The sequence below is a fragment of the Desmodus rotundus genome, chromosome 2 (genome assembly GCF_022682495.2).
Source record: "Desmodus rotundus isolate HL8 chromosome 2, HLdesRot8A.1, whole genome shotgun sequence".
NCBI classification, from domain to species: Eukaryota; Metazoa; Chordata; class Mammalia; order Chiroptera; family Phyllostomidae; genus Desmodus; species Desmodus rotundus.
This window is the reverse complement of record NC_071388.1, coordinates 187,567,180-188,720,612: the sequence shown is the minus strand read 5'-3', so window position 1 is coordinate 188,720,612 and position 1,153,433 is coordinate 187,567,180. Positions and strand designations below refer to the sequence as shown.

The window sequence follows — 1,153,433 nt, the reverse complement described above, 5'->3', positions numbered from 1 at the left end:
ATATTCCCCTTTTGGAGATGCTATTCTCCTTAAGTGTTTCATTGTTATCACATTGTCACATTTTATCTGTGATCTACCTGCTTTTTCCTATAAATAGGTGGGGTGAAGGCTGTACCAGGTCACACTGCTCCCTATGTCATCTGCCATCATCTTGCCCATCTTATTATAATTTGCTATGACTCCCTAAGCCTCGCCATCCCCTGCAGTCAGAGTTGCCTTCGCTGTGCCAGGAACATGCCATCTCTGGGTGTCCCTTCTGTGTGGGACTCTCCTTCCCATATCCTGGCACGGCTACCCTCTTTCTTTCAGGAATTTGCTGACATGTTCCCTTCTCATGAAGTGCTCCTCGACAACCCTATTTAGCTCTGAAGTCTGCCCCTTTCCCCGGGCACTCTCAATTCTCCTTTTCCTGAATGCTTGTACTTAAAAAAAAATACTCATCACATTCAAATGTATATAATATCATTATTTATCATGTTTACAATCTATTGTGTGATTTTTTTCTTCACTAGAATATTAGAATGTATTCTTTACACACATAAGAAATAGTATGTTATTGAAGTATAAATATACCAAGTTCCTAAAAGAGTGACTGGTACTCATTATATATCCATTGAATAAATGAATAAATAAATGAATGGAAAAGATAGATTCAACTGTTAGCCCAAGTTGGGTCACTGAATACCTGATTACATATAACTCCAAAATGTCTTGTCTACGGGTCATGCCATGAGGATTCTGAGATTCAAGTGCAATGACTTGCAGGCATAAGAAATAGGCAGACACACACACATATAGAACCAAGCAAAGCAGGTGTCCTGGGAACAAAATGTAATGGCAGACATTGCTGATACAGGTTTTATAAAGACTTGCAATACCAATTATCCTAAAATTTATGCTAGCCTTGGTATACCATCTTATATTTACTAGTGTTTCCTTGTACTATTAATTTTAGATATTATCATTGTTAATTGGCAAGTCAAGGAGGGAAATTATTTTAAAACTTGAAGTTATTGATTTAAAGGAAGAAAGAACTGTAAACATGTCACATAGGAAGGATGTTAAATTGAGTTAATCTACTCGCCCACCACTTACCCTTCTGCATGCATTCTAAAACCACACTATTTTTTAAACTATACTACTTACTGAAAATTTTTATAAACCAAGAACTAAACTAGATGCTTTATATTTATTATCTCTAGTTCTCTAGTAATTATTATAAAATAGATATTGTTATTGTATTTGACAAAAAAATAATAATGAGATTCAAAAAGGTTAGTTAAGTTCTCCAAACTCCCTCAGCTAAAATGTGGAAAAGCCTGGACTCGAGCCAAGATGTCCGGGTTGCTTAAGAACCCTGTTTGTTCCATTATCATAGGCTGCCTCCCTTGCTTATGATTGTTTTTGCCACTGAGAGCAAGGGCACCGCACCAGATCACCAGTTCCATAGTAATTTGGCTCCACGGCAGCCACCAAGAGAATGAACCTGGGGACGTGGGGAAAAACCCAAGACCCTCAAAGCCATTTGCCCCAGTCACATCATGAGTTTGGGCAAGAGTCCAGATCATAAAATCAGTGCCTGTCTGACTATTTCCTCTGCATGTTGATCTTTTTCAGACAAATGGGTCAGAAGAGCAAGCAAAAAAAAATGCCATAACCCTCCACGAGACATGATCTGAGAGGCTCTGGTGGGTCAAGCCTCTGGGCAACAGTACAGCTGCTGGAGCTTGTCCGTACCAGGAAAGCACTTCATGTGTTTGCTTTATTCTGTTACAAACTAACAGTAAGGTCTCATTGGATATAAATTACATTTCAAGACCATGTAAAAGCTGCTGAAACATTATATATGATCTCTGCACACAAGTGTTAATATGATCTTCTTGTTCCTTTTCTTTAATGCTCTCACCCTCTACTCTTCACACTTCACTCTGGCCTTTCCTGTACCTAAAACCTCTATCGGACACTGGCTGGCGGAACTAGAGACCCAGGTATTGAAGGTGCCCTCATCAATCATAAACATAATCATCGACTCATTCATGAGCCACTCATTTCCTTCCTGGGAATGCCTGAGTCACAATAAAACATAAAAACCAACAAATACTTGAAATTTAAGTAGAACCCATTAATTTAATCAAATAGAATGTACTGGAAAACAGTCACATCGGCTAGTGAACGAAGACAATATGTGGTACCCCGCCTTCAAAGAGTTTATAGTCTATGGACTACGGGCCCTGCATGTAGTTGGGTGATGGGCAGAGAAGTCACTTCATCTATCTTCATCTATAAGCATAATAATAGTAGTAATTATAACATAACAAGAGATTAAAATATACCTGTCCATGTTGTAGAGTTTCGCAATAGGCAAGCTCATACACAGAAAATGTACAGCAGAGACAGGTATGTCCTACACATGACAGGCCCCCCACATTGCGCGGCTCCCCCTGCAGTCAGGCGGGTCCGTGTGACTCTTGCCAGCGGTTTATCAGAAATGTCACAAGTCATGTCCAGAACAAAACAGTTCAAAAGTGGAGTCTGACCGCACTAGTGTTTTCCCTTTGGTGACAGTGGAGGCTTGCTTTGGGGATGGCAGAGCAGTGAGATGGGAGCACCTACATCACTGAGTAGCCATGGAGGACCTATAACAAAGTGTTCGTGTGTGAGAAATGCACTGTCCTTTGTTAAGCTACTGAGAATTTCAGTTTCTGTGTCAGTAATGTGCGTATAGCCTTTCTTAAAGAACAACAGTGGTGTGATACAGAAAAAACATTGTGGACACAATAAATCTGTGCCTCCAAAAAATGTCATGAACACTCCATTCCAGTTTGAGATTGGGTGCAGGAGAGCCTAGTAAAAATCACAATTGTGAATTTAGCAGACAGGGGACAGAAGAGGTGTGATTAATGTTGGATGGGATGTCATGAGGTGAAGGAGGCAGGAGAGCGCTATTACGCAGGTGAGGAAAATTCCATGAGTATGGGTAAGGCAAGACGGGGTGGGATGAGCATGGTCATTTGTTGGTAGGGAGGTCTGTGTGCTTGGAGCAGATAATGCAAGTTGCAGAATGTTATCAAATTATGAGATAATTAACATATTTAAAGGCTGGGCAAAATTTAGATATCATTCAAAAGCAAACAGAAAAGACAGTAAAGATTGGGTTAGTTATAAAAGGAGTGATTAATGAAAATGTCTGGCTTGAGTATTTATAAAATGTTAGGAAAATGTTTCTCAGCTGTGGCTTCACATTAGAATCACACAGGGAACATTTAAACGTTGCGAAGGCCTCTCTGCTAATTCTTGATTTCATTGATGAGTCAGGGTATCAGTGGGTTTTCAAAGCTGAGCAGGCGATTCTAACTATTCCAAATTGCAAAAATCACTAAAAGGGTTTTATACTCTAGAAATCCCATCATGAGAATGATACATGACACTCTTTTGGGTGAGATAATACCAAGAAAATTCTGTTTATTTTACTCAGGGTTGGAGGTAGAAGTGATTAAAGGGCAAGAGATACTCTGTGTCTTGCTTTGACAATTTTAATTCCTCCCCCATCATCAAAGCAAGAACAATCTACATGGGGGTACTTCCTTTCTTTTCTTCATATTATGCGAATCCAGGGTTCTACGGCATTAGGTCAGAAGTAGCATCATACAAATTTCTCTCTGTATTCCACCTCATGCACCAACCCCACACTTCAAGCCCTAGATATAACCATTACATTAAATACTGAAAATTTCAGTAATTTGTTTCAGTTATTTGTACAAACCTCTAAGTGGTTTGACCAAGCCTCTGGTCTCTTATACTTTAATTAATTTTCCAACTCTGTAACATACAAAAGTTATCTGAGTAGGTCCAATCACAAATCATATATACAATAGTACCCCCTTTTCCTGAAGGAGAACATTCCATGACCTTTGCTGAATGCCTGAAATAGTATGTATATATGTATATGTGTATATATACTATATATGCTCTATATACTATATATGCTGTATATAGTATATATGTGTGTATATACTATATGTGCTGTATATAGTATATGTGTGTATACTATATATGCTATATATACTATATATGCTGTATATAGTATATATGTGTATATATACTATATATGCTCTATATACTATATATGCTGTATATAGTATATATGTATGTATATACTATATATGCTGTATATAGTATATGTGTGTGTATACTATATATGCTATATATACTATATATGCTGTATATACTATATATGCTGTATATACTATATATGTGTGTATATATGCATATAGTGTATGTATATGTATAGTATACATGTGTGTATATACATATATACACATATATGAGGTCTGTCCAGAACAAGTCCACCATTACTAATATAATGAGAATGGTTTCAGCAACATCGATGTAGCTGGGCAGCCGAGGAGAGTGGACTGGAATGCACATGTGTGAACAAGGACAACGCCACTGTACTGGTCAGTGGGGGCAGTAGATATGTTGAATGAGCATGTGTGCTGTGTGGCCATCACATTCAAAATGACTGACCAAGTAGAGCAACAAATCTGCAAGAAATTGTGCGTTAAGCTTGAACATTCCTCCACAGAAACTATTTGAATTATTCAGAAGGCCACAGCTATGGGCAACTGGTGATTGGCACCTTCAGCACAGCAATGTGCCCACTAATACATCATGTCTTTTACAGAGTTTTTTGGTGAAACATCAAATCACCCAGGTGACTCAGATCCCTACAGCCCAGATTTGGCATCCTGTGACTTCTGGCTTTTCCCAAAACTAAAACCACCTTGGAAAGGAAAGAGATTTTTAGACCATCAACGAGATTCAGGAAAATAGAATGGGGCAGCTGATGGTAATTGGCAGAACTGTGTGAGGTCCCAAGGTGCCTACATTGAAGGGGACTGAGGTGTCACTGTCCTGTGTACAATGTTCTTGTATCTTGTATCTTCTCCAATAAATGTCTCAATTTTCCATAATTCATGGCTTGATACCTTCTGGACAGACCGTATATGTATGTATAGAAAAAAAACATGTAGATATATATGTTTGTCTGTACAGGCATACCTTTTCACTCAAAGGAAGCACTTTTATGGCTTCTCTTTGGCATGTCCAACTTGCCCAAATCAATACTCTTGTGCTTTGGTGCCAGTATTAAGTAAGTAAGAGTTATTTGGACACAAGCCCTGGGATACCATGACAATGGATAGACCTGAGACGGCTACTAAGTGACTAACAGGCAAGTAGAGTGCACAGCGTGGAGATGCTGAAAAAAGAGATGATTCGCAGCTCAGGCAGGATGTGTTGGGAGGGCGCAGGATTTCATCACACTGCTCAGAAGAGGTGCAATTTAAAACTTACCAACTGTTTACTTCTAGAGTGTTCCATTTGATATTTTTGGACCATGGTTAATCATGGCTAACTGAAACTGTGGAAAGCAAAACTGAAGGAAAAGGGTGGCGGACTACTACTGTACAAATTATCGTGTAACAATATAGTAGTGTTTTTAACAATTTATAACACTCATTTTCTCCTAACTCCCTTTCTAATACTCCTAGCAGATACCCAAACACATATCCCAGATATGCACAAAACATTTGAGTCAGAGTGAGCTTTAAAAAAAGAACACCAATCAGCTTTTCCAAAATACACAGACTTCAGCAGAATGGCATATTTCCTCACCAGAGACTTTTATGATGGTTGAGATCAATTTTTTTAAAGGTTAACAGAACTCCCTTTAGCTTTTTAAGATAATTATCCCAATCATCAGGTGGTATGCAGGCCAGAGACCCCTGCATGTTCAGCATCACAATTTTGCAGCCAATCCCTAGGTTTTTAAAAGAACTGAGTATCTGTTCCATGATGACACATATTTATTTGGCCCGTGTACTGAGGTGTTCATGAGTTTACTGAGGAAAGCTTTTTGTTTTACTCTTTCTGGTTTGCTGGCTTTCAAACACTCTCTGCCCCCATAGGAAGCCATTTCGATCTAAAGAAGCCACTCTCCAAAGAGCATGGAGCTGCTGCAATATTTATGAAATCTAAAACCTCTACTCTTGATCTTTTTTATAATGATCCCAGAGGAAGGTCTTGAGGCTAATAAAGAGGGAAGGGAGAAGGAAACAGCTTATAAGAGAGCCTAACAGTGTGCTCTCAGCAGACTGCTAACATGTAAACAGTGAGGTGATCAATGACAGGCTCTGGTTCTAATTTAATTCTCAAAATGCATATTAATGAACGCTTTCTGAAAAAGTATATTATATGGAGAACGGCACTTAGGCAAATGGAAGCTACCTTAATTTTAGATTCAGCTTCCCACTCAGCTGGGCTTCCTGACTAGGAAATACTTGCCTAGTTAATGGTTAGAGCTGTATGGTTCATTTTTAAAGTAATCTGGAAAGAGGATTTGAAAAAAAAAATAAAACAACTCCCCAAACATAAACAGGTCAAATGTGGCTCTCAACTCATCCCCAAAGGGTCTCTTAGAAAGACTCACAGCTGTTCAATTTTATAGGGCCACCTGTCATACTGATGAAAAGGATGGGATCGCTCTGAATAGCAAGGGAAAAAAGCCAACCTCCTGGAAATGAGCATGAAAAACCAAAAAGATTAGTATTCAGGATCTCAATTCCATGAAACAACTGTGCAACATAAAGCAAATTCATGAGTCCAAGAAGAAACGAAATTTGAACTGGCCTAATTCAAACTGAATATTCTTCCGAGGGCAGTTTCACAGTAAAATCCCATCTTTCCTTTATTGAGTAAGTGGCTACATGGATGTCACGGGGCATAAATTAAAAGGCAAAATAGTAATAAGAGATGAGACTGGGGAGCTGGTCAGAAGCTAGGTTATGCAGAGGGTTGTCAGTCTTGAGTATCATGCAGACTGGTGGCTTTCAGGATTCATAAAGGTGGTCAGTTCTCTTCCTTCCACCTCCTCCACCATTTTACCCCAAACAAAATGCCATGCATAACTACAATATGTAAAAAGATCAAAGTAGAGCTCTTCTAGTTAAGAAGGGAACACAGAGTAAGAACGCCGTGAGAAGGCAGAAACTGTTTTATCTCTGCCCACTTAAATATCCCCGCTCAGCCCCACCATCACTGCATGGACCCTGAGTCATTTCCAATGAACATCAAAGCTTTCAGAGAATGATTTTTGAAAATAACTAGCATATAGAAGGTATTTGAAAGTTTTAAGCAAAAGTCCAGATTATGATTTCTGTGCTGAGCATCATTCTGAAACAGGTAAAGAGGATGGATTTGAGCTTGTGAGCTTGATGTAGGGATGAACTGGGGGACTGTTGTTTTGGATGGATAAAGAAGGCAGCCCTACTAGGACAAAGATCATGAGAATGAAGGGAAGACATATTTGGAAAGTGATATGAGAAGCCTTAATGATTGATTAGACATGGGAAATTCAGGGTAAAGAGAGTTCAAGAATATATTCTAGATTTTTTCCAAGCACTATGACTGGGTACATGTATAGAGAATGTAAGTAGAATAAAAATATGTTTGGAGGGAAAATAAATTAATTTTAATTACTTTTAGGTTGTGGTGCTTGAGATCTTTTTTTTTTTTTTTTTTTTTTTTTAAATTTATTTATTGTTATTTAATTACAGTTGTATGCCTTTTCCCCCATCCCTACACCCCACCCCAGGTGAACCCACTTCCCTCCCCCCTCTCCACCCTCCCCCTTGGATTTGTTCATGTGTCCTTTATAGTAGTTCCTGTAATCCCCTCTACCTACTGTCCCCGCCCCCACCCCCCACCCCCGCCCTTGCTATTGTTACATTGTTCTTAACTTCAATGTCTCTGGTTATATTTTGTTTGCTTTTTCCTTCTATTGCTTATGTTCCAGTTAAAGGTGAGATCATATGGTATTTGTCCCTCACTTCCTGGCTTATTTCACTTAGCATAATGCTCTCCAGTTTCATCCATGCTGTTGCAAAGGGTATAAGCTCCTTCTTTCTCTCTGCTGCGTAGAATTCCATTGTGTAAATATACCATAGTTTTTGGATCCACTCGTTTGCTGATGGGCACTTCGGTTGCTTCCAGTATTTGGCTATTGTAAATTGTGCTGCTATGAACATTGGGGTGCACAGATTCTTTTGGATTGGTGTTTCAGTGTTCTTAGGGTATAATCCCAGCAGCGGAATTGCTGGGTCAAAGGGCAGTTCCATTTTTAGTTTTCTGAGGAAATTCCATATTGTTTTCCACAGTGGCCTCACCAGTCTGCATTCCCACCAACAGTGCACTAGGGTTCCCTTTTCTCCGCATCCTCTCCAACATTTGTTTGTGGATTTGTTTATGTTGGCCATTCTGACTGGTGTGAGATGATACCTCATTGTGGTTTTAATTTGCATCTCTCTGATGGCTAGTGATGCTGAGCATCTTTTCATATGTCTCTGGGCCTTCTGTATGTCTTCCTTGGAGAAGTGTCTGTTCAAGTCCTTTGCCCATTTTTTAATTGGGTTGTTTGTCTTCCTGGAGTGGAGTCGTGTGAGTTCTTTATATATTTTGGAGATCAGGCCCTTGTCTGAGGTATCATTGGCAAATATGCTTTCCCATATTGTTGGTTCTCTTTGTAATTTGGTGCTGTTTTCTTTAGCCATGCAGAAGCTTTTTATTTTGATGAGGTCCCATTTGTTTATTCTTTCCTTTATGTCCCTTGCTTTAGGGGATGTGTCTGTGAGGATGTTGCTGCGTGGAATGTCTGAGATTTTCCTGCCAATGTTTTCTTCAAGGACTTTTATGGTGTTACGGCTTATATTTAAGTCTTTTATCCATCTTGAGTTTATTTTCGTGTATGGCGTAAGTTGGTGATCGAGTTTCATTTTTTTGCACGTAGCTGTCCAGATCTCCCAACACCATCTGTTGAAGAGACTGTTTTTGCTCCATTTTATGCTCCTGCCTCCTTTGTCAAATATTAATTGATCGTATAGATTTGAGTTTATTTCTGGGCTCTCTATTCTGTTCCATTGGTCTATGAGCCTGTTTTTATGCCAGTACCAGGCTGTTTTGATTACCGTTGCCTTGTAATACAGTTTGATATCAGGTATTGTGATACCTCCTGCTTTGTCCTTCTTTCTCAAAATTGCTGCTGCTATTCGAGGTCGTTTATGGTTCCATATGAATTTCTGTAATGTTTGTTCTATATCTGTGAAATATGTCATGGGTACTCTAATAGGGATTGCATTGAATCTATAAATTGCTTTGGGTAGTATGGCCATTTTGATGATGTTAATTCTTCCAATCCATGAACATGGTACATGCTTCCATTTGTTTGTATCTTCCTTAATTTCTTTCTTCAGTGTTGTGTAGTTTTCTGAGTACAGGTCTTTTACCTCCTTGGTTAGGTTTATTCCTAGGTACTTTATTTTTCTTGTTGCTATATCGAATGGGATTTTTTTCCTGATTTGTGTTTCTGCAGTTTCGTTGTTGGTGTACAGGAATGCCTTTGATTTCTGGGTATTGACTCTGTATCCAGCTATTTTGCCAAATTCATTTATTAGGTCGAGTAGTTTTTGAGTGGAGTCTATAGGGTTTTCCATGTACACTATCATGTCGTCTGCAAACAGTGACAGTTTCATTTCCTCCTTTCCAATTTGGATGCCTTTTATTGCTTTTTCTTGTCTGATTGCTGTGGCTAGGACTTCCAATACTATGTTGAATAGGAGTGGTGAGAGAGGGCATCCTTGTCTTGTTCCTGATCTTAGTGGGAAAGCTCTAAGTTTTTGTCCATTGAATGTGATGCTGGCTGTAGGTCTCTCATATATGGCCTTAATTATGTTGAGGACTGCTCCCTTTATTCCCACTTGGCTGAGTGTTTTTATCAGAAATGGGTGCTGTATCTTATCGAATGCTTTTTCCGCATCTATTGATATGATCATGTGATTTTTGTCTTTGCTGTTGTTGATGTGATGTATTATGTTTATTGATTTGCGAATATTGTACCATCCTTGCATCCCTGGGATGAATCCCACTTGGTCATGGTGGATGATCTTTTTAATATATTGCTGGATGCGGTTTGCTAATATTTTGTTGAGAATTTTAGCGTCTATGTTCATCAGCGATATTGGCCTGAAGTTTTCTTTCTTCGTTGTGTCTTTATCTGGTTTTGGGATTAGGATGATGTTGGCTTCATAAAAAGAGTTTGGGAGTCTTCCATCAGTTTGGATTTTTTCGAATAGTCTGTGAAGGATAGGGGTTAGTTCTTCCTTAAATGCTTTGTAGAAATCTCCTGTGAAACCATCTGGTCCAGGGCTTTTGTGTGATGGGAGTTTCTTGATGACTGCTTCAATTTCCTTTGCTGATATTGGTCTGTTCAGGTTTTCTGCTTCTTCTTCAGTCAGTTTTGGAAGATTATATTTTTCTAGAAATGTGTCCATTTCATCTAGGTTTTCAAATTTCTTAGCATATAGGTCTTCATAGTAATTTCTTACGATCCTTTGTATTTCTGTGGTATCAGTTGTAATCTCTCCACTTTCATTTCTAATTCTGTTTATTTGGATCCTCTCTCTTTTCTTCTTGATAAGCCTACTTAAAGGCTTGTCGATTTTGTTTATCTTTTCAAAGAACCAGCTTCTGGATTCATTGATCCTTACAATTGTGCTTTTAGTCTCTATGTCATTTAGTTCTGCTCTGATCTTGGTTATTTCCTTCCTTCTGCTTGCTCTGGGCTGTCTTTGTTGTTGTTCCTCCAGTTCTTGTAGGCGTAGGGTTAGGTTGTTTGTGTGAACTGTTTCTAACTTCTTAAGGTAGGCCTGTATTGCTATGAACTTCCCTCTCAGGACTGCCTTAGCTGTGTCCCATAGGTTTTGGGTTGTTGTGAGTTCGTTTTCATTTGTTTCCAGGAAGTTTTTGATTTCTTCCCTAATCTCGTTCTTGACCCATTCATTGTTTAATAGCATGCTATTCAGTCTCCATGATTTTGAGTGTTTTGGGTTTTTACCCTTGGGGTTGGTTTCTAGTTTCAGACCCTTGTGGTCAGAGAAGATGCTTGATATGATTTCAATTTTCTTGAATTTGTTGAGGGTTGCTTTGTGTCCTATCATGTGGTCTATCTTTGAAAAAGATCCATGGACACTTGAAAAGAATGTGTATTTTGCTTCTTTGGGATGAAAAGCTCTGTATATATCAGTTAAGTCCATTTCCTCTAGGGTATTGTTAAGTGACACAATATCTTTGTTAATCTTTTGTTTGGAAGACCTGTCCATTTTTGATAGTGGGGTGTTAAAATCCCCTACTATAATTGTGTTGCTGTCAATATCTTTCTTGAAATCCTCCAAGATTTTCTTTATGTATTTGGGTGCTCCTATGTTGCGTGCATATATATTTATAATGTTTATGTCTTCTTGGTGGATTCTTCCTTTGAGTATTATGAAGTGACCTTCTGGGTCTCTCTTTATGGCCCTTCTTTGGAAGTCTATTTTGTCTGATATGAGTATTGCTACCCCTGCTTTTTTTTCCTGTCCGTTTGCTTGGAAAATTTGTTTCCAGCCCTTCACTTTCAGTCTGTGTGAGTCTTTTGTCCTGAGATGGGTTTCTTGTAGGCAGCATATGTGTGGGTCATGTTTTCTTATCCATTCAGCTGTTCTATGTCTTTTGATTGGAGCATTTAATCCATTTACATTTAAGGTTATTATCGATAGGTAGTTATTCATTGCCATTATTTCCTACCTGTGTTCCTCTGTCTTTCTCTTTTCCTTCCTTTCCTTAAAGCAGTCCCTTTAGCATCTCTTGCAGAGCTGGTTTGGTGGAGCTGTATTCTTTTAGACTTCTTTTGTCTGGGAAGCTCTTTATTTGGTCTTCTATCTTGATTGAGAGCCTTGCTGGGTAAAGTAGTCTTGGTTGGAGGCCTCTGGTTCTCATTACTTGGAATATTTTTTGCCATTCTCTTCTGGCTTGGAGCGTTTCCATTGAGAAGTCAGTTGCTAACCTTATTGGGGCTCCCTTGTATGTTACTTCCTTTTTCTCCCTTGCTGCCTTTAAGATCCTCTCTTTGTCTTGGAAATTTGCCATTTTAATTATGATGTGTCTTGCAGTGGGTCTCTTTGGGTTCCTCTTGTTTGGGACTCTCTGTGATTCCTGGATTTGGGTGACTTTTTCTCTCCTCAGATTAGGGAAATTTTCCATCATTACTTTTTCAAACAGGTTTTCTATCCCTTGCTCTTCTTCTTCTCCTTCTGGTATTCCTATTATACGGATGTTGTTACGTTTCATGTTGTCCTGCATTTCCCTTATTGCCTCTTCATTCTTTCTGAGCCTCTTTTCCTTTTCTTGTTCCTTCTGGGTGTTTTTTTCTACTTTATCCTCCAGCTCGCTGATCCGATCCTCTGCTTCATCAAGTCTGCTTTTAATTCCTTCTACTGTGTTCTTCAATTCAGAAATTGTATTCTTCATTTCCTCTTGGCTCTTGTTGATATTTTCTATTTCCTTTTTCATGTTGATATAGTTTGCAGTGAGTTCATTGTAGTTTCCTTGTAGTTTCTGGTAGTTCTCTTTGAGCTCAGAGAGCTCAGTGAGCTTCCTGATGACCATTGCTTTGAACTCAGTATCTGATAGTTGACTTGCCTCTTTTTCGGTTAGTATTCTTTCTGAAACTTCCTCCTTTCCTTTCATTTGGGAATTGTTTCTTTGTCTTCCCATTGTTTGTGAGGCTCTTCTTGTTGGCCTCTGCTTCTTAAATTGCTTTGTTCTGAATCCCTGGGTTTATGATATGAACTTCTATGGTAGAATGCCAATGGGATTCGGTGGTGCTGTCTCCTTACTCTCCTGTGCTCACTGGTCTTGAGCTGACGTTTATGTGTTTAACACGGTCTAACTCTAGTCTTTTCAGCACTCCAGGTTTTGTTGTCGCACCTGTGGGAAAAATAGAAAGGGGGGGAGAAAGAAAAGGAAAAAACAAACAAACAAACAAACAAACAAAAAAAACCAAAGATGGGAAGGAGGGAAAAAGGAAATAGGAAAGGAGGAAAGGGAGGAAGGAGGGAAGAAGGATTAAAGAAAGATCGGAGGCAAGATAAGAAGGAATTTTAACAAAAATTAAAACATAGAAATAGATAAAAGAAGGGAGGAAGAAGACATAAAAATGGTAAAGGATGGGAGGAAGAAGGAATGAAAGAAAAAAAAGAGAGAGAGAGGAAGAAGGAGTTCAGGGGGAAAGGAAAAGGGAAAAAAAAAAAAAAAAAAAAAAAAAGGGGGAAAAAAAAAAAAAATCTTCTGTTGGCTTTAAACCGTTCAGGTTATTTCTGCTGTTGTCCTGTCTGTGCAACGGGAGGCGGTGGTTGGAAGGATTGGTTTCACTTTTCTTCCTTCCTGGGTCACACTCTTCACTGTTTTGTAGGTGTGGTCCCTGGCAGGCAATCAGGCCGTTGATCAGCCAATCCAGCAGCTTTGTTCTTGGGACTCTCGAGTGGCCGCTCCAGCCGCTTTGGCTCCGGACGCGTGCACGCGCAGCAGGGGAATCCAGCCGCTTCGGGTTTGTGACGTTATTTGGGCTCTGAGCGCGCAGCCGGCCGACCGATCGAGCCGCCCAGGCTAGGGAGGCTGGCGCGCCGCAAACTGCTGGTTCAGCCGCCTTGGTGTTACGTCTCTCGCCAGCCCCTTTGTGCTTGGGAAGTGCGCATCCAGCCGGCCCTACGCTTGGTGAGCGCGCAGCCCGCCGCCGAGCCAGAGGCTCTACGCTTGGGGGCCCGATCCAGCTGTCCGGGGCTTGAGACTCTCGGGTGGGCGGGGCCGCCCTGGGACCGAATCACGCGGTCCTCGGTTCCGAGGTTTTGGGTCTGTGGGTGGAGCAGCTAGTCTCTGCTCCAAAAGATCTCGGAGGTTTCAGGTGTGGGCGCCCCTCCGGGGTTTCATGTACGGGCCCGTTCGCTAATCTGCGCGCGCGCTACCGCGCGCAACCGGACCTCAGGTGAGCCCCGGTGCTGCTTATCCCGCGTTCCCCGTTCGCAGTCCAGGGGCGGAGGGGGGAGGGGCGCCAGGGGCCTCGGCCACCACCGAGAGTTCTCTAACTAGCCCCTGAGTGTCTCTATTTTCTTTTTCTTTTTGAGAAATTCCTCCTTTTCAAGCCCCCCTGGTCCAATCAAGCACCTGGCTGCTCACAGCGCAGCCTGGCCCTCTCTCAGGACTCCTGCAGCAGCCCCTGCGCCAGGGCTGGCGCCTCTGCAGCCCTTGTACCGCGCGGTCCCGGGTCCCGGGGACCTTATTGTCCTTGAGCACTCTTCTTACCGTCAGATCTTTCAGTGTCCTCTATCTTTGGTCTCTAATCTTCGTATATGCTGGAGTACTGTTGGCTGTTCGCTCTGCTCCTCAGATCAGCTAGGTATTTCCCTGGCACTGAGGGGAAGTGAATTCTGCTCCCACCTATGTTGCCGCCATCTTCCAATCCCCCGGTGCTTGAGATCTTCAGTCAACGATAATATATATGAGCCTAAGTCTTAAAAGATAATTTTAGTTTGGACATTTATATTTAGCATCACTAGCATATAAATAGTAACTAAAATCATAGCAAAGAAATTGACAGAAAAGAAGAATATATTTATTCTTTTGGAAATATATGGACCAACAACATTTAAGGAATATATAATGCAAAGAAGGTGAATGACAGAGTCAGAAAAGATAAAGTATGATAAAATAAGAAAAAAATAAGACTGTCCTATCAAAAAAGAAGTTTTAAGAAGGAAGAAGAGAAATGCAACAGAGAGGTCAACAAAGGTAAAGAAGAAAAATGCATCTTTGGGTTTAACATTTAGGAAGTCATTTAGAAACCATAACCAAAAAGTCAAAAGTCAAATTCAGATGATATATGAGTAAATGGAAGGTTAAAAGGAGCTGGTGACTACTACTAGAAATGAAGAAAGAAGAAAAAACAATTGGACCATAGAAGAGAGTGGTCTAGCACGTGAAACAATGCCTGGCAGACAGTGGTATGCAATCAATATTGAAGGACCAAATGGCTGAATGACTACTAGAATGAGTAATGAAATTAATACAGAGAATAGTGTAACAGGTAAGGTGGGAAGGTAAGAAACATAACATGCTTATAATGATTATACATTACCTTTATGTTCATCAACCTACTTCTAATCCTTTTGGGAGACGAAGGAGAAATTATTTAATCAATCAGCAATCCTTATATTATTCAAGTTTGCCATGAATCTTACCACATTTCCTTATCCTGGGACATGTAAGGAAAGGGATGGGGAAGGAAGGGAAAGGAGCTAACATTTATTCATTGAGAGTACTTTGCTTGTGTTATTGCATTTGATCTTTGAACAAGCCTGTGAGGCAAGTATTATTATTTCATCATCTTACAAATGAGGAAACTGAAGTTCAAAGGGGTTAAGTGATTTGCCTGAGGTCTTACATCATTATTTATATGGTATTATTTTCAGCTGTCAAACCCAGCTTCTATAAGTACCACATAAAAGAAGAAAATAGGTCTGTGAGTGCAATTTAAAAACTATTCTGACTGAAGAAATTGAGTGGCAATAGAATATGTCCAGAAAAACAGCACAGGAGGCAGGAAATTCTTGAAACACTGAAGTATATACAGGATGAGACTGTAGGTTTGGAATGAGATTGTGTGGGTTCTATGACATTAAGCAAGTTATTTATCTTCTTCATGCCCCAAAGCCCCCATCTGATAAATGAGAATTAGAATCTTCCTCCTTGATGCATAATAGAACTTAGGCAAAATACCTGGCAAAGTGCCTGCCACATAGTAAATACTTAATTTGTGACAGATATTTTTATGATTGGTATCATTATTATGATCTTACTAGAATGACATGAAAGAATAAAATTATAACAGATATTCTTTTTTGAAAGTGTTTGGAGATCATATGATTATAAAATACAAAAAGCGATGCAACAAAACTTTGTCTCAGAGTATGTTATGTTTACACCTGAACAATGCCAGAGATCTTGTGGGTGAAAGATATATGCTGGCTGCCAAAGGGTATGAGTGTTGAGCCAGATTTCTCTAAGATCTATGCCTGAAACTCATGAAAGAACAAAAAATAATTTCCATATTTACACTGTAGAGATCATGCAATGAAACATCCTTGAGCTCTGGAGCTGAACAATAAGGGGCCTTGATCTGAAATAGTGGACATTCATAATACACAACGTGTATGCATGCTGTTAATATATGACGGGGCAACGCTGCATCTAACAGGTCTAGTCTACTGTAATGAGTCATCCCACTCATCTTAGAAAACACTTTTCCAACCTGAAAACTCCAAGGAAGAGAAAACAATTCTATTCCTCTGGATGTTTCAAAGGATAACTACCCCTGGAAAGTTAACCACTGAAGACTCTATCCTGAACACGATGCATAGCCTCCTTGATGCAGCCGATCTCTGGATGAATCCAGCCCTGGAAGGTGGGTATCAACAGTGAAGATGACACTTTTCACTCAATATTAATGGTGCTGTCTAAATAGAGTGGAAGGGGGGATTTAATTCTGAAAACAAATCCACATGAAAACAAAAATGAGATTCTGGGGGAAATCAGGAAGACAATGTGCAGTTATTTATCAAGCATGGAAGCTTGACCTTTGAGTGGCAAATTTTGTCCTATAATAGAAACAAATTCCTTAAAGGGTGCCTATGGGAGTCCAACAGCACATAAAAGTAAAACACAGCTGAGGGCTAGAAATGATGAAAAGATGAGCTGCAGTCCCTGGGCATAGCTTTAGTCTAAGGAAACATTTTGTTACCTTGGGATAAAAAGAACGGCAAATGATTTTCTCTCCCTTATTTCTGTTTTCACTGCCTCTAAGTGTAAATATCACCTATGCCAGTGAACAGAAATCCAACATAGAGGCACAAGTTATTGGAAGAATAATTATGTGCAAAAAAATAATATTAATATTCTAGCTCCCATGATGTGTTAACAGGGTACCTTTTGGCAAGTCCTTTAGCAAGATTACACTGGTACTTACGTCATGGTCCCATGATAAAGAAAAATGTTTTTCCTCTTTCTTAACTGGGAATTCTAGGGCTCTGAGTATGTTCTATGTATTCATCTTTACATGCCCAAGTTTTAAGAGAGTGTCTGGGGCATAGTAGGCATTAAAATATTTGTTGAATAAATATGGAATCAATTATTCCTTTAATGCAACCTCTGAATTACAGAAGAATTTTTGTTTAATACACTCAAATTCATATTTTACATAACGTCCAACAGAATCAAGGATCATTTATATGATCCTTACCTTACATCTTTGGGAAATTATTTAACAAGAAGCATAAACACTGTAATCAAACCTTGGTAAGCCATAATAGACAGGGATAGGGAAGAAGGGTTTATTAAAAACAGTTTAACATGGAAAAGTCTAATAGACATTCAAGAATCACATTGCTCTTTAGTATTATTAGCTATATAAAATTAGGCTGTCAGATGCTGCTTTATGAATAGTCAGTAAGGAAGAGAAAGAATCACAGGGGACAAATCACTGTCATTCACAGACGACTACCTGGCAGTCTAAGAATTAAGTTCACTCTTCAGGGCATGCTATCCTCAGCTGTTATAAATATGCTGAATGCCTCTGTCAGCAGGCTCAATAAAGAAGCTGCCTCCACCAATACAGTGTTTATAAGGTGAAGTCTGTTGCTCAGAGGGAAAGGGAACAAAGACATTTTGTTTCCAATTCTTGTCACTTTGCCTTTTAGCTCAGCCCAGCAATTTCTTGACCAGTAAGACAGAAAGGATTCTGAACAGTAGAGTAACTAAACAACATCCCTCTAATTAAATGACAGTTGGTAAGGGCAGAGGACACCCAGAGTCTAGTTTAGAGCAAGTTGTCCCTACAAGGAGTCAGTAGCTTAGCATTTGGAGGATCTGAAAACACTTTCACATATACAGACGACTCCACTGTCTCTCCTGAGTCACTGTTAGGCTTTAGCTGCCTATGAACTTTCTCAGGGGCTCGCAGATTTATTAATGCTCACCTTATAGCAGAATATAAAAAGAGGTCCTTGGTATGACCATGGTCTTTTGTAAGTGGTGTACAACAGCAGTTCCTTAATCTGTGTTTCTGCCTGACATCCTAATCAAATGCATGATTTACCTGCATACCTGGCATCATTTGAAATTCTCAAGTTTACTCATTCAACCTACAAGTTACTAGAGGTCAGAAGGTGGTTTATGCATACAGACAGTATTCAGAAATATCTCAGAATTTTCTTTGTCAAATCATGGCAGTGGAAATTATAGTAGAGGCCATCTGTGGCTATCCTTTAATCCCTGGTTCTGAAATCAGAGAATTTTCTGGAACACTGAGATCTAAGAAGCCAGGGGCCAGGGCAGAATGGCAATCAAGCCATCCCCATGGAACAAATGAAAAGAATATTTTTGTACAACTCAGAATACAAAAGAGCAAACATGATATTTTTGTAGTCATTTGCAGACTACATGGCTGTTGTTCGAGAATCTTCCAGTGGGAATTGTGGAGCCCTTTCCTATCCTAGGAGCTGTGAAACCCTGGGATCCCCTGGGGAGTCACCAAGGGTCTTTATATTCAAATGCAAAAGAAGCATTGTTGGTAAAATGAATAAATATTTTTTGCATATAAATGTATTTTCCAAATGTATACTGATACTAACAAATATACAAATTTACTTAAAATAATACCTAAAAACATAATATCTATTGATCATTACATACTTTTTTTATAAAAGTTGAACTGACAGCAAGAGAAACTATAAAAAATGTTGATAATCAAGTGAGTTCCTCTTGTTCAAAAGAGTTTAAAAGCACCTCCAAAGAGAAAACAATAACTTCATAAGCACTGATATAGATAGGGGGGAAAGAAAAACAGTTTCAGCAACCAAATTTACAACCCAGAGAAGAGAGCTGGAGTTACTGAGGCTTATTCGAGGTGCACTAAAAGCCATCTACCTCCGTGTAGTACCAGCATTGTGCTGGAAGATACATATTAAGGTGGATTTCTAATTAGCATTTTGATATTTTTGTCCTTATTCTTCCCTTATATGACAACTAGATCTACACACTGAATTTGCTGATCTTCTGTAACAGTATAAGTTTATGACACTGTCATAAAGCCATTACATTTGCTTATTCATTCTTTGATTTGCTCTATTACCTATCTTGAGAGGTCTTAGTCATCGATGGGTGACTTATGCTGACATGCTGGGATGTTTTTTAAAACATGTATCTTGTGGTAGGTGAAATGCTCTACACATTTTAATATCTGAAAATATCCTCTAAGTCTACCTCAATGCTGCAAGCAGCATAGAAGGTGCAATCTAAATGTTCAGGTAGGAAAGCATCATTTACATAAAGAAATAGTTCTTGATAGTAGCAACTAAAATGATGTATATTTTACTCACTAAAAGAATGCTTTCCTCTGCTAATGACCTTCACATTGTGTCAGGGGTCACATAGAACCCAACGATGCAATTACTGACTATAAGATTTCTAAAGGCAGACATTCAGTCTTTTGTTTCATATTATGTTGTATCATTACCATCTAGCATAATAACCAGTATATTGCAGATGTTTGTTTGTTTATAAATGAATGAATGAGTAAATCAGTTATGAGAAATTTAGTGACTCAGTGAACCCACTTTGGCCTGAAATAATTAGCTCAGTAGTGGGATGGGGGCCAACAAGGCTTTAGAACCCATACCTCTATCACCTCTTCCCCAAAGTCATTTCAAACACATATAAAATCTAAGTTAAAACAGTCTGCTTTCTTTCTCTGCAAACTTTAGCTAAGGAACAGTCAACTAACACACCCTTCCAAGAAGACTACCCCAACCCAAGTTTGTTTTACAATAAAATTATAGAATGCAATTAAGTCAGCAACAAAGGAAATCCATAATTTTACCTATTCTCACTTTCTTCCTAAATATTTTGTATGGAATTTCCAAAATTCTGTACAAGTCTACCATAGCATTGCCTTTCTCAATTACTCTAAATCATCAGACTATATAAGCTCCACGAGGACAGGGATCTTCGGCCGTTTTGTTCAATGGTTCATTCCAAGCACCAAGAACAGTGTCCAGCACGTAACAGACACTAACCAAATATTTGTTGCATTTTTCATGTTCCATTTACCTCAGTTAAACAATCCATAGACTTTGACGCTTCGTGCCACCATGTAATACTCTGCGTAGGCTTATTCCTTGTTACTTGACTTGATACCTCATTTTTACAAATTATGTTTTCCATACTCAAAATCTATTAGAGAAAGAGAACACTATAATCAACATAGTGGGGACATTTTGTCATTAACTGGACTCCTACTGAGATTATTCCTCTGGGTACTCAATAGCGACACAGTGTGAAACTCTTGCACTGATAGAACAGAAAGGTGCCGAAGCAAGAGGGTGAGATAATACATACCCACTCTGGCAGTTACACTTTGGAAAGCACTTGTATATACACCACCTAATGTAATCTTCAGGAAAATCTCATTTCCTCAATATTCAGAGAGAGAAACTGAGGCTCAGAGAAGATAACTTGCCTGAGGAAAACACAGTTAACAAAAGCGTGGCCCTGTCCCAACCCATTCCCCTTGGAAATTTCCATCTAGCACCTTAGGTCCAAATGCATTTCACAGAGTTATATACTTAGCAAGTTAAACACAAACCAACAAATACTAAATAGAGGCAAGGATGTGTCTCATATTTGCAATCCCAAATTGCTTTGCAAAAGTTTTGATAACAAAACTGAGGAGTAAAATGAAAGACTAAAGAACAAGCTATAATCTCTTAGAAACGAGCCCTCGACTATGAACAAATCCATGCACAGTAAAAATTGGAAAACTGTGCAGAAGGCAGAGAAGTCTGGAAAAGCACAGGTAGACAACCTTTCAAAGTGAAGGAGATAATTGTAATTCTGCAGGGATGCACACCCTCCAGACCATGCGGCAGCTGCTTTCTAGACCTCTGTCACACTCCGCTCTGCATGCCCCTGAAGTCAGTAGGGGAAGGAGGGCTTCTTTCCTTTCTCACTAATCATCCTTGACATCCAGTTGGCACACCTATAGGAGACAGTCTATTTGTGGCTTTCTAGGTCAGCCTGGCACTGTGCACGGAGTGTGTCAGTATTTATGGGTAGTCTAAGATTGTAATTAGAGCTACTTTGCATTGTTTGGGGGAGCCCTGGGATACCTGGGCTAGCCCTAGGATTCAATTTACAGGTGTGTTCTTGTGTCCTTTAAGGGAGGCAGATTCGACTTGAAGTTAAAAAGCTTAAACTGTAGGGCTCCTCACTATCATGGGCCCATTCCAAGATACTGGGAAAGGCTCTAGTAATGTTTGCACATAGTCATATATTTTTGTAAAATTCATACAACTGCTATACATTTCTATCCTGACAACCCTTCCATTATATTTTCCCTGGTATCTGGTGACATTGAAGTAGTTACTGGAACTTTTTGGAACTGGCTAAAGGTAGATTGAACTTGAGATACATTAATTGGGGTTTATAGGATATATTCTTGTAGTTTACGGTCACTTCCCTGCAGAGTTATGTTCATGCTAAAAAGATTGCCCAGCTACTAAGTATACGAGGTAGAACTTTGATTGACCTTGTCTGACTCCAATGCTAATGAACTTGACACTACACTCTATGGTCTTTTATAAGTTCAGTGATCCTTCAAAAGGTATCTGATTTCTTAACCTAAAGGCAGGAGAAGAGAGCTCCCATCACTTACCAATATTTGACACTAGTTCACATTTCTTTACCTGGCCTGCTAGCCTTATTGCTGATTGCTTCTTCTTTGTACACACCATAAATATGCTACAATTCCCTATATGCTTTCCATGCAGGTCTTCTTGTACATGCTCTTTTCTTGGCCTGAAATGGCCTGATCTAATATTTTTACAAATTTGCATTTACATTCTTATTGATTTAACATGAAGTATTGACTTGAACATGAAGTATTGACATTGACAAATATAAATTTATAATATGCTAATACTCTGAGAGGACACCCATGACAATTGCTTAAGAGGAGTTGTCCAAGCAGTATTTAAGAATACTCATAGTATAGAGAAATTTGTTATGCTCTGAAATCTTACAGCTCAGAAAAGAATTATTTTCCTGAATTGAACAATTCGAACAATTTACATGACAATACTAATAGTTGTAGAAATAAAATACTTTTATGAGTTGCTAATAAACAAATATAATTTGTTAATCAACTCTGGTAAAAGGAAGACAAGCTTTTTCTTTTCTCTGTAGAAAGTGATATTGCAAGTGAATTTTTGTCAAAGATCATGCAGCCAAAATGTAGGTTAAATATATTAATTAGTGTGTCAAACATTTAATTACTAAAAAATTGTGTGCTATTTTTCCAAGTTTTGTGATTCCTTTTTTTAGTATTTGTCATCTTTTCAGCATTTGTACTTTACTGTGGTTTCTTTTTTTTCTTTCTACATAAATATTATTTTGGTATTTTTATACGTTTTCTTAAAGAAGATCAAATTAATCAACTTCAGGCTCCACGAGGCCTGATTTGGCTTCGTTAGAAGGGGCCCTATAGTTTTATGGACAAGTGTCGCCCAATAATTTCAATTTAAAATAAAAAGAAAGAAACCACTAGGCATCTTAAGACCCCGGCAATTTAAAGAGGATGAAACTCACTTGGAGCTCGAGGAATATACAGGGTGGGGCAAAAGTAAGTCTACAGGTGTTTGTCCATGAAAAATAGTTCATTCTTGTGTTATTTTCCATACAAACAACTGTAAACATACTTTTGCCACACCCTATATGTTCCTGGGGAGTCAGGAATATGATACTGTGATGTTCTCTGAATTTGTTTCCTTAGACAATTCCAAACGACACAGAGAGAATTCTTAGGAAAGCTGCTCTCAACAGACTTGCATTTCAGTGGTGCTGATTTGCTAGGAAGGATGAGGCCAGTGCCCACAGCACACCTCAGGGAGTTACCAGGAAGCACTGCTGAAACTGGGATATTGAAGCCCTCTTTGGCAAGTCAATGGTGACAGAGGGGCCAAGAAGTTTTCTATTGGAGTCATCGATCCGTAGGATGCTAAGGGCAGAATGAGAACTAATGCACAGAGCAGCAATTCTCAGTGGGAGCCACGTCACACACAGGGGATGTTTTGGAAATCTGTAAAGATACTTTGGGTTGTTGTAAAGAGTGTGGAGCACTGTCAGCTCCACTGAGCAGGGGCAGGATCCTAGATGGTCTTCAATGTGCAGAGCAAGGCAGCCTGACGAAGGACTGTTCTTCGCTCTGCACTAGTTTCAAATGTTCTGCTGAATATTGATGCAGAATGGGTGATCACTCTATTTATAATTATTTGAGGTTTTTAATATAAACACAAAGTACTTTTGTGTGGTTTAAATGTAAACTGAATTTTATATCATGAAAATGATAGGAATATGTTTATAACTTCCCCAAGATTTGCTCATCTCTTCCAAATACCATGGCCCTCCAGGCAAGACAGTGCATCCCATTTCCATCACCAATATACTGTCTGTACCTAAGTCCTTCTGTGTTGGCAGTTGCTGTATTTGCAGGAACCATACACATACACAGAAATACACTCACCTTTCACTGACTTCAAATTGTCATTGTAGGAAAAAGTTGTTTATAAGTCTTAAAACTATAAGTCTATAAATGTGTGCAATTGCCTCACTACTCCATTATTTATTCTATTGTGGTGGTTCCTGAACATGTTCATACTGTCAAAGAATAATTGGGAGATGTTTCACATAGTTTTTTTATCCGCTGAAAATTGGTTCCTCCAATATGGGAGAGTAAGCAAGTAAGAAAGGCAAAACAGAATTTGTAAGAAAAAGAGGGAGGCTGTCCTCTGAAAAGAGTCAGTCTTGTGTGAACAAATTTTTGGCTAAGCTTATTGGCAGGAAACTACTACAGAAGCATTTTGACTTTGACTCATATACATGTTTGCATGTGTGTGTGCACACATGTATGGGCAAATGTTTAAATACACATACATATTTACCCACAGATCTTGTTCTCCCTCCTAAAGTAATAGATTAATACCTATAATAAGTTGGTGCTAGAACCACAATGCCGTTATCCTTACAAACTTTCTCAAAAGACTATTTTGTTGCAGTGTTTAGGATTTCACCTTGTTAAGATATAGAGTAACCAAGCATTTCCAACTAGTAGCAAATGTCATGCAAATTGAGAATTTTGTTTATTAAAATAGATCATACTGAATGTGATATAATAAATCATAAACAAGAAGAGATATTTGCAAAGCATATAACAAAGAATTTGTACCCCAAATTTAACTAAATTCAAAATACCAATAAGAAAATGACAAAATAGAGAAAAAGAACCAAAGCCAGTCCCTGAACAGGAGTGTCATAGATGAGCAAATACAAAAAAACGCTTAGCAGGGAAAGTCAGACTCTTACGTAATCACAGAAATGCAAAGGAAAGTCAAAGTGAGATATCTTTTTAAAGCCACTAGATTGGCAAAGACTTAAAATTCTGAGAACACCAAGAATAGACAACACATGGAACCACGTGAGAGCCAGTAAGCATTAAGGAAAGCACTGAGGTTGCATTAGGGCTTGGTACAAACACCGTGTCAAATGATTTAGCATTAGTTGCTAAATCACCTGAGCTGAAAATTGTAGTGCACACTTACTACAATCCAGAAATTTCGTGTGTTATCCATAGAGTCTTCCTCTCCATAGAAAGAAGGAAGAAAAGAAAGAGAAGAGGTTAAAAGAGGAACAATCTAAGTGTCTCTATCAACACACACAATGTTTTGATATTTAAACAATGAAATACTATAGTATTTCACAGTAGTGACAATGAAAGAATTGCATTATTCTCATTTGCTTGAATAAAAGTTAAGCACTCTACTGGAAGAAAAAAGTAAGTCACAAAAGAATACATAAAACATTTGTATAATATATTCAAAAACAAGGCTAAAATATATTATTTGCAGTATATATCTCCTTACATCATTTTACCATGTATCTATGACAACATATGTATCACCTATATGCATATAGGTGATAAAAATATAATGAAGAACAAGGGAATAATAACCACAAAATTCAACAATGGCTATCTCTTCAGAGAGGCGAAAAGACACGTTCTAGGAAGGCAATTGACAGAGTTTAAGAGGGATTGGCAAGTCTCATTTTTTACAGCTGAATGGTAACTTTAATTTCATTTTTTATACAAATAAATGATTTTAGTACTTCCAATACTTATAATTCTGTTACTTATGTTAGGCAGAAATTGATTAAAAAACAGGCCCCAATTTTATTAAAAATAAATAAAATATTAGTTAAATGTAATATGCAGAAAACTATCCCCAGTCAGTAGTAATTGTGTAGCCTCAGTCTTCCAAGCCTAGGATGTCTGCCCAGGAGCAGAGCATTGCAGGACTGTGCCCAACCCCTCCACTCAGAGAAGAACTATGCATAGAAAATAACTCCCTAAGTACATATTTTAGTTTTCCTCTGGCTGCTACCAGTTGGTGGAAGGATATCAGAACCAAGTGATTTTAAAAGTAAAAAGTTTCATGGGTGAGAGTAGTTGAATCAAAAAACATTTCATCAAAGGAAGGACACTGGAGACATTGGGGCTATGTGGAATTTGGACGTGGAAAACAGACTCAGAAACTTATGAACCAACATTTGCTGCCAGGAGGCTCCTTGCCTCCAGGCTCGTCCAGCAGTCTGATGAGCAGGACATGAATGGTAGTCACACACCTGGAAGGAACAGGCTGCTGTCATGTGGCTCTATCTCACACATTTGTTGAGAAAAAATGGGTTTGAATGGCTCTCGCTTAGTTCTAGCTTTCCCTAAAAGCAGACTCCAGGAGAGAGGCTGGATTAGCTAACAGATGTTCTCTAGGAGTGATCAGAACATGAGGAGCTTCTGTTATCATCAAACTTGACCAATGTCTAGTACTGTTTTCATCAGTATTCCATCCCCCACTCTGCCACCTCCACCTCCTTAGCATCGGGGGAAGAGCACTGCCTCCTACAGCCCCATCTATGTTACTTCCAGAAGCAGAACTCAAGCAGCAAAAAGAAAGGCCACCACAGAAAGACTGTGGATCCAGAGATTCATACCCTACTTCAGGGAAGGCACAGCCATACCCACTAACAACCAGAAAAGGTCTCACCAGAGGATTTGGTGATGAGCCTAAGTTCCTAGTGTAGGCAGGGGTGACTTGGCCCAGGGTGGGGAATAGCAGACAGCCGCACGTGGTTCCTGGAAGCCAAGGAGCAGGCAGTCTTTGAGGCTACACTGAGGGAGATGGACAGCATCGAGGAGGTCTAGGAGCAGATGTCTGAGTCACTAGTGCACACTGATGCTCTGGTGTGAAACTCCAGGGCTTAGACAACAAGAACAGAGGAGGATGCTGGTGTCAGAGGAACTGGCAATGAGAAATCAAAGTAAAGGTAAAAGTACAGGGAGGTGAACCTGGCATCTATTCTCAGAAATTGAGGTACAAAATAACTAGACTGGTTAGAAGAACCAGGAAAAGCAAGCACAGGTTAAAATACAGCGTCCGGCAGAAGTAAGGCTTGCTTGAGTGTGGTTGGTAGGGTAATAACATGGGTGTAATAATTTATTGTTTTAATTTAGACATTGCATCGAAAATGTCATATGGTGCACTTGAGTGTGATATTGTTATGTTACAGAATTACATGCTTATGATTTTGTAATCAAAGATGTTGTAATAAAACAGGGGCGTTATTGGTGCCGGACCCTGTAGAAAGCAGGTCAGAGTCTGTCAACAACACAACTGATTTGATGCACATATGCCTTCCCTGTGACTGCGCTGGGGCTTTTCAGAACTCCCTCCAGGTGAGGAAGCCCGAACCTAAAGCAGGCCTGGATTTGCAGATGGAAGAAAAGTGTCCCAGCTCTGGGGATTGAAGTGAGGAAAAAGCTAGGAGTATGAAAGGCTCTTGTTTCATCCCAGCAGATGACAACTTCCTATGGCCCTGAGGAGCAGTACAGAAATTCTTTGACCAGAGTAGGGCTTTAAAGATGGTTAAGGAGGGCAGAGAACCAGAACTTGTGGTCCCAGCTATTTCTGCCCACTCCTAGGGCATTGTCTTTGGATCCAGCAGCACCTACTCGGCAGTACCTAAGTCTTCATTAAATACTGTTGAGTGAGGGGACAAACCTCTCTGTGTGGGCAGGATTGCTTTTCCCCGTGAAGACCTGGTTTGCCAACAGCCACACAAAGATTGCAAAGGAATCTCCTGGTGGGAAGGAGATTTATCTCCTCCAAAAATATAACCAAGAGAGTAAACCATCTTGAGGCTTGGAGAGTCCCAATTCTCAAGGGGGAAAAAACCCATAATTTTCAGATCCCCCCCCCAAATTAGTCCTACTATCTCACAACTCCTTCATTCCAACTAGCTCCTGTAGCTCATTCCCACATAACAGCTTGCTAGAAATACAGATACATAATTCACACAGATCAAGATCAAGCTTCTTCACTATAGTTTGAACTTCCTCCCTAAGTTACAAAATGACAATATTCATACATGCAGCACATGTTTTATAATTAGGTAACAGAATAAGCATAAGATTGTGATCCATCTGTATACACACTCATCAATTGAAATGACACTCTAATGGTTAAAATGCTTATTAGTCCAACTCTCCTCCAAAATTCTCATTTCCCAAATCACCCACTCATACCAACACCTGCTAATACCCTCTCGTAATGGCATGGTCATCTTAAATGTCCTGCTATCATTATAACTGGACCTATATTCTAGATAACAGCTTATCTTAGTTTTCTCCTGTATCTAAGTTGTGCCTCTGTTAGGACCAACCTCAAAACAAATTTTCTGTCTCAGATTCACCTTCTCTTGCCAGCTCTTGGCTTCCTTCTTCCTGGGGCTCTGTTTCTCTCTGGAAATTACTAGAAGTTCCAATGAGAAGGATGGGTGGATAGAGAAAACTAGGAATCATTGTATTTCTCAAAAGTTTCTCAGCATTAGCAAATTCAGATATATTATAGAATGGCATAATAATTACTTCACTCACTCATTCACTTATTGATTGTTGAATAGCGGTTACCTTGTACACTGGGTATTTGGAGTGGTTTGAAGTCCAATACTGTATCAGCTAGTCTCACAATGGACACAATCCCATCATGAGGCCAACTATCTTGTGTCACTTGTCAGCCTGCTGCCAAGGTGGCAAAACCATCGTGTCTCTAACAAGGCTCTTTTGCTGCACAATGAACTCATGACAGTCATTAATAATCAAGGGCACTAAAAATTTTCCTCAGCCTTTTGGAAGTTAATGAAAACAACCTGTGACCTAAAAATCAGTTAATTTTTTATTTTTATTTTTTTCACATTTTCACTGTGAATCTGCTCATAAAATCATAAATTATCCTCAATTTTAATGCCAGCTATTACAAGCACAAAAATAATATTGTAGTATAAGTTAAAATAGCCATATTATTTAAAATGTATGCATTCATCCCTGACAATACACAGAGCACAGCCTGTATAACACACTATATTTTGTATTTTGGTAAATATATATGTGTATATATGCAAATTACATATATTTGCATTTCATTACTAATAATTATTTAGTTAGATATTCATAGGGTTTTTCTATTTATTGTTCAATTACAGTTAAATTTTTTTTAATTTTTCCTAGGTCTCTTTATTAAGACCTTAATAAGCAGAATTCATGACTAAAATTCCCAAGCCTGCCCTGGCTGGGATGGCTCAGTTGGTTGAGCACCATCCTGCAAAGCCAAAGGTCGCCAGTTTGATTCCCAGTCAGGGTACACGTCTGGGTTGCAGACCTGGTCCCTGGTTGGGGTGCATGTGGGAGCCCACTAGTCCATGTTTCTGTCACATGTCAGTGTTCTCTCCCTCTCTTTCTCCCTACCTTCCCCTCTCTCAAAAATAAATGAATATATGGTATTTGTCCCTCACCGTCTGGCTTATACCATATGATCTCACCTTTAACTGGAACATAATCAACAGAAGAAAAAAGCAAACAAAATATAACCAGAGACATTGAAGTTAAGAACAATCTAACAATAGCCATGGGGGAGTGGGGAGGGGACAGTGGGGAGAGGGGATTACAGGAACTACTATAAAGGACACATGGACAAAATCAAGGGGGAGGGTGGAGGTGGGGGAGGGAGGTGGGTTCAGCTGGGGTGGGGTGGAGGGATGGGGAGAAAAGGCATACAACTGTTACAACTGTAATTGAATAACAATAAAATTTTTTTAAATAAATGAATAAAATCTTTTAAAAACTAAAAAATTTATAAAAATTAAAAAAGGGATGTTCCACTCCTTTCTGGAATGCAAACTGGTGGTTATAGCTCAGATCTACAACTATGAGACAACATCCCAGGCACAATGTGTCTGAAAGTGGGGCATCAGCAAAATACTCAACTTGGTAAAAAGTAACACAGGATCTCTATGCAGCTTTTTATTTATATGTTCTTAAGATATTTTTCTTTAGCCTAAAACAGTAACCCTGCTTAACAATAACAGGCAGGACCTAACTTGCTACCAAAGAATTGAAAAGTAAATGAATCAACTGAATTGGATTCTTTGCCTTAAAAGAGCTTCTACTGCTCATCTTCCCTCTCCAGCAGCAGCTGGAGAAAAGCAAGGAAAAAGCCAAGTTTCTGTTGAGCTTCACTTTGCAGACTGACTGACTCCAGATGCTAGAATTACTCTTGAAATGTAATTAGTTTTAATTAACTAACATCTGGCCAAATATCAACATTAAATTTGGAATTCAGGTAAAGGAAAGCACATTCCGACAGAACAAGCCTGTTTACTGAACAGTCTGAAGAAGGTTAAGAAATCCTACTTAGGCCATTGAGAAAGAACTAATTTATTAGAAGTGACTTTTCAAACATATTCTTAGAGATTTTCTCCAACCCTAGGTTTCTGGATTAACCTTCGTACAATTAAATGAGCCAAAATCTGTTTACCTAATACCAGGTCAAATCCCATCCCAGAAAATACCAAGTCAGCAAAAATCTATGCATGTCTCAACTACAGCCAAGAATTCATCTGTTTCAAGAAAAAAAATTAAATCTATTTACCATATGAGAAAAGAAGCATCCCCTGAATTGACTGTAATAGGATTTGAGTGGCTCTTCCATAAGATAATATGTACAAAGGAAGAATTTGTTTTCGTGCTAGTTATGAGCAATTCTTTACAAGGGAGCTGTACAAAACAATATAGACTCTAAATCTCTAATTTGATGTGGTTTATGTAGAGATCAAACAAAAAGCTGCCAGGCTTAGTGGGAATAAAGGCCACGCTTCATTAGAGAGAGCTCTTTCCGCACAATGGACTTCTCCTCAGGTTTAGAGAATACGGACCCGGCAACACAATGGCCTTTGTCAACACAGACAGCAAGCTTCATTCTGTAACTTTTAAATGGTAAATAACTCATGTCCCGTGAGACCTAAGTGGCAGAACACTTGGTTTCTTGCTTATTTCCATGTGTTTAACATCCAGGTAAAATTACCTTGAATAATCATTCATAGTAAGGAATCAAATTCAGAAAGCGTATTCAACGTTTAGGGGTTATAAATCTCACGGTAATGGAGCATCAAGCCCTCTACTAAATACAGGTGAGTAAAGCACTTTGGCTTTCTACCCTCAGTTCCACGGAAAGTTAGACCAATTGCAGATGTCACATTTCGCTTCCTGAAAGTAATTTTTTTATCATACCTATTCTATGTGTGAAGGAGATTGTCATTAGTGACAAATTGCTATCTTGTCAGTCTATTAGCATCAATGTTATATTCCTCACATGCTGGTTGAGGTCCACAGGTCATAGACTCAGAATAAGCAACACACAGGACTGAGGAACACATGTGATTAAGTCACTGAGAAACGACTTCTAATTTATTTATAACCTTTGCATCTTTGCACACCAGATTTTCCCATTTAGGAACAAAACCAACACACATACACACACACACACACATACACCCCACAAACACATTTCCTTAACACTATTAACTTCTTTATAACTTAAGGCCAAAATTCCAGATGGAATAATTTACACTGACTTGCTCTATGTTCTCTTTACATTTTTATCCCTAAACCATGCTCTACCTATTTCACTTTTAAAGAAAGTATTTTTCAATGTTTTCCTTATGTTGTCTCTATGTGGAGTTGAACTCAACCTTCCCTTTACTTGGAAATACTGTATTATGTTGGCTTTCACCCTACCAGACTCTCGCTTCTGTTCCCAGCTTCCCACTCATTGCTTTCCCGTCTGCTGCCTCCCCTTCCTCCATATTCTCTTTAAATGTTGGTGTTGCCTTGGGTGTCCTTATGCTATGCAATCTCCATGGCCAATCTCATTTATTACTTTCACCACCTCTATGCTAACAACAAGTAAATCTTTAGCCCCTGTCTTCTTTCCAAGCTTTGCACCTGTATTTCTAACTGCCTACTACTTACTCAGCCCTATATGGTTGTTCTAGATATGCCATACTCACTGCATCCAAAATCAACCTCCAGGACGCTCCTCTTTATGAACTAGCTCCTGCTACCGAATTCCCAATGTATCCCATCATCATTTATAGTCTCGCAAACCAGAAACATGAGTATCTATCATTCCAATTTCCTCTACCTTCCTATTGCTGCTTTACATCGGGCCGTCCCAACAATGAGTACAACAGTCTCGTGTCAGCCTCTTTGTTTTGACACATGACCTCCTCACTTTCCACCCCAAGCCTTAACAATTCACCTTTCATAGTCTAAATGTAAGTCTGATCATGTCACTTTCTTGATTAAAGCTATAAATGGCAATGAAATAGTTTCAGGACAAAAATCAAATCCTTTTACTTAGAAAGTATGGCTTTGGGGGATCAGGTCCATGTCAACATTTCAGGAGTTGGATACCGCCGGCCCTGGTGTGCTTGACACTGGGAGTGTTTTCCTACAGTCCCCTTTCACGCAGGTTAGAATTGAGTGAATGTGAGATTATGAGAGATTTGAGAGGCAGAAGTGAAGCAACCCGCATCGCACCGTGAAGACCATGAGAGACAGGTGCATACGTGCTAGGAAGTCCCAATTTGGCCTCTTTCCATTCCGCTGCCAGCCTTCCTTCCTTCCTGCCAACTGTGCTAAATGACAGCAGCCTCAGCCTGACAAGTGGACACTTTACTGCAAACCACAAAGGTGGCAGCCGCAAAGATTAACAAATGTCCATAGACTTTTATACCAGTTTTTCTTTGCAGCTCTACTCCAAAAGCTGTTTCCTTTCTCACAGATTTTTTTTTTTGCCAGCTCCATATGAGGACTGGTTAGTGACATTTCTCTTGTCCTTTAACTCCCTTTTGTGGACCTTTACCTCCCCAACTCCTATAATTGTGTAAGGTCTAAATCTTAGGATAAATTCCATATTCCAAATACTCTCTGACTGATCACTGACCCAAACATCTGGGGATAACCTTCACATACTATAATGATGAACCTGAGGTCCTTCAAATGTGCCCTGCTCTGAAGTGTTTGTGCCCTTGCTGCTTCCTTGGTCTGTAATTTATTTACTAGTCTTTTCCTCGTGTCTCCCTAAGTAACTTCTGTCAGTGTCAGGTTCCACTCCATTGTTAACTCCTGTTGGAAGGACTTCCCCACTATATACATGACAGCTGACCTTTTTATATCAATTACAGTCAGCTCTCCATATCCATGGAGTCAACCCAGTGTGGATCAAAAGTATTTGGGGAAAAAGTATTAGCAACATTGTTGCTAATATGTGCTGTGTAGTTAGGCCTGTGAGGGTTGTGTCTGTACTGAACATGTAGTCTTTTTTGTCATTTTTCCCTATACTATAAAGTATAACAAATATTTATATAATATTTACATCGTATTTGGTATTAAAAGTAATCTAGATATTATTTAAAGTATTCAAGAGGATGCATGTAGATTATATGCAAATGAGGGACTTAAGCATCCATGGATTTGGGTCTGTGAGGGGGTTCCTGAAACCAGTCTTCCTGCAGATGCTGAAAAATGACTGTACTATTATATGTAATAATTACTAATTTACCTAATTTTGCAAATTACTAAATTATGTAATTTACCTCTTGTCACCTTCTCTAGACTATGAGAGCCCTGAAAGTAGGTACAATGTTTAGGTAGTACCTTTAAAACCTGGCACAGAACTTACCAATGAGATCTAAAATAGTAGTCAGATAAACAACTGCAGCCAACCAAGCCATCTGGTATCGACATGTGGAACAACTCTCTTCTTTACTTACAAAGATTTTGACCTCAAAAGGCCCTGTAATAACTGAGATGGTACTTTGATGGCAAGTAGAGATATTTTGCAGAGTTCAAAACTCAAGTTCAGTGCCCGAAGGACTGCTATTGCCACTTCCATTTCATTCCACAACCTGCCTAAAACTCCCCAGGCATTCCTCATCCTCTGCACCAGCGGTTTTCAAGCTAGGTTCTTGAAATCCCTCAGCTTCCTTGGAATGGCTTCAATGGTCCCTGCAGGGGAGAACGAGAAATTGGTAAATCCAAGATGGCAGAATATGAGGTATCTTACTCTCTACTCTTATTACCTGAGGTTCCTTTGCAGGCTTCTGTTTGCGGGGGGGGGGGGGGGGGGGGGGGAGGGAAAGATGGCCTTTGTTTAACATAAATTAAAAATCACTGGCCTACAGTACAGTGTCAAAACTCCTTAGCAGAGCCAGTCAAAATCCCCATGAACTATTTCCTATGTATCCCTTCTTCTTCCATAACCTCTCTAACTTTACATTCTAGTAGTTTGCACCTGAGAGCATGGTTTATGCTGATTTTGTGTTGATTCACACTATTCCCTCTGCTTGTACTATCCCTCTCACTTCTTCTTGCCTAACTAACTCTACTTATGGGTCTAAAATAAGCTCAGGCATCATCATGCCCAGGAAGCCTTTTCCAAGACCATAGGATAGAGTGAGGGGTTCATCTCTCCACTCTTGTAGTACCCAAGCACAGTTCTATTATAACACAGCACTACATTGACTTTATCTTCTCAACTGACTACACTACATTCAATTGGGAGTGTTGCTATATGTCTCTTAGTTATCTTTGTCCCTCCAGTGTTTATCATGGCCAAGGCCACTGACATAGTTAGGGTTCTATAAATCATTTTTGAAAAAGAACTGTCCCACATATAAATACCATAATTTATCAAAAAGAAAAATCAGATTACAGGAAGAGAAGAAGAAAACAGAAGGTGACAGTGTTTATTAGTTCCCAGAATGTGCTAGCTAATTTCTGTACATACTCTATTTGAGCCTCACAAGAACTCCTTGACATTGATACCATTATTCCCAGTTTACAGTTAGGAAATTTTGGCTCACAGAAGTTAGGCAAGTCATATGGAATCAGATATCTGGGAAGAGAGTAAAAACAATTAGATTTCAGGATTGGCTGGCTCCAAAGTTTAAGTCTCTATGCCATCATACATATGTGATGGTTAATTTTATGTATCAACTTGACTAGGCTGAAGGGTGCCTTGATAGCCGGTAAAATATTATTTCTGGGTGAGTCTATGAGGGTGTCTCCAGAAAATATGAGCATTTAAATCAGTAGACTGAGTAAAGAAGATGGTCCTCACCAATGTGGGTGGGCATCAGTTAATCCCTTGAGGGCCTGAATCGAACAAAAGATGAAGAAAGCACAAATCTCCTCTCTTGCTTATGCTGAGCCATTTTCGTCTTCTCTTGCCCTTGAACTCCTGATTATCCATCTTTAGACTCAGACTGGAACTTCTGCTATTGGCTCCCTTCGGATTTCAACTTGAACTGCACAACAAGCTTTCCTGGGCCTCCACCTTGCAGATGGCAGGTTGTGGGACTTCTTCACCTACATAATTACATAACAAATCTCTTTCTATATATCTCTCTATGTATATTCTATTGATTCTGTCTCTCTGAAGAACTCTAACTAATATACCATATAACTAGCATCTATTAATGTATATTAAAATTTGACGCCACAGAAAACTGGCCAAGAAAGTGCATTTGCTCTACTAAGTCCCCCATAATATTTCAGCCTGTTTGTTGTTTTCAAACTTTTCTGGCAACCAGGACTTTTAAATGAGACATTTCTTTCAGAGAACAGCACTCTATTTCCAAGTATACACCACCTACTCAGTCAATTTAATAAGTATTTATTTCGCATCAACTCAATGCAAGTCACTGCATATAGCCTTAGCGGACATCTAAAATGAAAAAGGCATGGTCCTTGCCCTTCAGGAGCTCATAATCTAAAAATATACATTAACAATTCTGAATGGAGGCAGATAGTGATAAGTGCTGTAATAGAGGCACTTAGAACGTGCTAAGGAAACATAAAGCAGGGACAGATTAATTCCAACCATGGAGTAATAAAACACCTTGGTAACTATATCTTTCACTGCTCACCAAGAAAGTCTTTTATGACCCAAGCCAAAGGATGCATTTCTTTGTAAAATGCCAGAGCTTATTCAAAAAAAAAAAAAAAAAAAAACCTAATAGACATGGCTTTTGTTAGCAAGAATAGAATTTAACAACAATAGAAGCAGCCCTACCTCTATGTGTTTTCCACAGCAACCAGAGGAAACCTATGGGTCTCTTTATTTAAAGGGCTCTCAGTCTGTTTGGAATAGGTTGTACGTGGGTCTGCCTATAAATCCATGTATATTCATAGCATTTCTTTTCAGTCCACTGTGTGCTTAAAGTGAGACTCTGAATAGTCAGTCTTGAAGAAGGAAATGTTGATTTCAAAGGATATAGCTCAGGCCTAACCAATGAAGACTAAAGGCAAAACAGATTTTTCTTTTTGCCTTTTTAAAAACATTTTTAACAGGAAGGAACTAGAGCAACTTAGCTAGTTGAAACCTTAATTCAAAGTACTTAACTGGCTGTGAATGAAGTCAACAATGCTAAATGACTTCCTCTAGGCACCAAGCAGGTCTATTAGGTGCCAGGACCACCGTACCCGACTACAGTGGTTAATCTAGAAGTCACAGTGAAAGCAGAGACAACTCAACCAAAGGACCAACTTATATAATTTGTCCTGTTGCTTACAAATTGGTAGTATGCTCTATAAACAAAGGAAAGCAGATCATTTGCACTAAAAATATTTTAAAACAAGAAAATCCTCACTTAACATAAAAGTACACATGTGGTGGGCTTTTTTTTTTTTTTTAGATTTTATTTATTTTTAGAGAAAGGGAGGGAGAAAGAGAGGGAGAGAAAGGTCAACGTGTGGTTGCCTCTCATGTGCCCCCAACTGGGGACCAGGCCTGCAACCCAGGCGTGTGCCCTGACTAGTAATCAAACTGGCGATCCTTTGGTTCACAGGCCCAACTGAGCCATACCAGCCAGGGCCACACAGTGTATACCTTTACATAAGTTTCTTTTAAAGATGTGCAACTTTCTGAAGTAAGATAGACTCATGAGAAAAAAATATGTAAAGTGATACAAGGTCAATATGTTGTTGTTTTTAAAATCTATTCCCCAGGGAGGATATTCATATCATATAGCAGAGACCGGGCAGGGTTTGCCAAAAGCCAGTAGTCCAGTGAAAAGTTTTGCTTGTGTGAAATGTTGAATATGCTTTAGACAGAATGAAAAATTGAGAGGGTAGTATCTATGACCTCCTTGCATCCTTATTTCTTTAAACCCTTTCTCCTTCAAATATTCCATCTCTCCAGCATCCTCAATCTTTCATTCTCCAATATGAACCTCCCCTATCATAGATATTTATTTTATTATGCTTCATAAGTGACATCCACGTAGCATATTTCAATTTCAAGTTACAAATGTTACTAAATAAAAGGAGCTTTATATATATAGGCTTTTTCTAGAATTAAAGGACAGATGGCATTCATTACAAGTCTAAGGTTGAAGATATACATGCACATATATACAAACATATCATTATGTTTCTCATAGGACCCTACTGAGCTAAACAAACGACTAGAATTAAGTCAGTCAAAAGCTCTTGGTATTTGGTTTTTAAAAGTCTAAATCTTCACCACCCAAGAAGTTTTAAAATGGACTTGCAAAAAAATAATGTAACGTATATGGCTTTAATGTTACTCGCATTATAGCAACTCCTTTGAATATGGGTTTATAGTAGGAAATTGACTCAAAATTCATTGATTCCCAATCCATTACCTGCAAGCTGAAAATGATGAAGAGAATGAAGATAACTACAATTTCATGAGGCAGGGCTGGAGCACTGTCTTCAGACTGGTCTAAGATTACATCTCAGATATAATTTCTCTTCCCTCAGAAACTGGAACTCTAAAGAAATGCCTATAGTACTCTGAAAGCAGCCTCTAGACAATATTCTTCTTATGTCCCATAACAGCACCTTCCAACTTCATGTCTACATCACCTGGCAGGTGAAGAACCACAGTGTCATGGGGAAATGCCTCAGAGACGTTACATGTAGCGTTTTAGGTCTTAAAGCAGCAGCTTAATTACTCACATCATTGTCATTGCTTCCCTGCAAGACTTTTTTTTTATTACTTAAGTTATGAAGGCTTTCAACAAGTGGCACAATTATTATATTAAAGCTAGTTCAAAAACTTAAGGATATTTGTTGGAGTTTAAATGAACATTCAGAGAATTGTGTAAAATAGATGATTAGCTAACTACCAAACTTCCTTTAGCTCAGTAAATACTTGGTGAATTTAGCTTTCTAATAATTATGTGTAATTGGTAACAGACATGAAACAAATAGTAGACATGTTTCTTATGTTTGTTAAATTGATATTTCTCAATTTTTTAACCAAGCAGTGATTTTAGTTCACTTTTAGGCAATACCCAGTGTTATGTGGTTGGAATGATCTTAGCCATTGCAAAGGGCAGCCCAGGTTTCCATCCAGATCCCATGTCTCTCAGGACCTTAGACTAGAGCTTAGTCCTGAAGGGGCTGTGCTCAGAAACTGTGGCTCGTTTCCCTTAACACTAGTTAAGCTTTCATATACACAGTTAATAATGAAAAATGAGCCCTGGCTGGTGTGGCTCAGTGGATTGAGTGCCAGCCTGTGAACCAAGGGGTCACTGGTTCAATTCCCAGTCAGGGCACATGCCTGGGCTGTGGGCCAGATCCCCAGTAGGGAGCACACGAGAGACACCCACACACTGATGTCCCTCCCCTGCTCTTTCTCCCTCCTTTCTCCTCTACCTAAAAATAAATAAAATCTTTTTAAAAATAATGAAAAATGAATAAACAAATTGGCCTTGCCAGAACTTGCATCCCCTTCAGAAAAGCAAGGAAGGAGAACAGAGAGACAAAGCGGCTGTGGCCTTGTCTCATCCCAGGACGACACTAAAGCACAGATCTAAGAAAAATCCCTTTGCCTCCATTCACCCCCATGGAGACTGATGTTATGGTTCTAGTCGTGAGGGGAGACACACTCATGCAAGGTGGCCGGCACTGAAGCATTTCCCCGTCAACAGCCCTCAGCTCGCTCTCCTGTCCTCTCGCGCAGGGCTGCACGGAGGGTGCTGACAGTGTCACGTGCTACATTCACTTTGTGTTTGGTGGGCAGGATGTGTTCTCCTGACAGGGACAGAAATTCAGGAGGGACACTAATGAGACTGTCGAACTCATTCCACTTACATGCTAAAACAGATTGAAATGCCAAAGGTCATGGGGTGGGAGATGGACAAAGAGCTAGATGCTGAACCACTCAGCCTTCTTTCTCAGCCAAATCATGGGGACTCGGCTGAGGCAGGCATCCTTCCCAGCTCTTCCTAGGGAGAAATCCTCAACAAACACCACTAAATTCAAAGAAAAAGAAAGAAAACCCATTATAATTCTTTTAAGTTTAGCTTTAAAATGCTTCAGGGAACATCAGCCTGTTATTTTAAAATGTACCATCCCACACCATAGATGAATATATATATATTTTGCTTCCTCCCTGTCTACCTAACACCTCTTCCTAAAATACCCCCCACCGTTCACCCCCTCAGCATCCCCGTATCATCCCCCTGCAAAGGACAATTAAACCCCATTACCCTTCAGCAAGGCCACTCAGGCACAATGGTCACTGACAGCCTGTGAACTTGTCATCAGATAATTAGCATCAAGGTAGCTCTGAGTTTCTGTGGAGAGCAGCCACAGGAATTCAGCCCGGAGCCCTGAAAGCGGCTCTAGCACCCTCAGGAATCCTATGCGCTCTCAGGGAATCCTGACTCTGGACTTTCCTTAATGATCAGTTGTTACTGGAACAAAGTCTTCTGGGATTTCTCCTAGAGGAAGGCAGCCGCCTGCCTCCTCCTTTCTCTGCAATATTTAACTGCCACGAGAATGGGAGTTCTTAATTCAGACAGTCCTAGGAACCTGGAGGGAATTAGAGTGTTACTCTCATTTACATATCATTAAAGAAAACCCCATGGCAAAGGCAAGATGCTCTCCAGTCACTGGCAACGTGACAGTCATTAACATCCTGTGACAAATCCCAGCCTTGTCAGTCTTTCTTGTCTCTGGGTACCACCTGGTCTGAGAGCTCCGTTTGGAGACCCCCCCATGGTACAGTATGTTCTGTTCAGCGCTTCACCACCACAGGCTTTGTGAGGTGTAAGGGCAGTTTTCATAAGTCACGTTAGTCTATTAACCTTAGAATGTCGGTATTTTCCAGTCGTGCGGGTAAATGAATCTTGTAAGAACTGGAGGTAGACAATCGCCAGTGCGCAGCGCAGAGAGCAGCACTTGAAGGCTTCTGGCGGGGGCTAGGAAAGGGCAGCCTCCTCCAGCTTCCCTCAGCATGCCTCTCCACAGGCAACCCACAGCAAAAGCTCCTCAGTTTTGCCTTTTATCCGCATCTCAAAGAAGCACAGGAAGCAGATCGATGAGGTGTAATTAACAGATATTCATTGGATGTTGCTGTAGGTAAGTTTCCCGCAAAAGAGAGAAAAGGGAGTTATGAAGTCATTCTCTGTACAAAATTAAAAAGGAGGAAAACAATAAAGGAAGCAAAAGCGTACTTGCTGGCATATTTATATTTAATGAAGTCAATGGTTTTATATCAGCAATAAATTAATTTTATGAACTCATGGTTTATAAACATTCAGAGGGAAAAAATATAAGTAAACACCCAGCACATAGATTAAAACCTGAAGTGGACCCTAGAGATGCTCTTGATTAACCCTTTCCATTTCCTGATAAGGGAAACAACAACTCTGGGAAGGAAGTTGCTGAGAGAGAACACACTGTAGGGAAAGCGCTCAGTAACCATTTCTTCAAGGAACAAATAAGCTCATTGACTTAAAATTAACCAGAGAGTCAGGAGCAGACAAAGAATTACAACGGGTCTAGATTCCCAAGCCTGTATTCAGCCCATTTATGCAGGAAAAATGTCAGGGAACCACTATGGTGGTAAAAATATTTATTCACAGACAATAAAAGGACAATTAAAGAGAAAAAGGGAAGCAATAAACAGGCACTATAAATTTTGAGTAATTCAAAGTACTGGGAAGATAGGCAGGGAGAACTCTTTTGGGTGGAAATTGTTATTATACACTTTGAAGTAAATGTAGAAATACAACTAATAGAACATTATCCTATAGAGCTACTTCCAGATTAACCTTTATGAAAACAGCATTCTTTGCTTTATATGTGCATGTGCCTTCTAGAGAGGTATGTGATGGGGATGATAGTTTTAAAAGCCTTCAGCTATATTTTATCTCTTTTTAATACAAATTTCCTTTTCTCTTTAAGCCTGTGCCATTAGGTGTGGGCCAACAGGACTTATTGCCTAAAAGAGGAAAGAAGAAAGATGTCGTATAGGAAAACATCCACTTCAAAGGAATAAAAACTAGGAAAATAAAACCTTGCTTTGGAGAGAATGGCTGCATGTGTTTTGGCAGAAAGGCTGGTGGATCCTGGTGAGAAAGATAATGGACAGATTAAGGGGTGAGATATAACTGGTTTCACCTTCTTCTTTAAACTCAAAGCCTGGAGTGAAGGGCTGGTAGAGGAGGAAAACTAGAGAGGTAGATACAGCTTAGGAGGTTCAGGGATATCCAAGAACACAGAACCAAAGCCGCACTGCTCTGCACACAGACTAGGGGAAAGTGGATGTTGTAGGGGAGCCTTGGTTGGGGCACGGGGCTGAATTGAACACGGTGACACCCTCTCCAGGAAGCAGCTGTGGCTGAGCAGGGCCCAAGTGCAGCTCCCTGAGCCACACACACACCGCAGGCCCATACGCCGAGAAGCAGTGAAGGATCCATGTGTGTGCGCGTGTGAGAGAGAGACAAGCATGCTCTAAGCTCATACTTACCAAGAGAATTAATAGATTGGTGTCAGCCTGGGGTAAAAACGAGGCCTCTGAAAGCCATGGTTCTGCATAAGCAGACCCCTTACGTTCACACACTGCTCTCTCCAAATCTCCCTTTAGCTGATTGCTCTAAGTGAAACTTGGCTCTGCCTTCACGACAAGGCCTCTGTCTAAGTAGCAGGGCTTTTCCCTTCCACACTGGGCACATCACTCTTTGGAGGTGCAGGTGCTCTTTTTGTTGCTCCAATTTTCTTAAAAGCTCACTCCACCTGACTGTACCACCTGCTTTCACCTCCCCATCACAGTCATCCAGACTCATATAGGTGGGGGGATGACCACAGTTCCCCTTTCCTTCCTGAAACCGTCAGACTCTGGCCCACGAACACCCGTACAGACACAACTTGTGTCATAACTGGCATTTCCATTTCCACACAGTGACATAAAGCAGCTTCCAATGCACTTGCCTTTAAAGTCCCTGTTTCTCTATCTGCTCTTCCCTGATGGCGTCTTCCGGTTTCTCCTGCCATAAAACTAAAAGCTGTCTTTGACTCCTTTTTTTTTTTTTCCCTCACTACCACGATTATGTCAACCTGTTAGGCACCTACCTCACTCTCCAAGTAGCCCATGTGCTTCCCGAGGATGCTTCCTAGTGCAGAGGCAGAGGAAGTCTGGATTTATTGAAGCAAACTGCACACCCCTGGCCATGCTGATCATGTCAGAGATAATGTGATCCACATGGCTCAATGCATAGCAGATGTTTGTGAAGGCAACGTCTTTCTTGATCACCTCAGAGAACTGCCTGAAGAAGTTCTTACTCTTTTTCTGGACAGTGTGGTGTAGAGACTTAGCATGTGGAATTTCTGCAGCCATAGTTCTGCTATGATGCTGTATATTCTAGACCAAACCATACCCGAAGGAACAAGTAAATTCCATTCAATTCCATTCTCTTTTGTCTGATGTACTAAGTCCAAAAAAAAAAAAAAAAAGGTCTGGGCAAAGCAGAGGCAAGAATTACTAAGATAAATAAGGAATCTCAACTCTGATTGGTTGAGACACACCAGTACATTCTTGGAAGAAGCCTGTTTTGTTTCTTGAATCAGTGTTGGTAAATTCAGTAAAAAATAAGTCAATGACAAGTTTTTTAGCATCACTCACTTGGAAAAGCTTATGATCCCTGGAAACTTTACCCGCATTAATTACCTTGGTTGGGAGATGGGTATTTGTTATAGCAGCTGGCACTATCCTAACTAATATAGACTTATAAACCCTAATAAGAAGTTTGGATTCTATTCTTCATCCAACAGGGGAAGCCATAGCAAGGTAAAATAAACAAATAAGCATTAAATGCATTTTTCTAACTTTATAGGTACTCTAAAAGAAATTCAAGTGTCAAGAGCAGATTCCGACTAAAAACTGGGCCCTAAAATGTAGACAAATACATTGAAAAGGCAGTATTTACATAAAACGATCATAGCTGTGACTGTATGTGAGACATCCTTATGTACTATAGGTTTCCCCTGTATTTATTTCTTTTAGCTTTTCTCTGATAATCAGGCAATTATTGATTCAGAAACACAACTAAGACAACTTTCGGGTAAGCTTTACTTTATAACTTCACTCAGATGATTGCAGATCACTCTGGCTTTTTATTTAAAGTAGGTCCTATGCTTCCTACTGCGCCTACCTTGGGCCGGCAGTAGGGACAAGCAACCTGTGCAACGGCATAGGCCACGGGCTTGGCAGGGCATGGCTTCAGTTTATTGCTCTTTTGTTGCTATCTTCCAATTCTTAATTTTTGAGTAAGAAATCCTATTTTCCTCTGCCCTGGGCTTCATCGCCACTGTGCACACACACGCGCACACTAACAAAGACTCTCCTTAACCACTCCCATCTTTGCCTGCTCATAAGCCCAGTCTTAGCAAATAATTCTGCTCAATGGGTTTAAAGACAATCCTCCGTCCTTGATATCTGATCAAGTTCTTCCTCTCCCACCTCTGATGTCTAAGTCCTTGGCCTGCTTTTAGCAAGAATCCCCCAACCCTTGATGTCTCCTCATATTAATGCTTTATACACTGAACCCTTCACTCTGCTGGTTGGCTTATTTAATTTTTATAATAACCCTGTGGAGGAAAGATTTTTATTATTCCTACTTATAGGTGAGGCAGGGAGAGACTCAGTAATTTCTTGCAAGAGGCTGGACAAGGATTTGAATGAACAAACTCCAACTTTTAACTGCTTTGTTATACTATAGAAATTTTCCAAGTAGACTTCAGAGTCTGTGTTTAAAAAGTGGGAGAAGGAGGAATATGCTTTACCTGGTTCTCCTTTCTGGTACAAATAAGCAGTATTGTTTCAGATAAGAACAAAGCACGTAGTCCAACCGAGCATTAAAAGCCATAGAGAACAATGACCTTTCTTGAGTGAAATACATGGATATGTGGCTTCAGTAAGAGAAACAAATTTATTTCAAATTATACTTTGCTAATATTCTACCAGGCAGCCATGGAAACTCAAATATATTCACAATATTCCCCTTAATCTCCTTAAATATCAAATTTTGACTCATCCAGTTGTTTAACATTCATAACATAATGTTACAGGAGTTGGGGATGAATTATTAATCAGAATCTGAAAAAATTCATAATTACATATTTATAAAAGTAATCCCTATATTTGGTTCTACACTTATTGAAAAGAAAAGGCAGCTGAATCTTATCTAGAAGGATCCAGCTGCCAGCTCTTTTCACTGCAGCAAGAAACAATAGCAGATGTGATATCTTTTAAATATGCTTAAGAGGCACATTTAAAAAATACTTTGGTATTTCTAAAAAGTAAACTGAGAAGCATTAATAAACTATGGCATTACTAGTATCGATTCATTATTAAGAATCAAAGAATACATATCCATTTTTTTAAAGGTTAATTTCTGCTGTCTCAGGTTGATTGCACTGAAATAGGATGTACTTTTCCTCCCCAAAAGCTTGGCCAATCACAGGCATACCGTCCTTTCCCCCTGTTTTGTCCCCTACTTCTTTAGGATGTTCTTTTCAAATCACTGCTCTACCCTCTTTTTTTTTTTTACTTTCAGGAAACGAACCATCCTGACTCTGGTGATGACTCATTTCACATTTCAGCATACTGACATAAAGGCACCAATAAGTTTCATTTTCTACACTATAGGAGAGCAATGAAAAAATGTCATTGCATTTATCTTCAAGCTACACGTGTTTGCTTTTCTAATCATCAGATTTGTCCTCTTTGGGGATTATTTCTTTTAAATTATGATTTTATTTTTCCCATTCAAAATAAATCATATCAAAAATATTTTGTTTCTGTCACAGTACTATTTCTCTCATGCTCCTGTGCCCTACATTGGTCTTCCCTTGTTTGAATCACGTGAGAAATGAACCCCATCCTTCCAGTGTAATTGCAGAGGTACTTTCTCAAGAAGGCTTCCCTGTGACCATACTTTCCTGACAAACACAGTGGGGATCAAAGGCCTCTCATAAGTTTCCTTTTATTGGAGCTCTGATCACACCCTCTTATGTAATATTTGCATCTTTCATGATTGGGTCTTTGACCTCAGCTCTGTAGCAGAGGAAGAATAATTTCCCTCTACTCTTCTCTGTTCTTGGCTGAGACTTCTGTAATAAAACATAGATTAACAAGAGAAAAGTAGAAGTTTATTAGTATGTGTATCTCATATAAAACATGAACGAGACTCAGAGGAAAAAAATAAGTAACCCAATGAGGGGGCTTTAGAACTCAGGCTTAAATACCATCTTACTAGGGAAGGAGGAAGAGGCTTAATAGAAGAATGCAGGCCTCAAGGAAGAAAATAAATGATTTGTAGGAAAGGTGAATGGGCCCTTAGAAGACTAAATGGGAGAAATGACAGTTTCTGAGAACATGTGGGTGTGGTATCAACTTCTAGTCTTTTCTTCCATGACAAGGGTCAATCTTTCCTGGTTGATGAACTCCTGGGGGTTGATGACAATTATGTTCCTTTTGAAGCAGATAAGGGAAGTTCAGAGAAATTTTCTCCCTGCATTTACTGTTTTTCAAGTGCCTATAAGTCAAAATAATCAATATGCCAAAGCAGCATATTTTAGGGTGGCATGTCCTGAACTCCTAGTCATATTTTGGGATGGCATATTCTGCTGCCCTTCAGTTTCTATCACAAACTAATTCAAAGTAATAAATATTTGTTTTAAGAATGTTGAAGGAAATAGACATTTTAGGAAATCGTTCCGGGTCATATGTGGGTTATTGCATGAGGGACCCTGTATCCTCTGCACCATGGGTGAAATTGCTGGGGAATTAGCACACACTGTGTTGAGCAAAGGAACTAAAGATTCTTTGAGGAATCTACAGAGATTTAGCAGGAAGACTCCAGTCTTTGGTTGGTTGCACACACTACCGGTGTCAGCCAGCTGGGCTGAAACCATTGTGACTCCTGGTCAATGTTTGTACTTAGCATTGAAGAAAACATTCCTAATAGCTTATCCTCTTTTTGTCCTCACTTAATTTCATGAAGGATAGATGCTGGGGGAAAAAAAGGGCCAACTAGTCTAGTACCCAAAAGAGTTGGGTTTGCTACATAGTATTTGAATACTGTAGTTTGACTCAAACCGGTATTTCCTTGGAATGATTTAAGGTAAACTTATGAACTATTTACTTATAGTACTAACAACCTAGCAAAAAGATTACCTGATGATTCCTTTAGGAAAGAGAATCATTCCTGCAGGGGGCGCTTATCCTTTCTCCCTGCAAAATGGTCCTTGTTATCACTGCCCATAAACCCATCTCCAGGACTAAGCATGACCAACCACTCCTCTTCAGGATATCCCTCATGTGATGGCACATGGGTTATCTTCATGTTCTAAACCTCATCTTGGCCATGGGAAAATATCGATTATTTATGAATTCACCGACAAAAATATTTAAGAAAAAAATTTGGTAGTAAGTAATTTCATAAAACTATAACATTCAGTGCTGTGAGTATATATGTCCAATAATATAAGGTTCAGCTATTTAGTAAATTCTGAGTAAAGCAATAATACTTAATAAGAATAGCAACTATTAAATCTTCAGTAATTGCTTATACGAAACACATTTTCACAATCACAAAATGACATCTAAGTTTTACGCATTATGCATCTCCTATAAAGAAACTGGTCCACATTCTTTAGGAGTCTTTGTTCATGGTAGTGTTTATTTTCCTATATTTTATAAAAGGCTAAATTCCTGTTGGGCTATTATAATATTTTGCAAAAAAAACTGTCAAACATATTTGCACAGGTTTAGAGTAAATGGTGTAGCTGAAAAATACAGTCTACAAAGCATTCTCAATTTTTTTTTTTCTGTGAGACCTGGAAGAGAGAATCCTCAAAAGTACAATCTAGCATTTTACACAAAAGATGAAGCCAGAATTATTGGAGAAACTCATGCAGACTTCCAGTCAGACAATTACAACATATACATTGTGATTCCAGAAAAAGAAGTGGCTCCAAATAAAAGCTTCCAAACCAAATCTTCCAGGATAAATGTTTAAAATTGCAGGTACTAATTTTCTATCTAACTGCTTCTCATGTGGGCAACTGTATATTCCAAAATGACTATCAGTGCAGGTTGACTTATTTAACAATAGGTAACAATTATCCACAATGCCAAGAGGAGAGCTAATGTGGTATAAGTTTGGAGGAATATCTAAACATACAAGCTAAGTATTCAAAGGAAACATACTACTTCTTTGGAAAAATAGATTCAAACAGGCTGAATATTCCAGCCCCCACCAAAAGAGAGAGAGAAAGAGAGAAGAAAGAAAGAGAGAAAGAAAAGAAAAGAAAAGAAGAAAAGAAAAGAAAAGAAAAGAAAAGAAAAAAGAAAGGAAAAGAAAGGGAAAGAGAGAAGGAAGGAAGGAAGGAAGGAAGGAAGGAAGGAAAGAAGGAAGGAAGGAAGGAAGGGAGGGAGGGAGGGAGGAAAGACCACCCTGGCATTAGTGAAATGATTGTTTTTCTTTGATATTCATTTAAAATTTGGAACACCATGTATTTATTCTTAGGTATCTGAGTCATGAGGTGTGTTGACGAATCAGTGCAGTCCCTTTATTTAAATGACCTAATAATCTGTCACTTGTATTTTACAATTCAAAAAGAGAATTTAATTTAATGTCTCACCAGTTTAACCACTGATCTAGATTCTTTTATACGCCAGCAAATTTGATAACATTTGCTCATAGAAAGCAAATACAAAGCTTGTCCTTGCAGGATCTATAAACTCATTTATGTGAATAATCACCAACAGATTATATAGCTTCACAAATCCCTGGAGTGTAAAACTGAACAGAGAAATTAAATAAATCACAAAGTCAAACTAAGCAAATCACTATTCTCATTTGATTTTACATGAAATCCCACAAGGTCATTTAACTCACCCTGAAGTTGTCAGGGTTACCTAAGTAGTTATTCCTAAATTCCCTGCCTTTTTAAGGAAAATCAGTTGCTGAAATTGCCACTATAGAAACATCTATTTGACTATGAGTTAACAAAGTCCCTTAACAAAATTTCAGAATGACCCAATCTGACAGACTCACTCGTAGAGGAAAGACAGCCATTGACAAGCAGCTGCCGGAGAAATGGCTTATGCTTCATATGTCTAACAGGATACAGCTGTACTGCCAATATTCGTGCCAGAGCTCATATTCTAAGTTTCGGGTTATAAAAATAGAAGCATTAAAACCCAAAGAATACCAATGAATACGATCCAATTCTAGGCGCCTGGTAATTTGGGCCCTTCGAAAGAGATGTAGGTGTTTCATATACAACAAACTATGGTTCAAAGTTAGAACTCTGATCCCTCGGAGTTTCTCCCATCACTCACTGCATGCCGTAATTAGAAAAGGATTCGCCAAGAGTAGTTTTGTAGCAAAAAGTTCTGTTTCCTAAAGCTTGTTCATCTTTTGCCTCTTAAACTGTTCCAACACAAAGCAATTCCTAACAATAAAGCAGAGCCTCTCTTCTCTCTGATTTAAGAACTCACCATCCAGAAATCAGAACATATTGCGGCCCTTCTGTACTCAAAGTCTCTTGAGATTTTGCTAAACATGAAATAAAATTGCATTTACTTGTACTTTCTAGTTCATCCACTTTCAGTTTGAGCTTTTAATGATTACTAATCAGATCAGAAAAGGAGGAGGACTGACTCAAGGCCTATTTTCTTTGCCAAGGCCATTCTCACACTCCACATTTTTGTCTTAAGATTCCTAATCACTTCTTCAAATGCATTGTTTTTCTCCTGAATTTATACTGTTGTAAACAGTGGGGTCATACTGAATGGTCTTATTGTTTATATGTAAACAATTGTTTGTAGCAACTATTGTTACCAAATCATAAAGTTCCCACTTTAGCCCAAGGCGGTTCAGCTACAATTAAATAAAGGCCTTTGCAGTTGACAGGCAAAGACCAGATCAAGCCCCCAAGAAATAAAATATATTGTTTAAAAATTTAATAATCTGCCCTGGCCAAGTGGCTCAGTTGGCTGGAGCATCATTTCATACACCAAAAGTTTGCAGGTTGGACCCCAGGCAGGACACATACGTAGGTCCCTGGTAGCCCTGCTGGGGTGTGAACAAGAGTCAATAGATCTATGTTTTTCTCACATATGTTTCTCTCTCTCCCTCATGTAGATGTTTTTCTTTTTCCCTCTTTCCTTCTCTCTTTCCTTTTCTCTTTGCTTCTCTCTCTCTCTTTCTCTCTCTCTCTCTTTCTCCTCCCCCCTCTTCCTCTCTCTCTGAAATTAATAAACATATTCTCACCCTGGCTAGTGTGGCTCAGTTGATTGAGTGGCAGTCTATGAACCAAAAGGTTGCCAGTTGGATTCCTGTCCAGGGCGTGTGCCTGGGCTTTGGGCCAAGTCCCAGTTGGCGGAATGTGGGGGATGTTTCTCTCCCACATTCATGTTTCTTTCCCTGTTTCTCCCTCTCTTCCCCTCTCTAAAAACAAAATCTTTTTTTAAAAAAGGAAAAAGTTTTTTAAAATATTAATAAAATAATAACTAAATATATGCTCAGGTGAGGATTAAAAAATATTTAAAACTAAAAATTACAATTAATTTAATCAGAAAATCCCATAGGCCCATTCATTCATTTGATAACTCATTCATTCATCAGATGTTTACTGAGCAACTACTTAGGATCATCTTATAGAAGCTGGGGACAGGGTTAAAAAAACAGTTACAACCTGTGCCTTCTTGGAATGTATACCTTAGCAGTAGAAGACAGGATAAACTTACTAAATAAGTAAAATATGTAATATGTCAAGTGGTAATCAGTGACACGGCAAAAAAATAAAGTAAGAAAGTGGGGTAGGAAATCCAGGGTCACGGTGAGGAAGGGCAAGAAGGGCTAAGGAGGGTAACAGGGAGAGCCCACTGAAAGCTGGCATGTGAGCAAATATTGAACAGAGATGAAAAAACAAGCCAGGCAAATATCCATGAAACATTTCACACAGACAACAGACATGTGTCTGGAACCAAGTGAGCCAGGGAAGAAGGACTAGGAGACAGAGCAACAAAGAGTGGTGCAGGTGGAGGATGCAGGGGTATCACCATGCACAGCACGAGGGCTGCGCTGGCCCACAATGTTACCTAACTAAAGGAGGTTCATTTGCCTGCGTGCATCAAAGCCCATTACAATGAAAACAGGAGTTTGCAGTGAAGAAAGTAAAGGTTTATTTAAGGAAATTGCTCCGAGCCTGGAGTAAATGCTGTACTATTACTCTGAAACCTTACTCCCTGATGATCCACTTGGAGGCAGATAATATAGGGGAAAAATTATTAACCATGGTGACTAATGGAGTTAGGGTCACAGGTTCTACTGATTGGTAGGGGCCAGGGTAGGGAGTAGCTGACCACGGCATCAGGTCCTGATGTCAGCCATGCTGTGTTCTGTCTAGTTTCATGAGGCTGTGGTCAGAGGGTTGTTCTGCTTCCATGCACCTGGGGCTGAAACACAACTGAGGTCAAGATGCTATTTTTAGTTTGAGGAAACTCTGTTCCCTTCATCAACCACCTGAGGCTTTGCTCTTAAGACAGTTTGATGCTGCCCGAAACCTGATGTCCTGAGGGCATGAGTTCACACTATGCCGTTGTAGTTGTAGAAATTGGACTGGACTAAGCTAGTTTGAAATAAGGCAAAAGTCATATTAAGGAAATGAAGTTCCTGTGTGCTGACAGTGGTAGGCACTAAGGGTTTCCGCGCAGTGAGGCAGGAAGGCACTGAAGGGTTTTGAGCAAAGGAATGACATGATCTGGCTTCAGTCACTCTGAGAAAAGAGTTTTGAAAGTACAGCAGAGCAGAGAATCCTCTTGCTCTCCAGGACTGTCAGGCAGACCATTTCATCAGTCTTCCTTTTTTAATGAAAATCCTCAGCATCTGTTTCCTCCTGTGGCAAAAACAAAAGTGTGCCTATCACGTCTTCCAAAGGGAAAGCCCTCTGCAGACACCGAGGCAACCTCCTCTATGTTAAGAGTCATTCTGTCAACGCAGCCAAGGCTCCCTCTGGGCATAAGTGCTTTGAGAGAGCTTCTTAATTGCATCTAATTAAAGAGGATGTAAACAACCCTAATTTAAGATGTCTATGTGAAGATGGATTTTAATTATTTAATATTAAATTTAAAAACTCATCCATCAGTGGATTTCTGTTCTCATATGAAAAGTTTATGTAACAACAGTCTCTGGACTAGACATATGGTGAGGTGGTCTCATAACCAAGTAATTACAAGCAATTTAAATTGGACACATGCTTAGAATTCTATAATATTGGTGTTAAAGAATTTATATGCCTTAAAATTCAGAAGTATAGGTGAAAAATCTTAAAAACATCTTTATGTTTCAGGAGGGTTTCTTTCATCTATAAAACAAATCACTATAGGATTCCATCAAAAAGAAAGCTCCCTTAGTAAAGTATTAATATATTGATGTCAACATATTTACAGAAGTGTAGTTACACTTTGAAATTCCAGATTTCTAACTTGGGCTACTAGGGTTTAGTAGGTTTCCTAGAATCTGTAAAACCCCTGAAATTATATGCAGAGGGGTGTGTGTGTGTGTAATATGAATTGTTCTGAAAACAGATGGCATGGATTTCATTAGAGTTTAAAGAGAATCTTTACCTAAAATAATTTAAGAACTATGATAGAGTCAGAACGACGAAATGATTATAGTCACAAGAAAAGTAAGAATTTAAGCAAATATTTTAGTGTTTATTCTGACATCCTTTTTAGGTTCATCCTTTACCTGCAGAGTTCTGTAGCTCTCACAAAGGCAAGCTCTAACCCTCCAAAAGCTTATGTTCTACACCAAAGAATTCAGGGTAAAGGCAAGGAAGTGATCTGAGCAAAGGTCTGAAATCCAATCACACTGAATTAAGGAAAAGAGGACTTTTTTCTGAGAAATCTGGAGAATTGCACCAACCCCCAAGTGCCAGAAGCAATACAGGTGGCATAGGAGTTTGTGATGTCAGATGTCCTTTTTTGCTCTCCCTCTCTCTCTCTTCATCTCTGCGATAAACCTGATCTACTCTTCAGTCTGCCAACTGTCTCCAACAGGCTTCTAATTTGTTGCTCCCCTGAACATTTGGTAATGATTGGCTTTGCATTGCCACGATGCTGATGTTGAATCCTCAATCCACCAAGCATCTCAGTCTCCAAGCTCATTCAGCCTGTTTCTCCTAATAGTCAATTCTTTAGAGAAAGGAAACCTGATATCCTGAGCATGCATTCTGAATCCGTCTGATATAAGACTGGCTACCAGGGCCCTTCCTACAGTAAGGGCAAGTAAGCATATCCAAGATGGTCACTTGGTGTAGGCTGGTAGCCAGACCCATCTGTCTATCGCAGCTGTCCATGACTTTGTGCTCAAAACAATCAGTGGTAGGTTTTATCTTTACCTTGTAAACCACCCAGGACATAATTGGGACTCATTAAATAGTAGTGCTTTCACCACACACCCGCGCCATCAGTCTTGCATACGCACTCACCAAGAACAACTACTTGTACAGGACCACCAAAGCGACAAAGATAAATGTAAGCCTTCCTCCCGTCCTCAGCGCCGTAAAAGCTATTACAATATAAAATATGTGATGATGCCCCGCTGGTGATCCATACAGAAGTGCTATATTTAGAATAACTGACATCGGAGGCAGATGATTTTTAATATACCCCTCCTCTACATGACAAATTAAATCTAGTAATAAGATTCACATTAGCATTTATAGTAACAAATCTCTGAATGAATGCCATATTTAAATGGAAGTTAATTTGGAGGACTCCTGGTATATTTGTGATGGGTCAGAAATATTTAAGTTTGCATTGAGAACTGTTCTTGTCTTCCGCCCACATGATAGAACATATTCCTCCATTTAAGCAGTAGGTTTGAAATAAATTATGAAAGTACAGTGATTATGAAATGGGAAAAAAAGAATTTGAGTGACTGCAAATTTGTTATTCTGGAGATTTGTGTTTCACATTAAAAAAAGTAAAGGATAGTAATGAGGGTGAACATTTAAAAATCAGGCCCAGCTGACTCTGCATATATTGAAAACCTCTTTAGTTTATTACTGAAATAAACATGTGTATCTGAAATAGTGGCATGTCTTAAGTCAATTGTAGTTACATACTTATTATTAAAACTCAAAAGTAACTAGAACAATTATTTGAAACTTAGAGCAACAAAATATTTTTTAGGAAGGATTATTTTATCATCGACATTGTTTAGAATTGCCAACCCACAGTGATAATGGAAAGTGGCCTGAACTTGAGTCTATGTTGCTATTGCTTTATATTCTGTATAGACAACACGCTCAGGACACATTGCTCCTCCTGCATCCAATGCCCTGTCTTGGTTTGTGATGTCAGAGAGCAGGTGCTTGAGCCATGGAGGGAAAGGAGACTTTAATGCCAGTATTATTTAGGACACAAATACCACAAGCCAAGTTATAAAAAAAAAAAGTTATTGATTTAACAGTTTAAAATGTTATTGAAGTTCCTGAGAACGGTGCTGTCACGAAAGGCTAGGAAATGTTGTCAGGACCTTCTCATGTTCTACCTCTCAGTTAAGTCTCTCCCTGTGTGGTGCCCATTCTCAGGCACGTTGGTCTCTCCAGCTGCCAAGGTGTCAACTAATACCCCCCAGCCCTTGTCTTACCCTTTAAGCAAGCCCAGCAGAAACAATGTTTTTCTCTCCCTGTCACTCTAACTCTGACTGACTCATGCCCATCCTAAACCAGTCACTGAGGCCAGGGATATGCAGAAAGTATGTAAGTCTGCTGACTACATCCAACCTTGGAGGCAAGAGTCAGTTAACAATTGTCAAACAATAAAAGTGACAGTGAGAGCACCTTCATTACTGGAGGAACAAACGGAGAATTTTGTGGCAAAAATACATCAACTGCACTCCCTACCTCAGGCAAGTTGAGCAGTTTTGCATAATTGTGGTAACTACCTTGTGCCGGTTTCTGTGCTGATCAGTAAAATGGCAATAGCAATACATACTTCACAGTGTGTGATAAGTATTAAGTGAGGAAATGCATGTAAAAACCTAACACAACACTGAACGTGTATTAAATGAACAGTGATTATTAACAGTAACTTTGGATGAGTGCTTACTATGGGCTAAACTAAGCCTTTAGATATATCATATTATGTTCGCATTATTGTCACAATAACGCTGAAATGGTACCATTTGTGTCAATTTGGCTAGGCTATCATGCCAAGTTATTTGGTTAAACATCAATGTAGATGTTGCTGTGAATGTGTGTGTGTGTAAGATGTGACTAACATTTAAATCAATAGACCTCGAGTAAAGCATAAAGTGGGTGAGCCTCACCCAATCAATTACAGGCTATGAAAGACTGAGGCACATTGAAGACAATTGTGCCCCAAGGTTACTTTAGGACTCAATCTCAAAACTCTTGTCAAAATTTCCAATCTGCTTGCCTGACCTGTAAGTGTCTGATGTACTGGCCCTCACCATTGTGTGAGCCAATTCCTTAAAATCATTAAATAGATAGATGATATTTCAACTACTACAGATTTTGGTACTGAGATTGAGTTTAGGGAAACGATCTTAAGGATGAGTTTTCTGAATTGAGTCTGGGTTTTCTAGAATTGGTTTTCCACTCTGATTACATTTAAAGGCACTAGTGGCTTTAATTCTAGTTGCAAAGACAGCACTGATAGTTCATGGTGTGATGTGGCAATAGAGATATAGAAAATATCACCACCGAATATTCCCAATCAAATACTTATAAGAGACAAGATTCCGGGTGGCCATGTATTTGATACATTAGAACAGCAATTTGAAACATGTGCCACAAGAATTTTCAAAACATGCAATACCAACTATTTAGTCAGGAACACTGACTACTTTTCCTTATTGTTGAATCTAAAAAAATGACAATAGCCACCACCACAATAGCCATTCGGTATGAAAGAATCAAAATTGTACTTCAATATTTTGTCATATTGGCACAAAATTTATTTTGAGGTGTACTACAGAATTTTAGTAATTAGTTTATATGTGCTAGGGTATGAAACGGTTGAAAATCACTGCCTTAGGACATTTTTGGCAAACTAATGAGTATAATGAGATTGGCCAATTGCTCTTAATTATGCTGGACAAGTGGATGAGAGAAAAGACGCAGCTCAGGTCCTCACATTCTCAGCTCAAGCACGGCATGAATGCTCTGCAGGTCTCTACCCACCCTGAACGAGAGGCTTAGCTCCTTTAGCTGCAGAGCAAGATGCTGGAGACTAAACCCAAATCATATTCTGTGACTAGAAGAATTACAACAGGAATTGAAGTCCCAGTCTCACAGAGGACCTGCTGTTTAAATGAGGGCACAGCCTGGGAAGAAATGAGACCCTGAAAATTAGAATGGGGACATACAGGAGGATCCTGATGAAGCTGAGGACCCCGAAGGCCTAAATTCTGTCAAGACTTCTTTGCTAATGGAAGCAGCCACTCAAACTCATCTGAGGTGATTAGCCCACTTCATCTAAGGAACTGAGAGAACCTCCCCTGAGAAACTGCCTGGCAAGATACTCCAAGTTCACCTCAGGACCTCCCCCATCATCCCTCTTTCCTTCTAAACCTAAACTAGACTCAAGTCCCAGCAGGCCCAAAAAGGTTATGTGCAAATTGTGGCCCATGAGGAGGTGAGCTACACTCTAAAAGAACTGCATAATTCTTTCTACTTTATATAGAGAGAAATCTGGGAGGAGGGCTGCTGAAAATGGATATTAACAGTGTGAAATTTATTGACAGGGTCCTACTATGCAGAGATGCAGAATTTAATGTTACAGGTTGGTGACTGAGAAAGGGCTCTAACAGTTTGTTTGATTGATTGGCTGAAACTTGGACCAAAATGTAGCCTATAATAAATAAGATAAAATGTCAACACTGCCTTGGTATATACTAGAGGAAGGGATCTAGCAGCTTAGGGGGATTTGAATGTTAGAGTGCATTTATCACCTACCCTGGAAAGGTCCAGAGAGCAAATTTTTCACCGTGATTGTGAGAAATAAATTTATGAATGGAGCTCCGACATCCTTGAAGAGCTCTATGGTTGCTCTTTCTTGCAGGTCAGAAATTGCAGTGGGAATTGCTGCCACTGAATCAGAAGCCCTAAGTGCAATAGGAACCATTGGACCCTGTGGTGGCAGGGGTCAAGGGTGGCACATACTTGCCAAAGGCAAGGTGGACATGGTTACCATAATGGACAGCAGAGTGAAAGCAGTAAGCAGAATAGTCTGACTCACAGAGCCCTGTGACCACAGTAATCCTGGAAGTGAAGTACATGGGCAGTCAACTAAGTTCTTCCTTCATGTGTATAAGTGGAAGAAGTTTCAGATCAAGTCAACAGAGATATAACTTGACTCATAAAAAGAGCGAATTTTCAATCAATTCTCTAGAGAATCCTGACTAATAGAAAGTTTTCCTGCTGTAAGATAGTTTCTATTCTCCTTATTGTACAAAGTCAACATGGTCAAACAATTTAAGTAAGTTATCCAAGTTCATATATAAAGGAATTCTGTAGCCCCGGGATTTTAACCATGATCCAGAAAAAAATCTAGATTGAAAATCACTTAACTCTAGCTCGAAGCAGAATGCCTGACTTAGTAAGTATTCAATAAATATTTTTTTTGAAAAACATCCAAGAACTCAAAAATAGTATATAAAAATATTATATTTTTATTGACACAGCAATTATAAAAATAATATTACTGATAATAGTCTAATAAACAGAAACTAATAAACACATAGTCTTAAACCTATTGATATACTTGATTCAATAGATGGTTAGAGGCACCAGAAGTGAGAGGGAAGTTGCATAACAACCACAGGAGAATTTTAAGATTAGTGTTCTACGTGGAAGGTCAGCACTTGGTCTACCTTGCCCTTTGCTCTTGTTAAGTATAATAGAGGAAACAAAAGAAAATTATAGTTATTTTGAAAAGATCAGCTTCTTGTAGTACAGTTTCCCTCCCAACCTGCTCCTCTCACCTTTGATCTACACATTAGTTTTGAAGAAGAATAGAAAAGGAAATGTCCTCACTTGAACTTTCAAGATCATAAATCTCCTTCCCTTGCTACACTTATAAATTTGTTGGGAAAAACCCATCATGGACCCTTGACTCTGTCTTAAATCTCTGAGAAACTAAGTTGTAGGCAGTAACTTTTCCTGACCAGAATTCCACCCAAGATATTATATAATAAAATTCAAACCTACAGTGAAAAACGACTGAGTCATGTTAAGTTATTGCTAAGACCTTTATTTCTGCCAAGCAAAGATTAAATAGGTATGTAATCCATATTTTACTGACAACAAAAGTAATTATATATTGACAAACACATAATTTCCAGTTTATAAGATAAAGATGTAAACCACAATGAATCAGAATATGTAGATAATGGATATCTAAATTCAAAATAAACATAAAGAAATTAATTACTGTTTTCCACCTATTCTGAAATTCTATTATTTCTCTAGTGTTTACTGTATATATGTGTGTGTCTATGTGTATATATATGAGGTCTGTTTGGAGAAAGTCCCATCATTGTTAATATAATGAGAATGGTTTGCGTGACATTGATGTAACCTGGCAGCCAAGGAGAGTGGACTGGAATGCGTATGCATGAACAATGATGACTTCACTGTACTAGTCAGTGGGGGTGGTAGACACCATTGAGTGAGCATGTGCTCCGTTGTTTTGGAGTATCACATCCAAAATAACTGAGAGATTGTGAGATCCAAGATGGTGGAGGAGTAAGTGGAAGCTACACTAACCTCCTCCCTGGAATCTGGAATTACAACTAAATTGTAGAGAAATCATCCAGAATAACCAACTGAACACTAGCTGGACAGAAGCCTTATAAACCAGGACAGGCAGAAGACACCACTTTACCACAATGAGACTGGTAGGGAGTGCAGAGGAGGCATGAGAGGGCTGGCTGGGCTCCCACAGGCAGCAGATGAAGTTCCAGAGGGACATTTCAGTGAACAGATGGGTTCCTCCTGAGAAGTGTGGGGCTAAACTCCAAGATGGTCTCCCCAGCCTATAGCACCAGAGCCAGAAAAGAGCCCAGATAACATCCAGCTCTGAAAAGCATCAGTGTTTCTGCCTGCCAGGGTGAGATGTCTGGAGACTCAGATTGACATTTAAAGGCCCAATGCACAAAATTTTGTTTGTAGCCACTTACCCTGGGCTCTGGCAGAGGGAGGGCAGAGTGGATGACAGACACTTGAGGAGAGTCTGGGGTTGGTGGCTCAGGGAGAGAACTGAAGGAACAGCAGTCAAGATCCCTGTGCTATCAGTCCCCATACTGAAAAGCCATCTTTCTCAGGCAGAGCACTCCTCTTCAAAAGGCATCAGCCTTAGGGGAAGTAGTAGCCCTACCTACAGGAATTACTCAGCCCCATCCTGTGGAGCTTAAGTCAGGCTGCTGATTATAGCCTGAGGCTGTATCAGTGGTTAGTTTAACAACTAAGGTGGATATCTGGGAGCTGTATGAGATTTCAACTGACCCTCCCCCAGGCCAGGTACTGATAAAAGCAGCCTTGGTGCACAGACTGATTCTTTCTTCACACAAACAGACCCAGCAGAGGGAGCCACATGCTATTGATCACTGAGAGCTCCAACGTTTGACCAGGACCTGTCACAAGCAGTGTCTGACCAAGACCTACACTAGAATCTTTGCAGATCTACCTAATACACAGAAACAAATACAAAGAAGCAGCCAAAATGGGAAGACAAAAATAAAAAAGATTCAAAATGAAAGAACAAGAGAATTCTCCAGAAGAGCTAGATGGAATGGAGGCAAGCAACTTATCAGATACAGAGTTTAGAGTAATGATTATAAAGATACTCAACAGCATGAAAAAAGACATAGAAATCATAAAAGGGAACAGTCAGAAATAAAGAACACAATATCTGAAATAAATAATACACTGGAAGGAATAAACAGTAGGTTAGATGAAGCAGAAGATCGAATCAGTAACTGGGAAAACAAGGTAGAAAGAAAACACCCAGGCAGAGCAGCCAAAAAATAATAATAATAATTTTTTGTATAAATGAGGAGAGCTTAAGAAACATTTTGGACAACATAAAGTGTAAGGGTAACAACATCCACATCCTGGGAATACCAGAGGGAGGACAGAGCAAGGAAGGGATCGAGAACCTATTTGAAGAAATGATGACCAAAACTTCCCTAATGTGGTGAAGGAAATAGACACACAAGTCCTGGAAGCTCAGAGAGTCCCAAATAAGTTGGACCCAAAGAAGGCTACACCAAGACATATCATAATTAAAATGACAAACCTTAAAGACAAGGAGAGAATCCTAAAAGCTGCAAGAACAAAGCAAGTCATTACCTACAAGGGAGTAACAATTAGACTGGCATCTTATTGCTCAGCAGAAATATTTCAGGTCAGTTGGGAGCGGTGTGAAATATTCAAGGTGATGAAAAGAAAGGACCTACAACCAAAGCTACTTTACTCAGCAAGGTTATCATTTAAAATCAAAGGAGAAATAGGATCTTCCCAGACAAGAGAAAGCTAAAGGAATTTTTTAACACCAAGCCAGTACTGCAACAAATGTTAAAAGACTTGCTTCAAAAAGAGGAAAGAAAGAAAGAAAGAGAGAGAGAGAGAGAGAGAGGGAAAGAAAGAAGGAAGGAAGGAAGGAAGGAAGGAAGGAAGGAAGGAAGGAAGGAAGGAAAGAAAGAAAGAAAGAAAGAAAGAAAGAAAGAAAGAAAGAAAGAAAGAAAGAAAGAAAGAAAGAAAGAGGGAGGGAGGAGGAAAATAGTCTAACAATAAAATGGCACTAAATACTCATCTATTAATAATCAGCTTAAATGTAAATGGCTTAAATGATCCAATCAAAAGACATATGGTAGCTGAATGGATAAGAAAACAAGACCCATATATATGCAGCCTCCAAGAGACACATCTCAGATCGAAAGATACACACAGACTAAAAGTAAAGGATGGAAAAAGATATTTCATGCAAGTGGAAAAGAAAAAAATCTGAGGAAGCAGTACTCATATCTAACAAAATATATTTTAAAACCAAAGCTATCATAAGAGACCAAGAAAGACACTACATAATGATAAAGGGGACAATCCAACAAGAGGATATAACCCTAGTAAATATTTACGCACACAACAGAGGAGCACCTAAATATGTGAAGAAAATTGTAATGGACATAAAGGGAGAGATTGATAGAAATGCAGTCATAGTCAGGGACTTTAAAGCCCCATGAATAGATCTTCCAGGCAGAAAATCAACAAGGAGACAGCAGCCTTAAATGACACACTAGATCAAACGGATTTAGTTGATATCTTCAGAGCACTTCACCCCAAAGCAGCAGATTATACATATTTTTCAAGGGCACATGGAACATTTTCTAGGATAGACCACATGTTAGGACACAAAACAAGTCTAAATAAATTTAAGAAGTTTGAAATCATATCAAGCATCTTCTCTGACCACAGGGCTATGAAACTAGAAATCAATCACAAGAAGAACACTGAAAAACTTGCAAAGATACAGACATTAAATAACATGTTATTAAACTAAGAAGATCAAGGAAGAAATGAAAAGATTCTTTGAAACAAATGAAATTGAGCACATAACAAACCAAAATTTGGGGGACACCGGGAAAGCAATCTAAGAGGGAAATTCATAGCATTACAGGCTTATCTCAAAAAAAAAAAAAAGAAAAAGTTAAAATAAACAATCTAGCTTTACACTTAAAGGAACCTGAAAAAGAACAACAAACAAAGCCCAAAGTGAGTAAAAGAAAGGAAATAATAAAGATCAGGGCAGAAATAAACTAAAAGATCAATGAATCTAACAACTGGTTCTTGGAAAAGGTAAACAAGATTGACAAACCTTTAACCAGACTCATGAAGAAAAGAGAGAGAGAAGACCCAAATAAATAAAATCAGAAATTAAAGAGGAGAAATAACAACTAACTCCAAAGAAATACAAAGGATTGTAAGAAAATATTATGAACAACTCTATGCCAACAAAGTGGACAACCTGGATGAAATAGATACATTCTTAGAAACATACATTCCTCCAAAACTAAACTAGAAAGAATCAGAGATTTTGAATAGACATATTGCACCTAGTGAAATTAAAGCAGTAGTCAAAAAACTCCCAACAAATAAAAGCCCTGAACCGGATGGTTTCACAGGTGAATTTCAGCAACATTCAAAGAAGAACTAACAGTTCTCCTTCTCAAACTATTTCCTAAAATTCAAGAGGAGCGAAGGCTCCCAAACTCATTTTACATGGCCAGCATTATCCTAATTCCAAAACCAGATAAAGATACTACAAAGAAAGAAAACTATAGGATAATATCCCTGATGAACATAGACACTAAAATCCTTAAAAAAATATTAGCAAACCAAATACAACTATGCATCAAAAACATGATACCATATCAAGTGGGATTCATTCCAGGAATGCAAGGTTGATACAACATTCACAAATCAATAAATGTGACTCACCACATAAACAGAATGAAAGATAAAAGGCACATGATCATATCAATAGATGTAGAAAAAGCATTTGATAAAATCCAGTACCCATTTTGATAAAAACTCTCAGCAAAGTGGGATTAGCGGGAACATACCCAAACATAATAAAGGCCATATATAATAAACTCACTGCCAGCATCATACTCAATGGGCAAAAACTATAACCATTCCCTTAAAGATTGGAATAAGAAGGGATGTTTGCTTTCCTCTCTCTTATTGAACTGGAAGTCCTAGCAACAGCGGTCAGACAATGAGAAGAAATAAAAGGCATCCAAATTGGAAAGGAAGAAGTAAAATTGTTATTGTTTGCAGATGACATGATATTGTACATAGAGAGCCCCAAAGATTCCACCAATCTAGAAGTTCCAGTACTTCTAGAACTGATAAATGAATTCAGCAAAGTAGCAGGATACCAAATTAATATCCAGAAATCAGTTGCACTTTTATGTGCCACTTATGAACTAACAGAAAGGGAAATTAAGAAAACAATTCCACTCATAATTGCTGCAAAAAAAAAAAAAAACCTAGGAATAAACCTAATCAAGGATGTAAAAGACTTGTACCTGAAAAATTATAAGACACTGAGAAAAGAAACTGAAGATACGGACAAGTAGAGGCACACACTGTGTTAGTGGATAGGAGAATTAACATCATTAAAGTGTCCACACTACCCAAAGCAATCTATAGAGTAAATGCAATTCCTATCAAGATTCCAATGATGTATTTCACAGAACTAGAACAAATATTTCAAAAATTTATATGGAACTACAAAAGGCCCCGCACAGCCACAGTGATCCTGAGAAAGAAGAACAAAGTTGGAGGAATCTTACTGCCTAGTATCAAAATATAAGGCCATGGTAATCAAAACAACATGGTTGTGGCATAAAAACAGACACATAGATCAATGGAACAGAATAGAGAGCCCAGAAATAAACCCACACCTTTATGGTCGATTAATATTTGACAGAGGAAGCAAGCACATACAATAGTTCATTTAATGAATGATGTTGGGAATGTGACAGATACATGCAGAAAAATGAAACTAGATCACCTTTTTACACCACCCAAAAGAATACATTCAAATGTATCAAAGATTTAAATGTTTGACCCAAAACTATAAAAATCCTAGAAGAAAATATAGGCAGCAAAGTCTTGGACATTGCTCTTATAAATATTTTATTGGATGTATCTCTCCAGGCAAGGGAAACAAAAGAAAAAATACATAAATGGGACTACATCAAAATAAAAAGATTTTGCACAGCAAAGGAAATGATCAACAAAATAAAGACAACCCACAAAATAGGAGAACATATTCACCAATATATCTGATAAAATATTATACCCAAAATTTATAAACAACTTTGAAAAATCCACACCAAAAAAACAAACAACCCAATTAAAAAATGGTCAAAGGACCTGAATAGACACTTATCCAAAGAGGACGTACAGATGGCCAATAAACAAATGAAAAAAATGCTCAACATCCATAATTATCAGAGAAATGCAAATTAAAACCACAATGAGAGAGGCATCTCACACCTGTCAAAATGACTATCATCAATAAATCAACAAACAGCAACTGCTGGGAAGGATGTAGAGAAAGGGGGACACTTTTGCACTATTTCTGGGAATGAAAATTGCTGCAGCCTCTGTGGAAAGCAGTATGGAGATACCTCAAAAAATTAAAAATGGATTGGCCTTTTGACTCAGCAATCCCACTTCTGGAAACATATCCTAAGGAACTCAAAATGCTAATTTGAAAGAACAAAAACACCCCTGTGTTCATTGCAGCATTATTTACAATCACCAAGATATGGAACCAGCCTGAGTGTCCATCAGTAGATGAGTGGATAAAACAACTATGGGACATTTTCTCAGTGGAATACTACTTGGCCTTTAAAAAGGAAGAAAAGTTTACTCTTTGTGACAGTATGGATGGACTTGGAGAACATTATGCTAAGTGAAACAAGCCAGTCAGAGAAAGACGTATACCATATGATTTCACTCATATGTGGAATCTAATGAACAAATTGAACTACCAAGGAAAATGAGGACAGACTCATAGATGGAGAGCAGGATGACAGCTAGTGAAGAGGGGAGGTTAGGGAGTGGAGGGATGGAGCAAAAAGGAAAAAGGACCCATGGACACAGACAACAGGGTAGTGATTTCTGGAAGTGATTAATGGAACTAAAGTGTAATGTAAAAAAACACAGTAAAGATTAAATTAAAAAAAAAAAAAGACTAGCACCAACCTTAGATGTACTCCATAATGCAATCAGAACGATTCAAAGAGAACTGAAAGGGGAATGACTTTCTCATGGGGATTTGTGGATTGAGGGATTAATCAAAAAGGAAAAAGGACTCATGGGCATGGACAACAGGGTAGTGTTGCTGGGGAGATAGGGATATAAGGGGACTGAATGATAATGGAAAAAAAATACAATAAAGATTAAATTAACAAACAACAAAATGACTGAGCGAGTAGAGCAATGAATCTGCATCAAATTTTGCATTAAGCTTGAACATTCCTAAGCAGAAACTGTTTGGATGATTCAGAAACCTGCAGCTATGGGCCATAGGTGATTGGCAGCTTCATCACAACAGCGCAGTCACTCATGCATCCCATCTAATGCAAAGTGTTTTGTGAAATATCAAATCACCCAGGTGACTCAGCCCATTTGCAGGCCAGATTTGGTGCCCTACAACTTCTGGCTTTTCCCAAAATTAAAATCATCTTTGAAAGGGAAGAGATTTCAGACCTTCAATGAGATTCAGGAAATACAATGGGTGAGCTGATGGTGACTGGGAGAACGGTCCCAAGGTGCCTACTTCAAAGGGAACTGAGACGCCATTGTCCTGGGTACAATGTCTCTTGTATTCTGAATCTTCCTCAATAAATGTCTCTATTTTTCATAGTGTGTGGCTGGATACTTTCTGGACAGACATCTATCTCTCACATTAGATGTGTTGCCCCACCCTGTATACATATACTACTAAATATTTATGAAACAAAATGAAGAATCTTTCTCATACTTTAAAGAGTAATTTTCATAACAGTGAATAGAGTTAGATGCATGCTTTGGGGGGTCACATTTCCTCATTGCTTTTTAGTATTTTCCAGATATGAACACAGATGGTCACTCCTAGATTTCTCAAAATTGTACCTGACCTCAATGGAATATATTTTATGTTATCACTATTACTGTATATGTGTTCTATAAAAATAAAGACAGGAGTATTTTTAAAATACTTTATTTATTTTTAGAGAGAGGGGAAGGGAGGGGGAAAGAGAGGGAGAGGAACATCGTGTGGTTGCCTCTCGTGTGCTCCCTGCTGGGGACCTGGCCCAAAACCCAAGCACGTGCCCTGACTTGAATGGAATGGGAGACCCTTTGGTTCACAGGCCAGTGCTCAATGCACTGAGCCACACTAGCCAGGGCAAAAAGACAGAGTTTTACGTTTGGCAATTCTTGTATTTGAAATATGGGCCAGGTAACACTTTCATTTAAGCCCAAATGCCTATGATCAGGCATTGAAGTGGGCAAGTATTAAAAGAACACAGAAGATAGAGACTATTAAAATAGAGAATGTGGCCCATGCATTCTAGTTGAGATTTGCCATGTGGTAACTTGACCAAGCATTGCCAGACACCTTGAATTTTCAAGAAAGCCAGAAATCCTACTTCTCTACTATTTTAAAATGTGAATAGCAATTTTTACCATTCAGAGCTGTGTGCCATGGGGAGATGGGTAGGTAACGGGAACCTGGATGTGCCCCGTCTTCAGACCTCTCGCCACTAGCTTGCAATCTCTTGGTCAAACAAGACTGAAAATGAATTGCCTGTCGTAGAGCCTTCTGTAACTAATGGGAACAGAGTGCTGCACATCTCAGATGCTTAGACACAAAACTGTGATCTGTGATTCAGTTTACAAAAACTAATACGGAACATAAATACACACCCTGCTGTAAAACTATGCAAACTAATTGAGCAATCTTACCTTACACAGGCAATAGGGTTGGGGTGGGCTTATTTGAATTAGGCAAACACAGTGCTCTGACAGGCAGAACGTATTCTAAGAAGAAAAATATCAGGAAACTTCTTATACAAGCAATTTTGTTACGATCACAAACTGTTTCAAATCAGCATCATCAATCTGTTTTAAATAAGCAATAAACAACTAATTAAATCCAGAATCATAACAGATTCAATAGTTAAAATTCTTGCCGGCAATCCAACTACTTTTAATCTGGAAATAAATCTTGAGTTGACATGCACATAACTTACAGCTTCTAGGCTTCTATGTACCCACCTTTCCTTTACAAAGGCAAGAAAAACATCATGTAATTACTTCACAAGTACAATTACAGAATTCAGTGTAGTCAAAAATCCTGTCAAGTTCCTCGCTCGGAAATACTGAGGGGTTTGGCTAGTGAGATCAGCTTGGCTGACCTTCCCTGTAACCTGCCTGGAGCTGTCCCTGATGTTTATTTTTTTCCACTCTGGAAATGAAACGTGTACCCTCACAGGGAGGCTGGCATGACTGTTACCTGTATTTAAATTAAAGTTTCAATATGCAAATGAATTAATATTTCCCCAAGTACAAATTTCCCAAGGTTTCCGAAAAATTCCCCTGCTTCTAAAACTCCACGTGGCCCCAACACCTAACCTTCTTACTGCTCATCTCTCTTTTTTTTATTGTTAAGAAAATTTTTATCCTCACCTGAGGATATGTTCAATGATTTTAGAGAAAGAGGAAAGGAGGGGAGAGAGAGAGACAGAGAGAGAACCATCCGCATGAGAAAGAAGCATCCGTCAGAGGCCTTCTGTACTGGCTCCAAACATACAACCTAGGTATATGGCCTGACCGGGGATTGAATCACAGCCTTCTGGTGTATGGGATGATGCTCCAAAAAACTGAGTCACAACTGAGCTAGGACTTATATCTTTTTGCCCATGCCTCAGATATGGCATTATTATAGTACTTAACACAAATCTTGCCTTGTTTTTAAATATCACGTGTGTGTGTTTTTCTCCATTGATTTGTACCTGGCAAGTAGTGGTTTGGTCTTATTTACCTCTATTTATCCATAGAAGATCAAATCATTATAGGTATAAGAGAACTACCCATTTTCCGGTACTTTTGGGGGGGGTTGGTACCAAAAACTGGCTACAGCTGGCACCCAACGATTTTATAAGATAGATGTCATCTTGCAGTTGAATTACACAGAAGAGCTTTTGAATTTCCCATTTGCCAACAGAAGATATCTCTTAAGAATGTGGTGATGAGACATATACAAATATTCGCCCTTTAAATAGAGTGTGGAAAGTGACAAGACAAGAGCAATTATCACATTATATGAAAATGACTGTTTATGTCTTCACTAGAATACAAATACCTTAGAATACTAATCCCATTACAATCTCTTCACACTTCCAACACTAAGCAGAATACAGAATCTGACATTTAAGATACACTCAATAAATATTGACTGTTACTATAATGGTAATCATTTATAAATCAATTTGAATAAAAATACCACCACCCTCATCATCATACCCAATAAAATACACAGTAAAATGACTTCCAGGTAGCCAAGCTCATGGTAGCTGTCTAAACCCAAATCTCTCCATGCATCCTCCAAAACTGTACAGACTAATAAAGTGAACAGATAAAACTACACAAACGCCACATTTTCAGTAAAACCAGACAATAGAGAACTTAACTTCAGATTACCCAAATTAAAAACAACAATTTGTAATGCTAAAAGTCACAATTCACAATAAAGTTGAAACAGTTATGACTATATATCAAATAATATAGTCACCACTGTTAATAATTAGAACTATGGAAGCTACAGTGAGATAGACACTAATGATAAAAGATTTTAACATACTACTTTCAATACAAGAAAAAATTAAGTGCACAAAAATAAACTAGAAATGTTACAAACAATGCTCTGTTCAAAACAAAATACAACTAAAAATTTTTAAAAATTGTAAAGGTCTTCCTATACAGAAATTTAAGCAAGCATATTGAACAACTCTTGTACAAAAAGCAAAGTACAAACCAAAATTTCTCCTATCGTTACTTTTGAGAAATTCCATGTATCATAACCTCTGGGCTCCTCTGAAATCAGTAATCACATGAAAATTCATAAACTAAATCTCATAATAATCAAAATAGAAAAATTAATTTGATTAATTAAATTCATCAATTAAAAGCTAAGAAACAACAACAAAGAAAACTGCAAGGAAGGAAATATTAAAATGCAAGAAATTAGTGAGTAAAAGTAGTACTGTTCAGTAGAACATTCAGGTATCTATACATACAAAATGTAATAGAAAGTAATAAAAAACAGCAAAAAATGTGGATGAATATCAAAAACATTAGGCTGCTTGAAAGATGCCAGACATAAAATAAGAGGAAACTCTAATCTCTAGCTATAGATAGGAGATCCACTTTGCCTGGGTTTCAGGTGAGGCAAGAGGACCTGTTACAGAGGGCACAAGGAAGTTTTTTGGAGTGACTGAGGGCACAGTTCCATAATTTAATGACAGTGTGGTTGCATGGGTACTTATATTTGTCAAGACTCATTAAACTGTGCCCTTACAAAGGATGTATGTATATATATATACATTGTGCCTCCATTTGATTTAATACAAGTATCTATAAATCTATGCTGGTATAAATACACTAACATAGTGAGGCGAAGCAAATTGTTTCCAACTAACAAATGTACAAACAACGCTGAAGTTACAAAATTAACACTGGCACCCCTTAGAATGAGTCAAATATATATAAGAATCATTATTGGAAAATAAAACAGATGGTTGAAAGTTTGATAAAAAGCAAACTACACAGTGCTAAAGTGTCTTCTCACGAATTACTCAGTAATTAAAAAGAGGAAAGGAACACAGTCCTAGTGGACAAACCAGGCAAACAGCACCTTAACCGCGTGACCAAAGTTAACATCTCTGGCAATGGGACAGGCCAACATCACATGCCTCTGGTACGATGCACTGAGAGCGCACTCTCGCACTGCGATGTTCCTGCCGCAGATCTACTTCAATCAGATAAAAATATCAGACATTAAAAAGATAACAAGTATCTGTTTGTAGAAACATGAAACACCTACCCAATCAGTTGACATAAAAGCTGACATAAAGTACTAAAGCATATTAAAGTACCAACTTAATAAACAGGGGATTAATAATATATCGTCTTACTTGCCAGGTACAATCTCTTAAATAAATGCATATTCTTCGTGGCCCTAAGCACCTTTAAATTTTTTATATCCTGAATCTAATTATGTGGAAACATCAGACAAGCCCAAATTGAGCTCAATTTTACAAAATAACTAGTTTATACTCTTAAGAAATAACAAGTTTATACTCTTAAGAAATAACAATGCCAAGAACAACAAAGAAATACTGAGAATTGTTCTAGATTAAAGAAATTTGATAACTAAACTCAACATGTGATTTTGGATTAGATCTTATTAGACCAGATGAAAGCATGTGCATGCATACATAAGTATATATTTAGCCATCAATAAAATTTAGGACAATTGCTAAAATTTTAATGACATCTATAGATTAGGTTAGGTAATCCAGATTAGGTAATATTACATCAATGTAACATTCTTGAGTTTGGTCAGTGTTCTTGTTGCTAGGTAATGTTGAAGTATTTAAGGGCAATGGGGCACCACATCTGTAACATACTCACAAAAGGTGCAGAAAAAGGAACTTTGGGCATGTGTGTGTGTACCTATGCATGTGTGTTTGCAGAGAAAGATAAAGCAAATGTAAATGCGAGCAATTGAAGAGACTGGGTAAGCAGGAAATGGGAGTTGTTTGAATTCTTGCATTTTTTTTGTAACTTTGAAATTTTATTTTAAGATAAAAAGTTGTAAGAATAAAAAGTACATTAAGTATGTAGTGATCAATGGCATAATGTTAGACTGTAGACTGTGGATATGCAGGAGATTGTAAGAATAGGATATGTACTAGTAATACTGATAAACCTGTTTCCTTGCTTGGAAGTAGAGAAAAAAAGGGAACTAGAATAATCCTTTTCTACTGTCTTCTATTCTCCATGATATAGGGAACCGTTCCACGTGGCATAGGAAATATGGCCCAGCCCCTGATTTGGAAAACCAACAGAGAGTGAGTTGGCACACAGGTACCAGGCCCATGAATTGGTTTTCCCGTGGGGAGTCAGGCCTGCACTGTTCCTAGCCTGCTTGAGGCTTACTTTTTGCTAAAACTCCCTCACCCTGAATTGAGGCAGCAAATGTTTACTGCATATCTTTGAAGTAACTTCCTAAAATCTGTGCTAAACCTCCCAAGTATGGAGCATAACCAATTCAACTGCCTTTCCCTTTGCATTTGCGAATATCCTTTTTCTTTGAAGTAATTAGCAACATTCTTTCTTTTGTTATCTGTAAAAGGTAACCACCTAAAGCGAACCTGTGCATTGTAAATGAGGACCATCCTGATGTAATGTACCCAGAAAAGCAATAAAAGCCTGTCCAGACAGGGGTTGAGGCACTCTCTCACTTAGAGAGTGGCCATGCCAGACCTTTTTCTCCACAGGACTTCTGTAGTCCGTGTGAATTTGTTCATTGCAGCCACAACACACAGACCCCAGGACCTCGCAGGCCAGAGCCCACATCACTGTGATTCCCTGAAATGCAACTCTGAGCATTTCAAGACAATATCTTACCTCTTCTCTCTTCCTTATTCATCTCTTCTGAAACCATATTTCAGTATTGTTTCCTAAGACTCTCTTGAAGTTTGAGTTACTGAGTCACTTCCTTCTACCTCAGTGTAAGGAAAGCTTCCACCAATTCATGGCAAAATACAGAACCAAGTACTCTAAGCAGAGAACACTTTATTTCAGACAGTTGATTCCCAGATGTGCATTTCAATATGAAGTAGTACATGTGAACAATTTATATTATTATTCCTTTATGTAAGTGGGATTTATGATATAAGCCTATTTAAATCATATGTAAGTTGGGCTTAAGTTAGTTTTTTTAATCATATTTTTAAAAATCAACAATTAAAAAGTATAACAGATACATTATTCAGAAACTGCTAACTTCTAAACAAAGCAAAAATATTGCTTTGTTAGAAGGGGTACAGATTCCCTGCTACACCTTATCTCCATTGATTTATCAGAACCAGTCAACTTCATTAGCCATAGTAGCTTTAATGTCCACACTGATGGCTTTCATTGGCTGTTTTAAATATCACTGTGGAGTGTTTCAGAACCAGTAGCACAACAACTACCTGCTCTGACCTACTGGTAATTATCAACGGCAAGATAAGAAAGTTGATTTCCAAAATGACCATGCATTGAGGAAATACTGCACTAGGTAGCCAGTCCACCAATATTAGTATGTATTGGTTGTCTTGTTACATCTAGTCTTTATGAGCAGCAGGATGGTAACCGGGCTTTCAAATAAAATGAGGAACCTTACAGGTGACTCATTTCCAACATACCCTGCATCTTCAAAAGGCTGCCATTTTGTCACTAATTTTCCAATAATAAAGTACCTGGGGTTTGCATCAAAATAATATAGAAAAGAAAGTAGCTGAGGGTATAAATGAGAGACTTGCTGTGAGGTATTAATTGTTAAAGTGTTATGTAATGAGTTCATGAAAGTTCTTCATATTTTTTTATTTTATATTTACCTACTTCTATTTTGTATTTAAAATGAAAGCATATTTTAAATGACACAAGCTTTCATGAGATTGATATGAAATTATGTGCAAAATATATTAAGGTTAAAAAAGATACATAAGATAAGGGGTAGTACACTAACACTTGGGCTAGAAGCGTGTCTGGGGTATGGAGGAATATATGTATTTGTTTATATATGTGAAAAATGATGTAACTCAGTAGGAATCACACATATAGTAAATGTTCAACAGAAGAACTTTTTTTAAGTATATTTTATTCTTAGAAACTTTATCTGCCAAACAAGTAATGGATCATAATATGAAATTAATATACTTAAAAAATTAGTACTGAAGAAATGATTATAAAATTTTTTGCCTAATGATTTACAATAGTGGTAGCATGGGTCCACAGTCCTTAACTATAACTATTGGGCCACCCTGGCCAGTGAGGCTCAAGTGGTTGGAGCATCATCCCATAAGCCAAAAGGTTGTGGGTTCAATTCTCAGTCTGGGAGTGTACAGGAGTGTGAGAGAGATTTCTCTCTCACATTGATGTGTCTCTCCCTCACTGTCTCCCTCCTTTCCTTCCCCTCACTCTAAAATCAGTAAGTCCTCTGCTGAGGAATTAATAATAATAATAATGCTCTTGGGCCACATTTTAGAATTCAGAATTATTCAAATTTTAGAAAGATAATACACAGCAACCTCTGGTAGAGAGTTCTTCTATCTCTGTTTCATACCTCTACTGAAGTCTGAGGCAGTACCCCATGATTAAACATATATTCTTTTTTTTAATTTTTTATTATTTTTATTGTTATTCAATTACAGTTGTCTGTATTTTCTCCCCATCCCTCCACCCCACCCCATCACACATATATTCTGTAATGAAGTATAGGAATATTCAAATTGAATATAGCTTTTAAAAGATTATAAGTCATCTTAATACATTTGAGGTCAGATTGTATAAACAAATTACCTAAAAGAAAGACTTTAGTTTCCTGAGATATGGGATTTCAGAATTGTAGGTAAAAAAGCATGAATCTTTATTTGAAAAGCTACTAACAGAAAATTCTTTATGTATTGTTAACTGAGGGATTGCTTGATCTAAACAAAATTTCATCAAAATATTCTTGTCTTTTTCTAAAAGTCAAATGTTTACGTCACTGACATTAAGCTCAGTTAAGTCAGCTTTGAACTCTTGATTTTCCTAGACAAAAAAGACCTGATCGGACTACAGCTGGGGCTACTCACTCAGCACATTGCCCCATTAAGAGATCTGTAATAGTTTCTATGTCTGGATTAGATTCTTGTTAGGTCCTTCAGTTGTTTTGTTTCAGTTCTTCTGAGATTCTCAAAATACAAAGGAAGATAGGCATAGAAAAGGATTTTATTAAAAATAAGGAGGAAGGGGAGAAGGAAGAAGAAAAATGCTGTTATCCACTCAAGTTCATTGAAACTTTTGTAATTTGAAGTTGACTTTTGTAATCAGCATTTCATAACAGTTTTGTTTCATTTTTGTATGTACTTCTTTTTAATCCTATTAATATAACCAAGCACTGTGTAAACTTTATCTTTTCCAAGAAACACACGTCCAGATAATTTTCTGGATATTATTGGTTTAAAGAGTCTTCGGAAAATAATTTTTTAAACAAAGGTCAATAAATAACCACTCTGGGTTCTCTGGATTTACACTAATTACTTAACTCTCAGTTTATTCAATTGATTAGAGAAATTAGTAGAATGCTTTGATTGTCTGGGTGAAAGGTTTTATAATTATGCTGACAATTATTAATAATTATAACAGTAATTCAGTATAACTTCATTTTGCATTTACTAAAATCAATAAGGAAAAACATACACTGATCCTATAAAAACATTATTTATAATCAATTGTAATTTCTTTCTCAGCAGTTTTTAGCATACATACATTAAAAGCTATGGATATTTGAAGCCCAGAAGCCCAGAAATAAAATTAAATAATCCAATAGGCATTTTAAAAGTGAGAAGCATTTCTATTCATAAGTGGAAATCTCATCACTATCTAAATCCCATATTTTACTTGGCTAAAGTAACATTTAGAAAGACAATCAGTAAAGAGAGATAATTATTGGGAAAACCGTTATTTTCCAAATATTAAAGAATTTTCCAGTTCCAAATGTCACATAGTACTCCAATCGCTCCGTATGGGGTTTGCACTTTCCGGACACAGAAATATTAGCGTTTACATCAGGACCAAGAAAGAATACTGAATTAAAAATTGACCATTCTTTCACTGATGTCTTAAAAGTCCATGCAATGGATTCAACTGTTTTTTTTTTTAAAGCAGCAGTTGTTTGCAAAGCCTCACACTTGACCTACTGTGGGATAAGTGATTACTAAAAACTCTGTTCCATTCCTTTCAATAGGTCTCTCCAGAGCAACGTTTCAAACTCAAAGACAGAACATACCTACTACCACCACTCTAAGTGACCAGGCTGGGAAGTGTTTCTTTATCAGGCTCAGGCCGAGAAACAAAGCTTATCTTTTGTTTTCCCAAACCAAAATAAATCACTCAATGTCCAGTTTGACACTAACTACAAAAGATTTCACAAAATAAAATCAAGGACCTCTCTGGGTTTGCTGAAGGAAAGGAAGCAACATCCAGGTCTCGTGAGTGCCAATTGCAAACGATTAATGAATCGACAGAAACTAATGGAAAGAGGAGTAAATCAACACAGGGTCAAGTGGTCCCAATGTCCAAAAGCAGAGCAAATAGGCAATTTGTTGTGATATTTATGGAGGATTTTCAGAGGGAAGATCAGAAAGTACTGTGACTACAAATACAGGAGGTATTGCGACTGCTTTCACTGGCTTCCTGGGAAGGGTCTGTCTGCCTTCCTACTGCGCGCACATGAAAGCAGCTGCCCTTCTGTGCTCGCTGATCTTGTTAGAAGAGGTGAGGCAGCAACTGCAGTGTCTTTTCTCTAGTTTATTGGAGCAGATGAACAGATCGCAGACTGCACGAAATGAATATTCAAGAAAGATGAAGGGAAAGGGAGTGGGAGAAGGTCTAGAAACTGAAAAGGAATGAACAGAATATAAACCATTATAAAGGGAAAGGCAGCACATGAGAACAAAATCTGCATCTCTGATGATCAAATATTCAAAGCTGTTAATAAGAAAGTCATAAAATCAGAGCCTCTACTGAACATAAAGAGGGATTCCTTAGGCCCCAGCAGGCAAACACCTCTATTATATATATATGTAAAACATTTCTGAGGAAATGAAAGAAATCTATATTCACACCAGTCATTATTAACCAGCTAATCATGATTAGCAATAAAGACTATTGTTCTGCCAAGAAAGAGCAAAGAGTGTGCAAAAACTGCACAATTGGTGGGTGTGTTCTTCTACCTCAGGAGAGTGAAAAATACCTCCAGAATAAACTTGAGTTGGCACTTTCATGCAAAAATATTTAGTCTGGGGTCTACAAACATGATTCAGGAAGTCAAAAAATCCAGTCACCACCCCCTGCCACAAGCATGGTACACAAGTTCATTTGTGTTTTGTTCTGACAGTCTTGTACTTTCCATAAAATTCTGAAATGGTTCTGAAAGTGTTAATGACCACCAGTTTAATATCCTACCCATAAGGCCAGTAGAGGCTAGAACAGTACTAACGTTGTTTCTGAACAACAAGTGGGATCCCACTGCCTGCTGCCACACTCTAGGCAAAGTCCTGGAGGCAGATGTTTGGTGAAAAAGGAAAGGAGCCTTTATTCAAAAGCCACACAATTGTGTAATAACAGCTTTCCACATACCTATCAACTAAGGCTGCAATCTTTAACTCCTGCGTTCCCCTATCATTCCCCTTGCTAGTTTTTAATTACCTGTAAGATTAGTTTACAAACTAAAACAACAGAAGATACAAAAGCTACACAATTTTGGAAGAATGGCAGTCTTCTGCCCCAGAGCTGATCTCCTACAGAACATCCAAAGAAGAATAATCTGCCACTCTCTTCCAGGCCAGCCTGATCCTAGGCTGCATCTGGAGTTCCTTCTCCCATTTAAAATACCATCCTTTGGGAAATGTAGGTGGCTACAACACGATCATCCAGGCATTCTCAAGAAACAGGAGGAGAAAGTGAGTATCTGCCTTCCTTCTGTTTAAATCTTCTGGCCCATAATTCCATGTGCACTGGAGGCATTCAACTTCTCAGCCAATCCCATCCTAGACTGTTTACCATTGACTCAGGCAACCCTCTCCTATTTCCTATTCCTCCCCAGGGGTCTGAGAGAGAGAGAGAGAGAGAGAAGGGAGTGGTAGTGTTTGTTTGTTAGAGAAAAGAAAAATTGAGGCAGAGTCAAACATCTTGGTATTATATTATTGGTACTAATAATCACAATTCTTATCCATTTTATATCGGAGTGAAGAATTTTGGCAAGTGATAAGAATGTCAACAACTGAGAGAACAGGTTAGAACATGACTAATTAAAGTATCTTTAAATTGAAATTTGAATGAGAGAAAAGTTTTTATTTGTTGTCTTGCTCTTTTGACTTTTTTTATGTTCTATGCAAAGGCCATCACTTCCTATCAATGCAATGGGTGCTGTTAAAATGATCAGAGAGAGTTAGACAACAAAAAAAGATTATTATATATGGTTTTGCATAATATGTAGAGAGATCTAGGCTATTACAAACTTGTGAAGGTTTAACTCTGAGTTATGCTTTAAAATGTTATACACACTCTCTTCATGACAATATGCATCCTAAAGTTAATACATTCTTCTAAGATTTCCAAGGAAAGCATGTCTACTCTCAATGACATGGAGAGAGCATAAAATATGTAGACTTTCAATCTATCAGTGTTAGTCAAAGGCTAAAACTAAACAAAAACAAACAACAACAAAAAATAGGAAGTTAGAAGGGGCTGGCGATGAAAAGACAAAAGCCAAGCCAAAGTTTCTGGCTTCACCTGAATAAAGTACTTTTTATTTCGGGTGGGGTGAGAGTGTGGTCAGTGCCTGGGAACATTTAGTCCTTATTCTTTTTAACGAGACTGCAAGCTTCCATGAGGATGAAGCCCACAGTTGTACATGTCTTGAAACAACCCCTCCTGACTTCCCTGCACTGCTGACTTCCACATTTCTCGTGCAAAACTTACTGGTTGAGAAATATATTTTAGTTCAGAAAAATCTAACATCAACCATTTATTCTGTCATAATGGCCACCCGATGACTTAGTTTACCATTTTTCTATTTTTCAATAATTCGTGGGCTGTAATATAAATGCATTCAATAGAAAGTTGGGGTTTGTAATGGTAAAATCTACTTGAATGAGACAAATTAAAAACAAAAACACTAACTAAATACATTTAATTAATTTAGGCAGAATAGACTGATCATCACACTTCATTTACTGAATCATCTGAACCAGAGGAACTGCTAACTCAGTAAACATTTCTCAGCACACTTCTATATGTTAAAGATACTATTCTCTCCCTATCATGATTAAAACAGAAAGAAAAAGAACTGAGAACTGAGAGTGAAACCTCAAAACCAAATTTTATGGAGATTAAGAAACCAGTGTCTTTAAAGACAAAACGAAGCCACGCTTTTTGTCTTTAGCGTCTAGGCAATTTTGTAGTCAGCAGTAGGAAATGGTCCTAGTAGAAGAGAATAAAATATGGCTCCGCTCCCTCAAGGCTAGATTTATAAATTCAGCACAAAGGTTCTCCAGAGTTTGGTAGTGAGGTCAAACAGAGCTACATAGTCCAACGGTTTCCATCACTGTATATATATCACTGGGTACAAGCAGAAAAAAAAGATAACCCTGGCTGCCTTGAGAATAATGTGGGAACAATTGAACGTATATCAGAAGGCTCCAAAAATCAAATAAAAACCTAGAAAAAAAAAGTCAGGCTTAAAATTGGCAGGAACCAGAGATGGTCATCAGTCCAGGGAGCAGGCAACTCTCCAGAGTCTCTTCGCAAGAGATGGGGCTCCAGATATTTTCTGTATTCATGTTACTCAACTTCCAAATTCCTGGGAGAAAAGTTGTATGAACGTGGCTTAGCCCCATGGTTAAAAAGGGCCAGGATACCATGAGTAACAAGTGTGCCAAATTGTATACAATGAGAGGCCAAGTAATTCCTCCCCAAATACTAAAAGTAAGGACGTCGGCCACTTCTAAATGACACATCTACTGCAACAACTAGAAGTCTGAAGCAGGTTCTAGACGGGAGCAATGTTAATTTTACCAGTCACCTTGTTTAAGGAATAGCATTTTGTTTTCTATCTTTTTAAACATAAAGCACCTGCTAATTATTCATTAAAACAAAGAAAGATACTTGTACCTTTATATGTAGATAAGCTAATAATTGTATTAGAATCTAACATTAATATTAGGATCTAAAATAGTTGGATCTCCTTTGGAAAGATAGATACCAGTTCAAGAAGTGAGAGGATCTTATACCACCATTTTAACTTAAAATTTCTTTTCATTAATGGACACAAGTTTCATTTCCAAACTTTTGCTATGTAGACCAATGTGGGTTAGGTGGTAAGTGCATAGGTGTTTAATAGAAAGATGATAAGATTCACTATGAGATTATAAAATTAAAGGTTATTAATGCAATGTAAGTCATTGAGGAAACTTCCCCAGCTTTCTTCAGGCCTTAACTGGAATGTCCATTTTTAGTAGATATCTATTTTCTTTTCAGGGGATGGTAGAACTAGCAATCATAGTATGCTATGTTAGCAGAGACTCTTAATTGTCCCCCAAGTTGTATTTTTTTTACTTCCATAAAAATAATAGCCAACTAGAGTACAGAACATTGCCAACTAGAGTAAAGACCATTTCCTAGTCTTCCTTGCAAAGGTCATGTGTGTAAGTTTTGGTAGGTGACATAAAATTTCATGAAGCACCTTCTGGAATCCTCTTTTGACTTTTTATTATCTTATCTTTTTTTTTTCGTATGACACATCTTTCCTTTTAGATGAAATATGAACTTGAAGATTGGAGCTGGAACAGCAACCTTGGACTATGAAGCTCTTGATAGTGGAGGATTCTCATATTATAAGAGAAAACAAACTTGAGTCTCTCGAAGTTCCATGGAACAGAAATGGTCCTAAACTTCTGTCTTGCTAAAGCAGGGAACTCAGGGCAATATTTCTGGAGTCCAAGGAGGAAACAATGTTACCGGGACAAGGGAAAATAGAGTGAGAAACATTTTGAAGACAGAGCTAACACGGTTGGTTAATGGATTAGAGATATAAAGGAGAGAGAACTAGACTGACACCTACATTTTGGCCTGAGCAACTGTGGACATGGAAATGTAATTTATTAGGATTAAAAAGATGAGGAAAGAAACAGTTTTGGAGGGAAAAATACATTGTTTATAAACATAGTAAAATACAGATAAATATTAAACATTTAAATATAGATATCTATAGACAGTTGGATATAAAAGTCTGGATTAAGAAGATAGGTCCAGATTGAAAATATAAATTTGGAATGCACTAGTATATAAACATTATTTCAAGATATGAGACTGTAAGACTACTCATAAGATAAATGTAAAAAATGAAGAGGTCTCAAGATGCAAAGTCATTTCAACATCTAGAGGTCGGAGAGGAAGATCTAACAAAAGAAATGGAAAAAAAAGAAGTGCCAGTGAGATCCAAGGAGTATCAGAAAAGAATACGTGAGGACATTTTTCTAGGCGGAAGGAAGAATCAAGTGCTCCTGAGCACTTTATTTTTAAATTTAGGGTTGAAAATGTTTTCGGGAGTTTCATTCTATCATTGCTCTGTGTCCCGCTGCCCCTAATGCTTACTTACTCCTCTCCGGTGTGATCCTGCCACCTGACAATGGCTGGTTCTTTCCTAGCAATGAGAAAAGTAGCCCTTTTAAGTTTTAGCATCTCTTCCCAAAGATACGGTAACTAAATCACATTTAATATGTATCAGGGGGCAACAGTTTAATAGTGCAAGAGATAGCAGAGGCAAAGAAAAACAGACTCAAAAAGCAATTACCTTGGACATAAAATTAGAAGCTGTTTAAATCAGGTGAAAAATTTTGCAATCCTTTATGCTTTTCTAATTTTCTTGTCTCCACAACTCACTGCAGCAGCATTACTTACAGCTCAGGGACTATCCCAGGTTGGAAGCTTCAGCTCTTCCCCCTTTGAAAGTAATTCTGATTGATAGTATTAATATTATAATATTGCATCAGAAAAGCTATCAAATATTTATTTTTAAGTATTTATAAAATCCATTTTCATTACATGGAATGACAATAAAGATTGCCTAGGACAGTACAGGCAATTTTACAAACAAATTCTAAGACTGATCTAAAGTTTTGTTGGTTTAACTTTGGATGCAGAGGCCAGGTCATCGACGTCAGTTAAAGAAGTGGTTCTTCATGTACAGTCCCAGCAGCATCCCCCTGGGAAATTGCTAGAAATGCAAATTCTCAGGCCTCAACCCCTACCTACTGAAGCAGACACTCTGGGTAAAGGTAAATAACTGGTATTTTAACAAACTGTCCACATGATTACAACGTACAGAAAGTTTGAAAAATATGGAGTTGAAGGGTGGGAAGGGAGCAAGACAAAGAATGCAGAGGAGGAGGAGGAAGACAGGAATTAGAAGGAGAGGGACAGCAGAGAAGGGAGAGAAAATAAGGAGAGAAGGAAGAGCTGGGGAAACAAGGAGGGGTCAAGAGACAAAGTGAAAGAGAGACCAGAGAAGAAGAGAGGGCGGAAAAAAAAATGAGAATCATAGGTATCCTTTGGGAGGAATAAGCAATCGCCTACCAATAAGAAGTGGATGCTAACCACTGCACGTCCTGTCCTAAAAATTGAGAAGATTAAACTAAAACACTAAGTGCTCTGGCACCCAATGTTGGTAATATCTATATCAAATTCTTGGCCACAAAGTAGCCCACTATGAAATTAACTCAACACCGCTACTTTCATAATTCTTTTATTGCTCCATTATTAACAATCATTTTCACTTATTTTTTCCAAAGCAAATACCTCCTAGGAGTCCTATTCTCCATCTAACTCACCTTTTGGCTTACTTAACTCTTTCATTCTGGATCATTCACTGCTTCCTTGAAACCCCCTTTACTATCATGTTCAGACTCATGTAGCTGACCTTCCAACTAATAGAAAACACTGAAGATGTTACCAGGGGAGGAGTAGTGAGACTTAGACAAAAAATAATAAATGAGATTAATATTTGCTCAAACCGAGACAGGAACACCTTCTCTTTGAAAGAAAGAACCGAAGTGAAGAGCCAGCTTATGTACTATCATTTGACTTCCTTACAGAGACTTAAAGATTTCCCAGAGGTTTGTTGCCAACAGAAAGCACCTGAGAGGCTAACCGTTCCAAAGATTCAGCTCTTGTTCATTGTTTAACAAAACCCATAAAATCCACCTGGCTAGGAAATATGAAGATTAAAAAAACAACTAATTAAACTTAATTGGGTCAGTCTGGGCAGGCTGATTACCCTGCTTGATTGGCCTCGGGAGAATCTGAACATGGATTCATCAAGGGCAACCTGGCAAAGGAAAGCCTGAAGTCAGGACAGGTGCTATAGTTCTCTCTGACGGGAGGTAGAATTTTTAGTGAGAAATACAAAAAAGGGGTAAAAAAGAAGGAAACGACATATTGGGGTACAGTCCACTCAACCACAAACAAGTCCTCCCAGTCCCCTCCTATTTTCTCAGAGTGGAGCAGAGCAGAAGGAATTATTGTAATGAGACAATGGGTGTATGTTATAGGTGGCCCTGGATTTCCTTTACCTGAATTACCCAAACATACTTGATCCGGTTTTCTTTGCAAGTTCCTTCTTGCTTGCAGCTCAGAAGAAACTAAGAGAGAGCTACGTGGAGCCAGCCGAGCACATGGGTGAGGGTCAGGTTTGTTGGAGGGACCCGAATCACAGTCTGCCATAGGCGGTGTTGATTCCCAGAATACGAAGACCACCTTACCCCACCAGCACACTCACTTATTTAACATCATTTATTCTGGAAACCCCTTTTTGAAGGTAGTGATATTTAATCTGGTTAACATTGGTTTAGATTATATAAAGATAAAAATGATTTTGCACATAGAAATGATTTTTGCACATAGAAGACCACTTTAGAGTTATAACCCTACATTTCACCTTATAAAACTCAAAGGATTAATTGAATGTTCTTTAAAGATATATAGATCTATGCTTCTCAAAATGACCTGTGGAACACCTGTATTTAACCCATGACAACCATTGGTTAAATTACAGATTTCTAAGCCCAAACTCAGGCTACTAAATCAGAGTCTCAGGTAGTAGTTTCAAGGAAAATGTATTTTTAAAACGTGCTTCCCATATGGCTCTTAATTACTCTGAATTCTTAGTGGCATAGCAGTGAAGAGTTTGAATGTGAGCTCCACCATGCCATATGATGGTAAGACTTATCTTAAACAAGTCATTTTCCCTCCTTTTGTGCCTTGTTCCTAAAATGAGGATATTAAGAGTCCCTATCCCAAAATGTTGTTGCAAAGATTAATACTTAAAAAAATGTTCAGTACAGTACCTGGCTAAATAAATCTTATCTCTTGCTGTTAACAGTAACATTATCTAGATAGAAATTGTAAGTCAACAAAAAAAAAGTGAATTCTCAATGAAATTCACATAGCAACCCTTTTCAACTACTGCATTTTTGCAGTACCTGCAACACGCTGAACATTCCTCATTAAAAGCTAGTTTTTTTACCATTTCTTGAATCTTCTGTTTTTTTTTTAATTATACTTCTAACACTGTCAATCTTCTAAAATAATAAATAAACAGACAAGGAACATTTCCATGATGCAAGGACGTAAGCATAACGCAAGAGAGTGAAATTTTATGAATTCCCTACCACGTGGCGGGAATGTCCACACAGGACTGCAGAAGGAAGCAGTATGGATCTTATGACCCTCAATCACCCAACAGAACGGCTGAAGCCCAGGGAGGAAAAACAAAACTTGCAGACACGAGCCACAACTGTCAAAAATGAATTAAATCCATTATGTAAATTGTGAAGCATGTTATGTTTCCCATTACTCTGGTATATGTAAATTTTTCATCAAGAACAGAAATAAAAACAAAGGGAGGTAATGAGTGAGCCACATTCCGATTATCTGTTTCATCTGTCATAGTTTTTATACTGTCCCTGCAGTTGGAAACCAGGATCTCATTTAATTCTCAGAAAACTGTGCAAGGAAGATATCATTCCTTTTCACATGCAAGGAAAATAGGTTAGTGAGATTAAGTAACTTGCTCACGGTGATACTCCACCTTTAACTGGTGGCAGGCTGTTTTTGATTCCAAAACCTGCTCTTAATCACTCTACCTGAGTAATAGGTGCAAAGGAGCCGGCTGGATGCCCCAGACTGAACTAGTGCCTAAAGACAAAACAGTGACAGGGCCTCGTGGAGCAGTGACAGTGCAGCAGAGGAGGTAGAAAGTGATTACATCCTAATCAGTATTATAAGTGTAATGGACCACAGGAGGTGCAAAGAGTGGTAAGCATATAGCAGGGAGATTGACTTTACTATGGAGATAAGGGGAAAAGCATTCTCAAGTAAGGAACATTTAATCTGAGAGATAAATGAGTGGGATCAATAAGGGAAAGAGAGAGGGATAACAGTGGTAATGGAAGGAGCAGCACCTATGAAAAACTTACAGCCAGAATGAGTCAGATACTTTGAAAGAAAAAAATAATATCCAGAAAGGCTGGGGCACCTCTAGCAAAGGCTAGAAAGGGGCTAAGGAAGAAATAGTGGGAAACCTTGTAGGTCATGTAAAGTTTTGGGAATTTATCTTAAAAAAACAAAATCTACCAAAACATTAAGCAGACGAAAGGTCTGAGCAGACATTCTGCCAGTCGCGTCAGTGGCTGACTGCTAGAGTTACGTGTTTCACCCTCTACTCAACACGCGTAGAGGATGTGTGGCTCTCTTAATACTATACTCTTGCCCGTTCCACTCATGAACCACAAATATAATAAGTACTATAACCACTCTGCAATTTCTACTAGACTATAGCTCCAAGCACCACCTCCTATCTCGATCTCAAGATGTACATCAGCTGTTCCTCTCTTGGCTTATTGTCTGCATCTGTGTACTAACAACACCCCGAGCACCCATTAGAGTCAGTTTTATTGGTAACTTCTGCTTACTTAGGAAGACCATCATTAATCAGCTTCTGGAAATCAAAGCCAGCTACAGCCTCTGCGCTGACATAGACTTGCAGTCCACCAAGTATGAGAACCATGTGGAAAGACAGTACAATTTAAAAAAGAAATCTGTACAGAGAAATAGCCTTTTTGTGTTGCATTGAGAAGTCACCGCTGCCCGGGTTTTAGCTGCATCCACTGCTGACTGTAGAATGAAACTCATTGTGTTCATCTGTGTTAATCTTATGTAATTCCTTAGCCCTGCATGTCCTCACTTACCTTCTAAATTTTTTAAAACATATCGTCAACAAATTAGCTGGAGATTTTTAAGAAGCTGGGTGAGTTGATTTGCTCCTGAGCCATACACAAGATTTCAAAGTTTGCCTTTTGTTCGCTTGCTATTTCCACTTTTCCTTATCTCATGTATGCATCTGCCTCATCGCATCTTCTCTTGGCTAACCCAGTCCTGCTTCTTCACACCTTCCCTCTCCCGGAGATCCCCCTCTACTTTTTAAGATTGAGTTTAGAGCTACAAGTTTGCAAGGATGGGCCCTGTCTGCTTCATGGAAGCTTAAGCCACAGCATATAAAGTAGAAATGGAAAATAAATAATGTATATTGTAATTTGATGGTGTGATTCCCATCAGAGCCTTCAGAGCAACTAGATCAAGGTCGGGGTGCTGCCCTGAGAGGAGAGATTCCGCATCAAGGAGATCGGGAAGGACGTTGTTTAGCCGGCTCTTCTATGTGAACTGATCGTTCAAACTAGTAAACCTCCACTGGCTATTCTGAAATTAAAAACCTTGTGTACTGGCATTTATTAAATATGCTTTTAAAATGTTTCTAGCATAGAAAGATTTGGTGGAAACACCTTAAGGTGACCCCAAGGAGTCATGTGCTTGTGTAATCACCTCCCCTTGACTGTGGGTGCAGCTTGCAAGTGCTTCTAAAGATAGATAATGGCCGAGAGGACCGCGCCTTTGATTAGGTTACCTTGTACAACAAAGGTGACACAATGTCACTCCCATGATCATGTTACATTATATAAGACTCTGACTTAGGATACGGGGGAAGGAACATCTCCTGACCTTGAAGTCAGCTGGCATGTTGTGAGCCTATGAGGCAGCTCACACAGCAAGGATCGGTGGGTGGCAGCCTCTAGCAGCGGAGATCAGCTCCCAGCCAGCGGTGAGCAACAAAGTGGGGACCCTCAGTTCTACAGCTGCAAGGAAGTGAATTCTGTCAACAACCAGAGGGAGCTCAGAAGCAGAACTTCTGTCAGTGAAGGCTCTGATGAAAATGCAGTTTTGGCTAGCACCTTGACTGCAGGCTGTCGGAGACGGAGCAGCAACCCCAGCCAAGGTGTTCCTGCCCCCAGAAACTGTGAGACAGTAGCTAGCTGGTTTATTTTATTCTTCTCCTTCAATACTTTAGTAAGATTACATTATCGTCTCACAAGCAGGTTTTTGTTGCAAAAAGTGTGACAAAAAATTGATTTTTTGTTCTTTCTAGGTGATCTGCTCTTATTCTTTTGTAGTTGTCGAAATTTTATTTTTGACTTAACTAAATTGACGTTTTTACAGATTGCACATTTTTCTCAAGAAAGCATGGCTAGAGATGCTTTCAGACTAGCAACATGAGCAGTTCTGTTGACCCTATTACCAGTAAAACAACCACAACTGGTGAAAATTTATAAAAATATATGTTTAAGTCTCTGGATTGCCATCAGGGCATACAGCAAATATATGCAATCTTGGTAAGAACAGGGAGAGCTGTGATGTTTTGAGCCTCTTTACCTGGCCTTTGCCCTGCTCAAGTAACCGTAGCTCTACTCCAGGCAGCTGCATGCAAGGACACAGGGGTCTCTTGTCCCAGCTCCCAGGCAAGGGTTAACTGTCCACTGGCAGGGCAGGCCTCCCGGACTTCTCATCTTCCAACTCTGTGTTGCAGAAGCTCTATTCCAGGCAAGAGTGGCCAAAGGGCCTGGAGGGCTCCCTTCCTCCACCCAGCCCTCACTCAAATAGTGGAGCCCTCCTCCAGGTGAGAAAACTGATTCCCAATTGCCTGGTCTCTGCTCCCCTGTAGCTTGGTCAGTTGCTATGTCTGAACAGGTGAGCCAAGAAGACCATCTCAGAAAGCTAATGCCCTATACAACACCCCACTTATAAAGAAGGGAGGTCCCTTCTGGAGAAGTGGGTCGCTGTCCTTGCCCACAAGTCTGGAGTAGGGATGCAGAAATTTGGGTGGTAAGCAATTAACAAGAGGCTGGCAGCTCATGAATGCAACAAGCTAAACCACAGACCAGCTAAAGATTTAACAGAAAGAACCAGGAAAAGACTTCCCCTGCAGAGATTGGATTTAATTGGAATAGACTGTGGGGTAATAACTGGTGCCCAGGACATAACAATACAACAATCAGCCAGCAATTAAAGGGGGCTGGCCACTGGGTGTGATACAGTCAGGGGCAAACAGCTTAACAGAGATTAGGAAAAGGCAAAGCCCTGCTAAACCACTGTCATCCCAGTCACCCTGTGATGCTGAAGGCTGCATCCTTCGGGGCAGCACACTGGGGGAGGGGAAACAGGTTTCACTGCTAAGCAACTAAAAATATAAAAAACATCAACAAACAAGTGAGCTCTGGAGCTGCATCGGTATCAGCATCAGTTGGAACCCACGTAGAAAGCCTGTGGAAATGAAAGATGGTATAGCCGCTTCGGAAAGCAGTCTGGGATTCCTCAAAAGGTTCAACATACAGCAATCACGTGACCTAACAACACTCCTCCTAAGTATACACACCTCCCCCCACAAAGAAACATATTTCCACACAAAATGTATACACAAATGTTCATAGCATTACTCATAATACCAGAAAAAGTGGAAACAACCCAAATGTTCATAAACCAGAAAATAAATGAGATGTGGTATATTCACATAATGAAATAGTATTTGGCAACAACAGAGGAATGAAATATTGATACAGGCTATCATATAAATGAACCTTGAAAACATTACACTAACGAATAAGCTAGTCACAAAAGACCACATTTTCCCATAGACGTAGAAAGGAAGTGAATGCCTAAACCTGGGGCTGTTGACTGCTAATAGTTATAGGGTTTCTTTATGGAGTTATTAGAATGTTCTAAAACTCTTGTGGTGATGGTTGCCAAAAGCTGTGAGTTCCTAAGAGCAATTAATATTTTAAGTGGGTGAATTGTATGGTAGGTAAATTACATTTCAATAAAACCATTCAACGAAAACTGACAATGCAACTAGTTACCTTGCTTACTGAATTAGTATATTTATGCTATTAGAACTTTACCTAAAATTTTGTTTTCCCAAAAATTTTAGAGCATTTCTTTTAGTTGTGTGGTGGAGACAGAGGAGAACTTTTAATTACTTGGCCCCTTTGCAAATATGTATTTTTTCAATAATAAAGTATATGTTGCTATAAATGAACACAGTCAGGAATTGAGAGGTTCAATATTGCTCAATAAGAAGGGATTTTCTCAGAAGATTCTGAGGCTTAGTAAAGAGAATCCATACTATCCCTTCTGTTCTTAAATCAGAGGGTTGCTTAATTCATCATTAGTGATTCTATTCAGGCATGCAACGTGTTTTTCTATACTGCGTTTTGAGTTTAGGTGAGCCAATCTGTGAAATTAGGCTTACTCACCACTGGAAAACACTGGACTTGCAAATGGAGCTCACTGCACCACATCTGTGCTTTTAAGAAGGCAGAATTTAGTAACTTATGTTTAAGAAAAAAGATTGAAATAATAGCTTGTGGTACCGACGTATAATTACTTATTAAAGCAAGAAAATACAAGGAATATTAGCAATGAAGAATAATTCTTCCAAAGAATAATTTCTTTCAGACATATAGACTTAGAATGTATTTTTTTATCCTCATCATGACTTTCTTCATTGATTTTAGAGAGAGAGAGAGAGGGAGAAAGAGAGAGAAAAACATTGCTTGTGTGCCTTCTCATACGTGCCCGACCGGGGATCAAACCCCCGACCTGGGTATGTGCCCTGACTGAGCACCAACCCACAGCCTGCTGGTCTACAGATGATGGTCTAAACTGTGCCACGCCAACCCCAGCTAGAATGGACTTCTTAATAATCACTTTTAAATAAAAGACCTTAGACATCTGTCTTAACACATGTTACACATCTCAGCTTGTGTTTAAAAACCTCTCTTTTAGTTTATTCTCATCTGTCCTCAGCATTAGAGGGTAAAAGTATATTAACTTCTCTCACATCCACAGACAATCAGTGTACACGTTAATTAGGAAAAAAAATTGTTTACCTTTGTAACCAATTTGCATTTAGAAATTCTATATCCTTCCCTGTATGCAGTAGAAGAGAGAAACTTCTACACAATCCTTCCATCTCCCACTTGGCCATGGGCACTCAGAGCCCCCTTTCACAGGTACCAGGGCTATTCTGTTCTGTGCTTCACTTTCTCACTCCTCCCTTTACTCTAACTCCTCCCTCTGAGCAATGACTTGACTCCAAAACTGGAGCCAGCTGAAACTTAAATAACTTAAGTACACCTGTTTACATTTTGAGGGAAAAAAAGGTAGCCCCCAACAACAACAACAAAAGCACTCATATAAACTATACTAAAGCACTGATATTTTCTAAATGATCATAACATGTGAAAACAACTTAAAGACTTTCAAACAGAAATAATGCTTGTAGAGTATGGCAATAGGCTGAACCATATTGGGCCTTAATAAATAGCCTGCATTTAGCCAACTACATCCAATTCAGAAATCAGACCCTCTCCTAGCTCAAGACAGCAACAAGAAATTGATGGCAAGGATGGATCATTAAATTCTGGTAATTAGTGGGATATTATTCCTTATATCAAATTTGAAGCATAATTGACTAATCTCTTAACTTTGAGTTGTCGCATCAATTTCTTTTGCTTGTCTCAATAGTAATCTTTCCATGTTCTTAACACAGTTATTTTAAAAATTATAGATCTAGCAATCAATACATATTTACAAGTGCCAGAAACGTGTGAGTTATTATGCTGGACTTTATGGAGCATACAAGGATAGATAACATCTCTTTTGTCACAGATAATTGAAAACTAAATAAATGAAAGATTTTTTTAAAGCAGAGAAAGAGTAGGAATAAGTATGCCAAATGAGTGGTTTTAATCTCCTTGAAGCAACGACCATCGTATTGGTTTTGAGATTACCGGTATCACTCACTGGGTTTACTGCTCATAGTGCTCACGTTGGCTGCCCAAATCCGTCATTACGTGTAGTTCTAGAAATAAGAATATTTTCATTTCCTTCAAAAATAAAAACTACAAAGCAGCCCAATTTCTAGTGACAAATGCGTTTTTGTGTTGACTTAGTATTATAAAATATCTCCTTTTAAATTATTCATGAAACTATTTCTTAAAGCATTTTGGTAACCAATTATTATTTTCTGCATTAGGCTATTGTTTGATTAGTAAGTAGTCTAATGACTATGACACTAGACACAATTTTGAAAAGTTCAACCTGTTAAAGTAACTAATCTGGAAATTGTAGAGTTGCCTATATTTCATATACCAGAGAAGCAAAACAGTGACAATTTGGAAGAATGTTTTTAAAAAATCAGGCAAAGCATTGATGGTATGTTTAGGGTTCTGTTATTTTCATTTTTATTGGCCCTTTTTAAAAAGAAGACTTTCCACACCAGATTTTTTAATTAACGACAGATGTGTGATTCCGTGTACACTTTAGTACACTGTGAACACGGGCCACAAATATGACTCCTATCAAGGGAGCTGCTCAGACACAGGAAAGGGAAGCAGTGACCTACAGCTCCTTGTCAGTCTCATCTCTAGTAGACGTCCTATCAAAATTTCTTCTTTCATCTTCTTCTAAATTTGATTTTAAAAGGAGCGAACATGTTACTGCTCTGCAAGGGTGGCACATTCATTAATCAAGTACAACTTACAATTATGAGCTACATTTGTTTATTACAGTAAAATAATAGCTGCCATATGAGTAACTAAGCTGATATTAATATTCTATTAACATAATTCAACAGTGCATTGTAACTATCAACTACAAAGAGGTTTCAGAGTGATTGGAGAGTTAGTTCTTTTGCTCCAAAATTGAAAGCGTCATGCCCACTGTTGTCATGAGTCGGTCGATAAAAGATACACGAGGCACCAATTTCACCCTGACCATAGCTGTAGGTAAGCACAGAAAGGAAGTCTTCTCCTTATGCCATCTTATTTCAGTTACAAAAACTGGTATTTTAAAAATATATGAAGACTTAGGGTTTTTAAAGCAATGTGTTTTTGATACTTGCACAAAGATAAAAGTAGCTACACATGTCTGACTTCTAACTCATGCTGATAACTAAGAATTTTCTGTCTCCCGAAGTCATGTTTCTTACAGAAAACAAGCCACAATGAGGAAAAGGGCCCTGGAGAGGAAAAGAGTAGGAGCTATTACTGGGAGTTTACAAAGTGCTGTACTCTATTAACATTTCTCACTCCTTGGGCGCCTGTCTCTGACAGCTCCCAAAGCTCAACACTAACAACAAAGCTTAAGCAGGTGGATGATGGAAGGTTATACAGGCATCGTGGCATTCTGGAAATAACACGAGTTTGAAATCAGATGTGGGTTCAAATCATGACTTTGCCATCAAATGGCTACATGGCTTTGGGTAGATGACAACTTTCTGAGTTTCAAGTTTTCATATGCAAAATAGAGTATTATCTATCATCAACATAGAATGATATAATGCATATAAATATCTGGTAAATCACAGTCTTTTAATTAATTATACGTAGTATTTATTGAAAATATTTAAGGCCTGCCCTGTGGCAGGCACCGTGCCGGGAGATAGTGGTGAATAAGCCAGACCGAGTGACTTAGGGGGACCAAGAGTTGTAGTTTGTCCACGACTTCCCCAGTTTCAGCAGAGGAAGTCCCGCATCCCAGAAACTTGTAAACCACAGGCAAACCAGGACTGGTGGACATCCCACCAGAGCATCAACCTAACAGCTTAGCTACATCTAGATGCCAGCAAGGACATGACTGATGTGGAACTGCAATTTCAAAGAGCAGTCAAAAGGGAGAGCAAAATGATCATCCTGCGTACTGAATCAAAGTGAGTGCAAGAATTACAGAATTCCGAAAGGGTTGGCAAGAGAATCAAGAGGCCAATTACAAACAGGGAGCGCTAAGGCAATCATCTGAGTAAGCAGCTGACAGAGCCATACAAGATTCCTTAAAGCGCTAAACCAGCCTTGCGGAGACTGTCTATAGAGTGTTTATGACATGCTGTACACATCCAATGGAGAAAGGAGGCACACAGGAAGCCGAACAAGTGCGTGGGTAATTTTATCACTTGGGGAAGAGCCAAAGCAGAGAACATTTTCTGTGGACAAAGCTTGACTAGACCACACACTGAAGCATCATATGGTCTCGGATAATACCTCCATAGTACTTCCATCTAAAGCTCCAGACATTTCCCTCAGCCTCATGGCCCTGAGCTACCATTCCAAATGTAAGATCATCGGTTTCTTCCTCTCTGCTTGGACTTTTATCCCAATACTCCTCCAGTCTTTCTTACTCTGGTGTTCCCTCCCATGCCTGCCTTCCCAATCAAACCATCCTACAGCCTCTGGATCCCACTTTTTTATTTGGGAACTCCCATCAGATTCCAAGTACTTCATCAATATTGCTCTTGTTTATCCTTTCCATTGCTGCTTGCATTGCTGTTTCTAAGCCCTGTGGAGGCCGGTAACTAGTCTCTCTGCCTCCACTTCACCCTTTTCTAAAGTAGCCTCCCAAGCTGGCAAAGCTGGCAGCACCCAAAACTGCCAGACAGGGTTCTAAAATGAACATCTGATCATGTCTTTTTTTTGCTTTAAAGTCCTTCAACTCAAGGTATTTCCTAATTTCCCTTGTGATTTCTTCTTTGACCCAATGGTCCTTTAGGAGTGTGTTGTTTATATTCTACATATTTGTGATTTTTTTAGTCTTGCTTCTGCTAAAATTGATCATAGTATCAGAAAAGATACTTGGTATGATTTGAATCTTTGTAAATTTGTTAAGACTTGTGCTGTAACCTAGCATGTGATTTATCTTGAACAAAGGTCCATACGTGCTTGAGAAGAATGTGTGTTCAGCTACAGCAGGGCGGAATATCCTGTATGTGCCTGGTAGATAGATTTGGCCATAGTGTTGTTCAAGTCCTCTGTGTCCTTATTGATCTTCTATATAGGGCCTTTTTTGAATTAATGTTCTGTATAATGATGGATGATCTTTCAATTAATTTAAGTGGGGTATTAAAGTCTCCTGTATTACTATAGAGCTGTCTATTTCCCCCTTCAGTCTGTCATTATTTGCTTTACATACTTAGGTGGTCTGATGTTGGGTTCATATATGTTTATAATTGTTATAGATCCCTTTTGAACTGACTCTTTCTATTACTATATAATCTTGTTCTTTGTCTCCTGTGACAGTTTTTGACTTGTCTATTTTGTCTTAAGCATAGCTACCCCTGCTCTTTTTTTCTTATCATTTGCCTGGAATATTATTTCCATCTTTTTACCTTCAGCTTATGTGTGTTCTTAAATTTGCAAGTAATTTAACTATTTCTTGTAGAGAGCACATATCTGGACCTTGGGGTTTTTTTTAATTTACTCTGTCTTTTCATTAAGTAATTATTTATAAAGAAGGATTTACTATTCACACTTTTCTAACTTTTTATATCTGTTTTGTACCTCATTTTTTGGTTCATTTGTTTATTTGTGTGTTTGTTTTTGCTCTTTTCTTCCTCTGTGGCTCTCTTTCCTTGAGATTTTTTTTTTATTGTTGTTCAGTCACAGTTGTCTGCATTTTCCCCCACCGCTCCTCCCCACCCCAGCCAAACCCACCTCCCTCCCCCGCCTCCACCCTCCCCCTTGGTTTTGTCCATGCATCCTTTATAGCAGTTCCTGAAAACCCCTCTCCCCACTACCCCCTCCCCACTCCCTCTGGCTTGAGATTTGATAATATTTTTGTATATAAACACTATTACCAAATGTGATTTATCCCTGAGATACAAGAATCACTCAATATACACAAATCAGTTAATTTGATGTACCACAGAAACATGATAAAAAGTAAAATTTACATGATCATCTCAAACATTTTCTATGATTAAAAACTCTCAACAAATTAAAACTTACCAAAACAATAAAAGTCACATAAAAAGGGTCCACAGCTTAGATCATACTCAATGGTAAAAACCGAAAGCTTTCCTTTAAGATCTGGAACAAAGCAAGGATTCCCAGATTTGCCACTGCTGTTCAGTGCACTATTAGAAGTCCTAGCCAGAGCAACTTAGGCAAGAAATAAAAGACACTGAAATAAAAAAAGAAGTAAAAATATCTGTGTTTGCAGATGATATGTTCTTATATGTAGAAAACCTTAAAGGCTGAACCAAAAATCTATTAGAATTAGTAAATTTAACAAAGTTACTGGATACAAAAATCAATATATAAAAATCAGTTGCATTTTTATACATGACAATGTATTATCCAAAAACCAAATTAGGAAAATAATTCTAATTACAAATAGCACCCAAAAATAAAATATTAATTATAAAGTTAATCAATAATGGGAAAGATTTGTACACTGATAATCATAAAACACTAATGAAAGAAATTAAGGTAGAAATAAATGGAAAGACATGCCAAGTTCATAAATTAGAAAAATTAGTATTGTTAAAAATGTCCCTATTACCCAAAACAATCTACAGATTCAATACAATCTCTATCAAAATCCAAATGGCACTTTTTTACAAAAAATAGGAAAAAAATCTAAAATTCATATGAAATCACAAAAGACCCTAAATAGCTAAAGAGGTTTGAAGCAAGAAGGACATAGCTAAAGGAATGACACTACTATTACAAAGGTACAGTAATCAAAGCAGTATAGTAGACAGATTTATGGCAAAGATTGTGATGATAATTTCAAAGGTGTATACTTATCTCCAAAATCATCAAGTCATACATGGTAGTTATACACAGCTTTCTACATGTCAAAAGTAGAAAAACTTCTAAATTAAAAAAAGTTTAAGAAGTTTGTTACTATTAGAATCACACTAAAGGAAATTTTACAAGAGATATTTTAGATAGAAATATGATTCTACATAAGACTATTATGCATAAATAATTAGAGATACCAGTAAATATGCTGAATTAATGTTAAAAAATAACTCAACTGTCCCACAGTGTGTTCTGGATAAAGCCTGAAGTTCTTGGTTTGGCTTACAAGCCAAACTATCATGGCCTCTTCTTCCATGCTGGTTCTGTGTTTCCCAAAGTGTACACCATGGGGTACCATTTTTATGTAGTCAAAGTATATTAAAACAAGAAGTTCTTTAATATGATAAGTCTGGTTGCTCTAACCTTAACACCTACACCCCCCTACCTGCAGTAGTCTTTACCCACTGCATATGGAACTCCTAAAACCCTTCACAGTCTCGACACCCTCCCGTCTTTGCAGGTGATTTTTCCTCCTCCTGAAATGTTCTGCTCTTATTCTTTCCCCTAGTTTATTAATAGCACATCTTCAAGACCAAGTTCAAATGCACCTTCTTACCCTCCCTCCATCTGGTTTAGATGCCCTTCCCCAGACTTCCAGAACACTCCCTTCATTTTCCGTAGCACTCTATTTTCCTGAAGAGAGAGCACTTCTTATTTGCCTTGGTTCCTTCAGTGATTAGTACAGTTTCTGACAACATATACTAAGTATGAGCTAATTATTGAATAAAGGATGTGGAAGGTGGTAAAGAAGAAATCAATGAACCAAAATTTAGTGGGGGAACTTGGACCAGCAATACAGTAACTACTGTCTGAAAAGTTAATAAGCAGAAACAAAGCTGTCTTTCTGGAGTGCTCTGAGTACATGAAAACGAACTACGGGACCTCTGAGGTCTTCTCCTTCCCTTTGGAGTCTGAAATTCTGGGAGAATAATACATATCTCTATGAATTTGATCTAGTTTCTTCAAATGGATTTATTATTCTTTATCTAAATAATGTATGATGTACTCTTCCAGCTGAATATCAATAGGAAAAAACAAATCCGATCTTAGATTTCTTAACATCTCCAAGGTGGAATCACTTTCAAATTCAATGAGATTACAGATCTTGGATAAGAATTTTTAGGAACCTCTCACTCTTTCTCACTGTCATTTGTATAGTCTGCCTGTTTTCATGTCTATTTTGACTTTCTAAATCCTCTTACAGAGATTTTAAATCATCTTTTCTTGACTTGTTCGGTGAAACATTACAATCTACAGAGAAAATTTGTTGCATTTATAACCATCTTCTTTTCCCTGTCAATTTTTTTCTTGTTCTCCTACAACTTCTTATTTCACTAATCCACTCTGCCAGAAATTCTGACAGCTGAAGTATGTGATTAGTACCGTATTATATCTCAACATATAGACTTAAATTTAGCCACAATGGTTCTAGTTGAAGTTTTTGTCAAAATATTTTAGTCTTAAATGAAAGCTACCCACACATGCCTTTTACAAAAATAGTGTTTGCACTAAAAGATTTTCAGTATCCCTCTGTCTTAGTAATTTTAAATAAGATCCCCTAAAAGCAGCTGAAAACAACAGGTTTCATTTCCTTCTCTATATTTTGGGTTTGGATATACACAGTAAAGTTTTTCATGCCTACCAGTACTTAAGCTGCAATAAGGCAGTCAACTTTCTTACCTCCTGGAAAACATTGCCTGCTAACTTTACTGCCTCCACTTCCTTACTCAAGTGTGGCTCACACTCCACCACCTCATGTGAGTATTATCTTAAATGGTTTTTTAAAATGTACATTTTAAATCATTTATGAATTTTAGAGAGAGGAAGGAAGGAAGGGGGAAACATCAATATGTTGTTCCACTATTTATTCATTCATTGTTGATTCTTGGAGTATTAGGATAATGCTCTAAGGAACTGACCTACTAGGCAGGGCTATCTTAAAAGCTTTTTAACCCTTGTGGCATTCCTCAGCATTGTTTGAGAGATGGAGAAAAATAAAGTATTTCAAATTCTGATACAGATAACAAAAAAAAGAGAATTTTGGAAAATTGGAAATTTGTCTCTAATTTTTTTTTAATTATCCCTATATTAACCCCTTTACCTATGTTCTACATAGGTAGTTTGTTGCTTTTTAAGGAAAAATGTTACCAGGATAATAGCACAACCAGAACTTTCTAAGTTTAATTTGCTATTGAAACAGTGTATTATAGAAGTTATTGGCCTATAAATGGCTTGTTTTTAGTCCAAGCACAAATTTATAAATGTCAATTTAATATTTGAAGTTAGTGCATTTTGAAAGTTTTTATATGAATATTAAGAAAATAGTACCTTAAAACTATGCTGTGAACATCATGAATTCCTTGAAGCAAGATCTAGGTTCTGTGTTTCTTTATCTCGTGTGCCTCCTACAGAGCTAAGCACTTGTTAGAGGGAGAGCAGGATGACAGAGAGTAGAGCAGGGGGAGGCTAGAGGGTGGAAGGACTGAGCAAAAAGGAAAAAGGACTCATGAACCTGGACAACAGTGTGGTGATTTCTGGGGGAAAATGTTATAATAAGACAAAAGGGTAATGAAAAAAATGCAATAAAGATTAAATAAAATACTAAATAAATAAATAAATAAATAACATTTCCATTGAATTTGAAGTGGAAAACAGGCAAATGACTGCATAATCAATGAAAGGCAGATTTTAATTTTTTACTTCCAAACCCACCTATTGGCATTTTCATTCACTGTTCCAGGGGAGATTTTATTTAAGAGACTAAAATTACATTAGATGATATATCTACCACAAAAAAATTTCCTCAATTAAGCAACAGAGGAAGTTTGTTCTACAGTAATCCCACTAGGTTCCCTGTGGTCCAGTAGAAGCACAGTGGTGAGAGACAATGCTTAAACTTTCTGTGCCAGGCTGAGGTACCTGCATCTTTTCATCTCTCCACAATGATTACTTCAAGCCTTCTGCACTCTCCTTAAATCCTGACCCTTCTCTATCTCTGGAATTTCAGGGGATAATCTTCTTTCTACTTTTGCTAATAATTAGAATCATCATAAGAGAGAAACTCTTATCACTAAATACATGGAGCTCCTCACACTGACACCTAGATTCACCTCTTTTTCTGCTTTGACAATGGAGGATTGTCCCTCCTCCTAAAAATGGCTTTACCTGCTATCATCTCATAACTCCATAAAGTTATCTTCCCTGACTTCTGTGTGGAACATGTCCCTCTACTAAATCCTATCCTTTAGTACTTAAACATGCTTCCATCATTCCCTTAAAAATAAAATAAACAGATAAACAGTCCTTGGGCTCCACATTCTGCTAAGTTATTCTTCTCTCTTTCTATCTACCACCATATGGAGAAACCCAGTTTTATTGAAATGAGAACATATTTCTTTGTGACTCAAAGACATTTTTGATTCTTCATTTTATAGAACTTCTTAACAATATTTGACATAATTGGACTCTTTATCCTTTTAAAAAGAATATGTTTTCCTTGGGTTCTGTGACATCAGATTGTAGAAGCACAGTGGTGAGAGACAATGCTTAAACTTTCTGTGCCAGGCTGAGGTACCTGCATCTTTTCATCTCTCCACAATGATTACTTCAAGCCTTCTGCACTCTCCTTAAATCCTGACCCTTCTCTATCTCTGGAATTTCAGGGGATAATCATTGGTTTTCCTCTACTTTCCTATGACCAGCCCATCTCAATTTTCTTTGAGAATTCATTCTTCTCAACCCACTCTTCAAATGCAGGTTCTCCAGAGCACTTCTCACTTTACAGTCCACTCCTCGCCCTCATATCATTCCTATAGCTTCAATTGTCTTTTATTTAATAACATCCTAAATTATGTCTTCAAGTCAGACATCCCTCCTAAGCCTCACATTGTCTATCCCACTGCTTAACTGAAGTCTCCACTGGATATCTCACAGGTACCTGCACATCATTATGCCCAAACTCAACTTATGATTTTCACTCCCAAACCTGCTCCTCATCAAATACATTTTATGTAACTGAGCACTATATCCTTTATCTTATCAGGAAACAATAGGACAGTTAGAGATAGGAAGCATTCTTAGTGAAAAAATTATTTTCCCAACAGACAAAATGTATATATCTGATGATGATAAAAGACAGCACAGTTATGAAGTATGGAGTACCTTCTTTGAAACACTGTCAAATACAGATAGAGTGAGAGAACCCAAAACACACACACACAAATAAACAAAGAACTTCTAAATTTCAAATAAGTGTCTAACTTCAGGCTCAAGTAAGGGTTGAGAAATGATATAACTAGCCTATCTTTCCCAAGCACTGTGGAGGACATCATATACATACCCTTAGGGGTGACCAACAAGGCTACATTCCTGCATCTGCATAAAGAAGTATTTACTCCCCTCTCTGAGGTATCGGCATTTTTTAAGCCTTACTCACTTCTGAAGTCCCAGCACCTTTTAATGCCACATCCTGTAGCATGGCTGAGTCACTCCTTGTTTCACACATTTCTGTTGCTATACGAAGTAAGGAAGGATGTTATACCACAAAGTAGAAGGTCATAGGGGAAAATTTCATCAACTCGTTTATACTCTGGAAGGAAAATACACAGATTTTCATACATGTCCTGTTGTTAAGGTTATGATTGTATTGACCTACCTCTTTATTGAGAAAAAAAGTTTCGATTTTATGTTATATAATTACTCTATTTTTCTTAATTTGAGAAGCATGAAACACAAGAAAGAAGGGTGGTGGAGGCAAATTCGTTGTTGTAGAAACATTTTCTTAGCGAATAGAGTCACCATTCACATACTTGCTCCTGCCAGAAATGTGGGAAATGTCACATCTCTTTCTACTTGACTCATTCCATCTAATCAATCAAGCCCTGCTTAACAGCTACTTATTTGTGCAATTCCTGTATTTTTCACCATTTCTACAATTACTCTCCAAATACAAGCCATTATTGTCTAGCACCTGAAAAACTGCACAGGTCTCCCAAAAGGCATTTTCATGTCCAGTCTTGTAGTCTTGCATTCTTGCAAACCATTGATATACTGCAGCCAGAATGACAAACTAATCATCTCTTTCTCTTCATCCTCTTGGAAATGATCCAATACCAATCAGTGGAATGCTAGCAAACATGATGCATGCACTTAAACATTGGAACTTCTGCTTTTAGGTGCTTTTGGAACCCAGTCACCATGTGAATAAACATAGCTAGCCTGCCAGGTGATAGAGACCCAAGGCTCCATCACTTCCATTGATGCTCTAACCTCCATATGTGTGAGTGAGGCCATCTAGGACCAAATAGTCACTAACTAACTACCACCATGTGGAGAAACCCAGGCAAAACCAACAGAACTTCCCAGTTCAGCCTATCTCAATGGTCAACCTACAGAATCTTGAATCAATAAACAACCATTGTTTTACCCATGGATTTAAAGGATGGCTTGTTACACAGCAAAGGCTAACTCATACAAATGAAAACTGTTACAAAGAGAAATTTGTCTATATCTATAAAAAATAAAAATTCATATTCACTTTGATCCAGCAATACTATTCATTGGAAATTACTCCATAGATACACCCAATACAAGTGGGCTATACCCACACAGGTACAAGGATATTATTACCACAATGTTTGTAATAGCCAAATATTGAAAATGACCTGTAAGTTCATTAATAAGGAATAATTAAAGATAATATAGCTTGTTTATACAGTGGTATTTTATGAAATCATTAAAAAGAATGGGGTAACTAAATATATGGATATAGAACAATATCTAAAATATATTCTTAAATGAAAGACAGCAAGGAATAGAATAGTATATTTTTAAGTAGTGCTTAAAAAGTGTGTTGTGGTATGTTTGTGTACTTCTAAATATTTTCCTAAGAATTGCTGATCTGGAGAATTGAAATGGCTACTGTGGGGGACAGTTTTTGGAGAACAGCGTACTTTTTCATCATATGCTCCATTTACATTTTGAATTATGCGCCATGTGTATAAATTACTGACCCTAAAATTAGTTAATCCATTTTTTTAAATCAGGATATCTTCCCATTGCTCTTAGGACATAATCTAAAATGTTATCATTGCCTGGCTTGGCGAGCCTGTCAAGAGCTCAAGTCTCTTTATTTGCTGAAAACCTCTCACTAGCCTGGAATAACTATCTAACTCTTACTCCCAAGGCAGCCTTTTCTATCAAGAAGGCTCAACAACCCAGATTACAGGAAGCAGTTTTTGTTTATTGGCTGACTTGACTGGCGAGAAAAATTCGTTTTCTCTCTTACCTGAGGACAAGACCAAAAATGGCATGGGGAGGAGGGTGTGTAGGGAAGAATGTCTTTAGATGCTGATCATGTATCTTATTGTCATCAACTGAGAGTGGCCTCAGTGGATAACTGATCCTGTCACCTAATTACTGTCAGAAAGTATGGCTTAATAACACCTACTCAAAAGCTTTAACAATCATTTGGCAGACTTCCAAAGCTTAATTGGCTTATCGTTAACAACTTCATATCATAGGTCAATTCATTTAGTTACCTAGGGGTATATTTTTGTAACCAGTTTATCTTGTAGGTGCACCAGGAAAAGTCTGATTAATAAGCATTCTGTTGTTGCCTGATTAATATGGTTATGACGACCATGAACAATTGGGACCGCCTGCTTTGACTTTTTTCCAGACTCAAATTATTATGACCATGTTATGTAGTTTGAGAACTTGAGTGCCCTTTTATTCATTTGATGGAATGGGCTTGACACTAAATTGCTTTGGAATCATATGGCTTGTCAAATATTCTACCTAAATTCAGAGAGCCATTAGAAGTGAGGAACAGCCCTGACCTTAATTGAATTCTGCCTTACAAAATTTGCCAGAGAAGATATTTTCAAATCAGCTGATGTTCCATTCTTTACAATTGTTGGAATGAGAAATAAAACTCAAAGAGGATTTCAATTATCTTTTTTCTAGATATTTCAAATCATATATCCTGCTTCCCATTGCCCTTAGAATAAAATCCACCTGTCTTACCATAAATTAGTACGCCTTTCTCTCTTTCACTAACAGTCCACCAGCACCAGCTTTCTTGCTATCTCTCCAATTCCCCAAGATTGTTTTTCCCCCACTCTGGGACCTAGCAGCTACTGTTCTCTAAGCCTGTGATAGCTTTCCTCCTAACCCTGTCAAGACGGGGCCTTCTCATCATTTAAATGTGCCTTAATTATCATCTTTCCAAGAGGCCTTCCTCAGTCCCTTAGTTAACCCTCACTGAACCCTATCATTTTCATCCTATCATTTTTATAACATTTATCACTATTAAAATGTGTTTAGAGATTTGTTTATCACCTGTTTTCCAAGCAGTATGTCATCTGTGAGACTCATTTACCAGTCTATCTCTAGTGTCTAGAACAGTGCCCAGCATATAGAGAGCACTCAATAAATATTTTCAATATTTCTTAAATAAAACTAGGTCATCAGAGTAGTGACCTACATTGAGGGACAAGCAGCCATAAAAACTAGCTTTTACATTATAATAAAATTTTGAGGATTTAATCTACTAGATCCCTCAGTATTCCTCTAAAAGAATTATAGGGGATATTTATCCTGCATATTTATATACAAGAGTAGCTAGGAATTTTTGTGCTTTGACCTGGGATCATATATCTCTTATATTCCATCTTTTTTTCCATTCTTGGCTGACCAAAAAAAAAGAAGAAGAAAAGAAAGAAACAAAAAACAAAATAAAAACACAGGACCAAATCTGAGACCCATCTCCAAGAGCCAGGCAGAAATTTATGGAGCACATTTGGAGTTCAGAACTAACCCCCAGAGTTATTGCCTCGAATCATTTTCATCCATCTCTTTATTTTATTTTATCCTAACATATTGCACTGTGTGCATTTCTGTAAGTTGTCTCAAATCCTATTTGGAATGAGACAAATTGAATGAAAAAAGGATAAATATATAAACTATACATGGCCTTCAAGATATGTAGATGGATTAGCTCAGGATCCCCTTCCCTGTTCACCCTCACAAATCTTTAGCTCTTAAAGTCCATTGGTTGCAATTCAGCATTCGATCAAATGCTCTCTTACAGTATGCTCTGGTTTTTTCATACTATAGAGCCCACAAGATTTTTAAGTGCCTCTGTATGTATGTATGTTCTTCACAGCACCTAGAACGGTACCTGACACATAATAGGTATTTGATAGACCTTTAGTAAATCAATGAATGAGCAAACTGCTCAGTGAAGGGGTAGTTTTGCTTTTAAAACCTCTAAGAAACAAATCTGTTCGGTCTTCCTAATATTCTGGAATCATACCTATAAAGGCAACAGGAAATTAAGGAATTTATTTTTGTCTAATAGGTTTACTACAAGAACGAAGAAATATCGGTGATGTTCAACTATATAAATATTAAGAGCCAGTTCATGCCATGCTTTCAGGAGACAGAATTTTACTAGACACAGATCCATCAACGATGCGATGCCTTTGTATTGATTCTAAAGTGCTTTTTGGATGAACTTGGAAAGCCATTTGCTGAGTGTGAGATTTTATAGGCTTGGGGTTGTCAATAAATGTGCTTTGCTGTAATTAATAACTATATGTTCTTGCACCTGTGGGGAAGATGAAGCATCTTTCTAATTTCATGTTCAGCAATAAACATGAGCAACTGTCTGCATGATTCCTTTTTTGATTCCAGCTGCCAACAGCTTGGAATGCTTTGAGTCCAGCTAACTCTGCGTTCCCTCATTAACTGGTGTCCCCATTTATTTTTCTGCCTAAATGGGCATAGAAGTCATTTTGTTTAGCTCATTCGGATCTGTTGAGAAAGATACCAGCATATCAACACCTGTCACTTTTCAGTAAATCCTAAGAGGAACTGGAGCTTTATAGCAAATTTGCCTTGGCAGGAAACAAAATGCTTGAGGATTGCAATAAATGACTGAATTCTATGAAACTGCCATCTCCTCCCTTAAAGGGGGGAATAAGCATCCGTCTATTATGGATGTAATTAATCCAAATCAGTTATAAGACAATAAAATTTAATTATGGGTTCTTAGAAATTAAGAACCCACCAATTATAGTTAATAGGATTTTTCTGGATTGTAGCTAGTGAGTGAAATTTGTTGAGGCTATTTTTCCAACAGGTAATTTTTTTTAAATGTCATTTTATTTTTAGTTAAGTAGCTTTGGTATAGCATTGCTTTGTAGTGGTATATCAAATGCACCCATTGACTTCAGTTTAGTTCCATATTTTGGAGAGAATTAGTTAACAACCAAATTCTAGGATGTATCTTGATATAATTGGCATTCTCTGTGCCTTAGAGACCTTCTATCTTTATTATCTGTTAAAAGAAGTATTTCTCTCTATCTCTGAACAGGTGGATATTTGTCTCTATATTGGGTTTTGAGGGGGGGTTGTTTGTTTTTGGTACCTCTGTGCATGGCATGAAAATAAGACAAAAGATTTCAAAATTTATTCTGATTTTGTCAGATTCTATACTGGACCAACTGTTGTTCGTGAGTGATAATGTCATCCCCTGAAAGTGTATTAACAAGGATATCATGGATTTGCTGACCTTTCTATCCACAAAGGATTAAGCTGTGCCCCCAAATCAGCAGTTTATTATTAAAAATTATCAGAACTAACGTTTATTAAATTTTTGCTATGTGCCAAGTACTTCTCTATCCAAGCCTACACGGGTTATCTTACTTACTTGTACTGCAATTCATAAACTAGGTACTATTACTGCCCCTCTTTACCAGTGAGGAAACTAAAGCACAAGGAGTCTAGTTCCAGCTAAGCAACGGCCTCTTTTCTAATGCTCATCCGCACAGACCTTCCCAGCAAAGATCGTTTAATCTCTCTCTTTTTTTTTTTTTTTTTTTTTTCCTTTTTTATTTTTTCTTTACTTTAAAGTACCACCTAACCTTCAACAGCAAACACTACTTTTGTGCTATAGGAAACCCAGGTATGTCTTCAAATAAGAAAGCATTGTTCAAACACTGCTGAGGAGATTGGCCCTGGGGGTGATGTTCGCAGTTGTAATGGCTACAGTGCACAGAAATCTTCAGACTTTCGGATTAATTTGAATGATTCCCAAGTTATCTCATTAAAGTCAGGGGGCATAATGAATTAAACAGGGCCACAAAATCTTTGCTACTCCTCTGATTTAGAGGTGGAGTTTAATTCTTCTTTCATTGAATCTGAGGTGGTCTTAGTGATTTTTTTTTTTTTACCAATTTCAATGCAGAGGAAGTAACATTCTGGGAATCCCAATAGATCATAAGTAGACTTGCAGCTTCCACTTAGGCCTTTCAAAACGCCTACTGTGGAGAAAGCCAACTCCCATTTAAGATCTTTAACTGCCTGACACCACCGTGCTGGACGGGCCAAATGTAGACACTCTGCTCAAGAATCTCATCTGGGTTCATTCCTCACTCATCCCTCCCAAGGTACTGCCCAGAGGGATGAACTCATCTGAGGCCTTCTAACCCAGCCCCGCTACCAGCTGAGCACCCAAAATGACCTCAGCCAATGCCACAAAACCAGAAGAACAAGACAGCCAAGTCTGGTCCAAATTTTTAACCTATGAATTATGAGATATAATAAAATAGTTGTTTTAAGCCACTAAATTGTGGGGTAATTTTTTATGCAGCAATGGATAATCACACAGACTATATCTGGCTTTGTCAGAAGGGAATCAAAATGTGGCATTCTGATTTTGTTATCACACAACCCTAAAGTCCCCAGCCCCCCCAAAACGTCATTTCACAGTTAAAGGCATATTTTACTTACATGTTGGGATCCAGCTAAATAAGCACTGACTCTCCCCTATAACTGGCCCCTCAGAGTGTGTTTCCGGTGTATTCAGGAATGAGTCCATACAAGCTGGCTGCCGTCCTGGCAGACTTCTTTATTGTCTGGGTCCACAGAAAAACCACCAGCTCGCAGAGCTTATGATTATGTCACATATGATATGTTATATCACAAGAATCCAAAATCAGTTCATGTGTTCACGTGACCAAATAGGTATTCAGACAGCATCCAACTCCTCCTTTATCAGTTTGTCCATTCCTTCTGCCCCCCCTGGAAACCCCTGGGATATTCCCCTCACTCTGGCTGACTGTCTTCTCTGCAGCTCATCTCCTTCCGAGGCCTTCTGCTTCTCTTATACCTCCTCCCTTTACCTCTGTATGATCCTGGGCAGTCACTTTTCCTCTCTCCACATCTGCAAATGAGGACTGTTGTGAGCATTAAAATTAAATCACATAATTTAAATGCCAGCATAGCACAGGACACAGAGTAAGTGCTCAAAATAGGTTTATCGTAATTAATAACACTACTGTTATCTGTCAGCCTAAAATGATAGTGGCCCTGCTAGTCAACTTATGGTAATAAATACCTGTCTGACTACCAAATACAACATGCCATCACTCCTTCCCATAAAACCATGAAAGTCTAAGGTACATTGGGCTCTACCCTAATCACAACCTTCATCTCAGAGTAGCCACACTGCCCAGCACATCACAGCACATCACGTTGTCCAGCCCCGCCACACAGAGAGACTGTCTGCCAAACCGTCACAGAGTCCATTCCAGGAATTCAAATGTGTGCAACTAAATTGCTCTTTCTATTTTTTCAGTTTTTTCAGTATAATTACATTATTTCTGATGGACATATCAGAGTTTAAATTGGGGTTAATCTGATCTTGCAGAGTATTAAAGTTGCTGTCTTTGTCCAAGTGGTAGATTACGGTGCTGAAATATATTTTTTATACATTGACCAAGAGAAAGAAGAGTTTTCAATTTTGTCTTCCTAGAATATATTTTATTCATGGATCTTTAAACATTTTAATATTGTACAATTTTACTTTTACATTGCTCAGAGGTCAGTGACAACTATTAGAATGTCCCTTTTTTAGGATTCATTTTTTCCCCAGAATATAATAGATACTCAGTAAGATATGTACTTAATGATAACTGATATATTTCCAACCTTTAAAAATGAAAACACAACTGCCTTTTAGACATTTCTGTTTGCACATTTCATAACAATGAACAACAATAACGGCTCCTGCTCAGCACTCACCCTGTACCCAGCACTATTCCAGGAGTGTAATTTACATTTTCTCAGTCTTACCTTCACAACAACCCAGAAGTAGGTATTATGATTCCCATTTTGCAGAGAAAACACAGATATGGAAAATTTAAATAACCTACTCAAAATCCCATAGCTACTGTGTGTCAGAGCCTGGATTCAAACCCAAGAAGACTGGCTCCACTAACTATAAATGATTTCCATGCTGCCTCTCACGGACACCTGAAACTAATTTCCTGAAACAAAGTTTACCATTTTCAGTCATAAACCTGCTCTAATTCCTAGGTTATCTGGCACCAAGAAGCATCGTGTGATGTCTCACCTATTTGCCCAGGCTTCTAGAACATGGAGCTCTGAATCTGAGTATCCCTCTCACTCATCCAAACACATCACAAGGTTCTCCCCCCGACCCCTGTCTCTTGGATCATTGTCATATTATAATATCTCCTACCAAGTTTTCCTGCCTCCATTTCTGGTTTATTCAACCCATCCATTTCGAAGTCAAAGCAAGTTTTCCCAAAATGCAAATGTAATTATATCACCTTCTACCTTAAAACATTTCAACAGCTTCCTTGTAGCCTTAAAAAAGTGTCCACACTCCTCAGCACGGCTTACAGGACTCTTCGGATTCAGTGTATTTCCCTAGCCTCACCCTGCACGCACCCGATGCTGCAGTCACACTCGGCTTCCTTCATTTCCTCAAACACAGTTTGTTCTCCTTGCCTCGGGGTCTTCGTGCGTATTGTTTCTACTTCGGACACACCGCAGAACACACCACAACTCCTTCACCTGGAAAAATTTTACTTATCCTTCCGGTTTCAGCTTAGATGTTACTTCCTCATGCAAACCTGCCTTCATCTTCCCCAGGCAAGTGTTCATATGGCTCCTCATTCTTCACTACATTAATCAAGTTTCTTGAGTACAAAACTTCTCGATTTTATTTAAAGTAGCTACTCAATACATATTTGTAAAATTAGTGAATAAATTTAAGGCAAAAAGGCATTAAAGAAAACTGATGCCAAGATACTATATACAAAAACCCACATACCCTTAAATTGTCTACAAGGGGAGAGACCCAAAAAACCCAGAATTCATTTATAAAAACACGTATTTATTCTTACATGTTCAAACTTCAGTCACCTTCAAAGTACTCTCCATTTGATGCAATATACCTATCAAGACTATTTTCCACTACTCAAAACAGTTTTTGAATTAGTCAATTTTGATGCCTTTTTGTTCTCTGCCATCTTTTGTTTCAACTTGTCCATGTGGGCAAAACATTTCCCTTCAAGCACTTTTTTCTTCTGGAGAAACAAACAAACAAACAAAACTCACTTTGGGCAAGATTGGGTAAATAGGGAAGGTGGGGCACAGGGTCATGATGTTTTTGTATAAAACAACTGCTGAACACTCAGCACCCTGTGGGCAGGTGCACTAGTAAATCATCCACCATCTGAAATGGGCAAATGTGTTGAGTCTTCGAAAAAATACACTGAAGCCAAACACAGCCTCTCATAACAACACCAGCTGGCACACTGATACAGATGGGCTCCTAGAACACACATAGAGGGGGAAGCCAGTACTACAAGGGGACTGCCCACTAGAAGATAATCCCGGTTTGTTTTGGGTCCCCCACCTTGTATTTTCTGTCCAAAATATATTTGCATGAATAGTGTGTGAAATAGTCTATAACAAGAAATTAAAAAGTAAAAGGACTGTTAAGTGGCCATGAAAAAATTATAATGAAGAAAGAATAAATTGACAATAGATAAAATATAATTTTCAGAGGTTGATAAATACTTGCTTATTTAACATCCATGGGCATGGAGATATACTCAAGCATTCATAAGATTACTGAAACAATAACTGAAATATAATTCTAAAATATAAGTCTAGTGACCTGCGATAGTATATTTAAGATTTGAGAAAATTACTGTTTATCAGTGTGTGTGTATTTTTTACTTTTTCTTTTTTTTTTTTTTTTTTACAAATTGCTCCAGATTCCCAGCTACATGAAGAGCAAAGTTAAAACTAGAGGCCCAGCATAAACTGGATGAAGGTCCCTGTAATCAAGGGAGGAGATAGGAATCTGTAACTAAAAAAGAGGACAGGAACATAATTATTCTGATCTAGCACTTCTCACCACCACAATCATTTTTTAAAACCAAAATTTTATGCATTCAACAGTTTTGAACATCCACTATAATCACGTTCCTGGTAACGGTGGAGGAGCCTGTACCCTTGGCCTGCCCCTTCTCCAACGCTGGGCAGACTGTGCTAAGCTGCAGGGAGGAGGGGGTGCCCCTGTGCGGGTGAGGCTCTGAGCCCAATGGCTTGGGTGATCGCAGCATCTCCGCGATGCCTCTGCCTGGCCCAGAGGCTGTGGGAATCCTGGACGACACCGAGAATGGCAGGGCGCTGCCTTCCCCAGCAGGAGCGGTGGTTGGGCCCAGCTACAGCAGAGCATTTGCTCGAAGATGATGAATCCCAGCAGCCTCAAGAAATGGCAGACTCAGGGGAGTCTTTCCCACCAGCCAGGATGGCGGCAGGAGGAGGTTCTTAAACTGACTGGCTAAGGGCTAGAAAGATGAGTGCATAGGACCTCCAAGCAATCCAAAGCTAGAAATATAATTGGATAAGTGGAAAGGCCCTTGATCCCCACACTTCCTACCAGATTGGGGGTGGGACCAAGGGAAAGCAGGCACATGTGCCATAGAAGTCAGATGGTGGCAGGGGAAGATGCTGACCAGAGTCCTGTCAGTCTAGCCTGGGGGAAGAAGGGCTTGATTGGGAGGAGGACCCAGCAAACACATGGGAAAGTTTAGGAAGTTAATTGGTCATTCTGAGAAAGCACGTGGCCCTCTCACGGCCAAAATGAGGGAAACAAAGAAGCGTGCTCTGGCTCATGGCTTGCTGCTTGGGTCCTGCACTCAGAAGGTGCACTGGCCTGTCCTCTCCATGGGCCACATGGCCCATGGCCCCCAGGAGGGAGTCTCAGTCTCTCTCTCTCTCTCTCTCACCATTTGAGAGATATAAAAATCAATAAAAAGCATGTCTGTACATTCCATATACCTGTGTAAGTACCAGGGACTCATGATTGGTTCTCAGTTCTAGGTTTCACATTGAGAAAAAGGGATGCTGAATAATCTGAATCATTTATGGTGGGTAACCTCAATGGGTCGACAAAAACCATAATTGGTTAAAACCAACTCCATCATAGGAACATTAGTATGAGTGCGGTAACCCAAGAACCTGTTGTTTCATGTACTTCTTGGAACATCAGTTTGATACCAGTCTTCCAGACAGATTATGGCAGCAAAACTCAAGTAAGGTAAGCCAGGGACCATTCCCTGGTGAGTCAGCCCGCAGAGTCCCACCTGTTTGTATCTAGAAGTCCCTGGGGCCTCACACATCTAGAGTTCAACCAGGCACTGGAGTTAGTGAATTAGTCCTCAGGCAAATAGGGCTTCGCAAAGTGCCGTAACGCAGGCAATGAGAGATTTAACAAACGGTGGTTTTTGCTCTGGCGGCCCCCAATGCTGGGAAAGTCAAGTCAGTTATGCTTTATCTTATTTTGATAAAATAAATAAAGTATGAGTCTAATTTACATTAAATACCTTTGCCTCGTGGTTTTAAAAATATTTAAAAACTACTACTCACATTTTAACTGCAACCACCCCATTTCCCCCTGCAGCTCCCTATGTATTTTAATCATGATGGGGAAAGGAAGTGTACCAAACCTGGCAAATGCCATGACATTATGTCTTCCATTTAATTAGAAAACATTTTTAAAGGATTTATATGTAAATCCTCTAGAATGGAGAGATTAAAATAAATGTTACAGTAAAATTAAATTATTCCACATAAATTTTATTTGCAGTGTTCTAGGTGGAAATTGGTAAAGAGTTATGGAAAACAGTTAGCAGAATATTTCTGTTACACTAAAGACCTCAAATCCTGCCATACTTCACCCTTCAGGATCTCCCATCAGCAGGTGGAAGAGGTTCCATAGAAGAGGTCCTTCACTGCCCTTAAATTTTAGAAAGAAGAAATATAGTAATTTAGACACTGCATATTCAAATGTATTTTTATGAATAAAATGCATATTTTTTCAAGTTATTTCTCTCCTTTAATAATGCATTTTGAGTTTTTCAAATTTCCTCCCCTTTCTACATGTTGCTCTTTTGCCCGTCTTCATTATGGCCACACACAGCACTCAGCTTTCGAGTGCTGAGACTGGCATTCGAGGACACAAGCAGCTTTGTTGCGTGAGACCGTTAGTGTTGTTCCTTTGATAAACAAAAGCACTCTTCGGTGGGTTGTGTGTTCCTTTTAGGGAACACCGTAAAGAAATAATTAGCTAGGCTGGAAGTTTCAGGGGAGGAAAAGTGGACTTTTGCTACCAGAAAAGCCTACTTTTATTTTGGTCAACAATCAATAGTTTCTTTGTGGATACAAGTCCTCTATAAAATGAAAGTTGTAAAGACTCAAAAATGATCTTTAAGCAACAAGAAGCACGCACAAATGGTGCTGACTTTGACTTGCTGAGGTTTTTTCTTCCATTACTGCATTGATCTCAACAGCTGTAGGTACTTAAACTCTCTTTCTGGAACACTTACACCCTACCTTATGCACAAGAGAAGTAGGGACAATTATTACCAATTTTTCACAGAGCCCGGGAAGCCACTTAGGAGAAGGATAACATTCTTGCTCCTGCCACATTACCTTCACACTCACCAATTGCAACAGCTTCTTAGAAAATCGCATAGTAATCTTCATTAAGAAAAATAGAATTTTTTATACATGAGAACAAAGTCAAAAGGAACAGTGAGGGAAAGAGGGGTAGAAATAAATCTGAGCTAGTCTTTGCAAGCTAAGGGTGCTTCAGAAGATAGGTAATGAAAGGTCTTCATGGATTCGACTGGCTGTGTGTGAGCATTTACGGCACCTGTGCCGCCAGGGTGCCGCGCCAGCAGCCAAATGGTAATACTGGGGTGTAATTACAGAGCACTTAACTGAATTCAGCATGCTTTGTTTCTCTGATAATTTTCCCTTTCATTGTTCAAGAGGCTGTGGACACTGTAGAAGCTGAGGTTCAAATACCTGCAGCTGTTGAGATAAATGAATGTCGTAGCCGGTTTTAAGAGTTTCCAGTGGGAATGCTGTTTAAGAGGAAAGTTTGACAAAAGTGCAGTTAAAAATATTCTACTCACCTTTCCAAAGCCATAAAATCCTAAATCTATATATGGATCATTCTTTATTCCTCTTCACTTCACAACCTGGCTGAGCCCCTTTTCACCCAATCCGGTGGAGCTGGTCCTCGTTGCCTGCTATTAAATTCTCGGTATGGAAAAAGCTACTTCGATTTTCTACTCGACTCTACATAGACCTTATGTTGTCTGCACTCATGATATATAACGTATTCAGTCATTTAGAAAGTGTGTTAACCTGTTTATATGAAAGAGTAAAAATGTACCAAAGGACAGAGCTGTGCCAAATCTGAGCAAAAATCTGCTTCCATTTTCTTGCATTTCTCTCATCCAACCAAAGTTCTTTAGGGCATTACTTACTTGTTCTCTAAGTCTTTTTAAAGTTTTGAACATTAGAAAACAGGAAGACTACAAAACCGCAAAGTAATGTAATTCCATTTTCAGCACCACCGAGAGAGTCTATCTTGTTTCTGGTTTTCCAAAGACCCTTTATTTTAACAACAATAATATAGGGTTTATTTAGAAACAGTAAACTTGATTAACTATTATTACTCTTTTCATTTCATGCATTATGCACATAGTCTGTTCAAATTAATATAAAAATTGAGAACCTTTGTTAAATGTCCACAATACAAGAAGTTAAGTATTGTTTTGAACTTCTGGTACTTTTCGCAAGTAATTCTGCTTCAAAGTAGGAATTGCATTTCTAAATCGGCCACCTGTAGCCTGCTTACTTTTTGCCGAAGTGTGCTTTTCCTCCTGTTCCGTGTGTGTGTGTGTGTGTGTGTGTGTGTGTTCAGAGAGATAGATGATAGTTAGATGATAGTGGACAGGTAGAGCCAACAATAATAAATCAAATAGGACTAAATATCACCAATAGGCAAATATGGGTAAAGGCTGTACTATTTTTATTGTTGCATTTTTTAAGTCCCCAAATTATTTCCAAATGAAGTCTTAACACTTCCACATGGCTTAAACACACACACTTAAGAATCCAGGCTCCACTTCCGCCCTGGCCCTCTCTCTGCACACACGCCCTGAGAGCCGGTCATGCCTCGAAGGACTGCCCTGACGCCCTGGCCTGCCGGAGGAACTCGAACATGCTGTTCAAGACAGTACCAGAGTCCATTTCACCAGAACAGCTTTTCCTTGATCCCTTCACGCAATTTAAGTACTTTCTTTACTATGAAAAATGATTTTTACATGTCTGTCTTCATTAAAATATAAGATAAAAACAAAAAGACTGCATTTTGTGTGACTTGGTCGTGCGTGTGTCAGTTATTTATAACACGGACTATGACAACACCTACTCGGAGGGATATGTTGTGTGTTAAATGGGTTAATTCAGGTTAACTTAGACTGGCCAGAGGAATAGCAGTGCTCCTCATGCCACAATGGGGCTGCGGTGTGATGGTGAGAAGCTGTACAGGGTCAGAAAAGTACTAGAATAATAGGAATAGAAGGGAACGCGGTACCTCCCCCACTGAACGCTGCAGACATTTATTAAATATTTCAGGGAAATAAACGGATGATCAGGAAATATATTATAATAATATTGCAGGGAAGAAATAATGATCTCACAGTGATAACAAGTGGGAAGGAAGGGGGAATTGAATTTAAAAAACCTTCATACAGGTTTATCTATTTCAAGTGGTAAAACCTTGATTGTGGACTGAGAGGGAAGGGATATAAGCTATGATGTCATCATTAGCTTAGTTCCTCCACAAAGTCACATTTTAGGTGGTATTCCTAGGACATGATATCACTGCGGCAATCAGGACTGTCTCCCCCAGACAGAATGAATCATCCCCTGATTGGGTCTAAGTACTTTTCTCCATATCATGCCAGATATTTGGTTAAGTGTTCATTTTATATGTGTGGCAATCTTTAGTTAGTGTGTGGTTGTGACTGTATATTTGAAAGCATCTGGAGCAAAGGTGGTATATAACCATATAGCCACATAATAAAAATTTTAATGAGACTTATAAACAAGAGGGAAACAAGAAAAAAAGATACAATGGGCTAGGCTTAATTACTTTTAATATTAATTTGCTCATACCCTATGTCTTTGTATAGAAAATAAAAGTGATATCATTCTGGCTCCAAACCTTCTTTCCTCAGAGACGTGAACTAATTTTATATATCAATGTAAAACAAATAAATGAATGCAAAAATACAACTACAGTGACTCTTAACAGTATTTTATTTAAGAGTTCACAATTAGAGCACTTGTAATAACACAAAAAGTTTAAAGATACAAAGGCTGCCTTGAAGGAAGGACTTTTCATGGATGCAGAGGGAATGGGGACCTTGTGCTTAAAATGTGTGGAAGTCACAGTGCACTGTGGGCCTCAGTAGATCATCAGAATCCATAACTGGGACAGGATGAATGTAACTCCCGAGTGTATCCAAAATTGGCAAGAGGTGGGGGAAGGCGGGGAGATGGCATAAATCTGAAGATTTCGGTTGGCTCAGGTTAAAAATCCAAACAACAGGAATAAAACCACCTCAGCAGTATCTGCCATCTGCTGACATACTTCAAAACACAAAACTGCAAACTATTGTCCTGCAAAGAAATCCATTTTTTAAAGACCTCTGTCACACTTCTCAAATTCAGTACTGTGGGAAGAAATGATATTCCTGGGTGAGCCAGATAGAATGATTATTAAAAAGGAGCAATAAACAAACACCCTGATGAAGGGCTTCATAAATTAAATCCAAACTTCACTTTAACAAATCGTGAGAGTATTCTGCCTGGTTAAAGTGTCCTGAGTATGGCAGATGCTATTTGAAAACAATGACAATGGCGTCTGTGAAGTATCTATAGAAAGAGTTCAGAAGACAGAGCAGTGACTTTTTCTACCTTGATTACCAGGAATCAGCACCATACAATGGTAGCTGCAGGTAAGCATGTAGGGAAGCTTAGCCCACCAAAAAACAAGGCACTAGTGAAGAGACGCATTCCCATGACGAACAAGTTACTTAGGAAGGACGCTGAATAAGGTTTTTGAAAAGTGACCGACAATTTAATGGTGAAAGAGAAGAACATTAAGGCATAACTGAGTAAACTGGAATAAAGTTTGGTATCAATATTCATCTTTGGGAAAGGAAGTTGGGAATCAGTTCCTCGGGGTAATACGTGGCTTGGGGTGGTGTAGGAATGGCGCTGGGTCCAGGACTTTACGCTGCTTTCCCAGCACTGGACTGCCTGTAGTGGAAAAGACTCTTGGAGTCCACAGTACGCGATTTCCGCACAGCTTCAGCAAAAAGTTTGGTCACCTGAAAATGTAAGAGTAGGAATCTTAGCGACCCAGGTGATATGAGAGTGAGTGTTTAATGCAACAGGAGTGAAGAGTCACAGTTTCTGTTCCCAATATTCAAAGGAGCATGGGATAAAAGGGACAAAACCTCTGATTTCATGGGGCCTTTCTGCTGTGTCTCAGCCCTCACCGTGAATAAGTTTATCCCACACCCCCTACTCCCCACCCTCTGAATAGGGATTAAAACTGACTTGGGGAAAATATACAATAGGCAGAAAGTTAATGAGTCTTGAAGAACAATTCTTCCTCCCCACCTCGTGATAAAGAACTTGGTGAGTCATGTCCAAGTGGAGCTGAACATGCCTCATGCGATCACTTCCTGTGAACTGAGCAAGTGCTTGCACTGCCTCTGAATCTTCCATTATCACTAACCTGTTGCTTTCAGGTGGTGATTTTCAGTTAGAAACAGTGGAATAAAAGTTTGTATCTTTATCCCATGCCACACCACACTTTTTATTTAAAGGATAATTGTATGAGTAATGAGAGAGCCATGGCGAGCGTGCCTTTTGATTATCTCAATTGCTTGATCACCAACTGTCTCAGTTAGGCCCTGACCTACCACAATAGCATCATTATTTTAGATTCTCCTTAGACATCCTTCTCCATTCTGCTTGCTACAAAACCAGAAGGGGAGAGATGGGCATAGGTCGGTGAACACTCTTAAGGGCGGCACACAAGTGAAAATCCTCATGCGGCCTGTATTTGAGAAAAAGAACATACCTGGAAATTAGTGAGGAGAGCGATTCCGCTGTCGACAGCTGTCCTCCGAATCACGTAATTGTCATGGACATACTTCGTGTTGTTGTTCGGAAGGTTAATCACCAGGTCAATGCTGCCGTCTCTAATCAGTCTGGAGGAGTAAACAAAACAAACAGAAGCTTGCAGGTAACCATGCCTATTGTATAATTAGTTTCTAAAATACTGACGTAAATTACTCTTAGCCATTTGAGTCCACGGCTTACCTAACTGTCATTTGTTCTTCTCTAAGTAAATGTTCCAATTACACTATTAGGGGGTGAAAATTTTTGATTATGTTCTTGTAGGAATTCTGGTGAAAGTCTAACTAATTAAATGGAAAGGTTTGTTTTCTCTTGAAAATGCCATCTATCAATAGTAAAAATTGGTAATTGGACAGATATTTACTTATTTTATAAGGAGGTGATTCCTCTGGCATGAAGTCCTGCCCAGCCCCTATTTCTACTCCCAGATTAACTCTACCTCACTGCCTGCCTGCCGGCCAGAGCGTCGCAGATGACGGAAGGAAAATGCAGGTCACCTGATTCTGAGTTAAACCATTTCACATTCTGTTGCTGGGCTGCTACACACACAGGAGACATTTAAATGTCAAAAGCATGAAGTAATGCTAATTATTGTTTTACAAAGCTTTAAGCAAGGGCTTATAACGTCACAGAAAGTCTACTAAGGCCTGAAAAATTTGCCCTTCTTTTATTAATTTAATCATAATTTATAGGTTACCTTCTTAGGAGCTCTAACAAATAGTATATTGCATAGACCTTGGTATTACTTGGCCGTTCGATGAGCTGTAATATCCTGGAGCAACTGAGAATTATCTACCTATACCATGTACTTCTGTGTTTATATAATGGTGTTCCCGAAGTCCCACAGTGTGCTGAAATACTGTGTCTTACAACTCTAATGCTGACACAGCCCAAGGCATAGTACCCAACCTGAACAAAGAATGGCACATTAGGTAATCCAGTGAACGACGTTATTACACCCCATCACAGCCTCCTGCAGGTAGCAAGTGCTCAATAAATTGACTGATTCATAGATGCATTTCCCCAGTGAAAGAAAGCGGGCCAAACTTGTGCTTGGCATACACATGTATATACTACTTTGATGTCAAATACAAAGTTCTGCATTACAGAACCATGGGTCCTCATGCCCAAGATTCTCATCACCGAGATCACAGTATCTGCCAAGGCAAGCACCCTTACTAGGAACGCTTTTGAAAGATGCTACATATATCCATGCACAGACATGGCACTGTGTGTTCATAGTAATAGCAAAGTTCACGAGAATGAAGCTTCACTATCATCCACAAATTTCTCATTTTAAATTAGTTGACCGAGAGAAGTTTTAGAAGACTGGCAAGAGGGTCAGGCGAAGTATTCAGAAGTACTCATGTCACACTGATTCCAAAGGTAATCTCGTGTTTTGTCATCTCAGACAACTCTGCCCCATTCTTACTTTCTGATGGAAGAGAGGCTGGGATTCTGTCCTTCCTGAGAGGGCCATGCCACGGGGGTGGCGGGGACGTTGTTGGCATTGAGCCAGTCTGACGTGGCTTCCGTGGCAAAGAGCTGCATGTAAAGTGGAAAAGTCAGTCACTGTATCACAGGGAAGGCTTCCAGGAAGCAAAGAAGCCTACTGGGACACACGTGTCATTTAAAAAAGAACATAGAAGAAGCTGGTGAATACGAGAAGCAATACGATGTTGTAAATAGAGATTTGGACTTAGTGTCCGGAGTAATTGGCACTTCAAACATTTTTAAAGTATTTGCAATGATCAAAAATGTAATAACCTCAATTATAACTGCTTCTATAAAGGAGAAAAATAAAAATAAATATGTATGGCTAATTATTCATTCTTATTATGTCAACAAAGCCCACCACCTCGGGCCCCTCCCCCACCTCGCCCCCAAGCCTTGGGAGTTACTAAACCAGGCTTTGTGTGAATGTCTCCATAGCAAAGGGGTCACACCTGTAACTGTAGCAGCTGAAAACTATGACTACACATTGAAACAGAAAAAGGGAAAGGGAAAATATATGGAAATGCATTGGAACTTTGTCACAATTCTGTGTAATAAGCTAATATCTAAGTTTGTGATAACTGTATTAAAACTTAAAACTAGTCTTTCTAACTATTTTATTCCACTGAAAATTTGAAATTATCAAGTTAGGATATATCTTGAACTATTTAATTCCCTATGATTTTTCAGTATGTGGGTGGAGGGAGCCCAATGCTGACTGAAAACAACTTGTAAAAAAAAAAATGTCACATACCTTGAAACCTTCACTGTGTAATTGTTCAGCCACACCAAGGAATTGCGGGCGGAATGATTGCTGAAATTAGAGGAATTTAATAAAATTCACTTTCTAGATACACATGCTTTTCGTTTAGTCATGTGCAATATAGTATTCTCTCACGGCATCATAAAAGGCAGTGCCCTGTGTTGCCAGGTGTTTTATATTTGAAGGTGACAAGTTTTATTCTTTGTCCTCCTGTAATTAGTGTGAGTTCTCACTTATTTTCCAATATAGATAAAATTCCACCCACATTGTCTTAATCCCTGCTCCCTTCCTTTTTACCTCGCCCTCAAAGCCCTTCACTCCGTTTGATCGAGGAAGATCGAGGACGTAGTCTCTGCCCATAGGCGCAAACAGACCCTGTTCTTCAGGGATCCCTTTCCTGGTCAGGTAGTATTTAAAGACTCCTGGGTTAGGAACTCAATGCTAAGCCTGCCTCGCCTGTTGTTTTGCCTGTTCAACCTTGTCTAATTGCTGAATTCAAACTCTGTACCACCCTTCAGGAACTGGGCCCTGTCCTAGGAGCTCCCACCCAGTGCCCCGCAGTAAGTCAATCATTTGGAGCTCACTTTTGCATTTATTCCAGCAGGGGTGTCCAACCTTTTGGAGTCTCGGGGCCACACTGGAAAAAGAAGAGTTGTCTCGGACCACACAGTAAATACATTGGGACACGTAATCACAACAAAAAATCTCATCATGTTTTAAGTAAATTTACAATTTTGTGTTGGGCCGCATTCATAGCCACCCTGGGCTGCAGGTGGCCTGCGGGGCGCAGGTTGGACACCCCTGTGCAAGGCAAAGAGTAAAACAATAGGTTCTGGAGTCACAAGCTGCATTTCAAATCCTAGCTTTACCATTCATAGTTACTTAGAACAGTTCATGTATTTGAGCTTCCATTTCTCCATTTTATAAATGGTAATGAGAATAAGAATGAGCCTATTTCTTGGGGCTCCATGATAAACTGCCACCTGGAACTTATTTAACCTCTGCATGCTCTTTCCCCACCTACTAAACATGAATAATAACAGTATCCACATTTCAGGGTTCTTATAAGTACTCTGAAGGGGACCAAAGTTGGCCCCCCACCAAGCAGTGCCTTTTGGGATACTGATTTTAAGCCAGTTAATAAGAAACAAAAGATTCAGAAAGAACCTTTGACCTTCTCCCCTTCCAGCCTGAGAGATTCAGATGCTAAGGTAAGGCCTGCTTTGGAAAGGGAATCTTAACACATTCTCCCTAACATCAGATAGGAAGGCTCCAGGCAAGGGCCTGCTAGGACTCCACCTCCCACTGGTCTATCCCACCTCCCTCCTGTTGTTACATTGTTTCTGAGTTGCCTAGCAAAAGAACTTGTTTGCCCTGTATGTTAGGGTGTTCTGTAGCTACCTATAAATGGCCTATTTCTCCTTTCTCCATGTTGGCATATAAATCTCAGCTGCCCAATGTGTTTCAGGCCTCATTTTACAAAACCCCCAGCATGTGCATCTGTAATAAACAATGTACATTTTCTCCTGTTACTCTCCCTCTGCAAATTTGACTATTAGCCTAGCTAGAAAAACTCAGAAGGTGAGAGGGGAAAAAGTCATTTTTTTAGCCCCCACAACTCAGTGAATGAATCTAAATGATGAACTATTTGTTAGAAGAATGACTTAGAAAAATTACTTGTCCATTAACAGTTCTCATTATTATTCTTCTTCAAATAATTGGTTTTGATTTTTTCCTCCCAGGGACTAGATTCCTGCCCCTGCACCTTAGTGTTCATGCCTGGGTTCCTCCACGGGCTGTCACACTTCACGCAGACCAGCTTCCTCCTCACACAGATTTTAGAACAAGCTTCCCTCACTCTGCGTCTCTCTGTTCAGACATTTTCTTAGAGTCCATTGCTGTGGCCTTCTAGAGCCCCAGCTGGACCCGTCCCGTTTCCAGGTCCCGCCCTCCCTGGACTCCTGCCCATCGCCCTCAGGGTTCCCCAGTTCTGAACAGACCGCCTTCCTGTGGCCAAAGGCCAGTATTTGCGGGAGAGGAGTGAGTCAAAGACAGAGCTAAGGGGCCTGCCCTAAGGTCAGCCAGTGACCTCAGCTCATTAACATGAGTATATATGAGTAACTGAGCGAAACAGAGTGTGCAAAATCATTCAAAGTTCAAATAAAAATCCATTCTGCTTTAAATGAGAGCATTTTGGCTGTTTTTCCTTGTAAGAAGTTTATACCCAGATGACATAATTTGGCTAATTTAGTAAATGTTTTGTAATCAGTTTAGGAACTACATTAGTTATGGTTGAAAAAAGTCATGGATATGATCTTATTTCACAATTTTAGAAAAACTACAAATTGTGATAACAAATCATATCAAGATCCTTGCCCAATTTTGATAATGGCCAGCCCATAAAACCTCCTAGTATTTACTTTCATAGGCTTTCTGAGGACAGATCTACATCCTAGGAAAAGACCCCAAAGCCTATGTTCAAATATAGAATTCTTTCAGACTCTGGCCCTCTCAGTCCCAGAACAGCAGTTTTATGAGAGGAAACTATTGGCAAATAGAAAAGACAAATGCAACTGGATAAATCTCAGTCAAGGCAGGCTCAGGGCTTACTCATGACAGCCTTCTGGAACACAGATTGTAACCATGCCCAGAAAAGGAGCTTTCCCTTTCTATCTAGGACCAAAACGGAAGAAACGGGCTTAGCTGTAAGAAGCTATGGCTAGACACAAAAAATAAAATAAATAAGTATAAAATTAGAGAGTAGCTTGGCGATGTTAGGGCAATCTAAAGAGATACGTGGCAGTCTCTTAAGTGAAATAATCCAGGAGGTGAAAGACAAATACCATATCATCTCACCCATAAGTGGAACCTGATGAACAAAATAAACAAACAAAATAGCACCAGAGGCATGGAAATAAAGAACAAACTGGCAGTGACCAGAGGAGAGGGTGGGAGGGGGAAACAGGGGAAAGAAGGGGAAGAAACATGTATAGAGGACCCATGGAAAACAGGTTGGGGGTTGACTGTGGGAGTGGGAAGTGGGCGGGGTGGGGAGAGCAATGGGGGAGAAATTGGGACAATTATAACAGAACAACAAAAAAAACCCAGGTTAGAAAAATAGGAGAGTCATTTTTTCAAGTTTGATTCTGCTTGGAAAGCAATAGACTAAATTAGATGGCATTTTAGGTTTTCTGCATATTTTAAGTTCCTTGAAATACGGCAAATAAGAACGAAATACTCTAAATGAAGGTCTAGATTTTGGATCATTGCATTTTGACCTTCTGTTAATCAAAGAACAGACTTCAGTCAGCACTGAAGTACCGTAGAAGGCTCAACATAAAGAGGTCCAACAGGCACTGACTGACTGATTAAGAGACTAACCATGAATTGAACAAACTATTCTCACCCCCTTAAATTGTCCTCTACCAAGAAGTCACTTACAATAGATGGCTGTGTGATGACATAACAGTTGAAACAGTTTTCTAAAATACCATTTCTCAAGTACAGTGATTCTCAAAATGTGATCTCTCGGCAACTGGGCCTCACCTGGAACTTTGTTCCCAACAGGAAAATTTGGGCCCTAGCCCAGACCTATAGAATCAGGACCTCTGAGGTGAATCCCAGTCATCTGCTTTAGCAAACCCTCCTGGCGATTTGGAAACACACTCAAGTCTAGGAAGAGGAGGGAACAGGGAAGAGGAGGACCATCTTTCTCCCCTTTATGATTTGAGGTGCAGATGCACTGACCTTGGCCAAAGACACATGAAAAATGTTGAGGGAGGAGCCCTAGAATGTCATTTTTCTTCTTCAGCATTTTAAAGTAAAATAAGTCAGCAAGTCCTCCCAGACCTGCAGACAGCAGTCAGCCCCTCATTGTGGAGCTGTGTTAGCGCTGCCCCCCAAGTGGAAAAGATAAACATCCTACACGGACAGTATCAGCAGTTCCCCGCCCGGGAACCACTCCGCCTCCCCGTCCAGAGCGGAGGCCTTCCTAGCACATTTTAAACTTCTATCAAACATGTATTGAACACTTGTGACACATAAAACAGCCTCTCTACAGAAAGAAATTACAGCTGTCAGCTTGCATCTGAGCAGCCTCCGATTTAATAGCTGATTGAAAATACCTGGGTAAGAAACCATTTGTAACTAGAGGTGAAAAGTACAAGCCGATTTATTTCCTGGAAAATGTTTATAAGAAAGAAGCCCTTTAAAACTAAAATCTATCTGTCTGTCTATCTATCTATCTATCTATCTATCTATCTATCTATCTATCTATCTCTATATTTCCTCCAATGACCATTTTCGCATTACTCCAGCTTCTGGCTGCAGAACGGAAAAGTCAGGTTAATACAGGGACGTCTGGATTGACAACTCTATGGTTGTTCCTAACGATTCTGTATGGAAGATAAAAGGTTATTCAAGTCCCTGGGAGTTGTCCTTTTCAAATAAACGCTTGCTTTGTGTTTCTGAGCATCGAGGAAGCACAGATGTCAGGACTGCGCTGGCCTCTCCACAAGCGGCCCTGAATAGCCCAATCAGAGGGGAACAAACAGCCAATGCTCTCGATCTACTCTAGAGTAAATCATTTCTTGTTAAACGGTGTTCCAGAAAGCTTCAAATGAGGTAGATTGCCTGCTCATAGCACAAAAAAAAAAAAAAAAAATTAAAGAAAAGAAAAAGAAAGAAAGGAAAAAGCCTGATGGGATGAAAGGGAGCTGGAAACTTGTGGGAGACTCAGAGATGCTTTCCTTCCTCTGCAAGCCTGCACTGTGCTTTGTTTTATATTTGGATCCACACCTATGGAAAGCTTCTGGGTGGAGATACCTTGAGTGTAATAGTTAAGCTGACAAAGATCCTTTGACAAAAATCTAAATCCTAATTTTCCCCCAAAGTCCTAGTTACACCAAGTTGAGGTTACCAACATTTCAAATGTCCTACATAATTTGACTCATAGGACGTATTTAACCTTGGAAGGGCAGACACTGGGGCTCTTTGTGTATAAAGGATTAGAGTGAGGAAGAGAAGTAAAGAGTTAAGATGACGGCAATAAAAGCAATGAGTGCACGCCTGCCACCTCCCAAACACAAAGTATTTATTTACTGAGTGTTTTGAGGTGGCTGATATTCGCTAGTAATAATTACTATGGAAAGTACCCGTTAAACCATCAACAATAAGAAAAATGTTTCCTGGGTCAGAGTCACTTTTATCTCTTCTCTGTAGTTCTCTTTTCCCAATTTTTCTCTTACAACTTACTGTAAAATATTAATAATGAATTGAGGTATCTTCAGTTCAATCCTTCTACTCATAGCAGACAGGTGGGGAGATGAAGAGACAAGAAGCCTTTACCTCGAACAAATGGGACAGATATTGACCATCCTCCCCCATTTATACATGAAGGAATAATAAGCAAATTAACTGCAACCGTGCTGGCTACCAATGCCTCGCTGTAAGTGAAGTCGACACATGCGCTGAAGCAATGATTATCTTAACGTATCAAAATGCATCGTAAAGTTCCCTGGTGGTCTAGTGGTTAGGATTCGGCGCTCTCTCTCAAAATGCATCGTAGACTCTCTTTGTTAGAACTTCATTACATAACTCAACTAAATCCCTTCCTTTGTACTTACTGGCCCTAACCCCCATTTACATATTAGCAGTGCTATCTTAGGTTTAAGTTCTGACTTTATATATTCAAGTGAATCTATATGGATTCTTCTGACCTACTGAAATCACGTTAAATAAAATCATTTTTTAAAAGTACAGTGTATCCTGAGATATGGAACCCTAATAACTTTGTCCACAATTGCCATGAAGTTTGGGTAAAAAGGTGCAATTAGATTTGGGTCCCATTCTAACTAAGAAGATGCTGGTGACTCTGATAGCTAGGAACACTCTAGTTAGTATATTCTGTCATATTGTTCACTTAAATTTATGACTACATATTTTTTAAATCACTATCAGTGCAAGTCCCTCACATGGTCATGGCGAGACAATACATTAACTGTTGGTGCTGGCAGCTTTTCCTGGCCTCCCATGTAAGAAAATGATTCTTGTATATCTCTGAAGACTCTTAGAGTCACGCTGATCAAATGTATCACAGCTGCAAATATTTTATCAAATATAATTTTATTAAACATTTCTTTAAATATTTTCTTTTGTCTTGGTAATTAAAATACCTATATATATTTAAATCCCTACCATTATGCACTCATGCACAGGGGAAAGTTCTTTGCAATAACTCAGGTAGCTGCTATTTCTTTTAAAAAGAGCACACGAAAATGTGGAAGCTCTACAGACAAAACCCCTGGCTTAAGAAGACTCCTTTTTTCTCTACCACCACCCCCCCCCATTTTTTCCTGCAAAGCAAAAATTCTGTTCACAAATACTTCATAGGGATCAAATGAATTTTTGCTTCACATTTCCCTGCAGCACTGAAACCAAACAAGCCCCAATTTTATACATCACTGCCTTTTTAAACTGGTATTTTAAAATGTTAGCACTATATGATTAGTTGTGAAGATGGGGATTAAGGGCATGGTCTCCTCTGAATGCCCCCAGGTCTCACATTAAACTTTAAGCCATAACTGGAAGTTGGGCAAATACCCTCATACTTGCAACTTAATAATACTTAATGCCCATTTATAGTGTAATGAGTCTCTCACATGGTGTGATGTGTCTCTAAACTGCCATTAAGCTTTGCAATTGCAAGTCATCTTGTTAGTCTCTGCTCTAAGGGTTCACCGTCACCCTTTCGGCACCTTTATAAAACACAATCCCAAGTTACTCTTTGCAGAAAGTTCGCCAAAGCACAACCCATCCAGTCTCCAGGGTCTAATTTGCGGATATTAAGACACCCTAATGGGGTGGCATGTATAATAATCACCTACTGGCTTGAGAATACCTGGTACTGTTCTAATTATATTTTAATATTTTTTATGTAACCATGCAGGGTCTGAGCTTATTAAAAGTACGGCAGGGGTGATATATAAGACCATCTATTGTTTTCAAAGATCCAAGAATTACTAATGTCAAAAGAAAGTGAATGACCCTTTGGAAACATCCAGCATTTTTTAGGCAATTTATAAACAGAATAGTTTTTACATTCTTGCAATAATTATTCCAAAAGTACAGTAACTTTCTGGCTACTGTTTTGCACTAAGATTTGTATTTGACTTGGAATAATAAACCAACAATATCCTTTTCATTATATGGAGATATTTACTTACAATTATTGCACCATGCTTACCAAATAATATTTCAAGAACCTCCACAGTGTACTGTGGGATATGCTGACTTTCTTAGGACCATTAAGTCACTGCCTTTTAAGAACTAACCTGAGAAAGTTTTTCAAACAATGCCCATGTCTTCTTGAACTTTTAACCTTTGACATTTAGTAAAAATTGAAATGTGAGTGCATGAATGTAAGAAAGGGAGGAACAAAGGTCAGGATGAGGGTAACAGGACTTTTCAGTTTGGGAGACGTGCTGTGTTTGAGACCTCAGATACAGGTGCCTGGCAGATCGTTGGAAATACAAGCTTGCTGCGGTTTACAATCTAACGGTGATTGTTATAGAAAGCAGAATGGACACTGTAGACATAGATGAGCTGGAAATGGGGAAAGTAAAGAGATAGAGACAGACACGGACCTAGACAGAGAGAAAGAAGAGGTGAGACCCAGCTTTACGGAAAGCCTATGTTCAGGGCTAAGGAGCAAGAACTAAGAGCAAAACATGTGGAAAAGATGTAATCAAAGAATAAAAGAGATTCCTTTATAAGGCGCTCTAAATGTCTCTCAGAACAAACATCCTTCCACCAGAGACTTTTTCTTTCTGTCTTTTTTAGTTATTCACTTATTTGTGCTATCCACTGCAATCGAAAAAGGCAAACATCAGGGAACACATAGAGAAAAAATGGCCATTCTTTGTATAAGGTGCTTTTTTCTTTAGAGGAACTTAAAACAAATCTCCCTCTTCTATACTGTAATTAAGGTCCCTTCCCCCAGCCATTCCCAGAAAGTGACCACAGACATGTACACAACCACATACCACATACCTGGATTCCAATCAGGATGCCTTTCTGGGGTATCTTAAATCCCGTGGAAAGCATTGCCTTCAGGAAGGCTGTATGGATACCTTCACCAAAGCAAGCCACCTGTTTAGAATAGATTTTAAAAATACAAGAAAAGAAAGCAAATAATAGTCAACCACCTTTATTTAAAAAATTAAAAAAACAACTACAAATGGAAAGCACTTTACTCACAGACTCTTGTAGGGTTTATTGAGTTGCCCATGCAGTCTGAATGCGGAGATGAAAAGGCTGGCCAGGGCAGAGGTATCTTATGTTTTTAATTAAGCATAATGAATGAATAAGCAATTCTTTCCCTATCCAACAGCACTCCACGGAACAACATAACTGGATTCTACTGTGAGTTATTTGGATGCAAATCACAGCTTCTGGTTCATAATGTGGTGAGTTACCAAATGTTACTATGACAATGTTTAAATAACAGTGTGTGTTCTGTATGCTACACAACAGTGCATGAGTTCACAGGTCAGTAGCACAAATGCAGAACTGCTGATCAACAGATGCGGAGTCATCTCACGCAGCTGAGGAGAGAGCCTTCTGAGCAATTCAGTAAGTACATGAAAATCTCAAAGGAGTTTGCCTTTTTTTTAAATCATTTTCATGAAATGAACCTAAATACCATGCTACTAGGCCCGAATCCCACAGCCATAAAAAAAAAACAATTTTAAACTAACATATAATGTTATGCTAGTAGAGGCTTCATCTAGGGTAATTGTGCTACAGTATAGCTACAAGTCACATGGCCAGCATAACCGTAGAGCAAGTGGTCCATGAGAGTACGATGGGAGTGGATTCTGCCTCGCACATCATCACCTGGCACAGGTACAGAACTACCATTGTGGTACCTTTCTTCTCTAAGCAAGTGACTCCCTTACTATGAAAGGAAAGTTCTCGTCACTTTGACCTTCAGTTGACCACCTGTATACAGCGTGGGGCAAAAGAAGGTTGACAGTTGCAAGTATACAAAACACAGTTTATTCTTGTATTACTATTTGTTAATTACCGCATTGTTTTCCACATGAGCCACTGTGAACCTACTTTTGCCACACCCTATATACTCCACTGCGAACATTTCCTTTGGTCCAGGTGTGGCCAACTAACTTAATGGGATCCAAGTTCGAATGAAAGAACCCAGGCCATCCCATCATAAGTGCAGACACAACAACGCGTAGGAGGTTTCAGCAGTTTTCTACAGAAAACCATAGAAAGTAGTCAGATGTTCAGGTACAGATTAGGACTAACACGCCCTCCTCACCACTAAGAAGATGAAATGCCCCTCACCTAGATTAGGACCTAAAGGTACATTCAGTCCCACAGTAAGCCATTCAATCACTAAAAAAATCTTTAAAAAAAATTTTATTGTTATTAAAAACATCTTTCAAGCATAACTGACATTTCGCTAAGCTAGAATTACTCTGATTTCAGTTATACAATAGACCTTGTAACAACACACTTAAGTGCCACTTGGAAATAGGACTCTAATACTGGAAGAAGAATGATCTTTTATATTTCTGAGATAGACACAAAAAAGGGGGAGGCAAATTTCTAAGTTTTTCATATTTCCATATTTCAACAACTCCAATAATGTATGTCTGGAGGCAGGATGGACTTAGGAACTGAAAATAGATTTGCCACACTAGAGCAAACAGCATGAAGGAAAACAGATCTCTTCCTGATCTGAACGCTGAACCAGCTGAAAATAGCCCTGTTACTGAGCGACCATGAGATCAAGATTAACCTGAAGAGAGCCTCCTTCAAGCAGCCCAGAAAGGTAGTGGAGGACGCTCACTTTAAAGGCAGGTTTCTCACCTGTTACATTTAAAGAAGCAGCAAAGGAGCTAAGAGAATGCCATGATCAGTGCAAATACAAACAAGATAGCCATTCACTCCTCACGGCCCACCTTCTTGTCTCACCTGGCTTCTCACCACAGACCTTGCTTATACCCAGGCAACCATTTACAACATCCTCTATTTGTTGGAATTAAATGTTTTCCCCTTTCAGGTTTCCCTTAATACCAAAAGGAAACAATGATGCCTCACAGTCTGATGTTGACACCCCTGATGTGCACGGATGAGAATTGAAGGTTGTACCTGGTAAGTCTGTCAAGGGCTAGGTGATTCATAAAATGTCTTGACACTGACGTGTAGGGAACTTTCTAGAATCTGACAGCTCTCTACAAGAAATACATTTCACGTTCTTGAAGAAACCTTCAGCTGCCAGAGTCGCAGCACAAGTGAAGAGGGACATCCAGTGGCCAGTCCCGTTATAGCTTTAGATAATCCCCAAGAGGTTAAAGGTGCTTTGAAAGTGGGTCTGAAATTTTGCACACATTTTCATGTTGCATAAAATTTAGGCCCATGATATTTCTAATGCTGTACATTCATTTTGCATCTCGCTAGTAAAAATCCACTGATCTAATTGGGGGGAGGATTCTATCGCAGAGAGACCCTGAGAGCTTTAAAATAAAAAGAAGGACTCTGAAGATATTTGAAAAATATTCTTAATGGGTAACGTGGACATGAATTAGAAACACAAGTATTATAGTCACATGTTGAACTATAAGTAAGAATTTAGACTCCGGGCCCCAAAAGTAAAAGATTTTTCTTTAGCTCAGAATTAAGCCCTTTCAGACTCATTCTGATAGCAGAAGTTTGTGTCCCCCTTACTACTTGCAAACTTGCTTTACCATAGTCCATAAAACCATAAAACCATATATTTCAAAGTAGATTTAATAAGAGCATTTGTGGATCATTAACTAGTTACCTCTCCAGTGGAAGCCATCTCGCATCGCAGAATGGGGTCAGCATCCCTCAGCCGGGGCCAGGAGAACATTGGAGCCTGTCAAAACAAAACAAAACAAAAAACCGGGTGGAAAAATGTGTGAGAAAGGTATAAAAGGACTAAGAGAGAAAAATACGTTTAGTGAATCTTTCACACGATTCATTTAGGCTATGGTAGACATGTAAAAAATCTCTTTGGTCCAAGCATCTGACTTGAAAAATAGCTTTAAAACTCTGGTCCAAGAATTTCTTGAGCTTTTGGCCAAAAACTTGGGTTAAATAATCACAAATTATTTCTGTAAATAGGGCCCCTGTGACCAGTCGAAGCCAGGGTTTCTAATCTGGCCTACACAGATTCCTACTGGAGTGATTTCAAACGAAGTCTATTGGGCATTGGTCTACCCAAACACAGAGTTCAAACACATTTTTTTTTTCTTGGTTGGCTTTTGAAACATTCCTCTTCTTGTTTTGATCAGTTGAACTTGCAACAGCCACCTTGCCAAAAATTTCTGTCTGTAAGCGTACTTCTGAGATCTTAAACTGTTGTTGACACCTCTTAAAAAGCTTTGAAAAACATTCTGCTTCGAAACACTTTGGCTCAGAACTTTCACAAGAACTGGAACATCAATAGGAGTGCTTCTTTTTCATTTATTTTTATCAGTGCAACTCACTAAGAACCGAATTCTTATTTCTTGCATATATCCATTCATCTAGTCTAGACTATTCCTCCTTTGATTCTGGCACCTAAGTTATCATGGGAATTCTAGCTTGGAGTCATTTCACTGGGTCGCCTTAGTCAAGTTATTAGACATTCCAGCTTCCCCGAACCCTCATCTGCTGAGAGCCACTCACCTCACTAGGGCTACATTAAAACTGACTATACATAGGTAATGTGAAAACAGTAGATTCCTGTACAATAATAACTAGGGAAGAAGTAAACTGGAAGATACAGTGCATTTTGAAAAATGCATATCTATCCAACAATATGGTTTCGTGGGAAATTGTTTTGTGTGTGTGAAAATATGTATTCCTATGTCTATGAATAAAGAACATGAATTTGAAATTTATATACAGAATCTTCAGTGGAAAAATATTTTTCAGGACCTTGTTGGTCTCAAAAAGATTTTCGTATGTATATCCCATTGAAAACTTTAATAATTTATGTTTTGTCACCATCTTCAGGGTTAAAATGCCACCCTCTCCCAACATAAAAAGTGACATTCTATTTCAGTGCACTATAAAATCCAAGGCATCCTAAATTATTAACTTAAGGAAGATTAATCAATATTTTTTATTTATAGCTTCAACTTAAAGCTTCCACTGTAAAAGAAGCCAGAATCTCAGCTGTAACACAATTATGGTTAAGGTCATCAGTACATATAGAAATGGAAAACTTTTAAAGGCATCTAAAATATGTAAGTGTCACATGAATATATCAATCAATATAAATTAATCTCATGTGTGTTTTATCTAAAAAATTCATATATATTTACATAATACCTCACTAATCTCATGCTCGTCCAGTAAAGTAGTTCAGGTCATAAATACTCTGTGCATGGACACACTGGGGCAGCTAGAGAAGTTCAAATGGCTTTATTACAAGTTGTTATTAGAAATATATATGTGTGTGTATATATATATATATATACACACATATACACACCGAGTATTGAAAATTAGTGAACAAACGCTTACATTTTCATGGTCACTCTTCATAAAGATGCCGGCAATTTCGTCACTTTCACAGTATCACTGTGAACAGTAACTGCTGTCTCAACTTTTCAAGTGGAAAAATTGTGCCACTAAAGAAAGTAGGAACTAAGCGACGGTGGCCAAGGCGGTAAGAATTTAACCAGCACCACAGAAAAAAGACTTTTACAAGACTCATACATTCTGGAAGTCTTGGCACATTTCAAAAATGGCTCAATTCAGGCCTTGTGCTAACAATATATGCCCATGATTTCAATTTACCAACCAAACTGGTACCATCGTCTATCAGCTGCATACACGTAGTTATAATTCACTCAGCTAGTCAGTTTTGAAGTTAAACAATTCTAAATGATTTTTTGAAATGCACAGTAGTTCACATAAAGTTGACTGTAGTGCACCTGCATTACATTATTCAAAGAAAACATCATAACTTCCTGGTCCAGCACTTTAGTAAGAAGGTTCATAAAACATCAAGATTCTTTTGGTGAAAAATCATTCTTCTTCCTTGGAACTTACAAAAATGACTAATAGATTTGTTTTCAAATGTTACCTTAATTGCAACATAGTCCGCAGGAATGATGGGATGCTCCAGTGTTGGAAGGGGTTTCTCGTCGAAGTTCTCTCCAATCATCACTTTGGTGGCCACGTCAATGAAGTCTACCCCAAGGGTCTTGGAAACAAAGGGGAAGGACCGAGATGCTCTCAGGTTACACTCAATCACCTGGAGAGAGAACAAAATTCAAAAGAAGAGACAAAAGAAGAGATGGTGAGAGCTAATGACAGCAATATTAATATTTTCCCACCAGCTGGGTTCCAGCTGTTATTGAGTGAGGATCAGCTCTTGTTCTGCCAGCTTCTCCCTTCACTCCCACCGCTTGCGCTTTTGCTAACTAGTTGCCTTTCAGTCACTATCTTTGAAATCTGGCTTTCCCCTTTCCACAATTCCATCGCCTCGTACCACCAAGAGACTGACATTAATGCAGAGCTTAGGAGATCCTGCATCCCTACTGAGAGCCTTCATTGGGTTTTCACTGGCCATCAGATTAAGGTCTAGTCCTCGAAGGCCTTCTAGCCTCCTGTCTCTGTGTCCCTCTGTGTTATCTTGTACCTCCTTCCTGGCCCCAATCTCACTTTTCATTTACCTTGCACTATTTCCCTAGGAAAAGATGATCTTGCTCAACTGAACTAGTCACTATGTCCTAAAATGTGCCACACGTTCTCGTAGATGTTCTCTGTGTAATGTCCTCTCTACCTTCCTTCTAGCCATTCTTTAAGATCCAGCTCAAAATACAGAATCTTCCTTGAAATCTTTTATAAGCTACTTAAAGCCAGACAACCAGACAAACGACACTCAAATACACATAGCTCATGCACATGTGTGTGCGCACATGTGCACATGCAAACTGGCAGATATGCTCTCTCCTATGACGCCAATGCCATCTTATTCATACAGACTTCGAGCAGCTATTACACTCTAACTAATGTTCTGGTTATGTACAAATTCATCTTGTTCTTGGTCCTCTCTAAATGGAAGATCTCTGGGAACTGAGACTGAATTTTGCAAATCTTTGTGACTACCCAATGACTTTGCATAGCAGATGCTGAATCAATATTGGCTAAATGAAAGAGATTAAAATAATTAAGACTAACCTAGTTAACTTAACATTTTTTATTTTTTGGTAAATGGCATAAGTAACAGCTTTCTTTTCTGGGAAAAGAGTGAAGCAAACCTTCAGTGCATTTAATTTACCACTATTATACATGTTCAGATTACTTTATATAGTCACTGTATCCATCTATCCTATAGTATAGATGGCAGACAGTGACTTTTCCAATGGATCAGAGTGCTTTACAAAGCTGTGACTAACATACCAGTGTCACCAAGGGCCTGTGTTACACGCTGGGAAACGTCCCATACCCAGTGACTAAAGCGGCAGGGCCTCAGTTGCTCTATGGTTGTGTTTACAGTTAAGGTCACTAGAGGGACACAAACCAATGACCTAATGCAGCAAGGTGCCCTCTCAAACACCTTGGCATTTCTTACCAGGACATCATTTCCTTTGACAAGAAACTGGACGTTGAATGGGCCAGAGATGGCGAAAGCCTTTGCAATCTTTCGGGTAGCATCCTTCACCTAGATCAAAAGAATAATAATATAGTTCTAACAGTGTTCTTTAGATATAAACCAAAAAAAGTTACAGAATCATAAACTTATACTTCTTTCATTTATCTTCACAGAGAGCTCCATCTCCAAGAACAATAACAAAATAATAGCAGCTACCATTAGGTTCCTATTAACAAAATAATAATATGTGCTAAATATTCACAACAGGATACTAGGCTGAAAATATAATTTTATAGGGTTACTTCTCAGCAAATAAATGCTCCTACCTACAATGATATATTCTGGTTTACTTTGAGGGTTAAATGGAATCCTTTGGGTTTAGTTGCTTCAGGACCAGAAACTGAAGACCAAACTCTGTATCGATCTAATGGGTCACCTGCTGAGAGGTGCAGCCCCGAAATTACGTGGTATTGCGGAGATCAAAGGGATTTTTTCTATCTTTTCCTGTTGCCCAGGTCTCTTCAAGGGTAGATATTATGATCGGAAGGAAACGGTGTCTCCTTGTGGGGAAGATCTGTGTGTCACATACAGGAATTTCTGTGTCCTATAGCCAGAGCCAGAAGCTCTGGGGGCAACTTGGGGACTCTGCTCAGTACTACAGATTCAGAAACTGGGGCTGGAGTCCAGGGATCTGTACTCGAACAAGCTCCCCAGGCGGTTGTGAAGCACACTGAAGTCAGAGAGCCACTGCACTTGTGTACAACCAAACAGGCTCTAAGGGGCAGTGAAGGAAATTGTTATCTTCAAAACACCCAGTTGACCCTCTAGTTTCTCTGCAGAACGGATAAATCTTTCACCTTTTTAAAAATACTCAGCTGACTCAGAGCAAGGAAGTTCTTATAATAATGAAATTCTACCTGGGGCATGTCCAACATTGCTACCTAGCTTTAAAAACTGTTTTTATCTCTGCTTTTTTCCCAGTTGACTTTTATCTATAAATAATGACCTTTTCAATGGCGCCTTGGCTGATGGTCTGTGTGGGCAGCATCAGAGTCGCGTCTCCCGAGTGGACGCCTGCGTCTTCCACGTGTTCAGAGATGGCATGGGAGATAACCTGGCCATAGGAAGATTACAGGAAGTTGTCAGGAACCTGCTTCAGTGAAGCAGCAGCCTCGCCCACCCCTGTGATGATAACAGATGCCTAGAGCATTGACCGGTCTCTTGGCCAAGTCCCCGACGGGAAGAGCAGAAAGAGCAGCACTGTGGAATTGTCAGGCCTTCCCGTGCAGCGACAGTTTGCCTCACGGGGAACCTGAGAGTGGCTGAGGGCTTACCTCCCTCCTCCATTGATCAGAATGGGTATAAATAATAGGAAAAGGGGACAAGTAAAGCAACTCATATTGACATTTAGGAACAGAGAGAAAACAAAAGCATTTGGGAGGCACTGGAGATATCTTTATCTCTTCCTTCCAGGTTAGGTTTAAGACACTGTAAAGGAAAAGAAGATGGGAGAGATGACTACCTAGCTAAGTAAATGTCATAACTTAGGTGAACGAGAGAGACACCTCAGATCTAAAGATCAAGAGATCTTTAAATTGATATTTGAGAGAAGACAGAAGCAAAAGGAAAATACACTTGTTTCTTTTAATAGGTAAGGAAACTAAGGTAACATAAGAATAAATAACTCAAGTATGGATGACTTCTGTGTGGCTGAGAAAGGATTTTGAAATTTTATCTGTCAGATTCTAAAGTTTATGGTCTCAATCACTATGGAGTGTTAACAACACGTGTCTTTAGGAAACGATAAAGCTTAGAGCGGGGAGAATAACTGGGTGACTGTAAAGATGTAAACTACAGAGAAGATCTGCTTATCAGATGTACAGATGACATCACACAGAGTGGCATCTGAATCTCAGCCCTCCTTCTGTCACTGCAGTTCTGTGACCTGGCTGAGATACTGACTCTGCATAGCCACAGTCTCTGATAAGATGGGTTAACAGCAGTCTCTCTCTCAGGGTGTTTGTAACAATGAAAGAGAACACATATCCTATACAGTGTCCAGCACGATATTTAGTGCACAGTAAGCACTTAATTCTTTACAGTGTCTAGAAATGAGGAGGCGGTAGCCCAACTGAGCTCTGGAAATATCATAATATATCTGCAGTACTATTTCTACTTCTGAGTGTGACTCATTCAAAATAATGTGAACAATCTGGAACATTTCCAAAAGACGGAAGCCAGGATGGTGAGCGCTGGACTATGTCTGAGAAAAGCTCAGGGCAAGAGCTTATCTGGCAACTTGGAGCAAAATCAGATCAACTTTACCAGCTCAAAATTTGAAAAAAATATATAAATTTTCTAAGCCAGACTTACATTCCCCATTTCCACACTGGTGTGATTACATCTCTCTCTTTTTTTATAACTCAGTCTCAAATAGTTAAAATATTGCAAAGGTAGAGAAACTAAACTTATGCCCTACAGCTCTGGAGGTCAGAAGGTCAGCAAGGAAAATTCGAGGGAAGGAGACCTTAGTTCAAAGAAGTAATATGTGAGATGTCAAAAAATAAACAACCCAAAACTATATATATATATAAATCTTACAACCTTTTTGTGCTCTGCATCTCCAAAAGAGTAAACAAAAAACAAATGACTGCCTTCCAGAGATACTGTGAAAAAAAATTCTCATCATTTGGAGGGTGTGGGGTTGAAATCATCCATGATTTCTAAGGATACTTCCATTTAAGATTCTGTGGAAGATTCTGTGGTAAGAAGTCATTATTATTACTATGTAGATATATATTTTCAAAAAAACCCATCACTTTGAACTGTTAAACTGGAAGACAAAAGAAAGAAAAAAAGTTTAACATCTTCAGTAGTGTTTTGAAGTATCTGCAAAGTAGAAGTCGAAGGTCAACCTTTTACATTCCCTTAAAGCAAATGCAATGGCACGGACTTCCTAAAACATAACTTCCTGTATTTCCAGATAAAGCATAAATGCCTGATTACATGACGAGCAAACTGAAGGAAAGCCTTTTTGCATTTTCTTTTCTCCCTGAAGTTGGAGGCATTAATTGCATTAGCAATATGAGATGTGATACCGTAAGCCAATTTTATGTTATTATCATTATCCACCCTACTCTGTTTGGTTTTGCCTTTATTAACCCAATAAAAAGGGGGCAGATAGGAAATCAAGAGAGAAGAAAAGCTAGGGATTCAATCAGAAACTTCAGAAAGAAAAGTACTGGATGTTTTCATAATATCCACTGGAACATAAAAGGAAACCCACAAACAAAAGAAAATGAGAGAAAATCAATTCAAAAAGAATGATGAGTACAGGATGATAATTAATTTTGAATATCATCAAAGAGAAATTCTAACAGTACGAAACACAGGAAATAAGATACCCGTGCCACATCAACTGAATTGTCAGTGACTGTGAAATTTTTTTTTGACTGAGCAGCTTGTCCATTATTATTAGAAACCTGTTTTGCAGAAATCATAAACTCTAATCTGTTATGTTTCAAAACTGCCAAGAAAAGAAATATTTGATGGGAAGATAGGGATGGGAGAGATGAAGATAAAGTACTTACTCTTCCTTCTTTGCCAACAGCATCCATTTCCACTTCCCGGGCCCCCTCGACAAATTTTGTCAGCACCACTGGGTGTTCCTGTCACAGAGGAAAACAGGACAGAACCTTTAGCTGAAATCATCTGTGTCATGTCGAGTGAGCCCGTGTACCTTAAGTAAATACCAGGGCAATACTTTAAGAAAAACTTCATGCTAAACACACTGTACAAACTCATTAGCCAACTTGTTTTGTCAAATCCAGGCCATTCTCTGTTTACAGAGAGACAGAAGGTGTTTCTCCAAGTTTAAGTACTCAGTGATCTGAAAAGCAGCTTTGAAACGGCAAACATAGACTTCTGGGTGAGTTAGAGAAAAGAGGGGACTTGAGGAGAGGGCAGAATGGGGTTCTTTGTCTGTTTCCAGAATTATAGATACCTTATGGAGTAAAATAATTATTAATAATTAAATATTATTACTGGTTCAGGTTCTTTTTCTACACTTACCTTTTTCATTTCTAAGTACTACAATTTCCTATATAAGTGCTCTCTATAAGAATAATAAAAGAATTTAGAAACAAAGTAACTGGCATTTTGTATCCATTTTTATCAAGCCAAAAATGAAATCCTTTACCTGGAAATGAATGCCTTAAACCACTCCTAAAGTGTGACATTTGCAACTGCAAAATCAAACATTTTTCTTTACTAGTCTTAAGATGTCCTTCTTTTCTCAGCTATTCAGCCCCCTTGTCATCCCTGAAGTTCTCCCCACACTCAATTCCTTCCTGACAGTGTTGCAACACCCTGCACAGCCTGGCCACTGCCTGCTTTTCCCAGATGGAATGAGGAGGTTGAAGGAAGAGCACCAGGGTTTGGGTGTCCCTTCCCCGCTACGCCCTAGGCACCAGCAGCAACCCACACCACTTGCGGCCTCACAGATAAACTGATTTAAATGGGACAACAGCACCCACAACCCTGGACAACTGAACACATTAATGAAACAGCCCTTATCATATTGAGGAAGCAAATTTCTTAATACATTTCAATCTTATGGCAACGTTATACATTGTTGCTTATACTTTCTTCCTTTGGTCTCCACGAATCACCCCTTCACACTTGTTTCTCAGCCTCCTTCCAGGTTCCTTCTTCTCTTAGCCCTTACATGCTGGTATTCCTCTTTTCTCTGTCTTAACTGCTCCTTTTCCTCTGTATTCTCTCTTTGGTGATTGCTCCCATTCTCAAAGCTTCCATTAAAACGGTATGCTATTTCCTTTCCAAATCTATATTTACATCTCTATCTTTAGCTGTAGTCTTGATCCTCAATTCCAAATCTATAGAACCCTCTGCTTTTAAAGCATGTCCACGTGGACTCCTCACAGACACCTCCCATCTAAAAGGTCAGAAATTACACATATAATTTCCCCTTCTAAAATTTCTCCTTCTCCAGTGGGCTCTGTGTCCATAAATGGTACCACCATCTCTCCCGTTGTCCAAGGCCGAAACTCAAGAGTCATCCCATGATCCTCTTTGCCCCTCCACCTCTGTCCATTCACTCATTGCCTTCAAGGGGCATCCTCAATATTTCTAGAACACATGCGTTTTTCTCCACCCATACTGTCATTGCTGTGATCCAAGGCACTGCCGTCTCTATCCTAAGCGACAGCAACAGCCCCCCCAACCTCTTTCCATGATTCAGTCTCGCCCCAGAAGCCACTCTCCACACCGCAGCAGAGCAATCTTTTTAAAATAGAAAGTATGACTAAAATCCAAACTTATTGTGATGACTGACCAGGTCTTCTTTATCTGCTCCCCATCTGTCAACTTCTCCATCACAATTACTATCAGACTTCCCACCATGTTTCGTGCCTTAGCCACATCGTGAATACTTGGTTAGTTTCTAGAAACCCCATGCTTTTTCTCAAATTGAGGTCTTTAAAACACTGGTCTTTTCACCATCTCACACCCACAATGTAAACCTTTTCACTGTGAATCAACCATTTTGAATCGATTTAAAAGGCCCTTCTTCAGGGAATAGACTCCAATACTTTTACACTGTACCTCGACATCATGTATTTGTTCTATTGTAATGCTCATTATCTGCTGTCTCTAGCAAAGAGAGTCCTTCATGAGAGCAGAGACTTCTCCATCTTTTGATGAGAGTACCCCGGTACTGAGGATAATGCCATTACACAGCAGGTGCTACATATGAATGAGTACAGAAACGGATAAATGACTGATGGGGGCTGGTTTTACCCTAGAGTCCCTGAGTTGAGAATACCAGATTCGGCTATAAGTTGATGGGGAGACTTAAACCAGGAAGTACTTATTCAAGACATCCCTATTATAACGCATTTGTCCTATAAGGGTTCCCCCATATGCTAGCAGAATAAAAAATATTTTTAAAAATATTCTATCAGGTAGGACCCTTATGAGATCCAGTGTTCCAGGCAAAAATAAAAAATAAATGAAGACAGGGTACCTGCCTCATCACTCACACAAGAGCAGCTAGATCTGGCTGTTGGTTTCTCCAAAGGGGAGTATAGCAGGCCTGTTGGCAGAGAATTAAATCCAGGGCAGACAGTGTCTCACTGCAGGGCATATTAATGAAAACTGGCCCATTGGAGAGATTCCCTCTTCGTTATCTTTCACACAAAAGTGAATTCTAAATCCACTTAGTTTTCTTTTTTTACACTCTTTGCCTCTTCTCACTCTTTATCCTTGTCCACTCTCTTCCCTGCCCAAATGCCCTTGGGGAGCAAGTATCTCTCAGAAGGGGGGTCCGGCTGCATGGGTGCAGGAGCGGTACCTGCCCTTTACTCCACTTTGAATTGCCTTGGATTCCACTCCTCAGCTCCCTCCACATTTCACTTGCTTAACATCAAAGCTTTTTCTATAAGTTGTGTTTTTTCTCTCTATGTATATATTTTTAGCCACATCTAGCTTTTGAAAGGAAAACATCACTTTCATCCACTACAGTACAAGGTGTGCAGATCAATAACCCCACTAGGTAAGCCTTAAATGGATCACACTGAGGTAACACCAAAGGAGAGAGTAAAAGCTGAGGCAGTGCAGGGCGGTTGTTGAATCACCACAAAATTATAAACATTTTTATTTACGAAAATGGAATGTAAGAAAATGAAAACCATCCGTAAGTGAGTAAAGGGATTTATCGTTAAAGTGGCAAGGCTGACTAAGACACAGTCTCTCCAGATGAGAATTAAAAATCAGGGTTCATGAGCATGGCTGAACCCTGAGGCAATGGAGTCCGGGATAACTTCACTAGCATCTCACCCATTATCGGACAGGATGTTTATCCAACCCAGCTCCTGGAGTCTAAAGTTATATAAATCTTTGTTGTGATCAAATATACACCGATTCTCCTCTTCTTCAACCAACCCTGGAATCTAAATATAATGAAATGCATTTGAGGTTTTTTACCCCCACCTGTAGGAGACTAGTAGATAGAAAAAAAATTTTTTTAAAGGAAAACCATCCTAACAACATTGTGTGAAAAGAGAAACAACCCATGAAATAAAATAGCAATGAACAGAAGTAAATGTCAACAGAGGGAAAGGAGACACTACCTGAGAGACTCTAGTGGCTTCCTCTAGGAACTTTTTCATCTCATCCTCGGAGAACACCACATTCATGGCAGACCCACTGGGAACGGAGGGGCGGAAAACAAGTCAGTTTCTTTATCACTTTGGAAGTAAAGCATCCTAGACTTGATTACTTCTCTGACCAGTTCCAGGCAACCTCCAGTTTTAGTCTGGGCTAAGTAAGAAGGCATCTTTTTCTAAATTGAGACTTTATTCTATTTAATCAAGAGGACAACTGACCAAAGTAAAAAGTCTCCAGAGCTGGGGATGAGGAAGGGGTGGAGACCTATAATAAGCCCAAAGAAAGCCATGGTAGCTCTAGAAATGGTACCTCCCCACGGTTTGTTCTTTCTCATTTACTCTTTTTACTCTCCACTTGTTTTAGGTAATTCTTGAACCTTAATAGGATTCCTCCCAGGACCTAGTTTCTCTAACTCTCTTCAGTGTTCATTACCAAAAACTGATCTTAACTCATAGGTTCTCAGTCAAAATAGGGCAGTCTACTACCTCTACTAGGCTACACAAGAATTATTTTTTAGTAACATTTGCAAATACAATGTAAAGTATGTGACTGAAATGTTTTCAACTGTGTCCTTCTTTCAAAATAGTTGAGAAAGAGGCTATCTAAAATCAGTTTACTCTGCATTTTGACACTTTCAAAGTGGAAAAAGAGAAAAGAAGAAAGAATAAAACGAAGGTAATAAATAAGGAAAAAACATTACTTTTCACTTCCTTTTAAAAAGTAGTATATTTTACCTTTTCTACTGTGTTATGAGGCCCTGCATAAAAAAGGTTTCAATTTCTTCATCTACTTAAGACAAGAAAGCTGAGGCTATAATGCTGATAATCTGTAGTATAGGAAACTAGAACAAAGATATAGAAAAAGATGAGAAAGGAAATGCAATAGTCGAAGCTGTTTTCTGCTATCCTCCCTTAAATATGCGTGTTTAAATTAACTTACATAATACCTCAAAGGAGTAGCATTATTAGACTGTGGTTTATGCAAAATGTCATTTAAATAAAAGGAAAGTCTTCCACCTCATTTGAAATTTTTCATTATTTTAAAGGACCCCATCTCAAATTCCATTTACACTTTCAAATTGTGCACAGCAAATTGTGTTTCTCTTATTATCCCCGTTCGGTGAGGTAGCTCCTTACATGTGGTAGCATCTGAAGAGAGGAAGTGCTAATTCACAACTTCTCCTTTGATGATAGATCTTAGTCTCAAGGTTTAATATAAAAGATTTTCACTGCCCATGCCCCACACCATTATAATTCATCTATTAAAAAATGTGATTTCAGAAACTCAAAAATTCAAACTAGAGGCACCATCAGAAGGTGCCAAAGATAAGCTAAGCTGTCATTTCCAAGTATTAGGAAACAGATGCTGGGGCAAGATACCTTCTTTGTCTGGTTTTGCTTTTACATTTTGGTTTTCTTTGATTATCCTCTTCTCCCATGTAAAACTATTTTCCCACTGTTTGGCAAGGATATGCCCTAAGGCATCTTCTAAGATGTAGTAGGACTCCCTGAAGGAAAGAATTAAACTGAAGGACTGTGCATAGGTCCTCTGTCTGGCTGTGCTGGTTTGGGGATGTTGAGGGATTTACAAATTACTACATAAAAAAAAAAAAGCCTAGCACTATCAGCATACAGCATTCAGGTCTCTATCTCCCAATTATTAAATTACTGCTTTGGAAAATAATGTATTACCTCAAAACATAGGAAGGTCTCAACAAGCAGGGGTAGCCCACAGACTTTGCAAATTCCAATGCTTCATTCTGATGAATGGAAACAACATCAAAAAGGTATGAATAGTTTAAAATATTCAGTGAATGGTATCAGTGCAGAATGGTATCATTACAAGTAGTAACCCAACTCTTTTTATTCTTTTTCTCAAAAGATACCATTAAAATGTAAATTGGGCACCGAAATACATAAAATTTCTAGCTTCTAATTCTAAATATCAAATCTAGTTCAAAGAGAGTTTGAACTTCTTTTCATTGTCTGAATCTTAATGAGAATACTCCTATCAATTTTATAACCAACATTTAACTGCAATCATGGAAATACAGCAACTTTAAATTCACTAAGCACCATGCATTCTATCTGCCCTGCAGTTAACACCTGCAGTAGTTAACATTCAGGTTATGACTCTTCAAAAGCGAACATTAAAAACAGACGTGTATTTCTTTCCTTACCAAAGTGTTAACAGCTTTCCAGGGTGCCTGGGCCACCTTCAGCTCATCCAAGACCGCTGAGAAGATGGAGCGATCCTCAGCCCTGTCGATCTGCAGAGGGCTCGTGCCCATGATCTTCACCCCATTCTTGTAGAGAGGAACTGCCAGGTTGTTTGGAATCTGGCCTCCAACTGATATGATGCAGCCACTGCATGCCTGGAAAAGACATGTGCAAGGTCAGCCACTGGGGTACCTTCAACACGAATGAAGACCTGTGCTGTTACGGCCTCCATGTCCTCACTGAGAATGATTAACATGACTGTGATAGTTTCATCTCTCTGATCAATTGATAATAATATTAAGTTGTGCCACGAAGAGATCAACAGACTTAGTTCTGACTTTCCAGGCACTTACATGCTAAAATCTATATAAGATCCCATACAACTACACATTACCATGTATGACTTCCATGCAATTAAATATAAATGTGTGACAGTTGCATGTGTAACAATTAGAGAAAGATAATTAAGCCATTGAATAGTTTTATCATGTACTCTACACTATAATTAATTAATTCTTGGACTACTGTTGTAATTTCCTAACTGGATATAGATATGTCCTTCTCACATTTACCTCTCCTGCTCCCCTCCACATGACCCTTCCACATTCTGATTAATCATCCTACAAGTAACTCCTATACTCAGAGCTCTCTAAAGGTGCTCATCACTTCAAGGATAAAGCGTAGACTGATTCCCATGAGAACAATGAAAACTTTTCAGGCTTATCTATCATCATTTCCCCTAGCCTCAGGCAGAGGACTCTACCACTGTCCCCAGCCCTGTGCATCACCACAGGTGAGCTTTCTGTACCACTTCGCCTTCCTCTGCCATTGTTTCCTTTCACTTTTTCTCCTCTCCCTTATCTAAACTCTAACTACCCCAAAACCAAAGTCTAGTCTAAATCCTACCTCCTATACTATAAAGGACACAAGGACAAAATCAAGGGGGAGGGTAGAGGTGGGGGAGGGAGGTGGGACTGGCTGGGGTGGGGTGGAGGGATGGGGAGAAAATGCAGACAATTGTAACTGAATAAAAATAAATAAATAAATTTTAAAAAATAAAATAAAATAAATCCTACCTCCTATTTTAACATCTTCTCTGCTTTCCTGCTACCTCGGCACCTGTCTACAGGACCCAATAACTGTTTCTCTGAAGTCCTATTTTCTTACTATTTGCCTTAGAAAGCAGTCCTGGAATCTTTAACCTTAATCTCCCATTAGCAACCAAAAGTTCAAGATTTAAAAAGAAGAAAAAAACCACAAAGTATCGATTTTTCTCAGAACTGGTGTTCTAGTGGTGAGGGTGGGTCAGTGTGGAATGCTGGGAACTGGACTTGAAGTCAGAAGTCCCTTACCATCTCAGTTACCCTTTTTGCGTCTCCCCCTGAGGTTCAGAATTCTTGTCTGTAAAATTAGGACAGTATAATACCTGCCTACTTCAGGGGTCCCTATGAAGAGTATATAAGAATAAACATTAAAAAGGTTTTATACAAGTGTATAAATTATGTTATTGTTAATATTAGAAAATATAAAGCTGATAGCCCATTGATTTTGACATAATTTGTGTTTGCTTTAATGACCTGCCAATGAAATATTAGAATTTTTGAATAGACATGTGCCAAATATATTCGATCATTATTTGAAATCATTCTGAAATACTCTTACAAGGAATGAAGGTAATTTCTCTCTGATGATAGAAATTATAGTTCTGCCTAAGCAAACACCTGCAATTGCATGCTTAAATGCATTGTAAACAGTATTGAAAATAATAATCCACAGTTCTGCATATTTATAAATGTACTTTAGCTGCTTTTATCATCATTTGTATATTCAATACACATTTTCCAAGAACTTTAGAAAGAATTGTTCTCTTTATAATACTATTTGTATTTGGTTATTTTTAGCTTATTAACAGTGTTAATATTTTAAAGGCTTAAAAACTTAATTTCTCAATTAAATATATACAGAAGTCTCTTATCTTAAAAGCTTCAAAATAATCACTAAAATTAAGGGAACAAAATTTGGAGTTAACTGAACTAAATAGGAGCTTAAAGTTGAATTAAAAGCCTTCCATTAATAAATATACCAATAGTATTCAAAATAGGACCATGAAATTGATTTTTATTTTTCAAGAAATTAACTTCCAAGATAATAATAATAGAAACTTCCACTATTTACTAAGATTGTTACCAAATATCCCTCTGAGGCAGCTATTACTCGCTCATGTTACATCTAAGGAGACTGAGGCTTGATGAAGGTAAAACGACTCGCCCGTATTTCTCACCTAACAAGCACAGAGTCAGTAGTTAAACTAAATTCTACATACTGTAGAGTGGCAGTGCCTAACTAATATACCAAATCTTTGAATCGTAAGCTGTCTTTCCAGCTGGTTTCAGAGGCGATTCATGTTAAAGGATACAAGAAAAGCTATTTCTAAACCATTCATTTGGGAAAGTGGTAGGAAGAAAATCTTTTACTGGCAAAACCCTTTTCTCATGATTTGACCTCCAGAAATACAGACCATCCCTGGGAAGACGGATCATCCTACAGGAGTGGTTACGAGTAACGGTGTGATGGTGCAGGGCAAGTTTTGCTCATAAAGCAAAAGGAATTCAGTAGAAGAGAGCATGTTTGTAGGACAAAGTTAGTATCAGATAGTTTTCTGAAAGAATTCCATCTGGAAATGGCTCCAACTCCAAGTATAGAACTTGTAGGGGACTTAGGGAAGAGAACCTGGTATCTCACAAAGGTGTTATCATCATCATAATCACTTAGCATCTAAATAGTTTCAAGTAACTTATTGAAACAAAATATTCTAAAAATTCAGGTATTGCTTCTCAGGTATCTAAAATCTTTAGCCTAAACTAATTCCACTGACTCCCAAAGTTCCATTGATCTTACCTAAATTTATTTATATCTTTATTACCCAGTTAAGTTTCCTACTTTTTCAAACTATCACTATGCTAATGTCTGCAGCCAAAGGAATATATCATCATAACACTTTCTATTAAAAAAAAATAGCAACAACTGGGAAGGACATTTCAGCATTCATAGCATCCCTTCTCACTCAAACTCCTATCAAGACTTCCCTTCAAAACTACCAGCTTTATTCACAGAGCATGTCACTGTTTTGACTTCTCCTTAATGTGTCTTTGCTTTCTAAAGATTTTATTTATTTATTTATAGAGAGGGGAGGGGAGGTAGAAAGACAGAGAGAAAAACATCAATGTGTGGTTGTCTCTCATGCTCCCCTCACTGGGGACCTGGTCTGCAACCCAGGCATGTGCCCTGAGTGGGAATTGATCTGGCACCCCTTGGGTTCACAGGCCGGCACTCAATCCACTGAGTCACACCAGCCAGGGCTCCTTGATGTTTCCTTAGTGGTGCTCCCTTGATGCCTTGGAAACAACTTTGGTCCTGAACTAGATCTAGAGATCTGGACCAGGAGACCCCTTGTACCCTCTATCATCTCATGTAGCTGTACACCCCTGGGAAAGCCTATTGCCCTTCTAAGTGACTCAAACGTGTGCTTTTGAGTAAGTTTAGATGTGCTTCCAACTTTCTGCAATTTTACTACTGAATGCCTCAGTGCCTTCAGCCTCACTAGGGGCATCCAAGGTCAGATGACAGTTTTCTGAAGGTTGAGAAATACCTTTTATGAGAGACAATGGAGCCTGTGGAGCCTGCTATAAGGATATACACACTTCATGAAAGGAAGCATACACACACGTGTATGTACATGTGTGTATGATCTGTGTAATTTCCTCAGAATACATCAATGATACATTGTTCTTATGTACTCCAAGATAACATTTAAAATTACCTTACAATATATAGTAGCACTTTAATTGCCAATTAGCTTCAAAGAAGGGCCAATTTCTTTCTTTCTAGCATACTGAATGCAGTTATAGTAAAAGAAACCCATTAATATCCCTGTGTAACTATATCCAACGGCAGTCAGAGACATTTCTAATCTTTCCTTACAGAATTCCTGGGGAAATAATTATGTGTAAAATGCCTGCTGCTACTGCCTGCAATGCTTGTTAATATTTTTAAACAATTATATAATTTTTCACATATTTATATCATGAATCCTAGTTTTATTTTAATGCCTTGAAGGTAGAGACCTGGTTTTACAGCTCTTGTTAAAGATCTTGTTAAACCTGGCATTTAGAAGGTGCTCAAGAAACACTTGTAGAATACACTTATTTTGATCCCCACCTATGCATCTGAAACGAATATTAAGGAATCATTAGAAAAACCATGTCAGAGAGAAAGCTAAAAATTGTTAATACCCTACCTAATGGGTCAATTTTGTTGTATTAAAAGATTAGTAAGCCAGGTCTAAATAGACAAGTATGATAATACGTCCATCTTGAATTTGTCCATTTTCTTTTTTTGTCCACTTTTCTTTACACTAATGAAATCATGACATTTTTCTAGCACTACACTTTATACTTTACAATATAATTTCAACCGCAAATCACACGTTACCTTTACAGTGCCTGCATGCAGCACATTTTTACGCTCATATAATTCATTAACAAAAAAAAGATAAAGCACAGAGAATTTAAGCAACTTACACAAGTCAATGAGTTCTCAAGTTAAAACTTAGAATTGAGGTATTATTAGTCCAATACAGTATTATTTTTCCTAAGTGACCATATTTTACACATTGGGATGATTTTCTCTGGGATGGAATTAACTGTAATGACATCCTAAGGGACAACTTCTGGACATCACTTTGAAATTTTCCAGTAGTTATTTTTTAAAACGTAAGACAATTAGACTCATTCTATAGATGCACAGTAACCTATGTACAGTGAAGATGCACTCATATTAGCATGGAAGTGGAGGAGCAGCTGTAGAAAATGCTGTAAGTGTACCAGAATCATTTAGAGTGGACTCATCCATCTTAAATTAAAGACTAATGGCTTCATCTGATAGCACAAAGAATTACTTGGTCCTTTGTGAACAAGTGACCCCTCCCCTCTGGGAACCTGAACAGCTCTTGAACTAGAGAAAGGCTGCTTATTGTATGTCCAGATGACCAATTCAATCCCTCTGCAAAATATTTATCGGGGTTGTCTTATACTAGTTAATATGTGTCTGGCATACATTACCAAGAAGAGTTTTTAGTATAGCTGGAATGTTTAGAAAGAAAAAGTGAGTTTTGTGCATAAAATAATCACTGTAAGCCAGAACCTCAAGAATCCAAGGCTGGGGTAATTCTTTTTCGAGCTTCACTACAAAATGAGACACTAGAAGGCACCGACAGCTCTTTCCCCTGAGGGGAATACAATATAAATCTACATACAGAAATACACATATATAAAATGTGCACTGCCTCTATTTTTCCTTTTTCTTTTTCTTTTTCTTTTTTTTTTTTACCTCCTGATGGTAGATGTCTAGGATTCTTTCCAAAGACAACTCTTCAAAGTACAGTTTGTCACACTCATCAAAGTCTGTGCTCACGGTCTCAGGGTTGCAATTCACCACCACAGTCTTCTTGCCAAGTTGACGCAGTGTGCGGATACTGGAGACAGCACACCAATCAAATTCCACACTGCTGCCTGCAGAGACAATGAGATTGGAAAAAGGGATAAGAGAAGCATGAAGTTACAACACAAAGAAAGGCAGAAATATATTGCTGGTCAGTTTGAGCTAAGGAAGCCAATGCCCTTTCAATGCTTAAATAAAGCTACATTTGCTTTATTTTCCTTTCTTTTCCTCTTTTTCAATTCAATTTTTAAAACTCCAAAATCTAAATTTCACATCCATTATGTACACTATGTTAATAATGGGAAAATCAGGGACTAATTAAACAACAATAACAGGTTGGCCTGTTTCATATGCTAACTTCTGCAATAGATAATATCTGTACTTGAAGCATACAGAACTTCAAAGTTAAAGGGAGATATTTGTAATGATAAAAAAAATAGCCCTCATTTACTGAAAAGAAATTCAAACATACTGACCTCAGTACACAAAAGTAGTTGAGTTGGTGATCAGAATACTTGAGTTCTTATTTCAGCCCTCCCACTTACCCTGCTGTCTGAAGGCTAACCCCAATGATCCCGGAGGTATCTTGTAGCTCTGACATATCTTAATTGATTAGAAAGACCTGTCCTTTCCAAGCATATCCTTTTAAGCTTGGCAAGACCATCCCATGCAGAGTAAGTGACCTTCTAAGAAGTAATTTGAAGTATAATAATGGTCTTAAATGTCTCAAAATATCACATCTACTGGGATCCCTGAGAACTGAAAGTTCTGGGATTTGTACTAATCCTTGACATTAGGACTTTGTCTCCTTAAAACTGTTGTCAGAATAAGTTATGCAAATTTAGTAGCATGTTAATTCTCACTATCAATTAAGTATAGATCTGATTATCATCTTAGCTAGTCTTCCCTGGGCCTGAGGGTGAAGGAGAATTGTTGTGTAAATGAGATAAAATTTGAAGAGGAAAAAAAGTAGGTCTAGGAAAGAAAAGGGTAGGTGTTCAGTGGCGACAGTGGTAAGGCCAGTTAGCCAAAAGAAACTACAGTGGTAAAGGTCTAAAGGCTTTCACTCTCCTTCATGATTTGGCCAAAGATTGGTAAACTAGCATATCCCGAAGCACTTCGTTAATTGTAAAAGCTAAAATGAACTACATTGAAAATAACAAAGACTATACACACGTAAATTATATATTTTATCATTTCTATTTTAGAATAACTTACAGAAACTAAATGTTAGGTACATTTATTGGAAAATACCATTGTCTATTTACTGTAAATACATACTTTGTAAATGTAATAGATCTTGATTCATTATTAAAGATTCACTTTTGAGTGTCTAGGGCGATTTGAGACAATTTCTGGTGAGACTGTTTTAATCAAAGTACATAACACTGTATGCACCAGTGAGAAAAGCTCTTTGCATTTGATGTCAACAGATATCCTATGTTAGGTCAGACTGCAGCTACAAATATAATCCTGGCTGCTGTATAAAGTCCTTGGGCCAATAGAGATCTTTGGGAAACATAAAGCCAGGAGAGAAAAAGTCGAAGTGTAATTCATTCCTCAACCCCAGTGAGAGGCTCAGTTTAGTTCATGAGGACGAAAATGATTAGGAATGAAATGATGAAATGAAAGGAGATGGAATTTGTATTGGAGGCTGCATTGGAGGCCACTTCCACCACTTAATAGCTGCAGACATTTGGGTTTCATCTCTCCGAACCTCAGTTTCCTAACTGGCAAAATATTTATCATGACAGCATCTATTTTACATGGTTTTTAGAACACTGAAATTAACATGTGTGCAAAGTACTATACACTCAAACTGTAAAGCCCTATGTAAATAGAAGTTGTCACCTTACCAATGTGATATGGGCCACAGCCCAGCACCATCATTCCATGGTCATCAAAACTGATGTCATGCTCCTGAGAGAGAAAAAGAAGATGTAAAAATTATGTTATTCTTCCCTCCTGTTAAACTATGAGTCCTGTCTTTGTGTCTTTCTCATTCTTCCTTTTGTTGACATGCATCCTCGGTTAGTCTGGGAACCTCTAAGTATAAAGTTATAAAAGCTCTATTAATTTGTGAAAAAACAAGGTCTATAGTTTTTAATTAAAGAGCCATTACAATATGGTATAGCTGTATGGTTCACGTAATCATTGCCCTTGTCTTTTCATCTGTTTGATTTCATTCTCTTAAGGCAGTTCATCAAAGAGGAGTGTAGAAAGACATCATCACAGTTGATCCTCGTGATGTCATTTTTATTACCAGGATCGCTAGATAAAGATAAAAACTTGTATTCCCCCATGTAGACCATTTACTAAATCTGAAGCTGTCTGATATAGCAATGTGGCAGTTCTTACCTGACCATTGTAGGTAATATAGAGGTAGTTTGTCACTGATGGGTATTCTGCAGCCAGTGTATCAATCTGCAAAAGAAGATAAATAAATAAATAAGAATTTTTCTGCTCCTTTTGTTTTAATCTCTTTTTGAAGAATGACTGTGGATTTTTTTTGGTGCCACATTCATATTTCTTTAATGTCTATTACTGCCAAATATAAAGACAAGAAAATGGTATGTACAACCCAATTTCTAATTCTGAAAGTAAGAAGGGGAAAAACACAATGACACAATTTAGTTATCACTTGAGCAATAATGACAATACACATCCCAGAGTATCACTGACCCATTATGGTAGTACCTCTCATGAACATAACCAAGTGACCATACAATCAATGGGTTATCACCCTGGCTGGTGAGGTTCAGTGGATTGAGTGCTGGCCTGCAAACCAAAGGGTCGCCAGATCAATTCCCAGTCAGGGCACGTCTTGGTTGTTGGCCATGTCCCCAGCTTGGGGTGCATAAGAGGCAACCACACATTGATGCTTTGATGTTTCTCTCTCTCTTTCTCTCTTCCTTCCCCTCTCTCTAAAAATAAATAAGTAAAACCTTAAAAAATGTTTTAAAAAGTCAATGGGTTACCAAGAAGACTTATTCAGCCAAGCCGTCTAAAGCAGCTGAAATAAAGTCTAAAATCAGAGTACAGTGATCTATATACATAAGGACGCCTTTGGTTTGCAAGCGGATGCATAAGATTTAAGTTACTATGGCAATGAGCAATCGGATGACACAAATTTCATAGATGGGGACATGGGAAGGAGACAAGAGTTCATTGAATGGAAAAAGTAAATCGATTCAGCTCTGAAGGGCTAGGAGCTCAGCTTAGAGAGCAAGAATGTAAAGGCTGACAGGGCAAGCTACTGTAAAACAGGTGAGAAGTAAAAAAGATAATAATTGCTGAGTAGAAAATATTCAGCATCAAGCCTGAGACCTAAGGGTGTGCATGTGCCTGCCCCCTGAGCACACGGGAAAGGTCAATAATTTTAAAGGACACAAACCAGCTGGTAGTACTTTAAGCCAAGCCATCTCTTCTACTAAGGGAAAAAGGAAAAAAAAAAATCCACAATGGTACACCTATGAATGTTCTTGTGTGAGTGTCATGAATACTAGATGAGCTCATTATGCCCAACCCTATCACAATGAATACTAAATGAACCATAATGATGGAGCACTTAAAATAAAGTATTGCCTTGTAAAAACTTAGAGCCAAAAGAGATAACCATTCTTTTCAAGAGCCTCAGCCACCACACTAGGGTATTTCAAGTCCTTCTACTACATTAAGGATTTCTCTTTCTACAGATATGTTTGCTCCCGGTCAAAAAGCAGAGGAGACGTCATTTTGTTTTGGGGGTTTTTTTGGGGGGGTTGTTTTTTTGTTTGTTTGTTTTCAAATTAGGCCAAGAAAATCATGTGTTCACTCTCACCTTTACATCTCAGTTACCCTTCATCCTTTCCCTTTTAAGCATAAATAAATCCTGTGCTGAATAAAATTGGTGACATCATGAGCATCTATAGGACGAGAGGAGTCACGTTCAAATTCTACCCCTCTTTGTATTGGCAGTGTCCCTATGAGTTGGTGCCTACATTTCACGTGAGGAATCTGGAGAAGAAAGGGAAATTACTTTACCTGTTTAACCCAAGGGTGGATTTTTTTCTTTAACCTCAGCTCCCTCGTCTGTGCCTCAGTCAGCCTGAGGCATTTGGAAATCTGCTTGTCTGAGAACCCAATCTCCTTGGCCTTTTTCAGGGTTTCTGCTGGGATGGAGTCACTAGGATTTAATGAAAAAGAGATGCTTGAGTTTAAACCAACCACAACATGAAGCAGCGAACTATTCAATTTCAAAAGCACCAAACGTTCTTTATTTTCTATCTTCAGTACACAAATCTGCTGAATCGTTTAGCCTCTGTGAAGTCAACTGTTTGCAATGCTGATCTCAAATATGTGGATTCCCATTTTCATACCCTATGCACCCTCTTCTTGTTTCCTGACAAATGGTTTCTGCATTTACGGCCCTAATGAATTTCCTATTTAAAAATAATTAGGGACCTTACCCCACCCCCATTCTAAATTGAGGAGCTCTTTCTCAATTTTCATCTCCTTAAGCTATCTGTCAGCATATGGCCTGTTTGATGTTCCATTCTTCAAAGGCATCTTCCTCTGGCTTCTGGTTAAGTTGCTTCTCACCCTACTTTATTGCTCCCAACAACCACTTACTGTTTTTATTTCCCAAAGCTCTATCCACAGATACAGGCTTTAGTCTGGCTACTTTCTCTCTCTTCTAATTTAGTCCCCTAATTTAGTCAATCTATTGCATTTTGTTCATTTTTGTTCTTCAATCTTCTTTGTTTAATTAATTCATATTCTGAGTTTAAAGAAGAGAGAATCAAGCTGATATATTTAATACCTATTTCTCTGGATTTTTCATATCAGTATTAGTTTATATTTTTGTAGCTATAGCTCTTTCTATTCTATATGCATTGTCTATGGCACCTAAACTCCTTTCTGTCTCTCAAATCAATTTGTTATTTCTTCCAATAAATTTAACTCTTTTTCTATTCCCATTTAGATTTTTTTAATCTTCCCAAGTATTTGATAAGCATTCTCTGAGAGCAACACCTTTTCCTGCCAAATTCGTGAACACAATCTGATTTGTGTCATTGGCTCAAGTAGTGTAAGTGGTCAATGACACCCATGTCTTTAGACCTTTTCCAGTGTCTGACCTTTTCCAGGGCATCAGGTCTTTATGTATAAGACCTTTGAGAATCATTTTCATCTGAGCATCCCAACATTGCTCCAGAGGAAGTATCCTCTCTATAAACTGCCTTTATTTACTGACATCACAATCTGTCTTCAGTTAAGAAGATGGTTTTGCAGTTTTATGATCATTCTCCACTCAAGCCAGACTTATCCTCACTTCCCCCACACTCATTTCCATGGTATAGATACTTGTGCTGTTTCTCACATCTGCAAAGTCTTTGATATACCTATTACCTACCCAACTTCTCAACTCCCAGCCACCCTCCTTAGATCAACAAAAGCTTAGCTTCCTACACGAAGCCTTCTCAGTCCGTCCTCGCCCACGATGGCCTTCCTGGGCTCCTAACTAATGCTCATGTTTGGAACTGAGCTGGAAATTGGAAGCACACTGTTTAACATGTGATCACCACCTTGTATTTTTAATGGTTCTTACCTTTCTTTTTCCCAACCACACTTATTTTCTTAGCTTCAAGTTCCACAAGGGCAAAGAATACATCTGACTCATTTACCAGATTATTCCCAAAGCCTAGTACACTGGCCCACAGACAACATTCAATAAATATTTATTAAGTAAATGGAAATAACTGAAATACTATGGCTTTTTATTTTACAGAAAAGACAAAGAAGCTATGGAATCAGCTCATAACTAGAATTCAAAGATAATTTGTAGAGTCCCAATGTTCAGAAAAATAAAACACAACTGTAAAAGCACCTTTAACCAAATAGCTGTGGGCCAGCTATTCCAAGCACTAGTCAGGACAGTAAAACTCAATTATGATAGTTGGCTAGTCAATTCAGAAGATCTAATAAATAAAACACTTTCACTGAAATTCTGCTATTAGAATGTAGTTGACTGAAATCTATTGCATTTTGTTCGTTTTTGTTCTTCAATCTTCTTTGTTTAATTAATTCATATTCTGAGTTTAAAGAAGAGAGAATCAAGCTGATATATTTAATACCTATTTCTCTGGATTTTTCATATCAGTATTAGTTTATATTTTTGTAGCTATAGCTCTTTCTATTCCATATGCATTGTCTATGGCACCTAAACTCCTTTCTGTCTCTCAAATCAATTTTTTATTTCTTCCAATAAATTTAACTCTTTTTCTATTCCCATTTAGATTTTTTTAATCTTCCCAAGTATTTGATAAGCATTCTCTGAGAGCAACACCTTTTCCTGCCAAATTCGTGAACACAATCTGATTAGTAAGTATTATGAGCCACACGCTATATACCAGGCCCTGTGCTACACGCTCTGGAACCGCGCTGTCCAATATGGTAAGGAAATAGCTGCACATAACAATTTAAATTTAAATGTCAGTTAATTTAAATTTTTTAAATTAAAAATTTAGATTCATAGTCGCATTAGCCACATCTCAAGTGCTCAATAGCCCCGCGTTGCTGGTGACTACTGTTTGGGACAATGCAGATTACAGAGCATTTTCCCATCACAGAAATTTCTATTAGACAGTGCTGCTCAATAAGATACAAAAGAATATTTGAGAAAAGGGCATGACAGAGAGTGATGCAACACATTTTATGGGGAGATAAGCTGTGCGGTGAAATGTGAGGTCAGAGAAAAGAGATAACAATGTGAGTGGCTGCCGTTGAGAAATACTATGGCAGTAGAGGGACGAGAACAGACCCATAAAGAAAACTCAGTTTCAAATAGATGAAGGAGTTGACAGATGTACTATAGCAAGGGCAACTGCAAGTGCAATAATTCGAGGCAGCAATAGGCATCACAGGTACAGGAAACACACTGAAGATTTGCAGTTGGAAAAAGTTGGAAATTGTGGATGGGGAAGGTGTGGCTACATTCACTGCATTTTTTCGTTAGTGCTTTAATACTTAGTAAAACTGTGCTGTGTATCAGGCTCTGGGCTACCTATTTAAATGATAAATAAAGTGCCAAATCTCTACATTCAAGGAAATCAGAGTATATTAGGAGGCAAACAAACAGTCACAAGAGGAGCTATGAGGGAAATGCACATGAGAAGAGGCCATGGCCCAGAAGTGGGCCCAACTTCTGCTGGGGAAGTCTGGGAAGGCTTCTGAGCTTCTGAGGGCCTTTGAAACACCCAAGTGTATGGTGTTTAGCTTTAGTTTTGCAAGAAAAAAAATTGAGATGACAACAGAGGAGGGGATTTTTTGTTGTTGTTGCTATTTGTTTTAGAAATGTATATTTACACTTTCCCTGCCAAGACTATGTTCCGAAACCACTTGCTCATTTGTTTATGTGCAAATGTGCATTCAGCCTCAAAATGGAAGTGCTTGATAAATACACTATTTTTCTAAATTAGAACTTGGGATGATGTCCTTTTTAAAGAAATATCTTAGAGTTTTGTGGAAGATCTCAAATCATGTTAGTTAATGTTTACCTGCCTGGGGAAAAGCTACATATTTTCTCTGAGATCTGCAATTATATAAAAAACCTAGGCTTGAAGGTTAAGTAGTGAAATACTATACATATAACATTCTTATGCATAGATTTTTCTAACTAGTTGCTAGAATATTTTCCCATCACTGTGGAATAGCAGTAAAAGATTAGACTAGCCAAGAATAAGGAGATATTCAATAAGACACTTCTTTATTATTGCAAAAACTAGTTGGGGCAAAAACCCAAACAATGTTACTATATTGACAACCACACTGACCTAAATGATGAAGCCACACCCCGAACAACATCGGTCCACACACACTTCAGAAACATGTCTTGAAAAGAACAATCACACCTATAGTTTTGACTATGAACAAGCTTAAATACAACTTCTACAAGTTCGAAGATAACTAGAAGTAATATTTTTATCTTTTATGTTTGGGTCTTTTTTTTTTTTGGCCTTGAATGATTAAGTTTTGTTTTTCTTATATGAAATGCCAGTCAATTCTTCAAAGCTTCTTATATTGCTTTAAATGAAAGCTATAAATAATGGCATTACACAAACAAACAAGAAACCACTTAGATTCCCTACATTTCTATTAGGGATGCAATACATTTGCATTTGTCCTGTCCACATTCAGCAATGCCGTCTTTCCTATTGTGGATATACGCATAATTCCTCTTACTCCTTTCCACCAAGAAAAAGTCCAACAGAGTATATAAAGATATTTCCAGCATACATAGAAAATGTTTCCCTATACACCAAGTAAAGTTGGACTCTTACCAACAACAACAAAAAAATTTAAGCAAAATAAAAATGGATAGATAGAATTGGCCTTATGCATAAAGAAATAAAGTGAATTAATTTTGTGCTCAGCTCTGGTGGCAAAAAATAGCTGTCACCAGGACCAACTTAATTGTTACTGTTCCCCATGGCGTATCCACCCCAGAGAGTTTTCATTGTTTAAAGGGGACGCCTGAGAAAGCACAACGTAACACAAAATAATGAATCACGGATGATAGAATGGGGGTGAGACTGTTTCTCCATAGGCGCCTCCTCAAACCATACCAGATGAGAGTTGTGCAACAGACACATCGAGCTAGACCTGCAGAGAGCATCTTTGAAGCTCACAAGCTGAATCACAGAATATTTTCTTGGTGAGCCAAAAACTGCTTTAACTGTTGTCCAAATATTCAAGTAATTAGATCGATAACATGATAGAGTATTTTTTAACATCCTGAAATTCGGGTATATTACATTGGAATGGCATAAGAATACACAAGTGTTCTTCTACCTCAACTTGAATGCAAATATTGGGTAGATATGTTCATATGAAGTTCAAAGTGACATGTCTTCTTTAGTATTTCATTCATGCTCATTCTGTGGTTATTCATTTCTACTCTTCAGACATGTTCCCAAAATAGTGTAAAGCACTTTGCAATTCTCCTCACTGAGAAAAGAGATGGTGATTCTGATCCACCATGGCAATTACAAGAATAGAGACAAGTTAGATCCCTTCCCTCATTCCATGCTATCCTAATTCTGCGGGGAACCCCTCTCTCCAAGACACGGAGCAGGCTGCCTCTCTCTCCCTCGTTCACTCTCTGCTGCTCCTGCATATGACAAGGCTGGCTGGCATGTCCTTACACACAGCCGAAAATTGACTTTATTCCCTACTTGTTCTGATACAAAATTTTATTTTGAGCTCCATTATAATAAAATAAAAGAAGAGACAGTATGAAGACACGATTCATTAGCTTCGGGCCAGTGATTCAGATAAGGTTAAACCTCTTCAGAGTCAAACAAGATGAATAATCTTAAGTGAACATAAAAGCTCATTGAACAATGTGGAGATTCAGATACATGTCCCTCATCTTTATCTGTTCATATTAAGCTGCCTTCTATTTTGTCTGCTAAAAAAGAACTTTTGTCAGAGTGAGATTTCTTTAAATCAAGCTAGGTACAAGCTTATTTTAGGGAAAGAGCTATAACATTTCTATTTTTTCCAAAAGAAAATGAAAAGCTTAATTTGGAACCAACTCAAAGTAAAATAGTTACTAAAAGAAATATAAACAACTGAATTTGTTATTTAAAACTGTTCTTTGAAACCTCAATAGGTTGTAATATAAACCTCCATTTATATTATATTGTAAATCAAGGGAGCATTATGCTAAGCAAGAAATGGGATCAGCTGAATGGAGTATATTGTACTAAAGCACAGTTTTAAAATATGTATAATAAATAAATTATCCTTGTTATTTAATACTAATTTGTATGTACTAAATATGTTTATGGTTATCTTTACTTCTTTGAACGTGAACACATTAAATCATGTCCTCTATCCAAATTCTTCACAGGTTACACTTTTATCATCGTATTATAGAATCTAAACAATTAAACAAAGAAACAGCAAAGAACTGTGATGCTGGCCTTTTCATAATCTTTAGTTTCTCTCTACACAGCAGCACAAAATGACAGGCTGAAACTTTGGAGGGGGAAAAACATCTTAAAAACAGACATTTGGAATTTTCCACACTCTACCATAATCTTTTAATGGTTAGACAGCACGGCTCAGCTTTTCAGGGGGACGTCTCTCCTGTGTTCTTCGGTTTTGTAAACAATACAAGCCTTTCTCCTCCCTCTCTTCGGTTTTGCTGTTGTTTAAAATTCTACCCTGTCATCTCTGAAACTTCCTCCACTCACACTTAGTCTTCACTAATAAATGGTAAAAGGAAATGGAATAAATCCCCGTTAATGAGGAAATTTTCACCTGGCATAGGAGAGCTGGGGAAATCTATTAACCGACTTGAGGAACGCCTGCAGCATGGCGATGGGGAGGGGGGGGCGTGCACTTCACACAGTCCTCTCTTCCACTTGACTGGCTTTTATCTGATCCACCAACTCGCAAGTAATACTAAACAAATTTCCCTCCAGATTGCACAAGCTCTAATGTGAAAATGAGCACTCCACTTGGCCTGCAATTATGCAATGGGCTTGCAATTTTATTATTATCCTCTTTTTAAAAATCCCCCAAAAGGCAGGAGCTGAGTAAAACACGAGGCCTGATGCTTAGTAATGACACCTGGTTTAATAAGAAAAGAGAACTGAGTAAGGTATATGTTCTCTGCCCCAAGCCCCCCCACCAGCCTCCCCTGAGTTCTGCACAGCTTCACTGATTACTTTTTGGAGGTTCGAGACCATGCCACCACCACAAAAATGCAATCAGTGGAGGGTATTTGTCTCTCATCTTTTCTTTCAAAGAGACAGCTTCTTACTTCTTTCCTTAAGGGAGATGCAAAAGACATTTTTTTTTTCAAAAGCAGCAGTAGTATTTAGAAAAGCAAAAGATAAAATCCAGGCAATTGGGAAAATACTACTCTTTTCTCTTAATTTCTAAGAGCACCAGGCCTTGATTCTGCGAAGCAATGAGGCCTTTGGAGGAATTAAAGGAAAACCTCGATCTTTATCTCATGTGCAGCACAAACAATACCTATATCCAGTGTTCCTGGGAAAGCACGCCATCATGAAGGTTATCTGTTAGGATCTGGGTCCACTTAGCACTATCGCAATAATGCTATAATAGCACTGAGTATTGATTTTCAAGGGACAGCACACTTAAAACTATATTTCACTTTAAAGGCTATATACAACAACAAAATCAAAACAAAGAAGAAAACCTTATGAGAAATTGATACTGTAGATATTTTTAAGTAGGCAATTTTTAATTTCTGAATCCTATGTTCATTTTTTCCAATCTTTAGTGATCCCAATAATTCAGAAATATCATGATGTTACTTTCAATCTGGTCAAGGCTCTTATATACTATTTTTATATATATATAAATTTTTTTAATTTTTATTGTTATTCAATTACAGTTGTATGCCTTTTCTCCCCATCCCTCCACCCCACCCCAGGTCTTATATACTATTGATTATAATATCATTATATTCTATGAATACCAATAATAATGGGAAAAATAACCTAATATAGCATAAGTTAATTATAATTTTTGAGTTTTAACAAATCACATTTTGTATCTCAGTGATTCTTAATTGGAAATGCTGCAACTCTTTCTCTCTGCCCCTGATGTGGGAACAATGAAAAACAAATAGAAACCACCTAATCACAGTAAAGTCACGTCTATTAGTGAATAAAAGTGTTCTGTTACATTCAAAACAGCAAGTTTCTACAAATCCAGTAGGTTTCACCTGATCAGATCGAACCAAAGGGCAAAGTCCATACTATGGAACATTGCTTTTGTTATTTCTGATGAATAAAGTTATTTCTAATTTTAAACCTATTTAATGTATTCTTTCCCAAAAAGTTAGAGGACACAGTCAGTAGCAAAATCTTGAGTTTTCTAAGGAATATAGGCTTAATATTTGCCCAGAATTTAAATCCACCAGATATTAAAAAAATACTGTATGAGGTCTCTGTAGAAAACATTGAATAAGCATTCTTCGATGTTTTAAAATGTTATTCCACAAATAAGCTATTTGTTCTATATTTTAAAGCCTCTCCATCCCCTTTGTTTAAAGTAAGTCATGTTTCCAGAGTAGTTTTTCATATATCACACATATTATCCCAAGCAATAAATGTATAACATTCAAGTATATAATCTTCTTTGACTTCTAAAAACTATTACTTAGAATCTTATTAAAATACATTATGTAACTGAAGCCTATCCACTAACTGCTGCATAAATTTTTTTCTTGCTAAATGTAACTTATATAGGAATATTTTTCAACCAATTTTTTTATTTCTTGAGTGAGAAACTGTATACCTTTTCTAAAAGGGGGGAAATGAGAGGCCAGAGAATGTGGAAAAATTCTAGACTTAAATTCCTAGTGACCCATCCCATTAGATCCATGTTAATTTAAGGATTGCTACCTACATGGAAATCAACACTCTTTGTCACTGAGGATTTGTTTATAAGAAGATATATAAATGCACATTAATAACCATGACAGAAAAAATTCTCATCTACTTCACACTAATGACTACATATGTACTCAAGAACAAATTGAGCAGCTCACTCTTCAAGCTCTCTAGAGCAAAGCATGGCCAATGAAATCATTCCATTGGCTAAGAGCACGCAGAAGGGTAGGATATGAGGCAGTATGTACAATGTCCACATGGCCACAATGATACTGATTGTGAGGGCTATTACACTATCATTACATTTACTAACTGCCAGTTCCAACCTTTGACAAGCAAATGCCATGGGCCAAATCTAGAATCCAGCTTCAACTATGCTAAGAAAAAATGCTGAGGAAAAACTTCAATCAGATGAAACAATAAAAATGTAAAAAGTTTTTTTAGCACAATGCCAAGCAGGTAATAAATGCTTCAGAAATCCAAATGTCAGAGGACGAGGAAGGGGAGGAGCAATCACTTAGAGGAGATCAAGGAAGAAGAGAAACAGCAGGAGTTAAGCAGAACAATAGTGGCAAGTCACCTAAATTTCATCCCCATTGCTCTCCTCAGTCTCTTCCCTCTCCTCTGCAGAATTCCTGTCTCCCTACCTGGAGGAGGTAAGGGCCACCTTATTACGACTGCCTGCAAATCACAAGTGATCTTTCTGAAGAGAATGTGCATCGGGCATTTACTCTGCTGTGGGAGGAGTGCCCACTGCCTTATGCTCCTCAGGATATAACGCTACGCACTTCACCTCCAAGGGCAGGTGTATAGGCCCAGTGCTCCCACAATGGCATCTCGCAGGGGTGTCTAACCCACGGCCCACGGGCTGCATGTGGCCGAGGATGGCTGTGAGTGTGGCCCAACACAAAATTGTAAATTGACTTAAAACATTATGAGATTTTTTTTGTTTTCGTTAGTGCTTGTGTATTTAATGTGTGGCCTATGACAATTCTTCTTCTTCCAGTGTGGCCCAGAGATGCCAAAAGTTTGGATACCCCTGTCAGGTGTGCATGAGCAAGTGAGAAACTTCTGGGGGGTCAGTTGGTGATGATCTAGTTTCTGTAATTATAGCTCAGGGCACCTATTGAGCATAAATTTAATTTCTATTGTACACTTCAGAAGTTTTTGACTCACACCTGCATTGACATAGAAGATTAGGTATTTGCATTTTATTTAAAGGAAGAAAAATATGCATATGTGTGTGTGCATGTGCATATACAGTCTTTTATTATAAACAAAGCAAATTGTAAAACAAAAATCCTTATCCTAGTTCCCCGTACCCTTGAAAATTCTGTTTATGTCTTTGAAAGGTGACCGTGGGGGCTTTCTCCGCGCCAGGCCCCCGTGTTTTCCCCACAAGAGTCCTAGAGAAGGACACATCACTTACAACATTTCTGCTGTAAATGGGGTCAACAATTCAGGCAGGAAAACACACAGCTCACAACTTGACAGCCAAGGAGGGACTGATCTCCAGCTGTCTGATTTAGAAGTCATCTCTCTTAAAAGCAGCTTTTGAAAAGGCTTAGGACTAGAACCAAAAGCAGGAGCCCGGGGCTAGATTTCTTGCCTTCCCCTGACTTATGAGACATAAAGGAGGACTCACATTCAGTGTGACTCAGTTTGACCATCCACAAAAATAGAATAGTGATTATTTTCTTCCTGTGTTATAACAGAAATGCACTTATAGGTCACCAGAGAAATAAAGATCTCTGTATTTTAAATACCATAAGCATAGAGTTTCTGCCTTAACCTCTGCTGGTTAATTCAGAGCCTTCACTGCAACTATAAATATTTATGGATATTTCTCAGAAAAAAAATTTCTAAAATTTACAATCTTGAAAACTTGGATAATTTTTTAATGACAATTTCACAAATTTTGGTTGTTCTCGACAGGCGATAGGGATTTTATGTCCATGTAAGCATTATAATGCTTACACTGTATATAATTCCTATTTGACAATATAAAACAGTTAAATAAATCTCCTTTTATTAGAAAAACTTTATTCAGGGCCTTCCTAGCTAATTAATAGATATATAGTCACTTGAAAAATGAAAAATTTTTCAAAAATACTAGAGATGTTAAATTAAGTATCTTTTAACATGGAGTGAGTTTATATTTTTGAATTAATAAATCTGTGGGTCCCTTTAAGCAACCAGAAATTTTAATGCATCTTTTTCCAGGTCCCTTCTCTGGCCTGACAAAAAAATTTTGATTTTCACTTTATACCAGGAATAGTTCTTCATTTATTTAACAGGCATGTTATCATACAAATATCATTAAATGCTTATTCTATGCGAGGCCAATTTCCAAGACAATATATGGTAAATAAAGAATGGGAAGCCAATCCTATCTCTCTTAGAACTGACACTACACTTTAGGAGGGTGAACTCTTCTTTGCATATGCACAAATCAGCGAAAGTTGTTAAGAAAACCTTATAATAATAGCCTATTGGAACTTGTCCTGGTGGAATTTACAATTTAATTGGAGGCTGTTGCTAGCCTACTTGTAATAATTACGGAACATTGAAGTGAAACTGTGCGACTCTAACTATACACATTGTGCAAATAGGTAGATAATATCCTCCTTAATTCTGTTCACTAATTTCACTTCTTTATAGAAAGATTCTCATTTTTATGAAACAGAGCAGAACTATAACAAAGTACAAGCAAACACAATATGTCACCTTCTAAGTAGTATTCTTCCATTTACCTACTTCCTCTTTCTTACTGCCCATTTGGTCCTCATAGTCCAGCTACTACTCCTACCTCCCTATCATCAGATTGGGTGGACTTGCTCAATGTTCTTCCTAAACATGCAATATTGTTGAAAGTGTCATCCTATTTTATTTGTTTTGTTTTAAATTCCCTCTTCCCTTGGCTTCCATGACATTGGGACATACCGAAGGAAAAACAAAAGTCCTTGGATTCCAAAGGTCCTAAAAACTCAAATCCTGGCTTAAACATGTACTATCTTTGAAATCTTGAAAAGCTTACTTAAACATTCTGAGCCATCATTTCATCCATAAAATATGGGGTAGGGATGCATACCTTCTAAGAACTCTTAAATTGAGACATATAAAAAAAAACATACGCAAAGATCTTAGAGCTTTTGTTTTTAACCTCCTGTAAGCTGTAATGGTTTTGCATTTTTGCCTCTTGTTGGTTCATTAAAAGTATGCTGTCATACATATAACTATGTATATACTTAATCTTCAAAAATAGATTACAAACCCACTGAAGGCAGATTAATGACTACCAATCAATGATTCATTAACAAATAACACCGGACCTAGTACCATGTCTAGCACATAGTAGGTATTGAATAAATATTAATGACTGAATAGATGAAGAAATAACATTTGGCCTAATAACAACAACTCCTTAAGAGAGAAATGCCATCAGGTAAATAAAGCTGAGATCAAGCTGAGATCAGAGATACCGACATAGAGATGATCTACTTATTCTTAACTATTAATAGACACATATATGCTAATTATGAGTATATATTATTTTAAATCAACTTAAACTTTTTGGAATTATTGAACATATAAGAATCAATATGAAGAAAACATACAAGATTCATTTTATGAATGATCTCAGAATGACCCTAAAAACGTTTTATGTGAAACATTCATCTTGCCCATACCAGAATCGAGTACTCTCTCACACTTTCAAAATGCATAATTATTTGTCAAAACAATGAAAACACTATTTAAATAATGAATTCAATGAGGGTTTTCTAAACACTAAATATTTGATGTAAAATTTACTATATCTGATTCAATGAATTATTATTTAAAAACTAATGGAGGTCAATCAAATTCATGACCTCACCTACAATATCCTATCTGATTACATGGAATGTAAAAACAAATTTAAAATAAAGTGTATTTTTGGTGTTAGTTCATAGAGGCATGGAAATTCCCACAGTGATACTCTTATAGAGAGAAAATGGCCTTTTCTTATATAATTTTTTCATCTTTTTTTATTGTTCAAATACAGTTATGTCCATTTTCCCACTACCACTTTCCCCCACCCACCCACCCCCACCTAGAAAATGAACTTTTTATGTGAGCCCCAAGTTTTAGTACTCTTTGTGAGATTCTTAGATAAGTGGTTTAGTGTATGACTAACACTATAGAATGGTAATATGTAGTAACTGATAAAATTGTCTTCCTTTAGAGTTAATTATTTCCTATACATCATATATTCATCTAGCTGCATGGCTGACTAGTAAAATAAGACAGGAGTGTTTCTTTGTTTCACTGGGGTGAAACTGACGCTGAGAAATATAGTGTGAGTCGGCAGTGAGGTCAAAGGGCATAACCCATATTCTGCAGCTCAAATCTATAGGTTCCACTGAAGCGTCCAAACATCTCCATTCCCATTCCACATTTAAAATAATACATACCCACAAGTTTAGTATATATTTGAATGTCCACAGACTGGAGTGGGGAAAACAATAACATGTCATAGCAAAGTATCATAAAAATTATAACATGCAATTATATGTTTCCCTAAATTTCTTCTATAATGAATACACTTTAAAGCTAAAGTTGTTCATTGGTAATGTTTTCCTACCAGAAAGTATAAATTATCATTAGAAAGAAGTACCAGCTCTTCTCTGTCTTATACCCAAGTCTCAACATCTTTTAGATGACATTTTCCCCCCGAAACTTCCATCAAATATAAGCACAAAACATTCTTGTCTGGTTTTGTCATGCTTCATGAGCAAGTTAAATAAAAAGTCAATAGAAACTAACATGTATAGGAGAGGACATTCAAAAGGAGTGCTCCAGCTAAGGTGACATCTGCATTATTACAGCTGCCAGAAGTCTGTGGCTGCAGGGAAATGGCCAACTTAACTGAGCTCAATTTAGCACTTGCATGCCCACGTGGAACTCACCAGGCTGGCCCCAGACTGTTTTCCTGAGCCACAGGCACACCTATGATTTCTCAGTACTTGCCAGTGGATGTAGTTTATCCCATTGAACACGGGGGTGGCAGTCACATGAAAATTAGGTCCTCCAAAAGTACACTTCATCGTTTTTACTATTTACATTGAATATACCAGCAAGTAAGAATGAAGGGGGAACAAATATTAATATTACCAGAGTTCAAATAATGAAGAACACACATGCAATCTATAGAATAGTGGAATAAAAGCAAGTTTTGGATAATTTGCACAATTATCGATAGTAAATAAAGTTAATGTCAAAAATTAATAGAGAAATAGGTTCACATCGCAGCCTCCTGTAATTATATGAGATGAGATGAAGTGTCCACAATAGTCATTTCCCTTATTTTTGAACATCTAAAATGGATAAAAACAGGGTTTTTTTAAAAAAAAAAAGTCATCCACGATGTTGCTAACAAAAATAGCAGCATTTAACAAAAGATACAGAAAACAAAACGGACCATTCCAGGAAAATTGCCCAAACTGAAGGAGATGCAAGGGAAGAAGCAACCGTCACAAATGACAGACTCCTTCCATTCGGTGATTTAACATGGTGTCGCACACGCAGAACCTGGCCGCCTTCTTTCAGCAAATCACTTAAAGAATTCAAAACTTAATTCGACTTAGTTTCATCCAGTAAAAAAACAAAATTATACAATTTAAGCAGGTATAATAATGTCCTTGAGTTAGATATGGCCGTCAAAAATAGTTAAATAACTCAAATCGAAAAAAGGAAATAAAAAAATGAAAGAAGTCACAGCAGAAGAGATGCAGATACGCAAAGCCGGCAACTGACACTCTCACGGTTTTTCTCGCCCGTTCATGTGTGTGAGTGTTCGAGTGTTGTGACTGCTTTTCAATCTAAAATTGCTAATTCAACCTCATATAAATAAGTATGTCGGGGGTATAATGTTTGGAAATAGTTCTTGCACACAAACAAGCCTTATTACAGTTGACTTCCTTTCTTACTTAGAGCAAAAGGGGTTCAGCTGTGCTTGTCCATGAGTTACTAACACGGTTGAAACACCATATATGGGTTCTATGGTGACAGGACTATCATCCCTTTATTTACCACGCTTAACTATACTAAAAGTGTCTATGATATGTAATCTTATTTCCTGTAGATGTTATTGTTTGCCTTTCCACACACCTAAACAAATACGTGTGTGTTTATATACATATACACATATATGCATATACATTTACATATACATATATGTATGTGTCTGTGTGCACATGTGCATGTGTGTATATACACACATGCACACACATATATCACATAGGGTTAAACACTGAATATCCTAGGCTCTGCAGTCCTGCTCAGGTTTTATCTCAATTCTGTCATTTATTAGCCTGTGATATCAAAGAAGTTGCTAAATATCTTAGTGCCTTAGTTTAGCATCTATAAAATCAGGATAATTACTACCTTCCTTAGGTAATCGCAAACATTAAGTAAAATAATGTGCTTAAAACAGTGCCTAATATGTAGGCAATAAATGTGGTGATTATTATTTTATACTTGGAAGGCATTCAAAATTGTTTGATTGAATCAAAATTCATGTTTCTGTGTTACCAGGTAGAGTTCTAAATACATTATTTGTTACTTTAGGGAAGCAGCTACATCAGGAGAACCTCCTTGATGAAGACATTTGACATATTTATCTGACTTACGGTACTTGGGATTCTGCCCTCCAGGCCAGATTTATCTGCAATAACCAAGGTTGAATCTGTCAATGTACTAATGAAGGAAAGGACTATAGGTAAGATTTTTGTAGTTTTTAATAGATGAAAATAAGCATATTTCCTTCTAGTGAGTATTGATTAAAAAGGCTATATGAGAGGAGTATTTATGTGTGAAAGAATTGGTGCTGGCAGGGTCACTATGGTGAAAATAGGCATACTAAAGTTGGCTAGCTCAGTAGTGAAGGCCAATGGATAAGGCTTATGCAAATGCAGCACCATTAAAAATTCTGACAGGCTTAACTTCTCGGACACTGCTTGTAAAGTGATCTGGTAACATGAAGTTAATAGATCAAACATCTAAATCCCAGGGCATATGCCAAGGGACAATGGAATTCTACATGATACAACTCACATCACACTGAATAAAGAGAACATTTTCGAAACCTAAAGAAATCCACTGTAAAAAGAGATTATCACTCCACATCCACTAATGCTACTACACCAGTTTATAACTTTGGGGAACTGCCTAGAACAGTCAACTTTCCTAGCATGCCCTTGAGCATCCGTAAACAATTTAAGAGGAAAGGAGACAGTCAGTGAACTTGACTGGGAAGAGAGCTGTTTGCTGAAGCTGTCTGAACACTGGTTATCACTACGTTGGTAAGAATGGATACTACCCTGGAAGTCTCCACGCCGGGATTCTAAGTGGATAACTCTTTTTTTTTTTTTGAAATATAAAAATCTTTTAATATTCAACATTGAAATAGCAACCTGATTTTAAAATGGGACAAAGACTAACAGACACCAAATTAGATATACAGATGGCAAATAATCATATGAAAAGATGTTCTACATCATGTCAACAGGGAAATGCAAATTAAAACAATGGACAACACACTTATTTGAATGGTCAAAATTCACAACACTGAAAATACCAAATGCTAAAGATTTGGAGCAAGAGGAACTCTCATTAATACCTGGTAGGAATGCAAAATGGTACAACCACCTAGCATAATGCCCTCCAGGTCCACCTGTGCTGTCCAAAAGGGTAAGATTTCCTTCTTTTTTATGGTACATTCTTAACACCCGTCTGATTTGTCTCATCATCCTGAAGAAGGCTGGGATTTCATTCATCATCCTTAGCATAATACATGTTTACTTTCACCCTTCAAGGCAAGGGATTTCTTAAAGTGATTTCCACTTTCTCAAATACATGGAAAACTCATCTGTTACTTCTTTAATGCTGACCTTGTTACAGTCAGTTTTGTTTCCTTCATTCCAGTCGGTGGACATTAACATATGTACTAAAGATGTGGGTATATTCTATTTGGTAGTCAAGGTCTAGACTTCCTTTCAGATGACTGTATGTAAATATAGGCATAGACTAGCCATAAGTTTGAGTGATAGTCTCATCCTGTGCTAGTGAATATGTTCATTAAATGTCAGAAGAATTTAGCAGGATTAACAGCTGTAGAGTGGGAATTGTGTTTATTAGCATAATGGAGTGTGACTCATCTTTTGAAAGGGATAGCATTATTATCACTAGCTTCATTGCCTTCTTTTTAAAAAAAGTAATTCTGGTATTAAAATAAGTATCAATGCATCATAAAGAAAATTAAGAAATGTCATATTGCAAAATATATAAGCTAACACATATTGTGATGCTAAAAATGAGTCTTTAAATGTGTACATCTAAAAACATCAAAATAGTCTTTATAAGTCACATTTTCCTTCTTGAGGGAAAAATGGAAAACTTCCTTGGGCACTCATTATGTGTCAGGTTTCCTTTACGCCTACATCATTTAAGCTCCACAAACAATAAAGCGGACATTAGCAGAAAGAATGTGAGGCCAGACAAGTGAGGGAGGTACCGTGCCCGCGACTCCGGAGTGGGTGAGACTGCACACCAGGCCGTCCGACTGGCTCTTCAGCCTGTGCCCCTTCCAGTGTGCAAGGAAGGAGCCAAGCGAAACTCAACCCATGTCTGGCATTCCGTCCTTCATCCTCACTTTAAGTTTCTTGTTTTCTCCCCCTAAAGACCCCCAATGCCTATTCTCCCAGGATCCTATAAGAAAAATACAAAGGGACCTGGCCTATTGGTACCAGAGATATTTTGAAGCAAGAGAATTTGGGGGTTCTTTCAAATCATACCAAATAAATAGCTACCTCCTGGGCCTATACCTAGAGCCAACCTTCTCAACACTGAAGCAGCTGAGATATTGAAACAAAGCGAACCACAAATAAGTGCAAACAAAAAAGAGCAAGTAGAACAAGTGACCTTAACTGTTCTCCAGACTGGCAATCATCAGCCGTATGACGCCAACTGTTAACAGAGAGCAACTGTTACTGTTGGAGCTACTATATATGCCTTAATGACTAAGCCTCTCTGGATATTTAGAGGCTGAGAAAAAAGCAGAAGATGTCATAATCCCTAAAAACAGAAGATGGTGATAATCAAAACAGGAAAAGAAAGCTCAGGTCCCACATATGTGCCATCAGCTGCAATGGCTCTAAACTTCAGGACCTTACGTGCCACAGAAGGATTGAGACAGGTGGTTTCGGTGGCCATCTACTTTTATTTCATTTATCTAACACCTCTCAATAACAACCGCTTTCCAACTGCTGTGTGTGCATCTCTGACACACCAGAAGAAATAAATTGAACAGTGAAGTTTCACTCAGATGAGAACGAATCCAGGGTTTAAGTTTACTAACACCATGAATCATCTGTTGAGATCATTGTTAAGAATAAATTTTTTAGAATATTTTAAATTATTAAAAAGTATTATATAAGTGTTTAATGTAGATAATTGGGAATAGAAAATATCTCTATTTGCAAATATATCTATGCAAGAAAAAGAAGGCTGAAAATGTCAAATTATCAGCAAATAAATACAACAGATATTATAAGTGACCTATAACGGTGACTTGTTCCAATCTTCCCAGGACCTTAGTCACTATCAATATGCACTTATTTTTGCTTCGCTAGAATCTCAACCTGCCCTCTGGTTGTAGCAAAAACTACTCAATTAAAACATCGAATTTGTCTGAATATCAGAAGGTTTATCAAGTGGAAATTTAAGTCACAATTACATCTGCTATTTTTCACCCCAGGTCTTTTCCACCACTACAATTGGCGTACTGTAAGTTTCTAGCACCCTCAAGTGGTTTAATTGCAGCAGTTTCAGAGGCAGAGGAAATCCGGGGTCTGAAACTGAAAACAGTGGAACAGGCTGTAATTCAACGTGGAAGTTCTGCTGGCACCATAAACCAAGAAAGGAAACCTCAAGTCAGCAGGATTCCAAGACGAATGTAGAGGCTCCATTCTGAACTTGTGTGCTATCCACTGTTCATTGTATGTGATCACTGGAAAGAATGACTTATAAGCAAGATCACAACTGCTAGTTCTCAAAACCAAGCATTTGTTGTGGGCAATTGTTGAATAGATGAAAAAGAACCTCATTTTGCTCAAAAAGAATAGCAAGTGTTTTTAGTGCCCAGTTTATATGCATCTCATTTAAGTAAATACAGCAACTCCAGTAAATGTTATAGTTGCTAAATCGATGAGAATTCAAGATTCTGAGCTCTTCCACTGTCCTCAACCACAATTTTAACTGAGTAATTTTTCTATATTTTCCCATATCATTTAAGAACACTTTACTGTACACAGGCAAAAATTTTTCCCTCTCTAAGCATATGCTTAGGCTTGTAGGTGAAGCTTCTTTCCAATAGCAATGTATTTCAGATCTCTCTTAAGGGGGAGAAGCTGAAGAACAATATACTGTGTTCCTTAAATTGGTAAGTAGTACTCCTCTTATCAAAAATACATTTTAAGACATGTGATTTCATAAACCTGAGGTGCCCCTACAAATGGTCTTTCCAGAAAAAATAAAAAGTAGATTTTAAAGTACTGACATAATTGGAATATTCTGAACATGAAATTTTAAAAATAGAGGTAAAGGTGTAAATTGGTAAGAGGTGAAGAGTCTGGTAACAGAAACGTGAATGTGGCTTAGGCTGAACTAGAAGCCCCAATGTTAAAAATATCAATGAAATGCCAGAGGGATACATTGGCTTGTCAACATATAGCTAGGTGTACTTTGATATTAAAAGAGAAAAATAGTCTTTAGAATTCAGAAAATGTATAGGAAACAGGAATATTACTCTTTTGATTATTCAAATTTAAACCTAGGTATCCTTTAGCGGTTAAATAGCACATGTCATAAAGATACATTGATTTTCATAAATCCAAAGGACCTAATGAGAGCATCATTATGTTGATGGCAAGGATGGGGTAGAAGATAGCCCAATATCAGTACATACCTTTCAGTAGGTAAACATCTAAAAAACTGCCATTTCTTCTGGATAAGGCTACTGCTTTCCAACCTTGGCACTCTACTTTGTTAAAGCATAATTTTGGCCAAATGCTTACGGGTGAGAAAAGACTATCGAAAAATGGCACAGGAGATATCTGGAGCGAACCGGAGCCACGCTGCCTTACCTGTTGAGCCCTTTCAGTGTCTTTTCCATGTTGAGAATGTCACGCATTTTATACAAAAACCACTTGTCAATGGATGTGAGCTTCGCAACCTCATCAAGGGACATGTTGTCTTCCAAAGCCTGAGAAAAGGAGAAGAGACATATTTTTCAGCAAACATTTTATAAATGTCTTGTTTGGTTGAAAACATAGAGCAGCCGTCGCGCTCCTTGTTGTTCAGAGAGCCTGAGGCTATAGACTGAGACACGAAACATGAAACTGATATCATGTCATTGACGTTGCTCCCAATAAACCTACAAATACTGCCACCTCTTTCCACAGCGACATACAAAGGAGGTGCTCGGAGTTAATCAGGGTAGTGTGTATTCCGAAAAATCCCCCTAATAGGCTCAGCCTCTACTCTTAATATGACTATGTTACCAACTATATCTTAAAATTGGGACATCCCTTTGACACTAAATGGAATCTCTTGAAACTATAGTTAAGCCAAATTGGTAAGAAAATCTAGAATCATTTCACTTGTATTTAGATAATTATCCTTTAGCAAATTGCATATTTTTATCACTTCATTCCACATGCATGCAGCAAACTAGTCAGTGAGAATTTACAGGTCCAATTTGGCTTGGAGTTTTTCTATACGATATTTCCTCACAGAGGACTTCAAAAAATTATTTTGAATCAGTTACTTTGACTTTTGCACTAAGGCAGGCATCTTACACAATCCTAATATATTCCAAAACAGAGTAGTAATAACTTCAGTTCTGATAGGCAACTCAGCCTTTTTCTGCAGCTTACTTTAACAACTTCTCAAGAGTAAAATTGCCACTATGGGTCATTAGGCCAAGTAGAAAAGCCAAGTGTGTAAAGGCAACTCTCAAAACCAACACTTTCATATTCAAAAGATGTCTACTTATATAAAAATAATCAGATAATATTCCAAAACAACATATTATAAAGTGGCACTCTATATTTCTAGATCCCACTAATATATGTGTGTGTGGGTGTGTGTGTGTGTAACTAGCAAATCTGTTGTTATATTTCAACCCAGGGAGCTTAATTTTCTTAAAATTTTTACTTATTTCTGATATCAGTGAGACCATAAATATATGTGTTGAGAGACAGCAGTTTATAATTCTGTTGACTGGAATAGATGACATCTATTGGGAATACTCAAAGGCATGTTCATTTCATAAGTATAATTCTCCCTGTAATTACAGCCAGATTCCCAAGGACTTCATATCCCGTCGTATTTTCCAAGTGACTAAAGCACAATTAGCTGTTGGCTATCGACACTGGGAGGGGAGAGAACCTGAAGACGGCATGGTTTGGACAGACCAGAGGAAGTGTGCACACGATCACACAACAGCAATCACTGCGATCGATGGAGGACCTAGAATCCTGTAGTCACGTCCCTGTGAGGAAGGCAAATACAGTCACATCTGCGGTTTTGAAGAGAGAGCTAGATCCCGCCCATCTTGGGACTTCACCTTCAAGCACCGCAGCTTTGCCATTCGCACAGCTATAATGAAGTTCATGATGACCCCAAGCAAGTTTGAGGTGACTCTAATGTTCTCCAAATCAAAAACAGTGCCCTGTGTTCTCCCCAAATCAAAAGAGGTGATGATCCAGTCATCCTGAAATAAGACTGCCGCAAAAATCAGACCTCAGAGCAAGTTGGCCTTTTCTAAGAATCATGAAAGCGAACGAAGATTTACACACTCCCTTCATTCTTTTTCCCCTTCAGCTCTCCACAGCGCTTAGACTCTTTGTCAAAATCACCAAGTTCTCGGTTGCTGTGGAAATGAACAGTAATGATGACCTCTAACAAACAGAAATCAGTTCCTTCCCCCGGCACTCTGGCAGACAATAACTTACACCTCAGACCCTGCACTTCTTGCTCAAACACAGGGCTCTCTGTGTAAGAAAGAATCTCCGCGCATTTCCCCTGAATTTTCATCTTTTATAAGTCTCTTAGAAAAGAATCAGAGGTATACTTGAGTTTTACTGCCTGGCTGGGAACTTAGAAATACTTCTTTTTTTCATCTACTTTAAATTGGCAGAAACATGATAACTAGACTTGAGAAAAAATCCACTACTGCTCTCTGTCTGAAAAAAATTATATGTATATGGATATACATGTACACATATGAATGTGGTAGACTGCTTTTTTCAAAAAAAACAACTGAAGTGAAAACAATAAAGAAGGTGAGATGGCTTTGTTTTTCTGGGTTAGCCTCTCATCATTACTATCACCCCCACCACCAGAGAAAAATGTTAATTCTCTATGACCTTGAAATTCAACACTGAGGAGTGTTCATCAAAAGATACTAGTATCTCCCAGATTTCAACAGGAACTAAATATTCTGCATTTAGGAACATAAAGATGAGAAGCACATACAATACATGCAGTAAAGGAAACACTCCCTCCCATTCTTCCCTCTTTGCGGGACTCTCAAAATACGGATGGAAAAGTTGTAGTGAGTTCAGAATCGCTAACAGCATTTTGATGTTGCGACAACAGCAAATTACAAAGGGAGATACCCCTTTCAAAGACAAGATTCCTGTTTTCCTCAACTCATCCTACTCGTACACATGCACACAGAAAATGGTCAGCAGGGCTTTGTAGCTCCCGTGTCGTTCGACACTGTTGGAGGATTAATGCCTAAGCTTCCTTAAATGTCAGAAAACCATGCAGAGATTTCTGACCAGACAGATCCCAGCTGCCCAAGTCACCTTTTATAAGATCAGATAAGCGGAAACTTCAAAACTCTAAGCATAGTAAACATGAAAGGAGATTAATATGGCATTCAATTTGCATAAAAGGGACCGAGGGTGTGGAAGTGAGAAATGTGCGTCTCTTTTTGTTCTAAAAGTAAGACCAATAAAATAATTACATAGAAAAAAAAAGCCTATAATTATGGAAGTTCTTTATAGTCTGTTGTTGTTTAAACACAGAAAAAGAAGCAGATAAAGAGTGCTCTAGAGTCTTAGGTAATCCATAGTAAGCGATACTATTTATACACCTGCCTTTCTAAAATATAATTTTACATATTTTCAAGAGCAAGTAATGAGAGTGATAGGAAATGACAAATCGGTATTATCAAATCTAGTTAAGAGTATTGATACTACACATACTAAAAGGAAGGAACATTTCTTCTCTGTGATCATCCCTTAAAACTGTAATGTATCCTTAAATCTAGACTGAAAGTCCAATAAAAAAGGATAATTTTCATTAATTACTATAGAATAATCTGATGAAATCCATAGATATCCCCAATCTAATGCTACTAAGTAATTTAAAATTTCCCCCAGATCCCTGAATTCAAGATCGCTTTGTGATTCAGTTTTACTTTAATGTTCAGGCTGTCTATATTCTGAAAAAAAACAGTGGCTCTGGGCGCTTTGTCATATATTACCTTGGCAATGGCATAGATGCGGGTGCTGGACGGGTCAGACAGCTCTCTTTTGAGGTCAAGGTTTGATGGCCAGTCTTTGTTCATGGGGAGTTGGGAAGTGAAACCATTTATAGATGGGTGGCACATCCGCAAAGCCTTCTGGAAACTCTCCTCAAAGGTACGACCGATAGCCATGACCTGTAATACATATTTAAGAGATCATACTTAAAGAAAGAGCTTATGTGTTTCTAATTCGTAACAGAACTACAAAGAGAATACTTTTCAGAAAAGACTTAAGAATAAAACATACATCAGAACACTACTCAAATTTAGGTGTTATTTTCCTTCTTCTTTCCTTTTTGCCATGATTTTGATATAAAGGCTTCAACATTGAGTCAGTCTTTTACCACTTACAGAATTTAGCTGTATTTGCTGAGACCAATGAGGAAATCACCTATACCTCCTCCAGACAGTAGTATTTAAAATAGTGTATCTGTGGCTAGGGCAATATAAACCCTCCCCCAATAAGACCCTGCTTTTGTGCAGATGTCTTTTAGAAGAGAAAGCAAATGAAGAGAAACCAGGCATATATTAACATGCGAAAAAGACCTATTTATAAACAGGTATCAGTCAGTACCCAAGACATGTAGGCTTTCTTTATAGCAAAGCATTAATACTAATAGAACCTTGAGAATCATAACAAATACTGATAAATTTAGATTTTGAGAGTAGGTAGAGACTAAATTCTCCATGACAAATTCAACATATCTTCCCACAATCTTTACAGCTCATTGTACACTAATCAATTAGAAAAACCATGTGGTGATTTAGTTTGGACAAGTTACAAGTCAGAACTAAACTTAAATTGACTTTGAAGCCTACCCAGTTATTTTCAGTAGATAAACACTGCCTTTGAATCTTTCCACAGAATAATAGATTGCTATGCATTTTAGGTTGACAATTTAGAATAATAACAGTCATAATGCTACCACCAGTAAACTTCCGTGATTCCTCAAATAGACCCGAATTCTCATGAATGTCATTTTAGTAAATCTTCATGTCGGGTCCGTAACGAGATACACATACCAAGATCACTATAGTCAAGCAGATAGCCGCACTGTTCCAAATTTAATTAGAAATAGGGGAAGATTCTTAAGAGTGGGAATAAATAAAATCTTAGTCCAATTCAGATATGCAAGTTGCAAGACATAGTGGTATTTGAAGAGTCAGACTGTAATGTTCATAGGTTTGCTCACCTCGGCATGGGAGACACTGCCAGATATTAGATGTTTTATGATGCAGCAAATTAAGGAAATATGTTTGAAATATTTAATAAAATTTGTAAATATTACATATTTAAAAGTTGTCCCTATAAAGTAACTAGTTCTATCCTCACCATAATTTTTATTATTATTTAGGTACACTGTACATAATGGTATATGGAATAAATGCAATAAGAGAGAAGCAAACTTTCCTATATAGTAACATAGGAATATATAACTGTGTTTATTCAAAATTTGTGGTTTTTAATACTTTGTATTATTAAAATTCACATTCATTAAGTGAAAATTTCACCATTTTCCAGTGGAATAACATCTTGGCCTTCCCCTACCATATTCTCTTACCTTTTTATAGCACCTGTATATACATATTGTATTTTAACATTTATACAGTTTAATTCATATTATTTCTGGTTCAGTTTATACATTCTGAACTTAGCAACCACAAATATTTCAATGTCACAATTATCATCTTACTCATTGTTTTATCCTCCTACTACCCACATGTAGTAAAAATTCAGGAAATGTTTGCTCACCTGAACTGAACAAATGAACTAAATGTTAAAATTAACTGACAGCAAAAAAATCCCTCAGATAATCAGCTCTGAATGAACCCATTACAAAATTATCTCACACTCTCTTCCCTGTAAATTTTACTATAAACAGTATGAAAAGGGATACTGCACACAAAATGTAACCTAAATAACGTGGGTTTTTTTTTTTTTTTTTAGCAAAAACACTACCAACAAAACTTTTCATGACATTTGAGTTCTAATTCTATGGAGTACCTTGAAGCATAATAGAAAAAATAAGATTTAAAACAACTATGAAGGAAGAAAAACTACTACTTTTTTTTTACAGCTAGGAAGACATTTTCATTTAAAAGGTCAAATTGTTCCTTGTCAGTCATTACTTTAAAACCTTCCATTAATATCTTGGAAACTAAGGAAACCAAAACAGTAATAGTTCTGCTTCTCATATGTGAATATGATTGATCAGTAAAATGTTGGGCTTTTTTTCCTTTTCCTCTGCACTGCTGATGAATTTAAGCTTTCTTTCCTGTGATTAGTGGCATGCATTTCTAAAATGACTCATCTGAGTTTAGGGCTATAATCTGTGTCATGGCAAAAATGAAGGCCAACAAGAACAGCAGGTTGCAAAGAGGTTTTTTGCTCTGTAATCTAACTGGCTTAGGTACCTAGGCGTACACTAAGAGGTCCTACATTTACAGAGAGAGATAAGATCAAGTAAAACAGACAGATAGAGGTATATATTGAGATCTGTACAAACTGCTGGTATTAAAAAATTCTACCCATAAACAATGACAATAATACTGATGCAATACATTTATTAGAAATGTGGTATGAATCTACCTTTAAAGTTATTGCTAAACATTTATATGTATTAGTCCTAAGCCTTATAAGAGCCCCACAGAGTAAGTATCATCATCTCCACTTTTCAGATGGAGAGGCTGAGGCTCCAGTGTTTTGAATAATTGTCTCTAGCTAGTAAGAGATGACACCAAGAGTAAAACCCAAGTTCATCTTGTTGTAAGGCTAATATTCTCTCTAATATGCCAACCCTTCTGGATGCAAAAAGCAATAACCCTTTTGGTGAGAGTGGCAAGAGAGTGGATCTCAGAGGTAGGGATCTGAATTCCTTTGTTTTCTCCTACACATGGAGCACTGCTTATTTGAAGATGGAATAATCAAAAACTAGCTTTAATTTAAAATTTAAAATAGAACATTATGTAAAATTGCAAGGTGCTAAAAGCTTGTAATACTTCAGTATAATAAAAGGGGCCGCAACATTCCACTGTGCTCTTCACAATTTAGAATTTTAGAGCTACAAGGGCCATGAGAGATTTTCCAGTCCAGCTTCTTTCTTTTGTAGACGTGACGTGGAATGTGAAGCCCACAGAGATTATAACCACAATTTACATGGACTAAAGTTGAATTCTTATCCACAGTTCAGTGGTCTTTTTGGTACATCATGTTATATTTTATACAGTATTATTTCCTTGATTAGGTTATAAAATATATTAAAATTCAGTTATGTAAACATAGGCATGTGTTTTAATATATGTGTATATATTATTACCTACATATATGGTTTCTCCTTTTGAATGCTCTTAGAATACTAGAATGCTTGGATGCTCTTAGAATCCATTAAATGGGCATGTAACAAATGTCTTATGTTAACAGTCCAATAGAAACATAAAGAAACACTAGACATGAAATGAGATTCCTATATACCTTCAACTAATAACATAGTAAATACCAAGACAACCTTAAGACTTTCAACAATGTTAAAAACTAGACAAAATAATTGAGAACAGGATGAAATAAAGAAATTAACGAAGGACCCACCTCTCCTACACTCTTCATAGAGCTACCAATCCGGCTAGATGTCCCATGAAACCGATCAAGGTCCCAGCGAGGGATCTTAGTAACCATGTAATCCAGGCTAGGCTCAAAACAGGCTGAAGTCTTGCCAGATACAACGTTCTTGATTTCTGGAAGTGGGATTCCTAGGGCAATCTTTGCAGCAATGAATGCCAATGGGTAGCTATAAAGGAAGAGACAAATTTATTTTTTTCTTTCCACAATAAGTATTAAAAGCAGCCAAAAACATAAATTGGTCTTTCTTAGAAATTCTGATATTATTCCACATCAGGATATAAAATACACATAATTCTCCATTCAGAACAGAAAAATCCACTGGCCACATCTAAAATAATGTGAATCATGATCAAGTGTAGAGGCACAGATCCAAAGAATTCATTCTGTGTGTCTGACCCCCAGTGCTATAGCTCTCAACCTTCACCTCTTCAATCCAAAATCAGTAGCTACTTTGATACATAAAGTACTCAATTGTGTAAAACCTCCAAAATATATGCATGTCTGCCCCTGAAAAGACAGTGAAGTTAGCGGAGACCATGGGGTATGTAATAGTCAGAAAATGTAAGCATTGCAAGTTTGGGTCCTTGCTCTATCTCCAAATTATCTTTGAACTTCGGATTTCCTAGAAACCCATCACTCTGAAAACTGGACTATCCTCCTCTGGAATGTCAGTTTTGGTAATAGTGTCTGAGGAAATAATTCATAGAACTATAGGATTACATATGAGCCCTTTAATATAACTCCCCCATCTAACAGGTAAGGAGACTGACAGAGACACTAGGTGATACATCCAAAGTCTCACAGTGAGTAGAAGAACAAGAAGGGGAATTGGGCTCTCGCCTAGGGCAACGTGCCTTCCACCAGTCCATACAACACTGTGTAGCTACATAAATAAATCTTTAGAGGTAAACATTTTGTTCATTTAAATGCCATATAATTTAAATGCCAGGTGTTAAATATATTAACAGAAAAAAAGGTATTTTTTTCCTTTGGTATTGGTATTGATTAATTTTCCCTCCAACTATGTGTGCCAGCAGTTGTTAAATGGATAGTAAATTTATTTATTTGGTGGCAGCATTTACCTACAGAAAAACCCTATATTGTTTGGTCTTATGGAGTTTGCTAAACTAAAATAACATATAGTGAATGCTTGAGTCAAATGAACTATGTTATTTGTCTATTATTTGCTACACCTGAAAAAGCCAATTGAGAACTAAAATTAAGGATTAATTCATGCTTTTTTACAACATCTGCAAAGTGTAATTAAGAAGCAGATTTTTCTTAGCCTGTGTTGACCACGCAGATTTTGATTAGTTTATGATTAGCCAGCAAACAAAGCCAGCTAGCAATACTATTTGCCTCAATCTGGCAGAAAGCTCATTAATAACCATGTCCTTAGGGTGCTAAATGAGCTGGAGCCAGCATACAGAAATGGGGACTATAGTTTGTAAATGTAGCACAGTCTTCACTAGCTGCCAATTTTCCAGTTCTCTCTGTGAAGAATCCACAAATCCATGGTCAAGCATCCTGGTCTTACCCAGTGGCCTTTGAGGCCAGGGCAGAGCTGCGGGACAGTCGGGCATTCACTTCAATGATGCAGTATTCCATTGAGGTAGGATGAAGGGCAAACTGAATGTTGCATTCACCCACAATGCCCAAGTGGCGAACGACATTGATTGAAGTACGTCTCAACATCTGAAACTCCGCATTGGAGAGGGTCTGGGCAGGGGCCACAACAACTGAATCACCTGTACATCCAAGCAACACTCGTTAATTTATTTGCATGATACAAGACACAGGACAGTCCAAGGGGTCGGTGGGAAAAGGATTATCTTATGGCGATACATATAAGGCACACTGGGCATTATTTCCTCTGATTCTTGTTTTACCTGCCTTATTCCCAGATACCCTTCTAACCTTTCCCAAGCTCCTCTAGCTGTCAAAGCTTCAGTCATCTTACAGATAAACATTAACTTCTTCAATTTCTCTTCTCTTCATCTCAAATCATCTGTCTCTCAAGTTCTTCCTTCCATAAAATAGCATCTCCTCTTCAGCCCATACCAGCTCATCACCTGTTCCTGTATCTCATCCCTTCCCATTTTCTCACTCCTCTTCATTGTCACTTGTATCTTCAATCCGTTAGTCCTTAGTCACCTTCTCCCTACAAACATGCTCAGATCTCTACCAGCTCAAGAAGCCCCTCCCCTAGCACTGCTAGATAACCACAAGAACCATCTCTCATTCTTTACATGACAAACTTCTTGAAAGTTTACCAATTCTGCTTAGCATTAATTGCCACAAAACTCCAATATGGCTCACATAACCAACTTTGTATTGAAACTGTCCTCTGGAACATCCAAAAGCCATATCAAAACCTCATTCTTGACCTTTCATGGCATTTAATGCAGCCAAAACCAGAGCCCTTTTATGAAGTATTTTGTTACATTGGCTTTCTTGGTACTGTTCTCCCCTGCTTTTCTTCCCATCACTCTCTTCTTTTTATTCAGCACTAATTCTTCCTCTTTCTCCCGCTCTGTAAAATCTAAATGTTTCCCAAGGTTACGTCCTTGACCCTTTTCTCTTTCTTTCTATGCCTCTGTCCTTGAATACTTGGCAAATGCTTCCAGCTTCTAGTAGTACCTTTATACCAGTGACTTTCAATATACCAATTACCTTTATACCAATGACTTGCTTATATTAGACTCCTTCCTCAAGTGAAATCAGAATAATAATTCTTGCCCTACTTCGTAGGATTTTTGTGAAGATGAGATTAAATGTGGGAGTATTGTCAATACTGTGAATGCTGTATGTATATAAAAGCTTATCACTAAAGCCTGTTAAAAAATAAATAAAAAATAAAAGCTTTTCCCTAGACTGTAAGATAAGAAGGGTAATAGCGATGGACCAACAGAGACATGGGCGGAAGGCATTACTATAATTCTGGAAGCTGCTTTGCCTACCTGTATGAACGCCCATGGCATCAACGTTTTCCATGTTACAGACAGTGACACAATTGTCATCAGAATCTCGGACCACTTCATATTCTATTTCTTTCCACCCTGTCACTGACCTCTCCACCAGGATCTGGTTGGTCATAGCAAAGGCCTGAAAATCAGTGACAAAAGATATCAAAGAGTTAGAAAAAGCACTGCTTTTAAACATGAATATTTGGCAAAATGCCCCGGCCTAAATCCTGGTCAGCACTGAAGTCTCAAGCCTCGTCTCCGTCCTCTTCTACACTCCAGAAGGCACACTGTGTCAGAAAATCAGTGAGGTGCTAGGAATAGCATCCTGCAGTGAATGTGCTTGATTTACATTATTGAGGCTTGCCATTCAAAGTGCTGACATGACATTAAATCAAACTAATTTAGGAAAAGAGAAAATAATTGAGCAATCAGGCAGAGGGAAATGAAATTATTTCAGCAGCGAGGCTTCTGTGAGACCAGAAAATGCGAGAAGTGTGAATAAATATAGAAAAATAAGTCTAAAGACTCCAGCTTTCTCGAAAATAGCTGAGGGTGCTTCGCACGGTGACATACACAATAAAAGTCAGTTGATGTTGATGAGGAGAAGAAAGGAGATGATGATGGTTGTAAATAGTTGGCCAAGATGGCACATGAAACTTGGGAATTAGAAGAATCGTATGCAACTGTTATTATAGTTAATCACTGTCTAAGTGCTTAAGTACTCTGAGTCATACATCACACATGCCTGATTAAACAGACATGAATTAGTATAATCATCACTTCATATGTACTGAGTACCCACCAGTAGGTAGAACTGAACTCAGAATATGAAAGTGGAAGTCTTTGACCTCAGGACATTTAGTGCCTGAAAATGCAAGACAGAAATGTCCTTTGTCTCTTAATCTAGTTGATTTGTGATGGCAGTAAAAAGAGGAGAAAGCAACTGGGGAAAGTAAATTTTTTCAAGTTACTAGTAGGCAGTAAAATGAAATAACTCAATGTAAGTTTTTCTGTAATGTGTCTCAATGCTATTTTTTTAACCTCAGTCAACACGACAGGCTCTAGTATGTGCAACTGAAAATGGAAACCATGAGTCCCCACGGCTGCCCGTGAAGAGGTTGCCAAAGTGGTTAGGAAACTCCGTAGCCAGTGTTAACAATTTAATAATTATTAATTCTTTGTTAGAATTGCTTGGTAAAAGAAGAAGTCTGGGAAACAAAGGGTGTAAATTTGGGAAAGCTTTTTTCATTCTAATGGAGGAGGCTGAATATTTGGGGACAGGACAACTGACGTCATCTTCACCTGTTGCTTAACTTCTTTTCTTTTTCCTTTCCAATCTCAAATTTCCTACAAAACATTGACTTAGATGAGTTAATGAAGTTTATTATGGTGCTACATGTAACCTCAAGAGAATAGGAGTGGTTTAGGATACAATGATACAAGTAATTATTATCAAGAGAAAAGCTAGGTTTTCAACAAAGAAAACCATTCAATGGCCTATTGATTATTTTAAAGGAATATAAATAATCAAAAATTATCCCATTCCAAAATTATCTTCATTAGTGAATATTTTTAGACAATTCAGTATTCAGGATGTTTCTATACTATAAAAAAGTACATATTTTTATAGAGAATAAATACAGATTGTCACTATTGGTATTATTAAAGTTGATAATATTAAAAACATTGGGAGCCCTGGCTACTGTGGCTCAGTGGATTGAGTGCCAGCCCATGAACCAAGGGCTCGCTGATTAGATTCCTAGTCTAGGACACATGCCTGGGCTGCGGCCAGGTCCCCAGCGGGGGGCCCATGAGAGGCAACTGCACATTGATATTTCTCTCCCTCTTTCTCCCTCCCTTCCCCTATCTAAAAATCAAAATAAAATCTTTAAAAAATTATTAAAAAACATTGGGAATATCTAATAAGCTGGAGGAAAAAAACTTGAACCTCCATAAACATGTTTTTTTCTTTAAATACATGATTCAGAAGTCCAAAATGGAAACAAGAAACATTCCTATTAGATATGTTTCCCTTCTTTTGGTTCATTTTGGCAACTTTAGAAAGTCTAAATCCAAGTTGTTGACATGTAAGTTTGTCATTATAGTTATTTGAGTGTATTTAGTTTTATTTTTTTTTCCTCAAAATCATTCATCAACAATTGAAGGGCCTCATTTTGTTTCACTCCAAAAGTCAGTAATGATAAAGCTATCAGCTGTTCTTGGGCTCTTTACTCAGCACTCCCCAAAATAACCCTCCCAAGGATGCTCTTGCACGACGGCCACGTAGGTTACGAGGCCTCCAGGCAGCACATGCGTGCATTCATTCAACAGGCCCCGGGATTGCCAGGCACTGTTCTATTCTGCGAAAGAGAGTGTGGGCAAAACTCTCTGCTTTCATAAACCATGTTTTCTGTGTTCATCTCTAATTTATTATTTGGACCATACCTGAATTTTCTCCAGATTCCCCCTTTAATACTTGAAAAAAGAAGTATTCAGTAATATGCTAAAGAAATTTTGATAGAAATAAATTACACTCAAATCTCACTTTAGCTTATATGTGTATGTTAGTTGGCAGAGAGCTCACTTACTTATGTTATTAAGAGGTGTTTATACTACATATTTATTAAACACCTGAGTTTGAGCTAAAATTGAATTACTCAATGTGTTTTGTTTCACTTACTTGATGTCATTCATGTCATTTTATTTCAAAAAATAATGAAAAAAATGAAACATTATAGTCTAGATTTTTTTAACCACTAAAATAAATTTTAGCATTATGAATGTTTTGGAACAGATTTGGAAGCAGAGGAAGAGGAAGTTGGATTGATTTCATTGTCCTGAAATCGATAGACAGGACAATAAAGATTGACCTAGAGGTGGAGTCACCACCAGTTTACCTAGAACTATGTGGCTTAACTGTAGTGTTCCAATGTAAATAATTGCACTGTATTTCCATTTCAAAGGGGTCATCAGTTAGATAACACCCTTAGAGAACATGCTGTGATTTAATAGAGAAAAGGTTGTTCTGTCTTCAAGACTTTCTCTAACTGAAAAGGTGTTTCAACTCAGTTTCTTGGTTGTTAAGAATTTGGTCTACAAGCATACATACCTTAGTGCTGAGGTCCACTAAGGTCTCCTTATTGGGACAGATGCCTGAGCCAAGCCCCCCCAGGGCATAGGCAGACCGGATCATCACTGGGTAGCCAATGGTGTCTGCTGCCTTCAGCGCATCCTCAATCTGTCAAGGAGAATGAGGACTCAAAGTTTAAAAGCCGACCACGCTAGCAGAAAAGATCATAACACGAGAATCTGGCAACTGAGGTAGATCAGTTTATTTGAGGAGAATGATCATGGAAATGTTCTATCATTCTCTCATCTCCTTCTGAGAAGCAGGCATTGTTTTACAAATTTTAAGTAAAATTCTGGGATTATTTTAATATACAGTGAAAATTTTTTTTATCCCTTTGTGGTAATCTTTATTTTTGCATACATAAAAATAAAGCAATGGCCAAAAACTAAAATAACCATCAATAACCATCAATAATTTGAGAACGGAAGCCATGTTGAATTATTCATTCAGTTTTAAAGTCTTCATCGCTTAATAAAACAAAGTTTTCTACTGCTGAAACTAACTTAGTATTACTGTAATAAGCCACTGGGGATATTATATAGATTTTTCATTTTTCAAGCTCATTCAGAGAGTAGTCCCAGAAGCTTGGAATTTTTTTTAATTTTTATTTTTTTACCTTACAAAATACAACACATGGTAGCTATATTTTTCTGTCATGGAATATTATTACACTACCAATGGGAATGTAATTACACCTTTCCCATATGCCTGTTTCTCATCCTGAAGAAGCAAGCACATAATTAAATCTGGCAATGAAAGAATAAATGGATGGCAGGAGCTTTCCGAATGTTCCACAGAGCTATCCTGGGATTATTCCTGATTGATAGCTGTGAACACAGTATGTACTTGACAGCATTCTTTTGTGAAACATACATAGTCCATTTTTACTTTGCCTAGCTGTACTTGCCTTATCACTACGGATTTGCCTATTTCTTCAGTGGGGAAATTGCATCAAAAACTGCCTCTGGCACCCCACTCCACTGACTCTATGCCAAAACCAGGAATAAAGTCAGGGGCAAAAGCAGATGTCCAGAAAGCTGACTTTTTCTCAGTGCCTATCAATAGACACAGGATATGATGGAAACAGTTAACAGAAATGCAAAATAATCTGTCCTCTTTCAACCTCTAAGCCACGGATTTCTCAGTCATAAATCTTACTGATTAGATCCAATGGCCTTTTATCTCGATAATCTCATTTTAAAATGTTTAGTCCACTTTAATAAGAAAATTTAAATCCAGTGATTTCCCATTTGCAGGTCACTTGTACGTACAAGGTGTGTGACTGATCATGGGAAGAAGGTACAAAGTACTTTGGCATCGCAAGTTAATATGGCTCTTAGTTTTAATTCAGGAAATTTGAGATTCAGTGGCATTAATAAAATCACTTCTTTTGATTTATGCTTCTCTTTTCATAAAATAAAATATTAATACCTATCCCTAAAATTTGAGCATTCAAAACTATAATTAATACACAGTGGTTCTGTGGTACTAACACATTTCTGGAAGAACATATATGCAAGTACAATAATTGTAACTATTATTTTTGGGGATGCCAAACCATTCTCCCTGCAACACAAAGCAAATAATGTCCTTGTTTCTCCAGAACAAAGGTTCCTTACCGATTCCACTGCAAAGCTGGGAGCGATCTTTTCATTAATCTCATTTAGTTTGTCAGAGAACAGTTGCCTGTCTTCTGTGGCCATAATGGATTCAACGGAGGTCCCCAGCACTTTCACGCCATACTCCTTGAGCACACCTCTCTTGAATAGTTCCACTCCTATAAAGAGCCAAATACAGTTTTTAAAAATCTTAAATTCCTATGTCTTCTACAATACCATTTTTTAAAATATTAAAATTAACTCCAAGAAGCCACCACTGTTCCAAACAGAATTGCACTTACGATAAAAATAGTTGAATAAAAATTTTTGAAGACATTCTAACAAAATATTTTGCTGATGCAACTATTGCTTATATTATCATCTTCTTCAAATAATTTTCATTATCATCACTAACAAGAATCATAGACAGCCTTAAGATTTTAGTATATTTATTTTACTTCAAAGGTCCATTCTTATAATGAGGTTCTTTTATTTAAATAATCCCAGTGAGATAGGTATGTATCTGGATTAAAAATCATCAACACTTTTTTGTGTTTTTTCTAACTATGGCTTTTTTATATTTGCCATACAAATTACATCACCAACTTCTTGCCCCAACTGGCTAATGATATTCTCATTCACAATCTCATTCCAAAGGTTTGCAGCATTTTAAAGAGGACAGAGCATTGCACTCAGTACGTACATGACGGGATGGTAAAGAGACTGATCTGCGTTATCATGAAAACATACATGAAAGTCAAATGCTGAAGGGCCCAGACACCAGAGCACAAGACACTTCATCAACGTTAATCATTGTCTTCCATTCATAATAGTTGTCAGGACTGGTAACAGAGAAAAGTGATGTCCTAGATCGAGGATGGAGACTCAAGAAACCTACTTGGCCGGTCAAGGCATTAAAGCAAAAGATTTATTTTTGTCTCTCAGATGTTCTGGGAAGTAAACCAGTAATATTCATCATATGACATCTTCAGGGGGCTGCTAAGTGCTTCCTCACACATTAGAAGAAAGCTTTGATAAACACACACAGCACAACTGTTAAGTGAAGTCAAATAAAAAAATATCGTACCTAAGTGCATGGACCCAAACTCTGCAATTCAACTTCAAAGAACTCACCACAGTTCAGAGCTGTCTGGCCTCCCATGCCCAGAATTAACCCATCTGGCCGCTCTGCCTTGATGACCTCAGTGACAAACTGAGGGGTGATCGGGAGAAAGTAGACACTGTCTGCTTGTTTCAAGCCCACCTCGTTGGTCTGCACGGATGCAATGTTTGGGTTCATCAGGACAGTTTTGACATTTTCTTCCTGAAACAAAAGGATCCAAAATCTGAATACACGATCTAAAGTAGGGAATGGCCATATTTCAATAAAGGGCATTATTAGCTAATGAATGGATTAGGGAATGAATGAATGAATGAGTAAATGAGTGAATGAATGTTACCAGAAAACAAACATTTGGTGAAATGAAGGAAAAAACTGAGTGAAAATAAAACTATCCAAGAAGGACCATCCTGAATTCCTTGCCACTGAAGATACCCAGCAAAGCTGGAAATGATTTCTATAGAATTTGACTAGATGTCCACAAATACAGCAAGTCCTCAGATAACATCTTTTTGTTCAAGTCATTTTGTTATAACATTAATGCGGAAAAAGTCAATTCCTGGCCAGGGCACTGTCTGTGTGGAGATTGCACGTTTCTGCCATGTCTGTGTGGATTGTCTTACAGGTATTATTGATTCCTCCCACACCCCAAAGATGCCCAGTGAGATGAACTGGTGTGTCTAAATTATCCCAGTGTAACAGTGTGTGTGGGTGTCCTCTGCAATACAAGGGTGTCCTGTCCAGGGTGGATCCCACCCGCACCCTGAGCTTTTGAGAGAGGCCCTGGCCACCCGAGACCCTGAAGGGGAATAAGACGATTAGAAAATAATTATCCTGTTTTTATTCGTCTTTCTGAAATGTCTGTATAGCTCACATTTATTCCAGTGTTTAATATTAGAAGTACTTAGAAACTTTATAAGTTTGGTGTTGATTTTGGTGACCAGAAAAATGCCATAGGAACTTTTATTTATCCATTAGCCTAAGGTAAAATTGGTCTCGTTATACATTGTTTTGGTGAAAGACACAGTCTCCAAAAACCTATCATCAGCATTAAGTGAGTACTACTAAACTTTACAGCTCAATTAACCTTAAAAGAACAAAATATTCCAAAAGTTTTTATAGAGTAAACTATAAAATAGAACTAGAGGCAACACCGAAGCCGCTTCCCTTTCTAATGTTTGCTGGAGAACAACGTGGAGTGCACATTTAAAATGCAGGGTAATGTGTTCCCTTCTTGCTAGAAGCACCGAGAGCCTTCTGCTTGTTTCTATTTTCTTTGGATTTTCATGCCTACTGCAGTGCTCTAACAACGAGCATTATGCAACTGTTTATACATATGATATGAAAAGAAAATGACCATATGGCAAAATAAAATGAAAATTTATGTGTGTGTATGAGGTATTCATAGCCTGTCTCATTCCTGACATCTGGAGAGACCACCAAAATAATTCTTTGTGTAGGTTACTAAGAATAATAGCTTTATAAACCAGGATAAGGGTGAAACTTACCAAAAATAATGATTATAAAATATGACCAGATGGTTCTTATTATTTTACCTATGAGCATGTCAATTTTGAATCCTTCTAAAAAAGTCAACAAAATATTCAGCTGAAAGTATAGAAATCATCTTTGAAAGCCCTACATATTCTTGGGGAAAGATATGAATGAAAAGTTAAATATATCTCATACTATTTTAAATTCAAAGAGTGGCTTAAAACTTGTAATGTACTTTTTTATCAACTTATTGGATTTTTCTACCAAGACTACAAGAGAAATTTCCACCTTGCAGATTAAAAAATTGAGATTCAATAGTAAATAACTTGCCAAAAATCACAGCTGGTAAGAGCCAAAATTAAAACCTTGATTCAAGTTGTTTGACTCAAGTCCTATACCCATCTTTCAAGATTGTAAGGAATTGTTTTAAAATGAGTGTTAGGTGTATTAGGAAAATATTAAATAGATACAGATAAGCAATTGCATTTAAAATATGGATTGGAATTTAACAATTGGGTCAAAATTGAGAACAAATCATAAACAGACGTTGTTGAAGGCCTTGTTACTATAGAAAAGTACCAACACACCTAAATGTATTTGCATTTTCCTGAGAGGGCTGTGCAAATTATATAGAAAAGGCCCCATATACAAATGTGATAGGTGTCCATTCATTTTAAAACTTAGGAATAATTTCAAACAATTTCAATAAATTTCACATCACTTTTTCTAATACAGTTCTGGCTCTAATACATGCACAATCTAATTCTTTTAAAATATTTGGTTCATAACTTCATCTCTATTAACCTTCTAATTAGTAACAATACCATATCTAATAATTCTCATTCTTCAGTTAAAATATATAAATTTACCTAGTGGATATTAAGCACATAAAATACAAGCTATGAAAATATTAATTCAGCCCTGGCTGGTGGTGCTCAGTTGGGTGGAGCATTGTCCCATAAACAAAAAGGACAAGGGTTCAATTCCCAGTCAGGGCACGTGCCTAGGTTGCAGGCTCGGTTGCCAGTGAGGGAGTATATGAGAGCTAGCCAATAGACATTTCTCTTTCACATGGATGTTTCTCTCTCTCTCTCCCTCCTTCCCCTCTCTCTAAAATCAATAAGCATGTTCTCAGGTGAGGAGATTATATAGCCATATATATAGCATGATATATATGCTCTTCACAAAACTACCAAATAGACTTTAAAAATGTATGCTAATAAAATGTGTTCTAAATCCAGAACACACTTAGATTATGTTCTAATCAATCTAAATCATTGGACATCCACTATCCATCTAAAGATAAATTGAATCATAGCACAATAAAGTATGCTTTGAAAATGTACATAAACACATGTGTGCATATATATGAACACCCATGTGTGTATAAAGAAGAATATTAAAAATAAAAACAAATAAGATGATAAGGTAGCAGGGGGCTATGTTCCACATCCTTTCAACAGGTATCTACCAAGGGAAAAATCTTTGTATATAAAATACTACATAACACAAAAAGTAAAAAAACAAATAAAAATAATTGGCCCACTGTTTCTCATGTTTGCTGTTCCAGTCTCCTGCAGCCTTCCCCGCATTGTTCTATCCTGGTAAATGGCTGCAGACTGCAAAGCCTAGGGCAAGGTCACAGAGAGCTCCCAGCGCCTGCAGAGGACCTGATTAGCACCAAAATGGGGACTATCCAGGGAAATAAGGACACCAAAGAAAAGCCAAGTTAGCTCTTTCATAGAAACATTTTACATGTACAGTGGAATTTTTCTAAAGGTTTATTTTACTATGGCCAGAGTTGGGGAGATCTGGAGACTGAAGAAAAAGGGAAGATGTTCTACCCAACTTGGGCATCAAATCCTCTTTTCCACTTGCAAATCCAACCACACCACCCCGGTAGGTTATCCATTCCAGGTCACAGTTAGTGGAGTTGGGTCCCCTTGTGACAGGTAATAATTTCTAGAGCTTGAACAAAGGCATTGTTGCCTTTGCTTCCCCCACCAGTTCTTCCCATTTCAACCACAGAGAAGCCTGAAGCATCTTATCGAACACTGAAGTACTTTAGGGCACCAAGGAGGCCCAAATTCCCTCTTTCACACAAAAGTCAAGTATATTTTAAAACTTCACTCCCTCAAAAGGAATGAGAAACATCTATCAGTGTGTCTTGATATGTTTTCATTAAATAGGCGATAATGTAGATAATTTTGAAGACCAATCTAAACTTAATTTGCACATTTGAGAAAGTTAAAAATCCTGTCTGTGATCAAATTTCCTTTCATATAAGATGTGTAAGGGATAGTGAAGAAAATTAATTATACTGACTTTGAAAAGAGGTAGTGTCATACATTTAAATTATACAATACTAATTAGACTCATTAAAGGGAGTATAATGATTCCAGCAAAGATTATATTCTCTCACCTTCATGGCTTTTACAGCTTGCGATCCAGAGTAATCAAATTCGCCAGCCTGACCGATGGACAGGCCCCCTGACCCCAGGATGAGGACTTTGGAAACCTGTAAGCAATTTTTGAAAAAAACGCATTGCTTTTATTATTAAGAAACAGAAGTAAGGCTTTTTCAAAAGCGGAGATGACTACTATACTATTTGGGTTATGAGGTGGTGATCTTAAGTACAATGTTATATAATATAGGAGTAAAATGACTCACAATTTAAGCAGCTCTAATTTCAAAGCAATTTTCAAATATCATGCAGACTTTTTCACTGAAGACAGAAAGTTTTGGAAGAGGCCTAAATTTTATTTAAGCATATATAATTATCTAAAAATAACCACATAAATACATGTGTAAATATGTACATCTATATATGCATATATTTTATATAAGATTCTTCCAAAATGTAATTGATTAAATGTATTACATTCAATATTTCATGGATTAAAACACAGGAGGCAAGGGGACACGGGGACACCTTCATGTTTACGTTTTGCCTATATTTACAGTTCTGTACCAAAAATATTGACAGAAAATATAAGAAAAAAAAAAGAGCATGTCTTGGCCACATACTCATACAAATTGTATATATGATTTCAAGCAAATATAATACTGCTTATTTTTTAGCCACATACAACCCTGCCAAGCCCTTCAATGGAGAAAGATGTTCTTGGTGACTATAAGAGACAAGGGCTTGGGAAACTTGGTTTGCTTCAACAAATTTTTATTGGGCATCTACTATATGCAAGTCACTGTGGAACACCAAATTATACCCTTCCTTCACCAATTAAAAAAAGAAAAGCATCCGAAGACCATAAGCTGATACTCAGAGAAAAACACTATACAGTACATGGTTTCTTTTGCTACCAAGAACCCACAGTTTGATTCCACATTGAGGAGCTGGGTTACCTCCAATCTTCTCATCTCAGGAAAAGAAGTTGTCATGGAAATCCTTAAACTATCTAACTCAACTTATTTCATGTAAACATGACTCAATGCTTTTTGTTCATAGATATATACGTATATATCCCTCCAAATTCTGTATAACAATGCTGTGGGTATACGTGTGTGTGTGATTTACCTATGAAAGAAATGGGTAGAGATCTTAACATACACACTCAACAAATAAGGATTCAAGTCTTAGGATATATTCATCCTTATCCATTTTCTCTTTAGAGATAAATACTATTATTCAATTCATGATTTTGAATAATAATCCTTCTAGTTAAGACAAAAATTCTGTCATCTATAATGATTCTGTAATCTGAACAGTGTATCTCAAGCATATGGAAAGCTGTGGTTTACTGAGTAATGAAGAATATATAAAATTCTAAATTAAACTCAACCCTATTCTTTACTAAATTATTTTATTACAAACATACTGGAAGAATTAAACTTTAAAAGATATGACTTTAAATCTAAACATGAAAATTCCAATGAACATTATCAAGAACAGACCAAAAATTAGATGCTGAAATGATGGGAGATTATAATAATATCAATCATATTTCCTAAACATTAAAAAGGTTCACATGCTCACTTAGAAATATATCATTACATGATAGAGAAAATCCAAAATACCTAAACCAAAAAGAAGCGCGCACACACTGACCTCAATTCGAGACGCAACCAGAGCTGGCTTTGGCAGAACCGACGCAATGGTGGTGCCTTTCCCCTTCTTTATCAGTGAGAAAAAGGAATCAAACAGGTACTAGAGAGAGAAAATACAACCAACTAGTTAGAAGCTTCAAAACTCAGAAGATCGCCAGATAAAATAGAGTATGCCCGGTTAAATTTGAAATTTAGATAAACAAATAATGTTTTAGGATAAGTATTTCTGTGCAATATTGGTTTTCTGGGTTGTTGGGGTTTTTTGGCCAATTCTGGCAAAACTAAATATGTACTACTATAAGAATTAGAACAAATAAACATAAGCGCTTATATGAAATCCTATCAAAAGAAAGTTTTCAGCAGACAATGAACATTTCAGATAGTGACTTCCTGAGGATGACAAATTACCACCTTCTTACTTATGAACAATTTTCTTCTTCTGAGTAAAATTCTGTTTATACTAAAACAAAAACTGAAGCTTCTTACGTATGCATCCAGCCTACAGTTAGAAGTAACTGGATTTTTAAAATTCCTATCAGCTCTAAATATGTTTTTAAAGCTTATTCTTAAACTTTATCAATGAACTTCTATTTTTGCAACAGAAATAATAAATTTCAACAAAAATAGTTATTTTACAACTATGTGACAGGTCAAAAGGATTAAGTTATACTGGATATTACCTGTCTTAATTTCAGTATTCCTAACCTGAAGTGCAAATATAAGCAAATGATTAATATTTTAAATTTTAAAAAAAGTATTTATCATTCATTAGGCAATTTATGTGTATAACTAACTTTTATTTATAAGCTTCATTGTGGGTAAGAATGAGCTATTGTTTTGGCTATTAAGAACCATTATTTTTTTTAAATAATAAAACAAGAAAAAACACAAATATCCGAAAAAGCAATTCAGACATAGGGCAGTACGGTTTACAGACAGAAAATGTGTATTCTCCATTTTCCCTAGGTGTCTTTTTTCGTAGAGCAACTGCTGACCAGGAAGAATTGTCAGCATTACTACTGGGGGCCTTCGGGTGTGAGAGATGGAGAGACTTCCCAGACCTTTCTGAGTATCACTGCGAGCTCTTGTCTTGCAAAGATGTCTTTGAACATTGAAACAAAAGCTCACACCATAAAAGTAGAAATATTTAAATTACAAACAAAACTTCTCTAAAAAGTCTTTATTGTTCTCATTTGACTCCTAGGTACCTGCCTGAGTGCCCTGTCCCCTCCCCCACACTCCTGCCCTTCTTCCTTCTGCTGCTGTTTATTCTCCCTACGTGGCTACACAAACCAGTTGCCATAGAGATTTTGTGAAGTCACAGATGGGGGATTAAAATTTCATTTCAGTTATGAGAATGAGAGAGCAAGGGGAATTCATTTGCATAGGACAATAATTGTAAATTTCAAAACTAAATATATTAAAATTATAATGACTTAAATAAAAATAGCTTTACATCAGTTTCTAAAGGACTTCCCCACTTTGAATTCAAAAAGATAGACATTCCCTCCAGGATAGTCATGGGGAAATTTAATACAAGGAGTGTATTATCACAGCACCCTTCTTGAGAATGTTCTATACCAGGATCGTCTAGGGTGATTATTTTGGTTTTTTGAGTTTTCACATAAACGCACTTCTAATTTAAAGAGAAAGTGTATAGCAGGCCTCATCTTCCGCACATACCTCAGTGTCCGTTGGCCCTGGGCTGACCTCTGGGTGGAACTGCACCCCAAAAAAGGGTTTGCTCTCATGCATAATCCCCTAAAGGAACAAGAAATTGGAGAAATACCTTCCATGACAATGAATGTCAACCAGGGCTGTGTATCACTTCAAATTGAAAAACCGAGTTAAATGCTTAAGAACTTTTGAAAAATTAACAGTACTAATAAAAATAAGCCAACAAAAACTCCACCCAATGTGGTTCCCTTAATATAAACAACTGATTTTGGTCTATAGCCTTTGGGGCCTCCCAAAGCTGTTCAGAATACACCCAAATCCTCTTCTTGTCTTCATCTCCTAAACTGCTTCTCCAAGGGTCTTCTCAAAAGCTACTTCAGTGCTTAGTCCCAGAGACTCAGAGCAGTTTCAAACAGACCTCTACTAACCCCCCATTAACAATAAGTGTGCAAGACGGTCACTGATTGGCTGCTCAAGGAATGGATCTCAGTGAGTCCACTGATAGGAAATAAGACAGAGAGAAATGACTCTTGGAAAAGCAGAGAGCTATGGGAAATAGCCTACAAATAGAGTTCTTGCACAACACACCCCTCCCCCCAGTAGCCCACATAACAACAGAAAGGCGTCTGTATAACCAGTATTCAAAGCCCTGCATTTCCATCACCAGCTAAACAGGTTTCTTGAGAGCGCTTACCTCATTGGTTTTATCATTGACATTCACAAACAGTGGCTTCCAGCCAGCAGGAAGGGTGTTTTCTAGGGCATAGCCATGATTCTGAGCAGTAATGAAAGCCTGTCTGTTTGTCACGTTCAAAACGGGCTGATTCTGCCCTCTGGAGAAAAAAAAAGAAGAAGAAGGGAAAGGAAAAGTGAAGAGGAGACCATAAGTGCATTTGTTGTAAAACAGCAAGCAAGAAAAGACTTAAAATTTGAAAATTTCAATTGCCCAGTGAAAATTACTCTGAGAAAAGTCACAGATTATTAATCCTAATAATTTTAGCAACAGAAATCAATTCATGAAGCTTCATTGTGTGTTAACTATCAGGTCTATTAAACTTCTATAATCAGTTTTAGAAAAGGGGGAATTGCACTCGTAACAAAGTGTTGCTTACTAGCTTAACAGAGATAGACAAATATAAGTGACTTATTTTAAGGGAGCTACAGTAATTTTAAAGACAGATGAGAGCTCCTGGGGAATAATACAGAGATAACTACTCAGCCCTGAGTCATTCTGAATTATACTTTCTGTGGGGTCGGGCTGTGCAGGAAAGCTTCCTGTCCCATAAATCAACATCGTTTGCGGTAAGGAAGTAAAACCTAGATGATCTGAAGATGTTTCGGTTCTTAAGCCACTCAGCCTTCCAATGTTATCAATGCTCTGAAATCAAGTTTAAAATCCGAACTATTTCCCTTAGGATGTTATTTGATTGACTATTATACCCTCAATTTATGCCAAGGGAAGGAAAACAACTTTAAACTACAGCAAAGTTATTGCTAGAGAAGGCTGCCTTTCCAGAGTGCAGTGGAAGTGCTATCAGGTAGTCAGACAGCTGTGAACCATGTAATAGTATGGTTATCGATTTATGTTGAAGAAACTGGCGTGTAACTTCTCTAAGTCTTTTGGACTTAGTGACTACGAGTATTTCAGAGCTAGTTTGACCGGTAAACAAAGCCTAACTGCCTTACCTGTTGGCCATGGGCATCTTGTAGGATTTGGCACCAGCAGCTAATCCCAATATTAAATTTCCTGTGCTGATTCCAAACAATGGCTCCTTGCGGTCACCCTCCAAAACCTAAATCGGAAGAATTTTTATTAAACTGGAAGTATAGTTCCAAAACTTGCCTCTGCAGGAATAAAAATGACGCATCCTTTTTTCCTTCAATTAACAAGGCAAGGCAAATAGTAATTGAATAAAAAGTTAGACTATAAATAAGAAAATGATTGAAACATTTACAGCATTAGAATTCAATAAAATGTATGTAACATTCAGACTAAATTAAATCTAATTTAATATTTCTTTAGAAACTTGAGGGTCTTATAGATTCCAAGGCCATGGTGAAGAACACAAGTTCTCATTTCACAAGTCTATGGAAAGACAGATTTGGAGATCAGACTCCAACTCTCTGAACTTGAGGACACAATCCCAGTAACTTTGTGTTTTTGTTTTGTTTTGTTTTTTTACATTGGTTCCCCCTAACACATATCTGTACTAACACTACCTCAGAGGTCACAAACAGGAGTAATAAAAAATTCCTGAATAAATAACATATATTACAGCCCTCTCAGCAATATAGAGCAGACTCTCTCCACGTTGCACACACATGCACACCACCCCCAGGCTCACCGCACCTTTTTCACATTCTGAATTAGTGGTTGTGCAAGAGCTGGGTTCCCAGGTCCTCCGGCAATTAGAAGCCCATCATACTCCATCTTGGTGAAATCATGATTCCAGGGGACTAAATGCACTTCGGCTCCTCGCTAAAAGAGGAACACAAGAATGACTACAATAGAATAACATTTTTCTTTGCCAAAGTGTAATTTTGCTACACCTTCTCTTGACTAACCACTCCCCAAAGGAAAGGAGAAAATGGCATGCGATTCGAATAAATAAAGCTGAGCAAAAAAGTAGATTCTATGGTGGCTTACTGTGTTTTGTATGAGGAAAATGGAGCCAATGATGAATAAAAAGTAGAAAAAAATTATTAAAGACCTGATCCTAAAAAGGCAGATAATACCCTTTCAGAAGGTTTTGGAGCCTGCAGGCTTCATGCCTGGGCACACAGGAGTGCAGGTTCTTTTCTCTAGAACTATGGGACAGTTGCAGAAAAAGATAAATCATTTTTCTGCAAGATTCGAGTTGGCCCACCTTTCACCTTTTTCCATTTTGCCTTTTTTGCCTGATCAAATATTACTCATCCTTCTTTCCTAAGGTTTTCTCCTATTATCTATAATATTTATACTCTAACTGAAAAATTAGAATTTTATATATAAATATAGATAGGAGGATGCCTTTGGTGGTTTCCTAGAAGCATTTCCTGAGACAAGGATTTGAGAAAAAGAAGTTTGTTTTGAAGCGTTTCCAGGAAATACCAATAAGAAGTGACACCGTGAGTCACCTCAAAAAAGTATGCATTATCAAGCAGTTACCATTGTGGACAACTGGAGCTTCAGCCCACTGAGGAACTCGGAGGGCCAGTGTAGAACATCCATCCTAAAGACAGCCCAGCTATGGAGTTGGGGTGTTTACATAGTGACCCTCTCTAGTCATTGGTTGGAGCTGCAGCAGCGATCATTAATTCTATGGCATTTCCTGAGTAACAGGAGGCTCCAACCAACACCCAAAGAGAGTCGTCAAGCAAGAAGATGCAGACACTTGCCATTGGAAGCCAGGCAAAATGGCTTAAAGCGGTAAACCCAGAGGGAGATAGGACACACCATCCGCAGCATCTGCTACTGAAGAGTCCAGACACGTTTTTGTTACTACACTTGAACAGAATTTGAAATCGTGATTTGTATATTTGTGATATTCTCTAACAAAGAATTGAAGGATTCCCCTATACTCAAGCTAATCTGATGCTCTGCAAATATCTGTGTGTGTGTGTGTGTGTGTGTGTGTGAAAGAGACAGAGACTTACACAAAGAGATAGAAGCAGAGATGGGAGACGAAGGTGGAGAAGGAGAAATCCCAACAAAAAATTATTTAAGAAAACACTGTAGTGATGGTTGAATTCTCCTTAAAGATGTTTAAGATTTAATATTAACGGGTATCTGGGGTTGATATAAAGCAATGTGAAAGCCTGCACTGCATCAAGCCATGACCTCTGCAAACATGTGGTGCATAATACATGTGGTGCAACGGAGAAGTTCTCCACTGACTCGAGTGTTTTGGTCATCTCTAAATCCTAAGAATGTGAATGTGGCACGTCACAGAATGTCAGTCAATAAGTGATAACAATAGTCATCATTTTCTTCTCTGTTTTTGTAGCCTTTGAGGTTTTCTTTTTTAGCAGAGTCCACAAAGTCTAATTTTAACAGGGATAAATGTTTCATTTTGTAGATCAAAGGCAACAGAAGAGAGTAGATTCCCTGACATTCCGAGAGAATGTACAAGCTTTCACTGAAACAGAGAGGAAATCACTTTAACATTAAACAATCGATGTTACAAATCCTCCCCCTTGAGATGGAACAGTTTACTTACCTTTACTAGTAGGCGGATTACATTGTTTTTTATCCCACAGTCTACAGCTACCACTTTCGTGCGGTTCCCTTTGCCGTACACCTTGACATCCTGCCATTTTAAAAACCAAAGAGTGAGAAGGAGATTCCAGCCAGGAGCAGCACATCGATATCATAAACATAACTGAGGATGCTTTGCACGTAAATTGGCAGCAGATTGGTTGCTAACTTGGGAGTGACTGGCAGTTAATCAATTTGCAAGACGGGCATTGCAAGTGCCACAGTCTGTATCTTTTTTATGAGGAAAAAAGTACTTTGCTGTTTTATATAAAATCTGGACTATGATAATAACAATGATCTCTAAACAACTAGTTGTTTCCATAGTTAACAACCATCTCTCCCATATTTTGCTCCACTAACAAACAGAAACAATGGAATTTGAATTATTATTGCCTAATTCAGCAATAGACAGATGTGGTAATAAGTCCATTATGCTTTACATACCATGTGACCCTCAACTTGCTATAAAGTGTGGATGGGGCAGAGCATTAGGCTTATGCAGTGGGGCTAATGGATAAAATCAGTATGAGAGTCAAAGGGATTGCTGAGCTAGTCTGGACCACTGGTCCCTCTGGGTTACTGTGTGATCATTTGCATTTAAATGGTAGACGTCATAAAAAGATCCCAGGGCATATCATCATCATTACCTAGGTCTTAAGCACTGCTTGGAGTCAGATCCATTTTCACAGGCATTTGCCCAAGAAGTAGTTCCCCAAAGTCATAAAGGGAAACAATAGAAATACAGGGAGAGAATCCTGGAGAGCTGGGTGCCCGCAGTGATTCCTGCTTTGAGAGTTTGTGAGTGCATTCTAAATTTAGGATAATTCAAAGTTTGTAAAAGGTTTTAGATCAAAGTCACAATCTAGATCATTGAAAAAGCATTTTACTTTAAGTGAAATGTCTCTTTCTCCACAAAGTCTATAGAATGTGAACATAATCCTTAGACTGTACTTGAGGGAAAAATTTAAAAGTTTATATTTTTTGTCCTGTTGACCATTCTAAAGGAAAAAAGAAATACCCCAGTCCTTCTGTGATCTGGAAATCATTGCTCAACTGATCCATTAATGCTACAGATAATCTCTCCCATAAGATAATTTGAAAAGGTACAGATTTATTCTTAACCTTAGGCTTCTGCTACAAAACAAAGCATATTACCATCTAGTTGTAGCCATACCAAATTGTGATTACAAGGCAATGAATTAAGTTATCAACCACACCCAAACAAAATTCACCAAATAAATATAATCTGATACAAATATATATTTTATCACAGCTAAAATGAAATTACTTAATTGTGCTGGCATTGAGAAATGGCACCAGATTTCCTCATTGCAATCTCTCTCTTGATTTAATACAGATAAAAACACAGACAGGCTCCTTTTTGCTGATGTCTGCACAAACATATTATATACTCTCCATGCGGAATGATAGAAGCTAGTTAAGCAAGACCTCACAGACATGTGAATGTATGAATTTGCATTAGGATTCTCCAAGACAGGAATGTATTCTGCAATGTTTTTGAACTATATTTAACCATAGAATTTTTTTTAAGATGAATGGCCCAAGGTTCCTCAAACTTGGAAAATGCTAAGCTAGATGCCCAAAGCAATTCTCAATTTTAAAATTCCATCATTCTAGAAGGAAAAATAGCTCACTTTCATGCTGTGTCTCAAACTAAATCAACTGATAAATTTATAGAAACAAACACAGGGAATATTGCTGCATGTCATTTGAATGGACGAATTTGAGAATGAAAAACAAGTGAATATCGCATATGGCATGATAAAATTCCAGATGTGTGAATAATTACAGATCTAATTTAACAACTCAGATGCTTCAACATGATGTGAATGTATGTCCATACTCAACATAAGCGTCAAGAATACATACTCAAGTATTGACTTCCAAGGACCCAAATTCCTCATCCTCCGGTTCCATGTGACAAGAGTAGGAACAGCAGATAATATCGACACAAGTTTTCTCTGAGTCTGACAGGCTACTAACCTGGCTATTTTTACTCAAAAAAATGCCCTGTTGAAGCAACATTCTCATGGCTAGAACTCCTCTTTATAAAATGTTGTCTTCCACAGTCATGCTGATTGGGGCTGGGTCGCAACATGAATCATTTCCCAAATGAACAGGTATCGGTAGGTGTGGGGGAGAAGCTTCCTTTCCAAAGATCCTTAATGAGAAGGTTTGTCACAGTAGCATACCCCATCTAATAAGTCAGGTTTAAAGTGAGTTCACCCACTGTCCAATCATACGTTTTACCGCTTTTGATTAGACATCCATGAATCTTCACGTATGAATGTGAAAAGTAGAGGGCCTAAAAGTATGTGAACTTATGATCAGGACATGACAATATGAGTATGGTCACTAATAATTATTATTTCCAGTATGTTGGAAGGCAGTATAAGATGATGTTTAAGCAGCAGACACTAAAACAAACCTTCTTTAGGTATAGATCTTGGTAATTGTTCATACTGAGATGGGGATTTAATCTACATTTGTTTCTCCTTTGGTAAAATGAAATAATAATACCGATCCCAAAGAATTGCTCTGAAGATTGAATACATTAATTAGTGTAAGGTGTTTAGAAAAATGCCTGTTACATACTAGGTACTCAATACATCTAGTCTGTGATTGTTTTTATTAATAAAGATCATACTGGTGATTAAAAATAATGATAATTTATATATTAATAATGGACATATAAAACCACCAGAAACACTGACTAAAGAACTCGGGATCTGAAGGGGCAAAAGAATTTGTAACATCTTCACCACCAACTCTAATGCTATTTATTGGCCGTGTTCATTCCCTTATTCAATATTTATCGAGCGTGTACTCTTAGGAAGATACTATTGCAAATGCTGGGGATTCAGATAAGTAAACCAAGGCCTTTCCTCTCAAAGAACTAACCATAGAGAAGTGAGAGAGACAAGCCTTGCAAGGAGTTAAATATAATTTGATTTTTGAAATAAAGCTATTTATAAAATGACATGGCATACAAAGGGGGAGGGTAAGTCATGGAAGGCTCACAGAGGAACAATGTGCTGACCCTTTAACTGACTTCTTGAAGGCAAGCAGAGGAGAGAGAGAGGGAGAGAGAGAGATCCCAGAGAGAAGAGCAGAATATGCAAACATATTCTAATCTTGCCAGATGCAAATCAAGAAGAGCCTAATTTTATACAGAACCTTGAGAGAGCTCCTTGAATTCATGTAGTTATATCCTAGGAATGGATCTTTCTGGAAATGTGTCAGTAAAACCACACCAAAATGTCAGGCAGAAATAGCCTGAGGCTAACCATACAGATAATGGAGTCACTGGAGTTCTAGTTGAGGCTAGCTATACAACCTTAGATGAGTTACATCTGATTTTAAATAGGTTTACTCAATAAGCCTTATTTCCTCCGCCATGAAATGGAATTGTTAAGTGAGAATTAACTGAGTATTAAAATGAGTATTTAACTGAGAATTAACCAACCAAAAAAGGTTGGTTGTTATTTTCTTCTAAGACAAAAGCTGACTCTTTAATTGGACCATAACCATGAGCTATCTTAGGCAAGAAAAACTGTATGTTTGATGCATAGAGGAATAAAATGTTGTGGGTGAATAATTCTGTTTAAAATAAAATTTTAAAGGAAGAGACCCTTTGTTGCCCTCGTGTTGATGGAAGAGAAGTTTGTAGCCATCTCTCCTATAGTGAAAATAATTCCCAATGTTGAGCCAGCCAATAGTAATGACCGCAAAATGGTTTCAACATGCCTGAATTCTCCACAATTAAAGTGCAATGGTAACCAAATACATGCTCTAGGAAAAGAAAGTTCTGCTTTGTCTTTTGTTTTATGTAACAAAAACTGAGTGTAGGAATCCACCCTTCAAATTTCAAAGTACATACAGGAACTACTGTAAAGGACACATGGACAAAACCAAGGGGGAGGGGGAAGGGGGGGGAGGGAAGTGGGTTCGGCTGGGGTGGGGTGGAGGGATGGGGAGAAAAGGCAGACAACTGTAATTGAATAACAATAAAAATATTTTTTTTAATTTCAAAGTACATCAAAAACATTTCTTTAAAATTTTTCATAGTGAATCCCATAGACATCTCAACCTGCTAATGAAATCATCACTGTGCTCACTCAAACTAGTTGAAATTGATAAGAAAATAGGGTGGGCTTTTATCTGGTCACAGTTTTGTTGATTTAACCAATAATACGAAACCCTCTAGACCTAGCGCTAGTCCATTTCCACTCATCTTTAGCCACCTTTAAGCGAACCCTTTGGTTCAGCCACACGAAGCAACACATAACTCTCCAAAAGCACCATACTGTTGCATAACCTCTATGCCCCTCAAATACATGCCATTTTTTTGTGCCTGAAACTCAGTTCTCTCAGTTTATCCATTTAACAACCTGCTCTTCCGGTCTTGGAACAGGCCTAACTCATCTGCAGAGCCTTCCCTGGTTCAACTGTCTCATTCAATGCTGCCCCACGCATGCCCTTGCCCTGTGGAAACCTGTGTACATTCTAAGGACAGCATTTACCACAAAATTCTGTCCATGGAGATTACTCATCTGCCTGTCCCACTAGCTTTTATGCTCCCCAGTGGCAGAGACTATAGCCCAAGAGACTTATACCTACACTAATAAATGTGTAATTAAGACCAACAGACACCTTTCTGAAATGTATTCTATACCCTCTCATAACTAGACACTAAACATGTCTCACTCTGAGCCAGCTCAGTGATCATTATGAACACTAATTTTTGAATGGAACTTTATTACAACAAATCTTCAGTGTGTCAAGGAACACTTTTCCCTGCCCCAAAGGACCCCAGACTCTGATTAGTGTGTCTGATTTCTTTAAAGTGCTCTTGACTCTCCGGCTGGCTGTTAACTCTGACCCTTGATTGTCACCATGCCTGACTCTCACCATGCCTGACTCTGGCAAGTCAATGGTCCCCTTTTTGTTGACCTTGTTAAAGCTTTGAATTAGGGAACCAGAAAAAATGTTAAAATAATAGTAAGCAATTTCTGACTTTAAATGCACTGATTTGTAACATATATTTTAGCTACTACGAGACCTTTTTATCCCTCAACTCTGGTGCTTCTAAAATATGACCTTGGCCTAAATGAAGATCTTGACATTACAAGAAAGGAAAGTTAAAAGGGACTAACACAAAACTACAAAATATGAAGGAAATTGCTCACCTTAGTTGAAACATCAGCAATCAAATTCTGCTTATTTGGATCCACAAAATCCACAGACTGACCTTCAAATTCAATCTTCCCGAGCATGGTACCCTATCAAATTAAAAAATTAAACAGTTAAAAGGGAGCAACGATGAAGGTGCTGACAGGATAATTCACAGGGACTTAAACAGCTGCTCTGGGATTTCAATGTCTTTGTAACTGCTCATAACCAAAAGCATCTCAACCTGGAAAGATAAAGTAATTTGCATAGTACATTTTGGGACCCACTCTTGGAAGTACAATTATTTCTTTTAGGGCGGAGACTATCATCTGGGGCAAGCAAAGTCAAAGGCATCAGAATTTGGGTCTCCAGCTTCCAGTATTTAGGGTACCTATTATTTAGTGCATTTGACCTAAAGATATTTCAGGGGAGATATGGACAGAACAAGCTACTGAGAAAAAAAGAAATCTAAATATTTTTAGAAATTTGAAAAGGGTAGGAATTTATTGCATTGTGAGATAGCAAAACTAATTCACAAAAAAGTGTGAAATGCTATATAAGTCATAAACTCTGAAAAGGGGCATCGAAAATACTCACTGCTTTAGACATGCTAATGTCTATGTGTCCCTGACAGCCTGAACTTTAAAAGACGTTTAGCCTTCTGTGAAGCTTCCACAAATTACCTCTGCTAACTTGAACACGGCAAGCGCTTTCTTCTTACTGTTAGTTATACCATGAGATTTACTTTGTTAGTAAGTTTAATTTGACCTATTTAGGAAAACAGTATATTATATTTAATAAGTAAGACTTTATTGATGAGGGGGAAATGCCAAGATAATTCACTGATTTTTCCCTTCTCCAAGAAATTAGTGCACTGAAGAAAGTAGAAGAAAGTCCGTATTTCCCTTGGAAATGTATTCCTTAGGGGAAGACATCCCTTGGGAGCGAATGAGGGTAGAAAGTGCCAACACACCATTCCAACATGATGGTTATTTGTGTGCTTACTAAACTCAGAGTGCTACCTCAAATTCTGGAAAAAATAACTAAAAATCACATTTCACTTCCACATTGGATGATTAATTTTCCTGATGGTCTCTACTTACATTCAGAATTCAAATCATAGAATCCTTTGACTGTATTTATGGATCCTTAATTTTAAAATTTGGTTTTCAGTTCTCATTCCCTTCTTCTTAAAGCATGCTGAATGAAATTAACCTTACTTTCCAACCTAAGATTAATAGACTAAATGCCACAGTATGCATTTTTAATATGGGCCAGCACCACTCCAAATTAAATATACTAGGTGATACTACATTTTGTCTGTGCTGGCCTATTCAGCCAAATTTTGAAAACTTAACTGCCTCTCATAAAAGAAGGGTTCATTTTAATCTAATGTAAAGAACACAATATGGTCTTGTAAAGTGTTTTCCCAAATTAATAGAGCCTCACTATATTTTATTCAACTTGCCAATTTTGCAGCCCAAATTGAATTTCCCAATTTTATTTCCTTTCCATTCTGGTAGCCTCATGATTGCTTGCTACTCCCACAATGTCACTGGGCTAAGAAAATACAAGGATCTACTTGGAATATTTAACCGCACTAACATCTATTGTCAGGAAAGTCATGGCAGAGGGAAGAAAATCAGAAATGGAGTAGAAGGGTCACACGAACTCTCTTTGCCTTTCTTGTGATCATAGGTATGGAGACATGTTCTTATTTTCAAAGTTGTTTCTTTCTTTCTGCTTACAGAGATCCTGTGTCAATATATTCTAACAAGAAATCTACCACAGATTTTCTTGAAGAATCCCTTTCACTTTGAAATTGTATCATTTTTTTTTATGTAATAAAATCCAGTGAGACAACTTTAGTGGAATTTGGGGAATGTAGTTAACCTTAGGTAAAATTTCTTTCTGGTCTGAGAGATGAGGGTTTCATGTAGGGAAAAATAACTGTCCACCTCTTATAACAAGCAGCAAGCTGAGGGTGAGGAAGTACTCTAAGAGGAGGGGTCAGATGTTTCGGCAGTCAGATATGAAAGCAAAACGTAAACGTGCCTGTCCTCACTGCACGGATTAGTGCAGTCTCAAGAAAGACTATGTACTTGAGTTAACACACACAGGGCTCATTTGAAACCCTCGTGAAATACAACTCACTGATTTCACAGACAACTCCTCCAAGAGGACTAACCAAGTAACAGCAACAGTGCGGTGCACCTCCTGCTTTGCGTTTCCAGCAGAGAGGCGTTCGATTTAGGTGAAGAGCGATGCATATAGTAACCTTCTCCACTTGTTTCACTGGTCCTGAGCTGAATTTAAAGGCCTTGACTTGTCGGGATCATGAAGACAGAGGTGGCACTCGATAAACTGCCGCCAAGTGAATTAATCTCAAGTCCATCCAATAACAAACATCCCAAACAAGTATTCAGTCACGAAAATTGCATCAGAAATAGTATAACAGGACGACAGAAACACAAATGGCAGAAATCAGCCAGATTGGTTCTTTTACACACTAGTGAATTCCTCAGGCACTGAGAGTACATATATTCTCATATATATATTCTCGTGTGTGTGTGTGTGTGTGTGTGTGTGAAGAAACACAGATTTGGCAAAAGATGACGATCATACCTTATCCCGAATTATTTTAGTCAGCATTCTTGTATCCACTCCATAAATTGCAGGGACCTATAAAAAAATCGCAGTGACAGGGAAATTGGAAGAAATTAGACCAGTGTATTGTTTTCAAGTTACCAACTTGGTGCCATCTGTCTTCTTGAGCAGTAAATAATCTCCCTACTCCTTCTCGTCTTGACCCGGGGTGACTGTGCTGTCAGAACACTGCGAATTGCAGTCCCACTTGGGCACAGGACTCCTAACACCCAGGCACTTCCTCAGAGTAAAAAATGAGAAATTCTGAACTTCGATCTTCCGCTACAGTTCTGTTCTTTTAACATAGCATGTTAAATAATATCACATACATATACACATATATATTTTGAAATAGTGAAATTTGGGAACCTCATACACAATGCTATGTAAATAAAATGCAAACCCATGCTTTGTGCCAAATGCTCCGCAGACTTCATAGGCACTCAGCACATTTTTCTAAAGGTCCCTGTGAGGTGGCCATGCTATAACAAAATCTGCCCATCTTTTGCATAAGCCAGGCAGCACCACCACTTGTTTTCGTCCCTTTGACTGGGCTGGAGAGAGACAGAGGTGGAATAATGGAAGAGCCGTGAGTCAGGAATCAGGAAAACCAGTGGTACTGCCCGTGTGTCCCACCAGCTCTCTGAGTGATGTTTGAGCACGCGGCTCTGTCTCCCCTGCACCTCAAGGAGGCAAACTGGTTTTTATGTCATACATTCGTTCATTCTATGTGTCCGTGATCATGGAAGAAGAGTCAAAGCACATTTATACAGCAAACTAACAGCCGTGGGTGAGGCTTAGGTTTAAACCCTAGGTTCCGACACGGAGCAGCTATAACATCGGGTGCCCTACACAGCACAAAGGAAGCATTAAAAGGTCGGGTGGGGGTTGGGGGGAGTCTTCTGAATGGCCGTTACAAAAATTAGATCTCTGGAAGTGAATTCAGATGGTTGAGACTAGTAGTAACCTGGGAGATGATATCATCTTCTTTCTTTTAATATTTGGAAAGAATGAGAACAAGGGAGCCAAGATGAAGGTTTTTTTGATTTGTCGGGAAGAGGCAACATTTAGCCAAAATAGGTAGATGTTCGTTGGAGAAACAGAGCTTTAGTAGAATAGTATTCTGTCAATTACAAGCCCAGCAGCAATTCAACCAAAAGCAGCTACAGAAACATTGAAAATGAAGCTAAATATATAGCAGGTCCATTAACTTTAAGTACGTCTGACATTCAAATGAGGAGAATTCTCTTATTTGGTTAGAAAATAATAGTTTTAAAAAGGGAAACATAAGACTTATCAACTTTTTCATTTATAACTTCAAATGAGACTATTTCTAATTCTGTGTCATAGAGTCATAATGTTTAAGTCCAATGAGACTCAATGGCAATCTGTTTACACTCACTAGGAATTAAACATTAAAAAGTATGTTACGATAATATAACCTGCACAAAATCAAACAGCTAGCCAATAGCAGAGCTGGTATAGAACCCATGACAAAAGTTGCACATCCGGGGGTCCTGGATGAAAGCGGAGGGAGAGGTGAAGTTGCTTGAGAAAACAGAAAATTCAAAAATTTTCTCTAACCCCTTTCCAGGATTAGAAAAGCAACCAAGCAGCTCTGACTGCCACCTAGTGGGTAAACTGAAAGTATGTGGTCCTAGATGTTTATGAGAGTGAGTTCAGACAGTTCCACCTGTGTTGTGGGAGAAGGAACCGCTTTCTAAAATTTTTTAAAAATCCAAACTGCATGATCTGCATCATCTGCTTGAGCCTGTTCAATTACATACACCTTTCCAACTTCCCACAGACCCCACTGAGCATCCTTAGGTGACGCTTAATGCTCCACCATATTCCTCACCTTTTCTTCCTGTAGCCATTGCCCTAGAGTCTTGGTAGCCAGCCAGTGGTTGTAGTCATTGCTATAGTTCAGCACCAGCAGACCTGCAACCTAGAAAGACCAGCAGTCATTTGAAAGGGGTGATCACAATATATCCAAGCCTCGCGACATGTCTTAAGAGTCAGTTTGCATTTTTTAAAAAAGCTTTCCTACATCCAAGGGTACAAGGCTTAAATTTTTGGAGATGAAGAAAGAAAAAGGATCAACACTTTGCTCTGAAAATATACAATCACGACCTTAATCACCTGTCATTTGAAGGAGCAGTCTAACCTGGTTTGCTAAAATCCTGCGACTGAGCTAGATCCCCCTTCTCGGCACCATGTGTTTTTCCGCAACAGCATTTATCAATAATCTAATCGATAATTGCTTATTTAATGTACAAGAAGAATGAAATAATATTTAATCTATATTTGGAGGTGAATGAGAAATTTGGGTAAGATTATGAGAAAGAGAGCTAAAGTGAATGATCAGGCCAAGTCATTCAAAACTGGAATGGTGTAAAACAAAGAGTAGTAAATTTGATGTATACGTTTCTGAGTGGCCTGTATGTTCCACATTCCTAAGATATTATCTGAGGAAATTTTAATGTGTTTAATTTTACAATGGCATATAAGCTATCTTTTATTCATCTCCTAAATAAGATCAGATTAAAAGGCAAATGGTTAAAACAGAGTTGATTATCAAAATCCTTTTAAAAGTTTATTCATTACCAATTCTTGTAGCATAGTTATTACTTGGACTTAATAACATTTTTTTTCAAATGAAGCCAACTTTAATCTAAGGCATTAGAGAACAAATCTAAAGTGCCCTGGGAAATAAAACTAAGCTAATGTCATGTTTGAGATTATTCTCAGATATCTAGGATGAGGCAGCGAACATGAATTGAATGGTTTGTACTGTGGTATTGAGGACGAAACTTGACCCCACCTAGATTCTTAAAGTAAATCGACCATACGCCCTCAAGTCCAGACCTTTTAAACAGCCATCACTGCCACTACCTTAACTCCATCGGACTCCAGATACTTGCTAATCCCCATTTCGTCCAGGGCAGTGGTGTCGGGAGCTCCGCCGTTCCCAACGATGGGATTGGCCATGGTGAGGATCTGTCCCTTGTAGGCTGGGTCGGTAATAGCTTCGGGGTACCTGGGTAGGCAAAAAGCACCAACAAAAATGAATACAACCCCAATGCCTTATTTATTGAACCCTTGCAAATGACAGAACATGAGATTAACATCCTACAAACCTATCTCTAGACTTTAGCAAGCCTAGGGAAATTTTATGTTAGAATATAGAAATTTATTTCATAATATGACTGACATGAAAAGAAAAACTGATTCTTAAGTACTAAGGCATATTCTTAGATAATTTTTATTCCCTCACTTTCTTACATTTTTTAAGTCCTTAAAAATTCCTATAGGGTCTTAATTTTTTAAATATCGCTCTACAGTTTGCAGATATCCTGAAAATTCCCTTAGCCCACCAGACATGAGGGAGCCCAAACTGATATTCACTGTTGAGGGTTACCAGTGTCACCAAACATTAACTGTGAAAAATTAAAAGATTTTTAAAATATCTTTTAGAGTACTGAAGAATATCCTGAGTATGTCAGAGGTGGTTGCATGAGTGCATATGTTTATTAAAATTTACTGAACATTTGAAACACAGAGTTAATGTCTATGAAACATATATTTGACATAGTTGATTTTTAAAAGTTTAGTTCAGAAAGAGGTATATGCTTGAGAATTATTATCAACTTAGATGGAAAAAATTAGTCCCACAAAAATTGACCAGAAGCATTCTTGACTTCTGAATTAAAACATCCAAATAACTATTTACTAGCTATTCTAAAGTACTGAATATGGAATTAGAGAGGAATGCAAGAGGGATTAATTTCAAAGTTTGGGGAAGGAAAAAATAAGAAAACTTGTTATACATATAGAGAGAGATCTATCTATATATTTATAGATATATATTTATATATTTATAGATACATATATCTTACTCTTAATAATAAGAAATTTTATTCCCACAAATGTCAGGAGCGCTCCATAGCTATTCCATGCATTGACATGCATTATATTTCATTTTCTGCAGAAAGAGTTAAACCAAATCTTTCTTGTGGATTACTGCTGAAAGAGAACTTAGGTGCTGAGGGTGACAGAACTGACAACCTTGAAACCAGTGAAGTTCAGCTCAGGCAGTAGTCCACATACATTCTTCAACCCCTACCCAGGCCAACTCCTCCCAGAACCACCTCTGTCAACAGAGCGCTCAGTCATTCAGCTCAGTCACCCCTAAGTGGCTAAAGAACTGTGATATTTATCCACACCTCCATCAGCTAATTTCTCAGATGCCTCTCATTTGTCAGGAACTGATCGTTTTTTAGCCAAAGCTTACCCACAATATAAATGCATTTCTTGAAGATGAAAAACAAAATAACCTCCTTAATTATCAACCACCTCACTGAGTGAGTCACACAATGAATTAAAGCAGCATTTCTCAATGACAAATAGGATTTGTGGACTAAGCTCATTAGTGAACGCCTTTTTCTACATCGAAAAACATCTTTAATTAATTTAATTTTACTTCCCTTTCTTCTTTCTCTCTGCGAAATGACTGTCCATTGTCTTTAACCATAGGCTTACAATACTCTCTAGTAAATGAACAAACACAGCTTGTCCTGGAGAGCCACAGTGTTGGGAGCAAATTAGTCTATCAGGTCCTGTTTGACTTTTGTGATGTGACAAGATATATTGCCCATAGTCAATCGCACTACATGAAAACTCTAGTGGCCTCCATCACTCTGATCTGTATTAAACAGTTGTTTGTTGGCAGGTATATTAACAAGACTAGTAATTAGTGCTGTCGAAAAGCTTAAATAATTACCTGGTGAAGCAAAACTTTCAAACAGGTTTTATACATTGTAATTTAATGTTCTCACCGGCGGAACTATTTTAAAAATCACTTAATATTCTTCATTTCAAACAGAGAGCCAGGAATTTAGAGCAAGTGCACATTAATAACCTAATGGACGTCTGGCCAAGCACTGTCTTCACTATCAGTTAACCCAATGTTTTTTGGTCTGTATAAGGCTGACTGAATTTCACTAAAGAATTCATCACATATTTTATAGCTTCATCTATTGAATCTCTAATGGAAACCTCTTGTAACCTTCTAGTCATTTTTTTAAGTCTCATAATTTTTTTTAATCCCCGGTTGTAAACAACTGTCTAATCCAGCTTCTCACTGTTTATTTGTGGAAACCAGGATTCAGAAAGGTTCAGTGATTTCTCTCAATATCACATAACCTCTTATCACTAGAACTGAGACCAGAACTTCAACCTCCTGGTTCTCAGATGAACAAACGTTTGTTGGCTGGAGAAGAACAGCTACAGCCTATCTGTAGCAACTCTCATCCTTGTGGCAGTATGTGTCTTACCAGATCTTAACTATGAAGTTGAGTTTCAGTTGATAAATTTTGAAAATATCAGATCTATGCACCTGGTCTCCCACCGAATACTTCAAAACGATAAACATTATTTTGCCTTTCTTATTAGAGGGCAAAATGTTGTAAAACACCTAAGGACTGTCTTTGCTCCATTGAGTAGGTCATATTAGATGTGCAAAGTTGGTTCTTCATTTCCCTAATAGAAGGGCACCCCAATTTTCACGTTCATCAGATCTGTAGGTACCCCACCTAGCGGAAGCCACTTGGTAATCTGACATAACCTGTGTCCTTGCACCCTATGTTTCTAGAATTAATCTTGTTTTTCCCCCCAGGGGAACACCAGTGCCCATGTGCTCTTCACTGACAGCAGCAGGAAGAACTCTGTGCCTCTTTTCAGGGATGGCAGCAACGGGCTGCACACAGGCACGGCGTGACATCAGGACAACATGTAGTCTTACTGTGATGCAGCAATTTCCATTTCCCACTGTGAGTAAGACCATCCAGTTATTCCTCACATAGAGGAAGAATAAAGCCTCAGAATAGAAGCATTACTCACCCTCCCAGGCCAGTATTGAACACCACTTCACCAGCCACAGAGGATGGATGGCCAAAGGAGTAACCTTGCATCTTAGTTCCATCTTCCAGGACAATGTGCGCTGTCTGTGCCTAAAGAAACAGATTCGTGATTCTTAGCAGAATACAAAATGTAAAGCGCAGCCTGTTGAAAACAAAACCCAAGGGTGCAATACACAAGCTGATTAAATAAATGCACAGTGTATTTGATGAACGTTTAGCACCTAGATCAGAGTCGCTCCACTGTTACTTGTCACTTTTCTTCAAATGTATGGCTCTTGTCACTGGCAGGTGTTTTATTTTGTTTTGCTTTAAAGAGGAACTGAAGCATATTGATACATTGTCTATTCTGAGTCTACTTGTAGAGTTATTGTCCAGAAATACTTCCATTTAGCTGAAATGCTATGTCTATCCTTACTCTCTTAATATCCCCCAGCTTTGCTCAAGTATTGCTTTAAGGGAAGTTCATGAGTTTGCAAAAACACCGTGAGGTGTACCATATAGCTCATTATCACTCAGAGGTTTAGAGCTAGGAGGAATCTTTAAGGTTATCTGTCAAATTGTTCCACAGAACTCCAGTGTTTGAGGGGGTTGTCCCAAGGGCCACCTCCTCCGCTAGCTGTGCAGCCATAAAGAAGCTGAAACTTTATACTCTGTTATACGGATACAAAAGCAAGCATTACAGAACATCTAAAAATATATCGTAGTTTGCTTTTTAGTAGAGTTAATTATATCCATGTCTGGTTCTTTCTTTAAATTATAAAGCATTCTGAATTTGATTACTTCACCAAGCTAATCTCGGAACCAGCTTCTATAAAATTCTTGACTTAGAAGCAAGGCAATTAGAGAAACTTATCTAAAAAGCAGGCATCATCCAATCCTCATAAATACTTTAAACTCTATTGTTGAAACAATTTAAATCTAACTCTCAATGTCCAGAAAGTTCAGAGAAAGATTAATGTGTTAAACCATACCTTGGGGTGCAAAATCTAGACTCTGTTAAGGAACTCTTTAGGTCACAATAATTGGAACGTGGTTAAAAAATAAATTATAGCAAACTGTAATAATTGAGGAAATTTACATGAGTTGATATATTTCAAGATTGAAGATGATATTGTGGGGTTTTTTTAAGAGTTCTTGTTGTTTTAAAGATATATACTGAAGTACTGAAATGCTTAAGGACAAAATAATATGATATCTGAGATTTGCTTTAAAAGGGATTAGGAAACATAAGTAGGTAATTGATAAAACAAGTTTGGCCATGGGCTGAGAGAGTTGAAGTAAGGGAGATCATTCTACTGTTGTTCTCTCTGCAAGAATTAAATGTGGTCATTAAAGATATAAGCACACTGATTTTCTATTTTCCTTCTCTAACAGTTTTAGGGCTGGACCCACAGTGCCTAATCCTTTTGTATCCTGCCAGCCACCTCACTCCCATCTCTCTCTCTCTCTGTCTCTCTCTCCCTCTCTCTCTCTCTCTCTCTCTCTCTCTCACACACACACACACACACACCTTGGTATGTGCAAGGAACTCAGTAAATGATTTCTAGACCTCTGTTTCTGTGATCTAGCTTTGTGACATGCACTCAGCTTTTCAAGTGTGAGAAACACCTCGTTGCTTTCTAAAGTGATATCCTTTGCAGAAACACGATACCTCTTTCTTTGTGCAAAGTACCTAGGTCTCTTGACATTGGAATGATTGTTTTTCAGTGTAAAGTAGTGTGTAATTGTCTTTAAACCAATATATCGTGGGCTTAATATTGTCTATGTCTATGTCTACACACACATTAACTAACATACACATAAAACTATTTCACTATTACTCATTGAAATTGATATGTGTAAGACACTGCTTTCAACAGGTCGGTATATGTATTTTCAATCCGAGGTGCAATCCATGGATTTCAGGTTTATATATCTGAGAAAGGTTGTACAAAGTGCTGTGCTACACACTTTATATGTGTCTCTGTGTGTGAGTGTGTGTATATGTGCACCTGGCCAGAGTTAGTCCAAAGAATTTTGCCCTTTTCTTAGAATATCAAATTATTTTTGAGGTCAAAAATGGTTTGTTTTACCATAATCTAGGAACCAGTGTGTGAGATCTCAAGCTTAACCCTTTATCTGTAAATAGTTACGGTTTAACGTCTCAGCCACTAAGTCAAAAAAGCTTTTGGAATCAGTCAGCACAAAGGAAATCACAATAATCAATGTAATATTAGTGAAGACAAGACTTGACACTTGCAGAGAAATCAACTTAATACACAAGTTCTGAATTCTGCTCCTGTATCCAGGAAATCACCTTTTCACATCACTTCTACTAACATGATCTTCTTATTTTATATTTTATTAGGTCAACTATTATTTGTTTATTTATAATTCAACACAGAGGTTGATGACTTTAGGAAGTAAGAGTGTAATGCTCACTATATTTCCAAAGGCTATTATATGCTCTTCAAATGTCCATAGTGACAGTTCTCAATAGGGTATGTTTACTGGGAAAATTCCCCAGGTAACTCTTGATGTTTCAACAGGCGAAACTTTTTGGTCCAAGTAGAGGAAATTCACTGCCAAAAACCATTTTCTGCTGAAAGTATTATTTTCTGCTCTCAAGGAATTCATGTGTAACCTAAATGCTTTCATGAAATAGAAGCAAAAAAGGAAACATTTTCCTTAAAGAAGATGTAACTTTGATAGAACCTAAAATAACTTACCTACATACAAGTTCAAAACACTTGTGTGTTAACTGAAAATTTCTAGTTGTTTTCTATGTACCAGTTTATCCACCCTATGCTGAGCCATACCTGTCTAGAATATTACCTCTATTTATATTTTTCTTTTACTTTTTCTTCTTCTTACCTAAAAATTTCAAATGGTCTGATCTATGGATTAGCCACTGCTTAATTATTTTAAAGAAAGGTAAAAATTAACATAAACACATTTAACTCCTGTTAGCCTGTTCCTACAATTTGATTTAATATTTTTCTTTCTTGCTCTATGGAACTAGTGTTCAACTTTGCTTTCTACCTTTTAAAGATGTATTTGAGAAGACATTTACTGTTGCCTGAAATAGTCCCTGAGATTGTACTCAATATGTCTTTTTGCTCCTGTAATTATATTTTTTGTTCTTTTGGGCATCTTTTATAGATCTTCCAATCCTCCTTCCCACTACACATTATATTCTTACAAGGCTTCTGTTTATTGCCTCTAGTACCCTTTATATTCTTCTTAACTACATTGGCCTCCAATGAGTTTAAAATGATGACTGCCAATTGACTTATCTATGAATTGATGGAGGAACTCCGAACAAAGAACTATTATTTGGAATCCCCTCTTCTGACTAACAGTTCCCTAAATGCTATTTCATTCCCACCAGTCCAAAAGAAATCACCTTGTTGCTATCATAAGATATTTTAGTAGCCTCAGTCCTAGTAAGAAGAAGTCCGTAGCCCAGGAATTAGACTATAACATTAAGTTGTAATTTAAGTGCCTGCTGGCAGAGCACTGTGGTACTTCAAATGCTGAAAATGCAAATGAAACATTAATAAAGAGAAATATATACACTTGTAGAATGTCAGAAAAAGTGACCAAAAGATTATATAAATGAGTTCTACAGAATAAAGGACCTCAATTATGAGTGTTTAATTAAATGAATATTCCAACAGTGCAGTTTAGACATTCAAGTCCCAACCTGTGCCAGGTTCCCTGCTTAGCTCATGGAGAAATGCCCCCAGTTCCCTCCTGTGGGAAAAGGGCTGTGTATGTGCATGCGTGATAAAAAAAAGAGGAAAACTCAGAAAGAATATCACTGAGGCACCTGGAAGTGCAAAGACACATAACATATCATCATTTCTCTCTCGGGAGATTTCTCTTTAATAAAAAATTTACATTTTTCCACCTATGGTTTAAGTAATGAAAATTTAAAATTTCAGAAAAAAAAAACTGATGTCAAATTTTGAATTCGAAGTCCCAAATTTCAAGATTCCTTCAAGTCTTTGCTCCAAAGCCACCCTCTTTCTGGGGAGACCTATCTTGACCCGCCTGTTTACATTGACAGTATGCCTCCCAGCACTCCATCCTCTCAGCCCAGCCTTTCCTCGCAGCATTCATTGCCTCCTAACACACCGTCCGGTGTTGTATTTAAAATGTCTGTCTTATCCCACCAGAGAGCGCACTTCACAGGAGCGGAGTGTTGGGTCAGCTTCCCTCACTGGGGTGCCTCCTGGGCCTCCACCAGCACGTGGCATGGGGTAGATGATCTTTTCATTTTTGCTGGATAAAAAAATTATTGAGTATGAGTCTGAGAAAATGACATTAAAAATACTGAAAAGCATTATGACACATTCAGATTTTTAGTTCGTTTTAAAAAGGAATTTAAAAATAAGCAAATACGTGTTCTGCATTGCCATTTCATTATGTTTATCTCACAGTGCTTTTCTACAATATCTTAAATGTAGTCTCGTAATGTGAAGATATTACAGCAGGAAAGAGATGTCAGTGTCATCGAAAGATAAAGGAGTAAAGAAGGAAAAGGCCAGCGGGTGGTTATACCAGGCGGCACAGTGAGTGTGCCGTACACACTCAATATGAAATTGTGCAGAGCTGACACAAATAATCACAGTAATTCAAAACCAAGGATTATTTATATCAGCTTACTGGGTATGTCACATGAAAGAGGGTGACAGTATCTGAAATACATAACCAACTGTTTCATTCATTACTTCGTTTTGCAATATAGACAAAGAATGAGAGAGCTCTCTTACCCAGTGTATTTTAAAATATAAAAGAAAGGATGAAAATCCTGTATTATCCTATTTAGTTTTAGACTAATTTATACAAAAGAATCTTGAAGAAAAAAGTTTAATTTCTCATAAATTCTCCCATTTCTCATATTATTCTCATATTTTTGCAGTAACAAACTCAAGTGAAAAGTCTAAACCTAATTCAAAGGGATCAAAAAGTTACTTTGAATGCTAAAAACTATTCACTTTTTAATTACCAAAATGATTTGAATAAACAGGTACTATTATTCACTTCGCTCAAGTTGAAAACTGAGTTTACCTTGCTGCTGTGTACCTCTTAGTCAATCATTACAGAGTAATATAAACAAGCAACAAATTCTGAGGTGAGTTTCCTCTTGGTAGAATTGAGAAGGATTTTACTGTGGCTTGCTCTCACTAGATATGGAGAACAACTTTTCTCCTTCTAAAATAGGAATAGTTATAGAACCATTATCTGCATCTGGCTACTCTAGGATTTTCTTTTTGTTTGTTTGTTTTAATACATCCTTATAGCTCTTCATTTTACTTATTCCCCTCTGGGACTTTTACTAATATTCCAGTAACTTTTCTTAGTGAGACTTTTATGTAAATTAAATACCATGTGTGACAGGACCCACTTAGTGGCTTAATTTTAACTGAGTACTCATTTGTATTGTAGTATAATTCTTCATCACTAATTAAACGTATAAAAATCATAAGAATATTCTTCAACCCTCAAGCTCTCAAGGTCATAGCCAATAAAAGTTTTAACTTAATTTATTATCTAATTTTAGATTTTAGTGCCTCAAGTTCAAAGGACTATTGAGATGTTGTTATTATTACCTTTATTCATATTGACTCAACCAAATTGGCAATAAGGTGCTGAAATATAACAAAAAATTGTTTTGGATTACATGTATTAGTCTTCAGCTTAGCAGTTAAGGGATAGGTAAAAAGCTTTTATTAATCAGTCCTCTTTCTCCCCTTACTACTGTTGATCACCCCATATCCATAGCCCATTAAATGTAAAAAGCGAAGAACCTTACCACAAGGTCAACAGGGCCTGAAGTTTCTAAGTGGAAATCTCATTTCAAAAAGGTAAAGTACATCAGGTTTGGCAAATGCTTAGACCACAGATTTTGAAAGATAAAATAATTACTCACTTGGAAATCTATATATATTTATATATACTCTTTCCTAAGTAACTGCTATCCAAATTTGCTTATATACTCATACTCATGATCTAAATTACCAGCCAGTTTAAAAAGATAGTTCAGGGTAAGAGTAGAGTATAATTTTCTACCCATCCAGGAGAGAAATCATGTTATGTATAGAGAGGGCAGACTTCCGTAGAAAAGCAGTGAGAAGAGCAGATGCTTTAGGGGAAAAAATGTGTAGACTATGGGCCCTCACTTCCTCTACCCTGGCCCCACCCATTCCAACCTGTGCATAGCCTATGCATCAGGGACTGCTTGAAATCCTGCCCTGTGGAGGGGAAGAAGAGGGAGCATAAATGAGGCTGGGCTGGAGAGAACAATTTTGACCATGCTTTCACCTTTTGCCATTTGGTTTTCTCTTTCCCTCCCATACCTTGCTTGGTGAGATGTGGATTCTACTAGTTTTGGGGGAGCGGGAGGTGTTTGTTTTCTGCTTAGTTTTGGTTTTGGTTTTATACTCCTGATCAATTGTTTATTGAAAGTCAATTTTTCAGATGCCTTTGAAGACTTTGTCAGAAAAACAAGTCTTGAAGGGCCACTTGGCATCCTGACTGGTACGCCCAAGTTCTTACCCCCATTCCTGCCCTCTCTTCTTTCCTCCCATCCACATTCTGTCTCTTGTTAGAAACCCAGACTTGATCATCTTTGTACCAAACAAGCCGGGAAGGATCTGTCACTTCCAAAGCTAAGTTTACACAAGTATTGGCACTTAATTCACTCCCCTGCATCCAGGTACAAGACTAATTTATCTGGTAAGACTACAGGCAACCCCGGACAACATCAAGGAGAGACAGCCTGCCTTCTGGGTCCAACACAGTATCACCGGCGCACAGCACAGCATCTCCCACACAGACGGTGGTTGAGGAAAATATTTTACACCTTTCTGAATTCATACGTTGGCCCATGAAGTTAACTTTCAGAGACTCTGGAAAGGTCATTTAGTACCTGGTCACAGGGAAGAAGTGATAAGAGTGATTGGTGACTTTGGGAAATGGAATTAAGCAACACTGGCTCAGCTCTTCCTAACTCTCTTTTCAAAGAAACCTATTCTCAGGTGTACATGGAGGTGGTAGAGCTGGGTTGTGAAATGAACACATTTGGTTACAAACCAAGGCCCTGTTTTCCACACGACTTTAGCAGTCATAAGGCTGATTCTCACATCCCTACCTGATGTTTGAATGCTATCTTGTTTCTCAATTGATTTTAAACTTAAGAGTTCAGGGGAAGGTGTGATTATTACCCCTACAGTCCTACCAGTAATAAATACCTGGCAAATATTAATTGGTCGAATGAATGAATGAATGGCTATCAGCTGGCAAAGATGCTGCATAACTCTACTTTTGTTTCTCTGGGATGTACAGACTGGCTTGCACATCACACTCCTGCTTTGTCCCCAGTCATATTCAGACAATTTCTCTTAGGCTCTGCTCACAAAAATGAGAAGTGATGGGAAATGTATATCTCTATTTTTTTAAGATTTTATTTATTGTTAGAGAGAGGGGGAGGGAAGGAGAAAGAGAATAAGAGAAACATCATGTGGTTGCCTCTCACGTGCCCCCTACTAGGGACCTGGACTGCAACCCAAGCATGTGCCCTGATTGGGAATCCAACCAGCGATGCTTTGGTTCGCAGGCCTGCACTCAATCCACTGAGCTACACCAGCCAGGGTCTGAATCACTCTATTTCATTCCACATGTTCTATTCCTGGAGACTAGGTGAGGGAGTACAGGACACCTGCTTCAGTTGTGTTTTCTCCTCCATATTCCACCAGGTAGAGATGTAAGTGGATACAGCAGTTTATTTTTCTAAAGCCATTATATCATAATTAAGCTTTATTCACACTTTAGTAAAAATTACTTTAGCCAGATAATCTACTAACTTTTCTGCAGACTACTGCTAAATGATTAAATAATGAATTTAGTAAAAGAGAAGTTAGAACAGGAAAAAAGGATAAGCAACACTCCCACAGCCATGTACCCAATTATTTATTCTAATACTGATACTATCCAATATTTGTTTTTTCATTTTATACTTGATATAATATTTACTTTTAATCACATTTTAAATTCTTAATTCATTTTTTTTTATTTTTGGTTGAACTATTTTCTAAAACAAATTTCTTATTCAATATTTTTCCTAGAAGTGGTGAGTCTCTTACAAATCTTTCAAATCCAAAGATATTGAGTATAATATTAAGATATTAGAGTTTCTCTCTCCCTCTCTCTCTGTTTTTTTTTTCTCTCTCTCTCTCATCTTTTCTTAATACCTCTTGGCCATAACAACTTTGAAATCACATCTGCTTCTAGGAATCCATATTCAGTATAAGAATCCAAAGGCTTTTGAGAGTCTCAAGAAATAACATTTTTCTATTAATGGGGGTCCTAATGCAGAGCACTTCAGAACACCTGAGTGCTTTCCTGTCCTCATGTATCCCTAAAACATGAGGATGGACCCAGGCTTCAGGTGAATATGACACAGACCCTAAACATCAGTCAAGGTCCAAGGCCCTCAGGTGCCCTCACGTTGCCCAATGTTCAAGAGCGGACATTCACTTTTTGGTGCCCACCAAGCACAAGGTCAGCATGCAACTGCCTAACATGAAATTCACACACACACAAACACACACAGAGATTTCTTTAGACCTTTTAAAAATCTCTTAATTGACCTTGAACTAATCTTTAAATTGTGTCTGCAATTAATATCTACAGCTCTTCAGAATTACATTTTTCTCCCATCCATGTAATTATGTTGCAAAACAAAAATAACACCCTTCCCCCACACATAAAAACACACACCAAAAAAAAAAAAATAGGTGGAGGATTTTTAATCAATATGCATAACAAGGAAATGCATTAAAACTAGTTTATGCTTATAATTTAAACTCTTTAAGCCTGAAGCATACAGGTATTATGGATCTGGGAGCCAGTCACTTTATAAAATAATTAGTCAAAAATTGTCTTTCTTTGTGACATTAATGATTTTTGAGGACTAAAGATTGAAATTAGCAGTCTGCATGTTCTAATAATACTAAATATTACTTTTATTTGCAAATTCAAAAGAGGAATATCCATGACTGTAGTTTTTCCACACAATATTTAAGTAGGTTAAAATGCAATTATTCCATTTAATCTTTTATTTTACAATTTTATTTTTCTCTAAATTAAACTGTATTACATAAATTTCTAATTGATCCCTATCCATATGTTACTTTAAAAATGAACATTTTGATAAACTGAGCAATGTTTGGATGTTGTACACTCTAATATTTGTAAAACCTAGGGATTCTTTCACAAATTTATAATAATTTCTGATGAAAACACATTTTTGTGAGGGAGGTTGTCATAAATAGAAATTCCAATAAACTCTCAATATTTGTTGATTTGTCTGCTGTGTACTTTGGTACTGTTGTTTCGCTATATCATACAGTACTTTATTGTTAATGATGCTGCCAAAACATATCGCCAGCAGATCTGATATTTTCCCTAATCATTCATAATTTTAGAGCTTTTCACTTTTTTCTTAAAATTAAAATTCATTGTAAACCGACATTTATGGGTCTATTTTCATTTCCCAGTAAGATAATTGATTAGCTTTATGGGACCACAAATAAATGACCAAAATTGTATATATTAATACTCAGTTTCAGATCAAGTTTAAAAGGGTAGGTATTCCAAAGCGTTTTCCAGAATACGAACAATGCTGTGGATGCGAGTCACACAGCCGAATTTCCTTTCAAAAACCTTTGAAAGTGTATCCATGGTGTTTGGTCAGCCAATTCAGAGGGCTGAGTCGTAGGAAACAACAGTCAAAATTCAAGCAAAATTTATCATTTAACCTGTGAAGGTTTTTGAAACAGCCTGGCATTTATTGTCATTGTTAGGCTTTCCTTTGCCTTCAGTATTATGTTATTAAAAACTTGTTGTTCGGTTGTTGTTCCACATCCCTGCATCATTCTGAGCTGGCTTTGAGGACACTCATTTTTTACCTTGAACCAGTTTTCACTGGATCCTTTCACTCAAGGCAGTTTAACACCTTCTACGTTAACTTTTGTGTATGTGGAACTTACAGGGCTCTATAACAAAGAAACAACTTGGAAATTGAAAAACAGCATGTTTTGTTACAAGCGCATGACAATATTTTAGTTAAAGGGGAAGAAATATGTCAACTCTATAAACAACATTGCCCTAAAATACCCTACTTAAGGAATTATTAATAACCATATAAAACAAGAACCCTTACTTATTATTTCATTTAAACAATCTGTTCTCAAAATGCAACCATAAATAGGTAAGGAAAAATGTAATTTATTTTATATGAAGATCAAGTACAGCATACAAATGGGCTCTCAAGTAAGCAATACAATTATAAGAGGAGAAATGATTTTGAATGATCTGAAGCCAGGCTAACCATGGCTTCAGATATATAAGCACAGTAACGAAAACACCAAATTAAAAAGATCCGTTGGTGGTACTGGAGGCCTAATTATAATTCTAACAAGATTTGCTATGTGTATATTTGTACCAAAGGAGGCACACGTCCTTGTATGAACTAGAGTCCTTACGCATCTGTGAAATGGGAAGAAGAGCTTGTTTCTTCCCGGGGGTGGGAGAGTTCAGTGGTAGAATGTTCTTGGTTGGAGGTAAAGCCTCAAACTAACCGAGCGATAAGTTTCATAAATGATTTGAATTTAAACCATTATACCTACAACACATCCATTGAAGCTAGAGTGAAAATCGAAGTGATTTACTCTGGGGATCTGACTGGAGTACTATTAAACCATTTGGCTATGTAAAGTATTTGCAGATCAGAAAAAGTAGAAGCTCCCATGTGTTTATGCCCATTTTCACCAAGGCTTGAGGCCGTATGGGGAGGCTATATCATCGGGCTTACCTGATGATTCTTAGCTATTAGCTTATGTCAGTACTCATTCTCTTAAGAAATAAAATAAATCCGATCTAAGTTTTGGCAAGAAGCTTAAAGCCAGAATTTATTTCAGTTTATTACTGCATAGGTAATATGCTAAAAAATTTAAATCTTGGAATGCTTCTTATTGGTAGGTGAAATCTTTTTTTTCTTGAAGTTATACTATCAAAATATGGATATTTACAATTCAGAATTACAGCACAATTTGCCATGTCTAGAATATTTAATGAGACTTTGCTGCAGTTATAATGTCAACATTTCAGGATTTCAATGTACCGTAACTGCAGTAATCAATTAAGCCTTACAACATCCTAAGTTAATAGCCTTACAACATCCTAAGTTAATATTCAGTCATCTGCTTTTGGTTAAACATAAGCCAGTATTGGGAAAAAAATCACAAGGTTAATTTCCTTGAATACTTCTATGTTCTGGGCATTTATAAACAAATGAGTCAGATTTGTAACTAATTTTTATTCTAGCTATGTTTCTCATTATAAATAAAATACAGCATTTAGAAAAATTCCATTTAAAATACATTCATAAATTATAGGTTTATTAACAAGTACATAGGGCACCCAATCCTGGTCACATCAGCACATTCAATCTGACACAGCAAACTCCTGACGCCCTGAAGTGACCTCTGGTATGACCATTGCTTAAGAGATATTAGAAACACTCTACTACACCCCCAACCTTTAATCAAGTCAGAAACATTAAGAACCCCTAATGAAGGTGTGAGGACAGAGGAATGTTCTCTGCTTGTACAGCAGCGAGATCTAAATTAGCCTCTTTAAGGCAGCAGTAAGTCTGGCTAAGCATGGTTAAGCAGAAACTTGCATCACCAGCAAGAGAGGAAACCTGAGGCCAAGATGAGTGCCAGTTCTTTTGGCATTTCCCCCACCTGAATTCTTAGTTTGTAACCCTGGGCTGGGATTAGGGCGAGGGGAGTGAGGTCCCTAGGGTGCAGAATGGAAGGAAGGCAGCCATGGCCCCGGCAGTGAGAGCCTCCTTCAATGCTGCGCCTTAGGTGTCTCACTCGCCCCGCCCCCGTCTAAGCCCGCTCAGCAATGGTCTTTTCAAGGATTTCATGGCAAGAAACTGAAAATATCAAAGCACTGCTGATGACAAACAAACGGGTCTGTAGTTTAGAAAGAGGGAATATAAGCAGTGCAGGCCATAAACAAGAACGGTCAAAAGAAAGGCTGCCTTCCCTGGGAAAAGTATTGTCCACCCAAAACATGTAATGTTGTCAATCCATTCCAACTTATTCCGCAGCAGCTCGTTTGGGATTGGAACATAATTTATTATCTCAACAACATGGAGTATCATGGGTGAAATCTTGCCCTAAAACCTATCTTTAGTATAAGTTGAATGCAATAGTTATTTTTGAAGGTGTGTGATAACCGTAGCCCTACCCCCAACTCTAATAGGTACAGGGGCTCCGATATAACAATAAAATCTATTTCCTCTGAGTGTCTTTAAAGCTACTACAATATAACTAAATGATTTTAATTGGAGGAGTGTCTGTAGTTGCCAATTCTAATCAAAGCACAATAGCTCCTCAAAACTGAGCTAAACAGATATTTGTTAGGATCAGAATATATCTTACAAAAATGAAAATCTTTCAAAAGGAATAATGATTCCTGGAACTCATTTGTATCTAAAGTGCCAGAGAGAAGGATACTTGGACAGTTAGGTTCCTGACTTAATTGTAACACTAGTCACTATTTTTAACAATGAGTGGATTGATGTTAGAAGCAGTACTTACTGAATGAACCCTTTTCTATTCCGAGGGAGCTGAACCTTTCTAACTTAATACCTTTGATTCCCAAATTCATTTGCAAGTAAAAATAAAACTGTTTAATCTTGGTGACTTTCCAAGACTTGTGAACTCAGAATTTTTTAATTTATAAGTTTCTTGAAATCAGAAACTATCCACTAATAATCCATTTATTTCCACTTATTTCCCTATATACTATCAAGATAAAAGTTACATGTTTACTTGTTGAATAATGAATTAATAAATTAATGTTTTAGGATATTAGATTGTACATCCTGACTTTTGGATTTGAATTCACCATAGTGGAACAAAATTATTTGCTTATAGTCTTTGAGTCTAATTCATTATAAGTAATACCTTCCTAGAGATAGGTTTAATGTAAGGCAAAGCTGAAAAAGTCACTATAATAAGAAATTTTATCATGCATGTTGTTGTGATAATATGCAATCCATGAATAACATGAAGAAATTCTGATCTAACTTCCTACTGTGGCTCCACTAAAATTCACAGACAGAATTTCTTTCTTTAAGTTTCCAGTTTTGCTTGTACAGTTATTTTATAGATTTTTAAGTATTGATCATGTGTGATGGTCACACAATCCTTTGAGTAAAGCAAGAATCATTTCCACACTACAGATGAAAAAATTTAGGTTTGGAGAGAATAAATGACCTGGTCAAGTTCAGAGCATTAACAAATGCAGAAGAGAGATCAGAATCCAGATCTTTTCATTCCCATCGCTGTGCACTACACAGCTGCACCTGGCTGAATACCACAAGGAACACTGAACATTCTCAGTACCAATAGAAGGAGATTATGGCCTCCAAACCCTTCATATTTTATGGTGGTTTATTATGTGCACTTGATATCAAATTCCTTTAAAATGTAGAGCACCTTGAACTTCTTTCCTTTTCCCATAAGCAAAATACAACTGTGTCTATTACTAGCAAGATATGCTACATAAATATTAGCCACAAACAATTTTGCAAGGAAGGACCACATAAAAGTACAAGTGTGTCACTGCTCTTGTCAACCTGCTCTTTCTGTCACTGAGGGGGGAGGAAAAGTGACCTCCAAAGACATTGAAAAGGCAACCAATTTACAGGACAGTGTTCATAGACCCAATCGCAGGATATCTTCCACAACCCATTTACTGCCTCTAACTAGCTGTAATGTGACTGACCATTAGTGACTGTCCTCATTGCCCTTCACTAACCCTTACACAGCTGCATCCCAATGATTTTAACTACCTTTAAAATATGATGCCCATGGAAAAAGAGTAAATTTGGATATTCTTTTCTATGAGAGTTGAGTTTTACAAGTAAGGCAGGAAGAAGAGTAGGCAGAAGACTGTTTCCAAATAAGTAAATATAACAAAAGTCCCCTTGGACTGCTGTAAAGAATTGTAATTCACCATCGTAAAGTTGAAGAACTTTGTATGACCTCTGAAACTCTGGCCAGAAGTGATTGAGTGTGAGTAGTAATGGCTTTCACATTATGAAGTGATAGCTTATTTCTCCTACAAATTTGTCACTCTTTGCTGTGAACTTTATCAGACCCTTGAAAAAGATCTGCCACCATGAGCTAGAAGAATTACTTTCACAGTAGTCCATCCACACAACTAGGCCATTTTGTTGTGGTTGTGGTGGTGGTTGTAGTTGTGGTTGTGTAGAGTGCTTGTTATGACCTTGGAGAATTGGCCTCTCACCCATTCACATCTATTCCAAGTAGTCACTCCATTTCTGTGTCTGATGTTTGATGGAGCTACACCTATTCCTACCTACCTATTTTCGTGAGAAAGAGATATTCTAAGGGACACAGCTTTGAAGTCTTTGAAGACACATCTAACTGTTGGATGTTATTTTCATTACCATTTATTCTATTTGAAGCTATATTTCAGTACCTTTGACATACAGTATCAATAACCCTGAATGAAACCAGATACTCTCATAGTTTATAGCTCCTCACTGTATCTTTGAAGATGCTTTAGGACATACCTCCTTTCTGTTCCCTTGTTACATTGAACTGAATCCAAAAAATGGTTGTTTGTGGATTTATTAGTTTAATATGCTAGTTTTTTATATTTTATCCTGAGATCTTGAGTTACTTTTCTCTGTCTCTGTCTGACTCTCTGTCTCTGTCTGTCTGTCTGTCTCTCTCTCTATCCCATCTCTCACTTCTCACCTCTTCTCTCCATCTGTCCATCTGGCTATCTCTTCCTTTCCCATTACTCCCATCCCTTTCCCAGTCCTTTTAATGGAGGCTGTAGGAATCTACAGTCATAGCTGAGCCCACAAACCACTCAACTGAAAGCATCGAATCCTGCCTGGAGCAAACTAAGCAGTAGAATCTGCAGAAGCATTTGGAGGACTTTGAGTTAACCCAGGGAGCATATAAAATATGAGCAGAGTACTTAACCCTATTACTACCTAATTTTATATCAACAAAGAGAGGTTGTTTGGGTTTATTTTTCTACTTCATTTTTTACAACTCTACTAAAGAACTACTGTGATAATTTAAGTTTTATATTCACAAAAGGTGATCTTCATTAGCAAAGTTCCTATGGAGTAATTTCAGACTTATCTGGTAATAAGTGTCTTCATAAATTTATAGAAAGCAACAGAAGTTCTTACTGGAATTTCAGGGGTTGGAGGCAAAGGAAGAGCACTTCACATTCCCTTCCTGGACCTGCTCCTCAGTTATAGGTGTGCTTGAGGGACAGAATCCTCAGTTGCTGATTGTCTCAGCATCTTAATGTCCAAACTAAAACTCATAAATTTGGCCTTTTAAAGAAAGGCTAAAAGGAGAAAGGAAAACTCATTGTCTATGTTATGATTTGCAGATATCAAAGTTATAGAGATATTGTTCTTTCCAATTTCTTCTGGAAAAAGATGACATTTTAAAAGAGCAAAGTTTGCAGTGAGCCAATACAGAATGTAGCTTCACACACCATCATGTGGTTCATAAACATATAAGTATCTCCGTGTTGGGACCCAAACTGTGCGCAGTAGTGCCTGGGTACAGACAGAGCCCTAAAAGCCTTGAAAAATATTTACTTTCTAAACAGAACACTCAAATTTCACATGTTAACAGGAATTGTGACCCTTCTTTCACATTGGGTGAAAATTGCTGTATTTTCACCCAGAGCAGATAAAAATAAGCATCAGATAAATCAGTAGGTTCTATAGTAAAGTGCATATTAATAAAGTAGCACGTCAGAACTACATTCAAATATGTATTTGCACCACACTAACCTACACCCCATACAATTCTATCGGAAGTAACGAAAGCGGGAATATTACCTTCACGGACAGGAGCCTGATACCAGGTCTTGCAAATTTCCACTGACGTTGTGCAGTCACGGTGGTTGGGCCAAAACCAGTCTTCAGGGTCTTCACCACCTTGCAGGCTGCCAACATCCTTGTCATTCTGGAGATGTGGTTTTGTGACTAAAATTAAATGCAATTACATATATTTTATGAGAATTTTGTTGTAATATTTTTAAATTAATGTGAAAGAAAGCTGGGGAGAGGGGAGTCCAGGCAGCTGTGTGGGGCTGACTGCACAGGGAGCTTTGAACTTCTATTCGTTCTGTCATTAAATGTCTTCAACCACAGCTCCTCCTTCTCTGAACCCCTCCTCCTGAGGTAATGTCCTCCAGAGACGTTCTGTGGACGTGTCATACACATTGCAAAACATCAAACGCTACCTTCTCCTGCTGAAATAACGCTAGTGTTGTAGAAAGCCAGTCACCTATCAAAGGAATTGCTTATGCAGCTGAAAAAAAATGACCTAGATACAATGGACAACCTTAGTCATTTCCCCCTGAAGAGTAGCAACTTTCTAAGAATGCTAAGGATCAAAGGATTTTACTTGTATTAGATGTGATGCCTAATTTGCCTCAAGAGAGATTTTGGATTCCCCAAGAAACCGGAAGGTGTGCCATTTTCTGCTTGGAAAAAAAAAAGTGGAAATCACATACTGTAAAAAAGATATCAGAATAAACTTTTCTCCACAAATTGTTTTTCTTTCATTATTTTTCTTTTGAGTTAATGAAGTTCTGTGTTGCAATATTTTAAGCAATGAGTAGTATTAAGTAAAACACAACTGAAGCAAAGTAGTCTATTTATATCACTCTTAAGTGTTAGCTTTGTAAGTGTATAAAACAATGGCAAACATTGATTTTAATTTAAAATGAGGTTTTTTAAATTATTAAAATGTTACATATAAAACTTTCAAAACTTGAGCATTTGTGTTTAAACCTGAGTTGAAATTGATAACTTAGACTTTCAATCCCATGGTTGATCAGGCAGGCAAAGTCTCATTGGCTGGTAGAAGCTGTTACTTGAGTCATGTGATTATGTAGATTAGGAAATACTGCAGCATTTTCCTTTGATATATTTGCAAAGGAGATCAGGATATAAAGGCTCCTCCTAGGGCCTCCCAACACAGAAAAGATGAAATAGAATGACATATACATGAGGTCTGTCTGGGAAAAGCCCTGCCTTTGTTAATTAACAAGAAACGTTTATACAACATCAATGTAACCTGGCAGCCAAGGAGAGTGGTCTGGAATGTACATGTGTGAACAATGACAATTTCACAATGGGGTCAGTAGACTCCATTGAGTGAGCATGTGTACTATGTGGCCATTGCACTCAAAATGACTGAGCGAATAGGGCAACAAATCTGCCTCAACTTATGCATTAAGCTTGAACATTCCTCCATGGAAACTATTTGGGTGATTCAGAAGGCCACAGCTATGGACAACTGGTGATTGGCAGCTTCATCACAACAATGCATCAACTCATGCATCACATCTTGTACAGAGTTTTTTCGCAAAACATCAAATCACCCAGGTGACTCAGCCCCCCTACAGCCCAGATTTGGCACCCTGCAACTTTGGACTTTTCCCAAAACTAAAATCACCTTTGAAAGGGAAGAGACTTTAGACCATCGATGAGATGCAGGAAAATATGACAGGGCAGCTGACAGCAATTGGGAGAACTGTCCCAAGGTGCCTACTTTGAAGGGGACTGAGGCTTCATTGTCCTATATACAATGTTTCTTATATCTTCTTCATTAAATGTCTCTTTTTTTCATATTACATGGCTGGATACCTTCTGGACAGACCATATATATATACACACACACACACATATATATACACACACATACACACACACACATATATACACATATACATATATATACATATACATGTGGGTGTGTATGCAAAATAAATTCAAATCATTGCCATTACCCAGAGGTACCCATGCAGTAAACATTATCCTCCCTTTGTTGTCTGTACTCGAATTACATGACAGTTGCGATACTAATGAGTCCAGAGATTGAACAAGGAATATATATTAGCAGGTGGTTTTATAATAATTTTCAAGAGTTGACCAAAAAGCATGATGAACTAAATATGGTTTTCCACAGAGATGTCAGCAACTTTACAATGTAATTCCATGATTCTAGAACCTAAAAAAAGAAAATGTAGACCTGAGAGTTGTAACAGGCTTTCATTTTTGTCAGTAAAATGACCTGGATACAGGGTATGGCCTATGTATCTAGTTACCAGAACCAAAGGGGAAAAGACAGAAGATTTGCAAAATTTGGGTAAATATTCTGAATTAGAGACTAAAAACTGTATTCATTGTGATTCTACAGTCATCATGGGGAGTGGAAAGGCCATAAATAAAATGATGACTAGTTTCCAATGTGAGTGTTAAGACAGACTGAAATCTACAACCAAACTGGAAAACAAGTGATTACACTAGTGAGGAAGTTTACATTAGTATAGACCAAAGGGGCGAGGCGGTAGAGTTGACTGGTAGTGAACATTTAAGTCCCACATGAAAAATGTGGTGGAAATACTTCACTGTCATGAAAGAACCTTTTCAAAGCATTTTAAAAAGTGTTTTTCCATTTGGAATTATTTTCCCCCTCTGATTGCTTTTAATGGTCCTCCCCTCACATAAGTTACGTGCAACTAAGCAGGGTGACAAGTACGCACCCACGCAGACACAGGGGCTGGGGGAAATCTGTACTTTTGAAATATGTTATGAATGAGCCAGGACATTAAGGGTTCACTAAGTTTATAAGTCACTCACTCAAAAAAGCAAAATATTATATATTTTTCTGTTGACACATTTATCATAGTTACAGCATTGGGCTACTTTTTTCTTTGTACAATCTCAGGTAGAAAACTAAAGCTAAATTAAAGCTAAATATTTCTCAACTTTGATGGAGTAAGTAACTTTCTGGTACTTTTTAATTTAATGCTAAAATGTATTCTATTTCTTCCATTAATTGGAAAATGCCATGCATATATATAGATGAATATATGTATATATGTGTATACCCATAGAAAGATATATATACACAGAGAGACAGAAGTATCCTTAACTAACAATTATTTATCATTCCTTCAGAGGGATGAAAGCACTCAGCCTTCCAAATCCCTAAGAGCAATTAATTTGATGAATTTGTCATTGGTATATCTAGTATTGAAAATGGTACTATATTAAGTACAAAGAGGTATTTATTTTTATTTGGTATTTTAAAAAATCAGAAAAATGCAAAAAATAGAAAATAACGCCCTCAAACATAACTTCTGTTAATATTTTAGTGTATTTTCTTTTAGCATTTATTTACATGCACAGATCATAATTTTGAAGACTTTGATTAATTTTTATTATGTTTCTGTGAGGTACTATTACATTAAAAGTATGTTCAGTGTTATTACATGTTCTTTTGAAACCTTAATTGAAATGGCTGCAACATATTCCAATTTCATTGCTTCCATTGTTGCTACAATGCATATCAATTTGCCATTTTAAATAAATATTACCAAATATGTACCAATCTATACATCAATCATAATATATGAATATCTCTTTCAATACGTCCTCACTAACTTTAGGTATCACCTTTATTTTGCTCCTCTGAGCACTGAAAATGGTAACTTGTTTTCAATTAAATTTTAAATTATTAGTGAAGTCAACTACTTCTGCATGCTTTTAACTATAGCTATATCTACTTTTTGGCATCTTTTTGTTCCCATTAATCTATTTGTCTTAACAGTCAAGAAAACCTCTTAAAAGGAAACATACAGCAACCTGACAGACAGCCCATATTTGTATTCTCTTCATGTGGACAATCCATTGTCATAAGCAAGGGGAAGCCAGCTGCCAACTGGTAAAAACTGCTCATCCTGGAGAATAAAAGCCTCAAGTTTTTCAATAAAGAGAAAATAATGGTGTTAGTTGTTCCTTTCTGAAAAGTACAGAAACTGCCAACTGCCCCCTGAAGTGCGTCATGCCAGACAATGAATGAGAAACAACTCTTAGAAAGTGAGGCATCTATCAAAAAGTCTTCAATGCAGCAAACATGCCAGAGGCCCTTCCGTAAAGGTTTGAAGGAATGGTTAAATTCCTGTGTACTGAGTTCCTGTTTCATCGATAATGTTTATTTAAGCAGAAACAAGTAAAATTATGTCAGATGAATGTAAAAGGAAATAAAGATGTTTCAGAATAGGAAAAGAGAGCAGCCAATTAAGAATTCTATGAAAGGTTAATTTGAAGAGATAAGTAGAAAGCAAGAAGCAAGGGATGTCTGGAAAGCAAATATATTCAGAGCAAAAGAAGATGAAGCAAGCCTCCAAAAAAGAAAGTTATATTTTGGCTCTGAGCATAGATTCATTAAAATAGAATATAAAAAGTAGGAGTGATTATTATGGTTAATTCTGAGTTTTACTAGCCTAAAATAACAAGGAAAACTGTCACAAGTGAGGACAGGGACAGAGGAGGCTATTCTTTGAAGGAAGGGGGTGCGGATTTGTCACCACATAAAAGGCATATATTTTCCCACAGCACAGAAACTAGCAGGAACTGGTAGAAGGATTCCTCAAATAAAGTGTGACCAAGGAGATGTATCAATAATGACAATAGACAGATATCAGACTGTTAGATGATGAGGTTTTTAAATAACCAAGAGTCTTTGGAAGTCCAATCAAGTAAGACACACTCACTAAGATCCAAATGGCATTTTCAGGAGCAGAGAGTGAAGAACCAGTTTCCGTGAGTGGACTTGTCAGTCTAACATTTGATAACACACGGAGAGGCTGAAACAAAATGAAACAAAGGAAGTTTAAAAATGAAGCTGACAAAGAGACTGTAAAAACAGTCTCACGCGTTAAAATCCAAGGCACCTTCGATTTTTATACTAGGATAGTAAGAAAGCTATACTTCATAAGATCCCATCTGAAAATACCTTAAATAAAACTAGTTAGTTGGTACAAGCAGCATGTATTTATAAAGAATAAATCATGTCATACTAATTTCTTCCTTTAAAAAGAGACATTACTGAACTAAGTGGAAATGTTAGATGCAATCAACCTTAATTCAAGAGCACTGAGTATATATTATAGATCATTATTAGGTGCATACACATTTGCTAGAGAATATATAAAGGTAAGTGGACACAGTGAGTTAGCCAGTGAGTAAACAAAGCTTGTTGTGTAGGATGAGAACAGAGTGGACAATGCCTTAAAGAGTTGGTTCAGAATTCACAGTGACCTTGGCAATCTGAAGACATAGTCAAACACAAACAGAGTAAAGTACAAGCAAAGCGAGGTCACGTGTAAGTTAGTCCAAAAAGAGGACAAAAAACAAGCTTCAAATACAAGTTGTGGAGGACTGATTATATGGAAACAGGCCCAAACCCATAGGTTGCAGTCATAAAGTATAGCAAGCTGTCCAAAGTTATGTATAGTAAGTTGTAACCATTAAAGCCATACATAGAAAGCAGAATTTAGAGTGCAATTTATAAAAAGGAAATCAAAGTTTACTAGAAATTTAAATATTAAATAACTTAAAATACCCCAAACAGAACTTGACCATGAGATGACTATTACATTTAGAATCATGTCATGTAGGACTCCTGATCAAATCTTTCAATTTGGAACAGGTGGAAAAAAAGAGGAAACTCTTGGGTAATAAATAAGAAAAATCCTGCAACAGAAGCTAAAACATTGAAATTTGTTATCATTATATATGTGTGTGTGTGTGTGTGTATGTAGAAAAATAAATACACCAGTTGCTATTACACCAGTTAGTGCAAATAGGTATTTAAATAAACTAATTTTAATGGCTCCAATGATGATAAACATGATCCCTCATGAAAGTTGACATACTTGACATTTGTTGGTCGCCCATAGAGTGCCAGCTACTGACTTGGGCATTTGGCGTGACCTATTCGCTAACCATAAAGGAATCCCTGTTGTGAACGTAGCTCATACTATCTCTCTTTCACAGAAGATGGGGAATGAGGTCCAGACCAAGACCCCATGACTACCAAGCTGCAAAGCTGAGATTAGAACCAAACTCTCAGCCAACATCCATCCTCTTTTCATCATGTCAAAGGCTGGTTAGGACCCAATTTCATAGGAAGAACATATGACCCTAGAGGCAGCATTGCTAAGAAATATTATAATACCTGGAAACGAGTGAAATTTAACCAGTAAAAATTAAATGAGAGAGAAGAACCCATAACTTCTCTGATTTATTATTATGCTTAAAATTAACACAAGAAATGAAGAATAGTATAGAAACCAAACTATAAATTTTTTTTTCTCATCTACCTAGTAAAACTAATTGGCCTAGGAGCTGTACGTCTAGCTGGCTGATTTAGCTGAACTTGCCTAAAATAGCAAAGAATATTTTCTATTCTTCTATCTTACATACTATTGCTGGATGTTACTATTCTAGAATCTAGCTAATTAAATGCCATTGAATTTTCATGGTTGTTCATAAAGAAGGTATACAGTTACTAAAAAAAAAATAATAACAACCAAGTCGGGAAGTATTTACTGAGTATTTTCTATGTATCAGGCCTTGTGTATCAGAAAACAGGATAGTTTTCTGCTGAAAGATACCTCATAGGAAATGGGAAAACCTTTAATGTATTCCTTAAATTCTCATCAGGCAAATGGAGAATGTAAAAAATGTAGATAGTTTTATATAGCTAAGAGGAATCTTTAAAATCATCTTTCCTAATGTCTTTGTTTTGTAGGTATAAGAAACATCTAAATGAGGCAAAGCCATCTGATTATTCTTGAATAATTTAATACTAGATCTAAGACTTCCATAGAAATAACTGTAGAAATGTAAGTTCTGAATAGTGACATTTCAAATAAAAATAATTTTTAAGTGATGGACCAATTAGTGAAAAAAACTAACAATTACATAAGTCAAACTGTACTTAGTATTGATCTAAGCATTTTCTTAAAATTTGGCTTAAACACACCCACAACATAAGCTTCAGAAAATGTAATGACTAAATCATCAGGTCTTTGTCATTCTAAATAGTAAAATATTTCTAAGAATGAGTTTTAATACTATAAAGGACACATGGACAAAACCAAGGGGGAGGGTGGAAGCAAGGGAGGGAGGGGGGTTTGGCTGGGGTAGGGAGGAGTGGTGGGGGAAAATGCAGACAACTGTAATTGAACAACAATAAAATAATTTTTAAAAATGAGTTTTAAGAACGCAATTCATCATCAGCCTTTTTACACAATGATTATCACTGCAACAAAAATATCTTCTAATGTGCTCAACAGAATAGACAGCTCTGATGGGCTTGTTTTTTTTTTTTTAACTTTTGTAGAGATAACGCAAATGATTTTGCAAGGCTCTAAAGAGCAACTCTGGCCATGAGAAGGGGTTACCCAGGTCATGTGCTGGAAGAGTATTGGACCCTCATTAAATTAAACATATTTGAGGATCACAGGGAAGCAACTTGTGCAATGTGTCTTGAAGTTACCGACTTCATGAAGTAAGGGGCAGCAGGTTACACTGGAATGACGTAGAAGATTTTTTCCTTTTAAATTAAAAACAGGTCACTCACGCACATTCCTAGTCCGCCTTTTTTATAGTACATTTGTTATATTCCATCTGACTTCTTCCACGGCCTCTTACTTTCAGGGAACATGGTCCAGGAAGCTGTATTCCGCCCTCCTGGCAATCAGACCACTACCCTCACAAACATTAAAGCTTCATCTTTACTGAAACCTTATTGCAAGTTCCTACAAATGAACCATGCAGCTATTTCTCTGTCCAGATTTGGAGACTTCTGAGTTGAGTCATTGAAAAGAACGGTGCCTTTTTAATTTAATGAGGTTAAAATATTTGGGAACAAGGTAATGCTCTGGGGTGGGGAAAAGATAAACAAAAAGAAGATGGAGATGGGGGAGAAGAAGAAGATGAGGGAAGAAAAGAATTCTGGTCCTTGAATTCTATAAATGTCTAACTAACAGTCAAAAATGTCAACTTGGATTTCAGCTCCTGAAATTCCCTTGGTGTCAAAGAATTAAATGTTCTATTCTGGTATTGTTTATTTGATGTCACTGATTTTTAATCTATACTTAACATCATCAAGATCATCCTTAACTCATAAGAAGAAAAAAACATGTAAATTGTTTGCTAATTGAACTTAGATTAGGGAATTTTTTATTTGGAGAGAATGTTCTTTAAAATTTTGTGACCTGAAGAAGCAAAGAATTGAGTACTAGAAGGCTGAGAACTGTGTCAAGTTTTGAATAATTTATTTTTAAAAGTTAATTGACTGGAATTAGAACTTGAGTTTAAGCAGTAATAACTCCTACAAAAGGAATGACTAGACATTATAAAAAGTAATACAAATGAAAGAAATAAAGTTGTATAATGGAAGAAGTATTAGTACAATGTTAGTTACTCTGAGTGGTACACCAATATGTAACTTGAAAAAAGAAAGGCTTATCAGATTCCAGTAATATTTGTACTAAAAATGGTGACTGAGTTTCTCAAATTATTAGAGACCATGATTCAAAAAGTCACTTGTCCATAAATGTCATTTTCTACCATTAACAGGATTAATTAGTATTTGATTAATTAATTAAATAATATTTTCCTATTACAACAAAGCAAAGATACAGGCTTTTCAGGGACATTGGTCAGTTATAAAATATTGGTACTCCCAACCAAAACCATGAATTTTTCTCAAAAATATATACTTCCTCAAATTTGCAAATAGATAGAATTGTATGTCCCCTAGATAAATGATATGATAAACCTTTAAATAAAGTACAGGTCTTATATTAGAACACTTTTTTTTCTTATTTTTCTATTTATGCAGTTTTGAAGATTTAAAACCTAATAAAAGTTACTGAAACAACCAACTAAAGGCCTTTTAGGACTATAGTTTAATTTCCCCATTCACATGCAAATAAGAGACAACTAAAGATCATTCTGTGAACACTATACTAAAGGACTGTTATCCACTAGACTGTGTAGCTCTCATTTTACATTTATTTTTAATACACAGGATGAGAATAATAAGAAATTTCCTAAAAGAGACCTTATAGGCAAGGAGGGGCTGGAAAGAAGTATTCCAAGTCATGAAAGTCAAGGACCTACATCCAAGATTACTCAGTCCAGCAAAGCTATCATTTAGAATGGAAGGGCAGATAAAGTGCTTCTCAGATAAGGTCGAGTTAAAGGAGTTCATCATCACCAAGCCCTTATTATATGAAATGTTAAAAGGATTTATCTAAGAAAAAGAAAATAAAAATATGAACAGTAAAAATGACAGCAAACACAGTTATTAACAACCACACCTAAAACAAAAACAAAAGCAAACTAAGCAAACAACTAGAACAGGAACAGAACCACAGAAATGGAGATCACATGGAGGGTTATCAACAGGGGAGTGGGAGGGGGAGAGAGGGGGAAAAGGTACAGAGAATAAGTAGCATAAATGGTAAGTAGAAAATAGACAGGGAGAAGGTAAGAATAGTATAGGAAATGTAGAACCCAAAGAACTTATATGTATGACCCATGGACATGAACTATAGGGGAGGAATGTGGGAGGGAGGGGGTGGACAGGATGGAGTGGAGTGAAGGGGGGGAAATGGGACAACTGTAATAGCATAATCAATAAATATATTTTAAAAATAATTTTAAAAAAAGAAATTTCCTTATTGTGAAGGTATCCCAATACTCATCTTGATAATACTTAAAACCAAATTGAAGTATCACAGTGAACTGAGAAAACAGCACTCAATTCTGAGAATAAACATTTTTAATAACCCAAGATTGAAGTCCTGAATTGTATGCATTTTTGCGAATGGTCTTTGCAGCTAACTCTGCTTAGAGGCCAGAATCAATTTCAATGAAAGTTGTCAGCCTTTTAAAGAGCAAGTACTTTTTAAAAAAATGTTTACATTTAAATAAAAATTGTTTATCATACTGACAAAAAATCAGCAAATATGCCCATTGAGCACCATCATTTTTTGACCTGTTATTTCATTTCTTGGGGTATATAAGTAATCTTTAGTTCAAGCATCTAGGACGTGGGGCAGGGAATGTAATAGGCAAACATGGCTGTTAAACCCTGAAGGTAAGACACACAATTATTTCACCATGACCAAAAGAAATCAAGGCAAAGACCTATGCAAATCTAAAAACAACACTGAAGATCAAGCCAGACTCCAATCAGAAACCAGAGCCATTCAGTGGGAGAGTCCAGTTCTAGCGGGATGTTCTTTCACCACACTTCAGCTACCACCTCCATCTAAAACAAAGTACCAGTACTCTCCACTGTGACTACTTTTTTCTCTTCTCTTCCTCATCCTGCCACACAAATTTCACCAGAGAAAATACTGAGGCATGATAGGAGGGGTACTAGGAAAAACAAAATAAGGAGTCAAATGAGTAATGTGCAATTGTAAAACAATATATTTAAATTATGCAAATGAACCTCACATGGCTTGACACATTGCCAAGAAGATCTAAAGCCCCACAACTTCTGCCTACTGAAGATTTCTCTTTATAAAATGGAGTTGGTAAAAAAAATGTATGAGAAATAATAACACAGATTGTGAATCATTTAGCCAACATACAATGCTGCAATATTTTACCTGATGAAGAAATTCGAGGCTGAACATTTGTTAGATTTTCTCAATGTCTACATCCTGTCAATCCTTCAGCCATGGATGTGAAATCATACTTTCTTTATGAACTTTCTGAACATCTTGTTGGCACCATACAGTTAAATTGCTATCACATATTTTTATTTCATACACTGATTAAAAACCATTAAATAGCTCCACACTGCTTATTGACTATAGTACAAAGTTAAAGATACAATATATACACTTTTGTACAGCTTTATGCTATTTTATGCCTCATTCATGTTGTATGATCATGAGTTAGTTTCTTCATTATCTCTGTTTTTGATCAGCAAGTTGGAAATAGTAGCAACTGTTACCTCCAGTAAATTATGTGTTCATCATTTCTTTGATTCCTTCTTTCAGCATTTACTGAAGGGCTTTTCTGTGCCAAGCATGGGGCTAAATCCTAGAATAGAAATAAGACTCAACCACAGACTTGCCCCCCAAGAACTCACTTTTGAAAAACCTTTCAAATTTAGTCTTACAAAGAGACTAAATTTACTACTCTCAAAATTAAACAATAAGGAATAATAAAAAGAACGGAAGGCCTTAGAACAGGGGTGTCCAACCCATGGCCCATTAGGCCACATGCAGCCCAGGATGGTTATGAATGTGGCCCAACACAAAATCATAAATTTACATAAAACATTATAAGATCTTTTTGTGACAACATGTCACAATGCATTTAATGTGTAGCCCAAGACAGCTCTCCCAGTGTGGCCCAGAGATGCCAAAAGGTTGGACCAATGGACCAATGCCCCAAGGGCCATGAGACCCAAGCATAATGGGCCAAATCAACATTCCTCCCCAGCAGCTCTCACAGGATGAAATGTGATCCCCTGTTAATGCCCGTGACAAAGTAAATAGCCCTCATGTCACCTTTCATATCCCAAAGGAGTGGACCCACACCCTAGGAGCCACTTCAGATCCAACAACTTCTCAAAAAAAGCATGCTTTTGTACCAGCCAATTTTGGCTAACGGGTCTAGAGATCGACAATGAACAAATTAGCTAGAGTAGAACTGCAAATATCCACTGCATGTGTTACTATAAAGACCAGGTATAAACCATGAAATCTCACACTCATTTCTTTAAAAAAAAAAAACCAAATGTTTTCTGAAAAAAACACATGAAAGATAGATATTCATGCTAAAATGTATTTTTAAATCAGTTTAAATTAATATTGAATGCTACAAACACATAAGGCGTATTTAAAAAACAGCAAGCTTTACAATAAATAAAACTGCAAACACCCATCAATTTATGAATTTGTTATCTATTATCACACCCAACAGGAATACCAAAATATAATTACTAAGTCACAGAGAGAAAAGTAAAGGCTCATATCAAAGCTATATTAAAGTTGTAAGGGTTTAAATTTCTCAAGAACTTCTCATCAGAATCCAATGAATTACTCAGCTCACCACTGTTCCTTCTTTTCCAAATCTTGAATGCAAGCAGCTAAGAAAAGATGAGCCACATCAAAATCAAACGAAACACACTTTTGATTTTTAAAGCTTATACACAGAATGGCTGGAAGCAGGGTTGCCATGTCCAGACCCCAGGTAGCAAAGTCCTCTTTTAAGGAGATCAATCTTTTTTCCTCGGGCTTGAAAACACTGTGGAAAATAAGCCGTGGAAAATAACTACTCCACTACCTTGATACTGGACTCCGTGTTTCTTCCAGACCTAAGGTGAGGCATTTCTCCTTATCTCCTCCAAAGAAAAGACTTGGCTCCAAAGTCCAGCAGACAGGTAACATTCTAATACCGATAGGATTACAGGCCTTGTTAGGTCACCTGACTTTGTGTGTGTGTGGGGGGGGGGGAAATGCACTAGACATTTCAATTCAATTTAATAATTCTTGAAATCAACATATTTCTTCACTAAATACATGTCTTAAGTAGCTTAACAAATTTCAACATGAAATATAATGGTCTTTGTTTTACACACTTAATACACTTCAAAATGGCACACCACACTTTCCATGAACCTGCAAAAATATACCCCAAATTTTATTTGCAATTATATTTCAAGCCTCGTGCAATTTTTTTCTTCAAGGAATATCTATGCACTCAAACTAGCATGAGGAAAATTCTAATTAAAGCCAGTTGGAAATAATTTACCACTTAAGAATATTTTACATAATATTTACATGCATGAATGATATATTAAGAGTTAAATAAAATGTTATACAAAGTGTTTCCCTAGAACTCAAAACATCCTGGTTCCTAGTGATGTTCCTTTGATATGTTTAAAGCTCAGCAATCAGCAGAATTAGCATTTTTAATATTAAAGGAATAAATTGTTCTTCAATGAGGATGAAAAACATAGCTGTGTGTTTATACAAGTCAACACAAAGCCCCAGAAGGGGGCTTTGACATTAATTCATTCTATCACAATGGTTGCAATATTTAACCTTTGTATCGTTGTCTCATAAGGAAATTGAGAACACTTAATGATCATGAAAAAAGAATACTTGGCCTAAAGGTGTATTTCATCAAATGTGCTATATGCAGAGGTGAAATATTTACAGTAATACATTTCAGAAGGAGTTTCCAGTTTTATAAACCTACTGATGTGGATTTATTCCCAGGATATTTTAACTATTAACAAGTGTTAACAACTTAGTGGTTCAAATATGCTAAAATACTCAAGAAAGGCAATAGTAGAGGCAAATTGTATCCCTGGCTCTGCCATAAACATGTTCTATGCCGAGCTAAGTCAATTGACCTCTACTCTATATCACCATCTCGGCAAACACTGGGCTAGTGAACGCGTCATGGGTGACAGGATGTGTAAGAGCCGAGGGAGAATACCTATCAAGTGCCATGATCTCGGAACAGAGCACCAACGGGCACCAATTTCATTGAACATCAAGTAGTCCTATATTGATATCCTCAGCAGAATTGTTAAGGGATAACTGGGGAAACAAAGATATTTCCTGATCACCTGAATTTCTATGTCTAATTTTCCCTCACTTCATGTATTCATTTATTTATTTATTCAACAAGTTGAGTATCTTCTACTAGACACCAGATATTCCACTGGGCAATGGTGAAATGAACTGACATGTTCCCAAACCTCACGACACCGCATAAAAGACGTTTCACAAATATGAATGAATCAGGGCTTTCAATGTATTAGGACAGCTTATATGATTATACCACACATGATTGCAAATTATATTGCACGTCTTATTACAACTGTGCAGAAGAACAGCAGGGTATGCAGCTAGAAAATAATAGTGGGGAACAAACTTTAGATTGGATGATTAGGGACAGTCTAAGGAAGTGATATTTAGGCTGCAATATGAACAATACATATTAATTAAATAGGTAATGTGGAAGAAAGAGCATTCAAGCCAGAGAAAATACCATTCATGAAGGCTTTGAGCTGGGAATTAACGACACCTCTAGGAACTGATTGGTGGGTGAAAAGGATGGTGAGCAAGGGCAGAGTATGACCAGTAGAGATCTGAGAGGGAGTCAGACTCCAGATCTCATCGGGGTTGGGAGATACAGATTTGTCATTCACGGTACAATAGGAAGCCACTGAAGAATTTTAACTTGATGTCAGTCTGCTCAGGCTGCTAAAATAAATATGGACTGTGGACTAGGTGGCTTAAACAGCACACATTTATTTCTCACAGTACTGCAGACTGAAAATTCTGAGCTCCAGGTGCCAGCATGCTCAGATTCCGGTGACAGCCTCTTCCTAGTTTGCTCCTATTGCAGAGAGAGGAAGCAAGCTCTCTTGTGTCCTGTATCTTCTTACATGGGCACCAGTCCCATCATGAGAGTTTCACCCTAGTGACCTAATTACCTCTACAGGCCCCATCTCCAAATACTATCACGTTAGACATTACAGTTTCAATAGATGCATTTGTGTGTGAGGGGGGCAGGGGGCACAATCATTCAGTCTATAGCACGTAGAAAGTGAATTTTGCTTGTTATAAAAGAGAGAATGCACTGCATGTGAGGTGAGTTCATGCAAGAAGCTAACTGTGGTAGGCCTTTGTGGGTGCCCTGCCCAGATCCCCTTTACTGGGCCAGCATGCCTATCTCCCAGCCACTGTGAGGGTTGGCTGCTAATCAGTCATACCTGACACCGTTTCCAAAAAGTGCCCTGGTTGACCCATGTTGCCTTGCTCCATCATAAGGTCATGAAAGACCAAACTCCTTTCCCTCAAGAATGGACAACTCTGCCATGCGAATTGTGCTCCAGAGCCCTCCCCTGTGAATCAAGCCAAGGTTAGAGCACATATGTAATTTTATTTAAGTGGTGGAGGGAGAAGTCAGATTGAAGTGCCTAAAAAGTGAATGGAAGGTAAAGAGGTGGAGGCAACAAGGTAAGAAAAGCAGTTAAGTAAAATAATAGAAGCTGAAGGAGAATAAGCAAGGAAGGGTTTTATTTGTTGTTTGTTTGCTTTTAAAGCAGATGGTGGCCAAGGCACGTTTGCAGTAGATGAGACAGCTCTATCCAAAAGGGAGGAGTAAATTTGCATGATACAAAAAAATGTAGCCAAAAAGTAAAGACTTTGAGAAAGATGGTCAAGCTGGAATCGAGAGAACATGGGGGAGGATCGGCTTATGATAGGAGGAGGGACATTTCCACCATCGTAACAGAGAGGCAGAGAAGTAGATGCCTGAAATCTGAAGGTGGCTTGAGTTGGTAGTGCGCCCATGAGCGCATGGGCAGTTGATGGTGGTGTCTAGTCTATAACGGTGTAGGATGTAGTTTTCAATTGAGGATAGGAAAGTTTAAAATAATTTCTGGGAAGAGTAAGACGTGCTGTCACTAGAGAACCATAGCAGGTAACCCAGTAGTAGGAGATTCCCATTTGAAACTGATCATGAAGAGTGACACCAGAATGTCCATGTATGTGGTTTTCTCCAGCCATGTTCAACTACATGGTTGCAGGTGTAGAGACGGAGGACTATTTACCAAAGATTGAAGTTTCGCCAGGCCAGTTAGAGAGAAACGGGACTGTGGAAGTTGAGGGTATCTGCAAAGGAGTGGTTCTAATTATAGACACTGGACCCTAAGCTAGATAGAGGAAAGGATTCTCAAAAACTGTTAATAGTGGGAATACTTGAGCATTGAAGGTCAAAGAGTAAGGAAGAGGGTATGTGGGAAGAAGGACATTTGAATTTTGGAGGGTGCAATTTCTGGTAAACAAAGGCCTCAATGTGACCACAGGGGTTGGTAGGTGAAGTCAAAGTCGAGGCGTAAGAGTGGGATGATTCACTAAAATTGATCTGCTTCATACCATTTGGTTTATGCAACTCCAGTACTCTGGGGTCAAACAACATCTGCCAAATGACATGAATTCTCTTTAGAGAATTAATTAGCCATCATTACATTACAAGGCAATCTAGATGAGTAAATTGTACTATGAGAAACCCAAATGTTTTCCTGTTTTTCCCTTTGGGGGAATCTACAACTTCACCTCTCAGAAACACTGGCTTAAATAAAGTTCTAAGAACTTTTTTGTTGTTGTTTTTCAGGGGTTAATAGTACTAATGTGGCCTTGGACTTCTCTAAGTCAGCATAACTGATCAATCAGCATTTCACTGATTGCCTAATTCCTCCTTCTCTACATAAGAGGGGGAAAAAGCCCTTGCAAAATGTGTTTGTTCTATTTGTAATTCTGGACAAAGCCGATAACGAGTTGCAGCTGCTGTACAGAGTGTACTGCTGCTGAGGCCATTGCTTTAACTTATAGATAGAAGTGCAACAGCCAGAGATGCGCCTGGGGCTGAAGCGGCTGCTGTAAATAGGACAGCACTCTCCAGCTCCAGTATATGCATTTCATTATCCAACAATTTGTTCTGCTGCGAAGACAGTTTGATTGGCCAGGCAAGAGACTCAAAAAGAGAGATTTTTAAATATCACGACTCAGCTGAAAGAGTGCTGTTTTCTGACCTGAGGAATTCACTTCTGTCAGTTGTAATAAAGATGCGTGTAATAGTAGGTGATTCAGACTCTGAAGGTGTGTGCCCCTCGGGACAGAGCGCTCTCCTGATGATGAAAGTCTCAGGGCCATGCCTCAGGCCTCACACTTCCCAGTGCTAAGGCCACCTGGAGATCCAGCCCTTCGTCCAGCTGAGTTCTGTTCTCTGCCTGTGCCACTAGTGACTGAGTTAAAAAGATGTAAGGTCAACTAGTTGCCCTTGACCAGTTAGTTAATGGGTGTTTAGGCTCAGTTAACTAATGAAATAGCATCGTTGTTCATCATTTGTGATATTGTTTTGTTTTATCCTAGATTGTCAACTAGGACATGAGGAAAACCATAGTGGTCACTTTTATAGAGAGTAACCCAAAATAGAGACAGATTTCTAGAAAGAAGGAATAAAATAGTAGAAATAAAATAAAATAGTACGCTTCGCTTGAAAGGTTCCCAAATTGCCTCTTACTATCTGTGTGGCCTTGAGCAAGTTGCTTTAACTCTTTGAACCTCCATCTCTTCCAGTATAAAATCAGAATAAGAATCCCTGTTGTGGAGGATTGTTGAGAAAATATAACTGGAATAAGTTATGTAAAATGCCTCACTGGTGTGTACAGGATACTCTCAGTCACTGGTATTGTGAGTGTAAATGGGTCCAGTCACTTGGTAGCACAATTCGTCATTATATAGTAAAATATATAATGTAAAGTGTGCATACCCTATGGAAATTACATTCCTCAGTATGAAACTTAAAGAAATACTAAAACCTGCACAAAATGAAATAGATGTAGACAGATACTCGTTTCAGCAAAAATGAACCAGTGGGAATAATATTTAAATGTTTTAATGTTCTTTTCTCTTTCGAAATTCTTTTTACTGACCTTCGCCTCATGCACACCCCATTTGCTTTGGGGTAGTTTAAGATTATTACAGCAAGAATACAAAGAAAAAGAAACAGTTAGTGTTTATTTTATGGCATTCTGAAAGTATTTTTGCAGTAAGACAATAGTCCTACAAAATAAGATTTGTCCAAGGAGAAAAGATATTTTACAATCTTTAAACTCTTAGCAATTTATCAATACTAGCCTACAAGACTCATTAGCTAACATTCTGTCATATTACAAAGAGGCCAGCCCTTTCTCTTCTAATCAGTGGACATGGAGGTAGAAAGTAGAAGGAGAAACTGCCAGAAAGGAAGCAGACAGTCCAAAGCCCACCACTGCTAGGCTGTGGGGTTGTGAGCAGAAGAATGAAACACAGGGGAACAGAAGGCCATATCACAGTCATATCACGATCCCTTTTTCCCACTTCCATCCGTGGCCCCTCATCCTGGACAATTCTTCAAGCAAGTAAAGGCATCACAGAGTGCAAATGACAGCAGCAGGCCAGCAGATAAACGAAACTGCAACAGAAACATGGGCCTTCCAGGCCTGGAAACGGAAGACCCGGGATCCACCAAGTCCTCACTGTGGCAACACAGAGGTTCTGAGAGTGCCAGGGGAGTTATGAGGCCTGGGGTTGAGAAGAAAAGGCCACTGCAAGCGGATCATTTCAGACAAGGAACAAACAGCTGAACCAGCAGCACCCTAAAAAGCAGGTGGAACATAACACCACACCAAAACCCAGCACAGAGCGCAGACCAGCTCAGCCCCTCTGCAGCTATCGGTGAGGACCCAGAGAAGCCTACATCAGTCCGGCTCCCCTCCCCTCTCTACCACCAATCAGTAAGCCAAAGAATCACATGCCATCTCCATGAGGAGTAGGGTGAAAAGAGGGAACTTGGAAAAATTGAGCATCTCTGTCAGTCAACCAAGCAGGAAGGGAGTTACTAAAGACTATTTGAATTGCAGCATTGGACTCAAGACAAAGTTTACCAGATTGGACTAAAGGTTGCTTTTCAGCAGGTTAAATACATCAGATCAGTTATATATATGTATATAAAATAAGCTATATTTTCTTTGCACAATTGAGCTTTCTGAGGGTAATTCCAAAATTTGTTTCAAGATAATCAATGGCTACAACTAAATAAAACATGGTCTGCTAATTCTGTGGAATATTTTGCAGCAGATTAAAGTAGATATCTAGCCCTGGCTGGTGTGGCTTAGTGGCTTGAGCGCCAGCCTGCGAACGAAAAGGTTGCTGGTTCAATTCCTAGTCAGGGCACACGCCAGGGTTGCAGGCCAGGTCCCCAGTTGAGGGTGCACAAGAGGCAACCACACATTGATGTTTCTCTCCCTCTTTCCCTCCCTTCCCCTCTCTCTAAAAATAAATAAAATCTTTAAAAAATGAAGTAGATATTTACATACATAGAATAAGCAAACAATTGACACAGAGTTTACTCTTGCCTCAGCTCTGTGCTTCACATGTGCTAACTTATTTCTTCTTCCAACAATCTCATGAGGCAGGTTCTGTTGGTATTCTCATTTTACTTATGAGGGAACTGAGGCACAAAGGTTAAGCTGTCATTTCAAGAGTCCCTTACTAATCAGTAGTGAACCCTAGATAAGAAAGACCTCTAAGGCATACTGGTGAGTGAGAAAGGCAATTTACAGAACAATGCATACAGTGTAACATTAATAAAAGACATGTGCAAACCAACACTTTTATTCATAAATGACTAGGGAAAAATCTGAAAGGATATTATCAAATTGGTAATAATATTCTCCTCTAATAGCAGGAAGAGTTTTTCCATAGGGAAGAGTGCTGACAAAGGACATTTTAACCTTGCTCATAATGTTTTAATTGTTCATATTGACAATACAGCAATGTGCTACTCATGTTGCTAGAAGTTGATAATATATATCATACTGAAGATGGTGGCCTCCGAATATGATGAGAAATAATACCTTTTATTGTCTACTTTATCTGCAATATACTTGTGCTATAAGAAACTATATGAAAATGCAAGCATATGTATAGGATAATGTTGAAAGTTAATAAATTCACATTGTTCATCCTACCATCCCCACTGGATGTCATTGGGCTGATTTTCAATCATACAATAGTAATTAAATGTGGATCAATGACATTCTCTCAAGAATACCAACAAACACAAAAATAGTTACTTGAGATGAGAATAAATTAAAATGCATAGCTTTACTTAAATATATGAGGATATCTCATTTTAATATATTGAATAAGTTTAACCAATATAAAATTCTTTTTTTGTGATTTTTTTTCAAAAATTAATTGAAACCTGACTCTGGGTTATATTGTACAATCGGTAATATACAGAAGTGGAACATTTCAAATATGACATTATTATACATATATAAATAAATATGGAAAGAAATAAGGAAATGTAGGTCCCTATAAAGTTTATAAGGGCCTTTAAAACTTGAATAGCATATTAGGACAAGATAGGAAATCTGAAAATGGCACCTTATTAATTTGGAAGATAATTTTATTATATAATTTTATAATCTCTACTCTTATTTCAAATCCTGCCACAAACAATCAAAAATAACTACTGCAGAAAAAAAAAAAGAACTAACGAGGCTGCTCTCCTCCAGGCCAGGAGGATCAAAGCGCTCACATTCTGTGGGAAGAGACTCCATTGCTCACTACCAGAGAAATACAGTTAACTGAGAGTTAAAACACTTCAGTGTTGATCGTGTACTTGTGTGTGTGCAGCAGAGAACCTGTGTGTGCATGTAAATCATTGCTTGTCGCTCTAATGCAGTACTGTTCTTTCAGCCTGAAAAGCTTAGTCGTACTGGGGAGTGCTGTGGAAGAGGAAACGCCACACATTTTGTAGGACAGCAGCAGACTGTCCAGTTTGTGTGCAAGACTAGGATAAGCACAAGCACATCACTCGTCAACAGTACCCAATAAACCTCATTACCACTGGTCCTAAAAGAGCCACTGCTGTCCTGTAATTTTCATATAAAAGGACACACTCTGCGGGGATACGTGGTAGCTTACTACAGACTGATGGTAGAAATGCCCACCTCGGAATCAGGGTATCATATTTGATTGAGACAACTGAACAGCCGCTGAATTTAGCTGTGGGAACACCCTAGACACCACGCAGGTCTGTTAGGACTCAACACTTCGGAGGGCTGCACAGCAGCCGTTGTTGATTCATTCACGTGTGGCAGGCCCGCCGCTGGAGGAGGGGGCAGTCCCATGCTCCCGTGAGCTCACCATCCAGTGCAGAGCAGAAAATCTTTACTTATCCCTTGCCCATTACTCCAACCAGAGTGATTAGGCAATTGTCATTCTTTCCTCAACACACAGCAAATGTTAGAAAAAAAAACAGAAAAAATTATTCACATGGAAAGAATTTTCTGAACTATAGTTGCTTTTTTCCCATTCCCTTATCACTGGTCATTTTCAACACTCATTGCTTTGAAAATTAACCCCTTAGCAACATACCGTAGCTGAACCTGGGGGTGCTTTGAGGAAACAGACATCCAAAACTGGTCATTCATCTTCAGACAATATATGACATACCTCCACAGCTCATCAGCATTTCAAAGTACTAACGTTTAAGAAATTCCTATTAAAATGCATCCGGTATCATTCAGGAAGAGAATGGTGAACTTTATATCTTTCTGGGTTTCTGGGGCATTCATGAATATGACATAAATTCATTGCAGACTTTCAACTGTTGACATGTCTACCACTTGAAACACACAGTGACATTACCTGTTAATAATATATGAGCATTTTGCTCTTCATGTTTATTTTTCTTATACTATTTAACTTTAAGAACTAATCTAAAAAATATTCAAGATTTCTATTCAACTACTCAATCTTATGTTCTTTCTCCCTTAATTTCATGTCCTCTTACTTTGTAAGTTAAATTTATTAGTGTGACATTGGTTAATAAAATTATGGAAGTTGTAAGTGTATACAATTCTATGATATATCAACTGTATACTGCATTGGTGCCCACCCCTCAAAGTCAAACCTTCTTCTATCACCATATATGAGACCCTCCATGACACCCACCCTTCCCTCTGTTAACCACCAAGCTGTTGTCTGTGTCTATGAGTTTTTTTTGTCTAGTTTGTTCATTTGTTACTTTCAATTTTATATCCCACATACGCATGAAAACATATGGTTCTTGGCTTTTTCTGTCTGACTTCTTTCTCTTAGTGTGATATTCTAAAGATCCATCTATGTCATTGCAAATGGCAGTATTTCATCTTTTCATCTTTTCCGGCTGAGTAGATATAAGATCTCTCAGGCAAATTAAATTATTCTCTACAAAGGCATTATGACATTTATAATTCCAGTGTTCTTTGAAGACCTACTGGCTCATTTTGTATTACCAAAGCACTGGACTTATACCTAAAGAGCTACTATTATGTCTAAGCACTATTTAATCAGAATGCATTTATTTTTTTTAAAAACTATTTAGAAAAATATTTGAGTTTATTAGAAACTAGAGAACTGATTTTCTTTCTAATTTAAAAATTATATATAATTATTTTTAACTGTATAAGCATAAAATCCTTTGTAGGAACTTAATCTCCATGGAATGTTTTCAGGATGATTTAGCTACGTGTGTGTTTGTGTGTGTGTGTGTGATAAGTCTGAAATAAACTCACATTGGAAATGGCAGTATAATGTCAGGTGAGTGAACATAGCTATAATCTCCCCAATTCAGTTTTCTCATCTAAAAAGTGAGTATTGTAATAGCTCCTCCCTCATAATCAGCCCCTACTTTAGGTGGCCAATGGATGATTTAGGGGGGCAAGGGTTAAGCTCAGTTACATAGAACCTCACCCAATAATGAGAAAGTTTCAATTACAGGGAGAATTGAAAAAAGTAGGGGAGGAAAAAAGAAGGAGAACCTGAACTGTGTTTTGAAGTACATGCAGTTAAAAGTGTTGTGGCTGGGATACTATATTTGAAATACTAATGGATGTATCTTCTTCCCCAGGAGTTCGTGATTCCTACTCTACCGCTGGATCAAACCACTGCATTTCTTTCTTCCATGAGAGAATAAATACAGCAGAGAACCATAATGTCACCCCTCAACTTTGATATTCAAATCTGGCTTTTTTAAAACTTTATTTCCTTTATTGTTTAGCCTTTTACAGATGCCCCCATTGTTCCCCCTCCGTTCCCTCAGGCCATCACCACACACTGTCATCTGTGTCCATGGGTCACACATATATGACCTCTGGCTGATCCCTTCACCTTCTCTCATCTGGTCTCCCCCTCCCTCCTTCCCTCTGACAGCTGTCAGTCTGTTCCAGGTATCCATGCTTCTGTTTCTACTTTGTTTGGCAGTTTATTTTGTTCATTGCATTCCACATATAAGGGAGACGTATGGTATTTGTCTTTCACTGACTGGCTTATTTCACTTAGAATTGAGACAACATTCTGGAAATCAAGGCTTCCGGGTATTATTGTGAGGAAATGGATTAGTAAGTTTCAATGAGCCAAAACTTAATGGTGCAGCACCATAATTTTGGTATAAAACTCAGAGCAGAGAGAAAAACATGAGGTTTTCTCAACACAAAATGTTTGATAAAGCTTTTAATGGGAGGTGGGAAGAAGGAGATGAGCCAGGGGAGAGTCTTACAGAGGCTGAGCACGTTGTAGCCTGCTGACATGGGTGGATGCCTAACCCGCTCTCTACCTACCCACCCACCCCACTGTGTTTAAAACCTCAGAATGTAAAGGCAATAAAAACACCCAGAGAAGAATGCAAACACTTTGTTTTCAAAGCATAGCCAGGGAATACCACCAGCTCTCAGGACAATCCCTTCTTCAGCATGTCAGCAAAGCAACATGGCACATGAGACACCACAATGCCTGAGGAAGGCTCCAGACAAATGAGCCACAGGGAGCTTCCCAGAGTGTCACAGAGCCACTTTCTACACAGAAAGCAGTCGTGAGTTCTTGACCATGCTCGAAGGAAAACCAGAGAAGTGCTCAGAGGACCTGGGGCTGAGAGCACCAGAGTTAGGGCATGGGGTGTAGAGTCTGGACCACTAGACGAGAAGTTTGGCCAGGCTCTACTACATCAACACCTGAAGCTACACATGAGGCCCAGGGGCTCCTAGAATACACCTGCTATACCTCACTGGAAGCCAGCAAGAACCAGAGAAGACCCAAGAAAGAAGACACTCCTCTCCCAGTGCCAGGGCAAACTCTAAGTCACACAGGAACTTACAGCATCTCTAGAGATAATCAAAGAAAGGGCCAGAAGATTAATCTCAGGATTTGAATGAATAAACTACAATTAACTAAACCAAGTTGAAGTGGCACGAGTAAATCTTCTCAGCCAATTGAGCAAATAAGGATTTGAGCTAAGTTAGGTTCCGTAATAGAAAAATAAATAATCATTTCTGTATACCTGAGTTGTAACTCTAAAGTTTTAAACCCACTCTACTGTCTTATCAATTACATATTTCCATGTAAAGCAGATCCACTGAGACTTCTTAGAAACTTACTGCCTACTTCTTCTAAGACAGTTTCCAGTTAACAAAAGCATGCACTCCATGCTGTGTTCAGAGGTCAGTAATGGCCACAGTGGAACAGCCCTAGAAATGTACAAATCCAACCCAGAGCAAGAGATATTAATGGGTTTTGGTCGTTGTCACGTGTGTGAGCAGTCATTTATCTTTCCAGAGTGCATCTACATTAATCAGAAGAAAGATGAAGTGATGACGCAAGTCCCTCCTCCTTCCAAGGTGCCCTTCATCCCTTCACAGCACAAGTGAAGGGAACGGCATATCCATCAGTCGCTGCAGGACAGGCTGCACACCTAAGCAACACGCGCCTCTGTGGGCAGCTCCTCCACAGAAGCATTTTTGCCATTGAAACTTTGCTCATTTCCCCACAGGGTGTTCTAATGCTTCTTTTAAGAAGCTGTGTGATAGCAGCGGCCAGGTGCTAACTCATCAGAACATGCGGCATGAACAGCCAACATGGCTCTATCAGTCACACGGCACTTGGACTAATCACGGGGCAGCCAACAGAGGACAGCTGAGGACACTGGCTTGATTCAACAGGTCACTTTCTGATTAAACTAGGCAGAGGGAGTTGTAGCAGTTGGTTTCCCTGTTTCCCAATGGCTTTCCTTTGAAGAATAAGAGGAACAAAAGATTGTTTTTGATTACTCTGAAATGAATTTGTTCCCTGGGGCTTATTAATGAGCCTTTGACTGATCTCCCTTGCTAGGCCACTGTCTGGTGCATGATTCCTCAGGGGCCTTCCAGAAATAAATACAAAGACCATCCAAGAAAGCCCCTGACTTGCAAATCTAAGAAATACTCAAAGTGATGCCTTCCTGGAGAATAGGTGAATTTTTACTGTTTTGGAAAGCCAGATATATAGCCTGTTACCACTGTTTCCAGCCCTGAGTCTAGACATGCTCAGCCTCAGTTGGAGGGTGTATGTCTTAGGAGTCTCATCGTCTCCCAGGTTGTAACTGAGAACACAGACTCAGGACCCTGAGTGCCTGGTTCAGGAGCTGGTCCCACTACTGACCAAGGGCGTGCACTGGGGAAAATTGCCTGCGCGCCTCCCCCGTGCCTGAGTTTTCCAGCTGTATAATTGGGGAAATGGCACTGCCTGTCTCACAGGGTCGTAGTGAGAATGAAATGAGTGATTTTTCGATAGACCGTTTACAACTGTATCTGGCATGTAGTACAGCCACAGCAGTGTTAGCCACTCTATCATTGTTGTTATCGTTGTTTTCGTGATCTCAAGGCTCTCTACTCGAAAGTTTTCAGTTTTCTGATCCTTTGACCTAATAAGCCTTCAGAAACCAAACCCCTTTTAGTCCTTAGGGTCTTCTCTAAGTCAATAAGACTCCAGCGATTTGGGACCGTGCAGGTCCGACCATGGCCGACCCTGCCAGGCGCCACTCCCTGTCCCTGGCGGTGGTGCCACCCACCAGGAAAACCCTACACCTGGACAGTTACTTCCTTCCCGTCTCAGCACTGCTCTTCCCTACCTTTCTTAACTTCAGGGGTCACTCACTCTCACTTCAGCTGGATAATAACTGAGATTAGTTCTTGCAGGATTATCTTCTTAAAGACCTGATTCACTAGTTAAACTCAGTCAACCACAGAGTGTGAATTTAAAGGCTGAGTACTGTATCCTAGCCAAAAAAAAGAAATCTTTCCATTTGGCCTGTGAGTCAGGCCTATGGTCAGGTTGGTAGAACTGTTTACTGAGTATAAGGCACCACGCATAGGAACTGTTTTATTAGTACTAAACTCACTGGTAAATACATATTTTTATTTAGAAATAGCTATGTCTTAAACCACAGTTTTAAATAAATAACTTCAAAGTAAACTTAATTGAATAGAAAAGTTCAGAATTCTAAGCATCAGAATATATACCACTACATAAAAATCTAAAGCATCCAGTTATCTTTTCTGACCTAGCAAACTTCAATTTAAAAAGCCAAATGACTATTAGCTATTGCTTCTGCACAAGTTACCCTTTCTGGTAACCACCCTATCCCTAACAGGAAATAGAGTAAAGAATGAAAACTGATGTCTACTTTAATATTATATAAACTGTTTCAAAACAAGAGGGTAATTCAGAAGTTAGGGCTGCTAAGTAGAAAGCCATTCATTTGGTTTTTTATCAGGTTCTCTCTGCATCGTTCAGAATAATTTTTAACCTAACACTTTCCAAGCAACACATTCCCCTTTCAAATGACTCTAAGGTCAAACACTAATTAACCTTTTCTCTTTAAATTCGGTAAGGATGCAGACCTTGTTGCCTTGTTTTAAAGTTTAGAGCAGTCTTACAACTCTCCAAAATTAATTACACATTCTCCAAAATGCCTCACAGTTCTTTATGATCTGGCTGAAACTAATAAAATGCTTAAACACTCACCCAAGAGACCCTAAATGAAAAATGTGATGCAGAAATATAGTTTTAATCAGAGACCTAACTAAATAAGATTACCCCCCCAAATGTGGATTTTCAGCATTAACAAAATCCTGCACCCTTGGAAGAGAGCATCTCATGAACCAATCAGAAAGTCTTGCTCTTCTCACTGATTTTGACACCTCGAGCTGCTAATGAGTGTACATTTTTTCCTTTCATTACATAGTAGAAATTATATGCAGAGTCCCCATCTCACAAGAACAATGCAGCCTAGAAAGCCACGTGCTGCACAGAGGAACAGAAAAATTGGGTTATAAGGACGCATTTGTGCTTAAATTTTTACATTCAGGACACCATATAAGATGGCTGGAGTTTCACCTCATAGCAAGGTCAAATTAGAATCTTGTTCTCAAAACCTTTTTGGTAGTGGATTGCAAACAATTTAAGCAAACCATCTGTTCAAAGAGCATGCTGCTATAAACTCCTCCCCATAAACAGTCTTTTTTTTTTTCCCTGTAGCTCAAAATTACCAGAAATTCTCTAATCTTTTTTGTCTTATCTCCTTCATTAGGCCAAGTAAAATAGCTTGGAGGCATAACCTCCTCAAATTTGAACAAATACTTAAATGCAAAGCTTTGGATTGGATTGCCTTATTAAAATGTTCCCAGTTGATTACTTTTATTGTTCACTTTTTCAGTAGGCATGGAATGATAAGTACCAAAGACACAGAAAACCTAAAATAACTGGTAAATCAGTGGACAATTGAGAGACTATTACACAATACTAAATAGAAGCCACAGGAGTTAATGGCTGGCACAAGAGTTCTGTCCAAAATTACAAACTGAACATAGAATTATTTGTTCTGCAGAGTTCCAACATTTTTTCCCCGCCTTTGTCCACTGTGGCTAAAATTAATTCCCTGGGGCTTTCAGCCCAATGCCATGATCTTCCAACTTGCATGTAAGCTGCTCCTTCTGTCATCCTTTCCCTGTATCAAAAACCAGGAAATTTAAGTCATGTCCTGGGGAGTTTTCAAGCCTCGTAGTTTTATTCAACTGGTGACATGGCAGGAGTTTTCAGGACAGTACCACCAACTTTTTCAAAATCCATATGTAAGACTTAAGTAAGGCTAAAGAGCAAAAACACATTCTCTCTCTCATAAACATTTTCCTGATAACAACTAAGACAGTTGTGCTCCAAGCTTATTGGGTAAGGAATAATTGTTAAAATGCAGGTTCTTGGGCCATGCACCAGATCCCCTGAGGCTGCACTGTTATACTCGGAACTGGGGAGCTACATTTGTAACAAGCCCCTCAGCTGATTCTGAAGTAGCTGATTGTCAGCTACATACACACCAGAACTAGATTATGAATGGAGTCTGGGGTAAAAACAAATGGGCAGTACATTTGTGGTAGCTCGTGAAGATTCCAGAACTTGGCTAACTGCTGGTTTTACCATTACCATTCACAACTACTCCCTTAGGTTAAGTTGTATGACCTTCCTCAGCCTCAGTTTCCTCACCTGAAGAATGAAAATACTAATATAATACCTTCCTCATTGCATTATTATAATAAGGATGGGTATACAGGAACAAAATCACTCAATAAAAGATAGGTACCCTAAATTGGCTGCCTTGTGGTTGAACACCCCTCCCCGCAGGTCGGAACAAAAAAAAATTCTCATTTCAGGAACTGTCCCATTTATGCTTATGTCTTTCATGGATGGACCGAGGAAAAACTTTCTAAATGGGTGGCAGCTGTGGTCAAAAATGCAGATTCTGAAGTTCCACTACCTGAATTTAAATGTTAATCCCACCACTTACTTAAGCGAATGAATTAACATTTATGTGCCTTGGTATACTCCTCTTTAATCACACAGTGAGTACTTAAGTAAAATGGTTAACAGAATTCCCATCAATGCTCAATTGTTTTGCTATTATTGCAACATAGGAAAGATCTGATGAAGACAAGTGAACAATGTTATTTCATAGTTGAGAAGAACGAAGATGACAATTATTTTACTAAGTATCAGTGACATTTAGAAAAGCAAATGGTTGGCATTTGCCACAGACATGATTCTGGATCAGAAGAGACTAATTCATTTAAAGAGTTAATAACTCTGCCTGTCAAAAATTGCATTTTACTTAATAACATAATAGCTCATTTTGCACAGGAACTTAATAATTTTGCCCAACTTTTAGATAAGTGACCTTGTGCTTTTATGCAGGTCACTAAACTGCCTTCAGTATCAACCTTCTTATTATGGAAATAATTGCAAAGTGGCAACCCTTACCAAAATGTAGTAGCATTACACTTTTAATAAAATGCTTGCAGCCTACAAGTTTTAAAAATCAGAAGCTTAAAGTCAGTAAAATTCATTATAGGAAACTTGAAATCCATAAAAAGAGAAGATGTAGCCGGTGACAAGATCTGAAAATGCTTTTGAGTGAAAATGTCTAGTATTATATTGTGTGTGTATCCCAAGCTGAAATAGAATAGAATTGGACTCACATGGAGCAATGAATGGGCAATAAAATGGGAATAGAATAAATGCAGTTAAGATGAAATCAAATAAAATCTATATTTTATCCATCCCTATCTATCTCTACAATACTGTCTGTCACTTATTATCTGGGTGTCTAGCCTAGTTTCTACTTCCAGCTGAAGGAAGACATTCTGTCCCTTGCTGCTGGTGGAAGTATTGATTGAGTTGTAAAGAGTAAGCAAAAATATTCTGAAATGTTATTTTTCTGGATTTTTTTTCTTTGTTGTCAGAATCAAAGGAAAACTCAGATTAAAATTTCTCATTGTTTTCTCAAGAAGCCAATGTTTCAAGCATAAGCGTATATAATGCAGTAAACCCAACAACTAAGAGAGGACAGATGACATGACCCCCCCCCCCCCAGTCATATAAGCCTGGCTGAAAGAAATAAATGATGCAGACGGACTCCCGTTATCACAAGAGGTAGCCTCTGAAATAGGTTTATTCTACTAGAGCCTTATAAAGTGAAACTCAAGTTTTGAACTTTTTCCAGGAGAAAGTAGAAACATCTTAGTACTTTGCTCTTTTCTCTCTACATTTCAATTTAATGTCATAGTGACTTTTTTTGCACTTGGGAGTGTTAAACAAGACTTAGGAAATTGAAAGATAATTAAGCTATGGTTCCGCTAATTCAAGAAATGAAAAGAGTCGGAGATATACAAAATCAACCAGGGAAGAAGTTATTCTGCTCTCATGGCTATGCCAATATCTGCCTTTCTATTTCCATGCTCTATTCACTATACCTCCCTTTACAAAACTCTTAACTTTAGATTCTAACCATCGTGATTAACTCAAATTTGCATAAAGCCAAACAAATAACAATTCATTTCCTCTTACTACCCCCCAAAAGCCAAACAAATAATAATTCATTTCCTCTTACTACCCCCAAATTCTCCATTCCAAAATTTCTCATGGCATCACTATTTTCTAAATCACCTGAGGCTGTAAAAGTTAATATTTTCTTTGACTAAACCTTTTCTCTCCTGTTTCATATTCACTGAGCCACTCTATCCTTTCCATTTGTTTTTGAGGATTTTGCCCCATAACATTTCCCCCTCAATACCTAATACTAACTGCACCTTATTTTAGATTCCCTGCACCTGTCATAGTCAGCAGGAGATAGGATGACAGAGATCTGCCTCCCTCGCACCCATGAACTTGGAACTAAAGAAAGAAGATTGTAGTAGACACGGGGGAAATGGCCTCAGAAGGTTCACCACTGGGGTCCCCACCATCAACCCCATTCCTGAGTCGCTAATGTTTGGCTCATCCTTTCCATCTTTTAGCTACCTTGGCATATTTCCTATAAATTACCTTTTTTTAAACCTACTAATTTCTGTTTCTTGCAAGCAGAAGAAGCTTAGCCAATACAAAGGGACGTATGACTGAGAGTTAAAGCAACAAATAGTAAGTGGAGGTACAATGTCTCCCAGGTCTATAACATTTTACTAAAGCTTAATTGGCGCTTTGACATAAAGTAATCATGAATGCCAATGGAAGCCAGTGTTAAAACATGTTTAAGGAGGGAAAGAAACACTGTGTTCATCAGAGAGATGGCAGTCAGGTCACTAAAAAGGTTTCTGCTTTCCTGCTATGGGGTAAAAATGTTTTCTATGATCACATGGCACCCTAGATAAAACATGCCTCAAAATCATCATCTCATTTTTGCTCCAATTATATGCCCACTAAACAATCAACTGTGTATGACTTCAAATCCCCACATACCTCATCACTGGCACCAGGGTGACTTGTGTTGAGGATGTGAACATTTAAAGGGACAGCCCTCTAAATGAACAGTATCTGTACACATTTGGTTACCATGAGTCTCTTACCAAGAGTCAAATTATTTCTGAGAGGGAACCAGCTTATGGTCCAAAAATATTAAGGAATAAACCTTCGCTGCCATGAATTAACAAGGAAAGTATCAGTCTCTGAGCCCTTGATGCAACCTTGTCACTAACCTGTCATGCTCTACTCCCACTCCACTGCATCAAACTTCAACACCCGTATCCCTGCCCCTCGCCACACCTCCCACCATCCTCTGCTCATTCATTCATTCCCTTTAGTCTTTTTGTATCCGTCAAGCACTATATTAGGTAATACAGAGGTAAGAGCATAGAATATGAATAAAAATAGCTTATTAATTACTAATACTTTCTCAATATATGCCAGGGAATATGAGAGAATAAATAGAAGATTCCATTAGAACATATGAGAGTGTGACTTACCCTAGTCAGGGTTGTCAGGGAACATTTCTCTGAGGAAATGACATTAAAGCTGAGACCTGGAAGGTGGCTCCAAAGACTTCCCTCCAAACCCTTTCTTCCTCCACTAATAGACTAATCTTTAAAAAGGTTTTCAACACTTCTCTCATGTTCAAAATCCCTGCCCATTAGGAAAATAATCATACTGCGGAGCCTTACCTCTGGGAACCACTAGACTAGATCTCGAAAGGCCCCTGTAGATGTAACAAGGCTGTGATTATTTTTCAGTATATACATATTGTTGCTTATTTATTGGAACCCTGCAATGAGCTGGATGTCCCTGATACACTTTTATGTAAGAAAGTAAATTACCCCATTTTGGGACAATAACAAGGTTGTATATAGTTTCATGACCACGAAGAAATGTGTGGAGAGAAACACATTTAGTTACTAACAATGATGTCCTCAGAGGAGGAAAAGAAGGTAGGACGAAATAAAGAACTGAAAATGACTGTCAAATCCCTGAAAATATCATGGCTTAATTTTAAGTAAAAATTCAAAGGTAAATATCCTATCCATACTATTTCTGTAAACATGTTACATTTGAAAATGGTAGTGATTTTGATCTTTACCGAAAAGAAATGTCACAGATAAATGACAGTGTTGCCTGATTAGGTGACAAGATTATACTAATTTGTATCATTGGTTTCTTTTTTTTAATTTTAATACTATGCTTGTAATTAAGTAATGTTTAAGCTTGTGATTTTGACTCAGTAAAGCTTCAAAGGCTCCCTTTAATCCAGCTTCACCCTCTCTCTTCAATCATTCTCACAGGCATCCACCAAGCATTTTTTTATCAGTAACTTTCAGCTTTATGGCTTTTGTGATAAATTTCGGGGTGTGTGAGGAGGGGGGAAGGAGAAATTTCTTGAACTCTGCTGTCTGGCAGGCGCAGGTCCTAGGTACAGTAAGTCCTAACTCAATGTCATCAGTAGGGTCTAAAAAACTGCGACTCCAAGCAAAACCACGGATAACAAAGCCAATTTTAACACAGGCTACTGTGAGAAGCAGGGGTTAAGTCCCCATAGCATATTTCTGGTCACAAAATCATCACCAAACTTCTAAATAAAGACTCAAAGTACTTTTACTACTTTATAATATTAAACATTGAAATAAGTGTGAGCTATGCATACATTTAGAAAGATTAATAAAAACAAGTAAGATTATTATTTTCTAACCTACTTATTCCAATTCAGGGTCATGATCATGAGTGGCCGATGACTCTTCCAGCAGCTCAGGGCACAAGGAGAGAGCTCACCCTGGACAAGACACCCTTTTATCATAGGAAACACTCACACCTACACACACACACTCATAAGGGGATAACTTAAATATGCCAGTCACCTCACAGGCACATCTTTGGGACGAGGGAGGAAACCGAAGTATCCTGAGACAACCCACACAGGCATGCGTAGAATGGGCAAACTCCACCAATGGCGAATGAAATGACGTTATTTGAGGACCTGCTGTACTTCACACTCACAAATCCATCAAATCCTTACAATAACAAGATGAAGGAACTGTTACCTTTCCCTTTTACAGATAAAAACCCTAGGTTTCTTGAGTTGACAGCACCAAAAAGGCAGGACTTGAGTTTTCACATAGAACATCCTCCGCCCACTAAGCTTTGTCCCCTGCCTGCCTCTTCCTGTTCATTTCCCATGCGGCCCCAATGAACTCTTCACCCCAGTCATATCAGGCATATCAAACTACTTTAAATTTCTAGCACAAGTCAATCTTTCACACATTCTTCTCTTCTTCTTTCTCCCCCTGCTCCCCCTTCTCCACTACCTCCTTCTCCTTTGTTCCCTGCTCTCTCTCCCCCTCTCTCTCCTCCTCTCTCTGTCTCTCTGTCTCTTTTTTTCTGTCTCTCCCTCTTTCCCTCTCTCTCTTTCTCCCTCCCTCCTCTCCATGTTACTTCATTTGTTGGGTACTATTCCTGCTCCGTCTGTACATTAAGCAAACTCCTGTTTGCTCCCTATGACTCAGCTCAGTTATCCTTTCCTTCTGCAGCCCATCCATGACATGACATCTCCAAACAGACTCAAGGGCTTCCTCTGTGCTCCCATTATGTCTGTTTTCACACCTTTATCATGGCACTTATCACTGCCATAATTATTTGATTATTTAGCCACCACCTCACTAACCAACCCTCCTCACCGTGACTGTGAGTCATTGTTGGGCAGAAACTGTAATATATTCTTCTCTGTAATTCCACAGCCTCATACAGGACCTGAGACAGGGCAAACACTGGATAAATTCATGTTAAATGAATAAAGCAATGAGTTGTTCCCTAGAGTTCAGAACACAAGTCTCGGTCATTTGGAGAAGACAGGTGAATGAACAAGACAGAATGAGCAGGAGTTTGCCCTATGTTCTTAGAAGACGGCATAGACTCTCAGGTAAACCGACTGTCTGAGGGAGGTTTTACATCAGAGCAATTAGCTGGAGAGTACAAAGCTTCAGAGAAATTATATATATTTGTACACATAAAGTTTTACATGGGGCACCTATAGAAACTGCAACCTACCTCAAGGGTGTCCAGCCATATCATGATTTCCTTGTCCCAGGTGTAGTATAGAGGCTGGGATAATAGCTATTTCAACAATGACCCATGTGGACAAGTGACTGATGATGCAGGAGCTTCCTTTGTGCCTATTCCCACAGAGAAGGAGAACCCCAATAAAATTATATGAAATTTTCTGCCAACCCAGTTGATGGGGCTTAAAGTTGAATTCAAGTTAAAAAGTAGAGATTTTTTTAAAATGTGATGCTTCTTACTTAACCAACTTAATATAGTTAGTATTACTGGATTCCAAGTAACACCAAACTTGGTAACTTAAGAAAATTTGAAGGAAATTTTGCAGAGAAGACACAGTCAAACAATAAGGCCTTTGGAACCAACAAGCATTAGTGAAGCTCTGAGTTTCATGCAGGGAAGCTCGAAGTTTACAGGAATCAATAGCCTTAAGGGGGAGTGCTGTCTCTGTACTGAACTCACTCTGATAATTCTCAGAGCTTTTTTTACTCAGTCTGACAAAAGGATCTGATTGGTCCAGCTTGGTCATGCACCCACAGATTGGCTAAAGAAGATTGGAGGTATTTGAGGGATGCATACATCAAGAATCCAATAAAAAGTATCCCATAGAAATATCAGGGTGCAGTTCCCAGGAAATACAAAATAGATAATGGCTTTGAGGATGGCAAAAACAATATATCCATTACTGATTCATAGTCCTACTTTTCACTATTTAGAGTGTAAGCTCCTTGGAGACAGAAACTTCTGTGTTTTCCCCTAAGTATCCTCATCACTAGAGTATCACCTACCATATAGAATGTAATCAATGGAAATGAGTTAAATTCATTTAATACCTTGTCTATAAATAAATTGCTCTTGGGTTCTACTACCTAGTTATCTAGTGGGTCCAATAAAAAAAAGTACACAGAGTATGTAAATTGTGAGTGAAAGCAAAAGCGTGGAAAAGACTCAGAGCCTCAGGCAGACTGTAACAAGAACTCTGGATAAACAGAGAACCATATGAAGGTTCCAAAGGCATAATTATGAAAGGTAAATGTCATAGCATACGTTAGGGGGCAAAACATAGGGAAGATGGGAGAAGTGATATTCATTGAGTGTCTACTTTCTCAGAGTTGTTGTGGCAGGCACTTATGCATATGCTGTCTCACTAAATACGGTGTGCCAAAACTTCAGAGGATACACAAAAAGTAATGACCACTGTAGAATTCAACTTCATTTACTTCATAATTGTGCGTACGGCTTGCTCCTGGCCTGAAGTACCCTCCGCTGAGCACACATTTGTTTTGCACAATGGGGCTGTTGGCTCTGATACAGAGCAAAGGGTCAACATTACTGATCAAAGGAACAGCAATCTTTGCCCATCTCTGCTCCCCTCTCAAGCACACCCAACGCAAGGAGTAATGCCAAGCTCTTCCTATGTGCCTATAGAGCACTCTTTCCTTAAACATGTGCACACACCATAGTCAGCTCAGGTTTTCAGAAACTTCCTTCTCCTTTAGCCCCTTAACGTGGAGAGAATCCAGCTCACTCTGTCCTAAAATAAAGGCTGATGATTTGAAGAGAAAAGACTGTTTCTGGATGGTTATCTATACTGACAGATTTTAAAAAGGCCTAAGGAGCTCTGCAACGTCTAGTCCGTGCTTAATGTACAGATGGCAAACAAAGGCTCAGATAAGAAAAGTAAGTTGCTCAACATCGCAAAGCTAGTTACTCTTAGGGCGAGGACTTGAACCTGAATCTCCTATCTCCTGATTCAGGTCTCTTCTTATATCGCCAGAGTTTGTTCAGATGCTGAGATTCCACGGTAGCTTTAAATTGTTTATAATAAGAAATTGTGGATTAACTACCTTAATTTTGTGCCTGATCTAATTCTTTGCCTCTATCTCTCAAAACTATTTTTCTCAGTCCAAATGATAGCCAATGAAACAGAGAACTAGTTTCTCATAAGAACCATAGAGACAAAAATCATGGGTTCATCCCAAGAGGTTTTAACTTTGGGGTGCTCTTTTCCTATCTGCATCCCCACAATCACGGTGGCACCCTATTTCCTCCTAATTGTCCAAGACTTTGATGAAATCCGTGCACTCAAAAAGCAACATAAAATGTCCACTATGATCTCTGAAGTGTTTTGGATCAGAACAACCTCAACCATCCAGCTAAGGAAGTCCCTTGGTTACTGAGCCAACAGCACCCTCTGGGCGACGGCAGCAAAGGCAAGCAACGAGAATTAGAACTGCTTGAAATACAGCTTTGTGAGTCCAGAATGACTTGCCTCCACATGGGATTCAAAATGCCTGGAATGGAAATATAATTCTTTTGCTCTCCTTGTTTAACTATTATATCAATCAAATTTCCTACTTATAAACAACAAAATCCACTCTGGCTAGTTTAAATAGAAAAAAGAATTTCTTAAAATGATAACAGCCTTAGCTACACCAAAAAATCATCTATAAAACGTTTAAATGATGAGATGGACTTAATAAAAATTAAAAATATTTGTACTTTAAAGGTACCATTAAGAAAGGGAGAAGATACGACATAAACTGGAAGAAAATATTTGCAAATAATATTATTGATAAAGAAATTGTATCTAGATATATACTGTTGCAGTTTGATAATAATAAGATAAATAACCAAATTTAAAATGCATAAAGTTATTTTTATATATATTTCACCAAAAAATGGCTACTTGGCACATTAAAAGATATTCAACATCAGTGGTCATTAGAGAAATAAATATTAAAACTATAATGTATGTAGTTGATGCCCACTATATAAACTATAATCAAAATGACACATTAAAGCGGGGGGGGGGGCAGGGACAGTGGGAAGAGGGGATTACAGGAACTACTATAGAGGACACATGGACAAAACCAAGGGGGAGGGTGGAGGTGGGGGAGGGAGGTGGGTTCACCTGGGGTGGGGTGGAGGAATGGGGAGAAAAGGCATACATCTGTAATTGAATAACAATAAAAAAAAATGACACATTAACAATTGTTGATGAGGATGCAGAGAAACTGAAGACTTTATGTACTACCAGTGGAAATGTAAAATGGTACACCTACTTTGAAACAGTTTATCAGTTTCTTAAAAAATTAAGCATAAATTGACTATATAATCCAACAATTTCACTTCCAGCTATCTATTAAAAGAAATGAAATGAAAACATATCTCTACACAAAGACTTCTCCACAGATAATCACAGAAGCATTATTAATAATAGCCAGACAGAGGAAACAATCCAAACGTCTGTCGAATGGTAAATGGATAAACAAAGTGTGATATATCCATACAGAAAGATACTTACTATTCAAAACAAAAGAAGAAACGACTGATAAATGTTACCACGTGGATGAACCTCAAGAACCTTATCCTAAGTGAAAGAAGCCATTGTAAATATTGTCTGATTCCTGTTAGATAAAACGTCTGCAAAAGGCAATTTTATGAGACAGAATGCAGTTAGTAGTTGTCTGAGCTGAGGATGGGAACAAAAGAAATTAATTGCAAATAGGTATGAAATCTTTTTGAACTGATGGAAGTGTTCTAGAATAGTGGTGATGGTTGTAGAATTTAGTAAATATCATTGATTTCTATGCTTAAAATGGGTGAATTTTATGGCACATATATGACAATTTAATAATGCTCTTGGAAGACTTTCACTTTTGGTTGAAATGAAGTAAGAGTGACTGGGCACACCCTCCCACATGAAACAATCAAAAAGAGACCAAACAGTGTATATAAAACAACTGCTTTTCAAGACTTCGGAAATAGGCAGTCGATATCAGGGGTCCCAGACGGACTATACACAAGTAAGGTGAGCCCTGCGGTTGCCTCAGCTTACTGTCGTGAAGACTTTTCAGGCTTTGGCACAGAGAAAGGGGACTGAAGAAGACTGCAGTGGACTCCTTAACTTTGAGGACATGAAGCTGAGAGTCTGGGGAACAAAAGAAGCTAAGATTCTCAGCACGGACTATTGAATAAGAGTGAGAGAGAGAGAGAGAGAGCAAGAGCTTTGGAGATCTGCAGAGCCCCCCTCAAGTATTAAGCATTTACATGGGAGGAGACTATCTTAGGCCAAGAAAAAAACAACCTGAAAAGATCAGAAGGAATAGCTAGACTACAAGGCCTCACAGGGCATTAGGCAGAGTAGGAAAGGTCTTGCTTCAATAGTGAGGAATAATTAGCCCTGGATAAACATGGGGCTGGGTCCACCTAAGAAATCATAAGAGCATGATCCAAAAGGTCAAACTGCTAAGCAAGTGACTCAACTGTGTGCTAGAACAAAGATAAGAAATATTATAGAAATACAGAAGCCCTGGCTGGTGTAGCTCAGTGGATTGAGCGTGGGCCTGCAAACCAAAGTGTTGCCAGTTCAATTCCCAGTCAGGGCACATGGCTGGGTTGTGGGCCAGGTCCCCAGTAGAGGGTACATGAGAGGCAACCATGCACTGATGTTTCATTCTCACCTCTTTCTCCCTCTCTCCCCCTTTCTAACAATAAATAAATAAAATCTTCAAAAATAAAAGAAATACAGAAGTCTCCAGCACCCAATAATGTAAAATAACAATATCCGATATCAAGTCAAAAATTACAAGGCAAATGAAGAAACAAGAAAATATGCCCCACAATGTGGAAAAAAAGAAAATCAGTTAAAAATGAGAGAGAACTGATATAGATATTAAAATTAGCAATAAGAAAATTAAAGCAGATTTTATAAATCTGTCTCATATGTTACAACAGTTGAGAAAAGGGAGATACTAACAGAAATTGAACTTAGGGAGATGCAAACTACCATGTCTGATATTAAAAATCCACTGGATGAAATTGTAGCAAACTAAATGTTGCAAAAGAAAAAAGTCAATGAACTCAGAACACAGCAATAGGAGCCCTCTAAAATGAAACATGGACAGAAAAAACTTTTTAACAAACGAACAAAGCATTAGTGAACTGCTGAGCAACTTCTAGGGTCCTAACATATGCGTCATCAGAGCCGCCAAAGGAGAGAAGCAAAGGGAGGAGAAAAATACTTAAGAAGTAATGGCTGAAATTTTCTAAATTTTATGAAAACTATAAACACAGAGATCAAATAAGCTCAATGATATTCAGACACAAGCAATGAACACAAAAAATGAACTATAGATACACACAACATGGATAAATTTCAAAATAATGTGTTTGGTGAAAAAGTTGGATTAAAAATTTCACACTGTAGGATTCCATTGACGTAAAATTCTAGAAATGCAAACAAACTTAAAGTGGCTGAAGCAAATCAGGGATGGACAGGGAGGACAGGCAGAAAGGAAGAATTTCCAAAGGGCATGAGGAACTTTGGGGGTGATAGATATGTTCCTTATCTTGATTGTGGTGACAGTTTCCCAGATGTATACATATGTAAAAATATATCAAATTAAACACTTTATAAGTATGATTCACTAGGTGTCAATTATATCTCCAAAAATATATGTTACAATATTAATATATTAAATATATGGGTTTTTGTATATGTTAAAATTATTTAAATTAATGAAAATCAAAGCTAAAACATGCATCACCATCTTAGAATGAGCTAGAATGGAAGAATAAATCAGGAATCTGATAAAGTACAAGTGAGTAAGTAAATAATAACAGTTCGTCATTCTCAGAGCTGTTTTGAGGGGCATAACAACAAACATGGATGTGTTTCCAGGAAGATGGGAGACTTGAGCTGATGAGGAAACCCCAGCTGCCACTGCTGCCTCTGAGCCCTGCGTGCCGGAACTCAGCTCTGGTGACATCACTACAGCCACCAGAACCAAGGCCATTTTCTCATAAGGACCTTTTTCAAAAATCGCTGTCCTTTCCTGAAGCTAAATACATCTGCCAGCACTTACATCAGAAAAATGCAGACTCCACTGATGCCTCGTGCTGCCCACCTGTGAACTGGAGTCTCATTCGGGTCCGCGTGCCTGTGAGGCCTGGGTCACACGTCTGTATCCAGCTGCCAGCAAGTCTGGAAACTTGAGTCCAAAATCCATGCAGGGCAGGGAATGTTCATAGTGTGTTAGTTTCTCCACATCCAGAACAGTCCTGTAGATCCTAATGGGCAGTTACAAATAGTGATGAATGTTCACTACAATCATTATTCATAATTAGACCCAGGTCAAATGACTGACATTTACTTAAACATCACTTTATACAAAAGGCAACTTTGTAAACCTCAATAATTTAAACTTTAGATATGGCACTTTTCTTAATTTAATGTTTATAAGTGATACTAGAGAGGTGGGTTATATCATTGTACTTCCAGAATTACACCAAAGGAATATGAAAGATACTAGGAATAACTTAGGTACATGGACCCCTTACATTTTTAGGGGTTATCCCATAACTTATCTCTAATTTCAAAAGCAGTGGTCACACCTTAGACAAAATGCAATCAGTTCTCCAGAAATTGAATTAAAGTATCGAATAGCAATTCTGCCTGATGAGGCAGAATTAATAATTAATGATGCAGAAAATTGAGATAGAATATATAAAGCACAAGAAACGACTTGGCATACTTGATAAATACATTTCATTTTCTACAGAAACTGGTCAAGAAACACAATCAAGAATGTATTCTGATTTCGAAGACTACTTCAGGGAGAAAATCTTCCTGACTGTGATGGGTTCTCTCATAGCAGTGAGAGAAGGAAAGAAACTGAAGATGTTTTCAAGGGTTTAGTTTGGAACACAATAGGAGCAAATTTGCAGGGAAAGCCAACGAGTTAAATTTGGCAAATGTTGGCATTGAAGGGCTCGTGGTCATCCACCTGAAAAAAGTTCAGAAATTCAAAACTTTGGTCTGCTGAGGTGGGGTGGAGGGGTGGGGAGAAAATGCAGACAACTGTAATTGAACAACAATAAAAAAAAAAGGAAAAAAAACTTGGGTCTGAAATTTCAAAATCATAGAATAATGACTTTCCATTCTCAAGTTTATTTTTGTTTTGGTCTTGTAATCAGAAGAATTAAGTTCAGAAAAAAAAGTAGCTGAAGTTTAAACAAGACAGAAATATGGCTCTCTCCCATCCATTAAGTCAGAAGTTGGCTTGGCAGGAGTCTCCAGAGGATCAGGGGCCCAGCTCCTTTTCCTATGTGGCTTCCTTACCCAAAGTTATCTCATGGTGCAAGAGCGTTGCTGGAGCTTAAGCCATCATATCTCTACTCCAATCAGCAGAAGAGAGAAAGAAGGAAAAAGAGAGTGCCCTCTGCCTTTAGAGGTTCTTCCTACAAATTGCACTCACCACTTCCTCCTTCACCCCATTGGCTAAAGCTTAGTTAATGGCCACACCCATTTATAAGAGTGGCTGGGAAATAGTGTCTTTATTGTAACCACATGTGTACCTAGCTAAAAATGATGCTTTCTTTTACTAAGGAAAAGGAAGAAAACAGATAGTGGGTAATAGTCAGCTTTTAACATAAAAACCTAGGACAAACATCTGCAGCATTTGTTCCTCTAAAGAAAGTAAGGGGCGCTAACAGCCCCATCACAGGAATCACTGTGAATCCAGGAAAATTTGTAAACAGAAAATCATTCACAATCTTTGGTGCCTTAACAATTACGAGTGACCAATTACTTGAAGGACACAACAGATCACAACATATCAAAGTGTCAGGGCACCGTGAGCACACAAAGCCGCATCAATGGCAGTTAATCTACGGCACAACCACCTGAGGCTACCAATCAATCACTTCTAATGGGGCAAAAGAACAAATCCGGTAACACAGAGAGCATATATAATGTCACAGGTCTGAGATAGACTTACGATATGAAATTGAAAAAGATGGTTGCCAGTTTGTCCATTAGAGTCCCCATAGGAGTGAAATCCTATGGCATGTGTCTTCTCTGACTGGCTTATTTCACTCAGCATAAGGTTCTCCAGCTCCACCCATGCTGTTGCAAAGGGTAAAATTTTCTCCTCTTTTATGGCTGAGTCGTATTCCACACCAGGAAAGGAAAGATAGACTCATAGATAGAGAGCAGGCTGACAGCTCTGAAGGTGGTTAGGAGGGTAGAGGGACGGAGCAAAACAGGAAAAAGAGAAGGACTCGTGGACATGGACAACAGTGTGATAATTGCAGGGGGAGGGGGAAGGGTGGAGGTGGAAGAGAATATATGGAGGATAAATGGTGATAGAAAAACTAAGAAAATTAAAAAAAAATAGAAGATAGAAAAAAAATTTTAAAGATGTTTTCCAGTCATCACAATACAAAACTCTCATTTTGAATAACCTCTTTGTTGACCAGTTCAATATGTAGGATAGCCAGAATGAGCTGCAACAAATAAAATGATTAAGACATTTTTCTAACTAAGAACTATATGCTGTTTTGTATCACATATTTCTCTAGAAAAAAACTCAAAAGCTATATGCTCCCATCAGTCAGGCACAAAAAAAAGAGAAAAGAAAATTGGAAGAAACATTAATGAGAAAGAAAAAGGACTAAACTGTGTAAATGGAATAACTGCTATCATTTTTCTTTGCCATTACCTTGACAATAAAAGGTGTGCATGGAGCTCCTGATTTATGGTCCTTTCAGGCAGACACTGCTGAACAAAGCCACATTGATTTCCCAGGATCCAAGGTGGGGCAATTCAAGGCCACGGACAATTGCAACTCACACTTCTATTAGTTTAATATCTATGAATTGGATCTGACCCAGACCAAATTTATGAATGGGGCTGCTTTTGGCCTACCTGTCCTATCGCTGACAAATAAAAACTTTTACCTTACCATAAGTCATACCCATGAGCACACTCTGGACTTCTGACCCATATCTGTGTTGGCTCTCTGGTTCAGAGACCTTAAAACTCTCTTTGAAGATTATGCACCAATAAAGTAAATTTATCTTTGATGTAGCCGTACCTTTAACTGCTGAGAACAGTGTTATTACAAGAAGCCTAAGTTAAAGAACTTAGAAAATTTCAAAGCATGTGTTCCTGGTTTTTCCTTAGGTTAGTATTACTAACAAGACGGGACTAAAAATTGCCTTATGAAAGATTTCCTCTTTTACAAAGCATTGTATGTAGAGAAATAAAGTAGGGACATAGAAAAGAGTAAGCCCAAAGTTGGTGTCAATGGGCATGTATTAGTCCATGCATGAAGGTAAAGAAGAGAGAAATTAAAAGAACAGAAGAAAGCTAATATTTTTAATTAATTTATTTATTTTTATTCAGTTACAATTGTCTGCATTTTCTCCCCTTCCCTCCACCCCACCCCAGCCAGTCCCACCTCCCTCCCCTACCTCTACCCTCCCCCTTGATTTTGTCCTTGTGTCCTTTATAGTAGGAAAGCTAATATTTTAATAAATAACTGATAAAGAGGGAGAAAAACCTGCCACCAAAATTCTAAAGAAATGGTAAAGAAAGGAATTGGAAAAACATTAGAGAAAAAAGAAAAATTGAAATCTAACTGTACAGCTGAGGTGTTTCATTGAAAGGCTCTCTGGAAGCGGTGGCACGAGCTGAGTTTTGAGGGACAAGGAGAGAGAAGAGCATGGATGAAGACAGAACGATGTGACGTAGCCACCCATCTGAGCAACTTCACACCGTGGGTGAGGTGGAGGTAAAGGGAGAGAGGGGCCCAGGGTCCAGATCCTCATGCACTTTGTGCGCCAAGGTGGAGTTTACTTTATCCTGAAAGCTCTATTAAAGTCACGAAGCGATTTAAGCAAAAAAAAAGAACATGATCAGATATGCACTTTAGAAAAATCATTGAACCAAAGAAAAGGACACACAGGAATGTGGTCAAAGTGGGGACAGAAAGACAATCATAAAGATGAGAAGTGACAAGGTCTTGAACTTAAAGACACTGGGAAAGAAAGAAGAAAGAAGATAGATTCAAGAGGTATTAGGAGACAGAAACTGTGAGCCTTGTAGATTGATTGGGTGAGGAGAGGAAAGAGTAATGTAAAATGATGCCATCCATACTTCAGGTTAGAGCAACCGGGCAGCTGGTTCTGTCATTCTCTGAAATATGGTTTACAGGAGAATGAGAGGTCTAGGGGAAAGATTGTAAGTTCAGTTTTGATAACATTCAGTTTGAGCTGCCTAATAGGATCGTCAGGAGATGTCAGGAGGCAATTGATTGTGAATCTGAAACAGCATGATTCGTGGTGCAATGACTCACAGAGTATAAAACCTAGAGAAGTTCCTTAACCAAGGGATAAACTGATGTAAAAAAAAAAAATGCTTGACAATTATCAAAACTACCATGTGTAAATAAGTATTAGTTTTGAGCTTTCTGTAGTCCTTCCTCACTAAGGAGTTTGTCTTGCCCCTCAACCAATGTGGGTCAGGGTAATAACCTCTAAAAGCCTTTCTATGTTGTTCCACACATGCACCCTTGTCCCACGCGAAGCTGGACCCACACTGTGATGTGAGCGTATTGCTAAGCCTCGAGCTTTGCTTATGGGGTCATTAAAGTCTTTGAATGAGTCTCTCTTTGTCAACTCCCATGGATGTTTGCACGGTGACACTGACTCTTAGATTCTTCCATTGAGGTTATCATTCTTCAATAGCAAGGTCTGCATTCCTTTTCTCTTTTAGTGGCTACAGTTTCTTCATATGTCAATTGAAGATTTCAAAGCCCTAATAATTGTATGAGTTTCTACCTTCTAGATTCCCATTCACAAAACTATTACATGCCCCTGGAAGTAGCTCATTCAGAATACTACCGATTGCCCTCTTCATGCCCCAAATCACATGAATTACACTGATACATTCTTCCAGGCCCGGTGGATGTGACTTTTCTCTAGACTTCTGTTGACCCAAAGAAGATAGTATATGGCTAATGGGGAAGAGCTTCAAATGCCAACTGTTTAAGTTTTTATATATCAGTCCCTACCTTCTGCTCCATTCAGGTGACTCAGAAGTGAGTCAGCAGGAAACAAACAAGGATCGTGCTCTCAGTTGTTCATTTCCTAAATGTACTTAGGTTTGAACAGACACACTGCACAATGCCAATCACCATTAAAAAGGAAGTTTCCCTCCTTTTGGTTGCCTCACCAATAGGAAATAGGTATATCAGAATTCACTGAGTCCCCCAGAATGGGGGAGAAGTGGGTTTGGAGCATCTGCCCAATCATGTATCAAAGGGAATACCACTACATTAACAGGGAAGACTGCTTTCCTAAAGACTATCCATTGGAGAGTCTATCAAACTCATTTTCACCGGGGGCCACATCAGCCCTGTGGTTGCTTTCAAAGGGCCAAAATGATTTTAGGACTGTATAAATGTAACTACTCCTTAACTGTTAAGGAGTTGAAATTACATTTGGCCCTTTTGAAGGCAACCTCGAGGTTGATGTGGCCCCCAGTGAAAATGAGTTTGACTCCCCTGGTTTAAAACGTGGATGTAGGTTTAAAGGGACACAGTCTCCAGTGTCAGATTGCCTGGGCTCAGAGCTTTGCTCACCTATTATTCATCAGCTGTGTGCCATTGAGAAACTTACTCAACCCTGCCTTTACTCAGCTTCCTCATCTATAAAATGTGCACAATAATAGGTGACCTACGTCATGATGTTGGTGTGAGGATTAAATGATATATTTCAAGTGTTTAAAATGTACTTGGCATACAGGAAGCAATTGATAATGTTAGCTATTATATAAAGAATGTTTTCTTGTATTTCTGTTTGTTTTTGCATTGTTTGGGTTTTTACTGATTGTTTTGTTTTGTTTTTTAATGAAGATTGGTGTCTAATGCTGCCAGATGGAAACCCGAGAAGAGTAAACAACAAGGGATCTTCATGGATGGACACACAGCATGCTTTACTCCACTGTCCCAGGCAGTGACCCATCAGTGTATGTCACTCAGGGAGGAAGAAAGCACAGTGGTATATCCAGGCATCAAGAGTCTAGCAGCTCCCTGAATGACAAGCAGCCGGGCTAGAACAAAGCCAGGGAAGACATACAATCTCCTTTTTTAAAAAAATCACAACACATCTTCCATTTTGACAGCCCAGGGGGAAAAAAAAGGCAGCTACATAGAATAAATCACCAAGTGCATTTTGAGATCTTTCAGTGAAAAGCAGCAGAGAAGCACCCCTGATTATTCTGCAAAACCCTTACTTACATGTACACCCAGAGCTTTGGCCATAACTCAGATTGTACTGTAAAAAGGGAGAGGATTTCTGAGTTTTCCCTTGATAGGGCATAACATTCTTTTTCTCTTGCTGGACTTGGTGGCGCTGCCACAGCTGTTGCAGAAGAAGTCCCCAGAGTAAGAATTTACCACTGTAACCCGAATATATTCACCCTTCTAAGAATGCTATGTCTGAGTAATTTTCAAATTTCTAAAATTTTTAATCAACCATAAAGGCAGCAAAAATACAATTTAACCCATTATTAGTTATTATGGTCAGATAACAAATTGTGATTAGAGGCAGAAGCCAACAAAAGGGGACACAGAGAGGAAAACAGAAGCCACTGACAGAAAAAAAATAAAAATATAGAGAAGAGAGAAGGAACACACACCTGCTAGAAATAAGAAAAGGGTGAGCTGATATTTATGCGAGGGTTCACTTTCTCTCTCCCTTCAGACAATAGCACATTTAATGAGTCTCTCTCTATCAACTTGTCAAGCAAAACAGCTGCACCTTCTGTGCCTCGAGCTCAGGGAAAGGAACTTAAGTGTCATGTCCCCACAAAGCTTCCTAAGCTAGATGTCTCAAGGATATTGCTCAGGGAAAGTAAAAATCCCAAATATCCAGTCTCCTTCATCCCAAGAATTGCCTGCGCCATCTAGCGGCAGAGTGCAACATAACTTCCAAGAAGTTAACCAACAGAATTACAAGAGGTTCTGATTTCACTTTCTGTAGAGTCAGAGAGGCCTGAAGTATCCTCCCGCTCCTGGGATGCCGGTGCTGGGAGAGACCTTAGTGAGACAATGGTCTCGACTCTGGCTGTGCAAGAGAATCAAATGGAGAGCTTTTAAAAAATATATTAGTACTTGAATCCCATGCCCAAATACTTATTACCATAAAAATAATATTTAAAAATAAAACATTTTGTTCAAGTATAATGAATAAGAATTTCTAGGAGGAGGGCCCAGGGAATTAGTATTTTTTAAGAGCATTTCAGGCCACTTAAGCTAAATCCAGCCATGAGACCGACTGAGCTGATCCACTCCTCCTTGTTTAAAGTGTAAAAGAGGGGATGAGTTACCTTTCATCGTTCAGTTGCTGGAGGAGCAGAGATGGGAACTGAGACTCTCACTCAAACTGTAAGGTCGTGTTACACACAGGTGAGAGTCCCAAAAGCGAGAAGGGTCAGGGCAAACGAGAGGCGAGAAGCACCATCCAGACCGGAACTGTGCCTTGTTTTCAGAGTGGATTGTTTTGCTCTTTAATTTTTTCAGTCCCCTGTCCTGACATACGCTCCAAATATGTTCAAACTAAATTGAAAAATGCCAACATAAATGGATATTGTATTCATCTGGAAAGATGATTTTTAGAATAAAAAGGGTAAATCTTCCTAAATAAAAAGTAGGGTTTTAAAAACATGTTGGTTAAACTTCCTTTTAATGACTATTTGCACAAAGTTTGCTGGCATTAGGGGGTGTGGAGATGAATTCTTCTTTCTAACTTGCCTCACTTCAAAAAAGATTTGGAACAAAAATAGATGTAAAAAAGTAATTTTTAATTTAATTTTTAAACAAACCAGAGTGAAAGGTAACAAAGACCAAACAGTAAGACAAAATCAGGAAGAGTTAATACATAGTTCCTTGGTTAATATTACAAATTCTCCTGAACTTATTAGATCTAATAAAAATAAGGGAGATATGATCTGTTACAAGATTCCCATTCTCTATTTGATAAAAAGCAGGCCAGTTATTCAGAATAAGGGTAGGGCAGAGGGTTGACAAACAATAAGTTAAATCAATGAAGAAAAATAGAAACATAGAAGGAGGATAGGAACTCAGTATTAAATGGCATGGTCAGAAAAGATACTGCTGAGAAGGTGAGGCACCTAGCCAGCCAGGCAACTATTTGCACAATACGATTATTGCCTACTCACAGGAAGTCGGGTACAGGCCCATGTGATGGCTCTGATCCACACAGCAATTCAGGGCACCAGGCCTTTTCCATCTCGTGACCTCTCTCCCCCGCAGATCTTCAGGGTTCTTCTGTCCGCTGAACTGGGTAATGGGAAAAGGAAAGAGTGTGAAGAGGGGACACACCCCTCCACCTGAGGAGACAAGCATCAACCCCTCTCGTTCCAGGGAGAAGCAGTCAGGCAGCTCCACTGAGATGCCACAAGCTGGGAAATGCAGACCAGCAGTGCGCCTAAGGAGGAAGGGTATGCGCACAGATGAGCCTACGCAGTTCCTGCCCACACCGAGTTAGGAAGCCACTGCAGTTATTCCAGGGGAAGAACCTGCTGATTGGGACCAGGGTGATGGCAGCAGAGCTGGCGAAAACTGAGAAAATTCTGTGAGATCCTGAGTTAGGGTTGCCAGAGTTTACAGGCAAATTGGATACTGAGTGTGAGAGAATGAGAGACATCAAGCTTGAAGCCACGATGAACTGCTAAGGTTCAGATACCCCTGCACAGGGGCATCGTGAGAGCCTGATTTGCCTGAGTTAACTTCTGCGTGGCTCTTATTTGTGGCCAAAGGAAGAGGAGGGTTTTTTTCAAGAACACCCAGGTAACCAAAGCAGCAAATATGGATACCAAGATGGTGGCCTCGGAGTTCTGAGAGAAGGATGGAGGGCTTGTTTCCACAAGGGGCTCTGGAGACAGATACATATACAGTTTTGTTTTTAATTGCTCAAATAGCAAAATATAAAGTGAGAAAGTTGAGCATTTTCTGTGCAAATCACAGCGTCTAAGGGGACAGCAAATGCCATAGATGTTTCTGATGCATTGGCAGCACTGGGTTGAAATTTTTGGTGAGTAACCTATATATGACCCACTCCAAGAAATACTTGGTATAGAAGACAGAGAATTTGGGTGAAAACAAGGATCTGTGTTTTTAAGAATTAAGAAAAATGTTTTGTACTCTTCACCAATTTATCTTTATTAGGGAAGGAAGGAAGGAAGGAAGGAAGGAAGGAAGGAAGGGGAGGGGCAGGGTGGTAGGATTGACTGCATATTCCCCTGTTCACACTAGCTGCATATTCCCCCATGCACACACACTCCCCTCCCCAAGTAGTGAATTCTGTGCTCAGTAACAAAGAAAAGAAGTGTGGCAAACTGCCACACACACACAAGGAAATTGCCTGCTAAATAGTTTTCTTCATATATTTTGCTACTGAAAGCCTAGGCCCATTTTGGAGATGGGAGGAGTAAGAGAAAATACTACTGAGGAGATCAAATATGCTAGTCAAATATGCAAGCATGAAGGTAAACGATTTTTCTTGCATTAAATGAGATTTTTCTCAACTAGAAGGGACAGGCAGGAAGAAGGCACAGTGCTGCTAGAGAGGCTGTGTTTCCCACAAGGAGAGGGGCTGGTGATGGAGGGCACACAAATCCTGTCTTTCATTAAAATTTTGATATATTGTTCATCATAAAATTTTGTATTCATTTAGATGTTTTGAATATTGCATTAGAATGCCATTTATATCATACTGAGCTTTGAGGCGCCCCCTTAATCCTAGTCTTAGTGCCACATCACAGAAAAGTGCCAATGACCCCAGCCACACCACTAGACCCAACGGGCTGTCCAGTGGGATGATGGGCATACGATGGTAACCTCTGTGGGTAGATGACCTGCAAATAAAGAGGCTCCTCTGATTCTCCCCAAATTTATACCATGTAAGAACTTTGAACTTAGGAATTAAGTAAACCAAAAGAAAAAATGAAGCTAATAGCAAAATTAAGGCTGGGAACAAAAAATAATCTACGCTCTAAATCTTACTCATTTGGGTTCACAGACCATTCACATCCATTTTACCAATAATTCTTGACACTAGCTGAATATTGGAATCCCCTAGAGTACTGTTAATACTTTCCAAAGACAAAGTTCCACCTGCAGAAGTTCTGATATAAATGGTATTTTTTAAAACCTCGTTAAGTGATTCTAAGGAGAAGCCAGGCTGCCAGTCATTGCCTTCCACCATCAAGCATGAGTGCCGCTTGCCGTGTACACTGTGGCAGTGGAGCCTAGTAGGGGTCCAGCAAAATGACAGCCTCTCCTCTTGTCTTCCTGTCTTCCCGTCTTATGGGGCTTCACGACAAATCTCAGTGCATACTGCAATGAAGCATAAAATAAAACCAAGCTCGCCAGGAAAAGTGACAAAGCTTGGGAACATAATTAGGACAACAGATTTGATGGCGGGGGGAGTGGTGGGAGGTAAATGCAGACAACTGTAATTGAACAACAATAAAAAAATATTTTTTCTAAAGACAACAATTTGAAAGCATCCCTTCACCTAAAGCTCAGAGAGTGTCAATTCTTGAAAAAGTGTATTTGGATTTACACGATCATTTCTTTTAAGATGGCAATGCCGTTTTATAGTTAGAGACATTGGAAAATAAGAAAACACATTCAGAATAAAATAGCAAAAAACTGATCACAGTTCTTTTTTAATGGAATTAATTTGTCATAGATCAAATGTTTTCTCTATGCTACATGACAGCAACATACACCGCACTATCTCTACCTCTTAAAACCTAAAAGTAAAACTTTCTCTACTCTGCATTGACAAGCACCTGCTTTAGATGAGGTTTAACCCTGGTTTTCAAGGTGCTTATAACCTAATGGTCTATTGGTAATTCAGCATTCAGCATCACGCACCATGCTGGACGTCCCTGGAATAGCTTGTGAACCAGGTTACAACTTCAGACAGCTTTATTAACCCATCTGTTCACTCATATGAATGAAGTCATCCCTCTACAAACTACAAATGACTATCACCTCAAATGACAGCACTGCAAATGAGATGTTCGACTTGAAGGAGTATTTTCCTGCCCCTGGGGAAATGTTACTGCCAGGTTCAGTAGAACCGAAAGCAAACTGAAAAAGAACTACTTCCCCTGTTTGCTGAATATAACCTGTAAATGCCTTGTGAGTAGGCAAGAGAAACAGTCAGCTAAAAGGTGACTGAAAGATATCAGTAACGACCAAGAACACTCCTTTACCCACCTACCCAAGTGTCAAAGAACCCAGAAATCCATTATTGGCTATGTATTCTTTTGGAATAAAGAGTGTTATCTCCCTGTAGACACACTCCCTGAGTGGGTAAATAAACACACTCAAAATATCCATCCAGAGGCTAAAGAAGCAATTGTTGTCACCAACAATTATATCTACTTAAATTGTTCATATCACCCAGAAGCACCGAGCCCCTGACTTGGAGGAAAATTACGCACAGGACAGAAAAAACTTTTTATTACTTTATAATTTGATCTAGAATTCACCCAGCCTGTGTTCTGACTGCAACCTTCTGCTGGCTATACTGTTTTCCAATGAAGCCACCAGTTTGCCCCTATTTGAAAACCTATGTGGAACTCCTATTTCAACACCAACTCAGTGAAGCAAGTGATGAAAGGTGGCTTGGAAACCCAACAGAGAAGGAGTTCTTCATCTTAAACCCACAGAGAAGGGTCTGGGGGTGGAATTCAAAGAATCCATAACTTGAGTTGAAAAACAATTAAATTATATCATTTATTTTCACTATCATCTAACTGAAATTGAGTCTTTCATTCAAATATAAATGAGTCATATCAGCAGTACCTATAACTTTGTCACAGACACAATTGACTAATATTTTTATTTCTCATGGCAGTTTTTGGTAGATATATGGAAATACTATATATGTCATTACTTTGGATTTATGATGATTATTAGGCCAGCCATTAGATTATGTTATTTAATATGTAAATAAGAAGCAAACATACTGACTGTGTCACAATTCTTTTAATTATTTTGATAACCTGTATTCAATGTGACATTTTCTTTGAATTCTTTGTATTTTATATTGTACAGTTAAAAAAGATTATTCTGCTGAAGAGTAACAAGCTTCAACAGACTCCCCAAACCATCAGACACACACAAAAGTTTAAGAACCCCTGAAGTAGAGAAACTTCTTTCATTGCAGTTATGGGTAATTAGACTTTTGTGTAGTCTTACTATAGATTTAAAATTTTACTATATTTACTAAGATCTTACTATAGATCTTAAAATTTATAGCAGCAAGGCAGGCAAGAATCAAAATATCCTCTGCTAGATTCTTTGCTACCAGTGGCCCCCCGGGCTTCATGTCAGGGTAAAGAATGCAGATATTCTCTGTGCTTCATTTCAAATAACACAGTAAAAGTTATTTTCTGCAGATGATCAAACTTGGATAATATGAAATGATTCCATTCACTACCCAGTCACACTAGCTATCCTATTTTTAACTTCTCCAGTGATTCGCTAGAGGAGTATGGCAATTAATTTAACATTTTGGAACTTCCACTTTTCTATACGTACAAAACATAGAACTGTGGGTCATTAAATTATATAACTATGACTAAAGAAGGTTCTCTAGCCATCAAATGCTGCTATTATCTGATCACAAAATGGTATAGCCCAGAAAAAGAATTCTGGAGGGAGAGTGAAGCCTAACTCTTGTGGATGGGCATATTGGGTTGGCCTCAGCCTAAATGCAGAGCAGTCAGCTTTGTTGGCTTCGGACAGATTCTTGGTTACCAGCAACCACCCATAACGTAGTTTTGGTTGCTGCCAGTGACTCTCACTTGCTTTGTTAATGCCACCCTTAAATCTCCATGGAAGCCCCGGGCAAGTTAAGGAGGGAAAACTGAGAGAGTGGAATGTTATGACTGTTCCTCAGGTTGATAAGCTTGAGGGAAGGCCGGGTCTTCCAAATGGCATAGGGCCCCCCAGCAGAAGATCCCTCTTTGGAGAGACGCATCCTGCAACTCCCCAGTGCTGGCAGGTCTGCTCCGGGTGACCTTGCTTCTCTTTTTATGAAGAAATTGGTGGAAACTTGGTGCCTTAATTGGGGTGGTGAGATAATAATCGCCCACGGTCACAGGACACTCAAGGACATCAGAGAGAAGAGAACAAATGCACAGACATCAAATGCACACTTGTACAACCAGTGCAATTCAAATACATCCAACATTTAAATCATTCCTGCAGGAACTCAACACAAGCAATAATTACATCATCCAAAGGCATGAAACACTCTCTTATAACCAATTAAAGTCATTCAAGTCAATTATTCAAACAATTCCTGCCAAAACACAACTCAAACCTTCACATGAATTTTCTCCAGAAATTAGCTCACTGGAAACATTATAAAGTGTCCCAGTCCAGAGCTTCACAGCCCTCAAGGGGGTTTTCCAGCTTTGCCCCCACAACCTTCTTTATTTTATAAATGCAGGATCTAGAGTTTTAAGGGACTTCTCTGATACAAGAGACTTCCTTCCGTCCTTCCTTCCCTCTTTCCTTGTTTTCTTTCTTTCAATCTTACGATAGTATGGGGAAAAGTAAGTATGACTGGTTTATGACTCTGTCTCCCCATTTTATGGTGTTTGGCTTAAACTAGATTTCCATATCTTTTATTGCCTCTTACCTAATATTTAGTTACTTGCTCCTATAATCTCCAAATTGGAAATGTCAAAGTGCTAGCAGATCAATATGCCAGGGAAGGGAAGTTTCTCTCCTACTCACACACAGAAGTGGAGCAGCCCTATTTCTGGGTCACTCCATTGCTGTTAAAGAGCGCAAAGAACATGTTCCTGAGACATATCAGGGAGCAAAAGCGGCGCCAACATACATCCACCTACATTGCACCGCGTCAGAAATTTGGCCTGTCCTCTGAAGAGTTCCATAGTCAGAAATCCAAAACAAAGTCAGCAGCAGTGGAGTGCCTCGCTCCGCAAGGTCAAGTAACCCTGGGTGCCAAGAACGTCGGGGAGAAGGGAGGACCCTTGCCCTTTAAATCCTGGGATCCATATTCTTCAGTCCTGAGAGGTAAATCAGATAAAGATTTCCTTCCACAGAGTTACTTCCACTGATCAAGGCCTTAGGGAGGAGCTTTCTCATCATCCAGAAAAGTACAGTGTTGATGGAATAATTTTTAAATGTTAAAATAATAAGTAATTTTCTTACTAAGCTCCCCACTGAACAACTTGCAATAATTCTTAACCTGTGGTCTCTTTAATCCCCAGATTTGTATGAAAGAGGAATATTCACAGAAGGTATGAATCTGCAATCCTCTAAGACTTCTCTTAGATTTGCTAGAGAAATCTCAGTAAATGTACTTGGGAATTTTTTTTTTACTTTTTTTCTATAGAACATTAAAAATTAACCTATCTACCATTTTTTGGCTATGAAATGCAAATATAAATTTAAAAGGTAAAAGAAATGACAGTGAGAAAGGGGCAATAAGCAGTTTGTAAACACATTTTTAACCCCTATTTCCCAAAGGAAAACATTACTTTCCCAAGAGAGCTCTTTCAGTCATTGTCCAGCAGATGGGTAGTGTTTGGACAGTCCCTGAGAAACCCATCAGTTTATTTCTGCTCACAGCGCACTCTTACTCTCTGAAGGCAACGGGACCTATGTTCACAGAATAATCACTACCAGAGCAGGTGCAGCAGGAGTAGACAGAGCAAACAGGCAGCGTGCTAATAGGGAGACCGTCAGAAAACCAAAATCTGTCAAGCCCTGGAAAAGAAACTGTGGTCATCATGAGCAAATTCAGCCTGCAAACAGAGGCAGTTTTTATGGTACGAGGCTGAATGATAATGATGGACCCAGACCTACGTTTTCATCTTTCTTCACTTTTCAAACAAGGCTATTTTTGCTTCAACTATGGCATCAGAAACATGATAATAATACTTAGTATTGACAACTGACTCGTCTCCTCTCTAAACCAAAGGAAGTGTACTCTTTCCCCTAATACAGAAGGGAAAATTACACCCATGATCTAACAAACAACATGATTCAGTCCTGATTTCTTCTTTTCTTTTTTTCTTCTCTTTCAACCTTGGAAAATAGCCCATTTGTGCAGCTGAAAAAGAATAATGCAAGCAAGCCAAAGAAAAAGGTTGTACAGCAAATCAGATATTTAATGAAGAAAGGAAAAGGCCATTTCAATGCAGATTTCAATTAGTTTCGAGTCCAAGGGTTTCCCACAGGTCCCCAGCACAGATCTGAGCTATACTGAGTAAGGTTCAAATGCCCTTTTTTAAAAAAGGAACTAGGACATATCCCTATGGTCCATGACACAGGCAGGAAAACTGATTTAGTGGCCTAATTCTATTCTCAAAATTTGAAACTCCAGTATTGAATTGTTGCCTTCTGGGCATTTTCTTGACATTTCAGTGATGCTAAGCTGTTCTCCATTTGGCTTTGTACAAATTGATATGTATAGCTGGGAGCACAAACATGTATAAAGGTAAATTTACTATCCAAACACTTGAAGGAGGAAAGGCAAACTGTAGAGGAAAAAACTCAAAAGAGAGATCAGACTTTAACTTTTAAAAATAGGAGGGAGCACCAATGTACTCAACAACACCGAATTAATCTTAAACATAAAGACAGCAAGCCGTTCAAAAACACCAGTGCCAAGGGGTGGCTTGGAGAAACATTACTGTAATGTCCATCAACTTCCTCGTCTCTCATTTTTTTTAATATGCACAATTGATGCTTTTTTCTGTCTTATGTGCACTGTTTTGCAAATGCAGGTTCAGACAACTTTATTCTGGGCTCCACCCAATGAGACAACTGCCTAAGCCACTCCCATGTATAAGTTATGGAGCTGCCACAAATTCAGATGGTTCAAATTGTACCTCTTATATATCAGGTTCCATCTATCATTTGTGCCAGCCAGCTGTAAGATGCCAGAGTGCTAATCCACCTACTGGATATGTAAATGGATAAGGTCAGAGGGCAGGCTAGCAGGGAAGAGGTTGGGGACCCAGGAGCACTACATCCAGAGCCGTGTGAAAGACAAGCAGGTGGCGTGTTGTTCGGTAGCTCCTTCTGGGAAAGTTAACATATAGATTCTTTAAGGAAACGAGGGGATAGAAAATTAAGAATATTCCTGAGTTAGACTTCATTTCCAGAATTGTAACTAGAGAGAGATGTGCTTCAATGTACACTTCCCTATGTGTATAGGGTAGGATTTATTTACAGAGTAAGGATTTACAGCAAGCAAAAACAGACCTGGGTCTTGTTTTCAGCTTGGCTCCCAGAAATGGATTCTGTGGAGTCTTGCATATAAGAGGTCATTGGGGATCACCCTCTGGGAAGAGAGATGTGGAGAAGTCAGGTGGCTGACTGAGCAGAAGGAGAAGCTGACCCACAATGCAGTTGCAACAGAGCTCCTGCCCACCCCACAGGGAGCCCTGGGACCTAAGATGTCCTTTCAGAGTGGTCTCAGGTTGAAGCAAGGATCCTGGGCTCTTGGACTCCCCAAAATGACCAGTCATTAAATACTCTTCCAAGACAATGTTAAAAAAAATAAAAACGCCACAACCTGGGAGAAAACATTTACAAATCTTGGAAAAAAAAAAAAAAAAACTTGTGTTCAGAATATATAAAGAAATCTCAAAACTATTAAGAAAACAAATACCCTAATAAAAAGAAGGGCAAAGGATTCAAACAGGCATATCACCAAAAATATATGTGATTTGCAAATAAGAATATGAAAAAGTGTTCAATAGTGTTAGTAACCAGGGAAATGAAAGGTGAAACCACAATGAGTTACTACTACACAGATTTGCTACGACGGCTAAAATTCAAAGAACTAAACACACCAAATGTCAACACAAATGTGAGAAAGAACTGGAACTTTCATACACTGCTGGGGGGAATGTGAAATGGTGCATTTCGGTAAACAGTTTGTTTCTTTAAGTTAAAAATACGAGCCATTCCTCTCCTAGGTATTTACCCAAGAGAAAGGAAGTGTTATATGCATACAAAGACTTTTCCATGTTACTAGCACCTTTATATGTTAATAGCCAATAACTGGAAATAACCCAAATGTTCATCAAGAGGTAAACACAGAAGCAAATTGTGGTACATCCACAAAATGGAATAAAACTGAACAATAGAAAGAACTATTGATATATGCAAAATGGATAACTCTCAAAATAATTACGCTAAGTGAAAAAAGGCCAAGTACATACTACATAATTCTGTTCATATAAAATCTAGAAAATGCACTAATTCTAGTTCATCTAGATCACCCCCAGCTCACCTTTATTTATCTCACTATTCTGCTTCCTTCCAGACCCAGCTCTGTTATCACCTGCCAGGAAACCTCCCTGATTCCCCTGGTTAATTCTGGTTAGTTGCCTCTGCTGAGTTCCCAGAGTATCCTATGCATCTCACACAGCATAACATTTATGTACATTGTAATCATCTGTTTCCTTGTTTACCTTCTTACTAGCCTGTAAGATAACTTTCATTCGAAAACCCCACCTAACACTGGCTGATGTGGCTCAGTGGATTGAGTGCCGGCCTACAAACCAAAGGGTTACTGGTTCGATTCCCAGTCAGGGCACATGCCTGGGTTTCTGGCCAGGTCCCCAGTGGTGGCTGCACAAGAAACAACCACACATTGATGTTTCTCTCCCTCTCTTTCTCCCTCCCTTCCCCTCTCTAAAGATAAATAAACTCTTTAATGGAAAAAAAACAATAAAAAAATCACACCTAGGTTCAAAAACTTAGCACAAAATAGATGCTTCAAAACACCTATTGAAAAAGAAGTAAATGGGTGAATGACTCAACAAAAGAACCAACAATGAATCAGAGAATATAATTTGGAGGCATTTTAGAGGCCCAATCTTTACATATCCAGGCCAAACTTGCGTACAAACAAAACACATGGAAACAGATAAAACGTGATTTTTGCAGACAAATATAAAAGGTTTGTCTCCCACCCACACATCTGTATCAGTTTATTTGAATTCTACTCTTCAATATTCAGAATGAGAGAAATACAGTTTCCCAAGAGAAAAGAAAGGGTAAATTAGGAATTTATAATGGAGGGTTGGGGCTATGAATAGAGGAACTGAGTGGTCAAGGGACAGCCCTGGGGCCAAGTGTCATCAAGGGGCAAGAGGGGGGCAAACTAAGGAGGGCTGCAGCTTCCTGGGTGGATGTCGGGGGGAGTATAGCTCAGTATATTGGCTCTCCTCCCAGGCCTGGAGTCACCACTTGCTGGATAATGGCCTCAGAAAAGTGGCTGAACTTTGTAAGTCTTAGTTTCTCACCTGTGAAAGCAGGATATTAATAGCAGTGGCTACTCACAGATCACAGGCCATAACTCAGGTAAAGCACCTACCACAAAATAAAGACCCCGTAAACAGTAGCTGTTAGGAGGCAAGGGCTGTTGCCCAATCTCTGGCCTTTTTGTAGTCCTGCCAACACCCACCAAGTCCCCTGAAAGGTTTATGACCCTTTCCACACCGAGTGACAGCCAACCTCCCGGTCCAATCGGCGTTGTTCCACTTGGCCTCTGGCTGGACGGTGCAGGGCTTTATTAAAGAGCTCTGAATCAGGACTCGTGGTGAAAGGGGTAACATAGAATTATTCTGCCTGCAGAGAATCAAGTTTAGGCTTTAAAAATTACAAAAGACTTGTTCTAACTAGTTGTTCTCCTCCTTGCTCAAAACAGGTTTAAAATTCTGGATGAGAGATATTTAGGTTTGATCTAAGAACTCTTGGGAATATGAGTGTTAAAAACCTTAGTTGAGCCCTGGCCAGGTGGCTCAGTTGTGGAGCATCACCCAGTAGACCAAAATGTTATGGGATCCACCCTGATCAGGGCACCTACCTAGGCTGCGAGTTCAGTCCCCAGTGGGGAGCATATAGGAGGCAACCAATCGATGTTTTTCTGTCTCACATCAATGTTTCTCTCTCTGTCTCTGTCTCTCTCTCTCCCCCTTCCACTTACTCTAAGATCAACAAAAGCATGTCCTCAGGCAAGGATTTAAAAAACAAACAACAAAAAAAACCTCTAGTTGACTACCAAAAGAAAGGGAACAGATATCTTTCCTCCCTCCCTCCCTTCCTTCTTTCCTTTCTTTCCCTTTTCTCTTTCTTCTTTTCTTTTTACCAGTAGCCCAGGAAGTACTTTAGGACCTACAGTGTAGCAAACATAAATTTGAGGTATGACATATAATTCACATAGTTTCACAGTCTACTTGTTACCATTTAGCACCACAGTTTTTGTATTGGAGATCCTCTCCCTCTCTCTGTCTCTCCTCTCTCTCTTTCTCTGTTTTTCTCCCTCCCCCGCCTCTCTTTCTCTAGCATTTCTCAAACTTGACTCGGCAAGAGGATCACATGAAGAAGTCGTTTCTAAAAATGGAGATTCGGGCAGTGCCCTTGGCAGGCCCCCAGATCAGTTTCCCTCTCCAACAGCATTTGGACAGACCACACCCAGGGAGGCCCCTCCTTCCAGCTCTGACCACCCCCCAGTGCTTTTCCAGTCACCACCTTTGGAGCCCTCTCAACCGCCCTCAGCCTCCAAGACCAGCCAACACAATTTATTTACCTTAACTCCTTACCTGCGAACAACCACGAGCTCCCAAATTCGTCAGAATTATTCCGCCAGGAGGAAGCTGCTATCAACTACATGGTTAACTGCATCTGCGGGCCTCCTACACCTACCGCTGTCTGGGCTCCTATTGTGACGGGGACATACTGGCTCCGGAGGGTTGGGCCACTTCTTTCCTGAGCTGGCTGAGAAGAAGCAAGAGGGCGCCGAACCTCTCTTAAAGATGCAAAACCAGTGCGGTGGCAGCGTTCTCTCCCAGGACACCCTGAATCCATCCCACGATGAGCGGAGTAAAACTCAGGAAGCCATGGAAGCCCCCATTGCCCTGGAGAAGAACCTGAGCCACGTCCTTTGGGATCTGACGCCCTGGGTTCTGCCCACCTGGGCCTCCATCTCTCTGACTTCCTGGAGGGCCACTTCCTGGATGAGGAGGTGAAACTCATCAAGAAGGTGGGCCACCACCTGATAACCTAAGCAGGCGGGGCTGGGCAAGTGTCTCTTCGAAAGGTTCACCCTCATGCACAAGGAGGAGCCTTTGGAGCCTGAAAGTCTTTGAGGGGCCCCATCTGCAACGCCCTCGTGTCTGGCTTTTGCTGGAGCCTCTCCCTGAACCACTAGGCATCCTTTTAACCACCCTGGAGCCCTCTCCCCTGCACTGGACCAAATGAAAGCAATAATGCTTTTTTGCAGAAAAAAAAATTTTAATTCAAAAATAAAAAAATAAAAATGTAGATTCAACCCAACCCTACTGAATCACAATCTCTAGCAGGAAAATCTGAGAGTCTACATTTTGAATAAGCTCCTGGGATGACACAATATGTGACAGGAAATTAGCCTGAGAATTTGATCTTCTTTCTCAGCCAGCTCTGAAAGCAGCTCTGGACCCAGGCTTTGGGACTCAGCCCAGACGCTGTGACAATGGCCGAGGAGACAGCTCCTCCCTTGCAGGTACAGACCTGGTTCTTGCAGCCCCTTTTCTCTGCACCACAGACACTGGCTGACCGAGTAACATGGCCATCTCCAGGTGGTCTTGCATGGCCGTGGCAGGGTGAACCAGCTGAATTCTTGAAGTTTCCTTCTAGGTCTGTAAGTTGCACTGCTCATTCCACATTGCCCTGAAATAGCAGCTCCTCCCACCACTTTCATAAACTCTGCTCTGCTCACACAGTCACTCCCCTATACATTCGAACTCTCACCTCTTTCGGGAAATAGAAAGGACAAATGAAATACAAATAACATGGCTACCAGGCAAGTCAGAAAGTTTTGAAGTTTCTCTTTCAAATGGTTGAGAAGTACCTGCTGTGAGGCAATTCTGAAGCTTAAAAGAGGAACTACCTGAGTCAGAGCATCTCCATGGATTACTTTCCCCACCAGGGAGCAGGGCTGCCAGATAGGCCAAAAGAACACGGCAAAATGGGACATTGTACAGGGACTTGGTCAAACCTCATCCCCTCCCATAGGTGAGTTTTGTATGGGCGGGGGGAAAGGGGGGCAGGGTGCAGTGGATGCAAATGTAATCCTTCTGCAACGAGGATCCAGTGTTGCCAGAACACTGCTCCAATAAGGGACGCCTTCCATCCCTACCTCCATTACTCATTTGAAGCATACAGAGAAGTGGGACCTGCATAACTTTAACCATGAAACATCGGTGCATGTTTTCAACAATAAAAAGGAAAACCTTTTTTCCATTTTTGCTTGTAAAGACATGGAAGAACACTATTGATCAAGATCCCTTCTCAAATGTCTTCCCTAAAACAGTTTAAAGGATTGAACATTTTAACCAACTTTCTGTCCTCAGTCTTTAATCTCCCAAGAAAACCCCAGCACACCTGTGCCTCCTATAATAGTGGCTCTTACCCAGCAGGTACATTTAGAGAAAGGAATCTGTCAGCACACTAATAACGGTCCGGTCAAGGGTGGGAGGAAACGCTGCAAGCACCATAGGTGATACTGTTACAGAACAGACCAGGGGGAGGGGGGTGTGCGATATACTATCACCAAAAGGACCCCACTTTTTCTCCACAGGTTCCCCCCACCTACTAGGTTCATTTTGCTCACTGCCAGAGGAAAGACGTCTCTCAATGCCAGAGACTGGTGAAAAGGAAAGGAAGTATTTATTTAAAAGTTACACTGACTTAGAGTAATGACTTAATGTCTTCATTAAAATACTAAAGTCCTTTAGAATACCCACAGATGCACACAGTCCTTCCTTCTCCCCTTTGCCCAGTCTGGGGTACCGTTATCTCAGGAAAAGAAGTAGAAGTCCATGGTTCAAGCAGCCCCTCGGTTCCGGCACCATCCGTGTGTCACTGCTGCGATCTCCAGTTAATCCAGATCCACGTGGCACCTTCTCGGGGCCCACCAGCAAGAGTCCTCTCTCCCCTTTTCTTCCAGGCAAAGTCTCTCCTGTTGCCTAAGGCACATGGCAAAAGGGAGCACCCCAAAGCCACGTGGTCCCCTCCCTATTTCGCCAAAGCTGTGTGGTCCTCCCCCCGGTTATGGCTGCCACACCTGGGTTTAAATCCCAGAGCCAGTCTTCCTCTGCAGCCCCATTTCCAACTCCTCCTACAATCAGTTACACCTGCCAGCGTTCCCGTATTTGTCCAGCTTTACTGAGCTGCCATAGTAAGTCTGGGCAGGTGTGGCCCCAGGGCGTGGAGCCAATCTTCTCCAAGCTCTCACGCAGGCCCTGTAACCTGGGGGAGTTGCCTCCCAGTTACATCCCGGGTGGAAGTCACTCCCACCCCCCTGGCTCAAAGCATGGCTACCACTATTTAACATATCCATGAAATCAGTTAAAGGTTATAGATACGTTAAATGACCTTGCCAGAGGTTAGCTGCACAGCTGTTGCTGTACAAAACAGCTCTGAACGGCCCTGCTCCATATGTCCCTTTCCCCAGCTCAGACTTGTGGGGGTGAGGACATCTTATATATATATTTTTCTAATATTTCCTGGACACCTTGAGTTCTGGACCCCATTACAAATCCCTATTTGGGGCCCCCCTCTTGGCTGTACCCTGTTACAATACTATCTCCAGGAAATTAAAAGTGTGCCTTAGTGTGCACGGTATATGTCTGTTTATGTTCTTGTTTCCTCCACTGGCAATAGCTTCTGTCAATCCATGAATTCTGTTCTATGAATGAAACAGAAAATTGCTACAGTATTATCCAGTCCCAGCTGGATGCTAAACCAACAGCACAGTGATCTTAAACTCAAGCTTAGGTAACTCCTGCTTTATACTTCTTTGAGCTGAAAAGGAAGCAGAGAATTCTCCTCAAAAGATGTGATACTTAAGGGAAAAGTAAAAATAGTAAAAATTATTTGCCTGATTTTGAGTGTGTGTGTGTGTGTGTTTTGTTTTGTTTTTCTGTTTAAGGTGGAGGAGACTTTTTTAAAAAGATAAAAGAATATGGGGTCTCTTGATGTATCTTCTACCACAGGTCAATGACCCAGTTGCCAAGAAAATTCAAGGAAATAAGTAGGAGGAAACAGAGAAGGCATGGTCACTAGGAGGTCAGAGGCAAGGGAATACCACAGAAACTTAAGCATGTTGCCACTTTGCTAGAAGACATAGGGTAACAGTTCCTAGAACTTCCATTATGCATCAGAGACCATTAACTGTCCACTAAAGTCCATCCTCCCCTTCTTTCATTGCAGCTGGACACGCAACCGTTCAGCAGAAGACTTCACTCACAGCCTCCTAGCTGTGGCCGTAGGACCACATCTCGTCGGTGGGATTAATGTGGGACGTGATGGATTCCACTCCCTGGTCTGGGGCGGAAGACATCCATTATGCACTCCTCTATTCCCCTGGCCTCCCCACAAGCTGGGACACAGACAGGCCTGCGACCAGCATGGATCTCACAGACCAGGACAACATGACCACATGGAAGGAATCTGGGGTCCTGAGTGCCCACATGGAGCAAAGCTAACCTTCAGGAAGAGAAACATAAATTTCTATTCATTTCAGCCATTATGTTTCTGAGCCTCTTCCCAACTGTAGCTTTGCTTTCACTCTAACTACAACACATTGTAACATTTGAAATTAAGGTTTTAGCATCGAAATAAAGAGCCTTCAAATGATACCTGTTTTCTCTGTTTAATACAAATCTCCCTTGATTTCTAGAGCTTTCTGTTTTAAAGGCAATAATATAATATTGTTTCCTGAGAGTTTACACAAGACAGATTCACAAATTAAAAGAACATTATATTTTTCCCAAAATGTTATTCTAAATATACCAAAAGTGAAACATCCTTTCAAAAGTCATCAACAATCAAACTTATAATAATCACAGATTTGTTCAGCCACCATAGCTGTAGGTGAAAACAGTTACAGGACAAATTGTGCCCCACCCCTCACTCATTTGTTGAATGAAGTCCTAAGTCCCAGTACCTTAGCATGTGGCTATGTTGGGAGACGTAGGGTCTTTAAAAGGTAATTAAGGTGAAATGAGGTTATTAAGGCAGACCCTAATCCAATATGACTAGTATCCTCATAAGAAGAAGATACTAGAACATATGATGGGGGGACCCATAAAAACTCGGAGTTCTCTTCTGGAGGGCGGGCCCCTTGTAGTACAGGCTTCCCCAACTAGGTGAGCGTTCTAGGAACCCATCTGTATCAGTGTGCCAGCTGGTGTTGTGAGAGGCTGCGTTCAGCTTCAGTGAATTTTTTTGAAGATTCTTTCAATGCATTTCCCCATTTCATGATGGGTGATTTACAAGAGCACGGGCCAACACCACGCTGAGTATCCAGCAGTTTGTGACCAAAATGGCGTAAGCCCTCTGCCCCACCCTCCCTATTCACCCAAGTTTGCCCCGAGTGACCTTTTTGTTTGTTTGTTTGTTTGTTTCCCTGGGTGAAAAAAGTCCTCAAAGGGAAACATTTTGCCAATGTAGAAGACATGAAACAAAAAAACAGCAGAAGCACTAAAAAGCATCAAAACTGACAAGTTCAAAAACTGTTTTTAGCAGTGGAAAAAAGTCTTGATAGGTGCATTGCGTCAAAAGGAGAGTACTTTCAAAGTGACTGAAGTTTAAACACATAACAATAAATACACAATATTTTTATAAATAAATTCCGGTTTGGGGGTTCCCCCTCATAGACACACACACACACACACAATACCATGTGAAGACACAAGGAGAAGATAGCTGTGTGCAAATAGGGAGAGAGACTTTAGGAGAAATCCACCTTGGTGACAGTATTGATCTTCTTGCCTTCAGAACTGTGAAACAATAAATTTCTGTTGTTTAAGCTACACAGACTGTGCTACTTTGTTGTGGCAGCCTTAAAAGACTAGTACAGGTACTAAATATAAAGTGTTTTCCTTTGGAGCCAGAACAAAGGATGAATTCTTTGGGATGGTACTCTAACAAAATAAAACAAAACAAACAAAAGAAATTAATTTTATATGATTTTCAGTTATTCAAATATTTGGATTTTTCCATCTAACAAATAGAAAACTTGTTCATACTTTGATTATATCTGAACTTTCTAAACAATGCTAAACCTCTCCCAAAATAAGTTTGGATCCACACTTTATGCTATATTCAAAAGTGAACTCTACATAGATTAAAGACCTAACTGCAACAAGTAAGAAGTTTATAAAATAAAATGTAGCCCATGAGTGTATAAAGACTTTTTGAACACGAAGCTAAATCTTCAGATCACAACGTCAGAACTGCATGGGCTTAACTTCATCAGAATGAAGAAATGTGGTTCAATGCAGTGTCTCCTCGGCGCTCCACTCTACTCTGTGCTGCTCTGCTCCAGGGGGACATCCTGGGTGTTTTGGCTCCAGCCTGGGAAACAACACAGTCCTCACTCATCAGTGAAAAGAAAAGTGCACTGCCTGAGCCAGAGGGGAGCTGGCTTATATAGACAAAATCCCTGCCCCTGGTCCCTGATTGGTCCGTGTCCAGGCAAGTAAGGACTCCGAATCCTTGAAGTTTAATTGGTCCAAAAGGCAGTGTCCTGATTGGTCATAATAGAGCCTCTCTTATTGGACAGATCTGTGCAACTGAATGGATGGGGAAATTCTCAATCCTATTGTCTGATACAGGATTCCAGGAACTCTGTTATAAGGGCTGGCTCAGATGGCAGGAACACAGGGCAGACATTTCAGGGCAGAGGCAGGTAATTAATTCAGTGCAGACTCCTTCCTGAAGTGTAGTTTGCATGAGGACCCCTGTGTAGAAGTGGCTGCTAGGCTCTTGTTTTGTTGGTTTTTTTAATTTGAGCTCAGTTAGCCAGTAGGAGCCCTTCTTGGAGGTGATGCCTTTTTCCTCAGGGTTCACAACGGCTACCCTAGAAAAAGTTAACAGACTAGAAAAGATATCTACAACATCTCAAGACAGAAGAGATTATTATCTAGATTATCATTCTCCCCAAAAAACAAAAACAAAAACAACTTCTGTACATCAACAAGAAAATAATGTAATACCCAACAAAAATAAGCGAGGGGTATGAACAGGTAAATCTCAGGAAAGGGCCAGATGTCTAACAAGCGTATGAAGAAAAGTCCAACACCATTAAGCAACAAAAATACTGACAGTTTAAACATCAGTAAAACTCCACATTGTCCATTAGAATTGCAAAAGCTAGGATATTGGATGATATCAAGTGTTGGAGAGAACATAGGAATAACAAACTATTAGATTGCATTTCAGGGAATGTGAACCAGTCCACCAGTTTCAGAAAGCAATCTGTCACTACTGGAGAAACTGAGTGTGAGAATGTCCCATACCCCAGCAATCAGCTTCTAGGTATACATTTCAGAAATGCTCACATCAGATCCTTTTGAGAACATGTACTGGATATTCCTAACTACCTTATTTGTAACGTGGAAGTTAGAAATAGTGCCCATCCTTGGGGGAAAGGATAAGTAAAATGAGGTGGAGAAATACTATGAAAATGTTATACAATTATCTAAAATAATAAACTGCACACTGACCAACACAGATTAAAACACAGTAAATGAGTATTTGTAGCACTAGTGCACTTATTAAAAATACATACCTACACAATCCATGGCATGTTTTCCAAAGGATATATTGACTTGGCCAAAAGGTTCATTTTGTTTTTTCCATAAGATGGCTCTAGCAGTGCTTACTGTCTTTAACTTTATTCGAAAGAATTTTGTTAGATTGTGTTGTGACAGCTGTCATATCAGTGTGCATTTAAAAAAAAACATCAAAATTGGTGAATTTTTGTGCAGCCATTTTAATATTAAAGATGGAAGAAAGTATGCAACATTTTCAGCCTATTATGCTTTATCATTTCAAGAAAGGTAAAAATGTAACTGAAATGCAAAAAAAAGATTTGTGCAGAGTGTATGGAAAAGGTGCTGTGACTGACCAAACGTGTCAAAAGTAGTTTGTGAAGTTTCTTGGTCCTATTGACATGTTGGCCAAATAATTATTTGCTTTGGAGCTGGGTTATGCATTGGAAGATGTTTAGCAGCATCCCTGGCCTCTACCCACTAGAAGCCGATAGTCGGAGACAGCCAACTTACTTAAAATATCCAAAGCAATAAAGTTACTGGTGACAATGAAAAATATATCTTTTATTTTATGGAAAAAAAATAAACTTTTTGGTCAACCCAATACATTAGACCCTTGAACAGCTCTGGGGTTATCAGTACCAACTCCTTTCCCCCGTGGCCTCCCACACCCACCCACCCTCCCCCTGTAAGTGTGGAAAATTCCCCTGTATCATTTGACTCTTCAGAAACTTAACTACAGAATACCAACAAATACCTCTCTTAGTATTCTCTGAGGGTTGGTTCCAGGAACCCCTACATATACCAAAATTTGCAGAAACTCAAGTCCCTTATGTAAAATGGTATAGATCAATGCATATAGTCGTCTCCCCATATCTGCAGATTCCCAACTGCGGAGCAAAAATACTATTTTCATTCACAGTGGGTTGAATCTGTGGATACTGAACCCACAGATACTGACGGCTAACTGTATATGTATTTTAAAATATTCACAAAGAAGTGGACCCACGCAGTTCAACCCCCTGTCGTTTAAGGATCGACTGTGTAAATTTAACATAACATGGTGATTGCCTTATAGGGGAGAGGAATGGGAGGAAAATAGAAATTAAGAAAAAATAAAATAAAGTCTTAATGAACTTTAATGAACTGATGATACTATACTAATAGCCAAGGAGCATAATTAGCTCAATTCTGCATCTGAGATTTAAACACACACACATACACAACTCCAACTTCCATCCCAAGTTCCTCCTGAATTTCTTTCAGCATGTTATTCTAGCAAGCCACATCAGCAGTGGGAACACTGGAGTAAAACTGTCTAACCTTATTAAATTCTTTTGGTTACACTGTCTCAGCAGTTCACAACCAGGCCTATCTGTGTTTCTCCCCTCCCCCCAGGGACATTTGCTGTTAGCAATTTGTTACTGCTTGGGAGAGGTGTGCTACTGGCATCAATTGGATAGGGGCCAGGCACACAGCTGAACATACTGCAATGAACAGGACAGCCTCCCCCAACAAAGAAACATCCCTTCCAACTGTCAGTAGTGCTGAAGCTGAGAACTCCCACGCTACCTCCAAATTAGGTGTTTGGGAGGCTGCCCACAAATGCTCCTTTCTTCTTTCCCATCTCACCCTTCCATTTACTCTCCTTCCATCTTCCCCTTCCACTCTTTCATTTCTGCTCAAGCACAATCTACTGTCTATGATGTCTCACTCCCTCTAGCAGTCATTAATCTAATTAAATATCACACTGATTCTAATTGCTCATATAAAGACTGTGAAAGGGATAAACGGACAGTAAAACTTTAATAAAGAAAGATAATTGCTAAATGACTTTCACTCCTTTTCCTTTTTTTCTCTTATCAATTGCTCCTGCACACAACCATCTATTGAAATAGGAAGAGTATCCAATTTAAGATTCACTGAGGGCCTCTTCTAAATTTTTGTGAATTTGGTGAAGGAGATAAGTGTCCTAGGAGGACAACAGTTAAAAAGAACACACTGAGCCACAGTCGGGGTCAGAAGTAGATGACAGCCGCAGAGGGACAAGGTTGTGCCAAGGTGGGGGACTGGGAAGGACTGAGCTTCAACAACTGCAGGTTTGGGGCCAGAGTCCTAACAAGAGAGAAGAGAAAGAGTGACTCTTCATGACTTTTAAACTGACCTCCAAAATTCGCTGAGCAACAGAATGAGCCTATACGTTTAGAATGACTATACGTTTAAATGAAAGGAATTTTTTTTGGATAATGGAGACTATTAAACATTGAAATTGAATGTTGTGGATGTTCTGCTCTGTTGGACTTGGTTATTTTTTTAAGGGGTTTGGGTATACAGTGTTATAGTCCAATGCAGGCTAAGGATCAGATCAACGTTCTTAAAAGCTGCGATGCGTGTTTTCCTGTATTTTCCCGGATTCCCGGATGTTTTATCAATTAGCATTTGATACCTTGTCCCTAGGGCACTCACATTGCCTCTTGAGTGCCTGGGAGGTATTGGCCCTTCAATAAACCTTGACTTTTGTCCTGGTGTTGTTAATTGTGGTGGTGGTTTTGTTTGTTCTGTTTCATTTTTGTTTTGTCTTTAAGTGAAAGAAAAGTTTGGAAAATCTCTGAAGAGACATTATTCAGTCCTAGAGTAGGAATATGAACGTTTATTTCTCAATGCAATCTTTTTTTTCTTCTCCAGATTAAAAAAATATATATTGTAATTCTTAAGAGTTATCTGGACTTGTATTGGTTTTCGTGAAAATAAAAAGAATTAAAAGAAAACAAATGTAGAAGATATTGGGCACATTTGCACGATATATTAAGATAAATCCCCGGTCCCGCTACCCAGAAGTTAAATCATCCCGTATTATCCTTCAAAAATCACACTCGTGTCTCTTTAAAGAACGAAAAGCGAGAAGGGGGCGGGTCCGCGGAGTGACGAAGGTTCTCATTGGTCCGACGGGGAGGAAGTGAGCGGAGACCGCGGCGCTGCTGCTGTCTGGAGCTGTGGGGTGAGAGGACGAGGCGGAGTTGGCCGTCTGGACACTGCGTGGGCAGTTGCTTCAAGTCGCGGGCGTGGGAAGGCGCGGTGCAAAACGGGGCCGCTTCATCGCGGTGGGTTCGGGCCCCTGGCAGCCCTTTCGCGGAGATGCCACGCCCTAGCGGCCGGGCGGACGTGGGGCCGGCGCCCCCTCGCGCCGCCGAGACCGTGCGGCGGCCCGGGGGTCGGCAAGGAAGCGTTGCCAGGGCTCCGGCCGCCGCCCGCGCAGCCGGGCCGAGGTCCCCGTCTCACCCCCGGTTCTCTCTTTCCCCTGTTCTGCAGGCTCGCTTCTGGCGCCATGGCTCAAAGGGCCTTCCCGAATCCTTATGCCGATTATAACAAATCCCTGGCCGAAGGCTACTTTGATCCTGCCGGGAGGGTGAGTTTGGGATACACCTGCCTGACTCCCTTCTGCCAACCCCCAGTTGTTTGGGGAGCGCTCAGTTTTGCCCGAAAGGGATGAGCACCCCTTTTAAAAAATACATTTAACTCGATGGTAACTGTATAAAATACATTTGAAATATATAAAATACATGTAGAAATATACAATTTGAGCTTTAACATGTAGACTATAAGGAATCATCGCTAATTGATCACTGAAATAACCGAATTCATTGGTACTTTATCAAAATAGGCGGTTGCAGATTACCACGCAGTTTTGCGTTTTTGATCTTCTTGGTTTCTTTTTAAAGAGAGGTGAAAATCCTGATGGCATTGCACCTGCGCCCTGTTCCTTGCGTCGTGACTGTACACGAGTATGGGCAGGGTGCTGATGAGAGTAAACTGGAGTGTGTGGTGAAGACACCTTCGAACTGCAGGTGTTAAGAGAAATGTGGGACATAGGCCTGGAGTTCTTGGTGCCACTTCCACGCCCTGCGGGACATCCCCAGAGCTGGAAAACCTAGGAAACTGGTTTGCACCACACAGACTCCTGTGCAGAAGGGAAGCTGGGTGTGAGTTACCAGGGGCCCGTGCTTTCTCCTGTCTCTTTGGGGGAACGTAATTGTTAAGAGAGAAAGCAGTTCTTTTTAAGAATACCTGGTTGAGAAATCCTAAGACTGAGTGAGATTGGGTAAGTGACCTCTTTAAGTGCACACGCATTGTTTAAAATTTTATGAGGTTATTTCTGAACTCCGCAGTCATATCAAAAGACCTTCACACGGGATGTAATGGCCTTAGCTTTTTCGTATCTGTCAAGGTAACTTGACAGGTGGCCATTCGAACCTGTGTTCTGCCCAGCTCTGCAGATCCTGAAGCTGAAGTGTGTGTCTTGTCTCGTTGGAGGGAGACATGCTGTTTCATGGTAACTTGGCGGAGAACACTTGAGGGTGTATCCTAACGACAGGAGCCTTCAGGAAAATGTAGCTCGCTATTTATAAATTAAATACTTTCCTGCAAAGTTAACTCTATTCCCAAGGGAGAAAAAAATGATATTCTTAAATTTAAACTCCAGCCCCCAAGTAACTAATTTATTGCTTAACACAAGCTTTTTGAACATATCCCTGAAAGAAACTAGCGTACAAGTTCTAAAATTGTTTAACATTAAACATGAAGGAGGAGACCCTGGAGATCTGTCCTTAATTTGTCAACACACACATTTTAATAAGGGATTGGTCTGTTTTTTGGCGTCTGTCGAAAAAAAGGGGGGGTAGTTTTTAAGAGACTCTTCAAATAGCGCTAGAGTTTGAACAATTTTGTGGTCTGCCACAAGCAATCGATACTCTCAGCCAGATCGCCTTTATTAAGTGCAGTTATGCGCCAAAGAGACAGTAACTTCCCTTCCTGAGGCCGAGGCGAGTCAGTGTTCTTGGTCCCTTAAAGTGAGGCCAAGCAAGAAGATAAATTCTCCTTGATCTGTGAACAGAAGATGGCAGGTTCTCACGTAGATGCACTCTTCTATCTAGTTGCGATTTATAGATCTTTTATGTTAATATTAAAGTATATTTTATCTTACTGAGTGTACTTTCAGGACTTGTTGAAATCTTAACCTTGTGGCAGAAATTGTCAAATAATAGGAGTAAATAATTGTCCTTCAAACGATGTGGTTTCTTCAAACAGTGTGTGACATAAGGGATTACAGAGGTGCTGGAGATGCTGCAGAACAAATAATCCTGATGTGGCTGATTGTCTCATTTGCCTTATCAGAGTTAAGGCTCTTCACAAGTTAAACTTAATGTCTTTTTTTCTTAATCTTCTCCTGAGGGTATGTTTATTGATTTGAGAGAGAGAGAGAAATAGACATGAGAGACATTGATTGATTGCTTCCCATACACGCCCCAGTGGGGGGTCACACCTGCAACTGCTGGTGTGCAGGACAGTGCTGCAACCAACTAAGCCACTTAGCAAAGGCATAAAATTTAGTATCTTTTATTATTATTATTAATAATTCTATGCCATCCTCACATTTTTCAATGTTAAGATACCCTTTTTTAAAAAATGAGATGATGGTAACAGATAGTAGTAGTTAGTTTTTACAATCCTTACGTGGTGACATAAAATGTACCCCTGTTATGTTCCCCAACACTGGTTTGAAATTTTACTGCTGTGTGAGATCCAAGTTTGGGAATCACAGCAGACATCTTCTGATTTATGGCTAATTTAATAAAGTGATTTTTATTATAATAAAATATTGGTCCAGTTTATCATTGGTGGCCTCTTTTCATATTTAAAAAACTTTTATGTAAAACACTGATGTTAGAACAAACGCATAGCAGATCCTTGAACAGTGCAAGGGGCTGGGGGCGCTGACCTCTCCAGCAGTCAAAAATCCGAGCAGAACCACGGTCGGCTTTCCACGTACTCAATTCCCGGCCGTGGAGTTGACCCTGGAGCAACACAGGTTTGAGCTGCACAGTCAAGTGAACAACCCACATAAATGTGGACCTGCACAGTTCCAGCCTGTGTTGCTCAAGGGTCAACTCTGCTTCCTGCCTTGAACAGTAGTACTTCTAAGTGTTGTTACTTTGTTGTTGTTGGTTAAGAATAAAATACAGTAAGTCCTAACTGTGACTTTAAGCAAAACAACATATAACGAAATCAATTTTACCATGGGCTAATTGATATAAACAAGGGTTAAAGTTGAATGGCATAATTCTGGTCACAGAAACATCAAACTTCTAAGTAAAGAACGAAAACACTTCTAATATTAAACCCTGAAATACATGTCAGCTATACACACATTTAAGAAAGATTCATAGAAATAAGTCTGGTCATTCTTCTCCAGCCCACTTAATCAGGTTCAAGGGTAGGGGTGATGAGAGCCTGTCCTGCCAGTGCTGAGCTGGGGCCCACCCTGGACAGGATGCCTGCCCTTCCTTCCCCGGCTGTACTCACTCACAGACGCACACACATCCACACCCAGCTGGGGACAATTTAGATGCCAGTATCCCTCACATGTGCATCCTTGGGATGTGGGAAGAAACTGGAGTTTCCAGAGAAAACCTACAGACGTGGGGAGAACATGCAAACTCCACACTGAGAGAGGACCTGGCAGGAATCAATTTTTTTCTTCATCAATTTATAATGAAACAACATTTAACAATGGTGTTATTGAGGAATTGCTGTAATTGCCCATTTCTCCCAGGCAGAAAAATGTGCCCTTAGGTGGAAATAAATTCTTTTTGACAACCCATATCTAGCAGGCCAAGTGGCCCATACATTTTGATGTTTGTTGTCCTCTTGATATCTGCAGCTGACTCCTGAGTTCTCACAACGTTTGAACAATAAGATTCGAGAGCTTCTGCAGCAAATGGAGAGAGGCCTGAAGTCCGCAGACCCTCGGGATGGCACTGCTTACACTGGCTGGGCAGGTAGGAAGTGCTGACCGGGCAGAACGGAGCCCCGCATTGCCTTTCTAGAGCTGTCTGACTCAGTCCCTTTATACACTTCCTTCATCTGCATATGAGTAATTGCTGTGCTCTCAGCCTAGCCATGGTGTCTCCTGGGTTTTTTTACAGTGCTCCGAATTTAAGGCACGGTAGGCATATTCACGGAATTTTTGACTGACAGAAATTTAGATGGCTGTAATCCGGAGGAGAAAAACTGGTGTTCAGCATTACATAGTTAATGTGGAGATTACATTTCAGTGGGAAGAGCTCCATAATAGAGGTGAAATAGAGGTAAGGAGAATTTATCCACAGGAAGTGAAACTCGTCCAGAAGCGTTTTTTATAAAAATTACCACGTCACAGGGAACCATACAGAACTAGATTCCATGAACTGATCTTTTCATATAGTCATTGCTGGTGGACTTGCATTCATTATTTTGCCCATCATTGACAGGTTGGGGAAAATTTGGGAAGTAATAGAACCTAGGTGTCAAAAAGGTAAGCTACAGAAATCAGAGCAGGAAAATTGAAGAACTGCACTTCATTTTCCAATGTGCAGAAACAGAAAGAAACTTTACATAATCTTGAAGAAAGCACAGATTAGAGACTCAGTGTTTCCCAGTTACTCTGCAAACTAGACAAGTAGAACAGGTTTTCAGTTTAGGAATTTGAATTTGATTTTGAATCAATGGTGCTTGTCCTAAGAATGTAGTTCCTGAGCCTCACAGCAGGGACTCTGGTTCGGGAGGTCTTGAGCAGGCCGTGGTCCCCTTTGCACTGGACTTTGAGAGCAGGAATTGCTAACAGCACTCTCTTAGCAATCCTCTTCTGGTAATGCAAGTGATTCTTAGGAGGCCGGGAATGCAGTTAAAATCAGTCAAAGTTACAATCTCTCAGGGACATTTAAGGTCAGTATTTTATAAAATAAGAGGAATGGATGGGCCCTTTCTCTTGTAGTTTATTTAGCTTTATGATTTTTGCAGATTTTAGCAACTTAACAAATGTTAAGATGAGAATAAAATGAAAGTATTTTACTTCAAAATGAAAGTTATAACAATTGTCACTTAATTGAGTATCTACTGTGTTCCTGGTATGCTGTAATTGGTAGATTAATCTCATTAATAAACATTACTGTTGTTTATTTAAAATGATGAGGATTTGAACAAAACAGGACAAGTACAATGCATAGTTATCTTTATCTTCCCTCTTGATTTTGACTTTGTAATGAGGCACAGACTTATAGATCTTTTCTTAATACATTTGGAGTTTCTATTATTTTGTTATTTCTGCCCCCTCCCCCAAAAAAAGAAAAAAGAGAGAGAGAGAGACTGAAGCAGGCATCTAGGTGTAATCTATACTGGATTACAGAAAGAAGGACCTAAACCTCTAACTGGCCCGTTTGCGTCAGCTTATATTATTACGTATTCATAAATTGTCTTGCTTTAGCAGGAAAAGGAGGGGGGGCTGATTCCAAGTTTGAATTAGTAGTTTGACAGTGTTAAGAAAAGCTGTCAGTCCAGCCCCTCTATTGCCAGGGCTAGTTGACAAACGAAAAGTTAAATTTCTCTTGGAAATGGAAGAGAAATTTTCCTTCAAAATAAAATGAAAGTTTCTTCAAATTTCTTGGCAGTATGAGGTTTCTGGCATCATCTGCTTTGAATTATCAATAACCTTCAGCTTTTTATCCTTAAGTATCTGTGATACTCATCTCTGGCTCCTGGAAGAAGCTTACATGGCAATGGTCCAAGGCGAATTGGCATGCTAAGCAAGGTCAGGATTTCTTCAGTTGCTGGCTGTTTTATGATACAGCACAAAATCTTCTAGATAAATTTGCTAATGGTTTTTGATGCAAGGTTCCCTCCATCTCCTAATTAAGCACTGTTAAAAAGCCATTGTTCACCATGAAATGGACTGTCTCTCCCAGTGTTCTGGGAAGTAAAATGCCTTCCTGTGCTGGTGTTCAGACAACCTGAGTGGCACACAGCTCTGAGACACCTAAGAATCTAAGGCTGACTTGACCACAGAAGGTCACAATGTTAATACCTCCCATTATTTTATATCTTACCAAGTATTCACAACTGCGGTTTTAACACCGGAAAGTACATACACAAATGACACACAGTAAAAATATTTGGTGTGTGGCAGAGCGGGATTTTACAGGACGTGTGTAGATTCGTGTTGCTTTGTGTGAGCCCCATGTTATCTTTCAGAAATCGATACTTTCTATAAAATTTTTATAATACAGGGATTATATTTCATTAACTTTATTCAGCTCTAAATTTAGGGTCATATTTTGATAAATATTAATTTATTTTCTCATTGCTAACTTGTCCAAAATTGGTTTTTTGGGAAATACTAATTTACTCCTCCAAATAAGAAACCTCCAAAACTTTATTTCCTTGTTCAGTGTTGACATTTACTGAGCATTTGTTGTCAGTTTACAGTGAAAGTTTTTCCGGTTATATTATTCATTACATAGTGTGTATGAGAAACCTTCATGAAATTACAATTAGTTAAAACTTTTAGATTACTGTCCTAGCATTAGGTTAAGTTTCATTCCCCTGTACAAACGTCACTACTTAATTCTGATTCATACAGGATTCAGATTTGGAGTAGAACTAGGTTCCGCTGCATATACCCAGGAGAAGCAAAATTGCAGTGCCTTAAATAAAATGGAAGTTTATTTTTCCCTCATGAAAGAAGGCCAGAGACCGGCATTTCAGGGTTAATGATAGTGGCCTCAGATGTCAACAGCAACCCAGTCTCCTTTCTTTCTGCCCCATAATCCTTCAACCACTGGCCAGTCTACCTTCTGGGCAGGTATCTGCTGAAGATCCAACCATTACACAACCTTTTCAGGCTGCAGGAAGACAAAAGAAGCAAAGAAGAAGGTATTTCTTCCCTTAAGAAAGACTTCCTGGAAGTGCCGCTCAACATTTCAGTTCTACTTACTTTGCATTGGCTGAAACATTCAATAGCCACACCTGTTAACCTGGAAGGATGGTAAATGGAGTCTGATAGCTGGGATTCTGTCAGTAAGGGAAAGGCGAGAGTGGATGTTGGGATAAGACCTAGCAATCTGCTGTAAGTCCTGTATGACAAGAAAAATGATCCTTATTTTTATTCCTGTGTTTACACAGGGATTTGGATAGTGACCTTCAATTTTTTCGTCCACAAAAGGATCTTCTGTCCACATTTTTGGAATTTTTATCTCTAAAATATTTTGAAATTTGCTAAACAATATTTTGCCTGCTCTTTCTAGGGAGACTCGTATTTTGATCCAAAACACCGTTATTCATTTTCATTTCTTTTTCATTTCAATAAGTAATAGTCTTTTCATAAAGCCAACCATAAAAAGGAGGCACTGTGGGAATGCCAAAGCATAATTCGTTTTTCTCCAGCCAAGTCTAACAAATCTAGAAAGAGAATGCAGCTGATTCTAAACTTAACTGTGTCAGATGTTAGTGTTTTCTCAACTTGATGAAACAGTTGTCTGCCTTCCCTTTCTACTTCCTCTCAAACTCTCATGTGCTTGTCACAGGGCTATGAAGTCCTTAATTTGTGGGTGCCATGTATCAGTCCATGTAAAGCCCACACTCATGTGTCTGTTCTGCTTCATGATTCTAAAGAAGAATACAAAACAGACTGTCCTACTTTATAACATTCATTCACGCTATGCCTAGATGTGTCTGAGTTGCTCATTGATCCTGAAAATGAAATGTCTTCAATGCTACATATGTACTCACTACTGAAACACTCGGCTCCAGTCATTTTCCCTTCTTTTCAGCAAAATCTGAGGCTAGTAATGACAGGGTACTTACAAGAATTTCTGCTAGAGCACCTCTGTATTTTCCGAGCTTCAGAAAACACTACGTGTATAATGCTTTATTAATAAGGGTGATACATACTGGTTTAAATAGAAATTTAAAAGAAACAAACATTGCTTTAGGAAGTATTTTACATTCACTTCAAAAACTATTTTACAACTGAAATACCTTGCCTGGATTTCCTCGGGAGCCTTCCGAAAAAAAGCCTTAGATGGGCCCAGGCTGGCCATAGTGCACAGCCTCCTCCACATGTGTGGGCTCAGCAGTGCAGGGCCGCCTAGGGGATGGGGTCTGTGGGTCTCCTGTTAGGGGGCAGGGGAGAAGGGGTGGGAAAAATGGGCACACAACTCAGTGTCTGCCCAAGTTTCTGACAGTTCCTGAGTTCATCTGAATTCCCTTAGGTTCCCAAGACAGCACTCATCACGGGCCAAAGCTGAGTATAGCCAGCAAATTTTCTGCAGGGCACAAGCTTGACAAGATGGGTCCTCCAGGAGTGAGAAGGATGAGGTTAGCGCACTCCCCCAGGCTGGTGCTATAGGGATAGGAGTGGTAGGCCCAGGGAGGATGGCCTCTCTGGGCAATGTGGGTTAGAGACTCAGTATAGAGACCTTGGCAGCTGACCCTTCACTTCTCCATGTGACTCCGGCTTGCTCTTAGTCACCTTCCCTCCACCAGAGCCCCAAGTAAGTGGCTGAAAACTAGAGTTTGTGTGCTGGCTCTTTAAGAGGGCACGTGGGTTTCTCCCAGCTGGTTTTCACAGTCAGGTGTTATGCAGGCTGCTCTTCCTGGCTCTGGGGCTCTGGGTTGGAGAGCCCAGCTGGGGCTGAGACCCCTCACTGCTCAGCAGGGACCTCTGTAGTTGAGATATCCCTCCAGATTCCAAACCGCTACATGTGAGTGCAGGGCCAGCCCTTTCTGCATCTCCACCCTTCCTACCAGTCTCTATGTGGCTGCTTCTGTAGATCCTTGGCTATGGGACTCCTGTTCAGCTAGTCCGCAGTTGGTTATTCAGGATGAATTGATCCATAATTTATTTGCAGTTCCCATGTGGTACTGGGAGCAGATGAGTGGAGCTTCTACCTACTCTGCAGCCATCTTACATCCCAACATAGGCTTTTAATAGGATTCAGGTTTCATCTCCACTAAGTCTACATGTTTACACCTGTGGGTTCACATAGTGCAGTTTTAGAATCTGTATTCTACCCTTTTTAATTCACAATAAAGAGGTAAAATGCCTTGACTCTAGGAAAGAGAGGAGGGAAGAATTTTTTTAAAACCTCAAAACCGTCTCATACTCGCAAATGACACCTTATTACCTAAATCCCTCTGGTCTGCCTCATGCTTATCCAGGCATGAAGTGGTGTGAATAATCAATTTTTCAGGCAGTAATTCAGAGTTAACAAATGATTACTATACATTAATGTACAAAACAAGAACTGAGTACTTTAATAATAAAATACAATGAGTAAATTTTGGTTCCCACAGGAATGGGGATCATCAGTATGCAGTTTTGTGACCATTTGACTGTTGAAGAGCAAATATAAAGATTAAAACACAATTCTTGTTAGTCAGATGTTACTAGGATTAACATTCGAATGGCAGGAGCCAGAGGGTGTGTGCATGTATGCCAGGAACCAACGTTACTGCCGGGCACCAGTCTAAGTGCTTTGCATTAATTAACTGATCTAAGTCTCAGAAGAACTCCAGGGCATAGATACTGTTCATGCCCCCATTTCACAGATGAGAAAAGTGAAGCAAAGAGGCTGGATATCTTTACAAAGCTAGTAAGTGACAAAGTTGAGATTCAACCCAACCAGCCTGGCTTAGAGTACCAGGTTGTTAGAGAGACAGAGACAGAGAGAGAGAATGGGAATGGGAATGGATGTGTGTCTGTGTCCACTTCTACATTAGGGTTTGCGCCGTACATTCTGTAAGGGAAGAGCTGCGCGTAAGCTCTCAGGCAGAGTAAGTAATGTGAGCAATCACAACACAATGACACTCACGTGTACAAACTTTGTAGATGCGGCTGAGGACTAGTCATTTTAAAAACATATCAGCCCTGATAAAACATGAAAGGAATTTGGAAAGAAAGAAGGAAATGGCTTGTTAGATAGTCAAGAGTACTTACTATTTAAAAGTCTACTGGAAAAACTTATTTGGGATCAATCCTAGAGTAAGCCCTGGAGAGATGATGGGTATTTGCAGCTAGAAAAATGAAATGTCCAGCATTGTTCCCTAGAAAGTGTTCTCCCTGCTAATCCTGAATTAACATACTAGTGTGGTTTCAGGAGAGAAAATTAACTGGGCCAAAACAGAAGCTTTTCCTCATAATCACTTGTGTTTGAAAAAGCTTATTGAGGATCTTCTTGTGTGAAATATCACCCATGTCTGAAATCAGTCAGTAGCTCTGCAGCTGTTAATAAGTGATATTTGAAATAAACAGCTTCAGTTCTTCTCACTGAAATCCTTTGTAGAATGAGTGCATTGAAGTGTAATGCATCATGCTACTGATACACATGCCAGCAATAAGAAGTGAGTTGTTTGTTTTAGCCTTCATCCATTCCTGGTAGATTTGCAAGAGTTCTTTACAGTATGAGCTCCTCGTTTGGGACGCAAGGTAAGCATTCAGGTTCTCTAGATGGCCCATCAGGGACTGTTCTATGTCTGTGCACACAGCAGCAGACAGTGCAGAAAAATAGCAGGCAAGGAGGGACCTGAAGGTCATACCTGACGGCCAGCCAGTGCCTTAGAAAATGGAAAGCATAAAACACTGGTGAAGAATTGTTATTATAAAGGATTAAATGAGCAGATAAAGTATCCTTGTGTTAGAAATAAGCATTGAGTAGAAGAGATTGCTTCCCCTGCAGATAGCATGGTAGAAAGGTTAAGTACACCCAGGGGATGGCTGGTCTGACTAGTGGCTTTAAGAGAGAATGAGGGAAAGTGTTAGTCCTCGTTTAATTTCATTTTTCCCACTCTTAACTATGATGATTCCTAAGGGAAATGATGATTAACTCACACTTTGACGGGAAGAAAATACACACAGGACTCAAGAGGCTTTAGCTCTAAAAGACATGACCCAGTCTTCTATAACTAACTCTCAACATTAATGAGGCTAAGATCGGCATATAGTTCGTCTTTTCAAGTATTAAATAACATTTTAAATGATAGGGTATGCAGCATAATCCCTGGAGTAATATTAACTGCGCTCTAACTGTAAGTCATTAAAGTGTTTCAGGATGCTGTTCCTCTGATCTGCCAAATATAGAGCCTTTGAGCTCCAGCTTTAGCCTGCATGTCTTCGTTTCTGCTGATTCCAGACGGACTTGAAAGGAATCACTCTGGCCAGGTGTCTTTCCTTTGGAATTTGATCTCATTAAGTAACCCCATCAGAGCCAGCACTTCGGTGTCTAATGTGAGCCCTGAACAAATGTCCTTCACCTTCACGAGAAGCACCTATGCCTCCCAGCAGCAGCTGGAAGGGCAGGCAGTAGGAACCCAGGGCGTGGGTCTACACGGAGTTTATTAGAGCCCTTCACAGTGACCACACGGGATAGATAAATGCACCAAGAGTGTCACCTGCTTTCTTTCTGCCTGTGCTTTATAGGGTGTTGATGTCATTGTACGATAGGTAACCTTAAATTGTTAAGACACAGGGCTGAAACAACTATAAGGTTTAAATGCCACCAGTGTGCTTGAGTAAGGCACAGAGAGCAGGGTAAGTGGTTATGGGTAGAGTAGAATAAATAGCAGGCAGGAAAGAAAGGATATATCTAAGCAATTTGATTTTTACAGACAACACCAAAGAGACAGGGGCTATGTCTTGTCATTTTCATTCCAATAACTTCACCACTTAACGCAGTGCTTGGTCCGTGTTGGTGCTTAATAAATACTTGTTGAATGGATTCGTGGATGGATAGGTGTTGGATAGATGGACAGCGGAGAGTGTTCTACCATTACTATTCTAGCTACCACCTATTCAAACTAAAAACAGTACCTTAAAACTAGGTGGAATGGGGAAAGGGTAGGAATTCAACTCATTTCATATGTTAGTCAATCACATTCCTTACCCTTCAACCTCTGATGTAATTGAGAAATGAACTCAGAAATGAGATAAGGGCATATTATTTAGATCTGGACATTAAGTGGGCTTCCTCCTTGTCCCCTGATTTGAACTTACCTCCCCAGACTCAAACAGAGCATGTGGACAGCCCAAGGTATGAATTACTACATAAGAAATAGGAGAGAGGAGAAGGCAGAGAGCCTAAGGACAAAGAAGACTTCCAGAAAGTTCAAGAGTGAGGCCAGATAGCACACTTTTCCAGCCTCCCCACCAGAGAAGCCAGTGAGAGAAGAGAAAGGCAGGAAATGGGAAGAGGAAGAGTATGGTTGCCTCTATTTTCTGTCCCTTTAGATTAGGCATCAGAGAGGAGACAAAGTGACTCATTTGATACATTGAGACTCACATTGGGCATTTGGGGGTGGGTATCTGTTGAGCAGTTACTGTGCACTGAGGACTGTTACAGTGATTAGCGTGATTCACAGTAACTGTGGAGTAACTACTATTTCCATTTTACAGATGAAGATGCCTGGGCACAGAGAGGTTTAGTAAATGAGTTAAGGTCACACAGCTAGTAAGTGGCAGAGCCAGGCTTCAATCCCAGACAGTGATTCCTGAGCTCATGCTCTTAATGGCTACTATGCTGAAGGACTTACCACTCGCATGGCAGTCCGGATAAAAGACTGGGAGCGTTTCCTAATTTGACAAGTATGAAGCAGTATCCCGCTGGGCACGGAGGGAAGGAGGAGGAAAGCATGATGTCGTCGTCGTCGTCGTCATTTTTTTTTAATCTCTCCTTCTGTTGGACAGTCAACTCTGGAAAAATGTTCAGGAGAAAAGACACATCTTCAGAGTGCCCATTTGCCCTCTTCCCCTCCTTGGTTTGGAGCAATATTACTAAATTAGGCTGTGGAGTCCCAGCTAGTTTGCTCCTAGATTGCCTTTTTTAAAAGGACTGGAGTATTTGGAAAGCCAGCAGCTGACAGTGCCCGGCTTTAGTAAGACGGCTGAGCGGGTGTGCGAGGCAGTGCAGTGTTTACGTGCAGGCTCTGTGGGGAGCTCTGTGCACAATGACTGGAGTGACTGGGCGTGAGAGTCCTGCCTGAACTCTAATTTTGTTGAAGAAATGGAAAGGCACACACTCAAACAGTCACAAAATTGAGACAATTAGAAAATAATGCATTAGAAAGTACTCGCCTGATACAGAAAGACAGATGATTGTATTAGATGGGATTAATCAGAGGAATCTTCACTTACATGTTCACAAATCTGAAAAGCACAGAAAATAAGGAACATATAAAATCTTAGCTAGCGAAGAGTTTATTTGAAACTTAGAACAACCCGTCACCCCTCCTTCAGGGAGATTATGTCTACACATCACTGCAACTATTGGGACCCATTCTTGGGTGTTAGCTGAGCACCTCTAGTGACTCCAGTGTATTACATAGTCTGAGCGTGAATTTTCTGCCAGGTGCCATGAAGAGAGTCCTTAAAAGCCCATGACCTGTAAGGACACACTTACAGAGTTGAGCTACCAGGGCAAAGATTTGTACATGAGGGTGGACTGATTGTAAATAACAGAATAATGTTAAGGAGTACTCTCTGAAATGCAGAGTATGGGGAAGTGTTTTGAGAGGTTCATACATCTGTGGTTATCTCCATATACATTTGAGACACAGCAGGTCTTGATTGGTCAAGATGAATAGGACTAATGATCCCTCAGAAATTCAAAGGCTTAGTATTAATTACTTCTCAACAGCTGGCTATATTTATAGTACTACTGGGGTAAGTAGCTGAGTAAGGAAATTGCATATTTAGAAGTGTCCCCAAGCAGTTCACCCTCCCTTTCCAGAGTAGTAGGTACAGGAGGAAACCGAATAGAAAAATCTAGTTCCATACAGCAAGCCAGAATGGATTTCTGTTACAGCAAAATTTTGTTGGGTCTTCACAGTTTATACACATTTTTTTCGATCAAGTAGCTGTCAACACTTCCAAAAGAAGAGACTTCTAGAGTGCACCGTAAGGCGGGGCCAGACTTCCTGAATGTCTTATGTAGAATATTGCATCTACTCTTGTGTTCAGAGCAGTGCAGTCCCTAGAACTTTCTGTGGTGATGCAGATGTTACTTTGCCGTTCATTACAGCAGCCACTAGCCATGTGTGGCTGTTAAGCATTTAAAATGTGGTTAGCGTGACTGAGAAACAGATTTTTGAATGTTTACTTTTAATTAACTTAAATATTGGACACCACAGTTCTGAGCAACCAAACAGGCTCCAGGAACTGTGAGATCAAGATAATAAATATCTGGGGTTTTTGTGGCCTCTCGACCACAAGAAGGTGATAAACACAGTTTTTTGTTTTGTTTTAATCAAACGCAACTCCCACTTGCATTGGATTAATGACTTCCAGCTGCTTCTGAAATTGACCACTTTGGTTAACACATTTTCCACACGTTTGGAGGATATTTGTGCAATCTTTCCTTCTTGAACTACGGACTCATATATCCACCTGCTACCTTGACCTCCCTACTTGGATATCTAGTGAATATCTCAAACCTGACATGTCCCTCTCTGGTTTGGCCCTTCTCTGCCTTCTCCCTACCAGGCCCTATGTTAGACACTTACAGTGATCACCCATAACTGGTGTCCCTTTCCTTCTGTGCTCATGACAGGGGTGGACCCTCCCCTCCCCCGCCATTGTAGTTAGGTGAAGCTACCTCTTCTGGACCAGGGCTGCAGGTGGAAGTGGTGTATGTCACTTCCAAGCCAAAGCATGTACTTGCTGGCACGATACCCTGCTGCACTCTGCATGTGGTCTGCGTCTGGAATCCATTGCCTGGGTAAATGGATAGACTTCCCTTAGAAAGTTCTGCATGCTCAGTGTCATCTTGGAAGACCTAAACTAACACATATGGCCAAATTTATCTTTTAAAAATGCGTTTGTTGAATATTACTCCTCTGTGTAACTTGTAAACTGACAATAGATTAGCATCAAATCTAAATTTCTGTGTCTGCTTTTTAATAATTTGAATCCCCAAGGAGTCCAGCCTTGTTAACCAGGTCATCCCCTAGGCGTCTCGTCCACACACAGTTGCTCAGGTAATTCCACTTGGGAGAGTGCTCTCTGCACCTGCTCCACTTCAGTCTTTTCACATCGGAAGCCCCCTTTCAGTCTGCACCCCACCCATACCTCCTCCTTGATGGGGAGGGGTACTCTGCCAGCCTCTGTCCACTTCTCTTCACCAAGTCACCTTCCAAGAGTACAAAAAACTAAAGAATTAACATGCCATTTGAAAAATTACTGACTTCATGTATTTGATTCTATAGGGCACTCTATTGATTGGTTGTTACTGATGTTACTTAAATTTATCTAGATTTATATAGAGGTGGGATCCCTGTAACAACTTTTCTATACTCTTTTGGGAAATGAAGTAAGACTATCCAGAATAGGGGTAATCACTTGTTCCTGAAGGAAATTACTCATTACTTAACAGAATTAGGATTTTATTTCAAAAATTGTATTCTTCACCTCTACTGACTTTAGAATTAACAGGACAATAATGGATTAGATTTTCCTTTATTCATTTCTCGGCATCTCTCTCTTCATATGGATTATTTTCTCTTTTAAAATATGTCAGTATACTTAAGATATATATGAGCAAATCTAACGAGACAGTAGAACAGTTTTCATAGCTCAATGACAGTAGATAAGAAGCAAACCAGCTAAGAAATAGAAGAATATTTAACTTAAATTTTATATTAATGAAAATGTCAGAATTCATCTAGATTCAAAAAACGGGAGAGGAGGGGCTTTCATTTTTAAAAAAAAAATTCTAAAATCTATAACAATTGATAGCATATTTTTATAGTTAAATGTAATCAAAATTTAAATCTCATTTCAATCATTTCTGGTCTAGAAGAAAAGGTGAAATGGTAGAAAAAGGAAACAAATCTCCATTATTCTACCTTTTGCTTAGCAAACAGAAGAGAAGGAAATTTTATCTGCTACTCAAATTTAAGCCCAAGAATACTCTGGTAATCCAGTATTACTAGTTAATCTAGTATGCACTGTGATGAAAAGAAAATGAAAACATTAAAAAGATTAAACTCCATGCATCATCCTGTGTTGAGCCTCATGACCAGTTTTGATGGTGGTTATCCTAGAAGCCAGTAAAAGTATTGTTTTTCATTGTATTAAATTCCTTTAGAGAATAGGAGGTATGTTTGGGGCTGAGTTTATGTATGAATACAATAGCAGTCTTCCCTCCTAAGCCTGTTCCCTGCCCAGTGGTGTTTTCCATCTCGGTGTCTGGTACCATTGCCCATCTGGAGTCATCTTGGCACCTCCATCTCAGTCATTCCCCACCAGGTTCCACTGACTTTCCCTTCCAGGCAGGCATCTTGCCAGTACAGCCTCACTTCACCTCTATTGCAGCTACCCTGCCTCTCACTTGTACTCCTGGAGCATCCTTCTACCTGCTCCTACATGCTCTGTTCCACACACTTTTTTCCAAACTTTACAGTGAACTTTTAAAAACACTGATCTAATTCTGCTCTGCTAGTGCTTAAAGTGGTACTTCTCAAATAAAACCCAAAATCCTGAACTGGCTTACAGGGCCCTATTGATCTACCTTCTGCCTAACTCTCCAGCTTCAAAAAGAGCCATCTGCTTTAGGAGTAGGCTTATCAGCAGTGGGGATACATCTAAAATAACATTGGCTTTGACACAACAGAATTTCTTTCTTTTGTAAATAGGCAGTCCAGGACAGCTTCACAGTCCTTCAGGATTTAAGCTTCTTTGATATTGAGACTTTACTGTCCTCATCACAGAGCTGCTACCTCATGGTCTAAGATAGCTGCTTCAGCTATACCATCACATCTGCATTCCAACCAGAGGGAAAGAAATGGCAAGTCCCCTCCATTCAAGAACATTTTCTGAAGTTACCCTCATTACTCCCACTATGTTTCATTGGTCCCACTATGTCTCATATGTCTCATACCAAGCTGCAAAGAAGACTTATGGACAGCCCTGTACCTAGCTAAAATCCAGGGCATTATTGTTGAATGAAAAGGGAGATATATTTGGGGGGACCACTTAGTCTCTATTATAAGAAGTAAATCCTTATGTCCCAGATTGTGAGTCAAATGTCTGATAAAGAAAAATGAAGAGTTGGGACATAGCATATTATTCATTAGAAATACGGAGGCAGATACTAGAGGAAATGGCTAAAATTATTGAAAGTGGTTGCCTCTGGGAGGCAGGAATGGAGTGGGGCAGGAGACCACATATGTATATTAAGCCTTGCAGTATTATTTAACTTCTTCCAGAAAGAATATGTTCATTTTGATTAAAATTACATTAGAGAATAGTTTTTTAAAGCCTAGGCTGTGTCCAGGGCTGTGAGTATATATGAGGACTGGATGAGTTTTCCCTGCAGAGCCCTGGAGGTTGTGTCTTTATTTCCTACCAGGTATCTGCCACCTGTCTCTCCGCCTTTGGTATTTATGCAAAGGTGATGTTACATGCATGAGTAGTCAGATTTTAGAAGATCGTTAAGAATCAGGTACAAGACATTTGGCCACAGGCAGGTCCTCTATTTTTTCCTATTAAATTAGGGCACCTGGTGTATAAAATACTGATGAGGCATTAAATATCTTTGACTTAGGCATTTTCCTGACCCAGACTGACTGATAATCAACTTGTTCAGGAGCATTTTTCTAATTGGCATCAGCACCCCTCACTTGAAACCCTTTTCATCCTTGGGTGTTTTGTGTCAGGAAGGTAGACGCCATAGTTGTGACCTCCAGGAGGTCACTTAATCAAAAGAAGCAGACACTGAGGCCCGAGTGAGAAGATCTGGAAGGAAATAGAGCCTGAGGTTGTGAAATCCCAGAGGCTGGTGAGAGGATTCTCTATTGATCAAAAAGAAGAAAACAAAATATCTGAATGGAATATCTTGAGACCCGAGAAATGATCACCTATTTTTCATGAGAAATACATCAAATCTTACAATTGCAAACTTTGATGGGTTCTGTTCGTTAAATATTTAGGCCAAGAGGAATTGTTGATAATGAAAGACAAAGGTCAGCAAAGGAAAGCAATCATTGGGCTTGTATTTAATCACTTTTTATTTTCTTAGATCTCAGTCATGTCATTGCCTGGCGTTGGTGCTTACATAACTTAATTAGGAAGTTCGGGCAGCAATGGGAATAGGAGGGCAAAGTGAAAGGGTAATAATAATTTAAACAGATTGCCTGCAGATGTCTGGTATGGATGAGATGAAGCCTGGTAAGGAACTAATCCTAAAAGAAGCTCTTGACATTGATCATTTGTGAAAAGGAGATTTTTTTTTCTTACCCACATACATGGCTTTGTACACCTATGTCTACAAACCTTAAGCGTTGACTGGTACATCTGATCATCAGCTTGTAGAATTACTAACACCAAGCCACTTTGAAAGAGCAGACAATGTTGTTAACTTCAGCAGGAAATGAAAATTTAGTCCTAATATACATGTGAAATTGAATTGTCTGTACCACAAAGCTTTGGAGATTACCCATGCAAAATGAGAAAACTATCTAAATTTAAAATTGTCCGCAGTACAATGAAAAGCAATTTTGCAGACTGCATTTTTACTGCATTGAAATTTGTGAAGAGATTGGCTCTATTAATTTAGACTTAAGCAGAGGCTCTGTATCTTTTAAAAATGGTAAATGAGATGGAAAATGTACTTTAAGGAGAAAAATGAGTTTCTGGAAATGCTGCAGGCAGTCTCCCTGCACCACATCCAAGTCAGCCCTGAGACCAGGCAGCTTCCGGGGGGAGGGCTGTGTGCTGTGACAGGTATTTGGAATAAGGACGTGCAGACAACAGCTCAATTACATACACCATGCTTCATGAGTAGGGTAAGAAGCAGATTGAGTAAGGCCCAAAGCAAAAGTCATTGGCAGCTTTTACAGTGTAGTTCCTAAAGAACCTGGGTTCTCAAAGAGAGAGAAAAAAAAATTTAAGGGGGAATTGAATTTATTTCCCTGCCTAGAATAATGCTGGAGCAGGGGATTTGATTACTCTACCTGCCTTCTCATGAAGACAGATAAAAAAATGAAAATCTATATAAGGAGTTAATTAAATTTTTCATTCCCTAGCCTTTACATTTCTTTAGCTCACAAGAACAAACATATCTTGTTTATTATTAAGTAAATTATCATTTGTTAAATAAGTGACTGTTTATTTGGAACCATTGTTTATGACCTATCATTTAACTATCAAAAAGATTACATTAACACAATAGCCAGGGTGCAACAAAGATTAAAATAAACTTGGATTTAGAGTTCTTAGAGGGTCTTAGACTTTGTATTATTTAGAGTTAATAATGATGAAGAAACAGAACCAGTAAAGTGTTTGCCTGTACCTGGTTCTTAGAGCGGCTCGGTAATCCAGCTGAGTCTAGAGCTAAGGTCATCGGAACTACCAGGTAGTTTACACGTTTGTTACAGTGTATCAAAAAGCAACACTGCTGGGTAGGCACACACCAAAATAATGCAGTCAGCTTCCCTTTTCTCATTTTTACATTATTTTCCTCTTCCTTTTCAGGTATTGCTGTGCTTTACTTACATCTCTATGATGTGTTCGGGGACCCTGCCTACCTGCAGATGGCGCAAGGCTATGTAAAGCAAAGTCTGAACTGCTTGTCCAAGCGCTCCATCACCTTCCTCTGCGGAGATGCGGGCCCGCTGGCAGTGGCCGCCGTGGTGCATCACAAGATGAACAATGAGAAGCAGGCAGAGGATTGCATTACCCGGTAATCACACTTCTCTTTGAGGATTTTTATCTACCTGTTATTATGCATTGATTCCGTGTGTGTTAGCAAAAGAACATTTTAGTGAATTTACTTTCCTCTCAGCAATAAATCTTGGTGCTGTCATTTAATCAATTCTCACATTATTCCTTTGTTGTAGTTAAGGCACAACCATTATAATCTCTATTTTATTACAAGATATAAATGACACTGACACATTCCAGATCAAACATCAGTTTCAGTAACAAACATGAGATCAAAAGCCTAATTATATGATTACTAATCCAAGGTGCTAATCAAGATCAATACTCTGAAAAAATGCAGCTCACTTCCTGTGGGGGGTTGAGAGAGGCCTCCTAAGGGTATACAAACTGATGCAAAACTTCTTTGTTTAAAAACAAATGATATGCAAAGCTAGCTTTGTTTTTAATATAAACCAGGGCAGCCCACTGGAAGCTTGTGAATTGTGAAAAATTACCAAACTTTTGTACTAATAAATTACAATTACTGCTTTACTAGGATTTAGTGAACACCCTTTCCGAATTCTGCTAAGAAATCTGGCTGCCATGCAGTTCTGCATGCATGTGAGGTTCCCACTGAGCATGCTAACACACAGGGAGTTACATTGCCAGCAAAGGTTTGTTTTGTTTAGTTGTTTAGTAGACTTTACTTTTTAGAGTAGTTTTCAATTCACAGTGTAACTGAGAAGGAAGCTATATAGATTCCCCTTATACCCTCTGTTCCCACACATGCACAGCCTCACCACTGTCAATATCCCTGACCAGAGTGGCACAGTGGTTACAATTGATGAACCTACACTGAGACGCCACAGTCACCTGAAGTCCATAGTTCACATTACTAGTTCACTCTTGGTGTTGTACATTCAGTGGGTTGGACACATGTATAACAGCATGTTTTCATCATGGCAGTATCATTCAGAGCAGTTTCACTGCCCTAAAAGTCCTTTGTGCTCTGCCTAGTCATCCCTCTTCCCTCCTGCCTAACCCCTGGCACCCACCGATTTTTCTGCTGTCTCCATAATTTTGCCTTTTCCAGGATATCATGTCTTCGGAATCATGTAGTATCTGTAGCCCTTTCAGATTGGCTTCTTTCACTTAGTAGTATACATTAAGGTTCCTCCATGTCTTTTCATGGCTTGACAGCTCATTTCTTTTTAGTGCTGAATAATATTCCATTGTGTACCAGTTTATTTATTTATTCACCTACTGAAGGACATCTTGGTTGCTTTCAAGTTTTGGCAAATAGAAGCTGCTATAAACATCCATGTGGAAGTTTTTATGTGGATGTAAGTTTCCAACTCCTTTGGAAATGTAACTTTCCAACTCCTTTGGAAATACCAAGGAATATGATTGCTGGATTATATGCCAAGAATATGTTTAGTTTTATAAGAAATTGCCAACCTGTCTTCCAAAGAGGCTCTACCATTTTGCACACCCACTGGCAATGAATGAATGAGAGTTCCTGTTGCTTTTTTAGTTCTAGGATTTTAGTTCTAGGATTGCAATTTTTAGTTCTAGGATTTACATTTGGTTCCTTTTTTCCAATTATTGTGATAAAATACATATAATATCAAGTTTACCATATTAACCATTTTTAAATCTACAGTTCAGTGGAATTAAATACATGCATGATGTTATGCGACCATCACCACCATCTGTCTTCATAGCTCTTTTCATCCTGTAAACCTGAATCCATACCCACCTGCCCCACCCCAGCCCCTGGCAACCTCTGCTCTACTTTCTGTCTCAGAGATTTTTAACTACTCTGAGTATCTCAGTATCTCATATAAGGGGACTCATTCAGTATTTGTCTTTTTGGGACTGGCTTATTTCACTTAGCATGATCATCCATGTCATAGAATACACTCTAACTAGACCTTTTAAGATACGGTTTGTGTTGTGCGTAAAGAAGGAATCAGCCATACTCTTGTTGTTTGAGCACATGTATGCGAATTCTCCCTCCTCCCCCAATTTTTTCGCATACAGTGATATTTTCTTATTGCAACTAACTTTTTCCACTGGAAAATGTAACAAAAGAGGGGATGGAGGAGGATCCAAGGAGCCTTGTGCTCTACCTATAATGATGTGTGACTTGTATTAAATCATTCCTTGAATTGATGTATACTTCTGAATACCTTCTTTTATATGTGCCTGTGATACATCTCTCTGAGATAAGAAATTATCTAGTGCAACTTGAAAACAAAAAGTGTAGTACTAGTGTATTTCAGAGGAAAAAACTATGAACATTCCATTCCAGGACTGGGAAGTATTTAATATAAAATCTGTCAGAAAGCTTGATCAAAATCACAAGTGAAACAAAACTGATTCCTCCAAAAGTTTAATTAACATATGTATCCCTTTTATAGTAATGAACTTAAATGAAACCAGCCAATACAAAAAATGTTTCATACCAATGTAAATTTGAAATACAGAAGCAACCTTTTTATTTGTTTTGCATAGCCAGTTTAAAATCATGAGCCACCTGTCTGCTCTACAGGTTCACAAGAAAGTCTCACTGAGTGAATCACTCTTTAAGTATCATAAAACAAATTGTAGTGGCCCTAATATTTTATTTATAATGCCAGCCTTCTCATATATGTGCAACCAAAGAGCAACCAAAATCATATAGCAAAAAATTGCTATATGAAAAATGTCAGTAGATGTTAATATTTGTAAAATATAAGTAGTGTGTATTTAAACAGATTGGGGAAATTAATTAAACAAAGGTAAATATGTAACTTTACTGTCCGCCCAGAATCTTGAGAGTCTGAAGAGAAACTCTGCTGCCTACCATAGGGAGCAGAATTTGCCAAATTTATCATTTAGAGAGCACTTTGCCCTCACGACATCTTGGGGCCTATTGTTTTAAGAAATAGTGTTTGGGGAATATTACCATATAGTAATATTGCTTTACTTTAAAACATCCTTAAGAGTAAACTACAAGTTTTTTGTACCTTGGTAATAAAGATATTTTCTTTATTTATGTCTTTTTAAAAATTGTATGACATTTTAACAATTTTTTTTTACAGCCAATAGAGTTGTTATTGTTAAAAATACAGAATGTGAGCCCTGGCTGGTGTGACTCAGTGGATTGAGTGTGGGCCTGTGAACCAAAGGGACGCTGGTTCAGTTCCCAGTCAGGGCACGTGCCTGGGTTGTAGGCCAGGTCCCCAGTGGGGGGCATATGAGAGGCAACCACACATTGATGTTTCTCTTCCTCTCTTTCTCCCTGCCTTCCCCTCTCTCTAAAATAAATAAATAAAATATTTAAAATAAAAAATACAAATATAGAATGTGAACTTATGATAGGCAAATACATTGTTTGTGGCCACAGCTTCGATTTTTTATATTTCTGGATTTCATGGCAGAAGATAAAAAAACATATGTTATTTGTAGTTTCACATCATCTCCCTTTGAAGGAAAAATCTATGTCTTTTCAATTCAGTTTCAGTAAGTCCAAAATTAATTGATGTCATTAAGGAAGACTGTAACTGAGGTCTTGTCTCATGGATAACATCTTTCCTATATTTTCTTAACATAGTGGTCTTTCAGACTCATAATTTTCCCTAAGATAAAGGTTCTTAACTTTGGGGGAGGGCTTCCAGAGGTATAGAACACCCCCAGATTGCATTCACACTTTTCTAGGAGGGGTCTGTGACTCCAAACGGAGAGGAAGGGGGAGGGAGAGAGAGAATGAGAATGAATGGGAGAGAGAGCGCGAGAGAAAATGTGCCTGTGTGTTCAGACTGTCCTGCAGTTGGCCTGGGGGGTAGGGAGGGGTAGGGCGGTCAGCAGGGCTAGTTCTTCCTGGAGCCCGATTTGTGTGTAGGTGTCCGTTTTCACCCTTCCTTCTACAGAGACACAGTTGGTGCCTCCACCCAGACAGAGAGCTCTGCCTGTTTGGTACCCAAATAAGTGACTAACCCTGACATACACAGTGCTTTGGGGCCAGTACTCAAAGTGATGAAGAACTTTGGCTTTCTGGTCAGAGAATTTTACCCTCCCTGTTCTGTAGTGTGATGAGTAAGAAAAGAACTTGTTTTTTAAAAAAAGAAGTCAAACTTTTTTTGATGATACAAAGCAAAAAACTCCCCAGTGATACCCTGGGGAAGTACGGCTAAGAGTGGAAAAGAACTACCCTATTTTATATGTCTTTATTCTCCCTTCAGATTGGTTGCTATTAAAATCACCATATTAAAATAAATAAAAGGAGCTGCATGGTGGGCTTCTGGCTTTGTTTTTGGGAACACATAAAATAACCATTATGACTTATAAATGCTGTCATTTCCTCTTTTTATCTTAAGAATATGGCATGTAAAACATGAATTTAAAACTCCTACCTTTAACAGTCATATGACCCAACTAATGGGTTTTAATGATTTGAATTCAAATCCAGAAAAAGGTAGCATATGTACTTACCTTTTTACCCTAAACTGTAAAGCATTGTTTTGAGGAGATGCTATGAACCATACTTTATTTTCAAAGACTTGAAAGGTATTTGCTACCTACTTTGAACTTTCCAAATGTAAAAAAGTTTGGCTGCAAAATAATTGAAATGCTAATTATTGATATATATTGCCACCTAGTGGTAATGCAGGTCATAGTGGTGGCAAATAAAGGAAAGGTGTTTTCTGATACAGTGGTTCAAACATTTTTATTTAGATAAGAACATCATTGGAGTTAATACAGTAATTGTTCTGAGTAACTTCCATAGAGCAGTGTTTGGTTAGTAAATTCATGGTAGTTTATCTCTGAGTATTTCTTTTAATCTCCTTTGCAAAAGTATATCAGAAGTGCTTTTTTATGTCTAAATTTTATATAGTTTGATACATTTACATTAAAACTTGATTTAAAAATTCTCATCAAGATTCCGAAACATTCATTCTATTCACTACAACACAAGAGTTTGTATCTAGTAAACCGATTTTATTTTCTTAAGATCTCAATGTTACTGACCTGCCAGTTGGACATTTAAAAAAATAATTTTTCATAAATGTCTTTGAGTTCTTTAAAAACATTAGGAGTGTGTGTGTGTGACGCTCAAATGGAAAACAAAATGCCCGTAATCCCACCATGCAGATGACCCTGTTGACTTTGCGGGGAACGTCAGGGTATTACAAGAAAATTAAAAACAGTCTCTCACCACTGTGTTCCTATTCCTAAGACAGCACTACTCGTTCCACTGTGAGTTTAATGCCTGCATTTGTAGGGAAAAAAAAGTGCACGAGCCATCATTTTCATACTTAACCATTTTGAAGTACAAGCAAAATAGAGACAGACTCTGAGACAGACAGCAGGCTGACAGCTGGGCGGGGGGAGAAGGACTGAGCAGAAAGGAAAAAGGACTCATGGCCATGGACAATAGTGTGGTGATGGGGGGGCGGTATGAGGGGACTTAATGGTAATGGAAAAAATATAATAAAAACATTAAAATAATATATAATGAAATACCTGTGTGTTTTTCAAACGTACCATTCTTTTAGTATATACTACTACTTAATTCCTTTCAAATTACCATAAGCATGTATTTTTCTTCTCAGGCTCATCCACCTAAATAAGATTGATCCTCATGTTCCAAATGAAATACTCTATGGACGAGTGGGATACATCTACGCTCTTCTCTTTGTGAATAAGAACTTCGGAGTGGAAAAGATTCCTCAAAGCCATATTCAGCAGGTATCATGTCTTTGTGCTTTTGCAGCCTTTTCAGGGTTCCACTTACCGTCTGCCTGAACTGTTGGTTTTATTTCTCCAGTTAGCTATCCTACGTAGCTGGAAGTTGTATATTGACCTCTGAAGGTCAGGCTTGATCAGAGGACCAATAGCTTCATGCTGAGTGCTGTTGGAAACACTGCAGAGAGTGACTCAATAAGAAGTTCCGCCATTGGCGAGTTTAGAGGCCCTTTCTGAGAAGACAGGCCAGTTGCACCTTGCAGGTGCAGGTGTCTCCTTTGGTGCCTGAAGCAGTTAGGCTTTCCGTTGGCAAGTGAATTCTTGCAAGCTCTAGTGAGAAGAGTTTGAGATCTTCCATATCCTCCCCTTTTTAGACAGAATATAGTCACACACACTTCTCTTAAGTGCTGAATAAGCTGTGCCCTTCCATGGCCTAAGGTGGTATCTAATTCACCATGTTCCCCAGTATCCGTGCAAAAAGGTCCTTACCTCCACCAACAGGGTTTTTACTCTAATTTTCTCATTTTTTGGTTGATTTTCTCCCTGTAGATTTGTGAAACAGTCTTAACATCTGGAGAGAACCTAGCTAGAAAAAGAAACTTCACAGCAAAGACTCCACTGATGTATGAATGGTACCAAGAATATTATGTGGGGGCTGCTCATGGCCTGGCAGGAATTTATTACTTCCTGATGCAGGTAAGAGGTGATGATGGTGAGACTGCAGCCGGTGCTCCTGCCTTTACTATGTAGGGCGGAAGACAGGGGCCCCAGCTCCATGTTTTCATTCTGTCAACTACCGAATTCCTCTCCTTGTAATTGCTGGCCTAGACAAGCAAGAGGAATACTTGCCAAGGTGCATTTGAAGTGTATCAATACAAAAGGCACTGTGCTTTGAAATGACGTTTGGTTTGGGGATGACCACACTTGCCTACCTAGGTCCACTTGTCCTGACTGAAGTGTTCTGACCCGTACTTCTGTATGAAGTGCCTTCTGCTCTGCTCTTCTCTTTCAGCAGATGCCTTAAATTAAGAATATTATTTCACATTGTAAGGCACAGCCCAATGAAATAAATTCCAGAGGTAAGAACAAAATCAATTAAAAAAAAACGAGCATATGTTGCCTGAGGCTCACATAGAGAGCAAGCTAAGGAGCCTTTCGGATGGATTTTGTGTAACTTACCCAAGAAATAGCTGAATAGGCTTTGTTCAACAGTTCTTCAGATCTAATGCTATTGGGGAACATCCGCCAAAGTCAGATCGACTAAGGACAAGTAGAATGTACTGCAGCCAGCGTAATCTGAGAGGGGAGGTCAGAAGAGCACTTCTCTTGGGAGCATCGTTTCCGGGGGCTTATTTAGCTCTCTTTAAGGAGAAATTGGCACTTGTGAATAAGAATTTATGATGAAAGGAAATTGATTTTTAATGGTACAAAGGTGTCCCCCTCACCTTCCCAAAGTACAATGTGGCATAAAGAAAAGCGTTTCATTAATATGTTCAACATGAGTGCTTAGACGTACATACTACTCGCTGGTTGAGTAGCTGGCTGTAATAATGCAAAGTCAATGTCAGACCTGCCCTCTTCCCATAACTAAACAATGACAGTGATGCTGGGAAACTCAAGGTTATTATTGCTTTTAAATGCGGAGTCACACTTTGAGGGTTAGTGGTTATGGGAGACCACTGTTGTATTTCTTCTACACTTCCCAGTTAAAAATTTTATAATTAGGGATTTAAGTAGTTTAGGTTTAAGTTTCCTTATTTCTGACATATACCCTCACTGGCTCTCTCTATTTCCAGAAATAAATACATATTTTCAAAAGTTTTCAGGAAAAGAAAGTTCCGTCTCTTGAAGTTTTAAGATGAGTTAGAGTCACACATGTCAGTGACTGAACAACAACATGACCGTTCTATTTTTTAACTTTTATTTTATTTTTGTTATTTATTTATTTGTTCATTTGTTTATTTATAGAGGAAGGGAGGGAGAAAGAGAGAGAGAAACATCGATTGGTTGCCTCTTGCATGCGCTTCATCCACAGGCCAAACTTGCAGCCTAGGCATGTGCCCTGACTGGAAATCAAACCAGGGACCTTTTACTTTGTGGGATGATGCCCCTTGAGCCACACCAGTCGGGCAACCACATGACCTTTCATTGAAGTAGATCAACAGGAGCATCTTACCCTCTGCCTCGTTTTGTCCTCTGTAGCAGGAAATCTGGAAACCCAAGTTCTGAGTTTTCCATTGTCAGATCATTATGTTTTAAATTATTTTATTTTTAATCCTAAAAATTCATTCCAGGAGGTGCCTATGTATTAGCATAAAGCAAAATATTTTTGGCCATGTTGGAAAATTCCTGCAAGTTTGAGGAGAATCCACTCATTCTACATTAGCATTTTATACTGAGCTGGAACAATAATCTTTGGATAAAGGGAAATCTACACATGCCTTAAAGCACTTAGTGCACGTTCAGTATCTGAGAAAACCTTATTGTAAGTATGGCCTAGTTCCTGCCACCACAGCCTTCTGCCTGTGCTACACACCACTGCCCCCCCCCCAAATTCACCCCCAGCGGGGCAAAGACAACACTTATGTCTTATGTCAATGTCTCTTATAAATCTGTACATTGTTGTATCAAAATCATCCTGCATAAGTACCAGTTCCAAATCCCCCGCAGAAAGGCTTGATCTGGAATCACACAGCAGTTTGGAATCTAGATTCCCAGTCTTCTAACTTGTTAGTATCCACTTCCACTGGAAACATCTAAATGCAAAAATGAAAGTTGTGGTTGGTTTGTCTCTGGATCTCTTTCTGGGCTTCAATGTATGCATAAGGTGTTAAATTTCTCTTAACACTCACTTTCTCAAGAATTGACTTAGGAAAATTACTTATATGTTTGTAGATAACAAATACTGAAAAATAATATGGGCATACGGCCCAGGAGTTAACTGATAGTGTAGTTTTAGTTTGTTCCAGTAGGTGAAATAATTGCGTTGACTCCAAAACTTCTGAATGACTTCCAGGACCTTTTGGTCATGTTTTCTCTATGGTTTAAAACTCATTCCTGCAGCTCAGGAAGATCCATTTGCTCCAGCAGAACCAATAACCCCCTTTCTCATTTTCAGCCCTGCCTTCAAGTGAGCCACGCAAAGCTGCACAGCCTGGTGAAGCCCAGCGTAGACTATGTCTGCCAGCTGAAGTTCCCTTCTGGCAATTTCCCCCCCTGTGTGGGCGACACTCGCGACCTGCTGGTCCACTGGTGCCACGGTTCCCCGGGGGTAATCTACATGCTCATCCAGGCCTACAAGGTGCTGTGAACGTTCTCGCTTTAGAAATAAATAGGAAAATACAAAATTCTATCAGTTAAAATTAGTTTTATGCATAACCCTTAAAAGAGCAATAGATAAATCCCTTGTTAGACCTAAGATCACTTCTGCTAAATGGAGTATAATTCATCCTCACAGTGTGCATCTGTACCAGAGCAGCCCCTGTTTCCCAGGGCAGGAGGCTCTCTCGCTGACAAGTAGAGCAGCCAAGATCATAGCGTCAGTGGCGGAACTCAGTTAAAAAGCAGAAGGAATCCACCTCGCACATTGCTGGTTGGCGTGTACAGTGGTGCAGCTGCTGTAGAAAATGGTTTGGCAGTTTCTCAAAAAATTAAACTTATAATCAACATATGATCCAGCAATTCTACTCCTAGGTATTTACCCAAAAGAATTAAAATCAAGGCTCCAAACAGACACTGTATACCAGTGTTCCACAGCAGCATTATTCACTATTGGATGAATGGATAGACAAGTTGTGCTGTGTACCTACAATGGATTAGTATTCAGCCATATGAGAGAATGAAGTTCTGATCCGTACTATACAGTATGCATGTATGAACACGGATAACATTATAAGTGAAATAAACCAGATTCAAAAGGACAAATACTGTATGATTCTACTTAAATGAGGTTGTGGTTAATACGAGGTATCTAGAATAGGCAAACTCAAACAGAAAGAAAATAGAAGTTACCTGGAGCTGGGTAACTTCTGTTTTACCCGGGGAGGGTGGGTGCAGGTTTAACACTTAACGCATACAGAGTTGCAGTTTGAAAATACTAGTGATGGTTATACAACAGGTGAGTGTAATTAATGCCATGGAATTGTGTATTTTAAGTGATAAAAATGGTAACTTTTATGCATATTTTACCATAATAAAAAATGCCACTATCACTTCTAAAAAGCGTGCTGTAGTAAAGATACAACCAAGATATCTATGTCTGTTGGTTCCAAACCTACATATTACACATCCACAGACTGGCATCTCATCGTTAAATAAGCTTTTAGTGTGTCAGATTTTACTTTTAGAAACTCGGAAGATCTTTTAAAACTGGCTTGCTCTATTTTTAAGGACACTTAGTTTGCAATGAGAGAGCTAAAATGTCTACTCAGAATATTCCTCAAGTCTTCGATCAAGAGATTGGAGTCCACAAAAGATTGTAAAGGTGTATCTCATTTTTCTGACACAGTACAGTGTTTGATAACCAAATCAGTTTTTATAATCAATTTTATAAAGAGTTTCTCCTTCAATAGGTAAAGAAACTTCCTTAGAGTGAAGGGCATCATTGTTACCCAAGAAGATAGCATGCGTTCTTTGGAAAGTGTCTAATAGCATTTCAAGAATAATGCACTTCACCTATAATACCCATATATACAAACACACTTAAACATAGAACTTAGACCATGCAAACAAGGTCATCTCCCGTTATTAAAAAAAAAAGCTAGTGAGGTTTTGTAATTTGTCCCCACTGGTGTAACACATCTCTGTGGCTCTAAATCCCTTTTCCTTTCTTGCCATGCCATTTCCCTCTCTCCTCCCTTCCCCCATCTCCTTCTCTCCTCCCTTCCCCCATTTCCCTCTCTCCTCCCTTCCCCCATCTCCTTCTCTCCTCCCTTCCCCCATCTCCTTCTCTCCTCCCTTCCCCCATCTCCTTCTCTCCTCCCTTCCCCCATCTCCCTCTCTCCTCCCTTCCCCCATCTCCCCTCCATTCCTATCAGGGAGGAATATCAATGGAATTTTCTTTCACGCCCTTTAAAATAAAACTACATCCCTTGATTCTGCAGGTGTTCAGAGAGGAACGATATCTCAATGACGCCGATCAGTGTGCTGATGTGATCTGGAAGCACGGGCTGCTGAAGAAGGGGTACGGGCTGTGCCACGGCACCGCGGGCAATGCCTACGCCTTCCTGGCGCTGTACAACCTCACGCAGGACATGAAGTACCTGTATAGGGCCTGCAAGGTAGGAGCCACAACTGACAAAAAGAAAGCACTTCCCCTCTCCCGGAGGCTGTAGAAAGGTTTCTGGTTAACCCGAATTCATTCATTCATTTGTTAAATGATGTCTATAGGACAGGCACACACAATTATTATTGAAAAAAAACCTTCAAAACCATTCAGTGGAATTAGCTTTCTTTTAAAAGGACATAATTCTACTCAACAGCATTTATGGGAGAAAGAAAAATGGAGGGTGGCTTTATTCCTTTGTTTCTTCTATGCTAACCTTGGAGACACGTGACTCAGACAGCTCACTAAGTTCCCTCGGTGTTTCGTACTTTCTTTCAGGCTCTCTGTTTCTCTGCATTAACCCCTTTTCTCTGCCTTGAAGAGAGTGTTTGACTTTTTAGGATAATTCTTAGGAACAGTCTCTGTCAACATTTGGGGGTCTTTGGAAGAAATCACAACAGTAATTTAACGTGGTCTCCATTTCAGTTTGCGGAATGGTGCTTAGATTACGGAGAACACGGATGCAGAACACCAGACACCCCCTTCTCCCTCTTCGAAGGTATTTTCACCCGTTACTCGCCTTCAGCACCTACTTCTCTGCTTGGTAGTTAATGTATTTAAATTGGAGCTTTATCAACAAATTAATTTTAAATCATTTCTTACACTACTTCCTTGTTTCCTGATACAACAACTCAACACTAAAAGTCAGTTAGCACATGGACTACCACAGACCTAATACTATGGTCATAATGGGGACCGGCATTATGGAGCCAGGCACGTGCTGGTCATGTTGCAGGAGTCGTCGTAAATCGTCTCAGCAAAAACATACAGGCGTTATCGTCATGTCACAGATGAGAAGACTGAGGCTCAGACCAGTGAGTGGCCCATGGGGCTCACACGGGGTAAATGGCAGGCTGTGCCTTGAACTTGTCTGGCTCCACTCTCCTCCTGTCTTCCACCTGGATGAAGTAGCTGAACACCTCAGTAGTGTTCTCCTCTAATAATTAACTGCAGTGAATGTAAATACAGATAGATGCCCACTTCATTTAAATCATTGCCATTAATATTGTAATGTTGATAGTGCAAAGTAAAGCCACTCTCGAAGATGGAGTCGTTGGCGTACTAACGTTGGCCTCTTTCTCTTCCTTCAGGAATGGCTGGAACAATATACTTCCTGGCTGACCTCCTGGTGCCCTCCAAAGCCAGGTTTCCTGCGTTTGAACTGTAGAGGGAAGCCTGCCCGCTGCCCCGCACTGCAGGGCCCTGTCTGTGTATCGACCCTGAGCTAAGTGCTGGCATTGCCTTTCAAGGAAACAGCCAGACTGTGTGCTTCATTAGTTGATTTTTTGTCATAATGTGTCTTTAGTTCACTCCCTTTTCTTTATCATTTACTTTTATTTTAAAATATCCCAGGAAATCTTTTAACTTAAACTTCACTTTCTTCCAAAAAGGAAGTTGGGCCATATAGACGATATTTTGAGGGCATATGTGTATATACATTTTACCAGTTGGAGGAAACCTTACTCTTATTTAAGCTTCTGAATATAACTGTCTGTTACTGTTCTAAACATGTTTAAAAGAAACTAACTGTAGGTAAACGAAGATGACTATATGGTGTTGTGGGGCACTGCCCTCTACCTCCGCTCTTAGTGTTCTCCCTCCAACAGGACAGTTTTATCACTGCTTTTCTCTGTGGTTGATTATGAAGGGGACAAAAATATAACTCTGTGCTTCCAGGACAAAAATTGCAGGAGTTACAAACTAGTTTAGGGACCTAAACGCCATTGTTTAAATTCACAATGCTTATTTAAACTGGAGAGAAACATATTTTGAAATTTGCCTCTTTCTTTAGTAAAGCATCCGGGCTGTAGCCAACATTTTCATCAAAAATTTCTAAAATGCAGTGGTTGTTGTGAAGATTCTGATTTGATGTTTAGTTCTAGATAAGCTAACAATAAGTTTATTGTTTATTCTAAAATAAGCTAGTGTGTTTTGTATCTATTTATTCAAACTTGCTTGTTCTCTAGAATTAGAATAAGATCAGGAAACCAGTGTTCTGGGCGTGGCTGTGTCGTAACTGAGGAGCTGCGTCCACCCTGTCCGACTGACCGAAACTCTGACTTGTGTTTACTTAGTTGGCAGTGACTCCGCCCTAGTGCTGGCTGTTTGGGGCAAGCCATGTTGCCCTTCCTAGCGCTCCGTCTGGACACTGGCCTCTTCACTAGGTAATGCAGCACTCTGCTTCTGTTTAAAAGGAGGGAGTGTGCTATGTATATAGCCATTAACTTGAGGGGAAAAAACACTAAGCATTTGATGGAAACCAGTGATCATGCTTAGAACAAATGGGTCCTGCCTCTTTGCATGTTGGGCTTAACATTCATCAGTTCCGGAGCCCTCAGATTTGGGTGTTTATATAGTAGAAGTAGAATGCCTGGCACTTCAAATCTGTACAAATATTTGGAGTCATCAGCTTCTATTCCTCCTCATTCCATCACTTCCTTTCCCAGGCTGGTTTTGTTTTTCTACATTTTGACTGACTTTAGAACATTTTGCAGCTTTAGAAAAAACAGGATCTAAGAATGTTAAATGCGTCCATCCCACGGCTCCCTCCGTCCTGAGAACATGCTGTTTTGTCCTGGAGCTTTTGAAGCAGACCCTCACCAAGTGTGTGCTGGTCCCTGTGGGTCCAGTCCCCTGTTACTTTCCACTTAGCACCAAATAGCAGATATTATTGGAAATTGTCTGACCCTTTAAAGGCTCCCAACCATAGATCTAAAACAACAGCCCACTGCTCAAATCCTCGGATTAGCTTGTCCTCTGTGACCTGTGCTGGGCGGACAGCCTTGTGCCTCAGGTTTCCGCAGTGCTGCTGACGGGCTGTGTGTGAGCTCTGCCTTTCTCCAGATCAGTGGTGTCAGCATTCACTGTGAAGCTAATCTGCCTTCGGCTGGGTGTGCAACTTGAAAGAATAAAGCCCATTTGGTTTAGTTAAATGTCTTACCGTCCTGTGCAATTAGAGTTACTAAGGGAAACAGAATAAAACACATTTTCTCCCAGCCCGAGACTTGATCACATTGCTTCTCCAAATGCCTTGATTAATTTAACCCAGGAAGACTTCAAGACAGAACATTTTGAATAAGATTCTTGTTAATACTTAAAATTACAGTCTGGCTCCTTTTATCCATCATCAAATTTATCAATACAAACACATTTCAGGTACCACATCTTGAGGAGGAGGGTGCTTTTAGGACTTATAAAACTGACAGAATTGATATGTGCCTTTTTTTTTTATGCTTAAGAGCAAAGAAATTTGATAGTATTTTAAACTTGGGCAAATGCCCAACTAAGACCACTACCCTAACACCATGCTAGAAACTGGAAGAAAATTTTACACTAATTAGTTTTAAAAGGAAGAGGAATCATTTCCTTTGTATTTCTGTTACATCATTTCCCCCTGTACATTTTTGGTTTTGGTAAAAATAACCTTCCCAAAAGTTGCCTCCCAGAAAGCTCAATAGTGTCTCTTGCGTCCATGAAAAGCCTAGAGTCAAACCGTAAGAGCCTGCTGCAGAGTGTTCATTTATTCTGTCTGTGTTTCTGTTCCTGCAGTGATGGGAAGTTGCAGTAGGTAACTCTCCATCGTGGAAAAATGTTAACATCATCATAACTACTGTCATCAACCCCATCGGGCTTTGGTTTCATACAAGTTGTCAGTCTTTAACCTTCAGCATCATGTCTCCCTTTTCATCATTAATATCAGTTCCAGTTATTTGGCAACAGATGCCTTCATTGGAGATGGGAGTGTTGGGTAAAAGCAGATCCAAGGCTGTTTTCTCTCCTTACTACCACTTCCCTATGTAAATGAGTGGACAGAGATCCTCTGCTCCTATGTCCTCAGGTTCATTTCTGTCTGATCTTATGATGCCCTGCCTTCTACTAGCTGACTTTGAAATGCAAAATGTGAAGAGTGGACATTTATTCATCTACTCCTTTGGCTACTAGAACTCACCTGTTGTCCTTGTTACTCATACTGAATTGATTCCCCTTCTGCTTCCCAGAAAAGGTCAGAGCTCCCCATTTCTGTATCGCTAAGCTGTAGAGCTGTTTCTCCACGACAGGTATAAAACAAATTGTTTGGGGTATTCAGGGAACTCACCCCAGTGGTATATTGCCATTTATTGGGAAGGGCTGGGATATATATTTCTATGTTCTGTAAAGGATTTAACTTACTGGTTCTCAATAAAATTTTATTAAGACTATATATAGTCTTGTGTTTTTTTGTTTGCTTTGGTTTAAAGGATGGCTTTTTCTCAATACATGCATTCCCTAGTGTTTGTGTCTGACTTTTCCTTCATTGTTGGTCAGACAATATTTGCAATACTTTTTGAAAATAGAGATGTATTAGAGGAAAATATTTTTAATCCGATCATTATAGAATTAGGAAGAATCTGCAAGGCTTCAAGCAGAGCAGTGTGTAATACACATGAGAATCCACCCCGTGGTTAATAACTAAAGGCCTAATTCTAGAAACTGATTTCCCAGCTGACTAGTTCTGAAAGGAACTTGGAATAGAGGGAGAGGTGAAATGTGGCATAATTATAAAGTATACATGCGGAGGTTGGAAAGGAGTTCTGCTGAATCACCTGGTGTGACTTGGAATCACTCACTTCCATGACATAGCAATGTAGTGTCACTTAGCACAACAGAGATCTGCCAAATTATAATAATTGTTTTCCTTCCTGACTTAGATTTTGTCATTGGGTGCATATGATTAAAATGTCCTTGATACCCCTGGTCTATTGTCTGAATGACTCGTAATACTAAAGATAAATTCACATTTTGATTCCACGTCTTTCACTGAATGAAGGTATAGATGGTAGTGGTATTACATCATTAGATGTGGGCAGAGGGTGGAGAGGACAGTGCCTTGCAGAGGCCGCCCGGAGGCTCTGAAGTGACGCTCGGTGCGTTCCCACTGCTCTCCACGAGCTCACAGTTCAACTGGTGAGGCCAGCTGGCGCTGTTCCGCGCTTTACCACTCTCTGGCTCGTCTTCCTACCAGGACAATAATGATGACAAGCACGTTAAGTTGCACCACAGTTGTAATTTCATGAACAAACAAAACCTAAAGAAGTAATTTGTCTCCTGCAATTTAGCAATGGTAGTAGTTTGATTTTCCCCCCTAACTTTGCATTACAGAAGACCTTCACCTCCTTCCTTCTCCTCATACACCCTGAATAGAATAATAACATTCGTGTCATTTCTTTTCCCTGGATAGTTCCCACTGTGGAGCCAGTGTTATTAAAAGTCTCAGGAATTCTCCACTCCGGTAAGCGTTATTTAAACTAAGAAGAGCCTAACAGTCAGTCCTTTGATAATTTGCTTGCTCATTCTGTTCCTCATCCAGACTCGCCCTCTTCCTTCTAAAGCTGAGGGTCAATACACAAAGCGAGAGAACCTTGGCTTCTTTACAATGGAGAACACGTTGGCTTTGTCGGGCCCATTATGTAAACTACTGAAACACTGTTTTCCAGAAGCCTGTGCGAGTGCATCCTTGGGGACTTATTTGACAATTTTGTGAGTAATGAGAGAAAGCAGCAAACACAATAAACCAAGAGGTGAAATAATGAGAACAGAGAAATGGATTTTAGCAGCACCACTGCTCATAGTGAAGCAGTTAATTCCACATCTCTGCATTATGTTAACCTCTCAACCACATGCAAATTACAACCCTGGTGACATTAAATCTGCAGCTAGTGTTCTATCTATCGCTCTACAAATAAGTATTAGAGAAAGCATTTGTGAGGTCCATGGTCATTATGCAGGGAAAGGCAAAATTCTGGATAAACCCATGTGTAAAGTAGTGTCACAGCTGCCTAATTTCTCTGATGGAGTTGGGATATTAAGAAAGGCATTTGTCACCCACACACCCCCACCCCCAAATCCTGATGTGGCTCGCTGTGAAAGGTTAACACTGACGTCTCAGGATTCGACATTCAGGGATGAACGCGCACCCCCTTGCCGGTACGATCCAAACTTCTGGCCCTGTCTGTGTGGCTGCAGACACACCATGTTTTTGAATCATGCCGTGGGCAGTGCTTTCCAACCACTGCACGCCTCAATTCACTGAACACACGCATGTTTGTGTGCAAGGTGCCGGGTGGGTTTGGGACACTGTGCTTGAACAGACTTCCCCACGCTGACCACTCACCGTCTGGTGAAGAAGACTGACTATGAGACGAGCAGTTGCAAGGAAGTGTATTCTAACCTTCCTGTTAACCACCCCCTGCTCTCTGTTCCTGCAACCAAAGGCTAGTTTCAAGAGTGCCCAGGACTTGTGTCCAGTTTTCCCAAAGCAGGACCTGTGCTTTGGGGCTGTATTTGGAGATATTGGAGTTTATAGTCCTGCATGGAGAAGACACGTAAAAAGCCACTCAGCCAGCCCAGAAGTGCTGAGAGTTCTTCCAGTCGGGCCACAGTAGACATGGGTGAGGTGGAGGGAAATTTGAGGACAAAACATCACTTGCTCCCCACGTTATTTCCACTCAGTTAGTTGACTTCTCAAAAACTCCGACCATTAGCATTATTAATGACTTGGGGTAAGTTCATTTCCTTCAGGAATCCTGTTCAAATGCAAATGTTTTGGAAGAATAGTTCAATCTGCTTGCTATTAGTAATTTATCTGAAGAACTTCAACCCAAACAATATGAACTGCTGCTAGAATATCCTAAGTACAGCATCTAGCAAATCCTAGGAAAAGATAATACCTGCCTCACAAAAGACTTTAAATCTGGAGATAAGTATGAACAAGTAATTTCAATATGATATGGAACCTCACCGGGACCGGCTTTGGGTGGGTAATGGAAGAAGAAAGATGGAAGTGTGTGAGTTTAAAAAACAAAAACATTGAGGTTAGCGCTTCTCAATCACGTGAGCATCCAGACCACCTGGGGTCTTACAGCACTGATTCTAAAATGCTGGTGCAGTGGGGCCTGAGAGACTGCGTTTGGAACAAGCTCCCAGACAACGCCCATGCTGTTGTCCACAGATCTTACTGTAGGTCTGATGGGACCAGATAACCCAGCACTGGAATCCTGACTCAGGAGAGGAGAAGGATGGAGGGTCTGGAGCTGGCGGATAAAGTTGGAAGGATCAACTTTCAACCATTGGTGTGAATCAGAGCAAAGCACAACAGAGCTTGAATGACTGGTCTGGGTTCTGATGAGACACAGTTCCACAGGATGTCAAGGGACGTGGCCTTGAGGTGATGCCTTTTCTGTGGTAGTGATTGTAGCAAGTGAAAGAAATGGCCTTGCAGCAACTATGTATTTATAATTTTAATGGGAAAATTACCAAGGATTTAGAAACTTTTTTACCCAATGAGTCATATGCTTCTGATAATATGAGAATCATATGGAATATATCTATACTAAAGAGTTAATTTGAGTCATCTGGAATCATGAAGGCTTCTATGAGGAAAATTAGACCCTCTGCCCCTTCTTTGGAATTTATAAGGAGACATCGCATTATTAGCCAGCCAACTTTTTAAAGGTTTTTTAAAACCCAAAAGCAGATCAATCTCATTCTTTTTTCCGTATTTTTTCTTAGCATGTTCCAAGTAATAAATGCACACTAGCAGTGTCATTTTTCCTAACTGCCATCATCTATTGGCCGTGTTTCCTAAATGAGAATTTCATAAAGTGACACGGGTCTGTGGTATCTCAGAGGTCATTTATCCGGGGACGCATCAGTGCCTACAACAGGACTGACCCAGGAAGCTTGACACTTCATTGGAAATAGGAAAAACCCATTAGTTCTTCTAAATTGAAAGGCTGATATGAATGTGGTCCTACTCCTGTTCTCGTAAGTGCTGAGTGCTCTGTACTAGGAATCCATCCACATTTAAATGGCTCACATAACCAAAGCATTTTCTGCCTCTTCTAACAGTGAATACATAGCATGTGCTATTTTACATTTTACAAGTTCTCACCTGCCCAGTTAAACACTGAGTGAGTTGCATTCACATTTTATTAAAATGCATTAAAAGATCATCTTGTAGGTCTGACTTTCATGGTCCTTTCTTCTGTTTTCTTTTAAAAAGCCCATTTAATGGTATCATCTTTCCTACCACTCATGCCTGTAAGTTGGCCCTTCACCTGAATTTCCTAACTCAGTTACCAACTGCCTGGGCTCTCAAGCCAATAAGGCGAATTAACATTCTCAGTCTGTGGTTCTCAAAGTGCAGTTTCTGGAGCAGTGACGTGACTTAGCATGACTTGGGACTTGTTAGAAACGCAAAATCTAGGGCCCACTCAGGATCTACTAAGGCAGAACTTCTGGCGGTGGGAGGCAGCAATCTGCTTTAGTGGTTCCTCCCAATGATTCAGAACATAGTCAAGCTTGAGACCCACTAAACTAAATGAAGAAAAATTAATTTGAATAAAAATAGGTTAACGTGATACGTTCTGTAGGCACTTAATTTACAATTTGCTCTTTTCTTGTTGTATTTTAGAATGCACGCAGACACGTATTTGTAGGCCGATGAAAAATCCCTAGTACAGAGTAAATCCATGCATCACCTAACGGAGAAAATGAAGCCGCTCAGGTTTATTTCCTCCACAAAGATGTTCTTGGAACAACAGGTACATCACCACATCTTGCTGCGGTAAGAGGAGGCCCCATGGATAGAATACTTTCTGAAATAATCTGTTTAGATGTATGTCTTCCCCACCAGACCCTCTGGTCCTTACAAGGAGGGGGAGCCCTGTCCAAGTGCTGGCCCCGCTGTGTATGTGCTGTGTCCAACACAGTGAGGGCGCTCAGAAAAAGTGTTAAGTCACCAAACAGAAATGTGGTCCTCCCAGCTGGCGCAACGGACGTAGAAACCCTTACTTAGGTTTATTACATGCGGATTAATGATCTTGCGTTTAGCTTAGTTCTATTTTCTATTTCATTTAGTACAGCTTTGATTGATTGGCTTAATTAATAGTAACCAACTAGTTAGCAAAACCTGAGCATTACGGAGTTGGTGGTATAAAGAAAAACAGATTTTGTCCACCAGATGTCAGTAGAGCTCAGTTTAATCATTTCAATTGTTAATGAACTTGAAAAATTTAATAATGATGATGGGAAGGAAAATACTTGCATCGAGAATAGCGTTTCTCTGTTGACATTTGAGGAAATGGTAACTACATCAAAAAAATCCACATAAGCATTCAAACGTATTGGAAATGCTAGAAGTAGTAACTTCAAATCAAACATGGTGTTAATGGTCAATCAATTCCTTCCACATCAAAGTTTGAAGCAATTTAAGCTGGATGTCAGGTTATATTAACTAGAGCCAAAGTCACAGGAGAGGAGAGCGCAAGATTGGATATATGAGATTATTCCAATGTGTGTTATTTATGATGCCAGGGGAGACTGCTTGCTGAAGACCAGAACTTTTATTTTTTCACTTTATGCCAATTATTTATATCCCTCTTCTTTCTAAAGAGCAATATTAAACCATACCTTTGCGCTTTTAGAAAATACAAAAGCCATCCCCTTGTTTTAAAAGGAGAGAGGGCAAGATCAAAGGGAGCTCAAGGTGGTGTGTTTTTGGTTTTTATTGAAGGAAAATTCACTTAAAATTCACCAAGCCTAAAGTGTTTTGAAAGAGATGGGTGAGGCTATCACACGGGAAAATTCTTGTAATTATTGTTAATATGATTAGGTTTTTTCCCAGTTCTGAATCTCTCATTTGTTCATACCAAAGAAATGCAGCTTTTTCCGGGATGCCTGAAAAGGTGTATCTTTATCTAGAAGAGTGTCCCGTGATCAGGCCTTGTATCTTCTGGGCTCTCCGTCTCCAGGCTCCTGTTCCTCTCCAGCACCAGGGTCCCTCTGCTCTCCAACCACACACCTTCCTTTCAGGGCCACAAGGGCAGATATGTAAAATTTCACCAGAGGACCTCGGCACGTGGTCGCTGCCTAGACATCGCTCCCACTGCCACCGGGTGGGGCAAAGCTGTGCACTGCAGGTGAATCAAGATGCCTTCCAGCTTCCTCCTGCACTCCAGCTAGGGCAGGTCCATTTTAGTCAAGTAGCTGTTACAGTAGCCCTTCCCATGTGTATTTTTATTTCCAGCCCAAAGTGAAGAAAATGGCTCTTTCACTGTTCAGTCCCCTCCCACCCACCCACCCCCACACACACATGCACGACGCACCCTCAAACTCAAAGCTCTGTCACTACCCTCACGTCCTCCTCCACCCTCTCCCATCCACTCCCACCCACAGTCCCACCAAGCCTCCGATTGCCTCACGGGTCCCTGTTGTACCATTCACGATGCGTAGGTACTTTTATAAAAATCACCTCCCCCTGCAGCCGCCAGTGGACTGTACTTTTAAATTACCATATCTTAATGAGGAGAAAGGAAGTTTATATTCTCAGCAATATTAGAGGATTAAAAAGAAAGACAAGAAGCAACTGACTTTATTAATAACTTTGCTGGGAAGTGACAAGGCAGCATCTGGAATACTGACTACCCATTTGGCACGCTATTCATCTCCATGGGTGAGATTCAACATGACAGGCTCTGTCGAAAGGAAACAAGCTTCATCTCGTTAAATTAGAATGATTAGGGTCATTTAGACAGAGGAAGTCTAATTTGAGTGGATCTGGAAATTTTATACAAACTGGAATACCTAAGTATTTAATCTTCCCTGAAGCTCAATTTAAAATTGAAAGAGACTATTGCATAGATGTATAATGAGATGAGACATATCAGAAATTAGTTTAACTGTTACTGCGCTGTGAGCATGTAGCCCAAGAAATCAAAGAATGTTTCACCTGCAGTTTGTACACAGTAATAGAAGAAAAACACTCCGCTCCAACTCATTAACCATTCTATTATTTTATGAGCTCCTTATAGGGAAATTGGAGCATCCAGAGTGAACTTGAATTTTTTTTACTGCTTTTTAAAAATTCTCCTAGTACCCTGGCTGGTGTGGCTCAGTGGATTGAGTGCTGGCATGCGAACTAAAGGGTCGCTGGTTCGATTCCCAATCAGGGCACATGCCTGGGTTGTAGGCCAGGTCCCCGGTAGAGGGTGTGCGAGAGGCAGCCACACATTGATGTTTCTCTCCCTCTCTCTATACATTCCCTTCCCCTCTCTCTAGAAATAAATAAATTAAATCTTTTAAAAAATAAAATAAAAATTCTCCTACCAAATTTATGCTGTAAATAGACATCAATGAAATCCAATCCTAACCTTACCTTCTACACAATGGGCCAATTAACCTTTCTGGTGTCATGGACCCTTTAACGGCCGGGTGAAGGCCATGGATCCCTTATCAGAATATTGCTTTCATATATAAAATAAAGTACATAGGATTTTTGTTTTATACATGTGAATAACTTTTATAGGTAGGATTACAAAGGAAATCAATTATATGGGTGTGTAGATATCAAAGTAGTTTTAACGTGTACGGTATATGTCCTTCTTTATTAGCACACCGAATAACAAAATCTGGTGGTGTATATGATAAGTATGGCAATTTTGAAGTAATGATGAAAAGAAATAACTGTTATCATGTGGTATAAAAATATGAGTAATTCTATCCGCGACAAAGCCTTAGATAGTGCAATTACAACCATATTTGTTGCCTGTATTGGTAAATGAGAGACTGCTTGATGTCAGTTCGAACTTAGTGAAAATTAGTGTGTGATTGTTTTTCACTCGTGTTCACAGACCGCTGAGTCTATTTAATGACCACCCAGGGCCAGTGAAGAGCTCGGTTCCAGTTAGGCAGATGGGTGTGATGCGCAGTCACCGTGGCAGCCGGCACGTGTTGAGAGCAAAAATAGATGCGGAAGGGAACTGGCTACTTCTTCATCAGCTGATTAACAGCACGGGCAGAAGTGAGGACTGAATGAGCAATCATCTTGATCACAGCAGAATTGCCAACCCCTGCTTCACTTCATACTGTGGTGCCAGGCTTGTGAGAGTACCCTGATTCCAACAACCTGGTTTAGAGAACTGGTCTGGGTCCCTAAGTCACTTGGCTTATTTCATATCTTAGGTTACACTCTTACTTAAATTATCCTTTTTACCCATAATGTAACAGTAATAAATCTTGAGGTGTTCATGTAAACTCTTTATCACTTTCTCTAGCATTAAAAAGCATACCACCTTCCTTGAAACTGTTGTGTTTCACTCGACATGTTTTCAGTGCCCATTCTGGGTCGATGCCACGAGGGCTGGCTGCTGGGGAGCCCACACTGAGGAAGACTTTGGCACTGTCCTGCCCTTAGGGAACTCATAAACTACTGGGAGAATCGAATGAGGAAACAACTAACTCCAAACCAAGCTGTCATTCTGCTAGTAAGTGTCATCAAGGACTATTGGACTGCAGAAGAGACAGTCCTCCTGGGGCTCTTGGGTTTCCCGTTCAGCAGTGTGGATATTCTCTCGTTGGCCGTTGGATATCAGCATCATCAGTATCTCCTGGGAACTTGCTGGAGGCGCATCTTCTCAGACCCCATCCCAGACCTGCTGACTCTGAAATGTGGGGGTGGAACCTATCGGTCTGTGTTGTAACAAGCTCTCAGCTAATTCTGATTTACACTACAGTTTGTGAACAATATCTGTCAATATTAGAAAGCCATATCACTGATGATAGGTTCAGAAAAACCATCAAAAATTAGAAAAACCTTCCTCTTCTCTATATTCAGCAAAGTGACATGATAAGGCTGGATTTGCAAATAGAAAGATTACTTATGCATCCACCAGGAAGATGGGTTGGAGAAAAGAAAGTCTAGCGGCAGGGAGACCACTAGGAGGCTGGACAATGTCCTAGGAAAGCCCTGGGAAGGACAAGAACCCAAGAAGTGGCAGTGAGAATGAGCAGAGGGGATGGACTTGAGAGAAATGACAGGCAGCGGTGGCCAGTTGAACCCAGGAGACAGGGAAGGAAAATATCAAGGATGACCTACTCCTTTAGCACCTGCCTTGAAAGGCGTACCTGGAAGACCTTTAGCACACTCAGCCCTTGAGAGTGTGACCAGAACTCACATCCTGGCTTCTTTTACAATTGCAGTTCAGAAAAGGAATACACAGGCCCACTCTCAGAGGTTGACAATGCAGGTAATTCAGTTGTTTTAGGAAGTAACCTATCCAAGAGCCAGGAATTTAGGCACACAGAGCAGAACACAGTAATCCAAAAGACCTGATGCCGTGCTTCTTGGGGGCTGAGGAAGGAAAAATACTAGATGAGCTTGGAACACGTTTTGTAAAGAAATAAAGAAATGCTAGAGAAAGGCTGAGGGAGTGTGGAACTGACACAGGATCTGGCCTGAAGCAGCTCCCAATTTAGCAAGAAAACAAATAATAGCACTGGATTGTGGTCCAGGAGCACAATATCAGTTCTTTACTTTTCTTGCCAAAAAATACATAATCGCAGTCTAATCATTAGAAAACATTGAACAACACAACTTGAGAAACAGTCTTAAAAATAATACCTGAATGGTGCTCTGAAACGGGTCAAAATGATCAAAGTAAACAGGAGACCCAGGGGGGTCACAGACAGGAAGAGACAGGAGATGTGACAACTGAATGCAATGTAGGCCCCAAACGGGACCCTAAACCAGAAGTAGATTAGTGGTGAAAATTTAGAGAAAAACTGATAAAATACAAATAAAGTCTGTAATTTCATTACTAGTATTGTAAGAATGTGAATTTCCTGGTGTCAGAAATTGTTCACTGGAGGATGTAGATGTTAAAGGAGGTGAAGGACATGCAGTCACTTTACGTACTGTCTTTGCAACCTTTCTGTTGGTCTAAATATATTTCCAAATTAACAATTTAAATGAAGTAAAGAATCATCATCATTTGAATCCTGTTGCTGGACTGAGGAACTATTCCAGCCAGATGAACAGCAGCAGCAGGGAACTCTTTGCTTGGGAAGCCTAATTGCTCCAACCCACTGTCATTTCCTTGAGACTGGGGGTTCTATCATCTGTGTCTTGATTCCCTAAAGAACTTAGAGGCAGATCTAGCTTGAAGCATCATGAAACTTAAACTTCACAGCTGCTCACTCACACAGGCCTTGTTGAGTGCCAGGAGTTGCTGGGAGCTGTAGAATGTTCTATCTAGATGACAAGGGGAAGCCAGATTTCAGGTAGGAGAATCTCCATGTAAGCAATTCTAGTAAATTGCCTAAAAGGAACTCAGAAGCAAGGAATTTCAATCTCTAAGCCTCCAGGGACTTATTATGATTTCTCTTTTCATTCTAAATAAATATTCACTTTTGCACCTGTTTGTATCTGTAATTGCCTTTTTGTAAAGAGGGCCCCCTAAATCACATGAGTCACTTCCAACAAAGCTGGATAAGCTTCTGTACCTAGCACAAGCTCTCAGTAAACATTTCCATTCCATTATAAGAAACATAATCCTACTTTTGTAACACAGAATTGATGATATTGATCAGTCACCTAACAGCAGAGTTTGAAAGGGCTAATGTGGGAGGATTTGTATATAACAATTCTCTATACGGCACCTTTAATCTTTAAAGGTGCTCTTACATTTCCACTTACAGCATGTTAGCACTTTAAGATTCTTAGAGATTTTCAAGTGTTTCCTTCTGCAAATGGGTAAACAGTCTCAAATAGCTTAAGTAATTCAAGGACACACAACAGCTAGTGGCAGATTGATGGGATGCAGGGGAAGAGGAGGCCTACTGATTTGAGGAAGGCCAAGGTTGTCAGGAATTCTATACACTGCATTAGCACAACGTCTTCTATGTTTTTCTCTTACTGGCAACTACTATCCCAGATCCCAGAACAGTAAAAGATAGCTTTGTCCTTCTTTTGTACCTTCTGCAGCAACATAGTGAAATCTTAAGAGGCAATGACTAAACATTAAGCCAGCCTAGTACAAATAACTGAACTCTGCTCAAAACTCTGAAGTCAAAGCAACCAGGCACCTGTATTAAAACAAGAAAGCCGAGTAATACAGGGTAGGAGTCAGGGTTGGGGGTTGGGTTGGGATTGGGGAAGAAGAATGTTTGCTCCTGGGGGGCTGAGGAGTCTCCTCCGGGCAGGTGGGTGCTCCAGAGAACACGGGATGCCCGCAGACTTGTGCGGCAGCTGCAGTCTGTCACCACGTCACAGTGACTCCAGGCTGAAACCCAATCCACTCTTAGTTCATCCCCCATCAGTCTGGAGCTAAACCTAGAAATAGTTCTGCTGCTGCTTTACTGGCATTTGGGGCGGGAGCAAATGTTCTACACGGTGACGCCTGTTGGCTCTAATCACACAAATTAAGGAGTTGAGCATGTTTCCGCCATTTGCTTCAGTTTTATTTTGGTCCCCAAGTCCCTTTGCTCCCATTTTAAGGCCTGGCACTTTCTTACTGGCAAAGCCCATTCTGCCTCATCACTGAGAGAAGCTTCCTCAAGTAGAAGCGCTGTGTGCCACGTCCGCCCTGAGGGACACCCGGCGTCCAGCACGCCCATCCTGCAGCTGTTCCCCAACATCACAGGGGCCATCTCTTTGTCTCGACGTACTTAAAATTGTATCTCTTTGGAAATAGGTTAATGAAGTCTTCCCAAGAGAGTACACAAGGTGATTTTTTAGAGTGAAATGGGTATTTTTCAAGATCAAGATGTAAAGGCTAGGCACATGGACTCTGGCTTTGTTTATAAAGAAAGCATAGATTTAGAATTAAATAATATCTAATTTTATCTTTGAAGAGAGCTGCTACTCAAACCCCCAATTTTTTTTGACTGTAGAAATATTCATTTGAATCATCTTACCCTGCTGACATTATACTCTTTTTGACCTACAAAACTACAATTTTATGTGTTTCACATAAATATGCTCTTATGTCTCCAGATCATTGGTTTATCTCACTCTTTACTTTCCTGTGTAGACACCTGTTGGAATTCCTAATAGCAGAAGAAATCTCCAAACTTTAATAACTACAAATGACATTGTTCTGGTTTTACCAGAACTCTTCTCCCACAGAACTTTTGTTAGAGTTGATTCAGTGCTGAAACGAAACAGCTTCTTTTTGTGAGTTAATATATTGCTCTCAAAAATATAAAAAACTAGACTCTCTCCGTCCTGCGAGCATGCCTTCACCTTTCTTCCCCCGCAAGCGGGCATCTCCTAAACTCTAAGGGTCCCCACAAGACTTATAACCAGGGGAGCAATGGGCAACAGCTCATCCCCTGACCCTGTCTCCGAGATCCCTTCCGTGAGCCAATAGCAGCTCTGCCTTGGCTCCCTTCTGTCACTGACCTCTCAGGGAGCCAAAGCAGCTCTGCCTAGGCTCCTCCTGTTGCTTCTTCTATCCTAAGCCCCTCCTGTTTCACTGTCCCCATTTTAAACAGCATACTCTCAAAAAAAAAAAAAAAAAATATATATATATATATGTTGGGAACTGCCCTGCCTGGTATTTAGAAGCTGTAACCCCCCATTGGCTAAGGCTGAGTGAGAGACCTTGGGACCATAAGCCACTAAGGTAACAAAGCTTATCTCCCTGGAAGGGGTGCCGCCTCTGCCCCCTTTTACTTCACCCTGCTTGGCCCCAGGCAGATGACTGGTTAGCCAATGATGGGTAAGATTCCTCAAAGGAGGGATGACCTAAGACAGGCAAGGTTGTGAAGGGGCCCTCAGGGAAGGATTTGGGGGGCTACAGATAAAGGGGGTGATGGACCCTCACCTTGGCTTTCACATAGCCTGAGTCCTCATTCTGTCTGCAAGAAGTCTCCTAATCTCTTGGCTGCCTTACTTCGCACCTGAAACAATGACGGAGGTGGGTGCGCCCGTGGGCAGGAACAGGAAGTTCTCCAGGGTGATCAGGCCTAACAAAGTGCATAAAATCCTGTGAAACCTGCTTTGCTAAGAATGTCCTCAATTTTCTGATAACGGTCCAAGCATAAAATGAGTTAGTTTCCCAAAATTTTATAGCTCCTTAGCTAACTGACCCTGGCTCAGAATAAACCCTCATAGTTCTTTGAATGTTATCTATTGTTTGATCATTACTGACTGACAATGATGAATGAAGACTTTCCTTGAGGTAATGCTCCCGGAAAGCAATAAACGCCTGTCCAGGCAAGGGTCAGAGCGCGCTCTCTCTCAGAGAGTGGCCGTGCCATCCCTTTTTCTCCACAGGACCTCTGCAGTCCGTGTGAATTTGTCGAATCCACAACATACGGACCCTGCTGGACGGAGTCCTTGCCTATACATGAATAAAGGCAAGGCTGACTGCTATTAGCTTTGCCCTCCCCCTTTTCCCATCTTTCCCATCTGCCTAACTAGCTGCAAACCCCAAACCAGTGCAATCGACTGGAGAAAAATCTTTGCCAGTCTAGTTCTTGTCCACCTTTTATTTTATGGATAAGAAGTTTACACTGGAAGAGCATTGACGTGGCCAGCAGAAGACTGTTACATACGATGGCAGAATATATTTTAATCCTGATTCCAATACTTACAAGTTGTGTGATTTAGGGCAAATCACTGAACATTTCTGGAACTTATAGGTTCCCCAAGTATAAAACGGGGACAGTGATAACACTCGGCATTATGTAGGGTGGTTGTGAAGGTTTCATGGCATAATGTCGTACATAAAGTATCCAGCATGACGCCTGGCTCCCAGGCTCATGGTGAGCACTCAATAGATTATGTTCCTTCTTCTTTTTTATTTTTTTGAAAGCACAGTATTAAAGATGCAGACAGCTAGCTGTTTATCTTTTCTGGAAGAAGTGAGGAGAAAGAAGAGTTGGACAGAGCTTACTCTTCTACTTTTTTCCTACTATCTCTCTGTTTGCTCCCTTCCCATCCCACTTCCTTCCATCCTTCCTTGGAGTCATGGTGAGAATTTACCAATCCCTGCTGTTAGAGCAGATTCCCAAGCCTTTGAATTCAAAGAGCTTGAGACTAAATATAAAACTTGGCAGCACGTCTTGAATATCAGCTTCCCAAGGAGGCATAAGGAATCCTCAGATGTCAAGGGTGTTCTATATAGTGATCTACGTGGCAGTAAAAATTCATTGTGAGCTCTATGTAAGTTACATCGCAATCAAAAAGAAAATTAGGAAAATGATGTTTTTCTTTCTATTTGTCTTAGAACCTTATCTTCTCATTTTTAAAAGTACTAGAGAAATGGATTTGTGACAGAAACTTTAAGTTCTAATTCTTGCTGCCATCTATTAACAGAGTTATATTTTTAAATGAATTGGGGCAAAGATCTCAAAGGTTAATAAAGACTTCACCCAGGTGGGGACAGAGTACAGCCCAGAAAACAGTGTTTCTCAGTCTTCCTATTTAGACTGAAAACATCTGGTAGGGAAAATGAGAATTTTGGAGGTCAATATAGTGAAAATAAAAATTACATTCAGCTGGTCAGTTTCAGGTCACCCTCTCCTATTGCTATAAATTCAAACATAACTACCTTTTTTAATTTTGTTTATTTATTTTTAGAGAGAGGGGAAAGGAGGGAGAAAGAGAGGGAGAGGAACATCAATGCTGGGAGAGACACATCGATCAGTTGCCTGTCGCACACCCCCAACTGGGGACCTGGCTCTCAACCTATGCATGTGCCCCGACCAGGAATCAAACCAGCAACATTTCAACTTGCAGAACAATGCCCAGCCCACTGAGCCACGCCAGTCAGGGCCATATTTGCTTTTTTCTCATAGGATTTATCACAGTGGTAGACACGTAGGATGTCAAGAAGTTGGATGACCACACATCCCTGGAGTATACTCATTTATGCCTATTGTTGTGGCTTAATTATTAACCCTGCCCCTTTTTACTGTCAATTTTTTTTTTCCATTTGGAAAGTAAATTGTGTAATCATCCTATTAAGAACTGGTAGTGTTTGCTGTGCTTCATTTTATCAATACTGTACTTGGTATGGCAAAGTGACCTAAACCAATTTGAGCTTCCCAATTGGTTAGTTCCTTTGGGTAGATATAAATAGCCTCTAAGAATAGGAGAGAGAGAGAGAGAGAGAGAGAGAGGAGAGCTCTATCTTTTTATAATCTAGCTCCTGGGTTGGCATATTATCTAGGAAAGCAAATCTCAGACAGAATTCTGTCATTCATACAAACATCAAAAGATCAGCAGCCACAAAACTACCCATACAGGAATCCAACCTGTTCTGGGAAGCTTTGGGAGGGCCAGCTTGCTGTCTTTTAGACACTGGAATGAGCACCTTGCCCAAAACAATGTCCCAGTGCAGACACGATGGTGCTCTGGCAGTGGGATCGGCCACTTTGTGGTCAATGCCACCAACTGAATTCCCGATTAAGTTGTGGGGACCAGGGACAAATGGAGACTAGGGACAGAATACCTTCTGAAGGGTGTTGAGTTGTTGATCTCTCCAAATTGATAAATCCCTTTCTAGAGGTGCCTGTTCTATATTTACATCTTTAACTTCCATCACAGAGTCAATAAGCTCTCTCTACGGAGGGTTCAGAGGACACCCTTCAGAGTGCTTCCTGCCTCTGGGGTGTGGACTCAGGGGAGAGTTTTCCGAATGCAGAACCACTGGTGCAATGAGCATCCCTGTGCTCAGAATACATATTGAAGCAAACTGTTCATGTATGAGTCATACTCTCAAGGTTTTAAAGTTTTGGGTAGCTAACATTAAATTAAAGGCAACAGACTTGATATATGTCCTTCACCACAAATTTGAAGAGTCAGCTTGAACTGTAGAAAAAGAAATAAAAGTCCTTCCAAAAATCAACAGTGACCTCTCAATCTCCCTTCCTCCCAGGAGCTTCTCCCCAAGAGCAAAAGCTCAGGTACAATAAGCCTTGGACAAAAGGGAGTCTTAAGAGACATACATGAGCCCTGTATTAAGTCATAAAGATTTATTGAAAAGGCATTAGGACAAATATTTTCTTGCAGAACTCTGTTCCACTCTGAATTCTCCCTTACATGGTGTTCTTTTTATGACTCTCCTCTCTCCCTTGAAGCTGGCTGGTAAAGTAAATGGGAGCCCAGAGGCATTTCCCATCCACTTTTGGATGTCAGAGAAGACCTGGGTAGAATCAGATGAGGGAAACTGAGGTTCAGGCCAGTTTCGTTTGGGGAATTGAAGAGGTCTCTCTGTATTTTTCTGTATTTTTCCTTACCTCTCTCTAGCAAGTAAAGGTAAGCTCCAAAGTCTCATAAAGACCTTGGCCAAAAGGAGATAGGAGCAGGTCCTCTTCGCCCATACCAAATCTAGCTGCACCTTAAGATAAAGAGTAAAAAGAGTCATCCAAATTCACGTTGATCTGACCAAGTTGGGTGAAAGACCAGGAGGCAGGGATTCAGAGTCAAACCCGTAGAGAGTAAGAAGCTGTGCGGATGCCTGGAGCATCCCTCAGGATCCCAGCAGGGTGGCCGTGCGGGGGTTGCCAAGATCCACGTTTGAACTTGCAGCCTAGTGCTGTGCCACACATACCTGAGACACTCCCTCTTGTCAACGATTAATAGTTCCTGCCATCTAAAATCTGTCTGAGCAACAGTTATGATGCAGAGGAGAGAAAAATAAACTGGTATATATGTTGATGAAACTCACACTCAAACTTGCCAGTGCAAATACAAAATGTTATGAATGCTACAATTATATCACCATTGCACTTGTTAAAATGACGATGAAATGTGTGAGAGCCTCCCCAGGTATTACACTGAGATCAGGCAGTTAACAACCTCCACACTGGAGAATACTAAAGAAATAAAGCCCTGTATGTTTGAGCCATCTAGATTTCCAGTAGGAAAGTCTCCCCAAGTCCAGATGTTTTATTCTATGAGCATGTCCTGAGCATCATTTCTTGGACTGTTCCCTGCATTCATTTTTTTCTGAGCTGCTTAGAAAAAAAAAAAGAATATTGTTCAAATAATCTCAGAAAAGAGAGCTCAGAAATATTCTGCTGGTGTTCATTTTAATACCATAGCTGAAGCTTTGTCCCTTTTGCTTTGAATTTCTTACACAATCAACAAAATGTGGTTGAGAACTAATTACATGAATGCCAGTTTAAGCCCATTTCATTCCCCAACAGTGTGCAATTAGCAGTGGGTCTGTATTTGACAGAGGGCTTTGCACTGCCTCAAGCTCCAGCTGGGAAGGGTTCCATGCTACATGTTCAATAGTGATGCTTTCAAAAAGACCATGAAATCTTTACAGACATCTGTCATTAATTTAGCTATTAAACCCACTTTCTGGGTGTTCTAAAAATATCTAAGTGGTTGTGGGCACATATTAATTTGTATTATAAGTTATCTATATCAATTAGCAACATTTTACTAAGTAAACTGATATTTGTATTTCAAGTTTTTGAAAACCCTGCAACTGTTGGATATGAAACCACTATGAAGTTAGTAAAGAAAACAGTAAGAATTCGTAACCAGAAACCTGTCAACCAGGGGAGTAACAAAAATAAGTTGAGGCATTTCTCACGAGCTAGTACTCCGATAATGTAGGAAACCCTAATACAGGTTAGCCCTCTGCCCCTACTCTGTTTGGAATGCATGCATTATTTATTTCACAAATATGTACTGAGCACTACCTCCAGGTCTGAGTTCTGACACCCCCAAAACCAGTCTGATGACAGCTTTGCTCCAACCATGGAAGCACTCAGCTCTTTCCTGAGTGTGACCCTCACTACTTCTAAGGAAAGTTGGAGTCCCATCAATAGCGTGACATTTTGAGTATGTTCTACAGGATATATAGCAACTAAAAAACTTAAATAAAAGCAACACCCCTCACCGTCAATCATAGGCACAGAGGAAGTCAAACCAGAAGAAAAAATAGAGTCTTTCTTGCCGCTCCCATTCCAGCTAAAATCCCCTCAATCAGAGTAAGAGGGGGAGGTGAGAATGGGGTGGAGCAATGCTGATGAGGCCAGGGTAGAGTAGGGGGTGGAATCCCAATCTCGTCTGAATCTCCAGATCGATAAGGAGTCCATGTTGAATCAGGATCCACAAACTTCCTACAACCCACTTGTAAAGGCTGTATGGTTGGGTAACATTGCTAGAAACTTTGTTTTGAAATTTTCACTTAAAAATGTGAGCCATCCAACTCAGAATAAAGAACCTGAGGCATATACAAAATGTAAAATAAATTTGAAAATTACATAAATAATTATTGTTAAAAATGCTTTTAACAAAAATGCATAACAAAAAAAATAATGATCTGGACCTAAAATTCCAGGTTGCATCAATAAATTCTAGAAAATGAGGAGGAGCAGGTAAATGTGCACTTAAAGAGTTCGGCTTTCTCTGGGGGAAGCCAGTGGAAACTGCTTAACTATTCAAGTTCATAGTGGATTGTACTTGTAAGTATCCTTAATGTAAAGTTATCCAAAATAGGTCTAAAGCTCTAAGTAACCAGCAAAGAAAGAAAAAAATTAAATGAAGGAAATGTAATCAACTATCAAAGACAGATGGTTTTATGTACATTAGATTCATTTTTTTATAAAATTATAGTGAAATTAAATATGTAAAGTTGTTACTAGTGACACTAATCTCCATTCTTTAGTGGGATTTTATTGGAAATACTTAATGCTACCAGAAAGCACTACACGACTGGCTTCTAGAATATTTTACAATCATGTCACTTAGCACAGGCATGTTCTGTGAATATTAATAGCCTGATTCCAAGTCGTTCATCAGCCCTGACCTTCAAGAATGCTAAGTACTCTTGGCAAAGCTTGAATTTGAGAAAGAGATATTTTAGCAAAGAGTCTAATTTCCTTTACAATACAAAAATGAGGGAACTGGAGAGAATAAGACGGTGTTTGCTGTCTTTTACAGATCACACATTCAGTACTAAATGTATTTTAATTTAACCATAACCACTGACACGCTTGAACATGACATTTCCCAAGATAAAAACATTGGGAAAATCATCCTTCTGTATAGCATGGTGATTATGTAAATATAGTGATTGGCCTTTGAGACTTTAGCACAGTCCTAGGGAAACGGAATGAAGGAGCACAGTAGAGATGCCAAAAGCAGGCTCTTCAACACATGGACACTGTGGTTTCTTAGAGACGTTATTACAAATCAGTAGGGGGAAAATACATCATTCCATGCCCAGTCTTGAAACATTTTATTATTCGTATGGTTAAAAGTTATCCCTATTTTACATCATAATCAAAGATATAGAAATATAGAAGAAAATATAGGTGAAACATTGGATTTTTAAAAGATTTTTAAATGATTTCTTAAAAAGCACAAACTACGGAAGATTAATAAATTTGACAACTTTAAAGTTAAAAAGCTGTATACAACAACACATGACTATAAAGATACACTACAGACTGAGAGAAGGTAACTACAAACCACGCAAAAATTCTTTATATTCAGCATATATAAAGAATTCCTATCAATGAATAAGAAAAAAACAAATAAAAATACCTAGTCATAGAATGGGCAAAGGCTGCATACAGGCAATTCATAAAAGGTAAAACTGAATGGCCAAGCATATTTTTAACAATGCTTAACCTCATTAATAACTGAAATGCAAATTTAAATAAAATAGCACTAATTTATACCCATTCAAATTGGCAGGTATTTTAAAAGCCTGACATGTTGAGATTTGGTGAGGACTTGTAGGTACAGTTGTGTGTGGCACAAATATACAACTGAGCTCCATCTCTGGAGATCAACCCAGCAGTATCTAGCAAAGGTGAAGATGCCTGTACCCTATGGACTAGCAAGTCCATCCTACACACCTTAAAGAAACATGCAGATATACAACAAAATACACACAGTAATACTCACTTCAGCTTCAACAAGAAAAGAGATAAATAAATTCTGGTGCATTTGCACAGTGAAATATTATAGTCATGAAAATGAGTGAATTAGAACAACATGTATCAATATGGATACATCTCAAAATATAGCTGGGTGAGAAAGATGTAGACAACCATTCGATCAGAAATCATCAAGGTGACAGTTACATCCAACACCAGATGCCTTAAACTTCCACCCCTTCCTCTACACACGTACTCTACACTCACATTTCCTTGAATGTGTCGTGTATCTTTAGGATTAGATGCTTTAGCTCCTACTGTTCCCACCAGGCCTTGTCCTTATCCACTTGTCAAAATCCAATCCTTTGAAGTCCAATGCAGAATGTACTTCATTCGCAATGTTTCACCCATTCCCTTCAGTCAAAATTAGGCTCTCCCTCCACTATTCTACCAAGCATGTTCACGTAGACCCCTGTTGTGGAACTAAACTGTAATGCTTTTAGACTGTAATTACTCCTGTCTGTCACCTGCACTAGACTGTGGGCAGGAACACAGTTTATTCATTTTTGTGTCGCCCTTGCATGTAGCGTATAATAGGTGTTCAGTAAATGCTTGTGCTGCCTTTCCAAAGGGAACTAAGCTATTATCTCCATAAGTGCAAATAAGCAATTATGATAACAAAATCTTTTTTCAGGCAAGTGCCTGAGGGTAAAGTTTTGAATTCAACTGAGACATGAAAACTTGACACATATTTGTTGCATTAAGTGACCCAGAAGTCACAATATGACATAGGGCAGTGTAGATAAGAAGATAATGAATATATATTGTGAACTAAGTCACAGAAAGTTTCATAGCAATATGTAAAATACAACCTGTTTTTATTAAAATGCAATTATTATTACATATGTTAGATTATATATTAAAAAGCTTAAAAATATATGCTAAACTATTATTGCTAGGAGTGGAATTATGGAAAATTTACCTTTTCTATATTATAGAGTTCTGCATTATTAAATATTTTACAATGAGGTGTAGTTTCATAAATGGGAAAAAAATTAGCTTTTGAAAAAAACAAATTAACCCAAGGAGTTATATCATTGTCTTTTGCCTGTTTTCATGCAGAAAAATTTTACTTTTGTTTAACTACAAAATAATGTTTTTCCTAAAGTAAATGAGTAATTCTATTTTTTTAAAGTAAAAGAAGAAAGCAAACATTTCTCAAAACTTCCTTCCCTTCTGTATTGGGGACCCAGAGAAACAGAAGCCTTGTATCAAGATAACAAAACTCATACAAAAGGCAAAAATAATAAACCAAAATTATGTCCTGTTTTTTTCCCCTTAAGTCTGACACACTTCATTTTTGGTCCAATCCTCTTCCATGTTAATTGAAAAAAAATTTCTAATCCTGAACATAATGAGTTAAGTGGAAACCACTCAAGTGCAATATTGAGTAAGCAGAGGAAGATGGGAAGCAGGCATGTCTATATTTTCCTGCCTCCCTTGGGAAGGTTAAGGAGAACTTCATTCCACCCGAAGTGGTGTAAATATCATCCGGAGATGAAGCCCCTCTAACGGAACTGATGCAGGGGAGCTAACCACTCAAAGTCTCAAAGCACAAGTACATCTTCTGTAAACAAGTTTAGGGCTGTTCAGGGCAGAGGCAGAGACACAAGCGTGGGGGAGCGGAGAACGGAACTGCTTCCTGAATGGGTAAGGAAATTAAGAACGGCCCCAAATTCTCAAATGTTCTTTTCAATACTTAAGATAGTCCTGAGGAAGTTAAAATAAGAAGCATATCTTATCTTGACATGTCCTTGAATGTTCTGTGTTTAATTTTATTTTGGGAACCTCTTGATCTTGGAACAGCTGGGAAGGAAGAACTTCCCTTTTCTAGCTTCCTGGGAGGGAACTAAATGATAGATGAACTCAAACCAGAACTGAGATGAGTGACAATCTCCATTTCTGTTAGATTAGGGAGAGTCAAAATGACAAAGATGTGGTGCCCTTCTACAAATGCCAGGGGAATAAACAGAATAGCGATATGGGACTTTCAACTCCTTTATTTCATAAGTGTTACAGAATTGCTAGGTGATTTTTAGTTCTTCAGAGTATAATTATATCACTGATATAATTCAACATTTCACTGATATTATTCAACATTTCCTTCTTTTATTCATTTATGCATTCACTTATTCAATGAATACGTATTAAATGCTTGCTATGTCCAAAGCACTGCTAAGTACTCATGATACCATTTCACAGATGCCTAACACCCAGACATACTGGTAATAAGTTTCTGCTGCTACTTACACAGGAGGAAACAATGGACATTACTCCTCCTCTGGGCTCTCTGCCTGACAGCTCTCATTTCTGTCTGCACGGGCCTGGCTCTGGATAGCGTTAACCTTAACTAGTTATTATACCTTTCATCTCATAAACTGATTTAGCAGGAGTCAGTAAGTTTTGAATCACATTTTCAGGCCCTCTCATATAGAAATATTTTTAAAAAATAATTTAACATAGTGGTTCATAAAGTTTACTGTACATTACAATCACCTGAATTCTTTAAACTTTTGATGCCCAGTCTACATCCACACTACACAAATCAGAATCTCTAGGAATGAGACCAAGCTTTGGTGCTTTTTGGAGGGGGTTGTTTGTTTGTTTTTACAACTCCCCTATATTTCAATGTGTGACCAAGGTTGAGAACAAACCTTCAATGAAACTTGGCACAACTATGTCCTTGAATCTGGGATGTTTTTTTTCCCCTTTATTCCCTAGGGATTTTTTGTTCTATATTTCTGACAGCTAGGGTGCTGAGAATTTCACTCTGAGAGCACTGGGGTGTCGTTTTCTAAAGGTCATAGATGTACAGATATACTCACTGGGACTTACAGTAGTACAGACATTCCAGCACAGCCAATGCCAAGTATCAAGACCTGTATTTCTCCAACTAATGGTGGAACGTTAAGAGACTGTATGAGGGAAAGCCCAACGCACTTACAGGAATGTAATCTTCAAATCTCTAAGCACTTGCCTAGTCATAGAAGTATAGCAACTACATTATATACCAAAAAAAAAAAAAACTAGTTACCCTCCAGAGTGTTCTTTCCTTCATCTCTCCCTCCCTTCCTTTTCCTGAACTATTCTGCAACACTAGAAAGGCAAAGAGAAAGAACAGAAGAGCAAGCATTCACTGAAGGTTTGTATCTTAAAGATTATTTAAAATACATGGGGAAAGCAGTTGAGAAATTCTTTAGAGGCAAATTCTCCCTTTTATAAGCCTCGATTATTTTCTAGGATTTTTATTTTTAACAACCAAACTTTCATATCTCCTTCAAATATTACAGCCAAGCAATATATTAGGCCAAAAATGATCCACTACAACCAACTCAGTTTTACAGATGAAAATGAGGGAGGGGCACATCTGATTTTACAGAAAACAATTACCTGGATAAAAGGTGAAGGCAATGTTGGAAGCAGCAGGGGTCTATACACAAAATATGGAAACTCAAGTAAAATCTGTCGCATGAATGTTGTTTGCACACATGTTGGCGTTGTTATAACCCTATTCCAATTCTCACCATCAAGCCCCCAACTTACGTCTCAGAAGATTCCAGCATTTCATTGGGATTTTTTAAATTATGAAATACTCAGCAACATATAAATAATGAAATAAAAACCATATACCTACCATATAGCACAAGAAATAAAACATTAAAACTACAATTAAACTCCTCTATCTCCCAACCCCAGGTCTCATTGACTCTCCTTCACTATTACAAAGAAAATTTCTGTATTAAATTTGAGGGCTGCCATTTTTATTAATATTGTTGAAGTTTTTATTCTGTCTCCTTAGGCCATAAACAGTACATAGTACCGGTTTGCATGTTTTAAGCTCTGCAAATGGAATCACACACTATGCATGCTTGAACAACTTGCTTTCTGTCTTTCGGTGTAATGCTTGTGAGGCTCACCCATGTTGATATGCATGCTAATCTATTCACCTTGGCTTCAGCAGACTGTTTCATCATGTGAATTATATCAACATTTTATATTTTTAATGGTTTGTGTTGTCATCTACAATATTTCTGTTTTTACCTTTACAATTTTTTTATATAGCAATGCTGCAGTGTACATTTTCAGGCCCGTGTGGTTTTATATATATATATATCTCCAGGACTGGAATCACTGGGCCAAAGGATGTATAGAATTTCAATTGTACAGGATACTGTTAAATTAACCTACAACATAGTTATCCCATAACTCTATACTCCCACAAGCACTGGATAAGTGTTCTTAATTTTAATTTTCTGGGAGTGATGTAGAAAATCTCTTTAGCAGAGCCTACCCACCAAATCACTTAATGAGAATCATAATGAATGACATTCTTATGATATAAAATGTCACTTGATGCTCTGTTGGGAAAGTTGGATGTTACAGTTTCTGAAACTTTATTTTTTTTATTGAGTTTATTGGCGTGGCATTGGCTAATACAAGTATGTAAGTTTCAGGTATACAATTAAATAACACACCATCTGTATATTGCATTGTGTGTTCACCACTCCAAGTCTCCTGCCATCACCAACTGTCCCCCCAACACTCTCTTCTACCTCCCCCACCCCCCTTTCCTTCTGGTAATCACCATACTGTTGTCTGTGTCTATGAGGGTTTTTTTTTTAACTGCTTAATCCCTTCACCTTTTCACCCAGCCATGTAAGCCCCCTCCCCCCACCACAGTGGTCAGCCTGCTTTCTATCCACAAGTCTGTCTCTGCGTTCCTTGTTAGTTCACTTTGCTCGTTAGATTCCACATCTGAGTGAAATCATATGGAACTTTTCTTTCTCTCACTGACTTATTTCACTTAGCATAATGTTCTCCAGGTCCATCCATGATGTCACAAAGGGTAAGATTTCTTTCTTTTTTTACAGCCAAGTAGTATTCCATTGTCAATGTACCACAGATTTTTTACCCACTCACCCACTGATGGGTACTTGGCTGCTTCCATATCTTGGTTACTGTAAATAACCCTGTAATGAATACAGGGGTGCATATATTCTTTTTTACTATTTTATTTATTTTCATTTTTTTATCCTTTCCTGAGGACCTTTTTTTATTGCTTTTTAGATAGAGGAAGGGAAAGAGAGAGAGAGAGAGAGACATTGATGTGAGGGAGAAATATTGATTGGTTGTTTCCCATACATGCCCTGACTGGGAATCAAACCCACAACCTTTCAGTGTATGAGATGATGCTCCAAACAACTGAGAGACACAGGCCAGGGCTCTTTTTATGTTGCTGTTGTTTTTATTTATTTATTTTTAACAATGGAATACTACTTGGCTGTAGAAAGAGAAGGAAATCTTACTCATTACAACAGCAGGAATGGATCTGGAGAGCATTATGCTAAGTGAAATAAGCTAGTCCGAAAAAGAGAAGTACTATAAGATTTCACTCATATGTGGAATCTAATGAACTAATAAAGTGATATAGAGTCAGACTTGTAAATAGACAGCAGGCTGACAGTGATCAGGGGTGGAGGGCCAGGTGGGGAGTGGAGGCATTGAACAAAAAAAGGAAAAAAAAGAGAGAAAAACTCAGGAAAACAGTGTGATAATTGCTGCTGGGAGGGGCTGGGGAAGGTGGAGGGGGGCATAAGGCAAATAAATGGTGAAAGACAGAGACTTGCATATCTTCTTTCAAGACAGTGTTTACAGGTTCTTCAGATATATTCCCAGAAGTGGAGTTGCTGGATTGTAAGACAATTCCATTGTTCATTTTTTGAGGTAGCTCCATACTGCTTTCCACAGTGGCTGCACCAGTCTGCACTTCCGCCAACAGTGCGCCAGGGTTTCCGTTTCTCCACATCCTTGCCAGCACTTGTTTGTTGATTTACTTATGATAGCTATTCTGACAGGTGTGAGACAGTATCTCATTGTGGTTTCAATTTGAATTTATCTGATGATTAGTGAACATTTTTTCTTATGTCTATTGGCCATCTGTACGTCCTCTTTGCAAAAGTGTCTGTTCAAGTCCTTTGCCCATTTCTTAGATTATTTTTTTTTTGGTGAGTTTTCTAAGTTCTTTATAAATTTTGATTATTAACCCCTTAGCAGAAGTATCACTTGCAAATATGTTCTCTCATTCAGTGGGCTGTCTATCCATTCTGTTGATGGTTTCCTGTGCTGTGCAAAACCTTTATTTTGATAGAATCCCATTTGTTTATTTTTTTGTTGTTGCCCAAGGAAATATGTCAGAAAAATATTTCTATGAAAATTGTCTGAGATTTTACTGCCTATGTTTTCTTTTAGGATTTTCATGGTTTCGAGTCTAACATTTAAATGCCTAATCCATTTGAACTTTATTCTTAACTATGGTATAAGAAAGTGGTCTAGTTTCATTTTTTGCACATATTTGTCCAATTTTCCAAACACCATTTATTGAATAGACTATCTTTACCCCACTGTATGTCTTTGCCTTCTTTGTCAAATATTAATTGACCAAAAAGGCATGAATTTATCTCTGGACTCTCTTTTCTGTTGTATTAATCTATATGTCTGTTTTTATGACAGTACCATGCTCTTTAGATTACTATGGCCTTCTAGTACACTTTAATATCTGGTAGCAGGATTCTTCCAACTTTGTTCTTCTTTCTCAAGATTGCTGTTGCTATTCGGGGTCTTTTGTGGTTTCATATAAATTTTTATCACATTTGGTCTAGTTCTGTGAAATATGCCATTGGTGTCTTGACAGTAATTGTGCTGAATCTATAGATTGCTTTGGGCAGTATGAACATTTTTATGACGTTAGCTCTTCCTATCCATATGCTTCTTATCCATATGCTTCCTATATATATACTTTCACTTATTTGTATGATCTTCAAGTTCTTTCTTCAATGTCTTATACTTTTATGCTACAGGTCTTTTACATCCTAGGTTAAATTTATTTTACTAGGTATTTTTTTATTCAATTGTAAAAGGGATTGTTTTCTTATTTTCTCTTTCTGATAGTTCATTATTAGTTTATAAAATGCAACTGATTTCTGGATATTTATTTTGTATACTGTTGAATTGATTTATCAGTTCTAGTAGTTTTGTTTGTTTGTTTGTTTATTTTGGTGGAATCTTTAGGGTTCTCTATATATACAGTATCATGTCGTCTGCAAATAATGACAGTTTTACTTCTTCCTTTTCAATTTGGATGTCTTTTATTTCTTCTTCTTGTCTGATTGCTGTGGCTAGGACTTCCACTACTATGTTGCATATGAGTGATAAAAACAGACATACCTGTCTTGTATCTGATCTTAAGGGAAACACTTGTAGTTTTTGTCCATTGAGTATGATGTTGGCTGTGGGTTTGTCATATATAGCCTATATTATGTTGAGTTATGTTCCCTCTACTTCCACTTTGCAGAAAGTTTTTATCATAAATGGGTGCTGGATTTTATCAAAACCTTTTTCTGCAACTATTGAGATGATCATGTGATTTTTCATCTTCATTTTGTTTATGTGCTATATCACATTTATTAATTTGCAGATATTGTACCAACTTTGCATCCCCTAAATAAATTCCACTTGATCACCGTGTATGATCTTTTTAATGTATTGCTGGATCCTGTTTGCTAATATTTTGTTGAGGATTTAGCATCTATGTTCATCAGGATTATTGGCCTATAGTCTTCTTTCTTTGTAGTAACTTTACTGGTTTTAGAATTAGGATAAAAATGAGTTTAGGAGTCTTCCCTCCTCTACAATTTTTTGTAATAGTTTGAGAAGTATAGTTTTAGTGCTTCTTTGAATGTTTGGTAAAATTCACCTGTGAAACCATCCTGTCAAGGCTTTTGTTTACTGGGAGTTTTTTTTATTACTGCTTCAATTTCACTAGGCATAATCTGTCTGTCTATATTATCTGATGCTTCTGGATTTAGTTTTGGAAGTTGGTATGTTTCTAGAAATGTAACATTCCATCCAGGTTGTCCAATTTGTTGGCATATAGTCAGAAGTTTCAGGACACCAAATCTGGGTTGTAGGGGGGCTGAGTTACCTGGGTGATTTGATGTTTTGCCAAAAAACTCTGTAGAAGACATGATGCATGAGTGGGCACATTGTGATGATGAAGCTGCCAATTACCAGTTGCCCATAACTGCAGTCTTCTGAATCATCTGCATAGTTTCCACAGAGGAATGTTCAAGCTTAACACAAAATTAGATGCAGATTTATCGCCCTACTTGCTCAGTCATTTTGAATGCCACAGCCACACACTACACATGCTCACTCAACTGTGTCTACCACCCCCACTGATTAGTACAGTGAAGTCATCATTGTTCACGCATGTGCATTCCAGTCCACTCTCCTTGGCTGCCAGGTTACATCAATGTCATGCAAATGTTCTCACTATATTAACAATGGCTGTACTTTTTCCAGACAGACCTCATTGTATATATGGCATGCAATTTGCAATTTTATCTTTTCTTAAGGGTACAATTCAGTGGCCATTAGATTTATAACATCATACCCTATGTCTTTTGTTTGGAGCATTTAAGCCATTTACAATTAAAGTGATTATTGATAGCTACATATTTATTGCCACTTTATTCTTTTAACTCTGTCCCTATGTTTTCTTCTTCTCCTACCCCTCCTCTCCCTCCTCCTCCTCCTTCTCCTTCTTTTCCTCCTTCTCTTCTTCCTCCTCCTCCTTCTTTTTCAAGAAGGCCCTTTAACATTTTTTGTAATACTGGTATGGTGATAATAAACTCCTTTAGCTTTTTCTTGTCTGGGAAGCTCTTTATTTCTCCTTCAGTTTTAAATGATAGCCTTGCTACATAAAGTACTCTTGGTTGTAGGTCCTTGCTTTTCATCACTTTGAATATTTCATGCCAACCCCTTTTTGTCTGAAATGTTTCTGTTGAGAAATCAGTTGAAAGTTTTATGAGAACTCCCTTGTAAGTAATTATCTGGCATTCTCTTGCTGCTTTTAAACTTCTCTCTTTGTCTTTAATCTTTGCCATTTTAATTATGATGTGTCTTGGTATGGTTCTCTTTGGGTTCATACTGTTTGGGACTCTCTGTGCTTCCTGGACTTTTGTGTCTTTTTCCTTCACCAGGTTAGGGAAGTTTTCAATCATCATTTCTTCAAATAGTTTCTTGATCCTTTAATCACTCTGTTTTTCTTCTGGTACCCCTATGATACAGATTTTGTTATACTTCATGTTGTCCAAAAGGTCCCTTAAACTGTATCAATTTTTTTAATTTTTTCTTTTTGCATCATTGGGTGTTTTGGGGTTTTTTTTCCTACCTTGTTTTGCAAATCACTGATTCAATCCTCTGCTTTATCTGGCCTACTGTTTATTTCTTCCAGTGTATTCTTCGTTTCAGATATTATATTCTTCATTTCTGACTGGTTCTTTTTATAGCTTCTATGTCCTTTTTCATGCTATTGAGCATCCTTATAACCATTGCTTCGAACTCTGTGTCTGATAAATTGCTTGCTTGCTTGCTTCCATTTCATTCAGCTCTTTTTCTAAAGATTTCTCCTGTTATTTCATTTGGGACATGTTTCTTTATCTCCCCATTTGGGCTGCTTTTTTGTAATTTTTTTCCTATATATTAGATAGATCTGCTAAGCCTCCAAGTCCTGGTGGGGTGGCCTTTTGTAGTAGGTGTCCTGTGGGGTCCAATGGTGTAGTCTTCTAGATCACCTGAGCTGGGTGTTCCAAGAATGTCCTTTGTATGGGTTATGCGGGCCCTCCTGTTATAAATGAATTTTGATTGTCATTGGCCCATTTGTTCATGGGATCAACTGTCAGGCTGGCTGAGGGTGAGACTCAACCCTGACCACAGCATGCAAGCTACTGTGTAGGTGCTGACCACATATAATGGCATTTACCTCGAAGACTCTGATGCCTTCCAAGACCTCCCTTTAGATATGCCACTTATGAAGCTTATTGGATCCTGTTCTCATGTTGTCTGAAGCTGGCTACTGGGTCTGTTGGTTCTGGGCATCTTGGGTGGGACTCTTGGGCAGAAAATGTCAGATGATGCCAGTGCCTGGCCCTGGGCAACCTGTTTGGAGCTTCGAGAAATCTGCAGTTTGCGGCTGCCTCTGTGGGCCTAGGTGTATGCAGGAAGGACCAAGCTGTATACCATAGCTGGATATTACCAGCAGCAGGCTTGGGGGCAGGTCAGCACAAGTTCCCAGGCACCCTGCAATCTGCCTGCACCTGCCCCTGCCTGCCAGCTGCCTGTTAGGCTCAATCACTGAAAGGGCCTTTGGTGGTACTTGGGTTGCATGAATTAGGTTTATGGTGAGTCACCAGATAGGGGTGAACTGTGTTCACCAGATTGATAAAGGTTCAAACTAGATGCCAGTGCTGGGTCTTAGGCCATTCACAAATGTCCCAGGTATATCAAGTCTAGCTGCCACCCTCTGGGTGCTCACACAGCTTTGTGTTTGGGTAGGGTCTCAGGGAGTCATCAGAGAGAGGCCAGCAGAGTTTATCAGGCCCAAACAGATCAAGATTTGGCCATGTGAAGGGAGGGCTCTCCTTCAGCCTGGTATGCAAGGGAAAAATGGCCCCTGTCCTACAGCCACACAACTCAGCCTAATCCATTCTGCTGGGAGGAGATGGAGCTCAGCAGGGTGGAGCCATCAGGAGTCAGGAAGATGGGGCTTATCAATCTCCAGTGAGGAAAAGGTGTTGGTCAGGATTTGAAGACAGCTGGGGGATGGCCCCCAACCCAAAGTCACACAACTCAGTCACTGATACCCTCTGAGTCTGCCTAAAGCTCTACACTCTGGCCAAGGCAGCTGACTCCTCAGTAGGGCATAAGGGCCACAGGGTGGGATGCAAAGGAGTCCAGAGGGTGGGGCTATTGTCTTCCCTCAGGCTGATGCCACACTGCGGAGTGTGCCCCACCCAAGAAAGATGGCATCTGCAGTATGGGAGAATGACAGTACAGGGACCCTGGCAACTGTCCCTTCAGCTCTCTCCCCAGAGTCACTCTGCCCTCCCTCTGCTGGAGCCAAAGGTGAGTGTCCATGAATGAAATTTTGTGTGTTGGCCCTTTTAGAGGGTGCCTGTAATCTAGTGGACTCTGGTCTCTCCCTGACAGACAGAAATGCCAATGCTTTTCATAGCCAAATGTTTTGTGGGCACCTCTTTCTCACTCTGGTGTTCTGGGCTGGGGAGCCTGGCTTGGGGTTGAGACCCCATGCTTCTCAGGGGTGAACTTTTACAGCTGAGATATCCCTCTAGAATCTCAGCCGCTGTCTGTGAAAGCTGGGTCAGCCCTTTTCACATCTCCACTCTTCTTACCAGTCTCAATGTGGCTTCTTCTGTAAATCCTTGGTTATAAGGCTTCCCTTCAGCTACTCTTTAGTGGGTTATTCAGGATGATTGTTCTATAATTTAGTTGTAATTCCAGTTTGGTCCTGGGAGAAGGTGAGTGCAGCTTATATCTACTGGGTAGCCATCTGGGATTCCCTATAGCCAGTTTAGACTGATCACTTTAGGAAGAATGAATGCTCTCTCTGAACCTTTTAAGGAAAGATAAGTTGGGTAGGTTATTGGAGTGTGGATATTCTTAAAGTTCCAAAAGTATATTATAAATAAGCATGATATAAATTTAATCAATAATAATTAGGTTCATAGGGATAACATTTATAAAGTAGTTTTAGAGATGGAATATGACTAAGGAAAGCAGGTATAGGATTAAAAAAGCAAACCTGGCTTTAGGCAAGTAGGTATAGAATTTAAAAAGGCATTCTGGCTTTAGGCATTAAATCTAATGGTTGGACTAGACTCAACCAAATGCAAATACACCTCTTTTAAAAACACAGAGAAGAAGAAAGATGAAACTGCCCATGAGTGAAAGCAAAAGAATTGTCTGGTTTGTGTTGAATGGGTTTCAAGTCTAATAAGCATCTACCCAGACTATGAAAATTAAAAGTTAATGACCTGTTTAATTCTTTTTGATTGAAATTGATCTGCATTTCTGATGGCTGGCAATTGTGTGTATAAGTCACGGTACAGAACCAGGACTCAGGTTCACGAGAGAGAAAAATCAATCTCTTTGTTAATTTTTTTCATTCTCTCATTTAAAAAAACTATATTTGTTGAGAACCTGCTGTGTATTTGTTATGTAAGCAGGCAGTGATAGGCCTAAGGATATCTCCATGCATGCAGAAATTGATACCAATAGCGCATGTTGTTTTCTTGCACACAGACCTCTGCTATGGATCTCTGTGTCCTGAGACATCTCCTTATTAGAGGGTTGATATTGCTATTGGCTGAATGTGAAGGAGAAACAGGATGAAAACCCCCAGAAATCAAAGGACCCAATCACGTAGCAATCTGTGGAAGCTAGCCTCCAACATGACCTCCCATGATTTTTGCCTTCTGATGTTGACACCCTATGTCCCCTTCCACACTGAACGGGACTGACGAGTAACAAGTAGCACATTGAGAATAAAGGTGTGTGACACCTGAAGTTAGGTCGTAAGAGACACTGCAGCTTCAGTTTGCTCTCTTGGATCACTTGCTCTTGGGGAAGCCAGCTGTCATCTTGTGGACACTCAAGCAGCAAATCAGAGAGACACGCATGGCAAGGAACTGAGCCCCTACAAGGCAGCCACGCGACTGGATCACCTTAGAAGTGGCTCCTCCAGCCCCAGTCAACTCTGTAGTTGACCGTGGCCAACATCTGGATTGTAACCTAATAAGAGTCTCTGAGCAAGAACCACTCACTTAAGCTGGCCCTGAGTTCCTAACCCATAGACAACATGTAAGCTAATAGATGTTCATTGTTGTTTGAAACTGTTAAGTTTTGACGTAACTTGTTATAAAGCAATAGATAACTAATACAGGGTTAGAAAGAGGAAATAAAAGTAACTCATTCTTCCTTTCTCTAAAGATCTAATAAATGCTTGTCTTTCCCTTTTTTTTTTTTAATTTAAAGAATTACAAAATGTCCCAGAGAGAAAGACATCTAAGACACTAGCCTCAAGAAAAATCAGGTATAGTAAATGTGCCACAGTTTTTTGATCCACTCATTTACTGATGGGCACTTAGGCTGGAATACTATGCAGCAGAAGGAAAGAAGCAACTCCTACCTTTCATGACAGCCTAGATGGAACTGGAGAGCGTTATGTTAAGTGAAATAAGCCAGGCAATGAAAGACAAATACCATATGATCTCACCTATAGGTGGAGCCTAATCAACAAAACAAACAAGTGAGCAAAATAGAACCAGAGACATGGAAATAAAGAACAGACTGACAGTGACCAGAGGGGCAGGGGGAGAGGGATAACGAGGGCAAGAAGGGGAAGGGAGAGGCCAAGGAACATGAATACAGGACTCATGGGCATGGAAAATGGGGTGGGGGATTGACTGTGGGAGGGAGGAGTAGGGTAGAGGTGAGCAATGGGGAAAAAGGAGGGACAACTGTCACTGAACAACATTAATAAATAATAAAAAGAAAAATCAGGTATAGTAAGAAGAAAAATATATCAACTAAAATGAGTTTATTCATTCACTTCTGCAACAAATATTTTTGAGTACATTATATGTCAGACATTGTGCTAAGTAAGATAACTACAACAGTAAACAAGACTGCCATAAGTGCGGCCTCATGGAATTTACATCATAACAAGAGAAGTGAACAGCAATCAGGTAAATAAATAATTCACACTCTTATACATGCCATGACTCCATCAAATGCAGTACTGCACTGCGGAATGGGGGGAACGGAATCCACTTTAGACAGTGCGATAGATAAGGCCTCCCTGAGGAGATGACACCCACACTAAAGCTTGAAGAATAGGAAAAGACAGGCGGGAAGGGCAGCCTGCAGAGAGAGAACAGCATACCCAAAGGGCCTGAGACACAAAAACACCATGAATGAACAGAAGAAGGGCAGAATGACAAGGGTCCAGTGTGTGAAGAGAGGAGCATGAAATGAGGTGGGAGTTCCTCGATTTTTCTTCTACATTCTTAGAAAATAGGCCACTGTGAGAAGGCGCACCATAAAAGTTATTTCATCATATGCGAGTCCTGCTTTAGATAACCCCTCTGCTCCACGCCTAAAGAAATATAATTTGAGGACACGACTGCTTCACACCTAAAGAAATACAATTTGAGGATACAAATGAGATCAAACCAGCATCACACTTGAGCACTCAGAACCCACTGGTTCCTGCCTCCTCCAAGCCCCAACCAAAGGTCTTCCTCCCTTTGTCAGGATAGCTTGGATTTCTACGCTTGCAACATAAGGCACAGCATCGCGAACGTTCTCTGGGATGGCAGAGTCCAGGCCTGCAGATGGAGAATTGTACAAGAACATGTATACAGCTCCAAAGACTAAGTCTGAGGGCAAACCTAAGTCATATTGGATTTAACAATTACTGGAGACATAAAAAGGTTTAGTTGGAAAGTTTCTGGCACTTCTCAGGGGATTATGTGACAGCTTTAGAGTTCAAAGACCAACTTTCCTGAGTGTTCAGACTTAAAATTCTGTCTCTGTGCAAGACCTTTCAGACTGTTTGCTGAAGAAAGAGACTGTGAGATGTAAAGCCTCGAAGTCACATTGTAACAGTGCCAGCTGGCCAAGTGCTGAGGGACCTCATGCTATTTATTTAGCCATGTCGTAACTGCCCTTCCAATCCCAGTTCATTCTTGCCTCCAGAAGATTATTGAAATGGGACTTCCGAGATACATAGTCTATTTCAACAAACAGCAATCTAATTCTTCCTTTACACATTCCAGGGAAAGAGAAAAAAGTCACCTGCTGGCTGGTACACAGTCTGTGGGGCACTGAAGCTACAAGAATCCTAACTGACGAAAGGGCATTGAGGGGATTTTAATATACACGGTGCGGATGCGCCGCAGGAAGCATTTGATGAGGGGTTTAATCTGTTCATTTGAAAAAGTGCTGTGCGATCACTCCCTCGGGGCTCGCCTCCAGGGCAGACGACGTTTTCACACTGTAAAGAATCCCACTTGATGAGAATCAATACGTGTGTTGGTCTTGACTACAAATAGTTCATCACAGGCCAGGCCGAGAAAAGAGCCCCTGCACTCCATTTTGCCTTCCTCCCAGCTTTTATGGCCCCAACTTCCTCCATGTCAGAAAAACCCACAAGTATTTGATCTAAAAGAATGAATCAGGCAATTAAAAAGCTTGAAATCTCAATGGTGACATTTATAATTACATTATAGAATTGTACACCTGAAACCTATGTGATTTTATTAACCAATGACACCCCAATGAATTGAACTTAAAAATGTATAATTATAGAAAAACAGATGTCTCGCATTTTTTTAAATCCTGGTGCCAGTTTTAACAAGACAAGCACGCCCTTTGTCCTGTCCCCCCCCCCCCCCCCCCCCCCCCCGCTCTAAAGTTCCTCCAAATGCACAGGCTGCAGTTGCCGGTTCTTAGAGAAGGCTTAACGTGCCACAGCGTGGCCTCCTGGAGACATGGATACTCCTCTGTGCCCAAATTAGAAAACCTTGACCAGGACAAGAGGAAACAGATGCACCGTCAGCCATTGGCTATTCTTGTCCCTGCAGTTGCTGCCCCTCTCCAACATGAAGACAGCCACTCTCCTGCTCCCCGAAGCCCCTACAACAGGGTGGAAAACAGGGTCTCTCTGTCCGTTTGATTCCATCTGATGTCCTTCATTTTATTTTGGCAGGAAGTAGTGTGTCCTTTCCTTATTGAACTTCTTATTAAAATATAACATACATTTAGGAAACTGCAAAATTCTTAAGTGTACATCTTGCGAACTATCACAAAGTGAACATATTTTTGTTACCACAAGCCCCTTCACTCACCATCTCTAGCCCACCCTCCTCTCAGAGGTAACCACCATCCTGTCTTCTGCCACCATCATCAGCTTCACTTGGTTTTGAACTTCATACGAATGGAATCGTACTGCTTGTCCTTTATATGAGTTCCTTAACTCAACGCTATGTGAGATTGATCCACATCATTATATCTACCGGCAGTTGTTCGTTCTTACTGCTGTGTAAAAATCACTGTATGTATACACCGTACTTGACTTATCCTTTCCATTACTGATGAACATGTGAGTTGTTTCTAGTTTTAGATATTATGAATAATGTCACCAAGGATGTCTGTGTACATACTATGCTCACATGTAGGCATTTTTGTAGGGCGCATGCCTAGGAGTGCAATCACTGTTGGTGCATGCACAACTTTAGAACTTCTTAACAACTTTGTCCTGGAAGACACTTGGCCCTTAATTTCCCAGAAAAGTAACTACTCCCACAAGCCTTTGTTGCCAGTTTGTTTGCGAAGCTATACTATCTGGTACAGAATGACCATTAACAGACGGTCATTGTCCTTGACTGTTTGTGCACTCTGTTCACCGTCTCCGGAGGCAACCGAGAGGCGGTCCTGACCAAGAGTCTGACCAATCAGTGAGTGTTCTCCTGCTGCCACATCCCCTTTTCTAGAGGTACATCTACCCGTGTGCCCTTCTGTGCCACTGTCTGGGATTTTCTGTCCCTTTCATACACCCCTCTTGCCAGAATCACATACTACAGCCTAAGAATTATACCATGAAGCAAGCTCTGAGCAATTTTAATCACCATAAATGTCCTTCCTTGAGAAACCTTACACCGCCCCCCACCTCCACGGGAAGCAGCATGCTAACCGTGTAAAGAATCACGCTGACTCCATTTCCACATGGCTCGCCATCTCCCTCAGAAGACAAGATTTCTGAGCACTGCCCTGCCTGACTTAACTTGGATGCTGTGTGACCCTTAACAAGGTAACTCTGAGAGCAGGAGAAAGAAGAAAAATAATACCAGCCTCCTACTTACATGAGGATGAGATTTATTGAGTGTTGAAGAAATAACTCTGGTTAAGAACTTAGTGATGAAAGGAGTGCAAATAATCCCCCCCAAAAAAATCTTTATTATATACTCTTAGTCCCTTAGCAATCTCTCACTTAAATACCAAACTGTTCTTAAGAGAATACAGTTTACAACATTTCAGAACACTTTTGGAGTATCTCACGATTCCCAGTTGGTAAGTAATTTATTTTTAACTGAAAATCTTTTCGCTCCTCCCTGTTAGTCTAATATTAAGAACAACTAATGACTATCCTAGTGAAAATTTACATAATTAAAATTGTTATTAAGCCCCCACTTTCCTTTACTTTGATTAAATAATGCCAAAGCTTTTTTGTTTCCAGAATGCATTCTATCGACATCAATGTCCAAACCTGTAGAGAATTTTTATGAGTTTATTTGACCCACAAAGACGACATATGCTGGGGAACGAGATCTCCAGTGCTCTGGAGAATAACAGTTTTGCAGCTCCTGTCACCAATTTGAAAACGAGGAGGAAACGTAAGGAAGAGTACATGGAGGTGGAGGAAAGCAAGACAGACATTGGATTACAGGAGAGTTGACGAGATTATGTGCTCTCAAGAGTGCTTGCTGCTTATTTCAAAGGTGTGGTAACATGGATGCACAGAAACAATGGACAGGGCTTGCTTAAAGCAAAGATAAACTTTTACTAAAGGACGCAAAGACAAAACCAAGGGGGGTGGAATCAGAGGAGGGAGGTGGGGATGGCTGGGGTGCGGGGGAGTGGTGGCTAGGAAAGTCAGGCAACTGTACTTGAACAATAAAATAAAAAGTAAAAAGAGGATATTGCCATGTGCACTTTGGCAGCACATATTATAAAGAAGTTATATGCCTGGGGTATAACTACCCACCACCATCTGCCCAGTTAGGAATTTATGATCTGATCACCTTGTGAGATTGCTTTCTATAGAACCTCTTTTTTCACCCATAGTTCTATTTTTTTTAACTTAAACAAATGTTTTTTTAACTTAAAAAATGTTTTTAGTTACTGATTTTGGAGCGAGGAAGGGGGAGAGGGATGGAGGAAGTAAGAGAGAGAGAAACGTAGATTTGTTGTTCCACTTATTCATGCTTTCATTGGTTAATTCTTCATGTTCACTGACTGAAAATCAAACCCCAAACCTTGGTGTATCAGGATAATGTTCTAACCAACTGAGCTACCTGGCCAGTTCTAATAGTCAATTCTCTACTCGTTGCCATTCTTCCCATCTGGCTACCCAAATTCTTCCTGCCTCTTAAATTTGGGAGCTCCAAACTGTCTTGGATCAGTTATTTATAACTGGCCATCACCCAAACCTATAACATTTTTCATTTACTTATGCATTCATTCAATAAATATTTGTTTTATGTTTACTATGAGTTGGGAGCTTGAGACTCAGTGTAGAGTCAGACAAATGAGCCCATGATGTCATGGAGCTTACTTCCTGAGTATATTAGAATACAAATTAAAAATGTCAAACTTATAGAGGCTATAAGGGAAATAAAACTGAATGCTGGCCTACCGAATGACCTGGATATGAGCTGCTTATGATAGTTTGAATGGAGAAGGTCTCCCTGAAGAGGTGTCACTAGTACTGAAATCTAAATGATCCCAGGAGGCAGCCATAAAAAGGTGTGTGGAAAAGTATCCCAGGCAAAGAGGACAGCAATCACAGGCCCTGAGCAGGAATGTTCAGTGTGACCACAGCATAAATTGCAAAGGGAACAGAGCAGTGAATGAAGACTAGGGAGGCAGTGGGGGCCAGATCAAATCCAGCCTGTTGGCTGTCCTTAGGAGTTCATCTTGCAAGTTCCATAGGGAATGATTCCATTAATGAATGAGTGTGTGTGTGTGTGTGTGTGTTTTATCTAGATAGTAAATGCCAGGAGTTTGGTTCTACCACTATTGTGTGCTCTCTTCCTCTCTGTGGTTCCCAGTACTCCCAAGAGGCCTGTGCCATCACATCACTGCTGGCATCCTGGTAGTTCTATTTTGTCTTTACGCCCTCTTCTTCTGAAAGGTAACCTTAACGTGGGTCATCTTTTACAAGCCAACATTTAATTCTATCATAACTGAAGAGCTGAGGTGCAACCCATACAGTTTTTCACATGTAATTATTCTTCCCTCAGCCAATAGGAAGCAATGGCTAAGAACTTAGGCTCTAGATTACATCAAAACCAGGTTCTATTTCTGTCTTTTGACACTAAAACCGTTAACTACAGCAATATTTTACTTTTCTGAGCCTTTCGATCTGTAAAGTGGAAATCATACATCTCCCTCAGCGTTGTAAGGATTGATGACGATAACACACATTAACCCTCCTCAGTAGATGGCCGTTAACAACAGTGATGCTGTTCAAAACACAAAAATCACAGAACTTGGCAGTAAAAAATGAAAATGTTGGCTCTTGTCTCATACATTCCTTTCATTTTATATTTGTCTCTCTGAAGCTAAAATAATATTTCTCTAGTCAATATTCTGATAGAGGAATAACTCAACCATTCACCACTTGCTTTAGCTTTGAGGTTGAGCTTTATGAATGGCGTAATCATTATCTGAATAAATCACAATTATAGCCTGATTCCTGAAGGGGCAAACTGTGATTTGGAACAGTGTGAGGTTAAGTAAATGCTACTTATTAGGCTGGAGAGATGCAGAACCAATTGTACTCTACTTTTCATTCAATTCATTACATGGAGAAGTCAGTAAGAAGATGTGACTTCCATATAGACCTCATTTTAATGTGGATTGTAATTTACAGACACAGCTCAGACAGGGGAATAAATACCAGGTGATAGAAAGCGTTTTGTAAGCAAATTGTTGGGCATAGTGGGTAGGTGGATGAGGGGCTAAAATCTAGAGAAGTAAGTCGCTGTTATGACATGGAATTACGTGAAGCCCACCAACTACCAGGAAAAGGCTCTCTTCTTAGCTGAAGAGGCAGCTCCTCAGACAGGCCTATATAAAGTGGGTGCCCACTACACCTCGAGTGAGAAATTATTTTCATGGCACTTGGTTTGTTTTCTTCGTATGTCCTGTGACTATTTGCAGTCATTTCGTCTGGTTGATTACTATCTTTCATAGCTCCCAGTCTCCAACGGAACTTCGAGAGACCAGAAATCAAATCCATCGTGTTCACCCAGTTGTCCCAATGCCTATTATCACAGAGCCTAGCATTTAGTAGGTGGTCAATATGTGTGGGGTAAATAAATCCCTGTGGTCGCCTAGTCAGTGGTTAAGCATAGTAGGCTGTGATAAGGACCAGTGAAAGGAAGGGAAAATACTTCTTAGGCCCAAAAAGAAAACAAGAATTTTATCTTAGCCAAAGGGAACCTCAAACCTATCATATAAAATACAGATTAATGTGTGTCAGATCTTGGCCACTTGGTTGAAAACCCACAATGAGATTACAAGGTAGAATATAAAGAGACATCTTTAGTAATGAACTTGCCCCTACTCTGCCACTCCCCTGCACTTTGGTAAGCATCTTAAAAAAAGAAAACTGTGTACAGCAAATGGTACAGTTAAGCATGAGGGACACTTGCAAGATCTGGGCACAGAATGTATCAGCTGTCACTGAGAACATGAGTCCTCAGCTGTTGCCCTTCTTTCTCCTTAGAAGTCACTCTTGCCACATAGTCTTATAAAAAGGAGGGGTCAAGAGAAATTTCATTTTGATTCTGATTATCACATAAGACTATCAAGATCATAGTTTTAGAAAGCCATTAAATTCTAATTTCTCCACACATAACTTCAATAATGCCTAAGTGACACATGCATTGTGTCCAATAGGACAAATCACTTTTTAAAAAATTATTTTATTGTTGTTCAAGGACAGTTGTCTGCATCTACCCCCCACCACTTTTGAAAAGGCCGTAAGGCCTCAGTGCTCTAAATTGTGAATGTTCTCAGAGGTTCTTTCTATAATACACCTGATCAAATACAAAAACTACTGAGTAGGTATGAGATCTTATACCTCGTTTCTTTACAGTTTCAAGGTAAATTATTTTTACTTCTGTTCAATTTGGGGGAGTAGTAAATAGATTTTTTTTTATCTTAGTACACTTTAGATTTGCAGAAAAGTTGAGAAGAGAGTTTCCACGTACTCCACATCTAGTTCCCTCTATTGTTTGCATCTTACTTTAGTAGAGTATACTTGTCACAACTAATGGACCAATAATGTTGATACATTATTATTAGTTAAAGGCCACACTTCATTCTGATTTCCTTCGTTTTTACCTAATGTCTCTTCTTCATCCCAGGATCTCACCCAGACAGCACATTACGTTTACTCCTCATGCGTCCTTAGGCGCCCGTAGACAGCTTCTGAGACTCCCCTTGTTTTTTGATTACCATGACAATTTTTAAGTGTTCGTCAGGAATTTTGTGGAATGTCCCGCAATTTGGGTTTGATTGGCATTTTCCTCGAGGATGGACTAGGTTATGGGTTAGGGGAGGAGTCTATCCAGAACTGCCTCAACCAGCTGGTCAAGGTTAACATCAACAGTGAGGTCAGGCTGATGGCATGGACGATAGCACTCATACGATGTGAGTGGCACTCTACATTTTGATTTCTACTTTTTAAGTAGAAAATTCTACACCAACATTTTTTCCTCTGTGAAGTCATAAATCTGTGATATGTATTTGGTAACACAAAGAGATTTAAAAATATAGTGAGATCAAACCATTTCCCCCTAAATGTAAAAAAAATGTGTCCCTATTGCAAATTTTTGCCTCAAAACACATAAACTTCTTTCATCTGTAAACCTGTCATGGATCTTAGGGGTTTCTGCACACGGAACAAAGTATTAATAGGGGCCGTGAGCTAAAGCAAGAGTGTAGCCACCATTCAGTAACTGCAGAAAAACCCCTTTGCTAGTCCAACGGAAAAGAAACTGGCGGACAGATTTCTACTATTTACAAAAACAGCATTATCTATCATAAAACATCACAGTATTTTCTGAATTCTCTTCTAATCATTTAAATTTGAGACAAAGAGTATACTTAGATACAATATACTCAGATTCTCAGAACCGTCTTATTCACGAGAAATGAGGGTCGCAGCAGTTTAGGACACAACTAACTTAGGTCCTTGGTAACAGGCAGCCTAGGGGAGGGAGCTCATCAGAACGCTGCTCCCGCACATATCTGGATAGAGTAATCCAGCAGATCAGGCCCCTGCATGAGATAAGGAGACTGATTGGCTGAGGGTCAGTTGTGTGTGACCTACGTGAATTATTGCTGATGACAGTCTCCATCTCTCAGCTGTAATATAGAGGAATAATGACCTTCTCCAAGTTGGAGAATGCTTTCCTACCACATCAAGATAAAATAGCTAATGAATCTGTATCTTTAAACATGGCTATCTTCAAAAATTAAAATATACATGTGCACACTTATGCACATATATATGTATCTGTGTATATATGCTCATATGTGTAATATATGAATATGGCTTTTTTAAAATCCCAAACTAGCTACTGGGGTTTTTTTACTAATTGATAACTACTCAGTAATTAAACATCTCAGAATTTAAGAGCACAGAAATGAGAAGAGTACATGGGTTATTCTTATGCTTCTTAATATGCGAGTCTAGCCTCACAAACCAAGGACATCAAGGACAGGAAGGAAAGTGGTTACCAAAACTTACACCATATTGAAAATTAAAGTTCTTTTCTCTCTTTAACACTCTGGCCTCTTAGGTTAACTTAAGAATTTATCTTATCTCCTTAGTATGAATAAAAAGATCGGTGGTAAATAAATAATCATACTTTTTGCCATTTAGAAAATAAAACAGGTGTCTTCTTTGAAAGTTACTATTTAAAAAGTTGTTTTGGAAGAAAGTAGTTACATCTTGCAGTCATTTCCATTCCATTTGATATTCTTCATTAAATTACAGAAAGAAAAGTAAGTTATAAGAAGCAGTTTTAAATTATTTTTCTTAGCATACAGTTTGCTACAGTTTGAAAAAGAGAGAAACAGAGCCAGAGGTTGTACTCCCTAGAAGGAAGACTCTTTGAGACTTGATGAGCTTTCCTTATTCGTCTGCTTTTTATTTTTAAACATCACTACCTCTTTGCTGACCAACATTTTCTTGCAAGTTGTGGCAAAGGAGCTGGGTGAAAGTTGGTGATACTCCCTGCCAAAATTCCAAGTTGAAATCAAATCCTTCAATAAAGTTTCTTTGGCATGAGGGGGAAAAAAAAAAAAAGATTTACAACTTCAGCAGAATTCTAATTCAACGAAGAAAAAATATCAGTCAATCTACTTTACTGTGACCAAAGGATCTGAAACTGACTTTATCGGACTCCTTTCTCTTTTATATATAGAGTGGAAAAAAAAAAAAAGCAAGAGGAGTTTAAAAAAATGGATGAAGCCCTGACCCTTTAGACTCCATTTATAGACCGAGCAGGAATGCCATCCCCCTGAGTAGCGAGCTGTCCAATCCAGCCTCACGTGTCAAGATTCTATTAGGCACTAAGTGAAATATATATGCATGCCCTTATACCATTTAATACTCCGGGTCCACCTTCAAGACACTGGGCTGTGGATCAACCGAACCACCACTGCTCTTCCAAGAATCATTTTGACAGGTACTTTTGGAGGTGCTTCTTCTCTCTTTTTTTAACCCATCCTTTTAAACAAAATGGCACCAAAGAAAGATGTGAAGAAGCCTGCTGCAGCTCCTGCCCCAGCCCCTGCACCCGCACCTGCACCCGCCCCACCCAAAGAAGAAAAAATTGACCTCTCTGCCATCAAGGTAATTAAACAGGGAACTGTATGGTCACTGAAACATCTTTCAGCAGAAGGGAACTGTAGAAATTTGCAAAGAGATATATTTTTCATTAAGAGAAACAGCACTACTGGTAGATTTGGGGAGAAGAGAATCCTAATGAAAAGACAAATAAACTTTAATGTAGAATTTCAGTAAAATTACTATGAGTGTGGTATTGCATGTGGGACCTGTATTGCCTCTATTTTATTTTATTTTTTTGTTTTCTAGTTTCCTTTCCCACCCCCGCAAGTTGTTAAAAGTACAACTTATGGATAACATATATGTCTAAATGTGTTTTACAAATATTTAAACGAATATTTGTATTTATTTATTTATATAATCTCTGTGGAAACTGGATCCCTTACTTTAAAGTTATATCAAAAGGAAAGTGTTAATCCATCTATTGTTTCAGAAAACTTTAAAAACTGCTGATGATCCAGTTGCCCTGGATGTACTTATTGGACAGCTGTTTTATTTCATCTGAAAAAGAGAGTTTTGCAATTCAAGTTAATTTCCCCTTCAGCTTTGCTTAATAAAATTTGATACCACACCAAATGGGGTCTCAGTGCAGACAGTTACGCACTCAAGTGCTTCAATGACTATCACTGTCATTCTGTTTATTTATACACAGGATTTAATTCAGACTGTGTGAGTTGTTTCTAAATGAAACTAACCCAAAAATGCTGTAAAACTTGTTGTTTCTATGGTTTTTAAGCTTGTATCTTTGAGCTCTTGCATACGGATCTTGAACTAAGGAGAATGTGATTAATTTCTGTGTCAACACTTTGCTGTGATCAAAGTTCTCGAGTACCAGAAGAGTATCTGCTTTCAGGAAAATGATGCGATGCATGTGTCTGCTGCTTCTCAGTGATGTGACTCATCAAATGTGCACCTTCTCCTCCTTCACTGGGCTCAGACTGGTCCACAGGGCAATTTGAAAACCCTCATCTAAGGAACCCTGCCGTGTATGGGAACCTCATGGGCGAAAGCGCCTATAGGAGTGCTCTTTTCACTTAAGTCACAAGTTCCATACATGACAATCTGAGTTCTGCTAACTTAACACTTTATTTGCAATGGCATGCTATCCTGTGGATAAACACTTCATTGACTGTTTTACTATAATTGTATATTTTTAAAGTATTCTTAACATAAATATTCAATTAGATCATCCTTAGATATATGTGATGGAATTAAATAAACACATTCATAGTTTTCATAGTATTCCAGTTAAACATGAATTTTTTTGTTTTAAAGTAGGAGTAGATGATCACAAATATTTTATCTTCAGTTTATAGGTGACTGAAATCAAATTTTCGTAGAATCTAATATTGGTTAGGAACTACTGGGGTTTTTTTTGTTTGGTTGGTTGGTTAGGGACTATTATTCTTAATGAATATCCACTTAGGGAAAGAAATACATGTTAGATATTCTAATAAATGTTTTTCCACCTTGAGGACCGCATCCATATAGTTCACTAAGAAGAAACCAATTTTCTTCTCTCTGACAACCCTCGTTAATATATCTTTACAGATGCACACTGACTATATTGGACAACAAGTGTAAAAGAGAAAACAACAGAATTGAAACAAATATATTTTTGTAAAGGAATTTCAGTATCTTCCATGATTTTCATTCATTAATATGAAATCAGTGCATATTTATAGGCATTATACCAAAGAATGTGATACAACTTGAAGACATTATAAAATTTTAATTTAATCCCACTAGTTGACAAAGCTAATTAAAAGATACATTAAAACATTTGATGCTATGATGCTCTTAATTATTTAATGATGTTCCTAGCTATATTACCTCATATAAGTTATGAAATTTCTTCAAGAGAAAATGAACTTTAAAGATATTAATAGAGCTGGTATATGTGTTCATTATCTTTCTAAGAACTCAATAAAAAAGTTTAATTGTATTTTAAACACTTTCATAAATCATATGATTTAAAAATCGACCTTTCCTTTAGACTTCGAGTGATGCTGAAGTTTCAGTGTCACTACCTTTGTGTAATATTAAAGTCACGGTAATATTTAATTCCTCAGTATTATTCCCAGCTAATATCTATGTTTCATCTTAAAATACGCCATGTTTAAGAGCCATATATTGGACTCACCCTGAACTCCGAACAATCTTGTATATTATTAATTAGTTTTATCAATTTCTTAAGTGTGCTTTTGAATTTGATTTCCTCCAGATCTGTTGGTATTTCGTTTAGAGTAGTTCTCCAGTGTTCTGACATAAAATCTTTGATATCTGAGGAAAAGCTTATATGATGTCTCATCCCCATGAATTTTCTGAGCATCCTTTTTCAAAAACACATTTTCTGCGGATATTTGGACATTAAAGTTGCTGTCCTGGGTGGTTCTGAGAGCCCTTTGCTTCCACAGAGCTGCTGCTTCAAGCACCAACACCAAGACTCAAGGACACTGCCTGACAGAGTCTCAAGTGTGGGAATCAAAACCCACCAGGAGTGGTCTGGTTGTAGGTGCAGACACAAAAAATTAACACCTGTTGCCCAAAACTGCAACCATGTGAAATAACACAAGTAAATAAGAGATGAGATGACCACGTGTCTAGGTCTTAAAAGCTCTTCGATGTGTAAGTTCATTTTCTGCATGATGCATGCCTTCACTTTACGTCAGGATGGCTGTGACGCAACGGGACTTTGAATCTCGTCTCTTACTGTGTTGCTTATGTTTTAATTCTCATTGTATTCCCCACTCAATCAGGTCACCCCTGACTAGACTGCAGGCGGTATTACAAAAAGTGGTAAAGGGACAGAATGCATTGACAGAAACTCATCAAATAACAAAGCTCACAGCAACAACTGACCGTGTCCTTGGGAAGATTTAAGCTTTCAGTGTAATGGGTAAGATGGAAATCCAGCATTCCCTATAAATGCGTCTATTTACTGATGGATAGTCAAAGAAGGCAAATGTGTGTATGCACTGTGACACCCGACTTGCTCTGGTCAGGGTATAGGATTGTCTGTGGTAATCTATGAATTCCTTTTCTCGTACTTAACAAGGCCAAGAGAAACCCAGTCCTACTTAGAAAAATTGTTGGGAAAATCAAATAAGGTCATGGCCATGAAAGGTTTTGAAAATTATAAAGTTCTTTATAACAACCGTGTTTATTATGAACTTACTCTGTGCCCTGTTATCTTATTTAATTTTCATAACATTACGCCGAGGTTGTTTTAGTCTCATTTTGTAAGAAAAGCAACTCAAGAGCCTAAAAGAGGTTCAGTGTTATGCCCATGGTGAAATAACTAGTAATGATGAAGCTAGAATTAACCTAGAAGGCCAAATCCAGAGTCCACTATGTTAACCCATATTACTACCTACCTCCTGTGTTTAAAGAGCAAGTTGCTCTTTCTAAGAATGTGTAAAGGAGGCGTTTTTTGCTCTCAAGCACGTGAGGTACAATGGTTCTTCTATTACCCTGCACAGCCCTGTGCAGCCGCGAGAGGGAGTGACGAGCATGCATCCGAGCAAGGTCATCAAGACAACCTTGCCAGTTTGCTGCTGTCCGGTTCTGCACAGCGCCCCCCAGTCTTCACACCTGTTGCTGCCAGGCTTGGTGTTCTCCTTCACAGATGGAAGGAGGGGTGTTAGGAAGTAAGAAAGACTCCTAGCCACTTTGCTCCAGCTTCCCATAAAAAGTTGTAAAGAGAACATGTATATTTTGAAAAATGCTGTCCTGAGAGTAGATTGGTAATCGCCAGGGGTTGGGGTAGAAGTGGAAGGAAGGAGTGAAGGTGGCCAGAGGGTACAAACTTGTGCTTACAAGAGAATAATTTCTGGGCACCCATTTACAGCACGGTGACTTAGTTAACAGCTGCTAAGACAGTAAGTCTTCAAAGTTCACACTACAAAAAAGAGATGCCTATGTGAGGTGATGGATGTGTTAATTAACCTTATTGTGATAACTGTTTCACAACATGAAAATTGTCACGTGTCCGTTCATCACATGTACACCTTAAACTTACACAATGTTATATGTCAGCGATGTCCCACCTCTTCATTTCAGGCACACATAAACCAATTACTGAAATTCTGCAGCACGCCAAAAACTAAATTTTTGATGACCTGACCAAAAATTAAGTATAATTTTTATTCATTCACACCAGATGGCTGTTGTTGTGTTGCCTGTTGTCATTTTTTAATTTGACGATCTAAGGGAAAAGAGGTCAGTGTCCCTGACTAAGTAATCAGTTAGTTCCTGTTCTAAAAGTTCTTGCAGCACACCGGTTGAAAAATCACTGTTATATGTTAATTCTATCCCAATAAAGCTGGAAAAAATTAAACTATACAAAATTATTTTTAATGCTGTTAAATGTAGTAAAACTGATTGAATTTTTTTAATAATTATGCTTTTAGTTAAACATAAACCTATATGTTTAATTAACTGACCTCCAAATTTTGCCCTCAGGCTAATATTTTGAGAATGTTATGGGATTTCTATTTACAAATAAACTACGTGATTTAAACTGGAAATGCCAACCACATATTCACTGGGGTGGTTTGTAGAAATATAAGGCCACATGTATAACAATAAAATCTTAACCTTAACCAGTTTGAAGAAAAGAATACTTATGGTTGATTTCTAATTAGGAATGGGTGAAACATTTATAGTTTATTTTTAAGTTTTCATTACTTAATTGTAAAAATTTATTTTATTTTACTCTGGTCTCTCAATAATACCAATTAATTTTTAATACAACTATAATGTCAACCAATTGCAATGTTAATCCATTTATTATGAAAATATAACCTCAGAAGCAAATCAAAAACAATCTGAGACTATCTCTAGGTACCAGCACCAAGTTGCCATGTTCAAACACTAAAATTACACAAGGAGAGGACAGGTAGAATGGAGTGGGAAACTATTAAAGGAAACTATTAACCATTACTGGTAACACTTTAATATTATATTTTGAATTATATGTGACTGGATAATGACTTCTTGAAGTAAAATGCCGCTTGGAAAGGAAATAGATGTGCTCACCAATTAATGGTGAGCAGCACTTTGAATTTTAAAGATAATGAAAACTTTGCAAGACAGGAAGACCATGCAGTGACAGCACCAAATTTAGCCTCTCGGCATTTTCGTGCTGCAAATGAACCAGCCCCCTGGCAAGTTGTCTGTAGGAGTCGGTCCATAATTACCCAGCATTCAGCGCCATCTGACTCATGGAAATTGTGGAAAGGATTATATTTAGTCTGCTGATATCACACTTTCTTCTGCTTCTTTTCATGCTGAAATACTTTTTGTATGAAAATAGGATCTTTTATAGTTTGTTTCTACATCAAGTTTCTACAGTTTGCTTCTCACCCAAATCAGAATTTGGAGGGCAAAATTATAACACACAAATAGTAATGGCTTCAGTTATACTAGTTAAAATTTAAATTATATGGATGATAAAACCTTGCTATTGTAGTCATAAATTAATAATAGTGAACTGAATCCAGAGAAGAAACTTCTCCCCAAAGACAAAATCACATCATAATCAACTTTATATTCTTCTTTCCACTGTGGCGAATGAGGTTCTTTAAACCTAGTAAGTGCTCAATGGTATATACTCTCCCCTGTTTATAAGACATCTGACTCAACTGAACATGGTGTTATGAAATTTCATTTTGCTTAACTCTTCTTTATCTAAACTATGTCAAAGTAATGTTATTTTTAGGCGCCCTGCTCTTTTCTTTAGAAAAAGTGAGTTGAGGTAGATTCTACTGACAAAAAGATGGAAAACCTCACAATATTGTAGAACCATAAGCAACCCTAGAAATCATTAAGTATAACAGTTTGAATCTGAGGAAGCCATGATGCAGGCAAGAGAAGTAATTTAATCCAAAGACACATGATATGTTACGAGAGCCACAACAAACTCTGAGTGGTTTAATCCCTGCCTAGTGTTCTTTCCATCAGATCTAAAGACCTGGAATCTCTAAAGTGGTAATAGCAATGTTCACGTATCCCTGTTGTCACAAAAGGAACTTATTTTCCAGAAAAGTAAAAACAAAACAGATACTTAAAATGTCTTATAACACACACAAATTTTTTCTAATGATCATATTTTAAAAATAAAAGGAGAAAGGAAGAAACAAAAACACAACTTGGATTTTTAACAAATTACATGCAAACAAATACACAATGTAGAAAAAGTACAACTCATAAGAAATTTTAGTTTTATTTATCCACTATTAACCATGGGAAAGCTGATGAGAAATCTGAAGTATGGACTTAGGTCACATTTTAAATTTTTATTAAAATTTACTTAGGCCTCTCTGTTCATTCTTGTAGGTCTGAATTGGGTTGCTTTAATAATTTAGACTTTGATCTAATTTGTCTGAATGTAGTTGACTGGTCTATACATGAAGATGTATTCTCTGTGAAGACAGAGAATTACTCATTTCTTCTTCTGTTCAGATCAATTATCCAATATAGCCATCTGTTCTGTTACATTCAACAGCCTGGGCCAGTATTCTGTTCTGTTGTTCTGAATTTCTTCTTTCTACACCATATTCCACTTATCAGCCTAAGAGTATCCTTTGTTAAGGTAAAAAAACAATGCAAAAAATACTTATTTCCTTTAAATTGAGTTATTCTGAGTACAAGACTCAGTTTCAAAATAATATTTCTGCTGGTCTTTTGTAGTGATTCCCAGTAAGTCTGTGAGTCTGGGCTGAAAATTAATAAATTAAGTTTTCCTTAGGGTGTGCATACATCCAGGCCTTTGTCTGTTTGCCAGGCATTAAACCAGAGAGCCCACAGCACTGCCTTCTTGATTGAAAACTAGCCCTGGTGAGATCAGCTGCTTTCCTCAGCCTTGCCAGTCATTAGCCCCATTGTACCTCGCTGTGACGATGAAGTTGCTTAGAGACCGCAGTCTGTGTTCCTTCCTAGGGCACTGTTTCTCAGTATTCAACAACACACATCTCCCAAGTCATCTTTAATTATAGCTCTTCTTGTTTTACCAAATTTTTGCAGTTTTTTAATATTTATTTTTATTAAATTTATTGGGATGACATTGGTTAATACTACTAATTCCAGGTCCTATTTGATTAAATGCATTTTAATATTTTTCCTATAAATAAATTCCCTCTATATACCAGAGACTTTATCTTGTCTTTAATCAGTTAACCAAACTTCATGATTACTATTAGAAAAATGCTTCTCAAAGTGAGAAAAGATCTGTAAATACTGCAACAAAAATCCTTTTTAGTACCAGTACCTGGTATAGTACTACCTACCTACACCCAGTGCCAAACAGCATATGACTCATACAGATGTGGAATGTAGTTATTCTACTCTCAGTCCAATATAAGCACGTAGGCAGAGATGGAAGAAAACACCTTAGAAAAAACAAATGGAGGGGTTGCGAATTAGAAGTCCTGATCATAAACATTTACACAAAATCTAAGAAAAGGCCCTCGAAATCTAAAGGCACTTACATCAATAATTCAAGATGAGCATGCCTACTATGTGTCTGGCAGTTCCAGGTGCCTGAGATGCAGTAGAACGTGAGCTCTTGGAGGGGACTGATGAAATCTCTTCCCTCAGGGAATAGAATATTTAAGAGGTGGAGCTTATGTTTGAAGAAGGAACTTACTGTATATATATATTCCGATGATTTTAACTTAATGAAAATCTGTTGAGCATCTCTTATAGGCAGGTGTTTTATAATGATGGGGGGGTAAACATCAACGAATAAGTCAGGGGCAGCTCTCCAAGAGGGAGAGGGTGGGGTAAGCCTGCACCTGGGTTCACATGGTGGACAAAGGTAAATGGCTTTCGTAATGACCTGTGCTGCCCAGAAGTTTACAGTCGGGAAAGTTAAACATCATCTCTGAGTGGAAGGAGGGAGCTAGGTAAGTAGAGAGAAAAGGTTCTTTCAAGAGGAGGAGATTTTATTAGGACTTTGAAAAACAGTTATTTTTTTAAATTTTTTATTGGAAAAACAGTTACTTTCTAAGAAGCAGAGATGAGAGAAGAACATTCCAGATAGGAAAGACTTAAATCTAATTTTTAAAACAAACCAAATGATGGCATAGCAAACTGATTCAAAATCAGCTGCCAGTTTGTATGTGTCAAAGGCATGTTCAAAGGGCTGGTTACTTCACCATTATAAACCACAAAAGAGACCAGAGAAAAGTTGTTGTCATTTGTAAAAGTTTAGCAGAGAATAAACAGAATTTCCCATTTATTCTGCGAGCACAGCACCCAGGTTTTCTAACTTGTAAACTATAGTTTATTCTCTACACTAGGCTATACTGCAGCCTTCTCCACCATTGTCAGTAACTTCCTTAAATGTTTACTTTGACTCTCAACAGATACAAAAAAGTCTAAACTCTCATTTTCTATGTGATAAAGGCATAGAGGGGAAAAAAGTTAAATAGTTTGGCAGCTGTCTACCACTTCTATGTTAATATTAAAATTTTACATAATGTCCAAATGATTAGAAAGAGTTTATTCATAACATAAATATAACTTTTAAGATGACTTTCCAGTTTACTCAACAGATTTTGTACAAATTGACCATATTCTGTACGTATTCAAGGATACACTTCTCTACTTGAAAAAAGAATTAAAATGAGCATTAGGTAGGGCAACTTTGATGAGTTTATTTTGTATTATTTATATTTATATGCTAGTTCTCAATATTAATCATAGGCAATTCAAATTTAATGACATAATACATATAATTATAGGACTAAAAAGAACACAAAGAAATATGGTCTATTCTAAAGGCTTTAATTTTTGCATCAAAATCATGAGGCTCCAAATTACACAATTATCAAAGATGATCAATTTCCACTTTTGTCCCTCCCTTTCATTTCCCCCTAATGATTCAAAGCATATAAATTTTTCTATTCACTTCCTCAAAATGTCAATCTATTAATGAAGATATGTTTACCTGGGTACTACTATTTTACAAATTATATTTTCAGTCCTCATTTTGGAACTCACTCAAGACCCTATGGGACTTCTTTCACTACTTGTAGTCTGGACAAAAAGTAACACACATTTAAATGTTGATTTCTTCCTAAATGCTTGCAGGAAGGCTGTAAAGTTTACATCTGTTTCGGGGGCGGCGGGGGGGGGGGGGGGGGGGGGGAACTTCATTCTTTCTGTGACCATTAAAAATAGTCACTGAAACAGTACTTAAGTTAGAATTTATGTCCAACGTCCTTTATGTCCGTGTGCTTTTAAGTATGTAGAGAACAGAAAACATGTTGTGGGAACTTGCATGGACACATGAAGACTGGTCTTTTCCCAGTAGCATTTTGCACAGGACCACTCTAGGAAGAGAGTGCCCTCTGTTTTCATGAGAAGGCATTACCAGCCAACCCCTGAGATCCCTTTAAAATTCTCAAGTACCACTTTGTATTCCACAGCAACCTCTCCAGACTGTTTCTCAGTCTGGAGACTGAGCCATAAAATGTTTGATGTGATAGAAAAAGAATCAGCACTTTCTGCTATGAACCTCCACAAGCTTTAAAAATCTCAAATAGGAGAGAAAAAGAATGCAAAAGATGGCCTATCAACAGATAACAGAATGGTGGTTACCAGAGGAAAAGTGGGAAGGAGGGAGGTTGAAGACTATCAGCTTTGCTGCCTACAAGAACTTCAGAAAGTCAAAAAATCTGACTGGTCAGCCACCATAAAGATAACAGGGAGGGAGAAAAATATGGAAAACAAAGATCAAAACCATTCCTGGCTTAGATAAGCTTTATACTTCTGAGAACACAATTTACAAGATTAAATTAATTGCAGAGGTCAAGACCTGGCCAGATTACCACTTGGGCGAACCCTAAAAACCACACAAACGTGCAATGCCTGTCAGGTCCTCTGAACTTCGCCATAAGAGACAGTGCCTCAAAGGCTGTTCTTTCTGTAGCTGTGGCCATTTGGAACCCCAAACCGTCCTATCCAATGTTTCATTAATACCCAAACTTGCTCACTTGAAGTTTGCAAAGTCCCAAATTTACAGTGAGAAGGGGTCAGCCCAAGCCCCTAGAGAAATTCCAAGCTCCTCTGCCACTCAACAAATAAGTAGCTTCTTGAAGGAAGACACTCCCAGAGAATCTCTCAGGGATCAAGACCATAAAAGTACTGATGGGCTTTCGGACTCACTATGGCTGTCTACTCCCACTTTGTGGTTTCCTAAAAATAGCCCTCAGGGTACAGATTCCTCTTTCTCTTTGCCCTAAGAAAGCTAAAGAACTCTCCAGGGGGAGGGGCCTCTTCTCTCCGAAACCTGATGCTAGCTGTGAGGTCACAGCTTCCCCAGAAATAAAAGGCAACCTCAGCAAGGGAGGCCCCCACTCAGGGATTGGAACAGCCCTCAGCTCACTCTGCAGCTTCGCCACTGCTTTGCAGCCCAGCAGCTCCATCATGGTGGGTCCTATGAGAAAAGTATTTGTCATTCACAGGAGGAAATAGATAGTGGATAATATGTTATTAGGGAAAAAAAGGCAGACAAAAAATAGAACTGGGGAGAGAATAATTCAATATGAGTCTTTAGAATCTACGTGGGTTTTTGTTGATGTGGACTGAGGATAGAAGAGGTTAATTTGAGCTATAATGCCAGTTGGAAAAATACAACTTATTTCCCAAAAGTAGTACTTTATGCTTGATCAACTTTTGCTATATCACATAAGGTTTATTATATGTAAATTTAGAATAAAAACCCTGCAACTCTAGAAAAAAAATATTACACCTTGAAAAACAATCCAATGATGCCAATTTCTAAAATAAACTAATTCCAATGCATTATGTAAAAATGTGGTGGTTAAACAGAAGACTTATCTTGTTAATGCAATGCATCTGTACTTCTTAATACCATGTCTATGTATTAGACATATCTTAACACACTAGAAAGTATTTTACTGTTCCAGGAAGTATTTGACTTAGCATTTGTTAAATCACTTATTTATTAATTGAGAGAGATGTTCCCTAACTATCTTCTGCAAAAGCTTCTTTTTTCCTAGATTCAAAAGTATCCCAAGGCAACGTTCTTATTCTATGACACATACATGGCTTCCTAAAAATCTCAGAGCAGAGAGCACTCAATTCTGTCAATGCATTTGAAAGAGTACTAGTTGTTTCTTTCTTTCTCCCTCTCTCGCCACTGCAGTCCTTCAGTGCTGATCAGATTGCTGGTAAGTAAACTGAGCTTCTCTACTCCAGATGTAGGCAGAATACTGCCTAGTTTTGGAAATATCAACAGAAATATCACTTATCTTTAAGGCATGTTAACTATGTGGCTCAACCTGTTAGTGTCCCAGCTATGCCTGAACTCTGAAAAGTAGGCTTACTTTGGGAGCTTACTTTACAGAATACTCAGGGAATGAGCTTGGATACACTTTAAAGTCAGGATATTTTGTTTGCTTAAAGTATTCTTTATGGTTAATTTCTTTCTAACAGATCGAGTTCTCTAAGGAACAGCAGGATGGTAAGTTTAAAAGAGATTGTTGTTAATATGTGCACACTCACAGAGATGGCTCGTAGGAAAACCACTCCCTTGAGATTAGCGCTTCCTAATCACCCCCCACTGGTGTTGCCACTCTAAATATAAACACTCTCAATCACTCTAACTTCTCTCAACAACCTGGACCCTTGCTTATCATCAGAGGATTGAGCAAACAGTAAACACTACAAACTAGGTCCTTACATTCACTGATGTCTAAATAAAACCAATTTGATACAGTAAGCAATACCATACATACACTCCCTAAAAGATGTAGATTTTGGAAGGCTAATTTTTTCATCAAATCCTTAAAGACAGATTTGGCAGGTCTGAGCTGTTCCACCTGGAAAATATAATTGATTATGAAACTGCCAATGACCAAATCTACATAATTTCAAGGGGTATCGTAATGCGTTGAGAGAAACGACAGGTGAAGTGGATGTAGAATAAAAGTAAATGCAGAGACAAAGAGGGAGGAGTATTTATCAGGAAACTGTGGGGGAGAGACAGCAGATGTCTCCTGACCCTTTGTTAGCCATGCAGGGCGGGCTCCCAGGGAGGGACTAGCTCAAGGACACAAAGGATTGATGATCAGACCAAAATCTGGTATTACTTTAAATTAAGTAGAAATTTCTTCCATAAAAATAACTCTTAAGACTTGAGAGAATCGGAATATTTTCCCTAAGTTTTCCACTTTTTTGTCCTTTCAGTCTTGGGATCCAAGAATCCCATGCCCCACAAAATCTTACTTTTTTACTGGCAGTATCCTGAGGCATGTTTTATGGAGTGAGAGTGTCACGTACCAAATGAAGTGAGATAGAAATATGTGTATAGCAGAGAAGGGGAGAAAAATTAGTTATATGACATATAAACCAGAGTATTGGTCATAATCATAAATATGTACATATTATACATGTTATGGTATATACATGTAATAATAAATATAGGTGACTAGTAAGGTCATTTTCAAATACTCATTTATCTAAAGAATTCCACATTTTTCAATGCCTTAGTGTCTGGACTATCTCACGTTCAAACACCAATGGAGAAAAACAAAGACATTCGCTGTCGTACAGACTCACGTGTATCCACACCATGGTTGGTGGCCCAAGGAGACAGGCTACATGACTTGATGACTCAGAACTCAGTATCATATGAGATTATACTACAAAGGACTATTTTTTTCTTGTTGAAATATGTTGGTAACTCTACTATAATTTGTTTAATTTTCAGTGCATTTTTAACTAGTGATGTTGCTATCATTTTCAGCTCCTACACCCTAGTCCTTTTAAACATCTAATTTACAGTGTCATTCTGACAGCCTAACTATGGTAGTATCGAGCAATAGAAGAATAAAAACCCTTACAGGGACAGAAGGACAATGTTAAACTATTACTATTAAACATATTACTCCATATATGAAATAGGTTTTAGATATAGAATTTCAGTAAACATTGGTGTGGTGGACTGGTTTTCTTTTGTGCCAGGAGAACAAACGTTTTGTGACAGCATTTTAAATGAAATGGAAATCCTACACTTTCAGAAAGGAGTGAAAACTTCCTTTGTTTGCTTTGGTTCACCATGGTTAATGATTAGTTTTGCTCAGGTCTGCTCTGTTTGAATGTATCACAGGTTCGGAGGCAAGAAGAAAAGACAACTAGAAAACTAGAGCATTCCAAAGGTCTAAGTCCTCCTGTGCTGTCCAGTGCAGTTGCCACTAGCCACCTGTGGCTACTTAAATGTAAAATTTAATGAGTTAAAAGTAAATACATTTAATATCCACTTGCACATTTGTGCAAGTTTCCTTCTAGTGCTCAAGATCTGCAGGCGGCTAGTGTCTACATTTGGGGGCAGCCCACATATAGAACGTTTCATTCATCACAAGAAGTTCTAGAACAGTATTGTTCTAGACCTGGGGGGTTGGCAATTTTTTTCTTAAAAGTCCAAACAGGAAATGTGTTAGGCCTCATTGGCAAATACGGTCTCTGTAAAAAGAACTCACCTCTGTCGTTGAAGTATGAAAACAGACATTGATAATACATAGATGAATTATAGCTGTGTTCCAATCCAACATTATTTACAGAAACCTGTGGCCAGCCCCTGGGGCAGGAGTTTGCTAACCCATGTTCTAGACTCTCCAAGATAAAGACTTATGCCCTAAAATTCCGCGGTCGGAAGAGCTATATCTTTCTGGCCTTAGCCTTTAAGTGAACAGGAGGGTTAATGTCAGAGAGATTCTATTACAGCCCATAAAACCCTATTGCTATATCGAGCATCTGACCAGGGCGATAGAGCCCTCTGAGCAATTTCTGCACGAAAGCCTGCAGCCAGTAACAGGCACAGCTCAGTTTCACACGTCCCTCAGAAAGACGGAAAGTAATATTTGACTAATGACCCTACAGTGCCCGCGGCATGTTTTCAGATTAGGGAAATTATTTTTCCTAATCAAACTATTATTTTTATAATCAAACTGCATAGAATATGAGGGGGAAGTTGTAGCAAAGAATAGTACATGATCACTACAGTTGGCAGCAAGTATGGCTGCTGCAATCCCAGGTTAGGGGATGGAGAACAATAGTGTGTTTTGCTGGGTAATCTATCTAGAAGGCATCTTTTGATCTGAGACTACGAAAGGCCCACGAGAAGAATGCTTTCTGCCCTTTCGTTCACAAATGATTTTTTGAGTGTTGTATTAACTCCAACAAGTTGCCATCAGGTCCCCCAAGAAATTTCATTTAGTTCAGTTTAGAAGTTTCCATTAAAGTGTCTTTACTGGCCCCTAATCCATAGTAGTACCCCTTTCTGTCTTTTTGGTTATATGTCTTAATTTTTTGTTAATGTAATTCTGAAAGGAAAAACCATTCTATCAAAGGAGAATGACAAAATTGAAGGAAAGTAAGGAATAGAGTGATTGGGATAAAAAAGACAATATAAGAATACATACATATACACAAACACATGTGAATACAAGTAAATTGGAAAACTGAATGCAATAGGTGGCATGTATCTATGTGAATATCCTGGTTTCCACATTATACAATATTTTGCAAAACGGTACTATTGGGGGAAAGAAGACAGAGTATTTATAAGACATCTCTTTGTTCTTTTTCTAAAAATTACATGCAAATCTACAATTATCTCCATAAAATATGTACTTAAATCTAGAGCTAATATAGTACCATGTGATATGTATTATCTGAAAAATAAAGTTTAAAAAGATTACCATACAACAGATCCAAACAAATATTCCTACTTCTGAATTGATCCCTACTAGAGTCATACATTGAAGTGGTTAAAAGACCCCTTACAGAACTTAGAGATTTGTCTCACCTTTCTGATTTTCTTTCCTGAAAAATGAAGTTACTTCTGAAGAAAACTAGTTAAGGGAAGTATTTAGGAAATTTGTACCTCAAGAGGAGGTTTATTTCCACACAATTTGAGAAGTTTGGGTTAACCACATAAACACAACCCCATCTGAAAATTTGTTTTCTTGAAATTTCATTAACTTTATTCATTATATGAGAGATTATATGAAAAATTCTTAAGACCTCAGAATTTCTTGACCCAGCCCTGCTTCCCAAGCAGATGAAGGAAATATGAGAAAATATGACTAGGGGCTCCAATTTCCATATCTGATTAACAATAACATACTACTTGAAATTGGAAATGCTGCTTTAAAATAGCCCCCAGATGAAGTGCCAAAAGGGTTTGTCAATGACTGCACTGCACAAAGGAAGAGTCCAACAATCACAAGATAAGTGGTTGGCAAAAGCTGTAAAGTAGTAGAGTTTGAACTGGATCTTTGATGAAAGTAGGGTTCATTTATAGGTCTGAGGTAGGAAAAAAAGCACCCTAATGCTTCTTGCTTCTTGCAGACTTCAAGGAGGCATTTCTACTGTTTGATAGAACAGGTGAATGCAAGATCACCTTAAGCCAGGTTGGCGATGTCCTTCGAGCTCTGGGCACAAATCCCACCAATGCTGAGGTCAAGAAGGTTCTGGGAAACCCCTCCAATGAAGGTAATCACATGTTTTTCCAATAAGTTGGAAAATATGTGGTGTGTGTGTGTGCGTATGTGTGAGAGAGAAAGGGTGATTTATTGAGAAATAAGTTCCACAGAATAGGATTTAATTTGTTTTGATGGTAAGTGTGCCACTGGCTAGAGTCTCAGTTTTTTCCCTCATAGAGCAAGTTAAACCTTCCTTTGAGACTTTGCAAGCATGATAAAATTCCATGCTAATGAAAGGAAATAATATCTAATGCTAACATCATTATCATCATCTTACTTAATGCTCATAATTTAAAGGTTAATGAAATGAAATAATATCCAAATCTACACATTCTTTTTCAAACCATCAAAGGCAAAATTACATTTTGACAAAGGTGCTTTGAGTAAATTACACTGGTACACCTCTGAAGAAGACCTACTCTGATAAAAACTGGGAAATGAAATTGATGCTTTCAGAAGACTGAAAATACCTGCGGACTATGCCCACTGGTCTGTCTTTTGACACCCTGCTTCTGCGACCATCATAAAGGCAATTTAGCTATCTTAACGGAGAAAGATAGGATGACATTTTAATAAGAGTACTTTTTATTTCCAAAGAATCACAGAAAGACTCAAAAATCTAAGCCAAGCCTGCATTCAGTCCCCCCGAGTTAAATGATGGGGCCAAAGCCAGGGACATGCATGGGTGGTAAAACTGCAGAAGTTATTTGCTCAATACAGAAATAGTCTGGAACAAAAACATTTTTAAATCCCAAAGGTTCACGACCAAGTATAATAATCTATTGGAAAATGCCACCCTAAGCAAGCAAACAAACAATAAACAAAATGAAACTGAAGCTTTATCAAGTGGATATGTGGGCTGTTTATCTTTGCCGTAAGGAAAAAAGGGAGAGCAAACTATCTCTATTTTCCTTGATAATTAAAATGACCATTTTCCTTTGTTGCAAAAGAAAACTTATTTCAAAAAAGGAAAAACCTAACTCTAAATCAGTCTTCTAGACATTCCTCACACTTCATTTTCTTTGAAGGAAAATTTCCAGGTAAATCACCCAAAAAGGAGCTGAGAGAACGAGATGAAGTGAGAGAGCAGTAGGGCAAGTCTTTTTTAAGTGCCATTTCTAACTGATCAGATACCCATCTTTAAAGGAACTATTGGGGAACTGTTCATTTATTCAGCATGCCAACTCAATCTTTTTACTATTATTCAGTGTACCAGATTTCTATTCTATGAGGAAAAACTAGTAAAAGGGAATTTTCATTTTAGGGGTACATAACTTTATCCATTCATATACACTTGGGTAGTCTGTTTTATACTTTTATTGTGAATAGGATTTACCTTGTCAAAGAGAGTCCTATCATCTGCAGGCCTCTAAACTGCGAGTCAGTCAGAAGATCACAAAGCGTGTGACGTACAGTCTTTCCTTATAAGCTTCTTTTTTAAATGACTTAAAATTTAAAGAAATTGAAGGCCCTGCAAAATCTCGGGGCAAAGATGGAATATATCTGAAAGTTCAGTTAAGTTTTACTATATTTATATGCTAATGGTTTGTTGTATCAGTATAATTTTAGATTGCTTTGCTAGTTTTTACAGAAAATAGTAAATTGACAATGTTAACAAAATAGGAACTAACATTAAGTACCCAGTTGTCCCAGGTATTGTAATAAACTTGTCTTGTGTCATCTCATATTATTCTCACCCTAACACTATGAGATATTTCTGTTTTAGAGATAAAGAAGTGTAGGCACAAATCAGTCAAGAAACATTCCCATAATCACATAGTTGCAAATGGTAGATGGGGGATTAAAAAAGTTGAAGCACCAGGACCCCAGTGCTCCTGTTATTATCTAGTACCAAGTTTTTGTCATCAGCGATTTACCCACTGAAATTTAAGCTGCATAAAGATTTTTCAGGTCACCTAGAATGGACTTTCCAGTTTAATTTGAGACTCAGAAATGGTATTTTATGGTAGCTAATAACTCTCCAAATTGCAATTTCTTCCAGAGATGAATGCCAAGAAAATTGAGTTTGAACAGTTTCTTCCCATGATGCAAGCTATTTCCAACAACAAGGACCAGGGCACTTATGAAGACTTTGTTGAGGGTCTGCGTGTCTTTGACAAGGAAGGCAACGGCACAGTCATGGGCGCTGAGCTCCGTCACGTTCTAGCCACACTGGGTAAGAAAAACTTATTTCAGTGGCATTGATGATAGACTGTAAAAGAAGGAGTATGAAACACTCAAGGAAACCATGTTATAACCAAGATAGGAAAGGGGAAAGACTACAACGGAAAAATGACAAAGAATAGCCAAACATCAATGACCATTTCAATTGGCTTCAGTGTCAATGAGTTTGTTTGGGGAAAATGATAACTTAAATCACTGGTAATAAATAAGTAAAGTAAAGCATTGTAGTTCTCATAGGATATAATTTGGCTATTCAGGCACGATGTGCATTTAATTCATTCATTCAAAAGCGTTTTTCAGACAACCTTCTAAGTGCCAGCAGAATAAGAAGGGCTGGGCTTCTGTCTTCCAAGAGAATAGTCATAGTCTCCAGGAGCCCCAAACTGGTCACTTCTGGTGGAATGTTGAACCTGTTCTCTGCCCTTCTTTCTGAACAAAGAGTTTTGCTTCATCAGGTGAAAAGATGAGAGAGGAAGAAGTGGAAACGCTATTGGCAGGTCAAGAAGACTCCAACGGCTGCATCAACTATGAAGGTACAATCTCACACTCTGGTAGTTAGAGCACCTTTTAAATGATTGGATTGATCATGGACTCCTTTTGAACTTGAAATAATTTCTTTTTCTTTGCCTCCCTAATTGTTATCAATCAATCATACAAGAACTCTAACTCTAAAAAGGTATCTTGTAAAGACTTGACTATATATAAGATTTATTCCAGTGGGTTTTAGCACTCTTGTATATTGATATATATTTAAAATATGTTTTTACATGTACTTTTTCTTATTAGACCTTCATAATATCTCTGTAATGTAGACAGGGTTGTGTTAGAATAAAATGTATTAGAATATTAAAGTTGCAGAGATCTCAAAATCCTTTATGTCAAGCAATTATGAAAGTGAGGAAAGTGAGAGCCAAAGAGGTTCAGTTATTAGTGAAGTTCATGTTATTAATGACAGGGATAGTGCTAAAACTTAGTTCTCCTTGACTCATGTTCTAGCTTAAATGAAAGTCATCTCTAGTGATCAATTATCTATTTCCTGCAACCAACTTACAGCAGCTGCAGCCAGAGGATCTGAAAAGTAACACACTATGCAAAATAAAGAGGCAAAATAAAGTTGCATGGTATAATTTATAAATTAATACTTTTCCAATAAAATTGAGAAACATTCTATTCCCCTAAAAGACTGATCTAGCCGTATTTCAATATAGCTATATTGATAGATTTGATGCAAAAGTACACTGACTGGGGAAAAAGTAAGAAAAGACAAGCACGGAGGAGAGGGGAAGAAAGGAGAATGGAGGGGAAGAGAGGAGAGGACAGGAGAGGACAGGAGAAAAAGTAGGTACTCAGCCAAGCACACCTTCACTGAAAACCTTGATTAAGCTTCACTTTTTTCCCGATAAACAATGTTTTACATTTGGTTATTATCATAAACACATTACATACAGAAGAATCATTTGATAAATACTGTTTGGAGAAGTGGACAGTAATCTAAAAAATTAAATAAGACCTCGTACCATATAAATCCCAAATGGGTCAAAAATTTTAAATGTAAAAACAAAAAGCATAAAATCCATCAAAGAATTAATTTATAAGTTTTGGAGTAGAAAGCCCTTTCTAACCCTTATATAAAACACAGAAGTCATTTCAATTTTTGATAAATTCAACCACACAATGTTTTAAAATATATATGGCTAAAGCCACCAGAAGCAGAGTCAGAAGACAAATAGCAGACCAAAAACCAATTTTTTGCAATTAATATTAGAAAGAACTCATTTCCTTAAAAAAAATTATAAATTAATAGAAATACCACAAACCAATCAAAAAATTGATAAATACATGAACAGACAATTCATAGAAAAGGAAATAAAAATATATATGAATACCACATAATAAGCTAAATTTCATTAATAATATAAGAAATGGAGATTAATACCACATTGAGATAACATTTTTAAATAAGCTGATTGCCAAAGATTAAAAGTTTGACCCCACTTTGGGTTGAGGACAGTGTATGGAAAAAGCTGGACTCATGCGTTCCTGTTGGGAATGTAAATCATTTAACTCTGTACGTGGTGATGTGGTACTATTAACTCTAACAAATCTAGCTCAAGGGATGTAGTCTTTAGATACACCGGCACTCACGTAAAACAAGTGACACATGGTTATTCATTAGTAGTGTTGTTTGTAATGGCCAAATATTTGAACAATTTAATGTCCATCAATGTACAATGTATCAAATAGATTCTGGTATATCCACACAATGAAATACTCTACAGCCCTAAAAAATGACACTCCTATTTACCAGTGTGGTAATATCTCCAGTATGTATTATGAAGTGAGAAAAACTAGTGTAAGAGGATGCCACAATTTGTATAAAAAATTTAGAACCATATATTGGTATTATCTTATACAGGCATAATAGCTCCATCAACTTAGCTATAAAGAGAGAAACAAGATAGCTGGAGACAATGGCGAAGAGCATTTTTTTGTTATCAGGTCATACTTTAAAGAAGAAAAATGTATCCATGTGAATGTACCACTCCCCTCCCCACACTCCCACAGTCAACAACTTACTCAGAAATTAAATTTACAAAATCAGGGGAAAGGCCATAAATCCAGTCATACGGAGAGTGGGCTGTACAGAGCATAAAAAATAAATTCCAGTGTTTTAGCTCAGAACAATTAAGGTTGAGATAACTCGCAAAATGTCTCTTACTAACTCTGACCATTTTCTCACTCCGAACTGTCTGTGTTGTGCCCCCAGCTTTCGTCAAGCACATCATGTCTATCTGAACGGAGCTTCCCAGGTGCGTATGTTTGCTCTTTGCTGTTAAGACCTTCTTGATATTGTTTTTAATTTAACAGCTTCACTTTATATTCTGTAGGTGTAATTAGCATTAGCTCTTAAGCCTATTTATATTAACCAGGAAACTTCAACTCCTTGAAATGAGGTGTTTATAAATTGAGCATTGTATATAAATTTGTAATAAAAAACTTCTGAGGTTTTCCTTCCATCTGTAAACCCTGTCTTTGACTGTACAGTAAGTATACAGTGGAGATTCAATAAGGCAGATACTAGTTGATTAATTCGGTTGGAACATAACACTGATAAAAGCATGGGCCGAAGTTTTTTCAGTAACACACAGAGATTTCAACAATTACTGCTCTAGAAAACCAGGTTATCACGGCCAAAGTGAAGCGCTGCCACCAGGGTCTCACAGTGAGGCGATGGATAAGCTTCGAAGTGCTCATCCATTTTTGCTTTTTCTTTTTTTGTGCTTCACTTACGTTGTTTCCTTCCCAGGTTTCATTCTGAAAACACACGATCAAAATCTAACTCTCCTTCCCTTTTCCTTTACAGATCAAGCATTGTGTAGGAAGACTGGCTGGAAACTTATTTTGTAACACCCATGTCCAGATCTGTTGACCATCACTCAGAAAAACAGAACAAGGTGGACTGTTCTAGACTGAGGGACTCCCTGAATTTTTTTATGCCTTATGTTTCCCTCCAAGTCTTGCTCACACCACACAAACCAAGCGTCTCCTGTTCTAGACAAGAATAAGATGCCGATGACCCCAAAGCCAAGCACTACTCTTTATTCTCTAGCATGGGTCGGTGACCATCCGTAAATTTATAAATCAATAAATCATTCTGGTCAGTCTGCAACATTCAAGTTGCATTGTGTTTTTGTCCTCTTGATTAGAGAACATAGTTTTTTAAATCTCAATTCTTTTGTTAATGTATAGAATATTGGTGAATTCCAGGAATGAATCATTACAGTCCACAGAGCAATAACAAAATGAATAATAACGATAATCATATATTATTGAAAAAGTGAAATGGAGAACTAAAGAAACTCAGGGATCAGAGACGTTTTAATACAAACTATCAACCTAAGATGAAAGCAGGTTTTTTTCAGCTGTGTGCAAATCACTTTATTCATGGTTTGATCTATTTCATGTCCAGTGACCTCCTAGCCTACCAGAAAATTCTAACAAGCTCTGCTCCTTCTCACTGAATGTCTTCAAGGATAAAATGTAAAGTGACCTTTCAGCTGTTACTTAAAAAAACCTCTCTGGGATGAGACTGTTACTCAAGAACATGTCTATTAATAATCTCTCTCCTGCGATGATCCCCTCTACTTCGCATAGCCATGTCCCCAAATCTCGGTTCACTCTTTTAATACATGTGTTAAGTGGCAAGGCTCATTGATAGAGAAGTTCATAGTGTGGACTTACTTTATCATATCGTAATGCTATCGTGTGTCACTTGTCTTTAGAACAAAGGCAGAATTTGCAAGTTCGTAGTTGGCTATTTAGAAGAGATGAGGTGATAGTTCTCCCATGCTCTGAAAATGTGTTTGTAGTATATGGGATTTTAAAATCGTTAAAAAGTACCTGCTTGGCTAGACATTTTTGGAAGCTGAAATAACTTTTTCCTGGTGTTGGGCGCTTCATGTCAACATGCTATTTCTACCTTTAGCCAAAGTCACTCAGATTCCAGCAGCCAACAGCTTCAACTTTGACTTACAGTTTCATAGCCAAGATGATGCCAGGACATCACAGTCGCTCGTAAGGAAAATTGACAATGGCCTTGGGACCTTTAAGACCAAATTTGCCTAAATCCAGGAACTAGAAGTTTCACACAGCACTGTCCAGGAGAACTTTCAGTAAAAATGTAAAAAAAAGTAAGTCTGTATCTACATGGTCCTCTTGGTAACCACTAGTCACAACTGGCTACTGAGCACTTGAAGTGTGGCTAGTGTGACTGTGCAGTAGAAACTGTAATTATATCTCATTTTAATTAATTTAAATAGTCATGTGCAGCCCAAGGCAACCATACTAAACAGCGCAGATTGCAATACTTATTTATATTTGGTTGTTACATAGGCAATAAAAATGTTTTTTTCAATTACAACTGTCACCATGGAGAGAAGTTGACTGGTACAAACAGTCCAATCACAAAAGGCTTTTTTTTTAATATGTGGTTAAATATTCCATCTTTTACACTCCTGTAACATTTTTCACTTAGAAAAATGTGATAGCTACAAGGTACTAAATTTTTTGTCTCAAGCTTCGTATTTAATACTTTTCTCTGAAGACCTTATAAAACTGCTTTAACTCCCGGTGGGATAACATCTAGTACATTGTCCTGGGACCTAACCTTATTAAATTATCATGTGTGAAATGTCCATAACTCAAGTAGCAGCAGGTGCAAAACTGAGTAGCGAGTGAGAGAGTGACAGTAATTCCTAACATCTACACCAGCTGGTGAAAATGACAGGTGCTTAATTCCTCAGTCTTTAAAAATAACTTTTGAAAAGCCCTCACTGCATAAGCAAATACATTTAAGTTTGTTTTTTTTACAATCTTGAAGTTACTTCCTGACCGTCTCCCCCCAAAATTGTTCTTGCCTTAATGTATATTTGAAACTTACCTTACTGGAACTTACTTTATTCACCTCTAAGAATAAAATAGTTACTAAATTGGAGAGACAAACTTTTAGTTTTAAACCTCATAGTAATATTTCTCAAGAAACATTATAGCAAAAAGAACTCTTGCTATATCTTTCTCTAATTGTACTTACATGTCTTTTTCTGTGGTAGAAAATAAAACTTGGAAGTTAATAGAATGGAGAAAGAATATCTTCCTTTAAGATCTAAGCCTAGAGAAAACTATGAGTCTATTGACTTATTCAGTAAACCAAGTATATCCCAAAAGAACAGAGAAGATTAAACAGCAAGTGTCTGGAGTCCAGACGAAAGAGTTATGCTCCCTTGAACTGTCAATATAACTGAAGCTAAGGAACAACAAAATGATACAATAATTCAAGAAATGATCTCAATTTCACAGTTTGATGGGTGAGCCCCAGGATAAGGAAAGTCAGTGCAAAAGAAAGAGAGGTGGAGTTCCAAACACCTGCTGAGAATCTTTCCAGAAACTTTATATCAAGATAAATTAATACTTGGTAAGATAAACTATCAGCTATTCCTTCCTTGGCTTTCAGCTGCCAGTTCCTACAGTGAGGTTGGCCAGAGCTACCTTGCCTCTACCATGGCCTTGCAAAACTGAGAAGCAGAATTAATTTTGGCCAGGGATAATTTGATCCATGACCTGGACCCCACACTTGAGAGGGCCCCACTCATTCTCCTCCAGCCACACCCTCTCAGAGCCAAGGATTCTGCCCAGAAATAGAGCAGGCCACCTCCAGAGCTCTTGCTCCTTTTCCTTGATCTCACACTGGATACCCAGCACCCCACAATTCCCTGCCCAAATGACCCCAAGTCTCTTCCAGCACAGGTGGGATTCTTCCCAGGTCTCACCTCCTAAGGCAGAGGTGGCAAACACAAGGCCCGTGGGCCAAATTCAGCCCTCCACCTTGTTTTATCCAGCCAGGCACCTAGTTTCTACCCTGCAGCAGCGCCAAGCTCCTTGCCCCTAGTTAAGGAGTAGTTACATTTATACAGTCCTAAAATTACACTCGGCCCTTTGAAGGCAACCGGGAGGCTGATGCGGCCCCAGGGGAAAATGAGCGTGACACCCCTGTCCTAAAAGAAGACTGTCACAGGTGGGTGCAAACCAAAGACCAAGAGGCCAAAGCCAGTTTATGTGCTGTTCGGTTTAAAGTAAGGATAGAGCTAACCACAAGGCCCAGCAGCACGGGACGGCGCTGCGCCTGGATTTGCAGAGCAGGCCACCAAGGCGTCCGAGAATTCTAACCCCACCTTTCAGGTCATTATGAGGCTCTATTTGTCGAAGAAGAACCAGAATATATTATTATGCAACAGTTTGTTACTTTGATAACTTTTAAATACTTAAATTTATGGTAAGTGGACCTCTATTCGAACTCTTTCCCCAGGCCTGCAAACATAGGGGTGGACCTGCTGAGAAAGAATAAAGCTTAGACTTTTCGGGGACAGATATTCAATTTGCCCAGAAATGCTCCAGAAACGCTCCTAGTCTGCTTGAACTTTTAAAATGTGATATCAGTTAAATTTCTTTGTCAATAATCACGTAGGTGGCAGAGAATAATTAGAGCAGCAAATAGGTCAGGCTTTCCTTTCTATCCTTGAAAAGCCTATTAAAATTATCCTTTACTATTGTCTTCCCCAGCCTGAAAAAAGGAAATGAACTCATCTGATAACACTCATTGTGCAGGTGAAAATAAGTACAATGCTGTCAGCAGACTAGTAGATAATCAGTAAGGCCTGGTAGTGCAACAAAAAAGCAAAATTAAAAATAATAAGTGAAAATATATTTATACTTCTAATATATATACATAATACAGACAACCTATAATCCAAAGTATATTTAATGGTAATCGTTTGATGACAACGAGTGAAGTTCAGTTTGAACTATAATTCAGAAGAAGTGTCCAGATGATAAACCCGGATTTATTCTTGCTTACTTTTCCGCCATCGACAGACTTTTAGGGACATCTGAGCGTGCCTTCACGGGTAGGTGCTTCGGTCAGGCTTGGGTTTGAACCCTCTGCTGCCGCTTCTGACCTGTGTGACCACGGAGCAAGTACCTGCCTTTGCAAGTCACGAGTTTATCTTCTATAAAGTGGTGCTTAAAAGGGTTGTTTTATGAATTAGAATAAATTAAAATGTGAATTGTTTGGTATGCAGCAAGAATTCAGATATTTTTTCCTGATTTTTTGAGTCCTATTCTCTGGGTTTGCATGAAGTATTGAATTAAATCTTTGATACCTCGCCATGGCCTAGAGGATAAGGGTCCAAGATTGTCAAGACACACAAGACCTCTTAGGGATCTTGCTCCTGGCCTTACACATTAATTACTCTCTTCCCCAGCCATGCAGGAGGGTGCAGTGGGTGAGAGCACAGACTTGAGCTTCAGCCTGTTCTGTCACGTCCCAGGTGGGCAGCTCTAATTTTGTCACACATACAGTAGGGTATTTAGAAAGCCCTGTATGAGTAAACATAGATAAACTGCCTGGGGAAGGACTATGTACTATAAAGGCTGAATAAATGAAATGGTGGCTGTTATAGCCATCACTTCTTAAAATCATTATACAAGTTCCTATTCAGAAAGCTTATTTTATGTCTTCCAAGACTTTGCTCAGGCACCACCTCTTCCACTGACCTTTCCTCATTTCCTTCACCCATGTCTACCCACCAATGCACGCCTACAGCACCTGGTACCTATAGCTGTATTTATAACTATATAAATACAAAAATACAGCACAGTTGTATTTGAATCACAACTTATCTATATCCCCAGTGCCTGACACAGGGTTGGCACTAAATAAATATTTTTAAAAGCATGAATGGATGCATGAATGAAACTATTCCTATATCTTCTATCCCCTTAATTTGAAGGTAAGAAATATGCCTCCTTGACATTTGTATCCTGCATGGTTAGGTAAGCAGTAAAACCCAATAGGTACTCAATAAAAATTTAGTGAATGTATTCATTAATTAATGAACACAAGAATGTGCTGATAAGTGAAAATTCCTACAATTAGTGGTAAGATGAACTTGAAGTATATATCTACCTTTTAGAAGCAGATGACGAACGGCTACAAACTCCTCTCGGTTGGTAATTGGTAGTATTTGTCTGGAACACTATTTTAACCAGGACTATGTAGCTGTGCCCAAGTTTAACAGGAAAGAGAGCTGTGGCTGATTAGCATTGAAAGAATCGTTGCAAAGTCTTCCATAAAAAGGAGGTGGAAGTAGTGGTGTGCATGCCGTAAGTCTGCTGCTCCTGAGGGTCTCGGGATTGTTATTCATCAATGTCGGGGGGCTTTGACGCAGCCCCCCGGTTCCGCCACGGATGAAGAAAAAGACTACCAAGACATGATCTGCTTGGGGAGGAAAGGTGGCCGTTTCTCTCAAGGGGAGAAGGGCCCAGAGCCTCTCTCTCCAGGGGCTTTTATTAGGTTCACTCGCATAGGAATACGGATAAAGCTCATCAATCATTGTCAGCCAGTAAGGGTTAAACAATACATGATTTACAGAGAACTCTGAGGGCTTATTCTGAGTTACAGCCAATTAGTTAGAGGGCCATAAAACTTTAGGCGCCAGACTCATCTCAGGTCTGGACCCTTATCTCTTAAACTGAGGGTACAAATTAAGTAGGTTTCACAGGAATGTATGTATTTTTGTTAGGCCTGATTCCCCAGGGAATCTGCCCCTCCCAGCACAGGACTGCCCTGCCCTCTGTTATTGCTTCAGGCTTAAATCAGGCAAGGGAAGTAAGGCAGCCAAGAGATTAGGAGACTTCTTGCAGACAGAATGAGGACTCAGGCTATTTCAAAGCTGAGGGGCGAGGGTCCATCACCCCCTTTTTCCTCTTCCCCCCGAGTCCTTCCCTGAGGGCCTCTTCCATGACCAGAGCCTGTCTTAGGTTGATCCTCCCTTGAGGATTCTTACCTGTCATTGGCTAACTGGCCAAGCTCAGGGCCAAGCAGGGTGAAGTGGGCAGAGGTGGTACACCTGCCAGGGAGACAAGCTTTGTCTCCTTAGTGGCTTATGGTCCCAACTCTGACTCAGCCTTAACCATGAGGGGTTACAGCCTCTGAAACCAGGCAGGGCGATTCCCAACACATCAAATCAGTCTATTTCAATAATGTCAAATATTGTGAGCACAATATTAAACCAATAACTTTTAAAATTATTTATGTGGGCGGGCCCTTCTCTATCTAGACACATCAGTAAACAAAACATTTTTTAAAAAAACAGCAGTCCCCATGGATTTACATTCATTAGTTGGTGGCATAAACCAAATGTATAAGTAAACAATAGAGAATATTAGCTGATAATGCTATAGAATAACATGAAGTAAGGAAGAGGGAGGGGTAGGGAAGGGAAAGGGAAGGCTAGAAACAGAAAGACCAGGGAAGACCAGAGAATTGAGGGGAAAAAACTCAAAATAGGTTTATCCAGTTATTACACATTTTTAATTCCAAAAGTTGTTTCTTCCCCATTTATGAATAATCCAAACCATCACTTTATCAATATGTGAGTTCAGAATTTATATTTCAAATTCCATAAGTTGTAGCCCCTGAACATCACGTGGCAGATAAAATCCACCAATATTTGATTCAGTCAAAGTAGTGCATCTCCGAAATTGATTTTTGTCTCAGTAGTCCAAATTCAAGTTCCATTTAGTTGTAGCATGTAAAAAACAATAAAACTCTATGCTACAAAATATATAGACACGCACTCAAAAGGTTGAGAAAGATACCCAGGTATTATTGATTGTATGGATGAATAGGTATAACTAGCTTTTTTTGTTGTTGTTTGAATATTTTCTTTACTTTTTGTAGGCATTCTTGACTTTTTAAAATATGATCTTTTTATTTATTTTATTTTTATATTAAACATGCTTCTTGTGGAAAGTAAAAATTGTTTTCACACAAGTTTAATGTGAAAAGTAGGAAGTTCCCCCACACTAAAGCACTAATCCCTCACCCTATAGTTAATCGGTAACTGTGATTAATGCATTCATATTTGAAGCATTGTTTTTTTACTGAATTTATTGGGGTGACCATTCTTGGCTTTTTATAATAGGGAAGTATTGCTTTTGTAATTAGCAACCTAAAAAAATGAAAGTTTCTTTAATGTTTAAATTACCTAATGATAGTAGAACTAATGTCCAAAGGAAGACTCAGTAACAAAATCATTTTTAAAAGACAAATATTTCACTTGCAAAAAACAAAGATCACAAAGAAGTTTAGGTTTTAAAAGGAATAGGTATCCAAATAACAATTAAATAGATACCTAATGAAACTTCCACACTGTTACCAATTCACTTCATTTTCATTTCATTGTTTATGGTGAAAAATCACCCAATAATCTGATCCCATTATTTCAAAAGAGGCAGATAAAGCTATTTTTGTTAGACAGTAATTTGCAAGGTCCAAACTTCACTTATTTTGGTGACTGTCGCTAAACAGGCTGTTGCTGGTTTGTTGGTTTCCTTGCTTAGCTCTTCCTCTCACACTGTGACGTGAGGAAGGGGAAGGGGGAGCAAAGCGCCAGCCTGCTTCCATGTAACCACTTGGTTGGCCTTCTGCACTGGGGGTCAGGAAGCTCAGACAAAAATTAAGTTTTTAATTTTTAAGGATATTTCTCAATTCCCCTTACATAATTATTTTGTTCTTTTCCTTATATCTTTTTTTACTTCAGCTTTACCTTTATCTTTAACTTGCCCTGTTGAAATGCTTTCACTGTAAGCCATGTCAAATCTATTTGGAAAGATTGGTAGTATAAACTTTAATAACCATGTTGATAGACTTCATGGTTTCATCTTTCCAGATATAAACTTTATTTACTATCCATGAAAATCAACTTCCCGGATCAAATAAAAAAGATGATTAAATGGTTCATAAGGTTTCTGGACATCAAGCATTTTCTCTCAAATAATATTTCAGTGGGTAATATATAACTAAATCAGAAATAGATTTAATATCCCTTGAAGTTCACATGGCTTTAGACTAAGATTTAACACATATTATTTGCTGAGTTTGCTAAACCTAGATAAAAAGAGAATTAGTGAGGGACTTCCAGTCAAGATGGAGGCACAGGTAAATGCAGCTCACCTCCTCGCACAACCACAGCAAAATTATGGCTAAACTACAGAACAAATACACTCAGAACCATCAGAAAACAGATGTATGGAAGTCTGACAACTACGGAATTTTAAAAAACTACGTTCCTCCAGATGGGTAGGAAGGACAGGGAAACAGACACGGAAATGTAGAACTGATGGATGCGGAACCAGCAGGTCCCAAACCCACACGTACTGAATATAAAAGAGAGGGGTATCTTGGGCACAAGGGGTCCCAGACCCACATCAGACCACCCAGCCCAGGGTTCCAGTGCCAGGAAGATAAGTCCCCATAACTTCTGGCTATAAAAACTAGTGGGGGTTGGGGGAGCAGAAGAAACTGCAGATTCTCAGGCCTCTCCTTTTAAAGGGCTTTGTATGATACACAGACTTACTCAGACTCACTCCCTTTGGGCTCCAGCACCAGAGCAGCTCCTTGAAGGGCACCAGTGGCGTATGGAGAGGAACTGAAGTGTCTGGCATCGGGGTGAGAGCTGGGGGACAGCTTCCTTCCAGACAGAGCTGTAAACAGAGAGCTTTTCTGAGCTCTCTGCCCACACAGAGCCACAGTGCGGCAGCACACGTCTGAGTCTCCTACGGCCTGGCTCACACGATAAGCCCCGCCCTGATTACCTAAGGGCCTGCTCCATCCAACTCCCAGGCCCACCCAACCTGATAACAGTGGCTTTTCCAAATGAAAGGCTTGGCTAGGCGCAGGCTTCAGACCTTCCTAAATCTGCTCAAACAAGCAACAGCTGAGCTCAGTGCCGGTACATTTCACTGAGTGGCCCCAGGCCAGACACTAGCAGCAGCTATCTGCAGATTGCTTTATAGCTTTCACCAAGGAGCCCCAAAAAGAACACAGGTGGAAGCTGACCTTGACCTGCACCACCCAAGAAATTGTAATACCTCCCATTGACCGGCTGACAGCAATCAAGACTCATCTACAAGAGGAGGGAGGACTCAGCCCACACAGAGGGTGTACCTTGAGTACAGAGCTTGGGAAAATAGGGGAGGCTGTGCCACTGGACCCTACAGGACACCTACTACATTAGGTAATGCTACCACAACACAGAGTCAAGGATACTCTACTTAATACATAGAAACAAACACAGGGAGGCTGCCAAAATGAGAAGACAAAGAAATATGGCCCAGATGAAAGAACACAACAAAAATCCAGAAAAAGAGCTAAACAAAATGTTGATAAGCAATCTATCAGATGCAGAATTCAAAACACTTGTTATAAGGAAGCTCAAGGAATTCAGTGGGTAGTTCAACAGCATAAAAAAGACACAGGCAGAAATGAAGGACATACTAATTTAAATAAAGAACAATTTACAACCAATCAACAGTGGAGTGGATGAAGCCAAGAATCAAATCAATGATTTGGAACATAAGGAAGAAAAAAAGACATCCAATTAGTACAACAAGAAGAAAAAGAATGCAAAATAACGAGGATAGTGTAAGGAGCTTCTGGGACAATTTCAAACCTTCCAACATTCACATCATAGTGGTGCCAGGAGGAGAAGAGAAGAGCGAGAAATTGGAAACCTATTTGAAAAAATAATAAAAGAAAACTTCCCTAATTTGGTGAAGGAAATAGACTTACAAGTCCAGGAAGCACAGAGAGTCCCAAACAAGATGGATGTAAAGACCACACCAAGACACATCATGATTAAAATGCCATAAGTTCAAGATAAAGAGAAAATCTTAAAAGCATCAAGAGAAAAGCAGAGAGTTACCTACAGAGCAGTACCCATAAAACTGTCAGCTGATTTCTCAAAAGAAACTTTGCAGTGTAGAAAGGATTGACAAGAAGTATTCAAAGTGATGAAAAGCAAGGACCTACAACCTAGATTACTCTATCCAGCAAAGCTATCATTTAGAATGGAAGGGCAGATAAAGTGCTTCCTAGACAAGGTAAAGTTAAAAGAGTTCATCATCACCAAACAATTATTATATGAAACGTTAAAGGAACTTAAGAAAAAGATGATCAAAACTGTGAACAGTAAAATGGCAATCAATACATAACTATCAACAATTGAATCTAAAAAACAAGCAAAGAAAACAAGCAGAACAGAAACAGAATCATAGGTATGGAGAACATCGGGATAGTGGTCAGTGGGGAAGGGGGTCTGGAGGAGTGGGGGGAAAGGTGAAGGGATTAAGAAGTGCAAATTGGCAGTTACAGAATAGGCAGGGGGATGTTAAGAGCAAGTATAGGAAATGGAGCTGGCTAAGAGCATGCATGTATGAACCATGGACATGAACAAAGGAGGAGTGATTGCCAGAGGGAGTAGGGGGTGCTGGGTAGAGAGGGGTAAAGGAGGAAAAATTGGGACAACTGTAATAACATACTCAGTAATAAATAAATAAATGGGGAAAAAATTTGCTAAAGTTTTCTAAGCAACCAAAATTCCATTTTTTTCTGTTCCAACTGAATAAAAACATCAAAACTGAGAAAGGTGATAATACTATAGTAGAAAATATGAAGACTCCCATACAGTAACAATGATAACATGGACTTTATTGGGCGGTTCCCAACAGACTTTATTGTAGGTTTCCTTACTGTGGAGACCAAACTGACATTTGCAAGTCCCTTCGTTAAAAATCTGTGTGTAACCAGAACTGAAGTTAAAATCCCATGCCCTTTTTTTCCTTGCCTGTGGCACCATCACTTCCTCCTGTGTGTGATTTTGCTCTTGAACTATGCTCACCAACAAACAAAAAATCTGTATCTAACACACACTTGTTTCCAGAATCTTGGATGGCCTTAGAGGTCAATTGTGTCATCTGATGAATTCCTGTATTTTATTAAAAAGGTTGTGGAGATCAAGAAGCAATTACACACATTTAAGACATTTTTCCCAAATGGCAACCTCTTGACTCTTAAAGGAAGAGAAATTAACTATTCATATCACATAGGTTTTTCTCTTAGAAAAAAATCTCAGACTGGTGACTGCCAGGGAGGAGGAAGGAGTGATGAGTGAAACGAAGGGGGTGGAGAGATATAAACTTCTAGTTACACAATAAAGAAGGTATGAGGATCTGATGTACAAAAACCAGTAAGTGCCAGGGAGGTAAAGTGCAACCTGCTGACTACAGGTAGCACTGCTGTATGATGTACAGGAGAGTAGTTAAGACGGTAAATCCTGTGAGTTCTCATCACAAGGAGAGGGTGTTTTTCTTTTTATTGCATCTGTATGAGGTGAAGCATGTTAACTAAATCTACTGTGGTGATCAGTTTGCAATATGTGTAAATCAAACCATCTTTCTCTACGCCTTAACCTTATATAATGATATATGTTAATTATTTCTCAAAAAAACTGAACAAAATCTCTCTCAGAGGCAGGACAAGTTGTCCTGGACAATGGATTTTTTTTCCAATTTCATGACACTGTGAAACCTGTAACTATGTTTTTCCTCTTTGCCTTGCTCCATTGGGCAAAACTGCAACCCACCTCCGGCTTCTGTGCCGGAAGGACTGACTCTATGGCGTGAGTTTCGGTGCATGAGTCTTGGAGGTTCAACTGCTATACAACTTACTCTTTTGAACACCGTTCACTGACATCCTTTAACTACTCATCCAAATTAACCTCTTCTTTTTTTGCCTTCAGTCAAGTGGATGTTTCCACCAATCTTTCTGTGTCATTTCCAATCAACTAACAGTTCACCTTTGACCAGCAACACTACCTGGGTTTGTGCACTGAATTGCCTGCACCTCTGCCTTCCTGGAACCATTTGAATATTCATTGTATTGTGTACATATTATATAGAAATGAGTTCAAAAATGAAAAACGAAAGCCTTTATGATATCGATGAGAAGCATGTGTTCCCTGAATTCAAAACAAATCAACAAGGATGGAAATTAAGTGCATCCAGCAGCAGATCGGCCTCAGTGCCACACTCATGTGTCAGTTGGCGAGATATTAGATGGCGAGTAAAAGAACAAGTTAAAGAACACATGTGGAACACTGGAAACGTATATTTTAATGCCGTGATTAAATAGGCAAGGAGGGTTTCCCCTTATTACGTAAGCCTTTGGGTCTACACTTGCCATATAGCTTTGTTATACACTTTGTAATAACTTTATCTCTCTTGATTCACCTAGTTTGCTTTTATTTTCCCTGTACTTAGTTTTCTTTTCTCTTTCATAGCTTACTGAGTTTCTCTATTTGCTTTATAAGCTTCCTCGTCCTTTTTGGAATGAGGTGGAATATACAATTATAAATTAAACATTTATTGAATAAATGATGGCTCGCTTACCACTTTATTAAGTACTGAGGAACATTATTTGCATTTATTGAAGGCTCTTGTGATAGAAGGTTATGGGTTAAAGAGCCAGAAAGATTTAGAAATGAGATTATAGGCAAGCCATTTAATCTTGCTAAATTTCTGTTTTCTTTTCTATAAAAACGATGGGGGGGAAACTCCTTCCCAGGAGTGGTGGAGACTGGACACTTGCCCGTTAGGTGACCTTGCCTGCATTCGGCATATGTGGTAGCTGCTCTGTAAGGGTGAGCTGGTGACCATGTGTGGCTTACTGCTCTGTGTCTCATATATATCACATATCACAGCCAACAACTCTGACTTCTACAGGTAATTTTTCTTTAAATATTTGTGGTGCACTGTCTCTAAAAGGTCCCTTCTGAATTTAATATAAGAGGTATTAGGGAAGGAACGACTGTGGCTTTTACCTTAATTACTTACCTACATTTAGGGAGTCCCCTGGTTGTCTATCATCCTGAAGATGCATATTGCTGCACTGACAGGGATAAAATAATTTTGGAAAGGAGACTAACGCCTGGCCTCTTAGCAAATACATGGAACGCTATTGAAAAGACCTGCCCAACGGCAGCAGGAATTCAAGTTGGTCTCTAGTGACCCCTTGTGGCATAGAAGCAGCAGAGCCGAGCTTGCAGAAACAGCAGCAGGCTCTGAGAATGTCATTGCAAGGACCCACGCAAGCCTTTGAAGTGCAGGAGAGTAGAAGTGGGATTAACATGTTTCAAAAAGTAGAATAAAAGCTCTCCTCCAAGGAAAAAGCCCCAATTTTCTTAATTACTGACACTTATTATCTCACCTTGCAAGCTTTAATTATGTAAAGCAAATATATTGGTGGTTCTCTCTATTAATAGTGCAGATTTTGGAACAGGACAACCACTCAGTAATTAATAACTGAAGATGGTCTCTGTCAGGAAGTCTCCTCTAACGCGATGCTTGTGCCATAAGATGGGACACAGTCAACAAAGTCAACATTTTCACAACTTCCAATCTTGTCCATTTAACAGTACCAACGTGAACAGTACCATTCCTGTTTTACGTAATACAGCAAACCCATTCTTGGGAACAGTGCTGTATATGCTTTTAAGAAATGCTTTAGTATGCTGGCTGAAAGCGAAAGGAATATATTTATTGCATAAGAATATTGCTGTAAACTCCATGGCGAGTGATGGAGGGTTGACCCAGGAGGGAACACGGTCAAACGGGAGACTCTCAGGGCAGTGGTGAGGCGCATTTCCCACAGGCACCTCGTCAAGCCCCGCCCGCTTGAAACACGCTTATTTTTGGAGTATAATTTCTTGTAATCAGGACTCTTTCACATAAAAAGCCAACGATACCATTGTACTGAGGCATTCCCTCTCTCAAAATTAATGACTAAATCAAATACCAAAAGACCTTTTCTAAGTGCATGTCTTGCCTCCCAAAAAGTCATTTTCCTCTTCGCTGAATTTGACCGTTCAGTTACATTTTAAAACCTATTTGTGTGCATCACTTCTACAATGACTGTCCCCAATCACCTCCTTGTCAATTTGCACCTCTCCAGCTAGCTCACTTTCATTAAAGCTATTCCTGGGGTGTGGAGGATCATTTTTTATATCATGAATTAATTATATGATTATTTGGATGTGACTAGTACAAAAACATAAAAGCCTATCAAATTTTCTTTCCCAGGAAATAAAAATATATCACATTCTATAGGAATCACACTAGATCACATTTTTTTCCTAAAATATTTTTCATGTTTGACCTCAAGCAAAAATATTTTAAAATGTTTTATTTATTTAAGTTTAGAAAGAGAGGAAGGGAGGGAGAAAGTGAGGGAGAGAAACATCGATGTGCAAGAGCTACATTGAGCAGTTGCCTCTCACACTCCCCCAACTGGGGACCTGGCCCACAACCCACATATGTGCCCTGACTGGGAATTGAACCAGCAACCTTTCAGTTTACAGGCTGGCACTCAACCCACTGAGCCACACCAGCCAGAGCTCAAACCAAATATTAAGTATGATATGCATTAACATGAGTTTATTTGTATAACCTGAGTTACTCCAGGCTTCCCACCAGATTGTGGGAACAAATGGGCAGACAACAATAGCAACAAGCCAGATTTCACTATTGTGCTCTCACCCACCACCACCACCTTGTTGAAGCAAGGCCTCCGGCACCGCTGCCTTACTGAGCAACTAGTACCGATCACCATGCACCTTAGTTTGGTGACACCTTTCGGTTACTATCAAATCTGCTGTGTCCTTGCCATTTTCCACAGGGAGCACTGGGCACCAATATGTCTGTTGGACACCCACAATCTGTCACTGTGCACCTGTTGCACTTGGCCATGGCTGCTGGGCAGCAATATCTCCTGTCCCTACTGAGACACTGAAGACTCTTAAGTTGTCAAAGCAACACAGTTTTCCATTTAAAAGTAGGCAACAATGCCACTCTCCCCTAATGTTAAATTCTATGAAAAGGTCCCTACACACTACTACTGATATGATCGATATTGAGTACTTTGAGTGCAATCAGTTTTGGTTATGATTTTCTACTCTCCCCAAATAGGGCATGCATGGGATTCTGCATAAGAGGGTGCAATCTGTGCCCACATGAGGAACTGAGCACTCAATTCAGCCCAAAGAAGGTGCATTTTCCTCATTTGCAAAACAGAGTTACAGGGGAGGGCAACTACCCACAACACACTCATCCATTTACTGGGGTGAGGAATCAAATCAAGTGACAGGCACCATGCAGTAATCAGAACCAGCCTGCCCTCCGCCCGCCCCCCCCAGAACCAGGAACCAAGACTTCCTTACTTATCCACTGCATTGTGCACGATTCCATCTTTCCTCAGTTAATTGTCTAGAGGGCTCATGTGCCTTCATGCAAAGGAATTTCTGGCAACCCTCTCACCTAAGTTACCAAATATGAGTATACGTAGAGTAGTATCCCTTAGAGTCAGAAGTAGAATCCTATTATTGTTATACCGCCTTGTACAATATCTGAATACTTGACGTAATTTTACATGAAATCTGTTGTGAAATAATATTTTATGTTTTGAATAACACCTTGTTTCATAAACTGAAGTAAGACTAAAGAATAAATATTGCCAGATATTAACTCTACTTCCAGGGTCTGCATTCACCTTGGGTTGCGTTGTCTTGCCCTTAAGTTGTTCCAGGCCATGGCGCAGGGTAGCAGCCAGCGCGGAGACACAGCCGGTTCCTGCACAGGTCTTTAAGCAACATTTGCTGACTTGAGAAGCAGTTTGATTTATTTAGACAGAGGAACACTAAGTTCAGCATCAGAAGGTGTGGGCTCTAATTCTGGCATGCCACTGGTTCTGGCTGTGGCTAAATTTTTTAAGCCACAAAATGATAGCAAATCCAATTTTACATATTTCACTTGATTTTATGAAAATCAAATGAGAACATTTGAGAAAGTATAAAAGTATTGGATAAATGTAAATCACTGTTATCATCTGCTATCCATGAGGACCTAGAAAACATTTTATAATGCATGACCCTTCATGTAAGGATGCTTACTGAAATGGGATATTGCTTAAATATACAAATAGAAAAATACATATTATTGTAGCACATTTTCAAGGAGTACTTTCACTACTGTTAGATTTCAAAGTATAACTCCTTTCATTTAAAAATTATTACACAACTTGCTAATGTCAGCAATGTGCACGAATGTGAACAATTCATCGCCCAGCCTCACAATACATATGAAAAGAGCAGAGAAGGGGGAGTGAGGAGCTATGGGTCCACTTCTAACCAGCTGTAGAACCCTGAGCAGGGTCTGTCTCTTCGATCTTCCCTTCGGACTGTGAGAGTTTAAATAAACACAATCAATTCTGGAATATAGTCTGGCCCACAGGTAGGGCAACACACTACCTTAAGAAAACCTCGGTTCCTTCGCAGGACCTGCTGTAGATATGTCTTCATACTCCTCCTATAGGTGGTTCATAAAACCAAAGAGAGGGGTTATTTTATAAAAGGGATACTCTGGTAGTTGGAAGAGAGTTGAGCAGAGGCAGGGAGCTCTGAGGAAAAGAAATGAGCAGACTGAAGTCAAATGTGCATTAGAGGTGATAACAACGTAGGGCTAATTACTAAAAAATATGAAACGGAGAGGGCTATAGAAAAACAAAGTTAGAGTACATGGCAAGAACTCATTGACTGCTAATGACATTACAAATACCTTTATCTTATTTATGAACTTATGTATGGAAGTAATTCTTTTTTCTCTTGTGTGTAAATCTTTTTTGTGTTCTTTAAATATTAGCTCTGAAATTCTACAGAGTGGAGGCAAAAATGCGGTGACCGCATCGCTGTCCTCGTCTTCAAACAGCAGCACTAACAGTCCTTCTGCGCAGACACGCGGGGTTTCTGCGAGGCCTTTCCAAGGAAAACTACCTCAACAGGGTAGGAAAAAAACCTAGGTAATGATGGGCTGATAAGGCGAATGTGTGGAAAGTATCAAAAGTAATTTCCTAGTCCAATGTCAGAAAGTCAGTTCGAATACTAGTCCACTGTTTGTGATACACACAGCATAAAAATAGAAAAGGCTACTTCACAAGTCGCTTGTAAATTTAATACCCTTCTTCTCCAACAATTCATCATTTCATTTTTATGCATCCATTGATTCCTGTGATATTTTTGTTTGATTTTTTGTGTGGTTTTTGCAGGGAGATTTAGCAGGACTTCTGTCGACATTTTGTAATTGTATCTTCACCTGAAGTTGCACATAAATACACGAGGAAGGGCCACGAATCTTCCGTTCGTCCCCCCCAAGAACAACGTCTTGCATAACTATTCACAATAACAAGCCAGCATGTTGACATTAGAACAATCCAGAGTTTATTCAAATGTCATGAGTTAGACATGCACTCGTGTGTGTGTGTGTGTGTGTGGTTCTACACAATTTTTCATATGTCTCTTCATGTAATTACAACCAAATGCAGAACTATTTTAGAACCACAAGTGTCCCTCTTGCTACCCCTGTAGAGCCATACTCACCCTTCCCCCCACCCCTACCCCTTAGTCCTGTTCTCTGTCCCCATAACTGTGTTGTTTCAAGAATGCCGGAGAAATGGAATCATATGGGATTGACCTTTTTCACTCCGAATAATGCCCTTGAGCTCCATCCAAGTTGTTGTGTGTATCAAATTGATTTCTGAAATCCAGATGAAGTCATCATTCTTTATAAGTCTCGTTTGAAAATCAATCCACGTAATTATAAATGTTTATCCTTATTTATGATGGAAAAAACTAATTCACTATTAGATAAGGCAACTATTTATCAGAAGTGAACCTACAATTCCTGTCTTATCTTAAATAATACTGTTATTATTAACTGTGCTCTTAGATAATTATGCCCAGAACATCTGACTAGCTACAAAATTTTCTTGTTCTTACATTAGCCTTCTAGATTAATTGGTTCAATATGCCTTACATTACACTTCATTAGAGCATTCAGCTGAACTTTCCATTACCAAAAAATCGATGCTTCATAAGGAAAATACAGATTACTTCATAAACATTTCATCTCCAGTTAATGTAGCAATGATGGGCAGCAATATTCTTAAAACAGGTTGCGGTAAAACAATTATTAATATCTTAAAGAAAAATACATCAAACAGTTTCAAAAGGAGAGAGGAAAAGCGAGACGGAGAGAGAGAAAGTACATCCTTAATCTCTTAAAGTTCCTTTCATCTTCTTCTTCTAACCAAAATGGCCTTCCCCTGAGAACCCTTTTCTGGGCAAGTGGCACCTATTTATTCTCCGCACCTCATATAAACAGTCTGGAGATGAGGTGAGTCTTTTCCAGAACACTCTTCTCCCTCTGCCGCAGAACACTCCAGCTTTGAAGTTCCTGCCGTCAAGCCGTGCCAGCGGCTGCCCCTCCTTGTCATAGTCACTACAGACCCCCAGGCCGCTCACCCACACAGGCATGCAAATCATCCTTCCAGCACTCTGACCTCACGGTGCCACGGCCCTTTCCACTCCAATGATCTTGCTCTCCAATCTTTTCTTGGCCACCTAATCTCACAGCGATGCCCCTGGACATTGCCATTACCAATAATTGGACACCCTCCAAAATCTCAAATTCAAACATCATAGCATTTCCTGACCTTCTACTTCCACCTTTTTAGCGACTCGATCCAATAACTCTGCAAATCACGTATCCCATTTCCACTTGATTCTCCGTTGTTTCTCTATTTCATGCCCTCGGTTCACACTTTATCTAGCTTCCATGTTCCATAATCATAATCACATGATACCTCTTCAATCCATCCTTGCTCCTGTTGTTATCTGTAGTGCTAACACAGCCAAACCTCAACTTTGGTCAAGTCCGTCTTCCAGACCACTGTGTGACACCTGCGCAGATGACAGGAGTTGGAAAAACAACTTTGGTGACTGGTCTCAATTCACGACCTCGCATGCCCTTAGTCCAGTAATATTATCACATTTCCATCAGGCATTTACTTTTTCATGATCCTGGGTAATTATTTCAAACTTTCTTCTCTCTCCTCAAGTCTCCAGCACTTCCTGCCTCACCTCACTTTCAGAGGAAGGCTATTGCTCCCTATTTCACTTACAGAACAGAAGAAACCAGAATACAGCTTCCATAAGTTCTCCCCACCTCTCTGTGTCCATATACTCTGCCTTCTCTCCAGTTTCTCTGGAAAAGCTGGCTGTGGCCATCTCCTTCACTCCTGCGTGGATTCCATCCCCTCCTGCTCTCAAGGAAATAGCTTCTGTAACCGCTCCACCCCCAGCATCATTACTTTTCTTTCTCTACTTGACATTGTCCATCAACACACACACTTGTAACACCTCCCTGTCTTAAAAAACACTCCTGACCACACGGATCCTTGCAGCTCTCCCCCAATTCTCTGCGCCTTTACAAAGAAACCCTTTGAAAGCATTGTCTCCTCTCGTTGTCTTCAATTCCTCCTCTCTAATGTTTCTTTTTGAGCCCTCTGGTTTTTCACTCCCACCGTTCCACCAAAACTGCTCTAATCAAAACAATTTACCCCAAATTCATAACCGAATTCTCAGTCCTCAACTTAATTGGCCCATCAGTTGCACTTTACAAAATTGTTCACCCCTCCTTCTTGAAACACTTCCTTCAGGGCCCTACAGTCTCCTGATTTCCTTCCTGTCTCCTGAAATTTCTTTTGTTTCCCTAACCTCTGTCATCTGTCTCTCTCTTCACACACTTCCACGGGGATCCCATCCGGTTTCCTAACTTTAAATATCATCTATATGTTAATAACTCCTAAATAAATTCTTCAGCCTAGTTTTCTCCCTGGAACTCCAGGCTCTCATATCTAAGTTTTTGGACAAACTCTTTATTTGTCTCATAGTTCTCTCAAACATAACATATCCAAAAATGAAATTCTAATTTTCCCCTCCAAAATCTCTTTCTTACTCAGTATTCCCCATCTCAGTGAAAAACAGTAAAATAATCCTTGATTTGTCACTTTCTCTCCCCACATCCAGTCTGTTAACAACTCCTGTCAGCTTTATCTTCAGAAAGACTCAAATTCTGACCACTCCCCACTCCACCTCTATTGTTAGCACCTTGGTTTTCAAGCTGGTATAACCCAGCTGGATTATGGCAATAGCCTCTGAATCTCTCTACCAACTTCCATCCTTGCCCATTTTACAATCCGTTCTCCACAACACAGCCACAATGATCCCTTTTAAACACTAGTGAAACTACCTCACTCCCTGCTTAACACTCCAATCCGTGTCCAGCTTACTTAAGAGTGAAAGCCAATGACCGTACAATGTCCTGTAAGGTCTTACATTTTCTGGATCCCACTACATCTCTCATTTCACCCCTTAATTATCTTCCCTCTGTCACATTCTCTTCTTGCTACTCCAGTCCCCTTGCTGATTCTTGAACGTGGCAAATACCTAAGGCCTTTACACCTGTTATTCCCCCACCTAGACAGCTCTTCTGCTGGTTACACTCTTGGCTCATACCTTCTTCTCCTGAATATCTGCTCTGATGAGCCCGATCACCAGCCTTGAACTGCCTGTTCTTGTTCTGCTTCATTTATCCCTCCAGATCCTATCATCTTTAGATGTACCGCTGTGTGCTCACTTGTCTTAGCACCTCCCCCCGCAGGCACAATTTAAACTCAGTCAGGATAGGGACTGTGCTCTGCACCTTGAACAGCGCCTAGCACACGCACTGTCTGGATTGCAAGGAGAGAAACAAAATAACAATACACAGGTAACATCATGTGTATAAAGACAGTGAGTAGGACAATTTACAGTTCACTGACTCTTGTCTCTGCTTTAACTGCTATGAAAGAAATAAGCTATTATGATGTTGGTTTTTCTCTACAGGCTCAGAGACTTCTGTGAAGACAAGTTTTCCTTAACAGTTCTCTCTCTCTCTCTCTCTCTCTCTCTCTCTCTCTCTCTCTCTCTCTCTCTCTCGTTGGAGTCCCTCAGCTGATCTGAATGTAGTTTGTTATCTTATGCAAATTAAAATGCAAAACTTCATACACTCCATTTGAGTTCCTATTGATAGCTTGAGCTATCGATAGGATAGCGTGAGCAACCGAAAGATCTCAATTAACTGATATTTTTACTACCATCAGGGACAAGTAAGATCACTTCACATAGTCCAGCTCTATCTATCTATCTATAAAGCTCTAATCACATCATCAATGAGTGTAAATGAGCCTGTATTCACTTGACAAACAGATTAGAGGAGATTGAATGCTCACTGTTAAGGATAATCTATGTCTATGGCAAAGAAGGGGAAACACTCTAAATACTAAAAAATACCAGTCTCTATTTAGCCCTGATATAATGGCAGTAGTTAATATCCACTATAAGTAGAAACTTGCAACCTATTCCAGAAAATGTTTATTTCCCTTTATTTTATTGTAACTACATACTAAACAAGCAACACCAACAACAAAAAACAAAAAGATGCTGAAACAATTCAATAGTCAGTATTCTTTCAAAACTAATTACAAAGCAAGTTTTTTCAACCAAATTTAATGGGAAGAAAATAGCTAACACATTTTAGCTTTTTATTACGTATCAGACACTGAACTAAATGTATTGTTTCAGTTAATCCTTACAGTATCACCACCAGATAACAGCTATTACTACCCCTAGTTTACTAAGAGAAAATTAAGTGTCAGAAAGAAAAGCTTGCCCCCGGTCACAGAACCTGAAATCGTGACATTGGAATTGAACCCAGATCTCTCCTCAAGCCCACGCACCTAACCACTAGGTGATGTTACACATCAGAAATCAGGGCTGAAAGAAGTGTCATGCAAGTCTGTTCACGGATCTGGGATGTGCCCCTTTCCCCAGACAGCCTTCACGTTTTTTATGTTCTCACAAACTTCTTGAAATGGAACTTGCCTGGCTGAGGAAGGGTCTTGGATATTCTGTGGCACACAGCAAGACGATGCTGGCTCTATGTGGGGTTTTGTTGTTATTTGGCATCCTTTCTTTTGTGTTTTTGCTTCGTTTTCTTTCTTTTGGGGGCGGGGTATGTGTTTCAGCCCTCTTGCATAACAAGCTATTTGCAAGAATTGGAAAACAAGAGGCTGGAGAACTAGTCAATGCAAATACTCTGAAGGACAAAAGCTACAAAAACCACCTCTAATATTTAGATTTATGTTACTCTATTGCCATCTTCTGGTTTCATTATAAAATGCATTTTCTAAATGTTGATCTGTTCGTGAAGATAAGCAAGAAATATTTTCATGACATTATTATCACAGAATGTGGACTCAGGAGGTCACGACAGACAGCACCACTTTAGACGAAGAACGTGTGGGGAAACAAAGACCCCAAATAGCCAGCACGATACAGGCATGTCTCACTTGCTTGCTCTTTGCTTTATTGTGCTTCACAGGTACTGTGTATTTTTAATAAACGGAAGGTTTCTGGCAACCCTGCCTCCAACAAATCTATCAGTGTTGTTTTGCCCACAGCGTTTGCTCACTTCCTGTCTCTGTCACATTCTGGTCATTCTCCCAACAGTCCCAACTTTTCTACTGTTCTTACATTTGTTATGGCAATCAGTGATCAGTGATCTTTGATGTCCCATTGTCATTGTTTCCGGGCTGCATGAACTATGCCCACATGAGATGGCAAACAATAAATGTTGCGTGTGCTCCAACTGGCCCACGGACCAGCCGTTCCCCTGCTTGGGGTGTCCCTATTCCCTGAGACACGGCGATATTGAAATTAGGCTAATTAATAACCCTACAATGGCCTCCAGGAGTTCAAGTGATATAAAGAATTAGTTAATGTGTCAGACTTCATTCATGCCTTATTTTAAGAAATTTCCACAGCCAGTCCAACCTTCGACAGCCACCCCACCCCCACCCCCACCACCCCTGATCTCAGCAGCCATCAACAATCAGGACAAGACTTTCCACTAGCAAAAGGATTATGACTTGCTGAAGGCTCAGATGATGGTTAGCATTCTTTAGCAATAAACATTTTTAAATTAAGGTATGGACATTGTTTTTTAGGTATAATGCTATTGCACACTTAATAGACTTCAGTATAGTGTAAACATAACTTTCACATGCAGTGGGAAACCAAGACATTCATATGACTACTATATGGCAATATGAGCTTTACTGAGGTGACCTGCAATAAACCTGCACTATCTCTGAGCTACGCCTATACTGAAGGAGGAGAACAAAGGTGGAGGTCTGGAACTACCCAAATTTTAGACTGATTATATAAAGCTACAGTAATTAAGACAGTGTGGTGTTGGTAAAAGAATCGACAAATAGATCAATGAAACAGAATAGAGAGCTCAGAAATAGACTTATACCTATAGTCAACTGATTCTTAGGAGCAAATGCAACACAATGGAGAAAATAGTCTTTCAACAAACAGTAGTGGCATAACTAAACACCCACTCATTAAGAAATGAATCTAGACACAGACTTTAACCCTTCACAAAAATTAACTCAGAATGGATCACAGACCTAAACGAGAAATGCAACAGTGCAAACCTCCTATGAGATAACATAGAAGAAAATCTAAGTGACCTTGGGTATGGTGACGACTTCCTAATGGAATACCAAAGGCATGAGTCGTGAAGGAAATAAGTCATAAGATGGACTTCATTAAGTTAAAATCTTCTACTTTACAAAAGACACTGTCAAGAGAATGAGAAAACAAGCCACAGGCTAGGGGAAAATATTTGCAAAAGACATATCTGTTAAAGACCTGTTACCTAAAATATATGAAGAACTCTTTAAAATCAACAATAAGAAAACAAACCAATTAATAATGGGCCAAGGACCTGAGGAGACACCTAACCATAGAAGATATGCAGATCACAAATCAACATGTGAAAAGACGCTCAGCACTATAGGTCACTAGGGAATTGCAAATTAAAACAACAATGAGATACCACTACACATCTATTAAAATGATCAAAATCCAAAATACTGATAATACCAAATGCTAGTAAGGATGCGGAGCAACAGAAACTGACATTCATTTCTAATGAGGTGCAAAATAATACAGACACTTTGAAAGACAGTTTGATGGTTTCTTAGAAAATAAGTTTGCCCTTAATATAATATCTAGCAATCACACTCCTTGGTGTTTACCCAAAGAAGCTCAAAAAATGGAACATGAATATCTGTAGCAGTTTTATTCATAATTTCCAAAACCTGGGAGCAACCAAGATGCCCTTCAGTAGGTGAGTGAATTAATAAACTGTGGTCCATCCAGACAATGGAATACTATTTGACACTAATAAAAAATGAGCTATCAAGCCATGAAAACACACTGAGGAATTTTGAATGTATACTACTAAGAGAAAGAAGCCAATCTGAAAAGACTACATACCATAAGATTCCAAGTGTATGACATTCTGGAAGAGGCAAAACCACGGAGAAAATAAAAATATTAGTGATTGCCAGGAGTTGGGTGGTCAGGGTGGCGGGGGAGAGAGATGACTAGGCTGAGCACAGAGGATTTTTAGGGAAGTGAAACTTCTCTGTATGACACAGCAATGATGGATATATGTAGGTTGTTATACGTTTGTCCAAGCCCATCGTGTATTAGGAGTCACAACACATGGACTTTGGGGGATAATGATGTGTCCATGCAGGTTCATCAGCTGTAGCAGAGGCACCACGCTGGTGCTGGATGGTGATAGTTGGGGACAGTGTGTGTGTGTGTGGAAACAGACAGTATGTGGGAACTCTCTGAACTTTCTGCTCAATTTTTCCATGAACCTAAAACTGCTCTAAAAAATCAAGTTTAGTTTAAAATTCCTAAAAAACAACAACTTCACACAGGCCTTTGCCAATAGCCCAGGACCTGGAAAATAGACCTCACCTGGCCATGCTGGTACCCTGATCTTGGACTTCCAATCTCTAAAACTGGGAGAAATAAATTTCTGGTGTCTATAAGCCACCCAGTCCGTGGTTTTTGTTCCAGCAGACCGAACGACTAAGACAGTTGGAAAGCTCCGTCAATTCCATCTCCAAAAACTGTATATTGCGAGTCTGTGCACTTCCTCCCACCAGATCCCTTTCTAGGCTGCTGTCATCTCGCCTAGAAGGGCACAGCAACCTCTTACCCGGGCTCCACAGAACCACTCACCAACCCACAAACGTAAATAATCATTCTGCTGCCCTGCTTTAAACCCCTCCGTGGCTTTCTTTCAATGCTAAAATGAAATCCTAACGCCTTATTCTGGGCTCCAGGGCCCTGCATGACCTGGCCCCACCCTGCCATCCCCTTCCCACATCTCACGCCACTCTCCCACTCACTCTCTACGTTACATTCAAACACGCCAAACAGTCAAGTTCTCCCACCAGGCTTTGCCTCCCACTTTGCACCCACTCTTCTCTCTAACTGGAAAGAAGAGATGGTCCACAACATGAAAAACCTTTTGCTACTCCACTTTGGTGTCTCATATAGCAGGGGTCGCCAACCCCGCAGGACTTGGACTGGTCCGTGGCCTGTTAGGAACCAGGCAACCCAGCAGGAGGTGACTGGCGGGCAAGCCCCACATTTCCCCCTGAGCTTTGCCTCCTGTCCCCCCTCATTTACAAATTTGGACCTTTTAGAGCTGTCATATTTAACGTCATTTTCCTGCTATTATCAAAAATTAGGCCATTGGTATAATTACAATGATTTTAGATGGAACAGGAAAACTCAATTAAGCATGAATGGGTTTCTTCACAGGCATCCACCCTCCCTAGAAATATGTTTCAGGGAATTGAATTACTTAACCTTAATTAATGACTCTTTATAAGTCTGACAGCTTTCAAAACAGGAATTCTCTAGCTTCATGTTCAGAAACACAATCTGTATTATTTACTCGCAATGGCTCTAATCGCTGCTTCACTCTTGATTGAAGTCAAAGGAAAGAGCAAGCAAGCAGGGAGCGTGAAACAAGAGGAAATACTCTTAGTCTGCCAGCTCATTATTCCAGTTTCAACTGACCAGAAATGAAGCAACTACCACCAGGATTCTAACAGAATTCAAAATTCTCGGTAGTTATTAGTCTATATAGGGTTCTCCAAGAAACAGGAACCATAAAATAAGAAAGATGATACAAAAATTAATTATGAAGAACTGACTCATGTAATTAGGGAATATAAGGAAATGATGAAGTGTAAGGAAAAGTCAGTGTTCAATCCACCGTACACATTCAGCATTCATTCACTCGTGCAGTAAGTATTCATTAAACATGCCACATGCAAGACAAATGTAACAGTGAATAAGACAAGATGATGCTGGACTCATTAAAATTCTATTAAAAATATATTTTTAAAGTATAATAGCTAATATTTCTTTGCTATAGTTAGTGTGTCAGATTTTAGGCAAAATGTTGTATTTACTTGTATTTTTCATTGACTCCTCACAAATCTAAACTAATCCTCACATTTAAAAAATTATATATATGAAGGAAATGTGAAAAGCTGAATAACGGCTTCCTCAGCCCAAGATGTCTGAGTCTTAATCCACAGAACCTGTGAAGATATTAATTTACATGATAAGTGGGACCTTGGGGATATGATTAGATTAAGAACTATGGATGCTCAATTCCAGGTAGGCCCAATGCGATCATTAGGGTCCTTATAAGAGGGAGGTGGGAGGGTCGGAGCCACTAGCACATGTGAGGACAGAGGAGAGGCTGCAGTGACTGTGGAAGGGCCCATGAGCCACAACGTACAGGCCACCTCCAGAAAATGACAGAGGCGAGGAGCTGGATCGTCCCTTGGAGACTCTAGAAGGAACACAGACCTGCTGACACCTGGGTTTCAGCCCAATGAAACTAGTTCAGACTTCTGACTTCCAACACTGTAAGACAGTGAAGTTGTGTTGTTTTAAGCCATTCAATTTTTGGCACGTTGTTACACCAATTCGAAATTAATACAGGGAGACAGAAATTTTAGAAGGTAGGTGCTGTACACCAAAGGTTCTCAATTAGGGCTCTACCTTTCAGTGAGTAATTCTTGAGATCTGCCAGGGGAGCAGGTTATTTTGAAAATGTTCCTCAGGAGACTGAAACACTCACTCACAGTTGAATAAAAGCTTTTGGTAGGTACATCAGATAACAGAACTCTTTCTTAAAACTTCATGTAGGAGGTAGAACTTCCAGGAAAAAAAAAAAAACTACATTTCACTGCATCTGGCGATTATTTAGTACTTTTTTAAAGTTGTTAAATCCCCTTACCAACTGAAATTAAACATTGTAATAAATATGTTGAGTATAATGCCAAAATCATAAAAAGTACAATTTTCTATTCACAAATATCATACTCACCAAAGCACAATTTTGTGAAGAGGTCTTTACCTCTTTGTAAATTATAGATGGAGGCATTCTGCCAATATTCTTTAAGGCTTCTCAGTATTTTATCTCCTGTATATGCCTAATATATATCATTTAATCTTTTGGGGTTTTTTTTTATATTTAATTGTGAAAGCCCAAATCCCTATATGCTATATAGGTCCCTCAGTATGTCTCAAAGCCCTTATGAATCCATTCCTCCTCTCCTTATTAGCTGGCTTACTCACTGTACTTACTCATCAAATATCATTAAGAGCTCAGCATGGGCCAGATTCTCCTCTACACCCTGTATACTTGTGGAGACACACAAATAAGACACAGTCCTTACTATCAAGAAACTATTTCCTCTATGCTTTATTGGCATTTTGTAAATACTTTTGTAACTGTGCCTTTTACAGCCATGTCTCACCCAAGACAGTGGTCTCTTGTGGACAGAGGGCAGGTCATGATCATCTTTGTATCTGTGGGATTCAGTAAATGTTTGTGTAGTTACACATGTTCCTAAGTGACTGAGTCAACCTCAAAGGAGAGCAAGAGAAACACACAGATAACTCGGAGTTCTGGCCAAGATGGAGGCATAGGTAGAAATGTTTCACTTCCTCGCACAACCAAAAGAAGGATAACAACAAATTTAAAAACAATAAGCAACCAGAAGTGCCAGAAAATCAAACTTCATGGAACTCCAACAACCAAGGAGTTGAAGAAACATTCAGCCAGACTGGTAGGAGGGGCGGAGATGAGAGACGGGCAGCCCAGCAGAGAGGACATGCGGCCAGGTGGTGTACCACTTGGGCGAGACGGGGCTCGCTGAACTGGAAACTAAAGACTCAAAACTGGCTATAAACTACTGTGGGGGTTGCAATGGCGGGAGGAACTCCCTGTCTCAAAGGAGAAAGTTCGTTGCAAAGTGGGGCCCAAATGAAAGAACAGATCAAAACTCCAGAAAGACAGCTGAGTGGTAAGGAGACTGATGACCTATCTGATGCAGAGTTCAAAACACTGGTAATCAAGATGCTCACAGAACTGATTAATCTCAGTCGCAAAATGAAGGAAGAAATGACAGCTACCCAAAGTGAAATAAAGCAAAATATACAGGGAACCAACAGTGAAGGGAAGAAAACTGGGACTCACTTCAATGATTTGGAACAATAGGAATAAATAAACATCCAACTGGAACAGAATGAAGAAACAAGAATTCAAAAAGCTGAGGAGAGGCTTAGGAACCTATGAGACAACTTTAAATGTTCCAATATCCGAATCATAGAGGTGCCAGAAAAAGAAGAACAAGAGCAAGAAATTGAAAACTTATTTGAAAACATAATGAAGGAAAACTTCCCCAGTCTGGCAAAGGAAATAGACTTCCAGGAAGTCCAGGAAACCCAGAGAGTCCCAAAGAAGTTGGACCCAAGGAAGTATACACCAAGGCACATCATCATTAAGTTATCCAAGATTAAAGTTAAAAAGGGAATCTTAAAAGCAGCAGATTACCTACAAAGGAGTTCCCATAAGACTATCAGCTGATTTCTCAAAAGAAACCTTGCAGGCAAGAAGGGGCTGGAAAGAAGTATTCAAAGTCATGAAAGGCAAGGACCTACATCCAAGATTACTCTATCCAGCAAAGCTATCATTTAGAATGGAAGGGCAGCTAAAGTGCTTCCCAGATAAGGTCAAGTTAAAGTAGTTCATCATTACCAAGGCCTTATGTGAAATGTTAAAGGGACTTCTCTAAGAAATAGAAGAAGATCAGAAACTTATGAACAGTAAAATGACAACAAACTCATAACTATCAACAACTAAACCTAAAAAAACAAAAACTAAGCAAACAACTAAAACAGGAACAGAACCAGAGAAATGGAGATCACATGGAAGGTTTTCAGTGGGCAGGGGGAGGGGAAGAAAAGGGGGAAAGGCAGAGGGAATAAGAAGCATAATTGGTAGGAGAGAAGTTAAGAATGGTATAGGAATCTGAGAAGCCAAAGAACTTATATGTACAACCCATGGACATGAGCTAAAGGGAGTGTAAGAGTAGTGGAGGGTTGGGGGGTACAGGGTGGAGGTGGGATAAAGGAGAGAGAAAAATTAGGAAAACTGTAATAGCATAATCAATAAAATATTCTTTAAAAACACACACATAATTCACTCAACAAGTCAAAATTTTTACATGAAAATATGGAAAATCACATCTAGTGGGAGGATTTTACCAGATGGACATGGCAGATATGCTATCAGTGCTGTATGGTCACCAACCATTTTTTTTTCCTCCTGAGTACAAAGGAAGACAGTATTTTCCAGCCTCCTCAGTCTGGTTGGAGCCCAGTGAGGCCACATGGGACCATGTGAATAGTTATGGCCCATGTAACATTGGTGAAAAGAATATAGGCTACTTTGAGGCCTGGCTTCGAGGCCTGGCCCCTAAAGGCAAGTCTCCCTATAGATTTCCTGCTCACTCTCTTTTTCTGTTTATTGACAACCCTCGAGGCCACAAGTCAAGGGTAGAGTGTTACCCCTTCACTCAAGGGGAATACAAGCCAAGATCCCTAGTGGGTGCCTGAAAATGCAGATAATACCAAACTCTATATATACTATGAACCTAAAGGAAGCACTTTTTGGCTTCTCTTTGGTACATCTGAATTGCCAGCATCACTACTCTTGTGCTTTGGGGTCATTATTAAGTAAAATAAGGGTCACTTGAACACAGCACCGATTTATTGTGACAGTGAAGCTAATCACCAAAACCACTGCTAAGTGACTGACAGGCAACATATTCAGCGTGGATACTCTGGACAAAGGAATAACTCATGTCCCACATGAGCTTGGTCCTCAAACGGTCCTGTGTCCAAGCTTTGAATTTGTGATGCCAACTATAAGATTAATAGAATCTGCCTCTGGAATATTTCTGAGTCAGCTCCAAGAAGACTCTTATGCAAAGGTGGGTAGAGCACTCAAGAGGACAAAGAGCTGGGGCTTTTCCATGTAGAATGAATTGTTTTGTACTTACTTATAAACACATTTATCAAATGTGTCTGTATGAGTGGTAGAATTTGGTGCGAGACTTGCTTTTATTACAAGCTGCCATCGAAGTGTGGGGAAATGAGAACCTGCACCCCTCTCGAACTTTTCCACAGTTAACTGTTATCTGACAAAAAGAATCTTAAGGGTTGTAATGTGGCCAAATAGGTTCAAATTCAGTCAGAACATTACTTTACGTAAAACATTTTTGCAAAAGTGCAAGCAATTAGTTCCAAGTTTCATAAGTCCTAAGGTAAGAGGCCATGTGTAGTATCCCCAAATAATACTGATTTTAGATAGAGAGCCAATATTTACTGCTATTGTATTTTTAAGGGACTTTACTTCTCAGCAACTTAAATAAATTAATTATAACAAAGTTCCTCCATAATCAAACTGTGATCAAATTGTCCTCTGTAATAGGAAGAAAATTCAAAGGTACTAAAAATGAGGGGGGGAAAAATCTTTTCCTTTTCCCCACTGGAATTCGACTATTAAATTCTCGGGGTGTTTTTAGTATCACTCTAATTTTGCAATAGTGCACCAGCATAAAGGTAATCTCTAAACAAGTTTATACAGCTTTGGAGCAGATCGAGGTATCTATATTACATATCTTATGGGAGTGAACCTTCAAATGTAATTACTTGTCTTGCTTTATAGATCATGAAGACACTTTGCTAAATGTCCCAGAAGGTAAGTACTTTCAAATTGAGAAAAAGAGACATTATTTATCAACTCTTTGCAATCTAGGAAGGTAACATTGTGCTAGAATTTTTGTTAGCTGCAAAGGTGACATACTATAGCATAGATAACCTGTATTTCATCCAGAACACCTGGGTGAAAATTCACAAAGCAAATGTCATTTAGTAACTATCTTCCTCTGGGTAATTAAAAAAATATTTGTTAAAAACACCACTATTGCCTTCTGGGTAATCAAAGAAAATGCCTGGGATTTCACTTGATGTCATCTCTCTTTCATCTAGGCCTAGGAGCTGGAGCAATATCCACCCTCAGTCTGCAGATTCCGCCCAGCCTGTGACTGAGACAACGCCTGCCTCTGGGAAAATGCCTGCCTATTGACCTCAGGGAACCAGCCAGGGTCCAGAAAGCTGACACAATATTGCATAGCTGGCAAGGATAGGCTACCTCTTCTGGATCCTGCAAGCCTTGTGCCTTTTCGTCCTCTACCATCGCTGGTAATGAACTTTGCCCTGGAATGCCACTTGCATTACAGCAGCAAGTGTCCAGGAGTTGTTCTTTATGCAGCCTTCTCTCTCTGTGTCACTGGTGGGCACCAAAGTCCTTTGCATTTTATTCCCTTCCTTCTCCACTTAAAACCCCTAAATTTCCTGGAACCAGGAAGGACTGGGCTTGGGTTTTCAGGCAGGGGTGAGCTGTTTCTTCACCAGTTTTCCCCTGAAAGATGAAGTCTTCCTCAACCACTCAATATTTCTGAACCCCATCACCCACCCAGGCCATACTCTGAAAATTCCATTTTGCAAGAGAGGCAGCTGAATGGTAGGAGGCTTTAGCCACCCAAAATGTAAGAAGGGTGAAAAGAAAATGTTTTAAGGATTGTAGCGAGCCAGGTAGTTTTATTTGGCTTCACACTTTGTTTGCTTTGTTTTGCTTTACATTTTACTTGCTTCTCGACAACCCACTGCAATACCTCCAATTCATAGCTGGAAAGTCTGAGACCTGGGGTAAGCAGCTTGCCCAGGGTTCTACAGACAGTTATGTCGCAGAGCAGACAGAGCCATTCACTCTTCCATGGGATTTAACATAACTCTGTCTCTCTCTTCCCACCTCCCTCCCTCTGTCTTTCCTTCCTTATTCTCCATCCCATTCTTCTTCCTGGGATCAAAGTTCAAAATAATTAAAACAGTGCATAATTGCCTCATGACCAGACACTGGACTTATCTCCATTGCACTGTCAGTGCCTGATTTACATTTATGTGTTTATTGTCTGCGTCCACGGACAAGCTCCACGGGGTTAAGAAACATGTTTTGCTCATTTTTGTCTATAGCACCTGTAAAAGTGTCTGACATGTAGACAAGTAGAAGGCTCCCAACAAATATTTGTTGAATGAATGAACAGATAAATGGAACAGAAAGTCTAGAAATAGACCCACATATGAATCCAATGAACAATATAAACAAAGTAGAAACCATCCTACAGGTCAGGGGTGTCAAACTCATTTTCACCAGGGGCCACATCAGCCTTGAGGTTGCCTTCAAAGGGCCGGATGTAATTTTAGGACTGTGTAAATGTAACTACTCCTTAACTAGGGGCAAGGAGCTAGCTCAGCACTGCTGCTGGGTAGAAACAAAGTGGAGGGCCTTGTCTTTGCCACCTGTGCTATAGGTAGAGAACAAACAGACTGACAGCTGTCAGAGAGGAGGGAATTTGTGGGGCTGGGTGAAAAAGGTAAAGGAAGTAAGAAAAAAAATCCTCACTGACACAGCTAACAGTATTATGATTACCTGTGGGAAAGAGGATTGGGGGGAGGTAGGAGAGGGTTGTGGGGATAAATGGTGACAGAAGGAGACTGGACTTGAGGTGATGAATACACAATATACAGATGATGTATTATAGAATCATACACCTGAAACCCATATAATTTTATTACCCAATGTCACCCCACTAAATTCAATTTAAAAAAAAAAGAAAAAGACACGGAATGCAAATGAGAGATAGCATTTTAAATCAGCATTAAAAATCAATTATTCAATAAATAGTGCTGGGAAAAATGGTTAGTCATCTGGGAAAAAAATGTATTATTATGCCAAAATAAGTTTCAGAGAGATCAGAAATTTATATATAAAAATTATAATGGAAATCATGGGATAAATTTTTTGTGGCCACAGATTGGGGAACTTCTATCTATTCCCATAAACCACTGCTATTCTTTGCCAGTTAGTAAAGTAGCATTACACTCCGTTGTTGGAAATGTGTGTATTTTATGTACATTTGTGTACCTACAATAAGGGTAGGTGGGGGCCAGCAGGTAAGTAAAAAACTTAAGGAGAAAAGAGAGAGGATTTTTTGAACAGGGGAACAGATCCTTCTTTCCCTCAGATTGAAGGGAAGGAGTGGGTGATGTGGACACCAGCCCACGATGTCCGCGGCATTATGGAAGAGACGAGACAAATTCACACGGACTACAGAAATCCTGTGGAGGAAAATGGATGACACAGCCACTCTCTCAGTGAAAGAGAGGGCCTGTGCCTGTCCCTTACCTGGACCGGCTTTTATAGGGTTTAATTTGCATGGGAATGATGAGATTTGCATAGGGAGTATTTGCAAATCTCATCAATCATTGTCAGGCGAAATGATCAAATAATAGAAACCATTCAAAGAACTCTGAGAGCTTATTCTGAGTCACGGTCAGATAGCTAAAGAGCCAGAAAACTTTGGGGAACAAACTCATTTCATCCTTGGACCCTTATCATTTAAATTGAGGGTATTAGCAAAGCAGGTTTCATGGGATTTTAGGTATTCTTTCTTAGGCCTGATCACCCTGGGAACCGCCCTTTCCAGCACAGGGCCGCACCCACCTTCAGCATTGTTTCAGGCGTAGGTGGAGCAGGAGAAGTAAGGCAGCCAAGAGATTAGGAGACTTCTTGCAGACAGAATGAGGACTCAGGCTATTTCAAAGCCAAAGGGTGAGGGTCCATCTCTCCCTTTTTCTATAGCCCCCCAAGTCCTTCCCTGAGGGCCCCTTCATGACCATGCCAGGCAGTCATCCCTTCTTTGAGGAATCTTACCCATCATTGGCTAATTGGTCATCCGACCCGGGCCAAGCAGGGTGAAAGGGAGCAGAGGTGGTGACCCTACAAGAAAGATAAGCTTTGTCTCCTAAGTGGCTTATGGTCCCAACGTCTTTTTACTCAGGCTTAGCCACCAGGGGTTACAGTTTCTGAAACCAGGCAGGGTGGTTCCCAACAAGTGGGCATGCATAAATTTGAGAGGGTAAACAGGAGTGTGAAGGGGGTCCCCCCAGGTGGAGATAAGAGTGGGATGGCTAGTTTTGAAGAAAAAATAATGCTCTCACTTAAAAGTGTAATTCATGGTCCACATGGTTTCAGTCTGTAAGCTAACACTCAACAATATTAACTTGTAATTATAGATTAATTTGATTAAATATTTTCCTTTGATTAAGATGCCTACCACCTAAAGAGTGTACGCTACAGAAGCAATTCTCTTATATGTATATATATGTATATATGTACATATATGTATATATCAAACAAATTTAGAAAAACAAATTCCAGATTGTTTTCTTAATTGTTATCAAGATAACCTTCAAATTAAATATAAAATAAAAAACAGTAGTTCCTAATCACTCAGTGTTCCTACATTTGTAAACAGAATGAAACCCAGTGACTGCAGTTAGGGAAGGAGGCACTTTAATCAGCCCGGGAGAGGACCGTATGAACCCAACATTTGCTAGCAGGTATCGGAGTAGAAGCATAAGCGGTCAGGCAGCAGTTTTCCAGCATGAGCTAGTGTGTCTTCATACAATGTCAAATAAGAACTGTAAGAATCAGAGGGGGAGAGCTCAATATGGTTAGAAGGCATGTTTTTCTTCATAGACTCCAAAGGTTTCAGAATTTTATATTTCAATTGAAAAACTAGGGGTAATTTTTTTTTTCCTTCTTTGAACTTGGAGAGTTTTTTTTTTTTTAAGTGTTTTTAGTAGTTACTCTGCCCTTCTGCACTCCAAAATGAAAATACTCCTTACTATTTACATTTATGAATGCTTATTATATACTCCTGCCATTGTGTCCTGATTATCTGATCCCTATTATCTGATAAATCCTTCCCACAGCCCCATGACACAGGTACATTATTCTCCATTTACGGGTGAGTAAATGCAGGTTCAGGGATTTCATGTTGCACCTACCAAGTCTGTGCCTGTTCCAGTCTGCCTGGGTCCAAAGGAGCCTTTGGAAAAGTCAGGCAAGCCAGAGCAATTTCCCAACATCCAGAAGAAGGCAGCTGAGCCCTGCCCTTGCCGCGCCTTCCTTTGCTTCTGTTTTAATTATGGGATTATCTTTTAACTTTAGTCTACTTCTTGGCTCCACTATCACGAACTTCCCAGTGTCTGACCTGTGATCCTGTGATACTGCCGTGATCATCATCAGAGCCTAACACATTTTAAAGGTTGCAAAGAGTTGGACAATGCCTCTGTTCCTTCATGGTCTGGGCTTTCGTGTTTTCCTTTGAAGAATGAATACTCTGCTCCCCCAGAGACGAAGAAAGTTTAAAGTCTAATATTCTCAGTGGTTGTATATACCAGACTAGAGCATTTAGCCCGAATTAGTACTCAGTTCTAGAATCTGGGAAAACGAAACTTTTTTCTACTTAGTTTTATTGGCATTAGCTTAAAAAATATCCCTAGTGTTGATTTCAAACTTTTCTAGGATGGAGGACAGGTAAGGGCAGCATTTTCTTAAATAGTATTAGGAAAGGAGACCTTGCCATTCTTTCTCTCATTTTCCCTGAAATGGGGAGAGCAAGCTACTGAGAGAATGAAGCAGAGTAAGACTCAGACCCAGAACAAGCACCAGGAGCTCTTGCTCACCCTGCGATCTGGCCGCAGCCAAAGGATTATCTAAAGTGTCCAGTAAAGATATTGGCCTAAATATTGGAAACTAGAAGGAGCAGCTGCCACAAGGCCGTTTTCTTTTATTTTTTTTTTTAGCTTTTTTTTAAACTAAATTTATTGGGGTTAATAAAATTGGTTAGTAAAATTATATAGGTTTCAAGTGTACAATTCTATCATACATTATCTGTGTATTGCATTGTGTATTTACCACCCAAAATCAAATCTCCCTCTGTCCTGCAAATGCTTTCCCAATGAAGGACGGAATTAAACCAGAAGGAAGGGTTGGGTCCTGTGTGTTTCCCTGGCAGCTTGGGAAGAGCATGGCCTCTCCTAAGAATCAAGCTCAGGAAAAACAGTAATGGTGTTACTATGTACTGTGCTCCTATTGCTGCCAGACTGAATGCTTGACATATTTTGCCTTGTTTTAGCCTCACCACCCTGAGAGTAGATACTATTAATATCTCCATTTTACAAATAAAGAAACAGGGACAGAGAAATCCAGTAACTCAGTCAGAGGTTTTCAATCTTCATCTTGGTCTGTGGAATGCTATAGCCCATGTTTTTCCTATTATCCCATAAAAATTAAGTGAGAAAAGAAGCAAACCAATTAGGCCACCCACAGTGTCAGCCCCCTACTCTGAAGTGTTAGCTTTCTCCTACATTTATCATACTGTGTCTTATATTTTAAATCATCTTACACCAGTCTTATTTTCCTAACTATTTCAAAGTCTTTGAAAGCAGGGATTTTATCTTGTACAGCATCAACCTTCAATATTAGGAGAAATTCAACAAGTATGTACTGAATAAGAGAATGAATGGGTTCCCTGGTGTGATATTCAATAATAATAAACATACTGACCAACAGTAACTGAATAGTTACAATGCAGCCAACCTCCGTGGCACACCCTTGATTAACAGCCCACTTAGTCCCCAAAATGGTTAAGGAGCAGAGCCAGGACTCAAACACATGTAGTCTCATGTGGAAATCTGTCCACTACACCCTGTAGCTCATGGTGAACCTGAATTTCTACTTCTTCCCAGCACACATCCTTCAGTTAGTCAGGTTTCTTTATTGTCCTTCCTTCCTTTCTGTAACTCTTTCATAGCTTTGTTCTTCATTCCTCCAGCGTCCTTAACTTTCTTTCCCTTCTGTTAACTTCTGAAGTTAACACGCACTAACTGGAACATTCTCTGATTACTCTGGCCCCTAACTGATATTTCCATTAATAACAGCATGCCTGGTGGCACTCCTGGGTAAAAGCTGTGACTTATTCCTGCCTGAAAGATATAAATGGCTCAAAGTGTTCATGAAATACTGGGTGATTTGCCTAAATTATCTGCATAATTTGCTAAACCTTTCATTTCATTTTAGCTCAGGTCACTCCGCGTTAGGAGCATATGGGTTCTTATTTCACAAATTGAAACATAGCAACTTCACAGTAAAGAAACCTGGTGGACACCATTCTAACCAAACTAAGGAATTAAAGTTAAGGAGATTCAAATTAACCTGACCAAGAATGGGACAGACTTGCATCAGGGACATTCTGATGCGCTGTGCTGAGCAGACATCATATTCTCTATTTACGCACCGACCCTGCCGTGAGGAGGCCTCAAGACCACCAGACTAAGTTATTTCTACAAAATGCCTGGCTTCTACTCCTCAAAAGATGTCAGTGCCATAAATGAAAAAGAGAATGACATTTATGTCATTCCATAAATGAACCTGGAGGAATTGTCAAAAGTCCAGAAATAGCCAAAATAAAACCAGTGAATCACCAAAGTAGTAATCAGTATAAGTTTATTGCACACACACCAAAAAGACAGTTTCAGAACTGGAAGCACTCGAGCCATAACATGGAATGAGATTCAGGGTTATATTATTAATATAGTGAGGAAACAGTACTGTTTATTCTACACAGTGATTGGTTATAGTATTGGAATTTTCTTTCCAATGATAGGGAATGATAGGGAATTGCTCAGTCATTTCTACATATCAACCTTGAGAGATAGATCAAGTTTTGTGTCTGATTTTCAGAGGCATAATTGAGAAATGACCCCAGGTCAAGTTACTTTAAACTTTGTTGGCCTAAATTAAGTTTTGTTTGTATAATTAAACTGGTTTTGCCTTTTTTTTTCAACAGACTTCATCATAAAAAAAGGGTATTGTTGGGACACTTGTTGAATTGGAATAAGAACTGCAGGTTACTTAAGAATGTTATATCAAGTTTAAATAGCTACATATAACTGTAGCTACTACAGTTATATGTGCTGTAGTTACTAGAAGAACTTTGTCTTTAGGGAATATATAGCAGGGGTGAAGGGACGTGACATATCCAACACATGTTCAAATTATACAGGAAAAAATACATACATGGGGCAAATGGAACAACACCTTTGAAGATTAGGCCCATGTCAAAGCAAACCTCAGCTGGTCACTGGACCAAGTTCAAGGCATTTCTTGCCCTCAGTGACTACAAGGGCCATGTTGATCTCAGTGTTAAGTGCTTGAAAGAGATGACCGTGTGTGGGGCCAGGGTCCTGGCCCCCTTCTCCACAGATGCAGGGAGCAAGGCTACTGGGGACCAAGATCCACGTGCCCCACTCCATCCCTTGCATGGTGAGAGGCCATTGCATCTCTGTGCTGGCGCACCAGATCCCTACCCCCAGGGGCACTGTTATTATCTGGGCCTCTTCCCCCAAGAAGCTGCTGAGGATAACTGGTATGGAAGGCCAGAGGCTGCACTGTCACCTTGGACAACTTTGCCAAGGACACCTTTTATGCCATTTCCAAGATCTACAGCAATCTCACCCAAACACCTCTAAAGGGACCATGCTCACCAAGTTTCCCTATCAGGAATTCACTGACCTAGTAAAGATCCATATGAGAGTCTCCATGCAGAAGACCCAGGCTTGAGCTTTGGCCACCACATGGTGTTTTTATACAAGGAAAGTAAAGTGAATGCATTAAGCCTATTTTTTAAAAAATCACCTGGGGGATGTGTTTACTCTACAGAATCCTGGACCTCATCATCAGATATTTTGATTCAACAAGAGCAGCCACTGTAGTGATTCTCAGACCACACTTAAGGAGTGCTTTATTATTACCCTCATTACCCCCACGAAGCTGGTAAATACCCTGACGTAGATTCCTAATGGTCGAAGCAGTGTCAGTTGACCAGCCAGAAAGTCGAGAATTCTAGCAAACCCGCCTGGGGAGCCCTGTCAACCCCTGTCAGCTAACACTCACACACTACTCTTTGGAATTAATCTTTCTCTTTTTTAACTTCTTTATATTCTGCATTAAGTTAGTTGTTAGTTCCTAATTTCTAACACAAAATCTCTTTTTCCCTTGCACCTTTTTAGGCCCTTGATAATTGTCATCATCAATTATTAGAATGGCTTAAGTCCCTTCTAATCCACTCTGCAAACTCTTTAGAGTTCAAAACTTTCAGAGATATCCTAGTACCAAAAAACCAAATCCATAAATTTCAACAGCTCAGGCTTCACTCAACTGAAGTGTAGATTATGACAGTGTTGGATGAGTTGAGGAAAAAGAAAATGGCAAGACATGAATTCAGATCAAATTCTACTGGAGAACTGAACTAAAGAGTTTGACTTGCATACTGAATATATTTATAACTCTTTTCCAGGAAGTGGTCACTAATTTTTGCTAGAAAAAAATAACAGCACAATTCTTTGAAAATAGTGTTTGTATAGTTGTCTGTGCAAAATAAATCAATGTTGACAAAAAAAAACTTTTTGTGTGCTTGTGTTTGGGTCCATTTTGAAGCTAGGTGGCTTACTTCCCGTGTCTCAAAGCAGTTCACAAATTCGCAAAAGAACTGCTTAGATGAACTAGTTAGAATTCTTCAGAGCGCAGGGGCAAATGGCTTTGCTTGAATTCTGTAAGACTCAGAAGAGGGACGTGTTGCAACCCTCGGCAAGCCTCGGGGCATCCGGGCTGCGGGTGCCGCTCCGACCAGCACTCGGGCGCTTTTAACTCCAGGACAGCGCGTCGTTTTCCGGGAGGGCCTGCAGAGTGGGACGGTCCAGCCGACAGCCCGCCCACCAGCTGTCCCGCCCTCGAGTCCCCCCGAAGTCACGTCCTTCACCCCAGCTGTCTTCCCCGTCCCAGCCATGGCTTCACGCCTCCTGCGCGGGGCCCTGCGCCTGTGCAGCCGGAGCGCACCGCGCCCGCCGCTTTCCGCGAGGTGAGTGTCCCGCTCGGGCCAGCGGGCCCCCAGGCTGCCTGGCCTGGGCGGGGAAACCCACGCTCCCGGGGACAGGGATCCAAATGGCGCGTATGCCCGGGGGTGACAGCTGCGGCCCGGGGCTGCGGCTGCGGCTGGCTGTGCAGACCAGAGAGGGTGCGGCAGGGTCTGCGGTCAGATGGGAGCTGTGAGGACCCTAGCGAGGCCGAAAGGCGGGTTTCGCCAAACCCTTTCTCCCCGTCCCCTCCAGCGTGTCGGCTCTGCGGTTCGGAAGCAGGGGCGGGGGTCACCTGGGGCATTGGGCTCGTGCGGCTCGTGCTGCCTTGGACTGTAGAACTGGCTGAAGGCAGCGACCCACAGCGAACTCGGGGCGGGTCCCCACGTCCTCATGGATCTGGGGAAGGCACGGGCGTGGGCCTGGAGAAGTGTCTCCCAGAAGACACTCTGGGATAGAAGATGCCTGGCATGGCCCCATCAGACAAGGACATTACTACAGATTTACGAACAAATGCTTAATTAATAAAACGCAGAGGAGTTCGTGGAGACAGTCTCTAAGTGGCTCGATGACTGTTAAGGTAGTGTTTATAAGGTCGGATCTTCAGATGCCAGGATGACACATAAAATCCATTCATTGGATCAACAGGAATCAGGTAGGATTCGCTGTTAATGAGGGTAACAGGACAGATAAGTTAGCTCCTTACAGCATTGTGGTACTCTAAGATATTCTGGGACCAGGGAGACAAATGCCTGCTATTCCTGAAGAGCTGGGGTTGGCTTCACAGAGAAAGTAACTGGACTATAGGATACTCTTACTTTTCCAAGCTCTTGCCCAGAACTTCATAAGACAATGATCCTCGAATTTTTTGATGTCAGAGAGGCGTGTTAGTAAGAAGTTAGGAAAATTTCTAAGCAAGTGGAGTTGGGAAACTAAGACAGATAGCTAAACAAGCTAGTGGAACATTTTATAGCCAGATGAATTTACACTCACCAGGTGGAAAACCCTGGGTGCTCAGCAATGGGCAAAACTGGCATCCACCTCGCGCCACCACCCCCACACACCCAGGGAGGCCTTTCCTCCAGTGGTACATTGCTGGCCTGGTCATGTGGTTTAGACCCCCTGCCCTCGTGCTGACCAATCAGTGGAGACCGCACCTCTGGAAGGGCACACTTGGAAAAGCTGATAAATATTCTATTGAGATCCTCCTCAAAGACCTTCCATGAATCCCAGCTTTTAAAACCCTCAAAACAAAGGACCAGCTCAAGCTCTCCTAAACTTTAAAGGTCCCCATGAGACTTGCAACCAGGGGAGAAATGGGTGGCATCGGCTTGTCCTGGGCTAACCCCCTGAACCTATCTCCAAGGCCCCCTTTTCTCTGACTCTCCAGTGAGCTGATGCAGCCCCCTCCTAGGATCATTTCTTTCCTGAAAACATTTTTAGAGAACCAAAGCAGCCCTGCCTAGTCTCTCTCCCGTTGCTTCTTGTCATGAGCTATGTTTGTGATATAGTCTTTCCTCTAGGTCAGCCGGGCAACTGCTTGGCTAGCTGCCTGCTGAGAAGCCCAGCACCAATGAATAGGCAAGAGTCACACACAGTAACTATGCAGCTATTCACTCAGCTTTTATTGAATTCAGGGTCACTCAAAGTAGAACATCAACATATATTAACATCATACTCACACTCCAAGAGAAATATAACATACACACGTAGCAATCAGTGGGGGATAATGAACCCCGAGTCCCAGTGTCTCAGTCTGCAGGTCTGGGAGACAGCACGATGGGCAAGGATCTCCTGAGCCAGGTGGGCAACTGGGCAGATGAAGTCTTCAGTCCAGCAGGGCAGGGCCTCTGGTGGCTGATGCCAAGGGAGATCAGCACGACATGGAGCAGTGCACTCGTATGTGGAGCTCGGCTGTCTCAACAGTGGTCTGGAGCCTGCCTCAGTTATACCTTGAAAGTGGTGTACTCCATCCTTCTGGGTCTTCACTAAATGTCTTGGCATCCCAAATGCCAAGTGGGGAATTTGCCCAGGAGCCTATGGGAGGTACATGGCTGTTCTGCTTGACACCCCTGCTGTCAAGTGGGGAATTTTCCCAGGAGGCTATCTATGGGTGGTCCTGCTCTGCAGACATGGCTGCTCTGACCACATGTGCAGATACCTTAGGTGTGTCTCCTTGCCAGATGTGTTAACTCTGGCTTAGATAATTTTCCTCTTGAACAAAAGTGTCATGGCTGACTGACAGCTGTTTTAGTTGACATAAGGGATTTCACTTTGTTTTATGTACTTTATGCTATCTTGATCAGAAAAATGCCATTTTATTAGTCCTGCTTTCCACACTTCTTCTATCCTAGGCCCTTCCTTGTTTCACTGTCCCCAGCTTTCAATCACTTAGAGTCGTTTTGTGAAATCTTTCCTACGCAATGTCAAGATCGCACACACTACCAGTGGGCCCTAGGTAGACCTGCTCTGGGCCTGTCCCCCGTCTGGTAACATTAGGACTCCATTAAGCTCTTGAAAATAGAGAATCTCAAAGATCTTCTGTTTATGTGGATTGTATCTATCAATATCAATAGATATCTGCAAAACTGAGAAATTTTACAAATATTTAGTTCATTTAAAAGTAAGACAAATAAACCCATTACATGTTAACATATCATTTTTATGAAAAATTACCCTCCCCCCCCTAAAAAATGAGAAGAGTCACATTGTCTAAGGCTTGCAGATCCCTTGGTGTCCTGCTAAATAGAAGACAGCTCAATTCTCATCTGCTTCTGCATTAGGGCTATTGTTATTTTGGTTGAAGTACACGAATGAAATTTCTCATGCAGGGAATGTTAGCAAAAGGAGGACCTCAGAGACCCCCTGAATAGGTCAGGGATTTTGCTGTTATTACAAGAAGCTTCTTAGACTTGAATGCGCATATGTATGAATCACTTTAGGGAAATACAAGATCTGATTCAGTAGGTCTGAGGCGAGATCTGAGATTGTGTGTGTATAACAAGCTCCCAAATGTTGCCAAAAGGGGAGTCTGTCTCCCCTGTATAATGTAAATGAGGTTTAATAAGAAGAAGAAGAATTGGAGCCTAGCCTTAGGAAAACAATGGCCAGTTTATTCAATACAGATTTCCTGGTCTTCATAGGAAGAAAAGGGGCCCATTTATTCAGTACCGGTTCCTCGCCCTTAAAGTAAGAAATGGGAGTTCCAACAAACTTGCCACCAAATGTTTTGATTTTATACGCTGTGCATATTCTCTCTGGAACACTTTTGACTGAATTGAAAGTCTTTATTCTTTCTGACACTTCTTTCACTTTCCTGTGTACTGGTATATTTTGCTTAGAAATATCCAAAGGTTTCCTTAACATAACATGGGAAGTAAAAATTTTAAGATCCAGGCAGACTTGAATGTAAATTCTGCTTTTTTATTTACTAATTATTTTGACAAATGATTCAGTGTCTTATTAAAGTACCAGTTTCTTAGCCTCAGCACATTTTTCCCTCTGGGGAAAAAAATCCCAAGTATGGAAAACCTGTATGGACAAAGGCCTTCACTTCAGTTTTGTTTCTACTAGCAAGAAATTGAAGCCAATCATTTTGATGATGGGAAAGTATTTCTAGGCTGTGTGATGCAACAGGACAGCGGTCTGCAAGGACCCGCGTGTGCCGGTCCCATTGCATCTGCCCTCACCCACTGCTCCTCTTCTCTCTCTACTCACTCCACCCGCACTTGGCCTCCTTGCACTTTGTAGAGATCATCAGATAGCATCTTGCGTCACAGCTTTGCCCTAATTTTATTCTTGTTCTAACATTCTTTTATGCCAGCAATCTGCTTGGCTCACTCTAGCATCTTTGTTTGCGCAAATCTCATTTTCCTAACTCCACCAACCCTGACTGCGCTTTCACATGGGGGCCTTTCCCTGCCTGGGTCCAGACACTTGCATCTGGTCCCTGCTCTACTTTTCTCTTCTGTAGGACTTATTACCTTCTAATATATTACATAATTTGCTTTTTAAGTTATTGATCATTACTATTACTGTTATTCAGTCTCCCCTGAACAGTGTCTGATACAAATAGGCATTCAGAAAGTATTCATTGACTAAATGAATGAATAAGGCATTCAAAGTGATTTTCATGACAAGTAGCAACCAGAACATTTTTTTTTATAAGGACAAAAGGCAGACTGAGTATAGAAATTGTAGTATTAAGTGTTCACAACTAAAGGTTACCATTTAAAAGGCATCTCAGAGTGTTTAATTAACAAATTAAAACTCAACTAAAACAAGTGTAAGACAAAATGACACAAAGTGTATATTAAGTGTATTAGTCAGCTCAGACTGCTGTAAAAAAAAATACCATAGACTGGGTGGCTTAAATAACAACAATTTATTTCTCATAAATCTATAGGCTGAACAGTCCAAGATCAAGGTGCTAACTGATTTCATTTCCTGGTGAGGACTCTCTTCCTGGCTCGGTGGGCACTTTGATTTAGATTTACACCCAAATTGGCTCTATAATGCAACAATAGCATCAACATAGGTTATATCTTATACACTTGCTATGTGAAATTGTATCATCCTGGATCAAATATTAATTTGGAGGGTCTTGCTTAATTGTAAACATTTTACATGACGTGAAGACTTAACAATATTATTTTATTATAATATTTGAATTTTACATAATTCAATCTACATCACTGACAACACTGAAACCAGGAAAAATGACCCGCAGGCTCTACTACCTGCCTCCACGAAAGCCAAACTCTACACAGGTGCTGGTGAGAAGCAGTTTTATTTCAGTGGTTGGCAACCTGAGAAGACGGCAGGCTCATGCCTCAAAAACCATCTTCCCATCTCTGGTCAAACCAGCGATTCTTATAGGGAACTGATGGGAATTCCTAGGGGAGAGTGTAGATATGCAGTTTCTCTTGAGAAAAGGAATTGGAAGTGAGGGGAGGGGCCTGAAACAGAGGCATGCGTTTCCCACTTGGGCTCCTTCTTCTCATTCTAATGTTATCTTACATTGTCTGTGGTTCATTGTTAACGTGTGCTCCTCATTCCAGGAGCCGGTTGTCTCAACAGTAAGAAGAACTTGGCCAGAGGGAAAACATAGGGTTGATTAAAAGCATGGGGTTAATATTATACTTTGATTTGTTACAGAATATATAACTTTGATCACTAGACTAGTTATTTTCAATCACGGTTACACTATTTTACCTCAACTCACACTTATAGTTAGTTCTAGGCATGATTTCCTTTTTTTTGGATTTGGAAATGAAAAGATCATTAAAAAAAAAAAAGGGTAAATTACTTCTTAATCTCATCCAGGTAAGGAAGATCCTATCAAAAGTGGTGGTGCTCAAATTGAAACAGGCCTATCAAATTTCAGATTCTTTCTACCTGCCTCTAAAGTGTCTCTGGAGAAAAAAATCAAGATTTTTCCATGTTGTCCAGTGATGTTAATTTTGGTATGAAGACGAACAATTCACTTAATTTTCTTAATGTATGCATATATATTTTTAAGATGCTCTCATTCTGGAGGGGAGGACCGCCTTGAAAGTCCTTCTGCTAAAAAATTAACAGATATAGGAATTAGAAGAATCTTCTCTTCCGAGCATGACATTTTCCGGGAAAGCGCAAGGAAGTTTTTTCAAGAAGAAGTGATTCCGTATCACACAGAGTAAGTGGCACATTTTTCTTTAAAATAATATACACTAAGAATACAATAAGGACTATTTCCTAGAATGCTGTGGAATGTTCTATAGAAAAAAATATTGTGTTCAGTGCTTTATAAACTTTTTTTTTTACTGTCCTTAATATAATACTGTAAGATTACAAGATTTCTAAGCTAGTTCAAAGCTTTATAAATGAAATTCAAAATATATAGAGGGTGGGGCAGCCCCTCCATCCCCCTAAGTGCAGACACCGTGGATCCCCCAGAACCCCCAGACATGGCGCCAAGGACAGTGCAGGGGGCCGCCTGTGAGAAAGGGAGAGGAGAAGAAAACCCGCGAGGGTGCGAGGCCATGACCACCGCTGTCTTTTCCCTTCTGGAGCCCCCTCGCGCCACCCGCAGCCTAGGGCACATGGGTCGTCTCGTGGGCACAGAGGTCCCGGGACTGCCCCTTTCACCCCTGGCTGGCTCTGTCGGGGCCAACTCGAGCTGAGGCCCAGTCACTCAGGCCATGCTATACCCTGCGGACACTGCAGCGTGTCCTGCTGCTGAGCAACTTATCTAAGAAAAAGATAAAAAATATGAACAGTAAAATGACAACAAACTCACAACTATCAACAACTAAACCAAAAAAAAGAAAAAACAGAAACAAAAACAAACTAAGCAAACAATTAGAACAGGAATAGAATCACAGAAATGGATATCATATGAAGGGTTATCAGTGGGGAGGGAGAGGGGGAGCATGGGGGGAAAGGTACAGGGAATAAGAAGCATAAATGGTAGGTACAAAATAGACAGGGGGGCGTTAAGAATAGTATGGGAAATGTAGAAGCCAAAGAACTGATATGTATGACCCATGGACATGAACTAAGGTGGGGGTGGTGAATGCAGGTGGGAGGGGGTGTGCAGGGCAGGACAGGTGCAGGGCAGAGGGGAATAAAGGGGGAGGGAATGGGACAACTGTAATAGCATAATCAATACATTTTTAAAAAGGAATTTAAAATATATAATTAAAAATATGAAAGGGGTCCAAAAGTAAAAATTCCCAGTTATAGAATAAACTAGTCATGGGGATGTGACACACAGCATGGTGACTGTACTTAATACTACTGTTACAGGAACAGAGCCGAGTCAGGGCTCCCCCACCCCAGCTTGTTGCTCCCTTCTTGCCTGGCTGGCAAGAGACGAATTCAAGTGAGAGACTAACACGTATAGGGGAAATGAGATAGCAAGTTTATTTATGAAATACAGGCAAGCACTCAGGTAGTCAGAATGCCCTACATATGGAGGAAATAAAGTTGTTAGTAAGTTTGTTCTGGACACTTGAGCACCTGGCTACAAGCAGGTACCTAATTCGAGTGCATCAACTATTTGGAGTTCAGAGGTTGTATACTTTAGTTGGCCTCTAGAATCCCCTTCCCCTTCCCCCTCCCCCTCTCCAGACCTTTGGATTAATACACTGTCCCAAAGGCTTTCGTTCTCAGCTAGTGGAGAGGAAAACACAGACTTTGAAGGGCTCCCCTCCTCCTGTGCTATCATAGTTTTGCTGGTGATGTTCAGAATGCCTGGCCATCTTATCAGACCAGGCTCAGGACTGCTAGGTCAGTGAGCGAGACATGTCTCCCTTTTGTTTCCAGCCTCCTGTTTTGAGTTCTTCGTTAGATTGTAATGGTGGGGGCCCTGCTTTATTTCCCCTCCAACTAGTCATTCCTAGCTGCTACCTACAGTAACACTACTGCATTGCATATTTGAAGGTTGATCTTAAAAGTTCTCATTACAAGAAAAAAACTCATAACTGTGTATGGGGGGCAAGTGTAAACTAGACTTATTGTTGTGATTATTTTGCAATATATACAAATAATGAATTATTTTGTTGTACACCTGAAACTAATATAATATTATATGTCAGTTATATCTCAATTTAAAAAATTGCCCTGGCTGGCGTGGCTCAGTGGATTGAGCACCAGCCTGCGAACCAAAGGGTTACCGGTTTGATTCCCAGTCAGGGCACATGCCTGGGTTTCAGGCCAGGTCCCCAGTAGGGGGCGCTCAAGAGGCAACCACACAATGTTTCCCTCTTTTTCTCCCTCCATTCCACTCCATAAAAATAAATAAATAAAGTCTTTTTAAAAGTCTTTAAAAAAATTTAAAAATGTATAAATCGATCTAAGAATAATATTTTTGAAAACTGGTTAAGTGGCAATAAAATGTTAGTCAATTCCATATTATTTCTTTTTCTGTTTCATGAATGAATTAAAATACATAAAAGCTCTAAAGGCCAGCATGATACAAATCTTGGTAGGGAACTGGCTACCTCAAAGTATTTTTTATTACTGGATGAGATTAATTAATTAATAATGATCACCAACTCTATTGACCAAAAATTGTCATTTCTATTAAAACAGGATTTTGCCATGTTTCCAAACATGTATTCAATGCCACTACTTTCCTACAATTGGCATCGTTTTCAAAAATTATTTAGAAATAGCTTTCATTAAGTTTTTATTAATACTTCTTGGTAAGACTGACAAAAACTAGCTAAACTCTGATGCCATATACAGCTAGTCTTTGGTGAAAAGTAATGAGGTTCTTCAAGACAAAAGAAATGTAGTATACTTCGCTCTAAGAGCATTTTTTGTTCATTTATTGACTCTCTTAAATTTCATTCCAGAAAAATTGTTGGTGAGAACTTGAAGTAAAAATGATGAAAGTTGACAAATTGGAGTCAATAATAAAATAATTTTCAAAGCCACTTTTGATAGTATACAAAACACACCAAAACAACACATAATAATCAACCTCTTCCCTTTAAAATTTCTTGAAGTATCTGTATTTACCTTTAATCACTACCTTCAAGTGCCAGTACCTCACTACCTAACTACCGCTTCAAAAAAATTCTCAGATTCTTGAACCCCAGCTAGCCATATCGTTCCTCATCGTGTCGTTTTTAAAGAAAAGGAGCAGCTGCACCCTCTTACCCAAACATATCACCTTTTCAGAAGTTCATTTGTCAGAGCCGTGCGGCGAGGTGCGTCTGCTCTTTCGTTGTTCTACTAAAACCGGAGTAGCGCTGACTGCCCTGGTCAGTCCCTTTGTACGTGCTTATCCCGCAAGCGCAGCGCGGTAAGGAAACGCGCAGACGGCAGTTGTCTTTACAGGACAGGTTGGGCAAATTCCATGACTGTACGACACAACTAAGCTTGCTGCCTAAGACTATCAGCTGAGAGGTACTTAACCCCTGAATGTCAGCGGATGCAAGTTGGAGGCCCAATAAGTAGTATGGAGGGAGAACAGGGGGCGAACATGGCAAATATAAGTAAGAAAGAGAACAAGAACAAGGAGAAATAATACAATAGTCAGATGCAAATAGGAGGAGTCAGAGGCAAACAGAAGGGCACGGAAGATGTCAACAATAATTACCTGGAATTAAAAGTGTACTTCCACACAAAATTATTCATGAATCTCAGTTGTCAATTTAAAAAAGAATATGAAAAAAGCTTTTCTGATTTTAAAATGTTTGTTATTTGCAGATGGGAGAAAGCTGGGGAAGTGAGTAGGGAGCTTTGGGAAAAAGCTGGAAAGCAAGGACTGCTCGGTATCAATATTGCAGAGCATCACGGTGGCATTGGCGGGGACTTGTATTCGACAGCCCTGGTTTGGGAGGAGCAGTAAGTATGGGGACATTGGAAGTTCAGTCTTGTTTGTAAGCACACTGCTCACCTTTCCGAGATGATCATAAATAATGCTTCCTAATCTTTTCATGGCAGTGAAAATTCAGTATCAAATGTAAAGGTTTATATCACCCATATACTCTTGCATATTTTTTAAAGGTAGGAAGGTAGGAAAACCCCCTTTTAAGTTGTTTAATCAGAGGCTGTTGGAAATTACATAGATAGTTTCATTTCTAATTGACCCATTTGGTTATTTTTCTCTCTTTTGAAAAGATACGTGAAAGAGAATAGAAGACTGGAAAAAATATTTCTATTAAATATAATAAAAGTTTAAAATACAAGAACAAATAAAGATTTTAGTTGATAAATGGGCAAAAGATTTAAACCAACAGTTCAGCAAAAAAGAAATGCAGGTAGGTTTTTTTAGATGCAAAAGTCCATCCTTACTACCAATCAAATGCAAATTAAATTGACTGAGATATATCATTTTGATTATCTACAAAAGTTAGTGAAAACAAAAAATCGTAACACCCAGTGCTGACAAGGTTGCAGGGAAAATGACATACTCCCGAACCTTTGGTAGCATTATAAGGTAGAACAATAAATGTTTCAGGAACTAAAAATATAGATACTTATAAAAATGAAACTATTTCTGCTCTTTGATCTAGGATACTGCTTTGGGGAATTTATCTTAAGGAAATAATTTAATAGAAAAAATAGGAGCTATATAGAGAAATAATTATCATGTTAGGTCATAAACCCCAAATTTGGAGGTAGTCTAAATGTCTGGCAGTGGGAGAATGAAAAGGTAAATTATAGTACACAAGCAATTCATAATATTTTGTAGGTATTTAAGATTATTATTATGACAACTAGGTAAAAAATAGGATTTTTTCACATAATTTAAAAAGAAGCCAGCTAAGTGCAAAACTCATGCTACGACTGCAGCTATGTTAGAATAGAGTGTCATGGGAAAGGTAATTTGCTAAAATGAAATTAGTTGCTGTGTTAGGGTAATACAGTTATAGTTCATTAATATTTTTTAATGTTTTATCTTTTAATTTACTAAGTGTTCATCAAACTTTATTAGAGTACTGTTACTATGTTAGAACCAAGAAGTAAAAGAATAGTAAAAACTAAGAGAGAAAACCTTCCAGAGCTTTATAGGTTTGGGGGAAGACATGCTATTATAACACTAAGACCTTTAATATTGTGTTGTTTTTTCAATTGAAAATCAGAGAAACTAAAAACAGAACAAGATAACTATTTTGTACTTTAAATTTTCTTCTTTTTTTTCCTTAAGAGCCTATTCGAATTGTACAGGCCCGGGTTTTAGTCTCCACTCAGATATCGTCATGCCCTACATTGCAAACTATGGCTCAAAAGAACAGATTAAGCACTTCATCCCCCAGATGACTGCAGGGAAATGTATTGGCGCCATAGCGATGACGGAGCCTGGGGCTGGAAGGTAAATGAACATTTCATTGGTTTTGAAGACTAGTAAGCAAAGCTCTGCCAGCAAAAATTTGTCTCAGTACTTGCTTTATACAAAACTATGAGCCATATGCTTGGAGGAATACAAAGATGAACACAGCATAATTCACACCTTTAAGGAACTTCAAACTCCAATAGGAAAATAAGGCCTTATATACAAATAGCAATAAAGCAGGTTGTAATACCTGCTGTGTATGAGATATTATTTACATAGGTAATGCAAATAAAATGATAGGACATGAAATTTAGACGTGGTGTGACATGCACATACAAATGTTCAGCAGGCTACTAAAATACGGATTTGAAACTCTGGAGACATGCTAGAATGGCCGTAGGTTTTAAAAGCCATTCATAAAAATGAGTAAGTCTGTTTATTCAGTCATTTGGCAGTTACTTAGTAACACCCTTCAGTGCGCCATGTATACAGTGGTGAACAAAACAGAGCAGCCTACGTGCTTATTCAGGAGAATGAGAAGAAACAAATAAGCAGGTATATTCACAAGTATAAATTGTAATAAGTACTATGAAGAAACAAGGGACTATGTTACATAGAGACTGATGGTGCCTGTGTGTCTGGTAGGAAGGGGAAAAATGAATTTAGATATGAGTGCTAGAGAAAGCCTGTGGAAAATGGTTATATTTACACTGAGATCTGATGAATGAGAAATCACCGGTTATTCAAGAATGACTGGATATGTCACTTGGTGGAACCGGATTTCAAGGGGTAAAGTGAAAGGATGGAAAGCTTGGGTATTATGTTTCCCTTGAACTTGTAGTCCCTCAAAATGTGTTAACAGACAGAAAGATTGAGTTTGATGGAAATCTATACATTTCCATCATGAGCACAAATGGAGTGAGTTTGAAAAGGCGATAGGATTAGAGTGAGGAGTTAGTAATGTCCAGGCCACAAGGAGGCTGAGAGTGGAGAAAATGTCATGGCAGTCTACAGGTAACCTGCGAATTGTGATTTCAGCAGAGAGGAAAGGCAGAAGTAACTTCGGAAGGAGTGGTGTGGGTATTGAGCAAACAGGCAGAGCATACAGACTAATCTTTTTCAGAGTTAGGTGGTGAAAGGAAGTGTAGGGAGGGAACAGTAGTTTGACAAGCCAGCATGGTAAGGGAAATTTACATCCAAGAGAACAGCAATGTATAGGCCAACGAGAAACAGGCAATGTAGAGGAAGAATTTAAAGATGTGGCAAAGCAGAATTAAAAATCTAAGGCTTATTTCTGCAAACATCAGGCCCTGATGTTTTAGATTTTCTCTTTTGACAGTGCTGTTTATTTTTAAATGTCTTAATATTTCATAGTGTCATTTGGCAGTATGCTTCCACTGTGTTTATCTTTCCCAGATACAAACCTGTAATTTCAGGCCAATACTGATACTTAATTGTGCCAAAATAAGAGGTTTTTTGCTTACTTGTTTTGCCTAAAACTGTTACCTAAAAGAGGTAGGAATTTAATCTTTCTTTGCTTTTAAGATAATTCTCTAAGATAACTGGCCAATAGCCCAGTGTTCTGATGCATCACACTAAGTTCCAGTTCCAACCGGCTGTGCGTTTGTTCTGACCCAGAGGCAACCGGAGAATGAAAGATCTTGATGTATCTCCAACTTAATTCATACAAACAAAGGGTTGCTTGATTTTTGTTTACTTAAATTTGCTGTCCTTATCTGTGGTTACGTAATTATGAGGGAAAGAGAATAAGAATGGAGGAAAAAGAGGCAGATTTTGGGGGAAGTTTGGTGAGAATAATGGAAAGATAGCCAATCAGTTCAATATTTAGGGATAAGGAAAGGAGCTATGTGGCCAAGAGAATGCAAAAATGGAGAAGAGCTGCGTGTGAAGATGATTAGGGATTTGAGGAATTACGGTGAGAAATAAAGAAAAAGCCTGCGGCCCTGGCTGGTGTGGCTCAGTGGATTGAGTGCCGGCCTGCAGATTGAGGGGTTGGCCGTTCCATTCCTGGTCAGCGCCCAGGCCTGGATTTCAGGCCGGGTCCCCAGTCAGGGGCTTGCAAGAGGCAACCAATCGATGTAATGTTTCTCTCACACATCAGTGTTTCTCTCCCTCTCTTTCTCCTTCCTTTCCTCTTTCTCTAAAAATAAATAAATAAAATATATATGTTTTTAAAAGAAAACAGATATGGGAGGGGAAGAATAAAGAAGATGGGACATGGTTCATTTCACCTGCTTTCAGAGATGGCTTGGCCACACTGTTTTCTTGCTTTGGTTTGGCCTTCACAGAAAAAAGGTTGAGTTTGCTGGCAAAGATCCAGGGCTTCACGGGCTTTTTTCCTTTCCACATACATAGGGGACTCCATTATGTATAATTACACATATTTGTATAATACCTTAACATTTCATACACCTTCATGTTGATTTTCTTATTTGGCTATCATAATAACCTGTATAAAATATAGAGATAGTGTGATCCTTTTGTAAAGAGAATCCACTTCTTGCCTCTTCTACCTCCTGGTGGCTGACAGCATCCATTGCCTTGTGATCTTATCACTCCAGTTTCCGCTTCTGTGGTCACATGGCCCCTCCTCTTCTGTCTTTGTAATCTCGCTTGCCTCTCTTTCGTAAGAACATTCGTGATTGTATTTAGGGCCCATTAGACAATCTGAAATGATTTCCCCATCTCAAGTTAACACAACTCAAGGCCCTTTTTCCATATAAGGTAGCACTTGCAGTTTCCAGGGATTAGGCCCTGCCATCCTTGGGGGTCCTTAGTCATTATAGGAGATCTTGAACTGGAAACTACCTCAACAATAGGAGATTGTTTTTTAAAAAAGAAAAATCATTATAAATCCATAGGATGAAATTCTATGCTGCTAATAAAATTTATTTTATAGAAAAACTTTGGATATAATTAGGAGGTCAAAGTCATATGTATGGCTCCATTTTTATAAAAATGAATATATGTGTATATCTGTTTTTATGGAGAAATACTGAAAGAATATATATTTTTTAATGTTCATTCCAGGATGTGAAATATTTACTATATCATTTTCTCCTTTGTCTGGAAAACTGTCTGAATTTTTATATTTTAATTATGAATATTTGTTTATGGTATTAAAAATACAACTTATTTTATATTTAGAGAAATAATTGAGTTTGAGAGGAAGCTTGTTAGGGGAGGTGGCATTTGAAACACCCTTTTAAATAGCTAAGCTTTTGATCAATAGAGGTGGGGAAGGAACCAAGGTGAACGGAGGCAGGCAAGTGCGAGGCAGACAATCTCAGGGATAAGGGAGGCCTTGAAAAATCACCTGAGTCCAGTTTGGGGGCCTCGAATGCTAGCTGGGCCTTGTTATGCTCTATAATATCTGACCAGTTTATTCAATCTTAAATGATATATTTATTTGTATAAATGATTTTGAATATAATACATTAGATATTTTTAGTGCATGTGTGTGAGAATTCCTCATGGTGTAACCAGTTTAACGTATCATATCATATACACACTTACCTGAGAACACTGGCATGATTCAATTTTTATTAATTAATGAATGTTTTATCCTTTTTTTACAATTTCAGTGATTTGCAAGGAATAAGAACAAATGCCAAAAAGGATGGAAGTGACTGGATTCTTAATGGCAGCAAGGTGTGTGGGAGGGGCTTCCAGAGCCCTTCTCTCCAGAGTCGTGCTGTGGCAACAGTGTCTTAAGACTGCTGAGTAGTGACTCCACCACATCTCGGGAGACCCGCACAGGAACTGAGATTATCTGAGTTCACACAGGCATTGAGTGGTTGCGTTTTGCCAACAGTTAGAATGTTGCAATTTTTATATTATAAAAGATCTATTCCATTTCTCTGGTCCCTTTGCATGCCCCCTCGCTAATATAGAAAATATTAGTTTAGATTCCAAACAGTTTTCATCAGGCCAGAAAAGGAGAAGGTAAGGCTCACTCCAAACAAGAAACAAATAATAGTTAATAAATTTGATGTTGATGAGCAACTGGGGAAAATGCTTCCTTTGTAGACATCATGAAGCGTTTCAAAAGATCTTAGGAGAGGAAGATATCTTTGATAGAATCTGAGAGCCCTTCAGTCCTTCTGAGAGCACATCAACCCACTGATAAAATTGGAAAGCTCAAGAGTAAATATATTCCTTAGAATCTAATATCACTCACAGCAGAGGTTTTTGTTTACCTAAAATTGTGTCTGGTATATACTCAGTAAATATATTTGTTGTTGACTGAGTGTTGAAAAAGAAGATGTTCATTGTCTCTGCAGGATGAAGGCCTGCATAGGCTTCATCCTTCAAAGCATTGGGCTATTTTCCTTCTACATTTTAATAACCTTATGTATAAATAATTAATAGTCCAGCTACTGGGAGAGAATACAGAGAGTTATAAAGCATGCATTGTCTGGTTTAGTCTTCTTGACTCTACCTCCCCCCAGTCTTGACTCGCGCATGGACTTGGATTATTGTGGAGCATCACAGTATGCTTGGGGTTTTCCAGGTGTTCATTACTAATGGGTGGCTAAGTGACGTTGTGATCGTAGTAGCAGTCACAAATCGGGAAGCTCGCTCTCCTGCTCATGGCATTAGCCTTTTTCTGGTGGAAAATGGAATGAAAGGATTTATCAAGGGACGAAAGCTACATAAAATGGGACTAAAAGCCCAGGTAAGTCAAAATAAATCATATTCAGGTAATAGTTGAGTTTACTCAATTTTTAATAATAAGTTCTTATGTATAAATAATTGAATGTACTCAGTTATGCCTTATATAATATATAGAACTACATAAGCACAATCATACCTTCCAATGCTGAACTTCTAAAAAAAAAATGCTCTTCAGAAATGATCATGGATATTTATTCCACTGTTTGTGCAACTGTATCTTTTTCTGTGGTCGACAGTGCAAGTGAATCAGGATGTTTTAAATATCTGCTTTAGAAATGACTTAGAAATTAAATGATAATTGGGACTCTTTGAATTTAATTAAAGAAAATTATGAAATAAAAAAGTATTTTTTCTATTATCTGGTAACTACTTTGTGATTTTTTAGTTACTATAAAGAAAAAAATTTTTAGTTACTATTCATTAACAATCCTCAGTTGTCAGTACCTACAGATCTGGACAGTATTGGAGCCACAGTGGCAGTGTGGTGTAGTGGGTGAGGCAGAAGTTCTGGAATCCAGTGAACCTGGATTTGAATCCCTGGCTTACCCCTTACTGGTTGTGTTCATTAACCACTCCAATTTGGCTCCCAGTTTTGTGAGGGGTTTTTCTTAAATGGAAATAATCTCCTCATCGGGTTCTTATGAGATTTAAATGGGTAATGCTGTACTTAATTGTATGTCCCCTTAGGACACTGCAGAATTATTCTTTGAAGATGTACGGTTGCCAGCTAGTGCCCTACTGGGAGAAGAGAATAAGGGCTTCTATTACCTTATGCAAGAGCTTCCGCAGGTGAGAAGTTTTAAAGATTCTGTCTTTTGATTAGATAATAGACTCGAATAAAGTAATATAGAACTACATAAATCCATGCATATAAAACTTATAATATAGTCAATCATTTGACTATAACTTAAAGTTGTAAAAAAATAGTTGTAGGCTAGCTAAGTGAGTAACTGAACTTGGGGATATTCAGTCAAAGCTTGTGAGTAGGGAAAATAGGTATTTCAGTTCCGTGATTCCTTTTTGTAACAATTTTAGCTTCTGAACCACAGGTCAAGAATTATTATGCTTTTGTAAGGAAATATTAGCCAAAACGTCTGGCAGGGTTTTAAAAAAATAATAATACCTGGGAATCAAAGAGGAAAACTGTAAGCTCAAACTGAGTACTTTTAGCCATGTAGGGTCAGCCCTCACATCTATGCTTTGGAGTGTGGTTGCTGAGTACTCATTAAGCCTGGCATGCCAGCGTAAGAGGCCTCACCTGCCTAGAAACTGCCATAGCATCAGCTAAACCTGAAGTTGGGACAAGGGCTAGGAACACTGGCACAGAAATGGAATATGAGCGTTGTCCCGCAGACCAAAAGGTCACTGGTTCAGTTCCTGGTCAAGGCGCATGCCTGGGCTATGGGCTAGGACCCACAGGTCCTGGGTTGTGGGTGTGTGAGAGCACATTGTGTTTCTTTCCCTTCTGTGCCCTCCATGCCCCTCTCTCTAAAAACAAGTACATAAAATCTTTAAAAAAAAGAAATGGAGTATCAAAATCACCAGCAAGATGGAATTGAACTAAGTGTGAATACTTTTACACTAATAGGTGGAATTTAAGCTATGCACTTAAAATGTTGTCCACAGATATTGCAAGGATATGTGCTACAGAGATCGATAAGTCAAAACCAACGACTTCAGAATTCTTTTCTCATGGATGAGCCAAGAGAGGAGGGAATTTAATAAATTGCATATATATCTACATACACATGGTAAAGACAATCAATCATAAACAGAAAGGACTTGCTTTAGGGAGTTATTACAGATATGTCAAAATATTACACATCTCGGTAGGAGCCTTTTTTATAAACAGTTAAGAAATAAATTACTTGGAGTTTTTTAAAGATTATTTATGGGGTTTATTATCATTGAAATCATGTGAAAACCACTTGTGTAATTAAAATAATGTTCAAGACTTAATTTTGGGGTTATAGGAAAGGCTTTTGATTGCCGAAATAGCAATTTCAGCCAGTGAATTTATGTTTGAAGAAACCAGGGACTACGTTAAACAGAGAAAAGCTTTTGGGAAAACAGTTGCGCACATACAGGTAAGCTTGCCGTCGTGGTTTACTATTAGACGATATCAATTACCCTTCTGAAATCGGTCAAGGCTGAACACAAATATGGAGTAAATCTCATTGAGGTGGTATTAGAGTCCACAGACTAGATGAGATCACCGAGGACGAGGGAATAGACAGTAAGACAAGAAGAGATCCTAGGACAGAATCCTGAGAGGAAAAAAGAAAATGACAGAATTTAAAGGTGGAGTTGGAAAGGAAGAGCCTACAGAGGCAACTGAGAATGAACACCAAAAAAGAGAAAGCATAGCAGGCAAGTGTCATGGAAGCTGAAGGAAAAGAGAATTTCAAGTAGGAGGAAGTGGGGCCAAAGCTGCTTGGAGGGAAAATGAGAGGAAGGTCAAAGAGTGCCCACTGGATGTGATGGTACAGAAGTGTTTTTGTAAGAGTCACTAACGGACTGGTGTGGGGGTGGTGCCAGAATAGAGTGAGTGAAGGAATAAATGGAAATGAGGAAGTAAAAATATACCAATGGTAGGCAACTCTGTCCTGAGTTGGCCGTGAATGGTAACTGGAGGTTTGAAATCCCCTCTTCAGAGTGAGAGTCTGAACTAACTAGAGAAGAATGGTAAGCCCGCTAGCAGTATTGGGGACCCAGGTGAAGTCATGGATCATGCATGCATAGGGGGACCTTCTACTTTTTTGTGTATCAGCTTTTCTAAAAGGATTTAGCTGCCTGGGTTCAGGCACAGAGAAAGTGGATGATGGTGTTTAAGTTTGGTTTTGCCAGCAAGTGTAAGGTATTTTCAGAAGAACTCAGCATGTGATATCCATAATCACTAAATATGCCAATCAAATTTTAGACCGTCTAGTGTCACCTTAAATGAAGGAACAGTTTATAAACAATGCAGTTGTCAAATTGGTGAAACATTTCACCAGCAAAGAAAAGAAAACCAAAAACAACCCTGATTTTGAAAATCAACTTGAAAAGTTTTAAGTAGAATGACTTGGCTGAAAGGCTTTGTGAAGGGAAAAGGAGAGATAAAACACTTTAGAACCAGCCTGGTAGGAATTAAGCCCAGCTGTGGTTTAACTCTTAGCACCGCTTCTTGCATACCTGTGGTCTGGGGAAGTTGTATCACCCGTCTCAGAAATATTCTCTGATTTGCCAGATGTGAATAACATCACCTCAGGGAGCTACTGTGAGGGTTAGATGACGTAATACACATACAGTGCTCAGAATATTGTCTGGCAAAGTAGGCATTCATTAAATTTGCTTCTCCACCCTCTTAAGTAATGTCTTCCTCTATTTTGTTCCAATACAGGGAGCCTTTTTTATCAACTTCTTGCTCCTGGTCTGGACCAACTCCATGTCATTTTGGGACCCTTTTGCTACCTACACATTCATCAGGTTAACTTTTCCCATTCTGAAAAGACTTCTTTACATCCTAATTTTCTAACTGACATAACATAACTACATACAGTTGTTCTGAATCTATAAAGTGAGGCACATTCTTGGCCAAGAAAACATTTTAAGAAACAGTGTGATTTGACCTCCCTAGATATTATACTTTATACTCCCTTGCATTTATGTATCACGGATCTACACATATCAGTGGTTCTCGACCACTGCCGTCTGCCCCCAGGTATTTACAAAGGTCAGAGAAGGTGGTGCAGAGCCCTGGAGGCCAGTGTTGTTAAACGTTCTGTAATTCAGAGATGCTTTGTAGGACAACTAATTGTCTCAGTCAAGATGCCAATAGTCTCCCATAGAAAATATTCACACACATGATTTATTCCTTTTTGTTTCACAGAGCAAATATTATTGATTATCTTCTAAAGGTTGTGTGCTCAGGTGTAATTTTACAGGTATGACTCTGGAAGTCCACGCTATAGGCTTCAAGCAATATCAAGGGAGTGATGCCACTTGGTGTCACCCTGTGATTTTCCCAGCCTTACTCAAAGCTTACTTGCTTCTGAAATCCAGCCACCACCACTTTCACATCAAAAATATTTATTAAAACACTCATGCATTTAGACCTATTTTGAGTAATGTAAAAAAAAATATGTTTTTCATTCCCTTGGAAATATACAATTCCTGTGCTTATGGAAGTTGTATTAAATCACAACAAAGATGACTGTAATATTACCCAGATTGTGTAGCTCAGAATGTTAAATGTGGTTTGACATTTCCTAGACATTAAATGTGAGGGAAATATTTGTGTGTGTGTGTGTGTGTGTGTGTGTGATAACAAAAAGAGAATAGTTTCAATTTCTTGCAAAGAAAGCAGGTGCCCATTTTTGGGTGCCTTCTTTCCAAGGTAGTTTACTAAAATTTCACTAGGTGGCAGTAGCATTCTACTTCCACCTGCATGTTAATTGACCGGAATAATATCGTTTTCCAAGTCAATGCATGTTTTGAGATTTCTGAGATATTTCTTCTAGTCTTTCTGATTTATCTAGATAAGTAGCTTTGAATAATATTTTAATATTCGATCTAGGAATTTAATGTATTCAGAGAAGAAGAAGGACCAGTACATGCCTACGCACCCTGTTCTGGAGCGGGGGCGCTACAGTTCTAGTCATTACATTGAACAGAAGACTTTTAAACGCCATATTATTCTTAGCTAAACATCATTTTATGAACATGTAACAATTCAGTTCTCTTTCTCTTTTTTGTCCTTGAATTTTAAACGTGGCGATTCTCTCTAACCATCCAGATGTATTTCACAACAATTTGCTTTCTTTTTCGGATGGAGACCTACCGAACTTAAGTAGTAATAAAATTTCCATTTCTTTTCATTCATACTTTATATATTTGACGTTAAGTCAAATTTTCCATGGAATAGACAATACAACTGTAAAACTCAGATATTAAATAATGGTAATGCTGTCATTTATCATTATTTTACATTGTGCCTATGTGTCAGACACTGCTAAATGGATTGTCTCATTTTTTTCACAGCAACTCTATGTAATAACTGTTATATTTGTCCTTATTTTACAGAAAAGGAGATTGAAAGGTAGAGAGGTTAAGTAACTTGCCCAAGATTACATAGATATTCTAACTCCAGAACCTACACTCTTAACTCAGATGCCAGTTTTCTTACCCAGAAATTTAAGGTAGATAGACTTTTTTCTTTTACCTTCCCTTTACCCATGTTCAATTAAATGAAAATTCAGTGTTCTTTTCTAATGTGAACTTTAGTTATTTCCCGGGTAGTATGTGCTGTTAATTCTTAGGACACAAAGTATTAAAAAAAGAATAGGAGGAGAAAAAAATAACACTTCTTACATTCCTCAAAAAATGGAATATCCAATTCTTAAGGTCTTGAGTTTAAGATTAATTAACTATAAAACTAGATGGTGAACCTAAGATGCTACATTTAATATTTCAGGTGAGAGATACGAGAGTGCAGCAAATGGTGGTGTCTAAGTGGAACACTGGGCTGGACAACTTTCCAAGGTGTCTTCCAGTTCCACAGTCCTGTGATTCTAAGAATTTTGTCATGCAGAACTCTGAAAGAGGCTCTCTCTGGTTATCTGGTCTACTGGGTAACTTAAGGGAATTTTTTTTTTTTAATGCTAGCTGCAATATGGTCTAGTGACTGTTAATGAATGTTAAAATATACTGCTATGAGCATGTTGATCATTCACAAAAGCATCTTGCTAATAATGTGTGGTACAATTAGTAGCTGCCATTCATTAGAGAATCATTTCTAAAAGTATGCCAGTATCTTCAGTGAGGAGCAAAGACCAAGTCTGCATAGTCACACCCAATTCAATGCCAATATTATGTAAATATTTAATCTCTTTATCTCCAAGGTGTTAAATTATGTACTCTTGAAGACATCAGTTCCTTCAGACCTCTGGACCTCACCAAATGTGCTGACAAGAATTCTAAATGGGCCCATCCTGGTCTGAAATTTAACTTTAGCCTCTAGAAGCTCCTAGCATTCCCACTGGAACAGCTCATGTGAGAGAACTGGACTTAGAGATCTTGATGCTGTCCTATAAAGAGTGCATAAATTCACAACTGCCATCCACAGGGGTGAGCCTGGGTCAAAAGTTTCTTGAGACTTGTCAATTTCCCTCATTTACCAAAGGAAGGGCCATTGAGCTAAACCAGAAGTAGGCTCAGAACTGAGTTTCAGGGACTTTCATGGGACATGCATTCATTTGTTGTCCATGTAGAGAAGAGTATTCCCCCACTTTTTTTCCATTTCTTATTCCATCTTTAGATTTTCTATGAGTAAACTTGGATATGTGGGGTGGGAGTGGGAAGCTTTGTGCTGATTAACGGGTAGAGATTTGGTCTAATTAAATGAATAGAAAGGAAAATAGAAAAAGTAAGGGGAAGAACAGAAGAGAAGAAACTTTTGATGTAACCCAGCATGTTCTGATTTAGAGGCCAAGACATATCGGTGGGAAAAGCGTGGCATCAGCCTTCCCACTGCTTAGTTTTGGAAACATTAGATGCCAGCCGCATCGTCTGGTTCCAGAACAGGGTGGTGCAAAGCCAAGGGAAATGCTGTCAGTCGGGTGTTTCATCAGCACGGCAGTTCTGTTGGGACACTTACAAGGAATCTGTCCCTTGGAGCACCTGCTCCACCTGACACACCCTGTTCTTACCTGGTCCTGGGTCTTCTTATACTCCTTTTCTACTCTTTTCCCAAACTTCCCCGCCACAATGATGCTGAAAGGTTCAGTTTTGTGGTTTGAGAACTACTGTAACCAGTAGTAAAGACAGGCCAGCATCCTCTGAGAATCTGGGTCCCCAAACCTTCCGTTGAGAACTCAGTCATGGCTTTGGACCTGCCAGTGTATAGGTGGCATACCTTTAATTTCTAGTTTAAGTTTCACTGAGTCACCTTTGTCACTAACTTCCATTCCTCGTATTAGCCACAGTGGAGGTCTCACTCAAATATTCCACAGCACAATGATCAAAACTCTATTTCTATCTAAATTTCCACAAGGAAGGTAGAGCCAGCTGACTATATAGCTGGGCCATATAGTTGAACTTATCAGGTCAACTAATGCGATATATTTTTGGAGATTACCCAAAGTGGAAAGCCAGCATTTCAAACCAAATCCAGTTTCTGAAGGAGATTCGAGCGTTGGTGCTAAAGAGACCACATGTAAACTTAAAGTTCAAGATGTGAGACCAAGAGTGGGGAATGCAAGAAAATTTGATCGAAGTGAGAGCAGTCGAGAACGACTGAGGATGGTCTGGATAGAAAGAATACTGTTGGTTGTCTATAGCCAGCAGGAGGAGGTATATTGGTACGTTAGCTTTGACAATTGCTCACCATTTGGTTCAAGTTAGACGCTGCTAGACAAGCTATTGAGAGGAATAAGAAGATGGGTGGGGAGAGGCAGCAGAGGTTGGGGGTGCATGGAGTCTGATCCGTTGAGATCTCTCGATTCTGTTATTATTTTATCGCATTCTACAAATCTAGATTAAATACTTTGCAACGTAACATATTTTAAAGTTGTCGGTCAGGCTTGTTACTTTGTTACTTTATGCCAAGACAAAGAAGCAGAATTGAGAAATGTGATTACTTAATTTTGTTAACAGAGAAAACTTCACGGATTTCAATTTGGGAGGAAAATACCTTTCCCACAGTTGTGCCTAAAAGTCTGTACCACAAGATGGTGCTCACCCATCAGTTATGGTGTCTTTCAGGAAACTTCCCTAAATGGTCTACACGTTAAAATCTAAAACATAAGATATTTATGCATTTATTTGTGCATCTTCTCCTTTATTACAAGCTTCCGTAGCAATGATATACTGCGGGTTTAAATTTAAGCTCTTTCGTTAGCATAGGCCTGCTTTCAGGAGAAAAGAAGAAAACCTCATAACTCCACTTTCGGTTTGCTTGAAGAATCTATTATTATATAATTTTTGATACGCTAGGTGGCTCAAAACATGCTCTTCTGCCATGCTCATTTTTATCTTTCATTTCCTTTAAACTCCAGACGGTGCAGCATAAGCTAGCAGAACTAAAAACACACATCTGTGTAACCAGAGCCTTTGTGGACAGCTGTCTCCAGTTGCACGCAGCGAAACGTCTGGACTCCGCCACTGCTTCCATGGCGAAATACTGGTATGTGCGCCACAGTGATTAACATGCGGTGTTTGCACAGACTGTTACGGAATCCGTCCAACTTTAAACTCAGCCTTGAGGGTCTTAAAGGGGGAAGGCTGTGTCAATGAAACTCGCAGTACGAGCCAACTTTGTGAAAAATGCTGAAAGGTCCCATTTAGCCTATTTATAATGTGTGAAAAATTACTCAAGTTGGTATTTAACGTTTAGCGTGCCACTGAAAATAAAACAGTGAGAGACTGAAGGAAGACGACTGATTCGTTTGTTCAGTTAAGTTTGATTTCAGATTATCTGCAGAGTGACAGTACAGTGAGACCAAACATTTTCAGCAAAACTTGGAGTCCTGAAGTAGTCCCTATTCTTTCACTGAATAACTAAAATTAAATTTAATTCTCTCTGAGGAAACATTTTGTTATTTGTGAAGTGGGTAGCTTGGACAGGATTTTCCTATGTAAGGTGTTTTTCAAAGAAAAATTTCTGAAGAATTGACTGTCTAATCGAAAGTTGCACGTGCTCTGTTAAGTGAGGGGAAAAATGTCCCGTTAACTTCAGAAAGACTTACATTTGTATTAAACATGATTAGCTGTGGTATTAAAGATGAGCTGATTTTTTTTTTTAAAGGACCACATAAGGCCTTTGTGTATTTTAAGATGCACAAACACAGTTTAAATCAGATTCTGGATGTGGGGTTGGTTTTCTCTGTTTTAAAAGCAAACATTCTCACATCTCATTAGCCCAAAAATAACCTAGAAAAAATTCCTGTCATTATTCATTAACTCATGTTCAGTTTAATCAGAAGTAGAATAGGAAAATATGCAGAATAGTACTTTATGTAATGATTCCAAAATAATAAATTTGCCAGGTTGAAATTGATGTGGAATTACTAGAAACTTGCACTTTTGGGGGGAGGTGACATTTTTGGGAGGAGTGATATTTTATATTTACATTTATAGCAAGTTCTTTGGTTTAAAAAGTATAAAACTGACTTTAGATAAGATATTTTTGGAAAAAGAGATATTTACATAGCTATGGACTTTGTTTTTCTTGAAAACCCCAGGTTTATAGACATACTGGTACTTCATATTGAAGCAGAGGAGGCAACTAGTGATAGCCCGGTAAAGATTTCACTCAAATATTAATACTTGCCAAATACAAAAATGTATAGAACTCTAAATACTGTTGCCCTTGAGCCTTGTCTGTTAACTATTACACATATATTGTTATTTTATTTCTTGGGTTGAGTTAAAAATTATTTTTAATAGGAAAATTGGTCCATGCTTACCTTTCTTTGTTTGCTGCTATTGAAAAATAAGCTGAAAATAATCTCGAACTAACTTATTTTTTATGTTAAGATAAATAAAATCCCTTCCAATTAGCTTATAAATTTTCATGATAGTTGAAGATTTAGTGATAAGATCAAAAGCATATTTCTCAAGTTTTTCTTGTTATTATACATACACGTGTACTTCAAGGATGATAATTTCCAAGTAATCTTTAATGAGTGCCGTGTGATGGCATGAACTTTTAATAGTAGTGTGCCCCCTTAAGTTTTCACTTTTACTTTCAGTTTATTTCTGAAAACCCTAAGACATTTTTTTTCAGTTACTTGAATTCAGATTTGCAGCCTTCAGGTAGGAAGTGACATCTTTGGAGGAAAAAAAAAAAGGCATCACAAAAGTAAAAGGAGATAGATGTCTGTATACTGTTAACTTAGATCATTTAGAGAATCTAAATAAATTAGACCGAATTCAAGTTTTTCCAATGTCTTTTTCAGGCATAAAGTAGCAAAAACCTAACAGTCTATGTTTTCCACACTTTGTTTCCAGACTTAACAAAAACCCAGCCAGAAATATAATTGATGAAGAAAGTATTCATTATGTGAAAGTTGTCCTGACATTTACTTCATACATGATTTATATACAATTACAATGATATCTCTGCTTAGCTAGTATGCCTATTTTTTATTTGTTCTTTTTAGAGAGAAGGGGGAAGGGAGGGGAAAAGAGAGGGAGGGAATCATCATTGTGAGAGAAACATTGACTGGTCGCTTTCCATACACACCCGACCTGGGACCGAACCCGCAACCCAGGCATGTGCCCTGACCGGGAATCAAACCGGTGACCTTTCAGTTTGCAGGACAACGCCTAACCAACTGAGTCACACCAACCAGGACAATATACCTATTTTTAATTGTTTGATAAATGTATGCATTTGACAAATCATTTGTTTCCTGATTGTGAAGCACCTCATACAAATCTATTTCAAATGTTTCTTTTCTGCTTTATATTTTGGTCATCTAGGGCTTCTGAATTACAAAACAGTGTAGCTTATGATTGTGTACAGCTCCATGGAGGCTGGGGATACATGTGGGAGTACCCAATTGCAAGGTGAGTTTGACTATTCTGGACACCCTTCTGGATGATGTAAAGAAAGGAAAATTACTGTACTTTATATACTAAAGGAAAGAAGATGCAAAATCTTTGCATTTTTCAACTGACTGCAGAGTATCTTCAAGCAGATGGGAACAGCATCATGTTATTGGCTCCCTCCTAGGATTTTATCATTTTTAAAGGAAGCGAAGAGACCAATACACTAAAGCTTGATGCGTGGCTTTCTTTGAATTGTTATATAGAAGGACTAATATCACTTTTGAAATAGTTGAATAATGTTTTATTTTATAGATTATCCATAATTATTCAGGTTATTTCTAGTTTTTTACTCTGACAAACAGCGCTACAACAGACACCTGTTTACATTCATCTTAAATACATGTGTTTGCAATGGCAACAGAAGAACCTCAAAAGTAGTGTTGCTAGTTCAAAAGTATGCCTATTTAAATTTTTATAATTTATAATTTTATAAATTTTATAATTTTATAATTTCCATATTATTTCTTCTAATTAATAGCAACTGACATTCACATGAACAAAGTCTGGTGACTTACCCTTCTAAGTTATGAGTGTTATTGCTGTTTAAATTTAGTATTAATCTAATAGGTAAAAAATGTAGGTCATTATTCTTCCTTTAATTTGAGTGACTGTTAATTCTTTTCTTTTTTGTTTTATTTTATTTTACCTTGGTAAGAACACCCACCATAAGATCTACCCTCTTCACAAATTTCAAGTGTACTATAAAACAGTATGAACCGGAGGTACCGTGTGGTAGTATGGGTCTCTAGAGCTTACTCATCTTGCTTAACCGCAATCTTAAGCCCGCTGATTAGTAACACTCCATGGTCCTCCCTCCCCTTTGCCCCTGGCAACTACCGTTCCTCACTGATTCTATGAATTTTACTATTTTAGATAACTATTTTAGGAGGTAGAATCAATGAGTATTTGCCTTTCCGTGACTGGCTTATTTCCCTTAGCAGAACGTCTCCAAGGTTCTCCCAGATTGCCACATACAGCTGAGTTTCCTTCTGATTTAAAGTTGAGAAGTATTCCATTGTATGTAGATACTGTATTTTCTTTGTCCATTTATCTGCCCATGAAATTGCCTCCCCATGGCAATTCTCTTCCTCACTCTAGAAAATATATTTTCTTTTTATTTAGCAAAAGGGATTTGCTAAATCAAGAGAAGTCCAATTTAGTTCTGAATCAGAGGATGATAAAGCCAAAAACTTTTTCTAATTTTAATCTAAATACAGATATCTAAAGGGAAAATTATCAAACTAGTACTCAAATTAACTTTCAAATGTATCATTTCAGCAAGCATAATTGGCAACATCTGATACAGGTATAGTCCTTAATGAGGAAAATAAACACTTTATTAATGTTACATTAAGAACAGAAGCTTCATCATAGATATAATTTACTAGTTTTCTATAGCTACTGGGCAGCTCATAAAGCTTTAAGCACAGGATGTATATAATTTATAACCTTTATAAAAACTCAGCATTAAGTAGGCTTTTTCCTTTCTTGGGAATGTGAACATGAAGTAGCTAAATGATTTCTTTTTTATTTTTTAATCAAATCTTGGATTTGGATTTCGGTATATCCTTTTAGAACTACTTCAAACAGACCTTAATCCGAAGCAGATTTATTTTTTTTATCTTTGCCTAGTCATGAAATCAAAAGTAAACATTGAAGTTTGCTAGCACAAATTAAATCATCACTGAAATATTTCCTGTGCATCTCATGTTTTACTCACAATAATTGATTCACAATATTCACTATGGGAGAAAAGCGACATAATAATGGGTGTTTATATTTTTCTACTCGACTGTGCCGCCACAGCTGCACTAGGAAAGCAGACACGCGGGCTTAGTGTCTGTCTGGTTTTAGTTCAGGTTCTAAGAGAAGTGTATTAGGTGAGGAGGAGTCAACCATGCCCATGACCCAGGAGGCTGTTCCTTCAGGTCAGTAGGAAGCACAGACTAGCGTGTTGGCTCAGTATTTGGAATCCCCAGTTTCCTAGAGACATACATTTCCTTTCAGGTATAATCAGCCCCTTCTTGGCCAGCTTGTTAGTTCAAAGATTGTATGAACTTCAACTAGCCTGGTATTTTTCTCCCCAAAGACATAGGGAAGGAATTTTTTATAAAATTACAAGGAAGAAAGTAATAGGTAATATCAAAAAAACTAAGCAGACACATTAGGCAGTATGTGGATGTAGACAGACTGTGATTTAATAGAAAAAAATCTTTCCATTTGTGTTTGTCATGTCCTCAGATTAAGCTATACTATTTGTGTGTGTGTGTTGTTGAGTCTTGGTTTCGCAGATAAAAGAGATACTTTTTTTGTTTTGTTTCATTTTATTTGTTTATTTGTTCTTAAGTAACTGCTCTTCAGCATGAGTTCACTTCATCCTTTCTCACGGGGCCAGGGGTCTGTGAGAAGTGAGACAGCCTTCGCCGTTTGGAGACTCCTCTGCCGTGGCCAGGGAGAGCAGCCCAGACAGAGCTTCGTCATTGTGTGGTTAAACATTTATTCCGCTGCCTTTCTCTGTTAATTTTAGTTGATGACTGAATTTAATTAGTAACCTATAAAAGGTCTACTGATTTCTGTCATTACCAATTCCATTGGAACTTCTGTCATGTGGGAAAAAAAAATGCCCAACCCAATCAAAAAATGTCTGGAAGCATTCAGATTGCTGCGGCGGACTGAAATGCTAGGGAGGGCCTCCAAATGCAAGCGCTGGGCTTGGTGGGCAGCAATGGAATTTGTTCAAAATAAGAAATATATATATTTGAAAACACAATTGTCCCTAGACTTCAAGGATTTTCTGAAAGTTGGCATTGAGATACTAAAATGCCTTTGTAATACAGTAAATCAAATCCGTAAATACGGACTGAGTTCTTACTCTTTCCAAGGTCTCATGATGAATATGATAAAGGAGAAGTCCAGAATTGGTCATGTTCTTAGAGTGCTGGCACATTTAATTTGTCTCAAAAATTCAATTAAAAAAAAAACGAACAGATTTTATACTTGAGAAAGAAATGCCTTTGAATTTGTCTACTAGGAAAGTCCTACCTGCCTGTGTCAATGAAAAAATTTATGATACAATGAAAGAGATACTGGCCAAGGTGGCAGGACACCTACCTTCTCATTCCAGTCTGCCAATTTCCTATTTGTCCGTCAAATAGCAACCATTAATTAGTAAATGTATTAACTTCTGTACCTCAGTTCCTTTACCTGCAAAACTATAATGTTTATTTTTCCTCACCCCAGAGCTGGCAGGATAAAGTGAGATGAGAAAAGGTAAAATCGTGTCATTGTTACTACCATTGCTGCCAAAGTAAATTTTTATAACTTTTTTTTGGGGGGGTGGGGGCTAGTGGACTCAGCCCTCAGTATTGTAACCTCATATATTACTGGAGTGACTATTAACCATTTCCAAAAATAAGTTACTTGTTAACTTTGTGGGAGGTAATATTTTCTAAAACATCTATTTATGCCACTGATGGCAGCAGTGGTGGCAGGAATCCAAAGGGATGTTAGAAAATATGTACTTTTCTCTTTTGTTTTCTACAAAACCAGTGGGTTTCAACTTTTTTAGGAATCATAAAAGGTAACAAGAAATGAAAAGATTGTACCCATTTCTAAATCCAAAGTGGCCTTTTTTTAAGAGGGCTGTTATATGTGCTGAATTTTACAAAATTAAAACAAACCTACAAGTGTTATTTGGAACTTATAATCTCTTTAAGCAAACTAAAACAAAGTATACAGGTGATCACTCTCTTAATAGACTTGTGTAATGATACTAATTGAGGATGAATGCCATACTGGAAAAAAGTAATTATGAAAAACTTTTATTGGTTGGATTTTATTAAGTGACCACTTTAGTCATTAAGAGTTTTGTGGTGACACCAAATTTATAACTTCTAATATCTTTTATTTATTCTTCAATCATTTTCTGAATTATCCAGAGCTTACGTGGATGCCCGCGTTCAGCCAATCTATGGTGGTACCAATGAAATAATGAAGGAGCTGATTGCAAGAGACGTTGTCAGAGACGGATAGCCATCTGCCCACATCCTGGAATCCTATTACAACTAATCTGGTTTTACATCTACTCAAGATAAAATGCAACCTGCACAGGAAGGAAACACTAAACATGTTTTCGTATGCTCTCATAGAAAAAAATCAAATGCAAATATCAGATAAACACAATGGGAGAAGAAATCTTTCCAAAGATTCTAAAATTCTCAAACATTAAGTTTAACTTTTGATCTTTTATATAGCTAAAAAGCAAAGATTTTCTAATTCTAGAAGCACTATTGTTTCATTTTCCCTAAAATTCTAAAAATGTGTAGTTGCTTAAATCTTTAAAATTGAGGCAGAAAGAATTTTGTTATTGTGCTACGAAAATATCAATAGTACTTACAGCATATTGACTTTGAAGGGAAAAATATAATTTGGAATCAAAATAACTTCAGCAATTTTTTGCTCTAAATTTCCCAGAACAGTGGAATTCTCCCACACTACCCTAAACCTGTTTTTAAGTAACGGGACCCCTTCTTCAAACTAAAGCCTATGCAAAGAGTCCCTGAAAAATGGCGAATAATGAAGAGCTGCTCTAGCTGAGTCAGGAAGCCTGCCTGGCACTCAGCAAAGCCTTTGCCTAAGCCCGCTAGAGAATGCTGTTTGTTCTCTCCTCTACTGACACCCAGTTTTATCGGAGAACACAGAATAATCCATCATCCTTTATCTTTAAGCTTTTGTTTTATTTTATCAGTATCAAAACAGTGACTTTTATTTTGGAACAGTCTACTTTAATGAATTAATAAATAATATAAGAAGTAAGTCGATGAACAAGATAATTTCAAATTATGAATGCAGTAGAAGAGAATAAGCATTTAAAGTAGGAAAGTGAGGAAACAACGTTTGATTTCAGACTTAAAAGTAATTCTTATCAAAAAATAAACCAGCAATTTAATTTGTAAGTTGCTAACATCATTTTAGTACTTGGTTTTCTTTGCATATACTGGTGAAACAGGGAATAAAGTAGTTTTTAAATGGAAACAAAAATGTGTATTCTTTTTCAACTAGAAAACCTGAACATTTTATTTGGTATTGTTGGTATTAAACATTATTTTTTAATGCAATCATTACAAACTGGGTAGAGCAGAGGGAAGAGAATATACTTTGAAACCGTTCCTAGAATTAGACACCTTTGATTTGCTTTTGGGTAGAAGTTTGTATGATTGCCAGTTTGAGTTCTTACTCATATGCGTCAAATACCATGCAAAATGAGTTGGAACAACATTAGATATTACCATATTTGCAGCATTCACCTCCCTCATACTACCTGAAAACAATATAGGATTAGGCAGATCAACCCTCTCTTTTCAGCCCCTTTCCCTTCCTTTCCCAATCTTAAAGGCAACTACATTTTAGAAATATCACATCTTAGGATGCAAAGTAAATTAGCATAGAAGGAAAAGCCTGCTATATAGAGGTACATAGACCTGGGTTTGGATAACTTTATCATTTAAGAGCCATTGGACCTTGGGCCATTTATTTAACTTAAGATTTTTTTCAGGTGCAAATGACAAAAGAAACCCAATTGACACCATCCCAAGGAAAAACTTGAATGTGCTAGCTGAAAAGGGTTGTGGTGTAGCTAGTACAATCTATGGAACTATAAAAACTAGGGTCTCGAGACCTGATTCTAGGGCTTAGACCTGCTAACACTTAGACCGTACACACCTATTTTTACTTCTGTTTGCAAATTGGCCTAATGGACATTGCAGAGAAATTTCATTAAAGGGCCTATAAAAATGACCTCGGGCTACTCTAGGCCCACATCCTTCAGCCCAATGTCATTATAAAGTAGAAGAAAGCAGCACTATGATTGACAGTCCCATCAGGTGCACAGGGACTAGGGGAAGCGGTTCCTGAAACAGAGTGATATTATCAAAAGGAAAGGAACAGCAAGGTCTGCTGGGCAGGCCTAAAGCCTACTCACTCACATACACACGCACAAAACTACCACAGTCCACCAGAGTTAGCAGCAGGTTTTAGTACTTTCTACATATCAGAAACTGAAAGGATAGCTAACGTAGGATATTTTCTTGGAATGGTTTCTGGGATGATTTCCATCTCTTCTAAATGGGTTGTTAATCTTGCCAACTAGTCTTGTTTCGCACCCCAAAAGAAGCAAAGCAAAACGGAGTTCAGAACATGCTTCTTAACCTTTCGTTTGGTCTTCATTTCTTAAGTAGCTAATCTTTGTGTTTTGCTTGTGTGGCTTTGACTATTGTCCTCTAGGAAGGGATTTATCATCTGTATCTCACACAGTGCTAAGTGCTGAAGAAATAATAAATAATAATGCTCAGAAAAACAGACTGGACCAACCCAGCAAGAAAGCCACACTGTGTAAATAATGAATGAGAATCAGAAAGCCCAAGTAATTTTGGGTTTTGGCTGAGATTTTTAGAATTATAATTATTGCTTTTAAATTATTTTTACCCTTTATTTCTCTTGATGGTGTCATTGAAATGACATTATGAAAAAGAAGCTGTTTTGATTTGCTATTGTAAAATCTAGCTGCAAATCTTTACTAATCTAGTAATTTTAGTAGTTTATTGCTCAAGGTATAAGATTTCTAGGAGACTGGATTTTTCATATGTCAGTATTATTTTTGGCACACACAGCATTTATTTATTTTGAGTCACTGGAAAGATTTGACAGTGCAGTGGAAACCAACTTACACCTCGCATGTCTACTGCTTTATAATACATGTTGAAAAGAAGTTCTACTCTATTTTTGAAATCTAATTTTCCATTTTTAAGAAAAAAATTACAGAAAACATCAAACATACTTAAAAATAAGAAGATAGTAAAATGAACCCTAGGTTCAACATTTGCCAATGTTCTCTCCCCCACCTTTTTCTTAATTGCTTTAAAGCAAATCCCAGACTTAGTCCTATTTCTCTCACACACACATATTTCAGAATACATTTCTAACTGATTAAGATTCTTTTTATATAACGATAAGCTCAGATCATACTTTAAAAACTTAAATCTAACACATAGTTCCAAATTAGCATTATAATTTTCTTGGTTGTATCGAGAATGTTTTTTGTGGTCAGTTTGTTTGAATCAGGATCCAAACAAAGTCCACAAATCACACATTTTTGTATTGTCTCCTAACTCTCTTTTATCACAGTCCTCCCTTTTCTCTTTTTTCCTCTTCCTGTCTAAATTTCATTTTTTAAATTAACATACAGCAAATTCGTTCCCCACCCCCATTTTTTGGTTTACATACAAACAGTAAAAATGCCCTTTGTTAGCTTTCTGAGTTTTAGCATGTGTATAGATGCATGCACCTGCCAGCACAATCAGGACACGCAACAGTCCCATCCCCACACAAATTCCCTCATGCCCTTTATAATCACCCTCTCCCTATACCTCTAACCCCCGGCAACCCTGATCTGTTCTCTGTTATTATAACTTGGTCATTTTGAGACTGTCATATAAAGGGAATCATATAATATGTAACCTTTTAAGAATGGCTTCTTTATCTTAGCAAAATGTATTTAAGATTCATTCATGTTGCATTAATTAATAGCTTGTTCTTTTTTTAATGCTAAATAGTAGTCCACTGTATGGATGTCCCACAATTTGTTTATTCATTTGCCTTTTTAAAGAAATCTTACCAAATCAAGGGGGAGGGTGGAGGGAGGGAGGGAGGGGGGGTTCGGCTGGGGTGGGGTGGAGGGATGGGGAGAAAAGGCACACAACTGTAATTGAATAACAATAAAAAATTTAAAAAAAAGAAATCTTGACTTTTGGTCAAGATAGAGGTGAAAGGTAAAGACCCTTCTCTCCCACAGCTACAGCAAAAATTACAACTGGACCACAAAACAAATATCACCCAGATTTGGCAGAAAATCAAGCTGTATGGAAGTCTGACAATGATTTTAAAAAGCCACATTCACCCAGACAGGGAAGAGGAGTGGAGACATGAAGAGGCACGGAGACATGGGGTGGCGTGGAGTAGCATGGAGTGGCAGTGGAACGGGTGGTGCCCCAGTCACATGTGGTGGATAAAAATTGGGCGGGATACCTTTGAAGCAAGTGATCCCAGACCCAGACCACACCACCCAGCTCAGGGATCTAGCACCAGGAGCATAATTCCCCATAACTTCTAGCTATAAAAACCAGTGGAGGTTGGGGCAGCAGAAGAAACTGCAGGATTCTCAGGAGACTCCTCTTAAAGGGCCCACAAAGGTCTCAGCACTTATGCACACCCAGCCCCTCTAGGATTCAGCACCAGGGAAACAGCTGGAAGGGCATAAGTGGCATATGGGGAGAAAACAAAGTGACTGGAAACAGGGCAAGTGCCGGGGACAGCTTCCTCCTGGGCAACTCTCCAGATGCCAGGCACCAACATTGTCCCTTCTCTGAGCCCTCACCCACACAGAGCCACAGAGCAGCGACACAGGTTGCCGTGCCATGGCGATCACCTAAGGCTCTGCCCCACACAATTTACAGGTGACTTTTCTACAATAGGCATGCTTCTAAGTCAGGGAGTCAAAACAGCTCTACCTAATACACAGAAACAAACACAGGAGGATGCCAAATTGAGGAGACAAAGAAATATGGCCCAAATGAAAGAACAAAATTCCAGACAAAGAACTACACGAAATGGAGATAAGCAGCCTATCAGATGCAGAGTTCAAAACACTGATGATAAGGATGCTCAGAGAACTCAGGGTACAGCAACAGCATAAAAAAGACCCAGGCAGAAATGAAGGTTGCATTAAGTGAAATAAAGAAAAATCTACAGAGAACCAACAGTGGAGAGGATGAAGCTAAGAATCAAACCAACAATTTGGGTCTTAAGGAAGAAAAAAACATTCAATTAGAATAGCAAGAATTAAAAAGAATTTTAAAAAACAAAGATAGAATAAGGAGCTGCTGGGGCATCTCCAAATGTAACAACATCTAAATCATAGAGGTGCTGGAAGGAGAAGAGGAATTGAAAACTTACTGAAAAAACAATGAAAGAAAACTCCCCTACTTTGGTGAAGGAAGTAGACATACAAGTCCAGGAAGCACAGAGTCCCAAATAAGTTGGTCCCAAATAAGTTGGACCCAAAGAGGACCACACCCAGACACATCATAATTAAAATGCCAAAGCTTACAGATAAAGAGAGAAATCTTAAAACCAGCAAGAGAAAAACAGAGAATTACCTACAAAGGAGTTCCTGTAAGACTGTCAGCTGATTTCTCAAAAGAAACTTTGTGGGCAACAAGGGACTAGCAAGACGTATTCGAAGTAATGAAAAGAAAGCAAGGACCTATGACCTAGATTACTCTATCCAGCAAAGCTATCATTTAGAATTGAAGGGCAGATAAAGTGCTTCCCAGACAAGGTAAAACTAAAGCAGTTCATCATCACCAAGTCACTATTATATGAAATGTTAAAGGGAACTCTATAAGAAAAAGAAGATCAAAACTATGAACATTAAAATGGCAACAAATTCACAACCATCAACCACTGAATCTAAAAGACAAACGAAGTAAAGAAGCAGAACAGGAACAGAATCACACATGTGGAGATCATTTGGTGGGTTATCTGCTGGGAGGGGGAAGGGGGAAATGGGGGAAAAGATGCAGGGATAAGAAGTACAAATTGGTTGGTACAAAAATAGACAGAGGGATGTTAAGAACAGTATAGGAAATTGAGAAGCTAAAGAACTTACATGCCTGACCCATGGACATGAACTAAAGGAGAGGGATTGATAGGGAGAATGGGGGTAACGGGCGGAGGGGGGCAAAGGGGGAAAATTGGGACAACTATAATAGCATAATCAATAAAATAAATTTCTAAAAAAAGAAATCTTGGTTGCTGAGATTAAATACCTAGGAAGAGGAAAGGTAAATGTATGTTTAACTTTATGAGAAATTGCCAAGCTCTTTTTCCAGAATGGCTGTACCATTTTTGCCTTCTTACCAAGAATGTAAGAGTTCAACTCTCTAGCACTTGTATTTTTTATCTTATTTTTTCTAATAGGTATGTAGTGATTTGTGGTTTAAACTTGCTTTTTCCCTAATGTCTAATGACAATGAACAGCTTTTCATGTGCATATTTGCTCGCCACGTATCTTCTTTGGCGAATTCTGTTCATTTTTTTTAGTCGGGTTGCTTGTTTTTTTTTTTTAATTGAGCTTTGAGGATTCTTTGTGTGTCCCTACACTGTCAAGCATAAGGCAAAGCCAGGCTGACAGATTCTGCTTGTAGAGGGACCATGAACCTTTTGGAGACTCAGTTTATTGCTTACACAGAAAGTAGAAAGGTGAGCAGTCAAAGGTGTCAGTTTTCTGTGGCCTCCACACAGGATGACAGTGAAACAAGGAGACCAGATGACTGCCACAGGAATAATGGGGCACTCTTGCCGAGTCCCCTGCATGTTGCTACTAAACAGTTTTATAGCTGCAGTTGTGCCTTAAGGGTGGTGAGGCCAAAAGCCTAACACTCCATCAAAACCCTTAAACATTAAGAAAATGTCCTTGACAAGCTCCCTGGTAGATAGAGAAGCAATTGAGACATTGCCTTGCAGCAGCATCGTACAAATCGTCGGTGCTATCAGGTCCCAGGAGGGTCACAAGGCTGCAGCTAGTCCTTTCATTCTCTTAACCATCTGTTTGGTAGAGGAAAAGTTTTCAATTTTGATGAATTCCAATTTATTAATTTTTTTCTTTTACGGATCATGTGCTTGGTATTACATCTAGGAACTCTTTGACCCAATTCTAGTCCTAAAGTTTTCCTCCAATGTTTTATTTTAATAACTTTATATTGTACATTGCTCATTTCGATCTATGTTCCATTTAGTAATTTTTATAAGGTGTGAGATTCATGTTGAGGTTCATTTCTTTGCATATAGTTGTCTAATTCTTCTAATACCACTTGTTGGATAGAGCAGCCTTTCTTTTTTTTTTTTTTGCATTTAATTGCCTTTACATTTTTGTAAAAATCAATTGACTATATTTCTCAATTTATGTATTTGAACCCATCTTATATTTTTACATTCTCATATTTGTATGGCCCTAGTTCTGGACTTTGTTCCATTTCATCGATCTATGTATCCCCCTCCCCCCTTTGCCAACACTACACTGCCTTGAATGGTGAGAAAGGGTATCCTGGTTTGTTCCTGACCTTAGGGGCAGGTAGTCAGGCTTTCACAGTAAGTATGAGTTTTTTCAAAGTAGACATTTGTAGATGCTCTTTATGAGGTTTAGGAGATTGCATTCTGTTCCTAATTTGATGAGTTTTTTAAATCATTAGTGGATAATGATTTTGTCAAATGCTTTTTGCATCATTGATATAATCATGTGGTTTTCCTTCTTTGAACTCTTAAGATTACAGGTACCATTGATTATATCTTGAATATCACATCGACCTTTCATTCTTGGGATAAATCCCACGTGGTCACTGTGCATTGTAGTATTTACATATAGCTTGGTTTAATTTGATTATAGTTTATTGGGAATTTTTGCATCTATGTTCATAAAGAATATTGGCTGTAACTTTCTTTCACTGCCTTTGCCTGGTTTTATTAACAGGGTAATGGTGACCTAATTTTATGAGTTGAAGATTATTTCTCTCTATCTCCTCGGTGGCATTGATTTGTTGGGGAAAAACCCTAGTCATTTATTTTGTAGAATGTCCAACATTATTGACTTGCCTGATTGATTTCTCATGGTGATTTCTACTTCATTCCTTTAAATTTTCCTATAAATTGACAGAGCTAGAGGCTTGATTAGATTCAGGCTCATGGATTTTATTTATTTATTTATTTCCCAGTAAACTTAACAAGTGGTCAGTTTTTATAAAATATGACTTTCTAATATTTTAACTCCCTATGCATTTATTAACTTTCATAAAGAAGGACTTTCATCAACTTTTTGGTTAATCTGTATGTCTGATGGGCCCTCTAGGAATCAGAAGCTGAGACACAAGAGTGCAAGAGGTTCATTGAGAGGTAACACCTGTGAACAATGAAAAGGGAAGGAAGTCATATTGGGCAGGGACAATGGAGATAGTGAAGCAGATCTGACAGTCTTGCCCAGTGCAATGAGGACCTCTGGAGTAGAGACTGCCCACTGGAGAAGTCCCACATTTGGTGGACATGGCCAGTGCCTGCTTCCTCTGCCCTGCTTAGCTGTCTGTGGACTGCCTAGAAAGAGGTGGCCTCAGCTCAAAAGCTAACGTGGACCCTGCAGGTGTTAACCGCTGGAGGGGCAGTTAACTGTATTTCTTACCACAAAATGGCAAGTGCTTTCTTGAGGGGAGTTCTGGGAGTTATACCTCCATGGCTGTCATATCCTAGAATGCAATTTGTAAATGAAAAGCAGAATAAATTCCTGATTTTTTTCCTTTCGCCAATTTTTCATGTAATGAATGGGTGCCCTAGCAACCTCCAGTGGCAGTAATACTTTTAGTATTAATAAGGACTCATGGATTTTGGAAATTTGATGTATTTTAACTAATGACTGTCATTCTTTTTTGATGCATAAACTATTTCACCTTAGGCCAGTTAGAGTCCCTTCAAATGTGTTCTTATAGTTTTTTCCCTTTTTATTATTGAAAGTGTCAAAGCTACACAAAATACAGGGACTAGCATCATGAGCCACCATGCATATAGCACCCGGCTCTGACAGTCATCCATTCGTGACTAACGTTCAGTCACATATTTCCGCACACTCCCCCTGCACTCATGGATTATTTTAAGGCAAATACCAGACATCATGTAATCCTTTGTCATTTTGACATGACCTGTTATTTATCATAGAGTCCTCACTCTCTGGCACAACAAAATTTCCCATACCCACCATGAACAGTTTTTGCCCTACAGCTGAAATCAGCCATTTTCCAAAGATCCCTTGTTTATTTTAGTAGGAATTTTCCAGTTTCAAGCTACTGCCAAATTTATTTATTTATTTTTTCTTTATTTTACATTTGGGTTCACAAAATTCTTCCTGAAATTATTTTCATTAGTAAAAATCATGTTTTTTCAGTCTTTTTCTTAAACCTAAACCCACCAGGAGTTTATCTTAACATATCCCAAGAGAAGTTGTTTCATTTTACAATAGAATATTACATTAGGTAGCGTTTTTTGTGTTGTAAGAAACAGAAAAATGACATCAAATCTGGCGTTAAAAAATGAAGAAAGGTCTCACAAAACTGGAAAGCTCAAAGTTAGGGCAGACTTAAAGCTGGTCAACTAAACAGCTTTGCTTTGTCAATAAGGATCCACTTTACCAATTGCTTTCCATGTCTGTGTTCTGCCTTTTATAGTGTGGGCCTACTTCTAAACCTGGGTTGTTCCTGTCTAGTGTGAGAGAATATACCTTTGCCCAGCATGTTAGACATAAGTGCCGAAATTCTGTCACAGGGAGAAGTTTTTATCACACGCCCACCTCTGAACCAATGATTGTGCTAAGGGAAGTGGAATGCATTAATCGGCTTAAGCCAGTTGGGGCGCACTTTGGGACAGGCAGGTAGGAACAGATTCACTCAGAGCACATGAGCTGGGTGGAGGACTGATACTAGCATGAAAATCAAGAAAATACTAGGGAAGGGAAATTATGGAATAGAAATCAAATAGGCAACTGAAAAATATCTACTATAAAAACTACACGCTAGATCTTGGTTGTTGGAATTAGTGCCTGGAGATTGTCACATCTCAAATGAGACACAGCCTCATCTGGTGATGACATTAAAAAAAAATGTACATGACTTTTATAGTAGAGAATTTTAATATTCATCTGTGCAAATAAGTTAGTATTTTCCAATGCCATTGTAACTGGGCAGGACGGTGTGACTAGTCCTTCCCAAAGGATTATAGATGGAAATGACGTGTCTTATCCTGTGGCGGTTGATTGTAAAATTGCTGTGGAGGCAACTAAAGATCAAAGCATGGAACACAGATCCAACATTCAGAAGACAAGTGCTCTGAAAAGCTGCCTGGACTCGCAACAAACTCTGTGTGGGGGAGATAAACTTTTTCGTGTTAAGTCACTGTGACTTTGGGGTTGTTACTGCATCATAACCTGGCCCATCATGACCAAAACAACTTCCATATGCTCTTACACATGATGATATGTCATTGAGGAAATAGAACTGGTGTTACAACATATATGTAATACCTTCATTGACCTCAAGAAATTGCCCTGATATTCACATTTCATATGAAATGAATCAAAATGTTGGGATACTTTTTCAATTGTAGTGATTTCTCACCAGTATTTCTGGATATGCCTGTTTAATGTAAAGATTTATGAAATTAGTGTTTCAACAAGAGCAATTTTATCACTTCACTTATGCAAGAATCTTCAATGGTTCCACTACTACCTACAGAATAAACTTTACACTCCTTCCTTCCTTAAAACTGCATCAAATCCTTCCATATTTTGGTCCTAAACTACCTTTGCCTACCTTTGTAGACTTCTGCACCATTCTTCTTTCTAATTACATCAATGTCTTCTGCATTCTTAACAATCATGGGCAAAGCCACAGTGCCTGAAAAAAAGGGAACATAATTCAAAAAAATCTCTTAGCTGTTTCTTTGACCTCCCTGCCCCTAAATCAGTTTGTAACATTTAGCTGTTTTAGACATTTTGCTTTGGAAACTGGTGAAGAACATTGCCTAATTATCATCTATTCTCCCCTTTTTCCTAAATAGTAGTCTTTATATTATCGGAGATTGACAATGTGTTCAACTTCAGCTGTGTTTCTTGGTCTCCCTGCATCTGATATGTCCACACAATAAAGTTATAGAATTGTTGACAGGAACTTCAGGGGAAGCAACATAAAGGCTGTTAGCCCTTTTTTCCTTTTTCTGCCTCCTGCCTGGGAGGAGGATGTGATGGTTAGAGCTCCAGGAGCCACGTGGGACCGTGAAGTTACTTTGAGAACGGGTGCAGAAGAGAGTAACAGAAAGGAGCCTGGGTTCCTGGTGACCTTGTGGAGCTGTTGTATCAGCTCTGGTTCCTTCCTCTCTAAACTGTCTTTTTTTTTTTAAATCACATTTTATTACACCTTAAGATGCACCATTATTTGTATATTATTAAGAAAAAGCCCACTGGCAATAAAACTTAATCAATGCTTTGTTATTACATGAATAATGAGCTCATTCTAATTTTGGAAATGTTAAATTTTGAAAAATAGTGTGTCTTAGAATCAATAAAATAACTTATAAGAGAGATAATTAACCCTGATGTCTGTATGCCATCATTATTTGGGCTTTTGGATACATTTCACACAGGCTATCCACATCCTAACTGGTACAAATGAGTTTTTCATTTTTCTGCCTGTCTATGTTTTGGACCTAAAACTCATTGGGACTTCTGAGTCAACCCTCATCAGAGAGGCCTTGTTTTAAAAATTAGCTTTATTGAAGTATAATTCTCATATAATAATGTGTATCTGTTTTAAGAAAACATTTCAATGTTTTGACAAATGCATGTACCCATTTAACTTCCATCATGATCAAAATATAGAGTATTTCCATCACTCCTCATACTCTTCCCACTCGATTCTCCCCACCCCAGGCCTAAGCAACTGCTCACCTGTTTTCTGTCATTCTAAGTTAGGTTTGTCTTTTGTAGAGCTTTATATAGTGGAATTATACAATATTTACTCCTTTTATGTCTGGCTTCTTTTAGCACACTGTTTGTGACTCATTTATGTTATCTTGTATGTCAATAATTTGTTTCTTTTTATTCCTGAGTAGCATTCCATCAGGAGGACGTACCACAATTTGTTCATTTTTATTTATTTATTTTAGTTGAATGTAGTCCCATTGATTTATTTTTGTTTTTATTTTTTAAGTATTTTTGTTTATTTTTTAACCATAGTAGGTGATGTATCTAGGCTTGTCTGTAGTTTGGGGCTATTGTGAATAAATGTGCATACACAGGGAGTCATTTTTGATTTGCCTATAGCCATGGGCCAATTCTAACTACTTTTGTATTCTGCCCTGGTTCTCAAATCCTATACTCTTGCTACCCACACCCACCCTTTGTCTACTTATAGCTAAATCTATCCTGAATAGTAATTGTCACCTTTAGCCCTACTTTTTCTCCTATTCCACTTTCTAAACATGATCAAAAAAGAAGGAATTGAATATGCTAGAACATGACAGTGGAGGATAGTTTCCCTGGGCATGGGAATATAGTACAGGCTTCCAAACTAGCTTTCTATTCCATGAGAGTTTAGTGAGGAAAGAATTCTGGCTTTGGAGCTAGGTATGTTTGCCTTTAAATCCAAGCTTGGCCCTTTATTAGTGTGAGAATACAGAATACAATATTTAACCTCCATTTTTTTTTATTCTGGAAAATGAACATAACACTCACTTTGCACAATGTGAGAATCAAATGCATACATTTATCCAACAAATGTCTTGACAACTTATATATATATCAAGCCCTATCCTCGGCTCTGGAGACACAGCACTGAGCAAAACAGCAAAAGCCTGACTTCATGGAGCTTACATTCTAGTCTAGGGAGACAAGAGAACAAAAAAAAAAAGAATCAAAATGTGTTTTATGTTAGATGGTGATAAGTGCCAGTAGGAAAATAGAGCAGGAGAGGGCCACAGAAAACGCTGTGCTTGTAATCTCTCCCTGGTTGTGAGCTGTTTAAGACGGGGGTGTGAGCTTTCTCCTGTATCACTAGCATTTATCACAATGTCAGCTGTATGTTCAGTGCCACACAGGTGTTTCCTGAATAAAAGGACTGGATAAAAATTGTCGAGGAAAGAAGTTTATCTCATGAAATCATTGTAATGTAGCTTACCTGGACACTTCCAGACAGGTACTAATTATGTCAGCAAGAATGGTGCCCTTTCCTTCTCCTTGTTCTTGCTGGGGGGTTTTAAATCCTCACCAGAGAACTTTCATTTTTCATTGCTTTTTAGAGAGAGAGGGAGGTAAAGAGAGAGACAGAAACACTGATATGAGAGAGAAACATTGATTTGTTGCCTTCTTGTAGCACTCTGACTGGGGTGGGACTTGCAACTTGGGTATGTACCCTGACTGAGAATCGAATTTGCAAACTTTGGGTCTATGGGATGATACTCCAACCCACTGAGCCACACTAGCCAGGACCCTGCTGGTTCTTTTATGTCTCATAGCCACTATTATATTTTTCTTGGAAATCAGAATGCTTTTAATATACTTTCTGAATAATGACATAGATTTGATTTAAAAAATTCACTATATGCATTTTTCAGGCTTTTGCTGAATAATAAATGTACAAAACAATTTGAAAAATGGTTCAGTTATGGCAATTTTTGTATTAAGGAGCTTTGGTATTCTATAGTGTCTGAAAAACTGGAATTCATTTCCAACCCCTTCCTCCCACCAATTCCTAGTATTTTTTAAGGTATCACAAACGAAATATATAAGGAATGAGAAAATTTTACTTGTATGACGCTTGATAGAGTAAAATTTTTATTTAAGGTCTGCAAATTTGGCAGACTTCCAGACTGACTATAAAATAATTCACCTAGAGAATTGTAAATAGCCTACCTCCTGGTAGTGGTTGTTTGATGAACAAACTAGATAATGTATGTAAAATTGCCTTCTGAATTATTACTTGTGTAATTACAAAGCTTAATGCCAATATCATCCACTATTAATTCCATGAGGGCAGAAACTTTGCTTATTGCTGTATCTATCTTCTGTACCAATCATAATCATTTGGTGAATATATGAGTGTTTTAGTAATTGATAATTATTTCATAGGACTAAACCGGATCCTCAAGTGATTTGTTGGCACTACAATTACTTCAGGTTAAAATCTAAATTTCTCTTATTCAAGATTTACTCAATCTAGTTGACATTGTAATTTTCCAGCCCAATAATATGATATACACAACTTGTACCCAAACTCAAAGGTACTATGCCCTAACTTTTGATGCCTTTCTTCCTTCTCTGCCTAGTCTTTTAAAATACCCAGCTCTAGTAAGAAAATATTCCTTTGAAGTATCTCAACAAATGCTTATTTGACTTCTCACACTGTTAATCTAAAAAAAAAACACACCACCACACATTTTAATGGCTTAATCATTTTTGCACTCTGTTCCCAGAGACTATGACAGCCCTTTGAATATGGTAAATATCCAATAAGTATTTGGTGAGTTAATTTTCACAACACACCGTTTGCTTATATAATTTTTATTCCAAGGAAGGTAAGTTAATTTCCTAAAACTCTTCCTTTATCCCAAATGAAGGTACAATTATTATTTTGATCAATTATTAAAACACATCTCTCCCATAAATGCAGCTTGTTACAAAAATTATTTCAGTAAGGTCACAATCTGCCAGAAAGGCCAGTAACAAGCCGGATATTTTCCAATTCCAGTAATCTGTGTCATGTATTATGCTTTGTTGTAACTCCGATTACTAGGATTTTCCTTCCCTTCCCCTGCTGCCTCCCTGTCCCCCCAGGATCATATCCAATTAATAAGGTTGAAATGACGACAGTTGTCTTTCTGGATCTAAAATTCTATTGTGCTTCATCCCTGAATCATTCCATGTGTAAATTAGGTGCTTAGGAAAGCCTGTAATTCGTCATCGAAAGAGGTATATTTAGTGCTGAGGGGTTTTTGTTTGTTTGTTCTTGTTTTTTAGAAATTGAGTTTGTGGCTGGGAAAATGCTGCGTGTAGTTTAGTAGTGACTGGAGCACTGGGCCAGGTGCAAAACTCTGAAGTATGTTTTTATATGTCCCTGGCCAACTATCTCCACATAAAACTCCGTTTATTTGCGCTACTGCAGGTCGGTATTAACTCCAACGCCATTCAAACTAGCTCTGTACAGATTTCAAAATGCTTGAATTGGTGGCTCCGGATTTTTACCATAACACGATCCAACTGGATCCAAGGCAGATTTGTCACCTTATTCCAGAGCCCTTTGGGGGTCATACAGAATTATGACTTTAGGTTTTAATGCACAGCTCAAGTAAAAGCAAATGCACAGAGACATGTAAACTTGGCGTCTATGAGAAAGCTTTGTTAAAACTTGCCACTCAAGCGGCGAGGAGGAATAGTCAGGACGCCAGGAGCTGGCGCGGGCGGCAGGGCATAAAGCAGCCTCACTTTCCCCAGCGCTTTGTTTCCGTTGTCACACTGGTACAGAAATAGCAAAGCAGGGGCGGGAAGTCACCGAGCCGCGTTTTTGTTGTGTATGTACGTTTTCCCGGCTGGCATGGGAAAGGGGAAAGGATTGGAAGCAGGGAAGACGTTAAACGCCCCAGAGGGAGCAGCCGCGCCTCCGCAGCGGTGTTGGGGGGTCCGGCTCCAACCACTTCCAGAAAGCTTTTGTAGGCCCCGCCCTGGCCGGGGTTTCCCCGCCACCGGAGCTCATTTGCATGGCGCTGCCCCTCCCCCGCTGCCATTGGCCTGCGCCGTGCCCCGCCCACTGCCCCTCCACCACCGCAGGGTTCTGTTCCCCGAGCCGCCCCGAGGTGCAGGCTGCGGGCGGACTGTTAAACCGCGGCGGCAGCGGCGGCAGCCGAGACAGGAACGGGGCGCGCTCTGGAGACAAGTCAGCAGCGCCCTGGGTGGGGGAGGCGGGCGGGCAGCTAGAGATCACTTCAGCAGCCCCCACCACGGCCGGACCAAAGGTGCGGCGGCGGAGGGGAGCCAGGGCGCCCCAGCAGGCGAGTGGCCGGCGTCGCAGCGGTGGGCTAAGTGGGGGTGGGTCTCCTCTGCTGGGGCCGGGGGGCAGCGCGGGGAGGAGAGGGCGGAGAAGACCACTGGCTGGATTGCGGGCCAGGTGACCAGCCGGCAGCTCCCTTGCCCCTCGAATTCTCTGGGCTGTGCGACTCTGGGTCCCGCACAGGATTGTGCTGTAGGGCAGGGGTCGGACCACAGCCAGATTTAAACGGCTAAACCTAACAGCCCTGGCAGTAGCTCAAGGGAGGGGAGGGAAGGGGTGGAGGGAGAGGTTGGGGGCGGACCTAGGAGCAGTCACGTGGGGAAGGGAGGGGCTTGGCAGGCCTTCCTTTTGTTTTGGTGGCGCGTGCGCAGAAGGCTGAACACGTGGCTTTCTGGGCCCACCCCTTGCTTGGATTGCTGCGCCTCAGCGGGTGCAGTGGTGGCAAATGCTGGTTAGGGGTATTCTGAGAGAGTCCACTGCTAGTCGTGCCCCTTGTTTTGTCTATTATACACTTTATTTCAGGCAAACGTTGATTTGATCTTTAGAATTAGATGGGGGTGGAGGTAGGAAATCTAGGGAATTACCGAGGAATAATGTTTGTAAGTTTGTGTAGCTTCTTGCTGTGCAGAAGGGACGGATGTTGCTGAAAAATTTGAGGCTCAGTGCGGTTCCGTAGTAAGAAGTACAAGGCTATGTTCGGGTCATTAAAGAATCCACTGGAAAGGAATACTATAGATAGTTTTACCTCGAAGAGGGGAGGCACTGGATGGACGTTCGTGTAATGTTTTTTTACTCCGAGAAAATTAAGTGTTTGGTTTGTTTCCTGCTTGGGGAGAGTATTTTTTCTTTTTAAAGTTATGGGAAGCACATTCCTTTTGCTTTCCCCAAACTTTAGTCGGGGGGGTGGGATTTAAGAGGAGAGCTTTCTTGCCTGTTTCCTTAATCGGTTTGCCTAACTTCGTGTCGAATTTTGGTCAGTAGGAATGTTTTCAAAATGCAGGAAGAGGCAGATTAACAAAAACCTGAGTGAGATATTTACAGTACTGCAGACAAGACCAGCAGTGTTTTTTTTGACTAGGAGAAAGTGGCTCTGAGAATAATTAATAGTGGAGAAAAATCTGGTGTTCTGGAGTGTAGATTGCTTGAGAAAGGCTTAGTAGTGAGTGGTCTCTGCTGTTTGCAGTTGTTACTAGCTGCCTTCTTGGGCAAGTCACAACGTCTCCTCCGTTCTCTGTTTTCTCTTGTAAATAGTTGCATAGCATTGTCCCTGCCTTAAGAGGTTATTATGAAATCAAATGCCTTGTGTTAGTAATAGTGATTTATAATCTTTACCAACACTACAAATAAAAAAATTGCCATGTAATATGGTTTTATAACAAAAGTCAATGTTTTTGTTTTTTTTTTTTATAAAACCAGCATACCGGAAAAATATAAACGCTGAATCATGAAATAGGATATATTTGAATATCTGCAAAATCTGTTGTAACTGTTATCCTTGATCTCCCTCAGTTTCCACTTACTGATTGAGATCAGTGTCAAGGGTGCCGTCATTTCCTCATAGTTTTAAAGGTTTAATCTAGACAGTCACTACTTCTCTTTCCCAGCCCTTGGGGGAGGGCTTTTTTTTTTTTTTTTTTAATACATGAAATTTCTCTTAATCCAGGACAGTTCTTTCACATTGATTTTTTTTTTAACTTTTTTTGGAGTGTGTGTTACGTGCCTTCTCAAACATCGGTTTCTCGTAATCTTATTACAAAATAATTTGGAAAATCAAGATGAGTGCAAGTAAAAATACAAATAATTTGTATTTCTCTTTAAATATTTTCCTACACATTTTGTGTATTTTTCCTAGAAATGGGAGCATGCAGCTAACTTTAGTTCATAAACATCCTTGTGTCATTAAATAGTCTTTGCAAACATTATTTTTGACTGCTTAACATACATCATGTAACTATCATATTTAAATTATTTTTTTTATTGGCAGATGTTTGGGATGTTTCTAATGTTTTGCTAGTGTAAATTGCCTTTTACATAAATCTTGGAAAAAAATTTTCCCTCAGATTTGTAAAAGAAGAATTACTGGGTCAAGGAGTCTGTGTGTTTTAAGTCTGGTAACATCACCAAATGACTGTCCAGAATGTCGTTGTTGATTCCTACTCATATAGTGTATGACAAGGCCTCGCATTATAGCTTTGTTCATAATCTGGCATTAGCATTAAAGTGAAAACTTTGCTTTAATTTGCATAATTTTTTTTTTACTTAATGTCTATGATATATTTATTTTCCTAATTTATTGTAAGCTTGAGGGAGAGGGATGTATTTCACATTTGACATGCTGCAAATCACATAGTGGGTACTTAATAAATATTTGCTAATTATCTATTAATATTTACCTTTTTGACTTCTTGAAGTTCAGGAAATTGTCTTTTTGTGTCTTAATTTATGAATACCTTTTTATTTTTTCACTGATCCTTACTTTAAGTTTTCATTTGCATGTGTGAGTGTGTGGCGGGAGGGCACCGATCTCACCACACTTATCTACTAGAAGGTCCAGTGACTTTCCATTGCGCCAACTGCTGCATTTTCTAAGAGCTCCATCCACCTTTGATACCATTCATCATGATAACTCAGATTATTTCATTTCCTTTATTCATTCACCTGTCTAGTATGGAATTCACTTAAGAATTTCACTTCAATCAATGTTTCACTTGTAGCCTTTTCTGTCTTTAAAAAAACCTACTGTCTAACGTTTCTTAGTTTCATTATTCAAATTGTTCTTGATAACACCCCAATTATTGCCTATAACATCTTTTACTGCCGTTAGTCTACCATGTAAAACTTATGTCATGTGTAATTTTTGTTTATAATTTCATTTATTCAGTTATCTTCATGCCCTTTTACATTTGTTTATACAGTATCAGATGTAGTTGAAGGAGGAGAAAGCTGTTTCCTTCAGGTTTTAGAATTGTTTTTGGGATTAGGTTTGATTTATTGATTAGGTTTGTCAAGTTATAAACAGCAAGGAATGAATTTGCTTACAGCAGAAGTGACAGCTAGTAGGTAATTAGCAATCGATATACTGACTTTAAAGCCTGTCATCTCTTATACTTCTATCCTTAAAGTCCTTACTGTATTAAGGATTATAATGGATGTCCCCTGAGTCATCAATACAATCTGACCTTACTTTCAGTATGTTTCATTTAGAAAGGCAAGGAAGGTAGCTTGTATCATTTCCAAAAGATTTGTATTTTTTTTTTTCCTTTTAAAGGTCCCGGAGAGAGATTTCACTGAGCTGTACTTCTTCCCTGATCTTGTGGGATAAATAAACTACCAGCAAATGTTAGTGAAAATGGTAATATTGTATTTGCCTCTAGAGAGTCTATAACGACAATCTGAAGACAATTCATAATGGGAGTTTTTAATGCTTGATAGTATTCGTAGGTTTTTAGAAACTATGGATGTAAAAATTCTCTGAGTATTGCATAATTGGGAGGAAACGCATTCATTTATAATATCGAAGCTTTGTTAATGTTTTTAATGAACTTTTTATTTATTGTATGTTTCTAGTTCTGTACAACCAAGGATTCTTAAGCATGTTGTTTAAGTAACTAAAATTTTTTAATTGTTAGTATATCATTCACTAATCAGTTTTTAACCACATAAAATTAAATTGGAGCCAAAATCTATAGACTGAGCAAATGTGATAGTATAATTCTAAATGTACTTCCAAGTTGATGTACACAGAAAAACATACTTCCAAGTTGATGTACACAGGGAAAAAAAAGCCATTTCATTTATATTCTTATGAGTCATGCACTTAAAACTGAGTAATAATAATTCTGCTTGAAGTATGATCTGTTTGATGTGTTATATGACCACCCAAGTAGCTTTATCTTTAATTAAATTCTTTTAGTCTTCAAAGAGAATTCCTTTTTTAGGCACAGTTTTCAAAGTAGAAGTTTTTTCTATAAACGTTGAGTACAAAGTACTGAGGTAACTGTACCCTGGTCATGCCAATTACTGCAGTGTTTTCTGCTGTAAATTGAGAATGCCCATATGTGGCATAAATAAATCTTGAAAACAACGCTGTATTTTGAATTCATACCTTCCATTAATTCCTGGCTTGTGGAGGAATAAAATTTTACCAATGCAAACTTTTTTTCATTACTTGTATTATTTTAATAGGATTTTCCCTTTATGAGATTAGAAATTAGAAATTGAGTTCCTGTATATTTTGGTAATGTTTGAAAGAGCTGCTCATGTTTTGCTAAAAGAATTTTTCTTTTTTTCCTTTTCTCGCTCTTTTATTATAATCAATGCTATCTGAAACATATTTAAGTTGAAAGTGTGGAAGTAATTTAATATTCATTCTTACTTCAGGGTTCTCTCATCTCTTAAAATGCCCTTGGTAGTCTTTTCACTTTCTTTTAACTTACAGATGAATCTGCCTTCTTTGTGATAACTTTATTCCTAGTTTGTGTTACTGCTCTGCCTTTAAAAGAATTGGAATTATCCAGGTTCCAGCTGAAAGAGTAAATTTAATGTTTAAGGGTAGTTGGGATAGTATATTTTCCGTGGACTGAATGGAATATACTTATACATGCTAGAATATAAATCATAGTCAAATCTGAAGCACTATTTTAGGGTAGGGGAAATCAGATTTGGTCTTCAATTTCTAATGTTCCTTCTCAGGAAGAAGGGTGGTTCTTTTGTTTTTTTTATTCTTTATTGTATTTTTTTTCCATTACCATTTAGTCTCCTATACCCTCCTTCCCACAGCAATCACCAGCCTGTTGTCCATGCCCATGAGTCCTTTTGTGCTTAGTCCTCCCACCCACTAATCTCCCCTCCCCTCCAGAGCTGTCAACCCTGCTCTCCATCTATGAGTCTGTCCCCATTTTCCTTGTTAGTTCAGTTTGTTCATTACATTCCACATATGAATGAAATTATATAGTATTTGTCTTTCTCTGACTGGTTTATTTCACTTAGTATAATGTTCTCCAGGTCCATCCATACTGTTACAAAAGGTAAAATATTCTTTTTATGGCTGAGTAGGTGGTTCTTAATCTATACCATCTAGACTCTAGATTATCAGTTTCAACTCTGTAGACCAGATTGGCAAATTTTTTATTTTCTTTAGAAAGTATGTCAAAAAGTATTTGGCATACTTGACCTATGTATTAATTTGTATAGTCCTGATTACTAAGTGTCAGGATCAACTTTAATTATTGACATGGTAGTTATCTCACTATGTATGTATATCTTTTGAGGGATGACATGTTTACTGTGTATCATGTCCAAGAATATCGCATTTAATTAATGCTAAATTCATAAATATATATGATTTATAAATCTTAAATCTTAAAGATAGTCACTAATGAAAACATTTTCTAGACAACAGGGAAAGGCTTTTTATTTGTAGTAGTAATACTGCCAGAACAACTAATTTCCTCTTTAGTTTATTGTAGGCTTACTTTATAGTCTCCCCATTTTTTTACTGAATTAATTTGATGTTACATATAATAAAAAAAGTTTTTAATCTTCACCAGAGGATATGTTTATTGATTTTTGGTGGGTAGAGAGAGAGAGAAAGAGAAAGAAACAGAGAAACATCAATGTGAGACAGAAACATCAATCCGTTGCCTCCTGTACACGGCCCAACCAGGGGTTTAATCCACAACCTAAGCATGTGCCCTAACCAGGGATTGAGCCTATAACCTATTAGTGCATGGGACAACTCTCCAACCACTGAGCCACCTGGCCAGGGCTGTATATAGTAATGAAATTCAATATAACCTAAAAGAAAGAAAAAAGTTTCGATTCTGTAGTTTTTAAATGTTTGTTAGTTAAAGCATAAACTTTGGCTTGCCTTGCCGAAATTTCCTCTCTGGTTGGTACTTCTTAATGAGACTCTAAGAAAAATGGGTAGAAATTGAGATCTGTACTGTTCACTGGGGGGTTATTTACTTGGTGGATTATCTGCAACAGTTTTACAAAAGGCCGTTTTTTGGGTGGTTTTTTTTTTTTTTTTTTGCCAACCCCCAAATTTCTGGGCTGAAGATGTGCTGAGGAATCGCTATTTATATATTTTTAGTTAAACTAGAATTTAAGTTGAAAATTATGTTGTAAAACATAACAGTTAAATTCATGTCCAGGAAATGTAACTCTGTTTTGCATTATCTAGAGCTGTTACCTCTTGACAGATAATCAAAATTACCAAGTTGCTTGCTTTGAAAGGGTACTGATATGGTTTCTTGTGGTTTTGCTTCTTAAATCCTGTTAGCTTAACATTTTAGTTTCTGTATGTTGTGGTTAAAGGAATTTAATTTTTTTCTCAGTTTCATCCTTTCCAGATTTTTGAAGTCCCATAGCATTAGAGTAACTTCTTTTAGAGAAGAGACCTATTTTGCCTGAGTATCTTGGGTGTGTATGAGATAAATAATTACCAAAAATGATGGTGGTGGCTTGAATAAATAGAAGATAGTATGTTAGAACCTAGAAAGAAATTTCTTAGATTTAGCTAAGATCCAAATACTTTTCCCTCCAACACAATTATGTGCATAATTAGAAACTGAACAGTCATAAGATCAGGATGCTTCTTAGAAAGGTCTTTGAGGATTTTCTTTTCCCATATTCTTTCTGTAACCTAAAGTATTACAGGTGTCTAAAAATACTAAACCACATGTTTGGCTAGGAACTTCAGGGATAGAAGTATTTTAGTTAATGGTTAATTCCTATTTAATTGGCGGGGATATGAGGGGTCATATACTTTATACTGTGTACTGTCCAATATAGTAAGTAGTTCCTTAACCACATGTGACAGTTGAGAACATGAAATGTGACTAGTACAATTTAGGTTTTTGCCAAATATAAACTAAATACTAGATTTTGAAGACATAGCGCACAGATAGAAGAACATAAAATATCCTACCAAGAAATTTTTATGTTGAGCACATGCTGAAGTAATATTTTATGTGATGGGTTTGATGAAATTAAAGTTAATTTAATGTTTCTTCTTACTTTTAAAATGTCTTGTAGAAAATTTAAAATTACAAATGTAATTCAAGTGATATTTATATTGGACAACGATGTTCTATGCTAATGTTTCCTAGCCTTAAGATTCCCTTCACAATATCTAATGAACCTCCTTTCTTGAAATGTTAAAATAATTTTATTATTTTGGATGGCATTTATTGAAGAAATATTTGTTAAATGCCTGCAATGTACCAAACAATAGTCTAGGATACAGCAGTGAATGAAAACATGCAAATCCTGCCTGCATGCAAATTTCACTCTAGTGGGAAAAATACATGATGCTTTTTAGTAGAACATTTTTTGTAAGTATTCTGTTATATATACTTTTATGGAATATCATTTTAATACTTTGTTTCATTTATGGAGTGATATATGCTACTTACTTAGTGTTTATCTTGCTTGGTGAACTTTGAACTTCCTTGATCTGTGGTTTGATATCTGACATTAATTTGGAGAACTTCTCAGTCATTATTACTTCAAGTATTTCTTCTGTTCTCTCTCACCTGCTAGTACTCTCATTACATAAAAGGTTAACACCTTTTGTACTTGTCCCACAGTTTTTGGATAGTCTATTTTTTCAGTCTTTTTTTTCTGTTTTTTGTCTTTAGAATTTTCTGTTGATACATTCTGAAGAGTTTTTTCTCAGCCTTGTCTGGTCAACAAATGAGCCATTCAAAGGCATTATCTTTTAAGTTACAGTGTTACTGATCTCTAGCATTCCTTTTTGATTCTTTCTTAGAATTCCCATCCCTCTGCTTATCTCATGCATCAGTTCTTGCAAGCTGTCTCCTTTTTCCATTGGAGCCCTTAGCAAATTAATCATGATTTATTATTTGTTTTAATTCATGCTCTAATAATTCCAACATTTCTACCATATCTGAATCTTATTCTGATGCTTCCTCTGTATGTTCAGACTGTATTTTTTGTTTTTTAGTATAACTTGTAATTTCTTGTTAGCAGAGGAGACACGATGTTCTGGGTAAAAGGAACTCCAGTGAGTAGGCCTTTAGTAAGATGTGAGGGGAAGGGGAAGTGTTCTAAAGTCTGATTGATGATTAAGTGTGTCTTTTACAGAGTTTGTGCCCCTGGGCTGCGAATTTAGATGAGTCTCAGTTTTAACCCCTACCTAGGTGGGAAAGGGTGGCTAATTTGCAGGGTGTGGGGGTGGGTGTTGGGAATTTCCCTTCCCCAACATGGAAAGCTAGTACAGGCTGGAGCTGGAAAATTCTTCGCTAATTTTAACAAAGAAAAAGACTCTTCAACAGTTTTTTTAGACAGTAATATGTCATTTGCCACTTCTTTATCCTCATTTTATTTGACCTTACATTTCATAGAGCTGTCCATATCTTCTTTATTTACTTTTGAACAGTTCCATATTCTGAAATTTCCTTCTACCTCACTGAAAGAAAGACTTTTTAAGGGTTTTTTTTTTTCTTTTAATAAGGCTCTTCCATTTTTGTAGCTCTTCCTCCTTTGATCAAATGAATATGAGTTAACCCCAGAGCTTGATCCTCAGGTCCTTTCTCTTTTTTGTCTATAGTCTCTCTCTAGATAAACTCTTCTAGTCCTTGACTTTAAATACTATTTATATGCCAATGATTCCCCAAAATAATATCTATAATTATGACTTCTTGCCTGAACTCTAGACTTGTTTACCCAGCTGCTTCTATTTGAATGGCTGATATGCACTTCAAAGCCTACATATCCCAAACAGAACTTTTACTTTTTCTTCTTCAGCCTTCTGTCTCCCCAAGTCTGCTCCATTTCAAAATAGAGCACCACTGACCACTCACTTGCTGAAGCAAAAACCTAAGAGTCATACATGATTCCTTTCTTTTCCTTAAGCCCCACAAAATCTTGGCAGTCAAAAGTTTTGTCAGCTCTACTTTGAAACATATGCTGGATTTGTCCATTTTCATGTCTACCACCGTCTCACTAGTCCAAACCACCACTACCATCTCTCCTTTCCATTACTTCAGGAGCTTCCTAACTGGTCTCCCTGTTGCTGCTCACGGAAGCTGTTTTCATTTTTTCTCCAATACAATTTTTTATCTACAGAACAGTCATAATTATTTTTTGAATAAAAATATAAATCAGATCATGTTAGTTCCTCATCCAGATACCTTCAGTGGCTTTCCTTTGATTTACATACAGTGTCTGTGGTTTGGGCCCTATCTGCCTTAACCTGTCTGTCTACCTCTTTGATCTTATTTCCTATTACTCTCTTTCTTTGGCTATTATGTTCTAGACATATTTGTCATTTATTCCACAAAAACATCAATTTTATTCCTGCCTGAAAGCTTTCTGTTAGTTGTCTGTCTTCCTTGGGAGTCTCTTACCACAAATCTTGGCTGGCTTGTTTTTGTCATCTCGGGTCTCAGGGCAGATGGCACTCAAACAGGGGCCTTCCTTCATCTATAAATCTAAATTAATTTTTACCCTAATGTAGTCATGTTCTGTCACTCTACTTTGTTTAATTTTCATAAGGATCCTATGGAACCCTTATTTACTTGATATTTTCTTATTTGAATATTTATCCAAATCTAACATTTGCTAAATTGTAAGCTCTATGAGAATAGAAACCTTATATTTCATGTTCACTGCTATCTTGTTAACCAATATAGTATCTATTACACATTGTTTAATAGGTTTTAACTGAATTATTGAATGTTGGGTTTTAGATTGAATATATGTTAAATGGGAATTAAAATCTAGCTTCATTGGCTGGTGTGGCCTAGTGACTTGAGTACTGGCCTGAGAACCAAAAGGTTGCTGGTTCGATTCCCAGTCAAGGCACCTGCCTGGGTTGTGGGCCAGGTCCCCAGTACGGGGTGCAAGAGAGGCAACCACACATTGATGTTTCTCTCCCTCTCTTTCTCCCCTCTTCTCCCTTGTCTAAAAAATAAATAAATAAAATCTTAAAAAAAAATCTAGCACCTACCAAAGATAGACAAACCTGTATGATTCCATGTTGGCTAGTTCTTCATTTCCTGCTTTAATTAAGAGCTATAAAGTAATGTGATCATGTGGAACACAGCTCTATGGAAATAATGGAGATCATCTTGGGGTGATCTTGCAGAATTATTATTGTTCTATGCTCTCAAATAAGTATTCTTACACATTCTGCCTTCAAACAGTTGTTCATTGTACATAAAATGAAATAATACATGATTCAAAATAATTACAATGTAGAAGTGTATAATGGTCGAAACCATTACTCAGAGTTAACCTTAATGGTAAACTTATTGACTTCCAGGAGTCGTACTCTCAATTGTTACGTTAAAGTTATTATAAGATAATTTTAAATGCTTATCTTATTTAGTATTTAATTTTGAGGAACTCAGATTGTCAAATTGTTTTCTTTTATGAATAATGTTTTTCTTTTATGACACCAATAATTTTGGTGTCATATCTTAAAATTTTTTTTGCCTAACTCAGTATCACAAAGGTTTTATGTGTTTTCTTTTTCCAGAAGTTTTATGGTTGTAAGTTTTACAGTTAGGTCTATAATCTATTGTGGTGGATGTAACCATTTTTATATAAGTTATGAGGCGTACATTCAAGGCTCAGTTGTGTTTTTTAGTTGTTGTTGTAGTTGTTGTTGCATTCAGATATCCTATTGTTCCAAAACCATTTGTTCAAAACAACAACAATAACAACAACAACATCAGGAAACTTAGTCTTTCTACATTGAACTGTCATTATATCTTTGTTAAAAATCTACTGACCATGTATGTGGGTTCTGGAGTTCTCATTCCTCCAGCTGATCTGTGTTCATTCTTTTGCCAATGCCACACTATTTTGACTGTTGTAAGTTGATAGGTAATATGAGTACTTCAGGTTTGTTTTTGTTGTTTTGGCTATTCTGGTACCTTTGCCTTTCCGTATACATTTTTCAACATGTTGATATCAGGAAAAAATCCCGTCAAGATTTTGATTGGTGAGATTGTGTTGAATCTATACATCATTTTAGGAAGAGTAAACATTGTAACAATGTTGAATACCCTAATCCATGAACACAGTGTGTCATTCCATTTATTTAGATATTCATTGATTTAAAAAATTTTTTTCAGTATATAGATCATAGACATATTTTGTTAGTGTTAAACACTCCTTAAGTGTTTCATGATTTTGGAGCTATTAATACTTAATAAAGTATGGAATTAATACTTAAAAATTTTTCTATTTCTAGGTTTTCATTTCTAGTATATAGAAATATAGGTGATTTTTGTATCTTGACCTTATATCTGTTACCTTAGTAAACTCATTAGATCTAGGAGCTTTTTTGTAAATTCCTTGGAATTTTCTATGTTGAAAGTCATGTCATCTGTGAGTAGACACAGTTTCATTTTTACTTTCCAATCTTTATACCTTTTATTTCTTTTTTCTTTTCCTATACCACTGGCTAGGATCTCCTGTATGATGATAAATAGTGGTAAAAAAAAGACACTTTGCCTCATTCCCAGTGTTGGGGTAGAAGTGTTCAGTCTTTCATCATTAATTATGTAGTGATGTTTATGCTTTTGTGTAGATACTCTTTGTCAGGTTAGCAGTATCCCTCTGTTTCCTAATTTGCTAAGTTTTTTTTCCCCCTAATCATGAATAGATTTTGGATTTCATAGAATAGTTCATCTATTGGGATCATATTTTTTTTCTTTTTTAGTTTTTTGATATGGTGAATTTCAATGGTTGCTTTTTTAATGTTGGGCCGGTCTTGGCATTTATGGAATAAGCCGCAGTTGCTTGTAACATATCTGTTTTACATATTGTTGTGTTTGTAACATTTGTTTTAAAAATAGTAATTGAAATATGTGTTATTGCTTACTATTAATTACTAAATCCTGGCCACTTTTAAAAGTCATGATTTGTGTGTTTCTTCAATTTTGTCAATAAATATCTGACAATTTTTGTGTATCAGGCATTGTTTTAGTGCCGGTGATTAGAAATTGAACAAACTAGAGGTCTATCCTTAAGCTATATTCCTCCCTAGGATGTAATAAAATGTTAGCTAGTGCCATGAGAACTGTAAAGCAGTGTAAGGGAATGGATAGTCATGCAGTGAGGGGCGAAGTATTAAATATATTGGTCAAGGAAGGACTCTGATGAGGCTACTGTAGAGCAGAAACATAAATGAAGTGAGGGAGCCAGACTTCTTTGTGGAAAAACTTTTCTAGGTTGAGAAAATAGCAAGCACAAAGTCCGTGAAGCAGGGACTTGCTCTTCATGTTTCAAGAATAGCACAGGGGTCGTTGTTTCTGAAGTGTAGTAACCTATGGAGAGAGTTGCAGAAGGCGAAGTAGTCCAGGATCTGATAATGTAGAACTTTGTAGGCCATGGTAAGGATGACTTTGGATTTTTTTCTAAGTATATGGCAACCACTTATTTATTCAGCAGCTATTTATTGAGCATCTGCTATGTGTCGTAGAGTTTTTCATGCTGGCGATCTAGTGGTCAACAACATAGTAAAATCCAAGCCTTAGAACTATTAATGATAAATGTAAATGGAGGTTGTCAGAAGTGGTAGAATTTAGAATATTCAGTTAGGAAACATTTTTATACCCAGTGATTACATATTTAAATAATCAGAATAAATTCACTTACATTTTATATTAAAGCTATGAATATAATTGACCTTTTTAAAAAAAAATTTACAGGGATAACTGTTTTCATCAGTTCCTATAGAGAGATTTTCAGGCTACAATTTCTCATAAGGATACACTTGAGAATAGAATATAGAGGAACTTCACATAAATCCTAGAATAGGAACTGCCATATGGGTTGGCTTTCCGGAGACTAGAACCCAATAGTCTTCTTTTCTAATTGTGTTTGTTATCTATCGCTACGTAACAAATTACCCCACAATGTCATGGATTATAGTATTTTTCTGCTGGACAGAGTTATAGGCATGGCTTGGCTGGGTGCCTCTGGCTCAAGGTTTCTCACAAGGCTGCAGGCAAGGTGTTGACTCTGGCTGTAGTCATCTGAAAGCTTGACTGGGGAAGGATCGACTTCTCAGATCGCTCATCCACCTATTGACAGGCCTTAGGTCATTGCTATCTGTTGGCTGGAGACAACGGTCTTTGCTATGCAGGTCTTTCCAGCTCACAGCATGGCACTTGGCATTTCTGATAACAGGGTGGCAAGATGGAAGCCACAGTCTCTTTGTAACCTAATCTCGGCAGTGACATCCCATCACCTCTGCTGCTTTTTCTTTGCTAAAAGCAAGTCATTAAATCTAGTCCATATTCTGGGTTCATAGGAGAGGATTACATAAGGGAATGAATGCAAGGAGATGGGGATTATTAAAATCATTTTTAAAACTTCCTATCATACCAGTAAGCCCTAGATATCTTGACGTTTTGTGTGTGTGTCTGTGTGTTTTATTCTAGTTCTCTACCATAAAATGCCTTAGTGACTGACTCTCAATCTACATTTATTCCTTTACCTTCTCTTTTTGCTGCCAACTCTAGTTCTTAACCATTAACCTGTGTATATTTTATCTACCTCTTATTTTAATTTTTTCCTTATCTTTAGTTTATCCAGGGCCTAACATCAACTGTACTGCCTCATGATATTTCACCTCTGCTCCTTCTACTAGCCTCTGTTATTATACCCTTAGCACTTTGTACAAATTTTGAGATGGAGTAGGTAGGTAGGGAGGAGATAGAGTATAGTGTCTTTTCAGTATGAATCCACAAGGACAGTGATTAAGGCAGGTTCCCTTAAAGAGCAGTATAGTTATATAAATACTGTCATAAATGTTTGTAGATTAGAGATACAGTCATTGAGTTGCTAAGTGTCCAGTTGACTGTTGAAAAAAAAATTACCAATGCCAATAGGTTGTTTTATAATTAATTTTATATATCTCATGAAAGTAGAATGTAAAATATGTAATAATAGCCCGATAATCTGGTTATTTTTCTTTTCCTTTTTTTTTTTTTTTTTTTTTGGATTTAGGAGAAATGAGAACCTGTTACTATAAGATTTATTACTTTTTAGGCATTATATACAAGTGTATACATTTTGAGACATAAGAACTTTGGAAGAGAATTATACATAAATCTCTACTTTTTTTAGACATTATATGGTAAAGTATAGAAAAGGCAACATCTGTTTTTTTTTTAATCACATAGAATGAACAACCATTAACATTGGTTCATTGTGTATTTAGTCTTCCCTCCAGCCCTGAATAATAAAATTCTGTAGTTAAAATTTAACTTCTTTTAAACCACCTCTGTTAGTTCTATTTCATGGAACTTAGTTGATGCAGCTACTGTTACAAGCTTGGTGATTATTTTTCTGGTTAGATTTTTAAACAAACAGACAGACACACATGTACCTATATGATAGGTGTGGCTTTGGGTTTGTATTTTATTTGTATGGTATACTACATATATTCTGCACCATTTTTTAAAAACTTTATACTGTTTTTGAGGTTTGTCCATATAGATCTAGGTCATTCTTTTAACTGCTATATAGTATTCCATCATGTTTTATTATCCATTCTCTTATTGTTAGATGTCTAGATTGCCTTGAAAGAATGTTTTGCTATTAAAAACACTGCTCTTTTGTGCACCTGTGATTTGTTCAGACTCAAAATATTATTTTCAAAATCGTGGTTGGAAAACTGGTCTCTTGCTTTATGAATCTACATTTCCTTCATTACTTGTGAGATGAGTCTGTGTTTAATGACTATTTGGATGTCATCATCTGTGAACTGCCTGACTGCTCTATTCTTTGCCCATTTGTAGGAGTTCTTTTTGTATTCTGGATACCAGTTCTTTGTTTTTTATATATGTTGTAGATATCTTTTCCTCGTATATCACTTGCTTTTAACCCTATATGTGTTTTTTAATTGCATAGACGTTTTTGTGCTTCTTTTTCCTTTTGACCAATCTGACTAATCTTTACATAGAATTGGTATTTGGTTTTATGTTTTGACATAGGAATTAAAGGTGTAGAGTTACAGCTAGCACATTGTATGGGGACAGACAAAATGAGAGTGTGGCCATTTAAGTGACTATTAACTATCATATGTGTTTAAATGAAATTATGGAGTATTATAGTTCCAAAGTATCTTCCAAAACTTATAATTGTTAATGATAATTCTATTTCACTATTCAGTCTTCATAATTTTTAATGGTACTGAATTAACATTTTCTGTATTTCAGAATATATGGTTTCATATTTTTTCTTTAGATAAAATACAATGAATTTGTTTAATTTGGGGATTAATCTTCAGAGGTCATCTGTAACAGTCCCCACTACTTTCCAGGCAGGATTAACAGCTTCTATGATGATAACTGATGACTGTCCATTTGTGAAAAAGAAAAACATTATTGCAGGTGCTTTTTCAGGAAAAAATTGCACATTGCAGATTAGGCGGGTTTTCACTATCACGTTATTTTTAACAGTTGTAAAATTACATACTTTTTTATTTGTATTCAGTTCACATACATCTTCTTACATTTTTAGTATATTTTAGTTACTGTTATTAATGCTATTGAGATTATAAAATTTAAATTGAGCAATGGAGGTTTCGAGCAATTTATTATATTTTATAAAGATAGTTCTTTTGGCTGAAAGTATGGGATTGAGTTACATTTTAAAGTATGATTCCCAGATTCAGGGTTGGGATTTTTTGACTCTCTCTAGATGTTTAAAAATGGAATCTTGGGATGAACAATTGAGCCTTGAACAACACTTGTTTGAACTGCTTAGATCCACTTATACACGGTGGTTTTATTTCTTCAATTAGAACTGTAAATCTATTTCTCTTCCTTATTTTCTTAATAACATTTATTTTATCTAGTTTATACTTTATTATAAGAATACGTATAACATACAGAATATGTGTGAATCAGCTGTATATGTTACCACTTTGTGGGGAGTAAGTATTTACATGCAGATTATTGACTGTGTGGGTGGTTGGTGCCTCTAACCCCTGCGTTTAAGCATCAGCTATGTTATATCCACAAATATTTGTCTAATGCTTACTGTGCTAGATGGGGTGAACTTTAATTAGACTTTTGGGTATAGGCCTACAGTAAGAGTGAAGAATAGCTATTGAATTCCTTATGAGCTGGAAAAAGAGCAGAGACAGTGTTAAGATTTGGGAAATACAGGAGTTTGAGTTTGTTCATGTTTTAATCAAACATTAAAAAATGTTGCCCTAGAAACACATATAAGCATAAAACTCTTTTCTAGATATTTGATTATTTGTTTTTACATTATTTTAGGTTTCCAGTAATTACCTGCAGGATTCGCCATGACCCCAGCTCTGAGGGAGGCAACAACAAAGGGTATCTGCTTTTCATCTTTACCAAGTACCATGGAGTCTGACAAGATGCTATGCATGGAAGGTCCAAGAACTGTAGATGAAAAGCTAAAGGGAGACACTTTTTCTCAGATGCTGGGATTTCCAACTCCTGAACCTACTGTTAACACTAATTTTGTGAATTTAAAACATTTTGGCTCCCCTCAGTCTTCAAAACATTATCAGACAGTTCTTTTAATGGGTTCTAATTCTACATTAAATAAATACAATAAGAATTATAAACAAAAGAAATTAGGAGAACCCAGTTGCAGCAAGCTGGGAAACATACTGTGTAATGGCAGCGACATTCAGCTCAGTAAAATCTGTCATCCTCATTCTGAAGAGGTCATCAGAAAGGAGCCTCCGTCTCATAATACAAGCCAGTACATGGCAGATGTGAAACTTATTTTGGATTCAGATATAACCAAAGACACTAATGTAGATAAAGTACAACTACAAAACTGTAAATCATACCAAAAGAATGCACTTTTGGATAAAGTTACTGATGTGGAGATTAAAAGGGGTTTATTGGACTCTGCTCAGAAGAAAATTGGCCCTGGCCATTTAAATGTGCCTATTAGTTCCTCAGCTGCTGAAAAAGAGGAGGAAGTGAGTGCTCGTTTACTTAACTGTGTAAGCAAACAGAAAATTTTACTTAACCAGGCTAGAAGAACTCAGAAACATTTGCAGATGCTCCTGGCAAAGCATGTTGTTAAGCACTATGGTCAGCAAATGAAATTTTCTATGAAACATCAACTCCCCAAAATGAAGATCTTTCATGAACCTACCACAATTTTGAATAATGGTTTACCTAAATGCACTGAAATTAAGCCAGACATCAACTTACTGACTGCGGAGAATAAATTGTGGAATGATACAAAAAATGGCTTTGCACAGTGTACAGCTGCAGAAATCCAAAGATTTGCACTGTCTGCTACAGGGCTGTTGTCTCATGTTGAAGAGGGTCTGGATTCTGATGCAACTGATAGCAGCTCTGATGACGATTTGGAAGAATATACCATTAGAAAAAATGTGGCAGTGTAAGTGCACAATTATTATTAGACTTCTTACTGTTGTGTGTATAGCAGCAATTTTGTCTTGATATCAAGAAGTATTATAAGTAAGTAGGTTTTCTAAAATCGTAATGCTGTAATCTTTAAGTTATAGGACTGGTAACATTTTTTCATCTTTTATACTACTGTTGTAAATATATACATACTATTTAAAAATAAGCTACTCAACTGCTCTATCCAGGAAAAACCAATACAGGAATAATAAAAGCTAACTGGCTCTAAGTAAGCATTTTTCCTATTCTTGAATAGAATAGGCTATGGACAAGGCCTAAAATTTTGCTTAAGTCATCTAGCCAATATGTATAGCTAAAACTCAAAAAATAGAATCTTTGCACATAGGGAGCCCCCATTGACTTCAGAAGTTTGTCGTTTGAGAGTACCTATAAGTTGACCTGCTACTTTTATTTTAAACTATTTATGTATTTATATTCACAGCTTTCAGCTCTGGTCTTCACCAACTTGGCCAATTTTTGCTAGATTAATGTAGCCAAAACAAAACTATAATGTCAGCTACTAGATACCTGATGAATGCTTATTATGTGCTGGACCCTAAAGACTCTAAATATTCAGAGCCTCTCCCCTCTCGTGAATCTACATCAAAGAGAGGTTTATAGATACTTAAAAAAAACACAGAGCAAAATAGCTTTACTTACGTTAACATTCAAGAACAGCTCTATCTGATAGAGTTTTGGAGATGACGGAATGTCCCATATCTGTTATCCTGTAGGCACTAGCCGTGTGTGGCTGGCTGTTGAGCACTTGAAATATGACCAGTACAACTGAGGCACTAAAGTTTTAATTTTATTTAATTTGAATTAATTTTATTTAAATAGCCAGATAGAACATAGTTTTTAATCTAGCTTTCCGAGAATCTGTTAATGTCCCTAAATTGATACAAAATACTCTGTGTATATGTAGTACTTTGGGAGGAGGAAGTTCAACATTTTGATCAAATTCTCAAAGATGAATGAGAATCACTATAAAATTAGAATTTGAACACATTATTTTTTATTAATAAAAAGGACTGTATTTTCATAGTGAGAATAAAATGTAAAGCAAAATCTTTGGTGTTCTGTTATCACTATATTTGAAATTTGTTTGAATGTGGGAGCTAATAGTTATTGAACACATCTCTCTGACTGACATTGTGCCATTTATTTTTCATATGATATATTATTTGATCCTTTCAGCAGCCATGGGAGATAGTTGTTACCTTATTTCACTTAAGAAGAAACAGGTTCAGCATAGTAACTTGCCCATGGTCAAAAAGTCAAGTGGTGAAGCTACGAATCTTCCCTATTACTTTAAGGCCATGCTCTTTCTATTGGATCATGCAACTTTGTCAACATTGTATCATGGATGATTATAGCCACATGAATTATTAAGTACATGTGTTCTAAAAGAAGTACAGAAATTTATTAGTTTCATACTTCTAATTAATAAAATTTAGTAGGTATATTGAGTACATTGTTCATTATTTTGTTGTTGAGACGAGCTAACGGGTAGATTTGTCTCTTTTAAGGTAGAAACAGAAATAAGACAATCATGTCTTTCTAGACTATTTTGACCTTTATTAGTGTTCTCTTTCATTGATCTCCTGCAACACTTAATCCGCCATACAATTTACCATTACATCATATTTTATCCTATATGATTTGCTAATATATCTATTAGTCTTAATAACCCAATACCTAGTAAGGGTGGAAACCACATTTTATACTTTTACAATTTTTCTTATATATCAAGCAAATAATTACTGAAAGGTCAATGCATTTTGTTTTAATATTTGCACTTACTCCTTGGATTTATTGAGAGCGCACTATATTCAGACATTTGTATAAAACATACACTAATGAAGAAAATCAAACTATTGAAAAAATTTTTATACAAACCAGCAGGCAACATGCACTCATTTCTTTTTAACTTTGCCAGTTCTGTTAGGAAAATTGAAGTAAAGTAGCCTGGAAAGAAAGTGGATTCAGGCTTGGAAAGTTTATTTCTCATTCTCTTTCTTTCTCCTGTCATTAACCAGAAGGGCTTCAAAGATGCCACACATACATTTTAAGAAAATAATCTAAAACATTGAATATTCTTTAAGATATACTCTAGCTTCTTGCATTACTGACCTTTTAATGTGATGCCTTGGTTAGTAAAGCTCATATTTTTAGTTCTAGGAGTCAAATACAATTTGTTTTAAGGTACATTCATGTGATCGATTCAAATCAATCATATGAAATTTATGTAATAACTTTTTGAAATCTTTAATTCACTAATCAACGAATTAAACAATTTGATAATTTTTTAGGCTTGTTTACTTGTTTTTTGCTATTTGAACAATATCTGACATTTTTTATACCACTTCAAAAATTTAATATTAAATTTTGTGTTTTTGATTATTTTTACTAGTGCTGATAGATTTCTTGTGGGAACAATTGTTTAACATTTTATTAATTTTGATGTTGACTGAATTTTGAGAACAAATAACATTTTAAATTACTTGTGTCTTTTGATGTGACTGTTAAAATAGTTGTGTTTTAAATTAAAATTAGTTATGTTTCAAGTTGTCAAGTTTATTTTAAAATTGAAAACATTTATCCTGATATTTTTTTTTATAATTCTCTTCTTTATATTTCTGGAAACTCACTTTTCAAATGTGGATGATTGTTTTTAATGAATAAAAGTTGAGAATTAAACCTTAAACCTAAAATAGGCAAAAAAAGATACATTTTGTGGGTCTAAATTTTTAAGTGCTAACACAATTAAATGTTTATCATCTCTGTTAAATATAAATAGACTTCTTAATTTATAAGGTCTACAGTGGCAAATACTAAAGTTGACTTCAACTTAATTTTAAGCAACTTTAAGGGTGAGTACTACTTTTTCCTTTATTTCATACCCACTGCCTAGCATTGTCTACCTTTTACTGCTTGTCTGGCATTAGTTAAGCAAATGAATGAATTTTTCTGTATTTGTATATGTAGTTGTAGAGGTAAGAAAATGAAGGTTAGCAATCCATGAAATTTCACTCTCCCTGTTTATTTTCCATTCTGTTTACTGATTTTCCTTTCCTTTATTCCTTTGTCTCTAAAACCAAAAATGGCACAAGATGAATTTTGTTTATCTTAGAACCAGCATGAATGGGTGGTCAATGAATGAATGAATGAACTATGCAAAAATATAGACATTTAAAAGTAATTATTTTATTACAGTAATAACATTTGCAACTTTTAAAAACTGATATGTAAAATGTATTTTATTTATCTTCATAATCTCAGATTATATTATTGTAAATGCCTTTTCTTTTTATCTTTCTGTCTTCGGTCTCTTTTTTTTTTACAGTTTATAGCCCTGATAAGAAAAACAAATACCTTTACTTCAACTAGGAAGAGTTAGAGTTTTCCTAGCTGTGAAAGAATGTAATTGTTTTAGGAATTTGGAAAGCAATCACACAATCGCCATTACCATTACCATTGTTATTTTAAATATATAAGTATATATTTGATTTACTCCTTCTCCTTTCCCTCCAAAAATTTAAACAGTAGTTTAATTCATAATGACATAAGTGATACACTTTAAAAATAACTTTTGGTTGAGAGTCTAGTATGCATTAGAAATTTTTCTTTTAATTTCTTTAAACATTTAAAAAATTTTCTTTGGAAATAAAAAGAGCACCATTTTAATTTTAATGGACACCCTTCCCCCAGCTTCCACAGTGTTCTGTTCCTTTGGCGAAAGAGAAGAGGTTTTGGATATACTTGTATTACAATCATGGCTTGCTCTGTGATGCTGAGCAAAAGTTGAGGTTATTCTTAACTCTCTGAATCAGATTCTTATTCTTTGGTCTAACTTAAAATGTTCTGTAGATAATGAGATGAAATGTTGAAGCAAAGTTCCTATGCATAATCACGGATTTAGTAGCCAGTAATCTGTTATCAAGCGGTTTGCTGTTGCAAAAGACTGGAGTTTAATATTCCACAGGAAATTTGGGGAACCAGTGTAAAATACATGCCTGAATGAACCCATTTGAGGTGAGGAAGCTGGAGTATTTGTGCATCCAGTCCCCTCAGTTACTGAGTGAAGGCTGTCCTGGTTGTGGTAATCTTTTGCACTTCTGTTCGGCCACTTGGGTGACAAAGCAGGCTCCAGCAAAAGCAACAACAAAAAACCTTAGTCAAAGAAATGCACGTGCAGGTAGGTGGAAGTCAGGTCTGTGTGTGCTGAACCAGCAAGTGCAAGGGGATGTGGATTGGGCACTGACAGACTCTGGTACAATTATGTTATCTCAATTCTGGTGACGGACCTTAGGGTTCTAGCATTTCTTTTTTCTTTATTTTGGGAAATGAAATCAGTTACTGTTGGGATGCATGTAGGAAAACTCACAAATTTTTGACACAGAAAGACACGTTTCTTTGTCTTATTCAAGGAAACCTGCCAGTATCTTCCAAATCAACCGTCTTGGATGTTGATGTTTCCCCAAACTAGTTCCCGAATGTTCAAATATTCTTTAAGGTTTTATTTTGGTAATGTAAATAGGTAGTCTTGATAAGGAAATTTTTGTCTTCCCTACTTATTCTGGGTTTTGTAGTTATAATTGAACATTTTATATGATTTTCTTTTTCTCCTTTTTTTAGTACATGAATTATACTTCTTTTTTTAATGTTTTTTTAGTGGTCACCCTAGAGTTTGCAATGTACATATACCACTAATCCAAGTTTTCTTTCAAATAACATACCTCCTCCTGGGTAGTGCAAGTGCCTTATAATAACAAAATAATCATAATTCTTCTCTCCTGTCCCTCGTGTCACTTTCACTTATAAATAAGCATACACACATATACATAATTCATTACAGGGTTGCTATTATTTTGAACAAACCATTAGATCCATTATCATTTAGATCCATTAAAGATAAGCAAAATATAAGCTGTTATTTTACTTTCACTTATTCTCTAGCATTCTTTCTCTTTATATAGATCCCTATTTGTGACCTGTATAATTTTCCTTCTCTTTGAAAACCTTTCTTTAACATTTGGCATATAAGGGAATGATGTCAATAGTGTGGAATTTGGTTTGGAGTTTTTTTCCAAACCACTTGAAACACGTTAATGTTTTGGAATGATCAAGAGGAAAGCTCTTTCCCAACTAAAGAGAAAGCCTTAAAGAAAAATGCTGAAAATTCTGTAAAAGTACCTTTCCATATTGCAATAAAGTACTGGTTTATTGACTTGGAAATTGATATTTATTCCACTATGTTAAAAGATCTGAGGAAGTTGTAAGTTTAGATGAAGAAGCTATAAGGATAGCTCACTTTTGTTAAAAAGAAATTGATGGAGAAAGCTACCTCTAGATGATATTTTTATTTTTAGTGACCTGTTCTCTATTAGAAGTGAGTATCTTCAAGGAATCACTTCAAAGGAAGAAGCTTGAGCTTCAGGATATGAAGCTTTAAAGGATGGACTGGCTTACTGATACACATGCCAGTGGAAACTTAAACTATACCAATATTTTTATAAGGATTGTTGTTGTTTTGTTAGGACTCAGATTTGAAAATTCCATAGATTTTTCAGTGATCTGGCTCTAATTGTGTTTTCTCTATAAGTTCAGCTCTTTTTATTTTATAGAGCATGTTATTATTAAGGAATGCATATATTATGTTATAGCAGAAACACTTGTACTCAATTCTGGGTTGATAGTGATGATACATTTTTGAGTAACAAGTATAATCTAATGACCTTTTGTCTCATTTGTTTCTATTGCCCATTGTAATGGCCAGCAGAGCTGTCACTAGCCCATTTGTGTGTGTGATAGAAGGTGCTTCTTCCTCTGAGCAGGTTTAGATTCGTAATTGCAGATTTTGGAATGGAGAACTCTTGCTGGATTTTAGCTTTGCTTGCCCTTTTCCCCCTTGTCTGTGGTTTCACTTTTCGTGGTTTCAGTTACCCATGGTCAACTTTAGTTTGAAAATATTAAAGAGAAAATTCCAGAAATAAACAGTTTATAAGTTTTAAATCATTCACCATTCTGAGTAGCATGATGAAATCTCAAGCTGTCTCACCCACTCCATCCTGCCCCGGACATTAATAGTCCCTTTGTCCAACTTATCCGTGCTTTAATGTGCTACCAGCCTGTTAGTCACTTAGTAGCCGTCTGGGTTCTTAGATTCACTATCTCGGTATCTCAGTGCTTGTGTTCCTGTCACCCTTATTTTACTTAATAATGACCCCAAAGTGCAAGAGTGGGGATGATGGCGATTCAGATATGCCAAGGAGATATGCTTTCTTTAAGTGAAAAGATAATGTTCTTGACTTAAGGAAAGAAAAAAAAAATCATATGCTGAGGTTGCTAAAATGTACAGTTAGAATGAAGCTTCTATGAAGTTGTAAAGAAGAAAAAATAAATTTGTGCTAGTTTTGCTGTGACAGCTCATACTGTAAACTTAGAGCCAAGGTGCATGATAAGTGCTTTGTTAAGATGGAAAAGGCATTAAATTTGTGGGTGGAAGACATGAACAGAGACAGATCACATGTAACTTTTATTACAGTGTATTGTTATAATTGTTCTATTTTATTGTTAGTTGTTAATCTCAATGTGCCTAATTTATAAATTAAATTGTGTTTTAGGTATGCATGTATAGGAAAAAATTTTGTATATGTAGGGTTTGGTACTAACTACAGTTTCAGGCATCTGCCGGGAGTTTTAGAACATGTCCCGGTGGGTAAGGGAGGATTGCTGTAGTTTGTAAACACTGCACAGGGGCCCGGGTTCCTGAACAAAAGAGAGACACATGCAAACACACACACCCACACAATGCTTGTTGAATTGCTAAAGTGTGTGACTTCTGACTGTTTAGCAAACACGTTTTGATTCATTTTAAAAAATTTATTTACTTTATTTGTATGCCTCAATTTGTGTGTTGGATATTGTGTAAGGATTTTAAAAACACAGTTAAGACTATTTTTATCAGGCTGTTAGCTTTCAAAATTCTTTCCATACAATAGAAATAGAGAAGTATTTAGCATGAGTAAGTGGTCCCCGACCTCTCTTTTTCTTTTCTCATATCTTTTCTTTGGCTGGAGGAACAGGACGGATAGATGGTAATAGGAGAACAAGACTAAATTTGGCGATCTCATTTGTCAATTCTTGTAAAATTACACTGAAAATTTTGGTTTAGGCAGTTGATGCATTTGGTTCTGCCAGAGTTCTAGGCAGAACTGCACAATATATTAAGATTTTTTCCACCCTTTTAGGGAGCCCTTTTTAGGTTCCGGTCTGAGATTTTCCTTGGTCATCCTAAATGGCTTCCCCACTTGGTTTATCTCTGTGTCAAAATTACCTAGAATTTAACTGTTCATTTATTTATTCATTGAGTTTGCTTATTTGTTTTTCCCACACGTGTATACAACTATGTGGTAGAGTATTGAAGTTATTAACTTGTATGTCAGTGAGGCTTAATTTTCTTAAAGACGGTGAACACTTACTTTCATGAGAACTTCTTAACCTAAGTGATCCTAATCGCACAAAGTATTTTTGAGGGAGGGGCTTATTAAGGTTTATGCTAACTATCATAATAAGAAGACCTCAAATTGAATATGTAGAATTTTTTTCCTCATTTAATAGTGAAGAATTAGCTTTGCCTTACAGGATTTTTTTGTTTGCAGGCATCTGTTGACTTTGCTGTCCTGTAGGATGTTGTTGAAACTAGTTCACCAGTGCTTCATCTGATTTCCACACCCAATCATTTTTAATGACAGGTTGCACACATTATTTTAGCTCCTATTGGATTGTCAAGAACTTAGTCACATACCCATGCCTAACTGCAAGTAAGGCTGGAAAATAAGGTCTGTAGCTGAGATGCTATGGGCTCAGGTAAAACTTGGGGGCTTTTACTATCAAAAATAGAGGAGAGTAGATTTGAGGGAAAATAAGCAGTCTGTTCAATTTGCCCTGTTGGCCACCCAAATACCCATGCACTCTCTTCTCATAGAGAAAACACATCAATTCCTGAAGGATCACAACTCAAAGTGATATTCAGCAGGTGGAGTAAATTTCTCTTTGTCAGATCCAAGATGTGGTTCCTTATGATGTGGTAGCCTATAAACTAATAGACAGTTTTCTAACCATCTTGCCCTTTTACTTGTATATGTATTGGAGTAGAAACAGAAAGGCTAAAATAAAAACTCCCACTGGGAAAAGAAAAGAATGGGATACACACGATAGTTCCTGGTCCTTACTGTAATTAATAAGACTTCCTGCTCTGGAACTCAGGTAAGGACTTGATAGGATCCTAATTCTGCTTTCTAGAGAATTTGTCTTCCATAGTCCCTGACTTTCCATTTTGGGATTATTCTTATCCATTGTCCTTTGTGTCTATATCTGAAATGGGTGTTAGAGAGTGTGCTCTTACTGAAGGCTGCACTGTATTCTTACCCTGGGTCCTGTTGACGCAGATTTGGGTTCCCCAGGTAGAACATGTTAGGTTAGGCTTGTGGTGGTTTTTGTTTTTGTTTTTGTTTGTTTTTCACTAATAGAGCTTCATCATTTACTTTCTGATTGGCCTCCTTTCATTTATATGTGAAAATATCACAGCCAAAGATCTTACTTGGTTATAGTTGTTAATCATAAAGACTAGTTAATTTACTAGTTACTTTCCTCTCTCCCTCAGTTTAATGATTGCTACCCTGAGGCCACCAAAATAGTACATTCATCTGATTTTTGCTCGTAGGCTGCCTTTCATTGTGTGGCTTAGAACTCTTAAGACAGATTCTTGGAATACATTTTTTGTTGTCATCTGTAGAGAGGCAGTTGGCTTGCTTGATCCTATAAGTCCCTATATTATTGAATTTTTATTAAATTAGAAGTAGTGTGGCCACGACTGGTATGGCTCAGTTGGTTGGATGTCGTCCCCCAAAGCAAAACGTTGCTGGTGTGATTCCTGGTCAGGGCACGTGCCTAGATGGAGGGTTTGGTCCCAATTGGGGCGTGTAGCAGAGGCAACCGATCAACATTTCTCTCTCATATCAGTCTTTCTCTCCCTTTCTCTCCCCTCCCTTCCCTTTCTCAAAAAATAAATAAAGTCTTAAAAATTTTTTATTGTATTTTTCCATTACCATATAACTCCCTTATACTCCCCCCAGCCTGCAATCACCACACTGCAATCACCACTCCATGTCTGTGAGTCCTTTTTCTTTTTTGCTCATTCCCTCCACCCACTAACTTCCCCAACCCATAGCTGTCATCCTGCTCTCTGAGTCTGTTTCTATTTTGCTTTTTAGTTCAGTCTGTTCATTACATTCCACGTGTAATTGAAATCATATGGTACTTATCTTTCTCTGACTGAAGTAGGGTCGTCAGAGGGAGCCCCCCTAAGGCTTTTGCTCTGCTTGTAAATTAATTCTTTCCGAAATTCATTTATATCAGGCTTAAATAGCAAGGAACAGCCAGCACATTGTAACATTTTCTTTTGGTTTTTTTTGGGTTTTTTACATTATAACATTTTTCTAACTGCTTCTGCTAAAATACAGTTTTGGTAGGTACTTGGTCTCTATTTTAAATGATGTTTTCCTAATATATATAGTGTAGTACAGAAAGGAAAAGTAACCTATACTACCTCTTTCCTGTCTGCTTGCTGTCCTACCTCTAAGTTAATATCATATGTTTTGGGTTTCCCTCATGGCCCACCCTATCATTCTGTAATATTCAGCATAAAGGTTATAGGAAAGAGACATAAAACTATAGTAGTTCAAACATGATAAACCTTTTTCTTCTCACAGAGCGGTTGAGAGATATATGGGTGATACAGTGTGGATAAAAAGCTCTACTTCCATGAAATTGTACAGGAACACTCAACAAAGAATCTATGAACTACTTTCATTCTTTTTTCTTTAAAGATGTTAGCCCAATATTCAACTGTCACTTTTTTAAAGGCAATGAAATTTGGGCGTGAAATATTAGAACAAAAATAGAAACCATTAGAGAGGGAGAGAGAGAGATCACACACACACACACATAAAAGTTATTTGAGTTCTAGCAATGATGGAGTGGAGTTACTGGTACTAGCTCTTTGGCTGTAAATAACTAGAAAACTGGACAAAATACAAGGGAGGGTAAAAGTAGGTTTACAGATGTTTGTATGGAAAATACAATAATAAATAATAATGCAAGAATAAACTTTTGTGTACTCACAACTGTAAACCTACTTTTTGCCCCACCCTGTATATGAGACAGTCTCTGTTTTCAGAAAATGGACACAGTGGGCGTGAGACAGCAAAGGGCAGAGTTTCAGTGATCACTGAGACAAGAGAACCAGTGGAAGTGACTCCTGCGAGTCCCCTTGTTTTCTGCTTACGGGCACCTCTGATCTCTGGTGCAGGGAGAGGAAAGCTAAGTATAGCACAGTGATCTTAACTGAGATAAGGATTAGAGTTTGGGAGGCTGAGGTTGCTGGAATTAGTAGAGAATACTGAAATTGAGGGATACGCTTATGCAAAGAAAAAGCTCCAGAAATCTTCATGTGGTCCCTTGAGAGAACTTTGTTCAATACTAAGCTATGCATGTGTACATAAAACTCCACAGGGACAAAGGACTATTAGGAAGCTGTAATCTGAACAATTTTCAGCACTCATACACGGTTTAGATGTGTTTGAGTTCTGAATAAGCAGAGTGGAGAGACTTTGTTGAACATTTGGAGCATTTGTTAAGAGACCCCAGAAAGGCCACACTTCAAGAGTAAAACTGAATTAGCCCTAGTCAACGGCTACTCTATGCCTCTTTAAATTTTTTTTTTTATCCTCACCTGAGGACATTATTTTATTGCTTTTAGAGAAGAGAGGAAGGGAGAGAGAGAAACATCGATGGAAGAGAGAAGCATCTATTGGTTGCCTCCTGTATGTACCTGGACCAGTGATTGAAGCTGCAACCTAGGTATGTGCCCTGACCAAGGATCAACCCCACAACACTTAAGTTATGGGATGATGCTCCAACCCACTGAGCCGCACTGGCCAGGGCCTGCTCTATACCTCTTAACAGATCTTAAAAGCAAGCTGAAAAGAATAAATTTGAACAGCAAGTAATTTAAGAACCTGTTGAAACAAAATCACTCTAAATGAAGGCCATAAAATTCAGAAATTCAACAATATTTATAGTGTTCATAATAAATGTGTTACACACACACATATAACCAATTACTAGACATGCAAAGAAGGAGGAGAAAGTCATCAACAAAAACACAGAAATAATGTGATGAGAGTAGTTGGGAAAGACTTTAAAATATCTATTGTAAACATATGGAAGGGCTTAAAAGCAAAATGTGAGATAATGAGAGAAACTGAATATATAGAAAAGAACCACTGATATTTCAGGAGAAAAACACAAACTCTGAGATGAAAAGTATTGTTTCAGCTTACCAAGAGACTAGACATTCAGAAGTATTCAATCAATTTTAACACAGCAACAAAAACTACCCAAACTGAAGCTCAGAGGGTAAAAATACCAAAAAGAAAATGAACTGAACAGCAATGACATGGATACAATATCAAATTCTAACATACATGTGATTGGACTTCTCAATGTAAGGAGGGGAGAAAGAAAAAAAACAGGAAAAATAATAGCCACAATTTTCCAAATTTGCTGAAAACCATAAAACCATAGATTTAAGAAGCTCAATAAATCAAAAATGATAAAAATGAACTCATTTGTAGTTCATTTTGTAGTTAAATCACTAAGGTATGTTGTAATCAAATCACTAAGTTCTAGTGATACAGAGAAAAATCTTATAAGCAGTAAGGGGGAAGGGAGACACATATGGGATCAAAGATACTACAACCACAACAAAAAGAACTGACTTCTCATCAGAAGGTATGCAAGCCAGAACACAATGGAATGAATGATATATTTAAAGTGCTGAAAAAAAAAAACAGTCCACCTAAAATTCTCCACCCAGAGAAGTGATCTTTTAAAAAACATAGGCGAAATAATTTTTCCAAATAAAAGAAAAATTGCTCAGTGTACCAATACTATAAGAAAACTTAAAAGGTGTTCTTCAGATTGAAAGAAAATGATAGAGTGAAAACTCAGATCTACACAAAGGGAAGAAATGGTGAATATGTAGATTTGAAATATGGAAATTAGACTACACATTTCCAAATAACTCATGGATGAAACAAAATTAACTAGAGAAACTATAAAGTGTTTAGAACAGAATGATAATGAAAACAGCATATCTAATTTTGTGGGATGCAGCTACTAGATTACTAAAGCAGTGCTTAGATGAAAATTTACAGCTATAAAAGCTTATTTTAGAATAGAAGAAAGGTGTAAAGTCTTTGGTCTATGTCTCCCACTTAACCTACAAAGTCATGTTCAAATTAAACCCCAAGTAGGAAGATATTTCAAAGAGTGAAATCAATGAAATATAAAGCTGGTTCTTTGAAAAGATTGTTGATAAACTTGTAGCTAGATTTATCAGGAAAAAAATTACCAATAATAGGAAAGAAAAATATCACTATAGATGTTATAAGCATTAATGGAATAATTGGAATATTATGAGCAATTTCAACAATTCAGACAAAATAGACTAAGTGCTTGAAAGACACAAATTACCAAAACTGATACAAGAATAGAAAACTTTAAAAAACCTTGAATCAGAGCAATCAAATTAAAAATTAAAAACCTTCTCTGATAGGAAATTCCAGTCCCAGATGGCTTCACTAATTACTTTTCTTAAAACTCAGATAATAAATAATTCTGATTCAACACAAACTTTTTCAAAAAATACAGGAGAGAACACCTCTTAACTCATTTTATAAGGCAAGCATTAGCTTGATTCTAAAATCAGACAAAGACATTACAAGAAAAAAGCAGATCAATATGCAAAACATCCCTAATGAAATACCAAATAGAGTCAATCAAAATATTAAAAAGATAATACATCATGACCAAAGTGGCTAATACCAGGAAGCAAAGTCAATTTAATATTCAAAACTCAATCAAAAAAGAAACAACAAATACTCATATCTATAGAATCAAAACTACTTTGACACAATTTAAACCCATTCATGATAAAAACTTTCAACAAACCTGGAATAGACAAACTTCTTAAATCTGACCAGGACATTTACAAAAGGTATACAGCTAGCATTACAATTAATGATGAGAGACTGAATGCTTTCTCTGTAAGATCTGGGAGAAAGTTGGGATGTCCACTCACATGACTGAAATTAACATTAAATTAACATTCCTAGCCAGTCAAGCAAGGTAAGAAAAATAATAAAAGGTATCCAGATTATAAATGAGTAACAGTCTTTACTTGCAGTTGACAATAATATATATAGGAAATATTAAGGACTGTTACTGGGTGTTTATTTTTCTTTTTTTCTGTAGAGATTGACAAGCTGATTCTCAAGTTTAGGATGGTCAAAACTATTGAGGAAGAACCAAGTTGGAGAATTTACACTGCTGGACTTTAAGAATTACTCTCAACTACAGTAATAGTGTGGTATTGAGTTAAGCTGTCGAGATAGCTATCCTAAGGGGGGGTGTGTGTTGTGCATGCAAATATAGTGTTCATAGTCTTATTTATTCAAGGGTAGGTTTTTTTCTATTAAAGAATAAGAGAATCTTTTAACAAATGGTTCAGAAATTAAATTTTTCATACAGAAAGAAATGAATCTGGACCCTAAGTTCATACCATACACAGAAATAAATTGGATTATAGATCTAAAAGCTAAAACTCTGAAATTTTAGAAACATGATTAAATCTTTATGACTTTATGCTCAGCAAAGATCTCTTAGGACATAAAATGAACTATCCATAAAAGGAAAGTTTGATAAATTGGACTTTTCAAAGTTAGAATCTTGCTCCTTCAAAGACACCACTAGGAAAATGAAAGGCAAGCTGCAGACTGAGAGCTATATGTATGTCCAATACACATAGTCTGACACAGGTCTTATATAAGTAAGAAGATAATTACATAATTAAATGTGAGCCAATGACTTGAACAGACACTTTGTCAAGGAGGTCATAATCCCTGGGGAAGCATGAGAGCATATGAAAACATGCCCTACATCAGGGATTGGAGAACTGCAGACCAAGGACCAAATCTGGCCCATTGACTGTTTTTGTAAACAAAGTTTTATTGGAATGCAGTCACACCCATTCATTTATGAACCATCTATGGCTGTTCTCATGCTGTAATAGCAGAGTTGAGTACTTGTTAAAGACTCCATGTGGTCCACAAAGCCTAAAATATTTACTTAGACTGTCTGCAGGAAAAGTTTATCAACCCCTGGTCTAAAGGATAAGCTCTTTCTGGGTGAACAAACACCAGTGGAGAAGTTTGGCATGATTTAATGTATTTTTCCCCAAGATAACCCTTATTTGAGGGGGTTGGTATTTTCCACACGTGGGTCTTCTTTTTCTTTTTTTATTTATTGATTTTAGAGAGAGAGAAACATTGATTTGTTGTTCCACTTACTTATGCATTCATTGGTTACTTCTCATATGTGCCCTGATCATGAATCGAACCCGCAACCTTGGTACATCGAGACAACACTCTAACCAACTGAGCTACCCAGCCAAGGCTGCCTTTTTTGATTTTTTGTTGTAGTTAATTCATTGTTGTTAGTGAGCTAAAAAATTCTTCATGTTAAAGGAAAAATTTAATTTATACCAGATCCTTTTTAAGTCTTGGTAACTTAAGATGTAATATTAGAAAGCACTGACTTACTCTGAGGAACTACACTTCAAGGTCAAAACAGGGATGTAGCTTCATGATATTGACAAGTTAGTACCAGGAGAAACTGTACTCAAAACAACTTGGCTTAAACAGTTTGTATTTACTTGAGCAAGTTAAGTGTTGACTGCAAATAAGCAAGGATGGGAATTGAAGGCATATGCAGCTATTCTGGGGACTGAGTAGTCTCAGTGCCCAGGTGGTCTCCACTCACAAATGTTTTCACTGGAAGGAGGAGCCCCTCTTTATGGTCTGCATGTGGTGGTCTATGATCAGTTAAACACACCAGAGAGATGCAGGGAGTCAATATTAGGGGCCTGTTGGGCCAATCTTATATGCTTATTGGGAAGTCTAGACACTAGGTATGCCTCATATTCTTATTCGTTCCTTGGTGCATCATCTGTGTTCTCATTGGTTATGATCTAAGTTATATAAGCTATTACATCATTGGTTGTATAAGTTGTTTACATAAAACCTGTTTTGACTTTGGGGTGCAACAGGTGTTAATCTCCTTTTGTGTAAGATAACCATATGCTTATCTGTAACTTATTTGCAATGTTAATTATTTTTAAGAAAAACAGGTTTTCAACCAAGAAAGCATTTTTGTTGGAAAAGCTTGTTCACCACTTTTAAGTATAGCAAATGTGTTTTCCACTCCTATTAAAATGTATCCTTTCCAGACAATTGATTTCATGTACCACAAAGCCCCAGCATTTTTAGTTTACTTAAATTTATTATGATATTGCTATTTTTCTTCTTTTTAATCAATTTTTATTGTTGCTCAAATACAGTTGTCTCCATTTTCCTACCGCCACTTTCCCCTGCCCCACCCACCACCTCCCACCCTCAATCCTACCCCTCTTTGTCTTTGTCCGTGGGTCCTTTATATGTTCCTTGACAACCCTTTTCCCTTCTTTCCCCTGTTATCTCCCCCGCCACATCCCCTCTGGTTACTGTCAGTTTGTTCTTTATTTCAATGTCTCTGGTTATATTTTGTTTGCTTGTTTGTTTTGTTGATTAGGTTCCACTTATAGGTGAGATCATATGGTATTTGTCCCTCACTGCCTGGCTTACTTCACTGAGCACAATGCTCTCCAGTTCCATCCATACTGTCGTGAAGGGTACGAGCTCTTTCTTTCTGCTGTGTAGTATTCCATTGTGTAAATGTGTCATAGTTTTATGATCCACTCATTTACTGACGGGCACCTAGGCTGCTTCCAGCACTTGGCTATTGTAAATTGTGGTGCTGTGAACATTGTGGTGCATAGGTTCTTTTGAATTAGTGTTTCAGGATTCTTAAGGTATAATCCCAGCAGTGGAATTACTGGGTGAAAAGGCAGTTCCACTTTTAGTTTTTTTAGGAAATGCCATACTGTTTTCCACAGTGGCTGCACCAGTCTGCATTCCCACCAACAATGCACTCGGGTTCCCTTTTCTCCATAACCTCACCAGCACTTGTTTTGTTGATTTGTTTATGATGTCCATTCTGAGTGGTGTGCAGTGGTATCTCATTGTGGTTTTAATTTGCATCTCTCTGATGGCTAGTGATGCTGAGCATCCTTTCATATGTGTCTGGGCCCTCTGTATGTCCTCCTTGGAGAATTGTCTGTTCAGGTCCTTTGCCCATTTTTTAATTGGATTGTTTGTCTTCCTGGAAGTGGAGTTGTGTGAATTCTTTATATATTTTGGAGATCAAACCCCTGTCTAAGATATCATTTGCAAATATATTTTCCCATATGGTTGGTTCTCTTTTCATCTTGCTGATGTTTTCTTTAGCTATGCAGAAGCTTTTTATTTTGATGAAGTCCCATTTGCTTATTCTTTCCTTTATGTCCCTTGCTCTAGGTGATATATTGGTGAAAATATTGCTGCATGGAATATCTGAAATTTCCTGCCTATGTTCTCCTCTAGGACTTTTATGGTGTCACAAATTACATTTAAGTGTTTTATCCATCTTGAGTTTATTTTTGTGTAAAGTGTAAGTTGGTGATCGTGTTTCATTTTTTTGCATGTAGCTGTCCAGATCTTCCAACACCATTTGCTGAAGGGCTGTTTTTACTCCATTTTATGCTTCTTGATATTGCTATTTTTCTATGTTAGAATAATTTAATATAGTTTATGAACATAAAAATGACTTTTCTAAATTTAATTTGAATATCAGAATATTTTTACTAGAAGTACAATAACATGAACTCCATAAAAAAATTCATAATTCAAAATTCATAATGAAAAAATTTTTCTTCATTATGTTTGACCATTAGCTAATCATCAGTTTGATAGCTAAGCAGAATTGCATGTTGTAGGGAAATTTTCCAACTGGAGCAAACAAAATTTACTGAAAGAACTTCTAAGTCATCTTTGATATCCCCATGCTTGCTACCACACCATACTTCTACAAGTCCTATCAGCTTTAAAATGAACCTTGAATTCATCCTCTTCAACTCTTCATCTCCCACACCTTTCTCAGTCCAAGCTGTTTTCATCTTTTACTCAGCATTTTGGTCAGAATAGACTATATTTAGAGTAACAAATTAATGTCCTAATCTCAGTAGTTTAATACCTCAAAGGTTCACCTGGATTACATAAAGTCCATTGTGGTTTGGTCTGTGATCTTCCTCCATCTTGGAACTTCCTCTGTCTTGCACTAGTGGCTTTCAAGGTGGTCAGGTGGACTGGAAATGACTAGTTCACTTTTATGTACAGCCCATTGGTCAGAACTAGTCACATGGTTCCAATCTTACTGCAAGGAGGGCTGGGAAATGGAGAGCAGCACATGAAGTATTTGGAGACCACTATCTGTGTCACATCCAGATTATTGATCCAGATTATTAAAGTTGTACGCTAACAGGTTTCCTTATTTCCTCTCATGTCCCACTTCAGTGCTTTCCCTACCTAGTAGACAGAGTGCCTGGAAAAAATGGTTTTGTTATGATCTTGGTAATAACTTCCTTTTTGCATAAAATCCCTCACTTTATCCTCACTTATGCAACTACTGCATGATCTGGCCCTTGCCTTCCTATCAGTCTCATGATTGTTAGTTAGTGTTATTAAATATTCTCTATGAATAGGTATTTTGAATAGGCATTCTCTTTTATTTTCTCCATAGTTATGAAAATGTGATTTAAGAGTATCAAATTTATAAAATCACAATGATGACTATAAACTGAATAAAAAATAATTCCAAGAGCAGTCCTAATTTATGAAGGTCTTCTTAGTTACTTTGTATGAAATTATCATCTTTTAAAAAATAAGTTTTGGGGAACATTGATAATATTATATGTAAAATCCTATTATAATGGGTAACTTATGTACAGTAAAGTTACAATTGTATGTTTCCCCGATGATAAATGATCTCTTACAGTATTTCCTCTGACTAAAGTATAGATGAAAGTCTTTCCATTATGATTAAATGTGTTTCTAAAAACAATAAACTTGATTTTTTTAGAGCAGTTTTATGTTTGCAGCAAAACTGAGCAGAAAATACGGAGTTCCCACATACCTACACAAACGTAACGTAACCTCCCCCACAATCAACATACTACACCAAGTAGTGCAGTTTTTACAATCCATGAACCTACACTGACACATCTTTATTGCCCCAAGTTTATAATTTAGATTAGAGTTCACTCTTGATCTTGTACGTTCTATGGGTTTTGACAATAAATGCTGTTTAAACAAGTTTCTCATGAAGGTTGTGTTTTGCCATTAAGTAGTTACTGTCCTTCAGTTATACCTTCAATCTCTGTCATGTTTTTCCTTTAATCTGAAGCTCCTAATTCATTTTCGTGCATACACACACACATTGCCCAAATAATTGTTTTCTAGTTGAAATGGTTGGAGTATTTTCATGAAGTAATTAATTTGTAATCTTTTTTTTAAAATATATTTATTGATTATGCTATTACAGTTGTCCCATTCCCCCCCCCCACTCCACTCCATCCTGCCCACCCCCCTCCCTCCCACATTCCCCCCCCATAGTTCATGTCCGTGGGTCATACTTATAAGTTCTTTGGCTTCTACATTTCCTACACTATTTTTACTCTCCTCCTGTCTATTTTCCACCTATCATCTATGCTACTTATTCTCTGTACCTTTCCCCCCCTCTCCCCCTCCCCCTCCCCCTCCCTTAATGACAACCCTCATGTTCTAGTTGTTTGCCTAGTTTGCTCTCGTTTTTGTTTTATGTGTGGTCGTTAATAACTGTGAGTTTGCTGTCATTTTTACTGTTCCTATTTTTGATCTTCTTTTTCGTAGGTAACTCCCTTTAACATTTCATATAATAAGGGCTTGGTGATGATGAGCTTCTTTAACTTGACCTTATCTGGGAGGCACTTTACCTTCCCTTCCATTCTAAATGATAGCTTTGCTGGATACAGTAATCTTGGATGTAGGTCCTTGCGTTTAATCTTGGGTAATGGAATTATGATGTGCCTTGGTGTGTTCCTCCTTGGGTCCAGCTTCTTTGGGACTCTCTGAGCTTCCTGGACTTCCCGGAAGTCTATTTCCTTTGCCAGATCGGGGAAGTTCTCCATTATTTGTTCAAATAAGTTTTCAATTTTTTGTTCTTCCTCTTCTCTTTCTGGCACCCCTATAATTCGGATGTTGGAACGTTTCAAGGCGTCCTGGAGGTTCCTAAGCCTCTCCTCATTTTTCCAATTTCTTGTTTCTTCATTCTTTTCTGGTTGGATGTTTGTTTCTTCCTTCTGGTCCACACCATTGATTTGAGTTCCAGTTTCCTTCTCATCACTATTGGTTCCCTGTACATTTTCCTTTGTTTCCTTGGCATAGGCTTCATTTTTTCATCTGTTTTTTGAACAGATTCAACCAAGTCTGTGAGCATCTTGATAACCAGTGTTTTGAACTGTGCATCCCATAGGTTGGCTATCTCTTCGTCGCTTAGATGTATTTTTTCTGGAGCTTTGAAGTGTTTTGTCATTTGGGCCATTTTTTTTTGTTTGTTTGTTTGTCTTGGCGCATCTGTTACTTTAAGGGGCGGAGCCTTAGGTGTTCATGTGGGCGGGGTAATGCTGGTCGCTGTGCTGTGACGCTGTATGTGGGGGAGGGGCCGAGTGGGAGCAATGGCGCCTGCCTCACTCTCCTCCAGCTTTCAATCCTTCACTCCGCTACCCACAATCAAACTGGGCCACTCTGGTGCTGGTTCCTGAGTAAGTGGGCCTGTGCACACTCTAGGCCCCTGTGGGTCTCTCCAACAACCTCTCCTGTGAGGCTGGGAGTCTCTCCTGCTGCCACCCCAACCCCCAGGGGCGCTTTCAATCAGAGGTTTGAGGCTTTATTTCCCCGAGCTGGAGCCCTGGGTTGTGCGGTCTGCTTCGCTGCCCGCCGTTCGTCCAGTTTATCTGTGGGCGAATGTGGTGCCGCAGGGTGCTACCCGCCACTCTGCCTGCCCCACTCTCCGCCACTCTGAGTCCGGCCCTCTGGGTTTATCTGCGCAGATGTGGGGCCGCAGGGTCTGCTAGTGCTCGGACTGCCTGTGCCATTTTTCCCACACTCCGCCAGTCTCAGTCCCGCCACAGCCACGCGAGTTCTCTCCACCCTGGTGCCCGTCTCCGCCCCTCCTACCAGTCTGGATGTGTTTATTTTCTATTTCCTTGGTGTCGGTCCCCCTTGCTGCTCGATTCTCTGTCAGTTCTGGTTGTGTGAGGAGGCGCAGTGTGTCTACCTATGCCGCCATCTTGGTTCTCCTTAATTTGTAATCTTTAAAAATGTGTTTTAGAGCAGCACCCTCGCCAAAATATAGATGGTCTAGAGTTCAACCCTCATTTTCAAATATGCATGAAAAATAGGCTTTATATAAATTCTTGGTCATATCTGCCCTGTCAATGCTGGGAATCAGCTTTTTAACAAGCTGTTTATTTTAATAAATGTGTCAAAATCTATATATTTGATATGCTTATCTGAAATGTAGCAGAGCATTCATTATTAATAATTTTTGACAATTTCTTTAAATTGACTTTAAATATTTGATGAGCTAATATGATTTGTTTTAACAAAACTGACATAGAGTACAATTGAATAGCTAAGGTTTGTTCCATAGATTTAGATCTAGCACAGTTCGAATGACTTCCCTGATACATGACTGGTTTTCTATGCGACATCTGGCTGCATAGAAAAGCCTCATGCAACAGTTTTTACATGGTGTTAGTATTGTCATTCTTGTTTCCTTTTCTTTGCTGGCCCACTTCTATTTCAGCCCTTCAGCATTAATAAAGTATTAAGTAGCAAAGGAGATTATCCTACTGTTGGATAGTAATATTGAATAAAAACAAGTGTTTGTGGAATAGAAAGATAAGAAAATTATATCTTTTTTCTTTGATAAGAACTTGATATGCCATCCTCAGTTCATGTAATTAGGTGTTTGGGAAAGGAAATTAGGATTGTATGACAGGAGTCAAGGAAGTTATTAAGCAGCCTCTGTGAGAACTTGATTGCCTTTGCGCTTTGACTAACAATGTATGTGTTGTTCACAGTAACTGTAGTACTGAATGGAAGTGGCTTGTAGACAGAGCAAGAGTTGGCAGCCGATGGACATGGCTTCAAGCCCAGATCTCAGAGCTAGAATACAAAATCCAGCAACTAACGGATGTCCATAGGCAGATTCGTGCCTCCAAGGTATTTTCTGTGTTCTTCTATTCTTTAAAAAATATTACTGTTTGAGTTTCTCCTCATCTCTCCACACAAAATAATTGTTACAGGTTTTATAAAAATGTAGTGAACGTTAAGATTTTTGATATATTAATTGCTGTAAATTGAAGCTATCTTTGTGATGCCTTTGTGTATATATATTGTGATCATTTTATCATACTTAAGCAATTCAGAACTTTGTTGGATTTCAGTTAATAGAAATGATATACATTTTTTGTAAACCTCTACTTCGTTGGCATTTATTTTATCATATGTAAGAAATACTGAGTGTGTATCTTATTGATATTTCCTTAGATTTCTTGTTTTGTTTTAAAACATAAAAAGTTGCAGAAAGCAATATAATGAATGCTTGTGTACCCACCTTCAAGTTTTTCATATATTAAATTTTTGCTAGTATGGGTTTAGTTTCTAGAATAATAAAGCAGTACCCATACAATTGAATTATGTGTATAGTCCTACCTGATCCCATTCTCTTCCCCTGTGCCACTGTAACCACTATTCTGATTCCAACATTTTTTGATATTATTGTGTATTTTTTATTATTAAATTTAGTGGGGTGACATTGGTTAATAAAATTACATAGGTTTCAGTGTGCATGTTTTTATATTATCGGCAGATAGGTATCTATGTATTTCTACAAATGATATTTACTTTCCATGCTTCTGAAGTTTATATAAATTATACTGCAAACTCCTTTGCAACTTCTTTTTGCTCAGCATACTATTTATGCATTTTTATACCTCCTGTATGGTATTTAATTATATGAGTTTAATTGTATGAATACAATGGATTGTTTATCTCTTCTCCTATTTTCTTTTGATAGGCAGTGTTTCCATTTTTACACCAGTAAAAACAATACTGCAGAGACTATATCTTTTAAGTTTTTTGTGAGCCCGTGGAGAGCTTCTCTTGGCTATATGCCTAAAAGTGGGAGCAGCTCACTGGGTCTTAGGCATGGCTGTCTTCAGCTTTCCTATACTCACTGATGTGATTGGATAATCAGTATTCCCACTGGTCAGCTCCTGTTTCCTCCACATTTTTGCCAACATTATATAATTTTTGACCTCTTGATTTTTCCAGTGTAATGGGTATAGAACTTATTTTATTGCTGTTTTGTTACTGAATGTTATGAGATTGGGCCTCAGTGTAATTAATTATACTTTTTTTTTGGTCTAAGACTAACTTATCCTTTTTATTGTTTTTGGGTGGTGGGGGTGGTGGTGGTGGTGGTGGTGGTGGTGGTGGTGTGTATGTTTGTGAATGAATTCAGATACTATTCTTGGTCAATTGTAAATACTACAAATCTCTCATGTTGTAGGGTTAACAGTCTGTTGGGTGTAAAAATTAAGTAAATGATTACATAAATAAATAACAGGTTTAATTCCGACTATGGGAAATTTAACATGGGATTTCTTAGCTTACGGATACATTGTTTCCCCAAAATTATATTGTTTCCCAAATTATGTTTGCTTGCAATGTGGTGTATTTTCCCATAGAAGCAATAACATAAAGAGTTCTTCTGCAATCCCATGAATCTAAATATTGCTAAATATCGCTAAATATCTCTTTATACATTTGTTTTTGTGGGAAACTATTCTACATTGTGAAAATGTGGAGAAAATATTATAATGGAGATAATATTGTAAGTTTAATTATGATTGGTCTGAAAAGAAAAAGCTGTGAAGGAAAGGAGTTTTTGAACCATGTGGTTATTAGCTCAACCCCACCTGTGGTCTGCGCATAAATAAAGATTAATAATGTTTAGGCTCTATCATGAGTTTATATTCTGGTAGGAGAGATAGACCATGTAGATAGTTAGTTGCAATGTAACCTAATATATGGAGTGATAACATGTTTTTAATAACATACAGAAGTGGCATAGAGAGAATATTTAACTTACTTTAGAGGTTAGCAGGTTAGAGAAAACATCAGTAAGGAGTCGATGCTTCAGTATGACTTCGGAGGATAAATAATACTTTGCTCAATGAATTGATGGAACTAGAAAATAGAAAAGGTCATTTCTTAAAGGTTTGAAGGCAAGAAACAACCTGTTCTTTTTTTTAGGAATAACATAGTCTTATAGCTTGGAGCAGAAAGTATGAATTGTGCAAGGACAGGAGAGGGACGTAGACAGTAATGAAATACCATTTAATGCCATTTAATACCATTTAATGCATTGTAGAATTTGGTGGTGACTTCTGTAGGAAGGTGGGTGGAAGGACAGAAATAAAAGTTTAGGCTTACTGGTTCTGTCTGTTGGATTTGAAGGAACTGTGTTCAAGAATAGTTTCCTGATGGAAGTTTCCTATTCAATTACTACAACAACTGTTTCTCATTTGTAATTGTGTCTCTACTGGGGCATTCAGTTGTAGTGATTTCCCAGTCCTTTGAAGATCACCAAATAATATCTGCTCTTTGATCGCTTTCTTGAAAGGATATATCCCAAGCATTTTTATAGTAAAAAGTGTTTTAAGAATGATTCAATTTTAAAACAATTTGCAGATTTCCAAGAAAGTGGGTTTCCAGTTAAATTGACGACTAAGTTTCATGTTTGAATGTAGACAGTCTAGTTCATACTGCTTTGACTTGGGAAAAGATATTAATATTGTTTGTTCTATGGAGTGCTATATAATTGTTATACATTTTTAAAAGTTTGATTATATGTTTATATCTATTGAATAAATTATTTTAAGGAAAGAAATGTAAAGTGCCCAGCAATAATTTACATGGCCCACCCTGGCCAGGCACTTACATTGATTAGAGTGTCGTCCTGATACACCAAGGGTGCGGGTTTGATTCCCAGTCAGGGCACGTACAAGAATCAACCAGTGAATGCATCAATAAGTGAAACATCGATCGATGGTTCTCTCGCTCTCTTTTTCTCCCCCTTTCCCTCTCCCCTTTTTCCCTCTCCCCTTTTTCCCTCTCCCTTCCTCCCTCCCTCCCTCCCTCCCTCCCTCCCTCCTTCCCTCCTTCCTACTCTCTCTTTCTCTCAAATCAATCAATCAATAAAAATTTATATGGCTTTCCATTTATCTTGGTTTATGCTAGATGTACATCTGGCCATTTGTTCCCTGAAGAATGACATTATATGGCCATTTTGTGAAGATATGAAGGCCGAGCGGTTGTGGCTGCCCTTCTGATCTCCATTAGCAATCATCTCCTCCACGTAGAGCCCAGGAGTAGGAGATTCAGAATTGAATCTCTTCTCCCTTCTCCCTCTGGGTTACAAATCACTTGAAACATAAGTTAGTGGAACTTTGCTTGAGGGCATCAAGGTGAACCCCATCCCTACTCACTGGAGCTCAGCTTTGATTTTTAACCTCCCTACCCCACCCTTCCAAAACACACACATTTCCCATTCCAAACTGATTTTATTAAAAAAAAAAAAAAACAAAACATTTTAAACATAATGATGCAACTTGGTGTGCACTACAGCAAATCTACAGTGATATTTTTTTGATCTTCAGCTACATTTCAGCTTTGTGAGGAACCTTATCATCAAAGACAATGGCCAGCAATGTTACCAGCAAGACAGATCCTCACTCCATGAACTCCCGTGTATTCACTGGGAATCTCAACACTCTTGTGGTCAAGAAGTCTGATGTGGCGGCTGTCTTCTCAAAATATGGCAAAACTGTGGGTTGCTCTGTGCATAAGGGCTTTGCCTTTGTTCAGTATGTTAACGAGAGAAATGCCCGGGCTGCAGTGGCAGGAGAGGATGATGATTGCTGGCCAGGTTTTAGAGGTTAATCTGGCTGCAGAGCCAAAAGTGAATCGAGGAAAGCAGGTGTGAAACGATCTGCAGTGGAGATGTACGGCTCCTCTTTTGACTTGGACTGTGACTTTCAGTGGGATTATTATGACAGGAGGTACAGTTACCCAGCACGTGTTCCTCCTCCTCCTCCTATTGCTCGGGCTGTAGTGCCCTCGAAACACCCGCGTGTATCAGGAAACACCTCACGAAGGGGCAAAAGTGGCTTCAATTCTAAGAGTGGACAGCAAGGATCTTTTCCTCCAAGTCTGGAAAGTTGAAAGGAGATGACCTTCAAGCCATTGAGAAGGAATTGACCCAGATAAAACAAAAAGTGGATTCTCTACTGGAAAGCCTGGAGAAAATTGGAAAGGAACAGAGCAAACAAGGAGTAGAGATGAAGAGTGATAAGTCAGAAGAGGAGCAGAGCAGCAGCTCCCTGAAGAAAGATGAGACTAATGTGAAGATGGAGTCTGAGGGGTGCAGATGACTCTGCTGACGAGGGGGACCTACTGGATGATGATGATAATGAAGATCGGGGGGATGACCAGCTGGAGTTGATCAAGGAGGATGAAAAAGAGGCTGAGAAAGGAGAGGATGACAGAGACAGCGCCAATGGCGAGGATGACTCTTAAGCACGTAGTGGGGTTTAGAAATCTTGTCCCATTATTTCTTTACCTAGGCACTTGTCTAAGATCAAAATTTTCACCTGATCCTCTCCCCTAGCATCTTCAGCACGTGCTCACTGTCCTCCCCACCCTTGTTCCTCCCGTGTTCATTAATTCACACTGCCCTGCGCCTAGTCCCATTTTCACTTCCTTTGACGCTCCTAGTACTTAAGTCTTACCCTGTAATTTTTGCTTTTAATTTTGATACCTCTTTATGACTTAACAATAAAAAGGATGTATGGTTTTTTATCAACTCTCTCCAAAATAATCTCTTGTTATGCAGGGAGTACAGTTCTTTTCATTCATATATATGAGTTAAGTAGTTGCTTCCCTAATTACTGCAAAGGCAATCTCATTAGTTGAGTAGCATCTTGAGAGCAGCTTTGAGTTAGAGGTGTATGTGTTAACCCCACGTATGTAGTATACATGGGGCTCTTCAACACAAATGTAATGATGTATTTTTGTGAATGAGAGCTGGCATGTCAAATGCATCCTCTAGGAAAATAATTAGTGTAATAGTCTTAAGATTTGTTTTCTAAAGTTGATACTGTGGCTTATTTTTGTGAACAGCTTGATGTTTGGGACCTTTTTTTCTCACAATAAACACATCCTTATTAAACCAGGAATTTGGAGAGAGAGAAAAAAAAAAGAATGACATTATATTTGTTTTATGGAAAATGTCATTAAAATTATACTCTCAAAATACAATAATTCTTTATTTTGATACTTTCTTTTTACATTTCTTAGGAATTAAGATGTTTAATTGCTTATTTGTCTGCCATTTAGTTGAGCTGCTGTTATACTTAATAGGAAAACAAGTACTTTCTTTGCTCTTATAGTTTCTTGGGTTATTGTAAGAAAAAACTATCGAGAATAGTGATTATCTTGACTGAGAAAGAACTTTCTGTTTAATATATCTTGAAAGGAAAGAACAATATTCTTCTACGTTAAGTCAGAGATAAAGGGAAGGGAAAGAGATTGATAGATACTCTTTTATAAATATTCTGTTTAATTAAGTGCCAGTTTCTGACTGGTCAGGAAACACACATAGTAGATTTACTAGTAGTTTTAGGTCTTTAAGCTGTCATTTGCCCTTCCTTTGACACACTCCAGGTGGCCTAAATTTTTCTTAAATTTTTAGAAAGAGGAAAGCAGATATTAACATCTCTTCTTTGTTCTTGTAACAGCTTTGTAACACATTACAATTTTCATATTTCTCCTTTTCTCTACTTAAGCTGTTCAGTAAGACAACAGCTTCTCATATGTACAAAAAAATTTTAAATAGTTGTTCTTAGTTAAGAGGCTAGCTATGGTCTTTCTTTTACATTTTTACTTGTTATCCCGTAATAGGGTCTTCCACATTTTAAATTGTACATTTATTGTGTTTTAAAATTTTCATTTAAGTTTTTTGCTTAAAATTAGTCTTGGTGACTTTATATAAATAATAAAGATGTTGATGTTTATAATAATAATAAAGACAAGTGTTTCCTTTTTTACACTATGTCTCCTTTAGGAGGACCTTGGGAGTTGGGGTGGGGACCACTCTAGTGTTATCAGAAACAGTTGTTTCCTCTTGGGCAGTTGATTTGCTTTCTTATGCTAGAGTTTTCATTTGTCTCAGTTATCTCAATTCATAATTCTAAAGAGTTTTCATATCTTTGTTATTTGCCTTGTTTTATCTATCATTAGACTATTCCTGATTTTTTAAAATTCAGTTTTGAGGTATAGTTGACAAACAAAATTAAAAGATATTTAAAGTGTACATTATGATGACCCAATGCACATGTTCTTTTTCTGGTTTTTAAGAACAGAAACTATCTCTGCAGTGTCTCCAGATGATGCACTCCTCTTCCCTGTTCCCTCTTCTCGGCCATGACGGAGAAAAGTCATGGTCTGTTCTTCTCACACTGTGAGAGTTTCATCCGGGGCAGTAGTTTAAGGGAAAAAATTAATTATGAAGTTGGCTATGAGTGCCTCCCCAGTTAAATTTTTAAAAATTCTATTCTTCACTGAACTAACTATATTAGGCTCCTTCCTTATAAAAAGGTAGTGTAGTATTCTAAAGGTTTATAAATTGGGCTTTTGAACTTAAGAAGCAATTTTTCCATAGAAATAATATTATAAATAGGGATTATAAAATCAGGCTAATTCACACAGCCTAGTGCATAATATAAACTGTAATGAAATCAAAGAGAATTACAGTTGAATTGATATGGTAAACACTTGTATTTCTTTTGCATGAGGTACTTGCAAAAAACTTAGTAAGAGACTTGTATAAATTTGAATGGACAAATGATACTGTATTTACCAAATCTAATTTAATTTTTTAAATATCAAATAAAACAAACTTCTTTTAAGTATGTATTTTTTAGATTTAGCCATATTTGTGCACACTAGGAAAATAGTCATTAAGATGGGATTAAAAATTGGATCCCCTTTACTTTTTAAAGTTACTTGCATTGTTGTAAATATAGATAAAAATAAGAATTTGAGTTTTTGTGACTTCCGGCCAAGATGGAGGCAGAGATAGACATACTGTGCCCCCTTGTACAACCAAAAGAAGGACAACAACATATTTAAAAACAAAAAAAAGACCCAGAACTGTCAGAAAATCAAACTGTATGGAAGGCTGACAACCAAGGAGTTAAAGAAGAAACACTTACCCAGACCAGTAGGAGGGGACTTGTAGCAAGGTGGCAGCTGGAGGGCCGGGATGGGTGAGCTGGTGGCTGGCAGAGCGGGTGGTCCCACATTTATATGCAGATAAACTCGGAGGAACAACTGGGGAGTGAAACAGTCCGCACAACCCAGGGCTCCAGCTCGGGGAAATAAAGCCTCAAACCACTGATTGAAAACACCCGTGGGGGTTGAGGCGGCAGGGGGAGAAACTCCCAGCCTCACAGGAGAGCTCGTTGAAGAGACCCACAGGGTCCTAGACTGTGCACAAGCCCACCCACCCAGGAATCAGCACCGGAGGGGCCCAATTTGATTGCGGGTAGCGGGGGAAGTGACTGAAAACCAGCAGAGAGCTGAGGAAGTGGCATTGTTCCCTCTCGGACCCCTTCCCCACGTGTACAGCATCACAGTGCAGCGACTAGTGTGGCCCCACCCTGGTGAATACCTAAGGCTCCGCCCCTTACTATGTAACAGGCCTGCAGAGACAAAAAAAAAAATGGCCCAAATGAAAGAACAGATCAGAGCTCCAGAAAAAACACAACTAAGCAACGAAGAGATAGCCAACCTATCAGATGCACAGTTCAAAACACTGGTAATCAGGATGCTCACAGAAATGGTTGAATATGGTAGCAAATTAGAGAGAAAAAATGAAGGCTATGCTAAGTGAAGTAAAGGAAAATGTACAGAGAACCAAGAGTGAAAGGAAGGAAACCGGGATTCAAATAAATGGTTTGGAGAAGAAGGAAGAAAAAAACATTCAGCCGGAACAGAATGAAGAAAGAAGAATTCAAAAAAAAAAAAAAAAAAAAAAGGAGAGGCTTAGGAACCTCCAGGACAACTTTAAACATTCCAACATCTGAATCATAGGGGTGCCAGAGGAAAAGAGGAAGAGTAAGAAATTGAAAACTTATTTGAAAAAATAATGAAGGAGAACTTCCCCAATCTGGCAAAGGAAACAGACTTCCAGGAAGTCCAGAGAAACTCAAGAGAGTCCCAAAGAAGTTGGATCCAAGGAGGAGCACAACAAGGCACATCATAATCACATATAAAGATAAGGAGAGAATCTTAAAAGCAGCAAGAGGAAAGAAGAGAATTACCTACAAAGGAGTTCCCGTAAGACTATTAGCTGATTTCTCAAAAGAAACGTTGCAGACAAGAAGGGGCCGGAAAGAAGTATTTGAAGTCATGAAAGGCAAGGACCTATATCCAAGATTATTTTATCCAGCAAAGCTATCATTTAGAATGAAAGGGCAGAAAAAGTGCTTCCCAGATAAGGTCAAGTTAAAGGAGTTCACATTATCCAGCTCTTATTATATGAAATGTTAAAGGGACTTATCTAAGAAAAAGAAGATAAAAAATATGAACAGTAAAATGACAACAAACTCACAGTCATTAACAACTGAACCTAAAACAAAAAAACAAACTAAGCAAACAACTAGAACAGGAACAGAATCACAGAAATGGAGATCACATGGAGGGTTATCAATAGGGGAGTGGGGAGGGGGAAAAGGTACATAGAATAAGAAGCATAAATGGTAGGTAGAAAATAGGGGGATGGTAAGAATAGTATAGGAAATGTAGAAGCCAAAGAACTTATATGTACGACCCATGGTGGGGAATGGGGGTGGGAGGGGGTGCGCAGGGCAGAGGGAAATAAAGGGGGGGGGGAATGGGACAACTGTTATAGCATAATCAATAAAATATATTTAAAAATAAATAAATAAATAAGAATTTATCTGTTACTTTTACCAAGCATCAAGGTAATATATTACTACAAAATCATAAAATGTATGTTTAACAACATAACTCACTGTGTTCATTGTAAAGTTTTATAGTCGCTGTAGTATAAACTAAACTACTCATATGTAGCATATTATACTCTATAGGCAGTTTTCATGCTGTAAGTAGCACTCATACATGATGTAAGCTGACCCACAGCAGTCATTCCGTTTGTTCCATTTCGAAATACTGACACTTACGTTAATGTGTTAGTCTGTTTTTTCATTTTAGGAATGTAATATCTTAGCCACATGAGGCATTTAATACCTTTTGAACTAGCTTGTAGGGGCTTCTTGGCATTTTGCAAGAATCTACATTTACTACATATTATATAATAACATGTATTATTCCTCACAGGGGCTACAAAAAGGTAGAAAGGGAAGAAGATTTGCCATGAGAACTAACTATAAAATCATTAGGATCATATCTGCACATTCCTTTCCCCCCTTTCTCTCCTGTTTCCATTGCCTCTGAGAGGCCTAAGGGTGATAGCAGTTGGAGTGAACCATCTAGGAAATGTGGGAGAAAGTTTAGCTAGCCATTTGAAGAGAAAGTATGTGTGTGGCAGGGAATGGAGAGGGAGCTAGATCCCTATGTACTCTTCTGATTACTTACATTTCAGAAAATACCCCACCGAAGTCAACAACTTGTGTCTTTATTATAAGCTCATCTACCCTAAACAAGAAGAACTTTGTCCTGGAGAGTCCTTTTTCTCAGTTGTGTATCCCTGCCCATGGTTACTGACTGGCAGCAACAGGCTCGGGGCCCATCCTCACAGGGCTCTGAAAGAAGTTAACATAATGTTAGAGTGTTCTTGCTTGTTTATAAATTCGGTATTTTAATTTATGAAAATGGGTGTGCTCAAATATAAAACTCAAATGGAGAGGCTAATCGCCAAAGTATCATACGATTAAATCAGGAAATGTTCTAAATTTCAGTCTGAAACGTTCATATAGTGTGTATGTATAAGCCTTTATCTTTATTCTAAATGTGTCATGCTTTTAATGCTAGTATAAAACCAGTAAGACAAATAACTGTATGTATATAATTTACGACAATATTTTACAAGCTCAGTCCATCAGGCATACATGTTATTTTAGCTGTACATGTTTTAAATCAGCTAATTTTTTAGAGTTAAACGACTTTCAAGTGTGTATTTTCTGATTTCCAAGGGGTAATAAGAAGCATGGTTTCAAGTGCATTATAACATTAAGATTAATTTATTCAATTTGTTTTGATTTCAACTCTTTAATTGCCGTTTGCCTAGGGGATAGTGATCCTAGAAGAATGTCAACTTCCAAAAGACACTTTGAAAAAACAAATACAATTTGCAGACCAAGCAACTTCATTAAATATTGCAAGGAACCCTCAGATTTCCCAAGAGAGTCAAGACCCTTTACCAGAACAGGATTTTGAAATGTCACCAAGTAGCCCTACACTGCTTCTTCGCAACATAGAAAAACAGGTAATGAGAAGAGTACATGTGAGTGGCATGAAACGACTTCCAGTTTGTACTGTTTGAATACATGTGCTTCTCCTCGGGGTATGGGTTATTAAAGTTGGCAATCTGACATTAAATACAATTAAAATACTTAGTATATGACTGGTGTCTATTATATTATTGATGTAATTAAGATTATTTAAATACAATAAGGTATTAATTAGTACATAGACATAGGATGATAACTCATTTATACTAGGGTGGAAAAATCTTTTTTTCGAACAAAATTGCTTATCATTAGACTTATTTCACAGGGAAAGAACCCTGGTTCCACCTAATAAACCTGAATGATCAATGATTATTTGAAAAATTTGTTGATAGAGATTTTTAGGGAAAGGTAATATTGGAATATGGGTGCTTTCATGTAAAGTGGAGTGAAACAATATACCTTTTTTTTGCTAATATTTGTACAAATAAATGATCGTGTAAATAGAAAGTTGAGTAAGTTCCTAATAAATTTTTACTATCCCAAAAGTGGTCTCAAGCACATGAGATTTTATTGGGCTGAAGTGGGGTGGTTGTTAGGGTAACTCTAAGTAAGGGTTGGTTGTGTGTCTGGGCCTTCTGGGCCAGTTGTTCAGACATATCTGACCAGCGACCTCCAGTGGCTTAGAATATTTCGGATGATATTTTTAGAGGCGGAAAAGAGAAGAGTGTGTCAGTGTTTCAGACTGGAAAATAGATACTCTGTACATTTATTTGCATGGATAAACTAATAAATGCTTGATAACTGGATAAAGAATCGATGTATATTATTGATTTTGAAAATGAGCTTCAATCTAAAAATGAGTAATAATTTTTAATATAAAGCCATTAGGTGATGCATTATTTTTCAAGAAAGTAAATGGTGAAAACATTTCAGGGCATTTTTCAAAAAAGATTTTTCGAAGAATTCAAATTTTAGATTTAGTTTTCTTGAATCTCACTATTTCTAATATCATGTTATTACTTTCATACAAATGAAGAGTTTAAAAATAATTAATACCCCTCTATTTTATAATAGAATATCTTACATTTAATAACATAATGAAATAGGTCTATGTATTTTTAAAAATGGAGTCACACAACATGAAGTGAGAAAACTGGGTGTTAGGAAATTGATGTGTCGTGATTTAATTCAAAGGGAGGGTGTGTGCATGCACACACACAGTGTATATACACTAATGCTCACATGTGCTCAAAACACTTACCGTAGAGGTATGGGTGTATACGAAAATACTAGCAATGGTTTTCTCTCTGAAGTGTGATTACGGGTGATATGCTTTTTATTTTTTAAACCTCTCTGTACTTCCCTTTTTAAAATAACGAACATGGACTATATATGTAATTAAAATAGTTGTCATTCTTTGGGTACTGTTTCTATTTATGTGCTCAGTGTTTATTCTAGTTATTTTAGGTGATTGTTTTGAGAATTATTTAATATTTATTACACATTACAAACATGTTATATATATTTAAGCTTGGGATAAAGGGAAATTTTGAATACCTAAAGAAAACAACATGATTTTGAATTAGAAATAATAATAAGAAACAAAGTAGCATGAAATTGCGGCCTGAATTTGAATCAGAGCTCCATTTCTTACCAACTTTATAATCCTTGGTCAAGTGGCTTAATCTTTCTTTGCTTCAATTTCCTCATCTGTAATTGACCTTATATATAATATATAGTATTATCAGAAGTTCTAATATTATGTACTTTGCAGGTTAGTGGTAACGATTAGAAATATTCTAGTGCCTCATATAGTGCCTGGCACATAGTACACACTTAGTAAATTACAGCTATGATTTTTGTTATTATTAATTTTGCTGCCTCAAAAGTATTATTAGATACTGTTAGCGGACTTCAAATGTTTTACAGGACAGGATGAGTAGATAAAGGAACTGTAACAAAAAAGGATATGAAAAAGGAGTAGTACTTTAAAGTGTAAATTTACATATAAGAAATAGAAATATGAGTAGCTGTGTAAATCATTTTTGTAGTTTAAAATACATGTATATGCATGGGCAAAAGTAGGTTTACAATAGTTTGTATCAAAAACTATATTAATAAATAATAATACAAGAATAAACTGTTTCACATACCCACTTCTGTATGCCTATTTTTGCTCAACCCTGTATTTACTAAAATATGAACATTGACTTGTCTCCTGAGAAATTAAGCATTTAATGGACACTAAAAGGTCCGCGATTTAACTCACATTTCTTGCTTAGCAGTTGACTGTTTTCTTGCAGAGTGCACAGTTGACTGAAATCATCAACAGTTTGATTGCCCCTCTCAACTTGTCCCCAACTTCATCACCCCTCTCCTCCAAATCCTGTAGCCGTAAATGCCTGGCCAATGGCATTTCCAGGAGGTAGGTATCAATGGGATAGATTTGCTTCCAAACTTGGCTTCGTGTATTTTTTTTTTTAAGTATTACAAGTCTTTTTTCTTTCTTAAACACTATTAGAGTACAATCAGTAGACCATGGATATATTTTTAGATAATATCAAACATATATAATTAAGGTAAGTATAAACCTGAGAACTAGGGAGATAACTTTCCAGAAAGTTTTATGATGTTTCTAAAAAAAGAAAAACAGTGATACCATTTGCTACAGATTACTGCTTTATTTAATACATCTTCCATTTGGTATATTTTATATTCTTAAGCTCCATAATGCCCTTATAATGCATTTTAAGAAAAAAAGATTCTAGATATGGTTTGGGTACAGAAGATTGATAAATATCATTCATAAAATTCAGTTAAGTTTTACTCAGCTATTTTGTGTCTCAGTATTTATAAGGTGAATTTTTTTTCTAGATGTAATTAATATAATTCCTATAACAGTAACAATTTATTATGTTGCATAATATATAAATATGTAAAATCCTGATTGTTTTTGGGAATAGCATTTGTACTCTTTTATTTTGCTTACTTTTGTCTTTGAGTTTTTCCTTTCAGAGATGCAATTATAATTAAAGATATTAATAAAATATAGTTTTGTGGCTTCATCTACTATTTTTCCAATAAAATTGTAATGTGGGTGTCTTTGCTTTAACACCTATGGAGGACTACGTATAATTTAGTGTTGGGAAGTTTTTATATTAATAATTGTATGATTATTAATAAAATTTTAAGTATAGCTTGAAAGGAATATTTAGACTATGGTGAAAATTATGTTAAATAGCTATCACATTCTTAGACTGGTGAATCTAAACCAAGACTTAACATAAAAATGCTATCATTTGATATTTAGTTCTAACTTATTTTAAAAGTCTAATTTTTAATACTTTTACAGTTTTATATATACTGGGTCATTTATTCATTGTTTTGTCAAGGAAACAGTTTTTTTAATTGGTTTTGCTTTGTTTTTTTATTGACTTTATATTCATTCTTTCCATCACTAATGATTCACCTTGAAAGTAAAAATTCTTACATTACATAAGAAAACTATGGTATATTTATTTATAAGAACATATCCTAATTAAGAAATCATAATTACAAGTTGACCCATTAAATATCATCAAAATTGATGTTTGTGCATTGTGATATGCACCTACCTATTTTAGGTAATATTTTGTTTACTTAACTAGGTATTACACATTTACTTAGGTATGTGTGTGAGTGTGTGTACATTTTAACATACTCACCTGTATAACTGGTCATTCATTTACAAAGTATTTATTGCATAATTATTTGCTTTATGCTATATAGTCAAAGTCCTAGGGATACAAAGATAAAGAAGACGAAGTCACTACTTTTAAATTATTTGTATTCTAGTAGGTGAACCATGTAATTATTTTAAATATCATAGTCATAATGGAATTATGTTCACTTATTTGAATATTTTATTTTTAACAGTTGTCACAGTTGAAAAAGATAATTAATAAAGATACATATATCCAAATGAAAGAAATGTAACATTGGCTGTGTTCACTAAATCATACTTTCTCAGTTTTGTCTAATAGTTAAAATGGTCTTGTTGAAACCAGGTAGTAATTGCCATCTTTCCTGATGTCAAGCAATTGTTCTCATAAGCTATTTGGAAGGTTTATTTTAGAAAGTTTTTAACAGGTTCAAAACCTACTAAAATTCTTCATTTAAAAGATTTAAAAACAGATAAAAATTGGTTCTCTACTTTTTTGAAATGTGCTGATATGTGATTTAATTAATCTTACTAATTTTACTTACTAATTTATGTTTAGCAACAATCAATATTTTTTAGAAATTATGTAAGAAATTTCTTTCAGAAAGAATTTATATTCATATTTGTTATCAAAATATTATGTTTCCCTTCAAGGAAAGATTGTTTTATTCTCTAACATTTGCTAGAAAATAAAATATAGCCACTTTTCATCAAAGAGAAGGTGAGCAAATTTTAAACCTTTGTTGCCAGATAACCAGCAAGCTACTGTATGAAACAAAGACTTGGGATATACTCCTGGTCTTAAAATTTTTGTAAAACATTTACTATTTGTGATAATATACACCATAAAATATATACCATAAAAACAAATCTATTTAACAAGGAATATTGAAACTGGAATATATTCCAGATAAGACAGTAAAAACTGAATGAAAAGCAGAAAATTTTGAGAAGATGTTGTGTTTGTATCAGATGCCAAAGAAAGGTGCTGAAAAGTGTCTCTTGGTTTTGTCAGCTATAAATTGAGACCTTAGCGAGAGCAGTGTAGTAGCAAGCTGGAGGGAGCAATAAGAGCTGGTTAATAAGGATGAAGATGGAGATGAAGTAGAGAGAAGTAATCAAGATTATACTTTCATGGCTGCTTGACTGTAGACTATAGAGTAGAATGGGTGTACAAGGTCAAGTAAGGTACTTTTCTTTTTGAGATAGGAGAAATGTAAATAACATTATTAAAATAAAGGGAAGGGAAAGAGCTAGAGATGGATAATGTAGAACTACATATCACAAAGTTGTGATAAAGGGACCTTATGAGAGGAGAAAATGTATATTCTTCAGGCTGGTGTGGAAGAGATTAAGACAGGTGTAGAGGCAGTTGTTTGTAAAGTGATTGTAGCCAAGTTAAGAGTGGGAAATGGAGTTGGAGGAGCTAGGCAAACATTTGGATGGACATTAACAAGTAAAACATTATTCCTTTTTGTCCTCCCCACCTACCACCTTTTATTGTAGCATGAGCAGCGCATCCCTGGAGAAGGATGTTATGTGGTTTCTAAGGGTTTTTTTTTTAACCCCTAAATAATACTTAATTGATATTGGTAAAACTGATTATAAATGCATAGTAGTGAAAGATCTATAAATTTAACAGATTATTTTGCCTTATTCACATTTGAGGATATTACCATAGATTTTGAAAATGAATTGAAGGTATAATCATATATTGTAGTAATATGAAAAAGCTTTATTTAAAGGTATCTGGGTTGAAACACTGTGAAATTTATCTATTTATGAGCCTTTTGACCCTGTGAGCAATGTCAAATTGAGGCCTAATTTTGTTTCTTGTATCTTGCTGTTTTTCCAATATATGGTTACTGTTTTCTTTACATATAATTATATGTGAAGAAAACGTCTTTCAGACTCAGAGCTTTTCAAGAGTAACAGCTCAGTCTGTTTAGTGTTATTCAGACTTGATACAAAGCACTTTCTAAAGATGTCCCTATTAAGCATATGAACACTATTCATTTTATGTATTTTAAGTAAATGTGAAGGTAAGAAAAGTCATCATTTGAGTAAGATTTTTCAAACTTCTGGTAAAATGTACATAACAGAAAATTTACCATTTTAACCATTTTTAAGTTTAATGGCATTAAGTACATTCATGTTGTTGTGCAACAATGACCATCATTCATCTCCAGAAATGTTTTCATCTTCCTGAAATGAAACACCCATTAAACAATAACTTCCCATTGTTCCTTATTTCCAGTCCTTGGCAACCCCCTTCTACTTAATGTCTGTGTGAATTTGACTATTCTTGGTGCCTTGTGTAAGTGAAATCACACAGTGTTTGGCTTACTTCACTTAGTGTAATGTCATCAAGGTTAATGCATATTACAGCATGCATTAGCATTCTCTTCCTTTTTAAGGGTGAATAGTCTATCTTATGTTTAGACCACACTTTGTTTTCTCATTGATCCTTGCACGGACATTCAGGTTGCTTTCACCTTTTGGCCATTGTGAATACAAATACTTGTATGAGCCCCTGCTTTTAATTTTTTGGATATATACCCAGACATGGAATTGTTGGATTGTATAAGAATATTTTGTTGTTTATTTTGAAAATGAGAAATTATTGACTGTTGTTAATGATATTCCTAAGCCACAAGCTCAGAAAAACTAAGCATCCAGAAAACTAAACAAAGCACAGCAATCTCATTCCATCTGAGGCCAAATTCTGACAAAATTAAGATTTTGACAGCTTCTCAGATAAAGAGAGAGAAGTCAAAGACAAGTCCAATTGTATCTTCCTTGTGTCGAAAGAAAATAACTGTCTACCTAGAAAATTACCCAGAAAAAAACATCTTTGAAGTCTGAATGTGAAACAGATGTTTTCAGACAAATCAAAATGGAGAGAGTTTGTCTAGTAGACTCTAATTAATGATAACCATAAAGGATATGCTCTAGGCAATAGAAAGTGATGACCCAGAAAGGTCATTGAGGTGTAAAAAGAAATAACAAATAAAATGGTAAATAATTGTATGGGTATTTGTATAATTGTATATGTAAACAAACAGTAGTAACATGTGTCTAACAGGGTTAGCAAAAGAAGTCCATGGTAATGGTAGCATATATGTCAGGAGAAGGTAAATGGATCTAAACTGTTCTCAGGACATTGAATTATTCAGGAGGTTGCTACAAGTATGGATTTAACTGTCGGTCATTCTAAGTAAAGTATGAAGAGTGTCCATATGGGGGAAGAAGCTTCTTAGGTGCCGATAAGATTTCATTTCTTGACCTGAATGGTGTTCATGGGACAGTGGAGAAGTAGGTGAGGTATTGCATTATCATATTTACAAGTTAAACATAAGATAAATATTTTATGTATTTATTTGTAGGTATTTTATATCTTACAATGTAAAGTTAAGACAAATTTGGTACAAATTATATACTTCCAAAAGGATAACTAGAAAAGTACAATGGTTGTCATAGTTCTGAAAATGTGTTTAAATGACATTATTCACCCTCAACTTGTGAGCAAAATTTGACTTGTCCCACATTGTTAACATTGTAGAATAGCAAAATTTTAAGACAAGTAGGAATATGACATTTAATTTATTGAAAGAGAAACAAATAATTAAATCTCAATATGTTACCTTAAAATTTGGTGATAGAAACTTATCTAGTTGTTCATTTTATAACCCTAGCCATTTTCTTTTTCTGTTAAATTTGTCTTAATTTAGGATGTCTGTTCTGTCTTCCAATGACAGCATTCGAACATGCTTGTGGAAAACAAATGAAGAATGGCTACAGAAAAGGATCATTAGCTATAGTGTATTTTTAAAAAGTTTTTTTATTTTTGTTTATTCTATTACATTTTTCCCAATATTTCCCCCTTTGCGCTCCTCCGCCCAGCCCACCCCCACTCCCACAGTCAATCCCCACACTGTTGTCCATGTTCGTGGGTCATGCATACATGGTCTTTGATTAATCCCTCCCGTTCTTTCCACCATCCCCCCCACCCCCTTTCCTCTGGCAACTGTCAGTCTGTTCCCAGTTTCCATGTCTCTAGTTCTGTTTTGCTCATTAATTTATTTTGGTCATTAGATTCCTCTAATAAATGAGATCATATGGTATTTATCTTTCACGGACTGGTTTATTTCACTCAACATAATGCTCTCCAGTTCCATCCATGCTGTCGCAAAGAGTAGGAGTTCCTTCTTCTTTCTTTCTGCTGGGTAGTATTACATTGTGTAGATGTACCACAGTTTTTTAATCCATTCACTTACTGATGGGCACTTAGGCTGTTTCCAACACTTGGCTATTGTAAATAGAGCTGCTATGAACATTAGGATGAATAGGTTCTTTTGCTTTAGTGTATTTTTAATGTTCCAATGACCTGAAAAGTACTCATATATTCAGTTGTAAGGTCTGAGGCACATACTCAGCTGAAATGTGTAAATTAGTGTAAATGTCAAACTAATAATAGTATTACAATAATAGAAAGTTGCAGAATATTTGTAGATATAGGCAAAAAAGTATATTTAAGAGTAACAGGAAGTTTAATAATTTACTATGATAAATAATATGTATTTGCTTTATATGTTTTTAAAGTCATTGTGTCCAAATATTTATAGTCTCTTTGTTCCAAAGATTTCGTAAGGTCTTAACCAGCATTTGACAATCATTCAGTCTCTGCTCTAATCCAGTTTCTATCTACAGTCATATTTTAAAATATACATTTTGGGTCTATTAAAATATAGTATACAACTCAACAGGTCATTCACTAAAAATTAATGTATGTCTTGCATACCAGATGTGGTTATCATACAGTAGGCATGCAGTATATGTTTATGTAAGAAGTAAATGAGATAGTCTATATAAAACTCTTAGAACAATGCCTAGCACATAGAAACAGTCTAAAAATATTAGCCATTGATATTTTTATGTAATGACATAATGTGTGTTAAAGTTGTAGATGTGGTTATTTCTTTCATATATTGGGCAGCATACTAGTCATTGATTAAAAACTGTTGTTACTTTTTTGAATAAATGCTGCAAAGTGGCCTGGATTAAGATAAAGATTTGAGGGCATGTAAAGACTTATGGGCCAGCTATGACTGAAGACATTCATCATACAGGTATGAGTCACATCTCCTGGAAGATGTAAAGTTGCTATCTTGTCTTTGGTCTGCTTAGTTTGTATGGAATACTGTAATTAAGTCAAGTACTCTAAAATTCAGTGTGAACACACTTACACTACTGGGTTTTATTCTCATATTACCTAAAACATACCTCTCAAAAGACCATCTTGGGGTATTTAATCTCTTCTCCCACCCCCTCAAAAATTTTTAATTTTTGTTTATTCTTAATCAATTATAGTTTTTTAATATATAATTTAGTAGCTTTAGGGTAACTAGTGGTTATGGGAGTACACACTTTTTACATTTTGTTGTTGTAGACGTTTAGTGACCTTGAGCAAGTCATTTATCTCTTTACATTTCACTTCTTTATCTTTAAATTTCCTGGGATACAGATATTCCTAGTGCTAATATTTTTCAAGTAAATGTTTGTTTTTGAGGAATTTCATTTTTTCAAACAGATGAAAAATAAAAACATAAAGGTTCAACACAGTCTACAATGTATCTTGTAACATCACTGTTATAGTTTGCTTTTGATGATGTAATTTTATGTGAGCTTAAATCAAGAGATTTAGTGAATAGAGAGAAATTACCCAACATGTGTTAGTAACCTTAAGAACAGTCCAGAAGGTATTATGGAAGGACATACCCAAGACAGTAGGAGGAATGATGATTCACTTCAAGTGCAAAATACTTTGAGATAAACCCTTTGGAAAGTATTGTTTGAGTAAAATTTATTACACATTGCCTCTTAGATGATACTGATTTAATTCCTTTTCCTTTTGATAACTCAGATTCATCACTATGACCACATCCTCAGGAGCTATTAAGATTAATAGTTGTAGATCTGTAAAATAATTCATTTAATAGTTAACAAATACCTACTGAATGACTTGGGTGTGCAGGCATTGGATTGGGCGTCGTGGAGATAATATACACACATACATCCATACACACTGCATATACAATGTTGGACAACAACAAAAAACGCGTTGTGGTCTCTGTCCTTGTAGTACAGAGTCTAGTTAGAGAGAAATGATATCAACCTAATAACTGCACAAATAAATATAATTGTATACCCTGATCAAGTGCTATGAAGAAAAGTTAAAATACCACTTTGGAATCAGATCTGAGATAAGTCCCAACTTTGCCATTTGGTAGCCTTGTGATCTTGGGCAACTTTATAAATCACAATGAAAATGAGGACATTCTGCTTGTTGTGAGGATCAAGCGAGATAACAATTGTGGTATTTTATTTATTTATTTTTACTTGTTTATTACCTGTCTTCCTGGATGAAAATGTAAACTTCGTAAGAGTAGGACTTTTTTTTGTCCATCTTATTGCTGTTTTCCTAGCATCTAGATCAGTAAGAGTCACATCATGAACATGAATAAATATTTGCTGAGTGAATGAAATATCTTTCAGGATTTCCTTCAGGTAATTAGCATTCTATATTTGTTTCTTCTTCCTCATGGATTGATATTTTAGTTGTTGCTCTCATGGCTGTTTCCTGCAGTTCTGCTTCCTCTCATCTAATTTAACTCTGGACTAGAAAATCAGATGGCCAAAGTGGTAGGTGTATTAGTAGCATAGTTAAGAGACATTCTCTAGTACAAGAGAAGCCCTCTCTGAATAGTAACAAGAGTGAGCTTTCCTGCATGGGCTTACTGAGATCTTTTTAGGTTATTTAAAAGGCTTTTGCAATTCCAGCTGTATTCTGTATAGTTGAGATTGCTACATAAGTAATCTCATAAGTGAAGTTCATTTAATAAAAGCCTATGTAGTCTAGCCTTATATCATGTAATTTTTGTGTATAAGTAGGTTAGAAGAAATTTACATTTTGAATTTTTGGCTACCTATTCTGTATATTATTGTTTTTAGTGAACCACTTAGAACTTACTGTTTAATATAATTTCTAAAAGTTTTAAGGTCAGTTTTTTAATATATCCTAATGGTACTTTCTCACAGTGTCTAAAGTAAATTCACTTGGTTAACTGTTTTACAGGGCACCTGTTTGTCCACTTGTTAGTCATTGATTCCCAACCCCCATCTAATTTAGAGGCAGCATGTCTCAGAAGTCAGAATCTTTTTTTTTTTTTTAAGCTTTGTTAATCTTGGCAGCAGTCACCAGGATGAGTCACCAGGAATGGTTCATCTGAACCAATTAAGTCTTCAAACAAATGAAGCTTTATGCTTTATCATCATAGAGATAGTTATTGGTTTTTAGATCTCGTACTCTAAAATGAAGATAAAATGTTGTAAATGGATTCTTGTTTACGCCATGGGGCATTATCTCCGAGAAAGTGAATTTCTACTTGAAATAATGTCTTGATTTTTATTGTTGTTGATGTTTGTTTTGCTTTAATGAGTCCCAGAATATGATGTGAAATTAAATTTCAGCGAATCACTGCCATGCTATTTATTTCCACTAATGGCAGTTATCTCATGGAATGCAGTCATTCTTTCTAATTAGGTATCCTAAATGAAAAACTGGCAAACTAATCACATATCAAGTACTTCTTTTACCCCCATAATATTTTACATTCACTTTTCAGATATAAGAAAATATTGTTAGCAGCATATTCCAGGCTGACGTTTTCAACATAATTTTAGGTGACTATGAATGACATTATCGTGTTAGTTAGATGTATGTGACATCTGTAAGGAAATAAAACTACCCCTGCTGTGTTTTTAAAGTAATGGCAGTAGGAATTATTTTCTTTTATAAAAATTTGCTTTCCCCTTTTTACTTCTATTAATATAAGTCTAAACCCTAATGTTATAGGGGATATTTAAATAAATTGCTATAAAACCACTGGATACAATGCAATGTAACTATTAAAAATTATGTGTATAGAGAGTATGTAATCATATGTGAACATGCTTATTTTAGAATGTTAAGGGGGAAAATCAGGATAACAAACTCATTGTACAATATGATTTTATAGAAAAAGAACTGACTTGAAGGCTATAAACCAAAATTTTATTGAAAGCTGTGTTTGTGTTTATAAGGTGATGGGATTTTGAAAAGTATTTTAGTTTTCATGTTTTTTAAGTTTTTAATTGACAGATTTTCTTTTAAAATGAAAAACAGTAATTAGTAAAACAAAGTCCCAATTCTAAACTATCTCATATGTCAGAAAACAGCTCAGAGGTTACACTGAAGAAACTGAACTGTATCTCCCAAACTATGTATTAGCTAGAAATACTTGACAACCTTTATGTCTCATTTCTCAGGAAAATATAACTATTCTACCAGCTTCCTGTGGAAGTCCCACATGAAGTTAAGAGGCAGATAGCACTGCAACAGTGGTCTCTTTTTCTCTCTACCTTTTATTATGGAAAGCTTTAACGTATAGAAAGCGTAGTAAAGTGAATCCATACATTTCCAGCATTTACAATTCTCAAGATTTTGGTAATTCATTTCAGCTGTTTCCCTTCCTGACACAATTTTCCCTATGGACTTTATCAAAGCAAATTCTATCAATTATTATCTTAATTGTAAATACTTCTGTATATTTCTTTGATAAGCTTTTTAAACATACCATCATGTAATCATGTGCTTATTATTCTTATGTAAGAGCCATAATTTGTTACTATCATGAAATTCTGTATCCATATTCAAATTTTCCCAGCTGTCTCAAAATTATCTTTTTATGGTTAATTTGTTAGAATCAGAATCTAAAGAAAATCCATATTACATTTCGTTATTATGTTTCTGAAGTCTTTTATTCTCTATTAGCTACTCTAGAATTCCCTTAATGCAAAAAAGACTAATTTCTGGATGGCATTTTTTTGTTTTCTTATAAAAATAGTATAAGCTTATTGTAGGAAAACTAGAAAATTCACAAAATGTTAAGAATAAAATGGGAATCACTTATATTGTTCAGGATATATTTCCTTCCTGTTATTTTTATAATGGAGATCTATTAGAATTTTGTATCTTATTTTAATATGATATTTGAATTATCTGAAGCTTTTTATACTTAAAATATTTTTTCCATTTTAATGGCTGCATTAAGATGTGCCTTCATTTTTTAGAAGAGGTATATGCCTAAATTTTTTAGAGTGACCACATCTAATTTAGAATGCCATTTTACAGTATACATTAACACATTTTCTTATTGCTAGATTTGAAGAGACTTGTATTTTTCAGTAAGGGGCATAGTTCCGCTACTTAATACCCAAGGGAGGGGAACTATCCTAGTTAAGGCTCTGTTTTCTCTCTACTAGATAATGCCTGGATGTTGATCTATTAGTCATTTGAGAGAGGTATTTCTTTTTGCCACTTGGAGGATAAATAATGCCCCTAGTGGGCCATTTTAGTAAGTTTATGTAAGTTTGATTTTATAAATTTCTTTAAAATTGGTTACTATGATCCTAACCATCATTGAGTTACCTAAGTCTATGATGCATTTACTTCTTCAAACACCATTAAAGGAAAAGAATGTCATAAATTCAACTATTGGCAGGACATTGGGCATCAGGGAATATTTGGGAAAGGTTGCTGCCTACCTTAGTTGGTACTGGTTGAATTCACCACAGAACTCCAAGTGGTGAAAAGGAGAGTTGAAGTAGAGATTACAAATTATGGAAAAACAATATTCTTAGGTGTGTATTTTTATGGATATATTAGTTTCCTAGTGCTATTTTAACAAATCACCACTAATTTGTTGGCTTAAAATAACCGATACTTATTCTTTCACAGTTCTAGGGGCTAGAAGCTCAAAATCCAGGTGTCAGGTAGGGCCATGCTCTCTGAAGGTTCTAGAGAAGAACCCTTCCTTGTCTTTTCCTAGCTTCTGCTGGTTGGCGGCAGTCCTTGGTGCTCTATGGCTTATATACCATCTCCCATCTCTGCCTCAGTCTTTACGTGGCATTCTTCCCTGGGTGGGTCTTCTCTTTGTCTTCTTATAAGGACATCAGTGATTAGATTTAGGGCCCACCCTAATTAGCATGACCTCATCTTACCTAATCACATCTGCAAAGACTGTATTTCCAAATAAGGTCACATTTTGAATTTCCTGGTGAATGTACATTTTGTGAGGGCGTTACGGAAAGCAGTGTGGTGGGTCGTGGGTTTTTGTGTACATGAATGTATGGGAAACTGGAGTCGAGTCTATCATAATCTCTTTGAGAATGCACATTCTGATTCTCTTTTCCATGATTGATTTCTGCTTTTTCTTAAGTGTGTTTAAATATGAGACCAAGTACATGTGGGGAGAATGTTAAACCACTAGTCTAAAATAGTATTTTTAAATTCTGTGTTGAATATTTATTCTCTGCTATTCACTGAAATTAAAAATAACTTCATGAAATCTTTCCTATGCTTCTATGGTTCTAGCATTCTAAATTCATAACCAGGTCCATAAGTTTCTTTTTTACTAAAGGTATTTGAACAGAACATCATGATATTTACTCTAGTCCTTCTAAGAACACAGTTTGGTTTAAGGAAAAGTTATTAAATACTTAAATAATTTACTATGAAAAATTTTAGCTTTGTCAGTTTAAAATTAGACTGTCCTTCCCCATCTATCCACCATTACTGCCACCACCAAGATGACCAAGAAGTGAATATATATCCCTATGTGCCGATATCTTCAGGTTGTTTTATTTACTAATGATCACATGAGAACATACTATTTGCAGAAATTGATTTTGGTAGTGATTTATAGTAAAATGTCAGGTAAAAGATTAACTAACTCACTTCTGGGCCTTTGGTCCTGTAGTAACCAGAGTATAGAAATCGATTGTTTAAAAAGTTCACTTGAAGCTCTCTATTTATACTCTGTAAAGGCAAATTCAATACCCGTTGTTATCATCCAGATTTTCTAGGATTGTAATAGAAACCAGTGCTTTCAGAAAGTCATTAAATGACTTAGAGAAATTAAACAGTGTTAATAAAACATGAAGTCAGGACTTTGTGATTATATTTTTAGATAAAACTCTCAGATATTTTTTAGACTTGATTAATGCCGTTTCTTTACAAATCAAAACATCTTGTAGCTCTCATCTGCTTATTCTTATAAATTTATTATTTGATTATAAGATAAAATAAGATACATTATATCTTACTATCAAAAAGTAACTTTTGTAAACCAAAGAGTTAAAGATTTAGAATGGAACTCAAGGCAGTGCAAATATGTCTATCTTTCTAAGATAACAGGAAATTCTGATAACAAGGTAAAGAAAATAAACAGTATCTACACTACTTAAAGGGAGACCAACATTAATCAGATACCTACACAAATAATGTAAAATTGTCACCATGGAAAATGCTATGAAGTAAGGCTGAACAGTGTTATCAGAGCTCATAAAGTGATTTGACCTAGTATTTGGAGAGACTGGCAAAGGTTTAAAGGTTTCCCTGAGGAACTTACTTTTGAACTGAGGGTCAAATGATTATTGGAAATTAAGTGGGTGAAGGAGGATGTGAGACAATTCTAGGAAGCAGGAATAACATATGACTATATTATGTTATGGGGAGTGTGAGTTACTGGAAATGAAATGAGGCGGTATGGCTGGAACAGTGGGAACGAGAGGAAATGTGGTGCGAGATGGGACAGCAGAATGACGGCGGGGGCCAGACCCGTTAGGGCCTTTCACATTGAGGATTTTTGTCTCAAGAGCAGTGGGAAGGCTTTGAGAGATTCTGAGCAGTGTGGGCATGGAAGGAAAAGGCATGGCAGGATCAGGCTTATTTTCCCAGAGGACTGGTATAGAAGGTACTGGAGGGGAAAAGTATAGATAGATAAGGGGAGACCAGTGATAGTGCTATAGAAAAGCCGTATCTCACATTTACCATGAAATATTGATTGTACTTGAACCAAATAGCACATTTAGAACTTATATGCTGATTAGAACATGTGTATTACATATAGCAAATTGACTTGTTCATTTTAGAGTACTAAATGGAGTAGCTTCTGTCTGCATAAGTGATGTTGAAATTGATGTGTTATAGTGACTGAAAAGTTTAATTATTTTGTATATAATGTACTGGATTAAACAAAGTTAAATTTACATAAGCATTGACTTTTCATTTTGCAATAAGCATTTGCAATAAGCACTGACTTTCTCCGGATGTTCTGATGTTTTAAAATATTTAAATATAATGTTTAAAATTAATATGAATAATAATTATAAATTTAATATGTCTTTTCATATGTAGTTTGTGTGAGCTTTTTCATTATTCTGTAGTTGTGACTTCTATATCATAAGTTTTAAAAATTTCCAAAATATAGTAAGATTGCCTCTTTTTTTCAAAATTCACTAAAACAGTATGTAGTGCTTAAGAGCAACTAACAATGCAGTGATGAGCTTGGCTGTGTTTTAAACCTACAATCCTGTGTAATTTCACCCATATGCAAAAAAAATAATTTAAATAGTTACAACACTGTATGGTATACATGAATTACTGAGTTACAGTGAACACTTCCATTGTACTGGTGAACTCATGTGAGCATCTCTAACCTATGGGACATTTGTTTTGCAGGAGAAAATAGAAGTAAAAGTTATTTCTATAACTTGAATATGTAATTCCTCATTAATATCGATTCTTTCACCAATTGTTACCACAAAGTTGGCTAAAATAAATACTCTTCTGTCATAATAGATTAAGGCAATTTACATTTAGTTTTCTTTGTCTTTTTTGTTTGTTTGTTTTGTTTTATTCCCTCTACTCCCCAATTATTTCATGGCATTTCAGTACTTCAGAGAATTTAGATGAGCTCTCTTCCTCGAGTAGCTGGTTACTTAACCAGAAGCACAGTAAGAAAAGGAAAAAAGACAGGACAAGATTGAAATCTCCATCCTTGACTCTCATGAGCACAGCAGCTCGAACAAGGCCACTTCAGAGTTTCCACAAACGAAAACTCTACAGATTGAGCCCTACTTTTTATTGGACTCCGCAGGTAAGGTTGCCTTTGGGAAACATGAATAGAGATTTTATTATGAATATATTTTATGGAAAGAGGATCTGGATTGTTCACTGTTATTTAGAATAATTACATCTAGAAAGTTTTAAATAATATCATTTATAACTGATAGAATAGGTTTTGACAGTATACTAATGGGATTTAATAATTTTTTTAAATTTCTGAAATTTCTCACATCTCCATTTTTTTAATCCACTATTATACTTAAAATAATTTGAAGGAAAACTACATATCAAGGTGATTTTTTAAATTTTACTGGTAAGGAAAACATAAGTGTTCTACATATTTGTCTTTGTTAGTAAAGACAAAAGTAAAAATTTTCACAGATGTCAGTTATTTTAGAGGAGATGGCATTTTTCTCCATTTCAGGTTTGGCATTTGCTAATCCTGGCGAGCATTCCATATTTTTTTCTAGAATGAATTTTACACATCCATGCTTACACTTTTCGCAAAATACACTTCATGGAAAGCACTCATTTTGAAAAGCATATTTATTATTTGTTAACAAAAAGTTAGCCAAATATCTTCCATGCATACCTAAACAAACTGATGAAGGGCAAAGTTTTCTCTAGTTCTATTTTTATAATAACTATATTAAGTATTTTAAATATATTGTATCAATATCACGATGCTTTATTTCATTAGTAACCAATTGTAAGTATGGTTTTATAGGGTCCAATTAGAAATAGGAATGTGGATTCTGACAAATTGGTTTTTATTAATAGATTGATTTTTTCCATTTAGTAGTTCAGATTTTACTAGTATACTTCACTGACATGAAAATATTTTTTAAATTAAGTTTTATTTCAGAATTTACCAAATGAGAAATATTTTTATTTAATAATTTTATATGTGAAATCATATTTAATGGCTTTTTAAAAGTTGCTATAAGCAATAGATAAATAATATTTTTGAAATTGATTTTATAATTTCATAGTTACAAATATTGTCTATCTAAAATATTTTACATGTGAACATGTCATAATTTACAGACTGGGATGAGTCTGCTTGAATAATTTAGGGGATTAGCTAGATGTTACTAACATGCTATATACATGCCTTGATAATGTAAAGATTGCCCAGGAAAGGTGTGAAAAATCTAGAACTTTCAGCAAAAAAGGGAAGGAATAACTGTAAGATTATCATTACTAGTAAACCATATAATTTATTGTATTCCAGTCACAGTACTAAGCATTTTCAGTACATTGTTTTATTTAATCCTCAAACATAAAAATATAAATGAGTTATTACCAATCCTACCTTTAGATGCAGAAATTGAGATTTAGGTAGATTAAGTAGCTTGCCCAAGGTCACACAGCTATTAAGCAACAAGTCTGATTCCAAAGCTTATGCTCTTAGATTCTCAGAACCCACTACATTGATAACAAAACCCAAAACTTTGTGTGCTTGAAATCAGTAAAGATAGTATATTTTGGGGTTTGGGAGGGGACTTAGTCCGGTTAAAGGTATTAAGAAATGTATCATAAAAGATCGGCTTTCAAAGATAAACAGAATTTTGAAAAAGTATAGGAGAAATAAAGAAGGCATTTTAAATGAATAATTGGAACAGAGATGAAAAAACTGATGGGTAATAGCAAATGCCCCCACCCCAGAGTTATCCTTATTCCTCTCAGGAAGCCTTCCTTGACATACATATTGACGTATATGTTGATATAATGTCCTATATTATAATAATATATCACTTTATAATAACCATTTTTCTGTCTTATTACATTTTTATATTTTTAAATATTTTATTTTTCACTATATTCTACATTTTAATTTTGAAGTGTAATTTATTGACTATATTATTACAGTTGTCCCAATTTTTCCCCCTTTGGCACCCCTCTTCCTGGTACTACCTTCCCTCCAGAAATCCCCCTCTTAGTTCATGTCCACGGGTCAGGCATATAAGTTCTTTAGCTTCTCCATTCCCTGTACTGTTCTTAACATCCCCCTGCCTATTTTGTACCAACTAATTTGTACTTCTTATCCCTGCATCTTTTCCCCCATTTTCCCCTTCACCTCCCAGCTGATAACCCTCCAAGTGATCTCCACATGTGTGATTCTGTTCCTGTTCTGCTTCTTTACTTTGTTTTCCTTTTAGATTCAGTGGTTGATGGTTGTGAATTTGTTGCCATTTTAATGTTCATAGTTTTGATCTTCTTTTTCTTACAGAGTTCCCTTTAACATTTCATATAATAATGACTTGATGATGATGAACTTCTTTACTTTTACCTTGTCTGGGAAGCACTTTATCTGCCCTTCAATTCTAAATGATAGCTTTGCTGGATAGAGTAATCTAGGTTATAGGTCCTTGCTTTCTTTTCATTTGAATATGTCTTGCTAGTCTCTTCTTGCCCACAAAGTTTCTTTTGAGAAATCAGTTGACAGTCTTATGGGAACTCCTTTGTAGGTAATTCTCTGTTTTTCTCTTGCTGGTTTTAAGATTCTCTTTTTATCTTTAACCTTTGGCATTTTAATTATGGTGTGTCCTCTTTGGGTCCAACTTATTTGGGACTCTGTGCTTCCTGGACTTGTATGTCTACTGCCATTGCCAAATTAGGGAAGTGTTCTTTCATTATTTTTTCAATAAGTTTTCAATGTCTTGCTCTTCCTCTTCTCCTTCTGGCACCCCTATGATTTGGATGTTGGCACGTTTGGAGATGTCCCAGAGTCTTCTTATACTGTCCTCATTTTTTTTTTTTAATTCTTGTTTCTTCTTTCTGTTCTGGTTGAGTGTTTCTTTCTTTCCTATGTTGTAAGTTGTTGATTTGAATCCCAGCTTCCTTCCCTTCACTGTTGGTTCCCTGTAGATTTTTCTTTATTTCACTTGGTATACTTTCATTTCTTCCTTTCTGTTGTTGACATACTCAGTGAGCATCCTGATCACACCAGTGTTTTGAACTCTGCATCTGATAGGTTGCTTATCTCCGTTTGGTTTACTTCTTTTTCAGGGGTTTTGTTCTGTTCTTTCATTTGGGCTATATTGCTGTGCCTTCTCAATTTGGCAGCCTTCCTATGTTTGTTTCTGTGTATTCAGTAGAGCTGCTTTGACTCCTTTTACAGGGCAGCTGTAAATTATATGGGGCAGAGCCTTAGATACTCGCCAGGGTGGGGCAATTCTCTTCACATTCTGTGTGTGGGGAGGGCTTGGAGAGGAGACAGTGCCACTGCCTGGCTTCTGGGGGTTTGCCTGGCATTTGTCCCATTTCAAGTTACTTGACCCACTCCCTATATGCAACTGGCACCCTTCCAGCTGTTGCCCTGGTGTTGAATCCCAGCGTGGGTGGGTTTGTGTACGTTTTAAGACTGTGCAGGCTCTTTAAGCAAAGTTTCCTGAAAATATGGCAGTTTTTTCTGCCACCCCAATCCCCACCGGTTTTTACAGCCAGAGGTAATGGGGATTTATCTACCCGGTGCTGGAACCCTGGGCCGTACAGTCTGGCCTGAGGCTGAGATCACTCACTCCCAAGGTATACCTCCCAATTCTTATCCACCACAGAGAATGTGGACTGCCCATGCTCCTTCTGCCACCACCACCTCTCCATGCCACATTGCACCTCCTCGCCTCTTCATGTCTCCCACCCTCCTACATGTTTCATGAATGTGGCTTCTTTAAGTTCTTTGTGGTTGTACTCCATACAGTTCGATTTTCTGACAGTTCTGGTTGTTATTTGTTAAGATTTAGTTGTAATTCTTTTTGTGGTTGTGTTCAGAGGTGAAGTGTGTCTACCTCTGCCTCCATCTTGACTGGAAGTCCACATTAATTTTTTAGAGAACAGAGAATTACATTTCTAAATCTATAGGGCCTTGAACAGTAACTGTCCGGTAGCATGTGCTCAACAAATAATTGTTTAATAATGAGAAACAATGTAGTAGAACGTAGGAAGATCTTTAAAATTTAATGGAGAGTGAGAACTTGTATGTGTGTGTCGGTGTTGCCTAAATTTGCCCTGTGGAAGAGTCTAGAACAGTAATGTGCATAGAACTTCTGTAATGCTGGAAATGCCGTGTAAACATTTGTGCTGACTCACAGGGCAACTATTAACTACACGGAGTTATTGAGCACATGAGATGCGGCTAGTACAACTGCAGAACTGAATTTTTAATTTATTTTTATTAGTTTTGATTTAAATAGCCACATGTGCATAATGGCTACCAGATTGGTTATGACAGGTCCAGACTCAAACTACCCTAATAGCAGTGAGCACACCTGGCACTAATACCATTCCCTACTGGAAGGATCAGAGATCTTTGGAGAAATGTGTATTTCCAGGGCTGGGAAAAAGGAGATACTAGATAAGCCTGGCACATCTTCATGTTACCAGAAAAGAGGACATGCTCAAAAAATGATGATGGGTGCATAACAAAAGAATCTGGGAGCTGATTTGCAGAAGCTTCCACTGGTCAAATCTGGGACTATTGGAGCATTCAGATAACTAAGGACAGTAATGAATCATTGAAAAAGTAGGAAGCCATTAGTCTATACTAAAGAAGGAGAGTGAGAAACTGATCAAAAGGGGACTGGGTGAACTTTAACATACAATAGAATGCTGATTCATAAATGTGGAGTAAGTAGTGAAATTAGAGAATCATTGCAGTAGTCATATTAAAGACTGATTGGGCAAACATCATAAGTAGGTGAAAAATCTGGCATCAGGACTGAGAAATTTGATGAGGAGCAGGGCATTTGTATGGTCTTAACTATATGGTAGAGATCCAGGTAATAACCTCACCTGAGTGACCAAAACTGAGGACACAATATTGCTATGTAGTATTCTGACCAGGGATATAACCTGAATTTAGTCATGAGAAAACATGGCAGACAAAGCCAAAATCAGAAACATCCTATTAAAAAATGACAAGTGGCCTATATTCTTTAAGAAAAAATGTGAAATGTCATGAAAGCCAAGAAAGGCCGAGGAACTGTAAGAGATTCAAAGAGACGTAAAAGATGGGGGTAACCAAATGAATATATGATCCAAATCAGAATTCTTTTGGAGGGAAAAAATTAATGGGATAATTGACAAAGGTGGACTGTAATGGTAGATCATATAAAATATTGCAGTAATGTGGAATTTCTTCAATGTGATAACTATTTTGAATTTGTGTAAGAAAATATCATTACTTTAGCAAATACATATTGAAATATTAAGGGGTAAAGTGGCTAAGCCATTCATTTTATGTACCGTATTTTTCGGACTATAAGACACACCAGACCATAAGACCTAGATTTTAGAGGAGGAAAATAGGAAAAAAAAAACCACGCTCTACCACCACCCCCACCCTCCCAGCGAGCCAGGTAAGCTACAGTCTTTAAAATGCACCCCCATTTTCCTCCCAAATTTGGGGCGGGGGAGTGCGTTTTATAGGTCAAAAAATACAGTAATAAACTAACCCCTCTGTGTCTAGAATGGTAGTAACAATGTAATATTTTTGGAAGAATTGAAAAAATAATTAAAAAATCATTTTCTATAGCATTTAACTCTTACTAGAGTACTGGTTAAGAAAAGCTAATAGAAGGGCAATAGTGAGATGTGGCAGTCTTTGCTATTAGGTAGCATATAGTATTGGGTTGGCAAAAAATTTCACATAGTTTTTTTCTGTAAGATGGCTCCAGTAGTGTTTAATTGTCCTTAGCTTCATTTGAAATGATTTTTTTGACTGTATTGTGACAGCTGTCATATCAGCATGTATTTAAAAAAACTTTCAAAATTGGTGAATTTTTGTGCAGCCATTTTAATATTGAATATGGAAGAAAATATGCAACAATAATTAGGCTTTATTATTTTAAGAAAGGTAAAAACACAGCTGAAACACAAAAAAGATTTGTGCCGTGTATGGAGAAGGTGCTGTGACTGATCAAATGTGTCTAAGTGGTTTATGAAGTTTCTTGGTCCTATTGACCTGCTGGCCAAATAATTCTTTGCTGTCAGGCTGTCTCCTGCATTGGAAGATGTTTAGCAGCATCCCTGGCCTCTACCTAGTAGAAGCCAATAGCCAGAGATAGCCAACATACTCAAAATATCCAAGTCAATAAAGTTATTGGTGAAAATGAAAAATGTGTCTTATTTTGCATAAAAAACTAAGTGGACTTTTGGCCAACCCAGTAGATTATCAATCTCATTGCAAACAACTATGTTTAAGTCACAAAAACAAGTCATCATACTATTAAAGAGTTGGCAGGACTTTTTATGGACCTGTTAGAGAATTGAGGTTGCAGAGCAAACTGCCATTCCGAAATATGGAGAGTAGCAACACAGAGAGTCACAGCCACAGTCTGCTTACCTGGAACAGAAGCCACAGTATCCGTGAAGTCACTGCAAGTGAACTAGGATCACTTACATGGTACTTTTGATGAATTGCAAGATGTTGAGTGTGGACTAGCTTGAGAGTGCGGGACCACACTCAGGAACCTCCCACACTTTCATGGACTTCACTTCTAGGCAACCCACTAAGTTGCAACAGTGAAGAGACAAGAATGATTCATAGTGGCTCTGGTACGGAAGGGGTAGTGTAACATTTATGAAATAAGCCCAGAGTATTGTCAAAAGCAAGGCTTACTCTTCAGGGGAAAAGATTTTACCAGAGCCTTATTCCTGGGAGAAGAGCATTTCTCCCACTCCTGTGCCAGGTAGTCTTTCTGTTTCATCTATGTTGGAATGGGGGTGGAAAGTAGGAAACACCTGTTAAGGTCACAGACCAGGAACACAGACCCACTCAAAGACTGAGATTTAATCATAAGGTCATACAAAATGGTGCTGCTATACTAGATGTGCGTCCTCTCCCCTACACTTTGCCACCAACCAACAAGACTGCAGTGTAACAGTGGGTTACACAGCCATAAGGCAGAGACTCTTTCTGAGGAGGAGTACTTCAGGAACTCACAAGTCAATAGGGGAGACAAAAATCAGGACACTATGGGAATTTGAGGCTTCTGGCACCTACAACTAGAGTGACATTAAAAATAGTCCAACTGGTAGCCAGATTAACATAACATCTTAGGGCTTGTGTATCTCAGTCCTGTTACCTGATACGTCATGTCCAACTTTGAACAAAAAATTACAAGGCATGCTGGGAAAAACACACTCTGAAGAGAGAAATCATCAGAGCCAAGTTCAAATATGATCAGTTCTCTTAAATAACAATGATTAATATGTTAAAGTCTTTAACAGATGAAGTACAATACATACAAGAACAAGTGGTAATGTACGCAGAGAGATGGAAACTCTGAAGAAAAATCAAAAGTAAATGCTAGAAATCAAAACCACTGTAACCTAAATAAAGCACGCCTTTCATGGGCTCATCAGTAGACTGGACATGGCTGAGGAAAGATTTGGCAAGCTTAGATAGGTTAATAGAAACTTTACAAACTGAAATGCAAAGAGAAAAAGGAATGGAAAAAAACCAGAACAGCACAGCCAAGAATTCTGGGGCAATTTCAGATGGTAGGTATATCAAATGTATAATTGAAACACCAGGAGGAGTAAAAGAGAGAATGGAGCAAAAAAACTATTCGAAGTAATAGTACCAGAGAATTGTCCAAAGTTAATGACAAGCGCCAAACCACATATGCAGGAAACTCAAGCAGGATAAATATGAGAAAATAAACACCTAGGCATAACATATTCCAAATGCAGAAGACTGAAGACAGAAAACCTTGAAAAAAAAGCAGGGAGGAAAACATCTAGCCTGTAGAAGAACAAGGATAAGAATTACAGCTGACTTCTATTAGAAACCCTGAAAGAGCGCTCGCTTTGGCAGCACGTAGACAAAAACTCTAATAATACAGAGAAGATTAGCATGGCCCCCACACAAGTATGACACGCGAATTTGTAAAGCATCTCATATCATGTTTTTCCGTGTGTAATGTGCACCCATGTTTGTGTGCACGTTATATACTGTTGTACTTATTGTTACACCCATGGTATGTGATCATTATGCCTATGTACAATGCTGTACATAGTACATAGTACAATCCTTATTTTTCCCTAAAAACTTTGGGCAAAAATGGGCACATTATACATGCAAAATATGATAGTTTTATATATGGTTCCAGCTGAACTGGAAATATTGGGGAAAACTTTGTAAAGTATATGATTGTCTAACCACTATGCTGTACCTCAGAAACTAATATTGAATGTATATTGTAACTAAGAAATAAAATTTAGCCCCTGCTGGTGTGGCTCAGTAGATTGAGTGCCAGCCTGCGAACCAAAGGGTCGCCGGTTTGATTCCCAGTCAGGGCACATGCCTGTGTTGTGGGTCAGGTCCCCGGTTGGGGGCATGTGAGAGGCAACCACACATTGATGTTTCCCTCTCTTTCTCCCTCTCTTCCCCCTCTCTAAAAATAAACAAATAAAATCTTTTTTAAAAAAAGGAAAGAAAATTTAAAAAGTACGAAAAACAAAGAAACCATGCAAGCAAAAAGATAGTGGAGTGGGTTGAATTGTGTCCCCAAGAACTCTTATGCTGATGTCCTAACTCCTCGGAACTCAGAATGTGAGCTTATTTGAAAATACAGTTCTTACGGATGTAATTAGTTAAGATGAGGTGATTAGGGTGGGCCATAACTGATATGCCTGGTGTCCTTAGAGGAAAATCTAGACACAGATGCGTGCACACGGGGTGAATGCCATGTGAAAATGAAGCCTCAAGTCAGAGTTCTACAAATCAAGGACCACCAAGGATGGGCAGCAAAACCCAGAAGCCAGGGGAGTGGCATGGAACAGAGTCTTATTCACAGTCCTCAAAAAAAAAAACCCCAAACCAATCCTGCTGACGCCTTCATCTGACTTCTAGCCCCCAGAACTCTGAAGCAGTGAATTCCTGTTGTTTAAACAGTTCAGCTGTGGCACTTTGTTGTGGCAGACCTAGCAAACCAGTATAGTGACCTTATTTGGAAATACAGTCTTTGTAGATGTAATTAAGTTAATGGTCTTGAAATAAGATCGTTTTAGATTTAGGATGGGCCCTAAATCCTGTGACTGGTATCCTTATCAGAGAAAGGAGAGAGATTTGTGGCACAGGGGCAGATCAAAAGGCTATGTGAGGGAGTAGGTAGAGATTGGAGTTACACTACCGCAAGCCAAGGGATGCCAGGAGCCACCGGAAGCTGAAATAGGCAAGAAACTGTTCTTCCCTAGATATTTCAAAGGGAGTGTAACAGTGTGGTGATTGTTGAGGGGAGGTCGGGGCACAAGGGGAGTAAGTGGTAACAGAAAAAATACAATAAAAGATTTCAAAAAAAATGAGTGAGGTTCTGCCAACACCTCATTTTTGGACTTCCAGTCTCCAGAACTGTGAGAAAGTAAATTTCTATGGTTTTAAGCCACACAATTTGTGACAATTTGTTATGGTAGCCCAAGGAAACAAATACAGAGTGTAGTACCAGGAAGGAGGGTGCTGCTTTAACAAATACCTAAGAGTGTGGAAGTAGCTTTAGAATTGGGTACTGGGGAGGGGCTGGAGTAATTTTGAGGTGTATGATCAAAAACCCTGGACTCTGATGAGAGCTCACAAGGACGTGAGGAGGATGGGAGATAACGGTGCTGCCATTTTAGAGAATACTTAGGTTATCATGAATAGTTGTTAAAAGTGCTTCTCTTAAGATTTCTGAAGGAAATGTTATTATAGACTGGAAGAAAGACAGTCCTTGTTATAAAGTAGTAGAAAACTTGGCTGTTTAATATTTGACTGGTAAGTGGAAAGTCAAATTTGTAAACTTTGAACTCTTGGGTAGTTAGCTGAGGAAATTATCAAGCAAAGTGTGGAATTTGCACTCTGATTTCTCCTTGTTATTTATAGTGAAATATGAGGGGAACTTGATAGATTGAGGAAGGAGTTGTTGCACAAAAGGAACCAGAACGTGATAATTTGGAAAATTCTTACCCTGTTGCAAGAAATTCTATAGCATGCTCTGGAGAGAGCTCAGGGGTGGGGCTGGACAAACTTTTGCTGGAGAGATTAGGCATGTGACTCAAGGAATCGACCTTCTTGGCAGAAGCCAGGATTAGAGATGGGGTTATTCCCAAAAGTTCTAGGGAGAACACACTTGTCTAATGACATGGGTCATCTTAACGTACATGTAGGGGAGACCCACAAGGTTTTAAAAAATATAACAACAGAAACACCACTAGCTTAGACTGAAAGGGACAGAGACTGGACAAAATGAACCGAAGTTGTGGGAACCCCCAAATTTTTCAGGCAGGGAGAGCTATTCAGCTACCAACATGTTCTATCCTTCAAGAAAAAGGATGGCTACACAGCTGAGAATCCATGTGTAACTTGAGTTGGCCCTTTGCATATGTATTAAGTTTTCTCACTCTCTGCACCTACCTATCTATAGAAGGTAAAGGCCCAGAGGCCTTTTCATTTGAACTATGTCCATCGTATACTAGGGGCCTGAGGGATAATGGAAAAAAATACAATAAAGATTAAATTTTAAAAGTTCAAGTCTTTAAAACTTCATGGACTACTTATGTATCATATTAAAATGAACTCCATGGGGAAAAAGTAATATCTACAAATCTCTTCTCGAGTTTGGACTTTGTATGAGGCAGCTATGGGATAATACCCTTAAGATACTTCGAAGCAATTTTAGACTAACAGGAAATCACTGAGGCCCACCTTTAAGATCCTTAGAAGCCCCGTTGACTAGATGCACGATCTATGAACACCCTTAAAACCTTTCTAAGGTCTTAACCAAGGTCTTACAGTCTCACCCTTGAGATGGAGCCCCAAGTTTTACTGACAGTTCCCTGGATTTGATCTTTGAATTGATGTCCTTTCTTACTGTGTGAACCCTTTGCTGTCCGAAGTGGTCGGAACCAAGAGACTTAATTTTGAACCCAGCAAGTCGTGGCTCTCATTTCCCCTAAATTCTGATTGAAAACATTACAGCTCTATATTAAGCTCATCCTACTCCATCCAAACTTTATCACAGGCAATAAATGAAACCAATTGGCACTTTGAACATTCTGCCTAGAAATCTCCTTTGGCAGATCTAAGAGTTTATCACGTGCCCTTTTTATCCCCCCATTTCTATAGGCAACTGTTACTCTACTTATTCTGCCAGAACTATAAGATGAAAGAAATAGAGGCATAAGGATTGGAATTACTATTTAGAATCATTATTTGGAGAAGGTATCATTCCTTTCCTGGTCAAAAATAATGAAAAGTATAAATTAGTACACATTTTCACTTTAGTTTTCCCTTTTTAGAATACTAATCTCCAGTGAGGATGTCAAATAATAATAACTAATATTTGTTAAACAATCATCTGCCAGTCACTGTTTTAACTTACAAATACTTTATATGTATATTTCTTATTTAATATTCATTACCCATTTAATATGGGAAACTGAAGCACGAAGTAGAATGAAAAGACACATGATTAGCCTTTTTAAAATAAAGTACAGTTTTGTAGTTTTAAGTGATAATGCTAAATCTTAACACTATGTCTTTTATGAGCTTGATTGAAACATCTGATCTGAATCCTTTGTGAACTATTTCAGACTTTCTTCCCATGAAATCTCAGTCCATACCAATAATGGTTAAAACTCCACGTGGTTTCTAAAGCTATTTCAATTTTTTTGGCTTTTTTATTCTTCTAGCTGAATCACATCTTTTGCTCTCTAAGCCTATTCATTACTAGAACACTTTAGTTTATTCTTAGAAAACTCTATGCTTTTTAAAGCTTGGTGTGATATTGCTGGATCTACCTAGTATTCAAATATCTTTAGATATAAGAAAATGCATTGGCAGGCACTTTTAAGATATGAATACATTCTTCAGAATAATACTTTAGTATAAAAGTCTTACTATGTAAATTTGGCTGATTGCTTTCTTTAAAGTACAAATTTATTTGCAATTAAGAATTAAAGAAAAATTTCTTTGGCCATAATATGCTTCTTCCGTCCCTTCTTGAATTAAATGTACAGCATTTATAACACTATATCTTTGAAAAGATATGCTTTATTGTCTGTAGATAAATGTGGATGGTCACAAATCCTAAAGAGCCTAAAAATTATTTCACATGCGGAGGCAACACATTTTAGTGATTTTATGCATGAATTCTGGAAAACACATTGTTCAGGTTGAAGTCTTAGTTCTGCTTCTTAATAGCGTGTCGTGATGTGAAAATCACTGCCTGGTTTTTCTCACCCATAAAAAAGTAGGACTACCTTCAAGTGCCTACAGTCAGCTGGAGCTGGAAGAAGTTAGCCTCACTTGCTTTTCCAGCAGGTAAAGCTGGCTGTCGGCTGAGGAGACTTAGTTCTCTCTTCCTTGTGGCCTGTCATCCTGCACTAGCTGCCTAGAGTGGCCTTACTACACCGCACTTCAGGACAGTGCTTCAGATGGCAAGGAGGAAGCTGCCAGTCTGTTGAGTCCTAGGCCTTGGATCTCAATAACATCATTTCTACTGCATTCTGTTGGTCAAAGCATGTCACATGGCCAACCCGGATTTAAGGGGATGGAGAAATAGACTCCACCAATAGAAGGTAGTTACAGCAAAGGGCCATACCTACATACAGGGATGGGAGGAGTTTGTCCCCATAAAGTAGTCTTTCACTTGGGGTCTGTGTTGAGACTTAGGTAACCCCAAATTAAGACATCAGCTGAATCAAGCAATAAAGAAAAGAAATAACTACCTAAAAAACTAAGTCTACCTCATAGAGTTATGTGGATATTAAATAAGGTATCACAGTTGAAATGTACCTAGCCCAATGCCTGGCATATAAGTCCTCATCAAATGTGGATGGCAAAGATGATGATGATCATGATTCAATGATTATGACAACTCTGAGGAATCAAATCAGTGATGGTTGTGGTTTGGCGAAGTGATATAATGAATGTATTTGAAAGATTGACTTGTTTCCTTTTAACAGGACAACTTGCTCTGGGAAGAGAGTAGAAAAAAAAAGAGCTATTAGGAGGATATTACAGTAGTCCAGATGTAAGGTTATAAAGAATGAATGAAATGGACAGGTCTAAAAAACATTTCAAAGAAGAAATGACTAGTCTTAACTGATTTAATATTGATTAAAGAAAAATTTTAAAGAGGAGAGGAAGAAGAGGCATGGAAAATTATGATATTGCTTAGTTCACTTTGTAAAATACCCAGTCAAGTCTTAATGATAATTAATACTCACATTAGGAAATACGTTACAGTAGAACATGACTGAAATCTGCCTCGGAGTTATCTGATTCATAATTCTGTAAACTCCATTGTGAAGTGGATGAGTGGAACGTGTTTCAGAACCCAAATACACACACCTCAGTCATTGCTTTAAACTTATGTGGTCCTTGATTATTTTTTCTTATAGCCCCATTTCATTGTCCTTGATGTGGTGTATTAATTCTTTCCAGTCACTTACAAAAGAATAGAAAATGTTCCCTGTCTCTTTTGCCCATTGCAGCTGATTGGTAGTGGCTGTTGGCTGTCTGAAGTTCTGCCTGAGAGAGACTTTGATATCTGGGCTTGGGGAGGGCCATGGTCAATTATTAATGTTTGCCACAAATGAGGAAAGACTAGCAGCAGACGTGCTATATTTTTTGCCATTCCTGTACTAAGGTGTCACATCAACATTAACATGTTAAAATGACTAATTTACTTTCTATGTTACTTGGAATGTAATCTATAAATATATAAATGAATGCAGTGCTTTATTGTTTATAGATCATTTGCATATGCAATTTGGGAGTTGCCTAACAAATAGTAATGATAGATTTTTAGTTTCTTAAAAGTCTTGAGGGAATACTTTGTAAAGTATGTGATTGTCTAATCACTATGCTGTACACGTGAATCTAATACAAAATAATATTGAATGTTAACTGTATCTAAAAGCTTTCACAAAATCTTAGGGAGACTGAACCAGTACTAGTTTACATACGGCTTATTAATGTTTCTCCAAAAACATATTTGTTAAAATGTTAAATCTGGTGGTAGTTTTGTTTACTTGCATAACATTTTTGGCAAAGAGTCTCAAAGTGTAAGTTAGCTATTTTTTAATCACTTAAAACATTTCTAAGGAATGAAATGTTTTATTCATTATTTCACTAAAAGTGGATTTTCCTGGCCTACAACATACATTCTTATTATTCCTAGGCTGCTTTATGACTCTTCTTTTTTGCCTTTCTTCCAGAAGGGCCGTGTATAAGAAGACTATGGACATGTAAACAGTCCTCCTGTAGATTTCTCTGAAGTTAAAAATCCATTGTCCTTTTCATGACCACAGTTGGATCCTGACAGAGGTTAAATAAATAACAGATATCTAGAATTTCAGTAGCAATAGAATATCTTCAGAAGAAAAACATATACAAGTCTTTTAATAGTACTGTACTGTTTTAAGGACAGACTTTAATTTGACTTGTTCTACTATAATTCAGCTGCTGTGATGCTACTATGCTCTATCAGTTATATCAAGGCCATTCCCGATGTATCTTGGAGCTGGTCATTTTACAGCTCAGACATTATGGTTTGTGCTGGGTTCTGTTATCTCCCAGCTACTTGCCTATGCAATATCAACTTCCTTACTTAAAATTAGAGCCTTAAATTATACACAGCGTGACAGAGTGTCCACTAACAATACAGATCTTTCTAAAAATAACAGTAGAGGAAAATAGGCAACATTATGTCCTTAAATTTGAAAATTTATATAAAATGGACAAAACTCTTAAAAATGTGTAGCATATCAAAGTTAATCAAAAAGAAATAGAAAACCTGAATACTTTATAACCATTTAAAAAATGCATCTATAATTAAAATTCTTCTCAAAAGAACATTTGAGATTCAGATGATTTTGCTGAATTAAAGATCAAATGCTACTGAATAGTCTCTAGGAAAATATAACTCAACCCCGTGCAAACTTAAAGAAAATAAATTGAGTCTTGCATACTCTTTATATAAACAATGACAGTTTTGAAAAGGAGAATTTTAGGCTGATCTTCATTCTTAACAGAGATGCCAAAATTTTACACAAAATGGTAGTAAGTAAACCTAAAAATGTAGAAAAAGAGTATGAAATTTGACAAAGTTGGTTTCATACCAGGGATGCATAATTGGTTTAACAGTGGAAAATAAATTAGTTTACTACTTAGGTAAAAGTGGTGTATATCCAAGTGCGGAATTGCTGGGTCGTATGGCGGCTCTATTTTAAAATTTTGGAAGAATTCCCCATACAGTTTTTCATAGTGGCTGTGCCAGTTTACAGTCCCATCAACAGTGTGTGATGGTTCCTTTCTCCCCACATCCTCACCAACACTTGTTACTTGTTGATTTTTCGATGATAGCCATTCTGACATGTGTGAGGTGATATCTCAGGGTGTTTCTGATTTGTATTTTCCTGATTTTTAGTGATGTTGACCATCTTTTTATATGCCTATTGACCATTTTATGTCCTATTGGGTGACATACCATTTTTTATTTGGATTTTTTTGTTTGTGTGTGCGTGTTGAGTTTCTTATATATTTTGGATATTAACCCCTTATTGGATCTATCATTTGTGAATGTCTTCTCCCATTCAGTAGGTTGTCTTTTTGTTTTGTTGGTGGTTTCCTTTGCTGTACTAAAACTTTTAGTTTGATGTACTCCCACTTGTTTATTTTTTTCTTTGTTGTCCAACCCTGAGGAGACATATCCAGAAGGAGTTTCATGGTTTCAGGTCTTACATTTATGTTTTTAATCCATTTTGAGTTTATTTTTGTATATGGTGTAAGAAACTGGTTCAGTTTCATTATTTTGCATGTATCTGTTCAATTTTGAAGAGACATCTTTACTCCCGTTGTATAACCTTGCCTCCATTGTTGATTAGTTGACCATATAAACAAGGGTTTATTTCTGGGTGGTCTATTCTATTCCATTGATGTGAAGATCTGTTTTTATGCCAGTCCCGGCTGTTTTGATTATTGTAGATTTGTAATATACTTTGAACTTGAGGAGCACGATACCTCCCACTTTGTACTTTCCCAAGATTCTTTGGCTGTTTGGCGTCTTTTGTGGTTCCACATATGTATTTAGGATTGGTAGTGTTAGTTCTGAGAAGACTGCTATTGGTATTTTAATGGGGATTGCATTGAATCCATATTTTGGTTTAGGCAATAAGGACATTTTAACAATATTAATCATTTCAATCCATTAGTGTGGTATGTCCTTGTATTTATTTGTATCTTCTTCAAGTTCTTTCTTTAATGTTTTATCATTTTTAGAGTACAGGACTTCACTTCTTTGGTTAAATTTATTCCTAGGTATTGTGTGCTTTTGGTGCATTGTAAATAGGATTATTTTCTTTAAAAAAAAAAGATTTATTTTTATAGAGGGGAAGGGAGGGAGAAAGAGAGGGAGAGAAAGATCAATGTGTGGTTGCCTCCAGAGGGCCCCCTACTGGGGACCTGGCCTGCAGCCCAGGCATGTGACCTGACTGGAATTGAACCAGCAACTCTTTGGTTCACAGGCTGGCACTCAATCCACTGTGCCACACCAGCCAGGGCTGATTGTTTTCTTAATTTCTCTCCCTGATCATTTATTATTGATGTATAGACATGCAAATATTTCTTTTTTAAAATATATTTTATTGATTCTGCTATAACAGTTATCCCATTTCCCCTCTTTATTTCCCTCAGCCTTGCACCCCCCTCCCACCCACATTTCCTCCCCCCCTACCTTAGTTCATGTCCATGGGTTGTGCATATAAATTCTTTGGCTTCTACATGTCCTATACTACTCTTAATCTTCTCCTATTTTGTGCCTACCATTTATGCCACTTATTCCCTGTACCTTTTCCGCTATTTCCACCCATTCCTGCTGATAACCCTGCATGTGATCTCCATTTCTGTGATTCTGTTGTTGTTCTAGTTGTTTGCTTAATTTGTTTTTGTTTTTATATTCAGTTGTTGATAGTTGTGAGTTTGTGGTCATTTTACTGTTCATAGTTTTGATCTTCTCTTTCTTAGATAAGTCCCTTTAACATTTCATAAAATGAGGGTTTGGTGATGAACTCCTTTAACTTTACCTTATGGGAAGCACTGTATCTGCCCTTCCATTCTAAATGATAGCTTTGCTGGACAGAGCAATCTTGGATGTAGGTCCTTGCCTTTCATGACTTTGAATCCTTCTTTCCAGCCCCTTCTTGCCTGTAAGGTTTCTTTTGAGAAATCAGCTGATAGTCTTATGGGAACTGCTTTGTAAGTAACTATCTCCTTTTCTCTTGCTGCTTTTAGATTCTCTCCTTCTCTTTAGTCTTGGGTAATGTAATTATGATGTGCCTTGGTGTGTGATTCCTTGGGTCCAACTTTCTGGGGACTCTCTGAGCTTCCTGAACTTCCTGGAAGTCTGTTTCTTTTGCCAGATTAGGGAAGTTCTCCATTATTTTTTCAAATAAGTTTTCAATTTCATGCTCTTGCTCTCCTCTTTCTGGAACACCTATGATTAGGATGTTGGAACAGTTAAGGTTGTCCTGGAGGTTCCTAAGCCTCTCCTCATTTTTTTGAATTCTTGTTTCTTCCTTCTGTTCTGGTTGAATGTTTCTTTCTTCCTTCTGTTCCAAACCATTGATTTGAGTCCCAATTTCCTTCCCTTCACTGTTGGTTCCCTGTACATTTTCCTTTATTTCACTTTTAATAGCCTTTACTGTTTCCTCCATTGTGTGACCATACTCAAGCATTTCTGTGAGCATCCTGATTAACAGTGTTTTGAACTGTGCATCTGATAGGTTGGCTATCTCTTCATTGCTTAGTTGTATTTTTTCTGGAACTTGGATCTGTTCTTTTCATTTGGGTCTTTCACTTGTCTCGGCTTGCCTCTTATGTAGGAAGGGGTGGAGCCTTAGGTATTTGCCAGGTCAGGGCAACCCACTTCGCTGTGTTGTGGCACTATATGTGAGGGAGGGGTCCATGAGGAAACAATGGCATTTGCTCCACTCTCTGCCAGTTTTCAGTCACTTCCTCTGCCACCCACAAGTCAATTGGGTCCTTTTGGTGCTGATTCCCAGGTGGGTGGGTTTGTGTATGTTCTAAGACCCTGTGGGTCTCTCCAATGAACTCTCCTGTGGGGCTAGAGTTTCTCCCACTGCTGCAACCCCCCCACCCAGGTGTTTTCAGTCAGAGGTTTTGAGGCTTTATATCCCTGCACTGGAACCCTGGGTTGCACGGTCTAACTCCCCAGTTGTTCCAGTTTATCTGCATGCCAATGTGGGACCGCCTGATCTGCCAGCCACAGTCTTAGCTGGGTCCTCCTGCGGCCACGTTGCTCACCCCAGTTCTCCAGCCAACGCCTTGCCGCCAGTCCTCTCTGCCCAGCTACGTGTCTCCGCCCCTCTACCAGTCTGGGTGAATGTTTCTTCTTTAACTCTTTGGTTGTCGGACTTCCATACAGTTCGATTTTCTGTCAGTTCTGGTTGTTTTTTGATGTGTTGTTGTCCTTCTTTTGGTTGTGCAAGGAGGCACAGTGTGCTACCTATGCCTCCATCTTGACCGGAAGTCTTCAAAATGCAATACATTTCTGTATATTGACTATGTATTCTGCAGATTTACTGAATTTATTCTAATAGTTTTTTGGTGGACTTGTTTTCTATATATAGTATTGTGTCATTTGCAAGTAAGGAGAGTTTCACTTCCTCCTTTCTGATTTGGATGCTGAGTGTCATGGCTAGGACTTCTGGTACTGTTGTTGAATAGAAGTGGTGATAGTGGGCACCTTTGTCTTGTTCCTACGCTTAGAGGAAAAGCTTTCAGCTTTTCACCATTGAGTGTGATATTAGCTGTGGGTTTGTTTTACATAGCCTTTATTATGTTGAGGTATGTTTATCTGTTGTTGAAAACAGTTGCTAATATTTTGTTGAGATTTTTTGCATATATCTTCATCAAGGATATTGGCATGTAATTTTCTTTTGTAATGTCTTTGGTTTTCAAATCATGTTAATGCTGGCTTCATATAATGAGTTTGAAAGCATCCATCATCTTCAGTTTCTGAATATTTTAAAAAGGATAGATATTCTTTAAATGTTTGCTAGAATTCACCTGTGAAGCTATCTGGCCCTGGACTTTTATTTGTTGGGAGTTTTAGATTATTGCCTCAATTTCATTGCTAATGATCAATCTATTTAGAGTTTCTATTTCTTCCTGGTTCAGTCTTACAAGGTTATATGCATTTAGAAATTTATCTCTTTCTTCTAAATTGTTGAATTTGTTGACATATAATTGCAGTATTCTGTAATGATTCTTTGCATTTCTGTGGTGTTGGTTGTTACTTTTCTTGCTCTTTTTCTTGATGAGTTTGGCTAAAGTGTTGTCTATTTTGTTTGTCTTTTCAAAGAATCAGCTTTTAGTTTCATTGATTTTTTTCTCATCTTTTAAAATTTCTGTTATATTTCCATTTTGATCTTTATTTTCATCTTTCTGTATTTTGGGGTTTGTTTATTATTCTTTTTCTATTTCCTTTAGGTGTAGAGTTAGATTATTTGGAATTGTTCTTGTTTCCTGAGGTAGGCCTCTGTAGCTATGAACTTCCATCTTAAAACTGCTTTGTCTGCGTTGAAAGAAAAGTAACCTTCTTAATCTGATTGTTTAAAGGTAGCTACAAAAGTGTACGTTAAGCATCACACTTAATGGTGACCACTGGAGGCTTTTCCTTTCAGGTTGGGAATGACACAGGATGCCCTCTGTTGTCGTTTTATAATCCACCTTTTACTGTAAGGATAACCCAGCACAGTTGGACAAACAATAAAAGATATATAATTTAGAAGGGAGGGATCAAAATGGTTATTTGTAGATTGTTTTTGTAGAAAATCCAAAAGAATAAACAGATGAATTATTTGGAATCATAATCAGTTTGTAAAATTATTTTTCAGAAAAAATAAAATTAATTTTTAAAGATAACATTTACAATATTAACAAAATTTATGAAGTACTTTGTAATATATTTAGCTAGAGTACTTTGTAATACATTTAGCTGTACAAGTTTATTACAGAAAAATTCATAAAACTTTATTGAGAGGTATTAACATCTAGATGAATGGTTATATATATTCATAAGTAGGAATACTACAATATAACAAGAAGTCAGTTCTTCTCATATTGACTCATAGCTTTCATACAATGCCTATTAAAATCTCAAAGGGTAATTTGTTTTATGTATTTGTGTAGTTTTGTTTTTTGGGGGTTTTTTTTTGCTTGTTTCAGAATGTGACAAATTCATTGAAAAATTTATATGGCAATGCAAAGGTTAAAAATAAATATACCAATATCAAAGAATACATTGGGAGGACTTGTTCTACCAGATATTAAAGCTATATAACTGTTAAGCTATATAAGTGTGGTATTGGTGTAGGGCTGGAGAAATAAACAATAAAACCTTAGAGAGTGCAGAGACAGAGCCAATGTATATGGACACTTGATTTAAGACAGGTGGTAGTCAGTCAGGTAGTGGCAGGTAGTAGTAGAGAGCAGTTAGGGAAGGGTAATCTTTTAAGTTACTGGTGATGGGGAAATTGGTGATTCTAATGGGAACAGTACAATTGAATCTCTATCCCTTATGACATACAATAATCATCCAGAGGTGGATTACAGAATTACATGTAAAAGGGAACATTAAAAAGCACTTTAGAAGAACTGCAGAATACATGATGATCTCTAAGTAGGAAAATATTCTAATGAACCACAAAGTTGTGAAATTAACCACCTTAAAATGCAGAATTTCTGTTCAAAAGACAGTGAGACACAAGTAGCTATGGGGGAGAAGTTATTTGCCACATATATAACCACCATAGAACTCAGAGTTAGAATATGAAGAATTACTAAAGTAGAAAAGTGCCAACCAATTAAAAATGAGCAAAAGACTTGAACATGACACTTAATAAAAGAGAGGCTCTGCCCACCCAACAAATTTAAAAAGGGTTGGTAATTTGGAATAAATTAGAGTAAAAGAACAAGCTATACTACTTTATACCCACTAGATTGGAAAATGATCAAAAATAAAATAATGCCAAGCATCGGTGTGGATGTAGAGCTCTGGTAACACAGTGCTGGCCGGAGAGGCACGGTACAGTGTGCTGGCAAATAGTTTGGTATTTCCTAGTCGAAGATAAACACACTTGTAACTTAAGCTTCTGCTTCTTGAATGCTGTCCTAGAGCAGTGTCATTTTGTGCACCAGCAGGACGGGTATTTTAGTGTCCAGGGAAGTGCTATGTATAGTCCCTTCGAACTGTAAACAGTCCAGGTTGAGCTATTCGTATAACTACAACTGTATGACTTGGTCTAATATATGGATATATGAAGTTCTCTATCACAGTGCGTACAGACACATGCAACAACATGGACGAATTCCACGTACAGGCATACCTTGTCTTATTGTGCTTCACTTTATTGCACTTCACAGGTGCTGCATTTTTTTACAAATTTAAGGTAAGACCCTCCAACAGCAAAAATAAATAAATAAATAAATAAATAAAGACTTGCTGAGGATTCAGATGATGGTTAGCATTTTTGGCGATAATTTTTAATTACGGTATATACATTGTTTTCTAAGACATAATGCTATGCTATTGCACACTTAGTAGACTACAGTATAGTATAAACATAACTTTTACGTGCACTGGGAAACCAACATACTTGTGTGACTCACTTATTATGATATTTGCTTTATTGCAGTGGTCTGGAACTGAACCCACAATATTTCCCAGGTATGCCTGTATATCCCTCCAAAATGAAAAACACGTTTATAAACAAGAACATACACACATGTTCATGGCAGCATTAGCCACAATAGCTAAAAGGTGGAGACAGTCCGAATGTCCATCAGTGGATGAGTGGATAAGCAGATTGTATATACATACCATGGAATATTATCCAGCCATAAAAGAGTGAAGCACCAACACATGCTGCAGCCTGGATGAACCTCAAAAACATTATGCTGACTGACAAATGTCAGACACAGGTCACATATTGTGTGATTCCGTTTATAAGAAATATTCAGAATAGATAACTCCATAATGAGAGACTGGTGGTTGTCAGGGGCTAGGGATGTGAGGTGATAGGGAGAAACTGCTTACTGGGTAAGGAGTTTTATTTGGAGTGATAAAAAATGTTGAACCCGAGATGGTGGTTGCACAACATTGTAAATGTACTAAGGGCCACTGAATTGTTAACTTCAAAATGGTTAGTTTTATGAAATGTAAATTTTACCTCAAATTATTTTAAATATGAATTTATATATGATATGAAATAATTAATTGCACCATTGCTTGTAAAAGCAAAAACTATAAATAACCCAAATGTTCATTAGCAAGAGACTGGCTAAATATATTGGAGTCTCCATACACCGGAATACTATAAAAAAGAACTAGGAAGCTCTGTACGGACTGATGTGAAAGGTCTCCAAGATGTACCGTTTACCAGGGAAAACAGGCAGGACATAGAACAGTTCACATGCTACTGTTTATGTTGAAATGTGGGAGCAGAGTACACATGTACTACCACGTAGTGGGAGTGCAGGGGCATTTGGTAATCTCTGTTTTAACTTTTCTGAGGAAACACTGAACTATTTTCCACACCAGCTCTGGTCCCATAATTTCTACATTTGTTATTCCTTAATAACACTTAATTACTTTTTAAAAAAATATAGACATCCTAGTGGGTGTGATGAGGTGCCTCACTGTGGTGTGGATTTGCGTTCCCTAATGACTGTCGATACTGAGCATATTTTCACGTGCTTGTTGGCCATTTGTGTATCTTGTTTGGAGAAATGTTTAAGTCCTTTGCTTATTTTTTAATTGAGCTGACTTTTTTATTGAGATGTATTCTTGATACTAGTCCCTTATCAGATATGTATTTTCTAAATATTTTCTGGCATTCTGCAGGCTCTGTTTTTATTTTTTCATAACATTTTTGATACACAAGTTTTTAATTTTGATGAAACCCAGTTATGTTTTTTTGTGCTTTGGTGTCATATCCAAGACTCTGTTGCTTAAGCTAGTATAACAAAGATTTAGTCTGTTTTCTACTAAGATATTTATGGCATTAAGCTCTTATATTTAAGTCATTGATCCATTTCGAGTTCATTTTTGTACATGGAGTTAGGTAGGAGTTCAACTTCATTCTTTTGCTTCCTAATTGTGAATATCCAGTTATCCTAGCACCATTTGTTGATGAGACTATTTTTCCCCTTTGAATGGTCCTGGCACCTCTATTGTAGATATTTATAAAAGGAAACATTCAAGCTAAGAACATCTGCTGATCAAAAGATACCACAACAAAAGTGAAAAGAAGCTCAGACAGGGAGCAATATATAGAACGTTCAAGAATGCATAAAGTGAACTTTTAAAATCAATAAGAAAAAGACATTCCAATAAAAAAATCATCAAAACATGTATTTCCCTAAAGAAGGAAAAGTGAATGGCCAATCATAGGCATGAAAAGGTGCTCAAAATAAACAGCAATGCAAATTTTAACCAGGAGATACCATCTGTATGCTCTGAGTGTGGCGAAAATCAGAAGTGTGACGACAACTGTGTGGGCATGGGTCTGAAGCAGTGAGCCTGCAGATCTGCTCTGAAGTGTCGGCTAGTTACAGCTACTTTTTAATACAGTGTACCACCTAGTCAAGTTGAGTATTATAACCTAATAATTCCATTTCTGTCACTGTACGCTAGAGACATTCTCATACCTATGTGTCAGGGCACAAACACGGGTGAACAAAAGTAGGTTTACAGTTGTATGAAAATAATATTTGTTTATTAATTACTGTATTATTTACTTGTATTTTCATACAAACTGTAAATGTACTTTTGCCCACTCTTGTATAATGATATTTACACTACCATTCTCCATAATAATAAAAAACTAAAAACAATTAAGATGTTTATAAACAGGAGAATGATGAATTACATGTAATTTTTAGTAAAGCAGGAAAATATACTTAACATTATTCTGTCTACATTTTTAAAGCATAGAGATTTAAGTAGTAAATATTTGGAAAAGCTATAAAGAAAATCAAGAAAAAGATAAAATTCAGGATAGAAGTTACTCCTGGGTGTTGAAAGACAAATATGATGAAGGAGGCACATTGTATTAGTTAAAATACAGGTTTAGCTGCAAATGACAGAAACCCCAAATAGTGACATGAACAGGAAGTGAATTTATTTGTCTTGTAGTAGATTGAAAATATTCTAGTCGTGACAGCTATGCTTTACACAGTTACCTAGGAGCCAGGCTCCTCCTGCCTGTTTGATGGTTTCCGCATTACCCTCACCCACGTGGTCACAGGGGCTCGCCACCACAGCTCTGTTACAGGTAGCAAGGTGGAAGAATGAAGGAATAGGTGACTTTCTTAAGGTCACTTCCTGGACATTGCACACATGACTTCTCTTCACGATGTTCTGGCTAGAACTTAGTCATTTTTAAAGGCAAGAATGCTTAACAAATGAGCGCGGCCAAAAATCAGGACTTTGAACAGGGAGACAGCCCAGACTTCAGGAGGAAAGTAGCAGTCTAGTAGCAATCTCTTTTACAGGCTTGTGTGGGCGGTGTAAGGGGAAAAAGACATCAAGGGTATTGGTAATGTTGTTCTGTTTCTTAGAGTAGGACGGTGAGTATAGGTATTTTTTAAATGTTATTTTAAAAAGTGTAAATTATATATTCTTTTGTAGATATGAAATGTTTCATTATTAAAATTAAAAAATGAATATTTTTCAGGATTTGACTTGAACTTTATGCACCATATGGTATTGTTGATCACATCCTCTAGACATTTGCATTTTTATTGGCAAGAATCTCCTGGTTTTTCTCTTATTTCTCCATCCATTCCTTTTCAGCCTCCTGGGCTTCACTTTCTCTGCAGGGAAAAAAAAAGGCCTTTTCCTAGATGCCCCTCACTTGTCTCCATAATTATTTAGGATAGTTTCAAATTGGCTAATGGGTTTCCCGGATTTGGAAAAATTTCAAGAGAAAACTAATTATATGGTAAATATTCAGATTTTATTAACTTTTATTCATAATGCTCTAGCCATATATGGAAAAAGCGAGGTTCACACATTTTTCTCTTTGTAATTTCAAATAAGTGTTCCTTATACCTTTCTGAATCACATCAAAAAAGAGCAAATAAGTCTATAATGAGTCAAAAATACCAATGCGTCTTGTAATGTTCCTCTATATTTATACATATAATTAAAATAAATCTTGGAAATGACTTAACATTCTTATAATCGTGTATCCACATGTTGTATCTTTTTATAAAAACTCACCTATTTACCAGATCACCCAGAATAATGACTGTATTTCCTAGCCTTCCTCGTAACTAGGTGTGACCATCTGACCTAAGTTTTGGCCAATGATATGTAAACAGAAGTCATTATGTGATAAATTTTAGCATCTATTAACAGGGGCTTTTTTCCTCCAATGAAACAGTCTCAGGCATACATGCACTTGAAGTTTTATTCACTTAAGTTTTAAAAAAATAAATAAGATAAAATCCAGTTGGACAGCATTCATACTTTTTTGATTTAGTAACATGGTTTTCTTGAGATTCCTGGACTCAAATCTTTATCTTAAAAACCTCAAACTCATGTACCATATTGCATGTTTCATGCATATCTTTTTATTTTTACTTTAAATTTTACTTAAGTAAACACGTAAAATACTCATAGTACTTCACTGTTATTCCATTTAGATATTGTCTGTCGGTGGAATTTAAGGCAGAAATTTAAGTTTCGCTCATTGGTTGTGAGAGGTTGCCAGGAGGAAAAGAGTACACACAGTTCTTACCATAGCCCTTGCTCACCATCTCCTAGAGTTCTCACTAATCTGGAGTGTAGCCACTTTCTTCCTGCCCAAAGTTCCTCAAACTCCTTTCTCTTTATTGTGATTTTATAAGACGGAAGAAAGACCCATTTTCATAGACATTGCTCTTCATTTTGAAAAACTGAAAAGGAATAGTCAAAACTCATCACATTCATGGACTTAAGTAACTTCTCTGACCCTGTCATTTTAAAGGTCTTTCTCCAAGGTGCTTAAGCCAGGACTTCTTTCTCTGTTATTCAGATACTGTGCTATAACTGTTACATTCTCTCTGATTCAGTTTTCAAGGAAAGAAAAAATGAAGTCTTTAAGTGATACTTTTTTTCTTGCAGACTTTGCCTTCAAAAGAAGCAGTGTTTTTAAGTACTACACAAATGCCTTGTCTGCAGTCAGCTTCAACTTGGAGTACCTGCGAACACAACTCAAAGTCTCAGATGTTCAGAGGACATGTGCCACAGCTGGATGCTTCTTTCCACTCTGTTCTATCATTGCCGTCAGGTACGCCTCCTTATAAAAACTGTCTAAGTGACTGAATATTCTCTAAGGTGAAATCTAACCCTATAAATAAGTACAAGGAATCTAATAACATTTTAGTTACCAATTATTCTGGATATTGTAACTAAACAGTTTTCAGAGAGGAATTAAGTCACAACCCTGAGAGTATCTGTAATCTACAAGTGAGTAAATGAGACATATACGTTCCCACATCCCGAAGTGGTTTTAAGGTTCCAGTTACTGGTTCCTGTTGGAACCTTTCCAGTCTTACCAAAAACTACAGTACATACTGAGCTTTAAAAAAAGGAAAGAAAGAAGGAAAGAAACAAACAAACATTCTACATTCTGGTTATCTCAGGTTCTTCTCTTTATAGGAATATGTCTCAAATGGGCTTTTGTTTCCTTTCAGCCTTTGGTTCTAACCATCCAGGGACTACTGCTCTTTGTAAAGCACTATTTTTTGTACCTATCCCTGCTCTGAATCTTACTTTGGTTTTTACCAGAATTAAAATGGTTTCTTAAGTATATCATACTTTTGAAGTGAGTTCCTGGCAGGAACTATTTGATTCCATCTTTGAGGAAACCTTAATAATAGAAAGAAACTAATACATATATATAACAATAATGCAGCTAGCATCACTGGGCCATATAAAAGCATGTTACAGTTTCTTATTTAGTTCTTACAACAGTTCTATGATGATAGGCACTGTTGTCCTCTATCTTACATACGAGAATGATGGAGATGTTAAATCACTCATCTGGGATGACACAACTAGTGATAAAGGCAGGATTTGGTCTGAGATTGTCCTTCTCCAGAGCCACACTCTTACCTTCTACTCTTTGTTGCCTGTTTCTTATTAGTAAATTTGTTCTAGTGATAGAACCCTGAGAGCTAGTAAAAATATTCTTTATCTTAATCCTCTTATGCCCCCCATAATAAGTTAAGGTTATCTTCCTCACCTACTAATTAGGATTCTTATTATGTTCATTTAGTGAAAATCTGAATGCCTACTGTATACTAGGTACTAAGTAGGAGCTAGGAGTATAAATACAAATAAATCCCTCAAGGTACCTGCATTCTAGTTTAAGACAACAGAAGTGTAAAGTAATACACGTAATAAAGTGTGATGAAATATTTTGATAAAAGCCCACCAGCCACAGCGTGGGCCACGATGATGAAGGTATTTGGATGGAACAAGGACCTTCCCTAGTTGTATCACGGTTTCTCACAACTCATGAAGAACAGTGGTGGAATAATAGATGAGGGTCTCTTTATAAAAGCAAGTGCTGTTTCTCTGGAGAAACAACTTATGTTTTGGTAATTGGAAATATCAGAATCCTGAAATGTTTAAGCAGCCTCCAGGATGATACTCATGAACCCGGGTTTTTTCCATATTTTTTCACACTTTAGTATGGATCTGCCATCAAAATACATTATTATACATTATTTGAGGGGGAGATGCTTCTTTGTTGAAAATTCAGACCCTTCCTAGGTCTATCCTGCTGTGTTCATAGTTTTCTTAAAAAAATAAATACCTTCTCTCAGTAACATCATGTTCAGTATATCAATTGCTTTATAAAATATTTATGTTTCTTAGGGAAAAGGTTAGGTTTCTCTTAATAAATGCTTCTTAAGATAAATTTGTTTTTGCATTCTTGACTTAAAAAATAATCTTTGATGAATGTGAAGTGCGTCTTACTACTTAGCTTCTCTTTTGGGTGTGAGAATATAGAATATAAACAGTGAATTGAATGTCTCTCTTTAAGGAAAGCTAGTGTGTCAATAGGCTTTAATACTTGTAAAAGATCCATTTTGTGATTCATAATACTGATAACCTAAGAGAATGTAAAATTTGACATTTTCATAAAAAGTGGCATCTGAAAAGTTTTTTCTTCAAGTAATTAAAGCCATGTATTTTATCTCTTGGGAACCTCATTTCCAATGCAAAGGTTATGGCGATGGGATAGAATAATCTTAAAAAGTCAGCCAGGTTTGGCTGTTACATTTTATTAAAGACATTTTGGGCACATTTGTTTTCATTTGTGAATATTTACAATTTTGTTCATCTGTGTACTATTTTAGTTGTTCATCATGTTTATTTATTTAGAACATTCAATCAGTAATTCCAAAATACTGCTACCTGTATGTTTGAAAGAATATTCTGCCACTTCTGAAAGTTGTGGCTTTTTAAGCTTTTGCTTATTTTTTAAGCTTATGAGGTATGTGCTACTTATGGAAAGAAAGCAATCTTAATGAATCTATGAAGAGTAATGTTCACTGAAAATACGTTTTTTTGATTTATTTTTCCAGATGTGCCTCTCCATTTTCACTTTGAAACATTGTTAAAAAAGACTGAAATAAAAGGAGATCTTGCTGAAAATAAATTTGTAGGAGACTGTATCCTATCTCCGTCCCCTGGTATGTCATTTACAAATCTTGTACTTTATATATATACCTTTTATATTTTTTATATACTTACTACTTTTGCTTTTGAAGGAAATAAAATTTATCAAAGGAATAAATGTACATCTTTAATTTTTAATACTCACTTTTCACACACACACACACACACACACACACAGAAAATACACAGGAGTAATCCTAACCAGAAATGTGTGATACTTACTGAATGAAAATTATGAAATATTCCTGATAAATATAAAAAGAAATTTAAATAAATATGGATAAACAGATTAATAAGGGTATCAATTGTCCCTGTTGGTTTAAATATTTAATGCAATGTAATCTGGAGTTCTAATAGAATTTGGTTAACTTAACAAAATAACTGTAAAGCCCATTGGGAAAAATAAATGAGAAGATATAAAAGGAATTGCTGGAGAAAGTATTGAGAGAATGCACAGCCACTTCTGGAAGCATGACAAAAGCCTGTAGTAATTAGCTTAGATTCTATGTACTTAACACTTAGGAAAGTAGGTCCATGAAGTAGACTAGGAGCCTTATACTTTATTATATAAGTAAAATCAGTGAGAAAATGGAGAACTATTCAGTAAAGAATATTGTTAGTCTTTGGGGGAAAGTTCGTTTGCACAGTCATTTCATACCATATATCAGAATTAATTCTAACTGGTTCAAGAATTTCAAATAAAAAACTAAAATTATAAAATAAAACCTGAAAAATTACAATGAAATGTTTATGAGTACTCCGAATGGGGATGGGAACATTATCTATGCTGGGAAGCTATCAGAAAAAAGTATCAACATATTTTTACCATCTGCAAAGCTAAAACTTCAGTATTAAAAGTGTCATAAAAATGTTTTACTTTTAAGATAAATTATTTCCAGAAGAAATAATCTACTCAAAAACAAGAAACAACTAAATGCCTCTTAGAATTAGAATTCTGAAAATAGATTTCAAAATAAATTTATTTATAAATACCAGTAATAACAAGTTAGAATATGTAAAGGAGTGTTATCCTGGACACATTAAAAATATAACATACCTAGGAATAAACCTAACCGGGACTTATATGAGGAAAACATCAAAAGTTTACTGAGGAACCTAAGAGTACATGCCTATTATGGAGAGAAATGCCCCATTCCTGTCAAAAGACAGTTTTAAATAACTTAAGATGTCCTTTTCCCCCAAATTAATATATAATGTAGTTCTAGTCAGAATCACAGAGGTATTCTTACAATGAAACAGTTATTCTGAAGTTTATCTCAGAGAGAGAATATTGAATGGCCAATAAAAACTGTAAAAAATCAATAAGGGGGTGTCAGATAGCAAACTGTATTATGAAGCTACACTCCTTAAAGTCCTGTGGAGCTGGCGGTGAGGAGCTGTGGCCTCCCAGGCCTCGGCCCTTAGGGCAGAGGAGGTGAGAAGATGGCAGGTGACCCAGTGCTGGGGACAGGGATGTGGAGAGCTGGAAAACCAAGAAGCTTGGAGGTGGCCTGCAATGATGCATAGGCATGAAAGCACTGATCATTCCTCCCAAAGACCAGATTTCACTAGTGGCAAAAATGTTAGCAGATGAGTTTGGAGCTGTGTCTAACATGAAGTCACAATTAAACCGCCTTTCAGTCCTGGGAGCCCTTACAACCAAGCCAGATGGCCTGGTTGTTTACTGTGATACATTGTAACAGAAGAAGGAAAGGAAAAGAAAGTCAACACTGACTTTGAACCTTTCAAACCAATTAATACATCATTGTATTTGTGTGACAACAAATTCCATCCAGGGGCTCTTACAGCGCTACTACCAGAGGGTAGCAAGTTTGGCTTCATTGTAATAGATGGTAGTGGTGCACTTTTTGGCACACTCCAAGGAAACACCAGTGAAATCCTGCACAAATTCACTCTGGATTTCCCATGGAAGTATGGTAGAGGAGATCAGTCAGCCTTGAGGTTCACCGGCTTAAGAATGGAAAAGTGACCTAGCTATGTTCAGAAGGCAGCGGAGACTGCTGTGCAGCTGTTCATTTATGGGCACAAAGTGAATGTGGCTGGTCTTGTTTTAGCCGTATTGGTTGACGTGAAGCTGAACTAAGTCAATCTGATATGTTTGATCAGAGGGTGCATTCCAAAGTTTTAAAATTAGTTGATATATTCTATGGTGGTGAAAATGGATTCAACCAAGCTAATGAGTTATCTACTGAAGTCCTCTTCAACACGAAATTTATTCAAGAGAGCAAATTACTAGGATGATACTTTGATGAAATCAGCCAGGACATGGGCAAGTACTGTTTTGGAGTTGAAGATACACTAAAGGCTTTAGAAATGGGAGCTGTAGAAGTTCTAATAGTCCATGAAAATCTGAATGTAGTGAGATACGTTCTTCACTGCCAAGGCACAGAAGAGGAGGAAATTGTCTAACTCCAGAAGAAGAGAAGGGTAAATCTCTTTTCACAGGCAAAGAGGACAAAAACATGAACTAATTGAGAGCATGCCTTTGCTGGAACGGTTTGCAAACAACTATAAAAAATTTATGCTACACTGGAAATTGTCACAGATAAGTCACAGGAAAGATCCTACTTTGTGAAAGGATTTGGTGGAATTGGAGGCACCGTGTAGATTTCCAGGGAATGGAATACCAAGGAGGAGAGGATGAATTTTTTGACCTTGATGACTACTAGGTAGCTGACATGGGCCTGGCAAAGTGTGCCTCACCCTCCAGCATCCAACCCAAGGAGCATACTCATGGTGGAATTCAAACAGATCCTTGCCTTACCGTTACACCACTTCCAGAGCTTGATCCGTGAGCATTGGATATTGAAAACCAAAACAAAACCGGACCCAGCCCTACAGTTCGGTTTGTCATGGTGTCAGTGCGGCAGCCTATAACTATTAAGTTCCCAAATGCTACTTTGGACTAATTTAAACAAGAATCCAGTTTTTACTTTTACTCAATGGTGAAATTGGTTGCTCTTGTATTTTATGAAAAAATGATTTCTTTTAACCTTCATACATAGAAGGAAAATTACTTTTGCTGTAAACCTTCAAAACTTAGTAGAAATGAGATCATACTGGTTTGTTTCTTATTTTGATTGGAAAAAAATTAAATTGGTGCACTTTGCATGGACCCATTTACATGCATTATCTGTTTAGACTGCATAAGAAGAAATGTATGTGGTGAGACGTTGGTGCTGATGGAAGCCAGATCAGGGAAATGAAACAAAGGCCTAGAGACAGACCAAAGGGTTCATCACATTATAAGGTGGTATTTCCTATAGGTTGGAAAGGATGGCCTAGTCGATAAATAATAACAATGATTAGGAAGTATTCCTTAAAGGCCAGTACTGACTGAAGGGCTTTATATCTGTTTGCTTTAATCTGTATAACCTTGTAAAGCAAGTATTACTTTTCTCCTTGACTAACTTTCCCCAGATCACAGTTGAGTGGTGGCAGAGCTAGGATTCAAGTCCCAGCAATCTGGCTCAGAGCCAGACTGCTCAAACTGCTGTTTCCGTCATAATTAGCGACATTAAATGACTTTTAGGAAAAGATAAAATGAGACCTCTAACTTAAAACAAATTTAAGATGGATAAACATTCAAATACATTCCAGATGAATTAATTAAATGTAAAAACTATCTTATGAATTAGAAAAACTAGCTGTATTCAGTGAATGCTTATGTGCCAGAGTACTTTTTTTGGTTATAGTAATAAATTTAAACATATAATCATCAATTTTGATAAGACTGTAGCTAAAATAGGACCCTCCATATATTTGAGGTACCACTAAGAATTGATATAAGCCTTTTGGGAATTATTGTGAATTGCATTTACAAGACCTTTAAAGTATCTACTTCTTAAATAAGACCATTGAGGAAAATAAAAACAACTACTTGCGTACTTGCTCACAATAAATTACTAACCTATCAACTCTGTATTGATTCAATAAAGCCATTTTCAAGAACCTAGTCTAACTCTAAATATAGAAGCACCTTTATTTATAATATATATACTTGGTGTATTTGTGTTAGTAAAAAATTAGGAACAACTTGAGGAGCATAATAGACATGGTTAACTATCTAACATAGTAGAATATACAGGTTTCAAATTTACATTATTAAAATTATTTATCTATCTATTTAAAAAAATTTTATCCTTACCTGAGGACCTTTTTTTTCATCGCCTTTAGAAAGAGAGAGAGAAATACCAATGTGAGAGAGAAACATCAATTTGCTGCCTCCTGTACACATCCCAACCGGGGATCAAACCTGCAACCTAGGCACGTGCCCTGACTGGGGATCCAACCCGCTCGGCCTTTTGGTTAATGGGACAATGCTCCAACCAACTGAGCCACACTGGCCAGGGCCAATAATATCTGAAGTTCATATAATGATGGAAACATTTATCAAAGTGTTAAGTGATCTAAAAAGATAAAAGTGATAAAAATGATTTACTTCTATGTATGATACATGTAAAAATGTTACTTTTTAGCAGTCAAATGCAACATGTAGGTCTTTTGGGGATCCTGATTTGAACTCAGCTGTACACACACCCACCCACACACCAACACAAACACAATTTTTGAGACAGAGAAATTTGAACATGGACTGGATGTTGGACATCAATGAATTGTTCATTTTGTTGGACATAATAATGCATGTGATTATGTAAGTCACATACTTTATCTGTTAGAGATTCAAGCTGATGTATGAGTATATGTACATGATAAGATATGCCTGGGATTTGCTTTAAAACACTCTTAGCAAAAAATGGCGGGGAGAGAGGAAACAGGATTGGCTACCAATTTTTAATTTTTGATGTTGAATGATAGGTACGTGGGAGTTCATTATCTTAGTCTCCATTTTTTTTTTAATTTTCCACAGTAAATTTAAAGAAAAAAAGTGAAAGCACTAAAGACAAGGAACAATTATTTATGTTTAGGAAAAAAAGAATAAAGAAATAATGGGAAAATATAGGTTATGTTCTGCTTCTTTTTCATGGCATAATTCTATTCCTTAGAATTTATCCTGAGACTAAATGTTTTTAAAAGTAGGAAAAATGCATGCATGAGATGATTATTTCAAAAATGTCCATAATAGAAATAATATATGACAGTGAGCTGTAATGGCTAGGGAATAGTTAAATTATATTCTCTAATCAGAAGAATGTTAGGCAACCATCTCAAAAAATAACAATGAAGAGTTAGTTATCACATAAAAAACATAATTTACATATATTCAAATAAAATTATATTTGAAGTGTGAAATGTATTAAAAGGAAATATACAAAAATGAAATTATATGCTGTTAGATAAGTGAGATGAGGTGATTATATTTATTCTAGTGTTGCTCTTATCTGACTTTAAAAAAATACAGCAGTGTAAATGTGTTAGGCATAGAATTAATAGTAATGTCTCAGTAATGTAATGAAATCTTAGTAAGGGGAAATTAAGAATTAAGGACATTTGAGTTGCATGCTATATTAGGCAAATAATGAAGTATTCTTTGTATCCACTTCTGTCCTACCACTCCCAACCCAAATTAATAAGTACTACTTAGGTTTCATCCTATGTAAATGTCTTAACTCGCTAGTCATTAATTTCTAATTTTACTATTAGTGATTTCTAGACAACTAAGTAAAAGTAGACATTCATTGAGTATCTACTCTGTGCCAGGTAGGCTGTTAAGTGAAGAATCAAAGGTGAATCAGGAAATCAAAGAAATTGTAATGGGTGGCAGACACAAATAATTACTGAGATGTGATGGGTACATGTATAATAAACATACTCTAAAGAGAAAGGGGAGTGTGTAACTGCCTAGAGGAGGGCAGAGGAAGAAAATTAAAGAGTGATAGGAAAAGAGCAAGAGAAACTCCAGTAAGACAGTGATGTGTAGCTTTACTTAGTTGGAATTTAGAGGAATAAGAGTGAAGTGTTCAAATCACTTCTCCAACTTTCATGTGCAAATTACTTGGGGATACTGTTACAGTGCCAGTTCTGATTCAGTAATTCTGGAATGGGGTCTGAGATTCTGCATTTATAACAAGGTGCTAGGTGACTCAGATGCTATTGGTGCAGTGTGTTCAAGTGCACACAAGTGGCCTGGAACTTGTGTGGGGTGAGTCGTGTGAAGGCAAGTAGCGGTGTGTGTTCCAGAGCCTGGATTTACCGCGGACTGTCCGGGGCGGCTGGCAGTTGCGGCAGCACTGCTGACTCCGGGTAACCGAGACGTGGGGAAAAGACAAACAGTAGTGGGTTGAAGAGCGGATAGGTGGTTAATGACCAGTCATAAGAGAATATCAGACAATGCCAGTTAAGGGCCTGTACTCATCGAAATATTCAAAGTCATGAAAGATAAGACTGTTTCAGATGTTATGAGAACTGACAACTGAATGCAGTGATCAGGATTTTCTATGGAGAACATTGTAGGAATAATTGGTGAAATTTGAATAAGGTCTATAGTTAGCTACTGGTATTAATTTCCTGATTTTGATCAGTGTGGATCATGTAAGAGAATGCCCTTTTATTTATTTTTGGAAAATATTTAGAGGGCCATCAGGCCAGCAACTTAATTTCATTGGAATTCAGAAAGATAAAAGCAAATGTGATAAATGTTAACATTTGGGGAATCTGAGTAAAGGATACACAGGACTTCTTTGTACTACTGCTAAGTTTTCTGAGTCTGAAATTATGTCAAGTTGAAGTTTATTGTTCTTTGGACAGATGAGAGAGGAAGAGCAGCAAAACCACACAAGCAAGACAGAAACCTGGGCTCGGCCTTCTTCACCCACCCCCTAATTCTTGTATCTAAACCCATTTTCAGTGCAGTCTTATACATGTTTCACACCTGTTACTCTGTCTTCATCTCTACTACTCTCACAGCCCAACTTATCCATACTGCTGAAATAGCCTAGTCAATTATTTCCTTGCAATCCCTGTACTAAGTGATCTTTTCAAAATACAAACCTAATGACGTCACACCTGCTCCCTAACCCCATTCCCTTCAAATATTTGACAGAGGGAATACTCTTAATTGGAAGCCCTACCTACATAGGCTGGCTCCTACCTGTTCATGGTGCATTTTTCACTGTGCTTCCTTACTCTACATTACCGCTGTTGTTTCCAAATTCGTCCTGCTTCCTTTTGCCTTCACATGTACCATTCTTTTTCTTCCCCTTGCCATCAGCTATTTCTGTTCTTATCTGAAATCTATTGCTTTATCTGGGAAAGCCTTTCCTAGAGTTGTCTTGCTCTCATTAACTTCTCTCAATAGTACTTCTGTCTTCTATCGCACATTAGTTGCAGCCGTGCAGGTAATGCCTATGAAACTACATCACAGACAGGCACCAGGCCGGCTTTTGCTCACTGTTGTGTCCCCAGGGCATATACAATGCCTGGCATATAATGGACCTCTACAAAGTTATTGAATGAGTAAATTTTAAAAGGAAGGGAAGGCAGGGAGAGAGGTACTGGGTGTCTTAGGATGGAATTTAGAGCAGAATTTGGGAGAGCAAGAACCCAAAGGCGGGGAAGGTTGTAAATAAAACAGATTAAGAGATTCTTAATGTGTGGAGTTAGACTGAAATGTCATACATTGCCTATTGTTTCAAGAGTCCATTGCAACCTTATAAGACATTAAAAAGAGAAAAAATGTTAAGTATGAAGAAAACTTTTGAGTAAAATTCAATAAAAAGCATCACTTTGGTGGTTTTCTTCAAAATATATGTGCTTTTAGAAGATAAAGAGGGTGGTGAATTGCTTTTAGAAGAAAAAGGTGAATTGTCTGGCCTTTGCTTTAAAATGCTCCAAAAATATTTCCATTAAAACAAGAGTTGGCACTATGGGAACATCTACATGTACCAGGCTCATATACATATTAAAACCTACCTTTCACAACTGTAGTTACATCTTTTTAGAAATGAGTTTAGAATTGTGCTTGCCATCTTGTTTTCTGCTTAACATCTTTCTCTGTGTTCCTTTTTTGAGTGGTAAGAACTCCTGGCAGCAGACTTACCTACGTGGCATACTGGTTCTGTTTTTAAGAGTCCGTGCCTCTTGGTGTACGTTTGTTTCCTGGTGAGCTGGAGCACTTGGTATATTGATGGTCTCCTTACATCCCCCTGGAAAGTGCACCCACGCGGGCATACCCAGTGGCTTAAGGTGGCCGTGGACCATAAATGCTCTCACACAAGCTGGTGGTCTTGGGCCTGTTGCTGGGGCAGACATTCGCTAATCTGCTGTTTCCACTGTTGTTTTTATTGTCCAGAAACTGAACTCTCCAACTAGCCAGTTATTGAAGTTGTACTTTGTAATCCTTTCACTCCTTCAGTCTTTATGAAGCGGGTGTGCTCTACCCCAGGTGGAAGTTCTCTTTGCTTTCAAGTTTCCTGTGGCTCAGTGTCCAAGTGGTCTCCAAATCCAGACAGTGTCACACTGGCTCCTGGTTACTCCCCAGCTGCCACCTACCATTGCCACAGTGCTTGCTGTCCTGCTGCCTGCTGGTCCCTGCTTTCTCGTACAATAAACATCTGTCTGACCCCTTAAAAAAACCTTAGAGGCCATCTAGGAATTCTAACATTTTTCTCTGAGCTCTTTAAAGCCAGTGTCCCTGCATCTACTTTTGCTTTATGTCCACCTGATTCTCAATCCTTTGTAGTAGTCTTATCCTTTCTCCGGGAACTTTTAGGGCATTTTAATTGTGATGTGCTGAATAATTTATGAGTTTTTTTCCCCCATTTGACAAGTTCTTGAAATCTTAGTGTTAATATCATAAATTTTTTGGCTACCATTTTCTTCAAATATAGCCCTCTGTCCATTCTCTAATCCCACCTGTTACCCCATTTTGGTTTGTCGGTTTTCCATCGCTCTGGATTCCTTTGAATTGTGGACTGCTTCCAACCCACTGATTTTGATTTTCAGTTGTGTACATTAATTCAGCCCCAATTTTGTTTTTAAATATGAAAATTTTACTTTCCATCTCTAAGGTCTCTCTACAGGCCTTTTGCCCGTTTCTCTTGGTTTGAAGACTTGATCTGTACTGTCAACTGTTTCTTCAGGTAGTTTTCCCATTTGTACCTCATCTTTTTTATGGTGTACCTGGTATTCAGACTTTCGGAGTCTTGATTGTATTCCCACCTTTAAAGTGGCTACTCCCTGTTCTGACTCTATGTGCATTGCTTCTCATGGGAAGAGGAGAAATTTGCGCTCTATACTATCTTTCAGAGGCAGGTAGGGATGGGCAGGACATTTCAAAGTAGGGTATGTGCACATTGCCTTCTCTCCCCATCTCTGTGCTCAAGACTCTCCAATTTTATTCAGATGGACCATCTCTCATAATTCAGTCTGGCTGAGGTGTGGGCACCCTATCAGTTGCTCCAGGTGATTGTCCTGCTCAGTACCCCTTTCTTCAGGTCTACAGCACCTTTGATGTTGATGGCATTTTTGCGGTAATGTTTTCCATGTGGTTTTGCAGATTTTGCTCTTCAGTCTAATTCCGTGTGGTGGTAGTCTTTGATTCTGCTCTACTGATAAATTCCCTTCTTTGCTTGTTAGTATGGATGTATATGGGCAGATCTATGCGTCTCTATAAAAACCTTATCTGTCATTTTTAGAGTGCTGTGCCGTCTTGAAATCAAGAATCCATCCCCGTTACTTTTAGTAGGCCATGCTTCTTTTCAGTGTTGGTGAGAATCTGGCACTTCAGCCCACATACTCCTTTTTCCACTCCTTCCCACATTTCCAAACCCTTCAAGCAAGCAGTCAATTTGATCAATCTAGTACTGGAAATGGGGGGTTCCGATAAGACAGTAATCATGAAGAAACTAACATTTACTCAATACTCAACCATGCTAGACATCCTTCTAATGCCTGTTATCCCTATTTTTACACATAAAGTAACTGAAGCACAGAGATATTAAGTAACAAAGTTTTAAAAATTCACTGCTTTAAAAAAGTGAAAGAATGATGGTAGGCACTGTCAGAGGTTGATCAAGTCTGTGTTCTCAAGGTCCCAGTCTGTTTTGATTCTGTAAAATCTTAATTGGTCCTGAGTTAATTCCAAATCCAAGGGTAAGCAGGAACTAATGTAAGGATTTAAATCATATTCAACCAAGATTTACAGATAGAACCAATCTCTTTTGTGACATTTTGCAATGTAGAAGACTTTGAAAACAGATCACTTCCCCTTTCATCCCCTTCAAACCATGGAGCAACTATAGGAAACTGGACAATTCCTGAAGATGTTTGTAAGGAATCTTATTATATGTAATTTTGAAAAGTATATTAATATCCTGCAGTGTTGTAAGTAGAAACACTAAAATGTTCATATCTGTGTTAAGGAATTAAAACTATGCATTTCCTTTCTTTCCGTTTGTTTTAGTGCATAACACTTCTCTGAGTCAGTGGCGAAATGGATACTCTCCTACATGCAAGCCTCAAGTAAGGTCAGAATCTGCTGCACAGCTGTTACAGGGAAGAAAGAAAAGACACTTGAGTGAAACAGCACTAGGTAGGTTAAAATGAGGATAATCCTAAAAACTGAAATTCTGATCTCCAAACCAGCTCTGCTTCATGGGAGCTGATAATCCAGGAGTCACTAATTACACAAAATCTCCATGGTCCTATGAACATTAAATTGTACATCCACATAATCAATTTAGAATTAACTGTGGACTGTGCATCCATCCACTTTATGGCAATTAAGGATTTCCTTCCTTTGTTCCCTAACCAGAGTTATGTATTATTGCCCTGGACTCTCAAAGGTGTGTTCTGAACTAAAATTATGTTAGTGCAAGGCTGACATAGAGAAATGTATCCCCATTTTTGGTACCTACTGTGGAGGTGTTGACACACTGACTCTTACTCAGAATTTTAAGAAATTAGATAAGATTCACTTAAGGTAACTCAACCACCTAGCTCAACTTCCTTTGGGAACTTAACAGTTCCAAAATGAATGAGAGAGATCATTCAAACTAAGATTCTTCTACTAATATGAAGTGAGGATTTTGTGGGGATTTCAGATAGTTCCCACAGTTATGGCTAACTAATGATAAAAAAATGAAACTGAAAAGATATACATTAAATAACAAGTTATATACTTTTTGTTCATTGTTCCAGTGGATATAACATTATAGGATAGGGCAAAAGTAGGTTTACAGTTGTATGTGAGTTTATTTTTGTATTGTTTAACTTTTGTATCATTTTCCATATGCTATAAACCTTCTTTTAACTTACCCTGTATATACATTAATGAAATGTTCCTCATATGTACTAATTTTACTCAAGATGTACTGGACTGTAATTATACATGATGGACCTCACACATTTATCACTGTCTCTGGAAATCCCACCAAAACAGACCGAGTTACTATGTGATAATCACTACCTGATCAACCAGAGTAGCACAAAATTAAAGTCCCACCCCTGACCAGAGATTTCAGTGTGCTTTTTAGGGTGTCACTCTTAAGACAACCTAGCCTTTGAAGAATGTTCAGACGTGTATACAGTGAAACACAGGAAAACATGCATATCTTAATAAGATGCACTATGAAATACAAATTACCTAAGATGTAAATGTTTCACTTAGATTGATAAATATAAGTTCATGTTTGATGGAAACACAGAAAGAGAACAAGTTTGATGCTATACTACAAAAAAACTAGGTAACTCCAGAAAGTGCAGAACTCCTCAGCTAGTCTCTTTAGTAAAATATCATGAACAATGAACTCTTCTAGATTATAAGAAACCTAGGAGACAAGAATCAATTTCAATGTGTGGATCCTGCTTTGAAGAAATTACATAAAGGACATCTTTTAACAAGTGGGAAAAAAGTAAATACGGACTAGGTATCAGACTTTATGTTACACAGAAAGTATTTTTTGAGGCCATACTAAAGTAAAATAAACCAGGGCAGTATATAAGTGAGTAAATTATACATAAACTCACAAGTAGGGAACCAAAACAAATAGAAAAAAGGATGGTGAAAGACACACAGAAAATACCCTCTCCTCCAAAAAAAGTAAACTTACCCTAAGAAAAATTTCATTCATAAAATAACAGGATGCTATAAAAATAAGAGAGAAAGAGAGCTTTTCTAAATTAGTAATTTATTAGAAAAAAATTCAAAAAGTAATGGTCCGAAGATCAAGCTAACGTCTTCCAAAAAGTAGAATAATGTATAAAACTGTCCTTATTCCAGAAAATAAAATTGTGGGTAAAATTCTTTTCTACTCTCTTATTTTTGATATGAGTTTAAAGTATAATAAAAAGAAAATAAACAGAAAAGGAATCACGTTACTAGAAAATAATTCTAATACCTGTAAGTCACATTGTTTGACATTCTCAATGTTTTTTTTTTTTCCCATGGCAGGAGAAAGAAGTGAAAAATTTACTTTTCAACACACAGAACCAGGATCCCATAGCAATTTGACTGCTGCTACTAATGCCAACGTTGTATCAGGAACCCAGAATTCATCACAAGTAGGTTCTTTTGCATACTGAACTCTAAAATTGCTTCACAGAATTTTAAAACTGATTTGAATGAAGAAAGTATATATTGGTAATAGCCTAATTTACTAGCACATCTTAGTATATTTCAAACTATCTTATTAGGGAACGATAAATTTGATTAACTTTTTCAGTAGGGAGCTAACTGTTCATTAATCCTTGGCTACGGCTTTTATTTCTGTTAAAAATAAACTTCACCATAACCTTCCCTACTCATTAACATGAAGCGAAATACAACCTTACTAGTAAGAACCCAGCACTTGCGTTATTTTCTTTTTCATTCAATCAGAGGAGAGGTATGGGAAGGCTTAGAAAAAAGTGTGACGCTCAGGGACCAGGAACACATAAATGGAGACTAATAATCTTTACTAAATAACTTACCAAATACAGTCTTTCCCAGTAAAAAGTGAGTTTGTTAAATGATCTTTCCCTTATGGTAACCTTTTATAATTAAGGGTTTTGCATTTTAAGGCAATCCCACTTCTTATGGTCTTAAAAAGTCTGTCTGTGTGCGCACACAAATGGACACTGCATACCTGCCCCGCCCCCCAGACACTGTCTGGCTTACAAGACAGTGTGCTTCCTTGCTTTTCTCAACACCTTATGGTCATATTTTTAATAGCATTTACATAAAATGTAAGAGTTATGCTGTCATATTCTCTTTATACAACTTGAGAGTATAGTCGCAGGTAACTACATACTGCAGTAAAACTAGGATAACCCGTTTTGCTTTGCTGCAGAACACTGCGCGACGGAGGCTGCGGAGTGAGAGTTCTTATGACATAGATAACATTGTGATTCCCATGTCACTAGTGGCCCCAGCCAAGTTAGAGAAACTCCAATATAAGGAAATACTCACTCCAAGGTAGGTATACTTACATCTTGTTTTCTTGAGGGAACTTACATTTTCAGAGTGAAGTTAGAATTTTAATTAATAAAAAGAAGCTGCTCCTCTTCCCCTTCCTCCCACTTGTGTAACCTCGGAAGGGAAATGGAGCCAGCTTTACATTACTTATGCTGAAGAAAGTGCCGTACAGTACCCCAACTTTACTTCCCAGTTTTTGTGAAGAATTGGGAATTCCTGAGATTTACTTACTTTAGCAGTCTTTTTTTTCCATTCACTATTTAGTTATCTATTATGTATATGGCACTAAAAGGTATTTCAGGAATGTAAATAATTATACTTTAATTAATAATTGCTCTTTAAAATGAAGGTTTACACAAGGTTGCAAAATAAGTTCAAAGCAAGCAATTTTTGCATGGGGTATTTACACTCTAAGACAGTAACACCTGGGGCAACAAAAACAAGATTTTGATGTAGATATTGCCAAATGAGCGATAAACGCGGTAAACACACAGATGAATGGGCAAGTCTGGGAACACATCCTACAGGAGGGAGAAGGTAAGTACACTGACATAGGGAGACCACCACAAAGGCATATAAACACGTGGGCAAGGCTGTGTAGGGCAGTAAAGAGAGTCAGTGCTAGAAAAGTTAAACCAGATTGTGGAGGTCCTTGAACGTCATACACAGATCTGCTTCCTATTGGCAGTGAAATCAGTCAATCTTTTTTTCAGCAATGATAAAAGCAGTGTCTTAAGACTAGGAATCTGGCCCCAGGAAGCAGAGATAGAAGAGGTTGGAAACAGGTGTGAGCTGGGTGACAACTCCAGTAATTCCTACTGCTGTCTATCCCAGCTAATTTCTAATTCTATTTAGTAACTAGTTTGAGGTTTAAAAACTCCTAATACTCTAGGAGGTATTATTACAGAGTATTTCTAGGAGAATTACTACAGAGAATGTTGATATACTCCACATAAGGAATAACATTTGTTATTTGTGGTTACGATGTTCTGTAGCAACAATAATCAAATTTATGTGGTAGGCTAGAGTTAAGTGGTTGAGATGGCTGTTTAATCTTGAGAAATTTTGTGATCCAGTTATTAAACTCGAACAAGGCCAGGATGGAAATCTTCACAGAAAGAAATGGCAAATGCTGCAGATCAGGGTGGTTTGTTGTGTGTGTGTATTTCTGAGCCAGTTTATTAGTTACTGACCTAGAGCTGTTTGAAATTGGTTTGTATTTTCAACAGCTGGAGGATGGCTGTTCTTCAGCCTTTGGATGAATATGATGTATGTGAAGAAGAGGTAAGTTGCCTTTTATTATGGGATAAAGACACTTTATATATTATAAAGTCGATGAATTTGATAGTTGTAGAAATATAAGCCCTTTAATGTACTAATTTTTTCTTTTTACTTATGAAAACAAAGTTCTTCATTAAGGATATTTTGATTAGAAAAAAAGTTTCTGTGCAAATTTGACTATAAAGACAATAATGTATAAAAAAAATAAAGTAAGTACAGCCCTGGCTGGTGTGACTCAGTGGACTGAGTGCCCGCTTGCAAACCAAAAGGTCACTCCTTCAACTCCCAGTCAGGGCACGTGCCTGGGTTGTGGGCCAGGTCCCTAGTAGGGGGTGTGCGAGAGGCAACCACACACTGATGTTTCTTTCCCTTCCCTCTCTCTAAAAATAAAATATTTTTAAAAATTAAATAATAATAAAGGAAATAGAAAATATACCGTTTGCTTACATGAGTTGTTAAAATTGTGAATTTATGTATCTACATTCATTCCCCATATTAAGTCATATTTTCTTGCATGACAAGATTTAGTCTTAATATTCAAGCCCACTATATTCAAACTCTTGGGAACAATTTGATAGGAAATTGGAAAATTTTGGACTTTAAAAAAATAATGCAGTATATACATCATGTAAAATATGTAAGGAGTCTAGGACAGTTCTCGTAATCAGATATTACTGTTTCTATAATGAAAAATTTATAAAGATGTAGAATAGCCTCACATCATTTCACATCAGGCTGTGTCACTAAATGAATTTATGAAAATTTTTCTTTCATATTTGGAATTGCGGGAAAGGGATTGGGGACCTGTATGGGTAAAACATTAAGAAAGAACATACTATTTAATCAAACACATACCGAAGTGATATAGAAGCCGTATATTATGTAAAAGATGTTTTGTTTCTGTAACAGTCCTTCTGTGCCCTCTGACGGTGTTTTTCAACTACCAAAATTTACTTTTTAATGTCCTTCCCTCCTTCTATCCACTTTCCTAGTTCAGTATGATCCCAGTCAGGAAACCCAAATTCTTAAAACATTATAACCAAAGTCTTAAAACTCCAGGGAAGTCATCTGTTAAATTAACTCTAATCGATTGTACTTTCCTGTGACCCGAACATGTTCCTGGAACAGTGCACTTCCCAATGAGCAATCAATGCAACTACTGAGTAAATGCAGCATTAGAACGCTGGGTATAAAATGAAAGCGCTGTGAACCTACCAGTAATCTAGTTAAGTGTTCAGATGTGACCCACTAGTTTAAAAAAAGTTTTTAAAAGTTTTTTAACTGTTTGAAGCTCATCTCCTAACACTTGTTCTCTTGATTTAGACTGCACTGGAGAGTTTTCTTCCTAGTGCTCTCTTGATGAAGAATTGATACCTGCTTTCAGATTTCGAAGTATTTCTGACAGAAGCAAAGCTTTTTATTTCTAATTCCAGATAGAAGATCTTTCTGATGAAGTCTTCTCCCTAAGACACAAAAAATATGAAGCAAGAGAGCAAGCCAGATGGTCACTATGGGAGCAAAGCAAGTGGCACCGAAGAAACAGCAGGCAGGTGTTGTACATTTAAAACCCAAAAGCACGAAATCCACAAGGCATCAGCAAAAATTCTGTGTGAATATGGAGAGATCACTAGAAAGGAATAAAAAGATCCTTTATAACATCAGCTATTTGCACGAGAAGGGGAACACTGCATATAGTGAGCTTACACTCAAAATATATTCGGGCTAATACGTAGTGATGAAATGAGCTTCTTTATTTTACTGTCCTCATGTCTCATGCTCATTGTCCACCTCAGGCATAGATTTAACTGAGGAAATAATGTGATCATTCTCCCTAGATACGGGCGGTCACTTCAGTGTATTGGAATAGTGGGACTAACACTAGGGATTAGAATTTGGGTAATCTGCTTTAACATAACCACGTCAAAAATGTTTTCCTTAATAAACTCTGAAAACCAAACCTGCTTAGTCTAAAAAACAAATAGTCTAAAATACTGTACTTTGAACATGACTCTGAGGGAAGAGGGAATAAACCCTAAAAACATGATTAGTAATTCTATACAGCTGTACCTTGGTACTTGTCGTTAACTTGTTCCAGAACTCAGGGAAGGGCCGAACTGTTCCTGAGCTACATGAGACGGACACATCAGCCTCTGTTCAATCGCGAGAGAGGTGCGCCGAGTGGCGTGCAAGCCCCAAGGGCTGAGACATCTTTTTCTCGTCAAAATGTGATGAGTACAGGGTGTGACAAATTCTGAAGCAGACGAGTACCAAGGTGTGACTGTATTTGAGAGAAATCCCTGGTATTTTATATTTACATATGACTATTTCTTAATATAGCCAAAACTCAAAAATCACATTGAGTCACTTTGGTGTGGGCGTCTCTCATGTAATTAGTATTGTTAAAACGCATTTCTCTGGGTCTCAAGAAATCCGGATTTTTTGTAGATCCTTATTCTATGAGTTATCCAAATGTATATGGGATTCAATTCTCATCTTTCTCCACATTCCAGAGATGTAACTTTCCAAAGTACGGAGGAAAATATGAAGTGAGTCCTTCACAGGTGACATTACAATAATCATAGGGTACTGTGGAAACTCAGAAAAACTATAAGGGTCAAGCAAATGTCATTTCTTGTTTTCTTACAGGAGAAAAAAACAGGCAAACCAAAACAAAATGAAAATCAGTATTATAGTTCAGCAAAAGACTTCATAAAATATAATTTAAGTCTTTGAGATATGATGATAACAGCATCAGGAAGACCAGCAAATGCATTTTTAAACATGTTTGTGGCAGAAGTGTTTAAGAAATACCTACCTAGTTAAATTGGCTTAATGACATCTTGGGTTCATAAAATATTAAGACCTCAAGAAGTAATTCAGTATTTTCTTGGTTTTCTTGCTAGAGCTCACAGTAAAAATGTTGAAGGACAGGACTTACATTTGAAAGAATGCCCTAGTGAGTTTAATGGTGGTCAGCACTGTGCCATCGAAAGCCCTCGGAGCCAGGATCTGCGTGCACAGGGCTCACCGTCAGTAAAGGAAAATCAAGAGATCAAGGTAAGTCTAATCGTGACTAAACCTTTTAATTGCCTTTTATCCTTTTTAAACTTGTTTGTAAAAATTGCTCGTTACAAATTAAGGAGTCGTCATCACATAACACATTCAGTGTGGCAAGTCAGAGGATCTGTACTCCAGCATGCTGGTTCCATCACTATACTTATCTTTTTATGGAACAGGCCAGTACCCGCCTACTCATTTATGTTAGGGAACGGGAGACTACCGAAGTTCATTACAAAACAAGTCTGAGTAGAGAACAGCCCCTGGCACACGGTGCCCTTGTCTGCCCATCCCCACAGACCCACAGAGCTGCAAGGGGACTGTTTCTTAACACTGTGTCGATAAAGTTCTTGCACTTTTACTCCTAAGTAGGCATTGGAAAAGAACGGTTATCTAGAGTGGAGAGTGGAGAAGGCTGAGAGAAAGGACAGGTCAGTCAGTAAGTGTCTGTAGTGATGGGATGCAGACGGACACAGCGAAGTGTAGAAGTGGATCAAGACTAAAGGGGCTTTCCCAAAGCGCGCCTAGGCTGAAAAGGAAGACCAGCGCCCCAGGGGCAGCATTTCCTCTTCGTGGGACAGGCAGAGTGGACAAATAATTCTCTAAGGTCCCTAACCAATACTCAGCAGGTTCCATTTTTTAGTTGATAGATACTTAAATTCAAATGAAAATTTGCACATTTATGTGCTAAAGAACAAAACAATAGTTATTACAAAATTGACATTTACAGATTACTCGATACACGAATTTAAACAAAATGAATTAACTGAAACTTAACTGAACATGTTTTCTCTTTCAGTCTTTGTGGTGGGAACGACGGGCTTTTCCACTGAAGGATAAAGACACAGAAACCTTACTATACCAAGATGAAAAAGAAGATCAGATTGAAAGATCAAGCCCAGCTTTCCACGGCGAAGAATTCTGTACCAGTGCACCAGAGAACGGCCAACATCCAAAAGAGCAGGCGTACGGAAGGGAGGAGTACAAAACCTTTTCTGTAGGACTTACTCATGTTAAAAAAAATAGGTGACAAAAAACAGGTTAAGTAGACGATGTAACTGAACGGAAAACAGGAGAGAACAATAAGCCCTGTTCTCCATCTCCGACCCCCTGCAGTCACTCACAATTCCAGAGGACGAGCATGTACTGCATGCAGTAATCTTTTACGCTATTTATGCAATGGGCACGTATGTCTTTCCTTCTTGAACCACAGGGGTAACTAGCTTTTCACTTACAGACAAGTGCTAGTCATTTGTGTTTATGATGCCAATCAAAAGCACCAAAAGTTAACTGCTACAATTTGATGTCAAATCACATTACTGGGTAAATAATTTTTAAAAGATTTACACCCACATATACATACATATAAACACATACACCCCTGTGCATCCAATGACAGCTCTTTTTTCTATACAAATGGTATTAGAATATACACGTGTGTATAGAGTACACATATATACACACATGTATGCACTGACAGATACCACTCAAAAATGCACGTATGAACTGCCCCATGAAATAAAAAGCCGCACTATAAATAAAGCAGCACAGGTTTCCAATGGTAATGGACACCTAAAAGTCGTGACTATGAAGAGGGATTTTTAAAAATTTGATTAACCAATAGTTATTTATGGAAATTTCTATACCAGATAACACAGTATTTCTTTATTTGAAATCACTGATACCTGTTGGACTACACACAGGTCATTTTCTTTGCACTCCTAACAGAGCAAGACAAGCAAAGTAAAGTTAAACATCGGTGTTTTAAAAACTATCACCTTTCTTAAAACTCGAGTTTAATCTACTTTATTTATGTACCTCATGAAGAGAAGACACTAATTAAAATAAGCAACACACAGGAAAGTTCTCTCAGTATAAAATTACTATTTTTCTAGTTAATTGGTCATTCTTTACCATCGCTTACTCTATTCAAATAAGCATCTATACTTACTTGTATCCTAGGGTAAGAATCAAACCTTTTCAAAGGATAATGCTTCAATATTATCAATATTGGATACAGGAGTGTACATTAAGGAAAATTCCCTTTGAAGCTATTACATCATTTTCTTTTTCTGTGGAAAAGTTGAGGACAATTTATATGAATCGTTCCTTCTCATGTGAAAACGGTTTTCCAAGCTGTAGTACCCAAATAACTGACAATCCAGGCCATCTGGCCTAGACCTGGGGGACTTCACACTGTTTTGCTGGGGATTAGAAATTATGCTAGTCCCTTTAAAGAAAAAAAATTCAAACTCAATACTGACAATTTTTTGCTTGTAGTTTACTGTACATTTATTTTTTAAAAAAGAAAACAAATGCCAGACAAACCCAAGTTGTCCAGGCAATAAACTCAAATCTTTCTGTCATGTCTGATATTATAATCTTCCATGTAAGTTTTTTAATTAAAGTTATTTCTATATGCCTTGTGTTATCTGATTTGATTAAATGCCATCTACTCATGGCACAAAACTTGCCCAAGCCAAAATAAACAGCATTAAGAAACACACTTTTACCTTGTAATGTCGGAAAAACCAAGCGAACTCTATTCCACGTGCGTTGATCTTATTTTCCAAATCTTTTCTCTTAAAACTCACAGTAGCCTAGGTAAGTTTAATGACACTGGTCCTGTTATTTCTTGCCATATGTATTATACAGCAAGAGTATTTACAATAATGAAGTGACTCACACATATCTGTTGTCAAAGAATAATTTGGGACACAATTATAAATACGTAGTTTATCGACTGACTCTGTACCTTGCCATCTCTTAGCTTCCCTGGTCTTTCTTGGGTTAATAAAATATATATCCTTGGGGTCAAAATCCAGTTCCAGGATATCCTCAGCCATCTGGCTCTGCTACAGGGTCAAGTTGGACTAGAAATAAGACAATGGTGAGTAAAAGGAGCTTCGTTGGCCTCGTCCACCTCCCAAGGCCTCCATCTGTAAAGAGTGTAAGCCAGAAATCCCTACTGGGTCCTTCCCATGCCAGCAGCCTGTCGCTGAGTTTTAGTAGCTTCGTTTTTTACAACACAGACAAAAACACCTGTTTGCCCACTCATGGGAGTGATTTGTAGATTTACTGAGATTATATCAAAGTACTTTATAACCTACAAAACATGAACTTTATAATGATAGCTACTCGATTCTATGATACAATTCTAGGAAGAGTAGTAGAAGCTTTACATATATAATAGTATCTTTTTTAATACTCAACACAACCCTGCACAGTTGTTATAATTACATTCAATGTATAAATCAGTTACTAGAAGCTCAAAGAGGCTGGTTGATTTGATTTGCTTAGGTCAAATAGTTGGAAAGCAGAACAGTCAATCCAATTTTACTTCTAAACAGAGGCTTTCCTTTCTGCTTGGAGCTAGCTCATTATCTCATGTCCTTAAAAATGGGGGTGTGATTGAGGATGAGGTGGTGGTAGGGAAATCACTGAATAACCTGCCCCTGCAGCAAAGCTAACATAACACCCTGATAAAAATCTATGCTTCTATTTTAGAACAGATCACCTTAAAATCCCTGGGCTTCATACATTCTTTATATGTATAAAATATAAGGTGCAAAGTAAATAGCAGATGTTTTAAAACCAAGAATACAGTATGGTATCTCAGCCAGATTCAAACTTAGACTTTTTTCCTAAGTTCTATTCTACTCATTATCACACATACACAAATCAAAAATGACACAGAAAACATTCCCCCAGTAAAAGTGGTATTTCACCACACTACTCTTTAAATTTCATCACTAAACCAATACACAATTTATAACCTCTTGGAATATTCTGCACAATAGATGCTAGTCACTGGAATGAATAATTGCTCAGAGAAGCAGCGCTGCCTACATTGTGATACGATTTGGTAGTCAATATTCTTGTTCTCCAATAAAAGGATTTCATGGGCAGAAACACTGGGCTCCTTGCGTTTTCATCGATCAAGAGAACGTTTCTGAGCAGCTTCTGAGCAAACATTTCTTAACAGGTTGATCACAGATCTGGGGTCTTCACTCCTCATAATGGCACTGCCAGACACAATCATGTTAGCTCCTGCCTGGAAGAAGTAAACACTTAGGTTATGCCTCAAAGAAAGGAGCAGAAAAACCGACGACAGACGACAGAATTCCTGGACTACAGTTTCTACCCTTGCACCTGTCAGTCAGCACTTACACTGTACAAACGCCCCTTTGGGGTGAACAAATTTAAGCAATCTGGTTCAACGAAGAAAGAAGTTAAAGTGCTTAACAAATGAGGATGCAAAATTATTTTTGAGTATGTCTAGGAAACTATTGACTTTTATTGTAATAACCTCTAAATAAGCTATACTGCATCTTTGCTAATATTTGGATTAGGATTAAAAACCCTTAATTCTGAACTCTATTAAGATTTTCCAAATATACCAATATCCTCATAGCTAGTACTAAAAACTATGTTTTAATTTTGAATTATGTAATGAATTGGTAGATAGTCTGAAAGGACAATGTTGCTAAAATGTGAAACTATCCATAAAACATGGCAACATTAAGTAATTTCTCATTTTGATGCCAGAAGGATTGGAATGACTTTTTACTTAGGCTTCATTACATTCCGGAATGGTTCTGAGGTGGTTTAAAGAACTTCAAGATGTTTTTAAATGTAAAAACAAAATAGAGGAAAGCAAGTAATACGAGTCCAAATTTAGCTCTCTGCTTCCTAGGGTTTGACTCAAAGCAGGAAGAAACCCAATCCATTATGTGATTCAGCTCCAGAAGAAAGAAGGACTATTTGCAGAACCACTAAAGCTGAGAAAACTTTTCCAGTGAAATGCTGTCAACTGTATGATACAGTGTACTCTACACCTCTGCAGCATTCCTCATAAAAGTGAAAGAAATAGGTTTATAAGGTTGCAATTGAACACATCTCTTTATGTAAACAGGAGTAGCAGAATGGCGAAGCAGTTCAGTAAAAAGAATTCCACGAGGGGTCAAAGGATCACTAATCTTCACTCATCATCCAGCCAGCTCTTCTTCCATAAATACTCATTACAGTTGAGCTTTTCACACAAATATCACACAGAAAAGTGTGGCATTTATACAAAAGCGGGAAGTGCAGATTAGACCATGTTACTTAGCGAGAACAGGCCACACACACTTGAACCACCTGCAGTGCTACGTGAAGGGCTGGCACCCCCGTAACAGGCTCGGGATCCTCACTCAGCCTGGATAACTAGGGAAAAACTCACCCCCGCTCCACATACTGTTAGGAAGCATCCAGGGATCAGATCTAAAACTTCAACAAAAATGGTTCTAGGAAGCTCTTACAAGGGACAGATTGGTAACTGATACACATAAGTTCTACAGAGTAACAATTTCTTCCCTTTATAGAAAGGTATGTTTTCTTTCCCTATTTGGAAAAATGACTCATTCTAAAGGCCTGAACTTAATGATCTTCTACAGGCAGGCACTCAGTCCATTCTTTTTCAAAAAAAAACCTTTCTAATACAACTGAACTTACTATTTAATGATGATGTGATTTTAGAATATTCATTTATTGCTTTTTTTATTTTCCTGGTTCTACATTTGAACAAAAAGTACTTTTCCAAGAACGAAAGGCAATTTAGGAAATGTAGGGGAAACCTCTTTGGCCCACAAGACAATGCAAATGGTCACAGCTGAGGAGCAGTCTCACCTCTGCACATTTATGGATAGTGTCAGGACCTACTCCACCATCCACCTCTATGTCCAAAGACGGGAACTGGGTCCTTAACCAGTGAACCTAGACACACATGAGGAAGAGAGTGACTCCTAAAGTGGGTACGAGGGTGATGGGGGCACAACGAAATAAACAAAAAAATCAAACAGCCAGTACAAGCCACTAAAATAGGCCTCCAAATGTCTCACACAATAACTTTATAGCAATACAAATTATGACTGGGGAAAATTTCCTTTTTAATATACTGAACCAAATTAAGTTTCCTAAATGCACGCTTTGTTTTGTTTGACGAATGGCATTAAATTTGTCATGGTTTTACAGAGAATATACTTCATGGAAAAAAAGACAAAGACAAAACTCTCAATAGTCAATGAAAACCCCCAAAGCTCTAAAGGCTACAGAAATAATGGTTTCAAAAGAAAATTTCCAGATTAAGGTGTAATATATTTTCTGATTTCCACACCTAAATCTCTTGGCATTTATCGCACTGCAGTACAGTGACCTGTAGGCATTTCCATTCCCCACCTGCACAACAGGGCACACCTAAACACACAAGGGGCTCAGTATATGTTTATTGAATAAACACGCATATAAAAGCCTCACCCCAGACCCAAGTAATTCTTTTACCTTTGGCATCATATCTTCCATGAATTTCTGCCCTCCAAACCCAGGTTCGACTGTCATAACCAAGGCCATATCTATCTGATTAGCCCACGGTGCCAAATACTCAACTGTAGTTCCTGGTTTGATGGCAAGGCCAACCTGTGACAGAGACAAATTTGCTACATCACATTAACAATTACTTCCACATTACTGTGGCATATCAGGCCCAGTAGAAACACCTATTCTTAGAAAATAGTATAAATACACAAATGGAAAGCATAGATTATGCAGACTATATAATTATTTTTTAAAAAGTCAACAAGGCGATTAAATACAAATGTTTCTAAAAAGCAGTAATATTCACAAGAAGTATTATACATTATTACATTTAAACAAAAAACAAGTTATACTTAAAACTCTGGCTTCCCAGTGCAGAACATCTGCCTGAGTCTGGTCTTATCTACCTATCGTTTCCTGCCTTCAGTCCCAGCTCTGAGTGTGAGTAGTATAACACATGACTGTCACCACTGGCCTCTCACCTTCATCCCATTCTCCCGAATGTCTTTAATCAAAGCCCCTGGGTTCTCAGTAGCCTCGAGATGAAAGGTATACTGATTAGCTCCTGCCACAGCCATTGGTTTTACCCACTGTTCCGGTCTCGACACCATCATGTGCATGTCTAGAAAGAAAAGACACATCTCCTAAATATTACTGAAAGGAAAATACCTGGCTCTTATTATTGAAACCAACCTGTAGTTTTCCCCATTCATATATAAACTCTTCTGACGTCACAATAATTGTTAAATAGTCACAATTCTGTGTAACTAGCCTCCTTGTGTCCTGAAGATAAGGTTTTTAGTTAAACTCATTCACAACAAGCAAACAAACAAACAAAAAACATGTTTCTACAATAAGCATATACCTAGGTCCAGGAAATGCCACTCTAAAAATCTTTTTAAAAAAGTCATGTTATCTATGAAGGCTTGCTTCCTCACCTATAAAATAAGAAAGCTGCCCTGGCTGGTGTGGCTCAGTGGATTGAGCACTGGCCTGGAAACCAAAGGGTCGCTGGTTCGATTCCTGGTCAGGTCACATGCCTGGGTTGCAGGCTGGGTTTCTGGGGTCCCTGGTGGTGGGGCAGGTAGGAGGCAACCACAAACTGATGTTTCTCTCCCTTTCTTTCTCCCTCCCTGCCCCTCTCCAAAGATAAAATAAAATCTTAAAAATAAATAAATAAAATAAGAAAGCTAAATTAAGTGATTCTCTTCAGCAGTATTTTATTGAGCACTTACTGCATCATTAACTATTTTAAGGCCCTAGGGATAAAGCAAAAAACCAGACAGACAAAAATCCCTGCTGTCATGCACCTACATTCTCAGTGGGGGAGACACGTAATTAAAAAAGAAAAAGTACATACAATACACTCACTAGGATGGTAGCTAACAAAGCCCATGAGGCTGGGGCGTGGAGCAAGGCGGAGAGTAGTTGAGGGCAGAGAGGCAGGGGGTGAGGTGACAGTGCAGAGCTCTGCAAGCCACTGGATTTTATTCCTAACGACATAGAGAAAACACTGCAGGATTCTGAGTGAGGAAGCGACAAGATCTGGCCTAGACGGCCACGGCCATAACCCAGGTGAGAAGGGACACGGCAGCAACTGAGAGTGGTGGGAAGTGGGCAGATTCTGGGTAGGGTCTGAAAGCAGAGCCAACAGTAGAGCTGGGGATCAGATGCGGACAGTGAGAGGGGAGGCGGAACGGGGCAAGGACTGGGGTCGCAGCAACCAGCACAGAACTGCAGTTAACCGAGAGGCAGAGAGCTGCCGGAGCAAGCACAAATTTGAGAGGGAAGGACATGTTAACAGAAGAAGCCTGACGTGCACCCGGATCTAAAAGCTTGAGTCACATATAAATACTATGCTGGCAAAATGGGCAGAGCCTTCTTCAAGATCCTGACTTGAGAAGGACAGGGCAGATTCAAAGAGGCTAAATCGAGAAATAACCGTTGTGAAGAAGGAACCAGCAAATACTCCTGTGTGGGACAGACGCCAGTGAGAAGGCTTCTGAGTCTTTTATTCCACTAGAGGCAGCACATTTCTGACATAGCTCAACTATATTAAAGAAAAAAATATTCTAGTATTCCAGAACTCAAATAAGATTATGAGAGGCACTAAGGCTTGGAAAAAATGTCTGGAAAAGAATATACCACGTGACTAATAACATCAAGCTTTAAAGTTTACATTTCTAAACAAAAGTAACAAAAAAACAATCCACACACTTTAATAGACAAAACATTGTTTTTAAAAGATAGAGACTCTTTGGTGTTTATTTCTCTCTATTATAAGCAAGGAAAATTCAGTCTAGTTTAAAATATCTAGTTTACTCATTCTTTCAGTTACCAGACTGCTATGTCATTGAATTTTTAGCATGCGGTACCCACTGGCAATGCTCACTGGAGAGTCCCCAGTGTTCAGGGAGTCAGCAGTTCAGTCAATTTGCCTGTGATTAACATACCGTGATGGGCAGTTATCAAATATTCTATTATCAGGCTCCCTTTATGGTCTTAAAAATTGCTGGAGACCCCAAAAAAGCACTGTTTATCTATAGTTGGTGTATTAGAAATTCAAATTAAGAAAATGATTAAGTCTACTTATCAATTGATTTAAAAATAAGGAATAACATATCTAGTATGTTAATGTAAGTGGTATTATTTTACATTTTTGCAAATCCCTAATGTCTACCTTCACGGAAGAGGTCTGTACTCTCACCCCTGCTCTGCATGCATCTGCTACAATATGCTGTTTTATACGACGAGAAGGAAGAACAGTACATAAAAAAGGGAGGGGTACACTAATAGTCTTCTCAGACACGTGTGGATATTCACTTCTACACCCAAACTCCGCAAGCTGTACTTCAATAAATGGTACCTGCAACGTGGAATCTGTAAACCCTACCAGTAAACTCTTCCTACTTTGTTACACTAAAACCTGCCGCTCTACCCTACACTTTGAATGGATCTTTTACGTACTGGTTCACTGAATTACACAGATCTTCTGTGTAAGCTACACTTCATTATACGCTATCAAAAGAAAATCACATTTAGTATGCCGCTACAGATCTTATCAGAAAAGCTCACAGCAGCAGGTACACATGCTTATCAAAATTCTGATTTTCACTTGCAAGCTATAACTTTATCAGGGGGCAACAAAAACTAAGAAGATATTTTCCTTAAAGTGACAGGCTAACATAATTTTTTTAAATGTCAGTAAAATATCCAAGTCTGATAACCATAGTTCATCTGTCAGTTGTTCTTTCAAGTGAAGAGGTTGTTCTTAAAAACAACAACAAAAACCCCAGGGAGTTCAGTTCACAACCCATAGAACGGCACAGCGGTGTCCATGAGACAGCCGGCACGCTCTGTATGCAGGACAGGGGCCTGAGACGCACTTCCTACTTGGTCACACAAAATACTGAAAAGACATACATTCAAGGATCAAGAGTTACTAAAACTAATCATTTGCACTGCCTCGTCAAGGACACTTACTATGAACACATCATGATGAAGAACGTGAGGGACGACTTGTACAGTTCAATACCACTGCCCTGATTTGGGTTAAGGCACCAGCGAACTAATTCACCACTGCTTCTGCATCCTCCGTACAAATATGGCAAATCACGTTATAATGTGAAAACAGTGTTGACCTCATGGATCATCGGGAAGGGACTCCCATGGGTCATCAGACCAAACGTGAAGACCACTAACTTGGACAATAGCAAAACCAGAAATTCCCCTACCGCTTTAATTCTTAGATGGTTGTTCCTACCCAGTACTGAGATTAAACAGTTAAAAACTCGAGCAGTCACACATACAACTTGTGGTTTAGTTCCTAAAATATATTCATGTTTCAATTAACCAATAAACAAGATCCAAGAATTAAAAATAAAAAAGGGCACAGACCCAAACATTAAAGCACACAGAGTCCATTCATCTTTATTTTAGACCCACTTCTAAAAAGACAAACTATTAAGTGTAACAAATAACAACCTAAACCAGGAAGAAAAAGAAGACTACGTGTGATGGTGGCAGTAGGGCTGGCAGGAGGCACGGACAGTCAGACACAAACAGCAGTGAGAAGCAACACTAGGAGCCCAAATAAAAGGGAGAGAAAAGGAAAAAAAAAATTGGCTTAAATCCACACAAAGCCAGAAGCAGAGGACATTGTGGCCATTGTAGGCACACAATGCTACTTAGTTCATCTACCTTTGATAGTCATAAGAACAAATTTATAGTGGAAAATTCATTTTCCAAAATGTAATAAAAAAGTAAGTTTAGATTATCAGAGGATTACATTCCATTATTTGGAAATTTCAAAACGATGAACACGTTGCTGGAACATTGTGTCCCTCGTGCCATATACATTAGGCAATAATGTACATTTTCTCTGGCACACTCAAAGTGGATGGATGAGGCTCTGTCCGACAGTACCTTCTATGGTGACAGCAATGTTCCATGGTGGCCCTATTCAATAGAGTACTCACTAGCCACACGGGGCTGAGAACTTGTAGTATGGTTAAAGCCACTGAGAAACTTATATACAAGAGATTTGCTAAGTGAGCCACTGCTAACGAAGTTTAAAAGAGCAGCAGCAATGTGTGGACTGAATTCATGTTCTACGAGAAGTAACTTCTAGGTTACTGTGTAATCATACTATCTTAATTCACATCCTACAGCACTGAAGTGGAAAGCTCCAATTTGTACGAGATCACTGGCTTCATTTCTAGACCATAAATCAATCAATTCATAAATTCATTTAAAGTTACAGTGAGCCCCGATCCTGTGTCTATGCTTAGCTCTGGGAAAACCACAATAAATAAAGTGAGTGGAATCCCTGCACTCAAGGAGTTTACAGTCTGACAAAAGTAACTTCAAATTAAAGGAGCTCTAAGAAGACTATGCAGAAGCTGATACAAATAGATGAGGGCTAATTTAAGATAGGGTGCTTAGAACGGCCTCTCTGAGGAAACGAGAAATGATCGAAGGCCAAAGACGAAGCAGAGCTAGCCAAGTGAACGGTTTTCCAGCAAAGAAATCAGCAAAAGTGCCAAGGCCCCGAGACAGGAAAGGGTTTGGCTTATTACGGGCAGCCAATGAAGCCCCAACACAGAGCGAGGGGGAAAAGGGGTTCTAGATGAAACTGAAAGTCGATACAACCAACCATCTTTCCCTTTAGTGAAGCAACACATCCAGCTTCAGATGGTGTAACGCCCACTTACCAAAGAAAGGGTCCTGGCCTAGCTGCTTTCGGAGGCTTTCTACCACAGGGTGACCAAAGGTGATGTTGGGAACAAAATGCCTACAAGACAAACAAAATCTTACTCTGAAAATATTTTCAATTCAGTTTCTGTATTTTGCTCAATATGCATTCTGATGGTGGTAGAGGGGAATGTTTATGATTGCATTATTTTTCAACTGAATACTTAACATCATCGGTATTAAACAGCACTAAAAATATCTGGACAATTTTGGCTTTACAAAGCAGTATCTCCTTGATATTTAAACACATCATAAAATGCTACATGATTTAACTCTGTTATTCATAATCCCTGACAGACAGAACTGGAGAGATGAAGAAATCAAAACCCCAGAAGTTATGTGACTTGCCCAAGTCATACACTGGTTAGGAAGTCCCAGACCCTAATGTGGGTCTTCCAGACCCTAGGTTGTCACGGGCTCCCTGAGGCTACTTCCAATCCACTGACACCACAGCGCACGCAATGAGTTTACTTAGACGTCACTGAAGATCTTCAGAAAGGAAACTTAAGGTGTGTAACAAAACCCACCGTTCACTGAGGGTTTACATCACGCCAGGTACTGTATCTTACTCTTCATTTCATCCTCCCAACAGCCTTAGATGTGTTGTTATGAAGAACACAGGGCAAACAACTTCCTTCAGTCAACCAGTTAACCACTCTGGGGGCAGGATTCAAACTAAGTCTCCCAGGTTTCAGACCCGCATCACTTAGACATCATGCTACCCCATTTAGCCCTAGTGTTCCGTTAAGTACCACCTTGCGTGCTTCAGGATACTGCATTTTATAAATATGTGAGAGTTCCTGCTTAGCCCAGAAAACCTTACAATCTCATTGGTAAGAGATGCCTAAAAACTCCCCAGAATTCATGATCTACTGTTACAGTACAGTTGTCAGGAAGCCATCACAGCCCACCAAGAACCACGATTCCCAAATCCCTTTACATCCAGTTGGCCCATGTGACTAGTCTTCACCAGTGGACTGTTTACGTGAAGTGGGTCCCTGCAGCGCCCAGCTGGTTAAATAGAATTCCCTGTGTGTGTTCACCTTACCCTTCTGCCAATAAAGAAGCCCTTAAGGAGCAGCACAGCCACAGGATGGAAGGACATTCACACCGAACTGTTACATGAATGAGAAATAAACTTTATGTTAAGCCACTGAAATATGGGCTTTATTTGTTCAAAGTAATAGGTATTACCCCATGTGAGGATTGCAAGAAAAGCTAAACAGTAACAAGTAGACAAATAGGAGGTAAAAGGACTCCAGAGGCAAGTAGCACAGCCCTTTACAAGAAGGGGGAGATCACGAAATTTACAGAACAAACAGAATTGCAAAGGTGGGGAAAGAAATGGAGCAAAGGCTGAAATAAGCAAGTTGTGTTCAAAGCAGGAAGATGGTGCTGATCAGCGGGGCTTGTATGAGAGGCAGGAAGCAGACTCTGCCTCAGCATGGGTATCAAATGCCAGGCTCAGTGCCTGGACTTCATCCTGCTGCAAATATGAAGTGAGATTGTAAAGTAAGAAGCAAATAAAAAATAAGATGCAAATAACAAAGTAGGAAGGTAGACTTGTCAGTAAATTGGCAGAAGACAGGTAAGAGGTGTTGGCATGTGGCAAAGAACACCACCACGGAAACGAGGACCGGTAAACAAGATAGGATTTGTTAACTGATAAGATGGGGGTGGGCACTGAAGACAGAAAATACATCATGGTTAAGATTTTAAGCTTAGATGAGAGGCAGAAAGAGTGTTAATAAAAAAGGTTAAAATTTATATGGGCCAGGCACCGTTCTAAACACTTTCCATATTAACTCATTAAAATCTTGCAACTCTGTGAGATAGGTACTACATGATCTGTATTCACCCAAGCAGGTAGTGCTGAGGCAGGCACGAAAGGCAGCAACCTGGATCCAAAGTCCAAGTTCTTTATTAGGTCACCTGCCCCTCCACCAACAGACTAATAACAGAAAAATAAAGTCCAGGTGAGGAGAGACTTAAGCAGGAGGTGTAAAGGATTCAGGACACATCTGAGAGGGACTGGTAAGGTGGATGGGTACTGACACTTTCACTTACGGCACCTTGATCCTTGGAGAGCGGGGTTTCAGTATCTAAGAAATCATCCTACCATCTGCCTAAGAGCAACGGCTGCTAGGGTTATAGATAAGAGGCTTATGTTTACTTATGACCTGGCAGTAAGGGTCAGAGAAGCAGGCAGTGAGGCTTAATTAATATTACACAACTCTGGAATTGAAAGATTTGTATTTTGTTCACTGTTCTTTTAATTTGCTGTGTGGCCTTGTTTTACTGCACTTCACTAGTGTTGCTTTTTTTTAAACAAACGGAAAGCAAGACCCCTACACCAGGGAAAAGATGACGACTCATTTTATTGCAATCCTCACTTTATCACGGTGGTCTGGAATAGAAGCCACAATATCTCCAAGGCATGCCGGTACTTTTGTTGTCTCAAACTTAGGCTTCATTTATCATGAGAACGAGCATAACCACATCTTGGGAAAACATGAGAATTAAAACAAACATACTTCTACTTCACTGGGAGACAGAGACAGAGTGTATAAAACCAATGACCCTCCCCCCCATGATGAAACGCACCACCTGAAGACCAATTCAATGCACCAGGTTCACCAAGCACACTGGGCAAACAAAAATTCACCACTGCCCTAAGAAACCAAAGGCTCGGAGCTAAGACATAAAAAAAAGGTTACAAACCCCAGCATGAAGTCAGGGTGACCCCCAATTTCCTTGACAACAATACCCATGGAACACTTGCAACAAAAGGATTTACAGGCTCTACTTCAAGCCTACGGACAAAAAAAGAGGACCTGGGAATCTGAATTCTTAAGTACACAGAGAGCGCTTATCAGATCGGCTTGGAAAACACTAGGTGTCACTAGTGAAAAGAAATGTCATCAGGGAAGTCTGTTTCATTATTATTACACTACTTCTTTTTTCCATGAGGGTACTTTTGGGAGTAAAGTCTACAAAAAATAAAACGCAATAAAAAAGTCTTTTTCCCCAAAGGACTTACTGAAATTACACTTTAGTTATTATAACACAGAGACACAATTATTTTCTCTCTCATTATGTTCCGTCAACCCTGAACTTTGTTTATAATTGTCACGCAATGTATTTCAGACAGATCAAACCTTTACGAAATCTCCCAAAAAGGCAAAGACTAACTGATAGAAAATGTCGCAAAACTGTAATCAGAAAACAATTCCTGTGAGCCAGGAATCACAAACTCATAGGCTTGCAAGGACTGGCAGGTACCACGGAGGGGCAAAACGGAGATGCGGACAGGGGACCAAGGAAGAACATCTGGCCTGGCTGATGGTGGCCGCGTTCAGCTCCAGCTTGTGGGGACCTTGCGAGACTGTGGAAACCTCCCAGTACTGGCAAACCTTCCCGTGCTTTTCCAAAGTCAAAAATCTAGTACTAATGTGAAATCTCTCCAATTTTAAATTCTGGTAATTAATTTAGAAATTGCTTATTTGCTCTGTTTCCACACTTAGGACCAACACATTTCCAGTTCCTATCCAGCCATGACACATTTATATGCTTTCTGATTTTCTTTTCCTCTTGTCCTTTATTTCAAGTATCATTGGTGCCCCACCCCCAAGAGTGTTTCCAGAACTTGTTTCTGACTTTCAAGATGAAGACGTTCTGTTTTAATCAGAAGAGAAATGGAAGCCTCAGTGGGAGTGGGGGACCAGAAAACAAAAGCACATCCAACCTAAGTGTAAAGTTGGAGATTTTTTAAAGGACCAGCCAAGAGAAACATGGAATCAGTACCCAGAAAGGAGGAGAGAGGGTAAAATGTGGTTGGCCACAGTGGGAGGCCACACCCCCACTTTCACAGGGGGCCTAGGAGACACTGCAGCTCCACCTGGCTTCCCTCTTCTAGTGGGACATTCAGGAAGGGGCTGAACCTCCTTAAACTGGTTTCCTCTCTGCAACAGGGGAAGAGGAATAGCTATTAGCTCAAAAAGTTGTGAAGCTTAAAAGGGAAAGGGTTTCTAAATGGTGTATGCAGAATTTAGTTTTTTTCAAACCAACAAGTTTCTTGGCAGATGGGGAATGGAGTCAATAAAAACACAAATACTTTTATGTTAAGCTCAGGATTACGATACAGCCTTTCCTTCATTCAAGCAACTATAACTAAGCTTGTTATGGTGCTTTACCTGCAAGAGAATAAGCAATTGAACCAGAGAGACACACCTTGTTTTCAGGGAGCTTACAGTGTAGCTAAAGAGATATGAAATAAGTAACAAAAATAAGTGTATAAATGATTAGTTGCTCTTTAAGGACAGAAAATGTCTTAAGTCATTCTCTCTAAGCCCAGTACCCACAGAGGACATTTAATTTCTGTGACAACGCAGCTGTTGCATGCTTCCAGTCCTAGCTTTGAAACCATGGACAGGTGACAATCTCTTTGCATCTGATGCCCCACTGTCAAATGCTGGTGCCAGTAAGTGTCAACCTCTTAAGGTTGAATGAGTTCATTCACAAAAAGCATCAGAACAGAAACAGTTGAGAGCTACTGCTATCATTAACATTTCTGAATTTGGTGAACTGAAAAGTACTTTCTCGATTCATTCAGTTACCCAAACAAGACTTATTGAAAACCAAACTGCTTTCTGTGTCAAATAGACTACATACGTGTACATGGAGCCTGTTCTACCCTGGAACGCCCAGGTGTCGGACCCAAAGCTGTGTGTCTCAGACAAAAAAAAAAGTAGCTGCCCATCTTTGAGGTACACACGCCATTCAACAATATTACCTGTGTACGTTCAGGGCTTTCCAGCAAGGTTGTCAAAAAAAGTATGTAAGTAGAATTACACATGATAGCAAACTAAAAATCAAGCTGTTAGAGATAATATTTACTGATCTTCTTATACTCTTTGCCTAGAATTCTTAGAGTACTCTAAGGTCAAGATTTTGCCATTATCACACTATACCTGTGAGCACACAGGTAAGGTGGGCAAAGTAACTGAGTGGAATGCAAAAGAGAAACAATTGAACCAGACAGGACAAAGGAAGATAAAACTCTTAAGAGGAATGACATTAAAAAGAAATAACTGGTTGTTTTGTAAACAGTACAACTTGCAAATTTGCAGGAATGCACAGAGATTTTACCCGTTTAAAATAAATTTACTTTCCTCCGCCAACCCAAGGTAATGGCTGTTACGATTTTGTGACGAGTTATCAGCGGGGCTCAGAAAACTACTTGGCAAACCCAAGTTGCAACTCTGTCACAAGGTTGAGTAATCCGGGGCGATTCTTACTGCTTTCTCTAGGTTTCCTCATTTTATAATCAAATTAAGAAACTAGCATCATCCTGGTTCTACACAACACTGATCATGTGCTACAACTACAGTACTTAAAAATTACTTACAGAAAATCTGACCTCCCTGAAGAGCAGGGTGGCTGAAGAGAAAATGGACAGCTAAATCAAAATTCGAACAATGACACAACTAACAACTATAGAGAAATCCCTCTATGCCAGGCCCTATGAACTGGACATGTACAACCTCATTTCACCTTTCAAACACGCTTAAGTGGTATATTCTACTATCACTCGCTTTTTTCACGTAATGAAACTGAAGCTCAACGAGGTTAAATGGCTTGTTCCAGGTCATCCCAGCAGGTGGCAGAACTCGGGCAATCTCACTCCAGGTGCCAAGGCACTCTCCTCGGCTTTGCCACCAATAACCTATATGAGCTTGGGCAAGTCATGCCTATCCCCTTGGGCCTCAGTTTCTCTGTCTAAAAATGAGAGGCCTGTCCTAGAGATTCAAGGTCGCTTCCGGGTGCTAAGTGCTAAGTTACGCGGGGAGAGGGGAAGAGACTGAGGTCTCGGACGCATTCGCGGTCCGGGATGCCGCCTCGGCTCCCAACCAGTCATGGCCTCCGGGGCTTCCAGCCCGGTCTGGTTCTCATCACCGCGTTCCGAGTGGGGCGCTCCGCGGCACAGGGACGCCGTGCACCGACAGGCACTGAATACAGGGGCACCCCTCCCTCCCCGCACAGCAACCCGGACCCGAGCCCCGCGGAGTTACCCGTCCATTACATCCAGGTGCAGATAATCGGCCCCAGAGTCCAGCATTCGGAGGCACTCGGCCCCTAAGTTGGCCAGGTCGCTGTTGAGGATGGACGGGCCAATCTTGCAGCCAGACGCCATGGTCTTGGTTCCCAAGAGCAAGTAACCTCACGTGTCCCAGGCAAGACGAAGGCGTCGCCCTGATTGGCTGCTCAGTTTTGACACCACCTCTTCCCTAAGAGTCTTCCGGACTCCACAGGAAGCAGCTGCCCAATGAGCAGGAAGTCCCGCCTTCCCCTAGGGGGTGGGGCGACTAGCTAGAAAGTATAGGGATGGGCCCTCGCCTAAAGGTCCCTTCCTTTGACCTTAATTTTTGAAAAGTACTTAGTCCTCTCAGAACTCAAGGGGTTTATCTTAATCTTTTTCCACTGTACATACATATAGTTTATTTTCCTCCTTGCCCTTGCTTCACATTTTGTTTCTCTGCCACTTGTGCCCCTTTTCTCCCCAGCTCCTGTTACCTTTAAGAAACATAAACCAAAAACCACTTCCTCATATTTCTCTGCTTGAACTCATCATAAGGCCTGAAAGAGTCAGATTTAGGGCCGAATTGTAGCTCTGCCAGACACTTAGCTAGTTAAGGTTAAAACCAAATTAATTATAGATCGTAATAAGAGAAAAAGCATGCATTGTGTCGGCAAAAAGGTCCAGTTTTTTTCCATAGAAGACACATTTTTCATTTTCACCAATAAATTTATTGATTTGGATATTTTGATTATGTCTGCTATCTCCCATGTGACATAACATTGATTGTTCTCAATTAATGTCTCAATTTGATCATTATCAACTTCTACTGGTCTACCCGACCTCAGAGCATCGTCCAGCAAGAAATCTCTAGCACACAACTTCACAAAAGTTTTGACACTTTCAATCAGTCATAGCACCTTCTCCATTACTGCACAAGTCTTTCTTTGTATTCCAGTCGTGTTTTCTTAATCTTTTTTGCAATAACAAAGCATAATGTGCTGAAAATGTTGCATACTTTCTTCCATGTTCGATATTAAGATGGCTACACAAAATTCACCAATTTTGATTTCTTTTTTAAATGCAAGCTGATAGACAGCTGCCAATACAATCTAACAAAATTGTTTCAAATGAAGTTAAACACAAGTGCTACTAGAGCCATCTTATAGAAAAAAAACAAACAAACTTTTTTTGTCAACAATATTTGAGCAAAAGGAGCTGTAGCCTGGGAGACATAGACTCAGTTACCAATCAGGGTAACAATCTGAAGTGTGTTCCACTGAGATGAAGGGAAAGCTGCCTCTTATAAGGAAAGTTCCTGCCCAAGTTCTCAACTAGGTTTGTTTTATATAAATGAGGTATCCAAACCCATACACTGTCTGAAGCGGGCAGTGCTAATTGGTCAGCACTGTGAATTCTTATTGGTTGTTATGGGGCAGTTCCAATCTGCCTGGGCAGGTCTTAGTCCATTGGTGGAAAGGCAAAACCAGGAACTCCCTTCTGATAGTTGACTCAGTGGGAGTAAGTGAGCAGAGGATAGTGCAAGAAGCCTTGATTTCAATCTGATGTTCTCCCAGGTATATAGAGTACATAAGAAGCCCTGTTGGCAAATGACCTCTAGGCTCTTATTATTTGACTCTTTATCAAGTTTATTTCACTGAGCATAATACCTTCTAGGTCCATCCATGCTGTCACAAAAAAAACGTATATTACTTATATGTGGAAGCTAAAGGACAAAATAAATGAAGAAACAAAATTGAAAGAGACCGAAGACCCAGAGTGTAGACTGGTGGTTGCCAGAGTGGAGGGGAATTGGGGGACTGGGTGAAAGCGGTGAAGGGATTAGGAAATACAGCTTGGTAGTCACAAAATAGTCAGGGGGATATAAAGTACAGCGTAGAAAATAAAGTCAATAATATTGTGATAACTATGTATGGTGCCAGGTGGGTACTGTAAATATTGGGGGGAACACTTTGTATCGTATAGGATTGTCTAACCACTGTGCTGTTTACCCAAAACCAATGCAAGATAATATTGAAAGTAAACTGTCATTGGAAAATAAAACTTAAAAAAGAAAAACGCAAAATTGAGCCCTTGGTTTACCATGGGGAGTCCATCTCAGCAGAATAATTCCTCCTCAGAGTTGATAGCAAATGAATCTTTCTCCTGAGTCCACAGTGACCTGGAAAGTCACTTCTCACTCCTTCATCTGTTTCCTCATCTGCTAAGGAGTGTGCAGTGTTTAGGGTTGTTGTGAGGATTAAATAAGCAAATCCAGGTGATGCGCCCAGCGCATTATATCTGTCACTCACAACAAAATTCTGGTGGTTATTATTACTACTCTCCTCTGCTTCTGGCCCTCATTCCTCTCACCTTCTCTGTTTTTCCCTCTCAGGAATGCTCATTGACAAATTATAGTCCATTTATTTACTGTTCAGACACAATCCAGAAGAGGTGTCTATTCCTCTGCCAAATGTGTCTAGGGTCTTTGAGTCAGGAAAAGACAGGAAATGCAACCACATGAGGGAAACAGTGCATTAGCAATAACATACCATGCAGGGGCGACCAACCTTTTGGCATCTCTGGGCCTCACCGGAAGAAGAAAGTTTTCTTGGGCCACACGTTAAATACACAAACACTCATGACAACTGATGAGCAAAAAAAAAAAAGGTTTTAAGTAAATTTACGATTTTGTGTTGGGCCACATTCATAACCATCCTGGGCTGCATGCAGCCCGCAGGATGGACACCATGAGGGTAAGGGTAGAGCACTTTGTATAAAAGGTGGAAATGGTAGTAAGTTGAACCCCATGGTGGTTCTGACCACATTCAGAGAACAAACATGTCCTTAATATTCCTCGTGGGAAATCTACCAGTCATTCCAGGTCATAACCTGGGCCGAGAAATCAAACTGGGGTATCTGTCTCCCCATATGCCCATTGTGCTTTATTTTGAAAGTTAAGGGTAGAATTCATGAGCAGAATGTAGTTCATTTGGGACTGGAGGGGCAAGGGTCGAATTGAAGGGTGAGCACAGGCCAGACTAGGGGACTGAAGAGAGACATCAAGGCATATCCCAGGGATTCAAAACAAACAAGGCATACCCCAGGGACGAAAACAAATACTTTCCTGAAGAGTTAAACTATTCCCTCTGTTAAGAAATGGGAAATGAAACAATTAGGCATCTTAAATGTTTTTAGATTTATTTTATTACATGTGCATATTCAAACACAGAAGTCTTAATGTCTTTCATAAATATCTTTCATAAACATTTCAGTACTTATTCATATGTATTTTTTCCATGCTCTTTGGTCATCCAGTGTTCATAACAGACTTCATAGTCATCTGAGAGAAGTTGGCTATGTAATCAATCATTTGTTTTTACCTGTAAATGGCTAATAAAGGATTTTTATCCTTCGGTCACAGTGACTATTGAAAAATATTATGGAGGTACATTGATCTGTAATGCTAAATGATCCTAAAATAATATAAGTAAATTTGCCTTAAACTTTTCCAAATACATTCTACCCTTAACTTATTTTATTGTCCTGAGTGTCAAATCAAACTCTGTTTCTGAATTGCTGCAGTGAGGCCCACTAAAGTACATGAGGATGTGGGACTTTCTACTCACTGCCAAGGACAAGGCCATGGTACGGGACGTGTAAGGTCACAGGGCAATAGCATGACTTGGTGTGATAGCAGCAAATTCAAGAGATCATTAAAGTATCCTGTATAACTTGAGGAAGAGTATTTATGTTTTGGACTGTAATTCTATTTTTAACCCTTTCTTTCCTATCAGTCCTTATATGCACCCTATTCTCATCTCAGATACTGTTGGAATTGTACAGCAGAGTGGAGAATGTCCTTTATTGACTAAAGGTACAGATACTAAAAAGAAGGAAGAAGTCACCATGCCTTAGGGACTCTTGGAGGCTTGAAATAGCAAACCAGTTGCTTCCAGCCTGTTCAACAGTCTCTAACCAGACCTCCGAACACCACAGACTGTTTTCCCCAGCATTGCCATGGCCACGCCCAATTATGCCTTTGACACTGTAGTTCCCAGAGCCTTGTCCCAACGCACTCAACAATTCAGTCTCCTTTTTTATTTTGTGGAAAAAAATGTAAATAACTTATCTAATAGAATTATAAAAAGCAGCAAATACTGAAAAATGAAGTAAAATATTTTGCTATAGAAAATGCTGTATCCAGGATTTGAACTGCTTTAGTTGACTCTGCGTAGTATAAATCTACACCCACTATCATGGGTGATACGTGCTTATTCCAAGTTCTCTCAAAAGTTAGTTTCTGAAAAAGCAAACTCTTGGTTGAGTCCAATTTTTTATACATGGGAAACAGGTGCCTGTTTTAATTTTCCTCTGAACAAGATAAATATCATTAAGCATCATAGCTTAAGACATGATCTGGCATTTATCATACATAATGATTTTTTGTCATATACGCAATAATATTTTGAACATTGCAAAAAATTAATTATCTTGAGCATTTTTCTCATCTTCCACTATTTTTTTTAAATACTATTCCTTCAAACTCCAGGTAACAGTATTCCTGAGAATACACCTTGTGACAATCTTATGCACATACATATAGATACTTCATCAATTACACATAAACATTCAACACATTACATTCAACACATCTAAGGGCACCTTAAGTGGAACAGATGCGTACATCTGCAAAGTCTCAGCAGTCCCGTATGAAAACAGTCCCACTCTGTAAGGCCCTGCTTCTCAGAGTGGAGGCTTTTTTTTTTTTGCAAGATATGACAATACTGAGCTTATTGAAAAAGTTCCCAACAGACTTCCATAACACTAGAGTGAAGGAGTCAGGCTAAAAGGCAGCAGGTCAGCATAATCAAGTTCAAACCAGCCCAGTACTTTTTATATATAAAGGTATTTAGGATTCTTGTCAGATATTTAACCATCGTCTTTGACCCCTTTATTTTTAAAATATTTTATACAATTAAACATAGAGAATTTGAATCAAGAATCAACAAACTAGAACAAAACACAGACATATATAGAGACTGAGATAGCCCAGACACTTGTAATTACCAAACATAAGGCCTCTAACACTAATTGAGCAGCATAATTTTAACAGGCAAAACATATCAGCTTCAAAGAATCATAAACCCACTTACATGTATATTTCTGCATTTGAGAATTAGTTCAGCATTGTGTCAATGTTTGTAAAATACTGTAAAAGAAACCTCTACTTTCTGAACCTCTATTTTCTGATGCTATAGATTTGAAATTTTTAGTTTTGTCCATTGTCTTTAACTCACAGATATCTGTCATTCTCTTAGTAAATGGGACCAGAATCCCAAATTATACTTGAAGGTATAAATCACAATATAAACGATGCCTATTTAATAAGCAATTCTAACAGAAAAATAATTTTCCTTTGTGATTTGGATGGGTTTAGTAGGTCTCCTCAATATATACATATACTTTTCAAAGCCAACATAGTCAAAGTTTAAGCATATAGAATGTATTTTAAACTCATTGCAATGTAATCAAAATCTGTATTTAACTTCAATCGGAGGACTAGAAAACACATACACACACTTACACACTCTCTCTCTCTCACACACACACACACACAGCCACCATACCAATTTAGGAATGCATATGAGTTTTTATATGCTTGGGAGTTCTGTAACAGTTTTCTAATGTAAACTGTTAAAATTTTGAAATTCAATTTTGAACTATATTATATCAAACCCTATTATAGCATCATCAATAACACACTACATATAGCCTCACAAGCCTTTTACATTTTATACTTTTCTTGAGTAACTGAACTTCAAGTTAAAGTCAAATTCACAATCTGTGTCTCTGAAGAGATTGCTCACTGTATTTTTTTCCTCATAAACTCAAATGTCTAAAGGATCATAAGACTATTGTTAACATTGAGAAGCTATTTTAGTGAACCTATTCTAAGAACGATAACTTTAATATCTGAAAATATGCCCTCGAGGGCAGGCACTACCGCAAGGAACATATCACATTTTCCCGTATCTCCTCACCTTGGCAATGATGTGGTCAGGGCTAGAAGCAGGAGTACCATCTCTTTCTAGCTATGATATTTACATTTAGTTTTTATTACAGTATAGGCTGTCTAGGTTCTTCTTAACTCAGAACGTCTGATAATTTCTAGAATATTCTCTCTGTAATGTGATTGATTATGAATGGAATGATCTTATGGCATTAGCATTCTGATTTACAACATTCAATAAAAATGACAGTTGAAAAATAAATATCGAGAAGTCCCCAGCTCTAAAAATAGTATTTTTTCCTTCTTCTAAATGGCTGTTGATCAGAATAAAAATGACCACAGGTTTATTTATTATTTAGTTTCCCCAAACTAACATTTTCCTCATTTATTATTTTTATGTAAATTGCTACTTTTACAGCCACCTGATTTAATATTTTTGAAACTATAAAAATAAACATTTGCATGAGATGTATAATGTGAGTAACCTCAAACAATTGCATTCTCTTTTAGAACATATTACTTGTTAATATTTCTAGGTAAGCAGCTGTGTAATAATAGTATACAGTTTTCACTGCTCAAGCCTTCTTGTATCATAAACAATGTGCAAATGGCTCTTTCCCCTTATTCCTCCTGGTTTTCATGTTCTTCACACAATTAAATCATCTTATCCATTGATTTTTAAAAGATGTTTATGAAACAATATGCGCACTGGCAGCAAATTCTGCTGAGATTTGTGTCGCCCATCGAACATAAAGTGCTATGTGTTCACCTTTTCCAAGCAAAAGTATTCAACGCTCAGCCGAGTGATCCCTCCCGCATCTCGTCTACATCTGCAACTCTTACACAAGGCAGAACTAAACATGTGACTCATCCAGGTCCACACGAATCTCCCCCAGCTCCGTGGGAGTAAAAGTGTACTGGCTAGACAGCAGGGGGTTCTCCATGCCATTTTCCTCGCTGATGTGAAGGACGGTGTCTCCATGCTGTAGGAGGATGGATGTCTCAAGGCCTGTGAAGTCATCAGGGTCTGAGATTTGAGTAGAGAGAGGGCTGTGTGCTGCAGCAGCTTGTACTTCTGGGTTCTCCTTCTTCTCTCCTTCTTCAGCAGTGAGGGTCTCACTCTGTGATCAAAAGGGCCATAATGTCATGGAAAGGTAGAATGGGTGCCAGGGAATAGTATCAAAAATGTTGTCTATCTGTGCTCTGGCTGGTGTGACTCAGTAGATGCTGGCTTGCAAAACAAAAGGTCGCTGGTTCAATTCCCAGTCCGGGCACATGCCTGGGTTGCAGGCCAGGTTCCCAGCTTGGGGCATGGGAGAGGCAACCGATCGATGTATCTCTCACACATTGATGGTTCTCTCCTGCTCTTTCTCCCTCCCTTCCCCTCTCTCTAAAAATAAATAAACAAAATCTTTAAAAATATTTATAAAAAATATTGTCTATCTTTAACTGGAAAAAGAATTATGAGGTAAGTCCCAATTCTAGCCTTTGTTACATGTAAGATCTTATATAGGCCCTTCCACTTTTCTAAGCCTGTTTTCTAACCTGTTGCAAGAGCATAATATCTGCCTTGCTTATCTTGTAGACTGAGGATAAATGAGGTAATAGAGTCATGATGCTTTTTAATCATCAAAGACTACACAAATGTATATAGTAATATGCCCCTTAGCTCTCTTTAACTATGCATGAGAAGAAAGCGGGACCTGTGTGACTTCATTTATAAAGATCAAAAGAAGAAAAAAATATCAAAACCATTAAAAAAATCAAAATGATGAGGAAAAAAATCAGAACAAGAAGTTCTCATCTTACAAGAACAGAAGGCCCTATATTTAAAGGTTGCATCTAAATTGGTAACTTCTTAACAATTGAACTCTCTTTAAACTATGTATTATATATGGTTTTCAGTGGTTATTTTAGCTGTGAAATATTTTCTCTTCGGTTTTTCATAATGAAGAATTACCAAGACTTTCTTTTTGTTTCTTAAGTAAATGTACTCCTGGCCATATACTTCACAGAAACTTTCTTTTTCATCATGATAGGACCATTGTCTGTCTGGCTAGCATAACATTACAGACCTGGACTTCAATTATATGCAATAAATGTGCACATCAAAGTGGTTGCTAGACATAAGAATGCAGGGAGCAAGCCTTGCCTGTTTCTCTAGCGCCCTCCCCTGCTTGGGAGACAGGCTGTGAAGATCAGCAGCAACAATGGCCGGGGAAGATGTGAGGACCGGTTTGTCCATTCCTTCTGGTTTCCTGGACAGGGCTGGGCTGCAGCCTTGTGGCTGCACTGTGGCAGGAAGTGCATCTGTTGGGGCACCTCCTGGCTCTGGCTGAGCCTCAATGAAGGTCACAGATCGTTTCTGATCCGCTGTAGGTCAGAAGTAAAGCAGTAAGTAGAGGGGAAATAGGTAGTCAGTGCTTAATAATTAGCATTAACCCGTGTCTCCTGGCTTTTCTTAGTAAAGACACCGCTGGTTCATTAATAAATGAAAGCATACTTAACTATTATTTGGATTTCACCTTCTTATAAAAAGCAGGATTTGGGTAGAAAAAATCATTTTTACATAAATAGCCTAAAACCAAGATTTGCATAGAGCATCAGGAGGTGAACTTGGTCATCACTCATAACAACTGTCAACAGGACTTAAAAGTCCCTTTTATCCATCATTTCTTTGCCTTCGGTAAGACTTCCAATAAATCCACTTCCTGGCTTGAGTAAAGAAAATACAATCTTCTACAGTCAAGTAACATAGCATTCATAGTTTACCTTTTCTCTAGATTCATAGTCTTCCATTTCTCTAGATTCTTGGGGGTAGGGATGGGGGTTGGGAAGGTGAGAAGGAAAAAAGGCACTACAGTTTTCTGGGAAACTTTCCCCCTTTTCCTGGTGCCTTCCCAAGGTGGCGCTTATCTGAGTGAGTTTCTGCAGGCCTTCCTGGCTGAGAGGTGTGGCATCATGCCAGTGGTATAACCGGAAAGGACACAGAAGGTCTCACCAGATGGCTTCGTTTTAGGCTGAATGCTCCTCCGAGTGGTTGACAGCCGAGCCCCGTGGCGATTTTTGGGTTCAGCCTGAGTCTTCTGACGTGACAGTAGAGGACGTCTTAGCTAAAGAAAACAGGGAGAATGAAGCTGGCAAAAAGGTCTGCCTGCCTGGGAGAAGACGCTGTGCACAGAGGATTCTGACTATGGTTTATGCCTGACTTCACGGGTTTCTCATAACGTACGGCTATTTCTTACATTTGTAGCTGTTAAACTTCTTTCTGCGTGTTTAACTACAAGTATCTGATTCTGGCATCCCTTTAAACCAATTCTATGTCCTAAGAATGTTAACATAATTTAAAATAGCCCGTGTGAGAATTTTAGTGAATTTCAGGATACAGAACTAATATGTATTGCTTACAGACCACACTTTGTTCCTCCAAAAGGTGCGGTTGTACATGTGCGACGTCTTGAAGCGGAGGTTGATGAAAAAAAGCCTCAGATACTGGGAAAGTGTCTGGTATACTGGGATGCTCCCATCAAAGTAACAGTGCAAAGGCTCATTTTGATTTTTATTTAGAGAGTAAAGGAAACCCACTTAAGGAAATTCATAGAGATAATCTTTACTTTGATTTCAGTTTTCACTTGAATCATTAATCTTGAAATAAGGAAGAAAGGACAGCTATGTCTACGCCTCTACACAGAAATTGATTTCATAACAAATCTTCCGTGGCCGTTAAACTTGGCTGAGAAAGAAAGTTTCTGGATAGGGAACAAATAGAAGTATACAGGCCTACTTATGTAACTAAGTAATCAGCTTTGCTAATATGAGCTAACATAGAAGCCAAAAACTCTCAGGTTGCTCAAGCACTTACCAGGCTTTCAATTTGCTCTGTACTGCTTATTTCAGGTGGGGAGAAGGCAAAATATAATCTTAATATACATGGACACTCAAAACTGGATAGAACTTTTATTTCACAGGTCGACTCTCCTGCCCTTTCCACGCCTGCTTACCTGCCTCAGGCCCCTTTTCCTCCCCAGTGGCTGCTGAATTAGGAGGTTCTGTTGGCCAGGTTCGCTCTGCACACTCGCCACCCTGTCAAGCACCAAGAGTGTTAGGGCACCTGGAGACAGCACAGAAGACCATCCTCTGATGGGTGTCAGTCCAAATCACTTATATGAAACGGTCACTTCAAAGATACCGTTATCTTTGAAGGAAGTTTGGGAAGGAACCCCTGAGATAGGAGTTTTCAAAGGTTTGGGAGGGAGGGAGAGGCCTTGGAGCCCCAAGCTGCCAAAATTGAGATTCTGTTTTCAATCACAGATGCCGTATCTATCACTCAGCAAAACATTGGTTCGGTCACACCCCTGGTTTGGAAACCACCAAAAAGTTTAAGATGTCATATTCTAATCTCAATTTTTTTTCCAAGGGGAGGGTAAAAGGTGGTGATGAACAAACACAAACAACTCTACCACATGGATGGGAACACCTTTTTTAAAATTTCAGGTTAAATGAAAGTAAGATGGACGGATATCAAACACATCAGACACAGAATCCATTTGGGTGAAGGGGCACATTCAACACATGTTTGCAGCCTGAAGTCTCTGTGACTATAAGTAAATAGATAGTCACATGGGCAGACAAATGTTTTTGTTTAATGGTTTTAGATTTAAAAGGCTGACAAAGTAATTAATCTGTCAGTAGACCTCAGAGGAGTAATTATTAATATCAAGTAGCCGCACTCAAATATATTACACAATTTATAAGAGCAACAACCTGCTCCTCCCAAATTTGCTGTGTGTGTGTGTGTGTGTTTTCTGTGAACATGACTACTGGCCGCGGTCACTGTTTTAGTGTTGGGTGAAGCTGAAAATACTGTCATGGGCCCATGACCCTTTTCCATTCTGCATGCATGTGTGATTGGTGTTCGTCATGGGAGTGGGGGTGGAAGGAGGAAATGCATTGTGCCCCAGGGAACGTTGTAATCCTGTGGATGATGCCAATGTGATCATTTGGTTAATGAGTAATTAATTGCTGCTTTGCCTTTGCAAAAGGAGAGTCATCTACAAGTAGTTTTTAGAGTATAATATCCCACGGAGGAATCCAGAGTTACCGACTGTCCAGGAAAAAGAGAGAAAAACTATATTCATTTATTTTCATTTTTCTAAAAAAGTGAGCTATCTAAAAATCTTGCTGCAGTTGTAGGGAGAGAAATTGGTGGCAAGATGGACAATCAGATGCTCCCCCCTGATGTGTTAGCAGCTGGTTCCTCATTACATGGTCGACAAAGGCACATCTGTCGTTTTTGAAAAGTTTTATATTTCCACTAGAAGGAAACCAATGATTCCCAAATGGAGTTTACTTAAGGTTTTATGAAAGAAGGTTGTGACTATATTATAATTATACCATCTGGGATAGATAATACAAAATTCCATAATGAGCCTCCCAAACAGATGTTTTTAAAACTTTCTTATTCTCCTAAATAGCAAGTTTAAAAAGCAATGTACATTACTTTTATACATATGTGACATTTTACCATATATTACCTTTCTATGAAGACAGAAAATTACCCCAAAGGAACAATGAAATAAATTCTGATAAGCAATCCGGACTGTGTTTGAAATGACATCTCCTTATTAATTATACATTTTAACATGTATCTTAAGTTGGAAAGAGTACTCAATTACCACATACACAGAGGTAGAAACACGTTTCTCCCAAATACCAAGCAAAGCTTTCATTGGAATGGATTCTTCATTGACATCTAAATGTTACCTCAGTTCCCTTAGCCGTAAGGGGAGGTTAATACTTACCACCTACCTCCCATTAAGGTAGAGAAAAGAAGTTAGTTGATGTAAGATGGCTTGACCATGAAAAGTAATGTATATAGCATGCTTCCTTGTTTTACATTTGATATTTGTAATGAGTTTATTGCTTTTAGAGCACTAAGAGGAAGTGGGTAGTACAATGTTTTGATAATAATTGGGCAGAGAAAATGAAATTGAGGCAGTCCACTTGTCTCTATGTATTCAGGAGTCTGAGATTGTGAGAAAAAAAAATGGAGCAAGAAAAGAAATCCATGTTACTCAGAGAGTGCTAAATGTCAAAACATAATGGTAATTTCATGATGACAATTCCAAGGGAGGGTCATAATAATTAAGCATCAACATTTTCTCTGTGGATAGAGAGGCTTACTTCGAAGAAATAGACGGAGTTTATAGCTTTAGTAATTAGCTGTTCTATGTAAATGTTATAGCATTTCATCAGTGGGATGCACACATCAAAGATGAACTTACAGAACACATCTTCGGTGACATATCCCAGCTAAATTCTCCCTAAAAATGGGATGTTAACGTTGATATCTGGGACATCAAAGCCCGGCTTAACTCTGTGCAGTTAGCAACATTACTAACAGACAGCCAGAGAAGTCGATAATGGAGGTTATCTGTGCAGAGCATGTTTCTTTTTCGTGGGTCTAAGTTAAATTGGAGTGACATATAAAAAGTACTTTCAATTTAGCTTCTCTCTATATCATGTAGTATTTCAGTCATCTGCAGTGTGTGACCATAGGTGCGTAATACTAAAACTAACCAGGAAAAGACCGAGGTGTTGGCCCTAAGCTGCTCGCTACAGAAATCCGGCTTCCTGAAATTTTTAATCATGGGAATGAGAAATGACTCATTTCTACTGTTTTGCTAAATGAAAGAGCAAAACAACAAGAATAAAAGCAAATAAAATTAAGTCAAAGCTAAAATTGTCCTTTGTATTTTTGAGTCACTGCAAAACATTGCAATGGCGAACCAGAGCACGGTGTGGATTTTAGAGAAACCGGTGCACTTTGGGCTTAGCAGAACCGGTGTGACTCAATTGGCTACAAAAAGCCAGAAACACCTTCCTCAGAAGGGAAAGAAGTCATTCATAAGCTAGGGAAATTTAGATAACGTTGTGCAATTCTGGCACAAATTACCTCTTTGCCCTTGTTTCAGCGTGACGGCTGGATTGCGGTGTACAAACGTGTATGTATTCTCTAATGGTATTTCTTAAAGGGTAGGCAAACAAAGGGCCATTCAGTGATACAATAAAAATTCTTGTCACTCGTCTCAAATTACAAAAAGTGTATAGATTGAAATATATTTCGTAAATCAGAAATTTAAGTAGAAGCCCTGGGTGAGGAGACTGGCACACAGAAAATAAAGTAGTATTTTCACTGCTTTTATCTGCATTTTTAGATTTGGTTTTAATGTGGTTAGAGAAATCTAGAGGTGGAATGCAAGACACACGGCAGAGCCATTTACCCTGAATAACTGCCCTGTGAGGGGAATGAATAAAACCAGGACCAAATGAGCCATAAAGCACTTGGAGAGAACGAGGAATTTAAGAGCAGACAAAATCCTGCTTTTCCCTTTCCCAGTAAAATATTATTGCTTAAAATTTACTTTGCCTCCACAACATTCAAGAAACTGTGTTTTAAATACCACCGAATTTAGAGATGAGAGGCTAGAATCAGATTAAAAAGGTAGAATAATCTGGATTTCAGATGTCACATAAGAACTGATTTAGCAATGACAAACTGTGTAAAAGGACTGTTTTAAATTTTTTTGTACTTTGAGAGTACTTGCCAAATTTTTTTACTTTGAAAATGTGGGGGATCATGAGATAGGATCTACTAAATAAGTTATTTTTATTTTGTCTCACCCAGACTATATACCTTGTTCAATCTTGAATCACATTCTTATTTTCCACTGTGATTAAAAGTATCTTCATGGAATCAAATGGTTTGTAAACTCTTTTTAAAAAAGTAGAAGTGATTGTCAGCTTTTGCCATTCGAAATGTTCTAACATGTCCAAACAAAATCTAATTCTCAAGTGTAAACATCCAGGCTTGAGCGCTTCGCTAACCTTTTGTACGTCTGTATTTTTCTAGAGAAAAACTATGGTCTATGGTGTGTGTATTTGGGGGTGGGCAGAGGGAGGGAAGATCAACGTTCTTAACAAAGAGAATTCTTCCATAGAATATTATTTCAATGTATTAATTCCTAAAAAAGAATCTTTTCTGCCTAGGCTAGTGCTTCTAACAGGTTGATATTTCTTGTCAGGAACCTTTAAAATAAATCAGTTAGCACAGGTTTAATCTTAGCAGAACTTTTCAAAAAGTCTGCAAAATTGTTATTTTTTTCCCATCTATTCATCATCAGGTCATCTTGGTCTCTTCCTCATTTAGCCCTCAGAACCAACTTGCTTGTTTTGCCTAAAACAAGAGTTCTTTCAAAGGCAAATCCTCAGAAAAATTAACCAAAATATGAGGGCTGGAGAGAGGAGCTGGGTTTATTACTCTCCATTGGACATGCTCCCTGATATTCTTTAAGCGTTGGTGCCAGATTTTCCTTAGAACTACTTTGAGTGTACTTTAGGTCCTGAATGCCCTGGCGTGTGTTAAACATGACTCACACGGTTAATACCTTACTGCTTCTTCGGGGTTTTAGGAGTCTGCATCATAAAGAAGTTTCATGCTCAAATTAAGAAGGCCTGCAAACCAGCTATAATAAATATAGATTCTATTTTATAAACCCACCTCTTGGTAAATGCCCAAAGTTCCTCTCCTCCAAAGAGAACTTGGTGACGATGAAGTTTGAGAGATACGATTTGCAAAGGTGTGGCAAAGGTGGATGTGCTACTGGCTGGTGGAATGCCTTTGCTTTAACAGAATTAGTCAGAATCCAAAGGGCATACCTCATCTTCCAGTTTCTCAATGACCACAACTGAAGTTCAGGGTGGCTGGTGGTACCCAGAACTACCAAACAACAGTTACAGGAACAACAGATCAACAGTAGTTGATCTTAAGCAATCACCAAAGTCCTGACATGACTAATTCAATTGTAGATAATGTCTATAGCTTTGGCTCTGAACCAGTCCCACGTAGGAAGAATTTGGATTTATTCCCACTGACACTGAACCCAGGCAGACTGGATTGGGCTAGAGAACTCCAAATCAGTCATTTGAACCCTGACCCTGCAGAGAGGGCCAAATCCATTGGAGAGTTTCTAACAATCTTTTCAAACTACTATTGTTTCTCACCAACCCAGGACTCATATTTTAGTTAGCAAGAACAGAATTTGGCCTAAGTAGAAAAGTGCTCAGACAAAGTTGGCCAAGTAGAAGGCTAATTTAACACTTTCTCCTCTCAGGAGGATGCTGAAATTATCTTCTAATTAAGGTTCTCCTGTCTGGCATGTAATATTAAGTGTTTAACAAATGAATTCTTTGAAAGCAGTGGTCACGGTGCTAGACGTGGTTCTGATCACTTTAAGCGCTGTGAACAATGAAGGGATGCCATCCTGAGGACTGGTTTGTTCTTCCTCATCCTGAAGCTCTCACTTGTGGAATTAAGTCTGCACTCTGTGGCACGTCCACATTTACCACCAATAAGAGACTGATCCATCAAGTCAAGGGCTCGCAAACACAAATGAATGCCATGAAGTATGGGTCCAGGAAAAGAAAAGAGATACACCTGATGATGGATGAAATTTCCCATTTTCAATTGTAGAAGAAAATGTGAAATCTGAACAGATGCAAAGAAAACAAAGGACAACCTGTCACAGGAAAGGCCTCTCAACATTTCCTCATCTTTGTGACAAAGCAATAAACACGGGTAGATTGTACTCACTCAATAATGCAAACCTGAAAGGGAATGTTTTCTCTTGAGATGGAACCAAGGCACTCTTAGAATGAACGAGAAGCATTACCCCTAATGAGGATTAGTTGAGAGGTGTGAATCAACAGCACAAGATTAGGAATGTTTGACGTGATTTATCTGAGTGTTAAAGGTGCAGTCCCCCTTTCTGAAGGTTTAAACCAATAGCCATGACATGATGCTGTCTGCACTATAAGACTTCTCTTACTCACCAAGAAGTGTTTGTATCTGCTATTTCAAGGCAAGTTTGGGAGTCGTCTTTGTGCTGGGACAGACATTCTTTACGTAAGTGTTGTCTCAACAAGCTACTGTAATAGCATGACACGTAACATGCACCCAGGAGAAGGAATTACATAAATTGTATTTACATCGCTGCTCTTAGTATAACATCATTGTTTTCTTACCATCCATGGTATTAGCTAAAAGGCCTGTCTGGATTTAATAAAGAGGTTCCTGATGATGGGGAGTTGTATTAACTGGTTTTGAACAATATTTCTTAAGGAATATCAGTGTGGGAGGGAATGATTACATGGGATAAATTTAACATTTGGCATATGAAACATTTTAGATATTGATGGGCCAAGCCCCTAAAAGAACTGCAACGATTTTTCTTTTGTAGTAAGAGCTTTAGGCCATTTGTGACTGAGCTCTGAAGCTGAAAACGAAGGAGGCTACACCTTTGACTTCCAGGCTTGTGTGTTCATGAGCAACACAGGGCAAGAAATGGAGATAGATATCAAGACGGGGCAAGAGGAGACAGAGAGACAGAGGAGACAGGGAACAGCTAGTTTCCCAGCACAGACACCAATAGACAGGTAGCATTGACACTGTACCTAGAGAGGCTGCCCTCGGCGGCCAGGCCCTGGGAGTCATCGAGGACATTAGGTTCACTGCAGGAGGGGTAGGGAGATGAAGCATTTAGGAAAAGAAAAATGCAAACAAATAAAAGAAAAAAAGAAAAAAAGGCATGCAATTTTCTGCTTCTGAAAACCAAAAGTAAATAAATAAATTTAACGGAACAAGGAAGGAAAAGGAGACAGTCAACCATTTCACCTTGTGCTGGGTTTGTCAAGACATAGGACTCAAGGTAATGGGGGAGGAGGGACTTTGGATGAATAGGACTCTGAGAGGAGTGATCTATTTGTTGTTCAAGAGTCGGGACTTAACATGAGCTCCAAATGGAAACACGAGCTCCGAAACGCATTGCAGAACGAGTCTGTACAAGATGGAACTACCTTTCCTTTGGTGACTATTGGCGGGGTGGTTATTACTTTTAACCTGTCTTACGTACATGAGGTGTCATTGACCAGCATCCTGCTTCTTTCTTGCGTGTTGTGACTTCATATACAGAAACCACTTACCATGAACTGTCACAACCAAACTCTTGAAACTGATGCCATTCAGAAAAACAGAGAAAGAACCCAACTTTCATTGCTAATTTTGCAATGAAAATGCAAGTAAACAAATGCAAGGAAGGTAACCCTGGAAAATCCACATGGAACTCTATTTACCTCCTTACTCCATCCTCTAGTGACTGAATAGTAATTGGCAAAAGAAGGAACCTGTCAGGTTGGCGAAAGAATAATTATATCATTTATTGATTTATTGGGATGCAGTTGATTTTGGGATTTGTGAACAGAAACTGTGTCATACTTTTTCTTTCTTTCCTTCACTGCCTAGCATTGAACTTATAAGCGTCCATGAAGCTCTCAATAAATACTTGTTAAACCATTTAGAAAACTAAAAAGCTGGAGTGCCTGCCTCCAAGGAATCATTTAATTGAATACACTGTAAAAATAGCCTCTGTCCCCAGAAAGAGGACCTCTTTCCCTAATGTACATAGGTATTATTACTTTCACTAGCCTTCCAAACCATGACGGAAGCTCAAAGGGCTTAACTATATTATTTTTCCAGATTTCTAGCATATCTCTAATGGAACAAATTTTCTCCCTGGAAATGAGTTAACTCAAAATAGATATGTACAAGGGGAATTTATGGCCAGGTTACTTTAGATAAATAACAAACAACTACAACAAAAACTCTACTTTAAATTCCTATAATTCCCTAATTTACATAAAACTTAAATAAATTGCTAGATAGTTTTATTTTATTGTTGATGGAAACTTAAAAAGATATTGATAGTTACAAACATTAACTGCTTATATTACTTTATATATATATTTTTAGGACATTTTATAGTTTGGCTCTGATTTTATACAAATATTTTATTATAAGACTTCTTTTTCAAAGGGAAATTCCCAAACATAGGTAAAACAATCTCTTACAAAGATAGTAACCCTTATATATTATCAATTTTGGTAATAATTAAATAGTACATAAAAGACTGCTTTCTTTACAAGTATACAAATTACTTATTAATCATCTTTTATCATTTTCCCTTATGTTTTTGAGATTATTCAAAGTTAGAGTTTGTTTTACAAATTTTATTTCATCTGTCTAGCTTATGAACTATTTATATTTGGTAAAGAATTTGGGTACAGGAAAATTATTTCTGCATATAAACTGATTTTATCTGAATATTGTAGTGTGCCCTGAGTTTTATTATTTTTCATGTATAAATTATACCATAAAGAATCTATGGGTATTAAGAATAAGCAACAAACCAGAAAAAAATCCACAAATAAGGCCAATTCTTTGAAAGAATTCAGTTCCTCAAGTAAAAATATAATTGGCTCTGAAAGAGATAATGTTTTGACTCATGTCAGATTATTTTATAAAGTTTTTACTGTATATTCTTAGGAAGCAGAGAACACCAAGGAAAATGTTTTAAAGGGTTTAGTCATAGAATTATAGAACTATAGATAGAGAATTTACTTAATGATCATTTTAGCCAGCCTCCTCATTTCACAGCGGGGAAAACTGTGGGCTCTAATTAAATGACCAAGGTCACACATGGTAGCATAATTCCTTTTCTGTTTGATTGAGTCTCACTAGCTCCAACCAAATACTGATGACATACCAGAAGTCTAAACTTTACCAGATATATCAGGCTAGTCTTGCCAGGCACTCATTATTAGCTTAGCTAATTATATATCTGAAATATGAGAATGTCATGTGAAAGAAGACCCTGCATCTATTTATGGATATCTTTAAGGAGAAACAAATACTTGGATCAGAAATTTAGAACCCTACCACTGCCCTGGCTTAGAAAACTCCCTGCTAATTGTTGCCTGTACCATCCCTGGTCAAAAAGTCCTTTGTTGAATGGTCTACTTAAGAATGTCGAGTGTTTGCTTCTCTTTCAGCCTTTTCAGAATAACAGGAGTGACTACTCCTTTCCCCCAAAGTCAGAGTATAAGATACCCATGGCTCTTTACCTTTGGCTAGGTAACATGCCCACCTCAGCCTGAGGTGCAGATGTGCTAGAGACGTGGCTGGAGAACCTCCTCCTTCCAACGGCACTCAGGAGGTAAGCTTCTTGTTCACTTACCACACTGGGCATGCTTACAGAGTCATCTGAAAGGGGCAGAAGAAGGGAGTGTTATAAAGCTATGGCATTGATCAGAAAACTGGAACCTCATTTGTATGTGGGTTCCCTCCTTGGCTCGGATAGAATTGTAGGGCAATCTCTACAGCTAAACTATCATTTGTTCCTTTGCACAGATTCGAAACTAAGACCTGGGGTGTCTCAAGAAACATTTTCCCTATTTGCATAAAAAACTGAGACCTTCACAGCTGAGCCTCTAGAGTTACTGAACATTGTTGCTCGGGAATGAATGTAAACAGAACTGCAAGTAAAGCGACTGCTTATTTCATTGGGTGCTGGCAACAGTGGCTTTGGCAATAAAGCTTCGTGAAAGCATCTCCTTCTTGAAAGAAAGACCTTTAGGTTCTTAGTTTTTAATCTGTACAAAGGGACAAATGATAATTCTTCACATCCACACATCTCCCACTTTTGAACAGCCGTCATGAAATAAATATGAGCTTCTTGTCCATTTTCACAAGATTATTTGTGAAAGGGACATCTGTGACTTCATGATTTCAGAAAAGCTGGACTAATATTGTAAACATTCCACGAGTAGTTCAATAAGGCGCTTGTTATTGAAAAAGTCAAGCACTTTTCTTTAATATTCAAACACTACATTCAGTACATTAAATGATTCTTAGACCGCTGCAGATATTTTTGGGAAAACATTTTTGAAAACCTAAAACTTCATAAATAAGTGTTTATTTTAACCTAAATTTTAATCATGTAGTCTTGCTTTCTCCATAAAAGCAGAAATTAATATATTTAAATCCGTATGAAATTTAACTTTAGCACAGTATTTGTGACAAAGTGACCTTGTTCTAAGTGAGCTGATGTTGTTTGCCACTGACTGGTGAACATGTTTTGTTCAACATGGGGTTTTGGTGAACGTTTGCTACAATCTAAGCTCATCTGCCATCACTTCTTTAAAATACTCCAGGTGGTCATATTTCTAATGAAACTTATTTCAAAACAAGACGATGAATATGAAAAGTGCTAGAAATTTTAATTCTCCATATAATGACTGGCTCGGAGTTGCTTTCTGTTTTTAGGTGAATGTACAGAGAAGTAAACAAGTAGATGTGCCTCAAAAGTCGTGAGAAATGTGGTAGGGCAGAGGAGGCTATTCAAAGGCCTTTCCAGATCTCATGGACTCCCGCCCTCCCCCCACTCTTTTCCACACTCCTGGATCACTGAACACTTACTCCCTCAATATGCGTCTGGCGAGGAATCATGTGCTGCCTTCCATTCACTCTGCTGTTAAATGTTCTTTGTAGAAAACGTCTGTCATCTCCTCTACAAGACCTCTAAAATCTTTAAGGGCACAGTACGTATCTTTTTCATACTTTATTGTTCCTTATCTTGATTCTACTGTGTCTTAATATGAGTTTGATAATTAAATGGGAAAACAGTTTAATTCAAAGCAGTCAACTATCTAGCTTTCATACCCCACCTCCTATAAATTAATACACACCCACATCACAATCACGTTACAACATTTGTTAGCAACCCTGTTTTCATTGGCATGGTGGTGATGTCTGAGAGCAGAATTATTAGCAAAAAATTGCATGCTCATCAGTGTTTGAGTGTTGGCGTTCGGTCAATACTGTCTCTGTTTATGGGTTCTCTACTTTCTCCCCAGCTCCTTCCCAGTGCCTAGGTCGTCTATTTGTTCATACATTTACCTGAAAATATATTTAGCTCTGCTAAAGATAACTTGTATCATTTTCCATCATTTAAAAAACTGCAGTGAGACTACTTCAAGCATTAAAGAAAAACAGATATTACTTTAAGTTCTTAACTATTACTAGGACTTAACAGATATTCAGACTGCTGATTCTTATCTCTCTCACTTTGTTTTCTTGCTTTTTTTCAAAATTTCCCTAGTTATAATTTTAGGGGTACTTCCATGAGCAGTGACCTGGGTGATGTAGAAACAAGTATGTCTGCAGGTTGGGTGCAGAACAACATCATTATCACTTTGTTGGGTGGCTAACCCTGAAACTAAGTCTGCTAACATTATTGATATGTGTTTTGAAAAAGCATTTATTTCTTTCCCTCTCCTACACATCCAACTGCAGTAGGGTATGAAAATACTTTCATTCATCTCAGTTAATTAAAATTCTAACCTCAACTCCCTTTTCCTCTATTTAATTTAGTTCATAGTGGGCCTTTTTGTTTTGTATGAAGGGGTTCTGAATGAAGATTTAGATGAAGATTTAGATGTTGCTTTCATTGTGTGTGTGTGTGAACACCACCCCAAGCCAAGTCTCCTTCTATCATCATTTATGTTCCCTCTTCCACCTCCCCACACCCCCCTTTACCTCTGGTAATCACCATGCTGTTGTCTATGTCAAGCTGTTTATTTTATTATTTTATTTTATTTGAATGTTTTTGCATAATCCCTTCACCTTGTTTTGATTCCTAAGGCATTGGCAGCACACTTTGCTATAAATATTACATCAGAGTGCATTTAAAACACACTTGGAAGATAATGAAATATTTTCAAAACATTAAATAACAGTGGTATTTAAAGGCACTGTTCACCTTTCACCTTTTACTTTTTAAAACCTGCTTCTACTCACTTTGTACATCTGAAACTAACACAGAATAATATTGAATGTAAAAAAAAATGAAAAAAAATCTATTCCTATTAAGCTCCCTCATTTCATAACACCAAGCCTTAAGCACATTCATTCGAAGCTCCCCTCCTGCTCCAGTCACTGGGGCACACTTAATGCAAACCTGGGTTATATTCCTTCGTGACAGCCCGCTGGTTCATGCTCTAGACAGTATAGCCAACTGGTCTCTTCTGAGTCCTCATTTTTGTCCCACGGGACATGTAAAGGGATCAACCCTCTACGCATGATGGCCAGGAGAAAGGGGAAACTATTTCCCTTCATTATTTAAGCACAATTTAAATGAGAGTGGAAAAGGTTGAATATGTAAGCTCAAAGCAAAGGTTTACTTTTGGCCTGTATTCTTCCCAAAAGACAAAGGATTTCAAGAAATTTGGAGAACAGGCTTTGGGAATCATGGAATCGGCCACAATTCCATTTGAAATCCTTTTTGTAAAAATAACCAGGGGATCAGAACTGGAAAGGTTTGGAAAGGCAGAAGCCCTTCCCAATCCCTCATTCACATGGCCAAGCTGTGTCACTCCACCCGCCCCCCACCTGCTGGATTCTGTGGGGTGACCTACTTTCCTCATCCTCCTCATCAGTCCGACTCAGGGTGTCCTGGGAAGCCTGCTGGGAGGGCTCACTGTCCTGCTCCCAGACGGTGCCGGTGCCTGTGTTGGAGCGGGACATGGTGGCCAGGCTCAGGCGGTAAGCCGAGGTGGAAGTGCCCACAGTACTGATGGATGTCTTCCCTTGGTAGGCTACGGGGATGAGAGATCAAAGGAAATCCACAGTGAGGATTTTGAAAACAAGTGTTTGCTTCAAACTCCTCCCTGACCACTTGCATTTTTAAAGAAAGGTCAGTTAAATGATGTCCCCAATAAATAATCTTTAGGACAAAGTAGGGAATGGAAGTGAGAACTTCTTTTTTTTAAAGAAAAAATAAAAATTGGTCAGTGATATATTTGTTAACCAAATGGTTTCCTTATGGGACCATGACATTTCTAATAATGTAAAATGCTTTGACATTGTTTCCTCTCTCATTGCTTTTCAATTGCATTTTCTGAGGCTGGTAGAATGCAAATTCATTTTGACATGAATCGTAGCTCCCAACTTGCCAGATTTTACTAGAAATATGGCTCACCCGACACAAGCATATAGAAGTAATAAATGCATTGTCTGATAGAAACCTCACCATCAAAATCAGAATACATAATCCAAACTGTTCTCTCATGCTTTTCTAAGGAAATTACAATGTACAAAATATCCCTTAGGTTCTATGTCAGATTATTTTATTATAAAGCAGAATATTTGAACGGCTCTGTGGATGTTTCACCAAGATTGTATTTGTCAAAATTTTTGTCTTTAAAACGTTGCAAGCAAGGAGAAAAGGGAAAAAGCTGTGCGTGTAATATTCCTCTACTCATGGGTGACGACTGCCCTCTAATGGCAGATGACTTGTTTTCCTTCCTTGGCAATATGCTCTTAATCACTATTGTAAAAAGTAAACAATGAATTCCCAAGAAAAGCTTTTGAATAATGTAAAGAAAGTATCTCTCAGTCTCCCAGTCCTCATTCAACCCTCTCTCCCTCCAATTTGTGAAGAGTTAAAGGCTTTGTAATCAACCATATAGACGTTTTAAGTCCCCTCGTTTTCACTGTCATATAAATTACTTAGCCTCTGTTGAGTCTGTTTGCTCATGCTCAAAGTGGACTGAGTTAAGGTATTTATGTGGATTGAAGGAATAACACCTATGAAAGAATCTACCATATAATAGATGCTCAATGAATGCAAGTCCCCCTTCTCCTTTGCAAAAAGGAAATGAAGACAAGATTTTCAAATACTTTTTTTCCACAGTTAAATATTCAAGAAAGAGCATAAGTACTGAGATGAAGATAGCAAAAATGTTTTACAGGGAGTTAAATTAAACTCCCATAATCCCCCCTGGAGGTTTTTTTTCGTTGTTGACAATGATCACATGGTCAAATCCACCGGGGGACTGAAATGGCTAACCCGTACATGGTTCCAAAAAGAGCCGCGACCAGAACAGTGGCATTCTCTGTAAACTGTGACAGCCATTAGTCAAACACCGCACACACTCACCTGACCCACTGTGAACCGCCTCTTTCAGAATTTTCAGTTCGTTGTTGAACTCGGCGATGAGGGAGCTCTTACACAGAGGGCGGGGAATGAAGCGCCGCTCCAGCTGGTCAGCAATGTGCTGCCGGGCAGAGAGCTCTTCGTGATTCTCTGCTGGTTGGGCCAGAAACTGAAAGGAAGACAGAGGTTCTCAGGTCCTCAGTCTCCCCACCTGTAAAGTGGACTGATTATTGTATCTATTTTATAGTTTGTTGTGAGGATTTAATAGGGTAATCCATACGAAGCTTTTAGAATGGTGCTTTATATAGGAAGTAATTAATACATTGCTTTGAGTCACTGCCACAGGAAATCGGGGCAGGAAGAGTAAAAGGAAAAAAAAAAACAGAATAAAATGAAATAGAACACTGCATGTCTCAGAAGAAAAACATGAGATGCATTAACTACTCCATCTTTCTTATGTTTATTTTAAATCAGATCTCAGTCAAGCCACTAAAAGAACATTCTCCAGATCACTCTGCTGGGTCGGTCCTTTTGGGGGCGGGGGGTGATGAGTAGGGGGAAGGCAAAGTTCTATAGACTGTGAAGCTACTTCTAGCATGAAATTTTATCCCGTGGGATACATTTTTGAGCTGTGTCCTCATCAAGCATGATATTAACAGGTCCTACTCAGCAGCTATAGCACGCCCATGAACACTGCCGCTATGATCCTGCCTTGACCTGGACAGCAGCACAGGCGTGGGGCTTCTCGAAGGAGAACACGCAGCGCACCTTGCACTGGATGAACGGTCGCAAGAGCACGAAGATGGGGATTCGGGTCCGCACGATGAAGTCGAGGAAGTCCCACAGGGCCAGGCCTCCCACCTTTCGCAGGGCCATCTCCTTCACCTGGAGGCTCAGCCAGTACCACTGGCTTCCCAGCTGCCTCTCAAAGCAGACGAGAATCACCTTCAGAGCTTCACAGCAGGAAGAGAGGACAATGAGCCCAGTCTTGTGTTTTGAGGACCCCTGCCCACACCCAGCAGCCCACACGCACAGCCCTTGGTGCATCAGGACATTTCTAAACGTCTAAACTCTCTCCATTTTCCCCAAAACTTACACATCCTCCTGAGTGAGCGGGTTCTGGCAGGAAGACAAAAATTTGTACGGTAGACATGTTTTGATTCTGAATCGGGGGGCACAGGTATCTTTCTTAGGTGCATTTAACTGTTTTTGAAAATAAATTGCAAAGCAGTTCATAGAATTGAAAGGAAAATGTCTTATAAACATGATGCGTGGCTAATATTTTGCTTTCCAAACATTTTATCATAGTGGCTTTATGGTAATACCAGCATATCAGTCACAACCTAAACCAAAACATGGGTGTTTTAAAATATTTCCTTTTAAGCATAGAAATAATATATTCTTATTACTTAAAAGTAAAATTAAATGATGTAGAAATGCACCAAGTTAATAAAAAAAGTCCTTTCCCATCTCAGATCTCTTCCGGACCCCACACTAAACTGCTCCCCAGAGGTAACCCACAGGTGTGTTTGAGTATATCCTTCCAGGTTGCACTTCGTGCCTACTATTACTAAGCCCTGTTGGATTGCTTTCACGGTACCTCTTTCCTCCCAGCCCTGGCAGCCCTGTTACGATCTATAATTTTTTTTTTTTTTTTCAGAAAGCAGAATTCCCAAACAGTGTGCCAGGATCAACAGAAAGTTGTAAAGATGTCAGATTGGTGGGAGCTTGGTCTGCCAACAGCTCCCCACCCAGAGTCAGCCACGGGCTGACAAGGGCACCCGGACCTTCTTGATCGTGTCTGGAAGCCCATCTCAGCAACTAAAGAACACTCAGAAATCCAACTCCCTAAAGCCCTCAAGAGTCACACACACTCTCACCATCTATTTAGGGCCTTTTCAGGAGAAAACCATGCTGTGTAACACAGAGAGAGATGTTGCAAGATTCTTCTTTATCCATCTCACTCCTGAAAATCTCACTGTTCACAGCAGCCACTCATCTCCAATTTCTCTCCCTCAACTAAACAAACGAATGAACAAAAAGCACACTCCTCTTTCCCTACACTGATCCTGGTGATTTTTCTACTGCTCTGTGCCGGCCAGCCTTCTCTGGGTTCCTGCCACTCTATCTCCACCCTCACCTCCATCAGCCCAGCACACAAACAGAACAGCAAAGGGCTCAGAGCAGGAACTCTGTGGCTAGATGGCTTGGGTTGGAAATTTTGGTATGCCAGTTACTCAACCTTTCTGGGCCTTAGCCTCTTCACTCCTAATATGACATATTTATTTCTCAGAATCATTATGAGGGTGCAATGTGATGGTATAATGTAAAGAATAGAAAATACTGCTGAGTGCACAGGAATACTCAAAATAAATGTAAAAATAAATTTAAAATAGAGATCCAGTAGCTTGGCTGAGTGACCAAAGGAATTGCTTTTATTAAAATGGCAGAAAATGGAGAGAACTAAAAATAGTCACTTAAGTGTTTTCTCCTATCCCTGTCTTATATGTGAAGCCCTCTTTCCCAATCACCCTCTGTACAATCCCAACCCTCACACAGGGCTTTGTCCCCTAGTCTAGATTTTATTTGAACCCTATATTCCCACGCCTCTGGCAACCAAACCCCACATTGGTCTTGTGCACACACATCTGTTTCTTTTTTCTCCCTTTGTCATTCTCATTGTCAATCACATAATTTTCCAATGCATCCCTTTCCAGTGCAGCCCAAACACCTCACACACTCTAAACACAAAGGACCCATTTTCACAGGTGCATAGCTTAGGTATTTATCTTCTACTCCCCACCAAGATCTGCTTTGATGAACTGGAAAATGTCAGGCAAGACCTTCTCAACTTCCTCCGTCTGAGATGTCCTGTTAGCATGTTCCTTATTATCAGTGCTGTGGCTTAGTTTATTCAGGGCCAAGCAGTGGCCTTCCAGTGTTGCGTGGGTCAGGAGCAAGTTAAAGGCAGGTTCAGGGTAACTGGGAAGTAGGAGCGGAGGGAAAGGGAACTGGCAAGCTTATGGGAGAAGAAGTTGACTGGCCTCACCAGAGTGAAGATCAAGATGGAGATTTAAGATGATATTGTAAGGAAAGAGAAATAGCTAGTAGGGGGTATAATATACTTTAAGACCATGTCTTTTTTTTTTTTTGGTTGTTTGTTTATCCTCACTTGAGGATGCTTATTGATTTGAGAGAGAGAGGAAGGGAGGAAGAAAGAGGGAGAGAAACAATGATCAGTTGCTTCTCATGTACACCCTGACCGGGGGGATCAAACCTGCAACCTTTAGGTTTACAAGATGATGCTCCAACCAACTGAGCCACACTGGCCAGGGCAAGGCCACAGGTCCTGCTGCACAGGATGTGAACTGCCCAGCCCCAGGGCTCCATTCGCATAGATGACAGTCGGTACACCCCAGAGCTGTGCCATGCAGTGCCCTTGTACGCTAGCCTGGCCGAGATCTGATAACAGCCACCGGTGATACCCTCACTAGTGATCTCATACTTAGTCAGCAAGGAGGAATGCTTGCTGCAGATGCCTCCCTGACAGGTCCAGACACTGTCAGCAAAATGACCAAGTAATCTAGGCAGCACAGATATGAACATACTTTATTCTTTGGCAAAGGTTTATTGAAGGAAACCAGGCTCTTTTGCAAGGGCAATGCTTCTTACTTGTTCAAGTGGACTTTTTAAATACTTTCTTGATTGAGGTCTTTTAAAATATGTTTGAGTCAAAGTGAAACATAACTAAATAAACATGTATGTGTATTTATATCCACACACATGCATGCATACATATACATACACGTATGCATTTGTGTCTAGAGAGAGAGAGAGAAGGGGAGAGGGAGAAAGCACCCACCCAAGTATGCTGCTTGGCTGGTGGACTCTGCCAACCCTTCCCTGCGCAAATCTTTCCCGGCATCCCCCGGGGTGGAGCAGTGGGCGGGGGAGCTCTCCAACATGAAGTTCTTGCTCCGGGATGTGCTGATGATGCGCGGAGGCAGGAGCACGTTAATGACCGTCTGCAGTAACAGCTGCACCTCGGGCTGCTCCAGCCACGGGCTATCTGAGGGACAGAGTTCAGAAAAGGGAGGCGGATAGAAGAGCAAGTCACGAGGTAGACTTTCCACATCCGACACAGAAAAATCCAGCTCTCTTTCCAGTTCCAAACTAGAAATTCGGGTGCTTCCCCACAAAGTACAGCTTCTCCTATGGACAGTGACAGTGCTCCTGGTTCTGTTTCCTCCACAGTCAGCACCCGAGGACTTGTGTTTCTTAGCCAAATATCCTCCTTACCATTCCAACCTCCTTCTTTTTCTGCTCAAACACTCATAATGTACACTTTTTACATTTGATATAAATTTGCCTAAAAGAAAAATCCCCCAAGAAAGAAGAGTAGTGAAAATATATTGGAATTTAATGGCAGTGGCAAGATGATGCTGAACCCAATGGCCGTAGGTTATAAAGCCCATGCTCCTGTCCATTCACATTAAACTGTACTTCAGTTAATACCACTTTCTTAATTGGAACAATGGTCTCCCGACTTTTGCTGTACTGAAATGACTTTAAATACAATGTATCTTCAAAGAAGTTGAGCAGAGAAACTCTTGACCCAGGGTAGCTAAAGTGAAAAAAAAAAGAAAAAAAATCTATTTGCTAAGGTAACCCTGTTTAAATCATTCAGATGGACTTCAGTGATGGCCTTTGTGGGAAAAAGAAAGAGAAATAAAAAACCTGGCACTTAAGAAAACAAAACAATAATGATAAATTTCCTTTAGTTAAATTAATCAGACCTTTGCTTCCAGATCCTACTGTGAGCACAAATGGGATGAGTAGATTTAAAAGCATCCCCTCCCTTCGCTCTTGATTGGTGAATGGGGAGATCACATGGCTTAAAGGGAAATCTTCTTTTAAAGCCTGTGCAGCAATAACAGAAAAAGAGATTAATTGACCCCGCACCCTCTCAGCACATTTGTTTTAACACAGCATGACGGAGACGGTGGCTCCCTGCCGGGTGCGCCTGTAAACTATGAGTTCAATTGTCTTCTGTGCAGCACACGGGACTCACTCAGAACTGATACTTTACCATTATTTGCTTGACATGACTGAGAGCTATATACCTAAAAACCAGTAACATCTTAAATATTAAGTGAAAAATTATGGTCTGGTACAAAACAACCACATGTCCCCATTCATTTTCTCCATGGGACCACCAATAAATATTTTAGAGACAAAAGGAAAGGAAGAAAATGAGAACTTGCCACCTGTTCCAACTGGAAGTTATTGAAAAGTCCTCTGACCCCTGCATAAGGCCTTCTCCAAGCCAGAAAGCAATAAGCAATACAGAAAGAAAGAAATGGTCTCTGTACCCAAGTTATTAAAGGGTATTGCTTTAGGGACATCATTGTTTCCCTTCTGCATGGCAGCCACAGTCCTTGCTTAAGTTCTTTTCTATCATCTTCCCATTCTCTGGATGATGGACCACCAAGCATGGCTGTGAGAAAATGGATGGGTCAGTTATCCATTTACATCAGTTGTATACTTTCCATTGGTTACAGAGTTTTCTGATGATTTATCACTCACTAAAACTAGGTAACACACAGAAATAGGCAGGGGGATTTGCATTCTGCACATTTTGCCTCGGGAATGATTATTTTAATTTTCAGAAATAACATAAGTGGGAGAATTAAACAAAGCCCTCACAATATTCAATCCACAATCATTAAAGAAAAATAAAATATTCAAAGTCTAGTAATAACATCTGAAAGAATTTTATATTGCAATTCTTTCTACAAGTAATTTAAAACCAGACTTTGAATATTACTGTCTCTTTTAATTAATAATTGTGTGCTGATTATCTGTGAGCCATTATTTTCCTAAGGCATCTGCAACATTTCAAATGACTGACATGCTGCCCGAGGTTGTGGCAGGATTAAATGACTCTGCTATTTTTGAGATCTCAAGAAGAATTACAGAAGCACAACTTAGGGCCAAGCTCAGGGCTGAAGCTCCAAACCCATATAAGTTTGGAGATGCTCACACTTCTGTTTCACAGGTTTTGCCCAGCCTTTGCAGAAAACGAAAAGAGAACACCATGATCTGGTGCCTCAACCAGCAACTTAATGAGCGTGACAAACAGGTAAGGCAGTCACACCTGTATCTGCAATGCTACAAGCCGGACAACAGCTGTGCTGAAGGGCAGAGGTGGTGAGAGATAAGGGCTGAGATGAAGAAGGGGTAATCCATCAGCAACACTGGAGGGTCCTACCACTCCCATCACCTGAAATACAAAGAGAGCACATGACCAGCCTTGACTATTGCAATTTCCTGCAACCGTTGTAAGGGAGTCTCATTTAATAATAATAGTAGTAATAATAATAATAATAGTAATAATAATAATAATTTGAAGGTTGGGCATGTTACTTTCAATATGTTCTTGTTGCCTTCTTCTGAAGGCATGTAATGTCTGGAGTCAGATCAAATGTTACACTGGATTCAGCCAAGGTTTTGTAGAATGTTGACTACAACTAACTAAGTAAATAATGAGAGATGGGCCAAAAACTATTCTAATCAGGAGACTGCACATACTTACTTGTGGGTTCAAAGGAATGCAGTCAACATTTTTGGATGGAGCAAATACTGACAACAATGAGGATGGCGACAGTTCTGCTTGCGCTAGGCATTCCAGCTACAGATTTCCTGCTGAACTAGTCAAGCGGCAGACCACGTTCGATGAAATGCTCTACCACGGTTTCCACATCATACAAAACCTTGTCAAGACCAGACTCTAGATATTACATAAGTCATCGAAAATTTGTTTTTCTTCATGTAAATCCTAGACTGGCCAACTGATTGTGTCATTTTGCACTAAAAAAGAAAAAAAAATCCTCTTTTCATTTTAAACTCCCCCACCCCAGACTACCTCGACCTCTAGCCAATTGTGTAGTCTCCTAGTCTCCGCCACCCCACTCTCCAACTGGCAGCCCTCAGCTCTCAGCGCAACGTGAAGAGGTGAATTGTCAGAGTTGTGCGTGGGAAGCAGCACTCCAAAATCCCGTCTGTATAGGGATGGGCCCCTGGGTCTCCCCACGCACCACCTTGAAATGTACCTCACTATTTTCAGTGTCACCTGAGCCGTCTGTTTTCATGGGTAGGTAGGGGCACAAAGTGGTTGACCTGTAAATCTTCAATCCAGAGAAGTCAATAGCAGAGTTAAATTTTGCAAAATTTCATAAGATTGCCACTTGGCTACTCACCAGATTGACACAGACATTGATCAGTGACCTAAGGTGAGGCAGGAAGGATATGATTGGCTGCCTCTGAAGTGTCAAACAAACCCCTTCAATCAAATTGCTGGCAGGCTCCCACTCAACCTGTCGCCTGGAATACAATATAGGAGCCATTAGCAGCTTGGCTCCCTCCTGGAGACAGCCCGAAACACGTGAGCGAGACAGTGATCCTGATGTCAGCTAAGATGGGACGGGAGTTTGAGACAACAAAGCGCTTGCACGGCCTGAGGTTCGCCCAAGGTGTTCCGAAGCACAGAGCGCACTGGGAAGGGAGAGCACACTGAAAACGTGGCAGAGGCACTGCTGCCCCCTCCACTAATGAGACAAAATCTATTGAAGAAAAGAACACATGATGAATGGGTTGCATTTTCAGTTCCCTCGTTTTACTCTGAGAGAGCGTAGGAGACTACCATTTTAGGAAACCCATCACGGGGGTAGTTACTCCCAACAGAACTAATCGGACCCCAGTTTGCATTTCTGAAATCTTAGCAGACTATAAGTGATCTCATCAGCTTTCACACTAGACTGCAACTAATTGAATTTATGTGGCTTACCTCCTGCCCAAAAGATCACATTAGAATAAATTAGTCTATTTAAAAAGTGTTCCTTCTTGTCCTCCTAAGAAATGATGGTTTTGGGCTGCTTCCTTTGGTAATAGAAGTGTTATACATAGCCCAACTAAGTAAACATAGGGTTTTCAGTAATAAAAATCAGTCCAGTCTGTAATTGTCATGTAAGAGTCATCCTTGTGGTCCCAAAATAAACAGGTTGGACTTTATGTTATCAACACTGTTTTCAAATGTTATCCTGGAGATGATTTTTTTAAGCCTGTATGTCCTACCAAAATGACAGCTTTGTAATGACAAAATGGAAATGTTCCATTCTATATACCGGGGGATATATTGATATGACGATGCCCAAGTAACTCATAGGTCAGGTGCAATCATTTCTCTTACTGAATTGAGATCAACTGAAAAAATTAAATCCGAGGCAACCCCAAATTCACAGCATGCACCCCAAGAAAACGGCCTATAATTGACCAGGTCTAAGCATCCATAGAGAAATCTACTTTTAGGAAGCGTGAAGTTTTTCATAATGGTTTAAGTTATAGGACAAATGAGTCAGCCTGTGGGGATGTTTAACGTCTTTAGATACAAAATTATTTAAGAAAAAATAATTTATCTGACACACTTTTGTAAGACTTAGAAGACTTCAGCTGCTTGCCCATAGGCACAAATCTCCCACTGGGACTGAAGCAAAGAGGAGTGCTTTACAGACAAACATTTTCGTGCTGCGGAGAATGGTGTGTGGACGTTCACCATCATGGCATAAAAGGGCACAGGAACAAGCCACTCATTATTAGAGTAAACTCTCTCAATTTCTTTTTTAAAATAAATTCAATAATTTTTGATGGCTGTGTAAACGAAGAGCACAGACTAAAACCTGGATAATTCCTGACAAACTGAACACTAAAAGCTACAAATGCTTAAGGTAAGAATTGAATTGATTTTGGGTTTGGTTTAAAAAGGATAGAAAATGCTCTCACTAACCCAAACTTGAAATTTCCAAGTTAGTAGGTTTATTAGCACTTTTTGATTAAAGTATCAGCTCACTATGGCTACATGTTTCTAAACTGGGCTCAGATCTCCTGGTGGACTGGTTCAAAGGCATCTTTTCACAGGAAGGCTACCAATGGATATTTCAGGCCACTGAATGGAGATTGAGTGGTAATAATGTTCATTTAGTACCACCTAAATTAGGTGGGAAGATGAAAATTAGGTATTTGCTATCAGTCCTAAGAACTTTTAAGCTACTGCTTAGCTGATCATTATAAAGCTTGACATTTCTACCTTGAAACCTAAAATACAATGTTAAATACAGTATATTTGGAACATCAAATTAGTTTTTCTTCTGTCCTTCGTTGTTTTATTTATAAGACATATCTTACTTTATTTCAAGAGGAATTGACGGATAAACATCAAATTCTTTACATATTTCAGCTAAGGAACATAATAGCTTAGAAATGAAGAGGTTTTTCAAGATAAATATATATATATGTTTTTAAAATGTTACTTCTTCAAAAGATAAAACTTCTACTTATGCATTCGTATGTCTGATTAGCTGTGCACATATTCCAACAGGAAACTTTCAAGCCACTAGTTTAACTCAGACTGACTCTCCACCTTAAAAACAGACAAACCCTAACTCTGAGGCTTGCAATATCAACAGCTGGCTAGGAGGCCTCCTCACCTCAGAGTAGGCATCTTGTGGATTTTGTTGAACATTCTGTCCAATCTCTTTAGAATGAGGATAAGGGCTGGCCTCACTGCCTCCGCGGTCCAGTCGGTGATCGGCAGCATCTCCATGATGTAGCGTCGAAGCCCACGGCTCTCCATTGTCTGTGTGTCGTATGGTGCCAGCTTCAGAAGGGAGTGAGCAATTTCTGCCAACCTAAAATGTTTTTGTTTTTAAGACTAAGCTTAAAACGCCTCGATGAAAATTTTCCCACACTGCATCATACTAATTAATCACCCTCTTTCCAACACACCAAGTCCCTGAACTAAGCACATTCTGGCACATTATCTCATAATTTTTATTTTTATTTATTTATTTAAGTTTTGATTTAATCTTTATTGTATTTGTTAATAAACTTTTTAAACTACAAATCAGGAAAACATAGGGCCTATCATTTTCACTTGGATGATACGTCTGTTAAGGTTTTTAAATTTATAGGTGCCCTTTCTTCTGCTTTTTTTTTTGACATCTTATAATTTATTTGTTGAAGAAATTAGCTGCTTGTCCTATAGAATTTCCTGCACTCTGGATTCTGCTGATGGAATCTCCACAGTGTCTTTAATTTACTCCATGACCCCATATTTAATTCCATTGGTAGTTAAGACCTAGGGCCTAGATCAGACTAGGTTCTGCTTTTCTGGCAGGTGCACTTCACAGGTAGTGCGTACTTTCATCAGGAGCCATGGGATTCCCCGCTGTCTCTCTTTTTATGAGGCCAGCTGCCATTATTAATTACATAGATCCACTTCTTCATTAGAAGTAGTACAATGCTAATATTCCATCATTCCTTGTCTCATGTATTAACTATATAGCATTTTAATAAGGAGAAATTTCCTTTTGATTACTAAGAGAGAGACAGATAAATGCTTGGAAGGATCTACAGTTGAAGAGCTCCCCAGACTTTGACAGGCACTCTGGTTTAGGAACCACAGCCAAGCCATTGCATCTCTACCTCTTCAATTGCTCTATGATTGCCCCATCTCACTAGCACCGTGGATGAAGTCACTACCACACAGGGCAGCTCATTCCTTCTTTGGAGTTCTGCACCGTGAGAAACTCTCCTCATATTATGTTCCCAAATTGCCTCAGTTTCTTTCTCCTATGCTTAATCTGGAAGCATGAATTTAATCCATCTTCTCAATGGCAACCCTTTATTATCAAGAAACGGTTACTGTCTCTTCATTCCCATTAGTTCTCTTTCCAGACTGAACATTCACATTGTCCTTATGGAAGTGGTGTATGAATGTGCATGTTTTAAAGAAATCATTTAAAACAGCCTGTACTTTCTTCAATCTCTTTCTCACAAATTCGATTTCGTGAAATTCTTACCGTATTGACACTATGATTTTTAATTGATCATTTCCCCCTTGTTGCTTTGGAAACTCAGAAGCTCAAGTCAAATTTATGCTTCATGAACAAACAGCATCTAATACGATCAAGTCATATAGATTTCACATGCTAACCTTATCAAAAACATAATTATTTAACTGTTAATTTTTTACATTGTTCTGGCTCTCTAATTTGTATATTCTATCGTTTTGTATCATGTAATTTTTTAAGTTGCCACAAGTACTTTGTGAAATGATAAATACATAAATGCACATGGGATATACAGTACTTGCAACACTGCATTAAAGTTACTTTCTTATGTGTGCCTCTTGTATCGGACTGTGATCACACTGAGGACCAGGATGTTATTTTACATCCTCAGTGTCCAGCATCAGCATTAGGCTCTACTGGACCCTATTAACTCAGTGTCAGTCCCGGACCTAAATCACAGCTACAGCTCATTTAACCTTTAATAGGGTTTGGCATCTAGAGGGAGCTAGAGGCCTAACTGACTCATGCTTTCCCCTCCATCAAATGCCTTAAGTAGTGTAGATATAGATGGTCAAGTTATAGAACAGTTACTAGCCCATGATCATGATCTCTCTCTCTCTATCATCCATCTTCTAGGAATCTTTTCCGCTTTCTCTCACAAAATGGCCATTGGTAGTAGTGGTTTTCTGACCCTCAGACTGTGGTGTTGCTCTGTTCACAGAATTACTTAGACTGGCTAGCCATGATAAGAGGGAAAGGCGGGGGGGGGGGGGGGGGGGATGGATTGAATGGAGCACTGGGTTGCTATGGCAACCGATCTTAACACTTCAGACTTTCCTCCCCTTTTCCAGCTAGGAGCTGAAATTCTCAGTGTGAAGTAAAGTCTTCCCCATTAGTGCACATTGGGGAGTGTGAACACACGTGAAGCTCTGGAGTTCTGGGTTGTGTGTCAACTACTCAGACAGTGTGAAAGTAGCCTGGAGGAGAAAGAGCCTGTGTTTTTTACACATTTTTGGACTCTCATATTCCCTCACTTAGTACTTTCTAAAATTTTCAAGGGATAATTATAAAAAAAAGAATGTCAATGATCCAGAAGTTGGTGTGTTTGCCAGACTGCAATGTTATTGCTAAGTGGCTAGCACCTAACTCCAGGTTCAGTTTTACAGATATATTCAACTCTCCAGGTGAATAATTTGTTACCCATGGAATTTTCCTTTTTCCAGGACTTTTAATGACCTTTTACAACCATTGCAAATCTGAATAGAAGATCCTTTGGAATTATGGCCCTTTAAGGAATCTGAAAACGTAGACACAGACTTTATAATTTGAGTAACAACTGAGGTGGCATCTCCATAAGGAGAATGACATATGGGTGCACAGAGATGTGGCTCTCAGGCCTCTCGAGGGGCCAACCAGGGGCAAAATTTTGAAATGATGACTGGCCTCATCCAGTTCAGAATTTTTACCAGGGTGCTATTTTAAAACATTGGAAGGCTATCATGCACAATTTGTGTGAAGGGGACCTCAGACCCAAGTGAAGTGTGGCTCAGAGTTAAAAGTTTGCAAAAAACTAAAGATTAAGATTAGTATCGCTTCTGTGCTTATGCAGATGAACTCATGATGTTATAGTGAAAAAGCAATCTGCTCACTTCCCTGCAGGGCTCACTACTAAGTCCTCAGGTGGTGTAGGGCAGAGCAAGTCCTGGAGCAGAAAGTAGTAGTGCATTTTTCACATAAAATAATAGAGAGAAGATATTCAGTTCTTGTGAAAAATTAGCATCTGAGCAGTAAAGAGTATTTGGAAGAAGCTACTTTTGCAAGAATTCAGGTGATGAAAGTTCCCTTTCACGCACTTTTTTTGAGGAGCAATTGTTTGGTCTGTGCTTTTCCGTGTTGCAGAACATTTTCCCCCATCCCTCCTGAGATCCTTTCCGATGAACTTAGCGTACATTTTCCCAGAGGGAAAGTACATGTGCATCCAAGCCACTGGAAACCAACCATCCTGAGTATCCCAGTTCTCATCCTGGGAACCCCCGTCCCAACCACCCTACCAAAACCCGGACATGCTGCCTGAGTTGCATCTACACTGGAGTAGTAAAGTGAGAATGGTACCGCATGTGGGACTTCACATCCAGCAGCTCCAGGGCGGTGACCCGTGGCTCCCCAGCCAGGTTTTGCAAGATCTTCAGCCTTGGCCCGCAGTGCTTGTAGAATTCAGTGCAAATGTTCAGCAGGGACTCCCGAGGTCTTCTGAACTCCTCCCGAGCAATTCGTTCATCCAGTTCCTCTCTGGGAAGGCCTTGCCCTTCCTCTAGCAAGTGAAGGTTTTCCCTGGGGAATTATAAAAGGTTAACTGGGGTCCTGAAAAGGTGTGTGTACAGCAACTCTGAGAAAAGCATCATACTGAAGAAAAAGATAAGCTTCCTTATATTACATAAAAGTTCATGAATCAGGGAAGGGCCTAGGAGAAACTCATCTGAAAGATAAGGGAAGTTTATCATCCTAGAAGAGATTGCCATCCCAAAGTGTAGTTGCTTTACATTAGACAATGCCTGAGAATTTATCTGGAAATGGTATGCCATGCATTAAATAAGTGAAATCTAACGGAACTGTAACCCAGGTCAAAGGCAATCATCACAAGATGTCATAATTACTACGTCATTAGGGTTGTCTTTCTGTACCTGATAAAGTGCAGTTTGGCGCCTGGTTCCTGGTACCTGGGAGTCAGAAAAATGGTCTGCATTACTACCAGAGCAAGGACAGAGGCCCCGTGTGGGGGCTTCTGACGGACTTGTTCTGCTGAGAAGCCCTTGAAGCTGTACATTTTGATAAGCTCACAAATACACACATGTGATTCCCCAAAGATAAAATCTTTATCTTTCATTTGGCTCCCACATAGGCTGCAATTATAGTTGCTTTGAACGCTGTTCCATTGCCATAAAATTTGTAGAAAGACAGATACTATAAAACACATATAAAGTTATGAAATGTAGCTGATAAGGGAATTCTTAAAAACTTTCAAAGCTAAGTGAATCTAAGTTATAGTTTTAACACCATGTGCTTTGTTTTAGGTGATCAGAGGAAGAAATATGGCTGACTTCCTTTCAGTTGTGGAGATAGATTGCTTTATGGCTGATTGACATTAGGACTTTAGAAACCTTCTTTTTCCATATATCTTTCATCCAGTAGTTGAACCTAACCCCTAAATGTCATTAAAGTATAATCATTTTTTTCCTGAATACAAGAAATTGAGACATGAGTTCACATCACATCAGGTGACTTATAGTTGGGTTTGGAATTTGTTTTATTTTTTAAAGATTTTATTCATTTATTTTTAGAGACAGGGGAAGGGAAGGAGAATAAGAAGAAGAGAAATATCAATGTGTGGTTGCCTCTTGCACGCCCCCTACTGGGGAACTGGCATGTACCCTGACTGGGAATTGAACCAGCAACCTTTGGTTCACAGCCCATGCTCACTCCACTCAGCTACACCAGCCAGGGCAGAATTTCTTTTATTTTTAATATAAACATATGTGATGAGCAGAAAATTAACTTTACATAATTAATGATACACACTTAAAAATGTGCTTCAGAGAGACTGGAAAATTCCTTTCTTCTTAAGAGTTCTCTGCTAACTATTCCACACTAAGAAAAAAGAACTTTTTCACAAACTGACTTTGGGTTTGCCCTATTTTAACTTTTCCCTGGAGGAAGAAGCTAATTAAACTTTTGTGAGCGCATGAGTGTTAGACTGTTTAGAGATTAACACAGACAGAATGAAGCAGGTAAAGTATAGCCAGTGCCTGAGTTACCCCAAAACAGGGAAGATTAAGCCAACTACCCTGAAAGCACCATTGAAGGACCTACGTCAGTTGCATGAAATATCTGTGGAAAATCTGTCCAGATGAAAGAAAGTTGGCTCTGCATAACTGCCCTGGGAATGAGCAACCACCTCCTGATTATTATTATTTTATTTGCCTGTTCCTTGGAAGCAAATGAAACAACACCGGAATAGTTCAAAGACCACCCAGGAGGCAGAGAATATCTTGCATGTTCATGCAAATAAACTGATACAAATGCCAATTTATGAAGGTGGCTTGGATTTCTCTTTGACAATTTCAAAGGAAGCCTTGGCATTTTCTTGAACTCTAAGCTCTCATCTTTATTTTCTTAGAGATTTTCACACCTACTATTGACTGTTTTCAGGATTCCTTTCACGCCCAACAGTGGGGATTCGGGCTGTATGAAATCGAGAGGCCACAGGAGAATAGGCCAGCGACTTACCTGGTATTCACCCCAGACGACATGGTGTGATTGGCTGTGGTGGTCCCTTTATGACCTTGGTCACACCTGCTCATTTGTGGGGCTGTCATGGGCCTGCAACAACAACAGCAGTCACCACAAAACCACCACAACAGAAGGGCAACATTTATGAAATCCTCAAGTTATTGAAGCTCACATAAGTTTTAAGTTACAGTCTCCAAAAGACAGGCTACCAAGCTTTGGGCTTTTCGGCCACACTCTTTTGCTGTCTTTGTTCTGAGATGCGCTTTAAAGGGGACATTGATTCCCAAGGGGTCTATAAGCTCACCACAGTTTACGTTCTTCCACTTGGTTCTGAGTGACGAACTATGGCTCTACAAACGGGACTTTATGAAATCAGACTTCTAAGCCTGTATTAATTGAGAGTTAAGGGCACCTTTTTCAATTCTCCAGGTACCAGGAAGTTAAGCATTCTAAATAATAAGCAAAAGCTAAAAGTATACATACACATACCATTTTGGCCACCAACACCATAAACAACCACTCTATTTTTGTGAGAAACTACTAAAGAATAAAAGAGTCTTTCTAAGCAAAGTCATACCTAAGACTACTCAGGGAAGTGAGTAAATTAGTATCTATTATAAGTCAGTAATTTAGACATTAAGAAACAGATTTGAATCATTTAGTTTTATACCTGTAGGGTTGACTTTAAGTATTATATTAGGTAAACTTTGCTTCTCTATCAGCAGCTGGGACATGGAATGGCTGATGAGGCTTTTCAGAATGATTGCTTGAACTATCACACCAGCAGTGGTAGTTCACCCAAGGCTCTTGAGCTGCATTCTGTTTGCCTAGGTTGCCAGTGTAGCTCCTGATGAGAAGCTAAACATATATTGACTTCATGAATCACAATCTCACTCCCTCTCTCACTGGCTGGTGCATGTGGAAAAAGCCCTCCCAGGACTGAAGGATTTCAACTAGTTCTGTCATCAACAGAGCATGATGGGGCTGGGAAGTTGGTGCCTTTTGGTGGGGGTAAATCATAGACAGAATTTGAGGCTGAGGATGTGGCCAAATGGAATGGAGGGGCAAAGACACCAACCCTGGAAGTCTTCCCCACCGTCACTACAGGGAGGAATAGTTTCTTGGTTCTGACTTCATATGGGAAAAGGGAAAGAAAGCCAATGATTTGCACAGTGTCCTACATCCACCCTCCCCATTCCTCTCACTCAGTCTTTTGTCTCTGCCCCACTCCTCCCCCCATCACGCCCTAAATCTGGTCTCTCAACGCCTTCTGCTTCTGCACCCAAAAATCTTGTGATAGGACTAACTTCTTGGAACTTTGTTTGGGGCTGAACTCTGACAACAATTTACCTTTCCAGTCCCACATTACTCAGCCCCTCTCTCAGCACTACTGAGTCTTGTCCCGGACAGAATCTGTTAATTATGGCATTAGAATAAAACTTTGTAAATTGTTTATTATGTAGTTCTTGAAATTACAATAAAAACCTTGCTACAAACAGTAAAATAATAAAAGAATGCTTAGTTGGAATTGCAGACATCTTCATAAAATGAGAGCAAATAAAAATGTTAATCACACTTTTATATGCACTAAATTGGCCCTTTTATAACAGATTTGCTTAGCACGAGGTTAAAACTGCCACAGATGCTCAGTAAATCACATGCAAATGTGTGTTTAGCAATCATGGTATAATAATAATAATAATAGTAGTAGTAGTAGTACTAAGTAGTAGTACTTAGCACTATTTATCCAAACAACTTGGGAAACGTTTGCACTTTTAAGCCATAAAGGACGGAGTTTGGGCGGATGTCTGTAAACAAAGGTTTTAGAAGTTTTTAGCTATCACACTTTTTCTCCATCTTTTGGGTAGGTACATTTAGTTTAGGGCTGTGGGTATCTCTGCCAGTGGGATTACCTGGTGAGGACCTCCACACTGTATAGCAGGGCCTGCAGGGATGTCGCAAGAGCGGCTGTGGCAGCGATCTCCTCTCGGGCAGCAGGCACAGTCTCCACTTGTGACGTCTGCCTCTTTAGCTTTTGCAGGTAACATGGGACTAAGGCTTCCAAGACCATCAGCATCTGAAGACTATGTCAACAGAAAGGAAACCCAGTCACTTTTTGCATTTCACTTTTGTTGGTTGTGTTGTATTAAAGAGCTTGCAGAAGTGAATAGACAAACAGTGAAATTTGACTAGGGAAAACCGGCTTGAGAAAATTTGACTTGAGAAATAATAATCAAAACCTGGAACATAAAAGCTCAAAATGACAACCTCTAACTGGTAAAGTTTTATATAGACCAAAATAAAATCAGTCTGCCCCGCAAAAATAAATAATGAATTAAATTTTTATTATAAATTTTACATGGAAAGAAAATAATCTCAGTGAAAACAACTTTGATAGAATAAAATTTTAAAAAGTGAAAAGTCAAAAGTGGCTTATTTGTGGCTTACAATGACTAATGAAGAAATTCAACTGGCATGAGGAAATTAGCTTTAAAAATAATCCCTTAAAAATTTACAAGCAGGATGAAGATGTTTGTATTTATAAAGTTAGAGTCAAAATATCCACTGGGATTAAATAGTATAGTTGCAATAGTGGGGTTGACATTATTCTACACTAACTGATAATCACATGTAGGAGGAATATGAGAGAAGGAAGAAGATGGAATATGAGAGAATAAGAAATTGATGGTAAAGAGACTGCGATCAGACAGAGAAAATTAAGAATTTGAAGTCATGTGTAAATCTTTAAGCCCCAAGCAATTTTTGCATCCCAAGTAGGTTACAGTATTTTAGTTTCAGATCAGTTTCATTCTTCAGCCAATGTTCCATAAATCAGCTGCTCTATAGATGTTTCAGGATAGGTTTGATTATGAGGGTGGAACTGGACTGGTTTGAACGGACTGGCGCTAGTTCTTTGGCCTCCTTCCCCGTGAGTCACTGGTCATATTCCTTCTCCCTTCAAGCCTGAGTCAGAGTCGCAGCTCCCCCCAAGAACATAAGATCATCACCTGGTCTGAGGAGGCTGATTAACGGAGGTGACTCTGGGTTAGATTAGAGCCAGCATCTTGGAACTGGGATGACAGACCAGATTTATACTCATGTTCTTTGTGTGACAGGAGTTTGTTGTCCTAGTTCTTTGAACTCGCATGAGAAAGATGGTAACCTCCCTGGGCCTGGCAGTCTTTACAGAGGAGCAACACCCTGCAACAGTTTATCAGCTCATACTTTTCCCAAAAGTAGGAAAAAATAGAGGCAACAGTTGTGTGATGTTTATGGCTAACCCTCAATTTTTTCTCAAACTATTATCTGGCCACAGAGGGCTGTCAAGGAAGGAATTATACATAAGAGAAACAGGAAAACTGAAACAGTTGGCTGTCGTTGGATTTATTCACTTCATAAATGTTTACTGTTACGTTTTCCACGGACTAAAGCGCTGTGTGGGACACTGGGAGGTATACACCGATACACCAAGAATATGGTAGCACACACTCTAGAGCCTGTGTCCCAGTTAGGTATTGTGTAAAAAGATCAAGACAGACTGAGAAGTAGAGAGGGAAGGATTGCCTAATGTTGATATAACTGGAGAGCCCAGAGGGTGTATGGAGCCAGAATTGTAGAACATTTTAAAGGAATGCAGTTCTAGTGTTTTTAAGGAGGTATACTACATAAAAGGAGGCTGTCTGTGGTTCATTTGTCTCTGCCTTCAGAAGACCTGTTTTAATAGAGAGATGAAACTCGTGTTCAACCTGCCTATCAGTATAAAACTCAGAGCAGTCAGCATCCTAGAATTGGGAGGACACTCCATGTGGGTCCTTTAAATTCCTCGCACTTAGCAAATTAACAGGCAAGATTTATATTCTTGCTCTTCGTGTGATGGTTTTTATTGCTTTCTGAAGAGAGTTTCCCGAAATACATTAAATGTCTTCTAAAATTTTATTTGCTATTAATTTGCACTACCTGTAAAGATATTCTCTAAAGAAGACTGAACATCTTAGCTGCTACACAAATTCTAAATTAGGGGTTTTCAAATTAGTGAAAACGTACTATATTTTCCAGAACCTCAGCTATGACACATTTCCCAAATTCAGTTTTTGAAAACTTAGTTGCCGGCATATTACAGGCTGATAGTAGCAAACATAACCCTTGTACTCATGCAATTTATTTTCCTTGCTGTGTTTACTTATCGCAGAATAAAGGACTGCAGTTACCTTCTGAATGACTCAGGAGCATAGGCCACCACAGTAACACAGAGCTTGATGGCCTCACTTATAGAGAATGTCAGGTCTTCGTTTCCATAGCAGAAGTCTGAAGGGACGGAAGGTGAAAGCACACAGTCAGAGTGGATTCTGCCAGTAATAAAGAACTTATCACTCCTAACATTTTTCAGTTAGATTTTGTAGCCATTTCTTCATGAGACTTTATTCTTAAACTGTGAACAGTATTAATTTCTTTATCTAAAGAGACATAAAATTCTTTTCTTTGACTTTTAAATAATAAGATGAAAAATAAAAGTGGTCTCAGGGGGAGTTGTTTTTTAAAATCTTACCTCCTAGAAGACAGCATTCGGGTGGCTCAAAGTAATGCATGACTTCTAACAATCCATGATAACAAAAGACCACTTTGGTGGGTTATTCACTTAGAAGTGCCCAAGAAAACCCAATTTTCTGAAAACTGTACTGCTAGAATAGTTATTTATTAAGCAACATTTTAATACAATTTTCATGGCAGAGAATTCCTTACCCTTTAGGATTTATAAGAAATTGAAGAAAAACAGGAGATAGGAAAATGTACTTATTCCATTTACACTAACTACTGTTCCATTTATTTTTGCTGTTTTTATTTACTTCAATACATTCAACAGTTACTTTTTTAAGAACAAGTACAAAGAGAAAAAAAAGTCAAGACAAACTTTGCTTCTACCTAAAGACTTAAGGGGCTTCTCAGCTTTGACCAGCTCTAGGATGTCTAATATGTCAGTGGTCTCCCCCTCCAGTGACTGCAGCAAGTCGAACAGGCACTGGGCCGACACACCTTTGCTGGGCCCGTTGTTGGCAGCATCCTGCGTAAAGGAAGGCAGTTTCAGTATATTGATTCCCATATGAGTACTAATGCGGCTTGCTCAGGAACGCAAACTTCACAAACACTATCACCGTCAGCAATTACAACACGGATCTGGTGTTCCGCTTACACAAATCCGTGCCCAACAACGCTGCTGTGTGATCCTGGAGTGGCACATCTGACTTTTAGGGGATCTATTAAATGCTAATCTGGCACAAAGGAGATATTTGTGGAAACTCATAAAAACACAGCAATGTGTCCACTGCCAGAAAACTTCATGCCAACGGCTCCTGTGGTCTGCAATTATAGGATTCAGCTTTTGCAAAGGCAAATTTTATAATGGGTTTGTTGAATACCAGAGTTTGAATTTGTTTAGGGTAACAGATGTCTTATTTGAACAGCCCTGGGAATTTTATAAATCCTATTTGATAACAAATCTCCAAAATAGAGATACTTAACATCTCAAATCTACTTCTATGGTTTTCACTCATTTATTAAAATAACGATTCCTTACTAAATTCCTATTATCTGTTAGGAACCATTCTGTGTACTGAGGTTGTAGCAAAACAAGAACAAAAATCATATAAACAACTAAAAACAAACAACAAACAAAGGTGTTGCTGTAAGGGAGCGTCAATTCTGTTGTGGGGTGTGGTAGAGATACATGTTAGTGAAACAAATCCATGTATGGCTTGAAGTATGGGGCCAATGTGCTGAAGGAGAAGAAAAAGAGAGTGGGTGAGTGTTAGAGAATGATAGAAATGAAAGAGAATCAGGAACCCCTCTTTTGATCATTTTCTATTCTCTACCCTTCCATTAACTGAGCATAAAAAACTCGAGAGTTGGTCTATTTATATTCTAGGGGCTGAGATGAGGGTAGAAAAGAAATGATTTTCTTGTTGAAAGAGAAAGGATTTATAGCATTCCTATCCCGTGGGTTGAAGGAAAAGCCCTGAGAGACTGATTATACAAACGGACAATGGCCAGGCCATACATACAACTCTGAACCACAGCCTGCCGTACGCTGCCCAGGGAACCAGCCTAAACCCATTATCTATAGAAACCAGCCCAGGAAGCCAGCCTGCAGTACGTCAGGTTTGTTGGTAGTTGGAGTACCAGCTTTAGTAGAAAGCAAATGATTATCCCTGTCACCATAGGCCCCCAGACAGCCAGGATTTGATTAATAACTGATAGCTTCCCTAATCCTGGCTCCTGTTTCCAGTTTAGGCCTAATCATAGAAAGCCAAGATACACCCCTAACCAATCACACAGGATGCCCGCTTCTTGTCAGCCCACTTACAGCTGCCTGGGACAACAGCCTCTGATCAGGGCACACCCAAAGCCTCCCCTTTTCTCCTTATAATGTTTTCTCACTCCTCTGCCTGCCTTTGAGTCTCTGCCAGAACGTAAGTGGTGGTGGCTGATGCCCTCGCTATAGTAAGCTGTGAATAAAGAGCCTTTGCTTTTCTCATTTGCTTGGTCTCCATTTATTTCCACAGAGTTTACTCACAGGGAACTCCAGAAGAGGGGCCACGCTAGCAAACAGCTGGAGCACAAAGGGCTTCCGGTGGAGAATGTAGAACTGGTGGCAGGCAAATTCGATGGCTTGACGCAACTGGGGATTGCTTTCGTAATCAGAGTACACCTGTGGATAGGTGACACATATTCAGAAAGTGCCTCACGGCTGCAGAAGGCATGGAGGAAAGTGGGTACTTTCATTAGCTGGTGGAGGGGAGGCAAATGGCATAAGCTTCCTTCAAAGAAATTTGGTCATGTACATAAAAATCCTAAAAAAAAAAAAGAATATACTTTTCCCCCAGGAAGTTTGTGACTAGGAATTTATCTCAAGAAAAGAATTGGGCAAATGTACGAAAATGCATATACAAGAATGCCCACTACAAAGTTGCTTATAATAGCGAACGATTTGAAACAACTTGAGGTACTCATAAATTGGGGTTGGTTAAGTGAATTGTGGCACGTGCATACAAGAGTGCTATGCGGCTATTTTTTAAAATGCTATAGTGCTAAATGTAGCTCCCTGAAAAAAAATGCCCTTGGTGTTCTTAGTTCTACATGAAAAAAAGTAGGTAACAAACTTGAATATATGGTATGAGTCAACTTTTGTTTTCAAAAACAGGCAGGATAGAGTGCCAGGATCTTCCAGCAGTATGAACAAGGGCCATGTGGGAGCGAGGATTGTAAGCGACGTTTATTTTCTTCCTTCAACTTCCCTGTATCTTCTGAGTTTCATGCTGAGTGTGCTGTTTTTTAGTAGTCAGTAAAGTGTTATAAAAATAGAGAAAATTCCAACTATTTAAAAATAGGACAGAGAGCCCTGGTGACCTAATAAAAGTAAATTTCTTGCCCTTATAGGCTGAGTGAACTCCACTTTGCATGAGCATGTAATACTTTCATAACTTTTATTGAAAACTTCCATAAAAATAGAGAACTAGGGTGTACCCCTAGGCCTTATTCAGTACCCTTAAATGTGGCCAGATACTCATTAGCCATGAGTAAAAAGAAAACCGTTTCCACTAAATTCACCTCCTTCCATCCCCACACACTAAATCCAATGGAAATGAAAATCTCTTTTCAGACAGAAGTCAGATACTGTTTTGGAGGAGTATCAGCTGAACACTGGCCATACCTTGGGAAAATGGTTCTCAAACAGTCTAAGGCATCAGAACCACCTGGAGGTGTTGTTAAAACACAGATCACTGGGCCCATACTCCAGAGGTTCTGATTCAGTAGGTCTGGGATAGGGCCCAGGAATATGCATTTCTAACAGATTCCCAGGTGATACTGGTCCTGCTGGTACCAAGACCATGTTTTCAGAATCACTGGCCTAGAAGAAATGGAAAAGCATATTCCAGGTCTCGGGCATCTTGGAAATTTTTAGGGGGATTTCATTTGGTGCTTTCTGCGGGCACAAAAGAAGACAACTCTGTCATTGAAAAATTCAGTGTCGGTCTTGTAGGCCTGCTAGATGAGCAGTACTCGGGCTGGTGTTCTGGTTAGGAGAGGGGAGCCCGGCACCTGCAGCATGGTGGGCAGAATCCACTGGTAGCCACTGAGGGAGAAGAGGTGGTTGAAGTGCACCGCGCTGTTGATGACGGTGGCCGCGTACTGCCTGAGCAGTGCGCTGTCTTCGGGGTGGAGGATCAGAGCCCCGTTGAACACGTTCAGGAAAAGCATGATTTCATCTCCCCAGGGAAACTCGCTCGGCATGCCCAGGAACATCTCCTCCAGGAGCTGGATCCACAAGCTTTTCTGAAGAGTGTCGAGGCCAAACAGCTCCTTCCCAGCTGTGAGAACACCAAAGAGCAGAAACAGAATTAGCCCCCGGGGGACCCTGTCAGTGTGGGAGGGCGATCCAGCCCGAGGGCACTGCTGTTTTCCATTTGTTCCACCTCTGGGGTGTGACGGTCTGCTGCTGAAACGCTTCCCAGCACAACACTGCTGGCATGAGTTCTCAAAGGACTTCCAGCGCCACCTCTTCCATTCAACTCTGTGCGCAGACAGAGGAGACGCTGGCAGCGGTCACTGCTGAGGGAGCTGTGGCTTTGAGAGAAGTTATTTCAGAGAGAAAATGGCAGGGTTGGGATTACTGCTTGCTCTTTTAAGTCCTGGTCAGACTAGGGCTCTTTCCACTGCTTCTGGATGAAGTCACCGAGCATAAGTTATGCTCATTCACGTAAATGGTCCTGAATTAATAACTACCAGTGAGGTTTCAAAGTGCATCTCTTTCTGTTCCTTCTCTCTCTTTCTCATTTCAGGTGTAATTTAGATAGAGTAAAATGCCCAGATCTTATATATAGTTGAATGAGTTTACACAAAAATACACACTCATGTACCCACCACCCTACTCAATAGATAAGACCATTTCATCATTTCAGAAAGTTCCCTTATTCTCCTTCTCAGGAAATGCATTCCCCCAAAACCAGAGGCAACCCCTGTCCTGATATCTGTCACTATAAAATAGTCTTGCTTCCTCTTGAGCTTTCTATAAACACCTATTCTTTACTCAGGCAACCTAACAACATCATATGGCTTCCTTCAGCTGCTTATAATCTGCTGGAGCAGCGGTCTCAAAGTTTGGTCCCCCAGAATAGCAGCATCATTATTACCTGGAAACTTGTTAGAAATGCAAGTTCCTGGGCCCCATTACAGAGCCACTGAATCAGAGACTTGGGGGTGGAGGGAGAGACGCAGCAACCTGTGTTTTATCAAGTCCTCCAGGTGATCGTGATGCACAGTCAAGGCTGAGAACCACTAGCTTACAGAACTGTCTGCTGATAAAGATGCTCGCCAGCCAAAGACAAAACAAGGGCGTGAGAGGAAATGCTTTGGTCTCCATACCTTGGGGATCACTGAAGAGTGAAAACTCAGCGTCAATAGCACTTCGAGGGAATGAGGGCAGTCGGAGGAGGTCTTCCTGGAGCATGGAGACGTGGGACTGTTTGTGGGCCGTGGGGATCTTCTGGGTCAGGGAGATGAGAAACAAAACCCGCCCTACTTCCTCCAGCTTCCGTGTGAACACCTAGCAGCACAGAAAAGCAGAGGAAACATGGGATTAGCAACTCTGAAATTACTAAGAGTGAAGAAATTTTAGTAAAATCTTTAATGGCAAACCGGGCTGATAAAATCAAGGTGGAGGTGGGGGACTAAAACGAGGGAGAAGTTTTTGTTTTCTTTACCACACAGAAAGAGCAAGCAATACTTAATTGCACCATTTCCTGCATCTGTCTGCTCTACAGAAGGAAGTGTATCTTACAGAGTTTGCAGGCTGGAGGGACACAACGCAGGCATTTTCAAGAATAGTTCAGTCAAATAGAGGCCATTTGTCTGGTTATCATAACACGGAAGACCTTCTCCAACAGGCGCCAGACAGTCCATTCCGATTGCTTCTACATTTCCACTGATGCCTTAAGCTATTTCCTGCCGGTTCTGGGTTTGCCTCTTTAAAAATGACCAAAATGGGTTCCAGGAAAAATCTATGTTGAGACAAAAGCTGATGGAACTCTAGGTTAGAACTCCTTTAGCCTGAATTTAGATGGCATCAATGCAGGCCTCTGAGTCCCTACTCTCACTGGTTTTTCTGTTGATGTTCGGTGGACAGGGGAGATGAGCATAAGCAGTGAGCTGCTGTTGAGGAAGCTTCAGAGCCAGAACCAGGGGTCTGCCTAGTACTATCTCCCTGAGGAGCTTAGAGAGACATCTTAAGGTCCAACTTAGAGTGCACACAGAGTCAGAGCTCCATTTTATGCTATTCTCTTAAAACATGTTCTTAAATGTGGTTTTAAAAACACACTAATGAAGTGCCTATATTCATGATGGCTTTAGTCATTTTGCTGCCAAAATCATGGGCTGGGATAATTTGGGGAGAATTGTTTTAGAAGTGCTTAAATATAAAATCTTACAGTTTTGCCCAACATCTCACACCTTATAACACATTCAGTATTTTCTTTGTTTTAAATGTAATGTAGGTAGTTAATAGTAACTACATTTTTAGTTAAGTGATCTAATTCTATGCCATTCTTATTCATCTCGTAAAGGTATTTTGGATAGTTTGATGCCAAATTAGCATTCTTGCTATGTGCAGAAAACCTGAAGTTATAAAGTATCCTGAAATTCTTGTTTAGGTATTTTATTAAAAATTAATGTAAATCAATTACAAATTGGCATAGACAAAAATAAAACAATGTAATGACTAGATCGTATTAAAATTGCCCTATTAGAATTGTATACTACATCCATATTTTGCATGCAACACAGTGAACCTCCTTAAGCTCAAAGCCTGATTTGATGACACAGGTGAACATTATTCTGCTCTGCAGCCTTAAATCTGAGTACAGCTGCACGATTACGTCTGTGCTGTTGGAAGAGAAGTGAGCGCAATAACGTGCCCAAGGTCAGATCACTGGTCAGCAGCAGGGCCGGGCCTGAGTCCAGGTCTCCGCACTTCGGCTCAGTGCCTTTCTCAGATGTACTGCCCTGATCCTTTGATTTCTTTCTTTTCCAGCTAGCCTCCCGGACAACCTTCCAATAGCTTTGTCATGTGCACTTCCAATCCTGTTTTACAAAAATACCGAATGGAAATCCGTGCTTAGCATCAAGTAGGTTAATAAATTAGAAGATTTCTATTGTTTATACCCAATGAGTCACTTAGCACTACTCCGGGTGAGTGTCCCTTCATACCTTTACATTATGATCCAATTTATAAACCTTAAAACTATTTTGGGGAACAATCTATTGATCAAGGAAGGGCCCAGCTATCCATTCTCTCTAGAAAGAATCAAACAATCAGAGAACCTCAGAATTGGCACCACATTGACACATCATTGACCCCAAGGACATGACAAAACTACAGACAGGACTGGGGGGTCAGGCACCTGCTTCTGAATGAGCTCCTGCCCTTTCTCTGGCTGCATGTGCACGAGGTTCAGCTGCGGAGACACCGACCTCCGGAAAGGGTAGATGTCCCGGACATAGGTCTGTGAGGGGGTTACACAGAGACAAAAAGAGAGTTCAAATGATTAAACGTTTATTCTCATTTCCTCCTCAGGTCAGACAGGCAAAAGTGACCTGTATTCTGATGGTTTTGATTCTTACTACTTTACATTTCCCAGCTCTATAAAATCCCAAGGAAGGTAAAATCCCTCCTCAGGAAAGCTTCGCATCAGCCAGGCTGAGCGCTCTTTCCCAGCACTGGGGTGCTGCTGTCAGGAGAAGAGTTGCCAAGGGCCACTGACTGCAGGACATTCTGGAAGAAGGTCACTGTAAAGTGATGACAGTGGTCTCGACCTCCCCTTTTGCTCACTAGATCAGGTCACTCCAATCATCATGTTTAACATCATAAAAAGAGGAACCAGAAAAACATTAGAATTCCAAATAGACACATGAAGTTATCATATGGGAAACTTAGTGTTTCCACCTAGATTTAATAATAATGAGTTGCTAAGTGCTTTACTTGGCTTATCTCTAATGATCACAACAATCTTGCAGTAGACATTATTATCATCACCTTCAGTTTTCAGACACGGCACCTGAAGGATGCAAAGGTACAGCGGCTAGTCCACAGCTACACAGACAGTAAGGCTGTGTGAGCTAAGCGGCCATACTCCTAACCTCTAAACAAAGGTGTCTCCCTGAGTGGAGGCTGCCCCCAAATAAGGATTGACAAGCTTTTGGCACAACCCAATGTGAGTGGCATTACTGCACAGTCTTACCTTATTGTAGTGGATAAGGTTCCATCGTTTATCCATGAGAAAATAATTTGTGGACTGGGATTCTGGGATATTAAAAAACTCCAAACACTCCTAGAACAATAACAATAAATTTTAATAAGTGTCTACTGACAACATATTATGTGTCAGGTAGTAAATTAAAAATACAAATATTATAAAAACAAGGCAACTTTTCCTAAGGATTTTATATGTATGTGCATGCTTGTATATACATTTTACATACTTCTTATACATTACGTGTGTGTGTGTGTATGTACACACACATGTGGATGCACACTGGATTTGGATATGCCGTTATCCAAAGAATGATTAATAAACTAGTGATGCGATATAAACGATCTACTTTCACAGTGCTAAAAGATGTACAAGTACAATTCAGGCTGAGTGAGCAACCGTGGAAGCACAGACTCAATATTGGGAAGAAAGCTGGTAACAACTTGAAGAATAATACAAACTACAATGTATGGAGCACTCATCATAGACTATAGTCTAAGATCAATGCTTTCCAGGTAAATTACTTGTACAACTTGTACTAGTACCCCAGTACTGTAGAAAAAGAAACTGAGAAGAAAGGTCCTGTTATGTGATTTAGGTCATAGTGGTTGTGGTGGAGCCTGAGTTTGAACTCACGTCTGTCTGCTTTCATGTTCTCCTACCTTTCAACATAAGAGTAGAAAGAGGAGGGATTGTTGAATTTTGCTTCTTTGGGCCTTAGAAATTCTCTGGAGGTGTCTGAGTGAGGCCTAAAGGAGGCTTAGCAACCGTTTCTACTGAAATAAAATGTACCAGTTCGGCAAAACTAAATTTTTCAGAGGCCTTTTCTACTTATGTCTGACCTGGGGTAATGTTCCAGGGAATCAGATCACCAAAATTCTGAACTTCACATGAATACTTGCCAGTGGGAATTCCAGTGGGAATCATGGCACTACTTTACTTACTATTTTACCTTAAAAACCTTATGGTCATCAGTGAAGTGCCCATAGTCGGTGTGCCATAAAAAACCAGTTCTGTCAAAGTCATCCTTACCTTTAACAGGGCTTCAAATTGAGTGTCTTCATGGACTGGTAACTGGGTTGGGATATCACACTCATTCTGTCCATGAACTACCAAGGTTTTGGTACCTACAGAAGGTAGAAACCATAGTGAACTGACTTCTACTACAGAAAAATACGTATTTAAAGCATAAAATATTAAAATAGTATTGGTAACCTGATATTTCGTTATGATTAGTACTATTAGAGCTTAATGTGAATTGTACATTCTACTAACTATACTCCTTTATTAATAGTTAAACATATACTTTAAATATATTCACCTACTAAATAATGATAGCTACCGTTTATGGGGTTCTCAATACCTATACATGTGTTTTATGTGCATAATCATGTTTAAATCTCACAGCAACTTTATAAAATGGGTATTATTATTTTCATCTTGCAAATTAAGAAACAGTAGTTATTCTTATAAGAACTTATAAGTAACTTATTCAAAGAAACACATTTATTCAGTTTAGTGATTTTCAAACTTTTTCATCTCATCAGACACACAAACTAATTTCTAAAACTCTGAGGCACACCAAAAAATGTATTATACTTATTGCCAGTCTGATACAAAATAGGTATAGTTTTGATTGATTGTTATGACAATTACGCAAGTTGTCCAAGGACATATTGTACAATAGCAAAGAGTATCCGGTGCCTATACCTGTATATAAAAATTTCCGGTACCAAGAATTAACCAATCAGATACAACCTTATTATGTGATGTGACCAATAAGATGCAACTCTATTATACAACTTATGTATTTATGGTTCAAGACAGGGCATTCACACCTAATGCTATTGTTGTGTTGGCTGTTGACACTTTTTTAATTTGACAATCTAAGGGAAAAGAGGTCAGTGACCCTGACTAAATAGTTGTATGTTGTATATTTTAAAAATTCTTGCAGCACACCAGTGTGCCATGGCACACCTGCTAAAAATCACTGATTTAGTGGAGGAGTCAGAATTTAAACCTTAAGCACTGCAACAAATAATAGATCTTGTGTTTTAAACGAGATGATCAGGCAATAATGGTTGGGAAACTATAAATAGAGATATAAGCAAAACCAAGACAAGGACCTGAAATGTAGCTTAAATGTACATTTTCTATATTCTACTTAGCCAGTGGAACAGTACTTATTCTACTTCATTCACTAATTACAAATCTTTGTGAACATTATAACTTGATTTTTAACGAGTTGTTTTTAAGAATATGAATGACAAAATGAGTTTATTTGCTAATAAAGAACATTCACTTCGTGGAATTATCTACAGAACATATGTAAATACACAACTACCATTCACTGAATGGTTTCCATGAGTCGGGTACCACAGTGAGTCCTCCATTTACTTAAACTCATTTATTCCTCAGGATTGTAAAGCATGCTTATATCCTTATTTTACACGTGAGGATGGAAAGCTTGAAAAACGATGAATTTTTTCATAGCTAATACTAACTACAATATATAGCAGTTCTATGATTTTAACACAGGCCTCTTTGCTGCCAGGACCTGTGTTCTTATATATAATTTTGTCATTCTCTTTACTTCAATGCATGTGTCATCTCGGATTTTCTCGGTCACTGGACAAGGATAAAGGCTTGGCAGAATTTCTATCTTAAACAAAGACAAGTTATTCAAAGTGTAAAGAAACTGTATCTAGAGTTTACATCACAGTTCATGTTCTTTTGTAATTCTCTTTCTCCCTGCTTTTCCTTTTCCAATTTTTCATAAAGCCACCTCTCATTGAGTTGAAAAGGACTGGGGTCCATGCCATGCAAACAATGTCATTCTCCTTGCAGTGCCAAGTGTTCATTCCCAAAGGCTTTCCGTTCAGCTGGCCCTCTGCGATAGACTTAAACAAATCTGTAACCTTGGCAGCCCATCAAGGACTGATTCATGGGGATCTCGGTTCTGATGTCTCTCTTTTCATCTGGCAATTGCTGACTCTTAAAGGGTCTATTGTATTTCTTTGGAATGTATTAAACAACAATTCTTTGAAGCACTAACACCAGGGTCAGAACTCTGAAATTTTCTCATGAATGAAAGAGACGCTTGGTCTTTAAGAGGGTTATTTAGAACAACATAATTGAACAAACATGATAGAAACAGACTCATAGAAACAAAGAACAGACTGATGGTTGCCAGAGAGGACAGAGGTTGGAGGACTGGGTGAAAAAGTGAAGGGATTAAGAAGTACAGATTGGTGGTTACAGAACAGTCACAGGGATATAAAGTACAGCATAGGGAATACAGCCCATAATATTGTAATAATGATGTGTGGTGCCAGGTGAGTACTGGAAATATTGGGGGGAATCACTTTGTAAAGCATATGATTATCTAACTACTATTCTGCACAACCCAAACTAATACAAAATAATAGTAAATGTCAATGTATCATTTACATTATTCAAATGTATAATTGAAAAAGAACATTAAAAAATAAAAGGGTTGCTTATAGTCTTAAAAGAAAGTTGTATCTTCCAAAAGCAGTAACGCATTACCTGGCATGGAAGCGGTCACCAGGAGCTTCACCTCACACTGCTCCTTCTTCATGGTCTGCTTCAGATCCTTGAAGAAGAGGCCCTCTACGTAACCCACCACCTCCCACAGGAAAGTCAGAGTGGCCGAAATGGCATCCATGCCCCACTCGCAGGGGGTCCGCACAAAGTACATGATTAACCCCACCTACGAGGCAGAACAGGAAGAGTTCACACAGTCACAACAATCCTGAGCGCACGTTCTCATTTCCTTGGCTCTTCATTTCTTGACTAAATATTATTCTTTTGCACCTTCATATTCCCTGTTCAAATGCTTCTCCAACACTTTCCTGGAGAGTGGCCCTGAGCAGGAGAGGGTATAACTGGAAAACTGACCAGAATTGATTGCTGGACATTTTTATGTATCACTAAAAATGGTTACTTCTTGAGAGGAAAACAGAAGGTCATTTATTTGCCCAGGCTTCACCTCACTGGTGGCCCAGGTACTTAGGCGACCTAAAAATAATCTCTATACGATGTTTGCCCAAACACTCACGGTGGATTATGTCTAACAGTCTGAAACTAAGAACACTCTGCTTGGTTAAGTTGATGGGCTTATAAGTCTTTGATTATGCCCTGTCAGTAATTTTGAAAAACTGCGCCATTTTGTACTTCTTAAACTGACACTTAAAATATTTAATTAGCAGTTTATTTCTTGTTAATAAGAATAAAATAGATTAAACATTTTATACATGGAAATAAGAGGAGAACTGACTGCAATTGGAATGTGTATTTCGTTAAATTTGATGAAATATGCTTTAACTACTTTATTTGAAAATGCACAACAAAAATCAGTATAAAAAATAAAAGTCGTCCCCTTTCGTCGTGGTTTTTAGCCATTGTTTCTTGAAAGCTTGTTAATCCTTTAAAACTTGCCAGTTACATTGAAAGAATCAGTGTCACTAGCCTAATCTGAAGGCTGGACACCCTAAGGAGAGCCTAAACTCAACCCCAGTTGAAATCTATAAATGACTAGAAGAGGTGGGAAGTCCTATGGATTCCACCTCTTCCAAGGGCCTTGTTCAGTCAGAAAGGAGGCTTCCTGAGAACTAACACAGTACATCAGATTCTTTCTCTGTCTCACGTGCCTGTCAGTGCCACCTGGTGACATCTGTGATGGTCAGTGTGGGCCCTTCTGTGTTCAGCAGGAGAATGATGATTTAGATGGCAGGCCTGCTCAAAAAGTGTTAGTATGTATGTGTAAGTTGAGGATTTGGAGACTTTAAAAGTCTTCACATATCCGGAGATATGCTCATACCCCAAGTTGAAGATCTCCTAGTCAAGTGCGGCAGTGGATTGAAATGTCCCTAACAAAGTCTGGGAGAAGGGGTTAGTGACCTTGGCATCCCCACCCCACACATCTAAAACAGTTGTTAGAAAAAAGAGGTCCAATAAGGGTAATGGTTTAAAAATGACTTTGCCCTTCACAGTTTGGCTATTCTGAGTGTAAGACTCTTTCCTTAGTCTGCCCAGAACATGCATGTGCTTGGGAATCAGGGGAAGATCAGAGCTTAGACAGAAATGGAAAGACAAAAATTTATATTCATGCAAAACAAGATATACAGCCAGGCCAAAGCATTGTCAGCCCTTTTCTCTATTTGCTTATGAATTACCTAGCAGGGAGGACTTATGCCTACCATTAGGGCTCATTTGGAGTTGACAGGAGAGTATGGCAGAAGCGCAATGAAAGGCTCATCTTCTTACCCCAAGGCTAAAGGATTAAGGAGAGCTGCGGTCCAGGGAAGAATTTTCCCTCTGCAGTGCCCTGGGGAATGGGCGGGTCACCGAGGGGGCTCCTGCCTCTGGTGTCTGTTTAGGTCCCTGACAGGAGTTCACCTCAGAGACTTTTAAACCAATCTGGATGCAACATAAGCTTGGCAGATCACATACTTCAACTGAGGGAGGCCCTCATATTTGGCTTTGATAATCTGCCTTTGGCTTTTGTGTGATGTAGACAGGACCAAGAAGCAGCAGACAGGCCGGCTGGAGAGCTTTCTAGATAGAACTGCCATGGGTTGGTGTCACTGTATAGGGTGCTCTAGCCAGAGTCCTATGGGACTCACTACCAGAACTCAGGCGTCTACAGCATGAGCAGGAGCTGAGGCGAGGGTGAGTCTTCTAGCAGTCACCATTGGGAGTGGAGGGACCCCATGACACAGCAACCTCGGGCTTTGGCTTCCACCAGCTGGACACCTGGCAACCAGTCAGATAAAGAGCACTGTCTCACGAAGAGAGGAGCCAGGGCAAATGCTGAATAAAGGATAGAACGGTGAACAAAGGTCTTGTATCTTCCCGATTGCACATGGTGTTTAAAGATGAAAGCAATAGGGAGGGAAGGAAATTCCTAGAAACTGTATTTTTAGCCAACAGAGACTGAACACCAGCCAAAGGCACTATTTATGTATTTTTATTATTCTGAACTTAAAACCGGACTGGACATGATTTACATGATTTCCTTTGTCAACCAGCAGGTGGGCACTCAGGAGGAAAATCAAATCGGTCATAGAGAAGAGAAAGGAATTACAAGAGCTTTTTCTGCACGTCCAAGTTGTAGTGTAAGTTAGATTTATCATTCTGCTACAGATGCATAGGCATAACTCCTCTATTTCCCAACCTGCTGGAAGACTGATGACAGCGAGGGGGAAGGAAGAATTTCTCTCAGCTCAGAAATTTGTTTGGCCATCTGTCTGCTTGGATTGAGGTACGATTTCAAAGAACAGGCATCATGTCAACAGCCCCCAAACTGTATATTCACTCAGGGTGCAAGGAGAGTGCAAAGAAAGTAGTAAATTCTGGAGGGTTCAGGAGGGAGTTGTCAGGAGGTCTTAATGCACAGAGAGCTGCCGTGCAAAAGTAGTACACCCACAACTACTCTCCACCTAGGGCAACATTTTCGTGTGTGTTGAGTGTGTGTGTGTGGTTTAACAGTGAGATAAGAAAAGGGGGAAAATGACTAAAAATTACATATATTTTCTCAGACCCAAATTAGGAACCAACATAAGGAAGTTGTATAATGCCAAAGGAAGATAGAGAGGAAACCGACATTTATTGTGTACCCACTACATGTCCAGGATTGTGTGGGAGAGGTGTCCCCAACACACAATGGTGAATTTAGCTGATTACGACATTTAGCGCACTACCATTCACCTTTAGTCACATGCAAGTGAGAATGTATTGCAAAAAAAAGAAAAAAATCCCCTAAGACTTTTTCTCATGTTGCTCCTTCCTATTTGGACAGGAACACTTATAACCTACTGGGGGCTGAAACTTACCAAGTAGTTGAACAGGATGTGAGATGTCTGAGCAGGAAAGTCTCCAATGTTCAGGAGAAGTTTGCGCAGCATGTACATTAACTCATCCTGGAAGAACAGAGTTCTGGTCTCATTCAGCTGCCATGCTGTGGGAAGTAAAACTAACTTCTTGAAAAGTAGGGGTGTGGATATTACCCACACCCCTTACTGTTAGCCACCTTTTGATGTCCGTGTTCAACATTACACCGTGTATGTGATACTTGTTACGTAGTATTTAAACCAACTCCAACACCTTCTCCTCAGAGCAAACATGTGAAATCACTGAGCAGCGGTCAGCCAGCTTTTTTAAAAAAATCAAAATTTAGTCTGTCTACAGGTTTCCACAGGCACATCATGGGAAAGCTGTATATTTAGTCAACTCTATTCATTCTGGCTGCCAGGTGTGAGAAACACGTGAGAAGAACCTATGTTGGGAAACCATTGCCAGGGGTGCCACACCTTTGGCGTCTCTGGGCCTCACTGGAAGAAGAAGAGTTGTTTTGGGCCACACATTAAATACACAAACACAAATGAAAACTGATGAGCACAAAAAGGTTTTAGGTGAATTTACGATTTTGTGTCGGGCCGCATTCAGGTCCATCCTGAGCCGTGGGTTGAACACCCCTGCAACAAACCAGGTTTATTGAACTTCATAGTTCTGCTTCCTAGATTTCAAGTGAGACAGATAAAGCTACACCAAGAGGATAAACAAACCTGTAACTAACCTTACCTTTCAGGAACTAAATCTTCTAGTAAACAGGACCATAACACAGAAATAAACAAATAATATTTAATCATCAGTGAAGTTTACCATTGCTCAGAAGACTACTTTTATTTGGCACAGTTTTCTTACAGGGTGGTCCATTAAATTAGAATTTTTAATTAATGAAGCGATTCAACATATTCTAATAACCCTACCTGCATCCATCACAGACTACCAAGCATTCAGAATTCAATAAATGTGCCACTACTGAGAACATTACACTGAGTTTAATCTTTGTTTAAAAGACTAAGAATCTGTCAGTATTTTAGGGTCATCAGTAGCAATGTACCACACACTGTGGAGATATTAGCTACTGGAGAAATTAGAAAGAAAACAGCAACGTTTAATATTGCTCATCATTGTCATCAGGAAACATTGATGTTTCATGCACAGCACTACAAAGTCCATTGCTTGCTTTTAACATTATTCAAACACATAGCTACACTATTAAAAAAGAGAGAGAGAAAGAGAGGAATTTACTTGTCTATTGCTGATGGTCAATTTTTCCAGAAAATGTCGAAGAACTGTTGATGGATCTTCAATTAGACAATTCCATAAAACTTGTTGGGCCACAGCACTCACTTTAGAAGAGAAAAAAAAATTGTCCATTTGTCTTAAATGGAAATAAATCTATTAGATAAAGTATTCAAACAATTTACTAAGCTTTAATTAGTCTCTCTTCTTTTTGCCTTAAAAATTCTATGAACTGTTTTTCTACTGAAAGGTAAAATATTTTTTCTCTTTGTTGTTGTTTTGAACATTTTGACTTGTAAAGAAAAGCTAACAAACAAGTATAGGACGGTTTTCAGGTTTTAGCATTGCTTTCATAAAAACCACATTTGTGATGTGTAATGGAGTGTCATTCAGCCTTAAAAAGAAAGAAATCCTGCCATTTGCAAACAATGGATGGACTTTGAGGGCGTCTGTTAAGTGAAATAAGCCAGACAAAGAAAGACAAAGTCTGCATTATCTCACTTATATGTGAAATCTAAAATGACAAACAAAAACCAACAATACAAACAAAATCTGAACTCGGAGAACACATTGGTGATTTCCAGAGGCAGGGGATGGTGGGTACATGGGAAATGAATGAAAGTGGTCAAAAGTTACAAGCTTCCAGTTATAAGCTAAGTCCTGGGGATGTAATGTACAGTATGGTGCCTATGGTTAACAATACTCCATCGTATATTTGAAAGTGGCTAGAAGAGTGGATCTTAAAAGTTCTTATAAGAAAAATAATTATAACTGTGTGGTGATAGATATTAACTACACTTATTGTGGTAATCATTTCACAGTATATACATATATCAAATCTTTGTGTTTTATACCTAAAACTAATACAGGGTTGTATTTCAAATATATTTCTATTAAAAAAAGAATGTATTTGTGAATCTTTGTTTTGGAAAGCACTCTGATATTAGCAGTGGCAAGTATTTCTTTAATTAAAGTCATATTTAATTATTTGTTGTATGCAAAAATTTCTAAAGTAATTATTTGATATTTAGAAAATATGTTGCATCAGGATGCAGGATTAGAGATCATCTTTCACTGTTCCCATGAATACTTTAAATAATACCTTCTTTAGCAAAATGGAGTAGTTGAGTCAGTAGTAGTTAGGCTCGCACTTCTAATGATGGCTGTCTTAGGAATAAGTAATGACCCCTAATGCGAAAGGAGGCACCACTTCTTTGGGGAGGGCGGTCCGGCTGTGATTGCCTGCAAGTGCCCAGGCTAAGGAAACAGGTGGGTGGAAGTGAGTGGTGGGGAAGCACTGGGAGATCCTCAGTCTAAATAGGATATTTAGTTTAGTTTTCTAAACTAAGACTGTAATTTAGTATAAATCTATTATTCAGCCTATATTTTAAATAAATGATACCAATTTTTTGCTTCAGAAATGAACCATCCAATTAAAATTAAGAACTTTATAAATAAATAATATGAACAGAAATGTAAATATAAGCTGTAGATTTCACGTCTTTATACATAATTAAAATATGTGTAGGTTTTTCAAAGGTTGAAATCGGTTGCAAAACTATCTGTATAATGTTTTTTTCTAATTGCTGAATTAAGGCAGCTTAACGTTTAAAACATAAAAAACACAGAAAAAAAGAGAAAATTAAGACTAGTACTTCCACCAAGCATATAAACTATAAACATTTTGAAGGATGTCCTTTCACATATATAAAATATGTATTTATATGTGTTTTTAAATAATATCATGTTATAATATTCTTTGGTATTTAGGTTTTTTTTACTTAGAATATACTGAACACTTTATGTTGGTATTCTTCTAGAATGTTATTTCTAACCTGTGCACAGAATGTTATCATATGGAGCTATCATGATTAACTGATTGCCTATTATTGGACATTTAAACAAACTCTTTTATTAAAAAATCATATTTTATTGATTATACTATTATAGTCCCAATTTTTCCCCTTTGCTGTCCTCCACCCAGCGCTCCCCACTCCCTCAGGCAATCCTCACACCATTATTCATGTCCATGGGTCATGTATATAAGTTCTTTGGCTACTCCATTTCCTATACTGTGCTTTACATCCCCGTGGCTATTCTGTAACTACCTATTTGTACTTCTTAATCCTCTCACCTCTTCACCCATTTCCCCACAACCCGCTTCCATCTGGCAACCATCAAAACGCTCTCTGTATCCATGATCCTGCCTCTGTTCTTCTTGTTTGCTTAGTCTGTTTTTTAGATTCAACTTTTGATATGTATTTATTGCCATTTTATGGTTCATAGTTGTTTTGATCTTCTTTTTCTTAAATTACTGCCTTTAACATTTCATAAAATACTAGTTTGGTAATGATGAACTTCTTTAGTTTTTTCTTGTCTGGGAAGCCTTTTATCTGCTCTTCGATTCTAACTGATATCTTTGTTGGGTAGAGCAATCTTGGCTATAGGTCCCTGCTTTTCATGACTTTGAATATTCTAGCCTGTAAAGTTTCCTTCAAGAAATCATCTGATAGTCTTATGGGAATTCCCTGTAGGTAACTAACTGCTTTTATTCTTGCTGCTTGTAAGATTCTCTCTTTATCTTTAACCTTTGGAATTTTAATTATGATGTGTCTCGGAGTGGACCTCTTTGCATCCATCTTGTTTGGGACTCACTGTGCTTCCTGGACTTCCATGTCTATTTCATTCACCAAATTAGGGAAGTTTTCTTTCATTATTTTTTCAAATAGATTTCCAATTTCTTGTTCTTCTCTTCTCCTTCTGGCACCCCTATCATGCAAATGTTGGATCACTTGAAGTTGTCCCAGAGGCTGCTTATACTATCTTTGCAGTTTTTGGATTCTTTTTCCTTCTTGTTATGACTGGTTGTTTTTTGCTTCCTTAAGCTCCAAATCATTAATTTGATTCTTGGCTTCATCCACTCTATTGTTGTTTCTCTGTAAATTGTCCTTTATTTTAATGAATGTACACTTCCTTTCTGACTGCTGAGGTCCTCACTAAGTTCCTTGAGCATCCTTATAACCAGTGTTTTGAGCTTTGTGCTTGATAGATCACTTATCTCCATTTTATTTAGTTCTTTTTCTGGAGTTTTGATCTGTTCTTTCATTTGGGCTGTTTTTCTTTGTCTTCTCATTTTGGCAGTCCCTCTGTGTTTGTTTCTATGTATTAGGTAGAGCTGCTTTGACCGCCTGTCTTGGTAGCGTGCCCTAATATAGTAGGTGTCCTGTAAGGTCCAGTGGCACTGCCTCCCTTATCACCAAGCTGGGTACTTGAGGTGCACCCTTTTTGCAGGCGGAGTATACCCTCCTCTAGTAGTTGAGCCTTGATTGCTGTTGGCAGGTCAATGGAAGGGATTTATCCAGGTTAGTCAGCTGCAAGGACTGGCTGTGGTCACTGACCACCAATCTCTGTCCTCTGGAATTACCCATGGCAGGGCAAACAGTGTTAGCCAGGTTGATGGAGTCTTGGATACGGCACCAGCCTATTGGCTCTGTGGCTCGTTTGGAAGAGGGTTCAGAAAAGAGACAACAGCCTCAGCTCACCTTTCTGTCTTGGAGAAAGCTGTCCCCCAGCTCTCGCCTTAATGTCAGGTACTTTGATTTCTCCCTATATGCCACTGGTGCCTTTCAAGGTGCTACCCTGGTGCTGGAGCTCAGAGAGAGTGAATCTGACTAAGTATGTGGATTCTTTAAGAGGAACTGCTTGGGACTCTAGTTGTTTCTTCCACTGTCTCAATTCCTGCTGGTTTTGCAGCCAAAAGTTATGGGGACTTATCTTCCTGGCATAGGAACCCTGGCCTGGGGGGCCTGATGTGGGGCTTGGACTCCCCACTCCTGAGATATTCCTCCTGAATTTTTATCCACCACATGTGTATGTGGGACCAGCCATTCCATGTTTCCACCCCTCCTACCAGTCTGGATGGATACAGTTGTCAGACTTCCATTCAACTCAATTTCTGATGGTCCTGAGTGATGGTTGGTCTATATTTTAGTTGTAATTTTGATGTGGTTCTAAACAGTCTTCAAGCATTTGTTATTTTAAATAACATACAATATACAGTGTCCTATATAAACCTTTATACAGCATTCATCATTGCATTAGGAAGTTGCTAGAAGTCAAAATCTGTGTCAAAGGGTTTTCACACTCTTTAGGTTTTGACATGCATCATGAAACTCTGTTATTCCAGTATGCTTGTATTGAATTTTATACTCCTACTAGCAAAGCGTGAAGATGTTCTTTTCCCTGAATATTTAGCAAGCACGGGTATTTTCATTTAAAATAAGCTTTGTAGTTCTTTCAGCTGAAATGTAAGAGTTCATTCTTTTAAACGACAATGTTGTTTACAGAGGTTATTGGCCATTAGATTGTATCTATATCCTTTGCCCATTTTTCTTTCTGGGTTTTAAAAAATCATTATTGGGAAGGGCTTTTAAAATTAACATTAAGAATAGTAAACTGTTACAAATGTAAATCATCTCTACCTCTAGTTTATAATTTCACATTGCAATTATTCTCTTTAGGTAGTACCTCCAAAGAGGTAATCAAGTGGGAAAGATGGCGTTAGTGGTGCCAAACTAATAACTTAAGATTTCTAAGGCGGCCGCAATCACTACTTGATTTCCATGTGGCCAGTAGGTGTTATGCTGTTCTCTGGGCATGAACAATGCCCCTGGACCCAACTAGTTATCTCAGATGCAGTTTTTTTTGTCATAAAGGTGGAGAGGAAGGGGTGGGGAAAGTGATAGTGTTAGTTCAGTATACCACAAATCTATAACATAATATGTGCATTAAACAACTCAACATGTGGCCAGTAGTTAATATCTTCAAGAATACCCTACTGTCCTACACCAGAGAAACTGCATAAGTATTTTAGTTTTACTAGTAAAACTATACCTGCTACTCCATCTTCCCGCACCTCACCATCCTCCATGAGATGAACAATGGGGAGCACTGCTGCACAGATGCATGCTGGGAACACAGCCTGGGGGGGCTGAGGCACATGGTGGTTTGGCGTGTGTTCAGTGGTATGCTCCTCATCTGAAGCAGGAGACATAATTGGGGCGCTTTTTTCAGTATTGTAATTCTAGTGCAACAACACTTCTCAGTTCAAGGCCTACTTATTTAACAGCTTTTGGTATATAGATATCCCAGCACCATTTGTTAAAAAGACTGTTCTTTACCCATTGAATTTTCTTGATATTCTTTTCAAACATGAAATCAATGGAAATGTAATGACTTGTGGTTGTTCAAATCTATTCGATTGATCTGCATGTCAATCCTTGTTAATTGCAGGTTTGTGGTTAAGTTTTGAAATTGGAAAATATGAGTCTTTCAACTTTGTTCTTTATTTCCAAGATTATTTTGGCTGTTCAAGGATATGGAGCAACTAGAACTCTCATGTTTTTTGGTAGGAAGGTAAAATTACATGGCCACTTTGGAAATAGTTTGGTAGTTATTTTTCTCATAAAACTAGCACATAACTATTCATTGCAGCATAATTAATGATAGCCAAAAAAGTGTTAATGACCCAAATGTCTACTAACTGGTAAACTGATAAAATGTAGAATATCCATATAATGTAACATCATCTGGTAATGAAAAGGAATGGAGAATTTATATATGCGACAACCTTGAGAATATTACGTTTGGTCAAATCCAGTCACAAAATGCTACATATTGTATGATTCCTATTATATGAAATGAAGACAGTTGGAAAATCTATAGAAGTAGAAAGATTATTTCTTGCCAGGGGTTTGGGGAAGCAATGGATGAGAACTGACTGTTAATGAGTATAGGGTCTCTTTCCAGAATGATGAAAATATTCTAAAATTAGATAGTGGTCATGTTTGCACACTCCGTGAGTACACTAATAAACACTGCATTATATTCTCCAAAAGGGTGAACTGTGTGGTATGTGAATTATATCTCAATAATATTATAAAAATATAGATGTGCCTTGGATTCCATCTTTGTACGTTGTGACAGATTAGCATTGGTCAGGTTCCCCAGGGTTGTACAGCCAAGGGCTGAGAACCATTGGTTTCCGTACAACTTTTTAATAAGAAAAAAATCTGTATAATGATGAAACACAATTTGGGGCAATTTTTTGATGACTTTATAAATCAGTGATGATATTTGTGTAATTGTGAAGCAGTGAGTCCCAGATACCTGCTCATCATTAGAGAAGTATATTTTTTAAATTCTTAGGACTCAAGAGCATCACATTCCACCCCCCTCTTTGCCCCGTGCTGGAATCAGATTTCATTACAGTAGCAGCATGAGCTTTGGTCTTCCTTTGGTTGTTTAATTATTCCAGAATAGCACCTTAAAGCATCCTACTGGATTTTGGCCACACACTGGAATGAATACCCTGAGTGCATTCTAAAAATACTGATGTGTAGGTCCCACCCTTAGAGATTCTGATTTGGTCCTGCGTGTGGATTGGACATTTTTAAAAGCTCCCCAGTTGATTGTAATGTGTAGCAAGGGTTTAAAACTGTTAACTGGCTAGAATAATGTCTACTTACCCTCAGCAATGTAATTATTTGAAATGTAATTAAAACAGAGCTAACTTATAAAGGACAATTGCTGGATAAAATCAGCAATAATTTTTTTAGGGTACCACTCAATTCAGTATTTTTTTAGAACTTAAAGTCATAAAATAAGTTGTTTAAGGAGGGCAGTATAGTGTAGTGAAGTAAGATAATGTTAAATGACAAATGTTTCAAAACTCATAGTCATAGGAGTAAACATCACATTTGCAAGAGGACACACCTTCGGCACTGACAGCTGAACGCACTGACCAGACTGACCCTCGGCGGAAGGAATAATTCCTGTGGGAAGTGCTGGAGGTGCAGGAGGGACTGACGGACAGTCGGCGGGATGCCAGATTGGTGACTTCTTCTACTGGCAAAGAAAATGGGGAACATGAACTTTGGTTTTACAGCAAAATGGGTTATCATCACAACTATAGTTGTACTTACATCACAAGTGTATTCTGCTCTTGGAGCATAAAGCTTAAGTAATTTAGAATGTGTTTAGAAAAGGAAAAAAAAAATACAGAAAGACAAAATTCCTCCCAAAGATTCCACAAAAGCAGGGCAGAGAATTGCTTGAGAATGCTTCCTAAGTCATTTTCTGATACCAGCCAACTTCTGAAGGTTGAAGGTAGTTAATAGGCTAGCCCCATTTTTAATGATGAAAAAATCGCTTGTGTCTACTTTAATAAACACTCTAGAATCAGTTGTTCCCTCAATCACAATCACTGCTTGGTCCTTTCTCATCTTGGTTTATTCAGTGTGGCTAACATCCTCTTCTTTAAACAGGCCAAATGTAATCATTTAGAAAATGAAAACTCTCTTTCTTTGGATAGTGTGAGGTGGTAAGAGAGAGATACAGAAAGCATATCACCTCATCTCACATAAAATTATCAATGTTTATCTCAAAGCAAGTCCTCTCCCTTTCCTGTGACTCAGCCCCCAAGAATTCCCCTGTGTAGAGGGCACCTTCTTCTTCTGGCTCTGAGCTGGGTGTGCAGGTGGGCTCATAGCAAGCTTCCTGGGTGATGGGGATGGCGGTGATGAGGCTGGCTTCTCGACCAAGACGTTTCTTCTCTTCCTCCTGTTGCAAGTTCTTTAAGATGTGTTCTGCCCTTTGATGGGAGCGAGACACAGCCCGGGCTGAAAAGGATTTCTATGGAGACATGAAGGCAAAGTTATTTAATAGCAATTCTTCTATAAGCTCACAAGCATAAAGAGTGCTCCATTGAATTCCACGCATGTGCTACTCTGCACTCGGGGAATGCTCGTGCACCCAGCATCTGATTTCCTGGAGATTTACTTGTTTTTCTACCAGGGTCCCAGGCTGGTACAACTAAACTGCTCCTTTTTACCCCTCAGAATAATTGTCCAAGAATGTTGAGAATTTCTGAAAAAGAATCCTATTTTACTTTTAGGATTTGGGGTGATACCAATGATTCACTCTTTAAACATTAAAGTTAAATAATTTTAATGCTCTATTTCCAATTTTTTTAATGGGTTTTAAGTAAAGACCATCTATTTGATGAGGTTAATAAAAGAGCAAGTCAGAACCATGGAAAGGAGGAGGAACGAGATCTACCTCTCATATAAACCAATTACTTAAGTGACTTATTTCTTTTTTTTTTTTGATCTCAAAGATCTACCACAGTGTAAATACATAATATCTGTAGATAAGTACAGTGGCACATGGTAAATACTTAATATTTATAGACACAAAGTTACTGATGGAAATTATGAAGAGTTTTGGTGTCCTTGGTTGAATGTAAAATCTGACTCTGTTTACCAGTAGGAAAGGCATAACAGATAAGAACACAATAAAGGAGAAAACGTTCACTCTGTGTAATGGCCATTCTAGTTGGGCCTTCCTCATGCTACTTATGCTGGGACCAGGTCCGAGAGCTGGGGGGAGGGGGGACATGATCACTGGAGTTCCTGGTTACCAATAAGAATTAATGTCTAGGTATAATAGTTACTCCATATCTCACTGTTGCCACTGCTCATACAGGGTTTTAGAGACAGATGAGAGGTGTTGGTCACTGTTCTAAAGGGCTGCGGTCATAAAAGTCCCCTTTAAGCAGGATCATAACATAAGACCAACGGTTTCCCACATTGAACAGCACGACAGCAATTTAGGGCATCTGATGGGCCAAATGACAACGTATTTTCAGTCAGAGGCTAAGACAGTTTACTATGAGAAGGTAAGTTAGGAGTTGTGGAATGAAAGACAAAGAACTGAATAGAGAACCAGAGGATGTGGCATCAAATTCACTGTGAACTTGGAATAAAGAATGCGCTTGGCTCAAATGAGTCTGTCACCTGTCTGGGGGAAAAACCACAGGTCCTTCTGACAGTGGTTCAGATGATGAGATGACTACACATATCGGGGCAAGAACCAGGTGTGCCTTTCCATTTGGCATGAAAACCGTCAATGCAAAGGTACTGTATGCAGAAGACTTAAAATAAAATATTTTGATGGGTACAGTTCAAAAAAACAGTTCCCCAAGAACACTACAAGGCCTAGAAAATGTATGTGCGACATGCCAAATGTTTAACCTAACTTCACATATTCAACTACCTTTTTAAAAGATCCTCCCCTGAGGATACATTTATTGATCTGGGGGGGAGGGGAGAGGAGGGGAGAGAGAGAGAGACATCAATATGAGAAAGAAACATTGATTGGTTGCCTCCCATACGCACTCCGACCAGGAACCAAACCCACAACACAGGTATGTGCCCGGACGGAGGATCAAACCTGGTGCACCAGATGACGCTCCAGTGAACTGAGCCACACGGGCCAGGGCTTAACTAACTTTTTAAAGAAGTGAGAATAAAAATAGCAAAATGGTGGGTTGGTTTTTTTCTTTCGCTATTTAAAATGGCATTTGAAAAACAACACTAATTCGAACAAAGAGGGCACTTTTCTATTCTGTTGGATAAGGGTAAAATGGTAGAATCTTCCTGGGGATATTTTGTGAGATGTACCAAAAATCTTTAATATTTATATACAAATTGCCCTAAATCCAATGATTTTCTAATTATGAATTTGTGCAAAGAGATTTTTTTCTAATTTTTACTTTATTTTTAAATTTTTCTACATTACTGTGGTCATACAGAAAAATGCTACTCAACAGGTAAAAAAAGTCTTATTTTTGAAGACTCACTTTTCAAAAGGCACATGTATTTGGTTCTTGTTTACAAACAGACTGTGCTCTAAACTCAACTGTCCATAAATTGTATTACATAGGGTGGTAATCTACTAGAGTACCCTAGGATCTGAGGTCTCAAGAGTGTTATTTATGAGGATGATACAGGTGATTGACAAGATGAAGAACAGACTTAGGTCACAAAAAGGAAACAAGAGCTGCCAACGTTTTTCTTGAATAAGAAAATATCATTAGGATCAATATCATTAACTTTTGGGTAGCTTATGCATTATAGGTTAAAAATGTTTGTTGTATAATAAATAGAAGCAAAAGTGTTACCTTTGGCCCAGAAATCAATGCCTAATAGCTTTAAAAGGTGGCTGCTGCTTTGATTATAAAACAAAACTATGTTGGCTTGGAGACCTGCAAATGCTCATCCAGCTGTCACTTCCTTCTCTTCTAGTCACAAGAATAAAAGACCTCTTATGGCTGTATTTTTGTGTTGTTATTATTCTCTTGACAAAAAAATGAATAAATTATCTAACACATTCATTGTTCTCTCTTATAGGCAGACCATGAAGCCTGGCAGAAAGAAAGTGCCTGTTACTCACAGACTGGTCTTCATTGATGGGGTCCTGGACACTCCCGCTGCACTGGGGGACCCAGGGGGGGTCGAACATTGGGACGGATGGCATTCCAAGCACTGGCGAGGGCAGCGTGAAGTTGATACTGGGAGGCGGGATCTGTTAGTTGATATCAGAAGAGTGAGGTGAGTGAGACGGAGTCTGAAGTACAATTATGGCAATCTTATAGAGCACAGGATGTCAAAGATCACAGAGTGAACCTCTCTGGGCCTCAGTTTACTTGTCAATAAAATGAAGGGTTTGAACTAAGTGGTCCCTATTTTTGTAATCACCCCATCCTCCAAACAACATCTATCTGTGTATATACAGAAAAATGTCGGGATGATTAGATACCAAACTTTTAAGTGCTTACCTCTGGGGATGGTAGTGAGATCTAGAGGTTTATAGAGACCTGACTTTCTTACTCTACATTCTTCCATAGTTCAATTTTTAACAATAAAATTTCATTCATGTATGATGAGTTAAGTTTACTTACAAGTGGGGGACCCAAAAACCAAAATTTATTTACAAAAAATTGTGCATTTATTCTTACATGTTTAAACGTCAGTCACCTCCAAAGTACTCTCTGTCTGATGCAATCTACCTAAGATGTTTTTTTCCACTGCTCAAAGCAGTTTTGAACTTGTTGATCCTGATGCCTTTTAGCTCATTTGCCATTTTTAGTTTCACCTCTTCTACACTGGCAAAATGTTTCCCTTTGAGGACGTTTATATCCGGGGAAACAACGACAACAACAAAAATGGTCACTTGGGGTGAGATCAGGTGAACAGGGAGGGTAGGGTCTGGGGGTCATGCCAGTTTTGGTCAAAAACTGCTAAACACTCAGCACGGTGTGGGCAGGTGCGCTTGTAAATCACCCATCATGAAATGGGCAAATGCGTCAAAAGACTCTTCAAAAAAATAAAAACCACCGAAGCTGAACGCAGCTTCTCACACCACCACCAGCTGGTACACCAACACAGATGGGTTCCTAGAACACTCACCTAGTGGGGGAAGCTTGTACTACAAGGGGCCCGCCCTCCAGAAGCTAATCCCACTGTTTGGGGTCTCCCCTTGTATACAACTAGACAAACAAACAAACAAAAAAGAAGCCTCTCTTGGGCTATATACTGCGGACTCGAGGTTCAAGAAATTTCAGCAAGCCTCAGGTTGGTTTTCCTAATCTCATCCCCATGTGGGAAGGACCCCTCACCTTAAAAATCTGCTGTGCTCCCTCCTCCATCCGAGGCCAGACCTGATAGCGAAACCTCCAGAGTGTGTGGAACTTGAGGACGGCATTCAGCCTCTGCGCCGTCTCGGGGTGGCGGAACTCTGACGTGAGCATGTCAGACACGGCCTCCGGGACTTTCACGGCACACAGCAGGAACATGGCGGCTAGAGACAGTCAACAATTCATCAGCTACATATCTTTTCATTTTGCCTGGTTCTTGGGGATAGAGAGAATGAGGACTTGCTCCTATTTCCTTAACTTGTCTCCTGAGCTCATGGAACCACGGCACCAGCACCGTTTCAGCCACTGGAAACCAAATATCTTCCTATGTGCCACCCACAGTCTTCTGATACCAGGGGCGAGGGCAGTGACAGCATGACATTTCAATAGAATAACTCATTCTATGCAAAGTTTCCTTTGGCTCACAGTGAAAAGTGAATGCCAGAGGAAGCAAATGAACAAAGGAAATTGTATTTTGAAATGTCCTTCTTAGGAAATGGCTAGAGTCATCTCATAATAACTCTGGGACAATATATAAAAATGTGAGTTAAAAACTGTCTCAGTTACATCAGTTCTGTTAAAAATAAAATCCAATTTATAGACTTTTATTAGAAAGTCTAATTTGGGGGGTTGGAGCCCCCCAAAATACAGCCAGACAGAAATGTGAGTTCTGCTCCACTGGAGGCTCAGTTTCTGCTGGGTCAGCTTTCAGGGGAATCGTGTCAGTCTGTGTTCTTTTGGTTAACTTTGGGCAGTTCTGGATCTTGAGAGGGTAGTATCTTTTACACCCTCTTTGGGCCCCTTCTTACATCCATGGAACAGTTCAATACTGCCAGAAATATTTTCTCTTTGTCCTGGCTGAAGCCTGACAAGATATACGTGTGAAAGGATTTAAACATATTTTTTTGAGTAACTCTACCTTCAGAAGTTGGCCAACTTGGAAGCTGATATTCAGAGCCTGATAAAATAATTTTTAGGCCTTCTCCCCTAAGCTAAAATGAAACTATATACCAGGGGGGTGCGTGGAAACATTCTGAAGCCACTGTGGAAGGCTTTACTAAAACATTCCAAAGAAACACAGCTCTAAATCTAGAATACAGGAATCTTTTGATTTCCATCTTAGTTGAAGATCTTCCTGTTATAAAGAACCAAACTGAAGATAATGTAGTTGGATGGATGAGTCAAAGTCTTGATATTCAAGTTGCAACCCAATTTTTTGAGGAATTAAAAACAACTGTACTTGTCTTAAAAAATAGAGTTTTTACAGGAACAGAAGTGTGGATCTAGAAACAATTCAAAGCCCACTTATCTTTTTTACCAATCCCCAAACCTCCAGCATTGAGCTAAAAAAAGGCTTGCAGATATTGTAAAAAATCTGGATTTGGGAAACTAAAGTCCTTCTTGAAGAAATTTACATCCTTTCTCTGTGCTTTTGAGATACAAATGTTCTACCTGGTTTTCTCTTGGAATCCAGTCCCATTCTTCAAATACAAATTTTGGGCGTATATTCTTATCAGTAAGAAGGAAGCTATTAAAATATGTGAATAAAAAATCTTCAAAGTCTTTTCCACAAATATTAGTAAAAGCTTTAGCCACCTGAGCAGGTAAAGTTAACTTATTGTATCTACTAGAAACACAGTTTGGATCCAACTGTTCTTTTAAAAATTAGTGGGTTTTTCATTATCATACCCATCTCATGGATAAAATTTTAAAATGAAAACAAGATCTCTGTGTCTTTCTGTATGTTATATATGTCTACATATAAATGTTATAGATGTGTGGTATTTTTCCACCTTCAAATGGTATTGCCAAAATTAATCTGTAAAGATCTCAATTTCATTTGCTTAAAAATGAGCATTCATATAAATCAAGTATGACTTGGAAACAATAGAAACTAACCCAAATATCTTTCTAGTTCATGTGGTCTAGGTGACTCTTTGGTAAATAAAAGCTAGTTTTGAGACACCATAGGATCTTGGGCCCAGGAATGAAAAATCAAGTTGACCAGGAAGCCAAATTGAGACCACGCTGTCAGAAGGAAGTAGGAATAAACGGATGGCAAAAATGTTACCACCCCTCCACTTCTTACTAAAAAAAGGCAGAGGTAGGTGATTTTATCTCCCTTTTAACTTTCTGCTTAAACTACTGACCCTCATGTGCAGTTGATCACAGTTTGACCCCTCTACAACTTGACTTTAGGGTGGCGGCAATGAGCGGTGTACCATCTTGCCCTCACACCACAGTGGGAACAGAATTACCAGGCAACACAGCTAGGAAAGGAAGTCACCCAACTCTCAGATGGTCAATTCTGCAAGCTTGCCTCTGCCAAAGCCTGCCTTTCCGTGCAAGCCTGCTCTGTTCCCTGTTTATAAAGGGAGCCAAGCAGAGCCAGCCCATGAGCTAGTTCAGAGGAGCTTCCTTTTCTCTGGGCTGCCTCTCTTGTGCTCAAGTATAAACTTAATAAAACCTGTCTCTGTCATCTACAGAGAGTTATTGTTTTACTCTCACACTTTGCAAAGGTGCTTCATCTTCAAAGGTCCATGGAAAGGACCCTGGCAAGTCCTCTAGAACAGCGGTCCCCAACCTTTTTGGCACCAGGGACCGGTTTCCTAGAAGACAATTTTTCCACAGACGGGGTGGGGGAGGATGGTTTCAGAATGATTCAAGCACAGTACATTCAAGCTCACCTCCTGCTGTGTGGGCAAGTTCCTAACAGGCCCTGCCCAGAGGTTGGGGACCCCTGCTCTAGAATATAGGCTTCTAATAACTTCAGGATCATAAAATTTAACTGGGTAAGAATTTCCAGAACAAATGAAAAACTGAATTCAAGCAGAATAAGAATTATTAATATGGGATTGAATAAACCAATAAGGATGTTTATATTTTTTAAAACTTTTTCTTTGAGATATTGCTGGTTTCTTAATATTTTATATTTCCAGAGTTTATGAAAACTTCTTTTTTCTTATATAAGTGACCAAGCCAACTTTAATAAGACTAGATTTTGTAAACAGATCTGTCTTACTGTGATTGTCTTTGATAGAAAAACTATGTTTCAGTAGAAAATTATAATACAACCTTGTGGGTATCAGATTCTATTCTTGTTCATTATCTTTGAGGTTTTATTTATATACCTGTACACCAAACTGGATCCTGGATTCTTCTAGTTTCCTCAAATATGTGGCCCCAACTCTCCTAACATTTCCCATTTCCTCCCCACCCTTCTTATTTGGAATCACTAAGAACAAAGACTGCCCTTGAACCTGTTTGAAGGGAACCATATTAGGTCTTCCTCACTACCCAGATGGCAGCCAAACTTCAGGGACTTGAATGTTGGCTCCACAACCTCCAATTAAAAAGAGCTCCTCCAAATTCTTAGAACTGCGCAGCAGCAGGAGATCTAAAGTTCAAGGTCACTGGGAGGCTCCTCCCCAGAAGCTGACGCCCTCTGGTGGTAACAGCTCTCCCAAGATCACAGATCAAGCTCTGCATCCTTTTGAATCAGTATGAAATCTTTATTTCTTTTGCTTTTTTAACACTTGATTTTTCTCTCTGTTAATGTACCTTGACTCCAGCAACTATTGCTGAATCTCCTGCTAAGGCCATAGCTGCATGACAAAAGTCCCTGAAGTTCCTTGCTAGGGCGGTTTTAGAATTATTTCAAGTTAGGTAATAGAATTGCTTAAGATTACTTATTGTCTGAACAAAACGAGTCTGTGCTGTAGCACATGTCTCGTGCTGTACCTGATCAGCAACCCCTGGTATTGTAGCAAATCCAAGAAACTAACAAACAAGCCAATTGGCTAGTGCCCTTTCAGGTACATTCTTTGATTTATTTGATACCAGCTGGTTCCGTTCATGGGGGCCCCAGCTAAGGAGCATACTTCAGGGTCTCGTAATAACCTCCTCACAGTTATCACTGCAGTCTCCCTGGTGTGCTGTGTTCTCTCAGAGGTCTTATACCCACGCTTACAGCCATCAGCAGTACATGGGATGGGCTCGCTGTGCTTAGAGAAACAGCAACGAGATGAACAGTGAGATGAACAGCAAGAACAATGCTTCCGCCGATCGGACAACATAACCCATGAGTTGCACAATGAGGCAAGAGCCACTTAACTCTTTTTTTTTTTTTTTTTTTTTTTTTTTTTTTTTAATTTATTTATTGTTATTTAATTACAGTTGTATGCCTTTTCCCCCATCCCTTCACCCCACCCCAGGTGAACCCACTTCCCTCCCCCCTCTCCACCCTCCCCCTTGGATTTGTTCATGTGTCCTTTATAGTAGTTCCTGTAATCCCCTCTACCTACTGTCCCCGCCCCCACCCCCCCACCCCCGCCCTTACTATTGTTACATTGTTCTTAACTTCAATGTCTCTGGTTATATTTTGTTTGCTTTTTCCTTCTATTGCTTATGTTCCAGTTAAAGGTGAGATCATATGGTATTTGTCCCTCACTTCCTGGCTTATTTCACTTAGCATAATGCTCTCCAGTTTCATCCATGCTGTTGCAAAGGGTATAAGCTCCTTCTTTCTCTCTGCTGCGTAGAATTCCATTGTGTAAATATACCATAGTTTTTGGATCCACTCGTTTGCTGATGGGCACTTCGGTTGCTTCCAGTATTTGGCTATTGTAAATTGTGCTGCTATGAACATTGGGGTGCACAGATTCTTTTGGATTGGTGTTTCAGTGTTCTTAGGGTATAATCCCAGCAGCGGAATTACTGGGTCAAAGGGCAGTTCCATTTTTAGTTTTCTGAGGAAATTCCATATTGTTTTCCACAGTGGCCTCACCAGTCTGCATTCCCACCAACAGTGCACGAGGGTTCCCTTTTCTCCGCATCCTCTCCAACATTTGTTTGTGGATTTGTTTATGTTGGCCATTCTGACTGGTGTGAGATGATACCTCATTGTGGTTTTAATTTGCATCTCTCTGATGGCTAGTGATGCTGAGCATCTTTTCATATGTCTCTGGGCCTTCTGTATGTCTTCCTTGGAGAAGTGTCTGTTCAAGTCCTTTGCCCATTTTTTAATTGGGTTGTTTGTCTTCCTGGAGTGGAGTCGTGTGAGTTCTTTATATATTTTAGAGATCAGGCCCTTGTCTGAGGTATCATTGGCAAATATGCTTTCCCATATTGTTGGTTCTCTTTGTAATTTGGTGCTGTTTTCTTTAGCCATGCAGAAGCTTTTTATTTTGATGAGGTCCCATTTGTTTATTCTTTCCTTTATGTCCCTTGCTTTAGGGGATGTGTCTGTGAGGATGTTGCTGCGTGGAATGTCTGAGATTTTCCTGCCAATGTTTTCCTCAAGGACTTTTATGGTGTTACGGCTTATATTTAAGTCTTTTATCCATCTTGAGTTTATTTTCGTGTATGGCGTAAGTTGGTGATCGAGTTTCATTTTTTTGCACGTAGCTGTCCAGATCTCCCAACACCATCTGTTGAAGAGACTGTTTTTGCTCCATTTTATGCTCCTGCCTCCTTTGTCAAATATTAATTGATCGTATAGATTTGAGTTTATTTCTGGGCTCTCTATTCTGTTCCATTGGTCTATGAGCCTGTTTTTATGCCAGTACCAGGCTGTTTTGATTACCGTTGCCTTGTAATACAGTTTGATATCAGGTATTGTGATACCTCCTGCTTTGTCCTTCTTTCTCAAAATTGCTGCTGCTATTCGAGGTCGTTTATGGTTCCATATGAATTTCTGTAATGTTTGTTCTATATCTGTGAAATATGTCATGGGTACTCTAATAGGGATTGCATTGAATCTATAAATTGCTTTGGGTAGTATGGCCATTTTGATGATGTTAATTCTTCCAATCCATGAACATGGTACATGCTTCCATTTGTTTGTATCTTCCTTAATTTCTTTCTTCAGTGTTGTGTAGTTTTCTGAGTACAGGTCTTTTACCTCCTTGGTTAGGTTTATTCCTAGGTACTTTATTTTTCTTGTTGCTATATCGAATGGGATTTTTTTCCTGATTTGTGTTTCTGCAGTTTCGTTGTTGGTGTACAGGAATGCCTTTGATTTCTGGGTATTGACTCTGTATCCAGCTATTTTGCCAAATTCATTTATTAGGTCGAGTAGTTTTTGAGTGGAGTCTATAGGGTTTTCCATGTACACTATCATGTCGTCTGCAAACAGTGACAGTTTCATTTCCTCCTTTCCAATTTGGATGCCTTTTATTGCTTTTTCTTGTCTGATTGCTGTGGCTAGGACTTCCAATACTATGTTGAATAGGAGTGGTGAGAGAGGGCATCCTTGTCTTGTTCCTGATCTTAGTGGGAAAGCTCTAAGTTTTTGTCCATTGAATGTGATGCTGGCTGTAGGTCTCTCATATATGGCCTTAATTATGTTGAGGACTGCTCCCTTTATTCCCACTTGGCTGAGTGTTTTTATCAGAAATGGGTGCTGTATCTTATCGAATGCTTTTTCCGCATCTATTGATATGATCATGTGATTTTTGTCTTTGCTGTTGTTGATGTGATGTATTATGTTTATTGATTTGCGAATATTGTACCATCCTTGCATCCCTGGGATGAATCCCACTTGGTCATGGTGGATGATCTTTTTAATATATTGCTGGATGCGGTTTGCTAATATTTTGTTGAGAATTTTAGCGTCTATGTTCATCAGCGATATTGGCCTGAAGTTTTCTTTCTTCGTTGTGTCTTTATCTGGTTTTGGGATTAGGATGATGTTGGCTTCATAAAAAGAGTTTGGGAGTCTTCCATCAGTTTGGATTTTTTCGAATAGTCTGTGAAGGATAGGGGTTAGTTCTTCCTTAAATGCTTTGTAGAAATCTCCTGTGAAACCATCTGGTCCAGGGCTTTTGTGTGATGGGAGTTTCTTGATGACTGCTTCAATTTCCTTTGCTGATATTGGTCTGTTCAGGTTTTCTGCTTCTTTTTCAGTCAGTTTTGGAAGATTATATTTTTCTAGAAATGTGTCCATTTCATCTAGGTTTTCAAATTTCTTAGCATATAGGTCTTCATAGTAATTTCTTACGATCCTTTGTATTTCTGTGGTATCAGTTGTAATCTCTCCACTTTCATTTCTAATTCTGTTTATTTGGATCCTCTCTCTTTTCTTCTTGATAAGCCTACTTAAAGGCTTGTCGATTTTGTTTATCTTTTCAAAGAACCAGCTTCTGGATTCATTGATCCTTACAATTGTGCTTTTAGTCTCTATGTCATTTAGTTCTGCTCTGATCTTGGTTATTTCCTTCCTTCTGCTTGCTCTGGGCTGTCTTTGTTGTTGTTCCTCCAGTTCTTGTAGGCGTAGGGTTAGGTTGTTTGTGTGAACTGTTTCTAACTTCTTAAGGTAGGCCTGTATTGCTATGAACTTCCCTCTCAGGACTGCCTTAGCTGTGTCCCATAGGTTTTGGGTTGTTGTGAGTTCGTTTTCATTTGTTTCCAGGAAGTTTTTGATTTCTTCCCTAATCTCGTTCTTGACCCATTCATTGTTTAATAGCATGCTATTCAGTCTCCATGATTTTGAGTGTTTTGGGTTTTTACCCTTGGGGTTGGTTTCTAGTTTCAGACCCTTGTGGTCAGAGAAGATGCTTGATATGATTTCAATTTTCTTGAATTTGTTGAGGGTTGCTTTGTGTCCTATCATGTGGTCTATCTTTGAAAAAGATCCATGGACACTTGAAAAGAATGTGTATTTTGCTTCTTTGGGATGAAAAGCTCTGTATATATCAGTTAAGTCCATTTCCTCTAGGGTATTGTTAAGTGACACAATATCTTTGTTAATCTTTTGTTTGGAAGACCTGTCCATTTTTGATAGTGGGGTGTTAAAATCCCCTACTATAATTGTGTTGCTGTCAATATCTTTCTTGAAATCCTCCAAGATTTTCTTTATGTATTTGGGTGCTCCTATGTTGGGTGCATATATATTTATAATGTTTATGTCTTCTTGGTGGATTCTTCCTTTGAGTATTATGAAGTGACCTTCTGGGTCTCTCTTTATGGCCCTTCTTTGGAAGTCTATTTTGTCTGATATGAGTATTGCTACCCCTGCTTTTTTTTCCTGTCCGTTTGCTTGGAAAATTTGTTTCCAGCCCTTCACTTTCAGTCTGTGTGAGTCTTTTGTCCTGAGATGGGTTTCTTGTAGGCAGCATATGTGTGGGTCATGTTTTCTTATCCATTCAGCTGTTCTATGTCTTTTGATTGGAGCATTTAATCCATTTACATTTAAGGTTATTATCGATAGGTAGTTATTCATTGCCATTATTTCCTACCTGTGTTCCTCTGTCTTTCTCTTTTCCTTCCTTTCCTTAAAGCAGTCCCTTTAGCATCTCTTGCAGAGCTGGTTTGGTGGAGCTGTATTCTTTTAGACTTCTTTTGTCTGGGAAGAAGAGCCACTTAACTCTAAAGGCAACTGAGAGTGGTACGAATACCAAATTTGTGATCAATCCCTCATGTATGAGAAGATGACAAAGAGGCAGAAATAGTTAAATCAGTTAAACAAGGAAGCCATTAGACTAATGTGGCTCCAATGTCATGGTGGTCTACGTAAGTGAACCAAAATCTATGCCTAGAAATGTGTCAAGGTTGTAAATCGGTACTCTAAGTACAACCAATCACAAACAACCAGCTAGGCTTTGAGCTATAGTCAGTCAACAATTATCTTACTTCGTTTCTGTCCCTTCTCTATAAAAGTCTCTCCCTGAGTTCCTGTTGGAGAGTTTCTCAACACTTCCGGTTTGCACTGCCCAAGTTAAATTGATTTTTGCTCAAAAAAAGTCAAAAATTTAAAAAATAAAGGTTTCCTAGATACAAATGGAAAATGCAAAGCGCAATTGGTATTGTCCTATTTGTGAAGAGGAAGCATGTAATATACACATATAGACTTCCATACATAGACATGTCTAGTGTACCCTACAAGGGCCCTGAGAAACTTCAAAAGTTTTACCTCTGGGGAAAGAGACTGAGAGTCATGGGGAAAAGAGTGATACTGGTAGCTTCATACACTTTCATATTACTTAAAATAAGTGTATAAAACTAAAGAAATGTGTTCAAAAAGCAGGGAAAAAAGTGAAGAATCCACATTTTGCATCTACCATTTACTAGCTATGTGTCTTTGGACATGTCACTTAAATTTCAACAAATCTGTTTTGACATTGTAATTTGGATACAGAACATGGCCTGCATAAAATTTAAGAAAGTGAATAAGGGTGGTTCATGGGAAATCTGGGAAATCAAACAAAAAGAAGAACGTTATCGTTTGTGAAATAAAGTGAAAATGTAGGTTCTGGGGAAAACCATTTTCTATGACTTGGTAACACCCTGGGACAGCCCCACGTTCCTGCACAAACCACATGGTGGAATGAAGAGTGTGCACACAGGACCCGGGCCTGCCTCCCTCTAGTGCACAGCTCTGCCCAGAGTTCTAGCTAGTGCTGTCCATCTACCTAGGAGTGAAAATGGAAGGAGTGCATGTCTCTCCTGTTTACACACCAGGACCCGTGGCAGCAGGACCAGGGGCACAGGTGGTTTTTCCTTACCTGCCGCCCCAGCCATGTGCTCATCCATGCTGAGCAGGAGCTCCCAGGCAGCTGGTTGGATGTCTCCGTACATCTCCTCCGTCAGAATTGGTGCTGCCTTGATTAGCAGAGATAAGGGAGCGGGTGACAGGCTCATCACCTGGAGAAAGACAGAGACTGTGGCTTCAAGTTTTTGAAGCTGCTGATTGTTCTACTTCCCTTGAAACTTAAGTGCCACTTCTCTTTTGGCTTTCCTTAAATGACCTTAAAATGCTTTCTAAGAGGGAGCATATTTATTGGCATGGTGTATAATAAGCTGTGTATCTTATTAGTTGGTACATAATCAGAAAAAAATCATACTAATTTTATGATGCTCTCACCATAAAAACTGTTTTTGCAAACACCTAAGGAATAAGCTGTAGAACAAATACAGCTCTATGAGAAAAAATCTCCAGGAACATATCTGTGCTAAAAGCCCTGATAGGCTTTCCAAGCAACCCATTTTCCTTCTTATTAGAGTTGATTTCCACTGAAAACTCTAAGTAGCCTCTAATTTTCAAAAGAGTTCTATTAAGAAAGTTAGTTTTCTTGCCCAATGTGAATTTGGATGGCATTTTCCCTTTGAAATACTGTTATACCTTGTGGTTATTGCCCCAGATTAGCCCACAAAATTTATCCAGCAAGTGTATGTCTTTAACTATCATTTTAAACACTTTCCAGAAAAGTCATAAAAAGTTTTTTCCCCTCCTGGGGATATGTATTATGATTTAGAGCTTAGGCCGTAATAACAATGTATCAGTGCCAATCATGAATAAGGAGGTAAGTCACTGTTTTATTTAAATTGTGCAATAATCCTTTAAGATGGGCCTAGTGTTATAATCCCCATCCTCACAGGGATTGTAACTAAAATGAGAGAAATTACGTAACTTGCGCAATGACCAGGGCCAGAGCAGCAGACGTGGGATTGGAGCCCAGACTGTGTCATTTCAAGACCTGTGAGCACCACTGCCACGCACTGGTGGGAGATCAGCTCCCCTGGTGTGGAGAGAGGGGGAAAAGGCACGGGCCCAGCCAAGTTCCCCAAACCCTGTCTTAGTGGAAGCTGGCTGTCTAGTAAGGAGGGATATTTTCCTTGCACACTTGGTGGCACCCTTGCTCCCCAGTTACAGGGACCACTGTGCCAGCACCATGCCCGCAGGCACTGTAACTCCCAAACACTAGCCAGCAGACGATCTGCAGCCCCTCCCTGTCACGGCGCCATGACTGTTTCTGCTGTGGAACCAGTACCTGCAGTCTGATGTACTTCAGCATTCCAGAGTCCTTTTTCCCTTCCAGGTGGGCATCTGACACTCTCTTCTTCAGAGAAGGTGTCCTCAGGCATGACTTATCTGAGCACTGAAAAACATAGGACATACGTCCTGAGGAGTGTCGCACTCCCCCCACATCCAACAGTGCTGCTTCCAAACCCCGTTTCCCCCACCAACCATCTTCACGTAATGGGAAAGATGGCTTCAGGCCTTTCTGTGGCTCCACACGCTCTGAAAATTAAAAGCAGTTGATCTGTAATAAAAAGGAAACTTAAGAGATACTTAGCAGCAAATTCTTCTTTATCACTGAGGAAACTGGGAACCAGAGAGGTGAGTTACCTTGACCAAGTTGCAAAGTTGGTTATTAGCAGAATAAGAAAAGGACAAGGCCCTCCTGACTTCCATTTTAGGGCTAACTCTATTTCACCAAACTGTTAACGCACACACATCTTTTAAAAGATTAATTGAGTTAAAATCCACTCTACCTAACAGTCCCTTCACATGTTGGATGTTAGGAGTCAACCGTTTGGTCACACAGGAATGAAAATATTTCAGGGAGGAGAGTTAGGAAGGACAGATAAAAGACTCATTGCCAAAGTGTGAGTACATAACATCTATCACCTGGACCTGAGTTGCACACATAAATTGGCTTCTGTAAAAAAGCACACTTGTCCATAGGAGGCAGCAGTTCTTTCAAACTGGTCCCTCAGCCAGGGTCCAAGAATGGGCTGACTCATCTGTTGTAAGCAAGGAGGAGAACATGTCTTCCCCTGACTCCCTAAATGCCAAGGAATGGCGTGGACAGAGCAGCCAGGAGAATGATCGGTTCTAAGGGTGTCGGGCCCTTGTTTGTTTATCCCGAGTCCAGGTTCCCCCTATTTCTGCACTGCAGGCAGGCTGTGCAAAGAGGGATCCATTCCTTTGCACGGAATAAATGCTCATTTGTTTTTCCAGGGCCATGTCAGTGAGACACTTTCTCCCTCGATGCCAAAGGGAAAACCCCCCTGAAACCACTAAGAATTTTGAACAGTGCTTCACGGTGTTTTATATGCAGATATTTCGAAGGAAAAAGCACATCTGAAAGTAGGTGCATGTTCCAAGAAAGTCTTTTAAAACTCTGACAAAAAAGACCCAAGACAACACATCTATTATGTGACTGGTATGGAATGAACTTTTTAAATGAATTGACTTGGAAATGAATCATAGATTTTGCTGTGTTTTCTAAAAGTAAAATCTTGGAAGCACATACTTAGGAACACATATGGGGAGAGAAAACCTGTGGGGTTTTTTTTCTGTGAATGAAAAACAATATACAGCACAAACAACATGCCTATTTTTTATCATCTGAAAACTATTCCAAAACTATATGTGACCATCGTTTTCCATATACACATAGGTGTATAGCTGACTTCCTCTTTAAGAAGTCAAGTTATTTCAGAACTGGCATCTCTCTCTTATTCTATTTATAAAACAATACATGCAAATTGCAGACTATCTAGAAAAACACAGAAAAACTATGAGGAAGGAAATAAAAATGCCTAAAATCCCCAACCCAGTGATGGCCGTCACCTGTTTCCTTTCAGCATCTCCCCCTTGCATAACCACTATGAGGATGTTCTGTGTGTGGCACTCAAGTTGAAACAATTCAATTCACTATGGTCTTATAATCAACATTTCCCAGGTAACTACAGTTATTTAAAATTCGTTTTTTGAATTTTGTAAGTATTTCATCCTTTTCTCCTTTGGCTGGATATTTTGTCTTTCTTAGGGTTACTTATGCAAAATAATTCTTTGATTAACTCACAGGAATTTTAACCAAACAGACACAAGATAATATTCAGCTTAGAAGAAAAAGTATGAACGTTTATGTCTGCCCCTGACTCTCTGGGACATGTAGGGTTCTGTTTAATCCTGCCTACTGGGAACAGAAGGTGTAAGTCAAGCTTCTCAGGTATCAAATATATAGTATTCTGCAATGACCTCTTAGGAAGCATGCTGTGTTCTGGTGGCCTCATGATACTTGGAGTGCTCTTTTTAGGAGAATGGGAAGGAAGTTGGAAGGGTTTTGACACTGAGTTGAGCTAGTCATTCCTCCTGACTGACCTGCTCATGCTTGAAGGACAGACATGATGGGTCCATGTGTGATGGGCACTTGGGTGCATCATGTGAGGGTCCTAAAGTCCCTCCACTGTTGTGACCCCTAGCTCAGACTAACAAGGCCATTATCAGTTGCTTTTGCTCTAGTAACTTGGTGTAAAACTTGATTAGAAAAGAACTAGGAACTGGATGGAGTAGGAGGCTGGTTCTGAAGGTATCTATTGGTTACTGGTGATTCTTGGAAGAATTGGAAATTTCACTGAACTGCAAGGTACACATGGGGGTTGGAATTATAGACCAAGCAGGGAAATATAAAGAAACCCAAGACCAAAGGCCTGACTGTATTAGTGGTAGAGAATACCATTTATTGTTGAGTTGGTCTACCAGAGGAAGCACAGCCCCCAGAGTTGTCAGGGATATTAGGGGGATGCGTGCTAGGGGGTGGTGCAGAAACTGAACTGCTATCAGTCGCTTCTCTATACGTCATAGACATATATGTCATACCTCGTCATACCTAACTCCCTGTCTCCTCTCCTCATCCTGACCACCCTGGATTAAATTTACAATGCAAAACCAATCCTTTGAGTGGTCAGGGATTTATCACTTGATATGTTTGGATCAAAAGGAGAGGAACTGGGCCCACCAAATTCCCATCCTAGGGGATTAAGGGACACAGAGTCTGATTCATTTTGTGATGGTGGATGGGGTGAGAAGCAATGACTGGGATTTTCAGTTGAAGTACAGGATGAAAAAAGCAGAAGGAGCGGTTAGGGGACAGAGATGAGTGGGCAGGCGGGGAGGATGCAGAAGAGACCAGAGGCCACGTCTGTCCTGAGAGGCACAGCAGCTTTGCTTCTCACTCCTTGAGGCTTGGCTGTGGTTCCCGTCTGCCCCCGGCTCCATGAGATTCTGCCATATCCTTTGAAGAAACGTCCTGATCACTTGGCTACATGTCACTGGGTTTCTGTTCCTTACAACAAAAAATTATTAACTGGGGAGGCATGAAAAGTATTTTAGGTAAAAAATTTTATTTACCTATGTAGTAATCCAACACTATTGATTGAGTTAACCATATGCTGGGAACTGAGCTGACTTTGGGAGATGTGCTGAGGGGCACCCACCACGCTTGCCCTCATGGCGAATGTATCTACCAGGGGAGACTGAAAACAGCTTTTACCTCCTCCCCTCCTTACCTCTTACCTCTTTAGGCTGAAAGTAACAAAATAGTGTTTATCTACTCCTTTTTTTCCATCAGCAAGCACTAACTGAACACTTACCATATTTTGCCATGTATAGTGCACACTTTTTTTGCCCAAACTTTTGAGGGAAAAATAAGCATGCGCATTATACGTGGGTGGTACTAATTCTGTATCTACATAAATGTTTTTAATTCTTTTATTTAATGCTTATGTGTTAAAAGTGTAACTCTGGAAAGCAACGAATGATACCCATGTGCAAAATAATACCCTGGGATATGAAAATCAGTTTTATTTCTAAATATAAATAAAAACAACTGAATTAAAAATTAAAATGAAAGATTTTTTTCTGGAAACTTTGGGCCAAAAACATGGGTGCGCCTTACACACAGCAAAATAAGGTACTCTATTTAGAACGTAGCATTAGAGAAGGTACAGATACGTAATAAGAATCGAAGAATTCTTTGGTGAACTGAATATATGTACAGTGGCAGTCTGGAGAAACCCTCCCGTTTGGACGTGCGCTAACACAGACTAACAGAATGCATGGCGAGTCTCTGAGCACGGGAATGCCGACGGGCAGACTGCAGAGCCACATGGGCTAACAAAACGCACCAGCTGCCACATGCACATTCCCTCATAAAACCAATCAACTAGGAGACAGGGACAAAACACCTATTGCTCAGAAGGCTTGATTTTATTCAGAACCTCTGCTTTCCTTCTGGATTTCTTGCCCACTCTGCTTTCATGTGGGCTCTGGGAGTGCGGGCATTGTTCGTGTCTGTGATAGATTCAAAACAGGCCAATGGAAATATCATGAGAGGGGAAAAAACAGAGCTGGCGCCAGAGGCCGGCATTTCGGAAACAAAATGGTTATCACGGAAGACTCACGACATCTGTCAGCTCTCCACCTGTATGGCTAACTTAAATGAGTTAAGGTTAGAGGACAATCCCTTCTGCTTTACTTTCTCTTTTCCTTCCCGAAATGTAAGCAATGCGGAAGGTTGGTAAACCTTTCCGGCTTCAGCCCGGGGTCCTGGTTGGCCCAGAGATGGAGGATACTCACGAACACCCAGGGCCATACAGCCCACTTGCTAGATATCACACAGGACACAAAATGTGTAAGGCTGCCTCAGTTCCCCAAAAGGTTATAATTCAGGCAGAGGAGAAATAGGGATATCAATACCCCCATTCTGCAGACAGTGATTTTCAAACCTCTCAGTGCTTTCCACAGGCCCACAGGATAAAGAACAAATGACTTCCCGTGGCCCGGGAGGCCCTGCGAAGCCTGGCGTCTATCCATCTGCGCAGCCTCATCACACACCGCAGCCCTCTGTGTTCCGGCCGAGGTTCTTCCTGCTCATTTCTTCTCTGTGGTCGGAAAATTCTGTATCCAATTAACATCAGCACACCCACAGCCAAAGCTCATCTGTCACTTTATTGGAGAGGCTGTCTTAGTTCCTCTGACAAGTTCAAAGCCTTGTTCATAAGCTTTCTCAGCACAGCACATCTCTCCTTCATTATGCTTTTTGCTGTTACAGTTTTACATCAGGTTAGAACACTTATTTGCTTATGGTCCATCTCTCTAACTGAACTAGACTGTGTGCACCGTGTTAGGACAAGGACTATATCTCTTCTGCTCATTATTACACCCAACACATAGTATGAACTCAGCATGGTCCACCAGTTCTTTAAAAATTTGTTTCACAGAGAGATGGATGGGTGGATTAATGAATGACTGAGTGCAGAATCAAAGAAGCACAAGTAAATGCCTGTGTCATTTAAAGGAAGAGGGAAGGAAGAAAAATAATATTACTTGTCCACCTGCAGTGTTTCCTGTGGTTAACATTGGGGAGATCGGAAAAGGTTTCAAGGAGAAAGTAGCATTTGAGTTGGATCTTGAAGGGCGTTTGGACGAACTTACAAGTGAAGGTATCATTGGAGCAGATATGGCAGAAAGAAATCTCAGAGTGTGTGTGGTGAACAGTGATCATTAATTTTAGACTGGTAGATTTTTGCAACTTCCAACACATACTGTTTTCTACTAAAGCTAAGGGAGTTTTTATATGAATGAGAATTTCTCTAAATGAAAATAGGTTTTCTTTGAATGTAGTCTTATTTATGTTTGAGATACAGATGTGTGTGTGTGCATGGATATACACACACACACTGTGTACACACAAACACACATATGTATATATTTTTCTTTTTATGCCACCAATTAGCAGTTTATGAAGTTTATTTGTTACCCACAGTGACTATTCCCCATCTCCTTTCCCTGAAGAACTTGTTTAGTTTGAATACCATGAGATGCAATGGAGGCTAGTTAAAAAAGTCCTGAGTTTGATATTCCACATTTCTAAATTAAGTCTAGATAAGTACGTTATAGATGTGAACTGTGGACAATCCATCTTTCTGACCCTCAACTTTTTTCATCTATGAAACTGGGAGAACAATATTTCTTGCACAAGGTTTGCAAGGCTCCAAAAGCGCTTTGTTAATGATATAAGCATGCCTTACAACCTCACAAAATGTTTCGAAAAACTACTAAAAGATCATATCCCAGAAGGTGACTTAGCACCCTTAAATAAGATGCATGATATACTTAAATTTTTCCTTAAAATCTCTTGTTTTATCCAGAATTTCTTCAAAGAACCTATGTTGCTTTCATAATAAAAAGGTTGTAATTAAAATAAAATCCCTTTGCAAGTGCTAAAATATTAAAAATTGCTACACAACTCAACTGTGAAATTTTTGTTCCGGCTCATATTCTCTAGTTGTTTGATTTGTATGTTATTGTCATCCCCCCAACCCACCAAACCTGACTTGCAAAAGATCCTCAGCTCCTACTTACTTATTTTTTATGTCTCCCAGATATCTGGCCAAATACTGTGCCAACGGCAGGTGCGCAGTGAATGCACGTTGGAATGAATAGGTATTCCATAAAACTCTGTTTGCAGAACAACTTGGGAGAAGCAGCTGCAGGGGCAGCCCGCAGCACTCAGTTGGCCATCTTGGCCAACAGGCCTGTTCAGGAGCAGGTGGGTAACCCAGGGCTCCCCTGGCAGGAACAGGGCAGCTGTTGCTGGCTACTAACTTCATCTTCTGCCAGGTCAGCCAGGAAAAGTGCCGCTGAATGGTAAGAAGAGGCAACAGTTTCTTGAAGGAGTTTCTAGGTCTGATTTGACCTAGATTATTTTGTTATTTATTTATCTGTGAATACTTGGGCCACTTATTACTTATTTCTTAATACATAATTGTATCAGTTTCCTATTGTTGCTGTAACAAATGACCACAACCTTCATGTCTTAAAGCAACACGAGTTGACTATCTTACAGTTCTGAAGGTCAGAAGTCTACAGTGGATTGGCAGGGCTGTGTTCCTTCTGGAGGCTTTTGGGAATCATCCATTCCTTTATCTTTTGCAGCTTCTAGAGGCTGCCAACATTTCTTGGCTCATGGCCATGCCTACTCTGACCTCTGAGTCTGCTGTTACACCTCATTCTCTGCTTCTCCTGCCTCCTTTTATCACTTAAAAGAATCTTTACGATTACACTAGACCCACCTGGATAATTCAGGATACTCTTCCCATTATAAAATTCTTTGTTCATGTAGTCAAAATTCCTTCTGTCGCATGAAGTAACATAGTGACAGGTTCCAGCAATTAAACTGCAGGTATCTTGGGGGGATTGGTCTACCTACCACAATAACCTACTCATCGCCACCACCCCATGAGTTCAGATTTATTCATAGAAATAAGACAAAACCTGGGGAAAGATTCTGTGTTTGTTCATGGACATGAAGACACAGCATCTGCTTTTCTTGCACTCATCTTCCACTTTTGCTCAGAATCACAGATAACTGTAGCCTGTGATACAACTGCTGTGGCCTGAACTTTTTACTTCCCAATAAGAGGTTATTAGGACATCATTCTCCCTAAAACTGGCATATTGTCGACCGATCATTCACTCACCTCCTTCTGTTTCTTGCCCCGGAGAGCCACATTGCTGACGTTGTTGCTCTCCCGGAGGGAGTCCACGGTGTCTCCATAGAGCAGCTTGATGGCCCGGACCAGCCGGGCACAGGAGCGGCTGTGGTGCAGGTAGCAGTGTGGGTGGCAGTAGTCAATGTGGGTGCAGATAAAGCTTTGCTGATTGCACAGCAAGATCATGACCTGGAACACAGACATCACTGAGACTCCATCAAACAACCAGAGTGCAGACTGACTATGACCCTACATGTAGGGTGGAAGATGGAAAGTCCAAGGTCAACCTTCCTTGCTGGGTCTGGAAACCACAATGATTCCACAAGAGAACAGAGGTACAAGCCTTTGTGTATTTGGCTTCTTTTGCTCCTTCCATCACACTTGATAGGAAGATCTCTTTGAAACAATAAATGTTTACGTGATCTTCGAAAACTTAAAATGGTTATTATGGAGTATATGATTTCCATGTATTTTCAAATGAAGATTCTGAACTTAAAATATGTTATTTTTTCAGCTCTATGTAATGGAAGAAGCCAGACAGAAGAGCAAACACTGATGAGCAATTCTGTCCCAAAGGACTGGCTGACTTTTGACAGCTGTGGGATGGGCTTTCAGTCCAGCCCACCTTCATGGAATTTGAAAACAGTTCTGCATCTTCCATCCTGACCTATAACCTTCCACTGGGCCTCGAACTCCACTGCAGCATTTTATTTCCCCTCTCCAAGAGATAATATTTTTCTTTGTCTTTTAGGCCATCTAGCTCCTCACTTGTGGTTTGATCTGGCTGAAATCCTCACATCTCCTGGACTTCCCAAATCAGATTCCAGAAAAGAATTCAGTTGCCTTAAGGATATAGTTGTATTAAGGTACGGAATAAAAGCCCTTGAGTTTGTAACTTCTTCAGCTGCTTTCCTAAAAAGGCAGTGGCATTTCCAGAGCCACAAGGTTAGTCAAATAGGCATAAGAGTGATCCTCAGAATGCTTCCACCCTTCCTGAAACTAGCTCCCACCCCAACACCTAGCCTGGGACAAGGTGTGTACCACATTGGGTGGAGAACATAGAGTAAGTCTGCATGGGGAAGGCCAGTTCCTTAAAATTGAGAGGCTTTGCTTACTCTGAGACAAAGAAAAACAGCAACAACCACCGACGCCATACCGCTGTCAAACACAGCTATCAATACCTCCTACTCATCAAAGATTTTCAAATAATGTGTTGTCTGAGCAGAATATCCACATCCCTCTCAAGACTCCCTAAAAATCCCTGATGTACCTATCGGTACTGGTGTGAGGCTGAACACATGTAAGAACTGTCTGTAAGGTTTCCTTTGCTATTCTCAAAACTGGCTCTTTAATAGAAACACCAAGGAAGCTTAACAACAAGCAGCACCACCAAGTAAACTGACAGAAAAATGAACATATCACTGACTTTAGTTCTTTAGGAAGTTCTGATTTAGTAGACTTGGGGTGGAGGTGGAGGTGACCTAGAAAAGTATAATTTTAAAATTTTGCCCTTGGGACTGCTTTTTCTTCTAGGAATTTGCCGATTAAGGCCAATTATGACAAAGCACAGTGAGACTTTGGGAACTTCACTGTGATGGGCACACAAAATTAGAGTTTCTGACCCATCAAGAATGAGGGGCCTCGGGACATACCTAAAACTCCCACTGAGAACCTCACAAGGCTTCACACTCAGAGGTGTGTGTATGGGGGGGGAGGGTGGAAACAGTACAGGTCAAGTCGGCTTTGTTGCTGACTGGACTGAGGTGCCATTCTTTGCTGTCTGCCTGAGAACAGGACGGATCTTCTCTGGAGAGAGTTAACGTCATCTAGAGCCTCTGTAATTTTATAATTAAACACATTACTATTTGTTTAATAATAATTAACATTATTAGAATCTATAATACACTATTAATTATAACTTTATAATTAATAAACTTTGAGAGCAGTTTTAGGCGCACAGCAAAATTGAGCAGGAGGCATGGCGAGTTCTCAGGGATCCCCTGCCCCCACCCGTGCACAGCCCCCTTCGTCATCAACACCCCCTGCTGGGGGGTTACATTTGTTTCAACCGATGAACCTACACTGACACATCAGAGTCACCCAAAGCCTACAGTTTGCCTTAGGGTTCACTCTTGGTGTTACGCGCTCTACGGGTTTTAGAGATGCATGGCCTGTACTCATCATTGTACTTCTATAACTGTTCACCCACCGTGTCTGGTGGTCAATGCAACGGCTCAGCACACAAAGGAGAGGACCAAGAGAAGACAATACATCCGTACGTGGGAGTTGCCAGCCATGGACTTTACACTACCCATAATCAGTTATGATCAGAATGTGAATTTAATATATTTTCACTGAGTGATAATGAATATACGATGTATCAAACCTTGTGGGTTACAGCTAGAGCAATTTCTAGGAACATTTATAGCTTTAAATGAACATGTTAGCAAAGTGGATGAAAATCAATACTAAGTGTCTATATCAAGAAGTTAAGGAAGAAACACAAATTGAACTCAAAGAAAGTAGAAGGAAGTAATAAATAGCAGAAATTAATGAAACAAGAATCAAACATTCCAAAATAACAAACCCCAAAACTGGTTCTTTGCCTAATAAAATTGACAAACTTTTAGTAAAACTTAACAAAAAAAAAGAGAGAGAAAAGATATAACCTACCAGTATTGGAAAATATAAAGGCACATTCTTGTAGATTCTACAGAATTTAAAATGATCTTAAAAGAATATTATAAAGACCCTTTTGCTAATAATTGTGAATATTTGGATTAAATTAACAAATTCCTAGGGGCAAAAATCAATTTAGTAAACTGCTCTCAGAGGAAATAGAAGATCTGAATGGTCTTAATCATATTACTCAAATTGAATCTATAATTACAAATCCCCCTACAAAGGAATTTTTAGGTTTAGAAGATTTCATCAGTGATTTCTTCTAAATATTTAAAGGGTGTTTAATTGTTAAGTGTCTAAACACACTTCCAGGGTGTTTGTGCACAGAACATCACACAAAAAGTTAAAAAAAAACACACACATTAACGGAAATTTAAGGACCTAAATAATTGGAGGGGCATAAATCAATGGAGAGATACATGGGAAGACTCACTGTACTAGCAAAGTCAATTTCTCAATTTCAAATGATCTTTATATTCAATGTAAGCCTGCTTTGGAAGCTTTTTTATGGAAATTGACTAGGTGATTCTAAATGGAAATAGAGCTAGCCAAGAATAGGCTAGGCCATATAGAAAGAAAAACGACGTTGGAGGACTTACACTCATATAGGCAAAAGCATCAGACACAACAGAGGATCTAGCATATGATGTAATGTATGCATTTCAAAAACAGACAGAAGTACTCTTTGGTGTTAGCACTTACAGTGATGGGCACAGTGGGGGGCAGGCAGTGACTGGTAGGTGGCCTGTGTGGGGCTTCTAAGATGTTGCTAAGGTCCTTCTCCACCTGGTGGTGGTTACCCAGATGTGCTCACGTGGTGAAAATTTATTGAGCTATACAATATATGTTTTGTATGCTTTTCGATACGTAGGTTAGATGTCACTAAAAAGTTTGCTTTAAAAAGAGCTGCCTCAGAAATTCTCAAAATCGGGTGGTTCTGGGGACTATCTCAGTAGTGAAGGTCAAGCGCTGTAATCTCTGAGGAGCATCAGGAGTCAACCAGCCCTTATCTGACCCTACCAGGAAGTCCCATTAAAATCAGAGATGGCGACAGTCCATATCTAAGACCCACGACAGTGCCGGCAGCACCCTGCCAATCGTGAGTCGGATGCTTTGCTTCCTTACCTTTCTCCATCTTTCTTCATGCCCAGCTCAAACCTAATCTATGAACACCAGTTCCATGATCTCTAATGTACACTCAGTTTCCTTGGGAGCGGTCCCTCCTGCCCGTGTCTCTGGATCGCCCTCTGACGTGGCTCATCCTCATCCTAGCATCTCCACGTCCTGTTTTGCAGTCTGATGTAACCCACACTCAGGAGTGACACTATGGCCCTGCTCTCAGCATTTGTGATCACCTGTGTAAAACCGACCACCATGCCTTGCCTGTGTCACTCATCTGGCCTAGGGACTCACAGTTTTCTCTGACTTACAGTGACCCAAAAGGCAGCCATGTTCCTAGTTAAACGTAACAGGAATATTATCCAGCAGAATACCAATCCTAGTGAGGAGCAGCTGAAATATAAGCCTCTGTTTTTTCTTGTAGACTAAATTAGATGGATAGTTTTAGCATAATCTCTTGTCCTCCCATTATGCATCTTTCCCAATGCCAACAGAAAACTGATCTCAGGTATCTCTCTGAGACGCCTACTCACATGCAGCCAGGACATGTTCCGGTGGTAATTTTCCTCTGTGCCGGCAGTGCTCATTCCTTCTGGCTCGATGCTGGGCTCACTTGCACTCCAAGGACTCCCTTCTTCAAAAGAAAAATACCGAGAGAGGTAGTGTTGTTTAGTCTCCTTGCGGAGCACGTGGATATGGTACAGTTCTCCATGCTTTTGAATCCTAGGGCAGACTACCATGGCCCAGTGGGTTTCAGGGCAGAGCACTGATTTTCGTGGAGGAATATTACTAGGAGCTGTTCCCTTCACCAGCAGCTGAACTGGCCATTACGAAGACATTTACGATCTCTGTTATGGTGGCTTCCATTTTGACACATGGGAGCAGAGAAAAAAACAGAGTCAAGTCTTTGAATTGCTGAGATGAGCAAGGTATTGGTTGTGTGCCCAAATCCATTCCAAACAGCCCAGACCTTGCAGGTACAGTTAGGTGGGGACACCAACCGCCTGCAATGGCCACCAGAGAGCTACCGCCTCCACTGCTGCTGTGTCTATGGCTAGTGCTACTGTTCCTAACACCACCTGGCTTTGCTATCAGAGTTATTTCCAAGATGGGCATGTGCCTAGGAAAAGGAAGGGGATTTGGAAGCAAATGTATCTAATCGTGGACAAAAAGTGTTTCCTTCTGTGGGAAAGTGTGAAGGAGACATCTCTCAGAAATTCACTACTCAGTATACCTGATAACAAATCTTGGTTCTCAAATCTAAAAGATTTTCTGGGTGTTTTCTATGGCAAAGCCATGCTTCTAGCCTGGCTATTTGGACTCACCTGGTCAGGCTAAATTGACCTATTCAAATAATTAATTGAAAAAATTTCCCCCAAACTAATGGATAATATTACTATAGTTTCAGACCTATCACAAAAGAAGTCACAGGTTTTCTTCTTTCGTTTCCTTAAAAAAAATAAGCTGAATCTTAAGTAACGCATAAATTAGCTATATTTAAAGGTGACAGTGGGTAGGTGTAGAAACATTTCCTACCTTACACTCACTTTGATGAGATATACTCAGCTTCTATTTCAACAGCCTTCATTGGTAATTTATCCACACTTCCTGACTGACTCTGGAACAACTTCCCTAGGAAGGATAACTTTCTCTTTCGCTGCTCATACAAGGACTAAATGACAAAGAAAGGGAGCTTCAACTTTTACCTATTAGTTAAATTCTAGGCTGCCGCTGAGTCCTGTCTGCATGCCTGCTTAGTCTTCGTCCTTTCTATGAAGACGGTAACCAGAGCCCAAAGGACTAACACATCCTGGGATTCAGAGTCTCTTTGGAGCCTGCAGTGACAACCTACAACCCAGTCTCTGACTATACACAGAGCTCATCCTCAGGAGTTTAACACACTTCACAGTCATCTCATAACTTATTTTTAGAACATCCCTACCGAGGAGCTATGGAGTAAATAGACTGACTCCCATTGTTTCGTTGGAGAAAACAAATTCCTGAGACATTGACTTGCTGAAGGTCACTGGCTGTCAGGTCCAGGCAATCACTCCTCTTTGACAGGTTGGTTGCCTTTAATATGAAATGGAGACTTTAAACCACAGACGACCTGTAGCTAGCTCTCCCCTACACCTATGTTTGCTTTAAAGGTCCTCATCAGAACGGATGACGCACAAACATCTGGGTTTCAAAACACTGCCCTTGTCATTAAAGTGCTTTCTCTCCCAAATATCTACTCCATACCCTCGCCGCTTAAACTGTGGCCCTTGAACTAGCAGAATCAGCTTCACCAGGAAGCCTGTTGGAAGTCTCGACTCTCAGGCTCCCACCCCAGACTGAATCAGAACCTGCATTTTATCAGGACTCCCAGGTGACCCATGCGCACACGAAAGTTTGAGTGGCCCTGCCCTACAGGGTAGTGTGGTTTCAGACAGAACAGATGGCCTAACTTACGGCTCCACCCTCTACCTTTTGATGCTCAAAAAAATGGACATCAGCTGTTTTGGGTTTGGGCCCTGCCTTCCTACCCCCCACGTCCCTGCACACCCCACTCCTCTATGTTACCTAGGTCAGTGACAGTGTCCCTGCTCTGGGACAGCTGCAGCTCCTCAGCCTCAGACTCTGAGTCCTGCCGTGATAACTTGCTGCTCTTTAAGCTGCCGACCCGGCGAATGCTGGACAAGGAACCCCCCTTCTTCACCTGGAAACTGCGGGTTCCTTTAATCTGGAGCAGGCGGGAACCTCCTATCCTGATCTTCCTGCTGGGAACTGTATTGAAAGAATAAAATAGGGCTTTTCCCCCCTTAGTTTTCCCCAGCCAGTGTTAGATCCGAGCTCTCCGCAACTTATGTCTGAACAGCGTCCTCTCTGTTATCTGGGATGGGCAGCGTGTCTGGACAAGGAGCTTCTCCCAAGCCCACAGTCAGGCGGCTTTGCTGGGCAGGCAGGAGGCTGGGTCCCCCTGGAAGGGCTGGTGCAGCTCCTTTCTCCGACATATAGCTCATCGGTGCTGGGAACAACCTGCCCCCTTTCTGGCCCAGGGTTCACAAGCATGAGGGTGCCCTTGCAGTGGCATTTTGTAGGACTGTTCATGCATTTCAACAAAACCACAAACCATTTGTTTTTGTTTTTCTTTTGAAATGGGACTTGCAGAGTCCTGTGAATTACGTAAACTCCTTGATTTTGGAATACCTCAGTAAGAAATAAAAACGAGAGGCACTTCTCTCTCCAACAGGCAGCAGTGGGTTCTGCTCAGTTCCTCAGCAAAGGTACTAAGGGATCTGTTTTCACTGGGGTGCTTTGGGTGAACATGAGTGGGAAATGGTTCCATTTTCAATGCACCTAGTGATTTCTCAGTCAAAGGCTGGGTGAGATATCAGTCCAAATGTTGCAACACCCTAAGCCCACCTTACACTTGTCTATATACACCAAGAAGAACATGCATTATTCATCTTTAGTGTTTTGGAAGAAACAGTCATTGGTGAGGAAGATAAAAGGGCAAAAAAATGTTTAAACTTGAAATCTACTCTTTAAATCAAAAGCATCCTTATTTCCCATAGTCATTTGCACACTTATTTCTTTTCCTTTTTAAGATTTGGTGTGGGCACCCATTGATTTTGTAGGAGTGGGACAGAGAAAGTTTTCAGAGCTAAAAGTCATTATCAGGAATGGGTCATTTCGGTAAGCTGTCCTTCTTAAGACACAAACAAGATTTGAAACTAATTATTTGTGGCATAGCTATTAATATATATTTTTCTGTGTTCTGAATCTAAGTCCTAGAATTTATTTGGTGCAATGTGTCCATCTCTAGATGGACACCTCAGACGGTTGCTAATTATTCAGAGAGACCCAGTGTCTCAGGTTGTGCCCATTCAGAGCCCGTGGCAGAAATCATGTCATCGGCCGTCCTCCACCTTTGGGTGACCTGTGTTTCCCCTCAGAACGCTTTATCCTTTAGTTCTTTTGTTAAAACATTTGATCTTTATTGTATTTTTTCCTTTACCAATTAGTCCCTTTATACCCCCTCCTCCCAGCAGCTATTAGTATTTTTGGAAGTCCCTATCAGGAAGATGCGTTGCAGTTTTGAGTTGCTCACTCATGGGAGAGATAATATGTGGCCGTGTCAGGATTCACATGGCTTAGGTATTACTCAAGTGTATACTTTTAATGCCACATAAAGGAGCCCAGAATAATATCTGCTGAATAATGTGAAATGTTTAACCTCTGATTTACTCTTGTGATTGAGAAAGATGAAAATTATCACAACTCAGCTGGCAAAGACCTTGTGGAGCTCACTGGACACATCTGGATAGAACTTCACATCTGGAAAACAATTCTTGTAGTGTAGTCGGATAAATTCTATAAAGACTATAGACCATACTGCTCTAGTTTAATCACAGCACAAAACTCATCACTATGTTTTTCAGTATTATCCATAGGGTTGATTGAGACTTTATGGCCTACCTGAAGTACATTTGCAATAAAATATAATTATAATTTTTAGTGATTGCTAATACAATTTCTTGTCGAAGTAGATTGGGAGGTAGAAAAAAAGATTAGAGAGTTTCTTTCTTTCTTTCTTTTTTAGTTTGTAAACAGGCATACTCCAGCATTCTTTGCCTGATTGCACACCTTTCAGCATAGAAACGCAGCCACGTAACCCCACATTAATGTGATCAGAAAGACATCTAATTTGGAGAACCTGTTCTACCTCCACCGACAGTTGGAGCCAGCAACGAAAAGTCAGTGGTCAGAGTCATGGCACTGGTTATTTACAAAGGTCACAGCAGTCAGAGTTCAGATTTGGTTTTGTGCAGGAAAAACATCAGTCGAGATTGGACAGCATTCAATTGTAGCCTTTATCTCCATGACAATGAGAACTGGCATGAAAGTGAAACAAATTCATCTAAATTAGATAAAATATCTCTTTTTCCCTTCTCTCTAGCCCCACATTATATCCATAAGCAAGTCCCACTGGCTCCACAGGTCCAAATGTCAGAAGATCTGAAAGCCCCATCACCTACTCCCTGGGTTAATGTAACTACCTCGGTGCTCCCCTGCACCCCGGCCCGCACAGCTCAACTCATCTCTTAAATAAGTAAATTGTAAACGCACACATTATATCATTTTTCTGGTCAAAACCTGCCCACAACTCTCAGACACACTTAAAACAGAATTGCATTTCTAAGCATATCAACAGGCCCTATTCATTCGCCCTCTGCTTACCTTTCTGACTCCATCTTATTCTTTTCCAACCACGTTGGCCTTTTGCCCTCTTCAAAGGCTCCAAGTTCATTCCTGCACGAGAGCCTTGTTCTCACGTTTGTCTCTGTTTGGAAAACTCCTCCTTCAGCCCTTTGCATGACTGGCTCCTTCACACCCTATAGGTCTCTCTGCTCAGTGTCACTTACGGGGTCCTTCTCTGAACTACAGTCTTCCCCAACTCCAGGTCACTACTGATTCTCTGACCCTAGTTTTTTCTTCATACTACTTATTTCTATTTAAAAGTCTAGCATTGAACATTACTCATTATTATGTTATTAACTACTAGCTAATAAAAACTAAAATATATGTGGGAAAATTTTCTTGGCTGTTTTCTGAGAACCTCTAATAAGTGCCTCACATACAGCAGGTGCTCAAAAGACGATTGCTGAATGATCAGAAGCGTCTTGTATCTTGGAACGCCAGTCTTAGTTTGTATTTGGAATATGGGTGAAGTAATTTGACAGACCTTGCTCAGAGGCTTTAGGCAGACGTTTTTAGTTTAAAAATTATTTCATGTTAGTTCTCCTCACTAGAATGTATATTGTCCCCAGGTTGTTTATTTCAGAACTGACATTTTTTGCTTTTATAAAAACAGATGGTATGAAATTTTTATAAATTAAGTTAGCAGGGTTCCCATGGTCCCCATTTTCACACTGAATTTAGCAGCTGGTTCCTGCTTAACAAAAGGGTTACAGAATATTTATGAATCTTTGGGAGGATTTTTGCTAACTGGTAAAGGGTATTTTATAGATATGTTTCCATTTTATTCATAGTTTCAGTTTTCTTCTCTTATTAAACAACTTTCATATATTAACATAGCTATTGTTATTGATAAGAAAAATTATTAAGGAGTTGTGCCTTTGAACATTAAGAATAATTTACACAAATGATAATTGTGAAATTAAAATATTCTTAAAATTAATCTATTTTATTTTTTAAATGGTGTTCAATTTCCTCTGCCCAAGTTTAACCATGTCAGCATTAGAAATTTTTATTTCAGCCACTTTAAGTAATAATTAGCATAACTTGGAATGGGCAAAATCCCCTTATGCTACGTTTAAAAGGTGGGAGTTTCTCATCATATGTGGTTATCCTTGTCTGAATAAGGAATATTTGAAAGTATATTGACTTTGTACTTCTTCAAATGCAGAAATTGCTAAGACTTGGCTAAAAAAAATACTTGATTCACCATAAGTTCATTATGATATAACAATTATTTGCATTTTTAATATGTTGTGACAACAATCTTGAACTATTAAAAAATAATTCCAGTGTATATCAATTCCTTGCAAGATTTTAAAGATTTTGTCTTTTCTATCTGGAGTTATTCCTTTCAAGAATTGTTCGGTCCTTAGGTCACCAAACATTCATGGAGTCATTGTTTACAGGACACTAGAAAATACTGAATGCATGACATGATCTTTGACTGTTTTTACAAATGTGATGATATTCTTTTAATTGAAATTCTTAGGAAAACATTGATGTGCAATGGAATTTAAGAAATAGCAAATTCAGATGAAGAAGTTAACAGTTTAAAAGAGTCTTTAAAGAGAAAAAACGGGGCCATCTTTAGCTCATATTTAGAATTTTCTGCATGGGTTCAAATCTATATGCTCAATGACAACAATTATTTACTGTGCACCTATTATGTACCAGGTACTGAGTTTATGCTTCACTTCCATTGTCTCGTTTAAAGCGTTCAACATCACAATGTGGTAGGTGCTATTAACCCAGTTTTATGGAGAAGAAAACCGTGACTTAGAAGGTAAGTAACGGGACAAGGTCACACAACTAGTTACTGTATTTTGGCATTTTAAGATGCATGTATTGATAAGAAAAAGAAGATAAAAAAATATGAACAGTAAAAATGACAGCAAACTCACAGTTATTAACAACCACACCTAAAAACAAAACAAAAGAAAACTAAGCAAACAACTAGAACAGAAACAGAACCACAGAAATGGAGATCACATGGAGGTTTATCAATAGGGGATTGGGAGGGGGAGAGAGGGGGGGAAAGATACAGAGAATAAATAGCATAAATGATAGGTGGAAAATAGACAGGGGGAGGGTAAGAATAGTGTAGGAAATGTAGAAGCCAAAGAACTTATAAGTATGACCCATGGACATGAACTATAGGGGGGGAATGTGGGAGGGAGGGAGTAAGCAAGATGGAGTTGAGTGAAGGGGCAGAAATGGGACAACTGTAATAGCATAATCAATAAATATATCAAAAAAAGATTCATGTATTGGGAGGGAGGTGGGTTCAGCTGGGGTGGGGTGGAGGGATGGGGAGAAAAGGCATACAACTGTAATTGAATAACAATAAAATTTTTTTAAAAAGATGCATGTATTAGCATACGTGAAATTGAGGTCTGTCTTATAGTTGATGATATATTAAGATGCCAGGTGGCAGCTGTGACAGGTGTTATTGCTTGTGTCCATGTGAACATCTAAAGCATCAGCAACAAACTTTACAGAATGGGTACCAGTGTCTTTTAACTCCAAGAAGCCAAGTGGTAGCTGGGTGGAGGAGTGGATTAGGTGGGAAGTCAGGTGTGTTTGGCAGCATCCGTGAAGCAGGAATTGAAGGTAGGCTAGTTTCATACAACTGACTATTTCCTTAAGTTACTAGCACCGATAGCTTTACCTCTTTTATAGATTAATTTAAAAGTGATGTATTGCTAACATTTTGATGATACAGAAGATAACATAGACATTGACAATTCTGAGTTAGGAAGTGATTAAGAAATTTGAACCCTGAACTGAAGATAGTTTAGAAACCCTTAAACCAGTTTATTTATAGCTTCCTCTTTTTTTAGCTGCACAAGCAAAATATATACTGAAAATAAAAATTTCACATCTAATTAAGTCTGAAAGTTTTCTATCAAAAAGAATGAGACACAAATTAAGCAATAAGGAAGTGTTGTATGAGAGCTGAATTGGGAGCATTTTCTCTTTCTTATTGGTACATAAAATAGTGTTTCACCTCTCAAATGATGGCATCTTAGATTCAGTGGGACATGGAGAGCTGCCGAGCTGGAATGAGAACCTGGCCCCTCTGACTGAAGAGGCCAGCTCCCAGCTTCCTAGCCCACTAAATGGACCCAGTACCGTCCAGAGCCAGCGATCTTGGACTTCTTTGGGTATGCCATTCCAGAGTTTAGACCCCGGACCAAATATTCTACAAGAAACCCTGAAACACGAAACAATCCTTGATTTTTCATACCTTTCTTCTCCTCAACACCTGCATCTGATTTGAGGGTGTGGCTACTACTGTGGAGGGAATCTTTTGAGTCTTCATTTTCATCCAGGACCCCGGCAAAGCTGATCTTCCGCTCGTATCTATGTCGGTCCAGCTCGGGGTCCAAACGAAGTCTGCAGCTCTCCAAGTCCTGCAATGTCAGTGAGGAGAGCGTGAATGCTGGCGTCTCTGCAGCGTGCCAGTGGTCTTGGGGCAAACCTCCTTCTGTTTTGAATTGCTAATTGAATTGAATTCTGTTTATGTGAAGCAAACCTTAGGTTGTGGCCATGAAAATATTTTTAAATTAAAAAATTTTCCCTAACTCATAGTTTTTCACTTTTCCAAAAGCACAGACCTTATTCCAAATCTAGAACTAGCCTCCTCACCTTCTGATAATTTGTGAACAGTTTTAACTAAAATTAGTATTTATCTGTTTATTAATCATGCCATGAGTACGTTGAATCTGAATTTGTTAGTATTGGGGGATAAATAAGAAATGGTTCCTGTCCTAAAGGAAGTCAGAATCCCAAGGCAGATACTGAGGAGGCAAACAAGTAAGAAATTCCAAGGCTGAGAGACAGACTTAGTGCTTAGAAATCATGTTGGGAGGCTGTAGTTGGCAGAACAGTGACTCTCCAGAGAAGTCCCTGTCTCAGTCCCTGGAACCTGGGGAATATGTTACTTTACATTGCAACAGGGACTTTGCACATGTGATTCAAGTTAGGGACCTTGAGATGGAAAGTTATCTTGGATCAGGTAGGCTTAACCTAATCACACAAATCTTTGAAAAGGGAGAGTTTTTCCAGGTTGTGATCAGAGGAAGATGCAACTATGGAAGAAGGGTGAGAGAGGCTAAATTATAGGCTTTGAAAATGGGGGAAGAGGCCATGAGCTAAGGAATGTATGTGGCCTCTAGAAGATGGAACAAGGCCAAGGAAACAGTTTTCCCTAGAGCCTCAGAAGGGAGTACAGCCTTCTCAACACCTTGATTTTTATGTGGTAGGACCTGTATCAAACTTCAGATCTCCAGAACTGTAAGATGATATGTTTGGCCTGTTTTAAACAACTAAAATTGTGGTACTGGTGTTGTGTTACAGAAGAAGTAGAAAACGAATATAGGGGCAGTGCTGGAGTTCAGTTTGAGGATTAAGTAAAGTTAGCTCAGAAAACAAACAGGGGAAGGAAGCTCAAGTTTAGGAAACCTCAGGTGTGAGGGCCAGAAGCTCAAGACAAGATCACAAACTGGTGGAATTTCCAATCCCTTCTAGGTGGACGTCAGTATCAGTGGGTTCCATTACTTTCTATCAACAGAATGTTTCCTACACCATAAAGTAAGCCTTGAGGAATGTAAATATTTCGCAGAGGTTTGGCCTGTGAGGCTCCAGATTGAAAATTTGACCTGTTCTTTGAACGGCAACTAGTTCATGCTGAAGATCATATTTAATTATTAATCTATAAAATACTTTTGAAGAATCTAATAAAAATATATAAAATGCCAACTTTATTTTTATAGAGCATTTTTTCTAATTATGACATAACATACCCTCTGATTCAAATAGATATAGAAAAATATTTTTTAAAACTCTGTATGCACCAATAATATTTTTAATTATTATTAATAAATCAATTTTATCCTTACATGTTTTTTTTTCTTTTCCCCTTGACATTACAAATAAATAAAACATTAATTTATTTGTATGGTTAACAAAAAGAATGACTAAAATGCTATCAGAAGTCGTTTTTATGAAAAGAAAAAGCACATTAAGTTGCATCTAGGAATTTATATGGAAAAAATTGTTAAGTTGGCAAAAATCTATTTTTAGCACAGTTTAATACCTTCTGATACATTTTTCCTTTTTGTTAACTCTATTACCTAACAATACAGCGAGGGCCTCCTGGAATTTCTCACCTTACCCAAGGAAGAACTATGGTTAAACAAATTAACTTTTACTTCAGTTATTGTATTTAAGGTTCTTCTGCTTTCTTTCCCATGTTTTGGATATAACTGGGACTTTTTAAAATAAATATATCACAGGGAAATCTGGTCCATTTTAGAAATGGCTCTAGGGCATTTTTATCTGAAAGACTTTTTCCCTTAGTAGAACATTTAAGTTCCTGACCTTCTCCTACCCTCAAGCCTCAGATCAGAGAATATTTATAGCTTTTAATGTGATTATTTTACACTGTTATTCTTTTATTATTCTGTTTATTAAGGTAGCTATTATTTTTACTACAATTAAAAACATTACTGCCCTGGCTGGTATAGCTCAGTGGATTGAGCACAGGCCTGCAAACCAAAGGGTTGCTGGTTTGATTCCCAGTCAGGGCACGTGCCTGAATTTCGGGCCAGGTCCCCAGTTGGGGGGGGGGGTCAGCACGAGAGGCAACCACACATTGATGTTTTTCTCCCAGTTTTTCTCCTTTCCTTCCCCCTCTCTAAAAATAAATAAAACAAGATCTTTTAAAAAGAATGTTACTGATCTAATAAATAACTCCAAAGATCTATAAATATGCTTGCAGAAAATGTATTGTTGAAACTTCAGAATATTTTATCTTGATGATATTTATGCCTAGCCTGATAGATTCACTATTTAATATAATTTCTTAAAAAGCAATTTCAAACAATTGCAGCACCTGTGTTAGTAAAATCATTTTATGATACTCACTGCTTTTTCTATGGTAGGTTAGAATGTGACTTGAGGTTTTATTTTTTGTTTTTCTTTTTCTTTTTTTACCTTCAACTGTATTTAAATAGATTACACATGACAAAAAGCCTCTTTCTCAATTATGCTGTAAAGGTCAATGAATAAAAGTTTCCTGAGACCTTGTTAAAGAGAATGTAGCAGTGAAAAGTTTCCTCTCATTGACTGAATGACTGCAGGCTCTGTTTTAGCTTAATTTCTTGGCATTTCCGACTAGTCTGCCAGTTGCTTATAAAGTAATTTTTAAAAGATGTGATTGATCGTAAAATAAATTTGCCCAATAAAAATCTGAAAGCCTAAAAGTAGATACACTGTTGTGCTTTTATGAAGACTTCAGTATAATTAGAACGTTGATAAGATAACACCAATGGTTTCCTACAAGCCAGATACTTTATCACACTGGATTTTAAACTAAACACATGTGCCTAGTGGCTGTCTTGATTTGACTTCATGGGGTAGCTTCAATATGATAGTAAAGTTAACAATTCAGAAAATTAGAGGCCTAGCTTAATATAAAATTTAAAAAGAGCAGTAGAGGAAACTGCTTTTTTCAATATCCAAATGATGTAGTTCACATTCCAAATGCAGATGTGTTTCTCTTAAAAACATATATTTTACCCATACGTGTTTCCAAGTTGAAAATATCCTCTCACAGATCAGCGTGTGAGGAAACAGGGTTTGCAGACCCTGGAAGAGCAGAGGCAGAGGCGCTGCTCCGGAAAACCAGAGCAGGAATTCTTCTGGTCCCACCAGGGTTAAGGGTATGGCCTTGCTCATGCTGAGTTTGGGTAGAAAAGCAGGAGAGCTGGCAGACTGTAAAATTCCCCCCCATGAAAGCACACAGGCGGTTACTGTAATACTTTTTCTGGTGGAGTAGTGTAAGCCTTGGGTAAAGGGGAAAAAGGAACTTGACTAGTTCCTCAGCTCTGGTTTGATGATGCCTATAATGAAAGAACCACTGGAAACTGGGCACCTGTTAGAGAGCTGACGGACGAAGAAAATCATCCCTGCCCTACATGCTCTGTGAAGACTGGCTCTCACGTAGTGTTCCTATCTTCTGTTAAACACATCAGGCCCTGATGGCACAAGAGTGTGTGTGTGCACGTGAGTGCCTGTGTGCTTTCGTGTGTGTTTCTGTGTGTGTCTGTGTACGTGTGTCTTTCTCTGCCCATCCATAAGAAATGCTGCAGGAACAAAATGCATCTTTGGGGATGTTCGCAGGCTACATGCTTAAAGAAGTCTTTTCGCCCATACTTTAAATGAGAAAACTCATGGCAGCACATTTCTGTATGGGTTTCTGAACTGCTAGGATTAAAAAAGTCTGACAGAGATTTCTAAAAACACGCTGGCCATAAAACTCCTTATAGTTTGCAGTGTAAGGGACCCGACACATTCTTAGACGTTTCTAGCATGACTGACAGTGATAACCAGACGTTTTACCCAGTGGTGCTATCTTTCATGACTTCAAGTTCAACTTCAGCGTTATAATTTTTTAGAGGCAAGAGATTTTATTTTTATACGTGAAAATCCCTTGGTTGAACTGTAAATTATATGATACTTCTAGCCATTAGTCATTTAAAGAAATTGCGAACACTCAAAACCTAGTCACATGTCTTACCCTTTCCAGGTAGCCTGATTATTAACGCGCACGCTTTCCTTACCACCAGAGGCTCGGTGCGTGGTCTGGGCAGGCAAGAAAAGGTCTCTCGGAGGAAGGTGGTAATCTCCAGGAGAAGCTGGCACGCGGCCATCTTCAAGGCAAAGGGGCAGCCACATTTAGAGGGGTTCACAGTACCTATGGAATAAAAGATTTCTTTCATAAGTAAACAAACTAAAATAAAGGGAGGCACAGTTTGATGGACATAGCTACACATGTGTAAAATCAAATTGCATGTGCGAATGTTACCTAAACATGTCCAAGATGGAAGTGCGTATGAGAATGTTGCCTATACATGTTCAATTTACCTACTCCCGTTACCATACTCTGTGCATTAACAGGCCTCTCTCCTCTTCCATTTTGTAATTCTGCAATATAATTAGTGCCTGGGTATTAAAATGGCAATCAAGAACTAAAGTATTCTCTTTATATTCTCAGAGTGATAACATGCAGCTCTGCTAAACTAGAAAGCCTTTTAATGAAAGCAGAAATGGGAAAGCAATTTTGTAAGCTTTTCCCAGTGCTGTTCAATCAGATTGAGACTGTGTACATGGTGGTGAACTAAATTTAAAACTACAAAAACCCTGCCGGTTCATTTTATAACAGACATCTCTTGCTTGATGTTCTGAAGGCAGTGAAGTTCTTTCAGTGCTAGTCCAGCTATGCTTCTGTAGCATAGATAAGACACACTCGAACCTCTCTATCACCAGTTTATACAAGTTAGCCTGTCATATTAAGGTATGGCTACATTAGAAGTATGCAAGTGTTCTCCTTTGTTCTAAAAACATGCTGGTCTTTGAATGATTAAAACATTGCATCCGCCACAGATCAAGTCATGGATTTTTCTCTAAAGGCAATGGCCACATTGACGCCATGAAGACTTTTTGAATTCCCAGGATTAAAACTGTCAAATACATGTCATCGCAAATCAAGCAAAAATACACTGAACACTTATCAGTGTTCAGAAGACAAAAGCCATGTGGAGTTCTGTCCCTCATAAAAGACAAGAGTTACCTATTTTGAATGAATCAAGTCCTCGAGCAAACAGTATCATTGAATATCAACATTCCTAAAAATATCTCTAAAATGTTTCCCATGCATTAGGCTTTCTTAATTGAGTAGAACACATACTTCATGGTTTACATTGACAGTAGGTGGAAATTATGGTCTTTTTGAAGGTATCTGGCTATTGTTTCCTCATGAAAACCATTATTTTCTCTCCAGGGATAGTAAGTGGCTGGGAACATTGCCTCTTTTTAAGACTAAAAGAGAAAAAGCTCTTTAGAATGTCCAGACCTATAACATTTGCACCATAATTATCTTTTAAATGCAAGATGAGCTAGGTATTGGCTTGGAAGTGGAATGAAACCAGACATTCCAATCTGAGGTGTGATGGAGGCTATATGACTCTTGAAATTGCTTGTATGTGCAATTATTTTTAAAAAAATAATTAAACACTAGCTATTCAGTATAAACTTATGGATCTGTCCTTTTGCTTCTGAGGTTCTCATCTAGATTCTTCTCTCAGTCCTATATATAGACGATGAGCTTGGACTTCATCCAGGGTCTCTCATAACTATCATCGCACGTATCCTGTTACATTGAGTGAGGATTGCATGATCTCACAAAACAGCTAACATGATAGGTACAACGTGTTGGTAAATAATACTTAGGTGTTCTCATGGAGATCCAAGATCATTTTGGTCTATGAGGACATGTCCAACTAATGTTGTTCTAGCTCTTCTCTCTTCTGAAAGACCCCTGGGAGATCAAGGGCAGTTTAGGGTGTCTCCTCGCAGGCCTTCAATAGGTTCTGTGATTATTCAATAACCGTCAAGTCCTTCTACAGATCAGACTCAATCCCATGAGTCATCCTGGGAGAGTCTAGACTCCTATGAGTGTGAGGAAATCATTTGGGCAACTTTTGCCATTAGGCTGAAAGCCTGGTGCCAGGATATGGTGTTTCATTACCAACTAAGTCAAGATTTGCTCTAATTTGATAAGGGCTGAGAAACAGCAAAATGATTTTAAAAATTGTAAAAAATCCTTGATGTGAAAGTGGGAAAGAAGACACCACATTGTCTTTGATTATTACTTAGTTCTGTCTAATGTTACATTCTAGCTATGAAATACAGTCTGTATATTTCATGACTATAAGGATGTAATAGGTTTAACATGACTTAACTAAGGACTTCACCGTGAAGACATAACCAGGGAATTTGAAGTTGAAAGCACTAGGGAAGAAGAGGCTTCACTATCATCACTAGATAATGCTGCTGAGTCCAGAGTCACGGGGGAGTTTTATGCCCCATGAAAGGCAGTGGTACACATACATCCAAGTTTGTGCAGCATAAAACACACAAATGCACAAAATCATTCTGGAGAGGGATGTACAGCGACCTTTGCCTCTATTTTTCCATGATAGGACTCAATTATAATTTTAATAAATAACTAGAGTGCAGAACATTCATAGTTCTAACAATTTGAATCTTTGTATATATATATATGTATATATATATTTATATTTATCCTCACATGAGAGAGAAAGGGAGAGAGAGAAACATTGATGGGAGAGAGAAGCATCAATTGATTGCCTCTTGTATACACTGGACCAGGAATCATATGTGCTCAGACCGGTAATCAACCTGCAACCTAGGTATGTGCCCTGACCTGGAATCAAACCGGCAACCTTTCAGTTATGGGATGACGCTCTAGACAACCATGCCACACTGGCCAGGGCGATGATTCTTTTAATACTTCAATTTCAAGTTAAATGCTACAATATACTCTGATTAAATGTTACAATATGTTAGTAATTTAGGAAGTATGTCATGTTCACTTTTGTTTGGTATAAATTATATTTTTATTTTTTATCTCCAAAAGCAATACTAAAATATAAAATCTGACCAAACCTTTTCTGGGACAGTAACATTCCACAAATTAATTTTCTCAGAGAGGCCTAATTCTCATCTTGTATAAGAATATGAGCCAGAAACCACAAAACAGTGCAAGTTCCATGGCCTGCAGCTCTGTGCCCCTGTCTATAGGCCCTTCTCTCTGGTTCTTGCTCTCTTCTTTGTGTGGCTTCTGTGTGTGCTTCACATCCATGCACAGGGAGTAGCGGAAAAGGTGCGGTGGGAGACATGGGAAGGTGGTAAGAAAATGAAAGAGGAAAGAGAAATATTAAGTGCTCCTAAAGCAGAGGTTCTTACAAGCAGGGGTTCTTGTAGTAAAGGGAGTCTCCTTACTGTCATCTAAAAAGTCTTCCTCCTCATCCTCCTTTCTCAGTCTCCTTTTGGTCTCTTCATCATAAATGAGGCCCAGCAGATTGGCTGGGCTCTCACTTTCCCCGTGGCACAGCTCATTCAATCGGACGCCAATTGCCTACCGTGAAGAAAAAACAAATGAACAGCATAAAGTGTTTCAGAATGTAGAGCAGGCTCTCCCATTACAGAGGTTGTAAACAACCAATTAATGGGAATCATTTCCAGCATAAGCCTTTTCTGTATGCCGTAGAGTTATTGTTACCATGTTTTCCAATGTAGAAACCCACAGATGAAAGACATTGCTGCTAACTCCAAGGTCATGTAGACTACATACTTGTAGGAACTAGAATGATACCTTTGCACACTCTTATAATTTTTTTCTATTTACTCAGGAAAAATATTTTCATTTACTTAAGGGTCATTTATTTTATAGGGAGTATGCAGTCTTTAACGGAGGATTTTGTTGCAGTAAGAATAAGAAGTCACATTTCCGCAGGGTACTTCTGGTTATATGACTTTATGAGAATGTCACTGTCGTGCTAATGACTGTGGCAGTTGGCAAAAATTCTGGTACACACAATTTTATTTATATCTGCCATTATATAAGCATTTATGGTTCTTTAAATAGACCTTGCCCCCCTCCATAACACTCTATGAATTAGGAAGAAATACGAACTGTTCCTTTGATAGAATACCTGACATCAACATTAGTAATATGACTTTTAATGACTCAGCACATGGACAATACTGGTTTCATATAAGGTGCTAAGAGAACTAATACTTGCTATCAGTTATTCTGAATCATCACGCACTATTGTCTGATTTACCAAAAGGAATTTCCCACAAGAAAAGACGAAATACACTAGCTTTAATTTCTTTTACATTATGATTATACACCATACACAACAGTGGAAGAAATATAAGCATAGGAAGAAAAGTTAGAAAAAAAGCTAAAATGAGCCCTGAACTTATAGTCGGACAGTGGGGTTACTCAGTGCATTAACTGGGAAGAACAAAATTCCAGCCAATTTTTTTCTTTTCTCTCAAATACGTATCATTCCTTTCAAATATGTAGAAAAGTCAGTAAGTTCTGGACATGCAAGAAGTTACATTCACTCTTGGAAACTGACGCACAAAGACATGTCCAGGATGCTTTGATAAAAACCCAAGTTGTGGGCGTGCCTTGGCGATCTGGAAACAAAGAGCTCTCCTCAAACTCTAGAATTAAGTGAGAAGTGAGAAAAGCCACATCAAAAGACATAAAGTAGTATAAATAGACATCACAAGATCCTACAATTTTAGCCACTAGCCTGAAATAATTTAAGTAAACAAAACAAAAACACCACCTCGACAAAGAGCCTCGTCCCGAAGCTACTACTTTAGAGATCCCCTCCAAAGAAGATGTGCAATGTGAGTTTGGAGTGAGCCAACAAACTTATTGTTGAGATTCCAAGGGGAAAGATTCTATATCAGTCCTCCCAGGATGCTGAAAATAAACATCTTAATTAAATCCCCAATTCACAAAAGTTAAAGGGCTGCTAAAAAATGAACTTTCTGGGATAATACAAAATGTCTAAATAATCATTTAGAGCTCTCTGTCTCTTCCGAGGCTAGAAAAATGCCTTATGGCCATGTTTATTCCCTTCTTCATTCATCAGATATTTACTAAGTGAGGTAATTTTTTAGGTTATAAATAAAACATAAAGTTGAATAAGTTGTTATAGTATACCAGAATCTTTGCTTAATGTGACCTAGTAGAGAATAAATCTTCATACAGAATGATCACTGTTTGGGAAGTGGGAAGGTCAGAGAGGTTGAAAGACAGGCTCAGGGTTACTTAGCAAGCTGTGAGCTGGGACTCAAACACAGGACAGGATGTTGGACTCAATGTCATTTACCCTTCCCCTGTAATAGATCTTATGGTCTATTGGGGAGGTAATAACATACCAAAATAATGCATTGAGTGGTGAAAGAATTCAGAAGCTAATTAGTTCAGAAGACGGAGAGTTTAGATGCAGTTTGGAGAATCTATTATAAAGTCTCATTGCTGTCGATATTGAAGAGTTGGTGTTTTGGGTAATGGGCAAAGCAAAGAGTACATATTCCCGACAGAGAGTTCCAAAATATCCACATTCAGGGAAATAAACTGATGTGCTCACAGACAGACAAGCCACTTGGCTGAAGCACGGTTTTGTGAGCAGAAATGATGTACAGGAAGGCTGGAAAGGTAAGTTGGGACAGTTCTTGAAGCTGGACTTCATCTTACTTTCTGAAGGTTGATAAAAGGTTGTTTCTGAGTGGGGGGAAACTTTATCACTCATTCAAGGGACACTGTGCTAGTTAACGAGAAATTCAAAGACAAACCAAAATGAATGTAATAACATACTATTACTGAACATCACTTAGATGCAAAGGATTGAGATAGATGTCCTTTAGATACTTGTACAGTAAGCAGTTCACTTGACTTCATCGTCCATAATGTTGGTATGATTTGAATGAAAGAGCAGTATTCCAGGCTGAGCAATTTTGGTTTTATCCGGAGGGAGAAGAGCCACTGGAGCATGTCGGTGGGTAGGAAGCATGCTGATTTGCATTTTAGCCTCCTCACTCTGAGAGCAGTTTGGACACGAATCAAGGGGACAAGTCTGGAGGCTGGGAGATAAGTATAAATGTTCTGCTTTTTGATGGGCTATGCATGCAGGAGATCGTTTTCCTGGCAGTGAGTAGGATTTGGTCTCCTGTGGGGAGGAGACCAAGTGGGAACATGCTTTATTGATCCAGATGAGAAATAACAAAGATCTGACCTGAAGGGACATTAATGATGTGGAGGGGGTGAAATCAATAAGGGAAGGAGGTTTGGAGTAGGTTCAAAAGCTATCATTCTAGAAGACGGTAGAATGATTAATGACAACAGAGATTTGAGGAGGGGTGCAGACAGGCGTGTGTTTATATGGGAAGAACCGTGTTATTTCGGTCGGACTGAGTACGCAGTGCACGCCTCCTGAGTGCCGTTGGCACTGCTGGCCCGGGGTCTGAAGTGGGATGGATGGAGAGGTCTGTGCCGCTGGCATGCAGTCAACAGCTGAAAGCACAGGAATAAATGTAACCCTGGGGGAAATTATACAGGAAGAAATTAGAAGATATCCTGGGAAAACACATTAATAGACAGGAAGGAAACAAGGACCAGGGAAGGAGACAGAAGGGATAATAATATCTGACTTCGTAGATTTACTGAGAGGATTAAATGAATTACGATTATTTTCCCCTGATGTTTTTAATACATTGTCTCAAAAACAAACAAACAAACATGAACGAAAAACGTCTTCACTTCACACAAGCACCCTCAGTTTTATAGAGGGAAATCAAAAGCTCACGTCTCCCCACTGGTAGAAGAGCTTGGCCGCGTTCCACTGTAGCTTCTGGTTCCGCTTGTTGCCCACGACGGGAGACCGTCCCCTGGACAGGCCCTTCTTGGTGATGTTCACGTGATGGCCTTTCATCCACTCTGGCCAGTTGCCCCGGTTGCAGCGGTGGACGAACCGAGCACACTCCAGGAACAGCGCTGCTCTGGCGACTACAGGGGCTTCCTGCGCGGGGTTGTTAGGGAAGGAATAATGTGGGGTTACTGAACAGTAAGTTGCCCTTCAAGGGAATTCCTGTGTGTTCTTAGATCATTTCAGTTTCTGATTCAGTCGAGCTGTATTTCCCTGGGCAGTGTTATTGTGGTTAACACATTAGTGGGGAATATGGAAAATGAACCCATGAAGGCAAATTTGGATATGGAAAAATTAGACATTTTAAGTAGGTTTCTGTGTTTATTTTTCTCCTTTTGCAGAATCTCAAGTAATTTCATGACTCTTTTTGCATATTTAAAAGGCAGCAGGGATTTGAGGATGAGAGTAAAATCTTTTAATAAGTTTTTAAATATGAAGCTTTTTTTAAACCGAAAATTTTAACATGAAGCAAACAAATATTCAGTTTCTAGGACTAGTCCTATGCTAACCACGGGTGTCAGTAGTGACTTTGTTCCAACAATAGTCTATAATCTATGACCATCCACGTGCTCCAAGAAAATACAACTGCTCCACAGTATTTTGGCCAGTAAGAAAAGGAGGTGCTTACGAGATTTTGTTGAGTTATTTTGCCATGGATAACAGACCAAATCTACTTAAATAAGCAGGGCTTTAACTGAGAATGTTTGATAAAGAGGAAATTACTTAATTGATAAATAAAAACGTGAGTATTTCAGAAAATCACAAATGTGGCTCTATCTTGTCATATCAAGATGTGCTTGAAAAAATAAAAGAACAACTTTCAGTTGTTACCCAGAAACCATTAAGGATCAGATATCTACTAAACTCTTTACAAGATAAAAAAATATTTTTTAATAAGGGAAGGGATATTAAGATTCCCATAGAAGATCAACAGGTCACAAAAATACATACATTGACATTTAATAGGTATTTTGACTTCTGCCAATTTTAATCAGATACATCACAATATTAGCCATGACCTCAGAGTTACCTAATAATCATAGGTTGCTTAGTAACCACAGGTTCTCAGACCGAAATGTTTTTCTTCATTTCAGGCAACAGTGTTGTGCGTTGATCCATAGTGTTAAAACAGGGGCTAATAGAGTATCAATTGCATGATAATTAATTTTTATGAATTGTAATTCTTAATTATCGTAACTCTGTGATCTAGAAATAATATTCTCATTTTAATATTTTTTCAATGCAGTCAATTTTTCTATTACCATTTAGCTGAGAAGGGGGTGGGCATAGGATTCAATCCCAGGCCTCTCTGATTCCCGGGGCTATGCTAGTTTCTCTTTGGTGCCTACATTGTCTTAACTTATACTCATAGAAATCTAGATGACTTCTAGAATGCATGTAGAAAGTCATTGCTTAAAAATGAGACATTAATGTCAAGTAATGTTATTTTTCTTAAACACAAATAAATGATCACATCATTTTCCCCTTTAAAATCTATTACTGACTCTACCCACGTCAATCCTAAAATAAAGAAGATACTCAATCTTTGTTATTTGGTCCATTCCCCTTTTTCCTATCTCAAGTAGTCTGTCATCCAATTTTGTCAAACTGGTAACAGCCTCCCGAATATGACATCTCATACATTTCCATTTGTTGTTCCCATGGCTTGCAGAGCCTTGAAACCCCCTTTCCACCTGGCAAATCCCCACTTTCAAGATCCTGTTTCAAGATCTGTTTCAAGTTACTTCCTCTAAGAGGTCTTCCTTAATCCCTTCCCTCTTCAGCCCACTTCATACTTTGGTTGGTTACTTCATACTTTTGAGGACCATAGTATCTCAAATACACAGGATGATTCAAGTAAGTTAGACTGTTAAGCATCGTGTCATTGCCTACAACTTAAATGAAGCCATCAAGAAGAATTCCAGTTGAAATATATTTATAAACAAACAGCTTTACAAAGCATATGATGAATTGCCAGAACATACAAAGTAAACCTATGTGAAAAGGCAGAATACAAGCTGAACACCAATGGTGAGAATCTATCATTAATAAACAATGGACGCTAACGATGAGACTCCATCATCAGCGCGGTTGGTACCTAGATTTGGTAGCAGGTCACAGGGATAAAGACTTGGCAATTGCAAAGGGTCAAATGACTTTCTGCATTAAACCTTATTAATATTGTGGTGTCTTAACATATAGACTAATTATCTACACTGTTTTCTTATATTAAATATTTTGTCAAACATCTCAGATATGCTAATCTGTCTCTTGTAAAGGCACGAACATTTGTCTCTAAAACAAATGCCAGTCTGCAGGGCAAGGCGAGCGATATAATTCATTCTTCGCGTGACACATGCCCAACATGAAGCAACGGGATTCATCGTTTAATGACGGGAAGACAGAAACAACACTGCTGGAAGGAGCATTATGTGATGAACTCTGGCTCCCTCAGGGCTAGCACGGGAGACACTTAGCCTCACTCAAATGTGTCCAGCAGAGGATCTTTTTATTGCCCTTAATTATTAGATGGCACTGAGAGGATTACCAAGGAATGGATGAGCAACCCAAACTGGGCTATGTGTAGCTACCTATACATTTTGACTTGCCTCGTTTAGAAAAAATGGCTTTATTTCCTTAGGAAAGTCAAGGCATTTTGAATGAAAAGCAATTTCAGTTCTCTGCTCCCAAAACCTTATAACAAAACTTAGATATTATCAGTCATTGGCCCTAGGAAATCCTAATCTATGCTTGGAAATGGAATTGAGATCAAAATGCAAATAATTCCCATTAACTCTCTAGCACAACATTTAGGGGAGGGTAGGTTCTTGTCTGATGAATTGCATCCATGTAAATTGCAAAACCCAGTGACATTTGGAAATGTCACTGTCTGCCTTATTTATTTATTTATAATCCTCATGAGCCTGGTGGATGGAAACAGGCTTGGGAATCTTACCGTCAGGATGGCAGTAAATAATACCACTTTCTGAGGGACTGTCATGTGCATATTACTCTACAGACAATTGAAGGAGGCACTCAGGTACAAAGCTAAGGACTTTAATGTGCATCCTAGCAGAAGACACTTAGGAACAGGTACTGACTTCACTATGCACGGGAAAAGCTTTCAAGGCATTCTAGTGTGGGTGTGGTCATGCAGAATTATATGTGTTGTACCTTTCAAAGTGTAGTTCAGAAAATATTGATTTTAGAAGCAGGGTTATGGAATACCATGGAAAAGGATTCTTCCTGGACATAAAGGAAAGCCGTTTTTTTTCTCCTATGCTGGAGCTTACCTCTTACGGGTCAGTGCAATCTGAAGAAGCAGCAAAAAATGGAGGCATGACAGAATGGATAGGGGTGGACTCACATCACAGAGAAAAACAGCACAAATGGAGAGAAATGAATCGGGAGAATGCTGCATGGCTGAAAAGAACCACAGAGTATCAGAGGCATGGTTAAAAGTGAACATCTACACAAAATTCGACACCACTGGCATACCACAGAGAATTTTGCTGATGGTCCTGAAGGAAAATAGGCGTATTTAAATTTCTTCTTCCTTATGAACATGCCTGCCAGATCACTTTTTCATAGGTCCCAGTCAAGCAAGAATCAGTTTTAACTGGCAAGACAAAATAATAGGCAGAACCATATGGAATCCCTAAGTTTAAAGGTCAACAATCGTTGAACACTGACAATTTCATATGATTCGATCTTCTATGAGGTGTTCTCTGCAATGGCTACACAGTTGTCTCATTAAAATTACCAAGTATCACGCCATCATGCAGTTTGGATTTTTCTAACATTCCACGACTAGGAAACTTCAAGTGTCAGGCTACTTCTCCTCGACTTTGTCACTTTTTCCTGCCTTGTATAAGGTCGTTAAGCATATTGAATGTTTCCTGTATGAAAGTGAAGCCGAGAATTGGAATACTAATTCTAACGGCTGTGCTTTATTTTGCCTGGGGACCTATAAAATCTTGCTACCACGATACAGTGGTTAATTGAAGACTATAATTGCACGCATTCCTGTCCCTCCAGGACTATATCTAAACTTACTATGTGAGAGGAAACCCGGACTGATCCTGAGAACTCAAATAACACCACTGAACAGGAACCAGCTTTTCAAAGAATGAATATTTTATGTTGGCCCCTAGGGAATTACATAATTTTTCTTATTGCCTTACCCAACATATAAAGCTCTTGCTGGGGCAGGATATCTATTTACTTAAAACCAGTGGGAATAAGCAGTTATTGTGGGTTCTACAGCGCACTGAAACCTAGCTGGCTGGAGGGCATGGGCTTGCGAGTCAGTGTTTATTACTCAGCCTGCATTGATTCTCCGCCTGCCTGAGATAATTAAGGCCCTGACAGGGTGTCTCTGCCCCTGTCATCGTGGCAGTAGTTGGGGGCAACCGAAATGATGTGGTTGTCAGGCTACTGGCAGGCAGCAGTACTGTTTAGGGCACAGTCTGGATGGCTAGTCATTTTAACACTTACTCAGATCATGCAAATATTTTGGGTAAGAATTTTAAAAAACCAAGTGAGGATTTCTATTTCTGACAATAAGATGGATTAAGTGTGAAGACAAACTTCTTTTGATTTAGACGCTTAAAATACTGGATAAAATATCCAAAACTTTCTTCATTTTGTTTTTTGCTTTAGTTTCTAACATGAGATAACAGACCAGTGAAGAGCGGAAATTATAAGAAAGCAGAATTCTGGGGTGGAGGTGGGAGGAAGGGCGTGAACTGGTGTGGGGATATTTACCTCAAGGGTTTCTGCTGGCTGGAGAGAGGGACGAGGGCAAGGGTTTTCAATGGGCCACAGGTTAAATGCCTGTGCCCAAGCAGAGTAGGAGGTCAGATAATGCAGTCCCACATAAAGCCAAGGTCCTCGGTGGGGGCCACCCTCCCTGGATGAATGATGAGAAGATCTGTTCTACAGAAGTGGGCTTACTGACTGACTAACCTTGGCTCTGGGCAGGAGAGGGAGACAGAGACAGAGACACAGATAGAGGGGAGGGAGAGGCAGACAGAAAGAAGGGAAGGAGGAAGTCTTTTAGAAGTTTTAATCAAAATCCTATATTCTCATATAAGTTTGGACTAGACTGGGCATTACTTCCATGCTTTTTTCCCTAAAAAATATAGTTTAAAAAATGTTCCCACATTGGTAATGTTTCCAGGTGCTTGAAAAAAGAAACAAAAATCTTCTCTGGAGGAAGAGGAATACTTCAAACCAATACTTCTCAAATCTTCAGACTTGAGAATGCAGAAGCGTCACTTTGGGATACGGATAAAACCGATTCGGCAGACCTGCCGCAGGGCCTGGAAACTGGCATTTCTAACTTGCTCACAGATGAGGCTGGTATGGTTGGTCCACTAAACAACACTGTTTTCAACACCGATCTTAAAGAATTTTCACAGATAAAGTTCCAAAAACTTAAGCTTACATTAAAAATACACTTAAAAAGCCCCAACATGAGTAACAGATGAAACAACAAAGCGTAGAATCAGATCCACAAACACTGCAGTTATTGGAATCGTAGTGTATCAAATGCAGTTAAAGATTAATGTGGGTATTGAAAACATTGTGAGGAATTAAGTTATCAAAGTTGACCAAGCAATTTAAAACAAGAATCAAAGAGAACTTTTACAAATAAAAAAAATGTAGTACTTAAAATGTTAAGCTCAACGGATGGATTTAAAACACTGATTGGATTGGGTTTTTCCAGCTTTAGCACTGCTGGCCACTTGGCCGGGTAGTTCTTTCTTTGTGGGGGTGCACTGTGTTTCATGGGATGTTTACCAGAATCTTTGGTATCTGTTCACTAGATGCCAGCAGCAAGCCCCAGGTCGTGACAAAGATTCTGCCGCACATTGCCAAATGTCCCCTGGTGCTCAAAACTGCCCCTGGTTAAGAACCATGGGATTAGACACAGTTGAAAAATGAGAACAAATTGAAGCGCTATGTCAGAAAATTACCCCAGATACAGCACAGAGAAAAAGAAATGAAAAATACAAGAGGTTGTCAAAAGCATGAGGATAAACAGAAAAATCTATCATACATCTTTTTAATTCATAAAAGTAAAGGTTAGTGAAAATGTGAAAGTCACAATCTTAGAAGAGATAATAGTTGAAGATTTTTCAGAATAGATGTAGTATGCTGATCACATGGTTCAGGGACTTAGTGGATCTCAAATAAGAAGAATAACCTAGAAGCACTTTAGTGAAATGGCAAAATATCGATAATGAAGAGTTTTTATTACACTGTTGGTGCCTGTGTTTAATTGTTGCAACTATGAAATATGCTTTGGCATCATAATAGTAAAATTATGACTGAATTTCACTCTTAGGTAGATTTAGAAAACTATTATGAATCAGGGTCCACATGTAGTAATTTTCATGGAGGCATTGTTCAAAATAAACAAAAATTAAAAAACATAAAAACGTACATCTAACATAAATGAGTATATAAATTGTGGTATATTCAAGCAAACAAACAGATATCAAACTTAATGCTCAATGAAAAGAGGATAGAGTGCTTTAAATGAATTTCAAAACTAGGCAAAATAAAGCAAAACAAACCAATATACTCCCTAGGGATACAGACTCGTGTGGTAAAATAATGAAAGCATAGGAAAACCTTTTTAAAAGTTTAAGAGAGACACATCTTCTGGGAGGTGGGGCTTTGTGGTCAGAAAAGGGACAGGGGACTTTAAAAATACTGGAAATGTCCTATTCTTGAAGGTATGTGATGTATATGTGACAAAATTTTTTCTTAAAACTCCACATATTTATGATATATATTATTTTTATGCACCATATTACAGTTAGAATATTTTTTAATTTGATAATATAGGAGTACCACTACTGAAGTGAATAATGTGATGATTTCATTTTAGTTATTACTGAATTATTTCAATTTTTCCTATGATTCAGAAAAGAACACAATATTATTTGGCTTTGATATTTCCTTATATGAGTATATTCCCATTTCCTTGAAAGGAGCTGGTTTGCACTGATCACCAATTAGCCTTGTGACGGTAAGTTCCAATGTAGAATAAAATGCAGGGAACCTTAAAGTGGGACCATGTCTACGGTAACAAACATCTCATTTTCTCTGGAGAGCTCCAGTTTGTCTGTTGAACTGGTACAGTTTTTGACAGCTCTCCTTTCCCCTGTCAAAAGTGTCCCAGTTTGGATAACAATTATATAATCATTCCTCCTAAAGCAATCTACTTATGAAGTTATATAATTTAACATGTATTAGGTTTTCTCCATCCCACAGACTAAGGAGAATTCTAGGGCCTTACTGACTTTTTTTTTCCATTGACTTTCTTATTTTCATGAAATTGTTCATAAAGAAAACTGAAATTATTAGTAGTGAAATTCATGCTATATATTAACCAAAAATTAGAAATCATTATGTCTGTACATATTATTATCTTCAACTGGATACAAAAGGATAGAATATTCACTTCTATAGAAAACAGACAGAAGTACCTTTTGTTTGAACTGTTTAATTTTTCTTTTGTGTGCTTGTAGATTAAATAAACGAGATAAACTGAGTTCTTTCTAAAACATGTCTCTTTAAAAATGCCTCATAGCTGCATCCATTAAATTTACAACAAACAGTATGAGGAAGAGCTGTGCTGGATGCAAAATTAAACCAATTACCCCGAAGTTTAATAGCCGTTGCAATAATGACAAGAGAATTATTTAAATTAACACCTTTAGATTGACAAGACTTTAAACATTGATGTTTCTAGTATTTTTTCATTTAGTAGTTCTTTTGATTCTGAAGAAAATTGAAAACTTGAAGAATAACAGTTAAGTTCTATGTTTAAGGCAACAAAATGAAAACTTTGGAAATAAAAATTATGTCATAATGCAAGAACTGCATTTAAGTTGCACTTAAAAAGTAAATGCAACATCCAACAAAAGTAACCAATAAAAGAGATGGGAAAAAGTGTTGAACTAAAATATGATGACGAACAGAACACACTCATTTTTCCCTTCCTCTCCCAAACCCTAGCTGATGCAATAGCAGATCTACAACTACATTTATATCTGCATCTCCATCTACAATGTGTCTATATCTGCATTGTATCTGCCTATCTATCATCAATGTACCCATCTATGTCGTCCATATCTAAATCTACATCTGTGGATATATTTCTATATTCATATTTCCATCTGCTAGAACTATAGATAATCCTATCTATATTTATGTATGTGTATATGATTAGAACCACACATGCACTGAAAATCTTATTTTAAAAGTGAAGCATTTCTGAAAGACAGGAAGCCAATGAGATCAGACATTAAGTGAAGCCAAATACACAGGAAACAATAGTTAAAGATACGTTTAGCAGAAGACACTTGTGAAAGAGTAATCCTGAAAACTCCTCCTAACCCAGATTAATAGGTATGAACAACTGTTCGAATGACAGGAAACACAAAATGCAACTTTAATTCAAGTACAGATCATGCAGCTACGTGTCCCTTCCTCTTAGTCCCCTTGTCAGAATTCACAAGTGACTTCACTTATACTTTTTTTATACTCAAGAAATGAAATTTAAGTGTGCCCTTGTTTGGGAACCATTTCCTGGCTTGATCCTTTCCTCTTACATAAAGAAATAAGATAAGCAATTGAAGGTGCTTTATAAACTCTCACATGTAATGAAAATGCTACTATTGTCATCATGCTACCACATCTGCCACCATCGCCACTGCCACCAGCACTACCACCATGACTACCATCACCACCATTGCTACCTACCGATTTATTCAACCAACCAGGTCTCCCTGGCTTCTCTCTGTGTCTGATAATGGAAACCACTGGACTCCTTTAAGCTTGGACTGATTCTGACCTCTGGAATTCTGACATCTGACCTCTGCATACTCTTTGGCCTTGACCTGGAATCAATGACTCTCAGGTATGCAAGGAATTTATACTAATCACTCACTACTTGATCCCCACTGAATCCAGTCCGGTGTCAGAGAGCTCATTACTTCCCAACGCAGCTACTTTTTCACTGGGCATCTACAATGATCAGAAAATGCCTCTTTTACTTTTAGACTCAAAAGACATTGCTTATAAGCATCAAGCTCCCTTTACTGTATTTCTTACCATGAGATTTGTAATATTAAGAAGGTCAAGCAGGGCCAAAGTAGGTTCCACAGGAAAGTAACAAAGGAGAATCCAGTGGTCTGGTTTTATTTGGGGGAAGTAAAATAAATGTTAAGTTTTCTATGGGATTCAGCTTAACAATGATAACAGTCAGGCTACAGCCAGGAACAGAGTGGACCTGCATCTGGAAACCTGTCTCGCATCTCCTTGGAACCTCTCAGCATTATGGTAATTGGAAATCAGACAGATATAGAACCATTTGATGAGAAGGAATGAAATCTTCGTATCCAAGAGACTTGATTATCAAAGTATTCATCAATATTCTTCTTAAAATAATGTCCATTCAGAAACCAAGTATCAATTTGTTCAATTGGTGGTGTTTTTCAAATCCCGAAATGTGAGGCTTTCTTGTGACAAGCCTCACATTTCTCCCATGCCCACACATCATTCATAAATCCTAAATGCTTTCCGTGTAAGAAGCAATTATTTCTTTTGTTTCTATATCATCAATAAATGTTAGTGAGATCATTCTAATTACTCCACTAAAGAATCTCATTTTGCCAGTGATAATGCATTAATTAAGACTGAGTTCTTGTCATTTTTGGTTTCAAAATGGTTTTGGGTGGGGGACTCCAAGAACCTTCTGATATTATAAGCTGAATTTTGTCTATATCTAAACTTCTCTTGGGAGACACTCCATAGCTTTCATCCAGTTCTAACAAAAACAAAACAAAACAAAACAAAACTACATCCCCAAAATGTTTAAAATCACTGCTTTGGTGTGAATTTTTAAACTTGAAAATCTGTCTTTTCCCATTATAAATTCTTCATTTGTAGCCATGTAGTAAGAAGACTCTTTTGAAGATGCAAATGCTTTTGGACCATTAAAGACCATTCACAATCTCGTTTTATTGCGGAGATCACATGCATTTAAGCATATTTTCAATGTACTCAGAGAGACTCATTCTGATCTAAGTTTGTTTGTTTGTTTGTTTTAACAGAGAAAGTATACGCTATTGCTGAAAGAGTCCTGAAAGGAATCAGAAAACTGGCTAATGGCTCCGGCACCGGCTGGCTTGTGTGACCTTCAGCAAAGTCATCTCAGCTCTTGTGGCTTTTGTTCTCTCAGGTGGAAAACATGGGACTGAAAAGACCTGCTCGAGAAAGTCCATTGCATGATAGACATTTATGTGGGGATTTCAGCGCAGGATCTCTGAAAGTGGGGGGCCTAGACCTTTCCAGTGAGTGAAGGACAGTCTGTTATCATTTCCTCAGTTCATACTTCACGGACAGCTGTCCCAATGCTATTTATTACCCCATCGTTTTCCAGTGTGCACGGCCAGCTGTGCCTGTACCTTTCAATTTTCAATAGTATATTGAAATTATATGATTTGCTATTATTTTCCTTAATCTTAATGGGTGATTGCTTAAGAAATTCGATGCCTGAGTCCTGTAAAAACTTCCAAAGTAGCTGTGACTTTAGGATTGAGACGAACTAGACACGACGGTACCTTTGGCATACCGCCAGCCTGAACCTCCTGGAAAGTGCTAATGCACAGTTGCTAGTGTGTCTTTCACAACTGTTCAACTAGCTTCTGTCACCCTTACTTTCTTAATCATATGTAAACTACCAGGCAAAAACCAATTTATTATTTTTGCATGTTGAAAAGTAAGTTTCTGTAGTAATCTCACATAAATTTTTAATGAGAGCATCAACATGGAGGAGTAAAAACCATAGGGTCTGTGAAGAGAGACGAGGCTCCAAATCTGCCTCGATCCTTTGCTGGCTTTGTAGCCCTGGCTTGTTACTTGGTCTTTCTGAGTTTCAACTTTTTTCCTTTGGAAACAGAGTAGACACACAATAAGTGTTATTCACTAGATGATCAACCTTACAATACTGTCCATTAGGACGTCTGGGAAATAGATCACTAAACAAATATAACCTCCATAAGGAAAGGTGCAAAATGGATGAAGCCGTCCTTTGAATTTTGTTGTATTATCATTAACGGCTACTACTAGGCCTGGCACACGGCAAACTCTCAATAGACATTGCTTGAGGCAATTAATTATTGTATGGAATCTTGTAAGCCATACTGACTCCAGGCTTTTAAATTCTACCACCCATGCCAGTTGATGTAATTGATATGTTAAGGGCTGACCTCCTCTGTTACTACATCCAGCCCAAAATTATTTACTGTTGAGGGAGGGGCAAGGAGCGCTCCACTCCCCATTGTTGCCTTCTCACTGTTACCCTGTTACACCAATACTTCCCTCTATTCCTCAATCAAATCCTGCTGCTTCCACTGCTACCGACACCACGTAGTCTTGTCTGATATTTTATACCCAGTCAACACCGCCTGATCCACTGAAGCTCTGATAGCTGTAATATAGGAATTTATGGACATTTCAGTGAGCATTTTTCAACTGTAAGTAAAATGGGGCATAATTTACCGGCTATTGGTTTTTTCAATGAACTGGCTGTTCACATGCTCACCCATTTTTTTAAATGTTTAATTGTTTGTATTTTTCTTATTAATTTGTTACACTTGTTCATTTTAATCTGTTTATTTTGAAATAGATCAGGATGTGATTTAGAAGAACCACGCATGACTCACATGCGTGAAGGCTAGTTACCACACTCCCACTTACAGCACGAGGGCTTGGCCACTTCCCTTGTCTGGCTTTAGACAGGTATCTCGATTATTCAGTTGCCACCAGGCCCACCTCTCCCAGACACCTGTGAACCTCTACATTTTACAGTCACTGTGGCATACAATAATACTCACTGAACATTTTGGAATTTACAAATGAATTTGCAAAGGCCAGTATCCAGGAATGGGAAACTGAAAAATCTTATATAATGATAAGTCATCATTTTGGATGATTACAGTGGTATTTGCATTTCAGGCTTAAGTGAATCCACATACCTTGTGGCCACTAAGTCTCTTGAAAACAGAAGTTGCAAATGTCACAGAAAATACGTCATGAACTACATTAGGGTTGCATGATTACATAAGGCTTGGATGATTTTCCAAGGTACAATGTGAGTAGCCAGTGGTCACTTACTCATGTTTTGTAAAACCTGGAAAAGGGATAATTTTTATAGGCAAGCTTAAAGATTTTTTTTTGTAATAAACATCTACTTTAGAAATAGTGTAAATAAAAGATATTGAGAGGTTGAGTTCAAAACTTGCAAATGGGCCTAGTTTGCAAGAACACTTTTTTCTAAACAAGATCCACTTTATACCCTTTAATCCCTTACGTGTACATAGTACCGTACGATGTTCAGTGCACTTTTGAGCAATTTTTGTGCTTCACGTTTTCCCTCCAGTTGATAAACCGAGACTCAGAGTCTAAGGAATACATGATAGATATAAGACTAAGAATAGTATAACAATAATAATGACCTACTTTATTGAGCAGTTACTATATTTCAGTAGCGCCCTTTATTGAGGGTTTTACATCTAATAACTCATTTAATTCTCACACTAGCCCTAGGAGGTAGCTATAATATTATTATTACTCTTAACCTATTTTCAGAGGTTTAGTTAGTAAGTGTTGGCACAATTTTAACCCAGGTAGTCTGATTCCAGAGCCCTCACATACTTTAATCATGATGTTATACATTCTACTTCCCAAATCATATTAAGATTTTCCCCTTTCTTTTCTTCCCTCACCTCACCCCCTTTCTCCCTCCTTTTGCCACTAATGCTGAGAAAACAAAACAAAACACAACCCCACAGTTAGGGTTAGGATTAGGGATTCATTGCTTTCCTCCATTAGCATAATTCACTAGAATCAGGAGCCACATGAGTAAATTCCTCCAAAAACTTACAAGATCCAGGGCGGCTGCCAGGATGGACGCATCAGGAATAGTCCCCGGCTCACAGCAGTTTAACAGAAATTGAAAGCGTTTCATGCCTTGTCGGATTGCTCCAAGATTCACCACATTTTTGCTTTTTCCACCATCTTGGTTGGAAGACAGATGGTCGTCAAAACTGTGGCAGCCTGTTGTGGAGGAATGAAGAAGAACGGGTGTAAAGAATCACTGTTGGGAACTGCCCTGCCTGGTTTCAGAAGCTGTAACCCCCCATGGCTAAGGCTGAGTCAGAGACCTTGGGACCATAAGCCACTAAGGATACAAAGCTCCTTATCTCCCCAGCAAGGGTGCTGCCTCTGCCCACTTTACTTCAGCCTGCATGGCCCCCAGTGAATGACTGTTAGCCAATGACAGGTAAGATTCCTCAAGGGAGGGATGACCTAAGAGGCCCTCAGGGAAGGACTTGGGGGCTATAGAAAAAGGGGGTGATGGACCCTCACTCCTTGGCTTTGACATAGCCTGAGTCCTCATTCTGTCTGCAAGAAGTCTCCTAATCTCTTGGCTGCCTTACTTCTCCTCCCTGATTTAAGCCTGAAACAATGCCTTAAGCCTGAAACAATGCCAGATGTGGGTGCGGCCCTGTGCTGGAAAAGGCGGGTCTCTAGGGCAATCAGGCCCAAGAAAGACTACATAAAATCCTATGAAACCTACTTTGCTAATACCCTCAATTTTCTGATAAGGGTCCATGCATGGAATGAGTTTGTTCCCCAAAGTTTTGTGGCCCTTTAACTCTCTGACCCTGACTCAGAATAAGCCCTGAGTTCTTTGAATGTTATCTATTATTTGATCATTTCTGCCTGACAATGATTGATGAGCTGTGTGTGTGTGTGTGTGTGTGTGTGTGTGTGTGTGTGTGTGTATATATATATATATATATATATATATATATATATATATACACACTCCCTGTATTCCTATGCAAATTAAACCCAATAAAAGCCCATTAAGGAACAGGTTCCCGGCCCTTCTCCTTTGATAGATCAGACACCTTTCCTCCCCAAGCAGATCATGTCTTGGTAGACTTATTCTCATCTGTGGCGGCTGGGCGGGTGGGGTGGAGGCCCTGCAGGCAGAGCCCCTAACAAATCACAGATTTAAAAAGGCCTTCAAAATTGTAACAATGTATTTTCTGTAGTGCTGGCCTGAAAACATTCTCCCTAACTGTACCTCCCTCCTCTTTATTTTAATGCTTATTTGGACAAACCCTGACTTTTGGGAGACTGGAGACACACGGCATATATAATGTAGGGTTTTACATAAGTATTCAAATATAGGGTCTGATCATTTTGCTACCAGGTTCTCCTCTTTAATCCTTGTAAGAACTCTTGGTATACCTAAAATAATTCTTCCTGTAATCAACAACCAACATCTATTTTCATGGAAGATGCAATCACTGTGCAATTTCAAGCCTGCTGCATAAACTGCAATCAAGGACAGTATTTTGATATATCAGTTTCAATGCAAAGATTCACTGACTGTTATAGTTGTAAAGGACCTTAGAGGCTGGTCATTTAATTCCAGGATTTCCAAACCAGTCTGTGCATCAGAATTATCTAGGAAGTTCCTGTATCTCATGTAGAACTTCAGAATCTCTGGAAATGGAGTGGAAGAGTGTATGTTTTGTAAAGCCTCCCAGATGACAGCAAGGCAGACAGCCAGACCCTACGCTGGACCACAGATCCCTCCCTTCTTATTTTTCCACAGCTCTGCTGCCTACAAATAAGAATCAGCCTGGAGCTCATTAAAATTCAAAATATCAGGTCCATCACTAGGGATTCTGATTTCATAGAGAGGGTTGAGGGGATCTACATATATTTTTAACAAACACGCCACTGATTTTGAGGCAGAAAGTCTAAGGATCACACATTAAGGGAAAACGGTACAAAATAGTATATTTCATCATTTTTATCTGCAAGTTCATTTTTAAAAACCTAAATATCTCATGACTTTTCTACAGCTTCTAGGATAGATATTTTTAATTTTTCTTATATAAGGTTATTATGTTGAATATCATTTTTAAAACCAGGCCTACACTCCTTCTCATGATTCTAAAATGTACTTCCGACACCTAAAAATATGCCCCTATTGATTTAGACCTTGATTTAATTCGCGCTCCACCATTTATTGTGTTACCAACTCCTGGTCCCCACTGCAAAGTCATAGATCTGATTTCCAGAAATGGCTATCTCACCTCTTCGGTCAAGAGTACCCCGATAACTCCCACCCACGGCCCCAGCTTCCCCTGCTGCCTCAGCACAAGGGCAAATGTATGGATGGTGTCTGGGATTTGTTTTAAAACACATTTAAAAAAACCCATAAAAGATAGATGAAGCAAATATGGAAAAATTTTAATTATTATTGCATTTGGGAGATGAATATTTAGGATCTGTTGGACTATTCTCTTAACTTTTTGGTCCGTGTGTGAAAACTTTTATAAGTACAAAAAAAAAAAATGGTTCAGGATATAGTTAAAATATAATTATCAAAATTTCCCATACTTCATTCCTTACTAGCACATTCCCTCTTCAGATGAAAATATTCCGTATTCAAAATTCCATATTCAATTTCTTCGGGTTTTTTTTTTTTTCAGTTGATATAGCATATTTTGTACCAATTGCAAAAGGAAGGAGCACAAGAAAAATCTGATAGTGGAAAAATTCAAAAGACAGAACCCCAAACGGCAGGAAGGAGGTGTGGCTGAAAGCCACGGAGGGGGCGCAGACATTTCCTGCGCAGCCTTGCTCCCAGACAGCGCCTTCCAAAGCGCTAGCTTGTGTGCTCTCTGGGCGTCACCAAAGCAGCCAGAACAGGGACCTCCTGCTATTTTTCTTATCTATACATCACTTTATTGATCACTTCCAGGCAGCCCTTTCATAGTTACACATATCAGGAGAAATATCATCCATTAAAAAATGATAACCTTAAGAGTCCCTTAAACTTTGAATATGATAGAGCCCAAATAATAAGAGTTTTTTCTTTTAGGGAAGCTAGTTGTTTGATTATTTATTACAATAATTAAGATTTAAAACATATTAGGTATTAAAATACATAAAAACTATGCTGCAAGTAAAAGCTGTTTACAATGGAAAATTTCCATTGAATTTATATAGTATTGTTAGGTGACAATATAATATTTGCTCTCATTTTTGAATACTTAGTATGTGCCAGGTACCACATAAAATATTTGATAATTTATTTTATTTATTTTTATAACAATTCCATAAAAGAGATCTTTCAAAATGATTAAAAAAGAGAAAGCAGAGAGGGAATAAAGATGAAGAGAAGGAGAAAAAAGAAGACAGAACACAGAGACAAAGTGAGAAGGGACAAGTGAAGTAGCCCAGTCAAAGTTCCTGCTACAGAAAGTTATGAAGTCAGCATTCAAACCCATACCTGAGGAGCACAGCAGGCCCCCTGACCTCTGTGCCACCGGCATATCTCTAGAACACCCACGTGTTTACAGTGAGGAGCTTAGACATTTATACCTCCTTAAGGTAGTGATTACGTTAGGGAAACTTATTGTAAGAAATACCAACATTGTACATGTTTTTTAACCATCAGTTTCAGGGAAACTGAAAGTTTTAACTGCTACCTTTCCATAGGGTAATATTAAAAGCGATGTTAAAAAGTAATTTGGCTATAAAACATAACCTTTCTTTATCAGTCTTTTGTGTAAACTTACCAGGGGGAAAGCATGCCTCTTGGCTTCCTTGGCCATGATTAATTTTTAGTCTCAGTACATTTTTGTTGTATTTATTTACTTTTAGATACATTAAATTCATTGAGGTGTAATTTATACAGAATGCATTTTATAAGCTATAAAATTGAAAAGGAGCATTTCAAAATCTAGTACTTCTTTAAACAGCATTTCCCATAGAGTTTATGACAGAGCTGAGCACATAGAACATATTTGGTAAATTTTGCTGATCAGTTAAAAAAAACGTTGCTTTAATTAATGAAATATTTTCCCTGAAATAGAGACATATGATTTCTAAAATGGAATATTCCTAGTGAATATGAAAACATATAAAAAAGATAACTGATCTCCGAATGTAATTGCAGTTCTGTTAAATGTTCAGCAGGTTTACTTTGCATTTGTTGAATAATTTTTGAGATTTCAAAGAAATTCTTTTGGTCACTGCATTTTATCTTAATGCATGGAAGTTTGGACACTACATTTAAATGGACAGTGAGAACATTTGATGTTTGTTTTCTTTAACAACTTCAAAGAAAGAAACAGAACATATATAAATAAAATAATATGTAAATAAATTAAAATAAATGAGAAAGAAAAGGACAATGCATCTGCAATGGATGCACAGAGATCATTTATACACAGATTTCAAAGAAAAGAAAGGAAGAGGAAAGGAAGAAAAGAAGGAAGGAAGGGAGAAGGAAGGAACAGACAGAAGGAGGGAGGAAGAAAGGAAAGAAAGGAAGGAAGGAAGGAAGGAAGGGAGGAAGGAAGAAAGGAAAGGAAGAAAGGAAGGAAGGAAGACAGAAAGGAAGAAAGAGAAAGAAAGGGCACAAGCAGACTCAAAGATAGAAAGATGTTCACATGGCCAAGGGCAAAGTATGATGTTGTTACAAATTATAATTAGTTGTTGCAAAATACAATGTACTTAAGATTAGCAGATAAAGTTGTTTTGGTTCTTTAGAATAGCTGAGATACCTGTCTTCTGCAAGAGATTCCAAAGGAATTATCTCACAGAATTCCTTTTGTGATTTTCAACAAGCTAGAGAGCGAGGTCAAACAACAAAGTTGTACAAGTCATATTCTCTTGCCAGTCAAATATTCCTGATATCAGTCTTAGATTTTATGGTTTGTTCTCGATACATAGGAAGAAACTGTCTGCACTTCATGTAGTACTAACACAAACTCATCCGAAATTCAGGCTCTTTAAATATTCTATACCAAGTCTTTTCTATTTGTGAATCGAATGTGAAGACTACATGAACCAATGGCCCCAGTCTGTAGGAATGTAGTGAAAAAAACAAAATCTAGAATGGACTAAGGCTTAAGAGAAATGCTATGATAACATGCTTGGAACAAGAGTAAAAGTAAAAATATTGGCCTAGTACTTAAGGAAGGGAAAGTAAGGGAATCAAAAGGAGGGTAAACAACTCAATTCTGCTTTCATCCTTTCTACTAAGAAGAAAAGTTCACAAAGGGCAATTACAGAAAAGCTTCATTGAGAAGGCACCAAACATGAGAGATCCTACTCTGTGAGCTGAAGCTTCAGGTCCATCAAATTACACGCTTGTGCACAGAACAAAGAGAGATGTGATCACAACACTCATCCAGCTATGACATCCAGCTAACACAGCACGTAACTGAAGGAGACATTTCAGCTTCACACTCCATCCTCCAAACCACCGCAAATGTCTCTTTATAGTAGTGATGTCTCTGAACGTGAGATGTATCTCCTCTGAATATTATGAGGAATGGAAAGAGGGCGAAAGGGCTGAAAACGACCAAGGTCCTTGTTGTTAGAAAGATTCTTGAGACCATAGACTAATAAGTTTGATGTGGGCCCTAGTCAAATTCTGTGAAATAATTAGACAGGTCAGAGTATTTAAAAAAAAAACAAAAATGAAGTAATCCTAGAAACTACTGTACTGTAGTTTTATAAAGAATACATCACATTGAACTAAACTACATCTTAAAGATGCCAGTGAGGGTTTTTTGGGTTTTTTTTAAGTCTTGTGATGTTTTTGTAATGAGGTGGGAAGTGCTGATTGCTAGTAAATTAAGTGTATGGTTGTCTGAAAAACTGAAACCACAAATTGTTACTTAATAAAAGTCACCTAGAAGTGTTCTAGGAGTTACATCTTTGTATCTGTCCTGCTCATTAAGAATATCAACAACTTGGTTAAAAATAGGGAAATGTGTATGTCCCTAAGAAAAGTGCATGTTCCTAAACATAGGGAAATGTGTCTGAAATAGGGAAATCATAGGGTTCTTAGCTTTTTCTGACTGCCTTATTTCACTTATTCTCAAGATCCATCCATGTTGAAAATGGCAGTGTTTCATCTTTTCTTATGGCTGAGTAAGTATTCTTTATCCAATCATGTATAGAAGGTTGTCTCCATGTCTTGGCCACCGTGAATAATGCTGCAATGAACACAGGGCACATATTTCTTTGTGAATAAGTGCTTTCAAATTTTTCCGGTAGATACCCAGAAGAGAGGCTGCTCAGAAAAAAGCTAAGAACCGTATGATTTCACTCCTATGCGGAATATAAAACTGAAACTCATAGACACGGGCAACAGCATGGTAGTTACCAGAAGGAAGAAGGCTGGGGGGTAATAAAAGCTAAAGGGGGCCAAATGTATGGTGATAGAAGATTTACCTTTGGGTGGTGGGCACACAGTGCAATATACAGATCATGTATCATAGAAATGGACACTTGAAACATATATGATATTGTTAACAAATGTTACCACAAAAAATTTAATAAGATTTTTTAAAAAGGAAGTCCATTGCCCTGGTTGGTTTGGCTCAGTGGGCTGAGTGCCAGCCTGTGAATTGAAAGGTCATTGGTTCAATTCCCAGTCAGGGCACATGCCTGGGTTGCAGGCCAGATCCCCAGTTGGGGGTGTGAGAGAGGCAACTGATTGATGTTTCCCTCTCTTTCTCCCTCTCTTCCCCTCTCTAAAAGTAAATAAGCAAAATCTTTAAAAGAAGAAAATGGAAATAGAAAATGGACCATTTTATCTAATCAAATTTTTGTTCTGTGTGATTAAAGTTGGATGTAATTCTTAGGCTGCACAACACTGACCAAGACGCTTGAAGAAATTCTCTTCTTCATCTCTTCCGTTTTCCATCCCACTCCCAGGCCCACCTTCAGAAAGCTTTACAGCGCTGGTAAATTTGACCTGAAAAAAAAAAAAGTCAGACAACTAAGTTCAATTCTTTGCATTTACACTAACAGTTGCCTTGAAAAACACATTTAGAATATGAAGGTTACTTCGGCTTCTCTGACTTCAGCATCTGGTTAGCCAAGATAGTTTATTTCCATGTGCCAAAAACGACATCACTTATAACTATGGTTTGAAGGAAGATCCTGGTCATAGACTAAAGTAATCAGATACTATGAAAATAACAGTAAAAAATTGAGGTATTCCTAGAGTTTAATTTTAATAAAGCCCAAACTCTGAGTCAGAAACAGGAAGCCATCTCTCTCCATTACACACAACACCACAACTGAGAATCAGACCAAAGTAAAAGCAGAACAGAGATTTCAAATCTCTATGGAAGAACCAGTATAAATTTGTTTATAATGTGCACTACAAATAAGGTGCAATAACATGTTTTTTTGTAAGAATTAAAAGTGTTCTCATACTTACCCATAAGCCAACAGTAAGCAAAATTTGCAGCAAAGTAAGGAGGCTACAGGCCTCACAGACTCTCAAATATTTGGCCAATTTTTTAGCAAAAAGAATGTGAAGGGTGAGTTATAAATATATCTTCTAAATGTCTCATAATGTTGCTACATTCTTTATATAATCTGAAAATATTACTTTTAAAACAGATGGAAGGAAACTGGTTTTAGTGAGAGTCAAAAAAGAAAGAATGTAAGCAAATAATTTGTACTTAAAGAAATGTAACTGATCATATGCTGAAAATTGCAGAGACCAGGCCATGAATCTTTCATAGGAAAGACTCTTACAAGAAACAGATTTCACTAAGAATTGTTACCTTTTCCAAATCGTGTGCTACTGCTCTGCTTAACAGTATTCTGAAGAGGCACTTACCAGGGAAAGTCACCCTGAGTTTCTTTATCTTTTTCAGTAAGGAGAATGGTTCCGGTGAGGAAAAAGGAATGGAAGGAGGATAAATGGGGTGAGTGTGTGTGTGTGTGCATGTGTAAAAGGAATCACCATAGAATTACTGTATCCTTAGAAATGGGCTCGAGATGTCAGGAATTTGACATGTGTGTTCAAAATTAAAAACAGCTGGGGAGTAACACACACACATACACATCTATATCTGCATCATAATTTTATATAAATTTTTGTCACACTTTTCCTTTTTTCCTTTATGACAGTCTACTTCCTAGTTTCGATCATCTACTACTTAGTAAGACATCTTAGTTTTCATTGCTCATCTAAGATTCCTAAATTTGTTCCATTTGAAGAGAGTTTCTTTAACACTCCTTGGTCTCTCCAGGTGTTTAGTATTTCTCAGCCCTGACATGTTTTAACAGCAACTTCAAAATTCCCTCACATCAGTAATGTCCTGTTTACCTTGGAACTTTGCCTGATGAAGGACAGGCGGTCCACGGAGCTGATGTCCAGGAGGTCCTCCACACCATCTGCCAGGCCCGAGAGGGAGGATCGCTTCAGCCAGTTTCCTGTTTAATAATTTGTTTTTGGAAATTAGACCTTTATAGCATTTTCTCCCAAATGGATTAAACAGAAATGCCAGCATGTACCCAACAAGCAATGAAAGTTACATGGCTTGGTGTAAATGAAGTGAAAAGAAATTGTGTTCAATGTATATGCTTTGAATCTAAATGTTCAGTGTTGGACTGTAAAATTAAATGACCAAGTAAGACCAGGACAGAAGGAACCTAAACCTCTCAGGTGAGTAAAACCATAACGTGCCCCCTTCTCCTTGACAACTTTCACATTTCCCAGCAAGTCCTGTTGATTTTCCTTCCATGTACCTCTCAAATTTGACCACTTCTCTCTGTCCACATGGTCCCTACCCAGTCCAAGCTACTCTTCCTAATACCTGGACCATGATCTCTCTTATCTACTCAGCCTCCCTCCAGTATGTTTCCCACGCTGTGATCTTTTAGAAAAAGTTTACGCACTTATGTTACTCCTCTTCAACATCCCATCTGGGCTATAGGAATAAATGGGCCACCTGACCTGTGTGCTCTGGCCCCAGTGGCTCCACCAGAGTAACACCCCTCTTCTCCTTGTCTCAGTTCTTCCATTTCCCTCCCTCCTAATATTTTCACACACTTCATTGCTACCACCTAGAGTGCTCCCCTTCCTCCTTCCCTTAAGTGTCTTGCAGATCTTAGTGTTTCTTCCTCCATGAGACTTTCTCTGATTCCTGCTCCCCCTACCTCCGTCACTGAGGTCAGGCCTCATTTTTGCATACCTTTATGCACTGTGTGTACTTCCCTGATAAAATCCACAGTTTGCAGCTGCACTTAGTTGTATGATTATCTGCTTTAGTGACTGTCCTCTCTTCTAGACTGGAAGTTCGGCAATGTCGGGCACTGTGTGATTTTGCTCACCACTTTATCCCTGCTGCCTAAAATAATGTTTGCATACTGTAGAAGCACAAAGTAGCAGTTTGAGAAATATCTGTTAAAAAAATGAATAAATAAATGAATGTAGTCAGCCTCAGCCTTTGATCTGAAGGCTTTCTTTTCTCCATCCTACCATGCATTGCTCTGTTTTGATTATGAGTTTATTTGAGGGCATGGCAGGGAATAAGAGAATCCATAAATAAACACAGACATACTTTTACCTATGGGAAGTTTAAGCTTCTTCCGAAGGGAAATTCTGCGGGACCGTGATCGGGCCCGCCGGTCAGAGGTGGTCCCTGAATGGGCAGTGGTGCATTCCGAAGTGTCCTGTTCCGACTGGCTGCTGGTGTCGCTGGCTGCACTCTGGGATTTGAACATCTTGCGCCAGAAATCTTTCCGCCCCAGGTTACCCCCTTGCATTTGTTCATCACTGCGAGCAAGCAGAGGTGAGAGTTAAACATCTGAGACACTTGTGAAATTCTCTTAAATTTCTTTCAAGCCTCTTTCAATGAGGCACAATAGGCGACTCATTCAGGTATCTTTCAAGGGCTGGGATTTGGAAGGAGTGGGGGTGGAAGGAGGAAGACCAAGGTTGAGTCTCTGAGCTCTTCTTGAAAACAGTCATATCTCAGCTGTCAAACTGACATTTTTTTCAACCTTAGTAAAAAGACTAAATATTATTGCAGGTGTTCATCTGCAGGTGTGAGTCATAACAGCAGAAGCACTTACAGTGTCAGTAAATATTTAACTGGCATGTGATGTTCCCTGAGGCATGTGCAGTACTGGATCTCACCTCCCCACCCCTACTCTGGTATTGTGTAATTCTTTACATGGAAAAAACTCACAAACATATTGGAATAAATGAATAAATTATATGCCATCACCACACCCAGGGGACGCATCATCCTGTGACTGTTCACTGTTATTTTCATAATGCCTAATTATTTAGCTTTCTTAAGTCAAAGAAACTTAAGTAAGGCTTAAAAGTAAAAATATTAGTCCAACTCAGTAAGACAAATGGGAACCTCTTCAAAGAGATTTTTGACTAGGGTATTCCACAAGAGAAAAAAAACAAGTGGTCAATAGCACGCAGACTTTCATTTCACTAGGAATTTTTTAAAAAGAGAAAGAAAGACAGTTGAAATGAGATCCCTGTTATCACTCCTCAAATTGGCAAAGACTATGGTGTTTATAACCAAAAGGAAACCAATGGTTATTATCATGCTTCCAGCAATGAGATAGAATGAGCAAACCTTTCTGGAAGGGAATTTGGTTATCCAAAGCCCATATATACACCCATGACAGAAAAATTCAACCTCCAGGAAGCTGTCACAAGGAAATGGAACAACACGCTAACGTATAAGGTCAAATGCTCACTGAGATATTACTGATCAACACTGAAAAATGGGAAACAACCTAAATGTTCAATTCTAGGAATACAGTTAAATGAATTATGAGACTTCCATATAATGACACGCTCCACAGTCATTAAAAGCCTATTTTAGAAAACTACCGATATGGGAAATGTTGGTGACATATTGCAAAGTTAAATGGTACTGATCAAATTAACTAAACAGGACAACACCAGATTAATAAAAAAAAGTACACATGTAAGCATGTGTCTGAGTGTTAGTTTATGTGTATCTGTACTAAGAAATGTACCTAATGAAACACACCAAAAGTTTACAATGAGTATCTGTATTGGATGGCATCCTGGTTTTAAAACTATTTTTCTCTATGTTTTTCTATTTTTCCACATTCATCAATTTGAGCAATATATATCACTTTAGTAATTTGGAAAGAAAAGGTCATAGAAAATACTCTAGAAACATGATAAAATTTGTGGGATTCTAGGTTTTGGGGTTGAATCTGGAATCTGCCCAAAATTTGATAGTACTGTATAAAGCAATCATTTTCTAGAAATATTTATAGGGGGATCTGTATTTTGTCTCTCAAAATCTCATCAGAGAACTAACTAATGTTTGTTTGTTTTTTTTTTAATTGAACTTATTGAGGTGACATTTGTTCACAAAACCATTCAGGTTTCAAGTGTACAAACATCCTCCACACACTGCATCGTGTGCCCATCGCCCCACGCAGTCTCTTTCTGCCCCCATTTCCCCCTCTGTGCCCACCTCCACCAACCCCCTGCTCCCTTTCTCTCTGGATATTGCCACACTGTTTTCAGTGTCTGTGTGTTATGTGTAATACATTTTTTCATTAATCCCTTTACCTTTTTTCATTCACACCCCTAATAGCACTCCCCTCTGACAGCTGTCTTATTTTAAATCAGGGCATTGGGTTTATTAAATGTGGTGTGAATTTAAATCGGTGTTTTTGAATTTGACTTCTCAGTCATTTTTATGAAGTGATCACAAAGCATGAAGCATTTCTTACCTTCAGAGAGTGTGGAAGACAATGATGCATATGTGACTACATGGTCTGAATAGGAAAATATTCAAGGAAGCTATAATTTATCAGCTTTGCCAATGAGTGTGTATCAATAATGAGTTTCAGAGAAATGAGCATATAAAACTGCTTTTAATATTGCTCAGTTAATGTGACTTTTTTTTAGGAGGGAGAAGGAGAAGAGAAGGGTAAGGGGTGGGGAGGGAGGAGGAGGAGAGAGAAAGAGAACATAAGGGAGGAACAGGCTCATCCACTCACCTTTCTTTAAGCTAAACAGAAGACGTTTGGCATGCTCGTCTCCTGGACCCACTCAGGGAAAAGCCCCATATTTGACATTCTATGACATCCAGTGGAAATTTTTATGTACAGGCGCATTAAAACATGTTATCTTCGTTCGAGGGGAAAGGACAGGTGCTAAATGCTGAGAAATCAGGTGGGCTTTACAGAATACTGAAGAAAGGGAATATTTTGTAATCTAGAAAACTAAATTACATATAAAAATAAATGGTTTTATTTTTTAAAATCCAAATTACTATTGGATCTTTTTTTATCAGGTTAGCTCAATAGTTGCTAGTGTTATTTTGGGAAAAAGTCCTGCTTTTTTGGACAGATTCTGTGTGAGAGAAATTTTAACTTGTCTTATGGCTATTCAGCTACAGATTTGCCTTTCACATTAATTTTTTTCCCTTAGAGCTTATGTTTGGATTTTTAGAATGTTCTTGAAGACTTCATTAAAGAAAAATCTAAATCTCAATTTTGAAAAAGTTAAAGAAAATAAAAGTTTAATGGTAATCTTTCAATTCTATCTTTTCCTTGATTGTCATTCATTCATTCATTCATTCAGCTATATATTAAGTGCTTACCATGGGTCAAACCCCATCTAGGCATTGGAGCTTTAATAGTTAGCAAAAACTCACATGGTCCTATAGAGCTGATGTACCTTCTCACTTTTCTGCACCCATTTGGGGGCAGTCTCTCAGATTTTGAAAAGCTGTAAGAGCTGTATGTGTTCTTTGAGGGTTTTGTTTGCTTGCTGTGGATTATTAGCAAGGTCCTATTCGATGGAGATAATATCCTAGATTATGGGGAGAGGATAGCATAAAAGGTACAATATCTCCAGAACTTCTAGAAGGATAATCATTTAATACTAAATCTGTGTTCTGGGAAATAAAATGATGTACATGTTTTAAATATTATTGATCACGCCACTTGTGTAAATAGTCCTCAAAAGAAGAATAAATGCAAATGAGCCTAGGCTGCTTATGTGGTGTCTACAGTAACCCTCACATTTTCTGGGGATACTACCTCCAAGATGCTTTTGATTTTGCCTTTATGAAAAGTGGACATAAACTTATATCAGAGGTATCCTGTTGGCATGAGGTCGGTCATTTGTGATTTGAAACTGCAGAGATTAGTGGCTTTGGGACTGAAAAGTAAATGGCAGAAGCAAGGCAAAGTTCAAAAAAAATGATAAACAGCAGTTTGGAAAACAGAATCTCTTCCAGTGGGAAGTGCTCAGCCCACTACACTGGACACAAAACTGATGCTACTTACTGCTCTGGAGTCTGTGAGGGTCGACCAGACACGAAGCTGCGACATTCCTCTGGTGCAGAGGACACCTGGCCTTTATCCACTATGCTTCCCGCCTCTGACCTACGCAAATGGTAAATTCCACCAGTCACAACAGAGCAGGACACCACTTCTCAATATTTCCTATGCTTCATAACACTCTGCTACAGTTCACCTGTATGGCTTGCAAACCCCATGTCACCAGAGTCTACATTGGTATGAAATTTATATCCTACCGTTTGCCTCATGACCTAGCTACCTTACTGCCTAAGAATACCACCATTATTGCTCACAGTCATTCATTGCAAGCAGTATTTTAAGTTTTGAAGTTTGTTTTAACCTTTCTAAGTGGCATTTCTTATAAAATAGGCATACAATAAATTTATGTTAATTTAAAATAAAAACAACAGGGCACCGGTCAGTAATTTGCATTTTGTCATGTTAACAATATCATTTACTGAACAGGATGATATGATATCAGTAATTGCTTTTCCTTTCTGGACAAAAATTTGTCTGATCTATAGAAGAAATGAAAACAGGCAAAATTTTACTACATAATTAAGAGCTATGAAGTGAAGTTCAAGTCTATGTAAGTTTGAGATTAACGGAGCTCTGATTCACACAGAGATAGGACTTACTGGGTGGCAAACTCATTCCTTCTGTACACTGCAGCTGGCCCGCCACCAGTAAGGTCACTTATGGAAGATAGCCCCACCATCCCTGCCCTGGAGTTGCACTCTGTGTGGGGAACCACATGCATGGTGCAACAGAAGATTATATTCTACAGACACAGGCAAACACTAATATTCAGAGAGCATAAACTTCCAACCTTTTACTGCCTACAGGCTTAGATTCTGGTTCATTCTCCTCCACCTTTTTCCCTGGTGCCAACTTCTCGGCACTGTCAAGTAAAGCGCTGAGGGCCACTCTCCTGAAGACATTCCCATGAGCCTCTTTGATAAATTGGACCAGCTGACGGATGTCACAATACAGACCCTATTTGGACGCAAGAAGGAAAACATGGGGAAAGAAAGATAGTTGTGTGATTGTATAATTTTCATAGGGAGAGGTAGTGACGGTAATTTTGGGGCTTGGATGAGCACTGGAAAGACAATTTCTTAGATGGCGCTGATGAAATGGCCTCTCTCCATTGTTCCTATAGCTACACTACCAAGAACCATGCCTGTCATTCTCGTGTGAAGAGGAATGGTTAGCATGCTTCATACTCGGAAAGGTCGCTGTTACCATTAGACAGATATCAACATGCATTTTTAATTATTGGATTCCAAGGCTTTAATTCTTTTTTCTAAGTTTTGATTTCTAAAGAGATGTCTGCAAAAAATGCAATCAGAATTTTGTTGATACTAGAGATTTCTGTCCTTGTTCAGCTTCACCAAATTTCCTGCATCATTGTGGTAAAATTGCTAAGTAGTCTATATACTCTGACAGAGCCTGATGATGTTCAAAGAGCCTGATATTTTGCTGGATAGATTTAACAAATAACATGTATGTTGCAGCCCATTTGAATGTGAACTTGACTATGAACTTAAAATGATGCAGGACTACTAAAACCAATATATTGATGATTTAATATTTAAAAATACATGCAGGGCTTTTGGGAGGAGAGAGATTAAGTTTTGCACTCAGCAAGTCCCCCTCTCCCTTTCTTTTTTAAAAAGGCAGTTGTTGTATTTTTTTTTGTCTTAGGAAAGGTTCATGGTAAATCAGAACACAGAAGCCTAAAAACGCTGACCTTGACAGCCTTGGATTTCAAAAACCTATGATCACTGAGGCAATCATGCCCGTGACCTTTAGGAAAGCAGAAGGAACAGCCGCTAAGAAAAACACGGAGACAGTGTCCTTTTTTAGGTCCTATGGGCAGCAAGGCCCTGTGTGCTCATTCTGCTCTCTGGTAGCTTCTGCATGGAAGGGACAAGCCCCAAAGAGCAAGGGTTCCAGACTCTCCAGAGCGCCCAGACCTAAGCATGCAACAGAAAGCACTATGTGAAATAGTGGGTGTGAGCTGATGATGGGAACCCATGGAGCCTCCCTGGGCCCAAGGTCCCGCCTAAGACTTGCAGCCCTCTGTGAGGTGTGGAAAGTCAACAATGACTGAGATTCTACTTCTAGCCATTCTGCTGCAATAGGGGTTCAAAGTCCCACTGAAGATGATTTGAAGAAAATTAACAAACACGGTATTGCATCTATACATGAGTTCGTGCACTAAGATTCATAAGCTCTCACATATATTATAATCAGCTTGTCGAATTATTTCTTTCTTTCACCAAAGTGAATGCATGGATGGCATCCACGTGATCCTCAAGCTCCAAGAACCTTGCTAGGGTGGATTTGACAACCAGCAAAATTAAATTCCCTGTGGTTTGGGGTTTTACTCTGTTTATCTCGAGATAAGTGAATAATTGCAATTGTTTAGAATAGCACCAAATGACTTCCTTGGTTTGTCAGATAGTGTCCATATGTGTAAACAGACTGATCTCTGCACAGGAGTATCTGACAAAGTGGTAAGACAGACAAACACTCCCCAGAGAGACCTGAATCTTTCTCTTGACATCACATTTGTCAGCCCCGATGTACATTTCAGTATCCCAAACCACAATCTCCTTGGTAGCAATTAAGAACTAACCTTTGATAGTCTAGCTTTTTCTACTTGTGGCTTCAATGGTTTAATTAACACAGTCATTTATGAAGAGTAGCTCAAAGATTACACAGATTTCTCTTCTATTAAAAGAGAAAACAATTTCAGCAGCATATTTGCATTAATTTTTAAAGTAAGTATGGTTTCAAAAGATGCTTGGTAAAACATTCTCGAATATTTCATGAGCTAACATGCTGAGCTCCAGCACCTTCTTTCTGAAAGACTCAAAGTACTTTGCAACTATCACACCAACCACCACGAAACCTCTGAGACAGAAGAAGAAGTGAAGTCAGTGTGCAGTTAGGAGAAAGAGTAACAAGGGGAAGAGACCTGCTGAGGCTCCACCATGAGTTACTGGTAACATTGAAAAAACAGATATTTTAACTTTAAAGTGCAAACTTTTAGACTTCAACTTCTCTTTCCCATGGCCCATGACCTGAGAACTTTTCCCCGAGCAGAGGCGGAGCACTCCTGTGGGAAGAAAGGGTGAGCTTCTCACCAGATTCTCAGGGCTGTGCAGTTCATGTGTGGTCGAAGCGCAGCGTGTGATGAGGGATTTAAACATGGCGCTGACGATAATGCCTTCCACATTTTGGGCTGTGGATTTGTTGTCCACTGTGGTGAAGTTATTTCCAAAACCAGCCTTGTCTGGAATTCAAAGGCACCAATTAAAGGCAGTTTCCATCAAGCTACACCGTGTAAAGAAGTACTTGGCCCTCGGAAAGGAAGGAAGGGCTATGTGGAATACAGAAACAGGATTAAAGATGCCCTTGGCTTAATGACCTTTCCACGGACTTGGAGATGAGCAACTCATAGTCTCCTTCAGAGTCTTCATTGTGTCATATTCTGTCACTTTGTGGAACTCTTTCAATTGATAAATCTTAGCCAAAAAGAGAATCAACTGTTGACCCTAAGAAACACTTTTAGACCTACAGTAGTTTTTAAATTGATGATCACTTAAAAAATGATCTACTAAAGGGTCTTTCATGTAGAAAAATGTATTTGATTCAGTCTTTTTGGTGGTGAGGAACCCTGGCTCTCGGTGCAAATCGCTACATCTGGCAGAGGTAGAGAGGAGGGAGGCCAACCAGGTGAGCTGGGCAGGCAGAGGGAAGAGACCAGGAGGGGCCTGCAGAGGAACTCCTGCAGGCACTGGGAACAGAAAGGAGACGGAGCCCTGCCAAGAGCTGCAAAGGAATTCCAGCAGCTTCTTGTTTCCAGAGACTCTGGGAATACACGGAAGAAAGATCGAGTCTCTCAGAGCTTCCTCTTTCTACTTCATTCACATGTGAAATGCCAGGGAACTGAGGCCATCACCCTCTATGCATTTTATGCCAGTTTTTCATGTATCCATGTACTTCATGTAGGGGACACATCAGGTATTTTGGAGGCTTGGCAGAAGATTCCTCATGGCTTGCTTCGAGCCACCTGTGCACTGTGGACTGTAGGGATAGGGTGTGTGTGGCTCCAAGGCTGACCAGATAGGGACCTGTGTGTCTGGCTCATTCACTGTGAGCCACTGCCACTTCTCAAGAATCCCAGGAGCAATTCATCGCCCTAAAGCAATATAATTTGTTATCACCCTCTCACTTTCTGTGTCAGCTGGCAAGGGGCAATCCCTAGATTTTACATTAGAAAGAAACAGACTAGTCTATGCTTACAGTTTGTATAGTTATCCAGATTTTCCTTGCAGTCTCAACCACAATTCCCACTCTTCCTTCTTTCCTTCATTTCTCTCTCTCTCTCCCCCTTTCCTTCCTTCCTTCCTCCCTCCCTCTCTCCCACCTCTCTCTCTCTCTCTCTCTCTCTTTCTTTCTTTCAGTTCGTAATGCACTTGGCTTGAAACAGCTTTGATAACATACATTACTCCAGGGGTCCTACAGAGGAGCAATATTTTCTTTTAATATGAAACCCAAACAGTAAAGCCTGGAATGCAAACTGAAAACTTCTTCAAAATCCATCAAATATATCTTCATTGTAAATTAATCAGCTACTACTACTACTGCACATGTATCAGATAAACAACAAAAGCCTATAGTAAGAAATTATTTCTTCCTAGGCTCTAATTAACATGTGTATTTTACTCAACTCAGGCTTCACACATCACTTTCATTTCATTACTGCATTTGCCATCAAGTGATATTAAAGATGTTTGGTTTATTGTGGATGCAATTGGTTTCCCCCTATAACACGGGTCTCTATACTTTTCTTAAAGCCACAAAGCTAAAATATATATAAAATATTGTGGACCCATCTATAGATCTGTTTTGCCTGTTTTTTAAAAATCAGTATGTATGTGAGCATATATGTGTGTATCAAATGTGTGTTAGTGCTATGTTTACATCTATACTTTCCTTGCCTGTTTTGTTTCATGAATAAAAAGCTCCCAGAACTATGGCTAGCACATAACAGGTATTTATTTCTTTATTTCTATATTTCTATATTTTTTAATTATTATTTTTACATTTTATTCATTGATTTTTTTACTTTTTAAAAAATTATTTTATTGTTTTTCAAGTACAGTTGTCTGTATTTTCTCCCCACCACTCCCCCCCACCCCCCCGCAAGCCAAACCCACCTCCCTCCCTTGCTTCCACCCCCCCTTGGTTTTGTCCATGTGTCCTTTATAGTAGTTCCTGAAAACACTTCCCCCTTCCCCCCATTATCCCCTCCCACCTCCCCTCTGGTTACTGTCAGATTGTTCTTAATTTCAATGTCTTTGGTTCTATTTTACTTGCTTTTTCATTTCTCATGACTATCTGTGACTTTGTGCCCTTGTTTCTTGGTCTCTGCCTCAGTTGTCACAAAGCAGAAGGTCACGTGAGAAAGAGCAACAGTAGGGTAAGGGTGGAGGGACTAATGGTGAGGATGCCACAGCTTTACCAAATTCCCATTTGTTGAGATAAGTTGTCCTCAGAAAGGGTCCAAATATGTCATTAAGAATGACGTACAAGCTTCTCTTGTTTGTACACTGTCACACACACACACACACGATGCACACACATCTCCTCTTCTACCTTCTATCCCCAGAAGTTTAGTGCAATTCTGAAATGCTATCTGCTTCACCTCACAGCGATTTCTCCCAGAACTTGAACTCGGTTCAGCTTTACTTACTGTCAGTGACTGGCTCCATACAAAATCCTAGCAAAGCATGCAAGAAGTCCACTACATTATTGAGGGAGTCCTTGTTCACATAGTCCCTCATGGTTTGGCGGAACTGCATCTTATCTAGCTTGTACAGCTTAGTGAGGCAGTTCTGGGCCTGCAATGAAGGGAGAAAAGTGAAAAAGTCACAGGTACCAGCTTAAGCCAAGGATACCATTAGCCCAAGACAGAAGCCTTCAGAATGCAATGGCTTCTATCCATCCCTGCTGGCCGGTGCTGGCCAGCATTGCCAGCCTCTGTTGTCTCAGTAAGAAGTGGGCAGAGACAGGCTGAGCAGTCCAAGTCCTTTACTTTGAGAAGGGCTGCTCTGGGCAAAAACCAAAGCTATTGGTGCCAGAGGGAGTTCAATATTTTCACCAAGATCTGGATTTTAAGGTCTCATTGAAAATAGCTCAAAGTGTCAAATTTAGGTAGGTGATAGGATGGAGAATCCCAGTTTAGAAAAATGGGAAGGAGCATGCCACTCCCAGGCTCAGCTACTTTGAACTGAAGCAGATTTAACAGAGGGGAGTAAGAGGAATGTAGGCAGTGGGTATCCACTGTCCTCTTATGTGGCCAAAAGGGAAAGATGCTTGAATCGTGAAAGAGGCTCATAGTAAAGGCAAGTCTAGTTTGTTTACTTACGTGTCTGCATTTGAATGTGTAAGCTTGGTATTTAAATTAAAGTTGGCCTGATGGATATGAAAAACAAGTGACCACTGGCTAGGCCAGTAGTTACTCAAGGTTCTATTTCATATCCTCTAGCAAATAATTTTGCCATCTGGCAGAGAAAATGGTGGTAATTCCCACCACCAGAATATATAAAGCTGCCGTCGTTAGCTGCAGAAGGCCAGACTAGGAATGCACTGGTACTACCCGGGACCACAAGGGGGTCTCCTGACCTCTCTTAGCAAGGGAAGTATCACTGGAGGAAACATTTCAGTCATATCACCATTTTGACAAATCAAGGCCCAAAGGAAGATTCTCAGAAATTTTGAGAAGAAAAAGCAAGCTTCTGAAAGGACGAAACTATGAATTAGCAATAGGCTTCCTGCTGTGACCTTGCATCACCTCTCCACGTGTCACAGTGTCTGGTGGATTGACTTTTTTCATTCTTCCTTCACTAGGTCCTAGGCCATTGGGAAATTAGGGATTTTATTTCAGGAAAGTTACTGGTTGCTAGATCTCAAGCAACCTCATTTTTTTTTCTTACAAAATAAATGTTGCTTACTGTAAAATGAAGTTTGCAAAGCACTTAGATAAAATATATTCTGCCTGACGAAGTATTTAATTATCATTCCATAAACAATTTGTGAAGATCTTCATTGCAATAATTACAAAGCACTTTAGAACGCTGGGTTGGAAAGTCCTGAAGTCCAAATTATCCTTTCTTTTCTATAAAATACAGCCAAAAAGGCAAATCTAGTTAGAGACTATTAGAATACCTAAATGAGTTCAATGAGAAGTTTAAGCGAGAGTCAGAATATCAAACTTTTACTAGTTTGATTCTGAATGAATAGTCAAAACTTCTCCAAGAGATACAAAACTGCTAAAGATGAAACCCTTGCAATAATTGGGGAGTATCAGTTAATCAGATTAATCTAGGAAGGACATGCTGGAATTGCTAGGCACATTGATGAATATCATTACAATGATTTTCTCTTTCTTTTTTTAAAAAAAATATAGAGGATCTCATCTGGTAGAGCTAAGACATAGTCTTAATAGTTTTAAAAGTTAAGCACCTTCTGAAAATTCAATGTGTTAGAAATCCAGAAATAATTAGCTTCTTGAATTAGACATTTCCAGGGAAAAATTCCCAAATTTATATCTCTTAAAGAATGAACAATGTGTTTAGTGAACATGGTTAAGCACATATGATCCCCATAACGAATATTAAACTGGGCTAGAAGATAATGGAGGTGTTGCCAGGTAAGTCAGCAAAGCCGAGAAGGCAGGTGAATGCCGCCTGTACATCCTGATAGGAAATTATACTCAGGACTCGTGGAGAGAAAAGCATGGTGGACTAAGAAGCAACAACAGGCTCTCGAATGGCTTCCGATCCAACTAGCTGTACTTTCTCCGAGTTTAGAAAGACAGGTTCTGGTGTGAGAGCCAGTTTATACCTCCAACTAAAGCATGACACGTTATATTTTAGTGTTTCATTTCATGGAATCGGTCTTCTGTATGATGAGTGATACGGTTTCAGCATGAAGGCTTTATTCATACTGCAGTAGAATCGAAAATCATATGCGTTTGGGTGAAGATGGGGGAGACAAAGTCAGCTGTTTATTGCCTTATTATTACTTCAATTTAATTTTGGCCTCAAAATCTAGATCTTGGTCAAAGTTCCCAAGTTTCGTAATTTAGAAGTTAATTACTGTGAAATATACCCCCATATACACATAATAAGCTAATAGATACAACAAAATTGAATATGAAAGAAACACTATGCATAGATGGATACACAGGTAGATGAAGGATGAACAAAGAAACACAGCATGCTAGAAATACTATGTGAACACTTCACAACAAAACCTAACACCGAGAAAAAAACAGGCTGGTGTTAGATTTTGAAATGATCCCAAAACTCTGCCAAGATATGCCAAATGGCTTCCTAGACTCAAATTTGCAACAAACCCTTATTTTTAGGCAAATTTTTTCTTAGTACTTCCATTCACATGTGCGTAGGAGACCACAGTCCCCTCTCAGACTTGGTGTGCAGACGGGTTGCTGCTCCGGCCTGAAGGGAAAAGCAACAATCCACGGAGGCAAGTGAAAACGAGTGGGCCTGAGGCCACGTTCCATCACAGAATTAGGCTTTGCAAGCCCAAGTGCAGAGTTTCAAGTTTCACACAGTTCCAAGGCACATGACCTCAAACAGTTAGGGGTCAAGGTTCATTCTCAAACAAAGCAGCCAGAACAAGACTGGCTACTTTTACAGTCCTGTTTTGTCCCAATAAGGGCCATTTTCCATATCTACATAACAACAACAAATTGAGTCCTAAACGTTGACTCCTTTCTTTAATATAAAATATGCTTTTCTAGTACCCAGGAAGGTGATTAAAAGGTCATTTGTCACAGACCCTTGGAAGCTTTCTAAATGTATTCATCATTGCAAGGTTCTTTCAAACCACAATTCACATATTCCAATTACACACCCTTTCACCAACTGGGAGTTGGCCTGCCCTCGGCAGGAGACAGAAATGTTTTCCCAATTACACTTTCCTGGGCCTGGGTTTTAGATGTCTTGAGGTACCTTGTGGGAATCCTCCCACCTCAAGACAGCATTAATTACCCAAACAAAATTCAATATTTTTCAAGGGAACACTGACCCTCACTGTCAAAGGACTCATTCTTAAATTGGAGGGATGAGGGAGAGGAAATGGAATCTACTTTAATTCTCTTACATTCTCTCGGAATACCTGGTGTCTCAGGCGATCTCCAGAGAGCCCTCGGTGTCCTTCTCCGCAACCATAGGCACATCCCAAAGACTTCACTATCTTGATAAGCATGGTGAGAGCAAGCCTGTGGTTGCTAACTGGCGTACTTTCTTCCTAGCAGCCACGAACAAGGAAGAAGGAGAAGTCTGTTTACTTAGTCACTAAGGTCCTTTTACTACTAAGATTTTATTTTATGAATAAACCACGTTAATTTGTTTTACAGTGAGCACCTGCAGTTTGGGAAATAGAATCATCAAGGGCTCATCAAGCAAGCTAATTTTTCTAAAACTTAGGACATGATTTATTTAAAAGAAAGAACAGTATCTATGCATTTTGTATGTCCTCTAGGGCTAAAGGATTTAAATGGAGACTTCTTTATTAAAAAATATGCTTTTGTATCCTTGACAGACTATCAGAAAAACTGTTAGAGAGAGACAGTGGGGACTCCCAGTAATGAAGGCAAATATGTTTTCCCAGAGGCTCCCATCATTAGTAGGCTTCTGATAGTACCCCAGGCAAGAATTATTGCTAAATTTCTGGTGGTGATCTGTTTGGACCTTAGAAATCACATGACCAATCCTGACATTTTAAAAGAATTCTTCTAATTTTATACTTTCACTACATTATAATATATATGCACAGGGAAACTGAAAATATTAAGAAATTAGTAAATATGCATCTTGATTTTTCCTTTGAAGCTAAATAGGAAGCCTTCCTGCATGAATTACGAGAATCACCACCATCCTTTCTCTTGCTCCATTTAATCCTTATTGTTAATGGATTAAATGGGGCAAGAGAAAGCTTCCACAACACAGCTTCCACAAAAATGAGTCTCCTTGCTTTATTTCCGAAGAAGCATAAAGAAGCCGTTGCTAGGGAATGATGCAGATCCCAGCGAGGGAGTGCCATTACCTTCCGGAGGCTTCTATCTTCCTCAGTCCTTCTAGCTACCGTCTGCCGTTAGCACATACACCACGGACTTGAGATTCTGTCTCCTGTTCCCTAACTGCACATCATGTTCGATAAATCAACTCATCTCTTTGTGCTTTAGTTTCCTGGCCTGTGAATTGAGTATCCTAATAGCTTCCCTTCTTTCTTCATTGGCTGTCTATGCAGAACAAATTAAATAATAGATAAGAATTTCCTTTTAAATTGTGAAGGGCTCTTCCATACCCATATAATCGGATTTATACATAAACTTTGGGGCCACACGCACACTCCAATGTGGGTAGGGTATGAAAGGGTTGGGGGTTACCTAGGCTGCATGTGTCAGAATATGGTAGACCCTGTCCTCCCTAATGTTATGTAGTTGACCCTACTTTTCTAATCTGCAGGCTGATGGAGTGGATATGGTGCTGGACCCCAGAAATGCCCCTTTTAGGACTGACGCAGGCATTCTCTGAGCTGCTGGCAGCGTTGATAGCTCCCAGCTCTGAGGTGAGTTCCTCTCCAGGCACGGCCCTTAGCTAAAGAGAGCTGCCCACCCAAGGTTATGCTGTCGTTCTGGAAGCAGTCTGTTAATTTGCACAATAACTTTGTGCAAGTTAGAAAAGTACTCCTCTGGGCGCATGGATCGGGGATGGGTGAGCCCTCTTAGTGGATGCAGCCTCTGTGTGAACAGCTCAGTGAGCAAAGCTTGGACTGGATGGCAGTCCTGACTAACCAACCCCGAGCGGAGCCTCTCTGTCGTGCACATGCTCGCAGCCAGACGCAGCGCTCAGAAAAGGTCACCTTGGATGAGGGTTTATTTGGAGGACGGATTAACATACATTTTAGAATTACTATATGTTCTTTAAAATAAAACCCTAGCCGCAAAGCTCTTTGTAAATATCTACTCAGGTTTGTATTTCGTTAGACTTTCCTATGACCTTGGGTTGTAGGTTTCTCTCACAGGTGACATTCAGAAAGATGTATCCAGCTACAGGCCAAGATCAGGACAGATATTAAATAGCATTTCAAGCTCTCCCACCCATCAGTGGCAAACATAGAAATCAGATCTTCTTTCTGAGTTAATCGATTCCCCATGCTTCTGGTATTTACCCAGTTGAGAAATTAGATAAAGTCTCTGATTTTACTGAAAATAACAGATGGGTTTGGGAAAAATCAGAACTGTGTGAATCACAAATACAATGGACCTGACCTACAGTCAGGTTTTATTTCATAAATTCTTTGTACTACAAAGAATACTGTTTTGTAGAACGAACTATAAAACACATACCTTGGTGGCTGTTTTTGACCACATAATATGATTTAAAAATTCTTATACTAACCCAAAGTGATAACTTTGGTCAAAATAACACATATTATCAAGTATCTAGTATAATATCTAGATTTTTCAATAGGCAAGAGACTTGCAGCTCTTCAATAGAAATTAGACAGAAATACTAATTGGGTAAAAAGTAGATATAAAAACAAAAACATAATACTAATAATGGACCTCAGATATTCTTAGGATACACAGCAAAGCACTCATCAATTTAATTGGAATATCTACATTTTACTGATAAATGCTTGTCAAAATTTCTCAAGTCTCTTTCTCGTTTTTCCTCTTGAAAATTATAATGGACATACTGCCATCTATCATCTCGTGTAGTGGCCAGCCTAGATAGACAGGTAAAAAATGATACTTTAGTAACAATCTCACTGTTTGCTGTGTTTATAAAGTTGGTCCTTAGAGATTGTGTTTGGCTGCTAATTCTTACATAATTGCTGACCGAAAGATCCCTTCGATTTTAGGGTCCCAGATAAAATCCCTTGTGATCTGTGCCATCATTTAGGGGACTTTCATCTGAAATGAAATCTGAGGATCCTCGGATTGTCACCAGTGATGTATGAGGAGCTAAGAAGTTTGGACTCTTAAGTATCAGAAGATACAATTTGAACTGGAAAACAACATATATGTGATTATACCAGGAGGGAATCCTGAAGGAAAAGCTCAGGAACCCGAGAATATGAGGGCAGAAGCGTGTGAGGAAGACAGGAGTAGACAACGCGATGAAGAAACGCAGAGAATAAATGCACGCCAATCGCCTGTCCAGTGGGACTGAAAGGGATGGGGAAAACACTATAAAAGACAAAGGAGCACTGTAACACCTATTCGGGTGTAAACACCTGATAACCTGTAAGAAAACAATTGACGATTCATAGATTAGATAATGTGCAGATGGTAGAACTCTGCACAGTGTAATCTTACACTTATAAACACTTGATCTAATATGTCACCTATTAGAGCTTCAAATCTGTTGTTGATTTCAATTTCTTAACAGCATTTTTCACCAAAACCCCAAATTGACATCAGTATGTTACGTGAATTTAAGCTGTGGTAATTCTTTTATACAAGCCAAATTAAAGGAGAAAACTAATTTTTGATGTTAAGTAAGAGATCATAAACCAAGTGTTTAAGGGCAAAGGGAATCAAATGAAAGAACAATCAATAATAAGAAAGCTAAAGACACTGGAATGTGATGATTGAGACATGAGAAAACAAGGCTAGTCTTCCAAACTAACACCAATAAAAATGCCAACTAACCCAGCAAAAGTTTTCCCCTTCTTTCTCCTTAACCCTGATTGAAGTTGACGGCCCCCCCAAATGCATTCACTATATGAAGAGAAAGATTCTATCTTGAGGAAAAATAAAACTGCATGGTATGAACTAAATGTTGATTATCTCCCCCAAATTCAGATGTTGAAGCCCTAACCCAGTGTAACAGGATTTGGAGATGTGGCCTTTGGGAAGTAATTAGGGTTAGATGAGGTAATGAGAGTGGGGCCCTGGTCCAATGGGATTAGTGTCATAATAAGAAGAAAAACAAAAGCTTGCAGTCTCTCTGTGCATGAAGAGAAAAGAGGACATGTGAGCATACAGCAAGATGGCGGCCACCTACAAACCAAGAGGAGAGGCCTCAGAATGAAGCATACTTACTTTGCACCTTGACCTTGGACTTCCCAGCCTCCAGAATTGTGAGAAACAAATTTATGTTGCTTAAGTCACCCAATCTATGATATTTTTATGGCAGCCAGAGAAGACTGGAACACCACTCAATGAACACCAGGTCAGACCCTGAAAGTCTTGAGAAAGAGGCTAACCTTGGTGACAGACTGAGAATTATGGCAATGTAATGTATCTGAGCTGTTCTCCTGCAGAAATAGCGTGACCAGGGAATTAGGCCTAACGTTGCTTGGATGGCAACGGTCTTTGAATTTAGAATACAGTTTCATTTCTTCACACTAATGCCTGCTAAAGACCTAATGAAGACATTTCTAGACTCACCAGTTTCTTGCTCTATTGACTAGCTGTTGTTCTGAGTCAACAAATTGCTGAGAAGCACGCATTGGAAAGGAATTAGGGGCAACATTCGTGAGGACACAGAAGGTAGTTTTCAGCCATACCTTTTCTTGGTTCTTATCATTCTTCTCATAAGGGCCGCCTCCACCTCCTCCACCTCCTCCTCCATCACCTCCTCCACCTCCTCCATCTCCACCTCCTCCTTCTTCTCCTCCACCATCTCCGGCTCCACTAACTGAAGGGCCCCCAAATCCACAAGAACTTCCGGACACTCCTTTGAACTGGAAAGTTCCCTCACTTGGTCTTTTTTCCACAGACTCATTTTCCTTGTTTTCACTCTTCTTTCTGTTCTTTTCTACACAGGGCACCACGCCAAGTTGAAGCAAGCATTCAACAATGTTTAGTGCCACATCACAGATGCGAGAACTGATGTCATGGTTAAGGACAAGATAAACAGCCTTCAGAACCACCTGGGAGAAGACAAAAATAAACAGAAGGCAATTAAGTAACTTAGATTATCTCTTCCTACATAGATCATTTATTCTGTCCAATCGATTTTCTTTAGGATGTTCTATGAACTTGAGTATAAATAATTCAGATAATTTTCAGATGTTTCTATGTAAGTTAGTTTGGGACCTTGTTTGTGTGCTTAATATAGAATATAAAACACCCAAAGAATTAAAAATGTGTATGTGTATTATCTCATTTAACTATCCCCAAACTCCCCGTGCTATAGTCAGTTAATGGGGATAGTGAAACATAATAAATTAATGGGAGGGTAACTATTTGGCCAATTAGAAACATGTTCAGTTGCTTTTTAAATCAAAGTATTTTGATCCTCTGCATTTTACTCTCTTCAATAATGGATAAAGAAAAAGTGACTTCCTTTTGCACATTCACAATTATATCATTATTTACCTTTCAATGTTAAATATAAAATATTTGCATTTTTAAATTAAGTCCTCTTTATTTTAATATTTTAACTTACTTGCTGAGCCAGATTCCCTAATGTGAAATAAAAAATTTTGTGAAATATAATTGCAAAATATAACAACCCTTTCATTTGCTAACAACCATAATCAAGACAAGTATCACTGAGAATGCAAGTTTAATTGTTTTATTGGACTTCTGTTCATTTCCCCTTGCTACACAGGAGGTTTATAGTCATGTTGTTTTTATAACAAAAGAAAATAAACTGAGAATTTTTTTTACTCTCATTCTAGAAAAAGGGGATTTAGCAAAAATACTCAAATTTATGTGTATTTATATATGTGTGTCCAGGATTCACTAATGTTTGTGAATTAAAAATATTCAAATCTAATGTAATGCTCAAAAAAAAAAAAAAAGGGAAAGGTATATCTAAGAAGGTTAACACATTTGTGAAATTTTTTAAGTGGGTGGCTTTTTCATTTTAAGGCCCAATATCTCTAACCATTGATATGCTCACTTCACACGACACAGTACAAACTGAACCAAAGAGCCAGTATCTCTCCAGCTTCGGGAAGAAAACCTCTCGCCCCTTACAGAAAGATCGAGCGTGCCGTTTTTGTGAACAAAGTTATTGGTCCCGTCAATGTGGTCTGTGTCCTCCAAGTAGCTGTAGTTTATGCAGGAGTCCGTGAGGCTTCGAGGCAGGTTCGCGCAGGCCAGGGGTTCGTGTGGCATCTCTGGGATAGGCACCTGGTTGCAGAGCTTCCTCATATGCTCATTGAAAAAGTCTGCGTAGCCGACGTTGAATGACGCCAGTGTGGTATTGAAGGTTGCAACGGTGATGGTGGAGATCTGGGATCTCACTAGTAAAAGGAAAGCAGTGTCTTAGTTTTCTCCATATTAACTGGAAACATCACATTAGATACTGATACTATTGTTTAAAATGTGACCACAATCACAGCTGTAGCTTTACAGATTATTTGACTTATAGTCTCAGAGCTATTCTCAATTCCCATAGAACTGTGGTAGGTGTTATGGCCATGATAAATAATGAAGGTTATAGGGAAATGTGAATTCCAGCTGGCTTCCTTAAGACCCAGGCTATAATTTAATTTATGTCTAATAGGTGGGTTTTACCCACTGTTAGACGACATACCTTATTAATATAGTTAAACTAGTTGAAGTATTTCCCTGCGAGTCTGCGGCTGCTTAAGTATTTGGTTTTCCCTAGTATAGTTAAGCAACGACAAGTATTCTTCTTTCTCCTTTTCTCTAGAGTAATGGGCATAAATCTGTGATGTCACTAATAGATGTCATCAAATACTTGGAATACAGGCCAGGGAAAAGAGGGACTAATTTATGCTCACAGGTTAAGAGCACAGATTAAGAACCCATCTCGGATTTCACCAAGAGACACATGTTTGCTCACATAAAGCACAGAATGCATTTATCTGAAGTGGAAGCTGTCTGAAAAAGGAATTGTGACTTTAGAAGGCAGTGACTTCCCTCCCGCTGAAGGTGGACAAACCCTTCAGAGGGACATGACAGAGGGGAATGAAGTCCTGAATCTAGCTATCCTCCCAGTCTCCTCTAGCCCTGCGGGTCTACGATCTTTGAAAACGATGAATGCCTTGCTCTTGCGTTTCCTCTGGGACATAATGGGCTCCATACAGTGCTGTCCAATAGCCCTTGCTGCTAAGGAAATTCTAAGCATGGCCCACAAGGCAATTACCAAGCAATAGCCAGGCACATGAATGCATGTGTTCAGAAAGCACAAGGAGTCCGATGACAATGAGAGTGGAACATGGATTAAAAACAGGAACAGGAAAAGGAACCTGAACTCCCGCCTGCCGGCGCCGCCTCCGACCCACCTTCCTTGACGGTGTTTTCCCCGTGGCTGTTGGAGTGATCCGGCAGGTCACTCACCAGGGTGTGGTGCGAGTGGGAGTGCCGGGCGCTCAGGCTCTCCATCTCGGTGGCCGCGTCGGAACTGCCCCGCCGGGTAAATTTCCCTGATACGGACGACAGCACCACAAGGAGGGGCGGGGTTAAAATCTGCAAGCTGCTAGGTCCCGGTTTTGTCTTTTGAGGGAAGAGGAGTGAGAGGGCGTATTCGGGAGCTTCTGAGGTACAGCCAAATAGCAGGGCTTGACCTCGCCTTGGGAATACTCAGGGTCAAGATGATGGATGTAGCTGCTTGTGACAAGGTCAGCCCCAATCTAAGCCAAATGTCAGAAACCGTCTGCTGGGCCCCGGCTAGCTGTCAGCTCTTAAATTTAAGATGGCCTTCCTTAATATGTCATCCAGAACGAAAGAAAAAATATTTCATTACTCTTTCTTTTTTAGCATTCAAGTTAAATAAATTGTGTCTTTGGATTCACAATGAAAGCTCACGCACATGACCCTCTAAGGCAAGGCATAGGGCCATTACCTGTCTCATTATATAAGAAGTCTTCAATAATTAATTTTCTGCATTTTCTTTGGCTGTGAAGACACAGCACCATTTTATACTGAGAATCACATGTTTGGGCCCAAATTTCTTGCCTAAACTAGTCAAGGAAGATCCAGATTTGCCTGGGAGTCCTAGATACCGATTCCTAACCAGGTCAGGCAAGCTCTGCCCTACTTTGGAAGTTCCTTGCGGTCACCTAAAATGGTGGTTTGCCAGCCTGCTTTTTCAATGCCTCGCCTGTCTTCTCCGAGCCCAGAGAAACTTCCGAAGGAGAATGTGCTGCGGGTGGGGGACACGTCCAGGTGGTCCTCGTGCAGCAGGAACGGTACTCCCATTCTCCGCGGCCGCCTCTTCCCCGTGTGGTGCAACGGGATGGAGCCTTTCCTCTCTCGGTCTTCTTTGCGGCTCTTGAACTATGATGGTGAAAAGGGAAGGGGAAGGCACAGGGCAAAGGAGAGGTTCTAGTTTGCGTCCCAAAGGGCTCCATGACCTGCCCTAAAATACAGGAAATGTTCTAGGAAAAGGAGACCCAGAAAGTCACTGAGTGTCATAAAATAGAGGTGGGAGAAATCTCCACAATGTGTTTAAAGAGTGCAAGAAATAAAGCAAAAGGTAACATGTCCCCCGGGTCTCATTGCTGGGTCGGATTAGAGGAATGGTTCTCTACGTGTGGTCCTTGGACCAGCCGCATCAGGGTCATCTGGGAAATTGTTAGAAATGCAGATTTTCAGGTTCAACCCAGACAAACTGGATCAGAGACTCAGAAGGTGGGGCTTAGCGATATATGTTTAATAAACCTCATTGGTGATTCTGATGCACGGTAAAATTGGAAAACCTCAGAGTTAGAGCACGGAATCCCTGAGTCAGAATCCCATTTGGACAAGCCAGTATATTCTGTTCCATTTTTTAAGATTGACATTAATAGTTTCTGCCAGACAACTTCAAATGTGTACTGCTGTTCATAAGGAGATTGAAAAAAGATGCAGAGCGTGCATTGGTACAAACCCATTACTGCTGCTGGTCAAGTTCAAGATTCAGTATAAATAAGAGTTTAGAATTGTTTAGGAAGCTTTTAAAATATACTAATGTCTGGGCCTAACCCTCAGCAATTCTGGAATCAGGCCTGGGCACTCGAGTTTTTAAAAGCTGCCCAGAGATACTCATGCGCTGTCCGTATTGAAAACTTCTCTCCCCTACAATGACAGACATTTTTAGGAAAACTATGACCATTGCCTATGACTGCATATCAATGAAGATGGACATGGTTGCTTCCTTAGCAATACTGTGAGCTCACACATAAGTCAATAATATGGTCTGTCTTTTTCATCAACATAATTAATCATTTTGAAAAATAGAAAATGAAGCCACCATACATATCTTATTCTGCACATATTTTCTATTTGACTAGCTCCATATAGTTATAAAAAAGGAGACATGGAGTGGTAGATTCTTTGGCACATGAACTAATATTCTGTTAGATGACCTCGCTTTGAGTTTGGACTCCACCTTTCACAAACTACTTGGTCTCTCCCTCTCTCTCTGAACAATAATTACATTTATAGAGTACTTACTAAATGCCCGTAATAGTAAGGACTTCATATGCATTATCTCACTTAATCCTCATAACCTATTGAGGTAAGTATAATATGAACACATTTTACAGATGAAGAAACTGATATATGGTTTTGTAAACCATTTACATCATTTAGAAAACTGATGCATCATCATTTGGCCAGAATCTCACAAGTTGACAGTGGCAGAGCTGGAATTCGAACCCTGATCAACTGACTCCCAAGTGTATGCTTTTATTCCTTTACACTAAAGACGCCGCCTGTAATTTCCCATCTGTAGGGTTCTAACTCCTTGTGGATGTTCAATGAATGTTTGTTGAGTGGAAACTTACATTGCGACTTAGTCATAAGGGGAAGTTGTGGCAGGAGTAAAACTAGTGGTCTGTTATAAAGATTTTTTTTTTTTTACTTAATTAACAAAGCTTCGTTGTTTTATTGTCTTTAAACCAGAGATGACCTCGGGAATAAATGTTCCATGATAATCCCACCACTCTGAGAACTGCAGTAAGACTTGGTTTCTTCCGTGCAAAATGGGGAAAATAACGATCTTATAGGATTGAATGAGAATCATTTACAGCAAGGACTCGATAAAATGAGACGAACCACACAAATGTGCATTACCATCATTGCTATCACAACTGCCTCCGCCACCACACTGCCGAAAGCACACCGTCAGCACTGAGCTTTGCAGCAACACTTAGGATGGGCAGCACACATGCGCACAGAGGGACTTGTGCGAGGTGCACAGATGCGATGCTGCCAGCCAGCATTACAGCTGGGAGCGGACTTCTGTTCCCCGAGGTCCCCTTACCACCCCACACTGCAGCACGATCAGAAGCACCTCAGGCCCCAGTGATTTTATTACCAAAATATCAACAGCATAAGTGGCTCTACTCACCTTCTTAAAAATGTTCATGCCAAGGTCTGAAGAAAGATCTGGAACTGCAGACCTACGCAGGTTGGTCAACGAAACCTTGGAAAAGGCCTCAGGACTCAGTGATTTTTCCTCTTCATTACACTTCATGGTGAGATCCTTAATAGACAATAAAGGTAGACTTAGTGATGAAGGACTTAGGGTTTTATATCCAAATAAATGCTATTTATTTTTAATAGAAATATGCCTGCTGTGTTGATATCTATGAAATATTTATATCCAGACATATATCCAGACTTTCAGAATCCAACTCCTGCTACTGATGAGATAAATTTATATTAATTATAACCTCTGTTTGGGGTTTTCAACAGCAAGACCATGAAGCTCCAGATTTAGGAAAGCTAAGAAAATAAGGATGAGATAGGTATCTTTTTCTCTTATTAAAAAATGTGGCTTTCCATTCAATGATTCACCAAAGGAGATATTTACTTTGGGCAGAATCAACTACTACTAAAACAGAGTATATTTCCTTTACTCTCTGATATTACATTGCTCATGTTTACTTTCAGAATATGCAGACATTTTTCAGACAGTCAATTTACATATGAGTAAACCCAAACAACTGGAACACACCACTACTCCTGTCTCTCTCTGCATATTCAACACGTGGCATAGATGAGAAAGAGGGGCAGAAAAAGTGTTCAAGCTGATATAAGGACATTAGTTTATGAAAAAGTGATTTCAGAGGATGTCACATCAATATACGATCATATTTAATAAACAGCAAGACTATATATCAAAAATGCCTATTCCTAATGATGACATTGAGGCAATAAGTAATTCTGAGTTATGCAAAAGAGGTTAAATCATATTCAGTAAAACTGCAGTGTCATGCATTTTATGATATCAGTAATCAGCAGATTATATGCCAGAACTCTCTATTAAGCAGTGCTTTGATTATCCAAGACCCAATTTTCCATTACTCCGGATCAACAGAGGCTTACTCTAGATTAGTGGGTGTAAAAGGCATTTAGATAACACTCCTTTGAATGGTAAATTGATGGCAGGGAAAGGATAACAACAGCACAGTAACCCCTGCCCAAATAGTCAGTGCTGGAATAAGTAAGAGCTGGATGCACAGAAGAAAAAGAGAATCTGTTATGACCGAAGCTGTTGATTCAAATGACAATGGTCGGAGTCTCTCTTACTTGGGTTTTGTGGGTATTCACCAGCGAGGGAGCTGCCGCCACCATCGAGCTACTCCTGGGTCTGGGCAGGAGAGGAATATCTGGCTCTGGGGGCTTTTCTGGCTTCTCTTCCAACATGTGTCGCAGCCTTTGTAGATAGTACATCAGAGACCACTGCGTGCCTTCCTCAGACCAGTGGGGCTGGAGGAGGCAGCGAAGAACAGCAACATCAAAGTAGGTGGCATAGCGGGACCTTTGGCATGGAGGTATCACAAGAGAGACCCTGTTTCCAAAGGCAGAAAGATGATTATGCTGGCAGTCCTACATTCCAAGGGGTGGCACATGGCTTATCATTCTGCTTTTCTCATTTGTTCATTTACTCATTCACTTAGTCTTCTACTGGTTCACTCTAATATCCTCCTGACTGATCTCATTCCACTTTTGCTAGACACTACCTGGAAGCAGAGGCATTGGAGAGTGATAGAAATTATCCAGGTGGGTGGCATTTCAGTGAGAAGGAATAATGCCTACAAAGGCACGGAGTTTTTAAAACATCATGAATTGGGGTGGGGTGGGAAAAATCGCAAGTAATTGATATAGTTGGTGAATAATCTGGGTGGTGGACAATGATGAGGACCTATAGACACAGATGAGGCTCAGATCACAATGACTCTTTATTAAACTGAGCTATCAGGTTTGACTTTTAGCTCAATAGAAATGGGGATGACATTTGTGTACTTCATCGGGCTATTTTAATTTCAATTGTGATATTATGTTAAAAAGACAAGGAAATTGCAAGTACTAAACAAAAAGAAGTTATGCTATGAGGAAAATGAAATCATTTTGAAAACTCAATTTACATATCTATGCAATTTAGCAAAACCAATTAAAAAAATTGAGATGTAGTGGTTCTGGAGTTCTATTATTCAATGTAAACATGTGACATATTAATTACTTAACTCATCAATTTCAGTGTACTACAAAATAGTTTTAAGTAATTGCTCAGCATAATGCATCCTCTTAGGGGATATGGAGGTAAGTAAGTTTAACTTTCTTGCCTTGAGGAACATATGGTCCTGTGAAAATGATAGACAATAAATACAAACTATAAATTGAGGACATCTGGGATCCAGCATGTAATCTTAAATCCAAACTTAACTGCCAAGTATAATGTCTTCCTAAGTTAGATAATACAAACGTAAAATTGTTGTATGCTGCTACCAACCAGCAAATGGTGCTACCCACACACGAAGAGTTTAAGCAAAAAAAAAGCAGCCGCTTCAAATAAAAGAAATTTTCCTAAACTTCCCAGACCCATAGTTTTAAAAATGAAGATTATAACCCATTATTGGTTCAAGAGGTTAATTCCAAAGGCTATGGCTGCTATTAAAATGTTAACTGGAATAAAAATCATCAGAATGCACCGAACTGAGTAAGGATTTGTGTGGTCAGTGAAACTTCTGTTTCCCTTCACATCTTTTTCATGAATCCTAAGTCCTTGGGAAAAATTTCATTTTCATCTGAGAGATGGAAAAAAGAGGCTGCCGACTGCAGAATAACATCAAGAGTTTATTAGGGGACTTACAGATAAAAGCAGCTTCCTGGGTGGCAGCAGAATGGTAGATCTTAGATCTCCACACCCGAAAAGGGATGGGGCTTGCTGTGGACAGCCAAGTGGCATGTGCTAACTCAGGTTGTTTGTAGCCACTGTTCTATGTGATTGTTAAAAGTTGTGTAATGCAAAACAGTATTTAATGGGCCCACTTAGCTATGGAAGAATACTCTCTTCAGGTGATGGGGGCCCACCCCCGCAGGGTGAACTGGCTTCCTGCCTAAGATGGCGTCTGCCACGTTAACACCTGAAATCATTTTGCCTAACATGAATAAAGTGTGTTTTTCACTGAGGGTTGCAATAAAAACTTCAAATACACAAACCCAGACCAGGTCGGGCGCCCTGTGAATCATTTTCATAGCCTTTCAACTTCCTTATTAAAGTACATGTTGCATTTCCTGGCCTCTACTGCCATTAGCGCTGTCATTAGTACCGTCATTAGTGCTGTCATTAGTACCATTGTCTGGCCTGTTGAGGGGCAATTGCCTCTGTACCAGTGGTGTTGAATGTCAATGATATCTTGTAGTCTAACATGCTTGAATATTTTAGTTAACAAGTAGCAAACAATATATGTTAAAATTCACTCACATAAAGTGCTACAATACTAACTATTTAACTGAGTTGGCAGGCACATGAAGAAGAGAAGCTTTCTATAATCAGCTAAGCTTCCATAGATGCGATGCTGGAGTTTATCTCTTCTCCAGGGAGCGAGAATACTCTGAACATCAGCTAAGGGGCAACTTTCAATCCATCAGAAAATCCCTTGATTACCCTTCCAACCGCTTCCCATCAACACCACAGACACAAACATTTCTTATTAGGTATCCTCCTAGCGGCATTGCTTTTTCTCTCCTTCCTCCACTCTGCACAAGCCTGAAAAACCTGCAAAAGACTGAAAGTCCCAGCCCTCTAGTCACAATGCTGGTATTCCTGGAAACCAACCCCCAGCCTCAGGTACGTTACAAAGGTCTCCATTAACATAACAGAAGGCACTTTTTCTCACTCTCAGCACTTAGGAAATTCTAAGGGTTTTTAGAAGACGTTGCCAGTTTCTTATGGAAATGACACAAAGCCTAAATATATTTTACATTTCTTATTACAAATTACAATATCATAAATCCCAACAAAAAATCCAAAGGCATTTATCTCTAAAATCAACATGACTGTTCTTAAATTTAACTGGATGGATGAATAAAAACTTGAGCTTAATTAAGAAAGCTTTAAACAAGAGTGTGAAGAGTATAAATTGCCAGATATTGTGTTTCACAACAATATATTTAACCAATGGACTACTGATTTGGGAATAAACAAGAGTACAAGGCTGTAAAATATGGAACTACAAAAGATTCAAATATTTACAAGAATTTAATATGTAAAAAAGATTATGCATCAAATTAGTGCAAAGGATATATTTGTCAAGATATGTTGTCCTAATTGACTTACTCCTCAGAAAAATTTAATTAGGCCTATATTCCCCAAATAAAATCAAGATAGATTAAGATTTAAATGCAAACATATGAAACCATAATAGTTCTGAAAAACTATTTTGGCCAGTTTTTATAATCATGGAATAGAGAAGAACTTCAGAATGATGGAAACAGAAGCAGCTTGAGGATGGGAGCAGTCAATTTGTTCTCTGTATCTGTGAGTCTGTTTCTATTTTGTTTGTTAGTTTACTTTGTTCATTAGATTCCACATATAAGTGAGATCATACGGTACAAAGGTAAAGAGATTAAGCAAAGAAAAAAACTCATAGAAACAGACAAGAGTATTTTGATCACAAGAGGGAAAGTGGGCAAATAGAAAAGGGTAAAGGGGGGATAAATGGTGAAGGAAGGAGACTTGAGGTGGTGAACACAATACACCAGACGATGTATTATAGAATAGTATCCCTGAAACCTGTATACTTTTATTAACAGATGTCACCCCAATAAATGTAATAAAATTAAAAGATGCATCAACTAACCGATTCCTCTCAACCTATCCTTTTCTAGAAGGATAGGATTTTTTTTAAAGCGATATAGTCTTGGGTTTACAAAGAAAACACAAAGTATGAGGTTGGCTGGCCACCTGCTGGGTAATTTCAGGTTCCTCCAGTATGTGTGACAGTCATCTCACTTATTATAAGAGCCTGTGAAAACTGTTGTTTTCTTGACGAGGCTGCTGTGATTAAGGCAGCTATTAGTAGTTCAACAGAACTATTTATCCCCCATCGTACTAGCTGTCTTTACCCTTTACTTGCTGCCTTGCACCTCAGTGTCCCCAGATATTTCTAGTTAGTAATTTAGATTAGGGAGTTCCATAAAGTATATCAAATCCCTAGAGCAGTGTTCCATATAATGAGATGCCAATGGACTACTTCCATGAGAATTCCAAGGGCAACAGGGAGGACCAAGGCTGTTCAAAATGCAGATTACAGGCTTACTAACCAGAATTGCTGGGGAAAGAACCCATAAGTCTTTATTTTAAACAAATCTCCAGGTAATGAAAATTAAAATAATGCTCTTAATAAGATTAGAGAACAATTGTCCTAGAGAAACATATAATGCATGACTTTGTATTTCTAAAAAAAGATTTTGTTTACTTGTTTTTAGAGAGAGGGAAAGGAAGGGAGAAAGAGAGAAACATCATTCATACGCACCTTTGCCTTCAGCTGGGACTACACCCTGACCAAATCAGCTACCTAGTTAGGTCCCTGACTGGAAATCAAACCAGCAACCTTTCGCTTTTTAGGATGATGCCCAACCAACTGAGCCGCACTGGTCAGGGCATGTACCTTTAAGCTGACATCCACAACAATTCCTGTATGGAAACCCCAACTGGAATATGTTGACAGTTATGCCCCAGGGGTGCCAGCTGTCTATATGTCTTTCTCTACACACAAAATTTAGTTGAGTGGAAGTAATTCCTAACTGTGCAGTTGAGTCCCACAGTCATTGAACTACTCCCTCACAGACGGAACCAGTCGGTGGGCATGGACCCCACCACAGCAAGGCTCCATTGGTACAAGGCTGTGATCAGACACTAAAAACATGCCTGTAACTTCAACAGTCAAACATTTTAAGTAAATTCACATTTCCATTGCTTACTATTTAAAGAGACTTCATTTAAACAACGATGAATTAAAAAGAGCATTCTGTAGGAAATATTTATAACCACTTAAATGTTATTCAAATACTAGTTTATTTGGCTTAAGTTATGAGCTATCCTGGGGTGAGTAGTCAATAAAAAACAAAAATGATCAATAAATATTTTTATTTCACTTAAGACAGCATTATCAGATGTAGTCAATGTTTCACTAAAGTAACCAATAAAAGTCATTTTTGATCATGTTAATCAAACATCTATCTAATTAACATGTGAGAGAAAAGTTTATAAAACTGAATAAAGATGTTATGGGGACAGTTTATTGTATGATATGATGGAACTGTTCTTTCCAACTCTAATATCCTTTGATTCTATATGTTATTTGGTAGAAAAGAATAAAAACTAAACATTTTATGAAAATTTTATTCTAAATTGTATATGTAAAAATAATAAAGAGTACAAATGCAAACAAATTAATGTTTATACATACCTAATTACCTCATGGATGATTTTCATTGTTAAAGAAATATACCTTTAAAAAATTCATATGCTATAATTAGCATATACTTTTTTATATGTGTAGAAAAAATAATGTATTATGACCAAAGAAGGCTGTTGGAAAAGGTAAGAACTGTTTTAATCTATTTTCCAAGTAACTGTGGCTTCAGGAAACCAAGTTATTATTATTTAGGGTTGGACATGCTTTTAGAAGGCATCCAAGGCAGAAAAGTACTTTGGACAGAATCTACTGAGGCAGAGAACTGTGGAAAACAGTCTTGACCCCATGTAGTATTTAATGAAGCAGAAATTAAGTCTATGCATACAATAATTAAAGATGAAATCTCACATTAATTTTAACAAACTGCCTACCTACCTGTTCATTGATCTCAGAGTTCAGGGAAGAGTTATGTTCAGTCAAGGTCAGGGCAAAAGAGATGATACATTGGATTTGTTTGATACAAGTAGATAGCTTTTAGCCCTAGGATATTTACATTGCTTTGTTACTATAGTTCTTTTCATTTCTGATTAATACATGAACTCCTCCAATGAAGATATATTAACACTAGCATTTTCTGAAAGGTCTACCTTGTGCATCATTTCCATGGCAACCAGCCACAGCAGTTAGGCAGGGAAATGACCTAATTCATTCTTCTAAGGGGTCACCAATTTACATCTAATTCACACATACATGTGCTATGGGTGACTGTGTGCATATGTAGGTCAAAGAATGCATACCTATGAAAATGTTGAAGTGTGACAAGGATGGAAGAAACAATGTTCTGCCACAAAGAGGAAACCTTGGGTATTATAGCTGACTCTGTCTTTACAGGCAGATCAGATTGGGGCTATTAACACTTAACTTCATCAAAGAAAGAAATCACTTTATATTTATATTTGCAAATTTCCAATGCTTACTATGGTTGAGAAAAATGAAGTAAGATATATAAGCTCCTGAATATTCTATGACTGCAAGATTTCACCCTGATATTGTTTTTAATAATTTTTAAGAGTCAGACAGAAGCATAGTGTTTCAGGTGAGAAATTCCTTGCACTTAAATAAAACTTTTTGGAATTTGTGTAGAACAGCATTAGTAAAGGAGGAATATGAGGATACTCAATGATTGATATGAAGAAGATGTACAGATAGAATCATAATAATCATCATATATAAAATGATGGTGACATTAGCATTATTCTTGGTTGTAGCCAACCTCCAAAGTAAGCCCCAATGGTCTTGCCTATTGGTAGTCCCACCTTCATGTGGTCCCCTCTGGCTCTTTACCAGGGTTGGTTGGTACAATCCACGGAATGTAGCAGAAGTGATGCCGAGTCTCTTTGGTATTAGGTTATAAAAGACACCAAAGCATTTTTCTTGGTTCATCCTTTCCTTTCTGGAATAATGTGCTTTGGAGAAAGCCAGTAGTGTCAGGAGCAGCCCTATGGAGAGACCTCAATGGGGAAGTACTGAAGCTTCTGCTCCCAGGTGAGCTGGAAAGCAGTCTCCAGCCCAGCCAAGCCTTTAGATGACTTCAGCCAGGGCCAGCGTCTTGAAAGACCCTGAGCCACAACCACTTAGCTACGCTGTTTCTGGGTTTGTGGTCCTCAGAAACTGTGTGAGTTAATAAATTTCACTTGTTCTACGCTGCTAAAATTGGGGGTAATTTGTTATACAGCAATTGACAGCTGATACAGATTGCAGCACCAAAATAAAACCTTAAATTTTGGAAATGGTTTTGGAACCAGCCAATAGGCAGAGGCTGTAAAGACTGTGAAGTGCATCAAACCATAAAAGCATAAATTGCCTTGCACAAATTGCTAAGATAAGTTCTGAACTTTGAGGAGGCTACAGATGAGGGCTTCAGGAAAGTGAGAAGCATGCTATTGGAAGCCGGAGGAGGGAGTTCCTTGTTTGGTGTGGCGGAAAGCTGCCTGCTGTGATGTGGAATTTTAAACATGTTTAACAAACTAGGTGACCTCGCTAAGGAGGTTTCCGGGGAAAATGTTGAAGGTGAATTCTGATTTCTTCTTGCTGCTTACTGTAAATTGAGAAAGAAAATATATGAACTAAATAAATATGTGTTAAAAACTAATGAGCTAGGACTTAATGATTTAAAAAATTCTCAGCCCCTCCAGATGGGAAATAATGCTAACATTAAGAAATGGCTTTGTAAAGAGCACAGAACAAATAAAATAAGATGTCTATTCTCAAGGGGTTTATAATCCAGTCTGGCAGATTAACACATAATAGCTAAATATAATACACTGCTGGATCAAGCATGTGGTAACTAGAAGTTCTAACACAGTGGTAAGGGGACATGGAGAAAGGGCCATAAAAGGCTCCACAGAGAGGATGTGCCCTTTAAACTGCACCTTGAGTGATGCGTAGATTTGGGCAGGGAAAAGAGGCGTAATGGGCCTCCATATCCCCTTTTGTTTATCCTGACAAAGGATCATCTTGCCTGAGATATTGCAGAGTCAACACATCTAGACCTTTAACGGGGAACAATCATGTATTTCAGTAAAATGCAAAACACATAACCCATGGAAGAAGGTGCAGAATGTGCAAAATAATTAACCCCTCCGTATGTATAGACCAGACAATGTGATACCATCTACTGAGATAAAGAATATTGAAGAATGCGCTTGAATTTAGAGAGGCTGAATTTGAAGTGCCTGTGAGGTACAGGAAGAGATGTCTATCACTCTCTTGATTACATAGGTGTGGAGATCAAAAGAGTAATTTAGATTGAATATAAAGTTTGGAGAGTCCTCAACATACAGCTAGTGTTTAAAACTGTGGCAGTGAATAAGATCACTCAGTGGGAAAGTGTGGAAGGAGGGGCAAATGCCAACAATGCAGGAGGGCCACGGAAGAGAAGCTAAAGAAAAAGTCTGGAAAAGGTCAGTTAGGGAGGTAAGGAAAAACAAACAAATAAAGAAACAAACAACAAAAACCATAAAGGGTAATGTGAGAAAAGTCAAGGAAGGAAGTGTCAGAACAGTAGTGATGCTAGGAGATCCAATTAGCCAAGATCTAAATAAGGGCCGAGCTGCAGACCTATTGGGAGACATCAGGGGAAATAACCAAAACTTTCCTTTCTTTAATGAGGTACCAAAGAGAAAAGAGGGTTCCATTAAAACATAATTTAGGACATGGATAGGTTGCTAGAGAAAGTCAACTATTTGAAATAGGAACTGAAATTCCTAGGAATCTACCCAACAGAACTGAAAACATGTGGCCACCTAAAAACTAGTATGTGAATGTTCATAGCAGCATTATTCAAAACAGGCAAAAAGTCAATAGAACCTAAATATCTTTCAGCAGATGAATATATAAACAAATGTATCCATACAAAAGACTACTTTTCAGAAATAAAAAGGAATGATGTGTTTGCCCATGCTATGATGTGGGTGAAACTCTCAAATATTATGCTAAATGAAGGAAGCCAGATGCAAAAGACCATATACAGTATGATTCCATTTATTTGAAATGTCCAGAAATGTAACTGTAGATAGGCAGAAAGTATATTGAGGAATCATCTGAAGTGGGGTGTGGGGATGAAAGTAACTGAAAATGGGCACAAGGGATATTTTTGGATAGTAGAATGTTCTAAAATTGGATCACTGTGAAAGTTGCACAATTCTGTAAATGTGCTAAAAATCACTAAATTGCACACTTCAATGGATAAATTTTATAGTATATAAATTATACCTCAATGAAACTATTTTTAAAATACCTCCTTTTAAAATAATACCCACTGGAGAGTAACCTCATTTGAAAACAGGGCCGCACAAATGGTCTCAGGGTTTCTCACCCACGGGGTGGGTCTTCCGATCGGGTACAAAGGCAAACCTCATGAATCCAGGCTTCCCTCATGTCAGCATGTATAACCAAAGTCACCATGTGCGCCTGCTAACAAGGGGCAGAATCTACATGTTTACAAAGAGCAGACTTTTCAGTTCCCTGTGAGTACTCTGGGAGCATCCCCTTCAATACAATGACCTCCTGGTATACAGTGTTTTCATACATTAAAGCAGATCCTTTCACATCCCCACAGCATAATCTTTTGATGGATAGGATCACTTGACTTTCTGCATTTAAATATTTAAAATATTATCTAATTTGGATATCTCATTAAATCAGACATGTCTTCTCACCTCCACTCCAGCTTGTTTAAATGAGAGCCATTCTGAACACTCTTCTGGAATTATTAATGTAATTATACCCTGACCAAGAGTATACATACAGCATGCACACACACATTCTAAGGAACAGAGGCTATACAAGAAACTGAAAATGCATTTTTAATTTTCAGTGACTGGGGATACATTTTTGCCCTTAACATCATGTACCTGGAATGCGAGGGACCCCTTTCCTGGGAAGTTTGGGAGGACAGACTTCCATCAAAGGAGTTGCCTCGGTGGCAGCCTGGAATGGTGGTCTTGGGCGAGATGGAATCTGACTGGAATGTTTCACAGACCACCTGGAGTCCCTTTTGGAGGTGGAGAGAGCAGATTAATTTTTTTCTACAGGTATACCTTCTAGAATCGGCTATTATATTACATACATCATTTTTTTTAATTAAAAAATTGCAGCATAGCTAATTATGATGTCACAGACCAAGGAATTTTGCCTTCATCTAACAGAGAGTGGAAACAGGCTTCACGAGAGCACAGGCATCATTCTGATAAGCACTAGGCTAAGGACTTTCATAGACCTTATTTCATTTTCCCCTTGATTCAGCTCCTTTTCACCCCCATATCCAGTGTCCACAGAAAAGTGACAAATCAGCAATTCATCAAAGATATGTCAATACTGAGGTGGACCAAAGAGAGTCATGAGGCTGAAACCAAGCAACAGGTAGGTAAGAGCTAATCAAATAGAAGCCAGATGTGAAAAGGGAGTGCAAAGTTCAGGTTTCCCATCACTTATCAGAGTGGGGATGCGATATATGTTTTTCCAGTTGGATACGATGACCTTTATTATGAGCCAAGAGTCAGAGGCTAAAACTGCATGCTCTGTATATTGGACACAGTGCTTAACTGATGGAAGGGGTAATCTGGGTCACTTAAGAATGCCAGGTGGCAGAAGGCACAGAGAACCAGGGAGAGGAGTTTGGCCTTGAGGTGGTGGATCTACTATAGGTTCCTAAGTCAGAAGGGCTATGATAAAAGGATAACACCTTGCATAGATCAGTAATAACCCTCGGTGGAACAGTGAGTTAATAAGTGATGCATTATTAGGAATATTAGTCAGGAATGATTAACTGATATTTATGTGAAGTGGGAGAGGCTAGAGGTAGAAAATTCAACTAGGTGGTTCAAGCAGCAATCTAGTTATAAGGACCTGGATTTAGAGGATAGAAGCAGGCATAGAGACTAAAGAGCACATCCGAGCTACAAAACAAAAAAAGAAAACAAAATACGTGTATGATTTCTCAGCAAAAAAATAAATAAAGAGAATTAAGGAGAATGAAATATGATGTTTATGTATTTCATTGTATCTACGATGTGATGAGTCATGATACACCATTATTTTATGTTCAATTAAGAAAACAAACAGTGAAATAAGCCAGTTGGTGAAAGACAAAAATCATATGATCTCTCTTATAAGAGGAATATAAGGAACAAAATAAGCTAATGAGCAAAATAGAGCCAGAGGCATGGATACACAGAACAGACTGTCAGCTGTAAGAAGGAAGAAAGGAGGTGGAGTCTGATTGAAAGAAGGTGAAAGGATTTGTCGAAGAGCATCTATGAAGGGGCCATGGACATGGACATGGACACGGACAATGGTGTAGGAATTGACTATGGAAGTGGGAGGTGGACTGGGTGGGGGGGGCAAAAGAGAAAAAAAATGGGACAACTGTAACAGCATAACCATAATAAAACAAAGATTTTATTTAAAAAAAAAAGAAAAGTAAGGAAAAAATCAGGACACTTCTGATCAGTGAAAACTTTTAATTTTACACTTACTAAAGGGCTATCTCAGACATAGGTGGGCATAGCTTTTGATTATATATCCATCCTATGTATATTTCAAAAGGGAAATATAAGTGCAATAAAATTTCCTACCCAAATAAATTTCCTAACATTTTTTACATTTAGAAATTTCAACTCAGAGTGATTGATATATGTTTTTCCATAGAGCGGCTTTCTCTATGTGAAGAGTGTTATTTTTGTAAAAGAGTGCTCCATTATTCCCTGTGACATATTCTTCTAAGCCACTTACCCTGATTCTTCAAATTCAGATGCTGGAAATGACCAAATTCATGCTGCACAACAATGACAACTATATCAAGACTGCTACTAAGCAGGGAGATTGTAGAAGCTAAAGATCATCAAGTACACTCGATTTCAAAGATGTTAAAAGTGAAAAAAATAAACCCACATCTTGGGAGAGATAAAATATAGCATTTAAATCACAGCTTCTGTATTTAGCAATTACTCAGTAAATGGTGGATATCATGGGACTTAGAAATTTCCAGTTTGGAGGGTATAAAGGATGATGATACTCCTAGCAGTAATACTCCATCATTTGAAAAGAGGATCCAGTTTTGATGGAAGCCAGCAGATTTTATTTTATGCATGTCGAATTGGAAGTGAAGGCAGGCCATATGAACACAAGCTCGGTTAGTGGAAACAGCTTGGAACTATTCTTGCCTTCATTTCGTTCTTCTTCAAACCAAATAGTGAATGACAAATTTGCCTTAAATTTTATTCTGTTTTATTATGCATCTTCTGTTTTATGTGTATTAGTCTTGATTTCTCATTAAACTTTTAGATTCTTTAAAGTAAGGACTGTATCTTATGATTCTTTTCTACTCCCTCCTCCCTACCTGCTAAAGCACTATTGTACCTATATTCAAGTTGCCTAATAAATATTAGGGGATTCAGTAATTGATTGAGAACAAGATGATACTTTAGTTAACCTGGGATGAATAATGATAACTAACATTTAATGTTACATGCTAGCCATTGCGATGAAGCCTTACTTACTACATACTAGCCGTTGAGATAAACCGATAGTCGTGCACTGACTTGTTTCAGCACCCCACCCACGTTTCTGGGGAGTGCATGCAATTATTTTCCACACTGACAGATGGAAAACCTGAGGCTATTTAAAGTTTCACATTGAGGAGCCGGCATTGAAACCAAGTTGTATCATTACAGAACTTAGGTGTTACCCTTCACACTACACTGCATCCAAGGAATGGCTGCCCCCTTTCCCCTCATGATTATAATAAACTCACCTCTCCGTGCCTTGTGTCCTGATTTGGTGATTCACAGGTCTGACTCCGACTGTTAATAGGAGAGCTTCTCTTAGCTGCAAAGATAGAAGAAATTCTATCACAAGTTTTATCAGTTCATTTCATTTCATGAGTTCATTTTATTTTCAAATAAAAACAATTATTCTAATGGTTCACTATCACCTTAAAAAGAAGTCATGTAATAACACATGTTAGAGAAATCACATAAGCAATTCAAAAATCTTAGCATTTTTTAAGTTGTTAATTTAGATCTCTTCATCTATTCAGTCTGACTCACTAGGTTAAGTGCTAAAAAGTTGGCAATACTAAAAACGATAATACTTAACATCGACCAACTCCTGTTATAAGTGTTATATATCAATTTATTTAACCCTTAAAGTAATCGTATAATAACATATGGTATAGTTTTAGACCCATTTTACAGATGAAGACATAAGGCACAGCAAGTTTAACTTGCCCGAGGTCACTTGACCCTTGAATAAGGTTCCAGCCCAGGTTATCTGGCTCCAGGGTCTGTGTTCTAGTGACCACAATAAGCTGTCCCTGAAGTAGTATTCAGACTAGTTACGTCTTTACCTAATGATGGAGAACAGTGGGAAGCTAAGACGGCAGTGCTCCACTGGAATTATGAGTAATGTGGGGCTGAGAGGAAGGTAATTTACCAACTGCACAAAGCAAGAGACCGGGGAGTGTCAACCATGTGCCATTGCTTTTGTTCTGGCCATGTTGTCTAAGCTGAGCTGCATTTCCCCTCAGATGCTGGATGCCATTTCAAGTCCACAGGGGTCAGGAACAGGGGAAAGGAACCCACTGTGGATATGACTCCAAAGCAAAGGGTGAGAGGTGGGGATGGCTGGGGTGGACAGATATGAAGACAACTGTATTTGAACAACAATGAAAAAAAAAAGCAAAGGGAGTGTAAAGCAAATAGCCCAGGTACTATTCACCTGGACGTGAATTCTTAATAGTTTTTGTACGTGTGGTAAATTACAGTTTAGGTATGAGGAGAGACGGGGGGGGGGGGGGGAGGGCGGGGGGAGAGAGAGAGGAAGGAGAGAGAGAGAACCTAAATTTGAAGTGACTTCTACATTTACATAAGTGATAAGTGTTCAAATAAATGAAGAAAATGTTTTTCTTTAATAAACATAAAGATATAGCTTTTTCAGTAATAGTTTTGTTTTACTATGGCATATTTTATTTTTCTTATGTCTTATTTACACTTTCAGTTTTTTAAGTTTTTTTATTGTTCAATTACACTTGTCCCCATTTTTCCCCCATTACTCCCCCCGGCCCTACCCCTCCCCCACCTTCCACATTCAGTCCTCCCGCAATGTTGTCTTTGTGTTTTCAGGTTTTTAACCTCACACATCTGTCTTCACTCTCAGATTGTTTTCATCAAATGACGTTAACCTCATTCCAGCCATGGAATCTGAAGATCACTCTGACTATGACATATTTATGTATTTAGTTCCTTGATGTTTAAACCACCAAGGTTTACTTTTGATTTTATAGTTTATTTCCATAGTTAATGTATTTTATGCATGTAAGTTTTGGGGGATAGTCTACCTTTAGTATACAAAAAATTTCATCTTCCTTTTGAATGACTATAGTAAGCATGGTAGGTCACTATAAACAACTTACCATATGAATAATAACATGGCACTCCTGGTTTACAAAATTCCTTAACATATTATGTCCTTGCCAGGTTGTGTAAGTCACACAGGAAGTTTAAATGACTTACTTAAAGTCACACAACACCACAGCATGTGGCCTTGGTTTGGAAAGGCTTGTCATGTGAGTGACTCTTGTACTGAGAACACCTAGATAACTCTCTGGAGAAATTTTCTTTCTCTTGGCTTCTTTAAGGGCAAATTCCCCCTCCACCCTCATTCCTGCACGTAAGGGACTCTGCTAAGACCATCTCATGGGGTGTCTGAGTCACGAACCTGTGATGATGTTCCTGATGGGCTTCACCAGTGCCGTGAAGCCGGAGACTTCAGGCTGCCTGTGCTCCCACATGGGCTGCCATATAACAAGCCCGCTGGCCAGTCGGAATGTGAGGTCAGATTCCTGGGGGGAGAGAAGATCTATGTCCACAAAGTGGCCTCCAAGAACTGGTCGGAAGGACCAGTCAATGCAAGGATTAACATCATTCTCGAGATTATTTTCAAAATGGGTTGACTGTCCAGATCTTTCATCACACAAATGAGTTTTTCCAGGGTGAACCAACAGACCTAGGTTATTGTCACAATTACTATGGAAATCACAGTAGTCTGCTTTAGGCAAAATTAATATTCAATTAAAATTCAGCTTTGTGCAAAGCACAAAACACAGAAATTATTGTTTTGTGTTAGCAGTGACAGAAGCCTGTTTATTTCAAGTCTTAGCAGACCTCTTTCCTCATGGCAATCATTATTATTCCTCTTAGTTATGTAATTGTCCTTCTTTCTTCCTCATAAGTTAATATCCTCGGATGCTGGCTATTTGACTTTCTATTCTCCAATCCATCTCTTGTTCTTGCATTTCATGGGATCAGGAACACATATCTAGATCCTTCCTACTGTGTTATTTTGTAATGTTCCCTTTTCAACAGTCTTCAGCTCCTTGAGGGCAGGGACATAGCAGGCATCTTCTCTCCTCCACATCCCCTATCATGATCATAATGCTTAACACAACATTGAGAACTGGGTGCACAATACTTGCTGAATCGTACTGACTTTACAACCCAAATTCATTCAGTTTGTCTACAATTTAAGGTCTTTTGCAGGGAGCACATTTTGTGTTTCATCATCACATCATTTTGAAAGACTGTGTTTAAGATGCATTCTCATATCGTGGAAGTACAGATATATGACCTTCTTAGATTACATGTTAAACAACTCAGCCTCTCAAAACACCATAGAGCTGGAAGCAGAGAACGGGGTAGGAGATTAATGAACATAGCTGAGACCCAAGCACTCACTTATGGCAGCGATGTGCAATCCTGGCTTGCATATGATAATCACCTGGGGAGATTTTAAAACACAGGAGGCCCAGGTCCCACTACCTCCCCTACCCAGACCAATTAAATTAGAGTCCCTGTGAGGTTTTCTAAAGATCCCCTTGGTGACTCTCACATGTAGCCATGGTTGGAAACCACTGATCTAAAGAGATAGGATCTGGGAAGAAATCTGGAAAAAAAAGTAAAGTGATTCTGCAAATGGTGAGTCAGTGTAGCTCAGGATCAAGAGAAGCTTCACCTGGAAAAGCCAGGGAAATCCCTGAACAAATCTGCATTGGGCTAGCCATTGGGATCTGGGCACCACCGCAATGCCCACAACAGGAAAGCCTCCAGGACTCCCTGTGGAAGCACATTCATTGTACAAGTATGTAAAACCACCTACTGTGGACCTGTTACCATTCTAGATTCTGGGATACATCAGTGAACAAAACATACAACAATCCCTGCTCTGGAAGGAGTCTTGACTTGGGGTGAATGCATAATACAGTGTACAGATGATGTATTATAGAACTGTACACCTGAAACCTATATACTTTTATTAACTAATGTCACCCCAATAAATTCAGTAACAATTTTGAAAACCCCCTGCTCTCCCACTGCAAAGGAGAATAAAGTAGGTAAAGAGGTATATCAAAGTATTTCTATTTTAGGCAAGATGGCCAGTGAAGGCCTTATTATATCAGTAACTTTTGAGAAAGAATCTGAAGGAAATGAAGGAGCTGCCATGCAGATATTTCCAAAAAAAGCTTTATGTGAAAAGGGACCAGCAAGGGCAAGGTCATCAGCATGTCTCATGTGTCAAGAAACAGCCAGGGGTAGTCAAGTGAATGACAGAACAGTAGGAAAAAACACGTTCAGAGAAGTTATTGAGTTCCAAATAATACAGGGTCTGATAGGTCATACTGAGGACTTCAGCAGTGACTGGGTAAGATGGGAAGCCACTGGAGGACTTTGAGTAGTGGAGTGACATGATTGGATGTAAGTTTTGATAGGATCAGTCGGGCTATTGGGAATTAAGGGTATGGGTGGAAAGAGAGACTATTTAGGAAGCTGTATTATCAAATAGGGGAAAGACGATTAGACTAGGATGTTAGTAGAGGTCAAAATGAGAAGGGGTAGATTCCAGACACATTTTGAGCATAAAGCTTACTGACTGGAAATAGAGTGTAAGAGGAAAACGTGTGAAAGATTTATGGCTTTGTCATTGATAAAGATGGGCAAGATAAAGCAGGAGCAGGTTTGGGGATATCAGGAGCTTCACTTTAGACATAATAGATTCAGTATGCCTGTTAGGCATTCGGGTAGACTGAGTAAACAGCTTGATGGGAAGGTCTGACCTTAAGGGGAGAGTAACCTCACTTCCCTTGAAATGACATGGGGAAGGCTGCTTAGCACTATGTGTGGTGTTAGACCCAGCAAGCAGAGAACTAACAGTAAGCAAAGCTTATCAGATTTGTCTCCAGAAATGCAGAACACTGAATCTCAAATGACCTGGTTTCAGTGATTTTGCAGCTTCTGAGTTCAGTCCTTTTCCATGTTTCTCATAAATAATCTTGACACATGTAGAACCCCATGGACGCTGCTGCAGTAAGTGAGCTCTTCTACTGAAACCTGGCCTTTAACCTCTGGTGACACTTTAGCACTCACGGATGGTTACTCTCATTATTTTGTTTTATTTGATATACTCCCAACTAGGTTGTCTATCTCTTGAAGCCAAGTTGAGATCTCCTTCTATTATGCATTTTCCCTGGAGCATCATACTTGATTAATTTTACTTTCCTCGAATAACACCAGTAAATCCAATCACTCTTCAGACCTGAACACCTGCAGAACCTACGGCCTTCTCTTGTTTTCCTTTGTAAGTCCTCTTAAGTTGACTGAATCTATAAACTTGGGGACCGTAATCCCTCTGCTAGAGTCCTCTTTCATGGGTCACCCAATGCTACGTATACATACATGACCAGACACTCCTAGCTGGAGAAGGTACTCTTTGTCACTCAAACAGCTATGGGGCAAGTGGTCTATAAAGGTCCTGAGAAAACCCAAAGGGTGTAAACATTGGCAGACTCAACATCCCCAAACTTCAGATGCTTTTCTTGCTTGCGCTGAAAGCCTGTTTCCATGATGGTATGAAGCAATTCTAAATGTGTTTACTAGTACCTTACAAAGATCTACTTGAAAAACTATGATTTTAAATTTTACTTTAGAGTTGCTTACTTCACACATATGGATTTTATAAAAATAAATCCATATGAGGGCTCAGATTTTGTTTTATTCCCTGCTGTTGCTCCAGGACACTGAGGGATGCCTAGCATATAGGGGGCATTCAATATATTTCTTTATTTATTGAAGAAATAAAGAAATATAGTCAAATCAAGAAAATAGAAATATCACATTTAAAGTAGATCCCTTAGGTCTAATAAATATTCATTTGTCACTGATAAAATTATATCTGGTTTAAAATGAATAATATATTTGACAGAATTTTCAGGTTATTATTTAATGTGAAATATTTGAGCTAGTTATAAATTTACATCATAAAAATATACATTAAATTATACAGTGTCTTACAAAAGGATGAATCACTTATATAGATTTATTTGTTTTCTGTGAATTAATTCATTTAATAAACATTAATTAAATACTAAAAAATTAATTAAATACTTATGAAACACAGATACTACGTTAGTTATCCAGAACATAATGATAATTCATACCCTAAAACTATTCAGAATTTAGTGGGAGAAATAGACACTTAAAAAAATAATAAGAAAAAAAACTAAAAGTAACAATAAAGATATGTCTAGAGTATTATAAAAATATAGGGGCGGGAAGGTAGACCTGAATGCAACTTCAAAGGATAAGTAGGAGTTCTCAAGGCAGAAGGCCGAAGTATGATGGCATTCCAGGTGGCAAGACCAGCATGAAAATGGGCCTGAAAAAACCACATTATGTTCTGGGGGAAACTGCAAGCATTTGGAGCTCATGGGCAGAAGTTGCCAGGCATGTCATGCAGGGCCCAGTTACCATATCAAGGAGCTGGAGTTTCACTTTCTGTATAATGAAAAATCAACAAATTACTTTCAGCATGTTGGTGATAAGGCCAGATGTTCATTTAAAATAGATCATTCTGGTACTGAGGTTGGATTTTATGAGATGAACTCAGAGGCTGTGAATCCAGGTAGAAAGTGGCTCAAGTAAGAGGTCCAAGGAAGGGATGACTAAATCTTGGGTTAACATAGTAAGTAATGGGGAAAAAGATGTGGTACATTTGAGAACTATTTAGGAGACAAAATGAGTAAGAGTCTGTGATTAGTGAAATGTGTTGGTAAGAACGAGGGAGTTCAAAGGTGGCTCCTAGTGTTTGAGTTAATGTGAATGGGTCCATCACCTGCAACACAAAACACTGGGACAAGGGCTCATTCAGGTGAAATCTAAGTGCCCATACATCCTCCATCTGGAGAAGCTTGGTGGCAATCTGGTCCAGAGACCAGGAGAGGAGTCTAGTTTAGAGATGTAGAATTAGGTGACCACAGCCTATGGAACACAATGGTAAATGAAACTGGAGAGGAGGTTTTCCAAAGAGAAGATAGAATGGGAAGAGCAAAGGGTCCAGGGCGCATCTCCAGAGAGGCCCAAAGTTAAAGGGGCAGCCAAAGAAGATAGGCTCCCAAAGGAGATAAGGAGAACTGGCAGGATGTGGCGTCACCAAAGCAACTGGAATTTTCAAGAAGGTCTGATGGTAGTTTCAAATGCAGCTGAAATTTTAGTGAGATGAGGATGGCCAAACAAAGATTAGGGTAATAGCTCATCCTCCTTCTGCCTCTACTCCCCCTCAGCCTAACACTACCTTTCTGCTTACCTTGATCCTGTGGACTAGAGGAGCAAACAGAAAGACAAAGAGCTCCACAGTAGCCATGGAGTTCTGGAATATCTTCCTCCGGTTGTTCTCTTCTTCATCATTGGTGCTGCTTTGGCAAGGTGGCCCTGGAGAACCCTGGTTTTCAATCTGATGGATGAAGGCACTGCTACTGCCACCCCAGCTGGATCCTCGGTCTGTGCCCCCAATCCGCTCGCTGTTGCAGTCCTGGGGGGCCTCCAGGAGCATCCAGTGCAGGGTGTGAAGGAGCTTTGTCTCAGCGACACCCAGTTTATCCTGGTGGCCTGCACGAGACAACCACATGGCCAGGTTAAGGCAAACTCTGTGACCAGAGAAATGGATGTCAATTTGTGGTCTGGGAAGAACAACTCTACTTTGCTCCGTGGTTCAATTTCCTGGGAAGCACTAGAATTTCTCCATACCCCTTGCAACAACTGATGGAAGGGCACATTCTTGTTTGGGGGCTTTCCAGCAGGCTGCGGTCTCTACAGAATGACATGCCATCATAGGACAGGAACCTGCATGCATCGCATCTCCTCAGTCAGATACCATGGACAGTTGACCCTTGAGGGCACAGGTTGGATCTGCACCAGTCCTTTTATGTTGCCTTTTTTGTTGTTGTTGTTAAATACAGTCAACCCCTCCTATCCTTGCATTTCGCATCCACAGATTCCACCAACCAGGATGGATAACACTGTTTTCAATCTGCAGTTGGTTTAATCTGCAGATGCAAAGGCAGACTACAGAGTTAACAGTTATATGTAGATTTTTGTCCAGGGTGGGGTGGGCTGGGGCTTGTGAGGGTGGAGCTAGGGGTGGGTGGGGGCTGTTGTGTACATATAACCACTTCTAACCCTAACCCTCTGCCCATTGTCTGAGGGTCAGGTATATATTTCCAAATGGGTAGCATAATGGTTAAGAGAAAATAACGGCTACTGGATTTTAGGCAGTGTGACCAGGAAAGGACCCTCTACAAAGAAACATTTGTGCAGAGACCCGAAAGAGGGGAGCGAACTGGATGGAAACAGCACTGCACTAACATGGGGTAGATCGCTAGGATCGACTGGTATGCGGTCGAAGAAATCTGCAACATATCTAAAAAAGCAAAACAATCTTTATGTAGGTGCATGCACATACACACACTACTGCAAAGTGAAATTGGTCACTTCAGGAGCCACGAGGGCAAGGAGAACAACTTTGCTGGGAACTCATCCTGGATGAGCAAGAATCTTCGGCTTTCCTATAATATTATAATATTTAGAAGGATAATATATTCAGGTACTACTTGTAAAATTAATTTAAAAATAAGACAGCAGGTTCTCTCATTGGTAATAACGAGATAACAGTGGTACCACTGTGGAGGAGGGGTGAGAATTAAATGAGATAATGTGGACAGTACCCAATACATGGTGTTACAAATGCTGACCACTAAGGATGGTGGTATACCATAAATAAGTAACACAGGAGCACCTACCGAGCTTGTTCCTGTTTGAGAGGAGGGTTGCAGTGCAGTGGAGGACGTGAGGCAAAGCAGCTTGCACCAGCTCCCATCTGGAAATACTCTGGATGGCTTCAGAGAGGGCCGGGGAGAGGCCATGCAGCTTGTTTTCCACCAGCACTCGTTCAAAGGACTATACATACAAAGAGAAAAAAGAAAAACAGAGAGAGCATGTACAATAAGGATTCAGAGATTCTGATTGGTGAAGAAATGACATCAAGGTACTGTGTGTGCTAAAAGATGCAAATGACTAGACTGCAGTCAGGTTTTCAGGTTTTTATTCAAAGTATATGGCTTCAATTACTAAATGATTATCATATCCATCAAAATAAGCTCCCTCTAACAAAGAGTACAACACATTTAATTCATGAAGTTTTGGGATGTCATGTTTTACAAAATGCTGCTGAGTCATTCAAAGAGGCTGTCACAACTGCATACCAAAGTGAAACGCTTTTTGTAAAAACGCTTTAAGGATCAGAATTTATATCAATGTTCACCAAGTGTCAAATAAGATACACTCTTTCAAGAAACCTGACTTTGAGATCCCTGAGTTACTCCATGTCCCCAGCAATGACTGGGCACAGGACTCTCCTTGCCTAAGTCCTGCAACCCTCAAGATACTTAATATACCTGTTGAATAAAGAAAGAAAGGGGGAGAAAAGGGAGGGAAGGAGGGAGGAGGAAAATGAGCTATTTTTGCTTTTCTGGTTTAACTTTTCTAACCTGGCCAGGGATATTTTTGGAGAGTTTAGTACCCCATAACAATTTTGACCTACTCAGTTGTTGTTTTTTTTTAAGGGGAAGGAGTATATGTTGGAGAAAGTGCAGCCAAAAAATATAAAATAAGTTTAGTAAGTATTTGACTTGTATGAACAATATCTGATGGTTACTCAATGCCCCAAATGGTCTAGAAAATTATGTAAGTGTGCTCTAGAGCGATCATAATACAAATCCCAAGTGTGTGAGCTGTGTTGTTGGAATTACTAGAATACCTGAGAAAACGAGGTGGCTTAATAAAGAATTCTCCAAAGGAAACAATTTACTGTTTGACTAAAAAAAAAAAAAAAAAAGAAATTCATAATGAAAAGTATGCTGAAATACTTTTCATGAGTGAATGAGTGAAATCGGAGATCCAGCCCTTTAAAAAAAATGAAGGCCTTTAGATATGCAAATCCAAATATTTTTAAATTTCTCAGCCTTCAGGTAATTTTAATAGATAATTAAAGCCCTTCCTTGAAGTCTTTGTCTAAGGGTCACGTTAGCAGGTAGGTCTAATCCATCTACCACCTCTAAAATGAAATTCCCACCTTTCTTGGTTAATTTTTCTCTACAGTGCTTATCACTCTCTGGCTTACTATGTATTTCACGTGTTTGTGAGTGGCCTATCCCCCTCCCACTAAGAACACAAACTCTGTGTTTGTTTTGATTCTTGCTCTGTCCCATCATCTAGAACTGTGCCTGGCACATAGAAGGTGCCCAACAATATTTGCCAAGTGAATTAACATATACAGCCAGCGTGATTTAATGTCTTTCTTTGGGTTGCAAATACCACACAGAATATGAAATCATTAAATGGTGAATATTACATACCACACAAGAGGCTTCATATTGTTTCCCCAGCTTAGGCCTCAAAAATGCACTGAAAAAGTAATAGAGATATTTGTTATCAACATAAATAAAATTATCATTAGAGCATCCTTATGAGATATTTTCGTGAGACACGCTGCGGTGAAAGTCAAGCCTCCTTAGTTTGTCAGCGAGCAGGCTTGACGCTGACCACATTTGCTTGTACGTGTGCGATTGCATGAAAGAGACGCAGTTCTCTGTTTTCTGTATCGACTCTCATTCTAACGACTTCTACCTAATCAGATTCTAAATCACCAATAGTCAGAGGTAGTGCATTACTCCTGTACAGGCATATTAAAACTGAAAAATGAACAGAGCTTATAGGTAATGATTTCCAGAATTTAATTTCGTATATGATAAATGTCTAAACGAATAATCATAAAAATAATAGAAGTAGTAGTAGTAATAAAGGAAACCTTTGTTTCTTGTTTATTGGAATAGGTTTCAGGCCTTTCGGGGGTAGGGGGGCAGATAAAAAGCCTTATCAAAAATCATTCTCTTCTGAGGCTCTAACCAGGAACATGACGCTCGCTGAATCTGAGCAAGAATGGTTAACAAGTGGGCATAGCAGATATTTGCCCAACAGGAGCTAGAAAAACAACAGGTCACCGGGCTGGAATTACAGCAGGAGATGGACGGGAAATTGGACGCAGGAGCACAATCAGTCATAATTATCTTCCCTAGTTCCCTGCCCCCTCTTCCTAGGCTCTCTGCCCCCATCCCCTAAATAATGTCTATATTTATTCAGCAACTGCCAATCTGCCCGTAGTCAAACTTCACTGAGATATTTTTAAATGTGTGTTTTTAAGCAGATGCAGAGGGCTTGCTTTCCAGCCTGAGAGCGGGAGCTGCAGGGCTGTGGCGCGGCCTCGGCGGCAGCGGCGGTGGTGGCGAGGACCCAGGTGGCCCCCGGAGCGCCCCCAGCCTGGGCTGGCCTGAGCAGCGTGGCGCACCCTCTGCGCACCCTCTGCGCCCCTCACCTGGTCTGCCGCCACAGGAAGGTCTGGATGGGCAAGGGGATGCCGCGGCCACTGTCCTGCTCTTGGCCCTCGGAGCTCTTCCTCTTCACCATGATGGTGGCTCCCCTGAGCCCTACTGCAGGACCCAGCGCTGGCTCCTCTGCAGCCGCCACCGCTTCCTCCTCCTCCTCCCGTGGCTCTCCCCAACTCTCATCCCCTCCTTCCCCGAAGCAGCGCCGGCTCCCTCCGCCCTGATCCCGCGTCCCTCTCCCCTTCCCTCGCCCCTCCCCTCGCGTGGAACATGGCTGCGGGAGGAGGGGAGGGCCGGCGGAGCCTCGGAGCCAGGAGGGGGGCTCTCGGAGCAGCTGCCCGCCTCGCCTTCCCCTCCCCCTCTCCTTGCTTTCAGCACCTCCCACTGTGGACAGTGTCCCGCGCCCACCTGCCCGGAGGCGGGAGACGCGGGCTGGGGGCAGGCTGAGCAGCAGTAGGGTGGCCCAAAGGGTCCACGCTCCGCATCGCACACGGGCCCCCTGTGCAGCCTCCTCAGCCCCCAGGTTTTGCTTCCTTCCCCTGGAGCTGCTCCCCAAAGAATGTCCCCTGTCCTGCTTCCCAACCTCAGCAAGGTCTGGGGAGGAGGAGCTTTGGGGAACCGCAGAGCAGTCTCTAAGCCTGGCATAGTTCGCACCTCCAGCAAGGAGGTCACGAGTCCACCCTCGGGGCTTAGCGGGAAGAGTACTTGAAAATTATTAGAGGTGCAAATCAGGAAGGGAGCAAGCTTGGCGAGACAGAGAAAGCTTGAAAGTTTACCGATGTGAGAATTAATTTTTAAATGGTAACCACAAGAAATTAACCCTGCTTGTTTTGCCAAACCAGGAATGTCCGGAAACAGTTAATTACAACTTGAGAAAGGACATTTGAGTCATGCCCTTAGGAAGCGTGTTTATTCTAGTCCATTACTGCACTTGGGTGATCCTGTTCATCCATTGGTATCTGCCATCTCCCTTCAGTTGTCACAGTCAAATGCCAATGTAGTTTATAGGTGGATCACTGTGAGATTTTTTATCTAGCAGTAAAACAAGTAGGGGTGGGGCAAAGTGAAGCAGTCTGAGTAGAAAACCCTTGCTGTGAATCCAACTACCTGCAAACAAACAAACAAACATAGTCATATGCCTTTTGAACAAAGATACTGCTGTAACCTATGAAACTGAGAATCAGACCCCAGGTCCTGATCTCAACAGAGAGAAACATTTCCTGCATAATTAACTGCATGTGGGTCTACTCCATATAGAGAGAACTATATGGTATACATAGGTATTTTCAGTCACAGAAACAAAACCTTCATTTAATTTCTTGAAGTCTCCTTTTAATGTGAATCTTGAAAAAAGGAAAGATAGATTCTCAATACAGTTTAATCAATGCATATTTAATGAGTTCAGTTTACATGCCAAGTACTAATCTAGATATATTCTTGCTCATAAGGAATTCATAATATCGAAGGGAAGACAGACGTGTAAAGAAAAGAGCACCATGGGTCACATGATACAGACTTGTGTATAAGCAAAGGGACGAGGCAGAGAAGCAGGAATCAAATGGAAGAAGTCCTTGTATGTCAGGCTTTGAAGTTTGGGTAGGAAGATTTTAAGCAGGGGAGTAAAATCTCCAATTCCACTTGAGTGTGATTGATATGACAGGAATGTAGAGGTTGTTTGAAATAGGCAAGAGTTGTAGATGGGAACACCATCTGGAGAATAGAAAAATATTCCATGAGATCCTGAACCAAGGCCGTGACAGCATAACTAGAGATAAGGAGATGAGTTTTAATGATATTGCTGAAATAGAATTAATAGGACTTTATAACCATGTGGGCACGGGAAAAGAAAAATAGCGCATTGTTTAATAGCTTAGGCCTTGAGCCAGACAGTATTTGGTCTAGCCAAAACCTTACTTCATATTGGATGTGATACCCTGGGAAGGGTTCTTTGCCAAAGATTCCAAATAATAGTACCTTTCCTGTAAGGATGTCATTAGGATTAAATATTAACACTTGTAAAGAATTTAAGAGAGTCCCTGATCTATACTAAGCCTTCAATAAATATCAACCAAAGCTCTAAGTTTTCTATTTCAAGCAACTGAGCAAAATCATGATCTCATCCATAGAAAGAAAAAGTAGACGGGGGGAATTACGTTCTTTTTTTATATGTGCGTACGGGAGTGTTAATGGGTTTTCCTTGAATCTCTATTGGAAATTCTGATGGATATTATGAAGAGGAAGCTAAACATATGGGTGTGGACTTCAGGAGAGTCAGGTAATTATGATAGGTTGATTAACGCTGTATAAAAAGTAGTTGAAACAGTGAAGTAGATAAAGTAATCCAGCAAATACATGGAAAGAGAATGAGCCCATTGGAAGTATAGGGGCATCAACTCTAGTCTATTGCCACCAAGGATGCTGTTGAGAGGTGATAGCATAGATATGATTGTGGGGTAGACAGAATTCTAAGATGGTCCCCCAGATTCCTGCCCCCTAGTGTACATATATACCTTCTCCCAGTTATTCAATCAAATACTAATATAGGTACTGCTGTGAAACACTTCATATAAACCTACTTGAGGTTTTGAAAACTATTATTAATAGACTTTATTTCATAGAGCAGTTTTAGGTTTATAGAAAAGTTAAACAAAAGGATAGAGAATTCTTGTATACTCTTTCTCTTCCCACCCACAGTTTATTTTATTATTAACAATTTGCATTTATATGGTCCATTTGTTATTATTGATGAGCCATTACCATCATACAGAATAGTTTTATGTCCTAAAAATTCTCTGTGCTCCACCTGTTTATCCCTTCCTTATTTTGGCAACTGCTAAACTTTTCACTGCCTTGATAGTTTTACATTTTCCAGGATGTCAGAGTTGGAATCCCATAGTATGTAGCTTTTTCAGATTGGCATCTTTCACTTAGCAAAATGCATTTATGTTTCCTTCATGTGTTTTTGTAGCTTGAGTAATATTCAAGCCACAATTTCATTGCTGAGTAATATTCAAGTGTATGGATGTATCACAGTTTGTTTATTCATTCAACCATTAAAGGACATATTGGTTGCCTCTAATTTTTTCACAATTTTGAATAAAGATGCTACAAACATTTCATGTGCAGGTTTTTGTGTAGACATAAATTTTCAACTCATTTGATTAAATACCCAGGAGTGCAATTGCTGGATTGTCTTCCAAAGTGGCCATACTATGGAATTTTTAAAAAATAAGACACTTGGACATATTTATGGGCCAGAATTAAAGAACCATTGAAGAAAAAATGTTGAAAATACTTGAAAGAGGGAATAATTAATTAACAAGGCTCTGGAAGAGACTATATCTGGTGCACAGCTGGATTGATCCTCTTCGGTAATTTGGTAAAAGGAATAATTCCTAAAATGGGAGATAAAAGACAAAGGATGGCAGAGGCTAACTTAGCAAGAAAAGAGGAAGGATGAGAATATAGGAGTGTTCGGGCTTGATGGCTTATATAAACCATGACATAATCAGTAACTCGTTGTTTAGGACTGACCTTTGATGGGAGAGAAGGAGGGCATCTGCCAAAAAATATTAATAGTAGAAAACATATGCTAAATAATTGTTGTATGTCAAGGTCTGTTTTACACACATCAGTCAATTGATCCAAAAAACTCCATAATCAACTTTTAAAGAAAAGAAAACTGAGACACAGAAAGGTCATGCAACCTGCCTGAAGTTATAGAATAAGTGATAAAAGAAACCGTAAAGTCTGGCTTCAAAGTTCCACCCCAACCTATGATAATACTGAGTATTGCATAAGCTTGAGGATTTGGAAGAATTAATATAAGTCACTTAAGTGGGAGCTGCTTAAGGACGTATGAAATAATTGTTCCACTGATGGTAAAAGATGAAGAGCTAATGGCCATTTCCATTCCCAAATGCCCTTAATGCAATTAGTCATGTGGGGGTGGAAGAAATCTATAATAAGCATTGTCAAGGTCAGTCTTCAAAATAACATTCTAGTGCTGAGTCAAGATTTCCATGAGGGTTTATTTCTCATATGCCCATTAAAAACCTCCAAATATATTTTGGCTTTTGGGAAGAGTCCTGCATTCCCTAAATACTTTTATCTGCATTGCCATCTTTCATACATATCTTTTTGAATTCAGAGGAACACTGTTGGAGGAAAACTAAGAACTGAGTTAATCTGGAGTCAATTATACCATCACAGTTAATGATCCAGCTTCACAGTAATCACTGCATGATGCTATCATCTCACTGTGCAAGAGCTTCATGAAAAAGGTGTCCAGTGATTGAGTGGCCACAGGCCAGAAGGGGAAACTGCCTGCTGGGCCTTAGGAAGTTTATGAAAGGAAATTGTGAGAAGATCCAGACAGACATAGCTAAATGTATGTTAGCCCTGAAAGTTATCCTCCATCTTAAATGGAATAGAAAATTTTGATAGTGGCCAGATGTCTAGTTGACAGATGAGTCCACAAATAAATACCATGGCAGATAAACTGATCAGGGAGAACTCTGGCTGGGTGTTGGAAAAGATTGCTTCAGTAAGCAGAATCAGAATGCTGTGTGAGGATAGGAGCCCAGTAGTAACATAACCACTCACAGTAATTAATAAAAAAGATTAATGGTGTCAAGTGTCCACCATTACCCTATGGCAACCCATGAGAACTTGAAGGTGAAGTACGATTCTTCTTCTCATGGGTCTATTAGTTAAAAGTGTATAGTAGTTACATTGCCATTGTAGTTCTGGAGTTTGAGGAAAAGGCCACACTTACCTTGAGGTCACTCCCAGTGTGCAAAAGTTGGTTTGTACTATGTGTCTTAGGCATCCATAACCCCTACAGTTGGCCCCTGCAAAGAGGGCAGTCTCAGTGACCTCTCAGGGGTCAGAACAAACCTCCAAACCCACGGTCTACACTCCTCTAAGTTCCTTAAATGGGTTTGTGATGTTCTTCATGATCTGACTAAATCTCATGTAACTCTTTCTGCTCTACTTTGTTCTAGGGGTACTGGTCCTTCAGGGGCCTGGTATTGCTGGTTCTTCTTCCTGTATATATTTATAGGGCTAGTACTTTTTCACCACCTAGGTCTCAGACAAGGTATAACTTTCTTGTATGGGAATGTTTATTAATCTGCCTAAAATAGTCCACTCTATCCTGTTCTAGTAATATCCTATTACATTCCCCTGTTTTTTACTTTATAAAGTTCTCATTCTCTGAATATCACATTTATTTGTTTAAAGGTTCATCTGTTCAACCTAGAGAATAGCTAGAGAATCTATAAGATATCCAGAAGTAAATCTAACAAAATTTTTGTGGAAAATAATTTAATAAATTATTTAAAGGCATAAAGACTTGCATAATGCCATGTTCCTAGGTAGGAAGGCTCATTTTCAGAAAGTATCTTATTATCCCTTAAATCCAATTTTATTGCAGGGTTTTTCATAAAACCATAAAAAAGCTCTTTATAAAATTCTGATAGGAGAGCAAGGAGTTGACAATAGTCAAGATAGATTTGAAAAAGAAGGAAATTGTTAGGAAATTACAAGACTATATGTTAACTAATACAATGTGATTGATAATAACAGAAATAGCAAACTTAATGAGTAGAACAAAAGAAAAATGAAATATAAGGAAATCACATGTGATACAATGGAATGTGTTGTCTCTTTAGAGAACAAGGTAAATTGAGATTCCTACCTAAAGCCCTACCAAAAAATAAGTTCAAGGTGACTTAAAGACCTAAATGAGAAAAGCAAAATTTTTAATTAAAAAAAATTGTTTTGATCTCCAAATTTCTCAGAAATACTTTGAATTTTTCTTGTAAAAGACTCAAAAAGTTAAAGCTATGTAAGAAAATATAGAGAACTCAAAAATATTAATTATTCTTTGAAATGAAAGACCCTTATGAGTGACAGTAAATGCAGTACATTTAATCAACAATGGATTATGATCTAGAATATATTAAAATTTATTACAAAATCAATAAGCACTGACAAAATTTGAGAAAGGACATATGCTCTGATCTTATTAATAATCTCAATGATCAATATGCTCAATCTTATTGATAACCTGGGAAAAATCACAGAAAAAGATCAGATGTGATAACAACCATTTCAAGATCCTTAAGAGCAAGGACCCTGGAACCCAATTAATACCACATTAATACTATATTTTAAAATAGCCACAATGGAGGCAAAGCACTTGAAGAGAGCCTGCTCTACTCTATCATTAGTATTATTCTTTCGACATGATGACTTAGACTTTTAGCCTTTCAAATGAACTCTTCTGTAGCTCAGTCTTTGTCATTTTTGTCTTGCTGTAATGCCAGATGCTTCTCAAAGGAGTGACACCCAGAAAGATGGACAAACAACAGTTCTGGCAATTCTCAGAGGAGAAGTTATCTAAGCCTTCCAGTTATGTGTACAAGACGGCTATGGCATTTACATTTAGTTTTTCCTTTTCCATTTGACATCTTGTCAACACATCCCTGAAGCGCAGGGTAAAGTGATACAGAGCTACTCACAGCCGCTGCCAGAGGAGGGGCCGGATGCTAGCTCCTGATATCACAGTAGGATTCCTCTATTTGGAATCATAATACCTGAATAGTCAGTCCCTTAATAGATCAGATCTTTATTTTGACTAATTTCAGTGGTTTCTCCAGAGGAATTCATTCCAGCCTTGTGTGTTAGGAGTACAAAAACCTCTTCTAGAGTGTTAAGAAGACAAGAAGAAATATGTATATTGTACCTCAGGTGGACTCCAATATCTTAAAGCCTGTTCTCCTGTAATCGCATATTTTTCTGTTTAAGGAGTATGCAAGCTTCACTGTATTGGAAGCCATGTTTGCTGAGTCACTGAGTAGTGCTTTCTTTAACATGGGTATGTCTTGAAATATTTTTAATCCTCAGCCTTTATTATTATGTACACTGTCATATTATGATGATGAAGATGTGCAAGTTTCTACTTTATATTACAAGTTCTATTTTATTAAGGTAAAAATGCTGAACACCCCCTACCATTCAGTTTAGTTTCCCCCCCCTTAAGTGTAGGACAAAATATTTTATAGAAATCTTCCTTTATACTGCCACTTGTTAAAAGAATGGGGAGGTTTATGTTTTCCTAAAGTCTAAGCCATTTTTGCAAAGGAGCCAATTTAGAAAAAATAAAATTGTTTATTTTAAAAAGTATGTTTTTTTTATAATGTGGAAGTGCAATATCTGCACTTAAATATTCTAATGATAGTTTCTTATTCGTGCAGAGTTGTGTGTCACGGGCCGAAATTTCAGAAGTCGCTTCATGAGCGTGCCCTGCAGTGTGCGAAAAGGGGCATTGGTGTGAGCAGAGACCACGCTGCGGGGCTCCTGAGGACGCGGTCAGGGACGAGCAGTCTCTCGCAGTACGCCCTCCCGGCGGCTGCGCAGCGTCCACTCCTCCTTCCTTCTATTCCGTAGCGCATGTGCCCTCTTCCAGGGCAGCAGCTTCTGTCCTTGACTCACTCACGTGGCAGCAGCACAAACACCAGACCCTGACCTGCCCCCCGCCGAGAGAGAGCGTTCTCTGTTCCACACTGACGACACCTATTCCTTTTTGAGTCCGCACCGCACGGAGGGATCTGCTCCCAATGAACCCGACAGGGTGACTTGGGCAAGCATTTGTCTCTTTGTCTCCAGAGGAGGGGAATTTGATCTGCAGGTGCACTTGCAACTTGAATTAAAGTTCCATCAAACTCTGATAGCTCATAGTTTTCTCTTTCCAAAAGACAAGCAATTGCCATTGATGGAACACTTTTTCTTTATCTTCAGCATAATCATTCGTATTGATGGAGCTGAGATCATGCAAGCCTTCCCAAGTCCCTCTGGGTCATGTCTGCTTCACACTGCACCTCTGACTTACAGACATATCAAGAGTTATCTTTTCCCCTGTCTCTTGAACCAAATATTGAGCCTCTGGATCAATACCTTTTTTATCTGATTAAGAAATAAAATACACATTTATTTAACCCTGTACGACTAATTGAATACTAGAAGAGGTCGATAGTTTTCTCAAAACCAGTGATTCTCAGTCCTAGTAATTAGAATCAGACCAGCAATACTTAAAAACCATTTCTATCTGGGTTCTATCTCTGATCAATTAAACTAGAATCTTTGGGGAAGGGAGAAGCTTCTGAATATTTTTGCAAAGCTTTGCAGGGGACTCTAGTGTGCAAACTGGATGAAGAGCCACTGTGCTTCCAACTGAAGACAAAATACACCCACAATAGAAAAAGCAGGTAAGTAGCTCAGGCCAAGGGGGAAACTGAATGCATTAAAGGCAGGAGATGACAGTGACCTAACTTCTATTATTTCAATAGAGAAAAGGTGACTACATAAAAGACTGAAAACAGAAAGAAATAAGTTTATTGTCCTGTAAATGGGGTTAGCCAAGCAAGTAGTTTTATCACCAGGAAAAGCAGGAGCAAAAGCCCAAAAAGGAAACACAATTCACTACTTTTTACCTTCAAGCCTTTGATCAGCATTTGCTCATGAAATAGTCCTCATCCCAAATAGATTTCATGGTCAGTAACAGTTAATGTTCTTTATCTCTCATGATAAATAACTCAAAACCAGTTTGTCTACTTTAATCATGTTTTAAAACATGCCAAATGTTCTATCAATGTGTACCTTTTAATGTTTTGACCATTACATGCTAGTTTCCTTTTTTATTATTTGCACAATCATATGTGTGAATATATTTATTTTTATATTCCTTCTCAAAATCACATGGCTCTCCATAGATTTATTTATAATGCAGAAAGGAAATTTAAAAATGCTCCATGGATCAACCAGTGTATTTTTGGGGGGGCTTATTTTGTTGGAAGAAAACAGACCTATTCAGACCTGTTTGTACATCTGTGCAGAGATGTGGGCAAGGAGAATTATTTGCAACAGTGAAATTTGCAAACAGACCAAGTGTCCAAACACCTATAATTAGTTAGGTAAATTATAGTATGTCCACCAAATGAAATGCAATGAAGTCATTAAAAAGGATAATGCAATCCTACACTTACTGAACTGAAAGATGTTCATAATACATGTTTAGGGGAGAGCAGCGTGGTACACAAGAATATACATAGTCTTTTGGTAAAATTATATGTTGTGATATTTCCTGAAATATGATTTTTTAAAATATGAAGAGTGGAATAGTAGAAAATTCAGCATTTACTGAGTATCAAACACTCTATTACACTACTCTACACCTTATTTTAAAATAAAAACCTACTAATAGAAACAGACCAAACTGATATGGTTGTCAGAGGGGAGAGGGGAGGGCGATGGGTAAAAAATGCACAGGGGATTAAGAGGTACAAATGTTCACATATAAAATAAATAAGCCACAAAGATATACAGTGCGCAGCTCAAGGAATACAGTCAATAATAGTGTGATAACTTTGCACAGTACCAGGTGATTACTAGACTTAGTGTGGTGACCACATCGTGAGGTATAAAATATTAAATTTTATGTAGTACACTTGAAACTAATATAATATTATATGCCAACTATATTTTATAAAAAGGTTTAAAATAAAATAAAATTTCCAACATTTCTGAACTATTCACTCATTTGTAATTCAATCACATTTTTTACGTACCTAGAAGTGTCTCAGTCTTACAAGTGTTGAAACCGAGACACAGAAAAATTAAGTAAATTGCCCGGAGTTACGTAACCAGTAAGCAATAAGGCTCAGATTAGACAGTGCATGTTCTTTATGCTCTGTGATGGTTTCTCTTTAGGATCAGGTGAATGTTTTATTTTAACAAAAAGTAAACAGTAAATTTTAGCATGTTATTTTAGTGTAAGTAGCTAATGCCATTCCTGGGATACAGCCTCATTTAGGAAGAAAACTCTGGGTTTTCCAGTCGGAGAGAACCATGTGTTTCACTCTCCTTTTAGCTCCACGAGGCCCTGCATTCTTCCTGTGAAATGGGCATGGTATTTACCTGACAGAGTTATTGTGAAGATTAAGAGAAGCAATGTATCGAAGCATGTAAGACATTTGAAAATAACTTTCAATAAACTCTGATTCCACCTATGCAATGAAAACCATAACTTGCCTTTTCGTGTCTGCATACAGATTGCTGAAAATAGTAAGCAGTCACTGTGTAATTTAATTCTGCTTCTTACACTGGTTGTCATCAGTTCATAACTACTAATTTATATTAGATATAGTTTTTTGTCTTTTCAAGGAAATTTTGCTAAAAAACTGACTTATCACACACACAATCATTATTCAATCATTATTTGAACACCTGTTAAAAAGTTTATATAGTTCCTCCATTACACATAAGTGCCCTTTACATCTAGAGATATTACCCAGAATATCTGCCTAAGAATGGCATATATCTGCTGAAGAAAATATGTTAGCTTGCAAGAAAAATATTCAATTTTTTAAAAGAGTAATTTGGGAAATTTCCCTTCTGATAATGTTTGGATTGCAGCCTAGCGAGTTAGAAAAATACCACCAACTGAGGAACGGTTGCTATGGGTCCCTCTTGTAGGTGTCATGGTGGGGGTACCAGGAATAGCTGAGCTAGCTCCTGCTTCAAACGCCAGAAAACATATTTGTTCAAGCATCCTGAATAGAGACTACAGCACCCCGTGATCAAAACACCTTTGAAACAACAGTGTTTCATCTTGTTCTGTGATTTGTGCTGTGCCACATTTAGTAATATTAATCTTTATTTTTCTAGCATATTCTTTTAAAGAAGCCAAAGAGACTTCTTTTAATGTTTCCTTCTCTCACTAATATCACAGCTAGGATCTTCCTCTCAAAGGTTGGAAATTGGTTCTATGAAACTTGGATGTCCCTCTAGAGATGAGGAATTTAAGGGAATGACATTGAATGTGGGTCTGAGGTTCAGGAGAAAGTATTCTACTTACTCTCCTATATTTAATCTATGTTCTAAAAGGAGTGGAGGCCACTAATTTATGCACTAGTATTGAATATGATTTATTTCTTATTGGTGAAAATTTTTTGGCAAGGCATAGATGCCACATCTCCTCTTGATTATTTTTTTCTTTTCAGTGTGTTGCTGTGAATGTGCTTCTCTAATCAGAATGATTCCTCTGATACCAGGAATGAAAGCTCAGGCAATACAACAGGGAGAACTACAAGGCCACTGTAAGAGCTAGCCTACCAACTTAGACCCCAACCCCTTCCTTCTGGAGCCATCAGAAATTGAAAACTAACTTAATTTTAGAATGGGCACATCATAAAATGTGCCCATAGAATATTAAGAGTGTGTTCACATGAATGAATGTGCAAAAACAGGCATCAGATCAAAATAGAATATAATTCAAAGGTGATGGTGTACAAATGATTGCATGATTGCATAACACATTAAAGTCCATCTAGAGAAGAAATCGCAATAAATTATGTAACCAAAATTAATGTACTGTGGTTTTCCAGACTGGCCCGCAAGGCAGAGGGTTTTAAACTCATCAGCTCATCATCCACTACTCTTATAATGTGTGAATGAGAAAACTTCATAATTTTTATCTGAGAATCACTCTGCAAATCTAATTGACTGAAACACAAGAACAAAAGTAAGAATTATTATCTTCATTTCTGTGGTGGGAAGGGCTGATTAAAAGATTTAATCTAACATCAACAAATGAATAAGTAATGAAACAGACATTAATCACTTTATTTTTAACCCCTGACATTCTATTGAGCTGTTTTAAATACTTACCAAAGCCTGTTTACTCTTTTGAAAAATGTATTCATTTTTATTATACAAGGAAATGAATATACTTATATCCATTTAGAAGCCAGTGTCAGAGTTAGCAGCTGTGTGGAGCAAATGCAGGTGCTTGTGAACCCATGGGAATGGAAAGCGGCTTGCTTCCAAAATTAGCCATCAGAGTGGAGTGATCAAATGCAGAGAGGTGCCTTTTCCCCATCAGCCATGTTGACAACATTGTGTGCCCAGGATGGAAGGCATTTCAAGAGGAAAACATTTATATTAGAAGTTCCCCAAGCTCTGAGTGAGGAAGTTCTTATCAGAGTGCCCTTTCAGAGCTGGAGAAGGTATTTTTCTTTGCCAATAGCTCAATTATGTAATTTTCCCCAGGTCACATATAAGTACAATGAAGAAGTACCGCCCAAGACACCTGTTCTATCATATTTTTAATTAAATATGTTATTGTTGCTCTATTACAGTTGTCCCAATTTTCCCCCCTTTTCTCTCCTCCGCCCATTCCAACCCCCCACTCTCACAGTCAATTGCCGCCCTGTTGACCATGTCCATGGGTCATTCATACATGTTCCTTGACTAATCCCTTCCCCTTCTTTACACCTTTGTGCCCTTCCCCCCCACTCCTCTGGTTGCTGTCAGTCTGCTCCTTGTTTCCGTGTCCCTGGTTCTATTTTGCTTGTTTGTTTGTTTTGTTAGTTAGGTTCCACTTATAGGTGAGATCATATGGTATTTGTCTTTCATTGCCTGGCTTATTTCACTTAGCATGGTATTCTCCAGTTCTATCCATGCTATCTTGAAGGGTAGGAATTCCTTCTTTCTGCTGTGTAGTATTCTATTGTGTAAATATACCATAGTTTTTTGATCCATTCATTTACTAATGGGTACTTAGGTTGCTTCCAGAACTTGGCTATTGCAATAACACTGCTATGAACATAGGGGTGCACAGGTTCTTTGGAACTGATGTTTCAGGATTCTTAGGGTATATTCCTGGAATTCCAGTGGAGTTTCTGGGTCAAAAGGCAGTTCCATTTTTAGCTTTTTGAGGAAATTCCATACTGTTTTTCAAAGTGGCTGCACCAGTCTGCATTCCACCAACAGTGCACTAGAGTTCCTTTTTCTCCACAACCTCTCCAACACTTGTTTGTTGATTTGTTAATGTTGGCCATTCTGACAGGTGTGAGGTGGTATCTCACTGTGGTTTTAATTTGCATCTCTCTGATGACTAGTGATGTTGAGCATCCTTTCATATGCCTATGGGCCCTCTGTATGGCCTCCTTGGAGAAGTGTCTGTTCAGGTCCTTTTTACATTTTTTAACTGGATTGTTTGTCTTCCTGGCATTGAATCACATGAGTTCTTTATATATTTTGGAGATTAAACCCTTGCCTGAGGAATCATTGGCAAATATATTTTATCACACTCTTGGATCCCTTTTCATTTTGATGATGTTTTCTTTGGCTGTGCATAAGCTTTTTAATTTGATGCAGTCCCATTCATTCATTTTTTCTTTCATTTCCTTTGCTGTAAGAGATATATTGGCAAAAATATTGCTGCATGGGATATATGAAATTTTACTGCCTATGTTTTCCTCTAGGGCTTTTATGGTGTCATGACTTATCTTTAACACTTTTATCCATTTTGAGTTTATTCTGGCATATGGTGTAAGTTGGTGGTTGAGTTTCAATTTTTGGCATATAGGTTCCAGATCTCCCAACACTATTTTTGAAGAGGTTATTTTTACTCCACTTTATGCTCCTGCCCACTTTGTCAAATATTAATTGACCATTGATACATAGGTTTATTTGTGGGCTATCTATTCTGTTCCATTGATCTGTGTCTGTGTTTGTGCCAGTACCAGACTGCTTTGATTACAATGGACTTGTAATACAGTTTGATATCAGGTATTGTGATCCCTCCTACTTTGTTCTTCTTTCTCAAGATTGCTGGTACTATTTGGGGTCGTTTTTGGTTCCAAATAAGTTTTTGAAATATTTGTTCTAGATCTGTGAAATATGCCATTGGTATTTCAATAAGGATTGCATTGAACCTATTGATTGCTTTGGGTAGTATAAACATTTTGATGATGTTAAGTCTTTCAATTCATGAACATGGTATATGCTTCCATTTATTTGTATCTTTCTTAATTTTTTTCTTCAGTATTCTGTAGTTTTCCAAGTACAGATCTTTTACCTCCTTAGTTAAGTTTATTTCTAGGCACTTCGTTTTTCTTGTTGCTATAGTAAATGGGATTTTTCCCTAGTTTCTGTTTCTGATATTTCATTGTTGTTGTACAAAAATACCTTCGATTTCTGAATATTGATTCTGTATCCTACTATTTTGCCAAATTCATTTATTGGGTTGGGAAGTTTTTTGATGGAGACTATAGGGTTTTCTATGTACACTATCATGTCATCTGCAAACAGTGACAGTTTTACTTCCTTCCAATTTGGATGCCTTTTTCTTGTCTGATTGCTGTGGCTAGAACTTCCAATACTATGTTGAATAAAATAAGTGAAAGTGGACACCCTTGTCTTGTTCCTGCTCTTAGGGAGAAAGATTTTAGTTTTCCCCTGTTGAGTATGATGTTGGCTGTAGGTTTCTTGTAAATGGCCTTTATTATGTTGAGGTATGCTCTCTCTGTTCCCATTTTGCTGAGTGTTTTTATTATAATTGGGTGCTGTACTTTATCAAGTGCTTTTTCAGCATCTAGTGATATGGCCATGTGATTTTTGTTTCATTGTGTTTATGTGGCATACTACATTTATTGATTTGCAATATTGTACCATCCTTGCATCCCTGGGATGAATCCCACTTGATCATAGTGTATGATCTTTTTAATGTAATGCTGGATCTGGATTGCTAATATTTTGTTGAGGTTTTTAGCATCTGTGCTCATCAGAGATATTGGCCTGTAGTTTTCTTTCTCTGTTTTGGAATTAGGATTATACTGGCCTTGTAAAAAAGAGTTTGGGAGTCTTCTCCCTCTTCTTGAATTTTTTGGAATAGTTTGAGAAGGATAGGAGTTAGCCCTTCTTTAAATGTTTGGTAAAATTTGTCTATGAAGCCATCCAGTCCAGGGCTTTTGTGTGTTGGGAGTTTTTTGATTACTGCTTCAATTTTACTAGTTGTTAACAGTCTATTCAGGCTTTCTGTTGCTTATAACCATTATTTTGAACTTAACATCTGATAGTTTGCTCGCCTCAATTTCATTTAGCACTCTTTCTGGGGATTCCTCCTTTCCTTTCAATTGGGGGTTGTTTCTTTGTCTTCCTATTTTATGTGAATCTTCTTATTTGATTCTGCATATTAGATTCATCTGCTTTGACTCCCTGTCTTTGTGGTCTGATCTGCTGTGGTAGGATACCTGTGGGACTCAGTGGTACTGTCTCCTTGATCTCCTGGGCTGGATGCCCTTGGGATGCCCTTTTATGCCATTTATGTGGGGTCACTGGGTGTAATTGGGTTTGGTTGTTGGGTCATTCTTTGGTAGGTCCTTCCCTCTGGCTGGCTGACCAAGAGGCACACCACCCACCACGTCTTGTGTGCTGTTGTACAGGTGCTGCTAGAAAAAAAACCTAACAACAAAGAAAACAAACCCACACTCCCCAAAAACCCTCCACCCACAACCACACTATCAACAGCAAATGAGCAAATATTAATAAAGGTGCAAAAAGATTAAGACTATTGTAAGAAAGAAAAATGAACATAAGATGACTAACTGAAAGAAAAATGATTTTGAGGGGTTAGAGGGAGGAGAAAAAATAAGAGTAGGGAATATAAATGAGGCAAAGAAAGAAGGAAGATAAAATTTACATTGTAAAGAAAAAAGGGAGGGAAGAAGCCAAACTGGAGTAAGAAAAGGGAAGAGTATAGTATGAGGTTTAAGCAAAAATTGTAAAATATATATAGTAAAAAAATAGGAACCAAACTGAAGAAAAAGATCCACCACAGCAATATCAACAACAAGTGAGTGAAGATTAATATAGGTGGAATGGGAATAAGAAGGAAAAAAGAAAGAGAGAAAAGCTTAAGAGATGTCTTGAGGAAAGACAAATGATTTTGAGAGGATAGAGGAGGGAGAAGAAATAATAAGAGTGAGAAATGAAAACCAGGCTAAGACAGGCAAAAATAAAAATTTTTAATGAAAAAAAAAAGAAATGGGAGGAAGAAGGCAAAATGGAGTATGAGAGGGGAATGGTTAAAGTTGAGATTTGAAATACAAAAATAATGAAGATCTAGAAATAAAATTGAAGAAATAAAACAACCACCATCATACCAACAACAAATGAGCAAAGATTGATAAAGGTGGAGAGAGAATAAAGGTATTTTATGACTGGGAAAAATAATGTGAGGTATCTAATGACAAGAAAAATGGTTTTGAGAGGCTGGAGTAGGGGAGAAACAGTAAGTGCGTGGAACAGAAACAAGTCAAGGAAGAGAAAAAATAAAATTGAAAACAAATATAAGATGAGGAAGGAAGAAGGTAAAATGGAGTAAGAGAAGGGAAGAGCAAAATATGACTTAAAATAAGCTAAAATATAAAAACTAGTGAAATAATAGGCCCAAACTTGAAGGAAAAAGTGAATGTTAAAAAGCTATGCAGGAGAGAAAGCATACTAAATAATGAAGAAGACCACGGTAGCAATCATCTCAGTAGGATTCAGGGTTTATCACCATCTTCTCTTTCTGTATGTGCCCCTGGTAATGTCAGATGGTGTCCTAGTCTGGCCCTAGGCAGCCTGTTCCATATTCCAAGTGATCCATAGTCTGTGTCTGTCTTCTTCAGATTTGGCTGGTCCCCACTGCCCTGCCCAGCCAGCACTCCATCACCCCAGGGCCAGGAGCACCACCCAAAAGGACTTCCACTGCCTTCTCCACCTGCCTCTGGTGCGATACAGAAGGTAGGAACCCTAGGTCCCCCCAGGGTCACTGTTCAGTCTCCAGGGAAGATGGTGGGAGTGTTTCCCTACTGTATCACCACTCATCTTGGTCTGTCCCAGATTCTTTCCAATAATGTATGGTTTCTCACGAATTAGCTGTCCATTTCCTGTGAGGGGCCAATCTGTGTACAAGGGGCCACTCTTTGCTGCTTGGTGCAGACAGCAGCTCTGTCTAGATGCCAAGCCTGGGTGGGTTGTTGCACCTGTGTCTAATCTCTCTGCTCTGCTGGTTTCAGTGATTAGGGTCCGAGGAACACTGTAGCTTGTAGTGTCTGGTAAAATGCTTTTTCAACGCTTTTTCTTCTTTTCTCTGCAGAAATGTGCCCAGCAGGAGCCTGGCCTCACCGATCTGTGTAGAGCCTCTAATCCTGCAGGTGGGGGTCGGGCTCACCTGGCTCTGAGGGGACCTGTCTGGATGCAGCGAATCTTAGGCGTTCAGCTCCTGGGCGCCTAGCCCCAGCTTGTGTCTCTCTCTGAGGAAACTCGGCCGAAATTTCCCCTCTGTATAGTCCCCTGCAAGCCAGCCATGCTGGGTTGGGTCCCACAGTCCCTTCAGCGTGACTGTGAGTTCTTGGTTGTCAGAGCTGCTGTGCACACACCCGTGCACGTGATCTCCGGGTTCCTGCCAAGTCTCAAGTCTCGCCAGAGCTCTTCTTTTAAAAGTTTTTGTGTGATCCCCACACTGCAGCACCACGCCCTGGGGTGACTGTTCTCTATGCATGCCTCCTCCCCCAAATCACAAAGTCTCTCTCAGTGAGGGCTGGCCACAGCCTTCGACAGTTTCAGAACAAGTTTCTCTCTGGATCTCTTCTGGCTGGCACTGGGAAGAGTCCCGCAGCAACACTTAACACAGGGCGGTGGTGGATGCTCTCCCGTGATTCTCAGCCTCAGGCAGGCACGCTCCCGCCACACTGCTTCTGCAGCCGTCCCCCAAGCTCGCACCCCCTGAGCCGATCCACAGCTGCCCTGAATCTGCGCAGCCAGAAGTGCTGGGTCGGGCAGTGGCGGAGGCAGTTGCTCTGCTGGAAGAACCCAGGCTGCCCGCTCAGGAGTGCTCTGCAGGCTGGAAGGCCCTTGCCCACTCATGCACGCTCCTTGGACTCTCGTCTGCATACACTCTCACTCACGCATGTTCTCTCACTCATTCTCCTCTGGATTTTCAAGTTGACTGCTCTGTGGTTTAACTGCAAAACCAGTCCGGACCTGCGAGCAAATGGACAGAGCTTCAAGTTACTTTGCAGCCATCTTGGATCCCCCATATTCTATCTTTAACATCCATCATTGTTCTGCAGTCACTGGGTGATTTATCTTAAAACTCAGCAGCTCCTCATTTCTCACACTGTGCAGGATCTCTGCAGATTTTAACCCTTTGCAACATCCCCTCACATCCACACCTGTGGCTTCTGTGACATTTTTTCTTACTACCATGCCTCAAATGGTAGTTGATTTTTATGATCAACTCCTTTTTCCGCCACTGGTTGCTTCTTAAATATAGGACTTACACTAAGCTTAATTTGGACTTTTTAACTCTTCTCCCTTTGTGAGTCCAGCCTACATCATCAGTTCATTCATTCTCTAAGACTAATGCCATTTATATGTTAGGCATTTTTCAAAGCTCTGTTTCAGATTATGAGCCTGGGCAAATGAGGAAAGGAGAACAAATATCAAGTATCATGGTAACATGGTAAAATTAATGACCTTGTACTGGCCCTTGCTGACTTGATTTTAAGAATGTTATTCCTAGATGATTTGATATTTCATCACTAAACAAAATAAATGGACCCAAGATACCTGGTGTCTAATTAGTGAATGTTAAGAACTAATTTAAAAATTAGAAAAAAAATGACCCTCTCTCCACTTAAGGTGAAAGAATCTTGGGGGCAATGGACCATTTATGAATCAGCGCTGATAATGACATAGAAACAGTGGAGTATAAAATAACTGTAGTGATATAAGGAGCGACTTCGACAGTCTGCATCTTATTGACTCAGATGATGTTTGAAACTCAGCTTCTCTAACTTTCCCTAAAACAAGCAACATCTGCAGGAATCCGATACAGGAAAGTCATGGATCTGGGGTGATCACCAACATTGCACTCATTGTTGACTAGATTAATCCTAATGAATAAATTTAGCCTGAACTCAGAGGGAGCCATGTCTTGGGATGAATGGTGAGAGCATTGCTTGTAATTGATCAGTGTGGTTGGGTTTGAGATCATTGGGACAAGCCAATCCCCTTGTTCTTATTTATACCCCCTGGCTGGGGACCACTCAGACCTGGGATGACACCGATACATCCATCTTTGGTCATGATTCCACTTCTAAGATCCAGATGTGAATTAACAAATTTCTGGTATTTCCTCATGGGTACTTTATTGATAGCTCATCTTTCTCACCTGCATACTTCATCTTCATTAATGGCATCGTCATCCACTTGTTCGCCCAAGTCACAAACCTCAAGTTTCTACTTGTCTATTAAACAGTTCATATCCTATGATCTTCAACTTCTGTCCCTTTTATTTCAAAAGTGTCTTAAGCATCTTCCTTCCTCCAGCTGTTTGCTGCCACTCTCTGGGTCAGGCTCCAGTCAACTCTCCCTGGTTTCACCAGCTCTAGTGTCTTCTCTCCAGTTCAATCACATTGCTGCTAAGATTACTCTTCTAAAATTCAGAACTAATCATGTCATTTCTTCTCAAAAACTTTTAATGACTGCTTAGTGCACATAACAGGATCCAAACTTATAAATATGACAAAAGACCCAAAATCTGTCCCCAAGCTTTTTTTTTGTTTTCCTGGACTTATTTCCTCTGACACATCTATGTTCCAGATACAGCAAATAATTTCATGTTCTCAGAATGTGTCCTTTATTCATGCCTTCATGCCTTTGCTTTAGAAATCCTCTTCCACCCCTTTGTCATCTGGTAGCGTGAGTCACAATGAAAGTCTTATTTCTTGGACTCCCTTTTTCCTGTAGGTTTTTGTGTGAACTTGGGCTTCGACCACTTATCATTGTTTGTCCTGGGCTGTAGCATGTTGTATGAGCTCTGTCTCCTTCACTTGACTCTTGGATGCCTTGAGGGCACTGGAACACATTGGATTGTAGCACTCAATAAACGTTTGTGCCTTTACTCATTTTGTATTTAAGAAGGTACAAACATTATGAGACCATTCTAGCCAAACGCCTCATAGTTCTGACAGTTACATGGACATTTGAATTTCTGAATCAAGACTCTTTTTTTATAATTGAGATTCTTCTTATCACCAGAGGAATTTTATTATCTGAGGATGACTAAACAGGCACAAGTTTGCCCATGTCTTCAGCTTAAGGCATGGAAAGATTTCTTCCATAATGTTTAGAGATACTGTGAGACAAAAGTAAATTTGCGTTTTGATCACAATTCATATGTCATGCTTGTTCAACACACTGATTACACAGGAAAAGACAAAATACTGGCCCTCTGGTGCCCACTTAATGAGTGAGTGCTTTCTCACTTTTTACAGATGAAGCGGAAAAATGGCTGAGAAGTCTTCCTGGTATCTATTTGTGTCTTAGTTTTCTGATGAGAATGGAAATACTTACATTTTTTGTTTACTGATATTAAAAATCAATTAAGACTATCTGAAGTGTGTATCCCACATCTAAAGTAGTGTCATATTTATGATATAAATTGTAGATCCTTGTTTCATAAGGAAAATAGATTTATGAGAATAAGAAGTTCAACTCAGTTATTGGTATCATAACAGATTAAAAAACAGCTTTTAAGAAAGCTGCATGGTTCTGGAGTCACTATGATGTTAAAATATTTAACAACTGGTATATTATCATGTTACCACATATATTAGAAAAACTGCTTTGTTCTCTAAATATGAATTATGAAATTGCTTGTCAGGTGAGGTTTGTTATAGTATAAATAGTTCATCCAATTTTCCTAATTTCTAAATTCACCAATGATTTTTAGAAATTGTTGATTGATCTTTGCATGACATACATGTTACTTACTCACTGATCCCTCTGTATGAGCCATGACTTGAGAACAGCATACATACAGTCCTTTCCAATGACTTCCCATTTAGTTAGTTGTCATTGGATGACCTGCGCTTCCAAAAAAAGAGAGAATGTCTTTTTACGTAAATGATAGTTAATGACTGATAATGCTTTTTTATCATGTGCTGAATGAAATACAGAAATACATTTTTCACAGAAATACATTTTTCTAGTCTTTGTAATGCTGATATTTTTATGTATTTGGAATCTTTATTAATGGCCATCATGAAAATTGCTTAGAATATTTAATTTGATCAAACCTAATCTATTAAACAGATGAGGCATCTTGGACTGCTTGCATTCGAATTCTGACTCTGCCCATTAATTTTTTTTTTAAAAAGGTTTAGCTGAGGATATGTGTATTGATTTTAGAGAGAGGAATGGGGAGGGAAGGAAGGAGAGGGAGAGAGAGGGAGAGAGGGAGAGAGAGAGAAACATCAATGTGAGAGACATTGATGTGATGTGACAAGAGATTTAATAGACCCGACCTACTCAACCCAACCTTTTCCCTCCTCCACTCAAGGACTGGGAGCTTCTTCTTTGGGGGTTTTGTTTCACAGAATGAATAAGAAATAAAGAAAAACAAGTGGGTCTAAGCCAGAGGTTATAAACTCTAAATCTGTAGAGGCTAATGCCTATAGTAAAAAGTGAAAGTGAATAAAATAGGCAGGGAGTAATTACAGGGTGGGCATTGTGGCCGAGTGGAGGGAGGAAGCCCATCTCTTGGGAACCATGGGTCAGCTCTAACCAATTGTAATCATGGGAGAACCCAGGAGCAGGGCTGCCACATCTACGAACTTTTCAAAGATCCAAATGCGGTGTCGTATGCGTGTGTGAGTGTATTTATGTGTATGTGTATTATTGTGTCTTTATGGCTGTGTTTGTATTTCTGTGTGTTAAATTCCTTGATTTTGAAAACACTGTCATGCCAAACAAAGCACATCCGGAGGCCACAGTCTGTGACCTGAACCAGGACTGGGGCAGGAGATTTTCATGGCATTTGAGGGAGTGGAATTGGAAAAAGCTGTGGTGTATTTGTGACAGAAAGGAAAGAACAAAGAGAGCTTTTAGGAGCGTGTCTGTGATGCTCCTTCAACATACTCAAGGAAATCTAGTCAAGGACAGTATTTTAGAAACAATTTAGGTTGCTGGGCTGTGCGCTTTGGTCACAGTTCTACAAGTAAGTGCCACTTTACCCCCCCCACCATAAGCTACACAGAGGGTGATTTTGTCACCCTCCATTATATCTGAGCTGCTTGTTCTCAAGGCAAGCAAATTCTTCTTTAACTTGTTAATGAAGAAAAAAGGAAATGAGACTTTCATGGTGACTCATGCTGCCAGGTGAATCAATATCTTAGTCCCTGTGGTTTAAAAACATCCTGGAAGGACAACATGGATGTTCATTTTTAAAAATTATTAAAAAGAAACTCTAATGATTTTGGCTAGATTGTAGCAAATCTGCTTTATTAGCAAAGGAAGGCTGAATAGAAGGTTATGACAACATTGGTAGAAGTTGGCTTCAGCCAAGACAGAATCATATGAGGTCTGGAAAACCTCCAATACCAAAGGATTTTTTTCCTCCAGTCACAAGTTCTACTACTTGGCAACTGAACCCTTTGATATCAGACTTGGTGACATCTCACATAGCATGTTCTTTTTTTTTTTTAAATAACTACTCCAGACATTACACAGAAAACTAACTCAAAATGGATTAAAGACTCGAATATAAGCCCTGAAACAATAAGATAAATAGAAGAAAGCACAGGCACTAAATTTAAGAATCTTGGTGTCAGAGGGGCCTTTGTGAACTTGACCCCAAAGGCAAGGGCAGTAAAACAAAAAGAAATGAATGAGACCACATCAAACTAAAAGCTTCTGCACACGAAAAGAAACCACCAACCAAATAAAAAACAACCAATCGAATGGGGAAGATATTTGTACATGATATCTCCAATAAATATCCAAAATAAATCAAGAACTTACACAATTCAACAACAAAAAGCCAAAATAATTCAAGTAAAATAGGCAGAAGACTAGAACCAAAGATGTACAGATGGCCAACAGATACATGAAAAAATGCTCAACATTTCTAGCTGTGAAATGCAAATCAAAGACACAATGAGATACCACCTCACACATTATTTGAATGGCTGTTTTCAATATGGAGAAGATGTGGAGAACAGGAACCCGTTACAGGCTGGTGGGAATGCAAATTGCTGCAGTCACTATGGAAAACAGCATGGAGGTTCCTTGAAAATTAAGAATAGAGCTACTATATGGCCCAGTAATCCCTCTTTTGGGTATCTGCACACATGATTGAAAACATTTATTCTTAAAGATATATGTATTCCTATGTTAATCACAGCATTATAGTCAAGCAGTCTGAGGAATAATTCTTACCCGTTAGTGGGCTGCAACTGAGTTCTTTCTCCTTCAGCATGTTAGAGAGAAGTGGATGAGGTGAGTGTTTCTCAAACTTTAATGTGCAGATGAATCCCCTGTGGGGAATGTTGTAAATTGGCCTGGATTGTGGCTTGAAAATTTGCCTTTTTAACAAGCTCCCAGGTGCAGCCTTAGCACAATCTGAGCAGCAAAAAGAAAAACCCCTTAAGGATGAATAAAGATAGATAATTTAGTGCACAGATGAAGAGGGTGTCTGTTTTTATGACCTGCACAGCCTCCATTTCCCTCCCTTCTGGCAGTGGCAGACTGGCTTTCCTTTGAAGGGAACATTTCTTCCCCACAATTGGTTCATGTAGTTCAACTACCTACAGTAGAGTTGGACATGTGACTTAAGCCTGGCCAATCAGCACAAGTGAGCAGGTGACACAAGTAACGATGATTTTTAGACTGGGCTTTTAGCTAGTGTTACTTGGAAAGAGGCTTTCTTTCAGGTTGTGAAACCTGGAGCTTCCAGTGACTATCATTAAAGGGGTGTCTGCCTGAGAATGAAACCAACACAGAGGAAGCAGATCCAGGGTTTGGAAAAAGATTCCTGATGATATCTTTTGAGAGCTTTGATCCAGAGTTAGGAAAATAAAGATTCTTAATAACATCTTTTGAGTGCCTGGATCCATCCATGCCTGAGGCAGATGTTCCTGCCGGCTTGGTTACTTGTATGAATAAATTTGTCTTCATGTTTAGCCAATTTGATTTGAGTTTTTGTCACTTGCACCAGATAGCCTTCTGCTAATATAATACAGTAGCGATAGAGCCTGACACACAGCAGGAATTCAGCAGATAACTGTAGCTCTTTCTTCACAATTTTTCTTTGGTTGGATTGAGCAGTATATATACTGCATTTCTGTACAAACAAGGGATGGTCATGTATGTACATGTAAATATGTAAATTTTCCCCAGAGAAGAAGAAACAATCTGAAAGCATCGATCAGATGACAAGCAATTTTATTTTGCAAAACAATCACTATACAGCAACAAATACATTTGCAAATTTTGATTGAAAAACATGAACTAACTACAACCAGCCATTGAAGAAATGCCTTTCTATGGTAACAGGCTCTAGAATTATCAGAAGAAAGAAACCCCCCACAGATTTGGAGTGGAGTGTTGGAACCTTGGAATCCCAGCACACAGAGTATACTTTTTGTTGATTTTTTTCTTTTTGCTAAAGTTGAAGTAGATTTTAATGATTGATATTTTTTGAATTTAAAAATAACCTTTTTCCTGCAGAGGGACTTGGCCTCAACCTACACAAGGAGGCTAAAAATCCTAGGCCTAGACAAAGACACATCAATGCTGATTTGAGCATATCTATTTTTGAAGGAATGCCTAGCCTTTGCCTTTCCAAGCCATGAATCTAGGTGTTCTTTTTTTTTTTCTTGGCTACTAAGACCATGAGTAGTTTATTTACCACCTTTCTGTAGCATGAAAAATGTGAGAAAAACTATAATTGTACCTATGTCAGAATCAGCCACATTGAGATTATTTAGTAATAGTGACATGATGTATTTGGTTGAGGATCCCATTTCCTGCTGTATGATCAAATGAACACCTGAAGAAGGCCAGCTCCCGTCAGCACAGTCTTCTACTTAACAAAGTTCTCTCTTTACCCTTCTTCAGCCATACCTCGTTGGTGTTACACAGGTGTCTCGATTGGGGGTGGGATTTCAGCCCATCATCCTGCTGGAACTCAGCAGGAGAACCCAGAGAGAGTTGGTTCCTAAGTGAACATGGCCTTTGAAACTCATCATAAACTCGGATCTTTCCTGCATCATTGTAAGGTATCCAATTCTTGGTTGCAGGTGACCCAGAGAGGGAGAGTTCATCGAAGAAGCTGGCCTTTTAACTCTTCATAGCTCTGGATTACTTATATATTCTTAAACAGGTTCTCAAAGGCTAAAGCCAGAGAGAAACTGGCATGAATAGATCTAGAATTATAACTATGAAGCTTTAATTTCTAGATCAGCGTATGGATGTCCCCACAAGAGTGGTGTTCAAAAAGCGTAATTTGTGCCGTTAGTCTTGAGAGTGAAGGCAAGATGGGCTCCACCACTTGTCCCCATAAGCAGACACTTGGCCTGTGTGTTTCTCTCTTTCCTGGTACAAACGATCAGGTTGTTGTCGTTGTTGCTCTTACCTTTATAGAGAATCACATTTCCAAACAAGGAGATTTATTCATTATAATTTTGCTGTGGTTTGAAATAAACCTTTGTTTTAATGCCAAATCTAATAACTTCATGCTTTATATCATTTTTATTTTGGACATGTATTGTTAAGAAACTGAATTGTAATATGCAGAGCGTGTTTGCTTATTCTTAACTATTATAAAAAATTTAAACTAAGTTAAAAAAATACGTGTTTCACCTGTTAAAAGTGTTCTAATCAGCTGTTAACTTCTTTCTCTAGAACTTCAATCACTAGCTAACATTATCAAACACATAAGAAATACCATAAGTCTCCAAATAATTATTCTTTCTTATCTTATTTTCTGGTGCATTTCAAGGGAAGCTGATGGATAAAATGCCCAAATTGGTCAAATCAAACCTCACAGCAATTTATTAGGCAGAAAATGAGCACAACACAGCCCTACTCAGTAGTTTCTATCCTTCTGACTGTTGTGTAAAGTAGCTGATTTACAAATAATTTCTGACATTTTGCCTACCTAAGACCTCTCAGTTGAGAATGAATGGTGCATATCTGCCCCTACAGTTTCTTTTGTGGAAGTTACATTGGTGCCAATATTCAATGAGTCACAAAATGTCACCGTGTCTCTGTCATTGCATCCCTTGGATTCTTTCTTAGATGTTACTATACTCCCTTTTTGCCTCATCCATGCCTGTCATTTCTTCCTTTATATTCAGAAATTGATTTGGCTCAAAGGAATCAGATATTTGCCTGTAACTGTTCAAATCCATCCTACCAGCCCTGAGCAAGAAAAGGAATCGATAAAACACTAAAAAGTGTCTACCTAGCCTGGTAACTCATTGCCTTATTCAGGCCATTGACTAATTCATTGTTTCTTCAAGAGTCTAAAATGAATGATTTGTGAGAGGACTAAATTAATTGATTTGGGATTTCTTGACTGTATGTAAAGTCAAAACAGTATTACCTACTGATATAAAATGATTTTGATGTCGGTATCTCAAATATTTTGTAGCTATCGCTTCTCAAAGTACTGTATTTTTCCTCTCTGATCAAGGGATCCTCACTTTGGGGAAGGAAGCCAAATATCTCCTCTCAGGTAATGTAATAAGCAGGTACTGTTTGGGAGAACGGGAGAACAAGTCCCAAACTCCCACTGTGAGTTTCAACTTTAGCAAATGAAAAAAAGAAAGAAAGAAGACATCTTAGTAAGTCTTTCATGGATGATTACAGAAATAAAACCCAAACTATTCCATGATTCAAAGTAATTTAAATCCATAATCTTAAACCAATAATCTGTAAACCCTTTATGTATAACTGGTCCCACCCCCACAAACTCCATGTTGGTGAAAGCAAAGAAAAATAAATTTTTCTAGCATCATGGGAGAGACTTGTATCTGGCACTAAAACAGGGTTACAGCTTTGAGTTGTTACAGAAAGCAACTTCATGCTAAAACTTTTTATCTTTTTTAATGTATTTTTTTAAATAGGGAAAGAACCCTGCTAACATCTACTTTCACATACCTAAAATTGCAACACCAAAGGGTGCAGGAGACACAGATACTGTGAATAAGGAAGTATAATATTCAAGTATATGAGGAAGTATCACAAATGGCCACAGAGAAATATATATATATATTTATATCTATAATACTGTATCAAACAGATGGAAAGGGGGTGTGAAACTGGTAGTGTGGACACAAATCTAGCAGATCAACTGACATTCTAATCAGACACGAGTCCGCCCTAATGAAAGCGCCAGGGCACTTTTACACACTTCCTCAACCACAGCTCAAATGCTTCGTTACTAGTTTTTAATTAGTTAAATAATTTACTGAATTGACTTATACTCTGATATAATTATCCAGGTCCCAAATGTTAATAACTTAATTGAATCTTTCTTCCCATTTATACAAAATAACACTTAAAAAAAACCTCATTTCTTACATGCTCTTCCCTTCCTGCCATCAGACTCCTTGATTTATTTCAATCTGTAATAAGTTACAATGGGCAGCTTTTACCTTTTCACCCACCAACAGGATAGTGAAATGAGCAGCTTGGATTTTAACAAGGCCTTTCAGAATGTAGTGGATAGCCTTCAGGCACATGAAAGGTAAAAATGCAATTTTTCAAATAATAATACTCCATGCAAAACAGAGCAGAGCAAAAATAATCGTCCAATTGTACTTATGTAAAGCCAGTGTCTTCCTGTTGCAAATGGAAATCAAGTCAATTTCTGCATATGCTATTCATTTTTTTTTATAAAATTGTAACAATTAAGAGAGTTTGGGAAGGACATTATTTATTTTATGGTTTGTAAAGAGTAAGCATAACACCTGCTCAGAGCCCACTCCTGCCAAGAGCTCATGCCTAAATATTGTTACTTCAATGCTAAATGAGAAATATTCACAAGCCCTGCTTAGCCAGAGCAGCAGTGACATCCTCGGCCAACGTGGCAAGCTGAGGGGATTCGAGCAGGTTGATGCTTCCAGAAGAGGAGACGTTGCTAAGTCGTCGGGGGGATGCCACGCTGGATCTGCCTGGGGACTGTGTGATGATCTCAGCCCCGTGGTCCACACGGGCCTTGGCATGCTCTCTGAAGTTCAACTTTTGGCTGTCAATCTGTTCAAGACAAGCATCAGTCCTTGTTAACTCAGACATCTTAACTGACCCCTAATATTTCTCTATCCCAGAGCTAACGTGAATGTCGCTTGCATTCATCTCTGCCATCCTTCCTTGCTGCTATTATTCAGGTCTTCAGTCTGGGGCCCATGTTGATGAGGAGTATTTCAGAACAATTAAGAAAACGAAGACGAGATCAGCTCTTGACCTCTTCTTACCTTGACATTACCACCTCCAGGGACATGGTGAGCATTGTCAAGCGAGCCAACTTTCGCTTGGGCCTTTTCTTTGAAATCCAGTTTTACACTCTCAATTTTCACACGCCCACCACCTGTGAGAGGAGAAAGGCTTTTAAATGTCTTGCTAAAATTAAACCTTATATTTGTGGTGATTATTTCCCCAAAATTATTGTAGTAGACAGACCATTGTAAACCACAAACTTAATTAACTCTACTATACCTCTGACCATAGATGGGAAAAAATCTTTTAACATTTCTAGTCCATATCATTTTCCTCATATCATCCAAGATAATTACATCCTTTTGTACCATTGTATGGATTGTTTTACATATTAATACCCTTCGCTACCCAATCTAACCTAAGATATTAGGAGCGTTTCTCTTATCTATATAATAAATACTCTAAAAATAACACAATCATCAAGGAACATGTGTAAAGGACCCGTGGACAAAGCCAAAGGTGGGTAGGACTGACGGTGGGGGTGGGTGGGGTGGGGGAAGGTGGTGGCAGAAAAATGGAGACAACTGTACTTGAACAACAATTTTAAAAAAGTGTGCTACTGCATCCTTTCTAAAACTCGGGAGAGTTGGACTCTTCTCCCAAAAGGAACAAATTACATTGAGATGAAGCTCTTTATTCTTCTTCTTGGTATGATAGGTCACTTGTATGAAGAACTATTAGGCTAGAAAGGGTGCACATATATGGGTGTAGATCCATTTGTAAATCCTCAACACTGATGGTTTGACAGATAAAATAGGAGTCAGGAGCTAAGTTTTTAATACTAATAAGCTTTAAGAACTTGCCATTTTCATTAGTAGATGGAGTAATAGGAGATCACATTCTTGTACAGCTGTCCTGAGACCTATCTGATGTCGACTTTGATCTAATAATATTAAGACAGAGTTTGGACCCTGACATTCCCCTAACTGCTAACTGGTCTGAAAATCAAGGATCTGCTGATAGAGGGAGTGCCACGTTCCATCCTTCAGCAGGGTCTCGCACTCTCTGCATGCCTTTCTGCCTTTCTCAAGCTTGTAAATGCCAGGAGTCCACACTGGAAAGGTATTTTTGTCCTTTAGCCTGCCCTTGAGCACAAATGAGCATCTGCCGATGTCTTTGACCTTGAAAAAAGCTGGATTAGACTCCTTTACCCATCTCCACCTAAAAGGTTTGCTTTCACTTTCATTAGCAACTTGTCCAAAAGAAGATGCCCACATTTCTAACTTAAGTTTCTCTAAATAAAAGCATGAAGTATCAGGATTTTGAAATGTCCTTCCAATTAGGTACTTCACAACAACAAAAATTTTGCTTGTCAATTTCTTGAGTCCGATTTAATATTTCTCAAACTACTAAAACGTATTTAACTTACCTGGCCTGTGGCGGATGTTCTTCAGAGAGCCACATTTAGATGTCACGTGACTTAGGTCTATCTTCTTAGTGACAATCTGTACCTGTGCAAATCACATAAAATATGCTTAAAATAGTATAGACATGCACTAACCCCCTAAACACATACATAAAATCTAGAAACATATCCACACTCAACACACTACAGCATATCCAGGAACCCAAACTGAAGTGCACACACACATAGGAAAACATACTCCCCCATATGCCCTTCCACTTGTTTGGTTGGAAAGAAGGACCCAAGTGAAAGAAAAGCCTAGAATAGAAGATTTTATTAGAAAACAGATCATGCCACAAGCAGATAGAAAGACCTGGATTAATAAGGCAAGAACGAAGCCGTATCATGTTAAACCTTTCCCTAAGCAAAGAGCCCAGTGAAGAGATAAGTCATTCTTTCGAAGGTGAGTTTTACATAAAAGTGACCAACATTGCTCGTAGATACAAGAACAACATTGCTCTGGAAAAAGAAAGCTGTAAACATGCTTTTCTAAGACATTACTGTCATGCCTTAGTTAAAGGGAATTTTTGCCGTGTACCAAATTATTCATTGATAGCAACATTTGTTTTCTTTTTGTTTTATTGAAATTATCTCCCCTCCCAATGTTTAAAACAGTGCTTCTCCAAGTATGGGTCACTATTCATTGGCATCAGAAGTACATGGGAATTACTGAATTGGACACTGGGGAAATGGGGCCTGGGAATATGCATATTTGAATAAGCGATTCTTCTCTAGAGGAAAGTGGAAGACTATTGTTTTGAAGGTTGGAAGCTCCCTTACTTATTTTGTTAGTTATCTCAATTTGTCCTTTTCCACTTAGGTGTTTTGACCAGCAGCACCTGCAGTGGAGGTAGCTGGGTCCGCTTTCTGATCCCCTCAAGTTATTTACTAGGACTGACGCTTTGTCAGAGTACCAGGCAGCGAGCACCCACAGTCAAGGCAACAGGGAGCAGGGCCACCATGTCCATGTAAACGCTGGTGCGGAGGCTTAGCCCAGTGCTCCTGGAGAAGCCCAGCAAACCTTGCTATGGATGTCCCACGGCAGTGACATTTTTATGCTCAGTGGATCTACTTTGAACATCAAGTGACAATTCCTGGTAGAAGTCACTTGCTCATCTCTCCTTTCACTGGTTCATTCCATCTATGCCCAGTTGAGCAGCAAGGAGCCAAGAATTACTAGACAGGTGAGAATTTTGGTCTTAGTACTTTAAATTACTAGGGTCCCAGATGGCCAGAACCTGAAGTTCAGGTGACAGGATCTGGCTTGAGTTTACCTGTTTCAACTCTGCCTCAACTACATTAGAGAGACATGGATTCACCTTTCCCTTTGTCTCATAGGATATTATTTCCACTCAATTTAAGTGACAGGAAAAGTACCATTAAGCCATGTACACCAGGAAGTTGAATCCTCTCACTTTGAATTACAGATGAACCATGCTTCAGCAGTTCTGTGTTATTCCGAGTGACATCTAACTCTCATGAATAATGAAGCACAAAAGACTGACATTACACACTGTGTGTTTTCAACTATATCAGTCTTTGCCTCAGGAGTAACTTAAATGGAGCTAGAAAAGTGGGTGCCCAGGTGACTTTTGCAGGGGAACAGAGCATGAGGAAATACCTTGGGGCCAAAGGCCAGCAAACACAATTGGCAAGTGATGTGGGTTTTCCATCCCCCTGAAAACCGTGGTGCACCCCATTAAGGTTTGGTTATTCAACTGAAAGCAAGACATTTGCTGATGATCTTAGAGGGAAGGGTGGAAAACCCATCGCCAAACACAAGGCTGACAAGCTCCCAGATCAGGGGGACATGTGGCGCAGCAACGAGAAGGGGCAGTGCATTGGGAAAGAGGCAGGAGAGGAGACAGGGTGCTGGCTGTGCAGATGGCTCCACACAACCAGGACGGCTTTCCACCGGAAGCTTCTACTTACATTTCCGCCCCCAGCAGAATGTTTGATGTTATCCTTGGAACCACATCTGGACTGAACCTTGCTAAAATCGATCTTCTTGTTTAAAATCCTAACCTAAAAGGAATTGGAGGTAACTTCACTGTGCATTTTTGCTTCAACATGCTGGGTACAGGGAACCGGAAGAGGCTCCAAACTCCTTTCCACCTACGTACTCGTTTAAGAGAACAAACTAACACTGGAATTGAAGAGCAGATCTATCATATAAAAATGAGCCTCTTGTACTGCACTCCCAAGGGCCAAATGCTCCAGAGCCTTAAGCAGGTGTAATCTGGAAGCAATTAGAGGAATAGAAAAATAAAACCTGGGTTATCTGTAAGGAGAAGGTTCCCAATACTGTGGCCAACAGGGGGACTCAGGTTCACTCTGTGGAAGGTCCAACAGTACAGTTCAGTGTAGTTCAGACTGGGATCCTGAAGGATACACCAGCACCTTATCTGCCCCACCTGACCCCCGGTAGTGTCAGCCATTACCATTGTAGATCATCTCGTACACTTGACTTAAATGTAGCAAGGTCTAGTGAATGCTGCAGGTGAGGGTCCTCATTCGTGCAGGGAATGAAGCCCCTGGTTTCCTAAGAGGGTCAACAAGAGGCTCTGGGTCTCCTCTGCAGAAAGGGCATACAATTCCCCCGCAGGTGTGGCTCAGGGGCCTTTTGGAAGGCCTCCCTCTGTCAGCGGCTCATCAACAGCCATTACCCTTAGACGTGGGTGTGGAAGCATTCTTTCCATTTTTAGAAGGGAGAAAACTAAAGAACTGTAGTTAGTTGACTTGTGCTAGGTCATGTAGTCCAGGCCCAAATCTGGGTCTGACAGATTTGAGGTTACGTGTTTTATTTCTATTTTCAGAAACTCCAGTGTTCATCTGGAAGCCAATAGCAAATCCAGATCTGGACACACATTACTCTGGTGTATTATAATGTGCAAAGTAATAACTGTTGCAACCTTTTTGAATTCTGCATGCCTTGGAGGGCAGATAAGCAAAGTTGGTATGGGAAGAAAGTCTACTTTTGTTGTTGTTTGGTTGGTTTGTTTTACTTTGTCTAAAGGGACAGATTTCCTCCCCTCCCCCAATAGCTAAAGGAAAATCATGTTTTCAATGCTTTGGGGGACAGTTTATCTTCTTATTTTAAAAAAGCTAAATAAAATTATCCTAGATATTCAGCCATGCCCCTGAATAATATCACATCTCTTGGTCTTTTAGAAAAGGACAGAAATTCAAGAGGACATGAATCCTGACTATTTTTAACCAGAAAAAGCTTAAATTGCAGGGCCTGCCTAACTAACATTGACAAGATCACTGTCCCTTACAGGGAAATGTCATCGACAACTCTCATTGACAGCCCAAGGGAAGGGCCTCTTGTCAAAATCTGAATTCAGAAGATGTGATGATTGGACCCCTCTGTAGGGCATGAGAACCATTCCAGTTTTATAAAAGGGCGGGGGAGTATATCACAGTCTCTATCTAACAGTAAGTGTCGTTTCATTCCAAGAATTTCACATAAACTGTGGTGCACAGACCTTTAAGTCAATAAGGGCCATTACATTTCAAACCACATACATTAATTTAAAAAATAGTTTTGATTTATTATTTCTAATAGTAATACTTACAATTTTTATCCATGAAGACCTAATTATTTTGGCAATGAAATAGAATTCATCTAAGCTGTTTTTTCCTTGTCCCCGGGGACATACAGGGTCTCTTGTTGCCTTTTCAAATTTTAAAGTGGGGATCGGTAGAGCACCGATTGAGTGGCTCATTACAAAGTGATCAGAGCCAAGTGTTAAATCTGATCCACTTGTTGCAAAAATGGAAATTCCAAATTCAGTTGCATGAATCTGACTCTAACGTTTAATCAACTTTCTGACAATTTTTATGGTTCCCAAAGCAAGTTATTGAAACCAAAGGGGCCGTACACATTGCTAGCATTAGTTAGAGGTAATTCAAATCTTAAAATCCTAACGCTTACAGGTTGATTCCTGTTCATTTTTTGCAGATTTTCTAGCGTCATAGACTTCCTCGTGAGACAACCAGCTGACCTTGTCATCTGTGGACTCCCTCAGCCTACCTCTGCTCAGTCTGCAATGCGAAGTAGGCCTCTGACGTGCATTCACGGCACACTCTTGACCTATCTCCATTTTTGCAATAGCGTCATCGTATCTTGCTTGTGTCTAAACTTTAGACTGTAAGAGTGAGGCCAAGTGTGACATTTGCCATCTTGCCTGATGGTTGAATAGACAAAAGGAAACCCCGATGGGCAGTGGATGATTGATGCTCACTGCGATTTACCCTCTAGCTTGACCACTCGCGCCCGAACACTCACCTCGTCCACGTGACTCACATTTACGCCTTTGAAAAATTACAGAATACTTCATCCCAAAGATCTCTCAGATCATTTACAATGATTAACACTTAGAGAGTTAAGTCCACAAATACCAGCAGTTCTCACCAACCACTCCATAAAATAGAAAAAAAAAAAAAAAGATGGCTACTATGAGGGATAAAGTTTTAGTCTAAATTAGGTTGTTCTTTTTTTGTTTTTTGATAAGAGAGTTGAGTTTTAACTCTCTCTGTTGTATGGATGGATCTAAATAAAACTACTTTCTTTGGAAAAATTTCCATTAAACTTTTGTTTTCCTAAAAGCCTGTGTCAACAGAAAAATATTTTAAAATCTTAGAGACAATCTAGAAATATAACAAACTTATAATTGGCAAATTAACTAACTTTCTATATTTGTGATATGGAAGAAAAAAATATTTGAATAATCGTTACCCTAAATTACTCTACAACACATACTAATCTTTGTCCATACATTTTATCAAAAGTTGTACTTGCACTATTAATGCAAAAAGGTGACGGGAAGGAGTGATAATCTTCTGCATAATTCACAGGGGAAGTGAAATGTTATCAATCAACTGGATCACCTTCCTAAAGCTCTGCCTTACTCAAAATTCTCCCCAACTCCCTATTTCCTATTAAGTGCATCAAAATTTCTTAGCCAGGCAGCCAGCATTCTCCACAATACTGATTTTTGAGTCCTCTCTTAACACTCTACATTTTGGGCCAGGTTGTCTTGGCCCAAAATTTGGGCCAGGTTGTCTTGACACTTGAAGGGCCTTCATTACGTTGTTATCTCTAACTAGGTAAGTCTGTAACAGAGCATCCTTCGAGGCTCAGCCCAATCAGTCCCACCACATTGGAAGGCTGGCAGAAAGGGATTTCAGTATCATGGGCAAGTACTGGTGACTTATTTGCATACATAATTGACTTCATTCACATGAAGAGTCATATAAGCATGAAGATTTATACAAATTAGGTTAATGTAATTGAGTAATTAATCAGTCATTTTATTTTATTCTTTACTAATTCTATCTATTCCACCACCATGCTAGGGAAGAACAGGGCAATTACTTTCTGGATAGTCTGGGGGAGACTCTCTTTGGGTTTTTATCATGATGATTCAACAGAAATGACTGGCCACTGTTCTCTCTCTGCGTACAGGCTTAGCTTCTTATTTAGAGGAAGTAATTTTTTCCCCTAAGCGGGATTAGTCTAGGAAAGGACATGAGGAAAAAATGAGGATATTACTCTAAGCAAGAATTAATCTCTCACTAAAGATTAGAAATATGAAACACATAAAATGAAACAAATACAATCCTAACTTACAGTTTTTAGTAAAACAATTTATACGTGTAAACCAGGGACATTAATCTCAATGTCAACTTGAATTTCTTAATGGGATCTTGTTTTTTTTTTTAATTTAACACTCTGATGCTGCTGCTTTTTTTTTTTTTTAACAAAAAAACTCACATGCCATCTTAAGATAGTGAGATATGGAGTATAACTGGGGGTCCAGAACTTCGGATTCTGTCCTCAGCTCTCTCACATACAGCACTAGGCTCTTCAGGCCCCTCTAGGTACAGCCCTGAGCTGCAACATCATTTCTTTCTTCTTCCACCCAAGGCTGTCTTAGAAAGAATACTGTATTTTTGAAGGGTAGTGAACAATGACACTCAGCTGACTTCCCCTCAGCTTTACAGGGGATTAGGCTTTTTCCTTTGGGTTTGCACCATTTCTCAGGAGTGCTTATTACAATGAAGTCTTCCTTTGTCCTTGCATTATAATAACACTTTTTTTTGTCTCTCTCAAAAGTATTTCCCACTTCACACATTCAATTTTAATGAAAACTATTCAGCTTCTATAGAGTCCCGGGGCATCATATGTTAAAAGAAAAATATGACTATATCAGATCCTCCTGAAGACTGAAAGTTCCCTGGAACAGACAACATCTTTCACAGACTCATCTGTTAACAACCCTGTGCTCTGGCAACAATACATAAAAATGTGCAAGTTTTATGGTACATTCTGAATCTTAATTAACCCTGAATACATTAACTGACAACTTTTTAAAAACTAAGTATATCAAATGTAAACAATAAGTGTGGTTGAATACACAAATAGAAAAAATAGTTTATGTCTAAACATACAGTTCCCCAGAACTCTAGAAAAGGATCAGTTGGGAGCCAACTTCTCCCACGCAGGCTGCTTTACAAGGCACAGGAAGGAGAACCACAATAAAAAACTTTGGGGTGCGTGCTGGAAAATTCGGAAAGCACTTTGTGGTGGCAGAGACATTGAGTTGAGTCATTAGATCCAATGTTAAATATTTTAAATGGCCTCTCAATGGGCGTTGGGAGGACAGTTATGAACACAACAGTTACTGCGATTCAGGAAAATTAACAGATAAGTTTACCTGCTACAATTTCTTGACATTACATTTTTTTCTCTAGTTTAAATTTTTAAGAAACGTTATGGAATAGTGAATGAAGTTGTTCAAGGAAGTAACTTTAAAGAGCTTGTTCAGCTGTTTGAAAGCAACCTGAGATTCAAGGCTGCCTCCATGTCGTTGCTCGGCTTGTAAACGAACAGCGAGCAAAAAAGGACTCTACAATTTTCCATTTTGTGAGCCCAATGCAGTAATTTTTTCATAGTTTTGAATAATCAGTATTTACGAAGCCTACCTCCAAAACTTTTTGTTACCCTACAAAGTCACTTGAATTACAGTATACACGTCCTACTGCATAGAGACAGGGTCTGTGATTTCAATGGGCTTTCATTTTGAGATAATGTTGACTTTGATACTAAAAAACCTTTTGTCACTGTATTTATTTCAGAAAACACTTGTTTTTTCATGCTGGGTTGACTGACAGTATTTTAAAGCTCATGGGGTATTTTATTATTCCTCTTACTTAGCACTTATTTGTAGCCCTAAGGAGATGAAAATAAATGACTTGGAAAGAAAATTAAGTAAGAGCAGGATACTAAGGGGGCCAAGACGATAAAACAGCACTCCTTACTGCCCAGACTGACCATATCATCTCATTCTCCTTTTGTCAGACAGCGCACAGTGCTGTCCTAGTACACGTGTGATGAAAAAGTACACGCATGAATGTGAGAAATCTAAATAAGCTTCAATCCTTCCCTTTTAGTTTATAAAATGTATAAATTTATAAATTTAACTATACATGAGTACGTCATTACAGTGGTGACCGTGATAGTTTTATATGAGAAAAAAATCCTGTTATACTGTAATTTATTAGCTGCCTCCAGAATTAATTTCATTTTTTCCATGAATATAAAATTGAAAGTGACTCATTTAAATTAGTATATTAAAGGCCTAGACAATCTTAGGAAAATGCCTAAGATTTTACAAAAATATTAAAAGATTGCACTCTATGTTTTACCCATTTCATTTCCTTGTTCTTCTCTCTCTAGGTATTCCTCCTCCAAAATCACACTCCTCTTCCATTTCACGAGCGGTGCTGTTTTACTCAACTTCGGGTGCCGTTTATGGCACAAATGCGCACTGTGGAGTCTAGTAAAATGACTAAATGATATTTTTTGATTAGCTATAATGCTAATTACTATCCTACTCTAAGGCAAACCATAGATCTGAGATCCGAAAATCACCTTAAAGTCTATTTAAATGAGATGGCCCTATATACAAAAACAGTATCATTTTTTTGCTTCTATTCTACAAATTAAAAAATCGGAGGACCAGAGAGGTCAGTATCTAAGGTCACACAGTAATTCAGTAGAAAAGGGGAACCAAGAACTCAGCTCTTACATCTTGTGGTTCGAACATGGGAAGTTTCTTTGGGTAACAATTACAATGGCATCAGGCATTCACATTTATTCAGCAGTCACTAGAAAGAATGCATCTCACCATGAACATGGTATACTGCATTCACTCGACTTTCAACAAACTTTTATTGAGCACCTACTGTGTACTGGACCTGGAGAACAAGATGGACCTCATCCCTGATATTATGGAGCGTATGGTCTAGTGGGTAAGATAAAATTTACATTAAATAACTGCACAACGGAATACTTAATTATGCATGTGGTGAGAAGGACGGGCTACAATACGTAGTGTGTATCAGAGGTGCAGGGAGACCAGTTAACAACTATTGGGGTGACATCAACAAGAGATAATGCGTCCTGTGCTACAGTGCTGCAGAGTACATTGAGAGAAATGGGCAGATTTCTCAGCTGCACATCTACAAGAACCGTCCTACTAAGACGGTTCAACTGCACTGCATCTCAATTTCCCAATTCACTTCCTCCTCCAATTTAAATACACTGATACCATCTATGATGGAATAGAAGTTCAGCATGTTCCTTCCATCTGTTTCTTATCTTGGTGAGGATGTACCTCTTACTTACCCAACAAAAGTTATTTCATAACTCCACTGCTATGGATTTTTTCCAAGTTATCTAAAGCCAAGATAGGGCAATTTTGCAGTAGGTTAACACTTCCCTCATTAAAGTAGAGATTTTCTTCAAATGACACTGAGATTTTGAAACTATTTTTGTTCTTTCTGTAATTTTTGTCTCATATATCTTTACTAGTCCTTAATTACCATAATCTCTAGGGCAGTTTTAGTTCAGCTCAAAAAACAAGACATCTTTATATCAATTTTATGAATTACCAAGTATACTAGAGGTCAATTAAAATTAGACATAGCAATATTCACAGCCAGATATGATAAAGAAGCAGAAAGCCAAAAATAAATGTTTTCATATTTTTCAGATTGGTTTAACCTTAGTGATTCCAGCAAAGTTGAGCCTACCTTGAGGAGTTCTTTGAATAAAATCATACAGTACACAATTTCTATGTCAAAGTATATGAATAATTATTCCCTTTTTATTAATTTTTAGTTTCAATAAAATATCTTGAAAATAATCTATATTTTTTGTTATCTTAAGAAGAAACAGATTCTTTTAAGTATCAACATTTTCCAGAATATAGGAAGTAAATCCCACATTTAGTTGAGGAGAATAGTAGCACATGGGGATATTTATAAAGATAATTGATTTTAAATATACATAATGTTATTTTATTTTAAGAGGTCTTACCAAAAGCTAAAATGATACATTTTTAAATTGGGACTAACTTGATTTGCTTCTACTTTAAAATTATTTATATGAAAATATAAAAATAATATGACATTTGAATATTTCCAAAAAGCCCAAAATACTTACTTCTCTTGGATGTACAAACCTCTGATGAATGCAAGAAGAGTAAGAGTTTCTTTTGGAATTTATAGGCCTAAATTTGGTAGCATTTTGTTTTCTTAAAAAATGTTTTCCTGTAGCTCATTTTTAAAATAATATCTTTGTATGGTAAAGCATCTTCTATGACTATAGTATTATAGAACATTATAGTTGTTTTGAAATATACCTTCCTTAATTTTGGTTGATATTGCTTAACTTCTCAGACATTATTGAACAGAATCTCAGCAAAGAATTTCTGTTGCTAAAGGAAAGAGCAAGCTTCGCATTTCGGTTAGATTTTTCTTCTAGACCTGCCTGAAAATGCACTGTCTTCTCACAAAGGAGGGATACCAGAAATGTCAGAGATGAGAAAAAGAGTGGGAGAAAAGAATATTGAAGCTAAAAGGAAAGGCTTCCTTGGCATATTGAAAGGACATCACAAGTTTGCTAATGTACAAAGGAATTATTACTTCCTTTCTTCTTTCTCTCAAGGATGGATGTTTTATCTCTTCAATGACAAGATAAGTCAAAATATCCAATGGGAAGATCAATAGCACAAGAGAAACATTAAATTATATTTTTATTATCTCCATCCAGGCTAACTGACGTGTCTAAACATACAGTGTGCAAGCAAGATTCGGGTCAGGCCGAACTCAAAGATCCCTGGTTGGCAAGATGTGAATGTTTGCCCTGGAGCTGGAGTTAAGAGTTAATAGGTAGAGCTTTACTAATACCTCTGTCCAGTACAATTAATCTTAAATAGGGTTTTAATACAATGATTTTATTCACCAGAACCACATAGAACTACTTATTATCAACATGAATATTCACTCTTTGCAAAATTTAGGCAAGAGAAGCTTGGTAAACATGCTCTGATTTGGGAGTGAACATGAGGAAATGTTCATAGAGGAGATGAGGAGATGTCATAGCAAATCCCTGGGGAAGAAGGAAGGAGATAAAACTGGAATCACTAAAACATAGTCAGATCTAAAATAGAACGCTCAAATTTAAATCAGAAATGTACTTTTAATCTCTTAAGTTAAAATCTACAAGGCAATAGAGTGACATTTAGAAACAATCTGTTAGGAAACCAAAGGAAAGACTCTCTTATGTGGTCAAATCAATTTGTATCCAATAATAACCAGAAGAAGTATGTCATGTGATTTTCATTATATTGTATAAGCTAGCTTTCTCGGATAAGGTCCACACTCTTGGCAATAAATCATAACCAGACTCCACCTCTCTTTTTTTTGTAAGAACTGTTAGCTTATGATATAATATGGGATTTTACACCTGGGAGCAAATCTGTATTCATATGATTCTTACCTGCCCCCCTTTAGGCTGGTATTTGATGTTGTCTGTTGATCCAATTTTGGATTTGACATTCTTCAGGTCTGGCAGTGGTTGGTTAATAAGCCGAAGCTGCTTAGGAGTAGCAGGAGATTTTGGAGGAGTACGTATGATGGCGACTTTCTTCTCACCGGGCACCAAGATGGCAGACTTGGGGGTTCCTGGGGTGTGAGGGGTCCTGGGATAGCTAGGGGTTCCAGGAGTGCCTGGTGTGCGAGAAGAGTAGCTTGGTGGGGTGCCAGGAGTGATGGCGGTTGATCCAGGGGTAGTGGGTGTTGAAGTGCCACTTTTTCCTGCTCTGCGAATTGGCTCTGATCCTATATTCACAAATAGAAAACAAAACCAAAAATTAAGCATAAGAAAGTTCTCCTAAAGTATCCTTCTACCCATAATTGTTAGGAATCACAACATATTAAGTTTCTAAAGCATTTAGAATATTTATGGATTATAATAATGCTCAAAAAGGTGAGAGCCTCCTTTTTTTTTAAGGCTCGTAATCTGGTACATTCTTTTGGAACATGCACTGCTATCAAAGCAAGAGTAAAATGTGGGTTTTCCTGATTTGTTCTTCTTGAGTCTCAGAACAAATGTGTCAAAAACTACTTTTTTAATCGGTGTAATCACTAAGGCGTACAGATCAGGATATGGGGATTTCTTGAGAGGTATGCAGACCACTCGCTCTTCTGTGTAGTCAGTTCACTCTGAGATCCGGGTGGACAGGCAGTGTAACCCTGTGACCTGCATCACACGATTCTGGACTGTGGAGAAAGTCACTTATTCCACTGTGTTTCAGCGGTCCCCCCTCAGCTTATATTGAGGAGCACTGTGAGTTGCAAATGTGTTTATAAAAGCTGTTCATTTCTGTCAGACATTGTCTACAATTCCATGTATTTTTATAAGAAAATTTGCCTTAGTTCTTAATGCCAAAAATTTGTCTATTTCCTGCCTTAGAAAATTAGGGTGTTTTAATATTACATTTGCAGTAGAACGTGTACCTGATTGTGCCGTCTCCTCTACTTTCATTACTAGTTCGGGAGTTCGAAGTCGTATCAGTAATCCCTCACTGTCAATTATTCAGGGTATGGCAAGATGCCTTTTTTTTTTTTTTTGCTTCAACTTGACCTTAGCCTCACTGAATCACCTAATTCCTTTCCCCCATTTTCCTATCCTATGCTTCTCTCATATTATCTTTTTAAATGTGTTTTGAATGCCATTTGAATTTTTGTAAGAATAATGATATAATGAAAGTATACCCTACAAATTTCAAAGCACTCTTGTAAATACCAAACTCTGGATAATCAAAATAATACTCATCACAGTGAGAGGCAGCTCTTATCACCCCTAATTTAAAAATGAGGACATGGAGGCTCATTTACTCCGATGACCCTAAATTCCAAGTCGGATTATGATACTTAGCCTCTTCATACTTGTTTAACTTTCTTTTAACATAAAAATCTTTCCTCTTAGAGTAATACATTGATTCCATTCATAGAACACATCTACATTGTTAACATTTATTACACAAATTCTTTTACATTTTTGTATTTTACAGGAAGGGCATGATTTTCATTTTTTACTACTGAGCATGTATACTTTGTAATAATCAACAAATGTTCTAGAAATTCTATAGAGGACAAAGATATGACTCATTAATTTTAAAACAAATGCAGTGAAAACGATCTTACAGTCATCTAGTGCAATTAATCACCATTGCAGGAAGTTCTTCTAAGATGGGGGACAAGTATTCTTTGCTTAAATATTTAGAAGGAGTGAGTGAGCTCCACAGGGCTCCTCAGACCATTGTGATATACAGACAACGCAAATGTACCCACTGGTCTAGGTTTAACCTCCTGGAGAAACAGGGAACGATGTTACTTCCCCTTTCAGTGAACGGTTTGCACAGATCAAGTGAAAGTCGTCCTGAGTCAGTTTGATGTAATATAAGGGCGAGACATGGTCAAACCCTCCAACGCACCATATGAAATGACATATGAGAGGACTGAAGTCATAAATCAGGGTGTGCGCTGGGGTTTTTATTGCTTTCCACCAAATGACATTTTGAGGCCAGGACGGTACATCCACATCCAACTTGCCTTTTTGTGGTTTCTTTGCTACAAAGTTTGTTTGTGGCCCAAGTTTTTGCTGCAGGCTTGAGTCAGTCACTACATCCTGCTGGAAAACCTCTTCCAAAACCTTATTTCTGCCTCAGATGTTTTCCCTGTGACTTCCTCTCTTCTGAATAACTCAGGTCTTTCGGGGAGAGGGATAATCTCAGTCTTATTTGTCCCTGTTCCCAGCACCGGTACCTTTCATGGGATCTAAACACAGTAGGTATTCAAAAGTTTCTTTTTTTAATGGTATGAATTGGATTCAAAATTTACCAAAGTGTGCTGAGGTGTTTTTGTTTTTGTTTTTGTTTTTTACTTCATAGGCATTAAGCTGAAGTAATACTGTGGATATGCATAATGATTTTTACTAAAAGAAATAAAAACATTTTAAAGTAAGGGCCATTTCTATACTTATAAAAAAAGGCTTTAAGCTTTAGAAAGCTAAAAGATAAAGGTTTTGTGTTACATTTGGAGAATGAAGAAAAAAATAGCTAACAGTATGCCATTAACACCGCTGTTCAACAGATATAATCAATTTTTATTGTGATAATTTATGCTCTAGTTATCAAAACAACAAATTTGAGTGTTTCCTTTATGTTCTGAAAGTAAAGGGTTAAACCTAAGATACTAAAACAAAAAGTATTTACGAGTTACTTTATTAAACAACGCCCTTATCTATCCCGCAGATCCTCGCTGGCAACATCTTCCCCTCCTTTGGGGCTGAATGAGCCGACTGCATAGCACTGTTTCCTTCGAACCCTTGCAGAGCTGTACAAACTGCCAGAACAGTCTGTGTGCAGTGAAAAAGATGGTAGGCAGATTACATGCTTTTCTAATTGTCCCCGTGCCTTTCAGCTATTGCTATGTAGAGATAAAATAAACCCTACTTTCTCATTGTATCAGAGTATCAGTTATGTTCATTATCAAACAATACAATGCAACAAGGTAAAGTGAGAAAATCAAAATGGAATTGACCCAGAATGTATAAGCAATTTATATTCAGATACATTTAAAAAGGCAGAGCACAGTGGCTTGAAGATGTGGATTCCTGGAGGAAATATCATTTTGCTTCCATAGCAACAAATACAAGCAGAATGTGCTGAGCTCCCCTGGGGAGCGCTGGGTGCCTTTGTCTCATGGTAACACCCTCAGGGTCATGCCCAATTCCAACTCCTGACATTTGGAGTTAAAGTCTTTTCTCTGGAGATTACTAACTCTTAAATGCGATCCTTGCAAGTTCATTTGAATATTTTTGATAACATAAAAAAGAGTTTTAGTGATTTCAAAGTGTTTCTAGAACAATTTCAAAGAATGTTAATACTTCATGAAATTGTAGAGCACAATGGCTCTAATCAGAACAAACTCATTGTAGACAAAAACACTGTTTAAATGTCATGCAAAACAGTCACATTTCAAGTGGGCCAATTATTAAATATTTAAAAATAAAGTAGTGAAATCAACTATAATGGGATAGTAGTGGCCAATTTCTACCATTTTGTAATAAATTTTACATGACAGAGATACTATTTTCCAAGTGATTCCAGAGCAGCTCTCTGGAACTGTGTCGTCCGAAAACCAGAGAAGACATCAAGAGACAGGTTGTGAAGATATCTGTGGTCCGACAACCGATTTAAGCACGCACCAGCTGTATAGAATTGGACAGGCTGCCCTCTCTGAAAGGTCAGTTTTCTCATTAGTATATTGAATGAGGTTATTAACATCTAACTATCAGCAATGTTTATGAAACTGAGTGAAAAATGTGTTTAAGATTTTAGTATCTCTGTGTGCTCAATAGTGGTAGTAGTTTTGGTGTAATAGAAACTTATTTATGAAAATAATTTGAACCCATGCTTTGCTAGATAGTCTTTGTAGCTACACAACATATAAGTAGGTAATGAGTGGTTAGAATATTTTTATATTCTTCACATACACTGGGATAACTGCCAATCAGTTCACGATGGGCCGTCAGTCAAAAGAAGGTGAAGCTATTGCAGCGGACATGCCCTGTTACAGCCTGCTTGGAAGGCAAATTCTAGCACATTAAGCAGGATCATACATGTGCGTTTGTTTGTTTTTTAAGATTTTCTACTTATTTTTAGAGAGAGGGGAGAGGAGGAAGACAGGGAGAGAAACATAGATGTGACTGAGAAATGTCATTCTCAACAGGGGACCAGGCCACAAGCCAGACATGTGCCCTGACCAGGAATCAAACCAGCCACCCTTCACTTTGCTGTACAACATCCACCTGAGCTAGGTTTTGATTGGTGACTTTCCAGTTAGACTTTAGGACTTAGAATTCTAATAAGGGTTTTCATATAAATATGTAATTTACAATCTCTGACTAGTGGTTTTCTCAATTCTTTTAACTTATTTTTACTGTATACTCGAAAGAAGAGAGAAACGTATTCTGAGAACAATGACTGTTTCGGTCCCATTTAAGGGGGAATACAGCCGGGAATAGGGGGAAATGTGCTCATTTCCTCCATGAATCGTTTTGACTCAAACAGCTCTTTTGGACCCATCAACAGTCTGGATTTTCTGATTCTTAGGACAAATCTAACCTGATTTTAAGGCATGTTTGGAAAAATGTACAGTATAAATACATAAGCTCTACCCCACTTACGGGGTTTAAAAGCAACAATTAAGAAGGAAGCCAAACCCAATAACCTACTAGTGGTCCGCCGTGCTGAAGAGGAGAGGGAACTGCTGAGGGGGAAGGAATTCTCATCTCTGTCCCCAGACGCAGCTCTGCGAGGCGGGAGAATGGAGGAGGGTCTCGGCAGGGAGGAGCGCTTTTCTGGGCTCTTGGTTACTCCATCCTGCATGGGGAAAGCAAAAGGATGTTGGGTTCTTGTGAATCTTCATTTTTGCTATACAAGGTGATTACATCGCTCTATTTTCCCTTCTGTGCTGATAGATGAATTTCTTTTAATGCACACTACTGAATGTCACATGCTTATAAGCATTTCTACTTCAAACTTAGAATTCATATTTGCCTAGAGGTCTTATAAAAATATATTATTTTGGACTTACTGTTAATAATTGGTTGTGAAGTTCCAATTGTTAATAATTGATGGTGAAGTTCCAATTCTAAATGATAACGTAGGCAAAATGAATTTACTCAGGCGATTTTCAGTAAATTGGTAATTTTACTGGAAAATCTTCATTAGCACGATAATTTATTAATCAGAAAGGAATGGCAGCAGGGCGTTGCATGCATAATATTCGTAACAATGGCCGTTGCAATACATCATGCACTTAATGTGACAGGAACTCTAAGCACTTATACCCACTTATGATTTAATTCTCGCCACAAAAAATCATGCGTTTTATAGCCAAAGAGACAGGTTTAATCAGTGTGTGTAATTTTTTCAAGATCACCCAGTTGGTAGGTGGCAGAGGTTAGTATGAAATCCTGATGCTTCTGATGCTAAGTTCAAACTTTCTATTGTATTATACAAACTTTCTTATTAGATTATATAATATGCTACATTCACTATTATATTTAATATATATTTTGAATTTGAAATGTTATTATATGTCAAATAAATAATAAATTAATAAAGGATGGTATACCTAGAAAAAGACATGTTCTATTGTTTTAACGGTTAGATTGTTCATAGCTATTGAAGCTTTTAATTTCCATTTGTTTCTCATAAAGGTCTACTGTTTGTATGTCAACCGCTTTAGAATTTAAAGTCTTTGCTTTCACACATTAACTGAATCATGTCCTGCAACCTTTTCCCCAATTATATTCCTTTCTGTGTCTTGGCTTGACCTGCTGCCTTACCTGGTTCCCTGAGTCTGAGAATGGCAAGCGGCCTGTGGGGCCCGCCGCGGCGGGCTGCGTGCGAGAGCTGTCAGAAAATGCAGTCCTGAGAGTGGGACTGGGGCAGGCTGCGCTGCAGCGCGGGGACTTTGTGTTGCCCTGTAAGGCGGGAATCTTTGACAAGGTGGAATTCTAGCCATGAAAGAAAACAAACAAAAGCACAAAATAAACCGAACTATGAAGTAAAAGGAAAAATTTAAAAAATGTTTAAACATACAAAAAATTAAATGTGTACTTTTAATAAGAACACACATGACAAATGGTTTTAATCAATGATAGAGAGATATTTATATGAGAACAAGAGACTTTCATCGAATACCTCTTTTTAATTTAAGAGTACTCATCCATGAGGATATAGACGGAACTGGTCTTTATGGATTCTAGGTATAAAGTCTCTGATTAATCCGTAGGCCTTACATGATGCAGTCTTGTGGGTCTGTTGGAACTGTTCCTTTGATAACCACAGCCCTTAAGAGGCATGTATAACTGATATCTTGGCCACATTTCAAGAACTTTAGAACAAGATGTGTTTAAAACCTAATAATGGAGTTATGTTTAAGTTGATAAAATGTATTTTTAGATTGTCTACATTGATTTCCTCAGAACACTGCAGAGTTTATATACAGTGAGTTTATTTTATAAGTAAAATGCATACTGGGGGCCAAGTTATACCGTAAAATTCATAATTCTATGCATAGACTGCGGTTGTATAATGTGTTAAAATTCTAAAAATAAATGTCAGCACTGAAGAGATTGCCCATGAGACCCACAAGACTAAATTTACAGATGATGATAATCCTTGGGGAGATAGTCGGCCAGTGTAAGTCAGTGGGATGGGTGTGCTTGGCTTTGGGAGAAAGCTGTGCTGGCGTGCCACGTCTCATGGGAAACGCTATTAAAAATGCAGACGAGTGTGACGAAGCCAAGGATATTTTATCTTCAAATAATTAATATGATTTACTTGTTTAAAATAGCAGTTGAAACTGAGATGTTTCTTATCTCAAGTTGTAACTTCTGTAGCCACTTTAACAGAGGCAGAGTCATTCACTATGCACAAATCACTTCCTGTTGAACAGCCCCGCACCTTGTGGGGGAAGTAAACAGCTGGGTCAGCAGAAGTCATTCTTTTCGACTGATGCTACCCACAAAATAGTGAATTTCAAAAGTGTGAATGTGGAAAAGAAAAATGGAGTAATTGGATCACCACAAATTATAAAAGACAAGTACTAATCTGATGCTAAAAACAAAATAAAACAAACAAACAAAAATTCCAAATGAAATGAAGAATTATAGGTCAGGTTCACAATAAGAGCAATGGAAAAATTGGAGCTAACTGTTCCGATGGATGCACTGCATATCGGAGAAAAAGAAAAGTTCACCTTAGCGTTTTAGAAAACAGAAAAAAAAGTTAAAAGGAAGGAACAAGGGGGGATGTTAAATGAGGAACAGAGATAATGGTGGTCTAATCTTCAGAAAGATGAGATGGGTACTTACAAGAAAAAAGTTAATTTTGTGTCAGAGATGCATATGGTTTCTGTCTTAAATGTAAGTATTGAATGCCAATTCCTGCTGAATTATTCATAGACCAAGGGACTTGAAGAAAACTTCTTCAAGGTTTTTGAAACATGTATACTTAAAAATTCTTTTCTTAATGGGAGAAAGCTCAAATTTACTGTCTATATCTGTTCCTAAAGAGTCCCATCTTTTAAATAATAATAACAACAGTAATAACTATCACTGTTAAATAAATATTATGTTCTAGGCACTATACAGTGTACCATTTTATGAAACTACTGTATTTAATGTTCACAGCTAACTTATGACATGAGAATTTTTATTCCTCCCATTATTTTTGGAGAATTAAGACAATATAGATAATATAGTTAATATTGGACCCAGTCTGTTTTATAGCTCTGCTCTTAAATACCACAACCCAGTAGATCCTCATCAGAAACAGAAGGTAAAGAGATAAAATACTTCAAATCGCAGTGTTCCTCAAATAAAAGTCAGCAGAATCCTGTTGGAGGACAATCTGACAATGTGTAGCAAAAACTTTATATATAGACTGTCCTGAAATAATAATTTCACCAGGAGGAAACTATACTAAGGAAATGCATGTCAATGCATTCACAGGATTTAGCCAAAAAGATTTCCACATAGTAACATTATTAAAATAACAAAAAAAATAGTTCGAATGTCAAATAACAGGGGATTAAGTCTATAGTATAAATAAATAAAATGTAATGTTATATAGTCATTAAAATAATGTATAAGAATGTTTAATGACATGGAATTCTGTTTACTAATTAATTGCAGAACTGATACACAGTGTTTTTGTTGTTAAACCTAGGAAGGTACAGAAAAAATGAAGACTGTACATTAAAATGGTTACTGTAGTTATCTTTAGATAGGGGACTATAATATAGTTTTACTTACTTTTACTCATCTACATGCTTAATTTGCCTATATTCTTATTTTGTGGAAACAATAAATATGTATTATAGCAATTGGTTTTGTGTTGGTTATAATGGTTTATCTTGAATCTATGAAAAGGAAATAATTGGGCTCTCCTCTTTACACCAGGTCCTCATGTCCTTTCACATGTTTGGTCTCCCCAGGAAAGAGCGGCCTAAAGCTCTGCCCTCACCAACCGCCATCGCCTGTCACTCCGGAAGACCTTAAGACACGCCCCGATGCCACCGAGAATCATTCCGGGTGAGTGAGTGACTTCACATGACATTTAAGAGTAAACAGCCAAGGTCTAAATTATATCTCAAGTTATTAAAACATTGCCACTAAGAGCAAAGGGAACTTCAAATGGAGAACATGGAAAAAGTTATTTTACTCACAGAGACTTTGTCCTTTGCCTGTTTAAATACACTGGGGACCTGATATGACTCACCACCTGCTGCTGTGAAAGAGAGAAGACACAGACAACCCCAAACTTAGTGGCTAAAAACCACAGACATGCATTTTTCAACATCCTCTGGATATTCAGTTGTGTCAACAGACTAGTGCAATGCAAAATTTTGCTTACTTTGAGACTCAAATTCAGTAACCTTAAGAAACCTGAATAATAACAACATTATAGCATGTGGCTCCCACTATAGGGTGTGCTGATTACTATAGCCCAGGGTTTACCAAAGCACATGTAAGCACACCAAATGTTTGATTGGTTACCAACGTACCTATAAATTACTATAACACGAGGACAGACCCTTAAGGACAGAAGTCACCAAATAGCACCCTGAATGCTGTGGAATTTAAGGAAAAGAGGACTGACTGGCTTCTAGGGATGCTGTGATACGAAAGAGCTCCCAAAGATTCCCAAACTCTCTGGTTGTACCCATTGGCATGCCTACAGGTATTTCTGCATTTTATTATATTCCAAACTGCCTTGGTCAGCCAGCCCCTTTTCGCTCTGCATCCTTTCATTTCACAATATGAACGACACACTCGTTTGATGGGAAATATATCACATGAGAAGAGAAGGGAAGAAAAAAAAAACAGCTTGTCAAAGAGAGAAAACATGAGAGGAACTTTAAATTCAGTAATATACAACATGTTCTACACACGAACTTACTCTATGAGATTATTACCACATCTGTTACTGTTGTTTCTCTTGCTACTTCTTTTACACTTCTGGTTTCAATTTTAAACGCCATCATCTCTAGCATTTTTTTTCTGTCGATGACTTACCTGACTTGACTTAAATATCGCTCATGATTGAAAACGATCCTTAGTGCTTTGGAAAACCACCCGCATTTAAAAGTTGTGCTGAGAAAAATGACAGACACAAGCTTGTGTGTTCACTTCCTCCTTAATTTTCTTTCAAAAGAGAGAAAACCTCAGGGGGAAAATTTACTTATCCTTATAAGCACTTTGAGTGAGTTTCAAAAAGGGTTCTCGTGCCATCTGCAGCTCTAACACAAAAATAATACTGTCTGCAATATGCTACATGCTATTTAGGATTGGCTAGTAAGATTATTCACAGATCCTGGGACTGATTTTTTTTTTTTGAAGAAGTGCAAATGATGCCTCCTTACTATTCTATATGTCTCAAATTTCTGTGACATAGAGTGAGCTTCAAGGCAATGGCATCGTGTTTGGGATATGCTCTCTGCCTGAGTATCTTAACCTTATAGCATAAGGGAATACACTAATTAGGCCAAAGATCTTAAATTTCCTTTAACGATTGAATTCAAAAGGCAATTTCGGTGCCGTAAAGTGAACACAAACGGCATGTAGGTACTGCACCAAACCCGTTGACATTTCCTCTGAAATTCCACAATCCTGCTATAGTCTCTCATCCTTTCAGGTAGGACACAGGATTTTTTTTGCCCAAACCAAGGGTTTCTGTCTTTCTAAGCATCTGTCTAACCAGAAAAAAAAAAGAATCCACATTTAATAAAATGGAACAAAGTAAGATGTGACATAAGATTTATAGATGGCATGTTAATTTCTAAATATTAAGTAGAGGAACGCCTCATCCTGAATCGTCATATCAGGGTTGGAGCATAATTGTAAGCCTTCACTCTCAAATACCACCCTGCAGACTACTGGTCGAAGAAAAGCGTGGGACGTGATTCTGATATGAAGAACACAAATACAAAATATTGGAGATTATTAGTGGCTACCACAAAACCTTGACTTTCTTTTTCCTGTGAAGGTTAATGCTGCTCTCGACATTTAAAACCATCTGAATATTTATTAAAAAGCACTCCTAGTGTATAATGGATAGAAAAACATTCTTTTCTGATCTAGCAACCTGATATCTTATTTTGTAGACCACACGTATGCCACTTAACAAATGTGAAAATATGTTGTAAATTAAGAATATCCCACTATAATTGTACATTTAAATAAATATGTAGCACTAAAATTTAAGAATAGATTTTGCACTGTAGGTATTTATAGGGCTTTTTATGATTTACATGTTTTTCTATTCATTCAATCCACTTTTTCAACAATAATAAAGTATATTCAAAGAAGACAAAATAATGATAAGAAGTAAAATAGGGATATATCTAAGTTATAAGAAATTCAGTAGAGGAAAGATTTTTATCTTTGAATTTTGAACACTGAGTTATATAGGAAAATTTAGCAGTTTGGATCCAACACATTTAAGAAAATTCCAGTGATGAAATGTCAGCTGCGAGATATCATACCGCAAGCCTTTAGAATTCTGGATCTAAGAAATAAAATCTGATGAGATTACCAGATAATCTTGTTTCCCTTTTCCTTCCTCTTTCTTTGCAGAATTAGCAAAGTAATTCTGCAACCACTAATTTCACCTCAGATTGGCTTTTCATTTTCAATCTTGAAATTACTGTGCGTTTTTGGCGGTTTTCAGTAAGCTCATCAACATCAGTAACAGATTTGGCAGTAACAGTGGAAAATAGGACAAATACATATGGGCTTAAGCATGAGGGAGATAAATAAGCAAAATAATGAGAATGCGTACCACGGTCATATTCAACGCCATCGCCTAACCCCACACACAGAGTGAAACTAGGAGTCCCCAGAACGTGACACTAGAGCACAATGCCAAGATACAGTCACTGTTAAGTCTGAGCATGACAAAGAAAGAGATGGCCATGACCTCTTCTGCAGGGAGGGAAAAAAAAAGAGTAATGATACAAGACACTTAATAGCAAAATTGTTCGTGACTACTACGATTCTTGGAAGAAAAACAAAATGAAGAAGCTGCTACGGGAATGAGATTAAAAAAAACAAACAAACAAAAACATGTCCATGTTTGCCAGCCACATTGCAGAACTGAACAGTCACCTGTCGTTTTCCGCTTAACGCAGGAGAGATGAGTTGGTCTAGTGTATTTGATAGCAGGTTTTAAAATGAATTTCCTGGAGGGAGAGTGGGCCTGAACTTCTGTTTTTTTAGCAAGTTCAGCCTTCTTATAAACTGCTATGGATAAGAAAACACAAAAAAAAGCACACCATCAGGAAAAAAATAAACACTTGGAGCACAACCGAACAAAATTTCATAAATAGTTACCACTGTTAGGCAGTTTCTTCCACACAGAGAGTAATAATGAGTTACTTCAAAAACATTTTGAAAGAAGTGATTGTTAAATGAACCTTTTTTCCTTCTCACTTCATCTCTGGAGACTGTGCTAGGTTCCTTTTTAGCTATTTTTCTTTCAGGAGTGGAAATTCTGCCTCTCCCGGTTTTAAAAGGCTTTTCTTTTCTATGTTTCTCGAGAGATGATCTCCGAGCTTCCTTTTCAGCTTTGTCCTCTTTAGGGATAGTGTCTAACTGCTCTGTCATGATGCTCCTATCATCATCTGCGGATCAAAGCAAACCATGACAAGAACAACAACAAAAACATTAGTAACAAATGTACAAAGTCCTGCACCCGTTTAACAAAATGCAAAATAAAGAGACAAGAGGGGGCTATTTCAAAATGTTTAAAATGAACCAAAAATAAAAATTCCATAAGGTTACTGGATTTTATTCGGGAGCAGAAAGTTTAAAAAAATAATGCACACCTTGAGTGTCCACCCAGAGACTGTCGGCATCCATGATGGAGTCGTCGATGGTGGTCTCGTCTTTGTAATCATCATAGGTTTCTGTCTTATATTCTGAGAGCGCAACCTCTTCTCTCTCGGGGGAGGCCGGAGCTTCTGGGGAGCCGTCCTTGGGTTCTGCCTGGGCTTCAGCTGCCTCTTCCAGTTCGAGCTCTTCTTCAGCATGAGGGGATGGTCTCCTCTCCACCTCAGGCTGCTCCAGGGCTGCAAAACGCACGCTGTGGGAACCCGACTCCCCTTCGTCGGTTGTGGTTTGCACTACAGTGATGAAATCATCCTCAATGGTCACCACAGACTCAATGACCCCTTTGTGTTCACCTGGGCAAGTCTCCACAAATTCCTCCCTGGCACCTGCGATGCCCAGGTCACTAATCTGAAGGGTGTCTGAGCGAAAAAGCAGTTTATCGTATTCTCCCCGGGCTTCTATCTCTTCTTCCTCACTATGAGCTTCTGCTGGTTCAGCCCCGACGGCTTCAGGCAAGGGCTCTGTGACATCAGAGGGTGTGATCGATATACCTGGGGTCTCTTTGCTTTCTTCTTTGGGCGGCTGCATAAATGCCAACTGGACATCTGCTCTCTCCTCCAGGGCTAAATCGGCATCTGAAACTGCAGATGCACAAGGTATCTCCACTGACAACTTGGTGGCAATCTCGTCCTGGATTAGAGAAGATTCCGGGGACGTTTCCTTCTTGCCCTCATCTGGCTTCAGGGACTCCATGGTCAGGCTTTCATGCTCACCACTAGACTCATAGGACTCTTCTTTGTCCACAGCCTCCTGGTGTACCAAGTCAGGTTTGGCCACCTTCTCCTTGACCTCAGTCTCACCCATTTTGGCGCCTTCTTTCATGTGGCCCGGCTCAATACCCATAAACACATCTGCCTCTTGAGGCGCCGAGGGTGTGGCCTCGAATTTCAGCTCTGCTGCCTTTCCAGCATCTATGTTTAGCCCCGCGGCCATTTTTCCGAACTCACTGACTTTAATATCTAATTGAGCCTGGTCGGCTTTCTTTGCAGCAGAATCCAGTTCTGGTTCAGCTTTTTGGGATTGTTCTACTTCAGCTACCTCTGGCACTGAACTGAGACCTTTCTCTGCTTTCTCGGCCATGACAGATGATGCATCTTTTGATACTGTCAGTTCTTTGCCCAAAGCATGCTCGTAGGTTCCTCCTAATCCAAACGTTTCAACTTTAAGACCGGCCCCTTCTGTTTCCCTGGCATGTTCTTTTGAATCAGTATGTTCTTCACTCTTTTCTAGTACAGTATCCAGCTTGTCACTAGCTTTCCTCTCCTGATCAAACTCCCTACCCAGTGCTGACTGCGGGGATGCTTCCTTCTCAGCACTGAACTCATCTTTGACTCTTCCAGCAGCTGCCAATTTTACTTCAATCAATGAAAGGTCTGTGGCCAAATCTCTTCGTACTTTATCATCACTGCCTTCATAAAAGGAACCACTCTCTCCTGATAAATTCTCACTGTCTTGAACAGGTGATGGGAGTGGGACCGTGTATTTATTGAACACACAATAGCCCAGGTCTTCAAGCTGACTGTCCGTTTTAACAATGACATGGTTTTCATCAGTGACGGGGGGTAAGGCAGTACTACTTCCTTCAGTGACAGTCTCTGATGGGACAGATTTCCTCCTGGCAACCTCAGCATCTGCACTCACGGAAGCTAGTCTTGATCTTGTGCCTGCCAGATCTAGCATCTCAGGTAGGTCAGGGGCCATGACAGTACCATTTTTGTAATAATCTTTGGCTAGGAATGGCGATTCACACAACGTCTCGACTTGAGTAATTCCCTCTCCAGTAGCCTTTCCTCCTTCAGTCTGTTCTTCCTCCTCTTTGCTTTCTATTGGGAAGCAGGGGGCTTTCTCCAGTGCAGGTGTAGTGGCTGGAAGGTAATCATCCCCTTCATCCATACTTCCACTAGTGTTGGTTAGAATATCAGAAGCCAGAGGAGAAAGATCATGCCCCCGACCAAAGTTAAATCCGAGAGCTATGGAATCCAGGCAGGACATGGGCAAATTGATTGACATGCTCCTCTGTTCTATTGCAGACCTACCACCGAGTCCTAAACTCCTGCTTAGTGTCAAATCATCCTTATTCTTACTGTGGAGATCCCTTTTCTCCCCATACACTTTTGGATCAATAGTGAACATTCTTTCTTGAGGAGAACTGGGTTCCTCCGGTAAATCAGGTGGGTAACTCTTTGCAAGAGTGCTATACCCTGCTTCTTGTGCTGGAGCACCGGGCTGCGATTCCTTACCTGCCTGAAGTCCCTTGTCACCATTTTTATACATGGGAGATATGGTATCAAAAGACTCTTGGGCACTTTCTCTCGTGTCACTCAGTTCATAGTAATCACTGCCACGCTGGATGCTTTTTGTCACTTCTTCTTTCAAGGCGGACGTTTCAAAGTACTTGGACATTCCTGACTTATCTTCATAAAATGGCACATCAAGCTCAGCTAAGGTTGCGGCCCCAACTCCTTCAACCTTATTGTCTTTGTCAGCACATTTTTCTTCAAATAGGTCTTCAATAGCATCCTTTTCACTCAGCACAGCTGGTTTGTGCATGACTTCCTCCAGTGGTTTAGAAGTCACGGCTGAACTTGCACCGTCTTGCTCCAAACGTGCAGGGAACGAATCCTGTTTGAATGCATCTGTGGTCGGCTGCTGGCCTCTCTGTTCTTCTTCTGAGACAGTGTGCGCTGGGGAGGGCTGAATCATGCCTGCTTCTTTATCTGTCAACTTGGGGGGTTCGCTCTCTTTCAGCAGGGTTTCTTGGTCGGGAATGGTTGTTTTTTCTTCAAGCTTTAGCTGAGGTTCCTTTTCAGGAACGGAAGATTCCTGCCCGCCAAGGGCAGACGTCTCTCTTTTCTGCACACTTTCTTGCTCTATTGCCCTCTTTTCTTCTCCTAAAACTTTCCCAGGGACACATTCTTCCACAATGGCAAAGTGGGCATCTTCTGCCATTTTGTGAGGTTTATCCTTACGGGGCTCTTCAACTTCAGAAAGGTCTTTGGCAATCACTGGGCCACTGGTGTCCTCCACAGACTTTTTGTCATCTGGCTGTAACAGGGCAGGGGCAAGAGGTGATGCTTCTGCAACTATGTCATTCTTCATGACATCTACAGGGAGAGTGAAGTTTCCACCCTGGAAAGGACTTGGCATGGGAGAATCAAACTGTTTCCCTTCCCATTTGGGGATATCCTCAAATACGTCTTTTTTCTTCATGGGTGTCAGGGGGCCAGGAGATATCGGAGCAGCTAAACCCCACTCATCCTTTTTTGTCTCCATCGGCATTTCGATAAACCAGTCCTTCTGTTCCTTTGGAGCTGGAGTTTCTGCAAGGAGGCCGATACCGGACACCACCGGGCCCGGCTCTGTCTTCTGCATCAGGTCGTCTAGGCCGGCGCCGAGAGTATGCCCAAACAGAGTGACAGATGCTCTTCCTTCCTCTGTGCCTTGTCTGTCTTTGTTATCAGGGGACATTTTAGTTGTCTCCGGCAGAGAAACTAAGGCAGCATGTTTAAGGTCTTCACCAGGCTGACTCTGTTTCTCTGACTCCTTTTCCTTCTTGTCGAATGGCTCAGCCAAAGAGGGAGTCAGTTCCTGTTGGTCATGGAACTCCATCTTCGAGGCTGTAAGTAAACCTGAAGTAATTGGGTTGATTTAAAAAATAAATAACAGGCAAGTGCTTTTAGGCAGTAAGCTTAAATTACGTTTTGAAATGACAAATGAATGGCAGGGTAAAAAGAAAAAAATATGGAACATGCAAGCATGCTACCCATTTAAAAATCAATATGAAAATGTCAGGATTGAGATATATTTGTACTATTACTGAAACGAGCTCCCATTGTGAATGAATGCCTAAAGAAATGTAATAAGAGTATATTTTGAATATTCTTTTTTATTTGTTTAGTCTCTTCTAAACAGTATGTGAGATGTATAGTAGTAGAAAAATTCATATACCTTCCTCAGATAACAATTGTGAATTTAGGATATTCAGTATGTAGCTAATATGAGGGTACAAAATAATATATACACATATATATGTACATGTAAGACTAAATATGGAAAAGGATTGATTTCTACTGAACATTTTCATTTGTTTTCTTATTTAAAACTGAATTGGTAGGCCATGGGCCGAAGGCCAATGAATTTCTAAGAAGAGTTAACAGTTTCAATTATCTTGATCAACAAACACCAGGACCAATTTGGGGGGCATTGAAAAATTACTGAACTAATATTTTAGAAGTCATTGAGATTAAACTTCAGGCATATAAATAAGTATTTGCTATTGAGTTTATATGATATGGCCTAAGAATTGGCAAGGCAATTTCTACCATGTATTCAAAATTCTTAATTGCTAATCATGACTTTGTATGATAAATGTAAGAAAAGCTGAATTATAATGTTAGTACTAGGAAGTCATGTAATAAAATTTTAAAGAGAGTCAACTGTAAAATATCTTCCTCTCCTTGGTCATGACCTTATTGCCTGGAACACAACCAGCTGGTGAAGCACTCACCAGCACTGGCTTTAGAGACACTCCACAGAAATTAAATGACTCTTTTTCTTTTTGTTTGTTCGCCAGTCAAAAAGGCTTCAGAGTTTTAGTTGTGCTTAATGGTCAAAGATATTTAACTGTGCTCACAGAGCTAAATGCAATTATCTGGAAAGGATTTGGGGAAAATAATAAAATTCAGTCATCTCTCAAAGAGCAAGTGTATGGATCATCATTCCCTTATATACTCGTGTGTGCTTTTGTAATTTTAGAAAGGAAATACTTTATGAACTTCTGATAAAGGTTAGATGAATGAAAACTCAAGAGATACGGGGATGATCGAAGGAGCTGGCGGCCATGGGAAGGAAATGATATGAGAAGCATTAGCAGGAGCTTTTAAGGAAACCAAAGTAGTCTTCACTGAAGCGTAACAAATACAGCATATTGCGGTTGCAAAGAAAAAAGATTCCACCATTTAAGCCTCTATGTGCCAAAATCCAACTCTACCATTTGAAATAAAAGCATATGAGTTGCTGTCCCCCAAAATAAAAATAAAAATACACATGTATTAGCAATGTGACTGGCAAACATTTGAGATGGGGGGTGGGGTGGGCGGTACAAAAAGCTCACATAGCATCATCAGCCTGGCTGCGAAGCATATCGTATCATGGCAAAGTAAAACCAGAAACCAGCGGCAGCCGTGGAAATCCAAGCTGCCACACAGCGCCTGCGCAAGCACACTCTCGCTCAGGAAACCTGAATCAGTGCGCTTGGGATCATGAGAAGACTCAGTGATGCGACAGCATTGGAAAGGCATGAGGTTGGCAAGCCACAGGAGAGATCATTTGCAACGAAACACATGCAGTTCCTAAGACAGACACACCTTCCCTGGCAGAGGAAGGGGTTTTTATTTCTGGAGACACCTCCGTGACCTCTTTTGCACTTTTCTCCTGTGGGGCCCCTGCTGGGGCGCTCTCTTCGGGAACTGTCTGGGCCTCCATACTAGATTCCGCCCGGCCCTCCCTAGGGCCCTTGGCTTGGTCTGAGACCTTGGCAGGCCCACACTCTTTCCCAGGAAGAGCAGCAGGTTTCTCTTCCTCAGCCATTGGACCCTCTAGCGTTTCTTCTTCTTGGGGATGAAAAAGATGATGACATCACGACCACAGAACAATGCACACCACAACAGAAATACCATTCAAGAAACACTTTCAGCTCCATGATATTGACCTTAGGAGAACCTCTTTTACCATTTGGATGAGCAAATTAATATTGTAATGCAACGTGCATTAGTTTTTGCTTGGAAAATTAGGTATAATCTGCTAATAATGATGCCATTTAAAGTCTCATTAACAGGTTATTTAGTTTAAAACTTGAGAGCTGAAATGGTTTTATTGCTCTATTACCACTTAGTGGAAATGGCAGTAAGTCGCAGGCAGGTGAGAAGCTTGTTGGAAGTAAGAGATGGTGCTGCCAGATAACAGATGGTTGTGAAAAGACAGATGCATTGATGTACTGGAAAAAAAACACAACTTTACATTTGTTAGGCATGTGCTGTTTTATCCAATGCAAGAAGTCACTATATATGAATTTCTGATTACTTTATTTAAAACATGCAAATGTTGCTAAAGAACTCAGGGAATAAAAAAGCCTGGTCTCAAAATAAAATCCAATCAATTACCTTTACAGCTTTATTATGAAGTCCACCAAATATTTAAAATATAATTCATCTAGTATTTCTATGCTGAAAGACTGCCTAACTAAATTCATTTTATCTTCAGTGTATTGCATGATATTAGAGAATACAGTAACTTTCAAAGAAAAGCAAATATTTTGAAAAACAAGGCTCAGGTATAATTTCAACCTATTTAGAAAAGTCTATCTCTGGGACCCAACTCTTGTCCTATCATTGAAACCCCTGGAATGTCAGTGGGGTGGTCCATGCGTGGTTCTCTTTAACACTGGACAAGAAAGAAAATGTCCACGCTGTCTACAAAGTCTTGTCCTGCCATTCAAAAAACAAAACAGAACAAAAAACCACCAAGGAAAGATAACTCAGTGGCAGCCAAACTGCCAAAATATTTTCCCCAAAGATGTTATCACATGCAGAAATATTAACAATTAAAATGTAAAAACAAAGTTATGAAGGCCATGAATTGTGTTGATTTACACATCAAATGTCAGTAAAATGAATTTGATTTTATCAATTAAGAAATTAGAGGAATTATATATAAGCTGTTTGCCATTTTGCAAATGAAAGACTGTTATAACATTCCTCTGAAACATGGTTTAAACGGCCCTGTGAGAATGGATAGACAAGAAATCTTCTTTTCTGAGAACTATTAAAACCTGTGGAATCGGGGTGGGGGGTAAGAGAATCACTTCATCTATTTCCTCACATTTAGTGCCTAGGCACTTTCATTTTTGTAATTTAGTTATGTAAGTAACATTTTAAAAATTCTAATTCTAATTTATTAAGGCAGTTTTTTATAGTGCCATAGAATTAGAGATTTTGATTACAGCTAAGAGCCTTTTAATATAGCTGCTTTACTTACGTGGCCCTGTTGGGTAAAGCCTAATCAAGTGAATTTACATGTTTTCCAAATTCAGGTAACTTTTTAGCCTTCCCTTCTTATCGTTTTGCGTAAATCATGTTTGTTTCCACTACACCTCTTCCTTATTCAAGAATTCACCTCTTTTTCTTAATTGTTTTTAAGTTCACCCTATGAGAAGAACACAATTTCACTCAGTACGGGTTGTATTTCTCTATCAGAGTGTCTGAGTCATCGGCTCTTTGTTTCCAAAAGACCCAGGAAGAAGTTTATTATCATGAACGTGGGCAGATTATTTTCCCCATTGCTTCAGACCTCTTTAACCGTATGTTAAGAAATGTCCCATACAAATTGAATTCTTCACTTAAGCAAGTTATTTTTGCCTAGGTGAATACAATCTCTTCACCTAAGCAAAAAAAAAAAAAAAATTAGCTCCAACGTTTTTTCTTTACAAAACTACCCAGTTAGAATGAGAAACACCGCAGCTCGTTGCTCATCACAGTCTGTCGTAAACTAGGGCCTCCCATCTTCACACGGCTGGAATGCCAAAGGCCGTGGGTCCTGTCCTTTCCTTTAGCCCAGTTCTACTGGTGTGAGCCAAGATTTGGTCACCTGGAAGAGCCCCTGTAGTTTCTGTGTATAAAAAAATGATTTGGAGAAATACATTTATTCCATAACATTTATTCTTCCCTAAACAGAATCTTTTTTCTCTCTTAAAAAGCTATGATGGCACTAAAAAGATAACTAATTCTATTTATGTCTGGTCCTAGTGATATATATGTATGAAGGGAGAAAAATTATGTTCAGAGTCATCTTCTTTTGTTTGGATATGAGAATATATTCTTCCCTGATTGATTTTTTTGCAGGGAGCAGAAAGGAGTCATATTTTAATTCAACTTTTTTTGGATCCTCCCTTTCTACCTCCTTTTTTTGGCTTCCTTTTCAGAAGTAACAATTCAGAAAAAGGAAGTTCTCACATGCATCAAGTAATGCTTCTTTTATAAAAATTGTTGAGGCATTTAGATGGATATAAGTTATATAGGGACTTCACTTTCATGTGGAAAAAACAGGCTCCTGCCCCTCCCACCACACATATGAAGGCACACTTAGTACGATGCATGGGGTCAAAGCTGCAGGCTGGGAGGAGGGGCAAAAGGGGACCATGCTTGGTTCACCTTTCTCCTGGCCTAAGTGGGCCTCTGCACTCTGCGCTGGGGCACTGGGGAGCACACTAGAGGTAGTCCATTGTGAGCTGAACAAAGGATGCTCATAGTACTCCTCATCGGAATTGGAAGGGTCATCATCAGGCACAGACACCGAGATGGAGGGGGCTAGGAGTCTACGCCTCTTCCCACTGGTGGCAGGTTCGTGGCTGGGGAACCTGTGTAGAGGACCCACTTGGTCCTGAGCCCCTTCATCTACAAACAGATACACAGGAAGAAACTGCAGGGAGAACTGGACAAGACAGACACAAGATCAGACAGACAGACAACACCTGCACGAGGACACAAAGGGCCACAGAAGCAGCACAGCAAAATGCAGGAGAATTAGCAAGACCAAGCTGATGCAAGATGGGAGACACTGAATGTTTCATGCTTCGGTAGCCACTGAGTTTGAACTATCCCTCAAGTAATTTTGTCACTGATCTAACGAATCAAATGCACTGACACTCCTACTGCATGACAGACATTATCTACACATTCCCCTCACACAAGCCAGAATAACCATGGAAACACTGGCATGGAAACGAAGTATTATAAAACAGATGCATCCTCTGGAAGAAATTCTTTTAAGTGGACTGATTCCTCTTGTGCTTACACCAGTATACTTACTTGTAAGTTTAAAAAAAAAAACAGAGGTTGTTAAGGTCTGATGCCTGTATGATTAAGGGGGAATATAGTCCTGTTTGAGGCACAACCTTAAATATCTAGGATGCTCACATAGTTATTAGCACTTTGTTTAAATTAGTTTTTAGTTAATGACTTAAATTGAAAAGTAATGCTTAAGTTCATTCTTGTTAAGAAAAATGTACTATTTTTCTTCCCTGCTTTGCTAAGGAAAGCGCAGCCAGGGCAGTGCGCTCCCTCTGATGGCTAAGTCCCCGGGTGTCCTTCACAAGGCAGCTTCTCATTTGCATGTCTGTGAAAGTATATGGTTTTTAGAAAGTCCCTTGTATTATAAAACCAGTTTGTGTATGTTTTGCTTCTCTTCTGAAAGCTCAACAGAAACACAATTAGCTGAGAATTTCTACAGAGTTGACTTCCGATCATCAAGCCTTTATTCTGCGCAGTTTTTACTTGTACTGCTGGTTCCTGGCCATTCTTGTATTCCAACACCCTCATTACATATTTCTCATTGAAAAGCTACAGGAACTGCTCCCATTCCTGTCCTCTCCTGTGTCCTGGCTTAGAAACATGCATTATTTAAATAGATTTCCTTAGGCACACAGGTGTGAATTAATTAGCCTGTTTCACATTCGGACTCCTGTATATTTTAATGAGCTTCAAGGATGATGATGATGAACACTGCTTGGCTCTGAGATGGAACAGCCACTACATCTCAGACTTAAGTGTCAGATTGCTGACTTTGCTAATCACTATTTTTGTACTGACATAAAGGGCAAGTTTACAATTTCATAATTCTCAATAATAAGAACTCTGTATACTTTTTATTCCTACATTTAAGCACACAGGATTATAGCATTAATTTGAAAATGCACTGTATTTTTAAGGCGGTAACTTATTTTCAGAAACCAAGTGCTGGCAACTAGAACTAAGTCTGAAATCATAAGGATGCCAAAATAACATGTGGTAGAGAAAATACTTTTAATTTTTGAGCACGTTATTTACTGAGGGTTCATGGAAGTTGTTTCTGGATGGGTGCTCAGAACTTTCTTGTCCATGATGCTTATTATATCATGGGAGAGCAGAAGCCTAAAATTGTGTCTGATATTCTTAGTTTAACGCGGCACGATTTTTCAGCCGAGCAGATAATTGGCTCTAATCGGGCCTACCACACCGGCTGAATCATAAGGCCTGGGCTTGTCACATGTCCCAGCCACTCACGTTTCCTCCAGTGACTCTCTGAGGCTGTAACGCCCCATGAATGCAAGTTACCTCTAAAACTTCCAAAAGTTTCAACAGAGTAAGGACAACAAATACATAGAAATGGCATAGTCACCTCTCTGCCTTCCAACATTTGTTTTCTGGGGAGTAGAGCAGACTGCCAAATAAACTGAAGAATTTAAAGCTGAGCCTGATAGTTTAAAGGCACTACTCCTTGAATTGGTTTAAACCTTTTGAAGATGCTGGCCTCTTCTTTCTTGTTGCTGTTGCTCTTTTTGAAAGCGCCAAAATGTGAAAACAACGCAGTCTTGCTTTAGCTCTCTAACATTTCAAAAAAACAGCATTTTCTTTCTGAAAACTTTGACTGTGGTTGGAGAACAACAAAAGCAATGACTTTAAGGGCTGCGGTGGAAAAAGTAGCTTCTCTGTAGTATTTGTCTAGAACCAAGCCAGGCAACTCCAAAAGGAATGCCTGGCAAAGTCCAGCGCTCTGCTGGTACTATGAGCTGTATGCGCTCCGAGTCTCTGTTCAAGACTCACGAGCCTGAAGTCCGTTTACTTTATAAGTCCTCGAGAGGTGCCAGGGACGTGATACATAGAGGACCATGATCAGCTCAGTCCAAGCAGTCCACTTGGTTCCAACAAAAGTGACAGAAGACGACAGATCCTCATTTGCTATACCATTGTATAGGGCAGGTGCTCTTGGTTCATACGTGATGGAGGTGGGATACATAATAATAATTATAAATAAATGAGTCATTTATTTTGGAGTAATTAAAAAACGGAAATTAGTCCAGTAGCTTATTACAGATTAAAAAAACCCCCTCTCATTGGAAGATCACTTTGTTTTTGCAGTTGCTCACCAACAACCTAGATAAGAAACAGCGTTAGGGATGCGGTAGGGCTGTGGTTGCAGGGGCTTAGATCTGGCTTTGAATTCTGGATAAGTGTATAGTAGCCATGATATCCTGGGCAAGGGGCAGAAGTGAATATTATCTCTTTCTGTGGGTTGCTGGAGGATTAAGTGAGAAGCTCTCTGAGACGGCATCAAGCACAATGCTGAACTCCATATATGTTAACATCCTTCAATGCACTCAGGCAAATTATTATGTACCTCCGCTCTTTGCTTTCATTTGACACATCAAAGCTAGACTGGAGAGATTTATGAAAAAGTATACTCATTTCATGACAGTTAATTTTGCTGTTTAAGGTCGGAATTGAATGCCTCCTTTTATTATAAGTACACATGCTTTTGAGGACACTTGCCACAAAATAGTCCATTTCATCTTAATAATGTGTTATTTGAAAGAACAGGGTAGCCTTAGGAAACGTGGAGTTTTACAGCACTCTCTCATAATGTTAACCTTCAAAAACTGTTTCGGTAGATGAATACATTTTCCCTCATTTGCTTTCATACAAACTTTTTCTTTGTTTAAAAGCATTTGAAAATTTATGTTGGGTTAAAGTAAGGTTGGCCACGTAAAACCCAAGCTCAGTAAGTCAGCCCCCTTTGGAACAAGTGAATAGTCCCCTTTATGAGAGACTAAGTCTCCTGGGGTATCTGTGACTTGGTGGCTTTTGTCTTGGCATCATAACTTCTGCCCCACAGCCCCTGGCTGAAGGCAGCTGGCTCCAGGTGCACTGAACTGTTCTCCGCCATCTCTAGTCCTGCCCATTCTATGAGCTTTTCACTGAGGACTCCTCTGTTTGCCAACTGGGTTTGCTGCCCCAGGATGATATGGAGGGCAATCTGCTTTCAGATTAGCAATTATAGTGCTGCCACATCACTGACATAGGAGAAAACCACCCTAAAATTCTGCAGCAAACCTAAGAAGGCAGAAAGAGTCCTGGTTCTGTTTCCTGATGAGTCCATTGTTCTTTCATGGGCTTCCAAGTTGGCAGTTCAGTCCAAATGACAGCTATTATGCTTAGGCCCACAAGAAAAAGGAGAGTAATTTGAAAACGTCCTAACTAGTAAAGTATTAGTTTACTGTACCTGGGTTTCCTTCCTAAGTGTGTTACTTGTTTAATTTTTTCATCAAAATCCCTTTAAATATTTCCCAGAATAAGCACTATTTGGGGGAACTATTAATACTACATTGATTATAATAAATATTCATAGATGACAATAATTAAGCTATTAATTTATTTTTAGTGGACACTTTCCTGCTTCCCCTTTGGAAAAGAGCAGATTTAAAATGTTCGATGATGAATTAAAAAAAGTAAGTATATCCTCCAAATCATTGAACTCAATTTAACCCAAGAGGTCTTACATTTGTAAGAAGAGGGCTGGGCTGGAGCGGGCACTGCACCTTTAGATTACAGGTGCTTTGAGGGTGTGTCAAGGAGGGCAAAAGTCTCTAGAAAAAAATACTCCACCTGTTCCTTTTCCACCGAGCCTGCCACATGCAACACCTTAACTGGGTTTCAGCTGGGCCTTTACGGACCATGTGGTCTGATACATCGAGGAGCTGAATCCTGTCTTGTGACTTGTCGCTAATTTATTTTCTAATAAAATGAACTTCAAAAGATGTTTACATGTACTTTATGAGTGGTTAAAAATAAGAGCGAAGGGGTGGTGTGACTGTCTTTCACATATTTAAGGTGAGAATAGTACTTGGTCTTTTAGATTAATGAATTAGAGCTTGTGAAATGCATACTTTTTCAGTATAACACAAAAATGGTTATCCTCTTAAAAACACATAATTAAGACTTCATAGAGCTTAAAGATTTTTTTTGAAAAAACTTCAGTAAGAATATAAGCTTGAAAAATGTTAAGAAAAAAATATCTTCAAATTGCTTTTGACAGGAAGTGGTAAATTGACATTTTCTTGGAATATACTGAGACAGCCTGAAGAAAGCAATCCTGAAATATAAGGGAAGGTTATACTCTGGAAAGGGACACCTAAATTACCCAAATATGTGATTCTATATTTTATTTATATTTCATTACATTTATATATTTCACTACAACACCCCTCCCCCCAAATAAAAGGCAGAAAGGGCGAATTCCCAGATGGACAGAGGACCCTCATGCCCTTCCTGTTTCAACCCCATATAAGAATAAGAAGAGTATATTACTTGATATCCGGCTGACTTTGGAGTCAACATCATACCTCTCCTTGGTTAAGAGGATTCTCTGACACTGGAAAGGCTGTAAGTAGGGACTCAGAAACATTTTCCATTACCCGAGGGAAGTACAGCTGACACGGAAGTCCTTCCAGTGTCTTCAGAGTGAAATCCAGGCCCCTGAGCCCAGGCGGCTGATGCTTACTCTCAAATTCTTCACTACTCCACCCCTTTCCCACTCACCATCAGCCTTCTGACTCCTTCAGTTCCTAGGGCACTTCATGCTCTTGCCCACCTGAGTACCTTTGCATACCCTGGTCTCTCTGCCCCAAATGCCCCTTTCTTCTACCTTTGCTTGACCAACGCTTCCTCAAGCTTCTAGGCTCAGCTTCTTAGCTGTCCCTTACCACCCAATAAAAAAAGATTTCTCTTGTTCTTTTCCTTCCTAGTGCTAATCCCATTCAAAATCATGTGTAAGCTTATTTATTGGATTTCTGTTCTCCACTAGACTGTGTGCTCCTTATGAATGAGGAGCATGTCTATTTTGTTCACTAATGAATACCCAGAATGGGAAGAGTACTGGATACATTGGAGGTTCTCCATGAACTGTGCCGAATGAATGGATGAATGTAAGGCAAAAAGAATCATTCGAATCTATGAATTAAAAGATAAAATGACATTTTTAGAGAATTAACTAATAATCAATGGCTTTTATGACACTAACTGAATGTACTGATCATAGTCCCCAAATTTTCTTATATTTACCAAAGTAATTTGGTTTGTTTAACATTATTTCAGGCAGTAAATCTGAGAAAAGACTTCAGTTTAAGAAAGAAAAACCTGCTAAAATACTTTTGGTTTATAAATCTGTGACAAATATAAATTATATTTATTAACTACTTATAGTAGTTATTTACTACTTATAGTAATTAAGGAAAATTTGTATTTAGGAAATTAAAGAATAATTTAAATGGATTTAATGACAAATTATAAAATTTAGGAAAATCTGTGTTTAGGAAATCAAAGAGTATTTTAAATAAACCTAATTTTCAACACCATAAAAAGATCTCTAAAAGAGATAAAAATAAATGAAGAAATAAATGAATAAAATTGAATAGTATTAACATTCTGATTTTAGTATATGAAAACTACATTAAAACAAGTGGGCAGCAGCTCTCCTTTGCCTTCTCTAGGAACCCAAACAATACACAAACGTTAACTGATCTAAGAAACAATAACAGTTTGCTTTTACATAGTGCCATTCATCTCTGATTCTGAATGAATATTCTTCAAAGACATCCCTCTGTTTGTATCAAGGAGGATTCAAAAGCTGACATGGCTTTTCATGTGGAGTAAATGCATAAATAGATTCAAGGACAATAACAGGTCTCAGCAGGAAAGGCGCCATGATCTCAGCTTCCAGCTCATTGCTCTCTGTATCAGATTCATTCATTAAATTCTTCATTTAGTCATTAATATTTATTGAGAGTTTGCAGCAGCCCAGGTCCTGGAGAAGGCCTTAGCAATGCATATTCAACAAAAGAGACAATTCTTGACAACACTTCCGTAGTGTTGATTTCATCAAATTTTTTTTTTGTTTAGTCCCTTATAAGATAAAATTGTATCTTCTTTGTCAAAATATTCTACATTATGTAGACTGGTTCTATGTAGTTATTCTAGCAATCTAAACACAAGGTTATCTTATCCTTTATCAGGCATATTTTTCTCTTTTTGTTTACCATATTTCTCTACTTCTGATTTATATAGATAAATGATTATACATTTGTTAAAATCTTTGTTTCTTTTCGACTATTTGAAACAGACAGCTCTCAAGCTGGGTCACTTATGAACTCATACTGAATTCCAGTGCTTATGGACCGAGGGATTGATATTTATTTAACCTTTACCAGAAGACAAACCTGAAATGGTCTAATAGGCCTTACCTTCCTCCCCGGCGACAGTCTTTTCTGAGGCTGGTGATGGGGGTGGAGAAGGAGGCAGATTAGCTGTCTCTTCAGCTGCTAAAGATCAAACAATGAAACAATGAGATACAATAATCAGTCCTATTAGGCCAATAGATCTGTAGGCAGTTCTGCCATCTGTAAAAAGGCAGAAATTCAGGAAATTTCTATGAAATTCTATGAAATTGAGGAAAAGGTTCAATAGTAAGCTGCACTTGACTTATTTTTAGCTCCATTACCTGATTCATATATTTTTGAAAACCTAAAAAGAAAGAAGAGCATTTAACATTTAAAAATAATCATTTTCAAGATTATACTTTCAGGGATCATTTCTATAGTTTGTTAACAATAATCATTTTGTCTTCTCCATAAAAATAGATTAGAGATGACAGATAAAATTCTATCATGAATCCCATTAATTTGTGTCTGCTTGTTCAAGTAACAAAATATTTCATTCTGGCCCTAGTCTACTATACTGAAAAACACACAGGTAGGCATTTTGGTTTAGATTTGGCTAGATGAACTGACAAAATACTAGAAATCTTTATTGTTCAACTTCTTGATCTGGAAACAAATGTTACCTTGATCATTCAACAGTTATTTTTAAGTAACGTATTTTTTAAATAACATTTTGTCCACTGAGTCTAATATCAAAACCCACCATCTATACATTCTCTCAGAAAAGAAAAATGAAGCTGTCATCGCCAGAGGCAGCCTCCAGACAGAAACCGTGTACCAGTGGGAGCTGAGTAATTTTCCAACCTTGGCATCACACGTGAAGAAGGATCAAAGAGAAAGGTTCTAAAAGATGTAATTCATTCACACTTATCTCTAAGTTTCCTATTCAAGATACTTCATGATCACTCATGCAAAGGGAAGGATCTCAAAAGGAAATATTGATCAGTCAATTGAGTGGCCTTACCACAGCCAAGGCCAGTGGTAAAATCTATTTTAAAAATTATGAAAATTTTTCTTTCAAAAAGCAGTTAGTAGAGGCAGTGTTGGGATGACAGGTGACTCTGCGGTTCCTTGACCTTTATGTGGTATATTTTAAGGTTTCAAATTAAAAAGGAAAAGGTGGGCATTTCTTTTACTTCAAACAATAGAACTGAACCACAGACAAAAGGTCAATGTTTCAGATAATTTTTCCCTATTTTGAGAGAAATATAATTGATAATCAAAGAACACTTTATTGAAAATAATGAGAGTATTTTAAATTATTCTGAGAAAGCAGCATTTTTATTGCTTAGTTTTAAATATACAATTGAGGGCTTACTGATCAGAAAGTCAAATATTAAGGATTCATTAGACTGCCAGAGAAAAAAAGATATGTTCTATTTTTAGGCTTTAAAAAAGTTTCTGTGGATTACACCTATGCACTTATGAAATAAACCTGTGTGTTGAACCTAAAAGAGTTTCTTTTCCTGTGTCTCAGCATATATATATAATATATGTAATATAATATATATATTATCAGTCTACCTCCCTCCCTCCTATCTGTCTATCTATGGGTGCAGAGTGGGGGCAGCAGGCCCTGGGCTGAAGAGTGTTTTCCTTGGTAAGCGCCATTACATTACCTGTCTGTCTGGCCCTGGAAGGCATTTGACGTGTGACCAAAGGAGAGAAATGTCATGTCAGTGTCCTTGATAGAGTCACTGATGATTCTAACAAATCTCTGGCTATCGGTTTTCTGTAGCTGGTTCCCGGAGACCCAAACAAGGCTATAGTATAGATAATCATTAACCACAACCCACAAAGGGAAACAGTTATCTCTGATTAAACTATGAGTGCATTCTCCTTATGAGTGGGGGGCCATGACATCAAAATGTATTGGCTTTATTTTTATAACTCTCTTGTCTGGTCTGGAAAAGGAAAATTAAGGGTGATTTAGGGACGAAGTCTAACTCTAAGCTTATCACCCTAAAGACTACCCCAAGACCACAATGACTGTTGAGAGAGGTGAAAACTGTCCCAGTGCATCCCAACAGGGGTCTCTGATGAATGTTACATGGAAGGATGGAGTACGGGCCACGCCCCGCAGATCTTTGAAGAGAGGACTTGATCCTGCGGTTGGGGTGCAGCAGACACAGCCGCTGATCGGACGCGGTTTCTCATTTACCTAAAGGCAGAGCTGCAGGCTGGTCTTTATGCTGAGCTTCTTTCTCTTGTTCACCCTTCAGGACCGCTACAGCCTCAGCCGTGACTACTTGGACTATCCTCGCAGACACCTCCTCTGTAACAAATAGCAACAAAAGAAACAAAAACGATGAGAACACAAGACAGGTAGCAAACAGGAAAAATAAATGATACAGCCAATTAGAATTTCATTTCCTCTGTCTTCTCCCCATAAGGGTACTAAATCACAGATAAAACAAGAATACATATATTGTAACCATAAAGAGAAAAAAGAAAAAAAAAGAGAAAAGAAAAGGAATTGGCATTCTAAGCAAAACAAACACAGAATAAAAGGAAAAAAGGAAAATAAGTAATAGGTATGTCAGTTTATTTTTAAAAAGCTGTTTACAGAAACAGAAAAAGTTTAATTATTTTGTACCTAGTAAAACAAATTCAAAGAGAAGAGAGAATTCATTTTGGATTTAGTAACTTAAAACATCTTTTGTAGTTTTATTACAGTACTCCAAGAAAGTATCATTAAAGTAAGTTTCTATGCCGACTGGCAGAAATACCATGATTTAAAACCTAAAAAAGATGCCTCCAAATATGAATTTGTGATTAAACAGTATTGTGCAGGATCAGCGTAAACAAGAACAACTTAGAAAAATGTGAGAAGATAAAGTTTGAATGAAATACATGGAGATGGTAGATAAGATGGTCACTTTCTTGAGAGCTACTCCTTTTCTAGAGAGTGGGTACGTTAAAGGTCTTTAAGGTCCTGTGATACACACTCGCCTAGTGAGTACAACAGTTCCATTGAGGAAGGGGGGCTTTGTCCTTAAAGCGATCAGTCTGTGGGATGCCAGATGACTAGTTTTTGGACTAAAGGTCGTACCCCCTGGAGCATATCAATGCTAATTTTACATGACCTAGTCAGAAAAATACTCAAGATATGATGTTCCATGTATCAACTAAAGATGACATAAGCATTTTGAGATTAAGAATATATTCTAGGTTAGACATAAATTCCACAGAATTTAACTTTCCATTATTTTCATATAGAAATGTCTACCATACTGGGAAATAAGCCCACTTGCACCCTGAATAGAAACAAGTTGAATTTGACAAAGGGGTGGGGGGCGGAGGATGGAATGAGGTTTGTTCTCATAATTTTAGTCAAAATTTTAGAATAAATATTTCATTGAAACTTTACTTGGCTCATGATGGGAATTTGCCCACTCACAAGCAGATTGGGGGAGATCTGCCTGGTTTTCCCTGGTTCATTAAGATTTAGCATTCTCTGGAATGTCTTCTTAACCCCACCAGAGAGCATAGTGCTGAAAAACTAGGCTTTTTGGGTGAGCAATCGCTTAGAATCTATCTAAATTTAAAGTATGAATCAAGGAAAATACCTGTTCATCTACCTAAAGTACACGACTGCTATCCCTGATTATATTTCCATTCTCTTCCTCTCTCCCCCTTACCTTCCAACCTACCTACCTACCTATATATCTTGTGGGCCATGTTAAACACTGAAAGAGATAATTTCCCTCACTTGCATAATTTTCAATTGAATTTAGATATTCGAAAATCAATACAGTGATTTTTACCACTTCTGGCACCTCAGTGTTTTATGGGAAATTGTGTAGTGAAGAGGTGGAGAAAGCGTGCAGAAATTGGGCCCCAGACAGAATCCGTGTCTTTTGGATCATTCCTGCTTTCCCTCTTGGCACTCGTGCACGATTTAGTGTCTCCGCGGCACTGAGAACATCTTGCATGGAATTGCGCTGGTGTGCACGCCTTATGTAAAGCTTCCCAAGCTAAGGAGTCTCTCCCTGGCCTTGCTGCAATTTTCAAAGTTCCTCTCATTGATCTTCACCCTGATTGGATGCTTAACACATTTTTTTTTGAGAGAATGAAAAATTAACATGAAAGGCTTTGTTCATGATATTTACACAAATTTAGAAATAATTCCTGCTTGTTACTATATTTGTTAACCCAAATCCCCCCCAAATAGCCATTTAACGCATTCTTGCTTTATGTTTTTGATGCATTTTAGAAATATATTCCTTAAATGGGGGTTTCAGATTTTTGTGTATCTATGATGAATTTTCCCGGATCTGAGAGTCCTTAACATGAATTACATTTTTTAAATAGGGAACATAATCCAACAACAACAATAAAAGTATCTGTTGACTTATGTGAAGAAATTATAACTGAGCAATGCTACAGTATTTCAGGCATTTTGTTTGGGGCTATATTTAAAATAACTCTAACACCTTGGAGAATTAGTTAGAAGACAACAGAGGTGAAATTAATACAATAAAAATGCATTCACGCAGGGCGTAGGCCAAATGACCTTGTGGTGTACTGTGTGAACAGGCTTTCAAAACACTCTGGAGACAAGTAAAGGGAAAACTGAATCATTACTTTTCTCTCATCGTTATGGACATGTCCAACCTAAATAAAATGCAATGTCAGCCAGCACATTTCTTTTTTTTCTGAGAGAATACATTTATTTTCAGAAAAATAATATCATTTGTTGTAGATGAGAAGCAGTAGAACATTTCAATTTCATTAGTTTTGTTGTTTCAGAGAAAATTAACTTCTGTGTCTGAGTTTTACAGTTGAATCAGAGCCTATGAATAAGCTAATTTTGTATTTGTATATATTTCAACAAAGGTTGTAAGAAAATAATTTAACCTAATCTTGGGAGAATTAATCATTTTTTTTCTTTAAGAGAATTTAATAGATTTTTAAGAATGCTATTTTAGAGTAATGAGACATGCGGTGTGGGAGCCAAGTTAATGACATTATTTTCAGTTTTGGGGGGAAGAATAATATTGTTAAAGCTTTTCAAATAGGAAATACCACATTGTCTTAGATTAATTTACAATCAATTTAGAAAAACATGAGCATATATTTACTCTGGGGGTTCAACTGGTCCAGTCAATTTAAAACCGTTTTCTGAGAAAGCACTACCATCAGCACAGACTGGCAGCTTCCCTGAAGAGAGATGGGCTTTTCCCAAGGAGCCCTGATCAGTACGTCGCCTGGGATGGCCTGGCTCCTGGGAGAGGAGCAAATTCACTTTGGATTTGGGTCAAAGTTCAGGGATGATTAATAGTAAATGGGCCAAACAGAGAATACAAACAAAGACAGTAACAAAATCAGAAGTATCAAAATGAAAGCATGAGTTAGAGTGTGTGTGATCATATACATAATTTCTTCATTAATTGTACAACTATCTGAATGCTTCCATCTATCCAATTATCCACCTAACGGTCATATCTTTCTAGCTACCCAGGAGAGTACTATCTTTTACAATGTACATTAGGTGAAAACAAATGAACTTTAATTTTAGAGAAATGTGGGTACAAAGTCCAGCATCATTACTTTCTAGTTATTTCATCCTAAGAAATGTACTCAAGCCCATGGAATTTCAATCCCTCACCCATAAAGTGGAAGTAATAACAAGGAAGTAATAACAAGGAAGTAATAACAAGGAGGTGCCTGTTGCACAGGTTGCTGGCGGGACTCAACTACATGATTATATAACAGGCTGGGCATACCAAGGAACTCAAATAGAAAGAAGACCTCTAGATAACTCTTTACCAAGGTGTCTTTACTTCCCCAGTCATACATTTTTCTGGATCTTCTTACCTTAGTGTTTCTACTTCAAAGAAAGAGTAACTGTGATAAACACTAAGGGTCCTGCCCAACTAGGCTGTTATTATTATGAACACAGGGTAATACAGTTAATTCATCACCATTATCTATGTTGATGCCAGGGACAGTGCTTTTTTCCCCCTGGACAAAGCTAGAGATAAGCAAGTACTGTCTTTGTTATTTATTTTCTGGGCTACAGTCTGTTCTGGCTTTCTGCCAGCAAGTCCCAATTCAGGACTGTCTTCTTGCCAGGGCTCCCTCTCTGCTCTTGGGGACAATTAGCAACATGAAAACTTCTTTTTGAAGCTACATTTTAATTTTTCATTGCTTACTATTTCTACCTCATTTTTCCCTCTTCCTTTCTACTCTATTGTTTTAAATTGTTTCCTTCCAATCATTATATGTGTAAAATTACGAATAGGACCCAGTTGTTCAGAGAGCAAAGGTGGAACTAGACGGCACATAAATTGGGAAGTTAGGTTATAGGTAATTGAAAGGTAACACTGATCTTCACAGCCAAAAACACGACACTTCTCACTGTAAACTGAAAATCTGAAAGGCTCCATCGTCTTTCTTTTGAACGTCTAATGTTTTCTGGAAGTGGGCATTTTTAGTGTATGTTTCAAATTGTCTTAAAGAATGTGTGATATGTACTTTATTCTCCCTTTTGTTAATGCCAGGATTTCAATGTAATTAACTAACAGTTTTCACATTGCAGTGAGAACCATATAACCAGTAGCTGAATATTAACTTATCAGTAGAGTCACCATGGTTACAAGACAGTAATACAAAAACATCTCAGGACATAGCTGTTAAATCACGGAGCCCAGTAAAATGAACGATAACTTGGAAATAATCTGTTAAGCGATCTGTCTAAAAATTGGCTGAAAGGAAAACAATAAAAGCAACTTTAAAAAAAACAATTCACCTTATAACATCAGAAAATAAAGAATTTAAAGATACAAGCCAGGGAACAGATGATAACAGATCATCACTCTAGAGCATAGGATACGTAAACATCTGAAAGTAAAAAGGAAAGTCTTTCTTAAAACCTTATTCTGGGCAACAGACATAGGGCCAGTATTTAAAAACAGCGCCAAAGCAGTCCTCAGCAGATACGCTGAAACCGGGAAAGAAATAATAGTTTTTCTTTGTACTGGGGACATATATTGGTGGAAACATGAACAGGAGGTGAGTAAGTCTAACAAACACATCAAACCATCTCTTATCCACGGAAACCTACTTGATAATACTCAAAAACTATGCTAATCCACCTACATTTCACCTCAGTAGTGAATAAACATCATACTGTGATACCAGGTCATTAAACAACTTGTTACATTAGATACTGAAATGTCCTGTCAATATTATCTAATCTATAGCGTAAGACATTTTTGAGAGGAGTAAACTGACAAAATAATGGATGAAGGCAACTTACTGTCCCATTTGGGTGTCACTGTGACTTACATCAGTGTAGCACAAATTCTTTCTACAACAGTGGGTCCTGGAGTCAGAAAACCTGGAATCAGTTGCTGCCTTTATCTCTTACTAGCCACACATAAGTGACAATCTCTCTAACCTTCATATTCCATCTGTTAAGGAGGATAAAAGTGGCATTCATATTTTAATGTGTTGTGACAAATAAAATAATACAATCAAATGTGTATTTAAATTAAATGACATTGTTTTAATCACTCTTGCTGCCTTGTTACCATCTAAGTCTACGATCACTGATAGACAACATGCCGATAAAGTCTTTGCTGTACACCGAGATGATTCTGTCATTTTTCCCACTGATCACTTCCTTGCCCGAATGCTGGGTCACTGCCCAACAGACAGTACATCAGGCTTGTGCCACTTATTATCTAAACAAGGATGATATAGTGAATTTCACTCTCCAGCGGTACGGTACTCATCAGCATTTGTAACTGTTCCAGCGCTCTTGTTTCCCTACGGTGCTGATTCAGGCTGCACCAGTGTTATGCTCTTCTGGTCACAGTATCATCACGTCAAAAAGTTTAAGGCAGTCGCAGGCCTGGTTTTCGGCACACGTTTTTAGTTTAGTTATTTTGTTCTATTAATCCATCAACATTGCTTGGTTGAGTCATAACAAAAGCAATGGAGTTGAAACTTTCTCAGTGGTCCCGAAAACGTCAGCTTGCTTCCGAGCCACATGTGACATTGCTGGTGTACAGAGGCTCGCTTCTGAGAGTGTACCCTCGGGGGCTTCATCAGGACCAGCTGTGATTACACTGAATGTGCAAAGGCCCACCAATCACACTGTGAACAAAGAAACCCATGCAAGCTGGCATAAGCCTGAGAACATACTTTTGTTGACTTCTTTCAGGTTGTTAAGAGAGAAGTAAGAGACACTGACAATAAATTCAACTGTGTAGAATACAAAAGCCAGTAAATGTTTCTGCTTTTAAGAATAACAGGCATAACAGTGCTGTGTGAAAAGAAATGACAAGCCTACCTCACAGTGAGGAATGAAGGAAAACAAAACAATTTTAGACAGAATGCTCCTGTCACAAAAACGTTTTTCTCAGTAGGGTTCAGGATGGTTGCCTAGGAAACTGATGCTAATTGCTACTGCTGATGGAAACGCATCAACAAGGAAAGCACTGTGCGGCTGGAAGCAGTCTGCTGCACAACCCTGGATAAATTCATAAAAACAGGGGAAAAAAGAAAAAGTTCCTTGCCTAATTTGGAGGGTAAACGGTTTCTCTGAAACTATTTCCTGTAATCAACCGGTGATGACGGAAACTAAAAGAGCAGATTGTTGGTTTTCATTTTTGTGTGTGTCTGTTTCCCTGGCACTTTTGCATTAATTACAAGAGGCCAGACCCCACCATGTCCGACTCCAGTTAATCTCAAAGGGTCGCCCAGGACGACACTGCAGCTGTCGGTCTTTGCCTACCAGCTTTTTCTTCCAAAGATTGTTTTTCTCAAGACTTTCTGATTAAAACAAGGAAAATTCTAGTTTATGGGGAAAAATACAGTTGAGGAAAGTCAGGGATCAACGCACTGAAGATGAAAGAATCACGACTGCCCAAAGTTCAGTTCTGGCGGGCACTTAAACGTAGCAGATGTGGTATTGCACCCACTAAGGACAGTGGAACTGTGCTTAGTCCTCACGGGGGGTACAAAGCTGATTAAGACTTGCTGATCCTACACTTAAAGTGTGCCTGAAATGGGGCAGTCTCACTGAAGGACATGTTTTGTTTTTGCTTTTTAGGATTTTTCTATTAATGGTCACAGATTTTGGCTGAACCATCCACGGTCACTCATACAGGCTTCTGAGAGGCAACTGCAACCTGGTGGGGCTAAGATGGGTAGGAAGTACAAGAGTATGATTTCAGGAGAATCTTCCCTCACTCTTTTCTCCCCACCTCAATCTATGTGCTCAAAGGCACGATTTGTTTAGACTGACAACTCAACTTACTCAAATGAAAATTTTAGTGCCTGAACAAAAGCTGCCAAGCATTTAAATTTAGTCAAGGGGGAAGGTGTAAAAAATTAAGATGGATATGAGTGCAAGAGTACCACAAGTTAAGGATGCTGTATAATGGAGTCACAAGTAATTAGAAAAGCAAAGTGTAAATCAGAAATAGTACCTACTAGAAAAATTTGCTTCTAATTTTAAGGGGCCAGCTGGGAAACAGGAAAAAATCACATTGAAGCCAAAGAGATATAGTAAGTGAATACAGTCGAGCTTTATATTTTCATATTCTAGTTAAAGGTTTTGCTGATGGTAGTTTTCCCCCCAATGTAGTATTGTGTGTGTGTATTATTGTTTATAGCCCATATATTACACATTTACTAATTAAGTCATGTTGTAATATTTTATTGATCTTAATTTGATAAAGAGAAATTTCTTAGGGAATTTGCTGCCTGAAATTTTCTAAGTGCTTTAATATCAATAAACTGAATACAATCATTAAGGCGCAGAGGGAATTGAGAGTGGTTTTAGAGCTTTGCAGTGCTCGTTTTTGCATCTTGTCAAAACCATTACTGTTGCACTGCTCCTTGCAAACTTGTGAGAGTTTGGATTGTCTTCTGCATCAAGTTTTGAGCACATCACATTGTCAGAGGGCTGCTGAGGGCAGAACCGATCCAAAGGCACATGCACGTTTCGATTTATATCTCTTCCCTGTGTGCTGGCCCTTATTGCTACCAAGCATGCCTTTAGAAATACTTACAGACTGTGGGTGCCATCTATACCATACTTAAAACTGCCAGAGAATTCACTTTTACTTGAAGACATCAACACTGTATCAGAATGCAAATCATATCCAGCAAGCACAGAACTGTAACTCATTATTGCAACGGCTCTGGTTGTCCTTTTGCAAGAGCCCAGCAGAAAGAGAAAGGTGAATCAGTTTTGATGCAGCTGCAGAGTTGAGAAAAATGGAAGAACAGAATGCTGTCTAACAGGGAGGTAGGATGACACTGAACAAAGCAATTGGACTTGGCAACGGGGTGGCAGGTGGGATTCTAGAGGTATTCATATGAGGTAACTTGAGACAACTGCTGACAACCTGAAGAAAATAAAGAAATGAGCTTCTAGAAGCAAATGGAAAGTTGCCCAAGGCCAGTTCTATTTACTTCATATTTTGCTTAGGGAAGTTCTTGGATAGACAAATGTTGTTATAACCATAAGCTATAGTGTATCTCCAAACACAGAGCATCATTTGGCATGAAAAACACAACCCTATGAAAAATATATATGTAACTTCATGATACGGTACATCAGATTCCAAAAATTTTTGTTTCATTTTCTTAGTAAAATACAGCTATGAAAATCTAATTTACTACACAATATATAAAAAGAAAGAAAATGTCTAAATCAGGACTTGTACCTTTTTTTAAACAAAATTACCATTTTGATATTTCACATATGGCAGCCCTGATCGTGAAGAGGTTGATCAATTCCTGGGAGTAAAAATAGAAAATAGCCTGGCTTTTCTGATTCATTTTCATTCCCTTTACCAGTTTATCAATCACACCTTCCCAACTTTCATGGAAATGCTTCACCTCAAAAATGTTTATTTGAGCTTATACTTTGGGTCTGTTTCCCAAAAGAGAAGTTTGCTGTAAATGTAAGAACTCTCATGAAACCAGGAAACTTTATGGTTTCTGCTCAGTTTTTCTTGGATAATTCTGAGATGCAACATAAAACACAGAGGCAGAAATGACGTGGTCCGACAGTTAACAGGAAGGTGATGAAGAGCGATAGGATGTGAGGAATGGTTTCAATGCAGTCATTATATTGGTTGAAGTATGGTGCTTAAAATTTCACAGAAGAGAAGAAAAGGAACACCTCAACATTTTCATCAAATAGGTTTTCCAAAATATTTTCTAAAAAGCATATTTATTAATTTCCATTTTTCTACAGACCTGGTGAAGAAAAGCACTTTGAATTCCTATAGTTTTTCATATCCAGTTGCATCAGAGAACATAATGGAAGCTGAAACTTACCATCATTCAGGGCATGGGAGACTCAAGCATTCCTAGTTAGAATTGAAGAAATGCTCAATATTTGTAAAGCTCACTTAAAAAACCTAAACATAATTTGGGAGGATTTTAGTTCTTCACATAAAAAAAAATTAAATTTAACCTTATCTGGTGATTTGAGCCCTAAGATGCTAAATTACCAGCTAAAGTAGTTTCAATTCACCCTTTAACAATGAAACCCCCCCCCCCAAAGGAAACGTGTGTCACCCAAATGGCCAAGTTCTTGAGCAACATTTTCAATGTCACGTTCAGATCATACGGCAAGTGCAACGTGACCCACAAAGCCCTTCCAGCACTGTATTTCTCTTAGGCCAGACGGCAGATACTTGTGTGAGGACAGGGATCATTGTTATCCTGACTGAATGAACTTCCTCTTCTAAAAAGTGACTTTTGTCCTGGCTGTGTTGCTCAGTGGATTGAGTGCCAGCCTGCGAATCAAAGGGTCACCAGTTTGATTCCCAGTCAGGGCACATGCCTGGGTTGCAGGCCAGGTCCCCCACAGGGGGCATGCGAGAGGCAACCACACATTGATGTTTCTCTCCCTCTCTTTCTCCCTTCCCCTCTCTAAAAATAAAGAAATAAAATCTTAAAAAAATATATAAAATGTGACTTTTGAAAGTGTCATCTGTACTTGCTTCAGACTCAACTCTGTTTCCTTTCTTAAGGCAATGAAGACATCTGAACTGGGTGAGAACTGGCCTTGAGTAAATATCTCACACGCTTTGTGAGGTAGGCCAGGTTAGCGAAAAACATTTTCGTTTTGAGAAAAGGCCGTTTTCCCTATGTCAGCGTTATGTTCTGGTATAGCTCTGAGGAGAGCAGGCTTCCTCCAATCTTTCCAAGGCTTAGTCACAAATCTGTATTTATCAAACTGATGAGAGAAAAAAACAGCTAATTTTAAAGAAAGAAAAATGTTTTTAGGCTTTAAGATAAAGACAGTAATATATAAAATGCAGCAGGTAGAAAAATTATTCAATGAATTGGTTCATTTTTTAAATTGCTTATAGAAGTAATGGTAGTTATTTTTATTGCTATTGTTGTTATTATTTTCCTTCTTGGAAAACAAGAAAGTCCTTTTTCCTCCCCCAAAATATATACTTAAATGATTAGAATTAGAAAATTTAAACAGGAGCACCTAAATTACAGATTACAAGAAGCTTTTATCATTTTTGAAATAATGAAACTAGAGAAGTATATTTAATGGAAATAAAACTCTTTCCTAAAGTTAATTAATAAATAGTCCTGTTATTCAATAGAAAAATGTTGTTTATGGGTCAAAATGGAGGCATAGGTAGACATGTTTTGCCTCCTTGCACAACTACAGAAAAAATTACAACCAGATCTCAAAACAACAACCAAAAAACACCCAGAACTGTCAAAAAATTGAGTTGTACAGAAGTCTGACAACCAAGGATTTAAAGAAGCCACATTCATGCAGAGGGGTAGGAGGGTTGGAGCCTTGGAGATGGGTGGAGAGACGGTGTGGTATGGAGAGGCACGGAGGAATGGATGGTTCCACATTCACCTGTGGTGGATAAAAATTGGGAGGGATTCCTTAGGAGCAATGGATCCCAGCCCCAGGCCAGACCACACAGCCCAGGATTCCAGCACTGGGAAGATAAATCCCCAATACCTCTGGCTGTAAAAACCAGTGGGGGTTGGGGCAGTGGAAGATGCTGCAGGATTTTCCCCACTTAAAGGGCCTGCACAAACTCAGAACATATGCAAACCCACCCACTCTGGGATTCACCACCAGGGCAGCAGCTGGAAGGGCACCAATCGCATACGGGAAGTGGGTGAAATGACTGGAAATGGGGCAAGTGCTGGGCACACCTCCAGAAGCCAGGCAGCAGCACTATCCCCTCTCCAAGCCGTCCCCACAGACAGAGACACAAGGATGTGATGTGGGTTGCCGAGCCCCAGTAATTACCTAAGGCTCCACCCCACACAATTTACAGCTGCCTTTCTACATAGGCCATACTACTAAGACAGGGAGTAAAAGTAGCTCTACCTAATACACAGAAACAAACACAGGGAGGCTGCTAAATTGAGAAGACAAAGAAATATAGCTCAAATGAAAGAACAGAACAAAACCCCAGAAAAAGAACTAAATGAAATGGAGATAGCCAACCAATCAGATGCAGAGTTCAAAACAATGGTGATCCGGATGCTCAAAGAATTCACTGAGTACAGCAAAAATATAAGGGAAGAAATGAAGGTTATACTAAGTGAAATAAAAATCTAAAGGGAACCAACAGGGGAGGAGAGAATGAAGCCGAGAATCAAATCAACAATTTGGAACACAAGAAAGGAAAAAGCATTCAATCAGAATAGCAGGAAGAAAAAAGAATTTAAAAAAAAATGAGGATAGGTTTAGGAACCTCTGAGACAACTTTAAAACATAACAACATGTGAATCATAGGGCCACCAGAAGGAGAAGAGGAAGAGCAAGAAACTGAAAACTTATTTGAAAAAATAATGACAGAAAACTTCCCTAATTTGGCAAAGGAAGTAGACATACAAGTCCAGGAAGCCCACAAAGTCCCAAAGAAGTTGGACCAAAGGAGGAACACACCAAGACACATCATAATTAAATTACCCAAGATTAAAAATAAGGAGAGAATCTTAAAAGCAGTAAGAGAAAAGGAGACAGTTACCTACAAAGGAGTTTCCATAAGGCTGTCAGCTGATTTCTCAAAAGAAACTTTGCAGGAAAGAAGGGACTGACAAGAAGTATTCAAAGTGATGAAAAGCAAGGACCTACATCCAAGATGACTCTATCCAGCAAAGCTATCATTTCGAATGGAAAGGCAGGTTAAGTGCTTCCCAGACAAGATAAAGCTAAAGGAGTTCATCATCACCAAGTCATTATTACATGAAATGTTATAGGGAATTATTTAAGAAAAAGAAGATAAAAACCATGAACATTAAAAAGGCAACAAATTCACAACTATCAACAACTGAATCTAAAAAGCAAACAAACAAACTAAGCAAACAACCAGAACAGAAACAGAATCATAGATATGGAGATCATTTGGAGGGGTATCAGCTGGGAGGGGGAAGTGGGGGAATGGGAGAAAAGGTGCAAGATTAAGAAGCATAGTTGGTAGGCACAAAATAGACAGGGGGATGTTAACAATAGTATAGGAAATGGAGAAGCCAAAGAACTTACATGAATGACCCATGAACATGAACTAAGGGGGGTATTGCTAGAGGGAAGTGGGGTACCAGGCAGAGGGGGGCAAAGGGGAAAATTGGGACAACTGTCATAGCATAATCAATAATGTACACTTAAAAAAAGAAAACTACGGAGCCCTGGCTGGTATAGCTCAGCGGATTGAATGCAGGTTGTGAACCAAAGTGTCACCGGTTCGATTCCCAGTCAGGGCACATGCCTGGGTTGTGGGCCAGGTCCCCAGTAGCAGGTGTATGAGAGGCAACCACACATTGATGCTTCTCTCCCTCTCTTTCTCTTTCCCTTCCTCTCTCTCTAAAAATAAATAAATAAAATCTTCAAAACTAGTCCGAGTTCTAGGAAGATATGGGATACCACTTAAAAAGAAAAAGAAAAATACTGTTTACTATCTAAGAACTTATTATTTTCAAATCATTTTATGGACTTAAAGAAAAAGTAGAGAAAAAAGGACATTGGTGATATTTCAGTCAGGTTGAACTTCAGAAATAGGATATTTACAATCTCCCCAAGACAACATCCATTTACTCTAAGTTGTCCATTTGTCAGAAATAAAATTTCTGAGCTCCTGACCAACAGCAGGCAGGTATTCCTTACCTTATAGCCAAAGGGGCAACTGAACATGCGTTTTAGAGAGCTGTTCATAGGATACTTTAGTGGGATTTTCTATCGAGGCCCACTGTTATATTGGGCTCAATTTTGCAGGAACAAACATGAAAATTGTTCCATTTTCATGTGTTTCTTAGCTGTTAGGTTATAGGTGTCTCCTAGGTTGTTTTGCCTGACTTTTCATATTCTTCCCAATTCAGTAGTTTTTATTATCTAGAACTTATTTCTGATTGGATGCCTTACTTCTATCTTAAGTTAAAGATATATTTGCATTACTCCAAACCTTCAATCCCATTTTCAAACCACCTCAAGTCTTCTACTCTACGCTCTCACGACATTCTTTTCACCATGATATTTCAGAGTTCCTCTACTTAATTCCTTTCTGGCCTAGTCCTCAGTTCTACAGTCTTCACTCCGAAGCTAGCCTCCTCTCAGCTTCTCAACGCGCCTCTTTATTTCCAGTATTCCCTTCTAACACAACTTTCCCCACAAGTGTATCGCTCACACGGTGATATAATTTTTGTAGCCCCATTTTGTTTATGTAATTTCCATTCTCAATATAGAACATTGATACTAACCTTCTCTTCTTTATATCAATTCAAACACTACTGATGGGCACCTACTCTAGGAAGGAAGCACGATCTTATGCACCAAAAGGAACATGGAGATGAAGAAAGCACAGCTACCACCTCAAAACACAACCAAGGGATGGGGATTAAAACAAGTACCAAGCGACCTCAGGAAAATGCTCAGTATGATCAATGTCATTAACAAGATATAAACACGGTACCTGGGGATACTCAAAAAGGAAGAGGTTCATTTGAGAAGATAAAACCCACATCAGCTCTGGACCTTTGGTTATGGACTCCTGATAATCTCTCCTGTAGTACGTACCCTTTGAAATGTTTCACAGCGCTACAGATGAATGAAACCACGAGACATTGATTGGGCAAATGTATCTTGCTTTGCAAAAGAGAAGACTGTTCGTTCAATCAGAGCACTGAGCATGCTAGAGTCTCTTATGCAGGAATCAAAGGTTCTCCCATCCCAGAAAGTCTTCACCCTGTGTTTCTGAATAGATGATTTGAGGCGAAAATATTGAGTCTAATTTTCAGGCTGCTGAAGCTGAATCATCTCTATTAAAGATGATTTGTCTCTGAATCTTGATTCCTCCCCTATTATCCATTTTACCTAATGTCGTCTTAAGTTTTGCATAAGGCTGAAATCAACTGTGAAAGCTGACATTTCACTCTCATTTATGTGTCCTAATAGCCACCTAGCATATGCATATTTGTTAAAAGTTACAAGAAGAGCCTAGGAGCTAAGTGTTCCTCTTTCTTTGCTCGTTAGTTTGCCTGGGTTGGAACTGCATTTTCTAAGTGCTGTGTGAAACGAGCCACAGAGGGAGTGGGCAGCAAGCGCTTGGTTCAGTGTCCTTTTCCCTCAGGACCATGATGCCAAGTCAGGCCATGCTGAAACCACCAAGTCTGCAATGCAGCACCAGTTTTCTGTTCATCTGCCCTGATATGAATTTCCAGACTCCCCTGACAGCAAAAGCACATGCTTTATGTAATGTGCTGAGGAGCAGTGAAGTGTGAGGAATGAGAGAGAAAGGCTTGATACAATGAGGCAGAAACAGTCGGTTCATCTCAGGAGCTTGGGGAAGAAAGAGGGAGTGATGACTGCTAGGTGCTCCGCAGCCTACTAACATCTCAGCATCAGTGAAATCAAACCCACAGCCGCCCTCCAAGGTGGTATCTGGTCCACTATTTTCCCTGGGTATATACAAGCAATATAATCTGTCTATCTATGCGTCTATCTCTCATACTTCAAAAAAATACATTTTTGATTGATAAATAATATATCCTCAACATATTAGAGCAATTTATATGTTCTGAATTACTATTGAAGTTTTCTCTTTTTTCTTTTGTGGGAAGAGAATTCTTAGAAATGTAACAAGAGACAGATAAAGACTGTACATAACCCTAACCAAAACAAAGGTTTAGACAGTCCAAAAATAAACCCCAAAAGACATGTTTCCATGACTACTTTTACCTGCTCACTGCAAATAAAGATTTTATATAATGTTCAGAATTATTCTCTAAATGGAGATTCTAAAAACCTCAAAATTGGAATATATTAAAAGCATATAATGATGACAAAACATGACAACAAATTAGAGAGGGAAGATTTGATAAGGTCTTAGAAAACTCAAGATCAGGAGGAAGGATCAAGTACAAAATAAGACAGTGATAATTACATTATATTTACAGTTAAAAACATGCCAGAAAGAATAACTTTACAAGCAGGTCTGAATTGTTCTTGGCTCAAATCTGGTGCATTGGTTAAGATTCAAATTCAAAATAATAATTTTTCAAAGTGTCAGTGAACCAAAAAGAATGATAAAACACTTTTTTTTAAAGCACCTGTGATGCAGTTCTGACATTTAGCACAAAACAAGACAGTAAAGAATGGAGAATTATTTCCACAAGTGCCTGGGAGGAATTTTCTGGAAGAAGACACATGGGAGTAAATGTGTATGCAAATTAATCTTAGTTTTTAAATATCATGTTCTATTGTGTTAGGTAGAGCCTCTTCACAACTTGGAAGGTTTTGTAGGCAGTTCACATTCCAAAAGAAGAAAATCATGTTTAATTTGTTGAATCATAGGTTTAATTAAAAGAAGTCCAGAGAAACCAAATTTCCTTATATTTTGATTTAGAATTACTGGCTTAAGGCAATCACATCCGACTTTAAGGCATCAGCTGAAGAGCAAGCAATGATAGATATGCGGTAGATTTTTACAGGAAGAACTACCCTCTAACTGCACATTTAAACAAACAACTTTATGTGGCACTTGTCTCTTCCTCTAATTTCTAACACGTTATGAGCTCTAGCTAGCAATACTTGCTATAGACAAGCTCATACCTTAACAGGAGTAAAAGATACAGTTCTTTATTGCAATGCCCATTTAAGCTAGCCCTCAATTAGGTTCAGACGCTTCTATCTACCACCAAGACAAACCACATATTATGATCGAAGCTAATACCCATAACCTGCTTCAGATGGTATAGAGACCACATAAGACAAAGCAAACATGACAAATACAAACCTCATGGAATTGCCTTTTCTATCAATTCTCGTCTGTCTCACTTTTTCTAGACCCAGATGCCTAACCTTTCGAAGGAAAACACTGAAAAGGTCCCCATTTTCTGTCCTCATCCAGCGGCACCGCCAGGCCCAGACGCTTCGAAGTGAGGCCGTGTGCTTTTCTGCAGACCCACCCTTGAATGCTAAATACCTCTGCTTGCACCCTCCTCTCTCTGAGGAGCTCAGGGAAATGGCAGCGGAGCAATGAGTGGTTGGCATGGCAACAAGGAAAAGAAAATCTGCAACCTCTTGTATTGTTAGGCTAGCTTGTTTATTTGCCTCTGGGGGGTGGTGAGGATGGCTTTAGTTGATTTGGAGGAGAAATGGCTCTGTGCTATCTTCTCTGTGTACATTAATACAATGATATATGCAATATGCCATATTTAAATTAGGATGACGGCTCTTAGTAGTACATCTCAAATCTAGAAATGTTGGCAGAGGAAAAAGGGAGAAGAAAAGACAGTTTCTCATATTCTGAGATTAAAAAGGGAAGCAGAGGAAGCTTAGAGAGATGACAAACTTCCTCCATCGTGTATTTTCAAGTTAAATCTATAATTTCAGCAACAATCAACTTCTATATCTGAGCATGTTTCCCACTTGGCTGTTTGAGGTATGTGGATGTCTAAGTGCTGGCCGAGGCTTTAGAAGGCATGGCTCCATTGGTGGACTCCGAAATGTGGCAACGGATGACCTGCAAGAGCTTTTCCAGCTCTCTCTGCTTCAGCAGGGAGCACACCGGGATAGAATCCCCAGAAATGCTAGAGAAACAAAGGATCTGGGGGAAGTGGGGTGGGGGGTCAACTGAAGAAATGCCCTTTAATCCTTACTTTAACTCACAGAGATAGCTGGCACTGTTGGGAAGGTGCTTTATATACTCTGACTAGTGTTTCTTACTCGTGTTCAAAGCATTATACCTTAGGATCATCAAAATCGCGAAATCATGGTTTTAATTAAATACGTCAATGTTTTAGCATCTAACAACTTCTCAAAATTGCCTTTCTCCATTCATACTGAAAACCGAGGATAAAATTATGATTTTCTGTCATGCTTAGAGGCACACGGATGTGGCAGCTCTGCAAAGAGACTGTCTTCTTTGGCTCTAATTGATCACTGGGGCAGCTGCTGCAGGTGGCATGGGGGTGGACAGAGCACTGGCATCCACAGCGGGAGACCTGCACGCTGGCTGCAGGCACGTGATCCTGAATGGGGGCTAAGCCTGTGAGAGAGGAGGGCTGTGAAAGGCCATCGTACTGGTCGTTTCTAGTTACCTTGCTGTTATTTTGATATGGATTCTAGTACAAGTTTGGGCTCCACCTCAGAAAAGAAACTTAAAGATGAGGCTCCCAATTTTCACACAGACTTAGAACTCTGTGGGGACCAAAATGCATTCCTCTTGCTTCCTTTAAAAAAGATAAGGTGAAAAAGAGAGGAAGGTTTAGGACAAGCGTTTACTCTCTGATTCCTGCTTTGGAAAACTGTGTAAAAATGGCAGCTTTAGTTTCATTATAATGAGAATGTTCCCAAGTGGCTAGGTTATCACTGGTTTCTCGTTTCTTTTTGAAAGCTTATGTGGCAGGGCTTCTAAAAAGAACACCTGAATGAATAAATGTAATAAAAATTCTTAAAGTGTCAAAAGTTGTGCTGTAACAGATGAGCAAATGATTCTATCTAACTTTCAATGGATTAGCTTTACATTGTAAGGAGACAAAATCTAAAAGAGAAAGCAGGAAAGAAATAGAATTTAAAATATTACTGCCTTCTAGCCTTCTCTGCCACCCCATCTCAGTGCATAAGACTAAAGATAAACTTGCATCTTAGAAATAAAAATTATTATGGCCTAGAGATGAAGGTGAGCATTGAAAAGGGTGGGAGAGAGAAAGAGGCCAGACGTTTGGGTGAAGTAAGCCCACATTGATGAAGGAAGACAAAAGAAAGTAGATGTGATGATGGCAATTCATGTATCATATAATCTTGTTTACAGAGATGAATACAAATAAATGCCCTTGGGGAAAAGATTTATTTCTAAAAGTGAAGAGCGGACTATAGCAAAGAAGGAAAAGAAGAAGAAAGGCCTCTGGATTAGACCAGTGCTGGCCTGGACACCACAACATATAGCTAAGGACCTGCCAACACTGGGAATCCGTCAAGTTAACAATGTGCTGACAAATATCCTACATAGGGGAGAATTGCAACATACTGATAGATTTTAAGTGAATGCAAAAAAAAGTGGGCTAGTTTATAGTTCCCTGGTTTTCTTTAAGATAACCCAAAATATAATGCCAACTCATATCAGTCAGTAGTCTCCCATCAAAGGACAGCAATTTGAAAAACCATATTTGAGATTTAAGAGCACTTCTTTTTACTGGGGATGGTTTTTGTTTGTAATTTGTGAAACAGTTACATATAAACCGTCAATAATAGAATTTATTATTTTACTAATCTAAAGTTTAGAGACCAGTTTAATTGCACATTAACATCATTGGAACATCCTCTGTAGACATGAGGAGGCAATATTTTACATTTGTCTTTTCCTGTAGTTTTCCACACATGGGTAATTTATAGTTAAATTCTTGGCCCGTTATTTCTGAAAGGAAGTTAGTTTAAAATCACACCACAGTTTGAATTGAACACATCGCTCTGGTAACCCAGAGATGATTGTTTACAACACTGTCACTATGAGTATACATATAAAGCTTTCATAATCAGCCTCCCAAATATAACATAAAATTAAGGTGGTATATGTTGTACTGAATATAAAATTAACTTTGGATGTTCCCAAATCCATAATTTAAAAGAAACATCTATTGATCGCTTTTTAATTCATACTATTTTCTCCAGCTGGCAAGGACACACTGACCTGGCAGACAGATTTTTCAGATGCTCTTAAATAGTTAATTAGTAGCACTGAAAAATCAAAGCACTGAGTGATGTCGGTTCTCCACTGCGTGACGGAGCATGCTAGAGTGATTTTCGTCTCGTGTTTTAATCCTCTATAATAATAATCCATGAGTCAACTGACGAGAGTCCAAGACACAAATGAAGACTTTTCAATAGCTTTTACCATGAATTTGAAAAGGACTTTCTTTTTTCTTTGACATTCATTTACTCCTTTCTTCATTTATTCACTCCCTCAACACACATTTATTGAGTTCTGGAGGTACGCTGTCAGAGGCTACAGAGTATGATGATAAGAAAAGTCTTGGGCTACCACATTGTGTCTTTCTTCCCCCACGATCACTTTGCTCTAACCTGTCCTCTCCTCATACCTGGATCCCTACAAAGTCTTCCTAGTTAGTGCTTCTGACCCAAATCCCACTGTCTACAGTGTATGTTATATTTGTAGAAAAATACTCCTTGATTGAGAGTGTTCTGTTGTCTCTATTGACACCACCACCACCAATAATAACAATAGTAATTAATAGATACTATTTCATGAGCCATTCACGTTTTTTACTTTACTATTTCGCTTAATCCTCACTGTAACCATGAAAGGTAAAAATAAAGTTTTCATTTCATTCTTAACCACAATTTCTTACTAATGGGGCCTGTGTGCATCCTTGGCACCGCACAGCTCCTCAAACCTTTGAATTGGATTGGACACCGCCAGCCTCTTTTCTTGTTCCACATGGATTTCTGCAGGGTACTTGGTTTTTTATCACGGCAACTGCCGAAGCCCCCAATTCACAAAGATACAACATCTTGTAAAGAAATATGGTGTGCTCTAATGTTGAAACTGTGCACTCTCTCCAGCTAATATTTCACGCAGTGTTTGACAGACACGAAGAATCACCGCGATTCCTCTGAGTATTTCACACGCTCTGCCTCAGGCCCCTGGGTTTGCTGTGGCCCCGCAGGGCACTCTAGTGCACAGCTGGGGACTTTGGCCCCACAGAGAAACAATCCCGGTTCAATTTTGTCTCCCCATGCTGCTCATTTGGTGCTGGCACACCGTGTTTTCTGTCCGAGTGAACTGTGTGCACCGGCCTCACGTCCGCACCCAGGTCACCTGCTCTGTAAAGTTCAAGGACCATTTCTTGCACACCCCCTGGCACAGAAGCGAACACACTTTGCACAACATAGAAAATGCTCAACAGTAATTTGTGGAATGTGTGGATTTTTTAAAAAATTACACTATAAACTTACATAATTTTCCCCCAGACATTTGGAATGCCTTTCATATTTTCCCATTAAAATGTAAACACGCTTTTTGAACAGAGTGTACCGCCGATGTGTTGCTGACTAATGGATGGGGTGCGGAAAACCAATCTTTGAACAAGTAGGGGATGACTTTGAAGGGGGCATAGCCTTTTCTTTGCTTGTAGTTACACTTTTTGGAGTAACATGCCTGGAAGTTACTGTGTTCCCGAATGCATTACATTCAGAATCACAGAAAAATGAAAATAATTTTGAAGAGTATTATAGCACAGGCTGTTATTTCTCTGTGCTATTAATGCTATGTAACTATGCGATTAATGACAATATTGTCAATGATTGAGCAAAGAGGGCTATTGGTAGACATTATGCTTTGAAAGGAAGTACTTAAGAGTGAATTACAGTATATTTTCCTTAAATCCTCTGAATATTAGGTATTAAAAAGTTAACTGAGGAAGAAATGGTTCCTGGATTGTGTACATGTTCATTTTCTTCCTTTTCTGTTTTGTCTCTCTCTTTTTTTAAAAAAAAAAAAAGCCTGGGAGATGGACTCTACATTCCTTTCTGCCCTAAACAGTAAATACGCTTCTAATTAGTCAATCAGATTTGGGTCCAACATCATTCAAAAGAATCAACAGCAAAGGATTTGTGTTTTCTTTCAATGAATTAAACCACTGACAGTTACTGGCAAAACGCACATGCACTGGGCCATTTGTCTATTCAAACTAAAGCGGTAAAACCAAATAGGGAGACGAGATGGAGAATACAATCATCTCATCTGTTGGGCTAGTTCCCATGATTTTTCTCTCCTTTTTGTGTCTGTTTCCCGTGACCAAAACTTCAGTCCTAGCGTTCGTGAAAGAGGATCAGCGCTGAAAATTAGTTCACGTTCGGGCTAAACAGACTTCAAAGCCCAAACCTGCGCAGGGGACAGCGCAGCCTTTAGTTACCTGCTGTTTCTCTGTCAGCCGAGGTCAGCTCTCCGTTGATCCCGTTCTCTTTGGTATCCGAGTAAGCGCTCTGGGACCCGTGCTCCCTGAAGGGGCCCTCCTCATCCTCCCTGTACGGGAGTCCATTGGCGCTTCGGACAAGTCCTTCCCCTGCCCCACCTTGGTCCTTGATCTCCGGTGGATGTGGGTGTGCAGACGCCTCCGTCAGCTGAGCGGGGGTCCAGTGAGGTGCCTTTGCGTCATCTTTCCGATCATCTGCCATTCTTCAACACCCCGTGACCTCTCTCCTGTGATTGCAAGAGAAACAACAGTAGCCATCACTTTGGGGAAGTGTGATCTGATAATAGTAGTACCAAGATAGAGCAAGTGTATAGCAAACTTGGTGGTTAGTATAGTAAACGAGCAAACAAAAAAGCCATTCCAACAACCTGCTTTCAATACCTAGAGGCAGACATTGCCAACACTTTGGTTTTGGGTTTTACAAATCTTTTTTGGTGTATCTATTCTTTTAACGTAAGGTCTCCATCAATCTATATATACTTATAAAACTAGTGTTCGGCATTTAAGGACACAGCTAGGTTGCATTGACATATGATGTTAACTGTCCAACAGAATCAAGGAATCCTGCACTATGAGAAAATTGAGTAGAAAAAGGTGGGAAGATGTCTGAGGGGAAATGCTGGCCTAAGTACTCCAAGTGGTCTTTTGAAAACTCCAATCTGCATGAAACCTAGAAAATACAATGACCACGATATTAGCCCTTCCAATTTCAAAGGTGTTTACTTCACACTGGAGGTAGATGTGTTTTTCCAGGTACTGTGCATTAAAAATTGTTTTGACTTAATTTTCCAGCAAAATTTCCTAACCTCTATTTATAGATTAAAAAGAAAAGGCATTTTCTCATAGTATAACTTTTACATGGAGAAAGGAGAGAAATATAGTGTTAGGCCTAAATTCTACCTGATGGCATGATTTTGCATCTATGTCAAATCAGATTGGAAAAGTCACTCGGATGTATCGGGTAGCTGTAAGTTACAGTAAAGCTTGAATAAGTCATGGAGTTGCTCTGATATATTAAGTGAACAGCAGATACTGCCTGGCCTTCACTTTTATGCCGATGCCACTACGTTGAATGATGCAGTTGATGGGAGTAGATTCATCACTCAGTTTTAGAAAGCTGCTGCCAGCAAGGCGGCCTCATTGATGGCCTACTGCCCCCACGGAGGGCACCGACACAAGCACTAACTGCCTCTGACGAAACTAAGAACATTGTCCTTTCCTCAGAAACGGAACATCAGGCAAAAACCTTCAAACAAGGGAACAAAAATTCTACTAACACAAATCTACTTCTTTCTACCATGCTCTGTTCTGATGCATACCAAATAAATCGAGCTATAAAGAGAGTAAGCTTTCCTACCACATACCAAGAAGCATCTGTCTGTTTTTTACTGAATTTGATCTTATCCTCAGGTCCCCATTCTAGTTTTCCACTCATACCAGGAAGAGGTAGATGGATGAACTCATTTAAACTAATTTCACTAAAACATCAAACCTCCCCCCAGATTGCTTCTCATAAGGGTTCTATTTGCTGTCTTTAAGAATACAGTTAAACAGCATGCAAAAAGATTAGCTTTTAAAACACTGGTTGAAGAGTTTGTGAATAAATGTCATATATATGTATGTATCTATATCTATATATCACTAACGATGTGCAAAGAACTGTATGCACAGAGAGGTTCCTCATCTGCCCATCGAGGTGCCTTGTTTACTGATTTGTTACATGGTTTCAACTGAATAAATTAAAGGGTTCAGCCCAGTCCTTGACATGTTCAATAAATAGTAGTTACTACCTTTGTAATTGTTATTATAATTACACTATCTGCCATTATATCCCCCATCATTACATATAAAATATTTTAAGTAGGATTTCTAGAATTATTGGCACAGGAACAGGAGCCTGGAAACTTGGTAAGTACGATAACAAGAGTTCCTTGCAAATCTGTCTTTGGATACTGTACAGGACTGAATAAACATTCCAAGACAGACATGAACAATGTCTGAGACATGAGAGCTTGCTGCGGGGAGGGCGTCCTCAGAACAAACCACTCCCTGTGAACTTGTGAAAACTCACCTCCATCTTTCATGAAGGCGATTCCGCAAAGTCCTGGACTCCACTCTGCCAGTGCCTCCTCGTCTAACTTCAAAGCACCTAACTCGGGAGTCCAAGGATTGTGCTCCTTCTGAATTGTTGCGGCATCAAATGTCCAATAGACTGAAAAATTATCTAGATTCAAACGGTGACCTTCTGGATCCCAATAATTTATTGATAGTGAGACTGTTGACTCAGCATCCTGATCTTTACAGACCTGATTTCTATGTGTCACCCAACAGCTTAATTAAAATTTCCATGTTCTTATATGGCCCAATCTATTTTGTGTGCAGAGTGAACGACTGTAAATAGAAAGGGCTTCACATAAAGAAGCACATGCTGTGTTGATGTCACTTTTTAAGAAATTAACAGCTTTTATATTTTAGAACAGTTTTAGATTTACAGAAGAATTGAGCAGATAGAAGAGTTCCCACATAGGCCCTGCACACAATTTCCCATTATTAACATCTTACATTAGAATGGTAAATCTGTTATAGTTAATGAAATAATAGTGGTACATTATTAGCTAAAGTCCACAGTTTATTTAGATTGCCCTAGTTTTCATCTTATGTCTCCTTTCTATTTTGTCTCAGAATCCCATCCAGGATACTATATTACATTTAATTTTCATGTCTCTCAGGTTCCTCTTGGCTGTGAGAGTTTCTCAGATCTTCCTTGTTTTTGATGACTTTGAGAAGTACTAATCAAGCAAATTATAGGGCACCCTTCTATTGAAAATTATCTGATTTTTTTTATGTTTAGTTTTCAATGACGTGTTTTGGGGCCTGAGCAATGATGGCACAGGCGTGTGTAACACCAGCGAGAGCTTTTCATATGCTCAGATACAGTGGGATCCCAGGGAAGGGCCGTGGTGTGGAGAGAATCCCAGCCCACAGGCCATAAAACCCTTCATCTGATGCCATGTGTACCAACATCTCTAAAAGGATTTGGCAAATACTTAGGTTTTCACATTAGCCCATGTTTAACTCTGGGGAGTTTTAGCCACAGATACTCAAAGTAAATAAAACAATATGAGCACCCACAACTCCCAGTTAAAATTGGCAGTTTCCTGCCCAGGGTTTTCTGGCAAAGATTTCTCAGTGACTAAAAATCCTCATCTTGAATCCCCCCAAAGCAATGCCAAAATGAAGGGAGTGCTACTTAGTAATTATCCACTTAAAATGTTAAGATAATTTGTTTTTAAGACATCAGGCATTCAAAAAGTGAAGTCCTTAGTGTTTAATGCTTCAGAGTGTTGGGTTATTTCTTTTCAGTTAATCAATAAAAACTAACTTTGTAAGAAGAAAGAAGTGGTTGGCCATGTTGATCTCAACTAATATCAGAGGAACAAATGAAGTGAATTTATAAGATAAACACATCATCTGACTTCCTGATAAGACTATGCAGATAATACTCCTTAAAATCTATGCAGATTTATCAGATCTCACTTTCCAGTTTGTTGGGCTTTTGAAAGGTACATAGTCTACCCATCTATTAAGTGACAACTATCTTAGAAAATTCAAGCTGGTATTGCTCTGACACAACTACTTTGACAGAAAACATAATTCGAAAGGTTTCTTTCTGCTCTACAGAAAAAGTTCTGGAATCAAAAGAGACACTATTTGGCCAGACTCACTTCTAATGAGTACATGATATTATTAAAATACCACCTGCTCATGGTGAATTTCACTTAAATTCCTAAGCAGGGTTTTGGGGTCACAGTGTAATTGCTAATCTCCAAAATGGTATTATGACCATTACAGTTAAAAGTGATCACAGCTTCCTTTAATCACTTCTTACTGATGTATAATATTATTTTTACCTGAATCTCTCTGAAAGATGTCAATGCGGGATTAGAGAAGATAAGGAAGCTGACAAAGGCAACCCCCTCCACATCTACAAGAGGAAAGCATGAGGTACAAAGAACCTGAGCATTCCATTCCCACTCTGTAATGAGAAAGACTCCTCTCTCCATATCCCAAAAGACCACAAATCCTAGCTGCTGAATAGCCGGAGGGCGGCCAGCCAATCTTCTGATTTGATAAAGCAAGTACGAACCTTCCAAAACCCTCCTTCCTCTCCCCCTCCAGAAAGCCTAGCTTGCTACTCTGAGCAAGGAATTCCTGACTAAGTTTTAAAAAAATACTAAGTCCAAGACATTGATTTATAATTTATAATAAATTACAATGAAATCTTTTCTATTAGGACTAAACACAAGTGCCAATATGAATGAGGATACAGTTACTTACAATGCGGATTTTAAAAGAATCCCCAAAGTTGAAATTTCTATTGCTATCAGAATGAGACATTTCACTTGACTTTACCATATCATGGCTATTTTGCTGCATATTAGAGTTCCCCAGTGTTCTCCCCCAAAAGATACACAGTTGGGAAAAACGGTAAGAGAAGATCTTGGGCCACCAGATTGAGCTTCAATCTTTGCTACCTTCAGTAATTAAACAACTTTTCCTTGGTATTTGAAAGTTCTCTAAGGATAGATTCATTTCTTCTTTCATCAAAATCCCAGCTTTTAAAATTCAAGTTCTTAACACTCCAGCTTTTCCCCTCAACAAGGCTCCTCTCAATCTAATGGCTCTCGGTAAGAGCTGTCGAATCACAGATCAATGCTACGTTTTGATTAGTTTTACTCATGGGTAATTTTGTAAGACGTAAGATTCTTGAGTGTTTGGTAATCTGACATTAACCTCTGATTCCAATGACATGAGCCAGACCATATGACTTGCCATTGATCAGATTTCTAACTTGAATCTTCAATCTGTATCATCTTATATCATCATAATAAAACTGTTATAACCAGAATGAAAACAGTAGTTGTAAACATTGAATTCCAAGTCGAAATGGTTTATGGATTAATTCCTTGTCTATTTAACATCTGCAAAATTCCTCAGTTTTGTTTTCAGGTATTTCTAATGCATGTACATTTAATATTGCAAAGTAAAATTAGTACTTTTCCAATATTAATTAGACGGTTTTAGTATCGTGAATCAGGAGCCTTACAAGTAGTTAAATCTCTTAGATAAGTCTAGTTAAGAAATACCACAAAAGAGAAGCAAGCAAGCAAGCAAGTAAAAGAATGAAAGAAACAACAAGTAAGAGAAGAAAACACAGACAAAAGGAAAAATGCAACTCAACAGAAAACATGGCTTTCAGGGCAAAACACAATTCATGGTTTGGGACAGATAGATTCCAATTTTCAACTATTTACAAATTTTCATCTAAGATGACAATTTGTAGCTTATGGGCAGGTCTGTCAGTCAGTACTGCTACAGTTTATCAGACTTCTAGAATACTGATTGTGTTACTAATTAGATTTCTATTACATTGAGATTTACAAGTATTTAAATGCATCTGCCTTAAAAGCTTTTCAGACCTCAGACTATAGTGCTGTATGTTATGAACTCTAGGATTGTACTTGCGTACCTGCTCGGATACTTACATAAACTCATTCTGTCTGTGTGTGAGAACAGATTTGGACTTGCCCACACGCAACACAAAATCGCACCTCCAAATCCGCGAGGCAGCTCTGGAAAACGTTCTTTTGTAGTATGATTGTCCCTTGCATGAGATATATACAATAAACTATTTTGTGTTGGAGTTTAGAAAGAAGTTAATATGTATTATGCTGTTTTCTAGTATTTCCGACAAGTCAGCAATACAGCTGTTCCCTTCCTTTCCCTTGATTACCAGCAACTTAACAGCAGTGTTTACCTCAGTAACTGCAGTCTTCAGTACTGCATCATGACTTACTTATTTATACTTCAACTGAAAGCTTCAAGTTTTTTTCTCAAATCAGGCAGAATATGTATTACAAATAATAAGCATACATATTGACATCCAATATTTTACTTTAGGATATCATTCTTAGACAAAATTATATATCATTTAGCACACAGAGCTTCCATGTTATCCTTTGTGTATATATAAGCCACATCAAATATAAAATAGACAAATCTTTTCTACACAAAGCATTTTATAAAACCTTCCATGATACTCTAGATCTTTCAGATAAGTTACAGGTTAACAAACTCAATACAAATATGATTTTTTGAAAAACTAACATTAGTTTTCAAAAAAAGTATTTCTCCTTTATCCATCTTCCCTAGAAGACTCTTCTAACTTTCCATCCAAGCAAATGTTGGTAATAAACAAACGACAACTTTAAAGTGACAAGTTACTTTTGGGAGGTGGCCAAATAACACACTTTTGTTGGTTCTCCTTAAGGATTATAAAATCATATGTGCACATTAAAATTTAATGTGTTCAAAGGTCGCTAAAAAAGAGAAGCGCTTGCATCTGGAACTCCATCTATCATTGGACTTCCTGTGTATTCTACACGAAAAAAAAAAAAAAGTCTGACGTGCTCTGATAGTTCCTGTATTTTCTGTTTGTCAAAGCAAGTCATGGAGAGATATTGCTTTAAGTGTATCAAACACGAGTTCCTGGGCACATGTGCCTTGAGGGCTTGTAGATCCAAAAAAATAAAAAATAAGGTACAGCTGTCACATTTCCTTCACTATTCAAAGGGAAGAAATAAGTAAGCAGAGATACTCAGCAAAAATTGTCCCTGACAGCTCTGCTGGATTTTGAGCTACTAAGGAATTTGTTTTCTCAGGGCAAATCCAGGGCCAAGAGGTAAAATGGAGATATATTTTATTTAAAATAAACCATTTTTTTTCTTGTTTGTTTTTTTAAAATAAGATTTTATTTATTTAATTTTAGAGAGGGGAAGGGAGGGAAGAAGAGAGAGAGAAACATCAATGTGTGGTTGCCTCTCGCACGCCCCCTACTGGGGGCCTGCCCCACAACCCAGACATGTGCCCTGACTGGGAATCAAACTGGAGACTCTTTGGTTCACAGGTTGGCCCTCAATCCACTGAGCCATACCACCCTGGGCTAAAATAAACCATTTTCTAATTTTCTGTCTACTTACTTAGAAGTTTTCATGTTTTTCCTTCAGAGTATGAAAAGGGTTATGCAAAAGATGCACATGGTTGTACTACACAGACTGACCGAAGCACCATTTAGCTGTAAGTTGGGTTTTGTTGAATGTTGAATGGATAATTAGCCAAGCTCCTTACGCCAGGTAAGCACAGGGGAAAGGTTCTGTTGGCTGTAACTGTTTGGCCAACACGAGCTCCACCAGTGAGAAGAGGATGGTTTGAAACCTAATTTTCATGCATGGTAGGTGAACTGGTCCTGAAGTTGTAACTGGTAGGAGGGAGCACGTGAAGAATAACACCAAGTAGAGCAAACTACTAGACCTGAACAAAACTTAGTCTACATAATACAGAGCATGTGGCATGTAGATGTAAAAATATTTTTAAGATAAATTGTTCCATCCCATCTCAAAAAAGGTTTTAAAACCATGAAACTGAAACACACTCTGGGGATCATTCCCTTCCTGTATACCTTAATGTGTTTTCAGCCAATTACCTCCAAATCAACCTAATAAGTTAGAATTTCTGGGTATGGGCTTTGAAAATTGGTATTTTAACAAGTTCACCAGGTGATTCAGAGACACTCAAGTTTGGAGACTCGTGCTTTGCAAGCCTGCTGCACAGGGCTTCAGAAAAGAATGGAGTGACAGAGGCACACGCTTGAAACGCTTCTGTAGAAGAAATGGTGGAAAGGGAAGAGGCAACGATCTTTTGATACGTCATGTAATCTTTCTCACAGGTAGAAGCTGAACCCTTTACTTCTGCAGCCCAGGACATTTATGAAGAGGTGCTGGATTCCAGACATGGGATGGACTGTTTTCATTCAGCTTCCTGGGAACATGCCAGTTCTCTGTTGCATCCAATCCTACTGGAGGGAGGCAGCCATATCTCAGAAGAAGGTTCAAAATTACCCATTGTCTGTGGCATAAACCTACTTCATATTGTGAAAACAATGATTAATCTTTGCTCAGTCTACCAACATCTTCACATCCTTTAGAATATTTATTTTAAATACTCCTTGGCACTTATTAATAGTTTATGACAAAAGGACACTCGTTTAAAATATGTCAAATCAAGTTATAATTTTCTTTACCTGTTAGATCATTTGGGAGATGGATGCGGGTAATAGGTAGGGTGCGAACGTGGGATAGATAATTCCGAGCCAGGAAAGCTCTCAAAGAAGTAAATCCGTGCTTTCATGTCTGGATAACTGAGACATGCTAGAAGTGTCGGTTAGTAGGACAGAACTCTGTCTCTCGGGATTCCCATCGGACTGCAAACCTCACTGTTTTTCTTTGGATTATAATATTAGGAAGATCACAAAGCACAGAAATAGTCCCTGATTATAGTTATTACCAAGCAGCTTTAAATACCCTTAAAAATTGGCAAAAGGAGAAACAACAAAGGCTTGAAAAAACTAAAGGGAAAATACACTGTGCGCCAGGCAAGTCTCCATTCTCGTAATGCGCTTGGCAGCGCCCGCTCCAGAGTGTTTGCTATGACATGTTCTGCCCTGTCATCATGTCATGTGCCAGTTCAATAAAAACACTGGGATTATAACTTTGTACTGCTACACACCAAAGATGAACAAAGAGTAAAACAACCAGTTATATAAGACCATGAAGCACATGCATATTGTTTCCCTTTTCCATGTAGGCTCAGCTACGTCTGTACTATTACCATCCTATGCATACCAGTACTGCAAATTAGACACCTTTGTTTTAGTCCTTCACAATAGTGGAAGTATTGTAGAGTCCATATATTTACTGATGGAGGCTGACAAATTTCTAAGCTTAAATAGTTGTCGACTAACTACCTAGCATGCTGTAGTCCTTCTCTTTGTGTTCTGTGCAAAGCTAAGAAAAACGTGCTTGATGACATGAAAAAGTTAAGCTAAAAATCCAGATACTTGTTTTATGCCTCCTCTGTTCTTTGCAAGCTGATTGAAGAATGAGTATAAGAATGACTCATTCTCCATCACGCACCGTGACTAATAAACAATTCACATGAAGAGAGCTGGTGGGTGCATAATTAGTTTTGAAGATGACGGACACATGGTACACAGCAAGCCAGTGTTAGGTTGGTAGAATTATATAATACAAATAAAGCATAACTCCAGGCAAGTTGGAAGTACTCAAAAATGTTACTTATTATTAGTGATTTTATGGCTTTTATTTGAACATTTGTAACAATAGGAATCAGTGCATGGTTTGCCGTATACTGAAAACCTGGGGCCAGAAAGAGTAAATTATTTGACCAAGTTAGACATTTCCAGGCAGATCTGGAATGAGAAGCCAAATCCCCTAAGACCCATTCATTGCCTGCTCTTTTACCAAGCAGTGAGACTGGCGGAATGGGGTTGGTACTAGGAAGAGAATCCAATCCCGATAAGGACACGAACTTCATAAACCTGTTCTATGAATAACAATCTATCGTATTAAACTGAGTAAGGTGCTTTATGAGACAGCTGTATATTATTTCTGCACTCTCTTTCACATTATCCAAAAGGGCTAACAAACCCTTGTACACATATCAGAAATAAATATGTAAAATGTTCTAAAGCTTTAGCCTCGGATGGTATTTAACTATGGACCTGACCTTGGGTACTGGATACATAGTGGAATAAGTCAATAATGAATAGACTTCTAAGAAGAAAATCAGGGTTGAGTGCTGGCTCTCCCACTTCCTACATGTGCAAACTTAAACACGACATCAAGTATGAGTGCTACTTTCATAAGCATGTAACTCACTACTGAACCATTTCAACTGATAAATTTTGACCCACAATCTGTATAAGGAGATATTTAATTTTAATAACCTTAATAAAATTTTCCTTAAATAAGTATAAATAAGCATCAAGATAAAAAGCTTGAAAGGGAAATTGTAACTTGGATTTTGACAATTAGTGATTTTTGTTGTAAACGTTTCCAGTTTTGATTCCAGACCTGGCAGATTTTGCCCAGTGTCATATAACCAAACACTGGTAAATTACGTCTCCTTCAGGTACAAATCTGAGGAATTTTCTATAGAATTGCTACTATTCCAAATAAATTCAGTCATAAGAATTTAATGGCATCACCACCAAAATGAAAGGTCTTAGTGGCAGACACCGGAGATCCATATTAGAGGGAAGGCACTGGCTGGGCATTAAAGAGGCAAAATCGAACAACAATAATCAGTACTTGAGGACAAGGTGCCTTAGAGGTTTCTTTGTAAAGGTGGGAACGGGGCCATACCCAGGTGAACTTGGAGGCTATACTATGCATCACACAACAAGATGCCAGAATTAGAAACAATCAAAGCCTGAAAAGGTGGAGAAAATGGCGGCACGGAGAACTGGAAGTCAAGGAGATACAAGAGCATAAATTTAAAAACTGCTTTATGACTTCCCATGCATGGGATCTGCTTTTAGTCATTTAAAACAGAAGGAAGGATGAAGTCCTGGGGAATTATAAACAAGATACCATTTTGATCTGTTTCCTGCCTCTCTACCTGATCCGCTCGTTCTTTTTGTTTTTTGATGAACGATTATCTCTCCACAAATGTAAGCCATGTGACGAGAGCTCTGCCTCTTCACGTGTTCAGATTAAGAATCTCATTCCAAATATAGTAAGTGTATTTGGACTTACAACATAATCAGTCATAGCATTTGATTTCTGTATTTCTTTGAACTTACTGCTCTCCTCGTGAGCGAATTGAACGGTTGAGTGTCCATCCGGCCCCGAACATTGTAAAATCAATGGGACACTGGCCTACATGACTGCCAAAATGCCTTCCAACTAGCAGATTACAAATCTTAATTCATGTAATTGTTCGATAGCATCTCCAAAACATTAATGGAAAGGCTCTATGTATCATAGGGAATGCACTGGGGATACAAGAAAAAATATACGGATTTTACGCTGAAGGAGCTCCTAGCCAAAGCAACAGCAAAAACGCAGTGTGGTACACGCTGTGAGCAGATAAGGACAGGGAGCTACGGAGGCACAGGGACAGCTCCTACCACGCTGGGAAGTCAGCCCACACTGCCCGGATGAGGTGATATCTGAGTTGAGTTTAAACGACATGTAGTAGTTAACCAAAACAGGAAGGAAAACTGCAGAAAGAAAGAGCATGAATGACCACTTCCAGTGTTAGTTTTGACTCGGGCTGGGCAATGCCTCCCAGGAATATACCATAATGAGCACACATTTGGCATCCCCCCAAACTCTAGTTTTCACTCTGTGCTAGGCATTCCTTCCTGTTCTGTCTGACTTCCCCAAAGGCTGTGAGCTCTTGGAGGAAGAGCTATGTTCACTTCACCCCAGCAGCTAGTTTAGTGTGTGGCACAGACTAGGCTCAACAGAGCTTTACCAAATGAATGAATAAGGAACGTGTGCAAAGCCCACGATTGTTCACGATGGGCCAGAAGTGGAGGGGGACTTGGGGCAGTGAGGCTGACAGGAGGCCATGGCGGAACTGTAAGGGGGGGCAGTAAGCCATGCCTAGTGGCACAGTCAGGTTTGTTTTTAGAACAACTGCCCCAGCAATGGGATTATTAAAAGTGAATCAGAAGGAAGCATGACTAAGTATGAAAGCATCCCTTAGTTGCATGAGGAGAGAAACGTGCAGACCTGGACTATGCTAGTGTGATCAGGATAAAAGTGAGGCTAGACTCTATGTTCAAACACTTAATTCACTAAAACACAACCTAACCCTCTTCTTTCAACGGACTGCCATATAAAGTTTCTAGTTATTTTAGCTGCAATGTACTGCTTACATACCTTAATGTCCATCTGTTCCTTGTGAGAAAGGGAATGACAAAGTATGAGGTTTTATAGATTTTGACAAGTATTGACCTTATTGTTTTCTTGAGTTCAGTGTGTGGTCCCATCCCATACCATGTTCTGAGCAATTTTTCATTAAAACTGTACAGTGTTAGAGAATATTTTATCTGATTTCTGATGAACCATGTAAGATGGAATTCTTTTGCTTTATTTTTTGTTCAGTGTGAGACCCATGAGGTTCTTTTAGATGCCTTTTTTTTGAGATGTGACAGCAGATTACAGAGATACACGAGCCTGGTCAGATCTGATTCGCTGATGAGAGGTTGTGGCAAGGAAATGAAGAACGTTGAGAAAAAGACAGAGAGCCTAAATGCCTTGAGACTTGGACTTTTCCTTAAGAGGTACTACAGATGCTCCTCGACTCACAAGGGGGCTGCTGTCCGATAAACCCATTGTAAATTGAAAATGTCATATGTTGAAATGCATGTAATACACTTAACCTAGTGGACATCATAGCTTAGCCTAGCCGACATTGAATGTGCTCAGAACACCATATCCAAAAAACACTGGCAACCCAGCACAGTACAGAGTATCAGTTGTTTATATTAGTAATTGTGTGCCTGAGTGGGAGCTGTGGCTCGCTGTCACAGCCCAGCACCATGACAGAGCTTCATGCCACATATTGCTAGCCTGGGGACAGACCAAACTTCAAACTTCCAACTATGGTTTCTACCGAATGCATACATACCATCATAAATTCAATAAATTGTAAGTCAGGAACTGTCTGTATTTATACATTGCTTTAACAATCATGCATTGAGCCTTCACTTAATTGCAGGTCATTATCAATTATCAATTTATTTATTATGCCTCCTAGAATCTTTTCAGTAAACATTTACTAAATACTAGCTTTATACCAAGAATTTGGTTAGGCATTAGGAAAACAATGATGATTAAGACAGATTCTGGCCACAAATAACTCACACTATCCTGAGGAGGGCAAGACACGCTTGAAAAATTCAAGATAACACAGTAGATGCAATAATAGAGTAAACCACAGGTGCTATATGAATATAAACCTTCTGCATCATATATATTTTTAAATAAAAAAATAGATGGATGCAAAATATCTGTATTACATTCATTTTTAAGTATACTACATGAATGCATCCACTGGGAGTCTAAAATCTCGTTAATTATATTAAAGACTAATTTTCTTCTAGAGAAAGAGAAAATATGAGTCATAGAAAAGTAAAGTACGAGTCATATAAAGCAGATCAATTTCCTTTTGGACGTCGGGCAGGCTGTGTGCTTTGCCGTGCTCTGCCGCTGCCGGCTGTAATTGTGACTCAGGGGAATTCTGAGTTAAGTTCAAAGTAGTCTTGTTTGCTCCATCAGTGGAGTTGGGCCAAAAAGGAAACAAGCAGAATGCTTATCATTTGGAATTCCCTCATAACTCAGGTCTGATCCAATTGGGTCAGACTTCATGTACTGTTCAACTTACTTCTTGAGGAGACATATCTTTGTGTACCCTGGAGTGAATTCTAGAAACCAGGTCCACTTTTTTATGGCTTGCTGCTTGTATTCTGCTAAACTTTTAGAGTGATGTGATGTGCTCTAAATTTGCTAAATTCTCCAGGCCTGAAATACTTATTGATTTTAGAAAAGGGGTGGGGGGTGGGGGGATGAGAGAGAGAGAGAGAGAGAAACATCAATTTGCTGTTTCATTTTTTATGCATTCATTGGTTGCTTCTTGTATGTGCCCTGACCAGAGCGAACCTGCAGACCCGGCGTATGGGGATGATGCTCTAACCTACTGAGCTACTGGGCCAAAGCCCGAAATATATACAGTTAGTCTATGTTTTTGAGATGGTAAAAATTGATCTGGAAAAAAATATTCAGTAAACAAATATCTACAGTGATTAAGTTTTCTACAAAGGCAAATATTCCAATCTAATACGTAAAAGACTTAATACAAGTACAGGCACAGATGTGGCAATATGGTGGGCCCATGGGTAAAAATATTTTAATATAAAAGTAGATGCACCATAGACAAGAAGGCAAATAGACCTTGCCAAGAGCAAATAAAAACATGATTTGGATGTCAAAAATGTTTCATAAATTTTAAAATGAAAACATGTATAGGAAGGTCAATAATTTTGAGGAGGCATATTATTTTTAAATATATATTTGCATCTTTGAATTTTTAAGAAGCAAAGGGAAATACACTTTCAGTTGAACATAAGTATTTTCTTGGTAAACTCAGGACAGAGCTTATGATGATGCATAGCTACCCCTCCTTTGAAGCACCATAGATCTTAAGTGTAAAGGAAACCAAATTTCTTAAGAAAGGATGAAAGCCTTTTCAGGAACAATTTATAAGTAAGACAGAGACGTAACTAAAAGAAAAGAAACCGTGAGACAAGTGCTTTAGGCGTAAGCAGAAGAGAGAAATACGAGATTAGAAAAGTTTCTCTTCTGATGGTGAAATATAACATTTCACCAACCCCTATCAGGTCGTAGGCATGGCTCTAGGTGTTGAGGATGTGCAAATACTAGAAAGACTCAGTTTTTGGTCTTAAGTTATTGAGAGACACCAACATGGCCACATGCAGTGTGGTGGCGATATAATAAATGCTTTAGTAGAGGTACAAAGGGAGAAGTTCCTAAGAAATCAGAGAATTCATGGGAGACTTCATGGGTAAAACTTGCTTTCAGTCTCGAAGGGCATTCCTGGTGGACAAGGGCATAGTTCTACACACACACACACACACACACACACCAGTAACACAAAGGCAAAGGGGGTATAAGGGATCCGAAACATCAAGGACGTTTCAGAATGTCTAACACAGGAGTAGAGGAAAGTGCTCAAGAGAGGCAAGTATCCAGATGATGAAGCGTCTTGTTTCGCAGGCTGCGCGGTACAAATTTTATCCCTATCAGTGGCATACAACTGAGAAACACTGAGCAGATGAATGACAAGATGAGCCAGAGGAAGAGTTGCAGAAGGTTATGATCAGAAACAGGAAAAGTAGACAGAAGGTCAATAATACAATAATCAATGAGAAAGCAGGTAAGAATTTGAATTAAGGCAGTAGTAATGGGATTGGTGATGGGGAAGATACAAGATATTTATTCTGAGACACAGGGACAAATTCCTATCTTCATAAAAGTTGCATTTTAATGAGGTAATCACAGAGAAACCAAGCACCTAATTAAAATATATAAAATATTTAATAGGAGAATATTAATTTTATATTTAATGTTAAATTATTAAGCTTAATATTTGATATTCAATATATTTAATATAAAATTTAAAATGAGAAGATTAGAGCAGGGCATGAGAAAGGCACTATTTTCAAGGGGGGGTCCAGAGAAGGATCTTCAAGGAGGTGAGCTCCAAAAAGAGACTCAGATGACGCAGAGGGTGCTGGCTATGCGAAGAACTGGGGTAAGAATGTTCCAGAAAGGAAATGGGTGCTTTAAGTATAAAGGTGCTAGGCGGGAATGAGCTTGGTGCGTCTGAGGCTGACTTGGAGTAACACACAGGAAGAATGCCATGAAAACTGAGCAGAGCCAGGCCAGGTGGGCAAACTTGGTTAAGAGTTTGGATTTATTCCTAAGTATGATGGAAAGGGAGGAAATAGGGAGATGTTGGTCAAGGTTACAAACTTCTGGTTATAAGACCAGTAAATCCTGGGGATCAATGTATTGATTGGCAATTATAGTTAATAATACTGCGTTATAGACTTGTAGGTTGGCAACAGAGTAGATCTAAATGTTCTCACCACAACAAAGAAATGGTAATTATGTGACAGGCTGGAGGTGTTAGCTCATGCTATGCGGGTGATCATTTTGCAAGCTTTAAGTGTATGAAACCAACACACCATATATCTTCAACATAGAGAATGTTATATGTCAATTATATCTTGAAGAAGCTGGAAAAAATGTATGAGGAGAAATCCTTGCAGGATTTTGAGCACGGTGGTAATAACTCTTTAAAAGACCATATGGTTGCTGTGTGAAAAACAGAACACAGCGGGCAAGACTGGAAAGAGCATTCAGACAGGATTCTCCAGTTGTCAGCTGAGAGATGCAGGCAGCTCCCGTCACAGGGGCGCTAAGAGGGTTCGAAGTCAGGGGACTCCGAATGCCAGAAATGACAGTTACAGGACAGGCTTGTCGTGACTTAAAACCAGTGTGAAAAATATAAGTTAGAAGGGTTTCCAATGCATTTTCTACGTACAAATATTTTGAACTGTGTACTACAGTGACTCGGCTGTGCAGTGAGAAAATTACATACAAATCATACACCAGTATGTCTGTCCCCACAGAGCTTCATTGAAGAATTAATTTTCCTACCCTCGGGTTCCATTCAAATAACACTTCTGCAGTGTATTTATATTTAAACGACCCATAGGTATGTGTGTGAGTACATTATATAGGTGTGTGCATGTATATGATATTATATTACCTTCTATTACTATATTTTTCAACTCCTCTTGATTTAAAAATAGTTTCCTTTAGAATTCTTAGGTTCAAAAAAAAAAAAGACGCACTCCAGTTGTAAACATATGCCAAAAAGGAATACACAAGCCAAAACAAAAAGGCTTACTTACACACTGCTTCCCAGAAGCAGAAATTTTCTAGTAACCCAGCAGTCTGTCTAGGACAAAAGTCTTGTTCATTGTTTTGTCACTTTGCTCTTTGTTCAGGATTAATTACTATGGGATCTTTCCTAGAGCCCTGTTCAAAATGGTTTTAAATGACTCAGGCTTTGGCACCCCCTCACTAAAGTATCTGCTTCAGGGAATTCTAAATTTCACTTACGGAGACACAACTGTCTCAGAGTCAAACTGCCTTCTGTAGCAATTACTGAGCACATGATAGGACTGGAGTCATTGAAATTCATTATGAAAAAGTGCAGGAGGTGAATGAGGAAAAAAAGAGTAAAAAATAAATTGTAAGACATTATCAATAGCAGGTTCCAGTACGTCCTTATACATCTCAGGAAAAATGATCTGGCAGAGACACTAAAAGGTATCGGGCTCCAGGTTCCACTATGTTGGATTTTTCTCATCACCTTCCATTCTGTTCCTATGGGCTGACTCATCAAACTGCCTTTTCTTATAGACTTGCAGAAAAGGCCACTTTTATTGGGGATTATTCATTTTAAAATGCTCTCGGATGCCATGAGAACCTGATTAAATTGCTACTCACTCTCAAAGGGAAAGGAGTTTTAAGCTGCAAGGAAAAACCAGCGATCACACACTCACTGCAATGCAGTACTTTCACAAAAACGCAGGCATTCTGGAGTCGCAGGAAACGAACTCAGGGACAGATCGATTTAGCAGAAAAGTTGATTTTATAGAATATTTAGCTGATATAGTGGCTTTGATTCAACACTACACAATATTCTAGATGTACACAATAATCAGATGCACTGCTACCCTCCGTGTAAATAGCAATGCTCACCACCATCCGAGCAAACGGTGCAGATGGAGCAAATACGCGATGGGAGGCCTACATATGACTATTTATCAAAACACCACAGTTCTTTCAAAACCTGTGCAAAACTACCAGTTGTGGGGTTTTCTCAATATTTTACCTTTACTTGTTATTTTTCTTTAAAAGGGCACATCCTTCAAAATGAGTTTAGATCATCCCAATTCATGTCTTTTTATAATGAATTTTGAAATTTATTAATGTACAAATACTATTTTTCCCAATGAAGCTTTCTACATCTATTAATTCACAAATTGATTCATTTAGCAAGAAGTTATTGAAAACAACTATGAGCAGTACTAGGCACTATAATTTTTTTGTCATCTTTTTGTACATAATGCTTATTTCTATAAGGAGGGTCTTAGAAATGTCTTATTTGAGTAGTACTATAACAATTAACTTTGATAAACTGATATCTTAAATACATTCACTATTTTAACATGACACTGAAATTATAATTTACAGTTTTGTCTCTATGTAATGTTGCTATCTAGTCTGGCAGGGCTTGAACTACTTGATCCAAATACTCAAATATATTAATTCTGTAGACAGATATATAATAGAGACTGCTAGCAGTTTACCAAAATCTCTTTCTTCTTTTGTCTTGAGCACATAGCAGGAGTACATTTCCTAACCTCCCTTGCGGCTGGGTGTGGTCATATGACTCAGCTCCAGCCAATGGAATGTGAACAGAAGTGATATGTCGGCTTCTAGGTTTGGCTCATCTACAACTCTCATGTGCTCCTCATTGGCCTTTGCCCTCCAACCAACTGAATGGGGGCAATGACAAAGTAAAGCCACAAATGGAAGAATTCAGGGTCCCTGGTTGACTATGAAGAGGGCAGCCAGCCTCCCAACCCAAACACTCCCACAGAACTGTTGAATGAGCCAGGAATAAAAGTTATGATACCTTTCTGGATCCATTTGTTTTAGCAACTAGCCAATACTAACAAATATACTTGGTTTGAAGAAAAGTCTATTGACATTTTTTTTAAACGATGAGACTAATAGAAGTAATTTATCAAATAAAACAAATTTAAGTAACTATCCGCAGTGAACTGCCTACACACTAAATCCGGGCAGCAGTTAGAACAGCCCATGCTTGCTGGAGCGGGAGAAGCGAGATGGCAAAGAGGAGAGAGCATTTCCGGTAACTCCTCGTAAATCATCCCCTTCATGCCCCTTCGTTCATCTGGTATGAGTGGAGCAAAGATGGTCCAGCCTTCAGGTTGGTCTTCTTCTAATACCTGCTTTGTGGCCCAGACAGATTTTGCGAACACTTTCAGAGAGTCCTGGGACAGTCTGATGTTTGGCAAGGACAAAGTGGAAACTGTCTTCCTGAGATGGTAGAAACTAGAAGCCTTCACGAGGTCTACTTCCAGTCTCCCTAGTCCCTCCTCATCTTCCCTCACTGTCTTCACTCTTCTTTTGGAGAAATAGGTGGCCCTCATTTTTATTAATATTAATCTCTTTATTTGTTCTTTAGCATACCTTTTCCTGCCTCCTCCAAAGCTTTGTTTCCTTAAATATCCCCTTGTGGTCTTACAATGTTAGCTTCTTCCTGCTCTTACTTTCTGATTATAAACATACTCTTTTTTTTTCTATCCTAAATAAACAATCAACTACACACACAAAAGAAAAAAAAAAACACCACTATGAAACTTATTTTGTAAATCTGCTACCTAGGGCTACAGCTTATTTCTTTTTCACCTCCGTAATTCCTCATTTATTTAGCACTTACACTTTCAATCTTATGTACTCATTATTCATTATTATCAACTATTAACATTTAAAAATATTATTTTCCTTTCAAATCTAATAATGTGGTTCTGGAGGCATGAATATGGGAGAAAAAAAAAAAACTTCTGCCTTTGAGGACTTCACAGAGCTGAGGAGAAAGAGATGAAAATGATTACATACCAAAATGACGTTTTGGTCCCAGGGATGTTTAAACGACTATGAAAGCCTCTTTTTCCCCAAAGGCACAATTAACACCATTTGGGGGGCTGGAGAAGGAAGCTTCATAGAAGAAATGACATTTGAATTAAGCACACACAGCCTTTGTAAATCAGAGCTGGGGGAGATGAGTATTGAGGCAGGAATTGCAGAAATAACAAGACAACAGTAACATGAGACAAACATGGCGTACGAAGAGAAATAATTAAGTTCAGGAGCCAACAAGCAGTCTGCTGTGGTTGGAATGAAGGAAAAGACCATTGAGTAAGAGGGAGGGATTTGAGATTGAACAGAAATGGTCGCTTGCAGCCCTTTTTTGAAAGTCCTTAAATGAGTTTGGACCTTTGTAGTATAGGGAAAATTTAAGGAGCAAAAAAGAAATGATCTGCTGAATGTAAAAAATCACAGGGTGCTGGCCTGTGAGAGTCGGGTTATAAAGGAGTCAGGATCAAGTGCACGCTCCACAGGCCATGGAAACATGCAGGGACGTGCATGGGGGGGCCTGCGCTGAAGGAGTAAGAGTACCCAGCCCTTGGATGATGAGGTAACTCAGGAACCATATAATTTTCTGTCTTCCACTTAAGCAAAAAGCAGATTTCTACTGGCTTCGACGCCTTCCCCAAATTGACTAAGATAAGGCTACTGCACCTGGTGTACAGAAATTTCTGAAGGCAAACATCCAGCAAAATTTGACTTTCAAGACCTTCACAGCAAGCACCGCCCCCTTTTGAGTGACTTATATTCCTGGCCAATAAAAGAACTAAAGGCATAATAACCATACCTAGGCAACCATTCTGTTATCCTAAGCATTAGAAAAACTTAAGCTCATCAGCACCAAATGTTTGTCTTCTCCTACCTCCATTTGGCCAAACTGTTAAAAGGCAAGACTTAATAACAGTGGCCTCCTAGCAAGAACTGCAGCCTTTTGTGGCAGGTGGTGCCCACCCCTGCCTACAGACCTGCAGCCTAAACAATCTGCTCGGAACTGCTGAGAAATCAGCAGAACGTGCTTCTGACTCAGCCTGTTAAGTAGGAGGACTGTTATTGTTATTTTCACTCCTGCCGGATCATGTGGGCAACTCTCCCTCTTTCTGTCTCTAGTTAACCATGAAGCATCCCTCTGCCAAACCTCACCCCTGGAATGTCCAGTTTGCGGTCTGGATATGACTGCCAGCTGATAGTACAGATTAGGAGAGGCTTTCATGAGCAAACCATCTGATATCCTAATTTCCCAGGAGAATTTATTTTTAGGATGTTAAATCTGCCTTTAAGGTTATTCACAGAGAGTGCCGTGGACCGGAGCTGATTGCTGATGAGAGAGTGAGTAGTCAGCACAAGTCAAGGTACTTATTTTCGGCACACGTGGTGGAAATACCAGGCTTCCTTTCTCTTTTCCTGTACCGTTGGGGTATTGTGGTCCTACTGTTTGTCTTTGTCTTGCCAAATGTTCTCACCAATGTAAACACTCACCAAGTGCTGCTCCTAAGGAATATTGTAAAACTAAAACAAAAAAACCCACTTATTTTATAGAAAATTGTCTTTAAAGGCTAAACTCCATCCATCCATGAATGATGTAAAATATAAATCTATCCTGAAAATAAAACAAAATCTAAGCAATGTCAGGTTGTAGCAAATCTTATTGCATGGAATAATAAAATAATTTTTTTTGTTCCTTTGAAATGGTTTTCTCATTTCTACCTCACTAATTTGTCTCTAATTTGTGTCTTTGGTATTATAAATTAAAACTCAAGATTACATATCAATAGAATAAAGTTTTGTCATGATGTGTAGAATCATGTGTCAAAAACATCCATGAAAGCTTTTTAGCATTTCAGCATCGCTACCCTCTGTGAAGACAAACTGAAGGGCTCTTCCAAAGAGCAACGGCCATCACTGATGGACATTAAGGATACTGTGTGTACTTGGCCTCATTTCATAGTTAGCCTTGCGTACTGACTCAGTCCTTCAGCAGGGGAGGGTCCACCAAGAAAAAGACACTACTCTAGACACAGCGCAGAACATCACACAGCCTCTGCTCTCAGCGGGAGGAAAGACTGTTGAGATGATGTCAGGGAGGTAGAAAATGGTTTATATAGCACCTTGCTGGTCACAGTAGGAGTGTGGGCATTATTCTGACTGTTATGGGCAGCCATTGGTGAATTTTGAAGAAGAGTCCTACCAATGGATTAGGATCCATTAAAGATTACACTAAATGAACAAGAGACTACAGATGAGCGAGACTGAGCACAGGGGGCTACTGCAGTAATCAGGGCGAGAGAGTGGCTTCTGGTGATATAGGTAGAGATAATGAGAAACATCGAACTCTGGACAGGCATTGATTTTGGCACTATTATCTGCTCTGAGGCTTAAGGAAGTTAAATAATATGCCCCCAGCAGATGGTGGGGGCTGGAATGAAACCAACTCTCAGGGCTGTTTACTACTCTGTAATGTTTACATGGGGCTCTTGTGTCAAAGAGAGGCTGATATATCAACTTTTACATCTAGAATTCAATGTATTATGTTTGAAAATTTTAATTCTAAATTTTATAGAATAATTAGGAACATCAGCAAATGACCACAGATTTGTTGTCTGCTACAAAGCACTTTCATTGCTGTTATCCCATGCAATTTAATCTAACCGGCACAGTTCGATGATGGCACATCCAATGTCAAGATAACAAAGTAAAATGGAGACACCTAATAAAGTAGTCATGTTATGGTATCACTGAATGAATCATTGCTGTTCCCAATAGTCTGTTTTCTCGCTCTAGGTAGACATTGTGTCTTCCTTGTTTTTCGAACATCAGCCTCCTCAACTGACATAAAAGGATCCCAAGTACATTTTGGTGGAATGAATTAAACTGCTATTTTTGTGTCAAATAGTTTGGGTGTTCCCAATCCTTTACCTGGTAGGCAATATAGCTTTGGAGTCTGAGAACAATGAGTTTGACTTCAGGCTCTGCAATTACTATATGATGTTGAGTAAGTTACCTGATATATTTGGGCCTCAATTTCCTCATCTGCAAATTGCAATGCCCCTTTGACCTGTGGTATTTACATAATATCTTGCATTTATTCATATTTGCCCAGCAAAGGTTAGTTTATCTCTTTTTTCTCCCCCAACTCTGCCAGAGTAGTAATTTACTCCCTTTAGAAAATAAAAAGTTATGAGAAATTCTGTATCTATAAATGTTACTACTATTTACTGACATTTATTTCACCTTAAATTCTAGAATTAACTGTGTTAAAAAGTTAGAAAAATATTTTTAAAGGGTTCTCCCATGATTTTTTTAATGGAATTTAGTCATGAGGCAAACAAGACTTTATCTTTTAAGCCTTTTTAATTTTGAGGGTAGTATTTTGTATTTGGGAATAGTCAGTATTTTATCTGTGGGGAAAAAACCAGATTTGATTATTGTTATGTCAAAATCTGTGAATCATGACTCCCATTACTTAGCAAGATCCTAACAGCCAGTAAAACAGTGCTTCTCTAACGAGAAAAAATGAAACATAAATCAGATTGGCACGATATAACATATTAAAAACTTCGGGTTTCTTATACACAAACCCTAAAGATGCTTTTATAGCCATACTTAAACCATACTTGAAGATTTAGCATTAAATCTTCAAAATGATGAAAGTTATTTACAAGTAATATTAAATAATACTAAGCACCGGACGATTGAATGAGTCAGCTTTACAACAGTTAGAATGAGTCAACCAGATCTTCCTGTATCAGTGTGGATGGAGCTCTGAATATAATGTTAGAGGAAGGCAAGCTGCAAGAGAATATGTACAGTATGGCATCATTCATGTAAGCTTTTTAAAATGTAAATAATCACATGGCATATTGCTCCACACGCATGTCATTAAAGTAGAGAACACACAAAGAAAAGGCTACGTCATCTTCAGGACTGTGTACCTGGTAACCACTTTGTAAGGAATATAAATGTCTAATCACTATGTTGTATACCTGAAACTAATGTAATACTCTATGTCAACTAATCACATATAAATTTTAGAAACATCTGAACTAAGCTGACTGTTAGCATTGGTTCAGTCCATGTGGTTGATACTTAATTATTTATAACAAGTTGTCTACATTTCTCTTGTAAATTTTGCAAATTTTATTGATTAAAATTAAATAATAAAGAAGTAAAAAGAGTGAAGCACATATTGCCATGGCTGATTAAGATGGGATATTCAGTACCTCTAATAAAAAGAAATTAAATTGAAATGCTTACTTCATTCTCTAGAATAAAAAATCATTCATTTTTATTCCTTCTGTAATATTATTCTGCTTTTATTAAAGGGATTTTGAGTTTAAAGAAAGATGCACAATAAAGGAAACTATTCTTTCTGCCTGTAAACTAAGTATATACCTTTCTTTAGTTAGTCATGCAACAATGTAAAAGTAGGAAATAAACCTAAAATAAATGTTTGCCTGAGATGGCTTTTTCAGTAAGTGCATTATATATTTTTTTCTTCCATAAATTCAGATAGAACCACCTCAAAACACAGGTGAATCTGATCGCTAGACTTTTCTACCATGACAGGAAACTACTGTTACAGTAACAGCTGGGGCTGGTGTTCGTCCCAGCATTCGCTGCTCCCAGACCCATGTACGCACCCTCGGGTCAACTGTATCTACCTGCCTCCTCTCTCTCGGCCTCATGCACCTGCTCTGTAAAATGGGGATGGTCCCTGTTGTTTACCCAGCGTTGTTGCAAGGTTTAAATGATTTAACTTATGCACAGTAAGTCACATAGTAAATGTTGAGTCTGGCACATAGTTAATGTTGAGAAAATACTATTAGTATTGTTAGCCACCACAGGGATGATAGGCTTAATTCAATCCTCATTTCAGAAAAATTCATTTGTTTATTACGAAATCATTTAAAACATTAAGTGCTATTTTTAACAATACTAATTCTATTAACTGTAGAATTAATATGTATGAGGAGGGACCCCTAAAAAGAAACAGAATTATCTTCTGGAAGGCAGGCCCCTTGTAGTACAGGCTTCTACCACTAGGTGAGTGTTCTAGGGATCAATCTGTATCAGTGTGCCAGCTGGTGTTGTTATGAGAGGTTGCGTTTGGCTTCAGTGAACTTTTCCGAAAGACTCTTTCAACACGTTTGTTTGCTCATTTCATGATGGGTGGTTTACGAGTGCACTTGCCCACACTGCACTAAGCGTTCAGCAGTTTTTGACCAAAAAATTAAACCCCCATGCCCCACCCTCCCTATTCACCCAATCTTGCACCAGGAGACTTTTTTTTGTTTCCCAGGATGTAAAAAGTCCTCAAAGAGAAATGTTTTGCCTATGTGAAAGAGGTGAAACAAAAAACAGCAGAAGCACTAAAAGGCATCAAAATTGACATGTTCAAAAACTGTTTTGAGCGATGGAAAAAATGTCTCCATAGGTGTATTGCATCAAATGGAGAGTACTTTAAACGTGATTAAAGTTTAAACATGTGAGAATAAATACACAATTTTTTATAAACAAATTCTGAGTTTTCTGGGTCCCACCTCATATTCTCCCTTATCAAAATGAATTGATATTTAATAAACATTTTTTTAAAAATTGTTAACAGTTACTTTTCACAATTGTGGGCAACTTTTTCATGTAGAAAGAATGAAGCTTACCTACTCAAAGAAGTAGTAAAATGGTAAAGTTTGTTATGTTGTGTTCTCAAAGGGTTATTAATAAGTTCTGGCTTCGTTCTGTAAAAAAAAATTAGGAAATTAATAACTTACTCTCTGATCCATGTACATTAATTACATCATGTACATAAATACAGAATTCAACTCATGTCTTTCTCTTTCTATATGGGGTAACTATGAGTCCATGAGGTAAATTCCACGGTGGCTCTTTACAGTCATAACATTGAGTATTTACAATCTGCAAGGCACCCTGTTAGGTGTTTTGAATAGAGCAATAAAAATGTTAACTGTCGCACACTCTCCCTCTCTTTTCAGCTTAACTCCAGTGATGTTACATAAGTATTATATCCAAGAAAAAATAAGAGTTTAAATTGCTTAAATTGTTTTCAGCTAACAAATAGCAGGCATTTGTGCTCTCTCCCAAGGGAATGTCTTCTTCCTGGTAAATTGTTAATTCTATCCAGTAAGTTTTAAATGACTGGGCCTCTAGCCCAGGGTGCACTGACTCTCTCTAGCACAGAACTGAGAGGTCCTTTTTCTTTTTTAACGAATTAAATATTCTCTACAGGTACTAAACTTATTTTGACATTCAGAATCCTAAAAGTCATTCTGGATTAGTACTTCTGCTTAGAAATTCCACTAGAACAATACAGAATACTTCTTACTAATATGGTACCTAGAAAAACACACAATTACCAGAAGGCACTGGGCTGGTTTTGTACTTAATAAGCCATTCAGGTGTAATCATCTTAATCTACAAAGGGCGAACCACACATAAATAACTGTCCTTACATGCAAGGGGCAGGGCTGAGGCCCATTTTAAAGTCCTGATGTCTTACCGGAGGTCTCCAAATCTATACATCTCCTTGTGTTTTCACCAGGGCCTGTGTGATTTCACCCCAGGGAGGGGGGCGCAGACCCCACCATATACTCAAGGACGATGTTGCTTTACAGAAAGGAGCCCAAGGCTCCCAATGTGAAATTTTAGCTATTAATTCTTCTTCAAGACCCAGTAGGAAATGTAAACTTGGTGAGACAAGAAGCAGGTGACTCAGTTCTTCTCTGTGACCTTTCCGAGAACAACGAGTGTTGGGATCTGAGCAGACGAGGACTTGACTCAAAATAACGAACACTGACTGGCTCGGGGCCTCTACCAAGCACCTTTACGTGGACCTGGTTCATTTACTCCGTAAGGAAATCACGCACAACATGCAGCAGAGAGCAAGTCTGTTCGTGCACATTAAAGGTAGAAAGGCTAAACATTTTTAAAAAATAAAAATATTCTGTAAGGCAAGAAGCAGCACAGTGAAATTCTCTATTTCCTCAAATAATTTGATAGCTATTTTAGGAAAGAAACTGACCACCCAGACCTCTGCACACTGTCATGTTGTTGATTCGTTTTGCTTTTCCCATTTAGTCCAGCTCAGTGGTCCTCGCATGTGGAATATACTTATAAATGACATTACAAATTTACCAATTTACATAGGACATGTTATTTTTGTGACATTATTATACAAAATAACTCACTATTTAAAGAATTTAGGAATAGTTTTTATTAAAAGCAAATTAAACCTTAGCGGTTGATTTTAAAACAAATAAGATGGTGGACCTTGTTCCAATAAAAAGAGTCTTCGGGTATTTAATCAGTGAATGCTGAATAAAATACCATGCCTTATATCCTTTTTAAATTCCTTAAATTCCTTAAATTCCTTAATATGTATATTTCTGCCCTGTGTTTTCATGGTTTTCTAGCACCCATGCACCCATGTGTGTAAGTGTTCAAGTACAGCTTACATATATGTGCATGCTTCATTTACTAGTAAAAATAAGAAAAAAAATGTATCCTATAGAGCAGGGGTCAGCAAGCAGTGGACCATAGAAAAGATCCATCTTCCTGCTGTCCGTTTTCCTAAATACAGTCTGTTTGCACACAAACCGTGTCCATTCGCCTCTTGTTGTCTACAGCTGCATTCCAGCTACACTGCCAGGGTGAGGAGTGAAGACGGAGACTGGATGGCCCTCTGTGCTCGTGTGTGACCCAAAATATTCACTATCTGGCCCTTTGGAAAACATCCACTGACACCTATTACCAAAGAATATGTTCATCATTTGAGTAACATTAAAAACAATATTGAAAAATAATATCCTATCTTGTACAGTCTTTCCAAAATTAACTCAATTGTTACATATGGATGAAAGTAAAATTTCAGCCTTAAACACATAAAGGCTGATTTCACTCCAACAGAATTTAGAAATGATTGGGCAAAGAATGAGATGACTGTCAGAAAATTGAGGGTATCAATTTGTCATGAAAATAATGGCCCATTTATCCATCATCCTGACCTTTGTGTTTCTTTGTTATAAACTTAAAATGACTATTTTCTAGACTTTATTTTATGATAAAGAGATAAATGTCAAAGGCATATAAAATTGAATAGTTATTTTAAATTAATACAGTGCAGTTAGAAGTGATAGTTTTTATTCCATATAAAAAGAATTAACTTACATTAACATGTTTTTTTTCATTAAGAGTATCATTTGGCAGAGTTTTAGTATTTGTTACATTATATAAAGAGATTACCACATCCCTAAAACAATATTAGCCAACATTTATATAGCATTTTTTATGTGCCAGAAAATATTTGAAGCACTTCCTATATTATTAGTTCATTTATTCCTATTACCCTCTAAGACAGGCAACTATTATTATCCCCACTTACCAGGTGAGAAAACTGAGGCCAAGGCTTTAAGTGCTATTCCCAGCATGACCCAGCTAGAAAGTGGCTAACCTTTCAGCCATGTACAACTCTTTATGGGCCCTGAGAGTTAAAGACCTTTTCAAGCAAAAACGCTTTGTGACTCCTCTGAGAAGTGGTATTTCAAGAACGGCAACTTTCAATTTACCAGGCATACTCAGCACATATATTATTCAGTATATTCAGTTTCTTGAACAAATTGAAGTTTACTCAGCTGCCATTCTGTTCTCTCCTCCATTTTTTTCCATCAGGTTTGCTTAGGCCACTTTCCAGAACCTCTTAGAGCTGCGTCTCACATGACTGAGAGTCGTGACTGGTGACACCCGACAACGTCATTTGACAACTACCTGTAAGGGCTGACCTGCACGTGATAGCGAACAGGAGGTGCGCTGGCATCCCAGAGTCAGCTGGAAGGAGCCAGTTTCTGAGGAACCCAAGATAAGCACTTGTTTAGCTATAAACAGAATCCGTTTTATCAGGTGGTTGCTCAGACAAATAAGAGGTGCATACAGTAAACTTAGGCTGCATACAGTGCGTGTTTGGCTGTTGGGGTATTTATGGGCCAGGTATGTGACACCTGTAGCATTCAAGTTAGAATGAGATGAATTTATTTTAGAAACTTGTGAAGAAATTATCGCCAAGGTATGTTTTTTTGTTAAGTGATGGAAGAACCACATTTAATTCATTAAGCAATAAAGTCAAGACAAAATCTTCCCTGGATTGTTAGGCCAGGAAATACTTTTTTATTAACCTGTGGAACATTACAGCATAAGCATCATTTGGTTATTTGTCACGTTTTGATAGACCCTGTCAGATAAGCTAAACACTGAGAGGCTTGAAGTCGCTGTGATCCCGAACAGCGGAAGGCGACCCTAAACCCCATTGGCTAGCGTCAGCCCACGCAGTGAGCTCTCAGGGAAAAGATAGGGCTGTTCTCTACCTCCTCTACCGATCTGCACTATGAGACTTTGAACAGTTCCTGTAAGTCAGTGCGCTCCTCCAGGGTAGCAAGGGTTCCACTACGGAGAACCGAATGGCCAGTACTCTCGGGAACCTATCCACCATGCTAGCAGTCTTCAAATAGAGCAACATCAACTCAGCTAGTCCAACATGCTACACCATTTCTATTCCCTAATAGCTTTAGAAGCAGTTCATTGTCACTACTTATTTGTTAGTAGCTGAAGGTCGCAGTAAACCAAAACCACTGATAGTTGAGCAGAGAGATATTTGCTTCTCGGGGTTTCTTTTTAGGAGAATGTTAGGTTTCCTATTGCCAAGGACTAGCAGATGGGGGTAAGCCGATTTAGTAGAAATAATCCAGTCTTGCTCCAAGCATCTCAACATAGTTCAAGGCTAAAAAGGGATGCAAGTAGGTGAAGGAAAAAGGACCGAATTAGTCAGAAAATTCAGGTTTAAGTCTCAGAGCCTTTAAGATTTATATCTTGTTCACACAAATCCTGATAGGAGTAGGGAAACCCCCCAGCCCACCTTCTTTTCCCCCCCATGCAGTCAGCCAGCAGTCGGGCTCTTTTCTCCCAGGGCCTCCAGGATTGCTGCAGGCGGGAGGAGGCCGCCCAGGGACCCTCAAAGGCTTTCCCGCAGCAGCGCACACACCACCTCCCCTCAGAGCTGCCTGCACTGAGCTAACCGCAAGGCTCTGCCTCAGTGCGGAGGATGGAGAAAGATGTGGAATAAATGGAGATGCATGCAGCAATGAAGATCTCTACTGTAAGGATGAAAGAGGTATACGTGCAGTAGCTACTTTAGGGTTGTGTTTAGATTCGTTACTTTTTGAAGAGTGAAAAGAAATAATGCTGAGATGTCAGCAAAAAGCTTTGTATGTATGTATGTATGTATTTTTAGAGAGAGGGGAAGGGAGGGAGAGAAGGAGAGAAACATCGATCAGTTGCCTCTTGCACACGCCCCAACTGGGGACCAGGCATGTGACCCAGGCTTGTGCCCTGACTGCGAATAGAGCCAGCGACCTTTCACTTTGCAGGATGACACCCCACCAACTGAGCCACACAAGTCAGGGCTACAAACTTATTTTGCTAAACTGTTAACACATAATGGCTCTGAAAATATATCAATATAAACAAACAGTTGATTTTACAAGTGAACACTGTAACATAGAGAAGCTTGGGCAGCAAGGGCACCCATGCCAGTGCTTTCCCTCACTTTCACATTACACGGAGGTTTTCTGTGAGGTGCTGAATGTACAGGGTCGGGCAGAAGGGACGCCTGCTGGAGTATGATTGGTAGGGTCATAATATGGGTGTAATAACTTAGAGTTTTAATTTGAACATCTCACCTAAAATGTCATGTGGTGTGCTTGAGTGTGATATTGGTATGTTACAGAATTACACGCTTATGATTTTGAATAAAAGATTCTGTAATAAAAAGGGGCATTATTTGTGCCAGACTCTGTATATGAAGAAATAACATGTCTTTGCTTGACAGACATTTAACGGTTCATTTGTTTCTAAAAAATTTTCAGACAAACACTAACCACTTTTCAAATGGGAGAGTAAGGTGATGCAGACATGCAGGTCCATGCAGTGTAAGGAGAAGAAACGGAGAATGGGCACAACAAAAATGTTACAAACTAAACTTCCAGGCCCAGCCTCGAGGGCTTCTCCACCACGACTGCACCCTACTTTTGCAACGTTATCCCGGACTTTCTCCCATCACAAACTGTCACATTTTTTGACAAGTTCTTTCGTAGCTCTTCTGCCCTTTAAATTTCACCTTCATACTTATCTTCTCTCCTTCTACAAAGTCCTCTTCTTTTCCTTTTTCTTGTCTTCCTCTTTCCTGTCTCCCCTCCCTCCCTGTCTTCCCTCCTCCAGGCCTGTCAACGTCTAGTTGAACCAAAGCCCTTTTCTCAATGAGTCTGGCGAATGACCTCTAGAAAAGTCTCTCTGTCCACTGGTGTGTGGTTTTGGTTTCCATCACTTATTTGGCATTCATATGAACTACCCTGTGTTGTTCATTGAGGCTCCTTAAAATGGAAAGAAATTCACATCCATGACCTTTTTTTACATTATTTCAATCCTAGATGCCATCGGTTTCTATCAAATACATAGATTCTTTATTTTCCATAGTATTTTGAGTTCAAAATGAATAGAAATGAAAGACAAAAATATGAGTCTATAACACATTTCAAATAAGCTGCCATATTGTCGAATTCTCTCAAGAAGTATTAGTAATTTACACTCCCATCCCTGTCTCATTCCCTATGCCAACATCAACACTGTGTGTTAGTTTACTTCTGCTTTGTCTTAGTCTGCCCCACCCCAACTAATCTGTAAACTCGAGAAGGGCAGGGCCATTTTCGTCTGGGTTTACTGCTACCCTCCCTGTCTGATAGTCCTTGCTCACTAACTCTTCATCAAAGGAACCAAAAATTGAGGTATATGCCACAGAAAATGGAAAAGCGTGCTGATGCTTTAATTCTGTACACAGGAGCTCCTTTGTCCCAAGCAATGAAATCACCTGAACTGCCTGGCTTACTGTTTCCCTGATGTGAAAGTTGGGGGGAGGGTTCCCTTGCAGAGGTCCTGCAGGAATCAGCAAAATCATCTGCAGAAAAGTACTTCGACAATTGTGGAAAATTGTGACGTGTTATTATCCGTCTTCAAACAGCCTTCTTTAACCACTCGGCACTACTCTACATCCTTGTCAAGAGGCTGTATTATTGACTTGAGCAGAGTTCACGCCAAGACATGGTTTCTTAGCTTCAACTCTTCTCCTTCGTTTTGTTTAGCAGCTAAATACCTTTTGTAAGTTCTTAGGATATAGGGTGTCTTTGAGAAGGGCTGTGCCAGAGAAAGAAAGCATCTCATTCACTCATAGCCCCAAGTTCACCTGCTGGGAGCCATCTGTCACGCTGAAGCAGCACACAGAGATTTCACCTAGAAGGCATTTGGCTGAACCCGGGCGACGGAGCACCAGGCTATTTCTGAGGTCAAGGTGAGCACTCAGATTCCAGCTGTGGTCTAAAGAAGCAAGCAGCTGACTGATGATGTTCTCTGCCCGAGTCCCCACACTCCCTGAAGAACACATTGTGGGCTCCTGACCGCCAGGTAGGTGGAAAAGGCACACATACAGAAAAGAGGACTCCGCCAGGGAGAGGAGAACTCATGCGGTGCTGCAGTCACCTGACCGGAAAAGTGAAATTCTAGCGAATCTGCTTTTAGCCTGAAGAGCTAAAAGCTCTAGAAGCAGAGGGATTTTATCAACTCACTGGGGAAGGGTTTACAATTAAGGGTGATATCCAGCTGATTCAGGTCCTTCCTCTTTTGCTGGGTATTGTTCAAGAGACAACCCATGATAACTTAATTAGCACAGTGGGGACTAAGTTGGCACCCACCCCTCCCCCTTCTGTAATGCTAATTTGAAATATCTCTGTTCCTCCCCAAGTTATTTTCTTAACAGTGGCAGCCAACATTTTATGACTAAAGAAATTGCCGGTAATGACCCATTTTCAGAAGTGAAGATTTCTTAGCTGAGTGAGAATATTACTTGCTGGCTGAAAGGATATATCAAAGTAAAAGCTAGCCTTGAAATGTATCTGAAGCCACTATTTTAGCACTCCCAGGTGTTCTGGAAATTCCCTAACAATATACACGCGTGCATGATACAATCATTCTCCCTTCAGTAGCTTAGAAATATTAAGACACACAAGGATATATCATTAAGATTTCACCAAACAAAAAAGGAGGACTTGGCATAGACTTACTGGCAACAACAACAACAAAAATAGATAAAAAATGAAAGAAAAAGAAAACAAAAAGGCTTGCCTCCATATAAGTAGGAGGCAATGGAGGAGACAGATGTCTGCTAGGGAGCTCTTTAAAATGTTTTCCTCTCTTCTATTATTCTGTCGGTGGCCATGAAATTCCCCTCCTGTGTGCTCTTTCCAGAATGGTGTTCTATTATTATGCTTTATTTAATTGGCTTAGATTTAAGCAAACAGACCCCACTGGGATTAAGGGCAGTGCCAGTGGAGGAGGGAGGAGCACAGAAATGAGCACAGGAAGGGCCCGGGGAGAGTGCCTGGAGCCACAGAGCAGAGAACCCATAGCACTGCATGTTCTCCCCAAGGCTTTTGTCTAAAGCTCCGAGTGGCCACTTAACATCTATAATCAAGCCACATGTGTCTGATTTATATAAAAACATATGAAAATAAGATTAAAGTCTAAGCTAAAACAAAAAGAAAAAAAGCCCAGCAAGTAAGCCAACAAAGTTGCAAATATTCCAGCTGCTCTAATCACTGTTGTGCCAAAGGCATGTGAGGGCTGCTGACGCCTTGCTTGGGCTCCTCTGGCCTCCCCCGGGCTCCCAAGGGACTGTGTCGGCCACCTTTGGTAGTTGCAGGCACAAAAGTTTGCTTCAGAGGTAAGGTTTCACCCTCATGCTTGGAGAAAGGTTTTTAGAGCTACTCTGGGCTAATGAACAGTCAACAGTCTTTAAACAGAATTATTGCAACTTGAAAAATGTACTATTTTTCAGATATGGCTCCTACTAATTACATTACAAACAGTCCCATTTGGAGTCTTAGAGTGATCTAACTCCAAGCGTGGGGCAACTCTCTGTCACTCCTACAACTGTCCCCGCCCCGGGGGCTCCTCCAGCAGCGAGGGCCAAGCTCCCTGACAGCCCACTGCATCTGTGACTTGCATCATCTCCCCTCTAGCGGGGCTTCCACTTCAAGGCTTTGAGAAGTCCCTTCTCAGTGAGGGAGCGCGGGTCCTGCAGCACAGTGGTTTTGTTCTGCTTTGCGTAATGTATTTGACTCTAGTTTCCCACCTCACGTCTACCCTATTGTTTAGTGCAATGCCCAACAGATTCATTCAGACAGAGGCAAACTCATGCAACTAAAGAAAAGAGAGAAAAAAGTTAAAAATAAGAGACTGGAAGCCAATTCTGACTCTCTCTTTGCCTCATGTCTTGGGGGCTCTATCTAGTTAACATGAACCGTGAATGTCAGCTTCAAGCTCTTACACGACCCTTGCTGGTTCCCTGGAAACTTCCTGGTGATGTGGGTCGGGGCAGGGGTGGGAGGATGAGGCGCTGGTCTGAAAGAAGTTCATCTCACCCACAGCTTCCAGAAGCTGACTGAAAGCCATTACTGTAAAGTACAGATCCGTGAGATCCTGATATATCTTTAGAACAACACTAAAATCTGGAATACAGATTTCTACGAAATTGTTCGTAGGAAAACACATCCCTGCTGCTAGACCAAAAGGTAAGTACCTTTAAGTATCAGAAGAAAGTTATAAGCTTCTGTGTCCTTAAATAAGATTCCCTTTGAAACTTGTTCTAATATCGATTTTTTATGCCTTAAAGGAGCCCATGCACTGTGGTCACAAAAGACATCCACCACTCATGTCTCACCATGTTCTCAAATACAGAATTGACTCTGTGTAGCGCCATCTAATCATCTCTGATGTTTCCATGTAAGTATAAATATCTGTTGAATAGTTCATTCATTTAACAAATTACTTGCTATAGTTGCCTGCGGAAAGCACAGTCACTTTCCAGTCGGGACCACAAGGAATAGCATTTATGCCATTAGATGGCAGCTGAGAAGCTCAGTCACAACAGACCCAGGGGAAATTTCTGGTTCCCAATTTCCCAGAGAAATGGTTTTGAGCATTAGACAAATGAATAGTCATTTCTCTTAAATAATTAATTAAATAGTTAAGATCCTTTTCCTCTAAAAGAAATAATCCGTGAAGATAATTTTAAAAGAAATCATTGTTATTGTAATTAAGCCTCCTTAACAGTTAAATTTTTAATCTGATGACTTCATAACTGATATGCAAAAATATTTTAAAATTAGAACTAGAGTAATAACTATAAAATGTGTTTTATTGTCACTCTCAAAACGGCAACAATTGCTTATATTTTACTGGAAAAAGGATTAATGCCTTTTCAAGTAAAAGCCTATAAAATACAGATGGTTGTCAGGATGTTTTTTAATTGAGTAAGTTTATTCTTAGTGCCCAGTGAAAGTACCGAATGAAGGGAAGCATAATTCAGGTGTTACGGCACACATTCCACAGAGCCATCTCTGCGGGCATAATTCTTATAAAACCTCATGTTTTTAAAGAGCCCAACACACCTATCTTCCAGCTCCTTTAAAGAGTTACCCAGAGCTTTCTTTTCTTTCCTTTTCTTTTTTTGAGGGGAGTAATGATACAGACTGGTAGGTTTGGGGGTCACTTTTTCGTTGTCCTCTATAGTCTCTGCTTGTTAAATTGTAACACCTGGAAGCAATTTTCTCAGTCACACTCTTCCTGCCTATAAAGTGCTACAGAAGCTCCTTTTAGAAAAGTGTCAGACACTTGTGCTTAGCAAGAGAGGCTCATGCATTACACTTCGTTTGTGATAAATCTTAATTCTGTTGATGCCCAGGATTTCAGTGGATGCTGACTGGCACGGTTAGACTCATGTATGAAGAATATTTCTTACAATGGGAAACTGGTGCAGTGGTTATTGTTAGAGGCTGCTTAACAGGGAGAAAGAAAGACTTTGGAGCCAACCAGACCTCTGTGCAGCAAGTTACTGAATTTCATTGGGCCATAACTTCTTCAGCTATAAATTATGGATCATAATATCTACTTCCTTATGGAGCAATTTTAAGGAATAGGGATAGGTTAGAGAAAGCTTCTTACATGAGGTCTGAGAAATATTCAGTGTTTATTATACGGTACTGGTATTATTATACAATTCTATGAATTGGGCAGGGATGGTTTGTCAAAAACCTTCAACAGAGATAGACGGTTGCTACTTAATATGTTCCATAGCACTTTCCAGAACTGGGCGGACATCACAATCATCTGGGATTTGGGTTAAAAATTCAGAGTCCTGGGTTCCCATGCAGGGATGCTGATCATAGAGGTCTGGAGTGGGTCTCGGAACCTACCTCCCCACAGGCACTCAGCACGATCCCTAAGAGGGGGGTCTGAGGATGGCCCCTGGAGAAATCACTGCTGTACAGGATATAATTAACCCCAGTGGGGTAATCAGGGACTGTCACTATATTATTTTTACAAAAAAGAATACTGTTCTCAAGATATTAGCTCAGTGATAGCTGTTAGTTTAAATGTGATTTATTTTTGTTGCATACGCTTAAACCTCCATAAATGATACAAAATAAGCTGAAATATTTTTCCCAGTTATTTATGGATTGTTTCTCTTCTCAGAAACCCTGGTTTTTAGCTCTGTGTGCATATGTGTGTGTGATGGTCTCTTTATAAAATTTAATGTAAGTAAGCTTTGGATTCACTCCCACGAAGCCTAGACCTCTACTTGTAGAAAAGCTGGGTCCCACACAGGTATTGCCTGGGAGCCCCCTCACATGAAAAACATTGGGACTACAGAATTGGGCAGTGATCATTGGCCGTTTAGAGAACTATTTCTATACTCTTTAGATACTACAGATCTACATGGTGACGTGCAATGGGGGGAAAAGGCACCTTTATGTGTATTTATTTATTACTTCTCACATGGCCTTGATTGCGTATTCTGTAGGGGGTTGGAAAGAAGAGTTCTTTACACAATTAAATTGGAGAATTCTAATAAAGAGTTGTTTATTCTGTGAAAATAAGACAAGTTTCTACTCTGGATAACAAGGAATTCAGTAACTTTAAATACCACAGATTCTATCTACCACAAATTCTATCACAAAATTCTGTTCTTCCTTAATGTATATAGGTCCTGAGAGAGAAAGGTGCACATTATCTCTTTGCTTGTGTTACTCCTGAGATTAAAATACTTCAACAATCCAATGTTCTTCGGAAAAAGACAAAAACCATTTCCTTGCCCTGCAAGACTCCATCTTACCTGGCCTTATTTCTCCCTTCAGCCTCATTCTATACCACACTCTCCTTACCCTCCTCTCTCCTGTTACGCTGGCCCCTGGTATTCCCCCTTACATGCTGTGTTCCTGTAGCCACAGGGCCTTTGCACATGCTTTTGGTTCACCTGGAATGCTCTTCTCTACCCGCTTTGCCTATGACTTACTTACAGATCACAGTTAAATCATCCTCCCTGACAAAGTCAGTTCCTGAATCTCTTTTATGGCCCTTTTCACAGTTCTACTTTTGCCCTTATTTTTGAGACTATTTTGATTAAAATAGTATTTCCCTTTAGACTGTAAGCTTCATAAAAACAAGGACCATAATTGTTTTTGCTACCATGACCATTAGGATTCCACACTCTATGATGATTTATGAACTATATAAAAGAAAGAATGAATGTTTACGTCATATTTTACCAACCTAGCATCTATAATATAATAAGAAACTCAGTAATTGTCTAGTTAAAAGTGTAGGAATACATCTTTGAGCTTCCATTGCACATGCACAAAAGGAGGATGTTTGCACAAATAATCACTGGGTTCCTCAACAGTTTTAAACATCAGTGATCCAACAACCCAAATGTCTGCCAACTGATGAACGGATTAAAACAACTGGCATATGTATTTGGCAAAATATTATTCACTTATAAAAGCAATAAAGTAATGATACTTGCTACAATATAGACGAGCCCTGGAAATATTATGCTAAGTGAAAGCCTTTCAGAAAAGGCCACATATTGTATTACTCCACTTACATGAAATCTACAGAGGAAGAGGCAAATCCTTAGAGACAGAAACTAAGTTAGGGGTTGCCTAGAGTTCATACAATGTGAAAATGGGGGGTAACTGCTCATGGGGATAAGAGTTCTTTTGGGGGGTAATGAAAATATTCTAAGATTAAATAGTGAAATGGCTGCCTTTGTGGATATATTAAAAATCACTGAATTGGATCAGGTAGAAGGGTGGGTTTTGTATGTGAATTATATATCAATAAGGCTGTTACTAAGAAAGGAAAATCAATGACGTAGTAACTATGTCAATTAATTAATGATGTTAAGGAAAGTGGTGGTGGGAAATGGAGACAACTGTATTCAAACATTAACAAAAATAAATAAAATCAAATCTAAGTTAATTTGAAAAATATTAATTTTTTATAGAAGTGTTTACATTTTCAAAAGGTTTGAGGCCGAGCAGTGGGAAAATCTTCCTATAATGGAACAAAATAATTCAGAATATTCATTCTGAATATCTCATTGTTTGTTACTATATATTACACACTAAATTATACAGTTCTAGGTGGCAAAGTTAAGCCTGAAATCCAGTTTTCCATATTATTTCTACTGCATCACTGCTGTGTCAAAGAGAAGTCATTCAACATAAGAGCTAAGAAGCAACCATTCAATTTCTAAATAAGATTAGCACAGATCTCTCAAAACACATTTTCAGCAAATGGTAAGGTAAAAAAGAAATCTAGTAAAATGCTAAGAAGAAAATGGGACAAGTAAGAAATGAAGCAATGAGCGGAGTGGACGTGTTAGAGGAGTTCAGACACCAAAGGGAACAAGAAGGTGACAGCTAGAAATATAAACAGGTTTAAGCAGTAAAATGAAAGGTACCAGAATAATCAGCATCCAGCAATGGAACACACCCACTGTGTATGGCAGCTATGGCATTAAATAAATAAACTGAAGTCTTGAAAGGGGGCAGATAATTTATCAAATCAAAGTCTGTTTAGTATGGATTGACCCTGAGGCCAAATTTAGTATTATCTCTTCACTAATTTATCTTACTCAATACAACAATTGTTTCTCCCTGTATATATCTCTTAAGATACTGGAAAAAAGCAACATTAAATATTCAGAACATCCCTCAACTTTTGAAAATGTTTTAAATGTCAAATTGTATCCAATGTTTATACAGTTCCTAACTCTACTTGAAAGTAGAATGCCACCTACTCAGAGACGCACCTTGGATGTGTATAGTGTAACGTAAGAAATGTTGCTGCGTGGATGAGCTTTATCATTATTATTTTACTGTACTACCTGGCAGATACTATTAGTTTTCCTGATCATTAAAAATAAAAAAATGACTTCAGAAAATTTAAGGTTAATAAATATTTCTGCTACAGTTCAATATGAATACAATAGCAAATTATATATTTAATATCTGTAATGCTATAAGTTTACCGTTGTATACTCTTAAAATACCAATATCAGTCCTTCTTTACAATGCTAACTTGAATTAATGTATGATTTTTTTTATGTTGTTATTTCTCCTTTAAAAGGCAACTGAATTATGCAGTTACTCAGCTCCAAAAAAGATAGCCTCGTAAACACAAAAGCAAATGACTCATAGACATGATCTCAACCACCGAACGTCATAATTATTACATTCAAAGTGATGTCATCAAGACAAAGGAGGGGTTTTGCACAGACGTTCCTGGAGCTTCTCTAGATATGCCCAACTCAATAGACAGATGCTAAGTAGCAAGTGTCTGATTAGACTGGGTTCACAAAGTGAATCTACTGTATTTTTAACACCAGTTTCCTCAGTCTTTCTTTGCATGTTAATACCAAGGGGAACAACCTGCCCTTTCACTGTGTGTGAGAACTAAATTGGCAACTCATTTCGTTTATAGTTTTATCCATGGATGTGCATTTAGCAACAGTCTTCAAGTAATTTTCTGAAACAGCCAGAAATCAAAAACACTGAACAACTTATTATTAATAGTCCTCTCTGGTGCTGTCAAGCAAAGGGATGCTTTCTAAAAGAAAAGGCTTGGTATATGATTTCAAGTGCGGAAGACTATTTTATAAATTTGGAAACTTTCTTTTCTACTGGTCCCTTCATCATAACACAAACATGGGCCACTAACGAGCTGACCGTTCACAACATGTGTCCTCTTGGACATCCATCCTGGTTAACATGAGCTTCTGTCCCCCTCAAAAAATCATGGTCTTTGCTCCGTAGTTGATGCCAAAGTGGCCGCCTAAACACGTTACCACCTGACAACACAACGCACATTTGATACCATTGAACTGCACATTGAAATCACAAGTCTTGCAAGAGATGCAGGATATTTTTAAAGACCATGAAATCAACTTTGGAGAAATGCTCAAGTAACAGACAAGTCACAGAAAAATGAAGGTCTGGTGTGGACACAATCCCCAGGGACGAGGATACACAGTCACTTTATTTGTGTGGTGCAATAATTATAAAGGAATTGGGAAAATACATTAAGTCTTTGAATTTCTACAAAAACAGCCTTTCTAAGGAGCATGCTGAAAAAGTCAAATGTGGCATAAAAGATGTTGAATAGTTCTCTATAAAATTTGTGGGGAAATTATTCTTAAAAAAACCCCAAGAATACTTGATTGATTCCTTTTTCTTAGAATTGGCATATAATTTCAATTATAATGTAAATATTTCTATGATGTGCATCTATAATAAAATTATTTCATAACATTTATGTTTTCAAACTAAAGATTGCCTCATGCTTTTTCCCGATAATTTTAATGAAATTCGATCTGTGTGTGTGGAAGAGTCACTTTAAATGTCTCCTTTCCTGAGACCAATTATTATTAGATGAAGTCTTGTATGTGTTTAATGAAAAAGATCTAATTCTAAATAAATCTATTTCCCTGTGCTGTCCACAAGTCCTACAAAACTAAGATATTCAATGGAGTCTCATCAAAATATTTTGTGGAGAAGACTACTATTAATACCAGCTAGAAGAAACTGCATTTTTAACAGTGTTTCTCAGAATAGTCCAGTTTCCTCTATCCATATATTTTCCTCTCAGAGGTTATTCATTCACCTCTGCATTCATTCGTATTCTGTCTCTCTCTCTCCACACACACACACACACACACACACAGGGAAATTCATGATTAAGTTTAAAATCTCCATCTCTCTGATTATGTAGAATTGCCATAATCATACAGTCTCATTGGGGCCCTGAAGTTTTTCGGGTTTCTGTGGGGAGGCCCTTAGACGTGGGAGTTTATTTCAGTCTGCAGAAGCGTTCTGTTTTGGGACTGCTGACACCAACACTTCACCTTTCCTGTCCCCTTACACGACATGCCTGGAAAACTGTAATTGTTAGTTTTTATTTTTTACAGCAGGATAATTATTTTGTTATTTTTGCTTCAGTAATAAAAGGACCTACGAGTGTTCTCCAAACAACGTGACTCGCGTGCACAGGGCTGTAGGTCTGCCTGCCTGTCTGCGCAACACACCGCAACTGCTCTCCGTGAAACAGGCCGCCATGGTAAGTCACTCTGCTGGCACTCCCAGGACAATTTTATGAAAACCCTTTGCCAAAAGCTTCCAACACAAAACAAGAGTCAGTCACGTGTAGGAAGATCTCCCTTTTCTTAATTCTAATTATGTTTTAACTGCTGATGCTCATATCAGATAACAAATGTATATTACAATGAAAGTTGGCAAATTTCTTAAGGCCAGGAGCAAACGCCTCTTTGCTACAATTTACGATTATGTAGATACAGCACTGAACTTTCTGTGAGACAGTCATTTTTGTTACCTCAAGGACCAAACTACCAGACTGGCTCATCTGGATTAGGGCAGAGTAAGACAGGGATTTGTACAAGGGCAATTCCTTGTTTCAAGGGCACTGGGCACAGACTTAATGAATACCTCAGTGTCTGCTAGGAACACTCTAGGTGAAACTTTGATGAAGCAAATGCAATCATTCCAAAAGTCTGTCTTGCTTGCTCTCTGCCCTAATCTACAACCTCCTTTTGGTCCCTCTCCTTAATGCGGGACAGGATTGGGGGATCACAGAGGGAAATCAGTGCAAACTAGTGAATGTACACAGTCTACAAAACAAAATCCTCCAGCATTCCATGTGACCCGCCACAGTGCAAAACCCTTAGCTCACTGGAATGTGTAACACATCCCCCCAGGCAAGTACACATTCCTCTGATCAGAAAAGCAGGACGTCTGTGGCTTTACCTTGGCATTGCACAAACTTTTCCAAATCTCTGTTTTTGCCCCTTGAGTACACAGAGTCCTTAAACAGTTAAGTAACTTTGAAACCAATAACAGCAAGTGTGGGTCATTCCACTGATAAAAAGATCAGGACCATTAATGACAAAGGAGGGTTCTCTTATAGCATGACGATTATTCCAAATATTGAGATTCTGTCATAAACATGTAAAACTGTGGCTATTCTATTATGTGGCCCAAAATGGAGGGTACAAAGAGATAAGAGGTTAAATACAGATTGAACAGTGGGAGTAACTCTTCTTCCCACTTATTAATACTAAGCCAAGGGAGCTGCCCGCCAAAGCAGAAAAGCTCTGGAAATGCACCCTTAAACGTTTACTCTGTGCCTGTTCCTCTCCCCTACACACAGAAGGTCCACAGAACATCACCAGGGAGGATGTTGTTCATGGGCATTCTGTCCATTGTTTGGGCAAAGGCCAGCTTTCGAGTTTCTGCAGCCAGTGGGACAGTAACTACGGAGACACCCTGTGGGTGCTAGAGCTCTCCCTGTGGATTATTGATTAGTGAAAAGGTCTTCGTAAGCATTTGTCATGGGCAACACGCCAGGTTGAAAACAACAACATAGCCACGCCATACGGCAGTTTCCACATTGTGCTTTAGCGTTAAATAAACCAAGGGGTTTATTTTCCCCAGAAACTTCCAGGCTTCAAGTCTGTTTGAACAGAGAATTCTATTCAACCAACTGTTCTTGTCCTCAAGCTTGAAGATGGTGTGACTCTGGATCTGAATGAGAAAAAAAGACTTCCTTAGGATGTCTTGTCTTTCTTTGATTTTTAAGGTTAGTCAGTTTCTGTCATAAATGGGCTTAGTTCAAGCCCCTGATTTTTGAACTTGAGATGTCTGCCGAACTCATTAACCTCCCTCTAGAGCTCCCAGAGAGATGTGGTCACCACGGTATTTCTCAGCAGTTGCTTCCTATTTCCAGAAAACAGGGCAAGCTATGAGCCATTTTAAGGTTTGGTAGTGAATTTCCAAAGTGGAATATTTACTTTAGAGAGGTGGCACCAAGCCCCATTCTTCGCTTTCACAAAAAACCCCATTGGAGGGGTAGTGCAGTGTTTTGGCTTTCTTAGAATCCACTGCGCTTCTTCCAAGAACCTAAGTCTTCTTGGTCTTTTTCAGTTGTCCGGAGAGCTGGTCCCTGTTCTGTGGGTTCATTAAGAGAGATTCCCAGTGTGAGTATGTACCTTTATTGGTAGTGGGTATTAATTATTCTACCGGTAGCAGAAGTTTAGGGTTTATTTCTGTATTCATCTACCAAATTACACTGTCTAGTCCAAGTGCTGGGATTCTGACCCAGTGAGTTTACAAAAGGCCCCATCCTTCCAACGACTAAAGGAAGTCCAGGTGGCTCTGGCCTGGCTGAGCATGGGCGTGTGAAACAAAAAGCAAAGGGTGTTCAGCAGCATTTAGTTTATCACCGAACAGGTGGCCCACCGGCCCTTTGCATCCTTTGCTAATTCTACTTACATGTATTTGAAGAAAAAAAATTCCGAATAGTTTCTAGATTTGTGTTAAGCCAATGATATCTATCTTGAACCTCAACAGTAAAAGAAATCTGCCAACTTTTACTTTTTAACTGAGAGTTGATTCGTTTCATTTGGAGGAAATATAAAAAGACAAATAGTTGAGACCTGTTTGAGAAGGTAATGCATATGGATCAATTTTCTTTTCAGACTAGACAAAATTCAAAAGGTGAACAAGTAGTTTAGAAAAGCAAGCATATTAGATGCTTGAGTCAGATGTTTGGGAGATTTTTCACAGAAAGTGTTTGTGAAGAGTGATTTATGAAGCTGAACCTTAAAGCTCGGATGCTTTTATGCATGTCACGTAAGTAAACAACCACCCCCTAAATGTCACTGAGTCTGTACCACAATTTAATTTCAGTTTGTAGATACAAAGTGTACACCTTTGAAAATTAAGATTTATTTTAAAAATATAAGCAGTACTACTTCTTAATACTGTTTATTCTTTCTTAAGATGTTTAATATCTGTCACTCTTTCTTACGTACAGGCCCTACCTAGCAGAAAGACACTCTGTCAGCCAAGTGTGATTTGACCTTCCAGAACTGATTTGAAGTGAACGCAGAAATCATTATTGACAATCCCCAGAATTAATCAGCATTTTTATCATTCACATACATGGTTAGTCATTAGTGACACAAAGGGAGAAACATTAAAGCAAGAAAAACTCCCAAGAGCATACCTCTACAGCCTACTGGCTTCCAAGCTCACTGCATTTTGAACATAATTCATAAAAACTCTCTTGTAAATAATGAACAGCTATTTATCTTTTTATAAAGCAATGTTTTATATGTCAAAGATTATTATATATCTTATGAAAATAAATAGTATTTCCTCTTCTCGATTCAAAAATTCATTTTCCTGATGTATGAAATGTGATTAGAGTTAAACCTAAAAAGAGAATAATTTTTCATGTAAAATATAGAAACGAATGAGATACTTCTAAACGAAAATGTTCCAAAAATAAAATCCTTCATTATTATGACTGAAAAAAGAAAGAAAAAGGAAAACACCAAAAAAGATTAATTGACTTAGCCTTAATTAATGTTTGTCACTAAATGCAAATAAATATAAATGAAAATAACTGGAGTGCCAGCCGCCATTTGTTGACCATGTCTAAGTACTGATTTGTATAGAGTAGCATCACAGAGACTGTCTTATAAACTAACTTTAACTCATAGATACAAAGTGTACATCTTTCAAAAGGAAGATTTATTAAGCACTTCACAATCTTGCTAAGTACTTCACAATCAATATGACATTTATTCCTCCCAACTCAGAGATAAGTATTTTTGAACTTACGGTGAGAAACCTATTCCCGTAGAGTAACTGGCCAAGAATACACAGTTGCCTAAACCTGAACTGCCCTGAGCTATTAGCCACACAATAGGCTTGCTTAGTCATAAAACACTAAAGCAAGAATCTGTGCAGGTAAATGAAGCCTAACCTTAACCCGCAGGAAAGGTTGCATAGTCAGACTCCTGGCTCAACTGAAAGCAGAGCACTTTAAATCAGGTAGCACACCAGCACTCAGACCAATGGAAGCCTGCCAATTCTGGGCCTCTGCCTCCCAACTCACCCAGGGTGCCCTGGCTCCAGCAGCCTTACAAGGAGGTGTGCCACTCCCAACTCTGCAACAGGGGCCCACAGAGAGCTCCCAGGAGAGAGAACATCTACAAGCAAGAGGCAGGGAGCAGAAAATGATCACTCACACATTTACCTTTCTTCAAGTCAGGCAAGAATGGACCATTTCAACTTTGGGGATTGGTAGGGATCTTGATAGAAGTTAGGAGAGGAAAAAAAAAAATCTCTGTCTGGTACCTGTTCTGGTGGTGGGTAACCTCGGAAGCAGACTACAGAGAAGACAAATCCTATTAAGCCAGCTGGAAGGACTGAGAGCAGCTGGTTGCTTTGGAGGCAGAAGCTGCTAGTAAAGGCTCAGAAAAATCTGCATTGCAGATAAGCCCCAAGGGAGACAGCTGAACTCTGTAACATCTCCCACACCAGCTTCTCTCCTGAGAGCAGTGGCCGCAGGTGGTGTGATTTAGAATGTAAATGATTTCCAAGCCTTTCTGGTGACCTTGGGTGATTTAACACAATTCCATCTTTTATCTTGCTGCTTTTCACCAGTCACGTTTGTGCCAGTGTGCGTGCGCACGTGTGTGTGCGGCGGGGGTGTCGGGTGGGGGGTGGAGTGGGCAGAAAGGGACACAATGAGCAAGACTGTGTAGTGCCTTCCATCCTCCTTGTATAGGTCTTCCCTACCTTTTATTTAGTGTTAGGCTTGATCTTTATTAACCTTACAGTACTCAGCATCAACACGGCATAAAGAAAAAACTGAGCACCTACCTTGACTATTAAGAAGGGGGTGGGGAAATATAAACTTGGAAAGTCGTAATCATTGCTACTGATCATGGACCTTCTGCTATGTCAATTACCCTCATTAACTCCCTCAGTATCCTAATGAGGTTGATCGTATTCCTGTTTTGTACAACCGAGGCTGGATAAATTCCCAATTTTTCACAGCTGATGAGGGCCAGAAACTAGATTTGAACCCAAGGGTATCTAACTTCAAAGAATGCACTTATTCCACCACATTATAGCCCAGCGTCTGCTGAAGGCTTTTATGTGCCAGACATTCTGCTTACAAAAGGCAATAATGGCCATTGCCTCCAGAAATTCCCTCTTCGTTGGGATAAAGGCAATCGTAATAAATAGCTTTATAAATAGAGGCTGTTATTAAAAAAACTTTTCTAAAAAGACTTCGTATTTTCTAGAATGTGTTCCCAAATAGTAATTTAGAATTCTACTTAAAACACACACACACACTGTAATTAAAGTCCAGCATAGGATCACAAGAAAAGTAAGTTAACTGTGGGGATGAGAGATGACTAAGTGGAGCGCAGGGTGTTTAGGGCAGCGACCATACTCTGTATGATGTTATATGGATAGACATACGTCCTTATACATTTGTCAAACTCACTGAGTGAACACCCACAGTGAGTGAACCCTAAGGTACACTGTGTACTTTGGGTGATAACGATCTGTCAATGTTCATCCTTGATGAAAAATATACCATTCTGGTGAGACACGCTGATCAAAGGGAAGGGTGTGCATGTGTGGGGGCAGGGAGTATGGGCGGAATCTCTGTACCTCCCTCTCGATTTTGTTACAAACCTAAAACTGCTCTCAAAATAATGTCTTAATTAAAGGGGTATGTAGAGCAAGAGCAGAATGGACATTTTGGACACCTTTGACAATCCAATATGGAGTCACTGTTGCCATGACAGTTACGTCAAGTACTATGCACTGATCATGGGTTCATGGGGTGTAATAAGTATGCTCTTAGGAGGGTGCCCAGACACCCAAAACCACAAGTCTGAACATTTGGATAGGGAGTCCATCTGGACACCGATATGAGTGGGACCTACGCCCCTGGCGGTCTGTAAGAACTCAGAGCTCTGACCACCCGCTGGCCGAGCTTGGCTGTGCCATGGCGCACGCGTGCAGCCCTGCTGGACTTTCACGCCACAGGATTCGTGCCACCACTGCAGCCATCTGCTCAAGACCACCACCCGCTTCTCCATCTGTGGGTGCCAGTGACTGGGACTTCTCTCCGGACACTCGCTCTGTTTGTGTCTATCGAGTAAGGGCCCCCACACCCCACCGCGTGTAACCTGCGTGAGACTCTGTTGGCTTATTAGAGAGGCCTCCCCTAATAAACCTGGCATTGTGGAAAGACACAAACATGTGTGAATGACTCCTTTTGGGGATGCTGCCTTGTTCACAACAAGACGGAAAAATAGAAAAATAAGTATCTAATTAAAGGGAGACCATATACATGGTTTTGTTGATCTAGAGGGTGAATGAAACTTTGATAAATGGAACTTTGGCTGAGATGTCAGTTAGATATGCTTTTTAGGGAAAGAGAATAGAATAAAAAATCAGTCTGTCAGTCAGTCAACATCATTTTTAAGCAACTACTCTGTGCAGTAGGTTCTGGGGTTCTAGTTGGGAATGAGACAAACACTCAAGAAGGTTCCAGTCTTGTGCAGGAGACTTGCATTAAGTTGATAAATAGTGAGACAGGTGCAGAGTGCTGTGGAGCATGTAATGTCAGGCCTATGTTAGACCAGAGTCTGAGAGAAGGCTTAACCATGGAGTCTGAGACCTAACCAATAAGCAGGACTTGAGTAAGTGGAGGGGCTGGGGAGGTAGGAGTGGGATGAGAAGAGGAGTGTAGAGAGAGTGTTCCGGGCAAAGAGAAAAAAATATATACGCAATAGCCCCAAAGCAATAGACTCAAGATGGTCCTAGAGAGTCAGAGTCCAGATCACAGATGGCTAGGGAGCACAGTTTATAGATTCCCAACTTTATGCATGCTATGGGAAATATCGAAAGATTTTGAACTCAGGAATATCATAACTAGATTGTATTTTTAAAAGATGGAGCAAGAGTTGAGGCAGGAAGCTGTTGTGGTTGTGAAGATCAGAGATGGTGAGAGACTAACTAACATGATCCTTGGGGATAGAGAAATAAGTGGATTTGAAAAATTAGAAAGTAGAACTGATAGGACTTGGGAATTGACTGGACTGGTATACTTTAGGTAGCAATTTTAATATAAATGTGATTTACATAAATAACAATGATAGTTGATAAAGTGACATTTCAGAGCCTTTGAAAGTACATAAAAATTATAAAATTGTCATATAAATGGTGACTAGGGTAGACTGTAATGGGAAAATCCCAATAACGGTGGCTTAAACCCAACAGAAATTCATTATGAGATTAGCTAATATTCAAAATGGCTGCTGAGGATCCAGCCATTTAGTCTCAATTCCCAACTGCAGAAAGATGTAGAAGTGATGACAAGTAGTTGACCTAAGTTTCACACACAACTTGTATTCACACCTCACTGGCCAGAAATTAGTCATATGGTCACATCTACTTTCAAAGGAGGCTAGAATTCCCCAAAAGCAGGAGTCCCATTACTACTGGGGAAGAAAGAGATCATCAACATTTTGGACAAAAGTAATCTACATCACATTAATTATGGGCTAAGGCCTTAGGAATGGACTGTAAAAAACTAAGGCTTGTAAGTTGTACCAGGCCTTAACAACAACATAAAATTAAAACACACTGAAATGAACTCACTTTGAAATAACACTACACATTTGCCTAAGACTCCAAGTACACTTTTTAACCTCAATTACAATCTAGATGGGCTGGGTAAGTTCAACAGAGTTTTGCCATCAATAAATATGGTTTTATACTGCTAGAAAGCAGCCTCAGCTATGCCAATAGTTAAGTATAGTTGTTTTGATTTCATTTTCTTTATTTTTAATAGTGACCATAAAAAAGCCAAACTAATGCTTTTTATTTACTTTCCTTAGCATGAGGCCTTGAGTTTAAATTATGTTATATTACTAGATCCATTAACATTTAACTAAGTCTGGTGACTTAACCTCTACAGAGATTTAACTTTAGAATGTAATAACTTGGTGCAGAAAATGAGAACTAATGGCAGGCAGGGAGTGCTCTGTGCATCACTCAGCACACATTCGCACTGATTCATTTTATACTTTGTCTCTTCGATGGGTTCTCAGTTTGTTTCTAAGAATAAGGCCTTCCCGTAAGATACTGTGTTTGGACAAGCTGGGGAGAACACTCTTATCATCCACATGTGATTCCCAGTCTGTTGAACTCAAAGGCTGACGTGACTCCTAACTTGCCTCTTACCATGTCTCCAACTTTTACAGTGAAGCCACTTTCCTGTTATTCTCATATCCTTTATTTTCATTTTACTGTGTGTTTCATGTTCCAAACTCACTAAAAGAACAGAAACCTTTAATTAAATTTAGCCACAGAAAATCAATAATAGTATTGTGGCAGCAAATTAGCAGCATTAAATTATACTCATTATTAACATAAATATTCACATTCTTAATTTTGCCAAGCAAAGGATTACACAACATTAGGTCACATATTCTATTCTACCAGTTAAATTAATACATATTTATTTATTTAACTCTGATAGCATATTAACTATATACTTGGTCCGCTTATTTTAGTATTGCTACCAGGGCATGATTTCTGGGTCTTTACATCGCATACAGTTTCTGTTGTCCCTGCTTAGGGTTACCTTGCCATCCTGTGGGGGAGGGAAATAGTTTCCTTGTAACTATGGCTGATCTCCAGGTTTTGGCATTTGTTACTCTAGCCTTAGGTATAAAGACAGTTTATGTTTACATTCTGTTTTTGAGCTGACAACATGCATTCACATGTTCAACTCAACACTAAAAACCAGTTATCATCTTTATTTTACAGGGAAAAAAAAGGCCTAGGAAAGAGAAGTAATTTTTCCAGCTAGCTAGTAAATAGTAGAGGTAGAACAATATAATTAGTATAAAAGACTGTAGTGCAAACATATATTGATGTTATAAAAATCATTGTGAAGAAAATGAAACACGGTCATTGATGGAGAAGTTACACATACTTCTTTCACTAAATTAGTATTAAAATGATTTTTTAAATGTTGAAAAAGCATGTAGCCTAACAAAAATATTGAGGCTATTCTAGAAGGCAGGACGCCCATGGGCTGAGATGGAAAGAGAGAAAAAGAGGAAGGAAACTGCTGGCGGGAGCACTTGGATGCTTAGCAAGTTCTTTCAGGAAACCTGGAGAAACTTCACCTTCAGAGACTTCAAACAGAGTCCACGGGGAGTGCAGGACCAATATCACGGCGGTTCATTTAGAGCATACTCAGAACAGCGGGGACCCTGCTTTCTCTCCCTTGCTACTAGATTTCTCGCTGCCAGGAGAAGCTGTTGCCCTTAAGGGTGGAAACACGAACTAATCTTTAACGAAAGCAGGTGATCAGTTGTGGAACCTGGTCCGGTACAGATAAATGGGTGCAGAATTAAAACATATGGTGGCATTGCGAGGATCCTGGCCTGCTCCCCTTGTTGGCTCCATCCCCACGCTCCTCTGGGATGCCTGCTTCCTGATCGCCCAGACCTGCCAGTCACAGTGAGGGGACACAGACTGCACAACCACAGAGGCAACTTCACAGCTGCCTGTGGTCCTCAGCCTCGGTCTTCATTCAGCAGAACAAACAAATGCAACACCCTCCAAATCAATCTGAAGAAAATCAGGAACTGAACAAGAAAAATACTTAAAAAAAAAAGATTCTTGGGGGAAATAGAGATAATCTGGGGAACAGGAGAGAACTTAGGGACCTTAGAAAGAATATTGCATACATCAAAAATATACTTCCTTCTGAAAAATAAAATTATGGAAAACTACCAGCCATAGAATAAGAATTCCTAGAAATTAACATATGATTTCTCAAATAAGCAATTCACTAAATTGAAATAATAGAATCAGCAGGGCTAAAGGCAAATAATTCAGCTGAGAAGAGGAAGAAGACAAAAATTCCTACAATGTAGAAAAAGTGAAAGGGGGATTTAAGAAATATGTGAAAAAGGAGACAGGACATTCAAACCAGGAAGTCTGACATTTACCGACAGGAACCCCCTAAATATAGAACAGAGGCAGGGATAGCAAGAAAAATCAAAGAAAAACAGAGAAAAGTTTCCCTGAGTTAAAAAGACATAATTTAAAATGATCAGATTACCAAATGGGATACATGATAAAAGACTTTTATCGAGGCACATCCTTTTGAAATTTCACAAAATTCCTAAAGTCTACTAGAAAGAAAAAAAATCAAGGTTATTCACAGAAGAATGAGAATCTGACCGATATCAGACTTTTTATCAGTAACACTGGATGCTTAAAATCAAATGATATTTGAATGAACTGTAAACAACAAACTAAAAATGAAGGCAGAAAGGGAGAGACAGTGTTAGTGTATAAAATTCCTCATTTTTATTGGAGGAAGTCAATAGATAATGTTCGAAGTTAAGAAACTGAACTACTGTATATAATCAAAATGGCAATCAAAAGATCTCTTAGAGAATAGGAATTATTAAAATAGTTTTCAGGGGGCTGTGAGATTGGAGATAGGTTTAGGGTGAAAAACTTTTATTTTATTTTGTCCATTTGGCTTGATATATTTTTACCATGTGCAGGTATTAATTTAATTAAAAGTAATAAACTCACCATTCATTCTAAAACATACATTGCATGCCTACTCTGTGGTAACAAGTGTTTAAGGCACAAGAGAAATACCAAAGGCAGCAGACAAACCTAAGTTCCCATACTTTCAGACTTTACATTCTTGTGGGATGAGACAGATAACAAAACAAAACTTTGCCACTGTTGACATTTTGGGCCAGACAATTCTTTGTTGCAGGGGATTGTCCACTGTAGGATACTTAGCAGCATCCCTGGTCTCTGCTTGTTAGAAGTTAGTAGCTCTGGCCCAGTTACGATAATCAAAAATGTCTCCAGACATTTCCAAATGACCACTGGCAGAGGGGGCACGTTGCCCCTGGTTAAGGACACAGACCTGGGTTTTACTTTGAGCGTCACTGAGTAAAAGCTCTTCGTCTCTGAGAAATACAGTTAACATCACGAAACCTCATCTCCTCTTCTGTAAGATGGGGATAAACTATTTTGCAAGGTCTTATCCTCCTCTGCCTCCTCCTTCACCTCTTTCTTTTTAAACAATCACATGAGAAAACTTATGTACTTGGCATATAATATGCATGAAATAAATAAGAACTCTTATTATTTAAATTTTAATTGTAGTAATGAGGATGAAGAAGAAAAGGAGAGAAGCCGGTGGAATGGAGGGTGTGTGCCCAGGGTTAGTGAGGGGTGAGAGGTCTGTGCAGTCCTTGAATGTTTGGGTGAGGGGTCTGGTTCTGCTCCAGAATGGCGCTCTCCAACAAAACACTGTGATTAGGGAAAGGTACTACAACGTCCAATGCCCTATAGCACATAATGTTCTAAGAAAATAATACGGCTATGGAGCACTTAAAATGTGACTAGTATGACCAAGGAAATGAAAGATGAATTGTTTTTGTTTTAAATAATTTAAAGAAATAGTTGCATAGGGCCAGGAGCAGCCATATTTATTGGCCAGTATAGCTCAAGAGGGCAAATGAGAACCACTGAAGGGAAAAAAGAGAAACTGCAAAGAAGGGTGCTACTGTCTGTTCTGGGAGACTGATGGGGTGATGGTGTTTGGGGCAGAGCAACCAGATAAAAGCATGTCTGTAACCCCGACATGTTATAACGAGAGCCTGGATGAGGGTGGTGGAAAGGAGAGTTTGGGGAGCAGGTGGGCCGCCAAAACAAGCATGCCCTTGGTGGACCCATCCCTGTGGGTATCTGCCTTGAGACACCTAACCTCAGCCCCAACCCCTCTCAATAGCCTCTAAAACACAACTGTTTTTTCTTTATGCTTGCTACCTTCCATCTGCATCTGAGATCAGAACTGGGATTCACAGCTTCCCCCTCAAAGTTCTCTATAAGCCCTTATTCTAACATGCAAATCACAATGCCTGCTTTTAAAGATGTTTCTCCACAAATCTGATTTTCTGAAGCGATAATGACTTTCTTTGCTATCTCAGGTTCTTGCTGAGTTATTTACCACTTGCCTAAAATTCTGTGAAACTTAGAACTAAACAATGGATTCTTATTATTAATGTACCCTCCGTCAGATGCTTTTAAGTCAGTAAGATTACATTTTCTATGCTATATTAGCCTATCTCCTTTGCATATTGAAAGGTTTAGAACCATTTCAGAAGTAACTGTTATTTTCACTAGTATTTACTGAGCTCCACACCACACTGTTTTAGGCTTTAAATGCTGGAGTCTTTTGGGAGAGTAGGGCAATCCCTTTAGTGAAGGTCATGGCTACCGTGGAATGGGTTCTTTAATTTAGCAATCAAGTGCATTATTAAAACTGTGCAGATTAAGACAGCATACTCATTTACCTGCTTTGACTGCACAGAAGTTGAAAGTAAAAGGCTCTGGAGTCAGAAGAAGGATATGAGCCCCAGGTTCACCGTTTTTTAGTGGGGAGAGTTGGGTAGGCCATTCTAACTTTAGTTTCCTTGTCTGTAATAAATATAGCAAGATCTGCCGTTCCCACACCAGGAGTTGTTGTGAGGTTTGGGATGTCATGTATTAGAAAATGCTTTCTAAAACTTAAAAAGTGGTACAGAATGTTTTTTTCTTAAAGTCTAAATGTAATTTAATTGGTCACATTATTCGAACAATTTCATAATGTAAAGTCCACATCCTGGTTCTTTTTGCGAGCATAATGTACAATGCAGAACTAAAAATGCATGCACACATTAAGCTATATATTACATTTATTATTTCCCTTTGATATATGGGACTATCCACCATCTTGTAGAGAAAAAGTACAGCATTCTGACCAGAATTATATGAGTTACATAGGCCCATGAGTTCTAAGCAGGATTTTCAAAATTTTTTCATTGTTAGATCTCAAGTACCAATGTAATCTTGTAAAGTCAGTAATTTTAATGCTTTCTGTTCCCAGTGTTTAAAGTATAGGCAGCCTAGTGGGTTTTTTTTTTTTTTTGAGATTCTAGAATATCACAAATTCACTGCAATATGTTCGAAATCATGCTATCCAGTCGCTCTTAGGCAATGTGTGAAAGAACCTTTATCGCCACTGTGCTGTATCTTATTCTGTATACCTAACTATGAACTCTTATCACAAGGAAATCATTCAAGAAGCACGAAAATATTTTTAAAGAAAACTAAACATAAACATGGTTAACCTTGAAAACAAAATATAAGATCTTCCTGGAAAAAAAATATCGTTTCCTAAGTTCTTACACAATGTGAAGAAATATATCTGGGTTTTAATGTGTTAAATAGAGTAGCTTTGTTTTAACAATTGCCAGATGCGGATCAAGGTACTTCCGGCTGCTTTAAATGGTCATAATCCAGAGTCATTAACACCAGGAGGGAATCTGAAGAAAGGTTAATTCAAACCATGCAAAGCAGACTCAAATGAAATACACACACACACACAAAGGGTTGATTTAGACTTTTTTTTTTGAGAGAGACAGGGAGGATTTGTGTCAGAAAGACCAGAAATTGTCCTGTGCTACTCCGAGACTCTTAACTATTGAACGTAGTTAAAGGGCATGAGGGCATAGACATGGTATCCAAATTCTGGAGATTTTACCGGTTCCGGTTCAACAATGCGAAGAAGACTGGCACTATCCACTACAGAAAGACTAGAGTCACACACTCACACACTCACACACGACACTCCTTTCCTCAGCTTCCATCTGGCAGATGCATCAAGGGCATGTTCTATGTAGACAACAAAGGGAGAGACCGAGATGCCTGGGACCTGATTTCTCTCCTCACGGACAGGTACTAAATGTTCTCCTTGAAGAAGTGTGGTTATCAATTTAAATTGACTCCTGTTCATATAAACTAATTTGATATTTCACTGGAATTTTTCACGTAAAGTTCCTAATGACACTACTCATGCCTACTTGGCTGTTTAAAGAAACACCAAATTACAAAATGACAGTGACAAGGCCCAGTGATCCAGACCTAGAGACAGCGCCAGCCCTTTAAACAAAGGATAAATATGAGTAAGTATGAGGACATCACAGATGTTTCATGTGCACTTAAGCTGTTTTCCTGGATGGATGAGTAGGCCATATTTATCGAACTTGTTATTTTCTTATTTTACAGCTGCAAAGCGTGGTGTGGGAGGAAGCAAACAGGTAAATTTTCCCAAGTTCCTGTAGCTACAAAGGAGTGTTGAGAGGCAGAGCCTAGCACTGGAGGCAGAAAGACTCTACCACTCCAGACAGAACCTGTCAGGGCTTTTTGTGAGCGCTTTGCCCCTGTGAGTGCCCTACCAGTCTACAAACACGTGCACGGAAGCAGAGGCCATCATCAACCAGAACAGTCGTCCAAAAAGAAATGATTCTGTTGGAAAAAATGCATTCCTTAAATCAGAGACTATCCTCAAAACTTCCCTGTGGCTTTCAGCAGAGTCCCCCAAAGCTTGCATTTAGATGGGAGAGACCAGAAGATGCCATGTGGAAACCCAGAAGCTTCGCTACTAAGTGCAGAGGAACACGAGAGATGTCAAGAGCGAGAGGGGCAGAGAATTTAGTAGGCCAGCACTATGCTGAACATCCAAGCAGAGAGGAGTCCAAGGAAGTCCAGAGAAATCACGAAGCACGGAGCAGAATTGGAGTGAAGAAACTGGCAGAGAATTATGTGCAATTGCATCCCCAAACCTGAGCCACAAGGATTCATTATATGGCATAATAAGCATCAAGCACTGGCAGGATGAATGAAATGTCAGTAGCTCCTTAGGGCTGGTTTAATGGATCTTTCATAAAACAACTGGTTGGAATCAAAGTAACTCACAAGAGAAACAATTCTCTCTCTCACTATCAAAGAGGTTGAAAAGTATGTAGTACGTAACAGCTGCAGGAAGAGAAGGGCTCACATTTGACCTGCTCATAACAACTTCTCTGATCATTTCTAATTTTTCTTCTCAGGACATTCACCTTTCAATATCTAATCCAAGTGAGGGCCACAGACCAGCAGTGGCAACATCACCTGGGAGCTCGTTAGAGAATCTCAGGCCTGTCCTCAGACCTACTGACTCTGAATCTGCTGCTGTTAGTAAGATCTCGGTTGCTTCCTCTCTGCTGTAAAGTTTGCAAAGCTTATCCCCCAGCATCTACTCTTACCACCTTATCACCCGTTCTCTGCACAGCTACCTGAGTAATCTTTTAATTTAGTTTGTGTCCCCGGTGATTATTCCCCCGTTGAAGGAAAGCCCCATGAAGGCAGGAACAGGGCATGGGCTGGGCCCCCCTAAGTCAGCCGGCATTTACTGGCGATCTACTACCTGCGAGGCAGTCTGCTAGGGACCAGAGAAACAATACAAACAAAAGAGGGCTTCTTTCCTCAAGTAGCTTTTAGCTACCTCTCTCCCTTCACATTTCCACTTCCCAAACTCAAACATTAGAGCCACCTTTGAGTCCTTCTGCTTTTCACTCCCTCTTACCAGTCCAGGTCTGGCTATTCTCTGTATATGGGTTTAAGCTCAAGAAACACCCTTCACTGTCATGACCTCTTGTTGCACGCCCACAATCAAACGTCGCTTCGGGCCTTCATTTTTTCCTGAATTATTTCAAAGTGATGCTTTCTTCCACGTGCTCTCACACACAACTCTAAGTTATCTCACACAGCTATAAAAAAAAAGTCATCTGAACATGCGGTTGAGGTCATAATGGTCTTTTCTTCAATATAAACTCAATAGCTTCCCATTGAACACTGAAAAAAACCCTTCTCAACTTGGCATATAAGGTCCATTGCCAATGTGTAGGTTGAACTGAATAAAATAGAACAGAATATTATCCATTTCCTACGGTGCCATCTAATAGTATCCACATCCCTTTCCATCCTTACCATCTAAGAATCCCCTTCTGTCCTACACTCTAGAATACAAATGAGATCAGTCTAAACTTTCCAAGCATGTTCACTTCCTTTGGTTCCTTTGTTAATGTTTATTCTTCTTGGAGCTTCTCCATGCATTATCTCTCCCTTGAATACTTCCATTCATTCCTAAATTCCATCTCAAAGGACTCACCCTCCAGGATGTATTTCCTGTTGAGTCCCTTCTCAATTGGGAGTAATCCTGCCACGCAGCGAAGTCCCCTAAGAAATTACTCATGTGCCTCTTACAGCACCAGAGAGCATTGGTGCGACTTCTTGTCTCATTCTTCTATACGCCCTGAGCTCCAAAGTGTTTCGTTGTATATATTCCTTTGCAAGTAGAACATCTGAGTACATATTTGTGTGATTGTTAGTACCCTCAGTTATTTTTCTAGGTAAGTTTTACTTAAGTTTGAATGTGGTATTTTCTCACTGTACATGATAGTCCCTGCTTGTTTATTATTTTAGCCATTTGAAACTTCCTTCGTCGTTATTTAAATTACAAAAAAAAAAAAACCTTTGCAAGATAAGGCATCCATTATGCTATCTAGCACCTGAATTCTCTTATTTTCTTATATAGATTACACAGTTCAGTAATGTAAATTCATTGTAATGACATAGGAGATGCTTTGTTAATTCATTTTAAAACTTCCTCATTTATCTCTGACATTACTCCTTAAAGATGAAAGTTCCCCAGGTCAAATAGAAAGTATACATTAAAAGTATAAAATCTATCAGAGCTTGAATATTTTAGTGAAGTATTTGAAGATATATTTGCCTCTTCATTATGTATATAAAAAAAGAATCTATAAGCATACATATATTGCAGCAACATATATACCATGTGCATACATGAAACATTAAAACAACGACAACGAGCTCAAAACTTACTAGAAAAAAATGCTGTGTGTTGTGGTTAATATGAAGGACTCTGGGCCTGTCTTGCATTTGATTGATCACCTGGAGTCTCAGTTCATTCATTTGTAAACGGACACCACGCTCACTTCCCAGGATTATAGTGAGTTAAAAGGAGACTCCATGACATGCACTAAGGGCTTAGAATATTCTCTGCACATTAACAAAAATGATAGTTTTATTAATAAAGATAAACGACAACAAGAAAGAATAGATTCCTCTAAAGCTATTATGATTCTAGAAGTTTCTTTGTAGATTCCTTAAGTATATATGCATAAAATGATGTCATACTGAAGTAGTCCACAGTGAGCATGAAAGTGTTTGAGAAGACTATGACATCATTTCTAGTGTTACATTTAGAAAGAGAGACAGAGCAACGGCCTCCTCCCCTCTGCTGCAGCAAAGTCTTGGCTGAAGCCACGAGGAGCAGTAAACAATGTCGAGCTGGGATATTTAGTAAGTGTCCAGAAAGCAAAACTCATGCTGCAGTTTGGCTCTTTCCCCGGCTGATGAAAGCGAAGGGACATCTCAAAGTTCTTTCCATCTTAACCTAAAACCAGAAAAATTCTTTTCCATAGAGCCTGGAGAAATTTTTACACATGGTTTGCCCGCCTTTCTACCTGGTATTATCTAATTTATTATCATAAATTAGGGATTTATAATGAACATTTTAGAACTCAAAAAATGTGCTAAATGTCTCACAGTGTGTAATCTCTTGAAAAACAAGAACAAAAAAGTAATGGGGCGGGGAATGCAGATTTTCCCATCAAATTTATTTATCCATCAAACAATTCAATAAATACTTATTGAACCACTGTGCTCAAAACATTATGCTATGTGCTGAAGGTTACAAGTGAAAAATCAATAAAAGAATTTAGTGCCAAAACTAATGCCGAGACAGATGTTGTTGGTTAGAAAAACCATCATCCAGATCCCTGACTCTCTTAAGAGTCCAGTATTCAAATTCTATTCTGATTTGACAACATAACAGACTATTTGAATAAACTGCCTTATGACACAAAATCTGTCAACACATACCTAGATGAATTTTTAGGTTGTACTAGAAAACTTAGGGACCAAGAGGCTTGGTGAGATAAGATGCCAATTCTCTAGTTTCAGTTCTTACTGAGTATAGTGAAGACTCTTATTTTGGTGATAAATAATAACATCATCCTTTTCCAATTCATCTAAATGCCCCAGAATTCAAAATTAATGTAATGATTTGCTAGTGAGTCTGAAGATTTGGATACAGATTCTCATATGAAATATATACTATATGGATTTAGTTAGATGGGAAAAGAGAAAAAAGAGGGGGGTTTTAACCGAACATAAAATACTTTCACTTACTGTGAGTGAAAGCTAAAAAGAATATGGCCCTATGTGCTTTACAATATTCAAGGGAAATAGCAAGTCCTGTTGGGGGATTTCATACATGATTTCACCGAATAATTTCTGAGGAAACAGTGCAACATACGTCATGGATCCTTGAATGCATGAAAGGAATCTAATAGACTAGTCTATTAGATTTTGTTCAATATCTGAAATGATGCAATTTCTTTTTCTTTTAGAGCACAGTGCTTTATGTTAACAAATTCATTTTCTTGTGCAAAAAATAGTATATGATGCTGCCCCACACTTTGGAAGGGTGGTGACAGTGACATCTGCCCCTCCCCCTCCCATAATAACCACCCACAGAAGCAAGGCTTTTACTAAGTGTTTGTGGAATGAATAAATTAAGGTTCTCATAATTACACATTGCAGAGAAAATTGAACGAGGACAATGCATCAGTCTCTCAGCTGCTGCAAATATTCAAGCTCACAGGTGTAAACTCACTTCTGATATTGTGGGGTCAGTAGCTGAACATTAGCCATTTTATTAACTATAGTAGAAAAAAAACTAACCTTACTGCGTAAAATATTTTGGACAGATAGTCTTGAGGGGAAATACTCTGGGAATGCCAAGGAAAGGCTTAAATGACGTTATCGATCTTCTTCTCAGCAATTCAGAAAATGTCTTCCATTTTTTTAAAGCCAAATTATAAATGAAGGTTTCATTGACAGGAGTATACATTAAAATCTAAGGTAACCTTAAAGAATTAAAGAAAAAGGTAATACCCATACTTGCCATCTCTAATCAATATATATCCTGATACTGAATTTGAAAATTAATATTTTTTCCCATAAGGCATAAGGCCTGGGTTCAATGGCTTAAACTGCTTTCACGGCAAGATGAAAGATTACTTTCTCATGCTGTCAATGCAAAATAAAGCGTATGTAAAATCAGTTCTTTTAATCACTAACAACCTCAGCCTTTAAATATATCCACCGCTAAAGCATCCGTGAAGAAGTTGCAAGCTTTTATTCACGAAACCCAACAATACTGAGTCATTCCAGGGCTTTCTTCTCTAGCGCCCATTCTACCTGGGAAGGGCAGAATTTAGCCACTTAAAAAAAAAATCACTTTTTAGCAGGATTTCCTCAGATAAAATCAATACTTAGTTTATTTCCCTTAAATTCAAATTATTGACTTTTTATTAACATAGAGAATTTTGTACACTCTTTAGCTGTTATGAAAAAAATCCAACAATAAGCCAGATATAGTAATATTTGTTAAAGACTTGCAACACAGGCAAAAGACACAATTCTTCAGATATCTAATCAAAACAGCCTTGGATAATGGCATTCTCTGCCTAGGAAATCGTACATTCTATAGACAATGACCAATGCAGGCATAAGGATAAAAGACCAGCCACAGAGAGATTACTTCAAATAAAAACATCCAAATCCCTCCTTGATTTTCCTTCATTTAAACATCCAAACAAAACATGTGGTACCTTTTAATTTTCTGAATGAGTGGTTCCCAATCAATGTTTCCTCCGTGAGAGACAACAAACTGAAGAATCTACCGAAACAAAACAAAAGGAAAAAATACATATATAGATTTGTCGAGTAAATATTGAAAATTGTAACTCACCAGTAAACAAACGCATTCTTTACATCCAGACAATAAAGCTACGTCTTCAGATCTGTAGCGCAAACAACGCAGGACTTGAATTTTTAGGAAGCTCATTAAAAGAGTTTTAAAGCATTTTACTTTGAGACCACATAAAGCAGATCCCTTGGGAAACAGATTCAAAATAAAACACAATCAAAATTAAAAACTCCCGAACCATTACCCGTGCTTATGCCGCGACACCACCTGAGTCTAGCCTTTAAGGACCGCTGCGGAATCCTTCTCCAGGAGCATTATCTCCACAGGCTGGCTCTGGCTCTGGCTCTCCAGCTCCGACAGACTGCAGTCTGCAAGCCCCCAGCTCCCGCCTGTGTGTATCAGGGAAAGGGGAGCTGCAAATTAGAAAAAGTCCCCGCAGTGGCGAAAAGGAAAATAAGGCGAGTGGGAGAGGGAGAGAGAGCTTGCTAGCCTCAGAATTTTCGAGAATGATGACAAGCCACCCAGCTCCGCCATCATTCACTGACAATAAGGTGCAGCCCTGGCTTATGATTCAGTGGTTTGCCGTAGGGGCTTCTGGTACCAAATGCCTGACGGGCATTTTAATTGCCTCCATCCAAGTGTGTCCCCAGGAGTCGAGTCTATAAGCATCATCTGGTCTTCCTTTGTGCTAATGCCAGACACACACGTACACAGACTGCTTAAGCAGAGAGGCTGTTTTCCGGCATATAGGATTACAAATAAGTTAGGATCCGCCAACTGGATGTGACTACATGACAGGTCCTGGGAAATTTTATTATCTGCATCAGTGACAACAGACTTTCTTTAATGTTTTGTCATTGGCAGATAATTACAATCTTTTAAAACTGAGTATTGCATTTGCTTATTTATATTCCAAAACAAATAACCATGCTCATTAGACAAATGCATATATTACAAATATTTTCTTATGAAAAAAAATCAGTCCCCTTTTCATTGTGATAATTATGCACTTGGAAATGTCTTCCTTACAAGGGAGAATGCAGCAAAAAACAGAGGATTAGACAACCAAGGTTGATCTGTCATTTCTGTGGCCAATTTTATTCTGTTCATACACACGAGCAAAAGAAGGCGGCGACCAGCTTCAGTGCTGGGACTTCGCAGTCCCTGAGGGCCAAGGCAGGGAATTGAATCTCTGGCATGACCAGTATCTGAAATTAACCATTGAATATTCCTGTTTCACAGTGCCCCTTACGTAGGGAGGTTAAATGTGGAATAAATCTCTGCATTTATTTCCTGATCAGAAGGAATGGGGAAAGTGTTAATACATTAATTAATTTGTGCAGCATTGTTAGCTCCCTGTGTCAGTGAATAAAAGCAAATTCAATGTGTACCAAAAGGGCCGGCTGTGGAAAAGGTTGCTGGGAGGTTGCATCACCATGGTTACTGGAAACAGAAAGTATGGAGAAAAATAAGATGGTGATAGAAAGAAAAGATTACAGTGGAGTCAATTTAGAGGCCTTTGATATGCTTCATTCTTCTCCTGGAAAAAATTGTCTCAGATTTATATTATATTTTAAGTGTATTAGAACAAATCTGCATTCTCCATTAGCCGCCTTTCTTCTCCATTTTTTGATCATTAGCTAATTTTGCTTTCATAAATATTCAAATTACTCTTCTTTCATAGAAAATGGAGCCTGCCACCCCGTGTCTCTGTCCATACCCTGAATTCACGAACACTACTCAGCCTGTTCCACACCCTTTGTTTCACAGGTGAGAAAGCCAAGGCCCAGGGAACCGGACCAAGGCCACAGAGCTGAGTGGAAATCCAGCAGAGACACCATCCCAGTTTCCTGATGCAGGTCCCCTACTTTTATTCTATCACCGAGTGATTTCCTTCCATGTGCTCTCCCACTCTGTTTGCGATCAAAACAGATCCTAGAAACATTCTTTGTCTTTGATTTTGTCATCTTTCTTTTATTTGCTAAAGCAGATCTTCCTCTCTAAGTGCTTTGTAATCATTCTGAGAACTAGCTTTGCTTAATATCTGTGATGTAATGTACTGGAGGGATGAAGAATGTGGGGTGATTATGTCACTGCCTTTCTTTAATTTCTAGTCTGGCAATCAGATGAATCAAGCATGACTGCCCTTCTGTGAACCTATCTTGTTGAACCTGAACTCAGTGATCATATAGTAGGCATTCTATCATCCCGGGCATCATTCTTTCTGCAAGCATGAAATCGGGCAATTGCATCAGAAAAGATGAAATACTGCTATTTGCAACAACATGGATGAATCTGGAGAATATCATGTTAAGCGAAGTAAGGCAGATGGAAAAAGTCAAGGAACCATATGATTTTACTCATGTGTGGAATATAAAACTGAAATCAACAAACAAACAAAAACTCAGAGACACAGACGACTGTTGGGTGGTTATCTCAGGGGGGGAAGGCGGGTGGGGAGGAGGTAGAAAGAGTAACAGGGATCAAATACACAGTGATTGACAGGAGGAGGCGTGACTTTGGGTGGTGAACACACAATGCAATATACAGATGATGTGTCCTAGCATTGAACAGTTGAAAATGATATAATTTTAATAATCTATGTCACCCCAATTAATTTAATAAAATTTTTAAAAAAGAAATCAGGCAACTGAATTGGGTTGGCCTCCCAAGGTTCCTCCTAGGTATAAATAATGTTAACCTTCTTAGGATTACCCAAAATAATGAAGCCAGAAAATTGAAAGTCCAGGTAAAATTTTTTTTTAATCACTCAAAAACAACCACTGGGGGGTGCAATATTTGTTAAAACCTTCCTGAGTTACTCAATAAAAAATTGTGACTAGGATTTTGACCTTGATGTTTTACTGTTTTTATTTCCTTTCTAAAGTGTTTTTTTGATATTCAGTTCTTATGACTCATCTATAGGTCAGGCCACACTGCCTCTTCGGATGTCCGAAATACACTTGCTGCCACCACTACTAGGCTCTGCCCCCCCACCCCCCGCTGTAAAAGAAATAAATCACATTTTTAAAAACATGATTACCCTAGGTAACAATTACAAAAGATTTCAGGGTTCAGTGAATCCTACATGCCATTTAGGATATTCCTCTCCTCCAAAAAGTGTACCTTTAAACAGATCATTCAGTTAAATGTCTATTTTTCTTAAGTGATTTTTAAACAGTAAGGTTATTTTTTGAAACAAATGGTTTGTTTTAATATAGTGTCATCTGTTGCTCACTTCTAAGCACAAAATAAATGATGCATATGACTGTCATTTTTTGAAACATGAATCGCATTTTATTAAGATCTCATAAAGCACAATACTAGTTCTGGTCAGTCTAAAAAAAGAGCACAGCTTCCATAAATATTTAATACTCTTTGAGAACCATTTAACATTTGGGATACCTGGTCCATTCAATGAAAATGTGTTAGTGTATTCTTTTTCTTTTTCCCATTTGTTAGTGATGAACTATTACTTTAACATGTCCGTTGTAAAAATACGGACAATATGTAAAATATAATTCCTGCCTTAAAGATGTTATATCCTAAGAATATAAGGTGTCACACAATTGAGAGACTTTCATGATTTGTTAAAATGTTTCATATTTATCCTTGAGCCTAAACTGTACCCTCTTCTTACCCTTCCTCTCTCTGAAGGTTCTAGACATTGGCTGAGCAACATTCATCAGCTCGTTTTCACAATTTTGATGACACACCGACATATTTCAGACACTTGATAGGTTCTAGGAATTAGGGTAAAAGGAAAGGCGATTTCTTCCTCAGGAACTTCAGTTATTGTGGAGGGAACATGGAAGTAAACACTTCCTTCCTCCCTTTGCTGAGGCACTGTGTGTTTGCCCCTCGGTTTATCTGCTTCATGTCACACCCTGATCTATAGGAATCTGATGTAGCTATGTCCCCAAATTCAGGTAGCTTACTCTGGTGGCCCTTCTGAAAGAGCCTGTATTCATTCCCTAACTGCACTGGTCTGTGTGTCTGCAGATCACTCTTTAAGCTCCTCAGGAACATGTGATGGAGGTGTATCTCCTTCCCTCCAGGAAGCCCCTGGTTACCTATCACCTTCCCACCCAGTGCTTTCCTGGCTACCACCGTGAAAACTGCAGCCTTGGCCCTGCCACAGCCCTGCACCCCTACTACGCGTTCCCTTCTCCCGGAGCACTTACCACTTCCTATCACACCATATTGTATTTATTATGTGTACATGCCTCACTCTGCGAGTTCCATAAAGGAAGCCATCTTTGTAGGTTGGGGACACTGGTGTGTCCACAGCACCTAACACAGTGCCTGGAAAATACGGGCACTCAACAATAGTTTTTAAAGGAAAGAATGTGAAAATTATATTAGTCGATGAACTGGGAGTGTTTAAGAACAAGAAAAGTCTTTTTACTCTATCTTGATTTCCTTGTTTTATATACAAGGTGGGACAAAAGTGGGTTTACTGTATGCAGAACACAGAGTGTATTCTTATGTTGTTTGTTATTTATTAATTACTATATCATTTTCCATACAAACAACTGTAAACCTACTTTTGCCCCACCCTGCGTTGGTCCGAATTGTATGATGTTGAAATTCTATTACCTTTTACCTACAAAATGGTAATTTCACATGGTCTAGTGTAATACCTGAGGAAGTTATAAAGGCCCAGAACTCAGTGCAAAGGGATATATAAAATGGCCCGTCTCCCGGCAGCGCAAGACTTTAATGGCCACTAATTAAACTATGACAAGCTTCAAATTCAACTTATGGCTCCTTCCAGAATATTACAAATTATTAGAAGCATGGCTCTGAAAGCTATTGATTTTTTTTAAGGCCATGAGGCTCTATAATTCATTTAAAGATCTAAAAATCTCTTAGAACTATTTCTCAAATTCCTTGAAAAATTCAATAATAGGCCTCTAAATCTCATTTATTTTAAATTTGTATGAGAAAAATGAATTCAACATAATATCATCAATGAAAGAAACATGTTCTAGAGGTTCCCTGATTACTGGGACAAATAATAACTGCCCAGGAGTTAACAGAAAATCACCCAGATAATAAATGTATGTAATCACTTCTCGGCCTTTTGGCTAAGATCAAGTGCAGTATCTGTTCTTATCCGTTTAATAAATGTATGTAAATTCCTCACGTGGTTTTGTTTTTCATAGCAAAGTACAAAATTAACCACACACCATCAACAAAGCTAAATTATTCATTGTAAAAAAAATAATGTTGAAAAACTCACGCGAAGAATTTTGAAAGCAGATAATGAACAAATTTACTAGCAAAGGACAAAAATTTACCCCCCCCCAAAATTCCTGGAATCACTTGATTCCTGCCTCAAACTTCTCTTGACGTGATTGAATAAGCCAGACTACATTCATAGCTTATTGTGTACTTTATATTTCATTTACTTTTATTAGGTTTCCTGTGTTACTGGGCTGGACTATTTACTTACTTCAAGTTTGAAAACAGATTGGTATTGCCCAGGCTCCAAATCCTATAATTATTTGCCTTACTTTGTATCTATTTTAACTGGCTTTTACACAGTGATAAAAATTTAAGCCAAAATACTCAGTATCTCCATGAAACTTAGATGAGGAATGAATCAGGAGTAAGTATCTTTATAAAAGAGCAAAGGGCATGCTGACATAGGGGCCACCTGTGGTCATCTTTGACATCATCTTTCCCGTCTTCGCTGTGATTTTGATTGAACTTGGCCCGGAGTGGGAAGAATGAATGTATTCTAAGCAAGTAGGATGAGGAATAAGACAAGACAACTGGATCACTTTCCAACAGCTCTTGAGTCATGCTTTAATCCTTCTGAGTCATTCTCAGAGTTTGGCTTCAAACTTTCATTTTAAATCTTAGTGTGGTGATTGTCTCTAAATATCAGTTACAGTCTCATCTAAATATAAGGACAAAATATATTTCAAATTATTTTTGGATTATGTATCATTTTGAACCTCAGAAAGATTCATATTTCATTGGAAATTTTGCAGGAGTATTTTTAAAAATGATACACTCTTGTTTTTTTTTATTTCATCCGTGTTTTTATTTCACTTATCAAGGTGAAGCCAGAAAGATGATGTAGACGAAGAGAGAGGGAGAGGAAGAGAGATGTTTCTTACTGTCAGTTCCCAAAATAAAGTCTGACTGCAATTTAGTGAAATAGCCAGCACGCGGCCGTATTTAGGTTTTGTAAGCCATTGACAATCCAGGTTTAGAAGATGACAGTAACCAAAGTTCTGTTTGGCTCACATACTTTCACCAAAGTAAACCAAATCAAACTTCCTTTTAAAAAGTTCTTTTTAAAAAGTGTCATTGAACTGAAATTATGAAAAATAATTGCTACTTTAATTCATCAGGTCATAATCTCATTATGCTTGAAGAACTATGTTGAGAAAAGCTACCCAGATGTTGTAAAGAAAACTATAATTGTAGAACAAATGAAACTCATACATTGCTGCTGGAGGTGTAAATTGGTGTGAACGCCTTTGAAAACTGATTGGCAATATCTAGTAAAGCCAAATGTATGTGCCCCCTATGAACCAGCAATTCCACTTCTAGAGACACACCCGAGAGAACTGAGTGCGTGTCTACCCAAACACATTTACAAACTGTTCCTAGTAGCTTTATTCATAGTTGCCTAAGATTCGAACCCATTCAACTGCTCATCAACAGTAGAATGGATTGTGGTATATTCATATAACAGATTACTACACAGAAAAACAAAGCCTGAAAGAAAAAGAATTACTGTTACATGCAACCACATACGTGGCTCTCACAGGCATAATGAGGAGTGAAAGAAGCAAGCAGGCACGAAAGAGTGCACACTGTATTATTCCATGCATGTGAAGCTCAAGAACAGATGAAACCAATATTCAGAGACAGAAGTCTGAGGAATGTTTACGTCTGTGGGATTCAGCTGGAGGGCGTACTGACTAGGAAGAAGTAAAATGTCTTCTTGACAGGGGTGGCAGTGACGTGGAGGAGTTAAGATGTGTGTACTATATTAAGGTATATTACAGCTCAGTAATAACAATAGTAATAATAATAATAAAATATTATTATGTTGCCATTGGGTTAGAAACTTTGTTTTCAAAACAAAATTTTGGATCTGCAGCAAAAAGTATTCCAAAGAGTTCTGGTATGAACATACATTCCACAAATGTGCCATGTAACCATGGCTGCGAAAGTGGCAGCCCATGATGGTCAAGAATTTGCTAAAGAAACAAGTTATAAGGAGATCTTTTCCTTAGAAAGGAGAGAACACTTGACATGGGTTTTTAATAAATAGGCAACTGTGAAGTAAGATATGTCAATATATTAAGAATATATTAACCAGTGAAAGTACCTGTCTGTAGCTGCGCTCCCTGGGCCACACAAGAGTGGGAGTCAAGGCACCTCCAATACCGTTCTTCTCACACCGACCCCTTGCCCTCTGATGCCCACCACAATCACCAGCTTATTCCAGCAATCGTCTACTTCTCTTCTTCCAATCCGAATCTTACACTTTCTTTTGGTCCATTTAAAGTTCCACCTTCTTTTATAACAACTTCCAGAACTCCCCCAGCGCACAGGGTCACAAAGTTCTTTCCCTTCTTAGAATCACCATGATCCCTTGATGCCTAATACTATATACGGCCTCTGACTGATCTTTAGTTTATATTCAGTTAGTTATTTTTGTCTTGACCAATTTAAAAAGCATAAAAATTATTTAATATGAATGATTAAATACCTATAATGTGTCAACTTCTTTGAACACAGTATTTAATGCAATGGCTCTCAGAGTTATGAACCGCCGTTTGACAGTTGAGAAAATAGGCACGATTAGGTTTAGTTATGGCCAAGAACACACAGCTGAGAAGTGGTGGAGCAGAAATTCAATCCCTGGACTTCTGAGGTAATTAGTTTGTAATTCAGCCTAACACTTCTAAGGTATCAGAGGAGGTGATAAATTAAACAGAGAATTAAGAATTTTTCCATTTTTCTTGGACAGGTGCTTTAAACAGACTTCTTATTATTCTAGGCGTGCATAAGAGAGATAGTATTAGAAATAAGAGTTTTACTTTCAGAATTATTTCAGAGTCCACCAGGTCATGTTCAAATGACGTACACGTGTGAACACAAGCGTGCCTGTAGATGAGGAAGACGCTGGTGTTTCGTTTGCTATCTGGCCGGTCTATTCTTGGCAGAGAGTATGGAGTCAGAGCGGAGAGGTATGTGCTCGTGTGCTTTTACAGAACTTTGTTGTTTGACAGTTTGTGTTTATTGTGCGTGCTTTTTAAACATCTGTTGAAATGAACCTATGTCTTAGTAGTAAGTATAGATTATAATAGTAAATTCCTGTCTTACACAGTAAATCACTACCTTCATTTTATTATATCGAGTTGGAAATAACCAAATTTCATGGGGAATCTTAGGTGACATCAGAAAACATTATGTCAATATCATATTATGTAATGTATGTTTTGTTTAAATTAACTTAAACTTATTTATAGTTTGATTCTAGATGTAGGGTACTTTTCTTCCAAATAACTCCATTCCTACCATCAAATCTTTCCTCAAATCCTATCTTCTCCATGAGGCTTAACCTGACCATCCTATTTAACATTGCAATCTGTAGTTCCCACCCCTAATCTCCTTTAGCCTATTTTACACAATTATCGTTTTCTAATACACCATAGAATTTGCTTATTTATTGTGGTTATCCTTTATTGTTTGTCTTTCCCCATTCACTTTTACATTCCAGGAAGGTAAAACCGTTTTGTTCGCTAATGTGTTCTGGTACCTAGAATTAGGCCTGGCACACAGTAAATATTCACTAAAATATCACATGCATGAGTGAATAATTGAAATTATAACACTGAAATTCATAAGAGAAGCATGAATTCCCCTTTACAAAATTCTGAATTCTGAGCTCAAACAGTTGAGTAAATTCAATTTCAGAAATCACTGGACAAATCACTTGGTATCAAGTATTTCATTTAGTTTGAGTCTTGGTTGACTATTGAAAAGCTTTTTACTTTTGGCACATTTATAGCCATTTGAGACATTTCCCCCTTTCTTAAGACTTTTAAAAATAGTTACCTATGTGCTTAATTATTTATTGTTTTTTTTAACAAAAATCCTTCTAGCAATTTTTCTGAATCCTTAGTTATATCTTGTATGTTACAATTAAAAGTAATACAAACTGCTTCATTTCACTACTGAAGTTATAACCAGTCTATGAGGAAAGCATATTTACGAGAGAAATGGGCAAATTCTACTGGAAAATTAAGAGAATTAGAGTTGAGGAATTCTCACTCAATAAAATTTTCATTTCAGTCAAGCAGAATCACCTTCAGGAGTCACAAATTTCTTGGCTGATCTTCCTGGATGCAGGAAACGAACCCTCATTTTAAAGAACCTCTCCACAAGCTGGAACACTACAACTTAATGAAAGACTAGATAATGGCACAAAATCAAATGCTACATTGCATGACATTAGATTTAAATTTCTGATTTCTCTTTGAAAAATGCTGTTATTTTGTCTACTGCTTCCCAAGCTTAGAAGAATAAGTTATCTCAATATTCTCCACCTTTCTTCACTCCGTGGTACTCAGCAACTCCACAGAGCTGGAGGGCCAGCAGGGCTTGGAAGGGCACCAGCTGCCTTTCCATTTGAACAAGGTAGTCTTGACCTCAGCATGACCAGGGTACCCTGAAAAGGTTGAAGTTCTGCAATCTCACACAGCATTTTCTTTCAGAGTAATGTTTCCAATTCAAATCATAAAGTGTCTACTGCAGTGGCTGAATGAGTGCGACATCATCTGTGGGAAACTTTCTGAAAATATACACGTTAAAGTAATTTGTTCTGTGAAGAGCTGAAATGCACATATCAAAAGTGTGTGACATCCACACTTCTTTTCTCTGCTGTCTGGGGAAGGTATTCCCTGATGGTGATGGCCACTAAAAATCACGTATGAAGTTTCTTAGTCCCTATTGTTCCAGTTCCTCTAAACCTTCTACCAGGGCTGCATCAAAGATGAGGGGAGGGAATTAATTAGCTAGGCAGACATTTATTTATAGATATTTTAAATAAAACAGTTTGTCCAAACCCTAACACACTTTGGATATTTAGCACACATTCAATGGTACATCTAAATGTGCACTAAGTCCTAAACCCTCCCACCGATAGGAACCGAAGGACACAGATGATGGATGTAAAATCCCTTGTGTGAGAAGAAAGGTGAACTGTGATGGAGAACGGGAGCACTTCCGTGTTTCACCCTGTCATCAGATTTCTAAGCTACAAAACTCTAGATAAAGGAAATATTGGCTTTTAAATTGAAAGGAAATATTACACATGATTAACTCCTATATGAACATTGTTTCTCAATAGTACCATCAAATTAGCTAGAAAGAGTTCACGTGGGAAGGACTCTCTGTGGCAATGCTTGACGTTGCACTATATTTGTGTAGTTTTTCATAGCTTTGTGGCTCCTTTCCTTTTTTGTTTCTAATACAAACATGTAATTGAAGAAATAATAGTGTTTTATATAATATTTGGAAAAATAACTCAACTTTTTTTGAGTTGATAGACATTGTCGATCTACTGTGACTCATACTTCAAATGGATTGTGAAAATATGTTCTTTGCAAGGAGTAGCCATTGTAAGTATGTGGGCCAATGAAGCTGTCTGGGAGAGAAATTCCCACAGCTCTAAGACTACTAACTCTTCTTAGACTGCTGCATTCTTGTGTGTTTTTTATTATCTTCCTGTCCCATCAATACTGATAGCCTGGTGGCAGATCCTCGCCCCCTAGGGCAAGATGACAACAGGGAGAAGTATTACACTGAGCATGCAAAGCTAGTGAGACAATGAGGTGGGGGAGAAAGGCCTCCTACCCCCCCACTTCTGGTACCTGATTGGGGGTGGGAGCAGGGGAAGGCAGGCACATGCTCCATAGAGGTAAAGATGACGGGAAGGGGAGGTGCTGTATGGAAGAAAACTGTCAGTCTAGCCCAAGGAAAAGAAGGGATTGACTGGAGGCTGGCCACCCTCCTGAGCATGTGGAAGTTTCAGGACAGCACCTGGTCCAGCCCACACAGAAAACTAATATAAATCCCAGGGAAGGGAGGGATACTCTCTCTTGTCCACCTTCTGAACATACTGGCCAGTACGTTTGTGGGACCTTCTCGCCCTGGAAGCCATGTGGCTGGTGTTGGCACTGGCCCCACATGCGGGTTCTGAGGACAGAGCTTGAGACCTGCCCGGATGATCACTCAGGGGCTGCCTACAGCTCTCAAGGGACGGGACTTGGAAAGGGAGAGGGAACTCTGGATGCTGCCTTTGGGTTTGGTCTGACTGAGGGTGGCTGGGCTTTCCTCTGGGTTTCCAGAGGGGGTGGGCTTTTGAGACAAGAGTCTGCCATTCTCCCAAATTTGTGCAGCATTTAAATAAAGACTTATTTCCTTTTTCGCCAACCTCTGCCTCCAGAATTTGCCTGTTAGTGGCAGCAGGCAGCTGAACCCCCACTGTGGTTTGCTAACACCATTGTCTGTGCTTTGCTTGTCTCTTTCCAACCCTTCCTCTTCCTTTGTACTGCAACATCATGGAAAGCACGGTCAAGGAAGTAGGAAAACATTTAAGAAATCATTTAGACAGACTTTCCTCTACAACGGTCTTTGGTTTTATGTCAGTAGATTGGAAACTGCATGTGTTTTATACTAGTTTCTCTTTCTACAATATTTGGTAGACTCTTTTTACGTTGGTGCACACTAAACAATGTTCAGTTGTTTTGTAAATACTGACTTAGAAAAAATGTAATTGGAAATTGGGAGAAAACTGTGTGGTCACTGTGGTCCTTATACATGGTATCTATTTATTTTGAACACAGTGTAGTTAAAGAAACAAAGAAAGGGAGTAAAATTCTAAGCTTATAGATACCTACTGCTGAGAGCACATAGATGCCATATTAGAAAATAGCAGAAGGTACCTCAATGACAGGTTTTTCTAGATGGTGAGAGCTGCATATAGATTTCTTATAATTTCTTATTTTAATTTGGAGGTTCTCAAAAATGTATGATTGATTAGCTAATGATAAAAGGAGGAAGTAAAGTTTGTGTTAAATGCACTAAGAATGCACAAAAGGAGACCTTTAGAAATTGGCAGTCAGGACATTCCGTTAAAAGCCAAGTGCAATGGAAGAAAAATTTACTTTACAACAGAGTAGAACTTTTTCTAAAGGGGTAAGGAGTGAAGATATAAAAAAGGATACAGAAACTAACACTGGCCCAGAGCTGTTTGTGCATCACCTGAAGAACAGCAGCAAATGAAAAGTGATGGCATGTGTTAGGAGGTTTAAGACACTCAAATCAGAAGGAAGAGTAAGAAAACGGGAGGACAGAGGGGAGTTGGAGGATCAAGAGTTTTGGAAGCAAACAGGCTTTCATTTGTAAACCAGTGAGCCAATCTGACAGGTGAGGCGGGCTGAAGCACTTGAAAGATCTTATTCAGTGGCTGGCATTACTAAATGCCCAGCTGGGTCTGAACAAGAGGCGTTTTAAACAGAGACATTGTTCTAAAGAAATCTTAAGTTTCATTTGCCCTCCAATGCGGCCTTAGAAACCTTGAACAGCATCAATAGTCACCAACCACCTGCAATCAGCATTACTGCAGAATTTGCTAGACACAGCAAGTCCTTGACAGGGAGCATTTTAATTTGGATGGCTGGCCTCTACTCAGGACTTACATTTATTGATGATATGCAAATCAGCTCAGTTCAGTTCAGTCCCATCAACAGCATAGATTAAGTGCATCCTATCCTGAGGATTATCTTGGAAAGAGAGAATGTCAACCTCAATGTGCCTATGGCCTGGAGCTCAACAGTCAGCAGCTTCTGAGTGAGGGAGAGTGAAAAACAAAGGGCACTTCATCCCTGCTGACTGACTGGCTGCCGTCTTCCTTAGGTCACATGCTTGATGACTTGCACTAAATATCTTGGCCCAGAATAACTTTCTCTTTGACCACTAGCCTAGGCCACGTATTTTTTACCAGTGATGATGGATTTGTGACTTCTTGCCACACATTCTAAGTAACTTAGTGTTAGTAAACAAAGAGCTAAGGGACTCAGGGAGAAAGATCGCAAAATTGTATGACCCATGTGAGAAAAAAATTGGCAGTTAGGCTGTACCCTATGGTGGATATTTTTAAGAATTGTAAGTCACAGCTGAAAATAGCTGATTAAAGGAAATCCAGATATAACTCATTCTACAATGTGATTTAAAGACATTTTTAAATGTGTGTGCAATTTCTCCCAATACATGCTATTCAACCTTCTTATTAAGACACCATCAATGAAAAGTAATTTTTTTAAGTCTGGATTTAATAGCATGAAGGGAAATGGTGAGTGTATCCTTGTGCCCTGATTACAAGTAAACGAACGGGTTAGGTGGTGGAGCTCCGTGCGGTGACTGAAGTTACTGCTTGTGACAGCGGGGGTTGAAGACCACTGCGGTGTTCACGGCGAGGGGCAGGCACAAGGCAAAGGCGGCAGAAGGAGGCCTGCAGTCCTGCACAGCTGTCAGGAGCTTTGGATTAAGTCGACATACAATTGTACTAAATGAAAAAGGCATACACGGAATGCATCTCTCCCAAGGAGAGGCACACATCAAGCATATTACAAAGAGGATATGTGGGGGTTGGGAAAATGGAAATGGAGGTCAGAGATAAAAGAAAAAAGTTAAAATAATGTGAAACAAAAAAAGGGACTTTCATATTCTGATGATCGTGCCCCCCTCAAAAGAAGATTATGAAGAACTCAATTCTTTGCACCTGTGGTTTAGAACACCACCGTCACCAGCACCACCACCAACAAAAGATTATGAAATGAAGCCCCGAAGAGTTATGAATCGACACCCTGCCATCTCTGACCTGGGAGCACGTACAGGGGAAAGACGGTGAAGGTGGAGACAGGGCTGTGGCTCCTACCATTTCTAATAGACTGCACCGAGCTGTGCTAAAACACTAGGCTTCACCTCTGTGTGATTCAGTTCAGAAGTCCTAAGGGGGCCCACCAGGCTGCTGTGCATTTATTAAGCACCTCAGGTAATTTTGGTGCCAGTGGTTCATGGTGTACACTTCCAAAAAACTACTATGGAGGATTTAAAAACTGAATTAAATTATTCCCTCACCAAATACAAAGGTATTCATTTCTTATGCCAATAAAACCAACAGGGGTTCCAAAAAAGGGGGGTAAGGGGATCAAAGTATGTGTGAATATGAATTTGTGCCAGGAACAAGTATAGTGAATTACTACAATGTCTTTACGATGCAAGATATTAAAATTGGAAATTTATTTTTAGAAAACATGACTTGTTTTTGTTTCCTTTTATTTTTCTGCTGCATGTTTTTTTCTTTCCTATTTCCCCCTTCCTCATTAGCTACAATCAGTAACAACAGGTACTATCCAGAAAAAAAATTGCTCTAATCAAGGACATTTTCAGATTAACTGACCTTTCATTTCACATTAACTGTTAAGAGCCATGTAAAGACGCAAACAGGACTCCAAGACTGTATTTATGACATATACTTTCAATAAAATCTACAAATACTGATCATAAAGTTATAAAGTTGTCTCTACCATTCCTGACATATTTCTATGGCCTAGTACTAGTTCTGTCCTTGATGCTTGTGAACAGGAAGCCATAGAATCAAGATCACGCTTTCACAGCAAAGTAACTTTCAAGGTGATTTAGTTTGAGTGAGGAGGCTGAGGAATCCCACCATGAGCTAGAGAAGAACTATTCTGCAATGGGATGACGAGGTCCGTGGGGTGGGGAAGTGTCTTGAATCCTAAACTGGATTCAGACAGCCCCTGAAGGATTATTTTCATGGGCCTCTAGGAACTTACTAAGACTAGATACTTTTTATTTTTTTCAGCATTCCTTTATATTAACTCATTTACCCTGCACAGCCACTCTGGGAGGTATTTACTATTGTTATCCTCATGTTATAAAACAGGAACCAGCATACAGGTGGGCTAAACCACTGGATATGACCGCCATTAATATGGCTGCAGGTATATTTTTAAAACTACATTCTAAAAAAGATACTACACACTCTACTACTCTGTACTTTTACAGTATGTATTCTGTATGTAATCTGACCTGTTCCTGCAGCAGGGAGGTGGTTGAAGGCCCAGTCCCTGCTGGACATTCTGACTGGGGCCGCGTCAGTAATGCACACAGTGTGAGCAGTCTGGCACCTGGGGGGCAATGGCACGTCTAAAGAAATTTTGGCAACCTATTTCTTAGTCTTTTAATTTTCTGAGATGCATGCAAACTAGCATTAAAAATTCTATTTTTTAAAAAATGAAATCTGTCCTAAACTTTTAAAAACTGCCTTCTATTTTAAGGCTAGTGGAGGAGCCAAGAAACAAAGAGCTCTGTGTTTTGGCATCTCAGCCAATGTGGAGTCACTGTTGGTCTTTTGAGGAACTGATGTCAGTTCTTGGTGCTTCATACAGATGCTGTTGGCATCAACTCTTTTTTTTACCTTGGAGACCCCTCCACTGCACAGATACCTTTGAGACTCATGTGCACTAGCTGGAAGAGGAAAGTGATGTTATACTCCTTCAAATTACAAGATGCCCAGGGGAGATCAATAAATTAGTGGTACTTCAAGCCTTGGACATTACGATAAGTTTCAAAATACTGTCTTCAGAATCACGTAATTTGTTGATGATTGCTTTAACATTAAGACATACTTTCTTAAAACCATTTCTAGTTACTCAGCAAAGATGCTTCATACTTTCATGCTGGAAAGTTCATTGTGGCTCTGTTACTTCGGGGAGCATCTGCTCATTCTTCACGAGTCTGAAGTATAAGGAATTCCTTGATTTTCCCAAGTTTACGCCTCCATTGTATTTTGCAATGGCAAGTATCAAACCGAATGACATTTCACTGTTTGTACAAAGGTCTGCCCCACCAGAGTGAGCCACCTGAGGACAAGTACTGCATCGTGCTCTGAATCCCAGCATCTAGAAGAGTGCTGGCCATAGTAGGTCCCTCACCAATGTATCTTGTAGTGAGTTGGTAGATCTGGGGAATAAGAGAAGCATAAAGCCTTTTAAAATATTACACCGCTAAGAAAGGAAGTTAAGGAAACCAATAAAAAAGTTAGAAAATTAGTTTAAAGACTGGGTGTTTTTAGTCCATTTATTGATTGAATTATTTTAAAATGTTCAAATATTGATAAGTGATATTATTTTCTTAATATTTCTATTAGGAATATGTAAATAATAATAAGAGCTAAGATTGTCATGTGCTTAGTATTTGCTTACACTATATTATTTTATGTGCTACTCACACATAAAGTAGCACCTTAGAAAGAAGGTACTTTTATGACCTCCATTTTCTAGGTGGGCACAGTGAGAAAGAGGAGTTAGGTAACTTCCCCAAGGACAAACTGTTAATAAACTGAAGAGCCTTTATGAACCCGACAATCTGGTATGGGTTTCTCAAGAGCTGAAGTGTCTCTGCATATGTTTTTGAATTCTTGATGGGAGTAGCCTATTCTTGTCCGTTTTGGAAAATGAGGAATTTTTGAAACGGTTCAGAGCACTACCAAACCCAATCAATCACCTTCCTCACTTAGCCCAGCCTGTCCAACAAACACACAGGCATCCAACATCCCTTCGTCTGACTTTTATGTAAAACAGCAAACAGCGATATAAAGGACATTTCAACGCAGAGCATACAATCGCAGTTACTTTGTTCCTCCCCAGGTCACCCTACACTCCTGTGTAAAGAGAACTTGTAACATCATTGGGTCTCTGTGAGTGTGCCTGCCTTATTCCATCCTTTGCCATGGTAGTCAGTCTGGGCAAAGACGAAAGGATAAAAAACTGCTGTGTCCTGGACATCTGGGCTTTCCTTCCCGGGAATTAATGAGATGCTAAGCATCACCTGTTTACTGATCGCTATCCTCTGTCCAATTCATCACAATCTATGGTCTCATAGGGGAATGTTATTTAAAAGTTTTAATTTGAGAGTATAAAGAGATGCAGCACAAGCAGGAAAGCCGTGAAATTAAATTAAATGGCATTTCTAATGTGAATCTCAAAGAATAAATTATAGTCAAATAGCTATGCTCTTTATTTGTAATAATGTCACAGGAAACAAAACCCACAGTCCATTTGCCCACAAAGAAACTCAAAAATGCCACCATATTAACTCCTTCAATTAACTCCTCTACCAGGGAAAATAAAAGAAGTATATATTTACAATTTTTTTTAAATCCCAGAATTCTTAAAGTTATATTGTTCATATAGCACCTACTTAATAAAGGTAAAAAAGGGAAAAACACACACACACACACGTTTCATCATTTTTCAGGCAAATGTTTCCTTTTAAAAAAGATTACAATTGATTAACAAAATAAAATACCTTCTTCTTTCCTATCTGAAATATTAAATAGTAAGCAACTTTGGGAAAAAGTGGGAATACAATCCACAGTCTTTTCTTGTGTACTATGCATCGTCTTAGAGCCGTAAGACAAAGAGTCACATTTCTGTGACAAAGACAGCTGATTTTTCTCCTTCCTCCTCACACAAGTCCTGTGTCTCCCCCTTATTCTCCGAACACAGACAGACTCACAATGGTGCTGCTCTCCAGCATGGCTCCCAGTCAGCTGAATGCTTATTTGACGGCACTAGTAACAATGACAGTGTAGTTTATTTGTCCTGGAAGCAATGAGAACCCAGTCTTGGTTTCTAAATCCCATTTATCACTAAAAACTTCTTGGGAAAAAGTGGGTGACCCCAGGTCTTAAACAGGGCAGGTGCAGAGTCCCCGGAATTTTGTAGCACCAGAAAGCAGGAAAGTGCTGAAGGATTAAAGGGATTTTCCAGAAAGACACCGCTACTACCACAGAGGGGCTAACCATGGCCAAATTTGAGATAATTTAGGCACCAGATATAATAATGATGGCACTAGATTATAAGACATTGAATAAAACAAAATCCATGAGTCAATACTGATACTCTAATGGGGTGGGGCGGGCAGGGGAGGATGGAAGGTAGAAGACACACAGAGAAACCTAGAGAAGGAAGGGAGTGGTGGAAATGTCTTCTTTAGAGAAGAATGCTAGTTAATAAGAGTAGAAAGAATGACAAGTTTTTCAAATATCCATTCCCCCTCCACCCTGCCACATACAGGGTCTGGCACAAATAACACCTCTTTTTAATTACAAAATCATAAGCACGTAATTCTGTAACATAACAGTATCACACTCAAGCACACCATATGGCATTTTAAGTGAACTGTTCAAATTAAAACTATAAATTATTACACCCATAATATTATGTTACCAACCACACTCAAGCAGGTGCTATTTCTTCCGGACCCCGTATAACAAGCACACAAGCAAGAACCATGAATGCATGCTAAAACTATTGGGTGAAAGGTTATGATGGAACAGGATATTCCCGTGGCCTCAAAGTATCACAAGTTCCTTCTTCCCTATAGAGGGAGAAAGGTGATTTTAACAATTAATTGCTAGGAAGTCCCAATGTCACCTATCCCCTCTCCCCCAAAATATAGACTCTCAACCTAGTCACAAGGAAGAAAACAAAAAATATCACGTGGAATATTCTAAAGCCATCTGGCCTGAAATTGCCTAATGTCATGGGAGAAAAGAAAAAAAATGTAAGGACTCTCCACAAGATTAAAGAGCAGTCCAGAAACATGGCAACCTTAACTGATTCTTGGATTTTAAAAGTAAACAGCAATCAGGGACATTTGTGGACAATTGAGGAAATTTGACTGTGGGTTGTACATTAGACGGCATTATTAAGTTAAATCTCTTGGCTCTGATAAAGATAATGTGGTTATGAGAATGTCTGAGTCTTTAAAGGAAACAGGATGAAGTATTTAAAGAGGACATATCATGATGTCTGTAACTTACTTTCCAATGGTTGAAAAGAAACATGAATATTCAGATAATACACAGTAAGGGAGTATCTGGACATTAAGTTGGCCCCATGTTAACTAGAGAATCTAATGAAGTATACATAGACCTTCATTGTCTATTTTTTCAAATTCTTTGTAGCTGTAAAATTACTCAAAATTAGAAGTTTGGGGAGAAAGGGCTCACAACAAAATAGTGGGGAAAGGAATATAAAAATCGTGTAGTGACCGATGCGGTCAGCTCCGCAATCGAGTTTCTCATAGGGAGCTATGGGAGCACGGAGCTATGGGATCAGCCAGATTCTAACTCCAGGCTCCTGAGACTGTGTTCGGAGCTTCTTCCACCCTCCCACACTGCTCCTGGACCGTCTCCTCTGCACCGCTGACCTCTCCTCTCCAGCTTCCCAAGGAAAGGGCTCCTAATCCAAGCTGAAGACCACCTGGCTCATTCTCAGCCCCAGGCTACTTTGGATTGAGTCTGTCTCAAGGTGCAGGGCCCAGGGACTTGTTTTATAGACCACTTCTGGTTCTTACAAACCCACTTGGGAGAAGATGAGATGAGCCTCCCAGTTCTTTCTGAGACTGGAGCTGGACGGTAATTGTACTGGACAACGGCCCTCTCAGAGGATTACACTCCATGGCCACGCTGGAACGTAGCAGTTCAAATAGAAAGAAAAGAATTCTTTTCCTGCTATCTATCTACCTTCACACCATCTGTGAGGAAGCAGACGAAAGTCTTCTCTTTTTACCAGCACAGGCATCTATCTCTTGGCCCTCAGAGCGGCATTCCGGACTGAAGTTTTGGCCTTCTTCACGCAGGCAACATGGTTACGTTGTGTGCGTGAGCAAGAGGATGCCCTCAGTCTGTTGTTTGACCTTATGGTTAGAATTAGGACTCACGGATTTAGATGAACCTCAATAGTATTTTTACTGAATGGATTTTGAATTAATAGTGAATGCGAAATCACAGATTTTTCAAACCCTACTGGTTGTCATGTACTTCTTAACGATGTTAAAAAATGTATTGACTTTATTTTTTAGAGCAGTTTTAGATCTGCAGTAAAATTGAGGGGAAGGTCCTGAAAGTTTCTATGTATTCCCTGCCCGCCCCATGCATAGCCTTCATTATCCACATCCCCCGCTTAATGGGTACATTTGTTACAATTGATGAAACTATGTTGGCACGTCATAATTATCTAAAGTCTGCAGTTTCCATTATGATTCAACTTTTTCTGTTGTACATTCTATGGGTTTAAACAAATGTATAATGACAGGTATCCATCATTACAGCATCATACAGAGTATTTCCTCTGAACTCCATCTATTCATCCTTCCTTCCCGGCTCCCCATCCCCAACTCCTCAAAATCACAGATCTTTTTACTGTCTCCATAGTTTTGCCTTTTCAAGAATGTCATCTATTTGGAATCATATAGTATGAGGTCTTTCATTTAGTTGCACTTAAGTTGAAATCTCCTCATGTCTTTTCATGGCTTAACCCCCCTTTCTTTTCAGCACTGAATAATATCCCATTGACTGGATGAACCACGGTTCATTTATCCATTCACCTCCTGAAGGACATCTTTGTTCCTTCCAATTCTCATAATTATGAATAAAGCTGCTATAACCATCCACGTGCACGGCTTTGAATGGAGATTTTCAACTTCTCTGGGTAAATGCCAAGGAAAGTGATTGCTGGATTGTTGAGTAAGGGTACGTTTAGTTCTGTAAGAAACTTCCAAACGGCCTTCCAAAGAAACAGCCTTCCAAAGTGGCGGCTCGGCTCCGCCCTGCCTCCGGCGTGCCGAGGGCTCCTGCTGCAGCACATCCTTGCCAGGGTCGCGTCGTCAGTGTTCCGGATCCTGGCCCTTCTGATAGGTATGCAGGGAAATTTCATTGTTGCTATAATTTGTATCCTCCCAATGACATACGATAGGGATCATCTGTGTATATATTTTTGGAGAGGTGTCTGTTAAAAATCTTAAGCCCATTTTTTAAATCAGATTGTTTTATTTCCTTATTTTTGACTTAAGAGGGTTTTTTTTGTTTGTTTTGGATAACAGCCCTTTATCAGGTGTGTCTTTTGAAAACATGTTCTCCAGCCCCTGACTTGTCGTCTCATTCCCTCGACACTGCATTTCACAGAGCTTAACATTGTGTTGGTTATTCTGGGTCTTCTGCTGCTCCATGTGAGCTGTAGAATCAGTTGGTCAATATCCGCAAAATAACTGCTGAGATTTTGATTGCAATGTATTGAATCTATAATGAATTTGGGGAGAACTGACTGACACCTTGACAATACTCAGTCTTCCTGTCTAAGCACTCTCCGTTTACGGAGTCCCTCGATTTTGCTCACCTGCGTTTGCGGTTTTCCTTGTACAGATCCTGTACACGTTTTGTTAGCTTTATACCTGTTTCATTTTTGAATGTTAATGCAAATAGTTTACATTTTAATTCCAAACTCTGCTTGTTCATTGCTAGTGCACAGAGAACCAATTGACTTTTGTAGGGAACTCTGTATCTTACTGCCACACTACTAGTCCAGTTAGTTTTCTGTCGATTCCTTTGACATTTCTACATAAATAATCATAAAATCTGCAAGCAAGGAGAGTTTTATCTCTTTGTTCTCAATCCGTATGCCTTTTCTTCTTGTTTCCTTCCTCTTCTTGTTGCACTAGCTAGAAATTCCAGTACAACTTCGAAAAGAACCAGTGAGATGGGACATCCTTGCCTCGTGCCTGACCTTGGTGGGAAAGCTTCGGGTCTCTCACCTTTCCCTGAGATGGTAGCTGTCTGCTTTTGTAGACAGTCTTCATCCAGTTGAGGATATTGAATTATTTTTAATAGTTCAAAAGATAGGAAAATATCTTTTGCTAAACTAGAAGATGCAAAAGATACTCATTTTCTCCTCTGGAAGACCTCAGTAACAGTGCCCAACAGCGCCTCTACTGATTTGAATAACCTGTAATTCTAACCCACATGGACAGCGACTAACTCCGTAACCCCTCAGGAGAAGGATGCGCATTACACTTACATCCTTCTTTGCGCTGCTTAATAATTCTTTTTAAAATGTCAGCCTTAGAGGCATTTTTTAAATATCTGGCTTACATTGCATTTACCTTTAATAATTTTTAGGAAGCATGTTACGACATTTGTGGGATACATGGATATGGGGTGGACATAGTCTGTAGTAGCTGTATTCTGGGCTATCTGTAGCTAAAATATTTACTTCCATTGTGATTACTTCTTCCCCTGTGTGTTTTCCTGTTTCAAGTCAGAATACATTGGTGTTGGCGTGTGCGTGTGTGCATGTGTGTGTGTGGACTATGGATCAGGCTGAGATCTGGCACCACTTTTCGGTCTCTGTGTTGCTCTCTAAGCAGTAGAGGGCAGAACTGCTGTACTTACTGTGTGCCAGACAGTGTGCTCAGCACTGGACAGGGCTCCATGATACTTACACATTTAGAAGGCGGCTGCTATCATTACCTCCATTTCACAGATATTGCAACTGAAGCACAGAAAGTGAAGTCGCTTGCCCAAGAAAATAATACATAATAGAACCACAAATCCCTAAAAGAAAAAATTCTTTAAAACCACTTTCTCTTTCCAATTTCTTCTCAAGCAGAAAATCGAGCTTTCCCAGAACTACCACCATTCACAGAACGGTTAGAAGACAACTGCTAAACCCTTCCTGCTTCTAGCTGACGTGTGTCACAAACCGCAGAAGTGGAGATTGGGACTCAGTTGTTCATTTTGCTCTTGAGTGAAGAATCGGAGGGGAAGATCAGCATTCCCCAGCTTATGAAAAAGGCTAAGTATGAGTTGGGTTTCCTCACTAGCCCACAGAAATCAATTTAACTCATAATGTGGCTGAATCATAGTACAAATCTTAGATGAAAGTACTTTGGGGGAGCACTATGACTAGAAAACTAACAGCTTCACAAACACTGAATGGAAGAATAAAAGAAAGAAACCTGGGTTGGAATTCTAGCAATAAAGCTGAGTTTCTGTTTTATTCGTTGGTAGGGAGAATTTATAGATAAGAGTCTTTGTTATCAGTAACTTAGAACATTGTGTGTGGTTCCTCATATTCCCAATGCTGATTTCCGTCACTTGTGGCCCAGCTATAGCCCCAACCTCATAAGGCAGCCCATTCAGCCCATCTTCCCAGAAAGTTCCGTGATGTGAAACTGCCTCGCTCTCAGATTCCATTAAAACTCTCCCCCACAACAGATTCTACCTGGAGAATTAAAAGTAAATAAATAGCCCTGGCTGCTGTGGCTCAGTGGATTGAACACTGGACTGTGAACCAACAGGTAACTGGTTCAATTCCCAGTCAGGGCACATGCCTGGGTTTCAGGCCAGGTCCCCAGTGGGCGGCGTGGGAGAGGCAACCACACACTGATGCTTCCCTTCCTCCCTTTCCCCTCCCTTTCCCTCTCTAAAAATAAATAAAACACTTAAAAAAATAAAAGTAAATAAATAAATAACTGAACTGAATGGATGTTTGCTAGCATCTTAGCTTTCTGAAAATACATGCATCTATTAAGGGGCAATAAATCCATATTGATCAGATGTCTTCTATCAAATGAACCTCCATGCTGGAGTTCTACGAAGTAACACAGAATCAAACAAAAAAACAGGCATGAGATCATAAAATAAAGGGTAATTGTGGCGATGATGAGCACTCTTTTTCTGTGTCCTGCACCACTCATCTGTTGTTTCTAGGTGTTCAGTCAGGAGCCCTGTGAAGCAGGACCCTGTAGTCGTACTTGTGCACTCAGTGGGTAGCCTTAAATTCTTCCTGACCCTTTAAATCCTTTCTGAAACAAGGCAAAGAATAAGTAAATAGATGAGTAAATAAACGTGTGTGTGTGTGTGTCCCGATTGGCACCCTTGGTAGTTCAGTGTGTCCATGAGATTTACCAGGACACCCACAACACACAGTCCCAATTTTGCTACATACAATGCATCAAGCAAACATTAAATAAATTTCTGGGAGATCTATCTATCCATACACACTCACACACACACACACACACACAATTAGTAGTTATTGCTCGCTTAAATATTTAAATCCTATGGACTTAATTTACCTGCTATTAAAAATAATCTAAATATTTTTTTAACCATAAACTAAGCTTTCCAGACTTTCCTTCTTCTCCCCTCTGCTACCCAGTGGCATTCATTCTAACTCACAATGATACCATGGTTACACCTGGCCGGATCTTGCACCCTTGGGGAGAGGAACAGTGAGGGAAGCAGGGTACACATAGCCAGAATGGAGGGCACTTGCGGTCAGAGTGGTGGCCTCAGTTTGGAGGCAACAGAATAAGAGCAGAAGATCCCTCGTGGAGACAACCTGGCTGCCAACTAAGGGTCTTGTGGGGAGAGTTCAGGTTTGAAGACCCGAAGAATGAGTGTAAACGCTCCCTTAGACTAGAAATACGTATTGAGGTGTAAGTCAAAGAGCCAAAAGATCATCACCTGAGGTAGAGCTGCCTGTTTCTGCCCATGCCTTCGCTGTCATTAAGTTCCACTGTGAAATGGGTGGGACACCTTGGAGCTGTCACCCTGCACACGCCCATCTGATCCCAGGCCTGCGGTGTGTGTGTTGGACCCGGCTCCTACCTGCTCCCAAGAGCCAGTCAGGTGCATCTCTAGTGACATCTTGATGGCAGCTTGAAATTGTCCACAGGGGACATATTTATTTACACACAGAAATCTGGCTAACTACCCATCAGGGCTGTTTTCTGTCTGCATTACCTCCCTCCCCTTGAGAGCCAGCACACAGCTCACTCTAGAATATTTGAGATTCTCCCTCTTTTGACAGGATTTTTACATGTCTTTAGGCAGCGATAACATTCACAAACACCTCACTTAAGGAGGAGGACAAATTCATTAAAGGTGGTAGGAACTGTCCAAAAATAAGAGTGGTAAAGGCATAAAAACAGGAAAAAGTACTTGGAATGCCTTGTCAGACCTCAACTGAGTGGCTGGTCCAGTGACCGTTAGCCCTGCTGTTGGCGGGTGGCATTAGTGACAGCGCCAAAGCACTCATTCACACCCGGACAGCAACGTGCTGTTTGCCAAGCTTTTTCCTGCGTGTTTTCTCATCTGCTCTTCATGAGAACCTGGTGAAGGTGTTCGGTCCAGGGACAGTTTTATTCCCACATGTACTTTATAAACTCAAACACCTGGTTTCTGGAGAAGACAACGCCTGGACCTATGTTACATGATTCCCAATACTGGTCTCTCCTCACTATACCGTGCTACCTCTTACAAACAAAGGTGCACGTGGATTTTTTGGTTTTTGGAGTGTTTTTTGGTATGTTTTGACTTTGTTTTGTGACAACTCCACTCTCTCAAAGTGTTAGAGTCTCAAAAATCATCCAAGTTAATTTTAATTTTAGCTAATTTTAAAGGTAAGTATTTTAAAAGCAAGTTTTAGTCACACCCCTAGGACTTTTAAAAGAAGAGATTATAGAGGGAAAAAATGATGGCAGTGACACAGAGCTGCAAAAAAAAAAAAGAAAAGAAAAGGGTTCAAGCCAGTGGACTGCTTACTTCACTTTCTACACTCTGACGTTATTAAGAGCATAAATTCAATATTATTTAAATGCATTATGTTCCTGGCACTGTGCTAAGTCTGCCCCTAAATCCCAACGTTTAAAAATAGAAGGAGTAGATAGAATGGTTGCGGGAAGTCATTATAAGCGAAGTTTCCAAACGGTCTGGGAGACATTGCTCATAATAGGTTAGGGCTTGACAACTTCACAGTGAATTAGAAACAGTAAAAACAGCTGAGTTTGTCTGTAAGGAAATCTGATTTCGTTACAGATATTTTATTTATAAAAGTTCCTAGCTGGTTTCATGGTGGAGAAAAAACTTTAGAATATATGCTCCTCATAAACACTTATGCAACTTTTTGCTTCATGTGCCATGATTCTATAACAAGTAATTCATTTTATCCAAAAGCGAATATATTCATTTTGAGCCATTTAATCTTACTGCCAGTATGGTATACTGAATGCTGTGTGGCTCTGAAACGATCAAGTTTCAAACTGAGTTGTGTAATTTGCTTGCTGTAAAGCCCTGGGGAAATTATGTAGCCTAGACTTACAAATCCTTAATTCACAAGATCATTGCGTGTACAAAGTAACAGCACATCCTACCCTCCCAATAAAGTTAGTCCCCTTTCTTTCTCAATAGGCCTCACCATGCTCTGGTTTTCCTAGAAGGCAAATCATTTACGACTTCCACAGAGAGAGCCTCTCAGTGCAGGCAGATTTGCTCAGGCTTTGTTTACCAGGCTGCCAGTCTTTAAAATGGAAATTCTTACTTAACATGGAAAACAAAATCCTGAAAGTAAACAGCATATGGATTCTGCCTACATTAACTCTGCATATAATAAATTATCAAAGTGTTTTCTAAAATGGAACAGGTACTCAGAGCCCTTTGGGCTCTTGCAAGGATAGGATACGCATATTTAAGACTAAAATACTTTGGAATAATTATCATATTTACCTTATCAAGTGAATACAATGGGCTTTCCAGAATAAATAATGCAATATAAAAGAATAGTTTAAAATTTTAAATAATAGTGATAATATTTTATGTATGCTACATTTAAAAGCAATTAAATGACAAGTGATAGATTAAACTGGTAAAAATAACTAACCCACGACAGAGACTGAGGAGGAAGTGTACCATCAGAATAAAACTTTTTTCTTTTAACTTGGATGATGCTTTCTAACAGATACCCATACAAAATCCATTTCTATGTAATAATAGCTAAGCCCCTCTTCCTTGTAGGCCTCAATTTTCCATTAATAAAAAAGGATGGACTGCATTTTTTTCCTACATAGCCCTTTAACTCTGTACCCAATCAAATCTTTACTCGCTGTGTGAATAGCGAGCTGGTGGCACGGTAACATGGAATACTTCATAGGGTGTCCCTCACGGTGTTTGACATTGACGGCATTGGCACCATCCATGCCATCTGGTTATGAGAACGCTATGGGCAGGGATATAAGAAAGTATCAGGGGGCTTCCTCAGTATGTCCAAGACACCCCACCTACATACGATCCCTCATGCAAGTTACGTGCACAATTTTGCATCATTTGGGGGGAATTGAGATAACTAAGCTTTGTGACGTTTTATTGTTTAACTACATCAAATCAAGCAGAAGGATATCATGAGGATTGTGACAAGAAGTGTTTCCAGAATTATTTTACCCATGACAAAACCTTCTGAATATTATAACTGTTACAGCCTTTAGTTAGCTGCAGTAACTAATCTTGATTACTTATTAATTATTTAAAAATTCCCTCTTACAACATTTCCTAAAGGTTCTAGCTATATCTGATTAACTCTGGCTTAGAAATTAAGAAATACTATCCAGGAATCTGTTTCATATTCATCGATAATATTTCAGAAGTATTGTTTAAGGTTCAGAGAAAATGTCAAGTGTAGAAATTAGAATCAGAGAAAAATATTTTTTGTGAAAGAATATGGAGCAAACTTCTGCTTTCTTTGATCTTTAAATTAACTTTTCTAACTGGACCTAATAACACAATTTTAATACAGCCCTTACACCAGTGTCCTGCTGACATTTAGAGTAGATATTACTCTATAAAGCAGGACATATTTTATTTCTTCTATCATAAACATATGGACTCTTTTGCACATTCCTTTTCTCCATCAAATAGATATTAGGAACAGCTTTAATGTTTTGAATATGGTTTGACAGTCTCTGAGGAGACGAGGGAGACAGTAGGTGCCGTTTTTAAATATGGCATTTTATTAAGTATCTAATTCCAACAGCAATCACATGTTAAATGTCACTAACGTAAAGTACAAAACTGACTAATTCACCACTACAATTTCCACTCAATTTGACAATAATTGAATTAACCCGCTGTTTGCTTCCTTTCTCTAAAACCATCAAAAGCTTCTTTTAACAAAATTCTGGGAAAGTCTACAAACAGATTATGTTGGAGCTTCGTGTCAAAATAAATCGGCACCTTTTCTGGCATTTGAAGTGGCATAAAATTGAAAGTTATTCAACAGTGTCCAGGTGGCCTTCTCTGCATAACGTCAACAGGCAAACTACGCCATTAAGACTAGTTTGGCTTTGCTCACCACCAGTTGTCAAGAGGCGTAAAACCTGTAGTTCCCAGGAGGTCGGAGACAGAAGCTAGAAACACTGAGGCTGCTTTTAAAGTGTTCAACAAGGCAGAAACCGAAACGGATGTGCCACAAACCAATATCCATTACCACAAAGCGATTGCTAAATTTTCTTGTGAAATAGCTCTCAGCTGGCCCATTCAGTATCGTCCTATTATAGCTAAAAAGAGCATCCAACTTGTGATTGTTACCATGAAAATAGCAGACAGCAGAATATATGGTAGCTGCAGAGAAGAAAACAATATACTTCAAGAAATTTTCTGACAGATTTAAATCTATATCAGTTCCTCTAAAGGTCTAAGAAATAGAAATATCTCTTTAAAAAGTATTTTTCCAGACATTGAGCATGGTGATTTATCAATATACTATATATTTCTAATTATCCTATAAAGACAATTAAATTTGACTTTCAAAAATAATAATGCAGTGCCAGAGAGGATTCCAATGAACACTCGGTTGATTGATAGAAGGTGGAAGCCTCCAGAGCCAACGGGTTTTGCGGCTACATTTTTCTGCCTGTCACTTTTGTCTGAAGCTCACTGTGAAACTTGTGCAAATCTGTTCTGGGGGTAGACTTTGGTTTTCTTGCTGGTCAAAGAGAGGTGCAGCAGACACTCTCCAGCCTCTTTCCTTGGCCAGGGGTTGGTTTGGGTTGGAGAAGGGGTCCAGTTCTGGCTAACAAAATATAAGGGGAAATCTCTTGGAGGGAGCCTTTCCTCCTAAGTCAAAACACAAATTTTGTGAAGGAGAAAGCCTTTGCCATTCTTTTTCTACTGCCTGGAACACAGATATTATCTTTGAAGGTATAGCAGCCATCTTGAAACCATGAGGCAGAGTACGAATGAAAAAAACTAAGCATTCTAAAAAATGTAGAAAGATGGAAAACGATGTCTGTACACTAAAGAGCTAACAGTATCACTGAACAATTGATTGCATTTTGACTGATTTTTCTGGCATTTTGTGCTTGTGTCATTCCTGTAACATCTGGAAAAGCTTCTCTCCAAATATGCCAAGATGATTTACAAAGTTATGTATGGATCCAGCCAAGAGAATAAGCTCTACTATTTGTTTAGCAACATATATATATATATATATATACACATATATACATATAGATATATATATATGATGATGTATATGATAAAAGGTCTGGTGAGCAGCAGCAGGAAGAGGACAAATTTAAAAATGCAAAGCAAGCCGTCACTTATTTGTCCCTCTGGGTACGAATCAAGCGACCTAGACAAAAACATGAAGTTTGTGGCCCTCCTCACTTTCTCCACCAAAGCTAAGTGATTTGTTCCTTGCAGGGCTGCCTTAGAATTTTGGATTGCTATAATCTATATTTATTTGGATAAGCTCCTCAGGAAATATTTTTCTACTGATGCTTGGATGCTGAGTCTGATTTAGTCTGGACCAATAATTTACATGTCTAGATGAACTGAAGCAATTGGGACGTTGTGTGCAGATAATAAACAGCAGTCAATGTATTTCTGGTCCTTTATTGAAAAAAGCACTATATAAAGCTTAACTGTTTGAGTGGGAAAAAACGGGGAAAGTTCTTCTTTCTTTCCTTTCTCCATTCGAAGACTATTGCAAAATGAATATCATTTTTGGTAAAAAAGACCAACTATATTTTGTAGTATTAAAAATGTGAAAGAATTCTAGCCTTCAAGCACATTTACAAGTTTGGTTCTACGCAACACAACACCACCTGTAATAAAACTAATGGAAATTGCAGTGACAACTAATCCTGACTTCACTGTGCTAAGTGTTTTACATGGATTTCTCATTTAATCTTTACGCCATTCTTATAACCACTATGTAGTTAGTGGTTTTATTTTTCCCACTTGTCAAAAGGAACTCAGGCAGAGAGGTTAAGGAACGGCTTCCAAGACACACAGCAAATAAGCGGTACAGCAGGAATTTGAACCCAGGCGATGTGACTATGGAACCTCCTATGCTGATATAAAATACAGCTATTTTGTTACCAACCTCACTTACTTCTTCTTTAGAATGTTTGAGCTTTAAAATCTGCCGTTGTTGTTTAATCATTGCTGCAACTTGAATGGCTGATTATCTGGAACTCGCTCACCTAGAACGTGGTGACATCTACAAAATGACAATGTGTGAGAAAGAACTGGGTGAAGGAGGTGGTCTGGGCATTTTTACAATGATACAACAAACATATCATTTGCTTTTTGAGGGGGGTAGCTCTGTGTGAAGACTGGGGGCGGGGGGAAGTAGAGTGCCAGCCCTCTAAGCTATTGCTCCAGAGCCGCCTCTGCTCACGGGTCCTGCTTCTGGAAGCATATTTCTTCACATGATCCCCACACCAGCCAACATGTGTATTTTACAAGGAAGGATGCAGTTATGCCAACTTATAGTCTCTAAACAAAAAGACAATTATGTATAATTGGGGAAGTTTTCTCAGTTGATAAGCAGAGTGAGCATTATAAACATCTTATTTTGAAACATGTATCACATTTAAAATGTTTCCCCTCCATGTTGGCTCACTGGAAAGTCATGATGTGTGCCCCATGCCTGAAGCCACGGCCCCTGGACTACTGCACTCCATAATTTTATATTTTAGTCCATCTTTCTCTCTTACTGGAAAAGTAAAAGGGGAGAGTTCTAGTTACTGAATTCTTCTAAAATCGGCATTATTTGGAAAATTGTTACTTAATAATGTCACAGAAAATGCCTTCTAATTTGGGTTAATCGCATGGATTGAAAGCCAAGCATATCATATTCTTTACCTCATTTTTAACAAGGTATGTCCTTCTGAGACTCAAACAAACGCTGTATTTCTTCACTGCTCGGTGCTCAACTAACTCTGAAAGCCCAAGGGGCCCAGGATCGGTGCCTGACACATTGCATGTCGTCTCATTTCCCTTTAGCAGCTCGTCTTTTTGATAGGCATTAACTTATGGGTGAGGCAACTGAGGCTCAAGGAGATGGATAAATTATATGAGCTGTGAGGGGCAGACCCAAGTGAAATTTGGCTTTGTATGACTCTAGATCAAGCACATTTTTGGCTACGACAACATTGATAATACATAATTACATAATCATTTGACTTTTAGATGTAGCATGAAGATAATGTCACATACAAATAGATTCATGTGTATATATAAAGATAGACACATAGATATGTATTTCATTGTGTAACTGAATATATGTGTGCCAGTGTATATACACTGTATATATATATATATATGTAGGGTGGGCAAATGTAGATTTACAGCTGTATGTGAAACACATAGTTTATTCTTGTTTTATTTATTAATTATTGTATTCTTTTCCATTTGAACAACTGTAAAACTACTTTTGCCCCACTTTGCACAGTGTGTACCTACATGTATAAATATACATATAAAGATATTTTACACGTACATGTGTATATATACAAATACCTGTAAACATGTACATGAACATGACTATAAGTTAAACTTGTTAAATATCCAGTGTTATAAGTGGATTTAATTAAGTACTGTTCACTTCCTCACATCAACCCACTATTTATAAAACATAACTATTTAGTTTTAATGTCACAAGAAGTTCCTGAACTTCACTTTCTTTTTATAAAGAAAATATGAGGAGTTTAAATTATAAAAATATAAAAATAAAAATGCTGGAATCTGTGTGCTATAAACAAGCCATAAAATAAGTTTTAATTTAATTTCTTAAAACAGTCTCTTTCTCCTATAGGAGAAATGCCATGATCAATTTAAATAGAAAACAAACTCTCAGGTTAATAGGATACTAGTCATGTCACTTGACTAATAGTGTTACAATACTGCCAGCTGCATTGTTACCATAATACGGTTTTCGCCAGGTCATCTGATTAATATTTATTTGAAGCTCTATGCTATAAAAATAGAAAACCCAAAGCAGCATTAAAAAAATAATTTGGAGTTTACTAGGATCTGCGTCTCTGATTTAGAGACCCTGTAGTGCATGTTAGGTGAGTTTACAAAAGTGGAAGCCTTTCCAAATGTGGATTTCATCTACAAGAGGATACTATAGGCAGAATCTACTAAATCCCGAAGACATGGACAGATGGTGAAGTGTAAATTAAGGTTTAGCACATTGCAGGAAATTCACAACTACCTTCAGTAATTGGCAGAGTATAAATAACCTGCTTTAAATGTGTAAAATAATCCAGTCACTGCCAGATTCCCCCCACCCACCCAGAAAGGAAAACTCATACCATTATTCCATAGCTGAAATTCCCTAAAAAATTAACAGCAGGGGTTTTCTCTAAAAAGTGGCAAAAAATCACTTGGATTCTATTTTGTCTGCTTCCCTTTTCACTGCTCAAGTTCTGATAATTTCATGAGCAGTGAAATGGCCAGAAGAAGAATATTCCAGTTTCATAAAGGCCGATGTGATTTAGACAATGAGTATTCAAGTCCTGAATAATGAAGTACAGGCTGTAATTGTGTTTGAATGTACACATAACACCCGCTCCAATCTCCACAAAAACACCGACGGTTTGCAATGCCGACCACATACAGACTCAAACCACACTATTGGGTTAGTATATTTTTTAAAAATGGATGCGGAATCTAAGGGTCATCAGTGCATGATTCTGATTTCACTCCTCTGCTGTCCCCAGTAATGCAATGGCTTCTCAAAAAATAATAGATAATATATATGTGTTTATAAGAATTATCTCTTTTTAACTCTCAAAAAGAAAACCCATTTAATAGAAGAGTTGGGGCTCCAGGGGTGAGTGAGTTGCTGGCCTGCACAGTGATATGGGGCATCAATAGAAGAAGAAAGAAGGAACCAGCTCCAAAAGATACAAAATAATAACAATTACTTTAAAGTCCTCAGGCTTCTATAACTAAAATCATCCCACATGTAGCTCTTTCTTCCATAGTCAAGGTGAGAAACTGTCCCCCTACCTTCCCCACTGCCATAAACACTCCCCCCAATGCCATTTTGTTATTTTCAGTTTTGAACATTTTCTTGATACTGTTGGGGTAGAAGACCACCAAAAAATAAAAAAGAAAGAATGAAAAAAAGGATACAGGCTGAAGGCTCTTAGAGAGGTCTCATATATTTATCACACAATTACTATTTTAAACAATCACAAAATAAAACCTGATGCCACATTTTCATGCAATTAAAAAACTATCAATGCTCCGTTTTCTACAGAGAAATTTACTGAGGGAAAAACAGTACCATTCTACACTACCCTTAAAATCTTTAAAATATATGTGTGCCATGTAAAGAAACCTGGAACAATGCTAAACTATACAAATAGATGCAAAGTAGCTTTGAATGTTTTCCAAGTGTGGTTGTACCCACCGTGTTAGATCGAGGCAGCGGTAATTAGGTACAGGGAGAGCTGTGATCCAAAGATATTTGTGAACACTGTCCTCCCTTACACAATTAGTGTGTGCAAGTACATTTATGTCTGCCACCAAACAGGACGTACAGTTTTAGTTCGTTAAATGACAATAAATGTATCACATTGCATCTTCATTTATTACGGAATGCATTTCGTGCTTATGATTTATAGATATGGATATTTTATCTCAAAATATATGTATAAAAATATCAAATTAATCTCTTGCAAAATAATCCACGCAAACCAACCTATGCTGCGTTGTGAATTCCAGGTTTACTTGTAAGTAAAAGAGTAAATAAAGTGAACTGTACGAAAGAAGGGTGAAGTGAAAATACCTCAAGCACTGAAACTGCACAAACATGGATAAGAACCCTGGTTTAATGTCGTATAAACTGTATGCTCTTGGTCAAGTTGTTTATAATGTCTCTGGGCCTCAACTACCTCATGGGAAAACTGTAAGACCTGCCTTGCAGAACTGTAGAGAAGAAGAAATGACAATATGTATATAAAAGTACACAGTTTCTGCCCAGAGATGTCAATCAATAAATGGTAGTTATAATGAGGAATTAAGACTTCATAACTTTTGTAAAGCACACATGTCTGCTTACTGTGTCCTCTACTCTAAGTTTCTTAAATTACAAAAAAATCTTTATTCGAACAATCTCTAACCCATTCTGAATTAAAATGAGGATTAGGTGAAGGCTGACTTGTCTAATATAAACTGGGATCCTCTGTGCCCAATTGTACATCTGAAAAGTAATGCATATCCAAGTTTATTTAAACAGTGAATCCCTAAAAGAAATGTCAAAAAATTTGCCCTATAATTGAATTAATTTTTAATTGCAGAGTCTCAGGAGTAAACTAACAAAGTAACTAGAAGCATAATTAAGAAGAAAATTCCTGGTTGTTTTTGTACTGAGACCATATTTAGTTAAAATGGCTAAATAAAGCAAAAACTCTCATCTAACCTTCATACAAATCATATTGTGTGATTTTTCTAGATAATGCACTGTAGAAACTAATCACAGGCCCGTGTGTACATTGTGTACTATTTCTGTGTGTATATTAGCTTTGCTCCCTTATGTTTCAAGGGTTTGGGGGGCAATGACATCGTTCATGTGCCCGTACCACAGAGCCCCCGTCACTGTCTAGCACAGTATCCGGTAACCACCAGGCATTCCATTATTACCTGTTAATTGGTGTGTAATTAAGCCAAGTCCTTTTTTAAGATCTGAAATACCCTTGGGGTGATATTAAAACAGAGAAGACTCCCTTGGTGATACTCTTAAACCTATCACTTATTTCCTTCACCTGCCCCAGATTGAGCCTTCAACGCATTTTATCAGAAAGCTGCATTACTGACCACTCTGAGCTTAATTTCCTTTCCCTTCTGCTGCTCAGAGAGGCATCAAAAGCATTGAAATGATAATACCGACCATACTTAATGTTTGGCATCTATGCCAAACACACAGCATATGGGAGCATCTGGCTCACCAGAGTAAGTAACTCGCTCAAGGTCACAGTTGGTGGGTTCAATTTGGTCCGCCCCCCTTGAGCATCAGTGCAGAATGTTTTCATCGTGAACGCAGGTCATCAATACAAACCTGTTGGCCAGTTTTTGCTGAGCGGACTTGGACCTTTTGGATTTGTGACTGTGAATATTGCTCTGTTGGATCTTCAAGTGGTTAATACAATTTATGATTTTTAGAGGAAGGCAGTGGAGTAGGTTGATATTTTGCATGCACGACCTTTGTAGTGACAGACGTTACTGTTAAAAGAGGTGTCAGTGAATTTCCTACCACGACTTTGACATTTTTGTTATTTTATATCATTGGTTCACATGCCGAGAAGTTCTTCACATCCTTTTCAGCAAAATTATAATAATAAAGTGTATTCCATGTTTGGTTTGCTTTTGAAGTGGTTGAAATAAAGCACAATTCAGTACAAAAATAGACTAATCAGTGAGTCAAAGCCAAGGACACAACAGTACCTGTTTTTTTCTCTGCCTATGACTTTGGGAACAAACAGACGTGGTAGTGAAGTGGTTTGGGGAAATGTGGTACACATTGGAAAAGAAGAATGCAAATGCCCCGTATACTTCAGATTAAAACATATACTAAATGTCCACAGCACCTCCCTCTGCCTATGCAGTTAATAAAAACTCATTATGAAACCGAGATGCTGAAAAAACAAGTATTTCTTTCTCAGCACAGATCAGAACAATTTAATGAAATCTATTGTTGAGTCCCTACCGTTTGCTCAATAAGAAGGAAGTTAACTAACTCTTAAATAGATGTGTTAGCACAGCCAACAAAGAATATCATTGTTGTTATTAAGTTACTCATGAAAAAATAATCAGTGGTTTCCTTCTGTAAGAATGAAGTATATTTTAGTGGTTTAATTAATTTTAATTCAAGACCATACCTGTACAACTGGTTTTTCAACAAAAAATTAAAATATCGTTTCTGTGTGACCCTGTTGTTTAATTCAGAAAGCAATATGTTTTGGTCATTGATGATATTCTGGAATAAAAAACTTAAATTTTTAGTTAAATCTTGTGTTCCGTTGACCTGCTGATCACACAGTTGTACAGAGTCATCACTATGGGGGTTACCTTAAAATACACAGTCCAGCAGAAGTAACCCTTGTGCGAGTGTGGTTGGTAGAGTAATAACGTGGGTGTAATAATTTGTAGTATTCACTATTTACTCTTGGGTCAGTACTGACTGATCATTTGTAAAGGAAAACCCTACAACACACAGCTCCCACTGTGGCAAGCTGCCCTCCGAGTATTTGCATGCAATTAACACGCATGTTCAACCCAAATGCGAGGGTGGCGCATCCTCACAGAATGGAATGGAAACAATGGGTGAAGATAGAAACTTCCACCAGGGACAGGCGGTTAGCTGCCCAGACTTTTCACAGATTTATGAAAAAGTTACCATATTTTAAAAATTCTTTAGATTAAAAAAAACTAAGGTCATGCCACAGAGTGACACTAAATTAGCTTCAGGTTTTAACAGGTAAACATTTTCCTTATAAAAATGTGCTCGAAGGATGCAATATAATCAATAATATTGACTGTCTTAATAAGGCCATTCTTTGGACAGATATCAAAATATGATCCCAGAGCTATTACAGAAGAGGTGGTCAACAATTTTGAAGCACAGAAAGTATGAAACAATCCCCAGAGTTACTGTGGTGAACCCAAATATACTGCAATCAAACCACTTTATGGCTCAGTCAAAGCTTTCAATTATATATTGTCTATTCTAGAAACTCTGAATCCATTCTAAATAATCAGTCTGTAACAGCTTACTTATAGCTAGGGCAGAAGCATTTAATTAGTTGGTGTTAATGGACAGGTCTAATACTTTCCCAATATGAGCTTTTATTATCAGTATTTTTTTGTATCTGAATCCATGACTAACTCTATAACTCATATCAAACTCTGAATTTGTCAGGAAAATCTATGTTTTCAACTACCTGGTTTTCCTGATGTCAGCTCAAACTCAAAATGAAGCGTAATGATATATCCATTAAAATTTTGACAGGGAATAAACAGTTGGAAAAACAATTATGAAAATGCAAAAATCATTTTGCCTGTGTAATTTATATTTGCACATGTCATAAATAATTGAGATACACTTGAAAACACCTAGTCCAGTTTATGGCACAGATTACGTGATTAACAAATGTTTAGGAGAATACTTTCAAAATTCAGCTGTGTCAATCCGAGACAGTGCTCAAATAAAAAGCATAATTAAAATGCCAACTTATTAGAATTTCTTTTATTTTAATCTATGAGCTCTTTCATTTAAAAAGTTTTCAAAAAGCTAATTTTCTGGGGGGGTTAATAAAATTTATTCTAGCTGTACAAATAAATACACAATAAATGAATAGAATAAAGATTTACAACATTTATCCCAGTTCAGTTACTATTATACATCAGTTTATAGGGAAAAGGCAAAGAGGAACAAAGAATAAGTAAAAATTAAATTATATTAGCTTCTGTGCTATTTTAATCAATTAATTTTGTTAATTTGGTATAACTGGGAATACCTGCAAAGCAATACATACAACATAGTAATACATACGCCACACATACAACTGTATTGTGTATGAGTACTACACACATACAATAGTACAACTGAGAAAACCCAAAAAGTAATAAAAAGATAATATATCATTTACCAACAGTTTTACTCTGCTTTGCAGTTTTATTGATAGAGTATAAAACCATAAACTTCCCCAAAGAGTACTGACCACTCTGCTTTCTCATTACTTGCTTCACACTTTCTTTTACTCTAATTCAAAGCCATCAACCAGCTTCCTTTGCAATAAACTATACTTTACAAAAGTATAGGGAAGACCGCACTGACCCAAGCATGCGTGCCGGAAACATGCATTGATGATGATGAAAAGAGCCAAAGAGGACACCGACATCTCTGAAAGTGTCCAGAGTGTTCTTGAAGCTTGGCAAGAACCAAAGTACGTATCTACAACACTGCAAAACTTAGGAAAATACATGTTCCTTGGAAATGTTATGTGTATCCATTACATTTTTCAAGGACAAACAGGGAGTCACATTTTACTGGCATCAAGGGTGAGATCCCTTAGAAAACATGTAACACAAAGAACAACAGGTACATGTCAACACCTGGAGGAACTTAGAAAATACTATGTTAAGTGAAAGAAGCCAGTCACAAAACTCCACACAGCATACGATTCCACTCATACAAAAATCCAGATAGGGAAATCTACAGGGACAGGGACAGAAAGCTGATGAACGGTTGCTTAGGTCTGGTGATGAGGGTGTGTTGGGGAGATGACAGCTAAAGAGTTCAGGATTTCTTTATGACACGATAAAAATGTTCTGAAGTTGACTTCAGTGATGGTTTCATATACCTGTGGATAAATTAAAAACCAGTGAATTGTATAATTAAAAGGAGTAGTGAATGGTATGTGGCTTATATCCCTCCAAAAGCTGTTAATAAAATGCTAGTATTCAATTTAACAGAATATGCAAGTATTTTATTCAACAAAATGCAAGGCAGGGTATATGACCTTGTGACCACGTGGACACTTCTTCATGTCCCTACAGATTAGCTTTAACACTTGCTATTTCAATGCTGTCATTCATTAAATATGGAGTTGTAACTTTTTAGAGCTTGTGGCAATTAAGAAAGGTAATCTTGTTATATAATTCTATATACTCTAACTGTATAAAGTTGAGATCCAGCTCAAAAAAAAAAACAAACAACAAGTTGACAGACTCAAGAGCCCAGAATACGTCCAAGTCAGGAGATCATTTTAATATTTGACATATTTATAGATCAGATTTCTATAAAGTAATTTTGTAAGGCTAAACAATGTTACCGTTGTACATTAATTTGAGGATCTCCAGAAAATACCTCCTTCCACACACACACAAACACAGACAGTTGATTCCAGAAGGTTAGAATCCCACCACAAGCCCCAGACCAAAGACTAAACTGTAGTCCAGGTGGTAACGAAAGAGTGAGAACCCTGGAGTCAGACACTGCCTGGGCTGGAATTCCTGTTCCTCTCTTTACCCAAGTGGCCTTAGGCAAAGCCCTCAACTTCTCCAGGCCTCTGACTTGTGTCAGTAAAATGGAGACCCTAACAGTAGCTGACTTGTTGTAGGGGCTGAAGGAGATAACACCAGGAAATAGATTAGCCAGTGCTGGACACATACTCAAGAAATGTTAACAGTTATTGATGGCAGACCAACAAAAGGTAGCACATGAGTTACTTGCAGAGCTCAGAAATAATCAAGCTGGCCTTGCTTCAAGGTGGAGGTCGAACACAATCTGGCAGGTTATGTTGGTATTTTGCATGGCCCCTTGGGGCAGCCGGGCAGCCAGGCAGCTAGCTAGCCCTTTGCAGCCCAAGTCTCTTGGGGTCCCCTGGTTCCTTCTGCCAGCACTCAGCTTCTATTCCCAACAGCTGGACCAGGTCCCTACCTACCCTTGTATGAATAGAATTCCTAAGAAGAACTCTCTTACCTTCACCGGGTCTCACCCCCAACCTCTCTTGTCCTCCCCTGGAGGGGACCATGACACTGATTTCCAAAACATAAACCAACTTCAGTCCTCACTGACAGCCCAGAACCACAGAAACTTTTGTCTGATCTCAACTAGAACGAAGGCCTGACAATCAGGCCTTTGTTGTGAAAGACTGTGTCCTATTAATGAAATAATTCCTCATGTCTTAGAAATTTTTCAGACAAAAGAAGCTTGAGGGAAATTTGCCAAAATGTGTACTGGAGCATCTGGATGGTAGTTATGGGCCCAATGTTTATTTGTTTCTTTATACTGTTCTGTACTTTCTAAAATTTCCACAGTGAAAACAGAACAAACAGATTTAAAAATATATCTTGACCAGGGAGGTGGGGGCAACAGGGAAGAATAGCGCGAAGGCAGAGTTGCACTCATTTTAAGACTTGGTTTTGAAGTTGTAAAAGGGGCATTAAGCATGAGAGGCAGCGTGGAGCCCTTGAAGGGCCCCGAGAACAAGTCAGGAAAGGCAAGTGGTGTGTGGGGAAGGGTGAGAGGCGGCAGCCTGCAGCTGCTTCATGAGTTCACCACAGATGTGAAGATACCCCACTCACTTTAGTGGCGAAAATTTCATCCAACTTATTGGTCAACTAAAACAATATACCAATCGAGTGAAAACAGCAAACACAAAGAGCCTTTAGACCTAGTCCAGGTCCACTTTGGAGTGAAGACAGAGAATGTCATTCATTTTGTAACTCAAAATTCCAAGGGGCCAGCTGAAAATGGAGATAAAAGATTTAGTGAGAAACCATTCAAACAGATCCACCCAGACATGGCCAGAATCAGAGCTAAGGATCTGTGAGTGGGTGTGTATGGGCATCATGGCATGGTTTAGAGGGCAGGCTGTGGACTTCAGATGCTCTCAGCCTGAACAAGGCCCACTCAGCTATCAGCCTTGAGACCAGGGAAATTGTTCAACATTACTAAACCTCAGTTATATCATCTTTAAAATGGGGAAATAATATTACCTAGTTCCCAGAACTATTATAAGGGTTCAGCACAATAACATACAGTAAGGGCTCAGCACTCAGTAAAAAAACAAAATGAGCCACGAATGAAGATGATGATAATGCAGGGCCCATATGATATAAGTAAACCCTAGACCTGAAGAGGGTTGAAGTCATACCAAGGGCTCCTACTTTCCAACTACCTAAAGGAAGGAAACAATCAACATGTGTGGTTTAGAAAAGAATGTCATTGTTTAAAGTCACTTTTCCTTGTTAGGATCTTTCCTTAAGATTGATTGATGAGAGTACCCTAATTTGGTTAATGCCCCAAACTTTTCATACCTGGATAATGAAACTCAAAGTTAACATTAAAACCATAAAAAGGAATTGTCAGTAGAGATGGTTTAACCCAATAATTCACATATTCCAAACTTAATTATTCAAATTTCAGAATTTAGTTAAGATAACTTAAATTTTAAAAACTTTTTTAAACCATAAGGACAAGTAAGTCATATTTGTCAACCAATAAACATCTCAAGAGTATTGAAGGAAAACTTTATTTACTTTCTGTCTCAGTATTCTGAAGGCTAATATGCATAAATGAGGCAAGCATATATTTAATTATTTTAAGCATATTTCATGAAAGTCTGTTTCAGGCTCGTAAATGGAGTGTTTGCATTTTCTTTACTATTACCATTCAAATGTATTAACCACTAAATGGCACTAAACATGCTTTCTTAAATTAAGTGGCTTTAAATATACTATTGAATGATGAAAAATAAAATTGAAAGCAGAAGAGCAGATGTTTGGGGACATAGAATACACACAAAATAAGCCCGCAACATGAGGAGACTCGGGTGCATTAGGAACTTGGAAACAAAGAGACATACATTGTCTTTTCTTTCCTATTAACTTGTTTCTTTCACTATTTTGTTTTCTTATAAAGAAAAAAAATCCATTTGGAATTTTCCACTTATTATGCCACCTAATTTGCTCTAAAAATTTAGCCATTACTTGGCTTTGATCAGAAATCAAACATAGTTAAGTGACTAAATGACTTTAGATAGTCTACAAATGAAAGAAATTTTTCATAGAATCAGCAAAAATAGTGAATTCACTACTTGATTCATTCAATCAGTAGCTATAGGTAAAATCCTTCAGAAGACAAATCTGAAGAGAGTTGGAACCAATCAAATACAGTGCCGGTGACAGTTAGAAGCTACCGGCATACAGAAAGATATGGAGGGAAACACATACTTTGTAATCATACAGGCATGCATTAAAATCCAACTCCATGTATTCTCATCTAGGCAATCTTGAGCAAGTTAATCAATTCTTCTGGAAATCAGATTCTCAAACTATGTAATACTAGATGGTTGTTAAGAAAAAATGGTCATATAGATCAGAAACCTAGCACGCTGCCTGAAATTTTACAAATGTTCTTCCTCGTATCAATACAAATTGCTAGGATTTATGATTTAATTCAAGCTGAGAAAAATACTCAGCTTCATAAATAACAGGCAACTTTTTAAAATCACAAATTATCAATTTATAAGAGACATTTAATTTCCTGTCGATATTTGTCCCATCTGTAATCACGCAACTGAGCAGTGAACACTTATTACAACCCTAGTATAATCTGTACTTCTCCCTCTGATTAAAAAAATACAGAGTTCTAATTCTAGTGTGGCAGAGGCTACAAATTTTCCTCCATTATCCATTCTCTTCCTCCAGTTCAGCAAAAGAATCCTCAAATGTTAGTTGGGCACATGTTCATTCTGAATAAAGGCCACATTTCACCTCGATAGCAATGTGTGACCGAATAAGCGCTGGTCAGTAGGACTGAGATGTGTGTTTGACCGGGAGGTAATAAGTGCACAGGGTGAACCCATGCCCTCCTCCTGCTCTTCTCCCTTCCTGATCTCCAGCACACCTGGGCGCGGAGGCGGCGGAAGCTGAAGCAGCCGTCTTGTACCCAAAATGGAATTTGCATGTTGAGGATGACAAGGCAAAAATATTAGAGGGCCTCTGGGTCCTTGATGATGATGGAACACCATGCCAAACTTGCATTGGCTTAAGTTCCTGTTATTTCAGGGTTCTTTGTCATTCCCCCCTGGATCTAGTCAAAATTAAATACACCTAAGAAAAACTATGCTCTCAACACTCATAAAATTATTAGGCTTGTTTCCCTCCTACAGTCACTAACGGAAAAGTAAAAAGTCAGGCCATATGTAATCCTAACCAATGACTTTAGCAGTCAAGAAGTGAGTAACTGGTCTAGTATAGATAGGAGTACAATTAAAGTTTATAGTTAAAATGGGAAATAAATGGCTTACAGATACTTAGTGACATATATTTTTGCTCCAAGTATGTATTGCTTCACCCTGGAGCATTTTTTCATGTTGCTAATATCCTTTAGAAACTGATGAATCTGCTTGCCTCCTACTTATTTCAAACGGAGATGTACTTTTACAACAATTAAAAAGGGATTGTTGGGGGGCCCTTCGCCATTATAAAATTGGATGCAGTAATAAATAACATTCCTGAGTATCAGACTCATATTTTTCTCTTGAAGAGCTATTTTAATAGACTTAACAGTAATGTCCATGATTTTCATAGGAGATGTATGCTTTTTCTCCCTCACAGCAGGCAATGTCCCTCATCCCATGGGCTCATTTACCATCCCTGTATGGAGCACTCATGCAGCTGGGAAGTTTACTTACTCAGTGTAGTCAACTGACTACAAGTCAGTTTGGATGGGATACCCTGTTGATTAAATATAGTCTTCATAACAGGTCTTTCAAAGCTTGTTTACTTTCCTTCAAAATGCAATGTCCTTGTTGCTCCAACATGGCAGGCAAGGAGACTTTGGTCTTCTCTCCACCCTGGACACCTGCTGCTGCTTCGCCCACATCAACACCTTCCTAGTGGTGACGCTCCATTTTGAAGGACAAACAGCGCCTGTTTATTCTTAGTTCAGACACACGGATTCTTTAGGGACCATAATGAATTAGTCCTAATGAATTAGTCTCTTTCCTTAGAAAGAGAGGCTGGAAATGTGATTCTGCTTTGAAAAGTGATTTGTTTAAATGACCAAGGATAACTATATACATGTATCTGTGGGTCCTAAGATAACATGGGTTCAGCCACCTTGCCAGTTCTTTTTTGGAGGCGGAGCCCTGATCCTGGTGTTTTTTTAGCCATAGAGAAAGGTCTGGGAGCTGGAAGCCAAGCCTGCAAAGAACTGAACTGCAGGTATATTAACCAAATTATAATCAAATGAAGAGTGAAATGTGGTGTCAGAAATATCTTTCCATAAGGGATAGAACTGGTTTTAATTAAAAAAATGCAATAATGTATTATTATTTTATAAATTAAAACAGATTTAGTACATAAACATTTTTTAATTGGCAATTATCTCTCTCTTTTTTGTAAAACAGAATTTACAGGGGGAGAATTTTATATATATAACAGTTCTTGTTCTAAAGTGTTTTATTTTTTAGGCTTAGACCCAATTCCTTATTTTGAATATTTTCCCTGAAGAACTATGGCTCACCTCCAGCAGAACAGAGTTGAATTTACATATGCCAAGGAAGCAGGGAGAAGGGTTGGAGGGTGGAGGATGGGGGAGGTAGGCATATAAAAAGAGATGGGGAAATACAGTTGAGTTTTCCAGAATCTTGCCTTTGACTATTTTCTGAACAAAATAAAAAATAAAAAAGATGGCTCCTACACTGCAAAATTCTGCAAGGGCACATAATTTAATAGAGCCTGTCCATCATCCCACAGTTTAGTAAATACATCTTAAACCCCTGTATTAACCTAGACAGAAATTTTAGTATAATGAGCCCTTAAAAAAATAAATCCAGAGAAATTACAGGGTTTATGCAAAGTTAAAAACAAAGTCATGAATGAAATCTGTGTCCTATCAGTAATTCTCAGACATTAGCACCAGAATCATTTAGGGGGTATGAGAAACAGTTGTTGGGCTGCATCCACATTTCTGATTCAGTAGGTCTGGGCAGTAAATTCTAATGAGTTCCCAGGTGATGCCGATGCAGCTGGCCTTGGGAACACACTTTGAGAACCATTGTCCCACATCAAGGAAGACTGTAAGGAAATCAAAGAGAATTCAACCCTCATTTCTAGGAGGGCACGCCTGGCCACGGATGGTGTCACACTGAGCACCTGAGAAAGATCTAGAAGAGGTGCTTCCTTATTTGAGTAGGCAATTTCACTGTAGTAAAGCAAGTTACTATTAAGGATGGGAATTGTGGGAAGTGGAGAGAAAGAGAAGAGTGGCAGAGTGTATGTGTGTGATGGGGAACGACCAAAGACCAGTAAACATCCGTGGAGGCATAAAGACAGCAGCTAGATTTATGCACTCAACAAATAGTTAATGAGCATCTGCTATGTGCCGAAAACTGGCCTGGAGGCTAGTGACTCAACGGTGATCAAATAGAAAATGATCCTGCTCTCACGAACATTCCAGTTAGGGGAAATAAACAGTAAATAATTGCACACATAAATATAAAACACATCAGACATATCTGTAAGTGCTGGGGAGAAAAAAGAAAATGGGCAGGATCGGATGGAGTTAAATGTTCACTTTGCACCAGGGCAATGTGGGAAGGATGCCTACCAGATATCAGACATAAGAGCTGCCGCAAGAAACTGAGACCGTTCCAAGCTGTAACTTTAGTAATTATTTATCCCCCAGATGCCAGGATTAGTATAAAGAACTCTAGATAGTGAGGGTGTAGAATTCGTGAGAGCCCTCCTGCCTTGAGGTCCAATGCATTCACATATTCACAGATCTAGTTTAAGTAGGTCTGGCTGAGAAGAGGAAGTTTTGTTGGTTTTATGGTCAGTCAGCTTTACAGATTCCAAAGGACAACCCACACGTACGTGTGCTGTGGAGGACCAGGCTTAGGAAAGAGTTTTGCATATTCCACATTTCAGGTCTGAAATGAAGTCTTTCCAACACACGATGACCATGATCAGAAAACCGGAATACTGTTTGATTGGCTAGAGTTCTTACTGTAGCTACACACTCCTTCTTTCACTTTCAGGATGGCAGAGAATAGGACTCAGGTCAGCCGTTTCTGAAAGCACCTAGCACAGACGGTTCAATTAAAAGGTAAACTCTAGAAATCCTAGTATCTTCTTGGTTATTCTTCAACATACAGTACAGAGACAGAAAAACAAAAGAATTTGCTCCCAGGGAAGAAAGTCTTTGCCTTTTTTAAGTTATAAAAGCTTACATTCTTAACTACCAATGTTCATGCATCCCGTCCAAATAACTACAGAATGCTCCAAACACACACACAAAAACAACCAGGAAAAAAAAAACAGATTGAAAAATGTCTCAAACACACACTCCTGTACCTCTCTTATGTATTCATATGTGGACATTCATTTGCATACTTTTTGAATTGCATTTTCCTCCACTTTCAGAATTGTCCGGCACTCAGACAGCGAAATATGCTGTTTGTCTTCGTATGTTATTATTATTTAATCTCTTAGTTTTCTGCATTCTTATGAAGTCACTTCCTAGACTCCTAGTTGTCTCTCTTAAAACACAGCTGCATCAAGCTGACTGCTACACTCAAAAGCACAGGTCTCATGAAAAAGTGGTTGGGCATTCCCAAACCACTGGTGGTTGGGAAGACTTCTGACATTATCAGATCTTTTTTTAAAGTTCATGATATGCTTAATTATGTAGACATATATTTTCTGCACTGCATTTTAAGCTTTGAAAACTTCAAAATCATGACACAACATGAGAAAAGTTCCATTTTGACAAAATGAAAAACACAAGAATTCTTCTACTCAGAAAAAAAAATGTAATGGAGAATACAAATACAAAAATAGAATTGGCTGGAAACCAGCAACCACAAGAAAAGAAATACTGCAGGAAATGGAACTAATCAGTTACTATAGTGAAGATTTTTTTCCCAGACTTTCTTTGGGAGGGAAAAAAAAATGAAATTAATCTAGAAACTAAGAGTTTGAACAAAATGACATATGTAGTCTTGAATTATACAGAATTTCATGTGAATATTTGTTTTTTGAAAAGATAATAGGGTAGTTAGTGGAATTTCCACAATTAATTGAGATTCTTCTGGTAGCCTAGTGAAACTTTAGCTATAGGATTGAAGTTTTTTTTCCCCTAATGATTTTATTTATTTATTTTTAGAGAGAGTGGAAGGGAGGGAGAAAAAGAGGAAGGGAAACATCAATGTGTGGTTGCCTCTTATGCGCCCTCAACTGGGGAGCTGGTCTGTAACCTAGGCATGTGCCCTGACTGGGAATCGAACTGGTGAGTGTTTGGTTCACAGGCCGGCACTCAATCCATTGAGCCACACCAGCCAGGGCTAAGGGTTGAAATTTTGAGGTGTAAGATCTATACAATTATGCCATAATACCCTTACCAGAGGCATATTTATCTCTGTCCCTAACCCAAGTCACTCCAAGGGTCAGTCCATTCAGGAAAGACGTTGGTTTAACATTGCCTACAGCAAGTCATTGCCTACAGATTAGCTTCCATGAATTAACAGTCGTCCACACACTGGCATTGTTTATAATATTAAAGTTGCTCTTTTGTGTTGCTCTCTCATCATAACTTACTCATATCATTTGGCTATTTTAGTATCAAATATACCAATTGTTCTTTGGCTGTCTTGTGCTTAAGAAATGCCACTTAAAATAAGAATATGGAAAACTGATCCTTGTATTTTTAAAAATAGATTTAGAAATAATCATCTTTTATTTGCTATGGGTTTTGGGAAAACCAGTGTCATCACAGTTGCCAAATATTCTGAGATTCTAAGTTATAAAAAATTAGTAGCTAATTTACTTAATGAAGTCATTAAAAGCTAGACAACCTCTGGGCAGATTGAGGGCTGTAAAGAATGGAAAATAATCTTTATATAATTCCCAATATGATATTTTAATTTAGTGTGCAGTGGCAAGAAAAATGGCACCCAGAAACTCAGACCCCATCCTGACACCCAGAATTGGCACAATCACAGCATTTAAAAACTAAAATACACATTCATTAGAAACCACATGACTGATCCCTACTTAACTTATGTGTAAGAAAACTTTTGTTGAAAGGTTTCAACTCTTTGTTTCCAGAGTTGAAAATCCTTATTCAAGGTCATACAGCTGCCTATCAGAAGAGGCAAGAATTGAACCCAGGTCTCTGGGCCCTAAGGGACACCGATGGTCAGTAGTTATCACGGGGTAAGAAGAGCTCCAGTTGGTAACAGAACACCACAACAGGTAATGAATTGGAGAAAAAAATGACATGGAACTTTTTCACACCCTTGTTTTAACCCACAAAAGCTTATTCACAGTTAAATTAGTGAAGGTCTTAAGACTTTTAAAACCACCATTTCACAGTATTCAGGCATAAGACATAAGGATTCAGATGAGGACAGCTGGTAAAAGGTTTCTGCGACCAGGTATTGTGGGAAATGTTTCTTTCCCCCAATCTCCTCGTGTTTCGCGAATGAATGGTGATGAATGTGTACTCTTTACGAGACTCTGCTAAGTACATTACATATGTTACCTCATTTACTACCTTTGATTACCACTATATCAATTTTCACCTCACTTTCTGAGGCTACCAACATAGCAACTGCCATAGTTTGCAAGTGCTGGAACCAGAGTCTACATTTGCATCCAACGAATTAAATTGCTTAACGCGTGACAGTGATCCCCGACCCTGCCTACCTCCTTATCCTCTTCTAGTAAAATATATATTTATTCTACAAAATTAGACTAAAGAGCTGCTTCTGCTTATGAAAAAGATCATATTCCTAAAATCAGATAGAAATGAGCCTTAAAATTGACTTTAAGTAGAAATAAATAAGGAATAGGACTTTCAAAATGAAAACCTTTATGTCTCAAGCATCTAAAATGCCCTGAAGGTTTCCATGCCAACCTTTCCAGAATACTAAAATAAGCTGTGAAACAACGTTTACTCACACCACATTATGGAGGCTTTTGATAACGTTAAGCTGTTTCCCTGTATTTTTTTAACAAGCACCACTGAATTCTGAATGTTCAGGCGAATGGGAGGAGGACGCTAAGACAAATCTTTGGGGAAGGCGGCAGCACGGTGTCTGTTTTCCTAATTACAAGACGCCTTCAAAAACAGATTTGAAGGGGACTTTCATTTCCGTTAACTTTCCTTTTATGTGTATCCATAGTTAGTCATAGCTCTTCAAAATAGAGGTTTATAAAAGTTATGCTTAAAATATAAACACCACGAAGTGCTTAACACTGAATCAGTACAAGGCGAATCTGGGAATCTAGGGCACTTCCATCCTTGGTTCAGACCATCTGGCAAAAGGAAACGGAATAATGAAAAGCCAAATAGAACTAAACAGGTATGCGGCTGCTTCTCATGCGGTTTGAAGAGGTTTCTTATCTACCCAGTTCCTTCAGGAATCACACGTTGCAGTACGTTAGACTGCTGTAATAATAGGCCTCCAGTGGGGAAGAAGAAGAGACGGCTGCAGGTCAGGAGAGGCGGGAAGGGAGACCCAGCTTGTAGGCTCAGCCTCCAACAGGCAGAAGGCCCAGGCAGATGGCAGCCAGGCAGAGCGGTTAGGAGGGGACGTTCAGGACAGCAATAAAGAAGGACACACAGAGCACTGGGAATGATCAAAACAGCAACCCAGCAACAGCCACAGGAGTGATGGGGAGAGTAAGCAACTCTTAATGAGCACAAAAATTCTATCAGGAAGGATGCAAGGTTCCAGAAAGACAGTAATGAGAAGGCATGAGAAGGCATATATGGTCTCTGCCTTCAAGGAACTTAGCGCTTAATTAATAAGGAAAACAAATGTTGATTTAGGAATGCAGATGAAGTGAAATGCCATGGTCGACCAGAGTTAGGTAGTTATGGGAGTGCAGAGCTGAGACCTGTGGCCCGATGGAGGGAAGGCTTCCCTGAGAAACTGCTGTCTGAGCAGGCATCCAACAAGGCGGGGGAGGGGGACCAACAGAGAGGGAGAGGGGAGGGGGCGAGATATGAGGCTGAAGAACTATTTGCTGATACTAATTTAAGGTGAATACAAATATCGATATTAAATTTGTGCCTTACCAGGGTTTACATAAGCATGTACTACATCATATCTAAAGACAGATTCAGGCAACCAGAGACAAACAGGAAAGACAACTGTAAATCATTAGAGTCACAACTACCCATTTCATCAGCCATTATTGTGCGCTGCATTGAGGAGGTGTCTCTAGTTTATTGGTCTGTGTTTCCCGTCCATAAAATGTAAAATGTTAAAATGAAACACTTTTATTTCTGAAGGGGTAGCATCAACTAAACTTTCCCTAAATGAGGAAGATTTAAGATTTGACCAAAGGTAAATAGGCAAAGAAAAAAAAAAAAACTTTTAAAAAGACCTTAATTAACAAGTCTAATAACAACTTTCTAGATTGAGGTGTTAGGCCACGCCCCTCTCATTGGAAGAGAACTATAACTGCAAGCCTCTTCACATATGAATAATTTTGAAACTTATTTTATATATTGATTTGATCCCTTAATCCAGGACTCTAAATCTTAAAGTATTGATGCTATTAATAGCATTAACAAGTTATTTTGGAAAGTATTTGTCATAAACATTTCTTGAAACATAAGACAGGGCAATATTTTTCTCAATCTGAGATTGAGGATTCAACAACCTGCTTCAGTGACATGATTTAACATCATTCATCCTGCTCACTTCTCACAGCTCACTTTCATTCCTCTGCCCTTACAGTTCAAAACGCTGTTTTGTAGCAAATGCCATCATTTTTGCTCTGGCCATGTTTGTGATGCTCCTCACTTCTGCTTTGATTCGGAAGTGCAGAGCCTTTCTGCTCTGCTTAGCTCTTAGCGCCTACGTTATTCTCTATTCTTGATATGTTCTCTCATCTCACAGATGAGATCCAGTTGATGAAATAAATGGAGCTCCATCATTTCAACCAAAACTGGTAGAAATGGTGCTGAAATGAGCTGTCTGGTTGCTGTAGCATGAGGAGTAGCTTACACAGGGTTTTGTTACTTCTCTAAAAGTGAGCAGAAAAAAAATAGGCATATCTGAATTATATTTATAAAGATAATATTTTCTGAATAAAAACTCTAAACATACGAACTGTCAAAATATTTTTGCGACTGATTTATGATTTTACTGATGTGAAATGTTATATGGCTAAACTACACTAACAAATATTCAATCTATCATTTGTTGAAAAAATAATATCATGGGGGCTCTGGTACTCATGAAAACAATAACTATTGAGTAAGAATGAAGAAAAAAACAATAACTATTGAATTTAGCATGTGAAGCTTCTTTAAAATATATTATAGGATGGAATAAGTGAACCTTAAATTCTTGATCTCAAAATTCCGATTTCCAGAATTATGAGGTCAGGTAGGCCACGAATGTGCTTCTAATGTTATCTCTGCGAGGCAGAGTGGCAGGCGACAGAGTCCTAATACATTAAAGCTTCTTTATTGTTCTTTCTCTGAAAAGTTAGTAGGACAGACAGAATCAATCATTTCAGGGAAAGCAGGGTTTTTTTAAAGATTAACATGCTTGTAAGAAAGAAGGCAAAACGTTAAAACAGACAGGTGAAGTGGGAGGAAAAGGATATGATCCGATCAGACATCCCTTATTCCTGAAGAATTGGTTGTGTCCTTTCCTGGCAAAGAAAATGGGGGGCGGAGAGGAGAGGGACTGGACAGGTGCTGCCACAAAATGGCTTTTAAAAGCCATCGACTGATGCATTTTTCAATTGTTAGTAGATGAGGACAAATCATTTGGCAAACTCCACATTGTAGTTAGGTGTGGCGGATAAACGCGGTGTGAAGTTCACGTATGTACTTCATCGGTTGTTTGAGTTACCACCTAAATAAGAGGAAGTTACACCATGCCTGTCATGTTCCCTTCTAACACATGTGTGGGCACACTGTAGTGTTCACAAAAACCTTTGTTTAATTAATAAATAATTTACTAGGTGTCATTTTACACAGAATGGAAATAAGCTTAGCTTGCCTCAATACTGAAATAGGAAATTATAAGAAGCTCTAAACTTGACTTTCGAGGCAAGCTGGCATAATTAGATTTTTTCAAAAGAAGATACAATGCTATTATCTTTAATCTCACTGTCATTAATCAACATTAATTTAATCAGGCAGTATTGACAAGATACTGTCATATAGCCCAACATGCAATTTAGCATGAGTAGAGTTTTGCTTAACAGTTACTGCAAAGTATGGGCCAGGTCAACGATAAATCCAATAATATACATGAAATTTGGAACTGTGAGTCCTGTATAGTCTGGAGGGTATAAGCAATGGGGAGCGAGATAAAATCCATCCTATGAAACTATAAGCTCTTGCAAAATGAATGGCCTTATGGAAGGGAAAATAATTCGCCTTGTTATAGGATGACTCTGAAGGCCTTAGGTAGTCTGAAGGGTTTCCCTTAAGTACCCAACCTTATAATTAGAAGTTAGGCCTTTACCTCCTAATTCATAAAACAAGACAAAACAAAATAATATGAAGTAATACTTCTGCTGGAAAGATTGAGCCCTTGTGACATTCTTTTCTCTTTGCACAGAGAACTAAAATTAGTGCAGGTTAAGGCTGTTGCTTCATTATTAGTTATTATTAGAATTTTCTCCATATCCTTCTTTAGAATGCTAATTTTATTCACACACATACAAATGTTAATTTTAAACTGTTCCTACTAAATTCTACAGAGAAATTTTACGGAAAAAAACCTGTGTGGGAAAAAGAATGCTTTTATTAGAGCATATGGGTTTTAGGTCTGTATATGTACAGTGGGGAAGCAGAAACTTTTCTCCACCCTTATAGGTTTTACTGGCGGGTCTAATAATCAAATCACCATGAGACAGAGTTAACAAGTGAAAATAACCACGTTTAGTTACAAATGTACGTACAGGAACCCCACATACGGGAGAGAGTCAGAGATCCCACATACAAGAAAGGTTTCAAGACAGAAAGGGAAAATGAGGTATAGATGGCACTCTGTGCTAAGGATGAGGAAAAGGAAAAGGAAAAGGATAAGAATAAAGAATAGGATAAGGAAAAGGATAAGAATAAGGATGGCCTTGGGGGGCTTCAAAGAAGAGGAAGGAAGGTCTCTTGCAGGATAAGTAAGAAAAGCAGATGTTCAGTAATCAGAAGCCTGCCCTATCCTATAGATTGGCCATAACAATTTATTTCTGGTGATAACTTTTTTTATAAGCAAGGCCCCTCATTTAAATTCTTTAAGGCAGAGGTAAAAATGTCTTGTGAGCCCCCATCACCATTTTGGGGAGGCCTGTTCTCAACCCCTTTATAAACACATTAAGAAATGAATCACTGGCTGTCTTACAGGGAAGTTTGGCTTTGGTAATCTCCTACTTATCATCAGCAGATGCTTACTCTGGGTATGACCTAAGCTACGACTTCCAGAAAGCTCATAATTGCAGTAATTAGGGTCATGTGACCTCCAGTCTGTCTTGCTTTGAAAAGAAAAGCAGATGGCCAAACATTAGCATTTGAATGAGCACCCAGGTCCTTCAGTTGAGGAGTTTACTTAAATGCACTGGAAAGCTGAGAATGTCCAATCTAACACCACTGAAAAAAGTAATTTATGTTGTGTTTATATAGTTCATTCTGCTCTCTGCAAAAGCTCACCTTCCATGACAAAAGCCAAATCTGAGCAGTACTACCCTGCTAATTTACCCAGCAACCCCGTGGCTATGAATGTGTGGGAGCAGTGATAATTTCACTAAATCCTTCCATTTTAAAGTCTTTTTTGTTGTTGTTTCTTTTAGAATAGACAGCAGTATATTGGGAGGCCTGAAACTATATATTGACTACTTTCCTTACAAAGCAATGACATTATTCATTGTAAAGGCAAATAACTACAGATTGAAAATAAGAGTCTTAATTTTTCCCTTTGAAAATAAGGTTAGAAACTTTGCCCCTCTCCTTTTTCTTTTAGCATTTCTTTCACTGCCCTTTCCAAATATATGTAAATCTCTCTAATGGTTAATTTTAAGCCTGGGGCCACTCTCACACTCCAGAATGTTCCCTCAAGGGCCCGGAGCCTTCTCTTTTCTCCCCATTCCTGTGGGAGAAGTAAGAGTCAAACTTCCTGGGTTCGGTTCTACAAGCTGTAAAACAACTTCCTGTTATAAGATGAAAGACGGGTTTGCCTCTGCTCCAGAGAAAGGCAATTAGCTTAGGTCACCCCAATTGCCAGGCAAATTTAGTCCTCATGAGGACTAGTCGTTTATCTTGACAGCATGTGTGTACCGGGTGTATCCACTTGGCTGTGTAAAAGGGTAAATTGCTTTTGGTCTTTGCATCCTCTTAGGGGAATGGCTTGCGTGCGGTAAGCATCCCATTCTAGTTAACCCTTATCCAATAACATAAGTATTTTCTTTCTCTAATACCTTTGTGAGAGTATTTCTGGGGTTGGAGTTTTTGTTTCTAATTATATTTCTCCAACAATTTCAATCCCAATTAACGTTTTTCCTCTTAGTGGATCCCTTTGAGATAATATAACAAATAATTTAAATGGTGAAAATTCCAAATGTCCCATATGAAGTTTAATAAAGAAATATGATACTTATTAATACCAAAATAAGATAAATTCGGATAGCATGAACGTCAGTTGGAACATTCAGTTCCACATGTCAAGATATTGATGTTTTTTCTTTCCACAAAACCTAACACAAAAACATAATTTGATAGAAGCTCTCAGAACAGACACCCACATGCATCTCTCTTTATGTAGCTATTCTCTGTGCACAAGAAGAGCATAAAAAATCTCGTGATGGATTGGATTTTGATCGCAGTTTAAAAAAATAGATACACATGAAAGTAGCTCAACAAATATTTGTGGAAAGAAGACTATGGAAGACTGAGACGGGAGAAGAGAGGGAAGGGGCGGAATCCAGGTTCGAACCTATCCTGCACCTCATTTCAGTTTCCCTGCCTTCCCAGTCCTCAGTCCCTTCCTGTGCCTTGGTTTCCATAGGCCCCTTTCAAGAAATCCACCTTTAAACCCTGCTGAAATTCCCTTTTTTATGTAAGGTCCTTGTAAACAACAGTGAATTATAACTTCTCTGGATCTCTCTGGAAACTCTGTCTATATTTAGTATTTGACTATATCACCGTGTATTAATTACCATTTATATGCATTCGTTTCCCCTTTCCTCAGCTTAACTTCAAGCTTAGAGAACAAAGAAACCATTCTTAATACTTCTGAAGGAGCCACAGAACCTAGCACTCAAATGAACTATAAATGCCTGCTCAGTACTTGATTTATTAGTGACTGCTCTGTCCCGTTGCCACTGCAGCTTCTGGAGTAGGCTTTCTTCATGTATACAAAGACTCCAATATGAGAGTACAGATTTAGCACGCATGATTTACAAATACAATCCTTTACAAATTCCCATTGAACTATGATACTGAAGAAAACAACCTGGCTCCCAAAAGTCTAGACCAGGCCAAAAAGGGTTATCATCTGGGCTGTTTGACTTTTTATGTTTCCTTTCCTTTTGAAAAATTTTCCAAAATTTTTTCTATGGCTATCAGGCATTTATATGTGACTAGATTTTTTTTTTACACAATTTTTTCTCTGCCTTGGGCACACTTTTTCCTTACCCCCATCTCTCACGGCCCTCCCACCCTGTGAAGTGGCGTACTTCCATGTGGTGCCACCTTCCCTAAGGACTCCTGGGTCCAACAAAATGATACATTGTTGATTAAGCGAGTGGGACACCATTTATGGCCGTGTCAAATGATGAAATAATGAAGTAAGTATCACGATGATAGTAAGTATAAGTGGTCTTTTCTGAGATACATAATGAGCTGGTAAAAGTATCTCTGAGCAAACCATGATGCAGAAGTGGTGAAGAAACTCTGTTTAATCCAAAGACAAACCACTTACCTGAGAAGACTTTCTGAAAGCAAAGCCAAATCAAGTCACATTTCAAACAATTCTTATGTCTGCCATTGGCATTTTATCATACATTATGGTGACAAAACACATTATATTTCTAAAAGTTTTCTGCACCTTGTTCATCAATGAATAATTGGCTTTTGCATCTTCTTTATATATCTGTAATGAGTAAGAGCTTTTGTGTTTTCTAAACAAGAAGTTTGAACAACTTTTGCCACTAGGTCTCATCTTCCTTACTAAAACTGCCACATACAGGATAATTAGAAAATTAACAAATATTTACTCAATCCCTACAATGTAAAAGGAACACAGCAACTCCAGGTATAATGGGGGAGGTTGAATGATGATTGATATAGGAAAATAAAAACTAGGTAAATTCTCTTGGAAATTTATATTTACAGCTCATGCACAATTACTGAAGTACCATAAGATATTTTAAGGTAACTTAAGTAGTTATTAACATATAATACATAGTTTTTATGTTGCGCATACTTGTATGAAACAGAAGAAAAGGTGATTGATTACATGCTACCTATGTAATAGACTAGCCTGAATATATAATTTCTCTTTGGTCATTAATTCTACCCAGCCTTATATGGCTGTTGGTATATGCTTCCCACTTTCGGCTACTAGTAAAATATTTACATCTTTACTTCCAAGTGGTAAACTGGTAGGAAACCCCAAGGTTAAACTAAGCACAAAGGTCCCTCCCTCCCTGTGCATGATTCCCAAAGGTCTGAGTGAGACCTCTGAGTCCCTAAGAGATAATGAAGACTCCAGGTGAAATTTAAAAGTGTTTGCATCTATAAAGTTGCCTGTCAAATTAAACATCCTGCTCACTGACCCATTTTGCCGCATATCCAAACTTATTTAAATATTTTTAAAAATAAAATAAAAGAACTCGGAAAAGAAACCACAGTTAGAAGAGGAAATCTTTGTAATTTTACTTTCCTGAATGGTTTCAGAAATGAAGCCCTCGGTTCCCCCATAGAGACATCTAAGTTTTCTATCTCTGTTGTTCAATTTATTCTCCTTTATAGGGCTGGCGTTTCTTATAGCTGGCTTAAGACCACTTAAATGGCAATGTAGTTGTTTTTTAAAAAGTGGGCTAGTTTACTCTTGTTCCTTAGTCTTGAACCTAGAGAGCTAGCTTCTCTGGCAAGGCACTGATACATGGCGATAGACTTAAGGACAAGACCGGAAAAGTAGTTTCCACTCTATAGGTCAAACATCTTTAAGCAAAAGATATCAAGTTCATACTTATTGATCACTCTGAAGATTAATACTCATAAATGAAGCTCATATCATGGAATGGTATATACCTGCATATTATAATAAGCAAGTAATTACATTTGGGTGAATGTGTGTTTTTCTACTTATTTTTATCCCAAAAAAGACTTTTCTATATTTTCAAGAACTATTACATTTCACAAAAGAATAGTCTGGTATAAAAATTGTGGCTGGTTCAGTAACTACGTTTCTCTAGTCATAAGATGAGAATGATAGTTTTTAAGTTCTAAATATCTATTTGTATTTTAAAATTAGTCAGTGTACTTGCTCTATTTTTGAGCTATAAACTTTATTAGAGAGAGAGGAGGGAAGATATATAAACATAGACAGAGATGCATGTATAATGGATTAAGTGGTTTTTATTCAGCACTTCACTAATTAGATTTAAAATAGTGGAAAGTAAGATAAACACAGCAAAGACTCTAGAGTAACATAAGCTGGTGGTCATAAGACATTGAATAATATGGAATGAAGCCAAATTCACTTTGGTTTGTTGTGACAAGTGGTTTTTCAACTAACATTTTTAATATTGCTAAATAACTGAAATGAATTAGTTCACAAAAGGAAATGATTTTACCTTCTTTAACAGGAATGGCCTATCAAGTATGCCCCAAAGAAAAGACTTTGTATGGTTCACTGGCAAAACTATCCAACGTCAGCATGCGTATCTATGTATCTAGCATACGAGTAATTATATGTTACATTCCTTTCTCCGTTAAGCAATTGGTGATTTTCTATTTTTAGATGAGTAACTGATGAAACTTCAGGTAGAGAAGCTGAGAAACAAGAAAGCATATCCACTTTTAATAATACAAAGTTCTCACTTTGCAATAAGTAGGCTATAAAGGAAATAAAGGATTTCTAAATAAATGGACTTCTTACATAGAATAAAATGCATTTAAGTCTTTATATCCTCTAAACTGCCCTAACGAGATACAGGCCCCAAAACAGCCATGGTGCTCCTCAATGATGTAAACTGTCTACAGAAAGATCCCCTGTGCCCCGCTGTGGAATGGCGATCTTTCCAGTGAATTCAGGAAAGGAATTACATTAGCTGGCCAGTGAACTAAATCCACAGGATTAACTTCGTAAGCATGTGTGTGTATGGAAAACATATCCAAGCAGTTGGCTTTTGTAGCCACTTGATACTACAAACATTTAGTTAAGAAAAAAAGAATCAGCTGTAATATTTTTTCCTCACATGGAAAAAACAGATCCATTATTTGTTATTTAAGATATTTCTGCTGCGCTGTGTTTTACTATTTGTCCTCTGTGGCACAGCTTCAATGAGCCAATTTCCTCAGTAGGTCAAGACTCTGTCAAAATAAAGAGCAATTCTGAAAACATACATTCCTGAGGGATTCCACTGGGATGGATGAGAAGACTGAGAAGGGATCGTGAGTTTGCCATTTGCCTCCCACCCCACCTTCTGCCTCCTCCCACATCTCCCATTCCAAATTATGGCATGATCATATTTTGTTATCGTAATGTCTGTAATGGGAGAAGATTAATTTTTATAAAAAGGAGAAAATAAGTATTTATGATGATTCAGATTTCAGGAAGCTGCACAAGAGACAGCAAATTTTCCTGGGACTAACTGGTCTTTCTAGTTTGAAATGTGACTCTAGCAGCTTTGTATCTCTCCTTAAAGTGGTGAACAAATAATTTGGCATTCTACAAATCTTTCCAGAATCTCAAGGTCACTTTGTCACACACCAATCCAATAATTACAATTGTGGATATGTTTTCATCCATAAGTATATGACTATTGCATTATGCTAAATGTAGAAACAAAGTAGAGTAAAAAAACAATCACTTTTCTTATACTTTTATATTTTAAATACTCCAATTACACCTAATGATTGTTATTACTGCTTCAAATATCTTTTGGGTGATTTGTTTATGCATTTTTGCTCAACTTTGCCCATCACCAGGGGAGGGAATACAGTGGTTAATAATTGTTACAACATACATACACTTACATATACAAGGTCTATCCGGGAAAAAGTCCAACCATTGTTACTACGACGAGAACAGTTTGTGCGACATCAATGCAATCTGGCAGCCAAGGAGAGTGGACTGGAATGCACATGCGTCAACAATGACGGCTTCACTGTACCAGTCAGTGGGGGTGGTGGACACTGTTGAGTGAGCATGTGTACTGTGTGGCCGTCACATTCAAAACAACCAAGTGAGTAGAGCAATGAATCTACATCAAATTTTGCATTAAGCTTGAACATTCTCCTGCGAAAAGTACTTTGATGATTCAGAAGGCCACAGCCATGGGCAACTGGTGATTGGCAGCTTCATCACAATATACCTGCCCATGCATCACATCTCAGGCAGAATTTGTTAGTGAAACATCAAATCACCCAGGTGAATTTGCCCCCCTACAGCCCAGATTTGGTGCTCTGCAACTTCTGGCTTTTCCCAGAACTAAAATCACCTTTGAAAGGGAAGAGATTTCAGACCATCAGTGAGATTCAGGAAAATATGACAGGGCAGCTGATGGTGATTGGGAGAACTGTGTGAGGTCCCAAGGTGCCTGCTTTGGAGCAGACTGAGGCATCATTGTTCTATGTACAGTGTGTCCTGTATCTTGTATCTTCAATAAGTGTCTCTATTTTTCATATCACATGGACAAACACTTTCTGGACAGACCTTATATACATATATACTTAGCTATATATTTAGTTTACAGATATATAATAAAATTGTTCATTGGTGTTGCTCATCTTTATTATTGACACAATAAGCATTTCCTACATGTCCACCTCCAGGCCCTACCAGGAGGAACAAGGGTGAAGACCCCAGTTGCTATGAGCTGCTAGGGGAGTTAAGACATACCCAGTAATAACTGTAACATAAAAAGTGTGAACAAATGCTTGAGAGATGTGTGACGCAACACGAAGCAAGTTAGAAGGAAAATGGAGCTCTCCCTGAGGTGGTACTGGAGGTCTACTACACAGTTGGTCAAAGACTTGTTTGTTTTGATTCTGGAAAGCTTAAAACACTGAAGCTGACTGGTAAGACATAAGGGTACCTTCTCTCCCCGCTCCTGATTATATAATAGTATTAGAACTTTCTTCCTTTTTAAAAAATGAAAGTCTGCTTCACTGCGCAATGTCCTGCTTAGTTTGTTAACAGTGTCTTTCTTAAATAAAGATAAAATATCACTCAGCAGAGTATAGAGAAATTACTTACATTATGGTTGCATTCCCACAAAAGAAACACTCCATATGGAAGATGGGTAGAGGATCAGACACAAAGAATGTTTTTGGTATTACTTTTACAGCCACTTTTTAATTTAACAAAATCTTTTTTCTTTTTATCTGTTTCTTTTTAGTTCTTTCCTTTCTTAAAAGTGGCCAAAATGAAATGAGAGTTCAAGTTGCAGGTTGACCATACCAACAATAAAACAAAAATCCAAAAAGAAGACAAAATACAATTCATTTTAATTAAAATGAAATATTAATGACCCAAACTTAACTCTGTGCATTGAAAATGGTTCTGATTCAAAGATTTATACTTTGCCAAAGATCTCATTCTACTTGTAACTTCTGCCTAACAGATGAGTAGGGGCTGGCTGGGAAAAAGAGTAGCAAAAAATTCAAAAAGTCTTACAAAAATTCCATGTTTAAATGGGTGGATGCTTACATATAGCACATTGAGGAATGAATATAAAAGGAAGCCATGCTAAGTGTCTTCAATAAACTCAACACCAAACTATACGAACACAAAATAGAACTGGTTACAAATGGAGACTTTTAACTATCACTTGTGTAAACATTTAACTTTTTCCTTATAACGCTGCTAATTATCAGTAGGCATGATTCCAACATGTTTATGTGCTACAATCCGTACAGATTTCAAGGACAGCAAAGCACAGTTTGTGTACAAAACAGAGAAACAGTGGTGCGGGTGTGCATGTGTGTGTTTTGTATTCGGGCAGAAGAGCAAGGGCACAATTGAGGCCATGGAAGGTGCGTATGTACCGTGCACCTCATATGTGCTAGACGCTGATTCATGTCAGCACACAAGAAGAGCCAGTGCTCTTCTTTATGTGAAATTATTCATCAAAAGCACATACAAAACTATTAACAACACCTGGCACTTTGCTCATTTAGGAGCAACAAAAGTCCTCCTTTCAGTCAGGGTTTATTTTCTTTTAAAACCTGAATACATGTTCCAGAAAAGAAAATGGAAAGGACAGATGGAATCCGAAGCCCACTGGTGTGAGTGCCCTCTCTCGCTCTGGTCCTACACTAACTCAGCTAGGCTGGCTTAGCGGCTCCCACAAAACTAATTAACAGGAGAACAGGACAAAAGGAATGACATGATAAAACTCTGCTAATGAATTGAAATTTGTAATTAATAAACAAATTTTCAACTCTCTCATCCTCAGGGAATGTGACTACCAAATCGTGGACTTCCAAAGTGTTTTCCCGCCAATCCAAAAAGCTGGCCATTCTTTAAAATGTGAGCTAGCCTTCCTAAGAAGTCATTCTTTTGATATGCATGGTTATTAAATAAGTGAATTTGAATTGCATCTTTTCATTTAATCAACATTCAGCTAGTAAGACCGGTAAAATAAAAGAAACAATCAATAATCAATGAGATTGCAGTGATACCAAAAAAACAAAAAAAACAGCTCAGGAAAACACTAGTAACCCAAGTCTGAAATGTACCCAGTTCTCACTCACTAAGTTCAGCTTTCAACCACACTCTGCAAAACCACTTTGACCCCGCTGTCCAAAGGCCCTCCGTGCCTCTATTTTATTTCACAGTTTATTCATAATCAATATAAACACACCACCAACCTTAATTCCAGCCAGCAGTCACAGGATACCTTGGATCAGATCAATAAAGTCTGAAAGATAAACAGAAAAACACCCTATAAAATAAATCAGTTGAATGATTTAGTTTTTTATTTTACCCCAGAGGAAGATAAAGTTACTCGGTTCTCTGTACCATAAAATGTACTGACTAACAACATTCATCTACAACAAGGGGCTGTTATGTAGTTACAGAACTTTACAATTAAAATTATTTTCTAGATTTCACTTAAAGACATATATTAGAAGACCAAGTTTGGCCCTATTTTTATCTTCAGCAGTTTTTATTTATTTAAAGTAGAATAATCCTCATGCTTACACTCTAAAACGTCAACTAAACTTTTTTAAAAAATAAATTCTGTACTTAATGTACTAATATTTCTCTTGAAAGATGTTTAATTAAAAATAACAAAGCTGATGCATTTGGATCCTTAATCTGAGTTAATATCCATAAACAGTCTGTATATTTTGAGTTCAGAATCTGTTCAAAGGCAAGGAAAAAATCACCAAAGACAATTTCAAAGGCAACCTAGCCAACGTCCCACTGCTTCTTTATACCTAAGCTTTACCACTCAGTTAGCCAGGAGGCACAGCGTCAAATGGAAGCAACAAAGGCGGTAAACCCAGGACAAAAGCCCACCCCAAACCGCTGTGCTGAAAGTCAGCCCGTCTTTTGGACAGTTAGGAAAGAAAATGACTTTAACATGGAGTGAGATTCTGACCTGTTACAGGGTGCATCTCCGGCTAAATCTCCAATTTAAAAACTCATTTAGCTTCTAGGAATGTGTTTGTGAATTAACCAGTTGGAAGTTAGAATATGTTCCACATGACATTACCCAAAATGGTTCATTATTAGACTCCTGGATTAAGTCCAAAAGCTAAATTAACCTATAAAGGTAATCATTTAACAAAAGTCTAAAGTAATATTCATATATTCCAATGAGATGATAGGTTATTAGCATGACTGTACTAACCATTTTACTATGTATCCATATATCAACTCATCATGCGGTATACCTTCAATATATATAATTTTCATTAAAATATAAATGGAGTACTAGTAAACAACAAACGATTAGAAATGAAATTCTTGATTTTTAATCTTAAGGCAGATGCTTAAGAAAAGTGAACTTAATCATAAAAGAATGAAATGATAGGTGGGTAAAATTATGGAGATTAAAACAAAGTATTTGGGGACATTTTTAGGGACTTACAAGATTAATGGCATTAATATGTCTACTTCCACCTCAAGCATCTGACTTTATTTTACTTTAATACAATTTTTGGGGGGAGGGGGGTGCTATAAAGCCAACAGTTCCCAAACTGTGTACCACAGTACGCCAGGATGCCACAGTAAATTCACAGAATGCTGAAATATTTTCAATGTACGAAAAACACAGCAACATCCACCAGGCACCATACAAATACTACCTTGAAGCAGTTCACAGTTTCAATATTACACCAGACACATCCCTTTCAATGAAGCCACATTTTGCAAAATGGGCTTTTTAGTGGGATGTATGATATGACAGCAAACTCTGCATGAAAACCAATATGAAATAAGAAATGAGGACGACAATGTCCAGTCTGACTCAGGTTTGGGGGCTGGGCAGTACCCAATAGGCCATATAAGCCATTACTAAGGAACGATGGGATTCTAAGTATAAAATGAAAGAATTTTTCTTTAGATTTGCAGGTATTATTTTTTCAAAAGGTTACTTGTTGTTAAGACAGAAATACTTTTTACGCCAACTAAATGAAACTGGGAAGTCCTTCTGGCAGAGGGGTGCGGGAAAAACATTACAGAGTTACGAGAGTGCCATCAGCTGAAAAAGTTGGGGACAGTCTCTACTAAGCATAGCTGTTTGTTTCATTTTATTTTATTTCATTTTTACTTAACAAATTTAAAGAAAAGAAAAAGCAGGAGAAATTATTTTTAAAGAACTAGTAAAAGAGAAGGTAAAGGAGAGAGAAAAATATTTTCTTGAATAAGAGAAAAAACATTAGGAGAGTGGGAAAGACAGTGGTTCATCACACCAATTGCGTGTGTGTGCTGACGTATGCATGTACATGTGTGTGTGCAAATGTGCTCTGTGTGTGCCACGGGGTGCTAGAAGAGCACACATGAACTGTAGGGGACAAAAGATGAGAAGTGGCAGGCACACTGCGTATAGGTGCTGTTGTGGGGGTTGAAAAATGATTTCCCATCTAGCCTTCTAAATTCTTCTGGCTGGACTGATAAATAAATTGCCTGAGACAGGTTAACAGGAGAAAACGACCAGATGTGTTATGTATGTACATACAGGGATTCCTAAGAATGGGGGGCCCAGGGGCACACTGGGCACTTGAGGCCTCTATGCCATTTTGGGCTAAGGAGGATAGGAGTATGGGGTTTCAAAAGAGAGAGGAGCCAGTTCACAGGCAGATGAGAAAAGCAAACCCGTGCAAAACAAATTCTGGCTGGAGCACCCAGAACAATGGAGGGAGTCTAATGGACAGACAGACAGACTGCTTGCTTTCTCCCTGTCTGCCACACTTAGTTTCTACTATAAGGTAATAGCTTCTTTCCTTTAGGCAGGTAAAAGGGAGGGTCAAAGGTTCTTTCTCAGTCTTTTGTTTCTTACAAATAACCAGCTTAAAATAGTCAATGCCCCATGAAGCATGTTTTGGGATGGCAAACTCTGCTACCCCTCAGTACCTGTTCACCACACTGATTATCAGCGATCGTCCCCAGAAAGGGCGGCGCCCTCACGGCCTGGAGCTCTGGGAAGACCACACAGACCACCTGCCTGTTTGTTTGGGGGCAGTTTTACACTTCAGTTGACTGTGTGACTGCAGCCACTTCTTGTTCAGAGCTCTGGGGCCCCTAGATCAATATCCTGATATCTGTAACACTCTTTTAAAGAGATTGGATTTTATCTTTTCTACATGCACTGTCAATATAGACTTTCACAGTACAAACAGAATGATTCCCAGGGGAGTTTCTCAAAAGGCAGGCTTTACGTTCCATACGTGACCGGGGAAACATTCCCACCTGTCCCCACCACTACCCCCAACCTAGCCCACCTCCAAAACTTCTAGGTTTTTTTCCAATTCAACATAAGTCAAATACAAACTTTATTGGAAATATCGATGCTGTTTTAGATATGCAAGCCTTGCGTTTGGAGTCGTAGGCTCAGCAAGGGATGAGCATCCCAGAGCTCACAGAAGAGCCTCCGTATTTGTCACATAAGTGAAGGTGCTTAGAGTTGCACTTTTCTGGAGCTTGGTCAAATTTAAAGAAATAGTAAAAAATTCCCCTTTGGGCAGAATTAAGAAAAAAAAGACCCATCCTTGCCCCACCTGACTTGCATCAAAAATAGTTCGTGGAAACAAAGTTCTGAGGGAGAAGTATTCGTTTTTGACCTGGTGGACTCAAGTTCTCTTGGGGTTTTTGTTTGTGTGCTTTTCACATGGTAAAGGGGAGCACTTCCGTTTGCAGCACCAAGAGCAGCTGCTTTGTAAACAACTCTCTGGACTTTCTTTCCACCCCCATCCAACCAAGTTATTGAGCAAATAGGCACAGAATAGAGAAGATTTATGGAGCCCTGAGGCTCAGTCCTCACTGTGAACAGCTGCCATTTCAAACACACAGGTCAAGACTTTTTGTGTAGTATCTTGCTAAACAATGCCCTAAGCATAACTCAAATGAAATTCTTATCAATAGGATTCAGCATCTGCTCCTGGGCAGCTTAACTTATCAGCATTTTAAAAGCACCACTTTGCCATCCGCTGTCTCTTTGTGCGGGCTTGCGTGCCCACGCCCTCCCCCCCCCACACACATTCACACAAGGAACTGTCAGCAAACAATCTGGAGAGTTAATTGCTAAAGCTTTTTTCTTTCTCTTTTTCCAGTGAGACATGATCTCATACCTACGTATTATAAATCATATTGTGAAGGTCAGATGAAATTATAAACCCTATAACAAGCTTAAGTACGCCTGGTTACACCTCACAAGAAATAAAAACTGAAAATATCAGACAGATTTTAGCTATTAGATTATCAAGGTCAATTGTCAATTGAAAAGCCACCTTTCACACTTCCCGTGCTTCTCTCTTCTTAAAGTGACACTTGAGTCTCAATTTACAGAAACTGTTACCACAGGAGTAATAGAAAAGTTATGGCATCAGGCTCAATTTACAGATACAGATGTAGGGAACACTGTATCTGCAAATCAAATTAAAAATCAATTCTATTTTTTAAAATAAATTTGTGTTTTTGTCTATAATCTTTATATTTTAAAAATACATAGAAGTTGTGTTTTTAATAGCATTGTTTAATATGTCAGGGATCCAAAGTTCTTTGTCATCAAAGAGCTTACTTTGAACCTCATGGGACAGAGGTGGTTATGAACAGACATGACACAAAGCAGTAAATGCCTGCTGTCACAAAGAAATACCTCCCAGAAAGTAAAAACCTCCCAGAGATCAAAGAAGGGAAAAAAATGAAATCCTGTTATATAGATAAGGATTCACAGGAGGTGCATTTGAGCTGGACCTTGAAAGAGGCAAAGGATTTTGATAGGTGGGTGTGGATGGAATGGGAAGGAGACCAACTCAGACAATGAACTCAGTAGAAACAAAGTAATGAAAGAAGCAAAGCACAGGGAATGTTTGGAAAAACTCCTGCAGCCCTACCTGGTTAGAGTAACAGACAAGAGCAATAACTGGGTGAAAGGCTAGGCTGGGTCTGTTGTATAAGGCATAATGAACTTGAATGACAAGCCGAGGAGGTTATGTCATTAAATATGTTTAATTTTGTGCACTACCGTGAACCACTGAAGGTTTTATATTCAACAATTGCATAATTAGGACATTTAATGGGCAACACTGTGTAGATTGGATCAGAGATGAGAAGAGATTAAAGCAGAAGAGAGCTTCTCCTTCAGAAGTCCATGTGACTGGTAGAGTTGGGGTCAATACAAAGAAGGAAGATGCTCTGACTACCCCATGGGCCAGTGTCTTGGTCCATCCCGGCCGCCATAACTAAATACCAGAGACTGGGGGACTTAAACAATCAAAATGTACTTTGTCACAGTTCTGGAGGCTGAAAGTCTGAAAGCAGAGTGCCAGCTTGACCTGGTTCTAGTAAGAGCCCTCTCCTCCTGGCCTCTGGCTTGCAGACATTCTCACTGTGTCCTCACATGGTCACTGTCAAGCTGGGACCCTGAATTTGCGACCTTACTTAATATCAACTACCTCCTCAAGGCTATCGCTAAGCACAATCACACTTGGCTTAGGGCTCCAACACAACTCGGTCCACATCGGTGTGTACAACCTGTGGGGCTTCAGGCTTGGGTGGTAATGAAAGGCATGGGACAGAGAAAAAGCGCCAAGAGAATTCTGAGGGTTTGAAGTCACATCCCAGGAAGAAGGTGTCATTCTTAAAAACAGGAAAGGCTGAAGGAAGACCAGGTTAGGTTGCTGAGCAACAGTAGACAGTGACAGTTTTGTTGTTGTTATAGTAAATTACGGTTTCCTACAGGACACTAAGGGGAAGGCATTCATCAGGCAATGGACCTATTCATGGAGCATATGACTTCATGTGACAGGCAAAGGAGTGAAATCTTACTTAAAGTTAAAACAGAATAAAAAGGAATGAAAACTGTGCTGATATAATTGGGCTAAAATATATCAAGATAGAATCAAAAATGTTGTGCATATGTTCCAAATCATAGAATTAGGTTGCGTGGCCAGCCCACATTATTAAATATTTATTCACATTTTGCCTTCACAGACAGCTATAACATTAATGAAGTACCGGCCGTGTGGAAGCCCATATTGTTCTTAATGGATGCCATATTCTGCCTGCCCCGACTGTGGGCTACTCTGGGTCCGTGACCTGGCACATCCACGCTTGTATCTGCAGCACTTAATGTGGTACGTGGCACCACGTCAGGGATACATAAATGTGGAATGAGTCACCCCTGGAAAAAGAGGCTGAGTCATGGACGCTCCGACTCATTTCACCTCTACACTTTGTATTATTCATATGAAACAACATCATAGGCAGCTAGGCACTAGGTATGCCTCTTAATACAATGTTCTGTACTCTGACATGTTCACTGTAGCTGCACTAACAATGGTAAGCAATTGAGATTAAGGCCAAGAGGACCAGTTCCACGCTGGGAAATTATACCTAATTTACCCATCTATGTCACAACACAGGAAAAAAGAGCAGGTGGTGCCGGAACTAGAAATAATAATAAGTGCAATCAAAGTGAAGAACTTTCAAATGCCTCAGTCATGGAATGTGTCTTATGAAAACTATAGCACAGTAAGTCCTCACCTCACATCCTCAACAGGTTTTTGGAAACTAACTCTAGGCAAAAGACATATCCCATTGGCTAAATGATATAAACAAGGGTTAAGTTCCTAGGCCCTATTTCTTGTCAAAAATATATCACCAAACTTCTAAATAAAAACCCAAACCACTCTAATATTAAACATTGAAATAAATGTGAGCTACACAGACATTTAAGAAAGATGAAAAACACCAAGTGAGAGAGCGATTTCCCATCCCACTTATTCCAGTTCAGAGTCTCGGGTAGCCAGAACATCTCCCGGCAGCTCAGGGTACAAGGCAGGCACCAACCCTAGACAGGACACCCTTCCATCACAGACCCACTCACACCCACACTCACTCAGCAGACAATTTAGACAGTGTTCACCCAACGTGCACATCTTTGGGATGTGGGAAAAGACCACAGTATCCGGTATGAACAACACAAGTTGGAACTGCGCAGGTCCACTTACATGTAGATGTTTTCAGTAAATACACACAGTACTATAAATGTATCCTTTTTACGATTTTCTTAACATTTTTCTCTAGCTTACATTATTGTAAGGATATAATATATAAAACACATCCGAAATATGCGAACTGTTTATGTTATCGGTAAAGCTCCCTCCCAGTTAACAGCAGGCTATGAGTTAAGTTTTGGGGGATTCAAAAGTTACCCCAGAGTTTTGACTGTTGCAGAGGTCACTGCCTCTAACCTCTGTGTTGTCAAGTGTCAACTGTATATTTTTTTATATTTTGTTTTTAAGTTGGGACACTGATGGGTTTTCCTCACTGGTATGTATACTCTGGTATATTCAAATTCAGGCAGAAACAATATGGGTAAGTATGCTTTGGAAAAACTTTAAGAAAACAAATGACAACTTTTTTTTGAAATGTAAAGAGCCCATTCTCCCATAGTTCCTTCTCTAAGATTCTTATAGTGGTACAAAAATGTTGGGAGATGGCAGTATTTATTTTTTAAGAAATTTTTGCTGAAACCACCTGAAAGGTCTATGGCAAAGAGGCCACTCATGGTCTCATCCCAGGTCCTTTTGGTTTTCTTTTCTTCTTTGTAATTTTTATTTCATCCAGGTTAGGCATATAAATAGTTTAAGAAGTTGACTCATGCAAGGCCTGTGGTGAAACACAGCAGAGTAGGGAGGGTGAGTTGCTTGAGACCCGCAATGCGTGGGCATAGCGCTGCGTTCATTCTGGTAATGAGGTAGTGGAGTCGAGTGACGACGGAATCTGCGAGAGCCAATAAGCTTATTTCTTGCAGTGTGAAAACCTATCTACTCACTCAAATCATTAGTCTATAAAATCTGAGGTTTCCTTTGAAAGGGTTTTACAGCAAAGTGAAGACATTATTATTTGTTCAAAACCTTTAACAGAGCACCGTCTCATTAATTCTTGGATTTACAGCTGAGTTTTGAAAGGGGGTGGGATCCATGGGAGGCACCCGTCAAACAGGCACTGTGTTTCTCGGGTCTGACACCAGGATGTTCTTAAGATTAATGCCGCAGCCTACACTTTTCTCCGATCGGGAAAGTACACATCCTCCTAGCCCTACCGAAAGGTTATTTTTTCATCTCGGTGAAACCCGCTATTCAAAGGAAAACACACAGCTATGGGTAAGCCTTAAACAATAAAGTAAATCTGTTCCCCAAAGCTCTAATATCCTGAAATCGCTAGTAAGGCACTCGCAAGCCAAACCGAAGCATTCCACACATTTCTGGACCCACTTCTCTGAGTCAGGGACTTTCTCCAGGGCAAATCCAGTGCATTAACTCCTACATGTTACAACTCATTTCCAACATAATTTAAAAATTGCAAATCCCAGAAAGAGGTATAAAATGATGGACCTCAGAACTACTATTATAAAGAGCATTCTCATCCATTTTAATATTCGTGTTGCACTTCATGTTACATACAAGAGACCAAAAAAAAAGAGGTCAGAATTTACGCATAATAATGAGAAATCGTATGTCTGGAACAAATGTAACTGCAGCAAAAGTTAGGGCTTCCTGTAAGTCAAAAGCATTAATGTAGGAAACAGATCTGCTGTTACCACATGTTAAATACTAAGTACTTTCTCAGACTCCATCATCCCTCAACCACACTAATCCAGGGTTAAAACTTTACTTTCCCCCCAGGTAGCAATGGACCAAAAAGCACTTCAGCGGATTGAAAATAGCTTAAATCAACTGTACATCTTTCCCTATAATATACATAGAGGCAGTTCCAGACTTACACATTTTTTCAGCCATTTATTTAAATCTATAAGGAAAACATTTCAGATGGTGGTTAAATTCCCAATCCTGTTGATTTAATCGTTAATATAACAGAATTACTACTGCATAGCTAAACGGAATGTTGATGGCCTGAGTGTGATCCCAGACACAGCTTCATCACTACTTTCCTCTTCGAACGTTTTCCCAAGCACTTGGGGTGCATTCGGGAGTTAGTAGTCTGCCCTTTCTGTGACTGTGGAATACCTGCTTATGGGAAGCACTTTTCTAGAGACTGTGATACAACGGTGGCAAGTGATCAGCAAGGTTCCTGTCCTTTTGGAACTTGCATTCCTCTCTTGAAACACAAATTCATAAGAGAGTCAGGGCTGCAAGGAGGCAAATACAGCAGGGTGAGGGCAGAGTGAATGAATGATGCTTGGGAGCTTTCTCTATCTCCAATTTCAGCAGCCAGAGAGAAGTAGAAGCTGAAATGACTTTTATCAAAATAAGACAGCTAGCCCCTCCCCTGATGCCTTTTCAAAGGGCAACAAACTGTCCTTAAGTTAAAAAGTGCAAAGGTAACACATTCATGTGAATTCTGAAAGTACAATCTTGGAACTAGTGTTGGTTTTAGTGGTGGTATTGGGGCCAACACTAAAACCAACATCTTACATGTGGAGGTCCTGAAGTTCTTCCATGTACAGTCTTGCTTACTCCTGTGAGCTAAGATACCTCTGTTGACCTAGATTCAGCTGGCTCTCAGGTGTGACACCTGCTTCCCCATGAAAGGTAATCTTTAGTAATGGGCTACCCTCAATTGGTAGCTTGCCAAAGGGTCAAATGTCACGTAAGGAAGAAAGTAATCCAAAAACAAGGGGAAACAAATGACCTAATGTCTGATATCATCATGCAATGAAATGTTTCCAAATAACATACATTTCATTTCCAAACTTTTGACTTAATAATAATTTTTTAAAAAGAAGTTACAGAAGGTGGGTTTTATAATAATAAATTGATTAAATCTCCTGGCTTAGCCCAGGCACCAAATTACTTCCAGTCACCATTGACAGAATTCCTGTTGGTCCCTAACGTCTTCAACCAGGGAGCAGAGAGGGCAACAGGCTTGGACAGCAGTCAGGAAACACTGAAGAGCTGCCCCATGTGACCCGCATGAAGACGAACCCGCAGAGCAGGTCTCCGTGCTGCTCCCTGGAGCACTCAGCGATGGATGGACGCAGAGCCTGGGCAGAGTAACTATATACACTCTTTAGCAGTCGGAGAAAGTCAAAGGCCTCTCCCGGCCGGTAATGAGGAAGCCAATTACCAACTTCTGTTGTGCGTGTGTCACGGTCACCTTCCTGGCACACAATTGCCATTGTGTTTCCTTCTGCCCCTTTCAACGTGCCTTGGGAACTCAGCGAGAAGGTTTCAGTTCTTCCACAAGAACGGTTTTTAACTAGCAGCTGGTAAGGGACATTTAAATAATTGAGGGGGATTCTTTTCTGGTCATCCCAAATCAAGGAGGCCAAGTTGCCACCAAGGCCGAGTGGAACCACAAAAGAAGTATTTCCAGGCTTGTAGTAATTTATTCCCAAGTAAATGTACTGAGAAAGATACAATTCATTGTAAAGATGCATCGAAGAAACTGCCTTGACCCCCTGGGGGTAAGACCTGGCCGACTGACCCCATACCAGTAAACCCTCGCTGCTGGAAGGAGGCAGCCTGGGCTTCTGCACTCAGGCTGCGCTCAGGGGCGTCAGCTCATCGTGTGCACAGCCAGCACAGATGGCACCCACTAGAGTTAAAATCACTTTTTCCCAAATGCAGATGACTTTTTCTTCATGTCATACTTAGGAAGATGAGAGGGTGTGGGGTCCTTCTCTTGGACTAAGAAAAGAGAGTAAGTGTCAGGAGATTAAAGGAATGTCCTCCGGAGTCTGCACAGTTAGACACACAGTGCCGAGGTGCAGCACCAAGTGTCCTGATGGGCTGGAAACCTGGGAAACGCTGAGGGAACTGGCACAAAATGTGGCATAATTAACCTTCCGGAAGGGCTTGGGGGCCTTGACAAAAGTCTCTGCCAGCTGCCACGCACCTTTCCAGGCTCCATGCATTCACTTAACCTTCCCCGTGATAAAAGGATGGTTAAAAGTAAACGGAGTGTGTTCTCTGAAGGCAAAACATGCTGACATGATTTGGAAATTTTTAAAAAGATTACGACAAACTCTGGCATTGCCTTAAGGGACACTGAACAGTGAATTCTGACATTTTGGCCTCAAATTTCAAAATGCATATTTTTCTTATATGTAAACAGGAAGCATAATAGTTACACTGTACCAACAAAATATAGTAAGGGATTTCAAGAAACTATTTTTTTCCACAAAGAATAAATGTGCCATTGAATCTTGGTATAAGCACTGGTAATATAAGCACATCAATAGAGGATGCTGGGTGTTCGCCCCTGCAGAGATCGCCTCCCTTCCCTCCATGACCCACATCCAATGATGTAAAGACCCAGCCATCTTCACCCAATGGGAGGCAACTCTGAAAGTAATTCTCTCGTTGGGGGACGCGGTCACTGGGTTGGCAGGGCAGGTCGGTTTTTCCCCCTGCTCAATCCAGTTTTCTTCTTCTCTCTTGTACAGACATTGAACCCAAAAAATCTCCTGTAATTTTAACTCTGTCTCAAGAGTCATCCTCATAGAAACCCAATTTGTGATGAAGGCCGAAGGGCGTCGTTCCCAATACTCGAATGCTGCATGGGAGACTGCCTCTTTTCTTCTGGGTTAATTATGTTTTACAATCACATAAACCTGAAGCTACTATTCTTTATATTTCGTCATGGAGAAAAAGCCTCAGGATGAAGCCAGTGCTTCAAGGTGAAGCTGAGCACAGGGGATAGAGAGAGAATGAAGCAGGGAGGGAGGCCTGGAGGGAAAAAGGGTTAGAGAGAGAGAGAGAGGCAGACATAGAGAACACAAGTATGTGAGAGCAAGAGTAACAAGACTGATTCATAATTACACTGGGAAACCTGGGTCCCATACCAGTAGCGCTCTGGTTATTTTTATTTTTATTTTAGTTGAAACTCATTCCAGTATTTTTTCTACTTCTAGGTAAAAGATCATGATTATTATGGGTAAATACTGAGAGCAAATCTTATTATTAATGTCAGAGAATTTGTTTTGACTGATATACAACGCAGGCTCATGTTTGGTCCATGCCTGCCCATGGAATGTAACAGAAGTATGTAATAAAGGAAAAAAAAAAGGTTTAGGTCTTTCAACTGCAAGTTACTTTTTTAAGCAAATAATGTGGGATTCCAACAACAAACAAGGCAATGCTAGCTTGTAAGAATATATGAATATTTCACCAATTATCCTTCCATATACTCAGTCAGCAAGTCAACATTATCCAAAATTATATGTATAAGAAGAAAAAGTAGCCCTGCATGGGTGGCTCAGTTGCTTGGAGCATTGTCCTATACACTAAAAAGGTTGCGGACTCGATCCCCAGTCAGGGCACGTTCCTAGGTTGTGGGTCCGATCCCCGCATGAGGGGCGCATGAGGGAGGTGACTTATCTATGTTTCTCTCTCACACTGATGTCTCTCTCTGTCTCTCTCTCTTCCTTTCTCTCCATAATCAATAGACATATCCTCAGGTGAGAATTAATTAAAAAAAAAAGTATACCATAGTCTAATTGTCCCTGTGTAAACTGTAATAGCATTTAGTAATTAACTTCCAAGTGGAATAAAAGTTTCCAGTTAATAAAGTCAATTGGTTACAGCAGTAAGTGGAGTCTACTAATCCGGAAGACAGCATTATTCTATTTATTCTAAAGTTTCGTTTTTCTCTTTTTCTACGGAAAACTCTCATCTTTGACATAACATTTCCACGCTTTCCCTTCGATACAGTGATCATCTACTGATTCTAAGTTTTATTAACTACTCTTAGTCAGTGTTCAGATGTCATTGAAAACCTGTCAGCTATTTCAATATGTATATTATTAAGTAAGAAATGGTGAGAAAAACCGTGAACAATGTCCAATGCCACTTCTTCTGTCACATCTTAATTAAATCCATACGGCTTACACAAGTAAAGCCCAGGAAAGAGTGCAGTAATAAAACAGGTTCATGGATTCCACAGTACAGAAATTGTTTGGGCTTCCTACTAGCAAGTCAATTTTATTTTGATGTACAATTTGAAAAGGTTGGAATGTTCAATGACTGCACCTGCTGAGGCTGAGAGAAGTAATAATTTACCAAGATTTAATTAACAAGCTTAAAAATGTATTTGGCTGCTTTGGGGGGGAGTAATAGAACATTGAGAACTAAAATATTGTTTTATATAGTGCAGTTATGCTATTTTCCACTTCAAGCTAGAAATTAATTACCACAATCTCTGAATTTTTCTGTAATTTGTTGGCTCCAAGCTCTTATTACTCATCCTTGTACTATGCTTTTGGCTCAGAGAGCTCTCTGAGATCAGCATTGTTACCTCCTTTAAAGACAGGCACTAACAAAGCAAATCTAAGTACCACATATTTGAGCTTCAGACTTTAAGCTCTTCCTTTATTGAGTGTCTAGTCCTAGACAATTGCTTGAAAAATTATCTTTATTGCCATAGCTCTTACATATTAAGCAAATAGTAATATGACTTAAAGTATATTTACATTAAAGAAGTAGTATAAATGTCACTGTACTTGCTATAATGAAGATTCATATAAATTATTTAAGATTATTATAAATTATATAATATTAGTAATATTATTTCAGCAGACACTTATGCCAATTTCAATGAAAACCTAAGCAATTCCTTCTTCTGTCAATTATCATTGCTTCTCAATAAATACAAGTGCTTAAGTGAGATTGCCCGACTGGGCAAGTGCCAAACACTTCTTACAAAGTTGTCTCCAACCCTGAAGCCTCTGCAAAGCCTATTTAATTTCATCCTATTTACAGTGAGGATGCTGGGTCAAAATATGGGCAATTCCCTCAAATTTAACACAAATATCCCAGGACAATCATTAAAATAATTTACATTTTGATAAATCTACAAGAGAAATGGGAAACTTACCAACAAAATAAAAATGCAGAATCTTACAGTGAGTTGAAGATAGCAGCCTCTGCAAGTTGGTGTTTTAATAATGCATGATGAACAGCAGCAGAAACTAAATTATTCACACGTGTCTGCCTGACATACATTGGGAAAATGAGCTGTGCAACGAGAGGGACAAAGTAGTTGTGAAGCGCAGGGCGTCCACAACACAACCATCTCTCACTGTTCCTGTTTCACGTTCTTCTCCAGTGAGGGTTTGCAAGTTGTGTGCCCGTATCCAGGAGCATTTTGAAGACTGGGCAATACTAAACGTTTGCTTTCAGTTAGATAAATGCCTGTAAGCTAACACGCACTGAGTATTCTACACTGGACACTCTTCGAGATGCTTTACCTCACACGATCCTTTTAATAAACGTAGGACATAGTTAACATTACGTTCAACCCCCTTAAAGATAAGGATGCTAGGCATGACAGGTTACACAAAAGGGGCGTGACAGACTTGGATCTGAGCTGCTGGGTTTCAGAAGGAAGGCTCCTGGACGGGGCAAGTGATGTCCTTCCCTTACGGGTGACTGTAGCAATAATGACATGTTTGCCGTGATTTTTTTGTTTGTTTCTCCCCCATCTACTGAACCCAAACCAATTCTACTAAAAACTTCACCCTGTGGGGCCCCTAGGGCAGTAGAGTTAGACCAATTTAGCAAAAGTTTTAAAGTCACAACTGTCAGAGTGGAAGGTACCAAAAAAAGAGGTGGAAGAGAAGGAAACCTAGATGGAGACAGAGACAGACTTAAACAGCCATTGAAAATCCACTTTGCTTTGGTTCAAGAATAACTTAATGCTCTCTTTCCCTCCCCTAAATACAATTGTAAAGGGTTTTAGACAGACAGGAAGCCTCACATGCATGTCACTGAAGCAATGGAAAGAAAAAACTTGTTTCATTTTTTATTGTTTTTATTTTTAACTGAATTTTTAAAGATAGAGCCATACTTCTGTGTTACAGTGTGATTTATTCATATTTAGTTGCTCTGATTGTCCTCTTTTTCACATAACTCTTCATTCAAAACTAGTTGCAGCCCCATGAGAAGTTGCAAACATGGTACGGGGTATTCAGTGCCTTTCACCCAGCAGTCCCCAATTCCATCATTCATTTTTTTTTGTACCAGAGCAAAAGTGAATTGAGCACTTTCTTTGTTTCCAAATCTACCACCTGAAAAGCAGAGAAAATGACACTCGCGCAGAACACATGCCGCTGGCCTGCAAGGTGGCTTCCCTGCATGACTCTTGAAGAAGCTTGGAGCAGACAGAGTCAAACCCTGGCCTTGATTGTTAAACCTGCTGGCAACCTGCCTTCGCACAGTATGGTCTTTGTCATGGGTGCCAACAAGACTTGGCCTCATTTAAAAAGAAAAATAGCTCGGTCTATCTTTGTGGCAAAGTTTTGAACGCCTAACTGAATTCAATTAGAACAGGAAAAAGATTTACCTTAATATATGCAGCATTTAAAAAAAAATCTTTGTTTTAATTTCTCCTTGAAGAGCTCACTTTTCTCCAGTGAGAAAAGACATTTGGTTTAGTACAAGAAAGATGAATTATAATAAAGGAAACTTAAAAGGCTTTGCATCAAGACAGAACACATTCAAGGGCAATATTTAGGGGGTGGGTTAAGAGGGCAGCTGGCACAATTAAGACGTGAATGTGCAGCCTGAGGTTGAAAGGAAACTGAAGAGCATTTAATCATATGGACATTGTGTATTTTTCAAGAAATAAAACCCCCACTGTTGCTTTTGCCAGACTAAGGTTAGCGAAAAAGCTCCGAGACCGTTGTTATTACCTCGGGCTCGCTGCCCGGCTTTAGTCACCTTTAGGGAAATGGGGCTCTGCCCAGGGTAGTGCGTTTCACGGTCAGGACAGCGTGCGGCTTGGGCAATGTATCATTTCCTAAGTTACCTCCCTGAACTATGAGCAGAGCAGCATAAAAAAAAGATGTGGGGCAGACTACTGCAGGTTTGGCTGTTTCACCTCCCTCTGAAAATGGACCTCTTTCTTCAGCATTTGCTTTCCTGAGAAGGCTAATGCCAAAGTAAGGGAAACCATCCTAAGTCAGAGGTCAATGGATCTTGTTTCTAACTGACTGCTATCACTTTTAGATAGACGGGACTCTTATTTCCAAAGTTAGGGTCTACAGTTGGGTTCTTGTACAAGACCTCAGCCTAAAGTTCATAACGGTTTTTAAAGTATTTTCTAAATACTCGTTTCTTCTGAAGGGTCTTCCTTCTATCTTGGAAGACAGGAAACATTGTTTTACAATATGATAAACTCTCACTATAATAAACTACATTCAACCTAAAAGGAAAAAATATTTTACTATTGAACTTGTCTTTTACTCGGAGGAAGGAAACACAAAGCTCTGTCTGATAAAAACTCAGCATGTACTGGCTTCACACTGATGTTCTCACAATCTTTCCAGAGTCTTTGGAGAAGGCTCTAGAATATTGGTACATGGTGACCCACCCTACTCATCTTTCTTATACTTCGGTGTCATATATTTATATGCCATACAAGCTGAGATAATTACATAGTGTCAAAGTAAAAACATGTGTTAAAAGACAGGAACATGAGTAGATAACAAAGGTTGATACTCATTATGACTCTACATAAATAAAAGCTAAAAACTGTAGTTCAAAAAGTTTATTTTGCATTGGAATATGCATAAAACCAAAAGAGAGTTGTGCCCATTTGAACATAGCAATATTCCTTTGACCTCTAAGTTGTACTTTACTGCTTAACATAATTTCTGGTTATAAATTTTGTAAGGCTTTTTCTATCATATGTGTGTGTGTGTATATCTCCTTGGTCAAAACATGCATATATCTACTAAATACTTATTACTAAATAAATATTATGTCTGCCCTAATATTATAAAATATTGCGTTCTCAGGACAAGTGCATTAGAGTAGGAATGAAAGGAAGCACTTGGCTTTTCTGTTGAGTTGTATACAGTAGCTACAATAAAGAAGAATAAAATTCCACCCGCAATTCATATTTTTATAGAAAACAGATAAAAGACAAAATTTTACAAATATGAATTTTTAAGAAATGATTAGAAGGTGAGTTTACATTCTCTGCCTTGTGATCTGTCTGATACGTGTACGTGTATAAAAACATAGTAGGATGCTACCTCCTTTACCCAAACCTCATGACATTTGCAAACTGCTTCATTGTAACTAACAGACTGTGTTTAACGATATATAACTACAAATTAATTTCTCAGTCTTTCAGACCAAGATAAGGAACTGAACTAAAACTCACTCCTCTTCATACACACAGAAAATTGTTTGGTAGGGAAAACATGCTTCCAACTCTATAAAGCATAACATAGTGAAAAGCTATCACTTGCAAAAAGTCTCTATTTTACATTATAATTGAAATGATCCATAATAAGAGAGAGGGGATAAATCATGGCCAGTTGTGTTCATAAATGCTACTGTTTAAACTGAGAAAATAATCTGTATTCTCCTCATGCCTGTTTGTAAGTTTTAAATATATGCATATATGTAAGCTTGAAATAATAATTTCCAGGCATTTTACCCACTGCGTAGTAAAATATTATTCGTCTGAAAGTCACCCATTTCAAGCTACAAGCAGCACCCCTTTGTCTTAATATTTTGTGATTAAGTTGCTATTTGTTACTTATATGGACATGTAATTTTTATAATAACATAATTTGTAATACATGTAACATGTCAATTTTGTAAAATATACACCTTACCCCTGTCTTTCTCATAGAATGCGAGTCTCCAAATGGAAAATACCAAATACAATGGAAAACCACTCTCCTGTAGAAAACTTTTGCCAGTAGAGTATGCATTGTTTCTGGGCTAATGGAATAATCAACCATTAATTATTTTACAAGATATCTGATTGCCTTTCTACCATCCTATATCATATAATTACATCACCTTTCTAGCTTAGAAAAATATCCAGCTGTTAAAACACATGTGGTAAAGTTATTGTCTTTAGGTACTTACCACATTTGGCTCCACTGAATTGCAGTGACTTCCTAAAACTTATTAGATCCAGGTTAAGTACATCTCCAAAGATCAAACCACAAATCAGCTGTAACCAAAATTGCTTTGGTTACATTCACCTCCTGGCAGAATGCCCATACCTCAAAGTCCCCTTGGGTTAACCACTAGAGTGGATCTAAGGTAGTACGTACTCATTTCTGAACTTGATCCCAGATTGGTTCAACGTCAGAAAACACAAGGAATCAGGTTTGTGAAATGAGAATAAAGTGCTGGGAGGTACACACTCGACTAGTGAAACCAAAGAGAAATGGTGCAAGGATTGTACGGGGTGAATAAATGCAGCAAGCTGGAAACAGTAATAGTTCTCCTAGTGAACCATTAAGAGGCACTATGCAATACTACTTTTTTGAATATATGTAAGCACTTAAGATGTACAAATTGCCAGTTATAAAAATAGTCATGGGGATGTAAAATACAGAATAGGGAATATAGTCAATATATTGTAATAACTATACATGGTATCAGATGGGTACTACTAGGCTTATCAGGTTTATTACTTTATAAGGCATATAAATGTCTAATCACTATATTGCATACCTGAAACTAATATAATATTGTATGTTAACTATAATTGAAAATTTTTAATTGTTTAAATAAAATAAAAAATAAAGAGATGTGATGCCCCCCCAAAATAAAATGAAAAATATAATCTGTAAAATACCAAGCTATAAATATGTGTTCAGTCATTGTTTGAAAAGGTGCTTTTGAAAGAGTAATTTATAATGTTAGCTTTATTCTATGATATATTCTCATTTACTTTTTGTTGCTCCACATCTAAGCTCTTTACTAAATACACATACTAGTCTCACACACACTTCACAGGACTCTGTTAAGAATTCTTGTAAACTTTTACTTTGCAGGCCAAAACGATCTTGCAAGAGGAGACAACTATACATTTCTATTGTATCTCTATCGCTATCCCCAACTACAAGATTTAAAATTAAAATCTAGACTTTTCAGAGTGGATTATACCATAAAGTTGTACTTTATGAAAACATGTTCAATTAATGCAAAATCCTCACAGATAACCATTACTATAGCTCTCCCTACCAGCTAGGCCCTCCTACAGTCTCTTCGCCCTCAAGTCCCTAACTCTGTAACAGAGGGCTTTCCATTAACTAATGAACTACATGAAAATACTCAGAAGAGTGAAGGAAAAAAGCATTTCTACTTCAAAGTAAATCTCGGTGTTATTGAGTAGAAGGCTGTAGACCACTTTTTGCTCACTGATTTTCTCAGCAAAGAATAATGATTGAACGCCAGCAGTTTGCCTATCACTGTATAAAATGTGGGATCCACAGACGAATAAGGTTCCAGGGACATTAGCTGGTGGAGAGACCAGACCAAACACACCCCTGTACTAAGTGGGCACTGCAATAATAGTTGAGGTGGGGACAATGTTTTGTGACACCTGGACGGGAGTTTTGACTGGAGCTGGGCCAGACAGCAGCACCCGGATCCTGAGACTGCAACCCTAGCCATCAAAGGTCTTAGTCTGTTGTTGGAAGAAATCAGAAGAATGTAAACAGCAATGCCTATACAGTAGCCCCCTGTTCCCATCCATGGGAATATGTTCCCGGACCCCCAGTGGATGCATGAAACCACAGAAAGTACCAAACTCTACACATACGTTTTCTGTCCATGTCTTCCACCACGACTTCCAATCTCAACTAAGCACTTAACACGCACTACGGAGAACTATCACCTTTTCATTTAAAGGAAGCACTTTAAGGCTTCTCTTTGGCATATTCAAATTGCCAGCATCACAATTCTTGCACTTTGGGGCCATTATTAAGTAAAATAAGGGTCACTTTTTAAAAAATATATTTCATTGATTATGCTATTAACAGTTGTCCCATTTTCCCCCCTTTATTCCCCTCTGCCCTGCAACCTCCCTCCCACCCACATTCCCCTCCCCTTTAGTTCATGTCCATGAGCTGTACATGTAAGTTCTTTGCCTTCTCCATTTGCTATACTATTCTTAACCTCCCCCTGTCTATTTTGTACCTACCATTGATGCTTCTTATTCCCTGTAACTTTTCCCCTATTCTACCTCCACCCCTCCCCACTGATAACCCTCCATGTGATCTCCATTTCTGTGATTCTGTTCCTGTTCTAGTTGTTTGCTTAGTTTGTTTTAGCTTTTATTTTCTTAGGTTCAGTTATTGATAGTTTTGAGTTTGTTGTCATCTTACTGTTCATATTTTTTTATCTTTTTCTTAGATAAATCCCTTTAACATTTCATGTAATAAGGGCTTGGTGATGATGAACTCCTTTAACTTGAAAATAAGGTCACTTGAACACAAGCCCAGAGATACTGTGAGAGTGGATCAGATAACCCAAGATGGCTACTAAGTGACTAACAGGCAGCTGGAGATGCTTAACCAGAGGCCGATTCAAGTCCTGCTCAGGATGAAGAGGGACTGAACAAGATTTTGTCATGCTGCTCACAGGGGCTGGGCATTTAAAATGTATGAATTGTTTATTTCTACAATTTTCCATGTAATATTTTCAAACCTCTGTTATCTTTGCATAACTGGAACAGTGGAAACTGAAACTGCAGATAAGAGGGGACTACTTTATACCTAGGACTCCTCTGTATTGCCTGACAACTGGTAGTCTACTGATTTTTTTCTCTAAATCAAGATTCGACTAGATCTCTATATTTCCTTCCAACTCAACCATCGGGTCCTATTAAATAGTGTGTGTACACAAATCACAGGTGTCTGTTCTAGAATGTAAAACAAGGAAAAGGCAGTTTCAGAACTTTCTTTTGAGTAGTCCTTACCATTCATTTCTGTGTTACATAATCCTCTGCTTTTTTTCCCCCACCACCTCAAGGTTTCAGGAGGCAAAGAGTCATTAGTAATTAGTGTTTAACTTCTCTTTCTTTCATCACAAAGAGACATTTCAATGTTGAGGCCTCACTAAGTAATTTGATGAATTGTTGTTTATAATATTTTGGAAACAAAAGGCAAGGCTGGAAGCTTTTGCTTTCCCTGAGCTTCGCCTAGCCCTGAGCTTTAGGAGGGTCACTTTGCAAGCCATTCACCCGCGGATGGCTCTGCCCATTACAACCCTAGTTAAAATGAAGGAGAAAGCCAAGAAACACGGGGTTCAACAATTTCTTGACTGTAGTTTTTAGCTTGGTGTTATATACCTGCAGCAATTCTGAGGGACCCATTTTTCCTTAATAAACCTAGTTGCAGACTTAAATCCTTGGTTAAAAGCCCAGGCACACCCTTGCTCCAAGGGGCATCAGTAATAATATTCCAAGACTCCAAGTGAAAATTAAAAATAGCTACATAATATGTATTTGACTTCTCATAACATACGCAATATATTCACCTAATAGCAAACCATTCAAATAAAGTGGGTGGGGGTGGGGGGCAGCAAGGCAGTTGTCTCTGAAGCCCCTTTAGCCATGAAATTTGACCTGTCCCTCTTTTCAGCAGAGCAGTGAAAATGCCTTCTCATCCATACAAGCTTCTGCCGAGACTCATTAAAGCTAAAACATGCTAATAAAAATGCCACATTTTTGTGTTTTCAAGTTTACCATTAAAATATCTCCTCATTTGGTATTTTAAAAAGTAAGTTAACCCTTTATTCTTAAAGGATGAAAAACATTTTCAAGGTAGTAACATATATCAGATGAAAGAAAGTGGGCTACCTTGTAGAATACTGTTTTTTTCCATCTCTATCCTTTTATTAAATGGGAAGAGGGAACAGGGGCAAGAGGCCAATTATTCAACTTTTTCGGTACAAAGCTTCCGCTGCCCTTAAAAACTTTTAGTAAATAATTTTGAGATACTGACCTCCTTTTACAAATTCCCCTAGAATTTTAGAACAAAAAGCAGTCAAAAGTCCTTTAATATCCCTCCCCTTCCATAGCAGCTCCTACTTTTATTCATTAATACAATGGTTATAGGGCATATAATGGGGACCAGAAGCAGAGCCAGTTTCCATTCTGAAAAGACGCACAATCTAGTAGGGAAGGCAGGTATTAATAAAACAATAAATATTTTAAGATGGTTTTCAAATAATTAAAAAATAAATATGGTGTTCTGAGGCGAAGGAACAGGAAAGGGTCCGAGCAAGGACCCTTGAATGGGCAGGAGGAATCAGAGTTCACCAGAAAGGGGGAAGGTAGGCGACAGCATGGACTGAAAGAAACCACGTACAGCCTAAAAAACGGAAAACAAGGCATATTTGAGGCAACATGTGGCAAAGCCAAGACTGGTCAGTGTGATAAAACAAGAAAAGGAGGCAAAAGTCAGACCATGTGGAACCTTGTAAGCCATGGAATGGTTTGTGTATGTACCAGATGACGAATCGGAGGCCGGTAAAGACCTTTATCTTATCTGGGGACGTGAATACTGGTAGATTTGTTTTAACAAGGTCAGGCCACCTCAGCGATTTTCAACCTGTGTGCTACAACAATTTTTAAAGCATGCAGTACCTGGCCTCTTTTCCCGTAGATGGGCAAATCAAAAAGTGATACAGCCAGCGCAACAATAGCTGTTCGGTGTGAATGCCATAAATAAATAGGTTATATAACAGAGTTGCATCTCATTGGTCATGTCGCTATAATAAGGTTGCATCTGATTGGCTAATTCTTGGTACCAGAAATCCTTATATACAATTATAGGTTCTTGGAGCTTGAGAATAACATGGAGGCCATCCATGCATTCAATCTGGTCAAAGAAAGAAATATAAGCCAGTCAGACAAATACCATATGATTTCACTCATTTGTAGAATCTAATGAACAAAATGAACTAACAAGGAAAATGGGGACAGACTCATAGATGCAGAGCATGATGACAGCTGGGGAGGGAGGGATTGAGCAGAAAGGAAAAAGGACTCATGGACTCGGACAGCAGTGTGGTGATTCCTGGGGGAGGAGGGTGGTATAAGGGGACTAAATGGTAATGAAAAAAATACAATAAAGATTAAATTAGAAAATTTTAAAATAATAAATATGAAAATAAAATAACTAAGACACACAAAATAAGTAAATAAAAGTATCACTTAGGAGCAAAAGGGGTAGATAATTACTATTAATACTTTGTTTATAAATAAATCAAAATTATACCTATTTTTGTCAGATCAGCAAAAAAATATATTTTTTGGTGTGCCACAGAATTTTAATAATTAGTTTATTTGGGCCATGAGATGAAAAAGGTTGAAAATCGCTGGTCTACTCCAATGTGGAGAGCAGGTAGAGCTGCTGTGGGAAAATCAGTTAGTAGGTTATTGAAGTTTTCCAAAGCAAGACTTTGTGTTCATTAAACAGAATAAGTGGAGAAAGATGCTGTGCAAGTGGTTTTGTCCATCAGCAAGGTGTTCCCTTTCAGTATTCACTTTTGGAGTCCAGGTGTCTTAGTCTGAGGGGTAGATGGACCAGGGAGTTGGTGTAGCCACACTGGGTGCTCCTAGCTAACCTTGGAGTTGAAAGCACATTGTGTCTGGAAGCCATGATGGAGGCAGAACAGCCCGGGAGGAAATTGGAGGTGAGGCTGAGAAACTTGGTGAGAAAGACAGGGTCTCTTCCTGATTAAGTTTTGTTATTACCTACTGTGGTTCAGTGACATTATCTGTTTTAAAGGGAAAACACAGAAAAAAGAAGGGAAAATACTGAAGACAAAAATGTTTTACTGAGTTTCTTTTCTAAACAGGGCAGAAGACAAGTCTGCAAGGGGGGGAAATGTATGTATAATTACGGTCTAGCACAAGCCAACTGCTAAAGACGACACATTAATAATATGCCCAGGTTGATAAATATACCAGAGCACTTTGCCATATGTAAAATCATTCTTTTTGCTTTTAAAATAGTGCCAAAGGGCATTGCTCATCCACATGACAAGCTGTTTCCAATGATCATCTCCTCCTGCACAGCAATCGCCTCTCCCAGAGCATTGTTTGGATTTTCACTTCTTTCAATTACAAGTGTTTAAATTCAAACATGCCACACTAATTTCAAACGCTGAAGATCTGCTATATTAAAAAAATATGGATAACTTACTCTGAAAGCAAACATATGTGTTTGGTGCAGCAAACTGTAATAAAACTGGTAGGTGGGCTCTTGAGGATGTAGACCCACAGTATATGAGAAACCCACAGTTTCTGAGCACTTACCTACAAGCCAGGTACTCTCCCATTCACCACTTCGCTTGATAGGCACCACTTGCCAGTGAGAAAAGAATTTAATTTTCCATTTTGCACTGAGTTATAGTGACATAGCTAGAAAGTGGCAATGCTGGAACTCAAATATTAGTGTGTGCAGCTGAAAGGCAAACCGTTTCCACAAAACTAGTCTGCAAACATGAACAACACTTGCTTAAACAATTCTTAGCTTGAGTAGGAACCAAGGAACTGAAGAGTGTGTGTGGGGGGTGGGGGTATGAGAGAGAGAGAGAGACAGACAGACAGACAGACAGGCAGGCAGGCAGGCAGAGGGAGACAGAAGAGAGGGACACAAAGAAGATGACTGAGTGTGAAGGGAGGACAGAGCGGGTGCACTGGGAAAATAGAGGAAAAAAAAGAGTGAAATGAGGATGTCACTACTTTTTCTCTCCCTAAGAAGATGGAGAAGAAAAGAAGGTAGGGTCTATGAGTCACCAGCTAAAAAACAGTACACTGTGCATCACTTGAGAGTGGTCAAAACAGGAGGGTTGTTTTTTTTTTAATGTGAAAATGTGTGTCACATTAGAAACACTTGAGAGAATTATGGATATTTAGCTTAGAGGAGGAGCCTCGGAGAAGGGGCAGGGTCTCTGTCTTCTCACCTGGAACCACCACCCTATGGAAGACTGTAAGACACACCATGGGCAGTTTAATGGAATAGCCTGCCCACATGAGTGAACCCAGTACTAAGACAGCCTGAGGCTTGATTCTAAGCTCTTTCCAGCAATGAAGAAAACGTGGTAAGTTGGCTTAAGAGATAATGAGTTCCCTAACATTGGAGGAATTCAAATGAGGGCTGAATGAGCTCAGCTCATAAATTTGTTTAAAAGATTCTTGAGTGTAGAACTGAATCATGATGAAATCCATGACGTCTTCAAGCACTCTGGTTCTTACTAAGGCCTGGTGCAGTCTGCGGCTCACCATGTGGCCCTGGGAGTTATCATCTTGGATGTTATCCTGGAACATTCACAAGGAACGTATCCTGGAAGTGCAGAGCAATAGAGATGGCCCCACACGTGGCAGCCACGGGCACTGGAGTAGTCAGAAAGGCTCTGAGTCCCAGCCACGTTGCTTGGCTGCCCTGTGCCTCTGCTTCCTATTTCCCCGCCTACTAAGTAAGGGTAATATGTACTCAGGTCAAAGATACCCACATGGTTCAATTAGATACAATCTGTAAAACCCTTTGACAAAGGTACCATATCATTATCTGTTGGTACAGTTTGTGGAAGCACAAGAAGCATAAAACCTCTGAGGCTGAGAGCTGAAGAAATAAACTATTTTTAATTTTATTTTTCAATTACATTTGGTGTTCAATATTATTTTATATTAGTTTCAGGTGTATAGCATATTGGCTAGACAAGCATACACTTTACAAAAATTTCCCCCCCAATATTTCAAGTACCCACCTGGCACCATACTTAGTTATTACAATATTATTGACTATATTCTCTGTGCTGTACTTTACATCCCCGTGACTATTTTGCAACTACCAATTTGTATTTCTTAGTCCCTTCACCTTTTCTCACCCAGTCCCCTAAGCCCCCTCCCTATGGCAACCATCAGTTTGTTCTCTGTATCTATAAATATGTTTCTGCTCACTCAATTATTTTGTTCTTTATATTCCACATATGTAAAATCATATGGTATTTGTCTTTCTCTGATTTCACTTAGCATATCATCTAGGTCCATCCATGTTGTCACAAATGATAAAATTGCATTTTTTTCTTTTTCTTTTTTTTATTTTAAAGATTTTATTTACTTATTTTGAGAGAGAGAGGAAGGGAAGAAGAGAGGGAGAGAAATACCAGTGTGTGGTTGCCTCTTGCTCACCCCCTACTGGAGACTCTGGCCACAACCCAGGCATGTGCCCTGACTGGGATTCAAACCAGTGACCTTTTGGTTTGCAGCCAGCACTCAATCCACTTAGTTACACCAGCCACAGCAAAATTTCAATTTTTATGGTCAAATAATATTCCATTGTACATATGTACCACCACCTTTTTATCCACTTATCTATTAGTGGGCACTTGGGTTGCTTCCATAGCTTGGCTATTGTAAATAATGTTTCAGTAAACATAGGGGTGCCTATATCTTTTTGAATTAGTGTTTTGGGTTTTTCAGATACATACCCAGAAATGGAGTTGCTAGATCATCAGGCATTTTCATTTTTAATATTTTGAGGAATGTCCACACTGTTTTCCACAGTGGCTGCACCAATCTGCATTCCCATCAACAGTGCACGAAGGTTCCCTTTTCTGCACATCCTCGCCGACACGTCTTTGTTGATTGATTGATGATGCCATTCTGACAAACCATTGATGTATATAAAGTGTCTAGTACCTAGTGGACCTTTGATAAAAGTAGTTATTGACTGAACATGTATTATGAGCAAGGCACTCCATTTGCTTACGCGATCTTTACTACAACTCCATGGAGAAGATACTATTATTACTCCCATTTTACAGATACGGAAACTAATCATAGAGAGGTCAAGAAAATTGCAAAGGATCACCTTTCCTGAAATGTTATTTTATTTAAAGAATTAGTATAAAATAAGTGTTCAGGATGGACTAAAGCTACAGCAGTCACCCTCCATCTGTGACTTTGCATTCTAAGGTTTCAGTTACTCATGGTCCACTGCAGTCCGAAAATTCCGGAGATAAACAATTCATAACTTTTTAATTCCATGCTGTTCTGAGTGGCACCCTCCCTAGCTTCATCCTGCCAGAGACATGAATCATCCCTTTGTCCAGCACATCCACACTGTATTCACCCCGCCTGTCAGTCACTGAGTGGCTATCTAGGTTATCAGATCAACTGTCGAGGTATAGCAGTGCTTGTTTCCAAATGACCCTTCTTTTACTTAATAGTAGCCCCAAAGCACAAGGGCCCTGATGTTGGCAATTTGGAAATGCCAAAGAGGAGCCATAAAGTGCTTGCTTTAACTGAGAAGGTGTGCATGTACAGAAAAAAACAAAAACGAAAACAAAACCGCACAGTATAAGGAGAGTTCAGTACTACCTGTGGTTTCAGACATCCACGAGGGGTCTTAAAATGTATCCCCTGTGGATGAGGCGGGCCTACTGTACTTTGTAAAAAGGAACATGAAGGGTATAGAAAGTTATTTGCAATAGGGCAGCTCTTAAACAATAAGGAGCTAATACTGAAGATTTCATTTCATTGGGTGGAAAAGACAGGCATGATTAGCTGATAGAACCCAGTTTGATTTTCAAATTTTACTTTACAAAACACTGAGACAAAGTCTGTAATATATTCTTTGGACTAAATATCATTTCTCTGGATGTGATATGAAACTTTTATAGGAACCACTCTGTTCAAATTTTGATATTTGAATTCATATTCAATGGTAGCTTTAGGTGTTTTGGTGAGGAAATGTTCTTTATAGCCTGAAATACGTGCCAGCATTCTGCTTATTTTGACTACTTGTCCAATAATGATAACAGGGTGTAAACACGAAAAAGGCCCAGGCCTTAATCTTTGAAGAGGCTCAGCCTCACCATCACACTGCTTTTGAAAAATAAAGCATAGTCCACTGAGACACCTATTTTTCAAATCACACTCTGACACCACTAGACTAGGAAAAGACAAAACTCTGAAGAATGCCATACGTTTTAAGACCTAATTGCATTTACAAACTACACTATTATTTAGACTTAACTGGAAGCCATAAACTGCAGTGTTGTAAACACCATACAAGAAAATGGGATTCAAGTACCCGTCTTTTCTAAAGTTCCCTTTACAACACTTCACTTTTACGGGAGATTTACCTTAGTACCTGTTTTTACTGACTGAAACCAATCAGAAGAGGATTTCCACTTTCACGAGAGGCGAGCAGTGAAAATCGTGGTCAGTGCTTGTTTGGCAGAGATAGGTTCCAGAAGCAGCTTGCACCCTGAGCCACGAGAGCAGCAATGCCCCGAGCCTTCGCTGGGAACTACACCCAGCGTCTCAGCATCAAACCCCCACACCTTGGAACTGCGTGCGCATCTGCGCTTCGCCTTGATTTATCTGGTGCACTGTGAGCAAGCTGTGTCCTAAGGCAGCTGCTTCCCCACTGTACACCGTTTAGAACCATGAAAATTTTCACAGGAACACTCTACTCTCAGATAGTGGGGGAAACCTGGGTAAAGTTAAATGCCTAGTAGTTATATCCTGGAGTGGAAAAAGTATTATTGTTCCTCACAATAACGTAGATTACTAGAATGAAAAGAATTTTAAAAACCAACTTTACTTTTGAACATATGCTCACTTTAGACTCCTGCAATAAACTCTGGACAAAGTAGACCGGAAACTCATTTCCCAATTTTCACACAATTTCATATTTTGTGTATCCCTTTCTTACAGTGGTAAAGATGACAAAAGTTATGTTATATGAATGTATTTTGCCTTTTAAAATGTGAAGAAAATATTTATAGCAAATGATATATTAGTCACTGCAATGACAGATTACTCATCCACATTTTTTATTCTATTTTGAGTGTGCCATGAATGATTTAGTTTATTTTTCTTTCACTTCTTTTTAAAACAAAAAGTATTTCTGGAATACATAACTCACATTTATTTTCCAAAGGAAAAAAAATCCTAAATCAATTAACCTTTCTAGACCTTAGTCCTAACTATAAAATCTAATTATAGAAGGAAAGGGACTGGATTAAATATTCTCTAAGCCCCTCCACAGCTCTATGATTATTTTAACCTTTGGAATAACTAAAGCACCCAACAGCAGAACAGCCACAGTTCATTCCTGTGATAAGATGCACGCAGCCTTGAAGAAATTTTATAACGTGTCATGAAAAGAGTAGGGTGTAGAACAGTATACAATTATTCACACACACAGAATTATAATGACCTATGTGTGAGTATACAGTTTACTCACACTAATTTTTTAAAAAGTCTTTTGAAGAAAATGTTACAAATTACTTCAGCTGTAAGTAGAATACAGGCAATATTAATCTATGTATGTAAGAACCTTAAATTATATTAACAAATAAAGTTATATTTAAAAATCCATATCATTGTAAGCTCTAATAGAAGCTGTTTTTTTTTAACTGGGCATTTTCATTATTAAAATATTAGTAATAAGTATAGGATAGTTAACATATAGTAATAATATTACTAATATTATTAAAATATTAGTAATAAGTACAGGATAGGAATGCAGAACAGTTCAGTGAATGCTGCATTAGAATAAATCAGTCACTACTGGAATCGACCAATCGTGTATAATTCAGTATGTGTAGAGGCAGACCTCTGTTTTCTAGTTCATTCTTCCAGGAAAACAGACATAATGTGTCCTCTTTCTAGGGTCCTCAAACTCTCCCCACCCAAACATCAGATACTGTCTGATATTACAAAAAAAGAGTCTGCCCACAATTTTGTTTCTTCTGTAAGTACCATAATTTGAATAAATCTAAGTTACCTTGATTAAATTAGTTTAAGTAATTACATGCAGGGATTTTTGTTTTTATTTTCTAGTGTTTACTTTTTTCCTTTAAATATTTCATTGTTTATGTTATTACAGTTGTCCCAATTCCCCCCTTTGCCCTGCTACACCCACCTTGCCCCCCCATTATGTAGGAATTTTTACCACACTAATTCTAGGTTAAGGGATCGATGGTTATGAATACCTAATGAAACAAGTATTATTTTCAACCAAAGTACCCATGCCATTTCTTCCCCAGAAAGAAGACTAAAATTAAAGCCACATCAACAAGGGACAAGCAAGTCTTCTATTGGTACCTAACATTAATATATTTTAGCAGACCTTTTCAATCATCCATGAATTTTGCAATGCCATGGAGTACAGTCTCAAATTCCAGGCTTGTGACTGTAGACAGATGTGTTCATGAGAAAAAATAACAGCCCCTTTGCCCTCGTCATCCACTGAACATCCCCAACCCTGTGACTGAGCACCTGTCACACTCATCATGCTGAGAACCGGATGTCCCAGAATGAGAGGGACGTTTGTCCGCCCGAAGCCTTGCGAACCACCCTAAATCTAAGGCCCGAGACCTGTTCAGAAGCAAGCAATCCCTACATTGACGTTTTCCTTACTTCGCTGACTCTACAGTTTTTAATTGGCCTCGGCCACATAATAGTATTTCACAGACATTCAAAGTTTCACTAAAGAGGCTCCAAAAAAGGTGAAAAAAGAAAAGGAACTAGAACACTATCAGAGATTATTTTAATTGTTCCTTTTGGTAGCAGTTTAAAAAAGCAGTGTCGCAGTAAGTAAGTGACCTATGAGGTGATCAAAGACTAAATCTACTCCTGGTTTTGCCAACAGTGTCTTTGAAATAACCCCGGTTTTACCCTCTGATCCTGTGCCATTGTGTTTGTCATTCCGGATTCGTGTCCTGATATGTGAAATACAGGGATTGGTTTCTTGGCGTGTATACTTCTATGATTTTTCCCGTTGAATATGTCACTATTGCATCTCATCGGTGTATACTGTAATGATGATTACTAATTAACTAGCCTATCTTGCATTAAATTTTAAAAAATCCAAAAGGAAAGAATAGTTTAAAAGCTACTCTGTCCTCAAAGAGAAACCAGGAAAAGAACAAAAACATTGTTAGATATCTAGTGGCCCAGGAAGTCAGACCTGACCCGGAAGGGGACCATAAAGTGCTCGAAGGACACCACTAAAAAGACACATTTTGTGAGACAGTAAAAGGTAAGAAATGGTAGGAAGTTAGTTTTTATTATTTTCTAGGAAATAAATTAGACGAATTTTAAAAGTTCAAGATGACCAGAGCCAGCTTATACTTAAAGACTCAGTGTAAAAACAGCTTTCCCCATCCTTTCTTCCACCTCTCCTTGCCTTTCTTGCTTTTATCATTTATCCAACAACCATTATGAGAGATTCCGCGATTACAGAGTTAAAAGACACGTCCTTGCCTTTCAGTTGGTCATGTGTGTGTGTGTGTAAGCAAGTGTGCTGGGGGTTCACAGAAAAGCAGGCAACTAAACATATAATTAGAGACAAGTTCTTCTTTTAAAGCAGTTGGATTCCTGAAAACCACTATGATTTAGTGATTTACAACCAAAGATCTTAAAACTAAGTTAAGAGCAATTGTGTCAGAAAAAAAATCTCTTTAAAATATACTTATTTACTAAACCCCAAGCAACTAAAGATATAACTCTAGCAAAATACTAAATCAATACCTTATAATCTCAAATTGGTAGTAATTAGTAATTATCAATAATTGGCAAGTCATTTCTGGAAGAGAACATCTAGAGTAAGGGGCGTGGTGTGGTCTTCTAATTGGTCATTGATTTTCTGATTCGGGACCAACAGTTGACTATTGGGTCCCAGTTCCTAGATTCCACTGAGCTCTCTAAGATAGAAAAGAGCACACATGCTTTTAAAAGTTTCTTGTGACCTTTCTATTAAAATTGAGTTGATTAAGCTTTATTGAAATAAATGTTTGAAAACATCTGTCCCAATATTTGGGTCCCCTGGCATTATCTCCTCCCATGCTACGGCTATTGCAAAGCCCTGTTCTCTGTACACAAGACCCTCTCCTTGAGGACACCGGAAGTGCAATTCCAAGGCCTGTTTGTGCTTGCTGCATTTTTCTCGATCTTTCTCAAGAAAGCCTCACTGAAAAAGCTAACCATCTGCCATTCATTTCCCTTCTCTTTTCTATCACCTGACACCAATTTCCTCTTTTTCAAATTATCCTTATCAAGAAAACGAGAATCAAAAGTTTCACAGTTGCCAAACATTGAACCGAAGTAAAATTCAGATATGTTACCAGCATTTCCTATAAGATAACTTGAGATATGAAGGGAATTATGATATAGAGTTGACAAGAGTGATGATTCACAAAATAAATAAGCCCAAGGTGCTACTGGGATGCCGAGACGCTAAGGCCACGTAACCCAGAGGGAGAAGGGCAGAGAAGGTTTTCCTCCCAGGTGACACCTGGCTAAATTCTACAGTTTGGAATAACATGTATAAGAGCACTGAGGTGTGTAAGAATAAAAGAGGCCAATGGTTGCATGAGGAGGTTCGGTGAAGCTAGAAAGTGGCAAAAGAGGCCAGAAGACTAGAGGACCAGGAACCAACAATAAAAACATTAAGCTAAGAATCTATCCAACTAAAATCTTAAGCAGGGGAATAAAAGCAATAATGTGCAATTCAACTTTCTGCAGTGGTCCCAGATGAGAGCATATGGCCGGTGCTGTCCGAGCAGAGCTGGTTGAGCTAATATGTTGGCCGCTGGCCGTCTATTGCTGTGCAGCTCTTGAGATGATGAAACTGAAGAACAAATTTTAGTGTTATTTAATTTTAATTAATTCAAATTTCAATATGCACTTGAGGTCAATTTTGGATAGCATAGATTTTTTTTCACTTTGAATGACTATGAAAGGTTTCCTAGTAGTAGCAGTAATTAAATTTACTTAATAATTACATTTTCTGGACTATTACAGTGAGGTTTTTTACTATTTGTTTTTACTTTCCAGTAGAACTAGTTTATATCTTTAAAGTTTCCATTTTTTTAAATCCCCCACTTACACATCCTACTTACTACAACCCGGTGAAAGAAAATTCATCAGTCAGTTAAAAGATGAAAAAAGAGAGTAAATATAAAGGGAGAAAAGAAATCATTCCTTCCCAGTTCACCCAGCCCAGAGCTGCTATGAGAATGTTTTTCTCCTTCAGATCTAAGGCACCCGAGCCTCTCGGTGTATCGCAATGCAACAGTTTTCTAGGGCAAACTAATGTCACCGTTGTGAAACCAGTATCCACGCCCGAAAGAACCAGTTTGGTTGTTTCACACCACCCACGCTGTTCTCCCCTGGGTGGGTACAGCCTGATATAGCTGACACTGAGGACAACGTCGCAGGTTAGGGATCTCCATACATTATGGTGGCCAATTTCTTTCCTCTATTTTATCCATCTCTCCATTATGAAAGGTGTAACTCCAGAATTTATTGAGGAAACTATGCATACGTTTGCATGCACACACATACAATGAAATATCACCCCTGAACTAAAAATAGGTCACTTTGCAAACACTGAGATACAATTTCTAAAAAAGGAGAACTAGATGCTAAGTTGAGAAAATCTGGTTTACTTATTTGCATCTTCAAGTATTTGTTTTTATAAGAGAAGTAGAAATTGTAGAATACTGATTAATCTAGCAATAGGTACTGTTTGCTCATTGAAGCCACGGTTACTGGCCAAGGCAGATAAAGGGGGCTAAGACCTGGGCAGGCTGTTGAGGGAGGTGGAAAGGTTTCGGGTATGTGAATAGAGGTCCACTGAACAGGCAAAGATAATGGATCTAACACTGGTGGGACATCCAGTGCAATCGTGTAGGCACAGGACTAGGGCCTAGAAGTCCCAAACAGTTACACAGCAGAGGTTTGCCAATGAATCCCAGCTACGTGACTGCCGCACAGAACAGGACAAAAGACGTCAGACCTCAGAGGCAAAAGAGCCTGAAGAGTATCAGCAGAACACTGGGGTAGAAACCAGGACACAGAACCAAATAACTGCCCCCCACCCCCCCACATATGAGAGCTGTACAACGAAATCAGCATCTGCCTGGAAAACAGGATGATGTAATGTGATGACTTAAAAGACGCCCCTGTCTGTTTCAGTGTAGATCAGTTCTGGTCTTGAACGTTACAGTAGATACTAGAGGGGTACCTAGTGGGCCCTGTAACAGAAAGGAAGAAACCGCAGAGGAAAATAATGACAATAATGGCTAGCACTGGAGGAGCACTTAGCATAGCCAGGCACTGTTCTAGGGCTTTCCATGGCTTACCTCATTTACTCATTGCTTAACATGAAAACAATCTCTGTGATTTGTATCATTCCTATTTTACAGATGAGGAAACAGAGGCGTAAGAGGTTAAGCAACTTACCCACGATTACAGACAACAAATATGGAACCATGACTTAAGTACTAGCAGTCTAATCTCATAACACGTGCTCTTAATCACCACTTCATACACATTGGGAACGACAGGGCCTGGAAAACTGGAATAGTAATAGATACATTCTATAGAAGTAGCATGAATTTCACAAATTACAACAGCTTGGTTTAAATTTACTTGCCATTCACTCTTGTTCAATAATTATTCATCACATAATATGAATCTTAATTATTCTAAGGCCTTCAATGTATTATAATATATAATCTTCCCAATAGCCCTGTGTGATAGGTGTAGTATCCCTGAGTGACATGTGAGAAAACTAAAATATAAAAAGGTTCAAAAATCTACCCAAAGCTACTCCGGATCCTATGTTCTTAAGCTGCTTTCCTCTCCCGCTTCTCAGGCAGGTAAAGGGAGCACTGACCGACTGTATGCCCCTCACACCTTTGTGGGACTTCTCGCAGCTTGTGTGATTTAGGGCCTAGGTGTCCCAGTTCAGGACTACAGAGCAATGCCCACGTAAGTTATTATTGTGATAAGAAGTAAACAAAACAGACTGCCCCTTCGCTAATCCCAACCATTTCTCAATGGGCACTCTGACCCGCTAGTGTGACTGAGTTGTCGTTACTGAAGGATTTGCCATGGGCCGTATTTTTTTTGCCAGTCTATGAAATTTCCATTTTATTGTACAGATTTAGATCACACAAGTTTGAATGTACTTCTCTACAACTACTCCCACAGAGCCCCTCTGAAATTATTTCAGTCATCCATGATTTTACCAAAGACTGAAGTGAAAATAAACATACACTTTCAAATTATTAACTTTTAGATGAAAGGGCTAAGAAATAAACTCCTCAGATGATGGTTAGGGATGGTAATTTCTAACAAGATACTGTGGAAATATTTCTTCTGATACAGCAGTTACAAATTAAAAGCTTCAAGAAACAGGAGCAGAACCAAAGTACAACAGAAGAAGCTTCTGCTACTAACGCGTCCTATAGTCCTAAGCCTCTGGCGGAAGCAAGGGAAAGCATCTTTTCTGCAAGTTAAGTGGGTTTCTGATATTTCTATGCAGTTGAGCTTTCAGAGATAGATGCTCAACACATGCTGGTAATGTACGTGCCATCTTGGCTCTGTTCGCATTAACGTTGCCTGAAGAGGTTAGTACCCATCCAAGTCCACAGGTGGTAATAGTCTGCTCTTTCGTGTGGACCATATCTTTACTGGCATTAATCTACGTCTCTGTTTTCCTGTTTCTTTTGTTTCTAATATTATTTCTACCTATTTTTTTTAAAGTTTCATTCAACAGAGGGTATAGGGAGAATGCATCCTATCATCTAATAGTGGTATAACTATACAGTGTTTGAATTGATCAGGGGAGATAATTTCCTTTCCGATCCTGTGTTGCTTTCTCTGGATAAATTTACATTCGTCCATGACTGCACACAGTCAGATAAAGACTTTACCAACAGGTGGTCGCTCACTGGGGAACCTCCTGTTCTGGGAGTCACGCCAAGCCCTTTATGATTCTATTTTATTAAATGGGATTCCTGGCATTTTAACAGCAAGGACTTCCATCAAAGAGAAAATTTTTACTTGTTCCTTTGTATTATTATCCTAATGCGTAAGATACACCAATAACCAATAGTGCTTACAGAGTGTGACCTTTTTTAAATCAACAAAAAACAAATTTGCCCGTCCCAACCAAATCAAGAAAAACACACCATGGAGCTGACCTCTTTTTCAGCTGGGATTCATTTAAATGGTTAGGATGTGCATTAGCATGCTGTGGCACGTGGTTCATAACCCATCTTGGATGATCCTAACTCAAGAAGAAAGGGCGAAGGCGGCAATGCAACTCAGGTCTCTACATCTATAAGATACAGCTTGGCAAAAACCCCTACCCTAGCTCCATCCCTTACCCCAGAACACTTCTCAAGCATCTTGCAGTTTTGAAGAACTTTCAAACACTGTGTGGAGTTAGGTCTTCTTAACAATCCTGTGAAGTACACAGAGTGGTCAGTCTCATCCTCTTCAGTGAATGAGACACTGATGCATGGATGGACCAAGTTAAATGTGCAGGTCACAGAACGCCAAAGCAGAAGAGCTGGAGTTGAAGCTTCTACGTATTGATCATGAATTCAGCACTCCTTCCACGAGAGTATCCCGCTCATTCTTTGTAAAATCTAAACAAAGAACTTCTGTAGACCTCATCAGCTTGTTGTATTATGTCATTTTGGCTTCCGAAATCTGTGATGACAGAGGGTTCTCTTGTGCATAAGTGCAGTCATTTCCTAATGCCTGGCCCACTGCCCCCTAGCTGAGATACCTAGGTCAACAGCTACCTCTCTGGACTAAGTGATGGGTCTCCTGAAGGTTCAGTGTCCACCTCTGTAAAGCCAAGACAATAATAACTACCACTGCAAAACTGCTGGTAGCGATTCAATAAAATAATACATGTAAAATAGCATTAACACAAGAAAGCACTAAATAAATATTAATGGTGTTAAGACGGTCTCTCACACATACTCACACACACAGAGAAGAGTGCAAGGCACATGCTTAACCCTCAGTGTAGTATGTAAATATTAGTTATCATCACATATTTAAATATTGCATGTTACTAACATAATGCGTATTTCAAAGCACACTGTTTTATTGTACCACATCTGGCATTTATTAAGATATTCATCACTCAGTGACTATATGGATGATGTTCTAACATATCAACTTCGGATGAACAGTCCTGTCTCACACCATGAAGACAAATATAGAAACCCTTCTTTCTGATTTTAGAATTGAGCTTTTTCACGTACTGTCGGGCTGAACTACAGCATTAAAAATCAGCCTCTACATCTCTGTGATTCCAGTGGGAGGGTGACTCTGTGCAGCCTCGTCTGCGCCCACCAACAATGCCCACACCCACACTGTCACTCCCGTGACAAACACCACGCTCCACACATGACATGGCACTCCATCAGAGCACACACCGGCCAGGAGCCTTGGATGGAAAAAAATAACTGACTAATATTAAAAAAATTTTAAGTAAAAGTTTTGGATACTAAGAGAATGTATGGAACTTTTAAAAGATTTTATTTATTTATTTTTACAGAGAGGGGGAGGGAGAGAGAGAGAGGGAGAGAAAAATTGACGTAAGAGGGAAACATTGATTGGTTGCCTCTCGCACGCACCCAACTGCGGAGCTGGCCCGCAACCCAGGTCTGTGCCCAGACTGACAACCGTTTGGTTTGCAGGCCAGCGCCCAGTCCACTGAGCCACACCAGCCAGGGTGAGAGTGTATGGAATTTTTTATCTGGAAGACTTCCAATGTAAGGTGAGCACATAGATACTTGGAATGATTTAGGTTTTATTTATTTATTTTTTGGAAAACAAATAAAATCAATATAGTATTTATATGTAAATCTAACCATCTTCCAGCCCATCTTAAATTGTTGTGTGGCATTGTTGTTTATGAAAACTGTACATCCGATCTTAAAATAGCTTGATATTCAGTGACTATCCGTTATATTCTTAAGGGAATAAAATCCTGATTTCTTATAGCACATGGAATCTGACTAATGCAGGATTGAACGTGCCAAGCAAAGTGCCAAGCTATTATTACCACAGCCAACTTGCCATTAGTTTCTTAAACAAAAGTGTAAATACAAGATGAATAACAGCTAATTATGCATCACTAAAGCAGGCAAATATCTGGGGGTTCAGATAGTTCACTAAAGGAATAACAACATCACTGCAATTATGTTGTCTTTCTGAGATTTAATAACAGACTATAAAACAAAAAGGCCATAAGCCACACTCCTACTCTGTTTAAAACCTGTTTTTATATAAGCTACAAAATTCATTTTTTCATTATTCTATCTCAAAATATAGACAAGTAGGAGAAAACAAGACAAGTAGAGAGGAACCAAAAAAACAATTGTAGTAGTGGAATGTAGGAATTATGAGGAAAAAACAGAGGTTAAGGTTAAATATTCCTAGTGTATTTTATAGTGAAGAGGAAAAATGGGTAGATATAAATTATTATTTATATACATGAAAGATCAACGGTGCTTGTAGAGAGAATGGTAACCAGTTAAGTATATCCCCTTTGATCCTGAAACAAAAGAATGGAGTAAGGTTGCAGCAGAGATGTTTGAGTATGACGTTCCCCTCTGCCTCCCTCCCCAGTGGAACTGGCAGAGAGAATCTCTGGCTGGTACTGAGGTGTAAATACAGGCTAAGAAGGGAAGGGAAGGAGGAATATCATGACAGATGGGAGTGTGTGCTTCAAGTACCAGCCATATTGAGGATACTAAAATTTGGATCAACCCTTTAACATGGTTTTATTCTGATCCAACTGATAAAAAAAGTTTCATGCTGAAGATGTGCTTTGCAGAAATGTCATTATCAGAGGTAGGAAAAAAATGGAATGAAGAGGGATATGTCTCAAGGTATCATAAAGGGGTACTAAAATACCATGATTTTTTCTAGGTATGTGAGGAAATACAAAATGTGTAAGGAAGTCCTTAGAATAAAGAAAAGAAACTGATTTATGCTAAAAGGGGGAAAGGAGAGTTCTCAATAGAATGCCCTTCTAGAAAGCACTACATGAAAGTGGGTTTTATCTCCTTGAAGAAGCTGGGGAAACTAAATAGCTCCTAGAAATAGGTCTTTAGCCATTTGCATATAGGTCAACCCTCCCCTCTACTCTGTCTGCTGTTAGTGGTCACTGGTCCATCCCTCAAGGAGAAAAATACCTAAGCTGTCACTTCATACCTCTCCTAATCCTACCCTCAAAGAAATGATCAGTTTTATTCTGAACTCTAGACTTGCAAATAGACGTTTTTTGATTTCAAGATGCCCCTTTGGGTCCTGAAGTACTTCCACATCAGCTTAGTACTGCCTAAAATTCCATTAACAGTGGAGTCAGTCTTTCTATTTAAAATCAAAGAGAGAAGGTTGAAAAGGTGAATTCTAAGCCGAGGTGTATGTCTCTAAAATCCAGCAATTCTAAAATACCATGTGGTCAAATAACAAGGGAAACTACTAGCTAATATCAAGTTCTTTCTGGGAGTACAGAGAGGATTAAATTGCAAGAGGAAAGCCAGCACCTAAAGATAAACTCTTTACTGAGGCTAAAATACAGAGTTTAGAATTGCAAAAAACTCTGAGAAGAAAAGATGCTGTTGACAGGCTATTCTTAGCCTGCTACAGCTGTGCCTACACACACCCGGGAGCAAGTCTGCTGAAGATCTGTATTAAACATTCTAAACTTGCTTAGCATGTGTATGTGTCAAAGTCCAATTAGAAAAGTGTGGTTTTGATGAGGGGATCCTTTCCAAAAGTGTGGATAACGTTAAGGAAACCAATGAGGAAAACTGCAGCAAGCAAGGACTAGAAGGGTAAGAAGCTGTTACCATCTCTAGGACTTGGGAACAAGAGAAAGCAAGTGTACCCAGACTCCACAAAAGCTAGAGCTTTCCCATCTGCTCCTCACCTATTCTTGCTTACCACTGGCTGAGTCCAACAGGAAGCCAGAGGGAAGAAGAATCTGATGGAGCAGATCCTATGGGTCACACTCTCCTCCATCACCAGGAATGAGGAAGGTCAATGGAAATGAGAAGTAAATGAAGACTCTTTTATAAACATTTGTCCCTTTAACATGGTCCAACTTCATTTGAAAGAACCTTCAGTACCAAAGGCTATCCTATGGCAGTATCAGTGAATAAGTAACTCAACTGTTCAGATTCAAATTATATGGATTTGAATTATACCCCTTAGGTTACCAGTCCAGTGAATATTGTCTTACATACTCAGTAGAGGAAATGCAAGGTAAAACTCAGTTTGCTAATAGCTTTGAAAAAAAAAGAAGGCTGACAAGAGAAAAACTTAGAAATTCTAATAATTACAGCTATTATATAGTAGCCTACAGTTTGCAATACAATTCAAATACTTTTCATGTGACTTACACTGCCCATTTTAATAAGCTACATTGAGGTGATACCTATTATATTCTAATTTTTAAATCATTGTAATGAATCAAAAAAATCATAGAGCAATAGGACTTTCCAATTTTCTATAGTCCTTAATCAAATAGTTGAGCATTAACTATTTACAAGATGCTCTTGGAAGATCTGTAGGATACAGAGGTAAAACACATGAACTTCATCTTTATTACAGATGTTCTGAAAAACATATAAATATACTTGAACAAATAAAAAGTTTTAAATATTTAAGTACTAACTGATACAGTAAAAATGTGTGGTTTCCATTACAGTAAAGGAAGTTAATGTTAAAAAATCTATTTATAATTTTTCCTAAGTAGAAAAAATAAAAATGAAATGTTCCTAGTATTTAATATGTAAATGGACACTAGAACCTTCACTTGGTGTATATGTCAAATGCCACATATTACCAAGAATGGCCACTGTCCAGGTCCATGTAGAACTCAGGTCTGGGAGAAGAAGCCAGGCAGTTCCCCTGGTGTCCCACTGCATTTCTACAGTGATTTACCTAGACATTACTTCCATGAAGGGAAAGCAAGATGTGAGTAGTAGCAAGCTGGAGCTTTGGCAGGGGTGGAAATTGTTGGCCTTAAAGGACCCCCTAAGTAGCCTTAAAATGCTTAAAGTACGTAGAAGTACCTAGATAGGTAACATCTGAAAAAATATCTGCTATCCAACTGACACTCTGAAGTCTTGTAAAATGAATACAGCTCTCTGTATTTGAACTTGGCATGGACTAATTAAATCTCAACGGAGGGCCAAAGGCTTCAAATCCTGCAGAATTTACTGACCTAGAGCAGCAGGATGGTGTGAATTGGCAAGCTGTGTGAATCTCTTTGGTACTGGTTCCACAAACAAACAAACAAAAAAACAATTCCCATGATTGGAGAAAACCAAGGTGTGTTTATTCAAACTTGGGTGGAGAGATAAAACAGCTGGAAACTCCTCTCCCTCCTGCCCATTCTAAAAGTGTAATTTTAGATGCTTTTGTTGTTATTATAAAATTGTTTACCTTGGTTCATTCATGTCTAGGTAGTTCTAGGTTGACAGTCTACATCAAAAACTTCCCATTGTAAATTTAGAGTGTTCCATTCTTATTCATTAAATATCCAACATTACCAAAAAAATAATGTAGTAACTCTATTTTAAAAATAAAACAGGTTGTTGGTGGTGGCAAGACAGGTAAATATGTCCAAGCTATTCTTGGGATCTTTATTTTTCAATAAAAAGGATAAAATATACAATGAAACATTAAAGCTAAGTCATAGGAGGAAAAAAATCCAAGACAGATCCTTGGACACAACTACAGCAAAACCATTGACTAAAGGCCTACATAAATCTAAAGAAACCAGGCATGGTATGTCACGACCACACTCAGCAATCTACTCAAGTTTCCTTTCCTTTTTTTTTTTTTTTTTTTTTACCAGCCCTGGAGCTGGCAGAGTAGTAGACAACTGCATATCCTCCTCTAACTTCAGCTCTTCATCCAACTTTCTAACTTGAGCTACAGCCTCTAGTTGGGCATTCCTTTCCTTTCTTTGCCATAATGTGCTACATTCAGTTTCTCAAACACCTTTAAGCAGCTGACATTTTTGAGGAATCCCCAGACTCATATGGCAGTTCACAAGCATCTGACATACTGGCTACCTCTCCCCACAAAGAAGTCAATGGTCAACTAGGGATTTTTCCCAGTGATGGCTCTTTCCCAAGGCCCGTTCCATCGATCTCCTGGCTGGCTCACCCACTGTCAGTTTGCAAACTGGCCCTTGTACCTGGAAGGGATGAAGAGACCTAAGAAAGAGGAAGATGATTCAAGATCAATAGGTTGGAGGTTCAATAAGCAAGGGAACATAATTACAAGGCTTGTTTTGTGAAGCCATAAAGTGAATAGATCTCCACAACTGCCCGCCAAATCTTTAAAGTAATGCTTGTAGAAGCCGTTACTGAATTCAGTCACGTATTTAGTGCAGATAGCCGCACACAACTCACTCTTCCAGGGCTACAGCCTTGAAAATGGCTCCCACTGTGGGAATGATTGACAGGACGTGCATTCTAAGGACAAGGAAGGGGTGAGAAGCCTCTGATTGCCAGGGTCTAGCTTGTAGATCAGCTGGAGGTCATGTCTTGTTGATGACCTCCTTCAATAACTTGTATTACGTAAATAATTTGGGATAAATTACACCTTTACAATGTTGAATATTCCCATTCAGGTACCTGGAATGGCTCTCATTTATTCAAATATACTTTTATATCCTTCAGTAAAATTTTCTAGTTTCCTTATATAGGAAAAACAGACATAATAACTGAAAAAGCATCATGGTTTGAGGTTATTATTGTAAAAGTCCTATAAAACTCCATAGATTTTAAAGGCATTACTGTATTACAACATGGCAGAATAATTAACATTTACTATTGTTTAAAATGAATGAGGCAGTTTTTCTGTTGAGTCTCCCTGCATTGGTAGATATAGATAATTGGAAGGGGAAGAGGAGCAGAAAATGAAGTTAGAGCTTGAAGAACTGTGTAAAGTAGGGCCATGATAATTGGCTCTTCTATCCCCCTCTACTCCTGTGAATGCACCCAGACTGCAGCCTAAGAAATAGTCTTTAATGAAATTGGGTGATTAGCCTGAGAAGGTATATAGGTCATTCAGAGTGGACATTTGTGCTTACTCTGGACTTAGAAATTATGCTAATGCATTCAACACTCGGTAATGAGCCTGAGGGATTTAACGATACAGTGAAGAATACATAGGATTTTTTGTACATAGGAAGAAAAAGTGCAATTAGAAACTCCAGGAGAAACAAAATCTGTACACGAAATAATGGCTCAAATATGAAACAAACTAAAGCATGGCATGATTATGATCAATTGATGGAAATTTAATTGACTTTGATGCTTGGAAGTTTGATGCAAGTAAATTTTCGAATGGCATGTATAAGTGACACAAAATTTCTTCATCTGTACTTTTTGTGTGTGTGTGCATTTAACAGGGCTTTGTGCGTGCAGGTGACATAAACCCAACTTACACTCTCTCGAACAAAAATGGAATCTATTGACTTATAGAAAGTGCTGGGATAGCTGACTCCTCTATATCTTGCTTCTGCTTTTATCTATGTTGCCTTCATTATAAGACAAGTTTTTCCATATGGTGGGAAACATAAATAATTGTCAACTGCTCCAGCTTTATAAAACTTTTGGGGTTCACCAGTTCAAAGAGACATTTTTCTTTTACCATTCAACACATACTGTTTACGGAAAGACTGGCTCCATAGGTGGAGTGCTGTGATTGGCCAGGCCATTCCTGGCATGGTCACAGGTCCCTCCCTCCCTGAGATCAGAGCCTTGCAGGCATTAGATACATATTATTGGTTCTTGTTAAGAAAGCAGAATTCTGTTGTTGGAGGAGGCACTCTGGAACATCCTGAGCTTTTATTTCTCTCAAACTTCTTTGTTGCAAGTTTGTGCCTTGCTGAATTCCTTAACTTTTGTATTTGAGGTTTGTTAATCAATGAATATATAACTATGTTAATAAAAAGTGAGTAACTATAAAAAAGTGACACTTTTCTTAAGTACTTTTTCTAAAACCGTGCCAAGCTTATAGCTATATTACAGCATTAAATTGAACAATTTTAAACAATTCTGCACAAATCCAAATATTTTCTATTATTTGGTTGTTTGGCATCTTGCAGATGAATAGCGTGATGGAATGCTGATTTTCTTTTAATGACATTTTGTAATGTGCAGGAGGCACAGGTACTTGGTTATGATTGTCAAAAAAGCATGTGGCTTTTGTTCACTTAGTTTACAGTGTGTTTTACAGTCTATAGACAAAAAAGAAAAGCACTGTTGAGTTTCCTTGTTGAATTTAAGCCCACATATTATTGAAACATGCTGCTTAATACCTCAATGCAAAATTGCTGTTATGAGTAATTTTCGTGGGAGATGTGGGTGGCTGAATGGTTTGCCAAAGCTAATTGTTATTCCCAAGTTTAGTCCTGTTGGAAGAACATGATTTTCTTCATCATATTTTGTAAATCATCAGTTAAGATGTTACATAAAATGACATCCTGCTGTCTTAATGTGGACTATGTACCCAGCAGAATTTTTTGTTCTGAGAAATTTTTGCTTTTCGTTAAGAAACAAGAGCACCAATTTCCTCTTGGCTCCACCCACATTTTGCTACATGTTTTAAATGTGTCACAGTTTCTGTGCTGAAAAACCTGTGCCACATAGCTTTAAGGTTTTAAGAAAACCCAAACACTGAAAGAAACCACACCCTGTCAATCTATTCTAAGCAATGATTATGATGTAGTGTTTAATTTCATGGGACACCAGTATCTCCATTGCCTAAGCAGAAATTTATAGCGTGCATCTCCAAATCAGTTTTCAAAAATAAGGTGTGGTTGGGTTCCACTTCTAGGTGAGATCATGTGGTATTTGTCTTTCACCTGATCAACAAATCAAACGAGCAAGCAAAATATAACCAGAGACATTAAAATAAAGAACAAAATAGCAGTAACCAGAGGGGAGGTAGGAGGGGGATAGCAGAGGAAAGAAGGGGAAGGGTCATCAAGGAACATGTATAAAGGACCCAGGGACAAAGCCAAAGGGGGTAAGATTGAGAGTGGGAGGTGGGGGGGAGGGGGGGGAAGTGGTGGTGGGAAAATGGAGACAACTGTACATGAACAATAAGAAACTACATGCAAAACAAATAAATAAATAAAGTGTGAATATAAATCTCTCCCGTGAAAGCTTATAAACAACAATGATATTAGTGTCCTGACTGACCATGAGATATGGTAGAATAAAATTGTGTTTTATTAGTAATTTTTAAAATTTCTTGAATATGGGAGCCATTTTTAAGTCTAGCTAACTAGAGACTACCAACTAGGTAACACAATCTCAATATTGTCAAAGACTAAAACCTCAAATCTTAATGATCTCTAAATACTATTATATAATTCCAAAGGCTTTAAAGCCATATAGTTCTTGGAAAATTTGCTGATGACGGAATCAGGCAAAAACAATACTGCATTCAAAGGAAAATGATTAAGCACATCTTCTTCAGAGTAATGCTGATACTCCATCCATCTTCACAGCAGCTTGGTTTATGCTTTTTAAAACATAATAACCAAACACTTTTGAAAGTGTGACATTTTATAAAATTTTTAAATTAAATGTATGCTATTTTAAAAATTGTTCCCAATCAAAAAATTTTAACGCAGAAACTGTTTTTCACATTTCTTCAAAGGATATTTGAATCGCAAACTAAGTCTCAATGATGACTCAATTTGAAAAAAATTCATTATAATTAAACTCCAGGTTAAATAAATTGCATACCTCTGTAGAAGTTACTGTAATAGAATTTGAATTATGCTTTTTTTATTTTCCCTTTAACAATTTTAATTTTATTAAGCTGCAACCAAAACCTTAAGATCCTGATTAAAGTATCGACCCAGTTCAAGTTCTAATTTTAGACCAACAGCTCTGCTTCCCAATACACAATTCTAACTGGCGGGGTTTAATTGGGATGTATGTTTATATTTGACCTGACAGCTCCATGAGATGTAATCCAAGACTTTTAATTATAAGACACTAAATTAGTATTGCCAAGTGTTCACTATATATTATTTAGCAATACATGATCAATTTTCTCATTCAATGAGACTGAGCGATATAATTAAGCCTTGAGAAAAGACAAGAAATACTGAATGTGAAAGACATATACGTTTCATATTTTAACCCTCAAGAAAGACTTATTTCCTTTATTTCTGAATAGCAGTGATGCAACAATTTAGGAAATGTCATGAGTCTTCATTTTCTCTGGAAATGACTGGATACTCACGGAGCTCCGATGCTGTGCCTGGCCCTGTGCACCACTTCCACAGAAGCTACGGTGGGTGACTCTCCCAAGAACCTGCTGAGACAGGAACTACCTGCGGTGAAGGAAATGAGACTCGGGGCTTTAGTTTGCCCAAGGTAGGGCAGAACAGGAGGCCACTGCTGTTTGGGAGTGGATGGTGAAGAGATTGGGAGCATGATAAAAAAATACTTGGTTATCCAAAGTATTTGACTAAAATTAGCTCCCTGGGTAGAAACCCAATGTAGTAGAAATGCACCCATTTAATCAAAGTAATCAATAGTAAAAGCGAAAGAGAACCATAACACATTGTTCAGTTCCCCAAATGATTACTGAGTGTGTAGTATATGCCTGGCACTCTGCTAGGTACAGGATTTGCAAAGATGAATAGGCTACCTCCTTCCTTCAAGAAGCATAAACATCAGAGAGAAAGAGAAATTCAAAAGCTGATCTGGTTTTTAAAAATGAAAAGCAGTTCATCATGGGGAAAAAACCTACAGTGGGAAGAACAGAGCAAACGGGCAGAGAATTACAGAAGTTTCGTAGTTCCGAGGGAGGCCAAAAATACAGACAGGGAGTGGAAGAAAATAAGATTGAAGAGACAGCATATTTACAGATTCCCATGGCTTTCTAGGCTATGTTAACAAGTCCAAGAAGAAAGGATTTTGAACAGAAGAGTGAACCAGATGCATAGTTTAGAAATATCACTCGAGTTCTTATAAAGACTGCACGTATTGAGAAAAGACTGTTGTTTCAGACAAAAGGAGAAGAACCGACTCAATGAAAGTAGAGATGGAAGAACATACACATAGACATTAGTATATACAGTTTTATTTCCTTGTTGGTATTTGATTTTTTATTACAGAAACTTGATGTCTGATTGACATTAAATATTAAGATTAGCAGGTCATTTCAAATGACATTCAAACCGATATGGGTTACCTGTAGCCCTTTGGAGTTTTTCTGAAGCACTTAAATGTAAACAAAAATATAAAAACTAATTTATTTGTGTAAACCCTTGGATTTAAAAGCTATTGTGAACTTTTGTCCTAGGGTTAACGTAAAAAACCCTAGCCAAGCTCATGCATAATCTTTCTGTTTTGTTCCCATGTGTCTATTTTGTTCCCACTGACTCTGCATTATATTCAGAGACCTCCGTCTTGATTCATAAAACCACATGAATTGAAATGCAACTCATGCCAGCCCTGTAGCTCAATTTACAGGCCTGCTATGCCACCGAGGCAGTGACTTCCTAAGCACCACGCACGGTGATCTTGTGATTTGCAGTCAGTCCCAGCAGAACTGAAGGTCTGCTCCTCGATTGTCCAGAGCACTAGACAACCCATGGGCTGTGTCCCCTTAGTTCTTGTAAGTCACTTCCCTCACAGCCTCTCAGTTCATCATTCACGACTTATGCACAGTCGAAAATCTTCCCAGACACTGTTCTTATGTGATTGCACTGGTCATTGTCTGAAAAGAGAAAACTCTCATTGTTCCCTTTTGATAATTTACATTTTCATTCTGCTTCCCAAACAGCTGGCCTCTGCTTTGAGGAATGACACAATAGATACTTTGAGCACACCTCTTTCTTCTTCCCTTGCTTTCCAAAGCCTCCTGTCCTCCAAAGATCTTACATGAAAGGTGTTCTCAAATCATTTAAAAGAATATGTGTAGATCTGCAATTAACAAAATTTAAATGATTTATAAGAAGTATTTTATCCACAAAACTGATAGATTGTTTTAAGACTTATAAAGAAAGCATGATATCCCACATATTAGTGAATACAATATTTTACTGCCTTTCTATTGCAAAATATTGTTTTCAAAAACAGCTCTTTTTCCTTTTTAGAATCCACACCAGCTACACGAAGGGCAAGAATCTTCCAAGTGTGTAGATTCACATCCAGGTTTCCCCGAAGCCCTACCTCAGTCTTACCTTCCCAACAGCTCTGATTATTTGTATCACTCGTTTTAACCCAGAACCATACTGTGACTTGGGTTTTTACTAAGGCATTCACCTATGTGTTTCCTCCCCCAAGTACTTTTATACAGGTAAATTAGTGATAAAAGTGTTCAAGTACAGCACGTTTAGTCATTTAAAAGATGTGAGACAGCCGTCTTCCCCAATTCCAAAACAAGCTACTGGAGAGTAAGGTCAAATCCTATTTTTTTTCTTCCTGTTACCATGGCTCTCACAGTAGGTGGCTCGTAACTGCTTCTTAACAAACATTTGCTCAAGATAAAATAGGTGTGTTCACAAAGATAGAATTGTTTCTCTGAATGGTGCCTCCTAATTCCAGATACGAGAAAACAAACGTATCCATTCAGCATTCCAATCACCGAAATCTCTGCTGGGTGAACAGCTAGCTAACGTTGACAAACTGATTTGTGTAAATGTGAGTTAATGCAATGCAGTTCCAGTGAACAATAGAAAGTGAGGCAGCCTTGGAGGTGATTGAATATATCCCCTCATGTTGTAAATTAGGAAACTGAGACGCAGACGGTCATATGACTTTCTCAATGCCTCAAAAAGAGAGTAGTATATGAGTAATAAAGCTTTCTATGTTGTAAACAAAGACAAAGATTGGGTATTTTAGACAAATAGGATTTGTTTATTTATTTTTAATAGAGAAAGGGATGTTTCTGATTCCTTCAGATCTTACCACCACAACCTCCCAAATCATCACTTTTTGGTATTTCTGTAAGCCCAGACAAGTCTTATTAAATTGTGGGAGACTAAATTAGTTTCTCTAAAACCATCCATTCACTCAAAAAATATTTATCGGCCCTCCCTTCATCCACATAACTTTTGGCGATCAGTGCATCTTATGGATACTGTAAAGCAAGCAAATAAAAATTATATGGTAACTAAAGTATCATGGTCTCTACTTTAAAAATGAGACTACTGAATTTTTCAAAGGTATCTATTTAAAATGTAAACTATTCTATGAAAATGTATACTGCTTACATACAATGATATAGACAGATAAATCTAAACACAGTGTAATGGAATAGTTTTTATTGATCATGATAAAGTTATTGTGTAGGCTATAATAAATAATAAAATAAATGAGTCTGAAAGATATCATTCTCATTTACATCCTCTTTCAAATACATTCAGGGCACTTCCCTTGTCTACTGAGGTGACTTAGCATTGCCCTAAAATTTTGTGAATTGTTCAGCTTTATATCCAGAAGGGCTAGTTACTTTATTTCAAGCTGTTTAAGAAGGGCCGACATGACCCATAGATAACATATGTTTACACCTGTTTACATCCGTCAGTGTTGCCTTTTTCTAGGGAACTACAATTGTGGCATGGAGAGCATTTTAGTTACTCTTTCTTTTCCTAAGAGAAAATAAATCATCCAAAGACAGCTCTAATCTAACTTCCGGATTCTTAGATTCAAAACAAAACAAAGTATTTGTGAGATCTTTTGGCAACTATCTTCATCTTAAAGATAATAAAATAAAGGCCAAGGAGGTCATAGATTTTTTATTTTTTGGTGTGTCCTTTATGAGTCTGTATAGACAAGTTTCCTTTTGTAAATCCTAGGCACTCACACACACACACACACACACACACGCACGGAGTCTTGTTTGAATGAATGTGGACTTCAGCAATCACAGGTAGTTGTGGAATTAGGTCACCATGTGTCATGTCTTACACATGACAACACAGAGCAGCGATGACATGGGCTTGCAGAAATGGCAACACAAAGTAAAGTTGCAGTTATACAAAGTGACCGCACTCTGATTGCCCTCTCTTCTCCATTTCTTCCTCTCTAACCTCAGAAATGGAGAAGAAACTTACAGACCTTCCGTGATGACTCATCATAATGTTCATGTACGATTTCAAATGTTTAACTTTTGAATTTTATCAACTTAAGTAGTGCAAGAGTAAAACTCAGTAAATTACATTTAAGTGTCAAATGAATTTCTCATCAGAGTCAGTACAGGTTTTTCCAAAAAGGGGTCCATTTCTGTTCTGTCATTCATAACTAATTGTATATCATAGTTATGTCAAATTTGAAATGCCGCTTCTGTGGTAACTGCATCCTGTCTGGTGGATACATGCACACGTAAATTTTATGAAGATGCTGTATAACAGTAAATCCAACCAGAGATTTATGGCTCTCTGAGCAGACAGCTGCGTGACCATAAGGTTAGTTTTCACTGCACTTGAAGGTCTCTGACTAAGTCCAGAAACAGCCTGAATAAGTGCCACGCTGCCTGGGACAACAGCACCTTTCCGAGCAGGCGCAATTCCAGACGTGCCCTGGTCTCGACCAGGGCTCCTCAGCTCACCGATGGAAGTAGGTTCCGCACAAACACTTTCTCTGCCGGCCTGAGGACCCCTGAGGTGCATAGTAACTGGGGAGAGGCAATTGCAGGTGTTCAATATCTTTCCTTCAATTTCCTCAATCTTTTGTACATGAAAAATAACTCCACATAATACCGAAATGCCAGGCAATTGTAACCTTGAAATAGTTATTTTAAGATAATAAAGAGGATGTTCTCAAAGTTAAATGCGCATACTTAATTTACATCCTTCTTTTCAAACCTGCTTTCCTGAACAGCTGATATCTATGATAAAATGTGATTTTTTTGCCATGGGAAATTCAAATCGAACGTGCTTTAAGAAAATATGATGCCATCTTTTCACCATGACTAATGTAATACCATTTAGCCTCTCTTGCTCATACGTGCGATACTTGGTATATTCCACTAAAATAAAATTAGTACTTACTCATGCCCATTACGATCCCTGTGCCTGTACCTGAGCAACGATAGCTACTGAAACCTTCTCTACATGTTTTGAAGGCCTATCACCCCCTATTTTGTCTATGCTCTAGTCTGACCAAAACACCGCTTACCATTCCCAATTTTCTAGGACGCTAAACCATACAAAACGATTTCGGTGAAACAACTGGTAATCTAAAACACAAGCACTGATAAAGTGGAATAAAGCTCTAATTATCTAACTATCGGGGCTCTCTAACTTATTTTTTTCTTGTACGGTATTCTTCTCTCTATTTTTCCTACCTTTTAAAGAAGAACATTGCCATTTCCCATGCCACTCCCTTGATTATGATAAAAATCGTTACCACGTCATAGTGAATTGGTAACATTTCTCAGGCTAATGGACACCCGAAGAGCTCTCTTGTCCTTTGTACCGTTCCTATAAGGTCAAATTAATACTCTCAAATTCATTTAATGAGAGTCAGAATCAGTCCAACTATTTAATTCCAATGCATTAACAAGACCTGATATTAAAATCAGAAGGCAAAAGTACATGAAGAGTATATATTTAAAAACCCCTCAAAACTCATAATTCATACACCATGAATACCAGATTTCACTTTGCAGTGAGAAAACCTCATGTAGTATTCTGAAGAGAAAGAGAACAGTGTTGAAATATCTGAATTCTAATCCTCAAAATATTCCCATGGTCATGTGTTCATAAAAGACAAAACATTTGGGTTTTAGCAGTTTCTAACCAGACTACTGAGGTCCTGAGGGGTGGAAAATTGTTTGAAAGGTGTTTGTGACAACCACCACAGAGAAAAGTTCAGAAGCAAAGAACCCATGTGATTTTCTTAAGGATGAGGGTAATAGACCTAATAAGTGTTCTCTAGCAGCCTATTCACACAAAAGGTACAGTTTATTCCTGAGAAAAGAATTTCAGCTGCGGAAACAATAACCAAAGCAAGTCCATCTGTCCTAATTTACAGCAGAACATGGCCGAACTGCCCACCCTCTTTACTCCTGGAAAATAGGAATTCTCCTATCACGGACTTTAATTAAAAGTGTGTCTCTAATGAAAATATAAAATTCAGATTTATTTACAGACTACCTTGTTCTAAAAAAAGCACAGGACAAAGACAAATCTTAAGAAAATAAAGTGTGAAAAAGTCAGTGTGTGAGGTAAGTACCACAGGTTCTGCACAGTTACTTAAAGTGGGATATGATTTTATTCTGAGGTTACTAGAGGCCAAGAAAAAAATTAAAACACACTCAGTGCCTCCATGGTAAGACCAAGCCAGTGGTTTAAGGCAAGGTCTTCGGTTTCTAATACGCTCTGACGTGAGAAAGATCTAGAGTCCTTGCATAGGTCGTCTTAAAGGGAAATATATATAACACTTGTCCTTACATAGTCTTCATGTGCTTATGACCTCTTGAAAGTATGGTTATCATCATTTAAAAGACATTTTCTAGACTCATGTTCAACCATGACAATATGTGGCAGGTGTTGCCAAACTATAGTCCATAGATCCAATGGGCTTGTCACCGGGTTTTGTAAATAAAGTTTTATTGGAACACTGCAATACCCACTTGTTTACACATTGTTTATGGCTGTGTTCTTGCTACAAGAGCAGAAGTGAGTAATTGTGAGAGACTGTATATAGCCCGCAAAGCCTAAAAAAATTTTCTGTCTGGCCCCCTACAGTATGGCTTGCCAACCCCTGCCATAAGATATTAGTTATAAAGATATTAAACATGTTTAGAATGCAAATATTTAAAATCAAATACATATCTGACAAAAATGTGTTTGTAATATTTTTCAAGAAAATCTGCATTTACTTAGATATACACACACATTGACTTTCAATAGCTGTTTACAAAATTAATTTGTGAAGTCGTGTAGTATATTTCCAATATGGCCTAGCAATCAGAGAAGTTGAACTAAAATTCATCCTTATGCCTTTGCTTTGTCCTCCAAAGCCAATGTCCTTTTAGAAATACTTATTTTGCATGCACATGACATAACCCCAATAGGAACTCACACTACTCACTCACTGCAGTTCTTCATGGATTCTAACCCTTGGCTCTCTCAAGTCTGTCTTCCTAAAGATGTCAGGGTAGGAATTCCTCACTCAACCATCTCTATCAATGTTCCCACCTCCATTCTTCAGTATTGATATTTTCTGGATTGTTTGTGAAAACGCCTGCAACCACAGCTCCCAAACAGAACCTTACTCTCTTACCCTAAAAAGGTTGATGTCTCTACGCCACACCATATGCAGAAATTCTAGACCTGCCGCTAGGGCCTCTCAAGTTGGTCTTACAAATTTGTCACCCCATTCCTCATGCCACTCCCTGGGTCAAAGCCCTTCACTGACAGCAATGGACTTATGATAAGACCTAAACTACTAATCCTGGTATTGAAGGACCTCTGGAAATACAAGCCCATCCATTCATCCCACTCTTCTCCAAAAGAAATCGTCCTTTGCAAGCCATCTGGTATGCCCTGCTCAGGGTCAGCTCAGTGCTTTTGCTCTTGTTATTGTCCTAACTGGGCGCTTTTCCAAATGCAGCCACTCATGCAGCCTCCTCCATGTCCTGCTTCCCAGTGAAATCTTTAGCTTCTGCACATGGAGATACAGCTCCCTCCACTGAATCTGCATGGCACTTATAGGACATACTATTCTTTCAAGATCATCAGGAGATTGGATAGGCTCACTTGCTAATTTCTCAGGAGATGTAGGCCACTGCCTCTAAGAAACACATACACGTTACTCTGTTAGGTCATGTATTTGTACATGTCAGTACCTTGTTGGTTGTTGCTTGGCACCTGGCCTTGTTTACAACTGAAGCTGTTGTAGGGAAAGAGCCAAAGAACACATTCATTTTGAAACTGGAATGATGCCTGTGAATACTTTTCTCAAAGATTTGTACTTTTCTGTTCAGATTTTTTTAAAGAAAAAAACTTAGTTTCAGATACAAAAAGGCTACGAGGGGTTAAAATTACCTAGACATGTAATTTTCCATTATCTAAAGAAAACGACACACTTCAGGTTGTCTGTGTTCCAATCAAGTTAACAAAAATCTAAACTTACATCACTGACTTCTGATTTTCTAAATCATTTCTCTCTTGTGATTTAACATTTTAGTGAATAAGATACAGATATAACTACAGGGATTTAGAAGATATAATTAATCTTTCAAAGCCTTTATGAGATTTTCATAAAAGTTCTCCTCCTGCTAGAAAAATCAGAATACACTGCAAGTCAAATAAGAGTAAAGCCCCTTACCATGGTCAAGAGTAATGATGTGGCCTGGTACCTGCCTTCTGCTCTGATCTACTGCCTTATACCTGCTACCGTGTTTGTTAGACTCCAGTGCCATTGGCCTTGTATTTGTTTCTCAAATACTCCAGGCTTCATCCTGCTTTTGCTATTCCCTGTGGCTTGAAAATTCCTCCCCTGGATATTCCTATGCATGACTACTTACCGTTACTCATGTCTCCAATGGCAGCCTATCCTATCCCAGACAAGCTCTATTGGATGGTTTTGTTTCCTATTCTTTATAGCATTTTCTCTATCTGAAATGTCCATTCATTTATTGGCTTACTTGTGAATTTCTGCCTTCTGCTACTAGAATATAAGCTCCACAAGGGTAGGAATGTATATGGTTTATCTCAATATCATACACATTCAGAAAAGATTCTGCTGTATAGTAAGGACCCAATAAGTATTTTTAAATAAAAAATTGAATGATTTCTGGACCATGATATTAGAAATACTTAGGGCTCACTAGCTTGATATTTAGGCGGAAGATAGAGAGTGAAACCTTCATGAGAACATCATTTACTAAGAGGTATTATTTTAATTCTTTATAGATCACTTAGATTTTCAGACTAACTAATTCAATAAACCACATCTAAGAAAAAGAACATAGACTATCTGATTTTGAAATATCTGCTTTTATAAGTATAGATTTTTGATGCAATTAAGATAGCTTTTTTCCCCCTGTATTTTATGGCTCAAAATAAAGACACTTCAGGGGAAGACAACACGCACAGCCCATTTTTCCCAAGTGTGCATGACAACTATTTCAGAAATTCTGTTACATCTGCTCAGTGACAAAACAGTACTCCCGTTCTGATGGGTGATTAAATACGTCCCTAACATGTCTAGTACATAATGAACACCTCAGAACCTCATCTCTAACATCCTCTAACAGAAAAGTGACATTAAAGCTTCTTCATTCCCTAGATAGTGGCAAAGTTTCAGTTTTCACTGACTAGGAACATGTTTCTCTTTAAATATTTAAGCATAGTTTCTGCTTAATTTCTTTCCTCCAAGATGCTCTTCATGCCTTTCAAATGCATGTCAACTTAAGACTCTACAAAGTCCTAAGCTGCCTGGGTGCAGGTAAAGTTCTACTGAACACAGTAACCATGGAAACGTCTAGTTCTTATTTAACTGACTGTCTCCTTGGAAGAAGCAAAAAAAAACCCACAAAAACACCAGCACCACGACAACAGAGGGATGGAGCACAGGAGGCAGAGAAACAGGAAGACAGACCGGAGTAGGAAAGTAAGAGGAAGCAGGCACCGACAGAGGCCCGCAGCTTTTCTAGCTTAGTTCCTTTTAGCTAAAAATGTTAAAGCTGAGGGATACACGAAAGGAAAAAGCTATTTTTGAGAACATTTCATGATTCTATAAGTGAGAAAAAAGTTTTAACCTGGCTATTTTTGTTGCATTCCCCTTGTACATAGAGCCAAGTTTATACGCGGATGCAATCTGGAGGCATCAGTATGGACAGTTCAAGTTCAAAACAAAAGAAAAGCTCCTTTGCTTTCCAAGTACCTTGAGTCTGGGCACACATCCCCAAAGTGTTTAAACCTCTATCCTAAGAGATCCAAACCGCAGGAATGGCCCTGGAGCAAAAGCCTTGTCAGCGTTCCCAGGATCAGGTTTAGTCTCACCACTTTCGGTAGTGTAGCTGGCACGTAGCTGGTTGGAATGGTTTTAGAATTGAGTCCCTCCCTCTTTCATATTCATGTGAAAGTCACAGGTGAGTCACCTCACCCTACCCTTAGCTCAGGACCTGGAATATAATCAGTATTGGAGCAGAATCAAAGTCAAATAGTTATTCATTGCCACCCCTACCCAAGAGTTAAACGTGGGTATAAACTTAAAAAAAAAAACAAGGTAATAGTAACATTTCTTCCTGAATTTAGAAAGGCCATCTAGAGAAAGGAAGCATGATCAAAGACTGGAAATACCAAAAAAAAAAAAATATTCAAGGCTAGAGGATTTAAAAGTCAAGATCAAAGAAAGGACCGAGAGGGATGGAGAACTAAGAAGGAGGAGAAGGCAACATCAAACTGCATTGTAAACAAGAGATAAATATAATAGAAAATAAATTTCATATAAAAATAGCAGGCTATAGTTGCATTTTCTAATGATTAGTGACTTTTTCTCTTTTTTGCCAATACAAATCAAAAAGGAGCAAAGGAAGGAAAAGAAAAAGGTGAGAGGGACGAAAGAAAACAGAAAAGAAGCGTTGGGATAAGTCAGCCTGCGTAATCTTACAAGTAAAATTGTTTTTTCTAAAAAGCTAAGACTACTTTCAGGGCTCATTTCTATAGTTCGTTACCAAAAAGCTTATTAACATAACAAAAAGCAAAAATATATAGAAATGTGCCCACTCTGGTGTGTTTTATGAAAAACAAATTACTTAAATGTTCCCAAAGTCCACAATATAAACTTAACAACCAAATGAATGAGGAAATCCTGAGCTCTTATTTTGCCTAAATTTCCACAGAATTTCACTAAAATATGTAAGTAAAAATATCAGCTGTAATACCACTACTCAAAGGAAAGATTATCTCTCTTGAACAGGAAAAAATTAAGTTCAAAGATTAGATTCAAAGTGTTTTTCATTAAAAGTTAACTAGTTGTACCCATACTGTTTAAAAATTTTAATTCACTGCAGAGTTGCTTTCAAGAAGCATTCTTAATAAATTTCACAAGGAAACACCTACGACTATTGGTACAAAGTAATGACAAGGAAGGGATATGCACGAAATATTATGTTGAGGTAGAAAAACAAAACAGATGTCTTCCCTCTCCACCCACTTAGATGAGACTCATCTCCATCCTAAGTGGACAATTAGTAACAGCTGAGAATTTACGTTTGTTCATCATCTCCCACGACCCTCACCCACCCACCCAAAACTTTCCCACAGACCCTCTCCCTTGATTTTGGCCCTTTCTGTACCACTTCTTACTTTGTAGTTCTTTAATCATTTTGACGCCTGGGATCAATTCCTGAGACTGGTAAGTCCTTGAGAATATCAAAAGTTGTTTCTCAAAAATACTCTGAATTGGAATTTTCATGTGCTGGCCAGTGTTTAATGACATGTTCTACAGCTACGTGAAGCATTTGAGAGCTGGTTGGTGCTTGCATTACATATGTGTATATGAACATACACACTCAAAGAAAGTTATAGTTTATCATTCCCTGATTTAAATGTACAATGTAAAATAAAGATGGTAGGCATACCTTAGGACATTTTTTTATTTTTTATTTTTCTGATTATTTACTTATTTATTTTGGAGAGACAGGAAGGGAGGGAGAAAGAGAGGGAGAGAAATATCAAAGTGTGAGAGACACATTGACCAGCTGTCTCTCACACGCCCTCAACAGGGGAGCTGGCCCGCAACCCAGGCATGTGCCCTGACTGGGAACTGAACTGGTGACTTTTTGCTTCGCAGGCCAGAGCTCAATCCACTCAGCTACACCAGCCAGGGCACAATTTAGGACATTTATATAACTTAGGCAATGCATAAAAGGCCCCCTTTGAGGCCCTAAAACATTATCTCCACGTCTGGGGGCAGTCCCTTCCACGGTGGGGCGTAGTATCTATAAAACAACAGCTACTCAGTGAATGTTACTTCTTGTAAAACAAACAAACCCTTCTGACTTTATGGGTAAATTCTCTCATTTTGTAAATTTCTATTTTTACTATGCTTTTTGTGATGTTAATAAGCCTTTTAGAAAAATTAATTTTGCTTACAAGGTCATATAGCTTGAGAGAATTAAAGTAGCAAAAAGAACTAACATATCTGAGAGATCAGATATGACTCAAAGAGCTTAACCCCATCTTCAACTCACGGCACATATCAGAGATAAAAGAGTATATGACTATTTCAGAATGTTATCAGATTTATGCAATTGCTAATGACTTACCTAAATGGCTACTTTTAGCATTAAGGAGTATAGTATTGAGGTGGAGGTAGTGTTATCATCTACTGTAAATGTTACTTAAGATCCTTTATCCTAATCTGTCAAAAGGAAATTAAGCGTTAAAACAATTCATTAATCAGAGTAATCAACTTGAATAGTAAAATACCCAAGTTGGTTTCATCTGGTCTGTCTCACGTGCGTATCAATGAATAATTACATATTTTATGTATACTTCTAAGCACTTGTAATAATCATTTAATTTTAAAGTCCAACTGCGCAACTAACGTTCTCAAAATCACAGCAGTTCAATCTGTTATCTAGTTGCTACTAAAATTCAACACAAAATATGTATTTTAAGAAAACATGCAAAAATCCACCAAACGAGTATTTTTCTTCCTTCTCCCTCCTGATATTTAGAAAAATTTGCAAATTCATTTAAGTCAAACGTGGTAAAGGAATGAAATTATTCCTTCGGGCTTACAGGATTCTGTGCCAAGTTTCATTTTTGGCTGTATATTTTTGACCAAGTTCAAGAGCCCTGAAAAGAAATACACAAAAGAGAAAATATCCCTTTAACCTCAGGAGAGCAGCATTCCTAGAGGCTGCTATGGGAAGAGTAGGGCTTTTGCCTGGAGATGGGTGTGCTCCTGGTGTTTGGTTTCCACTGAGAGGATGCCTGCTCTCTCAATGAATCTGAAGTAGCTGCGATGATGAGGTAATGGCTGTGCCAGTTTCACTGGGTCATACTCTCTCAGCACATTCTTTCTCTTTCTCCTCCCCGAGAAGGTGCTGTAAACAAGTCATCCCTAGAGAGTTGCTGCAGAGAATGAACAAACCCTAAACTTGAAATTCCAGAGAACACTGGCACTGCTGTGGTCGTCTAGACATAACCAGGAGCTTAAAGTAGCACAGGCAACCAGAGAGAAACAGGTTATTTGACAAGAAAATGGGGTGGGGAGGATAAGAGAGGAAGGAAATAAAGCAAATAAAAATTAATGTGATCCAAATACTATTTTTCTTAAAAAAGAGGCTCAATTTTTAAATTGCTTAAATCGCCAGATGTAAGCAATTTTCTACTTAGGAAGTTTAAAAAAACTTTCAGAAATGAAATATTATAGCTAACTGTGCAATACGACAAATTAAAATTAAGTAAACCATGTACCACCGATCCTAAAGGCACAATAGCTCTGATAACATGTAAATCATGAGTATGGATGTAAACCTATGATAGTCAGGTAAAATTACCAGAAATCAATGTTAAAACACACACACAAATACAGTATTCTTTACTGAAAGAAAAGAAATGCCTTTCATCTTCCCTTGGTGACAGGATGCTTTCGGGCATGAAGTGGGAAGGGTGACTGAGAGACCCACGATTTACAAATTCATAAAGATTTCTACCAAAATACAGAGATGCCTATTGCTCCGTTAAAGGGGTGCTTTGTGCCACAGTCAGGTTAAAGAATGTAACCATCTTCTTGGGCATTCCAAAGAGCTTTTATTTATTTAATCTACTTCATTGCCCAAAGAAATTATAATTACACACAGTAAAATGAAAGGGTGACAGAGCCAGGCTTCATACGGGGCCATACCTGCAGCTCCAGTGTGGGACATTTTGCATAATATGGCTCACATAAAAGGCTTTGTTCTCCACCGCCTCACTGCGGCTGCAAACCTCAATTTCACTTTGTCATCACTGCCTCTCCCAGAGCGATCATTTTTAAATAAGCAATAACCTTTAGCACTGAAGTTAGTTCCTTACCAACAGTTATCAATCCCTCTGCCTGACACTCAAAATTATATACCTTATATACCTCCAACAATATTTTTTGTTTTGCATTACAGATTTCATTTACACCATAATTCCCAAACCCCAAAAGATAAATTTTAAAAAATTTGTCTTTTATATGTCCACTCTCTTTTGTAATATCATGTATAGAGTATTACATATGTGTATGTGTGTGGTGTGCACAAGCACATGCATGTGTGTGCATGTATGTGCATTTAAACAAAAACATGTCACACTGAGTCAGTTTTAAAGAGTCTGTGTCCTCAGATTACAAACCGGCTTGTTGCTAATGAAAGCTTTTTATTTTCTGACAAAATCCTGAAGCCCCAACAACAGGCAGTATAACATCAGTTTCCAGTTTGCAAGGACTTTTTTTCTGACACTATATGCTTTACAACCCCCACCCACCCACCCAAACACACACCTCCTCACTCCTCTAAAACACACTTTCTTTAAATGTCCATCCTTAAACAAAAGACGAAGTTGGGGAAGGAAGGCACCCTGCACCACAGCCCCAAAAAAGGACTTTAAAAAAATAATAATGAAAGAATAGATGTACTGTAGGTGCTGCTTTCCACCCATCCCATAGCAGTTTAAAAAGGAAGGCTATGTGGATGCTCAAGCTCATCCAGATTCATTTGTGTGTGTGTGTCCCGCCCTGCAACCCGACTAGACATTAAGTTCTCATTTTCCTAAAATTATAAATATTTATCAATCTTCCTTTCCAGCTGTTTCTAGAAGAATAATGGGGAAAATGCTTTCAAATGGACCAGGCCGCCTAACTCAGTTCTCTGTGTGCATTCTCTGCAGCTAGGTGGACAAAACAATCCTCCACCTCGAAATCCTTTTCGTCCCATTATCTTTTTATAAGTCACTCCTCGTTTTTCTACACTCAGGTAATATTAGCTTTCAAGATAGGTATCCTAACGCGATGTAAATTTCCTGGCGTTTCGCAGTGGTACCTACCAAGATCGCACACTCTTCTGCCAATCAAGCGCCCAGGTAACAGCTGCCGGTTCTCTGCTCCATAGTGACACCTGGACCGGCCGGGCCTGCAGCCTCCATCAGGTGGGAGAGACAGCTCGGCCAACCTGTGCCGGCTCCCAAGGCAAGGCAGGAGAGACACCCCCTTGCCCACTCCCACCCTATTCCTGTCTGAGGCTCCCTCCACGCAGGGAACGAGGCAGTAGAGGCGCCTTATATAGAACCAGAGGCGGGGACGACTCTTACCTGGGCGCTGACACTGGATGCACCCGCCGTCCGCTGCCACAGCTCACGACCCGGAGGACCTAACGCCCTCCGGAGGAGAGCAGCGGGAGACGGGGCAGGGGAAGGAAGAGGACGAGGAAAAGATGAAGAAAGAAGCGGAAGGGACCAAAAGAAAAAGGAGGAGGAGGGGGAGGAAGATGCTGCTGCTGCTGCCGCCGCCGTCCCAGTCCCGGAGCCCGTGCAGCCCCAGCGTCCAGCCCAGTCTGAGCGCCGCCCCCGCCGCCCGCTCCTGGAGGCTGCCAGCCCCGCCCCGCCCCGCCCCTCTCGCCCGCCCCCCTCTAGTCCCTCCCGACTCTGCCACAGCCGCAGTGTCCGGGAGGGGGAGCGCGGCTGCCACGCCTCCTGCCGCAGCCAGCCCGCCGCCCTGCGGGAGCCACGAGGGTGGCAGCTTCACAGCGCCTGCCAAGCCATGGCCACATGCGGTCCTGGGTGGGGCGGGGGTGGGGCGGCCTTCTACAGAATTTCCCCTCTACAACCACCAGCAAAGGGACACCCGCGCCCTGGGGACAGAGGCCCCCAGAGGACTGTCTTCACCCACGTCCTTGGGGAAGTCAGCTTTAGAGTCCCCCACAGACACCTCTCCTTTCCTTTCTGTATCACTGTGGGGCAGAGGCTCCTGCCACCTCTCTGTGGGCAAGGCTCACTGGCCTTGCCTCCACAATGCTGACGACAGTTGCATCCAGAAACGACATAAGAAAATTGGGGAAGCAGGAAAGAAGAGAACACCTATAAGGCTAATAGCTGAGGGTATAGAAAATTCCCGACCTAATTCTGTCCACTAATCAGACTCATTCATTTATTTATCCATTCAACAAATGTTAATCGTAATCCATTATGTATCAGGTCTTGTTCTAGGTACTATGGAAACGTCTGTAAATGAAAGAGAACACCTCCCCCCAAAACAAACAAACAAAAAACCCCAAAACAAATTAAAAAAACCACAATTATTGCCTTCACGGACCTTGCAGTCCAAAGAGACATCCAGGTGTATGATACAGAGACAGCTCACTTTCATCTAACTCTCAGTGTCTGCCTGCATCAAATGAAAATTTAATAAAATGTCAGCCCTGCCCCTCTGGCATGTTTACTATGGTGATATAATTAGATAACAAGGAAGAACATGAAAAATATGAAGAGTGATACAAATGCAATAGAGAGCACAGAAAATGTTGACCTTGAAATGTCGTCATTTAAGAAAATCATCTCTTAAAAATACTTGAAAGTGAACTGAGAAAACAGATGATTCTTTACCGTGGAATGTTCAGATGACAGAATAGCACTTTACTGTAAGGAATACAGGTGAAGTGTGACTTAGAACTGCTTCAGATTGAGTACTGTTTTTATGGTTAGCCAAGATGGGGAGGTGTGGCTTGTCCAGCTTCGACAGTGCTAATGAAACAGCAGTAATAATTTGTTTTTGTCCCTGAGATCAGCCATGGAATCATAGAACCATTGAACAGGAGAGTTGATTTCTTGGGCATCTGCTCCAATTTCCTCAATTTTCACATGGAAAAAGAGACACAATCATGGGATTAGAGACTATACCACAGCAAGATCTGAAACCTTGCCTCCAGAACCACACCTCATGCTCTGGGCATGTTGTTTCCCTCCACCCAGCTTTATCCCCTTTCGCTGGGACACTTTCAGGGAGGTAGGAAGTATCAGGGCACAACCAAGTAGCAGGGAGGTTGGAGGAGTTAGGGCTTCTCCTCAGGAGGAGGTGTTAGGACATGGTGAAATGATATATAGTATATGGATGGAAGGAAAGAATAAAAATCCTGCTAGAGTGTTAACAGTTGACATTCAAGACCTGGCATGCTGCTACAGATACTCATTGAAAGTATCTCTCCAAACCTATCTAGTCAATTATTGAGTGTTTCTCAGTTTCTGTTAGTTTTGTGCTATTTGACACAAGAACCAGATTCCAAAAGGAAAGTATTCCTTCTTTCACTTCAGGCGGAATTTCCCTGGGACTGCATCAGCTCTGAGCTTAAAGGTAGACAGACACAACTTCAGGCACTGAACACCATCCTGCCCCGTCCTCACCGTCTGCAAAACACAATACTGTTTTGATTACTCTAGCTTTATAGTTAGTCTTAAAATCAGGTACTACAAGTCCTACAGTCTTATTCTTCTTTTTCAAAATTCTTTTGAATTGTCAATCCTTTGCATTTCCATATAAATTGTGGTGCTAACTTGTCCATTTCTATAACAAGGGTGTTTTTAAATTAAAATTGTGTTGAGTTTGTAGATCAATTTTTGGCAGAATTGCCATCTGAACAATATGGAGTCTTCCAACCTGTGAACATGGTATAGATTTCTATTTATTTAGTCTTCTTGAGGTTTTGTTAATTGTTATTTTCAGGATTTATTTCTCAGAGCAGTTTTATATTCACAAAATTTGAATAGAAAGTACAGAATTTCCGATAGATTTCCTTTCCCCCCCGTCCACAGTTTCCCCTATTATTAACATTTGCATGGGTGTGTTACATTTGTTACAATTGGTGAACCGACCTTGAGATATTTCTATTAATAAAGTCATAGTTGAGTTTAGGTCTCACTCTTGGTGTGGCTTTGGGGGTTTCGACAAATGCATACAGTCATACATCCCCCATTACAGTGTTATACAAAATAGTTTCGTTGCCCCCAATCCCCTGCGCTCTTCTTCCTCCCCTCCTCCTCGTCCCCTCCCTGCCCAGGTATCCGGTAGTTGAAATCATACAGTGCGTAGCCTTTTCAAACTGGTTTCTTTCACGTCGCAGGAAGCATTTGAGATTTCTTCTTTTGATAGCTCATGTCTTTTAATTGCAGAAAAACATTTGATTGTATGAATGTACCAGTTTATCTAATCACCTGTTGAAGGATATCTTGCTTGCTTCTAATTTTTCGCAATTGTGAATAAAGCTGCTTATAAACAATCAAGTTTTTGTGTGGACAAATGTTTTCAACTCATTTAGGTAAATACTTAGGAACATTATTGCTGGGTTTTGTAACAGACTATTTTAGCCTTGTAAGGTACCGCCAAACTGCCTTTCAAAGTGGTTGTACCTTTCCACCAGCAATGAATGAAACTTTCTGTTGCTTCATATTCTTGACATCATCTGGTGGTGTCAGTGCTATGGAGTTTGGCCTTCCCGATAGGTGTATACTCGTACCTCATTGCTATTTTAATTTGCAATTCCCTAATGACATATGATTATGAACATTTTTTTCATATCTTTATTTGCCACTGGTGTGTCTTCTTGGTGCAGTGTCTATTCAGATCTTTGGTTCATTTTTAAAAATTGAGTTGTTTTCTTATTTCAAGTTTTATGTGTTCTTTGTATATTTTGAATATAAACCCTTTATTAAAGATGTGTTTTGCAAATATTTTCTCCCAGCCTCTGGCTTATCTTTTCATTCATTTAATAGTGTCTTTCACAGAGCAGAATTTTTTTAATTTAATGAAGTTCACCTCATCAATTTTTATTTCATAGATCATGCTTTTGGTATCCTAGTTAAAAACTCATTGTCAAACCCAAGATTCCCAGGATTTTTTTCCTATGTTGTCTTTTAAAGTTTAACGCTCTTGTGTTTTACATTGGTCAGGCTGCTAAGACAAAAATACAAAAAACTAGATGGCCTATAAACAACAAAAATTTATTGCCCACCGTTTTGGAGGTGGGATATCCAAGACCATAGGCACCCGCAGATTCAGGGGCTGGTGAGAGCCTGTTGCTCATGGATGGCAGCTTCTTATGGTGCCTTCACATGGGGAAAGGGGGAAGGGAACTTTCTCTGCCACTTTTCTAAGAGCACCAATCCCATTCATGAAGTCTCCACCCTCATGACATAAGCACCTCTCCAATCTTCACCTCTCAATACCATCCCATTGGGAATGGGGTTTCAATGTATGAATTTTTGGAGGGACACAAATATTCAGTCCATAGCAAGGTCTACTATGCCTTTTGAGTTGATTTTTGTGAAAGGTCCATGGTTAGTGACTGCATTCATTTTTTGCATGTGCATGTCTAGTAGTTCTAGCACCATTTGCTGAAAAGATTGTCTTTTCTCCATTGCATTGCCTTTGCTTCATCATCAAAAATCAATTGACTATATTTGTGTGAGTCTACTTTTGGTCTCCTTATTCTGTTCATTGGGTCTATTTGCCTACCCCTTGCCAATGCCACACTGTCTTGATTCTGGAGCATTATAGTAAGTCTTCACATTAGGTAGTGTCAGTCCTCCAACTTTGTTCTTCTCCTTCACTGCTGTGTTGGCTATTCTGAGTCTCCTTCCATGCCATACAAAGTTTAGCCTAAGTTTGTCCACAGCCAAAAAGGAACTTGCTGGGACTGTTGACTGGGATTGTACTGAATCTACACATCAAGTCAGGAAGAACTGACGTCTTGACAATATAGTGTTTTCCTACCCATTTATTTATATCTTCTTTGATTTCCTTAATGAGAGGGTGTTTTTAGTTTACTCATATAAACATAACACATATTTTGTTAGATTTATACCTAAGCATTTTATTTTTTTGGTTCTGTAGTCCACGGGAATCGGTCTATAGCCAAATCAGCACACAGACCCGTGGGCTGGGATGCGCATCATGCACCTTACTTCTGGGAAACTGCATGGATCCTCCACTCCAGTCCTCACCACTGGGAAGATCGCTCTGGGGACCCTTACAGATGGAAAAACAGAGGAGCATCCCAGGAGATGGTTTTAGTCAGAGACACGGCTATCTCATTTTGGGGTAGGCCCAGGGCCAGGTAGGCGCGGGCACCCTGGGGCCAGAAGCCTCCCAAGAGACTATGCCTCCCTTCGCCATGGCAATGTCCCCTACTCCTGAGTTATCATTCCAGTTTCACAGGGTCACTGTGACTGTGTTCATAGAACTGCATGCTTTTCCTGATGTCCAGAGGACCGCCCATTTTTCTGGACACCCCATTTCCAAGCATGACTCCCACCCACACATAGACAGAGTGCCAAAGGGAAAAGCAGGGACCTCCGGCCAAGACAGGGTGTAGGCAACCGTCCCAGGCAGGTTAAATGTGGCCCAGCTCCCATGGCGTAAGGCCAGTGAGAGCGGTCCAGTGGGCAGGACTCACGCCCATGCACAGGTTCTCCCATGGGCAATAAGGCCTGCAATGTACCCAGGCTTCTATGAGACTTGCTTTGACTGAAACTCCCTTGCTCTGCATTGAGGCAGCAACTGTTGACTGAGAATCTTGAACTTCTTAAAGTCTCAGCTGAACCATCCAAGTACGGAGGGTAGGCAGTTCAACCACCTTCCCCCCGGAACAGTAACATCCTTGTCTGTGAAGTAATCAGCGGCATTCTGCCCTTGGTTGTCTGTAAAAGGCAATCACTGGCGGTGAACCTGTGCACAGTCAATGAGGACCATCCCCGATGGAATGTGCCCAAAGGGGCAATGGAAGCCTGTCTGGGCAGGGGTTTATTTTTTTTTTGTTCCAGTGCAAATAATATGTTTTTAATTGAATTGCTATTGCTCACTGGTGTGTGTAGGAAACAAATTGACTTTTGTATGTTAACTTGGTATCCTAGGACCTAGTAATAATCTCTTATTAATTCCAGGAATTTTTTCTCTATCTTTTAGTATTTTTTACATACACAATCATGTCTCCTGCAAACATAGAGTGTTATTTACAACTTCCCAATCTGTATACTTTTTATTTTATTTTCTTGTCTTTATTGCATTAACGAGCACTTCCAGCATGATATTGATCAGGAGAGGTGAGAGGGCACATCCTTGCTCTGTTCTCAGCTTTTGGGAGAAAGTACCCAGTTTCTCACCATTAAATGATGTTATTTGTAGATGTTCATGGTCAAATTGAGAAAGTTTCTCTTTAAGTTTGTTGAAAGTTTAAGTTGTGAATAGAGGTTTGATTTTATCAAATAACTTTTCTACATCTATTTGACATAATCATATGATTTTTCTTCTTAGTCCTCTTGATTTGACAGGTAAAACTGTGATGTGTTTGGTCTTTCAGTGTTGAAACAAATGTATATATTATGGATTCATTTTACTAATATTTTGTTTGCATCTGTGTTCATGAGAGATATTAGTTGTAGTTTTTCATTTTTTATCATTTGTCTCTGATTTTGGTATTAAAAAAATAATGCTGATCTCATAGAATGAGTTGAGTTAGGAATTTTTCCTTCTGCTTCTACTTGCTGGAACATATTGTACAATATAAAATTGGTGTAATTTGTTATTTTAAATATTTGGTAGAATTCACCAGTGAAACCATCTGAGTCTGTAGCTTTTTGTTAATTATTTGTTAAATATACTTAATAAATATAGGCCTATTCAGATTCTTTGTTTCTCTTCTGTGAATTTTGATAGATAATGTCTTTCAAAGAATTGGTCCATTTGGGTATGTGTTATTAAATATGTAGACAAAGAATTGTTTTAATATTCTTTTTTTTCCTTTTAATATCCATGGGCCCAGTACTGATGGCACCACTTTTATTTCTAATATTAATAATTTTTATCTTTTCTCTTTTTCTTAGTTAATATGCCTAGTGGTTTATGAATTTTATTGATCTTTCAAAAGAACAATATTTGATTTTTGTCAATTTTTCAATTACTTTCCTGTTTTCAATTTCTTTGATTTCTGCACTGGTTTTTATTATTAATGTATGCATTCAATATATATTTATACATTTATTTATATTTAATAGTTTTGCAAATATGTTTTTTAAAATTTTTGCACCTAAGCCCTGGCTGCTGTGGCTCAGTGGATTGAACTCCGGCCTGGGAACCAAAAATTTTTGCATCTGTGGTCATGAAGGGTAGTGGTCGGCAGTTTTCCTTTTTCTAAAATCTTTGCTTGTTTGAATCAGTCGTTTCCAACTTGTAAAATAATTTTTCCCTCCTCATCTATTTTTTTAAATGTATAAAATTAGTGATACTTCCTTAAATGTTTAACAAAATGTATCACTGAAGTGATAAGAGTCTGAAGTCTTCTTTGTGGGAAAGTTTTTGTAACAAATGCAATCTTCCTTATAGCTATAGGGCCTATTTAAATGTCTTGTTTCTTCTTGAATGAGGGATAATTTGTGCCTGAAGAACTTTCCCATTTTATATAAATTATTGTCAATTTGAGTTCACTGAATTCTTTCTCATTCTTTTTTATCTTCAGGATCATTTTCTAACATTCAGTGATACCTCTGTTTTCATTCTTATTGATGATGTTTTTATCTTTTTGTAAGTCTATATATAGAAGGCTTATAAATTTTAATGGTTTTCAAAAAGCCAGCTTTAAATTACATTACTTTTCTCAGTCAATTTTTTTAATTTTATTTTTTTCTCCATTTAACTTCAAATTTTCCCTTTTTATTTTTTCATTGTTTTTAATTCACTACTATTTGTAAAGATTTCTAGGATAGAAGATTATATTATTGAATTTAAACTTTCTTGTCTCCTAAAATAAATATTAAAACTATAAACTTTGCTCTGGGTACTGCATTACCTGCATCCCACAAATGTTGGCATGTCGAGTTTTCATTATCATAGAGTTCAATATACATTGTTATTTCCTTTGTGACTGTATAATTTGCACATATACAGGAACTTGAAATATATTAACTGATAAATTTCTAATTTAATTCCATTATGATAGAAAATATATTTCATTTTATGGTTCAGTATGCGGTCTACCTTGGTTGATGTTTTATGTGGCCCAAAAAGTGCACATCAAAAGTTGACTCAAAATGTATGAAAGACCTAAATGTAGGAGAATTATAAAACTAGAGAAACACATGAGAGAAAACCTTCGTGACTTCTGATTAAGCAAAGATTTTTTTAGGTATGTCACCAAAAGTGTAATTCAAAATTAAAAAATATATAAATTCATATCACTAAAAGTAAAATCTTTTGCTCTTAAAAGATTTCATTAAGAAAAAAATACAACCCAAAGACTGAGAGAAAATACTCCGAAATCACTGAGGGAGGAGTTCATCAAGAGCCTGACTGCAGATTGACTCTGAGCTAGACACCAGCGATTGGAGGCTCCGGACCCCTCCCCCATCCTTGAAATGTACATCCTGCCCACCTTTCCCAGAGTGGGCGCTGTTTTCAAGGACACGGCCTTGGGAGAGCCGTGTGTTGCTGAGGCCATCTGGATGGTATATGTGACGGAATCCAGTTAAGGCCTCTACATACAAACTTTTAAGATTCTGGCAGGCAGGTGTGGAGATCTACCTGTGTCGTGGCTGCCCAGCACAAGCTTTGTAAGTACATTTTCGCTTACTATGTTTGCCACCCACCAATCTAGAGTACTCTGCTTCTTTCTTCAGTCTTTCCTTCCCCTCTCTGTATGGGGACCAGTTTCTGATTTCACCAGGGGAGTCCCTAAATCTTCCAACCAACAATTGTCAAGCCAGCCAAGAGACTGGAGAAATGGGTCTCAGGAAAGAGGCATCAGCTTCTCCGTGGGGAGGGGGTGGCCCCTGTGTTGTGGACTGCCATATGAGTACGAACTTTGTCTTCGCTGAAAGACAAAGTAATTGTGTTTTATAATACTGATTTTTTCTGTTATCTTTCATATTGACTTTGTACTACTTCCTTTGAGTTTCGTAAGGTATTCTTTTCCTAGCTTCTGGATTTAGAAGGTGAGATTCTTTTCTAATACTTGTATTTAAGACACTAACTAAGCAAGGCTTTAGCAGCATTTCATAAACACGTGTCATATTTCAATTTTCATTCAGTTAAATTTATTTTCTATTTGCCATTGCGATTTCCTTCTTAAACTACTGATTGTTGAGCATTTCCAAACATTTTAGTCTTGTTTTGCATGATGATTTTGTTATCGATTTATAGCTTTAAAAAATAATTTCTCTACTGTGGTCAAAAACCATACTCTTGTATCACCCAACACATGGTTAATTTTGCCAAATAGCTCATTTGCACTTAAACTGATGTGTAAAGTACAGTTATTCAAGTCATTATATATATATATATGATTACTTTTTAATTTGTGTTTGAAGTCTCTTTCCTACTGATTTTTTGTTAGCTTTTTCTATTAGTTTCTGAGGGCTAGGTATTGAAATATCCCAATGTGATTATTTAATTTTTCTTTTTATGCTACCAATTTTTGGTTTACATATTTGAGGCTATACTAAACACACTGAGAATGATCATATATTCTTGGATGATTGGCTGTTTTATAATCATGAAATATTCCTCTTTTTGTATAGCAAGGTCTTAAAGTCTACTTTGTCTCATATAAGTACACCTGTATCAACTTGCTTTTGGCTAGTGTTCACCTGACAAATCCTTTTCCATCCTATTTCTTTTAAATGTTTTTATGTCCTTTTAAGTCATGAGAATTTTGCATGCAACATTGAGTTAGGTTTTTGTTCTACTTCCAATCTGACAATTTTGATCTGTTTTGTCTGTTTCTATTCATTGTAATTCATTTACTTTGAGGTTTAAATCTACCACCTTATTATTTGTTTTATATTCTTCCAAACTGCTTTATGTTCCTTTCTTTCTTTACTCCCTTTTCCTGGATTAATTAACTTTTTTTTATATTATCACTATTATTTTTTGACCTTTTAGTGATTATGCTAGTGATTACAACCTGAATGCATCCTGTTACCACTTCCTGGAAATGCGAGAAACCTAGAATATTTAATTCCAATGATATCCCTTTGATATCCCTAACTCTTATGCAATTGTCAAATATTTTATTCCTCTGGGTATTTTGAACTCCAGAAGACCTCATTGCTGTTGTTGTTTTATACTACCAATACTCATGTGGCGCTACCTTCACACAGATCAATATTTATATTTTATCCAGTTCTTTTCATTCTTCTTGGGATATTGAATCAGTCTACAATAAATTGTTCTACAATTACTAGAAGCTGAAATCTCTAACATTCTTTTTTGTCATTTAATTTGACTTTTTATATGGAAAACAGTATCGTTGTGTCTAGATTATCTTGCAGTAAAAGAAAACAAACCAAAGTGCATTAGTCAGAAAAGGATTTAATATAGTAATTAAAACACCAACACATTTTAGACTGGGTAGAATATGGGGCCTGCATTTCAAATGAGAAAATCACTTCTGGATTGTTCCAGGGTTAGAACTCTTGCCCGTGTCACGGCTGCAAACCTGATAATCATGAAGCTACTATTTTAATTAATTTTTGTGAGGATGTTGCTCTAAATGAAGCACAGTGATCAGGGAGCCACTTCTGTTCCCACCACCACCGCATCTTGACAACGTGCAGCTAGTAACAGAGGCAGAAAAACCCAACATTTCCTGGGCTACACTAGTCAGCAGCGAGAGTCCAATCACCAGCTGAACTTCTTTCTAAAAGGCAGGAAGTGCTGATTATTATGTTAAGTGAAACAAGCCATCAAAGAAAGGCAAATACCATAATATCTTACTTACATGTGGAATTTAATAAACAAAATAAACCAATGAACAAAGTAGAAACAGAGTGATGGATACATGGCACAGACTGACAGCTGTCAGAGGGGATTTGGGGGACTGGATGAAAGAAGGTAAAAGATGAAAGAAGATAAAGCAAAAATATATATACATCATACATAGACACAATTATAACATGTATTTAACGCATTTATTTATAACATGTATTTAACAGTGCGGTGACAACCAGAAGGAAGGAGGCGGGCACAGCAGGGGAGACTGGGACATAAAGAGACTTTGCTTGGAGCAATGGGCACACGATGCAGTGTGCAGATAATATTTCATTGAGTTGTATACCTGAAACCTGTATGGTTTTGTGAACCAATGCCCCCCCCCCCCAGTAAATTCAATTAAAATAAAATAAAATAAAATAAAATAAAATAAAATAAAATAAAATAAAAGGCAGGAAGTCTTAAAGATAATCTCTAGAACCCAATCTATGAAAGGACGGTGGGGCCTGTGTCTATTTTGGTTTTCCAAACCGCAGTGTCGAATGGGAGGATGAGGTTGGAATAAGTGCTCTGTGTCCATTTATCATGTCTAAATTGATTAAACTGTAATGTGTAAGCAATTTGTTTTCCAAATGTGAGTCATTATGATTTAGTTCTTCTCAATGCTCTCTATATACTCAGCATTCTAAAAGAAGTCATTTGATAATGAGACATTATTATAGAAAATTAATAAACCATCACTTGCACAGAACACCTTTTTTTTTCTATCTGAATGATACTCTTTCACTGAGCAAGGATATTCTGGCTGCCCCTCCCACTTTGCAAGGCAATGTACTGGTTAACATGAAATGAGAAGTTCCTCTTGTGTAGTGGCATTGCTATGAAGATGTGTAGGTTGAATACTATGGCACAGGATACCATCAACTGTAGCTTCCGGAGAAGCAGGGGAGCCCCTGCACGTCTCGTCTGGTGCCGAGAAGCCCACTGCAAGAACACTGTCTGCAGCACCATGGAGCTGTTCTGACCACTGGGAAGGGAGCCAGAAACACGAGCACAGTTGTGCTGGAAAAGGCACAGGGTCAACAGCTCTCAACACAGAAGCCAGTTTGCCCCAAGGCCAAAAAGGAGTAATTCAGAGGTTTTGTAATTTTCCATCAACAAACAACAGTACTTTTGTACAGCATTTAACTAGCCCTAAATTATGGTCATTATCACTGAGCACGCTCAGATTTTGGGGCAATGTTCATGAAGTTTCACCCTACCTCCAATTCTGCAGAAAATGATTCAAGCTCTGTTGCTGCTGCTTCTTGATTTTCCTCATGCCAAGTCATATTGGCAATACTTGAAAGTAAAGGAAATAAAAAATACAAATATACACAAGTTTTCGAACACATTACAGATCTTTTATACTCTCTTCCTAACTTCTCAGACTTCCATTCTTGCAAGTCCACCTAACCACACACACAGACTCCCTACTCAAACCATCAATGCGTATTTGTAGGCTGACCTCATACTCACAGTAGCCAATATAATTAAGAAAAGCATTTCCTGTTTGAGTGCCATTTTTCAAAAAGCATAATACTTGACAAGGTCACAGGACAAGGTTTGCAGACATGCAGCTGCCAAATAATTTTGCAGATTGCTGCGGTGCTCTGACTAAGTCTTTGTGTTTTAAGTAATGGGGTTGAGAAGTGCAGGGGTAAGAGTAGTTTGTCGCAAGTTGAAGGGCACCAGAAGACTTCTAGTCCCGTATGCTGTGCGTACCAGTCCATGCCACTTCATTGTGAAATCACCAGGGAAAAAGAGAAAAAACAGTTTGATAACTTTGCTATCATCTAAAATATATTTTACATTTAAAGATATATTATTTCTCAAATTAAAGCTGTAAGATATAACACAACACTAGTTCCTTGAACAGTGAATCAAAATATTTGTATCATTTGTTTTCATTTATCATTTATCTCTTTTCACATGAAGAATTCAGAACTGCCAGTTTAAAAACTCAATAAATTAATTTTTATTTTAAATATAATAGAATATACTCATACTTTAGTATAGGGTAATTTTTGTTATTTATATCAAACTAAAATCCAAGCCAACATTTGAAATCTTGACCTAGCTCCATTTTAAAATATGCATTATTTATTGCCTAGTTTTGTAAACTTTATTCTTAAAGAAAGGGTTCACAGAAAGTCAAAAGATATTCCTGACATTGCTCTAAATTGAGCTAATGAATAGGTGGATGATGCTTTTTAATGATCAGTTTCATCTACATATGCTTTTTTAAGCTGAAGCTGGCTGATGCCATGAGTGAGGAGGAATTTGAAAAATAATCTGCTAAACAAGCCCACGAAAAGTGAGAAATGCATTACATACAACAGTAGCTTCTTCTGTTAATAGGTTAAGCTGATAAAAATCAGTTACTGAAGTTTATCTTGATTGACATGTAATTTAATCCAAGTTTGTCATATTAAGACACAAAGTGAACATTGTATCTGCTGTTTAAGAATAAAGGTGGGAGGAAAAATAGCCGCATCATTATTATTATAATGAATAAATGTGGCTATTTTGTGAAGAATGCTTTTTGCTTGGGAAAATCATAAAAACAGAAGGTCTTGGACTTTTCATGAGGCATTCTGAGTGCAAAGGCTAACAAAGAACACCATGGGGGTGCTTATAACGCTGTTTTCAGTGGGAGGGTATGAGTAACAGTGGCATCTGGGAAGAAGAGTCAAGTTTGCAATCATCAAAGTGTGAACTGGCTATCATTCTCAACATTTCTTTCCCTTTTAACACACTGATATCTTTACTTAATATAATTCTCTTATTTGATCAAATGAGTTTCCATTTATTTCCTTAAAAGCTGTTTTTCTTTTTATGATTCTTTCTGAGAAGGACAGGGGTTTTTATTAGAGTGACCACTCCCTTGCATGTTAACATGTGAAAGTTTTTCTAACATTTACCACTATAGTATATGACAGTCAAATTGTACAAAAAGCGATTCTTTCTTGTGTTGACACAAGTTGGTGAGATGTTAACTGGGTGTAGGTGATAGCATCCAAAAATATTCTCAGTTAAACTGTACCAGTAAAGTGTCATCATTTTTTGAGGAATTATTGAGCTATGCGGACACCTAAAGCTTTTCATTATTTGGAAAATAAGAGAGAGCAGTAGTTAAAATTTACTCCATTAAAAATTTGGTTTTATCGACCATATATAAAAAAGTAAGAAAATGTAAACAATGTCAAATAAGTCATATATAAAAAGAAAAATCCCACTGTTTCTCAAAGTTTTTATTTCTTTAAATTTTTCTCTAAAAGCACAACTTTACCATTTATAATGATCAGTGAGTAGTTAATATTAATGCTTTGCTCAATGGAATTCAAACAGCAATAAGTATATATTGAATACAATACCTTGGTGGTATTGTATCCAAGGCTGGGTGCCATGGAATATACAAAGATAAACGAAATGAACATTTAGGTTTTACAGGAAAAAAAATGCATTTCTTTGTATTGTATGCTTCACGCATACCTTCTCTTCATTATACTCACAGTAGCCTAGTGAGTGCATCTTGTTTTATAAATGCCACATCAGCAGTCACCTGATGGCTGGCAAAGCAGAGTGTATTAAATGACAGCTAGAAATAAATTGATTCTGCAAATCTGGTCTTGCAAATCAAAAAAGTAAATTTTTCGTGCTTTTGGTATAAGCAAGTTGTCATAAAAGTTGTTTTTCTTAATGATGATGTTCAGTGACACCAGCAAAGTCTGTCTTTATTCTCTGCCAGATAATTACCTTCCAGTGCCCTTTAGTGCACAGGCGTGTGTTATTCTCTGCTGTTCCTTCCTTTACACAGACAGTTCTTCAAACTTGACATTCTTAAATCTATTGCTATCCACCCCCCAACACATTTCTTTATTTCCAGGCATTTAAAACACAATGTTCTAGTATGTCTTATTTCCTCAAATGCTGTTTTAGAATGTGATTGTCCTTATATCCCTCTCAAAATCATTTTCTCTTGTTATGAATATTTCTCCTTGCTAGGTCAACCACAGCATGATTTGATGTCTCCTTGGCAACCGCATGGTCTTAACATTTCTCAGTATCCTATTTTTTACTCCCACGCATAACAGTTTTTACTTTTTCTTTCTAATTGTTCATCCTTGAAAATGTCTTCAGACCTAGTCCTTATCTTTGTTTTATCCAGTGTTAATTGTCCCCATTCTCATACATATTCTACATCTCTGTCTTTTAATGGCATTAATTTTTTATTGAGGAACAGAGATCAGATCTATTTAAGTTACAGATAAGTAAACCTCTCCCCCAATTCCTTAGGCTGGGTTATTAGACTTCACAATTTCCAACTAAACTGGAAGATGGTAAGTGAGGGTAATGCCTGATATTCTTATATTAAGGTTTTGTGACCTATTTTGATTACATATACAAGACAGAAATTTAGGCAGTCAATCATGTTTTATGAGCCCGCCCTATCCTAGAATTGAGCTCTGTCCTAATAAAAATTTAGATAGTAGAGTGTTTAAAATCACAAAGAATTTCTAATTTTAATACCAGTTCTTCCTCTTACCAGCTGTGTGATATTGGACAAGATACACAAACTCTCTTAATTAAAGTAGGTAAATAGTATTCTCCTCATTGAGTGATTGGAAGGATTGACTGAAATAATTTAATGTACAGCAAATTATTAAGAGCTTAGTAGATAGTAGCTTTTAATGAATAAGACCTAGCCACATGGGGTAATTTGAGGCCTCTATTTTGAGTAGACTTAGCCTACATCCATTTATAGTTGATTTTCTAACTTAATCTTAGAGCATCTTATAGAAAAACCAAGGGAGTATTTGACTTATTTTCTTCCCCCTTTTGGTTTATTAAACCCTAAAATGTGCATGTTTTTTATTACCCTTTTTGTAGCACAAGAAACAAGTTTTACTAAATACTCAATATTATCTTTGGCCCACAGAGAGAGGAAAAACACCATCATATACAGGGTCTGAGAGTAAGGATGTGTTAGTACATCTTTCATGATAGTGCTTTTTCACAGGCATACAACAAAGAGAATCAAACATTATGCTGCAAGCTTGGCATAGATAATTTTATGCATTGTTACGTTCTCTGCAGTAATGAGAAACTCCTTCCTTCTCTGGGCCTTGGAACTTTCCAGCCCAACATTACTTTATAGCTATGGTGTAGACACATCATAACATGGAGGAGGGTATGTGAGTGGAGAGGACATATCCCCACTCCCTTGACTTCTGTCTGGTTGCTGACTGCCACACTGCTCCACTAAACCACCACCCCATCCCTTATCTTGCTGAGTCAAACACAGCCGCCATAAATTTAATTTTACATTGGATGTATGTACAGTTTTAAAACCCACTGATCCATTATTTTGAAGTATCAATCTTCTAAAGGGATATGTCATAGTCTATGTTATATTTTTCTTCTAGCTACCCATGAGTGTATGACCTTGTGCTCTATGTGTAGATTTAATAAGAATGCAGCACACCCCTCTCTCTCAGTACTGACATCATCTCTTACATTTCTATGTCCTTCTCTCTCTGTTGGTAAAGCTTGTCAGTGTTCTTTCAAAGGAATTGGTGCCAGAGTTATTTCTGGCTTCTATCCGAAAGCTGAAATGTTCCAAAATGCTTTGTACATCTTATTCCAATCATCTACATGCAATATATGTTGTTCATTTTCATTGAAGTTGCATCAGTTAAGGGTATAATGTTGTGATCTTAATTTTTTTCATAACTCCTATTCCCAGTGTGAAGTTAAAATTTTATCAGGCATATATATCTTTCTGCAACTAAGCCACTTTTATTTTTTTAATCTTATGCTTTCTTTCCTGAACCAAATATAAATGACTAAAAATCTCTACAAATAGACATACCCTTTGACCAAAAATTCCATCTACACTTAGGAGTACATTTTAAAAATGGTGTTTTGTGTTAGAAATGTTCATTATAACAATGACAACATTCGGGAGTAACCTAAGTGATTAACATGTGAATTGCTTAAATAAATTTTAGTGACATTATAATGAAATATTATGCAGCCATTAAAATGATCAAAAAATAACTCAGTGAGCACTTAGTATGTACTAGGCACTGTGCTAAGTACTGTATGCACAATCCCATTGAATTAGTAAGTCAGTACTATGAGGTAGGCACTTTTATTATCTCCATTATATTTATAAGGCAATTACATGTTAAAGAAACTGAGTACACTAAAACAAATAAGTAAAAAGTAGCAGAATTTAATTCCAGAATTTCTGACTTCATAGCCCAGGTTCTTGACCTACAGTCTGTCTTGAATTTTTAATGGAGAAAAATATTCATGGTATTTATAAGATTTATTATATGCAATGAAAAGCAGTAAAATGGGTCTTTTATTTACTTTAATTTTAATTGTATTTTCTAAGCACCTCTTGTACAAATTAATGTATAATAAAATAATACAGGCTGAAATAAAAGTATAACAAATATGTAACGGATATTAATACAAATTGTATATAAATATAAAAATTTACTTGGTTTTTCTTTATGGTCATGGTGCTTTAAAATTCTTTCCAAAACAGATATTCTTTGTAATGTGGTCAAAGGGCTCAGTGCCATGAATGTAGTTTTCCATTGCATTGCTGTTCAATACTATAAATATTTATCAGCCTTATTCATTATGTCCTCCATTTTATTACAACGAATTAGACACCTCTTTGGATGTACATCAAGTATACTTTCTACTTTGTGGCCAACGAAGAAAAATGCCTCCTCCAGTGTTATTTTCTCTCAGCCATAACTGGACTCAATAACCACTCTTTCTTTTCGAAATCCACTGTCACTACCTTCCAGGTACATTTTATAGGTTCACGCTAACCAATATTTAAGGGCTGGTGATATCATTACTAAACATTACTATATGCATCTGCTTAATCGAGATCCTTCTTACAAAAGTGAATAGAAACAACCTAGAACTCTATCTTACTTCCTTCAATGTAATTAAATGCTTTATTCATTCAAATAACTTTAGTGATCTTTCCTTCTTTTAATTATCGTCAATTAGCTTATCTCTCTCTCATATATATGTATATATTATATATTTTACATATATATGTGTTTTATATATATTATATAAAACCTATGTTCCAATGAAATTAACTAACTTATTTCTAACAAGGAAGAAGAATGGGGAAATTAACCATCAACAATCTATTAGCATATCTCCTGCCAAATATAGTCATAAATTAACCCAAAGTTTTCTTGTGAGAGGAAGAGCAGACTGCTGCTGTGAGAGTGTTGATGAGTAAGGCCCTCGTGGTCGTGATGAAAATGGAGGTAAATGCATGGATTCCAGTGTGGCTCGGGGATAGTCCTGATAAGTTTGTAATAAATAATTCTTGAATGAGTATAAGATAAATAATGTAAAATTACTAATATATTTGCCCTCAGGTCGCACATAATCTAATTATGAAGATACACACAAAACCTATTATAAGCAGAATTATTTTAATATCATTTTCATTATGTGAATCTTGGACTAAAGAAGCAAAAAAATTCATTCAATCTATTCATCCTCATATTTGGGGGAAAGATTAAAATACCTTTTTATTTAAATGTTAAAGAAGATCAAGATTAATATAAAGATTCCACAAGGGAGTTGCAACTGATACCCATAAGACCTGAGAGTAAAATGGAGCATGTTTTAGCAGTACTGCGATATAACTTGATGTATATTTTAACTTTAGTGGTTTTACTATTGCAAAGGAGTTTTCTAAGAAATAGTAATGGATCAAATTATTATCAGGAGAGAAATATAGATGTTAACAAAATGAAAGAGGACATAGAATCATGATCTTTTGATTCACAAAAAATAATGATACCTTCTTTCACAATTACTATGTGTCAGACGCTGGGCAAAGCACTCAATATACATTATACCACTTAATACTGATATCTAACAAATAAATAACACATATAATAATAATTGACTAGTAATTTAAATTATTTTAAAGATGTAATCTAATATATGAGCATAAATATTTACTTTAACAAATGCTAATTTTTTAATCAGTGAATTTGTCCAAGTGTATGTTGATAAACAATGATGAAGAGTTTCATTCCAGAATGATACAATTTTTGAATTACCAGGCAAACAAATGATCATGAGTAGTTGATGAAACTTTAGTTCACTCATTTTTTATGACATTAATTTAACATATTTACTTTTTAAAAAATTTTATTGTAATTTTTCTATTACCATTTAGTCCCCTTATATCCTCTTCTCCCCCCCAAATCACCACACTGTTGTCTGTGTCCATGAGTCCTCTTTCATCTTTGCTCAATCCCTCCACCTCCTAGCCTCCCCCTCTTATCTGTCATCCTGTTCCCTATCTGTGAGTCTGTCTGTATTTTGCTTGTTAGTTCAGTTTGTTCATTAGATTCCACATATGAGTGAGATCATATGGCGTTTATAATGGGTTTACAAAACTCGACATCAAAAAAAAAAAAAAACCCCAAATGGGAAAAAGACCTGAATAGACAATTCTCCAAAGAGGATATATAGATGGCCAATAGACATATGAAACGATGCTCAATGTCCCTAATCATCAGAGAAATGCAAATTAAAACCACAATGAGATACTATCTCACACCTGTCAGAACAGCTATCATCAATAAATCAACAAAATACAAGTGCTGGTGAGGATGTGGAGAAAGGGAGACCCTTGTGCACTGTTGGTGGGAATGCAGACTGGTGCAGCCACTGTGGAAAACAGTATGGAGATACCTCAAAAAATTAAAAACAGACCTGCCTTTCGACCCAGCTATCCCCCTTCTAGGAATATATCCGAAAGAACCCAGAACACTGATTCTAAAGAATATAAACATCCTTATGTTCACTGCAGTGTTATTCACAATCTCTAAGATATGGAAGCTGCCCATCAGTAGGTGAGTGGATAAAACAACTATGGGATGTTTACACAATGGAATACTACTCGGCCATGAAAAAGAAGAAAGTTTTACCTTTCATGACAGTATGGATGGACTTGGAGAACATTATGCTAAGTGAAATAAGCCAGTAAAATATTTACTTTTAATTGTAAATGCCCACAAAAATTCTGAGGCTAAAATTTCAAAGTGATTATTAAGCCTAATTAGAATAGTATCATTCTTCCTTTCCTGAAGTTTCTTAATATTTGTGGAGTTAACAAGTAATATGACTTGAGATGATCTATTTTGGTCATGAGCAAAATGCTTGTGGGGTAAGAATAGCTCTGTTTTTCTATAATACTCAAACTGTCATAAAACTGAACTGCCTAAGAACAAATGCCATCATTTCAGAGAAATCGGAAATCTTGGACTCATACTCATTATCAGCTATGAACTTGGCTATTGACCACAGTTGGAGGACTGCTGGGGAAAAAGTCCCTTCTATCTCTCAGTTCTAAAATGATTTCCCCACCTGCTCTCTCACAGTCCCTGAAAAGTCCCAATTAGCACCCTGACTGCTGTGGCCCAGAGGGTTGGGCATCATCCCACAGATTGAAAGTTCACTGGTTCAATTCCCAGTCAGGACACATACCTGGGTTGTGGGCCAGGTCCCCAGCTGGGTGCCTGTGAGAAGCAACCAATGGATGTTTCTCTCACAGATCAATGTTTACCTCACTCCCTTTCTCTCTTCCTTCCCCTCTCTCTAAAAATAAATATATATATATATATTTTAAAATCCCAATTAGCCATCATCAGTGGTTAATTTATAGGAGTTATTGGACAATACAGAAAAATGAAGTTTGTGGGAAAGAACAGATTCGGAGTCAGCTGGTTTGCCTTGAACAAGCTATTCACCTCTCTTTCTCTCCTATTGCAAAATGGGGAGAAGAATATCTTCCTTAAAGCATTGCTCTCTGAGAAGTCAATTAATTATGTAGGTATTCATGTATTAAAGAATGCTAGACATGGAAATGCTAATTTACTTAATTTTGTCCACAGTGGAGGGCTCATAGGTTTTGGGAGATGAGAGCACCAGCTTCCTCGTAAGGATTCGGGTAATATTGTAACACTACACAGTACAGAAAGGCAAGCAAAGTGCATTTTGATTGCTTCATTACTTTGCAGGAGGTTAGCCATCAATGAACGCATTGAAATTTTGATAATCATGTGATAAGACGGAAATATATTTAATGATGTGGAACTTCCAGCTTGTCCTTTAGACTTCAGGATGGCATTATTCCCAGACAAGTTACTCATCCTGTTCCTAAAAGCTTCAGAGAAGGAGTTTTCTGGCTTAGTAAAGCGCCCCAGGGTTTGCCAGCCACAACGCCGTGGACATCCTTCCAAGCATCTCACCGCATTCTGGCTGCAGTTGGCCTGATCGTGCCCTCAGTGGGGATGGAAAAACACAGATGGGACTCACTGAAAAGAAATCCATTGCATATGGCCAAGCAAAGTGATGACACTGATAATTCGCTTTGCAAAAACTTTAAAAATTTTTGTATAGAAATTATATTATTAAATAAAATAACACTTTTGACCTATTTATAATCAGGTATCAAAATTAAACATACTGTATTTGATAAAGTAGAAATACAAATACTGTTGTGGTCAGCAGTTGTATGGAAGATTGTTTTCCATTGCGTTCTTGATACCTGTAGTTACCAAGGATCTACATCATTGAAGTTACTTCTGAACACTTTTAATTAGCTTTTGTAATTGGACAGTTTAGAAACGTGGAGCCACAAGAATGGAATGGAGAGGAAGAAGGGAGAAAACAAGGGGTGGTCCCTTGTAAAATTGTAAAATTGAGATTCACTTGCAAACTGAAAAATGGAAAAATCTTGTGTCTGAATTGTACTGAGATATACAGAGAAACTATCTGACTCTGTGCAGACCAAAAAAACAAAAACAAAAATAAAAATAGCAAACAAACAAAAAAATAGGTTGATTTAAAGTAAAGACAAGAAAATCTTATTTTATTTTATTGCTTTATAAATGTTCAGCAACATAAATGTTAATAGTTTGCCGATATTTTCAAAAAATTCCTACATTTGTTATATGTTTCTCATTCCTTCTAATAATTTATTAATTACTTCCTTCTAATTAATTAATTCCTTCTAATAATTACTAAAACATAAGAATAATGATTTATAGTAGACTTGTTATTATTCAAGCAGATTCAAATATGCCAGAGTGCCTCGGTCAATTAAGTAAACAATAAATCGCTTACTTTGGAGGCAAATAAACATTTGGGCAACTAGACTATTATCAAATAAATGAGCACGTTAGTACAATGAATGGTACCCTAAGGAATGCTTCTGAATGATATAGTCATAACAGGTAATAATATTGAGTGCTATGGCATGTTAGACCTTAAGTGCTTTACGAGTTTTAGCATATTTCTCACAGTTCTGTGATGGAAGTACCATTTTGATTCCTATTTTACATATGTGGAAACCGAGGTCAGAGAGGGTATGGAGGTTTCCCAAGTTCAAAGAGCCCGGAAGGGACAGATAAAGAAAAGGGAATCAGGTTGTTCACTCCCAGGAGCTGAGCTTCTTACCCATTGGGCAACACCTTCTCAAATAGTCAGTGGTGTGAGCAGGCACGTCCTGACTTAATGTCATCCCTGCTACATAAACGTAGAAGGTGCACTCAAACTTACATTTGTCAAAGTGGATTATGACTACACAGTGATTAGCACTAAAAAGTTATGTCTTATGACATGATGAATTACAAAAGCTGATCCTCCCAAATCCCAACAGAGTGGTGTGTGCAGAAAAAAGCACCATTTCCTTTAGATTATTTAAAAAATGAAGATATTTTACAAGGCAAAAAAACAAAAACAAAAAAGAACAAGGTGCGGTGCTAGCTGCAACTTTGCCCTTATTATTGATCATCTTCTGAGGGAGGGAAGTCAGTTTCCATGGAAATCTTAAATGGCAGAGAGCACACGGCATCATATTTTTCAGTTGATAATTTGAAGACCTTTTGAGGTAATCCGGTTTAATCCAGTCATTTGAAAGGGGAAGAACCCAAGACTCAAATACTAATGTCAAGCAGTGGGCTGGAGTGATTAAAACCTAGGCTTTCTGAATCCTTGTGCTGAACACTTCCAGAGAGCATGCATAAACAGGACCACTGGCAGAGACTGGGTCCCTCTCCCCACCCCCATTTCCTCCTGCTCTGTACTCCGAATACTCCTATTAGCTCCAAGGAAGCAAAATGAATAGAAAAGCTTTGGGGTGGAATTTTATTCCTCTCAAGGGGTGTCAGAAAGTCACGAGAAATCTGGGGAAGGATAAAACCCTTCTCACGGGCAAAGGGTAATCTTTGTTAGTGTGCAATGGTAGTCTGATACGACTGGTGACTCCCTGGGGCTGTCTGATATTTCTTAAATAAAGAGTGTTTGGAATACCTTGCCTGGGATAGGTTGCCATGGAAACAGGGGACTCGGCGGTTGCGGTGGGTTAGTAAAAGATTTCATCTATTTCTAACCTTTAAAACACAGTTGGTACAGATTCTCAAAACAGCAACTTTGCTCTAAAGCATTTGACATTGACCAGTGACTCTGATTCAGGAGGTCACCTTTTAGATGTCATTCTGCAATCAATGATGCTAAAGCAATACAGAAAAAAATACTGTGAGGATTGCCAAACTGACAAGTCTCACCAGAGAGCTTGAAGAAGCAATGCCTGTGTTTAAAAGCCTGCAAAGCATATCTAGCTGCTTCTCCCCACCCCCAACTCTCTACCCTAAAAAATTTAGCCATGCCTATATCTGTTTCCATGTCAGTGAAGAAAGTACAGGAGGGAGGAAGGGGGAGAGAGAGGAAAAGAAGAAGGGAGAGAGAAAGGAGGATGGGTCCAGGATGACTTGCAGAATTGAAATGCACCACATCAAATGCGAAAAAGAAAGGAAGTGGTGTGAATTCTTAGGCACTGCTGGCGGTAACCTCTTTGGAAAAAAATTTAGTATTCCTAGTGGGTTTAAAGTGCACATAATCTGTGACCCCTCAGTGGCAGTCCTTGGAACTGAGTCTCAAAACATCCTTGCACATACGCAACAGAACACATGATCCAGAATGTTCCTGGCATCCCTGGTGTAAGAGCAAAAATGCTGAAGACTACCTCCATTACCTCCATTAATCTACCTCCATTAGCACGCATGATTCTTACGGCCTAATACTGAACAAAGAAGCAAGTTATAAAAGGATGAATGTAATAAGAAAGTAAAATATTAAAAACTAAATGGTCTGTTAGTTAAGGAGGCATACACCAATAATACAATTATAAAGAGGAATAAGAGAATTACTAACACAAAATCCAGCCTTGTGCTTAAGTTTGGAGAAGAGACAGAAGCATTTTAGTTGGGAGAATAAGGTGGACCCTAGTAGTGTTCTACTTCTTTAAAAAGTAAAAGTAAACTATGCACATCTTTATAGATACTCAAACTACTGTTAAAATAATAAAAATTGAAAATAGAAATTCACATACAATCTTCTATCATTTTACTCACTATTTTTATCTTTCTTGACAAGGAACATTATAGATGAACACAGTTATCAAGCATAATAAGATCACTTGTATAGAACTCTATAATTTATAAAGAATTGTTCACATGAAGGTGGATTTGATTGTTTCTTAATTGCAGCCAAATAATAGATGCTCAGATGTGACATACACAAGGAAACAGATAATGAATGAATGAACATACACAAGGAAACATAAGAAATGAATAAACCGAAACTTTGGTCTTCTGACGCAATAGCCTGAAAATCTTTCTACTGTATCACTCCAAAATGTCACACCCAGTCTTGCTGTCCCTATTATAAGATACACGCTTTGATTAGAATCATTTGGCTGTTACTCTTTCACATCTCATTGCTCAACGTTTCCCATTTCAAACTCTATTCTCCTCCCTATTGCTCACAAGTCCTTTACAATCTCATGATCTCTCAGGTTCCCAAGTCTATGCATATCTTTGCCTATTTCCTCACTGTCTGTTGCTCTATCAAATCACACCCCCCCCCCCCCGCAATGTTTAGAAGTTTCCTTTATTACTCTACAATTTCCTCTTGATTCATGCATCCACCTGTGCCTTTATTTACTTCTCCCGGAAACTATTTTCTACCAAAGTATGCCCTCTTATTCAGCTCTGTGCATTTCACTGGATGATTTTAAGTCATCAAATTGTCTCAAGATTCAGGATAATGGATTTTAATAAAATTAGGTTAATGATGGGGAAGATTTGGAGGACCCAATAATCTTGTCTGAAACTGCTTATATTCCTCATCAGGCCCCAGGGATATGCTTTATGGGCTGTAGGGCTGAGCCAACAACATTCCTCTACTTCTATCTTTAAGGCAACTGTTATTTTATCACTGATTATAAACATCACTCATTTATTGCTTAATAGTAAAGAATTTTTTACCCTTCTATACATCCCTTTATATTCAAATGGATAAAAAGAAACTGGGAGAGAAAATGCATATTTAAAAAAATGTAAACTATATTTAGTCTCTGCCACAAATATATTATATTTAGACAAAGAACGTGTTTTATTGGTTATTTAGGAGCCAGCAAATAAGTATGTATGTATGTATATACATATATATATATACATATATATAATTTTATAACATTCATTAAGTGTTTTACATCTTCTATGTGAATACCACAGTGTTTATATAATTAAAGAGGAGCTTAATTATGGAATTTTGGTGAAAAAATATGAAGGTAAAGATAGTGGAAATAATTTTACCTTATATTTACCCTCACTCAGGAATGCTTTTGTTAGAACTTTTTATATTATTGGAAAAAATGACAAGTAAGCAAACAATGATTTGATTTAAAATCTTACCTTGGCATCCATATTGAGAAATGTGAGAATATAATGAATGTGGGGCTAGTTATTTAATTATTTGATTTGTAGTGTCCATGGTGATTTTAAAACTTCCAGTAAGTTCTTTGTTCTTCTTCCTGTTGAGCTCAGTTTATGGAAACTATAGATTTATTACAGGAGTTCCCTGAATTTCTTCGGTGTAAAAAGCATTAATGTGGAATGATTTCAGCTTGGGATATTTGCCACTTAAGAAAGGATAACTTATTTTTCTACTTACTACATATTTTATTTGATTGTGAACCCAAAGCTACATGGAAGCTTACCTAACTCTAGATAATGGCCTCTTCTAAAGATGTAAGCCAGCTCACCTTGCTTTGTGGGTTCTATTTAATTTGGAACTTATGGGTTCTAATTATGTCTTAATTTGTCATAGCTAGGTCTCTGTTTTTAACATGTCAGTAGACTCATTTATTTGGGAAAATCTAAGGATTGAAATCAAAGAATGATATGGATCTATTATTGATATTTTACTTTTATAATATTGAGGTCTCCAAAATTAGTCTCATGGCATTTAGCCATGTATTTATTTGAGTCTGCAGAAGTTCAATCAAACTATTTCTATCATATCTCTTACTTTTTTCCATAATTATGTTAATAGAAAAAATTAATCTGAACTATACCCTTGTAGTTCCTAGGTAGTTGAACTCAGTCAGAGCTGGGTTTGACCCTTGACAAATGACAAGACCTTGAAGAAAAAAAAACACCACCAAGTAATAGAACCTCTTCAAAAGAGGAGCTTTTCTACTTCTTCAGGATCCTTTGCTAAGGAACTCTGCTATTTTCCTCATCCTAACATAAGCAAGTTGGCTAATCTTAGAAAAATTCCCTTACAGCATAGCACTCCCTCACTCAATGGATGTGACTCAGCGTGCCTGGCAGCCAGGTCTAGCCTTGAAACATCAGATGCAATTTCTTGGAAGCTGTTGTTCAATCTATTGACAAAGCCAAGCAGAAAAAGTTTCATCAGGAACTCATTTGTGCACCTGTCTTCAGTCCCTATGTGAGCTCCTTCATCTGCAGTGAGGCTACAGAAATTACATGGAAGATGGTGAGCTGCGAAGTGTTTTCCTGTGGCAATAAACTGGGAAAGGGAACAACAAGTTCTATTTTCTTCTCATTCATCTACTTCCTAACTATGCATATACAAAAACTCACAAAACACATACATGTGTTTATACACACACACACACACACACACACACACAGAGGGAAAGAGTATGGAAGAAGAGGAAGAGCAGAAGATAGCCATTTCAATGAAGATGTGTCTAGGTATCAGAATAAAGCCTTCAAGGAGGAAGTTATAAGAACTAGAAGAACTGGTTTGTCTCCCCACTGCTGAGATGGAGCAAAAGGGTGAGAGAGGAGCATCAGACAGAAAAGATTTGGAAAAAGGTGTGTTGTATCTCTCCAGTCCACCCTCCTTAGTATGAGGGTTGGTGGTATTTGACTCAATTCCCATTTGGACGACCCTATGGGACCTGCCCATGAAATTTCGGGTGAGTCTTTAATTGGGGACTGGTGACTACTCTTTGACTGGAGTCTGCAGAACAGCAGAGTTTTGAAGTATAAAAGGAAGAAAACTAGGACACCATTTCTAAAGCCAGAGTCTGCACCCCACGTCTTGTTTGAGAGCAGCAGTCATTTCTGTTTCTCACGCAGACTGCAGACGAGCCAGAGACATCAGTTTGAATCATAAGCCAGATCACCAGTTCCCCAAGAAGCTGCTCAGCAATGTAAAACCACCCTTTTTACAGTCTATGAGTTGGCCAATCATAATTAGGCATCCAAAGATCATTGAATGGTCTGCAAACTAGAACTTCAGACTCCCATGGATCTTCACAGCTGCCAACAGCTGGTCATCCTGGACACCAAGCTGAGAAGCAGGCGGGGCTGAGAGAACGCGGTGGTGCACCCAACCCAATCCTCACAACCCCGGCCTCTGCCAGCTCGCTCTATCGGACTCTTTCAGAAATTCACGACTTCTGAAATTAATGGTAAGACCACAGGGAAGAGGTATAGAAAACGAGAAAGAAGAAAGCTTGAGAGTTTTTTTCCTTGAGCTTCTGGCCAAGATGGAGGCATAGGCAGACATACTGTGCCTCCTCACACAACCAAAAGAAGGACAACAACAATTTAAAAACAAAAAACAACCAGAACTGATGGAAAACCGAACTGTATGGAAGTCTCACAACCAAGGAGATAAAGAAGAAACATTCATCCAGACCGGTAGGAGAGGCAGAGATGGGCTGCCAGGGTGGAGAGGACTCGCGGCAAGGTGGTGTCTGGCAGCCCCTGTGGCCCCACATTTGTGCACAAATAAACCGGGAGCAACAGCGGGGAGAGAAGCAGACCATGCAACCCAGGGCTCCAGCACAGGGAAATAAAGCCTCAAACCTCTGATTGAAAACACCTGTGGGGGTTGAGGCGGCAGCGGGAGAAACTCCCAGCCTCACAGGAGAGTTTGTTGGAGAGACCCACAGGGGCCTAGAGCATGCACAAGACCACCCACCTGGGAATCAGCACCAGAGGGGCCCAATTTGATTGTGGGCAGTGGGGAAGTGACTGAAATCCAACAGAGACTGGAGCAAGCACCATTGCTCCTTCTTGGCCCCTCCCCCACGTACAGCATCACAGGGCAGCAACCAGCATTACCCCACCCCAGTGAACACCTAAGGCTCTGCCCATTTACGTAACAGGCGCGCCAAGACAAAAAAAAATGGCCCAAATGAAAGAACAGATCAAAGCTCCAGAAATAATTCAACTAAGCAGCGAAAAGATAGACAATCTATCAGATACACAGTTCAAAACACTGGGAATCAGGAAGCTCACAGAATTGGTTGAATTTGGTCACAAATTAGATGAAAGAATGCAGGCTATTAAGAGAAACAAAGGAAAATGTACAGGGAACCAAAAGTAATGGGAAGGAAACTGGGACTCAAATCAATGGTGTGGACCAGGAGGAAGAAAGAAACATCCAACCAGAAAAGGAGGAAGAAACAAGAATTCAAAAAAGTGAGGAGAGGCTTAGGAACCTCCAGGACATCTTTAAACGTTCCAACATCCGAATTATAGGGGTGCCAGAAGAAGAGGAAGAATGAAAAATTGAAAACTTAGTTGAACAAATAATGAAGGAGAACTTCCCCAATCTGGCAAAGGAAATAGACTTCCAGGAAGTCCAGGAAGCTCAAAGAGTCCCAAAGAAGCTGGACCCAAGGAGGAGCACACTAAGGCACATCATAATTACATTACTTAAGATTAAACACAAGGTGAGAATCTTAGAAGCAGCAAGAGAAAAGGACACAGTTACCTACAAAGGAGTTCCCATAAGACTGTCAGCTGATTTCTCAAAAGAGACCTTACAGGCAAGAAGGGGCTGGAAAGAAGTATTCCAAGTCATGAAAGGCAAGGACCTACATCCAAGATTGAGCAATTTGCTATCCAGCAAAGCTGTCATTTAGAATGAAGGGCAGATACAATGCTTCTCAGATAAGGTCAAGTTCAAGGAGTTCATCATCACCAAGCCCTTATTACATGAAATGATAAAGGGATTTATCTAAGAAAAAGAAGATAAAAAATATGAACAGTAAAAATGACAGCAAACTCACAGTTATTAACAACCACACCTAAAACAAAAACAAAAGCAAACTAAGCAAACAACTAGAACAGAAACAGAACCACAGAAATGGAGATCACATGGAGGGTTATCAACAGGGGAGTGGGAGGGGGAGAGAGGGGGGAAAGGTACAGAGAATAAGTAGCATAAATGGTAGGTGGAAAATAGACAGGGGGAGGACAAGAATAGTATAGGAAATGTAGAAGCCAAAGAACTTATATGTATGACCCAGGGTCATGAACTATAGGGGGGGAATGTCAGAGGGAGGGGACGGGCAGGATGGAGTTGAGTGAAGGGGGAGAAATGGGACAACTGTTATAGCATAATCAATAAATATATTTTAAATTTTTTTTAAAAAAAGAAGAAAGCTTGGAAAATGTATTAAATAATAACATTGGTGTGTGCCTGAATGACGTTCTCCCATATGGTTAAGTTTTATTTATTTATTTATTTATTTATTTATTTATTTATTTAAATTGGTTATTTAAAAATTTTTTTAGTTTTTCCACATTTTTTGATTGTTGTTCAGTTTTTAATAATCAAGCAGGAAAAGAAGCTCCCAGTTTGTTTGCTTTGTGACCAGCACTCAGTTTTGTGCACACATCTGACAGGTGAGTGGTTGGACCATCGAGTCCATGTCCCGTGTATTTCTTCAGACAGTGAGATATCAGCTTTCTTCTCTTCAGCGTGTTTGCTCACCAGTGAAAAACGTTAGTCTGTCAACCCTTTCCCTAATGTCCTCGTCAAAGATTTTATTTTTGTTTAGCTGTATCCAGTTTCCCCAAACTTAAGAGGAAGAGGACAAGTCCGTTTGTTGGTCCTGCATTTACAAGAATTTTCATAATAGTCACGGTAACCATATATTATGCTGTAACAACAATTAAACAATAAAATCTCATTGGCTTGCTTAATGCAACAAAAGATTATTTATTGCTCAAATAGTTTGATGTAGAGGGGGGTACCCTTTCTTCATCTAGAAGGAAGACCTTCTAGAACTTTGCTATTTGATAGTGTGGCCACTGGCCACATAGACTATAGAACACTTGAAATGTGGCCAGTCTGAATTGAAATGTTATACAAGTATAAAAAACACACTGGATTTAGACTTAGTTTTTTTTAAAAAAGAATGTAAAGCATTTCAGTAGTTATTTGTGTATTGATTACATGTTTAAAGGATAATGTCTTGGATGTATTAGATTAATTAAAATGTATTATTGAATTAATTTTATCTAGTTATTTTTAATGGGTCTCTTAGGAAGGTTAATGTTACCTGTGTGGGTTGCATCATATTTACTGCACAGCTGATCTGGGAATACGCGGACGAGAAGAAACGGAAGGAGTACAACAGCTCTTAACTGCCTGCCTATAAATGACATGCACCGCATTTATTTGTATTTTGGTGCTCAGAACTAATCACAGGACATGGATATTTAGTGAGTCCTCAAAGTCGCTGCCACTCAGTCCTGTTTCTTTACTTTACAATTGCTCCGTACTCTTTTCCACCTATCTTTTCCCAGTCTCATTTGCTTTTATAACAATATACATTAAGACTTTATTTTTTTTACAGCACTTTGAGATTCACAGCAAAATTCAGGGGAAGGTACAGAGATTCTCATGTGTTCACCACCCCCATAGTTTCATAGCCTTCCCATTATCAACATTCCCCACCACGGGGGTCTACTTGTTATGACTAATGAACCTAAATTGACACATCATAATCGTGTGAAGCCCATAGCTAACATTATGGTTCACTTTGGAGTCATTATATGGGTTTGGACAGAGGTATAATGACAAGTATTTATCATTATACTATCAAATAAAGTAGTTTTACTACGTAAATTCTCTGTGTTCTTCCTATTCATTCCTCTCCCCCAACTCCCAACCCCTGGCAACCACCAACCATTTTCATGTCGTCACAGATTTGCCTTCTCCAGAATGTTATACTGTACGCTTGAAATCGTAAAGTATGTGTAGCTTCTTCAAATTGGCTTCTTTTACTTACTAATATGTGTTTAAGATTCCTCCAGAGCCTATCATGGCTTGATAGCTCATTTTGTTAATGCTGAATAATACTCCAATGTCTGTACGCACCACGGTTTATTCATCCACACTGCTGATACTGAAAGACATCGCGATTGCTTCCCAGTTTGGGCAAGTCTGAATAAAGCTGCTGTGAACATCTGTATGCAGGGTTTTGTGAGGACAGAAGTTTTCAGCTCCTTTGGGTAAATACCACGGAGTACGACAGCTGGGTCATATGGTAAGAGGGTGTGTAGTTTTGTACGAAATTTCCTGTCTTCCAAAGTAGCCATCCGGTTTTGTATTCCCAACAGCAACATGTGATGACAGTTTCTCCTCCCCCACATCCCTGCTGGTATTTGGTGTTGTCAGTGTCCTGGATTCTGGTTATTCTAATAGAAGTGTAGTAATATCTCATTGCTGTATTTTTTAATTTTCATGTCCCTGGGAACATATGATGTGGAGCAGCTTTTCACACGCTCGTTTGCCATTTGTGTATCTCCTTGGTGAGGTGTCTGTTAAAGTCTAGGCCAATTTTTTAATCAGGTTGTTTGTCTGCTTTATTTTTTTTCGTACTTAATTTCCTTGTCTTTCTCCTCTTTATCTTTATCTACTTTTTAACCATACTTTGCTGTACTTAGTTCCCTTGTTCCATGTTATTAAATTTGTAATTTTGTTATTTAAAAATATACAATAACAAATTAAACCTTCAGATAAAGTGTTAGGGAGCAAATTAACTGAAATTAATTATCCACATAATGTTGAAGAATATACATGTACATTTGCCTTTTTTTTTTTTTGAGGGGAAAAATCTCATTAAGTCAGGTTTTAAGCAGAAGTCATAAAATGAGAAGAGATATTCTTAGACTCTACCCTCTACCTCCTTAACTCTCCATCTTGAGGATCTTTCCCTGCCCCTTATTTACTTCTTAGCAAAGTGCAGAAGTGCATTTTCTCTTACATAGACCAGTGGGGGAGGATGCCTATTTCTACTGGGTATGGCCCAACTCCAACATAATCTCATATTCTGTGTTTTTCCTATTGCTCTAGTTTTAAGTAAGGCTCCTTGCCCTCTGAGGGGCTAATTGAACTTGACCTAACCCCATTTCCATGGCCTGAGGCCACTCAAAGTCCTCCCCATTTTTTTTTGAAAATTCCTGTTTACATCATTGTGGTTCTCCTGGTTCAGTTTCCTCTTTGCTATCTCAACTCCACTCCAACTTCGTTTTCAGAACAAAAATAAGTCACAAATTTAGACACTTTACTGAATGCCTGAGAGTCACAGAAGAAATGATCAAGTGCATCTGTATTTTGCAAGCTCCTGTGTAGACAGATTTTTTGAAGCACAGTGGGGTTCCAGGGGCTTTCCCCAAGTGTCATTGAGATCAATATGGCATTCATTTCACCTACAGGCTCTAGAGAAGTCCCTTTGTTCTTGGTCAGGATTGCCAGCGACCTAGCACTAGACCTCTTAATTCTCTGGGGAATTGAGCCAGGCCACATGGTAGGGTCCTCATATTCCCAACTCAACTTCTCAGGCTGCTTCCCTAACATCTGGTTTTCCCCAGGGTAATCATACTTTCAACTCTATATTCCTTTAATGCAGACTATTAAAATCACTGAAAGCCCTGGAAACTGTGAAAATCCAAGGGAAAGGCGACAGGCAATCTTATTTGGGTATAGGGGTCATACAACATCAATTGAAGTTATGTTTCTTTACATTAAAAATCATGCAACTACTCTGAAAAAAAAGCAACAGCTTTTTTAATACATACTGGATATTATGGTAATTAAATGTTTACATTCACTTTAGCACTGCTCACACTTGTAATTCAATGCTTGTTTGGGTCTTATTTGCTTCATGATTGTCTCCCCCATAAATGATTAACTCCTTGAGGGAAAGGATCTTTCTAGTCTCTCTTGACTGTGGTGTCATCCCTGTATTTAGTAGGAATCACACCTAAGAGATTCTTGATAAATTGTGGTTGTAAAAATGCCTAAGCCCATGGCTTTTCTAACCATGGCGATTTGGTGAAAGCCACCATTTTAGCCCCTTTTCTCATCTTTCTGTTACTGCTCCTTAGTGCACTCAAGTCAGCGACTGCTTGACTGCTCTTACTTCTGTGTGCCTGGGGCTTCGGTGAGCCTGGGTGTGTTCCTGTGATCTGGAGTGAGGTCTGTCAGGAGGTGGCATGCTCATGGTGTACAGAGGCTCTGTAGATTTTTAAATAACTATAACACGAGAAAGAGCCACAGGGTGTAGGTGGAGGATCACTAGACTGGAAGCCAACGTCATCTTACTTTGCCAAGCTATCTTAGATTGTTATTGAATTTCTCTGAACCTGCTTCCTCCTTGAAAAGAAATGGAATGAAAATGCCTGTTATGCCTTGGGGATTTTCTGAACCTGAAATGGGAAAAGAGCCATGGCCATGCCTGGCATGTAGGACAAATTCAATTCATGTTGAATGCGGTCACCACAAAAATAAGCAGTTGTCAGATACAGTAAGATAAACGCTGTTCTCCAAACCTGACCCCAAGCGCAAGTTCTTCAGCCTTCCAGCTGGGCCTCTGATTGCTTAGCTCACTCACTCCCAGCCCCAGCACACTGTCAGAACGTCTCTGCCCTTAGACTACTGGAGCAGCTTGTAACACTGGGAATGCTTACGTCATCCTGCAGAAGTCTTAACAGCGAGGGCCAGAAGCAAGAAGTACACAATCTATACTATGCGGGTGCCAGAAATTCCCCAATTTTAAGATGGAAAGGATTTGAGAATCCCCTAAATTTCTGCTCAGACTATCCTTCTGAGTTCAGAAAACTTATAGAAGTCACCCCACAAGATTTCCAAAGTCATGGTATACAAGAATTGTCAGGGAGACCTGAGTACTTGTCTTCCCAATGCTTCTCAGTTGTAGCCAGAGAATGAACCATGCGCAGAAGACGGAGGATACAGCTGTAGAAATTATGGGAAAATGACCACTATGTATTTAAAAATATCAGCACTTCAAACATCATTAACACACAATATCTTCTCTTTCTCAATGATAAAATAACAGCAAAGGGAGATTCTGGAATTCTCTAATCTGACCGTTGTCTCTTCTGTAGTCCCTATGGATTTATTGGTTTTCACATCTCGAACTACTAAACATAACAAAAGGATTGTCTCAGGTGGACTCACGTGCTGTGCGTTAAATGAATTAGTCTCATTTTGATTATACACAGCATAGCAATATCCCTAAAAGTTTGTTTATGACACTGTGATTCAAATGTTGTTAAAATAATTTCTCTCTCATGAAATACTGTCGTAAGCCATTAAATTTTGCAGTGATTTTCAGTCATGGAATATGCAGCCCACACTCGTTTTCAGTAGATGCCTGGTTGCTTAAGCTCTGCTAATAATATGACTGTATTTTAAGTCCTTGGTTAATTGTTTTTATTTTTCTCCACTAATCTTCCTGCTAACTACTGTTTGACCTTCATTAAGGACATTAAAAACCTGCCCACCGCCTTCTGGCATTTGGTCTCACGGCTGTTCTTTGAATAATCGTAATTAACATCTGTGCAGACTGATTTTTATTCATAGAGTTCTGAGGCATTAATTAGCGTTGTAACATCCCTCAGAGGTAAGTAATTCTATTCCTCACAGTTTTTGCACAGAAGAAACTGAGACATAGCTGGGTTAAGTCATAAACCTAAGCTCATGCACAAGAAGGTGAAGAATGGATCGGGACCTGGGGTACCCTATAGCTTCTCTATGCCTGGCACCTGTGAGCAGTCTGCACTGTATTTTAGTTTCCTGTATGGCCAAAAAAACTACTCAAAACTTCCCATTATCCTTATAGTGGGGACCTTGAATAAGATCTCATAAGGAGGGACATTTTCATAGAAGGCAGACGAGAAAGTAAGCATGGGTTTTCTTCATGGACGCTCTAGGGGAAATATGAAGCCCCCCTATGAAGGCACGTGAAAGGCAGCGAAGGCACGCGTGATGCCGTCAGCCATCTCTCTGCCTGTTAGTGTCCGTACGCCCGATGGCTCGGTGAACAGCACTCTTCCCCAAGGTGTCTGTCTTAGAATCTAATGCAGGACTAAGGAGAAAAAGGTCACTGTTATGCATTTCTATACCAAACTGCAAACCATAATGGATTTTAATGCAAAGAGTTTTAAGAATCAAATGCTTTAATATTATTTGGCCTTTGATGTATGAGTTAACAGCTTCCCATATGACGCATAGGGTTTGGTCACAATCCAATTAATAGCAGTGAGTATTTCTTTGGCTAAGCTTAATTTTTAAGCTAACACTTAATTAACAAGACTTAGGAAGGTTGCCATTTTCTATGTACACATGCTTGATTATTTGCTTACTTATCAGAGACACAATTTTTAAAAACATTCCCTTTTATTAATTTGTGACTTTTTTAACATTCTGATATTTTATATAAAAAGACAAAATGAAATTATATGTTAGTATTCCCCAAATTTTTGATCCCAAAACAAGATATTTTTCCATTTCAAACATAAATTGAGAGGTTTTTGGAGTAAAGAACTGGCCTTTGTGATTGTTATTATGGAGCCACAAGGGAGCTATTATGTGCCCTTTGGGACTCGTCACACCCTCCTCTTCTCCCTGAAGTAAGGCAGGAGTGGGCACCCGCACGCTGCACCTGACTGGTTGCCTCTGCGGATCCATTGGTCACTCCGTCTTGGTCTGGGTTTAACTTGGGACAGAAGTCGATATTGATTGCATAAATTGATTTAACTGCAGGATCCAAGAGGTAGGCACTATTACCACTTTATATAAGAACATTTTCAGATAAAATACTGATTTAAGTGATTTCTAAGCCTATCCTTGGTCCATGTGGTCATGTAGGATTCCAATGAGCTGGGTTACATACTATACTCTACGCTACCTTGTCCCCAAATAAATCTAGGAGTGAATTGGGGAAGGGAAGGACGGCACACTTTGGGAAGCAGCTTGTGAAGGAAAGTCATCAATTATATTTAAAGGCACTGAGTATTGTTCATTCTACATCTGAAATAAGAACTGAAACCCCCACCATCTCTTCATTCTAATTGCAACAGCTTAATCCTGATCTCTCCAATTTCTCCTCTTTCTTGTTTAACTTAATGGATCAAACCAGTACTTATTTACAGAGAAAGTCTTTTAGAATGCAATAGATCACATCATTTATTGCCCTTTTTGAATTTTCATAGCTTCTGGGGGCCCAAAATAAATGTAAAATTCCATAGATGGAATACATACTGTTCACCATGTGGTTTCTGTATGGTCTACAAGTTCCTGCCGAAATCTTGGGGTTCATTCAGACCTACAGTACTGCTGATTCTATTTACCTGGAAAAAGAAAGGTGTTTCATACCCTGAGATACCATGATGCTCTCCTAGGAATGTCCTTCTCCTTGTCAGCTAAATAAAACCTTCCTCTTCAAGATGCTCCATCAGAGTTATTTTAGGCACACAGTTCCTGCCACTCTCCCACAAACAACAGTTAGTTGTTCCTACTCCTGTGCTTTAAATAAATCTCTGTTCACACATATCACATTGTACTGTAATCATGTTAAGGACAGAAATGATTTCTTTTTCTTTACTTGAAAGGCGCATACTAAGGACCCAACAATTGTTTATTAAACTATCATTTCACCTGTCTCATATCATTCTGTGTTGAATAAGTTTCATTAATGTCCTGTGTTATCAGTTACTTTATTTAATCAATTCTCAGTTATATCATCTGGAAAAACCTGTGAAAAATATAATTATTCCCCTCACAAGTGCATTAGTTAGGTTAATTAGTAGACTAAAAATGTTCAGAGAATGTAGGACATAGTGTTTAGGTGTTAAGTTTTTTTACCTAAGATCAACAGTAAGATTTTCTAAATGTCAGGAGAAAAATGTGAGAACCTGCCACCACAGAAAACCTGTAAGTTGGTGTACGCTAGCTGTGAAGTTTCCTTTTAAGTAATTTTGGTTTTGAAACTTCACATTGATGGTTGTAAACTGAGTTTATAAGAATAGGAATAAGGGGGAAGTAAAGTGGTTGGTGTTTCGCAAACATACATGTGACTGTATATTTATAGGTACATATATGTTATATAGATGTGCCATGCATGCACAAGTGTATGTGGTATAGATGTACAAAATCATGATGCACGTGAATGTAAATATTTTACACACACACAGAGACAGAGTTAGAGAAAGGTTGGTTAGTTAGTTAGTTAGTTATTCCCAGCAAAGCCACCGAGGTTAAAGAAGTCTCTTTGGGTCACAGCTGTAATTTATGGGCACTGAAATGTGTGTCCTTTCCTTTCAAGACACTATGCGCATCCTTATGGCTTCAGAACCGACTGCACATTGGACTGGTTCTCAGTGAATTTTTTATTTCCTGACTTTGTGAATTACTAGTTCAGACATGAAGGCACACAGCAAATTTCCGTAAGGCTTGAAGACCCATACAATTCTTTCACATGTTTGAGACAAAGCTCTGGCCTGACATTATCAGGTTCAGTGAATGGTCAGTTTAAAAAAGATGGTTTCATTGAGGAAGCTTAAAAATAACACATACTTAACTTTGCTTTCATTTACATGGTTTATAAAATTTATATTAATTTGTCAATCTTTTGTTATTATGCCCAAATTTTTTCTTTATTCTGAATTTCCTGCTTTGAATTTAGTTTTCTTACCTAATCCAAATCTGAAATTTATTACATACAATTTCCAGACTTAGTTTTCTTAAAGAGGAGCAAGAATTTAAAGGTATTTGTTGAAGCCAGTAGAGTACAAATTTGATATATTTTATGATGTTCCTCTCAAAGTTTTAGTTTTCTTGATACACCTGAACTGATAAAGAATTTTGATAGATTTACATTTATGGAGCGAGTCTTTCCAAAGCATTCAACTTAGTTTACACATAAAGAGTTTTTTTACATGTATATTTCCATTAATTTTGTAGTGATGAATTTCAGGATGCGGTTATGGCCCCTAAGCCACAAGTACCTAAGCCCATATTCCATGAGTTCTTCTCGAGAACTTTTTATTCAATTCAGTATTCATCTTTCTTAAACGCTTACCCGTGCCCAACACCATGCCCTATTATGCCTCCATAACAATATGCAATTCTCATACTGCATGTGACTTGTACTATAAAAATTAATTCGCTCTTGGTGTTATTCTCACAGCTGTCAGGGCTTAGGCCAAAGAGAATGCCAAGACTCTCTTCCACTCTGTGGTTTATGGACTTATGATTCTGACAAAGCATGCAATGGGGTAGATAAAACAATGTCAGGTAAGTAGAATTGAAGGTGTAGCTGCTAAGTGTAAGGACGGTAACTTGATGCCTGTGTGATCAGGGGGGAGGGAGATTCGAATCCATGAACACCTGTGAAAGTACTTCAGCCTCTATCCCGTCTGCCTGGACTCATTGGCTCTCACATCTTCTGAATAAAGGACATCTCCACCCACTCAGCCCTTTGGCTCCCTTGACAAACACTCCTCTAAAACACTTGAGAGACTGTAAATACTCCCATAGTAATGCAATCTGCCAGATGACTGCTGTTTGTCCATAATTCATTTTGCAATTATTACTGTATAGCATTTTATTACCACACAGGTAATTAATTTCAAATATTAATGCATTTTCACCATCTTGATGACATAGTAAATAAAAAGGAATACAAAGTAGTTATGCATCTTGCCCAGACTTTCAAACAAATAAACAAACAAAAAAGGTGTTCGGGTTAGCTGGTGCTCGGTCACTCAAGGCTGCACTTCTGACATGACTGGGCCTTGATGTGCAAGGAGGCTCTGCAGTCTTCTCTGCAAATGCTTGTGTTCATTCTCAGCATGACTGCTTTCCTTCTTAAGGGCAAACCCGGGACAGGCCCATCAATTTTGTGTTATTCTAGAGTTGCTTTGTCTCGAAAACAGACTAATATAATTGATGTTTCCCTCTAAACAAAGCACACTGTATAGTGTTGCAACAACTTGTCTAGAATATGCAGCTACGAGGAGGGACCCAAAACAAACCCTGGAATTTATTTATAAAGAATTGTGTATTTATTCCTACATGTTTCAAGTTCAGTCACCTTCAAAATACTCTCCATTTGATGCAATACACCTATGGAGACTTTTTCCCACTGTTCAGCACTTTTTGAACTCGCCAATATTGATGCCTTTCAGTGCTTCTGCCATTTTTTTTTTTTTTGGCCTCTTCCACATCGGCAAAACGTTTCTCTTTGAGGACTTTTTTCATCCAGGGAAACAAACAAACAAAAAAGTCACTTGGGGCAAGGTTGAGTGAATAGGGAGGGTGGGGCATGGGTGTCATGGGGGTTTTTTGGCCCAAAACTGCTGAACACTCAGCCTGTGTGGGCAGGTATGCTGTAAATCACTTATGATGAAATAGGCAAATGCATTGAAAGAAACTTTTAAAACATTCACTGAAGCCAAACACAGCCTCTCACAACAACACCAGCTGGTACACCGACACGGATGGGTTCCTTGAACACTCAACTAGTGGGGGAAACCTGTATTACAAGAGTCCCACCCTCCAGAAGATAATGCTGTTTTTGAGGGTGTCCCTGTCTTATGATGTTTTTAGTATAATGTTAATACTCATAGATGAGACAAAAAAAATTGCAGAAATATACACTTTAAATATGGGTCATTGCTTTGATTCAAGAAAGAAATGCCTCAGCAATTTAAATGTAAGAAAAATGCTCTAACTATGACTTGGGATCAACATGAAACCACAGCTCTAGATCACAAGTGTATGATGCCACTGTTGTCAACAAGTTTTCTAGTTTCAGTTCCAAGTGTTGGTTTCATTCCTACGCCATGAATCAATGAGCTGAGACAGCATTGCCTTAGCCAGCAGGTTTAACAGGTGAGAATTCCTCACAAATCTCCAACCACATAAGGAGCTATCTCACCAGCTACGATGCCAGATCACTCCGAGAAGGAATAGAGAATGTTGCTGTTGTCTAGGATTAAAACTACTTTATTATGGTTAATATTTGAAGCTTTGAAATTTACTCTAGTCATTAGGAAGAACAGAGATTTTATGTTTAAATGCTTGCGATTCAGTTCCCAAAACATAGCTGGTCTCATCTTGACAAATGGTGTTTCACGTGGCAGACTGAAGTATTCCTTTCTTGTATGTACGTAAGATCCAGGGGTGGCATAAAGTGGCGTGTAATAACCACTTGTGGCAGAGACCGTGAAATGCCTACCTAATAGTCACTCAACTTTCTTTCTTAGTGTGACTTCTAATTTTATTTGGGAGCTTTACAATGCCCAGTTAAAAGACAACATTTCCCAGCCACTGTGAATAAAGAAATGTTAGCACAAATTATTAAGTAGGAAGTCCCAGGAAACCTCTCCGGGGGGGAGGGGGAAGCAGACAGTTGGCATGTGCTGATTCTGTCCATCACTCCTTCCTTTCTGCTTCCTTCCAGGATATGACTGCTGGAGCTCCAGCTGCCACCTTGCCCCTCAAAGATGTCTTGAAGGTGTAAGCCACCTGCTGAGGCTGAAGAACCAGAAAGATAGGACACTGGGTCCTTGATACAAAGGGACCCACCATCCCCACTATAGTTGCTTTACCTCAGCAAATATTTTTAATGCAGATAAATTAATTTCTACTTTGTTAGAGCTGTTATCTCTAGTCTCTTAGCAGCTGCTGGTATTATTAATTGATTAAGAAGTTTTTACATTTAAAAAAAATTTTAGATCAATAGAAACAGATTTTTTTCAGTGCACTCTCTCAGGGCCAACCACTGTGATATGGATGTGAAAAGAGCTGCAAAGGAATATTACACATGCTTCTGCTACTCAAGGAGCTTGTTTCTCCTGCTGCAGAGATAAACACATGAAGCAACACTGAAATCCTGAATAGTGCTCTGTAGATACAGCATAATCTCAGCCCTTAGAGAAGAGAGCAGCTTGAGTGGCTGGAGCACGCAGGGAAAGATGCCTGTAGATGGTGGGATGTGAGTTCGCTATTGGAGGAGGAACCAAGAGGAAAGGTCAATCATGCTGGAAAAAGTGGTAGTACTAGTGCAATTGTAGGAATGTTTTCCTGGGGCCATGAAGGGAGCGGTGTGATTAGAACAGAATGCTAAATGAAATAATTTATGTGAAAGCTCTTAGCGCTGTACCAGACACATACTTTTCTGCTTTATTATATTTACTTTGCAATATTTCCATAACCATTTCCTCTGTGTCCCAGATTCTAACCTCTCTTACCCTCAAAATGATTTTCTAGATTGTTCCTAAAGTAGTTTTTTTTAAATAACAAATCAATTCACACTTCTCCCATGTTTAAAATTATTCATTGAATTTCTGTCAGCCACAGGCAATAGTGCAAGCTCATAGGTTTGGTTCTGTAAGTGAGCCTCTATTTAACTCTGCAAGCTCTCCTCTGCCCATTCATTTCTCCCAGTGAAAATGAACAACTTATGGTCCAATGACATGTGATGCTGTTTTCACAAATTCGTGCCTGTGGACATGCTGTGACTTCTCTCTGGAATGTCCTCGTCCTCATGTCTACCGAGCAAACACCTTTGTCTTTCAAGTCCCAGTTCAGATATCACCCCTTGGCTCAAACTCAGGTAAGGTAAACCTACCCTGTGTGTGTGTGTGTGTGTGTGTGTGTGAGTGTTATATATGTATAACTGAAAATACATTAAATTTAAGATTAGAGGTTTCTCCAACAATTTTTTACAATATGAATAAAAATAAAATACAGCCAAATGCAGGAATATAAGGTATTTTACCTTAAATTATTTAATACAATAGCTGAAGTGGCTGCAAATATGATCACAAACTTCTCAACAGCCAGAGAGGGAAAGAGATTTTTGAGATTCAGAATACCAATGAGATATATTTTTAAAAAGCCAGTTGCTCAGAAATTGTATAACTTCCTATCATTTTGGAAAAAATTTATCCCAAGGATCTTCATAAATAAGCTAATAAACTAAAAATATTTTCAACTATATTCAGGATTGTTATTCAGCAAGTATGTACTAGTATGGCCATTCTGGTTATTAAAATATTGAAATACTTCTTTACTGATTATAAACAGCACGGCTAAATACCTCTTGTCCAGCATTTCTTCCATGAACCTGCCCTCCTAATTTTTCGCCCGTCCTCGCCATCCAGCCACCAGGGATGAAATCTGCCCAGCACCGAGGCGGGGCGGAGCTTCAAGACCTGCTCCCGCGCTCTGAGTGTGTTGGCTCCCGCACACTGGGAGTGTTGGCTCCCGGAGGGGCAGTGTCCGTGCCGCAGCGGCTGTTCAATATGTTGACTGTCACCCCTGAATTAAGACAATACGCCCCCTGAGACTGAGACACCCGATTCCCTACATTCCACAGTCACTTGGATTTCTCACAGTACTTCAAAGTTAACGTGTCATCAATCGAGTTACAAAAGAGCTGAATAAATGAGTGGAGTTTCCTTAACCCAAGCAGATGGTGTAACACCAAAGGACAATTTAGTCAGAGAAAATCTAGGAGGACCAAAGAATGTATACTTCTTTGAACAGAATAACTACTCATACTGGCAATGCTCCAAATAAAATTATTGATCTTAGTCAAAATTTTAGTAAGAATTAGCAACACCAGGGGCTTCAGGCTTTAATTTCTGGCGAGACTGGAAGGGCAGCTGTCTTGCGTTGCTACCCTAAGGGCAGAGTCACAGGCTTTGATCAGGTGTGGCGTAGAGGAGAGGGCTGGAAATTTTCCGTGAAACTGGAGAAGCCGATCAGCGGAGCTGTCTGAAGGGATGGCCACTCCCTCTCCACCCAGGGATGGCAGCAGACTTTTCCTCGGAAGATAGTTTCGGGGCCAGATATGACACAGTGGGCACCAGAGCCCACTTACACACCAGAACGCAGGGCCAGGTATCCCACCATAGGAAATTAGCAAGGCATGTAAATTACTCTCTTGATGGTCGCTTTTTTCCTTCATTTTAAATCAACTTTCTTGATATAATTTACATAGCATAAAAGGAGCCCATTTTAACTGTTTGGTTTGATAAGTTTTAACGAATGTGATCATGGATGAAGCCCTTCCCCAATGAAGTTTAAGAGTATTTCGTCATTGCTGCCAGTCGCGCATCACTCTTTCAGTCAGTCCTTACCGGCATCACCACTGCAAGCCCCTCGCAGCCATTTCTGCGTTTTGTGTCATTATAGATCAGTTGTACTTATTCTAAAATTGAATGTTGATGGAATTGTTCAATAGTTACTTTTCGGTGTCTGTCTCATTCACTCAGCATAAAATTTATGAAAGTAATCCACTTGTAGTTGTTCTCATCGCTAAGTAGTATTCCATTATCTAAATGGTACAATGTATCTATTCATTCAACTGTTAATAGGCATGAAAATTGTCCTTAGGGTTTTTTTTTTAAATATACTATTAGGGACAATGTTGCTTTAGGCATTTCTTTACAAATCTTTCACATTTTTTATTAAGATTTGTACACCTCTGTGTGAGCATAATTCATTTTTGGTTTTGGATTTCATTTTAACTTAAAAATAATTTCAGATTTACAGAAACATTGCAATAGGAGAGAAAGTTCCCATTTCCTCTTCTCCCTTCACGTTAACCTCTTTGGTAAGACTTTCAAAACTAAGAATTTAACATTGGTCCAATACTCCTAAGTGAACCATAGACTTTGTTCAAAGCTCCCAGCTTTCCCACGAACGTCTTCTTTGATTTCTGGGACTCAGTTCGGGACACTGTGTTCCATTTAGTTGTCATGGCTCCTTAGTTCCTTGAATTGGTGACAGATTGTCAGTCTTTTATGACCTTGATGTTTTTAAAGAGTAGTGGCCAGGTGTATCGTAGAACGTCCTTCAGTTGGATTTGTTGTTTTCTAATGACTGGACTGAGGCTGTGAATTTTGAGGGGAAAGAATCACAGAGGAGATGTGCCTTTTTAGTGTGTTGTGAACAAGTTATGTGATACCAGGGTCTTATGATTGCTGATGTCACTTGTGGTTAGTGATGCCTGCCAGATTTCTAAATAATAAAATCATCATTATTCCCTTTCTGTGTTCTATGTTATTTTTGTGTGAACTTATCTATTTGTACATGTTAAACACATGTGTGCCCTTATATATTACTGTATAGTCAAATTAATTCATACGGTACGCTCAGTCCCAACCCTCTACCACAGGACTCATTGTAACGTGCCCCTTCTGCATATCCGTAACTTTACGTTGCTGAGTAGTGATCTCGGACAGTGAGAAGCCTGGTTTTCATTATTTAAAATACAGGGTCTGGCAGAAGTAAAGCCTGTTTGAATGTGGTTGATTGGGTAATAGCACGGGTGTAATAATTTATAGTTTCATAGTTTTAATTTGAACATTTCACCTAAAATGTCACATGGTGAGCTTGGTATGATATTGTTATGTTGCAGGGTTGCATGCTTATGATTTTGTAATAAAAGATTTTGTAGTTAAAAAGCAGCATTGTTTGTGCCAGACCCTGTGTGTTTACTTATTTGTTCGAGTCTAGTACACACACAGGAGTTTCAGAGTTGCTAGCATACACTCCCATGAGAAACACATTTACCAATCAGAGGGCTGTGTTTGAACATTTCCTTTTTCTTCATCCTTAGAGTATCAAGTCAAAACACTATTAATTAGCAAGTTACTTCAGTCAGCTTCCTTGAGCCCCCATCCTGACCACCTACACAGCTTTCCGACCTGCTAAGCTTGTGGTGTGGGAAAAATTCCCTGACTTCTTTGACTCAGCTTTATCATTGGTAAAATGTAGAGCACAACAGTGAGGACCTTGTTGATGGTGAGCAGGTGCTTGGAGCATAATAAACACCAGATAAGTGTTTGCTGCTATTATATTATCACCCATTAGCTATTACCAAAGCAATAAGTTGACTTGTAATAATTACACAAAATTTTGCACCATAGTTTATTTTTGCTTTTCCCTTTTTGGGTTGTGAACTTTTTTGAGAATAAAAATTCGGTCTTTTGTTTCTTTACACAGAGTTTTGCATAAGTTCTTGAAAGGTATTTACTGATGTTATTGAGTAGTAGGTATTTCTTTAGCTGAATTTTAGTAAAACCAAACAAAATGAAATAGTAAATGCATATTAATGTGCTAATAAATGATAATGGTTCAATGTTATCTTTTCCTAGTCACAAGTATGTATTTTGACATAATTCTTGAGAAAGTGCCTATTCACATATATGTGTTCTCTCTTCTAGAAACTTCCAGAATAATGTCTCAAATTCCATGCACTTGATCTCCCTCTTTAGTTTAACAATTTTTTCCAATTACTTTTGATGCCAAGTATAACATAATGTGTCACAAGAGCTAACCAGAGCTTTTTTTCATCATTCTATCTTAAAAGAAAAAGCCGAGCAAGATGGTGCAAAAGGAAGAGTAGAAGATGGGGAAGTAAGAACGAGAAGATCACAATCAGTCCAAAATAAGGGTGATTATTTATCATGGATTACAATGCATGCACTAGGTCACGAATTATCTTTAGGAGGGAAATAGGTCATCCTCTTTCATAATGACAGTTTTATTCTTCTGGTAGTAATCTGTTTGGCTGTGTTCCCTTTGATTCCCACAGGTACTTTGCATTCGAGATATGAAGCATTTTTATCTGTCTTTATTCTGAATCTTTAGTGAGAAACTACTTTAGGCTAGCTAAACATCAGAAATAAAATAAATACATGTTTCAAACTATTTTATTAAATGTTCAAGAAAGAAATTAATTTGTCCAAAAATGCTATTATACAATCAAAATGATTAATGTAATTTCTGGTGTCTGGGAAATTTTCATGATGTACTGCCAAAAAAGAAGATAAGATTATTAGATAATAAGAAACTGATTTCCCCAAATTTCTATAAAAACCTTATGAGGTCAGATTCATATGCATTATACAACCATGTGGAGTCTCCAATAGTGCAAGTTTATATCAGGTATAGGATATTACATCTCTAAGTTGAGGCAAAATTTACTGCCTTTCTAGAGGAGACACAACATTTGTATTTTTACTAGTGTGTCATAGTATCCAAAAGCTTGGGTTTCAACGGGAGCAGGAACATTAAACTGCTAGGTAATGAAAAATAAAAACTTCATTATTGTCTTATGGCCAAGATAATAAAGTATCTTTAGTGAAGTTACACACTAGTTGTTAATCTTTGCCTCATAAATCATTTATTAATTAAGCATTCTAGTCACCGCACTGAGTGAAACATTTAGAAACTATCGAGATCAATAAGATGTCCTATGTGTGCACACACAGAATTATATATCACATAGGCTTGAAATTGGGAAAGATCAGTGTAACAGTTTTGGAAATATGCAAATGAGAGGCAACATTAAAATTATGCTACTTTTTAGTGAAATCAGCCACAAAGAGCAACGTAGTGAATGACCCGCTCAGAAGAGGGCTTACTCTCGATCCAAAATGCCATCGTTGCTTTACATTGTGATCATTCTAATAGCGGCGCATTTCATGGGGAGACACAGCTAGAAAACATTCAGGCAAACACACATTTTATTTTCTAGCTAATAACACTATGATTTTCTTATTACCATCTACAGTTTCCTTATTTAGAGTCACAAAATTTGTTTTTCTCATATTTAAACTACAAAAATTCTTTAAATTTTTAGCCATTAGCAAATATGCACATTTAGTATATCAGTATATATTGCTTGTTGTAATATCATTTCAACCACTTCAGCACCTTTAAGATAATTAATATAATTTCAAAGCATAGCAAAGAATATCACAGTATTGTTTGCATTTCTTATTTAGCTGAATACATACATTTATTTTTACTTTAATTGACTTTAGCATTGCTGAAAGTTGAACAGCTTTTCTTGAGTCATTTTAATGACTTAAAATGAACCAGTCAAATCAACTTCCTTGTTTAAAATTTTTCTTATCTGTTCTGAGATAATTGTCAGTTTTAACTGCCTCCTATTTCTCAATGTCAAAGCAAAATTCACCTTTGTCTACTTGCAGAGTTATTCTTCTTGGGTTGGTTTGATAATGCAAATCACTATTGCTTTATAAGAACATAATTAAATATGGTAATTTCTCCATATTGTGATGAATATTTATTCATAGTCAATATATATCCATAGATCTAGGTTCATTTTTCTCACTCATACAAAGAACTTTTTGTTTCCAGCATGCCCACTGTGGGTTAATGGACATCAGAAAAAGAAAACAAGAAAAAGAAACACTTATTGCTTCTCATTGTTTGTTCACACACAATCCATTATACACATGTAATTTTAAGGAATGGCATGGCTCAGCCTACACACACTGGTAAGTTTGTTGCTCTAGCCAAATGGATGTGTGAGTTCCGTTGCGGACCCTAAATTATTTGAGCACATTTGGCAACGGCGCTCTGAACAGCTACCTGCACTACATTGGTGTGTTCATTCTCCCAGAAAAAGTCCCATAGAATCTAAACCACTTCCAGTGACTCTATAGCTAAGAGCCTCAAGAGACAGGATTGTTCTGCTTGGACAGGAGTAGAAAAAATATTCATATTGCCTTGCAAGAGGTTATTTCTATTTTCAAACTTTATTGGTTTTTAAATTATGAAGCAATATTGTTTATTGTAATAAACCCCAACAATACTGAATGAAGTGTTACAAAACTTCATCCCAATAAGTCTCCCCCTCCCCAAGGACGATTATTGTTGGGTATCTTTCATGATTTCAGTGTATATGAGCATTTACAGCATGTACACGTTCTTCCACACGTTAAATGGACGGTACCGTGCACAACCATGAAGCCCATCACACAGAGATCTACACTCTTCGACACTGCTGTTTACTATTTCACTATGCGAACATCTCATTATTTACTCAGTAATTCCCTGCTGTGGGTTGCAAAGGTTGATTCATTTTTATTTTGTGTAATAAAACCTGCTGCCATAAATACTTCTGTAGGGAAATCTTTGCAGATATGTACAATATTCTTGTAGGATTCTTAGAAGTAAAATCATTGCTACAAAGAGTTGTGTGTTTAATATTTTTATAGAGTATAACAAATTGTCAACAAAAATAAGACTGTATTCTTTGATACCTCACCAAATATATTCCTAATTCTCCAAATTTTCACAAATGCCAGTCATTATAATTTTTTTTCATTTTATTTGGTACACTTAGATATTTAATCACCTGAAATTTATTTCACATATAGTGTCAGGTGTGACTCAAACATTGTTTTTCCCTGAATGACTATGAAGGCCCAGAATCATTTATGCATGCTTATCCTTTCTCTGAGAATTTTATTATACACTGTATTCTAAAATGTAGCTTATATAATGTTAAGGTTCTTAGTTGCAAACAGCAAAACTTACCTGGGATAATCTCTGTCTAGAAGGAATTTGTCTCAGGATGTTCCATAGCTCACAGCATCACTGAGTTGCTGAAGAAGGATGGGAACCAAGCTTCCAGGATGCTCCCTGGACCTTTGTGCACAGGTGGCCCAGACGGTAGCCACAACCAACTACAGAACATCGCTAAGTCGACCAGCACACACACCACCCACAGTGGAAGCCTGCTGGCTCGCATATGTCACACGTGACACTCAGTTTCACACAGGTGCAGTTTACTGCAGGAAGCTCCCCCCTATGCCTGACTTGTAGCTACAGGGAGTCTAGAAACGCCAGATTTCATTACATCGAAGATGCTATCAAATTGTTAAACACAGGACTGCTTTATGTGCCATGAATAAAAATAAAACTTTAACCCTTAAACTCTGACAAAATGTTATCACTTACAATACTTACCTTATGATTATTGAAAAGACTACTTTGAATTTATTTAGATAGATTTTTATTGCATGTTCTTATCACACATAAAAAGGAAATTATAGGCAAAAGTAATTTGGTTCAGCTAGTCTAAAACTTCACTGAAGGAATCAGCCTCATTAAGATATGCCCGATTTCAGCATAGATGGAACTGGAGAGCATTATGCTAAGTGAAATAAGCCAGGCAGTGAAAGACAAGTACCATATGATCTCACCTTTAACTGGAACATAATCAACAAAAGAAAAAAGCAAACAAAATATAACCAGAGACATTGAAATTAAGAACAATATAACAATAGCCAGAGAGGAGTGGGGAGGGGATAGTGGGGAGAGAGGTTTACAGGAGCTACTATAAAGGACACAAGGACAAAATCAAGGGGGGAGGGTAGAGATGGGGGAGGGAGGTGAGATAGGCTGGGATGGGGTGGAGGGATGGGGAGAAAATGCAGACAATTGTAACTGAATAACAATAAAAAACAAAACAAAACAAAAAACATAACTAGGCATCAAGCCTGGAAAAAAAAAAAGATATGCCTGATTTCAAACAGAGAAATGGAGGCAAAGCAGATTCTCTAAGGGACTTTCTGAGGGTGGAGAAGGCAGCTTCAAGAGAACTTAGGAGGGACACCACCTCACCCAGAGTTACATTTTGAAAACAATATTCCATCCAAGTGGCAAAAAGTTCCCTGCTCTTTTCACTCACTTTTCTGTCATTCTATTAGGAAAAGGCTTACATTGTGACAATGCTCCACTAAGTGGCATTAACAAAGTGTTCGATCCAGAATATGAAAAGAGTTTTTCATCCTTGGGATATCCAGCCAGGAGTCCAATCTAGGATCACCGTTCCTTAGAGGGCTGCCCTGTTTGACTCACACAACCTCCTAATATGCTAAGCACACAATCTGACATTTGTAATCTCTTGGTGGAAAAGGATAGCATCCAAAACAAAAAGAGCTTTTCATAGATGTGAAAAAGTCTGAAGAAAATACGTATGCAAATATAGATAAAGGCTCCAGAAGGAAATTTGTCAAATATATAGCAGTGAATACCTCTGGAGATGATACTGAGTTGAGGGAAAGATGGAAAAGATTTGATGAATTTTTCATTATTTATTTATGTAGTTTCTGTTTGGTTTTTTTTAAACACAAAATGTACACCTGGAATCTCTATGTAGCTAAAATGTTAATTAACATTTCTCTAAGGGTATAGATGAATATTACCAAGATGTCAGTTGGATCCTTCCTGCCCAATGAAATCTAGGTAGGGTTGCCATAGAACTCCAGTCCCATGACCTATGGGAATTGCTCATCTCCAGGCTCCAGGAATGTGCTCTTCCATGGTCCTTTGTACTTCTGCCCCTGTGCTATGTGCTAACTGTATGGTGGGCTGAGACATACAGCTTAACAAGCCCTAGGTTTCCTGTAAGGACCCATTCATGAGAAAGCTATGAGGGCAATGCAGACTTTTATGAAGACTGTGTGGAAAGGGAGGGAGGACTGGATATGGCACAATCTGAAAGGTCTATGTACCATTCTGTTTTCCAAAGATGCTTTTCACTGCTCTCCCACTCCACCTGTCTTTCTCCTTTTTCTCCTTCACACAGCTCCAAGAGTCCTGAGATACCTCTCTCCCTTCTAAAGTTTTCAATTCTTATTGTTCTACTTGCCTTAGCTATATAATTCCTACTGCCAATTTTCATATAAAAATATCTCACGGTGCACTGCAGAATAATGTAGTGATTTTAGAGAGCAGCTATTGTTATAGGTACCAGCTATTATTATGTCATGTTATCCCTTCCTCCTTGAAAGAAAAATAATATTTGTAATTCTTAAACATTTGTTGAGTCAAGGTTCATTGCCTTCCTTGTACTTAGAATTTTCTGGCCTGGTGCTTTCTCCCTAACACAGGGAGAATGTCTCACCTTCTTCAAGCTTCTCATGAACCATACTGGCTCCAGCTGGTTTAGAAAGGATCTTTGCTTCCCATTACTTCTGCATCTGGGCCGAGTCATACTCTAGGTCTCCAATTGCTTCCAGTCCAGAAGAGACGACTCAGTCTTGTCCTGCACCAAATTGCTCCTGCAGTGACTCACCACAAGCAAGCCAGATTTTTCAACTAAGTTCAATAGCACCTGCTTGTATGGCTCGTTGCAGTCACTTCTGATTTGAAAACATACGCAGAGCACTACTTAGGTAAGTATCATCTATAATTGCAAAAAAAAGATCCTGGACTAACAGTCAGTGTCCATCAATAGTGGAGTGAGTATATATTTCATTGGAATTGGCAGTGGGGTGCTATATAGCAATGAAAAGTCAATGGGGCAGAGCTGTATGTAGCAAAGTGAACAAATATCGTGAGCAAAACATTGGGTGGAAAACAAGCTGTATGTGAACACTCACAGTGTAATTCCTTTGATATAAAGTTCAAAGGCACACAGTTAAACAAAACAAAAACAAACAATATTGTAAATTATATTATTTATTACATATACTTGTAATACAAATATTATATATCATATATATTTTCTATGTAATAATAATTTATTATTATATCAGGATGCTATTTATCTTGAAAAGGAGGTAAGTAGGTAGGACTGGGAGGCATAGTCAGGAGACTTCAAAGACATTTATAATAATTTACTTCTTAAACTGGATGGTCATCAGGCACTGTTTGTATCATTTTAATTATGCATTATATAATATATTTGGCATACATTTATAAATTTCAATATATTGTAATGACTAACACACTTGTGCTATATTAGTCTAACTCTGAGATTGGTTTTAATTTTTGAAACACATAGTTTGGAGTATACTTGAGGACCAAGGTTCACTAGCTCTCTGAGGTAACTCAGGCAACAACATCGAGAGAAGTACTAGGTACTGAGGCAAGGAACCCAGTTGGCTGCCACTTCCGATGAAATCATCTGTTTTTCTGTAATTTTAGAAAGAGAAACTATTTTGCTAGCTAAATGTGCTAGTTGTAGACTAGTACAACAGACTAATAAGGTACCTTGACCCTGAGGAAGAGATTCACAAGAGATTAGGACAGGTAGATGAGAGCACTGAGTGAAAGGGCCGGCCTAGCACCCTGGAGAGTGATCTCCAAGAACAGGATGAATGAATGGCATGAGATACCAATCAGGTGAAATTTCATCCTGGAGATTTCTGTGACGTAGGAAGGTTTTTACAATATCTTCCTCAGTTTTCTAAGGGAATCGAGCCTGACCATTAAGAACAGGTGTTTGAGGAGAAACTGGCAACTAATGAAAGGGGCTGAAAACAAAGCTATGGAACAAGCTCTCAGATTGTATCTCTCAAGCGAGGCACCTTTATACAGACATGTGCCCACCGTGATCGCCCAAGAAGCAATCACACCAACAACTAAATTCCGCCACGCAGAAAAGACACATCCCTATGACACGCACTCCATTCGCCAAAGCAAGTCAATGGCAACACCTAACTTGAAGAAGGGTGGGCACACAATTCTCCAGAAGTAGAGAAGTATTTATGTAGGCGCACACAACAGTGAGGCCTACAGGCCAGGCACCAAAAAGCATTTCCTTTTACATTTTAATGTATCAATGTGTGAAGGATTCTATAAGAAAAAAGAAAAAATTATATGCAATCTAATTCCAAGTAGAAATATCAACCGTAAACTCAGAAACTATGAAGAAATCTCTTGTCAAATGTCTGCCTTCGTCCACTCAGTAGAAGAGATGAAATTAATGTGAAACCGACTGGAAAGGGGAAACTATTCATTATATGAGCATTCATCGTCCAGCTTTCAGGGAGTTTATGACTCTGGACAGTGCATAGCAAAACAGCGTTTGCCCTTTAGAGAGCTACCCCTTGGAGGAAAAGATAAACCTCCCATACATCACTTCAGCAGACATCATAGATCACAGGCTACTTGGGTTTTAAAAACAGTAAGGAAAATATGTTAAGAAGGAGAAAAGTGTGTGGGAAATGGCAGAATATGATTTAAAACATGGCAGCAAGAGATTAATTTTGAACAATGTTGCCTAAACTACTTCTCCATCTTTTCTGTAGTTAGACATGTTAATCAGTTTTTAAAAATTAAGCAGTTGTAAATCTTGTGATTAAAAATTGTGGCTCTAGCCCTGGCTGGTGTGGCTCAGTGGATTGAGTGCCCACCTGCAAACCAAAGGGTCTCCAGTTGGATTTCGGGTCAGGGCAAGTGCCTGGGTCTCAGGCTGGGTCCCCAGTGGGGGGATGCGTGAGAGGCAACTGATTGATGTGTCTCTTGCACATCACTGTTTCTCTCCTTCTTTCTCCCTCCCTTCCCCTCTCTCTAAAAATAAATAAATAAAATCTTTTAAAAATCTGTGGCTCTTACATTGCCATGACAGAAATTAGGGGAACATTTAACTGGAAGGGATTTACATTCCATTTTATGCTTCTTTTGAGAAGCACCTTTGAAAAACAACTTAGAATAGGCTAAGTCCGATATGTTTTAAAGTCACATTTTGTATAATTTTTCTGTATCTTTACAAGCCATTTTTTTCTCCCCTAAGTGCCCTTGGATATAAATCCAATGAAATCTCACTACTTTAAATCACTGATTCTCAAAGACTTATATGCTTAAGATCCTCATGGGTTAGTTGTTTTTAAAAAAGTCCTATTTCCGGATATTCTCTCTCAGATATTGACTCAGAAAAATCTTAGATAGGGTCCAACAATCTCCATTTTTAAACCAGAGCTCTTGCTGGTTCTGAGGTTAGAATTCTGAATACCATCCTTTGAAATATATTATTGTTACAAAGTGATCAATAACATAGATCAACCCATTCAAATACTTTTCTTTTCAAAACCTGCAATAAAATGGATGACTAGGAAACTGGCTGGTTACTCTCCACGGTGACACCCCAAGGAAGCTGTGTGTTGGCCATTGCTGAGCTGTGACATCCATCAAACTATTGAGTAGAGTTCCACCACTAGCGAGATGCTAACCCGGCCCCTGTGGAGAGACAAGATAAGCAAGACATTGGCACTGACCTCAAGGACCTTACTGTCTTTTAGGGGAGTAAATGCAGGCAGCTCTGTTACAAAGGAGAAAAAGATCCAAGGAGGTGGTATATCGCTGAGCCTTGCAAGGAAGAGGAGCATTTTAACAGGCATCTAAATGAATCAAACACATTCTCATCAGCAGGGACAGTAAGGATGCTGTAGGCTTAGATGGAGAGCTGTGTAATCGTTTGCTAGAAAATGGCTAGTCATCCAGGTTGACTAGACTGTGTAATGATGTCACAATTTTTTAAGTGATTTGTTTGCAATCTAAAAATGTTAAAGTAAATAATATTCGGTGGGGCAGATAGAAGGGGAAAACGGTTGACGTTATTTTCTCCTAATAGTAACCGTAATAAACTCTGTAAAATTTAATCTTATTTTATTCTCGAATTAATCCTTTAGTGAGAGGACAAGAAAGTAAAATCACACAGTAGCAGGGAGAGGAGAAGGGAGACAAGCAAATTGAATGAGAGAACTAGATGACTGCAAAGTGCTTGAAAAGAACATCCCCTAGCTGTTGGGGTTAGTGTGGTCCTATTTGATGAAGCTTGGCATAGAAAAGCTACTTAGGAACTGGCAGCCATACAAAGGTGAAAGAAGAGATGGGCCTGATTTTAAAACACAGTGGGCTCGAAAAGCTCCCAAGAAATTACTTAATGTATTCAAGCAAGTGCAATAGGTGATTTGCCTAAGAATAGTATAGAAAAACATCATTTCCGTTTGGGATATGTGAAGTTATGTTCCAAAGCAATGCTTTGATCCCAGTTAGTGACTCAGAGAAATGAAAATTAGTTTGCATGAGGAATTTATTCCATCCATTCCTGTTTATTCCAAGAAATGCCCCATTTCTAATAAGAACTTCAGTTATGACACATCACTCCTGTTCTTAATTTATTTTTGACAGTATTTTTAAAGGATTTCCAAAGTCCGAAAATGAATTACCTTTGCTTTTGCCAAGAACAAGCTGCATTGCAGTAGGTTCTAGACAAATCCAGTTTAAATGGTTTGGTTGGAAAAAAAATTCTCCAAAATGAGATAATGTGTCTGAGAAATGTAAAATGAGTTTGAATTCCTATTCTTGTGTGAGACAGTAGCTGAGTGGAGAAGGCATAATCTCCCACATTACTAATTAGGAATCTGTGCCAGGTCATCAAATTGGAGTCGGGGATAAGTTAATTTTATTTATAAGCTCCATTTAATTATCTAGTGTTTTTCCAATTTAACAGATTATGACAAACAAAATCCCAACTGTAGAGATTTTCCAAGAAGTTCTGCATATTTGTTAGACCTCGTTACCTTCTTCCCCTCCTGCCCGAAACAAAAAAGAGCAAGATCTTTCAGAGCATTGAAATAATGATTTTACTAAAAAATAAACTTCCACGTAATTTTCCTGGAGTCTATCTATTGCATTACGCCAAGAATCTTGAACACGGAAGCAGGTATTACAGGAGAACACGGGAATCTCTACTACATGTATTATGATAGCATGAGGTTGCAGATATGCAGAAGCCAAATTGATCCTGAGCAGATACAAGAAGTGCTCTAGCAATGAGAATCTGCCCGTGTTGAACAACTTGTGCAGCAGAGCAGCAAAAGTACCAGGGCAATCTGTTCACATTGGACGAATTGCTTGGCTCTGAGCCAGTCACCTAACTTCTCTGTACCTCACTTTACTCATCTGCAGACAAAGGGGTTAGACCAGATGCTTTTAACTGAAAACTTCAAAATGCAGAATATTGGGTTACACCTAAACCTACCGAAACCGAATTAGTATTAAAGCGAAGTTGTGGTTGACTCCTATGCACCTTACACTGGAAGAGCACTGGCTGAGATGATGTGTACCCAAAGTTGTACTTTTCTTTGAGCGCCCCCTCCACCTCTTCTCTGCAAGCAAGGGAGGCAGTGGGCTTAAGGAAAAGGTCAACGTTTTCCTGAATTTCGCCAGACAAATTTGGGTTGGAATCCTTGCTCTAACAAGGATTTTTGTAAAGTTATTTTCTCAAGTTATTTTGTAACTCTGGAAAACTGACTTCACTTTATTTACATAATCACAGTTCTCTTATCTTCAATATTAATGTGTTTCTTGCACATTTTCTGTGTTAATTAAGATATGTCAAGAGTCTGACACATAGTTGAGGCTTAACAACCGGTAGCTGTAATTATTGCTACTATTCCTATCATTTTTTCAACCTTCAGTTTCTCTCCTTAACTCGTGTTAGCTAAGTCCAGCAAATGATGGCTTACAAGTCAATCTCTCCATCTCTTTCTGGGCTCTGGTTTCCTTCCAAAAGGAGATTCTATGAGGCTATTGGTCATTGGAAAGTTTTCATCAAAATGGCCTTCCATTCAACTCTCTTCACAGTTATCTCTGGACTGTGGCCGGACTCTGGAAAAGCACCCACACCCTGCTATCTGTGCTGGAAATGTAGGGAAGAACCATGGTTCCCTCCAGTGTTCAAATGCTGCTCTGTGGCAGACCCTAGACCTACTTCCTCCAGAGCTCATAAGGAAGTAAAAAGTTTCCTATCCCAGGAAGATGTCTGATTTCCAATTTGACGTTTGAAACAATTCAACCATGAGATATTGTTATATTGTAGATGAGCTGAAAGATGAGTCCAAATATCTTTAGTGCTTGCCCATACACAGCCACTTGGGGAGAAAGTGGCCCAGCAGGATCTCTTCTCATCTCGGCAGGTGATGCTAGCACCATTTACCTAAGGGGCAGGTACCCAGCCATTGCCCAGGCCACTGCAAATTTCATCTGGACTGTTGCCCACCCCACGGAGGGCTGTTTCCTGACGTTTGGCATCTCAGGTCAAGAAAACGAACAGAGGCCTACATCCCGTATCTCTAAATTATTTAAAGGAATACATTGAAACTTAAAGTCAACATTATTTAAATGTCTGACACTTTAAAGTTAAATTTTAACATTTAATTACCTAACTATATTACTTTTATGAAGAATATAATTATCTACAATTCTAGTATTCAATATCTTTAGTTACCAATGGAAAAAAAACCAGTATTGTGCTTCATGTCTATGTCTCTCTCTCAAATATTTAATATATATTATTTAATATCACAGTAGCCATTTGCAATCATTGCAAGTGCCCCACTGGTTCATGAGCTCCTACAAACTGAGATATAAAAGGAAGCAATAAAATGGATGATCATTGTTCCTAGGAAACAATACTTAATTGTGCAAGAATCCGAAATAGAGTATATGAGAAGAATATTGTGACAAGTTACTTAGTCTTTTCAGTTAATGAGGAGCTTTAACGGTTAGATTTCCTCCATACTCCAACAGGGCATTTTTCCTACATGAACAGCATCGTAAAATTCACGTCTTTATGACATTTGTTTGCTTGTGCTTTTCTTTTGATAACATAGAGCAAAAGATGTTGAGAAGCTTTTTATGGAGCTTGAAGGGTGTTCATCAAGAGAGGACACGCAGGTTGTAGGTCATCTACGCCAAGTGACGAAAGGGTCCGAGCGCTCTTCGATACACTTCTTATTCTGCAGTTACTTTGTGGAGCTCTCTAAATGCCGAGGCTCAGTGTAGAAGTCCTTCTTGCCCGGGTTTAAGTGCAATAGGTAGCTGATCACACAGAGATAGTTTGCTAAAATTGCCCAATAAAACTATAGCACACCCATATGGAAAGTGGGTGGGTACGTGGTCGGAATTTCTGCCTTGAGAATTGTCAAGCAAATTGTGTATTTACGAAGACTCCTCTTTATCATAGAATTTGATCATTGAACCTGAGTTCATATGTTGCTGATAAACTGATTTCTGTTCCTACCTCATGTACCATCACTCTTGTAATAAACATACATTGTTAGCAATTGCCTGGAATTTTTATTTATTTTTTAAAATATGTATTTGTTATTTATTAGAGAGAGGGGAAGAGAGGGAGAAAGAGAGAGAGAGAAATATCAGTGTGGTAGAGAAACATCAATTGGTTGCCTTTCATGCACCCCAACCAGGGACTGAACCCTCAACCCAGGCATGTGTGGTGACCAGGAATCAAACCCGCACTCTTTTGCTTTGTGGGAGATGACCAACCAACTGAGCCACACCGGCCAGGGTCCTGGTAATATTTACTTCCTGAGATGCTGGGTGGCCTAAACATCAGGTCCAATACACTTCTTTAAAAACAGCTTCACTTTAGAGCTATGTAATCTTGTACAAGCCATTAACATCCCAGAGCTTCAATTATCTATTAACATAAAATGAGGAAAATTGTATCTGTCACTCAGGGTTGTTTCGAGGATTAAATGTGTTTGTATGCTTCGAAGGTGCTCAGTTAATTAAATACGAATAGAAAACAAAAAAAGACAAGTCCCAATCCAGAGTTGTTTTTATCAGTAATACTTTTGCATTTCATATTAGGCAGCCGAGATGTTATTTTCTCTTGGCACAGAGTTTTTCCTTTGTCAAAAGCCTCTGAGAGTCACGGCGGTGAAGCTAATTAGCACTCTCTTACGGGGAGCACCTGGTCTCCTCCGTCGGCACGGGTTTCGGGAAGAGGCGGCAGAACCGAACCCTGCAGCCGGTCCTGCGTCAGGCTTCTACCTGAGGACTGCGACGTTGGGTTAAGCCTGCAGATCTTCCAGGGCTCAGAGGAAATGAGCTTTTAGTCGGAAGGAGCCCACGGGCTTGCGTAAAATGTCATTTGCTACATCTCTGAAATGTATTGCATAAGAAACAGCTGAAACACTTATTATCTCCAGCTGCTGCTTACTCTAGTTTTATTTTTACTTTACCATGTCCAATCATCATTGGTGGATCCTATTGCTCCTACCAAAACTCTTACACTTTGATTTCCTTAAAGCCGCTTCTGTATTGTGACATTTTAGGTTTCCGAGAAATATTTTGCAATATACAGGGGTGGGCAAAAGTAGGTTTACAGTTACCCATATGGAAAAAGACAAATAATACAAATAAATAATACAATAATTAATAAATAACAACATAAGAATAAACTATAAACCTGCTTTTGCCCATCCCTGTATGTATGGTTCAGAGTTACTTTGCTGAGTTGATATCCAGTATCTAATATGGAGTAACAATGGAAAATGCAGGATAAAAAGCATTCAAATGCATGCATTTAAATATGGCTTTCTAATTGTGAAAATAGTTTGTGTTTTGTAGTTCAACTGCTTTCTAAAAGGACTTGGGGTAACTAATGGGATTGACCCACATCCAAAATAAACACTTGAAATAACAATTTTAAATTTAGACCAAGATCCATGGGAAAAGAAGTAAATGCTAAATAAGAACTTTAGGACTACTTAGCTACTCTTACTGAATTCAAAATTTAAGTCTGAGTCCCAGAATCCAAGAGTGCAAAGGGTTTACTGTGAATGAAATAGCTACCACACTCATCATTTGAACACATAGTGTTCAAGTTCACTCGAAGACACCAAACTGTCCTAAATGAGTGTCCCTTCTCCCAGCAGACCAGTGAGGGGATCAGAACCGGCCTCCCCATGATGTGCCACTTTGGCTTGTGCATTGTTCTGAGCTGAAGGCAATAAAAATATTGTGGTCTTAAGAGAAACTTTTACTTCTCACTTAAAGAATGTAAATTAGGTGCTTTGCCCATAATAAGAGTTACTACAAGAAATAAATTTTTTGACTATCTATGTGGCGGGCCAAATACCAAATTACGGAAGATCTGCTCTAATGGTCCTCCCAATGGCCTTCTCCCTCACTGAGGCCTCATCAGTATCATTAACTCGGGGTACCGTATTTTACCTCTCTGTCTCTGAGCTGCTCACATGTGGGGCCTCTGAGTCTCATGTGTGCGGGATTCCTGTGCACATGAAATTAAATGTTATTTTCTCCTGTTCATCTGCCTCATGTTGGTTTAATTGTGGGATCAGCCAAAAGAACCTAGACGGCAGGGAAGAATATTTCCTCTCCGACGATGGCATGTCCTTGTGTCATTTATCTTCTAAGTCTAACGCTCAGCACAAAGCCTGGTGCATAGTGACCCTGACAGCAGTTTGTAAAATGAATTAATGTAGCGCTTGGGTCCTTGCATCATGGTAAACACAAAGCGTAATAAAAATGTAGTCAAAGTTTTTCAAGAGATTCTAAATATAAAATTAGAGCACAGCTTTTCTAGAAAATTTTGTGCAAGGCTATTCTTTGTTTAACTTTGTTTTCAACTTTGCTCCTTTTCCCAGCCTTGCCACACAGTATTTGTTGGTTTGGATACATCCATATCCTTATACAATAGGCAGTGTTATTTTTGCATTTGTGTATTTTCAATATATATAAATGGTATGCTGCTATAGCGTTTATTATCCTCGATGCTTTTTCACTTGACACCAGCCATATTGCTGTGTGTATGTTCATTGGTTTTAATGGCAGACTCTTCCATGGTGCTCAACCATCACAGTTCATTTGTACATTTCCTAGTGGACACCAAGAGTGCTCCTGACTTCCTGTAGCCTAAATAACCCCATGTCCGCTTGAACAATACTTTCTGTGGGGTGTATTCGCAGAGCCTGACCCCTGAGTCATAGTCTATCTGGTTTGGCATCATCAACAGGTCGTTCTTCAGTAGCACTTACACCTCTACCTGCTGGGTGTGATGATTTCCATTTCTCTTCATACTTTCCAACATGGGACACATGCTTATTTTAAACTTCACTGAATTGATGTGTTTAGAGTATTATCTTGCTTTAATATGCATTTCTCTAATTACTGATGTGTCTGAGTATTACTTCAAATGCTTTTTAGCAATCAGATTTGCCATTTTGTCTATTTTTTATATTCTTTGAACATTTTCTATTGATTCATTTCTTGATGATGTTAGGAATTTCTCATCTTTTCTATATACTAATCCTCAGTCAGTTTTAGGTATTACAAATATTTTTTCCTGGTCAGTCATTATTCAGTTACTTTTGTCTGTGGTTCAGTTTACTAACCAAAACATTCTTGATGTTTTAAAATCCAATTATTTTTGCCTTATGGTTTGTGCTTTTTGGATATAAGAAGTCCTTGTTCACGTCAAAATTCCAAAGATAATATTTTCTTCTACTAGTATTTTAGTTTTATTTTCAAGTATGGTTTTAAACTCCTCTACGTTTCTATCATACCATTTTATTTTATGTTATGTTGTTTCATTTTATATTTATAGGACATGTCAACATCAGAAATAATGTCACATATTCCTTTCCTTATTTTTCCTTTCTCCCCTTTCTGGAAAGTAATTTCCATGAGGAAGGACTTTGTTAGTTTTAGTCTTCAGTTTATTTCCAATGCCCAGAATGTGCCTGGCACAGCATTTGCTACATAAATCCACTGCTGAAATAGTCCACTTAAAAAGTGAAATATGAACCCCAAGTATAGAAGTTTTAATTTATATAGTTTACCCACATCTGACATTTTGGCAACATTTATTCAACTGGTTAAGTTTCTTATGGATTCTTAATTTGTGGCTACTAAATGAAGACATCACTATAGAGAAGAATACTTTTAATAAATAGAACTCATTAATTTAATGAATTTACCAAGTTGTTTAAATATATTAAAAAATAGAGATGATAAGACAGGTTCTTTTGTGCTACTTAGGGTTGAATTTTGACCTGTCAAGTTACCCACATGAATGCTGGTTATTTGTTACGTATGGCAACGATTAGATAAACCCATTATAGCCTTGGATCTATACAGATGGTACATAAATTCATTCTGAGTTTGCGATTACAAACTGCTGAATAACTGCATCAGGTAACACTGGCGATTCAACCCCAGCCTCTAGCCACTTTGTATATTTCTCCACCTTCCCTCTCTGCCTCTTTCTTAAGCAACTTCCACTCCTTGGCTCTCAGTGAGTTTTCAATGTCCAGACCTAGGGCTCTTCTTCAGTGCACTTTCCTGGACCTGGATTATGTGGTCCACCACTCCCAGGTGGGAATATTAAATTTCAGTTCCCTCATCTCTGTTGCGGCCAACTCTGCGGTGCACCTTATGCCCCAGAGTGCCCCTGCAGGATCAGGTTGGAGCCACCCTCCCTGGGACTTTGCCAGAGACCACAGCTTTGTCTCTGGTATGACTCACGCTCCTTGGAAACACTTCCTTGCAAAATTACTTACACACAGATCCAACTTGTAAGCTAAGCTTCTGAGAAACCCAGTCTAGCAAAATAATGGATGAACTTGAACAAGACTTTTAAGACTTCTCTCGTGTAGCTGAAACAGGACAATAAACTCAGTTATACCTCAATTCTACTTGTTTTTCAGAGTTAAGGAACCCAGTCCTCCAATGTTAAAATGAAAGCATAGTTAGAAATTTTAAGGAATTTCAAGGAATATAGCAAATATTTGTATTTTGTTTTAATTCTGAAGACAGGTTAGGTTCCTCTTTAAATCCACCCAGGAAAAACATGACCGAGGAGCAATGAGTTCATTAGGAGAGATGAATATGAAATCAGCAGTTCTGCAGGGGGACAGATTTTCTCTTAGAGCATCAAAAATTTAGGTAATTAATGGAATGTTTTAAAGTAGATGCTGATCCTGGATTCCACCTAGGAAAACTGTTAAATCTGTAAATTATAGGCATATTATAATAAAGATGTGGCAAAAGAATTTCCAAATCAGCCTTTTTGTTGACCTAAGAAGTTGTCATCAAGCTTCATTATATTTAATTCAGTTTTTCCCAGTACGTTGTTTACTATTAAAGTATTTTTGAGCGGGTGTATTAATATGGTTCAAAAAAGGTCTCACATTTCTGTTATAATTGGTCTTGTCTCCACTCCCATCCCCACAGATAACTACTACTACCAGTATTTTATGTATTATTCTAGCATTTCTTTGTGTAAATATAAGTAGCTATAGTATGATTTTACTATAGTATGATTTATGCTACAATCATACTTATGATTTAGTATAGTATAGTATGATTTATAGTATATTCTGATTTTAGTGCCCTGTACATTTATTTGTATACATTTGTGCATCTAGAGATATAATAGCTTTGTTTTTGTTTGAATATATGTGCTCATTTCCATGAATAGAGATATGCTCTGTAAAATGCTTTTCCTGCTTTTCCCACATAAAGATAAAATTTGAAATTTTAAAAATGTCACAATCCATACATCTTACCTAGTTTTCTGACTTTGGGTCAGTTTGTTGTCTTCTCTTTGTCTGAGGTTTGCATTTTATCTATAAAATTGATACCGGCATGGTGCAGGGAGTAGAGGGGCCATAGGAGGAGGCTGCCTGAGGCAAGTGGTAAACAAGCTAGTGAGGCTCATGAGGACAGATTTCCCACCCCCGGGCAGACGTGGGGCAGGAGAAGACCCTTCAGGTTACATGTGTGAGGCTAGCGAAATCTTGCCTACCCCCTTCCGGAACAGGGCAGCAAAGGGAAACGCTGACCTTCCAGTCAAACCTGGGAAAAGGATGGGATTGGCTGGGTGCTGAACTCTTCCAATGTGCACAAAATTTGGGGCCAGGACATTTAAATGGAGGGAAGGGAGAAACACGCCCCTTCATCTTCCCCTTGCTAGCCCAGTCAGGGGCTGGAGCGCATGCAGCCTCCAGAAAAGAGCCCAAATCTTGACAGTAATGGGGGAAGAAGCTGAGCTGCTTGGAGGATGACTCAGCAGCCATCTGCACTTTCCCAAAGGATGGTATTTTTAAATATGAGAAGGAACTCCCGGTACAGCCTTGGGTTGGTCTGGCAGAGGATGGCTGTGGGGGTTTTCTCAGGATGTGCTGGAGGGAATCGGCTCTGAGAGAGAAGCCTGCCATTCTTCCAAAATTCTGTAGCTTTTGAATAAATGACCTTTTTCCTTCTTCACCAGGCCTTTGCCTCCAGAGTTTTTCTATGGGCATCAGGCAGCAGAACCCCATTTCTGTTCAGTAACAAAATGACAATAGCAATGAGACCTATTGCATTGGGTTATTGTGAAGACTGCATGAAGTAATGCTTATGAAATGCAAATAGTCCTTCCATCTTTTAATTAATTAATTTATTTATTTATTTATTTATTTATATTTAGAGAGAGGGAAAAGGAGGGAGAAAGAGAGGGAGTGAAATATAGATGTGAGAGAGGAACATTGGTCAGTTGCCTCTTGCACACGATTCAACCAGGGACCAAATCCACAGCCCAGGCATGTGCCCTGACCAGGAATCAAACCCATGACCTTTCACCATGAGGGATGATGCCTAACCACCTGAGCCACGCTGGTCAGGACTTAATTTATTTTATTTTAAGAACAGCAAATGCAATGATCCTTAGTCAGACATAGGTTTCATATGCCCTGGAACCAGAAAAATGCCAGCGTGACTTGGAGTGAGTAAGGGGTAAGTAGAAGCAAACGAAATTGAAAAGGTAGCTTACTGATCAGATTATGTATGATCTTAAAGGCCTGAGAAAAATTTGTGGGTCTTCCCCTATATATGAAGAGAAGTTATTGAAAGATTTTTAGCAGGGAGTGACATCGTGACTTTAAGAGTAAGAGCAGGACGACCAGGTAGGAGCCTGCTACAGTCTTCTGGGTATGCGATAGAGTGACCTGGGCTAGGGTAGTAGGTAGGAAATTGGTAAGAGATAGTTGTATTTGGTTTGTTTGACAGTAGAGATTTGTTAAAATTTACTAAGAAAACAATGGAGTACAGAGAAGAGTCAGGTTGCCAAGGTTTTGGCTTGAGCAACAGGCTGAATGGCAGAATTACTCACTAAGATGTAGAAAGAAAAGTAAAAGGATATGTTTGTAAAAGGGGATCCAGTGGGTCTGACATCATTATACCTGGAATGGCCATGAGGGGGCCGGGTAGAGGCGTCAAGTGGTGAATTGGGGTCCACTGCTGTGTTCAGTTTGCAGAGATGAGGTTGCCACTAGTGTGCTTTTGTCTGCTCCCACTTAAGTATTCCTTTCAGCTTGCTTTCATTACTTTAATGGTCTGTAATTGATGTATAAATAGTATTGACAGGTAGTATGATTTGCTCTCATTTATGATTATAAAATATCTTTAGTTTTCTCATTTCATGATTATTGCTTTGAAATCAGACCTTTATGCCTCTTCCTCCACATTCTTATTTTAATAACAAATTTCTCCAAAGTTGCTGAAAGTTTGGTACTTCACACTCTTTCATAGTTCAGTCAGAAATTAAGCTAAATTTATATTTAGTTAGTGCATTACTTATTCATGGACTATTTAAATATTTTATCAAATAACAAGGATTAATATTCTAACATTTTAAGAGGATACATTTCTTTCTAGTATTTTGAAAGTTATATTTGCAAATGAATGTTTAAACAGCTACACTTTTTTCTTGCCCTAAGAATATTTTCTTCTTTGAGAATGAGTCTGAGAGATAGAAGTAAATGTGGCCATATAGAATAACTAAAATATTAGAGCAGTGACACATGCCAGAGATTTTGTCATCCCTGGGACAAGCAGTGCACAAAACCATCAATATGCTAGTTACAAATCAATAATATTTCTTTAGTAATATAACCATTATTTGCTGAGCTGCTCTTTTGCATACCTCTATTGTACTAAGCATTTCTATACATTATCTAATTAATTCTCACAATGATATGTGAAGCAAGTATTTTCATTTGTATTTACAGTTGAGAGAATTGAGGTTATGAGAAGCAAAGTCACTTCTCAAGGTCACTGGGCTACCAAGCAGCAAAAGTCAGATTTGGAACCAAGTCAGTTTAATACTAAAGGCCACGCCCTTCATCAGCTTTGCCCCTGTATTTAACATAACCTTTCTAGGAAACCACTTGAGTGAATAAAGGACTGTTAAGCTGAATAAGGAAGAAATATATTTATAGAAAATGATATGAGTGTATTTAAGTAGTATATGACTTGAGGTTTTTTGTTAGGTCAGGTAAACAGGTCTTTTAGCTAAGGTATTTTAATGCAGTTTTACAATTAGCATTGTTGCATTATGATATCATCAGGAATTGAATGATTCTAGAACTTGAATTGTATTCTGATCTACTAAACAAGTTTATCTTCTTTAAGGATAAAAAATGATCTGAGAAATTTACAAGTACTTCAGTATAACTACCTTTTGCACATATATAATTGGAGGCCCAATCTGAAACTCAGCTATATCTTTGATGGCATCTCAAGTCTCCAGGGCAGGAAGTGGTAGTGCCGGTTTACATTGGCCTCCACAATCCACAGCCAGTGCCTTGGGCAAGAGAGCTTCTCATCCAAGGCTGAGCTTAACAAGAGGCGCTCATTTCTGCTGCCTGGGCCACTGGCGCCCTCTGCAGGTCAGGTGAATGCTCTAGAGCGGCGATTTTCCACCTGTGCCTCAAGAAATTTTAAAACATGCAACACCTGCCTATTTAGTCAGGGGCTCTCACCTCTTTTCCCTTAAACTGTCAATTAAAAGAAAAATGGCAACAGTCAACACAACAATATCTGTCCTGTGTGAATAAATCAAAATCATACCTAATTTTGTCAAATCAGCAAAAATATATGTATTCGATGTGCCACAAAATTTTAGTCATTAGTTTGTGTGCCATGAAATAAAAAATCACCGCTCTAGAGCCTTCCGTTTCTTCTGTCAAAAAGTCCTCTTGACAATGGAAACATTGAGTTAAATGCCTACTATGGTATCGTTCCCATGCCTGGCAGGTGACGAGGCATTAGCTGGGTGATGGCGGTGACATGCTTCTCATCCTTCGAGCTGTAGCAGTGGTCACAGGGAGAAATGAAACTTTTAAAGAATACATTTTCCATAATTCTTTCGATTGCTTTAAGCATTTTCCTGTAAGTAGATGTTATGTAACTATAATACGACCGTCATATTTCAACGTTGTAACTTGAAATATGAGGGTCGTATTATAGTAAGGATGGTTTTTTTTTAAAGGTGGGGAGTGGAGACACAGCAGAAGATGGTAGAAGTAGATTTTCCTTCAGATGGAAAACCCTTCAAGAGGCTGTATGTCATTCTACAGAGAATGCACTCTGAAGTGAGAGCGTGCTGATCAGGTCCAGGCCTTCCCATTCACTCACTCACTGCTTTGAACGTATTATGGAACGTCTCTGTGTTCTTATCTGTCTAATGGACTTAATGTCTTCCTTATTGATTTGTTGTGAGAATTAAATGAAATAAGCCATGCAAAGCACATGGCATAAGCCTTCTGAAAGCAGTTATTATTACTTGATCACTGAATTTTTAAATTGTACGTGAGAACAAGGTAGGTAGGATGAAGATTTTTTAGAAGGGTCTGAGGGTGCAGAAAGAAGTAAGCAATGTGGGGTAAAGCTACACATACTCCTCATTTAAAACACATCTTAGTAAATGTGTATCACATAAAACATAGAAAAAACACAAAATATAACCACGTTTCAAACGTAATAAAAGAAAACCCATATAAGGTCAATATTACGCATATTTTTCTAACTTAAAAACCTAAGCTTGCAGTCTCCATTTAGGGTTATACTTTAACTAATGGTTAGGCTTATTTATAACCTTCTTCTTGATGATTTAATAACAAAGCCTAGTTCAGAACTCATAACTTTGGTAAAGAGACAAACTCCAGTTTTGTTTTCTCATCTGTTGCATGCAGAGTAATATTGTCCTAACTTCTCTAAGGTTTTTGTTTTGTTTTGCTTTGTTTTGTTTTGTTTGAGGCAAAACAAGACACTTATGTAGAAGTACCTGAGACTCACTATCCTGGACATGGTGCTAAGTTCTTTACCAATATTAATGTATTTGACCGCTCCAGCAATCCTTCTACATGTGGACTATTTTTTCCCCCATTTTTTAAAAGAGCAAACCGAGGCAGAGTGAATTTCAATAAATGGCCAAAGATGACACAATTTACGTGTTGAAGTCAAATCTATCTTGGGCAATCTGGTTTCAGTGTGTGTACACTCTACTGTCTATTCAACCACGAAAAAATTTTATAAAGTGCTGTTTCAATTAGGGCATCACTCTCAGGATTAGTATTAATCAGGTCATCATTTCTCACACTCAGCATGGGCCCATTTAGGGTATTCACAATTAAACAGTACTCTTAGAGTGATGGCTACTGTAATTTTTGTATCATTAAAACTGGAGCCGGAGGTGATGTTTCTCTTCACTTAAAGAGATTTGATTTTCTTTGGTTGTTTTTCTGTGACTTTATGCCACAAATGCTCCCCCTGGTGGTGGTGGTATGTCATTATGATTTTTTTAGGTCAGGAGAATAATACTCAACTAAAATTTTTTCTGAAGTTGAAATCCAGTAAACTTCTATCTAAGATAACAGTACTTAAGAAACAAATAAACACAATCTGTGCACGTATTTGAAGAACTAAATAATCTAACCATCTTAGTCTGTCAGGCTGCTCTAACCAATGCTCTAGTGGGGGACTTACAGACAGCAGAAATTCATTTCTCACAGTTCTGGGTGCTTAGATGTCCCACATCAAGGTGCCTGCAGATTTGGTGACTGCTCAGGGTCACTTCCTGGCTCACAGGGCCTCTTTTGGGGGACACAAAACTCATTCATAAGGGCTCCACTCATGTCCTGATGACCTCCCAAAGGACCCGCCTCTTAACACCATTACACTGGGGGCTAGATTTCAGCAGATGAAGTTTGGAGGCACACACAGTCCAGCCTGTGGCATTAACTGTATATGTAAAAGCAACCATGCCCTTCTTAACCCTTCCCCTTTCAGACTCATTGTTATAAAACCAAACCAAAACCAAATCAGACCAAAGGAACAACAACTACAAAGAACCCTACATATAGCTTTAAAGAATATGCTTATAACAATATATCAACCTTAAATTGATCTTAATTTCGGTTTCCCTATCTTTACTGTTCAGTTTATCAGCATTCTTTGTTTTCTGCTATGAACTTTCACTCCATTTTTGCTTTGTATCCTGAGGAATTCCTAACCCATTTTTAGTTGCTATAATTTCATTAATGTCAATCAATGTGAAATTAAGAAAATGATAAAAGAGAGGAAGAAGAAATGCACTTCCCAGTAAGACTGAAATATACTTCTGAAATATACCCAAAAATTAGCGTACTATTATGTGCTGGAACAGTTAGTGGGGTGTGCTCTTTGCTTACAGACTTGTCACTGCCAACTTCAGCACCTGAGCTTTCAGATTTTTAAATCAGAGAAATGGTGTAAAATTAGAGACTGGATATATAAGCTTATGCTATCTATTTAAAAAATATATCCTAAGAATGACTGATATTTTTGACATTTTTAATATTAACATTTGTCAATGACAAAGCTAGGAATGTTTGTTTGTTTTCAGAAACAACCAAACCTTTTCTAGTTTTGTGTTTTCTCTTTCTTTTTCTTCCTTTTCTTTCTCTTTTCTTTCATTCCTAAATATCTTTCCTGAATAATTTAGTCCTAAAGCCTTATTAGGTAGGTCAGAGAAAAATATAGGGAAAGGGAAGAGAAGGGAGGAGAGAGAGAGAGAGAGAAGAACGGAGGGTCAGAGAGCAAAGAAGGAGGAGGGGAGGGCCTCTGCCTTGAAGGGCCAGCAGATGCAGAGGCTGAGCAAGAAGAGAAGGAAGCTTATGGGAGGGGATGCTCAGTGAGTGGTGTCACAGGAGAGTGAGGAGGGCATCTTCGCAGGGAGCACATCTAATGAGGGGAGTCAGAGCCCACCGCACACAGGGTGAGGAAGGAGTCCATGCAGGGAGAAGGAGGCACAGGTCTGGAAGTCTGGGTGAGCTGAGGAGGGTGTCCATGTTCACCCAGTGTGGAAGGTCCGGCCTGAGTGTTGTGGTGGACGGCACCCCCGCCGTGGGGCAGCATGGTCTGGAGCATCGGAGCCCAAGCAGGGTAAGAACAGGAGCAAGGCAGCGGGAGGTGGCCTGGTACGTGGAGTCACCACTTGGGAAGCACATTTCTGACTCTCCGAGACAGCCCTGTGAGGGGTGGTGGACATCAAACTGGGTCTCAGCACATTTGGATTTATTTATTTTTTTAATTTACTTTCAATTGCATTTTCCCATTACCATTTATTCCCTTTATACCCCACCCTTTACCCCAGCAATCAGCACATGGTTGTGGATTGGGATTTACAACTGTAGAATGAATGTAGAGTAAGTCAAACTTGTATCCTAGGATGGAACTCTTGCCCTTTATGACTATGACACAAAGTGTCCTCTTTGTGACGTTAATCGCTGTTTTCAGTCATTGTATTTTACGAAGCTCTCCGTTCTAGAGTTGCCTTAACTCAGGATATTATCAGTGAAAAAGCAAGGGACATACCTGGTTTCTTAGAGGAATTCTGACCAGCATCTTCCACCAGCGGAGTCTGGGTTATCCTTGTTGTGTCTGAACATGTCTAAAAATTCTAGAATATTCCACAAACTTCCCCCTGTTTTCCCTTCCGAGTAAGGGAGGCACAGCTGGCATTTGACTGCCGACAAGATATATTAGACTAGAATACACTTAACCTAATCTTTGAACGAGCCCCCATAGCTATGCTTGGCGTAGGAGTCCATGACACTCCACCAGCATCTCCACACCTCAGATATAAAAATTCGCATTTTCATAGTGGTGTCAGGACCACTAATCTATTAAGCTGCTAAACATCATTCCCTATCAGTTTGCCCTACCACACTCCCAAGGAGAGTTTAAGCTTCTGATTGGGTATCTCTTATGACAGAAAACTCATTACTCACCAAACTGCCCATTCTATTTTTGGTTAGAATGTGTTTTTGCCTTACAACAAAACTGTCCCCCTATGTCTTTGGCCCTTCAGAACTCATTCTGTACCTTGGGATCACAGGAAATGAAGCGTAACCCACCTAAGCAGCACTCCCTGCCCCGCTCACCCATGTCTTCTCCACAATAAACAGCCCCATTCCCTTCCCTCCACAGCCCATTAGGTAAAATGGTCTCATATTGTCTCACCCACCTGATCATAATCTAGTTATCTTAACGCGTTCCCATGTTTCGATGCCCCTCTTGCTTGACCTCTGTGTACAGAACTGAACATGATATAATTTCATTTCTTTAATTTTGGTATTGATGTAAGCAGTTTAGTATTTCAGTGTTTGAAAACTAGTTCTGCTTACTATCTTAGTAATTTTTCATGAATCTAACTTCTAAATGAAAAGTTTTGTTAAAATTGCTAAATTGATTTTTAAATAAAAATATTACTACTGCAATATTTACTTCAACATATTAAGCATGCACTTACTTATATACATAAATAATTTTATTTTTTATAAAAGGAATCTGCCCTGGCTTGTGTAGCTCAGTGGATTGAGCATGGGCCTGCAAACCAAAGGGTCACTGGTTCGATTCCCAGTCAGGGCACATGCCCAGATTGCCAGCCAGGTCCCCAGTAGGGGATGCACAAGAGGCAACCATACATTGATATTTCTTTTCCTTTCTCCTTTTCTTCCCCTCTCTCTAAAAATAAATAAATAAAATCTTTTAAAAAATAAAGAAATCTAAAACCCTACTGTTAAACTTCCTGGGTAAGTTTAGTATGTCATTTAATTTCAGAAGACCAATTTCGTTTTTAGAATTTAATAGATTTGGATTAGATGTTCTCTAACTTTTGTAATTTTTTTGATTCAAAAAGGTATACATTTTTTTACACATTATTTTCAGTAGAATTTAGAAGTTACGCCAGAGCATTCCAGATGCTTAGTAAACTCAGTAGTGCTTTAATAATCTTCTCTGACAGTTTCTGTAATGTGCCATGCGGTGGTGCTATATTACTACAGGAAAATATTCCAATGTCCAATTTCACAAAGCTTGGCATTAATCATCCCTATGTTTTACATAGTAGGTTGTATCTATTTTTTTAAGTATTAGAGAAAAATGTAGTTAACACACTAACAAAGGAACTAACCTACACTAAAGTCTATTATTTAAATCAGAGATTGGCAACACACTTTCCTGCAGATCCAGAGAAGTGTGTTAGGGTTTGTGGGCTACATTGTTATCTCTGTTGAGACTGCAAATATGCCAGAATAGCACAAAAGCAGCCATGCCTGATTCATGAATGAATTGATGTGGCCATGTGCCAATAAAACTTTATTTTTAAAAACAAGTGGCTGGTTCTGGGGCTGAAGCTTAACAACCAGTGATGTACATCACATGAAATTGGGCCCCATTGATGTTGGGTCACGATCTGACCACCATACACGGAGGCCAAGGCGAAAATGAAGAAAGAGGCAAACCACTTAAAATCAGTAGGCAGAAGTTTTAATTAACAACAGAATTATTGTACATATGAAGCTTGTCTTGGTCAGTCAAAACATAGCCACAGCTTAATTTAAGGGTAAATACCACCTCTGTCCCTGCCTGTGGAGAGTATAAACAGAATAGAATTACCTGACTTCACTTAAATTATTAACAAACCAATTTCCTCATTCTGCCTTTGTTCTCTCTGCATCTCTCTCTCCTTCTCTCTGTGTGTGTGTGTCTCTTTGTGTCTCCGTTTCTCTCTTTTCTGTTTTTCTCTCTCTCCCTTTTTCTCTCTCTCTCTTGTTGAAAGGAGCATTTCCTAAGTGGCGCTAGGAATGAAGAAGTGGGAAACAGATCTCGTCCGCCTAGTTTGAATTTATTGTTGAGTACATTGGAGTGAAGACAACCAAGAGGAACTGCACACAGGACGTAAATGTTTCCTGGCCAAGAGTTTTCCTGTTTTAGAAGCCACCACTGGGAAAATGTCAAGGTTAAGTTAAGGAAGATAAAATAATGAACTATTACTAAAATTTTTCTCACATCTTTGGAATGATTACTTGAGAATATTTCAAAATTTATACTGTAATATTCCATCCAGCAAAAATAATATGGATGCTTTTCTCTTGAAGAATTTCAAAGAAAATTGTCTTTGTCTTTTAAAATAACCTACACATACCATAGTTCTTTATGCTTTCCAACTCCATCACCAATCTGTATCAGTACCGGAGCAACCGTAGTCACTTTGGAGGTTAGAAGTAAAAATACTGCACGATCCCGCATGTATAGCAAACACTACTCTGAGGCACACTCTCTGGGTATCACTCATATGCTGACTTTCATCTCTAAGCTGCTACCCCTCACAGAATCGGTGAGAAACATAGTTTGTTTGGATCTTACAGAAGTTATGAAAGATTTATACTAGGTATGTATTCAGAGTTTTTGGCCAGTGCCATCAATTTAAAGACAGTACTTAACTCATTTGTGTTGCGGAAGCAAGACATTACCTGTATCGTGCAAGTACTCTGTGTATATATTTTCAAGTTTATTTTTATTTTTTGGATGTTTTGATTTTTGCTTTTAGTTTTCATTTTCTTCTTTGGTAAACTTGAAGCAGATACTGTAGGGCACAGGCGGCAAACAAGGCCGAATCCAGCCCTCCCCCGTGTTTTATCCGGCCCGGCACCTTGTTTCTACCTGGCGGCAGCCCCGAGCTCTCACTTAACTGTTAGGGAGTAGTTACATTTACACAGTCCTAAAATTACATTGGGCCCTTTGAAGGCAAGTGCCAGGCTGATGTGGCCCCTGGTGAAAATGAGCTTGACACCTCTGCTTTAGGGTAAAGGTACATATTTTAGAAGAAGAAAAACAACAAGTTTTAGGCAAGGACGTTTAAGAGAGATGAGATTTGTGCCCCAGCCTATGGAGCCAGTAGGTTGGCTACAGTCCTGGGTGACAGAGAGGAGGGCAGTCAGCGGGCCATTGCAGAGGAATGGCTGTTGTCACATTGTAGTGCCTTGGCCCCAGCTTTCTACATTGACAAGTTTCCTTTTCTTCACGAGACAGCATTGTAACAACCTCCTAAGGACAATGGCGGCAGGGGATGGAACACCACTTCTCTGTAAAGTTGTAGGTAGTAATAGCATCTGACACTTTATCTCTCATTGACTAGATTAACTAGCTAAAATGAGGTTTTATATGTGTGTGAATACGTATATGCATGTATATACATACATCTACATACTTTTTTCCTATTCTGAATCTTTTATTTTTCTCTGTTCGTCGAAAGAAACAAAAATTTGAAAGTCACTGGAATCGCCTGCATTGGGCAATGTAATTTGGTACCACACTCACTGTCTGTGAAAGCTGACTGCACGTAACCGGAAAGGAGATTTTTTGCAAGAGCAGTAACATCTATTCACATTGAATCACTAAACTGGGTTGCTTCAAGGGATTTAGAAGAGCAAAGAACAATCAGGTTTAGAATGTGTTTGCATTAACTATGAGTCAAGTGAGTCTGTTTGTTTCACAGGTGAAAATGTTTATGCAAAGTAATGAGTGGTTCGGTAAGTCAGCCCGAGTTTAACCCCAGATAACCCTCCTTCAGCCCTAGAACTGTTTCAACTATCTAGAACACATTTCACATTTCCTGTGCAATTGCGACTCCTACAGGAACACAAATTAATACTACAGAGACTGTCTGGCCATAATATCTCATGTTATCATCCTTCCCGTTGTGAGTGTGGATTTTCGGGTCAATACTGACTTAGAAATGGAGGCTTTTACAAAGATCTCATCAACTTCAAAACTGCAATGATTTTAGTGTCTCCTTCTAGCTGCTCCTTTTCCTCCTAACACCATCTGTGTCTTCCCCTGTGAGCGCGGAGAGGGGAGGAAAGAAGTCACTGCAATCTGTGCGATGCAGAAGCCTAGGCGTGTTGTTCTGCAGACTCCAAGGGTATGGTAATAATTGCAATAATTGTTCTGAGTACATACATAGCTATTTAAAGCAAGGGAGGAACGTATCCACATTTTATGTCACCCCTTTTGAAAACTTTCTCCCCAAGGCCACAGAGGAAGTGGGAAATTGGGATTTGAACCTAGCCGGAGGACTCAGAACGTGTGAGTTAACTACCAGGGTGTAGTGTGCCTTCTGGCACACAGGAGGCAATGTTAAACTCATTCACTGTCAGCCCTCTCTCAATGATACAGTATCTTGGTTTATGTAAATCTTCAAATAAGTCTTAAAATTATCAGTAATCCCAGTTTTGTAAAGCTATCTTTCCAACTCATTAAAAACATGAGTATGTGCATTTATTTGGAAAAATGGTCTACATATTTTTTATAACTTGTTTCTTACTCAAAAACAAACATCTTTCCATGTCAGCATAGACAACTTCATTTAAAATGGGTTGTGTATATATATCTCATCTTGTATGTATCGGTATTTCCTTATGTTTGTATGTTTTCACCGATTCACTTATTTTAGCTTTTCAAATATTATGTGAACAGTCTCGCAGCTAAATATCTGTGCATATGTAATTATTTCTTAAGAATATTTTTCCCCCCATTATCCCTTCCCATCTCCCCTCTGGTTACTGTCAGATTGTTCTTAATTTCAATGACTCTGGTTATATTTTGCTTGCTTGTTTTGTTGATTAGGTTCCACTCAAAGGTGAGATCATATGGTATTTGTCTTTCACTGTACTTGAACAACAATAAAATATTTTTTTAAAAAGAATATTTTTGACAATTAATATTCACACTTATTAAGCTCTGGATGATTTTAGCCAATTACCTGCAGAGTGGCCATTATGTTAAGCTATAAATAGTATGAATATTTTAAAACTTAGATAATCTTCCACATTTTTATTTTAATATTGTTCATTATTAATGGCCTATAAACACAATAAATTGTGAGAAATCTTTCTCCTTTATACTTCCAAATTTTCTGTAACTTTTAATGTGAGGTGTGTCCTTTTAATGCAGTATCTCTTTGTTTACTTTTAAATACAGCCTGAAAAACTTCTCTCAATTAAAATATTTGGTCTATTTACAGCTAATATAATGGACTTACATCTGCATATTGTTTGTTATCTATTTATTCCTCCCGTTCTATGTCCACTTCTCTTTCCCTTCTTCAACTTTTTGGTTAGTATTTAATTTTTTTTTAATTTCACTCTATGAACATAGTTTTACATCCTGATTTTTTGTAGTCACCTTATACATTATAATATTCATCTTTGGCTTTAATATGGACACTTACAACTTTCCTCAAAATGCAAGGACTTTAGAACAGTTTGACTTACTTTGCTTCCCTCTTGCCCTTTTAAAACCATTTTGACATCTTTTTATATATATATTTCAAGCCATCAAAATATTGTTTTATACAGCCAATGTTTGTTTTATGTTTATTATACTTTTTGGTTTTTTGTTTGTAAATTCTTATGCTTCCACCTTAAGTATCTAAAGTCATTTTTTTATGCCTGAAGAACAATTTTTTAGTAAAATCTACTGCTGATTATATCTATTATCTGGTTTTTCTGAAAATGTCTTCACCTTAACATTGATGGATATTTTTAATCTGTACCAAATTCTAGACTGACTACTATTGTTATTTATGTATTTATTTACATTTTAAAGATGTCATTTTGTTGTTTTCTGGCCTCCATTTATTCTACTGTGAAATTTATTTTTGGTCTCTGTTGCATCTTGAAAGTAATATGAAAGATTTTCTCTTCTATTTGGTTTATGGCAGTTGAACTATGATGTTCTTAGATGCAGATGGCTTTGCGGTTGCCCTGCGTGGAGTTCAGTGTGCTCTGGAGTCTGCAGCATTTGTCTTTGGAAATGTGAGCTACCACTTCTGTCTCCTTTGTCTTCTCCTCCTTCACAGCGGCTGTGATCACATATATGTGAGTCCTATTCAACACGTCCCTTAATGCTTTTTGATCTTTGCGTGTCTTGCATGCCTTTTACTGGCAGATTTCACTCTGTGTATTTTCTATCTTCCAGTTCAGTAATTCACAGTTAAATACATCGATTACGTTCCCAATTTTAATTAGTTATAGCTATTAGATCTAGACATTTCAATTGACTTGGTTTTATAGTTTCTGGCTCTGTGCTTATTATCTTCATCTTTTAAAATTTTTGAAAATACTAATCTGAGTTAGGGATTATGTGTAATAATTCCAATATCTCACTCTGTAATGTATCTGCTTTGTTGTCATTTTATCTCAGGTTTTGTCATATTCTTGTTATTTTGCGTGCTTGGCAAATTTTGACCAAATGACTGGTATTGTGTATGAAAAGTTTTACAGGTATCTTGAGGCTGTTGTTGAGGTTTTTTCTTTCTATCGATAAGGTTTATATTTCTGGCAGTCAGCCAGAGTAGCCCATCCAGGATGCTACCTGATCCCGAGGTGTCTCCAGAACTCCTCTTCTGTGATAGGTCCTGAATGTAATTTTTATATCCTACAAGGTTGCGGAAGGCTCTGCTTGCTTTGCTCAGCAGATGCTTTGAGACAGCAAATTCTTTGAGGATAAAGGCAGTGTCTTCACATCATTTATAAATAATGTTTTGCCTAAATTCCCAAATTATTTTTGTTCTGTAATGGCAGACTGAAATAAGCTATTCTGCCATCGTCTGAAATGAGTAATATTTTTAAAATGTTGAAACATGCTTCAATTTCCTCATGGTCAACATTGTTTTCTTTTGCTATATTATATCTATATGCCTGACCGTGGCTTTTGTTTGAATATCGGTGCCATTTTTGTCAGTTGTTTTCAGTAATAATGCATTATTCTACTTACACTGAGTTGAAAATGAATTAGATAGATCCCAGCTTGTAACCAGAACAGTTTAAAATATGTAATAATTACTTATAAAATATTTCCATCATGTTATGAGACATATCTTTTTCATGTTTCAACCCAGGAAAATATTTTGACTAAGTTCAATTCTTGCTTCTTTTTATTTTTTTCCCCAATCTTTCAGAGAGTTCAGTCATCTGCATTTACTTATATTATCTAAATTTCAGTTCTAGCATATTGTTTCAAAACATTTGCCCCTTTTTCTGACGCTCTACTCTGTGTTGTGTTCCAAAGGCTTGATTTGCCACGCTCCCTGGGCTAACTGTGTTGGTATTTTGTTTAAGAACCTCACCGTCTCGGCTTTGTCCTGTTTCATCCCATGTACTTTCCTGCTGCACACACTGTAGTATCTTCCCATGTCGTACTTTTCATCTCATTCATTCAGCCACGTGGTTTCCGCCTTTTCCCTCTGTGGGTGACAGACACACTTCACGCTCCTTTGATGACATCAATGATAGATGCATGCAGGTATGTATTTCTTACCAAGCATGTTCGTTTTCAGTTTTGGATATTTTACTGCTATCCACCTGCATTAATTCTTACAAGTTAGGAATTCTACTGTTTTCAGAATCTAAATTCACAGCAAAATGTATAAAAATTTTCTTCTCTGGGATGAGAGAATGTTAAGGCTCTGGCAGGTTTAGTTACCAGTCTCCAATTTCTATTTCTCAATAGCCTTTGTTTCTTGCTCTTGCCATAGCTTCACGTCAAACATAATAATACCCTTTCCCATCCTGTTATTGTAGAACTTGGCCACATGATGAGTTTTGACCAATGAGATGTTAGTGGGTGTGACTCAAGCAGAGGGTTTAAAAGTGCTTGTGTGGCTTGCTTTGGTCACGTGGGTTGCTCTTACCACCGAGGGAAGAACACACTCTGGGTGGCCTGTGGCTCTGAGAAGAAAGAATGAGGGGCACATGTAGCAGATGCAAACTGATCCAGAAGTCTGGATACAAGCCCTCTTCATCCTATCTGGAATCAGCTGAGCCCCAGCAGGTCCTAGATCAGGGGAATACAAAACACATCCTTTCAGTCATACACCACTGAGTTTGGGGATTTAATAGCACATTGTTTTAGAAACAGCTTCCTGATACACAGTATTTGCTGGTTTTAAAATAACTGATAACAAAATAATTCTGTCTTTAATATTTCTTCATTCTTTATTACTATTCATAGCTCCTGGACTAATACTTAGGGCTAACTTGAATTCTAAGTATATTGAAATCAGTTCTGATTGGTTTTAAATTGGTTTACTCATCTCTATTTTGTAGACATTCTTGTCTTTTCTGTTGATTTAGCCTTATTCATATCATGTTTTTTCTTAGAAAAATTCTCCCAAGCAATCAATGTACTTTTCTTGGATCTGACAAATAATATACTTAGCAGAATTCAAGGTAAAGATATTATATCTTATTGGATATCTTATTGACTCATTTGGCAATTTTTTATTCTACCTTTGATTATTTTTCAAAGTAAGTTCTTTTGCTCTTTAAAATAATTATTTTCAGGTTCATAGTAACACACTAAGTAGAATTTTCCAAGCAGATATATTGTTGGAATTTATCTTAATGATCATACAGCGATCTGAAACTCATGATACCCACTATTGCACCCCGAGGACTTCCGATCCTGACCACGAAGACTTCAGTGCACAATGTGCTGAGAAACAGTGTCCTAAGAACCTCAAGAATTATTTGTAAAAACCTAACTTGCTACCATGAGCTCGTTTCCACGCACACACAATTGAATTCTAGATAAGAGCAAGACTACAGTGTGGAAGTTGTGTTTGCAAGGTAATGTGTTGGTTCACAAAATTTGAGACCTAACTCTTTTTCAAGACATAGACACATTTCTATCTATAAGCTTCCCATGAAATTAAGATTTTTATCATTTATCATCTCAGAGTTTTCGGATGCCTCAACATCCTTCAGTCTCATGAACTAGTCTGAATTTTACAATTCCTTGGTTGTCCCAAAGCAACTCAATCTTTATTTACAGGAGTAATAAGGCCACTAATACTAAATGGAACTGCATGAGAGAAAGAGATAAAAGCCACTCTAAATGGACTTGTTCTAAACCGGAAACATTGAAGTGACTCATGAGCACTTCATTCTCTACATTTAACAGAGATCAGCATAAACTGTTCTCTCTGCAGGAGCACACTCTGAGCCCCATGCACCTCAGGACCTTGATTACGTAGGTCTTCTCTTCTTATAAAAAGTGCAATAGTCATTTTTTGTGAAAGCTCTAATAGTCCGACACAGACAAATATGTTGCTGTTCTATTCCCCTTCCTGTCAGCTACTCCATTGTTTGTCTCTACTTTTTTTCTATTGCCTCTACTTTTCCTGTCCATTAGATCAGAGATTTTCAACTGGTGTGCCACAAGAATTTTTAAAACATACAATACCTGACTATTTAGTCAGCGGCACTGACCTCTTTTCCCTCAGATTGTCAAATTTAAAAAATGGCAACAGCCAACACAATAGCTGTCCAGTGTGAATGAATCAAAATTAGACCTAATTTTTTGTCAGGTCAGCAAAAAATATATTTTTTGGTGTGCCACAGAATTTTAACAATTAGTTTATGTGTTCTATGAAAAAGATTGAAAATCCCTGCATTAGACAGTAAATTCTTTGAGAACAGAGAGCACGACACATGCTAATGTAACATTGGGAACTTTGTTGATGCCCAGAATACATCTGGAGAACTAAAGATCAGTCTCAGACAGACTAAGAACATGGATCTAGTTTTTGCTATGTCTACACATGTTTGCTCTAAGTCCACATGAGTTACTACATGCTTCTGAACCACTTCATGTCACGCAGAGCGTGCTACCTTCTTATGCTAATCACACTGTGATATTTACGCTCTCCAATATTTGAATGCATTAAGTGATTAAGGGATGTTATGATGTGCTGACACCTCAGAGAATAAGAAATCATCTTTCATAGAATCGTCTTTTCAGAGAATAAGAAATTGATAGTTCTCTCAGAAACCTATTCAAGTGAAAGAGCCTAGTTGAAAAGAAGGAATTTTACTGACATTTAAAAAATATATATGTGCTTGCTTGTTTCTTTATCTTTGTGTTTAGGTAGTGACAGGAATCATTTAACAGCCAAAACTACAAAGAAAAGTTTGTGTTAATTTCTGAATTTAGGGATTTATTCTTTTGCTCAGTCAAGTAATTTTACCATAGGAAAAGAGATGCGATAGACTCTAACGACACAAAGTGAGGTTTTAACATCAGAGAAAAGTGCAGAGTGAATTTATCTGACTGCCCTCCAAAAGAAAAATTTAAATCTAATCTTAGCTGACTGACTAACATTATATCACAGCAATTTATCTTACTTCAAGTAAGTATTAAATTTATTGGAAACTTTAAAAAATGGTTCTAGCTTTAGATAACCGTTTGGTTATTTTCATCATTATTTATAATCTATGAGAAATTATGTTATTTTGGGTATTCAGTTCACTGGCAGAACCAGTAAGATACGTGAGTGCAGTTGTTCAACATCATGTTGACTGGTATTCATGCCAATCCCAGGTTTGGCTGCCTGCTGCTGTGAAAGCCAATAGTCAAGAAGCAGCTGCTGGTGTAAGAAACAATGATTTACTCGAGAGCTGGCAGCCTGTGAAGACAAGGGACTCTTGTCGCAAAGACCATCTTAACACCTCAGTGCAGGCAGAGGTTTTTATAAGGAGGGAGAGGGGAAGCAGAACAAAGAGATCAAGGGGAGAAATTGAAAAGTTCTTGGCCTGCAGACCACAAGAGTCTATTCTGACGAGGAAAAACCCATCAGACAGTGCGTGTCATCCTGGTTTTACAGTTGACGGTCAGCAACCTCCCTGAGCTGGCATGCCTGAAGGTCAGGGGCTGTATCTTCTGAAATTAGTTCCCAGAATTCTTCTACAAACATGCTGTTTATCTACGAGTGATGAATTAGTCAGAATCAGCATTTACAGAAACAATGTCAAAAGAGAGCCGGGGTGGGTTATGGCATCTGCTAAGGTTTACAAAATGCTAACCTACTAGAAATGAAATTGCCTCCTAAAAAATTGATGTACTTGATTCTTGTTTAAAAATTGATTCCATCTTCATGAACTCATTGGAGGAACTGGTCATCTGTCATTATTCCTCTTATGAAACTGACTTGGGAGACAGCAATTATGAGACATTTCTTCAAGAGGATTATATATCCTGTTACCCATCACAATTACTTTCCCCTTTTACACATTTTTCTTAAAAGTTGCTGATATAAGTTGGAAATTTACAGGGCATTTGCACTCTTAATTATGACCTTCTCTTTTTTTAAAAGATTTTATTTATTTATTTTTAGAGAGAGGGAAAGGGAGAGAGAAAGAGAGGGGGAGAAACGTCAATGTGCGGTTGCCTCTCACCTGGCCCCCACTGGGGACCTGGCCCACAACCCAAGCATGTTCCCTAACTGGGAATCAAACTGGCGACCCTTTGGTTCACAGCCCATGTTAATCCACTGAACTACACCAGCCAGGGCTAATTATGACTTTCTTAAATGCTTCTGTCACTCTCCTGCATTTATGAAGCATGTGGGAGGCTTCTAGAAGGTGGTCACTTTGGACACAGACGTCCCTTTTTTGTCCAGCTACCTGGGTGCGCTCTCTTCCTACTCCTCTCTTGTGATTGCAGGGACCGTTGGAAGGCTGTTGCAGTGTGGGAGCCACCATCAGCCAGCTCTCATTTTCCCTCCCAAGAAAGTGACTAAATTGCAGCAAGGGACTAGCTGTTTTCTTCCCTGGAATTGCAACTCATGGGCCAGATGGACATATGCTGAATCTTGAGATGCATGTTCCAGGTCTTTGAGAATGAGCCAGTTTGTAGTTTGAACTACATTCATAGTTTTATACATATTTTAGCTTAAATTATGCAGTTGACTGTCAGCTTCCTTGCCCCCCTTCTGATTGGCCTGGAAAATTGAATGCATGAGCCTATTATAATGCATATCTTTTCTTTTGCTCTCCTGGCCATGGCTGAACTTGCATGTATCTGACATCTATATTGTGTCTTTGCCTTTGGGTGACAGTGACGTATTCTGTTTCTAAAAAAGTTATCCTTGGTCATAATTGGTAGCTCTTACATTGGCCAGAATGTTTTATTTCCTTGGTACCCTCCCCTATTTGTGGCTCTTCACGACCCTCTCTGTGACAACAATGACTGCCCAGCACAGGTTTCCCACAATCATTCTGATTTTCATTGGGTGTGTTGTTGTCAGGCCGGGTGATGGGAAATGTATACCTACTTCTAACATAGAGCACAGTGTCCAAGTCTGCTCATAACCTACTCCAGATTCCAAGAGCAAGTAAAAAAACTTTATACTAACCCCCGTCGGAATGATCATTTATTCCAAATTAGAATGTCTTAAGGAAATGCTAAGTATTTTCTTAATGAAGACTTTTATATTCAAATATCCAGAGACATAAAACATTTTCCAAAGACAATATGAATAATTTTTATCTTTTCTGGCAATTTTAGATAATAGTATATTTAATGTTCATTTTTAAGATTTTTGAGTGTATAAGAATGATTCAAGAAATATACTATTGTATTTGGTTTCTTCATATGATAAGTATAACTTGAAAAATTTAGGTACTTGATTTTCTTATTTTTTTACTTCCTATTAGTTCTAGTTAGTAGAAAATCTCTAGTGTTGGCATATAGACTTATAAGGACCCATTAAGTCATTCATATTTAAATGGATTTCCTCCAAAAACCATATCTACATACTTTCCACTTACAGATTCAAAGAGAAAACAAACATTTTTTTTATCTTCAACTACCAGGAGGTTTTGTAAAAAGGTTCTGTTGATAACTTTAAACTCATATTTTTGTCTAAAGTGGATAAAAGGAATACTTAGTTTTAAAAAAATATTAATATAGCCTAATTTGTCTGATAGTTATAACAAATTTTTTAGTTTATTTGTTCTGTTTTTCTGTCTTCATTACACATTTATTAAGTCATTTGAACTTTTAAAATTTTATTTCTTCATTTAATGAATGATTTTACCTTCCTAATTCCTTTCAGTAACGCATGAAACAAATATAGTGAAGCCAGTGTTTCCAGGAGTGTGGACAGGACTCGAGATACGCAGTGAATGGAGAGGAAACGGAGAGGCCTTTGAGTAGTATGGAAGGACTGTGAGGATATCTCACGGAATTTAGGAGATAACAGTAATGGACTTGAATTATTATGAGGTCAGACTTAGTGCAAATCCCCTTCCGCCCAGTAAATGACAGCTAACAAGATTCGTTTTTAGTAACAAATTCAATCCTCCCAAATGTTTGTGAACTAGAGAAAACAATTATAACAGAAACAATAATTACAGGTAACATTTATCGGATGCTAACAATGTATGGATTGGATGCTAATTAATCCTGTTCCATGTATTCACACACTTAATTCTCACAACAGGCATATAGGGTAGGTACTCCCAAGTATCCATTTCATTGTACAGGTGAGGAAACCGAGGCACAGAGGTTAAATAACTTGTTCAAAGTCACACAGCTAAGAACTGGTGCAGCCAGAGTTTAAACCCAGACAGTTGGGCTCCAGTCTCTGTACTATTAATCTATGTACTACACTTAAGTGTAATGAGAAATGAAATATCAAGATTCTTAGCCTTGCTTTCCTTTTAAAAGTTATTCTGAGATCAAACAGCTTGAGTTTAAACGTGGGATATTCTAAGATATCTAATTAAATTGTCACACCTTTTTTTAAAAAGGTTCACTCAAAATCTACTCTTTGTTTTTGTAGTATAGTCCTATCTTTTGTGACATTTTTTCAAACATCAATGTGTGGTTGCCTCTCATGCACCCGCTACTGAGGACCTGGCATGCAACCAGAACTGTGTTAAGAAAAACTGGGAAAGTCCTCGTCTCCAAGTTTGACACTCAATACTGTAAATTCTAGAACTAATTAACTTTAGACTCATTTTATGAATTTCTGTTCATGTTCTCCTGTTGTACTTTCCCTACTAACATCATAAAATTTAATAACAAATTCCAAATGGCTAATAAATGAGTCCAATGTTACCTTTTACAATAAAGGCTCAAATAATAAAACCGTGTGCCATAAGGCTTAAAATCATCAGTGTTTAGCTTAGTTAACTACAGAATAACATGACAATTAAAACTTGCCATATACAGAAAGTCGAATCTTAAGATAAACCCAGGCAGGTTGAATGTGGTTAGCTCAGGTAACAACCAATGAGTGTGGCATAGATCCATCTTATACCGTCATGGAGGGTGCGTGCTGTGGATGGTGGAGGAAGCTTTTTCTGACCCTGTGAGCTAGAGTAAGGCGCGTGCATTTCCCATATAACACTGCCCACGGTTGTGGTTTGTGCAGTTGTAAACATAGTTGTTTTACATTCACATGCTTGTGGCCACACCCCCCAGCATACGAGTGTCTGGAACAGGATTGTGTGTTCCTGTTATGTTGGAACAGGATGGTATGTTCCAGGTATGTTGAGCAGACAAGTGTCTGCTCAACAGGCATTTTTGAATAGAGAAAACAAAATATAAGTGAACTGATTAATTTTCCCATCTTTTCCATGAAAAAGTATAATGTCCTGGTTGGAAATGTTCACACAAATAATTAAGAGGAGACTTAGAAGAATCACACGTCATGTAGCTACTTCAAACGAAGGCAAGTCTTCAGGAAGAGGTAGGTATAGTTCCTAGGCATTAAAATACATTTTC

The 1,153,433-nt window shown here is 38.6% G+C and overlaps 8 protein-coding genes, 1 long non-coding RNA gene, 1 other non-coding gene and 3 pseudogenes across 52 annotated transcripts; 8 read left to right on the top strand and 5 right to left on the bottom strand.

Annotated features, from left to right (window-relative positions):
• Positions 1-113,623: 113,623 nt before the first annotated feature.
• CPS1 (carbamoyl-phosphate synthase 1) lies at positions 113,624-227,508 on the bottom strand. Its single transcript, XM_024563735.4, has 38 exons — positions 227,213-227,508; positions 211,220-211,329; positions 208,214-208,358; positions 207,177-207,266; positions 205,298-205,354; positions 202,690-202,782; positions 197,442-197,531; positions 195,593-195,721; positions 194,929-195,035; positions 193,937-194,075; positions 193,249-193,326; positions 191,567-191,665; positions 189,922-190,017; positions 186,020-186,209; positions 184,907-185,064; positions 183,267-183,395; positions 180,152-180,296; positions 178,729-178,939; positions 177,159-177,357; positions 173,531-173,707; positions 170,118-170,236; positions 150,545-150,686; positions 148,880-148,945; positions 148,378-148,441; positions 146,411-146,592; positions 140,983-141,177; positions 140,495-140,562; positions 138,767-138,842; positions 135,209-135,286; positions 132,625-132,732; positions 131,598-131,687; positions 130,104-130,274; positions 127,827-127,901; positions 125,030-125,128; positions 116,972-117,031; positions 116,156-116,268; positions 114,665-114,794; positions 113,624-113,903 (listed from the first exon to the last, which is right to left on the bottom strand). Exons 1-38 carry the CDS (start codon positions 227,336-227,338, stop codon positions 113,805-113,807), a joined length of 4,503 nt encoding a protein of 1,500 aa, XP_024419503.2. The 5' UTR covers positions 227,339-227,508; the 3' UTR covers positions 113,624-113,804.
• A 39,377-nt stretch (positions 227,509-266,885) lies between these two features.
• Positions 266,886-289,105, bottom strand: LOC128780336 (uncharacterized). Its single transcript, XR_008426259.1, has 3 exons — positions 288,732-289,105; positions 275,042-275,162; positions 266,886-267,084 (listed from the first exon to the last, which is right to left on the bottom strand). It is a non-coding gene; the product is annotated as an uncharacterized lncRNA (long non-coding RNA).
• Positions 289,106-296,446: 7,341 nt separating this feature from the next.
• Positions 296,447-331,253, top strand: LANCL1 (LanC like glutathione S-transferase 1). 2 transcript variants are annotated; one of them, XM_053919035.1, is made up of 10 exons: positions 296,447-296,498; positions 296,810-296,906; positions 300,219-300,336; positions 315,834-316,041; positions 321,599-321,734; positions 322,281-322,427; positions 324,850-325,032; positions 326,834-327,010; positions 327,481-327,553; positions 328,146-331,253. In XM_053919035.1, the coding sequence occupies exons 2-10, from the start codon at positions 296,826-296,828 to the stop codon at positions 328,220-328,222; spliced, it is 1,200 nt and encodes a 399-aa protein (XP_053775010.1). In that variant the 5' UTR covers positions 296,447-296,498; positions 296,810-296,825; the 3' UTR covers positions 328,223-331,253. The 2 variants fall into 2 exon arrangements, with proteins under 2 accessions (XP_053775010.1, XP_053775008.1); XM_053919033.1 differs by having other exon boundaries at positions 296,477-296,601.
• A 42,775-nt stretch (positions 331,254-374,028) lies between these two features.
• On the top strand, positions 374,029-395,735 carry MYL1 (myosin light chain 1). 2 transcript variants are annotated; one of them, XM_024563975.3, is made up of 7 exons: positions 374,029-374,362; positions 385,823-385,850; positions 389,741-389,884; positions 391,877-392,050; positions 392,514-392,591; positions 394,826-394,868; positions 395,423-395,735. In XM_024563975.3, the coding sequence occupies exons 1-6, from the start codon at positions 374,249-374,251 to the stop codon at positions 394,852-394,854; spliced, it is 567 nt and encodes a 188-aa protein (XP_024419743.1). In that variant the 5' UTR covers positions 374,029-374,248; the 3' UTR covers positions 394,855-394,868; positions 395,423-395,735. The 2 variants fall into 2 exon arrangements, with proteins under 2 accessions (XP_024419743.1, XP_024419745.1); XM_024563977.3 differs by lacking the exons at positions 374,029-374,362; positions 385,823-385,850 and adding exons at positions 384,719-384,793; positions 385,533-385,557.
• A 39,692-nt stretch (positions 395,736-435,427) lies between these two features.
• Positions 435,428-466,680, top strand: ACADL (acyl-CoA dehydrogenase long chain). 2 transcript variants are annotated; one of them, XM_024563793.4, is made up of 11 exons: positions 435,428-435,583; positions 441,100-441,255; positions 444,780-444,917; positions 446,224-446,388; positions 449,955-450,021; positions 450,884-451,048; positions 451,735-451,836; positions 453,021-453,134; positions 459,084-459,211; positions 461,512-461,598; positions 465,579-466,680. In XM_024563793.4, exons 1-11 carry the CDS (start codon positions 435,510-435,512, stop codon positions 465,670-465,672), a joined length of 1,290 nt encoding a protein of 429 aa, XP_024419561.1. In that variant the 5' UTR covers positions 435,428-435,509; the 3' UTR covers positions 465,673-466,680. The 2 variants fall into 2 exon arrangements, with proteins under 2 accessions (XP_024419561.1, XP_045054160.1); XM_045198225.3 differs by lacking the exon at positions 444,780-444,917.
• Positions 466,681-481,121: 14,441 nt separating this feature from the next.
• On the top strand, positions 481,122-595,100 carry KANSL1L (KAT8 regulatory NSL complex subunit 1 like). 6 transcript variants are annotated; one of them, XM_024563832.3, is made up of 15 exons: positions 481,122-481,290; positions 497,600-498,716; positions 519,966-520,107; positions 530,285-530,482; positions 532,751-532,872; positions 546,983-547,187; positions 573,337-573,502; positions 575,811-575,918; positions 586,289-586,417; positions 588,278-588,387; positions 589,155-589,279; positions 590,509-590,563; positions 591,994-592,106; positions 593,464-593,617; positions 594,417-595,100. In XM_024563832.3, exons 2-15 carry the CDS (start codon positions 497,629-497,631, stop codon positions 594,645-594,647), a joined length of 2,946 nt encoding a protein of 981 aa, XP_024419600.3. In that variant the 5' UTR covers positions 481,122-481,290; positions 497,600-497,628; the 3' UTR covers positions 594,648-595,100. The 6 variants fall into 6 exon arrangements, with proteins under 6 accessions (XP_024419600.3, XP_024419601.2, XP_053775006.1 ...); XM_024563833.3 differs by having other exon boundaries at positions 481,122-481,326; XM_053919031.2 differs by having other exon boundaries at positions 481,160-481,211.
• On the top strand, positions 523,557-528,769 carry LOC128780277 (heterogeneous nuclear ribonucleoprotein C pseudogene; annotated as a pseudogene).
• LOC112308125 (U6 spliceosomal RNA) lies at positions 554,963-555,074 on the top strand. Its single transcript, XR_002975125.2, has one exon. It is a non-coding gene; the product is annotated as a U6 spliceosomal RNA (small nuclear RNA).
• On the top strand, positions 577,434-578,768 carry LOC128780276 (eukaryotic peptide chain release factor subunit 1 pseudogene; annotated as a pseudogene).
• Positions 591,802-611,490, bottom strand: RPE (ribulose-5-phosphate-3-epimerase). Of its 6 annotated transcripts, none has more exons than XM_024563839.4 (6): positions 611,293-611,490; positions 605,182-605,261; positions 600,451-600,590; positions 599,936-600,070; positions 599,291-599,371; positions 591,802-592,023 (listed from the first exon to the last, which is right to left on the bottom strand). In XM_024563839.4, the coding sequence occupies exons 1-6, from the start codon at positions 611,412-611,414 to the stop codon at positions 591,880-591,882; spliced, it is 702 nt and encodes a 233-aa protein (XP_024419607.1). In that variant the 5' UTR covers positions 611,415-611,490; the 3' UTR covers positions 591,802-591,879. The 6 variants fall into 6 exon arrangements, with proteins under 6 accessions (XP_024419607.1, XP_024419602.1, XP_024419604.1 ...); XM_024563834.4 differs by lacking the exon at positions 591,802-592,023 and adding an exon at positions 595,408-597,671 and having other exon boundaries at positions 599,285-599,371; positions 611,293-611,481; XM_024563836.4 differs by lacking the exon at positions 591,802-592,023 and adding an exon at positions 595,408-597,671 and having other exon boundaries at positions 599,285-599,371; positions 611,304-611,450.
• Positions 611,491-614,520: 3,030 nt separating this feature from the next.
• On the bottom strand, positions 614,521-794,294 carry UNC80 (unc-80 homolog, NALCN channel complex subunit). 2 transcript variants are annotated; one of them, XM_045198387.3, is made up of 65 exons: positions 794,092-794,294; positions 793,076-793,124; positions 791,462-791,618; positions 789,970-790,271; positions 785,053-785,176; positions 783,089-783,162; positions 780,189-780,328; positions 770,657-770,918; positions 769,473-769,607; positions 767,200-767,416; positions 766,423-766,563; positions 765,146-765,414; positions 763,726-764,091; positions 759,304-759,450; positions 755,867-756,014; positions 753,252-753,400; positions 750,926-751,092; positions 750,082-750,180; positions 746,340-746,548; positions 745,097-745,203; positions 743,629-743,725; positions 736,802-736,974; positions 723,715-723,927; positions 720,323-720,458; positions 717,079-717,212; positions 712,701-712,866; positions 706,772-706,975; positions 704,740-704,840; positions 700,394-700,594; positions 693,109-693,216; positions 691,843-691,981; positions 682,322-682,503; positions 681,097-681,228; positions 678,309-678,495; positions 677,578-677,709; positions 675,697-675,840; positions 670,810-670,910; positions 669,549-669,635; positions 666,241-666,424; positions 663,724-663,818; positions 662,680-662,769; positions 661,843-661,944; positions 659,810-659,990; positions 658,487-658,755; positions 656,961-657,095; positions 655,313-655,451; positions 654,601-654,697; positions 652,306-652,476; positions 650,390-650,482; positions 648,787-648,822; positions 648,218-648,436; positions 644,741-644,941; positions 642,458-642,581; positions 641,356-641,481; positions 639,995-640,118; positions 639,061-639,267; positions 635,967-636,151; positions 635,202-635,367; positions 633,679-633,858; positions 630,328-630,466; positions 627,823-627,879; positions 621,312-621,393; positions 620,312-620,423; positions 619,463-619,683; positions 614,521-618,431 (listed from the first exon to the last, which is right to left on the bottom strand). In XM_045198387.3, exons 1-65 carry the CDS (start codon positions 794,181-794,183, stop codon positions 618,165-618,167), a joined length of 9,993 nt encoding a protein of 3,330 aa, XP_045054322.2. In that variant the 5' UTR covers positions 794,184-794,294; the 3' UTR covers positions 614,521-618,164. The 2 variants fall into 2 exon arrangements, with proteins under 2 accessions (XP_045054322.2, XP_053775004.1); XM_053919029.2 differs by lacking the exons at positions 627,823-627,879; positions 706,772-706,975 and having other exon boundaries at positions 794,092-794,293.
• A 23,916-nt stretch (positions 794,295-818,210) lies between these two features.
• On the bottom strand, positions 818,211-1,068,563 carry MAP2 (microtubule associated protein 2). 29 transcript variants are annotated; one of them, XM_045198298.3, is made up of 19 exons: positions 1,068,326-1,068,563; positions 1,007,646-1,007,695; positions 946,256-946,400; positions 945,914-945,981; positions 910,542-910,619; positions 885,560-885,846; positions 864,324-864,437; positions 862,187-862,264; positions 847,014-850,706; positions 846,603-846,809; positions 846,295-846,429; positions 843,354-843,415; positions 840,466-840,636; positions 839,347-839,494; positions 834,544-834,884; positions 825,624-825,716; positions 823,656-823,737; positions 822,265-822,377; positions 818,211-822,046 (listed from the first exon to the last, which is right to left on the bottom strand). In XM_045198298.3, exons 6-19 carry the CDS (start codon positions 885,819-885,821, stop codon positions 821,831-821,833), a joined length of 5,715 nt encoding a protein of 1,904 aa, XP_045054233.2. In that variant the 5' UTR covers positions 885,822-885,846; positions 910,542-910,619; positions 945,914-945,981; positions 946,256-946,400; positions 1,007,646-1,007,695; positions 1,068,326-1,068,563; the 3' UTR covers positions 818,211-821,830. The 29 variants fall into 29 exon arrangements, with proteins under 29 accessions (XP_045054233.2, XP_024419644.2, XP_045054239.2 ...); XM_024563876.4 differs by lacking the exon at positions 946,256-946,400; XM_045198304.3 differs by lacking the exon at positions 946,256-946,400 and having other exon boundaries at positions 843,354-843,412.
• LOC112308102 (U2 spliceosomal RNA) lies at positions 951,082-951,206 on the top strand (annotated as a pseudogene).
• Positions 1,068,564-1,153,433: the final 84,870 nt, after the last annotated feature.

Bases quoted from the DNA above. Each gene is read 5' to 3' on its own strand.
- CPS1 (XM_024563735.4), bottom strand. From the start codon at position 227,338: ATGACAAGGATGTTGGCAGCCTGCAAGGTGGTGAAGACCCTGAAGACT. The intron at 207,267-208,213 runs GTAGTGGCAGTG...TGGTCTTTCTAG, and splicing joins TGGAGTCCGATGGAGTTAAG to GTTGCAGGTCTGCTGGTGCT. The intron at 130,275-131,597 runs GTAAGAAATGCC...TTCTCTCTCCAG, and splicing joins TCAAAGGAAATGATGTCCTG to GTGATTGAGTGTAACCTGAG.
- LANCL1 (XM_053919035.1), top strand. From the start codon at position 296,826: ATGGCTCAAAGGGCCTTCCCGAATCCTTATGCCGATTATAACAAATCC. The intron at 296,907-300,218 runs GTGAGTTTGGGA...TGATATCTGCAG, and splicing joins ACTTTGATCCTGCCGGGAGG to CTGACTCCTGAGTTCTCACA. The intron at 327,011-327,480 runs GTAGGAGCCACA...TCTCCATTTCAG, and splicing joins ACCTGTATAGGGCCTGCAAG to TTTGCGGAATGGTGCTTAGA.
- MYL1 (XM_024563975.3), top strand. From the start codon at position 374,249: ATGGCACCAAAGAAAGATGTGAAGAAGCCTGCTGCAGCTCCTGCCCCA. The intron at 374,363-385,822 runs GTAATTAAACAG...TCTTTCTAACAG, and splicing joins TTGACCTCTCTGCCATCAAG to ATCGAGTTCTCTAAGGAACA. The intron at 385,851-389,740 runs GTAAGTTTAAAA...TGCTTCTTGCAG, and splicing joins CTCTAAGGAACAGCAGGATG to ACTTCAAGGAGGCATTTCTA.
- ACADL (XM_024563793.4), top strand. From the start codon at position 435,510: ATGGCTTCACGCCTCCTGCGCGGGGCCCTGCGCCTGTGCAGCCGGAGC. The intron at 446,389-449,954 runs GTAAATGAACAT...TTACAATTTCAG, and splicing joins ACGGAGCCTGGGGCTGGAAG to TGATTTGCAAGGAATAAGAA. The intron at 451,049-451,734 runs GTAAGTCAAAAT...ATGTCCCCTTAG, and splicing joins AAATGGGACTAAAAGCCCAG to GACACTGCAGAATTATTCTT.
- KANSL1L (XM_024563832.3), top strand. From the start codon at position 497,629: ATGACCCCAGCTCTGAGGGAGGCAACAACAAAGGGTATCTGCTTTTCA. The intron at 530,483-532,750 runs GTAATGAGAAGA...GTTTTCTTGCAG, and splicing joins TTCGCAACATAGAAAAACAG to AGTGCACAGTTGACTGAAAT. The intron at 590,564-591,993 runs GTAAGTTGCCTT...TTCTAATTCCAG, and splicing joins ATGATGTATGTGAAGAAGAG to ATAGAAGATCTTTCTGATGA.
- RPE (XM_024563839.4), bottom strand. From the start codon at position 611,414: ATGGCGTCTGGCTGCAAGATTGGCCCGTCCATCCTCAACAGCGACCTG. The intron at 600,071-600,450 runs GTGAGAGGCCAG...TCTCTGTCACAG, and splicing joins TTCGGGAGAATGGGATGAAG to GTTGGCCTTGCCATCAAACC. The intron at 592,024-599,290 runs GCAGAGGTGAGA...TTTGTGTCTTAG, and splicing joins CTGACACTATCCATAAATGT to GGAGAAGACTTCATCAGAAA.
- UNC80 (XM_045198387.3), bottom strand. From the start codon at position 794,183: ATGGTGAAGAGGAAGAGCTCCGAGGGCCAAGAGCAGGACAGTGGCCGC. The intron at 681,229-682,321 runs GTGAGGGGTCCT...ATCAACTAACAG, and splicing joins GAGCACAGCAGATTTTTAAG to ATCCCGCCTCCCAGTATCAA. The intron at 619,684-620,311 runs GTGAGACCTTCT...TCTGACCTACAG, and splicing joins GCCTAAAACGAAGCCATCTG to CGGATCAGAAACGATCTGTG.
- MAP2 (XM_045198298.3), bottom strand. From the start codon at position 885,821: ATGGCAGATGATCGGAAAGATGACGCAAAGGCACCTCACTGGACCCCC. The intron at 843,416-846,294 runs GTGACTGTTCAG...TCTCTTTCACAG, and splicing joins CGTTAAGCGGAAAACGACAG to CAGCAGGTGGTGAGTCATAT. The intron at 834,885-839,346 runs GTAGGTTATTGG...TTGTGAATATAG, and splicing joins TTCAGCACGGCGGACCACTA to GATCAGAGCCAATTCGCAGA.